The following is a 1,153,433-nucleotide window of genomic DNA, read 5'->3' on the forward strand; positions in this document are numbered from 1 at the left end:
AATTGGGTCAATCCCCCACACACATAAATAAGTATAATTTATATATATATATTAATAATTTATATTTGGTTATAAATATAATTTTATATTAACTTTTGAATACTTATATACTTTTAAATATTTTTTTTTGGTAGGTAAGCAACCACGAGGTATTTGAACCAGTGACCTATTGCAAGGAGTGCCTTAACAGTGCACCCATTCACCGTCAATCCAAAGCCCCGTGGGCTAGAACTTATATACTTTTAAATATTATTAATTATTATTTATCGAAATTAATTTTTAAAAATTTAAAATTTATTTATTTAAATTATAAAATAATAAAATATATTTATTTATTTTTTCTAAACAAAACACTTTTTTCGAAGAAAAAATTGTAATTTTTATTAAGGAAAATAAAAATTACATTCTATATGTGCATATAAATGCACTCAAAATTAGCTTGAACAACCATCATCCAAAAGTCTATAACCATATAACAAATCAATACAAATCAATATTCTGACCAAAATCAGAACTATCATTTGGGCTCAATCCAAACAACATGCTATCAAATAGTCATTTCACCAACCAAAAGAGGCGATATAAATAATCCATGGTGTATAACGTCATCAACGATTAAAAAAACTAATAAAAAAACAAACAGTCAGCCTCTATTCCAGCCCTCTATAAATATTTTGTGATAGTATTCAGATGTGATCCCATCTAATTGCTCATATACTTTCTATAATCATATAGCTTGCGTAGCACTAGCCTTAGAAAGCGCGTTTGCTGTGTAGTTTTGTTCCCTATAAATATGTCGGCATGAAATATGATCAAATGAGTGTTTTAGTTGTAAGACTTGATTAAGAATGGGTATCAATGTGTGCATGTGGCATATTTGAATCTCATTGAACCAATTAATAATAATCATAGAGTCACCAAAAATTTGCAAAGAATGGCATTATTTTTCGATAGCAAAAAGAATAAGTAACTTGAGACTTAGGAGTTCAACACAGTTGTTTACTCCTCTTCTCAGACCACTTTGTAGCTTGTAAAGATCATTTTCATGTATATTTAAAAGAGCCCCCCTTTTGTAATATCCACCAGTTAAAGAAGCACCATCAAAAAATTCCCAAGGGATGGATGTGTCAACTTCTTCATCAACTATGTTCTGAGGGATATTCAAAATCAACAACAACTTTAACAACCACCCTATTAGGTATAGCTGATTTATCTTGAAATATCACTCTATTTCTATCATTCTCGATACCCCAAAAGATAAGAGGTGGAATATTTCTATTCTTCTTAGGAGATACCTAAACATCACATTTTCCAAGTTTCCGTAAAAGATGATCCATGCCAATTTAGAGAAAAGCCAATTCTGTTTCTGTTAGAATTCCAAACTTCCGCCAAGAAAGGACAACGTATGAAAAGGTTCTCCAATGTTTTTACCACATTTTTGCACAACGCACACTAGATGGGGCCACTCATATAACACCTTTGAAGATTGTCCCAAGTTAGGAATTTATTTTCTAGCAAACACCATAGGAACAACCAAGTCTTGGAGGGACTCTTAAGCTTCCACAACCTCTTCCACCATCAAGCCGATTCATCCAACTTTATATCATTACACAAGTACAAATAACCCGATTTAGGGGTGTATATCCCAAACGGTGAGTGTACCCAACATAGTGTCACATCCTCCACCTTAAGACACATATGAGAAATATTTAAATTAATAGTATAATTGTTCAAGTGGTCATGGTACTCATTTAGAAAATTGAGCTAAAAGGCATGGACCCAACCATGTGCCCGATGTACGAGTTTGATCAACAACTTATTTAAAGTGTTCCTTCCATTATCATTTAAAATGTGCACCAATTCATGGGGTAGACGATATTTTTCTCCGCAACCAACCCACAGATCCAACCCTATTCTCAAATTTTCACCATTCCCTAATTTCCATGCAAGGCCATCTTCAACCATTGAAAAAGAGGACAATATTTCTTCCCATATAATTGAATTTTTTGGTTGTTTCTTGTCTAAAGACTGAAGCTAGTCCTCAAGAGATCTGGGGTAGATGTTTTTTCTGTGGGATACTGCTATCCATAAACTATCGATATAGAGAAACATGTAGCCCACTTTAGCAGCTAGGGCCTTGGAAAAAGAGGGAAGGGTTTTAAAACCCCATCCTCCCCAAACCTTAGGAAATATTATTCTGTCCCATCTTACCCATGGAATGACCCTTCCATATTTTGTCCCCAACCATAAAAACCGATAGAAAATATTTCGAATAGTGTTCAACACACCAAATGGGATCCAGGACAAAGACATCCAAAAAATGAGTATAGCTTCCAACACGGATTTGATAAGCACTAGTCTACCCTCTACAGATATCCATTTGAAACTCCAAATATTATGTCTTTTTTCAATCTTATCTATTAACCAATTCCAATTAATATTTTTGTAATCATTTGGTTTTAGGTGAAACCCCAAATAATTTAATCCTTCATCAAAATTGTATGTTTGGAAAGGGAACATATTTTGAGCATTAATAGATTCATCCCTTGAAAAATAAATAGGGGAAAAAGAAGATTTATTAACGTTAACAAGCATACCTGTAGCTTTCTAAAAGAGACACAATACCTCCTTGATAGTTGCAGTAATTCTATGGGACCCGTGAAAAAATAGTAATAAATCATCTACAAACAGTTGATGGGTAATGGTAATATCTTTAGCCACAAATCCCCCCATAAGATCACCCCTTCTTTTGGCCTCAGAAAGTAGCCTGCTAAGGCCCTTTACAACCAATAGGAATAATAGGGAGGAAAGAGGGAAAACTTGCATAAGACCCCTCTATGCATGAAAGAAGGTCTATGCAAGTCCATTTATGAGAACTGCAAATGAGATTTCATGGTTAACCAACTAATCACCCAATTGATGAAAGGAACTTCAAATCCCAAATGAGTGAGAAGTAATCTAATATACTCCAGATGACATAATGGTATACTTTTGAAAGATATATCTTAATTTCTAGGCCCTTAATCATTTAGTTTTCTTAGGCTATGCAATACTTCCTAAGCAACCCCAATCACTTCATGGATATGGCAACCCTTTAGAAATGCAAATTACTCCCTGGATATTTTTCTGATATAATAGGTTTCAACCCGTTTGCAATAATTTTGGCAATTAATTTATATATACAATTGCAAAGAGAAATTGGTCTGAAATAATCAAATGACTGAGGATCATAAATTTTTGGTATGAGTTAAGTGAAGGTGGATTTGAAGGAAGCAAAAATATGCCTAATAATAAAGAATCATCAATCACCCTTTTATCCTTTTGGAAGTTATGGAGCAATTTTTGTAGCTCGATTTCAAACAAAGGCTCCATTAGCTCCTAGTTTTCATCCTCCTCTGCGAAGCTGGGGAACACTTGGGCGACCTGAATGATCTTAGCAATGGAAACTTCTAGAGGTCCCTTGTACAAATTACTAAAATGATTCTTAGCAAGCTTAGTCAGATCCACAAAAGAGGAGGCTCTACCCCCTTCAGAGTTATCTAGAGCCAAAATGGTATTGTGAACTTTTCAACCTGTTGCAAAGTTTGGATTTTTTTTATTTATTACCATCACCACTATGGAGCCAAATAAATTTACATTTTTGTCTCCACATCTCCTCCCTTTCACCCAAAATTATCCTTCTTTTTGCCTCCATATGGAAAGCCCTTTGCTTAGCTTTCTCAAATAGATATACCCCTTCTTCGAGATCTTCTAGGATTTCTATTTCATCCTCCACCACTTTGAGAAATTCCTCATCATTTTTTTTTTTGGATAGACCACACAATAGTAGTTTTTTCACCCTTTTTAGATTTGCGGAAAACTGTTCTTCTGTCGACTCTTCCAAGTCAGGATTATAGGGAGACGAGTTCTCTCATACTAACTCATGGAAGGATTCATATTTTAGCCATGCTACATTAAATTTGAATGGGATGACAGGTTTTTTTGATCCCCCCTAGTTCCAAAATTATAGGGTGATGGTATGATGCTCCGCCAACTCCTATCAACAAAAAAGAGGGGTCCTTTCCGTCAGGAATTTAGCCATTAAGAAGTGATCAATCCTTTGAGAAACCATGGATTCTCCAACTCTCCTATTTATCCATGTTGGATTACTTCTTATCAGGTCCACATCACATAAATTATGCTCCTCCAAGAGATGTTTGAAATACTTATCTTGTGAATCCACATGAGCATGGGCACAACAAATTTTAGAAGCCCCCATTAAAAAAAATAGGTCACACCCCATAACAAGATTTTCTTCTTTGATATAAGATATCCTCATCAGCGCATCCCAAAATGAAATCCTTTCTTGACATGGGATATAGATGTTTATTTCCTTGAGTTCCTTCCCCAAACGATAAAGAAAATATCAGCTCCTAAAATCATGTTGGATCCTCAGGAGCCTAAAACCTTGATAGTTTTTTGATTTAGGCTAATGGCCAACCCCCCCAACCTACCTTTTACATAAGAGGAAATAAACCACCATCTAGGAAATAAATATTCTAGAACCCTCATGATCATCTTCCCCTCCCCCAAAGTCTCTTGTAAGAAAATAATATCCATATTTAGATAATTTAATAGTCTCCTCAAGGCCAAATTTTTTGATAGTCTTCCATACCCTGATAGTTGAAAGGGATAAAAATCATGAGGAAACATGGTTAGGGGCTTGCACTGCTCTAAGTGCCCCAACAATAGATATTTTTTTTCTAGTGGAAAGATCTTGGTTGGCTTTGTAATTTTCCTTAGACATAAAATATTTCCTACCACTCATGTGCCCACTATTCTTTGTTGAGGAAAAATTGTCAAGACCTATAATGCATCCAAAGCATCCCCCTTTGCATTGTGGGATTGAAGATTATAAGGAGAGGTAGAAGCTGAGGGCATCATCATAGCTAGAGAGGGCATCATCATAGCCAGAGAAGGAAAGGGTTTATGGGAGGAACAACAAGGAAAATATGGGGGGATTCAGGATGAAGCCTATGCTACAGTGTGTGGAGGCGAGGAAACTGAAGATTTAATAATAGAGTGTGCTAAAAACCAAAATCCCATATCCAACAATCCAAAAGAATTAATCATTTTTTTTACTAATTACGGGGGAGAGAAGTTACCTATAATGGAGATTACCAAATTGGATGGAGAACCATCATGGTTCCCCTGTAGCCCTAGGTTCACCAAAGTTCCAATTTTCATGCCTCCTTCTTCGACCCTTGATCCAGGTTCTGATGTATTCATTGGGATATGCACTAATGATATCTCCTTAGTATGACATCCTTTTTTAGTATGAGTAACCCCAAAATTCCCCCGCGCCCACTGATTCCTTCACCCAGATTTTCCTATATAGGGGATAGGATAGTCCTGCAAGATATACACAGGTTTGTGGTGCCTACAAAATCTGAAAGGGATGCCTTCTTAGTCTAGTGTTTGACAATGTGTGTCATTAGAGAAATTTTGAGGTAAAAAATGGGCCTCAAAACAAAAATGTTGAACAAAAATTAAATTTATAAGAACCAATAGGATTCAATATGATGATGTCAACCATGGGGATGATTCACCATTTTTGGAGTAAAAGGGTAAATAGATAAAAAAATACTTTTTAAACTTGTATTTTTCAACTTATTTCCCTATAATATTAGTCCAAGTTCGAGCGGGATCACTCGTTGGATGCATAATTTATTTTTTCATCCATGGAGTACCCATGTTGCATACTTTCAATGGACCCTACTACATGAAAAATGTGAAATACATGAAAAACGTGATTGTGATCATGTTTTTTTTTTAATGTATTTCACAATTTTCATGTAGTAGGGTCCATAAAAAGTATGCAATGCGGGTACTCCTTGGATGAAAAATTAAATTATGCATCCAACAAGTGCTCTTGCTTGAAATTTGAGTAAAATTATAGGGAGATAAGTTGAAAATACAAGTTGAAAAAGTTGTTTCCCTTCAAAATTTGATGCGGTAATTTAATCTTATTTTACTATTTCCACTATTGTTTTATAATATTCTGTATGAGTCCCATTTTAGACCTCAAAATTTCTATAATGAACCCCTATAGGTCATATTCATCTCATCAAATAATCCTTGTCTTAGGTTTAGGTTCACCAATACCTTCACCATTGCCTTTTTACCATTGGCGATGAAAGATATATCTGCCTCTAGGAAAGAGCCAAATTTGTTTCCAATGCTTCTGAAGACATCTAGATACCACAATTGCGGTGGAAGGCCCAATAAACTTACCTAGAATGGGTTTATATCCACCCTCCCTTGGATGGCATCAAACAAGTGGTTCCATCGCTTCATTAACATTGGAGTGGAATCAATACTCTAGTTTTTTGCTAGAACCCAGATTACCACTTCTACCTACTTTAATTCGAACATAAACAAACCATGAGTGAGTGTACTAACCTTTGAATAAATTCTAGGATACCTCCCCATTCTTTCTCACTCCATTCTCACATATAATCAATTGAGAACTGTCGACCTCTAGCTCTGACCACCACTACCTTCTCATACATATCCATCACTTCGTCTAGCTGCATATCCACCTCATGTACAAGGTTTTTGTTGTTAGCCTTGACCTTGGTATATTTTCCTTTCTTTATTTTTCTTTCCATTCAAGGATGTCCCTCAGGATCAACCGACTCACCTAGGGTTTCCATCAGACAATTGTTGCCTGCTCCCTTTTTTGTTGTTCTAATTGTTTGTGCCACTAAAATGGTCTTTTGGGTATTCATTCCCTAGAATACCCCCAACAATACTTGAGAGGAGCATGGTATTGACCCTCTAGGTAGCCTTCTCACCATATCTTTGCATAACCCTCCCCTATCCTCACCCTAAACAAAAATCCCCATAAATAATTGAGAGGTTCTTACAACTGTGCCTCTGGTATGAAAATATAAGTTACAATAATTTTTTTATCCTATATTTCATTGAGTTTCTTATTGGAGAATGTTGATTTGTTGGTTTAAGTTGAGCTTATCAAAGCTCTCAATTCAGGATTTCACTGTATGAATGTTTAGGATGTATTGCTAGTGCTAGTGTGTCATTATATTGCTACATCAAATTATTATTCAAAGTTATTAATGTTGCCGATCATAGGGGTTTACTACTGAAGCTATTAAGTTTGATAATGTTAAGCATATTTTCTTGTAGATTTAGCTAATTTTCCAGGGATTATATTTCTGATATACATGAACTAGGGATTAATACTTGTTGTGTTACAACTAGAGTATTGAGTGCTATTGGATTGTACAATTAGGGTTTGGATTGATGATTTTTGTTGAGTAGGATTGTTTTGTTACAACTAGAGTATTGAGTGCTATTGGATTGTACAGTTAGGGTTTGGCTTGATGATTTTTGTTGAGTAGGGTTGATTGTTGACTTATCTTTGAGGGTTGATAAGGTTGAAGCAAAAGATAGGATTTTCATTTATATGCTAAATGGATAACAAACTTTTTTGGATCTACCTTTTGGATAATGAAATTTTTTGGGCTAGCCTTTGGATAGTAAACCTTTTTGAGTAACAAATTTCTTGAATAGGTAAATAAGATTGTGGATAAAATAAATAAGGTTTTTTAAGGTTTAAGATTAGAGTTTTTTTCAAATTTTTCATTTAATGAAAATTTCTATTGTCCACTTTCTTCTCCATGATTGTATTTTTTTTTTAAAGTATAAAAATTTCGTTTCGAAATTATATTTCTTAATATAATTTTTCATTAAATTTTTAAAAATATATATAGATTTAATTATCATGGGGAATAAAAGAAATTGCAAGAGAAAGTATGATTGAGTTAGAGACATTGAGGTTCGTAGAGAATACTTGAGAAACTACTATAAAAAAAGAAGGAAGAAAGTTTAAATATTGAAAGGGAAAATCAATCTCAATAAAGAGAAGTTGAACCAGGTATGTAAATGTACATATAGTAAATGATATTTAAAATTTAATAGTGTAATGTGCAATTTAATTTTTATTTGATGAACTAATTTGAAAAGTATTTCGCAATGAAAACAAAGAGAGATTTGCCTCATAACATTGATGATAAGATTGAAAATGTTGAAAGATAAAGTGAAGAAGAAAATGAACCAGTAATTGATGAAGTTGTTGAGGATGTTGAAATATATTCAAGTGAATAATAAGTTGAACCACCCATAGGTATGCATATATATTCCTTGTATTATTGAAATTATACATATTTACTAGTTTCAATTTCATCCTCTATTTTTTAATTTAATTATTTAATGTATATTTATACTCATTTACATTAAATTATCATATGTATAGGTGAAATCAATATTGATGATGAGATGCTTTTGATGTAGACATTGACACATATGGAGATAAAAACGCTGACCATGTTATACGACATCATGTTAAACTGATTATTGATAAGTTCCTCAAAGATAAAAATGAGCTCAAATTTTGAGAGGTCCCTTAACATCGAAGAAATCTAAAGAAGTTACAACACTATTGGGCATTCACAACTCAACAAAAGATAAAAAAGTGAAGGAGAATGTGATTGAAAACATAAGTAGTGCTCTACAATCAATTGGAAGATCTAGAAATAAAATCAATCTATATGCACATAGAGCAATACAAACAACAATGATTTCATCAACTACTCAAGAAAATAATTTGATAAAATATATGGTAGAAGAATTAGGGACCTCACGAAAAACATTACACAAGCATAGGAAATTTCGATTGCAAATAGATGCAAATGATGAGCTTGCTTTTTGGACAATCGTTTGTTGGCAACCATAGAAAGATAGACTTGGAGAAAATGTTAAAAATATGATATGAAAATATTGGATGAAAAATTCATGTGTTTCACCAAAAGAAAGGGATGTGATGTGACGAATAATAGCACATAATCAATATTAAGAACATCTAAAACATATCTTCGACAACACTTAGATAGAGTTGTTCAAGAAGATCAAAGAAGAGAATTGTGGAATTAATGTCCCAATCAATAATTTTGTGCAACAAAAACCATGGTATGTTAAGCCTATCACTACACGTGACACGTGTTGTTGTTGTTATTATCATATGGAATTTCAATTATATTATGAAACCTTCCTTGATTTTGGTAAATTTGTTTGGAGAAATTCACCTCCTCCTTCCACTCTCCATGATTTTATATCCTAGATTTTATATGGAAGAAAAAATCATGAATTATTTTACGAAAAGAAATGTGTTGGTGGTAAAAAATGTGATCATTGTGGAAATTTGATTGTTTTTTACAAAAAATATCCTATTGATATGAATGATTAATCACTGTCCAACATAAAAGTGGAATGGAAGAGATATGAATATATCCATACACCGATTGGAGCAAGTAGTAGTACAAGTGTTAGAAGGATTGATTTACAAGAAGAGGAAATTTTTGTGATAGAATTTTTGAAGAAGTTTGAAACATAAATTTATATATACACCAAGGGTTCTCATAGAGCTCAATGGTAGGACATGCAATTCAAAAAAATATGGTGAAATTTTTCCACTAGAGACAATTTTGTCGATAGTTGATCTTATAGAAAATTACACATTTGTTGCAAAAAATGAAATACACAGTGAGTATTATCATTTTGATCAAGTCTCTATGCTTTTCCATGTTCTATATAGACATGCTAAACAAAATATTAATCATATAGAAAGAACCAATGCCAATCGACATGTTATTAAGGAATATCATTTTTATATCATCGATGATCGTACATATGATACACATTTGTACAACATTGTTTCGATAAGATTTATGATTCATTGAAAGCCCATGTATAAAATTCAATGAACATTGGATATGGTCAGATGGATGTGCAAGTCAATTCAAATCTTCATGATCATTCTTCTAGTTGTGACGTCTTCATATGAAAACCAACATTAAACATTGTTGAAATTTCTTTGAGACTGGTCATGGAAAAGGAGAACATGATGGTGTAGGGGCATGTATAACACGATCACTTCGAATATATCAGATGGACCACTCTGCCAACTGACTTGTCTTAGTTGATTAAGTTTTTCAATTGTGCACTTCTGCACTAAGCCATGAGACTAACCCATCAAGGGAGGTACACAAGTATGTATATATAGGAACTTGTATATATATTTTTAATATGATAATTTTTATTAATTTTTAAATTTTTAAAAATTTAAAAATTATAGATTAAATAAATGATCGATGATTGTCTTTGATATATTAATTCTATTTTAAATAACTTATTTATATTCTTGTTTGAATTTATTACAATTTATTTTAGCATATTGGAGTCCAAGATGTAGACAAATCGATTCTATATGAAGCTGAAATAGTAAAAGGGACTCAAAAATTGCGTTCAATTAAAATAAAAGAGTGACAAAATGCATTTGTATTTGATAAAAGAAATAATCTTGTTTTTTTCATGTTTGTATAGAGGACACAAAATTCAATGATGCTTGCGAAAACAATATGTAGGTGAAATCTTGAAAACATACTGTTGGGTCCCTATAATACTAGTGATTACCCCATTACTATTGTAGTTGTATCCCTTATTAATATTGATGTGCCCCTATTATACCCATATTTTTATTACTGTGCCCCATAGAATCCCTCTATTGTTATTTTTGTGGCTTTATATTATTATTGTTAGGTCGGCTGGGTTATATTGTGACTCCTTATACTCCTATATATAGAAAGGAGGTTTTGTCATTTGAATCATCCAAGAAGTGTTCATTTATGTAATGTAAGGGAGGTTTCCCCCTCAAAGAGGCTGAATTCTAAGGCGTTGATCTATCTTTTCTATCTTTTTTCTTGAGCTGGTTTCATAACATTTGGTATCAGAGGTTTGGATTCTAGGGTTTCGCTGCTCCAAACAGGTCATCGTGGCATTTTCGAGAAGCTAAAAAAAAAACACATTTGAGAAGACGTCGCACTAAATCTCGGGTCCAAATTTCAGAGCTTTTCGTGCTATATTTGCGGAGATATGATCTGAGAAGTTGGTATTTTTGCAGACTCCTGAATTAGATTCCAAATAGGTGACGTGCAGAAAACCGTCATAACTTTCTCTCTGAGCATCGGATTGAAATTTCGTAAGAAGATACAGAAAGAGGACGGACTGTAGTTTCTTGTATATCTTTTTTAGAGCCAAAGGTCGAAACAGGGAGACGTGGCATGTCGTACAAGTTTGATCTACTGAACTAGTCTATAATCAGGTCACTGTGGGAGATTTGACATAACTCTTCCTTGGAGAATCCAATTGGGATCAGACTGGTGGCATTGGAAAGAGGACATAGAGGGCTACTACAGGTCGCAATTTCAGAACTAGATGATCAGAAATTACAAAGATACATCAGAGGCAATATCGAGCTCCTACAAAGTGAAAAAAGGTGTGTAGATTTTTTTAAATTTTTGCTTAAGCTTGGTTTGAAAAATTATTTTGAAGGAATTCAAAGGGCATAGTAGAGCATTGTTATCGGTAACTGATGCCTAGAGGAAAGAAAATGCAAACACCTAGTAAGAAACCTGAAAGCAGTAGCATGACTCATGAAGAAGAGGAAGAAATGTTACATGATATATCAAAATTACAAGACCAAGTGCAACAAATGTCAGTCTCACAAAAGCTAACAGAAGCTAAGATAAATGGCATGGAATCTAAGATAAAGGGCGTGGAAGCTAAGATGAATGGCATGGAAGCTAAGATGGACGATTGGAAGACAGATTTGAAGACAGACATGGAAGAATTGAAGATAAATATGAATAAGTTGCTACAAGAAATGGTCACTAATGGTGAAAGGGTAGTAAATGAAACTCATGATGAGAAAAAAAGAAATGTTAATCATGATTCCATAGACCCTAATGTTGGATCGAAGACCCACCATATTCCAAAAATCGATATGAGGAAGTTTGATGGCAAGGATCCCGCAACATGGATATTACAGATGGAGCAATTTTTTGATCTCAATAATGTGCAAAACACACAAAAGGTACGTATTGCAACTTTATATTTGGAACCAAATCAGTTTGTATGGTATCAATGGCTTTGCTCTCGTAAACAAATTATCACTTGGGCAATTTTTATGGAAGAATTGACAGCACATTATGAGGATACAAAAAGCAACAATTTTTTTAGCCAATTGATAAGTCTCAAACAAAAAGGTTCAATAATGGAGCACATTGAGGAGTTCCAAAAATTGAACATAAGGGTAAAAAATATTCCAGAGGAGCATAGGATTGATGTGTTCATAGGGACTTTAAAGGATAATATCCAACATGATGTTCGCCTTTGGGAACCTGATTCATTAGAGAAGGCATTCAGGTTAGCAAGAAAAATGGAAAGCAAAATTATGGCAACCAGGAAGCACACCACTCACAACTATAAAGATGGAAGTGTTGTTGCCCCTAGTCTTCCACAACCTATAAAGTTGACACCACAACAATTGGAAGAAAAAAGAGCAAAAGGGCTTTGTTACAGTTGTGATAGCAAATACACTAAAGGTCATAAGTGTGCTGAGAAGAAATTATTCTACATAGATTGTGAAGAGGAAGAAGAAAAGGAGCAAGAAAGGTCAAAAGAAGAGGATATACTCCAGGAAAAAAGCCTAGATAAAGAAGAAATGAATCCGACCATATATTGTAATGCATTGGCGGGAATTACCACTCCTCAAACCATCAAGATAGAAGGACAAATCAAGAAGAAAAAGGTAATAGTGTTGATTGATTCAGGAAGTACCCACAATTTTATTCATTGTAAGGTAGCAAAAGAATTGAATTGCTTCTTATATCCAGCACCAGAGTGTCAAGTGATGGTTGCAAATGGAGGAACAATAAATTTCTCAGGAAAGTGCCATAATATCAAGCTATCCATGGGAGAATATGTATTGACTAGCCCAATGCTTTCCATTCCAATGGGAGGTGCTGATGTTGTACTAGGAGTCCAATGGCTACAATCCTTGGGTACAATAGCTTTTAATTTTCAAGAACTTTTCATGAAATTTTCTGTGAAGGAAAGGAAGTTGAATTAAGGGGTATTGCAGGGAAACCGAGAAAGATAATCAGCTCTAACGGTATGACAAAGCTTCTAAAAAAGGAACAAAGAGGTGTAATTTCACAATTATGTTCGCTAGATGTTTCCACATTGGAATCATCTATTTCTCCAGATCTCCAAAAAGTCTTGGACAATCATTCCAAGGTATTTGAGACTCCCAAAGGTCTCCCACCTATTCGTGATCATGATCATGCTATTCATCTGATTCCAGGAAGTGTTCCTCCAAACATCAGGCCGTACAGATATCCCTATGCCCAAAAGAGTGAAATTGAACGTATGGTTGTAGAAATGCTAGAGGCTGGTATAATTCAACCAAGTCAAAGTTCTTTCTCTACTCCAATAGTATTGGTGCACAAGAAGGATGGATCATGGCGCATGTGTCCGGATTATAGGGAGCTCAACAAGCTCACTATTAAAGATAAGTTTCCCATTCCTGTCATTGATGAATTACTGGATGAATTGCATGGATCAATTTACTTCACCAAGTTGGATCTTCGTTCAGGATATCATCAAATTAGAATGAAGACTGAAGACATTCCGAAAAAAACATTTAGAACTCATGAGGGTCATTATGAATTTTTGGTCATGCCTTTTGGCCTTACCAATGCACCTTCAACATTTCAAGGTTTGATGAATTCAATTTTCAAACCATTCCTTAGAAAATTTGTGTTAGTATTTTTTGATGATATACTAATCTACAGCAAGTCTTGGAAGGATCATGTTGAACATGTTGACAGGGTGCTACAACTATTGGAGGAGAAACAATTATATGCAAAAAGATCCAAATGTTTCTTTGGAGTACAAGAGGTGGAATATCTGGGTCATATTGTATCTCATGAAGGAGTTAAGGTAGACCCTAGCAAAATTAAAGCCATTAAGGAATGGAAAATTCCCACATCCATAAAGCATCTGCGAGGATTTCTCGGGTTGACAGGGTATTATCGCAAGTTTGTTAAGAATTATGGGAGAATAGCAGCACCTCTAACAACATTATTGAAGAAAGATGCATTTTCATGGACTCCAGAAGCAACAAAGGCATTCAAACATCTTAAAGAGGCAATGTGCCAAGCACCGGTCTTAGCTACACCGGACTTCACAAAAACCTTTATTGTGGAATGTGATGCTTCAGGAAATGGAATTGGTGCTGTTTTAAAGCAAGATGAAAGACCCATTGCTTTTGAAAGTTGTCCAATCAAGGGAAAGTTTTTACATAAAGCTATTTATGAGAAGGAAATGTTGGCAATACTCCATGCACTTAAGAAATGGTGACCCTACCTAATGGGAAGACACTTCAAGGTAAAAACAGATCATGATAGCCTTAAATACTTTTTAGAACAAAGATTATCCTCTGAAGAGCAACAAAAGTGGGTCACAAAGATGTTGGGTTATGACTTTGAAATCATCTACAGAAAAGGGAAGCAAAATGTGGTGGCAGATGCACTCTCAAGAAAGGATGAGGATGTGGAAGCATTGTTGTGCGCCATTTCTATTATCCAACTAGATTGGATAAATGAAGCAAGGGAGGAATGGAAGAATGACGAAGAAGTGTGGGCACTTATTCGAAAGTTACAACAAGATTCCAGTATGTCTGATACATTTAGCTGGAAAAATGATTCGTTATGGTACAAAGATCGCTTATACCTCTGTAAGAATTCCCAGCTAAAACAAAAGATTCTTATGGAATTGCACACTTCTCCCTTAGGAGGGCACTCAGGATTTTTAAAAACTTACCACAGGGTTAAGAAGGAATTTTTTTGGGATGGCCTTAAATCAGATATTCAAAAGTTTGTGGCAGAATGTTTGGTTTGCCAACAAAATAAAGTTGAAACAATTAATACACCGGGTCTATTACAACCTTTATCCATTCCAAGCCAACGTTGGGAGGAGGTTTCAATGGATTTTATCACAGGTTTACCCAAGTCTGAGGGAAAGAGTGTCATCATGGTGGTAGTTGACAGACTTACCAAGTATGCACACTTTTGTGCATTATCACATCCATTTAAAGCCAGTACAGTTTCTACTGCATTTATGGAAACAATTCAAAAGCTACATGGAAACCCAAAGATTATTGTAAGTGACAGAGATCCCATTTTCACTGGAAATTTTTGGACAAAATTATTTTCTTGTCTTGGTACTCAGTTAGCTCATAGATCATCTTATCATCCTCAATCTGATGGGAAAATTGAGATAGTAAACAAATGTTTGGAAGGATATCTTCGTTGCTTTGTATCTGATAAACAGACACAATGGGTCAAATGGTTGCCTCTGGCTGAATGGTGGTATAACACTTCCTTCCATACAGCAACAAAAATGACCCCATTTATGGCACTTTATGGGTATCAGCCACCATCCATCACATCATATTTAAGAGAAAATTCTAAGGTTCAAGCAGTGGAACATCACATCAAACATCAACAACAAGTCCTCCAACTCTTAAAGGATAACCTCATGTTGGCACATAATAGAATGAAACAACAGGCATATCAACATCGTAGCTAAAGAAGTTTTGATGTAGGTGATTGGGTATTCCTACGACTACAACCATATAAGCAAATGTCCCTCAAGCAAGCTAAGAAGGATAATAAATTATCACCGAAGTATTATGGTCCATACAAGGTGTTGCAAAAGATTGGTACTATGGCATACAAATTGGAGCTTCCTGCAGCTTCTCAATTGCACCCAGTTTTCCATGTTTCATGTTTAAAGAAGGTTATAGGCGACAAGCTCCTAGTTCAAACAATATTGCCAGAACTTGATGAGGAAGGAAAAATTATATTGGAACCGGAAGCAGTCACAGAAACAAGAACTCGACAGCTACGAAATCGATCAATTTCAGAGTATCTTATCAAGTGGAAGAACTTATCTGCTGAAGATTCCACATGGGAGGATGAGAATTTTATACAGAAGCATCCAGAACTTCTCAAGCATTGAGGACAACAATTTTTTGAAGGAGAGGGGCATGTTGGGTCCCTATAATACTAGTGATTACCCCATTACTATTGTAGTTGTACCCCTTATTAATATTGATGTGCCCCTATTATACCCATATTGTTATTACTGTGCCCCATAGAATCCCTCTATTGTTATTTTTGTGGCTTTATATTATTATTGTTAGGTCGGCTGGGTTATATTGTGACTCCTTATACTCCTATATATAGAAAGGAGGTTTTGTCATTTGAATCATCCAAGAAGTGTTCATTTATGTAATGTAAGGGAGGTTGCCCCCTCGAAGAGGCTGAATTCTAAGGTGTTGATCTATCTTTTCTATCTTTTTCTTGAGCTGGTTTCATAACACATACAAAACTTAATACAAAGGGAAAAATGACGCTTGCAAGATTGGAAGAGATGGAATCAGAGGAGACTATAATGTCATCCAAAGGAGATAAAGTTTACGATCTTTTTAGAGAAGGTAACATTTCAATTTATTTAAAGGATATGTGTGTGTGTGTGTGTGTGTTTTATGAATTTAATCATTGTGTATAAGTATAGATAATAGTTAAAATATATCTAGATCTAATAAAATTATACATGTTGTTAACTAATTTCTTGGTAATGATTACATTGTTCTTTATTGTGCAGGAGATGTTTTTGCTATAGATGCACCCATTAACAACATAGAAAATGTTAAGTGTTATTTGATGTGGTGCATTGAATGAAAGACAAAGTTATTGGAGGACTATGATGATAATGTTTTTATATATGAAAGAGAGTCTATTATACTGAAAGAATATTTTTTCTAAGAAACTCATCAAACCAAGATTCATGTTTACTTTCAAGACTATCAACTCGATGCCATAAGTTGTCAATATAGTAACTTGGTGTGTGTATCACACATAAAGTTGATAAAAGTTCAATCAAGAAAAAAATCGAAATTTAAAAAATTGAGAATGCCAAAAGCCAACCATGGATGAATCATTGAGGATGGCATTATATTAGAATCTTTTTAGTTGAACCAACCAATAATATATTCTCCTTGTATTCATCCTTAGAAAGAGTTCAAGTAGATTGTTAGCTTTCCATGACCTTTGGCTTTCCATTTTTCAACAATGTTCTTTAGACTTCATTGAATAATAATATTACAAATTTATATGTGTTTTGGCATGTTTCTATTTTGTCTTCAAGTGGATTTATCATCATCTCTTTTTTTTTCATTTAATTTTATCAAGTTTCTTCTTTCCATTATTTTTTTAACCTTTTAATGTATCAAATAATTGAGTATGTTATTATATCCAATTATGTTCATGCTTGATATTTCATGTTGTATAGTTCTGATTGAGGGAAACTTTTAGAAAGCATATCTTTGTTATTCTCATGCCACATTAGATGTTGAATGTAAGATTTAGGTTAAATGCCTTCTAATGATATTCAATGAGATTTGATGGTCTCTCAAATGTTAAAATAAATTCCTCAAATATGATGAGTAAATGTCAATTAATGATTGAACTTGATAGAGCATCATACAAAATAATTTTTTTGGATCCTTATAATGAGGTATATTCATAATGCCTATTAAGGATAAATTATTTTATTCATCTTTATCATGAAATTTATCTAGACATCTATTGAAATTAATAAGATTTGTGTTTTTATCAGTGTACTTATGAGTGCTATAACAACTCATAGTTTGATTGTGGATCTTATTTGAGAGCTTAGTGCTTGGGCAAGATATTTATGTCGACCAACCCAAGTTGAAATCTTAATAATTGGTAATGTATCAATTACTCTTGATGTCATTTGTCTATTTGTTATCATTTCTTTTTTATTGCATGTCTTACATGAACATTGTATTTTGGTGTTATTATGAAGATTTATTTTCTTATTAATATATTATGTTGAGATATTTTCGTACACTCTTAAGCTCTCCATTCTAGCTACTACTAGGTATTACAAAATTGTTTTCATTAATGTGGTTCCTTTGTTTTTAAGTTAAAAGGAAATTCAAAGATCCCAAATACTACTATAATGTAAGGATGTGGCATCACAATCTTCTTGTTTGTTGTTGATCATTCTTATATCATGTTTGTGATGCATTTTTCTTCTTTATGTCATCTTTGTGTATTTTCAAATATTTTTAGTGCTATCTTAATGACATTATTTACTTGATTAAAGTCTCAAATTACCATTAATTTCAAATGTTTTGCATCTCTTGTACATATTGATAGAATCAAATTAGTGCCCTAAACATGTCAGAAAAATGCATTTTATTGTGTTTGTCCTATACATGTAGTGCATACACCATCTATATATTCGTTGCATAATCTCCATTATATGAACCTATTAACTAACAAAGGATGCTCCAAACAGTATATAATATTTGAAAAATTCGTTTGCTAAGACAAAAGTTAGCCCACATTGAGATTAATGCAACTTCATTTGATTCAACATTTCAATATTTAATTCCCAATCTCTATGCTTTCTCAAATTTCATGAAAAATACAATAGTAACAGACTTTAAGACAAATAAGGTACTTTAACTTTATAATGTATGTATTTAACAAGCTTGATGGAATGTCCTTTTGTACAAACACATATCTCATATATATGTACCATAAATCTCATAAAAAGAGGGAGAAAGTGCAATGGTCTATTATATATGGGGCACTTACTACTCCAAATCTTCTTATAAAACATAAGTTCATGAGGCTATAATAAAATTTATTCTAGATCTACTATGGAAATAACTCAAAACTAACCTAACAATTTGCAACAATTTAAGGCCTACCATCAAACAATCAAGATTGTTCATGTCTAACCTTTGGGTTTAAGCCATTATTGGTCTTTCTTTCAATCACAAAACTCTGGTTTTCAAAAATTTTCTAGTCCTAGGCTGAAAAAAACGTTTCATACACCCACATGCAAATAGACTAGATCAATATAACATTACCTCTAACATAAGGAGGAGTATAATGGGTATTTACAAGGGGTTTACATTAAATAGGTGGGATGGATAGGAGATCAGTATATTAGGATGGTGCATACTTCCAATGACGTCAATCTCGGGATTGAGATTTAGATCAAGGATGAATATAAATGGAATGAATATGATTGGGGCATAACTTGCTTTCCAAAAATTGCATATGAAATTTAAGCAAAGACAATGATTAAAGTCACAAAGTATAACTTGAAACCTAACACCAAACAAAGAGTTGGAAATTAACTAGAACAACCAAGCAAATATTGATAAATGAAAACTTTGGTGGGTAATAATGGCACCCAAAATGTGACTTATATGTGACTACATTTCTTCACAATTTTGATGCATCTACTTATCCACATTTTAACTATGAATTCTACTTATCACTTGATGCATTCTACTTATCATTTAACTTCAATAATACATCACTCAAATTTGGTACGGGGAAACTATAAATATTATAAAGGGTATCAAAAGTCGGGTTCTAAAACTCTACATATGTGAGCCATACAAAGTATCAACTAAATGAAAATTTACTTTCATTGCTTCATATCCATGAATTTAAACTAAAACCTTTAAGTATCAAACCGTGCATCATGAAAAATGTACCATGTTTTATAATTTAATTTTATAATATGTTTTCTTTGAACAAATTTATTTTAAAACTTAAGTATTAACCGACATCCATAGTAGCTCTTCTAGACAAGATGATAATATATTCATGAATACAACATGTAAACCATGTTTTATAATGCAATTTTAAGTTATGATTGCTTTCAATATTCATCAAAGAATTGATAAAACCCAACTATCAACCCACATCCATAGTAGCTCTAGACTTCTACAACATGTACTTGATTCAAGAATGTAAAATGATTGCTTTGAATATTCATTGAACATGATAAAACATAAATATCAACCAACATCCATAGTATATTTTCTACAACATTATAATATTCATCATGCAAAATGTGTACCACAATTTATTTGATGTAAATTTACTTTCATTGCTTCAAATTCCTGAAAAAATTAAATATAAAACCTTTAAGTATAAAACCATTCATCATGCACAATGTACCATGTCTTATAATGAAATTTTGTAGTATGTTGGTTTTGTACAACTTGATTTTAAAACTTAAGTATCAATCCACATCCATAGTAGCTCTTCTATACAAGATGATAATCTATTCATGAATTCAAAATGTACACCATGTTTTATAATGCAATTTTAAGTTATGATTTCTTTATACTTCTACACCATGATAACATTCATGAATGCAAAATGTACCATGTTTTATAATATCAATTTTAATATATATATATATATATATATATATATATATATATATATATATATATATATATATATATATTATCTTCTACAACATTATAAGATTCACCATGCAAAATGTATCAACTTGATACTTTTTATATTAAACATCAATTCATAATAAAGAGTTCTATGAAAAATATGTACAAAAATTAAATCATGATAAAAGTTTGTAATGAAAATATTATCAAACACAAATATATCAAGGACAACCTCACTCGTAGCTACGATCTCTCATTGTCCTCATGGGTTCCTTGCACAACATGTGTAATATGCATATATACATAATATTGTGTATTTTAAAATTAAATTTTAATGTATTAATATTAAATAAGAATTATATCATATTTTTTTTTAATTATTAAGGGTTTCAAATTCCATGCAATACCTCTAGAGTGCCTGTCATCAAAATATCCTCCTAGGCACCTTGAAAAACACGCTTTATCATCATCCTCATGGGTGCCCTACACAACATGTGTAATATGCATATCTACATAAGATTGTGTAATTTTAAATTAAATTTTAATGTATTGAAATTAAATGAGAATTTTATCATAAAAAAAAAATTAAAAAAGGTTTCAAATTCCACACAATACCCCTAGAGTGTCTGTCTTCAAAACATGCTTGTGAAACATCTTCTTGGGTGCCGTGTCCTTGTGGATGCTTCGTAAAACATGTGTACATGTATATATAAATTTATATAAATTTAAGTTTATAAAAAAATAAAATTTCACATGAAAATCCCTGAAATCATAATATTAAAAAGTTTGAAACAACTTTTTCAAATTGTCTAGATGATCCAATCCCCATATTTGAATCCATAACTAATGTCCCTGGAGAAGGAAAAATGGCTTCACAAACGTACAGTTTGAAATTTAAAAATTGTAAGATAGATCTCATTTTTTATTTTTAAATTTATAAAGTTTACAACTTTCTTTAAAGAGTTAAATGAATTGCTTCAATTTATAATGAAACAAAGTTGAAATATTCAATACTTGTGACAAGCCAATCTCTGGCACATCTTCTAATATGGAGGAAGAGAGTCACACAACAGATACCGATCCCATGTCCTCTTCCTCATGTGCAATTAGTTCTTGCCAACCATCATGAAAAGAATTTTCATACACCCTAACCCCTTTAATATTCATGTTATCTATTTCCACATTTGATTTAAATACATAATTAGCACATGTATGAGCTCGTGCTCTTTGTCAATTTAAACTGACATCAATTCCAGTCAATGAAATTTGTGTGTTGTCTAGAATAACATCCCTTTCTTCTCGACCAATATGAGAAGCGACATCCATCTCTGATTGTAGAATTACCAGATGTGGTGGTTGACATACCAAAGGAGGCGGAGGACGAGGCAAAGAAATATCCCTAAATGCACCTTTCCGATCATATGTATGATCTTTACCAGCACCATAATATTTGGATGGAAGGTTAGTATAATAAGGTTTCATACCCTTGAAAAACTCCACATAAAATAACCAGGAAAAATAATGTGGAATCTCATCATTCCATGGCAACTTACCATACACTGCAAGGAATTTGTCATACAAATGGTGGGCTATTTCAAGGTGCTTGAAATATTGCACCTTCAACATCTTTCTTTTGGCCCTTCTTTAAAATTAAACATAGATCTGGCTTATTGTTTTGTGACCCTCCTATCCACCTGATCCCATTTATTAGGACCCATCACTGTTTCCTTACGACACCTCATCATATCAACAAAGCCATCAGTTTTTGGCCCAAGCTTCTTATAAATATTAATAAATTTATTTAGAGAGCCCAAAACTATTTCTAAGTTTTGCCGCCTCTCTTTAGGGAGCTCCAAATTCCCAAGATATTTATTCAATTTTGAATAATGAGATGTACACCTATGTAACATACACTGTTGGACATTTGTCTCCCAAGAAAACTCATTAGGAACATCTGGTAGATCGATGCTTAATGGTGTATAGTCTTCTTGAAACACCATCCTTTTCCTACCTTGACTTTCTTCTACATTTTCACCCCCCGCTTCAATATAATTACATAAATATTAAAACATTTCAATGTATTTATATACATGAAAAATAGACATACAATTTATTTAGGTACAAAAATTTGTAAATTTAACATAAATACATTTAAACTATATAGCTTACCAGATAGAGATACATGATCCGATTTAGATTCACAACCACTCAGATATGGTTGATCACTTTCACATTCATGTACATGGGTTCATTGAGTTTTTTGAACACTGAGATAAGGTCAAGCACACTCACACGGTGACCTAGTGAGACATGCTTTTAAAAAACATAGAATTTATAAATTAATAAAGTTAAATTGACATAAATCAATTCAATATGTATGTACATATGATTCTATCAATTTATCATTTGAGTTAGAACACACACACACACACATATATATGCCATGATGGTGATGTAATGAAAAATGGTCCTCCATTCATTCATCAAATACTCTCCTCGACCTAGTGAGAGATGCTTCTAAAAAAGGTGGAATTTATAAATTAATAAAGTTAAATTGACAAAAATCAATTCAACATGTATGTTCATATGATTCTACCAATTTATCATTTAAGTAACTTTTCACATAAACATATATATACCACAATGATGATGTAACAAACCATGGTCCTCCATTCATTCCTCTGATACTCTCCTTGACCTAGTGAGAGATGCTTCTAAAATAGGTGAATTTATAAATTATTAAAGTTAAATTGACAAAAATGAATTCAATATGTATGTACATATGATTCTACCAATATCATTTAAGTAAGTTTGCACACACACACACACACACACACACACAGATATATATATCCTTGATTCATATGATACTCTCCTCAATTCACAACCAATCTCACCATCATGCATATAAGTTCGCGTTCGAGTCGATGCTAAAAACTCAATTGATGCCCTATATCATTTACATCTCAAAGAAAATAGTGATGACCACTCATGTGATGATGTCCCCTTGATCCACATATATATATATATATATATATATATATATATATATATATAATATTTCAAAAAACCCAAGTTACCTCATGCATTTAAAAATCTTTTGTCAGGCCAGGTTAACTCTAGAAATTAATAAGTGCAAGAAGAACTGATGATTTTATTCATTAGCCAACTATTATTTATATACATACATAAAACAGATCAGTTCATCTTCTAGATGACTGTCCAGTTCACCCATCCGTTTCGGATTAGGTGTCAACATTCCCCCCCTTAATCTGAAGGGATGTTGGTGAGTCCAAGCATCGTTCTGAATCTTTCAAGCTTTTCTCTTCCAAGCGCTTTGGTGAAGATGTCTGCAATTTGCTCGTTTGTGGAACAATGACGGAGATGGATTGTTTTGGCCTCAACATGATGTCGGATCAGATGATATTTAGTATTGATGTGCTTAGTACGATCATGGAACTTTGGGTTCTTGGCCAACTTTATTGCAGAGGTGTTATCAATCATGAGTGGAGTTGATTGTATTTGTTTTACCTGCAAATCTTCAAGAATTTTCCTGAGCCACACAATTTCTTTCGTTGCTTCAGCTGTTGCCACATATTCTGCTTCTATTGTGGAATCTGCTGGTACTGATTGTTTGCGTGATCTCCAGGAGACATCTCCTGATCCAAGACTCATAGCATATCCTGAAGTAGATACCCCAGTTTCTTTGTCTCCATCGAAGTCTGAATCAGAGTATCCAATCAAGTTGAAGTCGTCCACCTGTGTATACTTGATTCCAAGGTCTTGAGTTCCCTTCAAGTACCTTAGAACTCTTTTTGCAGCAGACCAATGTCCCTCACAAGGCTTTTGCATAAACCTGGAGAGGATTCCAACAGCAAATGAAATGTCTGGTCTGGTAGTAGTGAGGTAGATGAGACTTCCTACAAGCTGTCTATACTTTGTTGCATCCTCAAATTCCTTTCCTTCAATAGATGTGAGCTTCAAGTTTTGTTACATTGGAGTAGAAAGGGGATTGCACCCTGTCATGCCAAATCTATTCAACAAATCTCCAATGTATTTCTTTTGAGAAAGAAATATGGACTTTGGATGTTGGGTTACTTCAATGCCAAGATAGTAATGAACATAGCCCAAATCAGTCATTTCAAATTTTTTTCCTAATTCTTTCTTTATGGATGCAATATAGCTTTCATTGTTCCCTGTCATTAAAAGATCATCTACATATACCACAAGATATACAATTGTTTTGCCAACTTTCTTGACAAATAAATTTGCACCATCAAGATCAAAATGTTTGAAGTTGAGTTTCAGAAGATGCTCAGTTAGTTTTTCATACCAGGCTCGTGGTGCTTTTTTGAGGCCATACAAGGACTTCACAAGTTTGCATACTTTGTGTTCATGTCCTTTCACAGCAAATCCTTCAGGCTGGGACATAAAAACATTCTCTTTTAGATCTCCATTCAAGAATGCAATTTTTACATCCATTTGATGGACTTTCCAACCGTTCTGAGCAGCTAGTGCAAAGAGTGTCCGGATGGTGGCCCATTTTGCTGTGGGAGCAAAAGTTTCCTCATAATCGACCCCTTCCTTCTGTGCAAAACATTTTGCCACAAGCCTAGCTTTGTGCTTGTCAAGTGAGCCATCAGCTTTGTACTTGTTCTTGTAGACCCACCTGCAGCCAATTGGTTTGGTTCCAAATGGAGGATCAACCAGCTTCCAAGTGCCATTCTTTATGAGGGCATCATAGTCCTTCTGCATCGCTTCTTTCCATTCATCATGAGAAGCAGCTTCTTTGAAGGAAGTTGGTTCAAAATCTGTAGACAAGTTCAATTCACAATCATAAGTAACATCCATATCAACAGGTGAATTAGAGTTATCTACATCACCTCCATCTTGTCGGTTTGTATTTCTGGTTCCTGTTTTTCCAATTTCATCAGGATGAACACTTTCAAGTGTCTTTGGCAGCCACTTTGGGGGACCTTTCTGAGATGGTCCAGGCTGTTCTGTTGATTGAGTTGGGACTGAATCAAGATTAAGTCTCCCAATTCTATCAATTACATCACTTAAAGCATCATCCGTTGTTGGAGTGTCATGCAGGGGAGATTGTTCTTCAGAAGGAGATTCCACATGTTGATCTAGTATAGGAATCCCCCCTTCAAGATGTGGAATCTGATTATCAAACTCTTGGAATGATTTCAGTTTTGTGAATCTATCCAAGCGATCAAGTTTCCGCTCAACAACACTGTCAGATTTGGATGATTCAAGAAAAAAAATGACATCTCTAGATAAAACAAACTTTTTATTTTCTTCAGCATAGAGGCGGTATGCTTTAGATGTGTTTGAATACCCCAGGAAGATACACTTACGACTTCTAGCACCAAGTTTGTTTCTATGTACCTTTGGTATTAAAGCATAACAGGTGGAACCAAAAATCCTGAGATGTTTTACCGAAGGAACATGTCCATACCACAATTCATAAGGAGTCTTGTTTCTTATAGCACTAGATGGAAATCTATTCTTTATATATGCAGAACATAGAACAACATCAGCCCAAAACATTGTCTTTACATTTTTGAAGAAAAGCATGGATCGTACCATATTCAAAATTGTTCTGTTCATTCTTTCAGCTACACCATTATGTTGAGGATTATAAGGCACAGTTGTTTGATGTTTAATCCCATGTTGGCGAAGATAATGTTCAAATTCATTTGATGTATATTCTTTTCCATTATCAGTGCGAATAGACCCAATATGAGATTGTGCACCATTTTCAATCCATTTATGAAAATCCTTGAATGTTTGAAAAGCATCAGATTTGTTCTTCAAAAAATAAACCCAACACATTCTGGTGTAATCATCAATAAATGTCATGATATATTTATTTCCATTTGCAGAAGAAACAGGCATTGGACCACATAAATCTGAATGAATAAGTTCAAGCTTCCTATGTGCTCTTGAATGTGAATCATGAAAAGACTGTTTGCTGTGCTTTCCTAGAATGCAAGCATCACATTGTTTATGTTTTCTAGGAATTGTAGGCAAACCAACAACACCATTTTTCTTCAACAAGCGGAGACTATCATAGTTTAAATGTCCAAATCTAGCATGCCATAATAAACTCGATGGAAGTGCACCATCTTCATGATGAGAAATATATGAGAAATGTTGTGCATGAGCAGAGGTTCCTTGCAGTTTAAGAAGTCTTTCTTCTTCTATACCCCTCATGACAAGTGAGTGGTCAGATGCCTTTCTTACCTCAAGCTTGCCATCAAACATGTGAATGGAGTGACCTTGCTGGCGGATGTGGACCAGGGACAACAAGTTTCTCTTGAGTTGTGGGAGATATAGAACATGATCCAGAAGAAAGTCTGGAAGACCAGGCAGTTTAAGCCTGATTGTGCCAAGCCCTGATGGCTTGATTTTTGACTGATCTGCAAAGTATACTGCTCCATCAACATTGTCAGTGAAATCTTCAAAGAAATCTTTCCTATGAGTCATATGACAGGTTGCTCCTGAATCAAGCAACCAGTCATTTTTCGAAGAAGCAAGTGAAGCATTAAACAAATCTTCATTTACTCCAATGTTACATTGTGCCTCAATATAGTGAGCGGATTCAGGTGCTTTACCTTTGTCTGTGTCATCAGTTTTACCTTTCTGCTGGTTTCTTCTCTGCTCAACCTTGTCCCATGGTAGCTTGCATGTAGAAGCATCATGTGATCCATTTCGTTTGCAGCGAATGCAATGCAAATCTGCCTTTTCTGCTTGAGGATGTCTGCCCCCCTGCCTCTGAAGTATCTTCCTCTTCCTCTTCGTCCACCTCTTCCTCTTGTAGAATCTTGAGCAGGATGCTTTTCTTTATGAGCAAGGCAAACAGTCTCTTTAGAAGATTCAGGGACTGTTTTCTTTCCAAAGGCTTTCTCTCTTTCAGCAAACTTTTTCACAAGAGTGTCAAAGGTTATATCTTTAAGATTTCCATTTGCTTGTAAAGACTCAAGATAATTAGAGTAGGTAGGATAGAGTGCTTTGAGAAAGGCAATAAGAGAGATATCCAGCTCAACCTTAGTGGATTTAATATCATGCATTATAGACTTTATATCAGATGCAAGAGCAAGAGGATCATTATTTTTCAGTTCAAGAGTGAAGAGTTTAATCATAAGCTGAACAACTTCAAGTGCAGAATGTGTATCATAGAGTTCTTTCAGCTTTTGTAAAGCTTCAAAGGCATTGGAATAGGATGAAATATGACGACTTACTTCCTCATTTACAGATGTTGCGATCAATGCATAGGCTTTGTTGTTCTTGTTTTCCCAAATAACAAGTTCTTTATCTGATGTAGGCTGCACAGAGTCTTTGTCTTCTTCTCCGACACACACTCCTTTCCACAACTCATTGTAGATGAGGGTGTGTTTTACCATCCGAGACCATTCTGAATACCTCTCCTTGCCAGTGAGAACTATTCCTACCATAGAAATGATTGAATGCATTCTGTAAAAAAAAATATCTCTGCCAAAAAACTTCTGTTGAGAGAGAAAAAAAATCCTTATATGATAGCCTTATGCATTTTATTTTTCTTCTAACATTTCATCAGCATATCATCAACATTTCTTATATCACCATTTCTTTATATCACTTCCACAATATTATGTTTTGAGAAAAAAAGGAGGGCGCTCAAGGTATCTCTTCAACATATATCACTGCTACAATGTTTTGAAAAAAGAGGGCGCTCAAGATATCTCATATATCACTGCTACAATATTATGTTTTGAAAAAAGAGGGCGCTCATATATCACTGCTACAATATATATCAATGCAATTGAAAAAAAAGGCGCAAGGATCACTTCACTATATCAGTTCACTTCACTGTATTATTATTTCAATTCCCGCAATTTCAAAGGCCACTGACAGCAAAATCTCAAACGCACCATACACAGTCTTTGAAGTCACATACAGTTCAAACACATGTAGCAGTTTAAAATGCACCAGGTCACGACCTTAAAAGACATTCAACGCAGAACATATAACATTCAAAGTGAATATTATTGGCTTAACTCAAACCGCAACTCCATCCCATACCTCACTGCTAGAACTCGTGGACTCATAGCCATGGCATTGCCGCAGATAGGCTCGATTCTGAAAGAGACCAATTGTATTGTTTTTGAAATAATAAAAAAATTGCGATGGCAGCAATACCAAGTTTAAATCCCTCAAACCCAGAGAATTGTCATCAGAGAACTAAACTCAGGTTCAATTTAGGCTTGAAACAATGGCAGTCATCGGAGAAATGGACACCGAATCCTTCGTTTCTCTGCTCCGAAAGATCATCGGAGAGAGCAAATATGTTCAAAATAATCCGCCTGATCTTGTTCCAGAGGAAGACAGAGTAGGCAGACATGTATTGGAAGCTCTACAACCTTATGGCGTCGAAAATGGCGGTCCTTTGATCATTCAGCATGTAAGCTATCTGAAGGGACGAGGGAATATAATTGTCGAGTATCCCGGTACAGTGGACGGAATGGCAGTGTAAATCCCTCAAACCCAAAAATTATTGAAAGAAAATTTCACTTGAAGGCGGCACCAAAATGCAAGTAAACATTTCAGAGCCGAAAGATTCTGGAAAAAAAATCACACGGTTTAAACGCCTCGGACTCAGGCCAGGCCAGGGTAACGGCTCTCTGTCTGGAGATGCATTCAATTAGAAACGCATCAACGCTTATGCGCATTCAATATCAATCACTGAGAACAACGCACATTCAGCAGCATAATTATGGATAGTGCGCAGTCTTCAGGACAGAGGCGCAGTCTCTGGCAGTCAGAGAGCGCAGGGCATTCAGTAAAAATCAGAAACGTATTGCAGTCAGGGAATCGCTCAGGATGAGGCAGCGCTCAGCAGGAGTTACACTATTTTGGGACCTGTGCTCTGATACCATGTCAGGCCAGGTTAACTCCAGAAATTAATGAGCGCAAGAAAGAATTGATGATTTTATTCATTAGCCAACTATTATTTATATACATACATAAAACGGATCAGTTCATCTTCTAGATGACTGTCCAGTTCACCCATCCGTTTCAGATTAGGTGTCAACATCTTCAAAATTGTTATTTAAAAGATCAAGAATTCAAAAAATTAATAATACATACAAATGTAACTATTTAAGAGATTATTCAAAATTATTTGGTGTATAGTTCTCTTCGGCCCAAGATAAATATAAACAAAAAGTAAATACTCAATATTTAAATGTTCAATTCAAATATACTCAAGGCTAAAAACAAAAATGCTAAAGTGCACATCTGGAGAATTAAATACAAAATTTTCTTAAATTTGTGACACCAATAATTACTAGGTAGTGATTACATAGTGGGGGCACACTTAATATAATATTGAAAGAACCACATGATCATTAAAGAAACCACATTTATAATTAAAAAGCACACACATATCAGAGATATCTTACAATGTCCATCAATAAAGTGGTTCTTGATACCAATTCATGTTTCACACACAAATCTTGAGGTACCATTGCCCCATACAATAAATCACTAGATATCCTATTAACATTTGAACAATGACTTATGGTAAATGATTGAAATTGAATAGCAATAATTTTTTCTTCTCTATGTAGCTGTTTTAACTTCTCCTTTTTGATTTGGTACATGCTATTCATCTGGTTGCACACAAGTTTATAATAGGTAAAGAGTACAATGCTATTGGATCCATAGTCCCTAGCTATTCCTAAGCTTTATCTAAGTGCAATATAATATTCTTCATTTTTTGTTGTCTTTCCAAGCACATCCCTTTTCCTTTGGAGGGCTTTGTTCGTCACAATATTGTATAACACATATGTAATCACTGCTCGTCTTCGATTGGGGTAACAAGAAACTTCAATGAATAATGTCCATTTTTCAACCATGTTTAATGTGTTTTCTGATCCATCTAATTTTTTTTCTTCAATAAAATGAATAATATATTTCTTTTTGCATATTCCTTTGCCATAAAAAGTTTACAGAGGACGTTGTTCGATCAAGAACTTTAGGGAAAAATGATGAAAAATAAGTATCTAAAATTAAATTCTATCATGGAATGCATTCTAGGTACTGGACAAATGGTTATTATGGAATGGGGAGAGGCTCTTGGTTTGATTGGGGAAGATTCCTAGATCCAAGGAGAGGAGATTTACTTTCTCTCTACAAATCTGAAACATCATAAAGGAGATTGTTACCAGCTTAGAGTTTGGTTTATTCTTGTATTGAGACATATGAGAAAGTAGTCAAACTTTAACAGGGAGGAGTCCAATTTTACTTCCATTATCATCTTTATTTCTGATTGTTTGTTTCAAGTGGAGCGATCGAACTCGTCAATTTTTAGTACTGTAAAGTTCAAATTTAGTTTTTTTTTTTTTAATAACCATGCACAAAACCAATCGATAAAATCCCACAATTTTTAGTTTTTGTCCTCAACATTCTATTTCAATAAAACCCCTCAATTTTGTTTTTTTAACTGAAGAATTTTTAGTTTTTTTCCTTGACATTCTATTTCAATAAAACCCATCAGTTTTAGTTTTTTAACCGAACATTCGATTTCGAACCAACTTATTTCCCAACATTTTAGAATCTTCATACCATTATTTTAATACAATGTTGAAAATAAAACCACATATTTTAGGTTTTATCTTTTACATTATATTAGTGGAATGAAGATTCCAAAATGGTGAGAAAGAAGCTCCTTCAAAATTGAATATTCCTCAATTAAAAGCCAAAATTTTGGAGTTTTAACAATTAGTTATTTGTATTATTGTAAAATTTATACTAAAACCCATTTTTTTAGTGTTGGGTAATTTAATTGATAGTTAAATTACGCCATTAAATTTTCAAACCAAGGTTCATGTACTTGTGAAGTGTTCGTGCACTATATATATTAGGATGTTTATTTTTGATAAAGAAATTAAATTATAGTCTAAATTAAGTTCAAATGCAAGTTGCAAATTTAATCTATTCAAGACCTTCCCCTATCAAGTATGCACACATGTTCTTTCTATAAAACTTGTTTAAATCAAAAGACAATGAATTAAAAACTTAATCTAAGAACAATAATTGTAAATCTATTTTATCTTGTAGAATGAAAATATTATGCTACTGAAATGAATTGAAAGACTAATTTAATTGACAGAATGGAAAACTAATTCTAGGAAACCAAATAAAAAGTCTATGCTACTTGACTTGAAATAAATCTATTCTACTCTTGAATTGAAATGGAACTATTCTAAATGCTTTTGAAATCAATTATATTATGAAAAATTAATGAATAAATCTAACTAGAAAGCATAAATAAAAATGAATTTGAAAGAAATGATTCAATTTAAACTCTAAGTCTTGTAGATTACTAATGTGCACCTTCTACGATTAGAGAGAATCTGAACATTATCTTTCAATATAAGGCTAAGCCGAAATCACAGAGCAATAAACTAATCAAGGAAATATTTTTGTATTTTTATCTTTTAAATGAGCGCTTGTCCTTTGAAAACAAACCAATAGTAAGTGAACAAAACTTAAAGCAAAACATTAACAAGTTGCAAGACAATTGAAAAATAAAATGGAAACAACTTCTAAAAAGGAACATAACTAAATAACTGAGCTATCTTATGACTCTTCAAGGGGCCCTCCTGTCGAGTGTAAGGATCAAATAACTCAACTCAACAAACAAGTCACCAATGCACCAAAACATAAAAATACCAGAGTATTTGCAATTATAGGAATAAAGTTTTGATGGCAATAATTAAAAACTTAAAGGGGAGGCTCGAGTGGGAGGGGTCTCTTTTTTCCCTGATGGAAAAGTATGGAAAAAATTTCTTGGGAATTGGGAATAGCCACAAACAATCAGGTGGAAGCATATGGATTATGGCAAGGGCTGAGATTGGCAATAGTTGAAGGAATAACCCAATTATATGTTTTTGATGACTCCCTTATTACCATCCAAAAATGTATATATTGGGCCAAAAACAAGGACCAAGATCTAAGTCATATTTTGCAAAGATTTTTTTTAATGTTGAATAAGTTTGAATTCATACAATTATTCCATATAAGGAGGGAAAATAATAGGCCCACAAATGATCAAGCAAATCAGGTTGTCACCCTGGAGCAAGGTGACCTTAGGATGGATGAGGGAACACTAACAATATGTCACATCCCATAGAGTTATTTAATTGGAGATACTTGATTGGCAGGAAGAAATCAAAGAAGAGCGAATTAACTAACGGGATGATTAAATGCTTAATTTATATTTTGTTACATTTTATTTGTAGAGGAAGGACCAGAGATTTGCTGGACCCTTCATCCTCCAGATGGAAATTTATGGATAAATGTGACAGGGCGAAGGACAACTGGAAGGTCATCGACCGAGATTTAATGTAAAGAGGAAGTGAAGGAATGGTGCCTCTAAGTTCGAGGAGGATTGTTGCAGATCATTCGTGTGGGAATTTTTCTTGAAGAAAGAAGCATTGTAATTAAATCTATTTATAGGAAGAACATTAATTAAGAGCATTGATAAAAAAGCGATCTCTAACGTTGTTAATTTGGAATTGGTCCTGGCTATAAAGAGATGGTTAGGGAGAGCATATACATTGTGGATAAAATCTCACCCTCTCTGTGATAAGGCCATGGCTTCTCCATCTGGGAATGAAGTGAGAGACTCCCCTGAGAATTCTGAGGCTTTCAGGAATGAAGTGGAAGAAATAATATCACAAATTAGAGGGAAAATATTAATCGAATATAGGTCACATATTTCCCTTGTGATGGGTTAGTTAGAAGGTATGAGGAAGGACATGGAAATTGTCTAGGAATATTCGTAGGTAATCATGATGAAGATTGAGAACTTGGACCAAAAGGTGGAGATGGAAATTACGGTAGTTTCAGTCATAAAGCAAGCATTTGGTATAGGGGAAGGCGATGAAAATGAGCAAGCTAGGGGTGACCAGGGAGCTCCTTCTCCAGAAATTCAACATGTGGCTATGAAGAGTGGTCTCGAGGATGTAGGACAACAAGAGGAAGTCGAAGCGGTAGAGATGGAAGAAGCAGGACAACTGTTGAGTTGCCTTTTTGTCTAGATTTTTACGATTTTTATCAAATAATTCTATGCTTGTGACTAGTGTTTTTAATCATTATTATCTTATTAAGCTGATAGTTAGAGGCATTTAGAGGAAATAGCTATTAAATTATGAATTCTTCTTGTTGATTAATTTGAAGAATGTTTTGTGTAAATGTCAATAATAATATGCCTTCTTGGTGGCAGATGAATAAGTCATGTACTAGCAGTTTTCATACCAGCAGTGCAGGAATGCTTCCTAAAACACATTTGAGTACGGATTCATCTCATGAACAAAAGAAGCAGCTTGAATTCAATGACAAATATTGAGAACTACATTCTGCACCTTTTGCCGAGTCTCAAGATGAGATTCTGTGCAGAGATTGCGGAACAACACCCACGCAATGTCATTTTTATGGTTTAAAAAATTGTCTTCTGCTGCTCTTACTATTGCTTTACCAGTTACATGCACATTGGGCCTCCTTGCATCACTCACATCATCGACTATGGTTGAAAAATCATATTTTTGGGTATATGTTTCAATTCAATGTGCACTCGTACTCCTCTTCACACATGCATTCTACTTGGTGCTCCATGTGGAGCTTGTTCTAGCAATACTCCTTTCATCATTTGATGGCTTTGGGATTGCAACAAGTGGAAATTCATTACTTTTGGAATACTTAATATGGAAAGAAGGGGTGCCCAGATGAGTCGCCACATTGTTCATGGTCGTCTTCTACTTCCTAAGAGTGTATTATGTGAAGGGTTATGGGTTGGGGATTTATCTTCTGAATTTGTTGATTGACTTCTTGTCCCCAGGTAGATCCTGAGATTGAAGACCCCGAATTTACCACCAAGGGTAACGACGAATTCAAACCCTTCATCAGATGTTTGCCCGACTTCAAGCTTGCACATGATCCCAATCTTGCGATCCAGAGATTCGACCAGTACTTGTGTGATGGAATCATTCTCTTTGCCCCCTCTGTTGACAATCTGGGGGGCTCCTTGGATTTGTCTGCAATTTTGGACTTTTTTGACTCTAGCCATGATTTGATTCTTGCTGCTGACACTACCACCTCTGATCTCATTTGTGATATTGCCGCTGACTGTGGGGTTGATTTGTTTCCATTAAGGAGTGGGAAGAGGATTTAATATAGATAAACATGGAGGATCCGAAGGAGAGGGAGTGGAAGCATATATGTACACCATGAAGGAAGAATGCAAGGAGAACTGAAGGTAACGAGCCTCCCTATGTGCCCTTACGGCTTCTGGACATTCGATAAGAAGAATATCCACCTCTACTGGGCAATGTAGATGAGTCAACGCTCTGGCCGCTTTGATCCATATGAAAACATCTTTTCTGATTCTGATGACAACCCCAACACTAATGGAATTCATGTTGCCTCTTCTAATGTCCACATTAGAATAGGAGACGATTGAGCCTGCCAGCAAAAAGGTGAAGTTAAATTACTTCTAGAAGCCAGATTCACACCAATTCGAACTCAATTTGAAATAAATCTCGATGTAATCTTAACTAATTTGTATTAATTCTAAATTTATACACCATGTAACAACCAATTCGTTTAATTAGGGGTAGCGTTTCTGCTATAAAATGGAGAGTTATGTATTGATAGAAAAATGCCACAAGGTGTGGGATTACAAAAGAATGCTAGGCTCTGAAAACCTATACATTGCATTATTTCTAGAGACTGGATTTTAATTGTGCCATGAGAAGAGTTTGAGCCCATAGGAATGATCCCTAGAGGGGACCACTGGAGCCCATCATTTACTTGTTTCTCATTTCTGTAATTTGATTTCAGTAATAATATGATTCTGCATTCAATTTACAATTATAAACTATTTCAAATTTCTGAGATGGTGTGTTGATTTATTTTTTATAGTGAGGTCGAGCTGGTTGTTCGGGCCCATCAGCCAGTTCGTTACCTAGACTACTTAGGATTTATTTATTCTATTACATTTTATTTCCTGCTAGTGTGATTTACTTCACTGCATTTTATTACATGCTTGTGTAATTCATTTGACTGCGTTTCATTTCTTGAATTGTGTGGTGTGCTTTAAACTCTGTTATGCCATTTCATGATTTCCTTTATGTTTTATATTTAATTGCACAGGTTTGATTAGTAAATTTAATGATATCGTTAATTTATTTCTGTTCTGGTAACTAGAATAAAAATAGAGTAGAGATAACAAGTGCTTCTTTTCTCATTTTCACTATTGCCCTGTTCAATTTATTTTATAACGAAACAAATTTTGAGTTGCAGGGATTCAAGATGGGGATAATAATGGTATGAGATCAACAAGGTTTTAATTTAGTTCATTATTCTTATTATTGGGCACTTATTAATTGATTTTGGAATTGTAAGCCAATGACATTTATTTAAATACCAAGATTAGTTTGAATACATTTTTAACATAAGTAAAGTGTTGAGCAACTTGAAGATATCCTCGTTCAATAATTTAAATTCTGGATTGAATATTGCTATACCCTTATGATTCCTTTTTAGCATCATTCAAAAGAAGCATTCTAAGTACATATTTTAAAATAGTTTGAAATTGAATTCATTTCATGCTTTCATATTTGCAATGCAACTGTAGTTTTTAAAGAAGCTTTGCATTATTTAATTGTTGTAGTGTGTTTACTTTGGAATGTCTTTTCTTGACTGATTTCCTTATTGATTTTTTTTAGGATTTTGATTTTACAAATCCCCGAGGTCGTATTCTGGCATATATTGTGCTACGTCTCTAAATCTTACGACCCCGGATTGAAAATTTAAATGTGGGTGTAAATCTAGCCTTTATACCTCCCAACATTTTGGCACCATTGCTGGGGAGGCGTTGTAGGATAAGGCCTCATGATTTTTTATTCTTTTTCTTCGTAATTGAATTTTTAGATTAATGAGATTCCCCTTGCTTGCTGAAGCATACTGGATGGTATTGCCAGAAAGCTCACAGGCCAAGTTTTCTTTACTGGAAATGAGTGATTTTATTTACTACAAAGTGTGGTTGTTTTCTTTACTACAATTGAGATTAATTGATTTATTTTTTCCTGCTTTTACCATCATAGGGAAACTAGAGGGCGGAGATGATGGTAAGATGTGAGTGAAGAGCCACACATTCACTTTTGTTTGGGTCACTCCAAAGTTTGGTTGTCCGAGTAAACAAAGATTTCAAGTTTGGTGCTAACAAGACTTTCCAGCTAGCAAGAAAATGTCAGGAAGTGTGATGCTATTCCAAGAATTATCTCAAATTCTAGCAGAAGCTGGGGTCTCTGCTTCATAGAAAGATCACATTTTGGCATCAATCAGAGAAAGGTCTATTCCTATAAAAGAGAAGATTCATTAAGATTCGAAAGATCTTCCTATGGAGACCATGAAGCTATGGAGCATGCATGATGAGGAGAAGCCATCAGAAGCATAACATCTATCTGATATGACTTGCACTTTACAGGATAAACAAGGAAATGTGGAGGATTTTCACGATGCGTTGGATGTTTCCCATGAATCAAGTAACCAAGAGTATATGGATCCCATAGAATCATGGTTCCAAATGACTGTCAGTATCCACTCCTCCTTTATCATTCGACAATTTGTAGCATCACATCAGTTAGTGCAACTGGTACCTCATGTTCTGGTATTTTCTCGTATATACTTTTCAAATTTGAACATGAGTATAATTGTCCTTCTGTTGTGCACGTGGATGCATTGGAAGTACTCCTATACTTAAAAAGGAGTCTTCTTCTTTTTAGGGTAGAGTAGGGTAGGAGAATAAATTAATTCCATGAATAAAAGATGTTACAATAATACTATTAGGGTTTTGATTTTTAAAGTATAGCCACTGAAACTACTTTTGATCCACATTAGTTGTTAACACACACATCTGTGACGAATATTGTTGAGTACGATTCACTCTAATACCTCATGATTTTGCAAAAGTAACCAGGATTAACCACTCTAATAAGTTGTCATCTGAGATATATATTTTCAGTTTCCCTTAGAGGTACTATTGAAGAACCCCCTATGGTGGACCACTCTTGTAAATATCATAATGAGCTATTCATGAGAACACTAGCATTATTAACTCAAGGAATCTTTCAGTCATTATTTGGGGTATTTTCAATAAGTCTTTAGGGTAGAGGAACTAGCCAATAATGATTATTTATTAAAAACTTTTCACACCATCCCATACTCTTAAGGAGTATATGTGGATCCCCACTTATTAAGTAGCCTTTAAGGTTAATCATAATCATAGTTTACAAAAGATTTAGGGGAGGATAGGATGTCTTGTGATGAGCCGACCTACCATGATCATGGGACCTAACATGCATGACATTATTGCTGCTGGTCAACGAGCCAGAGTAATGGATTTTAGCCAAAAAGCTGGAAGTTAGGAGGTCTCATCATGAGCCAGCCTGTTCATCCATGATACTTCTTGTGAGTGGCATTGCCATCAACTGGTTACCAAGCCAGGATAGTGGCCTTCATCTAAAAATCAAATAAGCTAACTCTGAATCTATATCTAGTAAGTGGAACACAGGCATTTCAATCAGTTAAAAGACATCCCAGCCAAGGTTATAGACACCTGCGGGCAGTAGGGCCATGTCTGTGGTATTAATGTTAATTGCATAAAAAGATGTAATCAGTTATCCTTCTCTTTCCCTGAAACTCATCATTTTAATTCTTGGACAATGGTTTTAAGACAATTTGAACATGATTCTTTGAGTTCTATCTTTCAAAAATCAAGAATCTTTAATGATGTGGTACCATTAGTGAAGATAATTCTTTGTACTGATTAAGGAGAAATTCAGTTTTGCATCTAGAAGACAATGAAATTTAGAATGTTCAATAAAGAGGTCGCTAATTGGTCTAGGAAAGTATCATCATGCTCAATTTTTATTTCCCTTTTTTTGGTATCATAACTCACTTTAATTTTCATGGTAATTAGAGTGATGAATTACTTAATGATGAATACTCACAAGGTGTTGATTGACAACCATGTGTATTGATTGTGGTTGCCTCTAAATACGTGCTACATAGTCTAGGTACAAGATTTCTATAGTAGGTGCGGAATCTTGTGGTAGTCTTCTTGAAATTGCACCTTTTTAGCAAAAACTTGATTTTTATCATAAGACTCTGGGCAGAAACAAAACAGGGAGTTCATTTGGAACAAGACAACAGGTATGTGCAATACTCTTTTCTCCATAATGTCTACTTTCTGTACCTGATCTTGTTTTATCATTCCTACTTTCGATAAGAGCTGTAACATGGTTTTAGTGGGCATTGTAATAGTTATGTTGCAGGCTAATGAGTGCTTTAAAATACCAGGCATCTTCATATTTACTTGCTGAAATTTTTGTTGACACTCTTATCGAAAGCATAGTTTGATCTTTAAACATTTCCCCTGCCTTCTTTCATGGTTTGTCTTGCACGAGGACGTGCAAGAAGATCAGCGTGGGGGGATGTTGAGCTGCCTTTTTGTCTAGATTTTTACGATTTTTATCAAATAATTCTATGCTTGTGACTAGTGCTTTTAATCATTATTATCTTATTAAGCTGATAGTTAGAGGCATTCAGAGGAAATAGCTATTAAATTATGAATTCTTCTTGTTGTTTAATTTTAAGAATGTTTTGTGTAAATGTCAATAATAATATTCCTTCTTGGTGGCAGATGAATAAGTCATGTACTAGCATTTTTCATACCAGCAGTGCAAGAAACGATGATGGACTCCGTAACTTACTTGAACCCCTGAAGAGTATGCTGAAGCAGAACTTCCTCACATCAACTTGAGATATACGCGGACACACGCGACCCTTTCGCTTCCTCAACATGCTTTACAATCTCCTACTTTGAGTTGATCTTGGAACAAACTGTCCTTAGACAAGCGGCCTAGCAGGCTTCAGTATTAATTCAAGCAAAATATTACATACCAAGTTAAGCTTCAAGAGTAGAGCTTTCTAGTCTCTGGTCTCTTAGAGCTCAGAATACAACACTCTTGCACTCACACACACACTCTCAACACACCATGCCTAACTACTCACACAAAACCACTATATATAGAATAAAAAGCATATGAGAATAATTGAGGGTCCTTGTCTGACATTGCTTAGCCGAGACGGTGTCTACCCAATCTTCTCGCGTACAATAAAAAGAAACGCACTAAAAATAAGATGCTACCAAGGTCCTTTTGGACTTCGGTCACTGTCATAATCTGATCCTGGATCATGATCTTAAGATGATTGAGATGGAAGCCTTTGCTTTGCCCATGAGGTATTCAGCCACTTCAAATATTCGTCCTCCCATGTGGGGTCATTCTGTACTTGAGCATCTTGGTACATATCTACGAATACTGTTTCTTTTTCCTCAGATACCTTCTCTTTACCTTTTGAGTTGGCCATGAATGTGGAAGATTTGCCTTTGAGTGGTGCTCGTGAAGTTTGTCCCGTGTCAAACTTTATTGTATCTGTCGTGACATAAAGATTCTTTTGAGGGAAAACATATTCATTGTCAGCTTTAGTCCATCTGTTAACATAGGCAAGTGGATCGATTTCTATGTGAAGGAAAGAATCTTTTTTACTTTTACGAAACTCGGGCATTGTTTGAACTGACAACTCCACTCCATCTAATAATTCCCACTTGAAGATTTGGAACATACTGACAGATCGTTCGATGGCATATTGGACCCATAGCTTGCAATTATGACTGATATTTTCTTGCTGCTGCCACCCTAGTTCAAAAATCATAGAGGAACATGTTGAAGTTGATAATAACAAATTGATCAGGCAAACTACATCATCAGTCCAATTTCCAGACATTACACTGATCGTAATAAAAGTCTTTTGATTAATTATCAGTTTAATAACACCAAATTTTCCTTGAAGCGTCTCCAATTTTCTGATTAATGACAATTTTTATGGTAGCTTCAGGGTGTGGAATTCTTTGAGCCATAACGTAATTTTCTTAACTTCTTCTTGATTATTAGCAATCATGGAAGCTTCAGCTTTGTGCGAACCATATACCTGTGCAAAAGGATTTGGCACTATAGGAGTTCTGAATTCCATGCTTTGATAATCCCATGGTGCAGAAAAAGTTCTCAAATATTGTAGTGATCTTTCTACACATTGAGAAGCTCTTGTTTGCATCTTCTTTTGACATAGGCCATTTCAGATTTCCCAATCTGCAAAGGGTGCAAAATTTCATACTGGGGAAATGAATCTGTACCTATAAAATTCTCATCAGTGCTTTGTAGGAATGCAGCTTCCAATTCTTCAAAAAGATCAGGAATTCTTAAAGATTTCAAAAATCTTTCAACCTTCTCATTCATATTGATTTCTTCTAAATCTAACATCTTGGCAGTAGTATATACAACAAAAGCAAAATCAACTCCTCCAATTATCTGATAGTAATTCAAGATCTGCAAAACTCTGATCATTTCATCAGTATAACTTTTGGTCCAGTAATCATCAAGAGTCTTGAAAAATAGCTTTACTTTCATATTGGGTAAAGGATATACCTTCACCAAATCTTCATCTAGGCCTAAAAGAATACCAACATTTTTAGTCTGCCATGCTTGGCATTGCTGTATCCACTGGTTTCTTCTAAGTCTCAGACCAACGACCTTTTTGATTTCTTTAACAACATCATTAAGAACAAAATCAAGAAGTTGGAATCTTTTAACAAAGGTTTCAAAGCTGTCATCCAAAGGAGTCTTACCAGGAAGATCAAAAATATCTCTGTGAACATGAGCTTTGTTCATTTCTCTGGTAAGAGCATCAGCTAAATAATTGGAGTTACCAGGAACCCATTCAATATCAAAATCATACATCTGAAACCACATTTTCCATGCCAAGAGTCGTCCTCGTGCAAGCTGTTTAGAAATCTTGGCTGTCAAGAAATATTTAAAATTCATAGAATCTGTTCTGATTAAAAATCTGGCTGGAGCTAAGTAAAGCTCGAATTTCTGTATACCATTGAATATGGCAAGGGTTTCTTTTTCAGCTGGAAAATAATTCTTCTGGTGAATTAAAAATTCGCCAGAGGCATATGCACATAATACTTCTTCTTTTTCTTCTCCTTCTCCCTTTCGTTCAAAAAGGACTGCTGCCCAAAAATTATCAGAGGCATCAGTCTGCAATATGAGAAAACCATTACCTGGTGGTTTGAGCTCAGGGAGATTCTGACATTCAACTTTTAACATTTGGACTGCCTTTGTGGCCTCAGGTGACCAACCAGAATGTAGATGTTTACGAATCGGGGCAGTTTTTTCAGAGAGTCTAGGAATATATTTATGTACATAATTCAAAATTCCTAGAAAACGCTGAATCATCTTAACATCATGCAATTGATCAGGGAATTCAGACAATTTAGTTAGGACATGGGGCTGCATCTGAATTTTCCCATGGCTAACATGAATACCTAAAAAATCAATACTATCTTGAAAGAGAAGCATCTTCTTTTCTGACAAAACAAGACCATGTTGTTTTGCTTCCTCAAGAAAGATCTGTAAGTGCTTCATATGTGTTTCAAGATCAGGACTATGAACCAAAATATCATCAATATATACAACAATGAAATCATATTTACCAAAGATATGATCCATTCGTCTTTGGAAGAAGGCTGGAGCATTCTTCAATCCAAATGGAACAACTCTCCATTGATAAAAACCGGCGGGACATGTGAACGCAGTCTTATGACGATCTTCTTCTTTGATTTGAATCTGATAATAACCAGATTTCATGTCGAACTTGCTAAAGACCTTGTTGTTCTGAATTTTCTGCATTATTGTTTCTTGTCTGGGCAGAGGATAATTAAAACTTTTAGTTATAGCATTCAGAGGCTTATAATTGATGACCATTCTATCTTTACCTCTAACAATTTCAGAATGATTTCTGACCAAAAATGCAGAACAAGAATAATGCGAAGCACTAGGTTCAATCAACTGGAGATGCAACAATTCTTCAATCTGTTTTCTAATTTCTTTTTCATCTGCTGGAGTACAGGGTATTAATTTTCCAGTTACCCCGTTGTCATGGAGAGTAATTATGTCTTGTTGAGGACTCTCTATACTCCAGAATGCTTTTGGATTCTCAGAACAACATTTTAACAATTCATCACAAAGATTCATTTGTTCTGGAGACCACTCAGGATTTCTATTGGCTTTTTGCTTTGGCTGACTCCTTTTTTCATATATCTGCAACACTTCTTGCCAGTCATGAGATCCATTTTTGTTTTTATTGATGCCTGCTTTCCTTTGACTATTTTCTTTTCTAGCTTCAGAATTAGCTAGGGTCAATCTTGGGACTGCTATTGCCTTTTTCTTGATATTACAAATAATTTTGTCCTCACTAATAGTCACAGGCAGAACATAATTGATAAATGGCATTCCAAGGAATAGACTTGCAGAGGCATCATAGTGTTGAATTGCAGACATTTTGACAATACTCCCCCCAATTTTTAAAGAAACATTATCAACATAATGAGTGAGATTTACAGAGCCACCAATGGTCTCAGAAACTAAAATATTCTGTAAAGGTTTCCACAAACCTTTGAATAATGAGGGTTGGGCCAAGTTATTGGAACCACCTGTATCAATGAAAGCATCAACAGAAATCCAATCTCCTTTAACAAGAACTTCAACAAGAATATAGAGGAGATTATTAGATTTAACAATATTTTTTCAGAAAAGAGCTTTCTTCTTGGCTAACAGGGGTAGCAATAGGCAATGATGAAGATGACGAACCAATTGTCTTTGGATAAGGACAAAAAGAATTCAAAGGGGATTGTGAAGGTGGAGAAATGAAAACGGAGCTTGAATTCTCAGGGCATTGAGATGTAGAAGGGACAGTGGCATCTGAAAAATCTTTTGAAGTTTCATCAGTGTATTCATCTGAACTGTATTCATCACTGTAATGCAGTTCTTGTTCATCTTCTGATTCAGAGAAATCATTATAATAACAAATATTCATTTTTTGACTGACATCTGGGACAGACTCAGTATCTGAAAGGGAAGCATCAGTTAAAATATATACATCTGACACTTCATCTTGGGAATCAACAATAGACCAGTTATCTACAAAATCTTCGGTTTCAATACATGCTTTCAATTTTCTTGAAGAACTTTTGGGACATTTACGGGCAAAGTGACCTTCTTGTTTGCATATAAAACATGCATTGTCTCTCTTTGGCTGTCTTCGCTTTTTCAAATATTTGAATTTTCTGAAAGGTCTTCTAGGATTAGCAACTCTCTTGGGTCTATACTTACCGTATCTCTTGGATTTTCTCTTTTTAAAAGGCATCCATGGCAACACAGAACGACAGATATTTAAACCAGGAGAAAAATCTTGGGCTTGCTTCTGCCAACAAAGATATTTGACTTTTTCTTGGCATCTAAACAAGAGATCTATCCAGTAAGTCTGATCAATCTTTTTGCCTTGGACTTCCAAATCTTTCATTATCATATCACCTAAATTTCCAGGAAATTTAGACAGAAAAGGGATCTTTTGAGTTGCATCATTAGTGAGTTTAGCCTTATAGATTTTTGCCATGTAGTCATTTCCAAATTGATCTAAAAACTTTAGATCTTTTAGTTCCATTCTTGTTAGATCAGTAATGAGTTGTTTCTTCTCATCAGCTGGTTTAGGAACAAACTGGGTTAGAAGGAGCACTTCTAATGTGGCTAGACCTTCCGCGGCTACACTCAGTATTTCTTCTTTGGATGGCCCCATCCACCAATCATGAACAATGTCGGCCATTCGTTTTTCTGCTAAAAGAAATATAGACATATTATCTAATTTTGAGACAACTTGCATCTGATAAAGGGCACCAATCCATATTCTAATAGATTCTGCTGGATTTGTAGATTTGTCTAGATCAAGCACATATCCCGATGAATTGGCAGCAAACAAATCTTCTTCTACCCTTGGGTATTTTTTGACATCACTAAAAACATTGGCTTTTTGGAGAGAAGGGTGTATAAATGAAGGGAATTTAGAAGCAACATTCTCTAGAGTGGCTACTTCACTTTTAGCCTTTAGGAATTTATTTGGCTTTGCTGATTCTATTCTCTGTTCGGCTTGAGCACTTGACTCAGCTTCACTTCCTTCTTGGATTTCATCTTTATCCCAATATTTTGGACTATCCATAGATCTGGAAAATTTTGGTGCTTGGGATTCTCTCGTTTTCTTTTCTCGTTTCCTTTTTTCTTTGGCTTCTCTTTTGTTTTTATCTACTTGTTGTTCATCTTGCAACAACTGGAGATTAGCCAATATCAATTCACTCTGGCAACCTAAATCATCTAGGACTTCTTCTGCATGTGCACACCATGTTCTCAGATAGTTACCAATTTGGTATGTCTGATCTAAATCGGTTGTATTTTGTGCATTATGCTCAATGAGAGGGGCACGATCAGCTCTTGTAGCTGGCTGCTTAGAGGATGAAGAAGTTGTACAGAACTTGGTTTTAGGAGGCCATTTACCACCCTTGACAAAACGATGATTGGCATATTTCCATTCTTCAACAGGAGGATATTTACTATGAGAAATATGATGCATTTTATTTACAGATAAAAAAGGCTTGGACTCAGGTATATACAGATCAGTTGGAGACAACTGTGGTTCAACAGAATTATTTTCTTCAATTGTGGGTAAAACATTACTGCTAGAAGAGGCTTCAGTTGGAGCTATTGGAAACACATAGCGACGAGGCCTGGTAATTGGTTTAGGAATTCTGGGTTTAGCAGGAATAAGATTTACTTGACCATTATCAATTGAGACTCGTTTAAGCTTAGACTCAGGCGATTTTTCGTCAGCTAGTGATTTATACTGGAAATACCAGTTGTTTGGTAATTCAGAAGGATCATAGAGAACACCTTCAACCTGAGCATTTGACAAACCAACTGTAACACAATCTTTCAGAACAGGCTGTTTCAGCTTTGGATGAGCAGTATTAGTTAACTGGAATGACGCTTGAACTATAGTAGAAAGATATTCACTATCTTCTATCATATTGAGACCTTGAACTCCAGTTAAAAGTTTCCAACAGTCTTTCAGATGAGCATCATTCAAACTGATAGAATAATCAGGAAATATGGTTCCATATTGACATTCAGTGGACAAATTTCCCATGATAGTTCCTATACGTGCACTATCATATGTTTGATGACGTGTATCGAATAATTCAACAATACAGGGAGTGTTTATTCCATGTCGGAATAACGGAGCTAGACCAATTCTGATTCCACCAAAATGGAGATAGGAATACTTGCCATCTTTAACATACTGTCTAAACTTTTTAATTTCATCATCAGAGAACATGTTTAGAGCAGTGATTTGAACAGAGGGACCAGAAATTTTTATAGTTACTTCTACCTCTTTCAAAAAAGATTTTCTTTTAAAAACAAACGTCATAGGCAGCTTATAGACATCAGTAACATGAAGGGCAGGAGGATTCCAATTTTCAGGAGTTTCAACAACTTCATGACTTTTAGTAGTTATGACTTCAGTTTCATGAGAGCGAGCAGAGACTCCAGTTACAATTTTATGATCAATAGCAGAGAAAGAACGTAAGAGATTGGCCATGTTTTACAAACTAGACCAGAGATTGACTAAAGAAGCGTTTATCTACTCAGCAGTTGTAGAACAAAAGCTTTTCGAAGGCTACCTGGCTTGCTTTAGACTCTATCTGTAGTTTATAAACTCAGGACTAGAACAGGGCTCTGATACCAATTAAAAGATGATGGACTCCGTAACTTACTTGAACCCCTGAAGAGTATGCTGAAGCAGAACTTCCCGATTCCTAAAAAACATTTGAGTACGAATTCATCTCATGAACAGAGGCAACAACTTGAATTCAATGACAAAGATTGAGAACTACATTCTGCATATTTTGTCGAGTCTCAAGATGAGATTGTGTGCAGAGATTGCTAAACAACACCCACACAATGTCATTTTTATGGTTAGAAAATTGGGTTCTGCTGCTCTTACTATTGCTTTATCGATTGCATGCATATTAGGCCTCCTTGCATCACTCACATCATCGACTATGGTTGACAAACCGTATATTTGGGTATATGTTTCAGTTCAATGTGCACTCGTACTCCTCTTTGTGCATGTGTTCTACTTGGTGCTCCATGTGGAGCCTGTTTTGGAAATACTCCTTTCATCATTTTTTGGCTTTGGGATTACAACGAGTGGAAATTCGTTACTTTTGGAATACTTAATATGGAAATAGGGGGTGCCTAGAAGGTTCGCCACACTGTTCATGGTCATCCTCTACTACCTAAGAGTGTATTATGTGAACGGTAATGTGTTGGGGATTTATCTTTTAAATTTGTTGATTGGCTTCTTGTCCCTACAGGCAGATCTGGAGACCAAAGGCCCCACATTTCCCACCAATGGTAACGATGAATTCAAACCCTTGATCAGATGTCTACTTGACTTCAAGCTCACACATGATCCCAAGCTCACGCTCCAGAGATTCAACCAGTACTTGTATGATGGACTCATTCTCTTTGTCTCCTCTGTTGACAATTTGGGGGGCTCATTGGATTTGTCTGCGATTTTGGACTTTGTTGACTCCGACCATGATTTGAATCTTGATGTTGACACTACCACCTCTGATCTCATTCGAGATATTGCTGCTGATTGTGGGATTGCTTTGTTTCCATCAAGGAGTGGGCAAAGGATTTAATATGGAGAAACATGGAGGATCCGAAGGAGAGGGAGTGGAAGCATATTTGTATGCCGTGAAGGAGAGATGTAAGGAGAGACTGAAGGTAATGAGCCTCCCATGGAGGATCCAAAGGAGAGGGAGTGGAAGCATATCTGTATGCCGTGAAGGAGAGATGTAAGGAGAGACTGAAGGTAACGAGCCTCTCGATGCACCCTTATGGCTTCTGGACATTCGATAGGCAAAATATCCACCTCTACTGGGAAATGCAGATGAGTCACTACCCTGGCCGCTCTTATCCATATGACAACATCTCCACCGATCCCAGTGACATCCCCAACACCGATGGGATTCACGTTGCCTCTTCTAACATCCATATTTGAAATTTCCACATCAGAACAAGAGATGATTGAGCCTGCCAGCAAAACGATGAAGTTAAATTACTTCTAGAAGCCAGATTCGCACCAATTCGAACCCAATTTGAAATAAATCTTCTCGATGTAATATTAACCAATTTGTATTAATTCTAAATTTATACACCATGTAACAATCAATCTGGTTAATTAGGGGTAGCGCTGCTACTATAAAATGGAGAGTTGTGTACTGATAGAAAAATGGCACAAGGTGTGGGATTGCAGAAGAATGCTAGGCTATGGAAACCTGTACATTGCATTATTTGCAGAGACTGGATTTCAATTGCGCCATGAGAGGAGTCTGAGCCTAGTGGAATGATCCTTGGAGGGGACCACTGGAGCCCAAAATTTAATTGTTTCACATTTCTATAATTTGATTTCAGTAGTAATATGATTCTACATTCAATTTACATTTACAGGCTATTTCGAATTTCTGAGATGGTGTGTTGATTTAATTTTTACAGTGAGATCGAGCTGGTTGTTTGGGCCCATCAACCAGTTTGTTACCTAGACTGCTTAGGATTTATTTATTCTATTACATTTTATTTCCTGCTAGTGTGATTTACTTCACTACATTTTATTACATGCTTGTGTAATTCATTTGACCGTGTTTCATTTCCTGAATTATGTGGTGTGCTTTAAACTCTGTTCTTCCATTTCATGATTTCCTTTATGTTTTATATTTAATTTCACATGTTTGATTAGTAAATTTAACGATATCATTAATTTATTTATGTTCTAGTAACTAGACCAAAAATAGAGTAGAGATAACAAGTGCTTCTTTTCTCATTTTCACTATTGCCTTGTTTAATTTATTTTATAATGAAACATATTTTGAGTTGTTGGGATTCAAGATAGGGATAATAACGGTATGAGATAAACAAGGTTTTCATTTAATTCATTATTCATATTATTGGGCACTTATGAATTTATTTTGGAATTGTAATACAACAACATTTATTTAAATACCAAGATTAGTTTGAATACATTTTTAACATAGGTAAAGTTTCCAATAACTTGAAGATATCCTTGCCCAATAATTTAAATTCTGGATTGAATATTTCCATACCCTTATGATTCCTTTCCAACATCATTCGAAAGAAGAATTTTAAGTACATATTTTAAAATAGTTTGAAATTGAATTTGTTTCATGCTTTCATATTTGCAGTGTAGCTGTAGTTTTTTAAAAAGCTTTGCATTCTTTATTTGTTGCAGTTTGTTTACTTTGGAATGTCTTTTCTTGAATGATTTCATTTTCTAGTTGTTTTTAGGATTTTGATTTTACAAATGATCCAGGTGGATGTTGGTGGCCACCCACCTATCCCACTTGGACCCCCACAACTGTCTCTTTTAGTTTTTCAGTTTCCTTAATTGTAGCACAATTTACTATTTTTGGCAGTTTTTTGGGTCCTGAACTTTCGGAGTTGTTTTGAGGCCCTAAACGACGTTTTTTTGGGAAAAATAGGAGCAATTTTAATCATACACCAATCTTTTGCACCCAAAAATTGTAGTCCTCTAATAGATATTTCTAACGAGGTATTGTGCGCATTAAACGGAGATCGTATGCCAAAGTTACGACTTCGGGAAGTTGATGTACCAATTTACCCAAACGGGGCCCATAGTTTGGCGCTTCATCTCCTAGGGTTAGGTTTTTGGATGTTTAGAGTTTTCCATTGTTTCTCAACAATAAATAGGCCTTCGAGCCTCATTGTAACACAGTTCAGAGGCATGTAGCCACCACATCTCTTCTCAGAGATAAGCTACCATCGCCCTAGCTGGTTTATTTCCATTTCTGTTTGTAAGCATATTTCAATATTTTACATTAATGAAATGAAGGATTATTTCTGCTGCATATCTGTATTTATGGTTATATTTGTAATTTGTTGCGTTCCTGTTTAAATTTGGATTAGTGGTATTAGAGAAGTCTGCTTTTTCTTTGTTTTTCTTTGCATGTCCCTAATAAGGTCGGGATATAAGGAGTTAGGGATTGAACTGGTCGAACCTTTGCACGACCAACCTTGAAAATCCTGACGTTCTCCCATGGCGGATGAAAATAAAGACGAAGGGGCAGGAGATCCTATCAAAATATTGCTCGAAGAAGCCCTCGAGCGACAAAGGAACACGATGATGGAAAGCTTTTCTCAGATCCTTCAGTGGCTACCTAGGGGCAATGCATCTGCTTCCAACAGCTACTTTGGAAATGCCACACCCTTTAAAATTAACTTTGAAATATCCATATTCGAGGGTCAGATAGATGTAGATACCATAGATAAATGGTTAAATCTGCTAGAAGGTTATTTTTCTGTTCATGATTTTTCCAGCCAAGAAAAGATTACTTTCACTCTTCTCAAAGCATCCCCCCATGTAAAGGACTGGTGGGAAACCTATAGCGAGAAAAAGGATGAAAGTACATGCTCACTATTTTCAGTCGCACCCACTTGAAATTCATTCTAGGATGCCATCAAAGAGTACTACTACCCTGTCAAAATATATGAGGACAAATACATAAAGTGGACCACGTTGCAGTAGGGAAGGGACCAAGATGTGCCGGAGTTCACAAATATTTTTCATACCCTTCGCAAAAGGTTGGGTATCAAGGATTCTGAGTTGCATTTGGTACTAAAATATCGCGAATGCCTACACAGGTACATCCAGGACGAGATGGATTTCTTGAACATCTCCTCACTTGGCACGACATACCGATACATTTTCAAGATTGAGTAGAAGTTTAAACAAAATAAACAAGACTTTGGATCTGCGAATCCAAAGAACAAAGGACAAAGCCAAGGTGGGGTGACCCAAGATAACCCGTCGAAGCTGCAAGAAAAAAACAACACCACAAAGTCAAAGAAGGACACAGGAAAGTGGTGTGAGTTCCATAAGATCCCCACTCACAACACAAGAGAGTGTCAGACCAAGCAGTCGCTGATGGCCGAGTCGAAGGCTTTAGAATCAGATGCATGTTCTGACCCTGAGTTAGAACCCAAAAAGAGGAATGACAAAGGGAAGCATATCATTTATGCGGAGCCTAGCGTCACTGTTGCCACCGCCAAGATCCAAAAGAATGAGCCTGACAATCCAGAGGAGGGGGAGCATCTTTTCCACTTACAAATGTGGGCGAAGGGTTCACTGCTGCAATTTATTTTCGACAATGGTAGCCAAAAGAACCTCATTTCAATAGAAGTTGTGAAGTGTTTGGGATTACCGACCATACCACACCTGCAGCTGTACAACATTGAGTGGCTTCACCAAAGATGAGATCTCTGAGTCCGCCATTAGTGTCACCTTCCTTACAACATCAAGCCGTTCGTAGACGAGGTATTATGTGATGTTGCACCTCTTGATGTTTGTGATGTATTATTAGGCCAACCATGCTTGTGGAAGCAACATGCTGTGTATGAGTCAAGGTCTCGCGCTATTATTATTTCTTTATGTAATACATTATACAGGGTATCAGAGGTAGCCCCACCTACCACCACTTCTTTGATCTCTGCTAAGAAAGACAATAAGATCATCTCCCAAACTAGGAAATTTATTTTCTGTCTGGTTTTCTCTCAAAGTAAGGGGAAGATCATAGCCACATCCATGGCCCCTGGGAAGGGTTCCTCCGCATAGCAGAAGCAGGTGGATATGGTCATGAAAGAAGACAGGGACATCTTCTCCTCACCCACAGGGGTATTGTTGCACTATCAGGTCAAACATTTGTCCGATCAGACTTCTGGAGCACCTCTACCCAACAGGTCGATTTATCGTCACTCCATTCTGGAAAATGCCAAGTACAAGAAACAACATGATCAACATCAGGTACCACACAAGTTTCAAGTGGGCAACAAAGTCTAGTTGCATCTGCAGAAAGAGCGCCTTACAAGAGCCCATCAGAAGCTCAGACCAATTCAATATGGTCCTTACACCATTACCAAGGCTATGGGAAAGAATGCTTTGGAGCTCAACATTCCCCCATTCCTTCGCTTGCACCGAGTGTTCAATGTGGAGTGCCCTTGACCATGCTTCCCACCATTATTGGACACATCAGAGATTGTAGAACAACTCACTAGGGACCAAGTTCAGCAAAAATTTCCACATCTCATGGAGGCACTTAATGCAATGGGGACCATTACTTCCTAAGGGGGGAGGAATGATCCAGGTGGATGTTGGTGGCCACCCACCTATCCCACTTGGACCCCCACAACTGTTTCTTTCAGTTTTTCAGTTTCCTTAATTGTAGCACAATTTACTATTTTTGGCAGTTTTTTGGGTCCTAAACTTCCAGAGCCGTTTTGAGGCCCTAAATGACGTTGTTTGGGAAAACCAGGAGAAACTTGGGTCATATGTTGATGTTTCCCACTCAAAAGTTGTAGTCCTTGGATAGATATTTATAACAAGGTATTGTGCACCTCAAACAGAGATCGTATGCCAAAGTTACGACCTCGACAAGTTGATGTACCAATTTACCCAAATGGGGCCCATAGTTTGGCGCTTCATCTCCTAGGGTTAGGTTTTTGAATGTCTAGGGTTTTCCATTGTTTCTCAACAATAAATAGGCCTTCAAGCCTCATTGTAACATAGTTCAGAGGCATGTAGCGGCCACATCTCTTCTCAGAGATAAGCTACCATCGCCCTAGCTGGTTTATTTCCATTTCTATCTGTAAGCATATTTCAGTATTTTACATTATGAAATGAAGGATTATTTCTGTTGCATCTCTGTATTTATGGTTATATCTGTAATTTGTTGCGTTCTTGTTTAAATTCAGATCAACAAATCCCCGAGGTCATATTCTGGCATATATTGTGGTACATCTAAAAATATTACGACCCCATATTGACAATTTAAATGTGGGTGTAAATCTATCCTTTATACCTCCCAACAACAACACGCACCAAAAGAAGATGTTAGTTAGTCTATATATGTAGTAGTTAGGCTATATATGTAGTTTTTTGATGTTTTTCAAATATGTAAAGTTTAATGGTGTTTTTTGGCGATCATATAAGCTAAATGTTGTAAAATAACTGAGATAGAATCCTATGAAAACTCTATGCCTCTATCCAGAGCTATTTTGGAGGAATTTAGAAATGAAACTGCTACTGAAAGTATTGGTTTTGCCTAGATTCTAGCTTATTCAATAGAAATATAACCATTTTTTAAAAAAGAAAAGAAAAGAAATTACAAACTTAAAGTTCTTGATGATCGTCCTTGTCTTCCATATCGAGGCTATATTTATACTATCTCTAATTCTTAACAACTAGAGAAATTAATGCTGAAAGGTGAGTTCACTAAGTGACATCTAGGTTCTTGAATTAAAATAGAAGTCAACTTTATCATGATTTTCTCTATATGTAGCAAATCATGAGAGGATCTTTGTCTACACATCAGATAATTGAAATCATATGCTCGTTCAATTGATGCCATGCTTTTCCACACTCGCTTGTTGTTGAAAATAATTTCCTCAAAACCCTGCATGCGAACATACGAGAGTTGAGTTGTACTTTGACCAATCACATCCTCAAGCTTTATGATCTTTTGAATAAGCCTAATAGGTGGATTTCCTTGTCTTCAACATTTTGCATTTATCCATGTCTTTTTATCTTCTTCAAAGTCTCTGGAACCTATCTAACCATGGACTAAGTTGTATAATTTATCATTGGCTACGAAAATTTCACAATTCAGTAGCCATAGAAATATTTAAGTAATTTTCATAAGGAAAATATAGATTATGAGCTACAAATGTTCGATACCTTATTTTATAGCTGATAATGACCCAAATGACCTTATAATATGTAAAGATGTCAAAAAAAAAAAAAATGGAATAGATGAAAATAAGGGAGAATATGTCAAAATCGAGGATAATTCAAGGCTTTAACATTCCCCACACTGAGGATGTTTCATGCCCTCATGCACAAAAACTTAAAATTGAAGAATTATCCTTACTATTGTGATACTTCTGAGGCTTGAATTAACACATCCATATTGTTTGGAATCCCTGTACTTTTCACATTAATAGGCCATCTAGGTTTTATCATGAGAAGTTTTCCTTATAGCCCTTTGACCTTATTTCTAAGCACTTTGTTGTTTGGTTTGAAATTTTTGTTCTTATTATACCAGTAATACATTCTTAACAACATAGTGTAATTTTATGTCTTAAGAAGTTCATTCTGTGCCTTGACCATTTCATTTTCTTCTCGGATATGCTTGTTTAATACTTCTAACTCATAAATGTTCTGTTTGAGAGTATGAAAAATATATCGTTCTCCTTGAGAAGTAGTTGTATGAGTCTTGGAGTTAACTATAGGAACATCATTGTATGCAATTTCTTCTTGATTTTCCTCATGATATTTTACCTTCTTCTGCGCTCTATGTTCCAAACTATCCAAGCATTCATAGATTTTTTGTTAGGCTGGATCATTTTTGGGAGTTCTTCTTGTTGGAATTTAATAGAATGAAGACTCTATTGCTGCTCCTATGTCAACACCATCTTCTTCCTCAAGATTGAAAATTTCTAGAGGGTTTTGTTGTGTTGGCTCATTTGATCGCTTGAAAAGTCGCTTGCTTCTCCTTAAATTTTACTCTGGCTCTACTACCTCCTATGTAGCCTTCCTTTTATTCCTTGTTTCTTCTTGTTTGCTGTCTTTGTCTCCTTCATTATTTCTGGTTGCTTGAGATTTTGGCTGGATTTATTTCTTCTAACGTTTTATTTGTCTCTTTTCTATTTAAATTTCTCAAAAAACCATCTAAGGGGAGTGTCGTCCTCTATTTCTTCTGGTATAATTTCCTTCTTTGTTGGTTCACTAACAATCAAACCCTATTCTTCGATAATAGGTTCAGGATTAGGGTTTTGAACTATTTTTCTTCAACTCTTCTTAGCTTTTGGTCTCTTTTCTTCTTCTGAAACCTTTATGAAATGATTCCTTACTAGAAAGTCTTGCCAATTATCACCAGTAGCTTTCAAGTGGTATTGAACAAGAATTTTCTCTAAACTATGGTGATATAAAGTCCTATCAATATTTTTAGAGTCCCTCTATATATTGAAATCCATTTTCTTTAAGCTCCACATCAAGTAATAAGGAAAATTTAATTCTTTTCCTTTAGCAAAGTGCATTGATAACCTTGCATGGTAGAAGAGTAAGGTCCCAAACCTATCTTCACAAGTGATAACATTCTGGAGTATAAGAAACATGTTTCTCCATTTGGGTTTGAGCATTGTGACCAGAATTCCCTTCTTCAAGGTTGATGTGCCCATGTGTGGATCATGTAGAAATGTTTTCCAATACTCATCTTTAAGTCTTTAGACTCATGAACTAGCTTTCACCATGGTGAGGGAGTTTTGTAGCTCTCTTATGAAGGACTCCATAATTTTTAGCCTTATGTTTCCTATCTCGACCTCTACGCCGTCAAATTATTTGGAAAACAACCTTATGACTTCTACTTCATATCCATCAAAATTTTGAAAGAATTGAAGCCATTTTACCTTCTGTAGCTGGTCTTTGACTCTCGGGTAATCTCTGAGGAAATTGAATCCATGTGGTTCAAACTTGACAATAGCACCCATTGTGATAGAGAAGTCGTGCCTTCGAATTGCCTCTTTTTACAGGGATGGGTGAAAACAAATGAAGAGGTGAGTGGTGAGATAGATGGATTGTGGTAGGGTATGAATGAAATAGAAAGGCAACTGAATTTGAATATAATTTTTCTTCTTGAGACAATATCCCATGAGTTGATTTGATTCGTTATTTTAGGACCGTTAGGATTTATGAGGTTTTTAATGATGACAATTTTAATTATAGATAGGTGATGGAAGGAATTCATAATAATGAAGTGAGTTCTGGCATGGATAATGGGTTAGAATTATAATTTAGGTCATCATTTCAAAAGGTGTATCAAAACCTTTATGTGAAATCATAAATCTATCATTTCTTTAATGAAAATTAACTTAATACTCTATGTGCATACCTTTTTATGTAACCATTTGATTGCTTTTGCAGGTCCATGATGCTTACTGTTCAAATTATAGTGCAAGTCTGTCACTAGCTGCAAAATTTAAATTGAGCTATGAAATATTGACAATTGTGCAACTACTTCCTCAATTTCTTTGTTTGTTTTAAAAACTTGTTGTTGTTGATATGGCTAAGCTTTATTGACACTGAAAATTTTTGAGGGTGATGCAAATTATTGGAGATTTCTCTTTAAAAGAGAAATAGGTCATCAAAAAATTAATTTCAAAGAAAAATTATGATAAAAGAAATGGTAAAAATAAAGGGAGATATGAAAATATAATCTGCCAAGGACCCCTTAGTTTTCAACAAAGATTTTCTGCATAAAAATTCCATCAATCCTAGTTTTCATACCTATGCTTTATTAGTAATTTTTTTAATTTTAATTTATTTTATTAGATCTATATATATATATATATATATATATATATATATATATAAATATATATATATTAATTAGAAGAAAAAGAAATTACATTTCTTTCAGTGATAAGGAAGAAAAAACTCCCTTTCTTACTAACTTCAAATCAAAATTCTCTTGCAAATATTTGACAAATTCTTCTATTGTCAAGGGCTTATGATATAACCTTAACCTATACCCATTACCATGAAAGGTAATCTTTTCTTCATCAATAGTCTTGAGTCTAACTGCTCCATTATAAACAACAATATCTATTTCATAGGGACCAAGCCAATGTCTCTGAAATTTTCCTTGAGCATCCTTAAATTTAGAATTAAAATGAAGAGCCTAGTTACTTAGCTTGACTTTTTTGACTTTCATGCATTTTTCAAGCCACTTGGTTCTTTGTTGCTGGATTATGTTTGTTCTTTGTATAAATTCTTGTGGGATCTCATCTAGCTCGTTCAATTGTGCAAATATTTGTTTTTGAGCTTTAGATATATGAAGTCCAAACTTTGTTGTTGTTCTAAAAGTCTCCACCTGGAATTCAATTAGAAGAAAGAATTGCTTCCCATAGACAGGCTCATGAGGAGTATGTCCAATAATGTTTCTTCATGTGTTATGGTATGACTAAAGTGCCTCCAAAAGTATTTCTTCCCAATCTCTTCTCTGTGTAAGGGTATAATATTGGTCAGGATTATTTCAAATACATTGTTTGTAGATTCCACTTTCCCATTGGCTTGTGGATGATATGGAGTGGATTTCCAATGTTTGATTTGATATTGCTCCACAATTTTCTACAGCACTTGGAGGTGAATTCAATACCTTGCTCTGTCACAATTTACCTTGAGACACTGAAATGAGTAAAAATATCCTCAAAAAGAAATGTAACTACAACATTTTAAGTAGCAAAAGGAAGTTGCTTAGGTTCTAACCATTTTGTAACATAGTATGTACAAACAAAAATGTACCTTTTCTATTTAGATGGAGGGTCGATTTGACCAACAAAATATAGAGCCCATTTTTCAAAAGGATCTACAAGTACTTAAGGTTGTAGAGGCATCTCATCCAATGGAAGGAGTTTTCCCATTCTTTAGTAGATATCACATCTTTTGACATATTCCTTGGCATCTCTAAAAATATAAGGCTAGTAATATCCCGAAATAAGTACCTTGTATGCATTTCTTTTATTAGTGAAATGTATTCCACATGGTTTACCATGGAAAACTTTTAATACCTATGGCACTTCATATTCTAATTTTATTTATTTATTTATGGATAATTAGATCATGTCGATTATGATATAATTCTCCCTCTATCCATGAATAAGGTGCACTGGTTTTGATAACTTTCTATCTTTCTTTGGTTGATAATTATGGGGGAAACATTCCCGTAGCCAAATAATTAGTAATATATGCAAACCAAGGAGTTTTAATAGACACTGCAAGTAGATATTCATTAGGAAAATTATCCTTTATAGGGGTATCAATATTATCATTTTTCATCGTGGAAAGGAAATCAACCACAATGTTTTCCTTTCTTGGCCTATCTAGAATGGTAATACTTAATTCCTATAATAATAACAACCATCTAGTAATCCTACCATTAGTAATTGGTTTATTCATTAGATATCTAATAGTAGAATGATCTGTATGAATAAAATTTTCATAGCTGGTAATATAATGCCGAAACTTATTGATGGCTTGAACAACAACTACGAAATCCTTTTCTGTTACTATATAATTTAACTTTGTAGGAGTCAAATTTTTACTTGTATAATAAATAACATAAGTAGTCAAGTATTTCCATCCCAATACAAATCCTAAGGACGTATCTGAAGCATCTGTTGAAATATGAAAAGGGAGAGACCATTTAGGCCCTCTTAAGATTGGTTCTTCAATAATTTTTTATTTCAATGATTCAAATGCCTTATGGCAGTTAGAATTCCAAATAAAATCACAATATTTTGTAAGAAGTTTAAAGAGTGGAGAATCTATTTTTGTGAAGTTTTTTTTATGAATATTCTATAATATACTATAAAACCAAGAAAACTTCTAACACCTCTTTAACAAGTAAGAACTGAAATTTTAGAGATTACCTCTACCTTAGATGCATCCACCTTGATTCCATCACCTGAAATATGGTGACCCAAAACAATTCCCTCATTAAACATCATAAAACATTTTTCATGACTCAATGAAAGATTTGCTTCTTTGCATCTAATGAGATTTTTTTCTAATTTTTCGAGAGTTTCTTCAAAAGTGTTTCCATAGATAGTAAAATCATCCATGTAAACCTCTACACAATCATGAATCAAGTCAGAAAAGATATCTAAAACTATTCTTTGGAATGTTGCAGGTGCATTACATAACCCAAAAGGAAGTACCCTATAAGCATATGTACCCCATGGACATGTAAAAGTTGTTTTATTTTTATCTTTTAGTGCTAATTGAATATGGTCATATCCATTGAAGGCATCAAGAAATGAAAAATATTTCTTCCCTGCTAAAGTATCTAAGACTTGATCAATGAATGGTAGCGGAAAATGATATTTTAAAGTAGCCTTATTCAGTTCTGTATAATAGATACACACTCTCTACTTTCCATTCTTCCTAGGAACTATAATTCCTCCTCCCACATTTACCCAAATTCATAAGCTCACCAGGGAAAACGTGAGAAAAGTGTCACTATGTCATGAACCGACCTCCAAGTTCTAGTGAAGGAAGTGATTCATATAAACTGAACACTTATTGACATCCCACAAGGACTACATATCACTTAGAAGCTGGACAACCACCCGAGGTGATCACTCCATGAGATGTAACCTTTTTTCTTTGACCTAGCTCCATAACCGCACCCTTGACACAACATACATGCACTTGAAAGCCTATAACCACACTCACATGCTTGCTTCCTTGTGATTATGACCCAAATCCTCCAGTTCTGTGTATGCGGTTCCGAGATCTAAGCAACTTTTCTAGGTTAACATCGAGAACACTGCCCAAAACTGCCTGTAACTGGTGAGCTCTAGTATTATAGCAATCATGCTGCAACTCCTGGGACTCCCTACTTTACTTTTAGCAACCCAGTAGTTCGTAACAAACTTGGAAGTGATGGAGTTGTATGCACAAATACTAGCTCTTACTGCAGGCTGTCACTTGATCAGCTGGCACAAGTTCGCTAAGAGCTTAAGCCAAATTCTATGAGTTCTTAGAATAAGCTTTTAACTGTGATGGAAGAAAGCTAACTTGCAAGAGGCTAGTCTAATTGCAAAAAGAAGATGAAAATTGAAAGGAAACGTAAGCCCTAGCAAAGCATAATTTTACCCACTAACCCTACTTTTGCAAGAAAATAGATGAAACTACTGAAATGGATGCCATTGACTACTGAAAAGGTAAAATGCATGTATTCAAGCTACTTCTAAAGGAGAATATGGAAAAATCATCTTTTTGTACTTTTGAGTAATTTTATGCAGAATTATTATGCTTGTGTTTTAACTATTTGTAACTGTGCAGAGGTTTGGTGGTGAAGGAAGATGGAGTTAGATTTTTCAGGAGGTTGGGAAGGTGTGGAGAGGACTTAAGGAGTCCCTAGTACCCTTCTGGAGACTTCCACTGCGATTAGACTTCGAAAAATCATTCGCATGAACTTCTACAGGAGGCTGCAGGGGATCTACAGGAAGTTTTACAGGAGGTTCTATAGGAGGAGGTCGAAAGTGGTTTTTGGAGGTTTGAAGGTGGAAAAACGGTGGGAAAAGGGAAATGAAGGCTGGATGGAGGTTTTAAAGGGTCTAGGACTCTGTCAATGAAGATCAGACATGAAAGAGATGGTTGGATTTGTTCAAAGGTCAAGGAAGCAATTTTGCACAAGAACATAGAAATTAGGGTAGTTTGGAAAAGTATGGCGAATGAGTGGAGGACTGGAGCAGGTTGTGTGATGGAAGAATGATAAGTTGGAGTGTTCTACAAGTGAGCTACACACTTACTTTTCAAAACTGTCCCAAGAAAGAACTAAAAAACAGAGTTTTACCCATTTTAACCTAATTCTGACCTAAAAACCAGAAAAGTGCTAAACAGAACTTTAAGGACAGGAAGGTATGCAAGAAAGCCATGAAAACTGAACAAGAATAGATCTAAGCATGTAAATACAACTGATATCAACTTCTCCAACTCGAAATCTCACACTAGCAATTGCATTGGAAAGCAAAAACAGTGTTTTGGTGGCAGCAAGAGTGCCTTGGTCTCAATTCATGGTCCCAAGGAGGGAGAAAGGAGATCAAGGCCTGCTTGGTAGCCTTTTTTTGGATCTTTTTCTGTTATTGCAGCAAACTATATAATCAACCTGAAGCAAGAACAACTATTCTAATCATAAAAAACAACCTAAGTAACAAAGCAAGATTTAACCTAAACAACAGAAATTATTTCATGAATGCAAGAAAAAAACATATAAATACACAAAGGAGGTGCTGGGCACTTGGGTTGGGCCCAACCCCAAGAGCTACAACCCCCTAAGAAAGATCAGTGCTGGTTCAAAGCTGGATTCATCTTCATTGATAAAAAAATAATAGTTACATCACAAAACTGTCTGCAAAAAGAGCTCAAAAAATGAGCTGAGTACAAGGTTGCACTAAAGTGCGAAAATAGAATATCAAAATGGCTAACCTACTGAGGTTTGAAGCCTTCTTATTTGTGCAAGTTAGGACTCCCAAAAATCCTCCTAAACTTTAGGAACTCGGCTGCATAAAACTGCAGATAACAACAACTTCACTATACCTACTCGGCTGCCCCTTGGAATCATCATTTGTGGGCTATTGTACTCCGAGCTGTTGATGGAGAACAATGCAGGAGACACCCCTCCTATAAGTCCTCAGCCCTATTTCTTGGAGTTTGACTGCCAATCTGCTCATAAATGCCTGGTCTTGGTCCAAAAATGTCCAAAAATATGCAATAAACACTCATTAGACTTTGTGGTAAAGTGACTATCCCCATTCACTCAATTGACATAAATATATTCAAAAACATGCACAAAACTATGGATAATGGTGGATTAAATGAAAATAATAGGCAGAATGAGCCCATATAGTTACCCATTTCTGGGGCTCATCATCACCCCCTGCTGAATGTGTTTCTCATCCTCTGAGAAACTAATCCAGTTCTTCATCTTTGATAGCTTTAATAGCTTCCCTGACATCCCAGGGCTCTGAGGTGATGTCCTCTTCTCTGTCATGAAAACCTACTTTTCTGTCCACTTCCTCCCATTGTTTTTGTTCCTCCTCCTCTTTAACCCCTTCCAACAATCCTAGCAATAGTGGAGGACTGAACTTAAGACCAATCCAGTTGGCTTTCAAGTTTTGGATTGATTGTTTGTATAGGGGTGCTCTCCTCATAGCTTCCCTCATTCTGGTTAGGGAGTGATACTCCCTTATCTTTAGGCTATGGGATAATGTATTCCATATTCTCGTGCAAGCATGAAGGAAATTATCACCAAATAGTAACTCCATATCTTCAAAGTGAGCAATAGCTTGTACTTGCCTTTCAACATAGTCAGGTGCAATTTGAGGGTTGTTTGCAAGGTGCTGGTGGGAATATATGAGAGTTGAGGGATCTTCTAGTTCTTCCCTTATCATGAGGGGCTCACTTAGCTCCCTGGTCATAATCTTTTGAATTTCTACTACTCCCTTTTCCTCATGGCTCAAACAAGAAGCCATAGCCATGAATTTTAGGTCTCCTAATGCAACATTTGGATCCCATAGATTCATGTTAGGAAGTGCCAGGTTCTATAAATAGAATTTTTCTAACTTGGCTTTATCTTTAGCTGAGCTACTATCACATAAATGCATAAACTGATTATAATTATGGAATGGGATTGTGCCCCTTTGGGCCAATGTTTTGATTTGGAATTGGAGCCATTGGTCTTTAAGATACAATGCATAGGATCTAGTTGGTTGTCTACATTGCAAGGCTTCCATTGCCCAGCTGGCCATGCAAGCCATTTGGGATTCTTTTTCCTGCAACTGTTGTTTCAAAATCTGCACTTCATTTGCAGCCTGAGACTATTTTTCTTGCAGCTGTTTCATTAGCATTTCAACATCAGCCTGTGGCTCTCCCCCTTGCTACTATTTCTATGTTACTTCATTATCTGTTAGGGGACCTTTTTGCTGTTGCTTCTCTCCCAAGATGGAAAAACTATCTCCCTTATGAATTTCCTATTGTTGTAACTGCTTTTTCAGCAATTCATTTTCTTCTTGTAGTTGGGCTCTTTTATTGCTCTCTATGTGCCTTACCATGGCCAACTACCCTCTCAATTCCTTCAGCTTGTCCTCCATGTGTCCTATGTCTTCAACTCCTTTAGATTTAGCAATTTGCATCTAGGTGTGGTTTCTAACCCTTTCTTTTTCTAATTCAAAGAATAGAGGCACAACGAATTTTTGTGGGATGATCTTCCCACCTTCTAGCAGATTGTAATAGGAGCCTAAATTAGGCTGAGGGCTTGGTTCAGGTATTTCTTTGGCCTTGCCTTCCCCTTGTGACTGTTCTGCTGCCTTCTCTTCTAATTTTTCAGTTTCTTTCAGCTTGGCTAGTGTTTCCTATAGAGATGTTTCAGCTTCCTGTAGAACTGCTTTTGAGTCCATCAACTTGATTTTTTCCTTCCAAGTGGATGTTTTGGGACTTCCTCTCTCATAGGTGATAGAGATCTTGGAGGGAGATTCTGCCTTGTTTTCAGTAGGTGTATCCTCAATGACAATTGGTTCCTTTGATGGTGGTTGGGGCTTGCCCACTTTAATCCTGGTGCTCCTTCTGGCTTTAAAATACATAGAGGTTTGCCTTTTTCTTTTTCCTTTTTGTTTTGCTGGAGTGCTTAATGCAGCAAGCACAACTGCTGCTTCCCTTGCCAATGTTTCAGGGGATGTTTCTTTCTGCTGTTCTTTTCCTTCATCTCTTGCAGCCTTTCCTTTGTCTACTATTTTTGCTTATGTCTCTGCTATCTCTAGTGGTGTCTTCTCTTTTTCTTGCTGGGTCCCTGCCTTGCCTGTGGCAGTCTTCTTTTGGGATTTCTTGGGATTTTTCTTCTCAGCGTTTGTCCTTTTTCTCTTCTTTGTTTTTGAGGTTGTCTTCTTTTCTACCTTAGGCTCAGCAGTAGTTTTGTCAAATTTCTCCTCTTCTTTCTGTTTCTCCTCTGTTTTTCCTTTTGTTTGAATGTCTTGTGCTTCCTCATTACTGTTCTTCTCAAGTTCCTCGGTTTGCTCCTCCTCTTCACTGCTGGATGGGCTAATGTCCTTAGTCAAATTTTTGATGTCATCATTTTTGGACATATTCCTGAAACTTTCCCAAGCTATGAGGATGGTATATGTGTGTAAGGCATCTTCTACCAACAGTTTGATGAGCCCATGGTGGGCCAGCTAGTCTGGGACCCCTGCATTTAGCTTGGTGCCACATTCTATCAAAGACTGGAGGAGGAAATATGGGAGATTGAGTTTTCTAGCTAGAGGTAGGTCCATCCCATATCTCAATTCATGCAACAACCTGAAGTGATAACCATAAATTATGCTGAACCTCCCTTCACATGTGATATACTTCATTATTTGGTAGCTGAATTCACTACATGGAGGAGGCAAGCTTGTCTTTCTGACCCCATTTTTATCCTCTACAAGATGCTCCTCAGGTTGAAAAAATGTCTTCTCAGCAACCTGTCCCAATGTTTTCTCCTGCTTACTCAAAGGGAGCCCGAGTGGGAGACCTGTGATTGTGCTGATGAAATCAGGTGTAAGCTCTAGGGTCAGACCCCTAAAAGTGACAATAGCATGTGTTTTCGAATGGGGTCTTGGGGACATAAAAAATTCTTCGGTCACCTCCTCATCATATCCATGAATTCTTTCAAAGAAGGGTATCTAGTTTTTCCTGGTGAAGAGGGCTACCACCTTAGGGTGCTCATACAATTTGCTGGATTTTAAAGGTTTTTTTCTCATGAAACCTCCTGGCATGGTGTTGAGTGTTTTTTTTTTTTAAATGCTCAGGTGAGAAAGCAAGCAAAACTAAAAACAGAGGGATAGTTGAATTTTGTCTTTTTCTGAAACCAAATAAGGAATTTCCCATGTGCTTTCTCCTTACAACATCAAATTGCAATATTTCCCCTGTTTCAAACTGCTTTTATCCTGAATTTGGTTCTCTGCTTTTGGAAAGAATTTTTTTTTTGACAGAATAGAGGATAAATAACACAGGGTTTTTTTCAGAGAGTAGACAAATGTGCAAATTCGGTTTCTTTTCACACAAGCTAGTTACTACGGTTGCATGTGTTTTCTTTATAGTAGAATGTGAGAAAGAAGAAGATAGACTTCGAATGCAAAGAAGAAAACAAAGAACTGTGTAGAACTCAGAGAAAATATGCAGACAAAATTTTAAGCTTTACTCTTCTTTTTTTCAACTCAATGCTGTGTTTTTAGTACACCACCTTATACAAATAAGTCATATGCAGAGAGGTTTCCAGAGCCTACCTCATTTCAAGCTCGAATTTTGACAAAAATCTCGGGTTTTCCTTTTGCAGAGCTATTCTCTGCCATTCATGTAGAAATATTCTTGTAGAAATCTTCTGGCTCCTGTAGAATGCGGTAATGCTCCTGTAGAGCCCGATAGGCGGGAGGGTTTTGAAAAACTGGCAGAAAACTAGCGGAGGACAACTGGTTTTCTGTTTTGGAAGTGGTAGGTGAGTACTGCTGTCGAGAACGTCGTGAATGAAGAATGAAACAAAGGTTGGCGGAGGCTTCAACCGCACTGCCCTTTAATTGTTGGCGTAATCCGTGGTGAGGAGGTGAGGTGGCCGGATGGGTACATTATCCCCATCTGGACCATTGGTCCTACGTCACGGTCATAATGGTTCTGCATGCCGCCTGACCACCATCACCTCCCTTACTCCCGTTATACGCCGCCACCACTACCAGTCCCAAATGTTTTTTCCCGAATTGACATACCAGTTAGTTGGCCACCGATTCCATTTAATCATGACCATTCCCACAGTTCATGCAGTTTTGAAATATTATTCATGCAATCGAGGAATAGGTTTAGGCACTTACCTGCTTAGTCGCTGCTGTGCTATGCATGCTTCGGACTTTGGCACTTCATTTCCTTGTTGCTATTGTTGCTGGTGCTTTGCATGCTCGGCCTTGGGCTTATGCTGATGATCTCTCGTTCAAACATTGTTCCTTGCATGGTTATACGTCCTGCTGCGCTGACCCTGTCTTTGGAGTATGTTTTTCAAAGGGATCAGCTACTACAGGAATCCTGTAGGATTTCCTGTAGCTGTTTCTCCTTTTGAACTTCAAGCTAATATTTGAGTAGGGCTAAAACGGCTAAAGAATGTCTCGACTGAAAAGAAATCACAGCTGGAAGGTATCAGGTAGGAATGAGTAAAAATGCCGCTACTTTTATTTGTCATCATTTTTTTGGTTTGCAGAATGAAAGAAACAGAATTTCTATATGTGGCTGTGCAGGGACACAAAAAACGAGTGGAAATGTAGGTTTACAGGGATGGAATGGTGAAATAGGAAGATGGATGGTGGTAGGGAGGTTCACAGGCCTCATAGACAAATTTCCAGCCGTCGAGTCCTTCTTTGAGATTGATTTTGGCCTTTCTGTAGTTTCTACAGGATCCTCTTGTAGAATACACAGAGTTTCCTGTAGGATGCGAAATTTTAGAACAGATGAGACCAAAACTTGGGAAAGGATAACGGTGATGGGGGGATGGATTGTGAAGCGTGCATGCAGCTTGGCCATGTCTTTTTCCTCTTGTGCGACTCTCCTACAACCTGCAATTTATTCAAAAGAAGTTAGGTTTTCCTTTTCTTTTTTCTCTTTTTTTTGAGACAGCTAGGGCGCCTCCAGGAGGTTTTCACTCTCACTGCCTGCCCTGTGCGCCTCCAAGAGGTTTTCACCCAGGGATATTTTATTCCATTTTCTTTTTTTCCTCTATTTTTTTTGTTTTTTTTGCTCAAGGTGTGGGTGGAGTGGAGACAGGGACCTGCTCCACTACCAACACTGATTTACCCAGAGTCTCAATGAACTCCTGCTTGGAAAGGGGCTTCCTGTAGATCTTTAATCGATGCCCATTGATGAGCATGGGGATGGCTTCTTCATCAATGGTCCGGATAAGGAATGAACCATTGCCATCACATTTTTTCTACTGTATATGGTCCCAGCCATCTTGTCCTCAGCTTGCTCTTGAAATATTTGTATCTCGAATCATACATCAGCGCCCAATCTCCCGGCTGAAATTGTTTCTTTTTGAGGTGTCGATCATGCCATATTTTTCTTTGAAGTTGGACTACCTCTGAGTGGAGAAGGGCCTGCATTCTCTGTTCATCTAATCCATTTAGCTGAAGCAATATTTCCTTTTGTGCATGGCTGAGATCTAGGTCCAGTTGAGCTGCCATACTTAATATGTTATATTCAAATTCTATGGACAACAAAGCCTTCTTCCCATAGACCAGCTCATAGGGTGTGAAACTTGTGGTGGTTTTCCAAGTAGTGTTATAGGCCCAGGTGACCTCAACTAATCGGTCTGCCCAATCTTTTCTACTCTGCTCACTACCTTAGTCAAAATCCCTTCCAAAGTTCTGTTAGTGACTTCCACCTTTCCATTTTCTTGTGGATGACAAGGGGTGGAAGTTCTGTGCTTAATCTTGTGATGTGTGAGCAGGTCTTCAATCATATTGGAGGTAAACTGACTTCCTTGATCTGTGACTAATTATCTTGGATAGCCAAACTTGTAGAAGATATTTTCCCTCAAAAACTCAGCTACTTTTTCTTCTGTTGCTGCTTTGATTAACTTTGTTTCTGCCCACTTTGTCAGGTAATCCGTGCACACAATGATGTAAGACTTTTGTTTTGAAGGAGGGTTGATAGGACCCACAAAGTCCATGCCCCACTTCTCAAATGGCTCGAAATTCACTTGAGGCTGTAGGCGAATCTCATCCTTTGGAGTAGGTTTTCCCATCCTTTGACATCGGTCACATTGGCTGATGTATCTCCTGACATCTTGATGAAGAGTTGGCCAATAGTAACCTACTTGCAGAATTTTGAAGGCAGTTCTCTTTGTTGCAAAGTGGCCCCCACAGGGCCCATCATGACAGGTTAGGAGGATGTCAAAAACTTCCCCCTCCCTGACACATCGCCTCAAAATCTGATCTGGGCCAAGTTTAAAAAGATTGCCCCCAATCCAAGTGAATGGGGCACTTTTCCTCACGATCTTGCTATTCTGTTTTGAGGATAGGTGTGCCGGAAACTGTGCTGAAACCAAATAATTTTCTTTATCAGCAAACCATGGAGAGAGTACTGAAATAGAAAATAGGTGTTCATATGGAATTTTATCATCCACCATTCCTTCTTCACCTGCAGGCAGATCTATTCTAGACAGAAAATCAACAACAACATTTTCCTTACTTGGCTTATCAACAATGGTCAAATCAAATTTTTGCAGTAAAAGTAACCATCTAATGATATGAGCATTTACATTAGGTTTATTCATCAAATACCTAATTGCAGCATGATCAGTATGTATGAATGTTTGATAGCCAATGACGTAGTGTCTGAACTTGTTTAGGGAATGGACTACAGCTAGGAGATCTTTTTCGGTTATAGTGTAGTTTAATTATGCCTTGGACAGGTTTTTACTGACAAAATATATGGCATACGGTAGCTTCTCTTCAACTTATCCTAAGGCTGCTCCTATAGCTTTGTTTGAGGCATCTGTGTGAATATGGAAAGGTAGGGCCCAGTTTGGACCTGTCAATATTGGGGCAGTGATCAGCTTACCTTTCAAGGCATCCAAAGCCTATTGAGCGTTGTTAGTCCATATGAACTCAACATATTTTCCAAAAAGACCAAAAAGTGGAGAGGCCAGCTTACTAAAATTCTTAATGAATATTCTATAATACCCTGCTAAGCCTAGAAAACTCTGAACATCTATTACCTCTTGAGGAGGTGGGACCCTTTGGATGGTAGCAATCTTGTTGGGATCCACCTGTAATCCTTGCTGAGAAATTGTATGACCTGGCACGGTCCCTTCAGTCATTAGGAATTCAAATTTATCAGGACTGAGGGATAGGTTCATTTCAATACACTTGGCTAAAACTTTCCTGAGGTTAGTCAAAGCTTCTTGGAAGTTAGAAACATAAGGGGTAAAGTCATCCATATAGATTTCGACTGAATCATGTACCATCTCAACAAATATGCTCAGTACTACTCTCTGGAAAGTGGCAGGAGCATTGCACAAGCCAAAGGGGAGGACCTGGTAGACAAAGGTACCCCATGGACAAGTGAAAGTGGTCTTATCTTGGTCTTCCGGGCTGATTTGGATCTGGTTGTACCCGCTAAACCCATCTAGGAAGGAAAAGAACTTCTTCCCTGCCATGCTGTCTAACACTTGATCTATGAAAGGCAAAGGGAAATGGTTCTTCTTTGTGGCCTTGTTAAGTTCTCGATAATCTACACAGATTCTTCACTTCCCGTTTTTCTTTGGCACTAGCACCAGAGGAGTAACCCATTTGCTGTCAGAGATGGGGTAGATGAATCCTGCATCCAACAACTTTTGCATTTCTTCTTTGACAATGTCCTTAAGGGCCGGTGTTATCGGGAAAAGTAGTGTCCATTCAGAGCTGCTAGTCCCACTAAGATGGGTAGCTATCTTAGAAACAAACAAACTAAAGTTACTTGTGTTTTCCTTTATGAGAGATAGATGAGAGAGAAGCAAAGAGTACCAACCTCGGTCTTTCGCTAGTCTCCTTACTTGTTTCCTCTCTCCTTTGATAGAGATTTCGCCACTCCTTTCTCACTTGTCCCACTTCAAAGAACACCTGTAGAGTCAAAGTAGAAAAATACCATCAAAGCATAGAGATCTATAACCATAAACAATATAGGATCAGATGTACATTAACCATACAAATTCATATACAAATACAAGATTTAGAGATATACAAGTATATGGAGGAAAACTCAAATAGCTTTATTGATAAAAGTAGTAGAAGAGAGGATTACAACCAAATGTATGATCCAGCATCATCCTCCCAGCATGAAAGCCCTCTTCACCTCATACAAAGCAAGATCACCCAACAATACAATGTCTCAAAGAGAAACCAACAACACTTCCTTACAAATTACAAAATTGAGGGATCCATATATAGATGTTTGCAGGAGAGTGAGTTATCTTTTGGGATTTTGATTAGTGTCATTTCACTGATAGTTCTTAGTTCCACTTGGAGAATTCATGATCTCTTACTCATCCCTGGGCGAATTCAGAGAGGCAAGTGTCATATGAGCAGCTTCTAGAAGATTCTTTGAGTTTCCACCTAGAAAACTGCTTCTGCCATTTGTATGCTCTCTCTCATCACACCCTACAGAAGGGATTTTCAATATGCATTGCACCCTTTGTGTGTAGCAGGTGAGATGTGTCGCACCCTCAGCATTGAGCAATCTGTATGATCCAGTTTTGACCAATTCTCAACAGTTTTTCAGGGAGAACTTCTGGGAAATGATGTAATTAGTTGACCTTGATCCTTTAGGGTTTGAAACAACACTTTTAAGGGTTTAGAAGCCCTTGGTTTATGGAAATATGTGATTGGGTTGCAGTGCCCAAATATGTCTATAACAGTTGCCCCCTAAATCATGAGGTCGTAAATCTTCTGATGTCGGGTGAAATGCTTTATCATGAGGATCCGAGGATTTCCGAATTGGAAGGTGACCTGTAATAAGATACAATACAATACATTATCTTCATAATATTTTCATGATCTAGCTGAGGCGGGCATTCCCATGCTCAGCTTTATAAATTCATTTTCATGTACACAGGACAGACAATTGTCTGTGTGGCAGACTGATGATTCTGGTAGAGCCATCATCCCTTAGCTTGGATGATTATCTATGTAGCAATGATGTACATTTGATGTCTTTATTTTCCTAAATATATCACAGCTTGGATGGATGAAACTAGATCCGGGGTCTTCAAACTCGTCCAATCTTCGCCCGAAGGACAAGTCAATCCATGTGAAAAGATGTTCTGATGTAAAACATGGAAAGACATCACCTGATTACCAGCCAATGATGTAAGATGTTAACATGCACAAGAGGAATCACGGATAATGATGATTACTCTCAAGGTACTGCAGTACAATTCACGTGGTGTGAATACATGAGTCGAAGTTGAACACCACGCAAAATCTTTCAGTCGAAGGCCATTGATGTAAACCTATCGCCGAAAGTGAGAAACTTGCCATTGAGGCATGCAAGCTTCAAAGTACTGAAAGGGTTGTTCCTAAGTCAAATTCTTGGATAATGAGCTGATGTCGACAAGAAGTGACCCATCATAGGAGGGCCCTAATGAATCCCACATCTACGACACAGAACAGAGTAAATGATTTTGTGGAGGTGAAAACGATTTGATGATACAAGGTTCAGGGTGGCGGTCAAGAAAAATGGAGAGTGAAGGTATTGCAACAGATGAGGCGTCAGCTGGGTTGGTGAATTCTCTGAGCGACTTCTCTTGAAAATATCAACGACACTGGAATGGATTGGTAGCGTTAACCCCAAAATGGATGGTACAGAGGACCAATGGTGATATGACCGGTGAACGGAATAACTCAACCCGACTCAATCATGGTGATGGAGTGAAAGTGTCATGTTCAAGAGAGACCTGCTACCAATGAAGTTATTCAAGTTTTGTTCCCTTTTTCCCCAGTCATTGCTGACCAGTACCTCTTTATTTTTGTCAAGCTTGAGGAGGATAACATATGCTTGTTCTATAATTTGCCCTTCGGGCAAACCTGTCGCTATGTTTTAGCAAGCCTAGCGACAATGAAACTCGCTCTTGTCTGCATGGACAAGTTTGTCGCTATTGTTTTAACGAGTTTAATGACAAAGAAGTCTCAGTCCTTTTCAATTTTAGAGAGTCTAAAAAGAGACGGAAAGGAAACTCCAGTAGTCCTTTTTCATAATATAATCCCTTAAGTCCAAAAAGTATAAAATAATACGAAAGGGATGACTTTTCGATAGTTTTAACGATCCGAACAAGACAAATGCTCGATATTTTTGTGTAACGATCCCTTAGGTCCAAAAAGATTAAAATATAGAGGAGGGATGGCACTTCCAATCACTTTAATGAACTAGAGAGGCCAATTTCTCAACAATGTTTTCATATTTTATGAGTCGGATGAAAAGAGCTTAAAGGAGACTCGTTTTTTGAGGAACGAGTGATGTTTTTGGATAGCAACTGGTTCTAGGTAAGGTTTGGAACTTTTCAATCACGACAGTGTAAAGAAGGTGGCTAATAGAATCACTTGTCGCAACTGTTCCTCAAAAGGGTAAACAATCAAATGGAAGCATATGATCGGCTAAAAAAGAGTGGAGGTGATGGTAAGAACACGACTAAGTTTCAATGGCTGATAACTATGCGATCACAATGGTTATTTACCGAAGGTGGGTTCATTTTTTAATGACCTTGAACTTTGGGGGAACATATGCTCATTGCTAGGTCTATTTTTTAACGAGCTTGAACTTCGCGTAAACCTGCTCATGCCAGTCGCATAATAAGGATGTCTCTCATTGGTAGGTTCATTTTTTAGGTAGCTTGCCCCATGCAAAGCTTTGCTCTGGAGCCTTTTGTATGCAAGCTAGAAACGACCAACCTACGAGGTTAAAGGGTTGAGAGCCGACAAACTAAGAAAATAAAACCCCAGGTATAAAGAAGAGTAAAGTTTCTAGGTTACCATACGAAAGTTCCTGCATTAGCAAGATTGTTTCGTCTAGGTAGCAGACAAAACACTTCCTTGGCTTTGTCCATCAAAATGGAAAAAGGTGAATGTTGTCAGTTCCAATCACATAACCTTCGACGAGGAAATGATATTTCCATACTGATCCATTTTCCTAAACGGACAGGGGTGTCAAGCTAGTCATATATCCTTTGCAGAAACCTACCTTATATCTGGGGTTTTCCTGCCAAAGTAGACTAGGGCGCATGCCCCCTGGGTTTAGTCACAATCACCGAATCACTCGCGCTCATTAGGTGGACGGATTGGAGGTTGATGAGATATTCCTTGTGAAAAAAGACCAGTTAGGGATGGCATTTGACTAGTAGCCGTGTTTGAACCAAGGAATGAAAGCTGGTCAACTAGCTGGACCACTCTGCCTTCATGCGGAAAACACATCACTCGAAAGAGTGAGGAAACAATAGCTCCCATGCTATAAATGTAGTCACGCCCAAGGAGTAGATTGTAATCTAGAGGCCCTTGGACTACCATCATGTTTAGACGAACGATTTTCCTTCTCAAAGTAATAGGCACATTTGGAAGGATCCCTAAAGGTCGACTGGTTCCTTTGTTGAAGCCTGACAGATTTCGAATCTCAGGAAAAAGTGATGGCAAACCAAGCGCTTTCTAAGAAGTTGAGGAAGAATACTCACAAAGGCCCCTTTATCTATGATAGTACCAGCCATGATCATTTTGTAAGCTTATACTATGATTCGGATGGGTACATTAGATGGTAAGTGGGGTCTTCGTAGTAGATTCCAATCGAAGGAAACGACTAGATTGCTTGGAGGAGGGACCAAATAAACAACCAGATGAATCTCTGACGAACTTCCTTCCTACAGTAAAGGGACGGGTAGATTGCCCCCATGTTCATCGGATTCTGTGTTGACAAAAAGAATTTGAATGGTGTCGTTCTCATTCTCTTTGGTGACTATATCATCTGAAGGTGGACCTTTTGAAGACAAGACTGGGTCGACTGTCGTCTCGACCTGTTGACTTTGGTATGGTGTGGACTCAGATGGTTTATCTTCAATGATAGGTGTTTCGACCAACAAAAAAGGTGTGTCAGTCAGATTTTCAACTAGCGATGAACTAGACAAGGGTTTCTTGTATCCAGGAGGAAGTTGCTCCGGTGAAGCAGGACGGTTATCCAAGACTCTTTTAGCTTCGTCTAGTAAAGGACAATGATGGAGGGCATGATCGCCTTCACACAATATACAAGGAAATTTAGATCTTCCTTTTTGTCCATTGACTTCATTTTCACTAGTTGATGGTGTGCTCTCAACATGATTGTCAGAGGTTGAAGAAAACGGATTGTGCAAGTGGGGAGACCAGTCCTTCAGGATCCGTGGGATGCAGGGAAAATCTCGATGATAGTGGTCTCCCTTGCAAATGACACATGGATATTTAGGTTTGGATGGTGCAGTGTGTGTATTTTCACTAGAAGATGCATGGTTGCCTCCTTTCGCCATTGGCTTCTTCTTCTTCTTCTCCTTCCCTTTCTTCTTCTTCTCAGTTACTTGGTTTTTAGCGTTACTAGCTTCACCAAGCAAAGAGGGAGAAGGAGAGGGAGAAACAAACGAAGTAGAAGGTGGGGGAGTGACTTCAGTATCATCTAGTTGTTGATTTGATTGCTAAGGAATTACGGCGTTTTGAACGACAGAGGTCGCGAAAAGCCATACTGGCAGGCCAATTGTGAGTCCTGGAAGGGACAATGTAGCCATGTGTGGAGCACCAACATCTCCCCAAGAGGAGGAAGGACTAGGATTTCCCCCAAGGGGAAATCCTTGATTGGTAGACTCCATTTTCTCAACCTAAGACCAACGAGGGAACAATGATGTTATTTCGATTAAAATAAATTTTATGACGCTTTGGCACAACTTGCTTTTTCAATTTTTAAGAGTCGAGAAAAAGCTAAAGATGACTCTAGTCGCCTTCAATTTTTAATGAGCCTAAAGTGACAAGTGCTCAGAAGGACCTTTTCTTTTAAGGAGTCTGAAAAGGAATGAAAGTGACTACTCTGGAAATCTAGACAGAGGGATTACCAAACCAATAGAAAAACTGTAGAATACTTGTTACGGTACGACAATCAATCTTCCCGAATGTTGTGTTCAGTGCATTGCGATCGATAGGGCGACAAACACGACTTCCTAAGGATAAAGGATATAGCCTATTGTGGTCTCCCAATATATACTCGATGGTATGTGGGAGCACAAGTTCGTACTGGAACTTGTCGTATCAAAGAGGAGGAATCACCCAACCTACGATGAAAACGATAGTTACCAGGCTTTACGATGTCGGAATACATATCTAACCTAGGCTTCTAAATGTTGTATGTTAGGTTCCAAAGCGTTTTCATGTTCATTGAGGTTTATTTTATAGTTGATCTTTCTTAAGAAGTTTTCCTTTAAGGTTCACCGCGTGATGTAGATGTACAATTCCTAAATATGCAATCTAAGATGATAAACAGTCGTTTACTTTCTTTCAACAATGAAAATCCTAGCTACCAAGGAAAGAGAAATGAAATTCTTTTAGCATAGAGCAGAGAGCACACACTAGATGCACTTTTCCTAAATCAATTATCACATGCAGTCTAAATGCAAATGCACATGTATGTATTTGTTTTTCAGTTTCCTTAATGTGAGAATGACAAAAAGAAAAATAAGTACAAATTTGAACTATTTTATTTCAAAGCAACAATACTGACAATTTTTTCTTCAAAAAACGGAAGGAAGACTAAGACGACACTTTGCGATTTCGAATTTAAAATTGTTTTCGACACTTGAAATACTATTAATTCAAATAAAATACAATGGAAAAAGTATAATTGACTATCTAAAAGAGGAAGACTTTACGACACTCTTTTTCTTGACTGAAAACGACACTTGCGACACTTTCAAATCAAAAGACGACAATTCGATTAAGCTACTATTTGCAAAGGAGAGATGTAAATGATGAAAAATACATAAAAAAATTCAAAATTATTTATCAATGGAGGATGAATAATGCAAAGGAAGAAGGTTTCAAAAATGATATAATGATCGCAGATAGCAAAATTACTGAATAAAGCTGAAGACAATGAAGGAAAAACCAAAATCTGGAGGCAGAAATAGTCTTACTCAATCATCACACTTGTAACACAGGGAAACAAGGATGCATCTCACCTGCAACACACGGGAGGTGCGATGCATCCAGATTGCCAATGAGAGACAGTGCAATGCTCTAGGGACGAGACTGAGTTTGGTTTTCACTCACAGTTTGCAGCTAAGTTCAGGGATTTAGGCCGAGCTAATGATAGACAGTAAACACAAAGTATAAGGGCTGATATAATGAGGTTATTTGAGCTACCACCAGGGCACTTAGAATGTTTGCAAGTCAGATGTTTAGTTCATAAACTAACTTGGAGATTGACTGAAGCAGCGTTGATCTACTTTGCAGTTGCATAGCAAAAGCAGTTCGAAGGCTAGCTGGCTTAACTTCAGGCTGCATTTATAGTTTATAAAGCAAAAAAAAATAACAAAACAAACAAACTATTCGCTCCCCAATGGAGTTGCCAATTTTTTATTTGGAAAACTAGTGTCCACTCAGAGCTGCAAGCCCCACTAAGACGGTTAGCTATCTTAGAAACAAACAAACTAAAGTTACTTGTGTTTTCCTTTATGAGAGATAGATAAGAGAGAAGCAAAGAGTACCAACCTCAGTCTTTTGCTAGTCTCCTTACTTGTTTCCTCTCTCCTTTGATAGAGATTTCACCACTCCTTTCTCACTTGTCCCGCTTCAAAGAAAACCTATAGAGTCAAAGCAACAAAATACCATCAAAGCATAAAGATCTATAACCATAAACAATATAGGATTAGATGTACATTAACCATACAATTGCATATACAAATATAAGATTCATAGATATACAAGTATATGGAGGAAAACTCAATTAGCTTTATTGATAGAAGTAGTAGAAGAGAGGATTACAACCAAGCTGTTTGATCCAACATCATCCTCCCAGAATGAAAGCCCTCTTCACCTCATACAAAGAAAGATCACCCAACAGTACAATGTCTCAAAGAGAAACCAACACACTTCCTTACAAATTACAAAATTCCAGCCTCTTGGATCTCTAGGATGAGGGATCCATATATAGATGTTTGTAGGAGAGTGAGTCAGCTTCTGGAATTTTTATTAGTGTCATTTCACTGATAGTTCTTGGTTCCACTTGGAGATTTCATGATCTCTTACTCATCCCTGGGCGAATTCAGAGAGGCAAGTGTCATATGAGCAACTTCTAGAATATTCTTTGAGTTTCCACCTAGCAAACTGCTTCTGCCATTTGTTTGCTCTCGCTCATCACACCCTACAGAAGGGATTTTTAGTATGCATTGCACCCTTTGTGTGTAGCAGGTGAGATGCATCGCACCCTAAACATGGAGTAGTCTGTATGGTCCAATTTTGACCAGTTCTGAGCAGTTTTTCAGGGAGAACTTCTAGGAAATGATGTAATTAGTTGACCTTGATCCTTTAGGGTTTGAAACAACACTTTTAGGGGTTTAGAAGCCCTTGGTTTATGGACATATGTGATTGGGGTTACAGTGCCCAAATATGTCTATAACAGCTGGATTCATCGTCCTTTGAAGCTGCCTGACTGGTTTACAATCCTCTTTAATGTGAATGTGATGAGTATAGACTGAAGGGTGGAATCCCTTCATCTCCTTATAGCTCCAAGAAAAAACATCCAAATGGCTGTTCAATAAGCTACACAACTCTTTCTCCTTAGAGGTGGATAGGGATGAGTTGATCTTCAAGGTTCTTTCTGGGCCAAATTCCACATTAACTCGGAGAGAGGTCGGATCAGCCACACAGAGATCAACTAAAGCATTGGCTTGGGTTTCTTCCACCAAATCTTCTAATGGCAACACACTGGGGGGTGGATTTTGAATCAAATTCTCAATAAGATCATATTTAGTTTGAGGACCCCCCTTAGTAGCTTCCACTGTGCATAATGGTGCAGAGTAGACTTCATCCTCGTCTTCCTCCTCCAACCAGAGAGGTAAGTCATGTTCTAGCAGAGGTCCCAACTCGACAACTGATGTAAGCATCTGTAGTAGCTAACCAAGGCCTTCCCAGGATGAGAGGATACCCAGTGAGCTTTTCCTTTGGCTGAAGAACCAAGAAGTCAGGAGGGTACTCCCAAGAATCAATGGAGACCATGACATCTTCCACAATCCCCTCAGGAGTCACAGTGGAGCGGTCTGCCAACTACAATACTGTTGAGGTCTTTCTTAGGGAAGCCTAAAGGTTGAGTTTGAGCATAGTGTCCCTGGTCATTACATTAATGGCAGCCCCTATATCAATCAAGGTGTGGGGGATTATGGTGCCATTGATGTGGACATCGACTATAGGACTTCTAGGGTCCAGGTATTTTGGATAGATTACCTGTCCCAACATCAGGTCGGACAGTTGTCCTATGACATCGATAGTTGGGGCATCTGTCTTGCGCCTGCTTGGGTGCCTGAAACACTTCTCTTTGATAAAATTGTTGTAGATTGGTACATCTTTTATGGCCTGGAGAAGTGTTATTTTTACACATAACTATTTTAGTTCTCCCAAAATTTCAGTTTCTTCTGGGGTCGGTTGTGTGGTTCCAGTTAGTCTCTCAGGAAAGGGTGGAATGGGTTTTGGTTCACTTTTATGTTTCTCTTCCTCCTCCTTAGGAGGAGGTTGGGTATCTAGGAGGACCTTCCCAGATCATAGGTTGATCTACTGAATCTCCACAGCATAGGTAGGACATGTTGTTTCTCCAGTATATACCTGTTGGGCCTGTTTTTTATTGGGGTTCGGGTTCGGTTGAGCAAGTATTTGGGGTTGTCTTGGAGGAGCAGGAGGTAATGGTTGTGGTTGAGCAGGTGGTGGAGGCAAAAGAGCAGGAGGAGATTTGTATTGGGGCCTCCACCCCTGATGAGGTTTATTCCATCGAGGTTGTGGCTGAGCGTCAGAATGAAATGAATGAGCAGCTGGTTGAGTATGGTGTTGAGATGGATACGACCAAGGAGGGGGTGTGGACCAGGAAGGATGAGTATGGGGACCCAAAGAAGGCATGGGAGTGGCTTGATTGGGGATGTAATAAGTCTAGTATGTCCCTTGCATTCCCTGTTGGTAAGGTCTAGGTCCATGTGGCCTCCTTTGGTTCATGAAGTAGAGTGGTTCAGTGGCTTCTTCAACCCCTTGGTACATAGATTTAAATCCATGTAAGGAAGGGCACTAATTTGTAGGATGGTATTCTTCACAAACAAAACACACTTCTACAGAGTACACTGGACATTCGTTCCTAGGATGCTTCCTAGTGCACGTGGGAGAAAAGATGGCCAAAGCCCTCTCGGCTTCCTCTTGCTTCTTTTGGATTCACAAGGTATCCATTTGCATGGCAATAGTCTGTCTCATATTGATTTTGAAATCTTCCATATGATTTGAAAATTCTTTTTAAAGGAATGAACTAGATAAGGGGGTACTGGCTAAAGGTTGACTTCCCCTACCTCTTTTTTTGGCTACCCTAGAATGGTTTATAAACACAATATTTATGTCATCATAAGGTAGCTGGTAGATGTCTCCCCCAGCCAGCAAATGGAGGGTATCTAGAAGGTCTTCAGGGGCTCTTCTGAGTAGAACCAACTTCAGAGATTCATGGTCAAGTGTGCACCTGGCCCTTTTATAACTGAGTTGAAATCTCTCTTCATAGTCTTCTAAAGATGCACCACTTCCCATGGTCATTCGAAAGATTTATTCATTTGTATCCTTTGACCTACAGTAGTCCAAGTATTTATTATTAAAGGCTTGTTGCATCTGAGCCCAAGTTGTGATATTGTTTCCAGGTAACCCCATGAACTAGTGTAGTGCTACATCCTTGAGGGTAGAGGGAAAGAGTTTCAAATTTTGCTTGTCTTCTTCATAGTCATAGGTTCGAAAAAGGAAAACAAACTCAAATAAGAAGGTATCAGGGTCTTCACTAGTCAATCCATGGAAGTGAGGTAAGGCTGAGGGACTTATGTTTTTCATCTTTGTGTCCCCATTGGTCTCTCGAATGGGAAAGGCACCTTCTATTCTCTCCCCATTTCCTCTAACATTTCTGTTTTTAGCCATGGTCTCAGAAGGAATGGTTTCTTGCTCTTCTTATGTTATAGGATTTTCATATAACTCTGGAGGTTCACCTATAGGTTCTTCTGGATCACGGCCACCAAAGAAGAGAGAAGGGTGACTTAGTGATGTGGTGGGGGTGTTGGGTAGGAATTTTCCTGAATTGTCTCTGTTCCTACGAGGCATGAAAGGAAATCTCCTTTTGGGTAATTTTTTTGTTTCTTTTTCTGCTTGTACCTGCAAAAACTAAAATGTATTGAACAACAAATTACAACTAACTAAAACCTATCTTGCTGAAATGAAAATGCAGAATTGAAATGAAAGCAAGAAAGGACTAATCTATTTTGCTAAAATGAAATTGCAGAATAGAAATGAAAGCAAGAAATAACTAATCTACGCTCGCTGAAATGAAATTGCAGAATTGAAATGAAAGCAGGAAATGTCTAATCTACGCTTTCTAAAATGTAATTACGGAATTGAAATTGCAGAATTGAAATGAAACAACTAGTCTACTCTTGCTGAAATAAAGTACTTAGCAGAAGGTTGCAGTGGAAAATAGAAGAAAAGCAGTAATCACAAAATACTCTGACGCTTCCTTGGCAACAACGCCAAAAAGATGGTGAGCTACAGTATTGCAGCAATGATGATGCAACTCTTGGGACTCCCTACTTTACTTTTATCAACCCGGTAGTTCATAACAAACTTGGAAGCAATGGTGCTGTATGCACAAGTATTAGCTCTTATTGCAGGCTGTCACTTGATTAGCTGGCACAAGTTCGCTAGAAGCTTAAGCCAACTTCTATGAGTTCTCAGAAGAAGCTTTTAACTGTGATGGAAGAAATCTAACTCGAAAGAGGCTAGTCTATTTGCAGAAAGAAGATGAAAACTGAAAGGAAATGCAAACCCTAGCAAACCCTAATTTTACCCACTAACCCTACTTTTGCAAGAAAAGAGATGAAACTACTGAAATGGATGCCATTGACTACTGAAAAGGTAAAATGCATGTATTCAAGCTACTTCTAAAGGAGAATATGGAAAAATCATCTTTTTGTACTTTTGAGCAATTTTATGCAGAATTATTATGCTTGTGTTTTTAACTATGTGACTGCGTAGAGGTTTGGTGGTGAAGGGAGATGGAGTTGGCTTTTGTAAGAGGTTGGGAAGGTGTGGAGAGGACCTAAGGAGTCCCTAGTACCCTTCTGGAGACTTCCACTATGATCAGACTTCGAAAATCACTCGCATGAACTTCTACAGGAGGTTGCAGGGGATCTACAGGAAATTCTACAGGAGGAGGCCGAAAGTGGTTTTTAGAGGTTTGAAGGTGGAAAAATGGTGGGAAAATGGAAATGAAAGCTAGATGGGGGTTTCAAAGGGTCTAGGACTCTATCAATGAAGATCAGACATGAAAGAGATGGTTGGATTTGTTCAAAGGTCAAGGAAGTAATTTTGCACAAGAACGTAGAAATTAGGGCAGTTTGGAAAAGTATGGCGAATGAGTGGAGGAAATCTTGAGAGATGGACTAGCGCAGGCGTGATGGAAGAATGATAAGCTGGAGTGTTCTAGAAGTGAGCTGCACACTTACTTTTCAACACTGTCCTAAGCAAGAACCTAAAAATAGAGTTTTACCTATTTTAACCTAATTCTAACCTAAAAACCAAAAAAGTGTTGAACAGAACTTTATGGACAGGAAGGTATGCAAGAAATCCATGGAAACTAAACAAGAATAGATCTAAGCATGTAAATACAATTGATATCAACTTCTCCAACTCGAAATCTCACACTAGCAATTGCATTGGAAAGCAAAAACAATGTTTTGGTGGCAGCAAGAGTGCCTTGGTCTCAATTCATGGTCCCAAGGAGGGAGAAAGGAGATCAAGGCCTGCTTGGTAACCTTTTTGTGGATATTCTTCTATTATTGCAACAAACTATCTAATAAACCTGAAGCAAGAACAACTATTCTAATCATAAAAAACAACCTAAGTAACAAAGCAAGATTTAACCTAAACAACAGAAATTATTTCATGAATGCAAGAAAAAAACATATAAATACACAAAGGAGGTTCTAGGCACTTGGGTTGGACCCAACCCCAAGAGCTACAGCCCCCTAGGAAAGATCAGTGCAGGTTCAAAGCTGGATTCATCTTCATTTATAAAAAATAATAGTTACATCACAAAACTGTCTGCAAAAAGAGCTCGAAAAATGAGCTGAGTACAAGGCTGCACTAAAGTGCAAAAATAGACTATCAAAATGACTAACCTACTAAGGCTTGAAGCCTTCTTATTTGTACAAGTGAGGACTCCCAACAGTCCTCCTAAAATTTAGGAACTCGGTTGCCTAAAACTGTAGATAACAACAACATCACTAGACTTGCTCCGCTGCCCCTTGGAATCATCATTTGTGGGCTATTGTACTCCGAGCTGTAGATGGAGAACTCGAGGAAGGGGTCATTTAATGTAGGAGACACCCCTCCTATAAGTCCTTAGCCCTATTTCTTCGAGTTTGGCTACCAATCTGCTCATAAATGCCTGGTCTGGGTCCAAAAATGTCCAAAAATCTACAATAAACACTCATTAGACTTTGTGGTAAAGTGACTATCCCCATTCACTCAATTGACATAAATATATTCAAAAAAATGCACAAAACTATGGATAATGATGGATTAAATGAAAACAATAGGCATAATGAGCCCATACAGTTACCCATTTTTTGGGCTCATCAATAACATTCTAGAATCATAAACAATATGCCAACAATGCTAACCATTTAGAACTTGAACAAGATCTTGAACTAGACATGCCTAATCCATGATATACATTTCGTCAAACATATGATAAACATGTAAGCTATAGTTTATGAATGCATATCTATTCATAGGGATCTGAACTTCATCTGAGAATCACCAAGAAGGCTCTATGCCCTCTTTAGCAAGCTACAATAGCACTTGTTAGCCCATGCATTCATCAACCATTCAATAACTTATTAAAAAATGTCAAGGGACATAGATATAATACATCATATAGCCAACATATAACCAACAAATAAACATAGTATAAACCATGGAAATCAACCATAATGTCAACATGATAACCAGTATAAGTGCTCATAGATCAAAATAGGAAAATAACTCTTATTAACATATGAAAAGTTCAAACAAGTCAGGGAATTCCATGTACCACCCAACCATATACTAGTCTTAGCCAAATCTCTATTTCAACCAATCATTCCCATGGCATATTCCAAGCATGAATGTGGGATCTCATGGGATAAATTAAAAAAAAAAAACCAAACTAGGGCTTCTAGAGGCCAAACTACCTCAACCCTCAACTATAGTGATTCCACTTCTATGGTCCATAAATCACTAACATCAACCATATTAGTCTCTACCAAAGCTATCCAGGGCTCTAAGAGCTAGTGACTCAACCCACAACCTTCTATGGCTCTAGAGCGTTTGTTCCAACTATGGCTACAAGAAATAATAATTCAACCCACTAAGGGATATAAAGCGTTTGTCACAACCTATGGCTCCAAGAACTAGTAAATCAAACCAAACTGTTCTAGGGCTTCCAAAGCATTTGTTCCAACCCACAATGATAGGTAACCTGAGCACCAATCAGAAAAAAAAACAAGTGGGAAACACACAACACCATGAATATCTAGTAAATGGAAAGGCAAGGTTGAAACTACTTTCAATCCAGGAAAATTTCCATTCCTATGAAAAAAAATAACCAAGGAATCACATGCATATACCATGCATCCAAAATCAACAAGGAAATCACACATGCAACCTGTTACCTGCCAAGTATCCCCGCCATAGTTTCTAATCCAACTATTCCCTTGTGGTCCCTTGCTTTCATTTTCTTTCTTTCCCCAATCCATGTGAATGCTAGAGTGCTCCAAGCATGCTCCAATATTTCTCTAAGTGTGCAAGGGTATGAGGGAATGAGAGAATGAAAGGAGAGCTCCACTCAAAACTGTCAAAATCTAGAAACTTATTCTCTGGTTCCCTTTTATCATTGAGGCCTCTATTTTCTTAATTTTTCCTATAATTTCCCTTGCATGCAAATTTGTGTCTATTCACCTTCCTTTTATCCCATTTTCCTTTATTTTCATAATTAAAATGCCAATGATTGCCTCTTGCCTTTTCCAATCCCTTTGTGAATTTTCATAACCATTATTAATCTGCAAGTGATTCCCACTATAGTGTTTTCCCAACATTCAACTTGAAATACATGTCTGATGACCTTGGTCACATTTTATTTACATGGAAAATCAACCTGTGGTTATTACAAACCCCTCTCCCTTGGGGGGACATTATCCTCGATATTCAATGATGCTTATAAATAAAACAACATATTTCCCATGGGGCTTTATAACATAGCTCTATGAAACATTTACATCATACCAACTGCTGAAACCATGAACACCATACTGCTTATTGGAAGCTTTATAGAATAACTCGATGCAATATTTACAACATACTACTTATTGGATCTTCATAACACAACTCATTGCAGTATTTACAATACACATATGAATATATAAAAATAAACCAAAACACATATACCAAACACATATGCTCAGCTAGAAAATAAATAAGGATACAAAGCCCACATTTGATCATCCATCTCCCATGTAGCTTCATCGAGCCCAAAGTGATTCCATATAAACTTAACTTGCTTGATTACTCTATTGTAGAGCATGAGTTTTTTTCACTGCAATATGCATTGTGGTTCTAGCTGGAATTCTCCCTTTGGCTCCACATATAATACAAACCAATCAATCACATGATCAACATCCTGCACATATCTCTAAGAAATGAAACATGGAAAAAATCATGGAATTTCACTGGTTGCGATAGTGCAATTCTGTAGGCCACTGGTCCAATCCTCTCAAGGATCTCGAAAGGCCCAAAATACCAAGGTGCTAACTTGGCACTGGATCCAACCCTCAATGAGCTCCTCTTGGGCTTGATGCATAAATACAAACACTCCCCAACCTGAAACTCCTTGAATGCTCTATGCTGATCTGCATAAATTTTCTGCCTATCCTGTTCTACCTTTAAATTCCTTTTAATAACCTGCATCTCCTACTCTATCTCAACCAAGATATCTGGTCCAATCATCACCTTATTCACTAAATCACTCTAGCTGATAGGAGTATTACAACTCCGCCCATAGAGAGCCTCAAATATACTCATCTTCAAGGAATTTCGATACTAATTTTTGTATGAAAACTCCACTAGTGTAAGATACTCCTCCCACTTCCTCTACTGATGCATAACTTACATCCTCAACATGTACTCAAGAATCCTGTTAACCCTCTCTGTCTGTCCATTTTCCTATGAATGATAAGTTGTACTCAAAGCCAACTCTGTCCCCAAACCAACGAACTACAAATTCCAAAACCTAGAAGTGAACTTGGCATCTCTGTTTGATATGATCTTCTTGGGAACACCATGCAATCTCACTATCTCCTTGATGAATATTTGAGCTACCTCACTAGATGAATTTGTAGACTTTACCAACAATGAAGTGAGTTACCTTGCTCAAACTATCAACCAAAACCATGATGGAATCATGATGCTTCGATTCCCTTGGAAAAACTGTAATGAAGTCCATGGAAATTACCTCCAATTTCCATTCAGGAATCGAAATAGGCTGCAACAAAACAGCTAGATGTTTACACTTTGCTTGTGACCTGCTAATAGTCCAAACATCTTGTAACAAACTCATCCACCTCTTTCTTCAAGCTCAGACAATCATAGAAATTCTTAATTGTTGTAAGAGCCTTATGATATCTTGGCTCACCTAAATATGGATTTACATGAAACTCCCTCAAGATAAGCTTCTTGAGCTCACTACTAATCAACACATAAATCCTATTCTTGAATCTGACCAAGCCATCTACCATGAGGTGATAATACTCATCCCTATCACCTTCACCCTACTGTTGCAACCTCTTCCTTCACCCTACTTGCCATCATGCTGCCATGCCTGCAAGATATGCTCCTGCAAACCTGTCTTATAAGAATTCACTACTGCAACATGATTCACCTACGCTCTCCTACTAAGAGCATCTGCAACTTGGTTCTCCTTGACCTTAATGTATCTGATCTCGATGTAAAACTCGATGAGAGTATCCAACCTTCTATCTTTCCTGACATTTAGATTAGGTTGGTCAAATAGATACCTCAGTCAACTATGATCACTCATCAAGACAAACCTCCTTCCAAAAAGATAATTCCTCCACATCTTCAATGCATGAATGATAGCTGCCAACTCAAGATTGTGAGTCACATAGTTCTGCTCATGCTCATTCAAATTCCTTGAATCATATCATACCACAACTGTCCTTCCTGAATCATGACTCCACAAAATACCTTATTACAAGCATATGTACATACCATGAACTCTTTATCTGGATATGCAATATTCAAGATTGGAGCATTTGTACAAATGCTTCAACTGCTCAAAACTAGCTGCACACTCCTCATTCCATTCAAACTCCTTTACTTTCCTTTTCAAATATGTAATAGGATAGGAAATCCATGAGAAGTTCTTGATGAACCTCGTAAAGTAACTTGATAGTCCCATGAATGATTTGACCTCATCCACATTCCTAGGAGATGGCCACTCGAGGATAGCTCTAATCTTTTTTGGATCGACTACTATACCTTCCTTTGAAACAACATGTCCCAAGTAATGAACTTTGGTTTGAAAGAAGATGCACTTGCTGAGCTTAGCACACAACTGATGTTCTCTCAACAATCTAAATACTGCTTCCAGGTGCTTTGCATGCTCTTCCTTGTTCTTATAATATATCAATATGTCATCAATGAATACTATCACAAACTTGTCCAGATAAGGGCGCAACACAATATTTATCAAACACATGAAAGTAGCTAGAGAATTAGTAAGACCAAAATGAACCACCACAAACTCACAATTCCCATACCTAATACGGAATGCGATATTGTAAATATCTTCTTCTTTGATGCACACTTAATGATATCTTGATCTCAAATCAATCTTTGAGAACACTTCTGCACCCTTCAACTGATAAAACAAGTTATAAATCTACAAAAATGGATACATGTTCTTGATGGTCACCTTGTTCTACTGCCTATAATCAATCCACAACCTAAGAGTATCATCCTTATTTTTTACAAACAACACTGGTGCACCCCAAGGTGACACACTTGGCATTATGTATCCTTGATCAAGCATCTCATTAAGCTACAATTTCAATTCTACTAACTCTAGAGTGATCATCTTGTAGGGTGGATTTGATGCTAGTGTTAGTCCTGGTAACAACTCAATAGAGAAATGCACATCCCTTTCAGGTGGTAACTCTAAAATATCTGGTGGAAAAAAATCCTGAAACTATTGCAAAACAAGATACGTATTTAGAAATTCATCATCCTCAACATCCTTCCCTTTGTCACTGGAAATATGAACTGCAAATAGTACACATCCTTTCTTGCAATTGCGCTTTTCCTGCATAGCTATAACCATTCTCAATGATGTAGGATTCTTCCTTCCCTGCAATACTCTTCTTTTCTCATCATCATCTAGGCATTCAATATACTTATCATAGCAGTCCACTTTAGTCCTGTGAATGAACAACCAATCCATGCCCAAAAGCATACTATATGACCCAAAATGAAGAACATTTGGATGTGATGATGTAGGCATGCCATTTAGCTCAAATGTAGAATCTCTCATCTAATGATGAACTCTTTTCTTGGTCCTTGTAGCCAACTGCACCAACCAAGAATTTTCATGCACTTCTTTATTCAAGCCACACTTATCCACCACGTTAGGACTAACATAACTATAACTAGATCCAGGATCAATCAAAATGGAAACAACTCTATTAATGAGCTTACCTTCCATATCAATAATGGGTGCATGATGATCTTCTTGCCTGTTATCAAGTGCTACATAGATTCGAGGAATACTCTGCACAATATATCCAACTGTCTATGCCTCTTGAGAATTGTAAATATGAGGTCTGCCATCTTGGTGATTTGGACAATCTCTAATGCAATTCTATCCTCCACAAGTCCAACACTGCAAGGGCTTATTGCTATTTCCTTTTTTCTTCTCCTTAGACTGAAATACATGTCCTATGCCAACTACATTGAACTTATTATAAGGTGCCAAGTTTTCATTATCAACTACATCCCTAGGTATTCCTCGCTTCTTAACCCACTTTCCTTTAGTCTTCTCATTACCTTTCCAATCTCGTTTAGGCTCAGAATTACATTTATATTATTCATAACAATGCTTCAACTTCCTAATTAATTCCTCCAATGATCGAGGCTCATCATACTCAATTCGATATTTAAATGCTAAAGGAAATCCACTAATGAACCTTTGTACCTTTGTCTACTCATCGTTAAGATACGACACATACCTCAACAACTCAAGAAACTTGGTTGTATACTATTCATTTGTCATAGGTCCCATCTTAAGCTCATAGAAATATTTAGCCTTTCCATCATAATACCTCTTAGACAATTACTTATTTAAGAAGAGTCTTTTAAACTCATTCCAACTCAACTCTTCTACCTTGACACCTCTGACACACTTTACATCTTTCCTGTGACTCAGTTATCCTGTCATTATCTTCCTTTGCAAATCAAAATTTCTGCCTTCAAACTGTTGGATTTTAGGTTGGGCTGACACAGGTTCGATTCTTTTACTATGCACCAAAAAAACCCTTAATCACTGGCCCTTTCGGCAACGACTTGCATGAAGATCACAGTCTCACTCGAAGTGACTATGGGAGGATATAGAACCAGGTTTCTATAGCCTTGAGGGATGATGTGATGTAGTATTTTTGTGTTCTTTTATCTTTAATATTCATAAATTACTTCACGTTCATATATTACTTCACCACAATACATTCATTACTTAAAACATCTCATATACATCCATAAACTTCGTTATACTGAAGCAATATGCAATTGTAATAAACTGTGATGCTACAACAGATATCAAGCAAATAAACACATGAAGACACATATTTTACCGTGGTTCATCCCAATGTGGGACTACGTCAACAAGAACTGTTTCTTATAAAGATAATTTTTACAAAAAACAATTCTTGTCCTGCACACTCAACTGTAGGCAGTCTGCACACTCAGCTGCTGACTTAGACCTATGTGCACTCACCTACAAAGCCTCTTCTTAACCACAAACTACAGATCACAATAATTCAACCATAAACGTAGATCTTGATCATAAGATGATATAATGATTCTTCTCTTTATTATTTGACCCTATTATATACTATTACATCTAGGGTCCATCCTTACAATAGCATGGTCCACATACCATGGTCTCCGCAAAACAAGTAGCTAAAACCATTACATTTTACAAAATAATATTCTTTTACAAAAAGGGAGGGGTTTCGACTTGCTTTGAAGCCTATATACTACGTGAGATATCTACTATGTGGTCCTCTTTGGCACTATGCTGCTCTGCTGCTCCACTCCATGGTCCACTTCGCACTCCAGTGCATCCTTTACTTCGCACTCTACTCCCCAAAATGTGGTGTCTTCATCAAAAGCAAGGCCAAGTTGGGCTGTGCCCAATAGACCCCCAACACTCACATGTGACTCGTCCCGAGTTACTCAGCTACTTTGTCTCTGATTTTTGTTGCGATGCTATTGTAGGCCTAGTTGAACTATTGTAGAGCTTCTATCACCTTCTTTTCCTTGCTATGTGCTTCCTCCAACAGTGCCTCTGTCACATGTTCTACGGCCTTTTGTACAGATAATGTTTCCCTTTGTCAAATCTCCTGAAGCTTCTCATCTATAATCTATGATAACTTGAGGGCCTCACCCTACTAAGGCTGAGTCCTTTCTATTAAAATATTCTCCTCCTTCTTTAGTTCCTCAATGCTCTTCTAGAGGGCCTTACTCTCATTGATTTTCATGAGCCTCTATTAGATTGGTAAGGTCTTCGCAGATGCCTAAATCTCTTCTAACTGCTGCTTCTTTTGCTACATTTCTTCCTACAGTTTCTATACATTTTTGCCTTCTTGTAGTGAAGTCAAAATTTGTAAACTTTCATCTAACAAATTCACATAGTCTACCAACGCTGCGGAGATGCTCGCTATTACAGTCTTTAGGTCAGTCTCCCTTTGATCCCTCACTTCCTATGGCGTAGTTGGCTGCAGCTTCATTTGCAGCTCACTAATATGCATTTCATACTTAAATTGCACTTCAGAATTTTTTTCCTTATACCCCTTTACTACAAGGCCGAGCTTTGTGACCTTTTCTTCTATTGGATCTTCCTCTCAGACATCAAGGTACGAAATCTCTTTGCATGTGGCTTTGACCACCTCCTTGATCTTCTTGCGTTCCTCTTCCATTTGATCCTTTTCTTTCATCATCGGCTCGAGCTTTTTCCACAACGCAATGCACTCTTTCTCTACCTATATATTTAGTTGCAATGTATGTTGTTACCTCAGCTTCAGTTCTTCAATTATCTCCATGTTCATCTTATGTATTCTTGGCAACAACACTGCTGTGATGTTGTTATAGACATATTTGGGCACTGCAACCCCAATCACATATGTCCATAAACCAAGGGCTTCTAAGTCCCTAAAAGTGTTGTTTCATACCCTAAAGGAGCAAGGTTAGCTGATTACATCATCTCCCAGAAGTTCTTCGTGAAAAGCTACTCAGAACTGGTCAAAGAAGGACCATACAGACTGCCCAGTGCTAAAGGTGTGATGCATCTCACTTGCCACATGCAAAAAGTGCGATGCATACTAGAAATCCCTTCTATAGGGTGCGATGAGCGAGAGCAGACAAATGGCACAAGAAGTTGGCTAGGTGGAAACCCAAAGAATCTTCTAGAAACTGCTCATTTGACACTTGCCTCTCTGAGTTCGACCAGGGATGAGTAAGAGATCTAAAATCTCCAAGTGGAACCAAGAACTATCAGAGAGATGACACTAATCAAAATCCCAGAAGCTGACTCACCCACCTGCAAATATCTTTAAATTGTTCCCTCATCCAAGAGATCTAGAGGTTGGAATTTGGTAATTTGCAAATAGGTGCTGCTGGTTTCTCTTTGAAGACATTGTTGGGTGATCTTGTTTTGTGTGAGGTGAAGAGGGCTTTCAAGTTGGGAGGATGGCACTGGGTCAGGCCAAGTGCTTGCAATCCTCTCTTCTATGACTTTTACTAATAAAGCTATTTGAGTTTTCCTCCATATTCTTGTGTATCTCTGAATACTGTGTTTGTTATATGCCTTTGTATGGTCAATATATATCTGATCCTATATTGTTTACAGTGAAAGATCTCTATGCTTTGATGGTATTATGCTGCTGTGAATCTACAGGTGCTTTTTGAAGCTAGACAAGTAAAGAAGCAGTGCCGAAATTCTATCAAAGGGGAAAGGAAACAAGCAAGGAGCCGAGCGGAAGACTAAGGTTGGTACTCTATGCTTCTTTCTCATCTCTCTCTCGTAAAGGAAAAACAAGTGACTTAAATATGCTTGTTTCTAAGATAGCTACCCGTCTTAGTGGGACTAGCAGTTCTGAATAGACACTAGATTTCCCGGTAACAAAATGACGACTCTGCTGGGGAGCGATTAGTTTGATGGCTTGTCTCTATTTGTTTGATTCATAAACCACAGATGGAGCCTGAAGTCAACCCAACTAGCCTTCGAACTGCATTTTCTATGCAAGTGAAAAGTAGATCAACGTTGCTTCAGTCAATCTCCGGGTTTGTTTATGAACTGAACAATTGATTTGAAAACATCCTAAGTGCCCTAGAGGTAGCTTGAGTAACCTCATTAGATCAGCCCTATACTTTGTAGTTACTGACTATCATTTGCTCGGCCTAAATCCCTGGACTAAACTACAAAATGTGACCAAAAACCAAGTTAATTTTTGGTTCCTTGACCATCACACCCTCTCCTTTAGGAAATCTAGTTGCATCGCACCTCCCGTGTGCAGTGGGTGGGATGCATCCCTGTTTCCCTGTGTTACAGGTGCAATGATCAGACTAGATCTGCCTCCAGATTTTGGTTTTTTCTTCACTGTCTTCAATTTTATTTAGGAGTTTTGCTATCTGTGATCAATAGACCACTGTTGAAACCCCCTTCTTTGCATCATCCAACCTCTATTGTACAAAGAATTGTGAATTTTTTTATGTATTGTGCGCCATTTACAGTTCTCTTTTACAAAACAGTAGCTTAATTGAACTGTCGTCTTTTGATTTGAAAGTGTCGCAAGTGTCGTTTTCAATCAAATAAAAGAATACTTCTCTTTTTGATAGTCGATTACACTGTTACTCTTGTATTTGATATGAATTTATAAGTATTTCAAGTGTCGAAAGAAGTTTTCAATTCAAAATCGCAAAGTGTCATCTTGCCTTCTTGTCGTTTTTTGAAAAGGAAATCGTTAGTACTATCGCTTTGAAAGAAGATATAATTCAGATTTGTTCTCAACATTCTTTTTGTCATTCACACATTAAGAAAGCAAAACAAAAACATGCATGTGCATTTGCATTTAGACTACTTGTTGATTTTCATTTAGGACAGTGCATCTAGTGTGTGCTCTCCGCTCTATGTTGAAAGGATTTCATTTCTCTTTCCTTAGTAGCTAGGATTTTCATTGCAAAAAGAAGATTAAATGACTGTTTATCATCTTAGATTGCATTTTAGGAATTGTATATCTACATCATGTGGTGAACTTGAAAGGCAAACTTCTTAAGAAATATCAACTATAAAATAAATTCAATGAACATAAAAATGCTTTGGAACCTAACGCACAACATCTAGAAGTCTAGGCTAGAGACGTATTCCGACGTTGTAAAGCTTGGTAACTGTCACTTTCATCGTAGGTTGGGTGATTCCTCATCTTTGAGACGATAAGTGCCAGTACGAACTTGTGCTCCCACGTACCGTCGAGTATATATTGGGAGACAACTATAGGCTATATCCTTTATCCTTAGGAATCCGTGTCTGCCGCCCTATCGATCGCAATGCACTGAACACAACATTTGGGAAGATTGACTGCCATACCGTAAAAAGTATTTTGTAGTTTTGCGATTGGTTTGGTAATCCCTCTGTCTAGATTTCCAGAGTAGTCCCTTTTGTTCCTTTTCAGACTCCTTAAAGGAAAAGGTCCGTCTGAGCACTTGTCACTTTAGGCTCATTAAAAATCGAAGGCAACTAGAGTCATATTTAGCTTTTTATCGACTCTTAAAAATTGAAAAAGCAAGTTGTGTCAAAGCTTCTAAAATTTATTTTAATCGGAATAACGTCACTGTTCCCTCGTTGGTCTTAGGTTGAGAAAATGGAGTCCACCAACCAAGGATTTCCCCTTGGGGGAAATCCTAGTCCTTTCTCCTCTTGGGGGGATGTTGGTGCACCTCATATGGCCACATTGTCCCTTCCAGGACTGACAATTGGCCTGCCGGTATCGCTTTTCGCGACGTCTGTCATTCAAAGCATCGTAATTCCTGAAAAATCAAATCAACTACTAGATGATACCAGAGTTTCCCCCCAACCTTCTACTTCATTTGTCTCTCCCTCTCCTTCTTCCTCTTTGCTTGGTAAATATGGTAAGACTAAAAATGAAGTAACTGAGAAGAAGAAGAAGGGAAGATGGTAAAACCAAAAATGAAGTAACTGAGAAGAAGAAGAAGGGGAAGGAGAAGAAGAAGGAGCCAACGAAAAAAAGGGGCAATTGTGCATCGTCTAGCGAAAATCCACACACTGCACCGTCCAAACCTATATCTCCATGTGTCATCTGCAAAGGAGACCACTATCACCAAGATTGTCCTTGCATCCCATGGATCCTAAGGGACTGGTCTCCCCGCTTGCACAATCCGGTGTCGTCAACCTTTGATGATCATGTTGAAAGTACACCGTCAACTAGTGAAAGTAAAGTCACCGGACAAAAGGGAAAATCTAAATTTCCATGCAGACTGTGTGAAGGCGATCATGCCCTCCACCGTTGTCCCTTCCTGGATGAAGCTAAAAGAGTCTTGGATAATCGTCTTGTATCACCGCAGCGACTCCCTCCTAGGTACAAGAAACTCTTGCCGAATCCATTGCTAGTTGAAAATCTGACTGACCCACCGTTGGAGTCGGTCGAAGCACCTATCATTGAAGATAAACCCTTTGAGTCCACATAAGACCAAAGTCAACAGGTCGAGACGGAAGTCGACCCCATCCTAGCTTTAGAAGATTTACCTTCAGATGATACAGTCACCAAAGAGACAAAAATCAGCCTTGAATTTTAATATTACCAAAGGTATTTCTCAACCTTCTTTAAATAGCCGCATGAATCCCAAACAATTTGTCAGCATGTTCCAAACCGGTAAATATCGCAAATTCTCCTCGAGGTTCTTCCGCGTACTATTTTTCCACCATTATTTTCTAGACCCAGATCTGTAAAAAGGCTGCATTGATCTCATCAGGCACTATAAACCCGTCGCATCAAAGAATCCCTTTGAAGCCAATATCTAGCTTCGATACCAGTTGTTAAGAATTTTATTGCGTAACATAAATAATTACTGAGAGGAATATATCTATATATATATATATATATATATAAGAAAATAACCAGCAATAACCATAAACACATAAACACAAATGTTTATCCGGGAAAACCCCAAATCCGGGGAAAAACCCAACCTAATAAGATCTTATTAGCATTGGCCAAATCCTTGGCCAATCCAACCAAGTGAGCCTTCACTGCTCACCTCCAGGTCTTGTGTTACAATGAAGTCCTTCCAGCCTTTTATAAGCTCCATTACATATAATACCACGGGCAGAATACTATGGGTGCACAATACCATGTGCCCCAAAACCATCACTGTTTAACCTAGTCAACTTTGACTCTATCCCGAGTCAAGTTTACCTAACATTTCCATTGTGCACCAACATGAGCAATTTACTTACACACAATGTGCTCCCGACACTTTTGCCGAAGTGTGACACGTTCAACATATTTAACAGTCATGACTAACCAACCTGTTTGCCTATTGCTATGGCTCTAACCTCATCACTTCCCTGTCTGGGTAGTGCACCTATTTCAAATATCAGTCTGGTGTGAACTGAGGGTACTTCTTCCTGTCATTAAAATCATAATCCACAAACTTGAGCTACGAAATTTTTCCTAAAACTTCTCCTTTAAAGGGTATTGCTTCCAGCAACAAGGGTGTAAATGTGCCATACTTCGCATCTTTTGATTCTTTTACAGGTTTGGCATTTGGTTTCCTCGGCGGGATGTATGGTGGTAGGGGTGATAAAAATATTACGTTGCCTTCCTCCGCCTGTATCTCCTCCACTTATTTGTCACTATCTTTGACTAGATTAGGTTTTTGCTAAGGTTTAGCAGGTTTCTTATATTGTTTCTTGTTTCTTCTCACTTCCTTAGCTATATTCTTCCTTGGGGATCTCCTCTGTTTCTATGGTGATGGTGATGCTATTGTTGGCATATGAGTTGATGCTTTGGGTGTACTAGTGGTTGCTGTGGTGGCTGCTTCCATGACTCCTTCTATGCTGCTTTCATCGAATATACACACAAATTCTTCAATTGATAGAATGTTCATGCATAAATTATCTGCAATTTTTTCGCACTATGAACACTCGAGCTCTTAATTCAGAAAAGTTCTTAATCTAGACTAGAGGCGGCTTATTTATAATAATTATGCACTTTGAACCTGTTGTGCCCTACAACAACCCCCCATTTCATAACATTTTTATCACAAACAATTTACATATGAAATGGGTCCCTTTTAAAATTTTTAATTGGCATTAATAAACTTGTTCAGTTAAGGTATGATAATCAAATGAATTTGTGCATAAAACCCTTGTTGAACAAATAATGAGCAATTTTTGAGGTTAAGTCCGAAAAAAGGCAATCGCAAGATTGGCTGCCATCTTGGTTTTTCCCGATGTGATATCGCTATTGGTCATCGGCGATAACCAATGCACATAAAGAAAAAGCACATACCTTTTTCCCGATGCGACACGATATCGGCGATCGGCTATCGGCACGACACTATGTCTTGTGAAAAATGTTTTAACGCTCCGACCCGATGCGATATCGCTATCGGCAATCAGTAGAATCCTACGCAGTTTCATAAGACGTTCATATCTTTTCCCCGATGCGATATCGCTATCGGCATTCGGTAAATCAATTGGGAATTGTTTTCGCGCGCTGATACAATGTCGCAATCGGCGTTCGCTAAAGATCCTTCCCAAATGATAATGTCATTTACACTCCCGATGCGATTTGATGACGCTTAATGATGACCTCAGTTTCCAAAAGATGATTATTTCAAAACATTAAAGTTATATTTAATCCGATTTGACAACAACACAGATCTCAAGATACTGTTAAGTAAAGGGATAAGGTAATGCATGCGTATTTAAAGCTTTGCCCCTTCGAATTAACGAGCAATTACGATTAGACCTTTGAAAAAATCTATTACACGCTTTAAGAGGTCATTCGGTTTAATAACTTAAGTAATGGTCATTTATGAAGCTGCAGGCCGTAAAATCCCCATCATTGCATCTACGATGCCTTTTCGAATCATTAGATCCGCAGCCTCTTTTAGGAATAATCTCGCCACGCTTCAAATCATATATTTATCCCGTTATGGATTGACATTGTTATTTCTTTGTTACGATTTCTCTTGCACCTGTGTAGAATTCAACTACCGAGAGAAGTCTGAATATGATGGGAAAGAAGTTCAAGAAGGTGGCAGGTTCTACTGCGACACCTGCCTCAGGCCAAGCTGCTACAGCTTCAAGGAAAGGCTTAATCTCAGATACTACATGCACTGGTCTTACTGGTACTACATGGCAAGGGACATACAATTTGCTAGAAGGAGAACAACCAGAAGCAACAGTAACGGAGGCAAGTGTGGATGAACTAAGAAAGTCTGAGGCAACTCTTAAAGATTTGGCTGACTCCTTTCTGCACAGAATAGCAGCCAGGGAACAAGTCTTGCCTTATACTGATGTGGTAAGTTGGGCAATTGAAGAAATTCCTCTCACTAATAGAACCTTCCTTACTAAGGATGGAAGGATTTTCGGCTCCTTCAAGCCTGACGACTTGAGACGAATGTATCATTTGCCCAATCCCGAGCAAGTCTATAACAGAGCATTTGTGGAGAAATTCGCCAGAGAAAATGAATCACCAGCCGAACCTCTCCGAGATTGGAGGCAAAATCCAGCAAAACACAAGCAGGATATGTCGGGTAAGTACTCCAATGCTTCTTTGGCTTCACCTTAATGCTATGCTGGAATTATGATGTGTAGATTGTGGGGATTTCATGATTCTGCAAATATCCATGTTGATATGGTTCCCTTAATGGAAGCGGCCGTCAATAGTATAATTATGGATTGGGCCACTATCCTGTCTGATAAGTTGGTCTTAGCTATTCGTGAGTTTAGAGCCAAAACCAGAGTCACTGAGAGAAAAATCCCACCTTTCTATTACTCTGCCTACATTATGGATGCCCTTTGTTTTAATTATGAGTTTCCTGTCCTTGGTTGGAGATGGACAACCCATGACCCAACACCTATTCATTTGTATCATCGTAAATTGTGGAAACCCTCTCACAAAGACCATTTGTACCAAATCTGCAATGGTTTTATGGTTCCCATTCACTATTCTATTTTTGACAGACCTATCCCTAGGATTTCCTATGAAGCCTCTTTTGACCTACCAGCCGTAGCCCATTGGTTCGGTGAAGAATGTTTTTCTTATATCAGAGTTTTTGGAAGCAAAGCCAGGCCACATGTTCTCCCCTTATACATGCCAGACAAATTGTTAGCCCGAGAAATCTCCTATCAGATCATGTCTGAAGGTGTCACCCAAACTCTCAAAGAGGAGAAGAAGAGAGGATGGCCATCTTTTCCTTTAAGAATTGGAGTTTATACGCTGCTAAATTATAAGCATGCAGAAAAGGAAGCAGCAAAGCTCCAAATGCTATCTCTAGTTTCTATTCCCAACAGACTCTATGACCCGAAAAAGACAGCTTTCATTGCCTTAGAACAGGCTAAGCTGACAAAGGTTGTTCATCAAGAAGACCAGTTCGACGACCTGTTCATGGGTGCTGATTCAATAAGCCAAGTCAGACAACTTGCTGCGATGAGATATGAAGATGTGGAACTAACTGAATTTAATAAACTTAGAAAGCAAAGGTTGCAAACTTTGCCTCTAAAGTTATTATCCACAACCCCAACTTCATCCTCAAGCGAGCCTGATCAGCCAGAAATAAATTCACCTCCCGTTACAATTAGAGAACAGGAGGAAAGTCAAAGAAAGCTGCAGGCAGAAAGGCACAGAAGAGAACAAATAGAAAGGCAGCAAAAAGCACAAATTGAACAAGAGAAAAGAAGGCAAAGGGAGCAAGAAGAGCAAAGGAGACAAAGGGAGATAGAAGAACAGAGGAAAAAAGAGGAAGAAGAAAAAGTAAAGAAAGAACTGGAAGATAGGCAGAAAAAGGAATTGGAGGAACAGCAACGAAGAGCACAAGAGGATCAACAGCGGGAGGCATTCGAAGAACAGCAGAGGATAGAAAAAGAGAAAGAACAGAGTAAGCAGATCTCTGTTGATACTGAATTGATTAAAGAATGGAACCAATTTGATTCCATTATAAGTGGTAAAGAAGCCTCCAAAGACTCAGATGCCTTAAAGACTCCCGATACTACTCTTTCTCCGGTTCTTGAAGGAACCAGCGGCCCACCCATGGTACAAAGTGTTGAGGAAATTACTCAAAGCCCAGCCGATCAAATTGATCTTCAGGTAGAGGAAATTCCTCCCCTAGACATTTTCTACAGCCCTAAGCATAGAGCCGTTGTAAGACGCTCAAGGAAGAGACGAAGGATTGATCAACCTTCTGTTTTAAATGAGCAAACAGTCACGGGCAATGTCCTCTGGAAGGGAGAATTAAGTCCCTCTGAAGATCTGACAAAGCTGTCGCAATTTGCGGGAGCTTATTCAGCGGCAACCATTGACAAAGCATCCGAAGTGAGTCTTCTTTTGAAGACTAAAGAGCATGAGGTCTACGCATTGCAAGCAGAAGTGATAGAAGCAAGGAATAAGGCAGCACAGGCAGAAGAACAATTGCTGGTCCAACAACAAGAAAATCATTTGTTAACCCAGCAAATTGAAAAACTGAAGATAGATCAGAGTGACATTCAAAAGGCACAAGAATTGTCAGAAGCACTATCCCAGTTGGAGGCAGCGAATGAGCTGTTATTGAAATCTAAAGAGGAGCAGATAATTCAGCTGTCAGCACAGCTTGAAAGTATCAAAAGTGCCAAGAGTATTGATGATTTCAAAATAGAGGCAATTCTAATAAACGGCGCATTGATATCTCAGACCAGACTCTTGTGTCAACAACTAGTCGAAGCTGAGATACTCTGTGACACATCTACAGCAGTATGTGAGCAAATCGAGAAAGCCAAGAGTAACTTGGATCAGGCCGAGGAAGATATAACAGATTATATTGAATGGCAAGACACTCCAAAAGGTAAAGCGTCAAATTTTTCCCGAATCTGTGTAACATATAAAGACATACTTTTTATGGAATGGAACACACAGGTAATGAAGGCGGAAAGGGCAGCATCCAGGTGCAAAACAATTTCCAAAAACATGATCAATCTAGTCAATGATACATTGTATCTGGCTAACATGATTTCACAATGCACACCTGGAAACATAACAACCGCGAATATGCTGAAGCACAAGAATTATCCTCAGCTGGAAGAACAAGGGCGGTTAATTGCTGGAGTGAATACCTTAACCGCCGACGCATACTGGCTTTTCCTGATTAAACCGCATTCTCAAAGGTCGGCTCTTAACTGCTTAACCGACGCTCTCCGATACCTGATTGCCGATTTCCAAGATGCCACATACGATGCACAGCTGACTTCGCGCCTCAATACTCCACTAGAAGTAGAGCCAATGCTAGCGATATGTCAGCGAAGGAGTAAAGGCAAAGAGACCTCTGCCTAAAGCATCATCGCCGACTGCCGAATCATCCAAATGGACAATGATATTTGTTAATGCCGATTTAGTTGTTTTTCAGTTTTAGATATTTAGATATTTTTAGATTAGTATAGTATTTATAGACCCTTTCATTGTTTTGGAAAGGGTCGTAAAATTTTGTAAAAGACTAAAAGGCTGAAGTTTGCACTATTGTGCTTCAGTCTATATTCTTTTTGAAACTCGACCACTGGTCCTTAATTTTACTTGGAATGCTGTTTTAAGTAAATTGTGCACTATTGTCGTTTGCTTGGGATGCTTTCTGGTTGGAAGGAAGGACCGCGACATAGCGATTAATATATTGGATTGATCAAACAGCTTGCATGGTACTATTATCTGTATCTGTTCTCCTTTCTGTTATATAAATTGCTGTGTTATTACTCTGCTATTATTGATTACATGTATGCGATATAACAACAAATTTACATTTCATATCACTATTGAATGTTTTGTGATTTGTTATCTCTTTCACTCATGTATGTAACAATGATATAAATGAATAAGTGCAATAATTCGCTATTATCGCTCTGCATAACTATTTATGCAGAGCAATCTTAAATGGTTTAAACATTTATGCTTACTGTTAGTGACATCTATATGCTTGCCATTAAGCATAGATTATCAAACGCTGCATTGTCTGAATCGATAAGTCTCGGGATTAGCTTATAGTTATTATATTTCTTTCATAGTTTAGTTATTTGTTTATTATCACTTCATATCCTAAAATCATCCATCCATCCCGTTTACTTATAAATCTTTGGGAAACTGGTCCCATTATCCCCAGTCGGAGCCACTATTCCAAACGGAAAAGGAGCTGCACTAAGTTCCGGACCGGGTGGTTTCCCCGATGTTGTTGCAACGAATTTCGGGGCATCAACATTTTTGGCGCTAGAAGGAGGGCCATCAACTGTGAATGGCAAGTAGGTCCAAGTCCACAAACCATTCTAAGAGTAATTCCCCCTCCAAACCCTCTTCTCCTTCTCAATCACATGCTGGTTCTCCAGCACATGATCAAGAAAAAGAAGAGTCAACCACCACTGCTCACGCCCATAATATTTCAGAACATTTAAGTCTTGAATCCCCTGAAGTTCAGTCTCTTATCCATAAACTTCAGAGCTTCTCGATTTCACCTCAGAAATCTGAAGTATCACAAAGCAGTGTGACCTCGCAGTTAAACTTATCTCATCCACTTACCAGACTTCAGAGCGAAAAACTTGGTATTGAACCTACTGAGTTCCCTTTACCCAAAAAGAAAAGGGCTAAGAAGATCACTGAAGTATCTGATAGTGAAGATCTTTCTTCCATATCTTCCATCTCAACTCCTCCTCTGCGAAGTCAACCATCCACTCCTCCATTACACATTGTTGTTCATCAGGGAATAAGTACTACAACATCTCAAGCTACTCTCTCTCTAACAACTTCTTCTCCTCAGTCATCTGGAATACCAATAGTAGTAACAACTAATATCACCAGCATAATGGCAGATCCATGGACTCAGCCAGGTGCAGTCAATATGCCCGGGCCATTACATGATCTACCTGATGCTCCCGAAAAATGGTTGCCTAAATTTAATCCAGATAACGGAACACAAGCTGAAGAACATATTAACAATTTCATGTTAGCAATTAACTTGAAAGGAGTGACAGAACAAGATGTTGTTGTAAGACTTTTTCCTTATACTCTGCAAGGATCGGCAGGATCCTGGTACTTCTCCTTACCCTCTGGTTCTATTACCAGCTGGACTACATGCCAAGAGCAGTTCCTTACCAAATATGGAGATGATAGGTCTCTGGCTACTTTAATAAATGACCTCTCCAATTTGAGAATAGAACATAGGGAACCAATAAAGGAGTTTAATGCTCGTTTCAACAAACTCCTAAATAAAATCCCCACCGCTTCGAAGCCAAGTGAACAAATCAGGAGCGAATGGTATATTACTGCCCTACCTTCCAACATAGCCATTTTTGTTGACAGGGCTGGCAAACCTACCTTAGCCGAGAACATGAAGGAAGCACTTGCCGTTGAAAAGCGTGTTAATGCTTTAGAGAAAAAAGCAGCCTTAGAAGATAGAAAATCCACAAAAGTTTCATTTAAAGAAGATTCTAAGAAAAAGACCCCAAAAGATCCATATGACATGGAAGGTTTACAAAAGGTCCTTAAAACATTGTCTAATGAAATGGTTGAGATAAAAAAACAGGTGGCTGAAACTTCAAACAAGAGACCATTTAGAACTTTCAAGAAAACTGAAACAAAGCCACCCAATGTTATATCTAATGCAGACTCTGAACAAGAAGATGAAGAAGAAGAATCAACCTCTCAAGAAGATGAAGAAGAAGAAGTAGTTGAGTGTCATGGTATGTGGGATTTCATACTCCCAAACTCTGACACCGAGAATCAAGAAGAAGCATTTCCTGTTACTACAAGGAGCAAAATCGCTTCTGAACCCACTCAAACAACTACGAAAAAGAGGAGTGCAGGTGCTGCCACACCAAAAGAAAAAGTTCTTCCAAAGAAATCTCCGGTAGCAGCCCCTCAAAACCAGCCTCCCATTTCTAACTCTCCTTCAACATCCAAGACACTAGTATTATCTGACTCCATGGAATACAATATTGTTGATGATATGAAAAAGACTAAGGCAAACATAACCATGTTTGAACTAAGTAAGTTAAAACATCAGCAGAAATTGCTCCTAAGAGAATATAACGCTGTCCCCTCTTCCCCTCTTCCTAGTTCAAAAGCTGCTAATGATTCAGGACAACCCCCTCCAGATATGGTCGAAGCTACCGATTCGGTTCTGATCGGAGATAGATCCAATTCACATACTCCACCTTTCTTGCTCACCTATGAAATCTATAATCGAAACCTGCATAACTGTTTAATTGATTCAGGGGCTTCATCCAATATTATGCCAGCTTCAGTTTGTTCCAAACTGAACATAGAACCCCAGAAGTCCGCAATTCACATTGTACAGTTAGACAGAACCAAAGTGCAGGTTATAGGAGAAATTAATTCCGTGACTATCAGGTTGTCTGCAGATCCCAGAATAGTCCAAAGAATATACATTTTGATAGCCGACATACCTGAATTCTACGGTTTGATTTTGAGCAGGGATTGGTCTGAGAAACTGCATGGATATATTTCCACGGATTGGTCACATATGTGGCTCCCCTACAAGGGTAAGCCAAATCAAATAAGGATCGACCGTGAGAAACACATGACTCACACAGTAACCGATTTCGAACAAGAAAACCAGCCTGTGGCCTTCAACAACAACATTTTGGGAAATTATTCTTCAGAATCATTCTTTGGCAACTTTGTTGCCCAATCTTCCCCTTTTTCAGTAAACCATTGTACATCTCAAGTAGAAAATTTTTCACAATCAAATTTATCCAAATGCTTCAATGAAAATCAAAAGGATGTAAATATTTTTGTTGATTCTCCTTTATTTTGGTCTTTATATTTTGATGGCTCTAAGTCCAGTGAGGGCTCAGGAGCAGGTTGCATTTTGGTTAGTCCGCAAGGCGAAAGAACAATGCTATCCTGTCGATTAGAATTTGAATGCACCAATAACACGGCTGAATACGAAGCTTTAGTGCAGGGACTATATAAGGCAATTGACCTTAAAGTCCAATATATAAAGGTATTCGGCGATAGTGAGATCATTGTTAAACAGGTAAGGAATACAATTCATTGCCTGTCAAGTCACCTTAAGCATTATCAAACGCTAGTGCAAGATCTTACTTCACATTTCTCAGCATTCAACATTTCTTCAATCCCAAGATCACAAAATTCAGCAGCTGATTTACTAGCCAACGTGGCTTCCAAACTTCTCCCTTCCGAAGACTATAGTCTTGATAGATTTTCTATAGAATTAATTTTTAGACCTTCAGTTCCTGATAACATCACTAACTGGAGGGTTTTCAACCATGACGAGGACATCTTGCAATTCTTAACCTCTGAAAAGTCCTATGACAATCAAATCATTGAAGAACATGACCATGATTCTCAAATGAAAGAAACATCTCAAGATAACGCGATTCCTAAGCCTGTAGTAAAGCTCGAAGACCTTTATGACATTAAAGATAGGTTCAAGCCTGTAATTAATGCAAAACTCCAAAGCTCTACTCTTAGGTTTGAATTGATCAATTTGGGAACAGATCAAGCTCCTCAAAATATTAATTTAGGACTAGGACTTTCTATAGAAGAAAAGGAAGCATTCATCAAACTTTTAAGAAAAAACAAACAAGTTTTTGCTTGGAAGTATGACGACCTTAAGACATATGATACATCTATCATACAACACACTATTCCAATGCTTCCCGATCAAAAACCGATCCAGCAGAAGTTAAGAAAAATACATCCAAATTTGGAGAGCCAGATAAAGTCGGAACTTAATAAGCTCTTAAAAGCTAAGATTATCTTCCCTGTCCGACACTCAAACTGGGTCTCCAATATGGTACCAGTCAGGAAGAAAAACGGCGACATTCGAATCTGTATTGATTTCAGAAACTTGAATAAGGCAAGCTTGAAAGATAACTTCCCTCTGCCTACCATGGAGCAAATCCTTCAATCGGTAGCAGGATCTGAATTAATGTCTTTTCTTGATGGCTTCTCAGGATATAATCAAGTGTTGGTTCATCCTGATGACCAATTAAAAACTACATTCAGAACAAAATGGGGAACTTACGCATACCAAAAGATGCCTTTTGGACTCATAAATGCAGGAGCGACATTCCAAAGAGCTATGGATACAGCCTTTAGAGGGTTAATTAACCGTACAGTAGTCGTCTACCTTGATGATATTACTGTGTATTCTAAAAAGAGATATAACCACTTGCATGATTTAAATCAGATTTTTCAACGATGTAAAACATATGGTATCTCTCTTAACCCGAAAAAGTCTTTCTTCGCCCTTAATCAAGGTAAGCTCTTAGGGTTTATTGTTTCTAAAGATGGCATTTATGTAGATCCTGATCGAATTAAAGAAATTTCTGAGATTCCTTTTCCACATAACAAAAAATCGATGCAGTCGTTTTTAGGACAAATTAATTTCGTTAAGCGATTTGTTCCAGATTTTTCACAGATTGTACTACCACTGCAAACGATGATTAAAAAGAATTCAACCTTCAGATGGGGACTAGAAGAAAAGCAAGCTTTTCATGATATTAAGCAATCCATAATCAATGTCCCAGCTCTGAATACTCCAAATCTTTCTAATCATTTTACATTATACACTATTGCATCCGACTTATCTTACGCAGCAGTACTAACTCAGTTGAATGATGACAATTTGGAAGCGCCCATTTCGTTCTTCAGTTCAAACTTTCAAGGCGCCGAATTGAATTATTCCGAAATTGAGAAACAAGCTTTTGCTGTCTTTAAAGCAGTCAAACATTATCGACCCTTTCTTCTGAAAACCCATACTAAAGTAATAGTTCCTTTCTCAGCAGTTAGGCAATTATTAATCCAAAAAGAATTGGGAGAAAAGAGGGCAAACTGGGTCGCAGCCCTCCAAGAATATGACCTAGAAATAAAGCCAGCAAAGTTTGTTAAAGGTCAAGGTTTTTGCAGGACATTAGCAGGAGCATCAAACATTCCTGAATCAAGTGATACAGAGCAAACCCAAGAAGTTAATCAGCTAAGTATATCGGATTCCGAATCTCAATATTCAGATCTGATCTTTTATTTAAAGAATGGTTATGCACCTACCAATTTGTCCTACAAGAACAAAAGGGCCATTAGATTGAAAGCTAAGAATTTTTCCCTTATTAATGATGTGCTCTTCAGGAGAAACTATGATTCTGTCCTATTAAGATGCCTTGAGAAACCTGAAGCTCAAAAGGTTTTGCAGGAGCTACACGATGGACCGGCAGGAGGACATTTTGGAGCTGATACAACAGCTCATAAAGTCATCCATGCTGGATATTATTGGCCTACTTTGTTTAAAGACGCTCATGAATATGTTAGGAAGTGCATCAAATGCCAAACTGCCAGTGGAAGACAACAAAAGCCAGCTTTCCCTTTGCAACCAATCAACATTGAACAACCTTTTGAACAATGGGGATTGGACATCATTGGGGAAATAAATCCTTCTTCTTCCAAGCAACACAAGTATATCCTTACAGCTACTGATTACTTTACAAAGTGGGTAGAAGCAATTCCGTTAAAGACAACAAACTCTGAGGCAATCATCGAATTTATAGATCAGTTCATCATTACCAGGTTTGGTGTTCCAAACGCTCTTGTCTTTGATAATGCTTCTTATTTCTCAGGCAATGCAATGATTGATTTCGCTATCAAAAGAGGATTTAAATTAAAGTATTCTGCTAACTACTACCCCCAGGGCAACGGCCTAGCAGAATCAACTAATAAAAATCTAATCAAAATCATTAAGCGAACAATTGAAGAGAATCATAAGAACTGGCATAAATCCTTAGTATTTGCATTATGGGCCGACAGGATAACACAGAAAGCTTCCATAGGGACCTCTCCGTTTAATCTTGTATACGGAAAAGAAGCAGTCGTACCAACCAACCTTCTTCTTCCATCTCTAGCCTTAGTGCAATTTATCGATGAAACTCCTTCTTCTTCTATACAGTTTAGATATGATCAAATTCTCAAACTTGAAGAAGAAAGGGATAAAGCCAAGGTTACACATGCGAAACATCAACAAGTCATTAAAGCAGCTTTTGATCTAGCCTCATCCAGCCCTAGACAATTTCAAGTCGGAGATCTAGTCCTGAAATGGGACAAAGCCCATGAAGACAAAGGTAAACATTCCAAATTCCAAAAACTGTGGCTAGGACCATTTCAGATCTGTGAAAAAGTAGGCCATTCCACGTTCATACTTCAAAATCTATCAGGGGTGAGAGATTCTCTCCCTGTCAATGGTCTAATCTTGAAGAAATTCTTTAATTGAGGAGGTAACCCCTTCTCTTTGTAGCTTGATAGTTTTTATATAGTTTGTAGGATTTGTAGAAATAAGAATGTGGGACATTTTCCATTGACCTTTCGCTGTAATTAAAAGCTGTCTCGCCATGACAATATTAGTATTTACTTTTGGATAATAGCGTCTTAAACCAAGAGAGATCATTTCTAGGAAATTAGATATCTTTTTATTCTGAACATCACAGTCTAACCTTTGTAAAACTTCACTCTGAACAAAGTTCTATGAGTCATCTTGAGTGTTCGAAATTAGTCCCCAAAGGTTATCCATATGAAAATAAGAGCTAATTCATCTTCAGCATCTTTAACTCTTAAACCTGTCATCCATTTATTCTCAAGAAGATAGTTGTTCATCCCATTCACCGAAAGTTTATGATTACTCAGAGTGTAATTCTAAAATATAAAAGATTAAAGATAAGAGGTCTTATTACAAGCCTGCTTACCATGTTCATAGGAAAATAATTTAACTGACATTACCAAAACTGCATATCAAACAGGGTAATGGCTTGTAAGTTCAAGACAAGGGGTCTCATCACGAGCCAGCTTGTTCAGTTTAAATTACTACCCGTGAATGGCATTGTCATTTATCTGGCCACCAAACCAGGACAATGGCTTTTATCTTAAGTAAAAAGGAAAATGAAATTCAAAAAAAAAAAAAAAAAAAATATACAAAATTATTTTTTGAATTCATTCTGTTTAGTCACACTCAAAGGTAAATGGAACAATGGACAACAACATGGTTAAAAGGTAACCCTGCCGAGACTATGAATGTTTGCTGGCAGCAGAGGCTCTACCTGTGACAGAGGAGTTTATTTTAAAAGCTGATATGGAAAAGTTTTCTATTTTTACTTTTACAAACCAATAAGGACTTAGTTTGATACTCGAAGTGCATTTATAAAAAGAGGAAGTCAAATGAAGAAACCTGTTTTATTCAGAATCAATTGATATCTAGTTATATTAGAAATTTCCTTTCCTTTATAAAGATTCTATTTGAAAAGATGTAAGTATATTTATTAGTCCAGAGATAACTGGTTCTGCCAGCGAATCGCCAATTGTTGTGCCCTACAACAACCCCCCATTTCATAACATTTTTATCACAAACAATTTACATATGAAATGGGTCCCTTTTAAAATTTTTAATTGGCATTAATAAACTTGTTCAGTTAAGGTATGATAATCAAATGAATTTGTGCATAAAACCCTTGTTGAACAAATAATGAGCAATTTTTGAGGTTAAGTCCGAAAAAAGGCAATCGCAAGATTGGTTGCCATCTTGGTTTTTCCCGATGCGATATCGCTATCGGTCATCGGCGATAACCAATGCACATAAAGAAAAAGCACATACCTTTTTCCCGATGCGACACGATATCGGCGATCGGCTATCGGCACGACACTATGTCTTGTGAAAAATGTTTTAACGCTCCGACCCGATGCGATATCGCTATCGGCAGTCGGTAGAATCCTACGCAGTTTCATAAGACGTTCATATCTTTTCCCCGATGCGATATCGCTATCGGCATTCGGTAAATCAATTGGGAATTGTTTTCGCGCGCTGATACAATGTCGCAATCGGCGTTCGCTAAAGATCCTTCCCAAATGATAATGTCATTTACACTCCCGATGCGATTTGATGACGCTTAATGATGACCTCAGTTTCCAAAAGGTGATTATTTCAAAACATTAAAGTTATATTTAAATCCGATTTGACAACAACACAGATCTCAAGATACCGTTAAGTAAAGGGATAAGGTAATGCATGCGTATTTAAAGCTTTGCCCCTTCGAATTAACGAGCAATTACGATTAGACCTTTGAAAAAATCTATTACACGCTTTAAGGGGTCATTCGGTTTAATAACTTAAGTAATGGTCATTTATGAAGCTGCAGGCCGTAAAATCACCATCATTGCATCTACGATGCCTTCTCAAATCATTAGATCCGCAGCCTCTTTTAGGAATAATCTCGCCACGCTTCAAATCATATATTTATCCCGTTATGGATTGTCATTGTTATTTCTTTGTTACGATTTCTCTTGCACTTGTGTAGAATTCAACTACCGAGAGAAGTCTGAATATGATGGGAAAGAAGTTCAAGAAGGTGGCAGGTTCTACTGCGACACCTGCCTCAGGCCAAGCTGCTACAGCTTCAAGGAAAGGCTTAATCTCAGATACTACATGCACTGGTCTTACTGGTACTACATGGCAAGGGACATACAATTTGCTAGAAGGAGAACAACCAGAAGCGACAGTAACGGAGGCAAGTGTGGATGAACTAAGAAAGTCTGAGGCAACTCTTAAAGATTTGGCTGACTCCTTTCTGCACAGAATAGCAGCCAGGGAACAAGTCTTGCCTTATACTGATGTGGTACGTTGGGCAATTGAAGAAATTCCTCTCACTAATAGAACCTTCCTTACTAAGGATGGAAGGATTTTCGGCTCCTTCAAGCCTGACGACTTGAGACGAATGTATCATTTGCCCAATCCCGAGCAAGTCTATAACAGAGCATTTGTGGAGAAATTCGCCAGAGAGAATGAATCACCAGCCGAACCTCTCCGAGATTGGAGGCAAAATCCAGCAAAACACAAGCAGGATATGTCGGGTAAGTACTCCAATGCTTCTTTGGCTTCACCTTACTGCTATGCTGGAATTATGATGTGTAGATTGTGGGGATTTCATGATTCTGCAAATATCCATGTTGATATGGTTCCCTTAATGGAAGCGGCCGTCAATAGTATAATTATGGATTGGGCCACTATCCTGTCTGATAAGTTGGTCTTAGCTATTCGTGAGTTTAGGGCCAAAACCAGAGTCACTGAGAGAAAAATCCCACCTTTCTATTACTCTGCCTACATTATGGATGCCCTTTGTTTTAATTCTGAGTTTCCTGTCCTTGGTTGGAGATGGACAACCCATGACCCAACACCTATTCATTTGTATCATCGTAAATTGTGGAAACCCTCTCACAAAGACCATTTATACCAAATCTGCAATGGTTTTATGGTTCCCATTCACTATTCTATTTTTGACAGACCTATCCCTAGGATTTCCTATGAAGCCTCTTTTGACCTACCAGCCGTAGCCCATTGGTTCGGTGAAGAATGTTTTTCTTATATCAGAGTTTTTGGAAGCAAAGCCAGGCCACATGTTCTCCCCTTATACATGCCAGACAAATTGTTAGCCCGAGAAATCTCCTATCAGATCATGTCTGAAGGTGTCACCCAAACTCTCAAAGAGGAGAAGAAGAGAGGATGGCCATCTTTTCCTTTAAGAATTGGAGTTTATACGCTGCTAAATTATAAGCATGCAGAAAAGGAAGCAGCAAAGCTCCAAATGCTATCTCTAGTTTCTATTCCCAACAGACTCTATGACCCGAAAAAGACAGCTTTCATTGCCTTAGAACAGGCTAAGCTGACAAAGGTTGTTCATCAAGAAGACCAGTTCGACGACCTGTTCATGGGTGCTGATTCAATAAGCCAAGTCAGACAACTTGCTGCGATGAGATATGAAGATGTGGAACTAACTGAATTTAATAAACTTAGAAAGCAAAGGTTGCAAACTTTGCCTCTAAAGTTATTATCCACAACCCCAACTTCATCCTCAAGCGAGCCTGATCAGCCAGAAATAAATTCACCTCCCGTTACAATTAGAGAACAGGAGGAAAGTCAAAGAAAGCTGCAGGCAGAAAGGCACAGAAGAGAACAAATAGAAAGGCAGCAAAAAGCACAAATTGAACAAGAGCAAAGAAGGCAAAGGGAGCAAGAAGAGCAAAGGAGACAAAGGGAGATAGAAGAACAGAGGAAAAAAGAGGAAGAAGAAAAAGTAAAGAAAGAACTGGAAGATAGGCAGAAAAAGGAATTGGAGGAACAGCAACGAAGAGCACAAGAGGATCAACAGCGGGAGGCATTCGAAGAACAGCAGAGGATAGAAAAAGAGAAAGAACAGAGTAAGCAAATCTCTGTTGATACTGAATTGATTAAAGAATGGAATCAATTTGATTCCATTATAAGTGGTAAAGAAGCCTCCAAAGACTCAGATGCCTTAAAGACTCCCGATACTACTCTTTCTCCGGTTCTTGAAGGAACCAGCGGCCCACCCATGGTACAAAGTGTTGAGGAAATTACTCAAAGCCCAGCCGATCAAATTGATCTTCAGGTAGAGGAAATTCCTCCCCTAGACATTTTCTACAGCCCTAAGCATAGAGCCGTTGTAAGACGCTCAAGGAAGAGACGAAGGATTGATCAACCTTCTGTTTCAAATGAGCAAACAGTCACGGGCAATGTCGTCTGGAAGGGAGAATTAAGTCCCTCTGAAGATCTGACAAAGCTGTCGCAATTTGCGGGAGCTTATTCAGCGGCAACCATTGACAAAGCATCCGAAGTGAGTCTTCTTTTGAAGACTAAAGAGCATGAGGTCTACGCATTGCAAGCAGAAGTGATAGAAGCAAGGAATAAGGCAGCACAGGCAGAAGAACAATTGCTGGTCCAACAACAAGAAAATCATTTGTTAACCCAGCAAATTGAAAAACTGAAGATAGATCAGAGTGACATTCAAAAGGCACAAGAATTGTCAGAAGCACTATCCCAGTTGGAGGCAGCGAATGAGCTGTTATTGAAATCTAAAGAGGAGCAGATAATTCAGCTGTCAGCACAGCTTGAAAGTATCAAAAGTGCCAAGAGTATTGATGATTTCAAAACAGAGGCAATTCTAATAAACGGCGCATTGATATCTCAGACCAGACTCTTGTGTCAACAACTAGTCGAAGCTGAGATACTCTGTGACACATCTACAGCAGTATGTGAGCAAATCGAGAAAGCCAAGAGTAACTTGGATCAGGCCGAGGAAGATATAACAGATTATATTGAATGGCAAGACACTCCAGAAGGTAAAGCGTCAAATTTTTCCCGAATCTGTGTAACATATAAAGACATACTTTTTATGGAATGGAACACACAGGTAATGAAGGCGGAAAGGGCAGCATCCAGGTGCAAAACAATTTCCAAAAACATGATCAATCTAGTCAATGATACATTGTATCTGGCTAACATGATTTCACAATGCACACCTGGAAACATAACAACCGCGAATATGCTGGAGCACAAGAATTATCCTCAGCTGGAAGAACAAGGGCGGTTAATTGCTGGAGTGAATACCTTGACCGCCGACGCATACTGGCTTTTCCTGATTAAACCGCATTCTCAAAGGTCGGCTCTTAACTGCTTAACCGACGCTCTCCGATACCTGATTGCCGATTTCCAAGATGCCACATACGATGCACAGCTGACTTCGCGCCTCAATACTCCACCAGAAGTAGAGCCAATGCTGGCGATATGTCAGCGAAGGAGTAAAGGCAAAGAGACCTCTGCCTAAAGCATCATCGCCGACTGCCGAATCATCCAAATGGACAATGATATTTGTTAATGCCGATTTAGTTGTTTTTCAGTTTTAGATATTTAGATATTTTTAGATTAGTATAGTATTTATAGACCCTTTCATTGTTTTGGAAAGGGTCGTAAAATTTTGTAAAAGACTAAAAGGCTGAAGTTTGCACTATTGTGCTTCAGTCTATATTCTTTTTGAAACTCGACCACTGGTCCTTAATTTTACTTGGAATGCTGTTTTAAGTAAATTGTGCACTATTGTCGTTTGCTTGGGATGCTTTCTGGTTGGAAGGAAGGACCGCGACATAGCGATTAATATATTGGATTGATCAAACAGCTTGCATGGTACTATTATCTGTATCTGTTCTCTTTTCTGTTATATAAATTGCTGTGTTATTACTCTGCTATTATTGATTACATGTATGCGATATAACAACAAATTTACATTTCATATCACTATTGAATGTTTTGTGATTTGTTATCTCTTTCACTCATGTATGTAACAATGATATAAATGAATAAGTGCAGTAATTCGCTATTATCGCTCTGCATAACTATTTATGCAGAGCAATCTTAAATGGTTTAAACATTTATGCTTACTGTTAGTGACATCTATATGCCTGCCATTAAGCATAGATTATCAAACGCTGCATTGTCTGAATCGATAAGTCCCGGGATTAGCTTATAGTTATTATATTTCTTTCATAGTTTAGTTATTTGTTTATTATCACTTCATATCCTAAAATCATCCATCCATCCCGTTTACTTATAAATCTTTGGGAAACTGGTCCCATTATCCCCAGTCGGAGCCACTATTCCAAACGGAAAAGGAGCTGCACTAAGTTCCGGACCGGGTGGTTTCCCCGATGTTGTTGCAACGAATTTCGGGGCATCAACATTTTTGGCGCTAGAAGGAGGGCCATCAACTGTGAATGGCAAGTAGGTCCAAGTCCACAAACCATTCTAAGAGTAATTCCCCCTCCAAACCCTCTTCTCCTTCTCAATCACATGCTGGTTCTCCAGCACATGATCAAGAAAAAGAAGAATCAACCACCACTGCTCACGCCCATAATATTTCAGAACATTTAAGTCTTGAATCCCCTGAAGTTCAGTCTCTTATCCATAAACTTCAGAGCTTCTCGATTTCACCTCAGAAATCTGAAGTATCACAAAGCAGTGTGACCTCGCAGTTAAACTTATCTCATCCACTTACCAGACTTCAGAGCGAAAAACTTGGTATTGAACCTACTGAGTTCCCTTTACCCAAAAAGAAAAGGGCTAAGAAGATCACTGAAGTATCTGATAGTGAAGATCTTTCTTCCATATCTTCCATCTCAACTCCTCCTCTGCGAAGTCAACCATCCACTCCTCCATTACACATTGTTGTTCATCAGGGAATAAGTACTACAGCATCTCAAGCTACTCTCTCTCTAACAACTTCTTCTCCTCAGTCATCTGGAATACCAATAGTAGTAACAACTAATATCACCAGCATAATGGCAGATCCATGGACTCAGCCAGGTGCAGTCAATATGCCCGGGCCATTACATGATCTACCTGATGCTCCCGAAAAATGGTTGCCTAAATTTAATCCAGATAACGGAACACAAGCTGAAGAACATATTAACAATTTCATGTTAGCAATTAACTTGAAAGGAGTGACAGAACAAGATGTTGTTGTAAGACTTTTTCCTTATACTCTGCAAGGATCGGCAGGATCCTGGTACTTCTCCTTACCCTCTGGTTCTATTACCAGCTGGACTACATGCCAAGAGCAGTTCCTTACCAAATATGGAGATGATAGGTCTCTGGCTACTTTAATAAATGACCTCTCCAATTTGAGAATAGAACATAGGGAACCAATAAAGGAGTTTAATGCTCGATTCAACAAACTCCTAAATAAAATCCCCACCGCTTCGAAGCCAAGTGAACAAATCAGGAGCGAATGGTATATTACTGCCCTCCCTTCCAACATAGCCATTTTTGTTGACAGGGCTGGCAAACCTACCTTAGCCGAGAACATGAAGGAAGCACTTGCCGTTGAAAAGCGTGTTAATGCTTTAGAGAAAAAAGCAGCCTTAGAAGATAGAAAATCCAAAAAAGTTTCATTTAAAGAAGATTCTAAGAAAAAGACCCCAAAAGATCCATATGACATGGAAGGTTTACAAAAGGTCCTTAAAACATTGTCTAATGAAATGGTTGAGATAAAAAAACAGGTGGCTGAAACTTCAAACAAGAGACCATTTAGAACTTTCAAGAAAACTGAAACAAAGCCACCCAATGTTATATCTAATGCAGACTCTGAACAAGAAGATGAAGAAGAAGAATCAACCTCTCAAGAAGATGAAGAAGAAGAAGTAGTTGAGTGTCACGGTATGTGGGATTTTATACTCCCAAATTCTGACACTGAGAATCAAGAAGAAGCATTTCCTGTTACCACGAGAAGCAAAATTGTTTCTGAACCTACTCAAACAACTACAAAAAAGAGGAGCGCAGGTGCTGCCACACCAAAAGAAAAAATTCTTCCAAAGAAATCTCCGGTAGCAGCCCCTCAAAACCAACCTCCCATTTCTAACTCTCCTTCAACATCCAAGACACTAGTATTATCTGACTCCATGGAATACAATATTGTTGATGATATGAAAAAGACTAAGGCAAACATAACCATGTTTGAACTAAGTAAGTTAAAACATCAGCAGAAATTGCTCCTAAGAGAATATAACGCTGTCCCCTCTTCCCCTCTTCCTAGTTCAAAAGCTGCTAATGATTCAGGACAACCCCCTCCAGATATGGTCGAAGCTACCGATTCGGTTCTGATCGGAGATAGATCCAATTCACATACTCCACCTTTCTTGCTCACCTATGAAATCTATAATCGAAATCTGCATAACTGTTTAATTGATTCAGGGGCTTCATCTAATATTATGCCAGCTTCAGTTTGTTCCAAACTGAACATAGAACCTCAGAAGTCCGCAATTCATATTGTACAGTTAGACAGAACCAAAGTGCAGGTTATAGGAGAAATTAATTCCGTGACTATCAGGTTGTCTGCAGATCCCAGAATAGTCCAAAGAATAGACATTTTGATAGCCGACATACCTGAATTCTACGGTTTGATTTTGAGCAGGGATTGGTCTGAGAAACTGCATGGATATATTTCCACGGATTGGTCACATATGTGGCTCCCCTACAAGGGTAAGCCAAATCAAATAAGGATCGACCGTGAGAAACACATGACTCACACAGTAACCGATTTCGAACAAGAAAACCAGCCTGTGGCCTTCAACAACAACATTTTGGGAAATTATTCTTCAGAATCATTCTTTGGCAACTTTGTTGCCCAATCTTCCCCTTTTTCAGTAAACCATTGTACATCTCAAGTAGAAAATTTTTCACAATCAAATTTATCCAAATGCTTCAATGAAAATCAAAAGGATGTAAATATTTTTGTTGATTCTCCTTTATTTTGGTCTTTATATTTTGATGGCTCTAAGTCCAGTGAGGGCTCAGGAGCAGGTTGCATTTTGGTTAGTCCGCAAGGCGAAAGAACAATGCTATCCTGTCGATTAGAATTTGAATGCACCAATAACACGGCTGAATACGAAGCTTTAGTGCAGGGACTATATAAGGCAATTGACCTTAAAGTCCAATATATAAAGGTATTCGGCGATAGTGAGATCATTGTTAAACAGGTAAGGAATACAATTCATTGCCTGTCAAGTCACCTTAAGCATTATCAAACGCTAGTGCAAGATCTTACTTCACATTTCTCAGCATTCAACATTTCTTCAATCCCAAGATCACAAAATTCAGCAGCTGATTTACTAGCCAACGTGGCTTCCAAACTCCTCCCTTCCGAAGACTATAGTCTTGATAGATTTTCTATAGAATTAATTTTTAGACCTTCAGTTCCTGATAACATCACTAACTGGAGGGTTTTCAACCATGACGAGGACATCTTGCAATTCTTAACCTCTGAAAAGTCCTATGACAATCAAATCATTGAAGAACATGACCATGATTCTCAAATGAAAGAAACATCTCAAGATAACGCGATTCCTAAGCCTGTAGTAAAGCTCGAAGACCTTTATGACATTAAAGATAGGTTCAAGCCTGTAATTAATGCAAAACTCCAAAGCTCTACTCTTAGGTTTGAATTGATCAATTTGGGAACAGATCAAGCTCCTCAAAATATTAATTTAGGACTAGGACTTTCTATAGAAGAAAAGGAAGCATTCATCAAACTTTTAAGAAAAAACAAACAAGTTTTTGCTTGGAAGTATGACGACCTTAAGACATATGATACATCTATCATACAACACACTATTCCAATGCTTCCCGATCAAAAACCGATCCAGCAGAAGTTAAGAAAAATACATCCAAATTTGGAGAGCCAGATAAAGTCGGAACTTAATAAGCTCTTAAAAGCTAAGATTATCTTCCCTGTCCGACACTCAAACTGGGTCTCCAATATGGTACCAGTCAGGAAGAAAAACGGCGACATTCGAATCTGTATTGATTTCAGAAACTTGAATAAGGCAAGCTTGAAAGATAACTTCCCTCTGCCTACCATGGAGCAAATCCTTCAATCGGTAGCAGGATCTGAATTAATGTCTTTTCTTGATGGCTTCTCAGGATATAATCAAGTGTTGGTTCATCCTGATGACCAATTAAAAACTACATTCAGAACAAAATGGGGAACTTACGCATACCAAAAGATGCCTTTTGGACTCATAAATGCAGGAGCGACATTCCAAAGAGCTATGGATACAGCCTTTAGAGGGTTAATTAACCGTACAGTAGTCGTCTACCTTGATGATATTACTGTGTATTCTAAAAAGAGATATAACCACTTGCATGATTTAAATCAGATTTTTCAACGATGTAAAACATATGGTATCTCTCTTAACCCGAAAAAGTCTTTCTTCGCCCTTAATCAAGGTAAGCTCTTAGGATTTATTGTTTCTAAAGATGGCATTTATGTAGATCCTGATCGAATTAAAGAAATTTCTGAGATTCCTTTTCCACATAACAAAAAATCGATGCAGTCGTTTTTAGGACAAATTAATTTCGTTAAGCGATTTGTTCCAGATTTTTCACAGATTGTACTACCACTGCAAACGATGATTAAAAAGAATTCAACCTTCAGATGGGGACTAGAAGAAAAGCAAGCTTTTCATGATATTAAGCAATCCATAATCAATGTCCCAGCTCTGAATACTCCAAATCTTTCTAATCATTTTACATTATACACTATTGCATCCGACTTATCTTACGCAGCAGTACTAACTCAGTTGAATGATGACAATTTGGAAGCGCCCATTTCGTTCTTCAGTTCAAACTTTCAAGGCGCCGAATTGAATTATTCCGAAATTGAGAAACAAGCTTTTGCTGTCTTTAAAGCAGTCAAACATTATCGACCCTTTCTTCTGAAAACCCATACTAAAGTAATAGTTCCTTTCTCAGCAGTTAGGCAATTATTAATCCAAAAAGAATTGGGAGAAAAGAGGGCAAACTGGGTCGCAGCCCTCCAAGAATATGACCTAGAAATAAAGCCAGCAAAGTTTGTTAAAGGTCAAGGTTTTTGCAGGACATTAGCAGGAGCATCAAACATTCCTGAATCAAGTGATACAGAGCAAACCCAAGAAGTTAATCAGCTAAGTATATCGGATTCCGAATCTCAATATTCAGATCTGATCTTTTATTTAAAGAATGGTTATGCACCTACCAATTTGTCCTACAAGAACAAAAGGGCCATTAGATTGAAAGCTAAGAATTTTTCCCTTATTAATGATGTGCTCTTCAGGAGAAACTATGATTCTGTCCTATTAAGATGCCTTGAGAAACCTGAAGCTCAAAAGGTTTTGCAGGAGCTACACGATGGACCGGCAGGAGGACATTTTGGAGCTGATACAACAGCTCATAAAGTCATCCATGCTGGATATTATTGGCCTACTTTGTTTAAAGACGCTCATGAATATGTTAGGAAGTGCATCAAATGCCAAACTGCCAGTGGAAGACAACAAAAGCCAGCTTTCCCTTTGCAACCAATCAACATTGAACAACCTTTTGAACAATGGGGATTGGACATCATTGGGGAAATAAATCCTTCTTCTTCCAAGCAACACAAGTATATCCTTACAGCTACTGATTACTTTACAAAGTGGGTAGAAGCAATTCTGTTAAAGACAACAAACTCTGAGGCAATCATCGAATTTATAGATCAGTTCATCATTACCAGGTTTGGTGTTCCAAACGCTCTTGTCTTTGATAATGCTTCTTATTTCTCAGGCAATGCAATGATTGATTTCGCTATCAAAAGAGGATTTAAATTAAAGTATTCTGCTAACTACTACCCCCAGGGCAACGGCCTAGCAGAATCAACTAATAAAAATCTAATCAAAATCATTAAGCGGACAATTGAAGAGAATCATAAGAACTGGCATAAATCCTTAGTATTTGCATTATGGGCCGACAGGATAACACAGAAAGCTTCCATAGGGACCTCTCCGTTTAATCTTGTATACGGAAAAGAAGCAGTCGTACCAACCAACCTTCTTCTTCCATCTCTAGCCTTAGTGCAATTTATCGATGAAACTCCTTCTTCTTCTATACAGTTTAGACATGATCAAATTCTCAAACTTGAAGAAGAAAGGGATAAAGCCCAGGTTACACATGCGAAACATCAACAAGTCATTAAAGCAGCTTTCGATCAAGCCTCATCCAGCCCTAGACAATTTCAAGTCGGAGATCTAGTCCTGAAATGGGACAAAGCCCATGAAGACAAAGGTAAACATTCCAAATTCCAAAAACTGTGGCTAGGACCATTTCAGATCTGTGAAAAGGTAGGCCATTCCACATTCATACTTCAAAATCTATCAGGGGTGAGAGATTCTCTCCCTGTCAATGGTCTAATCTTGAAGAAATTCTTTAATTGAGGAGGTAACCCCTTCTCTTTGTAGCTTGATAGTTTTTATATAGTTTGTAGGATTTGTAGAAATAAGAATGTGGGACATTTTCCATTGACCTTTCGCTGTAATTAAAAGCTGTCTCGCCATGACAATATTAGTATTTACTTTTGGATAATAGCGTCTTAAACCAAGAGAGATCATTTCTAGGAAATTAGATATCTTTTTATTCTGAACATCACAGTCTAACCTTTGTAAAACTTCACTCTGAACAAAGTTCTATGAGTCATCTTGAGTGTTCGAAATTAGTCCCCAAAGGTTATCCATATGAAAATAAGAGCTAATTCATCTTCAGCATCTTTAACTCTTAAACCTGTCATCCATTTATTCTCAAGAAGATAGTTGTTCATCCCATTCACCGAAAGTTTATGATTACTCAGAGTGTAATTCTAAAATATAAAAGATTAAAGATAAGAGGTCTTATTACAAGCCTGCTTACCATGTTCATAGGAAAATAATTTAACTGACATTACCAAAACTGCATATCAAACAGGGTAATGGCTTGTAAGTTCAAGACAAGGGGTCTCATCACGAGCCAGCTTGTTCAGTTTAAATTACTACCCGTGAATGGCATTGTCATTTATCTGGCCACCAAACCAGGACAATGGCTTTTATCTTAAGTAAAAGGAAAATGAAATTCAAAAAAAAAATAAAAATAAATAAAAAAAATATAAAATTATTTTTTGAATTCATTCTGTTTAGTCACACTCAAAGGTGAATGGAACAATGGACAACAACATGGTTAAAAGGTAACCCTGCCGAAACTATGAATGTTTGCTGGCAGCAGAGGCTCTACCTGTGACAGAGGAGTTTATTTTAAAAGCTGATATGGAAAAGTTTTCTATTTTTACTTTTACAAACCAATAAGGACTTAGTTTGATACTCGAAGTGCATTTATAAAAAGAGGAAGTCAAATGAAGAAACCTGTTTTATTCAGAATCAATTGATATCTAGTTATATTAGAAATTTCCTTTCCTTTATAAAGATTCTATTTGAAAAGATGTAAGTATATTTATTAGTCCAGAGATAACTGGTTCTGCCAGCGAATCGCCAATTGTTGTGCCCTACAACAACCCCCCATTTCATAACATTTTTATCACAAACAATTTACATATGAAATGGGTCCCTTTTAAAATTTTTAATTGGCATTAATAAACTTGTTTAGTTAAGGTATGATAATCAAATGAATTTGTGCATAAAACCCTTGTTGAACAAATAATGAGCAATTTTTGAGGTTAAGTCCGAAAAAAGGCAATCGCAAGATTGGCTGCCATCTTGGTTTTTCCCGATGTGATATCGCTATCGGTCATCGGCGATAACCAATGCACATAAAGAAAAAGCACATACCTTTTTCCCGATGCGACACGATATCGGCGATCGGCTATCGGCACGACACTATGTCTTGTGAAAAATGTTTTAACGCTCCGACCCGATGCGATATCGCTATCGGCAATCGGTAGAATCCTACGCAGTTTCATAAGACGTTCATATCTTTTCCCCGATGCGATATCGCTATCGGCATTCGGTAAATCAATTGGGAATTGTTTTCGCGCGCTGATACAATGTCGCAATCGGCGTTCGCTAAAGATCCTTCCCAAATGATAATGTCATTTACACTCCCGATGCGATTTGATGACGCTTAATGATGACCTCAGTTTCCAAAAGGTGATTATTTCAAAACATTAAAGTTATATTTAATCCGATTTGACAACAACACAGATCTCAAGATATCGTTAAGTAAAGGGATAAGGTAATGCATGCGTATTTAAAGCTTTGCCCCTTCGAATTAACGAGCAATTACGATTAGACCTTTGAAAAAATCTATTACACGCTTTAAGAGGTCATTCGGTTTAATAACTTAAGTAATGGTCATTTATGAAGCTGCAGGCCGTAAAATCCCCATCATTGCATCTACGATGCCTTTTCGAATCATTAGATCCGCAGCCTCTTTTAGGAATAATCTCGCCACGCTTCAAATCATATATTTATCCCGTTATGGATTGACATTGTTATTTCTTTGTTACGATTTCTCTTGCACCTTTGTAGAATTCAACTACCGAGAGAAGTCTGAATATGATGGGAAAGAAGTTCAAGAAGGTGGCAGGTTCTACTGCGACACCTGCCTCAGGCCAAGCTGCTACAGCTTCAAGGAAAGGCTTAATCTCAGATACTACATGCACTGGTCTTACTGGTACTACATGGCAAGGGACATACAATTTGCTAGAAGGAGAACAACCAGAAGCAACAGTAACGGAGGCAAGTGTGGATGAACTAAGAAAGTCTGAGGCAACTCTTAAAGATTTGGCTGACTCCTTTCTGCACAGAATAGCAGCCAGGGAACAAGTCTTGCCTTATACTGATGTGGTACGTTGGGCAATTGAAGAAATTCCTCTCACTAATAGAACCTTCCTTACTAAGGATGGAAGGATTTTCGGCTCCTTCAAGCCTGACGACTTGAGACGAATGTATCATTTGCCCAATCCCGAGCAAGTCTATAACAGAGCATTTGTGGAGAAATTCGCCAGAGAAAATGAATCACCAGCCGAACCTCTCCGAGATTGGAGGCAAAATCCAGCAAAACACAAGCAGGATATGTCGGGTAAGTACTCCAATGCTTCTTTGGCTTCACCTTACTGCTATGCTGGAATTATGATGTGTAGATTGTGGGGATTTCATGATTCTGCAAATATCCATGTTGATATGGTTCCCTTAATGGAAGCGGCCGTCAATAGTATAATTATGGATTGGGCCACTATCCTGTCTGATAAGTTGGTCTTAGCTATTCGTGAGTTTAGAGCCAAAACCAGAGTCACTGAGAGAAAAATCCCACCTTTCTATTACTCTGCCTACATTATGGATGCCCTTTGTTTTAATTCTGAGTTTCCTGTCCTTGGTTGGAGATGGACAACCCATGACCCAACACCTATTCATTTGTATCATCGTAAATTGTGGAAACCCTCTCACAAAGACCATTTGTACCAAATCTGCAATGGTTTTATGGTTCCCATTCACTATTCTATTTTTGACAGACCTATCCCTAGGATTTCCTATGAAGCCTCTTTTGACCTACCAGCCATAGCCCATTGGTTCGGTGAAGAATGTTTTTCTTATATCAGAGTTTTTGGAAGCAAAGCCAGGCCACATGTTCTCCCCTTATACATGCCAGACAAATTGTTAGCCCGAGAAATCTCCTATCAGATCATGTCTGAAGGTGTCACCCAAACTCTCAAAGAGGAGAAGAAGAGAGGATGGCCATCTTTTCCTTTAAGAATTGGAGTTTATACGCTGCTAAATTATAAGCATGCAGAAAAGGAAGCAGCAAAGCTCCAAATGCTATCTCTAGTTTCTATTCCCAACAGACTCTATGACCCGAAAAAGACAGCTTTCATTGCCTTAGAACAGGCTAAGCTGACAAAGGTTGTTCATCAAGAAGACCAGTTCGACGACCTGTTCATGGGTGCTGATTCAATAAGCCAAGTCAGACAACTTGCTGCGATGAGATATGAAGATGTGGAACTAACTGAATTTAATAAACTTAGAAAGCAAAGGTTGCAAACTTTGCCTCTAAAGTTATTATCCACAACCCCAACTTCATCCTCAAGCGAGCCTGATCAGCCAGAAATAAATTCACCTCCCGTTACAATTAGAGAACAGGAGGAAAGTCAAAGAAAGCTGCAGGCAGAAAGGCACAGAAGAGAACAAATAGAAAGGCAGCAAAAAGCACAAATTGAACAAGAGCAAAGAAGGCAAAGGGAGCAAGAAGAGCAAAGGAGACAAAGGGAGATAGAAGAACAGAGGAAAAAAGAGGAAGAAGAAAAAGTAAAGAAAGAACTGGAAGATAGGCAGAAAAAGGAATTGGAGGAACAGCAACGAAGAGCACAAGAGGATCAACAGCGGGAGGCATTCGAAGAACAACAGAGGATAGAAAAAGAGAAAGAACAGAGTAAGCAGATCTCTGTTGATACTGAATTGATTAAAGAATGGAACCAATTTGATTCCATTATAAGTGGTAAAGAAGCCTCCAAAGACTCAGATGCCTTAAAGACTCCCGATACTACTCTTTCTCCGGTTCTTGAAGGAACCAGCGGCCCACCCATGGTACAAAGTGTTGAGGAAATTACTCAAAGCCCAGCCGATCAAATTGATCTTCAGGTAGAGGAAATTCCTCCCCTAGACATTTTCTACAGCCCTAAGCATAGAGCCGTTGTAAGACGCTCAAGGAAGAGACGAAGGATTGATCAACCTTCTGTTTTAAATGAGCAAACAGTCACGCGCAATGTCGTCTGGAAGGGAGAATTAAGTCCCTCTGAAGATCTGACAAAGCTGTCGCAATTTGCGGGAGCTTATTCAGCGGCAACCATTGACAAAGCATCCGAAGTGAGTCTTCTTTTGAAGACTAAAGAGCATGAGGTCTACGCATTGCAAGAAGAAGTGATAGAAGCAAGGAATAAGGCAGCACAGGTAGAAGAACAATTGCTGGTCCAACAACAAGAAAATCATTTGTTAACCCAGCAAATTGAAAAACTGAAGATAGATCAGAGTGACATTCAAAAGGCACAAGAATTGTCAGAAGCACTATCCCAGTTGGAGGCAGCGAATGAGCTGTTATTGAAATCTAAAGAGGAGCAGATAATTCAGCTGTCAGCACAGCTTGAAAGTATCAAAAGTGCCAAGAGTATTGATGATTTCAAAATAGAGGCAATTCTAATAAACGGCACATTGATATCTCAGACCAGACTCTTGTGTCAACAACTAGTCGAAGCTGAGATACTCTGTGACACATCTACAGCAGTATGTGAGCAAATCGAGAAAGCCAAGAGTAACTTGGATCAGGCCGAGGAAGATATAACAGATTATATTGAATGGCAAGACACTCCAGAAGGTAAAGCGTCAAATTTTTCCCGAATCTGTGTAACATATAAAGACATACTTTTTATGGAATGGAACACACAGGTAATGAAGGCGGAAAGGGCAGCATCCAGGTGCAAAACAATTTCCAAAAACATGATCAATCTAGTCAATGATACATTGTATCTGGCTAACATGATTTCACAATGCACACCTGGAAACATAACAACCGCGAATATGCTGGAGCACAAGAATTATCCTCAGCTGGAAGAACAAGGGCGGTTAATTGCTGGAGTGAATACCTTGACCGCCGACGCATACTGGCTTTTCCTGATTAAACCGCATTCTCAAAGGTCGGCTCTTAACTGCTTAACCAACGCTCTCCGATACCTGATTGCCGATTTCCAAGATGCCACATACGATGCACAGCTGACTTCGCGCCTCAATACTCCACCAGAAGTAGAGCCAATGCTGGCGATATGTCAGCGAAGGAGTAAAGGCAAAGAGACCTCTGCCTAAAGCATCATCGCCGACTGCCGAATCATCCAAATGGACAATGATATTTGTTAATGCCGATTTAGTTGTTTTTCAGTTTTAGATATTTAGATATTTTTAGATTAGTATAGTATTTATAGACCCTTTCATTGTTTTGGAAAGGGTCGTAAAATTTTGTAAAAGACTAAAAGGCTGAAGTTTGCACTATTGTGCTTCAGTCTATATTCTTTTTGAAACTCGACCACTGGTCCTTAATTTTACTTGGAATGCTGTTTTAAGTAAATTGTGCACTATTGTCGTTTGCTTGGGATGCTTTCTGGTTGGAAGGAAGGACCGCGACATAGCGATTAATATATTGGATTGATCAAACAGCTTGCATGGTACTATTATCTGTATCTGTTCTCCTTTCTGTTATATAAATTGCTGTGTTATTACTCTGCTATTATTGATTACATGTATGCGATATAACAACAAATTTACATTTCATATCACTATTGAATGTTTTGTGATTTGTTATCTCTTTCACTCATGTATGTAACAATGATATAAATGAATAAGTGCAGTAATTCGCTATTATCGCTCTGCATAACTATTTATGCAGAGCAATCTTAAATGGTTTAAACATTTATGCTTACTGTTAGTGACATCTATATGCCTGCCATTAAGCATAGATTATCAAACGCTGCATTGTCTGAATCGATAAGTCCCGGGATTAGCTTATAGTTATTATATTTCTTTCATAGTTTAGTTATTTGTTTATTATCACTTCATATCCTAAAATCATCCATCCATCCCGTTTACTTATAAATCTTTGGGAAACTGGTCCCATTATCCCCAGTCGGAGCCACTATTCCAAACGGAAAAGGAGCTGCACTAAGTTCCGGACCGGGTGGTTTCCCCGATGTTGTTGCAACGAATTTCGGGGCATCAATAGAACCCCATCATTAGATTTTATTTTGTCCAGATTTCATTCATATTTACTCATTAATTGCATATCTATCCTTAGATCTTGCCAATCTGTCCTCATGAATGCAAGTTTCAACGTATTTTTCCATTTTAACAATCATATGTATTTTTTATTTTTCATTTATTTTTATTTTTATTTTTATTTATTTATTTATTTATTTTATTTTTATTTATTTTTATTTTATTTTATTTTAATTTTAATTTTTATTTTCTGGTGAACTTCGATGCATTCCACACTGTAGCCCACATCTCATCTTCTGTTGCATCTCCTTCGAACTTCAACATACCCTAGAATATAGCGAAGTAACCTCCTACGTTGAATCTCTCTGCAACATAGTTTATAGTCCAATGCCCACTTTCAACTACATGTGGCACTAAGACTTTTCTTCTTTCTTCCTCAAGGTGAATATGTAGGGAGAAGGCTGCCCCTATACAACTTTAATCGACTACCATTTACTCTTCCCTAAATCACTTCTCCATTTAACTTTGCTAACTGAACTACGCCTCCATCAGTAATATACTTGATAACATATGGGCCTAACCAATGCATTTTAGTTTTCCCTGGAACCTCACAAATTTACTGTCATATAGGAGAACAAGGTCTCCTACCTAGAACTTCTTCTCATTAATATGTCTATCATGCCAAGCCTTTTCTCTTGCTTTTTGTACTTGCTAATGGAATCCTGCTATAAATCTGTGTTCTTCCAAAGCAATCAACTACAACATTCTTTCCTCCATTATGTCAGGATATGCCATATTTGTAAAGGCTTCAATCCTTAGGCTATGCACAATGTATTCCATGGGCATCATAGCTTCTTTCCCATAAACTAATCTAAAGGGTGCTTGACCTATCAACTTCTTGCATGTAGTTATATAAGCCCATAACACTGCTGAAATTCTAATATCCCAGTCATCTTTGTTTACATTGCATACCTTAGTCAATGCATTCTCCAAAATCTTATTGAATTATTCCACAGTTCCATTGGCCCGATGATGATAAGGAGTAATTTTTTGGTGATAAACTTGAAATTCCTTAGTCAATGCTTCAATAGTATTGTTCAGAAAATTTGAACCTTGGTCACTCATCAAGATCTTTGGACACCCAAATCTAGACAGTATGTATTAAAAAATGAACTTCGCAGCAATATCTGTGCTACAATCACTTACTGGTTGTGATTCAGCCCATCTTTTCAAATAATGAGCTGCAATAATTATGTACCTCGCATCAGTCCTCTTTCCAAGTGGATTGATAGGTCCAACAAAATCAATAGCCCATTTATCAAAATCCTGTAATGTAACTTGTGGTACCAGTGGCATCTCATCTCTTCTTGAAGGTTTTCCTATTCTTTGGCACACATCACAAGCTCTGCAATACTCCTTTGCATCTCTATGTAGTGTAGGCCACCACAATCCTGCTCTCAAAATATTTTGCGCAATAGCTTTTCCTACATAATGTCCACCAGCTGTGCCTTCATGAGCCTCTGTTAGAATTATTTTCCTTTCATGTTCAGGAACATACCTATGTAGTATCTCATCTAGTCCCATCTTATATAAGTGTCCTGCTATCAATGAAAAATCAACTGCCTTCACTACTAATTCTTTCTTCTGCTTCGTAGTATATTCTGAAGGAGCCATTCCTGTGTTTAAAAACTAAATAATGTCTGCAAAATGATCATCTTCAACTCTGATTGCAAATAGTTGCGCATCAGGGAGATTATCTTCTATGCTAGTTGGTTATTCACCTATTTCCAATCTTGACAAATGGTTAGGTACTGCATTCAGTGTTCCTGGCTTAAAAATAATTTCAAAGTGATACTTTTGGAACAACAATAAACACCTGCAAATTTCCCCTCCTAAAATAGGCTTATTAACCAAATACTTTAACGCAAAATGATTTGTAAACATCTTGAAATGTGACCCCAAAAAATAATGTCTAAACTTCTGCAAGGCATATACCATTGCCAATCCTTCTCTTTCTATAGTTGTGTAATTCTTCTCAGCTTTATATAGTTTCCTACTTGCAAAAGCTATAGGATGATCAATTTCTCCTACACCAGGCTATGCTAGTACCACTCCCAAAGCTATACAAGAAGCATCCACATGTACATGAAATTCCTTATTCCAATAAGGGAATACTAGTATAGGAGTAGCTACCATCTTTTCCTTCAATATGTCAAGGCTCTTTTGACATTCTTCATCCCATTGAAAAGTGACATCTTTCTTCAACAATTTTTCCATAGGCGCAATAATCTAAGCATATCCTTTGATAAAATTTCTGTAATATCTTGTATGTCCCAATGTAGTGCGAAGCTGTCTTACTGTCTTTGGTGGAGGTAAGTTCACAATGATAGCAATTTTCGTGGGGTCCACCATCAATCCTTTCTTGCAAACAATATGTCCCAAAAATATACCAAAAGGTACACAAAACATGCACTTCTTCAAGTTCAAGGATATCTGATACTATCTACATGTATCAAGCATAAGTCTTAAACTTCAAGTACATTTTCTTAACAACCCAAATATTGCCCAATCATTAAAGTATACCTTTAGAAACTTGTGGATATATTCTTTGAAAGTTTCGACCACCACTATTGAAAATATAGTAGGGGAATTCTTCAATCTAAAAGGAATCAATGTGTATTGGTATGAACCCCATTATGTAGCGAAGGTGGTCTTATGTTGATATTCAGGTGATATTATAATCTGATGATATCCTGAAAATCCATCTATAAATGAATAAACTTCCTTACCTCCTACATTGTCTAACACTTCATCTGTGAAAGGAGTAGGAAAAGGATCATGTAGGCATGCATAATTCAACTTCCTCAAATCAACACAGATCTTGATGTCTTCTTGAGTTTTATTTTCTTGTACCACCATAAGACTTACCCATTCTAATTCTTCCACATGTTCAATGAATCCTTCTGATATCATCTTATCCAACTCAACTTTTAATTTTTCCTTATACTTCAGATTCAATATGTATGGTCTTTGCTTGACTGGCTTTGCTGATCCAAATCTTGGGGGGAGGCCCCCAAGATCTAAAAAATTGAAATGGATCTTGGGGGGAGAGGCCCCCAAGATTTGAAAAATTGAAATGCCAGAAGAAAAGAGGAAAACACAATAAAAAAACCACAAAGAAACTTTTTTTTTTTAATTAAAACAGATAATAACTATAGAGGCTACATTATGGTGGAAAATCTGTCCTTTTACAAAATGTGACTTGTTACTTATAGCCTTTTTTGGTTACCTTACCATAGGGAGATTCCATGGGTGGGTAAATACCATGGGTGAATGCATACCATGGGTTGATGTCACATACAATACCATGGGTTGATGCCACTTACAATACCATGGGTAAATTCCATGGGTGGATGAATACCATGGGTAGATTCCATTTTTCATTCAGATCATTCCTCCCTCCTTAAGAAGTAATGGTCCCCATTGCATGAATTTCCTTCCTGAGAAGCCTATGTTGAATATGAAGAGCCACTAAAGAAAAGGGTTTTGTGTGGTTAACCCATAACAATGATGAATGAAGATCTGAGGATAGATATACCCTGTAATGCTTGTGACCAACTATGATACTGACAATGTGAAACCTAGCAAATGAAATCCGATGAAGTGTGGGTTTGTGGATGACCCATAACCATGAAAAACAAATATTTGAGGATAAAGATACCCTGTAATGCTTGTGAGCAATTGTGATACTGACAATGTGTGACCTAGAAAATGGACTTTGATGAAGTGTGGATTTGTGGATGACCCATAACCATTAAAAACAATGATCCAAGGATAGAGATACATTGTAATGCTTGTGACCAACTGTGATACTAATAGTGTGTGGTCTAGCAAATGGGCTTCGATGACAAGGATTTTGGGTGGTTGACCCATAATTGTGATGTTGACTGTTGATGAAGTAACAGGTGCCTACATAGCCTAGGGTGGGAGGGAACGTCTCCAAAGAACCCAAGCTGGATGCTACTATGCTGAGACTGATGAATGTAAAGTAGGTGCCTACTAAAGTGAGGTGGGAGGGCATGTCTCCAAAGGGAACCCACTTCGAATGTTGCTCCAAATTTAAAATGGACATAACTTGGTCAATATAACTCAGAATATTTATTATAAACTATTTCTGGAAACAAAATGACCATTATGCATCTTGTTGTGTGTTGGAGATCCTTATCTGGACACTCTGGAATCTCATATTTGGGTTGCAACTATTCTACCGTCACAAAAGTTTCGAAAAAATAACTGATTTTAAATCAGTGATATCTCCCACATCTGAACTTCAATTCGACCCATTTTTTTTGAAATTGGGTGATTTTTCAAGAGGAGATTAGATCTACGATATTGTTTATGAAATTATGCACAAAAACTGCAAAAAATGATAGGATATTCGCCGTCCACGAATTTCCATTAGAATAATTTCTGCAACACAACTGATTTTAAACCAATGATATCTCCCTCATCTGGACTCTGATTTGGCCGATTTGTTTTTTGAATTTGAGTATTTTTTCACAAGGAATCTAGATATTTTATTTGTTTTTGTAATTTTTTCACCAAAAGTTTTAGATCTGATATGCAAACTCATCGCCCAAAAAATTCTTGCAAAAAAAAAATGAGAAAAAGAAAATTCTTCCTACTTTGCCCAAGAAAGTGCTCTGTGGAGGTTGTAGCATGTGCATGAATATTGTTGAATATTTATGAAAAATTTTGAAAATAAAATATGCATCAAACCCTCATTCCCATGGAGTCATAACTTGAATCTGATACCATTGATCTGGATCTGGGAGGGATGTCCCCAAGATCTAAAAAATTGAAATGGATCTTGGGGGGAGAGGCCCCCAAGATCTGAAAAATTGAAATGATAGAAGAAAAGAGGTGTTGGACACAAGATCCCCTAAGGGCATTTTTGGGGCTAAAAGCCCATATTTTGGTCAAATTTTGTAATCCAAGTGTAAAGACTCCACATTTTGTGGTCGCGAAGCACGTAGATTTTAAAGAGTCATAGGGTTGTTCGCCCTTATTTTGGAAATGTAATGTCGATTGTAAAAGATCTACCCATGGTCCACAGACCATGGGATTGTATAAATAGAGCTAAGCTCTAAGTAGTTAGAGGAATAAATCAATGAAGCAATGAAGATATGATGTATGAGAGATAGATCTGAAGTAGTAGTCTAAGTCTTGGGTCGTATCTTAGGTAGAGACTCTGCAACTGAGTGCATAGAGGCCTAGAAGTTCGCAACTGAGTGCACAGGGCGGGTTGAGTCTGTAATCATCCGGAATTATCAATAAAGAGAAATATTCCATAATTTCTGCATCTTTATTTCCTGTTTATACATCTGTTATATTGGGTATGAATTTCACTTATAATTCTTATATGATGTGCAAATGTATGTATATGTATTGGTTAAGTGAACGCAAGTAAGAAAATTTGTTTACGCAAAGCTAACTAAGATTGATTAATAAGATAAGTAAGACACTTAGCCTAGTTTGGGAGATATTGCAGTTCACTGCCCTAGTAGCGCGAAAGTCCCTAAGCCGTAGGTGAGGGCCGTACGAAAGCCAATTGTACCCTTTTGTGAAGATACTGAAGGGTGGAATAGAGGCTAAGCAACCTGTGTGAAGGCGGGTATAGCCGGAATAAACTGACATCACATCCATCTTAAGGGTGCAGAAACTTGGTTCCAACTTCCCCCCATACTGCTTCGAGTGAGACTTCAGTTCGCGCTTCCTAGGCTGATGCAGAAAGGGCCAATAGTGTAGGGATTTGTTTGGCTAACTAATGCTGAACCTGGGTCAGGCCCCCTCAAGCCAACAAATGGTTCCATTGCCGGGACTAGAATCTGCATAAGAGAAGTGTGATGTCGTACCACTGGAATCTAACTAAGAAAGAAATCGAAGGTTGGTTGGATAGAAGGATTCACGAGTTCACGGCACAGGAGAACAAAAACCCGCAACTATCAAAAGAATAGTGGTTGGACCGATACCTGTATATGGAGATCCACAAAATCTTTTTCGCTTCCTTCCCTACTAAGCTATATGAGTGGATCGCGAAGCTAGTAGATAACCAACGAAGGTGGAAACTTGACGGTCCTATTGTGTGGACTCCAGAGCTAGTGCGAAGGTTGGAAGCATCAGAGGATAAGATCGCTTGCGCTGTCAATCATTGGCTTGATCACATCATAGGAGGATTTGTTACTGAATTCGCGGTCGACACCTCAGTCAGCTATGGTGAGGTAGAGCAACGCTTTTTCAAACGACCATGAGGTAAGTACGTAAAATATTTCAATACTTGGATTAAAATGTTGTTGTGCGAAAAACGGGTTATGCAACTACCTTGATGTTTGGGACTACGCAAAGCAGAAAAAGTTACAGAAATGAAGGAAATAAGGGTCTGGAGTATAGCCCCTTGATTTCACCTCTGCGAAGAGATGAAGAAGGAATAGCGAATGTTTCTCTGCGAAACACTATTCAGTTGATAAGACAAGGATTCCAGTGAATACCACCTCCGCCCACACCACCTCCATCTTCACCACCGTCACCACCAACTTCACACGTACCATCTCCAGCTTCACTACGATTTAGTATGGAAAACACAGTGAAGTTGCCTTTGTTCAAAGGCTTGGGAAATGAGGATCTGGACCAATTCTGGTTCGTTATGAGGGCTGTATGGGAAGCTCAAAGTGTTACAGATGATCATATAAATAAGGAAACATTGGTTAGTTCTCTACAAGATCACGTGCTAACCTAGTATATTAAGTACTCTAACGATAACCCGAATGCTAGAGTAGCAGACATCCAAGTAGCACTAAATAGGGAATTTAGCAGTTCTAAATCCAAGGAGTAGTCGATTGTGGGCTTCAAAGAGATCATGATGCGACCAGGCGAGACACCGTGGGAATTGGATCAAAGATTGAAGTGTCAAATCTGCGAAGCCAATATTAATTTGATAAATGGACAACATCGCGAGTGGTTTGTGGCTTTACTACTACCCCACTTAAGGAGCACGCTGTCGCAGCAAAAGATAACAACTCAGGTAGAGGCTTTGGAGATTTCCATGAGACTACATAAGACTCTGATGCAAGATCCTAATCTAGGAGTTCAGCAGATCCACACCCAGCTGCAGAATCTGTGCCTTGAGATGCAAAGTCTGAAGCAGAACAGGATGGTTTGATTAGAGGTACGCGAGTAGGTACGGTGTTTGAAATGCAAGATTCAAGGTCATGAAAAAGACCACTACTCGGTATTTGCAAATTACCTTGCAGGAGGAGGACCGATGCCTTTAAGGCTGGAAGCTCAAGCAGGACCTAGTGTGGCGCCTAGTTTATGGTGCAATATTTGTCAAGTAGCTAGAAAACATGTCGTAGATAACTGCCACTTGTTACAAAAGTACGTGCAAGCACCGCAATAGTTGTTCTGTAACTTTTGTAGGTCAGTAGGGCATGATGAGCGTACTTTCAAGAGCTATGAATTGATAATGGATAGAACTTCCACCTACAAGGTTCAGGATGAAACACAACCCCTTGACTAGAATGCATGGATGGCGCAGACAAGATTTCAAGGGTGCGTACAAGGCCGAGGCAGAGAAGGAATTGGTAGAGGTTGACGACAGTTGATTTACTACAATTGCGGAGGGTCAGGACACTATTACCGTGATTGCACTAATCCAACGGGCCCGTCCTGCAAGTATTTCATGTTGTTCGAACATGAAATAAAAGATTATCCTACGCCGATAGCTAGGATACGTGACAAAGGGGCGTTACCACCTCCCCCGACTCAGAACCCGCAGATGATGAAGTTTGAGCCACGCGAGGAAGATATGAATGTAAATATAATGCTTAGGAGTGGGATCGCGACATGGGATGACAAGGGAAAATAGCCAGAAGATAGTACATGGGTTTGCAAAGCCCTGATGAAAGAGGATGAGTTTGATTTGGAGCGCACTCATGAAGCATTCATGGAAGCTAAGAAGAGCTTCATTGAGGTCTCCACTTTAGGAAGCAAGGATAAACCAAAGCCGGAGATGGACCCCTCTGTGCTCACAAATTTCCTGGAATCCTGTATGAAGTTAATGCACAACAGTAATGCTATGAAAGGGTTACAAGAACTCATCAATAGATGCGCTAGGACTGTGCCAGGTGAACCGCGCGTAGTCCGAAAGATCGGTAAGCATAAGACAAGGATGGGGCGTGAAATGAGACTCACTGCGCAGATCAGAGAATACAAAATGGATCAAGTCATTTTGGATTTGGGATCAGATGTGAATGTTCTACCGAAACAGAAATGGGAGCGAATGGGGAGACCTGTGATGCAATGGTCTCCGATTCAGCTAAGGATGGCAAATAAACATAAAATCATACCCATGGGGCGGCTGCAGGGACTGATCATGGATATTGAGGGAGCGAGCACGCTGGCAGATTTTGAAGTAATAGAGATTGTTGATGATAGAATTCCCTACCCTGTGCTCCTGGGAATTGACTGGCTACTGATATGAACGGGGTAATATTTTTGAAGAAGCGAAAAATGATCTTTGAGAAGAAAACTCTGCGTGTAATAATACCCCTGGATCCTGCTGAAGGATCATGCTATACGAAACCAGTCCACGATTATGAGAGTGATGATGATCTAGACTATATCTATAAGATAACAACACAAGACCAAGACTGGGTGAATCCCACCGTGGATGGATAGATTACATGGGAGTGCGAGAGTTCCTGCACTTCAGATTCAATGAAGAAATAGAACGTTGACAGGATTGGTTACATGAAGTAACTACATTGAATTGCAACATGATGACCTGGTCACTGCGCTGTGTGTCATCAGAGGTAAGAAATCTTCCTATTTATGGTGGTCTAAATGAGGTAGATACCTTTTTGGATGCATTTGAAAGGGAGGTGCCAGAAAAGTAACGCTTCTAGGCCTTGGACTGGGCACTGTGCGCTACGCCCGCAAGATGGTGGGGTACGCACAAGGGAAGTCTTGATGATTGGCATAAATGTAGGAGGATGATGAGAGCATGGTTTGGGAAGCCTAAGATGTAACTGATAGACAAGTATGATGGATAGAATGATCCACGCGCGCATCTAGCCAAATGGACACAGGCTTATGGAGAAAAGTCCCAACTTGAGTGGGTGCACCTATTTTTCCATACCCTGGATGTTATCCCAATGAAATGGTATATAGAAACAAAGCTCCACCATGGGATAGGTGAATGGGATATCTTGCACGCAGGATTCATGATGACATTTAGTTTTGAGGACGGGTTTGACGGTATTGATGAAGCGCTACAAGAGGTGAAAGCAACCATCTTTAGGATATTGCAAGATCCTTTAGACTTGAGTCGTGCGCTTAAATGTTATAATATAACTGCTGAAGAGGAGGACGAGGATTCACGGAAGATTAACATTCCAGAGACAGAAGGCCACCGTGAGGTTCAAGGATCACAGATTGAGAACCCTGATATAACCGCGTTGGTGAGAAATAAACAAGTGAACATTGGTACGGAGGCAGAACCCAAATTCGTGAAGATTGGAGACTACTGGGGCGACACGACAGTGCGTAAGGTCACTGAATTACTCCACGAATATCATGACTTATTCTCTACTAAGTTTATGGATTTTAAAGGGATAATCAGAGATCTAGGAGTGATCAACCTGATGCGAAGCCAGTTAAGTAGAGGCCTTACCACCTAAATATGAAATATAAGGAAAAGGTCTGCTTAGATCTAGATAAGATGTTAACGGCCGATATCATTGAGCCCATGGAAGAGTCTGATTGGGTAAGCCCAATGGTGGTGCAAGAGAAAAAGGAGAAGGATGAGATAAGGATATGCGTGGATCTCAGGAAACTGAATGACGCTTGTGTGCACGATCATTTCCCAACTTCATTCACGGATGAAGTGTTGGACAATGTAGGTGGCTAGGAAGCATACTCCTTCACTGATGGGTTATTTCGGTATCACCAAATCAAAATTGCAGTGGAGGATAGGAGCAAGAAAACCTTTGCGACTGAGTGGGGTTGCTTTCAATATATTGTAATTCCATTTGGGTTGAAGAATATGCTTGCTATATTTTCACACGTGGTTGTTGTGGCATTTAAGGAATTTATTCATAAGTTCCTGGAGGTATACTTTGATGATTGGATTGTATTTGGGCTGGTTAAGTGCCGTGTGGCGAGCTTGCACTTGATGCTGGATACCTGTCGAAGATACGAGATTATGCTCAACCTCAAGAACTGTATGTTTTGCTTTCCTTTTGGGAACCTATTGGGGCATGTGGTTTGCAGACAAGGACTGATGGTAGACCTCGCAAAGATCGCGGTGATACTGAACTTGGAAGCACCAAGGAGTGTGAAACAATTGCGCGCTACTCTGGGACATACGGGATATTACAGAAAGTTTATCAAAGGCTATGCCCAGATCACCGCGCCGATGAAAAAATTATTGAAGAAGGATGTCTCGTTATGCTAGAACGATGATTGTAAGAAAATCCTGGATATATTGAAAGAAAATATGGTTACTGCGCCGATTCTAGTCTTCCCGAACTAGAAGAAAGAGTTTCATGTACATGTCGACGCATCATGTATAGCGCTGGGGACAGTACTAACACATGATGGCAGAGAAGGCTTGGACCACCTTATGGCGTTTGCAAGCCGCAGATTATCCAAAGCAGAGAATAAATATTCCACCACTGAGCGTGAGGGGCTAGCTATGGTGTATGCACTCCGAGAGTACCAACACTACTTGCAAGGAGGCCACTTTAAGATGTATATGGATCAATTCACGCTAAAGTACCTGTTCAATAAGCCTGCATTGGGGGGACGAATCTGCAGATGGCTCTTATTGTTCTAAGAGTATGATTTTGAACTTTTTGTGAAGCCTAGACGATTGAACGTGGGACTAGACCATTTGTCACGCATCGAAATAGGGGAGGAACCTTCTAACTTGGGAGAAGGATTGCCTGACTCATAGCTCTTTGCTGTGTGCATCGTGAATGGACATTTTGAGGATATAATACACTTCCTAACAATGAGAATTGCATCAGAAGGGTACTCTGTCCAAAAAAAGAAGGAATTAGTGGTGCGCGCGATAGATTTCTCTATCATTGTTGGGCATCTATACAATATGGGGACTGATGAACCAGCATCCTCGTGGATGCTCATGGGGGCACCGCAGGAGGACATTATGTAGGAAGAGCAACCACGTAGAGGATTCTACGTGTAGGGTTGTGGTGGCCAACCCTTCATCAAGATTCAAAAGCATATTGAAAGGCATGTGATGTATGTCAAAGAACAGGTAGGCCATCGCGGAGGGATGAAATGCCTTTGAATCCACAAATGACATTGCAAATTTCGAGATGTGGGCAATCAATTTTGTAGGACCCATTCAGCCTCAAGGGAAGACAGGAGCGAGGTACATTATCACTGTGATGGAGTACTTGACTCCTTAGGCAGAAGTGGAGCTAGTGAAGGATTGCACGGGCGTGATGGCCGTGAAGTTCCTATTTGAGCATGTATTAACGCAATTTGGATATCCAAAGATTTTGATGAGTGATCCGGGTACGCACTTCCTGAATGAGACGATTAGCGCACTAACGGAGGAATTTAAGGTGTATCACCAAAAGAGCACACTTTATCACCCACAGGCTAACGGGACAGCGGAGGCGTTCAACAAAGTACTAGAGACCACACTGACCAAGGTTTACAACACTCAACAAAATGATTGGGACCTACACATACCTGCAGTATTGTGGGCTTATCAGACAACATGCAAAAAGATAACGGGACAGACACCCTTTAGGTTGGTATACGGGGTTGAATCAGTGATGCCTATGGAATACATCGTGCTAGTCTGCGCATAGTTGCACTCATAGGTATGATGGATCGCGGAGCCTTGGAAGAGAGGCTTGTGCAGTTGGATGAGCTTGAATAAGAGCAATTTTTGGCTGGATTTCACCAGCAGGTCCATAAGCAACATGAAAAAGTATGGCATAACCGAAATATTAAGTTGCGCACCTTTAAGGTGAATGACTTGGTGCTGTTGTATGCTAGTAAGTTTGACAAATTTCTAGGCAAATTCAAAATGCATTGGTTAGGGCCCTATGTTATTAAGGAGATTACTGATGGTCTTGTGGTCCAGTTGGTTAAGTTGAATGGAGATCCCTTCCCAGGAAAGGTGAATGGCAGTAAATTGAAGCCATACACAGGTGGCCTGGCCATCTGACAAATTTTGCAACTTGTCCAACATTTCTTTTGTAGACTCATAGTTCTTTCCATAAAAATTATTATATCTTGAAATTCCATGCATAATAGTCTCTTTAGCTTTGTCATTAAGTTCATCTCTAACTCCGTATTCTACTGACAACAATTTGTTTCATCAAGAGATAAAAAATATGAATCCAAATTTTCTCTCCAAGTTGTAAATTTACCTTTATGAAGTACTGGAATACCTTTATGATCCAATTTGGAAAATTTTCAAAAGTCAGCCAAAACTCTAAGATCCACTCTCTAACGATCAAGCTGCACCCAAGAGCCCTTCTTTGAAACCAATTGCTATAAAATAGATCACTACCTGGGGGGGGGTGTGAATCAATAATGATGGCAAATTTTTTTTTTTTGGTCAAATATTATTCTTTTAAACCATGCACAAACTAAAGCACATAAACAAATATTAGAGCATCAAACACAAGTAAAACCACAAAATAAATCACACAAAAGACAAAACTGTTTCTGGTGGAAAACCATCCTCTACGGTAAAAAACCACCCTTGTTGTTGTTGCGTTGCTTAATATATTTTATTAATTTGTTGAATTTGTTTTACATTGATTGACTTACTCCCATAAGTCAGAAGATTTGACTTCTTTCACAGTATGTTGGCATCTATCAGAGAGGAAATCTGTTTCTCTCACAGATCTATGGACTACCATCCGCTGAAGGCCACCATGATCAACGATCCTCACCCAACTACCATTAGAATATCCAACTTTGATTGGATGGACAAATTTGTTCCTTCTACTGAATCCACCAAATCACTATCTACCCCGAAGCTTCTGTGCCTCCACTTCCTCCATGTGAGCCTCGTTTCAGAATATTTCACACTGGACTCCCAATTCACTCAACATGAACATCACAACAACACCATCGTTATGAATCAAAAGCTCCAACAAAAACTGAAGAATAAAATAGGAGAACACAATCTCCAAATACTTCACTAGCTATCACACAATCTCACCAAAATAATCTCCAATCCATACTTCAACACCTCACTCACTGCATAAATATGATGGTTGAAACATACTTCAACTATTTTATGCTACAACTGGAAACTACTTCAGAAAATATGCAATACAACTCACACAACTTGCACACTCTTCTTCAAACTCACACTCACTCAACACATAACTCATCCAACCAAACGATCATTGTGCTATCTCCAATATAAAAATGAACTAAGGTGCTCACTCAGTAATTAGAAAGAATTACTGGGGTCTACAAATATGCTCATATGCTTGATTTGATCCTGATTCAGTTCATTGACTCTATCAAACCACTAACTTGACTTAATGAGAGATATTCTTCACTTTAACCATCTTCTAGAAGTTAGTTAAAATTTTCCGACCTTTACATGGAAAAACTCGACAAAGACAAGCCAACAAAACCATTAATTAACTAAGTAGTGCGAGGAATGTGTGGAAAAGTCACTCGCATAATGTATATGCTACTCCTGTGAGGGAAAAATGCATATGTACATTTTTCCTATGAAGGAAACTAGCATATACCCTCAAAAACCAAGTTTTCCAACTTGTTCAAGCCACCACTTGGAGTATAGTTGCAGGAGGGTGTGTGGGACACCATGAAAAATCTCCAAATATCTGTAACAAGTCTTCAACTAGTGATATAGATCAAGAACATATGCAACAAGTCAATGACATGCAGTCCATAGTGTGCCAAACTCCTCATCACTGCTAACACCTCCAGCTCCTCAAGCAACAACAACAACACGTACAAACAACTCCAGTACCTGTAGCAGCATCTCCAACTCCTGCAGCAGCAACATCATGTCATCCAACTACCTCCAACACTGGTTGAAGCATCGCCAACATATGTAAAAACATATCTAATGCTTCCAGGACATGTAGAAGCATATGCAACACCCATAGCAACACTCCAACTTCCTGCAACAACAACATCTCCAACATATGTGGCAAGTCAATCATTAACCTATGCCAAGCCATCATATCATACCTTGCAACCATCTACACCGAACCTCTTATTCCTGAACCAGGTCATGTCATAAGCAAGTTGACATAAATTCGAACCAATAGGACCATCAAGCCAAACATTACAACAACCAAACACTCATCACACATCATGAGGTAGACATAGGCATATGATGAACAACACCATGACCTTGTTGACATCATTGTCAATGCTACAATGCCAACATTAATGAATATTAAATGTTATAAAAACACTCACCAAAAGCAGGAACAAACATAACCAAAAACATAATTGAAATAGAAAATTTATATAATTTTTCCTGTAAAGGTAATTTACCCAAGAAATTCTGACTATTCCATCAAATACCAGGCGCCTTCCTCTGTGTTCGATATGATTTTTTCCAACCTCAAAGATATGAGTTGGGCCAAGTTTCAATGAAGGCCCATAGAAATGATATGTTTGTTAGTAGCAAGATGCATGCACTTGTGGAGTATGAGACTGTTGAACAAGTTGAGAAAGTTGTTCATGGTCTAAATGATGGAGGAAACTAGAGAAGTGGTTTTCGAGTGCAACTGCTCTTAAAGCAGATGGGTAAGTATGGACACCAAACAAAGGGATTACAATTGGATAATGTTGATGTACATGGTGAAGAGGAAGATGCGAACAATACATCTGATACATGAAATAATAAGCAATCTTAAGTTACTGCACAACATTTAGACTGACATGATGAGGTTGAGGTAGATGCACATCACCCAAATGAAAGAAATGGAGGCTAACCCCAACTGTAGACACCACACCAATACATGCACATATCCATGTGGTGTACCAATAAGAAATAACATAGAAACAAATAAAGAAAAACCAAACATTTAATGTCTATTGACTAGCATTAGCATTAGTTCCCATTTCGAAAATACTAATCAAGAAAACCCATTGAATCCAGAAACTATATGAACAATATAGTATCATATAGCCTCTTTGCCTTGGGAAGAGGCCAAATAAGATGAGAAAACATCCGATTTGTTTATCAAATCATTACATCAATTTGATACATTGAGCAATGATACGTTATGAGGCAAGGATAAAAATTTAGGTTAGTTTGAACACTAACTAATGCTAGGAACTAAAACCGAATATTAATAGTCCCATGCGGCAGGAGGTAAGGACTAATAAGTAAATTCTAATTTAAATATTTTGAAAAACATAACACTATGGTAATGTAATTATTTAAATCACTGTATGAATTTTTTCATCTTGTCCTTATGTACATAAATATCTAAACTAAACATGAAATATCCATCTTAAATAATGGACCGATGATGTGATGACGTAAATGATAATATAAAGGGAGAAAATAAAGTAAATGATGTTAACTTTAGCTTGCCAAGCTACATTAGGCTATTTGAATCCGATCACTACAATGACGATTTACTTTAATTTTGCATTCCCTATGTGAAATCGATAACTATTCATCCCTCTCATCCCTGCAAGCGTATCAGTTTGCATTAGAGGCATTCGATTGAAATGCATTAGTTGAACATCATAACTGAGCCCTACAACATAAACTCGACTCTGTTTAATTTTTCCAATGTAGCCTTAATGTTCAGAACTCCACCTTGACAACCATCTAGTGCAATCAAAATGGATTAATGTCCCAACCACCATGAAATTGTAATGTAAAACAAAAAATGAATTGAATTCATAATGTGACCACCTTGGGGGAGGTGAAAGGTCACCCTCTGCATCAATACAACACTCCTTGCATATAAAGTAGGGCAACCTGCGTATTACAATTATGTTTCTTTGCTTCTTTCCTTCTCTAATTTTGGTTACCAGTACTACGAGTCAATTTGGAGAATCATTCAATTAGTTTTAGATGGATGCAATGGCACAAAGTGAGAAGGTTTGTGGAGAATTGGCATCCAGTATTGAATGTTATACGAGAGAGCATCTTCATGGATGTAGAGAGGAAGAGGTCCTGAATCACATTGAAGGTCTCTTGGATGCCGCATTTAAGGACTTGGGCATGTACACGTATGGAGATACAATCTCCTCTCCCAATATTCAAGAAACCATCGATTATGTTAAGGAATATTTCATTCAACCTCTGCCATTCCAATGGCGAAGCTGGAGAGCCATAAAGAGGCACACATAATTAATAGGAGTAGATAGACTAAGATGTTTAATTGAAATTTTATTTCAAATCAACTCATTTAATATCCAACATAGTTGCTCATAAATGAGACACTCAAGTTTTCTATGAAAATAAATGATTTTATTACTTAATTCGTATTTTTTTTATTAATTAATTTAAGTTTCCAACCTTTATGATAGCATATGAAGAATTCAAAAGAATAAATTATATGTTTAAAAGTGTTTTAGATGTCTTGATATTAAAACAAGACATTTATATTTTAGTGCTTAAGAATAGATAATTTTGATATTAGAAAAAAATATTCTTAGTGTTATATATATATATATATATATATATATATATATATATATATGGCTTGGAAATGGTAGATAAGAGAACACATTTAGCTGGATAAGTTCCTCTTTTCTTAAACATTTATGTATAAATATGTTGCGAAGCTTTAAATGGGAAATTACCGCACTTGTAGAAAGCCTCGGTGCTTGGTGATGCCATAAAGTATGTGAAGCAGTTGAAGGATACAATCAAAGAACTTGAAGATGAGGCTTCCAAAACATTGTTCAGTCAGTGGTGTATCTAAAGAAGGAGGAACTTTGTAATGATATCCACCTATCAGCGTATGTCAGTATGAAAATTCTTAGCAAGTGTACCAAAAATACTTCACTTAAGTCACTAGTGACAAGTGACCCTAACAACAATATGTGGCTACTTATGCTTCATATATGTAATAATAAAACAAAGAAAACCCCATCGTAAAAAGATATATGCGATCTAAAATAGTAAACAAAAATAGATATCCAATGTAATAACACAATATGGAAAGCTTTTTAAAATCAATAATTTTTATTAACAACACCTAGTGAAGGAGATTTACAAAAAAAGGTCTACAAATCCCCGATGGGTCCTTTGATGTCCTTGTGCTTCAATGATCTATTCTTTCTCTCAATATGTGAGAAAACCCAAAACAAATAATGGAACTCAAGTGGAAGTTCAAATGTGAGAAGACGATAATGGTGATGCTGATAATGATCATGGTGAAGAATGAACGGAAAACTCTCTTATTTATAACAAAGTATTGGATTTATCTCGAAAATGGAAAATAATAAAAGAATATTGGCCAAATCAAGATCTAATAGTTAGGAATACTTTATTATATTTTTGGAGATGGAAAAAATATTCAAAATGATAAAATATATTTATTTAGAAATAATTAACAAATAAAATGATTTATTAATTATTTTGCGAGGATTAAAAATTGTGTGAAATTGAAATAATTATTAAATAGTGATTTAACAATTATTCAAAAAATAGAATTAAAGAATAATAAATAAATAGTGATTTATTTAATTATTCTTACGTGATGTAGTCAAATGTGATAATGAATAATGATCAAATAATCATTTAATAATTAATCCTAGAGAAAAATAATGATTTATTAAATTATTCTCATCGGATTTTTTAATTAATAAAAAATAATTTAATAAAGGTTTACTAAATTATTTCCTATGGTGAAAGTGATTTTATTATGGTAAAGTTAACCCTACATAGTGTATTTTGATCCACCTAATTAGAAATGGTTAGATGATCATTTTTTTGATGATAGCAACATATATCAACCACATTTACTAATGTGGTTGTGCTAGTCATGCTTGATGGTCTGATGTTTTTTAAATTGGAAGATTTTGAAAGATTTTCCTTAGATGGTAAGGAAGTATGCAGTCTATTTTTTTTTTTCAATATATATATGTATATATTTTCTTAAGTTATTTTTTTATAGATTTAGATAGCTTATTGAAATAATAAGTTGTGAACATTCTTACAAATCCAAGTACCTCATATCGTTCGGTCTACTTAAAATTTTTCCTCCCACTCCTTTATATTATATCTAACCCTTCAATAACTTTAATGGCAAAGATTTTTACAAATTAATCTTTTATCTTCCCCTTCTTGTTGTTCTTAGGTCAATTTCTTCTTTCACTTTATTTTCTTTCATTTTGTTTCAATCTTTTTATTAATTGCTCTCTCCCTAACATTTCGTAAATTCAATTAACATGTATTTTTATTTTATTAATCTCCACCCATCCTATCATTTAATTCTATATTATTCAAAACGCCCTCCCTAGTTCATCATCCTTATTCCTTCATATTTCATTTATTTTAAATAATTATTAATTGATTATTTTTAAATTATTTAATTGTTGCTTATTATTTAATAATTTTTATTTTTATTTTTAGTTTATATGAATTTAAGATATTTAAAATATTTAATTTTTCAAATTATTTTCCATTTTTTTTTTAAATAATCATTTTTATTGACCGGTTTAACTTTTATCTATTTAATTCTAAAGTTCATTTTTAACCTAGAAAATCTAACGTTCATCTCTCTTTCTTCGCATCCTATTTGCACTTTTTTCTAATTATTATATTTTCTTTGGTCTCTAAAAATGAGTGGTGTCCATTTAAAAAGTTGGACACTATCCTCTCTCCAAATACACAATTTAAAATGATAAAAAACTAATATTACTACTATTATGGACTAAAAACATTACTATGATTATGTACTAGGATTATGAACTAATAACATTACTATGATTATGTACTATAGAAATCTACATTCTCTTATAATAAATTATTATTATGAAAATTATAATTTTAAATATTTAAATATTTTTAAAAATATTAACTCAATTTATAAATTTATAAATATAATTTAAATAATAAAATAATTTGCATCCATATAACTACATTTCGACCATAATTTTTCATTAAAATGAAAAACTTGTATAAATTCTCTGCCATCATTGTAGTTATGTTTTCCTACTTATTTTTTTCCAATTAAACTGATTGCCAAAAATACAACAAAATGACTTTTGTATACCTTGCCAGAGAGAAGCCAGAATTAGGTAAGCTTATGTTACCTGGATTGTAGGACTACATGACATTCTATATTAATCAGTGGGACCTTCCACCATGGATACTTTCGATGTTAAATTAAGGAATTGTGATACACATGCTAAAGAAAACGAGGAATATCGAGATACTTTCATTGGATAGATACCGTGCCCATAAAATAATCTCAGATGTTGGCAAAAGATTGGACTTTCCCTCTGAGTTAAATTGTCAGTGAATCTTGATTTTGATTTTGATTTTCCAGATCTCCACAAAAGGAAGGGAAGATTTTCAATTTCAATAAAGAAATTATCACCAACAAAAGCATCTCTGCAATCCTGATTCTATTAAATTGTTAGTGAATCTTGATTTTCTACATCTCTGCAAAAGGAAGAGAAAATTTTCAAAGTTCAAGAAAGAAATTTCACGTGTCATCCTTGAAAAGGATTTTAAAAAACTATACCCAAAAAATAAGCAATTTGGCAGTAACTACGTCAAAGTAAATGATTAATCTTCAGATTGTTACACAAACAATTGAAATTTTTTTGTCTGGTAATAATTTATTTCGAGTAAGACTAATTAATAATCGTCGTTATTATTATTATGATTAGTCAAGGAAAGTTGCTGTTATTATTTTCGATGGTTATCAATTATGAAACAAGTTATTTTTAATGTAATTTTTTAAAATTAGGGAGGAATTTATTGAAATCACAAGTTTGCTGGGTAATCTGTGCATGATAGAAGTGCTTAAAGGGTTTTTAAGGGTGCTGAATTTATATATACAATCAAAAACCAGTTTAAATAACACAAATCAAGATGGTTTTCGAGAAGTGGTGTTCTAGTGTAACTGCGCTTAAAGCAGATGGGTAAGTATGGACACCAAACAAATGGATGACAATTGGATAATGTTGATGTACATGGTGAAGAGGAAGATGCGACCAATGCATCTGATACATAAAATAATAAGCAATCTTAAGTTACCGCACAACATTCAAACCGACATGATGAGGTTGAGGTAGACACACATCACCCAAGTGAAAGAAATGGAGGCTAACCCAAACTGTAGACACCACACCAATACATGCACATAGCCATGTGGTGTGGTGTGTCGTGTGGTGTAGCAATAAGAAATAACATAGAAACAAACAAAGAAAAACCAAACATTTAATGTCTATTGACTAGCATTAGCATTAGTGCCCATTTCGAAAATACTAATCAAGCAAACCCATTGAATCCAGAAACTATATGAACAATATAGTATCATATAGCCTCTTTGCCTCAAGAAAAGGCCAAATAAAATGAGAAAACATTCGATTGGTTTATCAAATCATTACATCAATTTAAACATAATTTCCTCAAATTTAAGTGAATTTAAACACTAACTAATGCTAAGAACTAAAACCAATTACTAAGAACTAAAACCAATTACTAGTGAATTTAAATATTTTGAAAAACATAACACTATGGTAATGTAATGATTTAAATCACTGTATGAATTTTTTCATCTTGTCCTTATGTACATAAACCTCTAAACTAAACATGAAATATCCATCTTAAATAATTGACGGATGATGTGACGAGGTAAATGAAAATAAAGTAAATCATGTTAACTTTAGCTTTCCAAGCTACGTTAGGCTATTTGAATTCGATCACTACAATGACGATTTACCTTAATTTTGCATTCCCTATGTGAAATCGATAACTATTCATCCCTCTCATCCCTACAAGCGCATCAGTTTGCATTAAAGGCATCCGATTGAAATGCATTGGTTGAACGTCATAACTGAGCCCTACAACATAAACTCGGCTTTGTTTAATTTTTCCAATGTAATCTTAATGTTTAGAACTCCACTTTGACAGCCATCCAGTGCAATCAAAATGGGTTAATGTCCTGACCACCATGAAATTGTAATGTAAAACAACAAATGAATTGAATTCATAATGTGGCCACCTTGGGGGAGGTGAAAGGCCACCCTCTGCGTCAATACAACACTCGCATATAAAGTAGGGCAACCTACGTATTACAATTCTGTTTCTTTGCTTCTTTCCTTATCTAGTTTTGGTTACCGGTACTACGACTCGATTTGGAGAATCATTCAATTAGTTTTTGATGGATGCAATGGCATAGAGTGAGAAGGTTCGTGGAGAATTGGCATCCCGTATTGAATGTTATATGAGAGAGCACCTTCATGGATGTAGAGAGGAAGAGGTCCTGATTCGAAGGTCTCTTGGATGCCGCATTTAAGGACTTGGGCATGTACACATATGGAGATACAATCTTCTCTCCCAATATCCAAGAAACCATCGATTATGTTAAGGAATATTTCATTCAACCTCTGCCATTCCAATGGCGAAGTCGGAGAGCCATAAACAGGCACACATAATTAATAGGAATAGATGGACTAAGATGTTTAATTGAAATTTTATTTCAAATCAACTTATTTAATATCCAACATAGTTGCTCATAGATGAGACACTCAAGTTTTCTATGAAAATAAATAATTTTATTACTTAATTCGTATTTTGTTTATTAATTAATTTAAGTTTCCAGCCTTTATGATAGCATATGAAGAATTCAAAAGAATAAATTATATGTTTCAAAATGTTTTAGATGTCTTGATATTAAAACAACTCATTTATATTTTATTGCTTAAGAATTGATAATTTTGATATAAGGAAAAAATATCCTTTGTTATATATATATATAGCTTTGACATGGTAGATAAGAGAATACATTTGGTAGGTAATTTCCTTTTTTTTAAACATTTATGTATAAATATGTTGGGAAGCTTTAAATGGGAAATTACTGCATTTGGTTCGTGATTCCATAAAGTATGTGAAGCAGTTGTAGGATACAATCAAATAACTTGAAGATGAGGCTTCCAAAACATTGTTCAGTCAGTTGTGTATATAAAAAAGGAAGAACTTTGTAATGATATCCACGTATCGATGTATGTTAGTATGAAAATTCTTAGCAAGTGTACCAAAAATATTTCACTAAAGTCACTAGTGACTAGTGGCCTAACAACAATATGTGGCTACTTATGCTTCATATATGTAATAATAAATCAAGAAAACCCCATCGTAAAAAGATATATGCGATTTAAAAAAGTAAACAAAAATAGATATCCAATGTAATAACTCAATATGGAAAGCTTTTTAAAATCAATAATTTTTATTAACAACACCTAGTGAAGGAGATCTACAAAAAAAGGTCTACAAATCCCTCTCTGGGGGATGAGTTCTTTTATGTCCTTGTGCTTCAATGATCTATTCTCTCTCTCAATATGTGAGAAAACCCAAAACAAATAATCGAACTCAATTGGGAGCTCAAATGTGAGAAGATGATAATGGTGATGCCGATAATGATCATGGTGAAGAATGAATGAAAAACTCTCTTATTTATAACAAAGTATTGTATTTATCTTGAAAATGGAAAATAATAAAAGAATATTGACCAAATCAAGATCTAACCGTTAGGAATACTTTATTATATTTTTGGAGAGGGAAAAAATATTCAAAATGGTAAAATATATTTATTAAAAAATAATTAACAAACAAAATGATTTATTAATTATTTTGTGAGGATTAAAAATTGTGTGAAAATGAAATAATTATTAAATAATGATTTAACAATTATTCAAAAACTAGAATTAAAGAATAATAAATAAATAGTGATTTATTTAATTATTCTTACGTGATTTAGTCAAATGTGACAATGAATAATGATCAAATAATCATTTAATAATTATTCCTAGAGAAAAATAATGATTTATTAAATTATTCTCATCGAATTTTTTAATTTGAATAAAAATTATTTAATAAAGGTTTACTAAATTATTTCCCATGGTGAAAGTGATTTTACTATGGTAAAGTTAATTCCACATGGTGTATTTTGATCCACCTAATTAGAAATGGTTAGGTGATTATTTTTTGATGATAACACCATATATCAACCACATTTACTAATGTGGGTGTGCTAGTCATGCTATGTGGTCTGATGTTTTTTTAAATTGGAAGATTTTCCTTAGATGGTAAGGGAGTGTGCAGTATATTTTTTTTAGTTAATTTTTTTTAAAATTTAGATAGCTTATTGAAATAATAAATTGTGAACATTCTTACAAATCCAAGTACCTCACATCATTTGGTCCACTTAAAATTTTTGCTCCCACTCCTTTATATTATATCTAACCCTTCAATAAATTTAATGGCGAAGATGTTTACAAATTAATCTTTTATCTTCCCCTTCCCATTGTTCTTAGGTCAATTTCTTCTTTCGTTTTATTTTCTTTCATTTTGTTTCAATCTTTTTATTAATTTCTCTCCCTAACATTTCATAAATTCAATTAACATGTATTTATATTTATTAATCTCCACCCATCCTATCATTTAATTCTATATTATTCAAAACACCCCCTAGTTCATCATCCATATTCTTTAATATTTCATTTATTTTAAATAATTATTAATTGATTATTTTTAAATTATTTAATTGTTGCTTATTATTTAATAATTTTTATTTTTTATTTTTATTTTTAAACTATATGAATTTAAGATATTTATTTTTTTAAATTATTTTCATTTTTTTAAATAATCATTTTTATTGACCGGTTTAACCTTTATCTATTTAATTCTAAATTTCCTTTTTAACCTAGAAAATCTAGGGTTCATCTCTCTTTCTTCGCATTCTATTTGCACTTTTTTCTAATTATTTCCTGGCATCCTATTTGCACTTTTTTCTAATTATTATATTTTCTTTGGTCTCTAAAAATGAGTGGAGTGTCCATTCAAAAAATTGGACACTATTCTCTCTCCACATACACAATTTAAAATAATCAAAAACTAATATTACTACGATTATGGACTAATAACATTACTATAATTATGTACTATAGAAATCTACATTCTCTTATAATAAATTATTATTATGAAAATTATAATTTTAAATATTTAAATATTTTTAAAAATATTAAATCAATTTATAAATTTATAAATATAATTCCAATACTAAAATAATTTGCATCCATATAACTACATTTCGACCATAATTTTTCCTTAAAATAAAAAACTTATATAAATTCTCTGGCATCATTGTAGTTATGTTTTCCTACTTATTTTTTTTTTCAATTAAACTGATTGCCAAGAAAACAACAAAATGACTTTTGCATACCTTGCCACAGAGAAGCCAGAATTAGGTAACCTTATGTTACCTGGATTCCAGGACTACATGATATTCTATATTAATCAGTGGGACCTTCCACCATGGATACTTTCGATGTTAAATTAAGGAATTGAGATACACATGCTAAAGAAAACGAGGAATATCGAGATACTTTCATTGGATAGATACCATACCCATAAAATAATCTCAGTTGTGGGCAAAAGATTGGACTTTACCTCTGAGTTAAATTGTCAGTGAATCTTGATTTTGATTTTGATTTTCGAGATCTCCACAAAAGGAAGGGAAGATTTTCAATTTCAATAAAGAAATTGTCACCAACAAAAGCATCTCTGCAATCCTGATTCTATTAAATTGTCAGTGAATCTTGATTTTCTACATGTCTGCAAAAGGAACAGAAAATTTTCAAAGTTCGAGAAAGAAATTTCACGTGTCGCCCTTAAAAGAATTTTAAAAAGGTCATACTTGTTCCTTAGAAAAAAGCCCACCCTATGCTAAAAAAATAAGCAATTTGGCAGTACCTACGTAATTTGGCAGTACCTACGTCGAAGTAAATGATTAATCTTCAGATTGTTACAGAAAGAACTGAAATTTTTTTGTCATGTAATAATTTATTTGGAGAAAATATTGTAAGACTAATTGATAATCGTCATTACTATTAGTCAGGGAAAGTTGCTGTTATTACTCTCGATGGCTATCAATTATGAAACGAGTTGTTTTTAATGTAATTTTTTTAAAATTAAGAGGAATTTATTGAAATCATAAATTTAATAAGTAATTTGTGTATAATGAAAGTGTTTGAGAGTTTTAAGGATGTTGAATTTATATACAATAAAAATCAATTTAAATAACACAAATCAAGATTTCATCTAAATTTTTTTCGATATCAAAAAATCTAACTCCATTAACGCCTATTTTTTTACAAAATGTAAAATTAAGAATGTGATGAGGAATGAAAAGACTTGAAAATAAAGATAAAGTTCAAAGATCAGTGAGACCTTCCAACGTGAATGCTTTCAATGCTAAGCATTCTTATTAGAAATTAAAGAATCAACACACTGTTGGATTTAGAGGCGTCTAATTACAAATATTAAGTTGGACATACGTGCATTGTGATTATAATGTCAAATACTGTCAGCGAGATTACATTTATGTAATGATTAAAATATGCCAAATAATGTGATTAATTAAATCATGGCATTATACGTATTTAAATAAGGATTTGGATACAAATACATATAGAATAATATTAAACAATTATAATTGTTAATGGACCGATTATAATTGATTAAAATAATAGCAGTAATAAATTTGAGCTGAATAAGGAAATCAGAATCTATTCTGATTGATTGATTGATTGATTTCAAAATCTGAAATTTCAGATTTCTTGACAGACTTGTTTAAGCTAAATTTCAGCTGCCCTAGGATTGGGGTTTTGCACTGTTATAAAAGGGCTGAGTCTCCAAGGCTTGCAATCATCTCAGAAAAATTGTCTGCTCCATTGAAGACTAGATACTCTGTCATTTGGGATAGCTAGAGAAAAGGATTGCAAGTTCTTGGAAGGATTCAAGAGCCAATAACTCAAGTCAAGACCAGGAGCCTTTGAGGATGGAAAGTAAGTTCCGCTGTGCATTAATTTCAATTTCTTACAAAGGAGTAGATCTTGGTTGGGGTTTAAAGTAATTAGGAAAACTCACAAATTAAATCTAACAATTGGTATCAGAGCTCCCTTATGTAAGAATCCGTGCTTGATTTTTGGAGATTAGCTGATTTTGTTTCATATGTGAAGTTGTGAACTCTCATAACAATTTTAATCCAAATGCTCACGCAGAAGAGGATCGAATATGCAGACATATAACTGGAGAAATTAGATGGTTTATGTTTCAGCTCTTATTTCTCCTTTCACTTATGGTTTTCGATTTCTTGCATCTCGTTTTATATATGGCCAGTGCGAAATTGAAGTTGGAATTCGAATCTTGCATAACACGATATTGTTCAGAGATTTATTTTTCGATTCCTTCTCTACCCTTGTTTTAATTGTAGGTTAATTTCAAATCTCCCTTCATTTAAAGAGAATTTGGTTCACCAGTTTGTGTTTCGGTTGAGATGTATTGTAAATTTACAGTGGTTGGGATTGACTATTTTGGTTTCTCCGAACTATAATTTTTGTTAATAATTTCACCAATACAAATATATTGTTGAAAATTAGTCTCCCAAACAATGAACCTACTTTAAGCAATCTGTTGTATAAAATGTTGCCTTCTGGTTGGTAGTCAGTTGGAAGAAATAGAAAAATAGTCACGGGATTGTTTTAAAGATGAGCTAGGGAATGGCATGAAAAACATGTTGTTCCTAATTTGTTGAACAGTTAATAAGCAACTTTATGATTTTGATTCTAAGTTGGTATGGTTCCGCATTCAAAGGAAACCCTCCAGAATTGCTGTAGATGCCTGTTGCTCTAACTTGGCTCGGGGCGTCTTTGCTAGCAGCCAAGGTTCTAATAACCTGTGGAGTCTTTAAATTGCTGTCAAACACATTTATCTAATTTAGTGCATGTATGTCTATCAGTGTTTACAAACAATAAAAACCCACCAGCGCCCTGTAAGGTTGGCTCTATCCATATGTGCATCAACTCTGGCCATTTTTATGTCTGAATTTTATTCAAATAGAATGTACATGTATATTTCTGTTTATTGGAATAAATTCTTATCATCGAGAAGAGTAATTGTAAGTAATTGTAAGTGATTGTAATTTAGGTTATAATAATTATAATTACTATAATTACTATAATTACTATATGCTATATTTAGGCTAATTATTAGGATTTAGATATTATTTAAAATTGGTATTAACACCAATTAAAGGGTATAATACTGAATTCTAAATTGATCACAATAATGCTAATTATGGCATAAAAATTTGTATTAACGTTAATTACTGATATAATACCAAATTCAGATTTTATCACAATAATGCTAATTATGGCATAAAATTTGTATTAACGTTAATTATTGATATAATACTAAATTCGGATTTGATCACAATGATGCTAATCATGGCAACCATAAAATTATTTAGTATTCTCTAAATAAATTATTTAGTATTCTCTAAATAAATTATTGAAGCATTTCTAAAAGGTAATCATTGTAGAAACTGCTAAAGTTTTACTAAAATCTAATAATTATTTTGATGAATATAGTTGACATATTAAATTTAAAAGTGTTAGAAGATACTGTATTCTATATAGGACGAGTAGATTCTATAGGTACGTCCTAGATTAGGTTTTAGAAATAATTTTGGAATCTAACTAAAGACGGTGTTTGGTATACATGTGTTGTTTTCGCATGAGTCAAGCATTGATGTTCGCAAACGAACCGCTCTCTGTAAGACAATTGCAAGGATGACTCATGACAAGTTGAAGTAACGTGCTGGCAATGGACGTGGGTGTTAGCTTTCCCAAAGGAGGGTTGGCGCCTGCTAAGTTGTTTGGTGCATAAGGGTTGCCTGAAGGTAATGATTGCACCCAAAGGTGTTTCATTACTGAATGGTGTTTTTGGCTAAAGTTTTAATGGAGCAAATAGTTTTACACATGCCTTTAGATAGATTTTAGAATTATGATTAAGGATCAAATCGTGACACATCGTATCTAAATTATTTCCTTGTTCTTGAATTTTTCAGATCCAAACATAATGTCAAGTCTGAGTCAGATTAAGCCCCTCATGGGGAACAATTTCAAACAGTGGGAGGAAAAGCTGAAATTAGTCTTAGGGATCATGCAATTGGACACAGCACTGAGATTTGATCGCCCCAAGCCTAATAAAGAGAGTGAGGTAACTCCTAAGAGAAGGCTGATATTGCTAGATGGGAGCATTCAGATCGCATGTGCATAATGGTGATGAAGCAAACGATCCATGAGACCTTTCGAGGCATCATACCTGATACAGAGACAGGCGCTGTTGCATACCTTAAGGCCCTTGAAGAAAAATTCACAAAGAGTAAAAAGACTGATGTTAGTACACTCTTTGTGAAGTTGGCAACAATAAAATACAAGGGAAAAGAAGGGGTTAGAGAGCATGTTATTGAGATGACAAGACTTCAACGTGCCTTGAAAGGGCATAATTATGACATCTCTGATGAGGTTCTCATTGAATTCATTTTTCTGTCTCTCCCGTCTAACTTTAGTCAATTCAAGATGACTTATAATTGTCAAAAAGAGACGTGGACATTACCTGAGTTTGAGGCTCGGTTGGTGCAGGAGGAAGAGAGACAGAAAATGACTAAGGGAGAAAGTGCTCATGTAGTAACATCTAATCCTAAGGGTAAAGGCAAGAAGCGCAAGTTTACTGCCAAGGAAAAGGGACCTACCAAGGTAGCTGCAAACAATGCCGCGCAGAAAAGCAAGAAGGAAGATACTTCTGCGAAAGCAGGAGAAAGGAACTATTTTTTCTGCAAAGCGCCAGGACATACAAAGAAATTCTGCACCAACTATCATGCATGGTTGGAAAAGAAAGGTATGTCTCTTGCTTTGGTTTGTTCTGAAGTTAATTTAAGTTCTGTATCTAGATATACTTGGTGGATAGAATCAGGTGCAACGACTAACATCAGTATGTCGATGCAGGGTTGCCTAAGCCATCGCAAGCCAAGTGAGGCAGAGCGCTACGTTTATGTAGGAAATGGCAATAAAGTAGAAGTGGAAAGCATAGGAAAATTTAGATTATTATGTAAGACAGGATTTTATTTAAGTTTTGATGCTTTAGTGGTTCCATCTTTCAGAAGGAACCTAATTTCTATATCTTATTTGGACAAAATTGGTTATGTATGTTCATTTGGTAATGGAAATTTCAGTTTGTGTCAAGATTCTAAGCTTCTTGCTTCTGGTATCCTATCTTCTTATGATAATCTTTATTTTCTAGATATAGACACTTCACATTCAGAGGCACTGCATATAGATAATAGAAAACGTAAATTAACTTGTGAGAAATCTGCAACATTATGGCACAAGCGATTAGGACATATCTCTATGAAAAGGATAGAACGTCTTGTGTCTAATGATATTCTCCAACCTTTAGATTTTACAAACTTAAGTGATTGTGTAAATTGTATAAAGGGAAAACAAACTAATAAACGTAAGTATGATGCAAAAAGGTGTAATGATGTCTTAGAATTAATTCATACGGATATCTGTGGTCCTTTTCCAAAGGCTACAAGAAATGGTGACCGTTACTTTATCACATTCATAGATGATTATTCAAGATATGGTCATATTTACTTAATAAAAGAAAAGGCGGAAGCATTAGACATGTTCATAAAGTTCAAAACGGAAGTTGAGTTACAACTTAACAAACGTATAAAGTCCATTCGTTCTGATCGTGGTGGTGAATACTACGGTCGTTATGATGGATCAGGAGAACAGCGTCAAGGTCCCTTTGCAAAATACTTAGAGGAATGCGGAATTGTGCCTCAGTATACGTTGCCAGGTTCGCCTGCAATGAATGGTGTTGTTGAGCGACGAAATCGCACCCTTAAAGACATGGTGAGAAGTATGATTGCTCGTACAACTCTACCTGAGAATTTGTGGGGAGAAGCCTTAAAGACTGCAGCATACATACTTAACAGAGTGCCTACTAAAGCAGCTAACAAGACCCCTTACGAGTTATGGGTTGGGTGCAAGCCTAGCTTGAATCATTTGAGAGTTTGGGGATGTCCATGTGAAGCTAGGCCTTACAAGCCAAGCAAAAAGAAACTGGACGAAAGAACCGTTAGTTGTTACTTTATAGGCTATTCTGAACGATCTAGGGGGTTCAAATTATATAATCCAACAGAACATACAGTTTTCGAGTCAGGAAGTGCAAAATTTTTTGAGGATAATGAGTTTGTGGGGGGAGATATGACAAAAGATAGTATTTTTGAAGAAGAAGAGACGAATGCGAATGAGACTATGGACCAAAGTCCTAGTTTTGTTCAAATTCCGATTGCGTTTAGAAATACATCTTTTGACAATGTGCAAACTTCATCATCCCAAACAACTCAGTTAGAAACTCAACAGGGAATAGAGAACACAAATGGATCTGAACCCAACCCAAACCCTCACATTGACATGACAAATGTTGATGGCCTAGGGCCTGTGGGAGATTCAGAAGTTGGTAATGATGTTCTTCCTCCTGTTGAAGATCAAGTTGTAAATGAACCTCAAGAAAATCTAGAGCCTGTGCCAATTAGGAGATCTACTAGAGAGAAAAGATCTACACAATCAAAGGATTATGCATATCTTCAAGAACATGAGTTTGACATTGGCATGTTTGAAAATGATCATGTTAATATCAAACAAGCTGTGGAAAGCTCTAACTCTCAAATGTGGATTAATGCCATGAATGAAGAGATGAAATCTATGTATGACAATGACGTTTGGGATATCGTTCCGTTGCCTAAAGACAAGAAACCCGTTGGTTGCAAATGGATATTTAAGACTAAGCGGGATTCTAAAGGCAATGTTGAAAAATACAAGGCACGTCTTGTTGCGAAAGGTTTCACACAGAAAGAAGGCATTGATTATAAAGAGACTTTCTCTCCAGTTTCATCGAAATACTCTTTAAGGATTATATTGGCGCTTGTAGCACATTATGATTTAGAACTTCATCAGATGGATGTAAAGACGACGTTTCTCAATGGTGACATTGATGAAACGATCTATATGAAGCAGCCAGAAAACTTTGTATCAGGTGATGCAGGGTCTATGGTTTGCAGACTTAAGAAATCTATCTATGGGCTAAAACAAGCATCTCGACAATGGTATTATAAGTTTCACCAAGTTATTAGCTCATTTGGTTTTGAGTCTAACATAGTAGATGAATGTATATACCTTAAGTTCTGTGGGAGTAAATTTATTTTCTTGGTTTTATATGTAGATGACATATTGCTTGCCAGTAACGATAAGGACATGTTGCATCAAACTAAGAATTTTTTATTTAAGAACTTTGAAATGAAAGATCTTGGTGATGCATCATTTGTTCTAGGGATTGAAATACTTAGAGATAGATCTCAAGGTATTCTGAGGTTATCCCAGAGGAACTATATCGATAAGATTCTAACAAGATTTGGCATGCAAAACAACAAACCAGGAGATACCCCTATATCAAAAGGAGATAAGTTTAGTCTGAAACAATGTCCCCAAACTGACTTAGATAAAAACCTCATGAAAGATATTCCCTATGCCTCAGCCGTGGGTAGCATCATGTATGCACAAGTATGCACGCGTCCGGATATTGCGTTCATTACCGGAATGCTAGGGAGATATTTGAGTAACCCAGGTATGGAACACTGGAAGGCAGCCAAGCGAGTGTTGAGATACCTAAAGAGAACAAGGGACTATATGCTCACGTATCGGAGATCAAAACAGCTCGAGGTCATTGGATACACCGATTCTGATTTTGGAGGATGTGTCGACAGCATGAAGTCAACATCAGGATACATCTTTATGATGGCAGGTGGTGCTGTGTCATGGAAGAGCGCTAAACAGTCATTGGTAGCCTCCTCCACTATGGCAGCTGAATTTGTTGCATGTTTTGAAGCATCTAATCATGGCGTATGGCTGAAGAACTTCGTCACAAGTCTGAAAATTGTGGATTCTATTGAGAAACCACTCAAATTATTATGTGACAACAATTCAACAGTGTTATACGCAACCAACAACCGAAGTTCGTCAAAGTCGAAGTACATTGACATTAAGTTTTTGGTTGTAAAAGAGAGAGTGCAGAATAATGAATTATGTATAAAACACATAGGTACAGACTCCATGATTGCGGATCCTCTTACTAAAGGATTACCACCCAAGAAGTTTCACCAACATGTTGCTTGTATGGGTGTAATATCTGTTTAGGATAATTAGAAAAATGTGGGAGTCTGAATATGTTTTAAGTTCTGTTTTTGATGTTCTATGTAATGCAATTGTAAACAATTTTGATGATATATACAAGTTGCATTCAGTTTCAGTTTCATTATTTCTTTCTTTAAAGTTTAAATTTTTTGGCCTCATAAAGTAAAGTAAAGGTGACTCAATTAGAAATAGGCACGTCTAATCACACTTGCGTGAAATTTCTAAACTATATGTCCAAATCAGATTCATGTCATTCAGTTATGTTGGCAGCGTGATTTATGTCAGTTTAGTTGCGAATAAATGTGACAAATGCCGCTTAAGTCCTTTGTTAGCATAATTGATGGACGGAATTGTTTAAGAAATACGATAAGTAAAGACAGAAAAGTTGCATGCAATAAAGTTAAGGATATATAATCAAAAGGTTGCACTTGTCCATGTGGAAGATTGTTGGATTTAGAGACGTCTAATTACAAATATTAAGTTGGACATACGTGCATTGTGATTATAATGTCAAATACTATCAGCGAGATTACATTTATGTAATGATTAAAATATGCCAAATAATGTGATTAATTAAATCATGGCATTATACGTATTTAAATAAGGATTTGGATACAAATACATATAGAATAATATTAAACAATTATAATTGTTAATGGACCGATTATAATTGATTAAAATAATAGCAGTAATAAATTTGAGCTGAATAAGGAAATCAGAATCTATTCTGATTGATTGATTGATTGATTGATTTCAAAATCTGAAATTTCAGATTTCTTGACAGACTTGTTTCAGCTAAATTTCAGCTGCCCTAGGATTGGGGTTTTGCACTGCTATAAAAGGGCTGAGTCTCCAAGGCTTGCAATCATCTCAGAAAAATTGTCTGCTCCATTGAAGACTAGATACTCTGTCATTTGGGATAGCTAGAGAAAAGGATTGCAAGTTCTTGGAAGGATTCGAGAGCCAATAACTCAAGTCAAGACCAGGAGCCTTTGAGGATGGAAAGTAAGTTCCGCTGTGCATTAATTTCAATTTCTTACAAAGGAGTAGATCTTGGTTGGGGTTTAAAGTAATTAGGAAAACTCACAAATTAAATCTAACACACACATGCTTAAAAAGCGAAGAATATGAAGGTACTTTCGTTGGGTAGAATAATCTCACAGGTTGGCAAAGAATAACGACTGTGTTTCTGAATCAATTTGTCTTTGAATCTTGATTTTCTACAACTCTGCCAATGAAACAAAGAACTTCCAAGTTCAAAGAGAGAAATTCTGGGTCCCCTGGTCAAAGCATTTGAAAACTGTATAGCCAAAAAAGAAGAGAAATTTCAAGTTCAAGAGAGAAATTCTGTGTGTTTGTGTACCTTGGTCAAAGCATTTGAAAACTGTATAGCCAAAAAACTAATTCTTGCTTATCCGAAAGCAATTTGGTGATAATGCATCAAAGGAAATAATTTTCAAATTGTTATCCGAGGGGATTCTCAAATTAATGTTATTAATAAGAATCATAGAAAAAAGAGTGATTAAATTATTATATCTGAAAAATATGCTATAAAAATATTTGACATATTTTAAAACTTAGTGAGTACACTTTTTTAAATTATATTTATAATCTATACTATTTTGTGATTTTAATGAAAACATTTTATATAATAATATGTTATTAACTTGAGAGGTTTATTTTACAACCAATATGATGTATAAAGATGTGTCTTTTTCATCAAATTTGAAATTTTATACATGTCGGCCAAAATAAACAATTTAAAAAATCTAAAAATAAAAATAAATAAATAAATAAATAACTGTATAAATATTTAAATAATGTAGACTAATATAAAAATTTACACGTCAAAAAATTGGATCTTTTTCAGGTCATGTTAGATCCGTATATGACTGGGATAATTACACCAAATGTATTCTTTCTATAGAATTGGTTGAGCAAGCAATGTTAATGTCAGCCAATCCCAACATCCTATTTTTGTCCTCCTCCATCGAATGAAAAAAATTACATGTGGAAAAGATATATGTCCTATAAAAACAATGGTTATCAAATTATACATTAAACATGGAAATACTAAAAACATGAGTTGCTCTAAAAAGGTAAAAGCAATACCAAATTTATTAAAATATGTATCCCACAGGCCAACCAATATTTCCAGATCTATTGAATTATAAATGCAGGGGTAAAATATGCCCACAATTAAATCAAAACAAATACATTATCCAATTATAAACCATTCTTAATAGCTCAATAAAAATAATAAATATAGGTTGCCATCCCATGCACTGGCTCCAAAACAAATACATTATCCAACTATAAACCGTTCTTAATAATTCAATAAAAATAATAAATATAGGTTGCCATCCCACAAACTGGCTCCTCTCCTGGCTTTGATTGCACACTCGTACTGCAAAACAACATTCCATTTAATAATGCACATGGGTGGAGGGATGCCTCTACCATTGACATTGGGTGACTTAAGAGACGCTTAAGATTTCCTTCTGCGCCCTTGATTTCAACGTAGGTATAGTGAGGTCATGAGTATAAATATGATATCATAGAATTTCAAATTGGAGTTTCACTGCATAGGCAAATTGTCAATTATCATTTATGTCAAAGAGTTTCAAGTATAGGAGGAATATTCAGGGATGACAGAGGAAGAACGATAAGGGTATATGCGATGGACTGTGGAAATGCATCAAATAATGAGGTAGAATTCCACGCACTAAATAGGGGGATAGAAATAACTATCCGAGAGGGGTATCAAAAACTCCAGATAGAAGGAGATTCGAAGCTCGTGATAGACATACTCAAACAATTACAACACGGAGCATCAACAGTGAAGCTGAGTGTAGCTGGCAGACCACATGGATAATCAAAGAAATAAACCAACAGTTGAAAAGGATAGCTTACATACTACCTTCTCATGTGAGACGAAAAGGGAATGCACCTACTGACTTCCTAGTGAACTGAGGATGTAGGAAGGGAGACCAGCAACTAGACGCAAGCAGGGCAGAACTGAACCAAAAGGTGGACATGGTGCAACTGATACAACTTGTACAACAAGATAGGAATATGAACGATCATCTAGAGAATTTGACGGGAAAAGACTAGAGGGGAGAGGGAAAAGGACAAACGTAGGATAGGACAGGGGAAGTTCGGTGATCGGCAAGATGACGAAGGAGGGAAGAGGAAGGAAAAACCCCGAGAGTATGGGGGATGAGCCAGAAAGGAATGCCAGAGGAGAGGGCAGGACAGAGAAATTGAAGAGGGGCAGCGGAATTAAGACAAGTGGCAGAGCAGAGTCAGAAATCCTACAACAAGAGTAGCTGGGAGAGGGAAGCAGTTAATGTAGGACAACGGTGGATAGGACATGAGGGCAGCATCCCAAGGAAGGAGGGAAGGGATGCGTGCCAAGGAAAAAATAGGACAGCTTGTGGTAAAGACAAGAGCCGGGAATGAAAAAGAAATAAAGCTTAAGTAAAAGTGGAAAGAGGCATTATGCATGCAGACGAGAATGAAGAAACGTGATGAGAAAGGAAGAGGAGGCAGCGAGAAGACGCAAAAGACGAAAGAAAGGCAAAGCTTGGTAAGTGGGTATGTAATACCTTTGGCCCTAAATCCTGAAAGCTTAAATTGTTTGAGAAGTAATCTAGGATTGTGGTATGGTAAGCAAACCTAGTATTGTTATTTCAATTACGCTAGTAATCTTAGTGGAATGGAAGAAAATAGACCCGAAGAGATCTCGTCTGATCTGGACAGAGAGAAGGAGAGGAGAGGGGAAGAACCTAATAAGAACGAGGGAATTCCTGAACAAAATTTCAACAATTACAACCTTAGAATATGGGTCCTGGCAAGACTCATCGGAGGGAAAGGCAGAATGCCTGCATCCCCTAGAGAAGTAAGTTGGGAAAGGAAAACCCAGAGCTCCTGGGAGATGGTAGTGCATCCTAGGGGGAGGGTAGAGGAAAAAGCTAGCAGAAACCTTGCTATCAAGCCTGAGAAAACTGGGTTAAGGGGAGGCCTTTTCTACCTAAATCTAACCAAGGGCAAGGGCCCAAGAGAGAAGAGGCAAAAAAAACAGGAGTGGAATTCTCACGTGGGCTAGGAAAATAAATGTAACCACTATTACACCATGACACGAAGATTTAAAAAAGTTGGAGCCAAATTCAGTGGGGGAGGAAACCAGACATTGGGAAACACAAGAAGGAGGGTTGTTGCACTGAAAATTATCACCTTGACATTCTGCTATCTGTGTGAGTTCATTACCACTCATACTTTCCTCCTTTGCAAGTCTAAAACATCAGTTCCTCATATCAAGCCTTGAAAATAAGAGAAAAGCTCTCAAAAGTTTGTAAAACTCTGGTTCCGCACTTTCTCTTAGTATTACCTGCGGTCCCGCACCTAATGGTCATGTCTCCAGTGCACCTGACTGCACTGTCTCTGTGTTAAAGGTGCAGACCCCTGTAAAAGTTAAAAAGGCACAAGTATATTCTGAAAAACTCACTTTCAGTTATTTCTAGAAGCTTCTGGAAGGAATCTTGAGGTGGCAAGTTCGCTCTTTTAAGGTTCATGTATCCCATACCTTAAGGAGCTAACCCCTTGATGTGAGGAGCTTATTCCTTTGAAGGAGGATTCTATCCCTTCATAGGTGGACCTGTAACCTCCTCCTCTGCACTATAAAAAGAAGCATTTGGTGGGTTAACAAGGAGAGAAGCTTACTATTTTTTGAGGGAAAATGTTGTTGGAACTTAGTCTTCTTTAGTTGAGTTTTTATGAGGAGAGATTACATACCTCTATGAATCTCATTTGGAAGAGTGCAAGACTTGTCAAAGTAAAGGAAATTCCTGTTTCGGACCCTAGGAAGAACTTGTTCAACATCAAGGCTAAAAAGGTTGTAAGGTTCTTCTACTATTCAAAGTTAATACAAATATATTTGTTTTTCTCAATAAGCTGTCAATTCATGGTTTATTTTATGGATTCCTTGATCACCATAGTAGGCATGATTTATAATATCTGCTATGCAGGTGCTATTTAATGTTTTCTTGTTTGTGATTGCAGGTCTTCAAAGATAACTCTTTCGAACGACTGGAGGATGACTACTACGAATAAGCACTGGATCTAAGGTAGGATCTTAACACCTTTGTAGTATTTACTTATAAATCGTACATGTCTAGAGAAAGATAGGCTTGTTTGTCTGTTTGTTGCTAGACTATCTTCTGATACTAGGGAGATCGGTCTTGTCTGCAAGATCGATTTATCCGGCCAACAAGGGTGGGGGGAAAACCCAGGGAAAATGATATAAACCTATATAATATTGCTGACAAATGCTTTGATTCTGTGATAGGTCTAGCAACAGAACAGGGAAAGCACGTGGAACAGGTCAAGGAGAAAAAGCTTAAAGGTTGCAACCGCCAACCTGAAAACAGAATGGCTCCTAGGAGAAGCAAGAGGACAGTTAAGAAAGATGAAGGAACAAGCAGCCAGGGAAAGAAAAGAGGCAGGAAGCAAGACAAAGACCACATAAAGATGATCATTGATTCCTACATTGAAGGAAACCCGAAGGAAGTTAGGGACCAGATTAATAGTTGGGAGCGGGATCTAAGAGACAATCTTAGATACAGAGACATACCCATGGAGGAATGGGAAAGAATGGTGCAAGACCCCGAGACAATGAATGGAAGATAATCCCTGCTGAAAAAGACCCTGCACCAGTACTGGATCATGAAAAATGTTGTGGCACAGGCCATGACCCTTCACCATGAGCACATGTAAGGAGAAGTATTTGACAAATAGGAAGACAAAAAGGAGAAGGACCCTATCCGAGCTGAACTTCTCAAGGAAATAGGGACCATACAGATACAGACTTACCAAAACAATCTTTCCCTAGGAAGGATTGAACAGACCCTGACAGCGATAAAGTGGAAACTGGAACAAAGATGCGAGATGCCAGGGTCCAGTGCAAATGCACCATCTCCGATAGTATCCTCAGATGAGAATTAATCAAGTGAAACAACATGTTTTGATTTTTTAATTTTGAATTTGATGAAGAAAACAAGCATGTTTATTTTGATCTTTAGAGATAGCAGCACAGACAGTCAACATAGAAACAGTGGATGGATTGTTATGAACTTATTCAAATTTTGGACTGGTTTCAAAGCTGTCCGGTGGTCACCTGGTTTCCTTCGGGCAGGTGAATACTTGGAGCAAATGGATGTAAAAAAACTTTTGAAAATAGTTAATACATAGAGACCTATCAAGTTTACAAAAAAAAAAGAGTTTCGAGTGATCTCAGGAAATTATCTCTGCACCAAATTTTCGGACACTGTGTGAATGCAATCCCGTAGTTGGTCCACTTTCAGAAAAATGTCATGATTACTCAAAAGAGTTTTGAAATTTTTATTCTTGTAATTTTTAAATATTTCTTTGAAATTTTCAATTTTTATGGAACAGTTGTTATATATCTTTACAAATTCTTAGATGTGAGTTTTGTTTTAATTTTCATAAATATATAATTTTTAATAAATACTTATTTATATATTAAATGATTTTTATTTTATAAAAAAATTGTTTTTAATAGATTTATAGAAATTTTAATTTAATTATTGGCAATTATTAGGCGGAGAGTAGAGATTTAATCTTCATAGAATATATTTGAATATTCATAATAGTATGCACAAATCAAGGGTAAGATTTGTTTTCAAATTAGTTATATATTTTTTAATTATTTTACAAACACATTATATTGGACATGTGGTATTGATAAACCATGGTATTGGGCCCGAAATATTGTAACAAAAATTATTTACAAATTAAAAAATTTCATAGTAAAGTGGACATGAATCTCCATAGTTAAGAATATTGTTATATCTATTTAAAACACATAGATGCTTAGCTAATATATTAATTCTTTTTATAAATAATAATAAAATAATTTAAAATAAAAATATAATTTAGTTCATTTTTATGAGTAATGTGAAAATGTATTATAGATTAAATGTTTTGATATATGTCATAGATTACATAAATATTATATAAAAGTAATGCACATATCAAGAGCAATGGATCTTAAGCAACCATATAAATATTTTGTTGTCTGTTGTTTTAAGTAATGGTGATTTAGATTTAATTACAAAAGAAGTTGTATTTTGTATTTGTTAATTGTTCATTGGTAGATATAGTAGTTGTTACTACTTATTAATAGTTAATGCCAATTTCCTTTTTTTTATAGCTAATGTTAATTGACTCAAATCACTCGTCACTTTGTATAGTTCATGTTCATTGACAAGAAGGAGTTGAATAAATTTTGTATACTTTGTAAATGGGAAAGAGTTGCCCACATATAAAATGTGGAATAAAACATAAACTTATTTGAGATTAAAGAAGAATATATTAATGTTAGACAAATAATCTAAACTACATAAAAGGAACACATGGATATCATAATGGTAGACAAGCACCCAGGAAAAATTACCAATCTTGATCTCCTCAAGTTGTGGAGGCCTTGGTTTCTCCGGAAAGGTGCAATGGCTCATGCCATAGCGAGTGTTGTTGTTCTTAGGTGTGTGCTGAATTGCGACACTGAACATTTTTTATAATGTTTGTAGGCGACAAACATCATGGATGGCATGACATGTGTGTCTATAAGCTATACTAGATATCTATAATAGGTACATTTTATATCATATTTGTATGATGATGTCGATAACAAAAATTAAGCGTTTTCTCTCGTGACTCCAGAAATAATAAATTATAAATTGATGCAACCTTTATGGGAAACTAGAGTAAGAAGGTGGCAATGTCTTAAATTGATGGAACCTTTATTAGAAACTAGAGTAAGCAGGTGTCATTGTCTTTGCTCTATTTTTATTAATTTATATGAATTTATTAATCATAAAGGTTAGATTTAATGGTGAAAAATGAGGAGTTTCTTTAGTATTGGACAAGGTTAAATTATTGTAAAGGTTGTTTATTCTAAAAGGTATGAGATGCCTTAAGATAATGATTGAATGTGTGGTTACATCCAAAGAGATTATATTAATGGTCTTTTGACCCATACACACATAAGTGGATCAAAGTCCATCATCATGTCCTTTTAAAACATCAAGGGTTCATATCTCGAGTGGTAGGGTGGATGATTTGTTCTCCCCCACTCAAATTCAATTCCCACAAATTACATGTTGGTTTATTGTGATAAAGTTAGAAGGGTAGATACCCCTTGTGAGTGAGATCCCCCTTGTAGGTGTGTTTATAGATGTCTTAACTCTTGCAAAGTCATAAGTTCCCCGCTACACTTTGACTTATGAACTATTGGCACAAGTCTAAGAGTTATAGTTACAACTAGTTGGATTTGAACCTAAACTTAGCCCAAATAACCTTATTATATTACCAATTTCTTATCTTCTATTTCTTCGGTTTATCTTTACACATTTAAAGACAATTTCTAGTAACATGTCAAAGTCTCATAGTGGTAAAAGTGGTAAAAGAGAACCATTTGGTTCTTTTAGAAAAAATTATAAATTTCAAATAGTTAATGTAATTCAAAATTGAATTTTCAACTTTTATATTAATTAAGTCATTCGTCTACTAATTCAGTTCTACTTATTTTTTAAAGATATTTTTTAAGTTATTAAACCATATTATTTTAAAAATTTCATGTGAATTTTATATATTTATAAGAAATTACTCTTAAATAATTATAGAAACCTATTGATTTATTGTAGAATTTATTTAATGGTGAGAAGAACATGTAATACTATCATGTATTTTTTTTTTTAATAGAAACTTATTGATTCACCATTAAATTTTAATGGTGAGAAGAACATGTAAGACCTTCATGTATTTTTTATTAGTTTCATTGCTATCCTTGCTTGTGGATTTTAACATGGTATCGGAATAGGCTTTAATCTCTTCGCATAGTGGAAATCATACCAGCGAAACAAACCAGAGAAGGAGAAGATGATTTAAACAAACCAGAGAAGGAGAAGATGCCTTTTTTGGGAAGGAAAATGCCATTCTTCGCAAAGTAGGCAAACACACCGGAACCTTTGCCATTTGTAGTGCCACTGGTTATTTACCTACCTACCGTCAGAAAAAGGATCTACTGCCATTTTAAGCTAGAAGAATTGATGTAAGTCCGCGTTGTGGTCGCTGACATTTTAACTAGCCCTAACTGTTGCATCTCAATTCCATTCAGTCTAGACATCATTTTCATTCATGCCCAACAATACGGGATCAAAAAAAACCCCATAACCCTTCCGGAAAAGCTTTGTTTGAGAAACTTTTATTAAAGTCAAAGTTTTTACACTTGCTATTTGGTAAAGATTTGAATTTTTTTTAATTAAAAAAACCATTGAGGTTATAACTTCTAATAATCGACATTTTGAAAGAAGATTAGATTAATTGGCCAGAGGTATTGGGAAAATTATTTTGGATAAATATTTGCTTAAGTTGATTTAAAGCCTATTATATATATATGAAAGTTTGGGTATTTATATTCATATGTTTGTCTATTGAGTGGATGGAAGAAGTTGTCTGGAAGAAATTTAAATTAATTTATTATTAGATTGATTTTTTTTTTCTTGAAAAATGTTTTGTTTTATTTTTTTGGGAGTAAAATTTGTATTACTTTCTAAACAAGAGATTACATGAAAGAGTTAAATATTTTAGACAGTGATGGGAAACTTGACTATATTAAAAAATGTACTTTCTTAAGAGAGATAGAAGATAAAGCGCTGCTTAAGAATTCAAAATATACCAAACTTATACTAATATACGGGCCTTTGAGGCCATAAGAACAAAATAAGTAAATAAGAAACTATGAAACCAATGACATAACAAGAGTAAATAGGCTAGAAAGAGGAGTCTAAATCTATTGTTGCAACCTTGATTGGCTCCTTGTTGCTTCCCAGTGAGCAACCAATAGTAGGAGGAATGCCAAGGTGCTTCTCAATGCGCTTCATTCGCTAATCTAGGTCCATCATTGTTATAGACATATTTGGGCACTGCAACCCCAATCACATATGTCCATAAACCAAGGGCTTCTAAGTCCCTAAAAGTGTTGTTTCATACCCGAAAGGAGCAAGGTCAGCTGATTACATCATCTCCCAAAAGTTCTCCATGAAAAACCACTCAGAACTGGTCAAAGCAGGACCATACAGACTGCGCAGTGCTAAGGGTGCGATGCATCGCACCTGCCACATGCAAAAAGTGCGATGCATACTGGAAAGCCCTTCTGTAGGGTGCAATGAGCGAGAGCAGACAAATGGCACAAGCAATTTGCTAGGTGGAAACCCTGAGAATCTTCTAGAAGCTGCTCATTTGACACTTGCCTCCCTGAATTTGCCCAGGGATGAGTAAGAGATCATGAAATCTCCAAGTGGAACCAAGAACTATCAGAGACATGACACTAATCAAAATCCCAGAAGCTGACTCACCCCCCTGCAAATATCTATATATGGATCCCTCACCCCAGAGATCCAGAGGTTGGAATTGGTAATTTGCAAAGAAGTGCTGTTGGTTTCTCTTTGAAGACATTGTTGGGTGATCTTGCTTTGTATGAGGTGAAGAGGGCTTTCAAGCTGGGAGGATGGCGCTAGGTCAGACCAAGTGGTTGTAATCCTCTCTTCTACTACTTTTATCAATAAAGCTATTTGAGTTTTCCTCCATATTCTTGTGTATCTATGAATATTGTGTTGATATATGCATTTGTATGGTCAATATATATCTGATCCTATATTGTTTACAGTGATAGATCTCTATGCTTTGATGGTATTATGCTACTGTGGTTCTACAGGTGTTCTTTGAAGCGGGACAAGTAAGGAAGCAGTGGCGAGATTCTGTCGAAGGGGAAAGGAAACAAGCAAGGAGCCAAGCGAAAGACTGAGGTTGGTACTCTCTGCTTCTTTCTCATCTATCTCTCGTAAAGGAAAGCACAAGTCACTTTAGTTTGTTTGTTTCTAAGATAGCTACCCGTCTTAGTGGGACTAGCAGTTCTGAATAGACACTAGTTTTCCCGGTAACAAAATGGCAACTCCACTGGGGACGAATTAGTTTGATTGCTTGTCTCTATTTGTTTGATTCATAAACCACAGACGGAGCCTGAAGTTAAGCCGACTAGCCTTCAAACTGCATTTGCTATGCAAGTGAAAAGTAGATCAACGCTGCTTTAGTCAATCTCCGGGTTTTTTTATGAACTGAACAATTGACTTGCAAAAATCCTAAGTGCCCTAGAGGTAGCTCAAGTAACCTCATTAGATCAGCCCCTATACTTTGTATTTACTGACTATCATTAGCTTGGCCTAAATCCCTGAACTAAGCTGCAAATTGTGACCAAAAACCAAGTTAAAGTCTCGTCCCTGGACCATCGCACCTTCTCTTCTTGGCAATTTGGATGCATCGCACCTCCCATGTGTAGTAGGTGAGATGAATCCCTGTTTCCCTGTGTTACAGGTGCGATGATCAGATAAGACTGTTTCTGCCTCCAGATTTTGGTTTTTTCTTCACTGTCTTCAGCGTTATTCAGGAGTTTTACTGTTTGTGATTAGTAGACCACTGTTGAAACTCCCTTCCTTTGCATCATCCAGCCTCCATTTTACAAAGATTTGTGAATGTTTTTTTTTATGTATTTTTCGCCATTCACAGTTCTCATTTACAAAATGGTAGCTTAATCGGATTGTCGTCTTTTGATTTGAAAGTGTAGGAAGTGTCCTTCTCTTTTTGATAGTCAATTACATTGTTAGTCTTGTATTTGATCTGAATTAATACTATTTCAAGTGTCGAAAGCAATTTTCAATTCAAAATCGCAAAGTGTCGTCTTGTCTCCTTTTCGTTTTTTGAAAAGAAAATCATTAGTACTGTCTCTTTGAAAGAAGATATAATTCAGATTTGTACTTAGCATTCTTTTTTTCATTCACACATTAAGAAAGCGGAAAACAAATACATGCATGTGCATTTGCATTTAGACTGCTTGTTGATTTTGATTTAGGACAATGCATCTAGTGTGTGCTCTCTGCTCTATGTTGAAAGGATTTCGCTTCTCTTTCCTTAGTAGCTAGGATTTTCATTGCAAAAAGAAGAGTAAATGACTGTTTATCATCTTAGGCTGCATATTTATGAATTGTATATCTACATCACGCGGTGAACCTTAAAGGCAAACTTCTTAAGAAAGATCAAATGTAAAATAAATTCAATGAACATAAAAATGCTTTGGAACCTAACGCACAACATCTAGAAGTCTAGGCTAGAGACGTATTCCGGCGTCATAAAGCCTGGTAATTGTCGCTTTCATCACAGGTTGGGTGAGTCCTCCTCTTTGAGACGACAAGTGCCAGTACGGACTTGTGCTCCCACGTACCGTCGAGTATATATTTGGATACCACAATAGGCTATATCCTTTATCCTTAGGAAGCCGTGTCTGCCGCTCTATCGATCGCGATGCACTGAGCACAACATTCGGGAAGATTGACTACCGTATCGTAAAAAGTATTCTGCAGTTTTGTGATTGGTTTGGTAATCGCTCTGTCTAGATTTTCAGAGTAGTCTCTTTCGTTCCTTTTCAGACTCCTTAAAGGAAAAGGTCCATCTGAGCACTTGTCACTTTAGGCTCATTAAAAATCGAAGGCGACTAGAGTCATCTTTAGCTTTTTCTCGACTCTTAAAAATTGAAAAACCAAGTTGTGTCAAAGCGTCTAAAATTGATTTAATTCGGAATAACATTTTCCCCTCTTATTTTGAGTTGATCAAATAAACTGCAATCGTGGAAGAAAGTCAATCAAAACCCTATCGTTCGCGGAGGCTGACGAGTCAGCCATCTTTGACTCTAGAAACGAAACCATTCTGGGCCAATCGAACTTGTTTAACTGGGTCAAAGTCTCCTGGTTTGTTTGAAACTTGTGTTTCAACACCCTCTGAGACCCCAGTTACTCCAACCATTTCTGGTATCCTTGCCTCTACAGAAGAAGTTCCGCAGTTACAAGAGGACATTAGAACTGATCCTAGTGTAACAGTAAACAGTTTTATTCCTGAACCAGCTCCATCTAGGGTTGATTTTGAAGGTGTTACCCCTCCATCATCTGTCGCTGTAGAATCTATACCTTCTTCGGCACCAGAAATATTTTACGGACCTGATGGTATACCTCTTCCACCTAGATTGATTGCTATAGAAGAGATTACGGAGGATCTTCCATCCAGTACTCCATCGCATTTTGGAACTGGGATCCACCTATATCCTTCCATGTCAGAAGTTAATACCCATTCATTGCAAGTTCCTGTAGAATCGCTAGGAAGTCTTTTGGATAGACTCGATATGTCTGGACAACCATCGACATCTAGGAATGTGTCATCGGATACGGCGGTAGCAGAACCTCCTGCCACCACTTCGACGATGTTTGCTGGCATACCATCTATCCCAACTAGCTCTCAACCGCTAGAGGGAGTCCATCAGGGGACTGTTTCGACAGTATGGTCTGTTCCCATTTGTTTTTCCGGAATGATATCTGGAATTTCTTATGTTGAGTCTCAGCAAATTGATCCTTCACGACAGTATCAATTTGGGCAGTCCAGTCTCCAAAGGCCAATCTTTCTAGTGAGCACTGGATTGCCGGACTATGGGGGGCAGTATGCCCTTTCATTGTTCCCTCTAGGAGAACAACCATATGAGACTTCTCAACTGAATTTGGGTAAAAATGGAATCACATCCAGTGGTTGGGTGCCAATACTACCTAAACAACCAAGAGTTGTATACTCAATGCAACCGAGTCTACATGTGTCGAATATCCCCACTACACCAGCTATTGTGACAGTGTCGCAAGTACAAGCGTTGCCTATTGTATGCCAGCCTCAAGTTTCCCAGGTCGTAATACAACAACCTCTTGTTTCCACGACGCAACCACAATTGCCGGTTAGTGGCTCCTTCACTGGAGCGACTCAGGCTCAAACGGGTACTATTACCCCTCATCTTGGTCAAACATCCAGTATTGGGCAACAACAAATGGTTTCACAACCGTGGCTGGTGCAACATCAACAACCGTAATTCCAGCGAGTGTACCAAGAACCTGAGCAACAAAACTTTGCAAGTAATGGGCGGCCGCATATTCAAAACGGTTATCATCATTCATCCCAAATTGGTTATGGCTAGCAACCCTATCAAAGTTATCAGCATCAAATGCATTATGCTTGTATGCAAGGACCCACTGCTCAGGCAATCCCATCTTATCCTGAGTATGCTTCGCTGAACTTGAATCAACAGTTTCCCTTCGTGGCAACTTTAGAGTTACCAGATCTAAATCGGCTAACAAACGATCCAATTGCTTATGCCCCTTGGTGGCCAGCGATTCCTCATAAACTTTCGTCAGATATTCCTAAATTTAATGGAAATCTGGGTGAAGATCTGTCGAATCATGTGATGACCTTTCATCTATGGTGTTCTTCCAACACTCTAAATGATGATTCGATTAGGCTTCACCTTTTTCAGCAAACGTTAATTGGCCCGGAAGCAAAATGGTACATCAAATTGCCTATAGCTTTGTTTGATAACTTCGGTGCCCTTGCCACCACCTTTTTAACCCATTTTCAGTTACCAATAAGGTACGAAACAAGAACAGAGCTTCTGACCAATTTCAAGCAGACGATGGCCACTCACATATCTGATCATATTCATCAGTGGCGATGTCATCATAGAATGGTAAATCTTGATCAACTACTAGCTGAATGGTTTATTAAGTCATTATTACCTTATATTACAGCAGATGTGGCAAAAGGAGGAGTCATCACCGAAGAGCAAGTCATTGCTTGTGCGCAATATCTAGACTCGATCTATACTTAGTCTGGCACGCTCTATGACAAGATCCCTGATGCTCCCAGACCAAAATTTTCCATTCCTCCTCCTCCTAAATCAAACAAGAACTCTCATGCTGGCGATGGCATGATGGGTACGAGAAGCACTAAATCATCAAAGGCTACATTTAAGAAAGCCCATAAGGTTTCTGGTCAAAATGAAAATGAAGAACTTCCAGCCTTGGAGGTTAATGCTGTGTCGACCGACAAAGGCAAAGAACCGAAGCAACCAGGAGGTAAGAATAAAGGGAAGAGCAAAAAGAAGAAACATGAAGATTCGTCTCCTGAAAAACCTTCTACAAACCCTTATGGGCAAAAGAAACCTAGTCAGCCATGCCTCATATGTGATGAGGACCATTGGAAGAGAGATTGTCCATATAAAGCGGAAGTTAAGAAAATATTTAAAAATTCAAGAACTTCAGCAGTATTGACTGACCCATTTTCAAACCCAGGAACCAATTTGGTAGCTAGTGACAATGCTTCCCCATGCCAAGTGCTTATGTTGTCCATTTCAAAATAGCAAAATGATGCTTTGATGTCGACAAGGAATAAAGATTACAGGAATCCACAGCTGTCGAACAACAAGGCTAGCGATCAACCTAGTAGTTCGACAACAACTTCGACCGAAGTTGTGCCACCCATCATTCTTGAGATAACGATAAAGCCGCCAAAGGGAGTAGTACACAAATTGACATTTAATCCTTGTGCTAGAGTAGCACAAAATTATAATATAATAGAGGACCTGGCCCAATCGCCGTCCGCTATGTCGACACTTAAAGTACTGCAAAATTGCCCCTCCCAAAAGAAGGCTCTATTTCAGCGACATGTGGGATTGACCCAGCGGATTCCAACCTTGTGGCCTTTAATCATAAAGGATATGAACCTCAGTTACCAGCTCAACTCGCTTTCCTCATTCAAGTGAAAGCCCTCAAAAAACTATTCATCGAACAATTATTGATGAGGGGGCATCTACATGTATTATGTCAATGAGTTGTTGGAAAACTTTAGGCTCACCACCCTTGTCGCGATTGTCAATGACGTTAAAAGCATTTGATGGATAGACATACACTCCATACAGAATTTTAAGTAACGTACAAGTTAAACGGGGGGGTAAAACAATAGAAATTGATGTTGAAGTTATCGATGGAAACCTTGACTACAACATCCTACTTGGAAGGCCCCCCATTTATGCTATGGCCGCTGTTGTGTCGACATACTTCAGAAAGTTTGAATTTCCTTTTCAAGGAGGAATTACAATTGTCGACCAACAAACCTTTCTCCCCAACAGTTCACAAGTTACGGGAAGCATCCCGATGATCCATGGAAGCTCTCATTCGCTTCAAAATATCGGAGTAGGCCTACTAAAAGACCGTACATTGATGGGTACTTTTCCCTACCGCCTCAGAGTAATCTAGCGGAAGTGGCCATGGTGGAAACCTACAATATGATATCTTCTATATCTAAAATATTCAGAAGATTCCTGAACGTTTTGTCAGCATGGATCATCGCTATTTTAGAAATATTGTAGCAATTAATTTTCTTGGCCTGGGGGGCAAACCCAAATCAACGTTCATCGAGTGTTTGGATAGATACGTCTAAGGAATATGGCACCTCTTCAGATCCTTGGTTGCATGTACATTCTACAGACGAAGGAATCATTTAGTCAATGATGATAAGAGAGGCACCATGGGAAGATCACCACCATCGTTCCCATCTTCCGGATCACCACGAAGATTATTCTAGCAACCTTAATCATCCTTCAGTTTTTGATTTTCTATCAAATACTGTAAATACGATGGATTATGAGGATAGTTCTTTTACTGTGTCAACCTCATTAAAAATTGAAACAACTCCCTTTCCAAATCGAGTCTTTGATTACGATCTCGTAAAATCCAAGTCGAGTCTTTCAAAGATCTCGAAGGTAAACCTTCATTCCAACCACCTCGTTGAATGCAATGAAGCTTGGGGGGCATGCATCTCGATTTGCATCACTATGCTGGGGGCATGCGAACTTATAACAAGCATAGTTTCTCGTTTCAAGCTTGTGTAAACATGAAACCGAATCTGAGCATATGTTGTCGCATGGTTCAAGCTCATTAAAAAATGAACCAGGCCACGAGCAGTGTTACCGCAGGGTTCAAGCTCGTTAAAAAAATAAACCCGCCATGAGCAGTTTTACACGAAGTTCAAGCTCGTTAAAAAATAAACCTAATAACGAGCAGTTTTACGCAAAGTTCAAGCTCATTAAAAAATAAACCTAGCAATGAGCATATGTTCCACCAGAGTTTAAGCTCATTAAAAAATGAACCCACCTTTGGTAAATAACCAGTGCGATCACATTATTATCAGCTTTTGAGCCTTGGTCGTGTTCTTACCATCACCTCCACTCTTTTTTTAGCCGATCATATGCCTCCGTTTGATTGTTTACCCCTTTTGAGGAACAACTACGACGAGTGATCCTATTAGCCATCTTCTTTACACTGTCGTGCTTGAAAATTTCCAAACATTACCTGGAACCAGCTGCTATCCGAAAACATCACTCGTTCCTCAAAAAACGAGTCTCCTTTAAGATCTTTTCATCTGACTCGTAAAATATGAAAAGATTGTCAAGAAATTTTCCTCTCCAGCTCATTAAAGTGATTAGAAGTGCCATCCTTCCTCTAGATTTTAATCTTTTTGGACCTGAGGGATTATTACACAAAAATATCGGGTGTTTGTCTTGTTCGGCTCATTAAAACTATCGAAAAGTCATCCCTTTTGCATTATTTTATACTTTTTCGTACTTAAGGGATTATACTACGAAAAAGGAATATTGGAGTTTCCTTTTCGTCTCTTTTCAGACTCTCTAAAATTGAAAAGGACCGAGTTATCCTTGTCGTCAAACTCGTTAAAAAAATAGCAAAAAACTTGTCCATTCAGACATGAGCGAGTTTCACTGTCGCTAGGCTCATTAAAACATAGCGACGGGTTTGCCCGAAGGGAAAATTATAGAACAAACATATGTTATCCTCCTTAAGCTTAACAAAAATAAAGAGGTACTAGTCAGAAATGACTGGGGAAAATTGGGAAGAAAACTTGAAGAAACTTTATTGGTAGCGGGTCGCTCTTGAACATGACACTTTAACTCCATCACCATGATTGAGTCGGGTTGGGTTATTCCATTCACCGGTCATATCACCATTGGTCCACCGTACCATCCACTTTTGGGGTTAATGCTACCAATCCATTTCAGTATTGTAGATATGTTCAAGAGAAGTTGCTCAGAGAATTCACTTACCCAGCTTGTGTCTCATCCACTGCAATACCTTCACGCTTCATTCTTTCATGACCGCCACCCTGAACCTTGTATCATCAGATCGTTTTCACCTCTAAAAAATCATTTGCTTCATTCCATGTCGTAGATGTGGGATCCATCAATGCCCTACTACGACGGGTCACTTCTTGTCGACATCAGCTCATTATCCAAGAAGCCGACCTGGGAAAAACCCTTTTAGTACTTTGAAGCTTGCATGCCTCAATGCCAAGTTTCTCAATACCGGCGACAGGTCTACATTAATGGCCTTCGACTGAACGATTTTGCGTGGTGTTCGATATCGACTCATGTATTCATGCCACGTGAATTGTACTGCAGTACCTTGAGGGTCATCATCATCATCGATGATTCCTCTCATGCCTGTTAATAGCTTACATCATCGGCTGGTAATCAGGCGATGTACTTCCATGTTCGACATCAGAACATCTTTTCACGTGGATCGACTTGTACTTTCGGGCGAAGATTGAACGAGTTTTGAAGACCCCGGATCTAGTTTCATCCATCCGGGCTGCAATATATTCAGGAAATTAAAGACATCAAATGTACATCATTGCTGCACAGATAATCATCCAAACTAAGGGATGATGTCTCTACCAGAATCATCAGTCTGCACACAGACGGTTGTCTGTCCTATGTACATGAAAATGAGTTTATCAAGCCGAGCATGGGAATGCCCCCCTCAGCTAGATCATGAAAATATTATGAAGATAATGTATTGTATTGTATCTTATTACAAGTAACCTTCCAGTTCAAAAAACCTCGGATCCTCATTATAAAGCATTTCACCTGACATCAAAAGATTCACAACCTCATGCTTTAGGGGGAAACTGTTATAGACATATTTGGGCACTGCAACCCCAATCACATATGTCCATAAAAAAAGTGCTTCTAAGTGCCTAAAAGTGTTGTTTCATACCCTAAAGGAGCAAGGTCAGCTGATTACATCATCTCCTAGAAGTTCTCCATGAAAAACCACTCAGAACTGGTCAAAGTAGAACCATACAGACTGCGCAGTGCTAAGGGTGCGATGCATCTCACCTGCCACATGCAAAAAGTGCTATGCATACTGGAAAGCCCTTCTGTAGGGTGCGATGAGCGAGAGTAGACAAATGGCACAAGCAATTTTCTGGGTGGAAACCATGAGAATCTTCTAGAAGTTGCTCATTTGACACTTGCCTCCCTGAATTCGCCCAGGGATGAGTAAGAGATCATGAAATCTCCAAGTGGAACCAGGAACTATCAGAGAGATGACACTAATCAAAATCCTAGAAGCTGACTCACTCCCCTGCAAATATCTATATATGGATCCCTCATCCCAGAGATCCAGAGGTTGGAATTGGTAATTTGCAAAGAAGTGCTGTTGGTTTCTCTTTGAAGACATTGTTGGGTGATCTTGCTTTGTATGAGGTGAAGAGGGCTTTCAAGCTGGGAGGATGGTGCTGGGTCAGACCAAGTGGTTGTAATCCTCTCTTCTACTACTTTTATCAATAAATCTATTTGAGTTTTCCTCCATATTCTTGTGTATCTTTGAATATTGTGTTGATATATGCATTTGTATGGTTAATATATATTTGATCATATATTGTTTACAGTGATATATCTCTATGTTTTGATGGTATTGTGTTGCTGTGGTTCTACAGGTGTTATTTGAAGCGGGAAAAGTAAGGAAGCAGTGGCGATATTCTGTCGAAGGGGAAAGGAAACAAGCAAGGAGCCAAGCAAAAGACTGAAGTTGGTACTCTCTGCTTCTTTCTCATAAAGGAAAGCACAAGTCACTTTAGTTTGTTTGTTTCTAAGATAGCTACCCGTCTTAGTGGAACTAGCAGTTCTGAATAGACACTAGTTTTCCCGGTAACAATCATGTGTCAATGTAGATGCTCATGGAGAGGAGGAGGTCCTCTCTATTCTCATGTCAATCCAGGAGAAACTTGCTCAGTAGGAATTACATGTGTCAGTAAAGGTACACTGTGTGCATATATTAATTGAAGCATCCACATGTATGCCCTGTATCAGGAACCCAATCAACCAACTCTACTGTTGTAGTGTTTTCCTCTCAAAGATGTACGAAAAGAAAACACTTAAGACTATGCTAAATATTGCAGATCTGCAATAGCTGATAGAAACAAAACCTGCCAAAGTCCTGATCTATGCCACAATCATAGTTAAACAACAAAAATAAACAATAATAACTCCAATCATCCAATGGAAATTAGGTATACAAAGAATAGATTTTATTATAACACATGTGAAGGGAACAAATAAATGTTAGCAGTCCCCCTCTATGGGCTAGGTTCTTGGCTATCCTCAAACGTCTTTAGCTTTTTGACAGATTCTCTCTCCTCTATTTCCTTCTATAATGGGAATATCGGGTGGGATCTATGGTAGGTGAAGTGTAAGGAAGATGCTTTCACATATTGACATTAGAATAGGGTCTAGTTTTTAATGTACCATATTTTGTACCCTAATTACGGAGGATGAATAGGGTGAGGATAAATGGGGGGGATAATCGACTGACTAATGTGTTGGGGCAATTTTGGGGGCTATAGTGAGTTATTACTACTTGATAACAAAAGCGAGGACCAAAAATAACTAAGTGAAATGAAACCACCTATTTTAGAGAAGTAAATAGATACATGGATAGATATACACATAATTCAGATATATTTAGTTGGTTAGTTCCATTCATATATAGGCTTAGGTTTTAAATCCCACCCATGATGGATATTATAATAAATTAAGCAATAGGATTTTATATGTTAATCTTATCTAGATATGGATTCCACTACTAATACTAGGGTGTAAGTATAAACTAGAAATATGTTAATTTTTCTTAGGGAAATCTTGTTATTTGATTTGATAATTGCATTTATTCATTAACACATTACATTCAATCCATAACATCATAACATTTTTCAGATTTACACAATTATTCAGCAACATATGAAACTATATAGAAAGAAAAATATCATTATCATCAATGCAGCGGAACATAAAGGAACAATAGAAGAAAAGCATTCACACATAGAGACACTAGGATTGGTTGGAGACTAGGGAAAAACCCACTATGGGGGAAACCCTTTCAAATTTTTCTTCTTAGTAGATTGTCATCAAATGATTCATAAAAAGAGAGTACAATGATCCATATCTTCATCTATGTAACTAAGCAACAAAAACAACTATAACATCCATAAATTAACCCAATAAAGCATATACTCAAAAATTTGATTATGAAGTCTATAATGAATTGTCAATGTCTACAGTCATTTGCCGAAATCTGTGGTCAATGAGAGAAAAATTCGGAAGATTGAGATTTCATATAGGTTTTGATCTCATGGAGGAGGAGTTATGTGAGCGAATATAGATGCCCAGTCACTCCCTTAAGCCTAGAATGAAAGCGACTAGGGTCAGATATGGACTGCAGAAATCCTAATTCCTAGTCGTATGGATGGAGAGTTGTTTGTGTGACTGGAAGGCTCTAGTCTCACAAATGAGCTTTTGTGCGAGTGAATATGGTCAACTTATTCCTATGATATTCTTGCGACTGAGGCCTAAAACCCTAAATCAGAGATGCAAGCTTCAGACCCTACAATTTCACCTCAGAGTGAACCTAATCCTCTATGGACAAGCCTAATCCTCTATGGACAAGCCTCAGACCTGTGCGAGACAAAAACCAAGATATAAGAGTGTCTTATCATAGTTTCTAAATGAGGCATAGGGAACTTGTATTTATAGCCTTTCAAGATGGACATTTTTCTTTAGGGCCGAACTTATCAAATATGCACACGTGGGAGTTTCTTCATAAGTACACTTTCCCTTATCTGATTTGAGTGATCTATAGGTCAATTTTCATCCTCTAAAAAATATGAATTCAATGCAATCATTATCTCCATTAAGTGAGTTTTCCAAAGTGTAATTTTACCTCATTTCCATATTTTTAACACTCCGTCTCAACTAGGGAGAATTCCACCTACCGATATTTGACCATCGATTAAAATGTCATCCTCTCATCATATCCTATCCAATATCAAGTATCTAATCATCTCGTATCATCACTACTCATATCAATTCATCTCTTTCTTATTCATGCTTATCTCTTGATTGTCCCTACTCATGCTGAACATTCTCGAATCTAAAAGAAGAAGAATTTATTATCGAAGGGGAGCCTAAGATACCACCCTCTATCCATAGGGCTACTACTCGGAATTTCTTCTTGCGGGCTACTACCCAGAAACATCAGCGGGGAGTGAGATCTACAACCCACATCATCATCAAATATCACATCAGTAGGGACCATGTCTCAACCTGGTATGGGAAATATCATGGGGGAGATATACATCTACAACCCCATATCTAGCAATATGATATCCAAAAAAAATGGGAGCACATCTCAACCTTGGAATCACATAGGGGAGCTCATTCTCAACCCAGAACCGCATAGGGTTATCTCAACCCAATCCTATTACATGTTGATCTTCCCATTGATGACTCTAATAAGTCATGTGGTAGAACACCTGCATCATAATAGACTTGGGTTTACACCCCAAGTACACTATCAACCTATTGGCCAAATGAAGAGCAGTATTTCCAACAAGCCCTGCTTGTTGGTATGATTCCAACTGCGGTATAATCTGCATAAACCAAATAGGGGAGAAGCATTTCCAACCCTATGAAGATAGGGGAGAAACATAAACCTTATGGGTAACAGATAGGGGTGATACCCTATTTACAGAGTTCCCTCAACCCCAAGATCCCTTCTATCTCAATTCCTCACCCTTAGACTTTAGACATGGGGGAAGATTGGCTCAATGTCCTCGATCGGCGATGCTCCCATCATACTCATGTCTAATATCATATTGATCATCATGTTGCAATAGAAATGATATCTAGTTCATATAGGTAATAAAATCAAATATCATATTAGAACATAAATAATCATATATATCATAGAAATGATACCATAATCATTGTTCCTCTCAAGAGGTTCCAAACACAAGCCTAATCTTGTCTCATACATTAGAATTGTCTCAATATATGAAGGTATCTCCGTCCCAACTATATGTCAGTTTATTTACCAATTAGTTCCCAGTCTTTATCATCATAATGTATCCATGTCTTATCCAGATCCTGATCAGATGAATCTCTAAGGAGCTTCTTCATCCCACCTCACATTTAGCCATGCTAGAAACATCGAACTCAATCTCGTTCATGCTACAAACCTATCATCCAAGATATCATGACAGATCTCTTACCAAGGAAACATCCAAATGTGCTCATCTCATTAATAACGATCATAATCATCATCAGTACATCTAAGTAGCCACATATCATAGAATTAATATCTCAGATCAAAAGTTTATCATCCCATGTAAGTATCTCAAAGGATTCTCGGTCGAAATTCAATGTATATGAAGTGGCTGAATCATGAATTCATCCAGGTTCTATGCATACACACACACACACACACGCACACACACACACACACACACACACACACACACACACACACACACATATATATAGATGTTCAAAACAGAACATCAATGCTTCAATCAACTATCGGTTGCCAAGTCAAGTTCAACAATATCTCTTCAAAACTTCTTGAAATTCAATCAGAATGTCCAAGTATTTGCATTTCCACTTCTTCAAAAAAATTCAATAGTTTCAAAATATAGATTTTCTTTTCCAAACTTCAGAAATCGATTCATCATGTCATGATTCATCATTTCGATCTTTATAAGCCATATCCCTCTTACTTAGATCATTATAGGCTCATTACCTATCAATAATAGACCATCAATATATAAAACCAAAACCAAAATCAAATTCATACCTTGGAACACTTTTGATGTAGAGGTTTGGATCAACACATCATCCTGTCTTCACAAGATAACTGTTAATACAGAAACATTGAGATTGAAGAGCTTGCTTCATACCATACTCTTTGCAAGTATAACAATTTTCCAAACCAATATTCTCAATATTATACAATCAAATCAACTAAGTTAGTTTATCAAAGTTTAGATGCCAGATTAGAACCAATATCAAAATCATCACAGTATCAATTCTTTAGACCAAGTGACAGGTAGAGCTCTCATCAAGTCATGAATTCTTCTATTTTTATGCCAACAAGTTTTCATTTGCTAAGAAATATCAACCCAAACTTCATCAAGTCATCCTCATGATCATAATATAAGTTACTACATACATCAAGAATAAGTTATACAGGTTCCATCCATTCATTGTCATATTACTTCACATTGAATCATAGTTGTCAATACTTCAAACCATTGTGCTAGGAACAAGGAGACCAATACAAAACCATTATCGGATACCCATACTGGAGGTCGCTATGCCCACATATCATAAATCATCAATGATCAAATCAAATCATTATATATCAGGTCAAATCCAAATTTGTTATCATAGAGAGATCTATAGCCCCAAAACATTTTTCAACATCAAGTCAAAGTTTTAAGTCATCATCATGTCAGAACTCCAAACAATTCTTATCTACATTAAGCAACTAAATCATGTCAAACTATTGTAGCACAAACTTCAAACATAATAACATATCGGTATGCATGTCTCGGTCACCTAAAAATACAAGTTTAGTCTATATATTCATATTATAGTAAGCATTCAAACTTTCCTTCTCATAGAACTTTCTGTTGTCTGCTTCATGTTTGTAGTACTAGCATATTTTAGGTAAACATTTGATTTCATGCACAAAACTTTATGTTTGTGTCCTGCAGGCATAGTGACACCCCTAGGCCTTCCTCTATGCAATTGGGAGAGTATAGTCGCACCCTTCAAGATGTTATGTGAGTGACTGTGGCTTCCTAATCACTCTCTGATGCATAGCAAGTGATCGATTGTAGCTTCCCAGTCGCTCTCTGAAGCATAGTAAGTGAGAAACTATGGTTGGATATACCCAGAGCTATCTCAGTGCCTCGTTCACACCCTTGATATTACTTCTATGCATCTACAAGGCTACAGTCACACCCATAGGATTTCTTCCATATGACTGAGGCTTAGAGTACGAGAAAACTCTCTTACATTACATTAGAACTTTTTTGCAGATCAAAAATGCCATATATCTATCTATTCATGCCCATAAATCAATAGTAAAGAGTATATAATGAAAATGATAATAGGAGAAGGGATATTATGGATAGGTTGTCCCTCTTAATGGGAATCCACTTCAGTCATCTTCATTCATGCCATCAACCTTTCTATAATGATATCATGCATCAACAGATCTGTTAGATCATAAAGTCAAACCATATCACATATTCATCATGTTATATTAAGTTATCATCAATTACTTCATCATGAAATCAATCTTTCCTCAAGGGTTAGAGTCAAAGATCTAAAGGAGTAGGCTTCAAGAATCATGGTCACAAGCATTAATTCTTTGTCACATAACTTAATCCATCAACTCAGGGTATTAAATTTTACCATATTCCATAATCACTAAACACATCAAAACATAACCATGGTCAACAAAATATCATGAGTATTAATCTCATTGTTGTACTTCTATCATCATGGCTGCCATGCTTTTAAAAAAAAGTAGTGTCAAGTTACCATCTACTAGAATCAAGGTTCTAACCTTATTCATGGGATCAAGATATCCAAAATGATAGATGTTAGCCAAACATCAAGTATACCACTATATCAAAGAACAAAATTAAGTAGCCTCATAGAATCAAGAAGTTCATCATGATAAAGAAGTAAGATACTTGTTCAATACCAAGTGCACCATTTCATCATAACCATGAATCAAAATGTTATGAAACCAGCTCACAAAAAGATAGAAAAGAGAGATCCACGCCTTAGAATTCAGCCTCTTCGAGGGGGCAACCTCCTTTACATTACATAAATGAACAATTCTTGGATGATACAAATGACAAAACCTCCTTTCTATATATAGGAGTCTAAGGAGTCACAATATAATCCAGCCGACCTAACAATAATAATATAAAGCCACACAAATAACAATAGGGGGCTTCTATGGGGCACAAAAATAACAATATGGGGGGTAATTGGGGCACAACAATATAAATAAGGGGTATAACTACAATATTAATGGGGTAATCACTAGTATTATAGGGACCCAACATGCCCCTCTCCTTCAAAAAAGTGTTGTCCTCAACGCTTGAGTAGTTCTGGATACTTCTGCATAAAATTCTCATCCTCCCATGTGGAATCTTCAGTGGATAAGTTCTTCCACTTGATAAGATACTCTGAAATTGATCAATTTCGTAGCTGTCGAGTTCTTGTTTCTATGACTGCTTCCGGTTCCAATATAATTTTTCCTTCCTCATCAAGTTCTGGCAATATTGTTTGAATTGGGAGCTTGTCACCTATAACCTTCTTTAAACATGAAACATGGAAGACTGGGTGCAATCGAGAAGCTGCAGGAAGCTCCAATTTGTATGCCATAGTACCAATCTTTTACAACACCTTGTACGGACCATAATACTTTGGTGATAATTTATTATCCTTCTTAGCTTGCTTTAGGGACATTTGCTTATATGGTTGTAGCCGTAGGAATACCCAATCACCTACATCAAAACTTCTTTCACTGCGATGTTGATCTGCCTGTTGTTTCATTCTATTTTGTGCCAACACGAGGTTATCCTTTAAGAGTTGGAGGACTTGTTGTTGATGTTCGATGTGATGTTCCACTGCCTGAACCTTAGAATTTTCTCTTAAATATGATGTGATGGATGGTGGTTGATACCCATAAAGTGCCATAAATGGGGTCATTTTTGTTGCTGTATGGAAGGAAGTGTTATACCACCCTTCAGCCAGAGGCAACCATTTGACCCATTGTGTCTGCTTATCAGATACAAAGCAACGAAGATATCCTTCCAAACATTTGTTTACTATCTCAGTTTGCCCATCAGATTGAGGATGATAAGATGAGCTATGAGCTAACTGAGTACCAAGACAAGAAAATAATTCTGTCCAAAAATTTCCAGTGAAAATGGGATCTCTGTCACTTACAATAATCTTTGGGTTTCCATGTAGCTTTTGAACTGTTTCCATAAATGCAGTAGAAACTGTACTGGCTTTAAATGGATGTGATAATGCACAAAAGTGTGCATACTTGGTAAGTCTGTCAACTACCACCATGATGACACTCTTTCCCTCAGACTTGGGTAAACCTGTGATAAAATCCATTGAAACCTCCTCCCAACGTTGGCTTGGAATGGATAAAGGTTGTAATAGACCCGGTGTCTTAATTGTTTCAACTTTATTTTGCTGGCAAACCAAACATTCCGCCACAAACTTTTGAATATCTGATTTAAGGCCATCCCAAAAAAATTCCTTCTTAACCCTATGGTAAGTTTTTAAAAATCCTGAGTGCCCTCCTAAGGGAGAGGTGTGCAATTCCATAAGAATCTTTTGTTTTAGCTGGGAATTCTTACAGAGGTATAAGCGATCTTTGTACCATAACGAATCATTTTTCCAGCTAAATGTATCAGAAGTACTGGAATCTTGTTGTAGCTTTCGAATAAGTGCCCACACTTCTTCGTCATTCTTCCATTCCTCCCTTGCTTCGCTTATCCAATCTGGTTGGATAATAGAAATGGCACACAACAATGCTTCCACATCCTCATCCTTTCTTGAGAGTGCATCTGCCACCACATTTTGCTTCCCTTTTTTGTAGATGATTTCAAAGTCATAACCCAACATCTTTGTGACCCACTTTTGTTGCTCTTCAAAGGATAATCTTTGTTCTAAAAAGTATTTAAGGCTATCATGATCCGTTTTTACCTTGAAGTGTCTTCCCATTAGGTAGGGTCACCATTTCTTAAGTGCATGGAGTATTGCCAACATTTCCTTCTCATAAATAGCTTTGCTTAAAAACTTTCCCTTGATTGGACGACTTTCAAAAGCAATGGGTCTTTCATCTTGCATTAGAACAACACCAATTCCATTTCCTGAAGCATCACATTCCACAATAAAGGTTTTTGTGAAGTCCAGTGTAGCTAAGACCGGTGCTTGGCACATTGCCTCTTTAAGATGTTCAAAGGCCTTTGTTGCTTCCGGAGTCCATGAAAATGAATCTTTCTTCAATAATGTTGTTAGAGGTGCTGCTATTCTCCCATAATTCTTAACAAACTTGCGATAATACCCTGTCAACCCAAGAAATCCTCGCAGATGCTTTATGGATGTGGGGATTTTCCATTCCTTAATGGCTTTAATTTTGCTAGGGTCTACCTTAACTCCTTCATGAGATACAATATGACCCAAATATTCCACCTCCTGGACTCCAAAGAAACATTTGGATCTTTTTGCATATAATTGTTTCTCCTCCAATAGTTGTAGCACCCTGTCAACATGTTCAACATGATCCTTCCAAGACTTGCTGTAGATTAGTATATCATCAAAAAATACTAACACAAATTTTCTAAGGAATGGTTTGAAAATTGAATTCATCAAACCTTGAAATGTTGAAGGTGCATTGGTAAGGCCAAAAGGCATGACCAAAAATTCATAATGACCCTCATGAGTTCTAAATGCCGTTTTTGGAATGTCTTCAATCTTCATTCTGATTTGATGATATCCCGAACGAAGATCCAACTTGGTGAAGTAAATTGATCCATGCAATTCATCCAGTAATTCATCAATAACAGGAATGGGGAACTTATCTTTAATAGTGAGCTTGTTGAGCTCCCTATAATCTGGACACATGCGCCATGATCCATCCTTCTTGTGCACCAATACTACTGGAGCTGAGAAAGAACTTTGACTCGGTTGAATTATACCAGCCTCTAGCATTTCTGCAACCATACGTTCAATTTCACTTTTTTGGACATAGGGATATCTGTACGGCCTGATGTTTGGAGGAACACTTCCTGGAATCAGATGAATAGCATGATCATGATCACGCATAGGTGGGAGACCCTTGGGAGTCTCAAATACCTTGGAATGATTGTCCAAGACTTTTTGGAGATCTGGAGAAATAGATGATTCCAATGTGGAAACATCTAGCGAAGCATAATTGTGCAATTACACCTCTTTGCTCCTTTCTTAGAAGCTTTGTCATACCATGAGAGCTGATTATCTTTCCTGGTTTCCCTGCAATACCCCTTAATTCAACTTCCTTTCCTTCCGAAGAAAATTTGATGAAAAGTTCTTGAAAATTAAAAGCTATTGTACCCAAGGATTGTAGCCATTGGACTCCTAGTACAACATCCGCACCTCCCATTGGAATGGAAAGCATTGGGCTAGTCAATACATATTCTCCCATGGATAGCTTGATATTATGGCACTTTCCAGAGCAATTTATTGTTCCTCCATTTGCAATCATCACTTGACACTCTGGTGCTGGATATAGGAAGCAATTCAATTCTTTTGCTACCCTACAATGAATAAAATTGTGGGTGCTTCCTGAATCAATCAACACTATTACCTTTTTCTTCTTGATTTGTCCTTCTATCTTGATGGTTTGAGGAGTGGTAATTCCCGCCAATGCATTACAAGATATGGTCGGATTTATTTGTTCTTCATCTAGGCTTTGTTCCTGGAATATATCCTCTTCTTTTGACCTTTCTTGCTCCTTTTCTTCTTCCTCTTCACAATCTATGTAGAATAATTTCTTCTCAGCACACTTATGACCTTTTGTATATTTGCTATCACAATTGTAACAAAGCCCTTTTGCTCTTTTTTCTTCCAATTGTTGTGGTGTCAACCTTGTAGGTTGTGGAAGACTATGGGCAACAACACTTCCATCTTTATAGTTGTGAGTGGTATGCTTCCTAGTTGCCATAATTTTGCTTTCCATTTTTCTTGCTAACCTGAATGCCTTCTCTAATGAATCAGGTTCCCAAAGGCGCACATCATGTTGGATATTATCCTTTAAAGACCCTATGAACACATCAATCCTATGCTCCTCTGGAATATCTTTCACCCTTATGTTCAATTTTTGGAACTCCTCAATGTGCTCCATTATTGAACCCTTTTGTTTGAGACTTATCAATTGGCTAAAAAAAGTGTTGCTTTTTGTATCCTCATAATGTGCTATCAATTCTTCCGTAAAAATTGCCCAAGTGATAAATTGTTTACGAGAACAAAGCCATTGATACCATACAAACTGATTTGGTTCCAAATATAAAGTTGCCATACGTACCTTTTGTGTGTTTTGCACATTATTGAGATCGAAGAATTGCTCCATCTGTAATATCCATGTGGCGGGATCCTTGCCATCAAACTTCCTCATATCGATTTTTGGAACATGGTGAGTCTTCGATCCAACATTAGAGTCTATGGAATCATGATTAACATTTCTTTTGTTCTCATCATGAGTTTCCTTTACTACCTTTTCACCATTAGTGACCCTTTCTTGTAGCAAGTTCTTCAATTCTTCCATGTCTGTCTTCAAATCTATCTTCAAATTTACCATCGAATCCTCCACCTTAGTTTCCATGCCCTTTATCTTAGATTCCACACCATTTATCTTATATTCCACTCCATTTATCTTAGGTTCCACGCCATTTATCTTAGATTCCACGCCACTTATCTTAGCTTCTGTTAGCTTTTGTGAGCGTGACATTTGTTGCACTTGTTCTTGTAATTTTGATATATCATGTAGCATTTCTTCCTCTTCTTCATGAGTCATGCTAGAGCTTTCAGGTTCCTTACTAGGTGTTTGCATTTTCTTTCCTCGGGGCATTAGTTACCGATAATAATGCTTTACTATGCCCTTTGAATTCCGTTAAACCAAGCTTACATAAAAATAAAAAAAAAAAAACTACACACCTTTTTTCACTTTATAGAAGCCTGATATTGAATCTGATGTATCTCTGTAATTTCGGATCATCCAGTTCTGAAATTGCTACCTGTAGTAGCCTTCTGCGTCCTCTTTCCAATGCCACAAGTCTGAGCCAAATTGGATTCTCCAAGTAAGAGTTATGTGAAATCTCCCACAGTGACTTGCTTTTAGACTGGTTCAGTAGAGAGAACTTGTACGACGTGCCACGAGTCACTGTTTCAACCTTTGAATCTGAAACACACATACAAGAAACTAAAGTCCGTCCTCTTTCTGTACCTTTTTATGAAATTTCAATCCGATCCTCAGAGAGATAGTTATGACGATTTTCCCCAGGTCACCTGTTTTGAATGTAATTCAGGAGTCTGCAGAAAGGCCAACTTCCTCAGATCATATCTCCGAAAATATCACGCGAAAAGCTCTGAAATTCGGACCCAAGGTTCAAAACCAATTCTTCTCAAATGGGTTTTTTTTGAGACTTCTGAAACGTCACAGAAAAAAAGTTATAGCGAAAATGCCACGATGACCTGTTTGGAGCAGCGAAACCCTAGAATCCAAAGCTCTGATACCAAATGTTATGAAACCAGCTCACAAAAAGATAGAAAAGAGAGATCCACGCCTTAGAATTCAGCTTCTTCGAGGGGGCAACCTCCTTTACATTACATAAATGAACAATTCTTGGATGATACAAATGACAAAACCTCCTTTCTATATATAGGAGTCTAAGGAGTCACAATATAATCCAGCCGACCTAACAATAATAATATAAAGCCACACAAATAACAATAGGGGGCTTCTATGGGGCACAGAAATAACAATATGGGGGGTAATTGGGACACAACAATATAAATAAGGGGTATAACTACAATATTAATGGGGTAATCACTAGTATTATAGGGACCCAACACAAAATCACTTTCATATGTATGAGATATTTTTGAAAGAGACATTCTCATGCTTAACTTTCCATCCAATTTTGCAGCTGAAACATACCACCATACACACTTTGTAGTGTTTATATACCTATGCACCTTCTTATTTTACATAGGCAACTTGTAGCACTTTGTCACCTTTTCATCATGAGCTCTTTTATGAAGCTAGATCATATCTCATCAAGAAGTTAGGAGAATATAAATACTCATATATATATATATATATATATATATATGCAGGATGTATAATCAAAACAATAATCAGATCCATAAGTCAAAAATAAAGACATAAAGGAGCATCATAAATCAAAAATTTCTTATCTTCAATGAGAGTTGATCATCTCCCTCTTGAACCAACCTTTAAGAGCCATCACTGTCCATTGTTGACTTGTTGCCTTCAATATATATTCATTAATTTTATTAGTAACCAGGAAAAATACAAACTATCCCATCTAGGGCTTCATCAAATATGACACAAGTGCTTGTGCATAGTAACATTGGCCCTACTAAGGTTTCTAGATTTCATATCTCCAGTGTTTGCCACAAAACAAGGTTTATCTCAAAAGTACATAACCTCATAATATCCATCAAACCAAAATAACCAAATTTCCTGGGGTTTCCTTCAAACCTTAGATTTATTTTAGGTCTCCTTCATCCTCACTTTCTTGCATCAATGGTGTCATCATAAGGGTGATACCCATGACTTTTCTTTAACCAGCTCTAATACCATGTTAATTTTTCTTACGAATATATTGTTCTTTGATTTCATAATTTCATTTCTTAATTAACACATTAGATTCACCCCATAACATTATAAAATTATTCAGATTTACATCATTATTCAACAACATATGCAACTATATAGAAAGAAAAATGTAATCATCATCAATGCAGTATAACATAAAGGAACAATAGAAGAGAAGCATTCACACGTAGAGACACCATGATTGTCAGAGACTAGGGTGAAACCCACTATGGGGAAAAACCTTTCAAATTATTCTTCTTAGTAGATTTTCATCAAATGATTTAGAAAAAGAAAGTACAATGATCCATATATTAAAAAAAATAGTTACAACATCCATAAATGAACCCAACAAAGCATATACTCAAAAATCTGATTTTGAAGTCTCTAATGAACTGCCACTTTCTATAGTCAACTGCTGAATTCTGTGGTCAACGAGCAGAAACTCAGAAGACTAAGATTTCATATTTTAGGTTTTGGTCACATGGAAGAGGATTTATGTGAGTGACTCTAGCTTCTAAGTTTCTCCCTTAAGCCTAGCATGCGAGCGACTGGGGTCAAGTATGGATTACGGAAACCCTAATTCCTAGTTGCATGGATTGAGTGTTGTCCATGTGACTCGAAGGCTCCAGTCGCACGGATGAGATTTTGTGTGAGTGACTACGAATGACTTCTTCCTATGATGTGCCTGCGACTGAGGTCCAAAACCCTAAATCAAATATGCGAGCTTCAAACCCTGCAATTTCGCCTTAGAGCGAACCGAATCCTTCGCGGATGAGCCTCAGACCTGTGCGAGCCAAACACAAAGATATAAGAGTCTTATCATAGTGTCTAAATTAGGTAGAGGGAACTTGTATTTATATCCTTTCAAGGTGTTCTACTTTTCTTTAGGGTTGACCTTATCAAATATGTACATATGGGATTTTCTTCATAAGTACACTTTCTCTTATCCGATTTGAGTGATATTTAGGTTGATTTTGGTCATCTTGAAAAGAGGAATCCAATGAAATCATTATTTACATCAAGTGAGATGTTCAAAGTTTAATTTGACTGTAGTTTTATATTAACAAAAGAGAGGATGGATCCACCTATTCAATGAAGTAAGGACCATTGGCCCGTTGATTCAGAAATTAGATGAAACTAGTTTGATAGTATAGTATAGTAGCATGTACACTAAGAAAATTAATAATTCTCAGCCCAAGTCCCATTTATAGTCGTGCACCCACCTAAAATAGTTTAGTCTCAGGGATACTCTATGAAACAAAATAAATGAAAATTTTCATATACTGAAATGCATCCCGATATGACCCACATATCACAGTTCCAAAATTCTACCTATCCATATTTTCCAAGTTTTGATTTCATCAATAGGTGAGAAAACTCCCCAATCATTTCAAGATCAAATTCTTCAACATAAATCCATCACATAGATTCCCAGTCAGCTTATAGGTGTTGAAGTAGGGGGAAGACATGCACACCCATGTTAGTGGATAACATACATGGAAAGGAGTATCCAAGTGGAGCATAAGGATTGGAGGTTCTATTCCCTCCTTGACTAAGTGAGCTATGCATAAAGGATATGTAGGATATAGAAAAGGTGGTGTGTCTAGCTCCTAGTCAAACCATGTATGGTATCATTTTAATCCGATCTAAACAAGGTAAAGGGTGTTAAATTGAGGAGAGAAATAAAGAAAAAATAGAGGAATCTAAATCAAACCTAAAATTAATGTAAAATCTACTCAACAATGATTTTTACTAGTAATTCACTCTATTATTTATTTCATTTCATCTAGTTTCTCATTATACTTCTTATCAACCAAGCAAGTTGCATTGATAAAAATCACCAACCAACATAACTGGAAGAGGGAAGTAAAAATGGTGGAACCTACATTATTTATCTCTTACTTTTCTCCTATCTAGCATCAATGGAGAGACCTAGCTCAAGTGAAATGAAGTCTCATGGGTGGTAGGGAAATCAACCCAAACATGCTAACTCGACCTTCGTTAAGAAAAGAGTAGTTCATTTAAGAGTAGTTTTTCATCTTTACAGAAATTAATTATTTATATAATGCTACTACTAAACCATTATCAATGAACTCGCTCATCTATCTCCCTTAAGGTAAGGGGGTTTGAAGATCTAAACCTGTCATTTTGACTAGGTTATCGCTATAGAAAGGTGGATGAATATTGGCCAAGTTTGTTGAGTATATTTGAAAGGGTAATTTCTCCAACCGTTTTCCATTACTATATTAAGGTCCTTTGGGCATAATTTTTTCATTAAGTTGGAGAGAAAAATAATTAGCAAACAATTGGGTTTTGACCCTATTCCCCCAATGTTGGTTTTTTTAGTAGGTTTTCCCTTCAAGCTTGGGATCAAGTGGGACATTAGAAGCTAAGAAAGGTGAAATGAACCTAAAGGTTTGAATTGAACTCATTAGCATAACATAAAAATGCATTATTTTCATGGCCCTACTTTCTTATATATCCATGATATAGCTTAGTTTGCATAGAAGGATTGGTTGGGGTGGAAGGGTGTGTCCCATTTTTAATCCCAACTTGCATTGATCAAGAAAAGGGATAAATGAAAAAATATTATTAGTGTTGTTTTTTGGTTGTTTTTTATAGGGGAAGGATCAAATTAAAACATGTTATTGGTGTTGTATAATACTTCAAACTTGATTTGTGATGAGCTTTGGTATTGCAATAAGAACGCTGCAACTCCCAAGGCTACCAACTTTAAATATCAACCTGGGGTTCGTACAAACTTAAGAGGTATCGACACTATATGTGCAACATACAATGTGTCCTTCCTTTTTTGAAATGATGTAATGGAGTGCATGTATTGAAGTCAAATCCTAAACTAATTGCATAAGATGAAATTTTTGAAATGGAACCTTAACCTATGGTAAGAAAGAAAGTTCAAGGAAAGAGAATGAAATCAAATGCTAAAACAAACCATTTTCTAACTAACTCCTAAGAGGTTTTGCTACAAAAGAATGCTAAGTTAACATGTATGAAATCCTACTGTCCTAAGCATGTAGATTCAAACCATCAAACCTTCTATTTTTGTGCATGTAAATGAATAAAATAGCTTTGTTTTTCTTTTTTTCGTTTTTCCTTAATGAAAATGAGGTGGTAGGCTATAATTCGACTATGGTTTAGCTTTGTAACCAATCAGCGTGCACAAACTGACTCTGTATGTGGATTTTCACCCATAGGTTCCCACTTATCTGACTTTATCAAGCACTTCAATCCTCGCCGTTGATCTCACTTCGCCAGATCCAACGGATATCGCATTTCTCAACTCTTTGATGTTATGACCAGATCCCAAATAAATTTAATCCTATTCAAAACTTTATCGCATTTGAAATCTAGATTAAATCATGTGCATATTCTGATGTAATTACCGTCAGATCTCATCCTTTCATAACAAACAACTATGATCGATCCAAAATTCAACTGGATTAAATCAAAGTCTAGAAAACATTTCGTTCGAAATCTAGATTAAATTGCGTCAAGTTTTTGACGCGATTACCATCGAATCTGACCCATTCGATCCAACGGCTATTATGCAACCCACTTGCCAACTATTAAGGTTGATCTGCACTGTCGATGCGACCTTTCCAATCGAACGGTTGTCGCATAATCTCACGCGAAATCTTGCACGACCGTTAATACTCCGAAAGCATGCGAGAAAAGCTGTTTTCTTATTCTACATGTCGTCCACTAAGGGTAATCGCATGAAATTTCTGAATACTACTTCCCACATTTAGGGTGCGCGAGATACCACTTACCATCCTTGGAAAACCGCCCACGTGCTCAATACGGAACTTAAGGAAAATATGTTTAACTAAGGGTTTAGCGCTTAATCTCAAGGTTAACTCTTAACTCTAATCGATACGAAACTTAAAGAAAGATTCTTAACCAAGGGTTTAATGCTAACTCTCAGTGTTAACTCTTAACGCTAATCAATACGAAACCTAAGGAAAGACATTTAACCAAGGGTTTAGCGCTAAATCTCAATGTTAACTCGTAACGCAAATCGACTGTGATTTTACCAATAAAACACATAAACAGAGAAAAACACCTGATTAAGGTCTAGAACGTCGATACACAGAGACAAATGAATTCGTGCACCAGAACAATGTGTCCACACCACACTTCAATCACTTATTCAACAAAATGGAAATTACAGAGTCTTGGCCCTCTCGGCTCGATTACAACAATTTCTCTGACCGTTGTTTCAATCTCAAACCCTATCTCTATGACATCTCTCACTTACTCACTCTATTCTCGATAATCTAAGCTCTCTGTCGTTACATTCTTTCCTCTTTTATGAATCAAATCCTATCCTAACTGCATTGACAACTCAATCTCTATTTTTATCACTTAACCATTAAATAAATCCTACAACAAGAAACTAAATGCAGAAATAGAAAGGCATAAGAGCTAGAGATGCACGTGAATAAGCAATAAAAAGAAGGAAAGACAATGATACAAAAAGGGCTCTCAGGTTCCTGGGATGGCCAAGCCGAAGGAAAATCAGAGACCTATGGGGGAGAACAAGATCTAGAAGTTGAACATGACACCAATATTCATTGTTTTCATCAAAAGAATTACATATCTGCCATAAATACAAAGGAGCTGCAAAACTACAAGCTCTCTACATCATAACACTAATCAAAATCTAAAAGTCTGAAGATCCAAAAAAGTCCCCTAGAGGCAAATTCGACATGGTACTTATACAAAATGATTAGGAATCATTCCCCATGAATGGAGGAAGCTTTCCCCACCAAAATCCCTTGATTAGTTGATCTAGTCCCTTTGATTGGTCGATCTCCTCCCTTGATTAGTGGAACACATTCCTAGATTTTCTCAACCATTGGAGTTCCACCATTTGTGCCATAATTCCATAATATCTTGTTGACTTATTTTTTATTATTGATCCTCCAGTAGTAGGGAATGAGTACCTAGATGATCTCCTCTTCTAACTCTTCATCATCTACCCAATATTCTCATAGTATTCCACAAAAAGAAGTAATATTAGGCACAAATATCCAATTATTCATAAACCTTCCTAATGAATATATTAAAGTTAAAAATAAATTACCTAATGAAAAAAGAGAGGTTTAATGTGCTGAAGGATGGTCATAAGCCTTAAGTTATTGTTTAATTTAGAGGCATGGGCCTTAATTTATGTCTAATTTACAGGCCCATCATAACCCCCTACTGAAAGGGTTTCTCATCCTCTGAGCAACTTAGTGTCCTCATTGTGCCTCCTCCATGGCCTTGGTGGCCTCTCTCTTGTGCATTAAGAATATTGGCTGCAAGTTCTGCAAGGACAAGCCCAAAAATAAATGTGTGTAAAGAAAAATTATTATTTTTTCTTGAGACCATTAGCTTGCTTTCTTCTCCTTATTCAAGATTGATCTGGAATATTTTTCAATTTGTCAAGGTCTTCCACACCTTTATCAACCTTTTGCTACCTTGTTCTACCATTTGAACACCTCTAACATCACTGCAATTTGATTCATATTTTGCTGGTGATTTTTGTTTCCTTCTTCTTCTCCTTGTGGCCTAGATGATTGCCTAATGGCCTTGGAGTTCTCCATTTTGACTAGATCTCTCTTAGGCACTGTCATTTTGGGGTTTTAGCACAATTTTATTTTCTTCCTTCTTGTAGCAACATTCTGCCTTCCTGTAGTAGTCATTCCTTCTTCCTTCAAAGTCTTCTAACTATATGGGAGAGATGAGAAATGATGAAGAGGGATTGGATGATGATGCTATGGCTCAAAGGGAGTAGTGTAGGTTTGTGAAAATGGAGAGGATGCTCTTGTCTGCTTTTTTCAAGATTGAAATGGGATGGATGAATGATGAATAGATAGTGAATATGAAGTGGATGAAGGGCTTAGAGTGCTGTGGTGAATTGACCTTTGCAAAATTTATTCTTTTAGCTGCTGTCCTCATTCTTTGAAATCATCACCCTTTTGACTTTTCAACATTGCATGAGTGAAGGAGTGAGCTGCATCAACTAGTTGAAGGTGACTAAGACTTCTGACCCATCCTTAGCTTATAAAACCTCATCTCTCATGCATTGACAACAAATTTATAACTACAATATGCTTAAGAGAAGAGGTCAAGAATATTGCATACCTGTACCTACCTGATGGTTGTTGGAGAGACATGCATGCTGCTGCTGAGTTGATGTTGATGTGCAGGTGTTGGATGGTGATGCTAATGACCCTAATGCTATTTATAAGCTCTGGAGGAGCTTCTTTGACCTCTGGATCTCCTTTAAAAATTCTCACTACCAATTCTATAGGTGTTGTTCTGTATCCTGTAGGTTTATAGGACAATGACTTGTTTTGTCCATATCTCCCAAATGGTAGACTGGATTGAACTGAAACTTTTTGAGCATGTTTCCATCATCCTTATGCACCTCCCCATATAAAATTTTTGGTCAATGGATACACAGATCTCGAGAAAATGCAAAAATGGCTAAAGGTGATGGAGGCCAATTTTTTGGAAATCGTGCACTGGAATTTGCTGAAATTGCTTGGGAATGTTACTATCATCCATATGCATCTCCCCTTGAAACAACTTGGAAAATTGATGTATGGTTTTCAAGTTATGAGAAAAAAAATTTATGCTCCATGTATTTTTGTATCCTGTAGTTTTTTCGGGCATCAAGCAAACTGAATGGTAGAAGCTTGATAATGATGGGTGGATGGTGAAAATAGATGAGGGTGATGGATTGTCATGGCCTTGGCCTTCTTGGATCATTTGAGCAAAGGAGGAGAAAGTCAAAATTTGACCTCTTTTGACTAGGCTTGACCAACTTGTTCTTGTTGCTTGTAGATGTTGGAGAGTACATGCATTTATCAAAGAGATGCATGGAGAAAGGATTTCTTTTATTCTTTTTTTCTAAGCCTACTAGCTACCTCAATGAGGTTTTCAACTAGTAGGTCTACCTAGGCACCTCAAAGGATGTTTTCACCTAGGATCTTTTCTTTTTTCGCAACCCATTGAACGCCTCATGGAGGTTTTCAATCAATGAGCCAATCAGAGGCACCTCAAAGGAGGTTTTCACCTAAGATTTTTGTTTTTCTCTTATTTTCATTTTTTCCACTTTTCTTTTTCTTTTTTTTCTACCCTACCATACATGAAAAAAAATCACTTTCAAGTATAAGAATACTTCCAATGGAGTCATTTTCACATCAAGATCACAGACAAAATGATGTGGAGGTTTGAAATGTATGCTTTGACATGTACCTAGATTTCAGAGACCAAGTGATTTGAATTTGAAAGGATCAAGCATAGTTGAGGAAGAGAGTGATGCTACAACTTAGTGACTGTCTGGAACCATATTTCAATGTAGTTGTGATATCCCTGGTCCATTTGTTGATTTGGATCATCTTGGATGTCTTCTTCTTTCATGACCTTCAAATATTCCTCTTTTTGCTGATTGTTCTCTTGAAAACATGGAGGGTTTGATGATAACCATGAGGGAGCTTTCTCATTCTTTGATTTTGATGTCTGCTCTTCATCAAATGCAGCCCATGCATAGAAAATTTTAGGGGCGAATGTTTGCCCTTTGGCGAAATTAAGGGGTTTTAAATTTTTAGTGGGCGAATATTTTGTATCATAGTACATTTTTACAAATCACCTCAAATAGCCCACCTTATTTTAAGGGAGAGGGTAAAAAAGGTAAATTTAGCCCTTGAAATTAGGAGTTACAACCTTCCATTTGCCCATTTTCAAGAATAGGTTTTATGTAAGTGAATCCATTTGCCCATTTTCAAGAATAGGTTTTATTTAAGTGAATCCTATGGGCTAAAGACCCAAATACCATATTTATAAAAGAGGTATGGTAAATTAATAAAAATATAAATAAATGAGAGGTATGGTAAAAAAATAAAACATTTTTTATATTTACTCCATAAGTCACCTTATATACATGCAAGGGTGTAAATAAATAAAAATATAAGTAAAGTGGAGGTATGGTAAATAAATAAAACGTATTTTTATACTTAATCAAAAGGTATGGTAAATAAATAAAAATATAAATAAACTAGACGCATGGTAAATAAATAAAACCTCTTTTTATATTTAGTCCATAACCCTAGTTCTATTTATGAAGGCTCAAGAAAGAGGTTTTATTTAAGTGAATCCTATGGGCCAAATACCATATTTGTAAAAGAGGTATGGTAAATTAATAAAAATGTAAATAAACGAGAGGTATGGTAAACAAATAAAACATTTTTTTATATTTACTCCATAAGTCACCTTATATTTACGAACACTTTAAAAATGCGTTATATTTAGGTGAAACCTATGGGCAAAATACTATGGGACAAATACCATGGACTAGATTGTTATTAATACCATGCAAAAAAAAATTATTAACCCTAATATTAGTATTAATAAAAATAAAAATGGCACATGGTATTCACCCATGGTATTCACCAAAATGGCACATGGTATTGACCCATGGTATTCACCTGGAATGTAGTGTATTTAAATGGGCGAATTATCAAATATCGTGATATGCAAACTAGCATAGAGTGAAAAAATATTTGATCCAATCAAGAGTAAAAATGGATGTTGTAATTTAATGTATGTTAAACATTTTGGCCTAGTTAAAATAAAAAATAAAATAAAAATCAACTATTAATTTTATTAATTTTTATAAATTACTAATAGTAATTTTTAAACTCCAGGTTTATGATAACCCATGGTATTGACCCATGGTAATACCATGGTATTCATGTGAGCATAGACTATTTAAAGGGGAAATCATATCATCTTAGATCCATCTTAATTCTGGGTCTACCAAGTGCTCTGAGGGATAAATAGATTTCATCCCCCCTAAGAGTGGTTGAGTTAAGATGGATATAGGTTGGTTTTTATGATAATGAAGATATTAAATAGACTTAGGAAATTATATTGTAAAAACATCTTAAGGTGAATGGTTAAAGCATAGACATTGGACATACTTCTGTTTTAAACTGAAACAAATCCAAGGCTAAAAGGAATGGATTGATTGCACTAGTCATCCTTCTATAACTTTCCAACATATGTTGGAGTAAGCTGATTGTAATTTGGGTGATTTTCTAATTGCAAATAGGAACATACTTATGTATTGGCAGGGTGGTTATGAGGTCCCTAGAAGTGATGAATTTGAATTTTTCTTGGTTTTATATATAGTATTAGGTTTTTTCTCATGCTTTCTGTGAATGGCACAGGTGAATTTTATCCTACACCCACTAGGTTATCGATATGTAATTTCGGTAATTTTGATTTCAAAAGATATTTTAAAGAAATGCAATGATTTCATTTGTGTATTCAATAAACACAAGATTTTATAATTGAGTAGAATATTCGCCATGCCTGGTGAGAGATTCGCTAAAAAATTATATATACATATCATATTATTGACAAAATCGCCTTCCATTTTTCCTATATACCTTGGAGATTCGCCCATTTATTATACATGTAAATTTAGGGGGGGTTCTTAAAATTTTCCCTGAGCCCATGGTTCTTTGATCTTCTCTTTTGAATCTTCTTCTTTTGCATGTTGTCCTTCAAGGATATCAAGAGAATCTCTTTTTTGAAATACTCTTCCTAAGTTATGGTGAATACCATTGATCTCAAGAGGAGATGTTTGGAAGTGTTGTATCTCAACACTGTAAGTGGGCTGAGCTACTTCAATGTATGGGTTTGGAAATGGTGGTACAGGTAGTTGAGTGGGAGTGTATATTTGAGATGGATGTGGATGGGGTTGTGGTTGTGGTGGAGGTGAATGGTAAGTTTAACATGGAGTTTGGTATGGAGGATATTGAACAAAATACTGAGGATATTGAGGATATTGTGGATGGTTCCCATAAGTTCCTTTCCAAGATTGGTTTTGAGGTTGAGATGGCCAATGTTTCCAAGGAAAAGGTGTGTTCCAATTACTTTGAGGTGGATATGCATAACCTTGAAATTGGGAATTAGAATCTTGCATCATATCAAGGTGAATATGATTCCATGGTCCTCTTGGAGCTATATAACATTGTTGCATTGGTGATTGACTTGCTCCATTGTTCTCTTGGTGAACTTTCTTCAACCTTGGTAATGATGTACAATGTTTAACATCCTTGGATTTTGCAACACAAATATTAGCATTTTCTTTTCCTTCATATTGTATTCTTAACATTTCTACTTGTTTTGTTAGATTGTTAAGAATTTATATTTTAAAATCATCAAACAAATTTCCAGGTTTAGCTTGACTTACCGATATTGACACTGATTTGCCTACTCTTGCTTTTCCTCTTTATATGTGTTTGCATGTTTCACAAATTTCCTCAAATGACAATTGATATACATCACCTCTACTCATGAGATTAATGAGATCAATCCATTCATCCTAATTGTTCTAATTAAGAGGGTTTTTAGTGTGTCAGATCCTAAATGGTGTAGCTTTTCCCTCTTAACATTATACATGAACCTCTCTACTAGATCTTCTAGAGTCTCATCTTCTCTTTGATTCATTCTAAAGGTTTCTTCTTTAAGATCACGATCTTTATATTTTTCTAGGAATATCTTTTGCATATCATTCCATGATCTTATTGAATTAGTCCCTAAACTCATGAACCATGTAAGAGATCTATTCTTCAAAGTTGCTGGAAACAATCTTAGTTTTTGAGCTTTTAATAAGTAACCATAAGATCTACAAACAATCTCAAATTCAAAGAGAAAGGTTTCCCGATCCTTTGACCTTAGACCATGAAATTTTGGAAGAAAAGAGGGAGGGATGTTCTTCATGTGTACACTTCCATCAGTATCTTGAATAGGAAATCCAATAGGATTTTCCTCATTGTCATCATTGCCATCAATTTCTTCTCCATTCTTTGTCATCATCTTCTTCTTCTACTTGCAAAAGTGGATGGTGATATGGCTCTTACTGCACCATGTGATCAAATGGGGGGGTGGGTTGTTGTTGGAGATTTTTTTTTTTGTTTTTTTTTTTATGATTGAATGAAGACTATAATGCAATGCAATTTTCTACTATTGAAATTAAATATGCCTAATGCAACTAATTTTTTTTTTTTGTTTTTTCAAAAAGTAAAAAGAAATGAATCAATTAGGGAAGAAAACAATGCATACTTTGACACCTCCCCAGCAATGGCACCAAAAAATGATGAACCTTAGTATTGCAATAAGAATGTTGCAACTCCAAGGCTACCAACTTTAAATATCAACCCGGGGTTTGTACAAAATTAAGAGGTATCGATACTATATGTGCAACATACAATGTGTACTTCCGTTTATGTCATGATGTAATGGAGTGCATGTACTGAAGTCAAATCCTAAACTAATTGCATAATATGAAATGCTTGAAATGGAACCTTAACCTATTGCAAGAAAGAAAGTACAAGGAAAGAGAATGAATTAAAATGCTAAAGCACACCATTTTCTAACTAACTCCTAAGAGGATTTGCTGCAAAAGAATGCTAAGTTAACATGTATGCAATCCTACTGTCCTAAGCATGTAGATTCAAACCATCAAACCTTCTACTGCTGTGCATGTAAATGAACAAAATAACTTTTTTTTTCTTTTTTTCCTTTTGTCTTGACAAAAATGAGGTGGTAGGTTGTAATTCGACTACGATTTAGCTTTGTAAGCATGCATAAACAACCTCTGTACATGGATTTTCACCTAGAGGGTCCCGCTTATCTGACTTTATCAAGCGCTTCAATCATCGCTGTTGATCTCACTTCGCCAAATCCAATAGATATCGTGTTTCTCAACTCTTTGACATTATGACCATATCACAAATAAATTTCCTATTCAAAACTTTATATTGTCTGAAATCTAGATTAAATCATGTGCATCTTCCGACGTGATTATCATCAGATCTCATCCTTTCATAACAAACGGCTATGATCGATTTAGAATTCAACTGGATTAAATCAAAGTCCATAACACATCGCGTCCCAAATCTAGATTAAATCACATGTAGCTTCTGACACAATTACCATTGGATCTAACCCATCTATCCAATGGCTGTCACGCAACCCACTCGCCAACTAGCAAGGTTGATCTACACCGTCATTGTGACCCATCTAATCGAACGACTGTCGCGCAATCTCGTGCGAAATCTTGCACGACTGTTAATACTCCGAAAGCACACGAGGAAAGTTGTTTTCTTATGCTACGTGTCCCCACTAAGTGTAATCACGTGAAATTTCTAAATACTGCTTCCCACCTTTAGGGCGCGTGAGATATCACTTACCATCCTTGGAAAACTGCCCACATGCTCAGTACAAAACTTAAGGAAAAGACATTTAAATAAGGGTTTATCGCTTAATCTCACCATTAACTCTTAATGCTAATCGATACGAAACTTAAAGAAATATGCTTAACCAAGGGTTTAACGCTAACTCGCAGTGTTAACTCTTAATGCTAATCGATACAGAACTTAAGGAAAGACGTTTAACCAAGGGCTTATCGCTAAATCTCAGTGTTAACTCTTAATGATAATCGACTATGATTTTACCAATAAAACACATAAATAGAGAAAAGCACCCGATTAAGGTCTAGAACGCCGATACATAGAGACAAATGAATTCCTGCACCAAAACAGTGCATCCACACCACACTTCAATCAATTATTCAACAAAATGGAAATTACAGAGTCTTGGCCCTCTCAACTCAATTACAACAGTTTGTCTGACCTCTGTTTCAATCTCAAACCCTATCTCTGTCACACCTCTCGCTTACTCACTCTATTCTCGATCATCTAAGCTCTCTGTCATTACATTCTTTCCTCTTTTATGAATCAAATCCTATCCTAACTGCATTGACAACTCAATCTCTATTTTTATCACTTAACCATTAAATCAATCCTACAACAAGAAACTAAATGCAGAAATAGAAAGACATAAGAACTAGAGATGCATGTGAATAAGCAATAAAAAGAAGGAAAGACAATGATACAAAAAGGGCTCTGAGGTTCCTAGGATGGCCAAGCCCAAGGAAACTCAGAGACCTATGGAGGAGAACAAGATCTAGAAGTTGAACATGACACCAATCTTCATTATTTTCATCAAAAGAATTACATCTCTGCCAGAAAATACAATGGAGCTGCAAAACTACAAGCTCTCTACATCATAACACTAATCAAAATCTAAAAGTCTGAAGATCCAAAAAAGTCCCCTAGAGGCAAATTCGACTTGGTACTTATACAAAATGATTAGGAATCATTCCCCATGAATGGAGGAAGCTTTCCCCACCAAAATCCCTTGATTAGTGGATCTAGTCCCTTTGATTGGTGGATCTACTCCCTTGATTAGTGGAACACATTCCTAGATTTTCTCAATCATTGGAGTTCCACCATTTGTGCCATAATTCCATAATATCTTGTTGACTTATTGTTTATTATTGATCCTTTAGTAGTAGGTAACGAGTCCATAGATGATCTCCTCCTCTAACCCTTCATCATCTGCCTAATATTCTCATAATATTCCACAAAAAGAAGTAATATTAGGCACAAATATCCAATTATTCATAAACCTTCCTAATGAATATATTAAAGTTAAAAATAAATTATCTAATGAAAAAAGAGAGGTTTAATGTGCTGAAGGATGGTCATAGGCCTTAAGTTATTGTTTCATTTAGAGACATGGGCCTTAATTTATGTCTAATTTAGAGGCCCATCAATTTGTCAATGGGCTTGGGTTAATTGTTGGTTTTTTTGAAAGGGTTGAAAATTTTTATGCCTAATAAGGTTTCACTTGGGTTATTTTTGAAATAGACTACCCCATTTGAAATTTTATTAATTATTTTGAGTACACTTTTTAAATTAGTATCATCTTTCTCCACTAGTTTTGTCAACACTAGAGATGACTTCCCACTAGCCTTGGGATCCTCCTTATGTGTGTTTCATGCCAAAGATGACATTTCCTTCTCCAACTTTATGGATTGTTCAAAGGTACTTGCAAGAGTTTTCTTATCTACCCTTTTAACAAATATGGATAAAGAAGCACTGCAGGCTAGGGTGTGGTATTTTATGGCCAAAGGATAGAAAAGCTAGGAGTATTCAAGCAACTTATTCAATAGAGTACTGAAACATTGATTTAAGCCCTTGACTTTTTCGTTCTTCTCTATCTTGATTCCATTTCCTTCTTTTTCTTCTAAGCATCTCATTTTAGCATGGCCAAATATTTCTACGAACAGCATTGGTGGAGTCATGTAAGTCTCCTTCTTATGAAGCTTGGATTTTGTCTTCTCCACTCAATCTATAGACTAAACATAAACCTCCTCATACCATTTTTGCTAGAAGAAAATTTCTTTGCCAATTCTATGAAATAAACAATTATATGGATAATGTTATTATTTCCATTCATAATTTTTTAGTAATCTTTGGGAATTTTCTTCTTGGCTTAGACTGTCCTTCCAACAACTCTGTTAGCAAATAATGGGAATGATTATTTCTAGTCCCTTCATGACAAGTTTTCTTTCCTTACACAAAGCATATGGATGAGTGTACAAACTCTTATCGTTGCAAGTGGTTCTCTCCTTGTTGATTGTGCATGGTGGGTAGCTCATCTCTTCTTCATGCAATGATGGAAAAATATGTGAACGCTACTCTCCTCATGTCCCTAGGCCCTCCTGTGAGGGATTCATGTCCAAACCTACCTTAATACCATGTTAAGAAAGATGGCGAGTAGACCTTATTAAATACAAAAAACTATGTTGAGTGTTTTCATTAAGCATATGATAGTACAAATATAAAAACAAAAACATTCTCTATCTTGAGAAAACATTTTTGTATTTATATTTGTATTATATTTTATTAATGAAAATGTTTAGCATAGTTTTGGTGTGTAATAAGGAAAATAGTTTGTTTCTCTTTTTAGTTTTATTTCTTAGTTGCAATCTTTCGTAGTTAACAATATTCATCATTTTCCTTATGTCTAGAGCTTGACGGGCCCTGTTTCTAGGACTTATCTGTAGGAATTTACAGGGTAAGTTCCTCAGACAGAACACCAAAGGACACTGTGCACAAACAGATCGCAGATCAATACACCAGTACTTTTGACGTGGTTAAAACCCTCAAAGAGGGAAACAGTCCACGGCCTGAGCCAACGCGGCCACTTCAGGAAATTTACTAATAAAATAATGAAAATTTACATAAGCTTCTCTCATGAACGGTTAACCTACAAATGACCCTCCATGCTCTTTAAATAGAGATCATGGACCAATCGGGTGTTAAGCCATGGATCAAGTGTCGGTAATACCGAGGAGAGAATGAACCGTCGGATCACTACATATCGTGACCATCGGATTGTAAGTTAAAAAATGTACATAGTAAAGAAACACACTTTACCTAACTCTATACCTAACTCTATACTAGACCAAGTTGTACTTAACTATTTCCTATGTGTCGGAATATCCTAACATCCCCCCTTAAGAACAACTTGGGATAGGATTGAAGGATTTACAAATATGACACAATAGGAGAAGGAAGGAGGCATTAGAGCCTATCCCCCCTTAGTGACAACTTCCTGAACTCCAACCATAAATCGAAGTTTAGTGAACTTCGCCTCTGTGAGAGCCTTTGTAAAGATGTCTGCAACTTGATCATCTGTTGAACAATATTGCACTTCAAGAACATGGTCATGAATGAGCTTTCCGATGAAGTGCATGTGTAGTTCAATGTGTTTTCTGCGTTGATGTTGGACTGGATCTTTGCATAGTTGAATGACACTTTGATTATCACACCAAAGTGTAGTCGGATGCTGCTGCTGAAAGCCAAACTCTGACAGTATCTGACGAAGCCACAAGGCTTCCTTACTAGCTTCTACGACACCACGATACTCTACTTCTGCTGAAGAAAGAGAAATGGCACCTTGTTTCTTTCAAGCCCATGTAATAGGTCCTGAACCAAGAGTGAACACATAACCTACAGTAGACTTCTGATCGTCAGGGTCACTAGCCCAATCGGAATCAGTGAAACCAACCAATAGAGGAGATGCTTCGGCACTGTAATGAATCCCAAACTGAACTGTACCTCGAACATAACGAAGTATTCTTTTAGCTGCTTTCCAATGACTGTCACGTGGTTTATAAGGTTGGGATCACTACCAGTAGGATAAGATCATCAACATAAAGAACAAGAATGATAAGAGACTTGCCCACTTTCTTGGTGTAGACAGTATTGTCAGAATGACACCTCGAAAAGCCATTTTCTAAAAGAATGTTATCCATTTTGGCATACCAAGCTCGAGGAGCTTGCTTGAGACCATAAAGGGATTTCTTAAGCCGACATACAAGGCTGGAGTCTGTTTGTATAAAGCCAATAGGTTGTTCCATATAGATTTCTTCATGCAAGTCCCCATGCAAGAAGGCGGATTTAACATCGTAGATCAATACACCAGTACTTTTGACGTGGTTAAAACCCTCAAAGAGGGAAACAGTCCACGGCCTGAGCCAACGCAGCCACTTCAGGCAATTTATTAATAAAAGAATGAAAATTTACATAAGCTTCTCTCATGAACGGTTAACCTACAAATGACCCCCCATGCTCTTTAAATAGAGATCATGGACCAATCGGGTGTTAAGCCACGGATCAAGTGTCGGTAATACCGAGGAGAGAATGAATCGTCAGATCACTACATATTGTGACCGTCGGATTGTAAGTTACAAAATGTACATAGTAAAGAAACAAACTTTACCTAACTCTATACCTAACTCTATACTAGACCAAGTTGTACTTAACTATTTCTTATGTGTCGGAATATCCTAACACTATCTCCCCACTTCATTGAAATAAATATAGTTGGGATTGTTCCAAGTTAGTTGACGAGGGTCGACTCTGGCCAGGAACTAACCCATACACATATAGGCTATTCTTACACATACACAATAGAATAGAAGTTTCCTCAGTCACTAGATAGACTCATATGAAATGTAAACCTGCATAATGCCATTTTTCAATATCTACCAACAACATAATCATGTAATATACAATAGAGAGAAAATAATTACTTAGAACAGTAAATTCCACTTATCTTTTTTGTTCATGTTTTGAATGGATTAGCCGACAACAAAATCACAGGGCACAAAATGCTCCTCCCAACCTATGAGAATCAATACCTCTATTGAAACTCCCCCAAGTCAACTTCATATCTAGAACAATTTCAAAACAAGAACCTCAATAGGTTCAACCTAAGACTTCCTAATCTCAAACAACTTTAGTTGAGGGCCTTTAATCTTAGCACTTAAGATTCAAATAGAATTCCACTCGCCAACCAGCTCAAGAACTCTTTATTTGGCTCCTGCCTCCCTCTAGAACGTCGTGTTAGAACGTCGTTAGTCTTATACATTTTTATAACTCCTTTCTTGGCTTCCTTTTCCCAATTGAGATAGTTTACATCTAGGGAGAGGAGTTTGGGTAGGCAACTGCCTCTACCCATAACTGTGTTTCAATTATTCTGGAATATGAAACTCTCTTATAGTTATGAAACTCTCTTATAACATTACTTTCCCTGTAACTTTATGGTTGACTATTATTTTATTTTTATAACTCTCTTATAACATTACTTTCCCTGTAACTTTATGGTTGACTATTATTTTATTTTTATTAATAAAATTAAAATATTCATGTTCATAATTTATTCACATCAAAGCTTTTAACATGGTGCATAATTTACCAAATAACTAAATAAAATAACTCAAATATTTACACATTTACCGATAAATATTACATGTCCCTTTTCCAATATTTCACAATAAATAATTAGCTTGTGAGTGATTTCTAAATATAGCTATGTGAATATTTTATTAAAATAATGTGTTTTCTTTGAATTAGGTGCGAAAGCATAGTACAGAATGAGAAAAACCAAAAGCTTTAAACGTACAAATATTTCTTATATTACTCGTTCACACGAGCAAAACAGATATACCAATGGAAACAAAAAGCATTGCATGGTTTATAATATCATGCAGGAGGTTAAACCAATAATGTCATTTTAGAAGGTCTTATATAATGCAGCTGAACCTGATGTGAGAGCAGGTTAATCTTTTCAATTTTTTTTTCTATCTCAAAACTCTACAAATGATTCATTTGAACGTGGAAATATCCGTTGCCCGTGCACAAGTGCTGTATTTTAATTGATCAAACTTTTTTACATTTAATTATTGTACCCTCGATATCGATGTTTTCAGTATTTCCATAAAGCGCATGATATATATTTGATTAAACATCACTTCATATATATATATATATTTCAAAATCCATATTATGTAATAACCAATAATATTCATGGTAGTTTCAAATAAGGGTCTTGCTTCATTGAACAGAGTTGAAATGATTCCAAGGTTTTCCTCGAGATCTAAAAAGTCGCAAAGTATCCAAAATGATAATACGCAAGTTATTTCATTCTACTCCTTTCATTATCAACTACAAAGATATCACCACTGCAATAGCGAACATTTCTGCAGGGTGACTTATTTGCAGAGTTCAATATCTTATATGCTAAAGAGGTAGTGTTAATTTCAATAGAAAGTAGTTGTAACCAATTGAATTTACGTTAATTTCATTGTCAAGGATGTATTAAAATATCATAAACAAAAGTTAGATCAAACAATTGAACTTGTTTTTATTTTATTCATCAAATTTTGAAATATTTTATAAATCTACCATTCAAATAAATTGAAGTGTACAACATCTCATTTGCTAAATAAGCAGCGCTAATGATAATAAAAAGCAGTTAAAACCCGGTTAAAAAACGAGGTAAAGTGCTATTTAAATCATTAAAATATTTGTGGCCTTATTTGTTTGATATTATTTGACAACAAAAACTGCAATTTTATAATGTCTTTGGATGGGTTACACCAGGAAAATCAACTAATTGATTAATTATATATATATTTTTTGAAAATATAATTTTTAATAAAATAGTTGTTTAAAATAAATTTTGAATATACAAATAAGTTTAGATTTTACAATATTATAAATTATTATTTTATTTTCCATTAAAATTTGAAAATATAATTATTTTATTTTCCATTAAACTTTGAAAATATAATTTCTAGTAAAATTATTATTTTTAATATTTAGAATATATTTTTATATAATTTAAATTTAGATATAGATTTCGATATATCCAATCTATATAAATTTAATCATTTAAATATATCATTTAAAATAGTTTTAATTAAATTTTAAATAAAATTCTCTCTCTCATATATATATATATATATATAACTAAAATCAAATAACCTTTCTATATATAATTATATAGGAGATAAATATTTAGAAAATTTTAATATTCAGTGAATCTATTTATGTTAATAAATACAATAAAAGAAAACATCAATATGAAAACTAAGCACTGTGTAAACATTACTTATTTGGAAAAAGGTATATATCCATTTTGCAACTAGATCTATCAAGCTTCCAAATTGGTTAACTTTTACATATACAAACACTTTTCTAAAAGAGGTTTGTATCTAGCTTGGAAAAATATTAATCTTGCTACAATTGGTCCATTATGGCATCAATCTAGAGAGAGGGTACCTCTTCTTGAGTGTAAGTGTAATTTTGTTTAATGCTTTGTATGAATACACATTGACCAAGTTTCATCTTTCTTTGGAAACATTATGATGGGTGGCAAAATGGTGAGGTACTTGGTCAAATAATAGCTTGCCCTAGTAGCTAATGTAATTGTGTCTTCACATCGTTTTCTTGTATAATGGACTACCTATAGAGCTCAACTCAATGTTTGGTATTGAAGAATTTAGCATTATTTGGATTTCATGTAGGACATCCTTTTTGGGTGACAACCATATATGAATGGAATTTGAGGTCTAAAATGGGCATCTTGAGGAAAATAATAGATGAACACAAACTACCATTTTATTGAACTTTTTACTTCTTTCTTTGTAGGTTTATTTAAATAAAAGCAAAATTTAACAACTCACCTCCAACAAGTATCTACTCTACAGAGTTTTAAATAGACTCACAAAAAAATACATGAAAATAATATATAAGTTTACCTATAATTTTTTTTAATCATAAAATATAAAATTTAAATTTTTTGAGGAAGTAAATATTTTAATATTTATAATAAATTTATGTTTATGAATATTTAACCATTTAATTTATATAATTTTAATTTTTAAAATTAAAAATTAACTTCATTAACAAAATTTAATTTTTCCGCAAATTAATAACCAATTAAATTTTATTTGTTTTATAATTAATAATAAAGAATTTTTTTCTCCATTTTCATGATGGTTCATTGTCACTCCTCGTGAGTCACTTGTATATTAGCTAATAGGTTATAATTCATTGGCTAATAGGCTATAAATCCCAATACCAGCACGAGATACGTTAAAAAAAAATAGTTAAAAAATTTAAAACTTTAAACTTTATCGTTGTATGTGTGAGCGATGCAAATGTGTCAGGGTTATTTGTGTGTTTTATACAATTTATTCACATAAATGAGTTATTCATTCTATGTATATGTTGGACAGCTAGGTCATAATACACAGATTCAATTCAATGTATAATGATTATATATATTATATATATGCACATTGCAATTTATATTCATAGTAATTTATTATTAATTTTTTTAAATATATTTTTCAAATTTATCACTGATGTAAATGTAAAGGTTATTTGTGTGTTTTATACCATTTATTTATATAACTCAATTCACATAAATAAGTTATTAGTCCCTGGTGCAGGTTAGGCAAATTGATATGATGCTCACTAATATTAATTGAGTTGTTTAAGATTCTTAATAATTAAAGTTTTAAGACTCCCGACATATTTTTCACAACGAAATCTTTTTCGCTATCTTATTTGGTCTCTTCTTGAGGCAGGGAGCGCTATCTTATTTGGTCACTTCTTGAGGTAGGGAGGCCATAGTAATCGATATGATGTTCACTAATGTTAATTGAGTTGTTTAAGATTCTCAATAAGTTTTAAGACTCACAACATATTTTTCATAGTGAAATCTTTTTGCCATCTTATTATGGCCTCTTCCCCAGGAAGGAGGCGAAAACCATATGTTATTTTCATGTTTTTTTTATGTGTTTCCTTCCCATTTTCAATTGTGAAACTACTGCTCGCATTAACTCATTTCGATTAAATGTTTGGGATGAAAACCATATGTTATTTTCATGTGTTTCCTTCCCATTTTCAATTGTGAAACTACTGCTCGCATTAACTCATTTCGATTAAATGATTGGGATATTTAGATATATTAGTAATATATATGTTAGGCGCACACTGCATGCAACCAGACTAAATACCACATGGCTACTACATATACTGCCCATGTGTCTGTGATACCAGTTAACGGTTCTTCAAGTGTGGTCCTTGTCCTTCATTGAAAGGTACCTCATACCTCTTTTGTCGGCTTTACTTCTTTTGCTACCTTTTGTCGTTGTAGACTACGATGTGGGATATTCGTAGAGACATTTGTAGGCTATGATGTGGGATATTCCCAAAGACCGGTAGCGGAAGATGGGCGAGAAATTGAAAGGTATCTCATACTTCTTTTGCTGGCTTTTGTTGTTGCTAGATTTTGCTAGCTATGATGCATTTGCTAGCTATGATGTGGGATATTCACAGAGATCGGTAGCGGAATATGGGTGAGAAAGGACGGGGGAGAGGTTATTGTAGCCCCGCATAGATTCATTCATTCGTCGGTCAAGAAGGCAATGTTGGGTATACGACCAAAGTCCCACATTGACTAGAAGTGGGGAGAATCATGGGTATATAAGGATGGACAAATATAATATCTCCATTGGTATGAGGCCTTTTGGGGTAAAGCCCAAAAAAAAAATCCATGAGGGCTGAGGCCCAAAGTGGACAATATCATACCATTCTGGAGATATGTGGTGTCCAGATTCCTTACAAGTGGTATCAGAGCCATGCCCTGAAGTTACTCAAGTGGATGAATCCTCGGAATGCCGAACGAAGGTGGTGGGCCCCAGTAATATCACGATGGGATCCATGGATGAGCTCGGTTAGACAGGCGGTGTGCTCCGGATTCTTCATGGACGTGTCCTGGTCCCAACATGGTGAAGAGGAGTTGACCTGGGATAGAGCAAGCTCTCGAGGCAGGTGGTGCTTCCATGTAAGGCGTGTGCTTCCAATGCATTGGAGCGGAGAATCTTGGTTGGTAGAGAGTGGACGGATGGATAATCGTTTGAGGGGAGGCTCGATGGTCCTTTGTTCGAGGGGAGGATTGTTGGGTATACGACCAAAGTCCCACATTGACTAGAAGTGGGGAGGATCATGGGTATATAAGGATGGACAAATATAATATCTCCATTGGTATGAGGCCTTTTGGGGTAAAGCCCAAAAAAAAAATCCATGAGGGCTGAGGCCCAAAGTGGACAATATCATACCATTGTGGAGATATGTGGTGTCCAGATTCCTTACAGGTTTCTTAGTAACCCCATCCAATGCCTTGTGCAACCCTTGTTGCACAAGCAGATCCTTAACCTTCAGTTTCCAAAGAGCAAAATTGCTCTTTCCGGTGAATTTCTCCACCTCGAATCTTGCATTCGACATCTTGGCCATTTTTCCTCCTTCCTAGGGTTTCAGTCTTTCCAAAAAAAAAACTTCCCCAAATCAAACAGAAAAAACCAATTTCAAATCCTTTGTTTCCTTTCACCCTTTAAATTTCTGTGAATTTCTGGGAAAAATAATTCTTGCTTTCCTCCAAATTAAAAATTCTTGAGTTTTTTTTGGGAAAAAATAATTCTTGTTTTCCTCCAAATTCAAATTTCTGAGTTTCTGGGAAAAATAATTCTTGCTTTCCTCCAAGTTAAAATTTCTGAGTTTCTGGGAAAAATAATTCTTGCTTTCCTCCAAATTAAAATTTCTGAGAAAAATTCTCAATAAAGGAAAAATTTACCCGGTTCCACACGCCAGCAAGCAGGCTCCTCCTCTCCTTCACGCAGGATACACGCCAGGCTTCTGGCAGCAAGCATGCTCCTCCTCTCCTTCACGCAGGACACACGCCAGGTTTCGGGCAACAAGCAAGCTCCTCCTCTCCTTCACGCAGGATACACGCCAGGCTGCGGGCAGCATTCCTCTGCGTCCCAGCTACACAGCAGATACAATCCACCACGCAGGGTCCAGACTTCACAAACGCAGAGTCATCAAATTCCTCTGCGTCCCAGTTACACAGCCACCACGCAGGTTCTTCAACAGGCAGACTTCACGCAGGCAGAGTCATCAAATTCCTCTGCGTCCCAGTTACACAGCCACCACGCACCACGCAGGTTCTTCAACAGGCAGACTTCACGCCCAATTGCTCGGCCTCTGCGTCTAGACGTCACGCCCAATCGCTCGGCTTCGATACCAATTGTTGTACAAATGAAGGAAAGAAACAAAGAAACAACAAGACAAGAAACCGAATGCTAAACTAAATTTTGGACCGGACTGTTTTTATTTAACAATGAGTTTCACTGCATTTCATTTCATGGGTAAATGCATGTTTTAACCTACAACCATGACGACTTCAGACTGGGAGGTCTTGGATGCCCAAGCTCTCAGTACCATCCGGTTATGTCTAGTGGATGAAGTTCTCTTCAACATCGTTGAAGAGACTACGGCGTCAGGTTTGTGGGAAAAACTTGAAAACCTTTATATGACAAAATCATTAACCAACAGAATTTATCTGAAACGACAGTTATACAGTCTTCGAATGAAAGAAGGTTCAAGCGTTGCAGAACATTTGAATGTTTTTAATACACTAATTTGTCAATTAACAGATATGGAAGTCAAAATACAGGAAGAAGATAAAGCCATAACCTTGCTGTGTTCTCTGCCTGAATCATGGGATCTCTTCGTAACCTCAATCAGCTTCAGCTCTGCTGATTCTTTGAAGTTTGAATCAGTCATGGGAGCTCTTCTGTCTGAAGAAGTACGAAGGAAATCCAGCACTGATACAACTGCATCAGAAGCCATGGTCGCTAGAGGACGCTCAAAGGAAAGAGGAGACAAACCAAGGGGGTCTTCCAGGTCGAAATCGAAGGGCAAGAAGTGTAAGGAAAAATGTTGGAACTGCGGTAAAGTTGGACACTTGAAGAAGGATTGTTGGAAACGGAAGGAATCCGAAAACATGAAGAACGAAGCGAATCAGGCTGATTCAGGTATGGTAGACGAAGTTTTATCTGCTGAAGAATTATGTATGATAGATGAAACTTCACCTGAATGTAATGTCTCTCAGAGTTTTGATAGCTGGCTGTTAGACTCTGGTGCTTCGCATCATATGTGCCCACATAGAAGTTGGTTTACTTCGTATGAAAATGTAAACGGTAGTTTTGTGTTTATGGGTAACAATATGTCATGTCAGACTGTTGGGATGGGAGATATCAGGATTAAGATGTATGATAACACAGTTAGAACATTAACTAGTGTTAGAAATGTACCTGATTTGAAGAAAAATTTAATCTCTTTGGGAGTGTTGGATTCAGATGGTTATAAGTTTACAGGTCAGGATGGCGTCTTGAAAGTCTTCAAAGGTGCCCTTGTGGTTATGAAGGCAGAAAAGGTCAGAAATCTTTATAGGTTAAAAGGAAGTACTCAGGTCGGTGAAGCAACGGTTGCGTCAGAAAAGGAAGAAGCAGGTACTCGTCTGTGGCATCAGCGTTTGGGTCATATGAGCGAGAAAGGTCTTCACATACTGATGAAACGTAAATCTCTTCCCGATCTGAAATCCTTGAATTAGATTTCTGTAAACATTGTGTGTATGGAAAACAGTGTAAACAGAGATTTAAAGTTGGCAATCATAATAGTAAAGATGTTTTAGACTACATTCATTCTGATCTGTGGGGACCTTCCCCTGTTATGTCATATGGAGGTGCATTGTATTTTTTAACGTTCAATTGATGATTACTCTCGTAGAGTTTGGGTCTATATGCTAAAAAGGAAAGCTGATGTATTCAATGTCTTTAAACAATTTAAAGTAATGGTAGAGAAAAGAACAAACAAATCTATTAAATGTCTAAGAACTGACAATGGTGGTGAGTTCATTTATGTTGAATTTGAACAATACTCTAAGGATGAGGGCATTGTTAGACACAAAAATACTGTCTATACTCCTCAGCAAAATGGTGTTGCTGAGCGTATGAATCAGACTCTTATGAAAAGAGCTAGAAGCATGATCAGCAATGCTAACTTGCAAAAGGAGTTGTGGGCAGAAGCAGTATCTAGTGCTTGTTATTTAGTTAACAGATCACCTTCAGTAGCAATTGATTGTAAAATTCCTGAAGAAGTTTGGACAGGTCAGTCTTGTGACTATTCTCATTTGAGGATATTTGGCTGTGATGCTTATTCTCTTATTCCGAAAAATCAGCGTTCAAAATTAGATCCAAAGTCGAAATGATATGTCTTTGTTGGGTATGACTATGCAGTGAAAGGATATAGGTTGTGGGATTCTACATTGCCGAAGATAGTCATTAGTAGATATGTAACATTTGATGAATCCTCTTTGTTAAAATCAAATGTTGAAAGAATTGAACAGGAACATGTATCATCGAGTCAACGAGTTCAGTTGGAGGCTAGATCTTTCGGTGACAGTCGAAAGGAAGGAGAGACTTCTGGAGATAAAGGTGTTGAAGACACAAAGGAAGCCGTTGAAGCTTCTGAACCAGTGCAAGTTTCTGAACCAGTTCAACAACCAGTCGCTCTGAGAAGGTCTACAAGGGAAAGGAAAACTCCCAAAAGGTATGAAGATTCTGCTTCATCTGTTGCTTTGGTTACTGAAGATGAGGAACCTTCTTGTTATCAGGAAGCAGTAGATGATATAGATAGCAAGAAATGGAAAATGGCTATGGAAGAAGAAATGGACTCCTTAGCCAAGAACAATACCTGGGATCTTGTAGAGCTTCCTGAAGGGAGAAGTGTTGTTGGATGTAAATGGGTCTTCAAGCTGAAACAGAAAGTTGATGGTAGTATTGAAAGGTATAAGGCGCGACTAGTAGCGAAATGGTATTCTCAGGTTGAAGGTATAGACTTTCATGAGATTTTTTCTCCAGTTGTAAAACTTGTTTCTATACGTACTGTGTTGGCACTAACTGCGTTGCTTAATCTTGAGTTAGAACAGTTAGATGTTAAAACAACTTTTCTACATGGTGATTTGAACGAAGAGATATATATGGAACAACCAGAAGGTTTTGTACGAGGTCGCAGCAGAAGATTAGTTTGCAAGCTCAGGAAATCATTGTATGGTCTGAGGCAGTCTCCCAGACAATGGTACAAGAAGTTTGATTCCTTCATGGTGAGCGAGAACTTTATAAGAAGTGAGTATGATCATTGTGTGTACTTCAAAAGTTTCAATGACATGTTCATTATCTTAGCTTTGTATGTTGACGATATGCTTATTGCAAGCAAAAGCATGGAAGAGATCAACAGGTTAAAGGCTCAACTCTCTAGGACGTTTGATATGAAGGATATTGGAGCAGCAAAACATATCTTGGGCATGGAGATATACAGAGACAGGAAAAATGTTGGAGTTGTCAGCAGGTTCATGGCAAATCCAGGTAAAGAACATTGGCAAGCAGTGAAATGGGTGCTTCGATATCTAAGAGGCACAAGTGACCATTGCATCGTCTTTAATGGTAGTGAAGGATCAGTTTGCAGATATGTAGACGCTGACTATGCAGGTGATTTGGACAAAAGAAGATCTACTACAGGTTATGTCTTTACTCTTGCAGGTGGAGCAATTAGTTGGATGTCAAAGCTTCAAGAAACAGTTGTGTTATCCACTACCGAAGCTGAATATATAGCTGCTTCAGATGCCAGTAAAGAAGCAATCTGGTTAAAGGGTTTTCTCAATGAGATCGGAAGGACGCAAGAGAAAGTGAATGTACTTTGTGACAGTCAAAGCGCTATTCACTTGGCTCAAACCCTGCCTATCATAGTAGAACCAAGCACATTGATGTAAGGTATCATTTTCTGAGACATGTGATCGATGGTGGAAAAGTAGCTCTTAAAAAGGTCCATACACGAGAAAATTGTGCAGACATATTCACAAAGCCAGTTACAGTAGAGAAGCTGCGGTGGTGTTTAGCTTCTCTTGGCTTGCAGGAAAGATGATGAATGGGAAAATTGTTGTCAAGGTGGAGTTTGTTAGTTTGACAACGATTTAGTCGGTTTAGTAAATTTAGGTATAGACAGTTCCTTGTAACGGTTAATTAGTTATGTAACTATAAAACATGCATTTGCCCATGAAATGAAATGCAGTGAAACTCATTGTTAAATAAAAACAGTCCAGTCCAAAATTCAGTTTAGCATTCGGTTTCTTGTCTTGTTGTTTCTTTGTTTCTTTCCTTCATTTGTACAACAGGAAAGAACTGTTTCATTCATTCGTCGGTCAAGAAGGCAAGCACTGTTAGAAATTCGAACTCTTGTTTGTGTTCTGGGAAGAAAAGAACTAATTTCCTTTGCATATTTCAAGTCTCTGCTTGTGCGGTGCCACAATTTGTAACCAATAACATCTTGTGATGACTTTAGATCAATTTCTTTCAACAAAACAACAAGAGATGTTGATGAAATTCCTTCAAACTTTATTCTTCAAGCAGCGGGTAAGGAATCCTCTGCTCTCAATGTTAAATCCTTTTCCGAAGAAGATACAATTGAAGCTAAAGATTCTGTTTTCTCAATAGCAAGCGCACAAAGTTTTTGCACTTCATTGCCAGAGGAAAGCACACTCACAATGCCACATTACCCTTCTCATAAGAGCATTGGTCAGGACCTTGCTTTCACCCTTTACTTACTGCCTCTTCACCCAACGGAGTCTAGTCCTTACTTTCGTTGAAGCTAGTAATAGCAGTGGCGTAGGCACTATCGCTATGAACCTTTCACCCCTTCCTTCCATTTCTTTCTTGGACCAACCAGGGGTAATTCTCCCAGCCTTCCAGTACCGAAAAGCAAGTAAAAGTGAGCAAGCAGACGCTCAGCCTAAAAGCCATTGATCCCATCAAGTTGTAGTAGCCAACCCAGACCATCAATCCCAGCAATCGTAGCTTTTTTATCCTCCCTAGCTGCCTATGTGAAACGTCTTCAAAAGCCATTCTGAAAAGGGAAAAAGTGACTTTCATTGTGAAGTTGGGGTTCCACATATCAGGTCAAAAAGGTGCGTTTACAACGTGCTCAAATGGCTATAGAACCAGTTTATATCTAATTTGGTGCACCATCAGTCAAGGTCAAAATTGTGACTTTTGTGAACGCAGGTGGGTTGTATGGGTAACAGTTAAGGCGAATAAGAAGGGGCATAGTGGCACGTGAGCCTTAGTGGCCAGGTTTGAGATAGCTATTACGCTCCACGACAACACTAGCACCATCTCTCGTTTCCCACGCCTCGATACGAGGTTGAGACAAATCCTAAAGTGTGGAGAGGTGATACGTGGGCTGCATGCAAGCCTTGCATGCCCACGTCCAAGTTTCCTTTCCTATATTTAATTTAATTTATATCTGTTTTTTAAATAATTTTTCTATATCAATGGCTCTGCAAATTTAATATAAAACATTATACCACATTTTCATGCAACATGTTTATGCGTTCACATATGTATACACTATATCATCTTGGTCTTCATTATGCTGAAGTTCACATATGTATACACTATATCATCTTGGCCTTCATTACACTCAAACTCTGAATCAAGGCCACCATCAAGGTACGAGCTGGGTGAATTACGCTAAAACTGTGAATCAAGGCCACCATTAAGGTAAAGGCCATCATCAAGATAAGCGCTGGGTGAATTAGAGAAGCTTTTTTCATTTTATAAAAGTGTTTTCTAACTAAGAAGCCTATATGAGCTTTCACAGGGATGTCTGTTGGTCATGGGACCTAGAGAGAAAGAAGCCTCGACTCCCTGTGATGGGTAACTGTGCATGCTAGGTGCTAGGACTGCTTATTTGAAGGTTATCAACAGGTTCAAATAAGTCCTTCTAGTAGAAGCCTCATTAGATGGGCCATCCCTGTCACTAGTTCAAATAGGTCTTTCCAAAAGAAGCCTTATTATATGGGTCATCGCTGTCCATGCAAAGGAAAGCTGGTTCATCGAAAGAATCAACCGCTTCAACAACTTGCTAAGCTAGGACATCATGTTTTGGGCAGTGGTGATCAAGCTTCTAATCACTGTATTTTTTCAATTCTTCTTGAAGCTAGCGTAATTAGTGTATATGTCCAAATCTTCCTGAGCGAAAGACTATGCGATGGGTAGATGGATGCCGAAGCCGGCGTCATGGCCAAGTGGGAGTTTTTTTTTTCCATTGAGGTCCTGTCCTTGAGCTCCTTAGCCATGGAAACTCTTATGGGTCTTCCTCATTGAAGCCAAAAATATATGCATTATGCCTGTTTCTTCTTTTGGGGTTTCAGTTAAATTGTGGGTTTTGCAGAAAATGTATCAGTTGGACAACCTCGCGAACAAGATTTTAAAAGAATTTTCATGGGAGCCATAATGCGCCTGATAGCCGAAAACCCTTCTTTCCACTTGCATCCTCATGCAGCGAACCTGTTTTCACCTACACGGGCCACTTGTGGATGCAAGCCAGTTGTTTTTGTTTTCATGCTTGCCACTTGTTAATGAATTTTCATGCTCACCACTCGTTAATGAAATATAGGGATATACATATCTTAATGATATCTTAGAGATTAAATGCTTAATAAGCAATGCTAACTTTATGCTTACAATCTGTGAGTTCTTTTTTTCTTTTATGATGCGGATATGCTGGGAGTTCATGTTGTTGTTATTATACTGGTAGGAGTGTGTATAAACTATCCATAAATAATCCTCACACTTGGTTTCATTGCTTAGTTAGGGCCATGGTCTACTAATAAATGGATTGAACATGAAAGGCTTATTAATTAGAAAACATTGATCCATCTCGGGCCTGCTTAGAACAATGGGGTTCCCCGTCTTTGACCTCTGATGAAACTTGTTTCAATTACTATGCTCTTCAGAAGGTTTAAAGCTCCGGCATCGTAGTAGTATACTGGAGCCTGAGACTTACTGTAGTGACTTTTTCACTAACCAAGACACTTCGTTCAAAGCTTTTTCGCTAACCAAGACACTAGTATGCTATGTTCAAGCTGCCTACACCTCCTTTGCTGCTGGTTGTGCAGCTCCTTTCATCGTTGCCGTAGGGTGGGGAAACAAGCTGGCACTGGGACTGGTGGGTTGATAGAAAGAAAGATACCTGCATCCAACTATCCCCACGCAAGGTGAAATTGTGCACGCAAGAGCTATGGATTCTTCGAGGAATAGGGGTGAGGTAACATTACGGGCCATCAATGAATTATGGTTAAACCTTTGCTACTCGCTCTGTTGCTATAGCATCTGAAACCATAGAATCTGCTTACTTCGTTGGTTCTGCATCTAGATTGGAAATGAAAAGGACTGAAACCTATACTTCTAGGTAAACTCAGTCCACGCCTTACGCGTTTAAGTCCATTATATGCATAGTAAATGTCAATGGTGCTTTTTCCACCTTGGCTATGCTTGCCTTTATTGGTGGTGGATCAACTACCTCTGCCCCTGCCCTTTGGATTGGTGTTGCTAATGATGCCCGGGCAATAGGATCTGGAGAACGATCTAGGGAACGAACTTAACCTAAAAGAAACTACGTGACTACCATGAATGGAAACTACAAGATCAACGTGAATGAAACTAGATGACCTGCATTAAAGAAACAATCTAAGTAGCGTGAAAGAAACTACTCGAGCAACGTGAATGCTACCTGACCACTTCTTGGGTAGATGATAAGACAACAGGAAAGGACTAGGAAAATGGTGAGCTCAGGGTAGAAGATTTCAAGTTAGAGCCGATGGTGTTTATCCTTCTATTCACCTAAGAGAGACATACATTTATGCTGGTGCTATGGTAAGCAGGTTGCTCTATGGTGAACCAGATGCCACGCATGTGAAGGAAGCCAAGGTCCCTTTAATATACATTGTTTTAAAGCAAGGATCACTTTGAAACTGGGAAGCAATCCTCTCACACACAATGAAACAGGCAATACTCAGAGCCAAGGAGCATAGCCCAGATTCCCCTCCAACCTTTTATATGGCTTCGTATTTCTTAGATATCATATGTGCTAATCACCCTTTTCCAGGCATGGGATGGGCATGGAGCATCTCCAACATCCCTGTATAGGTATACTGTAAGGATCTATGGGAGAACAAGTACAAAATACATTATGAAAATATTTGTTATCATTTCTTTGCACAGGCCTTTGAGCTAATATGAGGTAAGCCAACACCGAGACTATCTGATGAAGCCATGCAAGTGTGCTCAGCAATATAGGAGACTGGTACATTGAAAATGACTTGATGAAGCCATGCAAGTGTGCTCAGCAATATAGGAGACTGATACATTGAAAATGACTTGACCTATATAAGAATCTATGGAGCAACAATAACCCTACACTTACTTCCCAAGTTTGTGCTTGACATGATGGTGCTAAGGGAAATGGCATACCAGACTATATTGCATGGATTCAATACCATAGTATATCAGTAGTTTTAAATTCATTAAATGCTATTCACATCAGTAATATTATGGATTATAAAGCTACTAATTACTTTCACTAATTATGGAGGTCTTCATGTCTTTTGCAAAATCATGATATGATTTTGTTGCGCATAATTTGAATTTTTATAAAAGTCACTTACTTTTCATGCCAATATCTAAAGTCCATTTCTTATTTTCATATTTATTTATTAGTTCACTAATTATGGAAGTCTTCATGTCACTTGGAAAATCATGATACTCTTTATGCTGTGCCTAATTTGAATTTTTATAGAAGTCATTTTCTTTTCATGCCAATATCTACAGTCCATTTCTTATTTTCACTTTTATTTATCAGGTTATGCTAGCGATGATCAACCTATGGATACTGCAAAGCACGGTCTCTTCATCTATGCAATATTAATGTTCGTTTCTCACATGAAAGTACATTGATGGACTGGTCACAATATCTTGAGGTACATTTGAGCACTGTTTCAAGATACTTAATGAAGAAACTCCAGGGTTTTGAGCCACTTCAATGGTCTTAACAATTAGCTTTAAGTGGAGATAGTTCGTGGCATTATTTGTTCTTCAAGACTTCGTCTAAGTTCTGTCCCGAGCATTTTAACCTCACCTCCACCCCTACTACCTTCCCTATTGGTGCCACTCATTCATGCCTCTTCAACAGAGGTTGCTTAACTCCTATTTGGCTTGGGTGCCACTCACTCATGCCTCTTCAACAGAGGTTGCTTAACTCCTATTTGGCTTTTGCATTCTCTTTCTGGTCACACCAAAGACAGGAAATTTATGTTCCTGTCGTGTGGCTGATTCTAACAGCTTGCTATCTGAATGCAAGAGATGATAAGCTTCTTCTAGCTATCTGAATGCAAGAGATGATAAGCTTCTTCTAATACGATCATTTTATTTGCTGGGCCATGGATGGGAGCCCTCTCTACACGGTGCACCAAATCCTGCTTATAGCCTTTTATATTAACTTCGAAGTCAACCTTCTCAATAATCTGCTCTCTTCGAAGTCAACCTTCTCAATAATCTGCTCTCCGCGCCTCCCCCTCCTCCCTCAATAATCTGCTCTCTTCGAAGTCAACCTTCTCAATAATCTGCTCTCTGCGCCTCCCCCTCCTCCTGGTCAAGGCATGGACTAGCTACCATGCAACCCTCCTTATTCATTCTATATATATGTTGCTCCCCTCCTTATTCATTCTATATATATGTTGCTCCTCCTGGTCAAGGCATGGTCCTTATTCATTCTATATATATGTTGCTCCTCCTGGTCAAGGCATGGACTAGCTACCATTCAACCCTCCTTATTCATTCTATATATATATGTTGCTCCTCCTGGTCAAGGCATGGCATTCTATATATATATGTTGCTCCTCCTGGTCAAGGCATGGACTAGCTACCATGCAACCCTCCTTATTCATTCTATATATATATGTTGGACAACTTGGTCATAATACAATGTATAATAACTATATATATATAAATATTGCAATTTATTTTGATAAATAATTTATTATTAATTTTTCAAAATATATTTTTGAAATAATTGTGTCCGGTGATGGCCTAGTTGTCTGTAGGAATATACACAACTGGGTCATAAGACATAGCGTCAATGTATATGATTATACATTGCAATTTATTTGTATAGATAATTTATTATTAATTTTTTTAAATACATTTTGAAAATAAGTGTGTGTTGATGGCCTAGTTGTCTATAAGAATATACACAGTTGGGTCATAATACACCGCTTCCATGTATAATGATTATACATATACATTTTGCAATTTATTTTTATCGATAATTTATTTTTATTATTTTTAATATAATTAACTTGCTAAGTGTATCTATTTTAGGGTTTGGATGTGACTTTGGTGATTCTACAATCCAATATGTTATCAAAGTTAAAATTTAAAAAATCTAAAAAAAATCTACATAAAACATTTGAAAGTGAAGAATTTGAATCCTTCTAAGCTCATCTTAAATCAGTATTTAAGATAAATTTACTTTGATTTCTAAAATAGTAATGAGAGTGCTCATATATAACTGCAGCTATATATATAACTGCAGCTATATATATGCACTGTAAGATTTAAACAAATATAAATCTAAAGATAAACATATACCGTCCTACCAATTTAAACAAATATAAATCTAACGATAAACATATACCACCCTACGGCATTAATGGGTCTATGGCCAATTACATATTAGTTACCATCGAAAACCAGTGACATGTTATAAATTCAATTCCCCTCCACGCAGTTTGCTAAGAATTTCTCCATCTATCCATTTCAATCCATTCACACGTCTGTCGTTTGAGCAACCGGGTGCAGATACAAAACAATTCCTCTCATGTGGGGGGGCGGATGCCTCTGGTCATGAGGATCGTCTGCAGTCTGCGATGTCCTAGAATCTTCATTGATCACCTGCTCGAGTGGTTTCAGATGATTTGATGTTATGAGGGAGTTTCAGATCTAATGGACGAATTGTTACAAATGTTGTTTAACATACGGCATATGGGACCTGTTCTATCAGTCAAGGTAGAATCACCTTTGTTATATAACCTGATATTCCTAATGAGCGACCTTAAAATTTTCGTTGATTAAAACTAAAAGCTTGTATTTGCATGGTTAAAAATTCTACAAATTAACACAGAAATATGTATTGGCATTGCCACAAGATTAAAAGTCTGTATTATAAATATTTTTGCAGATGCATGCAGTAGTGACTAAGTGTAAATGCCTCTGTTATAAACATTTCCATCAACTCCATGATTTATCGACTTATAAACATTTCCATCAACTCCATGATTTATCGACTTAGGAAGAACTTCATTACCTACCGATTAATTAATTACCATCTATCTCGCAAAAATCTTCCTGATTACGCACATCATCACTTGTCCTGTTACGCATGCATTGGAATCACTCCTTGAAAGTGTATCTCCGATAAACAAATTCACCCTCCACGTCATTGCTTTCAGGAAGTTTGATGCCGTATTTTTTAAGAAGCGACGATCACTAATTATGCATCAAAAACTTATTTCTCTCCCGCAAACGTTTACCGTGTCAAATCGTGGTGAAACATTGAAAGGTTTTGTTGTTATCACATACTTATGCACACTTTCATTCACCACTTCTAAAATACGGCGTGGACTGAGCAGACGTGAAAGTTTTAATAGTAGTAGTTGGTTTTGCGGGCATAATCATACAACGGTGTCAGAGAAATTGTGGAGGACATTTTGTTCATCATAAAACGAATGGATAGTATGTATATTTTCATTATTAAATAAAGTATTTTTTATAGTTTTTATTTTATCACAATGCACCCACAATGTCAAAGGAATCCTTAAATCGGTAAGGAGTGAAAGGAATATGAAAAATAATAATCAACCAAAATATATGGACAATGAAATATAATTTAAATTTGAGTTTTTATATATCTTCTAAAAAAATGTAGTAAGAGGTTAAATTTAAGAAGAAAGTTACACTAACTTAAAAGTCTCAAAACAATGGAAATTCTTGCAAACATAAGGCACACAGCATAGTAGAGGAGTTCAATTTGTTTAGGGTTTTTTAAAATGCCATGAAATATATTTTGAACGCAGAAATTATGAGATATCTATAAGTTGTGAAGATGAACAAAAATCAGATCACAGATAGAATTGTTGTATCAAAGAATGTTGTGAAAGTACTTCTCAAAATCTCTATGATTGGAACAACTCACATGGGTGTGTATTTTAGGAAAGCTTAGGTTAGTATTACTATGAAATGATTGTTGGATGAATATGCCATTTATATACAATAGTCCTTTGCAAAAGGATTGAAATATTGGTTGGGATGGCTCTAGTGAAATCCAAATTGTTCATCACCTTAAAAAGTAAAAAAATAAGGCACTTAGTCAATTAAATTGAAAGTACTTCTGAAAATCTCTATGATTGGGACAACTCAATTGGGTGTGTCTTTAGGAAAGCTTAGGTTAATATCACTATGAAATGGTTGTTGGATGAATATGTCATTTATATACAATAGTGGTTTGCAAAAGGCTTGAAATATTTGTTGGGATGACTCTCCTAAAATCCAAATTGTTCATCATCTTAAAAAGTAAAAAATAAGGCACTTAGTCAATCAAATTGATCTCCAAGCATCATTGTGACCATTATTCTATTTTGTACTCTAGTTTGAAGAAACAATTTTGTGGCATAGCTCCTTATGTCATTTATGTTGTCTTTATGAATTTTTGAGATACAATAAGCAATTTTTGATACATATATCTGCCTACTTCAATATAATAAAATGCTTTGTAATATTTTGAGTATGTGTGATGTTCTTTGTTCATGTAAACATAATCTTCACAAGAAAATGCATGGAAGTTGTGAGAAAAGAAAATTAACAAATTTGGAATTTGGAAGTAATAGTAGAACCATACCAATATTAATACTCATAAACCATATGTATGTTAATATGTGGAAGTATGCAATTATATTTGACATCCTGGCTTCAACAACAAAAAGAAAAGTTGTTTTTTAAATGTCACTTGCACTCATTGTGAATAAAAATGTAGTTTCGTTGTTTATGAAACTCCTCTACAACAATTATGATTTAACTTAGGAAGATTTTCCCAATACACAATAAATTATCCTTTCATTCATTATAAAATATACCACAAGACATACCTAATTTATTAATGATAACTAATAATGTTGGATCAGATCCTAGCTATCTTGAGCCTTAAACTCTTGTCTGGAGTTACAATATTGACCTTTCTAGAGTCTTCTTCATAATGTTCACATGGATAATACATATTGCACGAGTAATGGGGTTAATGTAGCATCCTTTCAAATCATGGTGGTCAAAACATGAAGGTCAACTTCCAGATAGCATAACTTTTGCATAAGGAGTTTGTTTGAGGTCTTTCTTTGCCTTTGGAAAGGTAGCTAAGTGTATAAAAAATTAGGAGTTCTTGCAAATGAGAGTTTTTGGGCCCCAAATTTGTTTTAGGAAATTCCTCAAATTACCTCTAGAAGGTTTAAAATCCTAGTTTGCAAAATTGGGACCCACCAATAAAAATGGTCCTATGTGTTGATTCCTCCCATTTTTCCACTATGAAAACATCAAAATGGATGAAAAATAACATAATAATCCAATATAATCACACAATAAGTGAATTATGATTGAAAATGAAACATATAAATCACAAAATAAAGTCATGATCAACCCACCTTCTAATATGGAAGTCACTCGAATCAAATTTTGCTAAACATAATAAACTTATAAGTCTTCTAATTAATTTATAACTGATCTTATTACTAAAATTGAGTCAATAAATTGAAAGTTAATGATAACTCATTCTACAATTTCCCCACAAGTTTGACTTTACAATGTTATGTCTTTCCTATTATATCGTCTTAATTAGCTCATTGTGGCTCGATTTTTTGTGCACTTATTCATATTTTGATACTACCATATTCAAGTTTTGATAATGATTCTTTATTATTGGCAAACCCACTTTAGATATGAACATGCTAGATCTTTTACAAAATTGTCATCACTTTACGTATGAACCTGCTAGAACTTTTACAAAATTGTCATCTGATGTTTGATGGGTTGAGACTATTATTGATGGAACCATCTATAGAAGCAAATAGAGAGAAATGCTACAAAGATTATTTGTCAACTATTGTTGTAAAATATTATAAATACTAAAACAATAGTGAATCAATGATACTTTATGGGTTAAGCCTATTGTTGATATCACCGTCTCTGGAAGAAAATAGAGGGGAATGCCAAAAAGTTTATATCTCAATTGTCGTTGTACAATATTCTAAATAGCAGAGATTTGGTGTTGCTCTCCCGCATGTGACTTGGGAGAATGTTTTTAAGTACAAATTTTCTGGAAATATGTCATCATTCAATGCATTTCCTCGATCACAATCAACATTTTCCTCCTCCCATACATATCCTAATACTTTTTAATAGTGGCAAGTTATGTTATAGATAAAATTCAGATAAAATTCACAAAAGTTTATACAGTGAATTATCAGCATTCTTTCCACGACTATTTCTTCTTTGTAAATTATTAAGAACACGAGTTGCTTCAACAATATGAGAGTGGTCTAAATGCAGCAATGCATAGATAAGAATCGAATTTAAAAGGTGTCTTGTCAAGAGATCATATACCAGTTGGCATTCTGAGTGCTGCATGTTGGGTGTGGAGGCTGATTATCTTCTATAGTACCGGCATTTTGGACCCCAGTTCAAAATGGGGCGGCAACGCCGCCCGTAAAATGATCGCTGCCGTGGGGGGTCCAGGGGGGGCGGCAGCGACTTTATGGAGCCCCCCTGGCGGGGGGTTTCGGGGGCAGCGCCCCCGAAGCTAAAAACATCTGTAAAATTGCCTTGTAAAAGTATAGTAATTTCTAGTCAATCTGGGCCATTCATTAGGCGGATGATCTGACGGTAGAACTTATGTTTAATTTATGGTTTTTTGCCCTAGAAGGCAACCCCTCTTTTTATATGAGGGCATTGTATTTGAGGCTGTGATATATGTGTATTCGGTGAGCGAGAAACATAGAGGTGAGACTGTGAGAGAAAACAGAGGATATTACAGCGGTTTTGCTGTAGGTTGTATCTCTTCATTTTGATGGATAATAGAAAGGAAGGATTGGCTGTTCGGGGTGGACGTAGCCCAAACTGGGTGAACCACGTATATTTGTGTCTCTCTTGTTTTGTGCGTTTTCTGTGTTTATATTTCTGCAATATTTTATGTGTTCCATTGCTCCGTAATATATAATTTTCTAACGCTGCAACCTGCTCCACGAGCAATCAAAATTTGCATGTCAGATATAATTTGAACATTTAATCATAAATGCAATCTTTTTTAGTTTTAAACAAGAAAAGACTAAAATGCTGCAAGTTTGATCAGGATCTGGAAATAAACAATTCACCTATAAACACTGAATGTTGCTGCCACAAGCAACATTGTGGAGAGGTGTACTACATGCATCTCTCATGTTGAAAAAGACATAAAATTGCATTTTAAAAAATTTACTGAAAATTTCCAATTGTATGCCATGATCCATCTATTTTTCATATAAAAAGGACAAGTATGCAATGTCTCTTGGTTAAATCAAAGACATGTTTGTTAAAATCTGTGTACCATGGTGAAAATGGGCATCCTTATCTCGATTGCCCATTGCCGGAATATTCGGCAATCGGAATGACACTGGCTCAGGGAATCGGCAATCGGGATAAGCTCAGCGGTGAAATTTATCTACAGCAGAAAGAACAACACCAGAGAGGAATTGTCTAAACAAGTTACTTTATTAATTAACTATGAGGTCAACTGTTGATCCATCTTGAATTGTCACAGCGGATATATTGGCCCCAAAATCTAGGAGTAACTATACAGACTCTGCATGCCCATTCAGTGTTGCCATGTGAAGGGCAGTAATACCTCCATCTGCTGGTTTGTTTGCAATCGTAGAGCAAGCACTGCAATAAAACCATGCATATGTTAGTAATAGATGGAAACTCAGATATTCAAAGATCAAGAGCAAGCACTGCAATAAAACCATGCATATGTTAGTAATAGAGCAAGCACTGCAATAAAACCATTTTCCTGAGATCAAAGCTAATTAATGATTCTTCTTGTCCTTGGTCTTCTCTTAAGCTATTCTAGAAACCATGTACACTGGGTACAACATCAACAAAAATAAGTCTCGCACATCAAGAATGGCCATTTATGGTTACAAAATGAAGAGCAGTTCGACCATTACGGTAGTCTTCTCTGTTGACTTGCAAAGCCAGGTGAAGTTTGAACTGTTGAATTAAACTTCCTTAGAGATTGGTTAAGACGTCTAGCAGAAATAAACATTGCGAGACTCCAAACATGGTTGAAGTTATCTTACGTTTTCCCTATACAACACAAGTGTCTGAGCCACCACCCAGTGACCATATCTACAAGCTTGCATCAAGGTTGTCTGTGGCATTTTAAAGAATTTAAAATCTTAATGAAGCTAAAAATTACCTATTAGTTGAGTAACACAAAAAAATGCACTAATACATATCTGGAACTAAGTGAAATAAAGTTAGTTGCATGAACTAAACAGAAATAAGTTGTATTAAATATCTTAGGTACTTTTGGTAGAGGATCAAAATGTGTATAATTTAGTCAAACATTAGATAACTTAACCTTAACTGAAAACCATAGCAGAACTTAGTAAAAAGTACCAATTCCTAGAACATAACTTATGGAGCAGTTAGAAATGGTCGTGAGGTTGTTTAATACCATGGCTAAATAGGAAATGAAATGAAGCAATGTATTGAATCAATAATTATTTTGCTAATTAACTTTGAGGTAAACCATTTCATAATGTCCATGGTTCTGGGAAAATTTGTCCTTAAACAAAAAAAAGTCCTCAATTATGTATTCACCACAGCTTGGAGACCATGTTGCGTATGCAAATCCCAAAAAAATACAGAATGTCAAATAACCACTCTGCAATTCCATTAATTGGATTTATCTCGGTGGTTGGGAAAAATATTTATTATCCTCCCGACCTTTATTTCTCATTAAAAAAAATATCACTAAGTTACAACTATCATTAAGAACCCAAACATCCACAAGATCTGACTGAACTACTGGCAGATAAGTTACAAGTCATTAAACAAGACATAATCCACTTCCTACCACTATGCAATTCCCAAACATTGCAATTCCCAAACATCTACAGGATTTGACAAAACCATTGGCAAACAAGTCGCAACTCATTAACTAAGATTGAACCGACTTGCTTGACTTGGTTGGGAATGAAATACTGTCCAAATATGATAAAGTCACCTCCAAAAAATTGAAAGTTTTTTATACCTGCCTGACCAATGGTTCAAGGTATTTACATCAACCCCATATTCAAGCAAGAGAGACCATATGTAGAGATAAATCTTGTTAAAATACGTTAGAAATTGTAATTATTCTCGTATGCAAGAGTCAATTGAACTTAGGAGAGTCAGTTAACTGAATCAAGTTTAGTTAGTTTGGGTTATGTTATATTTTGGGAAAAGTTGAATTTAGAGTGTGTCACTACTACACCAAGGGCACTTTTAAGACATTTTTTTTAAGAATAAAGAAATCTTTTGTCTTAAAAAATCACTTTTTATTTTAGTTATTTTACATTAAAATTTAATATCAATTGAGTTGTCTTAAATATAAATTTTAAGACAAAAATAGTTTGAGACAAATATTTTAAGACAAAACTTTATGTTTAAGACAAAAATAGTTTAAGACAAAAGCACTTTGAGACAAAAATATTTTAAAACAAAACTTTATATTTAAGACAAACAATTTAAGACAAAAATATTTTGAAACAAAATTTTATATTTAAGACAAAAATAGTTTGAGACAAACATTTAAAGACAAAACTTTATATTTAAGACAAAAACAATTTAAGACAATTATTTTAAGACAAAACTTTATATTTAAGACAAAAATATTTTGAGACAAAAATATTTTAAGACAAAACTTTATATTTAAGACAATGGCCACTTTAGATGAAACCTATTTAAGACTAAGACACAAACATATCAATTTAAGACAATATTATCTAACAACTGCAAAATTGACTTTGATAGTGCGTCCTAAGTCTGCCATCTTCCAGGCAACTACTCTCTTGCGCCTATACTGAGGTTGTTATTTTACTTACCATTCACGTTATTTTATATAAAGACAACGATTTGTTGGGCTCCTTGTTTTTTGGGGGGTAGTTGACTAAGAAGAACACGACAACTTTTACTGACAAGATTTATCGGACATCAATTCCTCTTTTGTCCCTTTCATATCTACTGATACGATTAGAGACAACTTGTCTATTGTTGCATTCGGCACTGCTACACGGAGGGGGATTTTAAGACAATTTTTTAAGAGAAAAGAAATATTTTGTCTTCAAATTTTCAATATGAGGCACTAGTAAAAAAAGGTAAAGGTAAAGGATTAGGGGTCTGTCTTTACATTGTTGATGGGTTCTTCAGGAAGTGGAGTGATGGAGGTCGAAAAAAAATGATGGGATTTAGGGTGATGGAGGCCGACAACAGAGGTGTGCTTCATGAGAGGAGTGATGGAGGAACTTTTGCTGAACATGGATAAGCAGTATCATAGTTGGAGTACTTTTCGGGGTCTCCATCAATTTTGTTTTAATATGTGTTTTTTGACTATTTCATTTATTTTGAATGCTACTTCTATCTGTTGGTTGCTATTATCAACACATTATTGTGCTAGAACTCTTGACTGTCATCGACAACATGGATTAGATTCACCTGAAGGATTGTTGAAAAATGCAGCAATAAATTCTTAATTTGATTTTTCCTTCATTAAATTGAGAAAAAATGAATTTCCACATCAGCATACAACTTGGATGCAATTAACTTGTGTGACATGCCTTGTGTCACCCAGTTTACTGAGTAAATTCGAGTTAGAGGAGTTAGAGTTTAGTTAAGCATTTGTGATTGCTAATTTGTATCAATCAAAGTCAGTTATCTCAAGTTGTATTCAAGTAAACTAGTTCTAATTGTTGGAGGAACTTGTGGAAGGTCAGTTGTGCAGTGGGACTTCAGTCAAACTCAATGATCATCTAGTTAACTAATCAATCATCCCAAAATAACTAGTGCATGAAAAGAATTTGAGTTCCCCAACTGTGGTGGAGATTCCAAGGTAGTGTAACATCAGTTGTAGACTAGTCTTGAGTGTATAAGTGTTGCATGCAATCAAATGATCAACCTTGGGAATTGCACAATCCATTTTGGAAATTTTCCTAAATAATAGGGGAATAATTTCTTGAGGAATTGCGCAAGGAAATAGGGGCTCAAGAAAAGGCATAAATTGACTAAGTTTGGGTCAGAGCTTCTTAATGAGTAGAGAGAGAGGTTATTCACTTGCAGGTTGTGCTAGTTGAGAAAAGCAATTGTAATACATCTATGTTCATCATATTAATGCAAGCATACATTGGGGTTTTTACCAGATTTCTTTCCCCAAGAAAGATATTGTGTGCATGTGTGTTATTTCTTATTTCATGTTTGAAATTTTTGTTCTAAGTTGGGAATTAACTTCCATAGTGTAGTAGACTAGGTTTTTGTCTTGTAATTTTGATTAAAACTTCATGAGCAATTGAAAATCTACACCATAATTTCTACATGGTATTACAAAAGGATTCACATTAGAGCAAGAATTTTGAAGTTGTTTCTCAGGAGGTTCAAATTTGCAGTTCAGTGTAGCAGGATCTCTTCAGAGCTGAGAAGATGACCTTCAATGGGTTGAGGCTAGAGTATGCCTTGGAATGCAAATCTAATTTCATCACATGGAAGGATCACATAGAGGATGTATTCAATGACAATAGATTTCTAGAATACATCAAGGGAGATGTTGCAAAACCAGCGAAATATGATGCCAAAAACCTTGCTCAATGGAAGAGAGATGTAACCAAGGTGAGGAGAATAATATTCGAGGGATTATGAGACCTATTGGAGGGAGTACGAGACCATATGTCACCAATCTCCATGGGAAAGAAAATACTTATGAAATGTGGTAAACACTGACAAATCTATTCCAGAATAGTAGTGACCATAAGAAGTTGGAGCTCAAGGATAAACTTTGAAATATCAAGATGTAGAAGGATGACACTATCCTGTAGTATCTAAATAGGTTCACACAGTTTTGTTATGAGCTTGCAATAGTTGGTGTTATTATTTCAGAGGATGACTTGGTAAGCCTAGCCCTTTTGGGCCTTCCTAAGAGCTGGCATAACTATCAAGATTCAGTGAATGGAAGGGAGAAACTACCGAATTGGGAACACTTATGGTCTGATTTGGTACAGGAGGAAATAAGGTGGAATACCAGAGATGGGACCTCATCCAAGGGCGAGGATAAAGAAAAATTTGGATTGGTTTGAAAGGGAAAGAAGGGAAAAGGGAATAAATCTCAAACCAAACCAGAATCCAGTCAAGGGCGAAAGAAGAAATATCTGTCAAAAATAAATGCTTGCATTGTCATGAATGTGGGCACTATGCCATGAAGTGTCCACACAAAAATGCAAGCAAGAAGACCTTAGGAGGAGAAACATGTTAAACCTTGGCTTCATAGTTCAAGCTTGACTTTACCCTTATCATATGCATGTCCAGCACAATGATGGGGAGCGTGTGGTACTTGGACTCAAGTGCATCGTTCCACATGACAAGGTGTAAATATTTTTTCAGTGACTTGGAGGAGAAAGATCTCTAGATGCACATTAAACTAAGGGTGAAAAAAGGTACAATGTGACTGGTATTGGTACAGTCACCTTTCAGAGGGAGTCAGGCTCCCCTCTCAAGCTCAAGGATGTCATGTTTGTTCTAGGCCTAAAGAAAAATCTCATCTTTGTTGTAGTTTTGGAAGACCATGGTTGTGAAGTGATATTCATCAAAGGAAAAGCATTCCTGAGACACATAGCCATGGGATAGGTGAAGCATATCAGGGTTCATGTGAAGAACCTATATAATCTAGATGTGGAAGATTTTGATGAATTAAGCACTAAGGCGGAGAAAGTGCAGGTCGCGATGTCGATGAACTTTGGCACAAAATACTTGGCCATTTTCATCATGGTACCTTGAATATTATACAACAAATAACCACTATCCTCCCTAAAGGAGAACTTAAGTAGTAGGATGTATGGAAAGGATGTACGTTGCGGAAGTACATAAAATCCACATTCCATGATCGGGACAACAAAGCACATGCATCCCTAGAAAGTATCCACTATCATGTTTATGGACCTTTCTCGACAACCTCCACTATCAAACACAAATATTTTGTCATTTTTATTAATGACTTCTCATGGAAGTGTTGGATCTTCTTCACGTGGAAGAAAGACGAGACATTCCCCAAGTTCGTAGAATTCAAGACATTGGTTAAAAAGAAGCTAGCAAGAAGGTAGAGCTCTAATCAAGTCACGAATTTTTCTATTTTCATGCCAAAAATATTTAATTTGCTAAGAAATATCAACCCAAACTTCATCAAGTCATCCTCATGATCATAATATAAGTTACTACATACACCAAGAATAAGCTATGCAGGTTCCATCCATTCATTGTCATATTACTTCACATTGAACCATAGTTGTCAATACTTCAACTCATTGTGCTAGGAACAAGGAGACCAATACAAAACCATTATTGGATACCCATATTAGTCACTGAAGGTCACTATTCCCACATAACATAAATCATCATTCTTCAAATCAAATCAATAGGTATCAAGGCAAATCCAAATTTGTTATCATAGAGAAATCTATAGCCCCAAAACATTTTTCAAAATCAAGTCAAAGTTTTAAGTCACCATCATGTCATAACTCCAAACACTTATTATCTATATTAAACAGCTAAATCATGTCAAACTATTGTATCAAAAACTTCAAACATAATGAAATATCAATATGCACATCTCAATCACCTACAAATACAATTTTAGTCTAATATTATAGTAAGCATTCGAACTTTCCTTCTCATAGAACTTTCTGTTGTTTGCTTCATGTTTATATTATTGATATATTTTAGGTGAACATTTGATTTCATGCACAAAACTTTATGTTTGTGTCTTGTAGGCATAGTCACACCCATAGGCCTTCCTGTGTGTAGTTGGGAGATTACAGTCGCACCCTTCAAGATGTTATGTGAGCAACTATGGCTTCCCAGTCGCTCTCTGAAGCAAAGTGAGTGATTGTAGCTTCCCAGGTCACTCTCTAAAGCATAGTAAGTGAGAAACTATGGTTGGATATGCCCAGAACTATCTCAATGCCTCGTTTGCACCCTTGATCTTACTTCTATGCAGCTAAGAGGCTAAAGTCACTCCTGTAGGATTTCTTCCATGCGAATGAGGCTTAGAGTAAGAGAAAACTCTCTCACCTCACATCAGAACTTTTCTACAGATTAATAATGTCATATGTTTGTCTATTCACGCCCATAAATCAATAGTAAAGAGTATATAATGAAAATGATAATAGGAGAAGGGATATTATGGAGAGCCTATCCATCTTAATGGGAACCACTTCAGTCATCTTCATTCATGCCATCAACCTTTCTATAATGGTACCATGCATCAACAGATTTGTTAGATCATAAAGTCAGACCATATCACATATTCATCATGTTATATTAAGTTATCATGGGTTACTTCATCACGACATCATTCTATCCTCAAGTGTTAGAATAAAAGATCTAATAGGAGTAGGCTTCAAGAATCATGATCACAAGCATTAATCCTTTTTCACATAACTTAATCCATCAAGTCAGGGTACTAAATTTCACCATATTCCATAATCATTAAACACATCAAAACATAACCATGGTCAACAAAATATCATGAGTATTAATCTCATTGTTATACTTTTATCATAATGGCTGCCATGCTTTTCACAAAAAGTAGTGTCAAGTTACCATCTATTAGAATCAAGGTTCTAACCTTATTCATGGGATCAAGATATCCAAAATGATAGATGTTAGCCAAACATCAAGTATGCCACTATATCAAAGAACAATATTAAGTAGCCTCATATAATCAAGAAGTTCATCATGATAAAGAAGTAAGATACTTGTTCAATAACAAGGGAACCATTTCATCATAACCATGAAGCAAAATCACTTTCATATGTATGAGCTATTTTTAAAAGAGACATTCTCATGCTTACCTTTCCATCCAATTTTGCAGCTGAAACATACCACCATACACACTTCGTAGTTTTTAGATACCTATGCACCTTCTTATTTTACATAGGCAACTTGTAGAACTTTGTCACCTTTTCATCATGAACCTCTTTTCCAAAGTTAGATCATATCTCATCAAGAAGTTAGGAGCATATAAATATTCAAATATATACATGTAGGATGCATAATCAAAACAATAATCAGATCCATAAGTCAAAAGTAAAGACATAAAGGAGCATAATATATCGAAAATTGCTTATCTTCAATGAGAGTTGATCGTCTCCCTCTTGAACCAGCCTTTAAGGGGCATCACTGTCCATTGTCCACTTGTTGCCTTCAATATATATTCATCAATTTTATCAATAACTAGGAAAAATAGAGACTATCCCATCTAGGGCTTCATCAAATCTGACACAAGTGCTCGTGCATATTCACATTGACCCTGCTATGGTTTCTAGATTTCATATCTCCAATGTTTTCCACAAAAAAAGGTTTATCTCAAAACAAAATCTTATAATATCCATCAAACCCTAATAACCAAATTTCCTAGGGTTTCCTAGATTTATTTTAGGCCTCGTTCATCCTCACTTTCTTCCATCAATGGTGTCATCATAGGGGTGATCTCCATGAATTTTCTTTAACCAGCTCTGATACCATGTTAACTTTTCTAAGGGATATATTGTTCTTTGATTTCATAATTGCATTTCTTCATTAACACATTACATTCACCCCATAACATCATAACATTATTCAGATTTACATCATTATTCAACAACATATGCAACTATATAGAAAGAAAAAAATAATCATCATCAATGCAGTAGAACATAAAGGAACAATAGAAGAGAAGCGTTCACATATAAAGACACCATGATTGGTTCGCGATTAGGGCGAAACCCACTATGGGGAAAAAACTTTCAAATTATTATTCTTAGTAGATTTTCATCAAATGATTTAGAAAAAGAGTGTACAATGATCCATATATTCAAACCAAATAGCTACAACATCCATAAATGAACCCAACAAAGCATATACTCAAAAATCTCATTTTGAAGTCTATAATGAACTACCGCTTTCTACAATCAACTGCAGAATTCTGCGGTCAACGAGCGAAAACTTCGGAAGACTGAGATTTCATATTTTTGGTTTTGGTCACATAGAAGAGGAGTTATGTGAGCAACTCTAGCTGCTACGTTGCTCCCTTAAGCATAACATGTGAGCAACTGGGGTCAAATATGGACTACAGAAACCCTAATTCCCAGTCGCATGGATTAAGTGTTGTCCACGTGATTGGAATGCTCTAGTCGCATAGATGATATTTTGTGTGAGTGAATATGGTTGAATTCTTCCTATGATGTGCCTACGACTAAGATCCAAAACCCTAAATCAAAGATGCAAGCTTCGGACCCTTCAATTTCACCTCAGATTGAACCAAATCCTACGCGGATGAGCCTGAGACCTGTGCGAGCCAAATGCAAAGATATAAGAGTCTCATAATAGTGTCTAAATGAGGTATAGGGAACTTGTATTTATAGCCTTTCAAGGTGTTCTACTTTTATTTAGGGTCGACCTTATCAAATATGAACATGTGGGATTTTCTTCAAAAGTACACTTTCTCTTATCAGATTTGAGTGATATTTAGGTCGATTTTGGTCCTCTTGAAAAGAGGGATTCAATGCAATCATTATCTCCATCAATTGAGATGTCCGAAGTGTAATTTGACCGTAGTTTCATATTAACAAAAGAGAGGATGGGTCCACCTATTCAATGAAGCAAGGACCATTGGGTCGTCGATTCAGAAATTAGATGAAAATAGTTTGATAGTCTAGTATAGTAGCATGTACACTAAGAAAATTAACGATTCTCTGCCCAAGTCCCATTTATAGTCGTGCACCCACCTAAGTAGTTTAGTCTCAGGGATATTATACAAATCAAAATAAATGAAAATTTTCATATACTGAAATGCATCCCGATATGACCTACATATCACAGTTCCAAACTTCTCCCTATCCATATTTTCCAAGTTTTGATTTTTCCGATAGGCGAGAAAACTCCCCAATCATTCCAAGATCAAATTCTTCAAAATAAATCCATCACATAGATTTTGAGTCAATTTATAGGTGTTGAAGTAGGGGGAAGACATGCACACCCATGTTATTGGATAACATACATGGAAAGGAGTATCCAAGTGGAGCATAAGGATTGGAGGATCTAGTCCCTCCTTGAATGAGTGCGTTATGCACAAATGAAATGTAGGATATAGAAAAGGTGGCATGTTTAGCCCCTAGTCAAACCATGTATGGTATCACTTTAATCCTACCTGAATAAGGTAAAGGGTGTTAGATTGAGGAGAGAAATAAAGAAACAATAGAGGAATCTAAATCAAATCTAGAATTAATGTAAAAGCTACTCAACAATGAGTTTTACTAGTAATTCACTCCTTTACTATTTATTTCATTTCCTCTAGTTTCTCATTTCTACTCCTTATCAACCAAGCAAGTTGCATCCATAAAAATCATCAACCAACATAACTGGAAGAGGGAAGTAAAAATGGTGGAACCTACATTATTTATCTCTTATTTTTCTCCTATCTATCATCAATGGAGAGACCTAGATCAAGTGAAATGAAGTCTTATGGGTGGTAGAGAAATCAACCCAAACATGATAACTCTACCTTCGTTAAGAAAAGAGTAGTGCATTTAAGAACGATTTTTCATCTTTACGGAAATAAATTATTTATATAATGCTACTACTAAACCCTTATCAATGAACTCACTCATCTATCTCCCTTAAGGTAAGGGGGACTGAAGATATGAACTTGTCATTTCGACTAGGTTATCGCTATAGAAAGGTAGATGAATAATGGCCAGGTTTGTTGAGTATGTTTGAAAGGATCATTTCTCCAACCTTTTTCCATTACTATATTAAGGTCCTTTGGACATAATTTTTTCACTAAGTTGAAGAGAAAAATAATTAGCAAACAATTGGGTTTTGACCCTATTCCCCCAACCTTGTTTTTTTTAGTAGGTTTTCCCTTCAATCTCAGGATCAAGTGGGATATTAGAAGTTAAGAAAGGTGAAATGGATGTAAAGGCTTGAATTGAACTCATTAGCACAACATAAAAATGCATTATTTTCATAGCCACTAATTTCTTATATATCAACGATATATCTTAGTTTGCATAAAAGGCTTGGTTGGGGTAGAAGGGTTTGTCCCATTTTTAATCCCAACTTGCATTGATCAAGAAAAGGGATAAATGAAAAAATATGATTAGTGTTGTTGTTTGGTTGTTTTATGTAGCGGAAGGATCAAATTAAAACATGTTATTGGTGTTGTATAATACTTCAAACTTGAATTGTCAATGGGTTTGGGTCAATTGTTGGTTTTATTCTAAAAGGGTTGAAAAGGTTTATGCCCTAATAAGGTTTCACTTGGGTTATTTTTCAAATAGACTACCACATTTGAAATTTTATTAATTAGTTTGCATACACTTTTTAAATTAATATCATCTTTCTCCACTAGTTTTGTAAACATTAGAGATTACTTCCCACTAGCCTTGGGATCCTCCTTATGTGTGTTTCTTGCTAGAGATGACATTTCCTTCTCCAACTTTATGGATTGTTCAAAGGTACTTGTTAAAGTGTTCTTATCTGCCCTTTTAAAAAATATGGATAAAGAAGCACTATAGGTTAAGGTGTGGTATTTTGTGGCCAAAGGATAAAAAAGATAGGAGTATTCAAGCAACTTATTCAATAGAGTACTGAAACATTGATTTAAGCCCTTGACTTTTTCCTTCTTCTCTATCTTGATTCCTTTTTCGTTATTTTCCTTCTAAGAATCTTATTTTATCATGGCCAAATATTTCTACGATCAACATTGAAGGAGTCATGTAAGTCTCCTTCTTATGAAGCTTGGATTTTGTCTTCTCCACTCAATCTATAGACTAAACACAAACCTCCTCATACCATTTTTTCTCGAAGAAAATTTCTGTGGCAATTCTATGAAATCAACAATTATATGGATAATGTTATTATTTCCATTCATAATTTTTTAGTAATCTTTGGGAATTTCCTTCTTGGCTTAGACTGTCCTTCCAACAACTTTGCTAGCAATTAATGGGAATGATTATTTCCACTCCCTTCACGACAAGTTTTCTTTCCTCACACGAAGCATATGGATGAGTGTACAAGCTCTTATCGTCACAAGTGGTTCTCTCCTTGTTGATTGTGCATGGTGGGTAGCTCATCTCTTCTTCATGAAATGATGGAAAAATATGCGAACACTACTCTCCCCATGTCCCTAGGTCCTCCTGTGAGGGAGTCATGTCCAAACCTACCTTAATACCATGTTAAGAAGGATGGCGAGTAGACCTCATTAAATACAAAAAACTATGTTGAGTGTTTTCATTAAGCATATGATAGTACAAATATAAAAACAAAAACATTCTCTATCTTGAGAAAACATTTTTGTATCTATATTTGTATTATATTTTATTAATGAGAATGTTTAGCATAGTTTTGGTGTGTAATAAGGAAAATAGTTTGTTTCTCTTTTTAGTTTTATTTCTTAGTTTCACTCTTTCATAGTTAACAATATTCATCATTTTCCTTATGTCTAGAGCTTGATGGGACCTATTTCTAGGACTTATCTCCCCACTTCATTGAAATAAATATAGTTGGGATTGTTCCAAGCTAGTTGACGAGGGTCAACTTTGGCCAGTAACTAACCCATACACATAATTTATTCTTACACATACACAACAGAATAGAAGTTTCCTCAGTCACTCTATAGACTCATATGGAATGTAAACCTACATAATGCCATTTTTCAATATCTACCAACTGTATAATCATGTAATATAAAACAGAGAGAAAATAATTACTTAGAACAGTAAATTCCACTTATCTTTTTTGTTCATGTTTTGAATGGATTAGCTGACAAAAAAATCACAGGGCACAAAATGCTCCTCCCAACCTATGAGAATCAATACCTCTATTGAAACTCCCCCAAGTCAACTTCATATCCAGAACAATTTCAAAACAAGAACCTCAATAGGTTCAACCTAAGACTTCCTAATCTCAAACAACTTTAGTCAAGGGCCTTTAATCTTAGCACTTAAGCTTCAAATAGAATTCCACTGGCCAGCCAACTCAAGAACTTAGCCAGCTCAAGAACTCTTTGTTTGGCTCCCACCTCCCTCTAGAACGCTGTGTTAGAGATTTTTAGTCTTATATATTTTTATAACTCCTTTGTTGGATTCCTTTTCCCAACTGAGATAGTTTACCTCTAGGGAGAGGAGTTTGGGTAGGCCACTGCCTCTACCCGTAACTGTGTTTCATTTGTTCTGAAATATGAAACTCTCTTATAACATTACTTTTCCCGTAACTTTATGGTTGACTATTAATTTTTTTTTATTAATAAAATTAAAATATTCATGTTCATAATTTATAGACATCAGAGCTTTTAACATGGTCCATAGTTTACCAAATAAATAAACAAAATAACTCAAATATTTACACATTTACCGATAAGTATTACATGTTTGTCCCATCTTTGTCCCTTTTCCAAAATTTCACATTAAATAATTAGCTTGTAAGTGATTTCTAAATATAACTATATGAATATTTTATTAAAATAATGTGTTTTCTTTGAATTAGATGCGAAAGGCTAGTCTACAATGAGAAAAACCAAAAGCTTTAAACATACAAATATTTCTTATATTACTCGTTCACACGAGCAATACAGATTTACCAATGGAGACGAAAAGCATTGCATGGTTTATAATTTCATGCAGGAGGTTTATAATTGCGTGGTTTATAATTTTATAAACCAATATTGTCATTTTGGAATGTCTTATATGATGCACCTGAACCTGATGTGAGAGTAGATTAATCTTTTCAATTTTTTTTCTATCTCAAAACTCTACAAATGAACTGAAGGTGGAAATTCCCGTTGCTCGTGCACAAGTGCTGTATTTTAATTGACCAAAGTTTTTTACATTTAATTATTGTACCCTCGATATCGATGTTTTCACTATTTCCATAAATCGCATGATATATATTTGATTAAACATCACTTCATATATATATATTTTTCAAAATCCATATTATGTAATAACCAATAATATTCATGGTAGTTTCAAATAAGGGTCTTACTTCATTGATCAGAGTTGAAATGATTGCAACGTTTTCCTCGAGATCTAAAAAGTCGTAAAGTATCCAAAATGATTATGCGCAAGTTATTTCAATCTACTCTTATCAAAGACATCACCACTGCAATAGCGAACATTTCTGCAGGGTGACTTATCTGCAGAGTTCAGTATCTTATATGCTACATAGGTGGTGTTAATTTCAATAGAAAGTAGTTGTAACCAATTGAATTTACGTTAATTGCATTGTCAAGCTAAACAAAAGTTAGATCAAATAATTGAACTTGTTTTTATTTTATTCATCAAATTTTCAAATATTTTATTAATCTACATATAAATTGAAGTGTACAACATCTCATATGCTAAATCAGAAATATTTTGTAAATCTACCATTCAAACAAATTGAAGTGTACAACATCTCATATGCTGAATAAATAAGGAGCGCTAATGATAATAAAAAGCAGTTAAAACCCGGTTAAAAAACGAGGTAAAGTGCTATTTAAATCATTAAAATATTCGTGGCCTTATTTGTTTGATATGATTTGACAACAAAACCTGCAATTTTATAATGTCTTTGGATGGGTTACACCAGGAAAATCAACTAAATAATTTTTTTATTTTTTATTTTGATTTTTTTTGTTAATTTGAAAATATAATTTTTAATAAAATAATTATTTAAAATAAATTTTGAATATACAAATAAATTTAAATTTTACAGTATAATTTTTAATAAATTATTATTTTATTTTCAATTAAAATTGTTATTTTTAATATTTAGAATAAATTTTTATATATTTTAAATTTATATATAAATTTCGAAATATCCAATCTATATAAATTTAATCATTTAAATATATCATTTAAAATAGTTTTAATTAAATTTTAAATAAAATTCATAACATACATATACATATACATATATATATATATAACTAAAATCAAATAACCTTTCTATATATAATTATATTAGAGATAAATATTTAGAAAATTTTAATATTCAATGAATCTGTTTATGTTAATAAATACAATAAAAGAAAACATCAATATGAAAGCTAAACATTGTGTGAACATTATCTATTTGGAAAAAGGCATATATCCATTTTGCAACTAAATCTATCAAGCTTTCAAATTAGTTAAACTTTTACATATGCAAACACTTTTCTAAAAGAGGTTTGTATCTAGTTTGGAAAATTATTTATCTTGCTACAATTGGTCCAATGTGGTATCAATCTAGACAGAGGGTACCTCTGCTTGAGTGTAATTTTGTTTAATGCTTTGTATGAATACACATTGACCAAGTTACATCTTTCTTTGGAAACATTATGATGGGTGGCAAAATGGTGAGGTACTTGGTGAAATAACACCTTGCCTTAGTAGCTAATGTAATTGTGTCTTCACATCATTTTCTTCTATAATGGACTACCTATAGAGCTCAACTCAATGTTTGGTATGGTAGAATTTAACATTATTTGGATTTCATGTAAGACATCCTTTTTGGGTGGAAACCATATATGAATGGAATTTGAAGTCTAAAATGGGCATCCTGAGGAAAATAATAGATGAACACAAACTACCATTTTATTGATTTTTTTACTTCTTTCTTTGTAGGTTTATTGAAATGAATGCAAAATTTAACAACTCACCTCCAACAAGTATCTACTCTATAGACTTTTAAATAGACCCACATAAAAAAAATACATGAAAATTGTATATATGTTTACCTATAATTTTTTTTAATCATAAAATATAAGATTTAAAATTTGTGAGAAAGTAAATATTTTAATATTTATAATAAATTTATGTTTATGAATATTTAACTATTTAATATATATAATTTTAATAACAATTTTAATTTTTAAAATTGAAAAATTAGCTTGCATTAACAAAATTTAATTTTTCCACAAATTAATAACCAATTAAATTTTATTTGTTTTATAATTAATAATAAAGAATTTTTCCTTTTCTTTTTCATGATGGTTCATTGTCACTCCTCATGAGTCAGTTGTATATTAGCTAATAGGTTATAAATTATTAGCTATAAATCCCAATACCCTCACGAGATACGTTAAAAAAAATTAGTTAAAAAATTTCAAACTTTAAAATTTATCGCTGTATGTGTGAGTGATTCAAATGTATCAGAATTATTTGTGCGATTTATAAAATTTATTCACATAAATGAGTTATTCATTCTCTGTATATGTTGGACAGCTTGGTCATAATACACAGATTCAATTCTATATATATATATATATGTGCATATTGCAATTTATTTTGATAAATAATTTATTATTAATTTTTTAAAATATATTTTTAAAATTTATTGCGGTATGTGTGAGTGATGCAAATGTATCAAAGTTATTTGTGTGCTTTATGTAATTTATTCACATAATTCAATTTACATAAATGAGATATTAGTCCTTGCTACAGGATAGCCAGGGACTATAGTAATCGATATGATGTTCACTAATATTAATTGAGCTGTTTAAGATTTTTAATAACCAAAGTTTTAAGACTCACGACATATTTTTCATAGCGAAATCTTTTTCGCCATATTATTTGGCTTCTTCCCGAAGTAGGGAGGCCATAGTAACCAACATGATGCTCACTAATATTAATTGAGTTGTTTAAGATTCTCAATAAGTTTTAAGACTCGCGACATATTTTTCATAGCGAAATCTTTTTCACCATCTTATTTGGCATCTTCCCGAGGCAGGGAGGCCAGAACCATATGTTATTTTCATATTTATTTGATGTGTTTCCTTCGAATTTTCAATCGTGAAACTAATGCTGGCATTAACTCATTTCGATTAAATGTTTGGGTTATTTAGATATGTTAGTAATATATATGTTAGGGGACACGCACACTGCATGCAAGTAGACCATATACCACATAGCTACTGCATGTACTGCCCATGTGTCTGTGATACCATATACCACATGGCTACTGCATGTACTGCCCATGTGTCTGTGATACTAGTTAACGGTTCTTCAAGTGTGGTCCTTTTCTTTCATTGAAAGGTACCTCATACTTCTTTTGCTGTCTTTTGATGTTGCTGGCTTTTGCTGGCTATGATGTAGGATATTCGTAGAGACCTTTGTAGGCTATGATGTGGGATATTCGTAGAAACACGTAGCGGAATATGGGAGAGAAATAGAAAGTGAAATATGGGCGAGAAATTGAAAGGTACCTCATACTTATTTTGTTGGCTTTTGTTGTTGTTGGATTTTGCTAGCTATGATGTGGGATATTTGCAGAAACCATTAGTAGAAGATGGGCGAGAAAGGACGGGGGAGAGGTTGTCGTAGCTTGGATAGATTCATTCATTCGTCAGTCAAGAACGCAAGCACTGTTAGAAATTCGAACTCTTGTTTGTGTTCTGGGAAGAACACAACTAATTTCCTTTGGATATTTCAAGTCTCTACTTGTGCGGTGCCACGGTTTGTAACCAATAACATCTTGTGATGACTTTGGATCAATTTCTATCAACAAAACAACAAGAGATGTTGATGAAATTCCTTCAAAATCTATTCTGCAAGCAACGGGTAAGGAATCCTCTACTCTCAACGTCAAATCCTTTCCCAGTGAAGCCAAAGATTCCATTTTCTCAATAGCCAGTGCACAAAGTTTTTGCACTTCGTTGCCAGAGGAAAGCCTACCGACAATGCCGCATTACCCTTCTCTTAAAAGCACTGGCCGGGACCTTGCTTTCACCCTTTACTTACTGCCTCTTCACCCAACGGAGTCTAGCCATTACTATCGTTGAAGCCAGGAATAGTAGTAGCGTAGGCACTATCGCCGTGAACCTGTCACCCCTGCCTTCCATTTCTTTCTTGAACCAATTGGGGGTAATTCTCCCAGCCTTCAAGTAACAAAAAGCAAGTAAAAGTGAGCAAGCAGGTGCTCAACCTAAAAGCCATTGATCCCATCAAGCTATAGCAGCCAACCCAGACCATCAATCTGGGCAATCGTGGTTTTTTAATCCTCCCTAGCTGCTTGTGTGAAACGTTTTCAAAAGCCATTCTTAAAAGGGAAAAAATGAATTACATTGTGAAGTTGGGGTTCCACATATCAGGTCAAAAAGGTGTATTTACAACGTTCTCAAATGGCTATAGAACCAGTTTATATCTAATCTGGTGCACCATCAGTCAAGGTCAAAGTTGTAGCTTTTGTGAAGGCAAGTGGGTTGCACGGGTAACAGTTAACGCGAATAAGAAGGGGCGTAGCAGCACATGAGCCTTAGTGGCTAGGTTTGAGATAGCTATTATGCTCCACGACAACACTAGCACCGTCTCTCGTTTCCCACATCTCGATACGAGGTTGAGACCAGTCCCAGAGTGTGGAGAGGCGATACATGGGTTACATCCAAGTCCTAGAGTGTGGAGAGGCGATACGTGGGCTACATGCAAGCCTTGCATGCCCACGTCCAAGTTTCCTTTCCTATATTTAATTTAGTTTATATCTATTTTTTAAATAATTTTTCTATATCAATGGCTCTGCAAATTTAATATAAAACATTGTACCACCTTTTCATGCAACATGTTTATGCGTTCACATATGTATAAACTATATCATCTTGGTCTTCATTACGCTGAAACTCTGAATCAAGGCCACCATCAAGGTATGAGCTGGGTGAATTACACTAAAACTATGAATCAAGGCCACCATCAAGATAAGCATTGGGTGAATTAGAGAAGCTTTTTTCATTTTATAAAGGTGTTTTCTAGGTAAGAATCCTATATGAGCTTTCGCAAGGATATTTGTTGCTCATGGGACCTAGAGAGAAAGAAGCCCCGACTCCCTGTGATGGGTAACTGTGCATACTAGGTGCTAGGATTGCTTATTTGAAGGTTATCAACTGGTTCAAATAGGTCCTTCTAGAAGAAGCTTGGTTAGATGGGCCATCCATGTCATTGATTCAAATAGGTCTTTCCAAAGAAGCCTTATTATATGGGCCATCCTTGTCCATGCAAAGGAAAGCTGGTTCATTGAAAGAATCATCTGCTTCAACAACTTGCTAAGCTAGGACATCATCTTTTGGCAATGGTGATCAAGCTTCTAATCACTGTATTTTTTCAAATCTTCGTGAAGCTAGCATAATTATTGTATATGTCCAAATCTTCCTGAGCGAGAGCCTATGCGATGGGTAGATAAATGCCGAAGCTGGCGTTATGTCTGAGTGGGAGCTTTTTTTTCCCGCGTTGAGGTCATGTCCTTGAGCTCCTTAGCCATGGAATCTCTTATGGGTCTTCCTCATTGAAGCCAAAAATATATACATTATTCCCATTTCTTCTTTTGGGGTGTCACATAAATTGTGGGGTTTTGTAGAAATTGTATCAGTTGGACAACCTTGACAACAAGATTTTCAAAGAATTTTCATGGGAGCCACAATGCGCCTGATAGCCGAAACCTCTGCTTGCCACTTGCATCCTCATGCAACGCACCTGTTTTCACCTACACGGGCCACTTGTGGATGCAAGCCACTTGTTTTTGTTTTCATTCTCGCCACTTGTTAATGAAATTTTCATGCTCACCACTCGTTAATGAAATATAGGGATATATTTGTCTTAATGATATCTTAGACATTAAATGCTTAATAACTAATGCTAACATTGTGCTGAAAATCTGAGTTCTTTTTCTCTTGTATTTTGCGGATATGCTGGGAGTTCATGTTGTTGTTATTATACTGGCAGGAGTGTGTATAAACTATCCATAAATAATCCTCATTGCTGAAGACACTCAGTTTCATTGCTTAGTTAGCACCATGGTCTACTAAGAAATAGATTGAACATGAAAGGCTTATTAATCAGAAAACACTAATCCATCTCAGGCCTGCTTAGAACAATGGGGTTCCCCCTCTTTGACATCTGATGAAACTTTTTTCAATTACTATGATCTTCAGAAGGTTTAAAGCTACGACATCGTAGTAGTATACTAGAGTCGGAGACCTATTGCAATGGCTTTTTCACTAACCAAGACACTTCATTCAAAGATTTTTCGCTAACCAAGACACTAGTATGCTATGTTCAACCTGCCTACACCTCCATTGCTACTGGTTGTGCAACTGCTTTCATCGTTGCCGCAGGGCGGGGAAACAGGCTGGCACTGGGATTAGTGGGTTGATAGAAAGACAGATACCCACATCCAACTATCCCCATGCAAGGTGAAACTGTGCATGCAAGAGCTATGGATTCTTCTAGGAATAGGGGGGAGGTAGCATTATAGGTCATCAATGAATTATGGTTAAACCTTTTCTACTCGCTCTGTTGCTATAGGATCTGAAACCATAGAATTTGATTACTTCGTTGGTTCTACATCTGCGTCGGAAATGAAAAGGATAAAAACCTATTCTTTTAGGTAAACTTAGTCCACGCCTTACACGGTTAAGTCCATTATATGTCCAGTGAATGTCAATGGTGCTTTTTCCACCTTGGCTATACTTGCCTTTGCCGGTGGTGTATCAACTGGCTTTGCCCCTGCCCTTTTGATTGGTGTTGCTAATGATGCTCGGGCAACAGGATCTAGAGAACGATCTAGGGAATGAACTTAACCTGAAAGAAACTACCTGACTAACATGAATGGAAACTACAAGATCAATGTGAATGAAACTAGCTGACCTGCATTAAAGAAACAATCTGAGTAGCGTGAAAGAAACTACTCGAGCAACGTGAATGCTACCTGACCACTTCCTGTGTAGATGAATTCAACAGGGATAAAGACAGTAGGAAAAGAATAGGAAAATGGTGGGCTGAGGGTAGAATATTTCAAGTTAGATTCGATGGTGTTTATCCTTCTATTCACCTAAGAGAGCCATACATTTATGATGTTGCTATGGTAAGCAGGCTACTCTATGGTGAACCAGATGCCATGCATGTGAAGGAAGACGAGGTCCCATTAATATACATTGTTTTAAAGCAAGGATCACTTTGAAACTAGGCAACAATCCTCTCACACACAATGAAACAGGCAATACTCAAAGCCAAGGAGCATAGCCCAGATCCCCCTCCAACATTTTATATGGTTTCATATTTCTTAAATATCATATGTGCTAATCACCCTTTTCCAGGCATGGGATGGGCATGGAGCATCTCCAACGTCCTTGTACAGGTATATTGTAAGGTTTTTTGGGAGAACAAGTACAAAAGACAGTATGCAAACATTTGTTATCATTTCTTTGCACATGCCTTTGAGCTCATATTAGGTAAGCCAACACCAAGACTATCTGATGAAGCCATGCAAGTGCTTAGCAATATAGGAGACCAGTACATTGAAAATGACTTGACATATATAAGAATCTATGGAGCAACAAAAACCCTACACTTACTTCCCAAGTTTGTGTTTGACAAGAGGATGCTAAGAGAAATGGCATACCAGACTATATTGCATGGATTCAATACCAGAGTATATCAGTAGTTTTAACTTCACTAAATGCTACTGACATCAGTAATATTATGCATTATAAATCTACTACTTACCTTCACTAATTTTGGAGGTCTTCATGTCACTTGCAAAATCATGATATGCTTTGGTTGCGCATAATTTGAATTTTTATAAGTCACTTTCTTTTCATGCGAATATCTACAGTAAATTTCTTATTTTCATTTTTATTTATCAATTCACTAATTGTGGAAGTCTTCATGTCACGTGCAAAATCATGATATGCTTTTGCTGTGCATAATTTGAATTTTTATAAATGTCACTTTCTTTTCATGCCAATATCTAAAGTCCATTTCTTATTTTCATTTTTATTTATCATGTTATGCTAGGGATGATTAACCTATGGATACTGCCAGCCATGGTCTCTTCATCTGTGCAATATTAATGTCCGTTTCTCACATGAAAGTACATTGATGGACTGGTCACAATATCTTGAGGTACAATGGAGAACTGATTCAAGATACTTAATGAAGAAACTCCACGGTTTTTAGGCACTTCAGTGGTATTAACAATTAACTTTAACTGGATATAGTTCTTGGATTTTTCATTCTTCAAGAATTCCTCTAAGTTCTGTCCCGAGCATTTTAACATCACCTTTGCCCCTACTACCTTCCCTATGGGTGCCACTCCCTGTGGTACTGGAGTAAAATCGAAAAATCACATCATTTAAACTTAATCCACTGGTGCCTGTAAAATAAAAAAATCACATCATTTAAATTTAATCCACTGGTGCCTCTTCAACAGAGGTTGCTTAACTCCTTCTATAGTTGCAGAAGCAAGCACAAAACTTTGGCTTCTGTATTCTCTTTCTAGTTAAACCAAAGATGAGAAATTTATGTTCCTGTCATGTGGCTGATTCTAACAACTTGCTATCATAATGCAAGCGCTGATAAGCTTCTTCTAATACAATCATTGTACTTGTTGGGCCATGGATGGGAGCCCTCTCTACCAACTGCACAAAATCCTGCTCATAGCCCTTTGCCTTAACTTCAAAGTCAACCTGCTCAACAACCCGCTTCTTGCTTCTCCCCCTCCTCCCGCTCCTCCCCCTCAAGGCAGGGACTAGCTACCGTGCAACCCTCCTTGTTCATTCTATGTATATGTTGGATAGTTTGGTCATAATACACAGATTCAATTCAATGTATAATGATTATACATATACATTTTGCAATTTATTTTTATAGATAATTTATTATTATTATTTTTAAGATAATTAAGTGGATAGTTGTATCTATTTTAGGGTTTGGAGAATTTTAAATTTTTTTATGAATGAAAGCATCAAATTAAATGATAAGTAAGTATTTTTCGTCATATATTTTTAGTCATATAATTTTATCTAAGAGGGTGTGTCTTGTGGGTTATAATATAACTAGCATTTGCACCAAATGCTGCAAAGGAAATGTCATAAGCCGGTAGCACATATGAATGAAGAGCATAAATGAAAAAAAATTGATATGTTAGGTGATCTAACTATAGCCAAATTTGAATGAAAAAATAAATTTTAATGTTGTCTTAAATTAATTGATGGATGCTCATGAGCACACGTTGAACTTGATATTTTAGTCTTAACAAAAACTCTAGACTATGAAATAATTAGTAACAAATCAGGAACCACAGAAAGCCAGGGATCTTTATATGTTTCTCCCAATACAAAATTATCATTCCCTGTTCTGTCCCTATGTATAATCCATGCAAAAAGTGAGAAATTTTTGAGCATCTATAAAAGCTAGCTAGTCCTGACTCCTCACACAAAAGCCAATGCACGTCATGACTATATTTGACATATTTCATATCATTTTATCACTTCCAGTCAATGCATGCAAGCAACACTTTTCAACACTTGACATTACAATGAAGCAGATACATCTCACAACTCGAGGAAGCTACCCTTTTGCTAAGATGTTGCAACTGGGCAGGTATCCTAATAAACCAAATTTCACCTTGGTGGGGGGCATAACAATGCCCCCACTTTACCAACCAACCAAGCAACCAAATTGTATATTTTGGATTATGTTTTAATGGTAGACAGGTGGGGATGTTTTCATTTTATTAGCATACTCTTTAGTTAACTATTTTGATAATTTGATATGTTACCAAAGGAGGAGTTGTCAATTTGTTCTTTAAAATGCATATTTAATTGCCACTGGAGGACACAGATAATACTTAGTGAAAATCATCTCACCCATTTTATATCTTAGCCTTTAGAAGAGCAAAGCGACTATGAAGTGTCTGCCCATGACATTTGTGCACAAACAATATACAAAATATATTGAAAGGCATGCAAATATAGGCTTAAGTTCACACATATTTAATTGCCACTGGAGTATATAGGTTATACTCAGTGAAAATGTTCTCACCTAAATTGTATCTTAGCCTTTAGAAGAGCAAAGGGGTTATGAAATGTCTGCCCATGCTATTATTGCACCAATAGTAAGAGAAATAATATCAATAGGTGTAAAGGTCTGTCTAGGCCTAGTTATATGGACATGCTGTCCTATTGGGGATTCAAGTTTGAGAAATTTGAGATCCATGTTTGGATCATAATTGAAAACTCTTAACATGTTTTATCTTCAAAAGAAAATTCGCGTTTTATATCTATATTCACTATAAGCTGTAATGAGATTTTCAAATGGCCCATATTGTAATGGAGGTATTGAGTGGATAATTTTGATGTGGTCTTTGTCCTCCTACACTGAAACAGAATTGTGGCTCAGTTAGCCAATTACACGCCATGCAAACAATCCAAACTGTAGATATCGCAAAAGCAGTAAGTCCCTCAACCCCGATTAGAATGAGTTAAATCACTTAAATCAATTTCCTTGAGCCAAATGCTAAGAACATCCATCCAAACACAAATGTCCTGACAGTTGAAACTTTTGACAAGAGTTCATCAAACTTGTAATGGAAACAATCAAGTTGTAGTAAAATAATCCAGTTCTAAAATGCAGGGACTAATAATGATTACGTCTGCTTCTGTTTCGTATTTTCCCTTTCTTTATGCCTGAGATATGCCTAAGTCTAATAATATTTTGTTTACATATATATATATATATATATATATATATATATATATATATATATATATATATATATATATATATATATATATATATATATATATATATATATATATATATATATATTTATTTATGTTTTTCAATTTTTAATTAGATTTACACTAAAAATTGAGTTTAATCATTTTTAAGATTCGAGTTAGTGGGCATTCAATCAGTTTTAAGATTCTAGTTAGTGGGAATTTGAAAGCATTGACTAACAACGCCATGACTGCATGTTTACTTCATATGTACTGTAATTCATAATTAATTTTCAAAGTTAAATAGATTGTTCTATCCAATTATTAGACTTCAACCATGTGTTGTGTTGCTTTTCCATTGACGGATGGATAGATCGAGCTCTCTGTGTAGATTCCTTTTTCTCCATGTTATTTTGAATATCGAGGATTTTGTGAGGAATTTGAATGGTTTAGTGAACAATTTGTTTTTCCAATTGTATCTAGAAAATTATTTTGTAACTAAAACTTATATTGTAACTGAAATAGTACATTGCGAGGAATCTGAATAGTTTGGTAAACAATTTGTTTTTCTAATTACATCTAAAAATTCATATTGTAACTAAAATAATTAAATCTAGTGTTGTGACTCATAAAATAGTTAAATCTAATGTCGAGCTGAGTTTCCACCCACAGGTTATTAGCATTAGAAGAGCTTGTTACAATGTAATGGAAATAGTAAGTGAGCATAAAATGAATACTGAAGATCTGGAGAAGCCAACAACGTTTGACGAAGTGACTATGAATGATCGGCTTGTGTTGTTAGATGAGTTAGCATTTATAGTTATAAACTAACCAAGAAAGGAATATAACTGACAGGAAAACTGAATACAAACACACAAGTAATAACTCAGGATTTACGTGGTAAAACCCTGACAGAGTGTCAAGGAAACATCCACAGGGCAAGGGATTGGAATCTCTATTCAATCAATAAAATGATTCTCCATACAATAGTTTAGGCATTCATCAATTTTATATGAGCCTCCTCAATTACATAACCGATGTTTCTGTATAAAGCTAACTTGTTAATCACTAATACATTTTACCCAAATTTACATAATTTGTTGTCAACTACCAACAAACTCCACCTTGACAACAAATTTCCTAATCCCTTACCCATGCCCATTCATCATCTTTTCTACAAGCCAAGAGAAGCTAAACACCATCGCAACTTCTCTACTGTAACTGGCTTTGTGAATATGATACTTTTCCGCCATCGATCACATGTCTCAGAAAATGATACCTTACATCAATGTGCTTGGTTCTGCTGTGATAAGCAGGATTTGTAGCCAAATGAATAGCACTTTGACTGTCACAAAGTACATTCACTTTCTCTTGCGTCCTTCCAATCTCATTAAGTAAACCCTTTAACCAGATTGCTTCTTTACTAGCATCTGAAGCAACTATATATTTTTCTTCAGTAGTGGACAATGCAACTGTTTCTTGAAGCTTTTACATCCAACTAGTTGCTCCACCTGCAAGAGTAAAGACATAACCTGTAGTAGATCTTCTTTTGTCCAAATCACCTGCATAATCAGCATCTACATATCCGAATACTAATCCTTCACTACCATTAAAGATGATGCAATGGTCACTTGTGCCTCTTAGATATCGAAGCACCCATTTCACTGCTTGCCAATGTTCTTCACCTGGATTTGCCATGAACCTGTTGACAACTCCAATTGCATGTGAAATGTCAGGCCTTGTAGATACCATCGCATACATTAAGTTGCCTACAACATTTGTATATGGTACATGAGACATATACTGCTTTTCTTCATTAGTTCTAGGACTCAAAACCGAAGAAAGATTAAAATGAGAAGCTAATGGAACATTAACAGGTTTCACATTGTTCATACAGAACTTTTCAAGTACTTTCTCCACATACTTCTGCTGTGATAACCAAAGCTTACCATTTTTCTTGTCTCTATGTATCTCCATGCCCAAGATATGTTTTGCTGCTCCACGATCCTTCATATCAAACGTCCTAGAGAGCTGATCCTTTAACCTATTGATCTCTTCCATGCTTTTGCTTGCAATAAGCATATTTTCAACATATAAAGACAAGATAATGAATATGCCATTGAAACTTTTGAAGTATACACAATGATCATACTCACTTCTAATAAAGTTCTGACTCACCATGAAGGAGTCAAACTTCTTGTACCATTGTCTGGGAGACTACCTCAGACCATACAATGATTTCCTGAGCTTGCAAACTAATCTTCTGCTGCAACCTTGTACAAAACCTTCTGGTTGTTCCATATATAACTCTTCATTCAAATCACCATGTAGAAAAGTTGTTTTAACATCTAACTGTTCTAACTCAAGGTTAAGTAATGCAGTTAGTGCCAACACAATATGAATAGAAACAAGTTTTACAAATAATGAAAAAATCTCATGAAAGTTGATACCTTTAACCTGAGAATATCCTTTTGCTACCAGTATCGCCTTATACCTTTCAATACTTCCATCAACTTTCCATTTCAGTTTGAAGACCCACTTGCATCCAACAACACTTCTCCCTTCAGGAAGTTCTACAAGATCCCAGGTATTGTTCTTGGCTAAGGAATCCATTTCTTCTTCCATAGCCATTTTCCATTTTTCGCTATCTGTATCATCTACTGCTTCCTGATAACAAGAAGGTTCCCCATCTTTAGTAATCAAAGCAAAAGATGAAGCAGAATCTTCATACCTTTTGGGAGTTTTTCTTTCGCTTGTAGACCTTCTTAGATTGATTGGTTGCTGAACTGGTTCAGAAACTTTAACTGGTTCAGAAGCTTCAATAACTTCCTTTGTATCTTCAACACCTTTTTCTCTAGAAGTCTCTTCTTCCTTTTGACTATCACTGAAAGGTCTAGCCTCCAACTGAACTTGTTGATTTGGTGATACTTGTTCCTGTTCAATTCTTTCAACAGTTGATTTTAAAAGAGAAGATTCATGAAATGTTACATCCCTACTAATGACTATCTTCCATGATGTAGGATCCCACAACCTGTATCCTTTCACTGCATAGTCATACCCAGCAAAGACATAACATTTGGATTTTGGATATAATTTTGAATGCTAATTTTTAGGAATAACAAAATAAGCATCACAACCAAATATCCTTAAATGTGAATAATCACAAGACTGACTTGTACAAACTTCTTCAGGAATTTTAAAGCTAATTGCTACTGAAGGTGATCTATTAACTAAATAACAAGCAGTGGATACTGCTTGTGCCCACAACTCCTTTTGCAAGTTAGCGTTGCTAATCATGCTTTTGGCTCTTTCCATAAGAGTCTGATTCATACGTTCAGCAACACCATTTTACTGAGGAGTATAAACAGTATTTTTGTGTCTAACAATTCCTTCATTCTTACAGTATTGTCCAAATTCTATTGAATTGAATTCACCACCATTGTCAGTTATTAAACATTTAATTGATTTGCCTGTTCTTTTCTCTACCATTTCTTTAAATTATTTAAAGACATTGAATACAACAAATTTCTTTTTTAGCATAAAGACCCAAACTTTATGGGAGAAATCATCAATAAACGTTAAAAAATATAGAGCACCTCCATATGATACAACAGGAGATGGTCCCCACAGATCAGAATGAATATAGTCTAAAATATCTTTACTATTATGATTTCTAGTTTTAAATATTTGTTTACATTGTTTTCCATACACAAAATGTTTACATAAATCCAACTTCAAATATTTCAGATCGGGAAGAGATTTATGTTTCATCAGTATCTGAAGACCTTTCTTGCTCATGTGACCCAATCGCTGATGCCATAAGCGAGTACCTGCTTCTTCTTTTTCCAACACAATCGCTGCTTCACAAATCTGAGTACTTCCTTTGAGTCTGTAAATATTTTTGACCTTTTCTGCTTTCATAACAACTAGGGCGCCTTTAAAGACATTCAACACGCCATTCTGACTTGTAAACTTATAACCATCCGAATCCAACACTCCCAAAGAAATCAATTTTTTCTTCAAATCAGGTACATGTCTAACACTAGTTAATGTTTTGACTGTGTTATCATACATTCTAATCCTGATATTTCCCATCCCAACAGTCTGACATGATACATTATTACCCATAAACATAGAACTACCATTTACATTTTCATACGAAGTAAACCAATTTCTATGTGGACACATGTGATGAGAAGCACCAGAGTCTAACAAAAAGATTTTTAAACCCTGAGAGACATTACATACAAGTGAAGTTTCATCTATCATACATAACTCTTTAGCAGATAAAACTTCATCTATCATACCTGAATCAACTTGATTTACTTCCTTCTTCGGGTTATTAGATTCTTTTCGTTTCCAACAATCTTTCTTCAGGTGTCCAATTTTATTATAGTGCCAACATTTTTCCTTACACTTCTTGCCCTTTGATTGAGATCTGGAAGGCCCCCTTGTTTTTTCTCCTCTTTCTTCTGACCGTCCTCTAGCTAACATTGCTTCTGATGTAGCTGTTTCAATACTGAACTTCCTTCGTACTTCTTCAGACAAGAGAGCTCCCCAACTGATTCAAATTTCAAAGAATCAACGATGCTCAAGCTGATTGAAGTTACGAAGTGATCCCATGATTTGGGCAGAGAACACAACAAGGTTATAGCTTTGTCTTCTTCCTGAATTTTAACTTCCATATCTGTTAATTGGCATATAAGTTTATTAAAAACATTCAAATGTTTTGCAACTTTTGAACCCTCCTTCATTCGAATACTGTACAGTTGTCTTTTTAGATAAATTCTATTGGTTAACGACTTTGACATATATAGTTTTTTTAGTTTTTCCCATAAACCTGAAGATGTACTCTCTTCAACAATGTTGAAGAGAAGTTCATCCGCCAGGCATAACCTGATGGTACTGAGAGCTCGGGCATCCAAGTCCTCCTAGTCCAAATCAGTCATGGTTGCAGTTTTCTTATTTTCCCCATCCAATGCCTTGTGTGACCCTTGTCGCACCAGCAAATCCCTAACTTCCAGTTTCCAAAGAGAAAAATTGCTCTTGCCAGTGAATTTCTCCACTTCGAATTTTCATTCGACATCTTGGCCATTTTTTTTCTCCTAGGGTTTCAGCGTTTCAAATAGGGTTTATTTTTTTTTGTTTCCCTTTTCTTAAAAAAAAAAAATTTGGAAAAAAAATCCTTTTTTTTTCAAACAAAGAAACCCTTCAACAAATTTAAAAAAAGAAAAGTTCTTTCCTTCAAATTAACGAAAATCCTTTGTTTTTCTTTCCTTCAAATTTTAATGAAAAACCCTTTGATTTTCTTTCCTCCAAATTTGAACAAATCTCTTTGTTTTTCTTTCCTCCAAATTTGAACAAATCTCTTTGTTTTTATTTCCTCCAAATTTGAACAAATTTCTGAAAAAAATTCTTTGATAAAAAATTTCTCTCAAATTATTTAAAAAAAAAAAAATACCCGGATCCATATCTACTGATCGAATTCCTCTGGTGACAAGCAAGCCAGGCTTTGAAGCCCCTCTTCGACTTCTCTGACAGCACGTAGAGGCAACACACTTCCTTGTAAGCTCTGGCATAGTCCACGCAGAGACAATCGGTACACTTCCTGGTAGCACACACTTCAACAGTTCTTCCTCTCTGCTCTAGCATGCAGAGGTTTCAATGGCTCTTGCACGCAGAGGTATTCTCCAGCAGGCAGCCCTCCAAGCCAACAACAACTCCATGACTTCCTCCTCACGGTTTACAAACCAAAATGGTGACAATATTCTCCAGCATGCAAATGGCTCTGGTATTCACGGCCTCCCCTCCTCACATAGAGAATACACGCAGAGGGCACACAGATGGTCTCCAACATAATGGCTCTGGTCTTCACGGCCTCCCCTCCTCACGCAGAGAATACATGCAGATGGCAGGGGGTTTGGTCTTCACACATATGGTATTACTTGACCAACACGCAACCCTCTTTGACCAGCACACAGAGAGCAAAGTGATAACCCGCATCAACGCAATGTCTTCGAGGCCAGTTTTCACGCTTCACACAACTATGATGCATGTCTCCTCTTTCACCAGTGCCTCCTTAACTCTACTCAATTCAACTTTCCTCTGATACCATTTGTTGTTAGATGAGTTAGCATTTACAGTTATAAACTAACCAAGAAAGGAATATAACTGACAAGAAAACTGAATACAAACACACAAGTAATGACTCGGGATTTACATGGTAAAACCCTGACAGAGTGTCAAGGAAACATCCACGGGGCAAGGGATTGGAATCTCTATTCAATCAATAAAATGATTCTCCATACAATAGTTCAGGCATTCATCAATTTTATATGAGCCTCCTCAGTTACATAATCGATGTTTCAGTATAAGACTAACTTGTTAATCACTAATACATTTTACCCAAATTTACATAATTAGTTGTCAACTACCAACAACTTGTTGATGAGAGCAAGACTGGTGGATTGAGGAACGCAATGAAGGATTTTTTGTTCCTCGATCCATTTCAACGATATAGGAATCAGTCAAGGAGGTGTAAATATATTATTGGTCTTCATTATACATTCCCCATCCTTGAATGGTTGCCCACATATTCTTTTGGTCTCTTTAAATCCGATATTATCTATCGCATTACCATTGCCAGCCTTGCCATTCCACAGGTCATTAATCATATAGATTATTGCATTCATGTTATATATATATATATATATCTATATATATATATATATATATATATATATATATATATATATATATATATATATATATATAGATATATGGGGTAGGGGAGGGGGCGATGTGGGGGTATATTTCTATTTTTTGATCACATTGTATGATTGATGCAGGGTATAAGCTACCCAATGTTTTGGGTTCTCTACTTTGGTACGAGAGATACATATGTCCTGAAGGAATTATAGTCTATTCACATTCTCTCAGACCATGTTATATGTTTCTTAATGTTTTTTATTCATCTGATCTCGGCTTCAAATGAAAATGGTAAACAACTCATAATACATACTAAATCAATGGGATGATACTGCATAGAATTTATAGAAATAAACTGTAAATCTCATTCAAACTCTAGCTTTTTACCGCATGTTAAAAACTCTTCCTCTACAATTAACTAGAGATCTGGCTTGAAACGCATTGGAATAAAACTCAGTTACATTACTATCCACATGTAATCTCTGATTGTACTTCTAGCTACCAGAGAGCTAGAGAAACCATCCACTCCGAAACAGGCAAAAGATTGAGTAAGACTTTCATGAACCTTGCCACTTCTAATCCTTGTTTGAATCATCTTCTTTGGGTCATGTGATCTTCCAGGGCATATAAATCCACAACAATTCTCTAGATTAGTTATCTTTAGACCTGAAAGATGCGATCAACGTCTTTGTCTAATCACCTTCGCTTGCATTTCAGAATACATTGTATCTCACTTTGCATACATAGATTTCTGCACTGACTGCTATAGATTTTAAAAGGAAGGAATTGCAGTAGGATGGAGTTCACATCTCTAGAGTAAGTCTTCCTCTTATCAAACTTGTAATGGAAACAGGCAGGTTAACAATTTTTAAAGAGTGTATCTGCTTTCATGTTATGTTTACCTTTGCATATAGAGTGGGTTTTCCGCTGCTTCTGTTAAATCTGTGGCTAATCAACTAAGAGTCTATCTTGTTGTACCAAGACCTTGGACAAACATAAATAATCAAAATATTTTTGTTTCAACCTTGTTGTGCCAGGCTCTTGCTAATGGCCTCTACCACTAGCCCTTAACTGTGAGAGTTTTGTTCTAGCATATCTCCTTGATCTGAACTTGAATTGTCATCTCATTAGAAGTTGGCTCTCTTATTTATACCCTACTTTCATTGTTCCTTTCTCTGCCTCTGCTCAATGGGACTATATAGTAGAGTACAAATTTTGATCAAACCAGTTGGAGTTGTTAATATCTTGATGTTTCATAGCAAATTCCATATTTGAACACAGAGGGAATCCACAAATGCTCTAGCAGTTAATCCCTTGCCATGGCAAGTCAATTATCTTAATGTTGCACAACAAAATCCATATTTGAAACGTAACAGAGAATCTACAAAGACACTAGGAATTAATCCCCTGCCATAGCAAGTTAATTACAACATAATGTCAAGAGTAAATCATAGCAAAATTCATTCTGAATTGTATAATCTGTGGAGCCATTAAAGCTATGAATTGTATGTATTTTTATATGTTGTTGGCACATCTATAAAAAAAAAAAGGATAGATATTAATAATTCTATCATATATAGAGCCAAGTACACAAGGATCAGTAACACCATGAAAAAAAGATGAATCATCATCATACTGTGTCTCCAAGACAATACGTTTAGATTAAGATCTCAACAAATATCAAAGTCTCTGAATAGTCCTCAGTTGATATAAGAAAATCTTGTTGAAATTAACTAGAGTGTAAAAGAGATCATGTTACTAAATGACCTTAATAAACTAGGATTATTTAAAATGTCAAGGTTGCTCCTTTAGATTTCTCCATAATTGTTGTGCCAGCAGTTGCACGTTAACAATTTTTAAAGAGTGTATCTGCTTTCTTGCAAATTGGATAGAGTTCTTAAATGAAGAATAATGTAGTGTATCCAATTTCAATGAGCTGCTCAAGAGTGTCTCAGGTTTGCTTTAGTTCGAAAACCTCTGTTACAGCCTTTAGAACTAGTGATCATGCAGGGATCCCAAAAGCTCATCTTTGGAAAGCCCTTCTAGGTTATTTGACTTTTCAATGAAAATTACTAAAACATCAAATATGATTTGCAACCTCCTCAAAACCTTCTCACAATCTTATGGTCTAAATATTTGCCATACGTTCTTAATTTGTTCACTACATTCATTCTCAGAGTCATAAACTGATTAACATACTCAAATCCACAATGAACGTTGGCCAATACACAGGTTGTGCTATTTATTTCTAATATGTAGAGCCTATGTCCCCTGGATTTTTCAATCAGCAAGAAACAGATCCTTGCATACTCTATTTCGAATAAAAGCTATTAACCTCCTAGAGTTTTTTTGTGGAGTATCTCCTTTTTTTGACCTTGAATGCCAATCTCTTTCTGAGTTGGATCTGTTATCTCTACCCCATTACTGTAGTTCCTTTTTCTACCTCTATCTACATATGCTTGTGATTCGAAGGAGTTCTTCCAAGGAGTCATCATCTCTGTTCATACTTGTCGTAGGGGATAACAGGGATCCCATTAGGTCATTTATGCAAAGCTATGCTAGATTCTTTGTTTTTTCAATGACAACAAATAAAACAACAAATTTGATCGGTAGCCTCTTTTAAACCTGGTCAACAATATTGTAGTCAATTATGTCTTCACCATGTGTTTTTGATTGGTTTACTTTATTCATTATTGGAGTCATAAATTGATCAACACACTCAAAATCCTTCACAGTTAAATTCCTAAAACTCCTCCTATAAGTATGCAACTTTGTTGTTTCTACTTTTCCTAACCTTGGTAAGCAATATCTAAAGTGCCCCATGCTTTCCTGGTATAATTTGCTAATACAAATTTTGGAAATGTTGGCTCTTTTAGTTCGTGCTAAATAATCCATAGTACTTTTGAATACAAACATTTAGAACTTGCCTTTACAGATTTACCTTTGCATATAGAGTGGGTTTTCTGTTGCTTCTGTTAAATATGTGGCTAATCAAGTAAAAGTCTATCTTGCTTTACCAAGCCCTTGGACAAATATAAATAATCGAAAACGTTTTAACCTTGTTGTACCAGGATCTTGTTGATGGCCTCTATCAGTAGCCCTTAATTGCCAGAGTTTTTTTCTAGCGTATCTCCTTGATCTGAACTTGATTTGTCATCTTCTTGTAAGTTGGCTCTCTTATTCCTACCCCCACTTTTTTTATTCCTTTCTCTACCTCTGCTCAATGGGACTAGATAGTAGACTACAAATTTTGATCAATCTAGCTGGAGTAATTAATATCTTGACGTTGCACAACAAATTCCATATTTGAACACAGAGGGAATCCACAAAGGCTCTACCAGTTAATCCCCAGCCATGACAAGTCAATTATCTTAATGTTGCACAACAAACTCCATATTTGAAACATAATAGAGAATCTACAAAGACACTAGCAATTAATCCCCTGCCATAGCAAGTTAATTACAACATAATGTGAGGAGTAAATCATAGAAAAATTTGTTCTGAATTGTATAATCCATGGAGCCATTAAAGCTCTGAATTGTATGTATTTTTATATGTTGTTGGAATATCTATTAAAAAACAAATAGATATATATTAATACTTCTATCAACAAAACCTTATGAAAGATTGTTCAGTAAACCAAGAGTCCACAAAACCTATTGACAAAGCGATGACCCAAAACTTAATTACCAATCAAAAGCACAAAAAGTTCAACAAACAAACAAATATAACATCTCCATTAGAGGAGAAAGAAGCCACTGGAATTGTGTCACTATATACAGGACTGGACAACATAAACCCGATATCCCAACTCATTCATTTCATTATACCAACTGATTCATCTCATGATAAAATGAGAAAATATGAACATCTATTAACGAATATAACACCTCAATTAGAGGACAAAGCAGTCACTGGCATTCTGTCACTATATCCAGGACTACTGAAACCATGATTGAAGACACAAAAGAATGATCAAACAAAATAGATGCCAACTTATAAGACAAAACACAACATGGATTGTCTAGCTCACGATGAAGGAAAATGGAAATCATAGTGCAGAATGCCAACCCAAATGGTCATAATTGAAGCCAAGAGTAGCACAAAAACCCATTCATAGATATAGCATGCACGCCAGGAGCTATGATAGTCCAATGATCGGAGAGGTTGAGAGCATGGGAAAATCAACCCTCAAGAAGCCAGAACTAACTTTATAAAATATAAAAAATAAAACCTGCATGCCGCCTTCTTCCTTCTTCATCTCAAAGAAAGGACGAGTAAGACATTTGGAGAAATCTGCTGAATCATAGAAGGCGCCATGAAATCATCGCCTTATACGCCAAGACTCTCATGGTCACAAACATATTTGTGTGCCTGTTGTGGATTCTTCCCCATTTTGCATCGATGGTCTAGTAGAAGTGTTCCACATTTGTGTGGTTTTGCAGACCCAGCTGCTGAAATCATCACCCTATACCCCCAAGACTCTCATGGCCACAAAGAGATTTGTGTGCAAAGTCTGCAACAATGGTTTTCAGAGAGAACAAAACCTACAACTGAACACAGGGGGCATAAATGAAAACCTGCAACTGCACGGGAGGGGCATAAAGGAGGGGGCATAATCTCCCCATTTTGCGTATAATCCATGGAGCCATGAAAGCTCTGAATTGTATATATTTAAATATGCTGTTGGCATCTCTATAAAAAAAAAATAGATAGATATTAATAATTCTGTCAACAAAACCTTATGGAAGGACTGGAAAACATAAACCCGATATCCCAACTCATTCATTTCATTATACCAACTAATTCATCTCATAATAAAATGAGAAAATATGAACATCTATTAACAAATACAACACCTCAATTAGAGGAGAAAGGAGCCGTTGGCATTGTGTCACTATATCCAGCACTACTGAAACCATGATCGAAGACACAAAATAATAATCAAACAGAACATATGCCAACTTATAAGACAAAACATAGCATGGACTGTGTAGCTCACGATGAAGGAAAATGGAAATCAGAGTGTAGAAAGCCAACCCAAATGGTCATAATCGAAGCCAAGAGTAGCACAAAAACCCATTCATAGATATAGCATGCACGCCAGGAGCTATGATAGTCCAATGATAAGAGAGGCTGAAAGCATGGGAAAATCAACTCTCAAGAAGTCAGAACTAAATTCGCAATAAAATATAAGAAACAAACCCTGCATGCCGCCTTCTTCCTTATTCATTTCACAAAAAGGGCGAGTAAGACATTCAAACAAATTTGCTGAATCATAGAAGGCGGCCCTGAAATCATCGCCTTATACCCCAAGACTCTCATGGCCACAAACAGATTTGTGTGCCTATTGTGGCTTCTTCCCCATTTTGCATTGGTGGTCTAGTAGAAGCATTCCACACCTGTATGGTTTTGCAGACCCAACTACTGAAATCATCACCCTATACCCCAAGACTCTCATGGCCACAAATAGATTTGTGTGTGAAATTTGCAACAAAGGTTTTCAGAGAGAACAAAACCTGCAACTGCACAGGAGGGGCATAAAGCAGGGGGCATAATCTCCCATGGAAGCTTAGGCAGAGAACCACCAGAGAAATCAGGAGGGCTTATTTGTGTCCAGATTCCACTTGTCTCCACCATGTACAGAACCCACCTGTCTCCACCACCTCCTGGGGACCTCACCGATATAAAGAAAAGGAATACGAACAGTGCCCTAAGCCATGTCTGATGGAGTAGGACCTTATCGTATAAAGAGAAGGAACATGAAAAATGACCTCAAGAAGGAGCAGGAACAGTGCCGTAAGTCATGGCCTAGGGGAGCAGTTATCAACCATCGTCCCCATATCTGCACTATGGCTTCTTCCCCAATTTTGTATGGGTTGTATGGTAGAAGTGTTCCACATGATCAATAAGACTACCTACTCCAAAGTGTTAAAATTTGTAACTAATTTAATATTGGTCAATTAATATGATGGTTCAAATTGTTTTAATCGTCTAACATCTAAATCAAGGGCATATAAATGTACACGTAAGTTAAGAGGAGAGAGGTTTTTAGAGGGGAACGCCTTAGGCATAATTATTTTTTAATTGAGCCCCTGGGCTTATTCTACAACCCAATATGTCATCAAAGTTGAAATTTAAAAAATATAAAAAAAAACTATACAAAACATTTAAATAATATCCACTCATAAAAAAATTTGAAAGTGAAGAAATTGGATCTCTCTAGGCTCATGTTAGATCAATATTTAAAATGAATCTACGTTGGTTTCTAAACTCATATATAGCTGCAGCTCTTCCATTCTGAGATGGTTAGATCATGGTTTCAAGAGAACTACACTTATTTCCCAATCTATACACCCATTAATGCCATCAAGCTATATATACACATGATCAAATAGACAAATATAAATCTAAAATAAGCATGTGCTACCCTACCACATTAATGGGCTATGGCCAATTACATATTAGTTACCATCGAAAACCAGTGACATGTTATAAATTCAATTCCCCTCGACGCAGTTTGCTAAGAATTTCCCCATCTATCCATTTCAATCCATTCACTCGTATGTCGTTTGAGCAATTGGGTGCAGATACAAAACAATTCCTCTCATGTGGGGGGCGGATGCCTCTAGTCATGAGCGTACTCTGCAGTCTGCGATGTCCAAGAATCTTTATTGATCACCTGCTCGAGTGGTTTCAGATGACTTGATGTTATGACAGAGTTTCAGATCTAATGGACGAATTATTACAAATGTTGTTTAACATATGGCATATGGGACCTGTTCTATCAGTTAAGGTAGAATTACCATTATTATGTAACGTGATATTCCTAATGAGCGACCTTAAAATTTTCATTGATTAAAACTAAAAGCTTGTATTTGCATGGTTAAAAATTCTATAAATTAACACAGAAATATGTATTGGCATTGCCACAAGATTAAAGGTCCGTATTATAAATATTTTTGCAAATGCATGCAGTTGTGACTAAGTGTAAATGCCTCTGTTATAAACATTTTCATCAACTCCATGATTTATCGACTTATATAAAAATTAGAAATTTATTTCAAAAACATCTTGTCACACACATCATGACCAAGTAAAGGAGTAAGAAATATAAATCCATGCATTAGAAACAACTTCATTACCGACCGACTAATTAATTACAATCTATCTTGCAAAAATCTTCTTGATTACGCACATCATCACTTGTCCTGTTATGCATGCATTGGAATAATTGGTTGAAAATGTCATCTCCGATAAACAAATTCACCTCCACGTCATTGCTTTCACGAAGTTCATGTTGTATTTTTTTAAGAAGTGACCCTCACTAATTATGCATCAAAAAAGCATTTCTCTCCAACAAACGTTTACCGTGTCAAATAGTGGTGAAACATTGAAAAGTTTTGTTGTTATCACATACTTATGCACACTCTCATTAACATTTCTTAAAATACAGCGTGGATTGAAAAAATGTGAAAGTTTTAATGGGAGTAGTTGGTTTTGCGGGCATAATCAACAACTATTTAAGTGTTTTAATAAACAATGGTGTCATAGAGATATTGAGGACATTTGGTTCATCATACAACGAATGGATAGTAAGTATATTTTCATTATTAAATAAAGTATTTTTTATGGTTTTTATTTTATAAATTAAATTAGTAATTGCACGAGGGTCAAAAGAATCTCCAAGGAGTGGAAGGAATATGAAAAGAAATAATCAAGCAAAATATATGGACAATGAACTACAATCTAAATTTGAGTTTTTATGTATTTTCTAAAAAAGCTAGTGTTAGGGTCCTATAATAATAGGATTCATAATTTTGAATTGTCTATGGTTAGTCTTGTAATATTATACATACTTTAGCTTTCTGCAAAATCTTTTCCATATTAAAAATTAAAAAATGTAAAGAGGGTATGTCCTAAAAGAATAATCAAAGGACAAAAAGAAAGATAGAAGGATAAAAAAGGTGAAAAATATGAACCCCAAAATAAAACCGATCATGAAAGTGTGCAAATTCAGGTGCCACTACTTTTTACTTTACTATGAAAAATAATGCTGTGTGCAGCTTGTTAGAAATGCCACAATCCATGATGGTCAAACAACTTAATCTTGACTCATTCATGTTTTAAATTTATGTTGATAGATAGAGAATAAAGATTTAGCCACACTGTTTAACCTTGGCAGACCAGTAGTTAGGTAGAGAATAAAAATGTGCTCATAAGTGTAATCTGAGCCATTGAAAGTTATAAGGTTAGAATTAGATAGTTTGCTTGTCAAAAGAAACGGAAATAAAGGGTCCGCAAGCTCAAATGCTCCCAATAAAGTGAAGAAAAATTGTTAGGATAAATAATGGGTATGTAGAAGAAAGGTTGCAAATGTACAAAGTTTCTCAGTCAAAAACACATTTATCATACTTAATCCTATGTTTCATGTGCAGGAGCCTTTATGAGAGTGAAAAAATGTTCACAAGGTTGTTTGATTAACTTCCCTTCATCTCATTTCACCCCTACATACATACTAATTTCCCAATTATCTCATCATTTATTATTAAATACAATTTTTCCCTTCATTTTGACCCTTACTCCTTGGTTTCACACATTTTCATAGTAAATTACCTTGGAAAACTCACCCCCTTACCCAAAACCCCTTTTCCCTAGTGTTAAACCCTTTCCCCCATTGCAAATATTACCATCCCCCTTATTAATTTCCCTACCCCTCAAAACCCATAAAACCCCTTATCCTAAGTTTTTATCCCCCCACATTATTTAATTAATTCCTCGATCAATATTTCCCTGACAAAAACCTTTTAATCCACCAACCCTTGGTGTGATTAAGAAACCGTGCCACAATAAACCTTGGTCCCACTTTATTAAACCTAACCTTATATTTAGTCCCTACTTTACTCATTAATTAATTACAATCATTTGTAATTAACCCCCTGGGCCCCACAAATCTCTATTCTGATTCCCTCTATGCATCTTAACTACGCGACAGTCGTCCGGTCTCCCACCCTCGGATTCGACAGTGCGCATCCATATCGCGCTCGATCATTGTTCGACTATTACCAACCCGAGAGTATGCAAGATTCACAGTTTTGCTCGAGCACTATTCTGCTACGTTCCAGCCCCACGCTAGATTGTGTTGTCGCAGGGAAATACTGCTTTGCCTCCAAAAGTGGTGCGATGGCCCATGAAACCGCCTCCCCACAAAGACCAAAACCATCCACTGTTCATTTGTAAATTCCACGCCAAAATGTAACCGTTTCCAGTTAAAAGGCTGGAGAAGCCCCATTTCAACTCTTTTCGCTCGTTTGCACTCTGAATGCTACTCAAGCCTTTCTACGTCACCCTGAGTCTTTGCGACCAAAATTGACCACTGTCTACCACCCGAAGAAGATCCAGACACCCAATTTGAGCATCCAGTTCATAGCTAGAGCAACCGTACCCTCTGCAGCCACCATTCAAACTAGTTTGCAAGCCATACCACCAAATTCCAGGTATTCTTGAGAAAAACCAGAACAACCCTCTCAATTTGAAAACGTACAGTCAATTAAAAGCTTAATTAATTGAAATTAATTAAATTTTCCCTAAATTAAAGAATATTTCAATTCAATACCCAAAGCCCTTCTTGTTGCAAACTGTAATTACCCTTCGCTGTACCAAAGATTCCAAAACCTTACATCTGTAGTAGCCACAAACCTAATCCCTATCCATAAACTCAGTCATTGTTTCTGGGAAAACAAGTATTCCTAGAGAATGCTAGCCCTCTAGGTTTGGCAGCTACCCTAGAAACAATAGTTTAAAGTAATTCAAAGATTTCTTCTATGTGTAACAGATAAGAGAAAGATAATGGAACCAACCTGGAACTTCCGCTTAATCCCTTGCTTGATCTCTCTCTCCTTTGGAAGATCTTGCAACTCCTCCCCATACTTAACACACTTGGAGAGTACCTGCACAAGTACAACAACAAAGAACTATCAAAGCATCGTGATCTATTACAACATAAACATTACAGAATCAGATATATAATGAACAAATGATAGCATTCACAAATGATAACATTCACAATTGCACAATCATATGGGAGAAAAATTGAAGAGCTTTATTAATAGAATGGAGAATCACAACCCAGTTGTATGATCCAGCATCATCCTCCTAGCTTCAATCCTTCTTCACCTCATGAAATAGCAAGATCACACCAACAAGAATACAATACTCTCTTCTCAATTACAAACTATCAGCACTTCCTTGCAATTCACAATATTCCAGCCTTTTGATCTCTTAGATTAGAGATCCATTTATAGATGTTTGCAAGGGTGTGAGTCATCTATGGGGTTTGATTAGTGTCATTCCAGTTGTTACAATTGGTTCCACAAGAGAAGGGATTGGAGATGATTTCCTAGATCCCTTATTCATCCTTGGGCAAATTCAGAGAGGCAAGTGGCTCAGGAGAAGTTTCTAGAAGATTCCATGAGCAAACAATTGACACATGTCCTGGACATTTGTCCATCCACACCCATCGCACCCTATAGAAGGCCTAAATAGTATGCATCGCACCTTGGTAGTGTACCACCTAGTATGCATCACACTTTGCCAGTGGAGCAGTCAGTATGGTTCAATTTAGGCAATTTCTGGATGGTTTCTCAGATGGAATTTTTGGGGAATGATGTATTGAGATGACTATGTTCCTTTAGGGTATGAAACAACTCTTTTAGGGGTTGATGAGACCTAATACATCGACATATAAGTTTGGGGTTGATGTGCCCAAATATGTCTATAACAGTTGCCCCCTAAAGCATGAGGTCGTAAATATTCATGTCGGGTGAAATGCTTTATCATGAGGATCCGAAGTTTCAAAATGGAAGGTGACCTGCATAAGTTACAATACAATACATCATCATAATATGATTTTCATGATCCAACTGAGGAAGGAATTCCCATGCTTAGCTTTATAAATTTCATTTCATGTACATAGATCAGATAGTCGTCTGCAGATACAGACTCGTGATTCTACAGATATAGAGTCACGATCCTTGATTAGGATGACCATCTGCGTAGAGTCTTTGTACATTTGATGTTTTTATATCCCTAAATATATCGCAACCCGGATGGATGAAACTAGATCCGGGGTCTTCAAAATAATTGAATCTTTGCCCGATGTACAAGTCAAACCATATGAAGAGATGTTCTGAAGTCGAACATGGAAAGACATCACCTGATTACCAGCCAATGATGTGAGCTGTTAACAAACACGAGAGGGATCACCAATAATGATAATGATCCTCAAGGTACTAAAATACAATCCATGTGGTGTGAATACATGATCCGATGTCGAACACCACGCAAAATCTTTCGATCGAAGGCCATTGATGTCAAATTTTCGCCGGAAGTAAGAAACTTGCCATTGATGTATGCAAGCTTCAAAGCACTGAAAGGGTTGTTTCTAAGTCAACTTCTTGGATAATGTGATGATGTCGACAAGAAGGGACTCGTCATAGGAGGGACTTGATGTATCCCACATCTACGACACGAAACAAAGCAAATGATTTCTGGAGGTGAAAAATGAACTGACGACACAAGGTTCAGGAATGGCGGTCATGAAAAAATGAAGGTTGGAGGTATTACAGTGTATGAGACATTATATGGATGGTGATTTCTCAACTGAATGACCTCTCTTGAACATGTTGGCGACACTGAGATGAATTGGTAGCATTAACTCCAAAAGATGGATGGTATGAAAGACCAATGTATGATGACCAGTGAACGAAATAACCCAACCCAACTCAATAATGGAGATGAGGCGAAAGTGTCATGTTCAAAGCGACTTGCTACCATAAATTCTTCAAGTTTTTTTCCCTTTTTCCCCAGTCATTGCTGACTAGTACCTCTTTATTTTTGTCAAGCTTGAGGAGGATAACATATGCTTATTCTATAATTCGCCCTTCGGGCAAACCTGTCGCTATTTAATGTTTTAACGAGTCTAGCAACAGTGAAACTCGGTCTCGTCTAGATGGACGAGTTTGTCGCTATTATTTTAACGAGTTTAACGACAAGGATAACTAAGTCCTTCTCATTTTCAGAGAGTTTGAAAAGGGACAAAAAGAAAACTCCATAAGTTCTTTTTCATAAAGTAATCCCTCAGGTTCAAAAAAGGGTAAAATAATACAGGAGGGATGAAATTTCCAATACTTTAACGAGCTGGAAAAGACAAGCGCTCGACAATCTTTTCATATTTAACAAGTTTGAAAAGGTTTTAAAGAGGACTTTATAGTTTTATTTTCATTTTTGAATCAAAGCTTGAAAAGAAGAGAAAAAGTTTGCTTGGTGGCCAAATATGTTCAATTCACTGTTTAGCACATCAGATTCCTTGTTTCATTTTTTAACTAGCTTGACACAAGACACGGAATTATGCTCGTAAGAGCTGTTTCATTTTTACATGAGGTTGACACAGTAAAAGAACTATCCTCATACTCCTTGGTTTCATTTTTTAACAAGGTTGACACAAGGCAAGGAACTATCCTCGAGCTCCCCAATCACAACTCGTAAGAGGTCATGAAGGAGAAATCTGGTTCCAATGCCCCCAGTACATGATGTACAATATCACTGAATTGATCGCTAGTTGATGTAGGTATGGAATAGGTTGCCACATAATTAACTCGTGGCGGGGATGATACCATTGATATAAATGGACCATTTAGGGACGATGATTGACTTGGAGCTATATTTGGACCAGGAAATGAAAGCTGGTCTATGGTGGCAATCTTGCCTTCATGCGGGAAACACATCACTCGGAAAAGTGTTGAAACAATAGCTTCCATGTTGTAAACATAGTCACACCCAAGAAGTAAATTGTAGTATAAAGGTCCTGGGACTACCATCACGTTTAGATAAACGGTCTTTCCTCCCAAAGTAATAGGTAACTTAGGAAAGATCCCTAACAGTCGACTAGTTCCTCTATTAAAACCCAACAAATTCTATGTAACAGGCACAAGCAGTGGCGAACCAAGCACTTTCCAAGCAGTTGAAGAAAGGATACTCACTAATGCACCTTCATCTATAATAGTGTCAGATAAAATCATTTTACAAACTTGTACCATGATCTGGAAAGGCACATAAGAAGGAAGGCGGGATCCCACCATTCGATTCCAATCAAAGGAAGTGACTAGACTACTTGGACAGGGTACCATAGAAACGGGAGAATTAACCCCTTGAGTTACGAGAACTGGAGGATTTTCCTCCTGTCTTGATGGAATAGGTGGATTGCCCCCAAACTCATTAGAATCCGAAGTAACAAAAAGAACTTGAACGATATCATTTTCACTTTCTTCGGGAAAGGTACGATTAGCTGAAGGTGAAATCAGGTCAACTGTTACCTCAACTTGTTGATTTTGGTCGGGTATAGACTCATAGGATTCACTTTCAGAGAGAGTGGTTTCGACCGACGGTTGATTTTGGTCAGTCGGTTCATCAACTAGTGAAGGATTTAGGGAGAGTTTCCTGTAACCAGATGGGAGTCGCTGCGGTGAAGCAGGATTGTTATCTAACACTCTTTTGGCTTCATCCAAAAAGGGAAAAAGGTGAAAGGGGTGATTCCTTTCACATAACCTACATGGAAGCTTGACTTTTCCCTTCTGTCCATGAACTTTACTATCACTAGTTCATGATGTGTTACTAACATGATCTACAGAGGTTGATGACACGGGATGGTGTGAACGGGAAGACCATTCTTTCAATATTCGAGGAAAGTAAGGACAATTTCGATGAAAATGGTCTTCCGCACAAATTATGCATGGATATTTGACTTTATGAGGCTTGATGGATGGATTTTCATTAGATGTTTCATTCAGATCAATGGTTGTTCGGTTGCCCCCTTGCTGAATTGGCTTCTTCTTCTTCTTATGCCCTTTCTTCTTCTTCTTAGCCACCTGGTTACTAGTATCAATACTTTCACTAAGCGAAGAGGAAGAAGGGGAGGAAGAAACAAATGAGGAAGAAGGAAAAGGGTCAACTTCAAGATCAACTGGAGGTTGATTTTGTCTAGTTGAAGGTGTACTCGATTGTGGAGAAATCATGACATTTTGAACCAAAGAGGTTGAAAACAACCATACTGGTATGCCAATGGTAAATCCCGGAAGGGATAATGTAGCCATATAAGGAGCACCAATATTTCCGAAAGAAGGAAAAGGACTATGATTCCCATCAAAAGGGATTCCTTGATCAGTGGAGTCCGTATTTGTCGCCATATGTCTCAACCTAAGATCAACTAAGGAATAGGGATGTTATTCGCAGTCAATTAATTTTAACGACACTTGGACACAACTTTGGTTTTTCAATTTTTAAGAGTTGAGAAAAATCTAAAGATGAATCTAGTCTCCTTCGATTTTCAATGAGCCTAAAAGGAAAAGTGCTCAGATGGACCTTTTCTTTTAAAGAGTCGAAAAGGAATGAAAGTGACTACTCTGGAAAATCTAGACAAAGGGATTACCAAACCAATCGCAAAACTGCAATATACACCTTGGTGATAAATTAAAAAGAAATTACCAAAGACTTATGTACGGCAGTCAATCTTCCCGAATGCTGTGTTCAGTGCATTGTGATCAAGAAGGCGACAGACTCAATTTCCTATGGATAAAGGATTTAATCCTATTGTGGTCTCCCAATATATATGCGACGGTATGGGGAGCACAAATCCGCGCTAGCACTAATCGTATCAAGGAGGAGGAATCGCCCAACCTTCAATGAAAATGATAGCCACTAGTTTTAACGACGCCGGAACACGTCACTAGCCTAGACCTCTAGATATGTTGCGTTAAGTTCCAAAGCATTGTCAGGTTCATTGAAATTCATTTTAAAGTTGATCTTATTTAGAGTTTTCCTTTCAATGGTTCACTGCATGATGATGATCTGAAATTCCTAAGATGCAATCTACAATGATAAACAATCTTTGTTTATTTGAGCAATGAAAATCCTAGCTACTATGGAAAGAAGATAACAGTGCTTTTAAGTAAAGAGCAAAGATCACACACTAGTGCATTTACCTAAATCATCTTTTCGCACACAAATCAAAAAATTCTAAATGCAAATTCATGTATTTGTTTTTGCTCTCCTTAATGTGAAAGATGACAAAAGGAAAACTAAATGCAGCAAAGATCTGCAATATTTCACTCAAAACGACATTTTCGACAATTTATTCTTCAAAAGAGAAAGGAAGACTCAAAAAGCGACACTTTCAATTTTGAACAAAAATGCTTTCGACACTTTAAATGTACACAAATCAAATCAAATGCATGAAGAAAAGTTCAATCGATTATCAAGGGAAGGAAGAATTTACGACACTTCTCTTTTTGACAAAAAACAACAATTACGACACTTTTTGTACCAAAGCGACAAATCGACTAAAACAACATTTTGACAAAGGATTGTAAATGAGGAAAAAATATAGAAAAACATTCACTAATCCTAATGTAATTGAGACTAATCTAAGTGACGCAAGTAAGCTTTAGTAAAGAGGCACTGTTCATTTGCAGCAAAACAACCAAACAAAACTGAAAACAGGTCAAAAACCCTCAATTTCTAGATGGAAAATGAGTTCAGTCAATCATTGCACCTAGGGTTCACAGAAATTGAGATGCATCGCACTTACTACACTCGGGAGGTGCTATGCATATTGAGTCATAGTGGAAGACAGTGTGATGGTCCAGGGAGCGCAACTGAAATGGGTTTTGGGTCAAATGTGGAGCTGTTTTCAATGAATTAAGCTGGGTTTTGATGAAAAATGATGAGAAAAGTATGATGGAATGTCTTTAGAGGTTACTGAGCTACCAAAAAGGAATTTAGATGTGCTTGCAAGTAAAATGTTTAATTCATAAACTAAACAAGAGATTGACTGAAGAAACATTCATCTACTGTGCAATTTCAGAGCAAGAGCAGTTCGAAGGCTACCTGGCTGACTTTAGACTCTATCTATAATTTATCAAATTGAACATAGAACAAAAAATAACAACAAAAAAACATCTGGTTTTCCCCAGCAGAGTCGCCAATTTGTTTCTGGGAAAAACTAGTATTCCTAAAGAATGTTTGCCCTCTAGGTTTGGCAGCTACCCTAGAAACAACAGTTTAAAGCAATTCAATGATTTCTTCTACGTTTAACAGATAAGAGAAAGATAATGGAACCAACCTGGAACTTCCGCTTAATCCCTTTCTTTATCTCTCTCTCTCCTTTGGGAGATCCTGCAACTCCTCCCCGTACTTAACACGCATGGAGAGTACCTGCACAAGTATAACAACAAAGAACCGTCAAAGCATCGTGATCTATTACAACATAAAAATCACAGAATCAGATATATAATGAACAAACGATAGCATTCACAAATGATAACATTCACAATTGCACAATCACATGGGAGAAAACTTGAAGAGATTTATTAATAGAAAGGAGAATTACAACCCAGTTGTTTGATCCAGCATCATCCTCCCATCTTCAATCCTTCTTCACCTCATGAAATAGCAAGATCACACCAACAAGAATACAATACTCTCTCCTCAATTATAAACTATCAGCACTTCCTTGCAATTCACAATATTCCAGCCTTTCGATCTCTTGGATTGGAGAGCCATTTATAGATCTTTGCAAGGGTGTGAGTCATCTATGGGGTTTGATCAGTGCCATTCCACTTATTACAATTGGTTCCACAAGAGAAGGGATTGGAGATGATTTCCTAGATCCCTTATTCATCCTTGGGCGAATTCAGAGAGGCAAGTGGCTCAAGAGCAGTTTCTAGAAGATTCCATGAGCAACCAAATGAAAAATGTCCTGGAAATTTGTCCATCCTTGCCCATCACACCCTATAGAAGGCATAAATAGTATGCATCGCACTTTTCCAGTGGAGCCGTCAGTATGGTTCAATTTAGGCAATTTCTGGATGGTTTCTCAGATGGAACTTTTGGGGAATGATGTATTGAGATGACTATGTTCCTTTAGGGTATGAAACAACTCTTTTAGGGGTTGATGAGACCTAATACATCAACAAATAAGTTGGGGTTGATGTGCCTAAATATGTCTATAAAAATCATGGCTTCTCAAACCTCTCTGGATGTGAGACCCGTGTCAACCCCTCACCTGGACATCGACCATTTGGCACTAGCAGATATGGATTTCCAGATAAAAGATACTACCTCACTAGCCTACCTTATGAAGCTCCACTGCTGGAGTAAGGATATATTCCTGAACCATATCGACGACATCCATCTGCGGGAATCCAATTTACCCAAGTATTTATTCCCATAAGTGCACCCATTCCCTGATATCATACACTTTTGTCATCCTTGCTATTTCCCTTGTTAAAGGGCTATTGTTGACCCCAATCAGCAGTTGTTGTTCACAATCACTCCAAAGCTTATTAACCAAATGTTGCAAGTCCAACCTAGACCTAATGAGACCCCACTATCCATTGGAGACCTTTTGGACCTATATATCACACTAGACTTGGTTAAAATAAGACAAATCTTCTAGACCTTCATCGTATAAGACCGCCACACTCCCACTGATAGTCCACCTTATGCTGCCACCATTTTTTCAGAGACAGGCAGACATATAATCACCATGCTCTCTTGCATCCTAAGATACACCACAAATGAGCATGTGGATGAGGTTATCCTGGCCTTCCTGTCTATTTTTAGCTCAGGCAAGCCTCCTGCTGTCATATACAACTATGCTCAGTTCATTGCAGACAGGATGCATGAACAATTTACCAGACTGCTAACTAAAATGCTTTTCAAGTACTCTTCAGTGTTATTTCACATGTTTTTGTATTACCAAGCATATAAATTCCCTGTAAGCATCCAGAAGTTGGATACCAAGGGGAAAGAAAGATCAGTTGTTTACTGGACACCCTTAATCATGAAATACTCCACAACATTTACCTATAAAGATTTCATAGATTCATTTGTCTACCCAGTCATGAACATGCTGACTAGTAACACTCAACCTAGAATCAGCCAAGAAATAAAAAGGGTGCTACAGTTGGCCACGAACAATAAAGTGGGAGACTGGTATCTTTACAAGAACCACACTAAAATTAGAGTTTATGGCTACCAACTAGCCCATTATAAGCTACCCAAATACCTCCCTATGAGGATATTTTCACTTGAGTATTTTAGGCAAACCATCAATTCAGATGAGGTCAACTTCCTAGAAGCTAGGAAGAAAACCCAATTTAAAATAAAGAACCAATTGGGCCCCTTCATATGTAATAACAGAGAAGTTGGGCCTAAGGCACAAAAGATATTGCAACATATGAAATTTAGAAACAGCTTCATGTGGCAGTGTGGCCCTCATGGGGTCATAAACAAATTGGGAATCAAGGTCAAATTGGGACCTTTCATCCACCATCCAAGACATGATATTGAGCAGTTTTCCAACCAATCTGAGTGGTTGGAAAATACATTGATTGACATGCATAACATAGTAGTGGATGTTGAAAACACACTAATTGATGTTGAAAAGAAAATTGACCAGAGTTCTTTCCCACAAGTTCCAGAACTAGGGGAACCAATGAGTAATCCTCCTATTTTACAAACCCCAGCCAATGAGGACAAGAATCCAAAAAGAAACAGGGAGGAGGGTTCTAGTTCTGCCATGGAGACTACAGATGAATACTTTGAACTCAGGAAAAGGCCCAAGTTGAATCCTGTGTCTGAACAGGAGGAGAAAATTTAATCAATGGAAATAACTAACATTGAAACAATGGGGAAAAGAAGCAAAGACACAACTGATTCAGGAGAGACTCGACAACCATCAACCTCTAACACTCAAATGATTGAAAGACAGCTAAGTGTTGAGGTTTCCTCTTTCAATAGGCCAACTGACATAGAAAAGGACATCAAAGACAGGTATAAGGAAATAAAGATGAGCAATGAAAAGTTAAAGGTTGAGACATGTGCCCACTACTTCAAGCATACACCAACCAACCCGAGCAAGTTGATGTCAGCTTTTGACATCAAAGCAGGAAAGATGCAGGTCTCATTTATGCAACCCACTGTTTAGCAACCAGAGACCTCAGTGGATTATAGTAAGACTTTTTGAGGTATTGGCCAGGGATGTTCATCTCATTAACTAGATAAAGTTTCATAAATAGGTTGGAGAGATGATTTACTCCACCCTTATAGGAAAGGCCATGGCTACACACAGGATGTAGGGTTCACTGGATAACGTCACAACCCAATATAGATTGGAGAAGGCCTCCTCATAGGCCAATGACAATAGGATCAAGTCATTGGAGGACTTGGTTATTGACCTAGGCCATGATCCGACTAACATTAAGGCTGTTGAGAAGTTGATCAAAAAGAAGAATGATGATATAACAGCTATCAAGAAACAACTAAAGATGCCTCATTTAGAACACCCACAGACAAAAGAGGTCATGGAGAGCCAAAAAAATCATGAGGAGATGATGGACCCAGTGCTACAACTAAATGATCAACTAAAGGAGATGGAAAAAGAATTGGATAGCTTGATTCAACAAAAACATGCTAGTTTAGAGAATGCCCCTGCCACTGTTATTCCAACAGTAACCACTATAGTACCTTCCACTTTGGAAACATCCTTAGCTCCCGCAGCTCCAATGGCCACAACACTGCCATCATCTACATCATCTACATCAACAACAGGGTCTACAGGTGATGAAGCAAGCAGATTGGTCAAGGAAATGGAAGACATGTCAATTCAGACCAATGAAATGAGCAAGCTTAAGGAGAAGGTGACCAGTCTAGAAAATGACTACAAGCTTGCCAAAATCATGCACAAAGAAGAAGTGCAGAAAGAAACCAGGACGAATGAAAGAATAAAAATCCTGGAGAAGGAACTTACATTGATGGAACCCCTTGGACAGGCCAAAGAAAAATTGTGGGCCAATATCATTGACTCTATCAATGATATTTTTCCATCCATCCAAGCTATTTTTGAGCAAATTGATTTGATAAAGCAGGCAACAGAAGCCATACATAGAGTAAAAGCAGAACTTGGAGACATGCCAGAGGAAGATACACGGATCATTCACTTCCTCAACTCTAAGAACAACTATGAGCTGCAGGAATTAGAGATACCTGGAAAAATAGGTACAATTTTGGAAGTGAAAAGGGTCCTCACCAAGAGGAATTTAATGTTAAACCTAGAAGACAAGTGCCAAACCATGCAGCTGGCCATTGACAGATTCATGGTCAAATTTGAAATTTTGAGGCAAAAAGGTTTACCGAATCCCTTGGTAATAAATGATAAGTTGATGACACAGGAGGACTACAATAGAAAAATTAGAGAAGTAGCCAGAGATCAAGTGAATACTTCATCCATGAAGGGCATACCTACTGGCAAGGTCTTGTACCAAACTTTTGAGAATTTGTTTTACCTCCAGCATGAGGTAAAACACCTTTTTGTCAATAAGCCTACTTTTGCCAAGTATACAGAGGCAGATGAGATTTTCAGGAAAATGATCAATATCCAATTACTAGATGCCGAAACATGGGAGAAATTAAATGACTTACTGTAGAAAGTCAAAAGGTGAAAATGTACAGTAAGAGTAAAAAGGCACAGTAAAAGGATAATGACAACTCAGCCAGGTGAAAGTGTATCAGTTGAAAGGTCAGAGTAAATAGAACATCTAGCGTGAAGACTAAACAACAAAGCAGAGATTAAAAGGCAAAATATCAAAGATTCAAGACAACACAACCTAATAAACAAGGACAACAAACAACAGTTCAATAGTTGTCTCTATATTCTTGCATGAAGATTTTTATTTCTCCTAGATTAGTTCCCAAGACAGTTTAGGATATTTTTTAAATCATTTTTGTATAAATACTTCATAATTCGAAGTATTGAGGGTGGATTTCTATACATTTGTAGAGTTATTTTGATCATAAACCTGAGGGTCATTGTACCAATTTTCAAGTCAACATACTAGAGCAAGTAATAAAGAGATTGCATTACAGGATTCATGTGTAGAGCTATTATAGTGAAGTGTTTTCTTTCTCAATTTGTTATTCTCTTATGTTTTCACAAACTTAAATGTTATCTAAAGTTGAATGAATTAACTGGAAATTTATCTCAGAATTTGTTTAAGTAAACTCCATTTTCCACTGTTAATCATTTACATGTTTTCTTCTGATATCCAGATCTGAGAATCCTTAATCGTTCTCCCATCTCAGTTGACCTCTTTCACTTTCTTTATAATCCGGCCTAAGGAACACTTAATTTCTCTTTGGATCCGATTGAAAACCACTTCACCATCTCGCCTTGAGATCTAAAGTAACTCTGCTATCTTGCCCTGTAGACACCATTTTTAGAACTTGATCCAGTCGTATTTGTCTGACATTTGACCCCATAGCCCAATGGTAAAAGACACCCCTCTTTCATCTAAGTAAGTGATCCCACCACCAAATCTAAATCAAAACCCAAGCACAATCATGACTAGCCTAAAATCAAATAAGTAAACAAAGTTAAATAAAAAAGAGAGAGCCCTCTCTGAGAATTAGGAAGGCTAGATCCTGATCTCCAAAGTTGGTTTGTGGTTACCTCTAATCATTTCTTTCTCCAACACTCTAAAGAAATATTGGAGTGATAACAGGTAGTAAGAGGTTAAATTTAAGAATAAAGTTACACTAACTTAAAAATCTCATAACAATGGAAATTCTTGCAGAACATAAGGCACATAGCAGAGGAGTTCAATTTGTTTAGGGTTTTTTAAAATGCCATGAAATATATTATGAACATAGAAATTATGAGATATCTATAAGTTGTGAAGATGAACAAAAATCAGATTATAGATAAAATTGTTGTATCAAAGAATGTTGTGAGAGTACTTCTCAAAAGCTCTATGATTGGGACAACTCAGTTGGGTGTGTATTTTAGGAAAGCTTAGGTTAGTATCACTATGAAATGGTTGTTGGATGAATATGTCATTTATATACAATAATCCTTTGCAAAAGGCTTGAAATATTGGTTGGGATGGCTCTCCTGAAATCCAAATTGTTCAATACCTTAAAAAGTAAAAAAATAAGGCACTTAATAAATTAAATTGAAAGTACTTATGAAAATCTCTATGATTGGGACAACTCAGTTGGGCGTGTATTTCAGGAAGGCTTAGGTTAGTATCACTATAAAATGGTTGTTGTATGAATATGTCATTTATATACACAAGTCCTTTGCAAAAGGATTGAAATATTTGTTGTGATGGCTCTCCTAAAATCCAAATTGTTGATCACCTTAAAAAGTAAAAATTAAGGCATTTAATCAATTAAATTGATCTCCAAGCATCATTGTGACCACTATTCTATTTTGTACACTTGTTTGAAGAAAAAATTTTGTGGCATAGCTCCTTGTGTCATTTATGTTGTTTGTATGAATTTTTGAGATAAAATAAGCAATTTTTGATACATGTATCTCCCTACTTCAATATAATGAAAAGATTTGCAATATTTTGAGTATGTGTGATGTTCCTTGTTCATGTAAACATAATCTTCACAACAAAATGCATGGAAATCATTGGAAAGAAAATTAACAAATTTGGAATTTGGAAGTAATAGTAGAACCATACCTATATTAATATTCAGAAACCATATGTATGTTAATATTTGTAAGCATGTAACTATATTTAACATCCGGACTTCAACAACAAACAAAAAGGTTTTCTTTTTAAAATGTCACTTGCACTCATTGTGAATAAAAATGTAGTTTCGTTGTTTATGAAACTCCTCTACAACAATTATGATTTAACTTAGGAAGATTTTCCCAATACACAATAAATTATCCTTTCATTCATTATAAAATATACCACAAGACATACCTAATTTATTAATGATAACTAATAATGATGGTTCAAATTTATTAATGATAACTAATAAAGATGGATCAAATCCTAGCTATATTGAGCCTTCAACTCTTGACCGGAGTTACAATATTGACCTTGCTAGAGTCTTCTTCATAATAATCACATGGATAATACATATTGCACGAGTAATGGGGCTAATGTAGCATCCTTTCAAATCATGGTGGTCAAAACATGAAGGTCAACTTTGAGATAGCATAACTTTTGCATAAGGAGTTTGTTTGAGGTCTTTCTTTTTCCTTTGGAAAGGTAGCTAAGTGTATACAAAATTAGGAGTTCTTGCAAATGAGAGTTTTTGGGCCCCCAAATTTGTTTTAGGAAATGCCTCAAATTACCTCTAGAAGGTTTAAAACCCTAGTTTGCAAAATTGGGACCCACTAATAAAAATGGTCCTATGTGTTGATTCCTCCCATTTTTCCACTATGAAAACATCAAAATGGATGAAAAATAACATAATAATCAAATATGATCACACAATAAGTGAATTATAATTGAAAATGAAATCTGTGAATCACAAAATAAAGTCATGATCAACCCATCTTCTAATATGGAAGTCACTTGAATCAAATTTTGCTAAACAAAATAAACATAGAAATCTTCTAATTAATTTATAACTGATCTTATTACTAAAGTTGAGTCAATAAATTGAAAGTTAATGATGTCTCATTCTACAATTTCCCCATAAGTTTCTATTCTTAATAGTTGCAAATTGACTTTACTATGTTATGTATTTCCTATTATATCGTCTTAATTAGCTCATTGTGGCTAGATTTAGTGTGCCCTTATTCATATTTTGATACTACCATATTCAAGTTTTGATAATGATTCATTATTATTGGCAAACTCACTTTAGATATGAACATGCTAGATCTTTTACAAAATTGCCATCACTTTACGTGTGAACATGCTACAACTTTTACAAAATTGTCATCTGATGTTTGATGGGTTGAGCCTATTATTGATGGAACCATCTATAGAAGCAAATAGAGAGAAATGCTACAAAGATTATTTGTCAACGATTGTTGTAAAATATTATAAATAGTGAAACAATGATACTTGATGGGTTAAGTCCATTGTTGATATCACCATCTCTCGAAGAAAATAGAGGGGAGTGCCAAAAAGTTTATATCTCAATTGTCATTGTGCAATATTCTAAATAGCAGAGATTTGGTGTTTCTCTCCCACATGTGACTTGGGAGAATGTTTTTAAGTACAAATTTCTGGAAATATGTCATCATTCAATGCTTTTCCTCAATCACAATTAACATTTTCCTCCTCCCATACATGTCCTGATACTTTTTAATAGTGGCAAGTTATGCTATAGATAAAATTCACAAAAGTTTATAGAGTGAATTGTCAACATTCTTTCCACTACTATTTCTTCTTTGTAAATTATTAAGAACCCAAGTTGCTTAAACAATATCAGAGTGGTCTAAATCCAGCAATGCATGGATTAGAATCGACTACAACTTGCTCCACGAGCAATCAAAATTTGCATGTCAGATGTATAATTTGAACATTAATCATAAATGCAATCTTTTTTAGTTTTAAACAAGAAAAGACTAAAATGCTGCAAGTTTGATCAGGATCTGGAAATAAACAATTCACCTATCAACACTGAATGTTTCCACCACAAGCAACATAGTGGAGAGGTGTACTACCTGCACCTCTCATCTTGAAAAATACCATAAAATTGCATTTTAAAGAATTTAAAATGAAAACTTCCAATTGTATGCGATGATCCATCTATTTTTCATATAAAAACTACAAGTATGCAATGTCTCTTAGTTAAATCAAAGACATGTTTGTTAAAATCAGTGTACCATGGTGAAAATTATCCACAATAGAAAGAACAGCACCAGAGAGGAATTGTCTAAACAAGTTACTTTATTAATTAACTATGAGGTCAATTGTTGATCCATCTTGAATTGTCACAGTGGATATATTGGCCCCAAAATCTAGGAGTAACTATACAGACTCTGCATGCCCATTCAGTGTTGCCATGTGAAAAGCAGTAATACCTCCATCCGCTGGTTTGTTCGCAATCGTAGAGCAAGCACGGCAATAAAACCATGCATATGTCAGTAATAGATGGAAACTCAGATATTCAGATCAAAACCATTTCATGCATCAATATTTTCCTGAGATCAAAGCTAACTAATGATTCTTCTTGTCCTTGGTCTTCCCTTAAGCTATTCTAGAAATCATGTACACTGGGTAAAACATCAACAAAAATAAGTCTCGTACATCAAAAATGACCATTTATGGTTACAAAATCAAGAGCCGTTTGACCATTACAGTAGTTTTCTCTGTTGACTTGCAAAGCCAGGTGAAGCTTGAACTGTTGAATTAAACTTCCTTAGAGATTCTTTAAGACGTCTAGCAGAAATAATCATTTGGAGACTCCAAACATGGTTGAAATTATCTTACGTTTTCCCTATACAACACAAATGTCTGAGCCACCTCCCAGTGACCATATCTACAAGCTTGCATCAAGGTTGTCTGTGGCACTTCAAAGAATTTAAAATGTTAATTAAGCTAAAAATTACCTATCGATTGAGTAACACAAAAATTTGCACTAATACATATCTGGAACTAAGTGAAATAAAGGTAGTTGCATGAACTAAACTGATGTAAGTTGTATTAAATATCTTAGGTACTTTTGGTAGAGGATGAAAATGTGTATAATTTAGTCAAACATTAGATAACTTAACCTTAACTGAAAACCATAACAAAACTTAGTCAAAAGCACCAATTCCTAGAACATAACTTATGGAGCAGTCAGAAATGGTCGTGAGGTTGTTTAATACCACGGCTAAATAGGAAAATGAATTGAACCAGTGTATTGAATCAATAATTATTTTTCTAATTAACTTTGAGGTAAACCATTTCATAATGTCCATGGTTCTGTGAAAATTTCTCTTTAAACCAAAAAAACTCTCACATTCACATTTCTGCATTCTAGAAGGTCCCCAGTTATGCATTCACCATAGCTGGGAGAACATGTTGTGTATGCAAATTCCAAGAAAATACAAGATGTCACATAACCACTTTGCAATTCCATTAATTGGATTTATTTGGATGGTTGGCAAGAATATTTATTATCCTTCCCACCTTTATTTCTCATTAAAAAAAAATATCATTAAATTACAACCATCATTAAGAACCCAAACATCCACAAGATGTGACTGAACTACTGGCATATAAGTTACAAGTCATTAAACAAGACATAATCCACTTCCGACCACTATGAAATTCCGAAACATCTATAGGATTTGACAGAATCATTGGCAAACAAGTCGCAACTCATTAACTAAGATTGAACCGACTTGCTTGACTTGGTTGGGAATGAAATATTGTCCAAATATGATAAAGACCCTCTCAAAAAATTGAAAGCTTTTTATACCCGCGTGACGACAATGGTTCAAGGTATTTACATCAACCCCAAGGTATTTACATCAACCCCAGATTCAAGAAAGAGAGACAATAGGTAGAGATAAATCTTGTTAAAATATGTTAGAAATTGTAATTATTTTAGCATGCAAGACTTAATTAAATTTAGGAGAGTTGGTTAACTGAGTCAAGTCTAGTTAGTTTGAGTTATGTTATATTTTGGGAAAATTTGAATTTAGAGTGTATCACTATACACCAAAAGACAATAGGTAGAGATAAATCTTGTTAAAATATGTTAGAAATTGTAATTATTCTAGCATGCAAGAGTTAATTAAATTTAGGAGAGTTGGTTAACTGAGTCAAGTCTAGTTAGTTTGAGTTATGTTATATTTTGGGAAAATTTGAATTTAGAGTGTATCACTATACACCAAAAGCACTTTTAAGATATTTTTTTAAGACAAAAGAAATCTTTTGTGTTAAAAAATCACTTTTTATTTTAGTTATTTTACATTAAAATTTAATATCAATTGAATTGTCTTAAATATAAACTTTAAGACAAAGAAATATTTTAGTTATTTTACATTAAAATATAATATCAATTGAATTGTCTTAAATATAAACTTTAAGACAAAATTTTATATTTAAGACAAAAATAGTTTAAGACAAAAATATTTTAAGACAAAAGAACTTTGAGACAAAATTGTTTTAAGACAAAAATTTATATTTAAGACAAAAACAACTTAAGACAAAATTATTTTAAGACAAAAACAATTTAAGACAAAAATATTTTAAGACAAAACTTTATATTTAAGACAAAAACAGTTTGAGATAAAAAATATTTTAAGACAAAACTTTATATTTAAGACAATGATCACTTTAGATGAAACCTATTTAAGACAAAAAACAATTAAGACACAAACATATCAATTTGAGACAATATTATCTAACAACTGCAAATTGACGTTGAGAGTGCGCCCTAAGTCTGCCATCTTCTAGGCAACTACTCTCTTGCGCCTATACTGAGGTTTTTATTTTACTTACCATTCACGTTCTCTTATATAAAGACAACGATTTTTTGGGCTCCTTGCTTTGTGGGGGTAGTCGACTAAGAAGAAAACGCAAAATTTTACTGACAAAATTTATCGGACATCAATACCTCTTTTGTCCCTTTCATATATACTGATATGATTAGAGACAACTTGTCTATCGTTGCATTCGACACTACTACACAGAGGGGGATTTTAAGACAATTTTTTAAGAGAAAAGAAATATTTTGTCTTCAAATTTTCAATATGAGGCACTAGTAAAAAAAGGTAAAGGTAAAGGATTAGGAGTCCATCTTTATGTTGTTGATGGGTTCTTCAGGAAGTGGAGTGATGGAGGTCGACAAAAACTTATGGGATTTAGGGCGATGAAGGCTGAAAACAGAGGTGTGCTTCATGAGAGGAGTGACGGAGGAACTTTTGCTGAACATGGATAAGCAGTATCATAGTTGGAGTAATTTTCATGATCTCCATCAATTTTGTTTTAATATGTGTTTTTTTACTATTTCATTTATTTTTAATGCTACTTCTATTTGTTGGTTTCTATTATCAACATATTATTGTGGTAGAACTCTTGACTGTGATTGACAACATGGATTAGATTCACCTGATGGATTGTTGAAAAATGCAACAATAAATTCTTAATTTGATTTTTCCTTCATTAAATTGAGAAAAAATGAATTTCGACATCAACATACAACTTGGATGCAATTAACTTGTGTGACGTGCTTTGTGTCACCCAGTTTACTGAGTAAATTCAAGTTAGAGGATTTAGAGTTTAGTTAAGAATTTGTGATTGCTAATTTGTATCAATCAAAGTCATTTATCTCAAGTTTTATTGAAGTAAACTAGTTCTAATTGTTGGAGGAACTCGTGGAAGGTCAGTTGTGCAGTGAGACTTTAGTCAAACCCAATGATCATCTAGTTAACTCATCAATCATCCCAAAATAGCTAGTACATGAAAATAATTTGAGTTCCCCAACTGTGGTGAAGATTCCAAGGTAGTGTAACATCAGCTGTAGACTAGTCTTGAGTGTACAAGTGTTGCATGCAATCAAATGATCAACCTTGGAAATTGCACAATTCATTTTGGAAAATTTCATAAATAATAGGGGAATAATTTCTCGAGGAATTGCGCAAGGAAATAGGGGCTCAAGAAAATGCAAAAATTGACTAAGTCTGGGTCAGAGCTTCTCAATGAGTAGAGAGAGAGGTTATTCACTTGCAGGTTGTGCTAGTTGAGCAAAGCAATTGTAATACATCTATGTTCATCATATTAATGCAAGCATACATTGGGATTTTTACCAATTTTCTTTCCCCAAGAAAGATATTATGTTCATGTGTGTTATTTTTGATTGCACGTCTAAAACTTTTGTTCTAAGTTGGGAATTAACTTCCATAGTGTAGTAGACTAGGTTTTTATTTTGTAATTTTGTTTAAAACTTCATGAGGAGTTGAAAATATACACCATAATATCTACATGGTATTACAAAAGGATTCACATTAGAGCAGGAATTTTGAAGTTGTTTCTCATGAGGTTCAAATTTGCAGTTCAGTGTAGCAGGATCTCTTCAGAGCTGAGAAGATAACCTTCAATGGGTTGAAGATAGAGTATGCCTTGGAATGCAATTCTAATTTCATCACATCGAAGGATCACATGGAGGATGTATTCGATGACAATGGATTTCTAGAATACGTCAAGGGAGATGTTGCAAAACCAACGGAATATGATGCCGAAAACCTTGCTTAGTGGAAGAGAGATGTAACCAAGGTGAGGAGAATAATATTGGAGGGAGTACGAGACCACATGCCACCAATATCCATGGGAAAGAAAATACTTATGAAATGTGGTAGACACTAACAAATCTATTCCAGAATAGTAGTGACCACAGGAAGCTAGAGCTCAAGGATAAACTTTGAAATATCAAGATGTAGAAGGATGACACTATCCCGTAGTATCTAAGTAGGTTCACACAAGTTCATTACGAGCTTGCAATAGTTGGTGTTATTGTTTCAGAGGATGACTTGGTAAACCTAGCCCTTCTGGGCCTTCCCAAGAGCTGGCATAACTATCAAGTTTCAGTGGATGGAAGGAAGAAACTACTGAATTGGGAAAACTTATGGTCTAATTTGGTACAATAGGAAATAAGGCAGAATACGAGAGATGGGACCTCATCTAAGGGCGAGGATAAAGAAAAATTTAGATTGGTTTGAAAGGGAAAGAAGGAAAAAGGGAATAAATCTCAAACCAAACCAGAATCCAGTCAAGGGGGAAAGAAGAAATATCTGTCAAAAATTAAATGCTTGCATTGTCATGAATGTGGGCACTATTCCATGAAGTGTCGAAACAAAAATGCAAGCAAGAAGACCTTAGGAGTAACAAGATGTTAAACATTGGATTCGTAGTTCGAGTTTGAATTTACCCTTATCGTATACATGTCCAAGATAATGATGGGGAGTGTTTGGTACTTGGACTCAAGTGCATTGTTCCACATGACAAGGTGTAAATATTTTTTCAGTGACTTGGAGGAGAAAGATCTCTAGATGCACATTAAGCTAGGGGGTAAAAAAAGGTACAATGTGACTGGTATTGGTACATTCACCTTTCAAAGGGAGTCAGGCTCCCCTCTCAGGATCAAGGATGACATGTTTGTTCTAGGCCTAAAGAAAAATCTCATCTTTGTTGCAGTTTGGAAGACCATGGTTATGAAGTGACATTCATAAAAGGAAAAGAATTCCTGAGACACATAGCCACGGGACGGGTTAAGCATATCGGGGTTCGTGTGAAGAAACTGCATAATCTAGATGTGGAAGATTGTGTTGCATTAAGCACTAAGGCAGAGAAAGTGTAGGTCGTGATGTTTGTCAAGCGATAAAAAGGTGTCTTTTTAACTCCTAATTACCTTCACATTAATTATCAACCCAGGGACGAATTTTTATTTCAAGAGTGTACTCAGTCTGAGGCGGCTATTTACTCAAGAGTAATGTTGTGAAAGATGCAGTACAATGCTCAAAATACAAGAGTAAATGAATGCTTGAAATAAAATCTAACTACAACAACAAAAACTCAAATGCTCTGAAATCCAACTATTCACTCAAACAAACATCAATCGAGGATACAATAGCAATAACTCATTCCTCTAGAGATTGATACAACTGAAAAGGCACTCAAAAGAAAGATCATCAAACTAGTAACTAGACAGCATATGTCAATGTTTACTACAGTCTCAGACCTTCTGCACACCAAAGAAAAGATAATGTGAATAACAAGAAATGGAACAGTAGCTAGGAAATGTAACGACAACTAATTCTTATAAACAACACCACCTTAATCTACAAAAATAAATGCAACAATCATGTCCTACAGAAATCAAATAGGAATCTTCTATCTTGAAGGATGAATCAAATGGCACACGAAAATAGAACAACATTAGTTAATGATGAAATACGGAAGAATGCTTGAAAGCCAAATACAAATGCATAAAACTCAACACACGGCATACCTTAATAGTAATCAGATCTGGTAATCTAATTATCAATCTTAGTTATAAAGAATATGATTGTATTTTATAATGGAACAACAACACCAATAGATTCAACAATCGCAAGGAAATGTAATCTCTAAGATGAATTCAGTAATACCAATTAATAAGTGTTACAACACAGATACGCTACAATTGAATAGCAATAACATTCTGTAAGGATCAGAAATGTTATATCAATCATTAAAAGAAAAACAATGCGTTACCAAGTCAAGATGAATCAATACGACATTCCTGTCATAGAGAATGATATTACTCAATTGAACATAAATCAGATATAACAGAACCGTGATGTAAAATAATAGAACATACCAGATTACCGAATAAAGCTTATAAGAAAAACCATGCATAAACCAAAGAGATGATATACAACAGCAGCACAATCCACCAGAGGCTGGGCCCTTAGCTGCCAGTGGATGCTACTGGGCTACTTCAGATCAAGTGAATGAACAACAACTCCCAACTCATATATTAATAATCAAATTGTGAAATCATTACAGCAGCAAAAGCTCTAAGAATTACAACATGCAACAATCCCTATCCTATCATGAATAATCCACCATCATTCTTGAATCTCCAATTCTAAATCCTCAATTCTCCTTCATTTTTCCATCATCTTTCCATCATTTTTCCCTCCCTTTTTCTATCATTTTTCCCATCCCCATCTCTGATATCTTTTTTCATTTAAATAGAGAGAGATCAGAGAGAAGTTACAATAAAGATAAGTACAACATGATTTTTTTTACAAAATTGGTTTGCTTCTAACCAATTGATCAACAAGAGCAAGGCGAATTTGGCTTTGTAGCTGAGATTTGGAGGATGGCTGCAACAAAAAATCTGAGAAAATCATGCTCAAAGAAGCCTACGTTTCTCTCAATACAAGCCAAATTTAGGCAAACCATTCTTTAGGAAAGTTAATTTGGTCCATTCTGGACAAAACCCATGTTCCGGATTTTCCAGATTCTTCTTCATTTGCTCAGACTCTCAACCGAAAAACTGTCACTTCTTATTCCAACGAATTTCTAAGTTGGCACTTTTAATGATTAAATCTTCAATCTGGAAATTATCTTGAAGGCTAAAAATGGTGAATAATGTCACAACCAATTTATTAAAACTATCATTGATAAAATCATGCATAATCATCAATTTATTAGAAATAAAGGAGAATAAATAATATTCATCCATAAGAGCACAAATCATTATAAAATGCATTTACATAGTAAATTATAATAAATGACATGATAAAGAAAAACAAAAATGGATGAAATAAGTGTTCAAAAGTGATAATAATAATGGCATATTAACGGCCCAACAATGTCGATGAACTTTGGCATAAAATAGCCATTTGCATCATGGTACCTCGAATACTATACAACAAATAACCACTGGCCTCCCTAAAGGAGCAATTAAGTAGTAGGATGTATACAAAGGATGTACATTGTGGAAGTACATAAAATCCACATTCCATGTTTGAGACAACAAAGCACATGCAATCCTAGAAAGGATCCACTATCATGTTTATGGACCTTTCTCGACAACCTCCACTGTCAGACACAAATATTTTGTCATTTTTATTTTTGACCTCTCACGGAAGTGTTGGATCTTCTTCATGTGGAAGAAATATGAAACATTCTCCAAGTTCGTAGAATTCAAGGCACTGGTTAAAAAAGAAGCTAGCAAGAAGGTGAAGGCTCTATTGTAGTAGCTACAACACCCTCCAAAATTTTGTCCTGCACTTAAATATTGGAGCCTACTATGGATATTGTGATCGATCGTTCCTTAGTCACTTATTGGTAATTTGATGATCTCAAGCTCCCCTTTTTGATCTTAAGAGTCATTCATGCTTTTATATTTACATAGAATGTGTCATCTTTGGGCATGGGGGTTATCGCTTGTCATGCAAAGGGAGGTCTGTTTTTCTTCAAGGGGAAATGTTTATGAGAATGGGTTGTCCTCATGACATAGACATGTTTCACACTCATTTCACACACTCTTACACATGTGTTGCCTTTATCCTCATTAAGTCTATCATCAGAGCTGCACTTGCCATAAGCTGCCACAAAGGTTGTTGCATTAAGTGAAGTATGTGTTATATGTTCTGGATGGTCTATGTTGTATTGCTAACTTTTCAAGTGTGTGATTGTAGTCAAGTTTTATCATTGTTCACATCAGTTTTATCAATCCCACACTTATCCAAATTTCAAAGTTTCCTGAGCAACCTAGCCTCATCCAATTTTCCTAAACTCTACACTTCACATATGTAACCCTCAAGATTTTCCCTTGCCTATTGGAACTGTGACATGCGTAGAAATCCAAACCTCCCTTAGCATTCAAAACTGCGCAGTGGCTTCCTCCAATCTCCTTCCCTCAATCGGAACCCAGTGTCTCCAGAAACTGTGCAGTTTTGTCCCTTGACTGCCCAGTCTTCCTTACATCCTGAAACTGCGTAGATGTGTCCTCCTAGGGCCTCATCCCATAGCAATGCCTTGCATCCTAAAACTATTTAAATGTGTCCTCCCATGGCCTCATCCCGCAACAGTCACTACCTACTGAAACTACACAATTATGTCTCTCAGGGGCCACGAAGAAGGATGCCATGTTAGATGACTCTCAAGGAGTTGAGGAGAAAAATAAGCAGAACAAGGAATCCAAAGTATGATAGAATATCAATGTCGCTTGAAGAATCCATCTGATGCATAACCCTTTGGAGGCTAGGTATGGAAAACAAAGCACATCTTTTGAAATACACCTCTTAGTGTAGCTTAAAATATTTCTTATCATTGTCGTATCATTTTATCTTCAATGGCATGCATGGTTGCAAGAACTAAAAGTCATTCCATGTGTTTCCTCTACATGTGTTGCTCCCTTTAACTTGTTTATTTCATAGCTTAGAAGATGAAAAGTATTACCACTTGTTAATTTAAGCTACGAAGGTTGTGACCAACATGATCTTATGACTAACCAGGCATGACGCAAGACATCCTAAGTGGGATGAAAGATGTTTGATGATATGTATATAGTCAGTACACTCCTTTTCATTACTCCTTTGCATTAATCCTTGCTTTGTATCTTGCATGCACCCTCACTACTTGTTAGATTTGGCTACCCGCTGCTAGTAGTCTCTTAGCTTTTTCCTGACAAAGCAGGGGAAGGAATTTCCTTCAAACTGATTTATTCAAGGCTATTCATATAAAGTATAGAGCTAAGAGAAGGAGATGTGGAATCTCACTATCAAACTCTTGAAAATAATTTGCATGTTTGAATCTATCCAAACAATAATGATGCCACTCAACAACATTGTCAATCTTGGAAGACTCAAGAAAGATTACATCCCTAGATATAATAAACTTCTTATTCACTTCATTGTAGAGATGGTATTCTTTGGAGGTATGAGTACCCAAATAAGATACATTTTTGACTCCTTGCACTGAGATTTTTAATTTGTTCCTTAGGTATGAAGGCATAATAGGAGGAACTAAAAACCCTGAGATGCCTCACCGAAGGAATGTGGTCATACCACATTTCATAGGGAGTGTTGTTTCTAATAGCATGAGATGGACACCTATTCTTTATATACACAACACATAGAACCACATCAACTCAAAACCTTATGAACTTAACATGTGAACTGTTATCATTTAGATTTTTTCCCTAGAAGTTATCAGAAGAAGGAAAAGACCTAGGTAACCACAAACCAATCTTTTAAGTATAGGTTCTAGCCAACCTATGACTCAAAGAGGGCTCTCTCTTTATAATTTAACTTTGTTTGCTGAGATTTTAGGCTAGTTCTTAAAGTTCATGGGGTCTTCGATTTGTATTGGAAGTTGGATGGTGGAATCCTTGAACAGATAGATAGGATGATGTCTCTGGCTATTGGGCTAGGAGTCAAAGAAGGGTAGCATAACTGGGATTAAGTCATTAAAGGGAGTTTTCAATGGGAAACCTAGTAGAGTGAAGCACATGTTTTAGGTCGAATGGGTGAAATGATCTTAACCAGGGTGAGAGAGCACTTAAGAATCCTAAAACCGGGATTAAAAGGAGGAATAGAGGATGATCATGAGCAAAGGGAAGTTAAGAATCCTTTACCATAAACCGGAGGGAAACTACCTGAACTAAGGAGCAATAAAGAATTCCTTAACTTAGATAATTTAGCAGAAAACATAAAAAATGCATAATAGTCAAAACAAAGTGCAGTGAAGCAAGTTTTGAGATATCATTCCATATTATAGCATTTAGATTTCATAAACATTCAAGATGATGGAAAAACATTTAACGAAAAGTAACAACACAATAGAAGATACTTGTCTGTATTTCACACTACACATGAATCCAGTGAAATATCTTTGATTTATTCAATAATCCAACTTGTTGGTCCAACAGTGATACAATAGCTTACAGTCTTTGATCAAGAAAACTATAGAAATGTTTAAGAATCCACCCAATATACTTCGAATTTTGAAGTATTTATACAAAATTATTACAAAATATCTCAAAACAACTTGAGATTTAATCTAGTAAATACACATATCTTATTGCAAGAAGATAGAGATAGCTAATGAAGTATTTCATGCTGTCCCTTTTATTATGGTTGTGCTAGCCTTTATTGTTGAAGTGTTAGCCTTTTAATCTGGCTTGCAGTTGCAAAGTTTCATGCTGGAGTCTTCTTTACTTTCATCTTTCAACTGATACTCTTTAACCTTGATAATCTTTGACCTTGATACCCTGTTTTCACCTGTTTTACCTGGCTGCTTTGTTTTTACTGTGCAGTAATTTTGTGTTGTAAATTTATCACAGTAAATCTGTTATTTTCTCCCACCATTCTAGATCTGGTAACTTCACATTCATCATTCTCCTGTATATTTCATCAGCTTTAGTATATTTGGAAAAATTTGGCTTGGTGAATAACAAATGTTTTACCTCATGCTCTAGGAAAAACAAGTTTTCAAATGTGTCATATGACACTTTGCCTGTTGGTAGGGATTTTATGGATGAATAACTAGCTTGTTCCTTAGCCAATTTTCTGAGTCTATCACCATAGTCCAACTGTGTCATGAGCTTGTCATTGATGACCATAGGACTGGGCAGACCTTTCTCCCTCAAAATTTACAACTTAGCCATGAACCTATCAATGGCTACCTACATATTGTGGCACTTTTCTTCCAAATTAAGCGTAAGGTTCCTTTTGGAAAGGACCTTCCTTATTTCTAAAATGGTAGCAGTCCTATCTTCTATATTTAGCTCCTGGAGCTCATATCTGTTCTTGCTGTTGAGGAAGTGGATGAGTCTATTTGCATCCTCTGGCTTATCTCCCAACTCCTCCTTCACCTTTTGGATAGATTTTGTAGCTATATTTACCAACTCTGTTTGTTGAAAAATAACTTCGGTTGATGGCCAAATATCATTGACAGATTCAATGACATTGGCCCATAGCATTCCCTTGGTTTGTCTAAGTGATTTATCCATTGTTAAATCCTTCTCTAGGATTTTGATTCTATCACTTATTCTTTGGGCCTTTTGTGATTCTTCTTTCTACTTCAATTGGGCAAGTTTGTAGTCTATTTCCAAACTTGCAACCTTTTCTCTTAATTTGTTCATTTCAGTAGCCTGGATAGACATTTCTTTCACGGTTTTGACTAGTTGTGTTGCTTTCTCTCCTGATGCACCTGCTGCTAATGTAGACTCTGTTGTTGCTGGCAACGCTGTTGCAAATGGAGTTGTAGGTGCCAAAGATGTTTCTAGTGTGGATGGCACTACTGTAAAGACTACGAGGATAATATTTGTTGAAGAAGTGGCAACATCTACCTGTTTTAATTGGATTAGAGCATCCAATTCCTTTTCTGTCTCCTTAAGTTGATCATTCAGCTTCAGGACCAAGTTCATCAACTCTTCATGTCTGGTTTGGTTCTCTATGACTTATAGAGTTTTAGGATGTTGCAACTAGGGTATTTTTTAATTGCCTCTTAAGTGCAACAATATCATCATTTTTCTTCTTAATAAGCTACTCTGTAGCTTTAATATCCTTGGGATCATGTCCCAATTCAATCACTAAGTCCTCTAAGGACTTGATCCTGGTATCCTTTTCCTGTGAGGAGGCCTTCTCTAACTAGAATTGAATTGAGATGTTGTTCAGAAAGCTCTGTAGCTGATGGGTAGTTATGGCTTTACTTGTTAGGGTGGAGTATATCATCTCTCCAACCTCTTTGTGTAGTTCAAACTGGCCTATGGGAAGAATATCCCTTGCCAACACTTCAAAATCTACCCTTTTGAAATCTGATGTTGTCTTTGGTTGCTGGGCTGTAGGCTTCACAAAAGTCATCTGCAAATTTCCCTCCTTAATGTCAAAGGCTGACGTTAGCCTTGTTTGATTGGTGGGAGTCAACTTTAGCTGCTGAGCATATGTTTGGGCCTTTAGCCTCTCATTTCTAGCCTTGATTTCTTTATATCTCTCCTTGATATCTTGATCTTTATCAGCGGGCATTCTGAAGGAAGATACTTTAACACTAAGCTGCCTTTCCAACATATGAGTTTGTGATGTGGATGGCTCTTGCATGCCTCGTGGTAGGCCTACTTCTTTCTGCTCCTATATTTGTGAGCTCAGCTGAGTCTTCAATATACTCTTGCTCAGAGGATGGATTTAGCCTTTGCCTCTTGTTTGATTCTTGTTGTAAATCAAAGGTGGCCATTCCTAAAGTGGAAGCCCCTTCTCTATTTCTTTTTGGGATCTTCTCCTCATTCTGAGGAGTCTGCATAACTAGAGGGGTACTCATGGTTCTTTCTGGTTCTTCTGGTACTTGCATAAAAGAGTTGTCTTCAAGTTGCTTTTCTAAATCAATTAGATCATTCTCTACGTCTACTCTGGTGTTGTCTTGGTCTACTAGGGTACCCTCCACCCATTCTGTCTGATTTGCATATGCTTCTATTTCAGGTATGGGATGGTGAATGAAAGGTCCTAGCTTGGCCTTTTGTCTCTTCTTTGAGATGAATTCCAGAGGATCATATCTCTAGACAAAACTTCTTTGGAACTTCATATTTTGTAATATCAAATCTGCCTCTTTTCCAGCCTCTCTAGAGTTGCATATGAAGGGGCCTAGTTGGTCTTTTATTTTGAAATTGGCCTTCTTCTTGGAATTGACGAAGTTTACTTTATCTGCGTTGATAATTTTCTGATAGTGTTCTAATGCAAACAACCTCAATTGGAGGTATCTTGGTAGCTTGTATGGTGCCATCATGCAACCATAAATGTTGATTTCTGTATGGTTCTGGTAAAGTTACCAGTCACCAACTTTGGTTTTCTTAGACAATTGAAGGACTCTCTTTATTTCTGAACTGATTCTAGGAGGAGGGTTTCCAATCAACATTGTCATAACTGGATGTACAAATAAATCAATGAAATCAACGTAAGAGTATGGAGACTGGTATTGGTGGATCAATGGGGTCCAAAAGATGACTGACCTAGGCCGACCCTTGGTGTCAAGCTTTTGAAGGGTGAATGGGAACTTCTTTGATTGATAATATAAGAACATATGGTATAAAACTGAGTGTTTGAAAACTCTTTCATTGTTCATTCTAAGGAATTGGTCATGCATCCTATCAGTTATAAATTGGGCATAGTCATAAATGACAGCAGGAGGATGGACATGAAGGCAAGGATTATTTCATTAATGTACTCACTGGTGGAGTAACCCAAAACAGAAGATATCATGGCCACAATATTCTGGCCGCATGGAGAGAAAATGACTAATACATATGGAGGGGAGTCCTTAGGGATGTGTTTCTCTTCTCTGATGAAGGTTTGGAACAGTTGGGCCAACTTTGCAGAACTAAGTTTGGGATATAAGTCCAACAAGTCTCCAATTGAGAGTGGTTAGACTTGGTCCTGGTTGAAGCTGCAACATTTCATTTATAGACTCAACAGTGATGGTGAAAAGGACCTTCTAGTCATGAGACATGACAATTTTGTGACTGGGGACGTAGCAAGCATATCACATATGCACAATTTCAGGAAAAATGTGGACATGGGGGAACTGGTACTTTGGAAAATTTGACTCCCAAAGGCCAATTTCATCAGCATGGTTCAGGAACTTGTCCCTACTTTGGCAATGTACTTTGAGCAATGTACATATCTCATTGCCCTGATGATGGACTCACCTAGCTAGTCTAAAACGTTGGTTTCATAAATTGCTCACAGGTTTCTCCATTAGCATAAAAAGTGGTATCTTTTATTTGGAAATCTTTATCCGCCAACGGAAGGTGGTCTAGATATAAATGAGGTGTAGTTATGGGCATTACAGCCATAGCAAATGGGGAAACCATACTCAGTTGTTGTGTATTTGAATGTGGGGAGGTGATTCAGAGTTTTTAGAGCAATGGAGGTTTTGCAATTGTTTATGGCTCACAGTGTTAAAAAATAAGTAAATTAGATCTTTTTTACTTAACTAACAGTGCCATGAGGGTGAATTGACTTGGAATTTGAAAATGGAGTTGGAATTCTAGGGTTAAATACCTGGAATTGGGCGGAATTGACTATGAATGGTGGTTGAAGGCGGCTGTAGAGGTTCATACAATACTGGTACTGACTGATGAATGAGCTGGGCTGTTTGCAGCATCTGTGGAGCAATGGAAAAGGTTTGTGATCAATTATGTAGTTTGTAGTGGTTGCAATGACTTTCTGAGCTCTCCAAGGAAAAATGCACGAAATGAGTGAAAAGAGGGGTAAACAAGCTATTATAGAAAAAACAGTTAATTTTGGCGGGTTTCACTAATTGATGAACAATGACGGTTTTCGGTTGGAAAGGGGAAGTGGTTTGGGAGGTCCAATGCACCACTTCTGTGATGCGGGCGGCATTCAGGAGGGGTCACCCGATTCCATTTAGTGCTTGACACATAGCGTCAAGGCCAGGGGGAAAACGCCTTATCGGGCGGGTAAAGGGCGGATGTCATGCGGACCCGATATGCTTATCAGGCATTGGATGTGGAGGAGGGACAATCGACGATGATCGAGAGATGGGAGTTGTGCGGGGGTGAATGATGTGATTTAATGGGGGTCTCGGGGATTTAATTAAGGTGGTTTCAGGATTAGTTTGAGGGCTAATCCAGGTTTAGGGGATTGGGCTAGACTGTAATGAGGGATTAGGGATTGAGGGCGAGGTCTAATGTTTTTTAGGATATGGGGTAGTAATATAATTTATAAGTAAACTAAGGGGTGGGGTTAATTTATATAAAGAAGTTAAATATATATGGGGTAGTGGGTTTTTGGTAACTTTATATATTTAATTAAAAAGTTAATATGAAGTGAAATGAGCGGAAGGGGTATTGTTCTTAGGTACATGGAATGTTGTGTGTTTTCCATATACCTAGTACTTAGGATAAATGTATTTAGTGGGTTTTCTACATAAAACATGTTTATAAAGGGGTTTTCCTAGGTAAGAGAACTTATCCTTAGGAAAAGGGGTTTTGTGAGGGGGATGGATGAATTATAAGGGAATACCTTTCCTTCTTAAGTCATCAAGCTAAGGGTCCGATCCCACCAGAAGTTAGAGAAATGCTCTATGCCATTTTGACTTAAAAACTATAGGTATTAATATTTTTATTATGGAAAGGAAGTTAGTGAGTGTCATAGGGGTTAAAATGAATGAAGGGATGTTAAGTAAATCACATTGTGAACCATTGCTTTTGTTTTGTTTACCACTTATGCATATTTAAATGATGCATTTAGAATAATGGCATAAGTGCCTTTTGTATCAAATAACATGATATTTCTGCAACCATTCTACTACTTACCGACTTACTCATCCTACCATTTTTTCTTCGCTTTATTTGGGTGCATTTAGGCTAGCAAACCCTTATCAATCTTTTTCTTTTCTTTACAAAATAAACTATCTAAGTCTAACCTTATATCCTCCAAGGGCTCAAATTAAACTGATGAGCTCATTTTATTCACTCTACCTATCTAATGATCTGCCAAGATTACACTGTTTGGTCAGATTTATTCACTACCTATCAACATAAAATTCAAAGCATGAAATAGGCAAGTTTAAACATTTTGACTATCATGGATTGTGGCATAAGTAACAAGCTTCACACAATAATTTATTATGCTTTAAAAGTAAATAGTAGTGGCATTTTGACTTGCACACTTTCATGGTCTCTTTTTGTCTTTTGGGGTTCATATATTTCATTTTTTGACCTATTTTCATTCTTTTTGTCCTTTGATTATTCTTTTAGGACATACCCTATTTACATTTTTAAATTTTATAGTATGGAAAACATTTGCAAAAAGAAAAGGTATGCACAATATTACAAGGCTTATCCTCAGTCAATCCAAATTATGACTCCCATTGGTATAGGAACCTAACATGAACTATGCCAAGTTAATAATGAAAGTAATACATTCTAGTGAACTATGTGTTGAAAAATGCAGCAAGAAATTCTCAGTTTGATTTTTCCTTGATTAAATTGAAAAAAATTGAATTTCCATATCAACAGACAACTTGGATGATGTTAGCTTGTGTGACATGGCTTGTGTCACCTAGTTTACTCAGTAAATTCGAGTTGGAGGAGTTAGAGTTCAGTTCTTCATATGTGATTGCTTATTTGTAGCAATAAAGGTCAATTATCTCATGTTGTTGTCAGTTAAACTAGTTCTAACTTTTGGAGGAACTAGTGGAAGGTCATTTAAATAGTGGGACTTCAGTCAAACTTAGTGATCATCCAGTTAACTGATCAATCTACCAAAAATAGGTAGGGCATGCAGAGAAGTTGAGTTTCCTAAGGTTGGTGGAGATTCAAAGGCAGTTTTAATTTCTTGTAGCTCACACAGTTGCAAGAACTTACTATAACCATAGCGGAGGAGGTAGCTTGAGTAAGAGCTTCTTAGGAAATTGGAGAGGGATGATTGTTGGTAGCATTAATAGCCTACCAACAATTTTTTTTGCACCACACTTCAATGTTTTGGGCAGGGTTTTTGAGGGTGGATATTTTTTTTCTGATGATTTTTGGTCATGCACGTCCTCACTAACTATCTTGGGAGGTCTGTAATAGTTCCTTGCATGCAAATCCTCACTAAATATGTTTTGGCATGTCTGTACTAGTTCCTTGCAAATTCCTATTTGTCAAGGTTTAACTACTTATGATCTTAGGTGCTCACGATAGTTTGACAGCTTATGACACTCCCCAAATCACCATTCCTGAAAGGATCCAACAAAATGACTTGAAAGGAAGATGAGAAGGGCACACTATTATTAGAACTAGCCTAGAACTAGTGGAATTGGCTGGTCCCAATGGTTTTAGAGTTGTACTAGTCTAATTTGGTGGTTCAGATTGGATAAGGTTGGTCTTTTATTGAACTGACCTTAAAACACCAAAGTGACTAGTTCTCTACTAAACTGACCAATTCTGAAGAATGTAGTGCAACATAGAATGTACTTGTGCATATTAATCGAAACTTTTTATGAACTTTATCGTGTTCATAAAATGACCATCGTTATTAACCTACCAATTTATCAATCTAACTTTGAGGACCAATAAGATAATTGATGGTCTTATTTGGCCTCTTCCAATGGTGGACAAACCATATCATTGATATTATTCATACAATATCTCTTTTCCATTCATTTATTTGATTCGTATTAGCTAGCATTAGTTTATAAACATTAAATGCTACCTATAACCATGAAAACACTGATTATAACCATGGAAACATTGAAGAGGTCCAGATGGTTATGTGCATGTTGGTGTGGTGTATAAGGAACAAGCCACTTGTTATTCTTTTTATTCTTCTCCTGAGAAAAATAAACGACTACCTTCAAATTTACTTGCAACTTCAGACTTCTTCACAGGGTGCACAACCTCTCCTCTGCTTTAGCTTGACAACCCAAATTCAACTGAGTATGCTGAGAAAAATGTCATATTTTGATTCTTATAACACTTATCCATTAAGTAGAGCACTCACTAGAACAAAATACCATTATAGGGATATTCCATTCTAGTTCAACAAGTTATATGATGTGGAATTGTCCAACTAGAGCGAACGACGCCTTTTTCACACTTATCAACTCTCCAATTTTATTAACCCTTCAAGATTGTCTTCATGTAATCAAACTATAAAACAAAAGTAAACCTAATCCAATTTCATAAGGAATCATAGCCTATATGAAAATCTATAGACCCACCCCATTGGAGGTGTCAATCATGATTTCATGCATTTTTTGGACTCAGGACTAGCTCACATATTGATTAGTCCACTGATATATCGAACTTATCCTCATGAAAGCAATTTGGAATAGACTGGAGGTCATGAAATTTTTTAAATGAAGGTGTCTTGGATGGTGGATTCCATGCACCAATACTATCTCATGTTGTTGTTTTTGGTACTTGCAGTATAATTTTAATGAAACGAAACATTAACCTTCAAATAATCAAAATAACCATTTGTTATGCCAACCTTGTCAATGTTATAACTTCATTTGTACTCTTATCACATGCTTATGTCTCTTCTTCATTGTTGTAATGCAATCAATTTATATTTAGTTACAAGTCATCACCATAGCAAAAACCATACCAACTTTTAACCTTTAAGCCTAATTATTTCCCACACTAGGGTATTGTTGTAATATGATCTAATATCATCTATAACAAACGCAACACTTTGAGTGTTATCCAAGTGATAGGGTCAACTTTTTGGAAACACATAATGGGAGAGAGAGATATTATCACTTTAAAAGTTAAGTTCCTTACGATAATGGCTACGGGTATGACTTGAGATGAACCCAACACCTTGAGTGTCATCCAAGCGATTGGGTCAACTTATCTCAAAACACACAAAGAGAGAGAGAGAGATATTATCACTTTAAAAGTCAACTTCCCTGCAATGGCTACATGTATCACTTGAAGTGTCATTTATGCAGTGATGTAGGGTATAGTGTGACATAGACCAAGTGATGTAGGGTAGGGTTGAAAGGCCAGGTTAACTCAAGGGTTGGGTGTTGAGAGTGGTGGATTGGCTCCTGGGGGTCCTATAGCACCTGAGGAAGGTCTGTAAAGTGTTGGTTAGTTGGTTCCACTTCCTTAATTGCACTTAGGGATTTTAATCATATCATAGTAACTCTTCATCACATGCTTACCTCAGTGGACCGATTATCATGGTTAAATGAGGGAGGAGGGCGTTACATAATATAAATTCTTTATTCAAGCAAAACCTTGTGTATTTATTTGTCTTGTGTTTGCATGCTTATATTTTCCTCTAACTAACAAGAACTTATCTCCACTTTGTCATGTAAGAAAATTGTGTCCCGACTTGTGCAATGACCCACCCAATCATGCTAGACATTGGGTCATGACTTGTCTTATGGATGCTTGTTTACAAAGGGAGACCCCACTTGACTCCTTTAATGCAATTTATACTCACAAGTATGCAAAATATATTGGATGACTATCAAATTATTGCAATAGATTAGCTTGATTGTGTGGATATTTGTCTTCCACGCTATGTTATTTGTCTTTACTGGACATATTATTTATATGCAAGATGAATCTTTTATTTCCTCATGGTATGTTGGTTTCTCTTCGATGTACTTTCAATGGTAGTTTTGGTGCCATTGACAAAAAGTGTGGTCCTTGGTGCTCCTCCAATTGACCAACATACTTCACTAGTTCCTTCTTTCAGACTTCAACCAAAAGACCCAATTACCAGGTTGTGGAATGATGTTGGTATTGGTACTATATTGTTCACTAAAATAACCTTTATTGGTACTATATCGCTGCAATTTTTTTACTCTTGGCTAATTCAATTTCTTTATTTCCTCTTGCCCCAAGTTAGATACATATGTGTCAAGTTTTCTTGTGAGATTTCAATTATGAGATGAAGTAATAAACATAAATATTTGTGAACACTAGGAAATCTACTGCATTTTGAAACTTTTTAGGTTGCAATTGTGATCGAAAAATGTTGTGTCCCAACTTTATTTAATTTTCCCAAGATATCATATGCATTATTTAAAGTAAAAACGTATAGAGAAACTAACTATGATATTCTAATATACTGTCAAATGTTCTGTGATGGTTTGTCTCCAGGGTTGGTGAATAGTTTGAATGTTAAACATGCAACTTCAACAGTGGTTGAACTTCTTTTATAGTTTTTTACACTTGAATTTAATTGGTGGTGAGGATGGACATGGATTGCAAAGGCTTCATTTTGAATGTGTGAACTAGATTTAATTGGATGTGATCTAATGGCGAGGAATTTGTTTTTTGTTGATCCGTGTGCTTTGATCTGTTTTAATGGGATATAGAATGGATTGGGTGTCATTTAGTGAAGTGATTGAGTTGGGTGTCATTTATTGAACATAGTGGGTTTAAATGTTATTGGGTTGGGTGTAATTTATTAAAAACAATGAGTTTAAATGTTGAACAACACAACAATTACGGTTGACATAAATTCACTTTTATTATGTGCAGGTAGGATATTTATTCAAGATACATAGCTTTAATTCTGATGAGTGGGGGTTGAAGTGGCTGCTACTTTGTATTTCTAGAATAGACCATTTTGGAAGGATTTATGGTTTTATCTCTTTTCTAGTTGGGTCAATATGATTTGTACTCTTAAGTATAAAGATACTATTTATGGAGAGTTGTGGGCTATATGCACTTAATGTTATTTACTTTTGTTTAACTATTGGTTGCACAAGTCATAACTTCTGGTGGTTTGGTGGGACTAGTACTATATCAATTATTGGTCCTTGCACAACATTAGACGTCTCTCCCATAGATGTAGGATACAACATGGTTTTTCGTGTGAAAAGAAAAACACTATGCTAGCCTACCAGATACATGTGTTCATGTGAAAAGAAAAACACTATGCTAGCCTACTGGATACCCGTGTTGATGTGTCACGTTGTTGATCATGTGGACATATGGGCACTGCGTTGTTTCATTGTTGAAGATGCAAAGGGTGCATATTTTCCACATTATATGTAAATGTATAAAACATGTATTTAAATTTGTTATATTCAAATGCTAAATTTTGGTATGTTAGTATCTATCTATCATTTTAATAATGTTTTCCCATTAAAAATTTGGAAAATTCTATTTATACATTTTTTTTTAAAAGTACAAATTCCTAGTGCCGCTACGAAGTAACTAATACCAAACATGTTTCTGAATTTACAATATATTTTTACATGTTTCATTTGGTGATGCATTCGTTACCCGTGATGAGAGACCTCAAAATTTTCAGCGAAATCCCTGGCCATCTGCCCCTTTTTCCATTGATACCTAATCCCTAGCCATCATGATTTTTCAGCCAAATCCCTAGCCATCATGATTTTTCAGCCAAATCCCTAGCCATCATGCCCCATTTTCCATTGATACCTAATTATTCCATTTCTCTCTGACTTAGGAGTAATTATACCAGCATAGATCCATCTTAACCACATATCTAACTTGAGCAGAGAAGGATCAAATTTCATATGACTAATTATACCAGCATAGATCCATCTTAACCACAGATCTAACTTGAGCAGAGAAGGATCAAATTTCATAATGTGTAAAATTATTTGAGAGTGCAAAAAACAACCTAACTCATCTTTCGTTATTGATATATTTCTAAATATATGTCAATATTAATTCATATTAAATATTTTATTCGTAACCCACATTAGGTATTTCATTCTACAACATTAAAATGTTTTCTTTTAACAATTTTTTTTCTATATATAGATATATATGACGCTGATATCATGTATTAAATATATATATTTTTTGTACTTCTAATTACTTTACATGAAATTATATTAGGTTATATGGACGATTAATTAAATGTGCATAACATTTTTATTTTTATTTTTATTATAGTTGACATTGTTTTTCTATCTAGAGATGGATATACTTATACATTGCCTTCACATTGGACATTGGACTATAGAATGAGCATATCCGCTCAACAATTTTTTTATTTATTAAATATTAAATATTATGAATTTCAAAGAGAAAATTATATATATAAGTTTGAATTTCCACACTAATATTTTAACTTTTTATCCTTTTGGTTTATTAATTGTTTCTTTTTCATGATAATTATTCTTCTTCTCGTGGTTTTTTTGAAGGTCATAAATAAATATTAATATCATTTTTTTATTCAAGTATTGAGGGTCTTTCATTAATCTTTCTTCTCACAATAATAAATAAATAATATTTTTTAAGTATTCTTTTGCTCATAATAATAAATAAATAATATTTTTGAAGTATTATTTTGCTAAGGCTTACAATTTTTAAATTATTATTTTCCCCATGTTTCGTTTTTTAAAACATCTTAAATAAATACTAATACCATTTCTTTAATTATCCTTTTTGTCATGTTTCTTTTTAAAAACATCATGAATAAATACTAATACTATTTCTTTAAATTTGGTCTGCATCATGTCTTTAAATAAGCATGCAATTACTTTAGCACAAGAAACTCCACCTCAAAAATGTTAAATTAGCACATGATAACAACAACATAAAGTTCTATACACTCACATGTCGTATCTGATCCAAGTTCTACCATCAACTCAAACCCCATTATAACATCCACTTGCAATACCATAAAAAAATAATTAACACAAAATTACATATTCCAATATTCCGTAAGCACTACTATAGGTTAATAATTATTATATCAAGTAGATGGAATTGATTAAGTGATGTGAATTCCTCCTACCACAAGTTAATAATTATTATATCAAGTACTTGGATTTGATTGATGTGAATTCCTCCCTAAGGTCTCGATCCTGGTGATATTGAATGCATAGCCTTATAACTTGACAATTTGTAACTTTGTGTTTGGAAATTGGATTAATTTTGTGTTTGGAACTTGGGTTAATTTTTCGTGTTGTTGATCCATGTCTTGCCAACCCAACTTGGATCTAATTAATTTACATAATAGTATGTGTGGGTGTACCATTACCCATTCTCAATTTTTCTGGAACCAAGGTGACCTAAAACCCTTCCACCTAGTCACGATCATTGTTGTTTATTTCCATACCCTTGATCAGACAACTTGGGTGCATGGGAGGGGAGTTAGGGTAACCAACTACCCCATTCCCCACTATAATGAGTCATTTGCACTCCATCTGTTCATAGGAGGAGGTTCCACTATCGAGGGTTTCAGGTTTCTTGGTTTTTACACAAAACGTTATGCAATTGGTCACTTAGGTATATTTCTTTGGGCTTGCTATCTCCTTTACATTGAGTCGAATGGAAGAGGCACAATGTTTCTGCAAGAAATTTAGTAGAATGGGTTCCAGTTTGGTTACAGGAATAACCCAATTCCTTCTCATATGTTCTTCCCAGATTTGAGTTTGGGCTAAGCTCAGTTGGAACGATGGAACCTGAAAAGTGCTTCCTCGGCTATGACGACATACTCAACTCCCCTCAAGTAAATCCTTTACTGTGATACAATTTTTCTGCTTTCCTCCATGATTTCGCACATATACCTCCTTTAACAATTCCTTACTCATTTTATTGTCATTCCTTTGAATTGCAGGTTCTCTTGGATTGAGTTTGGTGGGACTGGGAGGAGGCAGGGTTCGATGCTACTATTTCAGCCCCCGAGTATTTCCTATTCTTACCTGTTCGGCCACACTCTGGTGTTTGTAATGCCAAATATTGTTAAATTCCACCGAGGCTACATATTAGGGTTTCCTCTTGCTCTTACGGTTTTATTTTTATTTTCCTCCTTTGTTCTTTTGTCTGAGTACAAGGAATCCCTTAATATCTACGGCTGGTGTTATTAACGTATATTTTAAGTTGATTAGATCTTTATAGAGAAGTTTGGCTCCTTGAATGTGTTGCATGGCACATTCTAGCTTGTTTTGGTGTAACAATTTTATCTACAAATTTTTATTTTTTATTTTTTATTTTTTATTTTATTATTTTTATTTTTTTTATTTTTATTTTTTTCAACCGAATTTTTATATATATTTTGCATAATCGGTTCTATTTTCTTTTGTTTGTGTGAATTACAAGTTTCTTTGCTCAAGACCCCATGTATATGGAATTACCGAGTTATTCCGTGGTTGTATTTTCTTTCTTTCAGTTATAGGATACAAGGAGGGAAAGCTTATGTTTTGATAACCCATATTTTCTATTTGAAATTAATTTATCATAAAGAAATAAACCACAGAAAAATGTGTTTTTTCAATTCTCAAGTTAATCATTTTGAAGGCTTCAACGCATCTTCATTTTGGCTTTAACAACTAATAGTTTCCTTTTTCCATCCTTCCTCCATAAATAAGTGATTCATCTATGTTTCTTTTCCCCTGTCTCAGGATTGTTCCTCCGGCTGTCAGTAACTGACCTGGATTGATGACTAATTTGGTGTAAATTACCCACAGGTAATTTTTTTCTGGTCATCAACATTTATCCAATGCACTTTGTGTGTTTATGGTACTATAGAGGCTTACTTGTGGGGAGTCTACCAACTTCGTTGTTTCAACACAACTTTTGGATATTTGTTGTTTACAGTCTTCCATAAACCCCTTTCCTTGGGTACTCGGTGCCCCTACATATCATTCCTAAGTATGATAATTTTTTGACTAAATGAATTTAAAATACCATCAATCATAGATAAATATTTTTTCAAGAAAATAACACATAATAACATTTTAACTAGTTAAACTTCTGGAAAAATTAACTAGATTCCCATCCTTTGACATATTGAGCTTCTATCCTATTGAATTTTGTAGCAAAGAATCATTTTTAAGAACTCGTGATGAAATTATTGTTTCCTATACAAGTTAAGGAGCTCATGGCCTATAGGCTGATGCATTATGTGAGCTCCTCTACATCACTTTGACTAACAATGGCAACAAGTAGAACTTTTTCTTATGTAGTTCTGGATCCCATTCTAGAAAAGGTTTTTGTTGGTTGTGAATATTTGTAGTTTGTTTGAACTATATTACTATCTTCTTCAATTAATACAAATATTATTGTTTTCTTACAGCTGAATATAATACACATATTTTAGGCTTCATGGATACATGGTAATGTGCTGGTTACTTTCTTCCACAAGTCATTTATCTTGTAACCAATCTTTCTAATTGTCTTTGTTTTTGGTTTTTAGTTTTGTAAAGTATGATTAAGAGAATGCTTGCATTCTTGAAAAGGGATTGTTTCTATTCACATAATTTCTATTTTTGGCTAAAGCATATTAATTGGCTATGTAATTGTTAGGTATGGCCGATTTCGACCTTGGAATCAATATATTTTGGCTAGAACTGGTGTTGGCTGACAAAGAATGTGGTGGCGGTATGTTATAAATGCAATCCTGACTAATGTGCGTGGAAAGTTGCGATGCACTTCTTGGATTTACTTTGAATCACGTCTGTATGGATCAAGAAACTCATATTTTGTTCTACTTATGGAAGTTGTTTGTTTGAAACTCAGTGGTGTTGGTGGCTTATTTTGATTTCTACAATGACACATTTTATGTGCTATACTTATTGTTTGGATATGCTTCTTCTATTAATCTAAACACAGAGGCTAAAATTATCAGAAAGAATAACCAAACTGTGTTGACCACAAGGTTGCAAAATTTTAGAATACTTATTGACTGATATGTGGTGAATTACTACTCATAGACACACTTATCATCATCTGGCTATCAGGTTATTCCTGATTTTGCATGTCTAGATTTTAAATGATAATCATGTTTATTCTATTCCATTCTTTCATGTGTCTGTTGTTAGATTTCTCCATTATATTATACCATTTCTAAGGAAATTGTTAAGTTTCCTTTCTTATCAGAATTCTGGAGCACTGAGAATGACTATGGAGATCGTTCTAATTTTAATTTCCTATCATTTTCTTTGATTGTAGCATTGAGTTTGACAATGGCTTATCTAAGTACAAGAATGCTCAAAGAAAATACATTAAACTATATAGACTGAAGTTGGAGCATCTACAATAGTATCAGGTCAGTTGAAATGGAGGTTATACTGAGAATATATATATATATATATATATATTTCTAATTTTTTATATTTTTATTTTTTTTAGTAATTCTAAGCTTTAGAAAGATGTTGGTGAGTATCTGATGAGTTTGACTATCTTGATAAAATTCACACCAATTGTAAGTAATTATGTGGTATCTGATTTCAAACCTCTTTCATGTGTGTGGTGAAAAATGGCGTGGCTTACTACTGAAACTCCAGTGTAACCATAGTGGCCAATTCAGTAAAACTAAAACCCAAAAACCAAATTTGAAGATTTTAATGTTTCTACATGTTTTGATCAGGGATATTATTTTTTCTAAGCTATGAAACTTGCAACCTTTTTTTTTTAATTTATATTTGTTATTATTATTTATTTAAAATACCAGCAGTGATAGATAAACATTTCTTTTCAAGAAAAGAACACAAAAAAACATTTCAGCTAGTTAGACTTCTCAAAAATTTAACTAGATTTTCAATCTTTTGGAAAGTTTGTTGTTCTAAAAATTATCTCAAGTACATAGACATAATAAATTTCCTCAAGAAATATTTAATCTATCAAGTACATAGACATAAGAAATTTCCTCAAGAAATATTTAATCTATCTTCATGTGAGAAAATATTCACATATATTTTATCTGATGATATTTTTTGTTATCTGCTGTTACCTTGACCACAAATTTATAGAAAGGACCACTCCACCCTTCCAACAAGAAACTACCTATTACGCCCAGTCTTCTCCCCCATTCTCCACAGTTCTAGAGTAGTCATAGAGTCAACAATTTTCACAATAATTCACTTGCTTGAGGACTCTTGGTCCAACCCTAAATTATTCACAAAATATTTCTGCATTTTACTTTATAGATTTCCACTAGTCTCTCCATCTCAATAAATCTATTTCCTTCCCCCCTTTTTGACAGTGTCCTATCTTTTTTTTTTCTTTTCCAAAAGAAACAGGTAGGGATAACTGTCTTAACTGTCAACATTCCGATAAAAGAAAATTATCGAGGTTGCTTATGTAAACATTCCGATAAAACAAAATTATCAGGGTTGCTTATGTAAATTCAAGGACTCCACTAAATTCCAAAAACAACTAAGTTAATTATTTTTTACTAATCCCCTTACTAGTTAGCTGATTTACAAATTCTACCACCCTCATAGTAGTGTCAGTATCCATCACTAGTTTTAAAATTCATAACAAATATAAATATAAAATATATTTTGGTTTAGTTTACTATTTTTTTTTAATTGTTATTATTATTATTATTATTATTATTATTATTATTATTATTATTATTATTAATTATAGTTGATTAATTTATTATGCGTTAGACGCTGAGGCAACTACTTTTAAAATTCATAACAGATATAAATATAAAATATATTTTGGTTTAGTTTAGTTAATTTTTTTTTTTTGTAGTTGATTAATTTATTAGGCCTTAGTGTAATTTATTAGGCTTTATTGTATTTTCCTATAGGTTTTTTTTTTTTTTTTTTGGCATATTTGTTTTTAGTTTTTTCTGGCATATTTGATTGGTTTAATTTGTTTAGACTTTAATAGAAATTTATTAAAATCACAGGTTTGAGTTGTGAACTCTCTAAAATTCAAGTGCTCTTGCAATTTAGAAGATTTTCTAAAATATAAATCCATATATATATAATTATAAACTAATTCTACATAACAAAAATCAAAATTTAACAAAAAAATAAAATTAATCAACCCAAAAGTCCAGAGACAAAGCCATTCGTTAGATTCATGTTATATTACTTAAATTTTAACAAGTTACATTAAATTTCATAATATCTAATTAATAGTTTTGGTGCCTTAATAGGATTTGATTTTAATATTATTAAAAGATTAGTTATTTCACATTTACAATTAAAAAAATAATCAAATCATTTGTATGAAAAATTTCATAGAAATTATGTAAAAATGGTTTATTGCACCACAAAAATTCTCCACTGCACATAGACACACTTATCTCTCTCTCTCTCTCTCTCTCTCTATATATATATATATATATATATATCTATATATATATATATAGATATAGATATAGATATAGATATAGATAAGTGTATCTATATCTATATCTATATATATATATATATATATATATATATATATATACACTCTAATTCAAAAAAAAAAAAATTTCGATTTCAACTTCTAGCTCCTTCCTACTCACCAAGTCTTTTCCCAACCAGAGCCAAAAAATTGTAATCTGTGCTGAAATTAATAAAATGTTGTTTCAAAAATTTGTAATCTCTGCTGAAATTAATAAAGATGTTTCACAATATTTGAGTATTTCCTCTATCTTGAGCTATACATAGTAAGTGGGAAGTGGTAAGTGTTGTAGGGAAAAGTATCCGACTCGGATGACCCTATCCCACTCTAAGGGTGACAGTTCCTTAGCAACAACTGTAAAACAAACTACTTAAGGTTTACTTCTTTATGAAAGCAAAAGAGAATGGAGAAATGCACTAACCGTTGCCTTGCGCTTAATGTCGAATCCAAACTCTTCTCTTTGGCCGCTTGCTCCTAGCTCCTTGTTCTTTTGCTTGCCCAGCTACAATGAGATCCTGCAAAATAACAAAGAAGGAAACTACAAGAGGCATGCAATCATAACTGGTTCATGGATTAGTGTAAACCAAACATGCAATCATCACAATATATTATTGAAACAAGAGCACATAGAAGAACCTCAATAGCTTTTATTAATGAAGAAATAAAGGTTCTGAGAGTATTACAACCATTGAAGGCTCCAACCCAGCAACACCTCCCAGCAGAAAGAATTGCTCTTCTTCACCTCTCTCAAACAATCACCCAATAGTTCAATAGTGAAACCAACAGCATATCATTACTTTGCACAAAATTCTAGCCCCCTGAGCTCATAGGAGAGAGCTCAATATATAGATGAATTGAGAAAGGATGAGTCAGCTTGCAACTGATGTGTAGCTGCCTTGTGTCCTCTCTCTCTTCAGTTAATCTTTAGTTGATCTTCAGTTCTTGAGTCCACTTGGAGAACTTTGCTTCCACTTGGAGAAACAGAGCCTCTGACTCATCACAAGGCGAAATACATGATCCAAGTGTCATTTTTGGAAGATTCCAAAGCAATGACTCACTGTGCCACTTGTCCCTTCTCGCTCAGCGCAGGTGGCCTTTGTCCCACTTGCTTTGCAACGCAGGTACACCATGGAGCAACTGAGTTTCAGCGCAGAAACCTAGTGGAGCACCTGCTTTGATTTCAGGATTGCTTGTTTTTGAGTGTTTTCAGGTGGAGAACTGATCTGAGAGCTATTGGTTTGCTGACCTTGTTCCTCTAGGGGTAGGAACATCATGTTTAGGGAACTTTGGATCCCTTGGATTATTGACAATTCATGCTTGTTGCTGTAAGGCACAAAATTGTCTATAACAGATGCCCCCTAAAGTATGAGGTCGTTTATCGGGTGAAATGCTTTATTGAGAGGATCCGAAGTTCATTCAATCTGCTGAGAAGTGTCCTGTAATAAGATACAATACAATACATTATTTTTCATACATTTTTCATGATCTAGCTGAGGCGGGCATTCCCATGCTCAGCTTTATAAATACATTTTGGTACATAGAACAGACGATCGTCTGATTGTAGACTGATAATTCTCTGCTGAAATTATCATCCTTTGAGAAGGATGATCATCTGCTGTAATGATGTACATATCAAATGTCTTTATGTCCTGAATATATATCGCAGCCCGGATGGATGAAACTAGATCCGGGGTCTTCAGTCTCTTCCGATCTTCACTCGATGTACAATTCGATCCATGTGAGAATTTCTTGAAGTCGAACATGGAAAGACATCGCTTGATTACCGGTCAATGATGTAAACCGTTAACAAGCGCGAGAGGAGTCACCGATAAGGATGATGACCCTCAAGGTACGGCAGTACAATCCACATGGTGGGAATAAAGGACTTGGCGTCGACCACCATGCAAAATCTTCTGGTCGAAGGTCATTGATGTATACCTGTCGCCGGAAGTGAGAAACTTGCCATTGAGGCATGCAAGCTTCAAAGTACTGAAGGGGGTGTTCCTAGATCAACTCCTTGGATAATGAGCTGATGTCGACAAGGAGCGATCCGTCAAAGGAGGGCCTTAATGAATCCCACATCAGTGACACGGAACGGAGCTAGTGATTGTGATGAGGTGAAAACAAACTGTGATGTATGATTCAGGGTGGCGGTCATGAAGTGGATGAAGGATAATGTATGGTAGTGGGTGGAACACGGCTGACTCTTTACAGAACCACATCTCTTGAACATATAACGACACTGATGTGATGGATTTGTAGCATTACCCCAATTGTGGATGGTGTGGCGAGGACCATGGTTATGGTGAATGAAACAACCCAACCCGATGTGATACGGAGGACAAAGTGTCATGTTCAAGAGCGACTTGCTACCATTAATGCTGTGAGGTTCTCCCAATTTTTCCCCAGTCATTGCTGACCAGTACCTCTTTATTTTTGTCAAGCTTGAGGAGGATAACATATGCTTGTTCTATAACCTACCCTTCGGGCAAGCCCATCGCTATGTTTTAACGAGCCTAGCGATAGGGAAACTCGTTCTCGTCTAAAGACAAGTTTGTCGCTATTTAATCATTTTAACGAGTCTAACGACAAAGAAAACTCAGTCCTTTTCATTTTTAGAGAGTTTGAAAAGGTACGAAAAGTTAACTCCAAAATTCCTTTTTCGTCTTCTAATCCCTTAAGTCCAAAAAAGTATAAAACAATACAGAAGGGATGAATTTTCAATTTCTTTAACGAGCCGAACAAAACAAGCGCTCGATCTTTTTGTGTAATAATCCCTCAGGTCCAAAAAGATTAAAATCTAGAGGAGGGATAGCTCTTCTTGTCCTTTAACGAGCTGGAAGGCCAAAACTCGGCAAACTTTTCATATTTTACGAGTCAGTGAAAAGAGCTCAAAGAAGACTCGTCTTTTGAGGAACGAGTGATGAACAGGGATAGCAGCAGATTCCAGGTGCAGGTTGGAATTCTCCAATCACGGCAGTGTCACAAGGATGGCTAAGTGAAATCACTCTTCGCAGCTGTTCCTCAAAATGGGTAAACACACATATGGAGGTGAACGATTGGCCAAATGAACGGATGGAGGTGAAAACACGACCAAGGGCTTTTAAAACGGCTTTCAAAGGTTACATTTCTCTAGGTTATTTACCGGTTCATTTTTTCTGGATGAGCTTGAACTGCTAGGGAAAGATTGCTCACAACTTGTGTTTATTTTTTAACGAGCATGAACTCTGTACAAAACTGCTCGATCCTTGCGTTTATTTTTTAACGAGCATGAACATTGCCAAAACTGCTCGATGATATGTTTGCATGCCCCCAGCATAATAACGCAAATCGAGGTGCATGCCCCCCAAGCTTCATTGCATTCAACTTTGTTGGTTGGAATGAAGGTTTACCATTGAGATCTGGAAAGGGGATCGTTTCATTTTTTAATGAGGTTGACATAGTGAAAGAACTATCCTCATTGCCCACTGTATTTACAGTACTCGATAGAAAATCGAAAACTGAAGGATGATAAAGGTTATTTTGAGTATCTTCCCCACAACCCGGGAGAAGGGAACGATGGTGGGAATCATTCCATGGTGCCCCGTCAATCACCATTGATTGGACTATTCCTTTGTCGGTTCCATGCACTCGCGACCAAGGACTTAAAGGGGTGCCATATTCTCTAGACCTATCTATCCAAACGCTTGATGAGCGTTGATTTGGGGTTGCCCCCCAGGCCAAGAAAATTGATTGCTACAATATTTCCATTGGGCTTGGGGACCAAACCTTTGCATGATCCATGCTGATATCGTTTCCTGACATCTTTTGTGCGGAAGATATCACATTGCAGGTTCCTACTATCGCCACTTCTCCCACAATGAATGTTGGCGGAAGGGTGAAAGTTCCCATTAATGTAGGATCTTTTAGTAGGCCTACTCCAATATTTTGAAACGAATGGTCGCTTCTATGGATCAGAGGAACGCTTCCTGTAACTTGTGAACCATTAGGGAGGAAATTTTGTTGGTCAATGATCGTAATCTCTCCTTGAAAGGGGAATGCGATTTTCCTAAAATAGGTCGACACAACAGCTTCCATGGCATAAATCCATGGTCTTCCCAGTAGGATGTTATAGTCAAGATTGCCATCGATGACTTCAACATCTATTTCTACTGTTTTGCCCCCTAGTTCAACTTTCAAGTTACTAAGGATACCGTAAGGGGTATATGTCCTTCCGTCAAATGCTTTTAATGTTGTCGATGATCGTGACAAGGTTCGAGATCCTAAAGTTCTCCAGCAACTCATCGACATAATACATGTCGATGCCCCCTCATCAATAATTGTTCGATGAACAGTTTTGTTGAGGGCTTTCACTTGGACGAGGAAAGCTAGTTGAGCTGGTAACTGAGGATCATATCCTTTGTGATCAAAGGATACAAGATTGGAATCTTTAGGATCCACCCCACCAATTGCTGATAACAATGCCTGCCTTTGGGATGGGCAATTTTGTAGTACTTCAAGAGTCGACATAGCAGACGGCGATTGTGCCAAATCTTCCACTATGTTATAATGTTGTGCCGCTCTGGCACGAGGATTAAAGGTCGACTTGTGTACTACTCCCTTTGGCGGTTTTATCGTTAATTCATGTGTGATGGGGGGTACAACTTCTGCCGAAGTTGTTGTCGAACTGCTAGGTTGATCTTTACCTTTATCGTTCGACACCTGTGGATTCCCGTAATCTTTGTTCCTTGTCGAAATCAAAGCATCATTTTGCTGCTTCGATATCGATAACATAAGCACTTGCGACGGTGAAGCATTTCCACTACCAACCAGATTTTTTCCTCGATCGGGAAACGGATCAGTTAACACAGCTGGAGTTTGCGAACTCTTTAAGAATCTTTTTAGATCAGCTTTGTATGGACATTCTCTCGTCCAGTGATCCTCATCACATATCTGACACCCATAAGGTGGTTTCCTATCTCGAGGAGGGCTTGAAGAAGTTTTTCGAGGAGATGACTCTCCTTGTTTCTTCTTCTTCCCTTTGTTTTGATTTTTCTTGCTTCCTGGTTGATTGGTTTCTTTGCCCTTATCTGTCGATACGACATTTACTTCCGAAGCAAGAACTTCTTCATGCGCATTTTGATTCGAATCCTTACGGGCCTTCTTTTGATTGGTCCTTTTCGGATTCGTGTTTGCCGTGCCAATCACGCCATCGCCGGCATGAGAGTCACTATTTGATTTAGGAGGAGGAGGGATTGAAAACTCTGGTCTAGGGGCGTCTGGTATTTTGTCATAGAGCGTGCCGGACTGAGTATATACTAAGTCCAAATATTGTGCACGAGCAATAACCTGCTCTTCTGTTACGACTCCTCCCTTTGCCACATCTTCCGTTATGGCCGGAAGTAATGACTTTATAAACCACTCAGCTAAAAGCTGATCAGGAACGTATGTTTTAACCATTCTTCGTCGACGTCGCCACTCATGTATATGATCTGATATATGAGTTGCGGTTGTCTGTTTGAAGTTGGTCAATATTTCTGTTCCCGTTTCATACCTTATTGGTAATTGAAAGTGGGTCAAGAATGTCGTGGCAAGGGAGCCAAAATTGTCGAACGAAGCTCTAGGCAATTCTATATACCATTTTGCTGCTGGACCTGTCAATGTCCTCTGAAAGAGGCGAAGCCTTATCGAATCGTCATTTAAAGTGTTCGACGAACACCATAGATGAAACGTCATCACATGATTCGACGGATCTTCACCTGGATTTCCATTGAATTTAGGAATGTCGGATGGAAGTTTGTGTGGAATCACTGGCCACCAAGGGGCATAAGCAATTGGATCGTTGGTTAACCGATGTAAATCAGGCAACTCTAAAGTCGCCACGAATGGTAACTGCTGGTTCAAGTTAGGTGAAGCGTAACCAGGATACGATGGAATCGCCTGAACAGTCGGTCTTTGCATACCAGCATAATGGAGTTGATGTTGGTATGATGAATATGGTTGATGGACTTGACCACTATAAAGTGGTTGATTTTGACCATTTTGAATATATGGTTGTCCAGTATTCGCAAATATTTGTTGTTCAGAACCTTGGTACACTTGTTGGAATTGCGGCTGTTGGTATTGCACTATCCACGGTTGTGACACCATGGGTTGTTGCGCTACACTAACCACTGGACCAAGATGTGGGGTAGTTGTACCCAACTGTACTTGTGTTGCCCCACCAGTAGGTGATTGTGGTTGGGTCGCAGGGTCAAGGGGCTGTTGCATGAGAACCTGAGAAATCTGAGGTTGACATACAACAGGCATTGTTTGAACTTGCGACACGGTCACAATAGCCGGTGTAGTTGGGATGTTTGTCACAGGTACACACTGTTGCATAGAATATACAACTCTCGGTGGCTGGGATATCATAGGTACCCAACTACTTGTTGCAATTCCGCCATAACTTGAGTAAGGTTGAGAACTCCCGTATGGGTACCCTCCCGGAGGGGGTAATGAAAGGGCATACTGCCCCCCATACGGTAGCAATCCAGAACTCAAGGCAATTGATTGTCCTGGAGGACTGGATGGCCTGATTAGATTCCCAAAAGGGTCAATTTGATGAGTCTCACCATGAGAGTTACCAGACATTACTCCGGAACAAACAGGAACAGACCATACTGTCGAGATAGTCTCTTGGTGGACTCCTTCTAGCGATTGAGAGCTAGTTGGGACAGATGGTATGCCGGCGAACATTGTTGGATTTGCAGCAGGTAATTCTGCCGTCGCCGTGTCATTTGACACAGTCCTAGATGTTGACGGTTGTTCAGACATTTTTAGTCTATCCAATTGATCGCCTAGTGATTCTACAGGAACTTCCACTGGTGATGGACAAACTTTTGTTGTAGCAGGAAATAGAGTGACCCCTACTCCAAACTGAATTGGAGTGGATACTTGCGGTTCCTCTATAATTTCCTCTATCGCAATCAGACCAGGTGGAAGAGGAAGACCGTCAGGTCCGTAAAAGATTTCCGGTGCCGAAGAAGGGGTTGTATCAAAAGCGACAGATGTTTGAGGAACAAAACTCTCTGGACCAGTTACAGATGGAACTGGTTCAGTCATACAAGTATTTGCCCCCAGACTAGGATCAATATTACTGTCCCTCTGTGGCGGTTGAACTTCTTCTATGGAGGCAGGGTTTCCGGAAATGTTTGGAGTGACCAGAATCTCAGATGTTGTTGGAACACTTGTTCTAACTTTTAAAGGAGATTTTGAACTGGTTCGACGAGTTCGCTTTGCCCGGATTGTTTTCGATTCCGGAGACAAAGATGGTTGACTCGCAAGCCTCCGAGAACGACGAATATTCAATTGACTTTCTTCCACGATTGCGGATTACTCGATCAACTAAAATATAAAGGGGAAAATTTGTGTTTCCGATTTGAATGAATTTTATTAGACGCTTTTAAACATAACTTTGCTTTTTCATGTTTTAAGAGTCGAGAAAAAGCTAAAGATGACTCTAGTCTCCTTCGATGTATTAACGAGCCCGAAGTGACAAATGCTCGGTTGGACCTTTTCAGTTAAAGAGTTTGAAAAGGGTCAAAAGAAACTGCTCTGGAGATCTAGGCAGAGGGTGTGCTAAACCTTTCGCGAAACCACAGAATACGTTTTACGGTACGGGTGGTCGATCTTCGTGAATGCTGTGTTCACTGCATCGCGATCAGTAGGGCGGCCGACACGGCTTCCTATGGACAAAGGATAATTGCCTATAGGGGTCTCCCAATATATACTCGACGGTACGTGGGAGCACAAGTCCGTAGTAGTGCCACCGACTCTCAGGAGGAATCACCCACCTTCGTAGAGATCGACAGTCACTATGTTTAACGACGCCGGAACACGTCTCTACCTAGACCTCTAGATGTTTGCGTTATGTTTCAAATGCGTTGTTAGGTTCATTCAGTATATTTTAAGTTGATCTTTTTAAAGTTTGCCTTTCAAGGTTCACCACGAGATGTATATGACAAATTCCTAAATGCAGCCTAAGATGAGAAGCAAGCTTTTTCAAATCTTTTTGACTGATGAAAATCTTAACTACTGAGGGAGAAGAAAGGAAAATTCTTTTCACACAGTTCATACAGCACAAACTAATGCACTTTCTCCTAAATCATCATGCAAACGTTTTCAAATGCAAAATGCACAATGCATGTATTTTCTTTTCCCTTTCTTAATGTGGATGGATTACAAAAAGAAAGTGGTTATATAACTTTGATTTCGATTTAAAGCGAAAGTAAACAAGTTTGTCCAAAATCAAAAGACACCTTAAGATTCACTTGCTTAATCACTGGAAATACATGAAATCAAACCATACTAACGAAAGTAAAATGACTAATCAGCTATGGACAACAAACAAGCTAACTCTTTAGACCAGCAAAATGCCTAACACAGGTTCAGATCTAAGAGGCCAAAAGCATGACTAGTTTACTTTTCGTTATGGGAAATTGTAAATGAGTAAGAAATACAAAGAACAAGTACAATTTCGTTATATAACAGAGGCAGAATGATGGCAAGTAATATTGGTTTCAAAACAGGCACAAGACTGACACCTAGCAGCAAAACTAAGTGAAAACAGGCAAGAGAAAGGAGGAAACCCCAAATGCACTAGGCAAATTTGGGCCAACGCAGGCTCTGCACAGCCAAACTGGCTCTCATCGCAGGTATCCCCTTCGGGACCTGCATTGCAAAGCAGGTAGCCTGTGTACTACCTGCTTTGGAAAACGAAAATTGCGTTTTCACAGTTTCCGGGTCATAATTTTCTCAAAAATGCACGGTTTTTGCTCAAATCAGAAGCAATCAGTCAAGCACACTCAAAGGGATGATTAAGAAGGTGCAAATCTATCACTAAGATCTTACAAGGATCCTTGTAGATCAGCTCTTCAAATCATGAATTTGCTCAGAAAATGAGCAAGAGTAGCTGCCCTCTACTTCGCTTTTGATATAGTCAAAAGCTTTTCGATTTGGTACTCTTTTGTTCAGGAAATGAATAGCAAAATACTACAAACACAATCAAACGGATACGATCCCCAGTATGGTCGCCAGTTTGTTGTAGGGAAAAGTATCCGACTCGGATGACCCTATCCCACTCTAAGGGTGACAGTTCCTTAGCAACAACTGTAAAACAAACTACTTAAGGTTTACTTCTTTATGAAAGCAAAAGAGAATGGAGAAATGCACTAACCATTGCCTTGCGCTTAATGTCGAATCCAAACTCTTCTCTTTGGCCGCTTACTCCTAGCTCCTTGTTCTTTTGCTTGCCCAGCTACAATGAGATCCTGCAAAATAACAAAGAAGGAAACTACAAGAGGCATGCAATCATAACTGGTTCATGGATTAGTGTAAACCAAACATGCAATCATCACAATATATTATTGAAACAAGAGCACATAGAAGAACCTCAATAGCTTTTATTAATGAAGAAATAAAGGTTCTGAGAGTATTACAACCATTGAAGGCTCCAACCCAGCAACACCTCCCAGCAGAAAGAATTGCTCTTCTTCACCTCTCTCAAACAATCACCCAATAGCTCAATAGTGAAACCAACAGCATATCATTACTTTGCACAAAATTCTAGCCCCCTGAGCTCATAGGAGAGAGCTCAATATATAGATGAATTGAGAAAGGATGAGTCAGCTTGCAACTGATGTGTAGCTGCCTTGTGTCCTCTCTCTCTTTAGTTAATCTTTAGTTGATCTTCAGATCTTGAGTCCACTTGGAGAACTTTGCTTCCACTTGGAGAAACAGAGCCTCTGACTCATCACAAGGCGAAATACCTGATCCAAGTGTCATTTTTGGAAGATTCCAAAGCAATGACTCACTGTGCCACTTGTCCCTTCTCGCTCAGCGCAGGTGGCCTTTGTCCCACTTGCTTTGCAACGCAGGTACACCATGGAGCAACTGAGTTTCAGCGCAGAAACCTAGTGGAGCACCTGCTTTGATTTCAGGATTGCTTGTTTTTGAGTGTTTTCAGGTGGAGAACTGATCTGAGAGCTGTTGGTTTGCTGACCTTGTTCCTCTAGGGGTAGGAACATCATGTTTAGGGAACTTTGGATACCTTGGATTATTGACAATTCATGCTTGTTGCTGTAAGGCACAAAATTGTCTATAACAGTAAGAAGCTAGTAGAAGTGATTGTTGAATCTGCTGCCGAGCTGTGTCTTTGCAATGAATCATTACCACATTGAAGCCAAGAGGGTGTGTGGAGCTGCTTAATCCCTTTCCCTTGGTTTTATTTTTCTTTCCTACAAGCATTTTTTATCTTGCTTGCCTACATACTGCATAGTAAAAGTCTGCAATAGAAATATGGAATTTTGAAGGAATTTTTCTGAGTCTTTTTAGTGAGGATGTTAAACAAAAGAAATGAACATAGATTCGTAAATTCTGCATAGTAAAAGTATACAGTAGAAATATGGAATTTTGAAGGTTTGACAAAGAAGGAGAGCCATCTCAGTTGGCTAGTGATGAAAATTTTGTCAGTGCACTGGACCTTTTAAAGGAACCTCCTCTTGTCATAGAAAATATTGTTCTATCTATCCTTTTCATGGATTATCCGAGCGATAAAGTTTCATGATATGTTTATGATGATGGAGCAACACTGTTTACTTTTGAAACCCTTTCAGAAACTTCAAAATTTGCAAGGAAGTGGGTGCCATTTTGCAAAAAATATAGTATCGAGCATAGGGCTCCAAAATTCTACTTTTCCCAGAAGATTAATTATTTGAAGGATAAAGTAGAACCTTCCTTTGTTAAAGAGCGGAGAGAAATGAAGGCAAGTGCACAGTAAATTATCCAAAAGTAAGAGCTACTTCTATTGGTTTATTGGTTTTTATTGCCCTTGACATCTTCCATCTTTGTGTCAATATCAGAGGGAATATGAAGAGTACAAGATCTAGATTAATGCTCTTGTGGAAAAAGCACAAAAAGTTCCAGGAGAGGGATGGACCATGCAAGATGGAACTCCATGGCCAGGCAACAATGCTCGAGACCACCCTGGGATGATCCAAGTATCAAATACTCATCTTTCAACCCAGATTATTATCTTTCCTTTGTAGTCTATATGCGTATCATATTTTTCTCTCCCTTTTGTTAACATGCTTATAAATATGTTGCAAGTAACTAAAATTAGTACTATTGATTTTTTCACTTTCAGTGGGGAAGTTGACAATGATGGCAATGAATTGCCACAGTTAGTTTATGTATCCCATGAAAATAGGCCTGGTTTCCAACACCACAAGAAAGCCGGTGCAATGAATGTATTGGTATATTCCTAGCTATGTACACATCCCTCTTTTTTTGTTGATTTCATCATACGAAATTCATTAATTATTATGTTGACGGTGATGATTGTTATCCATTGCTCCACTTAGGTCCGAGTGTCTGCTATCCTCACAAATGGCCTCTTTCTATTGAACCTTGATTTTGATCATTATATAAACAACAACAAAGCTATTCATGAGGCAATGTGTTTTCTAATGGATCGAGTTCTTGGGAAGAAAACTTGTTATGTAAAGTTTCCTTAGAGGTTTGATGGCATTGATCGACATGATCGATATGCTAATCATAACACGTTCTTTGATGTAAGAATTGATGAACACCCAAAATGTTTTCTTATATGTAATTATGCAATTTTCATATAATTTCAGCGTGGCATATTAATTTTGAAATCTTTGTAGATCAACTTGAGAAGTTTCGATGGTATCCAAGGGCCTATTTATGTGGGTACAGGGTGTTGTTTTAATAGACAAGAACTCTATGGTTTTTATCCTTTTCTCACTAAGAAGGATCTTGAACCATCATTTTTTCTGAGATGTTTGCTGGGGATCTAGAAAGAAGAGAGAAAAAAAACAGAAGGTATGATGATGATAAGAAAAGAACCAAGAGAATTGAATCTACTATACCCATATTTAGTTTGGAGGGCATAGAAGAGGGTGTTGAAGGTGGGTCTAAGTCCAAACAGTGATTTGTTTTTTTTTGACAACTCATTTACCCTTAAACATTGTTCGCCCTCACCCTTCTTTGAACTTACGTAATGTAGGGTTTGATGATGAGAAATCATTGCTCATGTCCCAAAGGAGCTTAGAGAAAATATTTGGTCAATCACCAGTGTTTATTCAATCTACCGTCATGGAAAATGGTGATCTTCCACAATGTGCGAATCATGCTTCTTTATTGAAAGAAGCCATTCATGTTATCAATTATGAATATGAAGAAAAGTCAGAATGGGGAAAAGAGGTATGAGTAGAGGTGGATCTACATCTATTTGATGATGTTGTTGACTTTTTTTAGTTCATTGAATTAGTTTTTTCTATAGTGAAGTTGTATAAACATTTTTCTTGAATGTGCATAAATTCTCTTCAGAATAAGGCAACATTTTATTTAGGCAACCAAGCACCAAGAAAATATTCTTGAAAAAAATATCTAATATGATTGGGTTCTCATATTTTGTGCAGATTGGGTGGATTTATGGTTCTGTCACAAAAGATATTTTGGCTAGGTTTGAAATGCATGCTCCAGGTTTGATTTCAATATACTACATGCCTGCACGTCCTACATTCAAGGGATCTACACCAATAAATATTTCATATCATTTGAATCAAGTGCTTTGATGGGCCCTTGGTTCTGTTGAAATTTTACTGAGTCGACATTATCAAATTTGGTATGGCTACACCAATTGTAGAGGCTGGCATACATCAATACCATAGTTTATCCTCTCACATCCCTCCCACTGGTTGCATATTGTACCCTGCCAGCTATTTGTCTTCTTACAGAGAAGTTTATCATTCCTGAGGTAAGATTGTCAACCCTTAATGACCTTCATCTTGTTGAGCTTTACTCATTCTCATACAATGCTTCACATTTTTCCCCTGATATTTATATTTATTTTGATCTGCAGATTAGAAACTTTGCAAGTGTGTTCTTCATATTATATTTTATTTCTATTTTTACAACTGCTATTCTAGAGCTACGCTGGAGTACAATTGGCATTGATGAATGGTGGAGGAATGAGGAATTTTGAGTTATTGGAGGTGTATCAGCACATTTGTTTGTTGTCGTTCAAGGGTTACTGAAAGTTTTAGCGGGGATTGACACAAACTTTACTGTCACATCAAAGTCTTCAAATAAAGATGGTAAATTTGCCGAGCTTTATGTTTTTAAATGGATCAGTCTTCTCATCCCTCCAACTACATTTCTTGTGGTAAATCTTGTTGGTGTATTAGCAGGTGTTTCCCAAACTATTAATAGTGGTTATCAATCTTGGGGTCCATTTTTTGGAAAACTATTTTTCTCTCTATGGGTGATTGTTCATCTTTATCCATTCCTCAAGGGATTAATGGGTTTCCAAAAGCAGACACCAATAATAGTTATTGTTTGGTCAATTCTTCTTATGTCCATATTCTCCCTACTTTGGGTGAGGATAAATCTTTTCACAGCAAACACAAGATCATCATGAAATACATAGCAATGTGGTGTAAATTGCTAAAACCCCCATTAGTGTTCATTAGCAGCAAATAAGGAGGAACTAAGAACACATCTAAGGGCCAAGAATATCTCAAATTTGTTTGTATCATCTGTAGATAATAATATTTTAGAGGGAGGGGCTTTAAGCATATTTCTTTCTAGCTAGTTCCAGCATAGGGACTAAACCTTGCACTTTGTATTTGATTGATAGTTAAGATTGTACAGTGCAGTTGGCTCTCTATTTCACCCAAGATAGCTAAGGTTTACGTGGAGTCATGTCTGTTCCATAACTGATATGATGCCACAAAATAGTGGGAAATGGATTATATGGTTTGATATTGAAGAATGCATTTTTCAAAATATTTTTTCATTTTTAAGTGACATTCCTATCATGGACAAAATTATGGCATGTCTTAATTGAATATCATATGTTTCAAAATGTGAAGTGGTCAATATCAAATAATTGTGTCATGTAGGAGTAGTGGCAGTTATTAATATTTTAGGCATAAAAGTGCCTATGAAAATTGTAAATGTATGTTGTTTGTTCATTTCATAAAATACAATTATAAGTGCCTAATAGTAAATATACATTGTTCATTTTTTTCATAAATTACAATTATAACTATGTTCAAAAATCATTGACCCCATATTTGATGACTCCATTGCATCCAAAATGTTAGTTCTACAGTGCGTTAAATAACATGATTGTTTTGACCTAACCCTGAATCATCTAAATTTGCGATTTTTTTTAGAAGTCTTTGTTCTAGGTTTCTATTTAAATTTCAGTGAATGGAAGTTTTAACTTTGTTAAACGTTTTTATCAGAGAACTTTCTTAGCACACGATTCTTCATCTTGATTTTGATACATTTAGTTGTCCGGTAATACTTCTCTGATTGTATAAAGAGAACATTACTGTTGGATGCTCAAGATCTTCTTCTTAGACAATGTTAAAGAGACAGTGTCTCAGCCCCTTGTTGCAAAAGTTCCATTGGAAAGGAATTTTGATTATTAACAGGTGTAATCTATCTCACCAAGAGAAGAATCTCTTTTGTGCGATATTTGTAGATTGCCAGAATCTACTCGATCAAACACGATTTGTGTTTTCAATTACTACTAGGTAATCTTGCTATTCCTTCCTCTATTTTATTTTTATCTCTCTATTTACTGTAGTATTGTTACAATGGATTATAGTGGGTATTTTAAAATTTTCATGTCAACATTATCTTGTAGGTAGCAGTTCACCAAGATTACTATGGTATTTTAAGGAATTCTTTTGGAGGATGGTATTGTCAGCCATGTGAAGCTTTAAACTCACAATACCAAATCCAAGGCATGAGGTGTCCAAACGTAGCTAGCCATGGTATGCCTGGTTGTGGTATGAACTATGCTCTATGTGGTGGTTTTAAGAGGACTACTGATGGCCAATGGGTTCATGTATTTTGTGCTGAGGTAAAAGTCACTGATTGAATGGTGTTCACTTCAGAAGAATACAAGAAATTAATTATGCAAAATTGTATTGTTGATTTTATCTTGTGTGTTAATGATTTGGTGAGGAGTAATATATTTTTCTCCCTTATGGTATCTTCATTTCCTTTTTGAACTTGGAGTGGATGTTGGAGAATACGTCCAGGAGGGGTCAAATGGAGCTTGTTAAAGGGTTGGTATGTTTAAATTGAGATGTTGCTTCACTACTAGTGATGCATATAAGTTTGAGCATGCTGAACTGTTTTGTTTTACTTGTCTTGTGCATGATTTTTGCATCGAGATTCTTTCTAGTGAGATGATGTTAGAGACTTCTATTAGAATCCCCAAATCCCAACCAGTCTTTCTAAGAAGACACGGGTAATGCAAAATTGTATTTGCTTGGTAGTGTCAGCCTTAGTGTTGGCAAGCACTATTGTGATCTAGTTTCATGCCCCACTGTTCTCTTTTATTTCTAGTATCTTGTTACCTGGAGATGGAGGACACAATTACCATTATAGAAGATAGTTTTTCCTAAATTTTGTTTCTTTGCTTCTATTTGTTGAACACAAAAGAAAAGAGCAACAAGATTTGTTGTATCTAGATACAATCTTAGGAAGGTATTTAACTTTTGCAAGATTGGATACCTGCTTGAAGAAAGATCACAAAATGGTGCTAGATGTTGATGGGATGCAAGGAATGGATTGAGTGTTAGGTCAAGCCTTTCATACCCTTGTAAGATCACTGGGCTAGTTCAAGAAATTTTCCACCAAAAAGAGCTCCTAAAAGCTGGCCACTTTTGCTGTGTACAAAACATGCATTGATATATAGACCATTTTAGTCGCTGAAATGAGTGATGAATGCCAATTTAAAGGTAACTTGCAATCTCCACCTCATTATTTGAATTTTAGATATTCTTTGGAGAAAATATTGAAGTATTATTACCTCTAATAAAGGTGTTGGAGAATGGACAGTCAGACTTAGAAACTTCACTTGTAAAAGATTTTCATTATTTCCCTTACGTAAGTTATCCATATGATATCAAATTTTAGGATATGTATTGTAATTTACCCAAATTCCAACTTTGTAGATGGCTCAAATTTAACACACTTGTTGATTCAATAGTTTATGAAAGGTACTAATTTTTACTCGGACATTTTGGAAAAGGATCAAGAGTAGTTGTTAGAAAGGAAAAATGAGGGTTTCATTTTGGCCAAGATGAATCCCCTACTTGGCTGAATCATAAATGAAAGCTTATGAATCTTGGGGAGACTATTTCTTATTTGGGAAGGTCCTTTAGTAAATAGTGTTTTAGTTGTAGTTTTTCAGAGTTTGGTTGTTGGAGATGGATAATAGCCAAGTTTTAAAAAGGAAAATTTCAAGCTTGGAGTAATATTGACCTACTTCCTTCCAAGAAGATTGCAATTGTTGATAAATTTATAGCTACGGGTCACATTGGTTTTTGTGTATTTTTTTTTTTTTTTTTCTTTTCAAGCCTATAAAATGTTGGAATAGGTACTCTAAAACTTTTATTGGGTAAGCAAGGTGGGGTAAAATGGATTGATATGGTTTCTTTGACTTTCTTGTAATTGCACTTTCCATATATTTCACTTGTGTATTGGCTTCCACATTCCCACTTCTATCAACGTTCCTTTGCACCTCTCGGTGCTATTGCGAGTTTTAAAATCAATGCATATATATGCAATTTCACATTCCCACTTTTATCGGCATTCCTTTGCACTTCTCGGTGCAATTTCTAGTTTTAAAATCAATGCCTATATATGCAATTTCAAGGACTACCATAATTCTCACATAATTCTTTAAAGGGTTCTAGCTCAATGGTAGACCACCTTCTTTAGAAGTATGAGGTTAGTGGTTTGATTCCACTGTGTCCTAATATGAATTAATCAATGATTGTAGTTTATTTTTAATTAAATACTTTTAATATTTGTTTATTTCAATGGTGAGATATTTTTCTAGATTCATTATTTTATATTGTCTCTAAAGAGACAAAAGTGATGATGTATTATCTTTGAATGTAATTTTTTATTGTCTCTCGAGAGACAATAGTTAAGATCAAAGACATTGTCTGTTTAAAGACAATATGCCTTTAATTCCAACTATTTTCTCTAGAGAGACAAAAATGAAATTGCCTTTGGAGAGACAAAAATGAAATTGTCTCTAGAGAGACAAAAATCCTTGTGTTATATATTGTCTTTATAGAGACAATATTTTAAGACAATTTAATTTTAGACACACACTTAAAGACAATATTTAAGGCAATAGAAAAGTTTTCTTTTGTCTAAAGTTAAGACAATTTTCCCAAAATATTGTCTTAAAACCTCCCTTTGTGTTGTAGTGAGTGCATGTTGAATTATTTTGGATGAGTAGCTAGTCCAAAAGGTATGTTCATTGTAATAATCATGTTTTTGTGTGATCAATATAAAAACCAAAACTCTTGTTTGTTTTGTGTGTTTCTCCTCTCTACCTCTCCAACAAACATACATTTAATAATCACTTATCATCTCTCGACAGTGCAATAAAGAAAAAAAGTTCTCCTATACCTCACTATGTTCTTGATATGTTGGAGAATTCAAAGGAGAACCAAAGGTTGAATCATTTTCAAGACATGGGTTGCAATCCAATGAAGTCTTCACTTCTTGCAAATCTCTGTCTTTAGCAACAGAAACTAGTAGTTCTCTAGAAGAAGTACATCCAAAGGAATTTCCCATGAAATTTAATATTCTCATTTTGTTTAATAGGGCTTCACATGAGTTACAAAAATGGATGGCTCCAAAGATTCCAATATACATAACGATGTGCAAAATAATGATGAAAGTCACTCATAATGGTTGACAATCATTACCTCCTGCTTTTGGAAAGTGTTTTTAATAAAAGAATGCAAATTCCTCTGCAGAAACAAAGAGAAATAAAACTATAGAAGAAACACTATAATTATGCATCTTTGTTTGTTATGAGAAAACATGGGTTGATAAAATACAAATTGCACATCTTAGGGTCATGTACTCTAGTTTTTATAACAATTACTTTTCTAGGGGATAGATCCCATCTTACTGGAATTATGTTTAGTTGGTTTGGTGAGAGCCCCTATCTTAATTATGTTTAGGGGGTCTCACCAAACCTGTTGAACATAATTTCAGTGAGATTTTCTTTATAGCTTGGTAAATTTATAACCTATTAGGTCGAGTGTTGGTGTTTTCCCTAGGACTGGAAGTAGGGATATTAGTACCATTGAACTCGTGTTTTCCTCAAGGATGGAAAGTGGAGCTATAATAATGGGGTCATTATTTTATGAATCATTCTACCATAGAATTGTTATAGATTGAGAGAGAAGAGAGGAGTGAGAGAGGTGGAAGTATCATCCTCACACAAGGTTGGTTACGAGGTACAATAAATATTTCTTTTGATTCAATTATAATTTAGCTTAATCTAATTCTTTTGATTCAAATCTGATTCAATTCAATTTAGTTTAGTGAAGTCATGAAAAAATTAGAAGGAACAATTCAATTTAGTTTAATGAAACAATGAAAAAATGAAATAGACTATAGATATCCTATCAAAGTATGAGCAATATGAGAAATATTTTCATGGAGTTGGCACTAATACAAATAACTCTTCAACTTGTGTATATAGGCACATAAATAGCTAGTTACCTACATAACAGAATTAGGTTACTTATGCTTCTTGTCATTGTTAAACTGAGAAGCTATGGACCTAGACTTGTGTCAATTCATAGAATATATATGTGGAGAGTTGGATATTGTTTTGTACAGAGTGGATCTAAAACCACTACATTTTATCTGATCACATTCACGCATTCAAAGACACATCAACATGCTCGACTGATATTTTAGTTTAACTATGGATTACTACTATGAATACCCAAGGCCCCATTTTCAATTACAGGTATCCTCCATACCTATTGCCCCAATAATCTGCTTTATTTAACAGAAAACACGCAACACAATTTGCATAGCAATGAGAATCCTAATCTTCGGTTACCACTCCCTTTTTCCCAACATTTGGCAAATCTTACTGGCATGGATGAAATTTTCATTTGCCATTGGATTGTTCTCCTTGATTTCCCTTAGCGAAGGCAACATCAAATTATCGAAACCCCAAAACCAGAACCTTAATGAAAAAATTATAGAAATTATAGAGAAAAGGCCAAGCAATCAAATGAAGTCCTACTATTGGTTGGGGTGATAAGTGTTTTCCCACTCCAACCCCGCAGAAAAACTTTTATCAGTGTAATTAAACTATACTATTTTGATATCAAATTAAAATATATTATTTTGAAATTTTGGTTTGCTAAAAAATCAAGGCTAAAGTATCTTATTTTTTATTTTTTAATTTAAATATCATTTTAAATAATAAAATGCATTTTTCTTTTTAAATTTGTTGAGTATTAAGATTTTGTATCTTACACTCATATATAATTTATAAGTAAAATGATGCTCCAATATTAATTATTAAAAGATGTTTGGAGGACCAAACCTTTTAATAATTAGATTATATTTTTAATCATTATTTTCATTATTATTATTATTATTTTTGAATTTAAGCAATATAAATTTAATCTTTATTTAAATTATTAAACATAAAAAGCAAATCATATATTTATATTATAATTTTCCATTCATTAAAAAAAATATTGGAATGAAATGGATATTATTTATTCTATTTTATTTATCTACTTATTTCAAAATTTAATAAAAATTATGTGTTATAATTTCATTTTATTTTACTTATAAAATTTAAAATTTTATTTTTTAGCTTTTTAATTCTGGTTAAAATGGTTAGAATTTAAAAAAAAAAATTATTTAAAACAAAATAAAATACTTTAGTTTTAATATAGTATAATATAGGTTAAGTTTAATTTTGAGTTTATGTTTTAATATAATATATGTGATTTTAGGTTTTTTATATTTATTATTATTAGATTTATTTTAACATTTCCTCCTTATGTTTATTAGGTTTATTTTAATATAACATATGTGCTTAGTTTTTTTTGCGTTTATATCTTTTGGTTTTATTATTGATGGTTAATAATAATATTTTAACATTAAATTTTAATAATATTAAACTTAACACGTATATAATATTAATAAAAATTATATAACACTAATATTAATTATTAGTAATATTTTTTAAAAAATATTGTTTAAATTAATATAATATTATTAATAGCTAGAATAATGTTGCATTAATACTTTATTACTTTAACAATATTATATTAATTTTTATATAAGAATATTATTAATATAACAATAATATTTATTGATATTAATATTGATGTTGTTAATAACATTATTAATAACATTTAATAATGGTTTATTAATAATGATCAAACATTGTGAATATTTAAAGTATGGTCAATTAGTCATTAATGGTCAACCTTACTCTTAATATTGTGATGTCACAATGGTACAAAAATATTACCAATGTTGTATTATGACAAACATTGTTGCAATGTTATATCACATACTTTATATTAATATTGATGTTATTAATAACATTATTACTAACATTTAATATGTGGTGCTATTGAAAACATGAGATAATTTCTAATATAATGTTAATATTAACATTTGTATTGATATTATTTAAAACATAATATCGTCAAGCATGGTAAACCATAATCAACTATGCTCAACCAAGGTCAACCAAGGTCAACCATGATTAACAAGGTTCAACGATCAAACATGGTTAGAACAATTTACCATGGTCACCAAGGAGAAACCATGGTAAATCATAATCACCATGGTCAACCATAGTAAATCAAGATCATCATGGTTAAGATGGTCAAACATGCTCAACCTTGTTCAACCACAGTTAACCATGATCGGTGATAATGACCAACCATGGTCAGCCATAAAAAGCTATAATCGTTAATCAAGATCACGATTAACCAAGGTCATCAAATATCAACATGGATAGAATGGTCAACCAAATTCATCCATGGTTGACCATGATCGACCACAGTTTACCATGATTAATGATAGTCAACCATTATTAGCCATGGTCTACCAAGCTCAACCAAGATCAACCATGGATTTTTTTTGTTTTTTTATCGAAATTGTTTCTTTCATTTGAAATGGTATGGTAGAGCATCCCCAGTTCAATCAATAATTTTTCAGTTACAAATAATTCCTACTAATCTTCAATAACAGAGATTAAAACAAGTAACAATATTTATAAGGGCGTGTGTATTGCATTGTTCTCAAAAACCTTTCAATTCTCAATGAAAGTGTAAGGTAGGAACCACAACTCAATCAACATAGCCACTAAAGATTCTTAGATAGGGAAACATGATCTTCATGGAAGGTGGGAACTTGCACAACTCGAGAAATAAAGACACTAAAGATTCTTAGACATCCAAAGAGGATTTTCATGGAATTGATTCAAATAAAGATAGACATGACTACAAAAGCTTAAATTTCATGTTAAAAATTACCATTTAATTTAATATCAAAATTTTAATGAAAAGAATGATTGTCGATTTAATTCTAGAGAATATATGGTCAACCATAGTCAACATGGGCATTATAGTCAACAATAATGAACATGACTACCATGGTGAACCATAGTTACCTCATGAATGATGGTTTATCTATAAGTGAGCTATAGTGAACCATAGTGGATGGCCATGGTTGACCATGGAGGCTTATAGTTGATGGCTACGGTTAACAATATTAATCATCAGGTTTATAATATTAATCATAATGTTTATAATCCCATTCTTTAATATATTTAATTTAGGGTTTATAATCCTATAGTTTATTATAATAATAATCTTAACATTATTATATTGTGTTTTATAATGTTAGGGTTTTGTATTAGGGTTTAATGTTGTCACATTGAAATGGTACAAAAATCTATCCAATGTTACATTGTGACAAACGTTATCTCAATGCGACAATTAATCATTATCAAAATATTACATTACATTGCAATTTATTCAATGTTGCATTATGAATTACAAGATTGGGGTTTAATATTAGCATTTATAACATTAGGGTTTTTAATATTGGGTTTATAATTTAAAATAATGGAGTTGAATAGTAAGGTTTGTAATATCAATCTTGGTGTTTTTTATATTGAGTTTTATAATGTTAGGGTTTTATACCAGGGTTTAATACTATGACGTTGGAATGATACAAAAATCACATCGCATTGTGTCAATACACCAATTAATCTCACACTCATTGTCACATGTTACATTACATTGCAATTTATTCAATGTTGCATGTTACATTACAAAATTTATATTTAATACTAGGTTTTTAATATTGGGTTTATAATGTTAAGGTTTAATACTCGGTTTATAATTTATAATATTGGGGTTTATAATATTGATCATAGCGTTTATAATATTTATCCTAGGGTTTATAATACTAATCCCTTGGGTTTTGAATATAAATTTCTTGAGTTTATAATATGAATCCCTTAGATTCATTATTGGTTGACCATGGAAATTTATAGTGAATGGCTAGGGTTAACAATATTAATCCTAGGATAATAATAATCTTAGGGATTATTATATTGTATTTTTTAATTTAGGGTTTTGTATTAGAATTTAATGTAGTGACATTGGAATGGTCCAAAAAATTATCCAATGTTGCATTGGGTCAGACATTATCTTAATGCCACAATCAAGCATTGTCACAAAGTTACATTACATTGCAATTTATTCAAAATCACATTGCGACATTACAAAATTGGGGTGTAATATTAAGTTTTATAACATTAGGGTTTTTAATATTGGGTTTATAATTATTACAAAAATAATATTAGGTTTTTTAATATTGAGTTATATTATTACAAAAATGTCTCCAACGTTATATTGCAACAAACATGGTCTCAATGTGATAATGTTTCGTTATCACAATGTTACATTGCATTGCAATTTATTGAACATCACAATGCGATATAACAAAATTGGAGTTTAATATTAGTGTTTATAACATTAGGGTTTTTAATATTTGGTTTATAATATTAGAGTTTAATATTGAGTTTATAATTTATAATAATGTGGTTTGATATTAAGGTTTATAATATTAATCTTGGTATTTTGTATTAGGGCTTAATGTTGTGACATTAGAATGGTACAAAAATGTATCAAACGTCACATTGCGACAAATATTGTCTCATTACGACAATTAATCATTGTCGCAATGTTACATTACATTGCAATTTTGAACATCGTATTGTGAAATAACAAAATTGGAGTTTAACATTAGGGTTATTAATATTGAGTTTATAATATTAAGGTTTAATATTGGGTTTATAATTTCTAATTGTGTGGTTTAATTTTAGGGTTTATTATATTAATATTAGGGTATTTTATATTGGGTTTTATAATGTTAGTGTTTTATATTATGGTTTAATACTATGATGTTGGAATGGTACAAAAATGTATCCAACATCACATTACGACAAATAGTTTATCAATATGAAAATCAATCTAATAATCATTGCTGCAATGTTACATTACATTGCAATTTATTTAATGTCACATTGTTACACTACAAAAGTGGGATTTAATACTAGATTTACAATATTAGGGTCTTTTAATATTGGGCTTATAATATTAAAGTTTAATATTGATTTTACAATTTATAATAATGTGGTTTAATATTAGGGTTTATAATATTAATCTTGGAGTTTTGTATTAGGGTTTAATATTATGACATTGGAATGGTAAAAAAATGTATCGAATGTCCAATTATGACAACATTGTCTCAATGTAACAATCAATCATTGTCACAATGTTACATGACATTGTAATTTATTAAACATCACAATGTGACGTAACAAAATTCGGTATTAATATTAGGGTTTATAACATTAGGGTTATTAATATTGGGTTATAATATTAGGGTTTAATATTGAGTTTATAATTTATAACTGTGTGGTTAATACTAGTGTTTATAATATTGATCTTAGAGTATTTTATACTGGTTTTTATAATGTTAGGGATTTATATTAGGGTTTAATATTGTGACATTGGAATGGTGCAAAAACGTATCCAACATCACATTGTGACAAACATTGTCTCAATATGAAAATCAATCTAACAATCATTGTTGTGATGTTACATTACATTGCAATTTATTCAATATCAAATTGTTACATTACAATACTTGGTTTTAATACTAGGTTTATAATCTTAGGGCCTTTTAATATTGGGTTTATAATATTAAAGTTTAATATTGGGTTTCTAATTTATAATATTACGGCTTATAACATTAATCTTAGGGTTTAATATTAAACCTTTGGGTTTACAATCCCTTGGGTTTTTAATATTAATCCATTAGGTTTATAATATTAATAATCACTTGGGTTTATCATTCCCTTGGGTTTATTAAACTCTTGGATTTATAGTATTAATCCCTTGGGTTTATAATATTAATCCTAAGGTTTATCATATTAATCTTAGGGATTATATTCCCACAGTTTAATGTTATTCCCTTATGTTTATAATCCCTTAGGTTTTTAATATTAATCCAATGGGCATTAATCTCTTGGGTTTATAATATTGATCCTATTATGTATAGTAATAATCATAGGGTTTAATATTAAGACTATGGATTATAATATTAATCTTAGGGTTTAATATAAGTACCTTCAGTTTATAATCCCTTGGGTTTATAATATTAATCACTTGGGTTTATTAATCTTAGAGTTTATATTCATGTGGTTTAACATTAATCTTAAGGTTTAATGTTATTTATTTGGGTTTATAATCCTTTGGGGTTTTAATATTAATCCCTTAAGTTTATTAATCCATTGGGTTTATAATATTAATCACTTAGGTTTAATATTATTTCATTGAGCTTATAATCCATTGGGATTTTAGTATTAATCCATCGGGTTTATTAGTCCCTTAGGTTTATAATATCAATCCCTTAAGTTTATTAATCCAAGGGTTCATATTCCTACGGTATAATATTATTCATAGGGTTTATAATATTAATCTTAGAGTTTAATATAAATCCCCTAGGTTTATAATCCATTGGATTTATAATATAAATTCCTTGGGCTTATAATATTAATAGTCACTTACATTTATAATTTTAATCCCAAGGGTTTATAATAGTAATCTCTTGGGTTTTCAATATTAATCGCTTGGGTTTTCAATATTAATCCTTTAAGTTTATCAATCACTTAGGTTTATAGTATAAATCAGTTGGGTTTAATATTATTTCCTTGAGTTTATAATGCCTTGGATTCATAATATTAATAATCCATTTGGTTACCAATATCAATAATCCATTGGATTATTATATTATTGATAGTATCAATAATGTTAGATTTTAGGTTTTTGTGATCCATAATCTAGTAAGCATGTCTTTTGGATTAACCATATCAATATTATTTGGTTGACATTTCAAACTAACTAATGTGGTCATCCTTAGGACAAAGCTGAAAAAAATCTATAAATCCTAATGAATAAATAACACAAAAGCAGAGTTCAGAATTAGCCGTTAGGAAATTAGTTATTTAATTAATTAATTAAAGTATTTTTAATTTTTAAATTCCAACTAAAAACTAGTTGTTATGAACTAGCCGTTAATTGTATATATATATATATATATATATATATATATATATATTATTTTTATTTATAATATTAAAATTATTAGACATATTAATTATTATAATATCAAATAAGAACTTATTTATTAATAGTATTAAATTATTATATATGTACTATTGATTATATTAACCAATTTTTATTTATAACATGTCGAATAAAGAAAATGCAAACTAACCCTATTTCTATTTCATAAATAACTAAATAGATTAATAAAATAGAATAATTTATTAATAATATTAATTTTCTTTTTTGTAAGCTAATGTAGGACCTTTACTATTATATTCACACAAATTTAACTATATACAAACACTCGGTGACCTCAACCCGCCCCGGGGGGAAACCGGGTCTGTTGGTCACCACAAGTCTATAAGAGCCACCCCATATCATAAGTACTGAGTCTGCAAAAACATGACTGAAACGCTACTCTACCATAAACTATGCTAGTATCCTATCAGTTTTAACAATTCAGAACATTTCAAAAGGAGAACTGTTTCTCAAAAAACTTAACGAAAAGAACACTTGTAAAAACTAGAAGACTCAGTCTACCATTGTTTCAAGCATGGTCTCCTTGTCGCGCGGCCCTGTGGTGATTTTCTTCAGAAGAACTTGGATTTCCTCCAGTCTACTATCCTACATCAGAAGGGTGAGTTGAAGGTTTTTTAATTCCCTTCTTAGATTTGGAATTCCTTGAGCCATTTTTGTCATCTCCTCAGCTACTTTCTCCATAGCCTTAGCTAATAGGGATTTCACCACCTAGTAGACATGCAGAGACTGTTTGTAAAGGGATAGACGTCCCCTTGTATTTCCTGGGTCCGACAGAAGGTAGACCCAGTCCTCCATTTCCGGGTCTGAATCCTCCTGCATTACATTATTTTCTAGCTCTTGAATAATTCTTCTTATGTCTTCATTGGTTCCTTCGTCAAACAACCTCTCTGCTTCCCGAATCATCTGCTTCCTGGTCTTCCTTCCTCGTTTCTGTCCAGTTGAAGAAGGTGCCTTGGCCTCCTGACTCTATTTTTGCCTTGCTCTCCCATGGCCCCTGCGTCTTCTCCCTCTGCCTGTGTTGGTTAGTCCTCCCATGGTGATACCATGGCTTCCTTGGCCAACCTCAAACGACACCTTCTTCATACAATATTTCCTGCCTGGCTCCATTTCTTCCTTGTTTCAACTACCTTCTTCTCCTGACTGCTCTTCCTCCAACATGCGTTCCCTCACCGGTTTTCCTTTAATGCGAACCTGTTCTGTAATTCCCCGAGGTCTGTCTTCCTCCCAGCTCTTCTGCTCATCTATCTCACTCTGGCGCTGATCCATAACCATCTGGACTCTCTTCTTATCCTTATCTTGTCTTGTCCGCCTCCCTTCCTCATCTACATTTTCTCCATCTTTCCTTCTTCTCTCAGCCATTGTCTTCTGCCCCTTTCTGCGATGGTTGTCAAGTACTCTCTGCCAAATGTTCTCTGCCCTCGTCACCTTTATTAACCTCAGACTGTCTATTTCTATGTCTTTACATGTTCTTTTAAGATTACTGACACCTATCCTGCGCTTCGTTGTCTGTGCGCCTCCATTCTTTACCCTAACCTTCTCCATTATTCTTCCATCACCTCACCTTGGATTTCGTCCCTGCCTGCGAGCTGACTCTACATCCTAGGTTATGATTATCTTAGGAGGTGGCTTGTGTTTCCATCTTCTGACTTCCATCATTATTTCTTCTAGCGTCCTCTTTCCCACCATTTTTATTTATAAAATGACAAGAGACAACTCCAAAACTAATTAATAATGCAGACTACCCCCATTTATATTCCATAAATAAGTAAATCAATAAATTGATTAATAAAAATATAATATAATATTTACTCATTATTTCAAAAATAAAAATATAAAAATATAGGGAAATAATCAAGATAAAAGAGCTGGAATCCAACTCTTACTTAATTTCCACCCATCATCCTATTGAGATTGATAGCATGTTTCTCAATCTCAATTGCCTCTCATAGCTTCCTATGGTGGAAATGATCAACCCTTACAATGATTTTCACATCCTCAATGCAAACATGGTGCTTATATTTCTCTACATGTTTTGCAAGAGCTGATGAGCGAGATCGGTTGTGCCTGATGTCTGCAGCATGCTCTTGGATTCTCTATTTAATAGAGCGGTGGATCTCCCCAATGTAGGGAACCCCACAAGAACATTGGATGAGTAAACTACTTTCATGTCCTTGGGGTCAATAGGGTCTTTATCAAATCTAAGATAATTTCTAATGGTATTAAGGGGCTTGAAAGAAGAGGAGACATTATTCTTCTTCAAAATATGGGCAATCCTATTAGTGGTCCCCTCGATAAACGGGAACTGCACCTTAGATATTGGGCCATCACTTGAGTCTTAACCCCTCTTTATGGGCTCTTTGGAAAGCCTTGAGATTTTCTATAGCCATTATTTAAAAACTTTAAGAAGATGAGACTTTTCCTCTTTTAGGTACATCTCATCCGAAATATTTTAAGCACGAATGGCTAGAGTACAGATGGTAAGTTACTCTTCATTAAAAATGGAAAATGGCATGTCTAGTGCTCTCTAGTGAGTGGCCGAAGGTAGCTCTATTGAAAAAAGTCCTTGTTTTGAAGATCTTAAAAAAAGAAGCAAATGGCAAAATTTGGCAGGCTACAAGGCGTCCTCTCTCCGATCGCAAGTAGATGAACCTCTTCGGATCAATGAGGAGCAGGTTTTTGCCCTTAACACACAGGTTGAAAAACAGGTTTCAATTTCTTCTCCTATTTCTTCTGTCGTGTCGTATGTTTTTGATTCCAATTTGTTTCTTTATCCCTCAGATTCTGACAAGGATTCTGTGTCCAGCGTTTCAGATACTTCCTGAGGGTTTCTGTGCAATAAATCCCATCTTCAAACTGGAGAAGAGGTAATGATTTAATGGATTTGTCTCCTAATCGGCTAGACAGTAATGAGATTCATTTCTCCTCTTACTTGAAGTCCTCTCCAGATATGACATCCGCAGCTTTGGTTTCTGATGAACCGCGTCTCCTTTCCAGAGCTCGTCCGCATTCCTCCTCTAACAAATCTGGTTCCTGCACTTTACTGTCTTCTCTTCTATCTTCACCGTTAAACCTTCCTTCCCTTTCTCATCATCGGTGTCTGAAGTCTTTGTGTTGCGACCTTAATTCATATCCAAATACCTGCGTTAATCCTTCATTCAATGTTGATCCTAATCTTCTTTATTCTAAAGTCTTCTCCCTTTCATTTTAACGACAATTGTAATAAATGGCTTAATGATAATAATTTAAGTATTAATGATTTAAAATATAGGTTTTGGTAATGAAATTCATTTTAACGACAACTCCAATAAATGGCTAAATGATAATAATAAGTTAAGTATTAACGATTTAGATAATATAGGTTTTGGTAATGAAAATTTGAAGACTGCATTTCATAATATGAATGGTATAAATGATTCTAAGGTTATTAATATTCTCAACCACCAGACTAACAACTATATTAACACCAATAATAATAATAATTTTCTAAATAATTCTAAGTGTTTTCATATTCTCAACCACCATATTAATAACTATATTAACATTAAGGATAATATTAATACTAAAACATAATAATAATAATAATAATAATAATAATAATAATAATAATAATAATAATAATAATAATAATAATAATAATAATAATAATAATAATAATAATAATAATAATAATAATAATAATAACAACAACAAAAATTCTTCTTCTCTTTTTAAAAATGTTATCAATCTCTCTAGTAAATATTTTGGTCCTTCTATTTTTAATATTTTATATAAGGGTCTTAAATTTTCCCTCGCCCGCAATAAGATTCCCATTAATGAAATTATCTGTAACATTGAATTTGGAATTTAGGACCTTCCTGATAATGTTAAAGAGGTTATAAGGCAGGATTGTGCTATCGTTCTTAGGAAAGCTAAACCTCCCAAAAGAAACATTAGCAAAGATGAATTCCTTGCCCTTAAAACTTTAAAGGATAACCCCGACATTGTCATCATTAAAGTTGACAAAGGTAGAGCAGTTGCCATTCTTGATAAATCAAACTATTCGAAAAAAATGATTGACCATCTCTATAATAGTGGTAGTTACATCAAGCTTAATAAGAATCCTAGTAAAAAAGTTAACAAAGAAATATTTACCACTATTAACTCCATTAATTCCCTTAAACCTCTTTGTAAGAAGCTTATTGAAAGCAATCCCTTTGCCCCAAGATTTATGGCCTTCCCAAGGTTCATAAGGCGGAGTCCCCCTTAGACCTATTGTTAACACAATAGGTGGGTCTCCTTATCTTCTCGCTAAATTCTTAGCTTAGAGACTCACGCATATTGTTGGTCGCACTGATTCTTTTGTTAAGGAATCTGCTTCCTTTATTAAAGAATTGAAGGATATTACACTAGAACCTGGTGATTTGTTAGAAAGTTTTGATGTTGTTTCCCTTTATACCTGTATTCCTATTCAAGAGGCCATTGATGTCATAAATAGAATCACTGACAATGACACTACCAAATTAGTTGGCCTTTGCCTCACCTCTACATTCTTTAGTTTTCAAGTTGAGTTCTTTGAACAAACTTGTGGGGGTGGCGATGGATTCTCCTATTTCCCCTATAGTTGCTACCTTATTCATGGAGGATTTTGAAGCTAAGGCCTTAGCCTCATCTCCGTTTCACCCTAAAAATGGAAGAAGTTTGCTGATGATACCTATGTCATTTAGCCTTATGGTCGAGAAAAATTGGATTTGTTTCTTAACCATCTTAATTTTCAATCAAACTCCATCAAATTCACAATGGAAGTTGAGGTGAATGGGTGTCTTCCTTTCTTAGACATCTTTTTCTCTACAATGAGTGATGGTTCTATTACTCACTGAGTCTTTCGCAAGAAAAATCACATAGAGCAATATCTTCACTCTAGTTCTCATCATTTTCCAGCGCAAAAATTTAGGGTTCTAAGTACTCTAGCCACCCATGCTTTAAGAATTTAGGATGAGATCTAAATAGAAGAGGAAAAGTCTCATTTTCTTAAAGTTTTTAAAAATAATGACTATAGCAGATCTCAAGGCCTCAACGCTTTCCGAAGAGCCCATAAAGAGTTGAGGGTTAAGCCTTTGAGTGATGGCCTAATCTCTAAGGTGCAACTTCACTTTATCCAAGGGACCATTGACAAGATTGCCAATATTGTGAAGAAGAATAATGTCTCCTCTTCTTTCAAGCCACTTAATACCATTAGAAATTCTCTTAGATTCGTTAAAGATCCTATTGACCTGAAGGATATGAAAGGAGTCTACTCGATCCCATGTTCCTGTGGGTTTCCCTACATTGGGGGACCCACCACTCTATTAAACAGAGAATCCAAGAGCATGTTGCAGACATCAAACGTGACCAATCTCGCTCATAAGCTCTTGCAGAATATGCAGAGAAATATAAGCACCATGTTTGCATTTGAGGATGCAAAGTTCATTGCAAGTGTTGATCATTTCCAACATAGGAAGCTAAGAGAGGCTATTGAAATTGAGAAACATGTTAGCAATCGCAATACAGATGATGTGTGGAAATTAAATAAGAGCTAGATTCTAGCTCTTCTATCTTGATTATTCCCCTAATTTTTTATTTTTATTTTTAAATAATGAGTAAATATTATATTATATTTTTATTATTCTATTTATTGATTTACTTATTTATGGAAAAGAAATAGAGTTGTTTTTGCACTATTAATTCATTTTGGAGTTGTCTCTCGTCATTTTATAAATAAAAATGGTTATTAAAATCGATAATTCTTATATATTTTTTTAATATTATTAATAAATAATTTAATATCATTAATAAATAATTTTTTATCTCGTCATTATATATATATATATATATATATATAATATAAATATAATATTATTAATAAATTATTCTATTTTATTAATCTATTTAGTTATTTATAAAAGAGAAATAGGTTTTGTTTGTATTATTTATATGTTTTTTATTCGACATGTTATAAATAAAAATTGGTTAATATAATCCATAATACATATAATATAATAATTCAATACTATTAATAAATAAGTTCTTATTTGATATTATAATAATTAATATATGTATAATAATTTTAATATTATAGATAAATAATTAAATATTTATATAAACAATTAAGGGCTAGTTTATAACAGGTAGTTTTTAATTGGAATTTAAAAATTAAAAATACATTAATTTATTAATTAAATAACTAATTTCCTAACTGTTAGTTTTTAATGGCTAATTCTGACTCTGATGCTTACTTGCTATTTATTCATTAGGATCTATAGATTTTTTTCACCTTTGTCCTGAGGGTGAACCACATTACCTAGTTTAAAACATCGACCAAATAATACTCATGTGATTAATTCGAAAGACATAGTTATTAAGTATCAATAATATTATCATATTATTAGAATATAATAATAATTATTATAAATTCTCATTATAATTTTTATAATTATTGTCATAATTATAATATAATAATAATATTTTATAATATAAGTATTATTATTTTATTAATATTATAATTATATATTTATTAATTTTAATATCCATATTAATTACGCTGTAAGACGTTCCCTCTGAAAAAGATATCCCTAAAATACCACGTGCGTGATCCTGAGCCATTGATTCTATGTTAGATGATTAGGGTGTTTTCAGCCATTGATTTAATATTTCATATGTAAAATTATCACTGAACCTTCCCCCAGACATACGAACAGTTTGTTCTTCCATGGCTCGCCAACTAGCCAAGATTATAGGTAATTTTGTTTTATTTTTCTAAACTTTCTTTCAAATATTTAGAGGATTTATTTTCATTTTGGTTCACTTATTTCTGTGGTTTTCATCCAAGTGGTGGTGCTCTTCCATGGCTCGCCAAATTACAGGTAATATTATTTTATTTTTTTTAACTTTATTTCAAATTTTCTGAGGATTTTTATCCTTTTCTGTTCGCTTATTTTTGTGGTTTTCATCCAAGTTGTGGTGTTCTTCCATGGCTCGTGAAGATTACATGTATTTTTATTTTGTTTTTTTTTTTTTACTTTCTTTCAAATCTTCAGAGGAATTTTTTCCATTTAAGTTCTTTACCAGAAATTTTGCAACTAGGGTATTGTTTTTTTTTAACATTTGTATTAGTTCCTGTGTGCTTTTACAGGTATTTACATTAAATATTTTACCAGTGTAGGATTCATTTGGTTATTAGACAAGGGTTTCGTTTTTAAGTTTCTCGCGCCCTTTCCCAAACCTTCCACAAGCGATACAAAGAAAACCATGCTCCGCTAGGGTTTGTTCTAATTTGTTTCTATGGTCTTCTTCCAAATTGTAGATATCATAATTGTTCCTTGGACGAGCTTCCCTATGTTCATTTAATTTTATGCAAGAACTATGGATTTAGAACTGTATAAGCATATGAGCCGTTGGTTAGAAATTGGAATTGATATAATAAATTTATTTATTTCTATGAAGTTATATTGGTAAAATTTGATATGTTAATTTTAACTCACACATGTATCACCAAGATTTCTTCTATATAAACTATTTGAAATTGTAAGTTGATTGAGTGCTATTACTTTGAGTAATTATTTCCAACACTTCTTTTAATTATGACTACTAATGACTATTAGTCTAAGCCTTTTGGTAGGTTGGCAACACCTAAATTTTGTCTATGAAATTCAAATACACCTCTCGTCAATGAATATGAGAATATATTAGCCAATTATGTTTTTGATTTACAAGATTCTAAGTAGATTTCTCCATTGTTCTTTTGATTTACAAGATTCCAAGTAGATTTCTCCATTGTTTACAAGTTTTCTAGTGAAGTGATATCTAATACCAATTTGTTGTTTTTTTGATGAAAAACATGGTTATTTAACAAGGCTACTATTGTCACAATACATTGTAGTTGGCCCCTCTTGCTTTTGTTGTAGAACACACAATACTTTGCATAACCAAATTGTTTCACAAGTTGTTGTTGCTACTACATATTTTACTTCAAGATGAGATTGTTACAATGGGCTTCTTTTTGGATGCCCATGAAATCACATATGAACCAATATGAAAAACATATTTGAAAGTATGCTTCTATCATCCATGCTACTTGCAAATTCATTTTTAGTGTATCCAACTAAATGATCACTATTAGTACTCGAGTGTAATATGTTATATCCTATTGTTCCATCAATATATCTCAAAATTATTTTCCATTCTCGTCAATGTGAGTCTTTTAGAGACTCCATGAACTTGTAAATCAAGCTAACAACATACATAATGTCTGGTCTAGTGGTAGTAAGATACATAGACTACCAACCAATCTCTTGAAAAGAGTTGGATCTAAATTGGATCTTATATCTGCTTTGTTGAGATTTGTTCCTATTTCAATTGAAATTTGTACTTGTTCACAATTCATCATCCTAAACCTCTTTAACACATCCATGACATACCTTGCTTGAAACAAAAAAAGTACTTGAATCTTATTTATTGACTTCAATGCCAAGAAAGAATCTCATCAACCCCAAATCAGTCATTTTAAACCCTTTCTCCATAGTTGATTTAAACTTGCCCACTGATAGATTCACTATGAATATCATATCATAATCATACATATAAACAATTAGAATTTGACCTTGTTCCTTCACCTTTGTATATAATATAGGTTCACTGTTGCTTCTACTAAATCCATTGTTCATTAGATATGAATCAATCATGGTATACCAAGCTCTAGGAGCTTTCTTAAGTCCTTAGAGAGCTTTCTTCAACTTGTATACCTTACTTTTATGACCTTTTATCTTATATCCTGGTGGCTACTCCACATATACTTCTTCTAAAATGTCATTCAAGAATGTTGATTTTACCTCTATTGGTAAGACTTCCCCCTATTTTGAGTTGCTATGGCTAAGATAGATGTAACTATGAGCACCAACGCAGTGATTTTGTGGGCTCCAACAGTAGATTCATGGGATCCAATCATTAGGAAAACCCAATCCACTAGCTGAGCACCGACTCAACTTCAAGTTGTGGTTTGGATTTGTTTTCAATTACTTCTTTAGTTAATCATCATCAACCATGCAATCTTGAAGTTTTTTTATTTGAACCTAATCACAGTTATTCTTTCACAGGGATGTCCAGTGTTGCAAGGGAATAATTAGGAGTACTAGCAGACTTACACAACTAGACTAAAAATGAGCCATGTTTGACTTAAGGAAGTCTTTCCTATGCTACTGCCTTACGGTGTTTCCTTTGCAACATGTGGTGCAATTGCTAGTATTTAATCTATTCAATTAATATTTATTGATCTATATTAACCATATTTATTAATATGATTGTGTATATGTTTGAGATATATTTATTAACATATATAAATCACATTTATTAATATAATTGTGCTAATTATATATGTGTACTAATTATATATATATATATATGTTAATGATCTTTCAATTTATTAAAATAAATAAAATACAATACAACCTATAATAGAATCATAAATATGAATTACCCAATATTACAGATAAAGTCCTAACACAGATCTGAGCAATGGAGCTTTGCAGCCCTATACCTGCTCTCATCGATGACCCTAGATAATCCCAAGCAATAACCGTAGTGGTCAACCCGACAACTCTCAGCACCGGTCCTTGCCTACACCTGTCATTTTCCGCGGTTAACCATGGACGATATGGACCTTGATGTTGTTGATTACTCAATGGATCCATTTTTCGATCAAGTCATTTTTCGAAACCCTGCTCAAAACGTGACCACCGCTACAACTACCCCATGTAGGCACCGATTGTCTCCTTGCTAGGGCATATTGACAACTCTCCCTACCTCGGAACCCTCTCCATAAACTCTCCCGGTCTGGACTATCCACCCCTGTCACCCTCTACCCTTAATGTCCTTGCCTCCTGCACATCCCCGCCCTTCGACCCCACACCACCCATCGATATCTGCTATCAACATAACCCTGACCCTACCTTCCGTCCAATTACAAACACAGCCACATGCTTGCAGTAAGTAGTTAATACTCCTGGAGCTGGCAGCACACCTTAGGAATCTGTGTACCTTTCGAGATGTTTTGACACACCTGTGGTTAGGGTAAGAACAGAGGATACATCTGCAGCGACAAAAACCCTAGTAGATCATCTGCACTCACACCCAACTATGCTGCAGACAAGGAAGAATAAAACCAAGTGTATCAAAGCCTCTAGGAAAGATTACACTATAACATTCGGCGAAGGCCTCACCATGGGGGATATTGTAGAAAATGCTAGCAATGTTTTGGTCGGAAGGGTTCACGGCTGAACCTACACTGTGGAGCATTTAGGGCTTTAGGTAAAGGAGAATTGGGGGCAATCCTTCCAGCAATTGCCAAAGGTCCAATCCCTGGCCCACGGATGGTTTGCACTCTGTTTTGCACATGAAGAATACACAAATTTGGCTCTGGCACATTGAAATGACACATGTCTTACTCAAGTGATGGAGTCCTCTCTTCGACCCTGAGAGAGAGCGGATTGGAGCAGGGCCACTATGGGTGAGGCTGCCAGGGTTACCCTTGCAATACTAGTTAGAAGAGGTGTTTATAAAAATTGGTAACACCCTTAGCACATTCCTGGACTACGAAAAAACCATTGTACAATCCAAAAATCACTCATTAGCTCGTATATTGGTGCACTTGGACACGAGGGAGGGATTAGAAGAAAGGATTACGTTACAGTGGAGGAATTTCACCCGGGTACAGATCCTGGATTATGAGGGAGTGCCATTTCATTGTCGTAGATGCCACAAGGTTGGGCATATCTTCAAAGAATGCCCACTGGTAATAAAACCACAGGAGTTAGTAGCAGTGCAACGCATGACCAAAGATAAAGGTACTCTAGTCCACAATAGGAAGATCTTAGAAGTAGGCCTTGATCCTCCTCACAAGGCGACTCCATCCAAGCCAGTGAACCATGTAGCTAATAAATCCTCTGGTCCTCCATCTCCACCACTGACTCGAGCACGAGCAATGGTGGAAGTGGCTTGATCAGTGGGTACTCCTCTTCCCTCATGTCCATCACTTTCTTATGTTACTCTATCTACTGCACTACATCAATCTGCATATCATCCTCATAACAGCTTCATTTTAGGATCCATTTTTTGACCATCTCCCTCCCACCATCTGGTCAACTCCAGCACCCCCCCTCCATCTACCTTGTGACTCTCCCTCACCCGCTCCATCTACCCTGTGACTCTCCCTCGGCCCCCCATCTCCTTTAGAACCCTCTCACTCCTACAATCTCATAACAAGGACTCCATCTCAGGTTACACCACCCCTCTCAAGACTGGGTCCGATTCCCTCCACTTCCTCAGCCAGATCACCTAGAGGTCACAAATCATACCTCACCCATGCTATCTTTCATGTTGGGGCAAAGGTCCTCTTGGGTAGACAATCATCTATTGAAAGGGTTCTTAGAGCAAAGCCAACCCCTGTTATGGTTCCCCCATGAAATGCCTCTCTTTCAATTGTAGGGGACTAGCTAGTTCTCCCAAAAAAACTAGCCCTTCGCAAACTATTCTCTGTGGAACCAGTTGACATAATCCTACTCCAAGAAACCCTGGGTGAAGCTCAGCATGTCTCTAAAACGCTACACTCTATCTGCCCTGGATGGAATTTCATTTCTCTTGATGCCACGTGATGTTCTGGGGGTCTGGCTATTGGATATAATCCCCGCTCTATTAGACCCCTAGCAACCTAGGGCAGTAAGATTTATATGGGAATAAATCTATACTCTGCTGATTTAGGCATGGAGCTCAAGGTCTTGAATGTTTGTGGGCCATGCCATGGAAGAGAGGCCTTCTGGAAAAACCTCCTTAATCTATCTCTGTCCTCAGTCGACAATCTTATATTAGGAGGGGATCTCAACTTCTCAATTGGATACAATGAGTCATGGGGCTCTGCAGCTCAAGTTGATCCCCTCTCAGAAGTTATGGAAACCCTTCTTGATCAGGCACAACTTCTGGATGTTCCTATGAACAAAACCCTGCCTACTTGGAGGAATAGACAAGTTGGGGAGGTAGCCCTAGCTAAGAGACTTGATAGGTTTGTCATTAAGGCCCATTTACACCAGCTCCTATCACATTATAGGCAATGGATTGGGTCTGGAGGCATATCTAATCACTCTCCTATCTACCCGGAAGTCACTGATCCTCCCATCAAACCTTGGGCACCCTTCAAATTCAACTTTGTTTGGTTAAAGGACCCGGGATACATTGAGATGGTAGAGAATCACTGGGCACATAACCCACCCTCTCAACACCATTCCAAGGTGGACGGCTTATGCCAAAAGCTTCTACAACTTAAGAAGCTCACCATCAAGTGGGCCAAAGATAAAAATATGAAGGATAACCAGACCCTCTTAGCTTTGGAAGCTACCCTTGCTGGCCTTAATGATGACGATAATAGGGGATATTTGAGTCTTGAAGACAAAGCCCACTTGATTGAACTAGAGAACAAAAGAGCTAAGATCTTAAAGGAATGGGAGGAAACATGGAGGCTAAAGAGATAGGCCATTTGGCTCAAAGCTGGAGATGACAACACTAAGTGCTTCCAAAATTTCACCAAAGGAAGGAAAGCTACCAACACCACCTAGCAAATGCCCACTCCGGAGGGAGACACTGCTCATACCTTCCAACAGCTCTCATAGATGGGCATTGCACATTTTCAACACCTATTCAAAGAACCTCTTGGATGTAATTTGACAGAGATCATCTGTGTTGCAGGGCACTTCCCCTAATTTGTAGATCAAGATACTGCAGATGAGATCACATTCTCTGTCTCTCTCAAAGAGTTGGAAGGAACACTCAAGTGGTTACAAAAGGACAAGATCCCTGAGCTGGATGGATGACCTATTGAAGTTTATCTTGCCTTCTTTGACACAATTGGAAATGACCTCCTTAGTGTTTTTGAAGAGTGCAGACAATCAGGAAGAATGTATGAGGCCATCAACACCACTTTCATTTCTCTTATCCCGAAATTGAACTCCCCAAGCTCCTTCAATTATTTTCAGCCTATATCCCTCTGCAATACTCTATACAAAATCATTGCCAAAATAATAGCTAATCAGCTCCACCCCATCCTATCCCATCACATCTCCCCTGAACAGTTTTCCTTCCTCCATAAAAGGCATATTCATGAAGCTATAGGAACAACTCAGGAAGCCATCCACTCCATAAAATCAAAAGCCCTGTAATGCATTATTCTCAAGAGTGCCCTTGCAAAATCTTTTAATCGTGTATCTTGGCTCTTCATTAAGATGATCCTCATTCACTTAGGCTTTCCTATAGAATTCATTAACTGGATCATCTGTTGTATAAACACCACCACCTATAGCATTCTAACTAATGGATCAACATCACACTTCTTTCATGCTGAGTGAGGACCGAGGCAGGGCTATCCTCTATCTCCTCTCTTATTCCTCTTGGTGATGGAGGGCCTCAGTAGACTCATGGACTTGGCAAAGAGAGGGGGCATATTAAAGGGCCTCAAAATGACTGATCTCTTATACCTCACCCACCTACTCTTCGTTGACGATGTTCTGATATTCTTAGATGGCAGTATCAGGGACTCAACCGCTTTCCAAGAGATCCTCAACCTATTTGAAATAGCAACTAGTATGATTGTGAATTAATCCAAGTCCACTATCACTTTATCTCTCACCTTTCCTCTTGAAGCTAGATCAGCCAATCTTCATTTTCAGTACTCCACCCACAATCTCTCAGATGGACTCAAATATTTGGGCTTCCGGATCAAACCAAACAACTATAGGATTGTTGACTGGATCTAGCTAGTAGTCAAATTGAGAAAGAGAATAAAAAGCTGGAATCACAGGCTGCTCTGAAGAGCAAGGCGACTTGTCCTGATCAAATCGTTCTGGAAGCCACCCCGGTATACTGGATGTCCCTTGCTTGGATCCCCCAGGGCATACTCAGTCAATTAAAATAGCTCTAAGGCCGATACCTTTGGAATGAGCACAAGGAAGGTAAAATATTTGCTTCGGTGTCCTGGAAGAACGTTCGTTACCCAAGAAATGGGGGGGTTGGGGGATTAAAGAGTTGCCTTACTTCGAAAAAGCATTAGCAGCAAAGATGAGTTGGACTCTCCTCACTGCTAGCAACCTCTAGACAACTGTATCGTTTCATAAGTACATCTAGCTACTCTAGATCATGGACTGGGATCGGCAAAAAACCTGGCCTAGTGGAGGAATTTCCATTGTTTGGAAATCCATTTTACAAACAATGCCTTTCATCAGAGCAGATCTGGCTTGGCGTATTAACAATGGTCTTTCAGTAAGAATTGGTATTGACCCATGGATAGGGGGGTGCAATCGATACAATATTCCACTGGAGCTCATTCAATTCCTTAATCACAGAGTGGTCAAGATGATAGCCCACATAGCATATCAAGACTTTCGAACCTATCTCAGACAGAACTGGAAAATAGTACATGATCTGGATATCCCTGCACAGTGGTAACAATCATGGGATTTATACGTAAGAGCTCTACAAGAGGCACATATCATCCTAAATCAAGAACTTGATACCCTCGTTTGGACCCCTGCTAAGCATGGGATATACATCCCTAAGCTTGGATACTTGCACCTTATGCGGGCCCGGAAGCCCCGTCATCCCCATAACTGGTGGCAGCAACTATGTAGGCTTAAAGCTCCCCCTTGAACCCCGTTATTCATGTGGTCTGTCCTAAATAGTAAAACCCCCAAGGGAGAGGCACTCATGCATAGATTTGTATATGGGCCGAGCATGTGCGCCCTCTGCCATCAAGCATCCGAATCAAAGGAACATCTGTTCCTGCACTTTACACAAGTCTCTCATTTCTGGCAAGCCATCACTCAGCAGCTCTCTATCAAGAACACATGGCAGGGACCTTCTCTTATTCAAGCCCAGAATAGCTGGACCTCTGCCCATCAAAAGAAAAAAGAACAGAGACTCCCTCTTATACTCTGTTGGACTATTTGGCTTGGGTGCAACCAATACATCTTCAAAAACCAGCCGGTCAATTGGCAATTGCTCTCTATTCAAGCATTGTCCGCCTTCCATGATGTTCCTGGGGACGTGCCTCCTCGTACTCGCACTATATCAAGCCCTGGAAATATTGATAAATCCCAGCCATGGGCCTTCCTCGATGGGGCAGCACAACCTCACGGATGTCTGTGGGATTCTGCCTATATATTAACGAACAACACTACTTCAATGTCAAGCTAGACCTGGGCGAAGGAACTAACAATTTTGCTGAGCTCCTTACACTCAGAGACCTATTGCATTTCACCCTTGCGCATAACTACATTTCTGTTCAAGTCTTTGGAGACTCACAAATCATCATAAACTGGTTCAATGCAATAAATCAATGCCATGTCGTTTCTCTTCAAAATATACTAAATGACGTGCTTAATCTCAAATCAGGTTTTAATTTGATCTCTTGTCAACATATTCACAGGGAATACAATGAGGATGTTGTTAGGCTTTCCAAGGAGGGCTCGTTACTTCCCAAAGGCATGTGGATGATCAGTGAACAGGTGGACATAGTGGTCTATCAATAGCACCACAGACCGTACATAGATCAGGACTATCACAGGGTGGATCGACCACAGACTACTATGTAGATACAACCGATGTTTTTTGTTATTATATATAGAAACTAAACATATATATTTATTTTTTTGCCATGACAAAATAGACAATATTTTTTCTGAAAATGACTTGTAGGGTCAAGCTTTTGCTAACGCAAAATATGTAAAAGCACTAAACTGATTATATAGTTAACGCATATGCCACAAGCATCTACTACATGTAATTTTTTTCACTTAATTAAAAAATTACAATTTTTCTAAAAAAATAAAATAATAAATATTTACTTTTGTTTTATATATATAGATATAAATATATAATTTTATGAATTAAACTACGTCACAAATGTTTATATACGATAAGGAAAAATTAAAATATAAAATTTATAAGTTAAATATAAAATTTATAAATTATATTTTCATTGTCTTACAATGCAGTAATAATTTTACTTTTCAATCCAATCGAACCCTTCCTACCAAAGTTCAATCGATGACACGGGCTTAACAGTAAGGATGGAAAGGAACATTGAGCTAAAAATTGATGACAAAGAGTAACTTTGAATAGTGCGTTTTACTTGAATGGGAGATTTATATTAAATTTGAAAACGTAAGATTGTACTTATTTATTTTATTTCTTTGTATGAAAAAAAGTTTGATGATTATATGTAATATTTATATGTTTTTGTTGGTGTTTGTATGCCGCGTGTATAGATATATTCAGTAAGGAAATTTATGATTTGTATTCTCTAAAATATATAACTTATTAAATATTATATATATGTGTTTATTTTCAAATATAATTTGAAATATTTTAATTTAATTATTAATAATTATAAAATGGATGATAAGAATTTAGTTTTTATGAAATATTTTAAATAATTTACATAAATAGAAATTAAGATTTATCTTAGTTATGATTTTATTAATTTTTTTTATTAAATTAATTAATTAAAAAAATTATAATATAAAATATGTTTTTCAAATGTAATATTCATAAACCAAAATATTGACTTATAATATTGTAATAAATAAAATTAAAAATATATTGACTTATAATATTGTAATAAATAAAATTAAAAATATTCATTATAAAATAGCTATAGATCTTTAATTAAAAATCTTATTTTATATTCTAAATATATATTGCACTTTTATAATAATTCTTTTTATAATAATAATAATATTACTATTATTATAAAAATACATCATAAATTAATGTTTTTATGGTTTATTATAAATATAACATTTATCTATTATTTAATTATATAAATTATGAAGATTTTTTTGATTCATTATAAAAATGAAAAGATACTTAGTGGTTACTTAGATACAACCCTAACTATAAAATTTCTATTAAAACACCATTTAAAAAAAATAGTCATAAAAAGATCTTCTCGTTGGGAAAAGTGATTGTCAAATTTGTATTTGAATCGTCACGGCGCTCAATATACGTTAGGCGGCTGTTAGCAGCGGAGATCCGTTGTGCTTTGGAACACAAATTCCCCGTTCACGGAGTTCATTTGAAGGCTACGGTTGTGCCCCATGAATTCCTTTCGTGGCGCATATGCTCCGCCAGGAATGAACGTAAACCGCTGATGTCGCGGATTTCCAAAATATTTCAAAAGTGGATTTGTCAAATAATTGTTTTTTTTTCATGTTTATTTTATTTTGGAATGGTAATTAAAAATTTATTTTACAGTAGAGTATGATATGTATTTTTTTATTTATTAAAATTGAATTTAAATGGTGTTCATGAAAATTAAAAATAAATAAATAAATAAATATTTATATAAAATATTAAAGAATATCTTTAATTATATTTATTTATTTTTAATTAAATATGTTATAAGATATTATTAATTTTAGTTTTAAATATTTTCTTAGTTTCATTAATTGATATTACATTTTAGTTTAAATGTTTTCTTAGTTTTATCGATTGATATTTATATTCTTACTAGAATGATCGATTGATATTATATTTTAGTTTAAATGTTTTTTTAGTTTTATGGATCGATATTACATTTTATACTTTTATTAGAATGAATAATTGATATTATTACTAAAATGTGTAAATTTTTTTGGGTTAGTGTTAATTGATTGATATTATTATTGAAATGTGTTTTTTTTTTGTTAGTGTTGATATATGGTATTTAAAAAAAAAAAAAATTTAATATATAGACAAAATAGTTTTTTTTATCTAAATTTACCATAATACAATAATATGATTTCAAAATATTTTATTATTTAAAATATATTTTGGAATGTATAAATAAATTCAGCATCATGAAAAATCCTTTCCCACTAAAATTATGCAAATTAAAAATTTTAATAAAAGACTTATTTCCGGAAACTATACCCCCATGAAATATTAATGGTCAATAATAACATAAATGAAATGTGTAACTGATAACGGAGACACCCAACTCAAGACCCCAGTTCACCTGAGTGTTGATGACTAGAACAGACCGAACCGTTTTCTAGCCAGCCATGCCGCCATGAGGGAAGTTTAGCCCCTAATATACAAACCAAGGCTGCAGATGAAGAGAACCTTATGAAACCTTGTCCAAAGAGTGGCGTATTCTCTGTTGAGCTAACAAAGAGATCATAAATTTACCGATAGTCTCGGCGCCAAGCAATTTCAGCTGCAATCTTGGGTTAGTGTTTGAAAGGGAACAGAGCAGTGTCGACCAAATGAAACAACGTGAATGAGCTGGAAGTCTGCCACTAGCTCGGCGTAGTTACCCATCTAATCCCAAAGTCAGGATGTTTGTTAGATTAGCCCGATAATTTGTAACTAGGTGTCTTGGGCAGAGTGTGTCAGGTACCATGGAATACTCCAGAGAAACAGAGAATAGGTATGTCTTTAAGACATGAAATCAATATATTTCTACTCGAATTGGCAGCGCAGGTAAAAGGGTTGGTAACTCCGTCCTTTATGCATAAATAAATGTGGATGCATAAATAAATGTGGGTATATAAACTCAGTAAATTTGGTAGGATTTTTGTAAATTTAAGTTATAATTGTCAAATTTTAAAATTTTAGGTGTTTTATAAATTTTTATGATGCAAATCTATTTTCATCATCAAAATATGATTCAAAATTTATTACTGCAATAATTTTTTAAATATTTTCACTGAAATTTCAACCACTTTTTACCATCCAAATAAACTAGGGTAATTACACAATCGGCCAATAAAACTTCTACATTTTGATAATGTGCTCTTGACCATACCGATATAAACTCAGATAATATGAATTACTGCTACCCCGTGTATATAAGCTTGTGCTCTCATTATTGTCATAGCCAAAATTATGATGATTATTAAGCCAACAACCTATGTCACGCAGCACCATATACATATCTTATAGTCATGATGGCACACGTTGGAATTATGACAAGAACATATGCATATAACACTTGATTATCCTTATGTAGCCTCAGATTAATGCCAGGATTTTTTTAAACAACAACAACCCTATGATAAAGTTTGGAAAGGAAGAAGAACTATATTTACCTTTACTCATATTATGGCTAATACTATATTTACCTTTATTCATATTATGGCTAATACTTCATTTACGAGTTATATAAAGGTTAATAATTAAGATAACAAAAAAATTTAGGGAGATGTTACAAGGTATTAGAGTTGAAGCATTCTGGTCTATGAGCTGGACTATAGCTAAATAGCATATTACATCTTCTTATGAGATTAGGAAGCAAATAAACTTGAATTTTACCTGGATGGTCTCCCTCCTGACAACAAGCATCCATACCATGAACTTTTGGTAGCACAAATCCAATGATAATGGCCCCACCATCTTTGTCACACCCCTACACCTGCGGTAGTCTTCCAACCGCTTGTAGCAAGGTGCAGCACCACCGAACGTGTTCTTTTCACCAATACTAACATTCGTGGACTACGCCTAGTTTCACATTAACATACTTAGCTTGTGTTTCACAACTAAGTAAAAGCAATTATCCTTTATACTTAATGAAGCCCATACTCATTCATTATCATCATGCAATTATACCGAGAACAACAACAATTGCAACAAGTATAAAGGGGAGGGGCAACTCCCCGTAATGTGAGTCTGCCCGACAATTTTATTAAGAATATCAGATTACAATACAAGTGTGTCTTGGCCGAACCAAGTCTCACACTTAACCGAATATTACAACAGAGAGGCAAACCTGCCTTTACAACATCTTGTGCATCTCTTGCACAAAGGACGGTGCTCACCCGAGCCACCAAGAATCCTTGCCAAGTCTTACACCAAGAACCGCACCATAGAAATTCACCCGGGCACACCTTGCCCAATCCACAACCGGTTACGAGAGATATTCCAAACGCTCCTTTAAGACCTGCGCATGAGGTATGCGCATTACCTCTTAAACCTGCGCACTTTACCTCTCTCCTTTTTGCGTACTTCTTCAAGTGCGAAGTTCATGTCTCCAAATGACTCCACGCAAGTGTATATATATGCAAGTTAACATGTTTTACATATGTGGTCCCTTATGTGGGTGTTAGCCCCTTGGCCGACCCCCAAACTGCACTCACATGCCCACAAGTCACTTCTTCAAGTCGGCTTGCAAGCATCTTTGCCATCGTATAAACTTCGTTCAACACTTAGTCGCATTTTCTAAGTGGCACCAACATTTTCTGTTTCGTTGCATTTATCGTCGCATATTGTCGCACCTCCCGTCGCACATTTTGTCCGCGCGCCCGTGCGCCCGCTCTTGTGCACGACTCGCCAGTGCCCGTCGCAACCGCAACTCGAAGGCCTTACAATCTTCGCCAGACTCCAGCAGTCTTGGCCGACTTAATTGACCTCGCCTTATACCAAACCTCTCTTTCCACGTTGCTACCTCTTCAAAATCTTTATGTAGCTATTGGTTCATTAATAAAGCTAAGGGAAGCCATGGACATGCAGCCCATGCCATGGGCAAGCAACCATTTTAAACCTAGGGCGTTTGCAGGGGCAAGGTTGTTCCTGTTACCTTTTACCATTGTGGGAATACTTATTACACTCATAACAGATTAACTTTCCATACACTTCTCATCCATATCTTGTCAGGTTGTTCCTGTTACCTTTTACCATTGTGGAAATACTTATTACACTCATAACAGATTAACTTTCCATACACTTCTCATCCATATCTTGTCATCTCAGAGTGAAAGGACTCCATTATTGAATTTATCATGCCCAGATTTATGTCTTTTGTTATTTAATAATTAATATAGTTATTTTTGTTATTTCATATTTAATATAGTAATTTTTAAATAGAATTACGAAAATGTGAAATAGATGGGGTTTAGAAAGGTAAAATAAACTAATATTGACATTCTATTATTAATATAAATAAATTATCGTAATACACACCTCCTTTGATGCAGGATTATAAAATATATTTTGCCACATTTCTTTTCATTGCGACAACACCTTCTCCCTTCCACAACCTCACCCGTCATAGGTTTTCCCACTGTTTACCTATCAATTCGAATAGAAGATCAAATCGAATATAAAGACAAACTACTATGCAGGATAATATATTCGTATTCTGACGTATAATCGATGGGTAGGGTTTATGGAAAATTGAAAGTGGTGGTTTTCACACGCGAACTTATAATACAATTCGAGATTGATTAAAATGTTCTGTGGATCCGCAAATAAATTTTTATATTTATGGGTAAATAGCTATCCGCTTAAAATATTTGAAAGTGATATTCCAGCAACTGAATGTGGGAATAAAAGATTTGGTCACAAATTTGAGAGTTTAATTTTTATATATCAAAGACTTTTTTAATATTAGATAATACTTTTCCAATGTTTTCCAATTACATTAAGAAGTACCCTTTACAATATAATGTAATATTAGGGAACTAAAAAGTATGTTTTATAATACGATATAATATAATGTTGGGGAAATTTGTAATTTTTTTATATATTAAAAATGTTTTTAAAATAAAATAAAATAAATATACATTTTAATTAATTATATATATAAAATTTTAATTAAATATATTATAAGATATTATTAATTTTATGTTCAAATTTTTTCTTAATTTCATTGATTGATAGTGCATTTTATAGATATTATTACTAAACCGTGTAATCAAAAATATTATAAAATATCATTAATCTTATTCCCCAATGTTCTCTTAGTTTCATTTCATTGATTGATGGTTAATTTTTGATAGATATTATTACTAAAATGCTTAATTTTTTTTTATTAGAGTTAACCTACTGTATATTTAAAAAATATATATATCTATATTAATAACATAAGACATAAAAGTAATGCTTTTAACTATGATGGAAATGTAATTTTATATCTGTTAAAAATACTTAAATATAACCTTATATAAAATATTTAAGTATTTATGTAAAACAAAAAAGGACTATAAATAAATTATTTTGAAGGAAAACCGTAATTTAAAGGAAAAAATTTCAATTAATTTTTAACAAGGGAGAGATGTATAATTAATTTAATTTTTAATATGAAGTTGATATGTAGCATTTTAAAAAGTTATTAATAAAAAAAATTGATGCAATAAGATATTTCAATATCATATAGAGACACATTCCAATCTAAAAGAGATAGATTAAGCAATAGAAAAAAATTACATGGTTAAAACATTTAGATTAGTGTAACTATGTTTTGTTTTGGTCTTCTTCCAAGTATATTCTTTAACCAATTTTCTTTCAAAATCTAATAAATATTTGTAATTAGAATTGGAAGTATAATTTTTATAGTTGAAGCACACTTAAGGATATTTTCAAGGCCTTGAATCTATCTATGCATTAAAAAAATGCAATAAAAATAACAAAAAATTACAATTTCAAGGAGAATAGTATTGCAAGAACATTTTATTGGTGGGTTACTCAAAATGAAGAAATAGTGTAATTTTGAAATTTATAAAATTTTCCTAAATTTATCTTAATATGAATCTATAAAATCTTAATAAGATAAAATTTGTTGCTATGTAAGTTATTCTAATTTACATGTCAAGGTATTTGTTCCACTTTACTACTAAGTAGATTCGATGTTAAAATTGGTTTGTGCTAGTAGTATCAAAATGACCTTACAAAGGCCTTCTTGATTTTTTTCTTTTTTAATTAAAGGGAAAGTTATAAGTTATGCAAATCCAAATCCAGCTCATTTCTATTATGTGTAAAAGGCAAGGTAAATAAACATGGACAACACCAAGAAATAACCTACAAGCCATGAAGGGAAAAACCAACAATTGAGGTTGACTAGTCATATGACCATTAGCTATAGACTATTGTTCCCGAGTCAAGTTTAATCCTACAAATCCCCAGTTAAACTTGACTATAGAATTGCTATGGATCTAAACCCCTTCAAGATTTGGGTACTTGAATCCTGTATGCCTTGTATCACTCTAGATTTTGAGGTATGCATGTTTGCTAGGTATTACAACAATATGCCCAATTACATCATCTCCAATATAATTAATATTTTTCTTGGTTAATATTAGTACTTCATTGCTTATTACACTCTTGCCTTTCCTTTCTCCATGCACTACACATGTGACATTTATGTAACCACTACCTATCTACCAAATTAAATGAATCACTAACTGTCATAACCCCAATTCTCTAGGAATTCTCTTCAAATAAATAATTTATCAAATCTATTAATTCTAACTGTTATAACCCCCAATTCTCTAGAAATTCTCTTTAGATACATATTTCATCAAACTATTAATTCACACACAATTTTCAATCGCTAGATACAAGTAGCTGCCTGGCTATCAAATTCATCTATACTTTGTCACTGTAACGTTTTCACACATACTACACTTCTTGTCACAACTGCATGCCTCACAAAAATATCTAGATCACATGAAGTATCCTCAATCTCCCAAGTCCATCTCGCCACCAAACTCGCACTCTACACTAGAACTTGCTCTAACCACATTTGGATATAGTATTTTCTATCTCTACCATTGAAACTCTTTGTAATGTCTGTTTGTGAAGAGGGCTCTTGGTTTCGCTTTGCTCCGTCCAGCACTACATTGCACTGGCACTCCTGCCATGAGGTACTCTTAAAATTCTTGCTCAACCTTCGACCCGTGCGCTGCCATAGATTCAAAGTCTTGTTAAAAAAAACACACACAATTCTCCTCAACCACTGACCGCTCCTCAAGGGTTCGATCCTTTAATATTTGCGTAGTTGTGGGTCTGATTTAATCAATTTGAAAAAGGCAATTTTGACATTATTCGCACCAATTTTTTGGTGCCAGGGTCTTTCCTCACCACCGCTAAATAAAATAACATGCCACTATGCGTACTTCTTACACATTTTCTCACCGTTAGTGCTTCCTGGCCTTCAACCTTCCACAAAACTATGTGCCCAACACTATTAGGTTTATCTTAACAATGTGTAGGTAAAATAGAAATAAGTCATCTTGTCCAAATTGTGTTTGTCTCATGGCTCCAATAATTTCTTCGTAATTTTTTTATTTGCAACTCGTACAATTATTTTCATATTTTCTGACCAAAATCCCAGGCTAAGTGGTAGGACTTGGCCACAACTTCTATGCGGGTTTCAATGCAGATGTGCACTTTGTATCAGATCCACACCTACTACATTTTAGATTTGCAAAAACAATATGTTGGCATCAACGTTGTTCCTTTCACCAGTGCTAATGCCACTTACTTACCAGTAGCTCGGTCTATTAATTTTGAATTAGATCCTATGGTCTTAGATCAATGTTTCTCTCCTCTGAACCGGAGGCATTCAAGGTTTCTAGCATCATTCATTTTCGGTAGCTCTAGGTTTGCTGACATCCACTGGTGTTTCACCTCCATTAATAAGATCACATAGAAGAAGGCAACGTAAACATTTTCTTTTCTTTTAGCTGAACCAAGGATTCTTTAAAGGTATAGTTATCATTTTTTGCCTATAGGCGGCTCTATATTAACCCCATATGGATGTATCGTTGTTGACTTATTTTTTATTAGCATATGGGCATCTCTATATTAACCCGAGATGGTTGTTGACTTGTATTTTATTAGCTAATGAGAGTCTCTATATTAACCCCCAGATGGATGTATGACCCTTGACTTATATTTTAAACATGATTTTTTAAATTATCGTGACTGCTATTTAGCCTAGCAAATGTGCTTCCCCTGAGTGCCATATCAACAGCTAGGTAGGCGGGGAGGGTGAAGCGTTACAACCTAGGAAAGACAAGTGGCATGGTGTCCTTGCGTATCTTCTTTTCAATAAGAAACTGTACAAACTCGCAGATTGTGGATAAGTTATGTGTAAAGAGTGGAGTTTCAAATTACGAGATTTGTTTCAATTTATAGCTTCGTTTCCTTTCAATAATGACACTTTTTCGTTTTGAGTGGACCACCATTCCTTTCTTCCAAAGGAAGATTTCCGGAGACTGCAATCTTGCAACGCAACAATAGTGACGATACTATAAATGATAAATAAATGATCTATTTCGGATAAACTTGGAGTTTTCAATCTGTTTTATAATTTTCATGGAGTATATGTGTTTGGATAAATAGTAATTCCAACCAACTAACCTTCCGCATTAACTATGTTAGGTAGGGAGTTTTGTCAAGAGTTCAAGAGATTGTCTCGAGGCTTCTAGAGACTTTAGATATCTTCCTGAAGAAGCCACTATCACCGAAAACCAGAATCGAGAAACTTTATCAACCATGTATAAAAGTCATTTGATGGCAATGTAAAGTTCAAGTTGTGTTGTGTTCATCTATGTGTTCTCCGATTTGGTATCAAAGCTCAAGTGAGTTGTGAGGAGATAGAGCTCAAGTGAGGGGCACATTGTTGTGGCTTAAAAAGTTATGTTTGGCCAAAGTTGCGAGGGATTGGTGGCTAGAGTCGTGACGACTCTATGTTGTGAAGGGCATGTGGAGTTTGCCCTATAGTTGGCATTGTTGGAGCACATTGTTTAAGAGTTGTGAGAGAGTCTGCTATGTGGAGAGCTTGCTATGCAGAAAGCATGAGCTCTGAGGTAGATGTTGTTGTTGTTGTGGGAAAGCAACATAGAAGATTGCTTGCTGGAGTGAACTAATTGCTGTGTGAGTGGATTGTTGTTGTGTGAGTCATCACTAGGGCACGATAATTGAACATGACCCACTGTACTCCAAAGTGGCATGAATGTTAAAGAGCTAAACTCATTACGTGTTTGGTTATAAAGTCAAAAAGTGTGTTTGAACATGTGGTCTAAGTTTTTTTCTTTAAAAAAGGGTTTAAGTCATTGTTGTAGCAGCTACAGCCGCCCTCCAAATTTTTTCCTTAGCTTCATTTTGGAGCCTCTCTACCAACCTTTCACAGTAGCACGTCTTGCTCCATCAAGTACACAAGCTTCAGTGATTTTCTTGCAGAATGATAGCTTTTCCATCAGAGCTTATTGCATTCCCCTCACAGGTTCTTCTTCTGGACTTGGTCTAGCTTCAGGCTGAGAATCTCCCTCAAGAAATTGCGCAATTCTGGAGGGAAACTAATCTTCCCTCCAGAAATTGTGCAATTCTGTCTCGCAGCCTACTGGGCTCCAAAATTGCGCAAATTTTCCAGTTAAGCTTCACTAAGAAAATTGTGCAATTCTTCCCAATAAGGCTGCTCAGCCTAGGAATTATGCAATCCTGGGCAGCAGTCAGCTACTCTACCTATAAATTGCGCAAACCTCCTAGGCAGCCAACCCATTTCCCTCCCAAAAATGTGCATTTTCTCCCAATAGTTGAGCACGGTTTTGCATGTGCATTTGAGTTGATTGATTCCCTCTGCGACTTAGCAAAACTAATTTGCATGCATGGGCTGCTCCTCCCAAGGTAGCATGCAAAGGCATCCCTTGATTAAGGGATCTATTTTTAGCAGTTGGAGGTTACATGCAAGGATCATCTCAGAAACCTCCCACCAAGTGTCACTTTTCTTAGATTTGTGGCATACACGTCACAACCTCGATCTTATCAAAACTCATCAACTGGGCACTGAAGAGCTCATTCCTCACATCGACCTTGCAGCTCTGGCATCCCACATTACATCTAGAAGTCGTCAGCACATTCAACTCAATTGTCATGGGGTAAGCTTGTTGTTCATGACTTGCGCTGCGTTTCTGTCGCTTTTTGTGTTTCACTTTGTGTGAGTGTTGTATGCTCGATTTCAGTGAGCGTTTGTTGTTGTTTACATGCATATCGGCTTATACTAGCACTGTTTCAGTTTTCGTTTGCATCTCACTATTGTCGCATGCATGGAATTGTTTTTGCATAGAGGGTCGCCGCTGCAGTGACTCGCTTCACACACTTGCATGCTTTATCATTTCCTAAATCCTTCACCTGTTGTTTGCATGAATGATCATTCACTCTTGTTTGCACTCATCTCCTCATGCATTCACACTTCTCATATTTTCAGTCGCCCATCAGCCGGACTGGGCTGCCTTGGCCCAGAACGTGCCTTTCCCGGCTAGCACTACGTATTTCTGGAAGTGAAGGCTCTTCCTTCCCTCTAGAAATTGCGTAAATATAGCTAGGCACTAACCTCCAGTCTTGCATTACGCAATTCTTGGAGGAAATTTCCTATTGGGCCCAAAAACTATGAATGCAGTTTGCTAGTTGCATGTCACTGTTGACTGAAATTGTGCATTGCATAGTTTCAGTCCTCAGTAGGCTAGGCTAGACTGTGCATTGTGCAATTCCAGCAGGTAGTCAGCCTCTTGACAGCCCAAACTATGCCTTGCGCATTTTTGGCAGTTAGTCTCCTGACCTCCCGACGAAAATTATGCAACCTTTATGTTCAGTCACACAAGTATGTTGCAAGTCAGTTCTCATGTTCGTTTTGGTTTTCAACTAACATATTGCTTGCCATGAGTGTTTCCATGTCTCTAGGTATCGCAGGTGTTCATCTCTCTCAACAGCACAGGTGCAATGGCTTCCAGGAGAGCAGAGTAGAAGACATGTTAAGAGCACACTTGGGGATGCAGTCGATCATGTGTCTATGAACTTTCGTATCCATGAAGACATCAAGTTGTTCATAGACAAGGAAATCAAGATATGACAGCATCAGCAGCACCATCAACGTCAACTAAAGGTAGCATACCGGATGCAACGAACACAAAAGGAAGGTTGTTGACAACACAGAGGTGGAACAAAGTTGCAAGCTCAAGCAGATCCACTTGTGATGAAAGAAACTTTGGAGACTTGGGCTATGAGCCGATGACATGACATGAAAATCCCGTGAAGGTAGATAACAAAAAGAAGAAGGAGTTGCATGTGTTGAAGCAACAACTCAAGGAAGAAACACATATTTCATTAAATTTGGAAGTATTTAGTAGATCTAGAATATATAACTTTAACTAGATTAAGTTTTTTCAAAATGGGGAATTAGAAATTCACTTAGTTTACTAATTTTAATGTAGACATTCATCATTTTTTGTGAAAAAATTATCATGATAAACTTTATTAAAAAAATTCATATAAACTTGGAAAAGCAAATCTTTCACATCTTAATCTTGGATTCCTTACATTATCTATTTTAATATTTTTATGGTTTGTATTAAAATATAAGTTGGTTAAGGTTGTTTTATGAAAAGAATGATTTGTATTTTGCTATTATTAACCCATTTAATTATAATCCAATATAGTAAATATCATGTATGTGTTAAGTTACAATTATTACTAAGACAATGTTGGCACAATTTAAAAGTCTATCATCTTTGAAACACCAATAATACCGTTTACGATTTAAAAAATCTCATAGATCATCGAGTTTATACTCATATTGGACTTAAATTTCAAAATACTTGTGATGCTACCAACCTTCTTAATCTTTTAACTAAACAAAATTATGATGAGATTGAAACACTTCTTTTAATTCTTTTTTATCATAACAATAAAATTCGAAATAATTTTGGGTAATACCTTTTTCCCTTCTTATATACCATATTTGGTCTTAGTGTATGATAATCATCATTATCACCATCATCATTTCATTCTATTGTAGGAAATTTACACCATTTTAGAGTTGTGGAGAAAATATTTTTTTAGGATCAAATTAAATGTTGAATGTGAGTAGTAGCATAATTTATTTTTATTTATTATTTGTACTTTTGTGTTAAAAACTAAGTTGATTGAGGCTTACTTAATGAATAATAGATTAATATGCAAGATACATATTAAGTACAAACTTATTTAATGACAAATGATCATAGTAATGTGTCCAATATATACCAACATAGATCCATCTTAAGTACAAATGTAGGGATCAAATTTCTTCATGTGCAAACACTTTTAGAGTGCAAAATACAATGTGTTATTTTTCATTGATGAGACTGTATTTTGAATGCTAAATAGAGTATACATAAGACCAATAGAAAATTTAACCATATAAACTTTATATATATATATATATATATATATATAGATATATATGAAGTTGATATTGACATAAATTATTTAACATAGATCTTCAAATAGTTTATTTGAATCTCCAGTTGAAATTTTTTGAAAAGTATAATATTTAAACATCTATTTCACACATTTTTTTCTTCTAATTACTTTACAACATATTCATTTTTTTTTAATTTTTCCATTTAGAACATAATTTTTATTTTAAAGGGGCACAAACAGACAGAAAAACTTACACATATCCTCATACTGGGTTTTAGGATGAGCCTCTCGACTCAATTAATAATCATTTTAATGATTAAAATCAATCACGAATTAGAGTAGTAACAAAGTAGTACAATTTGATTATTTTCAAATACGTGAGGAAAGAGAGAAAATTGACTAAACTACTTATTACAAATGTTTAGTTTTTATTCCTATAGTGTTCAAGGACATTGTATTTAAAAGAACATATTAGCATTCATCTAAAACATAGATTCCTTACATCATTTCTATTGTCATTAATATTTATATTTATGTATTAAATTTGACACATGAATAATATATTTTGTAAAAAATGTCTTACCTATAAAGTTTTTTAACAATATATTAATATTGTTTTTCTTACTATTATTGACCATTTTAAATTGACAATAACTACTTTTCCTAAGTTGAGTACAAATTTATTATAATAGTACAATGTTGGCACCACTTCAAAATCTATAAGAGGAAATATTTTATAAGTCTAGTTGTGTTGTTCAATGATCAAAATATTTTTTTTACAAATTAGAGTGCAACAAAATAGAAAATTTGATTTATATCAATTATAATAAGGAATATTAAGGAAAACTCACTTCAAACATTATTACAAGTGTCTAGCATCTATTCATTAAGTGTTAAATGATTTATATTAAATAGAATACTAATTAGGTACCCCACTATTGTTTTAATAGACCAAGTTTAGAAGATGTTTTTAAGTGTATTATTGAATTTGATTATGCATATTTTATATGGTGAGAAGTCATGTTGGTCAAATAAAGCTTTAAAAACTTAAATATTTTATGGCAATGTCATGTAATTTGTATCAACACATGATTACATTGAAATACTAAATAATATAAAACTCCAAAAATAATATGAAGGCAATATTTTATATGCAAAAAATATTGAAAAGTGTATCTGAATGTATATTAATAGATCCTTCAAAAAAAAAATTGCATTCATGAATCATATAAACCTAATCTTAAGATATTTGTTCTTGCAGTGTTCTTTCTTTGGCATCCATGCCCACACTATGGTATTAATTCTAATAGAACCAAGTTCTGTGTCATCAAGATTTGGTATCCAATATTGCTCTAAAAACTTTCCATTGTATTTCCCTGACATAGGCTTCTACTAGTCAACATTTACATGAAGATTCTCAATTTCATTATCCCTAAAGATATCTGAGATGGATTTTTCCATCCAAATCATCTCTCATGCATCCTCATTTCCTGATCTAACTAGCAACATCCTTCCTTTCTCAACATCAATCATCTGATTGAATGTTGGCTTTGATTTGTTTCATTTGGATCCAACATATATTGGTTCATCTATCGCATTATTAAAATCTCCATCCATAATACTTGAGATTACATGGAGTGCATTACAATCAACATCAATGCTTTGCCTTCTCTTGGACCAAAAATCCCCAAAAGATGAATCACTTCCATCTATTATTCTATGATCATTATAGATTCCATCTAATGTATCAAGAACTCTTTCCCAATACACTACTTTATTTTTCCATTCCTATGTAACAGTTGGTGAATCCTCATTCTCGATAGTGTCTTTCGACATTTTTATGTATGATGTTATCCCTTCGTTTAGTTCTTTTAAATAGACATCATTCTGTTTGGAAGCTCAAAAAGATGTCTTCCCTATGGGAATTATAGGTCAACCTTCATCATCTCCATAACTCAACTTGTTCTGACCACTTAGTTTCTCTAATTGATTCTTTGTACCTTAGTATTGAAACATCATTGAGTACAAGAAATTGGAAGTATTGGACATTAAGATGTCCAACTAGTGCATTTTTTCCCTCCTTGGTGTATCCATTAAGGAAACTTTTGAAGTCATAGACCTTGTCAATAAGTATAGGTGGAAACACTCGATTTTCTTCAATTATGCGATATGTATCCATCATTTTAGGTTAAGAATATATATCTTTACTTTTTAGTTGGATGACATTCTTCTATAGGTTCCATCTATGTATTCATGAGTGTGCCCCACAGGCAAGAACCCAACCTCAATAGTGATGAAGACACCAAGTGCAGTTAAAAGTGATAGAAACATGAAAAGATAGCGATTCTTATAATCACTTGCTGCATTGTCCAACTGTAACAACAAATGTCGAGGAAGAGGTTTAAAATCAACATTTTGACTTTTTGATCTTCCATGAGATATAAAATCATCCTTGTACACTTGAAATTTTGAGTAAATAGAGGTATCAAGTAATGCATTTGTAAGTGGGTTTCTTGAACTTCCACTTTCATAAAGTAGAGGACCATACATATCCATTTGTGGGTCTTCAAGTTCCCTTAAGCACTTTGCAAGGGATGTAATAGTAAATTGTGATCCCATATGTACAAATGGTAAAGAGAAATGACCAAAACCTCTTGTCTTATGCCCATGTGTAAGCATACCTGTCAATGACAAACCTAAATTTGTTCCTACAATAGATTTTGATTTGACATGTAGCCTTGGGATTGAAGTCTTTGTTTCGTCCATTTTATCATGGATAATGTTCAAATACTCCTTCGGAAATGGCTCTAACATAATTATGTGGGCATAGTAGCATTATCTTCCACACATAACAATCTTGTTATGTTTGTTTAACCTACCTTGTGCCTTTTCTTCCAACTCTTTTGTAGTTTCTGAGTTCATTTGTGCTTTCAACGCAATACATTTACTGCATTTACTGAAGTTGATGTTCTTTGAAAATGCCACATCTCGAAACTTAGTATTCCAAATCTTGCTCATTGTTGATTGTGATATTGATGGGTAATTGAGCTTTTGAAGAGCCTCATTGATCTCTTTTAACAAAGAATTTTGTGTGTAAGTTGAAGGAAGCAATCTTAAAGGAGAATATGTTACATATTCTTCAACTTGATGTGTTTGGTTTGGTGAAAATTTTGAATTATCCATTAGAATTTTGTGCAATATTTCTATGGCTGCCTTTGTGTGAGCTCGTGCTTTGCATGTGTTGGTGTTACCATGAATAGCTTTTATCTATCCATTTTTGAAATCATGTTGGTAGTTATAAAATGTTCTTTGAGGAATCTTATGTATCTTATACCAGGCTTTCCTACAAATAATATTCCCATTAAATCTCATGTCTGTTACATTTCTAGCAATAGGTGGTAGGCCATGGCCATGGCTCTTTCACATGACTGTGTTTGACATGAGTGAATTTAAGACAAATTCCCTAATACCATTTTTATTTATTTATCTCATACCCCTCCTAGCACCTGCAATGGCCTTCCTATCCACATGTTGAAGACAATCTTTTCTACAACATACACCTGCTGCCAAAAGTTGAATTGCTTTCACTTCATCTACTTTTGTTTGGCATTTTGCAATTTTTGTTGTAGCCATAACTCGTGTAATCCTTTTATATGGCCTTGTTACATGAATATCAATTGAGTTTGTTTATTTTTCATTACAAAGATATCCATCCCATTTGTTTAAGGGATTTGTGTCCTCTATAACATCCCATATCACCATTTCCTTAGGTGGCTCCTTGAACTTTTCCTTGAACCTTAATATCACACCTTTTTTGTCCACCAATTTATTTATTGGCCATATAACCAAACAGTATATAGAATTATCCCCAATTCTTTATATCTCACAATTTCCATCTATCTCTTCCAAAAAACACCAAATTCCATTTCACCTAGTGTTTCACCTTCAACAATGTGCTCCTCGCAAACATTAACTAGCATTCCTTTGGCAATGCACATACTTGTTCCCATGCATTCATGTGTAAGAGAAACCTTTGTACATATGAATCTAACCCTATCTTGGGGAATATTTATGGCATGATCATGACAGTGAGGCTCCAAATCTGATTCTAGCCAAATCTCATAAGATTCCAATGCACCCCCTAATCTATGCTCAAATCCTATTGGATGTGGTAGAGGAGCATCATGTTTTAACACCTTCTCAATTTTAACCACTATGCATCCTTTATTTACCATATTTCTATGCACTTTATGCCCAAGCTTTGTACTGAATATGGAGCCCTCGCCCAACTTCAATCCATGTTGTAGAAGATCTACCTTGTCTCCAATAGAAAATGTAGAAGAAACATTTGCACCTATAAATGAATGTAAATAAGGTTAGTATTTACTCAATAAAACATTTACTATACTATCAATAATATTTAACACATGCCTCAATATTTTGATTTACCTATGATGTGTCTCAAATCTATGACCTTCCATGGATGTATGTCCCCTTCATTAACATCCTCATCAATCAAATGTGGTTGAGTGATACCAAATATCAAAATTGTAACATAATCTGCATTAACCTTTTCTCTAACATAATAAGTTCTAGACTCTACAGATTCGACCCCTCCTAGTCCAATGACTTGATCATTAATAAGGAGATCAACATAGTCCCCTTTTGCCAAAATTATATTTTCCATTGTAGCTTGTATCAATTATGTAACAAAAATTAAATCGTAACATGTAATTAAAAGGTTGAACCATGTAAAGTGTGACTTTATATTTTCACAAAAACACAACTTACAAAAAAGTAATATAGATGCAATAATTTAAATACTATGGTAGTCATATTGTATGTAATCAAACATTGTTTCCCACCATCTAGTGCCTACTGCCAAAAAAGACTTTACATAAAAATTACACAAAAAATATATATATGAAGACCAGGCAATTAGAGATGTATATAGTATCATAGAATGAAAAATATAACCTTATATCAAACCACCAAGTTCCTATTTAACTTTAGAAATGACACTTGTAGTCTTGATGCATGTGTATGAATAATGATCATAAGAAATTTGTAGAAGTTGAATAACCAAAACATTGTCCTTTGGAAAATATAAGAAATTCCAAGATCGATGCTACATAAGATGTCTAATATCCCCATGAGAAGGAGAAATTATATTTATATTTCACTTAGTGAATATGTTTGATGTTTGAACTTGATAATCGAAAGCCAAACTAGAGGTTTTCTTCCAAAGAAAAGTTTTGTTACTGTAAATACTAGATAATTCTCATTTTTATTCTAAAAGCAAAGAAATTGCATTGGAAGAAAAATATAGTATACCTTAATAATACATTTATTCATAAACTTCAAAATTATACTAAGATTAGATTATTCTCCATGGATCAAATAATTATGATTGGATTATTGTATTTGTGCCAAAAGGAAAGCTATACCGTTATCTTTCCTTCCAACTCAAGCACAAATGTAGTGCCAACAATAACATATATTTATATGCGATTATTTTGCACTATCATTGATCATCATAAATTGTTCGAAATTCAATAAAAAGGCACATAAAAAGCTATAACTGTAACCATTGTGATTATTTAAACAATGTCACTCCTAGTGCATTGGTTGCATAAGTGTAATGGTGTCTAGAAGAAAGTTAGTAATCACTAGGTATCCTTCTTGCATAATCAGAAATGCACTGCCAAGACCAATATCAGAGCACTAACCTTAGTGAGGGTGGAATCTTGATAGTTTTTCTTTTGGCACAAGAAGAAAGATCTAGTGCATTCTATAATTCCTTCTAACACAAATACAAGCACATTTCCAACAATAATTTTGCATTGTGAAAAAAAATTAATGCATGCAAGATTTACTTCTATCACAAACACAAACACATTTTCATCTGCAAGATGAAGGAAATTTAACACATTCTAACCTTCCTTCTAGCATAATGACAAACATATTTCTAATAACAACATTGAATTATGAAGGAAATATAATGTGCTAGCTTTCCCTCTATCACAAGTAGAAGCCCATTTCGAACAACAACATTGCACTTCAAATGAAAGCTAACAATCAATATCATTCCTTCTACTACAAACATAAGCATATTGCTAGAAGCAAAATTACGTGGTCAAATAAATCTAGCACATGCTAGATTTCCTTCTAGCACAAACACAAGCACATTGCCAATAACAATATTATAAGGTGAATGAAATCCACCACACGCTAAATTTCCTTATAATGTAAATAGAAGCATATTACTCACAAAAGCATTGTAAAGTAAAAGAAATATTACACATTCTAGAGTTTCTTCTAGCAAAAACACAATGACATTGTCAAAAACAACATTGTAGGGTGGAAGATATCTAGCATACGCTTGATTTACTTCTAGCATAAACAAAATCACATTGCCAACAATAACATTGTAGGGCAAACACAATCCAACGCATGATAGAATTCCTTCTAGCACAAACACAAGTACATTTCCAACAATATTGCATTGAAAAGGAAATCCAATGCAAGTTATATTTCATTCTAGCACAAATACAAGCACGTTGCCAACAACAATATTGCATTGCAAAAGAAATCTATTGCATACTAGATTTTATTCTAGTACAAACACTAGTATGTTTCTAACACCAATAGTGCATTGCAACATAAATTTAGTGCATGTTAGAATGCCTTCCACCATACACAAACATATTTCCAACACCAATATTGTAGGGTGAAATAAAGTTATCTCATGCTATATTTTATTCTATCACAAACATGAGCATATTTCAAATAACAATATAGCAAGGTGAATTAGATCTAACATGCTATTTGTACTTATATCTGAAACACAAACATGTCACCAATAACAACATTGCAAGGTGAATGAAATCTAACACATGCTAGATTTCCTTCTCTTGCAAACACAAGCACATAACAATATTGTAGGGTGAAAGAAACATACAACATATTAGATTTACTTCTAGCTCAAACAAGCATATTGCCAAAAACACCATTGCAAGACAAAAGAAATCCGGTGTGTGATAGATTTCCTTCTAGCACAAACACAAACACATAACTTTGTAGGGCTAAAGAATCTAGCACATGCTAGATTTTGTTATAGCAAGAACACAAACATATTACTAACAAAATTCTAGGGCAGAAGAAATCTAACACATACTAGATTTCCTTTTAGCACAATCACAAGCACATTGCCAATAACATCATTGTAAGGTGAGGGAAATGTGACACATACTAGATTTCCTTCGAGCACAAACAATTGAATTGCAAACAACAACATTGCAATGTGAAAGAAATCTAGTGCACACTAGATTTCCTTCTAATGCATATACAACCACATTGTCAATAAAGTCATAGAAGGGTGAAAGGAAGCTAATGTATGCTAGATTTCCTTCTAGCACAAACACAACCACATTATAACATTTATACATAAAAGAAATAGCACATGGTAATATTTACTTCTAGCACAAACAAAAGCATATTGCCAACAACCACATTGTAGTGAAAAAAAATCTAATGCATGCTAGATTGCTTCGAGCCAAAATAGAAGCATGTTGTCAATAACAACATTGCAAGGTGAAGAAAATCTAACATGTGTTAGACGCATAGCACAAACACAACCAAACAACAAATTTTTTTCCAAACAAGTAGTTCAACAAGACGTGAGTAAAAAGGCCTTATAACTCCCTTTATCAGACATTGCCACTCAACATCTGGATTTTTCGAAGTACTCATAAAACCTTCAATAGATGAAAGTTGATTAGGAGATAGTATTTTAGGCTTCCCGTGGCCAAAATGAATAAACTTTATCAGTAGATATTTGCAAGATCCCACTCACAACTTGAGCAACAAATAAGTCCACACATGAAGTTAAAGGATCCTTCCTAAGTCTTTGAAATTCCACCATTAATTCCACATAGGAATCGTGAACAAAAGCCATCAATTCCTTATTCCAAGAGGCAATAAGTTGATTGTGTGTGTCATGTTTATTTCCTAAAGCAGTTACGAAGGCTTCATTTTCAAATAGATATCATCCCACATTGTGGCATATAAGAAAACATACAATGATCGTCACTAGCATGTTGACTGAGAAATTCAATGGAAGGGGGGATAAGATGCAATTATCTAAACAAACCCTCATAGTTTTTCCATTCTAGGACACATTTGTAGCAACACCAGCAATTTGAGCCAAGTTGTAAGACAAATACCTCCTGCCCAATGCCACACTTGTCTGTCTAGAGCCAAGGGTAATGGCAACAAGCCATTTGTCAGTAACTTCACTCCCATCTTCAACTATGCATACATCTATAGTATGAAATTTTGTCGCAACACTTGAGATACTAAATAGATTTGATATTTGAAAATTTCTCCACTTTTTTTCAGGAAATAAACTCCTTAGAATGGAAAATATGGGACCCACAGAGACGACATATTTCTGTCATGGAAATGATAATATTGTTTCCCGCGTTGACAATAACACCTGTTCAACTAACATAAAAACCAACAATACAACAAAACCATGATATTTAAATTTGTTAAATAATCATTTGATTATCTGATCACCACTTTCAACAACGTCTTTTGTAGAGTTAGAATTCGAAAGCAAATAATTGTAGAATCAGATCAGCCCCAAGAAAGAGTTTTGCTAACAAAAAATTGGAACCTCCCAAGCAAATTTTTACCTCGTAAATAATACATTTTTGCACTTGGTGATCTTGAAGGTATAAAATTACCAGGGTTCAAAGACGTATTAAGGACCAAACCCAAATGATCAAATAAATAAAGAAATCCATCATAAACTATCAATGGAAGGTCACATAGCAGGTAACAACTCAGTAAGCCTGAGCCATAGCTAAGGGTTTGACCTCGAAGTTTCCATGGAGGATTAAGATGGAGAATGCATATTTCCTCCATACTTAGCACAATCTCTTCAAAAGTAATTATGAGAGTAGGCCCCTCGAATTCACCTAGATTAGGTTGAAGTAAAGATTGTCATGGGTGATCCCACTTATCATATATAATGTGTAATTTCTTTGCTTGGCATTGGTCTGCTATCTCTGATAGGTCAAACAATATAAGGTCGTCATTCCCATATCTCTGAAACAATTCAGTTATTCTAGTATGATCCATACAAAGAAAATCTTTTGACATTTCTTGATCTATAAATGACATATATCATAGTGACTTTGCACCAATTCACTCAACCAAATCATTGCTTAAAAATCAACAAAGTGTAATGGTGATTCTCTATTGTGAAGACCCATATGAAAAGTGGTGTAACGGTGATAAGACCAATGCAATTACTACTAGGATACCCAATCACCTTTCCCTTTATCCTACAAAACACTCCCAAGTGTGAAATATTTTTTTTGCCAAGGGTTTGCTTGCAAAAAGGGAAAGTAATGAATAATTTAAATTGGCAGAATAACTTTCTTTGGGGAAAACAAGATGGAAAACATGAAGCCTCATCTCCTTACCAAGCAAGTAAGGCTAACTAGGCTTGATTGATATCCATGACCGAGGAACTATATTAATGGTAAAATTTGTTGTTTTCACTATGATTGGTGATGAACGTTGAAAGACACGTGTGCTATCATCTTCAAAATGTTAACAGTTACACATCCATGGCATCTCTGGTTCTTCCAACTTCTATGACATAATCAGTGTAGCTAAAGCCATGGAGATTTCTGGATCCAGTGTTCTTAGAAGAATGTGGCAGGGTTAGAAGTTGGTGTCCAAGCAGTTACTTACCTCTATGACAAGCAGACCAACTGGTTTTCCTATTCTATATTACTCTCAATATCTACTTACATGCCACAAACAAAAGAAGGTATTGTAAAAACAATCTCTCTCTATTTCTAAAGGAAAACAATCTCTATGAAATTACCAAAGATAATTTTTTGTTATTTTTGTAACAGTTTCCTTGAGAACATTGTGGGAGAACTCATAATCCATTGCAACATTTGGAAATGACACAGGGAAAATTCTCAAGCATTTCTTGTTTGTTAGAATGAACTAGGTCCTATAAAAGGTAAGTCTGTCAACCCAAAATTTCCTTGCACAACTGGAGGGTTAATCTAGCTAGACTCCATCATGTTCGTTTGTCAAAATTGGTAAATAGGGCTAAATTCCACTTTGGATAGCTCCTATGGGAAATATTATTGCAACATTAAATTCCTCTTTTTGATAAGACCAAAATCAATCTAAAGATCACCAAATTTGGATAAGGAAAATGGGTTTTTGAATTTATGTTCTCAAGTAAATTTATAAGGTCGGCCTCATCCTTAATATTAGGGTTTATAACATTAGGGCTTTTAATATTGGGTTTATAATATTAGATTTTGATATTGAGTTTATAATTTATAATAATGTGGTTTGATATTAGGGTTCATAATATTAATCTTAGTATTTTGTATTAGGGTTTAATGTTGTGACATTAGAATGGTACAACAATGTATCAAACGTCGCATTATGACAAACATTGTCTCATTGTGACAATTAATCATTGTCACAATATTACGTTACATTGCAATTTATTGAACATTGTATTGCGTCATAACAAAATTGGGGTTTAACATTAGGGTTATTAATATTGATTTTATAATATTAAGGTTTAATATTGGTTTTATAATTTATAATAGTGTGGTTTAATTTTAGGATTTATTATATTAATCTTAGGGTATTTTATATTGGGTTTTATAATGTTAGTGTTTTATATTATGGTTTAATACTATGATGTTGGAATGGTACAAAAATGCATCCAGCGTCACATTATGACAAACAATTTCTCAATATGAAAATCAATCTAAATCATTGCCGTAAAGTTACATTACATTGCAATTTTATTTAATGTCATATTGTTACACTACAAAGTGGGGTTTAATACTAGATTTACAATATTAGGGTCTTTTAATATTGGGATTATAATATTAAAGTTAATATTGATTTTACAATTTATAATAATGTGGTTTAATATTAGGGTTTATAATATTAATCTTGGGGTTTTGTATTAGGGTTTAATATTATGATATTGGAATGGTACAAAAATGTATCAAATGTCCAATTGTGACAACATTGTCTCAATGCAACAATCAATCATTGTCGTAATGTTACATTACATTGTAATTTATTAAACGTCACAAGGTGACGTAACAAAATTTGTAATTAATATTAGGGTTTATAACATTAGGGTTATTAATATTGGGTTTATAATATTAGGGTTTAATATTGAGTTTATATTATAACCGTGTGGTTAATATTAGTGTTTATAATATTAATCTTAGAGTATTTTATATTGGTTTTTATAATGTTAGGGATTTATATTAGGGTTTAATATTGTGACATTGGAACGGTGCAAAATGTATCCAACATCACATTGTGAAAACATTGTCTCAATATGAAAATCAATCTAACAATCATTGTCGTAATGTTATATTGCATTGCAATTTATTCAATGTCAAATTGTTACATTACAAAACTTGGGTTTAATACTAGGTTTACAATATTAGGGCCTTTTAGTATTGGGTTTATAATGTTAAAGTTTAATATTGGGTTTCTAATTTATAATATTACAGTTTATAACATTAATCTTAGGGTTTAATATTAAACCTTTGGGTTTACAATCCCTTGGGTTTTTAATGTTAAGCGGTTGGGTTTATAATATTAATAATCGCTTGGGTTTATCATTCCCTTGGGTTTATTAATCTCTCTTATTTATAGTATTAATCCCTTGAGTTTATAATATTAATCCTAAGGTTTATAATATTAATATTAGGGATTATATTCTAAGGGTTTAATGTTATTCCCTTAGGTTTATAATCCCTCGGGTTTTTAATATTAATCTAATGGGTTTATTAATCTCATGGGTTTATAATATTGATCCTATTATTTATAGTAATAATCATAGGGTTTTTATTCCTAGGTTTTAATATTAAAAATATGGTTTATAATATTTGATGCAAACAGAATTCCAGTTTCCCGAATTTCCGACACTTTCTCACCAATCTCCCCTTTGGAAGCTCAACAAGCTCTGTCCTTTTAGTGTTCTTTGGTTGTTAACCCTTCCTTTCTCTCTCGTGGGTCAACAGTCCTCCCTTGCCTAAGGGTCATGGCCCTTTTTATAACTCTCGGAACCAATAATCCACACTTCACTCTTTGATCAATTCCTCTTCTCATTGGAACTTTATGCACCTCTCATGTCGGTACCCTTTACAACCCTTCCATTAACCCTCGTTAACTTTATACAGCACACACACACACACACACACACACACACACACATATATAGCCCCACTCTTTATGCCTTGATCCTTTGGAATAATTCACAACCCCATCTATCGAGATTTATTTCATTTTAAACCGCTTATAATAGAAATCCTTCATAAACTACCCTTTTGGCTTTTCCTCCGCCTTCACACTTTTCCCAAGACTCCACTTTATCGCAATCAGGCTTCTAGAGTTCCACGGGCTCTTAATAATTCACCCTTTCGCATCTATTGATGCAATTAACATATCGGATTCCAGTATAATATAAACTGCATCAATATTCTATCAAGTCCTCTCCATATCGCATGTTGCACTTTTCTATGCCAAGGGTCTTGCACCTCTCCTATAGAACATTTGCTATGCAATCGTTGATCGCATCGGACTTCGCACGTCACACATCTCTATGGCCCAAACGTCATTCCTCTCCGGTGAAACATAGCGATGAATCCTCCACTGTTTATCTATGCATTTGATCCAATGGTTAGCGCTACATCGCACTTCGTTATTCCCTTTGGTTGGTTCGTTCGCACCTAACCGCTCAAAAAGCGGTTTCCTCTCTCCTCCTCACTGTTACGTGTCCTCTACTAAGTGGAATCAAGTGTCAACATGAATTACCACTTACCACTTGTGACCTCGTCCGAAATACCACCTTCTATTACGAAACCACTTCTCTCGATAGTTAATGTCCTCACATCTATCTCATGTGATGACGATTGATTTCTTCCATTGAACAGTTTGCATGGTTCCTTCAGGTTCCTCTGTACTTTGATCTGGGTCATTGATCTATGCATTCAATCCAATGGTTAGCACTACATCGCACTTCACTATTCCCTCTCGTTGGTTTGTCCACACCGGGGATAAGTTGCATTGTGATGCTCCCTTGCAATTTAATCCCATCTGTCGATCTTCCAGATCTAACGACTCCTTTGTATCGACGCCTTACTTCTCCACTCTTCTATTCACTTGAGTTTTACGCTATTTCTTTACTTCGGCTATGGTTGTGGGTTTCTCCAATGGTTCTTGTCCTTCCACTGTTCCATTGTGCAACTCTCTCCTGAGCTTCACTTCCTGAGTTCTTTGATCACAATTACTCCAACATTACTTTGGTTCTTTAAATGGTTTCAAGGACTCTCCACGATCGTCTGTCTCATTCTCTCCTTTGTTTTCTGCTTAGACTCTGCCTCGGCCCAACTCGCCTCGCTGTTCCTCTAGAACAGTCCTCAATTTCTCCATTGGTCTAACGAACCAGTTCTCCTCTTGATTCCTCAATTCTTCAATAGGAATCCACACAATATCCTCTATGTTCTTTATCTCAGAGTCTTCTACTTTGTTTAGGCCATCTCCTCCTCTATATTCCTCGGCTCTGTCTGTGCTCTTATTGGACCTGCACATACATTTGTTAGACTCACATAGAATATCATCAATGTCCTTTTATGGATCACTCAGCGCATAAAAGGAAATACACAGTCACAGTCATTCAGCTACTCATTTTATTAATAATGCACAGATATAATTGACTTCAACCTGATTTACATTCAGTTGGCCCTCATGCTCCTCTTGGAGACTCTCTCTATAGGCCTCTACGTCTCTCATCTATCTCTAATGTCTCCTCCCTATCTACTTTCTTACTTAGAGGCTCACAATTTATACATCTGGCAACAGCTACTTAACTGACTCTTGAACTCTCAACTGACCCCTAATTTCATTCATGTTCTCCTTTATTTCAGGAAAAGTTACAAAACCTTACCATGACTAATCAATGTCTATTATACTAACTCAAAGCCTAAATTTTACATTATTTCCTACTCAGGGACCTATTTTTTTGAAAACACAAGGGCCCCTATGTCTACTAAATTATATTGATTTTCTTGGGTTCAATGCTCCTGCATTAGACTCCCAAGCTTGAAAACATTCATGATCCCCTGATCATGTGTTCTCATATGGTAATAGGAAACCTCCAAGGTCCCAAACTTCAGTTTGTAGATGTCCAAATGCTTTGCTCCTTTGCTGCTGCCACATGTTTGTTGTCTTCTGTTTCATTCTCCTTTCTTTTCTTCCCTTCTCAATCAGCTTCACCTTCTGATTGATCACTCCTTCTGTCATCAGCTTCCTCCATCTGAGCTGCTTCATCATTAGCTTCCACAGTTCTTCTATCTCCAAGTCCAACACATCTTTGGTCTGGTACACATCTTCTCTTTCTCTGGTCTTCAGATTATTGTTGCTTTCCTCCAACTTCTGCATCTTCATGCTTTTCTCTTCTGTGGCTTCTTCTTCTTGCATCAAATCTTCCTCAACATCTACAACAAAATCTTCATTCACAAACCAATTATTAAATTATGAAACATAAGGCCTTGGTGCCTCTTCTCTCCTTGGCAACAATTCAACTTGTTGCTCAGTTCTCTCCCCTTCTCTTAGCACATCAGTATGTTGTTTCGAATTCTCAACATAATTCATGAGATTGTCAATTAGCCTTTCCTCCACATCATCTATTTCAATGATGCCTCCCTGCTTTTGTTCACGGTAGTGAACTTCTTCTTTCCTAGCCTGTTGCTGGTTAAATCTTCTTTGAAATTGTTTAATTCTTACTGCCTCCCTTTCATCCTTACCCTCTTTTTCTTTAAGAACCTCCATATCATCTTCAAACAATCTCTGTCCTTGCCCAAAGACATTCTTGGATCATTTATTTGGGACAACATTTCTTCAGTCTTCATTGGAATAAGACTACCATCTTCCTCCTCTATGACAGCTCTAACATTCTTCTACCTACTCCCAGGTGACTCTTCTCTCTCATTCTAGTTCTAAGATCTTTCCATCTCAGTCTTGATCTGAACAGATTTCAGATTCTGCTCCTTCTCTCTGAAAAACTCTAAAGTTTGTTCATCCTCCTATGATGTACATGCAATCATCCACAAATTATTAATTTTAAAATCATAAGACCTGGTGGTCTTACCCGACTCTGTAGTCATCACATTTCCTTGTTGCTCTGAATCTTCTACGCGATTCAGCTCCTTAGGCTCAACTTCATCTCCTTCCTTCACAAGAAATGGTTCTTGTCTTGTAAGAGCTCCAACTATTAATTTGTCAATGAGTTCTTTCTGCTGTAACAACTCAATGCTTTCCTCATTTGAGAGGTCTTCTTAATCATACTCTACTCTAGAGTACCTTTTATCCCCTAAAACACATTACTCCTCATACTTCAGTTCAAGAGCATTCATCTTCACTTTAGAGTATTCATCTTCTGTAAGATACTCCTCCATGCTTTCGACAACTTCACAAGACTGTCTATCCTCTCCTATGCATCCTGTAAGCACACCAAAATTATTAGGTTCAAAAACACAAGGCTTGATGGCCTTATACATCAGCTCTTCATCTTCAGTCAGCATCTCCTCATGTTGTTTTGAACTATCTCAATAGTCCATGAGATCTTCACTTGATCTCCATTCTTTATCTTTAGTGTAGTCTTCACTTTCTCCCATAATTTCTTCTTGTTCTGGTTTAGAAATGGACTCTTCCATTTCCAACTCAACTTCCTTGAGTTTTTCCCTTAGCCACTTTACTTTCTTTTGTTGTAGCCTTCTCTACATCTCATGCCACTCCACTAGCTTCTTCCTTAATACCCAACCTTGTCTCTCATTTTCTTCTAGTTGCATTGTTAACACATCAACTTATTTTCTTATCTCAGCCAACTCCCTGTCAATCTCCTCTTGACTTAGTCTCCTTCTATCTACTTTGGCATTCTTCTTCTCATATCTTCTACTGTGGCTTCTCTCTGAACCACTGCTATGACTATCAATAGTCATCTTCTTCTCCTCTTTCCTCATGAGCTCCTCACTCATCTGCAACAAGCCTCTGCAACAACTAGTCCTCCTTGCTGCAATCTTACTTCACTAAGCTCTCCTCACTCAGTCTTTTGGTAAGCACGGTCCTCTGTTTGGAACCTCCTCTTGAGCAACACCTTTGCTCCTTCTAGGCTTCTGCAATCTCTCACTCTCTCTTGAGAACACTTCAGATGTCCTCTCTATCCAACCTCTTGTTGGACTCTTTAGGTTCACTTCCACTTCTCCTTCAAATTGTTTTCCTTACTCTACCTTCAAGAACACATCTGGTTCTCCTCTCACAACTTCTCTTGTTGTCCTTTGCTGAGATGCTTCATCTTCAACCACAATCTTCAATTTCAATTTGAAACAAAACACGCTATCTTACCTCCAAGATCTATGTATGATCTTGTTCTCCCATTCTTTTGCACTTTGAATGGATTGTCATCTGTTTGGTCTCCAAGTCCTCTTTCCTTCAGAACTTGTACTAAGCAATCTTGCTCTCACTTTTCTTCAAGGAATCCTCTGTTCCTGTCTACTCCAAGCCTCTTCTGGAATTGTTACAATCTCCCAGGAACTTCAAAAGTTCCCCCTAAAATCTTCTGTTGTAGTCTCTATCATTAATTTACTGTTGTAACTCCCATGCCCCTGTGCTCCCTCACTTTGCTTCAATCTGCAAAATATCATTCATCAATTAACTTATGCACATTACCTTCTTCTGTGTGCAAACTCCTTTTCGCAGGAAATTATTCCCCGCTCTGATACCACTTGATGCAGACAAAAATCTGGTTTCCTAAATTTCTGACACTTTCTCACCTATCTCCCCTTTGGAAGCTCAACAAGCTTTGTCCTCTTAGTGTTCTATGGTTGTTAACCCTTCCTTTCTCTTTGGTGGGTCAACAATCCTCCCTTGACTAAGTGTCACGACCCTTTTTATAACTCTCGGAACTAATAATCCACACTTCACCCTTTGATCAATTCCTCTTTGCATCGGAACTTTACGCACCTCTCATGTCAGCGCCCATTACAACCCTTCCGTTAACCCTCATTAACTTTATACCACGCACACACACACACACACACATATAGCCCCACTCTTTATGCCCTGATCCTTTGGAATAATTCACAACCCCATCTATTGAGCTTTATTTCATTATAAACCACTTATTTCATTAGACTTTGCACGTCGCACATCCCTATGTCCCAAAGCTTATTCCTCTCTGGTGAAACATAGTGATATATCCTCCACCGTTGATCTATGCATTTGATCCGATGGTCAGCACTACATCGCACTTCGCTATTCCCTTTCGTTGGCTCGTCTACACCTAATCGCCCAAAAAGCAGTTCCCTCTCTCCTCCTCGCTACTACATGTCCTCCGCTAAGTGGAATCGGGTGCCAACCCAAATTACCACTTACCACTTGCGTCCTCACCCGAAGTACCACCTTCTATTGCGAAACCACTTCTATAGCGAATTAACGCCCTCACATCTATGCCATGCGATGATCGTTGATTTCTTCCATCGAATGGTTCTGATGGTTCCTTCGCGTTCCTCTGTACGTTGATCTGGGCCGTTGTTCTATGCATTCGATCCAACGGTCAGCAGTACATCGCACTTCGCTATTCCCTTTGGCTAGTTCGTCCGCACCGGGGATAAGTTGTGATGCGATGCTCCCTTGCGATTTAATCATGTCTGTCGATCTTCCAGATTTGATGGCTCCTATGTATTGATGCCTTACTTATCCACTCTTCTATTCACTTGAGTTTTACACTATTTCTTTACTTCAACTGTGGTTTTGGGTTTCTCCAATGGTTCTCGTCCTTCCGTTGTTCCGTTATGCGACTCTCTCGTGAGCTTCACTTCGTGAGTTCTTTGATCACGATTACTCCAACATTACTCTGGTTCTTTAAATGCTTTCGAGGACTCTCCATGATCCTCTGTCTCGTTATCTCCTCTGTGTTCCACTTGGACTCTGCCTCGGCCCAACTTGCCTCACTGTTCCTCTAAAACAGTCCTCAATTTCTCCATTGGTATAACGAACCAGTTCTCCTCTTGATTTCTCAATTCTTCAATAGGAATCCACACAGTCTCCTCTATGTCCTTTCTCTTAGAGTCTTCTACTCTGTTCATGCCGTCTCCTCCTCTATATTCCTCAGCTCTGTCTATGCTCTTATTTAACCTGCACATACATCTGTTAGACTCACACAGAATATCATCAATGTCCTTCTATGGATCACTCAGCGCATAAAAGGAAATACACAGTCACAATCATGCAGCGACTCATTTTATTAATAATGTACAGATACAATTGACTTCAGCCTGATTTACATTCAGTCGGCCCTCATGCTCCTCTTGGAGACTCTCTCTATAGGCCTCTTCGGCTCTCCTCTATCTCTAATGTCTCCTCCCTATCTACTTTCTTACTTAGAGGCTCACAATTTATACATCTCGCAACAGTTAATTCACTCTTGAACTCTCAACTGACCCCTAATTTCACTCATGTTCTCCTTTATTTCGGGAACAATTACAACACCTCACCATGACTAATCAATGTCTATTCTAATCACTCAAAGCCTAAATATTTACATTATTTCCTACTTAGAGACCTATTTTCTTGAAAACACAAGACCCCCCATGTCTACTAAATTACATTGATTTTATTGAGTCATCACTTGGAGTCTTAACCCTCGATTCTTTAGGGGCTCTTTAGAAAACCTTGGAGCCTTGAGATTTGCTATAGCCATTATTTTTAAAAACTTTAAAAAGATAAGACTTTTCCTCTTTTAGATGCATCTCATGCGAAATTGCGAAATTCTTAAAACACCGGTGGGTGGCTAGAGTACAGGTGGCAAGTTACTCTTCATTTAGATATGGAAAATGACATGTTTGGTGCTCTCTAGGGGGTGGTTGAAGGTAACTCTGTTGCAAAAGCTCCTCGTTTTGAAGAACATAAAAAAAACAGAAGCAAATGGCAAAATTTGGCAGGCTACAAGGCGTCCTCTCTCCGATCGCAAGTAGACGAACCTCTTATCATCTAGCATTAAGTCGGATCAATGAGGAGCAGGTTTCTGCCATTTAACACATGGGTTGAAAACCAGGTTTCAATTTCTTCTCCTATTTCTTCAGTCGTGTCTTATGTTTCTGATTCCAATTTGTTTCTTTATCCCTCAAATTCTGGCAAGGATTTTGTGTCCAGCATTTCAGATACTTCCCGAGGGTTTCTATGCAATAAATCGCCATCTTCAAACTGGAGAAGAGGTATTGATCTAACGGATTTGTCTCCTAATCGGCTAGACAGTAATGAGATTCATTTCGCCTCTTGCTTGAAGTCCTCTCCAGATATGACCTCCGCAGGTTTGGTTTCTGATGAACCACGTCTCCTTTCCAGAGCCCGTCTGCGTTCCTCCTCTAACAAATCTGGTTCCATTGATCTAACGGATTTGTCTCCTAATCGGCTAGACAGTAATGAAATTCATTTCGCCTCTTACTTGAAGTCCTCTCCAGATATGACCTCCGCAGGTTTGGTTTCTGATGAACCACGTCTCCTTTCCAGAGCCCGTCTGCGTTCCTCCTCTAACAAATCTGGTTCCTGCACTTTATTGTCTTCTCTTCTATCTTCACCGTTAAACCTTCCTGCCCTTTCTCATCTTCGGTGTCTGAAGTCTTCGTGCTGTGACCTTAGTTCATCTCCACGTACCTGCATTAATCCTTCGTTCAACGTTGATCATAATCTTCTTTATCCGAAAAAGTCTTCTCCCTTTCATTTTAACAAGAACTCTAATAAATGGCTAAATGATAATAATTTAAGTGTTAATGACTTAAATAATGTAGGTTTTGGTAATGATATTCATTTTAACAACAACTCTAATAAATGGCTAAATTAATAATTTAAGTATTAACGATTTAGATAATATAGGTTTTGGTAATGAAAATTCGAAGACTGCATTTGGTAATATGAATGTAATAAAAAATTCGAAGGTTATTAATATTGTGCACCACCCTAATCACAACTATATTAACAATAATAATAATAATAATGGTTTAAATAATTCTAAGGTTTTTAATATTCTCACCCAGCATATTAATAACTATATTAATACTAATGATAATATTAATACTAATTACAATAATAATAAGTTTGGTAACAACAACAATAACAAAATAATAGAATGAAGAATAATAATAACAACAATAACTCTTTTTCTCTTTTTAAAAATGTTATTAATCTCTCTAGTAAACATTTTTGTTCTTTTATTTTTAATATTTTAAATAAGGGTCTTAATTTTTCCCTCGCCCCCAATAAGATTCCCATTAATGAAATTATATGCAACATTGAATTTGGTATTAAGGACCTTCCTGATAATGTTAAAGAGGTTATAAGGCAAGATTGTGCTATCGTTCTTAGGAAGTCTAAGCCTCCCAAAAGAAACATTAGCAAAGATGAATTCCTTGCCCTTAAAACTTTAAAGGATAACCCTCATCCTTAAAGATGACAAAGGCAAAGCAGTTGTCATTCTTCATAAATTAGACTATATGAAAAAAAATGATTAACTATCTCTATAATAGTGGTAGTTACATCAAGCTTAATAAGAATCCTATTAAAAAAGTTAACAAAGAAATATTTACCACCATTAACTCCATTAATTCCCTTAAACCTCTTTGTAAGAAGCTTATTGAAAGAAATCCCCTCACCCCAATATTTATGGCCTTCCCAAGATTCATAAGACGTAGTCCCTCTTAGACCTGTTGTTAACACAATAGGTGGGCTATGTATATTCTCGCTAAATTCTTAGTTCAGAGACTCAAGCCTCTTATTGGTCGCATTGATTCCTTTGTTAAGGACTCTGCTTCCTTTGATAAATAATTGAAGGATATTAAACTAGAACCTGGTGATTTGTTAGTAAGTTTTGATGTTTTTTCCTTTTATACATGTATTCCTATTCAAGAGGCCATTGATGTCATAAATAGAATCACTGACAATGACACTACCAAATTAGTTGGCCTTTGCCTCACCTCTACTTTCTATAGTTTTCGAGGTAAGTTCTTTGAACAAACTTGTGGGGTGGCGATGGGTTCTCCTCTTTCCCCTATAGTTTCTAACTTATTCATGGAGGATTTTGAAGTTAATGCCTTAGCCTCATCTCCATTTCTCCCTAAAAAAATGGAAGAGGTTTATTGATGATACGTATGTCATTTAGCTTCATGGTCGAGAAAAATTGGATTTGTTTCTTAGCCATCTTAATTTTCAATCGAACCGCATCAAATTCACAATGGAGGTTGAGGTGAATGGGTGTATTCCTTTCTTAGACATCCTTTTCTCCACAATGAGTGATGGTTCTGTTACTCACTGAGTCTTTCGCAAGAAAAGTCACACAGAACAATATCTTCATTCCAGTTCTCATTATTTTGCGGTGCAAAAATTCAAGGTTCTAAGTACTCTAGCCACCTATGCTTTAAGAATTTCGAACGAGATGCACCTAGAAGAGGAAAAGTCTTATGTTCTTAAAGTTTTAAAAATAATGGCTATAGCAGATCTCAAGGCCTCAAGGCTTTCCAAAGAGCCCATAAAGAGTTGCGGGTTAAGCCTCTGAGTGATGGCACAATCTGTAAGGTGCAACTGCCCTTTATCCAGGGGACCGCTAACAAGACTGCCCATATTGTGAAGAAGAATAATGTCTCCTCTTCTTTCAAGCCCCTTAATACCATTATAAATTCTCTTAGATCTGTTGAAGACCCTATTGACCCCAAGGATATGAAAGGAGTCTACTCTATCCCATGTTCTTGTGGGGTTACCTACATTGGGGGACCATTGCTCTATTAAACAGAGAATCCAAGAGCATGTTGCAGACATGAGGCACAACCGATCTTGCTCATCAACTCTTGCACTCATCAACTCTTGCAGAACATGCAGTGAAATATAAGCACCATGTTTACATTAAGAATGCGAAGTTCATTGCAAGTGTTGATCATTTCCAGCATAGGAAGCTAAGAGAGGCTATTGAGATTGAGAAAGATGCTATCAATCTCAATAGAGATGATGTGTGGAAATCAAGTAAGAGCTAGATTCCAACGCTTCTATCTTGATTATTCCCTTAATTTTTTATTTTTATGTTTGAAATAATGAGTAAATATTATATTATATTTTTATTATTCTATTTATTGATTTACTTATTTATGGAATAGAAATAGTGTTTGTCTATATTATTAATTCATTTTGGAGTTGTCTCTCATCATTTTATAAATAAAAATGATTATTAAAATCAATAATTCTTATATAAATTTTTAATATTATTAATAAATAATTTAATATCATTAATAAATAATTTCTTATCTCGTCATTATATATATATATATATATATATATATATATATATATATATAATAATTAATAATATTATTAATAAATTATTCTATTTTATTAATCTATTTAGTTATTTATGAAATAGAAATAGGGTTAGTTTGTATTATTTATATGTTTTTTATTTGACCTGTTATAAACAAAAATTGGTTAATATAATCAATAGTACATATAATATAATAATTCAATATTATTAATAAATAAGTTCTTATGTGATATTATAAGAATGAATATATGTATACTAATATTAATATTATAAATAAATAATTAAATATCTATATAAAAATTTAAGGGCTAGTTTATAACAGGTAGTTTTTAATTGGAATTTAAAAATTAAAATTACATTAACTTATTAATTAAATAACTAATTTTCTAACTGTTAGTTTATAATGGCTAATTAATGGCTAATTCTCACTCTGATGCTTCCTTCCTATTTATTCATTAGGATCTATAGATTTTTTTCACCTTTGGCTTGAGGATGAACCACATTAGCTGGTTTAAATCATGTACCAAATAATAATGTAATTAATGCGAAAGACATACTTCCTAAGTATCAATAATATTATCATACTATTAAAATATAATAATTATTATTATAAATTCTTATTATAATGGTTATAATTATTATCATAATTATAATATAATAATAATAATTTATAATATAAGTATTATTATTTTATTAATATTATAATTATATATTTATTAATTTCAATATCCATATTAACATTCAATTAATGTTTATTAATCTATATTAACCATATTTATTAATATGATTGTGTATGTGTTTGACTTATATTTATTAACATATATAAATCATATTTATTAATATAATTGTGTTAATTATATATGTATACTAATTACATATATATGTTAATAATCTTTTAATTTATTAAAATAAATGAAATACAATAAAACCTATAATAGAATCATTCATATATAATGATTGCCCTACTATCTCATACTATCTCATAAATGTTTATCTACGATAAGGACAAATTAAAATATAAAACTTATAAGTTATATTTTTATGGTCTTACAATGCAGTAATAATTTTACTTTTCAATCCAATCGAACCCTTCCTCCCAAAGTTCAATAGATGACACGGGCTTAACTGTAAGGATGGAAAGGGACATTGAGCTAAAAATTGATGACAAAGAGTTACTTTGAATAGTACGTTTTACTTGATGGAAGATTTATAAATTTGAAAACGTAAGAATGTACTTATTTATTTTATTTCTTTCTATGGAAAAGAGCTTGATGATTATATGCAATATTTATATGTTTTTGTTGGTGTTTGTATGTCGTGTGTATACATATATATATTCAGTAAGAAAAAATATAATTTGTATTTTCTAAAATATATAATTTAGTAAATATTTTATTTTCAATTTGATATTTGTGATAATAGGTATGTTTATTTTGAAATATAATTTGTAATATTTTAATTTAATTATTGATAATTATAAGATGGATGATAAAATTTTATTTTTTATAAAATATTTTTAATAATCTATGTAATAAGTTAAGATTTATCTTAGTTATACTTTTATTATTTTTCGATTTAAATTAATTAATTATAATATAAAATATATTTTTTTAATGTAATATTCATAAACAATAATATTGACTTATAATATTATAATAAAATAAAAAATATGTTAAAAATTTTATTTTATATTTTCCTAAATATATATTACACTTATCTAATAATTCTTTTTATAATAATAATAATATTTTAATTATAATATAAAAAATACATATTAATGGTTTATTATAAATATGACATTTATCCATTATTTAATTTATTTAATTATATAAATTATGAACATTTTTTGATTCATTATAAAAACGAAAAGATACTTAGTGGTTTTACTTGGATACAAAACTTACTATAGAATTTCTAATAGAACACCATTTAAAAAAAAATATATATGCTTTCCTTTCGTGGCGCATTTGCTTCGCCAGGAATGAACGTAAACCGCTGATGTCGCGGATTTCCAAAATGTTTCAAAAGTGGATTCGTCGAATAATTGTTTTTTAATGTTTATTTTATTTTTGGAATAGTAATTAAAGGTTGATTTTATAGCCCAGTATGATATGCAACAGTCCAATATAATATGTCAAGTTTTTTTTTATTAAAATTAAATTTAAATTTTGTTCATATTTCCAAAATAAAAATGATGAAAATTAAAATTAAATAAATAAATAAATATTTATATAAAACATTTAAATAATATTTGTTCATTAAAAAAATTTACAAGTGACTAAATTAGAGTTTTCGTTACTCATATTAAATCCGTATTTAAAATAAATCTATACTAACTACAGAAAAGCAAGGAAAAAAATAGAAAAGAAAGAATTCTGAGGCTTGTGAAGGTAGTGGAATTCAGGGGAGGCTCCAGGGTTGGAATTTCAAAATAGATTCACCGGTCAAATTTGACGGTTTTCGCACATTTTTGGCCTGTTTCCACAATTTCAACAAAAAACCTTGAAAGGAAAAAATTCTAAAGCTCGTGAAGGTACTGGAATTTAGAGGAAGCTCTAGAGTTAGAATTTCAAAATAGATTCACCTGTCAAATTTGACAGTTTTCACACATTTCCGACCTATTTCTACAGTTTCTAAAAAAATCCTTGACCATCTTGTAAAATTCCAAGCTATATTTAACGATCAAATCAACCCATGACTAATAATAATTTGCACGTCAAATTTCATCCTGAGGGGAGCACTGCTTTGTCCAGCATCATTAGCTTTTTTAGGTTTTCTTTGGGAGAAGTGGTTTGTTTCGGTATTTTCTAATACATTTCGTTTATTTAATGATTTTAATTACTTGTATTTTCCATTAGTCATAGCGATTTTTAGTTCATACTCGGTTTCTCTAATTTTTATATATCGAAGACTTTCTTATATACAATAATAATATTAGATACTTTTCTAATGTTTTTCCAATTACATTAAGAAGTATATTTTACAATATAATGTAATATTAAGGAATGAAAAGAAAATGTAATATTGGGAGATTTGTAATACCTTTTATATTTAACTTAAGAATGTTTGTGTGAATGAAAGTAATTTTTATTTAAAATTAAATATATATATTTAATTATATTTATACCATTTTAATTAAATATATTATAAAATATTATTAATTTTGGTTTTAAATATTTTCTTAATTTCATTACATTTTAGTTAACAAGGTTTTTTTAGTTTTATTGATTGATATTACATTTTCATTAGAATGATTAATTGATATTATTATTAAAATGTTTAATTTTTTGGGTTAGAGCTTATTGATTGATATTATTACTGAAATGTGTAAATTATTTTTGTTAGAGTTAATATATGGTATTTAAAAAAAGTTTAGTTTAACATATAAACTAAATAGCTTTTTCATTTGAATTCATCAAATAGTAATATAATTTCAAAATCTTTTATTGTTTAAAATAATTTTCAAAATCTTTTATTGTTTAAAATAATTTTTAAGTGTATAAATAGATTAGTACCATCAAAAATCTTTTAACACTCTAATTTGTTTAAAAACTTTAACACTCTAATTATACACATTAAAAACTTTAACAATAAACTTGTTTCCTGCTCATACTTGAAAATACTTAATTTTTAATGATCAGTAATAACATAAGTGAAATGTGTAACTGATAACGGAGACACCAACTCAAGAACCCAGTTCACCTTAATGTTGATGACTATAACGCACCGCACCATTTTCTAGCAAGCCATGCCGCCACGAGAGAAGTTTAGACCTCAATATACAAGCCAACGCTGCAGATAAAGAGAACCTTATGAAACCTTGTCCAAAGAGGGGTATTCTCTGTTTAGCTAACAAAGAGATCATAAATTTACCCATAGTCTCGGCGCCAAGAAATTTCAGCTGCAATCTTGGGTTAGGGTTTGAAGGGGAATAGAGTAGGGTCGACCAAATGAAACAACGTGAATGAGCTGGAGGTCTGCCACTAGCTCGGCGTAGTTACCCATCTAATCCCAAAGTAAGGATGTTTGTTAGATTAGCCCGATAATTTGTAACTAGGTCTCTTGGGCAATGTGTCAGGTACCATGGAATACTCCAGAGGAACATAGAATAGGTAGGTCTTTAAGGCATGAAATCAATATATCTCAACTCGAGTTGACAGCGCAGGTACATGGGTTGGTAACTCCGTCCTTCATGCATAAATGTGCACACATAAACGCTGTAGTATTCTAACTCGATTGTTTTCTGTCTTCAATATTTTTGTAAATTTAAGTAACAATTTTCAAATTTTAAGATTTTAAGTGTTTTATAAGTTTTTATGGTGCTAATCTATTTTTATCTGATTCAAAATTTGTTACTATAAAATTTTTTGAAATATTTTCACCCAAATTCCAACCATTTTTACTGTCCTAATAAATCCTAAACCTCAATCAACAATATCTATGGTAATTACACAAATTTTACCTAAAGCAGATAAAACTTCTACCTTTTGATAGTGCACTTTTGATAGTGCACTCTTGACCATACCAATATGAACTGAGATAATATGAATTACTACTACCCCATGTATATAAGCTTTTGCTCTCATTATTGTCATAGCCAAAGTTATGATGATTATTAAGCCAAGAACCTATCTCACCCAGCACCATATACATATCTTATAGTCATGATGGCACACGTTGGAATTATGACCAGAACATATGCATATAACACTTGATTATCCTTATATAGCCTCAGATTAATGCCAGGATCTTTTTAAACAACAACAACCCTATGATAAAGTATGGAAAGGAACACGAACTATATTTTCCTTTATTCATATGGCTAATACTATATTTACCTTATTTCCTTACTGAAAAATATTTACCTTATTTCATATTCTGGCTAATACTATATTTACGAGTCAATAATTAAGATAACAAAAAAAATAGGGAGATGTGAGAAGGGGTATTAGAGTTGAAGGATTCAAAACTCTGGCCTATGAGCTCGACTATAGCTAAATAGCATATTACATCTTCTTAACAGACCAGGAAGCAAATATCATCCAGGAAGGATGGTCTCCCTCCTGACAACAAGCACCCACACCACGAACCTCTGGTAGCAAAAATCGAATGATAATGGCCCCACCATGTTCGCCAGACTCCAGCAATCTTGGCGGACTTCGTTGACCTCGCCTTGTACCAAACCTCTCTTTCCACGTTGCTGCCTCTTCAAAATATTTACGTAGCTATTGGTTCATTAATGCAGCTAAGAGAAGCCATGGCCGCCATGCAACCCATGCCATGGGCAAGTAACCTTTCCGACCATCGCCGACTAGCTGGGAATTGGCGGAAAGTTCAAAATTTTAAATTTTAAATTAGGTTGGCTTTCTACTCACGTGGGTTGTGGACATTTTAAACCTAGGGCGTTTGCAGGGGCAAGGTTGTTCCTGTTATCTTTTACCATTGCGCGAATACTTATTACACTTATAACAGATGGAACTTTCCATACACTTCTCATCAATATCATGTCATCTCAAGGTGAAAGTACTCCATTATTGAATTTCTCATGCCCAGATTTATGCCTTTTGTTATTTAGTAATTAATAGAATTATGAAAATGTGAAAAGGATAAGGTTTAGAAATGTGCGACGTATCACGTTCTTTCAGAACTTAATAAATCAGATTTCGTTTCAGCATATTCCCCGTTCCAGGAACGCCCAGGTTGATATCCTCTCAAAGGATGGTCTTCGCATGCTACTAGGTCTGTGCTCATTATTAGTCATGCATGAAGGAACCTCTTTCCTCATTCAATATTTCAGTATCAATGGGATGTGACTTTTATCCATGGCAAGGCTTGCCAGCTCACTGAGCTTCTGTTCTTTATGAATGTGTATTATCTTGCAATCCTTAGTTGTTTTTGTTACTTCTGCTGCTGAATGTTTCTGTATCAAATCTGATAAGTAGATATAGTTATGTTTCTGCTTTAGATTTTGATGAACTGGAAAAATCTGTCCCTTTATATAGTATCTGTTTCTGGGCACCTCATTACCCCAAAAATAGGCACCTCATTATCCCCAAAAATTGTTATGTATTGCAGATCTTTATATTTTCTTAATATAAATTTATGATGGATTTTTCCCTCTGAAACAAAAAAAAAATTAGAAATGTAAAATAAGTTAACATTGACATTCCATTATTAACGTAAATAAATTATCGCAATACATACCTTCTTTGATACAGGATTATAAAATATATTTTGCCATATTTATTTTCATCGCGACAACACCTTCTCCCTTTCACAACCTTACCCGCGATAGGTTTTCCCACTGTTTACCTATCAATTCAAATAGAAGATGAATTTTCTAGATTAAGAATTTTAAAGATGGTTGTAACTCTTTTTTTTAATAAATTCATATAACTGAATGTATTGTCAAATTGAATATAAAGATAAACTACTATGCAGGATAATAGATGAGTATTCTGACGTTTTATGGAAAATTGAAAAGAGGAATGGAAATCGGTTTTCCTCGCGCGAAATTAGAATACAATTGGGGATTGATTAAAATGGTTCTGTGGAAGCCAAGTAGCAATGGCGAGGTTATTGTTTATAATTTGTGTTTGTCATACTATGCTTTAAACAGGCCATGGATTCAGCGTCAAAGGTTTACCGAGGGTTTGGTGGTTTTGACTTTTGATGCACAGTCCATGCTGACCACTTGGCTTCCAGTGTCCTCTATAACGATTGACTAGCTATATCTCTATAATTAATTGGTTAATCTTTTAACTGGTTTTAACTATGTCTCCTCGTTAGATGGTGTTAACACGGTCGCTATTTCTGTGATTTTCGTTGTAATTGCAATATTTGGTTTTTTAGACTGGTGTTTTAGTTACTTTCACGGTTTTTCTTACGTGGATGTATATCATTGTCATCCTGAAGGGGCGTTTTGCGTCTGCCAGAGCTTTCGTCTAATATCACCAGTTTAATTCGTGTTTTTCTTTTCGGTGGAGGTATATCGATTGTCATCTAGAAGGGGTGTTACGTCTGCAAAGTGCACTCGTCTAATATTATCAGGTATGCCTCCACTGCATTATAAACATGTTGACATGGTGAATTTTCGCTATGCCAACAAGGGGAACTAACCCAATCGCAAGCCCCAATTAGACATGCTTTTGTTTGGAATGGCTAGTTCCTACAGGTTTTAAGGGACCCCGTAAATGAGTTGAAAGATTGCTTCTGGGAAGAAGGCTTCAATTACATCAACAAAATAAAACAGCTAAACACTACCTATTGAATCCTATCTACACTTCTTCTAACTACTCTAGTCTATGTCCTAACTATCCTAATCTATCGTGCAAGAGTGTGACAAAGAGAGGTTAAACATCATATATGAATTCCAAGTCTAAATGAATCAATTATTGGTTCACATAAGAACAAGGTTACATTAATTCTTAATTGCAATCCAAACATTCATACATGAATACACATTCCACTTTACGGAAGAAAAGCTTGCAACTGATGTCCAACATAGTTACGAATCAGGGACTGCTTACGAACTAACTATGATGAAGAATTACATTCAGAGAAAGAAGGCTAATTATAAGTTGTATGGTTATCAAATTTCACAAAAACAAAACACATTTTCATTTATGCCATCAATCAACATCCTCGCTCAAAACACATGAAAGCAAAGAATTTTAAATCTGAAACAAAAGGCTCCTCATTGAACCAAAACAATCCCCTTTATTCATAACAAATCAAAGTTGTTTCCTGCCAAACAAAAAACCCCACTCTCCTATCTGGAGGTAATATTTATGCCTCAGGCCATAACCCTTCATCTACCCTTGTTCTTTTCAATATACCAATCCAAATACACAGGTGTAGAGCCATCGGTGTCACTGCTGACAGGTAGAAGACGTTTCCTGTCACTGGAGTGCTTCATCTCCTGGGGAAATGAATAGATGTTGATTAGAAGAGGATGACTGTGTGTCATCTCTTCATGATGAAACCTGGGACAACCTCTCTTTCGGAATATACAGGCGACGCATGGAAACCGACTGAGAATGCCAAAGGCTGCCTCTTTAAATGGAACACATCCGCTCATACATCTTTCATCTGGAGCCATACTTGATGCCTATGCACCTGTCTTTCGACCTCGCTTGCCTTCTCTTGGTCTTTGCCTGCAAAGATAACCGACATCAGTCATACTCATACAAAATATGATAAAAATGCTTAAAAAACACCAATCTTTCCTTCATGAAGCATTTATAACATCAAGAGTAACAATCGTGAAAGAATCAACCCCTGGTCTTTAATCCATGCATTGATTTGGTCTTGCAGGTGAAAATCCGATTTACACTGAAAATCCTCGCAAAACACAAAGCTAAACCCAAAACCCGGACTTGAAATACTATAGGCGGGAACCTATACCCTATCAGGTCTGCCATATCGCATCGCATCGTGCCATGTGTTTGGGCTTAGAGCTATGCCAATTGTGCCTTTCGATTGGCCGAACCCGACATACATATATATTGTGGTTCATAATTCCTTCGGGTCCGTCACACAAGACTTGTCTTTATAAACCCCAGACCCCAGCATATTATTGCAAATACAGGGGAAAACACGGAAAAACCTGTGGTCGGCCATAAGGCCGAACTTCAAATATTCTATGTCCGGGCATATAATCATCGTTGGGTCTGGTCATCACCCCTCCACTAACTGCATAACCCCCGGGCTCTACCGATTGCGATAAGTGATCAGGGTAGGCGGACCCGAAATATATGTATATGGCACTTAATAGTTCTAGCGGGTCTGCAATGTATGATTTGCTTTTGAAAAGCCCCGACTTCAATTTTTTCGAAAACACGAGAATATATGGGAAAACCCTGTGTCCGACCATAAGGCCAGACTTGAACATTTATATGCCTGGCTCTATAATCATTGGCGGGTCCGGGTGATTACAATGCGCCATATATATAGACCCTGGACCCTGTCGATAGCGATAAGCGATGGGGTTCTGAACCCTAAACATATATGTCGTGTTTAATAAAACCATTGTGTCTGGTAAACAGTGGCGTGCCTTTATATATAAGAGTTGGGCCTGGCTGATAGCGATATGCGATATAGCTCTGGACTCGATATACATATAATATGGTTAATAATGGCGTCGGGTCCGAAGTATAGTGGCGCGCCATATATATATAAGCCCCGGGACCCCACCAATTGCGATATGCGATATGGCTCCAGACCTGAAATGTATGAATTTGGGTTAATAATGCCGTCGGGTCCGGAAGATAACAGTGAACACTAAGTCTTAGTGTTGATTGCGATAGGCAGAAAAGGGAATGTATGCATGTTTTTGAGCATTTCCACTATAAAAAACTATGACGGGAATAATGATGCGATGGAAGGTTTTGTGGGTTAAATAAATCTCGATGGGCATATGAATGAAGGGCTTAAAAAAGGTTATAGATGAATCATGCAAGGGATTTATTAAGGGGGCTTTAACCATTTGTGAATTGAAGATTTGACTCCCCAGAGAGCTAAATCCCTCAGGTAAAACAGATCATTCAGAGATATGCAAAAATCAACTTCTAGGGGAACCATTCAAAATTGTTACCAAGGCAAGTTTTGATAGGGTGGTGGTTGTGGCCACAACAAATGGTGAACCGCTGGGCGAACCAATTATCTCTGTTTCCAAGTAAACCTTGGATGAATAGAACATCAGGGTGTTAAGATAAACTTGAAATGCAAACTGTATAGATGGACAAGCATGGGTTCCACTTCAACATTAATTGCTTTAGGTGGGATAGAGACAAATAACTTCTACTTACTAATAGGGTTTTGACAGGAATTCTCCAATGGAAGTGTTATGGGGTTTATTGACCTTCCTTTACCTATTTCCAACTTTCAAAAATCCTTTTGGGGCCATCACTGGTCTGTCAATACCTGTTTAGGTGTGTGCCTTAGCTCTTTATTGTTCATCAAACTTGATGTAGCTATGTTTATCTTCACTCTATACAAGAATTTCAGTGCTATATTTTCATATGATTGAATGGGGCGCAATCATGGATCTTGCCATATTTTTAAACCACTTAAGCCAAGTTGGGCTTGCTGTGTCAACTGGTACTCTGAGCCCAGCAATAGTCCCTACTCTAGCTCTCTTCCCAAACAACCTGTCCTTCCAGATTGGTATAAGGACTTAGCATTTCATTTTCTTTTAAATAAGTCCTTCTAGTTTCACGCACAAGGACTAGAGCACAATTGGATTTGCAACAAGATATATGACAGTGAGCTTAGCCCATGAAAGGAGGTTTACTTGTAGATAACAGGGATTGGACAATTTAGTGTGGTGGATGGGACCAATGGAGAATGACTGTAAACATTACAGGCAAGTATAGGCTAGGTCTGAGTGGGATTTATTTAAAATGTAATGTTCCTCCATGCCAGTCCAGTTGTAGTTACACATTTTTTGTTTTATAAAGATGCCCCCACATGCTCCAGACATCCAAGTTATCAACAGATTCACCTGGTTCCCAACAGATGCCAATGAGTGGCTTCGGTTTGAATTCCACTTCTGATTTACAAGTTCTCATGGGCTCATTGAAAATTTGTTTGATTTGCAAGGTAATGATGGATTTAGAATCAGCAGACTCACTAGTAGGATAATGAGGAAAGTAAATGCTGATGGTGGTGAATGAGTGCAACCTGAAAAGGTAAAGGCGAGACTAGAAAACCGAAATCAGTTGGCTGAAAAGAACTGTAATTCAAAACAGAAGGAAAATGAACTTTGCAAAAAAATGAGAAAGGAAAAGGTGGAAATGTGACTAAACTAACAGCAAAATAAAATAAACCCTAACCTACTCAGGAGGTAACTACCATGCGGTGGCTACTGGAAGTATCTTTTGAGATGTTGGCCATTAACAGGGAGTTTTTTAGTTTCTACCTGTAAAGTTCCCTGACCAATGTTTTCCACAACTTGGAATGGGCCCAGCCATAAATGTTGGAATTTCGTGTGTTTACCTTTTGGCTCACTCAGCTTGTCCCATTTCAGGACTAGCTCCCCTACTTGGAAATCTTTATCTCTTGCCAGATGATGATCAAACCATTTTTTCACAATCATTTGGTGATTTTTAAATTTATTTATGGCTTTATCTCTCAATTCCTCCAACCTCATTAGTTGATTGATCCTCTCTTGAAGCAAGGTTGAAGGGGTTCCTCTTGAAGCTTGGGATAGCTGTAGAGAGGGGAGGGTAACGATGGGAGGCAGGATGGCTCCCTGTCCATAGACAAGGAAGTATGGGGAGTTTCCTAAGGCCACTTTCGGGGTGACCCTATTGGCCCAAAGGGAATTTCTTAGAGCATCGTGCCAATTCCTCTGGTTGTCAGCGACGAACTTACGGATTATGTGTATGAGGTTCTTATTTGAGGACTCTGCAACTCCATTTCTCTGGGGCTAATAGTTTGATGCATACTGTGTGTGAATTGATTTATCAATAGCAAATTCTGTAAGTTTCAGTGATGAAAAGTAAGAAGCATTATCAAATATGAGAGCATCAGGGATGCCATACTTGTTGACAATGAATTTCTCAATAAATGATATTACCTCGTCTTCATTTACCTTCCGAAGCGAGATGGCTTCGGTCCATCTAATGAAGTATTCAGTTGCTGTGAGTATATACTTATGCTGCTACGAAGAGTTTGGCATGATCTCGCCTATGACATCTAGGCCCCATTGCTGGAATGGGCGACAAATCATAACGGGCTTGAGGGAAACAATAGGCTTTCTTTCTCGTCCTACGGCGGTTTGACACACCTTGCATTTGCGAGCATATGCATGCGAGTCTCTGAACATTATGGGCCAATAATATCTGACTCTTAATATTTTGTGAGCAATGGTCTCTCTGCCATAGTGACCACCTGTTGGGTCGTCATGCATTTCTTTCAAGACATGGTCGGAATCATCCTTTTCCAAACACCTCAGCCAGATTCCATCATAATTTATTCTGTATAATATGTTATTGGCCAAATGATATTGATTAGATTTCAATCTGAGTGCTCTCCTTTATGATGCATCCATGTGTTCAAGAGATGATCCCCGTATTAGATAGAAGCGTATGTCATAATACCACGACTCAAGATCCAAAAAGGCTTTCAACGTTTTTTGCTCATAGATCAACACTTCATTAATCCATAAGGGCTCCTCCCTGAATTCCATTTGTGCATACAGCATGCTCTGCATTTCTGGTTCTTCGAATGCCCCTTCTTTATCCACCAAGGCTTCTGCTGCTAGCCTGCAAAGTCCTTGCCCTCAAACTATCTGTGTTGGCTTAATCTCGAGGTCGAACTCTTGAAGGGTGGTAATCCAATTCCCTCTCCATTCACCCATTTCCTTCTGCACGAAGAGGGCTCTTACAGCAGGATGGGAAATGATTACTTTGGTCCTAGCATTCAGTAAATGAGGGCGGAAATGTTTTACGGCCTTGAAAACCGCAAAGCCCTGTTTCTCCACGTCTTGGTAGTTGAGTTCTTCCCCTTGGAGATTAGAGCTCATATAAGAAATAGGGACTTCATTGCCTTCGTTATTTTTCTGAGTGAGTATTGTCGCATATGAAACATCATAAGAAAAAGTGTACAAGAAGAATTCCTTGCCGAAATCGGGGCTGACCAATGGAGGAGCTTCAATGATGGCTTCCTTGATTCGTTGAAATGCTTTCTTGGCTTCATCGCTCCACTTATACACAACGTCGTTTTTCATCATTAGCTACATGGGACACACTATTTTGGCGAAACCTGAGAGAAATTTCCTAACGAAATTGATCTTCCCAAAGAAATATTGCATTGCTCTTTAATTTGTAGGGGGTTGTATTCTCATGATAGTCTATATTATTTGAGGATCAATAACAATCCCTTCTTTAGAGAGGATATGACCCAGTAGTTTCCCCTCTATGACTACAAATATGCTCTTCCTGGGATTCAACGATATTCCATACCTTTGACATGTTTCGAAAATCTGTCTTAGGTGATAAATATGATCCCTTCTGTGATATGAGTACACAGTGATGTCATCCATGTAAACCACTACTGACCTGTTAATCAACCCTCTAAAAGCTATGTCCATAGCTCTAGGAAATGTGGCACCTGCATTAATAAACCCAAAAGGCATTTTACGATATGCGTAAGTGCCCCATTTAGTGTTGAAGGTTGTCTTAAGCTGATCCCCATTAGATACCAACACTTGATTATATCCTGAGAACCCATCTAACAGGGACAAAATTTTAGACCCAGAAACGCACTAAAGAATGTGTTCCATAGAAGGGCCAGGATAGTTATCCTTTTGCGATGCTTTGTTCAAGTTTATGAAATCAATACACAACCTGATGTCTCCATTTTTATTTCTCACTAGCATGAGATTGGCTACCCAGCGTGTGTGTCTGATAGGAAAGATGATTTTAGCATCCAACATTTTGTTTAATTCTTTCTTCACCAATGGTTCTAGGCTTGGATGCATCTTACGAAGTTGTTGTTTGTAGGGCCTAGCCTCCTTTTCCAAAGGAATTACATGCTGCATAACGCTGGTATCAAAGGTTTTTAAGTCTCCATATGTCCATGCAAAGACGTCCTTGTATTCTTTAAATAGCTTGACAAATGCAGCCTTTTCTTGTGGAGAACACCCCAAGCCCAGATTGACGTTTTTTGGGTCTTCTTTGGTTCCCAAGTTGACCGATTCATACTTCATAGATGAGCTATGCATTTTGTAGTTAGTCAGCTTCTTGAATTTATAATGCAAGTCATACAAGTGCTCCATCTTAACAACTGACTTGGGAATCACATTGGGCTGATCCTTTTCCTCATCTTCCTTCTCATTGATAAGCCTGTTGTGCACCTTTTCATTAATGACTGCATTCTTGAATGTCTTTTCACAGTGCAAGAACTCAAGGATTTGCTCGTCATATTCGAACACCTACCAATTTCAAATGTTATCAGCCATGGATGGTCTGAAGATCAATTCAACAGAACACTTATTTTTCTTCAACCTAAAATCAAGGAAAACTTTAGCAGCCATACTAGCCATCATATCAGCATCTTGTTTTTTCCCTCAGGGTATGTATGTGATATTAAACGAATCAAAACTGTCAATTAAGCTCCATACCTCATGCTGGTACCTTAACAGGTGCGGTGAATTGCAATGTATCCTTTTCCTTACCTGATCCACGATTATCTGTGAGTCACCAAAAAATTTAAGATTTCTTACCTTCATATCAATGGCTTTCTTCAGGCCCTGTAGCAAGCCTTCATATTCTGCTGTATTTTTGGTGCATGCAAACTCCAACCGGCTGGCCATCAAATGTTAGCTCCCTTGCGGGTCAATGAGAATGCTCCCAGCACCTGCACCTTCAAGGCAGTTAGAGCCATCAAAAGAGAGTGTCCAAAATATAGAATCTAATGTTACATCAGTTGAACTACTATCTATGAAATTAGTCCTATCATCTACTATAATACAGGATAGTTCATCAGTTGGATTATGGGAGGGAGTTTCCAACTATGTGTATGTCAAAGTTTCTTCAACTGTTTCTGCATGGAATTCTCCAAAATAGGTTTCTATAGCATAAACATTGAAACTATAGTTCCCGAGCATGGAGTTGGTAAACATTACAGGTTCATTGGGACCATTCAGTTCCGTTACCACATACTTCATGTATCTTTCTCGATCAACTCTCAGCATATCACCTTTTCCCTTCTGAGGCAGCAAGAGATGGGATCAATCAATTGAGAAATATCCATTGAGTTCTGCTGACCAATCCCTACTAAGCATCATTCCATAAGTCTCGGGTATATCGACTACCACTATATCAATGACTTGTGTGTGCTGTAGTTTAGCAGCCATCCAAATCAACACATCTTTCAGTTCCCTAATCACTTTCACAGTTGTCCTGTCTAATTACATAATTCGAGTCCCAGTTTTCTCGGGTATCGCATGTAGTCTATTGGCAACAACATAAGGCATCATAGTGGATGAGGCACCAGAATCTACCAGGAAATTGTGTACGTTCATGTTGAGGATCTCAAATGTGATAAGGAAAGGTGGAGTCATGGATTTTGATTTCCTTCCTACCATGGCTGCACTGACATCTTGGGTTTTTTTATTCATTTTAGACAAAGTGGCTTCCATAGCTGATGGTATTTGGAGCGTAATGGAAGTATAGGCAGGTCTGGATACTGACTTCTTGGTTTGGCTACTTGGCATGGTGGGAGCTTTGCAGTTCTGCTCATTCATAGCTTTTAGGAACAGATCTCTTTGCTGCGTTAATTTAAGCAAATCAAAGTATGTGATATTAGCCCTAAATTTCTTAAGATCATCCATAATGTTGTAATCAATGTTATAAATAGGATAGGGCAGAGTAAACATACCAGTGTTGCTGTTCTTAGGTGGGAGTTTACAATTTTGAGTCGCCTTCGTTATAGTGGGAGATTTATTATCTTTCTTTGGATGGTTTATAACTAGGGTATTATTGGATTGACTAGTAGGCCTACCCTTCTCAACAGGGACTTTGGGAGTGGGTGCATTCAAAGGGTGAACATCTTTCTTTGTCTAGTCTACAGGCTTCATCACACCTACTGGTGGCCCCTTACTTCATGTGTGGATTTAATTAGTGTGGATTTCTGCCATACTATCTCCCTCATCATCATCATTTTCATTTGTGTAGAAATCCCACAGTACATTTATTTGAGACTCCTCATCCAAGGGCTCTTCCACTTGGTATTCTTCCTCATTTTCTTGTTCTGGCTCCAGCTCCACTATAGGTTCGTCTTTATTAAGGAGTGACCCAATAAGAGCCAACTCTTCCATATTTAGATTCCCTTCATTGGGAGGAGCAGGCAACACAAGTTGACCATGACCACCTTCTATCTTCTTGCAAAATAAATGTTTGAAGGGTTTTCTGTTGTTATACTCTCCTCTACTCTCTCCAGAATTCCTTTTCATATCTATGACTGTGTTTGTCAATTTCTTAATGATCCAATGCAAACCTTCCACATCTGTGTTGTCCCTTTCTTTGCCCTCAACCACTTTGTTATCATTCCCACTACTCTTCTTGGATGATTGACAAGCTTTCTTACCTTCGCTCGTATGGTGGCATGTCGTGAGACTGATCATTTCATTCTTAACTTTTATTGCTTCATCAATAGCACCTTGTAAGGTTTGTTCATTACTTCTCTTGACCCACATCGCAGTAGGGATAGGGAGAGCAGAGATGTAGAATTCCATGAGCACCTCATCAGTAGGTCTAGCGATAGCCAGGATTCTGTTAAACAAAGTGTTGAGTCGGATGTTAAAATCCTTGACCCTTTCTTTGGTGTCCATTTTCAAATGGGATAGCTCTAAAACTAAGGCCGCAGGCATTTTGTCATCATCGAACTTGTCTAAGAAAGCCTGCTGAAAGGCAGCCCATGGGGTGATCGATCCTATTGTCAAGCTAAAGTACCATGTGGAAGCCAAACCAATCAGCGTAAAAGGAAACAAGCGACATACCACATCCTCATCGGCCACCCTCAACATGCGTACGGCTAGGAAGAAAGAATCAATGTGGTTATCAGCCGTATCTCCCCACTCAGGGTCGAGTTTAGGAAATACTCTTTCTGCATTCTTGGGTAAGGGATGCTACTTCCCAGGTACCACTACAGAATCCTGTGCAAGCCAGGGAGGGAGTGCTCTTGGAGGAGGTGGAGGCTAATTCCCACCTGAAGGGGGAAGTAGAGGTTGATTCCCACCCGGAGGAGGAACATTAGCCATGTTATGGATATGGAGGTTCTGGTTGAGGGTTTCTTCGTTAAGATTTTCCAAATTAGGCCAGGGATTTCCTTCAGAAAGGGAGTCCTCAGGAATTTCTTTCCAAGGAGTGTCGATACTCTACAAAGAGTCAAGCACAATATCTTAAAAGAGAAGGGGCTGCAGATGTCTCTTCGTTTATGTGATAGAACCTTGGCTTTCTTTTTGTTGTTGGAGGTAAAGATCGAAAGATAGGGAGCTGCGATAGGGAACGAGCGTAAGCCTGAGTAAGTCTTCTGACTGATATTTCCTGAGTGACAGGGTACTCCCACAGTCTCTCTTCCTTGGGTGACCCAGAAACAGGACTTATAAGGGTCTCTTTTTCTTCGAAATGAGGCTCTTTCAAATGGGTGGAATGGTCTTTTCGGCCTGTACAATCCATACATTAATCCTTTTGAGTCCATGCCTGGCACTTATAGATGAAATCTTTAAAAGATGTGGACAACGGTTCAGGCCCTCCTTCTAATGCCAATTTGTTGACATGGCAAATTTTTGCTATGCCAACAAGGGGAACTAACTCAATTGCAAGCCCCAATTATTCCTGCTTTCATTTGGAATGGCTAGTTCCAACTAGTTTTAAGGGACCCCGTAAACTGTTAAATGTGGTGAAAGATTGCTTCTGGGAAGAAGGCTTCAATTACATCAACAAAATATAACAACTAACCACTACGTATTGAATCCTATCTACACTTCTTCTAACTACTCTAGTCTATGTCCTAACTATCCTAATCTATCCTGCATGAGTGTCACAAAGAGAGGTTAAACATCATATATGAATTCCAAGTCTAAATGAATCAATTACTCGTTCACATAAGAACAAGGCTACATTAATTCTTAATTAGAATCCAAACATTCATACAGGAATACACATTCCATTTTACGAAAGAAAATCTTACAATTGATGTCCAACATAGTTCCAAATCAGGGACTGCTTATGAACTAACTACAATGAAGAATTACATTTAGACAAACAAGGCTAATTATAAGTTGTATGGTTATCAAAGTGCACAAAAAGAAAACACATTTGCATTTATGCCATCAATCAACATCATGTGTCAAAACACATGAAAGCAAAGAATCTTAAATCTGAAACAAAAGGCTCCTCCTTGAACCAAAACAGTCCCCTTTATTCATAATAAATCAAAGTTTTTTCCTGCCAAACAAAAAGCCCCACTCTCCTATCTAGAGGTAATATTTATGCCTTAGGCCATGACCCTTCTAATTCCCCTGTTATTTTCAATATACCGATCCGAATACACAGGTGTAGAGCCATCACTGTCACCGCTGATAGGTAGAAGACATTTCCTGTCACTGGAGCACTTCATCTCCTGGGAAAATGAGTAGATGTTGATCAGAAGAGGATAACTATGTGTCATCTCTTCATGATGAAACTTGGGACAACCTATATTTTGGAATATACAGGAGACGCATGGAAATCAATTGAGCATGCCAAAGGCTGCCTCTTTAAATGGAACACATCTGCTCATACATCTTTCATCTGGAGCCATACTTGATGCCTATGCACTTGTCCTTCGACCTCGCTTGCCTTCTCTTGGTCTTCGCCTGCAGAGATAACCGACATCAGTCAAACTCATACAAAATATGATAAAAATGCTTTAAAAACACCAATATTGCCTTCATGAAGCGTTTATAACATCAAGAGTAACAATTGTGAAGAAAAGGGGCCCTGGTCTTTAATCCATGCATTGATTTGGTCTTACAGGCGAAAATCCAATTTGCATTGAAATCCTCGTAAAAAATAGAGTCGAACCCAAAACCCAGACTTGAAATACTATAGGCGGGTACCTATACCCTATCGGGTCCGCCATATCGCATCGCATCGTGCCATGTGTCTGGGCTTAGAGCTATGCCAATTCTGCCTTTCGAATGGCCGGACCCGACATGCATATATATCATGGTTCATAATTCCTTCAGGTCAGCGGCACAAGACTTCCCTTTGTAAACCCCAGACCCTAGCGTATTATCGCAAATACAAGGGAAAGCACGGAAAAACCTGTGGCTGACTGTAAGGCCAGACTTCAAATATTATATACCCCGGCATATAATCATCGCTGGGTCTGGTCATCACCCCTCCGCTAACTGCATAACCCCCGGGCTCCGCCGATTGCGATAAGCGATCACGGTAGGCGGACCCAAAGTATATGTATATGGCACTTAATAGTTATGGCGGGTCCGCAACATATGATTTGCCTTTGAAAAGCCCCGACTTCAATGTTTTCAAAGACATGAGAATATATGGGAAAACCCCGTGTCCGTCCATAAGGCCGGACTTGAAAATTTATATGCCTGGCTCTATAATCATCAGCGGGTCCGGGTGATTATGGTGTGTCATATATATAGAACCCAGACCTTGTCGATAGCGATAAGCGATGGGGTCCCGAACCCGAAACATATATATCATGTTTAATAAAACCATCGAGTCTAGTAAACAGTGGCACGCCTTTATATATATAAGATTTGGGCCTAGCCGATAGCGATATGCGATATAGCTCCGGACCCGATATACATAGAATACGGTTAATAATGCCGTCAGGTCTGGAGTATAGTGGCACGCCATATGTATATAAGCCCCGGGACCTCGCCGATTGCAATATGCGATATGGCTCCAGACCCGAAATGTATGAATTTGGGTTAGTAATGCCATCGAGTCCAAAAGATAATGGTGAACACCAAGTCTTAGTGTTGATTGTGATAGGCGGAAAAGGGGATTTATGCATGTTTTTGAGCATTTCCGCTATAAAGAGATATGACGGGAATAATGATACGATGGAAGGTTTTGTGGGTTAAATAAATCTCGATGGGCATATGAATGAAGGGCTTAAAAAATTATATAGATGAATCATGCAAGGGATTTATGAAGGTGGCTTTAACCATTTGTGAATTGAAGATTTAACTCCCTAGAGAGCTAAATCTCTCGGGTAAAACAGATCATTTGGAGAGATGCAAGATCAACTTCTAGGGGACCCATTCAAAATTGTTACCAAGGCAAGTTTATATAGGCTAGTGGTTATGGCCACAACAAAACACACCATAATTTGAAATCTATTATCTGCCATATTTTCTTACTGGGTAAATATTCTCTATATTTTCTAGGTAAATTCTCATAGCGCTTGTTATTTTTATGTCCCTGAATTAAGTCATAAACTGGTCCTATCCTCCATTTAAGTCCACACTCACTTCCTTATGCCGAGGAGTTTTGAAGCCATTAGGGAATTTTACTCAGTTTTTTCCATCTTCAAACTTGCTACCATCCAGGTCAATACTCAAATCCCAACGTGGCTCAATTTAACAAACCAGATAGTCATCTCTAGACCCTGAAAGCAGTGCAAGGTTTGATTTTGCAATATTTGGTTAAATTGCAGAGGGTGTCACTGTTGTTGCTGTGACTTTGGGTTCTAAAAACATTTTCAGGTCACATTACACCTGATTGCACTCACTAATTTTTTCTTCCATATTTCCGAGTCCATTGGCCATGGTTTGTTTATCGAACACCTCCCCTCCTCGTCTATTCGGCTCATGTATTCCTTTGTCTCTATGAATTTTTGTTGGATGCTTGGATGAACCTCCCACATTGTCTGGTTTTTTCTTTAGGGCTCGTCACCTTCGACGTATCAACTTGTTCTTTGGGCTTTCATTTTTTGTCATCCAGTTTATCTTTCTAGGTGATTGTTTAAAATTCCCAATTTTTTTGGCTAGCCTTGCATTATCTAACACCTGCATGTTTTTATAAAATAACACGTCATCTGGACACTTTTCCATGTGACCATTTATTTTCACATCATTCTAGATCAGGATTAAAATTTCCTTTGTTAGTATCTCATTACATTTTGGACTGTCCACTTGACGGCGTCCGACCTCTCGGTTCATCTTTTAATATTCCCCACGCTCACTATCTCCTCATTCTTTGTGGATTAGTGATCCCAAAGCTGGGAGGGCCCCGTTTTTCATGTTTGACATACCTTTTCCCCATCAACTGTCCTACCTACCTTTATTACCTTGTCAGGAGCTGCAAACTTTTACTCCACTTTTCCTTCGAACTTCTATCCCATGGCGGATTATGCCTTTGACATGTCTGTCAGCTCGACACTTATCCGTGCCACCATGGAAGCTAAATCACAACGTATTGGTTTCACTGACTACATCTGCCAAAGTAGCCCTCAGTCTCTTGATGCATGGCATACTATTGTTGGAGATGACAGAGTGCCAGATGTCACTCATGCACCTCATGAGCAACAAGGTGGCGGGCATGCACTCCACCATCATCGTTCTAAACACCACTCTAAAAAAACCGCTCCACCACCTCCATCTCTAGCCTTGGCCAATGATACTCTGGTGGATCGTATTAACAGTCTCCAAAAACGCGCCCTCATTGGCAGGTGGTATTTCTCAGAGATGGAGGATTTTGAGATGTGTAAATGGATTGACAAGAAGTGGAAGACTATGCTCAGGTATTTGCCAACGGTTGTGAGACTATTGAAGGGATGGTACAACTTTCATTTTCTCAGTCAGGAGCACTTGGAGAAAATCAAATCCATTCCATGGATTCATGGAAAAATCTTCCTCGCCCTTCATAAATGGTACATAGGGTACAATCCTCTGCACAATACGCCTTCAAACAAACTGGTCTAGGTGAAATTACGAGGCCTGCCACTTGAATTATGGAGCAAACATGCGCTTACTGATATTGACAATGCCATCGACAAATTTATCTATGTTGACCCACATTGTCTGGGGGCACAAGACAAGAGAGTTGCCTGGATTCTCATTGAGAAAGATTATCGCGGTGGGTTTCCTGATCACATTGAACTTCATTGGGGCGACACCTATCTCCAACAAAGGTTGGACTATTGGGGGGTTACTTTCAGATGTTCTTTCTGCCACCGAATGGGTCATCTGTGAGTTTAGTGCCCCCTTCAATCGAGTGGATGATTTCATGGTAGAATATGCTACAATGGTACCACAGTGTCCCGCTCTGACATGGGTCGACTAAGCCACAATGGTCATCGAGCTGCACCACATAATCAACATTTGTAGCATCCAGGTATGCCACTGGACATAAATTTCAATCATCCACATGCTTTTGGTTCCATCGTTTCATCACCCATCACAATTCCATCTTCCCTGAACGTCTCTCCAAAATTGGACTTCCCACTTTCTAACAGTCCCCCCCCTTTCATATGTCATCCGTCACCCGAACCTACCCCTAGTCAGGACATCCCTACCCCTTTCTCCACTCCACATCCATATCATGACATACCCTCCAACTCGAACGTAGCATATGTATCTCCCCTGACACCACCCCATCGTCAGTCAAAGGACAAAGGTCCTTGCCTCAACATTACACCCCCAAACTTGGCTATTGCATTGCCTACAAATTTTGTCAGGAGTGATATGGACTTCCTAATACAAAGGAAGACTTCAGACATTTGTACCCTTACTATCCATAAGCCAGGGTGTCAATAATCTCCCCACATCAGCCCTACCTCGGTGGGCAAAATTAGTGTGTGAAGGAAACATAACCGAGGTAGTCGTCATTTTCAAGGACACTCCAAGGCAAACCCTTTTTCCTCCCCAATAGACTGCTTTCTGGTTGACATTCCCATTGCTGACATTTCCCCCTCATGAGCCCTTAGAGCAAGGATGCCCTAGAAATATCTCCCATGATGTGCATTATTTCCCTAAATATCTAGGGTCTAGGGGCTGCCCCTAAATACTTCGCCCCCAAATATCTTTTAATGTCTTTACAACTCTTCATTATCTTCATTCAAGAAACTATGCATAATGTTCCTCGCACTGCCCAATGCTTTCGGAAAATGTTTCCGAACTGGTATATATTTTTCACTGTTGCTACAGGTCTCTTTGGTGGACTGGTGGCATTATGGGACCCTAACTAGATCAATATAAAGGACTATAAGTGTTTTGCCGATATATTGCTGGAAGGCAGCATTCATGGCTTGCCTGGCTGTGTGCACATCCTCAACATATATGCACCATAAAAAGATAGAGGAAACTTATGGGATCGTTTCTTATCATCCAGCATGATGGACCTGGAGTCACTCATCATCGCGGGGGATCTAAATTGCACTATCAGTCTGGATGAAGTTTGGGGATGCTTCAGGAAAGTAGACCCACTAGCTGGGAAAATACAAGATGCTATTCTCATGCACAACTTTGTGGATATTTGCCCCACCAAAATTGTCCCTACCTAGGACAATGGACGTACTGGCATGACATATGTTGCAAAGGGACTGGATCACTTTCTGATCCATTAACAGTTTCTTGGCCGTCTAGGGGATGTCCAGGCAAACATCATCAACAACTATATATCGGATCATAGACCTATCACTCTTCAATGGAGGAAAATGGAATTTTGCATGGACATCCCCTTCAAATTCAACAGATCTGTATTGGAGGATCCTGATTTTAACAAACTTGTGCTAGATACTTGGGATCGACTTTGTTTAACAGGGAACTCCCCCATGTTCAACATTCTTGATAAAACTGACTCCCCCTGGGGGAACGTCAAACGTTGGCAGAAATAGAAGACCAAGGATAATAGAATGGAGCTCATTGATATACAAAATAAATTGGATTCCATTCTGCCCACCATGTCTACTCATTATGTTTCTGCTGAAATTCGGTCTCGTATTCATTCACTAGAACTCAGGAAGAAGAAACTCCTTTCTACTGAGGAATTCACATGGAGATTAAAGAGCAAGGCGATATGGTTGAAGGAAGGTGACCACAACACCAAATTTTTTCACTGATATGCTAACCATCATCGCAATATAAACACCATATGGGAGATTGTGGACGCTGATAGACACATTCACTGGTCTCAAGCTGGGATCAACGATGCTGCTGTTCAATACTTCCAAATGGCATATGGAAACAATGATAATATTTATGCTAAAGACCTTGTGTGGGGCGCTGATCCTTACCCGATTATGTATGATGTTGAGAAAAATGAAGATTTCTTTATGAAAGTCACTGAAGAAGAACTATTGGGCATTCTCATGTCATTTAAGGGAGACAAAAGCCCTGGCCCTAATGGATGGACAATTTAACTTTTCACCCATTTTTTTGATACCCTCAAAGGTGATCTTCTGGGCATGGTTAAGGAATCCGGGACCTCGGGCTTTATCCATCACCATATCACTTCCACATATATCGCCCACATTCCTGAAAACAACACTACAAAGGGATTCTCTGACTACAGGCCTATTTCTTTGTGCAACGTCATCTACAAAATTATATCAAAGACTATTGTTAGCCGCATGCACAGAACTCTCTCTCGCTATAACACCCCTGAACAACATGGATTTCTCCCAGATAGACTCATCCATGATGTCATGGCAAATGCACAGGGAGGAATGCACTTGATTCACGCCAGGCATCTTGATGCTGCTATTCTATAGATTGATCTTCAAAAGGCATATGAATGCCTAGATTGGGGTTTTCTCCAACTTGTCCTTATCAAGATTGGATTGGAACCCAGATGTGCTAACTAGATTATGGCTTGTATAGATAATGTCAACTATGCTGTCATCATTAATGGTTATCCAACAAAGTTCTTCCAGGCTAATAGGGGTCTTTGAAAGGGATGCTCATTATCTCCTCTTTTATTCGTCCTTGTTATGGATTTTTTAAGCTTGCATATTAAAAAAGCGGTCTTGGAGGACCAATTTCAGCCACTAAATATGGGAAATAACATCAACATTTCACAAAAAACACATATTTCATTAAATTTGGAAGTATTCTATTACAAGGCCTTCAACAACATTCATTTTTTTGTAAATTGCCATATCAACTTGATTCAACATTAAAATAATTTGCAAGTAATTTCTAACCAATTAGAGATCATGAATAGGTCAAACATGGGGTTGTTATATATAATAGTATCTATACGCAATAGGAGTGTGAAATCAACCTCTTAGAAGAAATTGATTTAAGTTAAATCATATTAGTATGTCAAACATCCAATAAAGATATTATAGTTATGGATAACATGCTAGATTTATCCATGTTTAAATTTTAAGTCTCGCAACTCTAACCCCCTTTCGCCCAACCTGCAGGGGATTTGTTGATTCAATGATGGTGATATGAGGATCTTATTGTAAATGACAAGGATAGGTGTCCCTTGCATTGCAATGAAAATATTCTATTAAAACCTTAGTAAAATGTTCTTGTGCTCAATTTCCTACGGCCCCTTTATGCCTTTATGAAGCACTAATGAGGGGGTCATCATTCATCTTCATAGAATGCAGGCATCCACTATAAAAGTTATACATTGTTGATCTAGGTATTTCAAGAAGGTTAGGCACCAGTGGCATATCTCCACTCAAATCCAAGTACATCAAATGAGAGTTCTTACATGGGTATTCAAGTCATTCCATTATGATGGACAGTGTCACAAATTGAAGTAAACAAGAAACTTTAGTGGTGAATTCTTGTGAGTAGTGGAGGCAAGGGTTTTCAAATATTAGAATAGTTGATGGTAGTGTGGATATTGATCTCTCCTTGTAAACATTGTCAAAACCAATAATAGTCTCAATGTAAATTTAGTGTCAACCAATCGTATGGAAAACCATGATTGACCATTACTTTCACTAAGAAGGGAAATTGATAAGCATTTTTAATGGTGAAGAAATAAATGTGAAACATAACTCATGTATTTTAGTTGAAATTTATATAAGTCCCTGTGTTCTTTAATTATTAAATACTTAATGTAAATACTCTTAAATTATCATTAAGATATTGATTTTGAAGATTAAATGTGTATTAAAAGGCATTCATCTATGACATTTGATTTTTCATGTAGCCTGAAAACCACTTAAAGCTAATTATCAATTAATCCTAAATAGTTTTGTATAAGATATATATTTACTTGCATTAATAGCTTTATTTCAAAAATAAATTACATTTATAAACTTATATGAATACATATAACTAAATAACATTCAATAAATAACTTCCGAGTCTTGTTGGATTCTATGAGATTATTTTAATTACAAATAGTTTATTTAAGATTTGAAATTTACAAAATGTTAATATTGATGGTAAAAGCATGTCATATGGTGTAAAAAGTTTCAAGGCATCCATTTATGGCCCATCTCTAGAACGAGCTTAAATAGTCTACTTAATGCTCATGGTGAATTCATTAATCCATGTTTTATTAGAAAATTCATTTTCTTTACATGGTTTTTTATTCTAGAAATAACAATTTCACATTTATACATTCATATTAAACCACATGATAGTTAAATAAAAATCAATTAATGCTTTCTTGACTTATTGACTTATATGACATGATTACATATAGGAATAATTGATTTAATAATGCATAGTTAGAAAAAGATTTCAACTCAAAATAGAATAAACCAGTTAGAACTCATAAATAATTGGTTTTAAATTATTAATTTTCTAAAAATATATATATTTTAATTACATTAAGATATTTATTTCAAAAATAAATTCCATTTATACATACATACATTCTAAATATAATTTAATACATACTTGTCTTCTTGGTTTCTATGAGATTATTTCAATTACAAATAATTTATTTAAGAATTGAAATTTACCAAATGTTAATAAAGGCGGGAAAATCAAATGCCATATGTTGTATGAAGTTTAAATACATTTATTTATGACCCATACCTTGAAATAACTTTAACAATCTACTTAACATTCATTACCAATTAATTATTCCATGTGTTGTTAGGAAAAACATTTCATATTACATGGAGTTTTATTTAAAAAAAAGTGTCACATTTACACACTTAGATTAAACCTCATGATATGAAAATAAAAGTCGATAAATGGCTTTATATAGACCACTTAAAACTCATTACATTTAATTATAATTTGTTTATATATATATATATATATATATATATATATATATATATATATATATTTTCCACTGGAAAAATCCGTAACTTTCATTATATAGAAAATTACATATTGAAGATGCTATGCGCATATGCCTGAGGTCGCTTTACACAGTGTGCCTGTTAGTTACAAAAAGGATTCTGTTCATATATATCGGATCGGATATACCTCGCAGGGTCATCTTCCAATATTCTATAAAATACCTGTTTACAAAAATGCCTTCCGGCTTTCCTAGCTGTTCAAAACATGATTAAATATTACAAAAAACTGTTTCTGACATGTACAAAAATTCATCAGATAATTTGTTGCTCAGGTGCATGTTGATATCTCGGATCATTGTATGGACGATGGTAGTATTTGTACTCATGTTGGCCTTGAACCTCTGTGATCTCCCATACTCCTCTGTCCATCATCGAGGCCTCCTTGGATAGTTTGTCAGCACTCTCGTTATGTTCCCTGTAGATGTGTGAACATGTGATGTTGTTAAAAGCTGCTTTGAGTTCAATAACTTCATTCAATACAATGCTGAGTGTGTGAATGTGACAAATAGATATGTTGTTGAACCAATTTATGATGATTTTTGAATCCCCGAAGATGTTAATGCAAGAGATATGATGACTCAAAGCAAAATGAAGTAAATGATGGAGGGTAATGAGCTCTGCATAATTGTTTGTTCCCATTCCCAGGCCTGCTTTTATTTTGTAATAATGTTGCTCGGATTTGAAAATGATGAATCCGCCCCCACAACTCTGCTGGTTTGCGGCCCCATCAAAATATGCCCAAGGTGTGTTTTGGTCTATTCGGGGAGGTGGGTGAGGGTGACGCACGGGGGCGGGGGGTCTGGTAGTTCTCTATAAGCTGCGATAATGCTGGCCTCCACCATTTTCCAGAAAATAGGTTGGTCATTGAAGATGATTCGGTTTCGTGCTTTCCAAATGTGCCAATTTACAAGAATAGGAAGGTTAACAATCTTTGTGCCTTTGTGCCGTGACGCCCAGTCTATCCAAGCCTCAGATAGATCAGTGCCCTCCCAATTGCCAGAGTAAGAAATGGTGTTTTTGATAGTGGACCACAGTTCTTGTATCAACTTGCATCGCAAGAAGAGATGTTTTGTGGTTTCGGTTGCTTCTTTGCATATTGCACACCAGGTAGGTCCGTGTTAAGCTCTGTGCGATAGATTTTCTCCAGTGGGCACCTTGTTCCTTAGGACACACCAGAAGAAGAGCTTGGATCGCGGGGATGCTGTGAGCTTCCAGATACTGTGCCACTAGTTCGCAATAACCTCTGGCTTTTTGTGTCTAACAAGAAGGGCGTAACCAGCCTTTGGAGTGTAAAAACCGCTCTCAGACTGGCTCCAAATTAGTTCATCCGGCCCCCCAATGTTTCTGATGTGAGATTCAATCAGGGCCTCCCTGTAAGTCTGCCATGCCTGATGCCATCTAGGAGGGAGGTTTAGTTGATGTGCTGTCCTCCAGGCCTGATGAAAGATATCAGAGGTTTCCCTGTCTGCAATCTGGGCAATCACTTTGATATTGCGAGCAAGTAAGTGTTCAACCAAGTCTTGTGGCAGAGTGTGCCTACCTCCACTGCCAGCCCATGGGTCGATGCCAATCCTAGCCAGGGTCCCGTCTCTGATTTTCCAGGCCAAGTTGTCTCTGATCATAGGCATTGAGTGTAGTAGTGCTTTCCATATAGATGATATACCAGATCTGTTCCAATTAGGGAGTCTGATCCAATCCAGTGTGCCAAGGGGCCATATATATTTGTGGTAAGAGAGGCGGGTCCATAATTTCTAGCTATTTATCAATGCCCAACTCATTTTTGCTGCCAATGCTTGTGCGAATAGTGGAAGGTCTTTTAGACCCCATCCTCCCCACTTCTTTGGGAGAGCGATCTTCTGCCAGCCTATCCAAGCAAAAATGCATTTGTCTTGGCTTCCTGCCCAGAGATATCTGTTGCAGATTTGCTGGAGGCGTGCCAGTGTGTGTCTAGGTATCCATGCTAGAGCCATCCAGAAAACCGGGGTTGCTTCCAGCACTGATTTGATGAGGATTAATCGGCCTGCCCTGGAGAGGTATCTGTGGCTCCAACAGGAGAGCCTTTTTTCCAATTTAGATACCAGCCAAGTCCAATCTGCAATCTTCTGGCAAGTGGGCTTTAACCAGAAACCTAGATACTTTAGACCCCTGTCCAATGGATGTATGATGTAAGGGAAAGCCTGCAGAGCAGATTGAGATTCATTGACTGTGGTACGGGCCAGTGATATGGTAGATTTCTCTCTGTTTACCTGCATACCCGTGGCCTGTGAGAAGAGTTGAAGTATGCGAGAAAAAGTTAGTGAGTCTCTGATGCTACCATCCAATAGGATGAGTACATCATCCACGAACAACAGGTGTGTGAGGAAGCATTCTTCCGTGATCTTGAGGCCTTTTAGAGACCCTTCCCTTGTAGCAGAGATGATTAAGCGGCTCAGTCCTTCCATGACCAATAGAAATAGAAGAGGTGATAGGGGACAGCTGTTGTGGGGAAAAGTATCCGATGCGGATGACCCTATCCCTACTCTAAAGATGACAGTCTTTAGCAACAACTGAAAGTAAAGTTTTGATGTTCCACTTTATGAAAATACAGAGAGAATGAAAAGAAGGTCAACCAACCTGGTGTCTTTCGCTTAGTCGATCCATGTCCTTCTCTCTTTGTATCTCGTTCCCAGCTTCTTGCTCTCTTAGCCGGCCCAGCTACACACAGATCCTGCACAAAACAAGAGAGCAAACTACAAGATACATGTACTCATAACTGAAGCATGGATTAGGGTGCATCAAATATACATGTAAACACAAAACATCTATGTAATACAAGTATATAGGAGAACATGCAAAACTTTATTGATAGAAGTAACAGGGTTCTGAGAAGGTTACAACCAATGATGGCTCCAATCCAGCAACACCTCCCCAGCAGCAAGAACTCTCCTCTTCACCTCTAGTAAAACAATCACCCAATAGCTCTAACTGTAATCCAACAGCACCTCCTTGCTTAACACAAAATTCCAGCCTCTTTAGACCTCATAGAAGAGCTCTATATATAGGAGAGAAGAAGAGAGGATGAGTCAGCTTGAGACTGACATGAAGCTGCCTTATGTCCTCTCCCTCTTCAGTTTATCTTCAGTTCTTGAGTCCACTTGGAGATCCTTGGTTACACATGGTGATCAAGTACCTCTTACTCATCACAGGGCGAATCTTATGAACCAAGTGTCAGTTTGGAAGCTTCCTGGGCAATTGACACCTTGCAGGATGACTGTGCCACTTGGCCAATCTCGCCCAGCGCAGGTAGCCTTCATTAATTTTGACTCCCAGCACATGTACAAAGAGGGACAGTTGCATTCCAGCGCAGAAGCTCAGTGGAGCAGCTGACATGATCCAAAATAAGCCTGTTTTGAAGTGTTTTCAGGTGGAGAACTGATTGGAAGTGTTGTTGTTTGATGACCTTGTTCTTTTAGGGGTAAGAACAACATGTTTAGGGACTGAGGATCCCTGTAATTATCGACATTTCATGCTCCATGCTGCGAGGCACAAAAATGTCTATAACAACAGCCCTGCCGAAGCCCCCTTTCAGAGTGAAAGAAGTGGGAGGCTGATCCATTGATCAGGATGCTGAACGTAGGGGTGGTGATACAGGCCATGATCCAGTTTATGAAAGGAAGAGGGAAGCCTAGGTGAATAAGGAGCATCTTAATGTAAAGCCAGCTGACCCGGTCGAAGGCTTTAGATAGATCGATTTTCAAGAGGGTACATTTGAGATGTTTAGACCAGATGGAGTGCAGGGCTTCTTGGGCGGATCCAATTGCTTCATGAATCTGCCTATCCTCAAGGAATGCAAATTGCTGGGGAGCAATGTGAGTTGATAGGATAGGTTTAAGCCGGTTAGCAATTATCTTAGATATGATCTTATAGAGTACATAGAGTGAGATGGGGCGGAAATCATCAAATGAAGATGGGGAGTCAGACTTGGGAATGGGAGCAATGAAAGTAGAGTTTATAGCATGATATAAACACCCAGATGATATGCTTTCCTCTATCACACTGAGCAGGTCCTGTCCCAACAGGTCATAGAAGGCTAAGTAGAATTCGATGGTCCAACCGTCAGGGCCGGGGATTTTGTCTCTCTTGAACCACTTGAGTGTGCTTTCCAGTTCCTCCAATGTTACCGGGGCCGTGAGTTCAGCCGAGTCATCCTCATTTACAAATCTTGGGAAATGTGAGGCCACATCAATGATCTCTGCCAAGTTTGTACCAGGAGGGCTTCTGTACAAGCTTCTAAAGTGTGAAGAACCCAGCTGGGAGAGTTTATTGAAAGTATCTGCAAGGCCCCCTTCTGGTAGAGGGAGATTCCAGATAGTGTTGGCCACTTTCCTTCCCTTAGCATAGTTGTGGAAAAATCTAGAGTTTTCGTCCCCTGCTTTCAGCCAAATAGCTCTGCTACGTAATCTGAGGGATTCCTCCCTTTGTCTAAGCAAAGTAGACCGCTGATTTTCCAGCTCAATCAGTCGAGTCTTGTCCACGGCCGAGGTGAATCCTAGGTTTCGCTCATCTAGCAGGGTTCTCAACTCTTCTTCAACAGATGTGAGCTGGGCAGATTCCTTTCTGTTCTTCTCCTTGGCCCAATTTATGACAATATGCTTTAGCTCCGAGAGGTTCTTACAGAAACCCTTTGACAATGAAGCTTCTCTGTTTATGGGATGAGCCTTCCAGTAATCAGAGACCAATTTTATGAAGTCTTGATCTTGGAGCCAGATATGGTTGAATTTGAAAGGGGCTTTTGGCTTATGGTGAGGCCCTAGGATTTCCAGAAAGATGGGGGAGTGATCTGATAAACCCCCAGATCCAACCCATTGTTTGTAGTGGTGAAGTTGCTGAATCAGGGGTCCTTTAAGAAGGAATCTGTCCAGTCTTCGAGCCAAAGCAGCAGCTCCCACCCTTCTGTTCCTCCACGTAGGCATAGGCTTCTGCATGGGGATATCAACAAAATCTGTCTGATCTAGGGTATTCCTCATGAAATCTGTGATGGAATCCACTTGTGCCATGGAACCCCAAGATTCTCGGAAGCCCAGAGAAAAATTTAGGTCGCCCCCCAGGATGGTATGGTCCGCTGCTAATAAGGTAAGATTTAGCAGGTGCCTCCAGAATGGCTCCCTGAGGTGGCAAGGACCATATACATTCACAATACGGAATGCTTGTCCAAGATCTGCAGCGAAAATGTCCACTCCCATGAATCCTTGTCCACCCCAGGATGAATCGATCCTGATTGACCTAGGGTTATATCCGAGCGCCAGTCCCCCCGATCGACCCGAGGCATCCGTGGCCAAGAACTTCCATCTCGGTGCCAGTGTGTTTAAGCAATGAGAGATGTCCTCTGCCGGGCCCAGAGTCTCTTGGAGGAGGATAATGTCGGGTTGCTCAATCTCAAAGAGTCTCTAGATGGCTAGTTTTTTGGGGGCACTAGCCAAGCCCCTGCTATTGAATGATAAGCACTTCATGGAGGACCGCCCCGGGGGGTAGTGGCTGCTCTAAGGACCCCGTCTATAGTGGACTGCCGGCCTGATGCGACCTCCGCACCGGCCCTCCAGATGGCTTTGGAGAGATCAGATTTTCTACCTCTGGATGTCAGAGGTCCCATACCTAGAGGGATAATGCCCAGGCCTCCCTGAGAGCCCGGTAGCTGAGGACGAGGGCGAAGAGAATATGGGTGGGAGGATGTCTGCGAGGAGGATGACAGAGATGATGAGGAGGGGAAGGGAGGCACGGATGGAGGAGCAGTAGAGGCACACAGAGGAGGAGTCGATAGCGGGCAATGAGCCATAGTGCAAGGTGCAGATGATGAAACAAATGCAGATGAGCTACCAAGAGATAAGGAGGAAGGGATTAGAACAGTACCCGAGGCCTGTGCGGCTGCTACAGCGGCCCGAGCCCTAGTCATAGGGGGCGATGACGGTCCTGGCCCCTTCGTCCCAGTCTTCACTAGCGAGCCCTGTACAGATGCCTCCCCCTGAGATGGGCGAAAGATGATCGGGGATGCCTCTCGAGCTGAAATGGGAGAGATCTTTGGGGATGCCTCTGGACTCTTGTTCAGCGGACAGTCCTTAAATAGGTGTCCCACTTGATGACAGCGGTTGTAGCGGAATGGAACTCCTTCGTAGTCGAGAATTTGTGTCCTGCTGTATTTTCCCCATTGCAGGGTGATCTTCTCCTCTAATCCTTCACGCGTGTCCAGATGAACCAACGCACGATCTAGGGTTCGCTTCTTGGATTCAACATACGTGTGATCATGATCCAGATACGTGCCCAGTGCATTTCCTATCTTGATGAGTGCTTCCTCGCTCCAATACTGTAATGGTAATCCGGGCAATCATACCCACAGGGGGCCTGCACCGATCTGTTCACATTCTGGGTCAAAGAGGGGACTCCACCTATTTAATAGGACAGGTGTAGTTTCAATGTGCCAATATTTTGCCAAAACTAAATCCGTGTAGTCCTCTTTAGTGAAATGGAGGGAGAACCACCCACGGGGGAGAACATGTACCTCCGGGAGTTCTTTGAGCAGGGCCCTCCAGATTTCCTTAACCCATTGTGTCAGTTGGCTTGCTGTGTAGGCGCATCCCCGCACATGTCCTACCAAAACCGTTCGAGCCATGGGCACCGCTTCCCCGAGAGCCGATGGATCGCCAAAGGAGTTAGTGATATCTTTGGTCGTCGCTTTGATACACCTGGATTTCCTCTTCTTTGTGCGAGGTGAAGAAGGGTGGTCGACAAAGGGGTTTGTTACACCTTCAAGGGGGATGGGCTTCGACGGTTTAACATTTATCGTCGGGGTGCTAAAACATCCGGAGGGCCGAATCCCAGAGGTGGGAAGGGTTTGAGGTCCCGTAACCGGGGAGTCCACGGCAGGAGTCGGAAGATCCGAGGGTAGAAACGGGGGCTGATCGAAAGACAGGATCTGTGGTGAGAGTGTAGCGAGGAGCTGTTCCGTACCGGGCGATAGAGGAGGGGCTTCAAGGCCAGGGGGTGAAACCGGGGTGAATTCAGGGATGGAGCGGTAAGTGAGCAAACTTGAGTGCACGACCACAGGTGAGGTATCCGGTGAGCAGAGAGCAGAGGCGGTTTGAGAGGCTATAACCGGCGCGGTGAAATTAGGGTTTTCGAAGATGATGCGGTCTTCAAATGGATCCGCGGAATAATCCACAAGGTCCGTCTCCATGTGGCCTTCCATGACGGTAACAGGCGAGACAGACAGTAAAGCGGCTGTGGAAATGGCGAAGGACGACTCCGTTGGGCCGGTTGAGAAACGGGTGTCCGGAGACCGCGACTGCCTGCGGCTGCCAGCAAACCCTAGTGAGCTAACCTAGACCCGCGCGCTCCTGTAGCTCCATCCTTTCCCTTCCCTTCTAGCGTTAATACCTCTATATATATATATATAGATATATATATATACTTACATTAAGAGTTACATTTAAAAATTGCATGACATTTATGAACTTCTATCAATGCATATAGCCAAATAGAATTCTTCAAGTCATATTGGATTCTATGAAATTATTTAAACCAGAAATAAACTATTTAAGAATTGTAAATGACAAAATGCTAATATGGATTGGAAAATCAATGTCTTATGGTGCAAAAAGTTTAAATACAACCATTTTTTACCCATCTCTTTAATGAGTCTAGATGGTCCACTTAACAGATTGTTAATTAATTATTCCATGTTTTATTAAGAAGAGAATTTTATTTTTCATAGAGTTTTGTTTCAAAACAATACAATATGAGATTAATATAGTCTTAATAGATTACATGATAGACAAATAAAAGTCAATAAATGGATTCCTTATTAAATTAAATGAGATGAGATTATTGCATATACAAATAGTTGATTCAAGAATATATGAAAACAAAATATGGTTTAAAAATTGAATGCCCTACAATTTAACGAGTAGTATTCACTTATGAGTCATAACCCGTTAGCCTAAATAGTCCACTTAATACTTATTATCAAGAAATTAAAAGACTTATTTTTCGAAAAAATGCATCATAGTATATGGCTATTACAAATCACATTTATACACTCATATTAATGGACATAACTAAGTACAATTCAATAATATAATTACAGCTAAAGTGATATAATTTCAGTTTATTTAAAAGACAAATTTACAAAAAAATGACTTTAAATAATGAAATTAGATGCCTTGCAGTTCAAAAAGTTCAATGACTTAATTCATCCATGATAGTATCTAATCAAACCTTGATAATCCACTTATCAATCATTATCCTCATATATATGTTTTTTTAAGAAATGCAAAATTATTTACAATATATTTTTATCTAAAAAATTACATATCACATTTATGCACTCATATTAGTGCATTTTATATGTAAACAATGAATAACTAACTTTGTGCCTTGTTGATTTTCAATATGATATGATTGTAGTTACAACCATTAATTGATTTAAGCATATAAATTTATGGAAACTATCAATTGAGAAATCACATATCTTATGCTTCAAAAATATCAAATCATTTACCTATGACACATCTCTCATTGGTCTAAATAGTGAATAATGCATTGTGAATAGTGAATAATGCACATAACATTTATCAAGTAAATTATTATAATTTCTTTAGTAAGAATAGCACCTTTGTTTGCAAGGAGTTCGATTTCAAAACTTATATTTCACATTTATATATGATTATTGATACATATAATTAAACATAAGTCATTAAAACTAACATGCTTCGATCGTTCATATAAGATAATTTGAATGGAAAACAATTCATTTAAGAACACACGCGCGCGCACACACACATCTTAGAAGAAAATCGATACAACAGTGATTGCAAAAAAAATTATAAATAATAATAAATATACATATTAATATAATTGGATATTCCCATATATTTCAAAAAATATAAAATCATACAAATTGATTCAACAAAAACTATGTCCAAAATGTATTGAAAATTTGGAATGTACTTTTCAACAAATTTATAAAAGAAATTATCTCCATGAACTACAATGAAGTACATGTTCTATTGAACATTTGAATGTACTCATGTTTTTGTTTGATACGATGAAGTGTCTTAAGAAAGGGGAATAAAACTTGCATAAGCCACGTATCTTTCTCTTTTCCTGTATACGATTTTATCAAGATGTGGTTTGATCGATATCCCATGAATTGAGAAGTATGATTTTCTAAATCTATTAGCAATGCATTTTATTCTTCATAATTATCTCCATATTGGGACCACACATCAATCAACTTTTTCTCATAAAATTGTCTTGTTCTCCCTGCTTCCAATTTTGTTTGCAAACGACAATGAGATTTGTCCCATGCAAATTTAAAGTCCTCTATATCAATATTTGATTTTTCAAGTACTTTTTGGATGTACTTGTTAGTGACATTAATGTCCATATTGCGACATCATAATTTCTCAAGCAATATTTTAATACTTCTGAATGAAAAGGCCTTAAAAAATAGGACCTATCACCAAACTGCCAGTCTAGTTCTCTTTGAATATGAAAATATTGTTCATCTTTGGTGTATGATTGGAAGAATACTCCTTCCATTTCGAATATCAACAACACCTTTTGACTTGTAGTAATTCCCATCTCCATTTGCACTACAACCACATGTATGATATTAACATATCTCCACTTTAACACTTCATTGCTTAAGGACATAAAAACCTATCATTTTAAAAATGATGTTAATATTTATTATGAACAATTTCCATTTGTACGCAAAGGTAATTTTACAATGAGTTCAAAGTATCACAAAATACAAATACAATTGCCCCATTAAAATGAACAAACAAATAATATGTTTACTTTATACATACAACCTAATACCTTTATTTAATTTGTATGGAATAAAAGTATTATAAGAATGCATTGACCCGCCATTTAAATCATTAATTTTAAGACTTATAATGATTTATGTAATTTTAATTGACAAATATAATTACAATGGTCTAGCGCAACTAAACAAACTAATTTTTTTTTATTAATTTTCACATACAATATAACACAATTTTTAAATTTCAAACCTAATTAATTACATGTTAATTTATAGAGTTTCTACCTTAGTTTTTTTTTGTGCTTCTTTTAGTGCAAATTGTATGTTTATTGTTGGTGCGACATACAACTTAATATAATTTCTCAACTTATATGGAATAAAAAGGGTTATAAGAATGCAATGGGTCATCATTCACATTACTAATTTTTAAGAGGTATAACGATAACTTTAACCACATTTAAAGCAAATAATTGTAATGATCTAATTAAAACAAATAGACCAGTTACCTATTAATTTTACATACAATGTAATCCATTGTAAAAAAATATATATAGCATGGGAAATTTTGATATGAAAACATTGAATGACCATTCATCTCACCAAAAATAAAGAAAATAAAAATATTTTAATTTTAGTAATGACAAACCAAATCAACAATTCTTTTATTAGGCTGTGAAATAAAAGCAATAAATCTTGATGTCATACATATAACATCATGATATAGACATATGTAATCTTAAGGTACTTCTAAATGTAATTGAACATCCTTCAAAATAGCTCACACATCCGTAGCCTTGTTGAGTTTATTCAATATTCTCCATAGCTCATTGATCAACCAATTATCCCCTTGATTTGCTCCAATGAATGGAGGGGCAAGAATCACATTTTCTTTTGGATTATCTTTCACTCTCTCAATTAAACAATCAACTATAATAGTATTGGTTGCATCATATTGGGTATGCATTTCCCACACTTTTTTCAATGATTTAGTGTGTATAACTTTCGTTGAATTGTCAATGACCTTATGTCCCTTTTGTGGCTTACAGTCTAAAGCAGTCCACTTAAACACAAATTTATCTTGTAATGTTTCTGAAACCAACTTTTTTAGAAATCTTGTTGTGCTTTGTTTCAAAGTTATTGTCCAAATTGCAATGTCAAGAGATTCATTTTTGAAACACATTTCAAAAAATGATTTTGCATGTGGATGAATCCAAAATAATTTTTTCTCTATTGTGTAATCAACATCAGCTCCCATTTTCTCAATATGCCCTTTGTTTGTTGCTTCATCATCAATGCTATGATAAAAAATGTCCTTTAGTTCAAAAATAACTAGTTTCTTTTGAGTTATTTTGGCTGCAACACAATGGAAAATAATATAGTCAAACCATTTTATTCATGTTACAAAAATTACTTAAAAAATTGTTGAAACGATACACTTACCTTGAGTGGTTTTTTCAATATTTATAGATGACACAATAAGTTCTTTTATCATCTGGACAAGACCTGGAGTAAACATATTAAACCTTCAATCAAATACCAATTGTACTTCTTATTAAACCTTCAATCAAATACCAATACCAAGAAAAACATTAGTAATGAAACCTTTAAAAAGGAACACACACACACACACCTTAAACATTATTTTGATTGTTAATTTTATCCTTTTTATTTGTTCTTATAATAAAAATATACAACATTATGGTAGTTACAAGTATTTGAGTTTGAAGAATAATAAGATAAACAAGAAGACAAGTTATAAGTATCTGATATGACATTGTCTTCTTGGTTAAATTTATTTGTTTCCAAATTAAACATATAAAATATTTTGAATTGTGAAAATGAATAGAATCATTAAATAACAAGGAAAACAAGTGGACAAATTATAAGTACCTGATGTTATATTTTGTTCTTGATTGTAGTTTTGTGGGACAATACCTTGGTCATTATATTCATTCTCTTTATTTCCAACTATAATCAACATATGAAATGGATATGAATCACAATAAAAAATATAATAATTTAGAATAATAATAAAATAAAAAAAGATAGAGATACAACGATTAATACCCATTTCTATCTCCATCATTCCATGGTCATTGTCTTGATTAATTTTATTCATCTCATAATTCCCTATAATAGTCATCCAAAAATGTCATGAATATGGAAATTAAATAAATTGAAAAATTATCAAGAGAAAAAACCAAACAAATTATGTAACTGTTATGATAACTTCTTCATGTCCTCCTCCTCCTGTTTCCATCTCCATACTTTTTTCAACAACATAAGCAGTATGTTGATTAATTTGTTTCTTCCCACTTTCATCATTCTCTGTTTTAGAATCTCCATCATTAGTTATTTTAGTAAACACTTTGACAATTAAGAAATATGAAAAAAATAGTATCCAATGTATTATAAGAAAATAAATAAATGAATTGTAGTACCTGAATTTTCCAAGAAGTTAATGGATACTGGATTTGATAGTTGAAAAGATTTGTAATTATTTAACATGGTTGTCCTTTGTGACTCTGTTTGCACAACACATGAAATTCTTCTTCCATATTTACAACAGGCCTTGATAAAAATTTTCCCAGCATAAAGAGAAATAACCACTTTTGCATCACTACATTGTTGGTGTTTTTCCACTAAATCCATCCAAAATCGTAATCTCTCTCATTTTCATCAAATGTGTCTTCAAATGTGTGAGAGTATTTTATAGCCTCCAAAATTTTTAATTCTGAGGTATATAAATGTATAGTAAGAACTATATCATAACTATAATTGTTTTGGGACTTATATTCATAAATGCCACTAGTCATTTTATAGTTGAACTTGGAGTTCTTTATGGAAATTTCAAAGGCTGGCATACATCATTACAAAACCAAAGTTCTGCTAAGAGAACTGTAGTAAAGTCATTCAACTCATTTTTTTCGATAAGAAATCGAAAAAATTCAATGTAATATCCCTTGTTGAATTGTTCTTTTTTCAAAGCCAGTGTATCCAAAACAACAAGGTCAGTATGTAAAACTGGTTGCAACTGACATGGAAAAGAGTGCAAAAGTGTTGACAAAAGATCAGGGCCCCCAAAATGACAACCAAATTCAAAATTGTTATCAATCTGTTGAACACTTGTTGATCCATTTATCATTTTGTCAAGGACTTCACATGCTTGCTGAGAAAGGGACTCTATCTTTGTATTACATGTTCCTTTGACATAAGTAGACCCCTCCACCGTGTTGCAAAAATTGGTAAATATGATATCATTAATTTCATAATGCTCAAGAATGTTGAATGTGGTAAGATTCATCTCATTCAAGTTCTGATCATGACTTTGACAATATGTAACCATTGCATCCAATATTGATCTATTGGTTTTCAATTTAGAACAATAATCTTTTAATTTTATGGCATTTGTTGTATGATTAATTGGAATAGAAAACCAAATGGTTCCATCCAATAGCTTATCTGCTACGGAAGCAATTTCTTCCATGGTTAATCCCTGAAGGGGCCAAAGAGTAGCTGTTGTCAAACTGTGTAGACTATTTTTCTTGTAGTTCTCAAAATCAAGTTGGATTGGAGAACAATTTAATGTGCCTAGTTGGTAATAGTTAAAAAAAGTGTCCCATTTATCCCAAATAGGTTCATCAAGATATAAGAGAATTTTTTTATCAGAAAAATTTGTAATTGGACAATCGAAGAATGAGCACAACATTTCATCATCAACCTGATAAAAAAATAAATATAAACTAATAAGAATCCAATGTAAAAATGAAACTAAATAAGGTGTTATAATCTAATGAGAAATCATCATAAATATTAGAAAATATGACTTATATTATCGGCTTTAGTCATTTATCTACAATAAAAGTAGATACAATAATAAAATTTTAAATGTAAAAATAATTAAAATTACATACCTTGTCTTCAGCCGTCTTAGAGCATCCAATCCTCCTTTTCTTTAGTTTGTCATTGGCAATTAAGAAATGTCTTGCCGAGCGCACACAATCAATAAATGGAGTTTTGTATAATACCTTATTTGCAGAATTTAATTGACAACAAATGCGGATCAACTCAGTGGGTTCAACTAATGGATGCAAGAATCGAGCATTACGATTTTTATATTTTTTTTCGCTTCTGTCAATACATTATATTTAGGATTTGTTAAAATTTCCTTTACTACTTGAATGGTATGTTGACCATCAACTATCCAAAAATTGGTATTCTCAGAATCTAGATCTGTCTCATTTATAATTTTGATAGAGTTGATCAATGGATCAGGCTCATTGATGTCAAATGGAATCAGAAGAACATCAGGTAATGAGGTGTGAAATTTTTCTAGGAATGGTTTCACTAATACTTGAACATTTAAATCATCTCGTGATCTTAATTTGAACACTTTAGGGGCTTCTTTACATCTTTCAACAACCACTTTTCTATTAAAGGAGTTTGAAAATAGATAGCAATGCTTGAAAGCTTCATGAATCTCATCACATTGATTTGCAAGGTTAGTTGTCTCAAATTCAACTTTCCTAGTTTTTTGAAATTCTGTAGTGGGCTTGAAATCACTTTCTTTTATGTTCTCCTCCAAATCAGATAAATATACTCTTCTCAAAGCAAGTAATTGAGAATCAATTTTATCATCTAGTAGTTTATCAAAAAATTTACCCTTTTGTTGTAAATGAAGAAGTACAAATGATGTTTTTTACTTCTTACATAGCGATATCTCATAACAGTGGTGATGCGTTTTAAAAGATCTGGACAACTATTTAGTCCAGATTTAGAAAAGCTCTCAAAGTTATCCAACTTGAACATTGAATTTTTTATCATATTTGTTGAATCAGTACTTGAAGCTTCAATCAAATCTGGTCTAAAATTTGTATACTCCACTTGACATGAAATTAATTTTACCTCATTTTCATTAATCATTTCCACTTGAAAGTCAATGTCATTTTCATTGCAAGCATAGCAATTAATTATTATTCCTAATATCTCTGGTTCGTTTCCATATATTGATCCAAATAGGGACATATCAAGAAACATATTCATGGGAGTTTCTATTTGGATGTACCAATCTTGCAGGAACTCATATTTATTATTTGTATTGTATTTTTTAATCATTTCAAAAGTAGAAGTAGAAGGTGTTATTAATACTGCATTTTGAGTTGAATAACTTTTCTTTTTCTTAAGTGATGGTTGTAACATTTCATTTTCGTTTGGGCCAACCAATTCTGCAAATAATAGCAAAAAAATATTTGCATTAATCAAAATGAAAATATAATTTCAAATATTGTCACATAATGTTCTTATAAATACTGAAAAACCACCTAATCTAACCATTTCCAAGATAGTGTACATAAAATATAAAACCACCATACCAGTTGAAGGAGGCAATGTTTGTACATCACTTTTTTTTGTCTTTTCTTCACTACTTTACTTTGAATTTCAGGCACACCAGATTCCGCAGTTTCTAGAAAAAAAAATTATGGAATACATGAAATACTAAATATTATTAAACAACCTTATAATACACGATTTCCATTTACATGCACAATAATAAATGAGTACATATGCTATGCAAGTTTACTATATGACTCCAAAAGTTATCCCCTGGGTAAAACTGATAAGAAAAGATACCACCTAATCCAACCATTTCTAAAAGAGTACATAAAATATAAAACCACCATACCAGTTGAAGGAGGCATCATTTGTGTATCACTTGTTTTTCTTTTTGTCTTTGCTACTTTACTTTGAATTTCACGCCCACCAGTTTCCACGGTTTCTAGAAAGAAAAATTTAATGGAAGACATGAAATAACAAATAGTATTCAACAACGTTATAATACACAATTTCCATTTACACGCACAATAATAAATGAGTAAATATGTTATGCAAGTTTAGTATATGACACCAAAAGTTATCACATATTTAAAATTTCTTGGAAAAACAATACCCATGTTAGTATGGTTTGTCCTCATTAAAACCCCAATCCTAAGGCTATTTCCATGGGTTTTATTAATCAACAACCAATTATTAACATAATGTATAACAATTTTAACAAAGTATAAACTAAAATTTTCATACCATTTAAAGAATTTGGTGTCGTGTTTCTTGAACTTCCTTTTTCCTTGGGTGCTTCCTTTGAATTCTCACTAGCTTCATAGTCCATGGTATCTGAAAATAAAGTAAAAAATTATTATCACAATTTCGAATTATTGAAGAAAATATGAATTTATAAATACTATAACTATTCGTATAATTATGTGTAACAAAATGAACAAGAACAATAACAAGTGTATAACTCACAATAATAGGTAATCAAGGTTAGAAAAAGGGCACCCCCAAATAATTTTTTTTGTTCTTTTAATCGTGAATATAGGAAAGCAAATATCTACTAGGTTTCCTTCTAGCACAAGCATAAGAACATTTCCAAAAGACATTACATTGTGAATAAACAAAAACAATTGTATAGAAAAAAATAACAACATATATACACAAAATTTAACTCTTATAGTCATGTATATTCTTAGTTTGCTTTAGATAAAATAATAGCAAAACACAATGAAATAACATTAACTATGGCGATCATTATATTTTCTTCTAGATCCTCGTCTGGAACAAAGAAAAACACATAGCAACTTTGCAAGGTGAAATAAATATAGAATGTGATATAATTACTTCTAACATGAACAAAAGCATATTTCCAACAAGAATCTTGCAAAGCAAAAGAAATATTCGCATCCTAGATTTAATTCTATTAAAAACGCATGGATATTGTCAAGAAAAACATTGTAAGGTGAAATAAATCTAGCATGTGCTAGAATTATTTTTAGCACGAACACATTCATATTTCCAAGAAAAACATTGCAAAACAAAATAATTATAGCACAAGCTAGATTTCCTTCTACCACAAACACAAACATATTGTCATTAAAATATTGCAAGGCAAAGGAAATGTAACCCATGCTAGACTATATTCTATTGCATACAAGAATATTGCCAACAACAACATTGTGTTGTAAAGCAAAAACATAAACACAATGTCAATAAAATCATTGCAATAATAATATTTCCTGGGACATTTGACCTAGCCTTTTAGAGACAATGAGGTTTTAGTCCATGCCTTCATAGACTATTGTTACAATATAAAAAATGTTAAACCCTGAAATGATTAGAAGGCCCTTCATATGGAATATGTGGTCTAAGAATGGGATAGTGTACAAAGATTTCCTCCTATAAAAAACACAAGAACATTGAAAATATCAACATTACAAAGTGAAAGAAACATAATTCATACTATATTTCCTTCTAATGCGAAATTAATCACATAACAACATTGTAGGGCGAAAAAAATTTACTCAGAATTACATTTACTTATAACAAACATATAAATATTTCCAATAACAACACTACACGACAAAAAAAATCTAGCACAAGCTAGATTTTCTTTTAGCCTAAACAGAAACATGTTAACATTAACAACATTGCAATGTAAAATAAAATCCAACATGTGTTAGATTTCATTTTAGTGCAAACTCGAGCACATAGAAACATTGTAGAGTGAGAAGTCTATCAAGTGCTAGATTTATGTCTACCACAAATACAAGCACGTTGCCAACAACAACGTTGTAGAGTATAAGAATTCTAGATTGTGTTAAATTTTCTTCCAACACAAACACAAACACATTTTGATTTGAAAGAAATTTAACACATGTTATATTTCCTTTAAATGCAAACACAAGAACATAACAACATTGTAAAACTAAACAAGTTTATTGTGTGGTAGATTAAGAACATTGCAATTTAAAATAAAATCTAACATGTGTTAGATTTTCTTTTAACGCAAACTTGAGCACATAGAAACATTGTAGAGTGAGAAATATAGCAAGTGCTAGATTTATGTCTACCACAAATAAAAGCACGTTGCCGACAACAACATTGTAGAGTATAAGAAATCTAGCTTGTGTTAAATTTTCTTCCAACACAAACACAAGCACATTTAAATTTGAAAGAAATCTAACACATGCTATATTTCCTTCTAGCACAAACACAAGAACATAACAACATTTTAGGACTAAATAAGTATAATGTGTGCTAGATTAACAACATTGCAATGTAAAAGAAAATCTAACATGTGTTATATTTACTTTGAGAGCAAACTCAAGAACATAGAAACATTGTAGAGTGAGAAATCTAGCAAGTGCTAGATTTATGTCTACCACAAATACAAGCACGTTTCCAACAACAACATTGTAGAGTATAAGAAATATGGCTTCTGCTAAATTTTCTTCCATCACAAAACAAGCAAAATTAAATTTGAAAGGAATATAACACATGTTATATTTCCTTCTAGCACATACACAAGAACATAACAACATCTTAGGACTAAATAAGTATAATGTGTGCCAGATTACCATCATTGCAATGTAAAAGAAAATCTAACATGTGTTAGATTTCCTTTTAGTGCAAACTCAAGCACATAGAACATTGTAGAGTGAGAAATCTAGCAACTGCTAGATTTATGTCTACCACAAATACAAGCACATTGCGAACAACAAGATTGTAGAGTATAAGAAATCCGGCTTGTGTTAAATTTTCTTCCAACTCAAACACAAGCAAAATTAAACTTGAAAGAAATATAAACACAAGAACATAACAACATTTTAGGACTAAATAAGTCTAATGTGTGCTAGATTAACAACATTGCAATGTAAAAGAAATTCTAACATGTGTTGGATTTCCTTTTAACGCAAACTCAAGCACATAGAAACATTCAAGAGTGAGAAATTTAGCAACTGCTAGATTTATGTCTACCACAAATAGAAGCACGTTGCCAACAAAAAAATTGTAGAGTATAAGAAATCTGACTTGTGTTAAATTTTCTTCCAACACAAAAAAAAACACATTTAAATTTGAATGAAATCTAACACATGCTATATTTCCTTCTAGCACAAACACAAGAACATAACAACATTTTAGGACTAAATAAGTATAATGTGTGCTAGTTTAACAACATTGCAATGTAAAATAAAATCTAACATGTGTTAGATTTCCTTTTAGCACAAACTCAAGCACATACATACATTGTAGAGTGAGAAGTCTATCAAGTGTTAGATTTATGTCTACCAAAAATACAAGCGCGTTGCCAACAACAACATTGTAGGGTTTAAGAATTCTAGATTGTGATAAATTTTCTTGCAACACAAACACAAGCACATTTCAATTTGAAAGAAATTTAACACATGTTATATTTCCTTTGAGTGCAAACAGAAGAACATAACAACATTGTATGACTAAATAAGTTTAATGTGTGCTAGATTAACAACATTGCAATTTAAAATAAAATTTAACATGTGATAGATTTCCTTTTAGCGCAAACTTGAGGACATAGAAACATTCAAGAGTGAGAAATCTAACAACTGCTAGATTTATGTCCACCACAAATACAAGCACGTTGCCAACAACCACATTGTGGAGTATAAGAAATCTAGCTTGTGTTAAATTTTCTTCCAACATAAACACAAGCACATTTAAATATGAAAGAAATCTAACACCTGCTATATTTCCTTCTAGCACAAACACAAGAACATAACAACATTTTAGGACTACATAATTTTAATGTGTGCTAGATTAACAACATTGCAGTGTAAAGGAAATTCTAACATGCGTTAGATTTACTTTTAGCGCAAACTCAAGGACATAGAAACATTGTAGAGTGAAAAATCTAGAAAGTGCTAGATTTATGTCTACAACAAATACAAGTACATTGCCAACAACAACATTGTAGAGTATAAGAAATCCGGCTTGTGTTAAATTTTCTTCCAACACAAACACAAGCAAAATTAAACTTGAAATAAATATAATACATGTTATATTTCCTTCTAGCACAAACAAAAGAACATAACAACATTTTATGACTAAATAAGTCTAATGTGTGCTAGTTTAACAACATTGCAATGTAAAATAAAATCTAACATGTGTTAGATTTCCTTTTAGTGAAAACTCAAGCACATAGAAACATTCAATAATGAGAAATCTAGCAACTGCTAGATTGATGTCTACCACAAATACAAGCACGTTGCCAACAACAACATTGTACAATATAAGAGTTATGGAATTGTGTTAAATTTTCTTCCAACACAAACACAAGCACATTTTAATTTGAAAGAAATCTAACACATGTTATATTTCCTTCTAGCACAAACACAAGAACTTAACAATTTTGTAGAACTAAATAAGTCTAATGTGTGCTAGATTAACAACACTGCAATGTAAAATAAAATCTAACATGTGTTAGATTTCCTTTTAGCGCAAAGTCAAGCACATAGAAACATTGTAGATTGTGAATTCTAGCAAGTGCTAGATTTATGTCTACCAAAAATACAACACGTTGCCAACAACAACATTGTAGAGTATAATAAATCTAACTTGTGTTAAATATTCTTGAAGCTCAAAAACAAGCACATTAAAATTTGAAAGAAATGCAACACGTGCTGTATTTCCTTCTAGCACAAACACAAGAACATAACAACATTTTAGGACTAAATAAGTCTAATGTGTGCTAGTTTAACAACATTGGAATGTAAAATAAATTCTAACATTTTTTAGATTTCGTCTTAGTGCAAACTCGAGCAGATAGAAACATTGTAGAGTGAGAAATCTAGCAAGTGCTAGATTTATGTCTACCACAAATATAAGCACGTTGTCAACAACAACATTGTAGAGTATATGAAATCAAGCTTGTGTTAAATTTTCTTCCAACACAAACGCAAGCACATTTTAATTTGAAATAATATAACTCATGTTATATTTCCTTCTAGCACAAACACAATAACATAACAAAATTTTAGGACTAAATAAGTCTAATGTGTGCTAGATTAACAACATTGCAATGTAAAATAAAATCTAACATGTGTTAGATTTCCTCTTAGCACAAACCTAAGCACATAGAAACATTGTAGAGTGAGAAATTTAACAAGTGCTAGATTTATGTCTACCACAAATACAAGCACGTTTCCAATAAAAACATTGTATAGTATAAGAATGCTAGATTGTGTTAAATTTTCTTCCAACACAAACACAAGCACAATTTAATTTGAAAGAAATCTAATGCATGCTATATTTCCTTCTAGGACAAACACAAGAACATAACAACATTTTAGGACTAAATAAGTCTAATGTGTGCTATTTTAACAACATTGCAATGTAAAATAAAATCTAACATGTGTTAGATTTCCTTTTAGTGCAAACTCGAGCACATAGAAACATTGTAGAGTGATAAATCTAGCAAGTGCTAGGTTTATGTCTACCACAAATATAAGCATGTTGCCAACAATAACATTGTAGGGTATAAGAAATCTATCTTGTGTTAAATTTTCTTCCAACATAAACACAAGCACATTTTAATTTGAAAGAATCTAACACATTGTATATTTCCTTCTAGCACAAACACAAGAACATAACAACATTTTAGGACTAAATAAGTCTAATATGTGCTAGTTTAACAACATTACAATGTAAAATAAAATCTAACATGTGTTAGATTTCCTTTTAGTGCAAACCCGAGCACATAGAAACATTGTAGAGTGAGAAATCTAGCAAGTGCTAGATTTATGTCTACCACAAATATAAGCATGTTGCCAACAACAACATTGTAGAGTATAAGAAATCTAGCTTGTGTTCAATTTTCCTCCAACACAAACACAAGAACATTGTAATTTGAAAGAATCTAACACATGCTATATTTCCTTTTAGCACAAACACAATAACATAACAATATTTTAGGACTAAATAAGTCTAATGTGTGCTAGATTAACAACATTGCAATGTAAAATAAAATCTAACGTGTTAGATTTCCTTTTAGCACAAACTTGAGCAGATAGAAACATTGTGGAGTGAGAAATATAACACACTCTATATTTCTTTCAACCACAAATACAAGCACGTTGCCAATAACAACATAGTATAGTATAAGAATACTAGATACAATTTGGTTTGAAAGAAATCTAACACATGTTATATTTCCTTCAAGCACAGACACAAGAACATAACAACATTGTAGGACTAAATAAGCCTGATGTGTGCTATATTAACAACATTGCAATGTAAAATGGAATCTAAAATGTGTTAGATTTCATTTGAGCGCAAACTCGAGCACATAGAAACATTGTAGAGTGAGAAATCTAGCAAGTGCTAGATTTATGTCTACCACAAATACAAGCATGTTGCCAACAACAACATTGTAGAGTATAAGAATTCTAGCTTGTGTTAAATTTTCTTCCAACACAAACACAAGCACATTTAAATTTGAAAGACTTCTAACAAATGCTAAATTTCCTTCTAGCACAAACACAAGAACATAACAACATTGTAGGACTAAATAAGTCTATAATGTGTGCTAGATTAACAACATTGCAATGTAAAATAAAATATAACATGTGTTAGATTTCCTTTTAGCACAAACTCGCACAAATAGAAGCATTGTAGAGCGAGAAATCTAGCAAGTGCTAGATTTATGTCCAGCACAAATACAAGAACGTTGCCAACAACAGAATTGTAGAGTATAATAAATCTAGCTTGTGTTAAATTTTCTTCCAACACAAACATAAGCAAATTTAAATTTGAAAGAATTCTAACACATGCTATATTTCCTTCTAGCACAAACACAAGAACATAACAACATATTAGGACTAAATAAGTCTAATGTGTTCTAGATTAACAACATTGCAGTGTAAAAGAAAATCAAACATGTGTTAGATTTCCTTTTAGCACAAACTCAAGCACATAGAAACAATGTAGAGTGAGAAATATAGCAAGTGCTAGATTTATGTCTACCACAAATAAAAGCACGTTGCCAACAACAACCTTGTAGAGTATAAGAAATCTCGCTTGTGTTGAATTTTCTTCCAACACAAACACAAGCAAATTTAAATTTGAAAGAAATATAAGACATGTTATATTTCCTTCTAGCACAAACACAAGAACATAACAACATTTTAGGACTAAATAAGTCTAATGTGTGCTATATTAACAACATTGCAATGTATAAGAAAATCTAACATGTGTTAGATTTCCTTTTAGCGCAAACTCAAGCACATAGAAACATTCTAGAGTGAGAAATCTAGCAACTGCTAGATTTATGTCTAACACAAATGCAAGCATGTTGCCAACAACAACATTGTAGAGCGAGAAATATAACATGTGCTACATTTATGTCTAGCACAAATACAAGAACGTTGCCAACAACAACATTGTAGAGTATAAGAATTCTAGATTGTGTTAAATTTTCTTCCAACACAAACCCAAGCACAATTTAATTTGAAAGAAATCTAACACATGTTATATTTCCTTCAAGCACAAACACAAGAACATAACAACATTGTAGGGATAAATAAGTCTAATGTGTGCTATATTAACAATGTTGCAAAGTAAAAGAAAATCTAACATGTGTTAGATTTCCTTTTAGCGCAAATTCGAGCACATAGAAACATTGTAGAGTGAGAAATCTAGCAAGTGCTAGATTTATGTATACCACAAATACAAGCACGATGCCAACAACAACATTGTAGAGTATAGCCAACGGGGCTTTGGATTAACGGTGAATGGGTGCGCTGTTAAGACACTCCTTGCGATAGGTCACCGGTTCAAATCCCCCGATGGTACTTAGGTTAGTCTTAACTAGAAAAAAAAAACATTGTAGAGTATAAGAATTCTAGATTTTGTTAAATTTTCTTCCATCACAAACACAAGCACATTTTATTTTGAAAGAAATTTAACACATGTTATATTTCCTTCGAGCAAAAACACAAGAACATAACAACATTGTAGGGCTAAATAGAAACATTGTAGAGTGAGAAATCTAGCAAGTGCTAGATTTATGTCTACCACAAATACAAGCACGTTGCCAACAACAACATTGTAGAGTATAAGAAATCTAGCTTGTGTTAAATTTTCATCTAACACAAACACAAGCACATCTAAATTTGAAAGAAATCTAACACATGCTATATTTCCTTCTAGCACAAACACAAGAACATAACAACATTTTAGGACTAAATAAGTCTAATTTTTGATAGATTAACAAAATTGCAATGTAAGAGAAAATCTAACATGTGTTAGATTTCCTTTTAGTGCAAACTCAAGCACAAAGAATCATTGTAGAGTGAGAAATCTAACAAGTGCTAGATTTATGTCTAGCACAAATACAAGCACGTTGCTAACAACAACATTGTAGAGTATAAAAATTCTAGTTTTGCTAAATTTTCTTCCAACACAAACACAGGCACATTTTAATTTGAAAGAAATCTAACACATGTTATATTTCCTTCAAGCACAAACACAAGAACATAACAACATTGTAGGACTAAATAAGTCTAATGTGTGCTATATTAACAACATTTCAATGTAAAATAAAATCTAACATGGGTTAGATTTCCTTTTAGCGCAAAATCGAGCACATAGAAACATTGTAGAGTGAGAAATCTAGCAAGTGCTAGATTTATGTCTACCACAAATACACACATGTTGCCAACAACAACATTGTAGAGTATAAGAATTCTAGCTTGTGTTAAATTTTCTTCCAACACAAACAAAAACATATTTAAATTTGAAATAAATCTAACACATTCTGTATTTCCTTCTAGCACAAACACAAGAATATAACAACATTTTAGGACTAAATAAGTCTAATGTGTGCTAGATTATCAACATTACAATGTAAAAGAAAATCTAACAGGTGTTAGATTTCCTTTTAGCACAAACTCAAGCACATAGAAACATTGTAGAGTGAGAAATCTAACAAGTTGTGATTGATTTCTCACACAAAAGAATCTCATACTCATCTCCATATCCCTCCACTTGCTCCTCCCCATCTAGGAGATGCATATACATTTTATAAACCTCATTAAGTAAGTTGTCTCTCTCACTTGTGTGAAATCCTGGGTCTTTGTAAGATTTCCCAAACTATGAAAATAGAACAGACTCTAACATTATCATCAAGAAAAAAATTCCCTCTCTATGCTAACTAAATCTAGAGTTAAGATGGATCTAAAGGAAAAGTTTGCACCTTGAAAAATTTGATCCCTTTGTAGGCTATCTAAATCTAGAGTTAAGATGAATCTAAAATGGTTTAATTATTAATAATTATAATTCTTATTTTATTTTATTTTATATTTATGTAATTTGACTAAATTAACAAGTTTAAATAGAATTACATAACCTTAGAACATCTCATTCACTTTGGGCTAAAGGCTCCCATGTAATCATTCATGTTGGACTAAAGTCTCTCCATGCAATTATTTAAATTTGTAGATATATATATATTTTTATTTTAATCAATAATATTTAATATAAAGTAGAAAATATAAACTTGGAAAAGCCCATAAATATTATAAATATCAAGTGAATTACAATGAAATTTTAACCATTTAAAATTATAATTTTATATTTTTATTATAGAAAAATTTCAAAACAAAAAATGGATAATAATAAAATTTTTTATTAAATATATGGTTATCTTATTTAGTTTTATAAATATTATGTACAATAATACATGAAAAATGTAATATAATTTTAAAAATTGTAATTAATAATTTTAAAATTACTAATAAAAAAATATTAACATACCAAATTATTTATTATTATTAAAATTTGTAGATATTTATTTTCATTTTAATGGATAATATTTAATATATAATGAAAAGTATAAATTTGGAAATGGCTATCATATTATAAATATTAAGTGCATTATAATGTAATTTGAACCACTTAAATTTATGATTTTATTTTTTTAATTTAAAAATAAAAATATAATTAATTAAATTTATGATTTTACATTTCTAATTAAAATAAATTCAAAACATAGAATTAATTTGTTTGATAACTCTACAATTGGGGAAAATGGTTACAATTGTATATTTTCTCCTAACTCTTCACAAAATGAATAACCTAGTGTGAACGCAAATCAAAATTAAAAACTTAAAATAAATTTAAAGAATAATTAAATTCTCCTTAACATTTTAGGAAATATAAGAAATTTCTCATTTTCAAATATTATTGAATTTGACCCATGTTACTATTTTTGGGGAAAAAATTCTTTAACGACGTAAGGTCATGGAAACCAAATGAGCTAAGGAAATGCAAAGACAAATGATGTTTATACTGGTGATATTCACAAAAGAAAGAGGATTGAAAGGGGTGATAGAGGAGACAATAACCCAAGAATAACTATAAAGAAAATGAATGTTCAACAAAAAAAAAAACACTAAATATGCCATCATTTCCTTTGCATCATCAATTTCAGAAACTTAAATCCTCAATGCATCAATTTCAGAAAAATAACTTTTCTTAAACACTTCGTATCATGTTTTAGTTAAGAAGATTTCCATTCTCACAAGTAATTTTGGATGTCCAAGACTTCATATCCATACTTCAAAGTTTTCACATTCCATGCTCATGAACAAATTAGTTAAGAATATTTCCATTCTCACAAGTAATTTAGACATCCTAAGACTTCTTATCCATACTTCAGAGTTTTCATATTCCATGCTCATGAACAAGTTACATCTCTTCACTAACTGACCAAATTTTTTTAATGAAAAATGCCTCGTTGAATGCCTCAATGCATCGAATTCCCACTGTTAAAAAAAGTGTATTCCTCTAAAGTGGGAAACGGAAGCTATCCAGTTAAGAAGATTTCCATTCTCACAAGTAATTTAGACATCCTATGACTTCTTATCCATACGTCAAAGTTTTCACATTCCATGCTCATGAACAAGTTACATCTCTTCACTAACTAACCAATTTTTTTAAAGAAAAATACCTCCTTGCATGCCTCAATGCATCGAAATCACACTATCAAATAGAGGGTATTCCTCTAAAGCAGAAACAAAATCTATCCTACCATCTCAGGCTTTGGATAGAAAGTTGGGTAAAAGAGATGGATTTGGTCTGGGATAAGTCTCTCTATAAGGAAAAGAGGTCCTCTGCATGGAGCTGGTAGAAGGGAGTTACTTAAAAATCTATCACGAGTTATCTAGAAACCCCATACGAAAACATCACATGTGTTTTCTTATCAAAGGATGGGCTTCCTCTCATAACCCAATAATTCATTGCTGCCCTGTATCCCTTGCAGAGGCTCTATATTTTGACCCTGTTGTATTAAAGGCTCTTTCACCCAGTTTTGATAATATCGGCGATATTCGAAAATATCGCAATATTTTTGGCAAAACAATATATCGTCGAGAAAATATCGTGATATTTTCTATTTTGAAAATATCGAAATATTTCTAAAATATCGGCAAAATATCATGATATTTTGAAAATATCGGCTATGTTTAAAATTTTGAAAAAAATATTTTTTATGCTTGCCGATATTTTGCTGATATTTTCGCCGATATTGCCGATAAGATGTTTTCTGGACCCTCGCCAATATTTTGCCGATACCGATATTTTCAACACTGCTTTCACCTACCCTGTTGATCATATGCTCCAAGTAAAAACTCAAAATACTATATGGAAGACACATGATCCTCATGCATAGGAGACATAACATATACGTTTTCTTGGAGAGTTTATTTCCTTGTCATTCTTACATTCTTCCTCATGCTAAAAGAACGTATCTCATTCTTACATTCTTCCTCATGCTGAAAGAACGCATGCCTCCATAGATGGAATTCAATAAATCCAACCTAAGAAGCCAACGATCTTGAAATATGTGTGATTTTGTGCCAAGATAGAGGTGTTGTGGCATAAGTGGAAGGAACGAATTTTTTTTAAATTTGAAGACAGAGTATGGTAAGAAACATGAAATCTCATTACGCACTAGTTTAAATCAATGTTCACTGCAAATGAGATAAGGTGTCCTCCAAATCACGTTATAAACTAGTCTGAATCATCACTGCATTGAGCCACTGTATACGAATTGTAAGGATACCCAGAGAGCAGTGGTAGCTAAAATTCTTTATGCCAACACTATGGAACTAGAGGGAATGGATTCAATGGAGATCAAGACCTTGCGTTGTGTTCTTCTAAGTGGAAGAGGTCCCTAGAAATTAAAATTTTCCTAGAGATAGGGACAAGCAACTAATAACAAGCAGAAACACTAACAATGTATCAAGGAATCAGGTTCCTGAAGGACATTGTGCAAAGGGATGTAGTTATTGTTGAGGACTCCAACATAATCACAAGATCACTAAAGCAGATCCCTCCTCCTAAGTCCTGGCATGCATCTATCATAAAATTGTCCTGCTACTCAATGCATTTAAATAAGTCCACTATTTTCAGGTTAGAAAAAGATTCAACTCCCAAGTCAATCAGATGGCTAAGTAAGTAGTTTCAGTTGAGGACTCCAACATAATCACAAGATCACTGAAGTTGGAAAGAGCTCCTTCCTCCTAAGCCTTGGCATGAATCTATCATAAAATGGTCCTGCTACTCAATGTATTTAAATAAGTCCAGTATTTTTAGGTTAGAAAAATATTCAACTCCCAAGTCAATCAAATGGCTAAGCAAGCAGTTTCAGAAGACAAAGGAACCCTCTGAGTATGTATCGAGGGGGAGGAAAATCCCTCTACACCTCAATAACATCATCAATAAAAAGTTCCAAGGAGAGGAAGCATGAAAGGTGGCACTCTCTACCCAAATTGTGATACATGGAAACAAAAGGAGTTTGGCTCACTGAATAAGAAGGCACATGCACATTTTTCTAGTAGAGAGTTTGATAACCGGGACAGTTTGCTAACAGGGACAGTTTGATCATATGTTCCAAGTACAAACTCAAAATACTAATGGAAGACAAGTGATCCTCTTACATTGGATACATAACATATACGTTTTATTGGAGAGGCCCGAGACTGAATCATAGCTTGACATTCTTTTTAATTACATATTTCCTTAACAACACGTTAGCATTTTTTTTACTTGCATAATTCCACAGGCTTGTGGTCCTCCGGAAATTCTTCTGGAGTACTAGCTTCTGGGTTATGATCTTCCACTGATTTTGTTTTTTAATTATTTGTGTTTGTTATCATTATCTTCTCACTGAACGTCTTGGCAGTTAAGTTCTCATATTTGGCTACTCCTAGGATTAATCATTACATCATAGATGTGCGTAGGTTATACATTATAAGATATATACAGTCATGTATATCCCTTATCATTGGGAAGTGAAAATGTCATAATTCAACAGAGCACATGCTGTACTACCGTTAAGGTGCATTACAAAACACGAAGTACAAGTTTGATACATATTTGAAGTCAAGTCCACTAGGAACTAGGAACTATGTCTTATCAACAAGATTTTTGTAGGTCTAACAAATCCACAGTTGTGAATAATTATTCCCTACAAATACATGCCGAGGTGTCCACAAAGTTGCAATGGATCTTGAGCATTTTTTTAGCTGCTTGAGCACTGAAGAGGTGCCTTTTTCATAAATATTAGGGTCTCGGCTGATGATCATCAACTTTGCTACTTGTGCCATCTCAATGTGCAAGACAAGGCTTTGAGTAGTGACAAAGTACGAGTCAGTGAGTGTGAGAAATAAGGGAGAGGTGCTAAGTTTGGCTATGCCACTGACACAACTACATCTAGTAGAGCACACTTTGGATGAAAAGGTATCCTACATCCTCTTGCGATTATCTAATATGTTGTGACCTCAGGATGATGGTAATTAAGGATGGAACTTCCAGTGATAGTTATGTTTCCTAATGTTTTGGGATGGCCTTCAAAGCTAATCAATGATGACCCTCCCCTGTTCTACTAAGGTGCAGGTGTTTAGGTGCCATATCATTTATTGTTCATTGTTTTGTTGATGCGACTCACCCTTCAAGGTTTTAATTATGTTGATGGTTGTTGTGGACTTTGGCCCAAGGGTCTATTTTGTTCATAACCTCATATTTTAGTTTGATCTAGGCATTTAGTGAATAGGGGATTTTTAATGCTTCTCCTATGTTGACATTATGGTGGTGGTCCATCTATTCAAGCCACACATTCACACAATGGGTGGTGGATGATGGATCTACTGGGTAGGTATGGGTTTGTTGGAGGGTTACATGTTTGAGGTGGCATTTAACTGAAGGGAGGAAGATGGATAAAATCAAAATCTGTGACCAAGTTCCTGGTGCAGACAAGGAACCTTGGAGGGGTTTTTAAACCAATCTTTGTACGAGGAAGAAGGGAGTCATCCATGTGCCCCCAACATGGCTGACATAGAGGGGATCAGAATATATGCAGAAAATATAGAAGTCAAAGGCCAAGGAGAAAGCAGATGAACTGAGTAGACTACATCAGATCTTTATAGGGGGTGCTCAGCACAAGCTACTGCACCTGTTCAAGTGAACCCAATCATATTAATTGCAAAATAGGATTTGAATAAAAGAGAAAAGCATCTTTATGTTGGCTGCCTCCAGAAGCAACAAAAGAAAATATTAGAGTGTGATAGGAGAGGGTATTTTCATTTGAGTGCAATGCTTAATAAAACTTAGAAGACCATTTTTTCCTAAAATGCAATAAAGAGAAGCATTAAAACTTACTACACTGGAATTTTTCACAAGAGACACATAAGCTCGAACAGGATAATAGGATAGTGATTAAAACACAGTTAACAGACCTATAAACATTTATCAAATACCATCACACAAATGGCATGGTTAATATCAGCAAAAGGCACAACTATTAGTGCAGCAACGATGAAGCATTTGGCACACGAAGAATACAACAATGTAGTAGCTAGATATAGTATTTGAAAATGAAAAATAGAAGATACTAGAATGCCATAGTTGACATTGTAACATAGTGCTTGGCACAGTTAAGAAAGAAAATAAACATAGTTAGAAAAGGCTATTGATTGCAACAAAGTAGGCACTTGGACATAGCGAATTCAGATGTTCCATTTGTGGTTTGATATTCCTTTTTTTTCTCTGCATAATGAATTTCCGGAGGAAACCCATTGGGTACTTCCCCTCATTCTGAGAATGGTAGCCAGGGTAAATTGGATTCTTCAGGGCTCAAGGCCAGCGCAACTGTCAGCAATTAGCTCATGAAGAGAGCAAGCATGTCACAAAGTGGAATATGAACCCAGATGTAGGAGGATAACTACTTTCCTCTCAACAACTGGAGCTACACCCAATTGACCTGTGGTTTGATGATTGGCTAAATTTGATATATCTTTGTAAGACAGTTCTCTCATGGGGAGTGGGTACAACAGATGGAGAATTACTTTAGATCAAGTTAGAAATGTGAGAGTAAATATCCATGAGAGAAAAATCTATGGGAGAACACGTTTTCGTGTATGTAGATAATGATACTAAGAGCAAGGCTTAATGTGCAAAGGTGGTGGTAGGAAAAACAAATAAAGGAAAAAAAAATATCGAGGGGATAAATAGAAATGTCTCCTCTTGTTTATATATTTTGCTGATTTGAAAAAAAGCTTACTCATTTTCATTCTTCTTCCTTATTTGTTTGTTGTACCATTTTCCACTGCTGTTGAATTCTTTCTCTTTGAAACCAACCCATTTCTTTATCTCTTTATGTCATCATCCATTCTCTTTCAAAATGTTTCGATTAAAGGTTTTCTCCATGAATTTCACATAAACTCATCATCGATATCTATTGATATTCACCATTTGAGTCTCAGCAGGACCATTTTTGTCTCTGATACCTATTGCCATGGTTCTTTCATACCTTCAAAGGAGAAGCAGCTTCAACATGCACAACCATGAGAAAAGCATTGGGAAAAGATGAAGAAGACAATGGAGATGTAGGACAGCAAAAATCTCTCTATTTATAATTGATTAATTGCAAATAAATGATAGTCTCAAATTGTGGTAATTGAAAGGAAAACTGCCTTTAGAGTAAGTTCATTTTTTCCCTTTTTGAATGTAACATGGCATATTAAGGTTTAGGAATCCCCCGATAGGAAAGTATCTTTGAATTTAACACAGCATATTAAGGTTTAAGAATTCCTTGATTGGAAAGTACTACTAATGAACACTTAAAAATGGAATTACCATATGCTGCAATATCCATGATGGTTGGATTACCAAGAAACTAGTACTGTTATGTAGCATGGATGCACTGTTAAATTTGAAGGCAAAGTATGGTTGGATCACCAAGAAACTAGTACTGTTATGCAGCATGGATGGACTGTTAAATTTGAAGACGGAGTATAGTAAGAAACATGAAATCTCATTACGCACTAGTTTAAATCAATGTTCACTGCCAATGGGATAAGGTGTCCTTCAAATCACATTATATACTTGTCTAAATCATCACTGCATTAAGCCACGGTATACGAATTGTAGGGATACCCAAAGAGAAAGCAGTAGCTAAAATTATTTATGCCAACAGTATGGAACTAGAGGGAATGGATTCAATGGAAATCAAGACCTTACGTTGTGTTTTTCTAATTGGAAGATGTCCCTAGAAATTAAAATTTTCCCGGAGATAGGGACAAGTAGCTAATAACAAGCAGACACACTAAAAATGCATCAAGGAGTCAGGTTCCTGAAGGACACCTCGAACTGATGATATATATTAGTATATGTCAAACAAAAAATAAATTCAAACCGCTTCAGTCCAATCCTAAAAAAAATTATTGTAGGCAAACAAATTGCAACTAACCAACCAATGTGAAATGAATTTTCAATGAAATTATCAAATGTACTACACAAATTGATGATATATATACCAAAAACAGAGCATTTATCAACCAAAATTAAGACATCACGTCTGTAAAATGCTAGTCATTGTACAATTGTTCTCCGTTTAAAAAAGTGAATACAATGAGAAGTACCTGTATTTTTCTTGAACTCTAGCTTCCAAAGGAGGAAAATCTGAACCTTGCTTTTAAGTTTGAAGAGTTTTTCTTCTGAAAATCAGACACAATCGTGCATGGAAGTAAGTTTAACAGCTCAATTGTGGTGGGATCAATCCTGGGATCAGAACTGCTCTATTTATACTGAGTGATGAGATTAGATCAGATGATGGGGAGGGGTCAACACTTAGTTTAATATGAGAAACTTTATTCTTACTAACTATTTTCAGTTACTTCAACAACCTACATTTACTCACAAAATCGTGCATGTATTTGTTGACAAAATAGTGCAGTAGATGCATGTTGGTATTTGGAATGGAATTGTAAGTAAAATTTCCATTTGAATGCATAAAAAAACTTTTATTTTTTATTTTATTTTTTTTATTAATATCAAATAAGGAATTTAGAAATTACTAAAAGAAAAAAAATTAGAGATTTTTCCTTATTTCAAATAAGGAACTAGTTCAAATAAAGAATTTATTAGTTATTAAAAAAGCTAAAAGTAGTGTTTTTTTCTTTATTTCAAATAAGGAATTTAAGAATTTATTAATTATTCCCTATCTCTATTTTTCTAGAAATATATACTTGTCTTATATAAAAACTCAAGCAATAGGCTTGGTAACACCCCCCAAGTAATATTTTCTCTCATTTATTAAATATTTTGTATTTTCACTTCTCAACTTGAGTCACAAAGAAATAATAAATCTAGTTAATATGCTAATATCGAGGACAAGTTTGACATGTAATCTAGGTTAGTTGGGGATTTTTGCACAATTAGGTGATGGGGAGCACTATTTGCCATCATTATAAACCATAGGTATATAGATGTTGTATGGGTGTTAATGTGAGGATAATTTTTCCCCACAAGGATGGCTTTGTTTGGGGCCTTGGACATCATCTAAGGAGAAACACCATTATCAAGCCAGGGCGTAAGAGTGATTTTGGTTGGTTCAATAATAATACAGACTATGCACATGACACAAAACCACCTCCCAGTGCCTCTAAGGTGAATGGTTGGCCTAGTGGTTCTCATCACCAACTTCAAGGTTTCTTGTTGGTGGCTAGTGTCCTACTTACTAATGTCTACTACCCAATATTGTGACATTTTGATAGGTCGATGTACCAACTAATACATTGCATTAGTGTTGGTTGACCTTGAGGTGTCCTTGATATAGTTAGCCCAAAATTTGACCTCTTGATGGACTATAGTCCCCAACCATGGAGTGAGAGTCCTTGAACCCTCTATCTCCATGAGCTAATGGATAATGTAGGATGATATGCTAATATTGAGGACAAGTTTGACATGGCATCTAGGTTAGTTGGGGCTTTTTGCACAATTAGGTGATGGGGAGCACTATTTTCCATCATTATAAACCATAGATATATAGATGTTGTATGGGTGTTAATGTGAGGATAATTTTGCCCCACAAGGATGGCTTTGTTTGGGGCCTTAGACATCATCTAAGGAGAAACACCATTATCATCCTAGGGCCTATGACTGGTTTTGGTTGGTTTAGTAATAATACTGACTATGCACATCGTACAAAACCACCTCCAAGTGCCTCTAAGGTGAATGGTTGGCCTAGTGGTGCTCATCACCAACATCGAGGTTTCTTGTTGGTGGCTAGTGTCCTACTTACTAATGTCTACTACCCAATATTGTGACATTTTGATAGGTCAATGTACCAACAACTAATACATTGCATTAGTGTAGGTTGACCTTGTCAAGGTGTCCTTCATACAGTTAACCTGAAATTTGACCTCTCGATGGACTGTAGTCCTCAACCATGGAGTGAGAGTCCTTGAACCCTCTATCTCCATGAGCTAAATTATGGATAATGTAGGATGATATGCTAATATTGAGGACATGTTTGACATTTTGATAGGTCGATTTACCAACAACTAATACATTGCATTAGTGTTGATTGACCTTGAGGCGTCCTTGATACAGTTCGCTCGAAATTTGACCTAGACTTTATGGACTATAGTCCCCAGCCATGGAGTGATATTCCTTGATCCCTCTATCTCCATGAGCTAATGGATAATGTAGGATGATATGCTAATATCGAGGACAAGTTTGACATGGCATGTAGGTTAGTTGGGGCTTTTTTCACAATAAGGTGATGGGGCGCACTATTTGCCAGCATTATAAACCATAGGTATATAGATGTTGTATGGGTGTTAATGTGAGGATAATTTTGCCCCACAAGGATGGCTTTGTTTGGGGCCTTGGACTTCATCTAAGGAGAAACACCATTATCATCCCAGGGTGTACGAGTGGTTTTGGTTGGTTCAGTAATAATACAGACTATGCACATGGTATAAAACCACCTCCCAGTGCCGCTAAGGTGAATGGTTGGCCTAGTGGTTCTCATCACCAACATCAACGTTTCTTGTTGGTGGCTAGTGTCCTACTTACTAATGTCTATTACCAAATACTGTGAAATTGATAGGTCGATGTATCAACAACTAATACATTGCATTAGTGTTGGTTGACCTTGAGCTGTCCTTGATAAAGTCAGCCCGAAATTTGACCTAGACTTGATGGACTATAGTCCCCAACCATGGAGTGAGAGTCCTTGAACCCCTATCTAGATGAGCTAATGGATAATGTAGGATGATATGCTAATATTGAGGACAAGTTTGACATGGCATGTAGGTTAGTTCGGACGTTTTGCACAATTAGGTGATGGGGAGCACTATTTGCCATCATTATAAACCAAAGGAATATAGATGTTGTATGGGTGTTAATGTGAGGATAATTTTGCCCCTGGACAAGGATGGCTTTGTTTGGGGCCTTGGACATCATCTAAGGACAAACACCATTATCATCCTAGGGCGTACGAGTGGTTTTGGTTGGTTTACTAATAATACAAACTGTGCACATGGTACAAAACCACCTCCCAGTGCCTCTAAGGTGAACGGCTGGCCTAGTGGTGCTCATCGCCAACATCAAGGTTTCTTGTTGGTGGCTAGTGTCCTACCTACTAATGTCTACTACCCAATTTGTGACATTTTGATAGGTCGATGTACCAACAACTAATACATTGGATTAGTGTTGGTTGACCTTGAGGTGTCCTTGATACAGTTAGCCTGAAATTTGACCTAGAATTGATGGACTATAGTCCCCAACCATGGAGTGAGATTCCTTGACCCCCTATCTAGATGAGCTAATGGATAATGTAGGATGATATGCTAATATCAAGGACAAGTTTGACATGGCATGTAGGTTAGTTGGGGATTTTTGCACAATTAGGTGATGGGGAGCACTATTTTCCATCATTATAAACCAAAGGAATATAGATGTTGTATGGGTGTTAATGTGAGGATAATTTTTCCCCTAGACAAGGATGGCTTTGTTTGGGGCCTTGGACATCATCTAAGGAGAACCACCATTATCATCCCAGGGTGTATGAGTGGTTTTGGTTGGTTTAGTAATAATACAGACTATGTACATGGTACAAAACCACCTCCCAATGCCTCTAAGGTGAATGGTTGGCATAGTGGTGCTCATCGCCAACATCAAGGTTTCTTGTTTGTGGCTAGTGTCCTACTTACTAATGTCTACTACCCAATATTGGGACATTTTGATAGTTCGATGTACCAATAACTAATACATTGCATTAGTGTTGGTTGACCTTGAGGTGTCCTTGATACAGTTAGCTCGAAATTTGACCTAGACTTGATGGACTATAGTCCCCAACCATGGAGTGAGAGTCCTTGAACCCCCTATCTAGATGAGCTAATGGATAACGTAGGATGATATTCTAATATCGAGGACAAGTTTGACATGGTATGTAGGTTAGTTGGGGCTTTTTGTACAATTAGGTGATGGGGAGCACTATTTGCCATCATTATAAACCAAAGGAATATAGATGTTGTATGGGTGTCAATGTGAGGATACTTTGCCCCTGGACAAGGATGGCTTTGTTTGGGGCCTTGGACATCATCTAAGGAGAAACACCATTATCATCCCAGGGCGTACGAGTGGTTTTGTTTGGTTTACTAATAATACAGACTGTGCACATGGTACAAAACCACCTCCCAGTGCCTCTAAGGTGAACAGTTGGCCTAGTGGTGCTCATCGCCAACATCAAGGTTTCTTCTTGGTGGCTAGTGTCCTACTTACTAATGTCTACTACCCAATTTGTGACATTTTAATAGGTCGATGTACCAACAACTAATACATTGAATTAGTGTTGGTTGATCTTGAGGTGTCCTTGATACAGTTAGCCCGAAATTTGACCTAGACTTGATGGACTATAGTCCCCATGGAGTGAGATTCCTTGAACCCCCTATCGAGATGAGCTAATGGATAATGTAGGATGATATGCTAATATCGAGGACAAGTTTGACATGGCATGTAGGTTAGTTAGGGCTTTTTGCACAATTAGGTGATGGGTAGCACTATTTGCCATCATTATAAACCAAAGGAATATAGATGTTGTATGGGTGTTAATGTGAGGATAATTCTGCCCCTGGACAAGGATGGGTTTGTTTGGGGCCTTGGACATCATCTAAGGAGAAACACCATTATCATCCTAGGGCATACAAGTGGTTTTGGTTGGTTTAGTAATAATACAGACTGTGCACATGGAACAAAACCAACTCCCAGTGCCTCTAAGGTGAATGGTTGGCCTAGTGGTACTCATCGCCAACATTAAGGTTTCTTGTTGGTGGCTAGTGTCCTACTTACTAGTGTCTACTACTCAATATTGTGACATTTTGATAGGTCGATGTACCAACAACTAATACATAGCATTAATGTTGGTTGACCTTGAGGTATCCTTGATAAAATTAGCCCGAAATTTGACCTAGACTTGATGGACTATAGTCCCCAGCCATGGAGTGAGAGTCCTTGATCCCTCTATGTCAATGAGCTAATGGATAATGTAGGATGATATGCTAATATCAAGGACAAGTTTGACATGGCATGTAGGTTAGTTGGGGATTTTTGCACAATTAGGTGATGGGGAGCACTATTTGCCATCATTATAAACCATAGGTATATAGATGTTGTATGGGTGTTAATGTGAGGATAATTTTGTTGCTGGACAAGGATGGCTTTGTTTGGGGCCTTGGACATCATGTAAGGAGAAACACCATTAGCATCCGAAGGCCTACGAGTGGTTTGGTTGGTTTAGTAATAATACAGATTATGCACATGGTACAAAACCACCTCCAAGTGCCTCTAAGGTGAATGGTTGGCCTAGTGGTGCTCATCGCCAACATCAAAGTTCGTGTTGGTGGCTAGTGTCCTACTTACTAATGTCTACTACCAATTTTGTGACATTTGGATAGGTTTATGTACCAACAACTAATACATTGCGTTAGTGTTGGTTGACCTTGAGGTGTCCTTGATACAGTTAGCCCAAAATTAGACCTAGACTTGATGGACTATAGTCCCCAACCATGGAGTGAGACTCCTTGAACCCCCTATCTAGATGAGCTAATGGATAATGTAGGATGATATGTTAATATCGAAGACAAGTTTGACATGGCATGTAGGTTAGTTGGGGCTTTTTGCACAATTAGGTGATGGGGAGCACTATTTGCCATCATTATAAACCAAAGGAATATAGATGTTGTATGGGTGTTAATGTGAGGATAATTTTGCCCCTGGACAAGGATGGCTTTGTTTGGGGCCTTGTACATCATCTAAGGAGAAACACCATTATCATCCCAGGGCGTACGAGTGGTTTTGCTTGGTTTAGTAATAATACAGACTGTGCACATGGTACAAAACCAACTCCCAGTGCCTCTATGGTGAATGGTTGGCCTAGTGGTGCTCACGTCAACATAAAGGTTTCTTGTTGGTGGATAGTGTCCTACTTACTAATGTATACTACCCAATATTGTGACATTTTGATAGGTCGATGTACCAACAACTAATACATTGCATTAGTGTTGGTTGACCTTGAGGTGTCCTTGATACAATTAGCCCGAAATTTGACCTAAACTTGATGGACTATAGTCCTCAACCATGGAGTGAGAGTCCTTGATCCGTCTATGTTGATGAGCTAATGGATAATGTAGGATGATATGCTAATATCGAGGACAAGTTTGACACGGCATGTAGGTTATTTGGGGCTTTTTGCACAATTAGGTGATGGGGAGAACTATTTTCCATCATTATAAACCATAGGTATATAGATGTTGTATGGGTGTTAATGTGAGGATGATTTTGCCCCTGGACAAGGATGGCTTTGTTTTGGGCCTTGGAAATCATCTAAGGAGAAACACCATTATCATCCCAAGGCCTACGAGTGGTTTTGGTTGGCTTAGTAATAATACAGACTATGCACATGGTACAAAACCACCTCCGAGTGCCTCTAAGGTGAATGGTTGGCCTAGTGGTGCTCATCGCCAACATCAAAGTTTCTTGTTGTTGGCTAGTGTCCTACTTACTAATATCTACTACCCAATATTGTGACATTTTGATAGGTCGATGTACCAAAAACTCATACATTGCATTAGTGTTGGTTGACCTTGAGGTGTCCTTGATACAGTTAGCTTTAAATTTGACCTAGACTTGATGAACTATAGTCCCCAAACATGGAGTGAGAGTCCTTGAACACCCTATCTAGATGAGCTAATGGATAATGTAGGATGATATGCTAATATCGAGGACAAGTTTGACATGGCATGTAGGTTAGTTGGGGCTTTTTGCACAATTAGGTGATTGGGAGCACTATTTGCCATCATTATAAACCAAAGGAATATAGATGTTGTATGGGTGTTAATGTGAGGATACTTTGCCCCTGGACAAGGATGGCTTTGTTTGGGGCCTTGGACATCATCTAAGGAGAAACACCATTATCATCCCAGGCTGTACGAGTGGTTTTGTTTGGTTTACTAATAATACAGATTGTGCACATGGTACAAAACCACTTCCCAGTGCCTCTAAGGTGAACAGTTGGCCTAGTGGTGCTCATCGCCAACATCAAGGTTTCTTGTTGGTCTCTAGTGTCCTACTTACTAATGTCTACTACCCAATTTGTGATATTTTGATAGGTTGATGTACCAACAACTAATACATTGAATTAGTGTTGGTTGATCTTGAGGTGTCCTTGATACAGTTAACTCGAAATTTGACCTAGACTTGATGGACTATAGTCCCCAACCATGGAGTGAGAGTCCTTGAACCCCCTATCGAGATGAGCTAATGGATAATGTAGGATGATATGCTAATATCAAGGACAAGTTTGACATGGCATGTAGGTTAGTTGGGGCTTTTTGCACAATTAGGTTATGGGGAGCACTATTTGCCATCATTATAAACCAAAGGAATATAGATGTTGTATGGGTGTTAATGTGAGGATAATTCTACCCCTGGACAAGGATGGCTTTGTTTGGGGCCTTGGACATCATCTAAGGAGAAACACCATTATCATCCCAGGGCATACGAGTGGTTTTGGTTGGTTTCGTAATAATACAGACTATGCACATGGTACAAAACCAACTCCCAGTTCCTCTAAGGTGAATGGTTGGCCTAGTGGTGCTCATCACCAACATTAAGGTTTCTTGTTGGTGGCTAGTGTCCTACTTACTAGTGTATACTACCCAATATTGTGACATTTTGATAGGTCGATGTACCAACAACTAATACATAGCATTAGTGTTGGTTGACCTTGAGGTATCCTTGATAAAATTAGCCCGAAATTTGACCTAGACTTGATGGACTATAGTCCCCAACCATGGAGTGAGAGTCCTTGATCCCTCTATGTCGATGAGCTAATGGATAATGTAGGATGATATGCTAATATCGAGGACAAGTTTGACATGGCATCTAGGTTAGTTGGGGATTTTTGCACAATTAGGTGATGGGGAGCACTATTTGCCATCATTATAAACCATAGGCATATAGATGTTGTATGGGTGTTAATGTCAGGATAATTTTGCAGCTGGACAAGGATGGCTTTGTTTGGGACCTTGGACAACATTTACGGAGAAACACCATTAGCATCCGAAGGCCTACGAGTGGTTTGGTTGGTTTAGTAATAATACAGATTATGCACACAGTACAAAACCAACTCCCAGTTCCTCTAAGGTGAATGGTTGGCCTAGTGGTGCTCATCGCCAACATCAAAGTTTCGTGTTGGTGGCTAGTGTCCTACTTACTAATGTCTACTACCCAATTTGTGACATTTTGATAGGTCGATGTACCAACAACTAATACATTGCATTTAGTGTTGGTTGACCTTGAGGTGTCCCTGATATAGTTAGCCCAAAATTTGACCTAGACTTGATGGACTATAGTCCCCAACCATGGAGTGAGAGTCTTTGAACCCCCTATCTAGATTAGCTAATGGATAATGTAGGATGATATGTTAATACCGAAGACAAGTTTGACATTGCGTGTAGGTTAGTTGGGGCTTTTTGCACAATTAGGTGATGGGGAGCACTATTTGCCATCATTATAAACCAAAGGAATATAAATGTTGTATGGGTGTTAATGTGAGGATAATTTTGCCCCTGGACAAGGATTTCTTTGTTTGGGGCCTTGGACATCATCTAAGGAGAAATACCATTATCATCCCAGGGCGTACGAGTGGTTTTGGTTGGTTTAGTAATAATACAGAGTGTGCACATGGTACAAAACCAACTCCCAGTGCCTCTAAGGTGAATGGTTGGCCTAGTGGTGCTCATCGCTAACATAAAGGTTTCTTTTTTGTGGCTAGTGTCCAACTTACTAATGTCTACTACCCAATATTGTGACATTTTGATAGGTCAATGTACCAACAACTAATACATTTCATTAGTGTTGGTTGACCTTGAGGTGTCCTTGATACAATTAGCTTGAAATTTGACCTAGACTTGATGGACTATAGTCCTCAACCATGGAGTGAGAGTCCTTGATCCCTCTATGTCGATGAGCTAACGGATAATGTAGGATGATATGCTAATATCGAGGACAATTTTGACATGGCATGTAGGTTAGTTGGGGCTTTTTGCAAAATTAGGTGATGGGGAGTGTTGGTCAGGTAAATCCCCTCTGCGGACAGAGGCGATCCAACTAGCCTATAATAGAACTAGCCACAATCAAACCACACTGCTACGCAAGTTCCTAGTTATGCATCAAAGGTGAATCAAGAAGACCAACCTGGAGTGCAACGCTATGATTGAAGCAGAGTTGATATCCCCGCTCCCTCGCTCCAACAGATCATAAACGAACACCTGCACATGCAAAGGAAGAGACAGATACCAACATAAAAACTACCAAGGCACAACTATATTTCAGTCAGAAAGGAAATAAATCAACACATCACCATGATAGACAATGAGATTGGAACTATAATAGCAGTCACTCATCAATTAATAATAAACAGGAAAAGTTACAACCATTGTTCTGACGTTGACCCTTCTCCTGGCTGGGCGAGTAACTATATGTGTCTTGCAATGCATCTCCTCTCTGGCAGCATAACCTCTCTAGCACTCACTAGCATTCCTCCAAGAACTCAAGAACTCAACATCTAACACTCCATGACTAACGATTATCACTACTATCACTCAATCACTAAGTCACTAGCACTAGCTTGTCCAATGCATAATGACAAGCTTATATAGATGAAGAAGGGAGGAGGATACGATGAACCGGGACACCTTTTGTGGATTAGGATTATCCTCGAAAGCCATTAGAGATGGATATAGGATAAATCTCGACAAAAGACTGATTTTTTATCTTCAGAAAAGCTCCATGTAATGAAGGAAACAACAGTCGGACGTGCGTTAAGGCAAAAAGCACGACTAAATTTGGTTGGCACGACTGTTGCTCTAAGACAGAGCGCCAATGGTCGCGCCCTCTTTTGAGGATCTCCATCATTGGTGTGGGTAGGATACTGTGGACTTGCGCCAATGGAAAAAGAGCACTTTTCAGGGATGATCTGCAGAAGGTGTCTTCAGGGAACATGGAGTACATACTCAGGGGAACATAATGCAAGTGTTTTTAGACTTTGTCACTTCTTATAACTCCCGGGATGGGTCCTCCAAGGTATGACAAGAGGAGTAACAGGGATGGTGACAAATTACTGTCTAACATATGCCCCCTAAAGCATGAAGTCCGAGAGGTGGAGAGGGGTGAAATGCTTTACAAGAACACACATAAGAACACATAAGGGCACATATAGTTACCACCGCCGAGGAGCTGTATTAAGAGACATGACTGATAGTTTAATTACATGATGTACATGGTATGGTCGCAGCCATCCATAAGAGAGTACATAAATAATCTGGATCCATAGTATGGACGCAGCCATCTGGTTAGGATCAATGAATTGACTCAGGTATGGTCGCAGCCATCCAGTGAATGAGTCAAGTATCAAGAATCACGCCTGGATTACAACAGACACAATCCAGGGTCTTGCGCTCCATCTCGACCCGAACAGGAGTACAAGTTCAAGCATGTGAATATATGAGCTGAAGTCGAACATGCATGAACATCGTCTGATTACCAATCAATAGTGGAAACGGTTAACAGACGCGAGAGGTACCACCAATAATGACAATGGCCCTCAAGGTACTATAGGTACAATCTACGGCGTGTGAATCAATGATCTGAAGTCGAACACCCGTAGAATCATTCGATCGAAGGCCAATGATGAAAACCTCACGTCGAACACGAAGAACCTACCATTGAGGCATGCAGGCTCCAAGGCACCGGAAAGGAGTCTCTAGATCAACTCCCTAGATAATGAGTTGATGTCGACAGGGAGTGACCTTGATCGAAGGTGGGCCATAATGTTTCCCACATCATCGACACGAGACAGAGAGATGATGTTGTGAATCAAGATTGTGCGAACTATCAGAGGGAGGTTGCTTTGCAGAGGTCAACTTCTCTTGAACATATCGGCGGCACATTAACGGAATTGGCAATATTTGACATCAATGTATCAAAGGTCATGATGACGAGGCAATGAGTGGATGAGAGGTCAAATAGGGTACCCAGGTCCATGGAATCAAGTGAAAGATATGAGATGAAATATCCCCAACCGGACACGAAAGCAAAAAGTGCCATGTTCAAGAGCGACATACTGCCGTTACGGTAATAATTATGGTTCAAAAATTTTCTTTTCCCCCCGCCATTTCTGGCGAGTACCCCAGTTATTTTTAACAAGCTTGATGGGGATAGCATATGCTTGTGTTGTGACAAAATCTGATGTCATTAAGTTTTAACGAGTCTGACAAAGGAAAAACTCGGCGTCTTTTCATGTTTAGAGAGTTTGAAAAGACAGCAGAAAAGGAAACTCCAGGGATGTCCTTTTCGTAAAGTTGTGTCTCTCGGGCCCGAAAAAGTATAAAATAATACCCGAAAGAACCGCCCGATCATTACGATCGAGGAGTACTTTTCATGATTAGTGACTTCGACCTGAAAAAGTAAAAAAGCGGTCAAAATCACGTCGTTTCGTAACCACTAATGAGTTTGAAACGACAAAAATCCGGTAATCTTTTTATGTTTTAACGGTCGACAAAAAGAACTTAAAACGACCGCCCCTCATTACCATTTAACGAGTCAAGAGGAGTGACTCGGCAATCTTTTCCTCTTTAAATGGTCAGAAAAGAGCTGAAAGTGGACCTCCATTTTTATTTTCTTTAACGAGTCAAAAAGGGAAAAATACTCGACAATCTTTTCATATTTTACGAGTCAGAAAAGCGCGTAAAGGCGACTCGTCCTGAAGGAATGAGTGGTATAAGGGATAGCAACTGGTTCCGGTAATGGTGGAACTCACTCGAAACATGTAAAGGTTAAGAGGCTGGCTAATAAAACCACTCATCGTTGCGGTTCCTCAGGAAAGGAGAAACAACCAAGTGAAAGCATATGATCGGCCAAAAAGATGGTGGCGATGGAATGAAACAACCAAGGCTCATCTAGCATGATTTAGCGGATAAAAGGCAATCACGGGATGTAAATGGGTTCATTTTTACACAAGCTTGAACCATGGAGAACTTTGCTTGTAAAAAAAAAAAAAATTGTTGCATGCCCCCAGCATGATCATACAAATCGAGGTGCATGATCATACAAATCGAGGTACATGCCCCCCAAGCTTCATGGCATTCACGGAGTGGATGGAATGAAGGTTTACTTGGAAAGACTCGATTTTGAAGGAGGATGCATGCCCCCTGGGCTTCAGTCACGCGCCCGGGTGAGCTGCCGTCATCAGAATGACGGGGTGGGTGCTGGGGTATTTCCTGTGGAAAGAAGACCATTTAGGAATGGCAGATGACTATATGTGAAGGGTGAACCGGGGAATGAAATTTGGTCTACGACTTTGATCGTTCTTCCTTCATGTAGAAAACACATCACTCTGAAGAGTGAGGACACAATAGCACGTATGCGATAAATATAGTCTCGTCCAAGGAGTAAATTGTAATCTAACGGACCTTGGACTACCATGAGACCCATTTGGATAGTCTTCCCTTCTAACGTGATAGGTACATTGGGAAGAATTCCTAAAGGTCGAGTGATTTCTCGATGGAAACCTATAAGGTTTCTCATCTCAGGCAGAAGCAGCGGGGAACCAAGTGCTTCCCAAGCTGTTGAAGAAAGGATACTCACAGGAGATCCCTCATCAATACTTGTACCAACCATAACCATGCGATAGACTTGGACTATAATTCGAAATGGTATGGAGGCTGGTAACCGAGGATTGACTAGTTGATCCCAATTAAAGGAAACAACTAGGTTGCTTGGAGGTGGGACTAGATAGACAGCCGGATATGATTCTAATGGACTTTCTTCCTGGTGTGAAGGAATGAGAGGGACGCTCACTTGATCATTAACGTCTATGTCAATGAATAGAATTTGGACGGTGGGTTCTTCATTCTTGGCAGTGATAACATCATCTGAGGAGGTAACTTCTGAAGGCAAAACCGGGTCACTTGTAATCCGGACCGTTTGACTGTTGTCTGGTTTGGATTCAGATGTAGGATCATCTAGGGCTGGAAGTTCTGAAAGCAAAACCGGGTCACTTGTAAGCCGGACCTTTTGACTTTTGTCTGGTTTGGATTCAGGTGTAAGAGCATCTAGTGCTGGAAGTTCTGAAAGCAAAACCGGGTCACTTGTAAGCCGAACCTTTTGACTTTTGTCTGGTTTGGATTCAGGTGTAAGAGCATCTAAGGATGGAACTTCTGTAGGCAAAACCAGGTCACTTGTAAGCTGGACCTTTCGAAAGACCGGCTCACTTGTAAGCTGGAACTGTGGACTTTTGTTTGGTTTGGACGTAGGTGGTTCATCTTTGATGATCAAGTGGTGCGTAGATGATGAATATAAATCAACACTCGTTCCGACCAGGGACTGGTCTGGAGCAGGCGGAGCACAGGTAGGTTCAGGAAGAGAAAGCTGGACCAAAGAGGAATCATGTTTGATCACTTGGTTAGTGGAGAGATGCTCTGCAGTTGTAAAAAGACACTGATATCCAGTGGGTAGTTGGGGTAAGGGATCTGACAGACTTGCCAAAAGATGGGAAGCTTCATCCATAAGTGGACAAAGGCGAAGGAGATGATTACCTTCACAAAGTCGAAAAGGGAAACGAACCTTCCCTTTTCTGTTACCAACTAGTAAGGTATCGTCGATTTGCGACAGCAAGGGGCGAGTCGGGTCACGAGACCATATATCTAGGATCCTGGGAATGCCAGGACAATCAGAAAGAAAATGGTCCCCTTTGCATAATCGACAAGGAGACCGAAGCTTCCGCGGAGGAGCAGAAGGTGGTTCCACTTCTGATAGCTTCGTGGTAGATACGACTTTTCCCTTACGAGACTTCTTCTTTTTGGTCTTCTTCTTCTTCTTCTTAGCCACCTGGTTAGTGAAATCCAAGGTTTCACCAGGCGAAGTAGAAGATGAGGACGCAGCAATAGGCGAAGAAGGGAAGGGGCCCACCTTAGAATCAACATGGTGTTGTTCGGGTGGAGGAGGTGGTGGCGGGACAGGAGTCATCACACTTGAGACCACCGAGTTTGAAAACAACCATACGGGTAAACCAATGGTCAACCCAGGCAAAGACAATGTTGCGATATACTGAACACCAACATTTCCAACAGAAGGAAATGGGCGAGGGTTCCCATCTGTAGGAACACCTTGGCCGGTGGGCACCGGAAAGGCTGCCATTGAATGAGAAATAACCCTACTCAAGCTAACGCAAACAAAATCTAATTGGGTAATGTTATCGTGGCCAATAAATTTTAAGACACTGAACTTAACCTTTTCATTTTTTAAGAGTCGAGAAAAGGATAAAAGATGACTCTAGTCTCCTTTGAATATTTAATGAGCACGAAGTGACAAGACGCTCACAGGCACCTTTTCGTTTAGGGAGTCCGAAAAGGATCAAAAGTGACTGCTCTGGAATTCTAGGTAGAGGGTGTGCCAAACTTTTCGCAAAACCACAGAATACTTTTTAGGGTACGGGTGGTCAATCTTCGTGAATGCTGTGTTCACTGCATTGCGAATCGTAGGGTGGATGACACGGCTTCCTATGGATAAAGGCTTTATTCCTATAGGGGTCTCCCAATATATACTCGACGGTACGTGGGAGCACAGTCCGTATTGGCACCTATCGTTTCACCGTGGAGGAATCACCCAACCACTCGACGATAAACTACCAGGTTTAAAGACGCCGGGACACGTCTCTAACCTAGACCTCTAGAGTGTTTGCGTTATGTTCCAATGCGTTGTTATGTTCATTGAGTTCATTTTAAAGTTTATCTTTGATTATGTTTCAGTTTTTTGGTCCTACCGTATGTGATATCTCAAAAACTTCTTACATGCAAACTATATGCCAAAATTAAATCATTTGATTCGATGAATTCTATCTACAGGAGGGTTGAGATTTTTACACAAACGAAGTGATCACCCAACAAACAACAAAGACCCTAATGCAGCTAATAACAAGAAATGAAATTTTTTCTTTTTCTTTTTAATAGCAACAAATAACAATAAATGCTAACTACAGTGATGCAAGAGATTTTTGTTTTTCTTTCCTTTAAGATGGCATGATGCATGTAAGCAAATCCTAAGAGATATGCACAATCCAAGTTCAGTCAATGAAATAGAACCAATTCTGAAACACCAAAATGAACCATGCAAGCAAGGAAAAACACAAAGACTAGTGAACTCCAAAGAGGCTAGAAGGGAAGTATTCAGAGTATAGAAGATCAAACATTAAAAAAGCACTGGATAGGTGTAGAACACAACCAACAAGCTGACTGGATAATCAAGAGATCGAAACTTCCCACAGAAGGCTAGACATGCAAAGTCACTAGATATCCTAGGGCTGAGACAAAAATCAATAGAAATGAGCAAACAGCTGAGGGATACAGGCTAAGACCAGTCAAGCAGAGGTTCAACACAGTTCCAGAGGCTGAAAGAGATATAAAAAGAGATTGAAAGAGCTTTCCACCCACACACAGGCAAAATTTACAGAGATGGCGCGACTGTTAGCCTGCAACTTGCGCTACCACAGGATTGGCGCGAGTTGCTTTTGAGCAACATGCGCCAACTGGCGCGACTGTCAGAGAAATAACTGCGCCAATTAAGCTTGCCAACTAAAAAATAAATGATACGACCTCAGGTCGGGTTGACAGTGCTCAGATGGGTCAAACAGTAAAGAATAAACTCAAAACTGACTCAGGAAGCTCATTCACTCAAGCAAGCAGAAGAAAATTAACATGCAAGACAAAAATCAAATAGTTACTCCCCAGTGGAGTCACCAATTTGTTGGTCAGGTAAATACCCTCTACGGACAGAGGCGATCCCACTAGCCTATAACAGAACTAGCCACAATCAAACCACGCTGCTACGCAAGTTCCTAGTTATGCATCAAAGGTGAATCAAGAAGACCAACCTGGAGTCCAACGCTATGATTGAAGCAGAGTTGATATCCCCGCTCCCTCGCTCCAACAGATCATAAACGAACACCTGCACATGCAAAGGAAGAGACAGATACCAACATAAAAACTACCAAGGCACAACTATATTTCAGTCAGAAAGGAAATAAATCAACACATCACCATGATAGACAATGAGATTGGAACTATAATAGCAGTCGCTCATCAATTAATAATAAACAGGAAAAGTTACAACCATTGTTCTGACGTTGACCCTTCTCCTAGCTGGGCGAGTAACTATATGTGTCTTGCAATGCATCTCCTCTCCGGCAGCATAACCTCTCTAGCACTCACTAGCATTCCTCCAAGAACTCAAGAACTCAACATCTAACACTCCATGACTAACGATTATCACTACTATCACTCAATCACTAAGTCACTAGCACTAGCTTGTCCAATGCATAATGACAAGCTTATATAGATGAAGAAGGGAGGAGGATACGATGAACCGGGACACCTTTTGTGGATTAGGATTATCCTCGAAAGCCATTAAAGATGGATATAGGATAAAGCTCGACAAAAGACTGATTTTTTATCTTCAGAAAAGCTCCATGTAATGAAGGAAACAACAGTCGGACGTGCGTTAAGGCACAAAGCACGAATAAATTTGGTTGGCGCAACTGTTGCTCTAAGACAGAGCGCCAATGGTCGCGCCCTCTTTTGAGGATCTCCATCATTGGCGCGGGTAGGATACTGTGGACTTGCACCAATGGAAAAAGAGCACTTTTCAGGGATGATCTGCAGAAGGTGTCTTCAGGGAACATGGAGTACATACTCAGGGGAACATAATGCAAGTGTTTTTAGACTTTGTCACTTCTTATAACTCCCGGGATGGGTCCTCCAAGGTACGACAAGAGGAGTAACAGGGATGGTGACAAATTATTGTATAACAGGGAGCACTATTTTCCATGATTATAAACCATAGGTATATAGATGTTGCATGGGTGTTAATGTGAGGATGATTTTGCCCCTGGACAAGAATGGCTTTTTTTCGGGCCTTGGAAATCATCTAAGGAGAAACAAAATTATCATCCCAAGGCCTACAAGTGGTTTTGGTTGGCTTAGTAATAATACGGACTATGCACATGGTACAAAACCACCTCCGAGTGCCTCTAAGGTGAATGGTTGGCCTAGTGGTGCTCATCGCCAACATCAAAGTTTCTTGTTGTTGGCTAGTGTCCTACTTACTAATATCTACTACCCAATATTGTGACATTTTGATAGGTCAATGTAAGAACAACTCATACATTGCATTAGTGTTGGTTGACCTTGAGGTGTCCTTGATACAGTTAGCCCGAAATTTGACCTAGACTTGATGGACTATAGTCCCCAGCCATGGAGTGAGATTCCTTGATCCCTCTATCTCGACGAGCTAATGGATAATGTAGGATTATATACTAATATCGAGGACAAGTTTGACATGGCATGTAGGTTAGTTGGGGTTTTTTTCACAATTAGGTGATGGGGAGCACTATTTGCCAGCATTATAAACCATAGGTATATAGATGTTGTATGGGTGTTAATGTGAGGATTTTTTGCCCCACAAGGATGGCTTTGTTTGGGGCCTTCGATTTCATCTAAGGAGAAACACCATTATCATCCTAGGGTGTACGAGTGGTTTTGGTTGATTCATTAATAATACAGACTATGCACATGGTACAAAACCACCTCCCAGTGCCTCTAAGGTGAATGGTTGGCCTAGTGGTGCTCATTGCCAACATCAAGGTTTCTTGTTGGTGGCTAGTGTCCTACTTACTAATGTCTAGTACCCAATATTGTGACATTTTGATAGGTCGATGTACCAACAACTAATAAATTGCATTAACGTTGGTTGACCTTGAGGTGTCCTTGATACAATTAGCCCGAAATTTGACCTAGGCTTGATGGACTATATCCCCAATGATTGAGTGAGAGTGCTTGATCCCTCTATCTCGATGAGCTAATGGATAATGTAGGATGATATTCTGATATCAAGGACAGGTTTGACATGGCATGTATTTTATTTGGGGCTTTTTTCACAATTAGGTGATGGGGAGCACTATTTCCCATCATTATAAACCATAGGTATATAGATGTTGTATGGGTGTTAATGTGAGGATAATTTTGCCCCACAAGGATGGCTTTGTTTGGGGCCTTGGACATCATCTAAGGAGAAACACCATTATCATCCCAAGGCGTACGAGTGGTTTTGGTTGGTTCAGTAATAAACCCAACATGACTTCCTAAGAATAGTAAATCCTCCTTACTACTGCTGCGTGGTGATCCAGGAAAATGATTTGGGTTTTTATTGCTTTTTGGAGGGAAAGCATTCCTCCACTCAAGAGGATTTCCTCCTATCCACTTGTACAAACAATAGGCTTGAGTAGGATAAGAAGATTAGAAGAAAATCATAAGAAAACATGTGAATAATACGAGAGGTTTAGATTGCAAGAATTTTTTGTAACTTTGTCATGTACAAAGTTACAAACAACATGTTTGTTAATCGAAAGTGATATTTGATTTCAGCTCTTAGTTTAGCTTTTTTCTAGGGTTTTTAAGTTTCCTTGTGTTGACTTGGCCCATTGACCTAGGTGGTCAATATCCCTCTTGTATCATTTATGTTCACACATTTGTTTATGAGCAATTTTTTCTTACAGCTTATCTTAACATTTGTTGATGATAGTTGTAGCACTCTTACATTAGTTATATATAATTTTTACTTTGAATTTAGTTCATTTCCATTACTATTTTTAATTTTTTGTTCATTATGTGTTATTCATTGTTACTTACACTCTACTCCATTTTTCAATTACACTCTACTCTATTGTGCAACTACAAGAAACACTACAACCTTGCATTTTGGTAGATTAACCCTACCACAAGTTGTTTTAATGCATTGGATATGTTCACTTTCCAATTTTCCAACTTCTCATTAGCATCATTTCCATCTAATATCACATTTAGCATATTCACCTTCACATTAGACTATTTCTTGCAGAAAAATAAGGACACCTATAGTAGTTTGCAACCTGACTTCTAAGCTTGCCCAAATTCACACGAAACACGTGATAATCCGTGATTCAATGATTTGGGAAACTTTTGAATAGACAGATAATTAGTGATCCATGTGCTTTGATAATCCGTGATCCGTGTGCTTTGAGGAGCGGATGCACACATTATCTCCAATATGGTCGAGGAGTATCCTGTAGCATTAACAGGTGAGGTGCATCTGTCAACAACCCTTTCGGACGACCAAGATAGCTTTACAAGCTCTGCATTTAATACCATTTTCTAATTTTTTTTCTGTGAGGCCGATCTTCCATAATTTTTTCCTAAAATAGGTATGTGTCTAGGATTTCTGTTTGTTTTATTAAAAATTAGCTCTTTGAATAAATTATTATCATATCCTGTTGCCTCTTCAGATTGTTGGGGCTACCTTTAGATTATGTCCTTTTGATTGTACAAACTTTAAACACATATCTAACCCATTTCCTTGTAAGCTCTACTTGGCATAGGATGATAATACGTTGCATTTTCTTGGATCGGATTCCATCTTAGTTATTTCCTCTGCTTTTGGGCATATGTAAAGTTAAGTGCATTTTGATTGCTTGTTTCTTTGTGTTAAGATATTTGCAAATTTCCTTGGTGACACTCTGACATCAATGTAAGTTCATCCATATGGCACCAATAGGATGCTCATCAAACTTAGTCGAACATGGTCAACCCTTGACCCAATACAGCCCCCAAAAACACTGATAAATGCTTGCTGCACTAGCTGTAACTACTTTATGAGATATCGCATCAACATTCAATCCTCTTCCTTCACATAGTTACCAATCCATGACTTAGAGGTGCAGCTCCACCATTGTCACGCTTTCAAGTCAATAACTTTGCTGCTAGCTATGGCCTGTGGTCTAGCCTAGCAACAAGTCTGGCCTCTAATCTTCAGTCAAAAAATAATATCAATGCAGTAGTATAAGTCGTACAAGGACTTGACTCAATCTGAGTGTACTGATTTGAACTTTGGTCTAGGAGAGATTTCATTAATATAATATGACTGTAGGTTACCAACCTTATAAACAGTCCTCAAGAATAGTTTCAATCACATTGTTGTCATCATCATGTTGCCACTGAAATATTAAGACGTGCTAGGTCTCCTTATTTGAACAACACCTAAAAAGCATCCTTTAGGATTGTGTGTTGAGTCTCTTTCTTATTGTGGATTAGGGGTTCATTTAGGCTCCCTTTGATTGCATCTTAGCTGTGAATAGAGGATTGTAAATAGGGCTCTTTTGGAGCTTCCTTTGACAACGTATGGAAGCCTCCTTGCTGTGATGAAGAACCTTCTATTGGGACAACAAATGAGCCTCTCTTCACTGTGATTTAATCCATGTGAGTGTACCTTTTCCAAGCCCCAAAATTGTCCCTCAACATTGATTGCATGTGGATTTGTTAGAGGTTTGTTGTCTACATTTCCTTTTAAAAATATAGTGCATGAATGATTGTCCACGTGTTCATGGAGATGAGAACATATTTGCATTGGATGTGGTCCAGAGAGAAATTTTTTATTTGGTCAAGCCTGTATTCTTAATCAATGGTTTTCTTGACATCATTTTCATTATCAGCACTGTAGTTGTATATGTCATTGAGGGTTTCATTATAGGTTTAATCAATATTCTAGGGCTGTCTAACTTTGTTATTGTCAACAATAGAGCTATCTATAGGTGGAAATGGATTTGTATGACTTAAAGCTTTAATAATAGTGTGTTTATAACATACTATTTGTTTTTCTACCAAGGAATATCCATCACATATGTCAATAAATTTGTCTTCCAGATGAGTATTGACAGTAAAAGGATGAGACTTCCTTATCCCATCTGGCTTGAGGAATAAATTCAAATCGTAGGCATAAAAAATAGCAGGACTATCAAATTCCATGATATAGGATCTTTTAGGATGGAACTATAAAATCTTTTAGGATTGAACTAGAAAATCTTCCCGCAATCGTATTTAGGCAATGCTAACCAAATCCATTTGAGTAGTGAATTTCCTTTAAAGCAGTCAAATTAGTGATTGTATCGTGATTCAAATAGTTGAAAGACATTTATTTATCATAAGATGTGAATGGAAATGCCTCAGAAATCACTGAAATAACACTAGTATTCATGCTATCATAAAGGTGAATCCAATTTACCTCATTGGCCAAGAAAATAATTGTTCTTCTGACAACTAAGTTGAGCCATCTTCACCCAAGCTTGTAAGGGCACAATCTATGGATTCCTATACTTACAACCATGACATGAGCTTTGCATGAATCTACACAATGAGAAGCAGGAGAGCCAACCAATCAAAGCACAGCCAGTTACAAGTTACAACCATGACATGAGATTTTCATGAATATGCACAATGAGAAGCAGGAGAGCCAACCATTCAGAGCACAGACAGTTACGACCATGAGATGAGCTTTGCATGAATCTGCACAATGATAACACAATGTATTAAGAGCACTTTTTTGCAATCCAAGTTATATGTTAGGAATAAAATAAATGTACAAGATTGAAAAATACAAGCTACTTGACATATCATTCTGATAGGAATAAAATAAATGTACATTTTGTTGTTTCCATATCCTCGTCCTCTTTAAGATTGTTCCAGCTACTTGACATCATTTTGTATTTTCTTGAAGTTCTTTGAAGTACATTGATAAGCAGAAAAACCTTTATCGCTTCTGAAACATCTTCACCATGCACTTTCTGGGTAGAAATGTTAGGACGTCTTATTATTTTCAATCGCATATTACCACAAGAACGCTTGAGATGAGGGATACCCAGATTACGTCCAGAAAAGATACAAATTGGTGTATTTTAAATGGCATATTACAAAAAGTCTTATTATTTTCAATGGCATATTACCACAAGAATGCTTGAGATGAGAGATACCCAGATTACGTCCAGAAAAGATACAAATTGGTGGTTCTTTCAGTGACCTATCCCTAGCCATTTTCTCAACAATAACTTTCACCTTTTTCTCTGGAAGGCTAATTTGAGAGGCTTCCATCTTTATACGAAACCCTCCTCTTTCCTTTTCATGAATAAAAGATTTTGATATCATTGGGCATGGACTATCTGTTGTAACAAGTCCCAACATAAGTTGTCAAAATGGTCATAGATTTTGTTCAATAGCACAATGCCTAACCTACAAAACATAAACCTCGTTTGTTAGTAACATCTGGAGCATTAAAAAACACATTTTCCTTCACAACGAAGCAACATATAAACCCTCAAAATTGAAAATATCCATGCTTATAAGTAGTGGAAAGACTGAACTGTAAGTCCCACCATAAGTCGTCAAAATGGTCATATATTTTGTTCAAGAGCATAATGCCTGACCTGCAAAACATAAACCCCATTTGTTAAAAACATCTGGAGCATTAAGAAAAACATTTTCCTTCACAATGAAGCAACATATAAACCCTCAAAATTGAAAATATCCATGCTTACAAGTAGTGGAAAGAATGAACTGTAAGTCCCATCATAAGTCGTCAAAATGGTCATAGATTTTGTTCAATAGCATAATGCCTGACCTGCAAATCATAAACCCCATTTGTTAATAACATCTGTAGCATTAAAAAACACACTTTCCAACCCTCAAAATTGAAAATATCCATGTTTACAAGTAGTGGAAAGACTGAACTGTAAGTTGAAATTCAGTCCAATCATTCTTGGGAGGGCCATCATAATAGCATTTTTATCGACATCATGTTGAAATTGGGGTAGGGCTCACTGCGAAATTATTGTTGCATTCTGACTTGCAAAAGTCATATTGATCATGTGAATGTATTGACTTTGAATTATGAAGGCTTTTGTTAAGAAATTTCAGGCCCCGTCCCCTGGTTTCTTTCAAACAGTGTCTTTGTCAGTTCCACTGTTCATAGTTTGTCTCTATGACCATTGTAGCTATCATGAGATAGAAAAAGCTCAGCATCTGAGATACCCTTACTACCCTAGTTCTCCACACAAACTGCATTTCCATCTACAAATCGAGACATAAGAATGGAATGAAAGAATTCACTGTGTGTTTGTTGTGAAGGTTTATTCAACCATAAGTCCAACATTTTGTTCTTGATGACCTGTTTAGTTGAGGCCACATAGCTTAGGACAAAACTAACTAGTATTTTCGGCAATTGGACTAGACGATGTTATTGATATAGAACAAAAATCCCCACAGTTTTTGTTTGGAATACTCGTATGGTCTGACTGATCAGAAAATAGAATGTTATTTTTTGTTGAACATGTTTGTCTTGTAAGACTCTCTTTGAAGGCTATCATAGCTAATTCTAGGTGTCCATGTAGTAGTTGCATGAATAGTTATATGATAGGAATAAAATAAATGTACAAGATTGAAAAATATCCATGCTTACAAGTAGTGGAAAGACTGAACTGTAAGTCCCATCACAAGTCGTCAAAATGGTCATATATTTTGTTCAATAGCACAATGCTTGACCTGCAAAAGATAAACCCCATTTGTTAGTAACATCTGGAGCATTAAAAAACACATTTTCCAACCCTCAAAATTGAAAATATACATGTTTACAAGTAGTGGAAAGACTGAGCTATAAGTTGAAATTCAGTCCAATCATTCTTGGGAGGCCCATCGTAATAGCATTTTTATCGACATCATGTTGAAATTGGGGTAGGGCTCACTGTGAAATTATTGTTGCATTATGACTTGCAAAAGTCATCTTGATCATGTGAATGCATTGACTTTGAATTATGAAGGCTTTTGTCAAGAAATTTCAGGCCCCGTCCCTTGGTTTCTTTCAAACAGTGTCTTTGTCAATCCCACTGTTCATAGTTTGTCTCTATGATCATTGTAGCTATCATGAGATAGACAAAGCTCGACATCTGAGATACCCTTACTACCCTAGTTCTCCACACAAACTGCATCTCTCTCTACAAATCGAGACATAAGACTGGAATGAAAGAATTCACTGTGTCTTTTTTGTGAAGGTTGATTCAACCATAAGTCCAACATTTTGTTCTTGATGACCTGTTTAGTTGAGGCCACATAGCTTAGGAAAAAGCTAGTTAGTATTTTCGGCAATTGGACTAGACAATGTTATTGATATAGAACAAAAATCCCCATAGTTTTTGTTTGGGATACTCATATGATCTGATTGATCAAGAAATAGAAAGTTATTTTCTATCGAACATGTTTGTCTTGTAGGACTCTCGTTGAAGGCTATCATAGCTAATTCTAGGTGCCCATGCAGTAGTTGCATGAATAGTTAAATAATTCCTCTTCCTCTTTGATCTGCTCGCTATTGGCAGTCCATGAAAGAACGATGCTGATCATTTAATTACTGCAAGGTGGAAGAAACAAAATACCAAACCCAGGTAGTGGAATTACTTCCTTGCCATTCTAATTTTTTTCTTGGAGGCCTTTGAGAGATGACATGGTTCCTTTATTGAGACTACTGAATGTAGAAGAGGTAGACTCTTCTTGACATCATTAACAACATGTGCTATCTATTTTCTAGAGTGTAAGTTATCATAGACATTCTCCTGTCTCCCCTCTACCTCTTGGCCAAAAGATTTTTTTGCTTCTCATAACGAGACATACACATATAACTAGATAGACAGATAGTTCGAACAGAAACTGCCTTAATGTATTTTGTAAAGTTTAAAGTGAGTTTTCCCATATCTAGGTTTAGTTTTTACTAGAGATGCATGAAGCATTATATAAACACAATGCAATGTTTTGGGAAGTCCATTCAAATGTGGAACATTGTTATGGAAGAAACAAAATCCCATAGAAATTTAGGAAGAAACAAAATCCATAGCAATTTGGGAAGAAACAAAATCCAATCTAAATCCCATCTTGCAAATTTAGGGTGCATCTTTATGTGAATTTGTGGCTTCTTCAGTACAAGTGTACAACACAGAGATGATTCAGTTTTGTGCTTGCATTGAGGTGAGAAATGGCATTTTATGAACAATGCTGCTCAGTGTTCCTTGAACAGAGTTTATATTGTTATAATCCTTGTGCAATTCAGTACTAGTTTGGAGAATTGATGGCTATTTCATATTTGTATAGGTCATGTTCGGAGGCTATTTTTCTTTGAAAAGAGTTGAATATCCAGATACAGATTTATTGCATCCATTTCCATTTGGAATCAATAAACCATTATAAAGTTTTTTCACGGCCTTCGGAAGTAATAAATACCCTATTGATATTCATTTGTATCTCTAGTATATCAGCATTATTTATGGAGGAACAGAAAAAAGGACTAATGTAGTATGGTCGGATGTGTGCTAGCATTTGCTTAATTATAATTTATCATTTATATTCCCAGAATGACAGTCTGCAACTTGGTAAAGCCCTGAAGTTGGATCTCTGAACTAATTAGGCTGGTGAATTAGGGTCTCTAAATTATTTTTGTTGTCTTCGGAAGAAATTAGCAATCTATTTATTTCGATATTTATCTCTGTTATATGAACATCGTATATAGAAAGACAGAAAAATGGGACCTGTCTAATATGTTCATGGCAATTTTCAGTTATAATTTAGTTTTCAGCATGGCACTACTACTGTGTGTAATTCAGTACTAGTTTGGAGAATTGATGGCTTGGACTTCCTTGATTGGATATTCTATGCCAATAGAAATTTGGCATCTTCTATGATGATTAAGGCTATATGTAATAATTATCAATTAACCCTATTTCATGCCAAGCAAATCTTCCCACAATCATATTTAGGGAGGGCTAACCAAATCCATTTGAGTAGTGAATTTCCTTTAAAGCAGTCAAGGTAGTGATTGTACCGTGATTCAAATAGTTGAAAGACATTTATTTATCATAAGATGTGAATGGAAATGCCTCAGAAATCACTGAGATAATACTAGTATTCATTCTATCATAAAGGTGAATCCAATTTACCTCATTGGCCAAGAAAATAATTGTTCTTCTGAAAACTAAGTTGAGCCATCTTCACCCGAGCTTGCAAGGGCACAGTCTATGGATTCCTATCATAGCTAATGCTAGGTGCCCATGCAATAGTTGCATGAATAGTTAAAGAATTCCTCTTCCTCTTTGATCTGCTCCCTATTGACAGTCCATGAAACAATGATGCTGATCATTTAATTACTGCAAGGTGGAAGAAACAAAATACCAAACCCAAGTAGTGGAATTACTTCCTTGCCATTCTCATTTTTTTCTTGGAGGCCTTTGAGAGATGACATGGTTCCTTTATTGAGTCTATTGAATGCAGAAGAGGTAGACTCTCCTTGACATCATTAACAACATGTGCTATCTATTTTCTACCCTGTAAGTTATCATAGACATTCTCCTATCTCCCCTCTACCTCCTGGCCAAAAGGTTTTCTTACTTCTCATAAAGAGACATACACATATAACTAGATAGACAGATAGTTCGAACAGAAACTGCCTTAATGTATTTTGTAGAGTTTAAAGCGAGTTTTCCCATATCTAGCCTTTAGTTTTTACTAGAGATGCATGAAGCATTATATAAACACAATGAAATGTTTTGGGAAGTCCATTCAGATGTGGAACATTGTTATGGAAGCCAAGTTAATCATTGATTTTAGATCTTGCATGCACATTTCATGGATTGTTGTAGTAGTGACATAAAAATAGACTAGGTTAGTTATATCATATATGTCCAAGATAGTTTAACTCAAAGAATGAAACTACCATTTAAGCTATAAACCTGACTAAATGGTCCAAACCTGAAACTGTGACCCTTCCTTGCAAATTGTATGTGCTGCCAATTAATCATAGTTAAATGGTTTTAGATTCAATACGAGAGTAATCATATGGAGGAGCTATTGGGTTTGGAGAGTCACCACAGAACAAAGGCTAGTGGGTTAATCTCCTAAAACAAGGTGTTAAAATAGTCTGCTGAGATGTACATTTTACATCAGGATATCCCCTAGACTGATATATTTTTATGAGGAAGCAAAAACATGGAAAATGTTTGGTTAGGTAGGAATACAACTTGTCAATTTGGTCTAGCTTGAGTGATTAAAAGAGGAGGTTGTCAGGCTCTCCACGATTTCATGGATTGATATAGAGATGACACAAAGGAGGCTCTCTCTTGAGAATATATGAAATACACCAATCTTATCTATGCATTCATAAGCACCATCTGACAAACACATTTGGCATCTAGTCTTTAGTTTTCACTAGAGATGCATGAAGCATTATATAAACACAATGCAATGTTTTGGGAAGTCCATTCAAATGTGGAACATTACTATGGAAGCCAAGTTAAGCATTGATTTTAGACCTTACATGCACATTTCAAGGATTGTTGTAGTAGTGACATAAAAATAGACTAGGTCAGTTATATCATATATGTCAAAGATAGTTTAACTCAAAGAATGAAACTACCATTTAAGCTATAAACCTTACTAAATGGTCCAAACCTGAAACTGTGACCCTTCCTTGCAAATTGTATGTGCTACCAATTAATCATAGTTAAATTGTTTTAGATTCAATACGAGAGTAATCTTATGGAGGAGCTATTGGGTTTGGAAAGTCACCATAGAAGAAAGGTCAGTGGGTTAATCTCCTAAAACAAGGTGTTAAAATAGTCTGCTGAGATGTACATTTTGCATCAAGATATCCCCTAGATTGATATCTTTTTATGAGGAATAAAAAACATGGAAAATGTTTGGTTAGGTAGGAATACAACTTGTCAATTTGGTCTAGCTTGAGTGATTAAAAGAGAAAGTTGTTAGGCTCTCCACCATTTCATGGATTGACATAGAGATGAGACAAAAGAGGCTCTCTCTTGAGAATATATGAAATAAACCAATCTTATCTATGCATTCATAAGCAACATTTGACAAACACATTTGGCATCTAACCTTTAGTTTTCACTAGAGATGCATGAAGCATTATATAAACACAATGCAATGTTTTGGGAAGTCCATTCAAATGTGGAACATTATTATGGAAGCCAAGTTAAGCATTGATTTTAGACCTTGCATGCACATTTCATGGATTGTTTTAGTAGTGACATAAAAACAGACTAGGTCAGTCATATCACATATGTCAAAGATAGTTGAACTCAAAGAATGAAACTGCCATTTAAGCTATAAACCTAACTAAATGGTCCAAACCTGAAACTGTGACCCTTCCTTGCAAATTGTATGTGCTACCAATTAATCATAGTTAAATGGTTTTAGATTCAATACGAAAGTAATCTTATGGAGGAGCTATTGGGGTTGGAAAGTCATCACAGAACAAAGGCCAGTGGGTTAATCTCCTAAAACAAGGTGTTAAAATAGTCTGCTGAGATGTACATTTTGCATCAGGATATCCCCTAGACTGATATCCTTTTATGAGGAAGAAAAAACATGGAAAATGTTTGGTTAGGTAGGAATACAGCGTGTCAATTTGGTCTAGCTTGAGTGATTAAAAGAGAAGGTTGTTAAGCTCTCCACCATTTCATGGATTGATATAGAGATGAGACAAAAGAGGCTCTCTCTTGAGACTTGACTAGGTTATTCATAACATTTGTGTGTTGGTGCCTTAACTTAGCCAGAAAATGCCAAAAATCTATTGATGAACAAAATTTATTACTAAATCTACCTCAAAGTATTCCATAGCCACTAAATATGGCATGCATGGTTTTACCAAGGAGGCCCTAAACTTTTAAACAATGAAACTTTACATTGGTATGGTCAACCTACATGGGGAGAAATGAAACTTTTTTTAATAAGAGGCTAGCAAAACTTGGACACTGCTGTGTGGGATTATTGCTTGGTACCTACAGATTGTGCAACGACCTTTGTTGGTTGAGCCAACAAGAATTGATTTCTTCAGGTGGATCTTCTTGGTAAAAATGTTCCTTTACTTGTAAGACCTTCATAGGGGTTTATAGATTCTTGTCAATAGAATGCATATTTGTCTATATAGTTATTTATTACATAATCATCTAAAGGAAAACTGTTTACATGAATATGGGTTAGGCTGCCTCATAACTGTATAGTTGTTGAGGCTCATTGTGATTACGTGATCTTGGAAGATTTTGAGAGTATATAAGCTCTTCATGTATTATGATTTCTCTGGAAATGTTCTCAAGGCAACTGTTCCAAAAATAACAAAAAAATATCTTTTTTCACTAAACAGAGATTGTCTTTACAATACCTTCTTTTGTTTGTGGCATGTAAGGAGATCTTGAGAGTAATCTAGAATAGGAAAACTAGTTGGTCAACTTGTGATAAAGGTGAGTAACTACTTGGACACTAAATTTTGAGCCTACCACATTCTTCTAAGAACATTGGATCTAGAAATCTTGAAGTCTTCAACTACAATTGATTATGTCATAGAAGTTGGAAGAACCAGAGATGTCAAGGATGTGTAACTGTTAACATTATGAAGATGATAACACGCGTGTCTTTCAAGGTACATTACCAATCATAGTGCAAACAAATTTTTTTACCACTAATATAGTTCATCGATGTTAATTTAGGTATGTTCTATGCTTAGAGCAATTTATTTCAATTTTCACAGTTAGCTCAATATCTTTTCCAGATTAGCAATCACATCAGCATTAAAGTAAACTGTAGATAGAACATAAACATAAATCGCAGAAGACAAGCCAAGACAAGAGGACACAAGATGTGGTGCTAGCCAGTGACAAACCCCAATATGGCGAAACCCTTGATCAATTCTTCTTATATGTTCTTCAATAGTTCAGCAGAGAGAGAGAAATAGTATGTTTACAAAAAGTCAACATTTTGACTTATCTAGATAAGTGCATAGATCATCTCTAAGAAGATGATACATGAGATCCGTTGAAGACATGTTGCTTCAACTTATCTACAAGGTGACTCCTTCACCTATCGTTGTGTTGCATTTTGTCATCATGTTGCACCTCGCCGTGCTGCACCATGTTGCACCCATCATGACTATGCTGCATCTCATCATGATTCATTAATCATGACTGTACCCATCACTGTACTGCATTATGTGCCATTGTTGCACCATGTTGCTATACTGACCTATGTGCTGGCTACATCTTGCTTGTTTGTTGTCTCTAGCTTTCTTGTTGTCCTTAGCATGCTTGTTGTTGCATGCTAGCTATCCCTTGCATGCTAGTTGTAACATTGTATGCTTGGTGTATTTTCTTTTAAGTACCATACAACTGTCCCAATGTTAGTTCGTTGTCCCTTGCATGTTGCTCTCCTTCAGAGATAGATGCTCTGGCTGTTCCAGCAGTTCCTGACAGTTCCAACAGTTCTTGGCAGTCCTGACAGTTTCAACTATTCCTGGCAGTTCTGGCAATTCCGGCTATTCCCAACAGTCCCAGCAGTTTCGACAATTTTGGTTGCTCCCGACATTTCCCAGCAGTTCTGGCAGTTTTGGCAATTTCGGCTGTTCCCGGTAGTTCCGGCAATTCCGGCTATTCCCGGCAGTTCTAACATTTCCAGCTTTTCCCAGCAGTTCCGACTTCTACCCTATGCGTTAGCTTCCCGACTGTTTTGGCAGTTCCAACTCTTCCTGGCCGTTTCGACTATTCACGACAGTTTTTGTACTTCCAACTATTCACGTCAGTTTCAATAGTTCCAAATTTTTTGGCTATTCCTAGTAGTTCTGGTAATTCCTGATAATTCCAGCAGTTCTGGCAGTTCCTACAGTTTTGACAATTCTAGCTATTTCCAGCAGTTCTGCAGTTACAACCTTTCCGGCTTTTCCCGAGAGTTCCGACAATTCCGGCTTCTGTCGTCTGCATCAGCTTCCCGGCTGTTCCAACAGTTCCGACTGTTCTCGATAGTTTCGACTATTCCCGGCAGTTTTGACAGTTCCGGCTATTCCCGACTGTTTCGGCTATTCCTGCAATTCTGACAATTTTGGCTATTCGCGGCAATTTTGATTGTTCTTGACAGTTCTGACTATTCCTAGCAGTTCCGACAATTCCAGCAATTCTGGCTATTCCTGGTTGTTTCGGCAGTTCCGGCTATTTCCAACAGCTCCAGCAGTTCCGACTATTCCCGTCAGTTTCGACAGTTCCGACTTTTCTAGCTATTCCTGGCAATTCTGGCAATTCTTGACAATTCCAGAAGTTCTGGCAGTTCCGGCAGTTCTGACACTTCTAGCTATTTCCGGCAGTTTCGGCAGTTCCGACCTTTCTGACTTTTCCGGCTTTTCCCGACAGTTCCGGCAGTTCCTGGCAGTTCTAGCTTCTGTCCTCTACGTCAGCTTCCCAGCTGTTCTGGCAGTTCCGACTGTTCTTGACAGTTCTGACTATTCCCAACAGTTCTGATAGTTCCAGCAATTCCGGATATTCCTGGCAGTTACGGCTTTTTCGGCTATTCCCGACAGTTCCAGTAGTTCCCGACAGTTCTGGCTTCTGCCCTCTGGATTAGGGCAACATTCTCCTTTAGGATCTCTCCTCCTACTAAAACCCAAAGACAAGTAGAGAGGAAGAGATCCCAAGTGTGTTAAAATGATTTGAAGGTCACCTCTATTTATACTAAAACGTTGAGCACAAGTGGGGTTTATTTGGTTACTGGCTGACCTTGACGAATTGTCCCATAACACAAATAAATTCATATCTCCATGAATACTTATCGAAATCGGATGATCTTTATATTAATCCTACACCTCTCGATGAGAGGAATCCAACAAAAATATCATCTCCTAGAAATTCCAGCAATTCCGGCAATTCTGGCTGTTCTCGACAGTTCTGACAATTTTGGTTGTTCTCGGCAGTTCCGGCAATTCCGGCTTCTACCCTCTACGTTAACTTTCCCACATGGTTAGGCAGTTCCTTGCAGTTTCGGCAATTTTGGCTATTCCCAGCAGTTCCAACCACTCCGACTATTCCTGGCAGTTTCGGCAGTTCCAGCAGTTCCGGCTTTTCCTAAGAGTTTCGGCTTCTGCCATCTGTGTCAGCTTCCTGGCTGTTCTAGTAGTTCCCACTAGTGATCAAATTTGAACACGCCAGAGCCCTTCAAAGGGCCTCTGGCACGACACAGAAGTAGGAAGAAAATTTTGCTATTAAAAAAAAAAAAAAAAATTGAATTTTTCCATTTAAAAAAAATTAGAATAATATTATAAATTTTTTTAAGAAGGGTTGTTAAGTTGTCAACCTGTCCAATTTATTTTTTTTTAATTTCATTTTTTTCTAAAATCCAAATTTTGGGAATTCCAAATTCCAAATTGTGAGTGCATTGTGGGTCTATCATAAATTACAATGGTTGAACTTGTGAATTTCCTTTCTCAACTGATGTTAAATCCCATTTCAGAAACAACAGTTTCCAAATTCAGAGTTGCCCATTTCAAAAACAACAATTTCCTTTTGATTCGCTTTTTCTAATTGTAACTTGTTCATATGATGCAAGTCAGCGGTTGTGTCTACAGGCTGCCCGTAAAGCAAGGTTTGACGACAATTGGAGAGGATTGTAGATTCATCATTTAGCAGACGCATGTCAAGCAAGGTTTAAGCATGATTTATGCTTGGAGAGGAGCGCATTCGAGCAACTTCATAAGTTCATAGCATACTGGATTTCACAGAACTTCACATTATGCTTCAATATATACATCTGGGTCTTGTTGTTTATGCGATGTGAAGGAGAAAGACTGAATACAAATAGATATGTAAGTTACTCATTCCTCTTTGATATCTATATTTTTCACTTGCCTCTACAAATATGCAATTCAAACATCAAGACAAAAATTAAATTTAATGCCTTAATAGCTATGAATGAATCAAATAGTAATAAAAATAGATTCTGCTGTCTCACCAATTCAATTTACAGTTCAATTGAATCAAATAGTAATAAGAATAAATTACACTATCTCACCAATATAGTTTACAGTTCAATTGAATCAAATAGTAATAACAATAAATTAAATTCCACTGTCTCTCCAATACAGTTTACAGTTCAATTGAGCTCTCATCATTAGAAACACCATCCAAATCAAAATCCTAACCAAAGCACCTTCAACTATTCCCTTGTTAGGCCTAATTCATTAAGTCCCAACTATTTAATATCAAATGATAAAAAATTAACGAAATATATGAGTAGCATAAGTCATAATTCATAATGTCCCAACAACCTAAATTATAAAAGGAAAGAAGCCAAAGTCCTCCCAAGTTATCAAGATAAGCAGGAATTGCTGAATACTAAAGTTCACTCCCACTGCTACAAATTAAAGCATTGAATTCAAGAGGCAATATATTGCCAGACTTCAACATCCCCAGAGTTTCATCAACTATTAATGCAGTTGATATAGTAAAAGACCAAAAAATCTTGTTGTTGTTGCATCAGAACGCACAGCTTTGATTATCTCTTGAATTATTTCCAACATATGGGGATATACATTGCCACTGTAATCATAGCAGTCCATAGCTATAACAAAAAGCTTCTTCTTATTTCTCAGTGAAGGATACTTGTTTGAGAGAATCAGGTTATTCGTTGGAGGCCTTGGCTTAGGTTCAGTTTCTTCAATGCTAAAAGATAGCGATGCCATTTTCAGTTTATCCAAAATAAGTTCTGGGTTGCCCTTTGGTGCTAGAAGTTTGTCAACTTCGGTAGAATTATCCAGAGAGCCATTGATGGAATATTTCTCACCATCGATAGAAAGCCGAAGAGACATGTCTTTCAGGGAATCACCCATCGATTCCTCCCCCATAGTAGTATCCATTACAGTGATAGTATGCCATTGAGGATGCCTCATCCCGCATACAGTTACCCGAGACAAATATTTTCTGCAATGTTTAGGCCATGCGAAAAGGTGAATGTTTCTCAACCCATTATAGTGGCATTCATTCCATGGGTTTTTAGCTCTAGAAATACATTTTCTATGGCCTTCTGATCATGGGATTCGACTAATAGTCCATTGTTCAAAGTCTGCAAAATTTTCAGAAACAGAGAATTTTTTAGAGCTTTGATTTTTTTTCCACATGCTTAAACATCAGATTTGAAACTGAATAAATTTCTTGGAAACTCAGTTTACCCGTCAAAATTATTGCCATAACCTAATTAACACAAGGTGGAAACTCATAATATTGGTGGAAATTCAAACTAGTTCTTTTTTGGATGTTCTTACACCAACCTCTGCTTAATATGACAGTAATTCAAGGAAAAAGACAGAAAACATGACATTTGGTGAACATAAATGCTATGAACACAGTTGGCTTGTCACTTGTCAGTTACAATGTGTATGAATTGTATGATAAATATTGGACTTGCAGCTGTGTTGGAAGGGATTATGGTTCTTGATAAACTGAGGAATATCTTGTAGCTTGCAACATTGTAAAGACATCGACAACGAATAGTATGTTGTCTTGGAACTCACAACATTAGTTCCAACCAAAAAGTTACTGATTCACTATGTGTTAAAAAAAAAAAATTGAAAATAATTTACTGTTGTCAGTTGAATTTCATTTTTTTTTGTGATTTTCATTATAGAAGGGTGACCTCAATGTCTTCCCTTCTAATAAAATTAAGACCTGCCCTTCAAATTTGATCACTGGTTCTTGTTGTTCCCAATAGTTCTGACGATTCCTGACTGTTCCGGCTATTCCCGACATTTCCAGATTTTCTGACAGTTTCGACAGTTCACGACAATTCTGCCAATTCCGACTATTCTCGGCAGTTCCGACAATTCCGACAATTTCGGCTATTCCCGACAGTTCTGACTTTTTCATCTTTTCCAGCTATTCCCGCTAGTTCTGACAGTCAGTGAGTTCCAACTTTTCTCGACAGTTTCGCCTTCTGCCCTCTACATCAGCTTCCCTACTGTTCTGACTATTCCCGACAGTTCCGGAAATTCTGGCTATTCCCGACAGTTCTAGATTTTCCAGCTATTCCTGGTAGTTCCAGTAGTTCCCGGTAGTTCCAGCTTCTGCCCTCAGGATTAGGGCAGCGTTATCCCTTAGGATCTCTCCTCCTACTAAAACCCAAATACAAGTGGAGAGGAAGAGATCCCAAGTATGTTAAAATGACTTGAAGGCCACCTCTATTTATACTAAAACGTTGAGCACAAGTGGGGTTTATTTGGTTGCTTACTGACCTTGATGAATTTTCCTATAACAAAAATAAATTCATATCTCCATGAATACTTATCGGAATCAGATGACCTTTAGATCAATCCTACACCTCTCGATGAGAGGGATCCAAGAAAAATATCATCTTCCATTAATAAGGTGACCCACATGGGTACTGTGATGTGTGGTTTGACAGTAAGTCTACTTGGGCGAAGCCCAGGAGACCGCAATTCAAATCTCATTGAGTACACTGACCTACTGTGGTGGCGGCTCAAGGAGCAGATTCCCCACCCCTTCCTTGGCAGCACAAGAGTCTTGTTCTTGCTAAAATCATAGGATCTTAGTATATCCACTTGCAGGTAGTTGGATGTACTACTAGTGTTATAGAGGCAGCTACAAAGATTGATCCTGGGTCTCCCATAGATTAGGACTGGCAGTTACTGATTCACCATGTAGTTAAAAAAAAAATATATGACCCACATGGAGTTTGGCCCTAGTTGCCAATTTTAACAATCAGGCATGGATATCAATCAAGCCTAGTTAGCCTTACTTTCTTGGTAAGGAGATGAGGCTTCATGTTTTCCACCGTGTTTTCCCCAAAGAAATTTATTCTAGCAGGAAGAATTATTCATTACTTTCCCCTCTTACAAGCAAACACTCGGCAAAAAAAGGATTTCACACCTGGGAGTTTTTTGCAGGATAAAGGGAAAGGTGAGTGGGTATCCTGTAGTAGCTGCATTGGTCTTATCAGCATTATGCCACTTTTCATATGGGTCTTCACAACAGAGAATCACCATTACACTTTTTTGATTTGTTTTAAAAATAAACATAACACACAATAGATTTCTTTTGGGGTGCAATGTTGTTGTTGTTAGTATGATTGTATTTGTGCCACATGTAAAGCTAATATGCGTTAAATTTCTTTCACCTTGCAATATTTTTATTGGAAATGCGCTTGTGTTTGGGCTAGAGACTATGCTAGATTTCTTTTGCTTTGCAATAGTGTTGTTGTCAATTTGGTTGTTTATGATAAAAGGAAATCTAGCAAGTGTTATATTTCCATCACTTTGGCAATGTTATTGGAAATGTTGTGCTTGTGTTTGGGCTAGAAGTTGTGCTAGATTTCTTTTGCTATGCAATATTGTTGTTTTCAACTTGGTTGTTTATTATATAAGGAAATCTAACATGTGTTAGATGTCCTTCCCCTTGGTAATGTGCTTTTGTTTGTGTTAGAAGGAAATATAGCATGCACTAGATTTCTTCTGGCATGAAATGTTGTTATTGGTAGTATGCTTGTATTTATGCTACATGTAAAGTTAGCATGCGTTAAATTTATTTTACCTTGCGACATTGTTATTAGAAATGTGATTGTGTTTGTGATAGAAGTTGTTGGATTTTGTTTGCCCTACAATGCTATTGTTGGCAATGTGCTTTTGTTTGTGCTAGAAGTAAATCAAGCATATGCTAGATATCTTCTACACTACAATGTTATTTTTGGCAATGTGATTGTGTTTATGCTACAATAAACTCTAGAATGTGTAAGATTTCTTTTACTTTGAGATGTTTTTCTGAATAATATGCTTCTATTTATGTTAGAAGAACATTTAGCATGTGGTGGATTTCCTTCACCTTAGAATATTGTTATTGGAAATGTGTTTGTGTTTGTGCTAGAAGGAAACCTAGCATGTGCTAGATTTATTTAACCATGTAATGTTGCTTCTAGCAGTATGCTTATGTTTGTAGTAGAAGGAATGATATTGATTGTTAGCTTTCATTTGAGGAAACAATGTTTCATTACATGCAACATGACTACCATACTATTTTTATTTTTGCATCTATATTACTTTTTCGTAAGTTGTGTGTTTTTGGGAAAATATAAAGTCACACTTTACATGGTTCATTCTTTTAATTACAAGTTACGATGTAATTGTTGTTACAGAATTGATGCAAGCTACAATGGAAAATATAATTTTCGAAAAAGGGGACTATGTTGATCTCCTTATTAATGATCAAGTCATTGGGCTAGCGAGGGTTGAATCTGCAGAGTCTGGAACTTATTATGTTGGAGAAAGGGTTAATGTTGGTTATGTTGCAATTTTGATAATTGATGTCATTCAACCACATTTGATTGATGATGATGTTAATGAATGGGACATACATCCATGGAAGATTGTGGATTTGAGACACCACATAGGTAAATCAAAATATTGAAGCATGTGTTATATATTATTGATACTATAATAAATGTTTTTTTTGAGTAAATACTAACATTATTTACATTTGTTTATAGGTACAAATGTTTCTTCTACATTTTCTATTGGAGACAAGGTAAATCTTTTGCAACATGGAGTGCATGGAAAGATGGTAAAGAAAGGATGCATAGTGGTTAAAATTGAAAAGGTGTTAAAACATAATGCTCCTCTACCACATCCAACAGGATTTGAGCATACACTTGGAGGTGCATTAGAATCTTATGAAATTTGGCCAGAATCAGATTTGGAGCCTCACTGTCATGATCATGCCATAAATATTCCCCAAGATAGTGTTAAATTCATATGTACAAAGGTTTCTCTTACACATGAATGCATGGGAACAAGCATGTGCATTGCCAAAGGAATGCTAGTTAATGTCCAAGAGGATGACATTATTGAGGGTGAAACACTAGGTGAAATGGATTTTGGTGTTTTTCTAGAAGAGATAGGTGGAAATTGTGAGATATGCAAAATTGGTGATAAGTCTATACACTATTTGTTTAGATGTCCAACAAATAAGTTGGTGGATAACAAAGGTGTGATATTAAGGGTCAAGGAAATGTTCAAGGAACCACCCAAAGAAATGGTGATATGGGATGTTATAGAGGACACAAATCCCTTAAACAAATGGGATGGATACCTTTGTAATGAAAAAGATAGAAACTCTATTAATATGAATGTAATGAGGCCATATAAAAGGATTAAACGAGTTATAGCTACAAAAAAAATTGCAAAATGTCAAACAAAAATAGATGAAGAGAAAGAAATTCGACTTTTGGCAGCAGATGTATGTTGTAGAAACAATTGTCTTCAACATGTGGATAGGAAGGCCATTGTAGGTGCTAGAAGGGGTACGAGACAAATAAATACAAATGGTATTATAGAATTTGTCTTGAATTCACTCATGTCAAACACAGTCATGTCAAGTGGCCATGGCCTACCACCTATTGCTAGAAATGTAAAGGACATGAGATTTAATGGGAATATTATTTGTAAGAAAGCATGGTATAAGATACATAAAATTCCTCAAAGCACATTCTATAACTACCAGCATTATTTCCAACATGGATAGATCAAAGCTATTCGTGGTAACACCAACACATGCAAAGCACGAGCTCACACAGTGGCAGCCATAGAAATATTGCACAAAATTGTAATGTATAATTCATATTTTTCACCAAACCAAACACGTCAAGTTGAAGAAGATGGAACATCTATTCCTTTAAGACTGCCTCCTTTGACTTACACACAAAATTATTTGTTAAAAGAGATCAATGAAGCTCTTCAAAAGCTTAATTACCCATCAATATCACAGCCAACAATGAGCAAGATCTGGAATACTAAGTTTCGAGATGTGGCATTTTCAAAGAACACCAACTTTAGTAAATGCAGTGAATTTATTTTGTTGAAAGCACAAATGAAGTCACCAACTACAAAAGAGTTGGAAGAAAAGGCACGAGGTAGGCTGACGAAACATAACAAGATTGTTATGTGTGGAAGATATTGCTACTATGCCCATAGAATTATGTCAGAGTAGTTTCCAAAGGAGTATTTGAGCATTATCCATGATAAAATGGACAAAACAAAGACTTCAATCCCAAGGCTACGTGTCAAATCAAAATCTATTGTAGGAACAAATTTGGGTTTGTCATTGACAGGTATGCTTACACATGGGCATAAGGCGGGAGGTTTGGTCATTTCTCCTTACCATTTGTCCATATCATATCACAATTTACTATTACAACCCTTGTAAAGTGCTTAAGGGACCTTGAAGACCCACAAATGGATATGTATGATGATCTACTTTATGAAAGTGGAATTTCAAGAAACCCACTTATAAATGCATTACTTGACACCTCTATTTACTCAAAATGTCAAGGGTACAAGGATGATTTTATATCTCATGGAAGTTCAAAAAGTCAAAATGTTGATTTTAAACCTCTTTCTCCACATTTGTTGCTACAGTTGGACAATGCAGCAAGTGATAATAAGAATCACTATCTTTTCATGTTTCTATCACTTTTAACTACACTTGGTGTCTTCATCACTATTGAGGTTGGGTTCTTTCCTATGGGGCACACCCATGAAGACATAGATGGAACCTATGGAAGAATGTCTTCCAACCTAAAAAGTAAAGATATTTATTCTTTACCTGAAATGATGGATACATATCGCATAATTGAAGAAAATAGAGTGTTTCCACCTACACTTATTGACAAGGTCTATGACTTCAAAAGTTTCCTTAATGGATACATTAATAAGGGAAAAAATGCACTAGTTGGACGTCTTGATGTCCAATACTTCCAATTTCTTATACTCAATGATGTTCCAGTACTAAGGTATAAAGAATCAATTAGAGATATTGAGTGGTCAGAACCAGTTGAGTTATGGAATATAGATGATGAAGGTCGACCTATAATTCCCATAGGGAAGCCATCTTTCTTAGCTTCCAAACAGAATGATGTTTATTTAAAATAACTAAAGGAAGGGATAACATCATACATAAAAATGTGTAAAGACACTATTAGGAATGAGGATTCACCAATTGTTACAGAGGAATGGAAAAATAAAGTAGTGTATTGGGAAAAATTTCTTTATACATTAGATGGAATCTATAAAGATCATAGAATAATAGATGGAAGTGATTCATATTATGAGGATTTCTGGCCCAAGAAAAGGCACATTGTTGATGTTGATCATAATGCACTCCAAGTAATCTCAAGTATTATGGATGGAGATTTTGATAATGCGATAGATGAACAAATATATGTTGGACCCAAATGCAACAAGCCAAAGCCAACATTCAATATGATGATTGATGTTGAGAAAGGAAGGATGTTGCTAGTTAGATCAAGAAATGAGGATGCAGGTGAGATGATTTGGATGGAAAAATCCATCTCAGATATCTTCAGGGATATTGAAAGTGAGAATCTTCATCTAAAGGTTGACTGGTGGAAGCCTATGTCAGGGACATACAATGGAAAAATTTTAGAGCAATATTGGGTACCAAATCCTGATGACAAAGAACTTGGCTCTATTCCAATTAATGCCATAGTGTGGGCATGGATGCCAAAGAAAGAACATTGCAAGAAGACCAAGATAAATAAATATGGTGTAGAAGCCATTCTTGATATACTTGAGCGAATATCTTAAGAGTAGGTTTATATGATACATGAATGTAATTTTTTTTTGGAGAATCTATTAATATACATTCAGACACACTTTTCCATATTTGTTGTATAAATATTCTCTTCATAATTTTTTTGAAGGAGTTTTATATTATTTAATATTTCAATGTAATCATGTGTTATACAAATTACATGACAATGCCATAAAATATTTAAGTTTTCAAAGGTTTATTTGACCAACATGACTTCTCACCATATCAAATATACATAATCAAATTCAATAATGCACCTAAAAACATCTTCTAAACTTGGTATATTAAAACAACAGTGGAGTACCTAATTAGTATTCTATTTAATATAAACCATTTAGACACTTAATGAATAAATGCTAGACACTTCATATAATGTTTGAGGTGAGTTTTCCTTAATTTTCCTTATTATAATTGATATAAATCAAATTCCCTATTTTGTTGCACTCTAATTTATAAAAAAAAAAAAAAAAAATTGATCGTTGAACAACACAACTAGAATTATAAAATATTTCCTCTTATAAGATTTTGAAGTGGTGCCAACATTATACTAGTATAATTAATTTGTACTCAACTTAGGAAAAGTAGTTAGTGTCAATTTAAAATGGTCAATAATAGTAAGAAAAAAAATATTAATATATTGTTAAATAACTTTATAGGTAAGATTTTTTTTACACAATCTAGTATTCACAAGTCAAATTTAATACATAATTATAAATGTTACTGATAATAGAAATAATGTAAGGAATCTAAGTTTTAGATGAATGTTATATGTTCTTTTCAATATAATATCCTTAAACATTACAGGGATAAAAACTAAACATTTGTAATAAATATCTTAATCATTTTTCTCTCTTTCTTGTTGTATTTGAAAATAATCAAATTGTACTACTTTGTTACTATTCTAATTCATGATTGATTATGATAATTAAAATGATTAGTAATTGAGATGAGAGGCTCATTTCACAGCCCAATATGGGGGGATGTGTAAGTTTGTCTATCCGTCTGTGCCCCTTTAAAATAAAATTTATGTTCTAAAAAGAAAAATATTAAAAAAAAAGAATATTTTGTAAAGTAATTAAAAGTAAAAACTGTGTGAATTAGATGTTTAAATCTTATACTTTTCAAAAGTAACTATTTTCAAAAGTAACTATTTGAAGATTTATGTTAACTATATATATATATATATATATATATATATATATATATATATATATATATATATATATATATATATATATAAGTTTTTTTATGATTAAAATTATTATTTGTTCGCTATATACTCTATTTAGCATTCAAAAATATAGTTTCAACAATTAAAAATAACACATTGTATCTTTCACTCTAAAAATGTTTGCACTTGAAGAAATTTGATCCCTACATCTGCACTTAAAATGGATCTATGATGGTATATATTGGACACATTACTATGATCATTTGTCATTGAATAACTTTATACTTAATATATAGCTTACATATTAATCTACTATTCAATAAGTAAGCCTCAACCAACTTCGTTTTTTACATAAAAGTACAAATAATAAATAAAAATAAATTATATTCAACATTTAATTTTATCCTAAGAAAATATTTTCTCCTTAACTCTAAAATGGTGCAAACTTCCTACAATAGTATGTAATGATGATGGTGATAATGATGATTATCATCCACTAAGACCAAATATGGTATATAAGAAGGTAAAAAGATATTACTAAAAGTTATTTTGAATTTTATTGTTATGCTAAAAAAGCATTAAAAGAAGTGTTTCAAGATCATCATAATTTTGTTTACATAAACAATCAAGAAGGTTGATAGCCTCACAAATATTTTGAAATTTAATTCTAATATTTTAAATTGTGCCAACATTGTCTTATTAATAATCGTAACTTAACATATACATGATATTTACTATATCGGATTATAATTAAATCGGTTAATAATAGTTACACACACATCATTATTTTCATAAAATAACATTAACAAACTTATCTTTTTAATATAAACCATAAAAATATTAAAATAGATAATGTAAGGAATCCAAGATTAATATGTGAAATATTTTATTTTTCAAGTCTATATAAATTTGTTCTATAAAGTTTATCATGATAATTTTTACACAAAAAATGGTGAATATCTATATAAAAATTAGTGAACTAAGTGACTTTCTAATTCCTCATTTTGAAAAAATATAATCTAGGTAAAGTTCTAAATAATGGTATATATTGGACACATTACTAAAAATTTCATTCGTCATTAAATAACTTTATACTTAATATATATCTTGCATATTAATCTATTATTCATAAAGCAAGCCACAATCAACTTTATTAACATAAACGTACAACTAATAAATAAAAACAAATTATGCTACTACTCACATTCAACATTTAATTTGATCCTAAATTTATTTTTCTCCTCAACTCTAAAATGGTGCAAACATTCTACAATAGTATGTAATTATGATGGTGATAATGATGATTATCATCCACTAAGACCAACTATGGTAAATAAGAAGATAAAAAGATATTATTAAAAGTTATTTTGAATTTTATTGTTATGCTGAAAAAACATTAAAAGAAGCGTTTCAAGATCATCATAATTTTTTTTAGTTAAACAATCAAGAAGGTTGGTAGCGTCACAAATATTTTGAAATTTAATTCCAATACAAGTATAAACTCGATGATATTTGAGAGTTTTTTAATCTTCAACGACAATATAACTAGTGTTGCAAAGGTGATAAACTTTTAAATTGTGCCAACACTACCTTAGTAATAATCGTGGCTTAACACATACATGATCTTTGAGAGTTTTTTTAATCTTCAACGATAATATAACTAGTGTTGCAAAGGTGATAGACTTTTAAATTGTGCCAACACTACCTTAGTAATAACTGTGACTTAACACATACATGATATTTAATATATCGGATTATAATTAAATGGATTAATAATAGTAACATACACATCATTATTTTCATAAAATAACCTTAACAAACTTATCTTTTACTATAAATGATAAAAAATATTAACATGGATAATGTAAGGAATCCAAGATTAAAATGTGAAAGATTTTCTTTAGCAAGTTTATATAAATTTGTTTTATAAAGTTTATCATGATAATTTTTACACAAAAATGGTGAATATCTACATTAAAATTAGTGAACTAAGTGACTTTCTAATTCCTCATTTTGGAAAAACTTAATCTAGTTAAAGTTCTAAATTCTAGATCTACTGAATACTTTCATATTTAATGAGATATGTGTTATAACCTCTTTGTCGATGACATTCTCATCATGGGTATGCTCTGTGATTTTCCTTGGTTATGTCTCTTTCACATTTTCAGTAGATTTGCTAATGCATCTGGTTTACACATGAATGTTAATAAAATTGTTCTATATCATGGACAATCTGACTTGGAGATTGTTGCATATATCAAAGATTTATTTGGTATTGAGGCAATGCCAATTCAAAATGGGTTGAAATATCTTGGTTATCGTATCAAACCCTCTTGATACAGAATTGTTGATTGTCAATGGCTTGTTGATCGTTTCTTCAAAAAGATCTCTGGGTGGGAGTTTAGATGTCTGTATTTAGGGGGGTAGGTTATTCTCACCCAAGCTGTTTTGTCACAAATAGGGGTTTATTGGGCTCATATATTCCATATCCCTGCATCCATTATAAACAATCTTAACAGCCTAATGGAAAACTTCATCTGGGGGGTAAGTCGCAATGGCAAAAAATGCCACTTGACCAAATTATCCAACATCACTTCCCCTAAGGGTATGGGGGGAATCATGGAGCTTCGTCATTTTGGCAGATCACTGCTGATAAAATCTCTTTGGAGGGGCTTATTTGGACCTGGCACTTAGAGCAAGATCATTCAACACAAGTATCTCAAGGATAAAGATTTCCGTTTTTGGTACAGGAATGGCACCATTGGCATCAAATAGGGATCGACTATCTGGCTAAGCTTCCTAAAAGTTGAAAAAATATTCATCCACCATCTTACATGGATGTTTCAATCGGGTAACTGTATTCTCATCAACATTGACCCAATCTGGGGTGCTGGAATGGAATTCACCATCTCTGAGAGGATTATCCACCATCTTAATGGACACGGCATATTCTTCTAGGGACATGATCCAGATTTAAGCAGGAACGCAACAAATTACAGAGATAACCATATACACAAAGATGCAGCGGAAATAATACTTCATTTCATTAATGGAAAATACTGACATATGCTTACAAACAGAAATGGCAATAAACTAGCTAGGGCGATGGTAGCTTATCTCTGAGAAGAGATGTGATGGCTACATGCCTCTGAACTGTTCTGAACTGTATTACAATGAGGCTCGAAGGCCTATTTATTGTTGAGAAACAATGGAAAACCCTTCACCTACTGAAACCTAACCCTAGAAGATGAAACGCAAAATTGTGGGCCCCGTTTGGGTAAATTGGTACATCAATTTCCCGGGGTCGTAACTTTGGCATACGATCTCCGTTTGACGCGTACGATAGCTCGTTAGAAAGATCTATCCGAGTACTACCACTTTGGGAGGCAACATTGGGCTTGATCACCCCAGAATTCCAAAAAAACGTCGTTTAGGGCCTCAAAACGGCTCCGGAAGTTCACGACCCGAAAAAATGCTAAAAATAGTAAACTGTGCTACAATTAAGGAAACTGAAAATGCTGAGAAAGACAATGGTGGGGGTCCAGGTGGACCTGGCAGGTGGCCACCAATATCCACCTGGATCATTCCTCCCCCCTTAGGAAGCAATGGTCCCCATTGCGTTGAGCTCCTCCATGAGATGAGGAAACCTCTGCTGAACTTGTTCCCTGGTGAGCCACTTGCCCTGCTGAAGGAGTTGGCCTGCTTTGACAACTCGATACAGTTGGATATGCTGTTGGCGAGTGTTCTTGATCTGTGTGTCCATGATCCGATCAGTTGCAGCTTGTTCCATGCAATCTGGATTTAATTCTGTGGTTTTGAGCTGTTCTGCAATGTCGGATGTGTCTAGCAATGGTGGAAAGTATGGCCGAAGGCGGTCCACATTGAACACTGGGTGCAGGCCAAGGAATGGGGGAATGCTGAGCTCAAATGCATTGTCTCCCATAGCCTTAGTAATGGTGTAAGGACCATATCGAAGTGGTCTCAATTTCCGATAGGCTCCAGTAAGGCGTTCCTTTTGCAAATGCAACCAGACTTTGTCGCCCACCTGAAACTTGTGTGGCACCCGGTGTTGATCATGTCGCTGCTTGTACTTGGCATTTGATTTCTCAAGAATGTCATGGACCTGCTGGCGAATATGTTGGATGCGCTCAATGAAGCTGGTGGCCTTATCTGTTTCGGACTGGACATGAGCTGAATTCATGTGAGTAGCTGCAAGTGGCATGGCCACATCAATGGGGCATAGTGGCTGGAATCCTAAACCCACCTGAAAAGGGCTATGGCCAGTGGAGCTGTGAAGAGCTCGGTTGTAGCTGTGCTGAACATAGGGGAGGCTCTCGTCCCATGTGCGTGGATGCTTTGAGTTATACATGCGCAGAATGTGCACAATCATCCTGTTGACAACCTCTGTCTGGCCATCAGTTTGAGGATGGAAGGCTGTGGACTTCGTGAGTTTGGTGTCCAGCATTGACCAGAGACTGGACCAAAATGTGCTGAGAAACCGACTGTCCCGATCTGAGATGATAGACTGTGGGATCCCAAAGTGCACCCACACTCGTTCAAAGAAGAGTTTAGCAGTGGCTTCTGCTGTGATATTCTTCTTGCAGGCCATCATAATGGCCATCTTTGAGAACCTGTCGACGACCACAAAAACACAGTCATTTCCATGCTTAGTGGAAGGAAGGCCTGACATGTAATCCATGGAGATGGATTCCCAAGGTCGACTAGGGGTAGGCAACGGGGTATAGAGGCCTTGCTTCTTAATGGTCGGTTTGGCAATGGCACAGGCAGTACATGATCGGATGTACTTCCCAACATCCTGTCGAAGATTCGGCCAATAGAAATAGTTTTGCAGTACTGCCACTGTTTTCTCGACCCCGAAATGCCCAGCAGCCCGACTGTAGTGTGCTTCCCAAATCATCTTGGCACGCTCGCTTGAAGGAACACAAAGGTGACCGAGGTGGCATAATAGGGCATCCTGGAGGTGAAAATCTGCAACCTGCCGACCCTCCAAGAGTGTCTGGTATGTGTGGCCGAATTCTGGGTCGCTTTTGTAGAGAAGTGGCCAATCAGAAGTCTCGTACCCGCAAGAGTTGAGCACGGTGGTTAGCGCCATGATCGGTGGTCGACTGAGGCAATCTGCAACATTATTGGTGCTGCCCTTTTTATACTTGATATTCAAGTGAAACTGTTGCAGGTATGTAGACCACTTCTGATGGCGATCATTCTGCAATTTCCCTTGGGTCTGTATGAATTGTAGAGGTCGGTGGTCTGTGTGGATGACCGTTTCCTTCCCCAAAATGTAATGCTTCCATTGTCGGCAGGCCTGTACAATGGAATACATCTCTTTATCATAAGTGGGGTACTTCCGGACTGTGTCTGAAAGTGTTTCACTGTGATATGCCACTGGATGTCCATGTTGAGTAAGGACTGCCCCAATAGCATAGTCAGAGGCATCTGTCTCGACCTCAAATGGTTGTTGTAAATCTGGTAACGCGAGCACTGGTGCCGTGCAGAGGCGATCCTTCAACTCCCTGAATGCCTTCTGTTGAGATTCAGACCAAAAGAATTTTGCTTTCGCCCCGCCCTTGGTGACTTGACTCAAGGGCCAAGAAATATGAGAAAATCCCAACACAAACCTGCGGTAGAAGTTGGCAAGACCTAGAAAGCTGCGGAGCTCTGTTAGAGTGGTTGGAGAGGGCCAATCCCGAATGACTTGGACCTTGGCTGGATCGACATGCACCCCCTGTTCATCAATGATGTATCCCAGATACTGGACCTCGGTCATGCCAAAAGTGCATTTCTCCAAATTGGCACATAGCTTGTGTTGCCGCAGTGTTTGGAGAACCTGTCGGATGTGGTGGAGGTGCTCTTCCCAACTCTGGCTGAAGATCAGAATGTCATCCAAGTATACTAATACAAAGGAGTTGGTGAATGGCCGCAAGATGTCATCCATTAGCCTCATAAAGGTTGCAGGAGCATTCGTCAATCCGAAAGGCATGACCAACCATTCGAAGAGGCCCTCCTTGGATTTGAAGGCAGTCTTCCACACATCTGAGGGTTCAATTGGTACCTGGTGATATCCTGACTTCAGATCGATCTTGCTGAAATATTTCGCCCCCTTTAGTTGGTCTAGGAGGTCATCAATCCGCGGGATCGGGTACCTATTACGGACAGTGATCTTGTTCAGCGCCCGATAGTCAATACAGAGTCTCCACGTCCCATCCTTCTTCTGTACCAACACTATCGGGCTCCCACAGGGCGAAGAACTCGGACGGATGTGACCTTTCTGTAGGAGCTCCTGAATCTGCCTCTTGATTTCATTGTTCTCCAGAACGGAGCGCCGATAAATTGGTCCATTGGGTAGCGGCGCACCTGGGGTCAGATCAATGGAGTGCTTGACTTGACAGTGCAGAGGAACCCCTGCCGGGGAGGTGAAGATGTCTTTGTACTCCTCCACAATCTTGTCCATTTGTAGCTGCCGTGCAGAGGGACCTCGTTTGGAGGCCGCGGCCACTGTCTTCTTCTTCCCTTGAGGGCGTATCATCAGGAAAACAAATTTCCTGGTTTTGGAAATGATCTTACTGCATTGTTTTGCAGTAATCAAAGAGATGGCGGCAGGTGGTGGTACCTCTGGTATCCTGAACAACTTATTTCCCAATGTAATAATAACAGCACGGGGCCTTGATTCATACACAGCATGTCGCTTCCACAAGTATGGTTGTCCTAGTAATACATCACAAACTTCAAGGGGAGCAATGTCACACAATACCTCATCCGTGAAGGGCTTGATGTTGTATGGAAGGCGACACTGCTGGCTCACGCGAAGATCTCGCCCTTGGTAAAGCCACCCAATGGTGTATGGTTGTGGATGTGCTGTGGTCGGTAAGCCCAACCGCTTCATGACCTCTGCCGAAAGTAGGTTCTTTTGACTCCCGCTATCAACAATGAACTGTATCGGGGAGCCCTTGACCCACATCTGGGAGTGGAAGAGACGCTCCTCCTCCTCTGGATCTTCGGGTTCATTTTTCTGGATCTTTGCGGTAGCAACAGTGGCGCTGGGATCCGCATCAATGATCTGCTTCCCTTTTTCATACCCCTTATCGGGTTCTGACTCAGAGTCGGAACATGCATCTGATTCTGAAACCTTTAGCTCAGCCACCAGTGACTGTTTGGCCCGACACTCACTTGTGTTGTGAGTGGAGCTCTTATGGAACTCGCACCATTTTCCAGTGTCCTTTCTCGGCTTCGCGGCGTTTCTCTTTGCTTGCAGCTTCAGCTGGTTGTCTTGGGCTGTCCCGCCTTGGCTTTGTCCTTTGTTCTGTGGTTTAGGGGCACCTTTCCCCTGCTTTGGATTCGCAGATCCAAAGTCTCGCTTCTTTTGTTTAAACTTCTGCTCGACTTTGACGGCATACCGGTATGCTGCGCCGAGCGAGGGGATGTTTAGGAACTGTATTTCTTCCTGGATGTACTTGTGCAGGCAGCCACGGTATTTGAGTATCAAATGTTGCTCCGAAGCCTTGATACCCAACTTTGTGCGAAGGGTATGGAAAAGATTGGTGAACTCCGGCACATCTTGGTCCCTTCCCTGCCGCAGCGTGGTCCACTTTATGTATTCATCCTCATAGCTTCCGACAGGGTAGTACTGCTCCTTGATGGCATCCCGGAACGAATCCCAGGTGGGTGCGGCTGAAAATAGTGAGCCACTACTTTCATCCTTCTGCTCGCAGTAGGTTTCCCACCAGTCCTTGACATGGGGGGCTGCTTTGAGAAGAGAAAAAACAATCTTTTCCCGACTCGAAAATTCATGAACAGAAAAATAACCCTCTAGCAGATTTAACCATTTATCTACGGCATCGGCGTCTATCTGACCCTCGAATATGGGGATTTCAAAATTAACTTGTACCTTAAAGGGTGTGGCGTTTCCAGAGGAGCTGCTGGAAGCCGATGCGCCGCTTCTGGGTAGCCGCTGAAGGATCTGCGCAAAGCTGTCCATCATCGCGTTCCGTTGTCGCTCGAGCGCTTCTTCGAGCAAGATTTTGATGGGATCTCCTGCCCCCTCGTCTTTCTTCTCGTCCGCCATGGGAGGCCGTCGGGATTTGCGAGGCTGGTCTTGCAAAGGTTCAACCAGTTCAAGCCCTAACTCCTTATATCCCAACCTTGTTGGGGACATGCAAAGAAAAACAGAGAAAAAGCAGACCGCTCTGATACCACTGATCCAGATTTAAGCAGGAACGCAACAAATTACAGAGATAACCATATACACAAAGATGCAGCGGAAATAATACTTCATTTCATTAATGGAAAATACTGACATATGCTTACAAACAGAAATGGCAATAAACTAGCTAGGGCGATGGTAGCTTATCTCTGAGAAGAGATGTGATGGCTACATGCCTCTGAACTGTTCTGAACTATATTACAATGAGGCTCGAAGGCCTATTTATTGTTGAGAAACAATGGAAAACCCTTCACATACCGAAACCTAACCCTAGAAGATGAAACGCCAAATTGTGGGCCCCGTTTGGGTAAATTGGTACATCAATTTCCCGGGGTCGTAACTTTGGCATACGATCTCCGTTTGACGCGTACGATAGCTCGTTAGAAAGATCTATCCGAGTACTACCACTCTGGGAGGTAACATTGGGCTCGATCACCCCAGAATTCCAAAAAAACGTCGTTTAGGGCCTCAAAACGGCTCCGGAAGTTCACGACCCGAAAAAATGCTAAAAATAGTAAACTGTGCTACAATTAAGGAAACTGAAAATGCTGAGAAAGACAATGGTGGGGGTCCAGGTGGACCTGGCAGGTGGCCACCAATATCCACCTGGATCAGGACAAGTCATAAATGGTTGGCAAGGACCGCTCCCTATATGGAAAAAAGCCCAGGAATTGGGGTTTTTTGTCTAATGGAATGGGAGTGGAATCTTATTATATTTGTAATGAAGCATCTCAACATTTTCTGCATTGGATCATAGGACAAAATCATATGGTCGGGAAAGATGGCAACTAATAACATCATAGTTGTTGACACATACTCTACTCTTTCTAACATGGCCGCTAGAAAAGGGGAGCACATACTTCTAGATCCACTGAATACTTCCATATTTAATGAGATATGTGTTATAACCTCTTTGTCGATGACATTCTCATCATGGGTATGCTCTGTGATTTTTCTTGGTTATGTCTCTTTCACATTTTCAGTAGATTTGCTAATGCATCTGGTTTACACATGAATGTTAATAAAACTGTTCTATATCATGGACAATTTGACTTGGAGATTGTTGCATATATCAAAGATTTATTTGGTATTGAGGCAATGCCAATTCAAAATGGGTTGAAATATCTTGGTTATCGTATCAAACCCTCTTGATACAGAATTGTTGATTGGCAATGGCTTGTTGATCGTTTCTTCAAAAAGATCTCTGGGTGGGAGTTTAGATGTCTGTATTTAGGGGGGCAGGTTATTCTCACCCAAGCTGTTTTGTCACAAATAGTGGTTTATTGGGCTCATATATTCCATATCCCTGCACCCATTATAAACAATCTTAACAGCCTAATGGAAAACTTCATCTGGGGGGGAAGTCGCAATGGCAAAAAATACCACTTGACCAAATTATCCAACATCACTTTCCCTAAGGGTATGGGGGGAATCATGGAGCTTCGTCGTTTTGGCGGATCACTGCTGATAAAATCCCTTTGGAGGGGCTTATTTGGACCTGGCACTTAGAGAAAGATCATTCAACACAAGTATCTCAAGGATAAAGATTTCAGTTTTTGGTACAGGAATGGAACCATTGGCATCAAATAGGGATCGACTATCTGGCTAAGCTTCCTAAAAGTTGAAAAAATATTCATCCACCATCTTGCATGGAAGTTTCAATCGAGTAACTGTATTCTCATTAGCATTGACCCAATCTGGGGTGCTGGAATGGAATTCACCATCTCTGAGAGGATTATCCACCATCTTAATGGAAACGGCATATTCTTCTAGGGACAAGTCATAAATGGTTGGCAAGGACCGCTCCCTATATGGAAAAAAGCCCAGGAATTGGGGTTTTTTGGTCTAATGGAACAGGAGTGGAATCTTATTATATTTGCAATGAAGCATCTCAGCATTTTCTGCATTGGATCATAGGACAAAATCATATGGTCGGGAAAGATGGCAACTAATAACATCATAGTTGTTGACACATACTCTACTCTTTCTAACATGGCCGCTAGACAAGGGGAGCACATACTTCTAGATCCACTGAATACTTCCATATTTAATGAGATATGTGTTATAACCTCTTTGTCGATGACATTCTCATCATGGGTATGCTCTGTGATTTTTCTTGGTTATGTCTCTTTCACATTTTCAGTAGATTTGCTAATGCATCTGGTTTACACATGAATGTTAATAAAACTGTTCTATATCATGGACAATTTGACTTGGAGATTGTTGCATATATCAAAGATTTATTTGGTATTGAGGCAATGCCAATTCAAAATGGGTTGAAATATCTTGGTTATCGTATCAAACCCTCTTGATACAGAATTGTTGATTGGCAATGGCTTGTTGATCGTTTCTTCAAAAAGATCTCTGGGTGGGAGTTTAGATGTCTGTATTTAGGGGGGCAGGTTATTCTCACCCAAGCTGTTTTGTCACAAATAGTGGTTTATTGGGCTCATATATTCCATATCCCTGCACCCATTATAAACAATCTTAACAGCCTAATGGAAAACTTCATCTGGGGGGGAAGTCGCAATGGCAAAAAATACCACTTGACCAAATTATCCAACATCACTTTCCCTAAGGGTATGGGGGGAATCATGGAGCTTCGTCGTTTTGGCGGATCACTGCTGATAAAATCCCTTTGGAGGGGCTTATTTGAACCTGGCACTTAGAGCAAGATCATTCAACACAAGTATCTCAAGGATAAAGATTTCAGTTTTTGGTACAGGAATGGAACCATTGGCATCAAATAGGGATCGACTATCTGGCTAAGCTTCCTGAAAGTTGAAAAAATATTTATCCACCATCTTGCATGGAAGTTTCAATCGGGTAACTGTATTCTCATCGGCATTGACCCAATCTTGGGTGCTGGAATGGAATTCACCATCTCTGAGAGGATTATCCACCATCTTAATGGACACGGCATATTCTTCTAGGGACAAGTCATAAATGGTTGGCAAGGACCGCTCCCTATATGGAAAAAAGCCCAGGAATTGGGGTTTTTTGGTCTAATGGAACGGGAGTGGAATCTTATTATATTTGCAATGAAGCATCTCAGCATTTTCTGCATTGGATCATAGGACAAAATCATATGGTCGGGAAAGATGGCAACTAATAACATCATAGTTGCTGACACATACTCTACTCTTTCTAACATGGCCGCTAGACAAGGGGAGCAGCAAATTTTATATGGCTTTTGGAAAACTAAAGTTCCAATTAAAGTGAAACTCTTCACATGGCTTGTCTATCATAACAGAGATTTTGTATGGGAGAATCTGCAGAAAAGGTATTGGCATGGTCCTCGTATATGCATTGTTTGCAAAAATGATGCTGAGGATAACGACCACATCTTTCTTCACTGCCAATATACTATTCAGGTATGGAAAAAGATAGCTTCCCTCATTGGCTTCCCGTACATTCACCATAACTACATCAGGGACTCATTAAAATGGTGGAGTGCACAAAAATCTGCCTGGAGAGCCATTCCCCTTTTCCTCTTCTGGACCATCTAGAACTGGAGAAACATATACATCTTTCATAACTCTCTGGAAGATTTCTTTTTGGTTGTTGAAAGAATCACCACTAATCTTTCAATATATTCTACTCAATCCCCATGCACTAATATCAGTCCACAAAAGCATATAAATATACAATTCATGTACCTGATGGGGTTTTTTGATGGGGCAGCTCAAAGGAACTCCTGTGCATGTGGCTTTTGGATAGCTATGACTGTTGATTTGTCATACAGGGTCTACTGGAATGGTGGTTGCGGTACCAATACCAAAGCAAAAGCATTAGCTCTCTAGGGACTCCTATGGTTCAACAATTTCCTTGGAAACCCCATTTTGCATATTTATGGAGATTCAAAGATTATTATTGATCAGGTCATGGAGAGGACCTCCATCAATAACCCCATGCTTCAAGGATGACTAGAAAGGATTGAAATTCTATGGAAACTCCACGGCTGCTCCACAATCCAGCATATTCGAAGGAATTTGAACAAAGAAGCAAACAGATTATCCAAGCAAGGCTTACTGGGGTCGACTGGAAAATGGTACATGGAGATCGCTTGGGAACAATACATTTTTTATATGGGCGACTTCCCAATTCCAAGTTAAATCATTAGCTTTCCTATTCTCACTCTTTTTGTAAATTTTGTTGTATATGTCTATTAACTAGTTTTTCTGCTGCCCATTGAGGGAATGTGGCATATAGACAGGGCTGTTATGTTTTGATAATATAGTTTCTTCTAGGTGTATTAGATATTTTGAATACAATGTCTCTCAACTGAATTGATCATATTTCCTAAGCTTTTGATAGCCATTTAGATCACACCTCATCCTCCTAATCTTCTGATTGGAAGATGATATATATTCTATTCAATATTCACGATATATAGCTGTCATATAATTTATTTGATAATATTCTTACTAAAATTGGTCACAAATTTGAATCTTGATTTGGTCATCTATTATCCTGCATAGTAGTTTATCTTTATATTCAATTTGACAATACATTCAGTGATATGAATGGATTTAGAAAAAAAGCAGTTACAATGATCTTTAAATTTCTTAATCTAGAAAAGTGATGTTTTATTTGAATTGATAGGCAAACAATGGGAAAACCTATCACGGGTGAGGTTGTGAAAGGGAGGTGGTGTTGTCGTAATGAAAAGAAATGTGTGGTAAAATATATTTGTAGTTGAGAAAGAAAGAATATCGTAGTTGATTCCTCAACAGAACACCATGCTGGGAATTTGGAGAGGCCCAGGTATCTCTGATTTTTAAGTGGAGTGTAGATTTCTAAAATATTCTAGTATTCTAGAAATATGTTTATGGATGGGCTATTTCTTAAATGTTTCAATATTATGGAGACAGGTTAAATAATTAACTTTACTTAGGTTTATTTTGGGCATTTTTTTTATCTAGATTATGGATTTTCTAAATATTTGACAATTAATTTTGGGTAATTTTTTTATAGATTTTCTAAATATTTGACAATTAATTCTGGGTAATTTTTTTATCGAAATTATCAATTTTCTATACATGTCGGGTTGCTGTTCACAACGATTGTAAAGAATATGCTAGGTTGTTGCTGTCCGTTGACGCAACATTTATACAAATATTATATCATGTTATAATATAATGCTTCTTCCATGAAGATTATTCCCCTTTAAAAAAAATATTTGACAATTATATAAATAAGAGAAGTCAAATTTTTGACTCAGCCTATATCTTTCCGACCCATATCCGTCCAATTACCGAATATTAGGAGAATCGACAATCAAAATAAGCTAAGGGTCCATCGTATTCCTGGAATAATAACCACATCGCTGCAGGATACTACGTGGTAGGAAAGTGAGAGAGATAGATCGAATGGAGGGGATTCGAGGGCTTGTGAGCGCAGTGGAATTCAGCGGAGCGCTGCGTGTGTCCAGCATCATTAGTTTTTTGTTGGGGGAGGAGTGGTTTGTTTCGGTATTTTCTAATACATTTCGTTTTGTAATGATTTTATTTAGTTGTATTTTCCATTCGTCATACCGAGTTTTAAGTTCATACTGGTTTTCTCGAATTTATATATATCAAAGACTCTTTTTATATTAGATACAATAATATTATCAGATACGTTTCCAATGTTTTCCAATTACGTTAAGAAGTATATTTTACAATGTAATGTAATATTAGGGAATTAAAAAGTATGTTTATGTTTTATAATATAATGTAATGTTGGGAAATGTGTAATTTTTTTTATATATTAAAATATTTTTAAAATAAAAAAAAAATATTTAAAAATAAAAATAAATAAAAATATATATTTTAATTATATATATTTAATTTTAATTAAATATATTATAAAACATTATTAATTTTATTTTCAAATGTTTTTTTAATTTCATTGATTGACAGTGCATTCTATAGATATTATTACTAAACCTGTAATTAAATATATTATAAAATATTATTAATCTTATTTTCAAATGTTCTCTTAATTTCATTTCATTGATTGATAGTACATTTTTGATAAATATTATTACTAAAATGCTTAATTTTTTGTATTAGAGTTAATATATGGTATTTAAAAATATATATATGCATAAAAAAATTTATTATATTTTTAAACCAAAAATAAAATATTTAAATATCTATATTAATAACATAAGATATAAAAGTAATGCTTTTAACTATGATCGAAATGTGTAATTTATATTTCTTAGAATAATTTAATATAACCTTGTATAAAATATTTAAGTATGTATGTAAAACAAGAAAGGACTATAAATAAATAAATTATTTTGAAGGAAAACCGTAATTCAAAAGAAAAAATTCCAATTAATTTTTAACAAGGAAGAGATGTGTAATTCATTTAATTTTTAATATGAAGTTGATATGTAGCATTTTAAAGAGGTATTAATAAAAAAAAATTGATGCAATAAAATATTTCAATATCATATAGAGACACATTCCAATCCAAAAGAGATAGATTAACCAATAGAAAAAATATATATATATATGGTTAAAACATTTAGATTAGTGTAACTATGTTATGTTTTGGTCTTCTTCCAAGTATATTTTTTAACCAACTTTCCTTCAAAATCTAATAATTATTTGTAATTACAATTGGAAGTATAATTTTTATAGTAGAAGCACACTTTGAGTGTTTAAGGATATTTTCAAGGCCTTGAATCTATCTATGCATTAAAAAAGTGCAATAAAAATAATGCAAAATTACAATTTCAAGGAGAATAGTTTTGCAAGAATATTTTATTGGTGGGTTACTCAAAATGAAAAAAAATGTCATTTTGAAATTTATAAAATTTGTCTAAATTTATCGTAATATGAATCTATAGAATCTTAATAAGATAAAATTTATTGCTACATAAGTTATTCTAATTTACAAGTCAAGGTATTTGGTCCACTTTACTACTAAACAGATTCGATGTTAAAATTGGTTTGTGCTATAGTATCAAAATGACCTTACAAAGGCCTTCTTGATTTTTTTATTTTTTACTTAGAGGGAAAGTGATAAGTTTTGCAAATCCAAATCCAACTCATGTCTATTATGTGTAAAAGGCAAGGTAAATAAACATGAACAACACCAAGAAATAACCTACAAGCCATGAAGGGAAAAAGCAACAATTAAGGTTGACTAGTCATATGACCACTAGCTATAGACTATTATTCCTGAGTCAAGTTTAATCCTAAAAATCCCGAGTTAAACTTGACTATAGAATTGCTATGGGTCTAAACCCCTTTGATATTTGGGTACTTGAATCATGTATGCCCCGTATCCCTCTAGACTTTGAGGTATGCATGTTTGCTAGGTATTACAACAGTTTGCCCAATTACATCATCTCCATTATAATTAATATTTTTGTTGGTTAATATTAGTACTTCATTGCTTCTTACACTCTTGCCTTTCCTTTCTCCATGCACTACACATGTGACATTTATGTAACCGCTACCTATCAAATTAAATGAATCACTAACTATTATAACCTTGAATTCTCTAGGAATTCTCTTCAGATAAATAATTTGTCAATCTATTAATTCTAACTGTTATAACCCCCAATTCTCTAGGATTTCTCTTCAGATACATAGTTCATCAATCTATTAATTCACACACAATTCTCAATCGCTAAATACAAGCGGTTGCCTAGCTATCAAATTCATCTCTACTTTGTCACTGTAATGTTTTCACACATACTACACTTGTAATGTTTTCACACATTCTACACTTCTTGTCACAATTGCATGCCTCACAAACATATCCAGATCACATGAAGTATCCTCAATCTTCCAAGTCCATCTCGCCACCAAACTGGTGTAGAACTTTCTCTAACCACATTTGGATACAGTATTTTCTATCTCTACCATTGAAACTCTTTCTAAAGTCTGTTTTCGAAGAGGGCTCTTGGTTTCACTTTGCTCCGTCTAGCACTACATTGGATTGGCAGTCCTGCCATGAGCTACTATTAAAATTCTTGCTCAACCTTCCACACGTGCGCTGCCATAGATTCAAAGTCTTGTAAAAAAAGCACACATGATTCTCCTCCTCAGCCACTGACCACTACTTCAGGGTTCGATCCTTTAATATTAGCGTAGTTGTGGGTCGAATTTAATCAATTTGAAAAAGGTAATTTTGATATTATTCGCACCAATTTTTTGGTGTTAGGGTCTTTCCTCACCACTTCTAAATAAACTAACATGCCACTATGTGTACTTCTTACCCATTTTCTCACCGTCAGTGCTTCCTGGCCTTCAACCTTCCACAAAACTATGTGCCCAACACTCTTAGGTTTATCCTAACAATGTGTAGGTAAAATAGAAATAAGTCATCATGTCCGAATTGTGTTTATCTCATGGCTCCAATAATTTCTTCATAAATTTTTTATTTGCAACTCGTACAATTATTTTCATACTGTTCAACCAAAATCTCAGGGTAAGTGGTAGGACTCGGCCACAAATGCTATGCGAGTATCAATGCAGACGTGCACTTTGTCTCAGATCCACACCTACTACATTTTAGATTTGCAAAAACAATTTGTTGGCATCAACGTTGTTCCTTTCACTAGCGCTAATGCCACTTACTTACCGGTCGCTCAGTCTATTAAATTTGAATTAGATCATATGGTCTTAGATCAATGTTTCTCTCCTCCGAACCGGAGGCATTCAAGGTTTCTGGCATCATTCGTTTTTGGTAGCTCTAGGTTTGCTGACATCCACTGGTGTTTCACCTCCATTAATAAGATCACGTAGAAGAAGGCAGTGTAAACCTTTGCTTTTCATTTAGCTGAACCAGGGATTATTTAAAGGTGTAGTTATCATTTTTTGCCTATAGGCATCTCTATATTAACCCCATATGGATGTACCATTGTTGACTATTTTTTATTAGCATATGGGCGTCTCTATATTAACCCGAGATGGTTGTTGACTTATATTTTATTAGCTAATGAGAGTCTCTATATTAACCCCCAGATGGATGGACGACCCTTCACTTATATTTTAAACTTGATTTTTTTCATTATCGTGGCTGCTATTTAGCCTAGCAAATATGATTCCCCTGAGTGCCATATCGTCAGCTAGGTAGACAGGGAGGGTGAAGCGTTAAAACTTAGAAAAGATAGTGGCATGATGTCCTTGCGTCTCCTCTTTTCAATAACGAACTGTACAAATGGCTGATTGTGGACAAGTTATGTGTAAAGAGTGGAGTTTCAAATTACCAGATTCGTTTCAATTTACAACTTCGTTTCCATTCAATAATGACACTTTTTCGTTTTGTGTGGACCACCATTCCTTTCTTCTAAAGGAAGATTTCCTCAGACTACAATCTTACAACGCAACATTAGTGACGATACTATAAGTCATAAATAAACAATCTATTTTGGATAAACTTGGAGTTTTCAATCTGGTTTATAATTTTCATGAAGTATATGTGTTGGATAAATAGTAATTCGAACCAACCAACCTTTCGCATTAACTATGTTAGGTAGGGAGTTTTGTCAAGAGTTGAGATTATCTTGAGTTTTCTAGAGATTTCGAATAGCTTCTTGAAGAAGCCATTATCACCGAAAACCAGAATCAAGAAACCTCATCAAGCATGTATAAAAGTCATTCGATGGAAATGTAAAGTTCAAGTTGTGTTGTCTTCAGTTCTGTGTTCTCTAATTTGGTATCAAAGCTCAGGTGAGCTATGAGGAGATAGAACTCAGGTGAGGGGCACATTGTTGTGGCTTGAAGAGCTGTGTTTGGCTAGAGCTGCGAGGGATTGGTGGCTAGAGTCGTGACAACTTTGTGTTGTGAAGGGCATGTGGAGTTTACCCTGTAATTGGTGTTGTTGGAGCAAATTTTTTAAGAGTTGTGAGAGAGCTCGCTATGTGGAGAGCTTGCTATGTAGAAAGCGTGAGCTCTGAGGTAGATGTTGTTGTTGTTGTGGGGAAGAAACATAGAATATTGCTTGCTGGAGTGAACCAATTGCCATGTGAGTGGATTGTTGTTGCGTGAGTCAACACTAGGGCAGGGGAATTGAACTTGACCCACTGTACCCCAAAGTGGCATGAATGTTAAAGAGCCAAGCTCATTACGTGTTTGGTTCTAAAGTCAAAAAGTGTGTTCGAACATGTGGTATAAGTTTTTTTCTTTAAAAAAGGGTTTAAGTCATTGTTGTAGCGGCTACAACCACCCTCCAAAATTTTTCCTTAGCTTCGTTTTGGAGCCTCCCTACCAACCTTTCACAGTAGCATGTCTTGCTTCGTCAAGTACACAAGCTTCAATTATTTTCTTGCAGAATGATAGTCTGTCCATCAGGGCTTGTTGCATTCCCCTCATGGGTTGTTCTTTTGGACTTGGTTTACCTACATTCTGAGCATCTCCCTCAAGAAATTGTTCAATTCTAGAGGAAAACCAACCTTCCCTCCAGAAATTGTGCAATTCTATCTCGTAGCCTGCTGGTCTTGAAAATTGTGCAAATCTGTTAGTCAAGCTTCACTGATAAAATTGCGCAATTCTTCCTAGTACGGCTTATCAACCTAGGAATTGTGCAATCCTGGGCAGCAGTCAGCTGCTCTTCCCATAAATTGTGCAAACCTCCTAGGTAGGCAACCCATATCCCTCCCAAAAATGTGCATTTTCTCCCAGTAGTTGAGCAGGGTTTTGCATGTGCATTTGAGTTGACCGTTTCCCTTCGGGACGGAGCAAAAATGATTTGCATGTATGGGCTACTCCTCCCAAGGAAACATGCAAAGGAATCCCTTGATTTAGGGATCTATTTTTAGCAGCTAGAGGTTACATGCAATGATCATCTCAGAAACCTCCCGCCAAGTGTCACTTTTCCTAGATTTGTGGCATGTGCGTCACAACCTCGATCTTATAAAAAATTATCAACTGGGCGCTAAAGAACTCATTCCTCACATAGACATTGCAGCTTTGGCATCCCACATTGCATCTAGGAGTCGTCAGCAAATTTAGCTCAATTTTCATGGGGTAGGGTAAGCTCGATGTTCATGACTTGCGATGCGTTTTTGTCGCTTTTTGTGTTTCTCTTTGTGTGAGTGTTGTCTGCTCAATTTCAGTGAGCTCTTTATGTTTTTTACATGCATACCAGCTTGTACTAGCACCATTTTAGTTTTCGTTTTCATCTCACAGCTGTCGCATGCATGAAATTGTTTTTGCAAAGAGGGTCACTGCTATGGCGACTCACTTCACACACTTGCATGCTTTCCCATTTCCCGAATCCTTCACTTGTTGTTTGCATGAATGGTCATTCACTCTTGTTTGCACTCATCTCCTCATGCACTCACACTTCTCATATTTTTAGTCACCCATCGGCCAGACTGGGCTGCCTTGGCCTGGATCGTGCCATTCCTAGCTAGCACTACGTATTTATGGAAACAAAGGCTCTGCCTTCCCTCTATAAATTGCGTAAATCTAGCCACGTATTGCCCTTGAGGCTTGCATTACGCAATTATTGGAGGCAGTGTCTTGTTGGCCCCAGAAATTGTACAATGCAGTTTGCTGGTTGCATGTCACTGTTGACCGAAATTGTGCATTGCGCAGTTTCAATCCTCAGTAGGCTAGGATGGGTTGTGCATTACACAGTTCCAGAAGTCAGTCAACATCCTGATAGCCTGGATTGTGCCTTGTGCATTTTTGTTAGTTAGTCTCCCGACCTCCCGATGGAAATTGTGCATCCTTCATGTTTTATCATACAGGTATGTTGCAAGTCAGTTCTCAAGTTCATTTTGGTTTTCAACTAATAGATTGCTTGCCATCATTGTTGCCATGTCTTCAGGTATTGGAGTTGTTCATCTATCTCTCAGCAGCACATGTATAATGGCTTCCAGGAAATCATAGTAGAAGACACCGTTCAGAGCACACTTAGGGATGTAGTGGATCATGTGTCTATGAACTTGCCTACCCATGAAGACATCAAGTTGTTCATAGACAAGGACATCAAGATATGACGACATCAAAATCACATCAAGCAGCACCATCAACAACAACTGAAGTCAGCATACCGGATGTAACGAAGACAAAAGGAAGGTTGTTAACAACACAGAGTTGGAACAAAGTTGCAAGCTCAAGCAGATCCACTTGTTATGAAAGAAACTTTGGAGACTTGGGCTATGAGGTGATGACGCGACATAAAGATTGCGTGAAGGCAGATAAAAAACAAAGAAGGAATTGCATGTGCTGAAGCAACAACTCAAGGAAGAACAAGAGCTGCATAGACAAGAGAATGAGTTGCAGTAGGAACATGTATAGCAAGGGGTGCAACATGCACTCATAGATGAAATTGCACTCGTGTAAGTTATAGATCCATCCTAGCAGCTGGCACGGAGAAGACAAGGTGAGCAGTGTTGTTGATCGCATGCAAGGGAATGCAGTAGCATGCATGTCATTGTGCGCAAACATGCGATCCCACCAATTTGGCACACTTACTGAGGTGAAGACAAGAAGTAAGTCTGACTGGAGCTGAACATGTACCTTGACAAGTTGATGTGCATAATCACTAGCACATGCTTAGAGAGCATCATAGAAACTATCCATCAACAAGTTGCTAGTCCGGTCACAATAAGATGACCATGCGCATGCTCTTAGACGAGTTTGACAAAGGATCCATATCAGTGCACCCAAATGCAATGAAGGCAAGAGTTTGCTTCAGCGAGATGTCACCATTGAGTGCACGGACACCATCACGGACAAGCAAGCTTGGCATAAGCTCATCACCTTCGACCGTCACAAGCATGTCAAAGAGTTGGTCCCACCACAACGGTCTGAGTGTCAATGATGTCTTGCATGGCTTGCTCAAGCCATTTTGTCTCACATGGGCACATGTGCATTGTAATGTAACGTCTTGTCACGTGGAAGTTCAAGTGTCAATAGTTGAATGTAATAGTCATAGAGTAGTTGAAGAGTCATGAGCGTAGATGAATGGTCTCAAAGTGGAATGTCAAGGGTCACCCCACCCTTTGCTATAAATAGCACTTCATAACTCATTGTATAGGATTTTAGTCATCCAAACTTCTGATAGGACTATCCTAGAGAAAGCTTAGATAGTATTGTAACGAGCCTTAGCTTCTCCACTACGCAGAGCTAGTACATCTCTTTGGAGGAGCAGGCAGTTGTGGATGTAACATTTCTCTGTCATAACTAGTGGTTGGACATGGATGTATTGTATGACTAGAACTTACACTTGTTAATATAACAGAACCAACATGTTTCATGCATATGTCATATTGTATTCAAGCTATCTTGTTTACTCTAATTGGTATATGTGTATGTTTTCTTACACATGCATGTATGGACTATTCTGTATAAGCATGTATGAATCTTAATTAAACATGTTGATTGGTTTAACCATCACTTTGGATTGTTAACTAACTTTCTTTCTAGTGTATGATGCATCTTCGCTCATGTGTTCCCTTCCAAGCCGCGTGCTCCCACATGTTTCCAAGGGGCACACTCACCCAACTATCTGTGTGTTAGAACTGTTCATGCACCTTCCTTGTCTTACTACAACTGTCACACCCTTGCTACCAACAGAGTTATCTACTTTCCTCTATGTGAAATAATGGTCAAGGCATTACCGTATGACCCACTGTTAGGACTCCTACACCAAACGGTCTGAGGTCTAATTGGGACATCTTACCAGGGAGATCCCCTGACACGTTGGCAGGTCCAAAACCATCAATAGTCATTAAATTAAGGTATTGGGCCATCGTTTATTTTTTTGGAGTAAGGTATTGGGCCATTATTTCGAGTAAGAATCGTTTATGTATTTGGAGTAAGGTATTGGGCCATTATCTAGAGTAATAATTGTTGCAATATCTATTGTGCATAGAGTTTGGAGGCATGGTGTAGGCAAAGGATGTGAGTGGAGGTGGTGAGGCCTTCTACTGAGTGAAATTGTGTGTGGCACCATCTATGCATGTGAAGATCTAGAATCAGATTACTGTGGAGAGTCGAATGTGAAGAGTAAGCCGATTATTGAATTTTTTATGTTGGTGCTGAGTGCTGAGCCTGTCGAGAGTTGTGTGGAAATTATGTTATAAGTATGTGTTGAATGTAAGATTTGAAAGGACTCTCATGTTGAATGTCGCAGGGGTGCAGTGCCTGCTAAGGAGTCACCTTGTGTGAAGAAGAGAAGCTTGGAGGAGACTCACTATATTTGGGGGCGATGAACTTAACCCAGTTTGAGCGTTATTCTATGATAAGTGTTTTTTTATTAAGCTGTAGATCAGAGGGGTTGAATTGGTGTATGTTTGTATCTTCATTCTATTACAAAGGAGTTGCAAAAGAAGCTGCCAACGTTGAGTGTGAGTAAGCTTAGTTGCTGGAGTTTTCTAGCTAGAGTTATGAGCTTGTGGTGATGGGAGAGAGTTATTTTTCAGAGTCTGTTTGCTGTGAGCCGCGACCTGGAATGTGTAAATCTGTGGATTTTGACCCTATTATCTTGTGGATGCCTGCACTATGGAGATTTTTTAGGGGTCATTGAAGGTTTGAGTAGTGTGTGGAGGGCATAAGAGTGTCAAGGAAGAGAGCTGAGGAGGGTGTGACGGTCAGAGCCTGAAGTTATTTGTTGCCCACAGATGATTTTGTGGTGAATGGTTTTTTGTTGTGACACTGGTGGAGCTAAGCTTGACACAGTGTTATTGCAAGAGAGATGTTGTCGATATGTGTGTGAAGAGCCTAGTTTCTATGTTGGATGAGGAATATTGCAGCCTATGGATGTGTATTAGGAAGTTTGTAAATGAGTGGAATAATGTTTGATAGTCATCTTTTTCATGATGTTTTTTTAGAGAGTCCATTTGGAAGTATTTTGATGTCGGGTAATATTTTTTATTCCGGTAGTATTTTTGAGTCAGAAGAATTATTCAATAAACAGAATGGTTTTATCGATGAACATGAATATCAGGAGGTGTAGTCTATTCCACATGTTCTTGCAATCACTAAGGGAAGTACTTGCTTCTCTCGGAACCCAATTGTTAGAAATTTGATTGGATCCGCTTCTAAGATGGTTGCGACAATGGAGGGTACAACCATGGAAGTTGTTCAGAGGTCGCACATGTTCGAAGATGAGTGTATTTTGGTGGATGAAGAGGAACTTGGTAGCATACTTTACAAGGCTCCTTGTGATGAAAATTGGGGAGAACATGAATTGGATTACCTTGTTTTCATTCTTCAGGATGTTGCCTTGCATCCCAGTCTAGAAGAGGTTGTTAAGAACGTAAGAAATAGCAGTTGAAGGAGCTCATAAGGAAAGAAAGAAAGGTGAAGATGAAACTGCATCAACAAATGAACAAGCATGGACCTCTTAGCAAGAAGGAAAAAATGAAGGATGTGTTATCGAGTTGTGTGTTGTAGAAAATCTAGATTATTTTATAAGCCTAGTTGAGACTTAGACCAGCCTACATGTCAATTAAGAATATTTATGTGTCTTATGCATTGTGCTATAGTGTATTTTGTGTGTTTATATTATGGTTGGAATTAAAGGGGAGTGTTGGATAAACAGTAATTTCAACCAACCAACCTTCCGCATTAACTATGTTAGGTAGAGAGTCTTCTTGAGAGTTCAAGAGATTGTCTCCAGGCTTCTGGAGACTTTAGATAGCTTCATGTAGAAGCCACTATCACTGACAACCAGAATCAAGAAACTTCATCAAGCATGTACAAAATTCATTCGATGGAAATGTAAAGTTTAAGTTGTGCTGTGTCCAGTTCTACATTCTATGATTATATGTTATTTTGTGGCTCGGTAGTTAAATTAATGTCCCATTTCATTTTTACATCGTTATAAAGATTTTCCGAGAGGTGGAAAAATGCAGAAATTTGGTTTGGGACTGTCTTCAGAGAACACATTTTTGCAAGAATGCCGCATAATTATCGTGATCTGAACAAAGAGTTTAATTTCATCGATGATTTTCGGTAGTGAACAAAGCGGGGTAAGATAAATCCTCTTGTAGTAGTATTGTGAATTGAGTGCATTGAATATAAATTTTAACATACAAGTAATGTGAAATGTGTAGTTTATTGGAAATTCCAGTTGAACAAAGCACTAATTGTTGAAGATTGGAAGCATTGCTAGGGAGGAGAGTCGATTCTTGAATAATGGAAGTGATCCGGATTTAAACAGGAACGCAACAAATTACAGAGATAACCATATACACAAAGATGCAGCGGAAATAATACGTCATTTCATTAATGGAAAATACTGAAATATGCTTACAACCAGAAATGGAAATAAACCAGCTAGGGCGATGGTAGCTTATCTCTGAGAAGAGATGTGGTGGCTACATGCCTCTGAACTGTATTACAATGAGGCTCGAAGGCCTATTTATTGTTGAGAAACAATGGAAAACCCTTAACATTCCAAAACCTAACCCTAGGAGATGAAATGCCAAACTGTGGGCCCCGTTTGGGGTAAATTGGTACATCAACTTCCCAGGGTCGTAACTTTGGCATATGATCTCCGTTTGACGCGTACAATAGCTCATTAAAAAGATCTATCAGAGCACTATCATTGTTGGAACAAGCAACATCGGTCCATTCCATGGACCCATGTTGCCCCCGAATTCCCCAAAAAACGCCGTTTAGGGCCTCAAAACGGCTCCAGAAGTTCAGGACCCGAAAAACTGCTAAAAATAGTAAGTTGTGCTACAATTAAGGAAACTGAAAATGCTAAGAAAGACAATGGTGGGGGTCCAAGTGGACTTGGCAGGTGGCCACCGATATCCACCTGGATCATTCCTCCCCCCTTAGGAAGCAATGGTCCCCATTGCGTTGAGCTCCTCCATGAGATGAGGAAACTTCTGCTGAATTTGTTCCCTGGTGAGCCACTTGCCCTGCTGAAGGAGTTGGCCTGCTTTGACAACTCGATACAGTTGGATATTCTGTTGGCAAGTGTTCTTGATCTGTGTGTGCATGATCCAATCAGTTGCAGCTTGTTCCATGCAATCTGGATTTAATTCTGTGGGTTTGAGCTGTTCTGCAATGTCGGATGTGTCTAGCAATGGTGGAAAGTATGGCCGAAGGCGGTCCACATTGAATACTGGGTGCAGGCCGAGGAATGGGGGAATGTTGAGCTCAAATGCATTGTCTCCCATAGCCTTAGTAATGGTGTAAGGACCATATCGGAGTGGTCTCAATTTCCGATAGGCTCCAGTAAGGCGTTCCTTTTGCAAATGCAACCAGACTTTGTTGCCAACCTGAAACTTGTGTGGCACCCGATGTTGATCATGTCGCTGCTTGTACTTGGCATTTGATTTCTCAAGAATGTCATGGACCTGCTGGTGAATATGTTGGATGCGCTCGATGAAGCTGGTGGCCTTATCTGTTTCGGACTGGACATGAGCTGAATTCATGTGAGTAACTGCAAGTGGCATGGCCATATCAATGGGGCATAGTGGCCGGAATCCCAAACCCACCTGAAAAGGGCTATGGACAGTGGAGCTGTAAAGAGCTCGGTTGTAGCTGTGCTGAACATAGGGGAGGCTCTCGCCCCATGTGCGTGGATGCTTTGAGTTATACATGCGCAGAATGTGCACAATCATCCTATTGACAACCTCTGTCTGGCCATCAGTTTGAGGATGGAAGGCTGTGGACTTCGTGAGTTTGGTGTCCAGCATTGACCAGAGACTGGACCAAAATGTGTTGAGAAACCGACTGTCCCGATCTGAGATGATAGACTGTGGGATCCCAAAGTGCACCCACACTCGTTCAAAGAAGAGTTTAGCAGTGGCTTCTGCTGTGATATTCTTCTTACAGGCCACCATAATGGCCATCTTCGAGAACCTGTCGACGACCACAAAAACACAGTCATTTCCATGCTTAGTGGAAGCAAGGCCTGACATGTAATCCATGGAGATGGATTCCCAAGGTCGACTAGGGGTAGGCAACGTGGTATAGAGGCCGTGCTTCTTAATGGTCGGTTTGGCAATGGCACAGGAAGTACATGATTGGATGTACTTTCCAACATCCTGTCGAAGATTCGGCCAATAGAAATAATTTTGCAGTACTGCCACTGTTTTCTCGACCCCGAAATGCCCAGCAACCCGACTGTAGTGTGCTTCCCAAATCATCTTGGCACGCTCGCTTGAAGGAACACAAAGGTGACCGAGGTGGCATAATAGGGCATCCTGGAGGTGAAAATCTGCAACATGCCGACCCTCCAAGAGTGCCTGGTATGTGTGGCCGAATTCTGGGTCGCTTTTGTAGAGAAGTGGCCAATCAAAAGTCTCATGCCCACAAGAGTTGAGCACGGTGGTCACCGCCATGATCGATGGTCGACTGAGGCAATCTGCAACATTATTGGTGCTACCCTTTTTATACTTGATATTCAAGTGAAACTGTTGCAGGTATGTAGACCACTTCTGATGGCGATCATTCTGCAATTTCCCTTGGGTTTGTATGAACTACAGGGGTCGGTGGTCTGTGTGGATGACCGTTTCCTTCCCCAAAATGTAATGCTTCCATTGTCGGCAGGCCTGTACAATGGAATACATCTCTTTATCATAAGTGGGGTACTTCCGGACTGTGTCTGAAAGTGTTTCACTGTGATATGCCACTGGATGTCCATGTTGAGTAAGGACTGCCCCAATAGCATAGTTAGAAGCATTTGTCTCGACCTCAAATGGTTGTTGTAAATCTGGTAATGCGAGCACTGGTGCCGTGCAGAGGCGATCCTTCAACTCCCTGAATGCCTTCTGTTGAGATTCAGACCAAAAGAATTTTGCTTTCACCCCTCCCTTGGTGACTTGACTCAAGGGCCAAGAAATATGAGAAAACCCCAACACAAACCTGCGGTAGAAGTTGGCAAGACCTAGAAAGCTGCGGAGCTCTGTTAGAGTGGTTGGAGAGGGCCAATCCCGAATGACTTGGACCTTGGCTGGATCGACATGCACCCCCTGTTCATCAATGATGTATCCCAGATACTGAACCTGGGTCATGCCAAAAGTGCATTTCTCCAAATTGGCACATAGCTTGTGTTGCCGCAGTGTTTGGAGAACCTGTCGGATGTGGTGGAGGTGCTCTTCCCAACTCTGGCTGAAGATCAGAATGTCATCCAAGTATACTACTACAAAGGAGTTGGTGAATGGCCGCAAGATGTCATCCATTAGCCTCATAAAGGTTGCAGGAGCATTCGTCAATCCGAAAGGCATGACCAACCATTCGAAGAGGCCCTCCTTGGATTTGAAGGCAGTCTTCCACACATCTGAGGGTTCGATTGGTACCTGGTGATATCCTGACTTTAGATCGATCTTGCTGAAATATTTCGCCCCCTTTAGTTTGTCTAGGAGGTCATCAATCCGCGGGATCGGGTACCTATTACGGACAGTGATCTTGTTCAGCTCCCGATAGTCAATACAGAGTCTCCACGTCCCATCCTTCTTCTGTACCAACACGATCGGGCTCCCACAGGGGGATGAACTCGGACGGATGTGACCTTTCTGCAGGAGCTCCTGAATCTGCCTCTTGATTTCATTGTTCTCTAGAATGGAGCACCAATAAATTGGTCCATTGGGTAGCGGTGCACCTGGGGTCAGATCGATGGAGTGCTTAACTTGACAGTGCAGAGGAACCCCTGCCGGGGAGGTGAAGATGTCCTCATACTCCTCCACAATCTTGTCCATCTGTAGTTGTCGTGCAGAGGGACCCCGTTTGGAGGCCACGGCCACTGTCTTCTTCTTTCCTTGAGGGCGTATCATCAGGAAAACAAATTTCCTGGTTTTGGAAATGATCTTACTGCATTGTTTTGCAGTAATCAAAGAGATGGCGGCAGGTGGTGCTACCTCTGGTATCCTGAACAACTTATTTCCCAGTGTAATAATAACAGCACGGGGCCTTGATTCATACACAGCATGTCGCTTCCAAAAGTATGGTTGTCCTAGTAATAGATCACAAACTTCAAGGGGAGCAATGTCACACAATACCTCATCCGTGAAGGGCTTCATGTTGTATGGAAGGCGACACTGCTGGCTCACGCGAAGATCTCGTCCTTGGTGAAGCCACCCAATGGTGTATGGTTGTGGATGTGCTGTGGTCGGTAAGCCCAACCGCTTCACGACCTCTGCCGAAATGAGGTTCTTTTGACTCCCGCTATCAACAATGAACTGTATCGGGGAGCCCTTTACCCACATCTGGGAGTGGAAGAGACGCTCCTCCTCCTCTGGATCTTCGGGTTCATTTTTCTGGATCTTTGCGGTAGCAACAGTGGCGCTGGGATCCGCATCAATGATCTGCTTCCCCTTTTCATACCCCTTATCGGGTTCTGACTCAGAGTCGGAACATGCATCTGATTCTGAAACCTTTAGTTCAGCCACCAGTGACTGCTTGGCCCAACACTCACTTTTGTTGTGAGTGGAGCTCTTATGGAACTCGCACCATTTTCCAGTGTCCTTTCTCGGCTTTGCGGCATTGTTCTTTGCTTGCAGCTTTGGCAGGTTGTCTTGGGCTGTCCCGCCTTGGCTTTGTCCTCTGTTCTGTGGTTTAGGAGCACATTTCCCCTGCTTTGGATTCGCAGATCCAAAGTCTCGCTTCTTTTGTTTAAACTTCTGCTCGACCTTGACGGCATATCGGTATGCTGCGCCGAGCGAGGGGATGTTTAGGAATTGTATTTCTTCCTGGATGTACTTGTGCAGGCAGCCACAGTATTTGAGTATCAAATGTTGCTCCGAATCCTTGATACCCAACTTTGTGCGAAGGGTATGGAAAAGATTGGTGAACTCCGGCACGTCTTGGTCCCTTCCCTGCCGCAGCGTGGTCCACTTTATGTATTCATCCTCATAGCTTCCGACAGGGTAGTACTGCTCCTTGATGGCATCCCGGAATGAATCCTAGGTGGGTGTGGCTGAAAATAGTGAGCCAGTACTTTCATCCTTCTGCTCGCAGTAGGTTTCCCACCAGTCCTTGACGTGGGGGGTTGCTTTGAGAAGAGCAAAAACAATTTTTTCCCGACTCGAAAATTCATGAACAGAAAAATAACCCTCTAGCAGATTTAACCATTTATCTACAACATCTGCGTCTATCTGACCCTCGAATATGGGTATTTCAAAATTAACTTGTACCTTAAAGGGTGTCGCGTTTCCAGAGTAGCTGCTGGAAGCCGATGCGTTGCTTCTGGGTAGCCGCTGAAGGATCTGGGCAAAGTTGTCCATCATCGCGTTCCGTTGTCACTCGAGGGCTTCTTCGAGCAAGATTTTGATGGGATCTCCTGCCCCCTCGTCTTTCTTCTCATCCGCCATGGGAGGCCGTCGGGATTTGCGAGGCTGGTATTGCAAAGGTTCAACCAGTTCAAGCCCTAACTCCTTATATCCCGACCTTGTTGGGGACATGCAAAGAAAAACAGAGAAAAAGCAGACCGCTCTGATACCACTGATCCGGATTTAAACAGGAACCCAACAAATTACAGAGATAACCATATACACAAAGATGCAACGGAAATAATACTTCATTTCATTAATGGAAAATACTGAAATATGCTTACAACCAGAAATGGAAATAAACCAGCTAGGGCGATGGTAGCTTATCTCTGAGAAGAGATGTGGTGGCTACATGCCTCTGAACTGTGTTACAATGAGGCTCGAAGGCCTATTTATTGTTGAGAAACAATGGAAAACCCTTAACATTCCAAAACCTAACCCTAGGAGATGAAACGCCAAACTGTGGGCCCCGTTTGGGGTAAATTGGTACATCAACTTCCCGGGGTCGTAACTTTGGCATATGATCTCCGTTTGACGCGTACAATAGCTCATTAGAAAGATCTATCCAAGCACTATCATTGTTGGAACGGGCAACATCGGTCCATTCCATGGACCCATGTTGCCCTTGGATTCCCCAAAAAACGTCGTTTAGGGCCTCAAAACGGCTCCGGAAGTTCAGGACCCGAAAAACTGCTAAAAAAAGTAAGTTGTGCTACAATTAAGGAAACTGAAAATGCTGAGAAAGACAATGGTGGGGGTCCAAGGTGGACTTGGCAGGTGGCCACCAATATCCACCTGGATCAGGAAGTGTTGTTGGGAGGAGAGAGGGGAACGAGCACCAAATCATCGTTTATCTTTAATTTTAATATAATACATCATCAAATTTATTAAATCAAAATCAATTGCCACAAGAAATCTAATAAAGAAATTTATTAAAGAGGTTGAGATGAATGAATCTATGACTTATGGTTGGGATAGACTGGTACATACTTTGAAGGTCATGTATTTGGTGCGAATGAAGAAGATGACATGAAGAGTGCAATGGAGAAAAAACCCTAGTGTTGAATGGAGAAAAAACCTTAGTGTTGTTTATTTTCCGTCAATAGTGGATTGGGGCAAGGAGGATCAAAATGTTTGGAGCCATAATGTTACATGGAGTGGCTTATTGATTATATGTTTGCGGGGAGCGCAGTGGTATCATCAATGGCATGCTTATTTATCTTATATTTGTCGCTAATCAATTTATGGTTATGCTAAACTTTATTTCTTTCCTTCAATTATTAAATGTACTATTATGCCTTCCTACCATATGCATAGAAGAAAGGGAGAAGAGCGTGCAGACATCTAGCCAAGAAGGAGATTTCATGTCGAATTCAAGATTATCATCTTCAGTCCAGTCCATTCTATTGAAATGATTTTTTAATTGGAAGTGTATTTAGTGATCCCATGGGGTTATGCAACTTTCTCTGTTTTGCAATTGGGCTTCTGATGATTCAAAGTCTTTTTTCTTATCAGTAGAAAAAAATGCTACTCTTTAGTATTAAAGGTAGTACATACATCAAATTCAAATATCATTCCTTCCATCATTGGTTTACAAAAAATGACAATGTTTTAGTTACTGATAGCTTTGTCTCTAAAAAATTCTTAATACCATCCTACACCCTTTGTTACACACATAAAATGTACAAAATTATGTTACTCAATCAACCTTGTTATCCTTCTTCTATTGCCTAGAAAACATTACAATCCTATTGTTATGAAACTAGTTCACAAAATAGAAGAAGAGATAGATCAACGAATTCAAAATAAGCGTCTTAGAGGGGGGAACCTCCTTTACATTACACAAATGAACAATTCTTGGATGATACAAATGACAAGACCTCCTTTCTATATAAAGGAGTCTAAGGGGTCACAATATAATTAGAGCCGACATAACAATAATAATGTAAGGGAACAACAATAACAATTGCAGTGTTCTATGGGGCACAATAATAACAATATGATGACTACATGGGCACAAAAATATAATAAAGAGGTTGAACTAATAACAATAAGGGGCTAGACTAGTAGTATAGGGACCTAACATGCTCCTCTCATTCAAAAAAGTGTTGTCCTCAACACTTGAGTAGTTATGGATGCTTCTATATAAAATTCTCATCCTCCCATGTGAATCATTAGTGGTTAAGTTTTTCCACTTGATAAGATACTCTAAAATTGATTGATTTCGTATTTGGCCGGTTCTTGATTTTGTGATTGCTTTAGGTTCCAATATGATTTTTCCTTCCTTGTCAAGTTCCAATAATATTGTTTGAACTCGGAGCTTGTCACCTATAACCTTCTTTAAGCATGAAACATAGAGAACTCGGTGCACTGGGGAAGATGCAGGAAGCTCCAATTTGTATGCCATAGTACCAATATTTTGGAGCACCTTGTAAGGACCATAGTACTTTGGTGATAATTTATCCTTCCGGAGGGATATTTGTGTGTATGTGTTATGAAACTGGCTCACAAAAAGATAGAAAATATAGATCAACGCCTTAAGACTCAGCCTCTTCGAGGGGGCAACCTCCTTTACATTACACAAATGAACAATTCTTGGATGATACAAATGACAAGGCCTCCTTTCTATATATAGGAGTCTAAGGGGTCATAATATAATCAAAGCCGACATAACAATAATAATGTAAGGGCACAACAATAACATTAGTGGGATTTTATGGGGCACAATAATAACAATATGGGGACTACATGGGCACAACAATATAGTAAGAGCGTTTTACTAATAACAATAAGGGGTTACACTAGTAGTATAGGGACCTAACATGCCCCTCTCCTTCAAAAAGTGTTGTCCTCAATACTTGAGTAGTTTTTGATGTTTCTGTATAAAATCCTTTTCCTCCCATGTGGAATCTTCAATGGGTAAGGTCTTCCACTTAATGAGATACTCTGAAATTGATCGATTACGTAGCTGCCGAGTTCTTGTTTCCGTGACTGCTTTAGGTTCCAATATGATTTTTCCTTCCTCGTCAAGTTATGGCAATATTATTTGAACTGAGATCTTCTGCAACTTTTGAATGAATGGCCACACTTCTTCATCCTTCTTTCATTCATCCCTTGCTTCATTTATCCAATCTGGTTGGACAATAGAAATAGCAAAAAACAATGCTTCCACATCCTCATCCTTTCTTGAGAGTGCACCTGCAACAACATTTTGCTTCCATTTTTTGTAGATGATTTCAAAGTCATAACCCAACATATTTGTGACCCATTTTTCCTATTCTTCTGAAGATAATATTTGTTCTAAAAAGTATTTAGGACTACCATGATCCATTTTTACCTTGAAGTGCCTTCCCCTTAAGTAGGGTCGCCATTTATTAAGTGCATGTAGTATTGTCGACATTTCCTTCTCATAAATAGCTTGCTTGAGATGTAGCCGTAAAAATACCCAATCACCTACATCAAAACTTATTTCACTGTGATTTTGATTTTCTTGTTGTTTCATTTTTTTTTTTCTAGTTAAGACTAACCTAAGTACCCACGGGGGATTTGAACCGGTGACCTATCGCAAGGAGTGCCTTAACAGCGCACCCATTCACCATCAATCCAAAGCCCCGTGGGCCCTGTTGTTTCATTTGATTCTGCACCAAAGTGGCATTATCTTTTAAAAGTTGGAGAACTTGTTGTTGATGCTTGATGTGATCTTTTACTAATTGAATCTTTTTCTTCTTGATATGTCCTTTTATCTGAGAGTTTGAGGAGTGGTAATTTTTTCCAATGCATTACAAGACATGGATAGATTCATTTCTTCTTTCTTGATGTCATCTTTAACTTCTTGAACCTTTTTCTTCTTGATACGTCCTTCTATCTTGAGAGTTTGAGGAGTGGTAATTATTGCCAATGTTTTACAACATATGATCGATTCATTTCTTCTTTCTCTGGGGTTGGTTCCTGGTGTATATCCTCTTCCTTTGATGTTTCTTGATCCTTTTCTTCCTCCTTTTCATAATCTATGTAAAATAATTTCTTCTCAACACACTTATGAATTTTAGTGTATTTTCTATCACAATTGTAACAAATCCCTTTTTCTCCTTTTTCTTCCAATTGTTGTGGTGTAAACTTTGTAGGTTGTGGAAGGCTAGGAGAAAAAAATCTTCCATAATTATAGTCATGAGTGGTGGGATTCCTTGTTTCCATAATTTCGCTTTCAATGTTTCTTGCCAACCTGAATTCTTTCTCCAATGAATCAGGTTCCCAAAGACGAACCTCATGTTGAATGTTATCCTTTAAAGTCCCTATGAAGACATCAATCATTTGCTTCTTTGGAATATCATTTACACTTATATTCAATTTTTGGAAGTCCTCAATGTGCTTTGCCATTGAACCCTTTTTTTTGAGATTTATCAATTGGCTAAAGAAGGTGTTTCTCTTTGTATCCTTATAATGTGCTATCATTTCCTCTGTGAAAATTGACCATGTAACAAGTGGTTTATGAGAACAAAGTCCTTTATACCATAAAAATTGATCCGGTTCTAAAAATGAAGATGCAATACATACCTTTCGTAACAGTTGCACCTCATGTAGATCAAAATATTTCTCCATCTGTAGTATCCAACTTACTGGATCCTTGCCATCAAACATCCTCATATTGCCTTTTCTTGATTTTAGGAGCTCGATCTTGAAACGAATGTAACTATGTAATTTCGGATCTACCAGTTCTGAAATCACGACTTGCAGTATCCCTCTATCTCCTCTTTCTAACCCCGCAATTCTTATCAAGATTGGATTCTGAAAGGAAGAGTTAGGTAAAATCTCCCACAATGACCTGATTATAGACTAGTTCAGTAAAGGGAACTTGTACGAAGTGCCACGTGTCACTATTTTAACCTTATGACCTACAATTGATACAAAAAAAACTGCAGTCCGTCCTCTTTCTATAACTTCTTACAAAATTTCAATATGATGTTCAAGGAGAATGTTATGACGATTTTCCCAAGATCACCTATTTGGGATGTAATTTCGGAGCCTGCAGAAACCCTAAATGTGTTGGATTGTATCTCCAAAAATATAGCAAAAAAAGATCTTAAATTCAGGCTCGAGCTTCACCACATTTTCATCTCAAATGAGTAATTTTTTTAGCTTCTGAAATGTCGCAGAAAAAAAGTTATAGCGAAAATTCCATGATGACCTGTTTGAGATGAAATTCTAGAGCTTGCAAAAACCATAATTCCTTAGATCATATCTTTGAAAATATAGCGAGACAAGATCTGAAATTTAAACTCAAGATTTAGAATGATCTCAGCGAAAATGGTTTTATTTTTCTTTTGAAACTTCGTAGTGAAACAATTATAACGAAAATTCTATGATGACCTGTTTGGAGCAGCGAAACCCTAGAATCCAAAGCTCTGATACCAAATGTTAAGAAACCAGCGCACAAAAAGATAGAAAAGATAGATCAATGCCTTAAGACTTAGCGTATTCGAGGGGACAACATCCTTTACATTACACAAATGAACAATTCTTGGTTGATACAAATGACAAGGCCTCCTTTCTATATATAGGAGTCTAAGGGGTCATAATATAATCAAAACCAACATAACAATAATAATGTAAGGGCACAATAATAACAATAGTGGGATTTTATGGGGCACAATAATAACAATATAGGGACTACATGGACACAAAATATAGCTAGGTGGTTGTACTAATAATAATAACGAGTTACACTAGTAGTATAGGGACCTAACAGTATGGTTGTAGCCGTAAAAATACCCAATCACCTATATCAAAACTTCTTTTGCTGTGATGTTGATTTTCATGTTGTTTCATTCAATTCTGGACCAAAGTGAGGTTATTCTTTAAGAGTTGGGGAACTTGTTGTTGGTGCTTGATGTCATCTGCTTGAACCTCACAATGTTCTCTTAAAGATGATGTGATGGATGGTGGATGATATCCATAAAGTGTCAATGCATTACGAGATATAGTCAAATTCATTTCTTCTTTCTCTCGGGTTGGTTCCTGGTGTATATCATCTTATTTTAACATTTTTTATCATTTTCTTCCACTTCTTCACAATTTACGTAAATTAGTTTCTTCTCAACACACTTATGACCTTTAGTGTATTTTCTATCACAGTTGTAACAAAGCCCTTCTGATTTTTTTCTTCCAATTGTTTTGGTGCCAACCTTGTAGGTTGTGGAAGACTATGAGCAACAACACTTCCATCATTATAGTGATGAGTGGTAGACTTCCTTGTTGCCATAATTTTTCATTCAGCTTTTCTTGCTACCCTGAATGCCTTCTCCAATGAATCAAGTTTCCAATGCAAACCTCATGTTGGATGTTATCTTTTAAATTGCCTAGGAAGACACCAATCTTGTGCTCCTCAGGAATGTCGATTACCCTAATATGCACTTTTTGGAAGTCCTCAACATGCTCTTCCATTGAACCCTTTTGGTTGAGATTTATCAATTGGCTAAACAAGGTGTTGATATTTGTATCCTCATAATGTGCTATCATTTCCTCCATAAAAATGGACCAAGTGACCATTTTTTTACGAGATAAAAGTGATCAAGACCATGAAAACTGACTGGGTTCTAAATATAAAGTTGCAATACGTACCTTTTGTGTTTTTTACACATTATGGAGATCAAAATATTTTTCCATTTGTAGTGTCCATGTTACAGGATCCTTATTATCAAAGTTCCTCGTATCAATCTTTGGAATATGGTGGGTCTTCAATCCAATGTTAGATTCTATGAAATCATGATTAACGTTTCTTTTATTCTCATCATGAGTTTCATCTACCACCTTTTTACCTTTAGGAGGCCTTTCTTGTAGCAACTTTGTCCCACCTTCCTTGAAACCTTCCTTGCCTTTCTTAAAATCTACTTCCATACCATCGATATTAGCTTCCATGGAATAGATAAAACTATTTATCTTACCTTCGGTCGCATTCTTCAAATCATCCATCCAATTTTGCTTACTAGGTGTTTCTATTTTCTTGATTCGAGTCATTATTTTTCTTGTTTTTATGAGCTCGTTATTTAAACGACTGTATGTCTGTAGTTTCGAATCTCCGAGTTCTAAAGTTTCTGCTTGTGGTAGCCCTATAATTCCTCTTTCCATCCCCACAATTTTTATCACGATTAGATTCTCCAAGAAATCGTTATGCCCAATCTCCCACAATGACTTAATTATAGACTTGTTCAGTAGAGCGAATTTGTATGACATGCCACATGTCACTGTTTCAACCTTCAACCCTAAAAAGGATACCCAACAAATTAGAATATGTTCTCTTTATGTCACTTTTTATGAAATTTGAATTTGATTCTCAGAGAGAAATTTATGACAATTTTCCCAAGGTCACCTATTTGAGATGTTATTCGGGAGCCTGCAAAACCCCTAAATTCCTCAGTTCATATCTCTAACAATATGGCGATACAAGATCTGAAATTAGGTCACAAGGTTTATCATAATTTCGGCTCAAATGGATTTTAATTTCATCTTCTGAATTTTCGTAGAAAAAATGTTATAGTGAAAATGCCACGATGGCCTGTTTGAAGTAGCGAAATCCTAGAATTCAAAGCTCTGGTACCAAATGTTATGAAACCAGTTCACAAAATAGAAGAAGAGATAGATCAATGACTTCAAAATAAGCTTCTTCGAAGGGACAACCTCCTTTACATTACACAAATGAACAATTGTTGGATGATACAAATGACAAGACCTCTTTTCTATATATAGTAATCTAAGGGGTCACAATATAATCAGAGCCAATATAACAATAATAATGTAAGGGCACAACAATAACCATATGGGGACTACATGGGCACAAAAATATAATAAGGGGGTTGTACTAATAACAATAAGGGGCTACACTAGTAGTATATGGACCTAACATCTATCTATTCCTACGCAGAACAAAACACAAAAAGTCTCGTTTGTCATTGTGAATGGTTGATAGTACCTACATTATCCATGACTCCCTGAACAAAGGAAGAAAAATAAAATTTACTTGTTTCCCTTCTTATACCTCTCTTTCAAAGTAAATTTGCATCCCAGTTCTGTTCTTTATAGATGTGGTCAAATTTTACGTGTTAAAAGGTCTTTTCCAAGGTTTTGATATGATTCATCCAGTTAATTAAAATTGGCGGATTGAAATGATTTTGGACATTGACCCATTCTATAATGCCCATGGCATCTCCATAGATCTATTATTGATTAATCCATAACCATTTTACCGTGATCAATGCACCCCATAACGCAATGATTTCTGCCCTACTATTGGTTATTTTCCACGCTCCCACAAGAAATGATACACTGTATCAGTGTTGATGTAAATAACAACTCCACATACACATGGTTTGTTAGCACATGCCCCATCAAAAAATCCCACCGAATATGAAAGACATGTTTCTCTAATCTTAATGTTCCTGCCGCCTTTGTTTCTTTGTATCTGTCCAATTTCATTGAAATAGGTTATAGTCTTATTAATATCATCTTGTACCTCCAATATTTTTTGTTCAAAGATAATGGAATTACGCCTACTCCAATTAGTCCATATGATATATAAAGGTAGCACCCTTTACTATCTCTCTTTGATCCAAATTCCAATACTTGATGACATTTTCTGTGTAACTCGTTTTGATGCGATTTTAAAAATTCCCATTACTCCGTTCCATATTGCCTTTCGATACAGACACTATATGAAGATATGATTATTATACTCCTCACCCTCCTAACATATATGGCAAATTCCCAGACCCTAAAACCCTCTCCTTTGAAAATTCTGCCATGTCAATATCCTATGATGACATTTTATTTTATTCGGAATGGCCCATTTCCATATGAACTGACAAATAAGTGGAAATCCATATCTCTCCTCATTTAGCATACTCTTATATATGTCTTTTACCACCGGGGTTCCTTTCTTAAGTGTTCTCGTGATTCGGAGAATGTTCATTCGTTTGGAGCGACTCGCTCATTTGGCAGACGAAATCGCTTTACTCGTCCAATCTGCACTACGGAGCTCTTCATTCCCTTCATTTACTAAAAGCTAAGCTTCCAAAATCTGTGCTATAGTTCGTACTATATATCGTCATTTCTTCAACCCACTATCCATACATATTACTAGTCCCTTTCCAAATAGTAGAGAGACAAAATCATGGTGTGAGAAAAAGTTTCTGAATCATCATGATATGATATCGCTACTATGGACTTGTTAATAGTGAATGCGTTTTGTATGGTTTCTGTTTTCTAAATATCTAGTTTGAAAAGTAATTGATAAAACAGGGTATATGAAATATATTGGTTGGTTTCTATTAGATTTAGGTTTATTATATTATACAGTCAACTTGATGAACACTTAAAAAAAAAAAAAATATTAGTATAACTTTTACTTTGTCTCTTCCGTCTCTTCTAATCCAATATCTCATGTTTTCACAGAATTCTTTTGTGCTTCTATAAAATAACAGAGGCAAAATCATAATGGGTGAAAACACTTTTGAATCATCATGATACGGTTGTTGCTGTGATGAACCTGTTAACATGGAACGCTCTTGGATAGGGTTAAATATATATGTTTCCAGTCCGATAAATAATTGATGAAATAAGTATTTGAGCTACAAATCTATTGATTTATATAAATTTTAGTCGGATTATGTTACATGTTTAAATTTGATGTTTAAATGTGATGAAATAGGGTTGAGTTGAAAATCAAAGGTGAAGACTTAAAAATCCAAAAAAAACTGAAATATCCTATAATCCTACTACCACTATGTTACAATTATACAAATGATTTTTGTATCCAATTACCAGCATCAATGGTTTTTCTATCCAATATTCAAACTGATCCAATATTGAAACTAGGGTCACCTATACTCAGCCTAAGCGAAAAAAAATAATGAATCAATGTCGCGTTCAATTTTTGTCAATGGCAGAGTGGATAGTGGATGAAATAATTGAGCAAAAAAGCATCGATCGTATGATATGAAGAATATTTGACTTCTTAATAAGTACCTTTATCTTTTTAAAGATGAGTGAAATGAGAGACTTCTTTCTCATTTTTAAAAAGGCATATGAATGGGGTCGAAATCATGCGTACAAATTAGTGCGTTTCATATTCTGTTTATACTTTCACATATGATGCGTTTTATCTATCTTTTGGACCATGCATTTTATTGGTATTTCTCCACCGTGCCTACAATTATTAATTAATTATAATAATTAATAATAATAAATCAGTTAATTAATGGTGATAAATTAGTTAAATATTAAATGATGAATTATTATAAATTAATTAATTAATTATTAAATAATTAAAATTTATTATTAATTATATTAATTAATAATATTTTTTCTATTAATATTAATTGCTTAAGTTTATTGATACAATATTTACTTAATACACTATTAATATATGAATATTTAGTGTTTAATATATCATTAATATTTTATTATATTAATATAATATAATATCAACAAATGTAAAAAACATTATTGAAACATTTAAATAGATTTAATAAAAGTTTATTATAATATTAATGGTATATTAATAATATATTATTCTATATATTTATAATATCCTATCGATGAATTAATCTATCAATTACAATATGTTAATTATGGTTGAGTATTGTTGACATAGTCAACTATGGTCAACATGGGCCTCATAGTCAATTATAGTCAACGTGACTACCATAGTGAACCATAGTTACCACAGACATCATCGCCTATGACTAGGTGACTTATTGTCAACAATAGTGAATTATATTGAACTATGGTGTGAATTATATTGAACTATGGTGGATGATCATTGTTGAACATGGACACCTATAGTGGATGGTCAAAGGTAGCCATAATCAAACCCTGGTTGAGCATCAACAACCACCATTTAAATGGTAACCATAATAAAACAATGGTCAACTATTAAGACACCATAGTCAAAATATGGTCAAGCACACTGAAACCATATTCAAACCATGGTTAGCTATAGTGAATTGTGTTTAACTATGGTTGACAATAGTCAATGTTTAGGTTTAAGTTTAATTGAACTTAAATATTATGCATAGTCAAGATTTATTCTATACAAAGGCTCAACGATGGTCAAGAATGGTTCAACGTCACATTGTCACAAAGATTGTCTCAATATGAAAATTTTTCATGGTCAACTATTGTCAACCATCGTCAACCATGTTCAATCATGGTCAACCATGGTCCAACATTACAGTGTGACAAAGATTGTCTCAATATGAAAATCAACCATCGTCAACCATGTTTAATCATGGTCAACCATGGTTAACCTTGGTCAAGCATGGTTAACCTTGGTCTAACGTCGCATGTCTCAATATGAAAATCAAACATGGTCAACCATTGTCCAACGTAGTATTGTGACAAAGATTGTCTCAATATGTAAATCAGCCATGTTTATTTTAGTGTTTATAATATTTATCATAGCATTTATATACCTTTCTTTATAATATTTATCATAGTGTTTGTCATAGGATTTTCTCGATATGAAAATAAATCATGGTCAACCATGGTCCAACATTTCATTGAGACAAAGATTGTCTCAATATGAAAATCAACCACGGTCAGCCATTGTCTACCATGTTTATTTTAGGGTTTATAATATCTATCTTAGGGTTTATATACCTTGGGTTTATAATATTAACCTATTAGGTTTAATACTATTCCCTTAGGTTTATAATCCATTAGGTTTTTAGTATTAATCTATTCGGTTTATTATTCCTTTGGATTTATAATATCAATCCCTTAGGTTTATTAATCCAAGGGTTCATATTCATAGGGTATATAATATTAATCCTAGGATTTAATATAAATCCCTTAGGTTTAAAATCATGGTGAACCATGGTCCAACATTGGATTATGACAATCATGGTCAACCATGGTTCAATGTTATTCCCTTTAGTATATAATTGCTTGGGGTTTTAATATTAATTCCTCTGATTTATAATATTAATGTTAAGGTTTGGTCAACCACAGTCAACCAATTTTATTTTAAGTTTTATAATATTTATCTTTGTGTTCATATACCTTGCATTTATAATATTAATCCCTTGTGTTTAATATTACTCCCTTGGGTTTATAGTAACTTTTGGTTTTAGAATTAATCCCTTGGGTTTATTAATCTAAGGGTTCATATTCCTAGAGTATAATATTACTCATAGGGTATTTAATATTAATCCTAGGTTTTGATATAAATCCCTTGGGCGTAGAATAATGGTCAATCATAGTTAACAGTGGTCCAATGTCACATTGTGTCAAATATTATTTTGATATGAAAATCAACCATGGTCCAACATCGCAAAGTATGAAAATCAACAATGGTAACTCATGGTCAATCGTGATTATTTTAGGATTTAAAATATTTATCTTAGGGTTTATGTACCTTGGGTTTATAATATCTATCCCTTGGGTTTAATATTATTCCATTGGGTTTATTAATCTAAGGGTTCATATTTCTAGGGTATAATATTATTCATATGGTTCATAATATTAATATTTGGGTTTAATATAATTCCACTGGGTTTATAATCATGGCCAACCATGATCCAACATCACTTTGTAACAAAAATTATCTCAATATGAAAACCAACCAATGTCGCACTATGACATGGATTGTCTCAATATGAAAATAAACCATGGCCAACCATGTTCGAACGTCGCATTGTGTGAAAGATTGTTCCGATATGTAAATCAACCATGGTCAATCATGCTCAATAACCATGGTCACATTGTGAGAAATATTGTCTCTTGGTCTAATGTCACATTGTGACAACCATGGTCATCTATGGTCAACTATGGTCTAACGTCACATTGTGATAAATATCATCTCAATATGAAACTCAAACATGGTCAACCATGACCAACCATTGTCTATTGTTGCATTGTGTCAAATGTTGTCTCAATATGAAAATCAATCATGGTCAACCATAGTAAAACATCACATTGTGACAAAGATTGTGTTAATATGAAATAAATCATGGTAAAACATGGTCAAACATGGTCGAACGCTTTATTCTTGCAAATATTGTCTTGATATGAAAATCAACCATGGTTAACCATGGTCATCCATGGTCTAACGTCGCATTGTGACAAGGATTATTTCAATAAAAAAATCAACCATCATCAACCATGGTTATTTTGGTGTTTATAATATTTATCTTAGGGTTTATATACATTGGGTTTATAATATTAGTCCCTTGGGTTCATAATCCCTTGGGATTTTAGTATTAGTCCCTCGGATTTATTGTTCCCTTGGGTTTATAATATCAAGTGTTTATTATTCCCATGGGATTATAATATCAATCATGATCAACCATGGTCAACCAAGGTCAACCATCGTCAAATGTCGCATTGTGACAAAGATTGTCTCAATATGACAATCAACCATGGTCAACGATGGTCCAACTTTGTATTGTGACAAAGATTGTCTTGATATGAAAATCAATATTTGTCAAGCATAGTCAACTGTGGTCCGACGTCACATTATGAGAAGGATTATCTAAATATGAACATCAATCATGGTCTACCATAGTCAAGCATGTTTATTTTAGGGTTTATAATATTTATCTTAGGGTTTAATTACATTCAATATATAATTTTTATCACTTGGGTTTATTATTCGCTTGGGGTTATAAAATCAATCCCTTGGGTTTATTAATCGAATGGTTCATATTCCTAGGGTTTCATATTATTCCCTTATGTTCATGGTTGTCTCAATATGAAAATCAATAATTTTCTCAATAATGGTCCAACGTCATATTATGACAAAGATTGTCTCAATATTATAATCATGGTCAACCATAATCAACAATGGTGAATCATGATCAACCTTTTTAAAAAATGGTCAACCATGTTTTATAAAATAAAACATGGTTGTCCATGGTCAATCATGACCATCCATAGTGGAACATCACATTGTGACAAAAATTGTCTTGATATGGAATTCAATCATGGTTAAGCATGGTCAACGATGGTCCAACGTCGCATTGTGACAAGGATTGCCTCAATATGAAAAATAACTATGATCAACCATGTTTATTTTAGTGTTTATAATATTTATCTTAGGGTTTATATACCATGGATTTATAATATTAGTGCCTTAGGTTTAATATCATTCCTGTGGGTTCATAATCTCTTGGGGTTTTAGTATTAATATCTTGAGCTTATTATTTCCTTCGGTTTATTATTCCCTTGGTCTTATAATATCAATCATGGTAAACTATGGTCAATCATAGCGAACCATGGCCAACCATGGTTAAATGTTGCATTGTGGCAAGTATAGTCTCAATATGAAAATCAGCCATGGTCCAATGTCGCATTGTAACAATGATTGTCTTGATATGAAAATCAATCCTAGTCAAGCATGGTCAACCATGGTCCAACATCGAATTGTGACAAGGATTGTCTCAATATGGAAATCAATCATGGTCAACCATATTTATTTTAGAGCTTAAAATATTTATCTTAGGATTTATATACATTGGATTTATTGTTCCATTAGCCTGAAATTTCTTTTGTATAAATATATAATAATAATATTTAAAAATAAATATCATTATAAATAAATAAATTAATAATAATTATTTATTTATTTTTTATAAGAAATAAAAATTAATTAATTTATTTATTATTAAGAAATAATGAATTTTAATATGGTTAATATAAATATTTTTATTTATATTAAATATTTTTATTTAATATTAATATTAATATTAATATTAATTATAATTATTAATTAATTACAATTAACAATTATTATTGATTATCATTATTTATTAACAATTATTAATTGTTAACAATTATTAATAAATATTATTATTAATAAATGTGGTTGATATATGTTTATCAATGTTTATCAACCACATTTATTCGGTGTGTTAGTTTTTATATATTTGTATGTATACTTGTTTTTTCTTATTATTAAAGCTTTTTTTCGAAAAAATACTAAAATTGTGAAATTTAATTGTTATTTTATTTTTAAATTAAATGATACAATTTAAAAAAAAAATTATAATTTTTTTATTATTTAAAAATGTATTTTTAAATATATAAATAAGTTCTAAGGTCGTGGAGGCGGCGTAGTGGTAAAGTCGGCCTCGTCATGACGGACCGGTCTTGTGTTCGATCCCGAGCAAGGTCGTAGCTCGTCGTGCGAGTAGTAACCGAACCGGGCCAAGCCCACTACCTTTAGTAATATTGTTTTCGCCTGCGGACTTCAGAGCTCGGCCCGCAGCTAGGGTTCTGACCCCGCCGCCCTGTGCTGGCTGCTGCGCCTCAGCGCACAGCTCCCCCCCTCCCTCTGCAATCAGATGGAGGCCCCTGAGGGCCCTTCTCCCCCCCCGGATCCGCCCCCTGAAGTTTCAGCTTTCAAGAATCTGATAGCGAACGGATCTCTTCGGCAACCTTCACTGACCCAGCAAAAATTCATTAAAAGGTTGGAATCGATCCCTTCTGTTGCCCTGCCAGAGGAGGATACCTGCAAAGCCGCTCTGAATCTGTCTGAAAAAGGCCTCATTGGCCAGTTTACAGGCCTATGGCCCTCTCCCAAATCTGTGGAGGATTGGACCCAAAGAAACTGGCAACCTCTCATAAAAAATGGAGTGAAGAGTTACTTCGTGGGCAAAGGGTACTTCGTCTTTGTCTTTGAATGCTCAGAAGACAGAAGCCTAATATTCAGAAACGGCCCCTACTTCATGGGGCCGCAGGGACTCTATCTAAATCAATGGAATCCAGATTTTGATCCCACTCAAGATGTTCCATCCGCGGTACCGGTGTGGGTTAGACTTCCCCATCTGCCCCTTCACTGCTGGAACCAAAAGTCGTTCCAGACCATTGGGAACGCTCTAGGCAAGTATATAGATCAGGCAGTAAGAAGAGATCAATACTCCTGTGCGCGCATCTGCGTCGAAGTGGATCTCGAAGAAGGATTGCCGGAAGCGATCAAGCTCACGGTGGCAGGTTGGTCTCACATTCAAGAGCTTGATTACGAACAGCTCCCATTTAAATGCAGACACTGTCATGGCTATGGCCACTTCGCCAAGAACTGTAAGAAGAAAGCAGAGGAACAGGTTGAGAAACAGAATGGAGAACAATGGACATTAGTCCAAAGATCAGTCCAAGCAAAGAAAAACTCAGGAAAAAGCGCTCCAACAAGTGACAGGAACAATGATACCCCAGCTCAGGAAACGGGAGACAACGAAAAAGGATCTGAGGAGGCGCAACCAGATCTGCCGACCAAAGCTCAGGCTAATGAGAATCCTGAGGAAACCCCATCAAAAAGCAAAGAGGCAAGAGGTGAAATCCACATTGAAGCCAACCAAGGCAGCCCTTCAAGTCCCACGTATGCTGACATGGCGAAGAAAAAGCCAGCTATAAGCTCTGAGTCTTCAGAAGAAGAACTCTATGAGAGGCCTTTAAAAAGACCAGGAAGGAAATCCCGTAAAGAAAAAAGAGAAGAAGAAGCAGAAAGGTTCAAAACCCAAGGGAGCCAATCCACGATAGAAATGACAATCGGGAGAAGTAACAGGCCCAGGACTTCCAAGGGCGGTTCCACCCCAAGCATAGGTAAATAATGAAATTAGTCTCTTGGAATTGCAGAGGATTGGGGAGCCCCGCAAAAGTCGAAGCAGTAAAAGACCTTCTAAAATCGGAACCTGCAGATATCCTCATGCTCCAAGAGACTAAGATAGCAGGACAAGCCCTGCTAGAAACCGGAAACTCAAAATGGAAGAAGAATTCAGGCATAGCTGTCAGCGCTCGGGGAACCTCGGGAGGCCTGGCAACGCTCTGGAATGGAGACCTATACCAGCTGATTAGCACTCATGAGACCTTGCACTGGATCTACACAGAACTCATCCACACTTCAAGTAAGTTAACTATCTCTTTGGTCAATCTTTATGTTCCAGTTAACTATTCAGAAAAAAGAGACTGTTGGAAGTCTTTGGCAGATTTCCTCGAACAGGAAGCCCCTAACAACATCATCCTCGCGGGTGATCTCAATATTGTCCTGAAAGCCAAAGAAAAAAGAGGAGGCACTGATCACAAGGACCCTATGGTGGGCGTAGTGGAGGAAATCGCTCAGACTTGGGATCTACATGACATTAATCCAATACACGGTTTATATACCTGGTCAAATAATAGATCTGGAGCAGACCACATCTCTGCCCGGCTTGATCGTTTTCTAGTACAATCTCTCCTCATGAACAAGAAAATCATATCATCAAAAATCCTGCCCAAATTGTCCTCGGATCACAAGCCAGTTCAGCTCTGCCTAGAAGACGAAGAAGACTTGGGCCCCATTCCCTTTCGATTCTCTCCTCAGTGGATTGAAAGAGAAGGCTTTATGGACACGGTGAAAATATCCTGGAACACCCCCATTGCAGGATCCCCAAGCTTTGTTTGGGAGCAAAAACTGAAGCTCACTAAAAAAGCTTTGAAAGAATGGATCAAGAAGCCAGCGCCCAATCCCACCTCTCTAAGAGTTGCAGCTGTCCAGGACCTGCATTCCCTGCAAAATAATATGGAAAACAAAATTATTAATGAAAACCTCTTGGAAAAGGAAATTAGAGCGCAGAGAGCAGCCTATAAATCTTTCAGAAACGAGGAAGAATATTGGAGACTAAAATCAAGGAGCCTGTGGCTAAAAGGAGGGGACCGCAACACCTCCTTTTTCCACCGGCAGTACAGGGCAAGATTGTCTAGGAATCACATAACAGAAATAAAGACCATGACGGGCCAAATCTGCAAGGGCAATCAACAAGTTAAAGAAGCTGCAGAACAACACTTTCAGAATCTCTTCAGCTCGGATGACCAAGGTGAAGAAATGGAGGAAGCAAAATTTCTCAATCACATACCCTCCTTAATTTCGCCTGAGGACAATGCAGAGTTATGTAAACCTGTCACAGAGGAAGAAATTATCAATACCATCTGGTCCATGGACTCTGACAAGGCCCCCGGACCGGACGGCTTTTCCATTCACTTCTACAAAGTCTGCTGGGACATAATAAAATATGACCTCCAAAGGATGGTAAGGGGATTCATGTCAAAAGCCAAAGTAGGTGGTAGTACCAACTCAACCTACTTAGCTCTGATCCCCAAGGAATCTAACCCGGAAACTTTTGCCAGATTCAGGCCAATTTCCTTATGTAATGCTTCCTATAAGATCTTGGCAAAGCTGATGGCCAATAGAATGAAGCCCTTGCTCCCTAGAATCATCTCAACATCACAAGGAGGTTTTGTGAAGGGTAGACACATCCTCGACAACGTCATCCAAGTTCAAGAGACCATCCACTCAAGCCAACAGAGAAAGGAGAAAGGCATGTTAATAAAGCTAGATATGGCAAACGCGTTCGACAGAGTTAACAGAGAATTTCTCAGCAAAGTCTTGCTGTCCTTTGGCTTCTCCATTCAGTTTGTTAATCTTCTAAAAGCCTGCATGAACAATCCTTGGATAGCTCCTCTCATAAATGGCAGACCTGCAAACTTCTTTAAAGCGAAGAGAGGCATCAGACAGGGATGCCCTCTCTCTCCCTATCTTTACATCATAATGGCAGAAGCATTGAGCAGAAAACTCGAAGATGAAAGACTGTCAGGCTCCATCCCGGGCCTCAAAATCACCAGTAGATTAAGCCCCATAAACCATGCTTTATTTGCAGATGATTCGATTCTTCTGGGGGGTGCCTCAATCAGAATTGCAAAAGCCTGTGGCAAGGTCATTAGGAGCTACTGCAAAGTCTCAGGAGCATTGGTAAATGAAAGCAAAAGTGAAGTCTACAGCTGGAATACAAACCACCAGGAACTCATTAACATAGCCAACACTCTTGGATTTAAAGGGCATTCTCAATGGGAGAGCATCAGATATCTCGGCCTCCCTATAATCTCAGGAATGAACAAAAGATCGCTGTGGAGTGACATAATCTGCAAATTCAAAGCCAAAATCTCGAAATGGGGAGGCCATTGGCTGACAAAAGGAGGTAAGGTTGTTTTAATCAAATCACAGCTCTCCTCTTTAATAATTTACCAAGCTGCATTTCTGCTTGCTCCCAGAAATATCATGGACCAAATCTCTTCTCTTCTTAGGAATTTCCTCTGGCAAGGGGGCAGGGGCAACGACAAGAAACTGCACCTGGTCAACTGGGAAACAGTCAAGAAGCCTCTCGATGAAGGAGGTCTCCAAATCAAAGATCCCTCCCTGGTTAATCTTGCTCTAGGCAGTAAGATCCTGTGGAAATTGTATAAAGAGCCAAGTCACCCTGTCAGCGCCACTCTTCGCTCAAAATACACTACCAGCGGTGAGCTAAGAAACCTTCGACTGGACCACACAGCCAACAGCACTCTTTTGTGGAAACTCTGTCTCAAGAGCAGCAAAATTTTCAATAGTAAAATCTACAGAATACCGGGGAATGGCAAGAAAACCAGCATCTGGAATGATAGGATAATGGGGCGAGATGCCATAAAGGATAACGAAGAAATCGCAGGCTTAATAGAGTGGTTAACCTCTTCCGGGAAGACAAGTCTCTACGACATATCTGAATGGGACCAGCAAGGCGATTGGACAGGTTGGGCAATCCCTGCACCACCAGCCCATCTACTGCATCAACTGAACATCTTCATGGAGCAACTCGAAGAGATCGCCCCGATCCACAGAGCAATGACAGATCGATGGGGCTGGGGCCATTCTGGCGATTACTCTGCTGCGGAAGGATACAAAGCATATCAAATAAAAGGAAACAGCAAGCACAGTCCAGCGCTTTGGAAAAACATATGGGCTCCCACTGCGCTTCCGAAAATCAATTTTTTTGTCTGGACCCTGATCCATAATAAGATCCTAACAGGTGATAACCTTGCAAAAAGAAGTTTTGCCGGCCCTCATTGGTGCGCCCTCTGTAGAAGCCACGCCGAGACTGTGCAACACCTTTTTATCGACTGTCAATTTGCAAAGGCAGTTTGGGAACATACGCTGCAAGATCTACATATAACCTCCCCGGCTCACATAACAATTCCGGATCTCTTTTCTGAATGGAGCCGCCGGTACCCTCGACACATACAGCAAAAATCGATTTGGAATAAAATTTGGAATGCGCTGCCCAAGTTCGTCTGCTGGAAAATCTGGTTGGCCCGCAATCAGAAGGTTTTCAAGGAACATCAGTTAACTTCTTTGCAGGTAGCAGCCAAGGCTAGATCGCTTCTCCTAGAGACGGTGCAGCAACAGTACTATAAAGAAGATGAAACTCTACAACAGGTTGAGAAGCGTTGGATTGGAAAGCTTACATTGCAAAACAGGAAAACTCTCTTTGCACCTAATCTAGAGCACCCAACCTGGAAGAAAAGAGATGCAGATGACACATTCCAGAAGTGGTGGAGAGCTCAAAACATTCATACAATATTCTTTGACGGGGCTTCTAAAGGTAACCCTGGCCCCTCGGGCGCCGGTGGGATCATCTTCTCTCCTGAAGGGCGCTCCAGAGATTTTTTCTACTGGGGCCTCGGCGTGAAGACCAACAATCAAGCAGAACTTCTCAGCCTCCTTAAAGCCTGCCAAATTGCCAGAGCAAAAGGGGTCAAGGATATCCAGATCTTTGGAGACTCGGAGATTCTAATAAAGAAGTTGAGGGATGGAGAGTTATTCCGAAATGTAGGCCTCAACAGAACTCTGGAAAGACTAAAAAGAACTCTTTCATACTTTACAACCACCAAATTATATCATATTCTCAGAACTTCCAACAGTGAAGCGGACTTGATGGCAAACAAAGGAAGCGCACTGGTCAGAGGGCGGCTCTTCATCAATGAGGATAGCTTCATAGAAACTCCTCCATAATAGATTGTTTCAGCAGCTGTATTAGAAGCACAAGCAAGTTGTAAGCAGGGCTGCCTCGGCAAAGCCCCTCTCCTTTTCCACCAGATTCAATAAAATTCCATAACCGTTTCAGTTAAAAAAAATATATATATAAATAAGTTCTAACCATTAAATTTTTTTAAGAGATTAATATTATGCAAAATCATATCAATACTAGTTAAACTTCGAAATGAGATAATCGGGAAAAAGACAAATTTTTAGAATGTGTGACCTTTTTTTTAACCATTTAAAAATATATAATTCTTTTTTATTTATTAAATTTTGTGTGAGGTATTTTTTTGTGTTTTAGTTTTTCCGCTTTTCCACTTTATAAAAATTTGTACTTAGTGTGTTAACGAGTGTTATTGATGTGATATTACTATTCTTTAGACGCTGAAAGATTCGCGTTGCCCTGGATCTTCATTATTATGATAAGTGCCTTATTATGCGGTGATTTACTTATTAAATATAATTTAAAATTTTACAAAATAGTTAATATTTTTTTTTGAAATTGTGAAGATAGGTCAGGGAGGGTGACTTTCAAATTTGTTTAAATAAGTTTATTTTTGAAATTTAAATTTTGGTAAAGAACATTTATGAGAAAGGCCAACCACATCGAAATAGATCAATTATTAGAAAATAGATTAGGAGAGATTACACAGCACAAATAACACTTAATTTTTTTTATTTATCATAACAATTATATATCTCGAAGATATAAGTTATTTATTCGGATATTTCTAAATTCTAAGAAAATAGATATATCACTCCATATTTAGAAAACAATATTGTCTAGATTGACACTTCATAACTTACACTAACACTTTATAAATCATATGACATAAAAACATTACTTCCCACATCAACTTGGATGCGTTGCATTAAGATAAAAATTTCACAAGTGAGTCAGATTCAACATATTGATGGAGACAGAAAGGAACAACAATATGAGGACAAAATGAAAGATAGAGTTGCAGTGACCGTAGCAAATCTGAAACACTGTAACTCTGTGTCAGTTTTGCAAATCTGAAACGCTAATTAAATTTTACTACAACTGTGTTAGTTTTGCAATTCTGAAATAATCTTTTCCGTATCAAATTTAATAATTTTAACCAAGAATGTTAAGAATTATGGAAAATAGATTTAATTTATTTCATAGACAAATAACTGTCATTCGATCCCGTGACACATGACGCAGAGTATGTGATGGGCGTATACGAAAGCAGTGAGCTTGGCTTTCGTAGGTTTTAGGTTGGAAGTGGTGGGCTGCCTCAAAAATATGTGATCACGTGAAGGCACGAGTGAGCGATACGATGAGATTACATCTTATTTCTATGTCAATTCGCGTACTTCCTAAACATCGGGCCACCAAACAAAATTTTCAACTTGTCGGCATATTTTGACACAAAAATGTGTCACTGCTCGCCAGAAATTTGTATTCACTCATTAAAAAAATTATAATTTTTATTTTATATATAATTAGGTTATTTCTTTTGGATTAGTCTCATTCTTTCGAAAAGGGCTCTCTCATTCTCAACAGTTTTGGAATTTTAAATTTGGTTAGCTTGTGTGATAACGTGACACGCTAGCTAAACAATGTTCCCTGGTGCATTGTTGGCATTGACATCAGCGGTCCTGTCCTCACAATGTTCCCTGGTGCATTGTTGGCATTGACATCAGCTGTCTTGTCCTCATCAAACGATGTGCATTGCAGCTGTGCACCCCTTGTCACTCTCCTGCCACTTCTCCTTGTATGAGTAGTATAACTTCTTTTGCTACAAGGAAAAAATACTTCTGCTTTATTACAGGAAATTATCAACATGTATTTTACAGGAAATCGAATTGCATTACTTTGTAGTCTCTCATTGCAAATTACTCTGTAGTCTCTCAATTGCCTGCTTGTTCAACAGTTTAACAACTTTTATATGGATATCTGCTAATGGGCTTCAAGAAGGATTCTATGATAGAAGTTGCAGTGCAGTTGAGGGCATTATTTAACAATCAGTTTCCAAGGCTTTTGCTCAGAATTCCCTTATAGCAAGCTGGGCTTATAAGGATGCATTTCCATGACTGGTTCGTTAATGTAAGGATAGGAACTAGCATACAGCCATGTATATCCAAGTTGCATGTTTCTAGTTATAAATGCACCCAAAGTACTGTCTAAATTTAATGCATTGCTGCTAAAAAATCAAGTTGTCAGTATCTACTTTATAAATGGATCCAAATATTGTCTCTTTTAATGCATTATTGTATATAGTTGATAGTGAACACTATCCACTCAGTTACACAGCATTGAATGCTATTGTTAGTGGTGTATGGAGTCTTCAGATCTACCATCTATTCAAATTAGACAGTTTACAGACCACTCTCATAGTGTTCAATTAGAAAGTTTACAGACCACTCTCATAGTGTTCAATTTTGCTTAGCGAGATGGATAGTGTTTAATTAGAATTGATAAACTCATCCAAGTTGTAAAAGGTATCAAATAGTGTTCCTGTAGAATTGGTAAACTCACCCACGCTGTAGAAGGTATCTTGATAGTTGATGCTTTTTAGTTGGCCTTTAGTAATAGAATTACTCTTCTTTTAAGGTTATATCTGTTGTGATGTGCTTTAGGCTTAGAATTACTCTCTTGGTAAGATCATTTGTGTGGTGATTGTTTTTTTAAGAGTATGATAGATCAAGAATTTTGACATTTAATTAGCATTTTTAATAAAAACCTGCTATTTTAAATTAAGGTTGGTAGTAGTCCATACGCTGACATTCCATTTCCATCAGTTTTCTTGTTGGTATGCTTTCCATCTGCAAAAATACTGAAAACTCACAATGTTTTAGCTAAGGCATAAGCAAGTGAAATGTGCACATATATATTTTTTTCAAATATCATTTTCCATTTTTTTGCTATTTGGCATTGCCAAAAATGTCTCAGTACTGCAACTTCTCCATTGCAGTCCATGGCCACCATTCCAGGCATAGTAATTAGTTTGGAGACTCAAACAAAATATGGTCATATGCTTCAGAAGAGTGCTATGCCTGTCATAATCACAGTGAGGGTGGGCATAAATTCTATGTTGGGAACAACTTGCAGCTGTGATCAGCCTTGGAATGGACTTATCATCATTTTCAACATTATACAAAACAATATCTTTTAAACTACCACGTTATATCCACAATATTTTAAGTGGCTGATCTAGAAGTATAAGTTTAGATCACCTGATGATCACATTGCTGGAGCTTGCTTTTCCTAACAACATGGAAATTAAGTCAATTTCCTGCCTCTTCATCAGTTTAGCAACTTTTATATGGATATCTGCTAATGGGCTTCAAGTAGGATTCTATGATAGAAGTTGCAGTGCAGTTGAAAGGTTTCGTTCATTCCCATTACGATAGACTTTCACGTAAATCAAAATTCCCGTATTGGACAAAGAAAACTTAACTGAAGACGCGTGAGAAAAGATCTTAGGTTTTTAAAACATTTATCTCATTGAATGGAGAAATTAGAGTTTGAAATAAGAAACTCTATAAAAAGCAGTTGTGTGGTTATATGGCTTCCAATTTTTATTATCAGTCATAAAAAGTTTTAGAAAATTGAACTGAAAAAATTAAGTATGTTGAAGGCATTCATTTTTTTTATTTTAAGGAATGGTTTTAACTTTTCTAAATAGCTGTATTTAGAACCTACTTTTTATTCAATGGTTGTTTGTGAAACCATCCAGCTATCCTTTTAGCAGTTATGGCCAAACAGATCATGTAAGAACTCTGATAAATGAAAACAGAACTGTAAGAAGAATGAGTTGTAATTGATATAACTAACCTGGATATATTGGCAACTGTTTTGTGATGTTGTCTTGAAGTTTGCTAAATAGTTTGAAAGCATAAGATGCAACTTCAACAATGGGTGGACTTCTTTTATAGTTTTCGGCACTTGAATTTAATTGGTGGACATGGACGCACATGGATTGCAATGACTTCATTTTGAATGTGTGGTCTGGATTTAATATGATGTGATCTAATGGTTGGGAATTGGTTATTTGTTGATCCATGTGCTTTGATGTGTTTTAGTGAGAAATAGCTTGAGTTGGGTGTCATTTATTGAACAAAGTGGGTTTAAATGTTATTAGGTTGGGTCACATTTATTGAACATAGGGGGTTTAGTTGTTGAACAACACAACAGTTATGGCTGACATACATTCCATTTTATTATGTGCAGGTAGGGATATTTATTTGGGATACAAAGCTTCAGTTTTGAAGAGTGGGGGTTGAAGTGACTGCTACTTTGTACTTCTGGAATAGACCATTCTGGAAGCATTTATGGTTTTAGCTATTTTCTAGTTGGATCAATATGGTTTGCACTCTTAAGTAGTAAGATACTATTTATGGATAGTTGTGGGCCCAGTCAATATATGGGGAAATTTTGGACATAAATTAATACTTATTTATACTTAATGTTATTTATTTTTGTTTAAATTTTGGTTTCAAAAGTCTCAATCTATGGTGGTTTGGTGGGACCAGTACTATATCAATTACTGGTCCCTACATAACATTAGGAATCTCTAGGTTATTTCTTTTGGAATAGTTTAATTCTCTGGAAAAGTGTTCTCATCCTCCACAGTTCTGGAATTTTAAATTTAGTTCGCTTGTGTGATAATTTGGTGATGGTTTTGTTTTTGGTATTTTGGTGAGAAAACATTAAATTATTTTATTTTATTTGTTATTTTAAATTAGGGAATATTAAATATATATATATATATATATATATATATATATATATATATATATATATATATATATATATATATATATATATATATATAAAAGTGAGATGGAAAGTAATTATTAAGTAAAAATCGTAATGGAACGTGATTATTTTAAAATAATATTAATTTAGTAGTTAAAAATTCATTGATAAAAGTGGTTCGTTGTTATTAAAAATGTCATGTGATTTCAAAATTCAAATCCTTTTGATCAAACTAAAAAAAGTGATTCAAATCCTTTTGATCAAACTAAAAAAAGTGATTGATAAAGGTGGTTTGTTGTTAACAATTTCATGTGATTTCCATCAAACAGAAGACAATTGAAACTGTTAGTAAGATTGAGTAAAATTGCCACAAATGCAAAAAAAAACACAACAATAAATAAACACTAAAAAAATTTATTTAGATTCATAGAAACAAAGAAAAATATTTATAATAAAGAAAAAAACCAATCATAATCATTGAAAAAATTCAAAAAATAAATTTGCAAATACTTACCTTTGAGATAATGGACATTAGCATAGTCTGCCTGTAAACCTATATTTTAACAAGTCAAAAATTTACAAAAAACTATGATGAGTAACTTAATAGACATTAGCATATTAGTATACTCTGCCTGTAAACCTATATTTTAACAAGTCAAAATTAAAAAAAACTATAATGATTAACTTAATGTTAATCATCACTTTGAATGTTGCAGAAATTTTAATCTCAATCAACTACCTTTAAAAAAATAAAAATACATTCGATACCTATTTCTCAACATTTTTCCATAAAATGTTTACTAAGACATTCGATACCTATTTCTCAACTTTTTTCCATAAAATGTTTACTAAATACCCAACCGTAGAGAAATTAAACAATTTAAATTTGGTAAGTGTCCAACTCTACACAAATTAAGTAATTTGCATCACGTAAATATTATATTCTATAAATTCAAATTTAACATTATATCAGTTTGATGACGGGGACAGACACAAATTAAGTAATTTGCATCACGTAAATATTATATCATATAAATTCAAATTTAACATTTTATCAGTTTGATGAAAGGGACAGGGAGAAGACTCAACTAAACCTATTTTAAATCCAAATCTAACCAGACATAAAATTGTGTCATTTCCATCCGGGGGAAGGGAAGGATTTAATGGCATAACTTTCATGCATGTCATAATATGTCCATTATTTATTGTTAATGTTAAACTTGATTGGATTACTTCCTGCACCTGCTTAGTGCGTTTGATCAGTAACATAACGAAACTACTATGTAAATGTTGCTATATATAAGTAGAAATACTATGTGGGCTTAATTTTCACGTAAGGGCGGGATTATTATTTGAGCTTGATTGAGAGTCTCATTGTCATCTACGAGCTGGATTACTATGCAAGTTTGATTATTATAGATAAACAACATTTGGATGGTGCTTCATATAGCATTGAAGTCTGCTAAGATGGCATGTTGGCAAAATGTGAAATAGTAGGCTGCAAAGTAGTTGTGAAAATATGAATGGATGGAATGTCAAAGTGTAATGGCCATATAGGTTGTGAAGATATGAGTTGATGGAATGTCAAGTGTAATGGCCATATAGGTTGTGAAGATATGAACTGATGGAATGTCAAGTGTAATGGTCATATAAGTTGTGAAGATATGAATTGATGGAATGTCAATTGTAATGGCCATATATTCCAGAAGTGAGGAGTGGAATGTGTATTTGAATGTTGTGGTTGTTTCTTTTTACCAACATTTCAATACAACATCTAAACAAGGGCAACTGCGTAGCGGTAGTCCTTACCGTATTGCCAATAAACACTAAACCATTATAAAATGAGTGCTTAGGAGTTTGGACCAGTTTTGCACTTAGTTTCGCACAATGTCAATTTAGTTTTTATGAAATTGTAGTCATGGGTAATCTAAAGAATGGTTATATTGTGGTTTAAAGTAAACAACAGTGACATTTTACTGATATTTATTATTTATTATGATAATCTAAGGAATGGTTATATTGTGGTTTAAAGCCAAGCTATTGTAGATAATTCCTAGTCTTTTATTTATATGTGAGTAACTCTATTCCTTTATGAAGGACTGATGGATGGACCACATTTTCTTTCAAAAGGCATAGGCACTAACAATGGTGGTCCATCTGATGATGTCTTAAGTTCATTTTTGGTATTCACAATAGTGTCACCCTGTTTGGTGCTGACCCTACTATTATTAGTATCAGTACTATCTGTAAACGCCCCACTGTCAACTATTGATGAGCTCTTGAACTGCTTCAACACAGATGATCTTCCTCTAGCCCTCTCTGTAGCTTTCAATGCTTCCTCTGTGGTCAACTTTATCAGTCTCCAAGCACTAATACTTGTCTTAAGTTGTTTTGGGGATTTATGCAAATTAGATTCCAAATCATGCCTGAGAGATAAGCGTCTTAACTCTATGGAATCTTCCTGTTTCATCCATTCCAAAGCAATAACTATATCTATAAACAGGAAACCGCGTAATTTCCACAAGTGAATTCAACACAAACTAGAGAAGAATGATAACCTTGTAGAGGCATTTGAATCTCGTGAGAAAATTAGACTTTGGTGATGCACTGCCAAAACTTTCTTCTGAGATAGTTGGAGATGAGGGTTCGCTAAGATCGGATTCATCCAAGAAATCTTCCGTGTTGCATTCTTCTCTCATGGCTAGAATGTGAAATCTTCCGTGTTGCATTCTTCTGTCGTGGCTAGAATGTAGTCATATGTTCTGATTCCCTGCCAAATATATGTCAAGTGATTATATTCTAAAATGACCTTTGCAAAATTCAGCAGCTGCTTTTCAACTTAAAATTAAATGAAAATTACTTAAATATATAGTCTTTACACCCTATCTGTGCATTCCATAATCTAGGAATCTCATTATGTAATCTTCACACACATACCTTCTTTATTAGGACTATGTGGAAGAAAAAAAGTTCCCCACCATAATCTAGGAATCTCATTATGTAATCTTCACACACATACCTTCTTTATTAGGACTATGTTGAAGAAAAAAAGTTCCCCAAGGGCTGCACAAGCATACACTGAAACTACAGTAAGGAAAGCCTGCGCCCAGATAAGAGACTTAATTAGTATAAATTTTAATAGTTATTCTATTGCTCAATAAACCAATAAAACTGTTGTCATTCAAACTGAAAGAAAAAGCATCATTAATGAGAAGAATTTTACCAAAATAACTCCTAAAGCCCCTCTCGGGAATCCATTTACAAACCTAAACTCAATTTCATGAATGATGTCTCTTTAAAACTAGTCCTGCACCTCCCTCCAGTATAAGCTGAAAATGGACACCACATACACGATGAAACTTTAATCCAGATAATGAATCAAGGTGCTAAAAGTTTGGCTATCAAGAAAGGGATGTCTAGCATATTCCAAACCTATACTGAATCCACTGAAACCATTCTAACCATGGGCACTCTGCGCATTTGACCTCTGGAAAACCAGATATCCCTGTGTACAACTAGCCCATTTTAGTCAAAAATTCGATAGTTTTTGAGCTATTGGTCTACGGTCATAGCAAAGCTTATTTGAGAATTTTAGGAAGCATGCATGAGGTTTTGAAACACTTTGGAGTCTGAAGTAGCATGTACCATTTTAGGAAAAGAAAGGAAAAACAAAATCCATTTAACCTCATTCATGAAGCAAAAGTTGTTCTAGTACAGTATAATCCAGTTTATCCTAGATCAAGTGCCATTGCATGAATTTCCTTCACTCACCATAATGAGGATTGAAGCCACAAGAAGCATGAAAGTAGTGTAATTCCTCCTTCCAACACAGTTGTTGAGCCACTACAAAACAGAGAACAAAATTCTCATCAAATCCAACGATATATCATGTATTAATACAAAATGTTACAGAACTTATATGAGCTATACAATTCAAGCCAAATACAGCTACACCTAGTACAATTAGAAAATAAGAAAACCCTAACCTTTGTTCTCATTTTCGTATCTCTCAAAACTAACATGACTATATTGAGATCTGAATAGAGTATCGAATTTACCCGGCAATGGAAGTTGTGGTGGACTAAAGAAATCAAAGAAGCTTTCACACCGTCATGGGCTTTTGATTTATGGATCCTTTCTTTGCTTCTCCTTAATCAACTTTTGTGTTATATTTTTTCACGGATAACTTGGGTAGAGTGCATGTAAATATGACATTGGAACTTGGCATGAAGTACTGACATCGAGTGCATCGACACCTTAATCGAATACAGGCAAAGAGCCCTCACTCGGCCCAGAGTATAACACTGAAACATGAGCAAGGTTGTGGAATAGTGGCACTTGGACAAAAAAACAAAGTAACAAATGTAAAGCATGCATCTCTGAGCACATTTTTTATTTTTAAGAATTAGGCATTATTAAATTAAATGAAAGAATTCGTAATCAACTTGCCACTACTCACTCAAATTTGGAAAATAATATTAATAATCAACTTACTAATAGTCATACGAATTTGGAAAATAATATTAATAATCAACTTACTAATAGTCATACGAATTTGGAAAATAATATTAGTAACAAATAAAGTAAGAAATATGATAAATGTAAAACTTTATTCCCAAGCATGTGGGGCAGTGCATGCAAGTGCAGGTGTCCTGGAGATCCAACTACCGTGGACCACCTGCATGCATTACACGTGCTATTGCATAACCGTTTGGATAGTCTCCAAGAGAGCCATGAGCCATCCATACTCATCTTTCTTGTAACAACTGTGTGGCCTGTAAGAAATGTGTCCAAAGAAATGTTTTCACATGTAACAAATGCATCGCCTCATCTTGCTTGTAACAACTACGTGGCCTGTAAGAAATGTGTCCAAAGAAATGTTGTCACATGTAACAAATGCATCACCTGTAAGAACGGAGGAGATATAGCATCATCGCCTAACAAATGAATGAAAATTCATAAGAATAAATGACGAGATATAGCTTCATATGCCACCCTTTGCCAGAGCCTTCCACTTTGAACTAAATAGGTGCATGTAGATGAATGGGTATGGGAATGTGAGAATGTGAAAATATAAGAATGCGGCACTGTGTAATCTAGGAAATGCCACCATGGCTCCTTAGTTTATAGATCAGAGAGGGCATTTTTAAGTAGGAGTAAAATCCATTTAAGAGGAGGATTCTTGCCCTCACAAGAGAAGTAAATTTATTGAACAAAAATAGATTCACAGAGGATCTTGCCTACCTGACAGTGAAGCTTCCTGGACCCTCTACAATGCTCCAAAGGCCTTTTCTTCAGGGACGTCCATGGATTTACAAACTAAAAGTATGTCGTTGCTGCATGCAAACTGAAGATATGCTTTTGCATATATCTTTCCATTTAAACGTTGTTGGATCAGTTTGCTGCTGCTGCAAACAAACTGAAGGCATGCTTTTACATATATTCAGTTTGTTTTTATTATTATAAATTTTAGACATTACATAATTAAAATTAAAAGAGTGACCATTTGGTTCAGCCCATTTTGAATACGAAAGTAGTAATTAGAGAGAGTAATTTAATATTTCTATTTATGATCGATAGAAGCCCTTTTTTATCTCCACAAAGGCCTCCACGAAACACTGGCACAGGGCATTCGCGTCGATGTAGGCCTTTTGAGCCATCACTTCCATCTTAATCGTGTCCATATAGCTCACAATGAACACAGATAGTGACTGCATAAAAAAATTACATATTTACATCTGTTGAAGCGGGAAGAATATGTTTGAATCTCTATCAATCAAATAATGTTCCAAATGATTGAACTTGAAACAATATACCCAAAAATATATAAATCTACAAGCTTTTGTGCTACTGCTTTGATTTCAAGCAAAAATACTAGAATATGGGTAAAGGAACCTGAGGAGTCTATTTACTTACTTGAGGTGCATCGGATACAAAGAAAGAAAATATTTTGATTGTATTCCCATCCATGGCTATCTTCTCCATGGGGCCAATCATATTTGATATCATTATCGTTGTATTGGCAATATTATTGTATAAATATCTATAAATCTCCTGTACCAACCGTATAATGAATGAGAATCCAAAATCGTTGCAAACAATAACGAGTTTTGGGTAATGGGGATGTTACATATACCTGCGGTCCGGTCCTTTTAATCTTGCAAGGCATCTCAGAATTCCAACATTTCGGCTTGTCACATGGACGGGCTTCTACTTCATTTGGAGATTGCAACTACCCTTTCAAGCTTAGCTGCTGGTAGCTGCTTTCTGCGGAGAATTGATAGCCCAAAGCCCATGTTGAACCACTCTTCCGGCCGTACCTCGTTGTCCAACACTGTAAAGAAACTCAGGACACTTACCGCATTTGTAAGTGACACTTGTGGTCCATGAAAATGTGTTGGCATGTCACAATAAAACGTGTTGACGTCTTGCAATATCGGAAAACGTTGGTTAAATGGGTCAGTACGACGTATAATCAATCGGTCGCGGCAATAAGACCTCGAACACAAAACTTTGGATAAAACAAAAAAAACGACGAAATGTTTATTTAAAGCAATTGTTAAATGGTTCGGTACACTTAAATTAATATGAAATGGATCGATATCGATCGCTATAGTCCCATGCTGAGGCAGGGACTAATAAGATAGTAACTATATATATTTTAGAAAAAAATAATAATACTGATAATAATTTAGAAGTTATTTTTTTGGAAATTAAAAAAACACTGGTCATCATGGGTTTTTTTGTTTTTTTTAAAGACAAGAAATATATATTACATTTATTTTTATTTATTTAATTTCATTATCATATTTTGTATTTATATTTACTTAAAAAATTATTTATAAATTTTATAATAAATTGAAACTATAAAATTATTTTAAAACTTTTTAGTAATAAATTATATATTTTTAAATTAAATGAAAAATATTTAGATTTAATATATGTGTGAATATAAAATATGAAAAATATATGTCTTATTATTTATTATTACTAGAGTAAGAATATGTATTTATTCAAATACAATTTGCATTAAATTTATAATTTAAAATTTTCTCTCATATAAAGTCATATTTATTTAACATAAAGAAAATGTTATGGTGCTGAAATAGTCTAATGCACTTTTCATATATATATCATTAAATTTTCTTTAACACACTTTTCATATTATATATAATGAAAAACTCAATTCATGATGAATCATTATTAACGTCCATTGAGATCAATGAAGTTTATTGTACCTTAAGAAAGTAACACATTAAATAAGATTTTTTAATATTTTATTTCTATGATCAAAGAAAAGGGAAAGAAGTGTTCCTAGATCATTATAGTTTTGTTGACTAAACAAGTCAAGAAGGTTGGTAGTGTGGCAAATGTTTTGGAAATGAGAATGTATGTCAGTAAGAGTTGGGCAATACAAGAGAAAGTGTTTTTCATCTTCAACCCTCTTAGTATCACACAATTGACATATTGTTTCATCCCAATGTGTTTTAGGAATAGACCAATGTTTGGTTTCACTTCAAAGCTCATGGGAATTAGTTCTTATCTAAGCAATGCTCATTTTATTCTTAGCACTTTGTTGACGGTGTTATACCTTCCAACATTCAGGGGATCTCCCTGATATGAAGTCTAAATTAAATCTCACATTGTTTGGTGTAGGAGTCTCATCCGGAATATGACCCAGTTGCTAATGAAATGGATTTTAATGATATCCTTTGGTGACTTTGGTTGGAGCAAGTGTGTGACTTTGTGAAAAGTCAGGTGCAATGCATGAAGGTTCTAACACACGAAGGGAAAGTGAGTGATCCCCTTAGAAGCCTATAATAGTACGCACCTTGGAAGGAACACATGAGCATAAAGAAATCACAAGCTAGCTTGCAAAATAGTTCACAAGTTAATCGTGATGGAAAAATACAACAACGCACATTCATCAAGATTCGTACCAATGCAAATGAAATAGTTCATAAGCATAAGCGTAAGTGAAATAACATACATAGCAAACATAACAAAATAGTCCTACTATATTCAAAACATATGCATGAAAGCATGTGATGAGGCTCATCAATAGGTACATTATGAAGGTCATGATGCCATCCTCCTACTTTAGAACTATCTCTTTCTCACATTTGTTTACATTTTTTGTTATATTATGCTTAGTCAGAAGGATAAAACATGTTTGTCATCTCATGTGGCCTAATATAGTTTATTTATAGGAAATGGAGCAATTTTGAGATAATTTCTATACAGGGGCTCAGAGTAGACAAGAAGGCGAGAATCTAGGGGGTTTTCCACCTCCTTAACTCCAAAAATCATCCCAAGATCACAACAATCTCTCTCTCATTAGCTTGAGGTAATTGGCAGCGAAGAAAGTGCAAGTAATGAGGAACAAGATCTACCATTCTCGAGTTGGAGGAGACTAATATTCCTATTTTATATGGATTTGATAGTAGCTACCCTCTTGTATAAATAAGAATGAAGAAGAGCTCACTAGGATTCGTGTTTTGTTTTCAGCTACGTATCTATTGAGCTCAAGTGCTTGGCACTATTATCTTTTACTGCTATGTGATGTATTAAACATTGATTTAATGATCATGGGAAGTTGCTTATTGATTCATCACCAAGTTAGCTCCAGAGGGCTGAGGATCTTAGGTTTGGGCCCAACCCAAGTGGCTTAGGTCCCTCTCGTGTATTTGTACCTATTTTAGTTTCAGAGTACTTCTTAATTTCTTTCATTCTAGTAGAGAATAATCCATCAAAATGTGTGATTGCAGCCTCTGCCTCATCTCTCTCATGGGAGCATGAATAAAAGGATTTACAACCACAACAAAAAATTATTATGTTTATGATTTCTAGGAAGAAGATTTGTGTCTCTCATCTTATTTTTCATGTGCACGTTATAGCTTAGGAGTTGGTTTATTGATTAAATCATAGTTTTGGCATAGATTAGATAACATTTAAATTCAACTAATATTTTCCACTACTAGTTGTTTCATTTTGTCAATGATAAATGGGTATATGCATGTGATGATTGAAGGGATGTTTGGATCTCCAAGCAAGGGAAATTTGACCACCTCCATCTTGGACTTCCTCACCTTCTCTTTTGAACCCCAAATTTTGTCTTAAAATTATTTGCATGAGATCATTTTCCTAGGGCCACCGAGAGCATCCCCCCTAGTGCAAAATAGACCTTCCAAAGGCTCTGATCTTAGCTAGGGGATTTGTCCACCCTTCACTCATTTACCTCAACCTCCATCCACTTTCACATACCCTTAAACCATCATTTCCACCTTTTTAACCTTCTCGATAGCCCTCTTGTAGCATTACAAGCCTTCCTATAACAACTTCATATAGCACACCTGTAACATCTTGTCTCTTCACCAGTTTTGATCCTTGCTGCAATTTCGACTTAGGTTATAAGGATGTTTACCCCTAGCTATGACTTCACGATCAAGGAAAGCTCTTAGGTCACTCCAAACCCTCCTTTTCCTTCACGGAAAAATAGAATAGTGATGTGTTTCCTTATCACAAATTTTGCACAAATAGAACAATGATTTACATGCAAGTGTGAGCTAGTTAGATGGTACATAGAATTTTTTATTATGGTTTGGTAGGGTAGCTTCTTTTCTGCAAATAGATATGATAACTAGATGGATGATTGCAAGATAATGTAGTTTCATTCTGCAAGTAATTTAGCTCTTGCCTTTTCATGAATTTTTTCTATAGCATTAACAAGTTAAAGTAAATATAATTCTCCTTTTCATAGTTAGATATAGCTTCCAAATTGCACCTTCATTATCTAGCTTTCATTCTAATTCAGTAGGAGGAATGGGCTTCGAGCATTATTGATCATATTTCCTAGTTGAGGGTGACATAAGTAGAATTCCATCTATTGTGCATATAGCACTGTCACCTTGAAGTTTGTATGAACCCTGAGATGATAAATAGAGTTGCGGAGCCCTTGAGAGTTGCAACACTCTTGGTGCAATACTAGGGTTCACCAATTTTTGGTGTTGTTACCAGGGAGGTGTCTAATTAGATGTTATTCTTACTTAAGCATTTTTTTATATTTTGCATACTATTTTGAAGAAGTAACATAAAAAAGAAAAAGAAAAAAAAATATTTCATGCCTCATAGGAGTAAATACACTCAAGGAAAATTCTTACCGAAAGCCCCCACACCCTCAAGTAGTCAACCTTCACTCTTCTTCGGTGACTGTCAGCTTCCCTCTCTGACTATAGGGGAGTTAGAAGACTCTCTAGGTGAGCAACCTAAAATCTTTGAAGAACCTATTGTGGAAGAAGAAGAACCCACTTCACCTACCCAACCTATGGTTGAAAACAAGAACAATGAGGTTTTCCTTATCAGAGAAACTAATGGAGTGGCTAGGAATGAAAAATATAAGCCCTACTTCCCTTTCACATTTCCATGGATTAGCCTCCAAGTATCCTGATACCTTCAAGTTTGAATTTTTTGTTGTTTGTAGGACCTATGACTATGTCTATTATGACCAAAAGATGAAGTTATTCCCCTCTATCCTTAAGAATGTAGCCTTACACTGGTTTATGGGTATGCCTGGGGGTAGCATCACTACCTGGCCTCAAATGCAACAAGTCTTTAATGACAAGTACATGGACTACTGTAGGTCCAAAGAAACAAAGGAATAAATATTTAGAATGACTCTTAGACATGATAAATCCTTAGAAGACTATGACGAGAGATTTCAACTTAGTTATAGGAGGGCCAAATGCACCCTTAAGCTTGAATCACTCAAACTAGTTCTTCTCCAGGGGATCAGGGAGGACATGTTGGAGACCCTCAACATGTTGACTTGGGGAGATATCTATCAATTATCCTATGATGACACTAAAATTGTGTTCAATAATCACTCTAGGGATGCTAGAAAGAAGGGTAGGGCTATTCAGGGCTTGGTCAGTTGCTCTTCTTCCACAATTTCCATAAAAAATGTGATTGTGAACATGTAGGTCCTTTCCATGAATTTTCTATCAAAATAGCACATTACATCAACATTTCATATGATTAGGTGGCCTCAACCTGCCCAATGGGAAACCAGGTCTGTTGGCCACCTAACAACATGATAAATCATCTAGTGACAAAAATAATAAGCCTTACTAGCCACAATATATATGCCTAACTGTCTTTGTTCTTCCTACTATCTAGATAACTATAAACATAACTGACAACATTCCTAAAAATTTGACACTACGTCATACAAAAACTAAAACCAGAAATTTTGTTTTTTTTCCAATTCTACTTTATAATATTATTAAATTCAAAAATATACTTTTTAATAAATAACAATTATTTTGTTGTGTTTAAAATAAATTTTGCAGTTCAAATTTTATAATATAATTTTTAATAAAATATTATTTTATTTTTAATTAAAATTTAAAATATAATTTGAAATAAAATTCTTATTTTTAATATTTAAAATATATTTTTTAATTTATAAATAAATTTAAAAATATCCCATCCATATCAATTTAGCCATTTAAATATATCATTTAAAATAGTTTTAATTAAATTTTAAATAAAAGTGATTATATATATATATATATATATATATATATATATATAATCATTATATTAAATTAAAATCAAATAACTCCTCTTTATATATAATTATTGGAAATAAATACTTAAAATTTTTAAGATTGAATGAACTTTTTTATGTTAATAAATACAATAAAAGAAAACCTTAACAGGAAAGTTAAACATTGTGTAAACACTATTTACTTGGAAAAAACAACATATATCAATTTTGCACCTAAATCTATCCAGTTTCCAAAGTGCTCAAACATTACACATTCGAACACTTTTTTGAAAGATGTTTGTATCTAGCTTGGCAATATTTATCTTGCACCTAGATGTATCATGTTTCCAAAGTGCTCAAACATTTACACATGCGAACACTTTTCCAAAAAAAGGTTTATATCTAGCTTGGCAATATTTATCTTGATACAATTGGTCTAATATGGCATCAATGTATATTTGTTGTTGACTATAATTTTGTTGAATGCCTTGTATGGATACCCATTCACCAAGTCTCATTCGTTTTTGGAAACATTATGATGGGTGACTAAAATGTTGAGGTACATGTCAAATAAGATGTCCTAGTAGCTAATGTAATTGTTTTTTAACCTCATTTTCTTTATAATGGGTTACCTATAGAGCTCAGCACAATGTTTGGTATGGAGAATCTAGAAATATTTGGATTTCATGTACCACATCTTTTTTGAGTAGTAGTCCTATATGAATGTAGTGATTCCGATTAATGGAACTTGAAGTTTAAAATAGGATTCTTAAAGAAAATAATAAAATAATAATTTTAAATTTTTAAAAAAGATGAAAATAAATTAGCATTTTATTGTATTTTTTTGCTTTTTTCCTTGTAAACTTATTTAAATGACAAGTGCACAAAATCATTAAATGCAAAATCCAATTCCACATCCAAAAAATATCTACTTCACACATTTGTAAATTATGTCTATAAATACTTAACCATTTAATTTATATAATTATGATAGTAATTCTAATTTTTAAAATTGAAAAATCAACCTTAAATCTTTCTATAAAATAGTAACAAATTAAATTTTAATGGTTTTATAATTGATAATAATAAAAAATTATCTTTTTTCATGATGCGTTCACGGTCACTACTCATGAGTCACTTGTATATTGGCTAATAGGTTATAAATCCCAATACCCGCACGACATACGTTAAAAAAAAATAGTTAAAAAATTTCAAACATTAAAATTTATCCAGGTTATTTGTGTGCTTTATACAATTTATTCACGCAAAGGAATTATTCATTCTATGTATATGTTAGACAGCTTGGTCATAATACACAGATTCAATTCAGTGTATATTGATTATATATATGCATATTGCAATCTATTTTCATTAATAATTTATTAATAATTTTTTTAATATATTTTTAAAATAATTGTGTGTGTGGCCTAGTTGTTTGTAAGAATACACATAGCTTAAGAATACACATAGCTTGGTCATACACAGCGTGGATGTATAATGATTATATATATATTATTTTTATAGATAATTTATTATTATTATTTTTAATATAATTATTTTGACAAGTGTATTTATTTGAGAGTTTGGATGTTGTTTGTTTGTTTTTTTTTTTATATTTTATTTTATTATGAATTTACACACATGATTAAGTGATAAAAAAATAATTTTGGTTGTATAATTTGATCTAAGTTTGCGATTTTTTAGAAAGTTATTAAAGATAATCAATATTTATTAGTTTATCTAGCTATAGGATTGAAGCGGGTACATTATCTAACGATGGGCATATATTGCCCGATGTATATGCCCACCAAAAGATTGAAGCAAGTACATTATCCAATGGTAGGTATATACTGTCGGACGTATTAAGGGCCAGATAGACTGATAAATATGTCTTCTCGGGGTCATATCTTGCCTGGATAGACTGATAAATATGTCTTGCCCGGGTCATATCTTGCCTCTTACAATGTAATTATTTTTTTACGATAGGGCCACATATCTCCCGTTACAATGTAATTATTTTTTTATTTCTAAAATAGTAATGGGAGCGCTCATTTGTATCTAAAGAGCTTCCATTATCTAGTGGTTAGATCATGGCAATCATGGCATTTCATGAGCCAATGCCACGTTAAAATTCAATTACCATCCACCCAATTGGTTAAGAATTTACCCATCTACCTGTTCCAATCCATTCAATCGTTTATCATTTAAGCAATCAAGTGCAGATACAAAACAATTCCTCTCATGCGGGGGTAGATACCTATGGTTACGGGCATCGTCTGGAGTCCACAATGTCCAAGAATATTGATTGATCACCTTCTTGATTAGTTTCAGATGATTTGATGTTATGATGGAGTTTCAGATCTCATGGATGAATTGTTACAAATGTTGTTCAACATACGACATATGGGACCTATTCTATCAGTAAAGGTATAATCACCATTGTTATGTAGCCTGATATTCCTAATGAACAATGTTAAACTTTTCATTGACTAAAATGAAAACCTTGTATTTGCATGGTTAACAATTTCTATAAATTAACACAAAAATATGTATTGGCATTGCTACAAGATTAAAAGTTTGTATTATAAATATTTTTGCAGATGCATGAAGTAGTGACTAAGTGTAAATGCCTCTTTTATAAACATTTTTAGAGGATGCCCTCAGCCTCTCCCTTTTAGTCCATTTGATGTACATGCTCTCATTGATGTTCCCATCACTGGTTCTTCCTCTCCTCGGGCCCTTGGAGCATGGCTGCCTGCACATGATTTTACATGACTTTCATACTTTCATTGAATATTCGGGGTCTGGAGGCTGCTCCTAAATATCTAGCCCTCAAGGAGCTTTTCTTTTCTCTTCGTCCATATAACATTTTTTTACAGGAAACTATGCATGCGACTTCACATGTGATTGAGTACTTCAAGAAGATTCTTTGACACTGACACGTGGTTGCCACTGATGTTGGTTGTCTCTCGAGGGGACTAGTCGCTATATGGGACCCTTGGTAGGTTAAAGTAAGGGCTTATTCATGTTTTTCTGGTATCCTCCTTTCTGGTCATGTACATGGTTTAAAGGGTAGAATTCACATAATAAATGTATATGTCCCTTATAGAGATCGGGTTGTATTATGAGATAACCTAATTGTGTCGGGGATTCTGGAAATTGTTTCACTTGTCATTACAGGGGATCTAAAATGCACAATTGGCTTGGACGAGGTATGGGGAGGATCCAGAAAGGTTGATGTTTTGGAATATCAAATCAAAGATATTATTATGGATCACAATATTATTGATATATTCCCTTCTATGATTATTCCTACTTGGGACAATGGTCGATTAGGGGATGGATACATTGCAAAGAGGCTGGACCGGTTCCTCCTACATGAATAGGTAGTTGAGAGACTTGGGATGGTACATTTTGAGGTGGTGAGTAACCATATCTTGGACCACCAGCCCATTGCCCTTCACAGGAGGAGGGGGGATTTCAAAGGGGGGATGCCTTTTAAGTTCAATCGGGTATCACTGGAAGACCCAGATTTTAACAACATTGTGAGCGAAGTCTACAATTGTGATGGGGTTCGAATAACTACTCCCATGTTGCATATACATGATAAGACTTTTGGCCTTAGGGTGGATGTATAAGCATGGGAAAAGAGAAAACGGAGTCATATGAGCCAAAAGCTAAATGATATTTCAAAAGAACTGGATGTCATTCTCCCAAATATGTGTGTGCATGATCTCACTGTTAATACCAGGAATCACATTCATGCCTTGGTACTAAAAAAGAAACATATTCTTCTTATTAAGGAGTCTACTTGGCAACTAAAGAGCGAGGCCATCTGGATTCGGGAAGGGGACATGAATACATTTTTTTCATAGATTTGCAAATCACAAAAGGAAGCTCAATTCCATATGGGAGATTACTGATGTGGTCGGAAAGAAGGCTCAGACACAACAGGAAATTTGCAAGGTTATTTTTCTCCATTTTCAAAAAGCATACTGTCAAAGGGAAATAGACAACGCTGAGGATCAATTATGGGGGGTGGAAGTATATCCTTCCATGTTCAACAAGACTGCCAACTCAGAGCTATATAAACTGTCTCGGAGGAGGAAATTCTGGGAGTACTTAAATATTTTTTGGGGGATAAGGGTCTAGGACCCGACGGGTGGACGAAGAAACTTTTTACTCACTTCTTTTATATCTTTAATTAGGATCTCATTGACATGGTGGAGGAATCACAGACCAGGGGATATATACACCTGCATATAAACTCTACATATATTGCTCTCATTCCGAAAAGGACTCCCTCTACTACCTTCTTAGAATTCAGACCTATCTCTCTAAGTAATTTTATCTACATCATTATCTCAAAAACTATAGCTAACATGATTAGGCATATACTGTCTAAGTATATATCCCCTGAGTAATTCAAGTTCCTGCAAAATAGACAAATTCATGATGCCATGGCGATCGCCCACGAATGTATGCGCTTGATCCATGATAAAAAATTAAATGTTGCTATTATGAAGGATGATTTACAAAAGGCATATGACTATCTTGATTAGGGCTACCTGAGGTTGGTACTTCACAAAATTGGTGTACAGGCCAGATGTGCTGAGTGGATTATGTCTTGTGTTTTAATTGTCCAATATGTTGTTGTTATTAATGGCTATCCTACAAAAATTTTCAAGGGAGGGAGGGGCCTTACACAAAGTTGTTCACTATATCCTCTATTATTCATTTTGGCAAAGGATGGGCCGAGTTTACATATAAAAAAAGAAGTGTCAGAGGGCTAGTTTCAAGCACTGCACTTGGGGAGAGACATCAGAATTTCTCATAGTTTTTTTGTTGATGATGTGCTCATCATGGGGATACTCAATAGGTACACTTGGTTTACCCTTTTTAATATATTTGCAAAGTTTGGGAATGCTTCAAGATTTCTTATGAATCTTCATAAGTCCATTGTCCTACATGGCATATGTGATATGGAGTTTATTTCTTACATACATAAACTTTTTGGTGTGGCCTCTGATTTTCTGTCGGGGGGTATGAAATATCTTGTATTTCATATTATGCCTTACAATTATAAGGTAAATGATTGGATGTGGCTTGTGCACCATTTCTATAGAAAAAATCTGGGTGAGAATTCATATGTTTATCTATGGGAGGACACATCACTCTGACCCATGCAGTGATCGTGCAATTGGGAACTGGGCACACTTATATCATCTAGCTCTCACCATCATTAAGAGTCTTTATAGGATCATGGCAAAGTTCATCTAGTCAGGTATGATTAATAAGAAAAAATTTCATCTTGTAAAGCTGGACCATATCACACTTCCAAAACGTATGGGTGGATAGGGAATACTGAACCTGAGGAGATTTGGTTGGGCATTGCTGTTGAAATCTATGTGGAGGGGGATATTTGTGAATGGCATTTAGGGCATGATCATTAGACACAAGTATCAAAAGGATCATGACTTTTCTGTATGGATGTGTCGAGGATGTATCGGGACTGCATTGAGCTCAGCCATTTGGCTCAACTTCACAAAAATAAGAAAACATTTTCTGCAAAATCTTGCCTCGAAAATGGGTTCTGGTCACCAGATTGTTATTCGAATGGATCATATACTGGGTACTGATGTAGATTATAGTATATCTGATGATTTTATACACTGTATAAACAGCTGTGGAATCTTTTTTTGGCACCAGGTCATATCGAAATGGCAGGGTAGATGTCCTATTTGGAAAAGGGCATGGGAAATGGGTCTGGATGGGTAGATGGCGTGGGAGTGGGATTTGATTAGAACTGACATGCAACTTTATGAGTCACCCTGTTAGAATTAAGTGAGTGTTTTGAGTCAGTTCATTACTCAACCTCATGGGAACTATTGGCTTGCAGCGAAAGGAGTATTGAGGTATCTGCAAGGAACTTTAGGGTTTGGTATTTCGTATTCTAATTCATTTGATGTTAGCTTGACAGGTTATACAAAATTTGATTGGGCGGGAAATTTAGATGATAGAAGATCAATTATAGGTTACACCTTTAGCATTGGGTCTGGGGTCATCTCTTGGTGCAGCAAGAAGCAACATACTGTAGCCTTATCCTCAGCAGAAGCAGAATATCAAGCTATATGTGCAGCATCATGCGAGGCAGTTTGGTTGCGCAGACTTCTCCAAGATGCAGGGGAAGAACAGAGATAAGCTACGGTTATCAATTGTGATAATCAAAGTTCCATAAAACTGGCTTACAATCCTGTGTTTCATAAAAACACTAAGCACATAGACACTCAATTTCATTTTGTTAGGGAAAAGGTGCAGTCCAAAGAGATTTGTGTTGAATATTGTAATTCTTGTGATAATATGGCTGATATATTTACTAAGCCTCTAGGAAGACTGAAGTTTGAGTTGTTTAGGGACATATTAGGTGTGCTTAAGAACCCTTTCTCCATTAAAGGGGAGTGTTAGAATTAATGGAGAATAGGCTCTTATGGTTACGTAGTTGTGATTTTCCTTTCCTTAGTTATTCAGTTCTTATTATTCAGAGATATGATTTGTTGTCCCTAACAAATTGTATCTATTTATTATTGGAGATTAATGTGAAGCCTGTGTGTTGTTTTGCCTGAAGGAGCTCTTGGTGATCCGCACCTGTGAGCTCCTCTTGTGTTGGTTTGCCATTTCATGTCTTCCCTGTGAAACTCTTGACAAACACGTGGTGGAGGTAGTGGTACTTCCATTACGAGGATAGCTACTCTTCTATGGGATATGTCATACGCTGGTGCTGATGGATTAGTTTCAGAGGTTTATTATGTGACACTGATATATTTTTTTTGTGTTTTTGGTTTTTGTACAACAATCTCACACATTTTAGATGCATGACCGCTGACTAAATCAGAACATTTCAATTGTATGATTGCACTGTATCCATATGTTCATGCCACTGTGCAGAGTGACACCTATCTTGATGTTGTTGGTATATATTATATGTTAGATGATTCGAAATGGGCTTGATAATAGACTGTATCTGATAATTTATAATAGTACTTTTTACAATCCATTCATATGAATATATAATGAGTATAGTTTGGATATTAATATACTATTTTTTTTTATATATATAAAGAGAAACAACTTATTAATATACTATTATTATATACTATCAGAAACAACTTCATTACCTACTAACTAATTAACTACAATTTATCTCGCAAAAATGTTCTTGATCCCGCACATCATCACTTTTGCTGTTACTTATACATTGGCATTACTCGTTGAAAGTGTCATCTCCGATAAACGAATTCACCTTTCACATCATTCCTGTTAGGAAGTTCATGTTATACTTTTTAAGAAGCGACGATCACAAAAAATTATTTCTCTCCGGCAAACATTTACCGAGTCAAATCATGGTCAAACACTGAAATGTTTCATTGTTATCACATACTGATGCACAGTTTCATTTGCCATTTCTAAAATACGGCGTCTACTGAACAAACGTGAAAGTTTTAATGGGAGTAGTTGGTTCTGCGGGCATAATCAACAACTGTTACGTGTTTTAATAAACAATGGTGTCATACATATATCGAGGAAGACAATTTTAATTACTAGTTATATATTTTATGCCTTCTACTTTATCATAATAGATAAGTTAGCAATTGTATCTAGACGTTCAAAAGAATGAGCTAGGAATGTGGAAGGTAGCAATAAAGTAAAATATATAAATAATAAAATACAATCTTTACACATATAAAAAACATAACAAAAGTGAAAGAATTCAATTTGTTTAAAGTTTTTTAAAATACCATAAAATATGTTCTAAACACAGAAATTATGAATTATCTATAAAAAATAATATTACAATTAACTTTTTCCTCCTCCCACCATGCACGTTTTAAGACTTTTTAATAATGGAAAATTATGTTATAGATAAAATTCACAGAAGTTTATAGAGTGAACGTTCAACATTATTTCCACGACCATTTTTCTTCTTAAATTATTAAGAACCCCAGTTGTTTCACCAATATCAGAGTGGTCTAAATCCACCAGTGGATAGATAAGAATCAAATTCAAAAGGTGTGCTATCAAGAGATCATATACCAATTGGCATTCTCGGCGCTGCAAATTGCTCCACAAAAAAATCGAAATTTGCATGTCAGATGTATACTTTGAACATTTAATCATGAATGCAAATCTTTTTATTTTTAAACAAGAAAAGACTAAAATAATACAAATTTGATGAAGATCCGGGAATAACCAATTCACCTATCAACACTAAATGTTGCCACCACAACCAACGTAGTGGAGAGGTGTACTACCTGTACCTCTCAAGTTGAAAAATACATAAAATTTCGTTTTAAAAAATTACTAAAAGTTTCCAATTGTATGGAATGATCCATCCATTTTTCATATAAAAAGTACAAGTATGAAATGTCTCTTGCTTAAATCAAAGGCATGTTTCATAAAATCAGTGAACCATGGTGAAAATTATCTACAACAGAGAGAATAACACCAGAGAGGAATTGTTTAAACAATTTACTTTATTAATTAACTATAAGGTCAACTGTTGATCCATATTGAACTGTCACAGCTGATATATTGGCCCCAAAATCTGGGAGTAGCTATACATACTTTGCATGCCGATTCAGTGCTGCCATGTGAAGGGCGCAGTAATACTTCTATCTGCTGGTTTCCTAGAGCAACCACTACAATAAAACCACGCATATCTCAATAATAGATGGAAACTCAAAAATTGAAATCACAACCATTTCAGGCATCAATAATTGCGTCAGATCAAAGTTGACTAATGATTATTCTTTCCCTCGGTCTTCCCTTAAACTATTCTAGAAATCATGTATATTGGGTACAACATCAACAAAAAGAAGTCTTGCACATAGAGAATGGCCATTTACGGTTACAAAAGCAAGAGCAGTGACCATTATGGTAGTTTTCTCTGTTAACCTGCAAAGCCAGGTGCAGCTTGAACGGTTGAACTAAACTTCCTTAGAGATTGTTTAAGACGTGTAGCAGAAATAAACATTGCAAGCCTCCAAACATGGTTGACATTATCTTACATTTTCCTTATAAAGCACAAGTGTCTAAGCCACCTCCTAATCGCCATATCTACAAGCTTGCATCAGGTTGTCTATGGAATTTTAAAGAATTTAAAATGTCAATTGAGCTAAAAATTACCTATCAGTTGAGTAATGCAAAATTTTGCACTAGTACATATCTTGAACTAAGTGAAATAAGGGTAGTTGCATGAACTAAACTGAAGTAAGTTGTAATAAATCTCTGAGGTAATATTGGTTGAGCATCAAAATGTGTAGAATTTAGTAAAGATTAGATAACTTAACTTTAACTGAAAACCATAACAAAACTTAGTCAAAACTACCATTTCATAGAATATAACTTGTGGATTAGTGAGAAATGGCGCCGAGGTTGTTTAATACCAGGCTAAACAAGAAAGTGACTTGAACCAAGGTATTGAATCAGTAACTATTTTACTAATTAACATTGAAGAAAACCATTTCATAATGTCCATGGTTCTATCAAAATTTGTCACATTTATGCATTGTAGAAGGTCCTCAATTATGCATTCACCACATCTTGGATACCATGTTGAGTATGCAATTCCCCCCCCGCCCCAAAAAAAAAAAATAGAGGATGTCACATAACCACTCTACAATTCCATTAATTGGATTTATTTAGGTGGTTGGGAAGAATATTTGTTATATTTCCCATCATTATTTCTCATTGAAAAGAAAAATCATTAAATTATAACCATCATTAAGTCCATAGACATCCACAAGATGTGACAGTACTACTGCAAAATAAGTTACGTCCAACATCACATTGGGACAAAGATTGTTTCAATATGAAAATAAACCATGGTCAACCATGTTCTACCTCGGTCCAACGTCACATTGTGACAAAGATTGTCTCAATATGAGAATCAAGCATGGTCAACCATGGTCCACCGTAGTATTGTGACAAAGATTGTCTCAATATGTAAATCAACCATGTTTATTTTAGTGTTTATAATATTTATCATAACATTTATATACCTTGTTTTATAATATTTATATTAGTGTTTGTCATAGAATTTTCTCGATATGAAAATCAGGCATGGTCAACCATGGTCAATCATGTCAACCATGGTCCAACATTTCATTGTGACAAAGATTGTCTCAATAAGAAAACCAACCATGGTCCAACGTCACAATGTGACAAATATTGGCTCAATATGAAAATCAACCACAGTATCCCATTGTAACCATGTTTATTTTAGGGTTTATAATATTTATATTAGGGTTTATATACCTTGGTTTTATAATATTAATCCATTGGGTTTAATATTATTCCTTTGGGTTTATAATCCGTTGGGTTTTTAATATTAATCCATTCGATTTATTATTCTCTTTGGATTTATAATATCAATCCCTTAGGTTTATTAATCCAAGGGTTCATATTCATAGGGTATAATATTATTCATGGCGTTTATAATATTAATCCGATGATTTAATATAAATCCTTTAGGTTTAAAAGCATGGCAAACCATGGTCCAACATTGCATTATGACAATCATAGTTAACCATGGTCGAGCTTCACATTGTGACAAAGATTGCCTCAATATGAAAATCAGCCATGGTAAACCATCATCAACCATGGTCAATCATGGTCAACCATGGTTCAATGTTGTTCCCTTTAGTTTATAATTGCTTGGGGTTTTAGTATTAATCCTAAGGTTTATAATATTAATGTCAGGGTTTGGTCAACCATAGTCAACCATTTTATTTTAAGGTTTATAATATTTATCTTAGGGTTCATATACCTTGCATTTATAATATTAATCCCCTTGGTTTAATATTATTCCCTTTGGTTTATAATAACTCGTGGTCTTAGAATTAATCCCTTGGGTTTAATATTATTCCCTTGGGTTTACAATAACTTGTGGTTTTAGAATTAATCTGTTGGGTTTATTAATCTCTTGGGTATAATAATGGTCAACCATGGTCAACAGTGGTTAAATGTCACATTGTGCCAAATACTATTTCAATATGAAAATCAACCATGGTCAACCATGATCAACCATGATCCAACATCGCATTGTGACAAAGGTTGTCTTAGTATGAAAATCAACAATGGTAACTCATGGTCAGCCATGATTATTTTAGGGTTTATAATATTTATTTTAGGGTTTATATACCTTGGGTTTATAATATCTATCCCTTGGTTTTAATATTATTCCATTGGGTTTATAACCCCTTAGGTTTTTAGTATTAATCCCTTCAGTTTATCAATCTAAGGGTTCATATTTCTAGGGTATAATATTATTCATATGGTTCATAATATTAATATTTGGGTTTAATATAATTCCATTGGGCTTATAATCATGGTTAGCCATGATCCAACGTCACTTTATAACAAACATTATGTCAATATTGAAACCAACCAATGTCACATTGTGACAAGGATTGTCTCAATATGAAAATAAAGCATGGTCAACGATGTTCCAACATCGCATTGCGTGAAAGATTGTCTTAATATGTAAATCAACCATGGTCAACCATGCTCAATAACCATGGTCACATTGTGACAAATATTGTCTCTTGGTCCAACGTCACATTGTGACAACCATGGTCATCCATGGTCAACCATGGTCCAAGGTCGCATTGTGACAAATATTATCTCAATATGAAAATCAAACATAGTCAGCCATGACCAAAAATTTTCCAACACCGCATTGTGACAAACATTGTCTCAATATGAAAATCAATCATGGTCAACCACAATTGAACATCGCATTGTGAAAAAGATTGTTTCAATATGAAATCAGTCGTGGTCAATCATGGTCAAACATGGTCGAGTGTCGCATTCTTGCAAAGATTGTCTTGATATGAAAATCAACCATGGTTAAGCATGGTCAACCTTGATCTAACATCACATTATGACAAGGATTGTTTCAATAAGAAAATCAACCATCATCGATTATGTTTATTTTAGTGTTTATAATATTTATCTTAGGGTTTACATACATGGGTTTATAATATCAGTCCCTTGGGTTTAATATCTTTCCCTTGGGTTCATAATTCCTTGGGGTTTTAGTATTATTCCCTTGGGTTTATAATATCAATCTCTTATGTTTATTGTTTCCTTGGATTATAATATCAATCATGGTCAACCATGGTCAATCATAGCTAACCATGGTCAACCAAGGTCAGCCATCATCAAATGTAGCATTGTGAAAAAGATTGTCTCAATATGAAAATCAACCATGGTTAACGATGGTCCAACTTTGTATTGTGACAAAGATTGTCTCGATATGAAAACCAATCTTTATCAAGCATAGTCAACTGTGGTCCAATGTCACATTGTGAGAAGGATTATCTAAATATGGACATCAATCATGGTCAACCACAGTCAAGCATGTTTATTTTAGGGTTTATAATATTTATCTTAGAGTTTAAGTACATTCGACATATAGTTTTTATCTCTTGGGTTTATTATTCCCTTGGGTTTATAATATAAATCCCTTGAGTTTATTAATCAAAGGGTTCATATTCCTAGGGTTTAATATTATTCCCTTAGGTTCATGGTTGTCTCAATATGAAAATTAATCATTTTCTCAATAACGGTCCAACGTCGTATTATGACAAAGATTGTCTCAATATGATAATCATGGTCAACCATGGTTAACAATGGTCAATCATGATCATCCTTTGTAAAAAATGGTCAACCATTTTTTATAAAATCAAACATGGTTGTCCATGGTCAATCATGGTCAACCATGGTTAACAATGGTTAATCATGATCATCCTTTGTCAAAAATGGTCAACCATGTTTTATAAAAACAAACATGGTCGTCCATGGTCAATCATGGTCAATCATGGTCAACCATGGTCAACCATGGTCAAACATCGCATTGTGACAAAGATTGTCTTGATATGGAAATCAATCATGGTTAATCAAGGTCAATGATTGTCCAGTGCTGCATTGTGACAAGGATTGTCTCAATATGAAAAAAAACTATGGTCAACCATGCTTATTTTAGTGTTTATAATATATATCTTAGGTTTTATATACCATGGATTTATAATATTAGTGCCTTGGGTTTAATATCATTCTTGTGGGTTCATAATCTCTTGGGGTTTTAGTATTAATATCTTGGGCTTATTATTCCCTTGGTTTTATAATATCAAACATGGTAAAATATGGTCAATCATAGCAAACCATGGTCAAATGTTGCATTGTGCAAAACATTGTCTCAATATGAAAATCAACCATGGTCTAACATCGCATTCTAACAACGATTGTACTGATATGAAAATCAATCATAGTCAAGCATGGTCCAACATCACATTGCGACAAGGATTGTCTCAATATGGAAATCAATCATGGTCAACCATATCTATTTTAGGGTTTGAAATATTTATCCTAGAATTTATATACCTTAGCTTTATTGTTCCCTTAGCCCAAAATTTCATTTGTATAAATATATAATGATAATATTTAAAAATAAATATATTTAAATAAATATCATTATAAATTAATTAATTAATAATAATAATGATAATTAATTATTTCCTTTCTTTATAATAAATAATAAATTTATTTATTTATTTATTATTAATAAGTAATGATTATTTAATTTATTTATTTATTATTAAGAAGTAATGAATTTTCAATATTGTTAATATAAATATTTTTATTGATATTGAATATTAATATTAATATTAATTATATTCAATTTCTTTTTTTTTTCCGAAGAAAAAAGCCGAGCTTTTCTATTAGTCAAAAATAAAAAAGCTACAAACGAATGAGTGAACATTCAACAAAGATTGCTTGTGCCATAGAGATATTCAAATCTCCTCTGTGGTGTCTTTAAAACCATGACTTTTAACAAGAGACTAAAAAGTTCTCCTGACCGCGGCCTGTACAGCCATATCAAAAAATAATAGTCCAAACTGTCTCAAAGTATCCGGGCCTCCTTTTTTTCAGGAAAACAGCCCAATGCATAATACCAAAAAACAAAAAACAACTGTCTCTCCTGCTTCAGGAGCATTTTCAAGCATGTTCAGAACAGAAAAGAGATATATTATGAGTATGGTGGAAGATCCGACACACAGATCTGATCCTGAAACTGCTCTGTTATCCTCCACGAACCCAGAATCTGCTGTAAACCTGCTTTAGAATACCTGTCTGCCTCTTCATTTTTATCCCTGTAAATATGATCAATGGAGAAAACATTAAAATGAAGCTTTAGATTTTGGATTTCTTCTAACAGAGGCATCAACATATAATTTCTGCATCTAAATTTTCCATTGACCCAGTTTACAACATTTGCAGAGTCTCCAAAAATCTAAACTGTGAGGACATTTCTATGAATGAGCCAGCAAAGGAGAAGTTTTAGGGTTGATAATTCGGCGAAATTGTTTGTGCCTATACCAAGACCCACTGAGGCTTTTAATGAATGTGAGGGACTTAGATGGATTATAATTCCGGCTCCTGTGGAGTTTTTTTGAGCTGCCCCATCAAAGAAGGCCCAGAGGATGCCTTCTCTGATGATGAATTCCTTACGCTGATTTGAAGTTGAAAGACTCTCCGGTTCAGGAATGCTAACTAATATTGCTGAGGCTTGGATTGCAATGACATCTGCAGGGGTGACTTTTTCTTTAAAAATGCATCCATTCCGGGCAATCCAAATACCCCAACAGACAATAGGAGGAAGGTTCCTCAGGTTTTTCTCAGGATAGTGGGACCACCAGAATTCCCAAGCAGCAGATAGATCTTCCCCTTCCCATCTCGCGGTAATGTTCAAAAGTTTTTTTGTTTCCTCCCAGACTTGTCTAGTGAAAGAACACTCAAAAAAAGGTGAGGAATGGATTCAGATTCAACCAGACATAAAGGGCATCTACTCGGCCCCTGCTTGAAGCGAGCTTGTAGAATTTCCCAAGTAGGGATCTTGTTTTTTAAGGCGCACCAGAGAAAGATTCTGGCCTTTTTGGGGCATTTCAGCTTAAACAGAGGCTTCGCCCACCAAACCGGGGGGTCCCATCCCTTTCTTTTCATCAGGAAGTTATATTAATTATATTCAATTATAATTAACAAGTATTATTATTATTTATTATTAATTATTAATTATTAACGATTTTTAACAACTATTAATTATTAACAATTATAATAATTAATTATTAATAGTTATTATTTATTATTTATTATTAACGTTTATTAATAATTATTAATAATAATTTTTATTAATAAATGTGGTTAATATATGTTTATGAGTGTTTATCAATCACATTTATTCATGTGATTGTGCTAGTTTTTATTTATTGGTATGCGTGGTTGTTTTTTTCTAACTATGACTTTTATTATTTTTTTATTTTTTTACTTTTTAAATAAAATATTACAATTATAGCATTTAATTGTTTTTTTTTCTAAATTAGATAATAGAATTTCAAAGAAAATTATAATTTTTTGTTATTTAAAAATATATTAGGGACATTTTCTATTTTAGTTTTTTAAGCTTTTCCATTGTTCCACTTATAAAAATTTGTACTTAGTGTTAATGAGTGTTATTGATGTGATATTACTATTCTTTAGCATGTATAAGAGTCATTTAATGGCAATGTAGGGTTCAAGTTGTGTTGTGTTCAGTTCCGCGTTCTCTGATTTGATATCAGAGCTCAGGTGAGGGGTGCATTGTTGTGGCTTGAAGAGCTATGTTTGGCCAGAGCTGTGAGGGATCAGTGGCAAGAGTCATGACAAATCTATGGTGTGAAGGGTATGTGGAGTCTACCTTGTTGTTGGCATTGTTGGAGTGCATTGTTTAAGAGCTGTGAGAGAGCTCACTATGTGGAAAGCCCACTGTGCAGAAAGTGTGACCTCTTATGTAGATGTTGTTGTTGTTGTGGGAAAGCAAAATAGAAGCTTGCTTGCTAAAGCAAGCTAATCATTGTGTGAGCAGACTATTGTTGTGTTAGTCAACACTGGGGCAGGGGCATTGAACAGACGCACTGTAACCCAAAGTGGTGTGAATATTAAAGAGCCAAGCTCAATACGTGTTTGGTTCTAAAGTCAAAAAGTTTGTTTGAACATGTGATATAATTTTTTTGCTTTAAAAAAGGGTTTAAGGAATTATATTAAGGCATTGGGCCATTATTTGGAGTAAAAATCATTTATGTTTCTGGAGTAAGGTATTAGGCCATTATCTGGAGTAAGAATCGTTTATGCTTTTGGAGTAAAGTATTAGGCCATTATTTGGAGTAAGAATTGTTGCAATATCTACTGTGTGTAGAGCGTGGAGTGGTGCAAGCAAAGGACGTGAGTGGTGGTGGTGAGGCCTTCTATTGAGTGTAATCGTGTGTGGCACCGTCTGTGCATGTGAATATATGGAATTAGATTGTTGTGGAAAGTTGACTATGAAGGTTGAATCTTTTTTTGAATTTTTTATGTGGCTGTTGAGTGTTGCGCCTGTCAAGAGTTGTGTGGAAATTGTGTTACAAGTATGTGTTGAATGTAAAATTTGAAAGCAGTCTCCTGTTGAATGCCATAATGGTGTAGTTCATGTTAAGGAGTTTCCTTGTGTGAAGAAGAGAAGCTTGGAGGAGACTAACTATATTTGGGGGTGGTGAACTTAACCCTGTTTGAGTATTATTCTCTTATATGTGTTTGTTTATTAAGCTACAGATCAGAGGGACTGAATTGGTGTCTGTCCAGATGTTCATTTTAGTGCAAAGGAGCTGCATAAAGAAGCAACCAATCTTGAGTGTGAGTATGTTCAGTTGCTGGAGTTGTGAGCCTGTGGTGACGAGAGAGAGTTATTTTCGGGAGTTTGTTTGTTGTGAGCCGTGACCTAGATTGTGTAAAGTCATGGATCTTGACCCTGTTATCCTATGGATGTCTATAATGTGGAGATTTTCAGGAGTCACTGAGGGTTTGCGCAACGTGTGGAGGGCCGAAGAGTCCTCAGGAAGATAGATGAGGTGGGAGTAACGGTTGTGGATTCCATTTGAGGAGTGTTACTCCTATCAAATTTGAGAACCTGAAGTTGTTTGCTACCCATAGATGATTTTTTGGTGAATGCTCTATTGTTGTGATAGTGGTGGAGCTGAGCCTAACACAGTGTTATTGCAACATAGATGTTTCCAATCTGTGGGTGAAGAGCCTAGTATGTGTATTGGTTGAGGAAGATTGTAGCCCATGGAAGTGTATTAGGAATCATATAAATGAGTGGAATAATGTTTGATAATGATCTTTTTTATGATGGTTTTTTCAGAGAGTCCATTTGGAAGTATTTTTGGGCCGGGTAATATTTTTTATTCCGACAATGTTTTTGAGTCAGAAGAATTATTCAATAAACAAAATGGTTTTATCAATAACCATGAATATGAGGAGGTGCAGTCTATTCCACATGTTCTTGCAATCACTGAGAGCAGTACTTGCTTCTCCCATAACCCAATTGTTAGAAATTTGATTGGATCCATTTCTAAGACGGTTGCGATAGTGGAGGATACGACCATGGATATTGTTTAGAGGCCACACATATTTAAAGATGAGTGCATTTTGGTGAATGAAGAGGAACTTGGTCGCATACTTTACAATGCATCTTGTGATGATAAGTGCGGAGAGAATGAATCAAATTATATTGTTTTCATTATTCGGGATGTTGCCTTGCCTCCCAATCTACAAGAGGTTATTAAGTACATAAGCAAAGAGAAGTTGAATAAGCTCATAAGGAAAGCAAGAAAGGTAAATATGGAACTGCATTAACAAATGAACAAGCATGGACCTTTTAGCAAGAAGTCAAAAATGAAAGATGTGTTATCAAGTCAAGTGTTGTAGAAAATCAAGATTATGTTTTAAGCCTAGTTGAGACTTAGACCACCAGGCATGTAAATTAAGAATATTTTTGTGTCTTATGTATTGCGCTATAGTGTATTTTTTGTGTTTATCTTATGGTTGGAATTAAGGGGGAGTGTTCGATAAGCAACAATTCCAACCAACCAACCTTCCGCATTAACTATGTTAGATAAGGAGTCTTCTCTAGAGTTCAGGAGATTGTCTCAACGCTTCTGGAAAATTCAGATAGCTTCTCGAAGAAGCCACTATCACCGAAAACCAGGATCGAGAAACTTCATCAATGATGTATAAAAGTCATTCGATGGCAATATAAAGTTCAAGTTGTGTTGTGTTCAGTTCTGTGTTCTCTGATTATATGTTATTTTGAGGCTCGGTAGTTTAATTAATGTCCCATTTCATTTTTAGAGTGATTGAAATATTTGATAAGAGGTGGCAGAATGTAGAAATTTGGTTTGGGACTGTCTTCGGAGAACTCATTTTTGAAAGAAAGTTGCATATTAGTCATGATCGCGATAAAGAGTTTAATTTCATTAATGATTTTCCCTCGGGAACAAAGCGAGGTAAGAACAATCCTCTTGTAGTAGTATTGTGAATTGAGTGCATCGAATATAAATTTTAACACACGATCAATGTGCATTGCATTGTTAATTGGAAATTCCAGTTCAACATAGCACGGATTGTTGAAGTTTGGAAGCATTACTAAGGAGGAGCTCCGATTCTTGAATAATGGAAGTGTTGGTGGGAGGAGAGAGGGGAAACGAGCACCAAATCATCATTTATATTTAATTTTAATATAATACATCATTAAATTTATTAAATTAAAATCAATTGTCACAAGAAAAATCTAATAAACAAATTTATTAAAGAGGTTGAGATGAAATAATTTATGACTTAAGGCTGGGATCGACTGGTACATTCTTCGAAGGTCATGTATTTGGTGCAGATGAAGAAGATGATATGAAGAGTGCAATGGAAAAAAAACTCTTATGTTGTTTATTTGCCATCAATAGTGGATTGGGGCAAGGTGGATCAAAATGTTTGGAGCCATAATGTTACAAAGCGGCTCACTAATTATATGTTGGCGGGGATCACGGTGGTATTGACAATGGTAGGCTTTTATTGTTGTACTGATTACATGTTGGTGGACCATGATTGATTTTCATATCAAGAAAATCCTATGATAGGCACTAAGATAAATATTATAAAACAAGGTATATAAATGCTATGATAAATATTACATACACTAAAATAAACATGGATGACCATGTTTGACCATGGTTGATTTTAATATTTAGACAATCTTTGTCACAATACTACGTTGGACCATGGTTGACCATGTTTGATTTTCATATTGAGACAATCTATGTCACAACACAATGTTGGACCAAGTTTAACCATGGTTGACCATGATTAAACATGGTTGACCATCGTTGATTTTCATATTGAGACAATCTTTGTCACAATGTGATGTTGGACCACAGTTGACCATGATTGAACATGGTTGACGATGGTTGACAATCGTTGATCACATGTGGTCAATTTTATATTGAGACAATCTTTGTGACAATGTAACATTGAACCATTGTTGAGCATGGTTGAGCCTTTATATAAAATAAATCTTGACCATGCATAATATTTAAGTTCAATTAAACTTAAACCTAAACTTTGACTATTTTCAACCATAGTTAAACATGATTCACTATCGCCAACCATGGTTTGAATATGGTATGACTATGCTTGGCCATATTTTGACTATGGTGTGTTAATAGTTGACCATGATTTCATTATGGTTACCATAGAATTGGTGGTTGTTGATGCTCAACCATGGTTTGGCTATGGCTAACTTTGACCATCCACTATAGGTGTCCATGGCCAACAACAACCATCCACCATAGTTCAATATAGTTCACTATGGTTGACAATGAGCCACCTACTAATAGGTCATGATGTCCATGGTAACTATGGTTCACCATTGTAGTCATGGTAGTCATGTTGACTATAATTGACTATGATGTCCATGTTGACTATAGTTGACCATGTAATAGATAGATTAATTCATAGGTAAGATATTATAAATGTATGGAATAATATATTATTAATATACCATGAATATTATATTAACTTTTATTAAAACTATTTAAATGTTTTAATAATATTTTCTTCATTTATTGATATTATAATTAAATATTAATGATATATTAAAAACTAAATAAATATTAATGATATATTAAACCCTAAATATCCATCTCTTGATAATATAGTAAATAAATATTGTATGAATACACTTAACAAGGAAAAATATTATTAATTAATATAATTAATAATAAATTAATTAGTTAATTAATGTATAATAAATTAATTAATGTATAATAATTCTTCATTTATAACAATTAATTAATTATTATAATTAATTAATAATTGTAGGCAGGGTGGAGTAATACAATAAGATACATGGTCCAAAAGATAGATAAAACGCACTATATTTTGACCCTATTCATATGCCTTTTAAAAATGAGTAAGAAGTGTCATTTAACTTATCTTTTTAAAGATAAATGCACTTATTAAGAAGTCAAATATTCTTCATATCCTACTATCTATGCCTTTATCTCAATTATTTCATCCACTATCCACTATGCCGTTCACAAAAATTGAATGTGACATTGATTCATTAATTTTTCTCGCTTAGGTTGAGTTGAAGTGGCCCTAGTTTCAATATTGGATCAGTTTGAATATTGGATAGAAAAACCATGTGTTTAATTGCAAGATGCTGGTAACTGGATACAAAAATCATTTGTATAATTGTAAGATAGTGGTAGTAGGCTTATAGGGTATTTCAGTTTTTAGCTTTTCAAGTCTTCACCTTTGATTTTTAACCTCAACCCTTTTTCATCAAAATGAAACATAAAACATAATTTGACTAAAATTTATATAAATCAATAGATTTGTAGCTCAAACACTTATTTCATCAATTATTTATCAAACTGGAAACATATTTATTTAACCCTATCCAAGAGCGTTCCCTGTTAACAGGTTCATCGCAGCAACAACCATATTATGATGATTCAAAAGGTTTTTTCGGCCATTATGATTTTGACTCTGTTATTTTATAGAAGCACAAAAGAATTCTGTGAAAATACGAGAGATTGTATTAGGAGAGACGGAAGAGACAAAAGTAAAACTTATACTAAAACGAATTATGTTCATCAAGTTGACCGTATAATAGAATGATCCAAAATCTAGTTGAAACCAACTCATATATTTCGTATACCTTGTTTTATCCGTTACTTTTCAAACCAGATATTTAGAAAACGGAAACAATACAAAACGCATTCACTATTAACAGGTCCCTAGTAGCGATATCATATCATGATGATTCAGAAACTTTTTCTCCCAACATCATTTTGTCTCTCTATTATTTGGAAAGGGACGAGTAAGATTTATGGAGTGGTGTGAAGAATTGACAATATATAGTACGAACTATAGAAAACAATTAATATTGAAAAGTTTAAGTTGGGGCACAGATTTTGGAAGCTTAGCTTATAATAAATGAAGGGCACGAAGAGCTCGGTAGTGCAGATTGGATGAGTAAAGAGATTTTGTCTGCTAATGAGAGAGTCGCTCCAAATGAATGAACATTTTCAGAATCATCAGAATACTTCAGAAAGGCACGCCGGTGGTAAAAGACATATATAAGAATATGCGAAATGAACGCCGGTGGTAAAAGACATATATAAGAATATGCGAAAGGAGGAGAAGGGATATGGATCCCTACTTATTTTTAAAGTCACATGTAAATGGAACATCCTTAATAAAATAAAATAAAATGTTTTTGCCAGTTAGCCAGTTATAATAGGATATTGACATGGCAGAATCTTCGAAAGAGAAGGTTTCAAGGTCCCTGAATTTGCCGGGAAGATGAGATGATAATAATCTATCTATTTATACAGTGCGTGTCAGTGTGAAAAGACAATATGGAATGGAGCGATGAGATTTTTTAAAATGGCATAAAAAAGAGTTGTACAAAAGTTCATCAAGTATCAAAATTTGGATCAAAGATAGAGAGTGGAGGGCGCTACTTTTATGTATCATATGGACTAGAAGGCGCAATGCCATTATCATTAAATAGAAAGGATTGGAGGTATAAGAGGATACTTATAGCCTATTTCAATGTAATTGGGCAAATACAGAGAAATAGAGGAAACATCGCTTTCATATTTACAAGGTTTCTTTGATGGGGCATGTGCTAACAGAGAGTGTGGATGTGGAGCTGTTATGTACATCAAGGTTGATACAGTCTATCGTTTCTAGTGGGAGGGTGGAAAAGGAACCAATAGTAGGACAAAAATCATTGCATTATGGGGTGTATTGATAGCGGCAAAATGGTTAGGGGTTAATCAGATATAGATCTATGGCAATGCCAAGGGAATTGTAGAATGTGTTAAGGGCTAAAATGATTTCAATATGCCAATTTTATTTTATTTGGATGAATCATATCAAAACTTTGGAAAAAGACCTTTTAGCAGGTAAAATTTGACCATATTTATAGAGAATAGAACAGATTTTCTTTCAAACAGAGGTATAAGAAGGGAAACAAGTAAGTTTTATTTTGCTTCCTTTGTCTAAGGAGTCATGGATAATGCAGGCACTATTAACCATTCATAATGACATATAAGACTTTTTGTGTTTTTTTTTGTGCGTAGGAATAGATAGGATTATACTGTTTTTTGGGCGATAGAAAAACCATAACAAGGTTGTTTGAATAGCACAAGTTTGTACATTTTATGTTGTGTAACAAAGGGTGTAGAACAGTATTAAGACTTTTTTTAGAGACAAAACTATCTATCGCTGAAACATTATCATTTTTCTTTTTTATAAACTAATAATAGAAAAAATGATATTATAATTTGTATATGTACTACCTTTAATACTAAAGAGTAGCTTTTTTTTTCTACTGAAAAAAATAACTCCAAATCATGAGAAGCCCAATCGCAAAACACAAAGAGCTGCATCGCCCTATGGGATCACTAAATAAGCTTCCAAAGAAAACTTCTCTTCAATAGAATGGACTGGATGAAGATAATAATCTTGAATTGGCACGCTTCTCTCCCTTTCTTCTATGCATATTGTGAAAAGGATTGTCTCAATATGAAAAATAACCATGGTCAACCATGTGTATGTTAGTGTTTATAATATTTATCTTAGGGTTTATATACCATGGATTTATAATATTAGTGTCTTAGGTTTAATATCATTCCCGTGGGTTCATAATTTGTTGGGGTTTTAGTATTAATATCTTGGGCTTATTATTCCCTTTGTTTTATAATATCAATCATGGTAAACTATGGTCAATCATAGTGAACCATGGCCAACCATGGTCAAATGTTGCATTGTGGCAAATATTGTCTCAATATGAAAATCAACCATGGTCCAACATCGCATTGTGACAACGATTGTCTTGATATGAAAATCAATGCTAGTCAAGCATGGTCAAGCACGGACCAACGTCGCATTATGACAAGGATTGTCTTAATATAGAAATCAATCATGGTCAATCATGGTTAACCATATTTATTTTAGGATTTGAAATATTTATCTTAGAGTTTATATACCTTGGATTTATTGTTCCCTTAACCCAAAATTTCATTTGTATAAATATATAATAAATATGTTTAAAAATAAATATATGTAAATAAATATCATTTTAAATTAATAATAATAATAATAATAATAATAATAATTTCATTTTTTTATAATAAATAAAAAATTACTTATTTATTTATAAATTAATTAATCATTAATAACAATAATCAATTATTTCATTTTTTATAATAAATAATAAATTTATTTATTTATTTATTATTAAGAAGTAATGAATTTTAATATGGTAGTCTATGGGGCTTTGGATTGATGATGAATGGGTGCATTGTTAAGGCACTCCTTGTGATACGTCACTGGTTCAAATCTCTTGTGGGTACTTACCTAAAAAAAAATTAATATAGTTAATATAAATGTTTTATTTATATTAAATATTAATATTTAATATTCATATTAATTATAATTATAATTATAATTGTATTAAATATTAATATTAATATGAATTATAATTAAGTATAATCATAAATTAATTATAATCAACAATTATTATGATTATATCATTATTATTATTAATTATTAACAACTATAATAATCAATTATTTATAATTATTTTATAATTATTATTTATTATTAACCATTATTAATATTAATAAATGTGGTTAATATATGTTTATGAGAGTTTATCAACTACATTTAATTTTTAATAATTATTACTATTATTAAATGTAGTTGATATATGCTTATCAAGATTTATCAATCACAATTATTAATGAGATTGTGCTAGTTTTTATTTGTTAATATATGTAATTGTTTTTTTCACTAACTATAAAAAAAATTCAAAAAAAAATATTAAAATTATTATTTTTTTAATTAAATAGTAGAATTTTAAAAGAAATTATATATTTTTTGTTTTTATTAAATAGTATAATTTTAGAAAAAATTGTAATTTTTTTATTATTTAAAAATATATTTTTATATTTTTTGTTTTTATTAAATAGTACAATTTTGAAAAAAATTGTAATTTTTTTTATTATTTAAAAATATATTTTTAAATATATAAATAGATTTTAAAATTTAATGAACATTTAAAAAATTTAATATTCTGCAAAATCATACTCATACTAGTTAAACTTCGGAATAAGATTATTGGGAAAATAACAAATTTTTGGAGTGGGTGACCTTTTTCTTTTTTTAACCATTTAAAAATATCAAACTATTTTTTATTTATTAAATTTTGTGGGGCTATTTTTTTCTATTTTAAGTTTTTCCGTTGTTCCACTAATAAAAAAATTGTACTTAGTGTGTTAATGAGTGTTATTGATGTGATATTACTATTTTTTAGATGCTGAAAGATTCGCGTTGCCCTGGATCTTCATTATTATGGGAAGGGATGGAATTGGAGTGCCTTATTAAGGGTGATTTACTTATTAAATATAATTTAAAATTTTACAAAATAGTTAAGATTTAATTTAAAACTTTGCAAAATAGTTAAGATTTAATTTAAAACTTTACAAAATAGTTAAGTTTTTTTTTTTTTTTTTAATTGCGAAGACAAGGAAATTTAAATATATAAGAGAAAGGCTAACAACATCAACATCAATAGATTTTGGTGAAATAGATCAACTATTAGAAAAATAGATTAAAAGAGATTACACACAATACAAATAATACTTAATTTTTTGTATTGATCACAACAATCATATATGTAGAAGATAAAAGCTACTTATTTTTGTATTGATCACAACAATCATATATATAGAAGATAAAAGCTACTTTGATATTTTTAGATCTTTGATATTTTCAGATCTTAAAAAAATAGATATGTCTTTTAGATTAAAGGGAAAAATAGGTATGTCTTTTAGATTAACAGTTCATGATTCAATTTCGGATCTACCAGTTCTGAAATCACGACTTGCAGTATCCCTCTATCTCCTCTTTCTAACCCCGCAATTCTTATCAAGATTGGATTCTGAAAGGAAGAGTTAGGTAAAATCTCCCACAATGACCTGATTATAGACTAGTTCAGTAAAGGGAACTTGTACGAAGTGCCACGTGTCACTATTTTAACCTTATGACCTACAATTGATACAAAAAAAACTGCAGTCCGTCCTCTTTCTATAACTTCTTACAAAATTTCAATATGATGTTCAAGGAGAATGTTATGACGATTTTCCCAAGATCACCTATTTGGGATGTAATTTCGGAGCCTGCAGAAACCCTAAATGTGTTGGATTGTATCTCCAAAAATATAGCAAAAAAAGATCTTAAATTCAGGCTCGAGCTTCACCACATTTTCATCTCAAATGAGTAATTTTTTTAGCTTCTGAAATGTCGCAGAAAAAAAGTTATAGCGAAAATTCCATGATGACCTGTTTGAGATGAAATTCTAGAGCTTGCAAAAACCATAATTCCTTAGATCATATCTTTGAAAATATAGCGAGACAAGATCTGAAATTTAAACTCAAGATTTAGAATGATCTCAGCGAAAATGGTTTTATTTTTCTTTTGAAACTTCGTAGTGAAACAATTATAACGAAAATTCTATGATGACCTGTTTGGAGCAGCGAAACCCTAGAATCCAAAGCTCTGATACCAAATGTTAAGAAACCAGCGCACAAAAAGATAGAAAAGATAGATCAATGCCTTAAGACTTAGCGTATTCGAGGGGACAACATCCTTTACATTACACAAATGAACAATTCTTGGTTGATACAAATGACAAGGCCTCCTTTCTATATATAGGAGTCTAAGGGGTCATAATATAATCAAAACCAACATAACAATAATAATGTAAGGGCACAATAATAACAATAGTGGGATTTTATGGGGCACAATAATAACAATATAGGGACTACATGGACACAAAATATAGCTAGGTGGTTGTACTAATAATAATAACGAGTTACACTAGTAGTATAGGGACCTAACAGTATGGTTGTAGCCGTAAAAATACCCAATCACCTACATCAAAACTTCTTTTGCTGTGATGTTGATTTTCATGTTGTTTCATTCAATTCTGGACCAAAGTGAGGTTATTCTTTAAGAGTTGGGGAACTTGTTGTTGGTGCTTGATGTCATCTGCTTGAACCTCACAATGTTCTCTTAAAGATGATGTGATGGATGGTGGATGATATCCATAAAGTGTCAATGCATTACGAGATATAGTCAAATTCATTTCTTCTTTCTCTCGGGTTGGTTCCTGGTGTATATCATCTTATTTTAACATTTTTTATCATTTTCTTCCACTTCTTCACAATTTACGTAAATTAGTTTCTTCTCAACACACTTATGACCTTTAGTGTATTTTCTATCACAGTTGTAACAAAGCCCTTCTGATTTTTTTCTTCCAATTGTTTTGGTGCCAACCTTGTAGGTTGTGGAAGACTATGAGCAACAACACTTCCATCATTATAGTGATGAGTGGTAGACTTCCTTGTTGCCATAATTTTTCATTCAGCTTTTCTTGCTACCCTGAATGCCTTCTCCAATGAATCAAGTTTCCAATGCAAACCTCATGTTGGATGTTATCTTTTAAATTGCCTAGGAAGACACCAATCTTGTGCTCCTCAGGAATGTCGATTACCCTAATATGCACTTTTTGGAAGTCCTCAACATGCTCTTCCATTGAACCCTTTTGGTTGAGATTTATCAATTGGCTAAACAAGGTGTTGATATTTGTATCCTCATAATGTGCTATCATTTCCTCCATAAAAATGGACCAAGTGACCATTTTTTTACGAGATAAAAGTGATCAAGACCATGAAAACTGACTGGGTTCTAAATATAAAGTTGCAATACGTACCTTTTGTGTTTTTTACACATTATGGAGATCAAAATATTTTTCCATTTGTAGTGTCCATGTTACAGGATCCTTATTATCAAAGTTCCTCGTATCAATCTTTGGAATATGGTGGGTCTTCAATCCAATGTTAGATTCTATGAAATCATGATTAACGTTTCTTTTGTTCTCATCATGAGTTTCATCTACCACCTTTTTACCTTTAGGAGGCCTTTCTTGTAGCAACTTTGTCCCACCTTCCTTGAAACCTTCCTTGCCTTTCTTAAAATCTACTTCCATACCATCGATATTAGCTTCCATGGAATAGATAAAACTATTTATCTTACCTTCGGTCGCATTCTTCAAATCATCCATCCAATTTTGCTTACTAGGTGTTTCTATTTTCTTGATTCGAGTCATTATTTTTCTTGTTTTTATGAGCTCGTTATTTAAACGACTGTATGTCTGTAGTTTCGAATCTCCGAGTTCTAAAGTTTCTGCTTGTGGTAGCCCTATAATTCCTCTTTCCATCCCCACAATTTTTATCACGATTAGATTCTCCAAGAAATCGTTATGCCCAATCTCCCACAATGACTTAATTATAGACTTGTTCAGTAGAGCGAATTTGTATGACATGCCACATGTCACTGTTTCAACCTTCAACCCTAAAAAGGATACCCAACAAATTAGAATATGTTCTCTTTATGTCACTTTTTATGAAATTTGAATTTGATTCTCAGAGAGAAATTTATGACAATTTTCCCAAGGTCACCTATTTGAGATGTTATTCGGGAGCCTGCAAAACCCCTAAATTCCTCAGTTCATATCTCTAACAATATGGCGATACAAGATCTGAAATTAGGTCACAAGGTTTATCATAATTTCGGCTCAAATGGATTTTAATTTCATCTTCTGAATTTTCGTAGAAAAAATGTTATAGTGAAAATGCCACGATGGCCTGTTTGAAGTAGCGAAATCCTAGAATTCAAAGCTCTGGTACCAAATGTTATGAAACCAGTTCACAAAATAGAAGAAGAGATAGATCAATGACTTCAAAATAAGCTTCTTCGAAGGGACAACCTCCTTTACATTACACAAATGAACAATTCTTGGATGATACAAATGACAAGACCTCTTTTCTATATATAGTAATCTAAGGGGTCACAATATAATCAGAGCCAATATAACAATAATAATGTAAGGGCACAACAATAACCATATGGGGACTACATGGGCACAAAAATATAATAAGGGGGTTGTACTAATAACAATAAGGGGCTACACTAGTAGTATATGGACCTAACATCTATCTATTCCTACGCAGAACAAAACACAAAAAGTCTCGTTTGTCATTGTGAATGGTTGATAGTACCTACATTATCCATGACTCCCTGAACAAAGGAAGAAAAATAAAATTTACTTGTTTCCCTTCTTATACCTCTCTTTCAAAGTAAATTTGCATCCCAGTTCTGTTCTTTATAGATGTGGTCAAATTTTACGTGTTAAAAGGTCTTTTCCAAGGTTTTGATATGATTCATCCAGTTAATTAAAATTGGTGGATTGAAATGATTTTGGACATTGACCCATTCTATAATGCCCATGGCATCTCCATAGATCTATTATTGATTAATCCATAACCATTTTACCGTGATCAATGCACCCCATAACGCAATGATTTCTGCCCTACTATTGGTTATTTTCCACGCTCCCACAAGAAATGATACACTGTATCAGTGTTGATCTCCACATACACATGGTTTGTTAGCACATGCCCCATCAAAAAATCCCACCGAATATGAAAGACATGTTTCTCTAATCTTAATGTTCCTGCCGCCTTTGTTTCTTTGTATCTGTCCAATTTCATTGAAATAGGTTATAGTCTTATTAATATCATCTTGTACCTCCAATATTTTTTGTTCAAAGATAATGGAATTACGCCTTCTCCAATTAGTCCATATGATATATAAAGGTAGCACCCTTTACTATCTCTCTTTGATCCAAATTCCAATACTTGATGACATTTTCTGTGTAACTCGTTTTGATGCGATTTTAAAAATTCCCATTACTCCGTTCCATATTGCCTTTCGATACAGACACTATATGAAGATATGATTATTATACTCCTCACCCTCCTAACATATATGGCAAATTCCCAGACCCTAAAACCCTCTCCTTTGAAAATTCTGCCATGTCAATATCCTATGATGACATTTTATTTTATTCGGAATGGCCCATTTCCATATGAACTGACAAATAAGTGGAAATCCATATCTCTCCTCATTTAGCATACTCTTATATATGTCTTTTACCACCGGGGTTCCTTTCTTAAGTGTTCTCGTGATTCGGAGAATGTTCATTCGTTTGGAGCGACTCGCTCATTTGGCAGACGAAATCGCTTTACTCGTCCAATCTGCACTACGGAGCTCTTCATTCCCTTCATTTACTAAAAGCTAAGCTTCCAAAATCTGTGCTATAGTTCGTACTATATATCGTCATTTCTTCAACCCACTATCCATAAATATTACTAGTCCCTTTCCAAATAGTAGAGAGACAAAATCATGGTGTGAGAAAAAGTTTCTGAATCATCATGATATGATATCGCTACTATGGACTTGTTAATAGTGAATGCGTTTTGTATGGTTTCTGTTTTCTAAATATCTAGTTTGAAAAGTAATTGATAAAACAGGGTATATGAAATATATTGGTTGGTTTCTATTAGATTTAGGTTTATTATATTATACAGTCAACTTGATGAAAATAAAAAAAAAAATATTAGTATAACTTTTACTTTGTCTCTTCCGTCTCTTCTAATCCAATATCTCATGTTTTCACAGAATTCTTTTGTGCTTCTATAAAATAACAGAGGCAAAATCATAATGGGTGAAAACACTTTTGAATCATCATGATACGGTTGTTGCTGTGATGAACCTGTTAACATGGAACGCTCTTGGATAGGGTTAAATATATATGTTTCCAGTCCGATAAATAATTGATGAAATAAGTATTTGAGCTACAAATCTATTGATTTATATAAATTTTAGTCGGATTATGTTACATGTTTAAATTTGATGTTTAAATGTGATGAAATAGGGTTGAGTTGAAAATCAAAGGTGAAGACTTAAAAATCCAAAAAAAACTGAAATATCCTATAATCCTACTACCACTATGTTACAATTATACAAATGATTTTTGTATCCAATTACCAGCATCAATGGTTTTTCTATCCAATATTCAAACTGATCCAATATTGAAACTAGGGTCACCTATACTCAGCCTAAGCGAAAAAAAATAATGAATCAATGTCGCGTTCAATTTTTGTCAATGGCAGAGTGGATAGTGGATGAAATAATTGAGCAAAAAAGCATCGATCGTATGATATGAAGAATATTTGACTTCTTAATAAGTACCTTTATCTTTTTAAAGATGAGTGAAATGAGAGACTTCTTTCTCATTTTTAAAAAGGCATATGAATAGGGTCGAAATCATGCGTACAAATTAGTGCGTTTCATATTCTGTTTATACTTTCACATATGATGCGTTTTATCTATCTTTTGGACCATGCATTTTATTGGTATTTCTCCACCGTGCCTACAATTATTAATTAATTATAATAATTAATAATAATAAATCAGTTAATTAATGGTGATAAATTAGTTAAATATTAAATGATGAATTATTATAAATTAATTAATTAATTATTAAATAATTAAAATTTATTATTAATTATATTAATTAATAATATTTTTTCTATTAATATTAATTGCTTAAGTTTATTGATACAATATTTACTTAATACACTATTAATATATGAATATTTAGTGTTTAATATATCATTAATATTTTATTATATTAATATAATATAATATCAACAAATGTAAAAAACATTATTGAAACATTTAAATAGATTTAATAAAAGTTTATTATAATATTAATGGTATATTAATAATATATTATTCTATATATTTATAATATCCTATCGATGAATTAATCTATCAATTACAATATGTTAATTATGGTTGAGTATTGTTGACATAGTCAGCTATGGTCAACATGGGCCTCATAGTCAATTATAGTCAACGTGACTACCATAGTGAACCATAGTTACCACAGACATCATCGCCTATGACTAGGTGACTTATTGTCAACAATAGTGAATTATATTGAACTATGGTGTGAATTATATTGAACTATGGTGGATGATCATTGTTGAACATGGACACCTATAGTGGATGGTCAAAGGTAGCCATAATCAAACCCTGGTTGAGCATCAACAACCACCATTTAAATGGTAACCATAATAAAACAATGGTCAACTATTAAGACACCATAGTCAAAATATGGTCAAGCACACTGAAACCATATTCAAACCATGGTTAGCTATAGTGAATTGTGTTTAACTATGGTTGACAATAGTCAATGTTTAGGTTTAAGTTTAATTGAACTTAAATATTATGCATAGTCAAGATTTATTCTATACAAAGGCTCAACGATGGTCAAGAATGGTTCAACGTCACATTGTCACAAAGATTGTCTCAATATGAAAATTTTTCATGGTCAACTATTGTCAACCATCGTCAACCATGTTCAATCATGGTCAACCATGGTCCAACATTACAGTGTGACAAAGATTGTCTCAATATGAAAATCAACCATCGTCAACCATGTTTAATCATGGTCAACCATGGTTAACCTTGGTCAAGCATGGTTAACCTTGGTCTAACGTCGCATGTCTCAATATGAAAATCAAACATGGTCAACCATTGTCCAACGTAGTATTGTGACAAAGATTGTCTCAATATGTAAATCAGCCATGTTTATTTTAGTGTTTATAATATTTATCATAGCATTTATATACCTTTCTTTATAATATTTATCATAGTGTTTGTCATAGGATTTTCTCGATATGAAAATAAATCATGGTCAACCATGGTCCAACATTTCATTGAGACAAAGATTGTCTCAATATGAAAATCAACCACGGTCAGCCATTGTCTACCATGTTTATTTTAGGGTTTATAATATCTATCTTAGGGTTTATATACCTTGGGTTTATAATATTAACCTATTAGGTTTAATACTATTCCCTTAGGTTTATAATCCATTAGGTTTTTAGTATTAATCTATTCGGTTTATTATTCCTTTGGATTTATAATATCAATCCCTTAGGTTTATTAATCCAAGGGTTCATATTCATAGGGTATATAATATTAATCCTAGGATTTAATATAAATCCCTTAGGTTTAAAATCATGGTGAACCATGGTCCAACATTGGATTATGACAATCATGGTCAACCATGGTTCAATGTTATTCCCTTTAGTATATAATTGCTTGGGGTTTTAATATTAATTCCTCTGATTTATAATATTAATGTTAAGGTTTGGTCAACCACAGTCAACCAATTTTATTTTAAGTTTTATAATATTTATCTTTGTGTTCATATACCTTGCATTTATAATATTAATCCCTTGTGTTTAATATTACTCCCTTGGGTTTATAGTAACTTTTGGTTTTAGAATTAATCCCTTGGGTTTATTAATCTAAGGGTTCATATTCCTAGAGTATAATATTACTCATAGGGTATTTAATATTAATCCTAGGTTTTGATATAAATCCCTTGGGCGTAGAATAATGGTCAATCATAGTTAACAGTGGTCCAATGTCACATTGTGTCAAATATTATTTTGATATGAAAATCAACCATGGTCCAACATCGCAAAGTATGAAAATCAACAATGGTAACTCATGGTCAATCGTGATTATTTTAGGATTTAAAATATTTATCTTAGGGTTTATGTACCTTGGGTTTATAATATCTATCCCTTGGGTTTAATATTATTCCATTGGGTTTATTAATCTAAGGGTTCATATTTCTAGGGTATAATATTATTCATATGGTTCATAATATTAATATTTGGGTTTAATATAATTCCACTGGGTTTATAATCATGGCCAACCATGATCCAACATCACTTTGTAACAAAAATTCTCTCAATATGAAAACCAACCAATGTCGCACTATGACATGGATTGTCTCAATATGAAAATAAACCATGGCCAACCATGTTCGAACGTCGCATTGTGTGAAAGATTGTTCCGATATGTAAATCAACCATGGTCAATCATGCTCAATAACCATGGTCACATTGTGAGAAATATTGTCTCTTGGTCTAATGTCACATTGTGACAACCATGGTCATCTATGGTCAACTATGGTCTAACGTCGCATTGTGATAAATATCATCTCAATATGAAACTCAAACATGGTCAACCATGACCAACCATTGTCTATTGCTGCATTGTGTCAAATGTTGTCTCAATATGAAAATCAATCATGGTCAACCATAGTAAAACATCACATTGTGACAAAGATTGTGTTAATATGAAATAAATCATGGTAAAACATGGTCAAACATGGTCGAACGCTTTATTCTTGCAAATATTGTCTTGATATGAAAATCAACCATGGTTAACCATGGTCATCCATGGTCTAACGTCGCATTGTGACAAGGATTATTTCAATAAAAAAATCAACCATCATCAACCATGGTTATTTTGGTGTTTATAATATTTATCTTAGGGTTTATATACATTGGGTTTATAATATTAGTCCCTTGGGTTCATAATCCCTTGGGATTTTAGTATTAGTCCCTCGGATTTATTGTTCCCTTGGGTTTATAATATCAAGTGTTTATTATTCCCATGGGATTATAATATCAATCATGATCAACCATGGTCAACCAAGGTCAACCATCGTCAAATGTCGCATTGTGACAAAGATTGTCTCAATATGACAATCAACCATGGTCAACGATGGTCCAACTTTGTATTGTGACAAAGATTGTCTTGATATGAAAATCAATATTTGTCAAGCATAGTCAACTGTGGTCCGACGTCACATTATGAGAAGGATTATCTAAATATGAACATCAATCATGGTCTACCATAGTCAAGCATGTTTATTTTAGGGTTTATAATATTTATCTTAGGGTTTAATTACATTCAATATATAATTTTTATCACTTGGGTTTATTATTCGCTTGGGGTTATAAAATCAATCCCTTGGGTTTATTAATCGAATGGTTCATATTCCTAGGGTTTCATATTATTCCCTTATGTTCATGGTTGTCTCAATATGAAAATCAATAATTTTCTCAATAATGGTCCAACGTCATATTATGACAAAGATTGTCTCAATATTATAATCATGGTCAACCATAATCAACAATGGTGAATCATGATCAACCTTTTTAAAAAATGGTCAACCATGTTTTATAAAATAAAACATGGTTGTCCATGGTCAATCATGACCATCCATAGTGGAACATCACATTGTGACAAAAATTGTCTTGATATGGAATTCAATCATGGTTAAGCATGGTCAACGATGGTCCAACGTCGCATTGTGACAAGGATTGCCTCAATATGAAAAATAACTATGATCAACCATGTTTATTTTAGTGTTTATAATATTTATCTTAGGGTTTATATACCATGGATTTATAATATTAGTGCCTTAGGTTTAATATCATTCCTGTGGGTTCATAATCTCTTGGGGTTTTAGTATTAATATCTTGAGCTTATTATTTCCTTCGGTTTATTATTCCCTTGGTCTTATAATATCAATCATGGTAAACTATGGTCAATCATAGCGAACCATGGCCAACCATGGTTAAATGTTGCATTGTGGCAAGTATAGTCTCAATATGAAAATCAGCCATGGTCCAATGTCGCATTGTAACAATGATTGTCTTGATATGAAAATCAATCCTAGTCAAGCATGGTCAACCATGGTCCAACATCGAATTGTGACAAGGATTGTCTCAATATGGAAATCAATCATGGTCAACCATATTTATTTTAGAGCTTAAAATATTTATCTTAGGATTTATATACATTGGATTTATTGTTCCATTAGCCTGAAATTTCTTTTGTATAAATATATAATAATAATATTTAAAAATAAATATCATTATAAATAAATAAATTAATAATAATTATTTATTTATTTTTTATAAGAAATAAAAATTAATTAATTTATTTATTATTAAGAAATAATGAATTTTAATATGGTTAATATAAATATTTTTATTTATATTAAATATTTTTATTTAATATTAATATTAATATTAATATTAATTATAATTATTAATTAATTACAATTAACAATTATTATTGATTATCATTATTTATTAACAATTATTAATTGTTAACAATTATTAATAAATATTATTATTAATAAATGTGGTTGATATATGTTTATCAGTGTTTATCAACCACATTTATTCGGTGTGTTAGTTTTTATATATTTGTATGTATACTTGTTTTTTCTTATTATTAAAGCTTTTTTTCGAAAAAATACTAAAATTGTGAAATTTAATTGTTATTTTATTTTTAAATTAAATGATACAATTTAAAAAAAAAAATTATAATTTTTTTATTATTTAAAAATGTATTTTTAAATATATAAATAAGTTCTAACCATTAAATTTTTTTAAGAGATTAATATTATGCAAAATCATATCAATACTAGTTAAACTTCGAAATGAGATAATCGGGAAAAAGACAAATTTTTAGAATGTGTGACCTTTTTTTTAACCATTTAAAAATATATAATTCTTTTTTATTTATTAAATTTTGTGTGAGGTATTTTTTTGTGTTTTAGTTTTTCCGCTTTTCCACTTTATAAAAATTTGTACTTAGTGTGTTAACGAGTGTTATTGATGTGATATTACTATTCTTTAGACGCTGAAAGATTCGCGTTGCCCTGGATCTTCATTATTATGATAAGTGCCTTATTATGCGGTGATTTACTTATTAAATATAATTTAAAATTTTACAAAATAGTTAATATTTTTTTTTGAAATTGTGAAGATAGGTCAGGGAGGGTGACTTTCAAATTTGTTTAAATAAGTTTATTTTTGAAATTTAAATTTTGGTAAAGAACATTTATGAGAAAGGCCAACCACATCGAAATAGATCAATTATTAGAAAATAGATTAGGAGAGATTACACAGCACAAATAACACTTAATTTTTTTTATTTATCATAACAATTATATATCTCGAAGATATAAGTTATTTATTCGGATATTTCTAAATTCTAAGAAAATAGATATATCACTCCATATTTAGAAAACAATATTGTCTAGATTGACACTTCATAACTTACACTAACACTTTATAAATCATATGACATAAAAACATTACTTCCCACATCAACTTGGATGCGTTGCATTAAGATAAAAATTTCACAAGTGAGTCAGATTCAACATATTGATGGAGACAGAAAGGAACAACAATATGAGGACAAAATGAAAGATAGAGTTGCAGTGACCGTAGCAAATCTGAAACACTGTAACTCTGTGTCAGTTTTGCAAATCTGAAACGCTAATTAAATTTTACTACAACTGTGTTAGTTTTGCAATTCTGAAATAATCTTTTCCGTATCAAATTTAATAATTTTAACCAAGAATGTTAAGAATTATGGAAAATAGATTTAATTTATTTCATAGACAAATAACTGTCATTCGATCCCGTGACACATGACGCAGAGTATGTGATGGGCGTATACGAAAGCAGTGAGCTTGGCTTTCGTAGGTTTTAGGTTGGAAGTGGTGGGCTGCCTCAAAAATATGTGATCACGTGAAGGCACGAGTGAGCGATACGATGAGATTACATCTTATTTCTATGTCAATTCGCGTACTTCCTAAACATCGGGCCACCAAACAAAATTTTCAACTTGTCGGCATATTTTGACACAAAAATGTGTCACTGCTCGCCAGAAATTTGTATTCACTCATTAAAAAAATTATAATTTTTATTTTATATATAATTAGGTTATTTCTTTTGGATTAGTCTCATTCTTTCGAAAAGGGCTCTCTCATTCTCAACAGTTTTGGAATTTTAAATTTGGTTAGCTTGTGTGATAACGTGACACGCTAGCTAAACAATGTTCCCTGGTGCATTGTTGGCATTGACATCAGCGGTCCTGTCCTCACAATGTTCCCTGGTGCATTGTTGGCATTGACATCAGCTGTCTTGTCCTCATCAAACGATGTGCATTGCAGCTGTGCACCCCTTGTCACTCTCCTGCCACTTCTCCTTGTATGAGTAGTATAACTTCTTTTGCTACAAGGAAAAAATACTTCTGCTTTATTACAGGAAATTATCAACATGTATTTTACAGGAAATCGAATTGCATTACTTTGTAGTCTCTCATTGCAAATTACTCTGTAGTCTCTCAATTGCCTGCTTGTTCAACAGTTTAACAACTTTTATATGGATATCTGCTAATGGGCTTCAAGAAGGATTCTATGATAGAAGTTGCAGTGCAGTTGAGGGCATTATTTAACAATCAGTTTCCAAGGCTTTTGCTCAGAATTCCCTTATAGCAAGCTGGGCTTATAAGGATGCATTTCCATGACTGGTTCGTTAATGTAAGGATAGGAACTAGCATACAGCCATGTATATCCAAGTTGCATGTTTCTAGTTATAAATGCACCCAAAGTACTGTCTAAATTTAATGCATTGCTGCTAAAAAATCAAGTTGTCAGTATCTACTTTATAAATGGATCCAAATATTGTCTCTTTTAATGCATTATTGTATATAGTTGATAGTGAACACTATCCACTCAGTTACACAGCATTGAATGCTATTGTTAGTGGTGTATGGAGTCTTCAGAGCTACCATCTATTCAAATTAGACAGTTTACAGACCACTCTCATAGTGTTCAATTAGAAAGTTTACAGACCACTCTCATAGTGTTCAATTTTGCTTAGCGAGATGGATAGTGTTTAATTAGAATTGATAAACTCATCCAAGTTGTAAAAGGTATCAAATAGTGTTCCTGTAGAATTGGTAAACTCACCCACGCTGTAGAAGGTATCTTGATAGTTGATGCTTTTTAGTTGGCCTTTAGTAATAGAATTACTCTTCTTTTAAGGTTATATCTGTTGTGATGTGCTTTAGGCTTAGAATTACTCTCTTGGTAAGATCATTTGTGTGGTGATTGTTTTTTTAAGAGTATGATAGATCAAGAATTTTGACATTTAATTAGCATTTTTAATAAAAACCTGCTATTTTAAATTAAGGTTGGTAGTAGTCCATACGCTGACATTCCATTTCCATCAGTTTTCTTGTTGGTATGCTTTCCATCTGCAAAAATACTGAAAACTCACAATGTTTTAGCCAAGGCATAAGCAAGTGAAATGTGCACATATATTTTGTTTCAGATATCATTTTCCATTTTTTTGCTATTTGGCATTGCCAAAAATGTCTCAGTACTGCAACTTCTCCATTGCAGTCCATGGCCACCATTCCAGGCATAGTAATTAGTTTGGAAACTCAAACAAAATATGGTCATATGCTCCAGAAGAGTGCTATGCCTGTCATAATCACAGTAAGGCTGGGCATAAATTCTATGTTGGGAACAACTTGCAGCTGTGATCAGCCTTGGAATGGACTTATCATCACTTTCAACATTATACAAAACAATATCTTTTAAACTACCACGTTATATCCACAATATTTTAAGTGGCTGATCCATAAGTATAAGTTTAGATCACCTGATGATCACATTGCTGGAGCTTGCTTTTCCTAACAACATGGAAATTAAGTCAATTGCCTGCCTGTTCATCAGTTTAGCAACTTTTATATGGATATCTGCTAGTGGGCTTCAAGTAGGATTCTATGATAGAAGTTGCAGTGCAGTTGAAAGGTTTCGTTCATTCCCATTACGATAGACTTTCACGTAAATCAAGATTCCCATATTGGACAAAGAAAACTTAACTGAAGACGCGTGAGAAAAGATCTTAGGTTTTTAAAACATTTATCTCATTGAATGGAGAAATTAGAGTTTGAAATAAGAAACTCTACAAAAACTCTATAAAAAGCAGTTGTGTGGTTATATGGTTTCCAATTTTTATTATCAGTCATAAAAAGTTTTAGAAAATTGAACTGAAAAAATTAATTATGTTGAAGGCATTCATTTTTTTTATTTTAAGGAATGGTTTTAACTTTTCTAAATAGTTGTATTTAGAACCTACTTTTTATTCAATGGTTGTTTGTGAAACCATCCAGCTATCCTTTTAGCAGTTATGGCCAAACAGATCATGTAAGAACTCTGATAAATGAAAACAGAACTGTAAGAAGAATGAGTTGTAATTGATATAACTAACCTGGATATATTGGCAACTGTTTTGTGATGTTGTCTTGAAGTTTGCTAAATAGTTTGAAAGCATAAGATGCAACTTCAACAATGGGTGGACTTCTTTTATAGTTTTCGGCACTTGAATTTAATTGGTGGACATGGACGCACATGGATTGCAATGACTTCATTTTGAATGTGTGGTCTGGATTTAATTTGATGTGATCTAATGGTTGGGAATTGGTTATTTGTTGATCCATGTGCTTTGATGTGTTTTAGTGAGAAATAGCTTGAGTTGGGTGTCATTTATTGAACAAAGTGGGTTTAAATGTTATTAGGTTGGGTCACATTTATTGAACATAGGGGGTTTAGTTGTTGAACAACACAACAGTTATGGCTGACATACATTCCATTTTATTATGTGCAGGTAGGGATATTTATTTGGGATACAAAGCTTCAGTTTTGAAGAGTGGGGGTTGAAGTGACTGCTACTTTGTACTTCTGGAATAGACCATTCTGGAAGCATTTATGGTTTTAGCTATTTTCTAGTTGGATCAATATGGTTTGCACTCTTAAGTAGTAAGATACTATTTATGGATAGTTGTGGGCCCAGTCAATATATGGGGAAATTTTGGACATAAATTAATACTTATTTATACTTAATGTTATTTATTTTTGTTTAAATTTTGGTTTCAAAAGTCTCAATCTATGGTGGTTTGGTGGGACCAGTACTATATCAATTACTGGTCCCTACATAACATTAGGAATCTCTAGGTTATTTCTTTTGGAATAGTTTAATTCTCTGGAAAAGTGTTCTCATCCTCCACAGTTCTGGAATTTTAAATTTAGTTCGCTTGTGTGATAATTTGGTGATGGTTTTGTTTTTGGTATTTTGGTGAGAAAACATTAAATTATTTTATTTTATTTGTTATTTTTTAAATTATATATATATATAATATATATATATATATATATATATATATATAAGTGAGATGGAAAGTAATTATTAAGTAAAAATCGTAATGGAACGTGATTATTTTAAAATAATATTAATTTAGTAGTTAAAAATTCATTGATAAAAGTGGTTCGTTGTTATTAAAAATGTCATGTGATTTCAAAATTCAAATCCTTTTGATCAAACTAAAAAAAGTGATTCAAATCCTTTTGATCAAACTAAAAAAAGTGATTGATAAAGGTGGTTTGTTGTTAACAATTTCATGTGATTTCCATCAAACAGAAGACAATTGAAACTGTTAGTAAGATTGAGTAAAATTGCCACAAATGCAAAAAAAAACACAACAATAAATAAACACTAAAAAAATTTATTTAGATTCATAGAAACAAAGAAAAATATTTATAATAAAGAAAAAAACCAATCATAATCATTGAAAAAATTCAAAAAATAAATTTGCAAATACTTACCTTTGAGATAATGGACATTAGCATAGTCTGCCTGTAAACCTATATTTTAACAAGTCAAAAATTTACAAAAAACTATGATGAGTAACTTAATAGACATTAGCATATTAGTATACTCTGCCTGTAAACCTATATTTTAACAAGTCAAAATTAAAAAAAACTATAATGATTAACTTAAATGTTAATCATCACTTTGAATGTTGCAGAAATTTTAATCTCAATCAACTACCTTTAAAAAAATAAAAATACATTCGATACCTATTTCTCAACTTTTTTCCATAAAATGTTTACTAAGACATTCGATACCTATTTCTCAACTTTTTTCCATAAAATGTTTACTAAATACCCAACCGTAGAGAAATTAAACAATTTAAATTTGGTAAGTGTCCAACTCTACACAAATTAAGTAATTTGCATCACGTAAATATTATATTCTATAAATTCAAATTTAACATTATATCAGTTTGATGACGGGGACAGACACAAATTAAGTAATTTGCATCACGTAAATATTATATCATATAAATTCAAATTTAACATTTTATCAGTTTGATGAAAGGGACAGGAAGAAGACTCAACTAAACCTATTTTAAATCCAAATCTAACCAGACATAAAATTGTGTCATTTCCATCCGGGGGAAGGGAAGGATTTAATGGCATAACTTTCATGCATGTCATAATATGTCCATTATTTATTGTTAATGTTAAACTTGATTGGATTACTTCCTGCACCTGCTTAGTGCGTTTGATCAGTAACATAACGAAACTACTATGTAAATGTTGCTATATATAAGTAGAAATACTATGTGGGCTTAATTTTCACGTAAGGGCGGGATTATTATTTGAGCTTGATTGAGAGTCTCATTGTCATCTACGAGCTGGATTACTATGCAAGTTTGATTATTATAGATAAACAACATTTGGATGGTGCTTCATATAGCATTGAAGTCTGCTAAGATGGCATGTTGGCAAAATGTGAAATAGTAGGCTGCAAAGTAGTTGTGAAAATATGAATGGATGGAATGTCAAAGTGTAATGGCCATATAGGTTGTGAAGATATGAGTTGATGGAATGTCAAGTGTAATGGCCATATAGGTTGTGAAGATATGAACTGATGGAATGTCAAGTGTAATGGTCATATAAGTTGTGAAGATATGAATTGATGGAATGTCAATTGTAATGGCCATATATTCCAGAAGTGAGGAGTGGAATGTGTATTTGAATGTTGTGGTTGTTTCTTTTTACCAACATTTCAATACAACATCTAAACAAGGGCAACTGCGTAGCGGTAGTCCTTACCGTATTGCCAATAAACACTAAACCATTATAAAATGAGTGCTTAGGAGTTTGGACCAGTTTTGCACTTAGTTTCGCACAATGTCAATTTAGTTTTTATGAAATTGTAGTCATGGGTAATCTAAAGAATGGTTATATTGTGGTTTAAAGTAAACAACAGTGACATTTTACTGATATTTATTATTTATTATGATAATCTAAGGAATGGTTATATTGTGGTTTAAAGCCAAGCTATTGTAGATAATTCCTAGTCTTTTATTTATATGTGAGTAACTCTATTCCTTTATGAAGGACTGATGGATGGACCACATTTTCTTTCAAAAGGCATAGGCACTAACAATGGTGGTCCATCTGATGATGTCTTAAGTTCATTTTTGGTATTCACAATAGTGTCACCCTGTTTGGTGCTGACCCTACTATTATTAGTATCAGTACTATCTGTAAACGCCCCACTGTCAACTATTGATGAGCTCTTGAACTGCTTCAACACAGATGATCTTCCTCTAGCCCTCTCTGTAGCTTTCAATGCTTCCTCTGTGGTCAACTTTATCAGTCTCCAAGCACTAATACTTGTCTTAAGTTGTTTTGGGGATTTATGCAAATTAGATTCCAAATCATGCCTGAGAGATAAGCGTCTTAACTCTATGGAATCTTCCTGTTTCATCCATTCCAAAGCAATAACTATATCTATAAACAGGAAACCGCGTAATTTCCACAAGTGAATTCAACACAAACTAGAGAAGAATGATAACCTTGTAGAGGCATTTGAATCTCGTGAGAAAATTAGACTTTGGTGATGCACTGCCAAAACTTTCTTCTGAGATAGTTGGAGATGAGGGTTCGCTAAGATCGGATTCATCCAAGAAATCTTCCGTGTTGCATTCTTCTCTCATGGCTAGAATGTGAAATCTTCCGTGTTGCATTCTTCTGTCGTGGCTAGAATGTAGTCATATGTTCTGATTCCCTGCCAAATATATGTCAAGTGATTATATTCTAAAATGACCTTTGCAAAATTCAGCAGCTGCTTTTCAACTTAAAATTAAATGAAAATTACTTAAATATATAGTCTTTACACCCTATCTGTGCATTCCATAATCTAGGAATCTCATTATGTAATCTTCACACACATACCTTCTTTATTAGGACTATGTGGAAGAAAAAAAGTTCCCCACCATAATCTAGGAATCTCATTATGTAATCTTCACACACATACCTTCTTTATTAGGACTATGTTGAAGAAAAAAAGTTCCCCAAGGGCTGCACAAGCATACACTGAAACTACAGTAAGGAAAGCCTGCGCCCAGATAAGAGACTTAATTAGTATAAATTTTAATAGTTATTCTATTGCTCAATAAACCAATAAAACTGTTGTCATTCAAACTGAAAGAAAAAGCATCATTAATGAGAAGAATTTTACCAAAATAACTCCTAAAGCCCCTCTCGGGAATCCATTTACAAACCTAAACTCAATTTCATGAATGATGTCTCTTTAAAACTAGTCCTGCACCTCCCTCCAGTATAAGCTGAAAATGGACACCACATACACGATGAAACTTTAATCCAGATAATGAATCAAGGTGCTAAAAGTTTGGCTATCAAGAAAGGGATGTCTAGCATATTCCAAACCTATACTGAATCCACTGAAACCATTCTAACCATGGGCACTCTGCGCATTTGACCTCTGGAAAACCAGATATCCCTGTGTACAACTAGCCCATTTTAGTCAAAAATTCGATAGTTTTTGAGCTATTGGTCTACGGTCATAGCAAAGCTTATTTGAGAATTTTAGGAAGCATGCATGAGGTTTTGAAACACTTTGGAGTCTGAAGTAGCATGTACCATTTTAGGAAAAGAAAGGAAAAACAAAATCCATTTAACCTCATTCATGAAGCAAAAGTTGTTCTAGTACAGTATAATCCAGTTTATCCTAGATCAAGTGCCATTGCATGAATTTCCTTCACTCACCATAATGAGGATTGAAGCCACAAGAAGCATGAAAGTAGTGTAATTCCTCCTTCCAACACAGTTGTTGAGCCACTACAAAACAGAGAACAAAATTCTCATCAAATCCAACGATATATCATGTATTAATACAAAATGTTACAGAACTTATATGAGCTATACAATTCAAGCCAAATACAGCTACACCTAGTACAATTAGAAAATAAGAAAACCCTAACCTTTGTTCTCATTTTCGTATCTCTCAAAACTAACATGACTATATTGAGATCTGAATAGAGTATCGAATTTACCCGGCAATGGAAGTTGTGGTGGACTAAAGAAATCAAAGAAGCTTTCACACCGTCATGGGCTTTTGATTTATGGATCCTTTCTTTGCTTCTCCTTAATCAACTTTTGTGTTATATTTTTTCACGGATAACTTGGGTAGAGTGCATGTAAATATGACATTGGAACTTGGCATGAAGTACTGACATCGAGTGCATCGACACCTTAATCGAATACAGGCAAAGAGCCCTCACTCGGCCCAGAGTATAACACTGAAACATGAGCAAGGTTGTGGAATAGTGGCACTTGGACAAAAAAACAAAGTAACAAATGTAAAGCATGCATCTCTGAGCACATTTTTTATTTTTAAGAATTAGGCATTATTAAATTAAATGAAAGAATTCGTAATCAACTTGCCACTACTCACTCAAATTTGGAAAATAATATTAATAATCAACTTACTAATAGTCATACGAATTTGGAAAATAATATTAATAATCAACTTACTAATAGTCATACGAATTTGGAAAATAATATTAGTAACAAATAAAGTAAGAAATATGATAAATGTAAAACTTTATTCCCAAGCATGTGGGGCAGTGCATGCAAGTGCAGGTGTCCTGGAGATCCAACTACCGTGGACCACCTGCATGCATTACACGTGCTATTGCATAACCGTTTGGATAGTCTCCAAGAGAGCCATGAGCCATCCATACTCATCTTTCTTGTAACAACTGTGTGGCCTGTAAGAAATGTGTCCAAAGAAATGTTTTCACATGTAACAAATGCATCGCCTCATCTTGCTTGTAACAACTACGTGGCCTGTAAGAAATGTGTCCAAAGAAATGTTGTCACATGTAACAAATGCATCACCTGTAAGAACGGAGGAGATATAGCATCATCGCCTAACAAATGAATGAAAATTCATAAGAATAAATGACGAGATATAGCTTCATATGCCACCCTTTGCCAGAGCCTTCCACTTTGAACTAAATAGGTGCATGTAGATGAATGGGTATGGGAATGTGAGAATGTGAAAATATAAGAATGCGGCACTGTGTAATCTAGGAAATGCCACCATGGCTCCTTAGTTTATAGATCAGAGAGGGCATTTTTAAGTAGGAGTAAAATCCATTTAAGAGGAGGATTCTTGCCCTCACAAGAGAAGTAAATTTATTGAACAAAAATAGATTCACAGAGGATCTTGCCTACCTGACAGTGAAGCTTCCTGGACCCTCTACAATGCTCCAAAGGCCTTTTCTTCAGGGACGTCCATGGATTTACAAACTAAAAGTATGTCGTTGCTGCATGCAAACTGAAGATATGCTTTTGCATATATCTTTCCATTTAAACGTTGTTGGATCAGTTTGCTGCTGCTGCAAACAAACTGAAGGCATGCTTTTACATATATTCAGTTTGTTTTTATTATTATAAATTTTAGACATTACATAATTAAAATTAAAAGAGTGACCATTTGGTTCAGCCCATTTTGAATACGAAAGTAGTAATTAGAGAGAGTAATTTAATATTTCTATTTATGATCGATAGAAGCCCTTTTTTATCTCCACAAAGGCCTCCACGAAACACTGGCACAGGGCATTCGCGTCGATGTAGGCCTTTTGAGCCATCACTTCCATCTTAATCGTGTCCATATAGCTCACAATGAACACAGATAGTGACTGCATAAAAAAATTACATATTTACATCTGTTGAAGCGGGAAGAATATGTTTGAATCTCTATCAATCAAATAATGTTCCAAATGATTGAACTTGAAACAATATACCCAAAAATATATAAATCTACAAGCTTTTGTGCTACTGCTTTGATTTCAAGCAAAAATACTAGAATATGGGTAAAGGAACCTGAGGAGTCTATTTACTTACTTGAGGTGCATCGGATACAAAGAAAGAAAATATTTTGATTGTATTCCCATCCATGGCTATCTTCTCCATGGGGCCAATCATATTTGATATCATTATCGTTGTATTGGCAATATTATTGTATAAATATCTATAAATCTCCTGTACCAACCGTATAATGAATGAGAATCCAAAATCGTTGCAAACAATAACGAGTTTTGGGTAATGGGGATGTTACATATACCTGCGGTCCGGTCCTTTTAATCTTGCAAGGCATCTCAGAATTCCAACATTTCGGCTTGTCACATGGACGGGCTTCTACTTCATTTGGAGATTGCAACTACCCTTTCAAGCTTAGCTGCTGGTAGCTGCTTTCTGCGGAGAATTGATAGCCCAAAGCCCATGTTGAACCACTCTTCCGGCCGTACCTCGTTGTCCAACACTGTAAAGAAACTCAGGACACTTACCGCATTTGTAAGTGACACTTGTGGTCCATGAAAATGTGTTGGCATGTCACAATAAAACGTGTTGACGTCTTGCAATATCGGAAAACGTTGGTTAAATGGGTCAGTACGACGTATAATCAATCGGTCGCGGCAATAAGACCTCGAACACAAAACTTTGGATAAAACAAAAAAAACGACGAAATGTTTATTTAAAGCAATTGTTAAATGGTTCGGTACACTTAAATTAATATGAAATGGATCGATATCGATCGCTATAGTCCCATGCTGAGGCAGGGACTAATAAGATAGTAACTATATATATTTTAGAAAAAAATAATAATACTGATAATAATTTAGAAGTTATTTTTTTGGAAATTAAAAAAACACTGGTCATCATGGGTTTTTTTGTTTTTTTTAAAGACAAGAAATATATATTACATTTATTTTTATTTATTTAATTTCATTATCATATTTTGTATTTATATTTACTTAAAAAATTATTTATAAATTTTATAATAAATTGAAACTATAAAATTATTTTAAAACTTTTTAGTAATAAATTATATATTTTTAAATTAAATGAAAAATATTTAGATTTAATATATGTGTGAATATAAAATATGAAAAATATATGTCTTATTATTTATTATTACTAGAGTAAGAATATGTATTTATTCAAATACAATTTGCATTAAATTTATAATTTAAAATTTTCTCTCATATAAAGTCATATTTATTTAACATAAAGAAAATGTTATGGTGCTGAAATAGTCTAATGCACTTTTCATATATATATCATTAAATTTTCTTTAACACACTTTTCATATTATATATAATGAAAAACTCAATTCATGATGAATCATTATTAACGTCCATTGAGATCAATGAAGTTTATTGTACCTTAAGAAAGTAACACATTAAATAAGATTTTTTAATATTTTATTTCTATGATCAAAGAAAAGGGAAAGAAGTGTTCCTAGATCATTATAGTTTTGTTGACTAAACAAGTCAAGAAGGTTGGTAGTGTGGCAAATGTTTTGGAAATGAGAATGTATGTCAGTAAGAGTTGGGCAATACAAGAGAAAGTGTTTTTCATCTTCAACCCTCTTAGTATCACACAATTGACATATTGTTTCATCCCAATGTGTTTTAGGAATAGACCAATGTTTGGTTTCACTTCAAAGCTCATGGGAATTAGTTCTTATCTAAGCAATGCTCATTTTATTCTTAGCACTTTGTTGACGGTGTTATACCTTCCAACATTCAGGGGATCTCCCTGATATGAAGTCTAAATTAAATCTCACATTGTTTGGTGTAGGAGTCTCATCCGGAATATGACCCAGTTGCTAATGAAATGGATTTTAATGATATCCTTTGGTGACTTTGGTTGGAGCAAGTGTGTGACTTTGTGAAAAGTCAGGTGCAATGCATGAAGGTTCTAACACACGAAGGGAAAGTGAGTGATCCCCTTAGAAGCCTATAATAGTACGCACCTTGGAAGGAACACATGAGCATAAAGAAATCACAAGCTAGCTTGCAAAATAGTTCACAAGTTAATCGTGATGGAAAAATACAACAACGCACATTCATCAAGATTCGTACCAATGCAAATGAAATAGTTCATAAGCATAAGCGTAAGTGAAATAACATACATAGCAAACATAACAAAATAGTCCTACTATATTCAAAACATATGCATGAAAGCATGTGATGAGGCTCATCAATAGGTACATTATGAAGGTCATGATGCCATCCTCCTACTTTAGAACTATCTCTTTCTCACATTTGTTTACATTTTTTGTTATATTATGCTTAGTCAGAAGGATAAAACATGTTTGTCATCTCATGTGGCCTAATATAGTTTATTTATAGGAAATGGAGCAATTTTGAGATAATTTCTATACAGGGGCTCAGAGTAGACAAGAAGGCGAGAATCTAGGGGGTTTTCCACCTCCTTAACTCCAAAAATCATCCCAAGATCACAACAATCTCTCTCTCATTAGCTTGAGGTAATTGGCAGCGAAGAAAGTGCAAGTAATGAGGAACAAGATCTACCATTCTCGAGTTGGAGGAGACTAATATTCCTATTTTATATGGATTTGATAGTAGCTACCCTCTTGTATAAATAAGAATGAAGAAGAGCTCACTAGGATTCGTGTTTTGTTTTCAGCTACGTATCTATTGAGCTCAAGTGCTTGGCACTATTATCTTTTACTGCTATGTGATGTATTAAACATTGATTTAATGATCATGGGAAGTTGCTTATTGATTCATCACCAAGTTAGCTCCAGAGGGCTGAGGATCTTAGGTTTGGGCCCAACCCAAGTGGCTTAGGTCCCTCTCGTGTATTTGTACCTATTTTAGTTTCAGAGTACTTCTTAATTTCTTTCATTCTAGTAGAGAATAATCCATCAAAATGTGTGATTGCAGCCTCTGCCTCATCTCTCTCATGGGAGCATGAATAAAAGGATTTACAACCACAACAAAAAATTATTATGTTTATGATTTCTAGGAAGAAGATTTGTGTCTCTCATCTTATTTTTCATGTGCACGTTATAGCTTAGGAGTTGGTTTATTGATTAAATCATAGTTTTGGCATAGATTAGATAACATTTAAATTCAACTAATATTTTCCACTACTAGTTGTTTCATTTTGTCAATGATAAATGGGTATATGCATGTGATGATTGAAGGGATGTTTGGATCTCCAAGCAAGGGAAATTTGACCACCTCCATCTTGGACTTCCTCACCTTCTCTTTTGAACCCCAAATTTTGTCTTAAAATTATTTGCATGAGATCATTTTCCTAGGGCCACCGAGAGCATCCCCCCTAGTGCAAAATAGACCTTCCAAAGGCTCTGATCTTAGCTAGGGGATTTGTCCACCCTTCACTCATTTACCTCAACCTCCATCCACTTTCACATACCCTTAAACCATCATTTCCACCTTTTTAACCTTCTCGATAGCCCTCTTGTAGCATTACAAGCCTTCCTATAACAACTTCATATAGCACACCTGTAACATCTTGTCTCTTCACCAGTTTTGATCCTTGCTGCAATTTCGACTTAGGTTATAAGGATGTTTACCCCTAGCTATGACTTCACGATCAAGGAAAGCTCTTAGGTCACTCCAAACCCTCCTTTTCCTTCACGGAAAAATAGAATAGTGATGTGTTTCCTTATCACAAATTTTGCACAAATAGAACAATGATTTACATGCAAGTGTGAGCTAGTTAGATGGTACATAGAATTTTTTATTATGGTTTGGTAGGGTAGCTTCTTTTCTGCAAATAGATATGATAACTAGATGGATGATTGCAAGATAATGTAGTTTCATTCTGCAAGTAATTTAGCTCTTGCCTTTTCATGAATTTTTTCTATAGCATTAACAAGTTAAAGTAAATATAATTCTCCTTTTCATAGTTAGATATAGCTTCCAAATTGCACCTTCATTATCTAGCTTTCATTCTAATTCAGTAGGAGGAATGGGCTTCGAGCATTATTGATCATATTTCCTAGTTGAGGGTGACATAAGTAGAATTCCATCTATTGTGCATATAGCACTGTCACCTTGAAGTTTGTATGAACCCTGAGATGATAAATAGAGTTGCGGAGCCCTTGAGAGTTGCAACACTCTTGGTGCAATACTAGGGTTCACCAATTTTTGGTGTTGTTACCAGGGAGGTGTCTAATTAGATGTTATTCTTACTTAAGCATTTTTTTATATTTTGCATACTATTTTGAAGAAGTAACATAAAAAAGAAAAAGAAAAAAAAATATTTCATGCCTCATAGGAGTAAATACACTCAAGGAAAATTCTTACCGAAAGCCCCCACACCCTCAAGTAGTCAACCTTCACTCTTCTTCGGTGACTGTCAGCTTCCCTCTCTGACTATAGGGGAGTTAGAAGACTCTCTAGGTGAGCAACCTAAAATCTTTGAAGAACCTATTGTGGAAGAAGAAGAACCCACTTCACCTACCCAACCTATGGTTGAAAACAAGAACAATGAGGTTTTCCTTATCAGAGAAACTAATGGAGTGGCTAGGAATGAAAAATATAAGCCCTACTTCCCTTTCACATTTCCATGGATTAGCCTCCAAGTATCCTGATACCTTCAAGTTTGAATTTTTTGTTGTTTGTAGGACCTATGACTATGTCTATTATGACCAAAAGATGAAGTTATTCCCCTCTATCCTTAAGAATGTAGCCTTACACTGGTTTATGGGTATGCCTGGGGGTAGCATCACTACCTGGCCTCAAATGCAACAAGTCTTTAATGACAAGTACATGGACTACTGTAGGTCCAAAGAAACAAAGGAATAAATATTTAGAATGACTCTTAGACATGATAAATCCTTAGAAGACTATGACGAGAGATTTCAACTTAGTTATAGGAGGGCCAAATGCACCCTTAAGCTTGAATCACTCAAACTAGTTCTTCTCCAGGGGATCAGGGAGGACATGTTGGAGACCCTCAACATGTTGACTTGGGGAGATATCTATCAATTATCCTATGATGACACTAAAATTGTGTTCAATAATCACTCTAGGGATGCTAGAAAGAAGGGTAGGGCTATTCAGGGCTTGGTCAGTTGCTCTTCTTCCACAATTTCCATAAAAAATGTGATTGTGAACATGTAGGTCCTTTCCATGAATTTTCTATCAAAATAGCACATTACATCAACATTTCATATGATTAGGTGGCCTCAACCTGCCCAATGGGAAACCAGGTCTGTTGGCCACCTAACAACATGATAAATCATCTAGTGACAAAAATAATAAGCCTTACTAGCCACAATATATATGCCTAACTGTCTTTGTTCTTCCTACTATCTAGATAACTATAAACATAACTGACAACATTCCTAAAAATTTGACACTACGTCATACAAAAACTAAAACCAGAAATTTTGTTTTTTTTCCAATTCTACTTTATAATATTATTAAATTCAAAAATATACTTTTTAATAAATAACAATTATTTTGTTGTGTTTAAAATAAATTTTGCAGTTCAAATTTTATAATATAATTTTTAATAAAATATTATTTTATTTTTAATTAAAATTTAAAATATAATTTGAAATAAAATTCTTATTTTTAATATTTAAAATATATTTTTTAATTTATAAATAAATTTAAAAATATCCCATCCATATCAATTTAGCCATTTAAATATATCATTTAAAATAGTTTTAATTAAATTTTAAATAAAAGTGATATTATATATATATATATATATATATATATATATATATATAATCATTATATTAAATTAAAATCAAATAACTCCTCTTTATATATAATTATTGGAAATAAATACTTAAAATTTTTAAGATTGAATGAACTTTTTTATGTTAATAAATACAATAAAAGAAAACCTTAACAGGAAAGTTAAACATTGTGTAAACACTATTTACTTGGAAAAAACAACATATATCAATTTTGCACCTAAATCTATCCAGTTTCCAAAGTGCTCAAACATTACACATTCGAACACTTTTTTGAAAGATGTTTGTATCTAGCTTGGCAATATTTATCTTGCACCTAGATGTATCATGTTTCCAAAGTGCTCAAACATTTACACATGCGAACACTTTTCCAAAAAAAGGTTTATATCTAGCTTGGCAATATTTATCTTGATACAATTGGTCTAATATGGCATCAATGTATATTTGTTGTTGACTATAATTTTGTTGAATGCCTTGTATGGATACCCATTCACCAAGTCTCATTCGTTTTTGGAAACATTATGATGGGTGACTAAAATGTTGAGGTACATGTCAAATAAGATGTCCTAGTAGCTAATGTAATTGTTTTTTAACCTCATTTTCTTTATAATGGGTTACCTATAGAGCTCAGCACAATGTTTGGTATGGAGAATCTAGAAATATTTGGATTTCATGTACCACATCTTTTTTGAGTAGTAGTACTATATGAATGTAGTGATTCCGATTAATGGAACTTGAAGTTTAAAATAGGATTCTTAAAGAAAATAATAAAATAATAATTTTAAATTTTTAAAAAAGATGAAAATAAATTAGCATTTTATTGTATTTTTTTGCTTTTTTCCTTGTAAACTTATTTAAATGACAAGTGCACAAAATCATTAAATGCAAAATCCAATTCCACATCCAAAAAATATCTACTTCACACATTTGTAAATTATGTCTATCAATACTTAACCATTTAATTTATATAATTATGATAGTAATTCTAATTTTTAAAATTGAAAAATCAACCTTAAATCTTTCTATAAAATAGTAACAAATTAAATTTTAATGGTTTTATAATTGATAATAATAAAAAATTATCTTTTTTCATGATGCGTTCACGGTCACTACTCATGAGTCACTTGTATATTGGCTAATAGGTTATAAATCCCAATACCCGCACGACATACGTTAAAAAAAATAGTTAAAAAATTTCAAACATTAAAATTTATCCGGGTTATTTGTGTGCTTTATACAATTTATTCACGCAAAGGAATTATTCATTCTATGTATATGTTAGACAGCTTGGTCATAATACACAGATTCAATTCAGTGTATATTGATTATATATATGCATATTGCAATCTATTTTCATTAATAATTTATTAATAATTTTTTTAATATATTTTTAAAATAATTGTGTGTGTGGCCTAGTTGTTTGTAAGAATACACATAGCTTAAGAATACACATAGCTTGGTCATACACAGCGTGGATGTATAATGATTATATATATATTATTTTTATAGATAATTTATTATTATTATTTTTAATATAATTATTTTGACAAGTGTATTTATTTGAGAGTTTGGATGTTGTTTGTTTGTTTTTTTTTATATATTTTATTTTATTATGAATTTACACACATGATTAAGTGATAAAAAAATAATTTTGGTTGTATAATTTGATCTAAGTTTGCGATTTTTTAGAAAGTTATTAAAGATAATCAATATTTATTAGTTTATCTAGCTATAGGATTGAAGCGGGTACATTATCTAACGATGGGCATATATTGCCCGATGTATATGCCCACCAAAAGATTGAAGCAAGTACATTATCCAATGGTAGGTATATACTGTCGGACGTATTAAGGGCCAGATAGACTGATAAATATGTCTTCTCGGGGTCATATCTTGCCTGGATAGACTGATAAATATGTCTTGCCCGGGTCATATCTTGCCTCTTACAATGTAATTATTTTTTTACGATAGGGCCACATATCTCCCGTTACAATGTAATTATTTTTTTATTTCTAAAATAGTAATGGGAGCGCTCATTTGTATCTAAAGAGCTTCCATTATCTAGTGGTTAGATCATGGCAATCATGGCATTTCATGAGCCAATGCCACGTTAAAATTCAATTACCATCCACCCAATTGGTTAAGAATTTACCCATCTACCTGTTCCAATCCATTCAATCGTTTATCATTTAAGCAATCAAGTGCAGATACAAAACAATTCCTCTCATGCGGGGGTAGATACCTATGGTTACGGGCATCGTCTGGAGTCCACAATGTCCAAGAATATTGATTGATCACCTTCTTGATTAGTTTCAGATGATTTGATGTTATGATGGAGTTTCAGATCTCATGGATGAATTGTTACAAATGTTGTTCAACATACGACATATGGGACCTATTCTATCAGTAAAGGTATAATCACCATTGTTATGTAGCCTGATATTCCTAATGAACAATGTTAAACTTTTCATTGACTAAAATGAAAACCTTGTATTTGCATGGTTAACAATTTCTATAAATTAACACAAAAATATGTATTGGCATTGCTACAAGATTAAAAGTTTGTATTATAAATATTTTTGCAGATGCATGAAGTAGTGACTAAGTGTAAATGCCTCTTTTATAAACATTTTTAGAGGATGCCCTCAGCCTCTCCCTTTTAGTCCATTTGATGTACATGCTCTCATTGATGTTCCCATCACTGGTTCTTCCTCTCCTCGGGCCCTTGGAGCATGGCTGCCTGCACATGATTTTACATGACTTTCATACTTTCATTGAATATTCGGGGTCTGGAGGCTGCTCCTAAATATCTAGCCCTCAAGGAGCTTTTCTTTTCTCTTCGTCCATATAACATTTTTTTACAGGAAACTATGCATGCGACTTCACATGTGATTGAGTACTTCAAGAAGATTCTTTGACACTGACACGTGGTTGCCACTGATGTTGGTTGTCTCTCGAGGGGACTAGTCGCTATATGGGACCCTTGGTAGGTTAAAGTAAGGGCTTATTCATGTTTTTCTGGTATCCTCCTTTCTGGTCATGTACATGGTTTAAAGGGTAGAATTCACATAATAAATGTATATGTCCCTTATAGAGATCGGGTTGTATTATGAGATAACCTAATTGTGTCGGGGATTCTGGAAATTGTTTCACTTGTCATTACAGGGGATCTAAAATGCACAATTGGCTTGGACGAGGTATGGGGAGGATCCAGAAAGGTTGATGTTTTGGAATATCAAATCAAAGATATTATTATGGATCACAATATTATTGATATATTCCCTTCTATGATTATTCCTACTTGGGACAATGGTCGATTAGGGGATGGATACATTGCAAAGAGGCTGGACCGGTTCCTCCTACATGAATAGGTAGTTGAGAGACTTGGGATGGTACATTTTGAGGTGGTGAGTAACCATATCTTGGACCACCAGCCCATTGCCCTTCACAGGAGGAGGGGGGATTTCAAAGGGGGGATGCCTTTTAAGTTCAATCGGGTATCACTGGAAGACCCAGATTTTAACAACATTGTGAGCGAAGTCTACAATTGTGATGGGGTTCGAATAACTACTCCCATGTTGCATATACATGATAAGACTTTTGGCCTTAGGGTGGATGTATAAGCATGGGAAAAGAGAAAACGGAGTCATATGAGCCAAAAGCTAAATGATATTTCAAAAGAACTGGATGTCATTCTCCCAAATATGTGTGTGCATGATCTCACTGTTAATACCAGGAATCACATTCATGCCTTGGTACTAAAAAAGAAACATATTCTTCTTATTAAGGAGTCTACTTGGCAACTAAAGAGCGAGGCCATCTGGATTCGGGAAGGGGACATGAATACATTTTTTTCATAGATTTGCAAATCACAAAAGGAAGCTCAATTCCATATGGGAGATTACTGATGTGGTCGGAAAGAAGGCTCAGACACAACAGGAAATTTGCAAGGTTATTTTTCTCCATTTTCAAAAAGCATACTGTCAAAGGGAAATAGACAACGCTGAGGATCAATTATGGGGGGTGGAAGTATATCCTTCCATGTTCAACAAGACTGCCAACTCAGAGCTATATAAACTGTCTCGGAGGAGGAAATTCTGGGAGTACTTAAATATTTTTTGGGGGATAAGGGTCTAGGACCCGACGGGTGGACGAAGAAACTTTTTACTCACTTCTTTTATATCTTTAATTAGGATCTCATTGACATGGTGGAGGAATCACAGACCAGGGGATATATACACCTGCATATAAACTCTACATATATTGCTCTCATTCCGAAAAGGACTCCCTCTACTACCTTCTTAGAATTCAGACCTATCTCTCTAAGTAATTTTATCTACATCATTATCTCAAAAACTATAGCTAACATGATTAGGCATATACTGTCTAAGTATATATCCCCTGAGTAATTCAAGTTCCTGCAAAATAGACAAATTCATGATGCCATGGCGATCGCCCACGAATGTATGCGCTTGATCCATGATAAAAAATTAAATGTTGCTATTATGAAGGATGATTTACAAAAGGCATATGACTATCTTGATTAGGGCTACCTGAGGTTGGTACTTCACAAAATTGGTGTACAGGCCAGATGTGCTGAGTGGATTATGTCTTGTGTTTTAATTGTCCAATATGTTGTTGTTATTAATGGCTATCCTACAAAAATTTTCAAGGGAGGGAGGGGCCTTACACAAAGTTGTTCACTATATCCTCTATTATTCATTTTGGCAAAGGATGGGCCGAGTTTACATATAAAAAAAGAAGTGTCAGAGGGCTAGTTTCAAGCACTGCACTTGGGGAGAGACATCAGAATTTCTCATAGTTTTTTTGTTGATGATGTGCTCATCATGGGGATACTCAATAGGTACACTTGGTTTACCCTTTTTAATATATTTGCAAAGTTTGGGAATGCTTCAAGATTTCTTATGAATCTTCATAAGTCCATTGTCCTACATGGCATATGTGATATGGAGTTTATTTCTTACATACATAAACTTTTTGGTGTGGCCTCTGATTTTCTGTCGGGGGGTATGAAATATCTTGTATTTCATATTATGCCTTACAATTATAAGGTAAATGATTGGATGTGGCTTGTGCACCATTTCTATAGAAAAAATCTGGGTGAGAATTCATATGTTTATCTATGGGAGGACACATCACTCTGACCCATGCAGTGATCGTGCAATTGGGAACTGGGCACACTTATATCATCTAGCTCTCACCATCATTAAGAGTCTTTATAGGATCATGGCAAAGTTCATCTAGTCAGGTATGATTAATAAGAAAAAATTTCATCTTGTAAAGCTGGACCATATCACACTTCCAAAACGTATGGGTGGATAGGGAATACTGAACCTGAGGAGATTTGGTTGGGCATTGCTGTTGAAATCTATGTGGAGGGGGATATTTGTGAATGGCATTTAGGGCATGATCATTAGACACAAGTATCAAAAGGATCATGACTTTTCTGTATGGATGTGTCGAGGATGTATCGGGACTGCATTGAGCTCAGCCATTTGGCTCAACTTCACAAAAATAAGAAAACATTTTCTGCAAAATCTTGCCTCGAAAATGGGTTCTGGTCACCAGATTGTTATTCGAATGGATCATATACTGGGTACTGATGTAGATTATAGTATATCTGATGATTTTATACACTGTATAAACAGCTGTGGAATCTTTTTTTGGCACCAGGTCATATCGAAATGGCAGGGTAGATGTCCTATTTGGAAAAGGGCATGGGAAATGGGTCTGGATGGGTAGATGGCGTGGGAGTGGGATTTGATTAGAACTGACATGCAACTTTATGAGTCACCCTGTTAGAATTAAGTGAGTGTTTTGAGTCAGTTCATTACTCAACCTCATGGGAACTATTGGCTTGCAGCGAAAGGAGTATTGAGGTATCTGCAAGGAACTTTAGGGTTTGGTATTTCGTATTCTAATTCATTTGATGTTAGCTTGACAGGTTATACAAAATTTGATTGGGCGGGAAATTTAGATGATAGAAGATCAATTATAGGTTACACCTTTAGCATTGGGTCTGGGGTCATCTCTTGGTGCAGCAAGAAGCAACATACTGTAGCCTTATCCTCAGCAGAAGCAGAATATCAAGCTATGTGTGCAGCAACATGTGAGGCAGTTTGGTTGCGCAGACTTCTCCAAGATGCAGGGGAAGAACAGACAGAAGCTACGGTTATCAATTGTGATAATCAAAGTTCCATCAAACTGGCTTACAATCCTGTGTTTCATAAAAACACTAAGCACATAGACACTCAATTTCATTTTGTTAGGGAAAAGGTGCAGTCCAAAGAGATTTGTGTTGAATATTGTAATTCTTGTGATAATATGGCTGATATATTTACTAAGCCTCTAGGAAGACTGAAGTTTGAGTTGTTTAGGGACATATTAGGTGTGTTTAAGAACCCTTTCTCCATTAAGGGGGAGTGTTAGAATTAATGGAGAATAGGCTCTTATGGTTACGTAGTTGTGATTTTCCTTTTCTTAGTTATTCAGTTCCTATTATTCAGGGATATGATTTGTTGTCCCTAACAAATTGTATCTATTTATTATTGGAGATTAATGTGAAGCCTGTGTGGTGTTTTGCTTGAAGGAGCTCTTGGTGATCCGCACCTGTGAGCTCCTCTTGTGTTGGTTTGCCATTTCATGTCTTCCCTGTGCAACTCTTGACAAACACGTGGTGGAGGTAGTGGTACTTCCATTACGAGGATAGCTACTCTTCTATGGGATATGTCATACGCTGGTGCTGATGGATTAGTTTCAGAGGTTTATTATGTGACACTGATATATTTTTTTTGTGTTTTTGGTTTTTGTACAACAATCTCACACATTTTAGATGCATGACCGCTGACTAAATCAGAACATTTCAATTGTATGATTGCACTGTATCCATATGTTCATGCCACTGTGCAGAGTGACACCTATCTTGATGTTGTTGGTATATATTATATGTTAGATGATTCGAAATGGGCTTGATAATAGACTGTATCTGATAATTTATAATAGTACTTTTTACAATCCATTCATATGAATATATAATGAGTATAGTTTGGATATTAATATACTATTTTTTTTTATATATATAAAGAGAAACAACTTATTAATATACTATTATTATATACTATCAGAAACAACTTCATTACCTACTAACTAATTAACTACAATTTATCTCGCAAAAATGTTCTTGATCCCGCACATCATCACTTTTGCTGTTACTTATACATTGGCATTACTCGTTGAAAGTGTCATCTCCGATAAACGAATTCACCTTTCACATCATTCCTGTTAGGAAGTTCATGTTATACTTTTTAAGAAGCGACGATCACAAAAAATTATTTCTCTCCGGCAAACATTTACCGAGTCAAATCATGGTCAAACACTGAAATGTTTCATTGTTATCACATACTGATGCACAGTTTCATTTGCCATTTCTAAAATACGGCGTCTACTGAACAAACGTGAAAGTTAGCATAATCAACAACTGTTACGTGTTTTAATAAACAATGGTGTCATACATATATCGAGGAAGACAATTTTAATTACTAGTTATATATTTTATGCCTTCTACTTTATCATAATAGATAAGTTAGCAATTGTATCTAGACGTTCAAAAGAATGAGCTAGGAATGTGGAAGGTAGCAATAAAGTAAAATATATAAATAATAAAATACAATCTTTACACATATAAAAAACATAACAAAAGTGAAAGAATTCAATTTGTTTAAAGTTTTTTAAAATACCATAAAATATGTTCTAAACACAGAAATTATGAATTATCTATCAAAAAAATAATATTACAATTAACTTTTTCCTCCTCCCACCATGCACGTTCTAAGACTTTTTAATAATGGAAAATTATGTTATAGATAAAATTCACAGAAGTTTATAGAGTGAACGTTCAACATTATTTCCACGACCATTTTTCTTCTTAAATTATTAAGAACCCCAGTTGTTTCACCAATATCAGAGTGGTCTAAATCCACCAGTGGATAGATAAGAATCAAATTCAAAAGGTGTGCTATCAAGAGATCATATACCAATTGGCATTCTCGGCGCTGCAAATTGCTCCACAAAAAAATCGAAATTTGCATGTCAGATGTATACTTTGAACATTTAATCATGAATGCAAATCTTTTTATTTTTAAACAAGAAAAGACTAAAATAATACAAATTTGATGAAGATCCGGGAATAACCAATTCACCTATCAACACTAAATGTTGCCACCACAACCAACGTAGTGGAGAGGTGTACTACCTGTACCTCTCAAGTTGAAAAATACATAAAATTTCGTTTTAAAAAATTACTAAAAGTTTCCAATTGTATGGAATGATCCATCCATTTTTCATATAAAAAGTACAAGTATGAAATGTCTCTTGCTTAAATCAAAGGCATGTTTCATAAAATCAGTGAACCATGGTGAAAATTATCTACAACAGAGAGAATAACACCAGAGAGGAATTGTTTAAACAATTTACTTTATTAATTAACTATAAGGTCAACTGTTGATCCATATTGAACTGTCACAGCTGATATATTGGCCCCAAAATCTGGGAGTAGCTATACATACTTTGCATGCCGATTCAGTGCTGCCATGTGAAGGGCGCAGTAATACTTCTATCTGCTGGTTTCCTAGAGCAACCACTACAATAAAACCACGCATATCTCAATAATAGATGGAAACTCAAAAATTGAAATCACAACCATTTCAGGCATCAATAATTGCGTCAGATCAAAGTTGACTAATGATTATTCTTTCCCTCGGTCTTCCCTTAAACTATTCTAGAAATCATGTATATTGGGTACAACATCAACAAAAAGAAGTCTTGCACATAGAGAATGGCCATTTACGGTTACAAAAGCAAGAGCAGTGACCATTATGGTAGTTTTCTCTGTTAACCTGCAAAGCCAGGTGCAGCTTGAACGGTTGAACTAAACTTCCTTAGAGATTGTTTAAGACGTGTAGCAGAAATAAACATTGCAAGCCTCCAAACATGGTTGACATTATCTTACATTTTCCTTATAAAGCACAAGTGTCTAAGCCACCTCCTAATCGCCATATCTACAAGCTTGCATCAGGTTGTCTATGGAATTTTAAAGAATTTAAAATGTCAATTGAGCTAAAAATTACCTATCAGTTGAGTAATGCAAAATTTTGCACTAGTACATATCTTGAACTAAGTGAAATAAGGGTAGTTGCATGAACTAAACTGAAGTAAGTTGTAATAAATCTCTGAGGTAATATTGGTTGAGCATCAAAATGTGTAGAATTTAGTAAAGATTAGATAACTTAACTTTAACTGAAAACCATAACAAAACTTAGTCAAAACTACCATTTCATAGAATATAACTTGTGGATTAGTGAGAAATGGCGCCGAGGTTGTTTAATACCAGGCTAAACAAGAAAGTGACTTGAACCAAGGTATTGAATCAGTAACTATTTTACTAATTAACATTGAAGAAAACCATTTCATAATGTCCATGGTTCTATCAAAATTTGTCACATTTATGCATTGTAGAAGGTCCTCAATTATGCATTCACCACATCTTGGATACCATGTTGAGTATGCAATTCCCCCCCCGCCCCAAAAAAAAAAAATAGAGGATGTCACATAACCACTCTACAATTCCATTAATTGGATTTATTTAGGTGGTTGGGAAGAATATTTGTTATATTTCCCATCATTATTTCTCATTGAAAAGAAAAATCATTAAATTATAACCATCATTAAGTCCATAGACATCCACAAGATGTGACAGTACTACTGCAAAATAAGTTACGTCCAACATCACATTGGGACAAAGATTGTTTCAATATGAAAATAAACCATGGTCAACCATGTTCTACCTCGGTCCAACGTCACATTGTGACAAAGATTGTCTCAATATGAGAATCAAGCATGGTCAACCATGGTCCACCGTAGTATTGTGACAAAGATTGTCTCAATATGTAAATCAACCATGTTTATTTTAGTGTTTATAATATTTATCATAACATTTATATACCTTGTTTTATAATATTTATATTAGTGTTTGTCATAGAATTTTCTCGATATGAAAATCAGGCATGGTCAACCATGGTCAATCATGTCAACCATGGTCCAACATTTCATTGTGACAAAGATTGTCTCAATAAGAAAACCAACCATGGTCCAACGTCACAATGTGACAAATATTGGCTCAATATGAAAATCAACCACAGTATCCCATTGTAACCATGTTTATTTTAGGGTTTATAATATTTATATTAGGGTTTATATACCTTGGTTTTATAATATTAATCCATTGGGTTTAATATTATTCCTTTGGGTTTATAATCCGTTGGGTTTTTAATATTAATCCATTCGATTTATTATTCTCTTTGGATTTATAATATCAATCCCTTAGGTTTATTAATCCAAGGGTTCATATTCATAGGGTATAATATTATTCATGGCGTTTATAATATTAATCCGATGATTTAATATAAATCCTTTAGGTTTAAAAACATGGCAAACCATGGTCCAACATTGCATTATGACAATCATAGTTAACCATGGTCGAGCTTCACATTGTGACAAAGATTGCCTCAATATGAAAATCAGCCATGGTAAACCATCATCAACCATGGTCAATCATGGTCAACCATGGTTCAATGTTGTTCCCTTTAGTTTATAATTGCTTGGGGTTTTAGTATTAATCCTAAGGTTTATAATATTAATGTCAGGGTTTGGTCAACCATAGTCAACCATTTTATTTTAAGGTTTATAATATTTATCTTAGGGTTCATATACCTTGCATTTATAATATTAATCCCCTTGGTTTAATATTATTCCCTTTGGTTTATAATAACTCGTGGTCTTAGAATTAATCCCTTGGGTTTAATATTATTCCCTTGGGTTTACAATAACTTGTGGTTTTAGAATTAATCTGTTGGGTTTATTAATCTCTTGGGTATAATAATGGTCAACCATGGTCAACAGTGGTTAAATGTCACATTGTGCCAAATACTATTTCAATATGAAAATCAACCATGGTCAACCATGATCAACCATGATCCAACATCGCATTGTGACAAAGATTGTCTTAGTATGAAAATCAACAATGGTAACTCATGGTCAGCCATGATTATTTTAGGGTTTATAATATTTATTTTAGGGTTTATATACCTTGGGTTTATAATATCTATCCCTTGGTTTTAATATTATTCCATTGGGTTTATAACCCCTTAGGTTTTTAGTATTAATCCCTTCAGTTTATCAATCTAAGGGTTCATATTTCTAGGGTATAATATTATTCATATGGTTCATAATATTAATATTTGGGTTTAATATAATTCCATTGGGCTTATAATCATGGTCAGCCATGATCCAACGTCACTTTATAACAAACATTATGTCAATATTGAAACCAACCAATGTCACATTGTGACAAGGATTGTCTCAATATGAAAATAAAGCATGGTCAACGATGTTCCAACATCGCATTGCGTGAAAGATTGTCTTAATATGTAAATCAACCATGGTCAACCATGCTCAATAACCATGGTCACATTGTGACAAATATTGTCTCTTGGTCCAACGTCACATTGTGACAACCATGGTCATCCATGGTCAACCATGGTCCAAGGTCGCATTGTGACAAATATTATCTCAATATGAAAATCAAACATAGTCAGCCATGACCAAAAATTTTCCAACACCGCATTGTGACAAACATTGTCTCAATATGAAAATCAATCATGGTCAACCACAATTGAACATCGCATTGTGAAAAAGATTGTTTCAATATGAAATCAGTCGTGGTCAATCATGGTCAAACATGGTCGAGTGTCGCATTCTTGCAAAGATTGTCTTGATATGAAAATCAACCATGGTTAAGCATGGTCAACCTTGATCTAACATCACATTATGACAAGGATTGTTTCAATAAGAAAATCAACCATCATCGATTATGTTTATTTTAGTGTTTATAATATTTATCTTAGGGTTTACATACATGGGTTTATAATATCAGTCCCTTGGGTTTAATATCTTTCCCTTGGGTTCATAATTCCTTGGGGTTTTAGTATTATTCCCTTGGGTTTATAATATCAATCTCTTATGTTTATTGTTTCCTTGGATTATAATATCAATCATGGTCAACCATGGTCAATCATAGCTAACCATGGTCAACCAAGGTCAGCCATCATCAAATGTAGCATTGTGAAAAAGATTGTCTCAATATGAAAATCAACCATGGTTAACGATGGTCCAACTTTGTATTGTGACAAAGATTGTCTCGATATGAAAACCAATCTTTATCAAGCATAGTCAACTGTGGTCCAATGTCACATTGTGAGAAGGATTATCTAAATATGGACATCAATCATGGTCAACCACAGTCAAGCATGTTTATTTTAGGGTTTATAATATTTATCTTAGAGTTTAAGTACATTCGACATATAGTTTTTATCTCTTGGGTTTATTATTCCCTTGGGTTTATAATATAAATCCCTTGAGTTTATTAATCAAAGGGTTCATATTCCTAGGGTTTAATATTATTCCCTTAGGTTCATGGTTGTCTCAATATGAAAATTAATCATTTTCTCAATAACGGTCCAACGTCGTATTATGACAAAGATTGTCTCAATATGATAATCATGGTCAACCATGGTTAACAATGGTCAATCATGATCATCCTTTGTAAAAAATGGTCAACCATTTTTTATAAAATCAAACATGGTTGTCCATGGTCAATCATGGTCAACCATGGTTAACAATGGTTAATCATGATCATCCTTTGTCAAAAATGGTCAACCATGTTTTATAAAAACAAACATGGTCGTCCATGGTCAATCATGGTCAATCATGGTCAACCATGGTCAACCATGGTCAAACATCGCATTGTGACAAAGATTGTCTTGATATGGAAATCAATCATGGTTAATCAAGGTCAATGATTGTCCAGTGCTGCATTGTGACAAGGATTGTCTCAATATGAAAAAAAACTATGGTCAACCATGCTTATTTTAGTGTTTATAATATATATCTTAGGTTTTATATACCATGGATTTATAATATTAGTGCCTTGGGTTTAATATCATTCTTGTGGGTTCATAATCTCTTGGGGTTTTAGTATTAATATCTTGGGCTTATTATTCCCTTGGTTTTATAATATCAAACATGGTAAAATATGGTCAATCATAGCAAACCATGGTCAAATGTTGCATTGTGCAAAACATTGTCTCAATATGAAAATCAACCATGGTCTAACATCGCATTCTAACAACGATTGTACTGATATGAAAATCAATCATAGTCAAGCATGGTCCAACATCACATTGCGACAAGGATTGTCTCAATATGGAAATCAATCATGGTCAACCATATCTATTTTAGGGTTTGAAATATTTATCCTAGAATTTATATACCTTAGCTTTATTGTTCCCTTAGCCCAAAATTTCATTTGTATAAATATATAATGATAATATTTAAAAATAAATATATTTAAATAAATATCATTATAAATTAATTAATTAATAATAATAATGATAATTAATTATTTCCTTTCTTTATAATAAATAATAAATTTATTTATTTATTTATTATTAATAAGTAATGATTATTTAATTTATTTATTTATTATTAAGAAGTAATGAATTTTCAATATTGTTAATATAAATATTTTTATTGATATTGAATATTAATATTAATTATATTCAATTTCTTTTTTTTTTTCCGAAGAAAAAAGCCGAGCTTTTCTATTAGTCAAAAATAAAAAAGCTACAAACGAATGAGTGAACATTCAACAAAGATTGCTTGTGCCATAGAGATATTCAAATCTCCTCTGTGGTGTCTTTTAAAACCATGACTTTTAACAAGAGACTAAAAAGTTCTCCTGACCGCGGCCTGTACAGCCATATCAAAAAATAATAGTCCAAACTGTCTCAAAGTATCTGGGCCTCCTTTTTTTCAGGAAAACAGCCCAATGCATAATATCAAAAAACAAAAAACAACTGTCTCTCCTGCTTCAGGAGCATTTTCAAGCATGTTCAGAACAGAAAAGAGATATATTATGAGTATGGTGGAAGATCCGACACACGGATCTGATCCTGAAACTGCTCTGTTATCCTCCACGAACCCAGAATCTGCTGTAAACCTGCTTTAGAATACCTGTCTGCCTCTTCATTTTTATCCCTGTAAATATGATCAATGGAGAAAACATTAAAATGAAGTTTTAGATTTTGAATTTCTTCTAACAGTGGCATCAACATATAATTTCTGCATCTAAATTTCCCATTGACCCAGTTTACAACATTTGCAGAGTCTCCAAAAATCTGAACTGTGAGGACATTTCTATGAATGAGCCAGCAAAGGAGAAGTTTTAGGGCTGATAATTCAGCGAAATTGTTTGTGCCCATCCCAAGACCCACTGAGGCTTTTAATGAATGTGAGGGACTTAGATGGATAATAATTCCGGCTCCAGTGGAGTTGTTTTGAGCTGCCCCATCAAAGAAGGCCCAGGGGATGCCTTCTCTGATGATGAATTCCTTTCGCTGATTTGAAGTTGAAAGACTCTCCGGTTCAGGAATGCTAACTAATATTGCTGAGGCTTGGATTGCAATGACATCTGCAGGGGTGACTTTTTATTTAAAAATGCATCCATTCCGGGCAATCCAAATACCCCAACAGACAATAGGAGGAAGGTTCCTCAGGTTTTTCTCAGGATAGTGGGACCACCAGAATTCCCACGCAGCAGATAGATCTTCTCCTTCCCATCTCGCGGTAATGTTCAAAAGTTTTTTTGTTTCCTCCCAGACTTGTCTAGTGAAAGTACAGCTCAAAAAAAGGTGAGGAATGGATTCAGATTCAACCAGACATAATGGGCATCTACTCGGCCCCTGCTTGAAGCGAGCTTGAAGAATTTCCCAAGTAGGGATCTTGTTTTTTAAGGCGCACCAGAGAAAGATTCTGGCCTTTTTGGGGCATTTCAACTTAAAGAGAGGCTTCGCCCACCAAACCGGGGGGTCCCATCCCTTTCTTTTCATCAGGGAGTTATATTAATTATATTCAATTATAATTAACAAGTATTATTATTATTTATTATTAATTATTAATTATTAACGATTTTTAACAACTATTAATTATTAACAATTATAATAATTAATTATTAATAGTTATTATTTATTATTTATTATTAACGTTTATTAATAATTATTAATAATAATTTTTATTAATAAATGTGGTTAATATATGTTTATGAGTGTTTATCAATCACATTTATTCATGTGATTGTGCTAGTTTTTATTTATTGGTATGCGTGGTTGTTTTTTTCTAACTATGACTTTTATTATTTTTTTATTTTTTTACTTTTTAAATAAAATATTACAATTATAGCATTTAATTGTTTTTTTTTCTAAATTAGATAATAGAATTTCAAAGAAAATTATAATTTTTTGTTATTTAAAAATATATTAGGGACATTTTCTATTTTAGTTTTTTAAGCTTTTCCATTGTTCCACTTATAAAAATTTGTACTTAGTGTTAATGAGTGTTATTGATGTGATATTACTATTCTTTAGCATGTATAAGAGTCATTTAATGGCAATGTAGGGTTCAAGTTGTGTTGTGTTCAGTTCCGCGTTCTCTGATTTGATATCAGAGCTCAGGTGAGGGGTGCATTGTTGTGGCTTGAAGAGCTATGTTTGGCCAGAGCTGTGAGGGATCAGTGGCAAGAGTCATGACAAATCTATGGTGTGAAGGGTATGTGGAGTCTACCTTGTTGTTGGCATTGTTGGAGTGCATTGTTTAAGAGCTGTGAGAGAGCTCACTATGTGGAAAGCCCACTGTGCAGAAAGTGTGACCTCTTATGTAGATGTTGTTGTTGTTGTGGGAAAGCAAAATAGAAGCTTGCTTGCTAAAGCAAGCTAATCATTGTGTGAGCAGACTATTGTTGTGTTAGTCAACACTGGGGCAGGGGCATTGAACAGACGCACTGTAACCCAAAGTGGTGTGAATATTAAAGAGCCAAGCTCAATACGTGTTTGGTTCTAAAGTCAAAAAGTTTGTTTGAACATGTGATATAATTTTTTTGCTTTAAAAAAGGGTTTAAGGAATTATATTAAGGCATTGGGCCATTATTTGGAGTAAAAATCATTTATGTTTCTGGAGTAAGGTATTAGGCCATTATCTGGAGTAAGAATCGTTTATGCTTTTGGAGTAAAGTATTAGGCCATTATTTGGAGTAAGAATTGTTGCAATATCTACTGTGTGTAGAGCGTGGAGTGGTGCAAGCAAAGGACGTGAGTGGTGGTGGTGAGGCCTTCTATTGAGTGTAATCGTGTGTGGCACCGTCTGTGCATGTGAATATATGGAATTAGATTGTTGTGGAAAGTTGACTATGAAGGTTGAATCTTTTTTTGAATTTTTTATGTGGCTGTTGAGTGTTGCGCCTGTCAAGAGTTGTGTGGAAATTGTGTTACAAGTATGTGTTGAATGTAAAATTTGAAAGCAGTCTCCTGTTGAATGCCATAATGGTGTAGTTCATGTTAAGGAGTTTCCTTGTGTGAAGAAGAGAAGCTTGGAGGAGACTAACTATATTTGGGGGTGGTGAACTTAACCCTGTTTGAGTATTATTCTCTTATATGTGTTTGTTTATTAAGCTACAGATCAGAGGGACTGAATTGGTGTCTGTCCAGATGTTCATTTTAGTGCAAAGGAGCTGCATAAAGAAGCAACCAATCTTGAGTGTGAGTATGTTCAGTTGCTGGAGTTGTGAGCCTGTGGTGACGAGAGAGAGTTATTTTCGGGAGTTTGTTTGTTGTGAGCCGTGACCTAGATTGTGTAAAGTCATGGATCTTGACCCTGTTATCCTATGGATGTCTATAATGTGGAGATTTTCAGGAGTCACTGAGGGTTTGCGCAACGTGTGGAGGGCCGAAGAGTCCTCAGGAAGATAGATGAGGTGGGAGTAACGGTTGTGGATTCCATTTGAGGAGTGTTACTCCTATCAAATTTGAGAACCTGAAGTTGTTTGCTACCCATAGATGATTTTTTGGTGAATGCTCTATTGTTGTGATAGTGGTGGAGCTGAGCCTAACACAGTGTTATTGCAACATAGATGTTTCCAATCTGTGGGTGAAGAGCCTAGTATGTGTATTGGTTGAGGAAGATTGTAGCCCATGGAAGTGTATTAGGAATCATATAAATGAGTGGAATAATGTTTGATAATGATCTTTTTTATGATGGTTTTTTCAGAGAGTCCATTTGGAAGTATTTTTGGGCCGGGTAATATTTTTTATTCCGACAATGTTTTTGAGTCAGAAGAATTATTCAATAAACAAAATGGTTTTATCAATAACCATGAATATGAGGAGGTGCAGTCTATTCCACATGTTCTTGCAATCACTGAGAGCAGTACTTGCTTCTCCCATAACCCAATTGTTAGAAATTTGATTGGATCCATTTCTAAGACGGTTGCGATAGTGGAGGATACGACCATGGATATTGTTTAGAGGCCACACATATTTAAAGATGAGTGCATTTTGGTGAATGAAGAGGAACTTGGTCGCATACTTTACAATGCATCTTGTGATGATAAGTGCGGAGAGAATGAATCAAATTATATTGTTTTCATTATTCGGGATGTTGCCTTGCCTCCCAATCTACAAGAGGTTATTAAGTACATAAGCAAAGAGAAGTTGAATAAGCTCATAAGGAAAGCAAGAAAGGTAAATATGGAACTGCATTAACAAATGAACAAGCATGGACCTTTTAGCAAGAAGTCAAAAATGAAAGATGTGTTATCAAGTCAAGTGTTGTAGAAAATCAAGATTATGTTTTAAGCCTAGTTGAGACTTAGACCACCAGGCATGTAAATTAAGAATATTTTTGTGTCTTATGTATTGCGCTATAGTGTATTTTTTGTGTTTATCTTATGGTTGGAATTAAGGGGGAGTGTTCGATAAGCAACAATTCCAACCAACCAACCTTCCGCATTAACTATGTTAGATAAGGAGTCTTCTCTAGAGTTCAGGAGATTGTCTCAACGCTTCTGGAAAATTCAGATAGCTTCTCGAAGAAGCCACTATCACCGAAAACCAGGATCGAGAAACTTCATCAATGATGTATAAAAGTCATTCGATGGCAATATAAAGTTCAAGTTGTGTTGTGTTCAGTTCTGTGTTCTCTGATTATATGTTATTTTGAGGCTCGGTAGTTTAATTAATGTCCCATTTCATTTTTAGAGTGATTGAAATATTTGATAAGAGGTGGCAGAATGTAGAAATTTGGTTTGGGACTGTCTTCGGAGAACTCATTTTTGAAAGAAAGTTGCATATTAGTCATGATCGCGATAAAGAGTTTAATTTCATTAATGATTTTCCCTCGGGAACAAAGCGAGGTAAGAACAATCCTCTTGTAGTAGTATTGTGAATTGAGTGCATCGAATATAAATTTTAACACACGATCAATGTGCATTGCATTGTTAATTGGAAATTCCAGTTCAACATAGCACGGATTGTTGAAGTTTGGAAGCATTACTAAGGAGGAGCTCCGATTCTTGAATAATGGAAGTGTTGGTGGGAGGAGAGAGGGGAAACGAGCACCAAATCATCATTTATATTTAATTTTAATATAATACATCATTAAATTTATTAAATTAAAATCAATTGTCACAAGAAAAATCTAATAAACAAATTTATTAAAGAGGTTGAGATGAAATAATTTATGACTTAAGGCTGGGATCGACTGGTACATTCTTCGAAGGTCATGTATTTGGTGCAGATGAAGAAGATGATATGAAGAGTGCAATGGAAAAAAAACACTTATGTTGTTTATTTGCCATCAATAGTGGATTGGGGCAAGGTGGATCAAAATGTTTGGAGCCATAATGTTACAAAGCGGCTCACTAATTATATGTTGGCGGGGAGCACGGTGGTATTGACAATGGTAGGCTTTTATTGTTGTACTGATTACATGTTGGTGGACCATGATTGATTTTCATATCAAGAAAATCCTATGATAGGCACTAAGATAAATATTATAAAACAAGGTATATAAATGCTATGATAAATATTACAGACACTAAAATAAACATGGATGACCATGTTTGACCATGGTTGATTTTAATATTTAGACAATCTTTGTCACAATACTACGTTGGACCATGGTTGACCATGTTTGATTTTCATATTGAGACAATCTATGTCACAACACAATGTTGGACCAAGTTTAACCATGGTTGACCATGATTAAACATGGTTGACCATCGTTGATTTTCATATTGAGACAATCTTTGTCACAATGTGATGTTGGACCACAGTTGACCATGATTGAACATGGTTGACGATGGTTGACAATCGTTGATCACATGTGGTCAATTTTATATTGAGACAATCTTTGTGACAATGTAACATTGAACCATTGTTGAGCATGGTTGAGCCTTTATATAAAATAAATCTTGACCATGCATAATATTTAAGTTCAATTAAACTTAAACCTAAACTTTGACTATTTTCAACCATAGTTAAACATGATTCACTATCGCCAACCATGGTTTGAATATGGTATGACTATGCTTGGCCATATTTTGACTATGGTGTGTTAATAGTTGACCATGATTTCATTATGGTTACCATAGAATTGGTGGTTGTTGATGCTCAACCATGGTTTGGCTATGGCTAACTTTGACCATCCACTATAGGTGTCCATGGCCAACAACAACCATCCACCATAGTTCAATATAGTTCACTATGGTTGACAATGAGCCACCTACTAATAGGTCATGATGTCCATGGTAACTATGGTTCACCATTGTAGTCATGGTAGTCATGTTGACTATAATTGACTATGATGTCCATGTTGACTATAGTTGACCATGTAATAGATAGATTAATTCATAGGTAAGATATTATAAATGTATGGAATAATATATTATTAATATACCATGAATATTATATTAACTTTTATTAAAACTATTTAAATGTTTTAATAATATTTTCTTCATTTATTGATATTATAATTAAATATTAATGATATATTAAAAACTAAATAAATATTAATGATATATTAAACCCTAAATATCCATCTCTTGATAATATAGTAAATAAATATTGTATGAATACACTTAACAAGGAAAAATATTATTAATTAATATAATTAATAATAAATTAATTAGTTAATTAATGTATAATAAATTAATTAATGTATAATAATTCTTCATTTATAACAATTAATTAATTATTATAATTAATTAATAATTGTAGGCAGGGTGGAGTAATACAATAAGATACATGGTCCAAAAGATAGATAAAACGCACTATATTTTGACCCTATTCATATGCCTTTTAAAAATGAGTAAGAAGTGTCATTTAACTTATCTTTTTAAATATAAATGCACTTATTAAGAAGTCAAATATTCTTCATATCCTACTATCTATGCCTTTATCTCAATTATTTCATCCACTATCCACTATGCCGTTCACAAAAATTGAATGTGACATTGATTCATTAATTTTTCTCGCTTAGGTTGAGTTGAAGTGGCCCTAGTTTCAATATTGGATCAGTTTGAATATTGGATAGAAAAACCATGTGTTTAATTGCAAGATGCTGGTAACTGGATACAAAAATCATTTGTATAATTGTAAGATAGTGGTAGTAGGCTTATAGGGTATTTCAGTTTTTAGCTTTTCAAGTCTTCACCTTTGATTTTTAACCTCAACCCTTTTTCATCAAAATGAAACATAAAACATAATTTGACTAAAATTTATATAAATCAATAGATTTGTAGCTCAAACACTTATTTCATCAATTATTTATCAAACTGGAAACATATTTATTTAACCCTATCCAAGAGCGTTCCCTGTTAACAGGTTCATCGCAGCAACAACCATATTATGATGATTCAAAAGGTTTTTTCGGCCATTATGATTTTGACTCTGTTATTTTATAGAAGCACAAAAGAATTCTGTGAAAATACGAGAGATTGTATTAGGAGAGACGGAAGAGACAAAAGTAAAACTTATACTAAAACGAATTATGTTCATCAAGTTGACCGTATAATAGAATGATCCAAAATCTAGTTGAAACCAACTCATATATTTCGTATACCTTGTTTTATCCGTTACTTTTCAAACCAGATATTTAGAAAACGGAAACAATACAAAACGCATTCACTATTAACAGGTCCCTAGTAGCGATATCATATCATGATGATTCAGAAACTTTTTCTCCCAACATCATTTTGTCTCTCTATTATTTGGAAAGGGACGAGTAAGATTTATGGAGTGGTGTGAAGAATTGACAATATATAGTACGAACTATAGAAAACAATTAATATTGAAAAGTTTAAGTTGGGGCACAGATTTTGGAAGCTTAGCTTATAATAAATGAAGGGCACGAAGAGCTCGGTAGTGCAGATTGGATGAGTAAAGAGATTTTGTCTGCTAATGAGAGAGTCGCTCCAAATGAATGAACATTTTCAGAATCATCAGAATACTTCAGAAAGGCACGCCGGTGGTAAAAGACATATATAAGAATATGCGAAATGAACGCCGGTGGTAAAAGACATATATAAGAATATGCGAAAGGAGGAGAAGGGATATGGATCCCTACTTATTTTTAAAGTCACATGTAAATGGAACATCCTTAATAAAATAAAATAAAATGTTTTTGCCAGTTAGCCAGTTATAATAGGATATTGACATGGCAGAATCTTCGAAAGAGAAGGTTTCAAGGTCCCTGAATTTGCCGGGAAGATGAGATGATAATAATCTATCTATTTATACAGTGCGTGTCAGTGTGAAAAGACAATATGGAATGGAGCGATGAGATTTTTTAAAATGGCATAAAAAAGAGTTGTACAAAAGTTCATCAAGTATCAAAATTTGGATCAAAGATAGAGAGTGGAGGGCGCTACTTTTATGTATCATATGGACTAGAAGGCGCAATGCCATTATCATTAAATAGAAAGGATTGGAGGTATAAGAGGATACTTATAGCCTATTTCAATGTAATTGGGCAAATACAGAGAAATAGAGGAAACATCGCTTTCATATTTACAAGGTTTCTTTGATGGGGCATGTGCTAACAGAGAGTGTGGATGTGGAGCTGTTATGTACATCAAGGTTGATACAGTCTATCGTTTCTAGTGGGAGGGTGGAAAAGGAACCAATAGTAGGACAAAAATCATTGCATTATGGGGTGTATTGATAGCGGCAAAATGGTTAGGGGTTAATCAGATATAGATCTATGGCAATGCCAAGGGAATTGTAGAATGTGTTAAGGGCTAAAATGATTTCAATATGCCAATTTTATTTTATTTGGATGAATCATATCAAAACTTTGGAAAAAGACCTTTTAGCAGGTAAAATTTGACCATATTTATAGAGAATAGAACAGATTTTCTTTCAAACAGAGGTATAAGAAGGGAAACAAGTAAGTTTTATTTTGCTTCCTTTGTCTAAGGAGTCATGGATAATGCAGGCACTATTAACCATTCATAATGACATATAAGACTTTTTGTGTTTTTTTTTGTGCGTAGGAATAGATAGGATTATACTGTTTTTTGGGCGATAGAAAAACCATAACAAGGTTGTTTGAATAGCACAAGTTTGTACATTTTATGTTGTGTAACAAAGGGTGTAGAACAGTATTAAGACTTTTTTTAGAGACAAAACTATCTATCGCTGAAACATTATCATTTTTCTTTTTTATAAACTAATAATAGAAAAAATGATATTATAATTTGTATATGTACTACCTTTAATACTAAAGAGTAGCTTTTTTTTTCTACTGAAAAAAATAACTCCAAATCATGAGAAGCCCAATCGCAAAACACAAAGAGCTGCATCGCCCTATGGGATCACTAAATAAGCTTCCAAAGAAAACTTCTCTTCAATAGAATGGACTGGATGAAGATAATAATCTTGAATTGGCACGCTTCTCTCCCTTTCTTCTATGCATATTGTGAAAAGGATTGTCTCAATATGAAAAATAACCATGGTCAACCATGTGTATGTTAGTGTTTATAATATTTATCTTAGGGTTTATATACCATGGATTTATAATATTAGTGTCTTAGGTTTAATATCATTCCCGTGGGTTCATAATTTGTTGGGGTTTTAGTATTAATATCTTGGGCTTATTATTCCCTTTGTTTTATAATATCAATCATGGTAAACTATGGTCAATCATAGTGAACCATGGCCAACCATGGTCAAATGTTGCATTGTGGCAAATATTGTCTCAATATGAAAATCAACCATGGTCCAACATCGCATTGTGACAACGATTGTCTTGATATGAAAATCAATGCTAGTCAAGCATGGTCAAGCACGGACCAACGTCGCATTATGACAAGGATTGTCTTAATATAGAAATCAATCATGGTCAATCATGGTTAACCATATTTATTTTAGGATTTGAAATATTTATCTTAGAGTTTATATACCTTGGATTTATTGTTCCCTTAGCCCAAAATTTCATTTGTATAAATATATAATAAATATGTTTAAAAATAAATATATGTAAATAAATATCATTTTAAATTAATTAATAATAATAATAATAATAATAATAATTTCATTTTTTTATAATAAATAAAAAATTACTTATTTATTTATAAATTAATTAATCATTAATAACAATAATCAATTATTTCATTTTTTATAATAAATAATAAATTTATTTATTTATTTATTATTAAGAAGTAATGAATTTTAATATGGTAGTCTATGGGGCTTTGGATTGATGATGAATGGGTGCATTGTTAAGGCACTCCTTGTGATACGTCACTGGTTCAAATCTCTTGTGGGTACTTACCTACAAAAAAAAATTAATATAGTTAATATAAATGTTTTATTTATATTAAATATTAATATTTAATATTCATATTAATTATAATTATAATTATAATTGTATTAAATATTAATATTAATATGAATTATAATTAAGTATAATCATAAATTAATTATAATCAACAATTATTATGATTATATCATTATTATTATTAATTATTAACAACTATAATAATCAATTATTTATAATTATTATTTATAATTATTATTTATTATTAACCATTATTAATATTAATAAATGTGGTTAATATATGTTTATGAGAGTTTATCAACTACATTTAATTTTTAATAATTATTACTATTATTAAATGTAGTTGATATATGCTTATCAAGATTTATCAATCACAATTATTAATGAGATTGTGCTAGTTTTTATTTGTTAATATATGTAATTGTTTTTTTCACTAACTATAAAAAAAATCAAAAAAAATATTAAAATTATTATTTTTTTAATTAAATAGTAAAATTTTAAAAGAAATTATATATTTTTTGTTTTTATTAAATAGTATAATTTTAGAAAAAATTGTAATTTTTTTATTATTTAAAAATATATTTTTATATTTTTTGTTTTTATTAAATAGTACAATTTTGAAAAAAATTGTAATTTTTTTTATTATTTAAAAATATATTTTTAAATATATAAATAGATTTTAAAATTTAATGAACATTTAAAAAATTTAATATTCTGCAAAATCATACTCATACTAGTTAAACTTCGGAATAAGATTATTGGGAAAATAACAAATTTTTGGAGTGGGTGACCTTTTTCTTTTTTTAAAAATATCAAACTATTTTTTATTTATTAAATTTTGTGGGGCTATTTTTTTCTATTTTAAGTTTTTCCGTTGTTCCACTAATAAAAAATTGTACTTAGTGTGTTAATGAGTGTTATTGATGTGATATTACTATTTTTTAGATGCTGAAAGATTCGCGTTGCCCTGGATCTTCATTATTATGGGAAGGGATGGAATTGGAGTGCCTTATTAAGGGTGATTTACTTATTAAATATAATTTAAAATTTTACAAAATAGTTAAGATTTAATTTAAAACTTTGCAAAATAGTTAAGATTTAATTTAAAACTTTACAAAATAGTTAAGTTTTTTTTTTTTTTTTTTAATTGCGAAGACAAGGAAATTTAAATATATAAGAGAAAGGCTAACAACATCAACATCAATAGATTTTGGTGAAATAGATCAACTATTAGAAAAATAGATTAAAAGAGATTACACACAATACAAATAATACTTAATTTTTTGTATTGATCACAACAATCATATATGTAGAAGATAAAAGCTACTTATTTTTGTATTGATCACAACAATCATATATATAGAAGATAAAAGCTACTTTGATATTTTTAGATCTTTGATATTTTCAGATCTTAAAAAAATAGATATGTCTTTTAGATTAAAGGGAAAAATAGGTATGTCTTTTAGATTAACAGTTCATGATTCAATAATAATTTATAAATCACATTTATAAATCACATGACATAAAAACATTAGTGCCAACATCAATCTGGATAATAAACTCGCGGTGATACGTTGCATTTCGTTAAAAATTTCACAATTGAGTCAGATTGAACGTATCGATGGTTTCAAACTTCTGATCGTTTATTGCATGGAGACGAGAAAGGAACAACAACAACATGAGCACAAAATTAAATTTGATTACGAGCACAAAATTATATTTGAAGTAGTTTAGGTTTTGCAATTCTGAAATACTCTTTTTCCGTATCAAATTTAATCATTTTAACCGAGAATGTTAAGAATTATGAAAAATAAATTTTATTTTATTTCATAGACAAATAACTGTCATTCGATCCCGTGACACATGACGCAGCGTACATGATGATATTTAAATGAAAAAAGTTGCATACGAAAGGAGTGAGCTTGGCTTTCGTACGTTTTGGGTTGGAGGTGGTCGGCCGTCTCAAAAATATGTGATCACGTGAACGCACGAGTGAGCGATACGATGAGATTACATCTTATTTCTATGTCAATTCGCCTACTTCCTGAACATCGGGCCGCCAAACAAATTTTCAACTTGTCGATATATTTTGACACAAAAATGTGTCACTGGTTTTTCTCGCGAGAAATTTGTATTCACTCATAAAAAAGAAATTATAATTTTTATTTTATATATAATTAGGTTATTTCTTTTCGAATAGTTTAATTTTTTCGAAAAGGGCTCTCTTATTCTCAACAGTTTTGGAATTTTAAATTTGGTTAGCTTGTGTGATATCGTGACACGCTAGGTGATTGTAGATGTTTGCTATTTACCTTTTATTATTTATTATTGTGGACTCCTAAATGATAAATTATCGATATTAAATTTATATAAAAGTTATATAGATAAAGTTATTTAATTGAATGTTACGTAACTTAAATGTAAATTAGTTTTAATTATATTTAATTTAAAAGAGTTAATATTAAATCTATATGTAATTAATAGTTAATTAAATTATAGTTTAATATCTATTATTATAAAGTAATGTATTTAATTAATATGAATCAAAATAAATTTATAAAAAAGTAATATAATTAGATATTTAATTTTATTTTAGAATTATATAATTAAGTATCTAGTTAATTGATTGTAAGTTAATTTTAATTTTATTTAATCCAAAATAAGTTAATATTAAATAAACATAGTTAATATTTCCATAACAACTAACTATTATTAAACTCATTATTAGATTTCATTAAGTAAAACTATTAAAGTCAACTTAAACCATAAACTTAAAACTATGTAGATATTATAATAAGAATAAATTATTAAGTTAATAACTTATTAAGATAGTTGATATAGATCACAAAAACCTCAATTTGACAATTAATTAATAATTGTAAGTACAATAGAGAAATACTAATAAAATGCATGGTCCAAAATATAGATAAAGCGCACCATATCTGAAAGTATAAATAGAATATGAAACGCACTAATTTGTACGCACGATTTTGACCCTATTCATATGCCTTTTAAAAATGAGAAAGAAGTCATATGTTGGCGGGGAGTACAGTAATATCATCGATTTATTGTTATGCTAAACATTATTTCTTCCCTTCAATTATTAAATGCACTGTTACGCCCTCCCAGCATATGCATAGAAGAAAGGGAGAGAAGCGTGAGAATTCAAGATTATTATCTTTGGTCCAGTCCATTCTATTGAACTGAAGTTTTAATTGGAAGCTTATTTAGTGATCCCATGGGGTTATGCAGCTCTTTGTGTTTTGCGATTGGGCTTCTAATAATTTTTTATTTTTATTTTTATTTTTTTTATTTTTTTATTTTTTTTTTTTTTTTCAGTAGAAAAAAAAAGCTGCTCTTTAATATTAAAGGTAGTATATATACAAATTATAATATCATTCTTTCCATTATTAGTTTACAAAAAATGATAATGTTTCAGTTATAGACAGCTTTGCATCTAAAAAAAGTTTACACTTTTTGTTACAGAATATAAAATCTACAAACTTATGCTATTCAAACAACTTTGTTATGGTCTTTTTATCACCTAGAAAACATTATAATCCTATTTATTCCTAAGCACAACAAAACACAAAAAGTCTTGTCTATCATTATGAATGGTTGATAGTGCCTGCATTATCCATGACTCCTTAGACAAAGGAAGCAAAATAAAACTTACTTGTTTCCCTTTTTATACCTCTCTTTGAAAGCAAATCTGCATAAGTTCTGTTCTCTATAAATATCGCCAAATTTTACCTACTAAAAGGTCTTCTCCAAGGTTTTGATATGATTCATCCAAATAATTAAAATTGGCGGATTGTAATCATTTTAGCCCTTGACCCATTCTATAATGCCCTTGGCATTGCCATGGATCTGTATCTGATTAATCCCTAACCATTTTGCCGCGATCAACACACCCCATAATGCAATGATTTATGCCCCACTATTGGTTCCTTTTCCACCCTCCCACCAGGAATGATAGACTATATCAGCCTTGATGTAAGTCACTGCTCCATATCGACATGCTCTGTTAGCACATGCCCCATCAAGGAAGCCGAGTGGATATGAAAGCGATGTTGCCTCTGTTTCTCTGTATTTGTCCAATTTCATTGAAATAGGCTATAATCTTATTAATGTCCTCTTGTACTCCAATCCTTTCTGTTCAAAGATAATGGCATTGCGCTTTCTCCAAATAGTCCATATGATATATAAAGGTAGCGCCCTGTACTCTCTATCTTTGATCCAAATTCTGATACTTGATGAACTTTTGTACAACTCTTTTTGATACAATTTTAAAAAGTCTTAACGCTCCATTCCATATTGTCTTTGCACACTGACACTATATGAAGAGATGATTATTATCCTCTCATCCTCCCTACACATAAGGAAAATTCCTCAACCCTCAAACTTTTTCTTTGGAAGATACTGCCATATCAATAATAGGCAATATGCTATTATAAATAGCTAACCAACAAAAAAAAAAAATATTTTATTTTATTTTATTTTATTAAATTAAGAATGTTCCATTTCTATGTGATTTTGAAAAATAATTAAGGATCTATATCCTTTCTCCTCATTTCAGATATTCTTATATATGTCTTTTACCACCGGCATTCATTTTGCATATTCTTATATATGTCTTTTACCACCGGCCTTCCTTTCTGAAGTATTCTAATGATTTTGAAAATGCTCATCCATTTGGAGCGACTCTCTCATTAGCAAACAAAATCTCTTTACTCATCCAATCTGCACTACCGAGCTCTTTGTGCCCTTCATTTATTATAAGCTAAGCTTCCAAAATCTGTGCCCCAACTTAAACTTTTCAATATTAATTGTTTTCTATAGTTCGTACTATATATCTCAAATCAAAGCAATGGAAGATGGTGATATGAAAAATTGGTTAACCAAAGCATTTATGGAGCAGCTCAGAGCCACTTCTTTCAGAAGTTTAGGTAAGAAGCCAGTATTCATTGATGCTTCTTTTGACAGAAATACTATATCTTTTCAGAGACATCAAGAAAAACTAGACAAAGTGCGATCTCTCACCTTGGGGGAAGTGAGTAGAGAAATTCACAACATCAAAAATGAGATCTCTGCTCTAAAAACACAAATTGCAGAAATAAACAAAGGAAAGCAAAAAATGATAGAAAAGGAAGAAGAAGATCCTCATGCTTGGGACACTACTGAGTACACCAGCAATCCAAATATTAATGTTGTTGAAGGGCAAAAGGATCCTATTTATGGGTTCAAGGAAATGAGACTCTTAGCCATATCCTATCAACAACATCATGTAAAGGTTAACATCTGCATCAAAGGAGAAATTTTTGAACTCACAACACTCCTTGATTCAGGAGTTGATGTAAACATCCTTAACAAGAAATTATACCAACAAAATATTGGGTGTCTGCAAAAAGGCATGTGATCGGATTGGGCAATAAAATGCTCAAATATGAAGTTCTTAAGGCCTCAATATGCTTTGAAAATCACTGCATAAATCTTAAATTTGCAGTTGCAAACATTCCAGTTGACTGCATTTTAGGAAACTTTTTCCTAACATTTGTTGACCCACATGGGTCAACAAGATTGAAAGATAATAAAGCTAGTTATTTTATATCTATTCCTACCTCAAAAGGAACAACAAAAAGGATTGAATTGCCACATATATCAAATCCTCGAGTCTATACAATGGTCCAGACTGTCTAAAACCTGGACAAAGCAGAAGCTATATTATCAGATCTAAAGGATGTGAAATCCACTCTCAGAGTTGAAGAACAGCTTACAAATTCTCAGAATAAGAGGAAAATTGAGGATTTGAAGAAGCAAATTGAAGACAAATGCTGCTCAGAAGGACCAAATGCATTCTGGCACAGAAAGCAACATATAGTTGAGCTTCCGTATAAAGAAGGATACACAGGAAACCCTGCAAAAGTAGAGCCATTCATATGAGCAAGGATTACAAAGATCTCTGTGAAAAAGAGATCAAACAGCTCCTAAAAAGAAAGCTTATAAGGAAATCTGACAGTCCATGGAACTGTTACGGATTCTACGTCAATAAAAGGGCCGAACAAATTAGAGGCATTCCAAGGATGGTAATAAATTTTAAACCTCTGAATTTTGTTTTTGCAGATGACATCTATCCTATTCCTCATAAAGGTGATCTGATAAGTAGGATAGCCGGATCTAAAGTTTTTTCAAAGTTTGATTTGGAAGTTCATTAGGGGTTCACCAGAGGATCGAAGGGACGCCAGACCGTTGTTAGGAGAGGTGGCCATGAGTTGAGGTCGTAGAGCGTGAAATATCTGAGTAGGTTCGCACTAATTTCACGACAGGTTCACCAGGAGTTGATTTGTGAAGATAGACGAAGAGACACACCAAGGCCAAGAGTCAAACCAAGCTTGTGATAGAAGCCCCTGCCCTGAAATTGGTATCAGAGTAGGGGCTTCTACCACAATCTTGCTTTGACTCTTGGCCTTGCTGTGCCTCTTCGTCTTCCTTCACAAATCAACTCCTGGTGAACCCGTGGTGAACTTAGTGCGAACCTACTTAGATATTTCATGCTATGTGACCTCAACTCATAGCTACCTCGCCTAACAATGGTTTAGCTTCCCTTCGATCCTTTGGCAAACCACTAAGGAACTTCCAGTGAACTTCGAATGAAGATTGCAAGACAACTACTACCATAGCAGACAATAAAAAAAATGCACACAGGTCAGATGTGGAAATGTATACTCATATTATTTCTCAGGATGGATTCAGATTACAAATCTTATAGAGAGAATTCTTTATCAGAGATGGACTATCGTTGCATTTATCGGACTTTATGTCGTTCACAAAGGAACAAGCATTACTGAAGGCTACCTGGAAACAGATAGGCTCTGCCTTAGAATATACAGACTTGACTCATATATAGACTTGACTTAATTCTAATAGATCTGGCCACTTTAGGTTCTTACTAGTGCGGAGCATACTGATACTCAGGCTTCTCAAATCTCTAGGACTCTCTAAGACTCTAAGACTCTCGAAATGCCAATGCCCCCATGAATGAGCATTACCCTCAATTCATAGGAAATGAGAGGGGACAATCATTCCTGTAGAGCATCAGACAGGTGGAAGGAATCATTGCTTTCGGGTAACACCAAGGTGACATCCGCACAAAGATTCTCGTCCGAAAAAAGTAAATTCTACAGGAAGATATGCTATCTTCATTATATTCTTAGTATATCGATTATTTACACAGTGGATGCTTTTGTACAGCAAATCCCACGAGAAAGCTGGCCACAATTAAGTCCTTGTGACTAGACAACATTATTACAATAATGGATGCTTTTAACAGACAAGCCCATGAGAACCGTCAGGGAAAACAGTGATTTCAGGGAATCTCTTCTTTTTTTACAATAATTTGTCCTAGGTTTTAGTAAAAATCCTTCAAACAATCATTGGTTTTCCCAGAATGATTTGATGCTTTATTTTGGTGAGGATTAACCATTCATAATGACAATTCATGTATTCTTTTAGGGATTTATTGATATCATGAGAAGGTGTCCATTCTTCTCCAACAGTCATTTCTCTGGTAGTTTTATAGATGGTGTGAAAACATTCTGGTATATTATGTTCAAAGCATATATCACAGTGGTTTCGGTAGTATGACTCATGATAGACTGGGTCCATTGCTGATCTATTGACACCATAGTCGACCCACCATTTCTGGAGCCACTCACATTATTGATTTCTCTAAAAGATTCCTGTACAATTGAGTCCTTGTGACTGGACAATACAATAATGGATACTTTTAATGGAAAATCCCATAAGAACTGTCAGAAAATAGTGATTTCAGGGAATCTCTTCTTTTTGTACAATAATTTGTCCCAGGCTTTAGTAAAAATCCTCTCGCCGATCATTGGTTTCCCTAGAATAATTTGATGCTTTATTTTTGTGAGGACTAACCATTCGTAATGACAATTCATGTATTCTTTTAGAGATTTATTGATATCATGAAAAGGTGTCCATTATTCTCCAGTTGTCATTTCTTTAGCAGTTTTATAGATAGTGTGAAAACATTCTGGAATATTATGTTCAAAGCATATATCACAGTGGTTTTGACAATATGAATCATGATAGATTGGGTCCATTGTTGATCTATTGACACCATAGTCAACCCACCATTTCTGGAGCCCTTCACATTGTTGATTCTTTGAAAGATTCTCGTCGTACTGAATTTTAATTTAGTGTAGTGGGTTTCTTCTTTATCATCAACATTAAGGAAGTACCACCATAACTACTTATATCCTGCAAAATCATAAACTGTGTTAGGAAAAATAATTTTTGGATCTCCTTTTGGCCAAAGGGCAGCATGATGTGTTGGCCATGACAATTCTAAATTCTTGGTTCGATGAATGCAAAAATATTTTGCATATATTCCGCTGCGGACCCCGCCATGACACCATATGCCTTATATATCATGAAAATCTTGTTGCAGAGCATCTTCTGCAAATCTGGCTTCTCTTTTTGCTTTTGTATAAATATCATGTATCCATTTATTGCATTTAGGATACACTCTTCTTTCAGGTACAAGATGCTGAATATCAGTATGTGCCTGTAGATTGGCATCTAGTACTTTTGTATTCCTTAATTTCCACGTAGGCTTCCAATTTTTCTTGTATTCTTCCCAATATTTATTATCAGGATAGTGCGCAAGATTTCCTGCTTATGAGATTGATCCCATTCAGTGGCTATGACCATTATGTGATCTTGAGACTTGATATATTCCCTACTAAGGAAATCTAGGAGACAGTTCTCTATTCCTTTTATATGTTCAACCTGAAATTGAAGTTTGCAAAGAGTGCTTGCCACTTGGAAAATTTGGCCTCGCTTGGCTTTTTGATGTCTTTAGTTAAAATTTTCTTAAGAGCTAAAGCATCAGTTTTGAGCAAGAACTGTTTGTTTATCAAGTAGACATCAAACTTGCTAATGCAGTTCCACGCGGCTTTGACTTCTTTTACAATGGTGGAATAATTCCGCTCAGCTGCATTCCAAGTTCCAGATGCATACTGAACAATTTGTTCAGTGTCTCCTATTCTCTGTTTTAGAATTCCTCCCCATCTGATATTACTTGCATCTATTTCTATGATCTTGAATGCATTATCATCTGAAACATATAGTATAGGAAGAGACTTTACCTTGGCTTTGATATATTTAACGGCCTTGGTATGAACTTCTATCCACTATGGGGGACTCTTTTTAAGTCTCTTATTCAGCACACTCTTGTCACTAGCACAATCTTGATAAAAATTGCTGACAAAATTCAAACACCCTAAGAATCGTTGTAACTAATTTTTGTCTATAATATCATCAGGGAATTTGTCAGCAAACTCTAATGCATGCTTCTACAGAGAGATTTGGTCATTCAAGATGTTATGGCCAAGAAACTTAATAGTAGTCTGAAAGACTTCTATCTTCTTTTTACTCAAAACTAGACCATTATGCTTCACCAGTTGCTTGAATGTATATACATGCTTAAAATGGTCTTGGACGTTCTTAGAAAATATCAGAACATCATCTATGTATACTATAAGCCAATCAAAGTATGGCTTCAATATTTTGTCCATTACCTTCTGGAATTTGGATGGTGCATTCTTCAATCCAAAAGGCATGATGTTCCACTCGTAGTGGCCTACTAGAATGCTGAAAGCAATTTTGAATTTGTCTTTTTCTGCAATAGCAACTTGTAAGAAACTTGCTTTCAAATCAAACTTAGAAATTTTTTTAGCTGTAGCTATCCTACTCATCAGATCACCCTTATGAGGAATAGGATAGGTGTCGTCTGCAAGAACAAAATTCAGAGGTTTAAAATTTATTACTAGCCTTGGAATGCCTCTGATTTGTTCGGCCCTTTTATTGACGTAGAATCAGTAACAGTTCCATGGACTGTCAGATTCCCTTATAAGCTTTCTTTCTAGGAGCTGTTTGATCTCTTTTTCACAGAGATCTCTGTAATCCTTGCTCACAAGGATGGCTCTATTTTTGCAAGGCTTTCTTGTGTATCCTTCTTTATACAGAAGCTCAACTGTATGTTGCTTTCTGTGCTAGAATGCATTTGGTTCTTCTGAGCATCATTTGTCTTCAATTTTCTTCTTCAAATCCTCAATTTTTCTCTTACTCTGAAGATCTGTAAGTTGTTCTTCAACTCTGAGTGTGGATTTCAGATCCTTTAGATCTAATAATCTAGCTTCTACTTTTTCCAGGTTTTGGACAGTCTGGACCATTGTAGAGACTCGAGGATTTGATATATATGGCAATTCGACACTTTTTGTTGTTCCTTTTGAAGTAGGAACAGATATGAAATAACTAGCTTTATTATCTTCCAATCTTGTTGACCCATGTGGCTCAACAACCGATAGGAAAATGTTTCCTAAACTGCATTCAACTGGAATGTCTGCAACTGCAAATTTAAGACTTATGCAATGATGTTCAAAGCATATAGAGGCCTTAGGAAACTCATATTTGAGCGTTTTATTGCCCAATTCGATCACATTCGTTTTTGCAGACACCCAATATTTTGCTGGTATAATTTTCTTATTAAGGATGTTTACATCATCTCCTGAATCAAGGAGTTATGTCAGTTCAAACATTTCTCCTTTGATGTATATGTTAACCTTTACATGATGTTTTTGATAGGATATGGCTAAGAGTCTCATTTCCGTGAACCCATAGATAGGATCCTTTTGCCCTTCAACAAATTCAATATTTGGATTGCCGGTGTACTCAGTAGTGTCCCAAGCATGAGGATCTTCTTCTTCTTTTTCTATCATCTCTTGCTTTCCTTTCTTTATTTTTTCAATATGTGTTTTTAGAGCAGAGATCTCATTTTTGATGCTGTGAATTTCTCTACTCACTTCCCCCAAGGTGAGAGATCGCACCTTGTCTGGGTTTTCTTGATGTCTCTGAAAAGATCTAGTATTTATGTCAAAAGAAGCATCAATGAATAATGGCTTCTTACCTGAACTTCTGGAAACTGGCTCTGAGCTGCTCCATAAATGATTTGGTTAACTGATTCTTCATATCACTATCTTCCATTTCTCTAATTTGAGATAAAAAATTTATCTCATCTTCTTCTGTGGTAGCCATTAAGATGTTTTCTTTTCGGGGTCTGAAGTTAACATCTCCAGTACTAGAATCGCTGTATGATGCTGAGTCAAAATCATAATACATCTGGGAAGCACATTCTTCAGATCTTGGGCAAGAACAGGATGAAGCTTTTGAGTCTGAGTATTCTTGCATATGTGTTTGTAATTATTCATGAGATGAAGAACTAAAAGAATCATAAGATGATTCTTCAAGATGTTGTTGCTGGGCTAATTACCTTATTACCACATTCGGGAATCTTTTTGTCCTATGAGAACGGGAACCATATTACATGCATTGTATGGATCCCTGTCCTTCTTGCTTGACTATTTTTCCTTTTTGAAAAGAGGCTTGAGACTTCTTGCCTCAGTTCTGTTTAGACTCTTCTCCTTTTGGACATCTTCAAGATGTATGTCCAATTTTCCCACACAAACAGAAAGTAAGACTATTCCATTTTTCCTACTTAGATGTATGGAGCTAAATATGGAAAGTTCTATAATAATGACTCCTGGGCACATACCTATAATAGCCTTTTCTGGCTTTGGAGGAGCGGCCTTTAGATCTCTGAGGACTCTTCTTTTGATCTTTGTAGCTTTTGAATTTCTACTTATACTCTTTTTTGAATCTTTTCTTTGCCTTTCTCCTCCTAACCAAAGGGTCATCAATTGTAAGTCCATATTTGCTCCAGATGGAATTTTTATCTGGGAGATTTGAAAGGTTCTCCAAAGATTTATTTACCTTGGAGCTTGTGCATAAACTCACCAAAGTTTTTTTAATGTGAGCATAGATCTCACCCCAAGTATAAGATTCAAATGGCAACTAGAAAACTTCTTGCAACCGGATATAGTCAACAAACCTGGATGGGAGTGTAGCCAGATAAACCTGTTTCCACAACAAATTTTTTGAATCTTTTACTTCGTAGATTCTCTGCATCCAGTCTCTCTGAAATTCTTCATACTGTGACATCTTGTGACATTTTAGATTCATAAGAATGACTTCATTCTTATCAGCTATTTCAGTATCACTGCCACACCAGTGTTCAAGAATCATAGATGTCAAAGCAACTATCATGTTGCTTATGGTAGTGCCATCTGGATTATGAATCACATCTCCAGTTTCATCTTTAAGCACTTCCGCTTCCATTTTTTATAGCAATTTTGGAGATGATTCTGTCTCCCACCACCTGAGCAATGTTCCATGTGAAACATTGTATAATAGTCTTGCAGGCTTCAATTTCACTTTTTCCCTTTAAGAACATGAGTTTATATTTTGTGAACATCATGTCTATTAATTGTCTAATCTAGCCAACGCTCAGATTATCAATATTCTACTCTCTATGAGATTCAGGGAAGAAAGTGTGAGCTTTTGGAAGCTTGACTTTACCTTCTAGATCAGGTGCAGGATATTTGTTGAACCTACTCTCAAGTGGTTCATATATAGGAAAGATCTGAGAATCAGATTCTTTATATTCTTCTTCAAATTCCTTAAAAAGGGAAGCAATAGTGACCTTCTTTGTAGCCTTTGGTTGTTCTTCAGAAGATGTGGCTACTTCTTTTGGAAATAATGTCGGGAACCTGTTAATGGGCTTAACAAGATCTTGAATCTTTATATTTCTTTTGTACAAAAAAGAATTAGGAACTGGTCTGTTTGTTTTTTCTACTTATTTTTTCAACTCTCTCAGTCAAACCAGAAATAAGATTTTTAGTAGTATCAAGGTGATCTACTATTTTGTCTTCTACTTGCTCTATCTTTGTGAAAGATTTTTTGGCATAAGAATGAAAAACAAATGAAGTGTATTGTACATCTTTGAGGCTTTTATTTACCTCATTTATTGAAACTTGAACAGTGTCAAACTGTTCCTTTATTTCTGTTGCTTTTGTTGTATTAATCTCGAGGCCCTTAATGGCTATATTGGTCCGGTTTATTTATTCACTGGCTTTTTAGATTCTCCCATCTATGCCTAAGGCATTGTCATTCTTCTGCACCAAAGGAATTGCCTTGGTTGCATTTTGATTTTCTCCAATGGTAATTCCTCTGTATGGAGGAAAGGTAGATGGGGTCTCTACTCTATTGTCATACAAAGCAGTCCAAGCATTTTTGTTAGATGACGAAGAAGATGAACCAGTTAATACATTTTCAGGGGAAACATTTTTCTTCCATTCATAGAAGGAAATCCATGAATTTGTAACTTCCATATAGTGTTTCCAATCTTCAGCTAATTTCTTCTTCTCTTCAATGGTATGGCTTATGCCATACTGTTCTACCTTAGGATTAGTATACAAGTCCCAATTCAACATGACTTTCATCCATTGGGAACTTATTTGTGATTTTATGCAGCTAGACATGAGAGTAAAGAATTTATGCATTTCCATGACTGCAGGAATTTTACAGTCATCAAGAATAGGACCAAATCTACATGTAGGGATTAAACCTTTAGCTTTCTCAAGATAGCCTAAACCATATGTGGGTTTGGCTAGCCTCATGACACTAAAAATCTCTGTCAATCTAGGATCTTCTCCTTCAAGTGTAATAATTTCATGCATCATTAGAACATGCTCAGACTCAGGCTCATGTGGAAACGGTATGTCTAAACATTTTGGGTTTGGGCATGAATTTACTGAAGTGGAAGGAGGAGCTTCTCCCATTCTGGGATGGTGATTTAGATGTATGGCAGATTCAACAAGCGTACATAAATTTACAACAGCTTTACATTCTGGACATGTAACTTCTAAAGGATTGAAGTTAACTATTTGGGAAATCTCGAAAAGAGAAATATGTTTATAAGAAGTAGAGCTAGAACATGTGGTATCAAAAATGGAAGGATCTCTATAATACTTTGAACTTTTACAGGGTTTTTCAATACCTCTGTAATCAATGGTGGATCTTTTGGGAAAAGAAAAGACTATAGAAGACTGGTTTTCTCTGACATCAACAGAGGTTATTCTTTTTGGAACCGGAGGCTTGGGATTATTGACTACCCAGTGTTCGGGAAAGGTGAGGTCTTCCCATCTGATGGTTTGATGTTCTATTTTTTTATTCTTTGAATCTGTGAGAACAACAACACTTTCTTCAGAATCACGACTGGGTGTATGGCGTATAGCTGGCCATAAGGTATTAGTATGCTGAAAACATCCTCTGGATTATATGGCTATGTTATGTCTGTTTTGATGCATGTCAAACCCTGAGGTTTGGATTTGAAACTGCAAGATCTAATCAATGGTCTCCTCGAAGACATAAACTGAAAAATTAGGATAGCAGTCGAAATAGACAGGGCCATGTGACAGAGGGGCAACTATACCTCTGATCAAGGAATCAATATACTTATTATGGGTAAGATCACAGACTATGGCTAACACAAAAGTATTTAACACTTGGTGTGTCAAAGGGTTGATCCCAATTCTGATGCATCCCAAATGCAGATATTTTTTTTTCAATCTCTTAGCCTCAGCCTATCAAACTTTTGGATCCAGTAAAGGGATAGACTGGATATTGTCAGAGTTCTTCTGGATCTGACTAATAGACTCTTTAATACTGATCCTAGTAGTGGCTTTTAAATGAAATATAGATAGGTCATCATAAACTTCAGAGGCAGATATGTTAGGTAATTGCCAGCGAGCAGAGGGCCGCGGTTCTTCATATTCAAGTTCAACTTGATTTAATACTCAACTAGAACATGATGCAAATATGTCCCAAAGAGGGTTCTCTTCTACAGATGACTCTCTGTCTTCTAATTCATGGAAGGAAACAAATTTCCAGAATGAATCCTTTTCTTAGTATGAGTGATGTTTAGAATACCAACCTCTTGAACCAGACGTTATTGGCTCTGATACCAATTTTAGAGCAGGGGCTTCTGTCACAAGCTTGCTTTGACTCTTGGCCTTGCTTACTCTCTTCGTCTGTCTTCACAAATCAACTCTTGGTGAACCTGTGGTGAACTTAGTGCAAACCTACTCAGATCTTTCAAGAGCAGGGGCTTCTGTCACAAGCTTGCTTTGACTCTTGGCCTTGCTATGTCTCTTCATCTGTCTTCTCAAATTGACTCCTGGTGAACCAGTGGTGAACTTAGTGCGAACCTACTCAAATCTTTCACACTCTGCGACCTCAACACATGGCTACCTCGCCTAACAACGGTCTGGCATCCCTTCGATCCTTTGGCGAACACCTAATGAACTTCCTGTGAACTTCGGATGAAGATTGAAAGACAACTATTACCATAACAAATAATGAAAAATGCGCACAAGTATTCAGATGAGTAAATGTATACTCATATTATTTCTCAGAATGGATTCATATTACAAATAATATATGAAAGAGAGGATTCCTTATCAGAGATGGACTATCATTGCTTTTATTAGACTTTATGTTGTCCACAGAGGAACAAGCAATACCAAAGGCTACCTGGAAACAGATAGGCTCTACCTTAGAATTATGTCAGTAATTTTTATCAAGATTGTGCTATTGACAGAAGTGTGTTAAATAAGAGACTTAAAAATAATCCAACAGAAAGGACAGAACTTCATACCAAGGCTGTTTAGAATATTAAAGCCAAGGTAAAGTCTCTTCCTATATTGTATGTTGCAGATGAAAATGCATTCAAAATTGTCGAAACAGATGCTAGTAACATTGGATGGGGAGAAATCCTAAAACAGAGAAAAGGCGAAATTGAAAAAATTGTTCAATATGCATCTGGGACTTGGAATGTAGCCGAGCAGAACTATTCCACCATTGAAAAAGAAGTTAAAGCTGCATGGAATTGCATCAACAAATTTCATGTCTACCTCTTAAACAAATAGTTCCTACCCAAAATAGATGCTTCAACTCCTCAAAAGGTTTTAACTAAAGACATCAAAAACCCAGGTGAGGCTAAGTTCGCCAAGTAGCAAGCTCTCTTTGCAGAATTTGATTTTCAAGTGGAACACATAAAAGGAACGGAGAATTGTCTCCCAGATTTCCTTAACAGAGAATACATCCAGCCTCAAGATCATATAATGGTCCTAATCACTGAATGGGGTCAATCTCAGAAGCAGGAAGTCCTGCGCACTATCCCTGACAATCAAGATTGGGAAGAATACAAGAAAAATTGGAGGCCCACTTGGCAATTAAGAAATACAAAAGTACTAGATGCCAATCTGCAGGTGCATACTGACATTCAGCATCTTGTACCTGAAGGAAGAGTGTATCCTAAAGGTAGTAAATGGATACATGATATGATTTATACAAAAGAAAAAAGAGAAGCCAGATTTGCAAAATAAACTCTGCAACAAGATTTTCATGATATATTAGGCATATGGTGCCAGGGAGGGGTCCGCAGTGGAATATATGCAAAATATTTTTGCATTCATCGTACCAGGAATTTAGAATGGCCATGGCCAACACATAATGCTGCCCTTTGGCCAAAAGGAGATCCAAAAATTATTTTTCCTTAGACAATTTACGATTTTGCAAGATACAAGCAGTTATGGTGGGACTTCCTTAATATTGATGATAAAGAAGAAACCCACTACACTAGAATAAAATTCAATTTAACGGGAATCTTTTAGAGAAATCAACAATGTGAGTGGCTCTAGAAATGGTGGGTCGACTATGGTGTCAACATATCAGCAATGGACCCAATCTATCATGAGTCATACTGTCGAAACCACTGTGATATATGCTTTGAACATAATATACCAGAATGTTTTCACACCATCTATAAAACTGCCAGAGAAATGATAGCTGGAGAAGAATGGACACATTTTCTTGATATCAATAAATCCATAAAAGAATATATGAATTGTCATTATGAATGGTTAATCCTCACCAAAATAAAGCATCAAATCATTCTAGGAAAACAAATGATCGTCTAAAGGATTTTACTAAAGCCTGGGATGAATTATTGTACAAAAAGAAGAGATTCCCCGAAATCACTGTTTTTCCTGACGGTTCTCATGGGCTTGTCCGTTAAAAGCATCCATTATTGTAATAATGGATGTTTTCCATTCACAAGGACTTAATTGTGGCCAACTTTCTCATGGGCTTTGCTGTACAAAAGAATCAACTATGTAAATAATTGATCTACTAAGAATATAATGAAGATAGCATATCTTCCCATGGGATTTACTTTTTCAAACGAGAATCTTTGTGTGGATGTCACCTCAATGTTACCCGAAAGAAATGATTCTTCCACATGTCCGATGTTCTATAGGAATGATTGTCCCCTCTCATTTCCTATAAATTGAGGGTAAGGCTCATTCATGGGGGCATTCGCATTTGGAGAGTCTTATAGTTTTAGTGAGTCTTAGAGATCTAAGAAGCATGTGTATCAGTGTGCTCGGCACTCGTAAGAACCTAAAGTGGCCAGATCTATTAGCAGTCAGTTAAGTCTGTATAGGAGTCAAGTCTGTATATTCTGAGGCAGAGCCTATCTATTGCCAGGTAGCCTTCAGTATTTCTTGTTCCTCTGTGTACAGCATAAAGTCCCATACAAGCAATGATAGTCCATCTCTGATAAGGTATCCTCTCTGTCATATATCATTTGTAATTTGAATCCATTTTGAGAAATAATATGAGTATACATTTCCACATCTAAATACCTGTGCGCATTTTTCATTATCTGTTGTGGTAGTAGTTGTCTTTCAATCTTCATTCGAAGTTCACAGGAAGTTCATTATGGGTTACAAAAAGGATCGAAGGGACGCCAGAACGTTGTTAGGTGGGGTAAACATGTGTTGACGTCGCAGAGCGTGAAAGATCTGAGTAGGTTCGCACTAAGTTCACCATTGGTTCACTAGGAGTCGATTTGAGAAGATAAACGAAGAGACACAGCAAGGCCAAGAGTCAAATCAAGCTTGTGACAGAATCCCCTACTCTAAAATTGGTATCAGAGCCAGTAACGTCTGGTTCAAGAGGTTGGTGTTCTAAACATCGCTCATATTAAAAAATGGATTCATTCCAGAAGTCTGTTTCCTTCCGTGAATTAGAAGACAAAGATTCATCTGCAGAAGAGAACCCTCTTAAGGACATGTTTGCATCAAGTTCTAGTCGAGTCTTAAATCAAGCTAAACTTGAATATGAAGAGCCGCAACCCTCTGCTTGCTGGAAATTACCTAACATATCTGCCCCTGATGTTTATGATGACCTATCTATATTTCATTTAAAAGCCACTACTAGGATCAGTATTAAAGAGTCTATTGGTCAGATCCAGGAGAACTCTGACAATATCAAGTCTATCCCTTTACTGGATCCAAAAGTTTTACAAGTCGAGGCTAATAGATTGAAAACAAAATATCTGCATTTGGGATGCATCAGAATTGGTATCAACCTTTTGACACACAAAGGGTTAAATACTTTTGTGTTAGCCACAATCCGTGATCTTACACACAATAAGTATACTGATTCCATAATCGAAGGTATAGTTGCGCCTCTGTCATGTGGCCCTGACTACTATCCTAATTTTTCAGTTTATATCTTTGATGAGACCATTGATTAGATTTTGCAGTTGCAGATCCAAACCTCGGGGTTTGACATGCATAAGAAGAGACATAACATAGCCATATAATCCAGAGGATGTTTTCGACACACTAATACCTTATGGCCAGCTATACGCCATACACCCAGTCGTGATCCTAAAGCAAGTGTTATTGTTCTCACTGATTCAAAGAATCAGAAAATAGAACATAAAACCATCAGATGGGAAGAACTCACCTTTCCCGAACACTGGGTCATCAATAATCCCAAGCCTCCTGTTCCAAAAAGAATAACCTCTGCTGATGTTAAAGAAAACTAGTCTTCTGCAATTTTGTCTTTTCCAAGAAGATCCACCATTGATTACAGAGGTATTGAAAAAGCCTGTAAAAGTTCAAAGTATTATAGAGATCATTCCATTGTTGATACCGCATGTTCTAGCTTTACTTCTTGTAAACATATTTCTCCTTTCGAGTTTGCCTAAATAGTTAAATTCAATCCTTTAGAAGTTACATGTCCAGAATGTAAAGTTGCTGTAAATTTATGTACGCTTGCTGAATCCGTCATACATATAAGTCACTATCCCAGAATGGGAGAAGCTCCTCCTTCCACTTCAGTAAATCCATGCCCAAACCCAAAATGTTTAGACATACCATTTCCACATGAGCCTGAGTCTGAGCATGTTCTAATGATGCATGAAAATATTACACTTGAAGGAGATGATCCTAGATTGACAAAGATGTTCAATGTCATGAGGTCAGCCAAACCCGGATATGGTTTAAGCTATCTTGAGCAAGCTAAAGGCTTAATCCCTTCCTGTAGATTTGGTCCTGTTCCAGATGACTGCAGAAAGCCTGCAGTCATGGAAATGCATAAATTCTTTACTCTCATGTCTGGCTACCTAAAATCACAAATAAGTTCCCAATGGATGAAAGCCATGTTGAATTGGGATTTGTATACTAATCTTGAAGTAGAACAGTTTGGCATAAGCCATACCATTGAAGAGAAGAAGAAATTAGTTGAATATTGGAAACATTATATGGAAGTTACAAATTCATGGATTTCATTCTATGAATGGAAGAAATATGTTTCCCCTAATAATGTATTAACTGGTTCATCTTCTTCATCATCTAACAAACATGCTTGGACTGCTTTGGATGGCAGTAGAGTAGAGACCCCATCTACCTTTCCTCCACATAGAGGAATTATCATTGGAGAAAATCAAAATGCAGCCAAGGCAATTCCTTTGGTGCGGAAGGATGACAATTCCTTAGGCAAAGATGAGAGAATCTAGAAAGCCAGTGAACAAATAAACCGGACCAATACAACCATTAAGGGCTTGGAGATTAATACAACAAAAGAAACAGAAATAAAGGAACAGTTTGACATTGTTCAAGTTTCAATAAATGAGGTAAATACAAGCCTCAATGATTTATAGTACACTTCATCTGTTGTTTGTTCTTATGCCAAAGAATCTTTGACAAATATAGAGGAAGTAGAAGACAAAATAGTAGATCATCTTGATACTACTAAAAATCTTATTTCTAGTTTGACTGAGAGAGTTGAAAAAATAAGTTTGGCAAAAACAGACAAACTAGTTCGTACTTCTTTTTTGTACAAAAGAAATATAAAGATTCAAGATCCTGTTAATCCTATCAATAGGTTCCCGACATTATTTCCAAAAGAAGTAGCCACATCTTCTGAAGAACAACCAGAGGCTACAAAGAAGGTCACTATTGCTTCCATTTTTAAGAAGTTGAAGAAGAAAAGAAAGAATCTGATTCTCAGATATTTCCTAAATATGAACCACTTGAGAGTAGGTTCAACAAATATCCTGCACCTGATCTAGAAGGTAAAGGCAAGCTTCCAGAAGCTCACACTTTCTTCCCTGAATCTCATAGGGAGTGGAATATTGATAATCTGAGCGTTGGCGAGATTAGACAATTAATAGACATGATGTTCACAAAATATAAACTCATGTGCTTAAGGAGAAAAAGTGAAATTGAAGCCTGCAAGACTATTATACAATGTTTCACGTGAACATTGCTCAAGTGGTGGGAGACATAATCATCTCCAAAATTGCTAGCAAAAATGGAAGCAGAAGTGCTTAAAGATGAAACTGGAGATATGATTCATAATCCAGATGGCACTACCGTAAGCAACATGATAGGTGCTTTGACATCTATGATTCTTAAACACTGGTGTGGCAGTGAGACTGAAATAGCTGATAAGAATGAAGTCATTCTTATGAATCTAAAGTGTCACAAGATGTCACAGTATGAAGATTTTCATAGGGACTGGATGCAGAGAATATACGAAGTAAAAGATTAAAAAAATCTGTTGCGGAAATAGGTTTATCTTGCTGCACTCCCATCCAAGTTTGTTCACTATATCAGGTTGCAAGAAGTTTCCAGTTGCCATTTGAAGCCTATACTTTGGGTGAGATCTATGCTCACATTACAAAAACTTTGGTGAGTTTTTGCACAAGCTACAAGGTAAATAAATCTTTGGAGATGATTTCAAAGCTCCCAGATAAAAAGTCCATCTGCAACAAATATGGACATACAGTTGATGACCCTTTGGTCAGGAGGAGAAAGGCAAAGAAAAGAGTCAAAAAAGAGTATAAGCAGAAATTAAAAAGCTACAAAGATCGAAAGAAGAGTCCTCAGAGATCTAAAGGCCGCTCCTCCAAAACCAGAAAGGGCTATTATAGGTATGTCCCAAGGACTCATTATTACAAACCTTCCGATATTCATCTCCATACATCTAAGCTGGAAAAATGGAATAGTCTTACTTGTTGGTTGTGTGGTAAGACTGGACATACATCCTCAAGATTTCCAGAAGGGGAAGAGTCGAATCAAAATAGAGGCAAGAAGTCTCAAACCTCTATTAAAAAGGGGAAAAATGTCAAACAAGAGGGACAAGGATCTATACAATGCATGAAATGTGGTTCTCGTTCTCACAATACAGAACGTTGCCCTAATGTGGTAATAAGAGAACTAGCTCAATAGCAATAGCTTGAAGAATCATCTTATGATTCTTTTAGCTCCTCATCTCACGAAGAGTTACAAGCACATATGTAAGAATATTCAGATTTCAAACACACGTCCTGTTCTTGTCCAAAATTTGGAGAATGTGCCTGTCAAGTACATTATGATTCTGGTTTAGAATCATACAGTGATTCTAGTTCTGAAGAAATACACTTCAGACCTCAGAAAGAAAATATTTTAATGGCTGCCTCAGAAGAAGATGAGAACAAAATCTTATCTCAAATACGAGCAATGGAAGATGGTGATTGATCCGGATTTAAACAGGAACGCAACAAATTACAGAGATAACCATATACACAAAGATGCAGCGGAAATAATACTTCATTTCATTAATGGAAAATACTGAAATATGTTTACAAACAGAAATGGCAATAAACTAGCTAGGGCGATGGTAGCTTATCTCTGAGAAGAGATGTGATGGCTACATGCCTCTGAACTGTGTTACAATGAGGCTCGAAGGCCTATTTATTGTTGAGAAACAATGGACAACCCTTAACATTCCAAAACCTAACCCTAGGAGATGAAACGCTAAACTGTGGGCCCCGTTTGGGTAAATTGGTACATCAACTTCCCGGGGTCGTAACTTTGGCATACGATCTCCGTTTGACGCGTACAATAGCTCGTTAGAAAGATCTATCCGAGCACTACCACTTTGGGCCCCAGATTTCCCAAAAAACGTCGTTTAGGGCCTCAAAACGGCTCCGGAAGTTCAGGACCCGAAAAACTGCTAAAAATAGTAAGTTGTGCTACAATTAAGGAAACTGAAAATGCTGAGAAAGACAATGGTGGGGGTCTAGGTGGATATTGGTGGCCACCAATATCCACCTGGATCATTCCTCCCCCCTTAGGAAGCAATGGTCCCCATTGCGTTGAGCTCCTCCATGAGATGAGGAAACTTCTGCTGAACTTGTTCCCTAGTGAGCCACTTGCCCTGCTGAAGGAGTTGGCCCGCTTTGACAACTCGATACAGTTGTATATTCTGTTGGCGAGTGTTCTTGATCTGTGTGTCCATGATCCGATCAGTTGCAGCTTGTTCCATGCAATCTGGATTTAATTCTGTGGGTTTGAGCTGTTCTGCAATGTCGGATGTGTCTAGCAATGGTGGAAAGTATGGCCGAAGGCGGTCCACATTAAATACTGGGTGCAGGCCAAGGAATGGGGGAATGCTGAGCTCAAATGCATTGTCTCCCATAGCCTTAGTAATGGTGTAAGGACCATATCGGAGTGGTCTCAATTTCCGATAGGCTCCAGTAAGGCGTTCCTTTTGCAAATGTAACCAGACTTTGTCGCCCACCTGAAACTTGTGTGGCACCCGATGTTGATCATGTCACTGCTTGTACTTGGCATTTGATTTCTCAAGAATGTCATGGACCTGCTGGCGAATATGTTGGATTCGCTCAATGAAGCTGGTGGCCTTATCTGTTTCGGACTGGACATGAGCTGAATGCATGTGAGTAGCTGCAAGTGGCATGGCCACATCAATGGGGCATAGTGGCTGGAATCCCAAACCCACCTGAAAAGGGCTATGGCCAGTGGAGCTGTGAAGAGCTCGGTTGTAGCTGTGCTGAACGTAGGGGAGGCTCTCGTCCCATGTGCGTGGATGCTTTGAGTTATACATGCGCAGAATGTGCACAATCATCCTATTGACAACCTCCGTCTGGCCATCAGTTTGAGGATGGAAGGCTGTGGACTTCGTGAGTTTGGTGTCTAGCATTGACCAGAGACTGGACCAAAAGGTGCTGAGAAACCGACTGTCCCGATCTGAGATGATAGACTGTGGGATCCCAAAGTGCACCCACACTCGTTCAAAGAAGAGTTTAGCAGTGGCTTCTGCTGTGATATTCTTCTTGCAGGCCATCATAATGGCCATCTTTGAGAACCTATCGACGACCACAAAAACACAGTCATTTCCATGCTTAGTGGAAGGAAGGCCTGACATGTAATCCATGGAGATGGATTCCCAAGGTCGACTAGGGGTAGGCAACGGGGTATAGAGGCCTTGCTTCTTAATGGTCGGTTTAGCAATGGCACAGGCAGTACATGATCGGATGTACTTCCCAACATCCTGTCGAAGATTCGGCCAATAGAAATAGTTTTGCAGTACTGCCACTGTTTTCTCGACCCCGAAATGCCCAGCAGCCCGACTGTAGTGTGCTTCCCAAATCATCTTGGCACGCTCGCTTGAAGGAACACAGAGGTGACCGAGGTGGCATAATAGGGCGTCCTGGAGGTGAAAATCTGCAACCTGCCGACCCTCCAAGAGTGTCTGGTATGTGTGGCCGAATTCTGGGTCGCTTTTGTAGAGAAGTGGCCAATCAGAAGTCTCGTGCCCGCAAGAGTTGAGCACGGTGGTTAGCGCCATGATCGATGGTCGACTGAGGCAATCTGCAACATTATTGGTGCTGCCCTTTTTATACTTGATATTCAAGTGAAACTGTTGCAGGTATGTAGACCACTTCTGATGGCGATCATTCTGCAATTTCCCTTGGGTCTGTATGAACTGCAGAGGTCGGTGGTCTGTGTGGATGACCGTTTCCTTCCCCAAAATGTAATGCTTCCATTGTCGGCAGGCCTGTACAATGGAATACATCTCTTTATCATAAGTGGGGTACTTCCGGACTGTGTCTGAAAGTGTTTCACTGTGATATGCCACTGGATGTCCATGTTGAGTAAGGACTGCCCCAATAGCATAGTCAGAGGCATCTGTCTCGACCTCAAATGGTTGTTGTAAATCTGGTAACGCGAGCACTGGTGCCGTGCAGAGGCGATCCTTCAACTCCCTGAATGACTTCTGTTGAGATTCAGACCAAAAGAATTTTTCTTTCGCCCCACCCTTGGTGACTTGACTCAAGGGCCAAGAAATATGAGAAAATCCCAACACAAACCTGCGGTAGAAGTTGGCAAGACCTAGAAAGCTGCGGAGCTCTGTTAGAGTGGTTGGAGAGGGCCAATCCCGAATGACTTGGACCTTGGCTGGATCGACATGCACACCCTGTTCATCAATGATGTATCCCAGATACTGAACCTCGGTCATGCCAAAAGTGCATTTCTCCAAATTGGCACATAGCTTGTGTTGCCGCAGTGTTTGGAGAACCTGTCGGATGTGGTGGAGGTGCTCTTCCCAACTCTGGCTGAAGATCAGAATGTCATCCAAGTATACTACTACAAAGGAGTTGGTGAATGGCCGCAAGATGTCATCCATTAGCCTCATAAAGGTTGCAGGAGCATTCGTCAATCCGAAAGGCATGACCAACCATTCGAAGAGGCCCTCCTTGGATTTGAAGGCAGTCTTCCACACATCTGAGGGTTCAATTGGTACCTGGTGATATCCTGACTTCAGATCGATCTTGCTGAAATATTTCGCCCCCTTTAGTTGGTCTAGGAGGTCATCAATCCGCGGGATTGGGTACCTATTACGGATAGTGATCTTGTTCAGCGCCCGATAGTCAATACAGAGTCTCCACGTCCCATCCTTCTTCTGTACCAACACTATCGGGCTCCCACAGGGCGAAGAACTCGGACGGATGTGACCTTTCTGCAGGAGCTCCTGAATCTGTCTCTTGATTTCATTGTTCTCCAGAACGGAGCGCCGATAAATTGGTCCATTGGGTAGCGGCGCACCTGGGGTCAGATCAATGGAGTGCTTGACTTGACAGTGCAGAGGAACTCCTGTCGGGGAGGTGAAGATGTCTTTGTACTCCTCCACAATCTTGTCCATCTGTAGCTGCCGTGCAGAGGAACCCCGTTTGGAGGCCGCGGCCACTGTCTTCTTCTTCCCTTGAGGGCGTATCATCAGGAAAACAAATTTCCTGGTTTTGGAAATGATCTTACTGCATTGTTTTGCAGTAATCAAAGAGATGGTGGCAGGTGGTGCTACCTCTGGTATCCTGAACAACTTATTCCCCAATGTAATAATAACAGCACGGGGCCTTGATTCATACACAGCATGTCGCTTCCACAAGTATGGTTGTCCTAGTAATACATCACAAACTTCAAGGGGAGCAATGTCACACAATACCTCATCCGTGAAGGGCTTGATGTTGTATGGAAGGCGACACTGCTGGCTCACGCGAAGATCTCGCCCTTGGTGAAGCCACCCAATGGTGTATGGTTGTGGATGTGCTGTGGTCGGTAAGCCCAACCGCTTCACGACCTCTGCCGAAATGAGGTTCTTTTGACTCCCGCTATCAACAATGAACTGTATCGGGGAGCCCTTTACCCACATCTGGGAGTGGAAGAGACGCTCCTCCTCCTCTGGATCTTCGGGTTCATTTTTCTGGATCTTTGCGGTAGCAACAGTGGCGCTGGGATCCGCATCAATGATCTGCTTCCCTTTTTCATACCCCTTATCGGGTTCTGACTCAGAGTTGGAACATGCATCTGATTCTGAAACCTTTAGCTCAGCCACCAGTGACTGCTTGGCCCGACACTCACTTATGTTGTGAGTGGAGCTCTTATGGAACTCGCACCATTTTCCAGTGTCCTTTCTCGGCTTCGCGGCGTTGCTCTTTGCTTGCAGCTTCAGCTGGTTGTCTTGGGCTGTCCCGCCTTGGCTTTGTCCTTTGTTCTGCGGTTTAGGGGCACCTTTCCCCTGCTTTGGATTCGCAGATCCAAAGTCTCGCTTCTTTTGTTTAAACTTTTGCTCGACCTTGACGGCATACCGATATGCTGCGCCGAGCGAGGGGATATTTAAGAACTGTATTTCTTCCTGGATGTACTTGTGCAGGCAGCCACGGTATTTGAGTATCAAATGTTGCTCCGAATCCTTGATACCCAACTTTGTGTGAAGGGTATGGAAAAGATTGGTGAACTCCGGCACGTCTTGGTCCCTTCCCTGCCGCAGCGTGGTCCACTTTATGTATTCATCCTCATAGCTTCCGACAGGGTAGTACTGCTCCTTGATGGCATCCCGGAACGAATCCCAGGTGGGTGCGGCTGAAAATAGTGAGCCAGTACTTTCATCCTTCTGCTCGCAGTAGGTTTCCCACCAGTCCTTGACGTGGGGGGCTGCTTTGAGAAGAGCAAAAACAATCTTTTCCCGACTCGAAAATTCATGAACAGAAAAATAACCCTCTAGCAGATTTAACCATTTATCTACGGCATCGGCGTCTATCTGACCCTCGAATATGGGGATTTCAAAATTAACTTGTACCTTAAAGGGTGTGGCGTTTCCAGAGGAGCTACTGGAAGCCGATGCGCCGCTTCTGGGTAGCCGCTGAAGGATCTGCGCAAAGCTGTCCATCATCGCGTTCCGTTGTCGCTCGAGCGCTTCTTCGAGCAAGATTTTGATGGGATCTCCTGCCCCCTCGTCTTTCTTCTCGTCCGCCATGGGAGGCCGTCGGGATTTGCGAGGCTGGTCTTGCAAAGGTTCAACCAGTTCAAGCCCTAACTCCTTATATCCCGACCTTGTTGGGGACATGCAAAGAAAAACAGAGAAAAAGTAGACCGCTCTGATACCACTGATCCGGATTTAAACAGGAACGCAACAAATTACAGAGATAACCATATACACAAAGATGCAGCGGAAATAATACTTCATTTCATTAATGGAAAATACTGAAATATGTTTACAAACAGAAATGGCAATAAACTAGCTAGGGCGATGGTAGCTTATCTCTGAGAAGAGATGTGATGGCTACATGCCTCTGAACTGTGTTACAATGAGGCTCGAAGGCCTATTTATTGTTGAGAAACAATGGACAACCCTTAACATTCCAAAACCTAACCCTAGGAGATGAAACGCCAAACTGTGGGCCCCGTTTGGGTAAATTGGTACATCAACGTCCCGGGGTCGTAACTTTGGCATACGATCTCCGTTTGACGCGTACAATAGCTCGTTAGAAAGATCTATCCGAGCACTACCACTTTGGGAAGGGCAACATGGGTCCATGGACCCATGTTGCCCCCAGATTTCCCAAAAAACGTCGTTTAGGGCCTCAAAACGGCTCCGGAAGTTCAGGACCCGAAAAACTGCTAAAAATAGTAAGTTGTGCTACAATTAAGGAAACTGAAAATGCTGAGAAAGACAATGGTGGGGGTCCAGGTGGATATTGGTGGCCACCAATATCCACCTGGATCAGTGATATGAAGACTCGGTTGACCGAAGCGTTCATGGATCAATTCAGATCCAATTCTTCCAAAATTTCAGGTATGAAGCCATTATTTGTTGATGCTTCTTTCGATAGAAATACTAGATATTTTCAAAGAAATCAAGGGAAACCAGACAAGGTGCATTCACTCACCTTGGGGGAAGTAAGTAGAGAGATTCACAGCATCAAAAATGAGATCTCTCCTTTAAAATCTCAGATTGTAGAAATAAAGAAAGGAAAGAAGGTGGCAGAAAAAGAAGAAGAGGATATTCATTCATGGGATACAACACAATATGACAGGATTCCAAATCCTAATCTTGAGATTATTGAGGGAAAGAAAGACCCTGTCTATGGATTCAAAGAAATGAAACTCTTGATCATCTCCTATCAGCAACATGATGTTAAAGTTGACATCTACATCAAAGAAGAAATTTTTGAACTCATAACACTCCTTGACTCAGGAGCTGATGTGAACATTCTGAATAAGAATATTATACCAGCAAAATATTGGGTCTCTACAAAAAGTAATATAGTCGGATTGGGCAATAAAACGCTCAGATATCAAGTTCCTAAAGCCTCTATCTTTTTTGATCATCACTGCATTAATTTGAAATTCGCAGTAGCAGATATCCTAGTTGATTGCATTTTAGGAAACATTTTCCTTGCAGCTGTTGAGCCACATAGGCCAACAAGGTTAGAGGATAATAAAGCTGGTTATTTTATATATGTTCCTACTTCAAAGGGAACAAACAAAAGGATCGAGTTGCCATACATCTCGAATCCTCGAGTTTCTACAATGGTCTAGACTGCCCAAGACCTGGATAAAACATAAGCTAGATTGATAGATCTAAAGGATCTGAAATCCACACTTAGGGTTGAAGAACAACTTAAAGATCCTTAAATTAAGAAAAAAATTGAGGACTTGAAGAAGCAAGTTGAAGACGAATGCTGCTCAGAAGAAACAAATGCATTTTGGCATAGAAAGTAGCATACAATTGAGCTCCCATATAAACAAGGATACATGGGAAAGCCCTGCAAAAGTAGAGCTATCCCTATGAGCAAGGATTATAAAAATTTCTGTGAAAAAGAGATCAAGCAGCTCTTAGACAGAAGACTCATCAGAGAATCTGACAGTCCATGGAATTGCTATGGATTCTACATCAACAAAAGATCTGAACAAATCAGGGGTATCCCAAGACTGGTAATACACTTTAAACCTCTGAACTCTGTTCTTGCAGATGATACCTATCCTATTCCTCATAAAGGAGATCTGATAATTAGGATAGTTGGAGCTAAAGCTTTTTCTAAGTTTGATTTGAAAGTAGGATTTTGGCAAGTTGCTATTGCAGAAAAAGACAAGTTCAAAACTACTTTCAGTATCCCATCAGGCCACTACGGCTTTGACTCTTGGCCTTGATGTGTCTCTTAGTCTGTCTTCACAAATCAACTCCTAGTGAACCTGTGCTGAACTTAGTGTGAACTGTTGGCATTATGTTTCTGGTATGGCTATATGTTACAGATGTTGTACTTGATGGCAACTCCCGTGGCAAGGATCTCAATTTGTTGAAAATTAAGAAGGACGCACGAAAGAAGTTCAGAAGGTGCGTACTCGCAGGTACACCATGCAGGGACTGTGTCCAGATACGTAGGGTAGCCGTTCAGGAGGTGCGTCCCCCCAGTGCACACATTTCAAGGCAGAGAAAAGCACACATGGGGTTTCTTATGTTTTACTCTTGATATTTAGCCGATGGTATTGGGTTATTATGGTGTCGGCTCGTGGTATTGATCCATGTTTTAAGGAAGAGCTTTCCTATATAAAGCAAAGGAGATCATTTGGCTTGAGTATGTTTTGGGTTGAATATCTTATGTGGGCTAGATCTGGTCTAGATCTAAATAAGGCGAATCTACTGATAGACCAAGATCTCTTCGGCGCATGTTCAGATCTGTAGAGCTGACTGTCTGGGTTACTTCTGAAGTCTTGAAATCATCTATGCCCGGAGGTACGCAGGTGCAGTAAGGGTTCAGGTGCATCGGTACGCAGGCGCAGAAGGGTTCGGGTGCGCCGGGACGCAGTCGCAGAAGGGTTCAGGTGCGTCCGGGACGCAGTGCAGTAACAGGAGATCTGTGTGGGGACGTAGAGCGACTAAGGTTCAGGTGCATCCCTGGAGCAAAAGGACGCGGCGCGATAGCATTTCTCGGTGCGTCCCTGCAGCAAAGTACGCGGCGCGATAGTGTTTCTGAGTGCGTCTCTGCAGCAATAGGACGTCGTGCAGTTCAAGGAATAGTGCGTGGGCACGCAGTGCAGCAGAAGGATACCTGCGGGTGTACGCAGGAAAGCAGAAGGTGAATTGCGTCGCGACGCAGGCCACAGAAGGGAAAACTGCGCCTCTGTCTTAAGATGTTATGTTGATTGAATTTCTCTGTTGATAAGGTGTTCGAGGTTAGTTCTGTTATTGCTGATCTGATAACTGTAGTGGTCCGTAACTGTTATATTCTTGATGATCATTTGATGCTTTATGAAGAGAAGTAGGGGGTTGTAGCTCCCTTCTAGGAGAGACTGGAAAACGAGAGAGAGTTGTAGCTCCCTGCAGGTTGCAGCCTGCGTACTGGTAAAGGACTGCACCAGTACAAAACCATTGTAAAAGGAGTTTCTAATTTGAAAGAAGATAGAGACATATTGCAGCAGGTGGTTTTCACCCACATTGGGTTTCCACCTTACATCTTGTGTTCTTTGGTGTCACTATCAGTTTTCTTTTGTTCATGCTCATTATTTTATGGTACTGACATGCAAAAATAATTCAAAGAACAAATAACGAAGATTTATTAAAATAATTATATAATACTGATTCACCCCCCCTCTCAGTATTATTTCCAACAATTGGTATCAGAGCAGGTTCTTCAGAGAAGCTTGATCGCTTGAAGGTAGATCGTTCATCATGAGCAACTACGAGAGAGAAGCATCAATCAGGCCACCGGTTTTTGATGGGACAAACTTCAATTATTGGAAGGTAAGAGTCACTGCCTATCTTCAATCTCTTGGTACAGAAGTAAGGGACATCGTAGAGACAGGCTACACTTTTCCTTCAGCTACTCCTACAGATGCAGCCAAGAAAAAGAAGTATGAAACAAATGCGAAAGCAGTCAGTACTCTATTAGGATGTATATCTCAATCAGAATTCATGAAGGTAATGCACTATAAATCCGCAAAAGAGATATGGGACAAAATTGTCACAAGCTATGAAGGAGATGAACAGCTAAAGCGTGCTAAACTTCAAACTCTCAGAATTCAGTATGAGACTCTCAAAATGTATAATGATGAAAGTGTGCCTACCTATTTTCTTCGGGTAGATGAGGTTGTTAATTGTATGAAAAATTTGGGTGAAGAAATAAAAGAGGCTATTGTGGTTGAAAAGGTTCTAAGATCATTGTCCCCCAAATTTGAATCTAAAGTATCTGCAATAGAAGAAAAGGAAAATCTACGAATTCTTACTATGTCTCAGCTACATGGAATTCTAACTGCTTATGAAATGAGAAAGGGAGGTCCATCAGACAGAAGAGAAGCTGCTTTCAAGGCATCAGGCAAAGGAGATTATTATGAAGCAAGCCACGTCCCAGAAGAAGAGGAAGAAGAATCAAATTTTGTCAGAAATCTTCAAAGGGGTTCTGGAAGGTTCAGAGGTAAGTTTGTGAACCTACTTTTTATTCAATCGCTGTTTGTGAAACCATCCAGCTATCCTTTTAGCAGTTATGGCCAAACAGATCATGTAAGAACTCTGATAAATGAAAACAGAACTGTAAGAAGAATGAGCTGTAATTGATAGAACTAACCTGGATATATTGGCAACTGTTTTGTGATGTTGTCTTGAAGTTTGCTAAATAGTTTGAAAGCATAAGATGCAACTTCAACAATGGGTGGACTTCTTTTATAGTTTTCGGCACTTGAATTTAATTGGTGGACATGGACGCACATGGATTGCAATGACTTCATTTTGAATGTGTGGTCTGGATTTAATTTGATGTGATCTAATGGTTGGGAATTGGTTATTTGTTGATCCATGTGCTTTAATCTGTTTTAGTGAGAAATAGCTTGAGTTGGGTGTCATTTATTACAGTTATTGGGTTTGGGTGTCATTTATTGAACAAAGTGGGTTTAAATGTTATTAGGTTGGGTCACATTTATTGAACATAGGGGGTTTAGTTGTCGAACAACACAACAGTTATGGCTGACATACATTCCATTTTATTATGTGCAGGTAGGGATATTTATTTGGGATACAAAGCTTCAGTTTTGAAGAGTGGGGGTTGAAGTGACTGCTACTTTGTACTTCTGGAATAGACCATTCTGGAAGCATTTATGGTTTTAGCTGTTTTCTAGTTGGATCAATATGGTTTGCACTCTTAAGTAGTAAGATACTATTTATGGATAGTTGTGGGCCCAGTCAATATATGGGGAAATTTTGGACATAAATTAATACTTATTTATATTTAATGTTATTTATTTTTGTTTAAATATTGGTTTCAAAAGTCTCAATCTATGGTGGTTTGGTGGGACCAGTACTATATCAATTACTGGTCCCTGCATAACATTAGGAATCTCTAGGTTATTTCTTTTGGAATAGTTTAATTCTCTGGAAAAGTGTTCTCATCCTCCACAGTTCTGGAATTTTAAATTTAGTTCGCTTGTGTGATAATTTGGTGATGGTTTTGTTTTTGGTATTTTGGTGAGAAAACATTAAATTATTTTATTTTATTTGTTATTTTAAATTAGGGAATATTAAATTATATATATATATATATATATATATATATATATATAAAAGTGAGATGGAAAGTAATTATTAAGTAAAAATCGTAATGGAACGTGATTATTTTAAAATAATATTAATTTAGTAGTTAAAAATTCATTGATAAAAGTGGTTCGTTGTTATTAAAAATGTCATGTGATTTCAAAATTCAAATCCTTTTGATCAAACTAAAAAAAGTGATTGATAAAGGTGGTTTGTTGTTAACAATTTCATGTGATTTCCATCAAACAGAAGACAATTGAAACTGTTAGTAAGATTGAGTAAAATTGCCACAAATGCAAAAAAAACACAACAATAAATAAACACTAAAAAAAAATATTTAGATTCGTAGAAACAAAGAAAAATATTTATAATAAAGAAAAAAACCAATCATAATCATTGAAAAAATTCAAAAAATAAATTTGCAAATACTTACCTTTGAGATAATGGACATTAGCATAGTCTGCCTGTAAACCTATATTTTAACAAGTCAAAAATTTACAAAAATCTATGATGAGTAACTTAATAGACATTAGCATATTAGTATACTCTACCTGTAAACCTATATTTTAACAAGTCAAAATTAAAAAAAACTATAATGATTAACTTAAATGTTAATCATCACTTTGAATGTTGCAGAAATTTTAATCTCAATCAACTACCTTTAAAAAAATAAAAATACATTCGATACCTATTTCTCAACTTTTTTCCATAAAATGTTTACTAAGACATTCGATACCTATTTCTCAACTTTTTTCCGTAAAATGTTTACTAAATACCCAACCGTAGAGAAATTAAACAATTTAAATTTGGTAAGTGTCCAACTCTACACAAATTAAGTAATTTGCATCACGTAAATATTATATTCTATAAATTCAAATTTAACATTATATCAGTTTGATGACGGGGACAGACACAAATTAAGTAATTTGCATCACGTAAATATTATATCATATAAATTCAAATTTAACATTTTATCAGTTTGATGAAAGGGACAGGAAGAAGACTCAACTAAACCTATTTTAAATCCAAATCTAACCAGACATAAAATTGTGTCATTTCCATCCGGGGGAAGGGAAGGATTTAATGGCATAACTTTCATGCATGTCATAATATGTCCATTATTTATTGTTAATGTTAAACTTGATTGGATTACTTCCTGCACCTGCTTAGTGCGTTTGATCAGTAACATAACGAAACTACTATGTAAATGTTGCTATATATAAGTAGAAATACTATGTGGGCTTAATTTTCACGTAAGGGTGGGATTATTATTTGAGCTTGATTGAGAGTCTCATTGTCATCTACGAGCTGGATTACTATGCAAGTTTGATTATTATAGATAAACAACATTTGGATGGTGCTTCATATAGCATTGAAGTCTGACTAAGATGGCATGTTGGCAAAATGTGAAATAGTAGGCTGCAAAGTAGTTGTGAAAATATGAATGGATGGAATTTCAAAGTGTAATGGCCATATAGGTTGTGAAGATATGAGTTGATGGAATGTCAAGTGTAATGGCCATATAGGTTGTGAAGATATGAATTGATGGAATGTCAAGTGTAATGGTCATATAAGTTGTGAAGATATGAATTGATGGAATGTCAATTGTAATGGCCATATATTCCAGAAGTGAGGAGTGGAATGTGTATTTGAATGTTGTGGTTGTTTCTTTTTACCAACATTTCAATACAACATCTAAACAAGGGCAACTGCGTAGCGGTAGTCCCTACCGTATTGCCAATAAACACTAAACCATTATAAAATGAGTGCTTAGGAGTTTGGACCAGTTTTGCGCTTAGTTTCACACAATGTCAATTTAGTTTTTATGAAATTGTAGTCATGGGTAATCTAAAGAATGGTTATATTGTGGTTTAAAGTAAACAACAGTGACATTTTACTGATATTTATTATTTATTATGATAATCTAAGGAATGGTTATATTGTGGTTTAAAGCCAAGCTATTGTAGATAATTCCTAGTCTTTTATTTATATGTGAGTAACTCTATTCCTTTATGAAGGACTGATGGATGGACCACATTTTCTTTCGAAAGGCATAGGCACTAACAATGGTGGTCCATCTGATGATGTCTTAAGTTCACTTTTGGTATTCACAATAGTGTCACCCTGTTTGGTGCTGACCCTACTATTATTAGTATCAGTACTATCTGTAAACGCCCCACTGTCAACTATTGATGAGCTCTTGAACTGCTTCAACACAGATGATCTTCCTCTAGCCCTCTCTGTAGCTTTCAATGCTTCCTCTGTGGTCAACTTTATCAGTCTCCAAGCACTAATACTTGTCTTAAGTTTTTTTGAGGATTTAGGCAAATTAGATTCCAAATCATGCCTGAGAGATAAGCGTCTTAACTCTATGGAATCTTCTTGTTTCATCCATTCCAAAGCAATAACTATATCTATAAACAGGAAACCGCGTAATTTCCACAAGTGAATTCAACACAAACTAGAGAAGAATGATAACCTTGTAGAGGCATTTGAATCTCGTGAGAAAATTAGACTTTGGTGATGCACTGCCAAAACTTTCTTCTGAGATAGTTGGAGATGAGGGTTCGCTAAGATCAGATTCATCCAAGAAATCTTCCGTGTTGCATTCTTCTCTCATGGCTAGAATGTGAAATCTTCCGTGTTGCATTCTTCTGTCGTGGCTAGAATGTAGTCATATGTTCTGATTCCCTGCCAAATATATGTCAAGTGATTATATTCTAAAATGACCTTTGCAAAATTCAGCAGCTGCTTTTCAACTTAAAATTAAATGAAAATTACTTAAATATATAGTCTTTACACCCTATCTGTGCATTCCATAATCTAGGAATCTCATTATGTAATCTGCACACACATACCTTCTTTATTAGGACTATGTGGAAGAAAAAAAGTTCCCCACCATAATCTAGGAATCTCATTATGTAATCTTCATACACATACCTTCTTTATTAGGACTATGTTGAAGAAAAAAAGTTCCCCAAGGGCTGCACAAGCATACACTGAAACTACAGTAAGGAAAGCCTGCGCCCAGATAAGAGACTTAATTAGTATAAATTTTAATAGTTATTCTATTGCTCAATAAACCAATAAAACTGTTGTCATTCAAACTGAAAGAAAAAGAATCATTAATGAGAAGAATTTTACCAAAATAACTCCTAAAGCCCCTCTTGGGAATCCATTTACAAACCTAAACTCAATTTCATGAATGATGTCTCTTTAAAACTAGTCCTGCACCTCCCTCCAGTATAAGCTGAAAATGGACACCACATACACGATGAAACTTTAATCCAGATAATGAATCAAGGTGCTAAAAGTTTGGCTATCAAGAAAGGGATGTCTAGCATATTCCAAACCTATACTGAATCCACTGAAACCATTCTAACCATGGGCACTCTGCGCGTTTGACCTCTGGAAAACCAGATATCCCTGTGTACAACTAGCCCATTTTAGTCAAAAATTCGATAGTTTTTGAGCTATTGGTCTACGGTCATAGCAAAGCTTATTTGAGAATTTTAGGAAGCATGCATGAGGTTTTGAAACACTTTGGAGTCTGAAGTAGCATGTACCATTTTAGGAAAAGAAAGGAAAAACAAAATCCATTTAACCTCATTCATGAAGCAAAAGTTGTTCTAGTACAGTATAATCCAGTTTATCCTAGATCAAGTGCCATTGCATGAATTTCCTTCACTCACCATAATGAGGATTGAAGCCACAAGAAGCATGAAAGTAGTGTAATTCCTCCTTCCAACACAGTTGTTGAGCCACTACAAAACAGAGAACAAAATTCTCATCAAATCCAACGATATATCATGTATTAATACAAAATGTTACAGAACTTATATGAGCTATACAATTTAAGCCAAATATAGCTACACCTAGTACAATTAGAAAATAAGAAAACCGTAACCTTTGTTCTCATTTTCGTATCTCTCAAAACTAACATGACTATATTGAGATCTGAATAGAGTATCGAATTTACCCGGCAATGGAAGTTGTGGTGGACTAAAGAAATCAAAGAAGCTTTCACACCGTCATGGGCTTTTGATTTATGGATCCTTTCTTTGCTTCTCCTTAATCAACTTTTGTGTTATATTTTTTCACGGATAACTTGGGTAGAGTGCATGTAAATATGACATTGGAACTTGGCATGAAGTACTGACATCGAGTGCATCGACACCTTAATCGAATACAGGCAAAGAGCCCTCACTCGGCCCAGAGTATAACACTAAAACATGAGCAAGGTTGTGGAATAGTGGCACTTGGACAAAAAAACAAAGTAACAAATGTAAAGCATGCATCTCTGAGCACATTTTTTATTTTTAAGAATTAGGCATTATTAAATTAAATGAAAGAATTCGTAATCAACTTGCCACTACTCACTCAAATTTGGAAAATAATATTAATAATCAACTTACTAATAGTCATACAAATTTGGAAAATAATATTAATAATCAACTTACTAATAGTCATACGAATTTGGAAAATAATATTAGTAACAAATAAAGTAAGAAATATGATAAATGTAAAACTTTATTCCCAAGCATGTGGGGCAGTGCATGCAAGTGCAGGTGTCCTGGAGATCCAACTACCGTGGACCACCTTCATGCATTACATGTGCTATTGCATAACCGTTTGGATAGTCTCCAAGAGAGCCATGAGCCATCCATACTCATCTTTCTTGTAACAACTACGTGGCCTGTAAGAAATGTGTCCAAAGAAATGTTTTCACATGTAACAAATGCATCGCCTCATCTTGCTTGTAACAACTACGTGGCCTGTAAGAAATGTGTCCAAAGAAATTTTGTCACATGTAACAAATGCATCACCTATAAGAACGGAGGAGATATAGCATCATCGCCTAACAAATGAATGAAAATTCATAAGAATAAATGACGAGATATAGCTTCATATGCCACCCTTTGCCAGAGCCTTCCACTTTGAACTAAATAGGTGCATGTAGATGAATGGGTATGGGAATGTGAGAATGTGAAAATATAAGAATGCGGCACTGTGGAATCTAGGAAATGCCACCATGGCTCCTTAGTTTATAGATCAGAGAGGGCATTTTTAAGTAGGAGTAAAATTCATTTAAGAGGAGGATTCTTGCCCTCACAAGAGAAGTAAATTTATTGAACAAAAATAGATTCACAGAGGATCTTGCCTACCTGACAGTGAAGCTTCCTGGACCCTCTACAATGCTCCAAAGGCCTTTTCTTCAGGGACGTCCATGGATTTACAAACTAAAAGTATGTCGTTGCTGCATGCAAACTGAAGATATGCTTTTGCATATATCTTTCCATTTAAACGTTGTTGGATCCGTTTGCTACTGCTGCAAACAAACTGAAGGCATGCTTTTACATATATTCAGTTTGTTTTTATTATTATAAATTTTAGACATTACATAATTAAAATAAAAAGAGTGACCATTTGGTTCAGCCCATTTTGAATACGAAAGTAGTAATTAGAGAGAGTAATTTAATATTTCTATTTATGATCGATAGAAGCCCTTTTTTATCTCCACAAAGGCCTCCACGAAACACTGGCACAGGGCATTCGCGTCGATGTAGGCCTTTTGAGCCATCACTTCCATCTTAATCGTGTCCATATAGCTCACAATGAACACAGATAGTGACTGCATAAAAAAATTACATATTTACATCTGTTGAAGCGGGAAGAATATGTTTGAATCTCTATCAATCAAATAATGTTCCAAATGATTGAACTTGAAACAATATACCCAAAAATATATAAATCTACAAGCTTTTGTGCTACTGCTTTGATTTCAAGCAAAAATACTAGAATATGGGTAAAGGAACCTGAGGAGTCTATTTACTTACTTGAGGTGCATCAGATACAAAGAAAGAAAATATTTTGATTGTATTCCCATCCATGGCTATCTTCTCCATGGGGCCAATCATATTTGATATCATTATCATTGTATTGGCAATATTATTGTATAAATATCTATAAATCTCCTGTACCAACCGTATAATGAATGAGAATCCAAAATCGTTGCAAACAATAACGAGTTTTGGGTAACGGGGATGTTACATATACCTGCGGTCCGGTCCTTTTAATCTTGCAAGGCATCTCAGAATTCCAACATTTCGGCTTGTCACATGGATGGGCTTCTACTTCATTTGGAGATTGAAACTACCCTTTCAAGCTTAGCTGCTGGTAGTTGCTTTCTGCGGAGAATTGATAGCCCAAAGCCCATGTTGAACCACTCTTCCGGCCGTACCTCGTCGTCCAACACTGTAAAGAAACTCAGGACACTTACCGCATTTGTAAGTGACACTTGTGGTCCATGAAAATGTGTTGGCATGTCACAATAAAACGTGTTGACGTCTTGCAATATCGGAAAACGTTGGTTAAATGGGTCAGTACGACGTATAATCAATCGGTCGCGGCAATAAGACCTCGAACACAAAACTTTGGATAAAACAAAAAAAACGATGAAATGTTTATTTAAAGCATTGGTTAAATGGTTCGGTACACTTAAATTAATATGAAATGGATCGATATCGATCGCTATAGTCCCATGCTGAGGCAGGGACTAATAAGATAGTAACTATATATATTTTAGAAAAAAATAACAATACTGATAATAATTTAGAAGTTATTTTTTTGGAAATTAAAAAAACACTGGTCATCATGGGTTTTTTTGTTTTTTTAAAGACAAAATATATATATTACATTTATTTTTATTTATTTAATTTCATTATCATATTTTGTATTTATATTTACTTAAAAAATTATTTATAAATTTTATAATAAATTGAAACTATAAAATTATTTTAAAACTTTTTAGTAATAAATTATATATTTTTAAAGTAAATGAAAAATATTTAGATTTAATAAATGTGTGAATATAAAATATGAAAAATATATGTCTTATTATTTATTATTACTAGAGTAAGAATATGTATTTATTCAAATACAATTTGCATTAAATTTATAATTTAAAATTTTCTCTCATATAAAGTCATATTTATTTAACATAAAGAAAATGTTATGGTGCTGAAATAGTCTAATGCACTTTTCATATATATATCATTAAATTTTATTTAACACACTTTTCATATTATATATAATGAAAAACTCAATTCATGATGAATCATTATTAACGTCCATTGAGATCAATGAAGTCTATTGTACCTTAAGAAAGTAACACATTAATTAAGATTTTTTAATATTTTATTTTTATGATCAAAGAAAAGGGAAAGAAGTGTTCCTAGATCATTATAGTTTTGTTGACTAAACAAGTCAAGAAGGTTGGTAGTGTGGCAAATGTTTTGGAAATGAGAATGTATGTCAGTAAGAGTTGGGCAATACAAGAGAAAGTGTTTTTCATCTTCAACCCTCTTAGTATCACACAATTGACATATTGTTTCATCCCAATGTGTTTTAGGAATAGACCAATGTTTGGTTTCACTTCAAAGCTCATGGGAATTAGTTCTTATCTAAGCAATGCTCATTTTATTCTTAGCACTTTGTTGACGGTGTTATACCTTCCAACATTCAGGGGATCTCCCTGATATGAAGTCTAAATTAAATCTCACATTGTTTGGTGTAGGAGTCTCATTCGGAATATGACCCAGTTGCTAATGAAATGGATTTTAATGATATCCTTTGGTGACTTTGGTTGGAGCAAGTGTGTGACTTTGTGAAAAGTCAGGTGCAATGCATGAAGGTTCTAACACACGAAGGGAAAGTGAGTGATCCCCTTAGAAGCCTATAATAGTACGCACCTTGGAAGGAACACATGAGCATAAAGAAATCACAAGCTAGCTTGCAAAATAGTTCACAAGTTAATCGTGATGGAAAAATACAACAACGCACATTCATCAAGATTCGTACCAATGCAAATGAAATAGTTCATAAGCATAAGCGTAAGTGAAATAACATACATAGCAAACATAACAAAATAGTCCTACTATATTCAAAACATATGCATGAAAACATGTGATGAGGCTCATCAATAGGTACATTATGAAGGTCATGATGCCATCCTCCTGCTTTAGAACTATCTCTTTCTCACATTTGTTTACATTTTTTGTTATATTATGCTTAGTCAGAAGGATAAAAGATGTTTGTCATCTCATGTGGCCTAATATAGTTTATTTATAGGAAATGGAGCAATTTTGAGATAATTTCTATACAGGGGCTCAGAGTAGACAAGAAGGCGAGAATCTAGGGGGTTTTCCACCTCCTTAACTCCAAAAATCATCCCAAGATCACAACAATCTCTCTCTCATTAGCTCGAGGTAATTGGCAGCGAAGAAAGTGCAAGTAATGAGGAACAAGATCTACCATTCTCGAGTTGGAGGAGACTAATATTCCTATTTTATATGGATTTGATAGTAGCTACCCTCTTGTATAAATAAGAATGAAGAAGAGCTCACTAGGATTCGTGTTTTGTTTTCAGCTACGTATCTATTGAGCTCGAGTGCTTGGCACTATTATCTTTTACTGCTATGTGATGTATTAAACATTGATTTAATGATCATGGGAAGTTGCTTATTGATTCATCACCAAGTTAGCTCCAGAGGGCTGAGGATCTTAGGTTTGGGCCCAACCCAAGTGGCTTAGGTCCCTCTCGTGTATTTGTACCTATTTTAGTTTCAGAGTACTTCTTAATTTCTTTCATTCTAGTAGAGAATAATCCATCAAAATGTGTGATTGCAGCCTCTGCCTCATCTCTCTCATGGGAGCATGAATAAAAGGATTTACAACCACAACAAAAAATTATTATGTTTATGATTTCTAGGAAGAAGATTTGTGTCTCTCATCTTATTTTTCATGTGCACGTTATAGCTTAGGAGTTGGTTTATTGATTAAATCATAGTTTTGGCATAGATTAGATAGCATTTAAATTCAACTAATATTTTCCACTACTAGTTGTTTCATTTTGTCAATGATAAATGGGTATATGCATGTGATGATTGAAGGGATGTTTGGATCTCCAAGCAAGGGAAATTTGACCACCTCCATCTTGGACTTCCTCACCTTCTCTTTTGAACCCCAAATTTTGTCTTAAAATTATTTGCATGAGATCATTTTCCTAGGGCCACCGAGAGCATCCCCCCTAGTGCAAAATAGACCTTCCAAAGGCTCTGATCTTAGCTAGGGGATTTGTCCACCCTTCACTCATTTACCTCAACCTCCATCCACTTTCACATACCCTTAAACCATCATTTCCACCTTTTTAACCTTCTCGATAGCCCTCTTGTAGCATTACAAGCCTTCCTATAACAACTTCATATAGCACACCTGTAACATCTTGTCTCTTCACCAGTTTTGATCCTTGCTGCAATTTCGACTTAGGTTATAAGGATGTTTACCCCTAGCTATGACTTCATGATCAAGGAAAGCTCTTAGGTCACTCCAAACCCTCCTTTTCCTTCACGGAAAAATAGAATAGTGATTTGTTTCCTTATCACAAATTTTGCACAAATAGAACAATGATTTACATGCAAGTGTGAGCTAGTTAGATGGTACATAGAATTTTTTATTATGGTTTGGTAGGGTAGCTTCTTTTCTGCAAATAGATATGATAACTAGATGGATGATTGCAAGATAATGTAGTTTCATTCTGCAAGTAATTTAGCTCTTGCCTTTTCATGAATTTTTTCTATAGCATTAGCAAGTTAAAGTAAATATAATTCTCCTTTTCATAGTTAGATATAGCTTCCAACTTGCACCTTCATTATCTAGCTTTCATTCTAATTCAGTACGAGGAATGGGCTTCGAGCATTATTGATCATATTTCCTATTTGAGGGTGACATAAGTAGAATTCCATCTATTGTGCATATAGCACTGTCACCTTGAAGTTTGTATGAACCCTGAGATGATAAATAGAGTTGCGGAGCCCTTGAGAGTTGCAACACTCTTGGTGCAATACTAGGGTTCACCAATTTTTGGTGCTGTTACCAGGGAGGTGTCTAATTAGATGTTATTCTTACTTAAGCATTTTTTTATATTTTGCATACTATTTTGAAGAAGTAACATAAAAAAGAAAAAGAAAAAAAAATATTTCATGCCTCATAGGAGTAAATACACTCAAGGAAAATTCTTACCGAAAGCCCCCACACCCTCAAGTAGTCAACCTTCACTCTTCTTCGGTGACTGTCAGCTTCCCTCTCTGACTATAGGGGAGTTAGAAGACTCTCTAGGTGAGCAACCTAAAATCTTTGAAGAACCTATTGTGGAAGAAGAAGAACCCACTTCACCTACCCAACCTATGGTTGAAAACAAGAACAATGAGGTTTTCCTTGTCAGAGAAACTAATGGAGTGGCTAGGAATGAAAAATATAAGCCCTACTTCCCTTTCACATTTCCATGGATTAGCCTCCAAGTATCCTGATACCTTCAAGTTTGAATTTTTTGTTGTTTGTAGGACCTATGACTATGTCTATTATGACCAAAAGATGAAGTTATTCCCCTCTATCCTTAAGAATGTAGCCTTACACTGGTTTATGGGTATGCCTGGGGGTAGCATCACTACCTGGCCTCAAATGCAACAAGTCTTTAATGACAAGTACATGGACTACTGTAGGTCCAAAGAAACAAAGGAATAAATATTTAGAATGACTCTTAGACATGATAAATCCTTAGAAGACTATGACGAGAGATTTCAACTTAGTTATAGGAGGGCCAAATGCACCCTTAAGCTTGAATCACTCAAACTAGTTCTTCTCCAGGGGATCAGGGAGGACATGTTGGAGACCCTCAACATGTTGACTTGGGGAGATATCTATCAATTATCCTATGATGACACTAAAATTGTGTTCAATAATCACTCTAGGGATGCTAGAAAGAAGGGTAGGGTTATTCAGGGTTTGGTCAGTTGCTCTTCTTCCACAATTTCCATAAAAAATGTGATTGTGAACATGTAGGTCCTTTCCATGAATTTTCTATCAAAATAGCACATTACATCAACATTTCATATGATTAGGTGGCCTCAACCTGCCCAATGGGAAACCAGGTCTGTTGGCCACCTAACAACATGATAAGTCATCTAGTGACAAAAATAATAAGCCTTACTAGCCACAATATATATGCCTAACTGTCTTTGTTCTTCCTACTATCTAGATAACTATAAACATAACTGACAACATTCCTAAAAATTTGACACTACGTCATACAAAAACTAAAACCAGAAATTTTGTTTTTTTTCCAATTCTACTTTATAATATTATTAAATTCAAAAATATACTTTTTAATAAATAACAATTATTTTGTTGTGTTTAAAATAAATTTTGCAGTTCAAATTTTATAATATAATTTTTAATAAAATATTATTTTATTTTTAATTAAAATTTAAAATATAATTTGAAATCAAATTCTTATTTTTAATATTTAAAATATATTTTTTAATTTATAAATAAATTTAAAGATATCCCATCCATATCAATTTAGCCATTTAAATATATCATTTAAAATAGTTTTAATTAAATTTTAAATAAAAGTGATATATATATATATATATATATATATAATCATTATATTAAATTAAAATCAAATAACTCCTCTTTATATATAATTATTGGAAATAAATACTTAAAATTTTTAAGATTGAATGAACTTTTTTATGTTAATAAATACAATAAAAGAAAACCTTAACAGGAAAGTTAAACATTGTGTAAACACTATTTACTTGGAAAAAACAACATATATCAATTTTGCACCTAAATCTATCCAGTTTCCAAAGTGCTCAAACATTACACATTCGAACACTTTTTTGAAAGATGTTTGTATCTAGCTTGGCAATATTTATCTTGCACCTAGATGTATCATGTTTCCAAAGTGCTCAAACATTTACACATGCGAACACTTTTCCAAAAAAAGGTTTATATCTAGCTTGGCAATATTTATCTTGATACAATTGGTCTAATATGGCATCAATGTATATTTGTTGTTGACTATAATTTTGTTGAATGCCTTGTATGGATACCCATTCACCAAGTCTCATTCGTTTTTGGAAACATTATGATGGGTGACTAAAATGTTGAGGTACATGTCAAATAAGATGTCCTAGTAGCTAATGTAATTGTTTTTTAACCTCATTTTCTTTATAATGGGTTACTTATAGAGCTCAGCACAATGTTTGGTATGGAGAATCTAGAAATATTTGGATTTCATGTACCACATCTTTTTTGAGTAGTAGTCCTATATGAATGTAGTGATTCCGATTAATGGAATTTGAAGTTTAAAATGGGCTTCTTAAAGAAAATAATAAAATAATAATTTTAAATTTTTAAAAAAGATGAAAATAAATTAGCATTTTATTGTATTTTTTTGCTTTTTTCCTTGTAAACTTATTTAAATGACAAGTGCACAAAATCATTAAATGCAAAATCCAATTCCACATCCAAAAAATATCTACTTCACACATTTGTAAATTATGTCTATAAATACTTAACCATTTAATTTATATAATTATGATAGTAATTCTAATTTTTAAAATTGAAAAATCAACCTTAAATCTTTCTATAAAATAGTAACAAATTAAATTTTAATGGTTTTATAATTAATAATAATAAAAAATTATCTTTTTTCATGATGCGTTCACGGTCACTACTCATGAGTCACTTGTATATTGGCTAATAGGTTATAAATCCCAATACCCGCACGACATACGTTAAAAAATTTCAAACATTAAAATTTATCCAGGTTATTTGTGTGCTTTATACAATTTATTCACGCAAAGGAATTATTCATTCTAGGTATATGTTAGACAGCTTGGTCATAATACACACATTCAATTCAGTGTATATTGATTATATATATGCATATTGCAATCTATTTTCATTAATAATTTATTAATATTTTTTTAATATATTTTTAAAATAATTGTGTGTGGGGCCTAGTTGTTTGTAAGAATACACATAGCTTAAGAATACACATAGCTTGGTCATACACAGCGTGGATGTATAATGATTATATATATATTATTTTTATAGATAATTTATTATTATTATTTTTAATATAATTATTTTGACAAGTGTATTTATTTGAGAGTTTGGATGTTGTTTGTTTGTTTTTTTTATATATTTTATTTTATTATGAATTTACACACATGATTAAGTGATAAGAAAATATTTTTGGTTGTATAATTTGATCTAAGTTTGCGATTTTTTAGAAAGTTATTAAAAATAATCAATATTTATTAGTTTATCTAGCTATAGGATTGAAGCGGGTACATTATCTAACGGTGGTCATATATTGCCCGATGTATATGCCCACCAAAAGATTGAAGCAAGTACATTATCCAATGGTAGGTATATACTGTCGGACGTATTAATGGCCGAATAGACTGATAAATATGTCTTCTCGGGGTCATATCTTGTCTGGATAGACTGATAAATATGTCTTGCCCGGGTCATATCTTGCCTCTTACAATGTAATTATTTTTTTACGATAGGGCCACATATCTCCCGTTACAATGTAATTATTTTTTTATTTCTAAAATAGTAATGGGAGCGCTCATTTGTATCTAAAGAGCTTCCATTATCTAGTGGTTAGATCATGGCAATCATGGCATTTCATGAGCCAGTGCCACGTTAAAATTCAATTACCATCCACCCAGTTGGTTAAGAATTTACCCATCTACCTGTTCCAATCCATTCAGTCGTTTATCATTTAAGCAATCAGGTGCAGATACAAAACAATTCCTCTCATGCGGGGGTAGATACCTATGGTTACGGGCATCGTCTGGAGTCCACAATGTCCAAGAATATTGATTGATCACCTTCTTGATTAGTTTCAGATGATTTGATGTTATGATGGAGTTTCAGATCTCATGGATGAATTGTTACAAATGTTGTTCAACATACGACATATGGGACCTATTCTATCAGTAAAGGTATAATCACCATTGTTATGTAGCCTGATATTCCTAATGAACAATGTTAAACTTTTCATTGACTAAAATGAAAACCTTGTATTTGCATGGTTAACAATTTCTATAAATTAACACAAAAATATGTATTGGCATTGCTACAAGATTAAAAGTTTGTATTATAAATATTTTTGCAGATGCATGAAGTAGTGACTAAGTGTAAATGCCTCTTTTATAAACATTTTTAGAGGATGCCCTCAGCCTCTCCCTTTTAGTCCATTTGATGTACATGCTCTCATTGATGTTCCCATCACTGGTTCTTCCTCTCCTCGGGCCCTTGGAGCATGGCTGCCTGCACATGATTTTACATGACTTTCATACTTTCATTGAATATTCGGGGTCTGGAGGCTGCTCCTAAATATCTAGCCCTCAAGGAGCTTTTCTTTTCTCTTCGTCCATATAACATTTTTTTACAGGAAACTATGCATGCGGCTTCACATGTGATTGAGTTCTTCAAGAATATTCTTTGACACTGACACGTGGTTGCCACTGATGTTGGTTGTCTCTCGAGGGGACTAGTGGCTATATGGGACCCTTGGTAGGTTAAAGTAAGGGCTTATTCATGTTTTTCTGGTATCCTCCTTGCTGGTCACGTACATGGTTTAAAGGGTAGAATTCACATAATAAATGTATATGTCCCTTATAGAGATCGGGTTGTATTATGAGATAACCTAATTGTGTCGGGGATTCTGGAAATTGTTTCACTTGTCATTACAGGGGATCTAAAATGCACAATTGGCTTGGACGAGGTATGGGGAGGATCCAGAAAGGTTGATGTTTTGGAATATCAAATCAAAGATATTATTATGGATCACAATCTTATTGATATATGCCCTTCTATGATTATTCCTACTTGGGACAATGGTCGATTAGGGGATGGATACATTGCAAAGAGGCTGGACCGGTTCCTCCTACATGAATAGGTAGTTGAGAGACTTGGGATGGTACATTTTGAGGTGGTGAGTAACCATATCTTGGACCACCAGCCCATTGCCCTTCACAGGAGGACGGGGGATTTCGAAGGGGGGATGCCTTTTAAGTTCAATCGGGTATCACTGGAAGACCTAGATTTTAACAACATTGTGAGCGAAGTCTACAATTGTGATGGGGTTCGAATAACTACTCCCATGTTGCATATACATGATAAGACTTTTGGCCTTAGGGTGGATGTATAAGCATGGGAAAAGAGAAAACGGGGTCATATGAGCCAAAAGCTAAATGATATTTCAAAAGAACTGGATGTCATTCTCCCAAATATGCTTGTGCATGATCTCACTGTTAATACCAGGAATCACATTCATGCCTTGGTACTAAAAAAGAAACATATTCTTCTTATTAAGGAGTCTACTTGGCAACTAAAGAGCGAGGCCATCTGGATTCGGGAAGGGGACATGAATACATTTTTTTCATAGATTTGCAAATCACAAAAGGAAGCTCAATTCCATATGGGAGATTACTGATGTGGTAGGAAAGAAGGCTCAGACACAACAGGAAATTTGCAAGGTTATTTTTCTCCATTTTCAAAAAGCATACTGTCAAAGGGAAATAGACAACGCTGAGGATCAATTATGGGGAGTGGAAGTATATCCTTCCATGTTCAACAAGACCGCCAACTCAGAGCTATATAAACTGTCTCGGAGGAGGAAATTCTGGGAGTACTTAAATATTTTTTGGGGGATAAGGGTCTAGGACCCGACGGGTGGACGAAGAAACTTTTTACTCACTTCTTTTATATCTTTAATTAGGATCTCATTGACATGGTGGAGGAATCACAGACCAGGGGATATATACACCTGCATATAAACTCTACATATATTGCTCTCATTCCGAAAAGGACTCCCTCTACTACCTTCTCAGAATTCAGACCTATCTCTCTAAGTAATTTTATCTACATCATTATCTCAAAAACTATAGCTAACATGATTAGGCATATACTGTCTAAGTATATATCCCCTGAGTAATTCAAGTTCCTGCAAAATAGACAAATTCATGATGCCATGGCGATCGCCCACGAATGTATGCGCTTGATCCATGATAAAAAATTAAATGTTGCTATTATGAAGGATGATTTACAAAAGGCATATGACTATCTTGATTAGGGCTACCTGAGGTTGGTACTTCACAAAATTGGTGTACAGGCCAGATGTGCTGAGTGGATTATGTCTTGTGTTTTAATTGTCCAATATGTTGTTGTTATTAATGGCTATCCTACAAAATTTTTCAAGGGAGGGAGGGGCCTTACACAAAGTTGTTCACTATATCCTCTATTATTCATTTTGGCAAAGGATGGGCCGAGTTTACATATAAAAAAAGAAGTGTCAGAGGGCTAGTTTCAAGCACTGCACTTGGGGAGAGACATCAGAATTTCTCATAGTTTTTTTGTTGATGATGTGCTCATCATGGGATACTCAATAGGTACACTTGGTTTACCCTTTTTAATATATTTGCAAAGTTTGGGAATGCTTCAAGATTTCTTATGAATCTTCATAAGTCCATTGTCCTACATGGCATATGTGATATGGAGTTTATTTCTTACATACATAAACTTTTTGGTGTGGCCTCTGATTTTCTGTCGGGGGGTATGAAATATCTTGTATTTCATATTATGCCTTACAATTATAAGGTAAATGATTGGATGTGGCTTGTGCACCATTTCTATAGAAAAAATCTGGGTGAGAATTCATATGTTTATCTATGGGAGGACACATCACTCTGACCCATGCGGTGATCGTGCAATTGGGCACTGGTCACACTTATATCATCTAGCTCTCACCATAATTAAGAGTCTTTATAGGATCATGGCAAAGTTCATCTAGTCAGGTATGATTAATAAGAAAAAATTTCATCTTGTAAAGCTGGACCATATCACACTTCCAAAACGTATGGGTGGATAGGGAATACTGAACCTGAGGAGATTTGGTTGGGCATTGCTGTTGAAATCTATGTGGAGGGGGATATTTGTGAATGGCATTTAGGGCATGATCATTAGACACAAGTATCAAAAGGATCATGACTTTTCTGTATGGATGTGTCGAGGATGTATCGGGACTGCATTGAGCTCAGCCATTTGGCTCAACTTCACAAAAATAAGAAAACATTTTCTGCAAAATCTTGCCTGGAAAATGGGTTCTGGTCACCAGATTGTTATTCGAATGGATCATATACTGGGTACTGATGTAGATTATAGTATATCTGATGATTTTATACACTGTATAAACAGCTGTGGAATCTTTTTTTGGCACCAGGTCATATCGAAATGGCAGGGTAGATGTCCTATTTGGAAAAGGGCATGGGAAATGGGTCTGGATGGGAAGATGGCGTGGGAGTTGGATTTGATTAGAACTGACATGCAACTTTATGAGTCACCCTGTTAGAATTAAGTGAGTGTTTTGAGTCAGTTCATTACTCAACCTCATGGGAACTATTGGCTTGCAGCGAAAGGAGTATTGAGGTATCTGCAAGGAACTTTAGGGTTTGGTATTTCGTATTCTAATTCATTTGATGTTAGCTTGACAGGTTATACAAACTTTGATTGGGCGGGAAATTTAGATGATAGAAGATCAATTATAGGTTACACCTTTAGCATTGGGTCTGGGGTCATCTCTTGGTGCAGCAAGAAGCAACATACTGTAGCCTTATCCTCAGCAGAAGCAGAATATCAAGCTATATGTGCAGCATCATGCGAGGCAGTTTGGTTGCGCAGACTTCTCCAAGATGCAGGGGAAGAACAGAGATAAGCTACAGTTATCAATTGTGATAATCAAAGTTCCATAAAACTGGCTTACAATCCTGTGTTTCATAAAAACACTAAGCACATAGACACTCAATTTCATTATGTTAGGGAAAAGGTGCAGTCCAAAGAGATTTGTGTTGAATATTGTAATTCTTGTGATAATATGGCTGATATATTTACTAAGCCTCTAGGAAGACTGAAGTTTGAGTTGTTTAGGGACATATTAGGTGTGCTTAAGAACCCTTTCTCCATTAAAGGGGAGTGTTAGAATTAATGGAGAATAGGCTCTTATGGTTACGTAGTTGTGATTTTCCTTTCCTTAGTTATTCAGTTCTTATTATTCAGAGATATGATTTGTTGTCCCTAACAAATTGTATCTATTTATTATTGGAGATTAATGTGAAGCCTGTGTGTTGTTTTCCCTGAAGGAGCTCTTGGTGATCCGCACCTGTGAGCTCCTCTTGTGTTGGTTTGCCATTTCATGTCTTCCCTGTGAAACTCTTGACAAACACGTGGTGGAGGTAGGGGTACTTCCATTACGAGGATAGCTACTCTTCTATGGGATATGTCATACGCTGGTGCTGATGGATTAGTTTCAGAGGTTTATTATGTGACACTGATATATTTTTTTTGTGTTTTTGGTTTTTGTACAACAATCTCACACATTTTGGATGCATGACCGCTGACTAAATCAGAACATTTCAATTGTATGATTGCACTGTATCCATATGTTCATGCCACTGTGCAGAGTGACACCTATCTTGATGTTGTTGGTATATATTATATGTTAGATGATTCGAAATGGGCTTGATAATAGACTGTATCTGATAGTTTATAATAGTACTTTTTACAATCCATTCATATGAATATATAATGAGTATAGTTTGGATATTAATATACTATTTTTTTTTATATATATAAAGAGAAACAACTTATTAATATACTATTATTATATACTATCAGAATCAACTTCATTACCTACCAACTAATTAACTACAATTTATCTCGCAAAAATGTTCTTGATCACGCACATCATCACTTTTCCTGTTACGCATACATTGGCACTACTCGTTGAAAGTGTCATCTCCGATAAACGAATTCACCTTCCACATCATTCCTGTTAGGAAGTTCATGTTATACTTTTTAAGAAGCGACGATCACTAATTATTTCTCTCCGGCAAACATTTACCGAGTCAAAGCATGGTCGAACGCTGAAATGTTTCATTGTTATCACACTTTCATTCGCCATTTCTAAAATACGGCGTCTACTGAACAAACGTGAAAGTTTTAATAAACAACAACTATTACGTGTTTTAATAAACAATGATTTCATACATATACATATACTGAGGAGGACAACTTTAATTATTAATTATATATTATAAGTTAGCAAATGTATCTAGACGTTCAAAAGAATGAGCTAGGAATGTGGAAAGTAGCAATCCAGTAAAATATATAAATAATAAAATACAATCTTTACCAATATAAAAAACATAACAAATAATTCAATTTGTTTAAAGTTTTTTAAATACCATAAAATGTATTCTAAACACAGATATTTAGAAGTATCTATCAAAAAAAATAATATTACAACTAACATTTTCCTCCTCCCACCATGCACGTTCTAAGACTTTTTAATAATGGCAAATTATGTTATAGATAAAATTCACAGAAGTTTATAGAGTGAACGTTCAACATTATTTGCACGACTATTTTTTCTTCGTAAATTATTAAGAACCCCGGTTGTTTCACCAATATCAGAGTGGTCTAAATTCAAAAGGTGTGTTATCAAGAGATCATATACCAATTGGCATTCTCAGCGCTGCAAATTGCTCCACCAAAAAATCGAAATTTGCATGTCAGATGTATACTTTGAACATTTAATCATGAATGCAAATTTTTTTATTTTTAAACAAGAAAAGACTAAAATAATACAAGTTTGATCAAGATCCGGGAATAACCAATTCACCTATCAACACTAAATGTTGCCACCACAAGCAACGTAGTGGAGAGGTGTACTACCTGTACCTCTCAAGTTGAAAAATACATAAGATTTCGTTTTAAAAAATTACTAAAAGTTTCCAATTGTATGCAATGATCCATCCATTTTTCACATAAAAAGTACAAGTATGAAATGTCTCTTGGTTAAATCAAAGGCATGTTTCATAAAATCAGTGAACCATGTTGAAAATTATCTACAACAGAGAGAATAACACCAGAGAGGAATTGTTTAAACAATTTACTTTATTAATTAAAGGTCAATTGTTGATCCATATTGAACTGTCACAGCTGATATATTGGCCCCAAAATCTGGGAGTAGCTATACATACTTTGCATGCCGATTCAGTGCTGCCATGTGAAGGGCGCAGTAATACCTCTATCTGCTGGTTTCCTAGAGCAAGCACTACAATAAACCCACGCATATCTCAATAATAGATGGAAACTCAAAAATTCAGATCACAACCATTTCATGCATCAATACTTGTGTCAGATCAAAGTTGACTAATGGTTATTCTTTCCCTCGGTCTTCCCTTAAACTATTCTAGAAATCATGTATATTGGGTACAACATCAACAAAAAGAAGTCTTGCACATAGAGAACGGCCATTTACGGTTACAAAAGCAAGAGCAGTTCGACCATTATGGTAGTTTTCTCTGCTAACCTGCAAAGCCAGGTGAAGATTGAACGGTTGAACTAAACTTCCTTAGAGATTGTTTAAGACGTGTAGCAGAAATAAACATTGCAAGCCTCCAAACATGGTTGAAATTATCTTACATTTTCCTTATAAAGCACAAGTGTCTAAGCCACCTTCTAATGGCCATATCTACAAGATTGCATCAGGTTGTCTATGGAATTTTAAAGAATTTAAAATGTCAATTAAGCTAAAAATTACCTACCAGTTGAGTAATGCAAAATTTTGCACTAGTACATATCTTGAACTAAGTGAAATAAGGGTAGTTGCATGAACTAAACTGAAGTAAGTAGTAATAAATTTCTGAGGTAATTTTGGTTGAGCATCAAAATGTGTAGAATTTAGTAGAAATTAGATAACTTAACTTTAACTGAAAACCATAACAAAACTTAGTCAAAACTACTAGTTCATAGAACATAACTTATGGATCAGTGAGAAATGGTGTCGAGGTTGTTTAATACCAGGCTAAACAGGAAAGTGACTTGAACCAAGGTATTGAATGAGTAACTATTTTACTAATTAACATTGAAGAAAACCATTTCATAATGTCCATGATTCTATGAAAATTTGTCACATTTATGCATTGTAGAAGGTCCTCAATTATGCATTCACCACATCTTGGATACCATGTTGAGTATGCAATTCCCCAAAAAAAAAAATAGAGGATGTCACATAACCACTCTACAACTCCATTAATTGGATTTATTTAGGTGGTTGGGAAGAATATTTGTTATCTTTCCCATCTTTATTTCTCATTGAAAAAAAAATTCATTAAATTATAACCATCATTAAGACCACATACATCCACAAGATGTGACAGAACTACTGCAAAATAAGTTACGTCCAACATCACATTGTGACAAAGATTGTTTCAATATGAAAATAAACCATGGTCAACTATGTTTTACCTTGGTCCAAAGTCGCATTGTGACAAAGATTGTCTCAATATGAAAATCAAGTATGGTCAAGCATGGTCCACCATAGTATTGTGACAAATATTGTCTCAATATGTAAATCAACCATGTCTATTTTAATGTTTATAATATTTATCATAACATTTATATACCTTGTTTTATAATATTTATCTTAGTGTTTGTCATAGAATTTTCTCGATATGAAAATCAGTCATGGTCAACCATGGTCAATCATGTAACCCATGGTCCAACATTTCATTGTGACAAAGATTGTCTCAATAAGAAAACCAACCATGGTTCAACGTCACAATGTGACAAACATTGGCTCAATATGAAAATCATCCACAATATCCCATTGTAACCATGTTTATTTTAGGGTTTATAATATTTATATTATGTTTTATATAGCTTGGTTTTATAATATTATTCCTTTGGGTTTATAATCTGTTGGGTTTTTAATATTAATCCATTCGATTTATTATTCTCTTTGGATTTATAATATCAGTCCCTTAGGTTTATTAATCCAAGGGTTCATATTCATAGGGTATAATATTATTCATGGGGTTTATAATATTAATCCGATGATTTAATATAAATCCTTTAGGTTTAAAAAAATGGCAAACCATGGTCCAACATTGCATTATGACAATCATAGTTAACCATGGTCGAGCTTCACATTGTGACAAAGATTGCCTCAATATGAAAATCAACCATGGTAAACCATCATCAACCATGGTCAACCATGGTCAACCATGGTTCAATGTTGTTCCCTTTAGTTTATAGTTTCTTGGGGTTTAATATCAATCCTTAATATCAATCCTAAGGTTTATACTATTAATGTCAGGGTTTGGTCAACCATAGTCAACCTTTTTTATTTTAGCGTTTATAATATTTATCTTAGGGTTCATATACCTTATATTTATAATATTAATCCCCTTGGTTTAATATTATTCCCTTTGGTCTATAATAACTTGTGGTTTTAGAATTCATCCCTTGGGTTTAATATTATTCCCTTGGGTTTACAATAACTTGTGGTTTTAGAATTAATCTGTTGGGTTTATTAATCCCTTGGGTATAATAATGGTCAACCATGGTCAACAGTGGTTAAATGTCACATTGTGCCAAATATTATTTCAATATGAAAATCAACCATGGTCAACCATGATCAACCATGATCCAACATTGAATTATGACAAAGATTGTCTTAGTATGAAAATCAACAATGGTAACTCATGGTCAACCATGATTATTTTAGGGTTTATAATATTTATCTGAGGGTTTATATACCTTGGGTTTATATATCTATCCCTTGGTTTTAATATTATTCCATTGGGTTTATAATCCCTTAGGTTTTTAGTATTAATCCCTTGGGTTTATTAATCTAAGGGTTCATATTTATAGGGTATAATATTATTCATATGGTTCATAATATTAATATTTAGGTTTAATATAATTCCATTGGGCTTATAATCATGGTCAACCATGATCCAACGTCACCTTATAACAAACATTATGTCAATATTGAAACCAACCAATGTCGCATTGGGACAAGGATTGTCTCAATATGAAAATAAAGCATGGTCAACCATGTTCCAACATCGCATTGTGTGAAAGATTGTCTTAATATGTAAATCAACCATGGTCAACCATGCTCAATAACCATGGTCACATTGTGACAAATATTGTCTCTTGGTCCAACGTCACATTGTGACAACCATGGTCATCCATGGTCAACCATGGTCCAAGGTCGCATTGTGACAAATATTATCTCAATATGAAAATTAAACATGGTCAGCCATGACCAAACATTGTGCAACACCGCATTGTGACAAACATTGTCTCAATATGAAAATCAATCATGGTCAACCACAGGCGAACATCGCATTGTGAAAGAGATTATTTCAATATGAAATCAATCGTGGTCAATCATGGTCAAACATGGTCGAGTGTCACATTCTTGCAAAGATTGTCTTGATATGAAAATCAACCATGGTTAAGCATGGTCAACCATGATCTAACATCACATTATGACAAGGATTGTTTCAATAAGAAAATCAACCATCATCAATCATGTTTATTTTAGTGTTTATAATATTTATATTAGGGTTTACATAAATGGGTTTATAATATTAGTCCCTTGGGTTTAATATCTTTCCCTTGGGGTTTTAGTATTAATCCATTGGGTTTATAATATCAATCTCTTATGTTTATTGCTTCCTTGGGATTATAATATCAATCATGGTCAACCAAGGTTAGCCATCATCAAATGTAGCATTGTGAAAAAGATTGTCTCAATATGAAAATCAACCATGGTTAACGATGATCCAACTTTGTATTGTGACAAATATTGTCTCAATATGAAAACCAATCGTTATCAAGCATAGTCAACTGTGGTCCAATGTCACATTGTGAGAAGGATTATCTAAATATGGACATCAATCATGGTCAACCACAGTCAAGCATGTTTATTTTAGGGTTTATAATATTTATCTTAGAGTTTAAGTACATTCGACATATAGTTTTTATCTCTTGGGTTTATTATTCCCTTGGGTTTATAATATAAATCCTTTGAGTTTATTAGTCAAAGGGTTCATATTCCTAGGGTTTAATATTATTCCCTTACATTCATGGTTGTCTCAATATGAAAATTAATCATTTTCTCTATAATGGTCCAACGTCGTATTATGACAAAGATTTTCTCAATATGATAATCATGGTCAACCATGGTTAACAATGCTCAATCATGATCATCCTTTGTCAAAAATGGTCAACCATTTTTTATAAAATCAATGGTCAACCATGGTTAACAATGGTCAATCATGATCATCCTTTGTCAAAAATGGTCAACCATGTTTTCTAAAAACAAACATGGTCGTCCATGGTAAATCATGGTCAACTATGGTCAAACATCACATTGTGACAAAGATTGTCTTGATATGGAAATCAATCATGGTTAATCAAGGTCAATGATTGTCCAGTGCCTCATTGTGACAAGGATTGTCTCAATATGAAAAAAAACTATGGTCAACCGTGCTTATTTTAGTGTTTATAATATATATCTTAGGTTTTATATACCATGGATTTATAATATTAGTGTCTTAGGTTTAATATCATTCTTTTGGGTTCACAATCTCTTGGGGTTTTAGTATTAATATCTTGGGCTTATTATTCCCTTGGTTTTATAATATCAAACATGGTAAAATATGGTCAATCATAGCAAACCATGACAAACCATGGTCAAATGTTGCATTGTGCAAAACATTGTCTCAATATGAAAATCAACCATGGTCCAACATTGCATTCTAACAATGATTGTCTTGATATGAAAATCAATCATAATCAAGCATGGTCAAGCATGGTCCAACATCACATTGCAACAAGGATTGTCTCAATATGGAAATCAATCATGGTCAACCATATCTATTTTAGGGTTTGAAATATTTATCCTAGAATTTATATACCTTGGTTTTATTGTTCCCTTAGCCCAAAATTTCATTTGTATAAATATATAATGATAATATTTAAAAATAAATATATTTAAATAAATATCATTATAAACTAATTAATTAATAATAATAATGATAATTAATTATTTCATTTTTTTATAATAAATAATAAATTTATTTATTTATTTATTATTAATAAGTAATGATTATTTAATTTATTTATTTATGGTTAAGAAGTAATGAATTTTCAATATGGTTAATATAAATATTTTTATTGATATTAAATGTTAATATTTAATATTAATATTAATATTAATTATATTCAGTTATAATTAACCAATATTATTATTATTTATTATTAACTATTAATTATTAACGATTTTTAACAATTATTAATTATTAACAATTATAATAATTAATTATTAATAGTTATTATTTATTGTTTATTATTAACGTTTATTAATAATTAATAATAATAATTTTCATTAATAAATGTGGTTAATATATGTTTATCAGTGTTTATCAATTACATTTATTCATGTGATTTTGCTAGTTTTTATTTATTGGTATGTGTGGTTGTTTTTTTTCTAACTATGATTTTTTTTTTTAAATAAAATATTACAATTATAAAATTTAATTGTTATTTTTTTTTAAATTAGATAATAGAATTTCAAAGAAAATTATAATTTTTTGTTATTTAAAAATATATTAGGGACTTTTTCTATTTTAGTTTTTTAAGCTTTTCCATTGTTCCACTTATAGAAATTTGTACTTAGTGTTAATGAGTGTTATTGATGTGATATTACTATTATTTAGCATGTATAAGAGTCATTTAATGGCAATGTAAGGTTCAAGTTGTGTTGTGTTCAGTTCTGCATTCTCTGATTTGGTATCAGAGCTCAGGTGAGGGGTGCATTGATGTGGCTTGAAGAGCTATGTCTGGCCAGAGCTGTGAGGGATCAGTGGCAAGAGTCATGACAAATCTATGGTGTGAAGGGTATGTGGAGTCTACCTTGTTGTTGGCATTGTTGGAGCGCATTGTTTAAGAGTTGTGAGAGAGCCCACTATGTGGAGAGCCCACTGTGGAGAAAGTTTGACCTCTGATGTAGATGTTGTTGTTGTTATGGGAAAGAAAAATAGAAGCTTGCTTGCTAAAGTGAGCTAATCACTGTGTGAGTAGACTGTTTTTGTGTGAGTAACACTGGGGTAGGGGCATTGAACAGACCCACTGTAACCCAAAGTGGTGTGAATATTAAAGAGCCAAGCTCATTACGTGTTTGGTTCTAAAGTCAAAAAGTTTGTTTGAACATGTGATATAATTTTTTTTTTTTTAAAAAGGGTTTAAGGAATTATATTAAGGCATTGGGCCATTATTTGGAGTAAAAATTGTTTATGTTTCTGGAGTAAGGTATTAGGCCATTATCTGGAGTAAGAATCATTTATGTTTTTGGAGTAAAGTATTAGGCCATTATCTGGAGTAAGAACTGTTGCAATATCTACTGTGCGTAGAGCGTGGAGGAGTGGTGCAAGCAGAGGACGTGAGTGGCGGTGGTGAGGCCTTCTATTGAGTGTAATTGTGTGTGGCACCGTCTGTGCGTGTGAATATATGGAATTAGAATGTTGTGGAAAGTTGACTATGAAGGTCGAATCGATTGTTGAATTTTTTATGTGGTTGTTGATTGCTGAGCCTGTCAAGAGTTGTGTGGAAATTGTGTTATAAGTATGTGTTGAATGTAAAATCTGAAAGGAGTCTCCTGTTGAATGTCCTAATGGTGTAGTTCCTGTTAAGGAGTTGCTTTGTGTGAAGAAGAGAAGCTTGGAGGAGACTAACTATATTTGGGGGTGATGAACTTAACCCTGTTTGAGTATTATTCTCTTATAAGTGTTTGTTTATTAAGCTATAGATCAGAGGGACTGAATTGGTGTCTGGTCGGATGTTCATTTTAGTGCAAAGGAGCTGCATAAAGAAGCTGCCAATCTTGAGTGTGAGTATGTTCAGTTGCTGGAGTTGTGAGCCTGTGGTGACGAGAGAGAGTTATTTTCAGGAGTTTGTTTGTTGTGAGTCGTGACCTAGATTGTGTATAGTCATGGATCTTGACCCTGTTGTCTTATGGATGTCTACAATGTGGAGATTTTTCAGGAGTCACTGAGGGTTTGCGCAACGTGTGGAGGGCCGAAGAGTCCTCAGGAAGATAGATGAGGCGGGAGTAACGGTTGTGGATTCCATTTGAGGAGTGTTGCTCTTGTCAAATTTGAGAACCTGAAGTTGTTTGCTGCCCATAGATGATTTTGTGGCGAATGCTCTGTTGTTGTGACAGTGGTGGAGCTGATCCTAACACAGTGTTATTGCAACATAGATGTTTCCAATCTGTGGGTGAAGAGCCTAGTATGTGTATTGGTTGAGGAAGATTGTAGCCCATGGAAGTGTATTAGGAATCCTATAAATGAGTGGAATAATGTTTGATAATGATCTTTTTTATGATAGTTTTTTCAGAGAGTCCATTTGGAAGTATTTTTGGGCTGGGTAATATTTTTTATTCCGACAATGTTTTTGAGTCAAAAGAATTATTCAATAAACGGAATGGTTTTATCAATGACCATGAATATGAGGAGGTGCAGTCTATTCCATATGTTCTTGCAATCACTGAGAGCAGTACTTGCTTCTCCGAGAACCCAATTGTTAGAAATTGATTAGATTCATTTCTAATATGGTTGCGATACTGGAGGATACGACCATGGATATTGTTTGGAGGCTACACATGTTTAAAGATGAGTGCATTTTGGTGAATGAAGAGGAACTTGGTCGCATACTTTACAATGCACCTTGTGATGATAAGTGCGGAGAGCATGAATCAAATTATATTGTTTTCATTATTCGGGATGTTTCCTTGCCTCCCAATCTACAAGAGGTTGTTAAGTACATAAGCAAAGAGAAGTTGAAGGAGCTCATAAGGAAAGCAAGAAAGGTAAATATGAAACTGCATTAACAAATGAACAAGCATGGACCTTTTAGGAAGAAGGCAAAAATGAAAGATGTGTTATCAAGTCGTGTGATGTAGAAAATCAAGATTATGTTTTAAGCCTAGTTGAGACTTAGACCAGCAAGCATGTAAATTAAGAATATGTTTGTGTCTTATGTATTGTGCTATAGTGTATTTTTTGTGTTTATCTTATGGTTGGAATTAAGGGGGAGTGTTCAATAAGCAACAATTCCAGCCAACCAACCTTCCGCATTAATTATGTTAGATAAGAAGTCTTCTCCAGAGTTCAGGAGATTGTCTCAACGCTTCTGGAAACTTCAGATAGCTTCCCGAAGAAGCCATTATCACCAACAACCAGGATCGAGAAACTTCATCAAGGATGTATAAAAACCATTCGATGGCAATGTAAAGTTCAAGTTGTGTTGTGTTCAGTTCTGTGTTCTCTGATTATATGTTATTTTGAGGCTTGGTAGTTTAATTAATGTCCCATTTCAATTTTAGAGTGATTGAAATATTTGCTAAGAGGTGGCAGAAAGCAGAAATTTGGTTTGGGACTGCCTTCAGAGAACTAATTATTGAAAGAAAGTTGCATATTGGTCATGATCTCGATAGAGAGTTTAATTTCATCAATAATTTTCCCTCGGGAACAAAAAGAGGTAAGAAAAATCCTCTTGTAGTAGTATTGTGAATTGAGTGCATAGAATATAAATTTTAACACACAATCAATGTGCATTACATTATTAATTGGAAATTCCAGTTAAACAGAGCACAAATTGTTGAATATTGGAAGCATTACTAAGGAGGAGCTTCGATTCTTGAATAATGGAATTGTTGGTGGGAGGAGAGAGGGGAAACGAGCACCAAATCATCATTTATCTTTAATTTTAATATAATACATCATTAAATTTATTAAATCAAAATCAATTGTCACAATAAAAATCTAATAAACAAATTTATTAAAGAGGTTGAGATGAAATAATTTATGACCTAAGGCTGGGATCGACTGGTACATTCTTCAAAGGTCATGTATTTGGTGCAGATGAAGAAGATGATATGAAGAGTGCAATGGAAAAAAACACTCGTTTTGTTTATTTGCGATCAATAGTGGATTAGGGCAAGGTGGATCAAAATGTTTGGAGCCATAATGTTACAAAGCAGCTTGCTGATTATATGTTGGCGGGGAGCACGGTGGTATCGACAATGGTAGGCTTTTATTGTTGTACTGATTACATGTTGGTGGACCATGATTGATTTTCATATCGAGAAAATCCTATGATAGGCACTAAGATAAATATTATAAAACAAGGTATATAAATGCTATGATAAATATTACAGACACTAAAATAAACATGGATGACCATGTTTGACCATGGTTGATTTTAATATTGAGACAATCTTTGTCACAATACTACGTTGGACCATGGTTGACCATGTTTGATTTTCATATTGAGAAAATCTTTGTCACAACACAATGTTGGACCAAGGTTAACCATGGTTTACCATGATTAAACATGGTTGACCATCGTTGATTTTCATATTGAGACAATCTTTGTCACAATGTGATGTTGGACCATAGTTGACCATGATTGAACATGGTTGATGATGGTTGACAATCGTTGACCACATGTGGTCACATTTTATATTGAGACAATCTTTGTGACAATGTAACGTTGGACCATTGTTGACCATGGTTGAGCCTTTATATAAAATAAATCTTGACCATGCATAATATTTAAGTTCAATTAAACTTAAACCTAAACTTTGACTATTTTCAACCATAGTTAAACATTATTCACTATCGCTAACCATGGTTTGAATATGGTATGACTATGCTTGGCCATATTTTGACTATGGTGTGTTAATAGTTGACCATGATTTCATTATGGTTACCATAGAAATGGTGGTTGTTGATGCTCAACCATGGTTTGACTATAGCTAACTTTGACCATCCACTATAGGTGTCCATGGTCAACAACAACCATCCACCATAGTTCAATATAGTTCACTATGGTTGACAATGAGCCACCTACTAATAGGTCATGATGTCCATGGTAACTATGGTTCACCATTGTAGTCATGGTAGTCAAATTGACTATAATTGACTATGATGTCCATGTTGACTATAGTTGACCATGTAATAGATAGAATAATTCATAGATAAGATATTGTAAATGTATGGAATAATATATTATTAATATACCATTAATATTATATTAAACTTTTATTAAAACTATTTAAATGTTTTAATAATATTTTCTTCATTTATTGATATTATAATTAAATATTAATGATATATTAAACCCTAAATATCCCTATCTTGATAATATATTAAATAAATATTGTATCAATACACTTAACGAGGAAAAATATTATTAATTAATATAATTAATAATAAATTAATTAATTAATAATAAAATAAATTAATTAATGTATAATGATTCATCACTTCATTTATAACAATTAATTAATTATTATAATTAATTAATAATTGTAGGCAGGGTGGAGCAATACAATAAGATGCATGGTCCAAAAGATAGATAAAACGCACTATATTTTGACCCTATTCATATGCTTTTTAAAAATGAGTAACAGTGTCATTTAACTTATCTTTTTAAAGATAAATGTACTTATTAAGAAGTCATATATTCTTCATATCCTACGATCTATGCCTTTATCTCAATTATTTCATCCACTATCCACTCCGTTGACAAAAATTGAATGTGATATTGATTCATTAACTTTTTTCGCTTAGGTTGAGTTTAAGTGGCCCTGGTTTCAATATTGGATCAGTTTGAATATTGGATAGAAAAACCGTGTTTAATGGTAAGATGCTGGTAACTGGATACAAAAATCATTTGTATAATTGCAAGATAGTGGTAGTAGGTTTATAGGATATTTCAGTTTTAGCTTTTCAAGTCTTCACCTTTGATTTTTAACCTCAACTCTTTTTCATCAAAATTAAACATAAAACATAATCTGACTAAAATTTATATAAATCAATAGATTTGTAGCTCAAACACTTATTTCATCAATTATTTATCAAACTGGAAACATATTTATTTAACCCTATCCAAGAGCGTTCCCTGTTAACAGGTTCATCGCAGCAACAACCATATTATGATGATTCAAAAGTTTTTTCGCCCATTATGATTTTGACTCTGTTATTTTATAGAAGCACAAAAGAATTCTGTGAAAACACGAGAGATTGTATTAGAAGAGACGGAAGAGACAAAGTAAAAATTATACTAAACGAATTATGTTCATCAAGTTGACCGTATAATATAATGATCCAAAATCTAATAGAAACCAACTCATATATTTCGTATACCTTGTTTTATCAGTTACTTTTCAAACCAGATATTTAGAAAACGGAAACAATACAAAACCCATTCACTATTAAGAGGTCCATAGTAGCGATATCATATCATGATGATTCAGAAACTTTTTCTCCCAACATCATTTTGTCTCTCTATTATTTGGAAAGGGACGAGTAAGATTTATGGAGTGGTGTGAAGAATTGACAATATATAGTACGAAGTATAGAAAACAATTAATATTGAAAAGTTTAAGTTGGGGCACAGGTTTTGGAAGCTTAGCTTATAATAAATGAAGGGCACGAAGAGCTCGGTAGTGCAGATTGAATGAGTAAAGAGATTTTGTCTGCTAATGAGAGAGTCGCTCCAAATGAACGAACATTTTCAGAATCATCAGAATACTTCAGAAAGGCAGGCCGGTGGTAAAAGACATATATAAGAATATGCGAAATGAACGCCGGTGATAAAAGACATATATAAGAATATGCGAAAGGAGGAGAAGGGATATGGATCCCTACTTATTTCTAAAGTCACATGGAAATGGAACATCCTTAATAAAATAAAATAAAATGTTTTTGCCAGTTAGCGAGTTATAATAGGATATTGACATTGCAGAATCTTCTAAAGAGAAGGTTTCAAGGTCCTTGAATTTGCCTTATGTGTAGGGAAGATGAGATGATAATAATCATCTTTTTATAGAGTGTGTCAGTGTGCAAAGACAATATTGAATGGAGCCATCAGATTTTTTAAAATTGCATAAAAAAGAGTTGTACAAAAGTTTATCAAGTATCAAAATTTGGATCAAAGATAGACAGTGCAGGGCGCTACTTTTATATATCATATAGACTAGAAGCGCAATGCCATTATCATTGAATAGAAAGGATTGGAGGTACAAGAGGACACTAATAAGATTATAGTCTATTTCAATGCAATTGGGCAAATACAGAGAAACATAGGAAACATCGCTTTCATATTTACCAGGTTTCTTTGATGGGGCATGTGCTAACAGAGTGTGTGGATGTGGAGCTGTTATTTACATCAAGGTTGATACAGTCTATCATTTCTAGTGGGAGGGTGGAAAAGGAACCAATAGTAGGACAAAAATCATTGCATTATGGGGTGTATTGATCGCGGAAAAATGGTTAGGGGTTAATCAGATATAGATCTATGGCAATGCCAAGGGAATAATAGAATGGGTCAAGGGCTAAAATGATTTCAATCCACCGATTTTAATTATTTGGATGAATGATATCAAAACTTTGGAAAAAGACCTTTTAGCAGGTAAAATTTGACCATATTTATAGAGAATAGAACAAATTTTCTTTCAAAGAGAGGTATAAGAAGGGAAACATGTAAGTTTTATTTTGCTTCCTTTGTCTAAGGAGTCATGGATAATGCAGGCACTAGTAACCATTCATTATGACAGAGAAGAGTTTTTGTGTTTTTTTTGTGCGTAGGAATAGATAGGATTATACTGTTTTTTTGGGCGATAGAAAAGCATAACAAGGTTGTTTGAATAGCACAAGTTTGTACATTTTATGTTGTGTAACAAAGGGTGTAGAACGATATTAAGACTTTTTTTAGAGACAAAACTATCTATAGTTGAAACATTATCATTTTTCTTTTTTATAAACTAATAATAGAAAAAATGATATTATAATTTGTATATGTACTACCTTTAATACTAAAGAGTTTCTTTCTTTTCTAGCGAAAAAATAAAATCCAAATCATCAGAAGCCCAATCGCAAAACACAAAGCGCCGCATCGCCCCATGGGATCACTAAATAAGCTTCCAATTAAAACTTCAGTTCAATAGAATAGACTGGACTAAAGATAATAATATTGAATTGGCACGCTTCTCTCCCTTTCTTCTATGCATATTGTGAAAAAGATTGTCTCAATATGAAAAATAACCATGGTCAACCATGTTTATTTTAGTGTTTATAATATTTATCTTAGGGCTTATATACCATGGATTTATAATATTAGTGCCTTAGGTTTAATATCATTCCTGTGGGTTCATAATCTGTTGAGGTTTTAGTATTAATATCTTGGGCTTATTATTCCCTTTGTTTTATAATATCAATCATGGTAAACTATGGTCAATCATAGCGAACCATGGCCAACCATGGTTAAATGTTGCATTGTGGCAAACATTGTTTCAATATGAAAATCAACCATGGTCCAACATCGCACTGTGACAACGATTGTCTTGATATGAAAATCAATCCTAGTCAAGCATGGTCAAGCACGGACCAACGTCACATTGTGACAAGGATTGTCTTAATATAGAAATCAATCATGGTCAATCATGGTTAACCATATTTATTTTAGGATTTAAAATATTTATCTTAGAGTTTATATACCTTGGATTTATTGTTCCCTAAGCCCAAAATTTTACTTGTATAAATATATAATAAATATATTAAAAAATAAATATGTGTGAATAAATATCATTATAAATTAATTAATAATAATAATAATTTCATTTTTTATTATAAATAAAAATTATTTATTTATTTATAAATTAGTTAATGATTAATAATAACAATAATCAATTATTTCATTTTTTATAATAAATAATAAATTTATTTATTTATTTATTTATTATTACAAAGTAATGCATTTTAATATGGTAGTCCATGGGGCTTTGGATTGATGATGAATGGGTGCATTATTAAGGCACTCCTTGTGATAGGTCACTGGTTCAAATCCCTTGTGGGTGCTTACCTGCCAAAAAAAAATTAATATAGTTAATATAAATGTTTTATTTATATTAAATATTAATATTTAATATTGATATTAATTATAATTATAATTGTAATTGTATTAAATATTAATATTAATATCAATTATAGTTAAGTATAATTATAGCTTAATTATAATTAACAATTATTATTAATATATCATTATTATTATTTATTATTAACAATTATTAATATTTATTAATATTAATAAATGTGGTTAATATATGTTTATGAGCATTTATCAACTACATTTAATTTTTAATAATTATTACTATTAATAAATATAGTTAATATATGTTTATCAAGATAATCACAATTATTAATGTGATTGTGCTAGTTTTTATTTGTTAATATATGTAATTATTTTTTTCACTAATTATAAAAAAAAATTCAAAAAAAATTCAAATTGTTTTTTTAATTAAATAATACAATTTTAAAAGAAATTATATATTTTTTGTTTTTATTAAATAGTACAATTTTAAAAGAAATTATTTATTTTTTTGTTTTTATTAAATAGTACAATTTTAGAAAAATTTTAATTTTTTTATTATTTAAAAATATAATTTTAAATATATAAATAGATTTTAAAATTTAAAGAACATTTAAAAAAATTAATATTCTGCAAAATCATACCCATACTAGTTAAACTTCGGAATAAGATTATTGGGAGTTAAACTTCGGAATAAGATTATTGGGAAAAAGACAAATTTTTGGAGTGTGTGACCTTTTCTTTTTTAACCATTTAAAAATATCAAATTATTTTTTATTTTTTAAATTTTGCGGGGTATTTTTTCTGTTTTAAGTTTTTCCGTCGTTCCACTAATAAAAAAATTGTAGTTAGTGTGTTAATGAGTGTTATTGATGTGATATTACTATTCTTTAGATGCTGAAAGATTCGCGTTGCCGTGGATCTTCATTATTATGGTAAGGAATGGTTGGAGTGCCTTAACTGGATCTTAATTATTATGGTAAGGAATGGTATTGGAGTGCCTTATTAAGGGTGATTTACTTATTAAATATAATTTAAAATTTTACAAAGTAGTTAAGATTTAATTTAAAACTTTACAAAATAGTTAAGGTTTTTTTTTTGAAATTGTGAAGACTTTTTTTTTTTTTTGAAATTGTGAAGACAATGGATTTTTTGAAATTGTGAAGAGAAGGAAATTTAAATATTTAGGAGAAAGGCTAACAACATCAACATCAATAGATTTGGGTGAAATAGATTAGCTATTAGAAAATAGATTAAAAGAGATTACACACAATACAAATAATACTTATTTTTTGTATTGATCACAACAATCATATATATAGAAGATAAAAGCTAGCTACTTTGATATTTTAGATCTTAAAAAAATAGATATGTCTTTTAGATTAAAGGGAAAAATATGTATGTTTTTTAGATTAACACTTCATGATTCAATAATAATTTATAGATCACATGACATAAAAACATTAGCGCCAACATCAATCTGATAATAAACTCGCGGTGATACGTTGCATTTCGTTAAAAATTTCACAATTGAGTCAGATTGAACATATCGATGGTTTCAAACTTCTGATGGGTTATTGCATGGAGACGAGAAAGGAACAACAATATGAGCACAAATTAAATTTGAAGTAGTTTAGGTTTTGCAATTCTGAAATAGTTTTTTCCGTATGAAATTTAATCATTTTAACCGAGAATGTTAAGAATTATGGACAATAAATTTATTTTATTTCATAGACAAATAACTGTCATTCGATCCCGTGACACATCACGCAGCGTATATGATGATCTTTAAAGTTGCATACGAAAGGAGTGAGGTTGGCCTTCGTAGGTTTTAGGTTGGAAGTGATGGGCTGCCTCAAAAATATGTGATCACGTGAACGCACGAATGAGCTAGACTATGCGATTACATCTTATTTCTATGTCAATTCGCGTACTTCCTAAACATCGGGCCGCCAAACAAATTTTGCAACTTGTCAGGATATTTTGACACAAAAATGTGTGGGTGTCTCTCGCGAGAAATTTGTATTCACTCATTAAATAAAATTTTTATTTTTATTTTATATATAATTAGGTTATTTCTTTTGGAATAGTTTACTTCTTTCGAAAAGGGATCTCTCATTCCCAACCATTTTGGAATTTTAAATTTGGTTGGCTTGTGTGATATCATGACACGTAGGTTATTGTAGATGTTGGCAGCGCCTAACCAGTCATATATCGCGTATTCAATGCACCTCGAGATGTACGGGACATAGCCCGTTAACACACAATTTGCTTTTTTTTATTTAGTGACAAGTTTTCAAATTCGTGTGTTAACGGATTATCTCTCGTGCATCTCCGGGTACATTGAATACGCGATATATGGCTGGTTAGGCGCTGCCGTAGATGTTTGCTATTTATCTTCTATTATTTATTATTGTGGACTTTTAAATGATAAATTACTGATATTAAATTTATATAAAAGTTATATAGATAAAGTTATTTAATTGAATGTTATGTAACTTAAATGTAAGTTAGTTTCAATTATATTTAATTTGAAAGGATTGACCATGATTAAACATGGTTGATTATGGTTGATTTTCATATTGAGACAGTCTTTGTCACAATGTGATGTTGGACCATGCTTGACCATGATTGAACATGGTTGGCGATGGTTGACAATGGTTGACCATGGTCAATTTTTATATTGAGACAATCTTTGTGACAATGTGACGTTGGACCATTGTTGACCATGGTTGAGCCTTTGTATAAAATAAATCTTGACCATGCATAATATTTAAATTCAATTAAACCTAAACCTAAACTTTGACTATTGTCAACCATAGCTAAACAGGATTCACTGTTGCTGACCATGGTTTGAATATGGTATGACTATCTTAGGGTTAATTACATTCAATATATAATTTTTATCACTTGGGTTTACTATTCACTTGGGGTTATAAAATCAATCCCTCAGAGTTATAAAAATTTCACAAGTAAATCAGATTCAACATATTGATGGAGACAGAAAGGAACAACAATATGAGGACAAAATGAAAGATAGAGACGACAAAAGACCGAGGTTGCAGTGACCGTAGCAAATCTGAAACACTGTAACTGTGTGTCAGTTTTGCAAATCTGAAACGCTAATTAAATTTTACTACAACTGTGTTAGTTTTGCAATTATGAAATAATCTTTTCCGTATCAAATTTAATCATTTTAACCAAGAAGGTTAAGAATTATGGAAAATAGATTTAATTTATTTCATAGACAAATAACTGTCATTCGATCCCGTGACACATGACGCAGAGTATACGAAAGGAGTGAGCTTGCCTTTCGTAGGTTTTAGGTTGGAAGTGGTGGGCTGCCTCAAAAATATGTGATCACGTGAACGTACGAGTGAGCGATACGATGAGATTACATCTTATTTCTATGTCAATTCGCATACTTCCTAAACATCGGGCCGCCAAACAAAATTTTCAACTTGTCGGCATATTTTGACACAAAAATGTGTCACTGGTTTTTCTCGCGAGAAAATTGTATTCACTCATTAAATAAAATTATAATTTTTATTTTATAGATAATTAGGTTATTTCTTTTGGAATAGTTTCATTCTTTCGAAAAGGGCTCTCTCATTCTCAAAAGTTTTGGAATTTTAAATTTGGTTAGCTTGTGTGATAACGTGACACGCTAGGTCATTGTAGATGTTTGCTATTTACCTATTTTATTATTGTGGACTCCTAAATGATAAATTAGTTTGTTTTAAAAAAAAAATTATTTGGATGAATCATATCAAAACTTTGGAAAAAGATTTTTTAGCAGGTAAAATTTGATCATATTTATAAAGAATAGAAATGAGATGTAGATTTTCTTTCAAAGAGAGGTATAAGAAGGGAAACAGGTAAGTTTTATTTTGCTTCCTTTGTCTAAGGAGTCATGGATAATGCAGGCACTATTAACCATTCATAATGATAGATAAGACTTTTTGTGTTTTGTTGTGCATAGGAATAGATAGGATTATACTATTTTTTGGGTGATAGAAAAACCATAACAAAGTTGTTTGAATAACACAAATTTGTACATTTTATGTTGTGTAACAAATGGTGCAGAATGGTATTAACACTTTTTTTTAGAGACAAAACTATATATTGCTAAAACATTATCATTTTTTATTTTTATAAACTAATAATAGAAAAATGATATTATAATTTGTATATGTACTACCTTTAATACTAAAGAGTAGCTTTTTTTTCTACTGTGAAAAAAAAAAAAAAAACTCCAAATCAAAAACAAAAAAACTCCAAATCATCAGAAGCCCAATCGCAAAACACAAAGAGTTGCATCGCCCCATGGGATCACTAAATAAGCTTCCAATTAAAACTTCAGTTCAATAGAATGGACTGGACTGAAGATAATAATCTTGAATTGGCACGCTTCTCTCCCATTCTTCTATGCATATTGTGACAAGGATTGTCTCAATATGAAAAATAACCATGGTCAGCCATGTTTATTTTAGTGTTTATAATATTTATCTTAGGGTTTATATACCATGGATTTATAATATTAGTGCCTTAGTTTTAATATCATTCCCGTGGGTTCATAATCTGTTGGGGTTTTAGTATTAATATCTTGGCCTTATTACGCCCTTTGTTTTATAATATCAATCATGGTAAACTATGGTCAATCATAGCGAACCATGGCCAACCATGGTCAAATGTTGCATTGTGGCAAACATTGTCTCAATATGAAAATCAACCATGGTCCAACATCGCATTGTGACAACGATTGTCTTGATATGAAAATCAATCCTAGTCAAGCATGGTCAAGCATGGACCAACGTCGCATTATGACAAGGATTGTCTCAATATAGAAATCAATCATGTTCAATCATGGTTAACCATATTTATTTTAGGATTTAAAATATTTATCTTAGAGTTTAAATATCTTGGATTTATTGTTCCGTTAGCCCAAAATTTCATTTGTATAAATATATTTAAATAAATATATGTAAATAAATATCATTATAAATTAATATTAATAATATTAATAAAAATAAAAATTTCATTTTTCTATAATAAATAATAAATTATTTATTTATTTATAAATTAATTAATCATTAATAATAACAATAATCAATTATTTCATTTTTTATAATAAATAATAAATGTATTTATTTATTATGAAGAAGTAATGAATTTTAATATGGTAGTCCATGGGGCTTTGGATTGATAATGAATGGGTGCATTGTTAAGACATTCCTTGTGATAGGTCACTGGTTCAAATCTCCTGTAGTGCTTACCTATCAAAAAAAAAATTAATATAATTATTATAAATGTTTTATTTATATTAAATATTAATATTTAATATTCATATTAATTATAATTATAATTGTATTAAATATTAATATTAATTAAATAAATTATTAATTAATTTTAATTAACAATTATTATTATTATATCATTATTATTATTAAGTATTAAAAATTATAATAATAAATTATTTATAATTATTATTTATTATTAAAATTTATTAATAATTATTACTATTAATAAATATAGTTGATATATGCTTATTAGGGTTTATCAACCATAATTATTAATGTGATTGTGTTAGTTTTTATTTGCTAATATATGTAACTGTTTATATATATATATTAAAATTGTTATTTTTTAAAAATTAAATATTACAATTTTAAAAAAATTTATAACTTTTTTGTTTTTTTAATTTTAAAAAAAATTGTAATTTTTTTATTATTTAAAAATATATGTTTAAATATATAAATAGATTTTAAAATTTAAAGAACATTTAAAAAAATTAATATTCTGCAAAATCATACCAATACTAGTTAAACTTCGGAATAAGATCAGGGGAAAAAGACAAATTTTTGGAGTGGGTGACCTTTTTCTTTTTTTAACCATTTAAAAATATCAAATTATTTTCTATTTATTAAATTCTGTGTGTTATTTTTTCTGTTTTAAGTTTTTCCGTTGTTCCACTAATATAAAATTGTACTTAGTGTGTTAATGAGTGTTATTGATGTGATATTACTATTATTTAGATGCTGAAAGATTCGCGTTGCCCTGGATCTTCATTATTAGGGTAAGGGATGGAATTGGAGTGCCTTATTAAGGGTGATTTACCTATTAAATATAATTTAAAACTTCACAAAATAGTTAAGATTTAATTTAAAACTTTACAAATAGTTAAGAGTTTTTTTTTAATGTGAAGACAAGTTAGGGAGGATGACCTTCAAATTTGATTATATAAAATTATTTTCAAATTCAAATCTTGGTGAAGAATAGTTAGGAGAAAGGCTAACAACATCAGCATCAATAGATTTACGTGAAATAAATCAACTATTTTTCTTTAGAAAAATAAATTAAGAAAAATTACACATAACACAAATATTTTTTTATTGATCACAACAATCATATATAGAGGATATAAGTTATTTACTTTGATATTTTTAGATTAGTAAATATCTTCTAAATTGACACCTCATGATTCATAATAACAATTTATAAATCACATAACAAAAAACATGACTTCCAACATCAACTTGGAATAATATGATACGTTGTATTTCCATAAAAGATTTCACGAGTGAGTCAGATTTATCGATGGTTTCAAGCTTCTGATGGTTTATTGCATGGAGACGAGAAAAGAACAACAATATGAGCACAAAATTAAAGGTAGAAAGGACAGAAGACTGAGGTTGCAGTGAGCGTAGCAAATCTGAAACACTCCTCGAATTTGATTGTAACTCTGTGTCAGTTTTGCAAATCTGAAACGATAATTAAATTTGATTACAAGGTTGTTTTAGTTTCGCAATTCTGCAATACTCCTTCCGTATCAAATTTAATCATTTTAACCGAGAATGTCAAGAATTATGGAAAATAATATTTCATAGACAAATAACTGTCATTTGATCCCCTGACACTATATGATGATCTGTAAATCAATAAAGTGGCATACGAAAAATATGTGATCACGTGAACGCACGAGTGAGCGATACGATGAGATTACATCTTATTTCTATGTCAATTCGCGTACTTCCTAAACATCGGGCCGGCAAACAAAATTTTCAACTTATAGGATATTTTGACACAAAAATGTGTCACTAGTTTTTCTAGCGAGAAATTTTTATTCATTCATAAATTCTTTTATAACTTTCATTTTATATATGGCGAAGGACGCCATTATCTGTGCGCGCCGTCAGCGGCTGCCACGTGAACCCTCGTGATCTTTGTACGACACATGTCTGCTGTGGAGGTCCATGTTGGGCATTGTGTCATGTTCTTAAAACTCCTTTGTGCGCCATTTCGAGGGTTTGTTACGAGTCATCGCTGGGATGTTCATTTTTTCCGTTTCTCTTTCTGCTCGGGGTCAGTTGTTGGGTGAAGCCCTCCACCGAAGATGATGCGGGACGACCCGAGAACCTGTGCGCTTCGTCCACTAACCAAGAGATGATGTCTGCCATTGTTCGAGGTTACACATCCATGGTTGGAACAGGGTTTCTGGCTTTCTTGTGGTTTCCCCCCTGGATTTGTTGGTCATTCTAGACCGCTGGTTGTTTAGGGTTTCTTTGGTGGTGGTTTAATTCGCAGTTTTTGTTGTTTGGGGAGGAGCGAGTTGCAGTTTTAGCAAGTTCGAGGTCGAAGGTTTTTTTTAAGAGGTAATTGCAGGTTTCGTTGTTCTTTGTTGGTTTTTTTTTCTGTTGTCTAATGGCTTATTTCTTCTCATTGCAGGAATGGCGAGCTCCGGAGAAGGTGTGGCGAAGGTGTGGCGAGCTCCGGAGAAGGTCGACGCCCATCCATGGCCTCTATCTGGTAGGATTTTAATCCTACAAGCTATTTCTATGTGTTTTTCAACACAAAACACCCCATTTGGAATTTTTGTTAACTTTGCATGGCAGGGTTTGAGAGTTTAGGGTTTTGCAAGTTACGGATTTAGAGTTTAGTGTATTTAACTCATTTTCAGATGTTCATTCAATGATTCAAATGTTCATTCAATGATTCAGAGTTTTCTGTGTAAGATTGTCCCTCTATGGAGTTTTGGGCGCTGTTTTGTGGTAATATCATTTGTTGGGAAAAATCCCCCCATCAGATTGCTTTGGCCCACTTTTATGCACTGATATTGAGAATTTTTTGCACAGTTTTGAATGATCAGCATTAGGAGTTGCTTTCTTGCAGAGTTCTTACAAAGTTATTCTGTGTGAATCCAAAGGATATTTTCACTGGTTGAAAGCACCTATGGGTGGCTATACTAGTTCTCCTTCGAGACCATCCTTTATATGGATCTTTCATCCCTTTTTTGTGGATATTTTGATGTTCTTTGTGGCTTTTCATGCTGGTATTTGTGCACCAACACTATTTTCAGCCTCTATATTGATTTGATTCAAAGCTTTTGGTGGGAAGTAATGTCCCAAGGGCTACAAAACATTTACCCTTCAGCCTTCAGTGACCTAGCTTGCTTAGGAGTGCGGGTCTGCTTAATATCTTACCATCACCTGAAACTCTCTCGCAGCAAATGTTCTATTGTATGAAATTTTCTTATGTGGGCTGGGCACACTTCTCTAGCTGACTAAGGGTTAGGGTTTGACATTGTCAGACTTGTTGAATGAAGCTCGGAACTATTGTAAGCTACTGTTAATCATTCAAGTTGTTTTATGAGAGTTAAATTGCTACTGTAATTTTTGTTTTGAATTATGTGATTGATTGCTACAGTATTAGCTTGCTTCCATATTTTTTGGTTAAGTATCATTCAAGTTGTTTTATGTGAGCTAAATTGCTACTGTAATTTTTGTTTTGAATTATGTGATTGATTGCTACACTATTAGCTTGCTTCCATATTTTTTGGTTAAGTATTGGTAGATCTAATGCTCCTTAATTAGTTGTTTTCATAGGTTTTACTTTTAAGCTACCTGGCTTGATTAGGAGTGCGGGTCTACTTAATATCTTACCATCACCTGAAACTCTCTCACAGCAAATGTTCTATTATGTGAATTTTTCTTATTTCGTAGAAATGTTCCTTGCAGATCCAAGATGAGCGTGTCATTTTTAGGGAGAGCTTTGACCTCTTTTCTTGGTTCTTCAAAAAAATTATATCCACCTCTTAGATAAAAACTTGGAGTTACATTATCCATTTCTCCGAGGCATTTATAACATTTATTGTAGGTTCACAGTTGTTCCTTGATATTCGTTTGTGTTTTTTCATGAAATCACATCTCATATTTCATTAATGAACAATGGAAGAGTACACCAAGTAGTATATATCATTGGGCCAAGCTGTGGTTATAACCTACCTCTCCCTACATATGCAAGGAATGCCAGTATATCTTCTTTGGCCCTTATTCTAAAGAGAGGTTCTACACTCTTTTTAAAATTCCAATTCCGGCTGAAATCTACGTTGCTAACATTGATCTAACATCTGCAATCTTTCCCAAATGAAGGGGGAGGCATTCCCGTTCGGTAGCACATATTTTTTTAGCCTAAAAAAAGATACTCGTCAGGATTAGGTGTTCTATATACCTCTGCTAGGCTACCTGATCATTCATCCATCCCCAAACTGACTCCCTCCCAAAGAAGACTGACAAAGAGATTGTTGCACTCAGCGGTAATCTATTCCCAAAATTCTCTAGCAACTCCACATTCCCACAACACATGCTATTTTGTGAAACTAGACAGCAACCATTTATTAGGCCTCAGTGGTGGTGCCTATCTTTGACCGCTGGGGTCTAGTTAAGAACCAACTATCCAAGTAGTCTAGTGTAAGGTCATTCCTTGAACATTATTTTGAAGCCTTCCTCTTTGCTTTTCTATTTGTTGCTATGCTTCTGATTGTTGCTTGATTTTCTTTGAGAAACTTCTCGACTCTTTAATCCGTTCTCTTTATTCTAGTTATGCTGATCAAGCTAATACTATCATCATTGCTTTAGTTTTCATGTCCTATGCAGATTCCTGTAGTTGGTTCTTACCTATTTTCCATGGTGTTATTGCCATTGTGGAATGGTTATTAGAAATTAAGAAGAGATAATATCCCTCCATCCTAGGTAATGAACTCAAGGTTTTGACATCAATATAGCTACTTGTTAATTGTTACATTTGCCAATGAGTAGTCAACTACTGCTGTGAATGCATTTAGGATGCTTTTGTGCCTAGTTTTTGAGATTACTTTCCTTTTTAGAGAAAAAATTTAGGACTGGATACATGTTTTTAGGATGTCTGAATCAAGCACCATAAAAATGTTAGTTGCCTCCATTTGTTTTCTATTTATTTTAAATTGTTAATAGCTTTTTTTTATTAGCCTAACATGGTGAACTTGTAACAAGCTTCGTGAGGTAGAGAAATTCAAATCCACTTAGTTGAATTGACTAGCTGGTCTAGGCTAGGGATATAAAAAGCCTTGACAGGAAGAGTACATGAGATCATTTTGACAAATTTGGATGTGCTATATTTCGTGGTATTTATTTTGCTAACATATATACTTATATAAGCCACACACAAAAATATATTGTATCCATATACTTATAATAATATGCTATTTAAATATTCATATCCATCTTTAGATCACTTGGTACTTCAATTGTCTCCCAAAATGGTTGGGGTGAGACCATAGCTGCCAAATTTGGATGTCGCATATATGTTTTTACATAAGCTACATCCAAATGTATTGTATCTAAATTTTTATAAACTTAGTATTTTAATTGTTAGAGATGAGATCACGACTATCCAAAAAAGAAATACTATCAAAATTAGTCTCAATAAAAGAGATGTAGCTGAAAAAATATGGGCTTGATTTTTCATTTAAAGGCAATCTTGTTGTATAACCATTAGGTTAAGTTGGAAGTTCGCACACTAAGAAAACTATATGCTAAAACCAAGTAATAAAGTGTAATGTTAGGAACAAGTATGAGTTTGGAGTTGGACAAGGTTGTAATCAATGTATTAAAACTAACCGAACTAGAATTGGACAGCTCAGCTGGCCAGACCTCCAAAGGCACCAAACCAAACCTCAAGCCATTTCAGGAACTAGTTCCACACAGAACCAGCTAGTTTGGTGTCCAAGCAGATCTAAGACAGGTTGTGTAGGGTCTGGGGCTGGGATTGAGAGAAAAAGAGAAATTTAACATCTTGCAATGACTGACAGAAAATCACTATTAGTATATTTATCATGGAGTGGCCCTGGAAGTGAAAAACATCTGGAATATCATCTCGAATCAATAACAGTCAAATGGGGAAAATAAAATCCTAATTTGTTTTAGTTATAGTATGCAAACTCCAATAAAAAAAGTCAGTAAGATAATTCAAAAACATTGTTAAAGTAAAATTCTTGTACATGAGTTAAGGAGTCTATCTTGGGATATAAATTTAGTTAAGCAAAGAGTTAAACTTGAGCAACTGTCTCTAATGGTTTGGAATCTTGGATTTACATTGATGTACACGTATAATTTTTATTCAAACTTTCATATTTTCTGTATTTTTCTGTAATATATAAACTACAATAAACTGATTTAAGTCGCAGACATAAGATTAGAGATAGATTTGCTAATTAAAAGAGCACTGGTCACAAAGGCTAGTCAAATTGAAAAGTTGTTTTATACAATGTATATAAGATATACCTCACTTCTCATGACCGATTATTTAATTTCATTAATTTGGTAATTGCATGCAGGACATTCAAAAGATCAGAGGTTTAGTGAATTTAACGATACATTGCATATCCTGAAAGTATGCATAATTCATTGAGAATTCTTAAACTCTATTCTTTATGACCCCGAGAATCTTGTAAGATTTCTACATTATAATAGACTATAGATGTTCCTTCTAAAATGGATTTTGGCTACAATGTCGCACACATTATGAAATAAAACAACCTAGGTTGTAAGCCAAAATGTTTCTGTGACAAGAAAAAGATACAGTCCATCCAACATCCAAATCATAATGTGGTTAGAACCAAAAACATATGACACCCCTATTATTTATGGCCCTGAGAATCTTGAGTGCCAAAATTCCCCGAGTTACCTCCTTGAGCCAGGTAGGTTGGCCTACCAATCAACGGTTGATTAGGAAATGGTTGATTGTTGCCATACGATTGCTTCCAATTTGCAGCTTCCAAACATGGAGGTATTGAGTACCCATACCTCACATTTGCACTACTGACCCCTGCATTAAGTGGAGGTGTGTAATGAGCATACAGAGAATTGACACCAACTCTGGTAGGAACAAGGCAAGTGGGTAAGCCCTCAGTTTGATAGTGAGGCACTTGAATTTTTATGAGAACTTGGAATAATGGTGTATTATCTGCAATGGAGTCCAATGAATTTGAAATAATCATGGTTTCATCAGCTATTCTTGTATCGTTGATCATCCCTTGTTCCTCTTCAAGCATTTGTTGTGCCTTTCATTTTTCCTTTTCCTGTCTTGCCATTTGTTTTTTTTGGTCCTTAACTTTCGTTGCTTTATCTCTTTCAATCCTTTCGTCTACTCAACGTTGCGCTGCAACAATCCTTGCTGCCTTCTTCTCCTTGACTAGATCCTTCTTTTTTTGTTTTAATTCTTGCATTTCAAATTTCTTTTTTTCATACTCAACTAACAGATTTATATAGTCCTCTGAGGTGAGTAATTGTGAGCTTTAACCCAGACGAAGACTACCGAGTGCACCTTGCTTTTTTGATTGATACTCTCTCTACAGTTAGCTTTAGGAACCGGCTAAGTGTCTTCTCCACCCCTCCCACCTGCATGTCATTGCTTGCTACTTCCCTTTCAGTACCTGTTGGAATTTATTGAACTATATCATTATCTTCATTTCATGCCTCATTATGTCCTTCATCTTCTTCCATTGATCTATTTTCCACAAAAAAATGAACAATTTCATTGTTCAATTCTGTTGGTTGTGAGGGCATGTTCATGCTTTCTTCATTGGTTGCTGAGACACTATGTGCATTCATATTGATCATTGCTTCTGCTAGCCATGAAGGTGGGGTTACTTGGCTTGGAAATGTCAATTGGTCATTGTCAACTGCATGTTCAACAATGTCATTAACATTATTAGCAACAAGAGTTTCATGTTCTTGAGTTGGTGGAACGATCTCCATGTTACTGCGAATTTGTTCATGGCTATATTTTGTTTCACATACAGTTTCTTCATCTTCAGCATGTAAGTGTCCTTGAGATAGGGAAATCATATTACCCCAACATCATCTTGGTCATCTACTTCTTGCACTTCAACACCTGTTTGGGCATTCCCTTCTTCCTGACCATCCATATGAAATGCTTGGCTACAACTAGTATAATGCATAAGAGCATCATAGTTCAGTGGCCAGATTCATATCCTCCTAAAGCCAGCCTTGATATTTGATGGTGTCAAAACCCTTTTAAAAGCTTTACTTGCAAGCTCTGCTAGCTCGAACCTTTTCACCTCAACCCCTGGATTCTTTGCCATCCCTGCAGCACGCTCCGACCTGAAATAGTTCTTGAAAGGGCCAAACGCACTAACATCAAGGGGTTACAATATGTGAGTGGTATGAGCAGGCAATGTCAACAAGTCGATGCCTAAATTGGTTTGCTTCCTCAATTGTTTGTATATCCATGTGGCTCCCATGGCCATCTAATATCAATAGGTGTTTGTTATTAGGCGAGACGCCACCTAGTACCGATGCAGCAAAGTGAAAAAGCCAACTTAGAAACAATTCTTTAGTCATCCATGCATGGGGATGTGCAGCCATGCTTGCACCTGGTTCACAGTTCTATATATATTTTTCAGTTGATTTTTACCTTTGAATAGATAAAATCCTGGGATTGAAGTACCAATTGGATTGACACAACATAAAATAGTTATCCACTACCTGCTCTTAGGCAAAATATTTGGCACTTTTCGGCTCCCTCTCTTGGTAATTACGCACATGCCACAATTCCTCCCTGCTTGTAAACCTGTTTCATCACAGTTCAATATATGGTCTGCTCCATAAGAATGTTTATCGTAAGCAATATAAAGTGTGTCATAGAACTTTTGCACAACTACAAGGCGCAAATTTAATGCTCTGTCTCTGTCAAGGCCCTCAGTAGTATGCAATACAAGTTCTGGATGCCTTTTTTTAAACCCAAACCACCATGATTTACCAGGAAACCCATCTTTGAATGGGTTTGGCCTCCCTTGACAGATTTGAGCAACTGTTGATTTGAGTTGTATCAACTCTAGCCCATGTCCCAATTGGGCCATCTCTTTACACCACTCAACCACCTTGGCCTCCTCCTCCTCATTCATAACTGTAAGAGGCCCTCTATGTTTTGTATGAGTCAGTCCATTTATCCAATAATGCATTAATGAGAGAGGAATACCATGTTTTTTTGCAAATGCCCGAACTAAGTATCAATTAAACTCTATGTCGTCAATTGCAACTAACATTTGTTCTTTTTTCCATCCTCTTATAGCACTGATATTTTTAGTTGAACTTGCCCCTTGGACTGTTGTTGATGGTGGTTCTGTGGCTGATGGTGTGTTAACATCAACTTCCGTCACATGGTCATCCTCAACAATGTTCCCTGGTGCATTGTTCGCATTGACATTTGATGTCCTGTCCTCATCAGATGATGTGCATCGCAGCTGCGCACCCCTTGTCACTCTCCTGCCACTTCTCCTTGTATGAGAAGTATAACTTCCTTTTGCCATAGATGCAACAACCTGTAACATTATTGCATGCATTTATACATTAGAATATTTGTAAATTATGCTTTCATACAAGGCAAAAATACTTCTGCGTTATTACAGAAAATTATCAACATGTATGTTACAGGAAATTGAATTGCATTACTTCGTAGTCTCTCATTGCAAATTATTTTGTAGTCTCCCAATTGCCTGCATGTTCATCAGTTTAGAAACTTTTATATGGATATTTGCTAATGCGCTTCAAGTAGGATTCTATGATAGAAGTTGCAGTGCAGTTGAAGGTATTATCCAGCAATCAGTTTCCAAGGCTTTTGCGCAGAATTCCCTTATAGCAAGTTGGGCTTATAAGGATGCATTTCCATGACTCGTGTTGAGCTAATTTGTTTACCGAAATTAACACAAATATTTCTTATTAATCTGGGTTGTTTATACTTTGAGGCAAGTTCACTATATGTGAATATCAGATGTGATCAAACCTTGAAATATAAGTTATTCAAAAACTTAAAGCAATATATACTACAACTCCAATTCAATTAGTTTGAAAAGAGGAAAAATGTTGAAATGGTTCTTAACTCAAGAAGTCCACTTTTGCCTCAATCACTACTTAATGAATCAGAAATTGAAACTAAGAACTTAAGATGGATAAATTATTAATGAAAGAATGCTTCTAACTTAAGAGACACATAATGTGTTTCATCATAATTCATTCACTTCAATGCCAAAATCACATAAAGAAACTACTTGCATGCCATCAAAGGAAACTAGTTACAATTCACCATATTAGTAGAAGAGGTGCTCAACTTGAACACTTTGTTTTTTCCAACTCAATAAAATGATGAATAAGCTAAGATCTAATAAAATCAATCTGAAATAAAGCATGAAAAACCAGTTCTACAATAACTAGATTACAAGAAATAAAACTAGTTAACAAGGAAGTGTACTTAGCTTGGAATGGGGGCCCTCCACCATTGCTTTGCACACTTGAAGAGTGATATCAGAAGCTAAAATTGAGTCACACATCCATAGCATTTAAAAACAAAATAATAATAGCACAAGTCTTCAAATTAACTCTCCAATCCAAAAGTGTCTCAGCATAAAAGTATAATAAGTCAATACATAAGCCATCAAAGTCTTGGTTCTTAAATAGAAGTCTCATGAAACAAACTAATCTATATTCACTCAAACAAACCCATCTACTCTTATCCATCTATATAATTCGAATTCATCACTCACATCCCAAGAGATATGATCAATCCCATAGAATCTCAAAACTACCCTATTTCTATGGGATTTCTGAATGACTAGTCATGATTGACTAGCACTAAATGGGCCTAATAAAGCTTGTTCTGTTCATGCTAAGCATAGCTAGCTTAGTCCTAGTTCCCAAGCTATCCATCCATGCATTCAATTCCCGCCCAAGTGTCCTGCAACCATATCAACCATAGAGCTATTACGGGAATTTCTGAATCTGCCAATTTTTTCACTTAAAACCAAACTTTCATAAAAACTTTAGAAATTGAAAAATTAAAATTAAATACCTGGATGGATATAAAATATATATCAAAATGGGGTGAATAAAGGGAAAATGGATGACAAATAGATGGATTAGTAAGTTTCTTAGAGCAAAAACAAGACCAAAACTAAGGCCCAACATCTCCCCCTTGCTTATCATCAAGCATGTCCCCATGCTTTCTTATTCCTCTTTGACCTTCTTCTCTTTGTAGTAGATGCTGTACCTATAGATGCTTCCTGTTTTGCTTCCCTGACCAAACAATCCAAACCTGAGTCATTTCCTTCCCTGAACAAAGCTGCTTTTACTTTCTATTTTTCATACTTGGCCTGCCACATATTCTTTTCCTTTAACCATTTAAATGCTTGTTTAGAAAGTAGATCATTTTTCCGTTTTAATCTCCCTAGCTCTTCATTTAGCTTTTCATTTGCCTTGACCAACTTAGTATTATCCTTCTTACTTGCCTTGTTTTCCTCTTTTAATTGTTTTTCCATGATTTTACTAATTTCTAGTTGGTCAGTTAAGTCCTTGATTCTTCCCAAATTGATTTCTTTTTCAAAGTCTTGTGTTGTTTTGATTAGTGATGCTACTGTTGCATCATCATATGAAGAATCCCTCTCAAATACCTCCTGTGCAATGTCATTTTCTACCTGTTTTCTTGGAGAATATGTGTCTACTTCCTTTTCTAAGTCAATGGGACTTTTATTCCTAAATCTTCTAGGAATAGACATAACAGATGTTTCATTTTCCTGCATGGCCATGTTACTTTGTTGTTTAGCTCTTGTTCTGGGATACAAGGGTGAACTCATCGATCCTCTGTTTTCCTACTCTACTTTATCCTGCACTTCATTAACCTCTTCATTAAACTGGTTCTAGACATGAACTCCCTCCAAACTATGCCTTGAGACCTTACTTGATACTCAACCAGGATTTTGATCAATCCCTGGTGGTAAATTTGTCCTGCTTTGGGCATGTGTTCATGTCTCACTGTTTCAATCATTCTCAAGAGGAACCTAAATAGGAAATATGGCAAGGTAATCCTATCTTCTCCCTTAATATGCTATCGAAGCCGGAGATGATATAGGTGGGCAACACTATATCCTCTATCACAATTCAAAAACTTCTGGATGACAAGAACCAAATCACCCCATGGTTCATTGAACCATTCCCTTGGTATCCCCTTGGTTCTATCAAAAGCTCTTTCCTGTTCTTTTCAAGGAAGAAAGTCCATGCTTTCTCCATGAAGTGCAGGCCTTTGTGATATTTTTCACCTATCATTGGAGGATCTAGAGCTTGGGAAAGGTATTCTCGAGTCACAGGAATAATGACATCTCCTACACGTGTTTGGTCCTGACTGTAGTTGTTTATGAAGTCCCTGGTTATCTCCTCACTGTGGCCATCAAACTTTTGCAAAAAACCTATCAATCCTGCCTGGTAAAGCTTTTCTATGGTTTCCTTTTTCCAGCTCTCTATTTGAAATTTGGGCTCTATTCTGGCTGACATTGTTTCTGAAAACCAGTGGATATATGCTTCTGCTGTCATTAATTTCATCTTAACAATAATAATTTACAACTATTGTTCTGTCGAAAATTAAATTCCAAAATCAGAGAAGCTTACCTGCTCTTTCACAACAATTTTAATTCAATTTCCTCAGCCTCTGTTTACCCTTTCTCTGCAGCAACACTGTTTTAAATCCCTGTCCAAGCAATCAAACACCTGTATATCTCTGTCAACATGCTAAACTCTGTCTGGTAAACAAAATACATATGAAAACAACATATTCATGATAGACTTTTGGTTTTCTTAATGTATTTTTTTAGGCATCATCCTTATTTTGCTCCATATATGCCTAACATTCTGCACTGTGTATATATAAAGACATTAAAAACAAACAGTGCATTTCCTTAAATGGCTCGGCCTTTATCTCTCTAAAAATCAGCGCTCGGCCTCCTATATAAAAACTTGAACATCACACAACACATTTAAATGGAACAGGGTTTAAATGGCTCGGCCTTAAACAAACTTTACTATAGCATACCAATCCATTGTATTAACCAGAACAAAGTTCACATTCTTCGTGTTTGTTCACATTACAGGCCGTTTCCATTCAAAGGCATGCAATATATCAGGCATACAAACAATAAAATCAACCAACAGCGCAAAACAAAATCAACTATACAAGCACATCAAAAAAATTCACATCTTCGGCGCTAGCAACTATGACTCTGCCTCCTCTGTTTTATAAACTCTGTTTTGATTTGCAAAACTACACATGCGAGCCCATGCTAATGACGTGTTATGCATGCAACAGGATAGAATTAGATTGTTGCGTTGTTTCCATAGTGTTTATGCCGTGATACATGCGATGAATCTTATCGCCAAGCCTCATATTTATTAAACTGTTGTCATCTAACCCTTAGAATTATTGATTCTGGAGTTTTTCGGCGTTTTTACCTGGCTATTGACGAGCGCTGAGGAGTGTTAAATGGCGCTCCGAATCCCTGTGACTGCGTTTGGCTGACTGGTGGCAAGAGCAGGTGCATTAGTCATTAAATAACAGCACTGTTTCAACACGACTCATGGTTTGCGAGCTAAGCAAATCACGCCATTACCTGAGTTATCCCGAGATTTCAGGATCACTTTGCATTGTATTCGGGACGTTTTACCTTCTTATATCTCCTCAGACCTGCTTCAGTTTCCTCTTTGCTTGCGACTATGCAGCTCTCAACACAACGCTCTGAGCTATTTGACGATGATGAAGTTGTTTTACCAGGTGCAGGAGACCATCGGTCAGTTTATGACCGTTTACGTGTTTTGGCCATGCGTTTGGCTGAGCTGAGCCATATGATTTCCTATTGGCGGTCATGGGCACGTAGGCATGCCATGCAAGTCATGCGAGTCCTTTTGACCAGTCGCCTGACTGCGTCATTAGGATGGCCTGCCTATTCTCATGATTCAAATTTTAGCCTACCGTCCATGCAGGTCATGGCTGTCCTCCTATGCAGCTCACGGTATCATGCAAACGTTTGACGGTTTACATGTACCTCCATGCCATGTTGCTCAAGCCACATCCACGCTTGAAGGTCTCTGCAATTCATACATTGGGTTGGTGCGTGGGTGGACTTTTGTTGCACTCATAACCTTCGGCACTCACCGTATATGCAATAGTGTTTGATCATATGCAATAACCTTCAACACTCACTGTATATGCAATAACCTTTGGCCACATATAGACTTAACTTTGTGTTTCATGCGGTCATGTCTCCTTATTCCATGCGCTATATGCATATTGCATTGTGCCTTATATCCTAAGTTTATTGCATATGCATATCATATATTCATTCGTCCACCTTTCATATATTGCATATAGCGCATATATTGCATATTACATATTCGTTTGTGGCTTTTCATATTGCATATATTCAAATAGATTTACATATAGCGCATTACTTCCAAAGTTATATGCACACCCTTATTATAATTTTAAAATGACCATCTTGGGTCATATTTAAAATTATCACCATTGCTAATCATTGAATTGTATGTGCAGGTTGAAATGTTGTCCTCGTTTGGTCCCTTTATGCCTCTAAAGAAAAATACTTAGGGGTTAATGAACATGAAATGGGATAGGATGTTTATGGATACGAAATGGAATAGAATGTGTAAGGGTTATAGGGTATGTACAAGGAATATAGGGTATGGAATGATAATTAATATCTTTAGGTACTAATTTCAACTTAACAAAGACTAAAAATTTCTAAGAAAAATTTGAATTTTCAAGCACAAATGAGTATACATATACTCCCCTGGATGACGTCTATACAAGTGGGATGAAATCAGTTGATCAAATGTTGTAGATGGATTGAAAAGTAGAATTTATTGCTGCTCCTTGTTCTGCATGCTCTGGTTCTTGAATTGCTGACTGTTGTTCAGGTCCCTCTGTAATGATTTCTTGATTCAGGTCCCTCTGTTATGCACATGCTTATGAAATATGTACATGTTGCTTTGATATTTTCAGGTCCCTCTGATATTTTTTCAGGTCCCAACTGTTGACAATACAAGTTCCATCTGTACTTCAGCTGCACAGCTAAAGTTCTTGTGCAATTCTCCCCCTTGCTTAAGATTTGACTTGTCCTCAAGTCAGATGTGTGTGGAGAATTTCCTGCATTGAATTTTTGTGAGAACAGTAGAACAAGAATAAGGAATTCATAGAGTCCAAGTTGCCTTGGTTTTCCCCTATGAATTCGTGTTTGCTTGGTGCCAGTTTCCTGGTTTTCACTAGCAAACAATTTATTTATTTATTTATTTATTATTATTATTATTTATTTATTTTTATTTTTTATTCTGCTACAAGACTGGAAGATGGTTGAGCCTGTTGTGCCATGATTTCCAGTTCTGTATCTTCTACCAGTTGTTTCATAAATGCTTCCTTGCTGATAGGCCTGTTATAAACTTTGAGCCTATGTCCATTTACTAAAAATGAGGTGGAGTCCTGGTCGATTGTCCTGATCTTGACTGCTCCATTGTCAAAGATTTCTTCGATTTCATATGGGCCTAGCCAGTGTGTTGTGAACTTTGCTTTGAAATCTTTGAATTTGGAGTCAAACAGTAATGCCCAGTCTCCCTTGTGAAATGTCTTGCTTTTGATAAATCTGTCGTGCCACTTCATTCTTTGTTGTTGCACCAATGTGGTATGTTCTATGGCTTGCTGACGATGCTCATCTAGTCGATTCAATTCCATGATTCGCTGCTGTTGTGCTTCAGACAGGTCTAGTCCTAGTTCAGCTGTCAATTTGTATGTGTGTATCTGAAACTCTATAGGAAATAAGGCCTATTTTCCATATACCAACTGGTATGGGCTAAAGCCAGTTGTATTCTTCCATGTCATTCTGTAGGCCCATAGTGCATCCTTTAATTTTTCAGACCAATCTTTCTCGTTCAGCTGTACTGTTTTAGTCATGATATTTTCTAGAGCTTTATTTGTTGATTCAACCTGCCCATTTGCTTGAGGGTGATATGGTGTAGACTTCCTGTGTTTGATCTTGTATTTCTCTGTTATATCTCATACCAGCTTTGAAGTAAACTTTGCTCCTTGATCTGTTACAATTTGTCTGGGTACTCCATATCTTACAAAGATTTCTTCAAAGAGAAAGGCGACCATTGTATCTTCTGTTGCTCTGGTGACTGCTTTGGCCTCCACCCATTTGGTGACATAATCTGTACATACTAGGATGTACCTTTTTCCATTTGATGGTGGATTAATAGGTCCAAAAAAATCGAGCGCCCATTGCTCAAATGGTTCTATGAGGACGTGTGGCTTGAGCGACATCTCATCTAATACGATTGGTCTCCCTATTCTTTAGCAACTGTCACATTGCTTGACATATGCCTTGGAATCTTTGAAGATGGATGGCGAGTAGTAGTTCAATTGCATTACCTTGTAGGCTGTTTGTTTGTCTGCAAAATGAACATCACATGGTTCATCATAACATGCTTTCAGGATGTCTAATATTTCATCTTCTCACACACATTTTCTGATTATCAAATCTGAACCAGTATAAAATAAATCACCATTTACCCAACTATACCTAGAGCTTTCTCTAACAATTTTTCGTTTTTTCATTTTAGAGAATTGTGTTGGAAACTTTCCAGAAGATAAATAATTTGCAATGTCTGCAAACCATGGTGTTTTTACTGTTATTGCAAACAGGTGTTCGTCTGGAAAGTTGTCTACAACTGGATTTGGATCGTTGGGTGAATGTATGCGGGACAGAAAGTCAGCCACTTGATTTTCTTTGCCTGGCCGGTCTTGTATTGTAATATTAAACTCTTGCAATAACAGTAACCATCTTGTTATTCTCCCATTGGTGATGGGTTTATTCATCAAGTATTTTATTGCTGAATGATCTATATGAATAAAAACTTGGTAACCTGTTATATAGTGCCTGAATTTGTTTACTGCATGTATTACGACTAACATTTCTTTTTCTGTGACTGTATAGTTCAATTCTGCAGGTGTTAAATTCTTGCTTATAAAGTATATTGCATAATTGAACAGGTTCTCTTTCTGCCCAAGTGAGACACCTATTGTGGTATCAGATGCATCAGTTGAAATATGAAATGGAAAAGACCATTTTGGCCCATGGAGAATGGGTGCAACTGATAATTTTTCTTTTAGTATTTGAAATGAATTTTGACAATCATTTGTCGAGTGAAATTCAATATCTTTTGCTAATAGTTTGAACAGAGGTTGGGCTATTTTACTAAAGTTTTCAATGAATCGTTTATACTAGCCTGCATAGCCCAAGAAACTTCTTACCTCTTTTTGTGTTGTAGGAAGCATTAAGTTAACTAGGACTTGGATTTTTGCTGGATCCACCTTAATTCCTAAAGCGGAAATATGGTGTCCCAAAACTATACCTTCTGTCAACATCATATAGCATTTCTCATTGCTCAATGACAAATTTGTTTCAATGCATCGTTTCAAGACTTTCTCAAGGTTGTTGAGGGGATCATTATATGTGTTGCCATAAACTGTGAAGTCATCCATATAAACCTCTACACATTCGTGGATTAGATCAGCAAATATTGCAAGCACTGCTCTTTGGAAGGTTGCAGGTGCATTGCATAAACCAAATGGCAAAACATTATATGCATAGGTTCCCCATGGGCAAGTGAATGTTGTCTTGTCTTGGTCTTCTGTTGCTATTCTAATCTGATTGTACTCACTAAACCCATCTAGGAAAGAGAAAAATTTCTTTCCAGCTAATGAGTCTAACACTTGGTCAATGAATGGTAGGGGAAAATGATCTTTTAATGTGGCTTTGTTTAATTCCTGATAGTCCACACATACCCTCCACTTTCCATTTTTCTTTGGTACTATAACCAATGGAGAAACCCATTGACTATCTGAAATAGGATAGATGAATCCAACACTTAACAATTTTTGCAGTTCCTCTTTCACTATTTCTTTCATCATGGGATTCATTCGTCTTTGAGGTTGCCTTACAGGTTTGAGTTGATCATCTGTATAGAAGTGGTGGATATATGTGTTGGGATGGATTCCTTGCATTTCAGTATAATCCCAGGAAAACTTTTGAATATTTTTGTAATAATGTAATTACCTCTTGTTCTTGTGTTGATTGCAACTAGTCTCCAATATTCAAATGTTTTCCAGGATATACCTCAATTGTTTTTGTTGTTGGATTGGAGATTGTGTTTATAGGAAAGATGTCTATAAAAGAATTCCGCAAAGTTTGAACAGTACAAGTTTCCTGAAAGCATTGATTCAAAAGATTACTTGCAGCTTCATATTGAACCTCTCTAAGCTACTCTGAAATATTTGGTTCTGAAATGAAAAGATCCATTAAGTCTTCATTCTCTTCTTCTTCTCTAAAGTCAAAGAATTGATTTATACTTAAAATTGATTTAGTTTGTTGTTTTTCTTGAGTTTCAAGTACTGATTCTAAAGAAGATGATTGTGCAGGTGAATAAAGAGCAATGTGTTTCCTTTCATCTCCACGTGAAATAATCATGCTTCCTGATCTGCATCCTATAAAGGCATCAACGGTAGCTAACCATGGTCTGCCTAAGATTAGAGGATGTCCTCCCAAATTTGTTTTTGGTTGCAAGATAAGGAAGTCAACATGATGCTCCCATGAATCCAAAGAGACTATGATATCTTTTAATATCCCTTCTGGAACAACTTTAGATCTGTCTGCTAATTCTAAAATTGTAGAAGTTGATCTAATGTTGTTTAAATGCAGATTTTTCATTGTCTCCATTGTCATTACATTTATAGCTGCTTCCAAGTCTATTAATGTGTTTGGTACTGAAAAATTATTTATTGATATAGTAACCATAGGGACACCAGGATCAATATATTTCTCTACAATGGTTTGTGTAGATATGAGGCTTGCTAATTTACCAATGACTTGGATTGTAGTAGGATCCTTCTTCTTTTTACCTGTTTTCTTAATGCACAATTCCTTTATTGTTTTAGCATATATTGGTATTTCTTTAATTCCCTTCAACAAAGGAATTTTTACATAAGCATTTTTTAGTTCATCTAAAATATCAAATTCAGGAAGGGTCATTTCTTTTTGTTGTTCTACTAACCTTTCAGGATAAGGTGGTGTTTGAGTTGTAATGGTTTTTCCGTTCTGAATTTGTGTTTCAGTTTGTGATGTTTCAGGTGATTCTCCTTGTTCAGTTGGCTCTTCTATGATTGGAGAAGAATCCTTTTTAAGCACTTTTCCAGACCTTAGATGGACATCATTTAGAGGAATAATAGAATATGTGGGAAAGCATGTTGCTTCCTCTACAGTGTATGCAGATTTGTCCACTTTATTATTCAGATTTGCCATTGGTTGGGCTGGTAATTGAGTTGGTCTGGGTTGATCTGAAGGTAGCTGTAACTGTTGTGGTTGAGTCAACAATGGTGGTGGATTCTGCTATGGAAATGGAATGGATTGTGGATATGCAGAATTTTGTTGCGGAAATGGCATGGACTGTGGATATTGTCGATATGAAAATGGTTGTTGGTATTGTTGTTGGTATTGTTGTTGATACTGTTGATGTGGCTGGTTTGAATAACCATATCCTCTCCATCCTTGTGCAGTTGTTGTGGATATTGTTGTGGAGGCCAAGCTTGCCATGGCATTGGAGGGTTCCAAAGATTTTGAGGTGGATAGAGGGAATTTTGTTGAGGGAATTGTTGCGGATTTTGTTGAGGCATCCTAGGTTGCCATGGTCTTCGTGGTGCTACATAATAAAAATCTTCTATTCCTGGCACTTCTTCCATTGAGTTCATTTGTAATTCTTTCAAACTTAGACAGTTTTCTGTGGAATGATTTTCTGTACGAAGACCACATACCTGAATACTATCCAAAGGACATTCTCTTAATGGATGTTTCTTTCTACATTTGGAACAAAATATTGCTAGAGCTTGTTCTTGTTCTTCCTTCTTCTTATTTGCCTTTAGAACATATACTTGTGTTCCCAATGTACTTAAGAGGTCAGTTTTGAAGTTTTCCAATAATCTTCCTATTTCCTCTCTTGTTATCCCTCCTGCAGCTGACTTTGCTGCTTTTGAACTTGCTTCTCTCTTTCCAGTTTTTGATCTTCCTCTAGAATATTTTTGACATAACTCAACAATTTCTTCGAATGGTAGGTTTGAAATGTCTCCTTTACCCATCGCATTCAAAATGTCAAGGTATTCATCCCTTACACCCTTGAGAAATATTGTTCGAATGGTTTCTTGATTTAGAGAGTGTTGTTTAGATTTTTGTCGATTATATGCAAATCTTTCCAAATATTCTTCTAAACTTTCATCTTCTTATTGTGTCATTCTAAAAACATCTTCCTTTGAATCTCTAGATCTACAATAAGCTTGATATTATTTAAGGAAGACCAATCTCATATCATCCCAAGGAGCTATTGTTTGTTCTCCTAAACCCATGAACCATTTTAAAGTTGTTGATTTTAATGTAGAAGGGAAAAGACAAAATTTGTGAATGTCATCAGTGTATCCATATGTTCTACATAGAATATCAAATTCAAACATAAAAGCATCAGGATCTTCCGTTAACATTCCATAAAAATTTGGCAATACAGAAGGTGGAATATTTTTCATTTTCACCTCTTCTCCTAATATTGCACTTGTGTCTACTATTGGAAAGCCAAAGGTAGCTTCTTGATCATGACCATCTTCTTGTCTTTTCCGATCATTTTCTATTTTCCTATCATTTTCTTGTTTTGCCTCCTCCTCTCTTTTTCTTCTCCATGCTCTTGTTGCCTTTCATACTCAATTCGCTGTTCAGGAGTGAAAATAACAGATCCATGTCCCTCTTTTGCCATTGGTTTAGTTGTTTCAATTTTGAGTTGAGATTCAAGTTGTTGAAAGACAGGTTGATTTATAGATGGAAAGACAGGTTTTTTTCTTTGATAATTTCTTTTTGTTTTCCTGGAGTTGAGGGTTGTTTTTGTTTTTCTTCCCAAGCTAACAAAGTTTGCCTCTCAATCAAAGTTAACCTTTGTCCAGTTCTTTGTTTTTCTGCCAATTCCTCAATTATTGGATTACCAGTAACTGGGGTGTTTGATGATCGTATCTCTACTTGTGGGGGTTTTAAACAAATCTACCTTGAGGATCTCTATATCTAGGCATAAAGAAACATAACTAAAAAAGAGTGTAACTAATGTTTTTGTTTTTTTTATAAAAGTTTGAAATTTGTCTTCCTATTGATTATGCCGATATTTGCCTCCCTGGTAACGGTGCCAAAATGTTGAGCTAATTTGTTTACTGAAATTAACACAAATATTTCTTATCAATCCAGGTTGTTTATAGTTTGAGGCAAGTTCACTATATGTGAATATCAGATGTGATCAAACCTTGAAAGATAAGTTATTCAAAAACTTAAAGCAATATATACTACAACTCCAATTCAATTAGTTTGAAAAGAGGAAAAATATTGAAATGGTTCTTAACTCAAGAAGTCCACTTCTGCCTTAATCACTACTTAATGAACCAGAGATTGAAACTAAGAACTTAAGATGGATAAATTATTAATGAAAGAATGCTCCTAACTTAAGAGACACATAATGTGTTTCATCATAATTCATTCACCTCAATGCCAAAATCACATAAAGAAACTACTTGCATGCAATCAAAGGAGACTAGTTACAAATCACCATATTAATAGAAGGGGTGCTCAACTTGAACACTTTGTTTTTCCAACTCAATGAAATGATGAATAAGCTAAGATCTAATGAAATCAATCACCATACATTAACCATAAATCAATCTGAAATAAAGCATGAAAAACCAGTTCTACAATAACTAGATTACAAGAAATAAAACTAGTTAACAAGGAAGTGTACTTAGCTTGGAATGGGGGCCCTCCACCCTTGCTTTGCACACTTGAAGAGTGATAGCAGAAGCTCAAATTCAGTCACAAATCCATACTATTGAACAGAAAAATAATAATAGCACAAGTCTTCAAATTAACTCTCCAATCCAAAAGTGTCTCAGCATAAAAGTATAATAAGTCAATACATAAGCCATCAAAGTCTTGGCTCTTAAATAGAAGTCTCATGAAACAAATTGATCTATATTCACTCAAACAAACCCATCTAATCTTATCCATCTATCGAAGTCGAATTCATCACTCCCATCCCAGGAGATATGATCAATCCCATAGAATCTCAAAACCACCCTATTTCTATGGGATTTATGAATGACTAGTCATGATTGATTAGCACTAAATGGGCCTAATAAAGCTTGTTTTCTTCGAGCTAAGCATAGCTGGCTTAGTTCTAGTTCCTAGTTTGTCCATCCATGCATTCAATTCATGCGCAAGTGTCCTACAACCATATCAACCATAGAGCTATTACGGGAATTTCTGAATCTGCCAATTTTTGCACTTAAAACCAAACTTTCATAAAAACTTTAGAAATTGAAAAATTAAAATTAAATACCTAAACTAAGCAAAAACAAGACCAAAACTAAGGCCCAACAACTGGTTCCTTAATTTAAGGATAGGAACTAGCATACATCCATGTATATCCAAGTTGCATGTTTCTAGTTATAAATGCACCCAAAGTACTGTCTAAATTTAATTCATTGCTGATATAAATTCAAGTTGTGAATATCTAATTTATAAATGGATCCACATATTGTCTATTTTAATGCATTATTGTATATAGTTGATAGTGAACACTATCCACTCAGTTACACAACATTGAATGCTACTGTCAGTGGTGTATGGAGTCTGGACCATCAGATCTACCATCTATTCAAATTAGACAGTTTACAGACCACTCTCATAGTGTTCAATTAGAAAGTTTACGGACCACTCTCATAGTGTTCAATTCTGCGTAGCCAAATGGATAGTGTTTAATTAGAATTGATAAACTCATCCATGTTGTAAACGGTATCAGATAGTGTTCCCGTAGAACTGGTAAACTTGCCCAAGCTGTAGAAGGTATCTTGATAGTTGATGCTTTCTAGTTGGCCTTTAGGCATATAATTACTCTTCCTTTAAGGTTATATCTATTGTGATGTGCTTTAGGCTTAGAATTACTCTCTTGGTAAGATCATCTGTGTGGTCATTTTTTTTTAAGAGTATGATAGATCAAGAATTTTGACATTTCCTTGGAATTTTTAATAAAAACCTGATGATTTAAATTAAGGTTGGTAGTAGTCCATAGGCTTACATTCCATTGCCATTAGTTTTCTTGTTGGTATGCTTTCCATCTGCAAAAATACTGAAAACTCACAATGTTTTAGCTAAGGCATAAGCAAGTGAAATGTGCACATATATCTTGTTTCAAATATCATTTTCCATTTTTTTGTTGTTTGGCATTGCCAAAAATGTCTTAGTACTGCAACTTCTCCATTGCAGTCCATGGCCACCATTCCAAGCATAGTAATTAGTTTGGAAACTCAAACAAAATATGGTCATATGCTCCAAAAGAGTGCTATGCCTGTCATAATCACAGTGAGGTTGGGCATAAATTCTATGTTGGGAACAACTTGCAGTTGTGATCGGCCTTGGAATGGACTTATCGTCACTTTCAACATTATACAAAACAATATCTTTTAAACTACCACGTTATATCCACAATATTTTAAGTGGCTGATCCATAAATATAAGTTTAGATCACCTGATGATCACATTGTTGGAGCTTGGCTTTGCTAACAACATGGAAATTAAGTCAATTGCCTACCTGTTCATCAGTTTAGCAACTTTTATATGGATATCTGCTAGTGGGCTTCAAGTAGGATTCTATGATAGAAGTTACAGTGTAGTTGAAAGGTTTCGTTCATTCCCATTACGATAGACTTTCACGTAAATCAAGATTCACGTATTGGACAAAGAAAACTTAACCAAAGACACGTGAGAAAAGATCTTAGATTTTTAAAACATTTATCTCATTGAATGGAGAAATTAGAGTTTGAAATAAGAAACTCTACAAAAACTAAAAAGCAGTTGTCTGGTCATATGGTTTCCAATTTTTATTATGAGTCATAAATTTTTTTAGAAAATTGAACTGAAAAAATTAAGTATGTTGAAGGCATTTATTTTTTTATTTTAAGGAATGGTTTTAACTTTTCTAAATCGCTGTATTTAGAACCTACTTTTTATTCAATGGTTGTTTTTGAAACCATCCAGCTATCCTTTTAGCAGTTTTGGCCAGACAGATCATGTAAGAAATCTGATAAATGAAAACAATGACAACAGAACTGCAAGAAGAATGAGTTGTAACTGATATAACTAACCTGGATATATTGGCAACTGTTTTGTGATGTTGTCTTCAAGTTTGCTGAATAGTTTGAAAGCATAAGATGAAACTTCAATAGTGGGTGGACTTCTTTTATAGTTTTTGGCACTTGAATTTAATTGGTGGAGATGGATGCATATGGATTGCAATGGCTTCATTTTGAATGTGTGGTCTGGATTTAATTTGATGTGATCTAATGGTTGGGAATTGGTTATTTGTTGATCCATAGTGGGTTGGGTGTTATTTATTGCAGTTATTGGGTTTGGGTGTCATTTATTGAGCAAAGTGGGTTTAAATGTTATTGGGTTGGATCACATTTATTGAACATAGGGGGTTTAGTTGTTGAACAACACAATAGTTATGGCTGACATACATTCCCTTTTGTTCCCTTTTATTATGTGTAGGTAGGGATATCTATTTGGGATAAAAAGCTTCAGTTCTGATGAGTGGGGGTCGAAGTGACTGCTACTTTGTACTTCTGGAATAGACCATTTTGGAAGCATTTATGGTTTTAGCTATTTTCTAGTTGGGTCAATATGGTTTGCACTCTTAAGTAGTAAGATATTATTTATGGACAGTTGTGGGCCTAGTTAATGTATGGGGAAATTTTGGAGATAAATTAATACTTATTTATACTTAATGTTATTTATTTTTGTTTAAATATTGGTTTCAAAAGTCTCAATTTATGGTGGTTTGGTGGGACTATTACTATATCAATTACTGGTCCCTGCATAACATTAGGAATCTCTCCCCTATAACTAGGTTATTTCTTTTGGAATAGTAAATAATTCTCTGGAAAAGTGTTCTCATCCTCCACACTTATGGAATTTTAAATTTAGTTCGCTTGTGTGATAATTTGGTGATGGTTATGTTTTTGGTATTTTGGTGAGTAAATATTAAATTAAATTATTTTATTTATTATTCTAAATTAAGGAATATTAAATTATATAATATATATATATATATATATATATATAAGTTAGATGGAAAGTAATTATTAAGTAAAAATCGTAATGGAACATGATTATTTTAAAATAATATTAATTTAGTAGTTGAAAATTGATTGATAAAAGTGGTTCGTTGTCATTAAAAATTTCATGTGATTTCAAAATTCAAATCCCCTTGATCAAACTAAAAAAAAGTGATTGATAAAGATGGTTTGTTGTTAACAATTTCGTGTGATTTCCATCAAACATAAGACAATTGAAACTGTTAGTAAGATTGAGTAAAATTGCCACAAATGCAAAAAAAACACAACAATAAATAAACACTGCAATAAAAAAAAATTATTTAAATTCGTAGAAGCAAAGAAAAATATCTATAATAAAGAAAAAAAACCAATCATAATCATTGAAAAAATTCTAAAAATAAATTTGCAAATGCTTACCTTTGAGATAATAGACGTTAGCATAGTCTACTTGTAAACCTATATTTTAACAAGTCAAAAATTTACAAAAATCTATGATGAGTAACTTAATGTATTTTTGCAAATGCTTACCTTTGAGATAATGGACATTAGCATAGTCTGCTTGTAAACCTATATTTTAACAAGTCAAAAATTTACAAAAATCTATGATGAGTAACTTAATAGACATTAGCATATTAGTATACTATGCCTGTAAACCTATCTTTTAAGAAGTCAAAAATTAAAAAAAATCTATAATGAGTAACTTAAATGTTAATCATCACTTTGAATGTTGCAGAAATTTTAATCTCAATCAACTACCTTTAAAAAAATAAAAATACATTTCATACCTATTTCTCAACTTTTCTCCATAAAATGTTTACCAAATGTTGGAAATAATACTGAATGTATCAATCCTTTTCAATTTCATACTTATAACAAGTACACGCGACTGTGTTTAATGCAACTAGCGTATATATCTTATGATTCAGTTAATCTTATCTGCATGAACATTATTAAGCATATTAACAGTAAACACAGTATATCATATGAACACCATGATTAGGTGGAAACCCAATGAAAACCACCTGCTGCAATTTGTGAGAACTTCTTTTACAATGTATGCAGTCCTTTACCAGCACGCAGGTAAAGCTCTTGTACTATCCATTTACTAGTACGTAGGTGCCTACCTACAGAATGCTTCTTTACTCGAGTGGAAGGGAGCTACAATCTTGTACTGGCTGATATGTTTACCAGTACATACTATGAGCTAATGTTTCATACATTTTCATACTGGATCCATAAGACAATCATCATTGTAGTACAACCTGCATCCTCAATCACTGAAACAGAATCACTGTTATCAACAATAACCAGACAATCATAGTAACAACCAGATCCAGCTCCATATTCAAATATCATACTTCAATTGTATACGCTACTTGGATGAACCCAACCTGCGTGTATACGCTCTTTTACCACTCGCGTACAGATCATTCAACCTTAAAATTCAGACATCAAAACATACCCAGATCATAATAATAAACATGCGTCAGTAGATCTAGTCTATCCAGAGTCAAACCATATGAAGATAATCATTTTGAGATCTCGTTCCATCATTCATCATCCTCCACAACCTTGGTTCAGATACACCCATAACCAGCACTTTCACACACTCAGATCTTCATCACTCACCCTTCATCACTTTGGCCTAGTGATCTTCTCCTTATATAAGGCCTTGCTCAATACCAAGAGCCAAAACCATAGTAACACAATACCATCAACCTCGAAATTCGACACGTACCATGGTCCAAAACCATAGGCACAACTTCCAAGGACTAACTGCCACTGACCAAAGGTACGTTTTCACATGTATTACTGAAGCCAACCTGCGTGTACAATTCTCCTTGCTGAACCAAATGTACTGAGATCTGTCCACTAGTTAAGTTGCCATCACCTGTCAGTCTCTGAGCATGTACCAATCTCTGAGTGAGTTGGACAACACTTGAATCATAATGCCAACACCAAATACCCAACCCTACACAAATTAACTAATTTAAATTTGGTAAGTGTCCAACTCTACACAAATTAAGTAATTTGCATCACGTAAATATTATATTCTATAAATTCAAATTTAACATTACATCAGTTTGATGACGGGGACAGACACAAATTAAGTAATTTGCATCACGTAAATATTATATCATATAAATTCAAATTTAACATTTTATCAGTTTGATGAAAGGGACAGGAAGAAGACTCAACTAAAACTATTTTAAATCCAAATCTAACCAGACATAAAATTGGTGGAGGGGACATTAAAGTGTGAAGGCTACAAGCCAATTTTTAGTGCTGAACTATTCGTAGTTTCTTTTTGCCGTGTCTCATTTTTACTAATAAAATTGGAGATATCGAACTGTCAAGGAAAGAGTCTCCTTGAGACACGGGTGACTCCATGAGTGCACTCACACTTACATTAGGAATGTTTTTAATGGGTGTCCTTTTATTGGTATCGAATTTTTTAATTGAAAGTCAGATATATTGTTAATTGACAGTTAAATTATATCTATACCGAACTAAAGAGATATCTTGGATGGGATTCGTTGAAAATAAATATTGCGTCATTTCCATCAGGGGGAAGGGAAGGGAAGGATTTAATGGCATAACTTTCACGCATGTCATAATATGTCCATTATTTATTGTTAATGTTAAACTTGATTGGATTACTTCGTGCACCTGCTTAGTGCGTTTGATCAGTAACATTTTTTTTCAGAGGAAAAATCAGATGATATTATATTGAGAAAATATAAACGGTGAATACATATGATGCCATTTGCAGCTGGGCAGCAAAACGGCCAAAAAGCGCAGTGCTGAAGCGTTCATATAAAATATAACCAGGCCATAAAGAAACGGCCGACAGAGAGGCCAAAAGAGGATAAGAGCTGTATGGCCAGAATCGCTACATCCAAAGGAGAGTAATAGATCTATATAAGACCATAACAAGTTATACATAGAGGAGCCGTCCATGAAAAGAAACAGAACAGGCGAAGAACATCTGGCGAATGAAGGATCGAGGTCAAGGTGGGTCGATCATAGCATAAATATGGGACAAAGCGGAGGAAAAAGGAGCCTTTGAACCCTGGAATATGCATGCATTCCGCCATTTCCACAAGGTCCGGCATGTGAGAATAAATAAGGATCTCCATGTGATCTGCTGGTCCCACCACCTGAAGGAATCCTGAACAGAGGAAAATACCTGGTAAGGAAAACCATATGAAGAGGAAAGATTGTACCATATTTGTAACGAAATCGGGCATTGAAAAAACATATGAAAGTTTGTCTCGGGCGCATGACAGCACACGCAGCGTCTTCCGGGTCCCGACTAGCCTTTCCTGTGAAGAACCTCCCATGTGAGGTTTCTATTGTAAAAAACCAACCAAGAAAATAAAAGAGCCTTGAGCTGAATAGAAGACTTCCAAAATTTGGTAGGAAAAGGGGGATCAAGCAGCTGCGGGAGAGAGGATGAAAGAGATGCGTATATATCTTTGACGCGCGCGAGCTGTATGGAAGACCCCATCGACCAAATTACTTCATCTTTGTGACCTGTTTGGGAGAAGCCTTTCGATTGGAAACAGTTAATGGCAGCATACCAAGAGGACCGAAGAGTAGGGGGCAAACCCAGATAATCCCCATCCCTCCAGATTGGTGAGGAAGAGGACCAGGAACAGATCAATTTGTCCCAGGTAAAAATCCCTCGCGAATGAAAAAAAGATATGAGCTCTGGGGGGAGCGAGGATTCAAGACCATGAACAGTCGGATCGATACTGAGCAGGATGTGCGAACCAGAATAAAAAGACCATTTTAAATAGGACATAAAGAGCACCTGGATCTTCCTGAGGCTGCGCCATATGGCAGACCCTCTTTTTGAACCGAGAGATTGTCTTCTGAGCCAGTAAGCGATCGGTCTGCCTTTCAAATATTTCTGCTTGATGATTGAACTCCATATGCCGTCGCCGAAAATGCCTCTGTGCAGAGTTTTGCAAAGGAGGGCCATACCGAATGACTTCATGTGTAGAATGCCCCAGCCCCCGTCCTTCTTCGGTCTAGTGATAGAACCCAGTTTTACAAAATGGATCTTTGAACGCTGGGATCGTCCACCCCAAAGGAAATTTGCAGTGAGGGCATCAATTTTCCTGATTATGGAGGCCGGGAGGAAATATAGATGAGCCCAGTAGACCAGAAGATGAGAAAGGACTGTTTGAATGAGGATGAGCCTTCCTCCCAGCATAAGGAAACACATTTCCCATGTTGAAATCTTGTTATAGTATCGGTCAATGAGCCATAACCAGTCCTGATGCCTGTATCCTTTTGGTTTGAGGGGGTATCCCAGATATTTGAAGTCGTCCATCATAGGAGCGGAGTTGATGCCAAACAGATCTGCGATCCATTGAATCAGCGCTTGATTGTTGTCGTTGTGATATAGCATGGTTTTGGCCTTGTTAATAACTAATCCTGTAGCTGACTGAAACTTCAGGAAGATCTCGAAGAGGCAGATCCAGCTGGTTTTATGAAGCATGGCACATATGAGAATGTCATCAACGAAGAGATTGTGGGAAAGAGAGATATTCTTACAGATCTTGATCGGGAGGCATCGCTTGTCAACAGCAGCTTTGTTTATCTGAGTGCTAAGAGAGTCCATGACGAGAATAAAGAGGAGGGGCGAGAGAGGGCAGCCCTGGCGCAGCCCCCTCTCTGCCTGAAAAAACGATGTCAGGATACCATTAATGATAATAGAATATGACACATTTTCTACACATGCCATAACCCAATTGATTCCTTGCGTCCTGAGCCCAATTTTTGCAAGAAGAATCCTGAGAAAACCCCAATCAACACAATCGTAGGCCTTTTCCAGGTCAATCTTTAGAAAAGCGGCATCAGTGTTTTTTGCTGAGACAGAAAACAGACACTCCTGTGTCGAGGCGACAACGTCAAGGATGTTCCTCCCAGCCAAAAAAGCATGTTGATCCCTGGATATGAATGTATTGAGAACAGGTTTCAATCTTTCAGCAATGATTTTTGAAATTATTTTAAAGAGGATGTTGCATAAAGCAATGGGCCTGTAGTCTGCGAAGGATTCAGAGCTCTCCTTTTTGGGAATCAGAGCAATGAAAGACACGGTGAAAGCGTTGTTAATGTGCCTAGAAATCCGAGCGGCATCCACCATCCCCAGTAAGTCTCCTTTTAGAATATCATAAAAATGCTGGAAAAATTCGACCGACCAGCCGTCTGGTCCTGGACATTTGTCCTTATGGAACTTCTTGATGACGTCCTGAAGCTCTTCTTCGGAGATGGGTTTGAAAAATTGTGAATTAGCTTCATCATCAAACATTTGTGGCATTTGATCAATCACCCAGAAGACATCAGACATATCAGTCGGCCGCCTCTTGTATTGATGCTGAAAATGCCTCGTGGCTTCCATAGAAATTTCGTGCTGAGAGTAAAAGAAACCCTCGGAGCCGTCTTGTATTTTCCATATAGAATTTCTGCTTCTCCTTCCGTTTGCAAATTGGTGAAAAATTTTTGTGTTGCGGTCGCCCTCTTTGAGCCACAACGCCCTGCTTTTGAGTCTCCATGAAGACTCCTCTTTTTGTAATAAATCTTGTTTCCTTTTCTCCAGAGTTCTGAAAAGAGTTTTCTGTTCGAAAGATAAGCATTCGAGATTAACTGCATCAGAGAGGGCACTTATCTCCTTTTGAATGTCTGCAAGATCCCGGTTATCCTTCTTCTTCTGTTTAATTGTCCATTCCTTAGCCACCAGCCTTAAGGATTGTATCTTTTCCCGGAAGGATGAAAGGGAATGCGCTTCAGACTGTTTTAATTCGGTCCATTTCTTTTTTATAACATCATTGAAGGATACATCAGATAGATAGACCCTGTTAAATTTGAAAGAATAGCCCATTCTATGTTGGGGGGCCAGCGAGTCAAGAAAAATGGGACGGTGATCCGAAGTGTGTTCGATTCCAGTTCTAGCAGCTAGCATGCCCCATTCGACTATGGCACTGGCATTGGTGATGAAGCGGTCAAGTCTCTTGGCGATAAAAGCTGGACCGGATCTGCAATTATCCCATGTTCGAGTCATATTACCTGGAATGACATCTACTAAATTCCTGTATAGAAACTCTGACCGAAGTCTGTCAGCGATGGGATCAGCCTTTTTACAGTTGCCCCAGCATTCATCGGAGTTCAGAGTTGTGTTGAAATCCCCAGCAATCAGCAGAGATTCGATGTCTAGAATCCCGGAGGCAAAAACAATGTCCGAGAAGGATGACCTGTTCTTGTAGGGAGCATAGATATTCAAGATATTAAGCATCTTAGATTGTCCCCTAATATGAGCCGAAATTAATATACATGCACAGCATTTGAAAGCTTTAGCTTTGACCCATGTCAGATCCCATAACACAGCCAGACCACCCGACAAACCATCAGCATCGGAAGCAGGAAAGCACCAGGACGGGAACATTCTTCTGAAAAAGGCTATGGACATTTTACTAGAATGCATAGTTTCCTGTATAAAAATAATGCGGGACTGAGATGATACAAAAATCTCCTTTAGCGCCAGGAATTTAGGGAGGGCGCCCAATCCCCTGATGTTCAAAGAGGTCAGAAAGGTCATTTTGAGGATTGGCCAGCCATACAAGCTCTAAGTGGCTGGGGATCGACTGATCCCATGACAGGGACTTCGACCAGGGATAGATTTGTGATGCCATAATCAGAGGCAATTGTTCTACCTCTAAAGTGGCGGCAGCCTCCTTTCTGCTTCTTACGGACAGTAATGTTTTTGGCCGAGTTGGGGCTTATGGATGGAAAAGAGGGCTTATGAACGGTCAGAGGCTCAAGAACGGAGGGATTCTTCTGAAGAAGGAATTCAATATCATAATCGGATTTGTTGACAGGAGATTCGGACGGGGAGAAATTGGGTAATGGTGACGGCAAAGGCTCCTTGCCTCTATTGAGAACTAGAGAGACAGGAGAAATAGACGATGAGCTGAGCATAATGGGGTGAGAACCGACCACAAAGTCTCCTTTGCACATGGGAGGAGGGGAGGGCACCGGTTCATCGACCAGAGGCTCCGGAATATACGGGCAGCCTTGTTTCGGCGCAGACGAGCCATCGAGAGGCTCCTGCTCGTATAACCGTGGAGGGGAAGCAGATTTGACTCGAGAGGGGGACTATTGACGGAGAGTGCCTGCGTCTTCAGAGAAAGAGTCGGGGCCGTTTTTCCTGCTCCTATAGAGGGGGCGTCTCTTGCTTGCGGTTGTGCCTGTAACTGCAGTTTTTGAATAGATGTTCTGTTCGGTGGCATGAAGAACAGTGGAAGGGGATACCCCAAAAGTCGAGACGTTGAAAGATTGTGGTCCCTTCCCAAGAAATCACCACATGATCCGGATAGCCACCTTTGAATGATTTCTCAATCAAAACCCATGCAACCCTTTTGTCCTTCACCCCTCTGATCCATGGATCCACGTAAATGAATTTACCAACAGAGTTTCCAATTTCCATTAGTGTTTCGACGGACCATAATTCCAATGGTAGATTGGGAAGTTTTACCCAAATCATACAGTGCGCTGGCGTATTTTTAAGGGGGTCGAAGCCCACGAACCATCGGGATAAGGCTAAAAAACTTCTGCCGACAACCCATGCCTTATCAAGAATCATTTCAAGATCCTCGGTGGAAAGAAAGTGGAATGAATACCAGTCATTCATTAGCTGAGAGTTGACCGATGAGTATTTGATCACGGACGTCCATTTGGATGATAACCAGGTCCTCATTTCATTCTCTGACATTTTTGGAAAATGCCATTTTCCGACAAGGGCAAACTTTTGAAGACTGGTTATGCGATCCGACAATGTGGAGCTGGAAACAGTGACCGCCCTTGGAGGAGGGATAGTTTTGATCGGATGGCAAAGTTTTTTAGAACGGCCCTTCTTTTCCGGGATACTACTGTAATTAGGGGCGACTTTGTTGTCCAAATCTGGAAAGGAAAAGTCCTGACAGGACGGTGAAAGCATCTCTTCCACCGTGGCATGCCATGTGGAAGATTTGTTGGCAGATTCACGAGCAATTTCGGCTTCGATGGCAGCATTGAAAAGCGCCTGTGTGGATGGGGAGTCACTATCTGCCGACATTCTTTGGCAGATGGAAAGCTCTAGAGGGGCAGCTGAGATGGTACTGTCCGGAAGCAATATGCGGATTGACAGAGGATAGCGAGCTGGCAAAAAAGCCTGGATATTAATATCCCTAGAGAGGAAACTGATGGAAGAGTACAGTGGGTAGGATCCTCTGGATTTTGTCAGACAGACCCGATATGGAATAGACCGGAGGAAAGTACCGAGTTCGACCAAAAGGAGGCTAATAGGACGGATGAATTAAGTTGTAGGGGCATCTATAATTAATTAAGAATGACAGAGATGGGCTAAATCCGCCACCGATGAGACGTTGGATCGGAAGATGAGCTTTTGGCAGCGCTACTGAATTAATGAGGCTGTGCAGTCGTCGGAAAGAAGGTTTGAATTGGAAAGACGGTAGAGAAACCGCTGAAGAAACCGGCGAGCTTCTTCAGCAAGGGGAAATGAGCCTATGAGAGTCGAACCGGGGGGGAATTCTATCTATGCTACTGGTTCATTATGACAGTCTATGCAGCAGCAAATGATATGGATGACACACCACCATTTGCCTATACGAATCCTTAAATCTGAGCAAGGACTATATATAAAAAAGGAAGCTTTAATCTTTAGGATGAGCTCTTTCAGCATGATTGTTTAGCAGAGCCAAACAGACGGAACTGAAGCCCGAGCGGAGGAAAATTCGGACTAACAAAAGCGTGGACCCATGGCTATAATTGACTAAAATTATAACAGAGTCACTCAGATTTAAACAAGAAACTGTAGCTGCAAATAACTTACCAAATTCCTGTAAATCATCACATAAAAGGATCTAGTAGGAAAAAAACAGGATGTGAGGTAAGATACTGACCCGTGAGTGGAGACCGAAGCGCGAACCGAAACAGAGGGACCATGACAGGAGCCTGCGAAGCCAAACCAACAACAGAACCAGTAGCGAGAAAATGCAGATAACAATGCTTCCTCTGGCCCAGGCGGCTAGAGAAGAGAAAAGCTCGAAACCTTGACTCCTGAGACGATATGGGATATTAAGGATAATCAGAAAGATTAGAAACAAGGCAGAGTCCGAGAGTCTCCATGGCGGAGCGACTGAAGCTATTCCATAGCAGCGTGTCCAGCATGAGCAGAAAGGTGGCAATGCAGTTGGTGTCGGGCGAAAATCATATTGGTTGGAGGATGTCAGGTGAAGAAAGAAAACTAGAGCTTATTGGAGCTTCTGGCAAGGTGGAAGAAATCTACTGGTTGGCGATGACTCTGTGCATGGCAGTCTCCGTCTCGACGCGCTCCCTCCAGTTTTTCCGTTTGATCAGTAACATAACGAAACTACTATGTAAATATTGCTATATATAAGTAGAAATACTATGTGGGCTTAATTTCCAGGTAAGGGTGGGATTATTATTTGAGCTTGATTGAGAGTCTCATTGTCATCTACGAGATGGATTACTATGCAAGTTTGATTATTATAGATAAACAACATTTGGATGGTGCTTCATATAGCATTGAAGTCTGTTAAGATGGCAGGTTGGCAAAATGTGAGATAGTAGGCTGCAAAGTAGTTGTGAAAATATGAATTGATGGAATGTCAAAGTGTAATGGCCCTATAGGTTGGGAAGATATGAGTTTGATGGAATTTCAAGTGTAATGGCCATATAGGTTGTGAAGATATGAATTGATGGAATGTCTAAGTGTAATGACCATATAGTCGAGAAGTGGTTGTGAAGATATGAATTGATGGAATGTCCAAGTGTAATGGCGATATATAAGTTGTGAAGATATGAATGGATGGAATGCCAAGTGTAATGGCCATATAGTTTAGAAGTGAGGAGTGGAATGTGTATTTGAATGTTGTGGCTGTTTCCTTTTATCAACATTTCAATACAACATCTAAATAAGGTAGTATAGTTACTATATATTTTAGAAAAAAATAATAATACTAATAATAATTTTAAAGTTATTTTTTGAAAGTTTAAAAAAATTGGTTAACATGTTTTTTTTTTTTTTAATATATATATTACATTTATTTTTATTTATTTAATTTCATTATCATATTTTGTATTTATATTTAGTTAAAAAATTATTTATAAATTTTATAATAAATTTAAACTCTAAAATTATTTTAAAACTTTTTAGTAATAAATTATATATTTTTAAATTAAATGAAAAATATTTAGATTTAATATATGTCTGAATATAAAATATGAAAAAAATATATCTTATTATTTATTATTAGTAGAGGAAGAATATGTATTTATTCAAATACAATTTGCATTAAATTTATAATTTAAAATTTTTGCTCATATAAAGTCATATTTATTTAACATAAAGAAAAATGTTATGGTGCTGAAATAGTCTAATGCACTTTTCATATATATATATCATTAAATTTGATTTAACACACTTTTCATATTATATATAACGAAAAACTCAATTCATGATGAAGCATTATTAACGTCTACTGAGATCAATGAGGTCTATTGTACCTTAAGAAAGTAACACATTAATTAAGACTTTTTAATATTTTATTTCTATGATCAAATAAAAGGGAAAGAAGTGTTCCTAGATCATTATAGCTTTGTTGACTAAACAAGTCAAGAAGGTTGGTAGTGTGGCAAATTTTTTGGAAATGAGAATGGATATCAGTAAGAGTTCGGCACTACAAGAGAAAGTGTTTTTCATCTTCAACCCCCTTAGTATCACACAATTGACATATTGTTTCATCCCAATGTGTTTTAGGAATAGACCAATGTCTTGTTTCACTTCAAAGCTCATGGGAATTAGTTCTTATCTATGCAATGCTCATTTTATTCTTAGCACTGTGTTGACGGTGTTAGACCTTCCAACATTCAGGGGATCTCCCCGATATGAAGTCTAAATTAAATCTCACACTGTTTGGTGTAGGAGTCTCATACAGAATATGACCCGGTTGCTAATGAAATGGGTTTTAATGATGTTCCTTTGGTGACTTTGGTTGGAACAAGTGTGTGACTTTTCGAAAAGTCAGGTGCAATGCATGAAGGTTCTAACACATGAAGGGAAATTGAGTGATCCCCTTAGAAGCCTATAATAATACGCACGTTGGAAGGAACACACGAGCATAAAGAAATCACAAGCTAGCTTGCAAAATAGTTCACAAGTTAACCATGATGGAAAAATACAACAACACACATTCAAGAAGATTCGTACCAATGCAAACAAAATAGTTCATAAGCATAAGCGTAAGTGAAATAACATACATTGCAAACATAACAAAATAGTCCTACTATATTCACAACATATGCATGAAAACATGTGATGAGGCTCATCAATAGGTACATTATGAGGGTCATGATGCCATCCTCCTGCTTTATAACTATCTCTTTCTCACATTTATTTACATTTTTTGTTATACTATGCTTAGTCAGAAGGATAAAAGATGGTTTTCATGTCATGTGGCCTAATATAGTTTATTTGCAGGAAATGGAGCAATTTTGAGATAATTTCTATACAAGAGCTCAGAGTAGACAACATGGCGAGAATCTAGGGGGTTGTCCACCTACTTAACTCCAAAAATCATCCCAAGACCACAACAATCTCTCTCTCATTAGCTCGAGGTAATTGGCAGCGAAGAAAGTGCAAGTAATGAGGAACAAGATCTACCATTCTCGAGTTGTAGGAGACTAATATTATTATTTTATATGGAGTTGATAGTAGCTATCCTCTTGTATAAATAAGAATGAAGAAGATCTCACTAGGATTCGAGTTTTGTTTTCAGCTAGGTATCTATTGAGCTCAAGTACTTGACACTATTATTTCTTATTTTTATGTGATGTATTAAACATTGATTTAATGATAATGGGAAGTTGCTTATTGATTCATCATCGAGTTAGTTCCAGAGGGATGAGGATCTTAGTTTTGGACCCAACCCCAGTGGCTTAGGTCCCTCTCGTGTATTTGTACCTATTTTAGTTTCAGATTACTTCTTAATTTCTTTCATTCTAGTAGAGAATAATCCATCAAAATGTGTGATTGCAGCCTCTGCCTCATCTCTCTCATGGGAGCATGAATAAAAGGATTTACAACCACAACACAAAAGTATTATGTTTATGATTTCTAGGAAGAATATTTCTGTCTTTCATCTTATTTTTCATGTGCACATTATAGCTTAGGAGTTGGTTTATTGATTAAATCATAGTTTTGGCATAGATTAGATAGCATTTAAATTCAACTAATATTTTCCACTACTAGTTGTTTCATTTTGTCAATGATAAATGGGTATATGCATGTGATGATTGAAGGGATATTTGGATCTCCAAGCAAGGGAAATTTGACCACCTCCATCTTGGACTTCCTCACCTTCTCTTTTGAACCCCAAATTTTGTCTTAAAATTATATTCATGAGATCATTTTCCTAAGGCCACCGAGAGCATCCCCCCTAGTGAAAAATAGACCTTCCAAAGGCTCTGAGCTTTGCTAGGGGATTTTTCCACCCTTCACTCATTTACCTCAACCTCCATCCACCTTCACATACCCTTAAACCATCATTTCCACCTTTTTAACCTTCTCAATAGCCCTCTTGTAGCATTATAGGCCTTCCTATAGCAACTTCATATAACACACCTATAGCATCCTTTCTCTTCACCAGTTTTGATCCTTGCTGCAATTTCGACTTAGGTTATAAGGATGTTTACCCCCAGCTATGACTTCATGATCAAGGAAAGCTCTTAGCTCACTCCAAACCCTCCTTTTCCTTCACGGAAAAAATAGAATAGTGATTAGCTTCCTTATCACAAATTTTGCACAAATAGAACAATGATTTACATGCAAGTGTGAGCTAATTAGATGGTACATAGAATTTTTTATTATGGTTTGGTAGGGTAGCTTCTTTTTTGCAAATAGATATGATAACTAGATGGATGATTGCAAGATAATGTAGTTTCCTTTTTGCAAGTAATTTACCTCTTGCCTTTTCGTGAATTTTTTCTATAGAATTAGCAAGTTAAAGTAAATATAATTCTCCTTTTCATAGTTATAGGTAGCTTCCAAATTGCACCTTCATTATCTAGCTTTCATTCTAATTCAGTAGGAGGAATGTGCTTCAAGCATTATTGATCATATGTCCTAGTTGAGGGCAACATAAGTAGAATTCCATCTATTGTGCATATAGCACTATCACCTTAAAGTTTGTATGAACCCTAAGATGATAAATAGAGTTGAGGAGCTCTTGAGAGTTGCAACACTCTTGGTGCAATACCAGGGTTCACCAATTTTTGGCGTTGTTACAGATGTTATTCGTACTTAAGATTTTTTTTCTATTTTGCATACTGTTTTGAAGAAGTAAGATAAAAAGAAAAAGAAAAAGAAATTATCTCATGCCTCATACAAGTAAAGACACTCAAGGAAAATTCTTACCGAAAGCTCCCACACCCTCGAGTAGTCAACCTTCACTCTTCTTCGGTGACTGTCAGCTTCCCTCTCTGACTATAGGGGAGTTAGAAGACCCTCTAGGTGAGCAACCTAAAAGCTTTGAAGAACCTATTGTGGAAGAAGAAGAACCCACTTCACCTACCCAACCTATGGCTGAAAACAAGAACAATGAGGTTTTACTTATCAGAGAAACTAATGGAGAGGCTAGAATGAAAAATATAAGCCCTACTTCCCTTTCACATTTCCATGGATTACCCTCTAAGGATCCTGATACCTTCAAGTTTGAATTTTTTGTTGTTTGTAGGACCTATGACTATTCCTCTGATGACCGAAAGATGAAGTCATTTCTCTCTATCCTTAAGAATGTAGCCTTGCGCTGGTTTATGGGTATGCCTGGGGGTAGCATCATTACCTGGCCTCAAATGCAACAAATCTTTAATGACAAGTACACGGACTACTGTAGGTCCAAAGAAACAAAGGAATAAATATTTAGAATGACTCTTAGACATGATGAATCCTTAGAAGACTATGACGAGAGATTTCAACTCAGTTATAGGAGGGCCAGATGCACCCTTAAGCTTGAATCACTCAAACTAGTTCTTCTCTAGGGGATCGGGAGGACATGTTGGAGACCCTCAACATGCTGACTGGGGGATATATCTATCAATTATCCTATGATGACACTAAAATTGTGTTCAATAATCACTCTAGGGATGCTAGAAAGAATGGTAGGGCTAGTCAAGGCTTGGTCAGTTCCTCTTCTTCCACAACTTCCATAAAAAATGAGATTGGGAACATGTAGGTCCTTTCCATTAATTTTCTATCAGAATAGCACATTACATCAACATTTCATATGATTAGGTGGCCTCAACCTGCCTAGTGGGAAACCAGGTCTGTTGGCCACCTAACAACATGATAAGCCATCCAGTGACAAAAAATAATAAGCCTTACTAGCCACAATATATATGCCTAAGTGTCTTTGTTCTTCCTACTATCTACATAACTATAAACATAACTGACAACATTCCTAAAAATTTGACACTACGACATACAAAAACTAAAACCAGAAACTTTGTTTTTTTTCCAATTCTACTTTATAATATTATTAAATTCCAAAATATAATTTTTAATAAAATAACAATTATTTTGTTTTGTTTAAAATAAATTTTGAAGTTAAAATTTTATAATATAATTTGTAATAAAATATTATTTTATTTTTAATTAAAATTTAAAATATAATTTAAAATAAAATTCTCATTTTTAATATTTAAAATACATTTTTTAATTTATAAATAAATTTAAGAATATCCCATCCATATCAATTAAGCCATTTAAATATATCAATTAAAATAGTTTTAATTAAATTTTAAATAAAAGTGATATTATATATATATATATATATATATAATCATTATATTAAATTAAAATCAAATAACTCCTCTTTATATATAATTATTGGAAATAAATACTTAGGAAATTTTAAGATTGAATGAATTTTTTTTATGTTAATAAATACAATAAATGAAAACCTCAACAGGAAAGTGGAAAGTTAAACATTGTGTAAACACTTGGAAAAAACAATATATATCAATTTTGCACCTAGATCTATCAAGTTTCCAAAGTGCTCAAACATTTACACATTCGAACACTTTTTTGAAAGATGTTTGTATCTAGCTCGGCAATATTTATCTTGCACCTAGATCTATCAAGTTTCCAAAGTTCTCAAACATTTACACATGCGAACACTTTTCTAAAAAAGGTTTATATCTAGGTTGGCAATATTTATCTTGATACAATTGGTCTAATATGGCATCAACGTAGGCATAGGGTATCTGTTGTTGACTAGAATTTTGTTGAATGCCTTGTATGAATACCCATTGACCAAGTCTCATTCGTTTTTGGAAACATTATGATGGTCACTAAAATGTTGAGGTATATGGTCAAAGAACACTTTGTCCTAGTAGCTAATGTAATTATTTCTTTACCTCATTTTCTTTTATAATGGGCTACCTATAGAGCTTAGCTCAATGTTTGGTAGTGGAGAATTTAGAAATATTTGGATTTCTTGTACCACATCTTTTTTGAGTGGCAGGCTTATATGAATGTAGTGATTCCGATTAATGGAATTTGAGGTCTAAAATAGGCTTTCTAAGGAAAATAATAAAATAATAGTTTTAAATTTTTAAAAAAGATGAAAAAAAACTAGCATTTTATTGTATTTTTTGCTTCTCTCCTTGTAAACTTATTTAAATGACAAAATTCAATTCTACATCTAAAAAATATCTACTTCACACATTTGTAAATTATGTTTATAAATACTTAACCATTTAACTTATGTAATTATGATAGTAATTCTATTTTTTAAAATTAAAAAATCAACATTAAATCTTTCTATAAAATAATAACAAACTAAATTTTAATTGTTTTATAATTTAATAAAAAATTATCTTTTCATGATGCGTTCACGGTCACTACGGATGAGTCACTTGTATGCTTGTATATTGACTAATAGGTTATAAATCACAATACCCGCACGAGATACGTTAAAAAAATAGTTAAAAAATTTCAAACATTAAAATTTATCCAGGTTATTTGTGTGCTTTATACAATTTATTCACGCAAAGGAATTATTCATTCTATGTATATGTTAGACAGCTTGGTCATAATACACAGATTCAATTCAGTGTATAAATTCAGCGTATATTGATTATATATGCATATTGCAATCTATTTTCATTAATAATTTATTATTAATTTTTTTAATATATTTTTAAAATAATTGTGTGTGTTTGGCCTAGTTGTTTGTAAGAATACACATAGCTTGGTCATACACAGCGCGTGGATGTATAATGATTATATATATTATTTTTATAGATAATTTATTATTATTATTTTTAATATAATTATTTTGACAGGTGTATTTATTTGAGAGTTTGGATGTGGTGTTTTTTTTTATAATGAATTTACACACAAGATTAAGTGATAAGAAAATATTTTTGGTTGTCTAATTTGATCAAGTTTGTGATTTTTTAGAAAGTTATTAAAGGAAATCAATATTTATTAGTTTATCTAACTATAGGATTGAAGTGGGTACATTATCTAACGGTGGGCATATATTCCCTGATGTATATGCCCACCAAAAGATTGAAGCAAGTACAATATCCAATGGTAGGTATATACTGTTGGACATATTAATGGCCGAATAGACTGATAAATATGTCTTGCCGGGGTCATACCTTCCCTGGATAGACTGATAAATATGTCTTGCCGAGGTCATATCTTGCCTCTTACAATGTAATTATTTTTTTACGATAGGGTCACATATTGCCCGTTACAATGTAATTATTTTTTTGTTTCTAAAATAGTAATGGGAGTGCTCATTTGTATCTAAAGAGCTTCCATTATCTGGTGGTTAGATCATGGCAATCATGGCATTTCAAGAGCCAGTGCCACGTTAAAATTCAATTCCCATCCACCCAGTTGGCTAAGAATTTCCCCATCTACCTGTTCCAATCCATTCACTCTTTTGTCGTTTAAGCAATCAGGTGCAGATATAAAATAATTCCTCTCATGCGGGGGTAGATACCTATGGTCATGGGCATTGTCTAAAGTCCACAATGTCTAAGAATATTCATTGATCACCTTCTCGATTAGTTTCAGATGACTTGATGTTATGATGGAGTTTCAGATCTAATGGATGAATTGTTACAAATGTTGTTCAACATACGACATATGGGACCTATTTTATCAGTCAAGGTATAATCACCATTGTTATGTAGCCTAATATTCCTAATGAACAATGCTAAATTTTTCATTGACTAAAATGAAAACTTTGTATTTGCATGGTTAACAATTTCTATAAATTAACACAAAAATATGTATTGGCATTGCTACAAGATTAAAAGTTTGTATTATAAATATTTTTGCAGATGCATGAAGTAGTGACTAAGTGTAAATGCCTTTGTTATAAACATTTTTAGAGGACACCCTCAGCCTCTCCCTTTTAGTCCATCTGATGTACATTCTCTCATTGATGTTCCCATTGCTGGTTCTTCCTCTCCTCGGGCCCTTAGAGCACGACTGCCCACACATGAGTTTACATGACTTTCATTGAATATTCGAGGTCTGGAGGCTGCTCCTAAATATCTAGCCCTCAAGTAGCTTTTCTTTTCTCTTCATCCATATATCATTCTTTTACAGGAAACTATGCATCCGACTTCACATGTGATTGAGTACTTTAGGAAGATGCTTCGAGAGTGGCACATGGTTGCCACTGATGTTGGTTCTCTCTCAGCGGGATTGGTGGCTATATGGTATCCCTGGTAGGTTAAGGTAAGGGCTTATTGATGTTTTTCTGGTATCCTCCTTGCTAGTCACGTACGTGGTTTAAAGGGTAGAATTCTCATACTAAATGTATATGTCCCTTACAGAGATCGGGTTGTATTATGAGATAACCTAATTGTGTTGGGGGTTCTGGAAATTGTTTGACTTGTCATTACAGGGGATCTAAAATGCACAACTGGCTTGGATGAGGTATGGGGAGGATCCAGAAAGGTTGATGTTTTGGAATATCAAATCAATGATATTATTATGGATCACAATCTTATTGATATATGCCCTTCTATGATTATTCCTACTTGGGACAATGGTCGATTGGGGGATGGATACATTGCAAAGAGGCTGGACCGATTCCTCCTACATGAATAGTTAGTTGAGAGACTTGGGATGGTACACTCTGAGGTGGTGAGTAACCATATCTTGGACCACCAGCCCATTTCCCTTCACTAGAGGAGGGGGGATTTCGGAGGGGAGGTGCCTTTTAAGTTCAATCTGGTATCACTGGAAGACCCGGATTTTAACAACATTGTGAGGGAAGTCTAGAATCATGATGTGGTTCGAATAACTACTCCCATGTTGCATATACAGGATAAGATTTTTGGCCTTAGGGTGGATGTATAGGCATGGGAAAAGAGAAAACGAAGTCATATGAACCAAGAGCTAAATGATATTTCAAAAGAACTAGATGCCATTCTCCCAAATATGCTTGTGCATGATCTCACTGTCGATACCAGGAATCACATTCATGCCCTGGAACTAAAAAAGAAACATATTATTCTTATTAAGGAGTCTACTTGGCAACTAAAGATCAGGCCCATCTAGATTCGGGAAGGGGATATGAATAGATTTTTTTCACAGATTTGCAAATCAGAGAAGGAAGCTCAATTCCATATGGGAGATTATTGATGTGGCCAGAAAGAAGGCTTAGACGCAGCAGGAAATTTGCAGGGTCGTTTTTCTCCATTTTCAGAAAGCATATTGTTAAAGGGAAACAGACAACACTGAGGATCAATTATGGGGGGTGGGAGTATATCCTTCCATGTTCGACGAGATTGCCAACTCGGAGCTATATAAACTGTCTCGAAGGAGGAATTTCTGGGAGTACTTAAATATTTTTTGGGGGACATGGGTCTAGGACCCGACGGGTGGACGGCGAAACTTTTTACTCACTTCTTTTATATCTTTAAGCAGTATCTCATTGACATGGTGGAGGAATCACAGACCAAGGGATATATACACCTACATATAAACTCTACATATATTGCTCTCATTCCGAAAATGACTCCCTCTACTAACTTCTCGTAATTCAGACCTATCTCTCTATCTAATTTTATCTACATCATTATCTCAAAAACTATAGCTAACAGGATTAGGCATACACTGTCTAAGTATATATCCCCTGAGTAATTCGGGTTCCTACAAAATAGACAAATTCATGATGCAATGGTGATCGCCCACGAATGTATGAGCTTGATCCATTATAAAAAATTAAATGCTGCTATTATGAAAGATGATTTACAAAAGGCATATGACTATCTTGACTGGGGCTACCTGAGGTTGGTACTTCACAAAATTGGTGTACAGGTAAGATGTGTTGAGTGGATTATGGCCTGTGTTTTAATTGTCCAATATGATGTTGTTATTAATGGCTATCCTACAAAAATTTTCAAGGGAGGGAGGGGCCTTATATAAGGTTTTTCACTATGTCCTCTATTATTCATTTTGGCAAAGGATGGGCTGAGTTTACATATAAAAAAAGAAGTGGCAAAGGGCTAGTTTCAAGCACAGCACTTGGGGAGAGACATCATAATTTCTCATAGTTTTTTTGTTGATGATGTGCTCATCATGGGGATACTCAATAGGTACGCTTGGTTTACCCTTTTTAATATATTTGCAAATTTTGGGAATGCTTCAGGATTTCTTATGAATCTTCAGAAGTTACTTGTCCTACATGGCATATGTGACATGGAGTTTATTTCTTACATACATAGACTTTTTGGTGAGGTCTCTAATTTCTGTCGGGGGGTATGAAATATCTTGGACTTCATATTAAGCCTTACAGTTATAAGGTAAATGATTGGATGTGGCTTGTGGACCATTTCTATAGAAAAAATCCAGGTGGGAATTCAGATGTTTATCTATGGGAGGACACATCACTCTAACTCATGTGGCGACCATGCAGTTGGCCGTATACTGGGCGCACTTATATCATCTACCTCTCACCATCATTAAGAGTCTTTATAGTATCATGGCAAAGTTCATCTAGTCAGGTATGATTAATAAGAAAAAATTTCATCTTGTAAAGCTGGACCATATCACACTTCCAAAACGTATGGGTGGATAGGGAATATTGAACCTGAGGAGATTTGGCTGGGCATTGCTGCTGAAATCTATGTGGAGGGGGATATTTGGGAATGGAATTTGGGCCATGATCATTAGACACAAGTATTAGAAGGATCATGAATTTTCTGTATGGATGCGTTGAGGATGTATCGGGACTACATCGGTCTCGGCCATTTGCCTCAACTTCACAAAAATAAGAAAACATTTTCTGCAAAATCTTGCCTGGAAATTGGGTTCTGGTCACCAGATTGTTATTGGAATGGATCATATACTGGGTACTGATGTAGATTATAGTATATCTAATGATTTTATACACTGTATAAACAACTGTGGAATCTTTTTTTGGCACCAAGTCATATCGAAATGGCAGGGTAGATGTCCTATTTGGAAAAGTGCATGGGAAATGGGTCTGGATGGGTAGATGGCATGGGAGTGGGATCTGATTAGAACTGACATGCAACTTTATGAGTCACCCTGTTAGAATTAAGTGAGTGTTTTGAGTCAGTTCATTACTCAACCTTATGAGAACCATTGGCTTGCAGCAAAAGGAGTACTGAGGTATCTATAAGGAACTTCAGGCTTTGGTATTTTGTATTCTGATCCATTTGATGTTAGCTTGACAGGTTATACCAACTCTGATTGGGCGAGAAATTTAGATGATAGAAGATAAATTACACTTTAGCATTGGGTCCAGGGTCATCTCTTGGTGCAGTAAGAAGCAGCATACTGTAGCCTTATCCTCAGCAGAAGCAGAATATCAAGCTATGTGTGCAGCAGCATGTCAGGTAATTTGGTTGCGCAGACTTCTCCAATATGCAGGGGAAGAATAAACATAAGCTATGGTTATCAATTGCGATAATCAAAGTTCCATAAAATTGGCTTACAATCCTGTGTTTCATAAAAACACTAAGCACATAGACACTCAATTTCATTTTGTTAGGGAAAAGGTGCAGTCCAAAGAGATTTGTGTTGAATATTATAATTCTTGTGATAATATGGCTGATATATTTACTAAGCCTCTAGGAAGACTGAAGTTTGAGTTGTTTAGGGACATATTAGGTGTGTTTAAGAACCCCTTCTCCATTAAAGAGGAGTGTTAGAATTAATGGAGAATAGGCTCTTATGGTTACGTAGTTGTGATTTTCCTTTTCTTAGTTATTCAGTTCCTATTATTCAGGGATATGATTTGTTGTCCCTAACAAATTGTATCTATTTATTATTGGAGATTAATGTGAAGCCTGCGTGGCGTTTTGCTTGAAGGAGCTCCTGGTGATCCGCACCTGTGAGCTCCTCTTGTGTTGGTTTGCCATTTCATGTCTTCCCTGTGAAACTCTTGACAAACACTTGGTGGAGGTAGGGGTACTTCGATTACGATGATAGCTACTATTTCTCTAGGACATGTCATACGCTGGTGCTGATGGATTATTTTCAGAGGTTTATTATGTGACACTGATATATCTTTTTTGTGCTTTTGTTTTTCGTACAACAATCTCACACATTTTAGATGCATGACCGTTGACTAAATCAAAACATTTCAGTTGTATGATTTCATTGTATCCATATGTTCATACCACTGTGCATACTGACAAATATCTTGATGTTGTTGGTATATATTATATGTTAGATGATTCGAAATGGGCTTGATAATAGACTGTATCTGATAATTTATAATAGTACTTTTTACAATCCATTCATATGAATATATAATGAGTATATTTTGGATATTAATATACTATTTTTTTATAAACAGAAACAACTTATTAATATATTATTAGAAACAACTTCATTACCTACCAACTAATTAACTACAATTTATCTCGCAAAAATTTTCTTGATCGCGCACATCATCACTTTTCCTGTTACGCATACATTGGTGTTACTCGTTGAAAGTGTCATCTCCGATAAACGAATTCACCCTCCACATCATTCCTGTTAGGAAGTTCATGTTACGCTTTTTAAGAAGCGACGATCACTAATTATGCATCAAAAAATTATTCCTCTCCGGCAAACATTTACCGAGTCAAATCATGGTCAAACACTGAAAAGTTTCATTGTTATCACATACTGATGCACACTTTCATTCGCCATTTCTAAAATACGGCGTCTACTGAACAAACGTGAAAGTTTTAATGGGAGTCGTTGGTTCTGCGGGCATAATCAACAACTATTACGTGTTTTAATAGACAATGGTGTCATATATACATATATTGAGGAGGACAATTTTAATTATTAATTATATATTGTATGCCTTCTACTTTATCATAATAGATAAGTTAGCAATTGTATCTAGACGTTCAAAAGAATGAGCTAGGAATGTGGAAGGTAGCAATCAAGTAAAATATATAAATAATAAAATACAATCTTAAAAAATATAAAAAACATAACAAAAGAATTCAATTTGTTTAAAGTTTTTTAAAATACCATAAAATATATTCTAAATTATGAATTATGTATAAAAAAATAATATTACAATTAACATTTTCCTCCTCCCACCATGCACGTTCTAAGACTTTTTAATAATGGCAAATTATGTTATAGATAAAATTCACAGAAGTTTATAGAGTGAACGTTCAACATTATTTCCACGACTATTTTTTCTTTGTAAATTATTAAGAACCCCAGTTGTTTCACCAATATCAGAGTGGTCTAAATCCACCAGTGGATAGATAAGAATCAAATTCAAAAGGTGTGCTATCAAGAGATCATATACGAATTGGCATTCTCAGCGCTGCAAATTGCTCCACAAAAAAATCGAAATTTGCATGTCAGATGTATACTTTGAACATTTAATCATGAACGAAATTTTTTTTATTTTTAAACAAGAAAAGACTAAAATAATACAAATTTGATGAAGATCCGGGAATAACCAATTCACCTATCAACACTAAATGTTGCCACCACAAGCAACGTAGTGGAGAGGTGTACTACCTATACCTCTCAAGTTGAAAAATACATAAAATTTCGTTTTAAAAAATTACTAAAAGTTTCCAATTGTATGCAATGATCCATCCATTTTTCATATTAAAAGTACAAGTATGAAATGTCTCTTGGTTAAATTAAAGGCATGATTGATAAAATCAGTGAACCATGGTGAAAATTATCTACAACAGAAAGAATAACGCCAGAGAGGAATTGTTTAAACAATTTACTTTATTAAATAACTATAAGGTCAATTGTTGATCCATATTGAATTGTCACAGCTGATATATTGGCCCCAAAATCTGGGAGTAGCTATACATACTTTGCATGCCGATTCAGTGCTGCCATGTGAAGGGCGCAGTAATACCTCTATCTGCTCGTTTATTCGCAATCCTAGAGCAAGCACTACAATAAACCCACGCATATCTCAATAATAGATGGAAACTCAAAAATTCAAATCACAACCATTTCATGCATCAATACTTGCGTCAGATCAAAGTTGACTAATGATTATTCTTTCCGTCGGTCTTCCCTTAAACTATTCTAGAAATCATGTATATTGGGTACAACATCAACAAAAAGAAGTCTTGCACATAGAGAACGGCCATTTACGGTTACAAAAGCAAGAGCAGTTCGACCATTATGGTAGTTTTCTCTGCTAACCTGCAAAGCCAGGTGAAGCTTGAACGGTTGAACTAAACTTCCTTAGAGATTGTTTAAGACGTGTAGCAGAAATAAACATTGCAAGCCTCCAAACATGGTTGAAATTATCTTACATTTTCCTTATAAAGCACAAGTGTCTAAGCCACCTCCTAATGGCCATATCTACAAGATTGCATCAGGTTGTCTATGGAATTTTAAAGAATTTAAAATGTCAATTAAGCTAAAAATTACCTATCAGTTGAGTAATGCAAAATTTTGCACTAGTACATATCTTGAACTAAGTGAAATAAGGGTAGTTGCATGAACTAAACTGAAGTAAGTTGTAATAAATTTCTGAGGTAATTTTGGTTGAGCATCAAAATGTGTAGAATTTAGTAAAAATTAGATAACTTAACTTTAACTCAAAACCATAACAAAACTTAGTCAAAACTACCTGTTCATAGAACATAACTCTATTCAAGGCAACATGGTTGTGCATAAAATCTATTTTGGACCGTTTTCATAAAGCCTCAGGCCTTGCCATCAATAAAGCCAAATCGATTCTCTTTCACAATGGTTCCGATGACACTCTGATTTCTTGGATATCTTAGCTTCTTGGAATTGAATCTAGACTTATGTCTGATGGAATCAAGTACCTTGGTTTTCGCCTAAAAGCAAAGGCCTACAGGATGTCAGACTGGCGATGGCTTATTGAACGCGTCTTCAACAAGATCGCGCTGTGGGAATTTAGATCCCTTTCTCTAGGTGACAGGGTTGTGCTTGTCAAATCGGTTTTGTCGCAACTTTCGGTTTACTGGGGCCACCTTTTTCTTCTCCCGGCTCGCATCATTCAGGCCATCAACAGGATTACAGCCAATTTTATATGGGGAGCAAAAGCTGAGAGGCGAAAAATCCATCTTGCGAAGCTAAAATTCTTATCTTTGCCAAAAAAGCTAGGTGGATGGGGCCTGCTGGACATAAAGCTCTTTGGGACTGCTCTTCTCTGTAAATCCCTCTCGAGGGGCATTTTTGGCACCAATCCCTAGAGAGATATTATTTGCCAAAAATATCAGAAAGGTAGAGGCATAGAATTCTGGTTCAGGTTTGATTCCATTGCTTTGCAGCAAGGGTCTACTATATGGCTCAGCTTCAGGCGGATCCAGCATTATTTTCTCAGCAATCTCAAATGGAAAATATTCTCAGGCCGGAAGATTCTCATTGGCATCGATTCCTTTGTAGGTTTCAAGGGCAATCTTCATGTTCCTTCTCCTATCCTTTTTCACCTCCACAAATCTGGCATTTTCTCATGGGATAAAATTATCAAGGATTGGAGAGGCCCTTCTCCCTCGCTTATGGACGCTTGCGACATCGGCATTCCTCAGGATTTGTCCCTTCAATGGGATAATCTCAAAAACTCTCTCCTTCAGGGTGGGATAGTGCGCTCTCCTGATGAAGACCATTTGGTTTGGTCCTTATCACTCTCTTCCACTCAAGAAAATGTCAAGGACATTTATCTGGACCTCATATCAAAATCAAACAGACTAAATAGACAGTGTTTTCCAGCACTCTGGTGGAAACTTGGTTGCCCCCTCAAAGTGACTTTATTCTCTTGGCTGGTGTTCTTCAATAAAAATTTGACATGGGATTCCTTAAGGAAGCGCTCTTGGCATGGGCCCAGTAGATGCGCCCTCTGCAAATCGGAGGAGGAAACTAATTTTCATCTGTTTTTCAAATGTTCGGTCTCCCAACAAATCTGGTATGAATTAGCACTACTTTTCTCCTTTCCGCATCTTAACTTCATTTCTGTTGAAGCAGCTTTTGCATGGTGGGGAAGACAGGATGTTGCCCTTCGTCCAATCCTTCCCATCGCTATATGGAGCCTCTGGAAATGGAGGAACTTAAAAGTTTTTGAGGACTCAAATCTCTCCTCCATATATGTTCTATCTCTTGTCTCTGCTCTCTATTCTCCTAATCGCTGAAGCAGACCCTCTGGGGTTTTATTTTTGTCTCTATAATCATGCTGTTTCCGAAGGCAATCTCTTTTTGGTATTATGCTCATCCTTTGAAGCTTTTGTATTCTGACCATCAGTCTTTCTCTCGGGCAATCTTTTAACAGATCCATCAGAACTATTTTGTATATATTGCCTCTCAGACGATCTTTTAACAGATCCATCAGAACTATTTTGTATATATTGCCTCTCAGACGATCTTTTAACGGTTCCATCAGAAATATTTTGTATATATTGCCTCAATATAATATAATGCTTTTCTTTCTGAAAAAAAAAAAAAAAAAAAAAAAAACTTATGGATCAGTGAGAAATGGCGCAAAGGTTGTTTAATACCAAGCTAAACAGGAAAGTGACTTGAACCAAGGTATTGAATCAGTAACTATTTTACGAATTAACATTGAAGAAAACCATTTCATAATGTCCATGGTTCTATGAAAATTTGTCACATTTATGCATTGTAGAAGGTCCTCAATTATGCATTCACCACATCTTGGATGCCATGTTGAGTATGCAATTCCCCCCCAAAAAAATAATAGAGGATGTCACATAACCACTCTACAATTCCATTAATTGGACTTATTTAGGTGGTTGGGAAGAATATTTTTTATCTTCCCCATCTTTATTTCTCATTGAAAAAAAAATCATTAAATTATAACCATCATTAAGTCCACGGACATCCACAAGATGTGATAGAACTACTGCAAAATAAGTTACGTCCAACATCACATTGTGACAAATATTGTTTCAATATGAAAATAAACCATGGTTAACCATGTTTTACCTTGGTCCAAAGTCGCATTGTGACAAAGATTGTCTCAATATGAAAATCAAGCATGGTCAACCATGGTCCACCATAGTATTGTGACAAAGATTGTCTCAATATGTAAATCAACCATGTTTATTTTAGTGTTTATAATATTTATCATAACACTTATATACCTTGTTTTATAATATTTATCTTAGTGTTTGTCATAGAATTTTCTCGATATGAAAATCAGTCATGGTCAACCATGGTCAATCATTTCAACCATGGTCCGACATTTCATTGTGACAAAGATTATCTCAATAAGGAAACCAACCATGGTCCAACGTCACAATATGACAAATATTGGCTCAATATGAAAATCAACCACAGTATCCCATTGTAACCATGTTTATTTTAGGGTTTATCATATTTATATTAGGGTTTATATACCTTGGTTTTATAATATTAATCCATTGGGTTTAATATTATTCATTTGGGTTTATAATCCGTTGGGTTTTTAATATTAATCCATTCGATTTATTATTCTCTTTGGATTTATAATATCAATCCCTTAGGTTTATTAATCCAAGGGTTCATATTTATAGGGTATAATATTATTCATGGGGTTTATAATATTAATCTGATGATTTAATATAAATCCTTTAGGTTTAAAAACATGGCAAACATGGTCCAACATTGCATTATGACAATCATAGTTAACCATGGTCGAGCTTCACATTGTGACAAAGATTGCCTCAATATGAAAATCAACCATCATCAACCATGGTCAATCATGGTCAACCATGGTTCAATGTTGTTCCCTTTAGTTTATAATTTCTTGGGGTTTTAATATTAATCCTAAGGTTTATAATATTAATGTCAGGGTTTGGTCAACCATAGTCAAGCATTTTTATTTTAGGGTTTATAATATTTATCTTAGGGTTCATATACCTTGCATTTATAATATTAATCCCCTTTGTTTAATATTATTCCCTTTGGTATATAATAACTTGTGGTTTTAGAATTAATCCCTTGGGTTTAATATTATTCCCTTGGGTTTACAATAACTTGTGGTTTTAGAATTACTCTGTTGGGTTTATTAATCCCTAGGGTATAATAATGGTAAACCATGGTCAACAGTGGTTAAATGTCACATTGTGCCAAATATTATTTCAATATTAAAATCAACCATGGTCAACCATGATCCAACATCGCATTGTGACAAAGATTGTCTTAGTATGAAAATCAACAATGGTAACTCATGGTCAATTATGATCTAATGTCACTTTATAACAAACATTATGTCAATATTGAAACCAACCAATGTCGCATTGTGACAAGGATTGTCTCAATATGAAAATAAAGCATGGTCAACGATGTTCCAACATCACATTGCGTGAAAGATTGTCTTAATATGTAAATCAACCATGGTCACATTGTGACAAATATTGTCTCTTGGTCCAACGTCACATTGTGACAACCATGGTCATCCATGGTCAACCATGGTCCAAGGTTGCATTGTGACAAATATTATCTCAATATGAAAATCAAACATGGTTAGCCATGACCAAACATTGTCCAACACCACATTGTGACAAACATTGTCTCAATATGAAAATCAATCATGGTCAACCACAGTCGAACATCACATTGTGAAAAAGATTGTTTCAATATGAAATCAATTGTGGTTAATCATGGTCAAACATGGTCGAGTGTCGCATTCTTGCAAAGATTGTCTTGATATGAAAATCAACCATGGTTAAGCATGGTCAACCATGATCTAACATCACATTATGACAAGGATTGTTTCAATAAGAAAATCAACCATCATCAATCATGTTTATTTTAGTGTTTATAATATTTATCTTAGGGTTTACATACATGAGTTTATAATATTAGTCCCTTGGGTTTAATATCTTTCCCCTGGGTTCATAATCCCTTGGGGTTTTAGTATTTATCCCTTCGGTTTATAATATCAATCTCTTATGTTTATTGTTTCCTTGGGATTATAATATCAATCATGGTCAACCATGGTCAATCATAGCTAACCATGGTCAACCAAGGTCAGCCATCATCAAATGTAGCATTGCGAAAAAGAATGTCTCAATATGAAAATCAACCATGGTTAACGATGATCCAACTTTGTATTGTGAAAAAGATTATCTCGATATGAAAACCAATCTTTATCAAGCATAGTCAACTGTGGTCCAATGTCACATTGTGAGAAGGATTATCTAAATATAGACATCAATCATGGTCAACCACAGTCAAGCATGTTTATTTTAGGGTTTATAATATTTATCTTAGAGTTTAAGTACATTCGACATATAGTTTTTATCTCTTGGGTTTATAATATAAATCCCTTGAGTTTATTAATCAAATGGTTCATATTCCTAGGGTTTAACATTATTCCCTTAGGTTCATGGTTGTCTCAATATGAAAATTAATCATTTTCTCAATAATGGTCCAACGTCGTATTACGACAAAGATTGTCTCAATATGATAATCATGGTCAACCATGGTTAACAATGGTCAATCATGATCATCCTTTGTCAAAAATGGTCAACCATTTTTTATAAAATCAAACATGGCCGTCCATGGTCAATCATGGTCAACCATGGTTAACAATGGTCAATCATGATCATCCTTTGTCAAAAATGGTCAACCATGTTCTCTGAAAACAAACATGGTCATCCATGGTCAATCATGGTCAAACATCGCATTGTGACAAAGATTGTCTTGATATGGAAATCAATCATGGTTAATGAAGGTCAATGATTGTCCAGTGCCGCATTGTGACAAGGATTGTCTTAATATGAAAAAAAACTATGGTCAACCATGCTTATTTTAGTGTTTATAATATATATCTTAGGTTTTATATACCATGGATTTATAATATTAGTGCCTTAGGTTTAATATCATTCTTGTGGGTTCATAATCTCTTGGGGTTTTAGTATTAATATCTTGGGCTTATTATTCCCTTGGTTTTATAATATCAAACATGGTAAAATATGGTCAATCATAGCAAACCATGACAAACATGGTCAAATGTTGCATTGTGCAAAATATTGTCTCAATATGAAAATCAACCATGGTCCATCGTTGCATTCTAATAACGATTGTCTTGATATGAAAATCAATCATAGTCAAGCATGGTCAAACATGGTCCAACATCACATTGCGACAAGGATTGTCTCAATATGGAAATCAATCATGGTCAACCATATCTATTTTAGGGTTTGAAATATTTATCCTAGAATTTATATACCTTGGCTTTATTGTTCCCTTAGCCCAAAATTTCATTTGTATAAATATATAATGATAATATTTAAAAATAAATATATTTAAATAAATATCATTATAAATTAATTAATTAATAATAATAATGATAATTGATTATTTCATTTTTTTAATAATAAATAATAAATTTATTTATTATTAATAAGTAATGATTATTTAATTTATTTATTTATTATTACGAAGTAATGAATTTTCAATATTGTTAATATATATATTTTTATTGATATTAAATATTAAATGTTAATATTTAATATTAATATTAATATTAATTATATTTAATTATAATTAACAAGTATTATTATTATTAATTAGTAATTATTAACGATTTTTAACAATTATTAATTATTAACAATTATAATAATAATTATTAATAGTTATTATTTATTATTTATTATTTATGTTTATTAATAATTAATAGTAATAATTTTTATTAATAAATGTGGTTAATATATGTTTATTAGTGTTTATCAATCACATTTATTCATGTGACTGTGCTAGTTTTTATTTATTGGTATGCGTGGTTGTTTTTTTTCTAACTATGATTTTTTTTTTTTTTTTTAAATAAAATATTACAACTATAAAATTTAATTGTTATATTTTTTTTTAAATTAGATAATAAAATTTCAAAGAAAATTATAATTTTTTGTTATTTAAAAATATTTTTCTATTTTATTTTTTTAAGCTTTTCCATTGTTCCACTTATAAAAATTTGTACTTAGTGTTAATGAGTGTTATTGATGTGATATTACTATTCTTTAGCATGTATAAGAGTCATTTAATGGCAATGTAAGGTTCAGGTTGTGTTGTGTTCAGTTCTGCGTTCTCTGATTTGGTATCAGAGCTCAGGTGAGGGGTGCATTGTTGTGGCTTGAAGAGCTATGTTTGGCTAGAGCTGTGGGGGATCAATGGCAAGAGTCATGACAAATCTATGGTGTGAAGGGTATGTGGAGTCTACCTTGTTGTTGGCATTGTTGGAGCGCGTTGTTTAAGAGTTGTGAGAGAGCGCACTATGTGGAGATCCCATTGTGCAGAAAGTGTGACCTCTGATGTAGATGTTGTTGTTGTTGTGGGAAAGCAAAATAGAAGCTTGCTTGCTAAAGTGAGCTAATCAATGTCTGAACAAACTGTTGTTGTGTGAGTCAACACTGGGGCAGGGGAATTGAACAGACCCATTGTAACCCAAAGTGGTGTGAATATTAAAGAGCCAAGCTCATTACGTGTTTGGTTCTAAAGTCAAAAAGTTTGTTTCAACATGTGATATAATTTTTTTGCTTTAAAAAAGGGTTTAAGGAATTATATTAAGGCATTGGGCCATTATTCGGTGTAAAAATCGTTTATGTTTATGGAGTAAGGTATTAGGCCATTATCTGGAGTAAGAATCGTTTATGTTTTTGGAGTAAAGTATTAGGCCATTATCTGGAGTAAGAATTGTTGCAATATCTACTGTGCGTGGAGGAGTGGTGCAAGTAGAGGACGTGAGTGGCGGTGGTGAGGCATTCTATTGAGTGTAATTGTGTGTGTGGCACCGTCTGTGCGTGTGAATATATGGAATTAGATTGTTGTGGAAATTTGACTATGAAGGTCGAATCAATTGTTGAAGTTTTTATGTGGCTGTTGAGTGCTGAGCCTATCAATAGTTGTGTGGAGATTGTGTTACAAGTAGGTGTTGAATGTAAAATTTGAAAGGAGTCTCCTGTTGAATATCGTAATGGTGTAGTTCCTGTTAAGGAGTTGCCTTGTGTGAAGAAGAGAAGCTTGGAGGAGACTAACTATATTTGGGGGTGGTGAACTTAACCCTGTTTGAGTATTATTCTCTTATAAGTGTTGGTTTATTAAGCTACAGATTAGAGGGACTGAATTGGTGTCTGGCCGGATGTTCATTTTAGTGCAAAGGAGCTTCATAAAGAAGCTGCCAATCTTGAGTGTGAGTATGTTCAGTTGCTGGAGTTGTGAGCCTGTGGTGACGAGAGAGAGTTCTTTTTGGGAGTTTGTTTGTTGTGAGCTATGACCTAGATTGTGTAAAGTCATGGATCTTGACCCTGTTGTCCTATGGATGTCTAGAATGTGGAGATTTTTCAGGAGTCACTGAGGGTTTGCACAACGCGTGGAGGGCCGAAGAGTCCTCAGGAAGATAGATGAGGCGGGAGTAACGGTTGTGGATTCCATTTGAGGAGTGTTGCTCTTGTCAAATTTGAGAACCTGAAGTTGTTTGCTACCCATAGATGATTTTGTGGTGAATGCTCTATTGTTGTGATAGTGGTGGAGCTGAGCCTAACACAGTGTTATTGCAACATAGATGTTTCCAATCTGTGGGTGAAGAGCCTAGTATGTGTATTGGTTGAGGAAGATTGTAGCTCATGGAAGTGTATTAGGAATTATATAAATGAGTGGAATAATGTTTGAGAATGATATTTTTTATGATGGTTTTTTCAGAGAGTCCATTTGGAAGTATTTTTGGGCCGGGTAATATTTTTTATTCCGACAATGTTTTTGAGTCAGAAGAATTATTCAATAAACAAAATGGTTTTATCAGTGACCATGAATATGAGGAGGTGCAATCTATTCCACATGTTATTTCAATCACTGAGAGCAGTACTTGGTTCTCCCAGAACCCAATTGTTAGAAATTTGATTGGATCCGTTTCTAAGATGGCTCCGATAGTGGAGGATACGACCATGGATATTGTTTAGAGGCCGCACATGTTTAAAGATGAGTTCATTTTGGTGAATGAAGAGGAACTTGGTCAAATACTTTACAATGCCCCTTGTGATGATAAGTGCGGAGAGCATGAATCAGATTATATTGTTTTCATGATTCGAGATGTTGCCTTGCCTCCCAATCTACAAGAGGTTGTTAAGTACATAAGCAAAGAGAAGTTGAAGGAGCTCATAAGGAAAGCAAGAAAGGTAAATATGAAACTACATTAACAAATGAACAAGCATAGACCTTTTAGCAAGAAGGCAAAAATGAAAGATGCGTTATCAAGTCGTGTGTTGTAGAAAGTCAAGATTATGTTTTAAGCCTAGTTGAGACTTAGACCAGCAGGCATGTAAATTAAGAATATGTTTGTGTCTTATGTATTGTGCTATAGTGTATTTTTTGTGTTTATCTTATGGTTGGAATTAAGGGGGAGTGTTCGATAAGCAACAATTCCAACCAACCAACCTTCCGCATTAACTATGTTAGGTAAGGAGTCTTCTCCAGAGTTCAAGAGATTGTCTCAATGCTTCTAGAAACTTCAGATAGCTTCCCGAAGAAGAACCGACAACCAGGATCAAGAAACTTGATCAAGGATGTATAAAAGTCATTTGATGGCAATGTAAAGTTCAAGTTGTGTTGTGTTCAGTTGTGTGTTCTTTGATTATATGTTATTTTGAGGTTCAGTAGTTTAATTAATGTCCCATTTAATTTTTAGAGTGATTGAAATATTTGCTAAGAGGTGGCAGAATGCAGAAATTTGGTTTGGGACTGTCTTCAGAGAACTCATTTTTGAAAGAAAGTTGCATATTGGTCATGATATCGATAAAGAGTTTAATTTCATCAATGATTTTCCCTCGGGAACAAAGCGAGGTAAGAACAATCCTCTTGTAGTAGTATTGTGAATTGAGTGCATCAAAGATAAATTTTAACACAAAATCAATGTGCATTGCATTGTTAATTGGAAATTCCAGTTCAACAGAGCATGGATTGTTGAATATTGGAAGCATTACTAAGGAGGAGCTTCAATTCTTGAATAATGGAAGTGTTGGTGGGAGGAGAGAGGGGAAACGAGCGCCACATCATCATTTATCTTTAATTTTACTATAATACATCATTAAATTTATTAAATCAAAATCAATTGTCACAAGACAAATCTAATAAACAAATTTACTAAAGATCTTGAGATGAAATAATTTATGACTTAAGGCTGGGATCGACTGGTAAATTCTTCAAAGGTCATGTATTTGGTGCAGATGAAGAAGATGATATGAAGAGTGCAATGGAAAAAAACACTTGTGTTGTTTATTTGCCATCAATAGTGGATTGGGGCAAGGTGGATCAAAATGTTTGGAGCCATAATGTTACAAAGCAGCTTATTGATTATATGTGGGCGGGGAGCACGATGGTATTGAAAATGGTAGGCTTTTATTGTTGTACTGATTACATGTTGGTGGACCATGATTTATTTTCATATCGAGAAAATCCTATGATAGGCACTAACATAAATATTATAAAACAAGGTATATAAATGCTATGATAAATATTACAAACACTAAAATAAACATGGATGACCATGTTTGACCATGGTTTAATTTTAATATTGAGACAATCTTTGTCACAATACTACGTTGGACCATGGTTGACCATGTTTGATTATCATATTGAGACAATTTTTGTCACAACACAATGTTGGACCAAGGTTAACCATGGTTGACCATCGTTGATTTTCATATTGAGACAATCTTTCTCACAATGTCATGTTGGGCCATAGTTGACCATGATTGAACATGGTTGACGATGGTTGACAATCGTTGACCACATGTGGTCAATTTTTATATTGAGACAATCTTTGTGACAATGTAACATTGGACCATTGTTGACCATGGTTGAGCCTTTATATAAAATAAATCTTGACCATGCATAATATTTAAGTTCAATTAAATTTAAACCTAAACTTTGACTATTTTCAACCATAGTTAAACATGATTCACTATCGATAATCATGGTTTGAATATGGTATGACTATGCTTGGCCATATTTTGACTATGGTGTGTTAATAGTTGACCATGATTTCATTATGGTTACCATAGAAATGGTGGTTGTTGATGCTCAACCATGGTTTGACTATGGCTAACTTCGACCATCCACTATAGGTGTCCATGGTCAACAACAACCATCCACCATAGTTCTATATAGTTCACTATGGTTGACAATGAGCTACCTACTAATAGGTCATGATGTCCATGGTAACTATGGTTCACCATTGTAGTCATGGTAGTCATGTTGACTATAATTGACTATGATGTCCATGTTGACTATAGTTGACCATGTAATAGATAGATTAATTCATAAGTAAAATATTATAAATGTATGGAATAATATATTATAAATATACCATTAATATTATATTAAACTTTTATTAAAGCTATTTAAATGTATTAATCATATTTTCTTCATTTATTGATATTATAATTAAATATCAATGATATATAAAAAATAAATAAATATTAATGATATATTAAACCCTAAATATCCAAATATCCATATCTTGATAATATATTAAATAAATATTGTATCAATACACTTGACCAGGAAAAATATTATTAATTGATATAATTAATAATAAATTAATTAATGTATAATAATTCATCACTTCATTTATAACAATTAATTAATTATTATAATTAATTAATAATTGCAGGCAGGGTGGAGTAATACAATAAGATGCATGGTCCAAAACATAGATAAAACGCACTATATTTTGACCCTATTCATATGCCTTTTAAACATGAGTAAGAAGTGTCATTTAACTAATCTTTTTAAAGATAAATGTACTTATTAAGAAGTCAAATATTCTTCATATCCTACGATCTATGCCTTTATCTCAATTATTTCATCCACTATCCACTATGCCGTTGACAAAAAATGAATGTGACATTGATTCATTAATTGCTTTCGCTTAGGTTGAGTTTAAGTGGCCCTAGTTTCAATATTGGATCAGTTTGAATATTGGATAGAAAAACCATGTGTTTAACTGTAAGATGCTGGTAACTGAATACAAAAATCATTTGTATAATTGTAAGATAGTGGTAGTAGGTTTATAGGATATTTCAGTTTTTAGCTTTTCTAGTCTTCACCTTTGATTTTTAGCCTCAACTCTTTTTCATCAAAATTAAACATAAAACATAATCTGACTAAAATTTATATAAATCAATAGATTTGTAGCTCAAACACTTATTTCATCAATTATTTATCAAACTGGAAACTTATTTATTTAACCCTATCCAAGAGTGTTCCCTGTTAACAGGTTCATCGCAGCAACAACCATATTATGATGATTCAAAAGTTTTTTCGCCTCTGTTAATTTATAGAAGCACAAAAGAATTCGTGAAAACACGAGAGATTGTATTAGGAGAGACGGAAGAGACAAAAGTAAAACTTATACTAAAACGAATTATGTTCATCAAGTTGACCGTATAATATAATGATCCAAAATCTAGTTGAAACCAACTCATATATTTCGTATACCTTGTTTTATCCGTTACTTTTCAAACCAGATATTTAGAAAACGGAAACAATACAAAGCGCATTCACTATTAACAGGTCCATAGTAGCGATATCATATCATGATGATTCAGAAACTTTTTCTCCCAACATCATTTTGTCTCTCTATTATTTGGAAAGGGACGAGTAAGATTTATGGAGAGGTGTGAAGAATTGACAATATATAGTACGAACTATAGAAAACAATTAATATTGAAAAGTTTAAGTTGGGGCACAGATTTTGGAAGGTTAGCTTATAATAAATGAAGGGCACGAAAAGCTCGGTAGTGCAGATTGGATGAGTAAAGAGATTTTGTCTGCTAATGAGAGAGTCGCTCCAAATGAATGAACACTTTCAGAATCATCAGAATACTTCAGAAAGGCAGGCCGGTGGTAAAAGACAGATATAAGAATACGCGAAATGAACGCCGGTGGTAAAAGACATATATAAGAATATGCGAAAGGAGGAGAAGTGATATGGATCCCTACTTATTTTTAAAGTCACATGGAAATGGAACATCCTTAATAAAATAAAATAAAATGTTTTTGCCAGTTAGCCAGTTATAATAGGATATTGACATGGCAGAATCTTCGAAAGAGAAGGTTTCAAGGTCCCTGAATTTGCCTTATGTTTAGGGAAGATGAGACGATAATAATCATCTATTTATACAGTGTGTGTCACTGTGCAAAGACAATATGGAATGGAGCGATGAGATTTTTTTAAATTGCATAAATAAGAGTTGTACAAAAGTTCATCAAGTATCAAAATTTGGATCAAAGACAGACAGTGCAGGGCGCTACTTTTATATATCATATGGACTAGAAGGCGAAATGCCATTATCGTTGAATAGAAAGGATTGGAGGTACAAGAGGACACTAATGAGATTATAGCCTATTTCAATGCAATTGGGCAAATACAGAGAAACAGAGGAAACATTGCTTTCATATTTACCAGGCTTCTTTGATGGGGCATGTGCTAATAGAGCGTGTGGATGTGGAGCTGTTATTTACATCGAGGTTGATACAGTTTATCATTTCTGGTGGGAGGGTGGAAAAGGAACCAATAGTAGGACAAAAATCATTGCATTATGGGGTGTATTGATCGTGGCAAAATGGTTAGGGGTTAATCAGATATAGATCTATGGCAATGCCAAGGGAATTATAGAATGTGTCAAGGGATAAAATGATTTCAATCCGCCAATTTTAATTATTTGGATGAATCATATCAAAACTTTGGAAAAAGACCTTTTAGCAGGTTAAATTTGACCATATTTATAGAGAATAGAACAGATTTTCTTTCAAAGAGAGGTATAAGAAGGGAAACAGGTAAGTTTTATTTTGCTTCCTTTGTCTAAGGAGTCATGGATAATGCAGGCACTATTAACCATTCATAATGACAGATAAGACATTTTGTGTTCTTTTGTGTGTAGTAATAGATAGGATTATACTGTTTTTTGGGCAATAGAAAAACCATAACAAGGTTGTTTGAATAGCACAAGTTTGTACATTTTATGTTGTGTAACAAAGGGTGTAGAATGGTATTAAGGCTTTCTTTAGAGACAAAACTATCTATAGTTGAAACATTATCATTTTTTATTTTTATAAACTAATAATAGAAAAAATGATATTATAATTTGTATATGTACTACCTTTAATACTAAAGAGTAGCTTTTTTTCCTACTGAAAAAATAACTCCAAATCATCAGAAGCCCAATCGCAAAACACAAAGAGCTGCATTGCCCCATGGGATCACTAAATAATCTTCTAGTTAAAAACTTCAGTTCAATAGAATGGACTGGACTAAAGATAATAAACTTGAATTGGCACGCTTCTCTCCCTTTTTCTATGCATATTGTGAAAAGGATTGTCTCAATATGAAAAATAACCATGGTCAACCATGTTTATTTTAGTGTTTATAATATTTATCTTAGGGTTTATATACCATGGATTTATAATATTAGTGCCTTAGGTTTAATATCATTCCCGTGGGTTCATAATTTGTTGGGGTTTTAGTATTAATACCTTGGGCTTATTATTCCCTTTGTTTTATAATATCAATCATGTAAATTATGGTCAATCATAGCGAACCATGGCCAACCATGGTTAAATGTTGCATTGTGGCAAACATTGTCTCAATATGAAAATCAACCATGGTTCAACATCACAACAATTGTCTTGATATGAAAATCAATCCTAGTCCAACATGGTCAAGCACGGAGCAATGTCGCATTGTGACAAGGATTGTCTTAATATATAAATCAATCATGGTCAATCATGGTTAATCATATTTATTTTAGGATTTAAAATATTTATCTTACAGTTTATATACCTTGGATTTATTGGTCCCTTAGCCCAAAATTTCATTTGTATAAATATATAATAAATATATGTAAATAAATATCATTTTAAATTAATTAATAATAATAATAATTTCATTTTTTTATAATAAAAAAAATTATTTATCTATTTATAAATTAATTAATCATTAATAATAACAATAATCAATTATTTCATTTTTTATAATAAATAATAAATTTATTTATTTATGATTAAGAAGTAATGAATTTTAATATGGTAGTCCATGGGGCTTTGGATTGATGATGAATAGGTGCATTGTTAAGGCACTCTCACTAGTTCAAGTCTCTTGTGGGTGCTTACCTACAATTTTTTTTTAATATAATTAATATAAATATTTTATTTATATTAAATATTAATATTTAATATTCATATTAATTATAATTATAATGGTATTAAATATTAATATTAATATCAATTATGATTAAGTATAATTATAAATTAATTATAATTAACAATTATTATGATTATATCATTATTATTATTATTATTATTAATTAATAACAACTCTAATGATCAATTATTTATAATTATTATTTATTATTAACCATTATTAATATTTATTAATATTAATAAATGTGGTTAATATATGTTTATAAGAGTTTATCAACTATATTTAGATGTTGAAAGATTCACGTTGCCTTGGATCTTCATTATTATAGTAAGGGATGGAATTGGAGTGCCTTATTAAGGGTGATTTACCTATTAAATATAATTTAAATTTTTAGAAAATAGTTAAAATTTAATTTAAAACTTTACATTAAGGGTTTTTTTGAAATTGTGAAGACAAGGAAATTTAAATATTTAAGAGAAAGGCTAACAACATCAACATAAATAGATTTTGGTGAAATAGATCCGCTATTAGAAAAATAGATCAAAAGAGATTACACATAATACAAATAATAATACTTATTTTTTTGTATTGATCACACCAATCATATATATAGAAGATAAAAGCTACCTACTTTGATATTTTTAGATCTTAAAAAATAGATATGTCTTTTAGATTAAAGGCAAAAATAGGTATGTTTTTTAGATTAACACTTCATGATTCAATAATAATTTATAAATCACATGACATCAAAACATTAACATTAGTGCCAACATCAATCTGGATAATAAACTCGCGGTGATACGTTGCATTTCGTTCAAAATTTCACAATTGAGTCAGATTGAACATATCGATGGCTTCAAACTTCTGATGGTTTATTGCAGGGAGACGAGAAAGGAACAACAATATGAGCACAAAATTAAATTTGATTATGAGCACAAAATTAAATTTGAAGTAGTTTAGGTTTTGCAATTCTGAAATAGTTTTTTCCGTATCAAATTTAATTTCATAGACAAATAATTAAGAATTATGGACCATAAACTTATTTTATTTCATAGACAAATAACTGTCATTCCATCCCGTGACACATGACGCATCCTTTCTTTTATTCTTTAAAAGAAAAAAGTTGCATACGAAAGGAGTGAGCTTGGCTTTTCGTGGGTTTTAGGTTGGAAGTGATCGGCTGCCTCAAAAATATGTGATCACGTGAACGCACTAGTGAGCGATACGATGAGATTACATCTTATTTCTATGTCAATTTGCGTACTTCCTAAACATCGGGCCGCCAAACAAATATTTATTATTTAATATTATTTTAGAATTATATAATTAAGTTAATATTAATTTTATTTAATCCAAAATAAGTTAATATTAAATAAACATAGTTAATTGTAGGTTAATATTTCCATAATAACTAATTGTTATTAAACTTAATATTAGATTTCATAAATAAAACTATTAAAGTCAACTTAAACCATAAACCTAAAACTATGTAGATATTATAATAAGAATAATTTATTAAATTAAACTTATTAAGATAGTTGATATAGATCACAGAAACTTCAATTCTACAATTAATTAATAATTATAAGTACAATAGAGAAATACTAATAAAATGCATGGTCCAAAATATAGATAAAACGCACCATATGTGAAAGTATAAACAGAATATGAAACACACTAATTTGTACGCACGATTTTGACCCTATTCATATGCCTTTTAAAAATGAGAAAGAAGTCATATGTTGGTGGGGAGTATAGTGGTATCATTGATTTATGGTTATGCTAAACATTATTTCTTCCCTTCAATTATTAAATGGGGAGAGAAGCGTGAGAATTCAAGATTATTATCTTTGGTCCAGTCCATTCTATTGAATTGAAGTTTTAATTGGAAGCTTATTTAGTGATCCCATGGGGTTATGCAGCTCTTTGTGTTTTGCGATTGGGCTTCTAATAATTTATTTATTTATTTATTTTTTTATTTTTTTTTTTCAGTAGGAAAAAAAGCTACTCTTTAATATTAAAGGTAGTATATATACAAATTATAATATCATTCTTTCCATTATTAGTTTACAAAAAATGATAATGTTTCAGTTATAGACAGCTTTGCGTCTAAAAAAAGTTTACACTTTTTGTTACAGAATATAAAATGTACAAACCTATGCTATTCAAACAACTTTGTTATGGTTTTTTTATCGCCTAGAAAACATTATAATCCTATTTATTCCTAAGCACAACAAAACACAAAAAGTCTTGTCTATCATTATGAATGGTTGATAGTGCCTGCATTATCCATGACTCCTTAGACAAAGGAAGCAAAATAAAGCTTACTTGTTTCCATTTTTATACCTCTCTTTGAAAGCAAATCTGCATCTCAGTTCTGTTCTCTATAAATATCACCAAATTTTACCTACTAAAAGGTCTTCTCCAAGGTTTTGATATGATTCATCCAAATAATTAAAATTGGCAGATTGTAATCATTTTAGCCCTTGACCCATTCTATAATGCCCTTGGCATTGCCATGTATCTATATCTGATTAATCCCTAACCATTTTGCCGCGATCAACACACCCCATAATGCAATGATTTGTGCTCCACTATTGGTTCCTTTTCCACCCTCCCAGCAGAAATGATAGACTATATCAGCCTTGATGTAAATCACTGCTCCATATCGACATGCTCTCTTAGCACATGCCCCATCAAGGAAGCCTAGTGGATATGAAAGCGATGTTGCCTATGTTTCTCTGTATTTGTCCAGTTTCATTGAAATAGGCTATAATCTTATTAATGTCCTCTTGTACCTCGAATCCTTTCTGTTCAAAGATAAAGGCATTGCGCTTTCTCCAAATAGTCCATATGATATATAAAGGTAGCGCCCTGTACTCTCTATCTTTGATCCAAATTCTGATACTTGATGAACTTTTGTACAACTCTTTTTGATACAATTTTAAAAAGTCTCAATGCTCCATTCCATATTGTCTTTGCACACTGACACTATATGAAGAGATGATTATTATCCTCTCATCCTCCCTACACATAAGGCAAATTCCTCAACCCTGAAACTTTTTCTTTGGAAGATACTGCCATATCAATAATAGGCAATATGCTATTATAAATAGCTAACCAACAAAAAAACATTTTATTTTATTTTATTAAATTAAGAATGTTCCATTTCTATGTGATTTTGAAAAATAAGTAAGGATCTATATCCTTTTTCCTCATTTCACATATTCTTATATATGTCTTTTACCACCGACGTTCATTTTGCATATTCTTATATATGTCTTTTACCACCGGCCTTCCTTTCTGAAGTATTCTGATGATTCTGAAAATGCTCATCCATTTGGAGCGACTCTCTCATTAGGAAACAAAATCTCTTTACTCATCCAATTTGCAGAACCGAGCTCTTTGTGCCCTTCATTTATTATAATCTAAGCTTCCAAAATCTGTGCCCCAACTTAAGCTTTTCAATATTAATTGTTTTCTATAGTTTGTACTATATATCTCAAATCAGAGCAATGGATGATGGTGATATGAAAAATTGGTTAACCAAAGCATTTATGGAGTAGCTCAGAGCCAGTTCTTTCAGAAGTTTAGGTAAGAAGCCATTATTCATTGATGCTTCTTTTGACAGAAATACTAGATCTTTTCAGAGACATCAAGAAAAACTAGACAAGGTGCGATCTCTCACATTGGGGGAAGTGAGTAGAGAAATTCACAGCATCAAAAATGAGATCTCTACTCTAAAAACACAGATTGAAAAAATAAAGAAAGGAAAGCAACAGATGATAGAAAAGGAAGAAGAAGATCCTCATGCTTGGGACACTACTGAGTACACCAGCAATCCAAATATTAAAGTTTTTGAAGGGCAAAAGGATCCTATCTATGGGTTCAAGGAAATGAGACTCCTAGCTATATCCTATCAGCAACATCACGTAAAGGTTAACATCTGCATCAAAGGAGAAATTTTTGAACTCACAACACTCCTTGATTCAGGAGTTGATGTAAACATCCTTAACAAGAAAATTATACCAACAAAATATTGGGTGTCTGCAAAAAGGAATGTGATCGGATTGGCCAATAAAATTCTCAAATATGAAGTTCTTAAGGCCTCAATGCTTTGAAGATCACTGCATAAATCTTAAATTTGCAATCGCAGACATTCCAGTTGACTGGATTTTAGGAAACTTTTTCCTAGCAGCTGTTGAGCCACATGGGTCAACAAGATTGAAAGATAATAAAGCTGGTTATTTTATATCTATTCCTACCTCAAAAGGAACAACAAAAAGGATTGAATTTCCATATATATCAAATCCTCGAGTCTATACAATGGTCCAGACTATCTAAAACCTGGACAAAGCAGAAGCTAGATTATCAGATCTAAAGGATGTGAAATCCACACTCAGAGTTGAAGAACAACTTACAAATCCTCATAATAAGAGGAAAATTGAGGATTTGAAGAAGCAAATTGAAGACGAATGCTGCTCAGAAGAACCAAATGCATTCTAGCACAGAAAGAAGCATATAGTTGAGCTTCCGTATAAAGAAGGATACACAAGAAAGCCCTGCAAAAGTAGAGCCATTCCTATGAGCAAGGATTATAAAGATCTCTGTGAAAAAGAGATCAAACAACTCCTAAAAAGAAAGCTTATAAGGAAATCTGACAGTCCATGGAACTGTTATGGATTCTACGTCAATAAAAGGGCCGAACAAATTAGAGGCATTCCAAGGCTGGTAATAAATTTTAAACCTCTGAATTTTATTCTTACAGATGACATCTATCCTATTCCATAAAGGTGATCTGATAAGTAGGATAACCGGAGCTAAATTTTTTCTAAGTTTGATTTGGAAGTTCATTAGGGGTTCACCAAAGGATTGAAGGGATGCCAGACCGTTGTTAGGAGAGGTGGCCATGAGTTGAGGTCGCAGAGCGTGAAATATCTGAGTAGGTTCTAACTAATTTCAAGATAGGTTCACCAGGAGTTGATTTGTGAATATAGACGAAGAGACACAGCAAGGCCAAGAGTCAAAGCAAGCTTGTGACAGAAGCCCCTGCTCTGAAATTGGTATCAGAGCAGGGGCTTCTATCACAATCTTGTTTTTACTCTTGGACTTGCTGTGTCTCTTCGTCTGTCTTCACAAATCAACCCCTGGTGAACCAGTGGTGAACTCAGTGCGAACCTACTCAAATATTTCATGCTCTGCGACCTCAACTCATAGCTACCTCGCCTAACAACGGTTTAGCATCCCTTCGATCCTTTGGCAAACCCTAATGAACTTCCAGTGAACTTCGAATGAAGATTGCAAGACAACTACTACCACAACATACAATAAAAAAATGCACACAGGTATTCAGATGTGGAAATGTATACTCATATTATTTCTCAGAATGGATTCAGATTACAAATATTATAGAGAAAATTCTTTATCAGAGATGGACTATCGTTGCATTTATCAGACTTTATGTTGTTCACAAAGGAACAAGCATTACTGAAGGCTACCTGGCAACAAATAGGCTCTGCCTTAGAATATACAGACTTGACTAATATATAAACTTGACTTACTTCTAATAGATCTGGCCACTTTAGGTTCTTACCAGTGCGGAGCATACTGATACTCAGGCTTCTCAAATCTCTAGGACTCTCTAAGACTCTAAGACTCACGAAATGCCAATGCCCCCATGAATGAACATTACCCTCAATTCATAGGAAATGAGAGGGGACAATCATTCCTGTAGAGCATCGGATAGGTGGAAGGAATCATTGCTTTCGGGTAACACCAAGGTGACATCCGCACAAATATTCTTGTCCAAAAAAAGTAAATTCTACGGGAAGATATGCTATATTCATTATATTCTTAGTAGATCGATTATTTACACAGTGGATGCTTTTGTACAGCAAACCCCACGAGAAATCTGGCCACAATTAAGTCCTTGTGACTAGACAAAATTATTACAATAATGGATGCTTTTAACAAACAAACCCATGAGAACTGTCAGGGAAAACAATGATTTCGGGGAAACTCTTCTTTTTGTACAATAATTTGTCCCAGGCTTTAGTAAAAATCCTTCAAACAATCATTGGTTTTCCCAAAATGATTTGATGCTTTATTTTGGTGAGGATTAACCATTCATAATGACAATTCATGTATTCTTTTAGGGATTTATTGATATCATGAAAAGGTGTCCATTCTTCTCCATCTATCATTTCTCTGGTAGTTTTATAGATGGTGTGAAAACATTCTGGTATATTATGTTCAAAGCATATATCACAGTGGTTTCGGCCATATGACTCATGATAGACTGGGTCCATTGCTGATCTATTGACACCATAGTCGAGCCACCATTTCTGGAGCCACTCACATTATTGATTTCTCTGAAAGATTCCTGTACAATTGAGTCCTTGTGACTCGACAATAATATTACAATAATGGAAACTTTTAATGGAAAATCCCATGAGAACTGTCAGAAAATAGTGATTTCAGGGAATCTCTTCTTTTTGTACAATAATTCGTCCGAGGCTTTAGTACAAATCCTCTGGCCGATCATTGGTTTCCCCAGAATAATTTGATGCTTTATTTTTGTGAGGACTAACCATTCGTAATGACAATTCATGTATTCTTTTAGAGATTTATTGATATAATGAAATGGTGTCCATTATTCTCCAACAGTCATTTCTTTAGCATTTTTATAGATAGTGTGAAAACATTCTGGAATATTATGTTCAAAGCATATATCACAGTGGTTTCGACAATATGACTCATGATAGATTGGGTCCATTGCTGATCTGTTGACACCATAGTCAACCCACCATTTCTGGAGCCGTTCACATTGTTGATTCTTTGAAAGATTCCCGTCGTACTAAATTTTAATTTAGTGTAGTGGGTTTCTTCTTTATCATCAACATTAAGGAAGTCCCACCATAACTGCTTATATCCTGCAAAATCATAAACTGTGTCAGGAAAAATGATTTTTGGATCTCCTTTTGGCCAAAGGGCAGCATGATGTGTTGGCCATGACCATTCTAAATTCTTGGTTCGATGAATGCAAAAATATTTTGCATATATTCCGCTGCGGATCCCGCCATGACACCATATGCCTGATATATCATGAAAATCTTGTTGCAGAGCATCTTCTGCAAATCTGGCTTCTCTTTTTGCTTTTGTATAAATCATATCATGTATCCATTTATTGCCTTTAGGATACACTCTTCTTTCAGGTACAAGATGTTGAATATCAGTATGTGCCTGCAGATTGGCATCTAGTACTTCGTATTCCTTAATTGCCAAGTAGGCTTCCAATTTTTCTTGTATTCTTCCCAATATTGATTATCAGGGATAGTGCGCAAGATTTCCTGCTTATGAGATTGATCCCATTCAGTGACTATGACCATTATGTGATCTTGAGACTCGATATATTCCCTGCTAAGGAAATCTAGGAGACAATTCTCTATTCCTTTTATATGTTCAACCTGAAATTGAAGTTTGCAAAGAGTGCTTGCCACGTGGAAAATTTGGCCTCGCTTAGCTTTTTGATGTCTTTAGTTAAATTTTTCTTAAGAGCTAAAGCATCAGTTCTGAGAAAGAACTGTTTGTTTATCAGGTAGACATCAAACTTGCTAATGCAGTTCCACATGGATTTGACTTCTTTTCCAATTGTGGAATAATTCTGCTCAGCTCCATTCCAAGTTCCAGATGCATACTGAGCAATTTGTTCAGTGTCTCTTATTCTCTGTTTTAGAATTCCTCCCCATCTGATATTACTTGCATCTATTTCTACAATCTTGAATGCATTATCATCTGAAACATATAATATAGAAGAGACTTTACCTTGGCTTTGATATTTTGAAAGGCCTTGGTATGAACTTCTGTCCACTATGGGGGACTCTTTTTAAGTCTCTTGTTCAACACACTCCTGTCAATAGCACAATCTTGATAAAAATTACTGACATAATTCAAACACCCTAAGAATCGTTGTAACAAATTTTTGTCTGTAATATCATCAGGGAATTTGTTAGCAAACTCTAATGCATGCTTCTACAGAGAGATTTGGCCATTCAAGATGGTATGGACAAGAAACTTAATAATAGTCTAAAAGACTTCTATCTTATTTTACTCAAAACTAGAACATTATGCTTCACCAGTTTCTTAAATGTATATACATGCTTAAAATGGTCTTGGATGTTCTTAGAAAATATCAAAACATCATCTATGTATACTATAAGCCAATCAAAGTATGGCTTGAAGATTTTGTCCATTACCTTCTAGAAGTTGGATGGTGCATTCTTCAATCCAAAAGGCATGATGTTCCACCCGTAGTGGCTGCTGGAATGCTAAAAGCAGTTTTGAATTTGTGTTTTTCTACAATAGTAACTTGTCAGAAACTTGCTTTCAAATCAAACTTAGAAAAAAATTAGCTCCGGCTATCCTACTCATCAGATCACCTTTATGAGGAATAGGATAGGTGTCGCCTGCAAGAACAAAATTCAGAGGTTTAAAATTTATTACTAGCCTTGGAATGCCTCTGATTTGTTCGGCCCTTTTATTGACGTAGAATCAGTAACAGTTCCATGGACTGTCAAATTCCCTTATAAGCTTTCTTTATAGGAGCTGTTTGATCTCTTTTTCACAGAGATATCTGTAATCCTTGCTCACAGGAATGGCTCTATTTTTGCAGGGTTTTCCTGTGTATCCTTATTTATATAGAAGCTCAACTGTATGTTGATTTCTATGCCAGAATGCATTTGGTTCTTCTGAGCAGCATTTGTCTTCAATTTGCTTCTTCAAATCCTCAATTTTCCTCTTACTTTGAGGATCTGTAAGTTGTTCTTCAACTCTGAGTGTGGATTTCAGATCCTTTAGATCTCATAATCTAGCTTCTTCTTTGTCTAGGTTTTGGACAGTCTGGACCATTGTAGAGACTCGAGGATTTGATATATATGGCAATTCAACAGTTTTTGTTGTTCCTTTCGAAGTAGGAACAAATATGAAATAACTAGCTTTATTATCTTTCAATCTTGTTGACCCATGTGGCTCAACATCCGATAGGAAAATGTTTCCTAAACTGCATTCAACTGGAATTTCTGCAACTGCAAATTTAGGACTTATGCAGTGATGTTCAAAGCAGATAGAGGCCTTAGGAACCTCATATTTGAGCGTTTTATTGCCCAATCCGATCACATTCATTTTTGCAGACAACCAATATTTTGCTGGTATAATTTTCTTATTAAGGATGTTTGCATCAGCTCCTGAATCAAGGAGTTATGTGATTTCAAATATTTCTCCTTTGATGCAGATGTTAACCTTTACATGATGTTTTTGATAGGATATGGCTAAGAGTCTCATTTCCTTGAACCCATAGATAAGATCCTTTTGCCCTTCAACAACTTCAATATTTGGATTGCCGGTGTACGCAGTAGTGTCCCAAGCATGAGGATCTTCTTCTTCGTTTTCTATCATTTGTTGCTTTCCTTTCTTTTTTTTTGCAATCTGTGTTTTTAGAGCAAAGATCTCATTTTTGATGCTGTGAATTTCTCTACTCACTTCCCCCAAGGTGGGAGATCGCACCTTGTATGGGTTTTCTTGATGTCTTTGAAAATATCTAGTATTTCTGTCAAAAGAAGCATCAATGAATAATGGCTTCTTACCTGAACTTCTGGAAACTAGCTCTGAGCTGCTCCATAAATGCTTCGTTTAACTGATTCTTCATATCACCATCTTTCATTTCTCTGATTTGAGATAAAAAATTTATCTCATATTCTTCTGTGGTAGCCATTAAGATGTTTTCTTTCCGGGGTCTGAAGTTAACATCTCCAGTACTAGAATCACTGTATGATGCTGAGTCAGAATCATAATACATCTGGGAAGCATATTCTTCAGATCTTGGGCAAGAACAGGATGAAGCTTCTGAGTCTGAGTATTCTTGCATATGTGTTTGTATTTCTTCATGAGATGAAGAACTAAAAGAATCATAAGATGATTCTTCAAGATGTTGTTGTTGGGCTAATTATCTTATTACCACATTCGGGCATCTTTCTGTCATGTGAGAACGGGAACCGCATTTCATGCATTGTATGGATCCCTGTCCTTCTTGCTTGACTATTTTTCCTTTTTGAATGGAGGCTTGAGACTTCTTGCCTCAGTTCTGTTTAGACTCTTCTCCTTTTGGACATCTTGAAGATGTATGTCCAATTTTTCCACACAACCAGCAAGTAAGACTATTCCATTTTTCCTACTTAGATGTATGGAGCTAAATATGGAAAGTTCTGTAATAATGACTCCTGGGCACATACCTATAATAACCTTTTCTGGCTTTGGAGTAGCGGCCTTTAGATCTTTGAGGACTCTTCTTTCGATCTTTGTAGCTTTTGAATTTCTACTTATACTCTTTTTTGACTCTTTTCTTTGCCTTTCTCCTCCTGACCAAAGGGTCATCAACTGTAAGTCCATATTTTCTCCAGATGGACATTTTATCTGGGAGCTTTGAAAGGTTCTCCAAATATTTATTTACCTTGGAGTTTGTGCATAAACTCACCAAAGTTTTTGTAATGTGAGCATAGATCTCACCCCAAGTATAAGATTCAAATGGCAACTGGAAAACTTCTCACAACCGGATATAGTCAACAAACCTGGATGGGAGTGTAGCCAGATAAACCTGTTTCCACCACAGATTTTTTGAATCTTTTACTTCGTAGATACTCTGCATCTAGTCTCTCTAAAATTCTTCATACTGTGACATCTTGTGACATTTTAGATTCATAAGAACGACTTCATTCTTATAAGCTATTTCAGTATCATTGCCACACCATTGTTGAAGAATCATAGATGTCAAAGCAACTATCATGTTGCTTATGGTAGTGTCATCTGGATTATGAATCACATCTCCAATTTCATCTTTAAGCACTTCTGCTTCCATTTTTGATAGCAATTTTGGAGATAATTCTATCTCCCACCACCTGAGCAATGTTCCTGTGAAACATTGTATAATAGTCTTGCAGGCTTCAATTTCACTTTTTCCCTTTAAGAACATGAGTTTATATTTTGTGAACATAATGTCTATTAACTGTCTAATCTAGCCAACGCTCAGATTATCAATATTCTACTCTCTATGAGATTCAGGGAAGAAAGTGTGAGCTTCTGGAAGCTTGCCTTTACCTTCTAGATCAGGTGAAGGATATTTTTTGAACCTACTCTCAAGTGGTTCATATATAAGAAAGATATGAGAATCAAATTCTTTCTTTTCTTCTTCAAATTCCTTAAAAAGGGAAGCAATAGTGACCTTCTTTGTAGCCTTTGGTTGTTCTTCAGAAGATGTGGCTACTTCTTTTGGAAATAATGTCGGGAACCTGTTAATGGGCTTAACATGATCTTGAATCTTTATATTTCTTTTGTACAAAAAAGAAGTAGGAACTAGTCTGTCTGTTTTCTCTAGACTTATTTTTTCAACTCTCTCAGTCAAACCAGAAATAAGATTTTTAGTAGTATCAAGATTATCTACTATTTTGTCTTCTACTTCCTCTATCTTCGTCAAAGATTTTTTGGCATAAGAATGAACAACAAATGAAGTGTATTGTACATCATTGAGTCTTTTATTTACCTCATTTATTGACTTGAACAGTGTCAAACTGCTCCTTTATTTTTGCTGCTTTTGTTGTATTAATCTCAAGGCCCTTAATGGCTATATTGGTCCGGTTTATTTGTTAACTGGATTTTTAGATTCTCCCATCTATGCATAAGGCATTTTCATTCTTCTGCACCAAAGGAATTGCCTTGGTTGCATTTTGATTTTCTCCAATGGTAATTCCTCTATATGGAGGAAAGGTAGATGGGGTTTCTACTCTACTGTCATACAAAGAAGTCCAAGCATGTTTTTTAGATGACGAAGAAGATGAACCAATTAATACATTTTCCTCGGAAACATTTTTCGTCCATTCATAGAAGGAAATCCATGAATTTGTAACTTCCATATAGTGTTTCCAATCTTCAGCCAATTCCTTCTTCTCTTCAATGGTATGGCTTATGCCATACTGTTCTACCTTAGGATTAGTATACAAGTCCCAATTCAACATGACTTTCATCCATTGGGAACTTATTTGTGATTTTAGGCAGCTAGACATGAGAGTAAAGAATTTATGCATTTCCATGACTGCAGGCATTTTACAGTCATCAGGAATAGGACCAAATCTACATGTAGGGATTAAACCTTTAGCTTGCTCAAGATAGCCTAAACCATATGTGCGTTTGGCTAGCCTCATGACACTGAACATCTCTGTCAATCTAGGATCTTCTCCTTCAAGTGTAATAATTTCATGCATCATTAGAACATGCTCAGACTCAGGCTCATGTGGAAATGGTATGTCTGAACATTTTGGGTTTGGGCATGAATTTACTGAAGTGGAAGGAGGAGCTTCTCCCGTTCTGGGATGGTTATTTATATGTATGACAAATTTAGCAAGCGCATAAATTTACAACAACTTTACATTCTGGACATGTAACTTCTAAAGGATTGAAGTTAACTATTTGGGAAATCTCAAAAAGAGAAATATGTTTATAAGAAGTAGAGCTAGAACATGCGGTATCAACAATGGAAGGATCTCTATAATACTTTGAACTTTTACATGCTTTTTCAATACCTCTGTAATCAATGGTGGATCTTCTCGGAAAAGAAAAGACTACAGAAGACTGGTTTTCTCTGACATTAGCAGAGGTTGTTATTTTTGGAATAGGAGGCTTGGGATTGTTGACTACCCAGTGTTCGAGAAAGGTGAGGTCTTCCCATCTGATGGTTTGATGTTCTATTTTCTGAATCTTTGAATCAGTGAGAACAACAACACTTTCTTCAGAATCACGACTGGGTGTATGGCATATAGCTGGCCATAAGGTATTAGTATGCTAAAAACATCCTCTGGATTATATGGCTATGTTATGTCTGTTCTGATGCATGTCAAACCCTGAGGTTTGGATCTACAACTACAAGATCTAATCAATGGTCTCATCAAAGACATAAACTGAAAAATTAGGATAGTAGTCGAAATAGACAGGGCCATGCGACAGAGGGGCAACTATACCTCTGATCAGGGAATCAATATACTTATTATGGGTAAGATCACGGACTGTGGCTAACACAAAAGTATTTAACCCTTGGTGTGTTAAAGGGTTGATCCCAATTTTGACGCATCCCAAATGCATATATTTTGTTTTCAATCTCTTAGCCTCAGCCTATAAAAATTTTGGATCCAGTAAAGGGATAGACTGGATATTGTCAGAGTTCTCCTGGATCTCACTAATAGAATCTTTAATATTGATCCTAGTAGTGGCTTTTAAATGAAATATAGATAGGTCATCATAAACGTCAGAGGCAGATAAGTTAGGTAATTGCCAGCGAGAAGAGGGCTGCGGTTCTTCATATTCAAGTTCAACTTGATTTAAGACTCAACTAGAACTTGATGCAAATATGTCCCAAAGAGGGTTCTCTTCTACAGTTGACTCTCTGTCTTCTAATTCATGGAAGGAAACAAAATTCCAGAATGAATCCTTTTTTTAAAATGAGTGATGTTTAGAATACCAACCTCTTGAACCAGACCTTATTGGCTCTGATACCAATTTTAGAGCAGGGGCTTCTGTCACAAGCTTGCTTTGACTCTTGGCCTTGCTGTCTCTCTTCGTCTGTCTTCAGAAATCAACTCTTGGTGAACCTGTGGTGAACTTAGTGCGAACCTACTTAGATCTTTCAACAGTAGGGGCTTCTGTCACAAGCCTGCTTTAACTCTTGGCCTTGCTATGTCTCTTCATTTGTCTTCTCAAATCGACTCTTGGTGAACCAGTGGTGAACTTAGTGCGAACCTACTCAAATCTTTCACGCTCTGCGACCTCAACACATGGCTACCTCGCCTAACAACGGTCTGGCATCCCTTCGATCCTTTGACGAACACCTAATGAACTTCCTTTGAACTTCAAATGAAGATTGAAAGACAACTACTACCACAACAAATAACGAAAAAAGCGCACAAGTATTCAGATGAGTAAATGTATACTCATATTATTTCTCAGAATGGATTCAGATTACAAATGATATATGGAAGAGAGGATTCCTTATCAGAGATGGACTATCATTGCTTTTATCAGACTTTATGTTGTCCACAGAGGAACAAGCAATACCGAAGGCTACCTGGCAACAGATAGGCTCTGCCTCAATTTGAGAAGACAAACGAAGAGACACAACAAGGCCAAGAGTCAAAGCAAGCTTGTGACAGAAGCCCCTACTCTAAAATTGGCATCAAAGCCAGTAATGTCTGGTTCAAGAGGTTGGTGTTCTAAACATCACTCATATTAAAAAATGGATTCATTCTAGAAGTCTGTTTCCTTCGGTGAATTAGAAGACAGAGATTCATCTGCAGAAGAGAACCCTCTTAAGGACATGTTTGCATCAAGTTCTAGTTGAGTCTTAAATCAAGCTAAACTTGAATATGAAGAGCTGCAACCCTCTGCTTGTTGGCAATTACCTAACATATATGCCCCTAATGTTTATGATGACCTATCTATATTTCATTTTAAGGCCGCTACTAGGATCAATATTAATGAGTCTATTGGTCAGATCCAGGAGAACTGTGACAATATCTAGTCTATCCCTTTATTGGATCCAAAAGTTTTACAGGTCGAGGCTAAGAGATTGAAAACAAAATATCTGCATTTGGGATGCATCAGAATTGGGATCAACCCTTTGACACACGAAGGGTTAAATACTTTTGTGTTAGCCACAGTCTGTGATCTTACACACAATAAGTATACTGATTCCTTGATCGAAGGTATAGTTTCCCCTCTGTCACGTGGCCCTGACTACTATCCTATTTTTTCAGTTTATGTCTTTGATGAAACCATTGATTAGATTTTGCAGTTTCAGATCCAAACCTTAGGGTTTGACATGCATCAGAAGAGACATAACATAGCCATATAATCGAGAGGATTTTTTCGACACACTAATACCTTATGGCCAGCTATACGCCAAACACCCAATCGTGAAGTCGTGATTCTAAAGCAAGTGTTGTTGTTCTCATTGATTCAAAGAATCAGAAAATAGAACATCAAACCATCATATGGGAAGACCCCACCTTTCCCGAACACTGGGTCGTCAATAATCCCAAGCCTCCTGTTCCAAAAAGAATAACCTCTGCTGATGTTAAAGAAAACCAGTCTTCTGCAGTTTTGTCTTTTCCCAGAAGATCCACCATTGATTATAGAGGTATTGAAAAAGCTTGTAAAAGTTCAAATTATTATAGAGATCATTCCATTGTTGATACCGCATGTTTTAGCTCTACTTCTTGTAAACATATTTCTCCTTTTGAGTTTGCCTAAATAGTTAACTTCAATCCTTTAGAAGTTACATGTCCAGAATGTAAAGTTGTTGTAAATTTATGTACGCTTGCTGAATCCGTCATACATATAAATCACTATCCCAGAATGGGAGAAGCTCCTCCTTCCACTTCAGTAAATCCATGCCCAAACCCAAAATGTTTAGAAATACCATTTCCACATGAGCCTGAGTCTGAGCATGTTCTAATGATGCATGAAATTATTACACTTGAAGGAGAAGATCCTAGATTGACAGAGATGTTCAATGTCATGAGGTCAGCCAAACCCACATATGGTTTATGCTATCTTGAGCAAGCTAAAGGCTTAATCACTTCCTGTAGATTTGGTCCAGTTCCAGATGACTGCAAAAAGCCTGCAGTCATGGAAATGCATAAATTCTTTACTCTCATGTCTGGCTACCTAAAATCACAAATAATTTCCCAATGGATGAAAGCCATGTTGAATTGGGATTTGTGTACTAATCTTGAAGAAGAACAGTTTGTCATAAGCCATACCATTGAAGAGAAGAAGAAATTAGCTGAAGATTGAAAACATTATATGGAAGTTACAAATTCATGGATTTCCTTCTATGAATGGAAGAAAAATGTTTCCCCTAAAAATGTATTAACTGGTTCATCTTCTTCATCGTCTAACAAACATGCTTGGACTGCTTTGGATGGAAGTAGAGTAGAGACCCCATCTACCTTTCCTCCATATAGAGGAGTTATCATTGGAGAAAATCAAAATGCAGCCAAGGCAATTCCTTTGGTGCAGAACTATGACAATGCCTTAGGCAAAGATGGGAGAATCTAGAAATCCAGTGAACAAATAAACTGGACCAATACAACCACTAAGGGCTTGGAGATTAATACAACAAAAGCAACAGAAATAAAGGAATAGTTTGACACCGTTCAAGTTTTGATAAATGAGGTAAATACAAGCCTCAATGATTTACAGTACACTTCATCTGTTGTTTGTTCTTATGCCAAAGAATCTTTGACAAAGATAGAGGAAGTAGAAGACAAAATAGTAGAACATCTTGATACTACTAAAAATCTTATTTCTAGTTTGACTGAGAGAGTTGAAAAAATATGTTTGGCAAAAACAGATAAACTAGTTCGTACTTCTTTTTTGTACAAAAGAAATATAAATATTCAAGATCTTGTTAATCCTATCAATAGGTTCGCGGCATTATTTCCAAAAGAAGTAGCCACATCTTCTAAAGAACAACCAGATGCTACAAAGAAGGTCACTATTGCTTCCCTTTTTAAGAAGTTGAATAATAAAAGAAAGAATCTGATTCTCAGATATTTCCTATATATGAACCACTTGAGAGTAGGTTCAACAAATATCCTGCACCTGATCTAGAAGGTAAAGGCAAGCTTCCAGAAGCTCACACATTCTTCCCTAAATCTCATAGAGAGTGGAATATTGATAATCTAAGCGTTGGCCAGATTAGATAGTTAATAGACATGATGTTCACAGAATATAAACTCATGTGCTTAAGGAGAAAAAGTGAAATTGAAGTCTGCAAGACTATTATACAATGTTTCACGTGAACATTGCTCAGGTGGTGGGAGATAGAATCATCTCCAAAATTGCTAGCAAAAATGGAAGCCGAAGTGCTTAAGGATGAAATTGGAGATGTGATTCATAATCTAGATGGCACTACCATAAGAAACATGATAGGTGCTTTGACATCTATGATTCTTAAACACTAGTGTGGCAGTGAGACTGAAATAGCTGATAAGAATGAAGTCATTCTTATTAATCTAAAGTGTCACAAGATGTCACAGTATGAAGATTTTCATAGAGACTGGATGCAGAGAATCTACGAAGTAAAATATTCAAAAAATATGTTGTGGAAACAGGTTTATCTTGTTGTACTCCCATCCAAGTTTATTGACTATATCAGGTTGCAAGAAGTTTCCAGTTGCCATTTGAATCCTATACTTGGGGTGAGATCTATGCTCACATTACAAAAACTTTGGTGAGTTTATGCACAAGCTCCAAGGTAAATAAATCTTTGGAGATGCTTTCAAAGCTCCCAGATAAAAAGTCCATCTGCAAAAAATATGGACATACATTTGATGACCCTTTGGTCAGGAGGAGAAAGGCAAAGAAAAGAGTCAAAAAAGAGTATAAGCAGAAATTCAAAAGCTACAAAGATCGAAAGAAGAGTCCTCAGAGATCTAAATGCCGCTCCTCGAAAGCCAGAAAGGGCTATTATAGGTATGTCCCAAGGACTCATTATTACAAACCTTCCGATATTCATCTCCATACATCTAAGCAGGAAAAATGGAATAGTCTTACTTGTTGGTTGTGTGGTAAGACTGGACATACATCCTCAAGATTTCTAGAAGGGGAAGAGTCGATCAAAATAGAGGCAGGAAGTCTGAAACCTCTGTTAAAAAGGGGAAAAATGTCAAACAAGAGGGATAAGGATCTATACAATGCATGAAATGTGGTTCCGGTTCTCACAACACAGAACGCTGCCCTAATGTGGTAATAAGAGAACTAGCTCAATAGCAATAGCTTGAAGAATCACCTTATGATTCTTTTAGCTCCTCATCTCACGAAGAGTTACAAGCACATATGTAAGAATATTCAGATTCTGAAGACACGTCCCGTTCTTGTCCAAAATTTGGAGAATGCGCCTGTCAAGTACATTATGATTCTGATTTAGAATCATACAGTGATTCTAGTTCTGAAGAAATACACTTCAGACCTTAGAAAGAAAATATTTTAATGGTTGCCTCAGAAGAAGATGAGATCAAAATCTTATCTCAAATACGAGCAATGGAAGATGGTGATATGAAGACTCGGTTGACCGAAGCATTCATGGATCAATTCAGATCCAGTTCTTCCAAAATTTCAGGTATGAAGCCATTATTTGTTGATGCGTCTTTCGATAGAAATACTAGATCTTTTCAAAGACATCAAGAGAAACCAAACAAGGTGTGTTCACTCACCTTGGGGGAAGTAAGTAGAGAGATTCACAACATAAAAAATGAGATCTCTTCTTTAAAATCTCAGATTGTAGAAATAAAGAAAGGAAAGAAGGTGGTAGAAAAAGAAGAAGAGGATATTCATTCATGGGATACAACACAATATGACAGGAGTCCAAATCCTAATCTTGAGATTATTGAGGGAAAGAAAGACCTTGTCTATGGATTCAAAGAAATGAAACTCTTGATCATCTCCTACCAGCAACATCATGTTAAAGTTGACATCTACATCAAAGGAGAAAATTTTGAACTCATAACACTCCTTGACTCAGGAGTCGATGTGAACATTATGAATAAGAATATTATACCAGAAAAATATTGGGTCTCTGCAAAAATTAATGTAGTCGGATTGGGCACTAAAATGCTCAAATATGAAGTTCCTAAAGCCTCTATCTTTTTTTATCATCACTACATTAATTTGAAATTCGCAGTAGCAGGTATCCCAGTTGATTGCATTTTAGGAAACATTTTCCTTGTAGCTGTTGAGCCACATAGGCCAACAAGGTTAGAGGATAATAAAGCTGGTTATTTTATATTTATTCCTACTTCAAAGGGAACAAACAAAAGGATCGAGTTGCCATACATCTCGAACCCTCAAGTTTCTACAATGGTCTAGACTGCCCAAGACCCGGATAAAGCAGAAGCCAGATTGATAGATCTAAAGGATCTGAAATCCACACTTAGAGTTGAAGAACAACTTAAAGATCCTCAGATTAAGAAAAAAAATTGAGGACTTGAAGAAGCAAGTTGAAGACGAGTGCTGCTCAGAAGAAACAAATGCATTTTGGCAGAGAAAGTAGCATACAATTGCGCTCCCATATAAACAAGGATACATGGGAAATCCCTGCAAAAGTAGAGCTATCCCTATGAGCAAGGATTATAAATGTCTCTGTGAAAAATAGATCAAGCAACGCTTAGACAGAAGACTCATCAGAGAATCTGATAGTCCATGGAATTGCTATGGATTCTACATCAACAAAAGATCTGAACAAATCAGGGGTATCCAAAGACTGGTAACAAAATTTAAACCTCTGAACTCTGTTCTTGCAGATGATACCTATCCTATTCCTCATAAAGGAGATCTGATAAGTAGGATAGTTGGAGCTAAAGTTTTTTCTAAGTTTTATTTGAAAGTAGGATTTTGGCAAGTTGCTATTGCAGAAAAAGACAAGTTCAAAACTGCTTTCAGTATCCCATCAGGCCACTACGGCTTTGACTCTTGGCCTTGCTGTGTCTCTTCTTCTGTCTTCACAAATCAACTCCTAGTGAACCTGTGCTAAACTTAGTGCGAGCCTACTCAAATCTTTCACACTCTGCGACCTCAACTCACAGCTACCTTGGCTAACAACGGTCTGGCATCCCTTCGATCCTTTGGTGAACCCCTAATGAACTTCCAGTTAACTTCGAATGAAGATTGCAAGACAACTACTACCACAACAGACAATAAAAAAATGCGCACAGGTATTCAGATGTGGAAATGTATACTCATATTATTTCTCAGAATGGATTCAGATTACAAATCTTATAGAGAGAATTCTTTATCAGAGATGAACTATCATTGCATTTATTAAACTTTATGTTGTTCACAGAGGAACAAACATGACTGAAGGCTACCTGGCAACAGATAGGCTCTGCCTTAGAATATACAGACTTGACTCATATACAGGCTCGACTTAATTCTAATAGATCTGGCCACTTTAGGTTCTTACCAGTGCTGAGCACACTGATACGCAGGCTTCTTAGATCTCTAGGACTCTTTAAGACTCTAAGACTCTCCAAATGCCAATGCCCCCATGAATGAGCCTTACCTTCAATTTATGGGAAATGAGAGGGGATAAGCATTCCTGTACGACATTGGACAGGTGGAAGGAATCATTTCTTTCGGGTAACACCGAGGTGACATCCGCACAAAGATTCTCATCCGAAAAACTAAATCCTATAGGAAGATATGATATCTTCATTATATTCTTAGTAGATCGATTATTTACACAGTTGATGCTTTTGTACAGCAAAGCCCATGAGAAATATGGCCACAGTGAATGGAAAACATTATTACAATAATGGATGCTTTTAACGGACAAGCCCATGAGAACCGTAAGGAAAAACAATGATTTTAGGGAATCTCTTCTTTTTGTACAGTAATTTGTCCCAGGTTTTAGTAAAATCCTTCAGATGATCATTGGTTTTCCCAGAATGATTTGATGCTTTATTTTTGTGAGGATTAACCATTCATAATGACAATTCATGTATTCTTTTAGGGATTTATTGATATCAAGAAAATGTGTCCATTCTTCTCCAGCTGTCATTTCTCTAGCAGTTTTATAGATGGTGTGAAAACATTCTGGTATATTATGTTCAAAGCATATATTGCAGTGGTTTCGATAGTATGACTCATGATAGACTGGGTCCATTGTTGATATGTTGAAACCATAGTCGACCCACCATTTCTAGAGCCACACACATTGTTTATTTCTTTTAAAGATTCCCGTTGTATTGAATTTTATTCTAGTGTAGTGGGTTTCTTCTTTATCATCAATATTAAGGAAGTCCCACCATAACTGCTTGTGTCAGGAAAAATAATTTTTGGATCTCCTTTTGGCCAAAGGGCAGCACTATGTGTTGGCCATGGTCATTCTAAATTCCTGGTACGATGAATGCAAAAATATTTTGCATATATTCCACTGCGGACCCCTCCCTGACACCATATGCCTGATATATCATGAAAATCTTATTGCAGAGTTTCTTCTGCAAATCTGGCTTCTCTTTTTGCTTTTGAATAAATCATATCATGTATCCATTTACTGCCTTTAGGACACACTCTTCCATCAGGTACAAGATGTTGAATGTCAGTATGTGCCTGCAGATTAGCATCTAGTACTTTTGTATTTCTTAATTACCAAGTGGGCCTCCAATTTTTCTTGTATTCTTCCCAATCTTGATTGTCAAGGATAGTGCGCAAGACTTCCCGCTTATGAGATTGATCCCATTCAGTGACTAGGACCATTATATGATCTTGAGGCTAGATGTATTCTCTGCTAAGGAAATTTGGGAGACAATTCTCCATTCCTTTTATGTGTTCCACTTGAAAATCAAAGTTTGCAAAGAGTGCTTGCCACCTAGTGAACGTAGCCTCACCTGGCTTTTTGATGTCTTTAGTTAAAACCTTTTGAAGAGCTGAAGCATCAATTCTGAGTAGGAACTGTTTGTTTAAGAGGTAGACATCAAATTTGTTGATGCAGTTCCACACAGCTTTCACTTATTTTTCAATGGTGGAATAGTTCTGCTCAGCTACATTCCAAGTCCCAAATTCATATTGAACAATTTGTTCAATTTCGCCTTTTCTCTATTTTAGGATTCCTCCCCATCCAATGTTACTAGCATCTGTTTCGACAATTTTGAATGCATTGTCATCTGCAACATACAATATAGGAAGAGACTTTACCTTGGCTTTAATATTCTAAACAGCCTTGGTATGAAGTTCCGTCCATTCTGGTGCATTATTTTTAAGTCTCTTATTTAACACACTTCTGTCAATAGCACAATCTTGATAAAAATTACTGACATAATTATGAGGCAGAGCCTATCTGTTGCCAGGTAGCCTTCGGTATTTCTTGTTCCTCTGTGGACAACATAAAGTCCGATAAAAGCAATGATAGTCCATCTCTGATAAGGAATATTCTCTTTCATATATCATTTGTAATCTGAATCCATTCTGAGAAATAATATGAGTATACATTTCCTCATCTGAATACTTGTGTGCATTTTTCATTATTTGTTGTGGTAGTAGTTGTCTTTCAATCTTCATTCGAAGTTCACAGGAAGTTCATTAGGCGTTCGCGAAAGGATCGAAGGGATGCCAAACCGTTGTTAGGCGAGGTTTCCATGTGTTGAGGTCGCAGAGCATGAATGATCTAAGTTGGTTCGCACTAATTTCACCACTAGTTCACAAGGAGTCGATTTGAGAAGACAGATGAAGAGACATAGCAAGGCCAAGAGTCAAAGCAAGCTTGTGACAGAAGCCCCTGCTCTAGAAAGATCTGAGTAGGTTCGCAATAAGTTCACCACAACTTCACTAGGAGTTGATTTTTGAAGACAGACGAAGAGACACAACAAGGCCAAGAGTGAAAGCAAGCTTGTGACAGAAGCCCCTGCTCTAAAATTGGTATCAGAGCCAATAACGTCTGGTTCAAGAGGTTGGTATTCTAAACATCACTGATATTAAAAAATGGATTCATTTTGGAAGTTTGTTTTCTTCCATGAATTAGAAGACAGAGAGTCATCTGTAGAATAGAACCCTCTTCGGGACAAATTTGCATCAAGTTCTAGTTGAGTCTTAAATCAAGCTAAACTTGAATATGAAGAACCGCAGGCCTCTGCTCGCTGGAAATTACCTAACATCTCTGCCTCTGACGTTTATGATGACCTATCTATATTTCATTTAAAAGCCACTAACAATGTAAACTTTGAAACATGAACTGATACTGTTACCCGTTTTGTAGAGGTGGCAAAAAAATGACCCGATTTTCAAAAGTGTTGATGCAGAATACACATGTTTTTTTTAGAACATGGTTTTTGGAACTTTAATTTTTTTCATGTGCATTAAGTTTTAGAATGGTAGTGAATGGTAGTGATTTTCAGCCTGATTTTAAAAAGTGAGTATTCTACATCACACCCTTTTTTTAAAAGACCTATTTTTTGACTTTAAATTTTCTAATGTGTGAAATGTAAAAAATTATTTTCTAAATTTGATAGTTTTTGAAGTCGTCATTGTATTCATATTTTCTTGTTCTCTATCTTAATTTTTAATTTTTTTTAGTGGGGTTTTTATTGTTTTGCGTTTTTAAATTAGAAAGTTGATAGTTTGAATTTTAGATAATCTACATATTTAGACATCCTTAATTAATTTTTCAATCCACATGAAATAATTGTTTCTAAAAAACAACATTTTTTAACAATGGACATAAAAAATAACCATTTTTAACATAAATATAACAAAAAACTAAACGTTTTGATAATTTTTTGCTAGAATTAACATGTCAAAATCACAATTTTTATACAAAAATATTAACTAAAAATGGTCAAATAATAGTTTTTTTTATGAATTTCATGTCAAAAAAATAATAATAACAACTTTTTTTTTCAAAAAATAATAATTAACTTAAAAATCAATGCGAAAATCACAGTTGTGCTCTCTCTTTCTTTCACAGTTGTGATTTTCACAGGGGTGCCGCTGCGTGGAATTGGTAATGTGGATTTGGTAATGGGTGGGCTATATTTTGAATTAAGTTCGTTAAGAGTCCGTGTTGCGCAATTCCCAAACTGTGTGTGTTTATCGAATTCAAACCCTGTGCAGTTCTTGTAGTTTCCATGTAGTGGATATTGTATATTTTCCCAGAAGAAATGAGAGTTTATTGAGGGTTTGATGTCTTGTTTTGTGTTGAAGCTGGAGAGGAGTGAGCTAGTTGAGGTGGCTTCGAGGAAATTCTACCTCCGCTACCTGTTGAGATAACACATAGTGAATAGGAAAATCTTAACCCGAGTTGCAAGAAAATGGCCCAGTCCATTTCTCAATCTATGAACCCAAACTCTCGGCAAGTTCCAGTAAAGAATGACGTGTTGAAGAATTGGAGGAGATCGGTACATGAGAGAAATTGGGTGCATTGATAATTCACAAGTAATGAAAGTAAGAAAAAACTCAAATTCCCCCAATTCAAGCATTTGGGCTTCAATATAAAATAGGCATAAGGAATAGTGCTTGAATCCTAGAGTTTGTTGGAACCCGGCATAAGAAAGATGCATCCATCCGCCATTTCTATTATTATGTAATAAGATAAATTTGGTGCACTCATAATTCGAGAGCAATAAAGGGAGACAAAAACTCAAATTCCTCGAATTCAGGTTCGCGCTTTAATATAAAATAGACTTTAAGGAATACTGCATGAACGCTCGAGTTTGTTGGGACCTGGAATGGGAGAGCTGGACTCGTGTGTCTGAGCCCTTAAGTTAACAAATGGTGGAGATTGTTCAATGTGGGACCATACTCGAGCCTTCACGACAAAAGGGAAGGAAGAATTTAAAAGATAGACTTTAAAAGATAGTGGAGTCATAAAAATGGAAGAAAGACTTTAAAAGATAGTGGAGTCATAACAACATTGTGCTATTTCACAATCACCATTTTTATTTAGTTTGAAAAATCATATTGACACCAACCATAACTCCTATTTTATCTAATCACTATTTTTATTTAGTTTGAAAGATCATATTGACACCAACCATAACTTCTATTTTATCTAATAAAATATATCCAAATTATGATAGTTTGAAACCATATTGTAACCAATTATAACTTTTTATTTTGTCTTTGTGAAGTACCTTTTGAAAATAAAGTTGTAAAGAGAGTGAAAGTTTAGAAAAACTTCCAAACATAGAAAGTGAAAGGAAGACTTTAAAAAATATTATAGCCATCGTGATATTTGACGATCCTCATTTTTCTTGAACCTTTATTATTATTTATTCTTTCGATGCCTCTTCTCCTCGGATAAGATTATACGTGTGAATTCCTCCACACATTTTTTCAACGTGACCATGATTTGTTCAATACCTCCTGTACTCGCTATGAGGTTGCATTTACCAACGCTTTCTTCGTCTCTATGCCCCACTTCATACGCCAATTTCTTACCGTCTTTCAATTTTCCAGCTGGCTGGAATCCTACACGCGGCTTTGTCCGATAATAGAAGTAGTAATATATATATATCCATATTTCCAGAACATAATTCATATCTGGAGTGTAAGAGGGAGAAATGGATCATATCGCTGTTTTCCTAAAGCTGTTGTGCTTTGTAATGGCAGAGGTCTCTGTTGCTGTAGATGACGGTCATCAATATGTGTATGCTGGTCCATTAAATTCACTACAACCTGATCCTTCTCATTATGTTATGAAGGAACTGGAGGAATTCGTTAACTGTTAGGTACGTGATGATTTTGACAATGGAACCTCCAGAGCGGCGGGTCGATTCCGGAGGCCATGTCGGGCGGGGCGGAGCGGACGGGGGTGGCACTCCGCCCAACGTACTATTTGCATTTGGAGGCCATGCAATTACAATGTATGGAATTGAGTTTTGATGGTTTTTAAGTTGCGCACAAAGTTTTTTCTAATAGAAAATACAATTTCAAGGAAAAATCTCAATTTCTTCTGTTACTGTTATCAGAGAGATTATGCATGCTATGTGGACCCCAAAGGCATATAAATATGTGTACCTAGCGACGGTGGGGTATGTGATGACAATTACCATGCCACACTGTATAATACTCTACTGGGCATTTGGAGACGAGCTTTTAACGCATTCCAACGCCTTCTCAGTGTTGCCTGCTTCTACCTTCAGAAGCATAGGCTTGGGTTTCATGATTATTCACCAGGTGAGAAAATACAATATGTAAATGGGTAAATCAAAGCCATCTTCATACAAACAAAGATTATAGTTTCTCGTTTTTATTACAATATGTTAGTTTAGGAATATGTTTCTCTTTTATGGATATTGTAAGATTTGATATAGGATTTATATGAAAAATTATTTACATTTACAATGTTGATCTATGATATCATTTATTTCAAAGATATTTTCACCGACAATGCAGTCAAATTTTAAAATATATTGATGTGTTTGACTACAGGCAGTTGCCTTTGGGCTGTACGTGATGCCACTGAACTTCATGTGGGAAAAATTGCTGGGTGTACATCAATCACGTTATCTGGTCAGAATCATAGCGAGGCTCCCGGTGGCAATTTTGCTGTGGTTATTCGCATTGTTGTTTCCTTTCTTTGGGCCTCTTAACAGCGTAATTGGCTCTTTGATTATGAGCTTCTCGGTCTATATTATCCCATGTACCGCCTATCTCTTTGTCTTCAGGACAAAAACGTCCAGACAGGTATAATTTTGAACGCAATTCTCAATGCTAAGTTTAATTGAGTAAATTACAACTTATCCTATTGATAACCATAATATAAATTGAATTTCCGCTGGTCTGGCGCATGTGCAGTGGATGCCAAAATGGAAAGGGATTTTGACCATGAATTTGGGCATTGTCATCCTCGTTGGAGTTGCATTTACCAACGCTTTCTTCGTCTCTATGCCCCACTTCATACGCCAATTTCTTACCGTCTTTCAATTTTCCAGCTGGCTGGAATCCTACACGCAGCTTTGTCCGATAATAGAAGTAGTAATATATATATATCCATATTTCCAGAACATAATTCATATCTGGAGTGTAAGAGGGAGAAATGGATCATATCGTTGTTTTCCTAAAGCTGCTGTGCTTTGTAATGGCAGAGGTCTCTGTTGCTGTAGATGACGGTCATCAATATGTGTATGCTGGTCCATTAAATTCACTACAACCTGATCCTTCTCATTATGTTATGAAGGAATCTGGAGGAATTCGTTAACTGTTAGGTAGTGATGATTTTGACAATGGAACCTCCAGAGCGGTGGGTCGATTGGAAGAGAGCGGTGGGTCGATTCCGGGAATCGACCCGTACGTAATCTGCAACATTTTGGTGCCAATGTTTGCACAACTCAATCTGCCTCAATCTCCGTTAATACTCATGCCGGCGCTCAACGCGGTATTTTGCATGAGGATTCGCAGATGAATCTCAGCTTGGACTTATCACTTTAAGCTAATTCCATAACAGGATCGACTCTTTGCTTCTGGAGTTGAATTCCTTTGCACTTAATATGTGGTACAGACCATAACCGACTAATTATTTTTGGAGTTGCATGGACTTTTGCAGAGATGCCGATGCGTTTAGCCATTATATATACAGAAGAATTGAAACCAAAATTTATTGCAGTGATATTGGAAGAAATAAGCCCACGAATGATGAAGGGAGACAAATTAAAGACAGCCATGAAAATGGTGGCTACGCCTTCCAACGTTGGAGGCAATCGCCATTTAACCAGAGAAAATATTGTTGTATCACCTTCAGCTTTTCATTCGAGCAGGTGGTGCATGAATTTTATCATTAAGTTGCAGAAACGATATCTTGTTATTTTGGAATGGTGTTGTTGAATTTTTGTTCTTTGGGTTTTACTATTTTTAGTTTTGCAATATAGAAAATTGATAGCTATAATTACATAAATAGATTCAGGACCATATTTAAAATATTTAGATTGCGAAAATTATATAATTCAAAGTTTTACCATGTTTGGTTTTGCAATACGGAGAATTGATATTAATATTGACGATGTATTTGATGGGATGGTAACTTGGTAAGTGCAGTGCAAGCAGCGGAGTGGTATCAGACAACAAGAGCGACCCGGAGGATGAAAGAGAATTGCGATCAGCAGGTGATATAAAGGTTCACAGTCGAGTGACGGGCGAAATAATCGAATTTGACGGAGGTGACAACAAAAGCTTGTGGATCCATTGACAGGGATCTTTAATCCACAACAAGAATCTCTGCGTCCAACTCTTGGGGAGAGCGAGGGCAAGTTATCTATAAAGAGTTACCGTGTAGAAGTTGGAAAAAAATAGATATTATATACACCATTACAATTAATGGTCTCGGTGTAAATATCTAACTAACTAGACAAGTACTCCTATGTATAAGATGATAATACTTATATAACTAGACACGTACTCCTATGTATTAGATGATAATATTTATATATGTTACTTTGCATTTGTATAATGATCACAGTATAAATATCTAACCAGACAAGTACTCCTATGTATCAGATTATAATACTTATATATGTTACTTTGCATTTGTATTATATATCACTCGCATGCTTGGTATGATTTAAAAATATTTTCAATGCTTTCCTTTTAAGTTGGGAGTATTTAAAATTTTTAGAACTTGCGAATGCCTTGATAATGCATGGGTAAATTGTTTTGTACTTAGAGTTTTCGTTTTCTATATTTTATTTTTGAAGTTATTTTGAAGTTGTGAAAATTTTATTAAGGTTATTTATTATAAAATTTTGAAATTTGTATTAATTTATTATTAGTCATAAACAATTTGTTCACTGTTAGGTAGTGATGATTTTGTTCATTGTTAGGTAGTGATGATTTTGTTATTAGTAATTTATGACTAATAATAAATTAATACAAATTTCAAAATTTTATAATAAATAACCTTAATATAAAGCCCTAACTAAAAGGAAAAAGAGGCAATACATTCGTCAAAGACAAGGGAATCTCTTACACCTCTCTAAGCTAGCTTCTAAGAAATTTTGGAGGCAAATTCTGACTAGGAAGACTAAAGAGGTGTCTCACCTCCATTCTTGGAATAAGAAGAAGGATTCAGGGGAAGTTGCTAGGGGGATGCATGAGAGAATTCAAATAGGAGGATTCTCATAGATATGATTGCGCTTAGTTAAAAAACAATCGTGCATATTCATTGAACCCTTATGCTTTGGAACAATACAAATATTAGGATTGGATAAGTTCTTTAGTGATGCATATGCCCTTTGGTTGGAAGTCCTCACATGTATAGTGTATTTCAAGACCATATTACACTTCATGGACTCTTAAAGACTATTGTAATATATTTTATTTTATTATATGATACTGTGAAGGATGCCTCTTAGGTCAGCAATGGTCCAAGTAGCATGTTTTTGAAAAATTAATTGTATATATTAAATTTGTTATTTATTATGTGAATGTTTGAGCAACGATATCTATATTTGGTCGAGCTCTATTATTTTGTCTGTACTCCAATTATATATAGTTAGTATTATAGTTTTGATGAAAATTTTAAGGTGACGTTAGGTTGCCTTCGCATCCCCAACTACAGGTTTCGAGGGTGGACGTCAGCTTGTATGTGCGATACAACGGACAGAGAGACAGTACACGACAGAGAGACTCGGCAAAGTGAAAAGACGCAGACATTCTCCATTGACGGGCAGCTTGGGTTTTACCAATTCCACGCATCAAATGACGATCCACATTACCAATTCCATGCAGCGGCACCCCCGGGCCGCCCCGCCCCGCCGGACCGGCGGCGGGTCGATTCCAGTATCAACACTTTCGTTCTGAAGCTATATTTTGCAGGAAAATTTCGTAGTCACTGCCATTTTTAAAACAGCCGCAAAATTGACACCTAAAAAAAAAATCATTATTCCAGTATCAACACTTTCGTTCTGAAGCTATATTTTGCAGGAAAATTTCGTAGAAAATTTCGTAGTCACTGCCATTTTTAAAACAGCCGCAAAATTGACACCTAAAAAAAAAACATCGTTCCAGTATACACACTTTTCGTTTTGAGCACTGTTTTTGTGGTTTTTTTGGGGTTTTTGGGCCAGAGTTCCCGTTTTGAGTTTATAGTTCCCGTTTCAAAGTTTACATTGTTCACTACTAGGATTAGTATTAAAGAGTCTATTAGTCAGATCCAGGAGAACTCTGACAATATCTAGTCTATCTCTTTACTAGATGCAAAAGTTTTATAGGCTGAGGCTAAGAGATTGAAAACAAAATATCTGCATTTGGGATGCAACAGAATTGGGATCAACCCTTTGACACACCAAGGGTTAAATACTTTTGTGTTAGCCACAGTCCATGATCTTACCCATAATAAGTATATTAATTCCCTGATCAAAGGTATATTTGCCCCTCTGTCGCATGGCCCTGTCTATTTTGACTGTTATCCTAATTTTTCAATTTATGTCTTCAATGAGACCATTGATTAGATCTTGCAGTTGCAGATCCAAACCTCAGGGTTTGACATGCATCAAACAGACATAACATAGCCATATAATCCAGAGGATGTTGTTGGAATACTAATACCTTATGGTCAGCTATACGCCATACACCCAGTCGTGATTTTGAAGAAAGTGTTGTTGTTCTCACTGATTCAAAGAATCAAAAAATAGAACATCAAACCATTAGAGGGGAAGACCTCACCTTTCCCGAACACTGGGTAGTCAATAATCCCAAGCCTCCTGTTCCAAAAAGAATAACCTCTGCTGATGTCAGAGAAAACCAGTCTTTTGTAGTTTTTTCTTTTCCCAGAAGATCCACCATTGATTACAGAGGTATTGAAAAAGCTTGTAAAAGTTCAAAGTATTATAGAGATCCTTCCATTGTTGATACTGCATGTTCTAACTCTACTTCTTGTAAACATATTTCTCTTTTTGAGATTTCCCAAATACTTAACTTCAATCCTTTAAAAGTTACATGTCCAGAATGTAAAGCTGTTGTAAATTTATGTACACTTGCTGAATCTTTCATACATATAAATCACCATCCTAGAACGGGAGAAGCTCCTCCTTCCACTTCAGTAAATTCATGCCCAAACCCAAAATGTTCAGACATACCATTTCCACATGAGCGTTAGTCTAAGCATGTTCTAATGATGCATGAAATTATTACACTTGAAGGAGAAGATCCTAGATTGATAGAGATGTTCAGTGTCAGGAGGCCAGCCAAACCCACATATGGTTTAGGCTATCTTGAGCAAGCTAAAGTTTTAATCCCTACATGTAGATCTGGTCCTATTCCTGATGACTATAAAATGCTTGCAGTCATGGAAATGCATAAATTCTTTACTCTCATGTCTAGCTTCCTAAAATCACAAATAAGTTCCCAATGGATGAAAGTCATGTTGAATTGGGACTTGTATACTAATCCTAAGGCATAACAGTATGGCATAAGACATACCATTGAAGAGAAGAAGAAATTAGTTGAAGATTGGAAACACTATATGGAAGTTACAAATTTATGAATTTCCTACTATGAATGAAAGAAAAATGTTTCCCCTGAAAATGTATTAACTGGTTCATCTTCTTCGTCATCTAAAAAACATGCTTGGACTGCTTTGGATGACAGCAGAGTAGAGACCCCATCTACCTTTCCTCCATATGGAGGAATTATCATTGGAGAAAATCAAAATGCAACCAAGGCAATTCCTTTGGTGCAGAAGAATGACAATGCCTTAGGCCTAGATGGGAGAATCTAAAAAGGCAGTGAACAAATAAACCAGACCAATATAGCCATTAAGGGCCTCGAGATTAATACAACAAAAGCATCAGAAATAAAGGAACAGTTTGACATTGTTCAAGTTTCAATAAATGAGGTAAATAAAATCCTCAACGATGTACAATACACTTCATTTGTTGTTCATTCTTATGCCAAAACATCTTTGACAAAGATAGGGGAAGTAGAAGAAAAAATAGTAGATCATCTTGATACTACTAAAAATCTTATTTCTGGTTTGACTGAGAGAGTTGAAAAAATAAGTCTGCAAAAACAGACAAACTAGTTCCTACTTCTTTTTTGTACAAAAGAAATATAAAGATTCAAGATCCTGTTAAGCCCATTAATAGGTTCCCTGAATTATTTCCAAAAGAAGTAGCCACATCTTCTGAAGAACAACCAAAGGCTACAAAGAAGGTCACTATTGCTTCCCTTTTTAAGGAAGTTGAAGAAGAAAAGAAAGAATATGATTCTCAGATCTTTCCTATATATGAACCACTTGAGAGTAGGTTCAACAAATTTCCTGCACCTGATCTAGAAGGTAAAGGCAAGCTTCTAGAAGCTCACACTTTCTTCCCTGAATCTCATAGAGAGTGGAATATTGATAATCTGAGCATTGGCTAGATTAGACAATTAATAGACATGATGTTCACAAAATATAAACTCATGTTATTAAAGGGAGAGAGTGAAATTGAAGCCTGCAAGACTATTATACAATGTTTCACAGGAACATTGCTCAGGTGGTGGGAGACAGAATCATCTCCAAAATTGCTATCAAAAATGGAAGCAGAAGTGCTTAAAGATGAAACTGGAGATGTGATTCATAATCCAGATGGCATTACCATAATCAACATGATAGTTTCTTTGACATCTATGATTCTTGAACACTAGTGTGGCAGTGAGACTGAAATAGCTGATAAGAATGAAGTCATTCTTATGAATCTTAAATGTCACAAGATGTCATAGTATGAAGAATTTCAGAGAGACTGGATGCAGAGAATCTACGAAGTGAAAGATTCAAAAGATCTGTTGTGGAAATAGGTTTATCTCGCTGCACTCCCATCCAGGTTTGTTGACTATATCTAGCTGCAAGAAGTTTTCCAGTTGCCATTTGAATCTTATACTTTGGGTGAGATCTATGCTCACATTACAAAAAAATTGGTGAGTTTATGCACAAGCTCCAAGGTAAAGAAATATTTGGAGAACCTTTCAAAGCTCCCAGATAAAAATTCCATCTGCAGCAAATATGGACTTACAGTGGATGACCCTTTGGTCAGGAGGAGAAAGGCAAAGAAAAGAGTAAAAAAAGAGTATAAGTAGAAATTCAAAAGCTACAAAGATCGAAAGAAGAGTCCTCAGATATCTAAAGGCCGCTCCTCGAAAGCCAAAAAAGGCTATTATAGGTATGTGCCCAGGAGTCATTATTATAGAACTTTCCATATTTAGCTCCATACATCTAAGTAGGAAAAATGGAATAGTCTTACTTGCTGGTTGTGTGGGAAAATTGGACATACATCTTCAAGATGTCCAAAAGGAGAAGAGTCTAAACAGAACCGAGGCAAGAAGTCTCAAGCCTCTGTTCAAAAAGGAAAAATAGTCAAGGAAGAAGGACAGGGATCCATACAATGCATGAAATGTGGTTCCCGTTCTCAGAGGACAGAAAGGTGCCCGAATGTGGCAATAAGATAATTAGCCTAGCAGCAACAGCTTGAAGAATCATCTTATGATTCTTTTAGTTCTTCATCTCATGAAGAATTACAAGCACATATGCAAGAATACTCAGACTCAGAAGCTTCATCCTGTTCTTGCCCAGATTTGAAGAATGTGCTTCCCAGATGTATTATGATCCTGACTCAGAATCATACAGTGATTCTAGTACTGGAGATGTTAACTTCAGACCCCGGAAAGAAAACATCTTAATGGATACCACAGAAGAAGATGAGATAAAATTTTTATCTCAAATCAGAGAAGTGGAAGATGGTGATATGAAGAATCAGTTAATCGAAACATTTATGGAGTAGCTGAGAGCCAGTTTCCAGAAGTTCAGGTAAGAAGTCATTATTCATTGATGCTTCTTTTGACAGAAATACTAAATATTTTCAGAGACATCAAGAAAACCTAGACAAGGTGCGATCTCTCACCTTGGGGGAAGTGAGTAGAGAAATTCACAGCATCAAAAATGAGATCTCTGCTCTAAAAACACATATTGCAGAAATAAAGAAAGGAAAGCAACAGATGATAGAAAAAGAAGAAGAAGATCCTCATGCTTGGGACACTACTGAGTACACCAGCGACCCAAATATTGAAGTTGTTGAAGGGCAAAAGGATCCTATCTATGGGTTCACGGAAATGAGACTCTTAGCCATATCCTATCAAAAACATCATGTAAAGGTTAACATATGCATCAAAGGAGAAATGTTTGAACTCACATAACTCCTTGATTCAGACGCTGATGTAAAAATCCTTAATAAGAAAATTATACCAGCAAAATATTCGGTGTCTGCAAAAATGAATTTGATCGGATTGGGCAATAAAACGCTCAAATATGAGGTTCCTAAGGCCTCTATCTGCTTTGAACATCACTGCATAAGTCTTAAATTTGCAGTTGCAGAAATTCCAGTTGAATGCAGTTTAGGAAACATTTTCTTATCGGCTATTGAGCCACATGGGTGAGCAAGATTGAAAGATAATAAAGCTAGTTATTTCATATATGTTTCTACTTCAAAAGGAACAACAAAAACTGTCGAATTGCCATATATATCAAATCCTCGAATCTCTACAATGGTCCAGACTGTCCAAAACATGGACAAAGGAGAAGCTAGATTATTAGATCTAAAGGATCTGAAATCCACACTCAGAGTTGAAGAACAACTTACAGATCCTCAGAGTAAGAGGAAAATTGAGGATTTGAAGAAGCAAATTGAAGACAAATGCTGCTCAGAAGAACCAAATGCATTCTGGCACAGAAAGCAACATAGAGTTGAGCTTCTGTATAAAGAAGGATACACAAGAAAGCCCTGCAAAAATAGAGCCATTCCTGTGAACAAGGATTACAGAGATCTCTGTGAAAAGGAGATCAAACAACTCCTAGAAAGAAAGCTTATAAGGGAATCTGACAGTCCATGGAACTGTTACTGATTCTACGTCAATAAAAGGGCTGAACAAATCAGAGGCATTCCAAGGCTATTAATAAATTTAAACCTCTGAATTTTGTTCTTGTAGATGACACCTATCCTATTCCTCATAAAGGTGATCTAATGAGTAGGATAGTCGGAGCTAAATTCTTTTCTAAGTTTGATTTGAAAGCAAGTTTCTGAAAAGTTGCTATTGCAGAAAAAGACAAATTCAAAACTGCTTTCAGCATTCCAGCAGGCCACTACGAGTGGAACATCATGCCTTTTGGATTGAAGAATGCACCATCCAAATTCCAGAAGGTAATGGACAAAATCTTCAAGCCATACTTTGATTGGCTTATAGTATACATAGATGATGTTATGATATTTTGTAAGAACATCCAAGACCATTTTAAGCATGTATATACATTCAAGCAGCTGGTGAAGCATAATGGTCTAGTTTTGAGTAAAAAGAAGATAGAATTCTTTCAGACTACTATTAAGTTTCTTGGCCATACCATCTTGAATGGCCAAATCTCTTTGTAGAAGCATGCATTAGAGTTTGCTGACAAATTCCCTGATGATATTACAGACAAAAATTAGTTACAACGATTCTTAGGGTGTTTGAATTATGTCAGTAATTTTTATCAAGATTGTACTACTAACAGGAGTGTGTTGAATAAGAGACTATAAAAGAATCCCCCATAGTGGACAGAAGTTCATACCAAGGCTGTTCAAAATATCAAAGCCAAGGTAAAGTCTCTTCCTATACTATATGTTTCAGATGATAATGCATTCAAGATCGTAGAAATAGATGCAAGTAATATCAGATGGGAAGGAATTCTAAAACAGAGAATAGGAGACACTGAACAAATTGTTTATTATGCATCTGGAACTTGGAATGCAGCTGATCAGAATTATTCCACCACTGAAAAAGAAGTCAAAGCCACGTGGAACTGCATTAGCAAGTTTGATGTCTACCTGATAAACAAACAGTTCTTGCTCAGAACTGATGCTTTAGCTCTTAAGAAAATTTTAACTAAAGACATCAAAAATCCAAGCGAGGCCAAATTTTCCAGGTGGCAAGCACTCTTTGCAAACTTCAATTTCAGGTTGAACATATAAAAGGAATAGAGAATTGTCTCCTAGATTTCCTTAGCTGGGAATATATCGAGTCTCAAGATCACATAATGGTCATAGTCACTGAATGGGATCAATCTCATAAGCAGGAAATCTTGCGCACTATCCCTGATAATCAATATTGGGAAGAATACAAGAAAAATTGGAAGCCTACTTGGCAATTAAGGAATACAAAAGTACTAGATGCCAATCTGCAGGCACATACTAATATTCAACATCTTGTACCTGAAAGAAGAGTGTATCCTAAAGGCAATAAATGGATACATGATATGATTTATACAAAAGCAAAAAGAGATGCCAGATTTGCAGAAGATGCTCTGCAACAAGATTTTCATGATATATCAGGCATATGGTGTCATGGCAGGGTCCGTAGCGGAATATATGCAAAATATTTTTGCATTCATCGAACCAAGAATTTAGAATGGTCATGGCCAACACATCATGCTACCCTTTGGCCAAAAGGAGATCCAAAAATTATTTTTCTTGACACAGTTTATGATTTTGCAGGATATAAGCAGTTATGGTGGGACTTCCTTAATGTTGATGATAAAGAAGAAACCCACTACACTAAATTAAAATTCAATACGATGGGAATCTTTCAAAGAATCAACAATGTGAACGGCTCCAGAAATGGTGGGTTGACTATGGTGTCAACAGATCAGCAATGGACCCAATCTATCATGAGTCATATTGTCGAAACCACTGTGATATATGCTTTGAACATAATATTCCAGAATGTTTTCACACTATCTATAAAACTGCTAAAGAAATGACCGCTGGAGAAGAATGGACACCTTTTCATGATATCTATAAATCTCTAAAAGAATACATGAATTGTCATTACGAATGGTTAGTCCTCACAAAAATAAAGCATCAAATTATTCTGGGGAAACCAATGATCGGCCAGAGGATTTGTACTAAAGCCTAGGACGAATTATTGTACAAAAATAAGAGATTCCCTGAAATCACTATTTTCTGACAGTTCTCATGGGCTTTTCCGTTAAAAGTATTCATTATTGAACATATAAAAGGAACAGAGAATTGTCTCCCAGATTTTCTTAGTAGGGAATATATCGAGTCTCAAGATCACATAATGGTCATAGTCACTGAATGGGATCAATCTCAGAAGCAGGAAATTTTGCGCACTATCCCTGACAATCAATATTGGGAAGAATACAAGAAAAATTGGAAGCCTACTTGGCAATTAAGGAATACAAAAGTACTAGATGTCAATCTGCAGGCACATACTGATATTCAGCATCTTGTACCTGAAAGAAGAGTGTATCCTAAAGGCAGTAAATGGATACATGATATGATTTATACAAAAGAAAAAAGAGAAGCCAGATTTGCAAAAGATGCTCTGCAACAAGATTTTCATGATATATCAGGCATATGGTGTCATCGCGGGGTCCGCAGCGGAATATATGCAAAATATTTTTGCATTCATCGAACCAAGAATTTACAATGGTTATGACCAACACATCATGTTGCCCTTTGGCCAAAAGGAGATCCAAAAATTATTTTTCCTGACACAGTTTATGATTTTGCAGGATATAAGCAGTTATGGTGGGACTTCCTTAATGTTGATGATAAAGAAGAAACCCACTACACTAAATTAAAATTCAGTACGACGGGAATCTTTCAAAGAATCAACAATGTGAATGGCTTCAGAAACGGTGGGTAGACTATGGTGTCAACAAATCAGCAATGGACCCAACCTATCATGATTCATACTGCCGAAACCACTGTGATATATGCTTTGAACATAATATTCCATAATGTTTTCACACTATCTATAAAACTGCTAAAGAAATGACAGCTGGAGAAGAATGGACACCCTTTCATGATATCAATAAATCACTAAAAGAATACATGAATTTTCATTACGAATGGTTAGCCCTCACAAAAATAAAGCATCAAATTATTCAGGGCAAACCAATGATCGTTCGAAGGATTTTTACTAAAGCCTGGGACGAATTATTGTACAAAAAGAAGAGATTCCCTGAAATCACTATTTTCTAACAGTTCTCATGGGATTTTCTGTTAAAACAATCCATTATTGTAATAATATTGTCCAGTCACAAGGACTCAATTGTACAGGAATCTTTCAGAGAAATCAACAATGTGAGTGGCTCCAGAAATGGTAGGTCGACTATGGTGTCAATAGATCAGCAATGGACCCAGTCTATCATGAGTCATACTGCCGAAACCACTGTGATATATGCTTTGAACACAATATACCAGAATGTTTTCACACCATCTATAAAACTACTAGAGAAATGACCGCTGGAGAAGAATGGACACCTTTTCATGATATCAATAAATCCCTAAAAGAATACATGAATTGTCATTATGAATGGTTAATCCTCACCAAAATAAAGCATCAAATCATTCTGGGAAAACCAATGATTGTCTGAAGGATTTTTGCTAAAGCCTGGGAAGAATTATTGTACAAAAAGAAGAGATTCCCTGAAATCACTGTTTCCCTCACGGTTCTCATTGGCTTGTCTGTTAAAAGCATCAATTGTTGTAATAATGTTGTCTAGGCACAAGGATTTAATTGTGGCCAGCTTTCTCGTGGGCTTTGCTGTAAAAAAGCATCCACTGTGTAAATAATCGATCTACTAGGAATATAATTAAGATAACATATCTTCCTGTAGAATTTACTTTTTTTCAGACGAGAATCTTTGTGCGGATGTCACCTTGGTGTTACCCGAAAGCAATGATTCCTTCCACCTATCCGATGCTCTACAGGAATGATTGTCCCCTCTCATTTCCTATAAATTGAGGGTAATGCTCATTCATGGGGGTATTGGCATTTCGAGAGTCTTAGAGCCTTAGAGAGTCCTAGAGATCTGAGAAACCCGAGTATCAGTGTGCTCCGCACTGGTAAGAACCTAAAGTGGCCAGAGCTATTAGAAGAAAGTCAAGTCTAAATATGAGTCAAGTGTGTATATTCTGAGGCAGAGCCCATCTGTTGCCAGGTAGCCTTCAGTAATGCTTGTTCCTTTGTGAACGACATAAAGTCCGATAAATGCAACGATAGTCCATCTCTGATAAAGAATTCTCTCTATAAGATTTGTAATTTGAATCCATTCTGAGAAATAATATGAGTATACATTTCCACATCTGAATACCTGTGTGCATTTTTTTTATTGTCTGTTGTGGTAGTATTTGTCTTGAAATCTTCATTCGAAGTTCACTGGAAGTTCATTAGGGGTTTTCCAAAGGATCGAAGGGATGTTGGACCATTGATAGGCGAGGTAGCTATGAGTTGAGGTCGCTGAGCATGAAATATCTAAGTAGGTTCGCACTAAGTTCACCACGGGTTCACCAAGAGTTGATTTGTGAAGACAGACGAAGAGACACGGCAAGGCTAAGAGTGAAAGCAAGATTGTGATAGAAGCCCCTGCTCTGATACCAATTTCAGAGCAGGGGCTTCTATCACAAGCTTGCTTTGACTCTTGGCCTTGTTGTGTCTCTTCGTCTATCTTCACAAATCAACTCCTGGTGAACGCGTCATAAAATTAGTGTGAACCTACTCAGATCTTTCACGCTCAGCAACCTCAACTCATGGCTACCCCGGCTAACAACGGTCTAGCGTCCCTTCGATCCTTTGGTGAACCCCTAATGAACTTCCAAATAAAACTTAGAGAAAACTTTAGCTCCGGCTATCCTACTTGTGAGATCACCTTTATGAGGAATAGGATAGATTCGTCTGTAAGAACAAAATTCAGAGGTTTAAAATTTATTATGAGCCTTAGAATGCCTCTGATTTGTTCGGGCCTTTTATTGACTTTTATTGACGTAGAATCCGTAACAGTTCCATGAACTGTCAGATTTCCTTATAAGCTTTCTTTTTAGGAGCTGTTTGATCTCTTTTTCATAGAGATCTCTGTAATCCTTTCTCATATGAATGGCTCTACTTTTGCAGGGCTTTCCTGTGTATCCTTCTTTATACGGAAGCTCAACTATATGCTACTTTCTGTGCCAAAATGCATTTGGTTCCTCTAAGTAGCATTTGTCTTCAATTTGCTTCTTCAAATCCTCAATTTTCCTCTTATTCTGAGGATTTGTAATCTATTCTTCAACTGTGAGTGTGGATTTCACATCCCTTAGATCTGATAATCTAGCTTCTACTTTGTCCGGGTTTTAGAGAGTCTGGACCATTGTATAGACTTGAGGATTTGATATATATGACAATTCAATCCTTTTTGTTGTTCCTTTTGAGGTAGGAATAGATATAAAATAACCAGCTTTATTATCTTTCAATTTTGTTGACCCATGTGGCTCAGGAAAAAGTTTCCTAAAATGCAGTCAATTGGAATGTCTGCAACTGCAAATTTAAGATTTATGTAGTGATGTTCAAATCATATTGAGGCCTTAAGAACTTCATATTTGAGCATTTTATTGCCCAATCCAATCACATTCCTTTTTGCAGACACCCAATATTTTGCTGGTATAATTTTCTTGTTAAGGATGTTTACATCAACTCCTGAATCAAGGAGTGTTGTGAGTTCAAACATTTCTACTTTGATGCAGATGTTAACCTTTACATAATGTTGCTGATAGGATATGGCTAAGAGTCTCATTTTCTTGAACCCATAGATAGGATCCTTTTGCCCTTCAACAACTTTAATATTTGGATGGCTGGTGTACTCAGTAGTGTCCCAAGCATGAGGATCTTCTTCTTCCTTTTCTATCATCTGTTGCTTTCCTTTCTTTATTTCTGCAATCTGTGTTTTTAGAGCAGAGACCTCATTTTTGATGCTGTGAATTTCTCTACTCACTTCCCACAAGGTGAGAGCTCCCACCTTGTCTGGTTTTCTTGATATCTCTTAAAAGATCTAGTATTTCTGTCAAAAGAAGCATCAATGAATAATGGCATCTTACCTGAACCTCTGAAAGCACTGGCTCTGAGCTGCTCCATAAATGCTTTGGTTAACCAATTTTTCATATCACCATCTTCCATTGCTTTGATTTGAGATATAGTACGAACTATAGAAAACAATTAATATTGAAAATTTTAAGTTGGGGTACAGATTTTGGAAGCTTAGCTTATAATAAATGAAGGGCACAAGGAGCTCGGTAGTGCAGATTGGATGAGTAAAGAGATTTTGTCTGCTAATAAGAGAATCGCTCCAAATGAATCAACATTTTCAGAATCATCAGAATACTTCAGAAAGGAAGCCCGATGGTAAAAGACTTATAAGTTGAAAAATTTGTTTGCCTGCCCGAAGTACGGAATTGACATAGAAATAAGATGTAATCTCATCGTATCGCTCACTCGGGCGTTCACGTGATCACATATTTTTGAGACGGCCGACCACCTCCAACCTAAAACGTACGAAAGCCAAGCTCACTCCTTTCGTATGCAACTTTTTTCATTTAAAGATCATCATATACGATGCGTCATGTGTCATGGGATGGAATGACAGTTATTTGTCTATGAAATAAAATAAATTTATTGTCCATAATTCTTAACATTCTCTCGGTTAAAATGATTAAATTTGATACGGAAAAAACTATTTCAGAATTGCTCGTATTGTGCTCATATTGTTGTTCCTAAACTACTTCAAATTTAATTTTGTGCTCATATTGTTGTTCCTTTCTCGTCTCCATGCAATAAACCATCAGAAGTTTGAAACCATCGATATGTTGAATCTGACTCAATTGTGAAATTTTTAACGAAATGCAGCGTATCACCGCGACTTTATTATCCAGATTGATGTTGGCACTAATGTTTTTATGTCATGTATAAATTATTTTGTGCTCATATTGTTGTTCCTTTCTCGTCTCCATGCAATAAACCATCAGAAGTTTGAAACCATCGATATGTTGAATCTGACTCAATTGTGAAATTTTTAACGAAATGCAGCGTATCACCGCGACTTTATTATCCAGATTGATGTTGGCACTAATGTTTTTATGTCATGTATAAATTATTATTGAATCATGAAGTGTTAATCTAAAAGACATACCTATTTTTCCCTTTAATCTAAAAGACATATCTATTTTTTTAAGATCTAAAAAATATCGAAGTAAGTAGCTTTTATCTTCTATATATATGATTGTTGTCATCAATACAAATAAAATAAGTATTGTTTGTATTGTGCGTAATCTCTTTTAATCTATTTTTCTGATAGATGATCTATTTCACCAAAATCTATTGATGTTGATATTGTTAGCCTTTCTCCTAAATATTTAAATTTCCTTATCTTCACAATTTCAAAAAAAAAAACTTTAACTATTTTGTAAAGTTTTAAATTAAATCTTAACTATTTTGTAAAATTTTAAATTATATTTAATAGGTAAATCACCCTTAATAAGGCACTCCAATTCCATCCCGTACCATAATAATGAAGATCCAGGGCAACGCGAATCTTTCCTCATCTAAGGAATAGTAATATCACATCAATAACACTCATTAACACACTAAGTAATATCACATCAATAACACTCATTAACACACTAAGTACAATTTTTTATTAGTGGAACAACCGAAAAAACTTAAAACAGGAAAAATAGCCCCACAAAATTTAATAAATAAAATATAATTTGATATTTTTAAATGGTTAAAAAAAAATCACCCACTCGAAAAATTTGTCTTTTTCCCAATAATATTATTGGGAAGTTTAACTAGTATGGGTATGATTTTGCATCTATTTATATAATTAAAAATATATTTTTAAATAATGAATTTTTTTTAAATTGTACTATTTAATAAAAACAAAAAATATATAATTTCTTTTAAAATTGTACTATTTAATTAAAAAAATAACAATTTTAATATTTTTTTTGAATTTTTTTTATAGTTAGTAAAAAAACAATTATATATATTAACAAATAAAAACTAGCACAATCACATTAATAATTATGATTGATAAATTTTAATAAGCATATATCAACTACATTTATTAATAGTAATAATTATAAAAAATTAAATGTAGTTGATAAACACTCATAAACATATATTAACCACATTTATTAATATTAATAATAATAATAATAATAATAATTGTTAATTATAATTAAGCTATAATTATACTTAACTATAATTGATATTAATATTAATATTTAATACAATTACAATATAATTATAATTAATATGAATATTAAATATTAATACTTAATATAAATAAAACATTTATATTAACTATATTAATTTTTTTGGTAGGTAAGCACCCACAAGGGATTTGAACCAGTGACCTATCACAAGGAGTGTCTTAACAATGCACCCATTCATCATCAATCCAAAGCCCATGGACTACCATATTAAAATTCATTACTTCTTAATAATAAATAAATAAATAAATTTATTATTTATTATAAAAAATGAAATAATTGATTATTGTTTTTTTTTCCCATAGAAAAAATCGTAATTTTATTCAAATTGATAAAATTACATTTTGTAGATGCCTAGGGCATATTCAGATGGCTATTCCTGTATTAACATGCAGCGAGCAAAGAAAAATACACAAAAGAGCAGATGAGTGTTCTTGTAATGACAGGGAGCTACAGAAATAGAGAAAATAAAAGAGAATATGAAAGTTGATCCAACATGGCTAAATTTTTCTACCCTTCTTCTTCTCCACACATCGCCAACCACCAGTGTCGGGGGTGGGAGTAATAATGGTTAGCTGATTTTTCATTGGGATCAGTTGAAGTTCTTTGTCCGATCCTGAGCCCTCTGATCCATGGGTTCGTTTTATGTTGCTTATTTCCATTTGTGGCTCTTGTTGCAGATTTGTATAGTGTGGCCCCAAGTGAGTAGTTGGGGAAATCTCTCCTTGTGTATATGTCTGTCTCATTTTATAATCGAGTTCTGTCTGGGTCTCTGTAGGCTCCTCATTTATGTCTTCTTCTTCCAATGGGTCTGTGTGCTGCCAACCCTTAGGCTTTTTCTGTTGTTTCCTTGTTCTCCTAGGGTCCTTTTGAGCAGCTGGGCAATCATATTAGAGGTGCCCTGTTTCCATGCATCCCCTACACTGGAACGATGTGTTCTCATAGTCTAGTTGTTGTATCCATTGTGATTTATTGAAGTTCAGTGTGATGTGGTCAGGTAGTCGCTGACTCAAGTCCACTTCTACACATATTCTGGCGAATGTGAATATTCCCCTGATAGTTCTGTCTTCATCCATTTTTAGGTATTTCCCCAGGGTATTTCCAATTGCATCTAATACTTTTTGATGCCAAAAGTGTAGTGGAAGGCCATGTAGCCTTACCCACACAGGCATCATTGAGACTTTCATTGTGTTGGCGTCGAAATCGGAAAACCAGGGGGTGAGAAATAGGCCAGCACTACCCCAGAACCAAGACCCCTGTTTGATAATGTTGTCTCGTTCTTGTTCTGTGTTGAATCTAACTATGAAGTACCCTTTGGGGCATAGGTAAATTTCACAGTTTGTGTTTGGGGCATAGCGCAATTTCACAGTTGCGCTGGGGTTCCAAGGTGACTCTGGATCTCTTTTTTTAACGCATGGATGCTCATTCCTTTACTGAGTTGCATGTAGAAGTGTTTGTGCCCAATCGATTTGATGAAAATATGGATCGGGTCTGCGTCCTTGCAGAGTAGATCAGTCCTGAAGAGACCTCGTTTTTTTGGATCAGGCTGTTCCTCTTTGAATCCAGCTAGATCTACTTTATCCAGTTCCTGGTTCGCTGGTTTGTAAGCCAGATTTGGCTGAAGGATGGCATATCCAGGGTTTATCTCTCGTCCCAATGTGTACGAGAATCGGCCGCCTCCAAACAGCCGTTTTCCGGGTGCTGCCTTAGCAGATCCAATGTGTAATGCAGCAGATCCAAAGCATCCAATAGAGATGTCGTGCGATCTGCGAGTACCAGGTCCAGATGCTTTGTCGTTCTCATGTTCCATTACGCCCTTGTAATCGTGTTTTGGATCTGCTGCGAGATCCCTGATCTGGGTATTGTGCACCCATCCAGCCAAATGGAGGCAGGGGTTTTTCTGTATACCCAATGTCTTGATCCGGGGGGTCTGCATGAGGGTTGTCGGTGCCCTGTCCAGGAGGTCAATCGCGGGAGCGAAAGAAGGAAGCGTTGCCTGGTGATTCTTCCATGTGCTGCACAGTTGCTCGCAAGGAAACCTAGCTAATTGTGGATTCTAAGGAGATTCGTCCTCTGCGTGTGCGGCTGTGTTGTGAACCCTCGCGCGCGGTGCCATTGCAGTTCCTCCAGCAGGAATAGTTTTGATATGTCTCATCTTGATTATTGTTATTATTAATAATTAATTAATTTATAAATAAATAAATAATTTTTTATTTATTATAAAAAATGAAATTATTATTATTATTATTATTAATTAATTTATAATGATATTTATTTACATATATTTATTTTTAAATATATTTATTATATATTTATACAAATGAAATTTTGGGTTAAGGGAACAATAAATCCAAGGTATATAAACTCTAAGATAAATATTTTAAATCCTAAAGTAAATATGGTTAACCATGATTGACCATGATTGATTTCTATATTAAGACAATCCTTGTCACAATGCGACGTTGGTCCGTGCTTGACCATGCTTGACTAAGATTGATTTTCATATCAAGACAATCGTTTTCACAATGCGATGTTGGACCATGGTTGATTTTCATATTGAGACAATGTTTGCCACAATGCAACATTTAACCATGGTTGGCCATGGTTCGCTATGGTTGGCCATGGTTCGCTATGATTGACCATAGTTTACCATGATTGATATTATAAAACAAAGGGAATAATAAGCCCAAGATATTAATACTAAAACCTCAACAGATTATGAACCCACAGGAATGATATTAAACCTAAGGCACTAATATTATAAATCCATGGTATATAAACCCTAAGATAAATATTATAAACACTAAAATAAACATGGTTGACCATGGTTATTTTTCATATTTAGACAATCCTTTTCACAATATGCATAGAAGAAAGGGAGAGAAGCGTGCCAATTCAAGATTATTATCTTCAGTCCAGTCCATTCTATTGAACTAAAATTTTAATTGGAAGCTTATTTAGTGATCCCATGGGGCGATGCAGCTCTTTGTGTTTTGCGATTGGGCTTCTGATGATTTGGAGTTTATTTTTTCAGTAGAAAAAAAGCTACTCTTTAGTATTAAAGGTAGTACATATACAAATTATAATATCATTTTTTCTGTTATTAGTTTATAAAAATAAAAATTGATAATGTTTCAGCTATAGATAGTTTTGTATCTAAAAAAAGTCTTAATACCCTTCTACACCCTTTGTTACACAACCTAAAATGTACAAACTTGTGCTATTCAAACAACCTTGTTATGCTTTTCTATCGCCCAAAAAAAAACAGTATAGACCTATCTATTCCTATGCACAAAAAAAACAAAAAAAGTCTTCTCTGTCATTATGAATGATTAATAGTGCCTTCATTATCCATGAATCCTTAGACAAAGGAAGCAAAATAAAACTTATCTGTTTCCCTTCTTATACCTCTCTTTGAAAGAAAATCTGTTCTATTTTTTATAAATATGGTCAAATTTTACCTGCTAAAAGGTCTTTTTCCAAAGTTTTGATATCATTCATCCAAATAATTAAAATCGGTGGATTGGAATCATTTTAGCCCTTGACCCATTCTATAATTCCCTTGGCATTGTTATAGATCTATATCTGATTAACCCCTAACCATTTCGTTGGATCAATACACTCCATAATGCAATGATTTTTGTCCTACTATTGGTTCCTTTTCCACCCTCCTACTAGAAATGATAGACTGTATCAACCTTGATGTAAATAATAGCTCCACATCCACACGCTCTGTTAGCACATGCCCCATCGAAGGAACTTGGTAAATCTAAAAACGGTGTTTCCTCTATTTCTCTGTATTTGCCCAATTGCATTGAAATAAGCTATAATCTTATTAGTGTCTTCTTGTACCTCCAATCCTTTCTATTCAACGATAATGGCATTGCACCTTCTAGTCCATATGATATATAAAGGTAGCGCCCTCCAATGTCTATCTTTGATCCAAATTTTGATACTTGATGAACTTTTGTACAACGCTTTTTTATGCGATTTAAAAAAATCTCATCGGTCCATTCCATATTGTCTTTGCACACTGACACACACTGTATAAAAAGATGATTATTATCATCTCATCTTCAGGAACCTTGAAACCTTCTCTTTCGAAGATTCTGCCATGTCAATATCCTATAATAACTGCCTAACTGGCAAAAACATTTTATTTTATTTTATTAAGGATGTTCCATTTCCATGTGACTTTAAAAATAAGTAGGGATCCATATCCCTTCTCCTCCTTTCGCATATTCTTATATATGTCTTTTACCACCGGCGTTCATTTCGCATATTCTTATATATGTCTTTTACCACCGGCCAGCCTTTCTGAAGTATTCTGATGATTCTGAAAATGTTCATTCATTTGGAGCGACTCTCTCATTAGCAGACAAAATCTCTTTACTCATCCAATCTGCACTACCGAGCTCTTCGTGCCCTTCATTTATTATAACCTAAGCTTCCAAAATCTGTGCCCCAACTTAAACTTTTCAATATTAATTGTTTTCTATAGTTCGTACTATATATTGTCAATTCTTCACACCACTCCATAAATCTTACTCGTCCCTTTCCAAATAATAGAGAGACAAAATGATGTTGGGAGAAAAAGTTTCTGAATCATCATGATATGATATCGCTACTATGGACCTGTTAATAGTGAATGCGGTTTGTATTGTTTCCGTTTTCTAAATATCTGGTTTGAAAAGTAACTGATAAAACAAGGTATACGAAATATATGAGTTGGTTTCTATTAGATTTTGGATCATTATATTATACGGCCAACTTGATGAACATAATTCGTTTTAGTATAAGTTTTACTTTGTCTCTTCCGTCTCTCCTAATACAATCTCTCGTGTTTTCACAGAATTCTTTTGTGCTTCTGTAAAATAACAGAGTCAAAATCATAATGGGCGAAAAAACTTTTCAATCATCATAATATGGTTGTTGCTGCGATGAACCTGTTAACAGGTTACGCTGTTGGATAGGGTTAAATAAATATGTTTCCAGTTTGATAAATAATTGATGAAATAATCAGATTATGTTTTAGGTTTAATTTAGATGAAAAAGAGTTGAGGTTAAAAATCAAAGGTGAAGACTTTGAAAAGCTAAAAACTGAAATATCCTATAAACCTACTACAACTATCTTACAATTATACAAATGATTTTTGTATCCAGTTACCAGCATCTTACAATTAAACACATGGTTTTTCTATCCAATATTCAAACTGATCCCATACTGAAACTAGGGCCACTTAAACTCAACCTAAGCTAAAAAAATTAATGAATCAATGTCACATTCAATTTTTGTCAACGGCATAGTGGATAGTGGATGAAATTGAAACTAGGGCCACTTAAACTCAACCTGAGCGAAAAAAATTAATGAATCAATGTCACATTCCATTTTTGTCAACGGCATAGTGGATAGTGGATGAAATAATTGAGATAAAGGCATAGATCGTACGATATGAAGAATATTTGACTTCTTAATAAGTACATTTATATTTAAAAAGATAAGTTAAATGACACATCTTACTCATTTTTAAAAGGCATATGAATAGGGTCAAAATATAGTGTGTTTTATCTATATTTTGGACCATGCATCTTATTGTATTACTCCACCCTGCCTACAATTATTAATTAATTATAATAATTAATTAATTGTTATAAATGAAGTGATGAAATATTACACATTAATTAATTTATTATTACTAATTAATTAATTAATTATTAATTATATTAATTAATAATATTTTTACTTGTTAAGTGTATTGATACAATATTTACTTAATATATTATCAAGATATGGATATATGGTTTAATATATCATTAATATTTATTTAGTTTTTAATTTATCATTAATATTTAGTTATAATATCAATAAATGAAGAAAATATTATTAAAACATTTAAATAGTTTTAATAAAATTTTTATAATATAATTAATGATATATTAATAATATATTATTCCATATATTTATAATATCTTACTTATGAATTAATCTATCTATTACATGGTCAACTATATTCAACATGGACATCATTGTCAATTATAGTCAACATGACTACCATGACTACAATGGTGAACCATAGTTACCATGGACATCATGACCTATCAGTAGGTGGCTCATTGTCAACCATAGTGAACTATATTGAACTATGGTGGATGGTTGTTGTTGACCATGGACACCTATAATGGAGTGTCAAAGTTAGCCATAGTCAAACCATGGTTGAGCATCAACAACCATCTTTCTATGGTAACCATAATGAAATCATGGTCAACTATGAACAAACCATAGTCAAAATATGGCCAAGCATAGTCATACCATATTCAAACCATGGTTAGCGATAGTGAATCATATTTAACTATGGTTGAAAATAGTCAAAGTTTAGGTTTAAGTTTAATTGAACTTAAATATTATGCATGGTCAAGATTTATTTTATACAAAGGCTCAACCATGGTCAACAATGGTCCAACGTTACATTGTCACAAAGATTGTCTCAATATAAAAATTGACCACATGTGGTCAACGATTGTCAACCATAGTCAACCATGTTCAATCATGGTCAACCATGGTTAACCTTGGTCCAACATTGTGTTGTGACAAAGATTGTCTCAATATGAAAATCAAACATGGTCAACCATGGTCCAACGTAGTATTGTGACAAAGATTGTCTCAATATTAAAATCAACCATGGTAAAACATGGTCATCCATGTTTATTTTAGTGTCTATAATATTTATCATAGCATTTATATACCTTGTTTTATAATATTTATCTTAGTGCCTATCATAAGATTTTCTTGATATGAAAATCAAACGTGGTCCACCAACCTGTAATCAGTACAACAATAAAAGCCTACCATTGTCGATACCACCATGCTCCCCGCCAACATGTAATCGGTAAGCCGCTTTGTAACATTATGGCTCCAAACATTTTGATCCACCTTGCCCCAATCCACTATTGATGGCAAATAAACAACACAAGTGTTTTTTTTCCATTGCACTCTTCATATCATCTTCTTCATTTGCACCAAATACATGACCTTCGAAGAATGTACTAGTCGATCCCAGCCTTAAGTCATAAATTATTTCATCTCAACCTCTTTAATATATTTGTTTATTAGATTTTTCTTGTGACAATTGATTTTGATTTAATAAATTTAATGATGTATTATATTAAAATTAAAGATAAACGATGATTTGGCGCTCGTTTCCCCTCTCTCCTCCCACCAACACTTCCATTATTCAAGAATCGAAGCTCCTCCTCAGCAATGCTTCCAATCTTCAACAATTTGTTCTCTGTTGAACTGGAATTTCCAATTAACAACGTAATGCACATTGATTGTGTGTTAAAATTTATATTCGATGCACTCAATTCACAATACTACTACAAGAGGATTGTTCTTACCTCACTTTTTTAGCGAGTGAAAATCATTGATGAAATTAAACTCTTTATCGAGATCATGACCAATATGCAACTTTTTTTCAAAAATGAGTTCTCTAAAGACAGTCCCAAACCAAATTTCTGCATTCTGCCACCTCTTAGCAAATATTTCAATCACTCTAAAAATGAAATGGGACATTAATTAAACTACCGAGCCTTAAAATAACATATAATTAGAGAACACAGAACTGAACACAACACAACATGAACTTTACATTGCTATCGAATGACTTTTATACATCCTTGATGAAGTTTCTCGATCCTGGTTGTTGGTGATAGTGGCTTCTTCGGGAAGCTATCTAAAGTTTCTAGAAGCATTGAGATAATCTCCTGAACTCTCGAGAAGACTCCTTATCTAACATAGTTAATGTGGAAGGTTGGTTGGTTGGAATTATTGCTTATCGAACACTCCCCCTTAATTCCAACCATAAGATAAACACAAAAATACACTATAGCACAATACATAAGACACAAACATATTCTTAATTTACATGCCTACTGGTGTAAGTCTCAACTAGGCTTAAGACATAATCTTGATTTTCTACAACACAGGACTTGATAACACATCTTTCATTTTTTCCTTCTTGCTAAAAGGTCCATGCTTGTTCATTTGTTAATGCACTTTCATATTTACCTTTCTTGCTTTCCTTATGAGCTCCTTCAACTTCTCTTTGCTTATGTACTTAACAACCTCTTGTAGATTGGGATGCCAGGCAACATCCCAAATAATGAAAACAATATAATTTGATTCATGCTCTCCGCACTTATCATCACAAGGGGCATTGTAAAGTATGCGACCAAGTTCCTCTTCATTCACCAAAATGCACTCATCTTTAAACATGTGCGGCCTCTAAACAATATCCATGATCTTATCCTCCACTGTCGCAGCCATCTTAGAGACGGATCCAATAAAATTTCTAACAATTGGGTTGAAGTAAGTACTGCTCTCAGTGATTGCAAGAACATGTGGAATAGACTGCACCTCCTCATATTCATGGTCATTGATAAAACCATTTTGTTTATTGAATAATTCTTCTGACTCAAAAACACTGTCAGAATAAAAAATATTACCTGGCCCAAAAATACTTCTAAATGGACTCTCTGAAAAAACCATCATAAAAAATATCATTATCAAACATTATTCCACTCATTTATAGGATTCCTAATACACTTCCATGGGCTACAATCTTCCTCAACCAATACACATACTAGGCTCTTCACCCATAGATTGGAAACATCTATGTTGCAATAACACTGTGTTAGGCTCAGCTCCACCACTGTCACAACAATAGAGAATTCACCAAAAAATCATCTGTGGGCAGCAAACAACTTCAGGCTCTCAAATTTGACAAGAGAAACACTCCTCAAATGGAATCCACAACCGTTACTCCCGCCTCATCTATCTTCCTTAGGACTCTTCGGCCCTCCACACATTGCGCAAACCCTTAGTGACTCCTGAAAAATCTCCACATTATAGACATCCATAGGACAACAGGGTCAAGATCCATGACTTTACACAGTCCAGGCCACGGCTCACAACAAACAAACTCCCGAAAATAACTCTCTCTCGTCACCACAGGCTCACAACTCCAGCAACTGAACATACTCACACTCAAGATTGGCAGGTTCTTTATGCAGCTCCTTTGCACTAAAATGAACATCCGACCAGACACCAATTTAGTCCCTCTGACCTGTAGCTTTGTAAACAAACACTTATAAGAGAATAATACTCAAACAGGGTTAAGTTCACGACCCCCAAATATACGTAGTCTCCTCCAAGCTTCTCTTCTTCACACAAGGCAACTCCTTAACAGGCACTACACCATTGCGACATTCAACAGGAGACTCCTTTCAAATTTTACATTCAACACATACTTTTAACACAATTTCCACACAACTCTTGACAGGCTCAGCACTCAACAGCCACATAAAAAATTCAACAATTGATTCGACCTTCATAGTCAACTTTCCACAACAATCTAATTCCATATTCACATGCACAGACGGTGCCACACACAATTACACTCAATAGAAGTCCTCACCACGACCACTCACGTCCTCTGCTTGCACCACTCCTCCACGCTCTATGCACAGTAGATATTGCAACAATTCTTAGTCCAGATAATGGCCTAATACTTTACTCCAAAAACACAAACGATTCTTACTCTAGGTAATGGCCTAATACCTTACTCCAAAAACATAAACGATTTTTACTCCAAATAATGGCCCAATGCCTTAATATAATTCCTTAAACCCTTTTTTAAAGCAAAAAAATTCTATCACATGTTCAAACAAACTTATTGACTTTAGAACCAAACACGTAATGAGCTTGGCTCTTTAATATTCACACCACTTTGGGTTACAGTGGGTCTGTTCAATGCCCCTACCCCAGTGTTGACTCACACAACAACAGTCTGCTCACACAGTGATTAGCTTGCTTTAGCTAGCAAGCTTCTATTTTGCTTTCCCACAACAACAACATCATCTACATCCAGAGGTCACACTTTCTGCATAGTGGGCTCTTCGCATAGTGGGCTCTCTCACAACTCTTAAACAATGTGCTCCAACAATGCCAACAACAAGGTAGACTCCACATACCCTTCGTACCATAGATTTTTCATGACTCTTGCCACTGATCCCTCACAGCTCTGGCCAAACACAGCTCTTCAAGCCACAACAATGCACCCCTCACCTGAGCTGTGTCTCCTGACAACTCACCTGAGCTCTGATACCAAATCAGAGAATGCAGAACTGAACACAACACAACTTGAACCTTGAACCTTACATTGCCATTAAAGGACTCTTATACATGCTAAAGAAAAGTAATATCACATCAATAATAGTCATTAACACTAAGTACAAATTTTTATAAGTGGAACAACGGAAATGCTTAAAAAACTAAAATAGAAAAAGTCCCTAATATACTTTTAAATAACAAAAAAATATAATTTTCTTTGAAATTCTATTATCTAATTTAAAAAAAAAATAACAATTAAATTTTATAATTGTAATATTTTATTAAAAAAACAAAAAAAAAACATAGTTAGTAAAAAAACAACCACACATACCAATAAATAAAAACTAGCACAATCACATGAATAAATGTGATTGATAAACACTAATAAACATATTTTAACCACATTTATTAATAAAATTTATTATTATTATTAATTATTAATAAACGTTAATAATAAATAATAACTATTAATAATTAATTATTATAATTGTTAATAATTATTAATTATTAATTATTAAAAATTATTAATAATTAACAATTGTTAATAATTAATAATAAATAATAGTAATACTGGGTAATTATAATTGAATATAATTAATATTAATATTAATATTAAATATTAACATTTAATATTAAATATTAATATTTAATATCAATAAAAATATTTATATTAACAATATTGAAAATTCATTACTTCTTAATAATAAATAAATAAAATAAATAATCATTACTTATTAATAGTAAATAAATAAATAAATTTATTATTTATTAAAAAAAATTATCATTTTTATTATTAATTAATTAATTTATAATGATATTTATTTAAATATATTTATTTTTAAATATTATCATTATATATTTATACAAATGAAATTTTGGGCTAAGGGAACAATAAAGCCAAGGTATATAAATTTTAGGATAAATATTTCAAACCCTAAAATAGATATGGTTGACCATGATTGATTTCCATATTCAGACAATCCTTGTCGCAATGTGATGCTGGACCATGCTTGACCATGCTTGATTTTCATATCAAGACAATCATTTTTAGAATGCGACATTGGACCATGGTTGATTTTCATATTGAGACAATGTTTTGCAAAATGCAACATTTGACCATGGTTTGTCATGGTTTCCTATGATTGACCATATTTTACCATGATTGACATTATAAAACGAAGGGAATAATAAGCCCACGATATTAGTACTAAAACCCCAAGAGATTATGAACCCACAAGAATGATATTAAACCTAAGGCACTAATATTATAAATCCATGGTATATAAAACCTAAGATATATATTATAAACACTAAAATAAGCATGGTTGACCATAGTTGTTTTTCATATTGAGACAATCCTTGTCACAATGCGGCACTGGACAATCATTGACCTTGATTAACCATGATTGATTTCCATATCAAGACAATCTTTGTCACAATGCGATGTTTGACCATGATTGACCATGGACGACCATGTTTGTTTTTATAAAACATGGTTGACTATTTTTGACAAAGGATGATCATGATTGACCATTGTTAACCATGGTTGACCATGATTGACCATGGACGACCATGTTTGATTTTATAAAAGATGGTTGAGCATTTTTGACAAAGGATGATCATGATTGACTATTGTTAACCATGGTTGACCATGATTATCATATTGAGACAATCTTTGTCATAATACGACGTTGGACCATTATTGAGAAAATGATTAATTTTCATATTGAGACAACCATGAACCTAAGGGAATAATTTTAAACCCTAGGAATATGAACCCTTCGATTAATAAACTCAAGGTATTTATATTATAAACCCAAGAGAATAATAAACCCAAGAGATAAAAACTATATGTCGAATGTACTTAAACTCTAAGATAAATATTATAAACCCTAAAATAAACATGCTTGACTGTCGTTGACCATGATTGATGTCCATATTTAGATAATCCTTCTCACAATGTGACATTAGAACACAGTTGACTATGCTTGACAAAGATTGGTTTTCATATCGAGACAACCTTTGTCACAATACAAAGTTGGACCATTGTTAACCATGGTTGATTTTCATATTGAGACAATCTTTTTCACAATGCTACATTTGATGATGGCTAACCTTGGTTGACCATGGTTAACTATGATTGACCATGGTTGACCATGATTGATATTATAATCCCAAGGAAACAATAAATGTAAGAGATTGATATTATAAACCCAAGGGATTAATACTAAAACCCCAAGGGATTATGAACCCAAGAGAAAGATATTAAACCCAAGGGACTAATATTATAAACCCATGTATGTAAACCCTAAGATAAATAGTATAAACACTAAAATAAACATGATTGATGATGGTTGATTTTCTTATTGAAACAATCCTTGTCATAATGTGACCTTAGATCATGGTTGACCATGCTTAACCATGGTTGATTTTCATATCAAGTCCATCTTTGCAAGAATTCGACGCTCAACCATGTTTGACCATGATTGACCATGACTGATTTCATATTGAAACAATCTTTTTCACAATGCGATGTTTGACTGTGGTTGACCACGATTGATTTTCATATTGAGACAGCATTTGTCACAATGCGGTGTTGGAAAATGTTTTGTCATGACTGACCATGTTTGATTTTCATATTGAGATAATCTTTGTCAGAATGAGACCTTCGACCATGGTTGACCATGGATGACCATAGTTGTCACAGTTATACGTTGGACCAAGAGACAATATTTGTCACAATGTGACCATGGTTATTGAGCATGATTGACTATGGTTGATTTACATATTGAGACAATCTTTCACGCAATGTGATGTTGGAACATGGTTGACCATGCTTTATTTTCATATTGAGACAATCTTTGTCACAATGCGACATTGGTTGGTTTTCATATTGACATAATGTTTGTTATAAAGTGACATTGGATCATGGTTGACCATGATTATAAGCCCAATGGAATTATATTAAACCCAAATATTAATATTATGAACCATATGAATAATATTATACCCTAGAAATATGAACCCCTAGATTAATAAACCCAAGGGATTAATACTAAAAACCTAAGGGATTATAAACCCAATGGAATAATATTAAAACCAAGGGATAGATATTATAAACCTAAGGTATATAAACCCTAAGATAAATATTATAAACCCTAAAATAATCATTGTTGACCATGAGTTACCATTGTTGATTTTCATACTAAGACAATCTTTGTCACAATGCGATGTTGGATCATGGTTGATCATGGTTGACCATGGTTGATTTTCATATTGAAATAATATTTGGCACAATGTGACATTTAACCACTGTTGACCATGGTTGTCCATTATTATACCCAAGGGATTAATAAACCCAATAGATTAATTCTAAAACCACAAGTTATTGCAAACCCAAGGGAATAATAGTAAACCCAAGGGATTAATTCTAAAACCACAAGTTATTATAAACCAAAGGGAATAATATTAAACTAAGGGGATTAATATTATAAATGCAAGGTATATGAACTATAAGATAAATATTATAGACCCTAAAATAAAAATGGTTGACTATGGTTGACCAAATCCTGACATTAATATTATAAACCTTAGGATTAATATTAAAACCCCAAGCAATTATAAACTAAAGGGAACAACATTGAACCATGGTTGACCATGATTGACCATGGTTGATGATGGTTGACCATGGTTGATTTTTGTATTGAGGAAATCTTTGTCACAATGTGAAGCCGACCATGGTTAACTATGATTGTCATAATGCAATGTTGGACCATGGTTCACAATGTTTTTAAACCTAAAGGATTTATATTAAATCATCGGATTAATATTATAAACCCCATGAATAATATTATACCCTATGAATATGAACCCTTGGATTAATAAACCTAAGGGATTGATATTATAAATCCAAAGAGAATAATAAATCGAATGGATTAATATTAAAAACCCAATGGATTATAAACCCAAAGGAATAATATTAAACCCAATGGATTAATATTATAAAACCAAGGCATATAAACCCTAATATAAATATTATAAACCCTAAAATAAACATGGTTACAATGGGATATTGTGGTTGATTTTCATATTGAGCCAATATTTATCACATTGTGACGTTGGACCATGGTTGGTTTTCTTATTGAGACAATCTTTGTCACAATGAAATGTTGGACCATGGTCAACATGATTGACCATGACTGATTTTCATATCGAGAAAATTCTATGACAAACACTAAGATAAATATTATAAAACAAGGTATATAAATGTTATGATAAATATTATAAACACTAAAATAAACATGGTTGATTTACATATTGAGACAATAACTGTCACAATACTATGGTGGACCATGCTTGATTTTCATATTGAGACAATCTTTGTCACAATGTGATGTTGGACGTAACTTATTTTGCAGTAGTTTTGTCACATCTTGTGGATGTCTGGGGACTTAATGATGGTTATAATTTAATGATTTTTTTTTTCAATGAGAAATAAAGATGGGGAAGATAACAAATATTCTTCCCAACCACATAAATAAATCCAATTAATGGAATTGTAGAGTGGTTATGTGACATCCTCTATTTTTTTTAGGGGGAATTGCAAACTCAACATGGTATCCAAGATGTGGTAATGCATAATTGAGGACCTTCTACAATGCATAAATGTGACAAATTTTCATAGAACCATGGACATTATGAAATGGTTTTCTTCCATGTTAATTAGTAAAATAGTTACTGATTCAATACCTTGGTTCAAGTCACTTTCCTGTTTAGACTAGTATTAAACAACCTCGGGGCCATTTCTCACTGATCCATAAGTTATGTTCTCTGAACTGGTAGTTTTGACTAAGTTTTGTTATGGTTTTCAGTTAAAGTTAAGTTATCTAGTTTTTACTAAATTCTACACATTTTGATGCTCAACCAAAATTACCTGAGAGATTTATTACAACTCACTTCAGTTTAGTTCATGCAGCTACCCTTATTTCACTTAGTTCAAGATATGTACTAGTGCAAAATTTTGCATTACTCAACTGATAGGTAATTTTTAGCTTAATTGACATTTTAAATTCTTTAAAATTCCATAGACAACCTGATGCAAGCTTGTAGATATGGCCATTAGGAGGTGGCTTAGACACTTGTGCTCTATAAGGAAAATGTAAGATAATTTCAACCATGTTTGGAGGCTTGCAATGTTTATTTCTGCTACACGTCTTAAACAATCTCTAAGGAAGTTTAGTTCAACCGTTCAAGCTTCACCTGGCTTTGCAAGTTAACAGAGAAAACTACCATAATGGTCGAACTGCTCTTGCTTTTGTAACCGTAAATGGCCATTCTCTATGTGCAAGACTTCTTTTTGTTGATGTTGTACCCAATATACATGATTTCTAGAATAGTTTAAGGGAAGACCGAGGGAAAGAATAATCATTAGTCAACTTTGATCTGACGCAAGTATTGATGCATGAAATGGTTGTGATTTGAATTTTTGATGGGTGGGTTTATTGTAGTGCTTGCTCTAGGATTGCGAATAAACCAGCAGATAGAGATATTACTGCGCCCTTCACATGGCAGCACTGAATCGGCATGCAAAGTATGTATATCTACTCCCAGATTTTGGGGCCAATATATCAGCTGTGACAGTTCAATATGGATCAACAATTGACCTTATAGTTAATTAATAAAGTAAATTGTTTAAACAATTCCTCTCTGGTGTTATTCTTTCTGTTGTAGATAATTTTCACCATGGTTCACTGATTTTATCAAACATGCATTTAATTTAACCAAGAGACATTTCATACTTGTACTTTTTATATGAAAAATGGATGGATCATTGCATACAATTGGAAACTTCTAGTAATTTTTTAAAACGAAATTTTATGTATTTTTCAACTTGAGAGGTACAGGTAGTACAACTCTCCACTACGTTGCTTGTGGTGGCAACGTTTAGTGTTGATAGATGAATTGGTTATTCCCGGATCTTGATCAGACTTGTATTATTTTAGTCTTTTCTTGTTTAAAAATAAAAAAATTTGCATTCATGATTAAATGTTCAAAGTATACATCTGACATGCAAATTTCGATTTTTTTGTGGAGCAATTTGCAGCGCTGAGAATGGCAATTGGTATATGATCTCTTGACAACACACCTTTTGAATTAGATTCTTATCTATCCATTGGTGGATTTAGACCACTCTGATATTGGTGAAACAACTGAGGTTCTTAATAATTTACAAAGAAAAAATAGTCGTGGAAATAGTGTTGAACGTTCACTCTATAAACTTCTGGGAATTTTATCTATAACATAATTTGCCAGTATTAAAAAGTCTCAGAACGTGCATGGTGGGAGGAGGAAAATGTTAATTGTAATAATTTTTTTTTATAGATACTTCATAATTTCTGTGTTTAGAATATATTTTATGGTATTTTAAAAAACTTTAAACAAATTGAATTTTTTTGTTATGTTTTTTATATGGGTAAAGATTGTATTTTATTATTTATATATTTTACTTCATTGCTACTTTCCACATTCCTAACTCATTCTTTTGAACGTCTAGATACAATTTCTAACTTATCTATTATGATAAAGTAAAAAGCATAAAATATATAATTAATAATTAAAATTGTCCTCCTCAATATATGTATATGTATGACACCATTGTTTATTAAAACACGTAATAGTTGTTGATTATGCCCGCAGAACCAACGACTCCCATTAAAACTTTCACGTTTGTTCAGTAGACGCCGTATTTTAGAAATGGCGAATGAAAGTGTGCATAAATATGTGATAACAATGAAACATTCCAGTGTTTGACCATGATTTGACTTGGTAAATGTTTGCCGGAGAGAAATAATTTTTTGATGCATAATTAGTGATGAATGCAAAAAAAATTTGCATATATTCTACTGCGGGCATATGCTTGATATATCATGAAAATCTTGTTGCAGAGCTTTTTCTGCAAATTTGGCTTCTCTTTTTGCTTTTGTATAAATCATATCATGTATCTATTTACTAACTTTAGGATACACTCTTCTTTCAGGTACAAGATGTTGAATGTCAGTATGCGCCTGTAGATTGGCATCTAGTACTTTTGTATTTCTTAATTGCCAAGTGGGCCTCCAATTTTTCTTGTATTCTTCCCAATCTTGATTGTTAGGGACAGTGCGTAGGATTCCTACTTCTGAGATTGATCCCATTCAGTGACCATGACCATTATATGATCTTGAGGCTGGATGTATTCTCTGCTAAGGAAATCTGAGAGACAAGTCTCCATTCATTTTATGTGTTCCACCTGAGAATCAAAGTTTGCAAAGAGTGCTTGCCACCTGGCAAACTTAGCCTCACCTAGATTTTTGATGTCTTTATTTAAAACCTTTTGAAGAGCTGAAGCATCAGTTCTGAGCAGGAACTGCTTGTTTATGAGGTAGACATCAAATTTGTTGATGCAGTTACACATAGCTTTGAATTCTTTTTCACTGGTGGAATAGTTCTGCTTAGCTGCATTCTGAGTCCCAGATGCATATTGAACAATTTTTTCAATGTCGTCTTTTCTCTATTTTAGGATTCCTCCCCATCCAATGTTACTAGCCTTCGTTTAGACAATTTTGAATGCATTGTCATCTGCGACATACAATATAGGAAGAGACTTTACCTTCGCTTTAATACTCTAAATAGCCTTGGTATGAAGTTCCGTCCATTCTGTTGGATTCTTTTTAAGTCTCTTATTTAACACACTTATGTCAATAGCACAATCTTGATAAAAATTGCTGACATAATTCAGACACCCTAAAAATCACTGAAACTGATTTTTGTCAGTAATGACATAAGGAAATTTGTCAGCAAACTCCAGAGCATGCTTCTGCAAAGAGATTTGGCCATTGAAAATGGTGTGGCCAAGGAACTTGATAGTAGTCTGAAAGACTTCTATCTTCTTTTTGCTCAAAATTAGACCATTATGCTTTACTAGTTGCTTGAAAGTATATACATGCTTAAAATGGTCTTGGATGTTCTTGGAGAAGATCAGAACATCATCTATATACACTATGATCCAATAAAAATATGGCTTGAATATTTTGTTGATTACCTTCTGGAATTTTGATGGTGCATTCTTCAAACAAAAAGGCATGACATTCCACTCGTAGTGGCCTGATGGGATACTGAAAGCAGTTTTGAACTTGTCTTTTTCTGCAATAGCAACTTTCCAAAATTCTGCTTTCAAATCAATCTTAGAAAAAACTTTACCTCCATCTATCTTACTTATCAGATCTCCTTTATGAGGAATAGGATAGGTATCATCTGCAAGAACAGAGTTCAGAGGTTTAAAGTTTATTACTAGTCTTGGGATACCTCTGATTTGTTCAGCCCTTTTGTTGACGTAGAATCCATAGAAATTCCACGGACTGTTAGATTCTTTGATGACTCTTCTGTCTAAGAGCTGCTTGATCTCCTTTTCACAGAGATTTCTATAATCCTTGCTCATAGGGATAGCTCTACTTTTGCAGGGTTTTTCCGTGTATCCTTCTTTATACGGCAACTCAATTGTATGTTGTTTCTATGCCAAAATGCATTTGGTTCTTCTGAGTAGCATTCGTCTTCAACTTGCTTCTTCAAGTCCTCAATTTTTTTCTTTATTAGAGGATCTTTAAGTTGTTCTTCAACTCTAAGTGTGGATTTTAGATCCTTTAGATCTATCAATCTAGCTTCTGCTTTATCCAGGTCTTGGACAGTCTGGACCATTGTAGAAACTCGAGGATTCGAGATGTATGGCAACTCAATCCTTTTGTTTGTTCCCTTTGAAGTAGGAACATATATAAAATAACTAGCTTTATTATCCTCTAGCCTTGTTGACCCATGTGGCTCAACAGCTGCAAGGAAAATGTTTCCTAAAATGCAATCAACAGGGATCTCTACTACTATGAATTTCAAATTAATGCAGTGATGATCAAAACAGATAGAGGCTTTAGGAACTTCATATTTGAGCGTTTTATTGCCCAATCTCACTACATTCCTTTTTGCAGAGACCCAATATTTTGCTGGTATAATTTTCTTATTCAGAATGTTCACATCAACTCCTGAGTCAATGAGTGTTGTGAGTTCAAACATTTATCCTTTGATGTAGATGTCAACTTTAACATGATGTTGCTGATAGGAGATGGTCAAGAGTCTCATTTCTTTGAATCCATAGGTAGGGTCTTTCTTTCCCTCAATAATCTCAAGATTAGGATTTGGAATCCTCTCATATTGTGTTGTATCCCATGAATGAAGACACTCTTCTTCTTTTTTTGCCACCTTCTTTCCTTTCTTTATTTCTACAATCTAAGATTTTAAAGCAGAGATATCATTTTTGATGCTGTGAATCTCTCCACTTGCTTCCCCCAAGGTGAGTGAATGCACCTTGTCTGATTTCTCTTGATGTCTCTGAAAAGATCTAGTATTTCTATCGAAAGAACCATCAACAAATAATGGCTTCTTACCTGAACTTTTGGAAGAACTGGATCTAAATTTATCCATGAATGCTTCGTTCAACTGAGTCTTCATATCACCATATTCCATTGCTCGTATTTGAGATAAGATTTTGATCTCATCTTCTTCTGAGGCAGCCTTTAAGATCTTTTCTTTCTGAGGTCTGAAGTGTATTTCTTCAGAACTAGAATCACTGTATGATTCTGAATCAAAATCATAATGTACTTGACAGGCGCATTCTCCAGGTTCTGGACAAGAACAGGATGTGTCTTCGGAATCTGAATATCCTTGCATATGTGCTTGTAACACTTCATGAGATGAGGAGCTAAAATAATCATAAGATGATTCTTCAAGCTGTTGCTACTGAGCTAGTTCTCTTATTACCACATTTGGGCAACGTTCTGTGCTATGAGAACGGGAACCACATTTCATGCATTGTGTAGATCCTTGTCATTCTTGTTTGACATTTTCCCCCTTTTTAACAGAGTTTTTAGACTTCTTTCCTCTGTTCTGCTTAGACTCTTCCTCTTCTAGACATCTTGAGGATGTATGTCCAGTCTTACTACACAGCCAACAAGTAAGACTATTCCATTTCTCCTACTTAGATGTATGGAGATGGATGTTAGAAGGTCTGTAAAAATGAGGCCTAGGACCATACCTATAGTAGCCTTTTCTGGCATTAGAGGAGTGGCCTTTAGATCGCTGAGAACTTTTCCTTCGATCTTTGTAGCTTTTGAATTTCTTCTTATACTCTTTTTTGGCCCTTTTCTTTGCTTTCCTCCGCTTGACCAAAGGGTCATCGACTGTAAGTCCATACTTGCTGCAGATGGACTTTTTATCAGGGAGCTTTGAAAGCTTCTCCAAAGATTTATTTACTTTGGAGCTTGTGCATAAACTCACTAGTGTTTTTGTAATGTAAGCATAAATCTCTCCCCAAGTATAAGATTCAAATGGCAGCTGAAAAACTTCTTGTAATCTGATATAGTCAACAAACCTGGATGGAAGAGCAGCAAGATAAGCCTGTTTCCATAACAGATTTTTTGAATCTTTTACCTCATAGATCCTCTGCATCCAGTCTCTGTGAAAATCTTCGTACTGTGACATCTTGTGACATTTTAGTTTCATAAGAATAACTTCATTGTTATCTGCTATTTCAGTTTCACTACCACAACAGTGTTCCAGAATCATAGATGTCAAAGCACCTATCATGTTGCTTATGGTAGTGCCATATGGATTATGGATCACATCCCCAGTTTCATCTTTAAGTACTTCTGCTTCCATTTTTGTCATCAATTTTGGATATGATTTTGTTTCCCACCACCTGAGAAATGTCCCTGTGAAACATTGAATAATAGTCTTGCGGGCTTCAATTTCACTTTTCCCTCTTAAGCACGTGAGTTTATATTCTGTGAACATCATGTCTATTAATTGTCTAATCTGGCCAACACTCAAATTATCAAAATTCCATTCTCTATGTGATTCAGGGAAGAAAGTGTGAGCTTCCGGAAGTTTGCCTTTACCTTCTAGATCAGGTGAAGGATATTTGTTGAACCTACTCTCAAGAGGTTCATAGATAGGAAAAATCTGAGAATCAGGATCTTTCTTTTCTTCTACTTGTTCCTTGAATAAGGATGCAATGGTGACTTTCTCTGTAGCCTCGAGTTTTTCTTTAGAAGATGTGGCTACTTCTTTTGGAAAGAATGCCAGAAACCTATTGATGGGCTTAACAGGATCCTGAATCTTTATATTTCTTTTGTACAAAAAAGAAGTAGGAACTGGTTTTTCTGTTTTTGTCAAACTTATCTTTTCAACTCTCTCAGTCAAACCAGATATAAGATTTTTAGTAGTATCAAGATGATCTAATATTTCATCTTCTAATTCTTCTATATTTCTCAAAGATTCTTTGGCATAAGAACAAACAATAGATGAAGCATTTTGTACATCATTGAGGCCTTTGTTTACCTCATTTATTGAAACTTGAATAGTGTCAAACTGTTCTTTTATTTCTGTTGCTTTTGCTGTATTAATCTCTAGACCCTTAATTGTTGTATTGGTCCAGTTTCGTTGTTCACTGGCTTTCTAGATACTCCCATCTATGCCTAAAGCATTGTCATCCTTTTGTACTAAAGGAATTGCTTTAGCTGCATTTTGATTTTATCCAATAATAATTCCTATATATGGAGGACAAGTAGATGGGGTTTCTATTCTGGTACCATCCAAAGCAGTCCAAGCATGTTTATTAATTGAAGAAGAAGATGAACAAGTTAACACATTCTCAAGGGAAACTTTTCTCTTCCATTCATAAAAGGTAATCCAAGAATTCGTGACTTCCATATAATGTTTCCATTCCTTTGCTAATTTCTTCTTTTCTTCAATAGTATGGGTTAGTCCAAATTGTTCTGCTTCTGTATTAGTGAACAAGTCCCAATTTAGCATGGTTTTCATCCATTCGGAACTTATTTGTGATTTTAGGCAGCCAAACATGACAGTAAAGAATTTATGCATTTCCATGCCTGCATTCTTTTTGCAGTCATCTGGAACAAGACCAAATCTATAGGCAGGGATTAAACCTTTAGCTTGCCCAAGATAGCCTAAACCATATGTGTATTTGGCTCGCCTCATGACACTAAACATCTCTGTCAATCTAGGATCTTCTCCTTCAAGAGTAATAATCTCATGCATCATTAGGACATGGTAAGACTCTGGCTCATGTGGAAATGGTATGTCTGAACATTTTGTGTTCAGGCATGGATTTACTAAAGTGGAAGGAGGAGCTTCTCCCGTTCTAGAATGGTGATTTATATGTATGACAGATTCAGCAAGTGTACATAGATTTACAACAATTGGATAAGTAACTTCTAGAGGATTGAAGTTAATTATTTGGGCAAACTCAAAAAGAGAAATATGTTTACAAGAAGTGGAGCTAGAGCATGCGGTATACGCAATGGAAGGATCTCTATAATACTTTGAACTTTTACAGGCTTTTTCAATACTTCTATAATCAATGGTGGATCTTCTGGGAAAAGACAAAACTACTGAAGACTAGTTTTCTTTGACATCAGTAGAGGTTATTTTTTTTGGAACAGGAGGCTTGGGATTATTGATTACCCAGTTTTCGGGAAAGGTGAGCTCTTCCCATTTGATGGTTTGATGTTCTATTTTCTGATTCTTTAAATCAGTGAGAACAACAACACTTGCTTTAGAATTATGACTGGGTGTATGGCACATAGCTGGCCATAAGGTATTAGTGTGTCGAAAACATCCTATGGATTGTATGGCTATGTTATGTCTCTTATTATGCATGTTAAACCCTGAGGTTTGGATCTGCAACTACAAGATCTGATCAATGGTCTCATCGAAGACATAAACTGAAAATTTAGGATAGTAGTCAAAATAGACAGGGCAATGCGACAGAGGGGCAACTATACCTCCGATCAGGAAATCAGTATACTTATTGTGGGTAAGATCACGGGCTGTGGCTAACAAAAAAGTATTTAACCCTTGGTGTTTCAGAGGGTTGATCCCAATTCTAATGCATCCCAAATGCAGATATTTTGTTTTCAATATCTTAGCCTCAGCCTGTAAAACTTTTGGATCCAGTAAAGGGATAGACAGGATATTGTTAGAGTTCTCCTGGATCTGACTAATAGACTCTTTAATGCTGATCCTAGTAGCGACTTTTAAATGAGATATAGATAGGTCATCATAAACTTCAGAGGCAGATATGTTAGGTAACTACCAGTGAGCAGAGGGTTGTGGCTCTTCATATTCAACTTCTGCTTGATTTAAGACTCGACTAGAACTTGATGCAAACATGTCCTTAAGAGGGTTCTCTTCTGCAGATGACTCTCTGTCTTCTAATTCACAAAAGGAAACAGACTTCCAAAATGAATCCAATTTTTAATATGAGTGATTTTTAGAATACCAACCTCTTGAACCAGACGTTACTGGCTCTGATACCAATTTTAGAGCAGGGGCTTCTGTCACAGGATACACGAGAAAACCCTGCAAAAGGGGAGCTATCCCTATGAGCAAGTATTATTGAAATCTCTATGAAAAAGAGATCAAGCAGCTCTTAGACAGAAGACTCATCAGAGAATCTGACAGTCCATGGAATTGCTATGGATTCTACGTCAACAAAAGAGCTGAACAAATTAGAGGTATCCCAAGACTGGTAATAAACTTTAAACCTTTGAACTTTGTTCTTGCAGATGATACTTATCATATTCCTCATAAAGGAGATCTGATAAGTAGGATAGTTGGAGCTAATGTTTTTTCTAATTTTTATTTGAAAGCAAGATTCTGGCAAGTTGCTATAGCAGAAAAAGACAAGTTCAAAACTGCTTTCAGTGTCCCATCAGGCCACTACGAGTGGAGTGTCACGCCTTTCGGTTTGAAGAATGCACCATCAAAATTCCAGAAGGTAATCGACAAAATATTCAAGCCATATTTTGATTGGCTCATACTGTATATAGATGATGTTCTAATATTCTCCAAGAACATCCAAGACAATTTTAAGCATATATACTTTCAAGCAACCGGTAAAGCATAATGGTCTAGTTTTGAGCAAAACGAAGATAGAAGTCTTTCAGACTACTATCAAGTTCCTTGGCCACACCATTTTCAATAGAAAAATCTCTTTGCAGAAGCATGCTTTGAAGTTCGCTGACAAATTTCATGATTTCATTACAGACAAAAATCAATTGCAGCGATTTTTAGGGCTTCTGAATTATGTCAGGAATTTTTATAAAGATTGTGCTACTGACAGAAGTGTGTTAAATAAGAGACTTAAAAGGAATCCACCAGAATGGATAGAACTTCATACCAAGGCTATTCAGAATATTAAAGCCAAGGTAAAGTCTCTTCGAATATTGTATGTTGCAGATGACAATGCATTCACAATTGTCTAAATAGATGCTAGTAACGTTGGATGGGGAGGAATCCTAAAACAGTGAAAAGGTGACATTCAACAAGTTGTTCAGTATGCTTCAACTCTTCAAAAGGTTTTAACTAAAGGCATCAAAATGCTACGAGAGGCTAAGTTCACCAGGTGGCAAGCACTCTTTGCAAACTTCGATTTTCAGGTGGAACACATAAAAGAAACGGAGAATTGTCTCCTAGATTTCCTTAGCAGAGAATACATCCAGCCTCAAGATCATATAATTGTAATAGTCACTGAATGGGATCAATCTCAGAAGCAGGAAGTCCTGCGCACTATCCCTGACAATCAAGATTGGGAAAAATACAAGAAAAATTGGAGGCCCACTTGGAAATTAAGAAATACAAAAGTACTAGATGCCAATCTGCAGGCCTATACTGACATTTAGCATCTTATACCTAATAGAAAAGTGTATCCTAAAGGCAGTAAATGGATACATGATATGATTTATACAAAAGCAAAAAAAGAAGCCAGATTTGTAGAAGAAGCTCTGCAACACGATTTTCATGATATATCAGGCATATGGTGCCATGGAGGGGTCCGTAGTGGAATATATGCAAAATATTTTTGCATTCATTGAACCAGGAGTTTAGAATGGCCATGGCCAACACATGCTGCTATCCTTTGTCCAAAAGGAGATCCAAAAATTATTTTTCCTAACACAGTTTACGATTTTGCAGGATACAAGAAGTTATGGTGGGACTTCCTTAATGTTGATGATAAATAAGAAACCCACTACGCTAAAATAAAATTCAGTACAACGGGAATCTTTCAGAGAAATCAACAATGTGAGTGGATCGAGAAATGGTGGGTCAACTATGGTGTCAACAGATCAGCAATGGACCCAATCTATCATGAGTCATACTGCCGAAACCACTGTGATATATGCTTTGAACATAATATACTAGAATGTTTTCACACCATCTATAAAACTGCTAAAGAAATGATAGCTGGAGAAGAATGGACACCTTTTCATGATATCAATAAATCCCTAAAAGAATACATGAATTGTCATTATGAATGGATAATCCTCACCAAAATAAAGCATCAAATCATTATGGGAAATCAAATGATCGTCCGAAGGATTTTTACTAAAGACTGGGACGAATTATTGTACAAAAAGAAGAGTTCCCAAAATCATTGTTTTTCCTGATGGTTCTCACGGGCCTGTCCATTAAAAGCATCCATTATTGTAATAATGTTTTCCAGTCACATGGACTTAATTGTGGCCAGCTTTCTCGTGGGCTTTGTTGTACAAAAGCATCCACTGTTTAAATAATCGATCTACTAATAATATAATGAAGATAGCATATCTTCCCGTAGTATTTACCTTTTTCAAACAAGAATCTTTGTGCGGATGTCATCTTGGTGTTATCCGAAAGAAATGATCCCTTCCACCTGTCCAATGCTCTACATTAATGTTTGTCCCCTCTCATTTCTTATAAATTGAGGGTAAGGCTCATTCATGGGGGCATTGGCATTTGGAGAGTCTTAGAGAGTCCTAGAGATCTGAGAAGCCTCTGTATTAGTGTGGTCGACACTGGTAAGAACCTAAAGTGGCCAGATCTATTAGAAGTAAGTCGCGTTTGTATATGAGTCAAGTCTGTATATTCTGAGGCAGAGCCTATCTGTTGCCAAGTAGCCTTTGGTAATGTTTGTTCCTCTGTGAACGACATAAAGTCCGATAAATGCAACGATAGTCCATCTTTGATAAATAATTCTCTTTATAAGATTCGTAATCCGAATCCTTTATGAGAAATAATATGAGTATACATTTTTGCGCCTGAATACCTGTGCGCATTTTTTATTGTCTGTTGTGGTAGTAGATGTCTTGCAATCTTCATTTGAAGTTCACTGAATGTTCATTAGGGGTTCGCCAAAGGATTGAAGGGACGCCAGACCATTGTTAGGCGAGGTAGCCGTGAGTTGAGGTTGCAAAGCGTGAAATATCTCAGTAGGTTCACACTAAGTTCACCACAAGTTCACCAAGAATTTATTTGTGAATACAGACGAAGAGACACACAAGGCAAAGAGTCAAAGCAAGCTTGTGACAGAAGCACCTGCTCTAAAATTGGTATCAGAGCCAGTAGCATCTGCTTCAAGAGGTTGGTATTCTAAACATCACTCATACTAAAAAATAGATTCATTCCAGAAGTCTGTTTCCTTTCGTGAATTAGAAGATAGAGGGTCATCTGCAGAAGAGAACCCTCTTAGGGACATGTTTGCATCAAGTTCTAGTCAAGTCTTAAATCAAGCAAAACTTGAATATGAAGAGCCACAACCCTCTGCTCGCTGGAAATTACCTAACGTATCTGCCTCTGAAGTTTATGATGACCTATCTATATTTAATTTAAAAGCTGCTACTAGGATCAGTATTAAAGAGTCTATTAGTCAGATTCAGGAGAACTCTGACAATATCCAATCTATCCCTTTACTGGATCCAAAAGTTTTACAGGCCGAGGCTAAGAGATTGAAAACAAAATATTTGCATTTCGGATGCATCAGAATTGGGATCAACCCTTTGACACACCAAGGGTTAAATACTTTTGTGTTAGCCACAGTTTGTGATATTACCCACATTAAGTATACTGATTCCCTGATTGGAGATATAGTTGCCCCTCTGTGCATGGACATGTCTATTTCAACTGCTATCCTAATTTTCCAGTTTATGTCTTCGATGAGACCATTGATCAGATCTTGCAGTTGCAGATCCAAACCTCAGGGTTTGAAATGCATAAGAAGAGACATAACATAGCCATACAATCCATAGGATTTTTTCGGCATACTAATACCTTATGGCTAGCTATACGCCATACACCTAGTCATGATTCTAAAGAAAGTGTTGTTGTTCTCACTGGTTCAAAGAATAAAAAAAAAAGAACATAAAACCATCAGATTGGAAGACATCACCTTTCTCAAACACTAGGTAGTCGATAATCCCAAGCCTCGTGTTCCAAAAGGAATAACCTCTACTGATGTCAAAGAAAATAGTCTTCAGCAGTTTTGTCTTTTCCCAGAAGATTCACCATTGATTACAGAGGTATTGAAATAGCCTGTAAAAGTTCAAAGTATTATAGAGATCCTTCCATTGTTGATACTGCATGTTCTAGCTCTACTTCTTGTAAACATATTTCTCTTTTTGAGTTTGCCCAAATAGTTAACTTCAATCCTTTAGAACTTACATGTCCATAATGTAAAGTTGTTCTAAATATATGTACGCTTGCTGAATCTTTCATACATATAAATCACCATCCTAGAACGGGAGAAGCTCCTCCTTTCACTTCAGTAAATCCATGCCCAAACCCAAAAAATTCAGACATACCATTTCCACATGAGCCTGAGTCTGAGCATGTTCTAATGATGCATGAAATTATTACACTTGAAGGAGAAGATCCTAGATTGAAAGAGATGTTCAGTGTCATGAGAACAACCAAACCCACATATGGTTTAGGCTATCTTGAGCAAGATAAAGGTTTAAGCCCTGCATGTAGATCTGGTCCTGTTCCTGATGACTATAAAAAGCTTGTTGTCATGGAAATGCATAAATTCTTTACTCTCATGTTTGGCTGCCTAAAATCACAAATAAGTTCCAAATGGATGAAAGCCATGATGAATTGGGACTTGTTCACTAATCTAAAAGCAGAACAGCTTGGACTAAGCCATACTATTGAAGAAAAGAATAAATTAGCAGAGGATTGGAAACATTATATGGAGGTCTAAAATTATTGGATTTCCTTTTATGAATGGAAGAGAAATGTTTCCCCTGAGAATGTGTTAACTGGTTCATCTTCTTCTTCAATTAATAAACATGCTTGGACTGCTTTGGATGGTAGTAGAATAGAAACCCCATATACTTTTCCTCCGTATAGAGGAATTATTATTCGAGAAAATCAAAATGCAGCTAAAGAAATTACTTTAGTACAAAAGGATGACAATGCTTTAGGAATAGATGGGAGAATCCAGAAAGCCAGTGAACAGCTAAACTAGACCAATACAACAATTAAGGTTCTGGATATTAATACAACAAAAGCAACATAAATAAAAGAATAGTTTGACACTGTTCAAGTTTCAATAAATGAGGTAAACAAAAGCCTCAATGATGTACAATGTGCTTCATCTATCGTTCATTCTTATGCCAAATAATATTTGACAAAGATAGAAGAAGTAGAAGATAAAATAGTAGATCATCTTGATACTACTAAAAATCTTATATATGGTTTGACTGAGAGAGTTGAAAAGATAAGTCTGACAAAAACAGACAAACCAGTTCCTACTTCTTTTTTGTACAAAAGAAATATAAAGATTCGGGATCCTGTTAAGCCCATCAATAGGTTTCTAACATTGTTTCCAAAAGAAGTAGCCACATCTTCTGAAGAAAAACCCAAAGCTACAGAGAAAGTCACCATTGCATCCTTATTCAAGGATGAAGAAGAAGAAAAGAAAGATCTTGATTTTCAGATTTTTCCTATCTATGAACCTCTTGAGAGTAGGTTCAACAAATATCCTGCATTTGATCTAGAAGGTAAAGGAAAACTTCCAGAAGCTCACACTTTCTTCCCTGAATCACATAAAGAGTGTAATATTGATAATCTGAGCGTTGGCCAGATTAGATAGTTAATAGACATTATGTTCACAAAATATAAACTCATGTGCTTAAGAGGGAAAAGTGAAATTCAAGCCCGCAAGACTATTATTCAATGTTTCACAGGGACATTGTTCAGGTGGTGGGAAACATAATCATCTCCAAAATTGCTAACAAAAATGGAAGCAGAAGTACTTAAAGATGAAATTGGAGATGTGATCTATAATCCAGATGGCACTACCATAAGCAACATGATAGGTGCTTTGACATCTATGATTCTGGAACTCTGGTGTGGCAGTGAAACTGAAATAGAAGATAAGAATGAAGTTATTCTTATGAATCTAAAATGCCACAATATGTCACAGTACGAAGTTTTTCACAGAGACTAGATGCAAAGGATCTATGACGTAAAAGATTCAAAAAATATGTTATGGAAACAGGTTTATCTTGCTGCTCTTCCATCCAGGTTTGTTGACTATATTAGATTACAAGAAGTTTTTCAGTTTCCATTTGAATGTTATACTTGGGGAGAGATTTATGCTCACATTACAAAAACACTGGTAAGTTTATGCACAATCTCCAAAGTAAATAAATCTTTGGAGAAGCTTTCAAAGCTCCCTGATAAAAAGCCCATCTACTGCAAGTATGGACTTACAGTTGATGACCATTTGGTCAAGCGGAGGAAAGAAAAGAAAAGAGCCAAAAAAGAGTATAAGCAGAAATTCAAAAGCTACAAAGATCGAAGGAAAAGTCCTCAGCGATCTAAAGGCCGCTCCTCCAAAGCCAGAAGAGGCTAATACAAGTATGTCCCCAAGACTCATTATTGCAAACCTTCTGACATCCATCTCCATACATCTAAGCAGGAGAAATGGAATAGTCTTACTTGTTGGTTGTGTGGTAAGAATGGACATACATCCTCAAGGTGTCTAGAAGGGGAAGAGTCTAAGCAGAACAGAGGCAAGAAGTCTCAAACCTCTGTTAAAAAGGGGAAAAATGTCAAACAAGAAGGATAGGGATCTATAGAATGCATGAAATGTGGTTCCCATTCTCGTAGCACAGAATGTTGCCCTAATGTGGTAATAAGAGAACTAGCTCAGCAACAAGCTTGAAGAATCATCTTAAGATTCTTTTAGCTCCTCATCTCATGAAGAGTTACAAGAACATATGCAAGAATATTCAGATTGCGAAGACACGTCCTGTTCTTGTCTAGAATCTGGAGAATGCACCTGTCAAGTACATTATGATTCTAACTCAGAATCATACAGTGATTCTAGTTCTTAAGAAATAAACTTCAGACCCCAGAAATAAAAGATCTTAATGGAGGTATTCAAATGTGGAAATGTATATTCATATTATTTCTCAGAATGGATGTAGATTACAAATATTATTGAGAGAATTCTTTATCAGAGATGGACAATTGTTGCATTATCAAACTTTATGTTGTTCACAGAGGAACAAACATTACCAAAAGCAGCCTGGAAACAGATAGGCTCTACCTTAGAATATACAGACTTGACTCGTATAAAGACTTGACTTACTTCTAATAGATCTGGCAACTTTAGGTTCATACCAGTGTCAAGCACACTAATATGCAGGCTTCTCAGATCTCTAGGACTCTCTAAGACTTTAAGACTCTCCAAATTCCAATGCCCCCATGAATGAGCCTTACCCTCAATTTATAGGGAATGAGAGGGGACAAACATTCTTGTAGAGCGTCGGATAGGTGGAAGGAATCATTGCTTTCGGGTAACACCGAGGTGACATCCGCACAAAAATTCTCGTCCAAAAAAGTAAATCCTAAGGGAAGATATGATATCTTCATTATATTCTTAGTAGATCGATTATTTACACAGTGGATTCTTTTGTACAGCAAAGCCCACGAGAATGTTGGCCATAATTAAGTCCTTGTAACTGGAAAAAATTATTACAATAATGGATGCTTTTAACGGACAAGCCCATGAGAACTGTCAGGACAAAAAATGATTTTGGGGAATCTCTTCTTTTTGTACAATAATTTGTCCCAGGCTTTAGTAAAATTCCTTTGGATGATCATTGGTTTTCCCAGAATGATTTGATGCTTTATTTTGGTGAGGATTACCCATTCATAATGACAATTCATGTATTCTTTTAGGGATTTATTGATATCATGAAAAGGTTTCCATTCTTCTCCAGCTGTCATTTCTCTGGCAGTTTTATAGATGGTGTGAAAACATTCTGGTATATTATGTTCAAAGCATATATCACAGTGGTTTCGGCAGTATGACTCATGATAGACTGGGTCCATTGCTGATCTATTGACACCATAGTCGACCCACCATTTCTGGAGCCACTCACATTATTGATTTCTCTCAAATATTCCCGTTGTACTGAATTTTATTTTACTGTAGTGGGTTTCTTATTTATCATCAACATTAAGTCCCACCATAACTGCTTGTATCCTGCAAAATCGTAAACTGTGTTAGGATAAATAATTTTTGGATCTCCTTTTGGCCAAAAGGCAGCATTATGTGTTGGCCATGACCATTCTAAATTCCTGGTTCCATGAATGCAAAATATTTTGCATATATTCCACTGCGGAATGCTCCATGGCACCATATGCCTGATATATCACGAAAATCTTGTTGTAGAGCTTCTTCTGCAAATCTGGCTTCTCTTTTTTCTTTTGTATAAATCATATCATGTACCCATTTACTGCCTTTAGGATACAATCTTCTTTCATGTACAAGATGTTGAATGTCAGTATGCGCCTGCAGATTAGCATCTAGTACTTTTGTATTTCTTAATTGCCAATTGGGCCTCTAATTTTTCTTGTATTCTTCCCAATATTGATTGTCAAGGATAGTGCACAGGACATCATGCTTCTGAGATTGATCCCATTCAGAGACTATGACCATTATATGATATTGAGGCTAGATATATTCTCTGCTAAGGAAATCTGGAGACAATTCTCCATTCCTTTTATGTGTTCCACCTGAAAATAAAAGTTTGAAAAGAGTGCTTGCCACCTGGCGAACTTAGCCTCACCTCGCTTTTTGATGTCTTTAGTTAAAACCTTTTGAAGAGCTGAAGCATCAGTTCTGAGAAGGAACTATTTGTTTATGAGGTAGACATCAAATTTGTTGATGCAATTCCATGCAACTTTGACTTCTTTTTCAATGGTGGAATAGTTTTGTTCGTCTGCATTCCAAGTCCCAGATGCAAACCAAACAATTTGTTTAATGTCGCATTTTATTTGTTTTAGGATTCCTCCCCATCTAATGTTACTAGCATCTATTTCGACAATTTTGAATGGATTTTCATCTGCAACATACAATATAGGAAGAGACTTTACCTTGGTTTTAATATTCTAAACAGCCTGGGTATGAAGTTCCGTCCATTCTGGTGGATTATTTTTAAGTCTCTTATTTAACACACTTCTGTTAGTAGCACAATCTTGATAGAAATTGCTGACATAATTCAGATACCCTAATAAGCAGTTTTAAACTTGTCTTTTTTCTGCAATAGCAACTTGCCAAAATCCTGCCTTCAAATGAAACTTAGAAAAAACTTTAGCTCCAACTATCCTACTTATCAGATCTCCTTTAATAGGATAAGTATCATCTGCAAGACCAGAGTTCAGAGGTTTAAAGTTTATTACCAATCTTGCGATACCTCTAATTTTTTCAGCTCTTTTGCTGACGTAGAATCCCTAGCAATTCCATGGACTGTCAGATTCTCTGATGAGTCTTCTGTCTAAGAGCTGCTTGATCACTTTTCCACAGAGATTTTTATAATCATTGCTCATATGAATAGCTCTACTTTTGCAGGGCTTTCATGTGTATCCTTCTTTATACGGGAGCTCAACTGTAGCTTCTTTCTATGCCAAAATGCTTTTGGTTCTTCTAAGTAGAATTTGTCTTCAACTTGCTTCTTCAAGTTCTCAATTTTTATCTTAATCTGAGGATCTTTAAGTTGTTCTTCAAATCTGAGTGTGGATTTTAGATCCTTTAGATCTGTCAATCTAGCTTATGCTTTATCTAGGTCTTGGGCAGTCTGGACCATTGTAGAAACTCAAGGATTCGAGATGTATGGAAACTCGATCCTTTTGTTTGTTCCCTTTGAAGTAGGAATAGATATAAAATAACCAACTTTATTATCCTCTAACCTTGTTGACCCATGTGACTCAATAGCTGCAAGGAAAATGTTTCCTAAAATGCAATCAACTGGGATATCTGCTAATGCGAATTTCAAATTAATGCATTGATGATCAAAATAGATAGAGGCTTTAGGAACTTCATATTTGAGCATTTTATTGCCCAATCCAAATACATTCCTTTTCACAGAGACCCAATATTTTTCCGGTATAATTTTCTTACTCAGAATGTTCACATCCGCTCCTGAGTCAAGGAGTGTTGTGAGTTCAAACATTTCTCCTTTGATGCAGATGTCAACTTTAACATGATGTTGTTGATACAAGATGGTCAAGAGTCTCATTTCTTTGAATCCATTGACAGGGTATTTCTTTCCCTCAATAATCTCAAGATTAGGATTTGGAATCCTGTAATATTGTGTTGTATGCCATGAATGAAGATCCTCTTCTTCTTTTTTTTCCACCTTCTTTCCTTTCTTTATTTCTGCAATCTGAGATTTTAATGCAGAGATCTCATTTTTGATGCTGTGAATATCTCTACTTCCTTCCCCCAGGGTGAGTGAACACACCTTGTCTGGTTTCTCTTGATGTCTCTGAAAAGATCTAGTATTTCTATCGAAAGAAGCATCAACAAATAATGGATTCTTACTTGAACTTTTGGAAGAACTGGATCTGAATTGATCCATGAATGTTTCGGTCAACCGAGTCTTCATATCACCATCTTCCATTGCTCGTATTTGAGATAAGATTTTGATCTCATCTTCTTCTGAGGCAGCCATTAAGATCTTTTCTTTCTGAGGTCTGAAGTGTATTTCTTCAAAACTAGAATCATTGTATGATTCTGAATCAAAATCATAATGTACTTGACAGGCGCATTCTCCAGATTCTAGACAAGAATAGGATGTGTCTTCAGAATCTAAATATTCTTGCATATGTTCTTGTAACTCTTCGTGAGATGAGGAGCTAAAAGAATATTAAGATGATTCTTCAAGCTATTGTTGCTGAGCTAGTTCTCTTATTACCACATTATGGCAACATTCTATGCTGTGAGAATGGGAACCACATTTCATGCATTATATAGATCCCTGTCCTTCTTGTTTGAAATTTTTCCACTTTTTAACAGAGGTTTGAGACTTCTTGCCTTTGTTATGCTTAGACTCTTCCCCTTCTGGACATCTTGAGGATGTATGTCCAATCTTACCACACAGCCAACAAGTAAGACTATCCCATTTCTCCTGCTTAGATGTATGGAGATGGATGTCAGAAGGTCTGTAATAATGAGTCCTGGGGACATACCTGTAGTAGTCTTTTCTGGCTTTGGAGGAGAAGCCTTTAGATCGCTGAGGACTTTTCCTTCGATCTTTGTAGCTTTTTAACTTCTACTTATACTCTTTTTTGGCTCTTTTCTTTGTTTTCCTCCACTTGACCAAAGGGTCACCAACTGTGAGTCCATACTTGCTGCAGATGGACTTTTTATCAGGGAGATTTGAAATCTTCTCGAAAGATTTATTTACTTTGGAGCTTGTGCATAAACTCACCAGTGCTTTTGTAATGTGAGAATAAATCTCTCCCCAAGTATAAGATTCAAATGGCAGTTGAAAAACTTCTTGTAATCTGATATAGTCAACAAACCTGGATGGAAGAGCAACAAGATAAACCTATTTCCATAACAAATTTTTTGAATCTTTTACCTCATAGATCCTCTGCATCCGGTCTCTGTGAAAATATTCGTGTTGTGACATCTTGTGGCATTTTAGATTCATAATAACAACTTCATTCTTATCTGCTATTTCAGTTTCACTGCCACACCAGTGTTCTAGAATCATAGATGTCGAAGAACTTATCATGTTGCTTATGGTAGTGCCATCTGGATTATGGATCAAATCTCCAGTTTCATCATTAAGTACTTTTGCTTCCATTTTTGTCAGTAATTTTGGAGATGATTCTATTTCCCACCACCTGAGCAATGTCCTTGTGAAACATTGAATAATAGTCTTGCAGGCTTCAATTTCCCTTTTCCCTCTTAAACACATGAGTTTATATTCTGTGAACATCATGTCTATTAACTGTCTAATCTGGCCAACGCTCAGATTATCAATATTCCATTCTCTATCTGATTTAGGGAAGAAAGTGTGAGCTTCTGGAAGTTTGCCTTTACCTTCTAGATCAGGGGCGGGATATTTGTTGAACCTACTCTCAAGAGGTCAATAGATAGGAAAAAATTGAGAATCGGGATCTTTCTTTTCTTCTTCTTCATCCTTGAATAAGGATGCAATGGTGACTTTCTCTGTAGCCTTAGGTTTTTCTTCAGAAGATGTGACTACTTCTTTTGGAAACAATGCCAGAAACCTGTTGATGGGCTTAACAGGATCCTGAATCTTTATATTTCTTTTGTACAAAAAAGAAGTAGGAAATGGTTTGTCTTATTTGTCAGACTTATCTTTTCAACTCTCTCAGTCAAACCAGATATAAAATTTTTAGTAGTATCAAGATGATCTACTATTTTATCTTCTACGTCTTCTATCTTTCTCAAAGATTCTTTGGCATAAGAACGAACAACAGATGGATTATATTGTACATGATTGGGGCTTTTGTTTACCTCATTTATTGAAACTTGAACATTGTCAAATTGTTCTTTTATTTCTGATGCTTTTGCTATATTAATCTCCAGACCCTTAATTGTTGTATTGGTCCAGTTTAGTTGTTCACTGGCTTTATGGATTCTCCCATCTATGCCTAAAGCATTGTCATCCTTTTGTACTAAAGGAATTGCTTTAGCTGCATTTTGAATTTCTCCAATAATAATTCCTCTATATGGAGGAAATGTAGATGGGGTTTCTATTCTGCTACCATCCAAAGCAAACCAAGCATGTTTATTAATTGAAGAAGAAGATGAACCAATTAACACATTCTCAAGGGAACATTTCTCTTCCATTCATAAAAGGAAATCCATGAATTTGTGACTTCCATATAATGTTTCCAATCCTCTACTAATTTCTTCTTTTCTTCAATAGTATGGCTTAGTCCAAACTGTTCTGCTTCTGGATTAGTGAACAAGTCCCAATTCAACATGGCTTTCATCCATTTGGAACTTATTTGTGATTTTAGGCAGCCAGACATGAGAGTATAAAATTTATGCATTTCCTTGACTGCAGGCTTTTTGCAGTTGTCTGGAATAGGACCAAATATATGGGCAGGGATTAAACCTTTAGCTTGCTCAAGATAGCCTAAACCATATGTGGGTTTGGCTGGCCTCATGACACTGAACATCTCTGTCAATCTAGGATCTTCTCCTTCAAGAGTAATAATCTCATGCATCATTAGGACATGGTTAGACTCTGGCTCATGTGGAAATGGTATGTCTAAACATATTGGTTTCGGGCATGGATTTACTGAAGTGGAAGGAGGAGCTTCTCCCATTCTGGGATGGTGATTTATATGTATGACAAATTCGGCAAGCATACATAAATATACAACAGTTTTACATTCCGGACAAGTAACTTCTAGAGGATTGAAGTTAACTATTTGGGCAAACTCAAAAAGAGAAATATGTTTACAAGAGGTGGAGCTAGAACATGCGTTATCAACAATGGAAGGATCTCTATAATACTTTGAACTTTTACAGGCTTTTTCAATACCTCTGTAATCAATAGTAGATATTATTGGAAAAGACAAAATGGCAAAAGTCAAGTTTTCTTTGATATCAGCAGAGGTTATTCTTTTTGGAACAGGAGGCTTGGGATTATTGACTACCCAGTGTTCAGGAAAGGTAAGGTCTTCCCATCTGATGGTTTGATGTTCTAACTTCCAATTCTTTGAATCAGTGAGGACGACAACACTTGATTTAGAATCACGACTGGGGGTATGGCGTATGGATGGCCATAAGGTATTAGTATGCCGAAAGCATCCCCTGGACTGTATAGCTATGTTATGTCTTTTTTGATGCATATCAAACCCTGAGGTTTGGATTTGCAACTGTAAGATCTAATCAATGGTCTCATCAAAGACATAAACTAAAAAGTTTGGGTAACAGTCAAAATAAACAGGGCAATTTGATAGAGGAGCTACTATACCTCCGATCAAGGAATCAGTATACTTGTTGTGGGTAAGATCATGGACTATGGCCCACACGAAATTATTTAACCCTTGATGAGTGAAAGGTTTGATCCCAATTCAAATGCATCCCAAATGCAGATATTTGGTTTTCAATCTCTTAGCCTCGGCCTGTAAAGCTTTTGGTTCCAATAAAGGGATAGATTGGATATTGTCAGAGTTTTCCTGGATCTGACTTATAGACTCTTTATTACTAATTCTAGTGGCGACTTTTAAATGAAATATAGATAAGTCATCATAAACTCCAAAGGCAGATATGCTAGGTAATTGCAAGTGAGCAGAGGGTTGTGGCTCTTCATATTCAAGTTTTGCTTGATTTAAGACTCTACTAGAACTTGACGCAAACATGTCCCTAAGAGGGTTCTCTTCTGGAGATGACTCTCTGTCTTCTAATTCACGGAAGGAAACAGACTTCCTGAACGAATCCATTTTTAATATGAGTGATGTTTTGGAATACTAACCTCTTGAACTAGACGTCACTAGCTTTGATACCAATTATAGAGCAGGGGCTTCTGTCACAAGCTTGCTTTGACTCTTAATAAATATTACTCGTCCCTTTCCAAATAATAGAGAGACAAAATGATGTTGGCAGAAAAAGTTTCTGAGTCATCATGATATGAGATCACTACTATGGACCTGTTAATAGTGAATTTGTTTTGTATTGTTTCTGTTTTCTAAATATCTTGTTCGAAAATTAATTGATAAAAAAAGGTATATGAAATATATGAGTTGGTTTCTATTATATTTTTGTTTATTATATTATACGGTCAACTTGATGAATATAATTCGTTTTAGTATAAGTTTTACTTTGTCTCTTCCATCTCTTCTATCACAATCTCTCATGTTTTCACATAATTCTTTGTGCTTATATAAAATAACAGAGGTAAAATCATAATGGGTGAAAAAACTTTTGAATCATCATAATATGGTTGTTGCTGCGATGAACCTGTTAACAGGGAATGCTCTTGGATAGGGTTAAATAAATATGTTTCCAGTTTGATAACTAATTGATGAAATAAGTGTTTGAGCTACAAATTTATTGATTTATATAAATTTTAGGCAGATTATGTTTTATGTTTAAATTTGATGAAAGAGAGTTGAGGTTGAAAATCAAAGGTGAAGACTTAAAAATCTAAAAACTGAAATATCCTATAAACCTACTACCATTATCTTACAGTTATACAAATGATTTTTGTATCCCGTTACCAGCATCTTACAATTAAACTGATCCAATATTCAAACTGATCCAATATTGAAACGAGGGCCACTTAAACTCAACCTAAACGAAAAAAAATTAATGAATCAATGTCACGTTCAATTTGGGTCACTTAAACTCAACCTAAGCGAAAAAAATAAATGAATCAATGTCACGTTAAATTTTTGTCAATGGCAGAGTGCATAGTGGATGAAATAATTGAGAAAAAGGCATAGATCGTAGGATATGAAGAATATTTGACTTCTTAATAAGTACATTTATCTTTAAAAAGATAAGTGAAATGACAATTCTTACTCATTTTTAAAAGGCATATGAATAGGGTCAAAATATGGTGTGTTTTATCTATCTTTTGAACCATGCATTTTATTGGTATTTCTCCACCCTGCTTACAATTATTAATTGATTATAATAATTAATAATAATTGATTATAATATATTTTTTTTATCAGGTAAGAGTAGGACCTTCTATTAATCTAGTTAAAATTACATAATTTACAAGCTATAACCCTGTGAGAGTTCAATAAGCATCTGTGCAGTCAGAATACCGAACTACACATCCAGAACCATGCAAAGTCCTAACAAAAAAACCGGGAGTTACCTCTGTTTACTTTGGACAACAAGCAATCAATAGACCATCTGGTCATGTTGTCTAATACTGAAAGAATTTGAGCCCTCAAAAGAAGTTTCAAGTGAGGGTCTACCAGACTTCCAACAAAGAAGATCAACTGGAAACTTCATAGACCTTGTAGAGTCACGCACCCTCTGAAACGACTTGTTAGTATCCACTAGACCTGCACTAAACGTGGGCCCACAACAACCCATACCAAACCATTCTTATGAACCCAACATAACCTTATTCCAACCCTCTAAACTTTTTTCGGGTCCGAGACACCAAGCTAACTTGCACGATCAAATAAACACCGTTGATCACCCATTCATGATCCAACAGTTTACGGAGATATCGGGTGGACAAGTCGCACAAGGGATAACCATCCGATGAGAGCAGTATTCTATCACCTCTCCCTGCTAGGTGTCGCATGAAGAGTGGAATCAGAGCCTTCCTAAAAAAACTTGATAGCACTTAGACCCCGCCCAATAAACCTCTTGTGGTTTTAGAAAACAACTCCTCACGGAATAACTACCGCGCTCTTTCGCCAAGCTATAACCATTGATCTCGCACATAGGACAGTTTTTGTGCTGTCCTCCCAAAATCGCTGTTAAACCCAAGACACCATCAACATTTCCACCTAATGTCTTGTTCCATGGAAGACCCAACTTGTAGTACTTCCATAGAGTGTTCGAAGTAATGCTGAGCTATGGATTGCAACCCATACCCTAAGAGGGCAGACAATTTAGGGTACCCTGTCCTCCCTCCTCTCTTTTGTACCATCTCAATCCTTCCTGTGAATCCATAGCTCTATATCTTTGTCCGCTTGACAGAGAAAGTCCTCCAACAGTTTGCCTGCGTGTACTAGATCCCATTCATACCGGGAATCCCTATCCATGTTGGTGACTCCCTCGTTTTCCAAGTGATCCGCTAACATGTTAGCTTTCCTCTTCACATGGACAAAGTTGACCATTTTTAAGGTTTGCTGGTGGAAGTGGATATGGTGAAGGACTTGCAAAAGCCTCTAGTGCTTTGAAACTTTATCCGGAGAAGTACCATTAAATATTTTCTTAGCGGCTCTAATAATCAATTCCAAATCTGCTTCTATGATGACATTGTGCAAATTAGAAACTAACAAAATTTCCAAGCCTTGTTCTAGTGCCATGAGCTCCGCCATGTTGTTAGTAGCCTTGCCCAAGTGGCCATGGAAGATTTTCTTTATTTGACCCTTTTCATCTCTTATAACCCTTCCAAAGCCAGCTAACCCTGGATTGCCTTTACAAGCTCCATCTATATTAATCTTTAGAAATCCATGAGGAGGAGGCTGCCAAATATTAATATTTGAATTAATTTGGCTTACTCCCTTGAATAAGCCCTATGGGTTTATGGATTGGAGACCCAACTGCATAAGAATGCTCGCCTCTTGGGGCAAAGGAGGATCCTTAGGAAGATTCCTCAACAAGCTTCTTATTGTGTCTTTGAGCTGCCTCAAAATTTGGGAAATTATGTGTTTGGGCTCTCTTGCTCTGCCTTTGAAGATCTAATTGTTGCGCTCTTTCTAAACATTCCAGATAACAAAGCCGGAACCAGAATCCAGGCTTTATTAATAATTTCATTCCCTGAGAAATTTACCGCCAGTTCCTCAAAGTATTGGAAATGTTGAGACTATCGTTGTTTGTTTGTCGAAAGATTGAGGCCACCCAGTCCCAACATTTGATGTGAAAGGATAGAGGTTGAGAAGGTGATCCATCGTCTCCTCTTGAGAGCCACAAAGATAGCATTGGGAGGGGCCAACAAAGACTTTTTTTGGGGATTCTCCCAGGTTAAGATTTTCCTTTGATTCACTAACCAGATGAATAACTTTATTTTCATCTAGTGGGGGCTTTGCCAAAGTTTCTTCGAGACTAGATCAAGATTCGGATAGTTAAATCATGTTACTTCCTATTTAACTTCTTTGAGGTTGAAGTTGCCTTCGGCGTTATTTCCCCATTTAATTGGTCAGGTAAGGAGGATACTAGAATCCTTCTATGCTCTAGCTCTTGGGTGAGGATTCTTGCTAGGACCTTCAAAGGACTATCATCACTGTGGCCCAAATCCTTCCAAATCCTCCATTTTTCATTATCCCTATCATGGTCCCAGAAATCTTTAACCATAATCATCCCTTTGTTATCTGTGTCTCTCTTGAGAGCTGCGAATTCATCCTTATATAGGTTGGGTTCCTGTTTCCAGTTGTCCTCCCAAAATCTTGCTTGGTTCCCTGCTTGAATTTCCCAAAAGTTGTGTTGTTGAACAATATTTTATTCTCCCATGCTAGATTCCAAATATGGGAACCCCTGATTTTTCTTTACATTCTAATGTGATCCTTTTCCTACCAATACTTGGCATATTTTTGTTTCCATAGCTTAGCCCAGGGAGCTGTCGATTCCTTAAACCATCACCACCAAAGTTTGGCTCCCAAAACTCTACTAAGGGTTTCAGGGTCATGAAGCCCCAAGCCACCATGGTTTTTTGGCTTGCAAATCTTGTCCCATGCTACTAAGCCCACTTCTTTTTTTCTTCAACTCTGCCCCACAGAAAATCCCTTTGTATACTCCTAATCTATTGCATAATGCCTTTAGGAGAAGGAAGAGCTAAGAACATAAAGATGGGAATAGCTTGCAAGACAGCTTGTGTGAGCACCAGGCATCCTGCCAAATTTAGTGACCTATGTGTCCATTTCCTGACCTTGTCCTGAAGTTTGTTAATTGTTGGCTCCCACACAATCTTGCTCAAAGGTTTATCAGTAAGAGGTATGCATAGATAGTTGGAAGGTAGTTTTTCCCTTTGATACCCAATAATTATGGTAATATTTCTCTAAATAGCAATATTGGCATTAAAGAAAAAAACTTTGGATTTGATGAGGCTTACCTCTGTGCCTATTGCCTTAGCAAAGTCAATCAAGATATGTTTGATCTCTCTGGCTTCCCTGATTGTGGGTATAACCTGTAGCATCGTATCATCCACATATTGTTGATGAGTATTTGTCGCTCCATCTTCGGTGAGTTTGATACTCTGGATACATCCTTCAGCATTTTCCACTTTGAACGCTCTACCTAGCCCTTCCATCATGACAACGAAGAGGAAAGGTGAGAGCGGATCTCCCTGTCTGAGACCTATGGATGGTGTGAAGGTTCTTGATAGAGCTCCATCGAGCAACATAGAGAAACTGGTCATGGTGACAAGTGCCATAACCCATATTATCCAATTTTGGTCGAAGCCATAGGCCCTTAGAATTGCTTTTATATAATACCAACTTAGCTTGTCATAGGCTTTCACTAGGTCCAACTAAATGATCATACTAGATTGTTTGTTGCTTTTGAGAGAGTGTACCACCTCATGTGCTTGGATGATGTTGTTGAGAATTTGTCTTCCTTCCACATAGTCTGTTTGCTCCTCTGAGATTAGAGATGGTAGAAGGGGTTTGAGTCTATTGGCTATCACTTTGGATATGATTTTGTACACCACATTACATAAGGCTATGGGTCTGAAACCATCCGGAGTCATGGAATTTTCCTATTTTGTGATGAGAGTTATAAAGGAAGCATTAAGATCCTTCAGAACCTTTTTAGATTTTATTGAGTCTTCCACAACATCAAGGATATCCTATTTGATTGTTTCCCAACAAGCTTTGAAAAAGTCCACATTGAACCCATCCGGGCCTGGGGCTTTTCCATTTTGTGTTTCATTGATCACTCCGTTGACTTCCTCTTCGGATACTGGCCTGTTAAGATTGTGGGTATCGTCTCTGGTGACCCGCTAAGGGATGTATTGAGTGAATTGTTCAATGAACATGGATCTGTCCACCAAGGTTTCCTCTACTATATTGAGGAAGTGTTGTACAAGGACTGATTCCATATCGTTGTGAGAGACAAGCTCTATTCCTTGAGAATATTTGAGCTTGGTCATTCTGTTATGTGCCCTGTGAGCCATGGTGGATTTAAGATAAAAAATCGTATTCCTTTCTCCCTCCCTAATCCACTCTATCCTTGATTTCTGCCTCCAGAAAATTTCCTCTTGCAAGCATTGCTCTACCCATTCTTCCTGCAAAGAGTCAGTAAGCTTTAGCCGCTCCTCGGTAAATCCATCTGTGATGTTTATCTGATTAATCTCTTGTAGCTTCTGCTCCACTTATTTTTTGGCTTTGAAGATATCACCAAATTCCTTTTTTTTTCTATTCTTTGAGTTTGGATTTGATGTATCTGAGTCTCTAATGGAGCATGAACATTTTAGTGCCTTGGCTGTTCATGTCTTCTTTCCACCATTTTCCAATATTACTGATGAATTCAGGGTGAGATAGCCAGGAATTTTCAAACCTGAAAGGTCTGTTTTTGGGCATGCCCATAAATGTGGCTTCCAGCTCTACAGACCAGTGATTCGATCCTCCAAAGGGCAGAATAGAATCTTTCATGGTTGGGCCTGCGAGAAGGAGCTCCTCTGAAATAATAAATCTATCAAGTTTGGAAGCAACTTGAGAAGCCACTCCCCTCTTGTTGTTCCAGGTGAAGGTTCTATTTATTGTTTCAGTGTCCACTAGCCCCATTTTCATTATAAAATTCTAGAAAGCCAAGGAGTCTCTTCCTTTTTGTCTAATACCTCCTTTTTTCTCTGAGAGAGATCTTATCATATTGAAATCTCCTACAACAATCCAGGGCAAATTGGGGAATCTTGCTCTGAGATCCTCAAGGGAGATGAGAAGCTTGACTTTATCTTCTTTCTTTTGTGGTCCATAAACATTTGTAATCATGTATACTTCACTATCATCTATGGGTTGACAAACCATAGAAAGATAGTTCCTGGATGCTTCAACGTCTAAGATCGCAAATTTCTGTGGATCCCACAGCGTGAGAATCCCCCCTTCCAAATTGTTTGCTTTAACCTCCAGGTACTCATATCTGATTAGCCACTTATTATGAATTTCTCTAATCTTTTCCATCAAATATTTTTTCTCCTGAATAAATATCATATATGGCTTTTCTTCCTTAATTCTATAACTGAGAGTCTTTTGTTTCCTTTTATTTCCTGTGCCTCTGATATTCCAGGTTGTGAGCTTCATTAATAAAGGTTAGTAAAGGAGTAACCGGTAAGATATTTCATCTTACCTGAGTTAATTAGTAGTCTCCCGCATTCGTTGAGAAACTCATTCTGTCTTTTCCTTCCTCTTTTGCTTCCTGAGTTCTTTGACGTTGTGCATGTACATTTTCCATCATTATGACTCCATTGTGCTATGGAATTTTATGATTTCTTTTGACTCCAACTCCCTTTGCTTGTGATCTCGATAGAAAGAGCTGTTGTACCCTGTCATAATCCTATTTTGGCAGGGAGTCCACTCCTATAGTCGTCCCCTGTTCCAATTTTTTTTCTAGATCTAGATTTTATTTATCTAGAATCTCCTGTAGTTCATAGTCCTCTGTGACCACTTCACTTGGAGTCATCCCCTGGTCCTTACTTATCTCCATACAACTCGGTAGATCATTCTTTTGCTTGTTATCTACCATGATATCCTCCATGTCATCTTCCTTTTGCTTTTCATTGATTATGTTCTCCACATCCTGGACTATTTCCTTCTTCCCCTGTTCTTCCTCTAAGATTTTGAACTAATTGTGTCTTGACTGTCTATCCTCATTCATCTTCTTTTGTGGATGTTTACCACCTTCCCTTCGTTCCTGACCTTGGTGAAACCCTCATGATTCTTATCCTTAGAAGTTTTCGCATTTCCTTCCATATTATTTGCTTGGCAGTCTCTGAATAAATTCCCATGTTCATGGCATTTGCAACACCTAAACGGGATGTGCTCATATTCCACATTCTGCACCCATTCTTCATCATACACCACCAGAATTATTGCTTCCAAAAGAGCTCCAGATAAGTCCATTTCCACACAAATCCAGGAAAAGGAGGTGTATTTTCCTTTCAGAGTCGCCTCTGAAATCTTTAGAAAATGCCCTAGCTTATTGCCTATTGTTTTCAGAGATTCTGGTATCCAATAATTCGGAGGAAGGGAGTAAAGTCTAATCCATACTGGTACCGATGTGAAGGTTTCACACTCCGGGACAAAGTTCATCATCCATTGCCTCATGTAGAGTCCTGCCGCAACATAGAAATATGGACCTCCTTCAAACACTCTATCCTTATCCTCTAGGCTCGTGAACACCACTGTAACAAAGCCCTTAGAACCTAGATGTAGGTGCATTTCCCCCTTTGGCTTCCAATGACTCCTTATCCAGATATGTAGCTCCCTCTCCATCGGCCATAACCCCATAAATTTGCATATGATCGCATGTTCTGTCATGTGATCCCTATGTGCTTGAAGCATAGGATCGCTCAATATGACCCATGGAATGGTACTCGACTTGGGTTTGCAGACCCCTATTGTCCTTATGGAAGGATTTTTTCCATAGTTTCCTACATTCTCCTTCTCCTTGTTTGTTTCCAGTTTATCCCCTTCTTATTCCTGAAGTTCGTTTCTTTCCAATGTTCCTTTGCCTCTTGCTTCTGCAGCCTTTCCTAGAGGTTTTTTAAAGTGTTGCTTTCTTGCTTCCTTATTTTTGCCTGTAATGACTTGACTATAGGAGGGAGCCACACTCCCCCCTGCACATCCCGCCATGGTTCGCAAAGCCAAATCCCTAGTGCCACCTTCAACCCTAACTCCAGTTGCAGACCTCCTTGTTTTCCCCTAAAAAGTCACACTTAAATACTAGTCCAATTCACTGATTAATTATAACAATTAATAATAATTAATTATTTGTTATAAATTAAGTGATGAATTATTATAAATTAATTAATTGTTAAATAATTAAAATTTATTATTAATTATATTAATTAACAATATTTTTCCTCGTTAAGTTTATTGATACAATATTTATTTAATACATTATCAATATATGAATATTTAGGGTTTAATATATCATTAATGTTTAATTGTAACATCAATAAAGGTAGAAAATATTATTGAAACATTAAAATAGTTTTGATAAAAGTTTAATATAATATTAATGGTATATTAATAATATATTATTCCTTACATTTATAATATCTTACCTATGAATTAATCTATCCATTACATGGTCAACTATAGTCAACATGGACATCATAGTCAATTATAGTCAACATGACTACCATGACTACAATAGTGAACCATAGTTACCATAGACATCATGGCCTATTAGTAGGTGGCTCATTGTCAACGATAGTGAACTATATTGAACTATGGTGGATGGTTGTTGTTGACCATGGACACCTATAGTGGATGGTCAAAGTTAGCCATAGTCAAAGCATGGTTGAGCATCAACAACCACCATTTCAATGGTAACCATAATGAAATCATGGTCAACTATTAACACACCATAGTCAAAATATTGTCAAGCATAGTCATACCATATTCAAACCATGGTCAGCGATAGCGAATCGTGTTTAGCTATGGTTGACAATAGTCAAAGTTTAGGTTTAGGTTTAATTGAACTTAAATATTATGCATGGTCAAGATTTATTTTATGCAAAGGCTCAACCATGTTCAACAATGGTCCAATGTCACATTGTCACAAAGATTGTCTCAATATAAAAATTGACCATGGTCAACGATTGTCAACCATCGCCAACCATGTTCAATCATGGTCAAGCATGGTCCAACATCATATTGTGACAAAGATTGTCTCAATATGAAAATCAACCATGGTCAACCATGTTTAATCATGATCAACCATGTTTAATCATGTTCAACCATGGTCAACCATGTTTAATCATGGTCAACCCTTTTAAATTAAATATAATTAAAACTAACTTACATTTAAATTACGCAACATTCAATTAAATAACTTTATCTATATAACTTTTATATAAATTTAATATCGGTAATTTATCACTTAGGAGTCCACAATAATAATTAGTAAAAGGTAAATAGAAAACATCTACAATCACCTAGCGTGTCATGATATCACACAAGCTAACCAAATTTAAAATTCCAAGATTGTTGAGAATGAGAGAGCCCTTTTCGAAAGAATTAAACTATTCCAAAAGAAATAACCTAATTATATATAAAATAAAAATTTATAATTTTTTTTATGAGTGAATACAAATTTTTCGCGAGAAAAACCCACACATTTTTGTGTCAAAATATCGTGACAAGTTACAAAATTTGTTTGGCGGCCCGATGTTTAGGAAGTACGCGAATTGACATAGAAATAAGATTTAATCTCATCGTATTGCTCACTCGTGCGTTCACGTGATCACATATTTTTGAGGCAGCCGACCACTTCCAACCAAAAACCTACGAAAGCCAAGCTCACTCCTTTCGTATGCAACCTTTTTCATTTAAAGATCATCATATACGCTTGCGTCATGTGTCACGGGATCGAATGACAGTTATTTGTCTATGAAATAAAATAAATTTATTGTCCATAATTCTTAACATTCTCGATTAAAAGATTAAATTTGATACGGAAGGAGTATTTCAGCCGTGCGAAATTAAAACAACCTTGTAATCAAATTTAATTAGCGTTTCAGATTTGTGTAAAACTGACAGAATACTGCATATTGAGATAATCTTTGTGAGAATACTACATTGGACCATGGTTGACGATATTTGATTTTCATATTGAGACAATCTTTGTCACAATCTGACATTGGACCAAGGTTAACCATGGTCGACCATGGTTTTTTTTCCTATTGAGACAATATTTGTCACAATGTGATGTTGGACCATAGTTGACCATGATTGAACATGATTGACGATGGTTGCAAATCATTAACCATGGTCAATTTTTATATTGAGACAATCTTTGTGACAATGTGACATTGGACCATTGTTGACTGTGGTCGAGCCTTTGTATATAATAAATATTGTCCATGCACAATATTTAATTTCAATTAACCACAAACCTAAACTTTGACTCTTATCAACCATAGTTAAACACGATTCACTATCGTTGACCATGGTTTGAATATGGTTTGACTGTACTTGACCATATTTTGACTATAGTGTCGTAATAGTTGACCATGATTTCATTATGGTTCCCATTGAAATGGTGGTTGTTGATGCTCAACCATGTTTGACTATGGCTAACTTTGACCATCCACTATAGGTGTCCATGGTCAACAACAACCATCCACCATAGTTCAATATAGTTCACTATCATTGACAATGAGCCACCTACTAATAGGCCATGATGTCTATGGTAACTATGGTTCACCATTGTAGTCATTGTAGTCATGTTGACTATAATTGACTATGATGTCCATGTTGACTATAGTTGACCATGTAATGGATAGATTAATTCATAGGTAAGATATTATAAATGTAAGGAATAATATATTATTAATATACCATTAATTTTATATTAAACTTTTATTAAAACTATTTTAATGTTTCAATAATATTTTCTACCTTTATTGATGTTACAATTAAACATTAATGATATATTAAAAACTAAATAAATATTAATGATATATTAAATCCTAAATATTCATATATTGATAACGTATTAAATAAATATTGTATCAATAAACTTAACGAGGAAAAATATTGTTAATTAATATAATTAATAATAAATTTTAATTATTTAATAATTAATTAATTTATAATAATTCATCATTTAATTTAAAACAAATAATTAATTATTATAATTAATCAGTGAATTGGACTAGTATTTAAGTGTGACTTTTTAGGGGAAAACAAGGAGGTCTGCAACTGGAGTTAGGGTTGAAGGTGGCGCTAGGGTTTTGGCTTTGGGAACCATGGCGAGATGTGCAAGGGGGAGTGCGGCTCCCTCCTATAGCCAGGTCGTTACAGGCAAAAATAAGGAAGCAAGAAAGCAACACTTTAAAAAACCTCTGGGAAAGGCAACAGAAGCAAGAGGCAAAGGAACATTGGAAAGAAACGGACCTCAAGAACAAGAAGGGGATAAACTGGAAACATACAAGGAGAAGGAGAATGTAGGAAACTATGGAAAACATCCTTCCATAAGGACAACGGGGGTCTGCAAACCCAAGTCGAGTACCATTCCACGGGTCATATTGAGTGATCCTACGCTTCAAGCACATAGGGATCACATGACGAAACATGCGATCATATGCAAATTTATGGGGTTATGGCCGATGGAGAGGGCGCTACATATCGGGATAAGGAGTAATTGGAAGCCAAAGAGGGAAATACACCTATATCTAGGTTCTAAGGACTTCTTTACATTGGTGTTCACGAGCCTAGAGGATAAGGATAGAGTGTTCGAAGGAGGTCCATATCTCTATGTTGCGTCAGGAATCTACATGAGGCCATGGATGATGAACTTTGACCTGGAGTGTGAAACCTTCACATTGATACCGGTATGGATTAGACTTTACTCCCTTCCTCTGGATTATTGGCTACTAGAATCTCTGAAAACAATAGGCAATAAGCTGGGGCATTTTCTAAAGATTTCAGAGGCGACTCTGAAAGGAAAATACACCTCCTTTGCCCGGATTTGTGTGGAAATGGACTTATCTGGAGCTCTTCCAAAAGCAATAATTCTGGAGCTGTATGATGAAGAATGGGTGCAGACTGTGGACTATGAACACATCCCATTTAGGTGTTGCAAATTCCATGAACATGGGCATTTATTCAGAGACTTCCAAGCAAATAATATGAAAGGAAATGCGAAAATTGTTGAGGATAAGAATCATGAGGGTTTCACTAAGGTCGGGAACAAAGGGAAAGGTGGTAAATGTCCAAAAAAGAAGATGAATGAGGATAGACAGTCAAGACACAATCGGTTCAAAATCTTAGAGGAAGAAGAGGGGAACAAGGAAATAGTCCAGGATATGGAGAACATAATCAATGAAAAGGAAAAGGAAGACGACATGGAGGATATCACGGTAGATAACCAGCAAAAGGATGATCTACCAAGCTATATGGAGATAAGTAAGGACCAGGAGATGACTCCTAGTGAAGTGGGCACGGAGGACTATAAACTACAGGAGATTCTAGATAAAGAAAATCTAGATCTAGAAAAAATTTTGGAACAAGGGACGACTATAGGAGTGGACTCCCTGCCAAAAGAGGATTATGACAAGGTACAACCTCTCTTTCTATGGAGATCACAAGCAAAGGGAGTTGGAGTCAAAAGAGATCATGAAATTCAAGAGCACAATGGAGTCATAATGATGGAAAATGTACAGGCACAATCGTCAAAGAACTCAGGAAGGAAAAGAGGATAGACAGAATGAGTTGCTCAACGAATGCGGGAAACTACTGATTAACTCAGGTAAGATGAAAGATCTTACCAATTACTCCTTTACTAACCTTTATCAATGAAGCTCACAACCTGGAATATCAGAGGCATAGGAAATAAGAGGAAAAAAAGTACTCTCAATTATAGAATTAAGGAAGAAAAACCAGATATGATCTTTATTTAGGAGACAAAATGTTCGATGGAAAAGATTAGAGAAATTCATAATAAGTGGCTAACCAGATATGAGTACCTAGAGGTTAAAGCAAACAACTCAGCAGGGGGGGATTCTCATGTTGTGGGATCCACAGAAATTTGGGACCCTGGACGCTAAAGCATCCAAGAACTATCTTTCTATGGTTTGTCAACCTATAGGTGATAATGAAGTATACATGATTACAAATGTTTATGGACCACAAAAGAAAGCATATGAAGTCAAGCTTCTCATCTCCCTTGAGGATCTCATAGCAAGATACCCCAATTTTCCCTGGATTGTTGCAAGAGATTTCAATATGATAAGATCTCTCTCAGAGAAAAAAGGAGGTATTAGACAACTAGGAAGAGACTCCTTGGCTTTCCACAATTTTATAATGAACATGGGGCTAGTGGACACTGAAACAATAAATGGAACCTTCACCTGGAACAACAAGAGGGGAGGAGCTTCTCAAGTTGCTTCCAAACTTGATAGATTTATTATTTCAGAGGACCTCCTTCTCGTAGGCCTAGCCATGAAAGCTTCTATTATGCCCTTTGGAGGATCGGATGACTGGCTTGTACAGCTGGAAGCCACATTTACGAGAACGCCCAGAAACAGACCTTTCAAGTTTGAAAATGCCTGGCTATCTCACCCTGAATTCATCAGTAATATTTGAAAATGGTGGAAAGAAGACATGAACATCCAAGCCACTAAAATGTTCATGCTCCATCAGAGACTCAAATACATCAAATCCAAACTCAAAGAATGGAACAAAAAGGAATTTGGTGACATCTTCAAAGCCAAAAAAGAAGTGGAGTAGAAGCTACAAGAGATTAATCAGATAAACATCACATATGGATTTACCGAGGAGCGGCTAAAGCTTACTGACTCTTTGCAAGAAGAATGGGAAGAGCAATGCTTGCAAGAGGAAATTTTCTGGAGGTAGAAATCAAGGATACATTGGATTAGGGAGGGAGAAAGGAATACAATTTTTTTTCATAAATCCACCATGGCTCATAGGGCACATAACAAAGTCACCAAGCTCAAATATTCTCAAGGAATAGAGCTTGTCTCTCACAACGATATGGAATCAATCCTTGTACAACACTTCCTCAATATAGCATAGGAACCCTTGGAGGACAGATCCATGTCCATTGAACAATTCACTCAATACATCCCTCAATTGGTCACCAGAGAAGATAACCACAATCTTAATAGGCCAGTCTCCGAAGAGGAAGTCAGCAGAGTGATCAATGAAATGCAAAATGGAAAAGCCCCAAGCTCGGATGGGTTCAATGTGGACTTTTTCAAAGCCTGCTGGGAAACAATCAAACAGGATATCCTTGAGGTTTTGGAAGACTCAATAAAATCTAAAAAGGTTTTGAAGGCTCTTAATTCTTCCTTCATAAATCTGATCCCAAAACAGAAAAATGCCATGACTCCAGATGGTTTCAGACCCATAGCCTTATGTAATGTGGTGTACAAAATCATATCCAAAGTGATAGCCAATAGACTCAAACCCCTTCTACCATCTCTAATCTCGGAGGAGCAAATTGGCTATGTGGAAGGAATAAAAATTCACAACAACATCATCCAAGCACATGAGGTGGTACACTCTCTCAAAAGCAACAAACAATCTAGTATGATCATTTAGTTGGACCTAGTGAAATCCTATGACAAGCTAAGTTGGTCTTATATATAAGAGCAATTCTAAGGGTCTATGGCTTTGACCAAAATTGGATAATATGGGTTATGGCACTCCTCACCATGACCGTTTTCTCTATACTGCTCAATGGAGCTCCATCAAGAACCTTCACACCATCTAGAGGTCTCAGATAGGGAGATCCGCTCTCACCTTTCCTCTTCGTTCTCATGATGGAAGGGCTAGGTAGAGCATTCAAAGTGGCGAATGTTGAAGGACGTATCCAGGGTATCAAACTCAACGAAGATGGAGTGGCAAATACTCATCAACAATTTGTGGATGATACAATGCTACAGGGTATACCCATAGTTAGGGAAGCTAGAGAGATCAAACATATCTTGATTGAATTTGCTAAGGCAACAGGCACAAAGGTAAGCCTCAACAAATCCAAAGTTTTTTATTTAATACAAATATTGCTATTCAAAGAAATATTACCAGAATTCTTGGGTTTCAAAGGGAACAACTACGTTCCATATATCTAGGCATACCTCTTACTGATAATCCTTTGAGCAAGATTGTGTGGGAGTCAACAATTAACAAACTTGAGGACAAGGTCAGGAAATGGACACACAGGTCACTAAATTTGGCAGGATGCTTGGTGCTCACACAAGCGGTCTTGCAGGCTATTCCCATTTTTATGTTCTCAGCTCTTCCTGCTCCTAAAGGCATTATGCAACAGATTAGGAGTATACAAAGGGATTTTCTGTGGGGCAGAGGTGAAGAAAGAAAAAGTGGGCTTTTGTAGCATGGGACAAGATTTGCAAGCCCAAAAACCATGGTGGCTTGGGGCATCATGACCCTGAAACTATTAGTAGAGTTTTGGGAGCCAAACTTTGGTGGCGATGGATTAAGGAATCGACAGCTCCCTCAGCTAAGTTATGGAAACAAAAATATGCCAAGTATTGGTAGGAAAAGGATCACATTAGAATATCAGGGCAAATCAGGGGTTCCCATATTTGGAATCTGGCCTGGGAGAATAAAAGTATTGTTCAGCAACACAACTTCTGGGAAATTCGGGAAGGGAACCAAGCAAGATTTTGGGAGGACAACTAGCAACAAGAACCAAACCTATATAAACATGAATTAGCAAATCTCAAGAGAGACACAAATAACAAAGGGATGATTATAGTTAAATATTTCTGGGACCATGATAGGGATAATGAAAAATGGAGGATTTTAAAGGATCTAGGCCACAGAGATGATAGTACTTTGCAGGTCTTGGCAAGAATCCTCGCCTAGGAGCTAGAGCATAGAAGGATTCTAGTATCCTCCTTACCTAACCAATTAAGATGGGGAAAGAACACTGAAGGCAACTTCAATCTCAAAGAAGTTAAAAAGGAAGTAACAGGATTTACTTATCTGAATCCTGATCTAGTGTGGAAGAAACTTTGGCAAAGCCCCCACTGGATGAAAATAAAGTTATTCATCTAGTTAGTGCATCAAAGGAAAATATTAACCTGGGAGAATCTCCCAAAAAAGGCTTTATTGGCTCCTTCCAATGCTATCTCTGTGGCTCTCAAGAGGAGACGATGGATCACCTTCTTAACCTCTGTCCTTTCACATCAAACGTATGGGACTCGGTGGCCTCAATCTTTAGACAAACAAACATGGACAGTCTCAACATCTCCAATACTTTGAAGAATTGGCGGGTAAATTTCTCAGGGAATGAACTTAAAAATAAAGCTTGGATTTTAGTACCAAGCTTTGTTATCTAGAATGTTTGGAAAGAGCGCAACAATCAGATCTTCAAAGGCAGAGCAAGAGATCCCAAACACATAATTTCCCAAATTTTGAGGCAGCTCAAAGACATAATAAGAAGCCTGTTGAGGAATCTTCCTAAGGATCCCCCTTTGCCCCAAGAGGCGAGCATTCTTATGCAGTTGGGTCTCTAATCCATAAACCCATAGGGCTTATTCAAGAGAGGAAGCCAAATTAATTAAAATATTAATATTTGGTAGCCTCATCCTCATGGCTTTCTAAATATTAATATAGATGGAGCTTCTAAAGGTAATCCAGGGCTAGCTGGCTTTGGAGGGGTTATAAGAGATGAAAAGGGTCAAATAAAGAAAATCTTCCATGGCCACTTGGGCAAAGCTACTAACAACATGGCAGAGCTCATGACACTAGAACAAGGCTTGGAAATTTTGTTAGTTTCTAATTTGCACAATGTCATCATAGAAGCAGATTCAGAATTGATTATTAGAGCGGCCAAGAAAATATGTAATGTTACTTCTCCAGAAAAAGTTTCAAAGCACTGAAGGCTCTTGCAAGTATTTCACCATATCCACTTCTACCAGCAAACCTTAAAAACGGTCAACTTTGTCTATGTGAAGAGGAAAGCTAACATGTTAGCGGATCGCTTGGCGAATGAGGGAGTCACCAACATGGATAGGGATTACCAGTATGAATGGGATCTATTACCCCCAGGCAAACTGTTGGAGGACTGTCTCTATCAGGAAGACAAAGATATAGAGCTATGGATTCACATGAAGGATTGAGATGGTACAAAAGACAGGAGAGAGGACACGGTACCCTAAATTGTCTGCCCTCTTGGGGTATGGGTTGCAATCCACAGCTCAGCATTCCTTTGGACACTCTATGGAAGTACTACAGGTTGGGTCGTCCATGGAACAAGACATTATGTGGAAATGTCGATGGTGTTTTGGGTTTAACAGTGATTTTTGGAGGATGGCACAAAAACCGTCTGATGCGCGAGATCAATGGCTACAGCTTGGTGAAAGAACACGATATTTATTCTGCGAGGAGTTGTTTTCTAAAACCACAAGAGGTTTATTGTGTGAGGTCTAAGTGGTATCGGGTTTTTTTTAGGAAGGCTCCGATTCCACTCTTCATGCGACATGTAGCAGGGAGAGGTGAGAGAATACCACTCTCATCGGATGGTTATCCCTCGTGCGACTTGTCCACCCGATATCTCCGTAAACCGTTGGATCATCGGCGGGAGATCAACGGTGTTTGTTTGATCATGCAAGTTAGTTTGCTGTTTCGAACCTGAAAAAAGTTTAGAGGGCTAGAATAAAGTTTACGTTGGGTCTATAAGAATGGTTTGGTATGGGTTGTTGTGGGCCCACGTTCAGTGCGGGTCCAGTGGATACTGACAGGTCGTTTTGGAGGGTGCGCGACTCTACAAGCTCTATGAAGTTTCTAGTTGATCTTCTTTGTTGGAAGTCTGGTGGACCCTAACTTGAAACTTCTTTTGAGGGCTCGAATTCTTTCAGTACTAGACAACATGACCAGATGGTCTATTGATTCCATGTTGTCTAAAGTAAATGGAGGTAACTCCCCGGTTGTTTGTGAAGACTTCGCATGGTTCTGGATGTGTGGTTCGATATTCTGATTGCACAGATGCCTGTTGAACTCTCACGGAGCTACAACTTGTAAATTATGTAATTTTAACTAGACTTATAAAAAGTACTACCCTTACCTCATCAAAAAAAATATTATAATTAATTATTATAATTGTAGGCAGGGTGGAAAATACCAATAAAATGCATCGTCCAAAAGATAGATAAAATGCACCATATTTTGACCCTATTCATATGCCTTTTAAAAATGAGTAAGAAGTGTCATTTCACTTATCTTTTTAAAGATAAATGTACTTATTAAGAAGTCAAATATTCTTCATATCCTACGATCTATGCCTTTTTCTCAATTATTTCATCCACTATCCACTTTGCCATGGACAAAAATTGAACGTGACATTGATTCATTTATTTTTTTCACTTAGGTTGAGTTTTTTTTTTTTCAGTAAGGGATTAGGTTGAGTTTAAGTGGCTCTCGTTTCAATATTGTATCAGTTTAATTGTAAGATGTTGGTAACGGGATAAAAAATCATTTGTATAATTGTAAGATAGTGGTAGTAGGTTTATAGGATATTTCAGTTTTTAGCTTTTTAGGTCTTCACCTTTGATTTTCAACCTCAACTCTCTTTCATCACATTTAAACATAAAACATAATCTGACTAAAATTTATATAAATCAATAGATTTGTAGCTCAAACACTTATTTCATCAATTATTTATCAAACTGGAAACATATTTATTTAACCCTATCCAAGAACGTTCCTTGTTAACAGGTTCATCGCATCAACAACCATATTATGATTTTGCCTCTGTTATTTTATAGAAGCACAAAAGAATTCTGTGAAAACATGAGAGAAACATGAGAGATTGTATTAGAAGAGACGGAAGAGACAAAGTAAAACTTATACTAAAATGAATTATGTTCATCGAGTTGGCCGTATAATATAATAAACCAAAATATAATAGAAACCAACTCATATATTTCGTATAATTTGTTTTATCAATTACTTTTCAAACTAGATATTTAGGAAACGGAAACAATACAAAATGCATTCACTATTAAGAGGCCCATAGTAGCGATATCATATCATGATGATTCGGAAACTTTTTCTCCCAACATCATTTTGTCTCTCTATTATTTCGAAAGGGACCAGTGAGATTTATGGGGTGGTTTGAAGAATTGACAATATATAGTACGAACTATAGAAAACAATTAATATTGAAAAGTTTAAGTTGGGGCATAGATTTTGGAAGCTTAGCTTATGATAAATGAAGGGCACGAAGAGCTCGGTAGTGCAGATTGGATGAGTAAAGAGATTTCGTCTGCTAATGAAAGAGTCGCTCCAAATGAATGAACATTTTCAGAATCTTCAGAAAACTCAAGAAAGGAAGGCCGGTGGTAAAAGACATATAAGAATATGCGAAATGAACGCGGGTGGTGGTAAAAGACATATATAAGAATATGCGAAATGAGGAGAAGGGATATAGATCGCTACTTATTTTTCAAGTCATATGGAAATGGAAAATCCGAATAAAATAAATAAAATGTTTTTGCTGGTTAGTCATTCATAATAGGATATTGATATGGCAGTATTTTCGAAAGAAAAGGTTTTAGGGTCCTCGAATTTGCCTTATGTATATGGAGGATGAGATAATAATTTGCTGGTTAGTCATTCATAATAGGATATTGATATGGCAGTATTTTCGAAAGAAAAGGTTTTAGGGTCCTCGAATTTGCCTTATGTATAGGGAGGATGAGATAATAATAATCTCTTCCTACAGTGTTAGTGTGCAAAGACAATATGGAATGGAGTGATGAGATTTTTCAAAATTGCATCAAAAAGAGTTGTACAAAAGTCCAAGTATCAGAATTTGGATTAAAGATAGTACAGGGCGCTACATGTATATATCATATGGATTATTTGGAGAAGGCTCAATGCCATTAGCTTTGAACAAAAAGGGTTGGAGGTACAAGAGGACATTAATAAGATTATAGCCTATTTTAAAGGAATTGGACAAATACAAAGAAACAGAGGCAACTGGCTTTCATATCCACTAGGCTTCTTTGATGGGGCATGTGCTAATAAAGCACGTGGATGTGGAGCTGTTATTTACATCAAGGCTGACACAGTCTATCATTTCTCGTTGGAGGGTGGAAAAGGAACCAGTAGTAGGGTAAAAATCATTGCATTATGGGATGTATTGATCGCGACCAAATGGTTAGGGATTAATCGGGTACAGATTTATGGCAACACCAAGGGCATTATAGAATGGGTCAAGGGCTAAAATGATTTCAATCGGCCAATTTTAATTATTTGGATGAACATATCAAAACCTTGGAAAATACCTTTTAACAGGTAAAATTTGACCATATTTATAGAGAACAGAACTGAGACGCAAATTTGCTTTCAAAGAGAGGTATAAAAAGGGAAACAGGGAAGTTTTATTTTGCTTCCTTTGTATAAGGAGTCATGGATAATGCAGGCACTATCAACCATTCATAATGACATACAAGACTTTTTGTGTTTCGCTGTGCGTAGGAATAGATACAATTATAATATTTTCTGGGCGATGAAAGAACCATAACAAAGTTGTTTGAATAGCACAAGTTTCTACATTTTATGTTGCGTAACAAAAGGTGTAGCACAATATGAAGATTTTTTTTAGAGACAAAACTATCTATAGCTAAAACATTATCATTTTTTGTAAACCAATAATGGAAAAAATGATAGTGTAATTTGTATATGTACTATCTTTAATACTAAAGAGTAGATTTTCTTTCTACGTAAAAAAAAAATCTCCAAATCATCAGAAGCCGAATCGAAAAACACTGCATAACCCCAGGGGATCACTAAATAAGCTTCCAATTAAAAATTCAGTTCAATAGAATGGACTGGACTGAAGATAATAATCTTGAATTCGACCTAAAATCTCCTTCTTGGCTAGATGTTCACACGCTTCTCTCCCTTTCTTCTATGCATACACTGGGAGGGCGTAACAGTGCATTTAATAATTAAAGGGAAGAAATAAAGTTAAGAAATTAATTAATTGTTATAAATTAATTAATTAATTATTAAATAATTAAATTTATTATTAATTAAGTAATAATATTTTTTTGATTAATATTAATTGGTTATGTTTATTGGTCTAGTATTTACTTAATACACTATTAGTATATGAATATTTATCATTTAATATATCATTAATATTTAATTATATATTAATATAATATCAATAAACGCAGAAAACATTTAAATAATTTTAATAAAAGTTTAATATAATATTGATAGTATAATAAATAATATATTATTTCATACATTTATAGAATCTTATTTATGAATTAATTTATTCATTACATGTTAATTATGGTTTAGTATTGTTGACATGGTCAACTATAGTCAACATGGGCACCATAGTCAATTATAGTCAACATGACTACCATCGTGAACCTTACTTACCACAAACATCATCGCCTATCAGTAGGTGGCTCATTATCAACCATAGTGAACTATATTGAACTATGGTGGATGGTTGTTGTTGACGATGGACACCTATAGTGGATGGTCAAAGTTAGCCATAGTCAAACCATGGTTGAGCATCAACAACCATCATTTCAATGATAACCATATTGAAATCATGGTCCACTATTACAACACTATAGTCAAAATATTGTCAAGCACAGTCAAACCATATTCAAACCATGGTCAGCTATAGTGAATTGTGTTTAACTATGGTTGAAAATAGTCAAAGTTTAGGTTTAAGTTTAACTGAACTTAAATAGTATGCATGGTCAAGATTTATTTTATACAAAGGCTCAACCATAGTCAACAATGGTCCAATGTCACATTGTCACAAATATAGTCTTAATATGAAAATTGACCATGGTCAACGATTGTCAACCATCGTCAATCATGGTCAACTATGGTCCAATGTCACATTGTGACAAATATTGTCTCAATATGAAAATCAACCATGGTTAACCTTGGTTCAATGTCGCATTGTGACAAAGATTGTCTCAATATGAAAATCAAACATGGTCAACCATGATCCAATGTAGTATTGTGACAAAGATTATCTCAATATGTAAATCAACCATGGTCAAACATGGTCAACCATGTTTATTTTAGTGTTTATGATATTTATCATAGCATTTATATACCTTGTTTTATAATATCTATCTTAGTGTTTGTCATAGGATTTTCTCGATATGAAAATCAATCATCGTCAACCATGGTCCAACATTTCATTGTGACAAAGCTTGTCTCAATATGAAAATCAACCACAGTCAGCCATTGTCAACCATGTTTATTTTAGGGTTTATATACCTTGGGTTTATAATATTAATCCATTGGGTTTAATATTATTCCTTGGGTTTGTAATCCGTTCCGTTTTTAGTATTAATCCATTCGGTTTATTATTCCCTTTGGGTTTATAATATCAATCCCTTAGGTTTATTAATCCAAGGGTTCATATTCATAGGGTATAATATTATTCATAGGGTTTATAATATTAATCTTATGATTTAATATAAATCCCTTAGGTTTAAAATCATGGTGAACCATGGTCCAACATTGCATTATGACAATCATGGTCAACCATGACCCAACTTCGCATTGTGACAAAGATTGTCTCAATATGAAAATCAACCATGGTTCAATGTTATTCCCTTTAGTTTATAATCGCTAAGTGTTTTAATATTAATCCCTTGGATTTATAATATTAATCCTAAAGTTTATGATATTAATGTTAAGGTTTGGTCAATCATTTTTATTTTAGGGTTTATAATATTTATCTTAGGGCTCATATACCTTTCATTTATAATATTAAGCCTTTGGGTTTAATATTATTCACTTGGGTTTAATATTATTCCTTTGGATTTATAATAACTTGTGGTTTTAGAATTAATCCCTTGGATTTAGTAATCTAAGGGTTCATATTCCTAGGGTATAATATTACTCATAGTGTTTTCAATATTAATCCTAGGTTTTGATATAAATCCCTTAGGTGTAGAATAATGGTCAACAGTGGTCCAATGTCACATTGTGTCAAATATAATTTCAATATGAAAATCAACCATGGTTAACCATGATCAACCATGGTCCAACATCACATTGTGACAAAGACTGTATTAGTATGAAAATCAACAATGGTAACTCATGGTCAACTGTGAATATTTTAGGGTTTATATACCTTGGGTTTATAATATCTATCCCTTGGATTTAATATTACTCTATTGGGTTTATAATCCCTTGGGTTTATCTATTAATTTCTTGTGTTTATTAATCTAAGGGTTCATATTTCTAGGGTATAATATTATTCATATGGTTCATAATATTAATTTTTGGGTTTAATATAATTCCATTAGGTTTATAATCATGGTAAACTATGATCCAACGTCACTTTGTAACAAAAATTCTCTAAATATGAAAACCAAGCAATGTCGCACTGTGAGAAGGATTGTCTCAATATGAAAATAAACCATGGTCAACCATGTTCCAATGTTGCATTGTGTGAAAGATTACCTCAATGTGTAAATCAACCATGGTCAACCATGCTCAATAACCTTGATCACATTGTGACAAATATTGTCTCTTGGTCTAACATCACATTGTGACAACTATTGAGGAAAATTAATACCTATCATTTAATTGTCAACCTGGGGGTTTTGTAAAACTACCGAAGCATGTGTGCACTATATATGCTAGAAATTAAATTTCAATTTAGATCAATCTAACTACGAAACCAAATTATGAAAAACAAATTCACTTATTTTAATTCAACACTCAATTCAAAAGAAATTATAGTACAATTATAGTACATCACGCGTAATTGAAATCTTAATCTTTCAATCTTGTAGGAACTGAAAAGCACACCACTCTTTCAGAAATGAAAGAAAAAACAATCATTCTTAACCTCTCACATAGGAAAAGATATGAGAGTAAATAAAAAAATGTGCTCTTAACTTCTAGGTAGAAAGTAAATAAAAACAATCACTCTTAACGTCTCACAAAGGAAAAGATATGAAAGCAAATAAAAACAAATGCTCTTAACTTCTAGGTAGAAAGTAAATAAATACAGTCACTCTTAACCTCTCACACAGGAAAAGATATGAAATAAATAAATCTTAATATATGAAAAACAATAAATCTCACACATTGTAGGTGGCCAATCCAAAAGTATGAGAGATGGCAAGTTGAGAGGTTCCAAATGCAAGCATAACCAAATCAAGGTGAACATCAATAATGAGCATGGTGCCAAATCCAAATTCTATATTCAAAACATGAGCATTTCCCCAACTTTACACATGCTTTTCAAAGGAAAAGGCTCTCCTATTTATACAAAAACATAAGAAGCTACCTCATTAATGGAGGTCCATTATTCTCTCCCTAGATCCCTAGAAAATCTCATAGATGTACAACTCAAATAGGTAATGATGAGACATATATCCTCTTTGACCTTTATCCAAATCTTCTTCCATATGTTGAAGATAATTGGAATTTGAGCATTGGAGGCCACATAAGGGTGCCTTGGAAGCTTTCAAATGACCTACACATGCCATGAAACTCAAGACACTTTTAAGTATTAGTAAGTATATGTCACTTTTCTAAGTTTTCACCATTTAATTCACTTATAATACTAGAAATCATTAACTTTTGGAAAACAAAAAGGTAACCCATATAATTATAAAAATGGAGGCTAATGAAAGGTTATATGGTCATGGAGTTGTGACATGTGAGTAAAATGGTGGTGATAAAGGTGAAAGTGGATGATATTTTGAATACATTTTGGAGACTCTACAACAACCATGGTCATCCATGGTCAACCATGGTCCAACGTTACATTGTGATAAAGGTTATCTCAATATGAAAATCAAACATGGTCAACCATAACCAACCATTTTCCAACACTGCATAGTGCTAAACGTTGTCACAATATGAAAATCAATCATGGTCAACCATAGTCGAACATTGGATTGTGACAAAGATTGTGTCAATATGAAATTAGTCGTGGTCAATCATGGTCAAACATGGTCGAACATCGCATTCTTACAAATATTGTCTTGATATGAAAATGAACCATGGTTAAGCATGATCAACCATGGTCTAACGTTGCATTGTGACATGGATTGTTTCAATAAGAAAATCAACCATGTTTATTTTAGTGTTTATAATATTTATCTTAGGTTTTAAATACATTGGGTTTATAATATTAGTCCCTTGGGTTTAATATCTTTCCCTTGTGTTCATAATCCCTTGGGGTTTTAGTATTAATCCCTTGGGTTTATAATATCAATATCTTGTGTTTATTATTCTTTGGGATTATAATATCAATCATGGTCGACCATGGTCAATCATAGCTAACCATGGTCAACCAAGGTCAACCATCGTCAAATGTCGCAATGTGACAAAGATTGTCTCAATGTGAAAATCAAGCATGGTCAATGATGGTTCAACTTTGTATTGTGACAAAGATTGTCTTGATATGAAAATCAATCTTTGTCAAGCATAGTCAACTATGGTCCAACGTCACATTGTGAGAAGGATTATCTAAATATGGGCTTTAATCATGGTCAACCACAATCAAGCATGTTTATCTTAGGGTTTATAATATTTATCTTATGATTTAGGTACATTCAGTATATATTTTTTATTGCTTGGGCTTATTATTCCCTTGGGTTTATAATATCAATCCCTTGGGTTTATTAATTGAAGGGTTAATATTCCTAGAGTTTAATATTATTCCCTTAGGTTCATGGTTATCTCAATATGAAAATCACTCATTTTCTTAATAATGGTCCAACATTGTATTATGACAAAGATTGCCTCAATATGATAATGATGGTCAACCATGGTCAGCAATGGTCAATCATGATCAACCTTTGTAAAAAATGGTCAACTATGTTTTATAAAATCAAACATGGTTTTCCATGGCCAATCATGGTCAACCATGGTTGAACCTCACATCGTGACAAATATTGTCTTGATATGGAAATGAATCATAGTTAAGCATGGTCAACGATGGTCCATGTCGCATTGTGACAAGGACTGTCTCAATATGAAAAATAAACATGGTCAACCATGTTTATTTTAGTGTTTATAATATTTATCTTAGGTTTATATACCATGGATTTATAATATTAGTACTTTAGGTTTAATATCATTCCCGTGGGTTCATAATCTGTTGGGGTTTTAGTATTAATATCTTGGGCTTATTATTCCCTTGGTTTTATAATATCAATCATGGTAAACTATGGTCAATCATAGTGAACCATGGCCAACCATGGTCAAATGTTGCATTGTGACAAACATTGTCTCAATATGAAAATCAACCGTGGTCCAAGGTCGCATGGTGACAACAATTGTCTTGATATGAAAATCAAACCTAGTCAAGCATGGTCTAAAATTGCATTGTGAAAATGATCGTCTCAATACAAAAACCAATCATGGTTAACCATATTTATTTTAGGGTTTAAAATATTTATCTTAGAGTTTATATGCCTTGGATTTATTGTTCCCTTAATCCAAAATTTCATTTGTATAAATATATAATAATAATATTTAAAAATAAATATATTTAAATAAATACCATTATAAATCAATCAATTAATAATAATAATAATAATAATTATTATTATTATTATTATTTATTTTTTATAATAAATAAAAAATTAATTAATATAGTTAATATTTTTATTTTTATTTATTTTAGATATTAATATTAATATTAATATTTAATATTCATATTAATTATAATTATATTAAATAATAATATTAATTATAATTAATAATTATTCTTTTTTATTTCTCAGTAAAAACTAATTCTATTAAGAAAACGTATGGTACAATGCGAGGTTACAAACAAGAGAAGCAAAAACATAGGCAGCCGGAAAGGATTGGTTGTCCACCTCGGCTCCTAAGAGAGAAAGAGTAGAGAACAATGCTGAGCAAGAAGAAACAAGAGGAAAAAAAGAGCAGGATCTGAACAGAGGATTCTACCCAACATGTGCGGAATCCACTATTCTGCGTTTTTTCCCTTTCTTTTTTCCAATTTTGACCCACTAAGGAGGATTTTGCTGAGCTAGCATGATTTGCAAACTGAGATGAGCGGACGGAGAGGTCTCCTTGTCTGAGTCCGAGGTGGAGGATTCATGGTTCCTTTTCTGAGAGGCTGGTATGACGAACGAATCCATAGGACCTACCGAGGACGGATCCAGTTCCGACGCTGCTGCCACACCTTCCTTATTCTCTTCCTCTTCATCGAAGCTGAAGTCAAAATCGTCCATGGGAGGAGGATCATGAGGCTTCCAGCTTTTGGATTTCTGCTTAGTATTGGCTTTCTTCTTTTGGGCTGGCATCGTGGGACAAGAGCTTTGAAGGTGGCCTGTATGATGGCAGTTGCGGCAGCGGAAGGTTGTGTTCTCGTAATCCAAAGTCTGAGTCCAATGGAAATCTCCAATTTTGAGATTGATCTGGTCCAGGAGACCTTTGCTTATGTCTATTTCTGCACAGATCCTGGCAAAAGTGTATAAGCCCTTTTCCCCTCTAGAGACGTCTGTGTCCAAAAGGCGGCCTAGAGAGTTGCCAATCCCTTGGAATACCGCAAAGTGCCATAGATTCGCTAGGAGGTTTGGAAGTCTGACCCAGATGGGGAGTTTGGTGATAACTGCTGTAGAGGGATCGAAATCTGGGAACCAAGGAGTGAGGAATAAACCAGTTGCACCCCAGAACCATGGGCCACCAGTTATGGCTTTTTGATAGTCCTCATCGAAGGCAAACACTACGATGAAAAATCCTTTTGAGCATAGCAGAACCTTGCAGTTGTTGGTCCAGTTAGATTGGATCCATTGGTAGAGGTCTGCTGTGCATGGCCATAGCCCATTAAACCTGTAGATAATGCCATGTTCCGCAAAATGCTGGGTTTGCTCATCCAGTGATGGATGCTTTATTTCTATGGAAGGGATTTCCTCCAGTTTATCCACCAGGAAAGGCTTGGGAGCTTGAGCAGGTGGAGCTGTTCTCTTAGGCATCTTAGCATGGACAGCGTCCTTGTAAGAAAATGCCTCAGCTGAGGATGACTGTCCTGCAGCGCCCCCTCTTAGACGAAGGGTAAGAGAAATGGAGGAATTTCTCTGAATGCTGTAAAAAGACAGGGGGTAGAGATCCTCGAGTTGTTTACCTTCGTGGAGAAGTCGCTGTGCTGCAGAGGGAATCCCCAACTTGATTTCCAGAGCCTGCTTGAGGTCTTGCCCTAGATCCGACGCTCTCACCCATTGTAGCAGGGTTTTGCCAGATATAAGCTTGATCTGGATCTGAAATGAGGCAGAGAGACCAGAGTTCTGCTTGCCTCTGCAGATCTGAGACAACAGGCGGCTGGAGCTTTGTAGGGCCTTCTTTTCCTGCGTTTGTCGCAGGGGATAGAGAGGAGAGGAGGCGGGAGTCCTAGGGACGCCAAATCTGACATTGCATTCCACCCAAAAGAGCATCCAGACGCAGTTCAGGGGAGATAAAGAAGAAGTAAATAAAAGTAAGTTACCTTCCAGGGTAAAGAAATTATTTCCAAGAGCCACCGCTTGGAGAAAGCTGAATGCGTGTTCTGCAAGTTCGCTGTTGACCACTGCGCCTGCAATCCAATGGCGGTAGCTGTAGCCACATGCTGCGGCAGATGGCTGAGAGCCGGCGGCCCCAATGTCCAGAGCAGAAAGGCACAGGGGTCGGGGAGCCTTCAAAAGAACCTTGAAGACACTCTGATTCACGGTGAGGTCGTCGATCTGCGATTTTTGCCTGAAACATTCTACGCCATCATCGATGGGGCCGAGCCGTGTCCAGACGGCGGCCAAAGGAGAGGAGGGGGCGTCTGAACAACTAAGGTTCATTTTCATTCTCGGACCTCCAAGCATCTCGTCTACTCAAATCAATTAACAATTATTCTTATTATTAATAATAATAATTAATAATTATTACCTTTTCTAACAATTATTAATTATTAACAACTATAACAATCAATTATTTATTATTAACATTTATTAATAATTATTAGCAATTATTAATAATAATTATTATTAATAAATGTGGTTGATGTATGCAACCACATTTATTAATGTGGTTGTGTTATTTTTTATTTATTAGTATATGTAATTGTTTTTTGACTAACTATAAAAAATATAAAAATTGTATTTTTTTTAATTAGATAATATAATTTTGAAAAAAAATTATAAAAAACTATTAAAATTAGATGATAAATTTTAAAGAAAATTATATTTAAATATATAAATAGATTTTTAAATTTAAAAAATTAATATTTTGCAAAATCATAACGATACTAGTTAAACTTCGGAATAAGATTATTGGGAAAAATAATTTTTTTTTGGGGAGTGGGTGACCCTTTTCTTTTTTAACCATTAAAAATATCAAATTCTTTTTTATTTATTAAATTTTGTGTGAGGTATTTTCCTGTTTTAGCTTTTCAAGTTTTTCCGCGTTTCCACTAATAAAAAATTGTACTTAGTGTGTTAATGAGTGTTATTGATGTGCTATTACTATTTTTTAGATTCTGAAAGATTCGCGTTGCCCTGTATCTTCATTATTATGGTAAGGGACGGAATTTGAGTGCCTTATTAGGGGTGATTTACCTATTAAATATAATTTAAAACTTTACATAATAGTTAAGATTTAATTTAAAATTTTACAAAATAGTTAAGATATTTTTTTGAAATTGTGAAGACAAATTAGGGAGGGTGATCTTCAAATTTAAATAAATAAGTCTCTTTTGAAATTCAAATTTTGGTAAATAACATTTATGAGAAAGGTCATCAACATTATTTATGAGAAAGGTGACAGCTAAGTTATTAGAAAAATAGATTAAGAGATATTACACAAAACACAAATAATACTTATTTTTTATTGATTACAACAGTGTTTATATAGGATATAAGTTATTTACTTAGATATATTTAAATCTTAAAAAATAGATATATTATTAAGATATGATATAACAACTCATACTTAGAAAACAACATCTTTTAAATTGACACATCAGGGCTTACAATAACAATCTATAAATCACATGACACATGAAAGTCTTACTTCCAACCTAAATTCAAATAATAAACGCACTGAAAAACTCTCACCATCTATAAATCAAAAACTCTCACCATGTATAAATCATCTATAAATCACATGAAAACTTTACTTCCAAGGTAAACTTAGATAATGAACACACTTGAAAACTCTCACCATAAGACATAAAAATTTCACAAATGACTCGGATTCAACATATCGATGGTTTCAAACTTCTGATGGTTTAATGCATAGTTACCAAAATCGTTCGTACTGGTAAAAAAAATTCGAGAATTCGGTGGTTCGATTCGGTTCGTCGAATAGTTCGCTGATTCGAAGTTCGGTATAGGGAGAATAGTGCCGATTGCAATGAATTTTTGGAGCGTAAATTAGATGGCAAGTTTTTAATGAAATGCTGAGTGATACATATCAAAATATCAATTATGATTTATATGGCAAAGGTTTTGATGAAATTCGTTAGTATAAATAGGCTAGGGATTAGGATAGATATATTAACTTACCGCTTACGATGTATAAATAGGTTAGGAATTATGAGATATAGCGAAAAGCTACCGGAAAATGGACGTTTGTAAAACATAATATTGATATATCTTAGATTTTTAATTTACAAATTATATTGTAAGTATTTGTGAGAGATATATTTATTTAAGTTAAATAAAAGGAATTTGATTTTTTTTTGTTAATTATTAATTAACAATTTAAATTTTGAAAAAATATTTGACTTTATTTAAATATAAAATTTATGATAATATGAAATGGGTATGTTTTTGTAATATGAAATTTGTATAGAAATTTAATTTTTATTGAATACCATATTATATAATTTATAATAGTTTTAATGGTTAGCTCAATTTGTTTCTTGGTTCAAACATATATTTAAATAGTTGTAATATGTATATTTCCGAATTTTCCGTATTGAATTTTAAGTAATTGAATTTTTTCCAAATCAAATTCAAACTTGAATTCAAATTCGAATTTGATAACTATAGTTTAATGCAGTGAGTGTAGCAAATCTGAAACACTCTTCGAATTTGATTGTAACTGTGTGTCAGTTTTGCAAATCTGAAACGCTAATTAAATTTGATTACAAGGCTGTAGTAGTTTTGCAATTTTGAAATACTCTTTTTCCGTATCAAATTTAATCATTTTAACCGAGAATGTTAAGAATTATGGAAAATAAATTTATTTTATTTCATAGACAAATAACTGTCATTCGATCCCGTGACACATGACGCAGCGTATATGATGATATTTAAATGAATAAAATTGCATACGAAAGGAGTGAGCTTGGCTTTCGTACGTTTTAGGTTGGAGGTGGTCGGCCGTCTCAAAAATATGTGATCACGTGAACGCACGAGTTAGCGATACGATGAGATTACATCTTATTTCTATGTCAATTCGCCTACTTCCTGAACATCGGGCCGCCAAACAAATTTTCAACTTGTCGGTATATTTTGACACAAAAATGTGTCACTGGTTTTTCTCGCGAGAAATTTGTATTCACTCATAAAAAAGACATTATAATTTTTATTTTATATATAATTAGGTTATTACCTTTGGAATAGTTTATTTCTTTCGAAAAGGGCTCTCATTCTGAACAGTTTTGGAATTTTAAATGTAGTTAGCTTGTGTGATAACCTGACACCCTAGGTGAGTGTAGAGGTTTACTATTTACATTTTATTATTTATTACTTGTGGATTCCTAATGATCATATCTTGGGTGTGAACCTTCCTTACATCCAAGGAACCACGGACAGGATTGCGAGGATTCTGAAGAAGTATGATGTGCCCACTACTTTTAGACTTCGGCCGTGAATTTGATTTTCGGAGATGACATCGAGATTGCGCACCTGCACCGTTACCAATTTATGAATATTCCAATTTCAGAAGTGAATCAACATCGTGAATGAGATTATGCGTAGGAGGGTTATGAATAATGGGAAGAAATGGTTAAGTCCTATCCGTGGATCCCTCAGGTCTGTGAAAGATCCGATTGACCCTAAGGACATGAAGGGCGTCTATGTCATTCCCTGTTCCTGTGGGACCCCTTATATTGGTGAGACTGGTCGCTTTATCAATCAGCGGATTAGCGAGCATTCGGCTGACTTAAGACATGGGAGGACCAAGTCCTCGGCCCTGGCTGAGCATGCGGGAAAGACTATGCATCATGTGTGTATAGAGGAGGCTCAAGTCATTGCCAAAATTGCGCAGTTTCACCACCGCAAGTTTAGAGAGGCCCTGGAGATTGAGAAAAGGCCGATCAATCTTAATAGGGATGATGGCTGGAAGATTAGCAGTTGCTGGGTCCCAGCCTTGTCTTCCTAACCTCCTTTCCCTTTTTTAGGTCGTAGGGTTTCTGTCTTTCCCCCTCCTTTTTTCTCCTTTGGCAGATTTGTCCTGTTATTATGGAGTGTTTGGGTCATTATTATGCTTTGTTTGAGTTTCGGGCTTATTATTGTATTAACCTTACCTACTAGTGGGCATATTCAATTAGATTTGTTTTTTCCTTAATTTCATTATTTATACTTTATATATTTCTTAGCCTTAGAATTAAGTTTCCCTTTAACTATTGACTAGAAAAGACCCACTTTATTCCTCACAATATTAATGACATAGTTAACTGTAATATTTTTGGAATAAATATATATTGATTAAACAATGATTATTATTAGAATTTTGACCATTAAGTTTTAAGGATTGATTTTGATATATCAACCCTAGATTATGATATTCATCTTGTAAGTAATAATATATTTACCTATAGTCTTAGTTAACTTTAATATTTTATTGGAATAATAAATATAGTTCTAATATTGATTATTTGACCATTAGGTTTAAATGATTATACTATTATTAATAGACCTAGCTTTAACGACCCTAGATTATGGGTTTACCTAATGTAACTAATAATGGTTTAACAATTTGTTTGATATTATTAATTATTAGTAGATATAGATTATTTAATAAACATATATTATTATTATTATTTTTATATAACTTATCATTTTAATGGACCATTTAATTTAAACAATAAATATGATATATTCTAAAGAACAAGATCTATCTTACCAAGGACCATTAAATAATTATGACTCAATTACCTAGGATAACTAAATTCTAAAAATATTAGTAATGGATTATCTTTACTTGTAATTTATATTGGAATAATAATTGATTATAGATTAATTAATATATATTATGACCATTATAATTATAATATTAATTTCTCTTAATATTTGGGATAATAATAATAATATTCTTATTTTTAAATTAACAATTGAATTTCCTTGATTTACCTAATTTTTCTTTCTTCGAGAAATATTAACTAACTAATTTAGTGGTTTGACCTGGTCAAAATTAGCCGTTAGGATTTAGCTGTTGGAATCTCTGCACACTCTATTTATTCTCGCTGAGCCAGATCAGTTCTTCAACTTGTCCTGATGATGAACCACACTGGTTGGTTCGAAACGCGTCGAAAAAATATTGGTTATGTGATTTTGTCGAAGATATCTAAACAAATAGATTAGTTTGTTTAAAAAAAATATTATGTTGAGTCTTAGAATTTATGGAAAAGATTCTATTAAATTTTTTTAATAGACAGTTAATAGTTAGAGGCAGTTATTTCTTTTTTTCTTTTTTTAGAGATGAAAAAGAAAGAATGAGAAAAAAGAACAATTCTCATAGGGAAAGGAAAGAAAAGAAGGAAACAAAGAACTCGAGACTCCAGATAAAGTCAAAATTATAGGCTAGTTCAAATTTTGATTTGAGGAAACTCTTGCCTAAGCGACTATTCTAGAACTGAGGAGCTTGGGGGAGAAATTAGAAGTAATAGCCAATTTCTCATTGGAAGGGTGGTGTGGTCCCTTCTGCAAATTCATGGTCATCAATATAGAAGATAAGTATGCATGTGATTATTTTCTTTAGAGGAATGTTGACTAAAGATTTCTTGAGAATACTTTTCTGTTCAAAAATCTTCAAATAATTTTATGTAAAATGGAAATATTTAATTCTGATATGTTTTCTAAGTGATTTTAAGTAAATGCTTCTTTGTAATTGGGAAAATGTACTTATCTATGCAAGTGTGTATTAAACACTATAAATGACTTGCAGAATTTACTAATTCTTCCTAAGAATGAAACATAAAAGTAATCTGAAGGTGTTTTTGGAAAATTGGAACATAGGTCTGTATGGTTACCAGGAAGAAACCTTGTTGGGTAAAAAACCCAAGAACAAAGAAATATGAGAATCCTGTAATGGTCGGAGAGAAAAGTTTAGAGCTCCATTAATGAACAAGGTTAACAACCACCCAATAGGTGTTTAACCTTAAAAAGGATTACACTAAACACACAAATTGCAGTTGGAAAAACCCAAAAGACATTACCCTTAGGCAGTTTCTACCGCATTGGTCCTCGAGCCTAGTCAGTTTACTGACAGCTAGAGGAACTATTTTGGAGGAAAGTTAATTCTTTGTTGGGCTTAGCAAGTGAGGTTAGTGGTCTCAAAAGAGTTGGAGATTTCTCAACACTGAGGCAAAAAAGACAGAGATATTTTCTTTCTTTTATAGAATGAAATAGCTACCATCACAAAATATAGAGACTCTCTGTTTTAAAGAACTGATTAGGAGGAATTAAATAAGGACTGTGCTACATAACACTAACATTTTTTGTCTTCTTTGAAAATTTTAATTGAAAACAAAGCAACGAAAATAAATTTGCACACCATGAAATTATTATCAAGAAAACTAGACTATTATCTATGAAGTTTATAGAAAAGAAGCAACCACACACACACACACACACATATAATCTGACCTAAATAAGCGCTTCAGGTGAAACTGTCGCTGAACTAGATTTTATTTTTTCAAAACAAACATATTCCCATTACTCAGTGCATATAAAGTAAAATATACATGAACAACCAGGCCGCGTAGGGTTTCATGCAAACCATGAAGAGAGCCTAACCACTCTTAGATATTCTTAATAAATTACAACACATTAAACCCAGCTAGAGTTCATATTGGAAACTACAGCCATGAATATTAGCAAGACACATTACATCTCAGGCAAAGGAACAGTTAAGAACAATAAATATTACAAACCCCAAAATGTGTATGAGGCATCAACACAATTCTTTTTGGAGAACCCAATAAAATACTATGTTTCATTAGCCGGAGAATGGTTGTAACTGAAAGGGAAGAAATATAGTACACGAAGCTAGAGAAGCAAAGCATAACGGAATTTCCCAGAAGGTCGAGTTGGATTTAGTCCAGCACATACATGTGCCTCATGTTGTATCTGTGAGATGATAATGGTTAGCTATCATGCCAAGGCATCTAAGATATTTGTTTTGTGGGGTGGGGGGGGGGGGGTTTGTTTTAATTTTGGAGGACTAAAGTATGAAATAGATTTAAGATAGTCATGCCTAACCTTTTTGAATAGTATTGATATTTAATTAGAGGGCTACTGTTAGAATACACACAGTGATATAGCTTGTTTAGTGATGAGCAGAAATTGAAAGCTGATATGACTATTACAATTTTCAAATAGAAAATTAAATAATCATAAGTAAGAAAACCTTCAAACAATGTTCAGAAAGTTTAACAGAATATGCATAATATTACAGAAGATGGTAATGATTTTATGATTTAGAGGGAATTAGTTAAACAAATAGTTTATATAATTCATTATCTTTAAAGATGATCACTTCAGAAGCTTATAGGAGTAAATTGAAGCACAACTATTCCTACCTGTTTATCTTTGTAAAACTTAAGAATATGAAGAAAGAACACAGTAAATGAAAATTGGAAACTTACAGGGAATACAAAACTGTATGAATCAAAACTCAGAGTCCTTTGCTTTTGTATTAATGATTCAGAAAAAGCTAAGTAAATTTAATGTTTACAAATGTTTCTTTCATGGGTGCAACCTTTAATAACTCGTAGAAGGGAGTTATTAATATAATTTTAGAGCTAAGAAAATATTTTAAAGAAATTTACAAAAATAGATCAATACAAAATTAGGAATATAAATTGATAGTCGATCTGTCACTATTTTGGTGTTGAATTGTTCATGACTATTCCTGGAAAAGCTGAAAATTGCTAAACTGTTGATGACCTTTACTAGAAACACTGAATGTTGTTTGATCCCTTTTTCAGTCATGTAAATTAGTTAACTGTTCCCATGGTTTCTTATCTGGGAGAGATAACTTAGTTACCCTTCGACAAACTTCATCCATTTTTGTATATTTAGTAAAAGTGGGTTTTACTGGAAATATATGTCTGATTTCATTTAGAATGAAGAAGGAATCTCTGAGTGCATTCAACAAAACCCTTGGTGTCGCTGCAGTGCCTGAAATAGAAACTTTGGTTATAGAGATTGCTGAAAGAGGAACTACATCCATTGGAATTTGAGCCCTTTTCACAACTTCCTCTTTCTCTTTGACTAATTTATCCATTTGCTCCTCCATTTGTTTTATTTTCATATTTTTCCCATGATGAGCTTCATCATGTGAGATTTTTGAGTCTTAGTTTCTTCAATCTCCTTGGTCATTCGGTCCTCAGAAGCTAGCAATTTAAGCTACTTCCTTAATGCTGAGAGCTCATCATTTTTCTTCCTGACAAGTTCTTCTGCATCATTTATATTTGAGGGATCATATCCCATCTTCAGCACCAAATCGTCCAGATATTTTGTCTTGGTGTCCTTTTCCAGTGAGGAAACTTTTTCCAACTTGAGCTGTCATTGTGTATTGGCCAAGGTGACCTGTAACTTTGACAAACTCATGGCAATGTGAGTTAAAGTGGAAGAAATCATTTGGCCAGTCTGTTTGTGCATCTCAATTTGGTCAATTAGATGTACATGTTTTACTTTAAATGCAAAGGAGGTTTTCTTCTAATAATGTGCAGGAGTCTTGGGCTATGGAATTTGATCTTGTAAGAAAGCCATCTGCATCTTAACCTTTTTAGAGTCAAAGACTGAAAGAAGTTTAGCTTGAGAATTTGAAGAATGTTTCCAGAGTTGAGTATAAGTGTTCAAATTCAATTCCTAATTCCTCTTCTTAATTTCATTGAAGACATGAAAGATATCATCTTCTTTGTCCTTTTGACTGGTTCCACTAGTCTTAATCACCTGCTATTTCTGAGAAGTAGTGGAATGAGTGGGGACTTGTGTAGACTATCCACCAGACTGTGTAAAAATAAAAATCTCTCCAAGTCCATCAAATGTTGTTTTATGTGGCTCATTTGTTGCACTAACCTTCACAGAGATCCTAGGTCTCTTATTTGTACGTACAATTATAAAGCTCTGGCTGGATGCTTCAGTTGTAGGGGATGACTATTCTTCCCTTCCTCGTTTAGTTGTCTTTTCCTGTGCAAGTGGATTTTGTACATTTGAAGTATAGGCTTCTTATTCTTCAGCTTCTTGAAGGGTCTTCTCCTTCCATTCTAACTGATTTTTGTACTGCTCTATTTCAGGCCTGGTTGTGTGGTGGTATGCAGTAAACTTATTTTCAACCCTGAGTTTTGAAACTACTCCCATTGGGTCATAAGACCAAGTGAAGCTGAGACCGAACTTCATTTCCTTCAATAACCTGTCTGCTTCTTCTCGTGTTGCTCTAGTGTTATGGATGAAAGGACCAACCTGAGCCTTTAGCTTGAATTGTGATTTCTTCTTTGCAGCTAAAAAATTTACTTCATATGCATTTAACCTCTGCCTAATATATTCCAATGAAAAAATTATGATAGGAAGGTACTTAGGAAGTTTGTAGGGTGGAAGCTCACAGCCATAGACTGTGATTTCTATATAGTTTTGCTAAAGATGCCAATCTCCTGTTGTGGCTGGATTAACCAGTTGCAATACTTTCACAATTTCATCACTCATTCTTGGTACTAGAGTGCTGCTCATAAGATTAATAGCTGTATGAACAAACAATTCTATGAACTTTTTATATGTAAATTCTTCCTTCCTCTTCATTCGCATAGATGTCCAAAATATCACTAATTGTTGATTTACTTCTTCATCTAGCTTCTGTAAGGTGAATGGAAACTTGTCTCCCTGAAAACATATAAAAATATATTCAAGTACTGAAGCATACTTGAATACTTCTTTAGTATTAAACTGGAAAAATTGTTCATGGATGGTCTCAACAAGAAATTGGCTAAAGTTATAGAGAACAATGGGCTTGGAATCATCAGAAGAGATAGACAAGACACCTAGGATGGCTTCATCTACATATTGATCAGAATTGTAACCAAGAAGATAAGAAAGAATAATGGTAATTTTCTTGGTTCTGTCTGGGAACATGGATGAATCATAGGGAGGGTTTGTTTTAGGTAGAGGGCTATCTACAGCTAGGAAAGGTTCAAGAGCTTGAGACCATTTAGTGAAATCTAGATTTTGATAGGCTTCTATCAGGTTTTCATGAGAAAAAGGATGGGTTGGTGCAATAGTTGGGGCATGCAACATCTGTTCAATGGACTGAGCATTGATGAAACAAAGGATTTCTCCTCTAGGTGAAATGATAGCTCTTTGACTGGGATCATAGTATTCATGGAATTTCCTAAAAAATTCAGTTCCTATGTGTATTTGAGGGAAAATCTAATGAGGAAGCTAGGAGTCCCAAAGTCCTATTTCAACTATCTAATCAACTAATTGATCTTCCATCCAAGAGTAGATTTCATACAAATCAAATTGAGATGGAGACTCAATGATTTTACAGTCTCTGTTGACCAGGGGAGTATGATGAAAGTCAACTTGTGGATGAATGAGAGGATTTTGGATTTCTACAATTTCCTTTCCCTTAGGAGGCATCTTGTTAAGTGAATTGCAAGGTGAATTTGACAGAAATGGGAAGAATTGGTCTGAAACAGAAAAACAGTATAACTGAAAATGGATTAGGGGGACCTGGATGTCGGCTTGGTTGTGAACAGAATGGTTAATTCGATTGAATGATGAATCTATCATTTAAGTTACAAGCACGAAATCTCCAGTGATGGATTAAGATTCATAAATATACTGTGTAACGGTTTTTATGAAGGAACATGGCTTATATTGAATAAAATGGAGCGAGGCTATTTGATGAATGGCTAAATCCTCATTAATTATCCAACGAGACTAATAAATGGGTCTATGGAGTATAAATTCATGGGAGTGGTGAATTAAATGAATAACAGATAGGCGGCAACTGATTGGACAGAGGAAGTGACTGGGAGCAGATGTGGATGATGACGTAGGAGCAACGGTAAATGGTCAAACGAAAACCGTGTTCGGGAGAAAGTTAGGGTGGTATATTGTTTCGGTATTTTAAGTCCCGAAAGACTAGGATGGAGGAAAATTAGTCTCATAGGGAAGTTTCCAAAACTGCCCATTTTGGACCCCCTCGCCGATAAAGTTTAGATGGCAAATGAGGGCCAAAAAATGATGTAGGCTGTCAGATCTCGGGAGAATGTACGGGATGAAAAATAAAATGAATGAGATTTAACAACGCGAGGCAAAAGTGATGGTGGGTCCAAGAGTTCTGTCAGATGCAACATGCATGCGGTATTTGCGAATGAATGGATGAATTTTGGATATTTATAAAATAACATTAATACTTAGAATTTATGTTTAATAAAACCTATCACCATATGCACATATTTCCAATGTTATCTTAGGATAAAAATCCTTTCATGCTCCAATTGTATTTCATTTGTCTACCTACTCTGAACTCCTAACATTTTTTTAATCTTAGTTACCCGAGTGCACCTAGACTAGCAACTCAACATTTTCCTTTTAATGGCTAATCTACTTCTATCCCTTATTGCTTCCATTGGCTTAGATTAAACTATTGAGCCAATTTTATTTGCTACCTATTTACAAACAATTTAAATCAAATTCAATCATGATTAAACTGTATAATTGGTTTCTATGAACTAGTATGGCATTTAAACAATCCGCACACAACTTTTTATTTGCCAAAATAAACATTAATTGAGAGTAGTGGCATTTGGATTTGAAACACTTTCAAAGTTTATTATTTTTTCTTTTCTCTCTAATCTCACATTTTTTATTTTTGCCTTCCATTTTTAGGGAATCTATTCTAACATTTTATTTGATATGGATTTTTTCATCAAAATATCCCTAACATGTTTTGATTCAATATTCTTTTTCTCCATATCCTAACTTAACATTTTTTGGAATGATTTTCAACCAAAAAATGCTACAACACCTCAAAACATAGAGACAAATACCTAACATTAGTGAACCTGGAAAGATGGACGAGGGAATGGGAAATTTGTGTGTCGAGGAGTGAAAGGAAAATAACCAGTGGCAGAGAAAAGGTTATTACCTGTGGAATGATGATTCGATTGTTATGGGACAAAATATTCATTTCATAACTCCATTCCGTAACCTGATCACTGTTACGAGTCTTAACCTATTAAAAACAATTTGAGACGAGTAAGTAATAACCTAGCAATAATTTTTAAAACACAAAAGAAATTGTAATACATACGAACCAAGAAAACTTTCCACCATAAAGCTCACAATGGAAGGGAAACATCAGGAGAATGATATTAGAAGTGTCGCTAACTATGGAAACCCTCTTATAAAAGCCGAATAAGCCTAAAAACCCTCATCAGCAATGGAATCTCCTCCAATATGACCGAGATAAAATGACTAACTTCGATGGAGAATTGGGTAGTTGGTTACCCTAGCTTCCATCCTTTGCATCCTAGTCGTCAGATCAAGGTTAGGGAAATCAACGACATAGATTATTGCTATGTGGATGTTCTGTATTCTATCTCGACTCTAGCATTGGTGACAAGTGGCATTGATAACCCTCTACATAGCGTTGAGTAAATAACTTGATCCAAAGTTGTGCTGTCACGACATTTGATCAACAACGTGTAGTTAATTGGAAGAATCAATTTCTCTCTTGAACCTTAATCAAATTCATAGGGTACAAAACTAACATAAATAAATTTTAATGCATGAAGAACCAAAATGTGTGATTGATTGAAGTTACATTATGAAGCCTAGGGGAAAAAATTACTCGTAGTTCATATGAGAAGTTATGGGAGCTATAGAACCCTTATAATTTCTTGCTTACCTCTTCAGTAATATTTTTTTTTATCAATTTATCTACTTGTGTTTTAGTTATGTCTAAGTGGATGTTACAAGTGGTGTTAGAGAATTAGGCTCTACACTATGGCATGTATGGGCTTATGTGGAATAAAAAATGTGGTTATGATGCACAGAAGGGAAATTGATACAAAATGAGACGAGGAGTAGGAAGTACCCCATTAGGAAGATCAATGGGAGGAAAATGCCATGTGCCCCTTACAAAAACCAACCTATAAATGTGGGTTCAACTAGGAGGAGAAACCCAAAACAATAATGCGATGTTGTTAGAAATTGTGCAATAGTTACATGCACAAATGATGAATCTAAAAGATGATAATGAAAGGTTACGTTTGAAACAGGAAAAGATCATGAAAAGTCTCTTAGACATGAAGAACCAAAGGAATCCAAATCCTAGCCAATATGAAGGGAGTAGAGAGGAGTTGCATTGACACTGAGGGGAAAACCCCGAAGATGATGGAGGTCGGGCTAGTAATGAAGAGGATTCTAATAATGTACTTGGTGGGAAGGGGACCAAAAGAAAAAAATTTCAACTACAAGGGGAGTTTAAGAATATCAAACCCTCGACTTATGAAAGAGAATTGGAAAAAGCGGTTGAGGCATGGTTTATAAACATTAAAAAATACTTCCAAATTTATGAGTATGATGATAATATGAAAGAAAGGCTAGTAATTTATTAACTGTAAGGTAAATCCAGCCAATGGTGGGAGGAGATTAAAATAGTTCGAGGAATCAATGAGTAGGAAATCCCTTTAGAACAGTTATAGAAGCACTTTAAAGATAAATACTTGACCGAGTGATTTTATGATGAAAAAGCAAAAGAATATCATGAATTAAAATTGGGAAAACAATCCTTGGATAAATATATAACCAAGTTTACCTCTCTGTTAAGGTATGTCCCCTATATCCATGAAGAGAAGGCCAAAGTAAAATGGTTTATCAACAACTGACCAACTTTCATAAAAGAGAAGTTGGAATTCGATAACCCAAAGATAATAGATGAAGCTATTCGGAAAGATCGAATTTGTTACCAACAAATGAAGTAGAAAGGTGAAGGTAGCAAGGAATGGTTAAGAGAGAAGGGGCAAAAAAATTTTTCAAACATAAGAAATGTAAAAGTTTCTAGAGCTAGGAATGCACATATAAAATCATTAATCGAACCTCCAAACAAGAGTCAATAAAAGTTTAGATCTCAGAGTGAAGCCATGCAAATGGAAGGATCTAGTAAACCAGAGACTAGCCAAACCCAAAATCCTCCTTTGCATTGTTGGGGTTGTGGGGAACCCCACTATTATAAAACATTGCCCTTATCATACTAGATTAGAACCCACTGCTAACATTCAAGAATCCTCCATGATCAGTGAGGTGGCAAGGAGTATACCAAGGATTAATGTAGCCCTGGAGGATCATCAGTTTGAATACCAACCTGTGATGGTGAAGTTTGAAGGTAAGATAGTCAACCATACTATTTCAATTTTAATAGACCAAGGTGCAAGTTTGGGTTACATCAATCTAAAAATAGTTGATTTATGTCATATGCAAAGTGTGAAATTTAAAAATTGGTGGTTAGTAAAATTACCTACTGGAGCTAAAAGAAGAGTAACAACAAAAGTAATGGATTGTTCGATGAAGATAGTTGGATAGCAGGTTAAGGCCAATTTTAATATATTACTATTAGTTTCCTATGACATGTTGATAGGTATGGATTGGTTAGAGTAGAATTGGACTCTAGTAAATTGTAAGGACAAAACTATCAACTTCCTTACTGATGAGGGTGTTAGAAAAGAAATTGAGGGTGTTAGAAAAGAATTCAGCGTATCAAAAGAGAAGTCAAGTTACACCCTATCACATCCAATCAACTAGGTAAGTTACTTCACAAGGGCTTCCAAATCTACGTTGTTCAAGTGGGTTATACCAATTCTAAAGATAAGGTAGCCACCTTGGAAAATATTCCATCCATAAAAGAATTTGTAGATGTATTTCTGGAAGAGATCCTGGGGCTGCCTCCTAAAAGGAACATTGATTTCACTATAGAACTAATTCTCGGATCCACCACTATCTGAAAAACCCCTTATAGAATTCATATCCCTAAGTTGATAGAGCTAAAGATTTCGCTCCAAGATCTGTTAAACAAAGGATTCACTTGCCCAGGTGTGTCTACTTGGGGAGCTCCAGTCCTATTTGTGAGGAAAAAGGATGGCACTCTTCACTTATGTATTGACTATAGGCAACTGAATACATTAACCATTAGAAACAAGTATCCTCTACCAAAATTTGATGATCTGTTTGATCAAGTTGGCGGTGCCGCTGTATTTTTGAAAATTGATCTTCAGTCGGGATATCACTGGACAAGGATAAAAGATGAAGAAATTTATAAAACAACGTTCAAAACATGCTATGGGCATTATGAGTTTGTATTTTTACCATTTGAGCTCACTAATGCACCTACAACCTTCATGAGCTTGATGAATGGTATTTTTCACCCCTAATTGGACATTTTGGTTTATTCTAGGATTTTAGAAGAGCATAAGGGGAATCTTTGAATAGTATTGAAAATGTTAATGGAAAACCAACATTATGCTAAATATAGTAATTGCGAATTTTATAAGGACAAAACTGAATACTTAGGGAATAACATTTCCTCTGAAGAGATAGCATGGATTTGAAGAAAATTAAAACCATCATGGAATGGCCTATTCTAAAAAGAGTGGCATATTCATGTATTATGGGTCTGGTTAGGTCGAGTATTATCGACGCTCCATAGAGGGGTCATTTAGAGTTGCTTACCTTATAACTTCTCTGTAAAGGAAAGGGAGAATGTTAAAATGAACAACTAAGTGAAAAGAAAGTTTTGCGCATTTGAAACACTTACTTACTATGACTCTCGTATTGAAAGTTGTAGATCCTGAGAAAGAATTCAAAGTGTTCAAGGATGCCTGCCTAGAGGGTGTAGGGGGAGTTCTGCTGCAAGAGGATAGGGTAATCGCTTATGAGTCATGTAAGCTAAAGGACCATGAACAAAGGTATTCTTCCTATGAATTGGAGCTTACCTCGGTAGTCCAAGCTTTGAAGATATGGTAACATTATTTGCGAGGGAAAATATTCCTACTAATGATAGATCATAGTATTTTGACCAATTTCTTTAAGTAGCCTAATTTAAATGCACATCACGCCAGGTGGAATACGTTTCTAAGTAAATTTGACTTTGAAATCACATCTAAGGGAAAGAGAATTGTGTAGCCGATGTGTTGAGTAGAAGACTACATTATGTGTATAAAATTTCCTATAGTAAAGTAGACTTTAATTTTTCAAATCAGATTAAATAAGCTACCTTGAAAGATCTAGAGTATGAATATTTATCGAAGCAAGCTAAAATTGCACAAAAATATGGAAAACAAACCAAATATGATATTAAAAATACATTTTTCTAATTTTTAAAGAGAGAATGTACGTTCCTTTAATCAGTTATCAGTCAAGCAAATTTTGTTAGATGAATTCCACCGAAGCCCTTATACCGTCCATCCTAGATATCATAAACTATTTTTTGCAATTAAAAATAATTGTTATTGGTCTGGAATGAGGAAAAATATTGTTGAATACTTAGAAAAATGGTTAGAATGTTAGAAAGTTAAAGTTGAACATTAGCATGATGTTGGTTTGTTGCATCCATTACCCATTCCTGTGTGGAAATGGGATACAATAACCTTAGATTTTATAGCTGGATTACCTAGGTCTAAAAATAAAAACGACTCCATCATGGCAGTGGTGGATAAATTGAGCAAGGTATCTCATTTCATCCCTGTCAAATCCACTTACCAGACTACCCAAATCGCAGATATATTTATGAGGGAAATATTCAGATTTAATGGCATGCCAAAAGTGATAATTTCTGATTGGGATGTAAATTTCACCTCTACATTTTGGAAGGCTCTCTTTACTAGGTTGGGTACCCAAATCCATTTCAATACTTCCTATCACCCACAAACAAATGGGAAAATCGAGTGGGTGAATGAAGTACTATAGGATATGTGCCGCATGTACGGATGTAGGAATTGAGTAAGTGGGAGGAATACCTTCATTTGTTGGAATTCGATTTTAACAAATGTTACCATGAGTCATTAAAAATGAGCCTAGTTGAAGTGTTGTATGGAAAAAGGTGCATGACACCTTCGAACTAGAATAGTCATGAGAACAAAATTATTCTAGGACCTCACATGTTAAAGGAAATGGAAAGTATGGTGAAAAGAGTTTGAAAAAATTTAAAAGTTACTCAAGATAGGTAGAAGGCTTACGATGATCAAAAAATAACTTACCGTGAATTTCAAATAGGTGACCATATTTATGTGCGAGTTAAACCCAAAAGAAGCACCCTTAGATGGGGAAGTAGTGCAAAATTAGCACCTCGACAATGTTTAACCTTCGATACTTTGGAAAGCGTATGACCAATGTAACAACCCTCGTGAAAAATCCATGTAATAAAAGTTAATAAAGGAAAAATAATAACCAATGTTATGGGACACTTATTCCAAGATGCATGTTGGGAAAAACACCCTAGTGTGGGTGTTCATTTAGTTTATTATGGCTAAGGAAATTGGCAAAGGCAATGGAAAAGGATTTGGAAAGGAAAAATGGCATTAGTTGGTATTTTAGTTATGAAAATAAAGGAAATTAGGAGAAAAGGAAGGTGAAAGGTCACAAGTTGTATGTGAGGAGGAAAATGAATGAAAATAATGGAAAATTGAAGAAAATAGGGGCATCATTAATAAAAAGGATTATGAGGATCAATTCGTACCTTTTTTCAGTTCAGTTTTGGAGATCTCTCTCTACTCTCTCTCTCTCTGTTGACACCTAATCTTCATGATTGGGAATTTTATGTAAATAAATAAATTGGGAAGGTGAACAGTCATCGGGAGATGAACTGAACAATCACTCCCTATTGGATATAACAATGGGTTACCTATGGAATAAACTACGAATCAGTTTTACTGCCGTTGGAGAGTTATTGCCTAGCCTGACATGGTACCAGAGCCAGTTCTAAAAATAGTTGTAACTCCCTTCATTTTTGCCACTGCCTCTGTCCTGAGCGCTGCTCTGCCTCTGTCCTGAGCACTGCTCTGCCTCTATCCATTGTCTGACCAGATATAGCACTGCTCTACGTCTGACATGCCCAGAGATGCGTTGGTGCCTCTATGCAGACCTGTTCGAGCTCATTTCACTCTCTGCGTTTCTATGAATGTTTCCACCGTTCCATAAGTTTTTCTAAAAAAAAAAATGTTGTCTCATATGTGCACTGTCTGTATGTAATTTTTAAAACGCTGTCTCATATGTGCACTGTCTGTATGTATTTTTCAAAACGATGTCTCATATATTTAAAGCGTTGTCTGTCGTTCTCCAATTCGGTCATTTCCGCCTTCAAGTTCTCAGATTCGAAGGAGCTCAATTCTAATGCATCACTCCATTCTCATTTGACTTTGGCTTGATTTTAAATACATTTAACATCGAGATGCTGTGGTGTGCGGCGAAGCTTGGCTCTGAAAATTGCGATGTGTAGAGATACACGACTTCATTTGTTCTTTAACAAATGGTGCATCTCTTCATCTGACTTTCGCTATTATTCTTCGATGGCATAGGCCTTTGCCTCTTCAACCGTGAACGAATAAATGAAAGAAGAACAATGAAACAACCCACCTACTCCTCCTGGCATCCGCAGTTGCAAAACTTATATTCTAGGTTGGCCCCCGCTCCTCCTCAATTTCTTTCCATCGCTAGTCCTGAACGAGATTCGGCCTGTCGAAGTTGCCACGACCACTGCGTGTGTTGAACAGGATTCTGCCTGTCGGAACCATTTTCGCCACGATATGAGGGATTTATTTTTCACATATGCATACTTTTACAAAATACAATCGTAATCATCATTGATCATTATGTATGTAGATATTATATAATTTGGTGAATTTCTGTGGAGATTAAAGTTGTGTGGCGATGCAGAATGAGATTTGAATGCTGAAGGGTAACTATCGGTCTCTGCGGTTTTATTTTGTGAATGACTATGAACCGACCTCGTTCGCAACAGCCGCATAGTCACAGTTTTGTGGAGGTGAATAGTAGTATTCCACACTTTTTTTAAAAATCATTCAAATCATTTGTGGAGGTGAATAGTAGTATTGCGCAGTTTTTTTAAAAATCATTCAAATCATTTGTGGAGGTGAATAGTAGTATTGCGCAGTTTTTTTTTCATCATTTGAATGGTAATGCTGCGTTGTAAAGTTAAAGCATTAAAGTGATATGTAATATATAAATATATTACATTTTAAAACATTGAAGTGATATGTACATAATATTTCAATGAAATGCTGATGCTTCTATCAAACATTAGAGGGATTTGAAGAAAATATAGTGCATAAGGCTGTAACATAAGGAAGACATTTGAAATCTTTTGAGAATCCCCTTTTGAGTACAACTTCACTGTTTATCAGCAGAAGTTTTTTTTATCAGCAGAAGTATTTTTTACAGAATGCATTCAATCATCTCTATGGTAGTAATAGTTCTCACTGGCAAGGAGAACTATCCTGAATGGTCCCGGATGATACACACCCTCATCTTCAATGAGTTGTGGAAAGGAGTGTGTGTCGGAGAAGGAGACAATGACCCAGTGCAGCCTACATCAGACAAAGAGCTCGTCATTTGGGAAAACAAGAACAACAAATCCTATGCATTAATTGCAGCATCTATAAATGAAGAAGTAAGTCGCCATATTTCATCATATTCAACTGCCTTTGAAGCTTTACAAAAGCTGAAAGAACTCTATGACTCACATTCTGCACTTGAAGTTGTTCAGCTCATGATTAAACTCTTCACTCTTGAACTGAAAAACAATGATCCTCTTGCTCTTGCATCTGAAGTAAAGTCTATAATGCATGATATTAAATCCACTAAGGTTGAGCTGGATATCTCTCTTATTGCTTTTCTCAAGGCACTCTATCCTACCTACTCCAATTATCTTGAGTCTTTACAAGAAAATGGAAATCTTAAAGATATAACCTTTGACTCTCTTGTGAAAAAGTTTGTTGAAAGAGAGAAAGCCTTTGGAAAGAAGACAGTCCCTGAATCTTCTAAAGAGACTGTTTACCTTGCTCACAAGGAAAAGCATCCTGCTCAAGATTCTACAAGAGGAAGAGGTGGACGAAGACTAAGAGGAAGAGAAAGATACTTCAAAGGCAGTGGGAGTAGACATTCTCAAGGAGAAAAGGCAGATCTGCATTGCATTCACTGCAAAAGAAATGGATCACATGATGCTTCTACATGCAAGCTACCATGGGACAAAATTGAGCAGAAAAGAAACCAGCAGAAAGGTAAAACTGATGATACAGACAAAGGTAAAGTACCTGAATCCACTCACTATATTGAGGCACAATGTAACATTGGAGTAAATGAAGATTTGTTTAATGCTTCACTTGCTTCTTCGAAAAATGATTGGTTGCTTGATTCAGGAGCAACCTATCATATGACTTATAGAAAAGATTTTTTTGAAGATTTCACTGACAATGTTGATGGAGGAGTATACTTTGCAAATCAGTCAAAAATCAAGCCATCAGGGCTTGGCACAATTAGGCTTAAATTGCCTGGTCTTCCAGACTTTCTTCTGGATCATGTTCTATATCTCCCACAGCTCAAGAGAAACTTGTTGTCCTTGGTCCACATCCACTAGCAAGGTCACTCCATTCATATGTTTGGTGGCAAGCTTGAGGTAAGAAAAGCTTCTGACCACTCACTTGTCATGAGGGGAATAGAAGAAGAAAGGCTTCTCAAACTGCAAGGAACCTCTTCTCATGCACAACATTTCTCATATATTTCTCATCATGAAGAAGGTACACTTCCATCAAGTTTATTATGGCATGCTAGATTTGGACATTTGAACTATGACAGTCTTCGCTTATTGAAGAAAAATGGTGTTGCTGGTTTGCCTACAATTCTTAGGAAACATAAGCAATGTGATGCTTGCATTCTAGGAAAGCATAGCAAAAAGTCTTTTCATGATTCACATTCAAGAGCACATAGGAAGCTTGAACTCATTCATTCAGATTTATGTGGTCCAATGCCTGTTCCTTCTACAAATGGAAATAAATATATCATGACATTTATTGATGATTACACTAGAATGTGTTGGGTTTAGTTATTGAAGAACAAATATGATGTTTTTCAAACATTCAAGAATTTTCATAAATAGATTGAAAATGATGCACAATCTCATATTGGGTCTATTTGCACTAATAATGGAAAAGAATATACATCAAATTAATTTGAAAACTATCTTCGCCAACATGCGATCAAACATCAAAGAACTGTGCCTTATAATCCCCAACAGAATGGTGTAGCAAAAAGAATGAATAGAAAAATCTTGAATATGGTACGATCCATGCTTTTCTTCATAAACGTAAAGATAATGTTCTGGGCTGATGTTGTTCTATGTGCTGCATATATAAAGAATAGATGTCCATCTAATGCTATAAGAAACAAGACTCCTTATGAATTGTGGTATGGACATGTTCCTTCGGTAAAACATCTCAGGATCTTTGGTTCCACCTGTTATGCTTTGATACCAAAGGTACATAGAAACAAACTTGGTGCTAGAAGTCATAAGTGCATCTTCCTAGGGTATTCAAACACCTCCAAAGCATACCGCCTCTATGATGAAGTAAATAAAAAGTTTGTTGTATCTAGAGATTTAATTTTTCTTGAATCATCCAAATCTGACAATGTTGTTGAGCGGCAACTTGATCGCTTGGATAGATTCACAAAAACGAAATCATTTCAGGAATTTGATAATCAAATTCCACATCTTGAAGGGGGGATTCCTATTCTAGATCAACATGTGGAATCTTCTTCTGAAGAACACTCTCCCTCGAATGAAACTCCAACAACGGATGATGCTTTAAGTGATGTAATTGATAGAATTGGGAGAGTCAATCTTGATTCAGTCCCAACTCAATCAACAGATCAGTGTGGACCATCTCAGAAAGGTCCCCCAAAGTGGCTGACAAAGACACTTGAAAGTGTTCATCCTGATGAAATTGGAAAAACAGGAACCAGAAATTCAAACCGGCAAAATGGAGGTGATGTAGATGACTCTAATTCACCTGTTGATATGGATGTTTCTTATGATTGTGAATTGAACTTGTCTATAGATTTTGAACCAACTTCCTTCAAAGAAGCTGCTTCTCATGATGAATGGAAAGAAGCGATGCAAAAGGAGTATGATGCCCTCATAAAGAACGACACTTGGAAGCTGGTTGACCCTCCATTTGGAACCAAACCAATTGGCTGCAAGTGGGTCTACAAGAACAAGTACAAAGCTGATGGATCACTTGACAAGCACAAAGCTAGGCTTGTGGCAAAAGGTTTTTCACAGAAGGAAGGGGTCGATTATGAGGAAACTTTTGCCCCCACAGCAAAATGGGCCACCATCCGGACACTCTTTGCACTAGCAGCTCAGAACGGTTGGAAAGTCCATCAAATGGATGTAAAAACTGCCTTCTTGAATGGAGATCTAAAAGAGAATGTTTTTATGTCCCAGCCTGAAGGATTTGCTATGAAAGGACATGAACATAAAGTATGCCAACTTGTGAAGTCCTTTTATGGCCTCAAACAAGCACCACGAGCCTGGTATGAAAAACTAACTGAGCATCTTCTGAAACTCAACTTCAATCATTTTGATCTTGATGATGCAACTTTATTTGTCAAGAAAATTGGAAAAACAGTTGTGTATCTTGTGGTATATGTAGATGATCTTTTAATGACAGGGAACAACGAAAGCTACATTGCATCCATAAAGGAGGAATTGGGGAAAAGTTTTGAAATGACTGATTTGGGCTATGTTCATTACTATCTTGGCATTGAAGTAACCCAACATCCAAAATCCATAATTCTTTCTCAAAAGAAATACATTGGAGATTTGTTAAACAGATTTGGCATGACAGAGTGCAATCCTCTTTCTACTCCAATGGAACAAAACTTAAAGCTCACATCTGTTATAGGAAAGGAATTTGAGGATGCAACAAGGTATAGACATCTTGTAGGAAGTCTCATCTACCTCACTACTACCAGACCAGACATTTCATTTACTGCTCCAGGTTCATGCAAAAGCCTTGTGAGGGACATTGGTCTGCTGCAAAAAGAGTTCTATGGTACTTGAAGGGAACTCAAGACCTTGGAATCAAGTATACATAGGTGGACGACTTCAGCTTGATTGGATACTCTGATTCAAACTTCGATGGAGACAAAGAAACTGGGGTATCTACTTCAGGATATGCTATGAGTCTTGGATCAGGAGCTGTCTCCTGGAGATCACGCAAAAAATCAGTTCCAGCAGATTCCACAACAGAAGCAGAATACGTGGCAGCAGCTGAAGCAACGAAAGAAATTGTGTGGTTCATGAAAATTCTTGAAGATTTGTAGGTAAAACAAGTACAATCAACTCCACTCATGATTGATAACACCTCTGCAATAAAGTTGGCCAAGAACCCATAGTTCCATGATCGAACAAAGCATATCAATACTAAATATCGTTTGATTCGACATCATGTTGAGGCCAAAACAATCCATCTCCGTCATTGTTCCACAAATGAGAAAATTGCAGACATCTTCACCAAAGCACTTGGAAGGGAAAAGCTTGAACGACTCAGAATGATGCTTGGACTCACCAACATCCCTTCAGATTAAGGGGGGGAATGTTGACACCTAATCTTCATGATTGGGAATTTTATGTAAATAAATAAATTGGGAAGGTGAACAGTCATCGGGAGATGAATTGAACAATCACTCCCTGTTGTATATAACAATGGGTTACCTATGGAATAAAATACGAATCAGTTTTACTGTCGTTGGAGAGTTACTGCCTGGCTTGACACTCTCATACTCTTAGACACTTAGAGTTTTCTTGGAGCACTTTAGAATTGGATCAAGAAAAAGAAATAATGCAAGAGGAAGAAAATATCGAGCAAGGAAGAGCAGGATCCAGCAGCTACAACAAGATTATTTGCAGGTATCGATTTTCATGTGTTATTTCCTTGCTATATTTGGCGTGCATGGTACATGAATTTGTGTATTTGGTTCTATTTCTAGCATGGGCATCGGTTTTTCTAGGCGTGACAATGTTTTGAAGCCTAGCCTTGCCATTTCCAGATAAACATGGTGTGGTGGGTTGTATTGTATGTGGTTAAGCTGGATTTCCGAATGGACTCGAAGCTAAGTGGGGTGGTCCTAGGATTACTCACAAGGCCTAGGAATCCTAGGATGGAATACATAGTTGTTATAGACATTTTTGGGCACTAAAACCCCAAGCATGAAATGTCCATAAACCAAGGGCTCCTAAGTCCCTAAAAGTGTTGTTCTAATCCCTAAAGGAACAAGGTCAACTGTTTACAGCTTCTCCTAGAAGTTCTCCATGAAAAACTGCTCAGAATTGGTCAAAACAGGATCATTTCAGCTGCTCCATAGGCCAGGTGCGTTGCATCTCACCTAAGTACATTGTGAGGGTGCGCTGCATTTCAAAAATCCCTTCTATGGGGTGCGATGGGCGAGAAATGACAAATGGCAGTGTCATTCCGCGAGGTGGAGAGGCAATGGAAGCTTCCAGAAACTTCTCCTGTGACACTTGCCTCTCTGAATTCGACCAAGGATGAGTAAGAGATCATCAATCTCCAAGTGGAAGCAAGAACTATCAGAGGGAAGACACAAATCAAATCATAATCTGACTCATCTCCCTTACAGATATCTATATATGGATCCCTCATCCCAGAGATCCAGAGGCTGGAATTTTGCATATTGTAAGGAATTGTTGTTGGTTTCTTGAGACAAACATTATATTGTTGGGTGATCTAAGCTTTGTATGAGGTGAAGAAGGGCTTCCTTGCTGAGAGGTTGATGCTGGGTCAGAAAAACTGGTTGTAACTCCTCTTGGCTTTTTTTTCTTTTTTATCAATAAAAGCTATTCAAGTTTTCCTCCATACTCTTGTGTCATTTATGTTTGCTGCATTTGTATGGTCAATTTACATCTAATCCTAGATTGTTTATGATTATAGATCCATGTCTTTGTATAGTGCTATGCTAATGTGATCTTACAGGTACTCTGTGAAGCTGGGTGTGCAAGGGAACAAGTAGCGAAAGACTATCAAGGAAGAGAGGAATCAAATCAGGAGATTAGCACAAGACAGAGGTTGGTCTTCTTTGTTCCTCTCTATCTATACTTTATAAAGGAAAAACGAAAGTAGCTTTACTTTGTTTGTTTCTAAGGCAGCTATCACACCTTAGTGGGATAAGCAGTTCTGAGTAGACACTTTTTCCTATAACAATAATATTAAAGCTTGAATGCGAACACCTCGATTGAGCCTAGGAATCCCTTTATTATTGAATGGAAAGATACATAGTAAAGCTCAATGGTGAGTACCCTTCATTGGGCCTAGGAATCCTGGGATGGGATACACGATAAAGCCTAGAGGGTGGAGACCTCACAGACCTTGGAATCCCTTGAATGATAATGGCAGAATACATGGTAAAGCGTAGATATTGGGATAGAAAAAACCCTCATGGTATAGGTAGAGAGATCTGGTGGCATCCATGCTTGGTTTTGGCCTAGTGATTTAGTGAGGATTGTGGTAAAGCCTAGTATTGAATGTTTATTGTTTACGGCCTAGTGATCTGGTGGGATTGCGGTAAATCTTGGTTTTATTTTTTAGGGCGAGGTGGTGTAGCCTCGGGAAGCTCTGGCTTATTTTGGTTGTAAGTCTGACATTCTTGCTTGGAATATGGCATGGGGGTGATTGGCTGAAAGAAAGATTCCGTTCAGCCAATCTATGGTTGGGTGGTACGTGGAAGTCTCGAACATGGTAGGCCTAATCATTAATTAATAAGAAATATTTATCCTATGTATTTTATGACCAAATGTATTGGTTCATATGAGGCATTTAGGGATGATGCATCCTTGTTATTTATGTTTGTTATATGTTGGTTATGAGCATGTTTTATGACAATGATGATGTATGGATCTCATCATGTTTTGATTTTTAAATTAATGTAAAATTAATATATGAACTAATAGATGATAATGCAGCTAATGGGATAAGCCATCAATGCTTCTTACTGATTCTCAGATAAATATGAGACCTGTAGGCTCAAATCTATTGTTATGACTTGTTAAATGCATATTTGTGACGTGTTTGACGAAATTCCTGTCATGGCTAGTAGGGTTCCATCCAAGTACTTGTTCAAGTATTTACATTTACATCATTTTTTCGATGTTACTTTTCATTCCTGAAAGTTTCATGGAGTTTTGGATAATGGCCTGATTCTTGGCCATGAAAAAGTGGCACCAAATCTAGGGTCGCAAGCTCAAAACTAACTAAAAAGGACCCTAGTCACTTGCATGCCCATGTTGTGATAGGGACTAGAGGGATCCAATCGCATAAATTCCCATGTCATGGGAGAAATCGAGGCTCTATGCTAGTGAAATGTAAGTTTGTCTCAGTGGCTAGTCACCTAGATGGTATGGATGAATCCTAGGGGTTTTGTTGCAAGTGTAGAAGGTGAGGTTGTTTGTGTTCTGTCGATTCTACTTCCTTAACTATACATGGGGAGTTGAATCAAATTGTATTAGCCTCTCGTCACATGTTTACCCCAACAGACTGGTTAACTTGGGTAAATGTGGGAGGGTGGTTACAGAGTGGTATCAGGGCATGGTTCACCCCTTGGATTAGATGGGTAGTTTGTGTTCGTCATGCATTCATGTCAATTACATGTGTTACTTATACTTGTGGTCTATGTGCTTGTTGAGTATGCATGGTGTTGGTCATGGTTGTAGTGTTGTCACCATGTGAAAGTGGATGGTGTGTTGTTGGGTGTGTTTATCATGAGTATAGGTCAGTTATGCATTGGTTATGCATGGCAGCGTTTGTATGTATCGTGTATGCATGCATGTTGTCCATATGTTGATTATGCATACATTGATATGGGTGTAGTTTTCATGTGTGAGGTCATCATGTGTGGTTGATATGGTCATGCATTGATGACTGGAACATGGTTAGGATGATATCTATATGTTTTTATGATTGTGTTTATACATGTATTGTGCTAATATGGTTGACCTTACACATGAGATATCCTCCCTGAACTATATAGAGGTATGTTGATTATGTTTATATTTTGGTTTAGCTGACATGGTAAGCTTTGTAGGAAGAAAACAACAAAGATGACTAGTAAGATGGTAGACTATAGTTCCCAAGACTCTCTATATTGATCAAATGAGTAGTGTAGTGTTGGGAATTCTTCTGACTTAGCAGACACATTGAGAAGCTTGAAGGAAGAATTAAGAAGTTGCAAGGCAGATAATGACAAAATCATGCAGGAACATGAGAAATAAGCAAAATTCAATGCATTAATCCTTCAGAGTTTGTTAGAATTGCAGAGATAGGGAGCACTTCATATCAACCATGGATAAGAGAATAAGGCTAATGCAGCATATGGAAGTAGATCCCATGGTGAGCATAGGTCAGATAGGGATGACATGGTTAGAGATGATAGGTTCTTAGATATTACGGATTGGAGAGGTGATGGACATAGGTACTATTCTAGTTTTGATTCCAACTATCACTATGACCGTCATCACTATCAGCCTTACAAGAGGAGTGACAGGGTATTTTTGCTCGACGAGTTTAAGAAAGATAAGCCACCTAAATTTGATGGAGATTTGAAGAAGCTGGAGGATGCAAAGGCTTGCATACTTGGGAAGAAGAAGTTCATTTTTGTTGCATAATTACATAGATAATATGAAGGCCAGAGCTATTGAGGTATGTACTATATATTAAAGATGAACAAGAAAAATTTCAGATGTTTGTCACTGTATTTACATTAAAATTTAAGAATCATATTGAGTATGATTAGCCTCGGTTGTTGGAGGAAGTTATTTGGAAATTGAAGCACTTTTATGAGTAGTCAAAGCATAAGACAAACTCTCAACAAGGATGGAAAGGGAAAATTAAAATTAAAGGTAAATGGCATCCGAAAAGAACAAGGCCTCAAAATGAAGAAGAGAAAGAGAATGTTGCACCATAAAATAAGTTCAATGTAGCTAGACATGGATATGGGTCACAACAATAGAATAGAGGTGATGGTACTAGATGGTTGGAGTGTCGGATATGTGTAAAGATCATCTCAAGTGATATTTTCCATAGTATCAAGGTGATAGGCCTCAGATTCACAGTGCACAGGAAGCGTAGACTATTGGGGATGTTGGACGGAGCATTCTTTCTATATATGTAGTGTTGGATAACAGGCATGAAGATAACCATGCATCTATCATTGAGATGAATGGTAAGATTTTCTATCAAGTTGTTTCTATTTTGTTTGACCCTGGATCAAATTATAGTTATGTTAACCCTAACTTGGTGGATAAGTATGGTTTGCATAAATAAGTGCATACAGAATCATGGTTAGTACAGTTGGCTACATGTACAAAGATGAGAGTTCAACATTGGGTATGATCTTGTGCATTTTAACTAAATGGTATGCCTACATTAACACATTTGAACATATTACCATTGGGGTTATATAATATGCTTTTGGGTATGGACTAGCTATATCTTCATAGGACCAAAGTGGACTATTATGATAAAGCCATTGAGTGCTTGGATGACAATGGGGAGCAGAGAATCTTACAGGGTAAGAAGGAGGGTAATAAGGAGGCAACATTAGTTAGAATGGTTACAGTTATGCAGGAAAAGTACATTCGCATAAAAGGGTGTGTGTTATTTGCAATGAATATTTCTAGTAACAAAGGTAAGGATGTTGAGGATGTGGAAATATTGAGAAGGTACCCGATCTTACAACAATTTCAGGATGTGTTTCTAGTAGAGATCTCAAAGTTGTCGCATCACAAGGAGGTATACTTTTCGTTTGAGTTTGTACCAAAGAAACACCCACATCAAAGGCATCTTACAGGATGATCACACCAGAGTTAGTAGAAATGAAGTTACAGTTGAAGGAAATTATTGACAAGGGATACCTTAGGCCAAGTGTATTGTGTTGGGGTGCACCAATATTGTTTATGAAGAAGAATGATGGTACTCTTAGGTTATGAATTGATTATAGGGAGTTGAATAAGGTGACCATTAAGAATGAGTATCCATTACCGAGGATTGACGAATTGTTTGATTAGTTGAAGGGAGCAGTGGTATTCTCAAAAAATAATCTCATATCTAGATATCATCAGGTATGCATTAAAGAAGAGGACTTCTACAAGACAACTTTCCGGACTAGGTATGGGAATTATGAGTTTGTTGTAGTTCCTTTCAATTTGACTAATTCTCCAAATACTTTTATTTGTTTGACGAATAGTGTGTTGTGTCCTTTTATGGACAAATTTGTTATTGTATTGATTGATGACATCTTGATATATTCTAAGAATGAGGAAGAGCATGTCGAGCATTTATAAGCAATATTGAGATTGTTGAAAGAACATAATTTGTGTGCTAAGCTCAGTAAATCCAGTTTCTTTCAGATAGAGGTGCATTACTTGGGACATGGTGTTTTCTAGGAAGGCATAGTAGTGGATCTAGAGAATATAATGTCTATCGTGGAGTGGGCAGCTCTTAGAAACATGGAAGACGTAAGATAATTTATGGGGGTAATGATTTATTATAGGAGCTTCATCAATAACTTCTCCCAGATTACATATCCTATTACATCATTGCAGAGGCAAGGTAAGAAATTTGAATGGACAGAGGAATGTGCAACAAGTTTTGAGCAGTTAAAGTAGTTATTGACAAATTATCTAGTGTTAAAGATTTCATATTCGAACAATGAGTTTGTACTATGTACAGATGCTTGCAAGAGAGGGCTTGGTGGAGTCCTTATGCAGGAGGAATAGGTAGTATGTTACGAGTCACATAAATTGAATGAGCACGAACACAACTATTTTACTCATGATATTGAGTTAGCAGTGATCATTCATGCGTTCAAGATGTGGAGGCACTATCTTCTTGGCAGGAGGTTTGTATTGATGAGTGATCACAGTGGGTTGAAGTATCTATTTGATCAACTGAATCTGAATGCCACACAAGTTATATGGTTGGCCACGATTATTGAGTTTGAATTTGAAATAAGGTACATCAAGGGTAAATAGAACATGGTTGTAGATACTCTTAGTATGTAGGTATAGGTAAATCACATTACAACAATGATTTATTATGGGATAGATCTATAGGATAAGATCTTATAGGGAGGTCAGCAGGATAACAAGTACATGGAGCTCAGGAACAGGTTACAATAGAGTATAGGTATAGGTACATGTAGTGGTTTTAACTCTGTGTATCCCTTATTTATGTTGGTTACATGTGATCTATGATTATGATTTATGACGATTCAATTTTGAGCTAACTGGATGTGATATGCTTATACATGATTATTTGATCGAAGAGCTAGTTTGACTTCTTGTGATAGGATGTAAATAGAAGTGCAAGTGTACCTTATTGAGAAGCTACCAATGAGGTATGATTCAAATTTATTTCAATTCATTTTGAATCTAATGACAATTATGTGTTTGGTACAAGAAAGCATGGCAAATGTTTGGTTGGGTGGTTGAAACTAACTGCAAGAATGTTAGAAGAAACAATGAAGGAATTGGAACATGCATTAGTATGGTGGTAAATTATTTAGGAGTAGGTCCATTATGATACATTGGTACCCAATAGTGTCCATTGATTGTCATGATCATGCTATGATAGGTATGATGGTTTTGAGGCAAGGATGTGCCTTAGTTTTTGGACCTTTTGATGTAAGGAAACCTTGTCAAGGGATGGATCACCTAGGAAAGGGGATGTGAGGGAACTTGGAAGGTGAGTGGTTGCATGGAAGGGTGTGATTCGATTTCCCAAGGGAGTGTTTAGAAGAGAAGAGGCCAGGGAACAAATTTTTTTGATAATTATCATTGTCAGACGGAATCATAAACACATTTGGAGTGTGCCCTAAAACAATGAGTCGATAACTATTCACTAAGGGAACAGGTAGTGCAAGTATCATAGCACTAGACATTGGATGAAGGTTTGACTTTGGAAGTGTATTTTACATTTCTTAAGAAGGGGTGAATCCTAGTACTACTTTGAGGGTGGAGGTGTGAGCCTTTGGATTCCCTTGTTTCTAATACATGCGTTGTATCGTTTTATTTGTTGGTTAATGAAAATGTGCATATGTATATATGTATGTGTGTGTGTGTGTGTGTATTTTATTGTCAATACTATATTGAATTGGATTTATAAAGCTCCATAGATAGTGTGATTACTTTCTAGTCTAAGGAAATGTGCATAAGTATATGTGGTTGTTATTGTAAATAGCATTGTGAGTTGTGTTATAAATCTCTAGTAAGCGGTATGATTGTCATGTTATCATGTTTTTCATGTTGTTTTTGGTTTTCAGTAGTTGTTTATTGTAAATATTGTATCGAGCTAGGTTATAAAGATCCATAGGAAGTATGTTTTGTTCTCAGTGGTTTACTGGTCCTAGGTGTCATAGAACACGGAGGATGGTGCTCCACCAAGGGGGAGGGGTTCATAATATCCCTAGTTTAAAAGTTCATGTAATAAATTTAATAAAGGAAAAATAAGACCAAGGTCATGCGACATGTATTCCAAGCTAATGTTGGGCAAAAAATCCTAGTGGGTGTCACTTCGGTTTATTATGGCTAAGGTAATTTTCAAAGGCATTGGAAAAGGAAAAGAGGAATTAGTTGGCACCAATTAATGAAAGTAAAGAAAATAGGAGAAAAGGAAGGTGAAAGATCACAAAATTGTGAGAGGGAAATTAGAGGGAAGATTAAGGGAAATTAAGGAAAATTAAGGAAAATGAAGAAAATAGAGGCCTTAATGAAAAAAAGGCTTTTGAGAATAACTTCACAACCTTTTGTAAGTTCAGTTTTGGAACTATCTCTATTCTCTCAAACTATTGGACACTTAGAGAATTCTTGGATCACTCTAGCATTGGAGAAAGGAAAGCAAAGGAAGGACAAGGAAAGAAAATAACAAGCAAGGACGGTTGGATCAAGCATATTCAACAAGAGGAACTACAGGTAACAGGTTGCACGTGCGATTTCCTAGTTGGTTTGTGAATGCATGGTACATGCATTGGTTTATTTAGTTCTTTTTTTTTCATTGGCATGGGTTTTTTTGTGTTTCACAGTGATTTTAGCCTTGCCTTTCCATTTATGGATAGGCATGGTATGATGGGATTCAATTCTGATTGAGCTTTGAATTGGCAAAAGGTTTTGGAAATGGGTGAGGTGGTCTCAGGAAAATTCGTAAGGGTTGGGGGTGGAGGTGGTTTAATATCTAGGAAGTCCTAAATAGATGGGTGGAGACAGGAAAATTCCTCAAGGTATTGGTGAAGAATCTATGAGGCATCCAAGCTTGTTTTGGGCTTAGTGATCTCTTGATTTGTTTTGGCAGGATCAGAGTAGCCTAAGCATGGATGTGGTTTAATATCGGGTAAGACCTAGTTGTTTATGTATTGATATACCACATTCATGCTTGGAATATGGCACGAGGGAAATTGAATGAAAGGAAGATTTGGTTCAGCCCAACCTATGGTCGGGTGGTACATGGAAGTCCCTAACATGGTTGGCTATTTCATAAGTTAATAAGAGTTATTTTCATATTGTATTCCATGAGCACTTTTTCTTGATATTACGATTATTTGATGGATATTAGGTCATGGTTATTAATATAGTTATATGTTGGTTATAAGCTTGGATTTTCAATGTACTCTAAGTATGTCTCATTTAGGATTTGATAAGAATTTGATGTATTATGAATGCATGGGATGACACGTTATTGTATCTATTATGAGTGGCCATTAGGCCTTCGCGGTGATTCTTAGATAAGGTTTAGACTCCTATGTTCAGATATGCATTCATGACCTACAGATTACATGTTCACCATATGTTTAACGAAATGGCAATCATGGTTATGTCTGGGTAGGTCAAGTCCTTGATCAAGTTGTGTATTTTTAGCATTTTCTTCAAGTCATTTATCATTTTGGAAAGTATTTGGAAGTTCTAGGCAGTAGTATGGAGGCTGGTCTAGAATTGTGGCTCAGATCTCGAGACTGCACCATATTAAATGAGGATGTTGTAGGTTTTAACCCCGTACAAAAATTACCTACATACAAATTCTAAAACACGGAAAATAAACAATACGAGAGCATAACACATAAAACACATATACATATATATTTTCCCCTCAATCCCAAAACCGGGCTACCAGATTGATTTTTCATTATGTTCCTTTCAATGTTACAATACATATTTATACATGCCGAAGCATCCAATACCATGGACTGAAAACCATCGCGCCCAAAACCTACAGGAATAGGAACCTTCACCGGTTTACTATCCTGCATATTAAAACTCTGCAATATTGTCTTGACATACTTCCTCTGGTTTAACCAGAGCTTCCTCTTTTCCCGATCTCTTTTAATTTCCATGCCCAAAATATAGTTTGTAGCACCAAGATGTTTCATGTCGAATTTGGAGGATAATTGCGTCTTCAAATCCTGTATAATTTCTTTGTCATTTCCAACCATCAACATATCATCCACATACAAGACCAGATAAATAACACGGTCACCAATTAATTTAAAATACACACAGTGATCTACTTTGCTTCTGGTGAAGCCAAGTTCTAGTATAAATGTATCAAATTTCTGATACCACATCCTTAACGATTGTTTTAACCCATACAGAGACTTCTTTAACTTTCATACCCGTTCTTTCTTACCCTTCACCACAAATGTAGGTTTTAACCCTGTACAGGAATTACCTGCATACGAATTCTTAAACAAAGAAAATAAACAATGTGAGAGCATAACCCATAAAACACATATGCACAGAGATTTTTCCCTGGATCCCAAAACCGGGACTACCAGCTTGATTTTTCATTATGTTGCTTTCAATGTTACAATACATATTTATACATGCCGAAGCATCCAATACCATGGACCGAAAACCATCGCGTCCAATACCATGGACCGAAAACCATCGCGTCCAAAAAACATGTGCGAAAATAATGCACAAAACCATAGGTGGGTCCGCCCAACCTAACATATGGTCCAAAACCAAAATTTTCCGGGGCGATGCCCCGGACCCCATAAAGTGGGGTTACGGGTGCCCTTCAAACCCCCTATTAACTATGTGGAAAGAATATAACACAACCCAACAATCTCCCAATTGTTGTTTTCTTTCCACAGGGGGCCACAGGAGAGCTTAGTCATTTTTCAGCCCTGAGATTCCCATTGTTTCTCTACACCAAGAGAGCTTCTCAGAGCTCACAGATTTTGTCAATGCATCTGCAGTATTCTTCAAAGTGTCCACCTTTACCAGCAACACCTTTCTGTCTTCTATCATATCCCTCACAAAGTGATATTGAACATCAATGTGCTTTGTCTTTGAATGATAAGGAGGGTTCTTTGCCAAGAAAATTGCACTTTGGCTGTCACAGTCTATTCTTATAGCTCCTTGTACTAACCCCATACTTGAACACAATCTCTGCAACCAAACTGCTTCCTTGCTTATAGCTCCCTGTACTAACCCCATACTTGAACACAATCTCTGCAACCAAACTGCTTCCTTGCTTATAGCTCCCTGTACTAACCCCATACTTGAACACAATCTCTGCAACCAAACTGCTTCCTTGCTTGCATGAGTGGCTGCCATGTATTCTGCCTCTGTAGTTGATAGTGCCACTACATATTGTTTCTTACTCATCTAACTGACTGCACCTCCAAATAGGTTAAACACATACCCACTTGTAGATCTTCTCTGATCCAGATCTCCAGCCCAGTCTGCATCAACAAAGCCATGAATATCCAACACTCTGTCCAATCCTGGTCTTCCTTGGTAGCACAAACCATAATCACTAGTGCCACGCAAATACGTGAAAACCCGCTTCACTGTTGTCCAGTGCTCCTTCCCAGGTTTTGACATAAACCTGCTCAATACTCCCACTGCATGTGCAATGTTTGGTCTAGTACAGACCATTGCATACATCAGGCTACCCACTGCACTTGCATATGGAACACGAGACATGTCCTCTTCCTCTTCTTGTGCCTTGGGACATTGTTCACCAGATAACCTCACACCTACAGGAATAGGAACCTTCACCGGTTTACTATCCTGCATATTAAACCTCTGCAGTATTGTCTCGACATACTTCCTTTGGTTTAACCAGAGCTTCCTCTTTGACCAATCTCTTTTAATTTCCATGCCCAAAATATAGTTTGCAGCACCAAGATCTTTCATGTCAAATTTGGAGGACAATTGGGTCTTCAAATCCTGGATAATTTCTTTGTCATTTCCAACCAGCAACATATCATCCACATACAAGACCAGATAAATAACACGGTCACCAATTAATTTAAAATACACACAATGATCTACTTTGCTTCTGGTGAAGCCAAGTCCCCGTATAAATGTATCAAATTTCTGATACCACATCCTTGGTGACTGTTTTAACCCATACAGAGACTTCTTTAACTTGCATACCAGTTCTTTCTTACCCTTCACCGCAAAGCCTTCAGGTTGGTTCATGTAGATTTCCTCTTCCAAATCTCCGTGAAGAAATGTTGTCTTCACATCCATCTGTTCTACCTCAAAATCAAAAGCAACAGCAACAGATAAAAGTAATCTAATAGAAGTTACCTTGGCAACAGGAGAAAAAATATTACCAAAATCAATTCCCGGCACTTGGGAATAACCTTTTGCTACCAACCGAGCTTTGTATTTCTCCACCTTTCCTTCTGCATTTGTCTTCTTCTTGAACACCCATTTGCTGCCAATGGGTTTCCTTCCAGCCGGCAACTCCACCAGATCCCAAGCCTCATTTTTGTGCAAAGATGCCATTTCATCGACCATGGCCTCTTTCCAGAGTTTTCCATCCTCTAAATCCACTGCTTCCTTCACAGTTCTGGGATCATTATCAATAACAGACAAAGCAAAATTTGAACTGAAAGCAGATGGACTATACCTTTCTGGCTGCCTTCTTTCTTGAACTGATCTTCTCACAGTTGAAGTTTGTGGCTCTTCATCTTCTGATTCCTCCTCTGCTGCAGAGTCTGATTCTTCCTTCTTTGGCTCAAACTCTATCTTCTCAGGTTCCTTTGGTTGGACTTCATGTTGAATAACATATTTTACCTCTCTGAACAACACATCTCGGCTGTACACAACCTTCCGTGTGACTGGGTTCCAAAGCTTATAACCCTTTAAACCATCCTTATATCCAATAAAGATGCACTTTTCAGATTTACTATCCAACTTGGTTCATTTCTCCTTTGGAACACGTACATATGCATCACATCCAAATACCCTTAGATGTGAAAGAGAGGGTTTCTTACCAGTCCATACTTCTTGTGGAGTCTTATCCTCCAACGCTGATGAAGGTGATCTGTTGATCAGGTAACATGCAGTATCCACCGCCTCTGCCCAGAATTCTTGTCCTAACTCGACACCATTGAGCATGCTTCTTGCCCTTTCCATCAACGTCTTGTTCATTCTTTCTGCGACTCCATTTTGCTGAGGTGTATATGGAGTAGTCTTCTGCCGTGCTATACCACACTTCTTACAAAATTCTTCAAATTCCTTGCTGCAAAATTCTCCACCATTATCTGTCCTCAGCACCTTTATCTTCTTCTCTGTTTGATTTTCCACCAGAGCCTTAAATTCTTTAAACTTGTCAAAGACTTCAGATTTCTTCTTAAGAAAATATATCCATGTATTCCTTGAGAAGTCATCTATGAATGATACATAGTACACAGACTTACCCAGTGATGGAACCTTCACAGGTCCAAACACATCACTATGCACAAGCTCTAATATCTGTTTCGTCCTCTTACCACCAGAGGGGAAACTCACCCGATTATGCTTCCCATATACACAATTTTCACAGAAATCAAAATCCAGAGAGATATTATTCATACCTTCTACCATACCTTTACCATGAAGTATTCGAAGGCCCTTCTCTCCAATATGTCCAAGCCTTTGATGCCACAACATGGTCTTCTCTCCAGAGACCACTAGATTCTCTACTCCATTTTCAGGAACCATAGAACTATTGCACCCATCAACAACAGTGCTGCCTTGTAGCTTGTACAGAGTTCCAATCCGAACTCCCCGCATTAATATCAGTGCTCCTCGAACCATCTTGCAGGTATCTTTCTCGAACACCGTCTTTACACCTGCATCATCCAACTTGCTTACATAAATCAGATTTCTTGCCAATTAAGGAATATGTAGAACACCCGGAAGTGTTGTAACACTTCCACCTTGCAACTTCAACTTTACTTTTCCCCGACCAATGATTCTAGCCTTCCTATCATCTCCTAAGAAGACATCACCACCATCGTATTTCTCATACTCGCAGAACCACTCTCTATGGGGAGTGAAGTGAAAGGATGCACCTGAGTCAATCAACCATGCCTCATGATCTACATGTGTACTTGAAGAAGCCAAGTACACATCCCCACCTTCATCTGAGGTGGTTTTCACCTCTTCAGAAGGAGCATCATCAGATCCATTTCCTTTATCAGGAGCTTTAGATTTAGAATCCCTTCTGAAGTGCCCTTCCTTTCCGCATTTCCAGCACACCACCTTTGTAGGTTTTCCTGGAGATTTAGATCTCCCTCTAGATTTAGATCTTCCACTCGATGACTTATTTTTGTTTCTGTTCTGGGACCATCCTCGTAAAGACAAGGCATCACCATTCTGGTTGTCCATATTTTTCTGTCTCATCTCCTCGGTCAGCAAGGCTGAGACTATTTCATCAAACTGCAAAGCAGTTGAATTGCTACCTATTGCAATAACCAGACTATCCCATGAATCGGGTAGAGAACACAACAGACTGATGCACTTATCTTCATCTGAAATTTTAATATCAATAGATAATAACTGACTTACCACAGTATTAAACGCATTCAGATGCTCTGTCACCGAGTCTCCATCTTTAATCCTCAGGTTAATCAGCTTTTTCCGCAGGAACAGTTTATTCAACAGAGACTTAGATTGGTACAAAGTCCCTAACTTGACCCACAAAGCCTTTGCCGTAGCTTCCCCTGATACATTCAGAAATACAGAATCTGAGACACACAATCGTATTGTGCTCTTTGTGTTGGAAATAATACTGAGAGGGGGGGGGTGAATCAGTATTATCAGATCAATCAAACTTTTCAATTTCATACTCAGAAACATATACGCTACTTCAATTAAGTGAACCCGCGTGTACACGCTACTGTGTCTAATGAAACTCGCGTATATCCAGAGATCTTATAATTCAGTTAGCTTAATCTTCAGTAAATGCATCAGATCATTATTAAGCATATTAACAGTAAACAGGTGCAGAATAACAGAACAGAACATCACACAAGAGCCACACACATGAACACAAAGATATAAGGTGGAAACCCAATGTGGGTGAAAACCACCTGCTGCAAGTCATCTCAATCTTCTTTTTAATAAGAAAATCCTTTTACAATATTTGTACTGGTGCAGTCTTATACCAGTACGGGAGCTACAACCCCCTTTGCTCTTGTACTAGCCGATCCATTTACTAGTACGCAGGCTGCTACCTGCTACAATGCTCCAAAGATCTCCTTTAGCTTTTGTACTAGCTTAGATACTAGTACGTAGGTGCTTGCCTACAATCTTCTCACCTCCAGGTACCACGTTTCATCAATTTTCAGACTGGATACACTGAAGCACAACACATAATCTGTAAGGCCACTTTTCATCCAATTTTCATACTGGACCCATAACTATCATTGAAGCTCAAAACAATCATCAAACTCTGAATCACTGAAACCTTGTTAACAACAGTCACCAGAACACAGAGCAGACACAGAACTCTGTAATAACCATCAGATCCATCTGTAACTTCAAATATCAAGCTTTACAATGTATACGCTACTTCGATGAATCAAACCCGCGTGTATACGCGCTTTTGCCAACGACAACCCACGTACAGATCTAAAAATAATTTCTCATAACTTGCAGTTGTACCAGACATCAGTCATACTCATAACATTTATAGAATAATACATGCGTCAGTATGCAGATCTAGAAGAAGCATCATAAAGATAGTTCATTTCAAACCATTTGATCCCGATCTCTCCTTAGATCTAGTTCTCCATCAACCGGTGAGATCTCTCCTTAGCTCAGATCAAGCAATGAATCATCAACCCATAACCCTGCATACTGGATCTAATGCTTCATCAGATATTCAAGACATTTCAGATGCACTTACCTAATGATTTCCTTCTCCTTATATAGCCTTAGGCCTTGTTCAATACCAAGAGCCAAAACCATAGTAACACAATACCATCAACTTCAAAACTAGGGATCGACACGCCCGTCGAGACACAATGGTCCGAAATCATAGGCACAACTTCCAAGGACTAACCGCCATGGACCAAAGGTACTTTTCCACATACACGCGCTTTTGCTGAAGCCAACCAGCGTGTACACGCGACTTGGGCTTAACTAACCTGCGTGTATGAACTTTCTCTTCTTCTTATAGTCTGATCATCAATTCCTTGCTGCTGACCTTCTGTACTATGATTTGTCATCAGTGAGGTTTGCCATCAAGGACAACACTTATCTCATAATGCCAACACTTTGCCTTCCGATCCAACTTCTTCCATTCTTCATCGGTCACTCCCGATGGTTTAGTACCCAAATCTACCGCGATCCACTGATCTTTATCCACCAACAGATCCTCCATCTTGAGTTTCCACAACTCAAAATTCTGACCATTGAACTTCTCAATCTCTATCTTTCCACTGCTCGCCATCTTCTTTCACCACCAGAATCGATCTCGCAGATCTCCCACTGAACAGGTTCTACCACAGGCCCGAGAGAACCCCCTCAGCAACAAAGGCGTCCCCTTGAAGCCAAAACAGCTCCAATACCAAATGTAGGTTTTAACCCTATACAAAAATTACTTGCATACGAATTCTTAAACAAAGAAAATAAACAATGTGAGAGCATAACCCATAAAACACATATGCACAGAGATTTTTCCCTGGATCCCAAAACCGGGACTACCAGCTTGATTTTTCATTATGTTCCTTTCAATGTTACAATACATATTTATACATGCCGAAGCATCCAATACCATGGACCGAAAACCATCGCGTCCAAAAAACATGTGCGAAAATCATGCACAAAACCATAGGTGGGTCCGCCCAACCTAACATATGGTCCAAAACCAAAATTTTCCGGGGCGCTGCCCCAGACCCTATAAAGTGGGGTTACGGGTGCCCTTCAAACCCCCTATTAACTACGTGGAAAGAATATAACACAACCCAACAACAAATCCTTTAGGATTCTTCATGTAGATCTCCTCTTCCAAATCCCCGTGAAGAAGTGTTGTCTTCACATCCATCTGTTCTACCTCAAAATTAAAAGCAGTAGCAACAGATAAAAGTAATCTAATATAAGCTACCTTGGCTACAGGAGAAAAAATATCACCAAAATCAATTCATGGCACTTGGGAATAACCTTTTGCTACCAACCAAGCTTTCTATTTCTCCACCTTTCCTTCTGTATTTCTATTCTTCTTGAACACCCATTTACTACCAATGTGTTTCCTTCCATCCGGCAACTCCACTAGATTCCAAGCCTCATTTTTGTGCAAAGATGCCATTTCATCAACCATGCCCTCTTTCCAGAGTTTTCCATCCTCTGAATCTACTAATTCACAGTTCTAGGATCATCAAAAGTAACATATAAAGAAAAATTTGAATAGAAAGAAGATGGACTATACCTTTCTCGTTGCCTTATTTCTCGAACTGATCTTCTCACACTTCGAGATTGTGGCTCTTCATCTTCTGATTCCTCCTCTATTGTAGAGTCTGATTCTTCCTCCTTAAGCTCAAACTCTATCTTCTCAGGTTCCTTTGGTTTGACTTCATTTTTAATAACATCTTTCACCTCTCTGAACACCACATCTTGGCTGTACACAACCTTTGTTGTTACTGGGTTCCAAAGCTTATAACCCTTTAAACCATCCTTATACCCAATAAAGATGCACTTTTCAGATTTACTATCTGAATTGGATATTTTTTCCTTTGGAACATGTACATATGCATCACATCCAAATATCCTTAGATGTGAGAGAGAGGGTTTCTTACCAGTCCATACGTCTTGTGGAGTCTTATCCTCCAGCACTGATGAAGGTGATCTATTAACCAGGCAACATGTTGTCTTGACTTCGTCTTCCCAGAATTCTTGTCCTAACCCGACACCACTGAGCATGCTTCTTGCCCTTTCCATCAACATCTTGTTCATTCTTTCTGCAAATCCATTTTTCTCAGGTGTGTATGGGGTAGTCTTCTGCTGTGCTATACCACACTTCTTACAGAATTATTCAAATTCCTTGCTACAAAACTCTCCACTGTTATCTGACCTCAACACCTTTATCTTCTTCTCTGTATGGTTTTCCACCAGAGCCTTAATTTCTTTAAACCCGTCAAAGACTTTAGATTTCTTCTTCAGGAAATATATGCATGTATTCCTTGAGAAATCATCCATAAATGATACATAGTACATAGACTTACCCAGTGATGGAACCTTCACAGGTCCAAACACATCACTGTGCACAAGCTCTAATATCTATTTCACCTTCTTACCACCGAAGGGGAAACTCACCCGATTTTGCTTCGCATATACACAATTTTCACAAAACTCAAAGTCGAGAGAGCTATTACTCATACCTTCTACCATACCTTTACCATGAAGTATTCAAAGGCCCTTCTCTCCAATATGTCCAAGCCTTTGATGCCACAGCATGGTCTTCTCTTCAGAGACCACTAGATTTTCTACTACACTTTCAGGAACCATAGAATTGTTCCACCCATCAACAACAGTGCTACCTTGCAGCTTGTACAGAGTTCCAATCCGAACTCCCCACATCAATACCAATGCTCCCCGAACCATCTTGCAGGTATCATTCTCGAATTTTTTTTTTTACACCTGCATCATCCAACTTGCTTACATAAATCAAATTTCTAGCCAATGCAGGAATATGTAGAACACCTAGAAGTGTTCTAACCCTTCCACCTTACAACTTCAACTTTACTTTTCTGCGACCAATGATTCTAGCCTTCCTATCATCCCCTAAGAAGACATCACCACTATCGTATTTCTCATATTCGTAGAACCACTCTCTATGGGGAGTGAAGTGGAAGGATGCACCTGAGTCAATCAACAATGACTCATGATCTACATGTGTACTTGAAGAAGCCAAGTACACATCCCCACTTTGATCTGAGGTGGTTTTCGCCTTTGCAAAAGGACCATCATCAGATCCCTTTATTTTGTCAGGAGCTTTAGATTTACAGTCCCTTTTATAGTGCCCTTCCTTTTCGCATTTCCAGCACACCACCTGTACAGGTTTTCCTAGAGATTTAGATCGCCCTCTCGATTTGGATCTTTTACTTGATGACCTATTTTTGTTTCTGTTCTGGGACCATCCTCATACATACAAGGCATCACCATTCTAGTTCTCCAAATTTTTCCATCTCATCTCCTTCATCAGCAAGGATGAGACTATTTCATCAAACTACAAGGCAGTTGCATTGCTACCTATTGCAATAACCAGACTATCCCATGAATCTGGTAGAGAACACAACAAAATGATGCACCTATCTTCACTTGAAATTTTGATATCAACAGATAATAACTGACTTACCACAGTATTAAATGCATTTAGATGCTGTGTCACCGAGTCTCCATCTTTCATCCTCAGGTTATACAACTTTTTCCATGGGAACAATTTATTCACGAGAAATTTTGATTGGTACAAAGTCCCTAACTTGTCCCACAAAGCCTTCGCCCTAGCTCCCCTAATACATTCAACAATACTGAATCTGAGACACACAATCGTATTGTGCTTTTTTCCTTTCGATTCAACTTCTTCCATTCTTCATCGAACATTCCCGTTGGTTTAGTACCCGGATATATCGCGATCCACTAAACTTTGTCCACCAAAGGATCCTCTATCTTGAGTTTCCACAACTCAAAACTCTGACCATTAAATTTCTCAACTCTATCTTTCCACTACTCACCATCTTCTTTCACCACCAGAATCGATCCTGCATATCTCCCACTGAATAGGGTCTACCACAACCCCGAGCGAAACCACTCAGCAACAAAGGCGTCTCCTTGAAGCCAAAACAACTCCGATACCAAATGTAGGTTTTAACCCTGTATAGAAATTACCTGCATATGAATTCTAAAACACAAAAAATAAACAATGCGAGAGCATAACACATAAAACACATATACACAAAGATTTTCCCTTGGATCCCAAAACTGGGACTACCAGATTGACTCTTCATTATGTTCCTTTGAATGTTACAATACATATTTATACATGCCAAAGCATCCAATACCATGGACCAAAAACATTGTGTCCAAAACCATGGACCGAAAACCACTGCGTCCAAAACCATGTGCGAAATCCATGCAGAAAACCATAGGTAGGTCCACCCAACATAATATAGGGTCTAAAAAAAAAATTCCTAGGGCACTGCCTTAGACCCCGTAGAGGGGGGCTACCATCCCCTTTCAAACCCCCTGTGACCCCCCCACTGTGTAATCCCCCTATAGGTTTTAACCCCATACAGAAATTACATGCATACGTATTCTAAAACACAGAGAGTAAACAATGCAAGAGCATAACACATATACATAGAGATTTTTCCCTGGATCCAAAAATCAGGACTACCATATTGATTTTTCATTATGTTCCTTTCAGTGTTACGATACATATTTATACATGTCGAAGCATCCAACACGATGGACTAAAAACCATCGCATCCAAAACCATGGACCGAAAACCATCACGTCCAAAACCATGTGTGAAAACCATGCACAAAACCATAGGTAGGTCCACCCAACCTAATATAGGGCTAGTCATGGAAATAATATAACACAACCCAACATTGTCCCACTTGTTGTTTTCTTTCCACAGGGGGCCATAGGAGAGATTACTCATTTATCCAGCCTTGCAATGCCCATTGTTTCTCTACACCAAGAGAACTTCTCAGAGCTCACATATTTTGTCAATGCATCTGCAGTATTCTTCAAAGTGTCCACTTTTACCAGCAACACCTTTTTGTTTTCTATCATATCCCTCACAAATCCATACTGAACATAAATGTGCTTTGTCTTTGAATGGTAAGCAGGGCCCTTTGCCAAGAAAATTGCACTTTGGTTGTCACAGTCTATCCTCATAGCTCCCTGTACTAACCCCATACTTGAACACAATCTCTGCAACCAAACTGCTTCCTTGCTTGCATGAGTGGCTACCATGTATTCTGCCTCTGTAGTTGATAGTGCCACTACAGATTGTTTCTTACTCATCCAATTGATTGCACCTCCAAATAGGTTAAAAACATACCCACTTGTAGATATTCTCTGATCCAAATCTCTAGCCCAGTATGCATCAACAAAGCCATGAATATCCAACACTCTGTCCAATCCTGGTCTTCTTAGTAGCAAAAACCTTAATCACTAGTGCCACGTGAATACCTGAAAACCCGCTTCATTGTTGTGCAATGCTCCTTCCTTGGTTTTGACATAAACCTGTTCAATACTCCCACTACGTGTGCAATGTCTGGTCTCGTATAGACCATCGCATACATCAGGCTATCGAATGCACTTGCATATGGAGCACAAGACATGTCCTCCTCCTCTACTTGTGTCTTGGGACACTATTCAGTAGATAACTTTACACCTATAGGAATAGGAACCTTCATCGGTTTACTATCCTGCATATTAAACCTTTGCAATATTGTCTCAACATACTTCCTCTAGTTTAACCTGAGCTTCCTCTTTGCTCGAACTCTTTCAATTTCCATGCCCAAAATATAGCTTGCACCACCAAGATCTTTCATGTTGAATTTGGAGGACAATTGGGTCTTCAAATCCTGGATAATTTCTTTGTCATTTCCAACCAACAACATATCATCCACATACAATACCAGATAAATAACATGGTCACCAATTAATTTAAAATACACACAATGATCTATGTTGCACTGCCCCAAACCTTGTAGAGGGGGGCTACCCACCCCCCTCAACCCCCCTGCGACCCCCCCACTGCATAATCAACGCAACAAAGGGGGGGCTCCACCCCCCCTCTAACCCCCCGGTTAACTATGTAGGCTAGTCATGGAAAGAATATAACACAACCCAACTTCTCTTCAAGTCATTTATCATTTTCAAAAGTCTTTGGAAGTTCTAGGTAGTGGTATGGAGCTTGCCCTGGAATTGTGGCTCAGATCTTGAGGCTGCACCATCCGAAATGAGGATGTTGGGTTGCAACAACACCCAAGTAGGCTTGTGTGTGTGGTTGGAGGTTCACAACCTCACTTATGCGGGATTCTCCATGTAGTTGAGAGTCTAGGTCACTAGAAAATAAATCCAACTCAAGGTTTGGTCACCTTGGGTGGTTTTCTGGCCCTTGAGTGTCCTAACAACCCATTAGGGTGTCAATTTGTGTCAGTAAGTCTCATATGTCGACCCCACTTTCATAATTTAAGCTTTGAGGACAATCCTATAGGGTTTCAGTTTATGTCAGTAAGTCTCAGATGTCGACCCCACTTTCATATTTTAAGCTTGGAGGTTGGGTCATGTCATAGTAATCTCTTCATCTCATGTTTACCCTAGTAGCCTAGTGAAATTGTGTAAATCTGGGAGGGAGTGTTACAAACATAGACTGGATTTTCCTTCTAAAATGTCATTTATGTGTCATTCTTTTTTTTTCTTGCATTATGCATTATTAAGTTATTTGTAAAAGAATTGTGTGTGTCTCTCTATATATATATGACATTTCTCCCAATGTTTCCATTTTTGGAGGGTTTATTTTCCATCTGTACTCGTTTAAAATACTTCTAGATGTTTTGACATTTTGTGAAAATTAGGTTCAATATACTCCATCAAGATTTCATATCTACTATCTTGTAATACAATTATTTATTTATTTTCACCACTTTCCATTTCACTCTCATCCACACTTTAGTGATTTCTCCTCATGGTTGCTTACCCTTATGAGGGACTCCTTCCACTTCTAAATGTCCATCCCTAGTTAATTGTGTTCACAGCTTGAATGGCTCTGATAGTAATAATCTCCAAAACTTAGTTGTTTCCACCCTATTATCTTCCCTATTCTGTAGGCTATATCTACCTAAAGCTATCATACCAGCTTGTCCCTTTTTTTTTGTTTTTCTTTTTTGTAGGAAACAAAAATGGTGAAAAGAGACTTTCTATGTAAGTTACAACAAGAAAAATACTTACCTTCAAAACTTGTCAATTCCTCAATTTTCTTATATTATATATTCAATAATAGAATAACCCTGTTAAACAATATTTCTAGGGATGTAGTTTACAATATGTGTTGTGTTTAACATAGAAGTGTTTTCTTGCATAACGGTCAGTTATCAAATTTGAAGTACAACTGCTCCATCCACTTCAGACCAACTACACTCTATTACTAAAATCAAACCCATAGTAATTAGTTCCAATTCCAAGAAGTGAACTATAGCATAGTTGTTAATATTTTGAGAAGGGCAGATATTCCAAATTAATGTGAGCATGGAAAATTCTTTTGTAATATCATAGCAATGCATATGGGTCAAGTCAATGTAAGGTAGGTCTTAAAGATATATCTCCCCCTATGGAATGAGGTTGTGAAGAATGACATTTTATCTTGCCTTGTAGGAACTGTGTCAAGTGGTATTCTTAGATTCATGATAAATATGTTTGTTAGTAAAGTTAACATTAATTTCAAAAAGAATTCTAAAGAGTTATTTACTTCAATTTAATTTTCCGGATACAATTCATTAGACATCTTTTGACCCAGGTAGATATTCACCAGGAAACTAGAAAAGCCATGTTTGCAACTTTTAATGGCTCCATCATTACCTATCAGTGTCTTCCACATGTGGGAATGTAATAGAAATGCTAATTATAATGTTTACAATTCATCTTTGGAAGACCAATGTTGTCAAGTATTCTTGATTTAGGTCTGTTATGTCCAACATATTCTTGGCACAAATCTCTTTTGTGGAGAAATAGACAACATGAAAAAAGAGCAAAGGTTTGACAAGGCAAGTGATGGTTTTTATATCTTGACTTCTCTAGATATTCATTTCTAGGGGACTCATATAATGTGCAGGTTGTTTATGAAATCATTGAAATCACTTTCTCTTCTTATGATAATTATGTGTTATACTACCATTATGTTTCAATGGCTTATCACATAAAGTGAAGGAACTATATCTGCATTACAACTATCTAAAGTCGACAACTTTATCATTAGGGGAGTTTATGGTGCCCAACTTTTCTTTGAATTGTTGTAACCTATAATATGAGAAAAGCCATGGACTTAGATTTTGTCACAAACAATACTTTTCTTAGTGGCCTTTGCAAAAATCTCAAATTTCAAGATTCATATGAGCTTTGGAAAGGCAAGAGTAAAATGGCCATGGTCTTGTGCCCAATGTTGTGATGTATACCGCGATGATTTGTGGTTTTCACAAGAATAAACTTGTGAACGAAGCATTGAAGCTTATAAACAAAATGGTTGGTCATGGTGCGAGTCCAACTGAGGTATACCATAATCTAGGCTCCTTGTAATGCAAACAAATTTGGATAGAAGACATTTATGCTGCAAGTATTAAATTTTTTAAACCATGGGAAATGGACTATTGTGTGGAAAATGTGAAATGATTTTCAACGATGGGATATAGAGTTCATACTCTTATGGGCTAGTAGAGAGTAAAGGAAGGGTACAGTAATAATAAGAAGGCAACTTTCCCTCCACTTTTTTCAAATATTTAATGAAAATAAACTTACCTCTTTCAAAGTTGTTGAATGCCAGTCCAGATTATAGATTTGGTCCCAATACCTCCACTAGTTATTTTTTGTTTGATGATATCTATAGTAATCAATTTCCATTTTCATCTTTAAATAAAGTTTCTTCCATTCATCTTAGGAAATTCCAGAGTTGTCAGATCTAATAATTTTCTATTAAATTGAGAATTTTCTCCTTCCTCGTTGTCGTCAGTATGACTATCTCTAGATTGTCTGTTCTCGTTTTCCATGCAATTGTATTTCTTCTCAAGATTAATAGAATTGGTCGAGAATGTTAGGTATCAAATAGACTACTTATTTTGTCCAAATAATTTTAAATGTTAGGTATATATAGAACTTAGGGGTTTTATACTTTTCATGGAACACTCTATTTGGTCCAAGTGTTACTGTTTACTTCGACGGTGTGATATTTTCGATAAGAATCATAATCAAGTATTATATATCATTGATTATTATATAAGTTATTTAACTTAATTTACTGTATGGAACAATAAGAATACATGGACATAATGGTATTTTTTCAGTTGGAAGACTATTGCCCTAGTTGCAATATACACTTAAAACTCTCAATCAATTCCCTTAATTTTTTATAATAATTAAAATGCCATGGTAAAAGATAAGGAAAATCTAAACATTGGTGGCGATAAAAAGGAGAGTCTTCTCAATTTGAAAAAAAATATTAAATAGTTGGTCAGTAAGGGGAAGGATGTCAAGATGTTTGGGTCTTTGTTCGTTAACATCATTTTCAGTCCTATCAAATGTTTGGATCGTTAACATTGTTTTCAGTTTTACTGGATGTTTGAGTCTTTGGTCGTTAACATGTTTACTTAAATCTAAAAAAATAATAAGTTTTTAGCCCAAGAACAAAAAAAATTAATAAATATGTAATAAAATATAAATATAAATAGGTTAACAAGTAATGTGTTATTTTATAAACATAATATTAGGTTTCCCTTCACATTAAACTTCTTAAAAATAAAGGTTGAAAACGTGCCAGATCAACGTCGATTTTAAAATTAATTACGTCTTCTAGTGTGCTGCTGGAAATCAATATTTTTGTAATTATCTCCTCGTGAGAAAGAATGTCACTGGAAATCAATATTTCGATGTAGATTTACTTGGCTGAAATCATGGGTGGAAATGGCCAATTGCCTAAATTTATGAATTAATTTGAGTCCAACCTGAAGTTTGTATTTTATTACAAGTTATTTTAAATTTTAAATTTAAAGCTTTTATTGAAATATATTTTTTATTATTAATATTTTTGACGTATTATCTATCAACTCTATATTAAAATTTATGCTTTAATAATTTAATCAATATTGAATGGTGGCTTAGCTCATTTTCTTTTAGTAGTTCTCTAAACATTTGTGTATGTTAATCAGGCATATGTGTGCGTAATGCGAAGAATTTAGGGCTAGCTAAGGTAGCTAAATAATATTACCTTCGTTGTGTAGGTATGTTGGAGCAATATTTGCTGACACATGCTTAAAGGGTTTGAATGGAATGCCAGACATGGTGGAATGTACATATATTTAGTCAAATTTCCTTTCTTTGCCTCAAAGATAAGCCATGGTTATCCACTCTTTCACTTTTCTCATTCAAGTTGTATTTTATTTTAGAATTTGTTGTATGGAGTGTATTTGGTTTGTGTCGATCATCACTTTTTTGTTATTATTATATGAGCTTCTCATTTTTTATTGTATATCTGTAGAATTGAGAAATCCTACGATTTGTGAGTGAAGATTTTTTTTATTATGGTTATTGCCTCTTGTGGGTGTAGTGTTGCAAGATGGACGACTGATATGAAATGCATACCCCGCTCCTTCCCTTTTGATGTCATAGGAGTAGGGGTCCACAATCCAGGTTCCAACTATGGGTTCAATTCCTCTCATCCAATGACTCTCATATGTTAGGGTTTTTTTTGATAGCCATAAGCAAATGCAGACCCTCTTTCCTCGGATGACCTTACAGGGGAAGGGTTTGCAATCAAAGTTTCATCTCCACTTCAAGTTCCATTGGCCTATGCTGATAGCATTGCCTCCATGGTCATTTTCCATCTCCACGCCATTTTCTTAAAATTGGACAATGGTTTTGTATTGGGTGACATCCCCCTCCTCCTTAACCGATGGTTCATTGATTCCTCACGATTCAACGTTTAAATGATTCATACATCAATTTGTAATACTAGGAATCGTCCTTGTACACATTTGATGGTGGAAAAGGAAAGGGGTGGTTTTGCTTGAGAACCTTACTAAACATATATAAAATATTTTATATATACAACCTTTCAATATTTAGCCAAAGGCTACCCTATTTCAACCTCGGTGGAAGAGCCAATGTTAATTTTTTTAATAAAAATATTTGGACAAATGAGATTAAATGTGGGGAGAATATGCTTCGTCTAAGAAGCATATCTATGGACATGCAACCAACATGTAGCCATGGAACGTGAAGTGAACTTTGAAAAATATGATATGTTATTTTTTAACATCGGAGCGTTGGACAGATAGACAAATAGCAGAGGAAATAAGATCAAAGTCCCCAGAGATGCAAAGGCAAAGAGTCCCAGGTGATCAAAGTCCCTGGAGGTGCAGGGGCAAAGAGTCCCCGATGATCAAAGTTAGTCTTTCTTGTTTTAATGGCCATTGGGATTGTTGTGTGATGTCTCTACTTTCTTGAGTGGAAGAATAGACAACAATAATATATCTGAGTCCGACACTTTTGGTTCCATTCCATGAGTCGAAGCCAAATATTTAGATATATTGTATGGAATAAAGTGGAGGATCTGAGTATGAATTGGACTATTGTTTCCCAAAGGCATACAAATCATTGGCTTAGTGTCACTAATAGAATCCATGCCATATGAGTGTGTTGTGTTAATTTGTGCAGCCCTTGAATTCACTTTTTTCTTGAGCCTCGGTGGAATTTTGAAGTTGGGCCAAGATTGTGAAACATTAAAGTAGAAGCGGCCAATCGGAAGTCAGCACCACAAAGCACTAAGGGAACAGATCTGGTCTCCAACCGTCAACTCCGGTGGGCCACTAGTTGGTGGTTGAGTTTAGAATAACTAGTGTAGTTAGGCCATTGAAATATTTGGCAAGGAGCATGAACCGACCATAGTTCTAAGTCAAGCCTCAGGGATATTTGATAATGGTTGTCCAAATGAAACAATTTACTAATTAAATTCAATTGAGTTGAGTTAATTTAATTGTTTTATGATTTTGGGGTGGTATAATTTTTTATTAAGATTATAATTCTTTTTATTTAAATTATATTTTTTATAAATAAAATTGGATTTTACACATTCTACAATATTAACAAATTATTACCAAATTTAAAATAAAGTTAACTATATAATATGTAAAAAAAACATTTGAATTTAATCAAAATCTTGTAATATATCATTTTAATTTAATGAAAATTTTGTAGTACATTTCATAAAAAAGTTATATTTCTGCTTCATTTAAATTGCATTTCTATAATTTTATGGAAACATATTTCTCGCTGCAAAGTAAAACGAACCCGAATCCTCCAAACCCACTAATTTAGATGCCATTAATTTCGTAAGCCTACTAAAATTTAAACATTTCTCCCTACTCCATTAGATGTACATAATATTCCACCATGATGGTTGTTTAGAGGGATCCATGTGAAAAGGGCGAGAACATTTTACTCTTGAAAATGACCTTTAATACCTTATCCTCCACATCAAACTATCAAGGTGATTGTTGGGTGCAGTTTTTAAGCATATTTTAGACACCTCTCTCCCCATTTTTTATCATTATCTCTCTATAAACCTATGAAATTTATGTCCCAATTATCATTTTCCCTGGTGATAAGAGAAACCCTTTCTCAACATATTATTTTTCAATCTTTCATTAAATATCGATGAAGTGACGTGTTTTTGAAATGACTAACCAAGGTAAGTGTGGAAGAAGTTTTCTGGCTATTATTATTTCAGGTGTTGCCTACAACTAAGGACTAAGGATGACCAGTTGTTGTTGTTAGTCGTTGTTACACTTCGAGTATTTGGTGTTACAGTCTGTTGTTTTGTTGTTACACCGCAACTGCCAAAGACCGTGGTTGCTGTCTTCAAAGATAGTTGTCAAGAATCATGAATTATCTATGGACGGTCAAAGGATCTCAACAGTTATGATTGTGGAGATGGTGTAACTTGAATTGGTATTTTATTGGGAAATTGTTTATAACGCTTTCTATTTTTCTCTTAATATTGATCAACATGAGAATCGTGAGATTCTCATGAATGATCTATTCCCTAATTTTTGGGGCTTGTAAACTTTATAAAAAGGTTCGGTTCCATGAAAAGGGAACGACAACACAGGAACAACATCAACATTTTGATCTTGTAATTTCCATTCATTTTTAATACAGAACACTTCTGGTGATGTTCATACAGATCTCGTGTTGAGTTTTTAACTAGTTTCCATTTCATTCCTGTGCCCTGCTAGGGAGGAAGGGCCCTCCTCTTTAGTAGGGATTACAGCAGTAGTAGATTATTTGTTTGGTTTATCTTTATTTTAAGTGTGAATTCATTAATTTTGTTGTATGAATTGTAGTATTGATGCACTTTTGTTTTCAGATTCATCATATGTTGTTACACAGTATTGGTTAGAACTATAATATTGAATCAGTTGATGCAGTTTTATTAATGATGTGTGGCACACTTGTTCTTTGAGAAAAACATGAAGTGCGATGGGTGGATTTCATTCCCGTAGAATGTCTTTTTAATTTATACATGAGTGCTTTAAGTTATACAATTGTGTTCAATGACATGTTCTTTCATTTCTTTCCCTGGCTGTTGTGTATTGACACATATAGTTCAGACACCTTTGAAATAAAAAAACCTATCCTGGTTGACAATTAAATGCTTGTACTTTTGTCAAATTAAACAATGATTACATTGGCACAACAGTGACCCTAATTGAATAAATGATCAAGAAGTGTATTGTGAATGCACACCAAATCACGAACTACAAGAATTTGGCAATTCTCAAGTCACTCTAAGGATCAAGAAATATATTTTGGATTTACACTTTATGCACTTTCATGCCTTTTAACTATGCCCACTACGAGAACTCGAAGGTTCTTCAACGGTCACATCACCAACTATATGTTTGTATAACTCAACTGGCTTTCAAGGAAACTCTCTTTTCTCAGAGAGTTCAATATCTGATTTGGAATAACACATTAAGAAATCCATGCAGAGGTCCAAGCATTACGCTCATCATTTTCATATTCTAAACGTTTCATCTTATTAAAGGCCACATAATTTTTCATAGGCTCAACTAATATCACTTCCAATGATATGTGAGATCAATAATATAACAAATAAATATGCAGAATTTGCTTGGTATGTATTTAAAATATTTTTCATATGTCGAATTTCTACTTCAATGGGATTTTCTAATGTGAGTTTCATTTTATATGAACATTTAACGTTTTTGTGAATTTCATTTTATTTTGATAAAATAAAAGGTAATACAAGATATCCTAAATAGTTCAACCACAAGGCTTTCTCTTAATTTGTATTTTTTCAATTTGTTTTGCATTTTGCATTTAACATCATTATTGTTTTTGTTGCACCTTATATTTCTTTCAATTGGTTAACTCCAGTATTGCAGCAATGATGCTGTAACTCCTGGGACTCCTTACTTTACTTTTATCAACCCGGTAGTTTGTAAAAAACTTGGAAGCGACGGTGTTGTATGCACAAGTACTAGCTCTTATTGCAGGCTATCACTTGATTAGCTGGCACAAGTTCGCTAGGAGCTTAAGCCAACTGCTATGAGTTATCAGAAGAAGCTTTTAACTATGATGGAAAGAAGCTAACTCAAAAGAGGATATTCTACTTGTAGAAAGAAGATGAAAACTGAAAGGAAACACAAACTCTAGCAAACCCTAGTTTTACCCACTAACCCTAGTTTTGCAAGAAAAAGAGATGAAACTGCTGAAATGGATGCCATTGACTACTGAAAAGGTAAAATGCATGTATTCAAACTACTTCTAAAGGAGAATGTGGAAAAATCATCTTTTCATACTTTTGAGCAATTTTATGCAGAATTATTATGCTTGTGTTTTAACTATTTGTGACTGTGCAAAGGTTTGGTGGCGAAGGGAGATGGAGTTGGCTTTTGCAAGAGGTTGGGAAGGTGTGGAGAGAATCTAAGGAGTCCCTAGTACCCTTCTGGAGATTTCCATTGTGATCAGACTTCGAAAAATCGCTCACATGAACTTCTACAGGAGGCTGCAGGGGATCTTCAGGAAGTTCTACAGGAGGAGGCCGAAAGTGGTTTTTGGATGTTTGAAGGTGGGAAAGCAGTGGGAAAAGGAAAATGAAGGCTGGATGGAGGTGTCAAAGGGTCTAGGACTCAGTCAATGAAGGTCAGACATGAAAGAGATGGTTGGATTTGTTCAAAGGTCAAGGAAGAAAGTTTGCACAAGAATGTCGAAATTAGGGTAGTTTGGGAAAATGTGGTAAATGAGTGAAGAAATTTGTGAAAGATGAGCTGGTACAGGTTGCGCTATGGAGGTATGAAAAGCTATAATAGTTTTCAAGTGAGTACCTATTTCTTAAAACTGACCCAAGCAAGAACCGAAAAAACAAAGTTTTACCTATTTTAACCTAATTCTGACCTAAAAACCAGAAAAGTGCTGAACAGAACTTTATGGATAGTAATTTATACAAGAAATCCATGGAAACTGAACAAGAACAGATCTAAGTATGTAAATACAACTGATATCAACTTCTCCAACTCGAAATCTCACACTAGCAATTGCATTGGAAGGCAAAAACAATGTTTTGGTGGCAGCAAGAGTGCCTCGGTCTCAATTCATGGTCCCAAGGAGTGAGAAAAGAGATCAAGGCCTGCTTGATAGCCTTTTTGTGGATCTTTTTCTATTATTGCAACGAACTATCTAATCAACCTGAAGCAAGAACAACTATTTTAATCATAAAAAACAACTTAAGTAACAAAGCAAGATTTAACCTAAACAATAGAAATTATTTCATGAATGCAAGAAAAAAACACATAAATACACAAAGGAGGTGTTGGGCACTTGGGTTGGGAACTAACCCAAGAGCTTCAACTCTCTATAAAGGATCAATACTGATTCAAAGTTGGATTCATCTTCATTGATCAAAAAATAATAATTACATCATGAAACTGTTTGCAAAAGGAGCTCGAAAATGAGTTGAGTACAACACTACACAAAAGTGCGAAAATAGACTATGAAATGACTAACCTATTGAGGCTTGAAGCCTTCTTATTTATACAAGTGAAGACCCCCAACAATCCTCCTAAAATTAAGGAACTCGACTGCCTAAAACTAGAGATAACAGCAATCCCATTTGAGTTGCTCGATTGCCCCTTGGAATCATCGATATGGTGGCCTTTGAACTCTGAGCTGCTGGTGGAGAAATCGAGGAAGGGGTCATTAATGCAGGAGACACCCCTCCTATAAGTCCTCAGCCCTATTTCCTCAAGTTTGGCTGCTAATTTGCTCATAAATGCCTAGTCCTTGTCCAAAAATTGTCCAAAAATCTGCAATAAACACTCATTAGACTATGTGGCAAAGTGACTATCCCCATTCACTCAATTGACATAAATATATTCAAAAACATGCACAAAAATATGGAGAATGGTGGATTAAATGGAAACAATAGGAAAAATGAGCCAATATAGTTACCCATTTCTGGGGCTCATCATCACCCCCCTGCTGAATGGGTTGCTCATCCTCTGAGCAACTAATCCAGTTCTTCATCCTTGATAGCTTTAATAGCTTCCCTAACATCCCAACCTTCTGAAGTGATGTCCTCTTCCCTGTCATGAAAAATTTCCTTTATGTCCACTTCCTCCCATTTCTTTTGTTCTTCTTCTTCCTTAAACCCTTCCAATAGTCCTAAGAGTAGTGGAGCACTGAACTTAAGGCTAATCCAGTGGGCTTTCAAGTTTTGCATTGATTGTTTGTATAGGGGCACTCTCACCAAAGCCTCCCTCATTTTGGTCGGGGATTGATACTCCCTTATCTTTAGGCTATGGGACAATGTATTCCATCTTCTAGTGCAAGCATGAAGGCAATCATCGCCAAATAATCTTTCCATATCTTCAAAATGAGCGATAGATTCCGCTTGTATTTCAACATAATTAGGGAGAAATTGAGGGTTATTTTCAAGGTGGTGATGAGCATATATGAGAGCTGAGGGGTCTTCCGGTTCTGCCCTTATTAGTAGGGGCTCATTTAGTTCTTTTGCCATGATCTGTTGAATTTCCACTGCTCTTTTTTCCTCATGGCTCATCCAAGAAGCCATAGCCATGAGCTGTAGGTCTCCCAATGCAGCATTCGGATCCCAAAAGTTCATATCAGGGAGTGCCATATTGTGTAAGTAGAATTTTGCTAATTTGGCCTTATCCTCAGCTGAACTAGTAGCACACAGATGCATAAACTGACCATAATTTTGGAATGGGATTGTGCCCCTTTGGGCCAATGTTTTAATTTGGAATTGGAGCCATTGGTCTTTAAGATACAATGCATAAGATCTAGCTGGTTGTCTACATTGCAAGGCTTCCATTGCCTAGCTGGCCATGCAGGCCATCTTGGCTTCTCTTTCCTACAACTATTGCTTCAGCGTCAACAGTTCAACTGCTTCCTGAGACTCCCTTTCTTGTTGTTGCTTTATCATCATTTCAACATTAGGCTATGGCTCTTCCTCTTGTTGTTGCTTCTCTACTGCTTCCTTATCTACTAGGGGACCTTCCTAGAGTTGTTGTTCTTCAAAAATTTGTGATATGTCTCCCCTTTGAGTTTCCTGTTGATGTAACTTCTTTTTCAGCAATGCGTTTTCATCCTGTAGCTGGGCTCTTTTAATGCTCTCGGTGTGTCTCACCATTGCCAACTCCCTTCTTAATTCTTTCAAGTGTTCTTCCATGTGTCCTATATTTGCAACTCCCTTGGATTTAGCAATTTTCGTCCAAGTGTGTATTCTAAATATTTCTTGTTCTAATTCAAAGAAAAGGGGCACATTGAGTTTCTATGGGATGATCTTCCCACCTTCTAGAAAATTGTAATATGAACCTAAATTAGGTTGACGGCTTGGTTCAGGTATCTCTTCGGTCTTGTCTTCCTCTTGTGACTATTCTGCTGCCTCCTCTTCTAATTTTTTAGTCTCCTTTATCTTAACCAATGTTTCCTATAGAGAGGTCTTAGCTTCCCATAGAACTGTTTTGGTGTCCATTAGTCTGATTCTTTCCTTCCAGGTGGAAGTTTTGGGACTCCCTCTCTCATAAGTGATAGAGATTTTGGAGGGCGATTCGTCCTTTTTCTTAGTAGGTGCATCCTCAATTATCATAGGTTCTTTTGATGGTGGCTAGGGCTTGCCCACCTTTATCTTGGTGCTCCTTCTGGCCTTGAAATACATGGATGTTTCTCTTTTTCTTTTTCCCTTTTGTTTTACTGGAGTGCTCAATGCAGCAAGCACAATTGCTGCTTCTTTTGCCAATGTTTCAGGGGATGTTTCTTCCTGCTGTTGTTCCCCTTCATCTTCTGTAGTCTTTTCTGTGTCTGTTGTTTTTTTGTGTGTCTCTACTATCTCTAGTAATGTCTTCTCTTTTTCTTGTTGGGTCCCTGCCTTGCCTGTGGCAGTCTTCTTTTGGGCTTTCCTGGGCCTTTTCTTCTCAGCCTTTATCCTTTTTCTCTTCTCTGATTTTGAGGTTGTCTTCTTTTCTGCCTTAGGCTCAGTAGTAGTTTTGTCAGGTTTCTCCTCTCCTCTGTTTCCTGTTCCTCCTCTATTTGAATGTTTTGGGTCTCCTCATGCATTTCTTCCTCAATTTCCTCTTTCTCTTACTCCTCCTCACTGCCAGATGGGTTGATATCCTTAGTCAAAGTTTTGATGTCATCTTTGCTAGACATATTCCTAAAAATTTCCCAAGCTATGGGGATGGTATATGTGTGTAAGGCATCTTCTACCAATAGTTTGATGAGCCCATGGTGGGCCAGCTGGTCTGAGACCCCTGCATTTAGCTTGGTGCTACATTCTATTAAAGATTGGAGAAGGAAATATGCGAGACTAAATTTTCTAATTGAAGGTAGGTCCATCCCATACCCCAATTCATGTAATAACCTGAAGTGATAACCATAAATTATACTAAACCTTCCTTCAAAAGTGATATATTTCATTATTTGGTAGCTTAATTCACTCCATGGAGGAGGTAAGCTTGTCCTTCTGACCCTATTTTTATCCTCTACGGGATTCTCCCTAGGTTGAAAAAATATCTTCTTGACAACCTATCCCAATGCTTTTTCCTCCTTGATCCAAGGGAGCCCAAGTAGAAGACCTGTGATTCAACTGATAAAATCAGGTGTAAGTTCTAGGGTTAGACCCCTAAAACTGACTGTAGCATGTGTTTTCGAATGGGGTCCTAAGGCCATCAAAAATTCTTCAGTCACCTCATCATCATATCCGTGTATTCTTTCAAAGAAAATCATCCAATTTTCACTAGTGAAGAGGGCCACCAACTCAGGGTGCTCATGCAATTGGTTGGAGTTCAAAGGTTCCTTCCTCATAAAGCTTCTTGGCATGGTGTCGAGTGCTTTTTTTTTAAATTCTCAAGTGAGAAAGCAGGAAAAATTGAAAATAGAGGGATAGCTGAATTTTGTCTTTTTCTGAAACCAGATAAGGAATTTCTTGTGTGCTCTCTCCTTACAACATCAAATTGCAATATTTCCCTTGTTTCAAACTGCTCTTGTCCTGAATTTGATTTTCTGCTTTTTATTTTTATTTATTTATTTTTTAACAGAACAAAGGATAAATAACACAGCTTTTTTCTCAGAGAGAGGACAGATATGCAAATTTGGTTTTTTCACACAGGCCGGTTTCTACGGTTGCATGTGGTTTCTTTGCAGTAAAATGTGAGAAAGAATAAGACAGACATCGAATGCAGAGAAGAAAACAAATAACTGTGTAGAACTCAGGGAAAATATGCATGCAAAATTTTATGCTTCCCTTTCTTTCAATCCAAGGCCATGTTTTAATCCACCACCTTATACAAATAAGTCATATGCAGAGAGGTTTCTCGAGCCTACCTCGTTTCAAGCTTTAATTTTGACAAAAATTCAGGTTTTCCTTTTGCAAGCTTGTTCTTTGTCCCTCTTGTAGAAATATTCCTGTAGAAATCTTCCCGCTCCTGTAGAATACAACAGTGCTCCTGTAGAGCCCGATAGGTGGGAGGGTTTTGAGAAACTGGCAGAAAACTGGTGGAGGACGACTGGTTTGCTACTCTGGATGTGTAGGTGAGTACTACAATTGAGAACATCGTGAATGAAGAATGAACCAAAGGGTGGCAGAGGCTTCAACTACACTGTCCTTTAACTGTTGGCAGAATCTGTGGTGACGAGGTGAGGTGGCCAGATGGGTACGCCATCTCATTCGAACCGTTGGTCCTACGTCACGGTCATAATGGTTCTGCATGCTCGCCTGACTTCCATCACCTCCCTTACTCCCGTTATATGCTGTCACCACTACTAGTCCCAAATGTTTTTTCCCAAATTGACATACCACATGTGCTAGCTGCGTATCTGATCGGAAGTTTGAATTTGACGAGGCTCATTTGAATTCCATGAGGGTGCGTAACTGAATGAGGGTGGCTAGTTAGCTGGCCACTGATTCCATTTGATTGGCCATTCTCACAGTTCATACAGTTTTGAAATATTATTCATGCAATCGAGGAATAGATTTAGGAACTTACTTGCTCAGTTGCTGTTGTATTATGCATATTTAGGACTTTGGCACTTCAATTCCTCGTTGCTATTGCTACTTGCACTTTGCATGCTTGGCCTTGGGCTTTTGCTAATGATCTCCCATTCAAACATTTCTCCTTGCATGTTTCATACATCCTGCTGTGCTGATCCTGTCTCTGGAGTATGTTTTTCAAAGGGATCAGCTGCTATAGGATTCTTGTAGTATTTCCTGTAGCTGCTTCTCCTTGTGAAATTCAAGCTAATATTTGAGTAGGGCTAAAATTGCTGAAGAAGGTCTCGACTGAAAAGAAATCATAGCTGAAAGGTATCAGGTAGGAATGAGTAAAAATGTTGTTGCCTTTATTTGTCATCATTTTTTTTTTGTTTGCAGAATGAAAGAAACAGAATTTTTGTATGTGGTTGTGCAGGAACACAGGAAAAAACGAGTGGAAGTGTAGGTGTACAAGGATGGAATGGCGAAATACGAAGATGGATGGTGGCAGGGAGGTTCACAGACCTCATAGACAACTTTTCTACCCTCGGGCCCTTCTCTGAGATTGATTTTGGCCTTTCTGTAGTTTCTACAGGATCCTCCTATAGAATACACAGTGTTTCCTGTAGGAAGCAAAATTTTAGAACAAGTGAGACCAAAACTTGGGAAAGGATAATGGTGATGGGGTGATGGAATGTGAAGGGTGCATGTAGCCTGGCCATGTTTTTTTCCTCTAGTGTGACCCTCCAGCAACCTGCAATTTATTCAAAAGAAGTTAGGTTTTTTTTTTTTTTTGAGACAACTGGGGCGCCTCCAGGAGGTTTTCACCCTCACTGCCTGCCCTAGGCGCCTCCTGGAGGTTTTCACCTAGGGATCTTTTATTCCATTTTTTCTCTTTTTTTTTTTGGTTTTTCTCAGGGTGTTGGTGGAGTGGAGATAGGGACTTGATCCATCACCAACACTGATTTACCCAAAGTCTCATTGAACTCCTTCTTGGAAAGGGGCTTCTTGTAGATCTTCAATCGATGCCCACTATCGAGCATGGGGATGGCTTCTTCGTCAATGGTCTGGATAAGGACTGAACCATTGTCATTGCATTTTTCTACTATATATGGTCCTAGCCATCTTTTCCTTAGCTTGCCCTTGAAATCTTTGTATCTCGAATCATACAGCAGCGCCCAATATCCTGGCTGAAATTGTTTCTCTTTGAGGTGTCGGTCATGCCATATTTTTCTTTGAAGCTGGACTACCTCTGAGTGGAGTAGGGCCTGCATTCTCTATTCATCTAATCCATTTAGCTGAAGCAATATTTCCTTTTGTGCATGGATGAGATCTAGGTTCAGCTGACCTGCCATCCTTAATGTGTTATATTCAAATTCTATTGACAACAGAGCATTCTTCCCATAGACCAGCTCATAGGGTGTAAAACCTATGGTGGTTTTCCAAGTAGTGTTATAGGCCTAGGTGGCCTCAACCAAGCGGTCTGCCCAATATTTTTTGCTGCTGCTCACTACCTTAGTCAAAATCCTTCCAAAGCTCTGTTAGTGATTTCCACCAGTCCATTTGCTTGTGGATGATAAGGGGTGGAAGTTTTGTGCTTAATCTTGTGGTGTGTGAGAAGGTCTTCAACCAAATTGAAGGTAAACTGACTCCCTTGATCTGTAACTAACTCTCTTGGGTAGCCAAACTTGTAGAAGATATTTTCCCTTAAACAATTAGCTACTTTTTCTTTCGTTGTTGCTTTGATCGCCTTTGTTTATGCCCATTTTGTTAGATAATCAATACACACAATGATGTAAGATTTATGTTTTGAAGGAGGGTTGATAGGACCCACAAAGTCCATGTCCCACTTCTTAAATGGCTCGAAAGTCACTTGAGGCTATAAGGGCATATCATCCTTTGGAGTAGGTTTCCCCATCCTTTGACACCGGTCACATTAGCTGATGTATCTCCCGACATCTTGATGAAGAGTGGGCCAATAGTAACTTGCCTACAAAATTTTAAAAGTAGTCCTCTTTGCTGCAATGTGGCCCCCACAAGGCCCATCATGACAGGTTAAGAGGATGTCAAATACTTCCTCTTCCCTCACACATCACCTCAAAATCTATTCTGGGCCAAGTTTGAAAAGGTTGCCCCTAATCCAAGTGAATGGGGCGCTTTTGCTCATGATCTTGCTCTTCTCTTTTGAGGACAGGTGTGGCGAAAACTGTGCTGAAACCAAGTAATTTTCTATATCAGTGAACCATGGAGAGAGTACTGAAATAGAAAATAAGTGTTCATCTGGCATTTGATCATGCACCATTCCTTCTTCACCTGCAGGCAAATCTAGTCTAGACAGAAAATCAGGCACAACATTTTCCTTACCTGGCTTATCAATAATAGTCAAATCAAATTGTTGCAATAAAAGTAACCATCTAATGATGTGAGCATTTACATCTAGTTTATTCATCAAATACCTAATTGCAGCATGATCAGTGTGTATGAATGTTTGATAACCAGTGATGTAGTGTTTGAACTTGTTTAGGGAATGGACTACAACTAGGAGCTTCTTTTCAGTTACAGTGTAGTTTAATTCTACCTTAGACAAGTTTTTACTGACAAAATATATGGCATAAGACAACTTCTCTTCAATTTTCCTTAAGGCTGCTCCTATTGCTTTGTTTGAGGCATCTGTGTGAATGTGGAAATGTAGGGCCCAATTTGGACCTCTCAAGATTGGGGAAGTTACCAGCTTACCTTTCAAGGCATCTAGAGCCTCCTGACAGTTGTCAGTCCATATAAACTCAACATATTTCCCCAAAAGACCAAACAATGGAGAGCCTAGCTTGCTAAAATCCTTAATGACTCTTCTATAATACCCTGCTAAGCCTAGAAAACTCTGAACATCTCTTACCTTTTGAGGAGGTGGGACCCTTTTGAGGATAACAATCTTGTTGGGATCCACCTGTAACCCTTGCTGAGAAATTTTATGACCTAGCACGGTCCCTTTAGTCATCAGGAATTCGCATTTTGCAAGACTGAGGGATAGGTTCATTTCAATACACTTGGCTAAAACTTTTCCCAAGTTAGTCAAAGCTTCCTGGAAGTTAGAACCATAAGTGGTAAAGTCATCCATATAGATCTCCACTGAATCATGAACCAGTTCAGCAAATATGCTCATTACTGCTCTTTGGAAAGTGGCAGGAGCATTGCACAACCCAAAAGGAAGGACCCGATATGCAAAAGTACCCCATGGACAAGTGAAAGTGGTCTTATCCTAGTCTTCTGAGCTGATTTGGATCTGTTTGTACCCGCTAAACCCATCTAGGAAGGAGAAGAACTTATTCTCTGCCAGGCCATCTAACACTTGATATATGAAAGGCAAAGGGAAATGGTCCTTCTAGGTGGCCTTGTTCAGTTCCCGATAATCTACACAAATTCTCCACTTCTCGTTTTTCTTTGGCACTAGAACCAAAGGAAAAACCCATTCGTTGTCAAATATGGGGTAGATGAATCCTGCATCCAACAATTTCTGCAGTTCTTCTTTGAAAATGTCCTTAAGCGCTGGATTCATCCTCCTTTGAGGCTGCCTAATTGGTTTACAATCTTCCTTAATGTAAATGTGATGAGTATAGACGGAAGGGTGGACTCCCTTCATCTCCTTATAACTCCATGCAAAAGCATCCAAGTGATCCTTCAATAAGCTACACAGTTCTTTCTCCTGAGAGGTGGATAGGGATGAGTTGATATTCAAAGTTTTTTCGGGGCCCAATTCCATGTTCTTGACTCGTTGGGAGGTCAGATCAGCCACACAGAGATCAACTAGAGGATTAGCTTGGGTTTCTTCCACTAGCTTCTATAAGGGCAACACACTGGAGGTGGATTCTGGATCAAGTTCTCAATAAGATCATCCTCGGTTTGTGGATCCCCCATGGTAGTTTCTACTGTACACAATGGTGCGGAATATACTTCATCCTCATCTTCCTCCTCCAACCAGAGGGGTAAATCATGATCCAGTAGAGGTTAGGTGGGAGGATAGAGGACTAGCTGCTTGGACATATGCCCATTCTTGATTGTCATGTTCCCAACTCGACAGTTGATGTAGGCATCTGCAGTAGCCAACCAAGGTCTTCCCAGGATGAGAGGATACCCAATGAGCTTTTCTTTGGTTGGAGAACCAGGAAATCAGCAGGGTACTCCCAGGAATCAATAGAGACCATGACATCTTCCACAATCCTCTCAGGGGTCACGGTGGAGTGGTCTGCCAACTGCAGTACTATTGAGGCTTTCTTAGGGAACCCTGAAAATTGAGTTTGAGCATAGTGTCCTTGGTCATCACATTAATGGAAACCCCCAGATAAATCAATTTATGGGGGATCATGGTGCCATTGATGTGGACATCGATTACAGGACTCCCAGGGTCTAGATATTTTTGACAAATTACCTGCCCCAACATCAGATCGGATAGTTGTCCTATGACATTGATAGTTGGGGCATCTCTCTTTCGCCTGCCTGGGTGTTTGAAGCACTTCTCCTTGATCATCTTGTTGTATATAGGCACATCCTTTATGGCTTGGAGAAGGGGTATTTTTACACATAACTATTTTAGTTCTCTCAGAAGTTCAGTTTCTTCTGGAGTCAGTTGGGTGGTTCCAGTTAGTCTCTCAGGAAAGGGTGGAATGACCTTGGGTTCACTTTCCCGTTTTTATTCCTCATCCTCCTTAGGAGGAGGTTGGCTATCTGGGAGAACCTTCCCAGATCGTAGGTTAATCTCCTGAATCTCCATAGCATAAGTTGGACAAGATGTTTCCCCACCATATACCTCTTGGGTTTGTCTGTTGTTGGGGTTCGGGTTTGGTTGAGTAGGTATCCGGGGTTGCCTTGGAGGAGCAAGAGGTAATGGTTGCGGTTGAGCAGGTGGTGGAGGAAAAAGAGTGGGGGGAGAGTTATACTGGGGCCTCCACCCCTGATGAGGTGCACTCCACTGAGGCTGTGGCTGAGCATAAGGATGAAACGAATGAGCAGTTGGAGGAGCCTAGTATTGAGGAGGATATGACTAAGGAGGGGGTGTGGACTAGGAAGGATGAGCAGGGGGCCCCAAGAAGGCATGGAAGTGGCTTGATTGGGGTTGTAATAGCTTTGGGAGGTCCCTTGCATTCCCTGCTGGTAGGGTCTAGGCCCATGTGGCCTCCTCTGGTTCATGAAATAGAGTGGTTCAGTGGCTTCCTCAGCCCCTTGATATGCAACTTTGATTCCAAACAAGGAAGGGCATTGATTTGTAGGATGGTCTTGCTCATAGACTACACACACTTCTGTAGAGTGCAATGGGCATTCGTTCCTAGGGTGCTTCTCATGCACTTGGGACAGAAGATGGCCAAATCTCTCTCGGCTTCATCTTGTTTTCTTCTGATATGCAAGGTATCCATGTGCATGGCAAGAGTTTGCCTCACCTCGCTCTTGAAATCTTCAAGTTCTTTTCTAAGGGATGAGTTGGATCAGGACGTATTGGCTAATGGTTGACTTCCCCTACCTCTCTTCCTAGCTGACCTGGAATGGTTTCTAAACACAGTTTTTATGTCATCATAAGGTAGTTGATAGATGTCCCCCCCAGCCAGCAAATGGAGGGTATCTAGAAGGTCTTCAGGGACTCCTCTGAGCAGAACCAACTTCAGAGATTCAGGGTCAAGTGTGCACCTGGCCCTTTTATAACTGAGTTGAAACCTCTCTTCATAGTCTTCTAAAGATTCATCACTACCCATGGTCATACAGAAGATTTCTTCCTTGGTTTCCTTGGACCTGCAATAGTCCCAGTATTTGTTGTTGAAGGCTTGCTACATCTGAGCCCAAGTTGTGATACTATCTCCAGGTAACCCCATGAACCAACGTAAGGCTGAATCCTTGAGGGTAGAAGGAAACAGCTTCAACTTCTGCTCCTTTTCTGCATAGTCATAGGTTCGACAGAGAACAACAAATTCAAACAAGAAAGTATCAGGATCTTTGGTAGTTAGGCCATGGAAGTGAGGTAAGGATGAAGGGCTTATGTTTTTCATTTTTGTGTCCCCATTGGTCTCCCAAACAGAAAAGATACCTTCTATTCTTTCTCCATTCCCTCTAATTTTTTTTTTTTCAGCCATGGTCTCAGGAGGAATGTTTTCTCGCTCTTCTTCTGTTATAGGATCTTCATATATCTCTGGAGGTTCATCTATAATATCTTTTGGACCACTACCACCAAAAAAGAGAGAAGGGTGACTTAGTGATGTGTTGGGGGTGTTGGGTAGAAATTTTCCTGAATTGTCTCTGTTCCTACGAGGCATGAAATGAAATCTCTTTTTTTTTTGAATTTTTGTGTTTCTTTTTCTGCTTGTACTTGCAAAAATTGAAATGGATTGAACAACAAATTGCAGCTAACTAAAAAACCTCGCCGAAATGAAAATTGCAGAATTGAAATGAAAGCAGGAAATGTCTAATCTACGCTTGTTGGAATGAAATTACAAAATTGAAATGAAAGAAGGAAATGTCTAATCTACGCTTGTTGAAATGAAATTGCAGAATTGAAATGAAAGCAGGAAATGTCTAATCTACTTTTGTTGAAATGAAATTTCAGAATTGAAATGAAAGCAGGAAATGTCTAATCTAATTTTGCTGAATTAAAATTGCAGAATGGAAATGAAACAACTACTCTACTCTTGCTGAAATAAGCTACTTAGCAGAATGTTGTAGTAGAAAATAGAAGAAAAGCAGTAATCAAAAATACTATGACGCTTCCCTGGCAACGACACTAAAAAGATGGTGAAATCTAGTATTGCAGCAATGATGTTGCAACTCCTGGGACTCCCTACTTTACTTTTATCAACTCGGTAGTTCGTAACAAACTTGGAAGCGACGGTGTTGTATGCACAAGTACCAGCTCTTACTGTAGGCTGTCACTTGATAAGCTGGCACAAGTTCGCTAGGAGCTTAAGCCAACTTCTATGAGTTTTCAGAAGAAGCTTTTAACTGTGATGGAAGAAAGCTTACTCAAAAGAGGCTATTCTACTTGCAGAAAGAAGATGAAAACTGAAAGGAAATGCAAACCCTAGCAAACTCTAGTTTTACCCACTAACCCTACTTTTGCAAGAAAAAGAGATGAAACTGCTGAAATGGATGCTATTGACTACTAAAAAGTTAAAATGCATGTATTCAAGCTACTTCTAAAGGAGAATGTGAAAAAATCATCTTTTTGTACTTTTGAGCAATTTTATGCAGACTTATTATGCTTATGTTTTAACTATTTGTGACTGTGCAGAGGTTTGGTGGCCAAGGGAGATGGAGTTGGCTTTTTCAGGAGGTTGGGAAGGTGTGGAGAGGACCTAAGGAGTCCCTAGTACCCTTCTGGAGATTTCCATTGTGATCAAACTTGGAAACATCGCTCACATGAACTTCTATAGGAGGTTGTAGGGGATCTATAGGAAGTTCTACAAGAGGTTCTACAGGAGGAGGCCGAAAGTGGTTTTTTGGGCTTTGAAGGTAGAAAAGCAGTGGGAAAAGGGAAATGAAGGCTAGATGGAGGTGTCAAAGGGTCTAGGACTCTATCAATGAAGGTTAGACATGGAAGCAATTTTGCACAAGAACGTAGAAATTAGGGCAGTTTGCGAAAATGTGGTAAATGAGTGAAGAAATCTGCGAAAGATGAGCTGGTACAGGTTGTGCTATGGAGGGATGACAAGCTGGAATGTTTTTCAAGTGAGCTACACACCTACTTCTTAAAATTGACCCAAGCAGGAACTGAAAAAATAGAGTTTTACCTATTTTAACCTAATTCTGACCTAAAAACTAGAAAATTGTTGAACAAAACTTTATTGACAGGAAGTTATGCAAGAAAGCCACGGAAAATGAATAAGAACAGATCTAAGCATGTAAATACAACTGATATCAACTTATCTAACTCGAAATCTCACACTAGCAATTGCATTGGAAGAAAAAACAGTGTTTTGGTGGCAGCAAGAGTGCCTTGGTCTCAATTCATGGTCCCAAGGAGGGAGAAAGGAGATCAAGGCTTGCTTGGTATCCTTTTTGTGGATCTTTTTCTATTATTGTAGCAAAATATCTAATCAAACTGAAGCAAGAACAACTATTCTAATCATAAAAAACAACCTAAGCAACAAAGCAAGATTTAACCTAAATAACAGAAATTATTTCATGAATGCAAGAAAAAAACATATAAATACACAAAGGAGGTGTTGGGCACTTGGGTTGGGCCCTAACCCAAGAGCTTCAGCCCTCTAGAAAGGATCAGTGCTGGTTCAAACTTGGATTCATCTTCATTGATAAAAAAACAATAGTTACATCACGAAACTGTCTGCAAAAGGAGCTTGAAAATGAGTTGAGTACAACACTGCACAAAAGTGAAAAAATAGACTATGAAATGGCTAACCTACTGAGGCCTGAAGCCTTCTTATTTATACAAGTGAGGACTCCCAACATTCCTCCTAAACTTAAGGAACTCGGCTACCTAAAACTGGAGATAACAGTAGTCCCACTTGAGTTGCTTGGCCGTCCCTTGGAATCATCGATGTGGTGGCCTTTGAACTCCAAGCTACTGGTGGAGAACTCGAGGAAGGGGTCATTAATACAGGAGACACCCCTCCTATAAGTCCTCAGCCTTGTTTCCTCGAGTTTGGCTACTAATCTGCTCATAAATGCCTAGTCCTTGTCCAAAAATTGTCCAAAAATCTGCAATAAACACTCATTAGACTATGTGGCAAAATGACTATCCCCATTCACTCAATTGACATAAATATATTCAAAAACATGCACAAAACTATGGAGAATGGTGGATTAAATGGAAACAATAGGAAAAATAAGCCCATATAGTTACCCATTTTTGGGGCTCATCAGCAATCATTTTTCCCTCAACCTGATTAGTGGCAGGGATTCAACATCATTATGTTTTGCGTTGGAAATGAAAATTACTACACGAGACCAAGAGTTTCAACAATGTTGTGGTTTCTTTGGAAATCACAATCATTCAAATACACAGTGTAAATTCACAATGAAACACACGTATTTTCATGTTATGTTTTCACAAGAAATAGATCTTTATTTTTACGTCTACCCTAACAAAAATGATAATTAAATTAAAAACTATATAATAAAAATCTTAAAGAAAAATAGTGTACACTGAATGGGATTATTCCTACATAAGGAACTAGAGAAAGTAACATTTAGCCAACTGTGTTGGCCTAAAATGAAGATTATAATAGATTTAAAACTATTAAACTATTTGTTGGAATTATTAATCAACGATGTACCTATAAATGAAACTATTCCTAGGGTTTAATATTTTTCCCTTAGGTTTATAGTCCCTTGGGTTTTTAGTATTAATCTCTAGGGTTTATTATTCCCTTGGGTTTATAATATCAATCATGGTCAACTATAGTCAACCATGGTCAATAGTTGTCTACCATGTTTTATAAATTTAGTCATGCTCAACCATGGTTTAATGTCACTGTGCGACAAATATTGTCTCAATATGAGAATCAACCATGGTCATCCATGGTCCAATGTTGCATTGTGACAAAGATTCGCTTGATTTGAAAATCACTCATGCTAAATTATGGTCAACCATGGTCCAAGATCACATTCTGACAAGGATTGTCTCAATATTAAAATAAACCATGGTCGTCCATGTTTATTTTAGTGTTTATAATATTTATCTTAGGGTTTATATACCATGGCTTTATCATATTAGTCCCTTTGGTTTAATATTATTCAACCAAGGTCAACTATGTTTTATAAAATCAATTGTGGTCAATGATGGTTAATTAGGGTAAACCATGGGCCAACATCACATTGTGACAATGACTGTCAAAATATGAAAATCATGGTCAACCATTTTTATAGAATGAAATATGGTCAACCATGGTCAATCTTGTTCAAACACGATCGAATGTTGCATTGTGACAAAGATTGTCTCGATATGAAAATCAATCATGGTCATCCATGGTCAACCATGGCGCAACGTCGCATTGTGATAAATATTGTCTTGATATGTGAACCAATGATGGTCTTGAATGTCGCATTATGAAAAAAATTGTATCCATATTAAAATCATGGAAAATCATGGAAAATAATGGACAATCATGGTCAACCATGGTTGAATCTCGCATTGTGACAAAAGTTATCCCCAAATGAAAATCATGGACAATCATGTTCAAGCATGGTCGCACATTGCATTACAACAAAGATTGTCTCAATATGAAAAGCAACCATGGTTAACCATGGTCGAACGTCGCATTGTGAAAAAGACTATCTCTATATGAAAATCAACCATCTTCAACCATGGTATAACGTCACATTGTGACAAATATTGTCTCGATATGAAAATCAACCATGGTCTAACATCACATTGTGACAAATATTTTCTCGATATGTAAATCAACCATGGTCAACCATGGTCTAATGTTGCATTGTCATAAGAATTGTCTCAAAATGAAAATCAACCATAGTTAACCATGTGTTTATAATATTTATCTTAATGTTTATATACCTTGGTTTTATAATATGTGTCCCTTTGGTTTAATATTATCCCCTTGGGTTCATAATCCCTCGGGGTTTTAGTATTAATCCCTTTGGCTTATAATATTAATCCCTTGGATCTATTATTCCCTTGGTTTTATAATATTAATCCCCTGGGTTTATTATTCCTTTGGGTTTAGAATATCAATCATGGTCAATCATAGTGATTCATGGTCAACCATGGTCAACCCATATGGGCTTCACTTAATGAACCTCTGACCTATCACGTGCGTTCGTGGCATATTAAAAAATACCCTTAATTTGACTGCGTATTGGAAAATACCCTTAAAAATCACATTATTTAACCCCCTACCAATACAAACCCAATACACCTTCCCAATTTAAAAAACCTCTACTTCCATTAGATATTGTAGGTATCCATTTTTTCATTAACATTTTTTATACCCCTTTATATTTTTTCACTAACTTTGAGCTCCTTTTTTATACCTGCCAATGTAAAAATCCTTTGCTCCCTATATATCCCCCAATATATTTTTCCATTTTTTCCTCAATATAAATCCCCCGGTATGAACCCACGTGGTATGGTATTGCTCCCCCAGTAAAGCCCCCGTGGGTCAACTATGGTTGAATATTACATTACGAAAAAAAATCTCCATATGAAAATTATGGAAAATCATGGTCAGCCATGAGTGGTCATGGTCAATCATGTTTTATAAAATGAAACATGGCCAACCATGGTCAACCTTGGTCAACCATAGTTGAATGTCACATTGTAACAAAGATTGTCTCGATATGAAAATCAATCATGGTCAACCATGGTCCAATGTCGCATTGTGACAAATATTGTCTCGATATGTAAATAAACCATGTTCAACCATGGTCTAACATCACATTGTGACAAAAATTGTCTCGATGTGAAAATCAACAATCGTCAACTATCGTGTAACGTCGCATTGTGACAAATATGGTCTTGATATGTAAATTATCAATGGCCAACCATGGTCTAACGTCACACTATGATAATAATTATATCAATATGAAAATAAACCATGGTCAACCATATGTTTATAATATTTATCTTAGGGTTTATATACCTTGGTTTTATAATTTATGTTCCCTGGGTTTAATTTTATCCCCTTGGGTTCATAATCCCTTGGGTTTATTATTCCATTGGTTTATAATATTAATCCCTTGGGTTTATTATTCCTTTGGGTTTATAATACCAATCATGGTCAATCATATCGATTCATGGTCAACCATGCTCTAATTTCGCATTATGACAAAAATTGTCTCCATATGAAAATCATGGGCAATCATGGACAATCATGGTCAGCCATGGTCAACCATGTTTTATAGAATGAAACATGACCAACCATGGTTGAATATCGCATTGTGACAAAGATTGCCTTGATATGAAAATCAATCATGGTCAACCATTCTCCAATATCACACTGTGACAAAGATTGTCTCGATATGTAGATCAACCATGGTCCTGAATGTCGCATTGTGGTAAAAAAATTCTCGATATGAAATCAAATAGGGTTTCCATTGTCGAATGTCACATTTTAACAAAGTTTTCCTCGATATGAAAATCAACCTTGTTCTAACATCGCATTGTCACAAAGATCGTCTTAATATGTAAATGACCATGGTCTAACATCACATTGTGATAAGAATTGTCTCAATATGAAAATCAGCCACGGTCAACCATGTGTTTATAATATTTATCATAGGGTTTATATGCCTTGGGTTTTTAATATTTGTCCCTTCGGTTTAATATTATTCCCCTTGATTCGTAATCCCTTTGAATTTTGGAATTAATCCCTTGTGTTTATTATTCCCTTGGGTTTATATTATCGATCCCTTGGGTCTATTATTCGCTTGGGTTTATAATATCAATCATACTTAATCATGGAAAATCATAGCCAGCCATGGTCAACCATCGATGAATGTCACATTGTGACAAAAATTGTCTCCATATGAAAATCATTGGCAATCATGGGCAATCATGGTCAACCATGGTCAAACATCGCATTGTGACAAAGACTATCTTAATATGAAAATAAAACATGGTCAACCATGGTCGAATGCCACATTTTGAAAAAGATGGTCTTGATATAAAAATTAACCATGGTCAACAATGGTCCAATGTCACATTGTGACAAATATTGTCTTGATACGTAAATCAACCATGGTCAACCATGGTCCAATGTTCGTGATAAGGATTTTCTCAATATGAAAATCAACCATGTTCAACCATGTTTATTTTAGCATTTATAATATTTATCTTAGGGTTTTTATACCTTGGGTTTATAATGTTTGTCCCTTAAGTTTAATATTATTATGTTAGGTCTATAATCCCTTGGGTTTTTAATATTAATCCCTTGGGTTTATTATTCCCTTTGTTTTATAATATTAATCAAAGCTAACCATAGTAAACCATGGTTGAATGTCACATTGTGACAAAGGTTGTCTCAATATGGGAATCACCCATGGTCAAACATGGTCCAACACCACATTGTAACAAATATTGTCTTGATATGAAAATCAATCATGGTCAATATGGAAATTAATCATTCTCAACCATGTTTATTTTTGTGTTTATAATATTTATCTTAGGGTTTATATACCTTGGGTTTATAATTTTTTTCCCTTGGGTTTATAATATCAATACCTAGGGTTTAATTTTCTACCCTTAGATTTACAGTCCTTTGGGATTTTAGTATTGATCCCAAGAGTGTATTGTTCACTTGGGTTTATAATATCAATCATGGTCAACTATGGTGAACCATGATGAACCATGGTCCAACGTCGCATTGCGACAAATACTGTATTAATATGAGAATCAACCATGGTCAACCATAGTCCGTTGTCACATTTTGAGAAATATTATGTCGATTTTAAATCAATCATGGTCAACCATGGTCCAAGGGTTTATAATATTTGTATTATAAACCCAACAGATTGATATTATAAATCTAAGGGGTTAATAATAAACACAAGGGGTTAATAATAAAACCCTAAGGCACTACAAACCCAAGGGAATATTATTAACCCAAGGGATAATAAGCCAGAGGATTATTAATAAAAACCCTAGGGTTTATAGTATTAATCCCTTGGGTTTATAATATCATTCCCTTGGGTATATTAATCTAAGGGTTCATATTCCTAAGGTATAATATTATTCAGAGGTTTATAATATTAATCCCTTAGGTTCAATATAAATCATGGTCAACCAATGGTTTATATACATTAGATTTATAAAGATGGTTGACCATGGTTGATTTTCATTTTGAGATAATCGGTCACAATGCGATGTTGGATGATGGTTGACCATTGCCAACCATGTTTATTTGAGGGTATTGAATATCTTAGGGCTTATATACCTTGGGTTTATAATATTAATTCTGTGGGTTTAATGTTATTCCTTAGGGTTTATAATTCCTTGGGATTTTAGTATTGAGCCTAAGGGATTATAAACCCAAAGGAGTTAATATTATAAACCCAATTTATATAAACCATAAGATAAATATTATAAATTCTTGAATAAAGATGGTTGATCATGGTCAACCATGGTCCAACATTGCATCATGATAAGGCTTTTCTCAGAATGAAATCAACCATTCTTAACCATGGTCAACCATGTTTATGTTAGGGTTTATAATAATTTTCTTAGGGTTTATATACCTTGGGTTTATAATATTAATCGCTAGGGCTTAATATTATTCCCTTGGGTTAATAATTCCTTGGGTTTTTAGTATTAAACCCTTGGATTAATATTATTTCCTTTAGTTCATAATCCCTTGGGGTTTTAGTATTTAACCATAGGAATATGAACCCTTACATTAGTAAACCAAAGGGATTGATATTATAAACCCAAGGGAATAATAAACCTAAGGGTTAATACTAAAACCCCAAGGTATCATAAACCGAAGGGACTAATATTATTAGATCCAATGGGCTAATATTATAAATTTTAGGTATATAAACGCTTGGTTGACCATGATTTACATTGAACCTAAGGGATTAATATTATAAATGTATGAATAATATTATATCCTAGGAATATGAACACTTAGATTTATATACCCAAGGGATTGATTTTATAAACCCAAGGGATTAATACTATAAACCCAAGGGAATATGGACCCTAGGGTTTTTTTAGTAATAATATCTTGGGTTAATATTATTCCCTTGGGCAACCCCTTGGAGTTTTAGTATTAAACCCTTGGGTTTATTATTCTCTTGAGTTTATAATATCAATCCCTAGAGTTTATTAATCTAAGAGTTCATATTTATATTCGATAATTTCAAATTAAATAATAATAAATAACATTTAATATTAAATAATAATGGTAATTATAATGATAATAATAATATTTTTATTACAATAGTGTTTTTTTGGTAGATACAAATGGTGTATTTGTCAACAGTAAATACAAATGAAGCCTTCCGCTTATATCAACCACATTAATATTTTTTAATGTGGTTGTGCTAATTGATATTAACAAATATAATTAATGTTTTTAGCCACCTGGTGGGCTCTAGTATTCTAGCAATAATGCTACAACTCCTCGAGCTTCCTTCTTTAATTTTATCAACCCAGTAGTTCGTAACAAACTTGGAAGCAACGGTGTTGTATGCACAAGTACTAGCTCTTGCCGCAACTGTCACTTGGTCAGCTGGCACAAGTCCGCTAGGGGCTCAAGCCAACTTCTATGAGCTCTTAGAAGAAGATTTTTAACTGATGGACAAAAGCTAACTCAAAGGAAGCTAATCTACTTGCAGAAAGGAACTGAAAGAAAACAAGAAACGCAAACCCTAGCAAACCCTAAATCTACCAGCTAGTCTTACTGATGCAAAGATGGGAATGCAAACTACTGAAACAGATGCCATTACTTCTATGAAGGTAAAATGCATGTGTCTAGACTACCTCTATCTGAAGAAAACATTGTTTGTATTTTTGTTTCAGTAATTAGAATTATCATGCATGTGCGTTTAACTAGCTTTTTACTATGCAGAGGTGGATCAAGGAGGAGAAGGGCTTGGAAAAGGTGGGAAGGTTCAGAGAGGGTCTAAGGGGTTCCTAACACCCTTCCAGAGAGTTTCACAAAGTTTGGCTGCCAAAAACCGAGTTTATGAGCTTCTACAGGAAGTCTGCAGGGGTTCTACATGATGTTTCAGAATTTCTACAGGATGTTCAGTAATTCCTACAGGATGTTCTATGATTGGATTTTGGATGATGGGTGAGTGGAAAAGGCTGCATGGATGGATAGGGAGATAGGAGAGGGGTTTGTAATGACTTAGTGACAGGGAGGTGAGGTGATGAGAGGATGTGGAAAACTAGTTTGTCTTAAAGAGGGTAGAGGGAGTGGAAGGCCGAGAAGAGAGGTAGGATGTCGTGGGCAGTAGAGTAATTGAGAGACAAGGGGTCTAATTTGGAGATGAGCAGTTGGCCTGGGCGAATCTTAGAGGGACGAGAGAGGGATGGAGTTGCACTACACAATGTAAACTAAACCAAATCATCCATGTCCTGCACATAACCAAAATATTACTAACCTATTCTAACTGTTTAATGAAACCAATGAACAGCAACGTTATTTCTAAAGTGAATCATGCATGGTACTGAAGCAAAGAAACATTCCAAGAGGTCTGAGTGCATGGATAACTTCTACAAATGGAAATATTGCACCAAAGATTGCATGAGTATGCAAACTAATGTTTTTTGGTGGGTAGCACTGTCTGCAATTCCAGCCCTTAGAGAGAGGTGAAAATGAGAGTGCAGGCAACCCTTTTCTGGAACTGTTATCAATTCTAATCTCTTTACTCTATTCTAACATCTGGAGCAACTCTATCTTCTAACAATAACCTACTTAACCATACCACGAAATCTAACTCAACAAACTGCGTTTCAAATGCATGTAAAGAGAACCATAATGCTGAAAGAAAAGATAACAATACAGAAGAAGGAGGCCTTAGGCTCTCAGGTTAGGCCCAACCCCGAGAGCTATGGCTCCTTTTAAAAACTCAGAACTGAGATCAAATCTGACTGCTTCCCATTAAAAAGTAATAATCATAAGTCAAAAAGTATGCCAATAATGGCTACAAAAGAGCAAAACCAAGCTAGCAGCTCGTAGTGCAGAATGTGCAACAATGTTTCAAAAGTCCTTTTCGAAGGCTAAAGCCTTATCATTTATACATCATGAGGCCCCAAGCTGGCCTCCTAAATCAGTGGGACTTGCCTGACCAAACTAGGAGTGAACAGTTGCTTCCTCAAAATCCGTTGGCTACCTTCTAGATCCGGTTGTGGTGGCTGTTGGAGCTCGGAGTTGTGGGTGAAGATCCCGAGGAAGGCCATTTAATGTTGTGGTCAACCCTCCTACGAATCCTCAACCCCATTTTGGCTGTCTCCTAGCCCTTATCTGCTCGGTTTTTCTCCAACATGTGTCAAAAAAACCTGAAATAAGCACGTGTTAGCCACCTAGGAATAGTGACTGCCCTTATTCGTACAAATGACATAAACATACTAAAAAATGATGCGTAAGTTATGAAAAATGAAGGATTGAACAAAGGTAGTTAGGCTGAATGAGCCCAAAATGTTACCAAATTTGGGGCTCATCATCACCCCCCATCTAAAATGATTTCTCATCCCTGAGCAACTAATCCAGCTCCTCGTCCTTCATTGCTTTCACCGCCACCCTCACATCCCAGGCTTCTGAAGTGGTCTCCTCCTCACTGGCATGGAACCCAGCCTTCCTTTCCACCTCTTCCCACTGCTTATGCTCTTCTTTTTTTGTGTTGCCTTCCATCAATCCTAACAGCAGAGGTGGGCTTAGCTTGAGGCCAATCCAGCTGGCTTGGAGGTTCTGTATGGACTTCTTGTAGAGGGGCACCCATGCTAGAGCTTCCCTCATTCGAGTTGGAGTGTGATATTCTCTGATTTTAAGGCTGTGGGACAATGTGTTCCATCAGCGGGTGCAAGCATGAACACAGTTGTCCCCTAATAGTCGCTCCATATGCTCGAAATGTGCTATGGCCTGAGCCTGCTGATCCATGTATTTCAATAAAATTTGAGGGTTGGTTGCTAAGTGTTGGTGGGCCGATATCAATGCAGTGGGATCCCCTGGCTCTGCTATAATCAACAGTGGCTCATGTAATTCTCGGTCCATGACATCTTTGACCTCTGCTACCCTCTTTTCTTCATGGTTCAACCATGAGGCAAATGCCATCAACTGGATATCCCCTACAACCGTGTTGGGATCCCATGAAGTCACATTAGGAAGGGCCAAATTATGGAGATAGAACTCCGATAGTTTGGCCTTATCCTCTAACGAATTGCTATTGCATAACTCTGTGAATTGCTGGGGGTCTTGGAGTTGGGAGATACCCCTCTGTGCCAATGCATTAATTTGAAATTGCAGCCACTGGTCTCGTAGGTACAGGCCATAAGATTTGGCCGGTTGTCTACATTGTAGAGCATCCATGGCCCAACTGGCCATGCAGGCCAGTTGTGCCTCTTTTTGCTGCAACTGCTGTTTGAGAGCTTGTAGCTCAATTTGTGCTTGCAGTTCCCTTTCCTGTAGATGCAAGGTTGGCTCCCCAAGACCAACTTTCAGTCCTTATTTTCCTTGATGTTTTGTTGTAGTGTCCCCTGATGATGTGCCCTTTTCTTTCTTCAGTTCCTGTAGCTGCAGTTTAAGTTTCTCATTCTCTTCCTGTAGGAATACCCGCTGGCAGTTTGCCACGTGTTTGGCCATAGCTAACTCTCTTCGTGACTCCTTGAGTTGTTCCTCCAAGGGACCTATATCTGCCACTCCTTTTGATTTAGCTATCTTCATCCACGTGTGGGTTCTCACTCTCTCTTCCTCCAACACAAAGAAAAGTGGCACTGTGAATTTCTGTGGAATAATTTTCCGAGCCTCCAAAAAGTTATAATACGAGCTCAAGCTTGGCTAGGGACTAGGTTCTGGAATATGCTCTTTCTCTTCCTCCCTCGGTGGCTCTACTTCGTCTTCCCTAAGTGGTGATGTGGGTGCCTCTCCCTCCATTCTCTCTTTCTCCTTGAGCCGGGCCAATGTTTCCTGTAGAACGGCCTCAGCATCCTGTAGTGGGGTTTTCGAAGCCAACTTGTCCATTCTCTCCTTCGAAGCAGTTGTCTTCGGGCTCCCCTGCTCATAAGTGACTGATATTTTTTAGGGGGACCTCTCCCTTGGCGAGGTAGGGGTGTCTTCTATAGTAATTGGGCTACTGGATGGAGGTTGGGGCCTGCCTGTTTTGATCCTTACACTCCTCCGTGCTTTGAAATACAGAGGGATCTCCCTCTTTCATTTTTCCTTTGGCTTAGGAGGGGTACTAAGGGTGGACAGCACGGCTGCTGCCTCCTTTGCAAGAATTTCAGCTGTCTTCTCCTTTGGTTTCCCTTCCTCAAGGCTTCCTATAGAAGGCCCTGTAGTTGCTGATTTCTGGCTTCCTATAGAAGCCGTTTTTGGTTTTCCTGTAGAAACAGATGGCACCGTTTTAGCCTGTTTGGCTGAGGGTGCTTTGCCTTTTGACTTGGTTGAGGCTGCTTTCGAGGTGCCTTTACTGACGTGGACTTGTTCAGTCCTTTCCACCCTACTCTGTAACCTTTTCTCCCTGGGTGTCAATGTGGATTTGTCATCCTCCTTTTCGGCAACCTGGTGTTTCTCTTGTTTCCCCTTTTGTTCTTTCTTCGGTGCTTTGGCTGCAGTTTCTTGGCCTTACCCTTTCTTCTCTGTGTATTGGCTCCTTCTCCTCGCTGCTGGAGGAAGTGAGCTCCTCGGTCAACATTTTGATATCACCATCCTTAGTCAGATTTCGGAAGGCTTCCCACGAGAGAGGGACGGTGTATGTGTGGAGTGCATCCTCCACGAGGAGCTTAATGAGCCCATGATGGGCTACCTGGTCTGGCGTGCCCTCTCGTAATTTGGTGGCACATTCAGTCATGGACTGCAGGGGGAAGTAAGGAATACTTAGCTAGTTTTCTGAAGGTAGGTCCATTTGGTGCCTTAGTTCTGTGAGCAGCCGGAAATGGTACCCATATACGATGCTGAATCGTCCTTCGCACGTGATATATTTCATAATTTGGAGGCTGACCTCACTCCAAAGCGGCTGTAGGCTAGCTCTGTGAACCCCGTTCTTATCCTCTGAGAATTGCTCCTCCGGTAAAAAGAATTCCTTTTTAGCCTTCTGGCCTAGTTTTCTCTCCTCCTTATCCCACGGTACCCCCATTGGGAGATTAGTGACTCTGCTGATGAACTGTGGGATGAGTTTGAGATTCAAACCCCTGAAAGTTACAACGGCCAGCGTTTTTTATTTTGGCTTCAAAGCTCACAGGAATTCCTCTGCCACCTCATCATCATAAACTTGAAGCTTGTCGCGGAACGACATCCATCGTGCACGAAAGAACAGTTCTACCACCTCAGGGTTTTCCAGTAACTTCTTTGAGTCTGTCGGTTCCTTCCTAAAGAATCCACCCGGCATGGTGAAAGCTCGGTATGTTAGCCGGAGGTGGCTGGTGCGTATCAAAAGATGGGCCTTTCGGATTTCTTGAGACAGAGCGTAGAATTACGCCTCCATCAAGCACACAATTCGTGAATTCTCGGCTATCTACAGGTGAGCCTTGATAGGGGCTCAATTACGAACCACATACTGTAGAAAACCCCGCATATACTACGACGACAATTTTCATGCAAAAGGAAGATGACGCTTGCAATTTTATGCTCAGACTGTAGTTTTACTTTTTTGAGGACGTCAACTTCGCCACCCTTCAAACCAATTGCATGGGAGGAACAGGTTCAAGCTTACCTTTCCCAATTCGCCACCTTTGACGTGAATAGATCGATTTCCTCCGTAGCGGTGAGCTTCCTGTAGCGCAGCTTCCTGTAGAAGTCGCGCACAGGTTCCGGAGAACACATCAGTGGTTCTGCGCCTTCTATGCAACCACCAGACGTTTGAACGAGCCGAGGACTTGGAGTAACGAGCTTCAGAGAAATTCGGACGCTTACTCGACTGCAAAACAACTGATGATAAATGAGTGGAGTGACGATCTAGCCGTTGGATTTGAATCCCGGCCGAACTCGTGGCGCGGGGGTGAGGTATCCCTGCCGGACCGTTGGACGACGTCACCTATTCATTTCACTGCAAGTCTCCCTAACCGCCGCATCATTCCTTGCAGATCTACCACTGCCATTTCCGTTAGATCGCTGCTACATTCCCTGCAGATTTGTCGCCGCCATTTCCATTAGATCGCCGCTTCTCCCTGACTGGACACTTCTCACGTGCCCATTACCCGTTTTGCTTGCCACGAACAACACTTTCCAAATCTGACGAGACCATCGGACTGGTCGTGGTGGCCAGTTGAATGGCTACCCGACTGCTCAACCCATTCATTTTCACACTTGCAAACATTTCAGAGCATTGTTCATGTAATTTGATGAAAAAAAGGGTGAGGCACTTACCTGTGCGGCCGCGATGTGATTTTCAGGTTTTAGGATGAGGGTGACGGATCTGTCCACTGCTGCTTCATGCACAGGCACGGGGGTTCCTTCTTGCCGACTGCTGCTGGTTACAAAACTTATTACCTGGCTGCGGATGGTGCATGTGCCCGCTCTATGTGTTGCAGGTGCCTTGATGGTGTACGCTCTAGCTGGATGAACTGCTACGGGATTCCTATAAGATATCCTGTAGCAGTTCCTCCTCCTCGGGTGCATGCCGAAATGGTGGAGACGGTGGCATCACGGTCACGGTCGCAGGGTCCTCGGATGGCTTTGGTAAGTCGCGCATGGGGTCTCTGCATCCTTTATTCCATTTGAGAATTACTTCCTCTGATTATTCAACATTCTGATTTGACTGTGCAGGTATTTCCATTGCATGGCAACAGGGGTGGTAGAAGGAGGCGACAGCAGTGGGTGATGGAGAAAAACATTAGCTTGCATGCCTCCGTGTCGGCCTCGGGCTTCCGATCTTCCCACACAGTCGGTCCTGGGCCGTCCTGAGATTCTACAGGAAGTTTCCTATACAAATACAGAACTTCCTGTAGAAAGTCCTGTAGCTTCCTGTAGAAGGCTAAACTGTGATCAAATCATGCCCAGACCTTGGAAGATATGAGTGTTTCTGGAGGGAGTGCTGGTGAGGTCCTCTGGTAGCGTAGTAGGGACCCTTGTCTTTGAGTTGAGGGACCTCTTTTCCTACATGGAATACCTGCAACCTGCATGAATTATCAAATCTTGAACTTGTTTTCCTTGTTTCTTTGTTTGTTTTTTTTTTTGAAAGACAACAGGGGCGCCTCTATGAGGTTTTCACCCTTACCATCTGCCTTGAGCGTCTCAGAGAGGTTTTCACCCAAGGGTCTTTTTTCACACATTTTCAGAAGACAGCAGGGACGCCTCGATGAGGTTTTCACCCCTACCATCTACCTTGGGAGCCTCAGAAAGGTTTTCACCCAAGGATCTTTATTATTATTTTTTATTTATTTATTTATTTTTATTTTTTGAGATCTTCAGGGTATGCCCAAAACAGAGGTAGAACCCTTCTCTATGACCAGCATTGATTTTTCCACAGTTTCGATGAATTCTTGCCTTGAAAGAGGTTTTCTGTAGATCTTTAGTCGATGCCCATTGACAAGCATGGGGATGGCCTCCTCATCAATGGTCCGAATAAGAACAGATCCATTGTCATTACATTTTTCCACGGTATATGGTCCCAGCCATCTGGTCCTCAGCTTCCCCTTGAAATCCTTATGCCTGGAATCGTACAACAACGCCCAATCTCTCGGCTGAAATTGCTTGTCATTGAGGTGTTGGTCATGCCACACCTTCCTCTGAAGTTGGACAACTTCTGAGTGGAGAAGGGCCTGCATTCGATGCTCGTCCAATCCATTCAGCTGCAATAACCTTTCTTGTTGGGCATGGCTGAGATCCAGGTCCAGCTGAGCTGCCATCCTCAAGGTGTTGTACTCGAACTCAATTGAAAGCAAAGCTCTCTTCCCATAGACTAGCTCATAAGGTGTGAAGCCGGTTGTGGTCTTCCAAGTGGTGTTGTAAGCCCACGTGGCCTCAACCAGGTGATCTCCCCAATCTTTTCTACTGCTTCTCACCACCTTAGTCAAGATCCCTTCCAATGCTCGATTGGTGACTTCCACCTGCCCATTCGCTTGAGGATGATAGGGGGTGGAAGTCCTATGCTTGATTTTGTGATGAGCAAGTAGGTCTTCAATTAAGTTGGAGGTGAACTGGCTTCCTTGATTGGTGACTAGCTCTCTTGGGTAGCCAAATTTGTAGAATATGTTTTCTCTTAAGAACTCGGCCACCTTTTCTTCTGTCACTGCTTTGATTGCCTTGGTTTCTACCCACTTTGTCAGGTAGTCTGTGCACACAATGATGTAAGACCTTTGCCTCGAAGGAGGATTGATTGGACCCACAAAATCCATACGCCACTTCTCAAATGGATCAAGAGTCACTTGAGGTTGGAGAGGCATTTCGTCCCTTGGAGTCGGTTTCCCCATCGTTTGGCATCGGTCACATTGGCTGATATACCTTCTGACATCTTGATGAAGCGTGGGCCAATAGTAGCCTGCCTGCAGGATTTTGAAGGCAGTCCTTTTGGCTGCAAAATGTCCTCCACAAGGTCCGTCATGACAGGTTAGGAGGATATCAAAGACTTCCTCCTCCGTTACACAACGCTTTAAGATCTGATCAAGGCCAAGCTTGAACAGGTTGCCCCCGATCCAAGTGAATGAGGCACTCTTCCTCACGATCCTGCTCTTCTCCCTTGAGGATAGGTGCGGAGGGAACTGTGCTGAGACAAGGTAGTTTGTTATATCAGCAAACCACGGAGAGAGTACTGAGATAGCAAACAGATGTTCATCTGGCATCTGGTCATCCACTGTTCCATCCTCACCTGCAGGTAAATCCAATCTAGACAAAAAGTCAGCAACAACATTTTCTTTATCTGGCTTGTCAACAATAGTCAAATCAAACTGCTGCAACAAAAGTAACCATCTAATAATACGAGCATTCACATCCTGTTTATTCATTAAATATCTAATTGCAGCATGATCAGTATGTAAAAATGTTTGATATCCAGTGATATAATGTTGGAATTTGTTCAGTGCATGGACCATGGCCAAGAATTCTTTCTCAGTTATAGTGTAATTCAGTTCTGCCTTGGATAAGTTTTTGCTAACAAAGTATATGGCGTATGGAAGTTTTTGTTAAACTTGTCCTAAGGCTGCCCCTATAGCTTTGTTCGAGGCATCAGTGTGGATGTGGAAAGGTAGGGACCAGTTTGGACCTCTCAAGATTGGGGCAGACACCAACTTGTCCTTTAATTCATTCAGAGCCTTCTGACAATCGTCAGTCCATTTAAACTCAACATCTTTTGCCAAGAGGCTAAACAATGGCGAGGCTAGCTTGCTGAAGTCCTTAATCAATCTCCTATAATACCCTGCTAAACCTAAGAAACTTCGAACATCTCTTACCTTCTGAGGAGGTGGAACCTTCTTGATGAGAGAAATTTTGTTAGGATCCACCTATAATCCTTGGCGAGAAATGGTATGGCCTAGCACGGTCCCTTCAGTCATCAAGAATTCACACTTTTCAGGACTAAGGGACAGGTTCATCTCAATGCACTTGGTTAGGACTCTTCCCAGATTGGACAATGCTTCCTGGAAGTTGGACCCATAAGGAGTGAAGTCATCCATATAGATTTCCACCGAATCATGGACCAGCTCAGAAAAGATGCTCAAGACGGCTCTCTGGAAGGTGGCAGGAGCATTGCATAGTCCAAAGGGAAGAACTCGGTAAGGAAAGGTACCCCAAGGACAAGTGAAGGTGGTCTTATCTTGGTCTTCCGGGCTGATTTGGATCTGGTTATTCCCACTAAACCCATCTAGGAAAGAGAAAAACTTCTTTCCTGCCAGTCCATCCAACACTTGATCTATGAAGGGTAGAGGAAAATGGTCTTTCTTGGTGGCCTTGTTCAGTTCTCGGTAGTCCACACAAATTCTCCACTTCCCGTTTTTCTTGGGAACCAACACCAGAGGGGAAACCCATTCGCTATCCGAGATGGGGTAAATGAATCCGACATCCAACAGTTTTTGCAATTCCTCCTTGACGATGTCCTTAAGGGCTGGATTCATTCTCCTTTGGGGTTGCCTAACCGGTTTACAATCTTCATTGATGTAGATGTGATGGGTACAGACCGAAGGATGGATTCCTTTCATCTCCTTATAGCTCCAAGCAAAAGCATCTAGATGACTGGCCAACAGACTACACAACTCCTTTTCCTGGGAAGGGGATAGGGAGGAGCTGAACTTTAACGTTCTCTCAGGGCCGAACTCACATTTTTGACTTTGGGAGCGACAGGGTTGGTCACACAAAGGTCCACTAAGGTGCTGGCTTGGGCATCCTCCACCAATTCCTCTAAGGACAATGCACTGGGAGGTGGATTCTGAATCAAGGTCTCAATCAAATCATCCTCGGTTGGTGGGTCTCCCCTAGTGGTGTCTAGGGTGCACAGAGGTGCTGAGTACACCTCATCCTCTTCTCCTTCCTCCAACCAAAGTGGTAAGTCATGCTCTAATGAGGGTTGGGCAGGAGGGTACAGGACTAGCTGCTTGGACATATGGCCATTTTTTATGGTCATGTTTCCTGCACGGAAGCTTATGTAAGCATCTGCAGTGGCTAACCAGGGCCTTCCCAAAATAAGAGGGTATCCAGTAAGCTTTTTCTTTGGTTGCAGAACCAAGAAGTCTGCAGGGTACTCCCAAGAGTCAACAGAGACCAAGACATCCTCTACAATCCCTTCGGGAGTCACGGTGGAGCGATCTGCTAGTTGCAGGACTGTCGAGGTCTTTCTCAAGGAACCCTAAAGGTTGAGTTTGAGCATGGTATCCCTGGTCATCACATTAATGGCAGCCCCCAGATCAATCAATGTGTGTGGTATGATGGTGCCATTGATGTGTACATCAACTAAAGGACTCCCGGGATCCAAATACTTTGGGCAGATGACTTGCCCCAACATAATATCGGACGCGTCTCTTTTTTGCTTGCCTGGGTGTCTAAAACACTTTTCCTTAACTAGTTTGTTGTATATTGGTACATCTTTGATGGCTTGGAGAAGTGGTATTCTCACACACAACTGTTTGAGTTCTCCCAGAAGCTCATCCTCCTCTGGGTTGGGTTGTGTGGTGGCCGTTAGTCTCTTAGGAAAGGGTGGAATGGCTTTTGGTTTACTTTCCTGTTTATCTTCCTCGTCCTCTGGGGGAGGAGGTTGGCGATCCGGAAGAGTCTTTCCAGATTGCAGGTTGATCTCTGGATATCCACAGCATAAGTAGGGCATGATGTTTCCCCAGTATATACCTGCTAGGCCTGTCGGTTATTGGGGTTGGGGTTCGGTTGAGCAGGAATTTGGGGCTGCCTTGGAGGAGCAGGAGGTAATGGTTGTAGTTGAGCTGGTGGTGGAGGCAAAACGGTGGGAGGAGTATTGTACTGGGGCCTCCACCCCGGTTGAGGTGCATTCCCCTGAGGCTATGGCTGGGCATGTGAGTGAAACGAATGAGTAGTGGGCTGAGTATGGTACTGAGGTGGGTAAGACCATGGAGGAGGCACAGACCAGGAAGGATGAGCAGGGGGGACCCAGGAAGGCATAGTAGTAGATTGGTTGGGGCTATAATAAGCTTGAGGTGTCCCTTGCATCCCCTGTTGGTAAGGTCTAGGTCCATGTGGCCTCCTTTGGTTGAGGAAATAGAGAGGTTCAGTGGGCGCTTCTATCCCTTGATACATGGCTTTAAGCCCAGGTAAGATTGGACATTGGTTTGTGGGGTGGTCCTCCTCAAAAACAAAACATACCTCAACCGAATGTAATGGACACTCGTTCTTAGGGTGCTTCCTTGTACACCTAGGGCAGAAGATAGCCAAAGCCCTCTCAGCTTCTTCTTTCTTCTACTGGATTCAGAATGTATCAAGTTGAATGGAAATGGTCTGTCTCACCTCGCTCCTGAGGTCCTCTAATTGATTTGCAAACTCATGTTTGGAGAAAGGAATACCAGCTGAGAGGAGGTTTCCTCTACCTCTTTTCCGGGCTGCCCTAGAGTGGTTTCTAAACACAATCTTTATGTCCTCATAAGGTAGTTAATAAATATCTCCCCCGGCTAGCATGTGAAGGGTATCTAAGAGGTCTTCAGGGACTCCTCGGAGCAGGACCAACTTGAGGGATTCAGGGTCAAGTGTGCACCTGGCCCGTTTATAGCTAAGTTGGAACCTTTCCTCATAATCTTCTAAAGACTCATCATTCCCCATGGTCATCCGAAAGATTTCTCCCTTGGCTTCCTTGGACCTACAGTAGTCCCGGTATTTGGTATTGAAAGCTTGCTGCATCTAGGCCCAAGTGGTGATACTGTTCCTAGGTAAGCCCATGAACCAGCGTAATGCTGCATCCTTAAGGGTAGAGGGGAAGAGTTTCAGTTTTTGCTCATCTTCGGTATAGTCATAGGTTCGACAAAGGACAGCAAACTCAAACAGGAAGGTATCAGGGTCTTCAGTAGTCAGTCCATGGAAGTGAGGTAAAGCGAAGGGGCTAATGTTCTTCATTTTCATGTCTCCATTGGTCTCTTGGATGGGGAAGGTACCTTCAATTCTCTCATCTTCTCCCCTATTGTCAGCCATAGCTTCACATGGAGTGTTCTCTAACTCTTCTTCTGCTATAGGATCTTCATATATCTCAGGAGGTTCGCCTATAGGTTCTTCTAGATCACTGTCACTAAAGAAGAGAGAAGGGTGACTCAATGATGCGGTGGGGGTGTTGGGTAGGAATTTGCCTGTTTTATCCTGATTTCTACGAGGCATGAAATGGAAAGACTTTTTATTGCTTTTGTTTTTTCTGGTACCTGCAAAACTAAAACAAATTGAACTGCAACTAACTATCTTACTGAAGTGGAAATGCGGAATTGAAATGAAAGCATAAAAGAACTAATCTATTTTGCTCAAATGAAATTGCAGGAATGAAATGCTAGGCTACGCTTGCGGAATTGAAATGCTAATCTACGCTTGCAAAAATGAAATTGCGGAATTGAAATGTTAATCTATGAAAGCAGGAAATGTCTATGCTACTTTTGCAGAATGGAAATGAAATAAACTACTTAGCAGAAGGCGAGAGTAGGAAAATAGAAGAAAAGCAACAATCACTAATACTCTGACGCTTCCCCGGCAACGACGCCAAAAAGATGGTGGGCTCCAGTATTGTAGCAATAATGCTACAACTCCTGGAGCTTCCTTCTTTAATTTTATCAACCCGGTAGTTCGTAACAAACTTGGAAGCGACGGTGTTGTATACACAAGTACTAGCTCTTGCTGCAGCTGTCACTTGGTCAGCTGGCACAAGTCCACTAAGGGCTCAAGCCAACTTTTATGAGCTCTTAGAAGAAGCTTTTTAACTGATGGACGAAAGCTAACTCAAAGGAATCTAATCTACTTGCATAAAGGAACTGAAAGCCAACAAGAAACGCAAACCCTAGCAAACCCTAATTCTACCAGCTAGTCTTACTGATGCAAAGATGGGAATGCAAACTACTGAAAGAGATGCCATTACTTCTATGAAGGTAAAATGCATGTGTCTAGACTACCTCTATCTGAAGAAAACATTGTTTGTATTTTTGTTTCAGTTATTAGAATTATCATGCATGTGCTTTTAACTAGCTTTTTACTGTGCAGAGGTGGATCAAGGAGGAGAAGGGCTTGGAAAAGGTTGGGAAGGTTCAGAGAGGGTCTAAGGGGTTCCTAACACCCTTCCAGAGAGTTTCACAAAGTTTGGCTGCCAAAAACCGAGTTTATGAGCTTCTACAGGAAGTCTGCAGGGGTTCTACAGGATGTTTCAGAATTTCTACAGGATGTTCAGTAATTCCTACAGGATGTTCTACGATTGGATTTTGGATGATGGGTGAGTGGAAAAGGCTGCATGGATGGATAGGGAGATAGGAGAGGGGTTTGTAATGACTTAGTTACTGGGAGGTGAGGTGATGAGAGAATGTGGAAAACTAGTTTGTCTTAAAGAGGGTAGAGGGAGTGGAAGGCCGAGAAGAGAGGTAGGATGTCGTGGGCAGTAGAGTAATTGAGAGACAAGGGGTGTAATTTGGAGATGATAAGTTGGCCTGGGCGAATCTTAGAGGGACGAGAGAGGGATGGAATTGCACTACACAATGTAAACTAAACCAAATCATCCACGTCCTGCATATAACCAAAATATTACTAACCTATTCTAACTGTTTAATGAAACCAATGAACAACAACGTTATTTCTAAAGTGAATCATGCATGGTACTGAAGCAAAGAAACATTCCAAGAGGTCTGAGTGCATGGATAACTTCTACAAATGGAAATATTGCACCAAAGATTGCATGAGTATGCAAACTAATGTTTTTCTATGGGTAGCACTGTCTGCAATTCCAGCACCTAGAGAGAGGTGAAAATGAGAGTGTAGGCAACCCTTTTCTGGAATTGTTATCAATTCTAATCTCTTTACTCTATTCTAACATCTGGAGCAACTCTATCTTCTAACAATAACCTACTTAACCATACCACGAAATCTAACTCAACAAACTGCGTTTCAAATGCATGTAAAGAGAACCATAATGCTGAAAGAAAAGATAACAATACAGAAGAAGGATGCCTTAGTCTCTCAGGTTGGGCCCAACCCCGAGAGCTATGGCTCCTTTTAAAAACTCAGAACTGAGATCAAATCTGACTGCTTCCCATTAAAAAGTAATAATCATAAGTAAAAAAGTATGCCAATAATGGCTACAAAAGAGCAAAACCAAGCTAGCAGCTCGTAGTGCAGAATGTGCAACAATGTTTCAAAAGTCATTTTCGAAGGCTAAAGCCTTATCATTTATACATCACGAGGCCCCAAGCTGGCCTCCTAAATCAGTGGGACTTGGCTGACCAAACTAGGAGTGAACAAATGCTTCCTCAAAATCCGTTTGGCTGCTTTCTAGATCCGGTTGTGGTGGTTGTTGGAGCTCGGAGTTGGGGGTGAAGATCCTGAGGAAGGCCATTTAATGCTGTGGACAACCATCCTACGAATCCTCAACCCCATTTTGGCTGTCTCCTAGCCCTTATCTGCTTGGTTTTGCTCCAACATGTGTCAAAAAAACCTGAAATGAGCACGTGTTAGCCACCTAGGAATAGTGACTGCCCTTATTCGTACAAATGACATAAACATACTAAAAAATGATGCATAAGTTATGAAAAATGAAGGATTGAGCAAAGGTAGTTAGGCCAAATGAGCCCAAAATGTTACCAAATTTGGGGCTCATCACCACCATACTTAAATATTGCATGATAATGTTATCTCCCTTCGAATGTAACTACACTACTTGCAACGAAAAGATCTATGGAAAAACATACCATGTAGTATAATGATCCTAATGATTCGGATTTAAAACATGAATGCAACAAATTACAGAGATAACCATAAACACAAAGATGCAATGGAAATAATACTTCATGTCATTAATGTAAAATCCTGAGATATGCTTACAAATAGAAAATGGAAATAAACAACTAGGGTGATGGTAGCTTATCTCTTAGAAGAGATGTGGTAGCTACATGCCTCTGAACTGTGTTACAATGAGGCTCGAAGGCCTATTTATTGTTGAGAAACAATGGAAAACCCTAAACATCCAAAAACCTAACCCTAGAAGATGAAATGCCAGAATGTGGGCCTCGTTTGGGTAAATTGGTACATAGTGTTCCCAAGGTCAAAACTTTGGCATACGATCTACGTTTGACGCGCACAATATATCGTTAGAAAGATATATCCAAGAACTACAACTTCGACAAGAGCAACATCAATCCTAGGACGCATGTTGCTCCCAGTTTTCCCAAAAAACATCGTTTAGGGCCTTAAAATGTCTCCAGAAGTTCAGGACCCGAAAAACTGCTAAAAATAGTAAATTGTGCCATAATTAAGGAAACTAAAAAGCTAAAAGAAACAACGATGGGGGTCCAAGTGGACTTGGTGGGTAGCCACTATTATCCACCTGGATCATTCCTACTCTCTTAGGAAGCAATGGTCCCCATTGCATTGAGTTCCTCCATGAGATGAGGAAACTTCTGCTGAACTTGGTCCCTGGTGAGCCAGTTGCCCTTGTGAAGGAGTTGGCCTTCTTTGACAACTCGATATAGTTGGATATTCTACTAGCGAGTGTTCTTTATTTGTGTGTCCATGATTCGATCAGTTGTTTGTTCCATGTAATTTGAATTTAACTTTGTGGGTTTGAGCTATTTTGCAATTTTGGATGTGTCTAGTAATGGTGGAAAGTATGGCCGAAGGGGGTCCACATTGAGCACTGGGTGCAGGCCAAGCAATGGGGAAATGCTGAGCTCAAATGCATTATCTCCCACAACCTTAGTAATGGTGTAAGGACCATATCGTAGTGGTTTGCGTTTCTGATAGGATCCAGTAAGGCATTTCGTTTGCAAATGCAACTAGACTTTGTTGCCCAACTAAAACTTGTGTGGCACCTGATGTTGATCATGTCGCTGCTTGTACTTGGCATTTGATTTCTCCATAATTTCATGGACCCGCTGGCAAATATGTTGGATGTGCTCAATGAAGCTATTTTCCTTATCTATTTCAGATTGGACATGAGTTGAATCTACGTGAGTAGCTGCAAATGGCATGGCCACATCAATGGGACATAGTGGCTAGAATCCCAAGCCCACCTGAAAAGGGATGTGGCGAGTCGAGCTGTGGAGAGCCCAGTTGTAGTTGTTCTAAACATAGGGGAGGCTCTCATCCCATGTTCATGGATGCTTTGAGTTGTACATGCGCAGAATGTGTACGATCATCCTGTTGAAAACCTATGTTTGGCCTTCAGTTTGAGGATGGAAGGCTCTGGACTTAGTGAGTTTGGTTTCCAAAATTTACCAGAGACTGGACCAAAATGTATTGAGGAACTTGCTTTCCCGATCTGACATGATAAATTGTGGGATCCCAAAGTGTACCCACACTCGTTCAAAGAAGAGTCTAGCAATGGCTTTTGTTGTGATATTCTTCTTGTAGGCTATCATAATGGCCATCTTCGAGAACCTGTAGAAGACCACAAAAACACAGTCGTTTCCATGCTTAGTGGAAGGAAGGCTTGACATGTATTCCATGGAGATGGATTCCCAAGGTCGACTAGGGGTAGGCAGTGGGGTATAGAGGCCTTGCTTTTTGATGGTCGGTTTGGCAATGGTGCAGGTAGTGGATGATCTGATGTACTTCCCGAAATCCTATCGAAGATTCGGCCAATAGAAATACTTCTACAATACTGCCACCGTTTTGCCGACCCCGAAATTCCCAACAGCCTGACTATAGTGTGCTTCCCAAATCATCTTGGCATGCTCGCTTGAAGGAACACAAAGGTGACCCAGGTGGCATAATAGGGCATCCTGGAGGTGAAAACCTGGAACATGCTGACCCTCCAAGAGTGTCTACTATGTGTGGCTGAATTCTGGGTCGTTTTTGAAGAGAAGTGGCCAATCAAAAGTCTCGTGGTCACAAGAGTTGAGCACGGTGGTTAATTCCTGAGGCAATCTGCAACATTATTGGTGTTGCCCTTCTTATACTTGATATTCAAATGGAACTGTTGCAGGTATGTGGACCACTTCTGATGGTGATCATTCTGTAATTTCCCTTGGGTCTGTATGAACTATAGGGGTTAGTGATTTGTGTGGATGACCGTTTCCTTCCCCAAAATGTAATGCTTCCATTGTCGGTAGGCCTGCACAATGAAATACATCTCTTTGTCATAAGTGGGATACTTTTGGACTGTGTTTGAAAGTGTCTCACTGTGTGTTGAGTAAGGACTGCCCCAATAGCATAGTCAGAGGCATTTGTCTCGACCTCAAATGGTTGTTGAAAGTTTGGTATGCAAGCACTAGTGCTGAGCAGAGGCGATATTTCAACCTTGTGAATGCCTTTTGTTGAGATTCAGACCAAAATAATTTTGCTTTTGCTCCTCCCTTGGTGACTTGACTCAAGGGCCAAGTGATATGAGAAAATCCCAACATGAACCTACAGTAGAAGTTGGCAAGACCTAGAAAGCTACGGAGCTCTATTAGAGTGGTTGGAGAGGGCTAATCCTGAATGACTTGGATCTTGGCTGGATCCACATGCACCCCCTGTTCATCAATAAGGTATCCCGGAAACTGAACCTGGGTCATGCCAAAAGTGCATTTCTCCAAATTGGCACATAACTTGTGTTTTTGCAGTGTTTGGAGAACTTGTCAGATGTGGTGGAGGTGCTCTTCCCAACTTTGCCTGAAGATCAAGATGTCATCCTAGCGAACTTGTAGCAGCTGACCAAGTGATAGTCTGTAGTAAGAGCTAGTACTTGTGCATATAGCACAGTCGCTTCCAAGTTTGTTACGAACTATCGGATTAATAAAAGTAAAGTAGGAAGCCCCAGGAGTTGCAACATTATTGCTGTAATACTGGTGCTCACCACTTTTTAGCACCGTTGTCGGGGAAGCATCAGAGTCTTTTTTGATTACTGCTTTTCTTCTATTTTCTATTGCAACATTCTACTAAGTAGTTTATTTCAAAAAAAGTAGAGTAGTTGTTTCATTTCAGTTCTGCAATGTCAATTCTGCAAAAGTAGAATAGGCATTTCTTGCTTTCATTTCAATTTTGCAATTTCATTTCAACAAGTTTAGATTAGGCATTTCCTACTTTCATTTCAATTCTGCAATTTCATTTCAGCAAGCGTAGATTAGGCATTTCCTGCTTTCATTTCAATTATGCAATTTCCATTCCATCAAAGTAGATTAGTCATCTCCTGCTTTCATTTCAATTCTATAATCTCCATTTTAGCAAGATTCATTTCAGATAGTTGCAATTTGTTGTTCAATCCATTTCAGTTTTGCAGGTACAAGCAAAAAAAACAAAAATCACCCAAAAAAAATTTCCTTTCATGCCTCGTAGGAACAGAGAAAATTCAAGAAAATTCCTACCCAACACCCCCACAAGATCACTAAGTCACCCTTCTCTCTTCTTTGGTGGCAGTGATTCAGAAGAACCTATAGGTGAACCTCCAGAGATATACGAAGATCCTATAATAGAATAAGAGCATGAAACCTTTCCTCCTGAGACCATGGCTGAAAACAGAAACATTAGAGGAAATGGGGAAAGAATAGAAGGTGCCTTTCCTATCTGGGAGACCAATCGGGACACTAAAATGAAAAACATAAGTGCTTCAGCCTTACCTCATTTCCATGGATTGACTACCGAAGATCCCGATACCTTCTTGTTTGAATTTGTTGTTCTCTGTCAAACCTATGACTATGCTGAAGATGAGCAGAAGTTGAAATTGTTTCCTTCTACCCTCAAGGATGTAGCATTGAGCTAGTTCATGGGGCTACTTGGAAACAAAATCACCACCTGGGCTCAGATGCAACAAGCCTTTAACAACAAATATTGGGACTACTGTAGTTCAAAGGATACCAAGGAAGAAATCTTTCGAATGACCATGGGAAGTGATGAGTCCTTAGAAGACTATGAAGAGAGGTTTCAGCTTAGTTATAAAAGGGTCAGGTGCACACTTGACCCCGAATCTCTAAAGTTAGTCCTGCTCAGAGGAGTCCCTAGAGACCTTCTAGATACCCTCCATTTGTTGGCTGGGGTAGACATCTACCAACTACCTTATGATGACATAAAGACTGTGTTTAGAAACCGTTCTAGGTTGGCCAGAAAGAGAGGTAGGGGGTGTCAACCTTTAGCCAGTACATCCTCATCGAGTTCATCCCTTAGAAGCGAACTTGAGAATCGGCTGGATGATTTGAAGAGTGAGATGAGGTAGACTCTTGCCATGCAAATGGATACCTTGCATATCAAAAGGAAACAAGAGGAAGCTGAGAGCGCTTTGGCCATCTTTGTCCCAGGTGCACTAGAAGGCATCCTAGGAACGAATGTCCATTGAACTCTATAGAAGTGTGTTCAATATGTGAAGAAGACCATTCTACAAGTAGAGCCCTTCCTCGCCCGGACTTAAAGCTGCATATGAGGGGGCCGAAGGCACCACTGAACCGCTCTATTTCATGAACCAAAGGACGCCACATGGGCCGAGACCTTACCAACAAGGAATGCAAGGGACATCCCAGACCTATTACAACCCCAATCAAGCCACTTCCATGCCTTCTTGAGGTCCCCCTGCTTGTCCTTCCTGGTCCACACTCCCTCCTTAGTCGTATCCATCTCAATACCATGCTCCACTAGTTGGTCATTTTTTTCACTCTTATGCTTAGCCACAACCTCAATGGAATGCACCACATCAGGGGTGGAGGCCCCAGTACAACTCTTCTCCCGCTCTTTTGCCTCCACCACCTGTTCAACCACAACCATTACCTCCTGCTCCACCAAGGCAACCTCAAATACCTACTCGACCGAACCCAAACCCCAATAACAGACAAGCCCAGTAGGTATGTAGTGGAGAAACATCATGCCCGACCTATGCTGTGGAGATTCAGGAGATTAACCTACGATTTAGGAAGGTTCACCCAAATAGCCAACCTCCCCCTAAGGAGGATGAGGAAGAAAAACAAGAAAGTGAACCAAAAGCCATTCCACCCTTTCCTGAGAGATTAACTAGAACCACACAACCGACCCTAGAAGAAACTGAAGTTTTGGGAGAATTAAAATAGTTATGTGTAAAGATACCAATTCTCCAAACCATAAAGGATGTGCCTATATATAAAAAAATGATCAAGGAGAAGTGCTTCAGGAACCCAAGCAGGCGCAGGAGAGATGCTCCAACCATCAATGTCATAGGACAACTGTCTGACCTGATGCTGGGGCAGGTGATCTGTTTGAAACATCTAGACCCTGGAAGTCTTGTAGTCGATGTCCACATCAATGGCATCGAAATCCCCCATACCCTGGATGATCTAGGGGCCACAATTAATGTTATGACCAAGGACACTATGCTCAAGCTCAACCTTTAGGGCTCCCTGAGAAAGACCACAATAGTGTTGCAATTAGCAGACAGCTCCACGGTGACCCATAAGGGGATTGTGGAATATGTGATGGTCTCCATCGATCCTTGGGAGTATGCTGTTGATTTCCTAGTTCTCTAGCCAAAACAAAATCTCACTGGGTATCCTTTCATCCTTGGAAGACCTTGGATGGCTACTGAAGATTCCTACATCAGTTGTCGAGTTGGGAACATGAAAATCAAGAATGGGCATATGTCCAAGCAGCTAGTCCTATATCCTGTTGCCCAACCTTTGTTAGAACATGATTTACCTCTTTGGTTGGAGGAGGAAGATGAGGATGAAGTTTATTTTGCACCATTGTGTATAGTGGAAGCTACCATGGGGGGGCCCACAAACTGAGGATGATCTTATTGAAAATTTGATTCAGAATCCACCCTCCAGTGTTTTTCCATTAGAAGAGCAAGTGGAAGAAACCCAAACAAATCCTTTAGTTGATCTCTGTGTGGCTGATCTGACCTTTCTCCGAGCTAAGAATGTGGAATTTGGCCCAGAAAGAACCTTGAATATCAACTCATCCCTATCCACCTCTCGGGAGAAAGAACTGTGTATCTTATTGAAAAACCATTTAGATGCTTTTGCTTGGAGCTATAAGGAGATGAAGGGAGTCCACCCTTTAGTCTGTACCCATCACATTTACATTAAAGAATATTGTAAACTAGTCAGGTAGCCTCAAAGGAGGATGAATCTAGCCCTTAAGGACATTGTCAAAGAAGAACTGTAGAAGTTGTTGGATGTAGGATTCATCTACCCTATCTCCAACAGCGAATGGGTCTCTCCTTTGGTTCTAGTGCCAAAGAAAAACAGGAAGTGGAAAATCTATGTCGATTATCAGAAACTAAACAAGGCCACCAAGAAGGACCATTTCCCTTTTCCTTTCATAGATCAAGTTTTAAATGGCTTGACAGGGAAGAAGTTCTTCTCCTTCCTAGATGGGTTTAGCGGGTACAACCAAATCCAAATCAGCTCGGAAGACCAAGATAAGACCACTTTCACTTGTCCTTGTGGTACTTTTGCATACCGGGTCCTTCCCTTTGGATTGTGCACTCCTCCCGTCACTTTCCAGAGAGTAGTACTGAGTATATTTGCTAAACTCGTTCATGATTCAATGGAAATCTATATGGATGACTTTACCACTTATGGTTCTAACTTCCAGGAATCTTTGACTAACATGGGAAAAGTTTTAGCCAAGTGCATTGAAATGAACCTATCCCTCAGTCCTAAAAAATGTGAATTCCTAATGACTAAAGGGACCGTGCTAAGTCATACAATTTCTCAATAAGGATTACAGGTGGATCCCAACAAAATCTCCATCATCCAAAGGGTCCCACCTCCTCAAAAGGTAAGAGATGTTCGAAGTTTCCTAGGCTTAGCAGAGTATTATAGAAGATTCATTAAGGACTTCAATAAGCTAGCCTCTCCATTGTTTGGTCTTTTGGGGAAAGATGCTGAGTTCATATGGAATGACAACTGTTAAGAGGCTCTGGATATCTTGAAAAGTAAACTGGCGACTACCCCAATTTTGAGATGTCCAAACTGGGTCCTACCTTTCCACATTCATACAGATGCCTCGAACAAAGCGATAGGAGAAACCTTAGGGCAAGTTGATGAGAAGTTGCCTAATGCCATATTGTAAGTAAAAACTTGTCCAAGGCAAAATTAAACTACATTGTAACTGAAAAAGAGCTCCTACCTGTAGTCCATTCCCTAAATAAGTTCAGACACTACATCACTGGCTATCAAACATTCATACACACTGATCATGCTACAATTTGGTATTTAATTAACAAACCAGATGTAAATGCTCGTATCATTAGATGGTTACTTTTATTATAGCAATTTGATCTACCAATTGTTGATAAGTCGGGTAAGGAAAATGTTGTTGTTCATTTTCTGTCTAGATTAGATCTGCTTGCAGGTGAAGAAGGAATGGTGGATGATCAAATGCCAGATGAACACCTATTTGCTATCTTAGTACTCTCTCCATGATTTGTTGATATAGCAAATTACTTGGTTTCAGCACAGTTTCCGCCACACCTATCCTCAAATGAGAAAAGCAAGATTGTGAGGAAAAGTGCTCCATTCACCTAGATTGGGGGAAATCTCTTCAAACTTGGCCCAAATCATATTTTGAGGCAATGTGTCAGGGAGGAGGAAGTTTTTGAAATTCTCCTAACCTGTCATGATGGGCCCTATGGGGGCCATTTTGCAGCAAAGAGGATCACCTTCAAAATTCTGCAAGTAAGTTACTATTGGCCCACTCTTCATCAAGATGTCAAAAGATATATCAGCCAGTGTGACCGATGTCAAAGTATGGGGAAACCTACTCCAAAGGATGAAATGCCCCTACAACCTCAAGTGACTTTCGAGCCATTTGAGAAGTGGGGCATGGACTTTGTGGGTCCCATCAACCCTCCTTCAAAACAGAAATCTTACATCAATGTGTGCAGTGATTATCTAACATAATGGGTAGAAACAAAGGCGATCAAGGTAGCAACAGAAGAAAAAGTAGCTGAGTTTTTGAGGAAGAATATATTCTACAAGTTTGGATATCCAAGAGAATTAGTCACAAATCAATGGAGTCAATTTAAATCCAATATGATTAAAGACTTCCTCACACACCAAAAAATTAAGCACAGAACTTCCACCCCTTATCATCCGCAAGCAAATGGACAGGTGGAAGTCACTAACAGAGCTTTGGAAGGAATTTTGACCAAGGTAGTGAGCAGAAATAGAAAGGATTCGGTAGATCAATTGGTTGAGGCCACCTGGGCCTATAACACCACATGGAAAACCACCACAAGGTTCACACCCTATGAGTTGGTCTATGGGAAGAAGGCTTTGTTGTCAATAGAATTTGAATACAACACCTTAAGGATGGCAGCTTAGCTAGACTTAGATCTCAGCTTTGCACACAAGGAAAGGTTACTTTCACTAAATGGATTGGATGAACAAAGATTGCAGGCCCTTCTCCACTCAGAGGTGGTCCAACTTCAAAGGAGAATATGGCATGACAAACACCTCAAAGAAAAACAATTCTAGGAAGGAGATTGGGCGCTACTGTATGATTCAAGATATAAAGATTTCAAGGGAAAACTGAGGACAAGATGGTTGTGACCGTACACAGTAGAAAAATGCAATGACAATGGTTTAGTTCTGATCCGGACCATTGATGAAGAAGCCATCCCCATGCTTGTCAATGGGCATCGGTTGAAGATCTACAGGAAGCCCCTCTCTAAGTAGGAATTCATTGAAAATTTGAGTAAAACAGTGTTGGTAGTGGAGCAGGTCTTTGCCTCCACTCCACCCACACCCTAAACACAAAAAAAAAAAGCAGAAAGAAAAAATAGAAAAAAAAAATAAAAAAAATAAAAGATCCCGAGGCGAAAACCTCATGGAGGCACCTAGGGTAGGCAGTGAGGGTGAAAACCTCCTGGAGGTGCTCCAACTGTCTAAAAAAAAAAAAAACAAAAAAAAAACTTTTTTTGAATGCATTGCAGATTGTAGGAGGGTCACAGGAAAAAAGGACATGGCAAGGTTGAATACACCCCTGATATATCATTTTTCCATCGCCATTATCTTTTCCCAGGTCCTGGTCTCACTTTTCCTAGAAATTTTGCATCCTACAGGAAGCTCTGTGCATTCTACAGGAGGCTCCTGTAGAAACCACAGAGAGGTCGAAATCAAGTTCAGAAAAGAATCAGAGGGCTAGAAATTTGTCCAGAAGACTTTTGGACCTCCCTGCCACCATTCATCCTCCTAACTCTCCATTCCATCCCCGCAACACTACATTTCCACTCGTTTCTTTCTTCCCTACATAGAAAACACAAAAATTCTATTTCTTTTGTTTTTTATTAAAAAAAAATGCTGAAGAATAAAACAACAGCATCCTGAACTTGTTTCTTACCTGGTGCATACCAGCTGCTTTTCCTTTTCCTTTAGAACCTTCCTCAGATATCTTTCTAGTCCCTGCTCAAACCTTAGCCAGAAATTTTAGAGGGAGAAGCAATTATAGGAAATCATGTAGGATTCCTGTAATAGCTGATCCCTTTAAAAAACAAGCTCTAGAGGCAGTGTCAGTGCAGCCACAGGTGTATACAGTGTGCAAGGAGTCATTCCTAATCAAGAAGATCACCATCATGAGATAGCTTGGTCACTAGTTCAGAAGCCATGAACGGCCAATAGCAGCAACAATCTAAGAAAAAACTGCCAAAGTCTAAACATACAAAGCACAGTAGCGACTAACAGGTAAGTGGCTAAACCCGTTCCTCTGTTGCATGAATATGATTTAGAAACTGCATGAACCATTGAGATGGTTGTGATTAAACGAAACCGGTGGCCAGCTAACTAGCCACCCTTGTCCAGTTCCAATGAGCCTTGTCCAATTCATAAAACGTTCAGTGGATGCAATTGGTGTGCGTGTTCAGTCAACTCAGGAAGAAAAACTCAAAACAGGTAGTGGTGGCGGTGTATAACGGGAATGATGGAAGTGATTGTGGGTAGGTGGCATGAAGTATCATAATGGCACTACAGTAGGAACCAATGGTCCAGATGGGGATAACCTACCCTTCCTGCACCTCACCTTGTCACCAAAGAAAATTCCATAAGCTTAAGTACGTTGCAGTTGAAGCCTCCACCACCTTTGTTTTCATTTGCATCGACAAGTTCTCAGCTGCAACAACTCACCTACCACCTTCAGAACCTCGAAACAGTTGCTCTCTACTAGTTTCGAAAGCCTTCCGCTTATCAGGCTCTACAGGAGCATTATCGCACTCTACAGGAGCAGAAACACAGTCTACAGGAGCCTTTCTACAGGAAGGCTAGTGAGCAGCTCTGTAGAGGAAAAATTCAAGATTTTGTGCCAAATTCGAGCTTGAAAGAAGGTAGGCTCGGACAACTCACTCTGCATGTTAATTATCTACAAAAGGTTGTTGATTTGAAACAAAGTACTGAGGTGAAAAAGAAAGGGAAAGTGAAAACAGAAGTTTTCCTGTGTTTTTCTTAAATATATACAGTCTCTCCATTTTACTCTCTGCACTAAAAGTCTGTCTCTTTCTTCCCCTTATTCTCCTGTATGAAGAATTGATGCAACCATAGGAAATTAAGCCTGTAAAGCATTGAATTTGTATTGGGTGGTCTATCAAAGAAAAACACTATCTTTCTCTCTGTGTTGTTTTTTTAAAGAAAAACTATTGATTTCATCCAATAGCCCGAGAAGTAAATTAAGGTTGAGAACAGAGTTTGAAGGGTAGGAAAATTAAAATTTATTTTAGTTAAAAAGAAGAAACACAAAAAACTCTCTGGTTCCAGAAAAAAAAACCTTAGTTGTTCCTCAGTTTTCGAGTTTGAAAATTTACTGCCTTCCTCGTCACCTGAGAATTTCCAGCAGTCACTAAACATCATGACAAGGGGTTTTATGAGAAAGGAGCCTCTAAATTCCACCAAATTACATGAACACCCAGAAGTGGTAGCCCTCTTTACCAGGGAAAATTGGATGCCTTTCTTTGAGAAATTTCATGGGTATGATGAGGAAATTACAGAGGAATTCTTATTGTCTTTACAACCCCATTCAAAAACCCATGCTACAGTAATTTTCAAGGGTCTAACCATAGAACGTACACCAAAATTCATTAGCAAAATTACAAGTATTCCACTTGGGCTCCCCTGGAGCAAAGAAGAAAAACCATTAGGACAGGGTGCTAAAAAGACCTTTTTCCAGCCTGATGAACATCCTGTGGAGGATAAGAATGGGATCAGAAGGACAAGTATACCTTATCCATGGGGTGAGGTCAGCTACCAGATCATGAAATATATCTCCTGTGAAGGAAGATACAATATAATCTATGGTTATCATTTCAGATTGTTGCATGAACTAAGATATGGAATGGACCTACCTGCATCTAGAAAACTGAGTCTTCCATATTTTCTCCTCCAATCCTTGATAGAGTGTGGCACCAAATTGAATGCAGGGGTTCCAGACCAGCTGGCTCACCATGGGCTCATTAAATTTCTGGTATAGGATGCCCTCCACACATACACAATCCGTATAGCCTGGGAAATTTTCAGGAACATGACTAGAGAAGATGACATAGAAACTCTCACTGATGACCTTAGTCCATCTGGCAGTGAAGAGGAGGAGCAGAAAAAGGAACTTGAGAAGGAAATCCATGAGGAAACACAAAATATTCACTTAGAATAAGAAATAGAAGAAAAACAGAGAGGAGATGAGAAACATGACACAACCACAGTTGAACCTAAATCAAAGACGAAAACAACATCAAAAGTAAAGGAAAGGAAGAGGACAAGAACTGAAAAGAAGAAGCCCAAGATAGCTTAGAAAAATACTGCCACAGGAAAGGTAGAAACTTAGCAAGTATAGGAGAAAACAACACTAGAGATAGCAGAAACAAAATCAGAAACAACAGACACGGGAAAAAATGTAGAGGAAGAAGAAGAAAAACAAGAAGAAGAAGTGTCTCCTGAGACACTAGCAAGAGAAGCAATAGTTGTTCTTGCTACACTTAGCACTCTAGCTAAGAAAAAAGGGAAAAGAAAAAGAAAGCCATCTATGTATTTCAAAGCTCAAAATAGCACTAGAATACGGATGGGCAAGCCTCAGCCACCTTCGAAAGAAACCATCATCATTGAGGATGCACCTACTGCAACAAAGGAGGAATCTCCCTCCAAAATCTCCATCACTTACGAGAGAGGAATCCCTAAGACCTCTGCCTGGAAGGAAAGGATCAAATTAATGGACTCTAAAGCAGTCCTACAGGAGGCACAGACCTCTCTACAGGAGACATTAGCAAAGCTCAAAGAAACTTAAAAACTTGAAAAGAAGGCAGAAGAATAGACCCAGGAGGAAAATAAGGAAAAAAAATACTAGAGCCTGGACCTCAGCCTAACTTAGGCTCCTACTACAACCTTCTAGAAGGTGGGAAGATCATCCCACAAAAGTTTGCAGTGCCTCTTTTCTTCGAGCTGGAAAAGGAAAGAGTCAGGACCCACACATTGATGCAGATTGCAAAATCCAAAGGGGTCAAAGACAAAAGGCACATGGAAGACAAGTTGAGAGAGATGAGCAAAGAATTGAGCATGGTAAGGCATACAGAGAGCATCAAAAGAGCTCAATTGCAGGAAGAAAATGACTTGCAAAAAAACTAGCTACAAGAAAGGGAACCTCAAGGAGGAAATGAGTTGTCATTCTTGAAAGGGTAGCAATAGAAAGAGGGGCCCCAGGCAGATAGTGAGGAAACAGAGAGATAACAACAAGAAGAAGAACCCCAAAATGACAGTGAGACATTGATGAAATAGAAGCAAGAAAGAGAATCCCAGGCAAAAACTGAAGTATTGATTTTGAAAAGGCAGCTACAGGAAAAGGAAGCACAATTAGCCTGCACGGCCAACTGGGCAATGGAAGCATTGCAGTGCAGGGAACCACCCAAATCATATGCACTGTAACTCAAAGATCAGTGGCTCCAATTTTAGATTAAGACAATGGCCCAAAGGGGCACAATACCATTTCACGATTATGGCCAATTTATGCATTTGTGTGACCACAGTTCAGCCGAGGATAAAGCGAAGCTAGCAGAATTTTACCTACACAACATGGCACTTACTGACATAAATTTATGGGATCCAAATGCTACATTGGTAGATTTGGAGTTAATGGCTATGGCTTCTTGGATGAGCCATGAAGAGAAGAGGGCAATGGAAATCTATAGATGACAAAATATCTAAGTGAGCCCCTAATGATTAGAGCAGAATTAGAAAGACCCTTGGCTCTCATCTATGCCCACCAACACCTTGCAGCTAATCCTCAAGTTCTCCCTGACTATGTTGACAAGCAAGCACAGGCTATTGTTCATTTCGAGGATATGTAGAGATTGTTTGGAAATGACTGTATTCATGCCTGCATGAGAAGGTGGAATACATTGCCACATAGCCTAAGGATCAGGAAGTATGACTCACCAAATAGGATGAGGGAAGCCATGAGGAGAGTGCCCTTGTATAAGCACTCAATGCAAAATTTGAAAGCCAACTCGATTGGTCTTAAATTCAGTCCTCCACTGTTGCTAGGATTGTTGGAAGGAGTTAAGGAGGAGGAAGAATAGAAACAATGGGAATAAGTGGATAGGAAAGCAAGTTTCCATGATAGAGAGGAAGACATCACATAAGAGACTTGGAATGTCAGGGAATCTATCAGAGCCATTAAATATGAAGAGTTAGATTAGTTGTTCAGAGGATGAGCAACCCATTTAGCAAGGGGGTTATGATGAGCCCCAAAAATGGGTAATTATATGGGCTCATCGTGCCTCTTATTTCGACTTAACCCACCATTCTCATTAGTTTGCTGCATGTTTTTGAATATATTTATGCTAATAGAGTGAATTGGGTTAGTCACTTTGCCATGTAGTCTAATGTGTGATTTATGCGGATTTTTTGGACAATTTTGGACAAAGTCAAGGAATTTATGAGCAAATGGCAGCCAAACTCGAAGAATACAGGGAAGAGGACTTGTAGGGGGGGTTTCTCCTTCATTAATGACCCCTTTCCTCAAATCCTCCATCATCAACTCAGAGCACAAAGGCCCACATTGATGATTCCAAGGGGCAGTCGAGCAAGTCAAGTAGGACTATTGTTTATCTTCAGTTCTAGGAAGCCGAGTTCCTTGATTTTAGGAGGACTGTTGGAAGTCCCCATTTGTATAAATAATGGGGCTTAGAGCCTCAGTAGGTTAGCCAATTATTAGTAGATTTTCGCACTTTTGTGTAGCATTGTGTTTGACTCATCTTTGAGTTCTTTTTTAGAACAATTTATGTAATGTAACTACTATTTTTGATAATGAAGATGAAATAGTTTTTGAGCCAACACTGATCTCTTTCAAAGGGCTGAATCTCTTGGGTTAGGGCCCAACCAAAATTTCCCAACACCTCCCTCTATGTACTTATATGTTCTTTCTTCAATTCATGAGTTAATTTCTGTTGCATAGATTCATTTTACTTTGTTAGATTAGGTTGCTTTTGATGGTTAGTATAGTTGTTTTCATTTCAAGTTGCTTAAGTAAGTTGCTAGAGTGATAGAAAAAGATCCAAAAAGGTGAACAACAGGTCTTGATCTCCTTTCTCCCTTCTTGGGACTCTGATTTGAGGTCAAGGCACTACTGCTGCAACCAAAAACATAGTTTTTGCTCTTCCATGCAACTGCTAGTGTGATACTTTGATTTGGAAAAGTTGATAATGGTTCAGATTCAATTGCTTAGATCATTTTCTGTTCTTTTACCATAGTTCTCCTGCATTCTTTTCTGTTCATAAGGTATTGTTCAATATTTTCTGTTTGTAGGTCAGAAATTAGGTCAAGCTAGACAAAATTTTGGTTTTAGTTCTTTCTTTGGTCAGTTTTGATAAGTAAACGTGTAGATCTCTTGTAGGACATCTCAGCTCACCATCCCTCTATAAAATAGCCAGCACCAGCTCACTTCTCATTGATTTCCTAGTTCATTCACAACATTTCGCCACTATGCCCTAATTTCTGTGTTTTTTTCCATAAAGTTGCTTTCTTGACATTTAAACAAATCCAACCATCACATTCGTCCCTGATCTTCCTTGACAAGTTCTAGACACATCAACACCTTCATCTAGCCTTCAGTTCCCCTTTCCCATCATTTTTCCACCTTCAAAACTCCAAAGATGGCTTTTGGCCTCCTCTTGTAGATCCCCTGCAGCCTCCTGTAGAACTTCTTGTGAGTGATTTTTCAAAGTCCGATCACTATGGAAGTCTTTAGAAGGGTACTAGTGGCTTCTTAGGACGTCTCCAGGCCTTCCTCTACCTCTGAAACAACCAACTCCATCTTCCTTTGCCACCAAACCTCTGCACAAACACAACCAGATAAATCACAAGCATAATCATTCCACATAAGAACACTCAAAAGCACAAAAATATGTTTTCTTCTCATTTCTTTTTAGAAGTAGCTTGAATAAATGCAATTTACCTTTTCAATAGTCAATGGCATTCATTTCTTCAGTTTTCATCTATTTTATTGCAAAAGTAGGGTTAATGGATAAATTAGGGTTTGTTAAGGTTTGCGTTACATTTTAGTTTTCATTCTCTTTCTGCAAGTAGAATAGCCCATGTAGAGTTAGTTTCCTTTCATCACAGTTAAAAGCTTCTTCTAAGAACTCATAGAAGTTGGCTTAAACTCCTAGCAAACTTGCGCCAGCTGACCAAGTGACAGCCTGCAGTAAGAGCTAGTACTTGTGCATACAGCACAGTCACTTCCAAGTTTGTTACGAACTATTGGGTTGATACAAGTAAAGTAAGAAGCCCCAAGAGTTGCAACATTATTGCTACAATAGTGGTGCTCACTAATGACTCTAGCAAGTCTATGCTTGTTGATTTGAGGGGATTTGGGCCTCTCGTGAATGGGTTCTCACAAAAACCGATGTAATAAGAGTTGTTACCTTTGATTTACATCATAATAAAAACAATCTTTGGTGGTTTTATCCGAGAAGGGTTTCCACATTAAAACATTGTGTACAAATACGATGTGAATGTTTTCCTGCTATTTGTAAATTGCAAATGATTGAATGATTGGTTAAATAAGTAAAAAATTATAATTACTAATTCACCCACCCCTAGTAATTCCTGATTCCCAACAAGTGGTATTAGAGTGGGTTCCTTCAAGAATAATTTAATTATTGAAAGGTAGATCCATTGGGAATCATAACAAGTTAGTAAAACCAGGACATTTATTCAAGTAGAGTACCAATATTTGATGGAGTCAATCATGTATTTTGAATATTCATAATGGAAGTCTACATCATGTCTCCTAGTGTGGATCTATGGGCCTATAGAGAAGTTGGATACGCTATTCCAACAACCCATTGACTAATCATGATGAAAGGAGAGCTTATAACAATAATGAAAAGGCCAATAATGCAATTTTGGCTGGTCTTAATTTGTCTGAGTTGGTAAAGGTGATGCACTACAAATTGACAAAGGAGGCCTCAGACAAGCTTAGAAACTACAATAAAGGATGTGACAAGGTAAAACAAGACAAACTCCATACATTTTGAATGAAATTTGAAAGTATTAGAATGAAAGAGGGTGAAACCATTGTTGAATTCTCCCTTAGAGCTGATGAAGTTATGAATATGATTATAGGTGTTAATGAAGATATTAAAGAAGAAGTATTTTTCTAGAAAGTATTAAGATATCTTCTAATGAGATTTAATGCTAAGATCTTAGCAATAGAAGAAACGGAAATGTTGAAAGCTCTCACAATGGGTAAACTACATGGAACCTTCACTACCTATGAGATGATAATTGGAGGAGAGAAATTAGAGAAAGGAAGTAACATTCAAAGTCTCAAATAATTTTAAAGAACATAGAGGGCATCAATATTGCACCAAGTTTGTAAGAATACTAAAGAAAGGGTGAAGAAAGTACAAGGGTGAGACACTATTTAAGTATTTTGAATGTGGTAGAGTTGGACATTTTTCCTCAAAATCACATACACTAAAGCTAAGAAGAAATAAAAAGAGAGAGAAAAAAAGGCATAGATAAAGCTCAAAAATATCAAAAGAAGAAGATTCAGAGAAAGAAGAGCTTCTACCCTAAGAAGAGAGCGATTCATCTAAAGCCAACAATGTAGAATATTTTGAAGGAGAATATGATGAATTCATACTTATGGCATTATATTTCAAAACAAATTTAGAGAATATATTAGACTCTTAAGAAGGAGTGGCAGGCCTTGAAACATAACTAATTAGTGCATTATAGGAGCTAAAGAAGGCTAGGAAAAAGAAAAAGCAACTGAAGGAACAATTTCTGAGAGATGAGGAAGATATGTAAAATTTTTATAATGAAGATTTTAACCTTAAAAAAGTAAAATTAGAATACGTTATTCAGATCAAAAAGGTTTTATTGCAACATTTAAACGAAAAAAAAAAGAGTCGCGATAAAGTAGAAGATGAAAATGAGGTTTTGAAGTTAGAGTTGTCAAAGAAGTAAGGAATGAAAAGATCATATGCATATGATGGAGACTTCATGTCTTTGAAAACTCAACTTGAAGAAGCTAAAAGAAAAGAGGAGCTTCTTGTGGATCAAGTAGTTGAATGGGAAAGTAATTGCCAAACGTTGGAGGTAGAAATAGTATCTCTGAGAATAGATTTAGTGAAAACCAAGGTCATGATAGATCTAAATCTTAAATGTTCAGAGGATTTTCATGAAATTCTCAACTCCCAAAGACCATCAATAAGTAAAACTAGTATATGATATAAAGAGCCTTAGTAGACCTCAAATGAGAATCTAGCACTAGGTCCCTGGGAAACAAAGAACTTCAGAGCTATGCTAAAGCACTTATGGGGAAATCCAACAAATATGAGAGAAAATTAAAGGAAAAAGAAATAAGAAAGGTGACAATCCTGTCATGACCACAGTTTTGCATGAGTGTCGACCTATCCATCGATAGATAAGACAACCAAGTTCTAATATATCTACCTTAGCTCAATAGATGCACTATTTCAGGTACTTGAAGTTATTTTATGGTAACTTCCATACTTTCCATAACATTTTTCACAAATACATTGATTTTAAAGTTAATAAAGTTGAAATGTTAGATCTAGTCATTTTCAAAAGTTTAGATCTAAAAATCCTCTACTACACAAAGAAACTCATTCTCTCTCCATATGAATGAGATCGTTTTTCATGTCTAACACAATTATGGGCACAAAACCATTCAGTTTGGGAGTAAATTCTTTAATATGTCAAGATATTATATGTCTAGACAATTATCTCCCCACAATAATGTGAACAAAAGGAAACATAAGACAAAAGGGACTCATGAATGCATTGGTGTCCTATATGCTCATGATTAAGAAAAAAAGGTGGTATGTTAACAGTTGATGTTCTAAGAACATGAATGGAGATAAAAGTACCTATTTCTGAAAGATAATGGAAAATGTAGTGTCAAATTTGGGAACAATGCTATAGCTAAAATAAGAGGGAAGGGAATAATTAGCCTGGATGAGAATACTGAGGCTCATAATGTCTTGTATGTGGAAAACCTTAAACAAAATTCTTCTGAGTGATAATAAGATGTGTGATAATGGCTATGATTTTATTTTTTAATCAAAGGATTATGAAATTAGAAGGGAAGAGAATGGGAAGCTTGTAGGGAACACAATAAGAACCCCTAGTAATGTATATGTCTTTGATGACTCTAGGGTAAAATTATATTTAAGTATGACACAAGAGACATGTCTATGGCATAGGAGGATGGGTCATGTAAATTTTAATAACTTAGTGCAAAACAACCAGATTGAGGAAGTCATAGATTTACCAAAAGTGTCAAAGCTAGAAATATCAATATGTAAGTCTTATTAGTTTGGAAAATAGGAAAGAGTGCATTTCAAAACAAAGGAGTGTATTTCATCCTTCAGACATCTATATATAGTTCATACAATCATAGGTGGTCCTAAGAGGACATAGATTATAAGAGGAAAAAAGTATTTTATTTTTTTCATTGATGATTTCACTAGATCTATGTGGATTGTGTTACTAAAGGAAAAATCACGATCTTTGAGAAAATTCAAAATATCAAAGCTCAGATTGAAGATGAGAAAGACATGAAGATCAAAAGTATATAGTCAAACATGGGAGGAGAGTAAACTTCAAGGAACTTTGAAGAGTTTTTAGAAGAACGCAATATCAGAAGGCAATAATATGTGAAAATAACCCCTCATTAAAATGGGGTGGTAAAACGGAGGAGTAGAAAAATTCAAGAAATAGTTAGAGAATTGATGAACGAAGGAAAGGTTGTAAACACATTTTGGGGAGAAGTATCCCAAGATGTTATTTATTTTTCCAACATATATCAGATTAGTCCTAACAATGATAAGACTCCCTATGAACTGTGAAAAGGAAGGTGAGCATCAATAAATCACCTCAATGTTTTCAGTATCTAGTGTTATATAAAGAGAAATGATAAGAATTTTGGTAAGTTTGACTCTCTGGTAGGAAAGGACATTTTTCTAGGGTATGAAATTAAAAGAAAAGGTTACGCAATTTATAACAAAATGACCAAGAGAATTGAATATTGCATTGATGTTAGAATGGATGAAGGTTTACCTCATGAAGAAAATCCTCAATGGAAAATAGATGAGGGTGATGACTGTGTCTTCAAATATCCAAAACCTAAAGAGATATAGGAAGAAGAGGAAGAAGAAGGTGGGGATGAAGAAACAAAATATCAAAAGCACAAAACACCATTTAAATATATGTATAAGAAACTCCCTATGAGAAAAATCATTTGAGGCAAATATCTCAATGTTCAAACATGGTGAAGATTTACATGCAGTCCAAGACAAGCAAATTTTGCTTTGTTGTCTTAGATATAACCCAACAACTTCTGCCAAGCAAGTAAAGGAAAATTTTGTGTTCAGGAAACTAATGAAGAATTAGATCATATATAGAAGAAGAGCTCTTATGAACTTGTCCCTAGATTAACAGATAAGAGCATCATTGGTACAAAGTGATTGTTCAAGATTAGGTTGAATGGTGAAGGCCAAGTTATGAGAAACAAAGGCAAATTGGTATGTAAAGGCTATGCTCAAGTAGAAGGCATAGACTTTGAAGAAACCTTTATGCCAGTAGCAAGACTAGAAGCCATTAGGATGTTTTTGTAGTTTCCTGTTTTTAATAATTTAAATCTTATCAGATGGATGTCAAGTTAGCGTACCTCGATGTTTTATTCAAAGAGGAAGTGTACATTGAACAACTAGAAGGATTTTAGCTCTCAAGAGATGAAAATCATGTTGTAGACTAAGAAAATCCCCATGTGGGTTGAAGCAAGATACAAGAGCTTGTTATGTTAGGATGGATAAGTATCTACAACAACAGGTATTTAAGAGAGGAGAAACATATAGAAATTTATACATTAAATAAAAAGCGATAATTTGGTTATTATTGTTGTGTATATACATCACACCATTTTTGGAAGTGATCTAGAGAAAACGGGACATCATTTTGTTGAAGCAATGCAAAAGGAGTTTAAAATGTAGATGCTAAGAGAGTTCCCATTCTTTTGTGGGTTGTAAATAAATCAATCAACAAAAGGTACTTTTTATCTCCCAATCGAAGTATTTGAAAAAAAATGAAAAAGTTTTGACTGGATGATTGCAAACATGTTGTAAAACTATGGTGACTAGTTGCAAACTGAGCAAAGAGGATAAGTCCCCCATTATATATCAAATGAAATATAGGTCTATTATTGGAATTTTATTCTACTTAGCTACTTCAAGGCCTAATATAATGCAAGAAGTAGGAATGATTGCCAGATTTCAAGCAAATCTAAAAGAAATCCATGTCATTGTAGTTAAAAGGATATTCAAATACCTCCAATGCACAATATACTATGGTCTGTGGTATGAAAGAGGTAAATATTTTACCTTAAGACCTTATACTAATGTTGATTGGGATGGAATTGTTGATGATAGGAAGAGTACTAATGCAACAACATTCTTTTTGGGTAATTTCTTGGTTTCTTGACTAAGTAAGAAACAAAAATATATTTCTTTATATATAGTTGAAGCTGAGTACATAGCCACAACCACTTTATGTACTAAAATTATTTGGATGATGTAGGCACTAAAGGATATCAAAGTCGAGCTCAATGATCTAATCCACATTGTGTTTTATAACACAAGCGACATTACTATCTCCAAGAACCACGTTATTCATTCAAAGACTAATTACATCCCAATGAAATATCATTTCTTTAGAGAAAAAGTTGCTGACCATGCTGTTAAATTGGAATTTGCGGCTACTAATGAGAATTCTGTAGATATTTTCATGAATTTGTTGCTTGGGGAGCCTTTTGAGTAGCTTAGACATAAATTGGGAGTGATTTCCACCTCCACAAAATGACTCAGCTTTTTTGAGGACAAGAAACTACTCAATTTCTTGAGTAAACTCACAAGTGAGCTACAGGAGATGCCTAATGAACTGGAATATTCTTTCATTTGTATATATGTTTTTAGAGGAAACTATGTTGGTGTCACTACGCATGGTCTGAGGGGAATTTTTTCCATATATATACACCCTTTACCATTGATGTCAAAGGAGGAGAGTACGAGTGGCCCAAACATTAAGATATGTAGCTTAATCTTGGAGAATATGAGTGGCATAACCATTGATATTCGGGGAACACGTCCAAAGGTGGAGAAGAAGAGTCAAGAAACTTATAGGAGAGCGGCATGTAATCAAATTTGGAAAGCATCTTGTCTAGGTGGAGAAGAGTGAGCCTAAAAAGTGTCACGGGGAGTGTTGCTACATGTTGTGTGATGTTACCGTTAATGCCTCAGAATGTTTTGTAAATTTTCCATCAATGTTAAAGGGGGTTATTGTTGAGCATAGTGTTGTCATTGATTAGCAATGGATGATATTATCCATAGTGAAGCCATTGATGTCAAAGGAGGTATAAATATGAGAGGGCTCTAGCTGGTATTCGAGGTCTTTAGTTGCGAACCATCATAATAGTGGCATAAGTGATTAATATTTTAAAACTATGATTATGACAATGAATCTAAGTTGTTGAGGGAATTGTTGAGAACTCTCACAGTTCATTTTGATTACTTTCTTGAATAAATCTTCAGAGAGGCACGAAATCACATTAAGGAATTTTTTGTGCAAAAGATAAAGTAAGGTGCCCCTATAAGGTGCTTAGCTGGATATCCCTCTAAAATCTATTTCCAAAAATATATGGCACTTAGAAGATATCCCAAAGGTTGGAGAGATATTGTAGTTTGAGGTTGGGTAGTCATTTATAGTAGAAGTCTGAAGGTTTGGGCCTTTCTGGAGACAAAAAGGTGGTCCACATCAAAAGAGTTGGACTCTGTACTAGTCCAAATTCATTGAGATATCTAGGATTTTCAATCCATTCAGGGGTGCATGCCAAGAGAAGTCTTGGACCTAGATTTATGGGTAGAGTTTCATGTTTAGTATGGTTTTAGTGTAGTTTGGGAATCTTATTGGCCTCATGGTGTTAGCCTTCATGTCAACCTATGATGTCTACTTAAGGATTTAATCATGGAGTAAATTGTGTTGGCATTGATGTCAACAAGTTTGGAGTCTTTTTCATGATTATTATAGGCTTGATGGTGTGTTACTATGGTGTTCCTAATGTTTACATATGCTCTACAAGTGTTGGAGAACCATTGAGGACAAATGGAAACGTTCTAGGAAGAGAGGAGGTGATTTTCCAAGTGTTAAGGCATCTCTAGGAGACAATTATGCATAGAGAAAAGATAAAAATATTAGGTTCCTATACTATCAAAGCTAAAATTTTCTCTGATAGCTAGTTTTATCCTAGTGGCAATAGTTATAGAGGAAATTCTAATTTTTATGTGCACATAATTTACCATGAGCATTTCCCAAGGTATTTTCCCTAGGTTTTTGATGGCTTAGAGTCAAATTGAGTTGCTCCGAATTCGAGAAGGTGGTCGAGTCAAGGATAATGTGAATTAGTGTGTTATATTGATTACATCTTTCATCATTGGTAAAATGTAGGAGTATGAAGTAAAAGGGGTTACACAGTGAGAGAATGTGAGCTACATGACTATGGAGATACATTGCGGATCGAAGATTAGATTTGGAGCATATGTTAGAGGATGAGGGAGTTATTTTGTATCTATATATATAACATGCTTGTATTGCAGATTGTATTGATTCGAGTTGTTGTTGATTTTTATGACATATTTTTCTATTGATATGAGTATTTTTCCGGGGGTTTTATAGGTGATTTTATTGATGTAGTTTTTAAGTATTGTAATTCATAATATAATCAACGTATGCTACAATATTTTAGTGTTAGTGATGGTTGATTATGATGTTTAGTTTTCACTTGTGTGTTGTTGTTGGGTTATTGAGTTTGATGGGAAGATTGATAGTGTTAGTTTATTGTATTGCAAAGATCTATATCATAAAGATTGATTTTGTTTTAGAGTTTTATATGTATATTGTATTATTGTATGAGAATAGAGGATGTTGTGGGTCCTGTAGGAAAATGGACTCAATGTGGCTCACATGTGTTTGTATACAAAGATCATGGATCCAATATGAAACATGTGAAACATGATCCACAGGAGAGCTTAAAGGTTGTGGCCTTTAGTGAGGAAAGTAGTAGCTTGCTATGATAGGGTGTAGAGGCATCCTTCAAGTACAGAATTAAGAACTAGGGAGTGGTGGCTTTCATCTAGTGTTGGTTGGAAAGAATTGCATTTTGGGGCATCCAACAAGTGATGGTCTACAAGTGTCATGGGAGTGGTGGATTCCAACAGGTGTTGGCATACAAGTTTCATACAAGTATTGGCCTAGAGTGAGTAGTGGCTCATGTGATTGGCACATTGTGGCTTGCACACTGGTGGTGGCCAGTTATCATATCTAAAAGAAGGCTTTTGATTAATAGAAGAAGAGAAAAGTAGAACATCCAATCGTGGTATTCTCCCTTTAGATTTCCACCTAACATCTGGGGTCTTTATGTGTGATGATGTGCTTTGATGTATTTTTTCTCATGTTTGTTTTCTAATGTTATAACTTCTCATGTGATTTACTTAATAATGTTTATATATTGTCTTATTCTATACTACTAATGAATGAGTGAATCTGGGTTTGTGAAAAGAAAGGAAAAAATTGGTAATAATTGATCATAGGGCACAACATTGATTTAGCCCCCCTCCCAATATTGTTCACGCTTCCAACAAATTTGGTTTTGAGGAATTTTATTAAGGAGAAACCAGAAAAGCACCAATATTTGGCTTTCCTCTCCATACAAGATGAAGATGTGGTAGTATGATGAAGCCAATAAAGTGGCAGATAGGTGGCACTAATTGGACCCATGTGATGACATGGAACTCCATGCAAGTGACACATTTCAAATAGATTTGGAGACTTTTTATGGCCAAGTGTGTGAAATCCATATAACACATGGCATCACTCAAATGTCACCATATGGCATGATGATTTCATCACGACGTAAGAAGTGATGTTAGTTGATGATGTGCCACAAATGTGGGATTCATGTCATGGGTTATGTTTGTAACTAATCACCAATGTAAATGATTTCTTTAAAACTTGGTGAAATCATGGAAGTGGGTCTATTACACGAGTTATTTCGACATATCTAGGGTCCAGGAATTACAACAAAGTACATAGTTTAATCTATCTCAGACTATGAACTATGGTGGGACCACATGGTGAGAAAAGTATAGGTTGACATGGAACTAATGGTAGTGGGCCTAGATATCAGTTATTCAAACATTCAGTCGCCTAAGTGGTTAGTACAAGCGAACAAAAAAATTGTTGTAGACCTTGTAACGAGCATAAGCACCTCATCTTGTAGTATTTGTTACTAGTGTGTTTAGAAAGAAGAATTTGTGGAGTGGGAGTATACCTAACGAACTTGAGGTAACAATGTCAACAAGAATATTTACTATTATGTAGACCTAACAAAGAAGGTAGTTTATTTTTATGAAGTTCTAAAGACTTGAGAGAGTGGGACATATGTTGGAATTAAAGGTGAACCATATGTTTCTTATGAATTCTAGGTGATGCTTTAAGCTAAAAATGTGTGTATGAATTGTTCTTATTGTGGAAAAACAAGAAAGTGATAGTGAGATGATTTCAAAGCTTCATAGCACAAGTATGTGGTAGAAGAAAAGCTCAAATTTGATAAAGTAAAAACTATATAAAAATAGGTGAGAAATAGATAAAAAATAAAATAATAATAATAATACCTCTTATTATAAGATAGTGTTAAAAATAGCGCATACTTATAAATACCACATATCATTGATATGTTATCTTTGTATGCAAAATATTATAATTCACGTATAACTTATTAAATCTTGTTATTATAGTATTAAATTATAATGTATAATCAAATCCACAATTACTATCACTTTATTTGAATGTAAACTTATAAAATTTTATGGATTTAGTTTCTAGTCAAATTTAATAAATCAATATATAACAAGTATAATATACATTGTTGCTATTGCCTTGTGTAAAAAAGTAATTAATAATTTTAAATAATAATAACCAATAATATATATATATATATATATATATATAATTTTAAAAATTAATATAAAAATTTAAAGTAATAAGAGTTTTTCATAAAATTAAAATAAAATATTTATCCCATATTGATTTTGAAAAGAGTTATGGTTTTAGGAAAGTGGTATTAATAATCCATGGTACTAGTTTATAGTATTGTAAGTAATAAGGCCTATTTACATGTTAATAATATCCATGATAAATTTAGGCAAATATCAAGAATCTTGTTGTAAATATTAAATTTTAATTTAAAAAATGTTTTGGAAAATATTTTGTGTAAAATCACATTGACATCATCAAAATTAAGATGATGGTTCAATTTAAAACCACATAAATATAATGATTAACAAAAAACAATTTATATGTTAAAAAATAATTTTAAATTGTCAAAATTTTAAATTTAATATTTATTTGTTTTATATTTTAAGGAGTTGTCTTTATTGCCACTTTTTGGAAGCTTTTAAGGTTATTTTTTCCGGTCAAATTGCTCTAAAATTAAGAAAAAATTTATTGAAATCACAAACTTGATGATAATCTTGTGCAATTGAAGTGCCCTAAAATCCAAAAAATCATTAAAACCATTCCATATTTTAATAAATTATTTTATTTTCAAAACTAATTAAAATAAACCTTTTTCACGGAAATTAAAAAACAACCTATCTTGCCTTTATATAATACGATGAAAGGTTTCCATTTGAATGGCCATTTGTAAGGAATCATTTATTTGCTTTCAAAGCAAACTACAATATAGACTTGCCTTTATATAATACGATCAAATGTTTCCATTTGAATGAGCATTTATAAGGAATCATTTATTTGCTTTCAAACCAAAATACAATATAGATTTAGTTATTGATTAAGTTTGGAAGGATAAAGTGGTTTTATAAATTCTGAAATAAAATCAAATAATGTTATAATTTGTATCATTTCGAGCAATGAGATTTTAAACTTATTTGAATGAAGTAGGGAAATAAAAATTATTTATATAATTTGTTTTAAAACAACTTATATCTCATATAGCTTAAATATATATATATATATATATATATATATATAAAACGAAATGTTTTATATTTTTGAAATAAAAATAATTAAATTTATAATTATAATAATATATATTTAAATTTACAATTAATTTATAATATATTAAAAATGATAATTATTGTGAAAAATAATATATATTTAAATATATAATTATTTCATGAAACATATAAATAGATTAATTTATAATACATTTTTAAATATATTATAAAATGTATGATATTTCAACATAATAAACAATATTAGATTAAACCATTAAAAAAAGGTTATATACATATTTTGTTTCTGGATGCACCATAAAAGAAATCGTATTATATGGAATAAAAAGCGCTTCCGTTTCTTATGGCGGTGAAGCACACATATCATTATCAAATTGAAATGTGCTTGTGTCGTTGTTTAAGCCCATCAAAAAAAAAAAATTGAACCTCAAGTCAAATTGGTTACAGCCTTCCATGAGCTGGTTGCCAACTTTCTAGATAGAATAGAGAAATTACTATGATAAAATAATTTATAATTCCCTCAAGTTTTGAATTTCTCCTATGGAGTATGATGTTTAACCTGTGGAAAATAAGAAGTAGCCAAGAAAATGAACCAAAATTCAAATTGGGTCCAGCATTCCATGAGCTGGTTGCAATGCTCCAGTTTTGTTTTTATATAGAACAGAAATATAATAAGTATGATTGAAATTAATTAATTCCCTGAAATTTTGAATGTAATGTGAAAAAATCCTCAACTCTAAAACACCATCACTTTATTATGTTTGAACACATGTTATGCACACTGTGACCTACATCAGTGGAGACGAATCTCTCACATGGGGCTGAGCAAGTAGCCTCACATGCAGGAGCTTGTGGTCCAGATTTTAAATTATGTTGGCAGAGTGGTTCAAGTCTTCAAGCCTGGTATGGAAACAAGGCAATTAAAAGAATTAAAATATTGTGTGGCTCGAGGTAAATAAATTGCCCATTAAAGTAATTAAAATATTGTGGCTCTATTTTTGTTTGTGTGACAGTGGTGATATTCAAGAATTGATCTGTTAGAAAAAAAAAAAAAAAAATCATAAATATTGTTGAGAATTGATAAATATAAATCAAATAATAATCTTTTGTGTGCAATTTTTCATGGCTGGAGATAATATGCAAAGAAAGGCTGAGACAATTCTAATATCTGATATCTATTAATGTAACAAAATACAATCCAATAACAATATTTTAGCAAAATCTAGCCGTCAATTGATGTTGCAGCGATCCTGCGCAAAACCAATACGAGAATTTTGGAGATTATATTATATCCACAGATTTTGCTGGTGGTGATTGTCAATAATGTTGGCCTCAACCGACACCAAATCTGAATTTTCCAATGTGAAACATTAATTGCCTTGCCAGTTGCAACGTTATTGCCAGCGCTGCGATCTGGTATTTTATAGAGCAGCTGATTTGTGCAGCGTCATTTGTGCAGATTCGAACAGAACCGTCACGAGGCTCAGCATCTGTGGGAATGGTGCGCTAGCGTGCTGTTGGTAGCAAAGATCCAGAGCTCCTTGGAACACAAAATTTCCCCACATTGTGTTCCTTAGGAGGCAGCAGTTCTGCTGCATGAACTCCTACTTGAGCGTCATATATTGCCTCCGCGAGAAGGAATGTCAACTGCGTGCCCGAGTTGATCATGGTCTGCGCGGCACCCATTTTGTAACGCCCTGGCGACTTGGGCAGAGGCGCGCCTTCACTTGGCGGGCGACCCATGGGCGACCCGTGCACGACGGGCGGCGCCCCGGGCACCGCGACCCGTGCACGGCGAGCGATGGACAGTTTGGCGAGCTGCGACATCCGGCGGACAAGGGCGAGCTGCGGACGAGCTGCAGCTAGTTAGGATGCGGGTGTAGCTACCCGACTCGGCGAACAGGTTAACAGTTGAGGCTTGGGCGAGCCGAAACGGAAGGGCGACCCGAGGGCGACGCGCGCCCGATGGGCGGGCGACCTGTGGGCGGCCCACGTCCGATGGGCGAACCACCGAACAGCGAACATGGCGACAGCACGATATGGACACGAGTGAGTTCGACGAGGGCGTGGCACGGTTGGACAGCGTAGATGAGTGCAAAGGGAGGGCGACCCGGGCGGGCGCCCCTCCATACGGCGGACGGACAGAACGCGACCACAACCGGGCAATGTGCGACAGGAAACGGCAGTGCGACGACGACGGGCGACATGCGACGAAGGGCGGACAACGTGCGACGTTCATACGAGCCGGCTGCGACGTTTTGGAGCACATACATAACACTTGGAAAATAATGCGATGGAGTTGCAGAACTTTATAAGGGCATAGGGAGGCCTTGCCCTTAGGCAAGGGCTGACCTACTAGAAAGTAAAGTAGGGGCTCCAACGTATGTATTATGGGGGTCGGCCTAAGAGCTGACACCCCTTCATCAAAGAATTGAGATGGCTATATATTCAAGGCGCAGAAGGCTCATTTGACAACAAGCACTCCGCTCTCCTCTTGGATTCGATCTGAAATAAAGAGGACGCAGAGAAGTGTGCATCTCTCATGCGCATAAGAGAATAAGTGCGCAGATTTTACCGGGGATTGGTTCAAGGACGACGGTTCACGGTGAAGGACGGTTTGGTGCAGAATTGGTTTGGTGGAGTTTTGGAGGCTCGGGTGAGCTCGCTCCTACCAAAGGTGATTGGTATCGAATTGTAAAAGGCTTTCTTGCCTCGTTGTAATTATTCTAAGTGTTGGCCGTGGACTTGCCCGGCACACTTATGTGTATGTATTATTGAAAAGGTTTCATAATATATTATTTGGGCGGACTCGTTCGGGAGTTGCCCCTCCCTATATGATTATGTGCAATTGTTATGTTCATGGTTTAATTGCATGTTGATTATATATGTGAATGAAGATTAATGCATTTTACTTAATTGAGAAGACGAAATTAAGTATGTTTATGTGAAAGGCGTAGTCCATGTACAAGTATTAACGAAAATAAAGTACACGATGGTGCCGCACCCCGTCGGGCACGGTCAAAAAAATTTCCGTAGGCTTGGGGGCGTGACAGGTGGTATCAGAGCAGGGTTTCTCGTGAAGACTTGGACAGGTTCTTACAGATGAATGGTTGAGACTAGGTCGCAGAAGAAGATGGCATCTAATTCTCAAGCCGGGTCTAGTCATACAATGAAGGACGTCATGAAGGATTCTACTCTTGGGTTCATGGAAAAAGTAATTGAACGGATGGAGACTTTAGAGACTTCTTGGAACCAGGATGTGGACTCTCTTACTAAGGAGCGAGAAGCCATCTCAAAGGTCAGGGAAGAACTTGAAGAACTCCGGACACAAAACGATGAGCTCAAAGCACAATGTGAGTACAATGATCTTATGTGTACTCGGTTGGAAGAAAGGGTTGGAGAGGTTGAAAAATCAAGGGATCAAGGTCTTGCTGAGATCGTGAACTTGAAAGGAACTCTTGACAAGGTAAATAAAGCTCTTGATGATGCCAAAGATGAGATTGCGGTATTGAAGAGGGTCGTGAGACACAACTCAGGTGGAGGAGTGCCTCATGTGAAGGTCAAAGAACCGGAATCTTACGATGGTACCAGGAATGCAGCAACACTTGGCAACTTTCTATGGGATATGGAACAGTACTTGGAACGGTTGAGTCTACCCGATGGGGAGACACAAGTCAAGGTAGCTGCTCAATTCCTAACAAAAGATGCTAAGATGTGGTGGCGAAGGAGAGTGGATCAGATTACCAATGGTAATGCTGATGACATCACTTCGTGGAGTGACATGAAAAAGGCTTTGCAGACTCATTTCAGTCCCCAGGACGAAACATGGGAAGCAAGGACAAAGATTAAGTACATCAAACAAACTGGAAGCTTACAAGCATATCAGCGAGAGTTTTCAAGTGCAGCTCTGGAACTTCCCGACATGGCGGAAAGGGACAAGGTGTTCAATTTCATTATTGGGTTGAAACCTTGGGCACGCAATGAGGTGAAGAGGCAGAAGATCAGAACACTTGAGGAGGCTTTTGCTGCAGTTGACAGGTTGGTGGATCACTACGATGAGACTTCTAATGAGAAAAGGAAGTCCGATAAGCCAAAAGAAAAGAAGAAGGATGATGATTCGAAATCAGATGATGGTCCAAAGGCAAAGAAGCCTTTGAAGTGTTTCTTGTGTGCAGGACCACATGTGGTGAAGAATTGCCCCTCCAAACCAAAGGTGGCTGCTGCTGCACAATCCGATGATGAGCATGATGAGAATGCTGCGGTAGGAATGATGCAGGTACTAGGAGCTTCTGCTACTACGGAGGCACCTTCTAGGAGGGACCCAGAAAGGAACAGGTTGGAGTATGTTCAGATGAAGGCCGGAGGTGCTGATGTACTCACTATGGTGGATAGTGGTGCTTCACACAACTTCATGAGTGAAGATACTGCAAGGAGACTTGGGCTGAAATTTGTACCAGTGAAGGCACAAATGAAGACGGTGAATTCTCCTCCTACAAACATTCTTGGTATAGCTGAAAAGGTGGACACTACTCTTGGTGCATGGACCGGAAAAGTGGACTTCACTATAGTAAGGATTGATGACTATGAGGCCGTATTGGGGATGGAGTTCATGAAGCAATATGAGGCCATGGTCGTACCACATTTGAAGAAACTCTTCATTTATGATGGAAGGGAAGATGTACCCATTGGTGTTCCAACCATTGGTGTGACAAAACCTGATCATAAGTTAGGAGGAATGCAGATGGAGGACAAAGTGAAGGTGGACAAGCGGTTGTCTACGATGGAGGCAAAACTTGCAGAACAATCATTGGTCATTAGATCACTCTCAGATAGCATCTTGGACTTGTCAAGAAGGCTAGAACGGGTGGAGGATGATGATGATGATATCGATGAGGTATATGTGAGGCCGAACATTCGGAAGGAAGATTAGGAGGCATATCTACAAAGGATGGAGGTTGAGGATCCGGACAGATGGGTTGAGCTGATTAGTGAGAGAGAGCCACCTGGCTCTTCTCCCTCCACATATTCTTAGATGACATAGAACATGGGGCTCATTGTTAAGCTGCTCATGGCAGTGAGCCCTCAAACATGATTGAGCAGGTATGGTGATCTTAACATGCTGCAGAAAGATGGGGTTTCCATGGACCTGGGCATGGAATCATGAAGATAAGTGTTGGCACATGGCTAGGATGTGTAACACTTGTTGTTATACATGGGCAGTTGGCACATGGAGATGACTTGGTGGAGATGGGACCTTATATATGTTGCAGAGGTGTTGCCTTATATGGAGGAATCTACATCATGGTCGATATTAATCTTGGTGAAGAGTCACTAAGATGGGATGTTGTCGGGACGACAACGTCTTCAGGTGGAGGAGAGTGTAACGCCCTGGCGACTTGGGCAGAGGCGCGCCTTCACTTGGCGGGCGACCCGGGTGGGCGACCCATGCACGACGGGCGGGCGACCCGGACGAGCGACCCATGGGCGAACCGCGGGCGACCCGTGCACGACGGGCGGGCGCCCCAGGCGCCGCGACCCGTGCACGGCGAGCGATGGACAGTTTGGCGAGCTGCGACATCCGGCGGACAAGGGCGAGCTGCGGACGAGCTGCAGCAAGTTAGGACGCGGGTGCAGCTACCCGACTCGGCGAACAGGTTAACAGTTGAGGCTCGGGCGAGCCGAAACGGAAGGGCGACCCGTGGGCGGCCCACGCCCGATGGGCGGGCGACCCGTGGGCGGCCCACGCCCGATGGGCGGACCACCGAACAGCGAACATGGCGACAGCACGATATGGACGCGAGTGGGTTCGACGAGGGCGTGGCACGGTTGGACAGCGTAGATGAGTGCGAAGGGAGGGCGACCCGGGCGGGCGCCCCTCCATACGGCGGACGGACAGAACGCGACCACAACCGGGCAATGTGCGATAGGAAACGGCAGTGCGACGACGACGGGCGACATGCGACGAAGGGCGGACAGCGTGCGACGTTCATACGAGCCGGCTGCGACGTTTTGGAGCACATACATAACACTTGGAAAATAATGCGATGGAGTTGCAGAACTTTATAAGGGCGTAGGGAGGCCTTGCCCTTAGGCAAGGGCCGACCTACTAGAAAGTAAAGTAGGGGCTCCAACGTATGTATTATGGGGGTCGGCCTAAGAGCTAACACCCCTTCATCAAAGATTTGAGATGGCTATATATTCAAGGCGCAAAAGGTTCATTTGACAACAAGCACTTCGCTCTCCTCTTGGATTCGATCTGAAATAAATAGGACGCAGAGAAGTGCGCATCTCTCATGCGCATAAGATAATAAGTGCGTAGGTTTTACCGGGGATTGGTTCAAGGACGATGATTCATGGTGAAGGACGGTTTGGTGCAGAATTGGTTTGGTGGAGTTTTGGAGGCTCGGGTGAGCTCGCTCCTACCAAAGGTGATTGGCATCGAACTGTAAAAGGCTTTCTTGCCTCGTTGTAATTATTCTAATTGTTGGCCGTGGACTTGCCCGACACACTTATGTGTATGTATTATTGAAAAGGTTTTCATAATATATTATTTGGGCGGACTCGTTCGGGAGTTGCCCCTCCCTATATGATTTTGTGCAATTGTTATGTTCATGGTTTAATTGCATGTTGATTATATATGTGAATGAATACTAATGCATTTTACTTAATTGAGAAGACAAAATTAAGTATGTTTATGTGAAAGGCGTAGTCCATATGTACAAGTATTAACGAAAAGAAAGTACATGGTGGTGCCGCACCCCGCCGGGCACGGTCAAAAACATTGCCGTAGGCTTGGGGGCGTGACACATTTTGTGAGGTCCTCGGATGTGCGGTGCGGTTGGGCGTCGAGCGACCGGGCGCGCGCACACGACGGGCGATCGTGCACGACCGAACGACCGGTTGAGCGAGCAGTTCGCGAAGTGCGGAGCTGCGGTTATGACGATAGTGCGGCCACTGTGCGACGAACATGTGTTACAATGAAGTGCGATGGGAGGTTTTACACACTTGGTTGGGCGTTTGCGATGTGGGTTGGCCGACTTGCCATGGAGGGCAAGGCCGACACATAGGTGGGCGTTTAGAGGGGTGTGTAGATGAAGATTGGTGGTCGGATTGGCGAGCCACCACCCCATTGCGAAGACTATATATGCTTGAACGTTGGAGCATTCAAAGGCATCAACGAACTTCGCACTTCTTACTTAGCTCTTGAAGGAGAATCACTTGTGCGCAGATTTGAAGAGGATGAGCGCATAGCTCATGCGCTCCTATGGTAAGTCGCACTTGGTGATGAGCTCTTGGTGAGGAGGTGAATGCGCTGGGCAAGGCGTGCCCGAGGTGATCGTGCAGAGGTGTTTGTGCGACGACTTGGCGTGGGTGTCTTGGCGACTCGGGTGAGTGCCCGCCCACCGTGCAAGTGTGCACGAAGGTGAACGAAGGTTGGAACCGGAGGTCGTAGAGTTGGGCAGGCGGTACTATGTGTTGTTCACACGATTTGGGCATTTGTCAAAGGTTGGCAAGTCGGACTGCGTGTGGGCAGGTGTACACGGTTTGGGCGTTTGCGACCAAACGAAGAGCGAACCGGCGAAGACGTGCGAGAAGGTGAACGACGGGTTGGAGAGCTGTGCGGCGACCGTGCGGAGATGGTGACGAGCTGGGCAACCGAGTTTTGCCGAAGTTGGAAATTTGGCTAAGTATAATTTGGGGTTTCCCAAGGACTTAGTCTGTACATTGTAAAAATGAAGATTATATAATATATTGATATTCGGGCAGACTCATATTGCAGGGAGTTGCCCCTCCCTTTATACTGTTGTGCATTTCTCTTGGTTAATGATGTTGATAATGAATGTGTATGGGTGTTCATTGGTATAAAGGTACATTAATAATACTTGGTAACGAAAATAAAACTAAGTATGGAATGTTAAGGCGTAGTCTACAATCGTAAGTATTGGTGAAAAAAAAACGGTTGGTAGTGCCGCACCTCGCTATAAGCGGTTGAAAGACTACCACAGGTGTAGGGGCGTGACACGTTTGGTCTCGCAAGAACACGGACTTGGGGATGGGTAGAAGTTTGTTGACAACCTTGATGCCCTGTAACCTCTCGTTTAGGTAGCCTTGTTGAAATAAAGTATCATAGGTTCTATGGTGAAAATTTAGTGTTTTTTTGTAAAAGGGCCTTTTGCTCTTAAATCTAATTTATTTGTGCATTTTCTCAAAGTACACCCCTTGCATTTATCAATTTGTTCAACCATATAGAGATTTTTCACGAGAATCCCTATCTTCTTTACTTCTGTGGCTCTGTGTCCAAGGAACACCTTTCCTTTTGAGAAGATCATATTATAGTCTCTGTCTTCAAGCATGGCAATGGTTACCAATTTCTTCTTCAGCCCATGCACATACATAACATTTTTCCAGGTGAATGGGGACCCATGCTCCATCTTAAAATAATCGTGCCCAATCCAGTAACACTACAATTTCCATCGCCACCCATTTTGATATGCATCTCAAGATCTTTTTCCTCCAGGCCACTGAATAACTCTTTGTCACTTGTCATGTGGAATGAAGTTTCACTTTCTAAGTACTATACATTTCCCATCATTGATGACACCATGCATGCAATGAGAAAAATTCCAATTCGAATTGAGAGGCCAAAACCTCACCTGCTGCTCCTTCTGAGGACTTCATCTTGGGATTTTTGAGTGGACAATTTATAGCAAAATGACCCAACTCATGACAATGAAAGCACTTAACTTTTCTAGGGTCTTTCTTCTTACCTCCATGATAACAATCCGATTTGGAATGGGAAACTTTCCCTTTCCCCTTCTTTGCCTTAATCGCTAAGGCATAGTTCTCTTCATCATCATTTTTTTATGAAGAACCATCCTTGGTGTTTGTCGTGATTTCCTCCTGCATCAAATCTGACCATAGTCGTTCCTAATCTGGAAACTTCTCCCAACCATTGACAGAATCTTGATGATTGTTCCAACTCTTTGGGAGTCCTAGAAGAGCAAGACTCGCCATATCATCCTCGGCAACTGTGATTCCAACACTTCCAAGTTCATCATGGCAGACTGAGTGAACTTGGTCAAGTATTTTGGAATCATCTTTCCTTTTTCTATTTTTATTTTTCGAAGTTTTTCTTTTAGTGACAATTTCCTTTGGTCACTATTATTCTGATACAAGTCCGTCAATGTTTTCCACATAGCATATGGAGTTTTCTTGCCATGGATACTTGGGACAATGTGGTCTCGAACTCCCCCAAGAATTATCCACCTCGCCTTCGCCACACACTTCTTCCATTCAGCCAAATTCTATGCATCTGATGCTGCTCGCTTACGAATTTCTTGATCAATGAATTTATTGAAGCCATTATTCTCTAGCACAACCTCCATTTTGTCCCTCCATGTTATAATTTACTTGTTTGTGAATGTGGTAGCGATTAGGTGGTGATGGAGGACGAATTTGGAGTTTGCAGAGGTGTAGGAAGGTGTGGATGGGTCCTAGGAGGTGCTAGGTGGCTTTCTAGAGGTTTTTCCTGCAATTGGAATTAAAAAATACACCTATAGGAAAATCTATAGGAGGTTGTAGGGGATCTACAAGAAGTCTATAGGAGGTCTACAAGAGGATGCGAAGAGCAGTTTTGTAAGGTTTTGAAGGGATGAAAGTGGGTGGAAATGGTAGCTGAAGGCTAGGAAAATGTGTTAAGGTGTCTAGGGTTCATTAAGAAGGAGTAGGAAAGAGAAAGTTGGTTGGACTTATTCAAGGAAAGAGAGGAAAGTTTATGAGAAAAGTGCAGCAAATTAGGGCAGGTTTATGAAGGACTTTGGGTGACCTGTGGAACATAGATCAAAGAGAAATGGTGATGGCTGGTTGGCTGACTTATTACGAAAAGAGGGTAGTTGCAAAAGAACTAAAACTCACGTCATGAGATTAAGAAAGCAAGGAAACTAACTACATAAAAAAAAAGCAGAATGTTGCATCAAGCTAGTTTAAACTTTGATCTAGGAAAGTAAATGCTGAAAGATGCTATATGGGAAAAAAAAATGAAGGAAATTTATTGCAAAGACAGAAATGAGCATGGTGAAATAGATCTACAACAAAGCATTAACCTTCTAACAAATTGCAACACCAGAAATCCTACGAAAAAGGCAAATCTGTGTTTTTGTGGCAGTAAGAGAGTCTTGGCCTCAGTTCATGGTCCCAAAGGGAGGAAAGGAGGCCAAGGCTCTGTTGATGACCTTTTTGTATCTTTTTCCTATCACTGTTTAACCTACTACATCAAACTGAAATTGAAACATCGTTCTAAATCACCAAAAGCAACCTATTCTTAACCAAGAAATGAATCTATCTAACTGCAACTAATTCATAAACTGAAACAAAGAATATAAATACAAACAAAGAGGAGCTTGGCTATTTGAATTGGGCCCTAACCTAAGAGCTTCAACCCTCTAAAGTAACTCAGTGCTAGCTCAAAAATGATCTCATCTTTATTATCAAAATAATAATAGGATTACATGAAACTGTCAACAAAAGTAAGCTCGAAGTTGAGCAGAGCAAAGCTACAACAAAAATTCGAAAATTCGACTAACTTCTAACAACCTAATGAATCCCTAGGCCTCTCTACTTATACAACTGAAGCTCCCAATAGCTTCCTTAAAATCAGGGTGTCTTGGCTGCCAAAACTTGAGATAAACAAAAGTTATCCTCCACTTGCTCGACTGCCTCTTTGGTGCATTGATGTGGCTGCTTGTGCTCTAAGATGCATGATGGAGAATTTGAAGTGGGGAGTCATAAATGAGGGGGATACCCTCCTATAAATCCTGTCCCTTGTCTACTTCGAAATATTGTTGCCAATTGTCCATTAAATCTTTGACTCTATCTCCAAAATTGACCAAGAATTTGCATTAAACACACATTAGACTCCATGGCATAATGACCAACCCAACTCACTCTATTAGCATAAATATAATCGAAAAACATGCAATAAACTAATGAGAATGGTGGATTAAGCTAAGTTAGGAGGAGAAATGAGCCCATATAATTACACATTTATGGGGCTGATCATCACCCCTACTAAAAGTGTTGCTCATCCTCTGAGCAACTCAATCCATCTTCTCATCTTTGATGGCCTTGATGGCCTCCTTGACATCCCATGCTTCTGATGTGAGGTCCTCTTCTTTTTCATAGAATCATGCCTTTCTGTCCACCTCTTCCCACTATTATTGTTCTTCTTCCTCTTTTCTACCTTCCAGCATGCCTTGCAGCAGTGGGGGATTCAATTTGAAGCCAATCCAATTGACCTTCAAATTCTACATAGAGCGCTTGTATAGTGGCACTCTCCTTAATGCTTCTTTCATCCTTGTTGGGGAATGATACTCCCTTATTTGCAAACTCTGTGGTAGAGTGTTCCACCTCCTCATACAAGCATGAATACAGGTTTCCCCAAGTAATCTTTCCATACCCTCAAAATGTACAATAGCCTGAGCTTAATCATTGATGTATCTAGGGGTAGTTGAGGATTATTTGCAAGCAGCTGGTGTGTGCTGATGAGAGCAATGGGGTCTGATAGCTCAGCTTTGATAATTAATGGCTTATTATGTTCCTTTATCATCAAATTTCTTATCTTTGTTGCCCTTAATGCCTCATGATTCATCCATGATGCAATGGCCATTAGTTGCAGGTCCCTCAGCCTAGCATTGGGGTCTCACACGTTCATATCAGCGAGGGCTATGTTATGCAAATAGAACTTTGCTATTTTTGTCTTGTTTTCTGATGAACTTTGGTCACATAGGTCCATAAATTGTTTATAATCTTGGAAAGGCATTTTGCCTCTTTGTGCCAAATTCTTTATCTGAAACTACAGCCATTGGTCCTTGAGGTATAATCCATATGATTTTGCGTATGCTCTTCACTACATTGCCTCCATGGACCAGCTGGACATGCATGCCAATTGTGTCTTTTTCTTGCAGCTGTCTTCTAAGTAATGCATTTTCTGTTTCCAAGTGAGTTATTATGATTTCCTCTCTGTGTCTTACAACACTTAATTCCCTGCCCATTTCTCTAAGCTTGTTCTCCATGTGGCCAATATCCTCTACCCCCTTGGATTTGGTGATTTGCATCCATCTATGGCTCCTTATTCTTTCTTTCTCCAACTGAAAGAAAAGTGGGATTCTGTGGAATGATTCTCCCCCCCCAAAAAGATTGTAGTAAGAGCCCAAACTAGATGGGGGTCAGGTTCTTGTGGCTCTGTAACTTCCTCCTTACCCTTTGGCTGTTCTTCTACCCTTTTCTCAAGTTTTTCTGTCTCTTGTAGCTTTGTCAGGGTCTCTTGTAAAATAGTCTGTGCCTCCTGTAGAGCTGTTTTTGAGTCCTGTAGTTGCACTCTTTCCTTCCAGGTGGAAGATCTGGGACTTCCTCTTTCATATGTGATGGGGCTTTTAGAGGGAGATTCTTCCCCTTTGACAGTGGGTGAATATTCAATTATAATAGACACCGTTGAAGATGGCTATGGCTTTCCTATTTTTATCCTTGTGCTTTTCCGAGCCCTGAAATACATTGATGTCTGCCTCTTCCTTTTTTGTTTTGGTTTCATTGGGGTGCTGAGGGCAGTGAGGGCAGCTGCTACCTCTCTTTCTAGGGTCTTAGGAGACACCTCTATCTTTTCTACCTGTTTTTCCTCTGCTTTTGTCTTCTCTGTCTCTGCTGGTTTTGTTTCCTCTTTCTTTGTTTTGGTTTCTTCATCCTTTGGTTTATTTTGCTCATTCTTTGTTTGTTCCTTAGTTTCCTCCCCTTCTCCCCCTTGCTACTCTTCCCCCTCACTATCAGAAAGACTGAGATCATATGTGAGGACCTTTATATCATCATCTGCTGTCATGTTTCGGAAGATTTCCCATGCTATGGGGATTGTGAAGGTATGGAGGACTTGTTCCACTAATAGTTTAATTAACCCATGGTGAGCCAATTGATCTGGATCTCCTACCTTCAACTTAATGTTGGAATCTATGAGGTATTGTAAGAGAAAATAGGGGATGCTAAGTTTATGGGGTGTTGGAGTGTCTATGCCATATCTTAGTTCATGGAGAGGTCTAAAATGGTAGCCATAAAGTATGCTATACCTCCCTTCATAGGAAATATACTGGATAATTTGGTAACTGACCTCATCCCAAGGGTAAGGTATGCTTGTTCTTCTAATGTAATTTTTTTCTTCTATAGGATGTTCATTGGGTTGGAAGAAGTTTTTCTTGGCAGATTGTCCAATTGGCTTTTCATCTTTGCTCCAAGGTAATCCAAGAGGAAGGGTGGTAACCCTACTAATAAATTCTGGGGTGATTTCCATAGAGAGACCTCTAAAAGTAACAGTGGAATGGGTTCTTGAGTAAGGGACTAAAGAAAGGGAAAACTCATGAGCCACTTCTTCATCAAACCGTTGGGACTTTTCAAAGAATGGCATCCAATTTGCTCTGGTAAAAATGGCTACTACTTCGGGATGTTCATGGATTCTAGTTGAATTTGTGGGCTCTTTCCTCACGAATCCCCCTGACAGTTTTCTTATACCCCCCTTTAAACACCCAAAATAGAGAGGGAGACAAGAATTTTGAAGGAACGGGAAAACAGAGGAAGAACTATGTTTTTTAGGAAAACAAGTAGAAAATTCTTATGTAATTTCTCTCCTTCTATGGACTCAATTTCTCCTTAAAATTATACCATTCCTTGCACATATTGACAATAAAGGTGGGTATGCACAGAACCTACCTCCTCAAGCCATAAGTCGAGCAAAAATCCCGTGTTTTCTCCTTAAAAACTGCTCACTGCCCCTCCTGCAGAATTGGTTGTAGGTGCTCTTGTAGAACCTGTTACTGCTCCTGTAGAACGCCGATAGCAGAAGGATGGCTGAAAACGATAGAGAATGATGGTTTCGAGGCTATGGAGGTGGTATAGAGCTTGTTGTAGCTAAGTGGATGAGGATGAAATGGAAGAAAAGGTGGTGAAGGAGTTTTGAGGAGTACTTATGTCTTCTTTGAGATATTTCCGGTGATGGGGTGAGATGGAAAAAATGTACGTTTCCAGATTTGGACCGTTGGTCCCCACTGCCCTGTCAGCATGGATTTTTCCCGCAATCACTTCCCATCATTGCATCGGAGTTTGTAGGCACTCCACTACCTGTCCTTTAGATTTTTCTGTGAGTTGACTAGGCACATGTGTGGTGGCATCTCCGGATGAGCGCAGTAAACTAGATGACGGTGGCCAGTTAACTGGCCACCTTTTCTAGTTCAACCCTAACCATCTCATTTGCTTATGCATATTGTCCAATTACACATATGCAATAGAGGAGATGGTTAGTCACTTACCTACGAGCCGAATGTAGGTGTTGTGAGACATTTTGGTTCCTTTTGCTACTGCATGCTTGTATTTCAATTGTTGCATGCTTTTATCTCCTTTGATGCATGCTCTCTGCTTCCTGATGTGTGGTTGGTTTTCTTTGTGCATGTATTCTCTGGCTAGATCTAGCTTCAGATGTCCCTTTCAATCTCATGGTTTCACTTCTTTTACTGTTGGTGTTGGACTTTTGTAGGACAGTGACGTATTTTGTTCATCTCTCCCAAACGGTAGATTGGATTGACCTGAAACTTTCGGAGCATGTCTCCATCATCATTATGCACCTAGCCATAGAAAAACTTTGTTCAATAGATGCACGATCTTGAAAAAATATAAAAATGGCTTAAGATGATGGAGGTCAATTTCTTGGAAACCACGCACTAGAATTTTCTTAAATTTATTGGACAGTTACCATCATCGATATGCATCTCCTCATGAAATAGTTTTTTAAATGGATGCACGGATATTGAGAAAATGAAAAAATGGTTGAAGGTGATGGAGGCCAATTTCTTGGTAACCATGCACTGGAATCTGCAGAAATTGCTTGAGCATTTTACCGTCATCCATATGCATCTCCCCCTAAAACAACTTGGCAAATGGAAGCATGGTTTTCAAGTTAAGGAAAAAAACAAAATTCTGCTCTATGAATTTCTGTAGTTTTTTTTTTACAGCAAGAAAAATGATGCTTGGGGTGTGATGCAGGCTTGGAAATGATGGCAAGGAGACTTGAAGGCTATAGGAGGGTTTATAGGTTCTTCATGAAGCTTCCCTATCCCTCAAACTACCTTTTATATCAATTTCTAGCTCTCTGTAATTCTTATAGGAGCCTCTTGTAGGAAACACAAAGCCTCTTGTAGGAAACACAGTTTTTGAAAAAGAAGCATAGTGGGTTGAAAGAAATGCCAAAAATGATGGAGAAAGGTGTGGAGAAAGTACAATAGGTGCTAGTGTGGATGTCATGATTCCCATGGAATCTTCTTCTGCTTCCTATAGTCCTCCTACAAACCTACAATGCAAATAAAAATTAATTTTTCTTTTTCCTTTTTTTCCCTTTTTTTTGAAAACAACTAGGGCACCTCGAGAAAGTTTTCACCCTAATTTCCTGCCCTGGGCGCCTCCAAGGGCGGTTTTGAACCAGGGATATTTTTCGTTCTTTTTCTCTTCTTTTCAACCCATTGACCGCCTCATGGAGGTTTTCAATCAATGAGCCAATCTGAGGCGCCTCCAAAGAGGTTTTCACCTTAGATTTTTATTTTTTCTCTTATTTTTCATATTTCTTTTTCTTCTTTTTTTCTTTCCTATCCTACCTTACTTGAAAAACAAAATCACTTTCAAGTATAAGAATACTTCCAATGGAGCCATGTGCACATCAAGATGATAGACATAATGATGTGGAGGCTTAAAATGTATGCTTTGACATGTACCTGAACTTCAGAGACCAAATGATTTGACTTTGAAGAGATCAAGCATAGTTGAGAAAGAAAGTGATGCTGCAACTTAGTGACTGTATGGAACTATATTTCAATATAGCTGTTATGTCTTTTGTCCTTTTTATGATCTGGATCATTCTTCATGTCTTCTTCTACAATGATCTTCACATATTCCTCTTTTTGCTGATTTTTCTCTTGAATACATGTAGGATTTGTTGGTAACCATGAGGGAGTTCTCTCGATCTCTGATTTTGATGTCTTCTCTTAGTCAAGTGCAGCCCATGGTTCTTTGATCTTCTCTTTTGAATCTTCTTCTTCTGGATGTGGTCATTCAATGATATCAATATAATATCTTTTTTGCAATACTCTTCCTGAGCTATGGTGAATACCATCGAGCTCAAGAGGAATTGTTTGGAAGTGTTGTACCTCAGCATTGTAAATGATTTGAGCTACTTCAATGTATGGGTTTGGAAATGGTGGTATAGGGAGTTGAGTGGAAGTGTATATTTGAGATGGATATGGATATGGTTGTGGTTGGGTGGGTGGTGGAGGCAAGAGAGTGAGAAGAGAGTGGTATTAGGGCCTCCACCCCTGATGAGATGCATTCCACTGAGGTTGTGGCTGAGCAAAGGATTGAAATGAATGGGTGGCTAGTTGGGAATGATATTGAGATGTGAAGGACCAAAGAGGAGGTGAGGACTAGGAAGGATGAGCAGGGGGGCCCTAAGAAGGTATGGAGGTGACTTGGTTGGGGTTGTAGTATGCCTGAGATGTCCCTTGCATCCCTTGCTAGTATGGTCTATGTCCATGCGCCACCTTTGCTTTATGTAATAGATCTATTCAGTGACTCCTGCAGCCCCTTGGTATACAGCTTTAAGTCCCGTCAAGGAAGGGCACCTATCTGTAGAATGATCTTCTTCGTAGACTGAATAAACCCTTATAAAGTTCAATGGGCATTCATTCCTAGGATGCCTCTTGGTGCATCTAGGGCAAAAAATGGCCAAAGCCCTCTATGCTTCCTCTTGTTTCCTTTTGATATGTAAGGCATCCATTTTCATGGCAAGAATCTGCAACATCTCATTCTTGAGGTCTTTTAGCATGCTTCCAATTTCACCTTTAATGGATGAATTGGAAGAAAAGGTACTGCTCCCAACATTTCTATTTTCAGCCATTGGCTCTAGAGGAATGTTTTCTTCTTCTTCGTCTCTTATAGGTTCTTCAAATATGTTTGGTTGTTACCTAAGGGTTTTTCTTGATTGCAGCCACCGAAGAAAAGAGAAGTTTCGTTGTGTGAAGTAGTGGGGGTGTTGGGCAAACATTTTCCTGAATTATCTCAGTTCCTACGAGGCATGAAAAGAAATCTTTTGGTTGATTTTTTCTTTTTTCTTCTTGTACCTGCAAAACTGAAATTGGTTGAACAAACAAATTACAGCTAACTGAAATGAAATTGCAAAACTGAAAAGGAAATAAAATGAGATGCAGAAAGGAAAGCAAGGAAATGACTAATATACTTTTGTTGAAATGGAAATCGCAGAATTGAAAAGAAAACAAGGAAATGACTAATCTACTTTTTCTGAAATGAAAATTGCAGAATTGAAAAGGAAAGAAAATGAAATGTAGAATTGAGAAGAACAATTACTCTACTTTTGTTGAAATAAACTACTTAGCAGAATGTTGTAGTAGAAAATAGAAGAAAAGAAGTAATCACAAAATACTTTGACGCTTCCCCGACAACGACGCCAAAAACTGGTGAGCACCAGTATTGCAGCAATAATACTGCAACTCCTGGGCTTCCTATAATTTTATCAATCCGGTAGTTCGTAACAAACTTGGAAGTGACGGTGCTGTATGCACAAGTACTAGTTCTTACTGCAGGCTGTCACTTGTTCAGCTGACACAAGATCACTAGGAGCTCAAGCCAACTTCTATGAATTTCAGAAGAAGCTTTATATGTGATGAAAGAAAGGAAAGCTTACTATACAAAGGCTACTCTACTCGCATAAAGATAAAGAAGACTGAAATATGAAGTAAACCTAGCATACCCTACTTAACCAACTAATCTTACTTTTGCAGAAAGAGAGATGAAAAACCATAAAATGAATGTCATCACCTACCTAGGAATTAAACAACATCTACTCAAGTTATTTCTAGAAAGAAATGAGGAAAAAACATCTTTTTGGATTTTTATATATTTTCAAGTGAAATTGTCATGCATGTAATTTATTTGTTTGTGAATGTGGCAGTGATTAGGTGGCAATGGAGGGAAAATTTGGAGTTAGCAGAGGTGCAGGAAGTTGTGGATGTGTCCTAGGAGGTCCCAGGTGGCCTTCTAGAGCCTTTTCCTACAATGGGATTTCAAAAAGACACCTACAAGAAAATCTACAAGAAGCCACACAGGATCTACAAGAGGTCTACAAGAGGATGCCGAGAGCAATTTTGGAGGTTTTGAAGGTAGGAAAGTAGGTGGAAAGGGTAGTTAAAGGTTAGGAGGATGTGTTAAGGTGTCTAGGGTTCATTAAGAAGGATCAGGAAAGAGAAAAGTGGTTGGCCTTATTCAAGGAAAGAGAGGAAAGTTTATGAGAAAAGTGCAGCAAGCTAGGGCAGGTTTGTAAGGGACTTTGGGTGACCTGTGGAACATAGATCAAAGAGAAATGGTGATGGTTGGTTGGCTGACTTATTGTGAGAAGAGGATTGCTGCAAGAAAACTAAAACTCACATCATGAAATTAAGCAAGCAAAGAAACTAGCTACTTAAAAAAAAATAGAATGTTGCATCAAGCCAGTGTAAATTCTGATCTAGGAAAGTAAATGTGATGGGCTCCATTATTGCAGCAATAATTCTGCAACTCCTGGGATTCCCTTCTTTACCTTTATCAACCCGGTAGTTCGTAACAAACTTGGAAGCGACGGTGCTATATGCACAAGTACTAGCTCTTGCCGCAGGTTGTCACTTGATCAGTTGGCACAAGTTCGTTAGGAGCTTAAGACAACCTCTATGAGCTCTTAGAAGAAGCTTTTAACTATTATGGATGAAAGCTAACTCAACAGAGGTTAATCTACTTGCAGAATGAAGTTGAAAGCTGAAAGGAAATACAAACCTTAGCAAACCCTAGTTTTACCAATTAACCCTACTGGTGTAAGAAAAGAGATGAAAGCTACGGAAATGGATGCCATTGACTCTTGGAAAGGTAAAATGCATGTGAATAAGCTACTTTTGAAGGAAAATATGGAAAAAACATCTTTTTGTATTTTTGAGTAATCTTGTAGAATTATTATGCATGTGCTTTAATTGTTTTTACTGTGCAAAGGTTGATTGGCGAAAGGAAATGGGGTAGGCACTTGCAAGAGGTTGGGAAGGTGAGAAGAGGGCCTAAGGGGTCCCTATCACTCTTCTAGAGAGTTTCATAGTGATCAGATCTCGAGAAACTGCTCACGTGATCTTCTATAGGAAGTCTGCAGGGGTTCTACAAGATGTTCTACATGATGTTCCAAAATAGGATTTTGGAGGGTTGATGGAGGAAAAACAGTGGAAAAGTGGAAATGGAGGTTGGATGAGGATGTGAAGGGATCTAGGATGACGTGAATGAAGCTAGGGAGTGATGAAGGTGGTTGGATTTGTTCAAGGATGGCGAGAGAAATGATGCACAAGAATGTAGAAATTAGGGCAAAGTGGGAAAATGTGCAAATGAAGGGAAGGAATCTTGGATTAGGGGTCGGAGCAAGTTGTATGATGGAGCAAGGGTAGGTAGGGATGTATTACAGATGTTCTACACACTATTTTCCAAAACTGATCGAACAAAAACTAAAAAATAGAGAACTATCTATCTTAACCTAATCTGACCTAAAAACCAGAAACATGATGAACATAAGTTTATTGGTAGAAAATCATGCAAGATAACTATGGAAATTAAGCACGAACAAATCTAAACATGCAAGTACAACTAGTATCAACTTTTCCAACTAAAAATCTAACACTAGCGATTGCATGAAGAGGCAAAAACAATGTTTTTGTGGCAGCAAGTATGCCTTGGTCTCAGCTCATGGTCCCAAGGAGGGAGAGATGACATCAAGGATTGCTTGGTGGCATTTTTGTAGTTTTTTTCCCTTACCAAACTATCAAAACAACCTAAAGCATGAAATGTTATTTCAATCAACAAAATCGACCTAAGTAACAAAGCAAAATTTTAATCTAAATAGCATAAATTATTATATGTATGCATCAAAGACACATAAAAGAACACAAAGAAGATATTGGCACTTGGGTTGGGCCCAACCCCAAGGGCTACAGCCTCCTAAGAAAGATTAGAGCTGGTGCAAAGTTGAATTCATCTTTATTGATCAAAAAATAATAGTTACATCCCAAAAACTGTCTACAAGAAAAAGCTCGAAAATGTGTTGCACTAAAGTGTGAAAATAGACTATGAAATGGCTAACCTACTGACTAAAATCTAACTACAATCTAACTAACATCTGACTAACTAAACTTAGGCCCTAAGCCTTCTTATTATACAAATTGAGGACCCCAACAATCCTCTTAAACTTTAGGAACTCAGCTGCCAAAACCTGCAGTTAATAGCAGTCCTACTTGACTTGCTTGGTTGACCCTTGTGCTCCGAGTTTTTGATGGAGAATTCAAGGTAAGGTCTCATAAATGAAGGGGGCACCTTCCTACAAATTCTATCCCTTGTTCTTCCATGAATTTGGCTGCCAAGTGCTCATTAAATCTTTGATTTTATCTCAAAATTGACCAAAAATCTACATAAAGCACACATTAGACTTTTTGGCATAATGAGTAACCCAATTCACTCTATTAGCATAAATATAATAAAAAAAATGCAATAAACTAATGAGAATGGTGGATTAAGTCGAATTAGGAGGCTGAATGAGCCCATATAATTACCCATTTCTGGGGCTCATCAAAATGCTGAAAGATGCTATATGAAAAAAAACAAGGAAATTTATTGCAAAGACAGAATTGAGCATGGTGAAATAGATCTACAGCAAAGCATTAACCTTCTAACAAACTACAACACCAGAAATCCTATGAAAAAGGCAAATCTGTGTTTTTGTGGTAGCAAGAGGTTCTTGGCCTCCATTCATGGTTCCAAAGGGAGGAAAGGAGGCCAACGCTCTGTTTATGGCCTTTTTGTATCTTTTTCCTATCACTGTTTAACTTGTTATAGTAAACTGAAATGGAAACATCCTTCTAAATCACCAAAAACCACCTATTCTTAACCAAGAAATGAATATATCTAATTGCAACTAATTCATAAACTGAAATAAAGCATATAAGTATAAACAAAGAGGAGCTTGGCTGTTTGGATTGGGCCGTAACGCAAGAGATTCAGCCCTCGGAAGTAACTTAGTGCTAGCTCAAAAAGGATCTCATCTTTATTATCAAAACAATAATAGGATTACATGATACTGTCAACAAAAGTAAGCTCGAAGTTTAGCAGAGCAAAGCTATAACAAAAATTCAAAAATTTGACTAATTTTCAACAACCTAATGAGGCCCTAGGCCTCTCTATTATACAACTAAAGCTCCCAATAACTTCCTTAAAATCGAGGAGGCTTGGCTCCCAAAACTTGAGATAAACAAAAGTTATTCTCCACTTGCTCGGCTACCTCTTTGGTGCATTGATGTGGCTGCTTGTGCTCCAAGTTGTATGATGGAGAATTTGAAGTGGGGAGTCATAAATGAGAGGGATACCCTCCTATAAATCCTCTTCCTTGTCTACTTCAAATTATTGCTGCCAATTGTCCATTAAATGTTTGACTTTATCTCCAAAATTGACCAAAAATCTGCATTAAACACACATTAGACTCCATGGCATAATGACCAACCCAACTCACTCTATTAGCATAAATATAATCGAAAAACATGCAATAAACTAATGTTAATGGTGGATTAAGCTAAGTTAGGAGGAAAAATGGGCCCATATAATTACCCATTTATGGAGCTCATCATCAATGACACATAACATAAGATGTATCTGAGGAAAACCACTACTAAAAACCTCACTATCTGTACTACATATATCTAAAATATGAGTGAAGATAGCTTGTTCATACTAGAACAATTCCACACAAGTATGCTCAACTCTGTAAGATCACAAGTTATCTCTTGGCCAACACTTAGCCAATTATGCAACTCTCCAAGCCCCTAATCTCTTGCATAATTCCTAGGATGAATATCTCGTATTTAAACGGAATTCATGCTTCCAAAACTGCACAATCCAAACAAAGGAACAATCTCTAATGCATGCATGATATTTACACTTCAATAGATAATACAACTGATAGTACATTGTCCCTGCACTCTAGTCTCAACTGGGTTTTTCTCTGAACTGACATGCATGAGTTTTTCATGAGGAAATATTTAGCTAACCAGAGTAGTACTAATAAATGCATTAATGCACCAAGTCACTGTTAGTCCTTTATTAGTTCCTCAAATAGTTTGGAACTAATTTAACTAAAGTTAATTCAATTAATTGAGTGATCTAATTTCCAACTCAATTTAAACTCATATTGGACCCCTAAAACTTAGGGAGAACATATACATGACTACAAAAAGACTTCCAACTCGAAATTCCTAGGATAATTAAGTTAATTAAACTTAATTAATTATTCATAAGTTGCTATGAGAATAGAATTATATTTTAATTCTTAGTTTAATTCAAGGAAAAATAAACTGGAATTTGTTGTTGTCATTTCTCAATAGAGAGTGGCACGTGTCTCCACTTCAGGGCCCTCAACAAGCTCACAACCAAGGATAAGTTTCCTATTCCAATAGTCGATGATTTCCTTGACGAATTCCATGGCACCTAATTCTTTACCAAGTTGGATCTTTGTTTGGTGTATCACCAAAATAGAATGAAAGTATCATACATTCCCAAGACATTTTTCAAACCCCATGAAGGTCACTATGAATTTTTTGTCATTCCCTTTGGTCTTTGTAATGCCCCGTCCACCTTTCAAAATATCATTATTCGCCTTCTCAATCCATATCTCAAAAAAATTTCCCTTCCTTTTTTGATGATATACTCATCTACAACAAAACATGGAAATACATCTTCAACATGTTGACTAGGTATTGTAACTTTTGAAGGATAATAAATTATTTGTAAAAATTTCCAAGTGTTCTTTTGGAATGGAAGAGGTAGAGTACTTGAGGCACATTGTGGGACATGAAAGAGTATGGGTAGATCCAAAACAAATTCACTCAATGAAAAATTGTCCACAACCTTAGACCTTGAAAAGTATGCAGGAATTGTTTTAGTATCACAGGATACTATAAAAAAATTATCAGAAATTATGGACACATTTCTAGAACCTTGACAAATATTCTCAAGAAAATTCATTCCTTTGTATAAAAGCATCTCAACAGACCTTCTGGATCTCAAACAAGCAATGTGTTCCAGCCAGGTTTTGTCCCTCTCGTATTTTACAAAACCCTTAGTGATAGAATGTGATGCCTCGGGGACTGACATTGGAGTAGTCGTAATGCAAGAAGGTAAACCAATATCCTTCACAAGCCAACAATTAAGTGGAAAGAATTTAGTTCAATCTACTTATGAGAAATAAATGATGGTAATCCTACATGCATTTTACACTCTGTGACCATACTTTCTTGGAAAATATTTCTAGATATGAATTGACCACCATAGTCTGAAGTATTTTTTGGAGCGGTACTTATCCTTTCCACAACAAAATAAATGGCTTACTAAAATGTTGGGCTATGACTATGGGATAGTCTATAAAGAGGGTTAAGACAATGTTGTGGCCAATGCCTTGTCACAACAATTTGAGGACAACAACCTATTATCCTTATCCTTTCCCATACCATCTTGGATTGAGGAGGTACACAAAGAATGGTTTTCGCATCCATCTATCTCCTAGTTTATCCAAAGGTTACAAGAAGGTAACACTTGGTAGGAAGATATTATTCACTATAAGGATCATGTGGTCCTCTCCCCTGACTCCACTCTCAAACAACCCATATTAGTAGAGCTACAATCCTCACCCATTGTAGAACATTGGGGCTTTCAGAAGACTTATGCTCAGGCATGCCACTCCTTATTTTGGGAATGGATGAAACAAGAAATGCTTACATTTCCAACTCAATGTGATCTTTTCTAATGCAAAAAAGTGGAAATAGTGAAGAAACCAGAAACCTTACAACCCTTTTCACTTCCTACTTCTATATGGATGGACGCCTCCATGGATTTCATTACACGTATCCCTAAAATAGGAAACAAGTCATTCATCATGGTGGTAGTGGATCGACTATCCAAATACAACCATTTTTGCGCCTTATTGCATTTGTTCACTCCATCTTTCTTGGCTAAAGTCTTCATGGATCAAATTTTCAAACTGCATGGTATGGCTATTTCTATTGTGTATGATCACGATCCCACCTTCACTAGCATTTTTTTCAACGATTGTTCAAGTTACTTGGCATGCAACTCCAAAGGAGTACAACATATCATCCCCATAAGTATGGTCAACCCGAAGTGGTCAAAAAATATTTCGAGACCTACATATGGTGCTTTTCTTTGGATAGACAACATCAATCGGTGCAGTGGTTACCGTTAGTAGAACAGCCGTATAATGCTAATTATCATGGAGCAACCAAGACGACATAGTATGAGGTGGTGTATGGCCAACTCCCACCTTCACCAAATTCTTATCTTCTAGGATCATCCAAAGTGCAGGAAATTGATAAGTTGATTCATAACAGAGCTAACAATCTCTCCCTTCTAAAGGATAATATCCACCAAGTGCAAAACCGGATGAAGCAACAGGCTAACCAACATCACTCAGAAAGATATTTTTAAGTGGGTGAACAAGTGTTTCTTCAACTCCAACCTTATAAGAAGATGTCTTTAAAAGAAAAAAGGCTTCCAAAAATTAGCTCCAAAATTTTATGGGCCTTATCAAGCTATTTAGAATATTGGCTTTGCCACCTACAAACTGGCCCTGCTCGCCACTTCAAAAATACACCCCGTATTTGATGTCTCTTTCCTCAAGACAGATGTGAGGAAAAATTCTAAGGTACAGACAATACAGCCTGAATTAGACGAGGAGGGTTCTATTTGGCTCCAATTGGAACAGGTCCTAGATTCACGAGAACAATACCTTCATGGCTGCACTATTAAGGAAGTCATCATCTAGTGGAAAAACACCTTACTAGAAGATGTGACATGGGAACCATCAACTATTCTCTAGAAATTTCCACCACTCCAACCTTGACGACAAGGCTGCTTCTAAAGGCGGAAGGCATGTTAGGGTCCAAATTTAACCCATTTATTAATGTAATAATCCCAAGAGGCCATGCAAGAGTCATGATTAATTACTTTAAAAAATAAATCCCATAAGCATTGTAAGTGGTTGACCCACATTATAAAAAAAGGACCACAATTAGTTATAGTGAGACATAGCTAATGAATAAAGTGGTTAACCCACATTATGAGCATTATGTGTAAGGGAAGAGGAAGTTTTCGACATCCTTTTGACCTGTCATGATGGGTGTTGTGGAGTTCACTTTGTAGCAAAGAGGACAACATTCAAAGTGTTACGAGTGGGCTATTATTGGCCAGTGTGATCAGTGCCAGAGGATGGGAAAGCCTACTCCAAGAGATGAAATTCCCCTACAGCCTCAAGTGACTTTCAAGCCATTTAACAAGTGGGGTGTGGACTTCATTGGGCCTATCAACCCTCATTCAAAGAAAAATTAGTACAGTATTGTGTGCACTAATTATTTGACTAAGTGGGCTGAAACCAAGGTGATTAAGGCAGCAATAAAAGAGAAGGTGGTTGAGTTCCTAAGGGAGAATGTATTCTACAAATTTGGGTACCATAGAGAGCTAATCACGGACCAAGGCAGTCAGTTTACCTCCAACATGATTGAATAACTTCTCATCCATCACAAAATCAAGCATAGGACCTCCACTCCTTATCATCTACAAGCTAATGGACAAGTGCAGGTGACCAATAGGGCACTTGAGAGCATCTTAACCAAGGTAGTAAGCAGAAACAAGAAGGATTTGGAAGAGATACTAGCTGAGGCCACCTAGGCCTATAATACAACATGGAAGACCACCACTGGATTTACACCCTATGAGCTGGTTTATGGGAAAAATGCTTTGCTATCCATTGAGTTTGAATATAGCACATTGAGGATGGTAGCACAGCTAGATTTGGATCTCAGTCACACACAAAAAGAAAGATTGTTCCATTTGAATGGCTTGGATGAATTTAGAATGCAGGCATTGTTATATGATTCTAGGTATAAAGACTTCAAGGGAAAGCTAAGGACAAGATGGCTCGGACCTTATGTGGTGGAAAGATGCCATGATAATGGTTCAATGCAAATTAGAACTATAGATGAAGAATCCATTCCATTGCTTGTTAATGGACACCGATTGAAAATGTACAAGAGGCCTTTATCAAAATAAGAGTTCATTGACAATATCAACAAGGCAATGATGATGGTGGAGCAAGTTCCATCTCCTCCCTCATCATGTCACTCAAAAAAGAGAAAAAAATAATAAGGATTTAGGTGAAAACCTTCCTTTAGGTGTCCAAGGAAAACATCTAGGGTGAAAACCTCTCTCAAGCAGCCTAGGTGTTTTTCAAAAAAAAAAAGAGAAAAGAAGACATAATTGTTATTTGCAGGTCGGCGCGAAAGACAATAAAGGAGCAAAGAGAAGATCCAAAGGGAACCCTGCCTCACATATATTCACCTCCTCCAATCCTTACCATGCATCTCTCCATCAATTCCATTGTTTTTTCTCACTTCATTGCTTCTATTTAGGCGAATACTGTGTTTTCTACAAGATCCCCTGTATTCCTACAGGATCTCCCGAAAACCTACAGGAAGCAACTCGAGGGTGAATGGTAGGTTGGTTAGGTCCTATAGCAGCCTATCCCATAGATTATCAATCATCAGCTACAGGTCTTCACTAGGATGATCCAGGAGCTCTAGACAACAAAGAGTAGAAAACAGAGAGCAGAGGAGGAAGAAGAATGACCATGCAGCAAATAAACAATGCAGCACATCTGATCTTCAACAACTGCAGCATGGCATCGAGACCATAGGTAAGTATCCCGATCAATCATTCATATGCATCATGTGATCAAAAGTTATAAGCGTTGCGAGGTAGTTGGTTTATAAGTGAAAAGGTGGCCAGTTAACTTGGCCACCTTCCTTCAGTCATCACATAGAAAACCGGGTGTCCTCTCACATATGCCTGCAGTCAACTCAAAGACAAGGAGGAATAGGAAAAGAAGTGGTTAACTATAGATCTAAGAGGTGGCAGCTGATTACGAGGAACCTCACCCTGAAAAGCCATAAAGGGAACAAAACATTGTTTGCATGCATTCATGCATTCCACCTCCTCGAAACTCCCTCACTCAAGTCGCTCTCATAACTCTGTCCACCCACCGGAAGAAAGGATTCATTGTTCTGCAAGAGAATTTCTACAGAAGCATGCACAAGAATTCCTACAAGAGCAGTCTATAGGATACACAAAGGCGGTCTATAGGATAGGCAGTGAGGGGTTCAAGAGGGAATATCACGAGAATTGTCCACTACGACCATTCTAAAGAGGTAGGATCTAAAAATCCATCCCCATTTACAAGCAAATGAACTAGAAATTCTCTAAAAGCTAGTGGATATAACAACTGTGGGAGGTGAATTACATATACAGGAAACTCTGTTTTCTCTTGAATTTAAAATTCTTGTGTCAAACCTCTCATTTCCTCTTCAAGCCTCACAAGCAAGATGACAAGATGGTTTAATAGGAGAGAACCCACAAACACTGTGAGGATACAAAAACAACCCCAAGTGCTTGAAATATTTGTAAGACACCAATGGATGGGGTTTTTCAAAAAATTCACAGGGTATGATGATGAGGTGGCTCAAGAATTTTCTCATTCCCTCACTCCAAACAGAAAAATCCATGCAATTGTTATAGTTAGATGGCTGACTATAGATCTCACCCCAAAGCTTATCAGTAGGGTTACCACACTTCCCCTAGGAATTCCATGGAGAAAAGAAGACAAAGTAGACAGTTAGGTGGAAAAAGGAAATTCTCTTTAGAAGGTTAAGACCCTACATAGGATAAAAATGGAGTAAGGAGGGACAGTCTTTCATACCCATCGAATGAGGAAGGTTACCGACTCATCAAATATATCTCATGTGAGGGTAGATACAGTGTTGTTTATGGCTACCATTTTAGGATGCTTGAAGAATTAAGATTTGTGGTAGAAATACCAGTTCACGAAAGACTCAACATACACTATTTCTTGTTGCAATCACTCATATACTCCAACAACAAAGTAAAGGAACGAAATTAACACAATTGGCTCAACATGGGTTGATCAGGATCCTCATTGAGGATTCCCCCCAAAACCTCAGGATCCCTATAACATGGTTAGTCTTCAGAGACTTACCAGTAGAGGAAGACATCAAAACCCTCACCTATGATGTTATTCCTTCTGTCAGTGAAGAGGAGGAAAAACAAGAAGAAGAAGATACAAATCTAGATGGGGATGAGATGAATGAAGAAGAAACTAATACAGAGGAACATGATGAAACAAAAGAGGAAGAAGGGGGAGAAGAGAAGAAGGATGATGTTGAAACAGAGGAAATGAAGGAAGAAACTAATGGAGATGAGAAAGAACAACAAGAGGAAGAATATAAGAAAAACAGAGAGGAGGAAGGCATTGAAACAGAAGGGGAAGAACAAAAGGAGGAGTCACCTAGGGTGTCTCTAGAGGCCCCTAAGAGGGAGGCAATAGCTGCCCTCATTGCTCTCAAAACCCTAGTCAAACAAAAAGGGAAAAGAAGGAGGCAAATCCCTCTATATTTCACAACAAGAAGGACCACAAGAATCAAACAAGGGAAGCCACGAATATCAACAAAAATCCATATTGAGATTGAAGATTCCCCTACACCAAGAGACAAAATTCCTTCCCCTAAGTCACCAATCACCTATATAAGGAGGCCTAGTACTTGATCAACTTCCTTAAAGGGTAAGGCTATCCTACCTCAGAAAGGGGTGGAAGAAATTGGGCACATGAAAGAGAAGCTCAAGGAAATGGGAAAAGAGCTAAGTGGCTTAAGGGATAGAAAAGCAATAATGAGAGATTAAATTGAGATGGAAATGCGTGGCTGAGAGGACAGTTGTAGGAAAGGGGAAACCAGCTAGCATGTATGGGCAACCTCTCCTTGGAGTCCATCTAGTGTAGGATTCCAACTAAATCCTATGCTATTTACCTCATAGAACAATGGTTACAATTTCATATTAAAACACTAGCACAAATGGGCACCATGCCATTTCAGGAATACAGGTAGTTTATTTATCTCTTTGATCAAAGTACAGTAGAGGATATGGCCAAAATGGCTGAGTTTTACTTACACAACATGGCCCTCATAGACATGAATGTTTGGGATCCTAATGCCGAGCTAGGAGATCTATAATTAATGGCTTTAGCATCATCGATGAACCATGCAGAGTCAAGGGCTGTAGAGATGAAAATAATATTGGCTAGAGAGAAAAATGAACCTCTTTTCATCAGAGTTGAACAATCAAATCTCATGGCCCTAATCAACACCCATAATCTAAATGCAAATTATCCTCAGCTGGCACCTAGATATCTTGCCACCCAAGAGCAAGCAATTTCAAATTATGAGGATATGTTTAGGCTGTAGGAGATGATAATATACATGCCTGATTAACAAGATGGAGCACACTACCACAAAACTTGAATATTAGAGAATATCAATCCCCTCAAAGGTTGAGAGAGGCACTCAACAGGACACCTATGTATAAGCAATCAATGCAGAGGTTGAAGGTCAATTGGATAGGCCTAAAACTCAGTCCACCACTACTCCTAGGGATGCTAGAAGGCAGAAAAAGAAGAAGGGGAAGAGAGGCAATGGGAAGAAGTAGAAAGGAAAGCATACTTCTATGAACAAGAAGAAGAGACCACATTAGAGGCATGGGATGTCAGAGAGGCTACCAGAGCCATGAAGTACATTAACTAAGTTGCTCAGAGGATGAGAAACACTTTACGTGGGGGGTGATGATGAGCCTCATCATTGGGTAATTATATGGGTCTTAATTCACCTCCTAGCTTAGTCAAACCAACTATTATCACAACTTATTGCATACTTTTGATTATATTTTGTTTATGAGACGAGTTAGAGTTGGATATTTTTCTTTGTGGTCTAATGTTCATTTAATGCAGGATTAAAGGATAAAATCAAGGAATTTTGGCAAATACCTTGGTCAAAACTCAAATGGGACAGGGGAGAGGAATTATAGGAGGTAAATCCTCCTCATTTACTACCCCTCCATTCAAATATTCCTCCATCAGCTTGGAGTGCAAACAGCCAAATCATGAGGACTAGAAGGTAGCCGAGCAAGTGAAAGTCAAAGCACCAGTTTATCTTGAGTTTGGGAGCCAAGCCTCCATAATTTTAAGGAAGTCATTGGAGACTTCAGATGTATAAGTAGAGAGGCCTAGGACCTTAGTAGGATTCAGATTTTTTATTGTAAAACTTTACTATATTTTCAAGCTGCAAGACTTGTGACAGTGTTTTATGTAATCCATTGTTTTGATAATAAGAATGAGTTTTGTTTTGAACCAACACTAATTTAACTCAGAGTGTTGAATCTATTGGGTTAGGGACCAACCCTAGTTGCTAAGGCTCCTCTTTATTGTACATGTATGGTAGCATAGATTCATGGTTTAATCGTTCACTTTCTTAAGTAGCTACATTTTCATTACAGCAGTGTAGCATAGATTGGTTGTGATTTAGTTTGCTTCTATTTGTGACTTCTTTTAATTAGTAGGTTAGCAAGGAGGAAAATATCACCATAAGGTTGTCAGCAGGTGTCTCGGCCTCACATCCTCCCTCTGGGACCGTGACTTGAGGAAGAGAACCTTCAGCAACCCCAAAAATGCAAATTTATAGTTCTCGCATGAGCTTTGGAGTTTGTTGTCTTGATTCAGTACTTAGGTTCATTTCATCGTCATCTTTTTCCATCACTTTATTTATTTACTAAGATCTCACTCATATTCTCATTTCCTTCAGCACTTTATTCATGCATAATATATGGGAAAGCTAATAAATCACGCCTTAATCAAGTTATACCTGTAGATTTCCTCACCGTCCGATCCACAACAAACCTAACCAATCGTCGTCAACTGCACATCACATATTCATTTCAATGCTTGACTTTAGGTGCTTCAAATCTCCATCATCAATATGTTTTGCTTGATTCAATGGCTATTGTGTCACCCGCTTACTAACTAGCTCGGCCAATCTCCACCGTTGATTAATCTTGCATGATCCAATAGCTATCGTGCAATCTTGTGTGAATTATTGCACCACTGATACCCATCCGAGAACACGCAATAAAAGTGGTGTTCCCATGTTACGTGTCACTCACTTAGGCTAATCTCGTAAAATTTAGGAATTCCACTTGTAATTTTGAGGGCACACGAGAAACTGCTTACCACCTAGGAAGATCGCTCCATCATTCTGCACGTTTTCCACCCTTCTGCCGACACATGACTTGATGTGATCCATCCATCTATTCACTTAATCTTCGCGATAAGATTTCCGTCGCTCATCTTCCATTAATAATGTTCATGGATCGATCCATCCATCTATTCACTTAATCTCCATGATAAGATCTCCACCGTTCATCTTCTGTTAATCATGTTCGTTGATTGATCCATCCATTTGTTAACTTAATCTCCGCGATAAGATCTCTGCCGCTCATCTTCCGTTAATCATGTTCGTTGATCAATCCATCCATCTATTCACTTAATCTCCTACAATAAGATCTTTGCCGCTCATCTTCCATTAGTCCTATTCGTTGATCTACCTCATCCAACGGTTCCTATGCATTGCTGCTTCATTACGTCTCCCTTTCACTGATTTCTATCTTCGATTTATCTTCCACTTGACTCCTTCCTAAACTCTGTTCTACATATTATTTGAACGTTGGCACTCCTAAGCTTTGATTTGGTTATTCAATCAGACTCGAACACTATCTAATCATCGCAAACACCAAAAAACCCAATAAAAAGTGAAAACGGACTTAGTTTAGTTTCCTTGCTTACACATTAGTATGGTTTGATGCTCTTTACTTCTGTAGCTTTGATATTTGCATTAGGTTAGCATTGATTTAACAATTCTACTTAGCATAATTGTTTAAATGGTTAATTAGGATATGGTGTGATTTAGCATTACATGTTATTTTCTTTATTACTGCAGTAGAATGGCTCTCTTAGAATAGATTTTCTCTTCTTCCATCAAAGAATTAATCTTCTTCTGACTCTATAGAAGTCTAGCTTGGAACCCCTGGGGTCTCTCGCCAGATGAACAGTGACAATAGGCAGGACCTTCACTTTTACTTGTGCATATAGCACTGTCGCCCCCAAGTTTGTACAAACCCCGAGTTGGTAAGTAAAGTTCTTAGCCCAGGAGTTCTAGCATCCTTGTTGCAATACTGGCACTCATCACAAGGGACCACAAGTAGTTAGGGTTTTGGGTCTTATGAAACTGTATATTGCTGAAGATAGTAAGGGAAGTATTGTTTTGTGTTATGTAATTGATAAATGCTCTACTACAGTTTTCCCCCTTGAAGAGGCAAGTGAAAAATATTGTTGTGTATCTTAATAAAATACTTTCATTGTTATCATCTCATGGTGTTATTTTGTGGTATCTCTGGCATATTTCATAATTAGTTTAATAAATAAATCTCATAAACATTGTAAGTCGTTGACCCGAATTATAAAAAAGAGATCACAACTAGTCATAACAAGCCATAGCTAATAAATAAAATGGTTAGCTCGCATTATGCAAGGGACCTTAAGTAGTTAGGGCTTTAGGTATCAAGAAACTATATATTTTCAAAAATAGTAAAGGAAGTCTAGTCTTGTGTTATGTAATTGAGTTTTTCCAATAGAAATATTTACAATACCCATAAAAATATTTAATATTATATAAATCTGCAAAAAATTAAAATTAATTGATTGTTATGAAATTATAAAGTCTTGAGAGAGTGAGTCATATGTTGGAATTAGAATTGAACGATAGGTTTCTTATGAATTTTAGGTGATTTTTTATATTGAAAACATGTGTATGAATAGTTCTTATTCTTAAAAAAACATATAAAAAATAATAAAATGATTTCAAAACTTCATAGCACAAGTATGTGATACACGAAAATCTCAACTTAAATAAGGTAAAAAACTATGCTAAATAAAAGTGATAGATTTATACCCAAAAAACAAACAAAAACAAAAACTCTCTTATAGTAAGAGAGCGTTGAAAATAACTCATGCTTATGAATATCCCATATTATTAATATCATCTATCTATATAAAATTTTATTAAATCCAGTTATTATGATGTACATTTAACCTTTCCAAAATATATTTTTATAAATTTTATATAAGATTAAATTATAACATATAGTCAAATCCACAACTATTATCATTCCATTTGAATGAGAACTTATAAAAAGTCATTTATATATTTTCAAAGCAAAATATCTTATGGATTTAATTTCTACTTAAATTTAATATATCAATATATGACAAAATAAATTATATAACCTGGAATGAAACCTATAATGCGATGGTTTGGATGAAAATTTATAAGAAATATTTTATGTGGTTTCAAAGCAAATTATCGTTTGGATTTATTTATTGATTATGTTTGGTATCTCAGTAAACCCTAAAATAAGTTTCGCAACATGGAGTAAAGCATATGATAGGGTGAAGTGGTTTTATAAATTTTGGAAAAAATTAAATAATTTTAAAATAAATTATATAACATGGAATAAAACTTATAATACGATGATTTGGATGACAATTTATAAGAAATATTTTATTTGGTTTCAAAGCAAACTATCATGTGGATTTAGTTATTGATTATGTTTGGTATATCAATATAGCCTCAAATAAGTTTCACAATATGGGATAAAGCATAGGGAAGGGTGAAGTAGTTTTATAAATTTTGAAATGAAATAATTTTATAATGTGTATTATTTTGAGTATTGAGATTTTAAATTTATTTGAAAGAAGCACCAAAATAAAAATTATTTATATGGTTTTTTTTAACCATTTATATTATAATTAAATAATAATATATGTTAAATGATATGTCATACGATAAATTATTTTTATAAATTTTGAAATACAAATAATTAAGTTTACAAGTTTGGAGTATGGTTTTTTATCTATTTATTTATATAGTTGTTTTTCTAGAGTTTTAAGAATGGTCGGTGGTGAAGGGTTTGGAAATGTAAAGTTTGGAGTGATTTGGAGGGTTTCTCAATCTTGGTGAAACTAATTTCAGGGGAACTTTTTCGTTTGCAGGTTTCAAACTCAGATCTTGTTTTCTCACTTGTGAAAATGTTACAGGAGAAGATGCACATTCCCGGTGAATGTTTTTCGTCTCATTCATGAAAGTCGACAACTTCAAGATCATAGATTTCTTAGTGAATACAACATTACCAAAGATGTCATGATTTACACGATAGTAATAATTCGGTGTGGAGCCAAAGAGGGAGGTGTATCCACCTCAGCCACACCAAGATCGTTTAAAGATGCTATAAAATGAGGGCCTCGTTCTTCAAAACCTAAAGATATCTTTGGATATACATTTGTGGTAGAGCAATTAGCTGAAACCCCTTCTCTTGTGATAAAAAATATTACAACCACTTTCATAGCTGCAAATTATGAGCATAAAGCACTTATCTATCATTTCAATGGCTTTTGGCCTTCTTCATTAGCTCTCGAGGAGTGGGTTCACTATAATTGGTATCCATATCCTGTGGTGCATTTTTGCTTCAAAGCATTTTTTATTGTTATTTTTCCAAAATTAAAATACATGAAAAAGGTTTTTGATCAATGATGCAGAAAAATCGACAAAATTTTATAAACTTTAATAGAATTATTTATTTATTTTTATTTTTTTTCGCAGAAGTTGGATTCTTCATGCAATGATTTTAATTTTGTAATAATTAGTAGCAATCTAGAAATATTATCATCAAATATTATGGAATAGACTAGCAAAAAAATAAAAAGTAGTCTTAGTTTGTTTTTTCCAATTTAGTTAGTAAAATAATGACTCTTATCCACTTATAATGGATCTTGATCTTATTTTAGATTTAAAATAATTTTTATAAATTAGTAAGCATGTGGAGAACTAGAGAAGGATTGGATGTATCAGTGTAAGAGGAGGAGAATGCTAAATCTTTCCATTATGAATCCTCTCTTGATTCATTGAAGGAAAAAATATCTTGATGTAATATGTTTTCTCAAGATATGATATTATTTTGGTTTTGATCGTGTATTGCAAATGAATGTACAAGAAACATACTTGTTGATTTGATGCATATTCCAAGCAACCATCTTTTTTATATTTCATTACTTTGTAAAAAATGTGTGTGAATAATAATATTGTTGCAGTCACAATGCATTAATAGAAGAAACTCAATGATTTCTAGTGTGGTTAATTTATGATTGTCAATTCAACATTACATCATGGAAAGTTAAACATTGGAAGGTATTATGGTGAATGATTCTAGTTTTTTGTTAAGTATTCAAAATCACATTCTTAAAAATAGAGTTTAGCTATCAATTGTTGGGGAAATAGAATGCATATGAAGGTGTTTATTATTAATTGTTTTTTCAAATTAGATTGCAATCTCATTGGATGACTGCATGAACTTTGTATTTAAGACCAATTATTTTATGGATAAATAATTTAGCATAACCTTGGCATAAAGTGGTATCACAACAAAAGCAATAGTTATGGAAGATCAAAGACGAGTAGCAAGGGGAGCAACTCGGGGAGCACGAGTGGGTATGGTTGTAGCAAATGTGGCTTTGCAAGCAGAATTGCAGAGACTTCATGAGAGGATGGTGACCATGGAAGTTTCACAAAAAATGAACTGGCATGGGAAATGTCAGTGATGTTGAAGAAGTGGCTTTTAGTGAGGAAGAAGTGGAGGAAACTGCAAAGGGGAAAAAGAGACCAAATAACTAGCTCAAAGAAGGAGTTTGTTCAAAACTATGTATAAATCCAAAGGTAAGTGTTGCAAACTTATGATTGATAGTGGTAACATGGATAATATAGTCTCTTTTGAAATGGTAGAAAAGATAAGACATGACATCCTACACCTTTGGTTACAAAAGGGTCATCAAATTTTGGTTACTGAGCAATGTAAGGTAGAATTTCAAATTGGAAGTTATAAAAATAAACTTTTTTGTGATGTCTTGCCAATGGACGTTTTTCATATTCTGTTAAGAAGGTATTGGAAATACGACAAGGATATAACACATAATGAGAACCAAAACACTTACAATTTTGAGAAATATGGGAGATTGCATACACTTTTAGCATTAAAGGATGCAAGCAATAATCAGATGTTAATGTTGGATAACAATTTTTTTTTTTAAGGATTAAGAGAAATACAAGGAATATGAATCAATAATTGAGGTAAATCACTTGTTTCCATAAAATGAAGATTCGTTCAATGAATATGATAATATGATAATCAATGAAATTTTCATGGTATAAAATACGAATCAACAAAGAGTATCCATGGTGGAAATGGTTATGATTAAAGAGATTTTAATAAATGAATAATAGAAGAATGTCAAGGAGAAGGTTGTTGATCCAAATTTAAAAAGGAACGCAACAAATTACAGAGATAGCCATAAACACAAAGTTTCAGCGAAAATAATACTTCATTTCATTAATGTAAAATACTGAGATATGCTTACAAATAGAAAATGGAAATAAACATCTAGAGCGATGGTAGCTTATCTTTGAGAAGAGATGTGGTGGATACATGCCTGTGAACTATGTTACAATGAGGCTCAAAGGACTATTTATTGTTGAGAAACAATGGAAAACCCTAAACATCCAAAAACCTAACCCTAGAAGATGAAACGCCAAACTGTGGGCCCTGTTTGGGTAAATTGGTACATCAACTTCCCGGGGTCATAACTTTGGCATATGATCTTCGTTTGACGCGTACAATATCTCGTTAGAAAGATCAATCCGAGAACTACAACTTTCAAAAGAGAAACATTGGTCCATGGATCCATGTTGCTCCCAGTTTCCCCAAAAACATCGTTTAGGGCTTCAAAACGGCTCCAGAAGTTTAGGACCCGAAAAACTACTAAAAAATAGTAAAATATGCTACCATTAAGGAAACTAAAAAGATGAAAGAAACAATGGTGGGGGTCCAAGTGGACTTGGCCAACTAAAAAGATGAAAGAAACAATGGTGGGGGTCCAAGTGAACTTGGTGGGTGGCCACCATTATCCACCTAGATTAGTTGCTTTGGAAAACAGTGTGAAATTAATATGTGAAAAACTCCAAATTCATGACAAAGACAATCATAATGCATAATCTTTGGGACAAGAAATGGAAGTGGTCAACAGAGAAAGTACCTTAACAAAAAAAATAAAAAAAATAAAAATAAATTTTGACATGTTTGTTTCATGTGTAGAAAAGACGGTTTCAATTGTACAGATTTAGGTCCTTCGAAGAAGGCATTAGTCAAAAGCAAGAAGAATTGAGAGAGCTAAGTTTCCAAGAGCATACCAAAAAAAAATTCATTTGTCTAATGGAGAACCTTGGAATGACAAATGAAATTCAATTCATCATGAAAAATTTCAGCCAAAGAAAAGTTATAGGAAAGGGCTAAAAATCTCCGCGATAAGAGTCCAAGAATATGCAGGAACATCAAAAACAATTATAAACTTTATTAGATACTATTTTTTTTTTAGGAAGTTGGATTCCTCATGCAATGATTTTAATTCTTTCCATTATGAATCCTCTCTTGATTCATTGAAGGGACAAAACTATTCTGATGTAATATATTCTCTCAAGGTATGAGATTATTTTGGTTTTGGTGGAGTGTTGCAAATGATTGTACAGAAAACATACCTGTTGATTTGATGTATATTGCAAGAAACCATTTTGTTTCTCTTTCATTACTCTGTAAAAATTGTGCCTGGGTGATAATATTGTTGCAGTCAAGATTCATGCATAGAAGAAAATCAATAATTTCTAGTGTGGTTAATTTATGATTGTTAATTCAGTGTTGCATCATGGAAAATGAAACATTGGAAGGTAGTATGCTGAATGATTCCAGGTGGTTGTTAAGTCTTCGAAATGACATTGTTAAAAACAAATTTTAGATATCGATTGCTGAGGAAATAGAATGGATATGGAGGGGTTTATTATTATTTTATTTTTAAAATCAGATTGCAATCTCATTGGATGACTATGTAAACTTTGGTGTTTAACGCCAATTTATTTTTGAAGAAATAATTTGGCAGAACCTTTGCATCTATCTAGGACCTCGGCTTTGAGGTCAATCTTGTCTCTCCCTTCAACCCCAGTTTCTAGAATTTGATCCTCTATCTATGTCAAATCTAACTACAATATGGGTGTGGTTTCCCAATTTTCCCATCCATTTGGGAATTTTGTTAGCCCGCTTCATCAAAATTCACTCAGAAAGGATTTTGAAAGGAATCCATACATTTATTCGTATTTGTGTTGAAGTGGACCTCAATAAAGGATTGTGAGACAAAATTTTCCTTAATTCAGAAAATAGGGTTTATACCCAACCAGTGGATTACAAAAATATGAATTTTCATTGTAGATTTTGCCATAGCCTGGACACCTAGAAATTTTTTTTACCATATTCACAAGGAAACTCTTCACACCCTGAAGACAAAAAAAAAAAATCATCTAAGTCCATTATGGCTCTCAAGTCAAGTAATTCTTAGAATCAAAAGACTCTTGATGCTAGCATTGCTCCTACAGATCCAACTCGGACTCATGATATGCCACCTCATCCATCAGGGGAGGAAGATGACCCAGCCCAGCCACTCCAGGCCGCTCTTCCATGATCTTCCATGTATGACAAAATACATGTCATTCGCATATGCTTGGTTCAAGAATACATGGGTTGCGGTTCAACATCCAGCAGACATAGAAATAACAAGTCTTCAATGGATTATTAAACATACACATATAATACGCACAAATTATATATCTATATAAATCGCCAGCAAGGATTGCAGGTGAGCATCTATATCTCTCCGTTCCCTTTATACCGTCTCCACTGATGCATATACAACTCCGCGATCGATTCAACAGTGTCTTCCCAACGCACTGATCAGCTTCCGGTTTTCACAGTCGATTCCATTGACAGTTCCCCACTTTCATTGTTGCGTCCATAGAATTGGAAGTTGCCAGCAATCTCCAACCTTTACACACAATCGCCGCAGGGAATCCCCTCTCCTCAAGAACCATACTTATGCAATTATTCTGCGACAATATAGTTGGGATCTGCTGGATTCATAACTCCACTATTCGCCAGCGCTTTCGGTAATTATAAGGCCGCTTTCACTTTCAACACGCAGCCATTCTTTGGAACCTGGTGTCCCGACGCATGTATCTATGGATAAGCCCGAATATATATAAACACCGCAGGCATATAAACCATAAATCTTCGAACTGATATGTTTATAAATAGCGTTACTACCTCTCCTCGTTATGCTGCGCAATTATAATATATGTGTATATTCTGCTATCGACGATGGCTGTATGCTGGATTTTGTCACTGATTATATATGCGCTTCTAAACTCAGAACCTCGGCATCTGTTATGCTTTTAACATCTGCTTTTCTCATACGTTCTGCAACGATTCGCCTCCGTATGAAGACTCTGCCATATATACACGTTGTGAATTGTATCAAATCGTTCCAACTCCGGTCCCGCCCCTGTGGCGTATTAAATCTTTAATGCGTTCAACTTACAAACAAATTATAATTGAACAGCAAGTTATCATTGTGCCTACAACGTTCAATCTACAAACAGTCATTTTGCACGAATCGATGCATATATGCACACGTTGGACAGCTTCAAGAAAGCACCAGTTCCGCCATCAACAATTAGTCTTTATTCTGGTAAGGGCGCAGATCTTCAAGGAGTAATGGCTGTGTACATTCACCTAATTTAACTATTGAGACCCCTCAGCATCTAACAGTTCATGCGTTCAACAATCGATGGACATATGAGCATATAAATCACAGTTGCGCATTAAAATTAGGATCCATCAACACACATTGATTTTAACATTATATAAACACCAATTTCTATCACTACATGCAAAACCATATTTGGGAATTCATTAACCACAAACACAACCATATCACTTGAATTCAATACTCATATTTACATAAACAAGCATACACAACAGGTGCATTCATGGCCAGATATGCAAATCTATGGCCCTTTTACAACTGCCCGAAGGCTCTCAAGGAGAATCCTCACACTCACTCTTCACACCTCTCCCCTTTTTTGCCTTTGAGGCTCATAAATTTATACAAATTGAATTGAACCAATTTAGGTTCAAATCCCTTTAATCACTCAACAAAGTCCTCAAATATCTCAACACCCTTACAATCTATATTTTATCCCTAAAATCTTGAAACTAAATCTAATTTAAATAGATTTTATGTGTGGACTCAACTAAGTCCCGTACATAGCATTTCCACTTCCTAGAATTTCTATCTAACTCTATTTTCTCTCATATTCTTTTAATTAAAAGAATATTTACAAAATCCTCACTTTCTCCTATTTTATTAAAAATAACAAATTAATTAATAAAATATTAAAAATCATCACACCCCCTTTTAACATATTTACAAATGAAAAAAAATGGTCTTGATGCTCCTGCATCAGACTCCCCATGTAAGAAAATTCATGACCACCCGGTCATAAGTCTGGATATCTCCTCCTGGATCCCAAATTTTATTTTGTAATCCTTCCGTGCTTGTTGATTACTTCACTGTTGTTGTCATCTGTTGTTGTCTTCCAAGTTTCCATATTTTGTGTTGTAGTGCTCCACTTGCTATGCTCTTGCAATCTCTCATTGTCATTCTCTTGTTATCATTCCTTTTCTTTCTTTCGGTTGTCTTTCTCTGGGATGTTTTCATCATTAATCTCCTTATCAACTCAATTTCTTTGTCTAGTATGTCCTCTGTTTGCTGATTGTTTCCAACATCTTCAATAACCCATGTTGCTCTTGCTGTCACTATGGATGTTGCGGCCTCCCAATCTTCCTTTCCCTTTGCAACATTCCTTTGCTCGTCACCTGCAATTTCATCTTGATTATCATTTATGACAACTGCTTTGTCATCCTTCATCAACAATCTATCCTGGACATTCATCCTCTGTTATTCCAATTTCCTCCTTTGAAAGTATAATTCTCTATATAGCTCAATGATTTTACTTAGAGTGGACTTCGGAAAGTTTACACGATCTTCCATTTCCTCACATGGTCTTTCTTCTCCTAAATCTTCCTTAACATCCTTCAGTAGATGTTCTTCCAAACCTGCAATCACACACAAATCATTAGTTTTAAAATCACAAGACCTTACGGTCTTATTTGATGCTTCAGTCATCAAATCTTTGGGCTGCTTTGAATCATTCATATGATTCAACTCCTCTAGCTCTTCATCACTTTCAAAAAGTAATGGTCCACTCTCTGGGTAACATAACGAAACTTCAACATCTTCCTTTTGCTGTAGCTCAACTGTTTCGAGCTTCTCTATCCTCTGTCTGGCATCTATAACCTGTTCAAGTTCCCTTAGTTCCTTTATCAACCGCAAATTTACCTGATGATTCCACTTCTCTTGTAGTCTCTGCCACCTCAGCTTCTTTCTCATGACATAACCACGCTTCTGGTCTTCCTCATTTCTTTGCAACATCTCCATTAATACCTCAAGCTAAACTGCTATCTCAGCCTTCTCCCTTTCATATTCCTCTTCGCTTAACTTTCTCTGTATGCCAATTGCCTTGGCATCCTTCTCCTTCTGTCCTCTGCTGTGGTTGATTTGAGAACCTCTGTTATGACTGTCACTAGTCATCTTCCTTTCCATCTATATGAGTCCCTCACTCACTTTACTATGAATTGCACTAAAGCCTCTTCAGCAACAAGTCCTGTCCTGCCGCCACTTACCTCACCAAGCTCTTCTCACTCAGTCTTTTGGCAAGCAATTGGTTCTATCTCTGGAACCTCCTTTGAGCACTTCTCTTTGCTCTTCCCGGGCTTCAACTCATCTCCCTGTTTACAACTGTCTTCCTTATCCAATCTCTACTGGATTTCCTCAAGGTTCTGCCACCTCTATGTTTCACCTAGAAACTTTCACCAGATTCCTTTATCTGTTAGTTGCAATAATATTTCAATGCAAAGACTACAATATTCTATTCTTCAAAAACATATCATCTTACCAAAAATTGACGCAAGCCTAGAGCCTAGCCTGCAATACCAGGACCTTCAAATTACCATGCTTCAAAGAATGCATACTCAGCAAATTCCCAAACTTCAAACATCAATCACTGGAAAATTCATCTTTCTCCCATTTCAACATGCAGAAGATTTCTTTCATATTTATGGTTATGAAACCTTTTCACAATAATCATTTCTCAAACATCAAATTATTTATCAATCAGATTTTAGATGCTTCATAACACCAGAACTATGCCTTAAGTCCCTCATTCATTTCATCACCAACATACCATCACAAATTCTTTCCCATGTGTTGGATTCAGTTAAATGCGCCCTTGAGTTATCTTAACAACTTAACAAAGTTTATTCAAATCCAAATTTGGAAGTCAACCAACTAAATTGCGCCCTTAAATTTGCCACAGTCTTCATCATTATCATAATGGAACTCCATTAACCCAATGCATTACAATTTTTCCATGTTTACAAATTTCATTACAATTTAACAACATTCTTTGGACTTAAAATTTCCGTCTATATAAGCGTCTTACTCCAGGTTCAGGACCACATAATGAATCCAGTTTTCATACCTTTATATCTGCGTTTTTGACCAGGAATGAACTTTATTCCAGCGCTGTACCATTTGCAATGATCTGCCATTCTATTCACCTCCTCGGACGCTGCAACCATCAATCCTCAATCTGTCTCTTGTCAGTAAAACCCAATTCAAAATTAAACAAACCAATCATTTCAACAGAGCCAAGCTCTGATACCAAAAATTGACGCAGCAAAGCCACTCAAGGCTGCTCTTCCAGGATCTTCCATGTATGACAAAATACATGTCATTCGCATATGCTTGGTTCAAGAATACATGGGTTGCGGTTCAACATCCAGCAGACATAGAAATAACAAGTCTTCAATGGATTATTAAACATACACATATAATACGCACAAATTATATATCTATATAAATCACCGGCAAGGATTGCAGGCGGGCAGCTATATCTCTCCGTTCCCTTTATACCGTCTCCACTGATGCATATACAACTCCGCGATCGATTCAACAGTGTCATCCCAATGCACTGATCAGCTTCCAGTTTTCACAGTCGATTCCATTGACAGTTCCCCACTTTCGTTATTGCGTCCATAGAATTGGAAGTTGCTAGCAATCTCCAACCTTTACAAACGATCGCCGCAGGGAATCCCCTCTCCTCAAGAACCGTCCTTATGCAATTATTCTGCGACAATATAGTTGGGATCTGCTGGATTCATAACTCCACTATTCGCCAGCGCTTTCGGTAATTATAAGGCCGCTTTCACTTTCAACACGCAGCCATTCTTTGGAACCTGGTGTCCTGACGCATGTATCTATGGATAAGCCCGAATATATATAAACACCGCAGGCATATAAACCATAAATCTTCGAACTGATATGTTTATAAACAGCGTTACTACCTCACCTCGTTATGCTGCGCAATTATAATATATGTGTATATTCTGCTATCGACGCTGGCTATATGCTGGATTTTGTCACTGATTATATATGCGCTTCTAAACTCAGAACCTCGGCATCTGTTATGCTTTTAACATCTGCTTTTCTCATACGTTTTGCAACGATTCGCCTCCGTATGAAGACTTTGCGATATATACACGTTGTGAATTGTATCAAATCGTTCCAACTCCGGTCTCGCCCCGGTGGCGTATTAAATCTTTAATGCGTTCAACTTACAAACAAATTATAATTGAACAGCAAGTTATCATTGTGCCTACAACGTTCACTCTACAAACAGTCATTTTGCACAAATCGATGCATATATGCACACGTTGGACAGCTTCAAGAAAGCACCAGTTCCGCCATCAACAATTAGTCTTTATTCTGGTAAGGGCGCATATCTTTAAGGAGTAATGGTTGTGTACATTCACCTAATTTAACTGTTGAGACCCCTCAGCATCTAACAGTTCATGCGTTCAACAATCGAGGGACATATGAGCATATAAATCACAGTTGTGCATTAAAATTAGGATCCATCAACACGCGTTGATTTGAACATTATATAAACACCAATTTCTATCACTACATGCAAAACCATATTTGGGAATTCATTAACCACAAACACAACCATATCACTTGAATTCAATACTCATATTTACATAAACAAGCATACACAACAGGTACATTCATGGCCAGATATGCAAATCTATGGCCCTTTTACAACTGCCCGAAGGCTCTCAAGGAGAATCCTCACACTCACTCTTCACACCTCTCCCCTTTTTTGCCTTTGAGGCTCATAGATTTATACAAATTGAATTGAACCAATTTAGGTTCAAATCCCTTTAATCACTCAACAAAGTCCTCAAATATCTCAACACCCCTACAATCTAGATTTTATCCCTAAAATCTTTAAACTAAATCTAATTTAAATAGATTTTAGGTGTGGACTCAACTAAGTCCCGTACATAGCATTTCCACTTCCTAGAATTTCTATCTAACTCTATTTTCTCTCATATTCTTTTAATTAAAAGAATATTTACAAAATCCTCACTTTCTCCTATTTTATTAAAAATAAGAAATTAATTAATAAAATATTACAAATCATCACACCCCCTTTTAACATATTTACAAATGAAAAAAAATGGTCTTGATGCTCCTGCATCAGAAGATCAATCGCCAATTAGTATGACACAAAATTTAACCTTAATCTTGGCATTTGAGAAGAGTGGGAAAAAGCGTACCCACGAATCAGGCCATTTAAATACTGACAAGGAGCCAACAAATATGTTGAATCACTTGACAATGCAAACATCTGAAGGAAAGGAACAAACAATCCCTTGGGTTGGATAGACATTCGAAATAAGAAAAGAAATAAAGACGAGTCAATGTATAAACTTGGAGCCTGAATCTAGAAAGGAAAAATGTTATGTTATGTAACATAATTAGGGAAAGATTGATATACTATGATGTAATGTAAGTCATTTTTTATGGATCAATAAAATTACTAGGCTTTATATATATATATATATATATATATATGAATTTATATCCTAATTAAATTATATTATAAGATGAAATGTTATTTATAAAATTTAAAATAAAAATAAATAATTTTATTATAATATATATTGAAGTGTTGGACACCTAATCCTCTAAGGGTTGGTGTGGAAGCTGAATAGCCAAAGGGAGTCCAAGAGACCACTTGGAATATGAATCCAAGGTTCACACCATGTACTATAAGTGTATATCATTGCCAATAATAGATGTACTCTCATGCTTATCATTCATACTATGTTGCTACCATGCATGTGTTTAACATGGTATCAGAGCCAGCCAATTCTGGCCCTGCTCAAATCTGCCACTAATTTTGTGGTCTTTTCTATGCATTTCAATCTTGCACTTCTAAGCTATATTCTAGCTGAATTTCCTGCCCAAATATGAGCCACTATTTTTAGTTATGTCATTTCTGCTCACTGCCCATAAGTTAATTCGCTGTCTGTCGGTTCTTCCATTCAGATATGCAATCAGAGCCTGAATTTTCTGCGCTTATTACTGAGATGTTAGAACTCTCTCAACCGAACTGTGTGGCCTCACAAAACGTTCCCTGACATCCCTGTCTATGTAATGGTCAGAAACATTACTTTTGCCACCCCTATCAGGTCTGTAACATTACTTCTGCCACCCCTATCAAGATGTAACATCCAGTCAAACAATTCTACCCTAACGCTCCATAGATTCCTCTAATGCTGATTGTTTCACTAGTAACGTTCCATGCGTGTCTGACGCTCTTGAGCACTCCGCCATCTTTACTTTTCCATTCTTGTAGTGAACAGACCTATGCACTACCCATTATCCTGCTTGTGTAGCCTAAATCACACTTAAAACCTAATGCACATACTTGTTCCCTTGTTGCACCACTCTCATGCGACTACATATCTACCACTCTGAGTCTTTTGAGTATAATCCTATGTGTTTTACCTACCACTTCCATCAACCAAGAACCCTTGTCATAATATTCCCTCTACCTCAAACTTTGCTCTATTCACTCCAGTTCCCAAATTGAATATGCACCATCCAGGAATCATCTTGAGTTTTAGACAGCAGAAAAATCCTCAAATTTGTGCTTAGAAACTACATGCACAACAAAAACAGATTTCAGTATAACTGCTTCTCAGCTCCCATCCTGAAGATGCTTTGCAGCACGCATACAAAAATGTCATAGTTTTCTTCTGAGAATCAACTCTTTAAAGAATCTTTGGAGGATAAATTTAATATTGAAGTGATAATGTAGAAATTAATACCCGGATGGTGTTATAACATCATCAATTTTCAGAATCATCTTAACCACCTGTGTGGCAAGTAACAACTGTTGTTTTTTACCGATCAGAGTTTCGAAGACATTTTGCTCCTTCATGTCATTTGTACCAACATCATTACAATCTATTCCCAAATGTGGGTTAGTTTACCTTATCTGTTGAGCCTTTACTGTTGTCAAAGTATCAATAGGTTGGAGTCCACTATTTTTTGCAAGAGCCATTGGTACAACATCTAGAGCATCTGCAAATGCCTGAACTACATACTTCTCCACTCTAGGAGTCTTGTCAGTGGCAGCTTCAATAGTAAGTGAAAATGAAATTTCTGCAGATCCACCACCATATATGATTGAATTATCACGAATCAAGTTTCGAGCAACACAAAGTCCATCATGAAGGCTTCACTTTGTCTCTTCTATCATCATCTTCTTTCCACCATGAATAAAAATTGTCACTGCCCTTGAATTTGCACATTGTTCTTTGTATAACATCTGATCCTTAGTTGTGCCAAATGCTTTCTTACTCACAAGTCCAACCTTCCATAGCTTCTCAGGTGTCAATTCCTGAAATCATGGTACTATCTATTGCCTCTTGAAGCCTATTGGTGTTACACAAATTTTGTATGCATTTCTTTGCATTCCCATTGGCATTAAAAGTCTAGGAGGAATTTGTGGAGCGAGGATCTGCACAGAAATTGGCATTAAATGTGTGGGATGAGTTTGGGGTCCTTTTCATCCAAGTGGATATTGGTGGCCACCCGCCAGTTCTACTTGGACCCCCACTATTGTCGCTTTTAGTATTTTAGTTTCCTTAATTGTAGCACAATTTACTATTTTTAGAAGTTTTTCGGGTCCTGATCTTCCGAAGCCGTTTTGAGGCCCTAAACGACATTTTTTGGGAACAATTTGAGCAACATGGGTCCATGGAACAAAGTTTATCTTCCCGAAGTTGTAGTCCTCGGATAGAATTTCTAATGATGTATTGTGAGTGTCAAATGAAGATCATATGCCAAAGTTACAACCCCGGGAAGTTGATGTACCAATTTACCCAAAACGGGGCCCATAGTTTGGCACTTCATCTCCTAGGGTTAGGTTTTATGTTATTTCTCAACAATAAATAGGCCTTCGAGCCCCATTGTAAGACAATTCAAAGGCATGTAGCTGCCGCACCCCTTCTCAGAGATAAGCTACCATTTCCCTAGCTAGTTTATTTCCATTTTTGTTTGTAAGCATATTTCAGTATTTTACAGTAATGAAATGAAGTATTATTTCCACTACATCTCTGTATGTATGGTTACATATGTAATTTTTTGGGTTCCTGTTTAAGTCTGGATCAGTGGCATCAGAGCGGTCTGCTCTTTCTCTGTTTTTCTTTGCATGTCCCCAACGAGGTCGGGATATAAGCAGTTAGGGCTTGAATTGGTCAAACCTTTGCAAGACCAGCTTCACAAATCCCGACGGCCTCCCATGGAAAATGAAAACAAATATGAGGGGGCAGGAGATCCTATCAAAATATGCTCGAAGAGGCCCTTGAGTTACAAAGGAACATGATGATGGACAACTTTGACTAGATCCTTCAGCAACTACCCAAGGGCAACACATCTACTTCTAGCAGCTACTCTGGAAGAGCCACACCCTTTAAGGTACAAGTTAACTTTGACATTCCCATATTTGAGGGTTAGATAGATGTAGACACCATAGGTAATTGGTTGAATCTGCTAGAAGGGTATTTTTCTGTTCATGATTTTTCTGGCTGGGAAAATATTACTTTCGCTCTTCTCAAAGCTGCCCCCCATGTCAAGGATGGGTGGGAAACCTACTACGAGCAAAAGGATGAAAGTATAGCCTCACTGTTTTCAATCACACCCACTTGGAATACATTATGGGCTACCATCGTGGAGTATTACTATCCTATCAGAAGCTATGAGGATCAATACAGTGAGTGGACCACATTGCAGCAAGGAAGGGACCAAGACGTGCTGGAGTTTACTAATATTTTCCATACCCTTTGCACAAAGTCGAGTATCAAGGATATAGAGCAGCATTTGGTACTCAAATACCGCAGCTGCCTGCATAGGTACATCCAAGACGAAATAGAATCCTTGAATATCTCCTCACTCAGCACAGCATACCGATATGCTGTCAAGATCGAGAAAAAGTTTAAACAAAAGAAGCGAGACTTTGGATTTGTGAATCTGAAGTAAGGGAAGGGTGTCCCCAAATAGAAAAACAAAGGACAAAGCCAAGGCGGGGCGGCCCAAGACAACTCGCCAAAGATGCAAGCAAAGAACAACGTCGTGAAGCCGAAAAAGGACACGGGGAAGTGGTGTGAGTTCCATAAGAGCTCCACTCACAACACAAGTGAGTGGCGGGCCAAGCAGTCACTGGTGGCCAAGCTAAAGGTTTAAGAATTAGATGCATGTTCTGACTCTGAGTCAAAACCTGACAAGTGAAATGAAAAAGGGAAGTAGATTATCGATGTGGAGCCCAATGCCACCGTTGCCACCACAAAGTTCCAGAAGGGGGAACTTGAAGATCCAGAGGAGGAGGAGCGCCTCTTCCACTCCCAGATGTGAGTAAAGGGCTCCTTGTTATAGTTCATTGTTGATAGCAGGAGCCAAAAGAACCTCATTTTGGTAGAGGTCCTGAAGCGGTTGGGCTTACTAACCACATCACATCCACAACCATACAACATCAGGTAGCTTCACCAAGGACGGGATCTTCACGTGAGCTAGCAGTGTTTCCTTCCATACAATATAAAGCCCTTCACAGATGAGGTATTGTGTGACGTTGCTCCCCTTGATGTTTGTGATGTATTATTAGGCCAACCATACTTTTGGAAGCGACATGTTGTGTATGAATCAAGGCCTTGTGCTGTTATTCTTACTTTGGGAAATAAGTTGTACAGGATATCAGATGTAGCACCGCCTAATGCCATCTCTTTGGTTACTGCAAAATAATGCAATACGCTCATTTCCAAAACCAGGAAATTTGTTTTCCTAATGATATGCCCCCAAGGAAAGAAGAAGACGGTGGCCACGACCTCTAGACAGGGCCCCTCAGCATAACAACTACAGATGGACAAGGTCGTGGAGGAGTACGAGGACATCTTTGCCTCCCCCACAGGGGTTCCTCTGCACTGTCAGGTCAAGCACTCAATCAATCTGACCGCTGGTATGCTGCTACCTAATGGACCAATCTATCGGCACTCCGTTCTAGAAAACCATGAGATCAAGAGGCAGATTCAGGAGGTCCTGCAGAAAGGTCACATCCGTCCAAGTTCATCACCCTGTGGGAGCCTGATCGTGTTGGTACAGAAGAAGGATGGGACTTGGAGACTCTGTATTGACTATCAGGTGTTGAACAAGATCACTGTCCATAATAGGTACCCGATCCCACTGATTAATGACCTCCTAGACCAATTTAAGGGGGAAAAATATTTCAGCAAGATCGGTTTGAAGTTAGGATTTAAAGTCGAATGGTTGGTTATGCCTTTCGGGTTGACGAATGCTCTTGCAACCTTCATGAGGCTAATGGATGACATCTTGCAGCCATTCACCAGCTCATTTGTAGTGGTATAATTGGATGACATCCTGATATTTAGCCAGAGTTGGAAGAGCACCTCCACCACATCCGACAGGTTCTCCAAACACAATTTATGTTCCAATTTGAACAAATTCACTTTTGGCATGACCTAGGTTCAGTATACGTGATACATTATTGATGAACAAGGGGTGCATGTGAATCCAAGCAAGATCCAAGTCATTCAAGATTAGCCATCTCCAACCACTCTAACATAGCTCCATATCTTTTTGGGCCTTTCCAACTTCTACCGCAACTTTGTGTTGGGATTTTCTCATGTCACTTAGTCCCTGAGTCAAGTCACCAAGGGAGGAGCAAAAGAAAAATTATTTTGGTCTGAATCTCAATAGAAGGCATTCATAGATTTGAAACATCGCCTTTGCTCGACACCAGTGTTCGCATTACCATACTTGCAACAACCATTTGAGGTCAAGACAGATGCCTCTGACTATGCTATTGGGGTAGTCCTTACTCAACACAAGCATCCAGTGGCATATCATTGTGAGACACTTTCAGACACAGTTCGAAAGTATCCCACTTATGACAAAGAGATGTATTCCATTGTGCAGGCCTGCCAACAATGGAAGCATTACATTTTGATGAAGGAAATGGTCGTCCACACAGACCACCAGCCCCTACAGTTCATACAGACCCAAGGGAAATTCAAGAATGTTCGCCATCCGAAATGGTCCACATACCTGCAACAATTCCATTTGAATATAAAGTATAAGAAGGACAGCACTGATAATGTTGCAAATTGCCTCAATCGACCACCAATCATGGTATTAACCACTGTGCTCAGCTCTTGTGGGCATGAGACTTCTGATTGGCCACTTTTATACAAAAGTGACCTAGAATTCAGCCACACATACCAAACACTCTTGGAGGGTCAGTATGTTCTAGATTTTCACCTCTAGGATGCCTTGTTATGCCACCTAGGTCACCTTTGTGTTCCTTCAAGCGAGCGTGCTAAGATGACTTGGGAAGCACACTACAGTTGAGTTACTGGGCATTTCGTGGTCGAGAAAACAGTGGTAGTATTGCAGAAGTATTTCTATTGGCTGAATCTTCGACAAGATGTCAAGAAGTACATTAGATCATGCATTGCCTGCGCCATTTCTAAACCAACCATCAAGAAGCAAGGACTCTATATCCCCCTACCTACCCCTAGTCGGCCTTAGGAATCCATCTCCATGAATTACATGTCAGGCCTTCCTTATACTAAGAATGGAAATGACTGTGTTTTTTTGGTCGTCGACAGATTCTTCAAGATGGCCATTATGGCAGCCTATAAGACGAATATCACAGCAGAAGCCAATGCCAAAATCTTCTTTGAATGAGTGTGGGTGGTGAGCTCCAGTATTGCAGCAATAATGCTGCAACTCCTAGGGCTCCCTTTGATGGTGTTGTATGCACAAGTACTAGCTCTTACTACAAGTTGTCACTTGATCAGCTGGCACAAGTTCGCTAGGAGCTTAAGACAACTTCTATGAGTTCTCATAAGAAGCTTTTACTATGAGGGCAGAAGACTAATTCTACAGGGGCTATTCTACTTGCAGAAAGAGAATGAAAACTGAAATGGAACTCAAACCCTAGCAAACCCTAACCATGCAAGAAAAGATATGGAAACTACTCAGATGGGTGCCATTGATTACTAAAAAGGTAAATTACATTTATTCAAGCTACTTTTGAAAATAAATGGAAAGAAAACATCTTTTTGCAATTTTGAGTATTTTTATGCGGATTTATTATGGTTGTGATTTGACTAATTATGACTGTGCAGTAGTTTGGTGGCAAAGGAAAATGCAGTTGGCTTTTGTAGATGATGATGAAGGCGTGGGGAGGTCCTAAGAAGTCCCTAGTACCATTCTGGAGACTTCCATTGTGATGAGACTTCGAAAAGTCGCTCGCATGGACTTCTACAGGAGGCTGCAGGGGATCTACATGAAGTTCTACAGGAAGTTCTATAGGAGGAGGCCGAAAGTGATTTTTGGAGGTTTGAAGGTGGAAAAATGGTGGGAAAAAGGAAATGAAGACTGTATGAAGGTGTTGGAGGGTCTAAGACTCTGTTAACGAATATTAGGAATGAAGAAGAGGGTTGGATTTGCTCAAAGGAGAAGAAAGCAACTTTGCACAGAAACACAGAAATTAGGACAGTTTGGTAAAATGTGGTGAATGATTGAAGGAATCTGCGAAATATGAGATGGTACAGGTTGTGCTATGGAGGGATGACAAGCTGGAATGTTTTTCAAGTGAGCTGCACACCTACTTTTTAAGACTGACCCAAGCAAGAACCGAAAAACAAAATTTGTCTAATTTGACCCAAAATCTAACCTAAAAACAGAAAAGTGTTGAACAGAACTTTATGAACAAGAAACTATGTGAGAAAGCCATGGTAAATGAACAAGAAATGGTTTAAGCATGTGAATCCAAGTGAATATTATCTTCTCCAACTCAAAACATCACCCTAGTGATTACATGAAAGGAAAAAATGTGTTTTTGGTGGCAACAGTAGTGCCTTGTCCTCAATTCATGGTCCCAAGGAGGGAGAAAGGGGATCAAGGCCTGCTGGTATCCTTTTTGGATCTTTCTCTGTTACTATAGCGAACTACTTAAACAACTCGAAGCATGAAAAACTAATTTAATCATCAAAAGCAACCTATTTTACCAAAGAAAGATTAATCCTAAACAACTAAAATCAACTTATGAATGCAAGAAAAAAAACATAGAAATACACAAAGGAGGTGTTGGGCAGCTTGGGTTGGCCCTAACCCAAGAACCTGAGCCCTCTAGTAAAGATCAGTGCTGGTTCAAAGTTGGATTCATCTTCATTGATAAAAAAATAATAGTTACTTCACAAAACTATCTGCAAAAAGAGCTCGAAAATGAGCTAAGTACAAGACTGCACAAAAGTGTGAAAATTTTAAAATAGACTATGAAATGGTTAACCTACTGAGGCCTGGAGCCTTCTTATTTATACAAGTGAGGACCCACAACAGTCCCTTTAGACTTAAGGAACTCGGTTGCCAAAAACTGGAGATAACAATAGCCCCACTTGAGTTGCTCGGCTGCCCCTTGGAATCATTGATGTGGTGGCCTTTGAACTCTGAGCCGCTGGTGTAGAACTCGAGGAAGGGGTCACTAATGTAGGGGACACCCTTCCTATATGTTCTCATCCCTGTTTCCTCGGGTTTGGCTGCTAATCTGCTCATAAATGCCCGGTCCTTGTCCAAAAATTGTCCAAAAATCTGCAATAAACACTCATTAGACTATGTGGCAAAGTGACTATCCCGATTCATTGAATTGACATAAATATATTCAAAAAAATGCACAAAACTATGGAGAATGGTGGATTAAATGGAAATAATAGGAAAAATGAGCCCATATAGTTACCCATTTCTAGGGCTCATCATCACCCCCCGGCTGAATGGGAAGCACACTACAATCGGGTTACTGGGCATTTCGTGGTCAAGAAAATAACTTGGTAGTACCACAGAAGTATTTCTATTGGCTGAATCTTCAACAATATGTCAAGAAGTACATTAGATCATGCACTGCTTGTGCCATTGCTAAACCAACCATCAAGAAGCAAGGCCTCTATATCCCGCTACCTAACCCTAGTCGACCTTGGGAATCCATCTCCATGGATTACATGTCAGGCCTTCCTTATACTAAGCATGTAAATGACTGTGTTTTTTTGGTCGTCGACAAATTCTTCAAGATGGCTATTATGGCGGCCTACAAGACAAATATCACAGCAGAATCCACTGCCAAAATCTTCTTTGAACAAGTGTGGTTGGTGAGCTCCAGTATTGCAGCAATAATGCTACAACTCCTAGGGCTCCCTTCTTTACATTTATCGATCTGGTAGTTTGTAACAAACTTGGAAGCGATGGTGATGTATGCACAAGTACTAGCTCTTACTGCAAATTGTCACTTGATCAGCTGGCACAAGTTTGCTAGGCGCTTAAGCCAACTTCTATGAGTTCTCAGAATAAGCCTTTACTATGATGGCAGAAGACTAATTCTACAGGGGCTATTCTACTTGCAGAAAGAGAATGAAAACTGAAATGGGACTCAAACCCTAGCAAACCCTAATCATGCAAGAAAAGAGATGGAAACTACTGAGATGGGTGCCATTGGTTACTGAAAAGGTAAATTACATTTATTTAAGCTACTTTTGAAAAGAAATGGAAAGAAATCATCTTTTTGCAATTTTGAGTATTTTTATGCGGATTTATTATGGTTGTGATTTGACTAATTGTGACTGTGCAATAGTTTGGTGGCAAAGGAAAATGAAATTGGCTTTTGTAGATGATGATGAAGGTGTGGGGAGGTCCTAAGAAGTCCCTAGTACCCTTCTGAAGACTTCCATTGTGATCAGATTTCGAAAAATCGCTCACATAGACTTCTATAGGAGGTTGCAGGGGATCTACATGAAGTTCTATAGGAGGAGGCCAAAAGTGATTTTTGGAGGTTTGAAGGTGGAAAAATGGTGGGAAAAAGGAAATGAAGGCTGGATGAAGGTGTTGGAGGGTCTAAGACTCTGTTAATGAATATCAGGAACGAAGGAGAGGGTTGGATTTGCTCAAAGGAGAAGAAAGCAACTTTTCATAGAAACACATAAATTAGGACAGTTTGGCAAAATGTGGTGAATGATTGAAGGAATATGCGAAAGATGAGGTGGTACAGGTTGTGCTATGGAGGGATGACAAGCTGGAATGTTTTTAAGTGAGCTGTGCACCTACTTTTTAAGACTGAGCCAAGCAAGAACCGAAAAACAGAATTTGTCTAATTTGACCTAAAATCTAACCTAAAAACAGAAAAGTGTTGAACAGAAATTTATGAACAGGAAACTATGTGAGAAAACCATGGTAAATGAAGAATAAATGGTCTAAGCATGTGAATCTAAGCGAATATTAGCTTCTCCAACTCAAAACATGACCCTAGCAATTGCATGAAAGGCAAAAATGTGTTTTTGGTGGCAGCAACAGTGCCTTGTCCTCAATTCATGGTCCCAAGGAGGGAGAAAGGGGATCAAGTCCTGTTGGTAGCCTTTTTGGATCTTTCTCTGTTACTACAGCAAACTACTTAAACAACTTGAAGCATGAACAACTAATTTAATCATCAAAAGCAACCTATTTTACCAAAGAAAGATTAATCCTAAACAACAAAAATCAGCTTATGAATGCAAGAAAAAAACATAGAAATACACAAAGGAGGTGTTGGGAAGCTTGGTTTGGGCCCTAACCCAAGAACTTGAACCCTCTAGTAAAGATCAGTGCTGGTTCAGAGCTGGATTCATCTTCATTGATCAAAAAATAATAGTTACCTCACAAAACTATCTGCAAAAAGAGCTCGAAAATGAGCTGAGTACAGGACTACACAAAAGTGCAAAAATAGACTATGAAATGGTTAAACTACTGAGCCCTGAAGCCTTCTTATATATACAAGTGAAGACCCACAACAGTTCACCTAGACTTAAGGAACTCGTTTGCCTAAAACTGGAGATAAAAACAGCCCCACTTGAGTTGCTCGGCTGCCCCTTGGAATCATTGATGTGGTGGCCTTTGAACTCCGAGCTGCTGGTGGAGAACTCGAGGAAGGGGTCACTAATGTAGGGAACACCCCTCCTATAAGTTCTCAGCCCTGCTTCCTCGGGTTTGGTTGCTAATCTGCTCATAAATGCCTGGCCCTTGTCCAAAAATTGTCCAAAAATCTGCAATAAACACTCATTAGACTATGTGGCAAAGTGACTATCCCATTCACTAAATTGACATAAATATATTCAAAAACATGCACAAAACTATGGAGAATGGTGGATTAAATGGAACTAATAGGGAAAATGAGTCCATATAGTTACCCATTCAGGGGCTCATCATCACCCCCCTGCTGAATGGGTTGCTCATCCTCTAAGCAACTAATCCAATTCTTCATCCTTGATAACTTTAACAACTTCCCTGACATCCCAAGCCTCTGAGGATATTTCCTCTTCCATGTCATGAAAACTTTCCTTTCTATCCACTTCCTCCCATTGCTTTTGTTCTTCTTCTTCCTTAACCCCTTCCAATAGTCCTAAGAGTAGTGGAAGACTGAAATTAAGGCCAATCCAGTTGGCTTTCAAGTTTTGCATTGATTTTTTGTATAGGGGCACTCTCACCAAAGCCTCCCTCATTCTGGTTTGGGAGTGATACTCCCTGATCTTTAAGCTATATGACAATGTATTCCACTATCTTATGCAAGCATGAAGGCAATCATTGCCAAATAATCTTTCCATATCTTCAAAATGAGTGATAGCTTGTTCTTTCCTTTCAACATAATCCAGGAGAACTTGAGGATTCCTTGCAAGGTGTTGATGAGCATGTATGAGAGCTGAGGGATCTTCTGGTTCGTCCCTTATCAGTAGGGGCTCACTTAGCTCTTTTTCCATGATCTCTTGAATTTGCACTGCTCTCTTTTCCTCATGGCTCATCCAAGAAGCCATAGCCATGAGCTATAGGTCCCCCAATGCAGCATTCGGATCCCAAAAATTCATATCAGGGAGGGCCATATTGTGTAAGTAAAATTCTGCTAATTTGGATTTATCCTCAACTGAACTAGTAGCACATAGATGCATAAACTGACCATAATTTTGGAATGATATTGTGCCCCTTTGGGCCAATGTTTTAATCTAGAACTACATCCATTGGTCTTTGAGATATAGTGCATAGGATCTAGCTGGTTGCCTGCACTGCGAGGCCTCCATTGCCTGGTTGGCCATGCAAGCCATCTGGGCTTCCCTTTCCTGCAACTGTTGTTTCAACATTAGCACTTCAGCTGCTACTTGAGATTCTCTTTCTTGCTGCTGCTTTATCATCATTTCAACATCAGTCTGTGGCTCTTCCTCTTGCTACTGTTTTTGTGCTTCTTCATCATCTGCTAGGGAACCTTCTTACTGTTGCTGCCCTTCCAAGATTGGCAACTTGTGTCCCCCTTGAGTTTCCTGTTGTTGTAAGTGCTTTTTCAGTAGTTCATTTAGTTGGGCTCTTTTAATGATCTCTAGGTGCCTTACCATGCCCAACTCCCTTCTTAATTCTTTCAATTGTTCGTCCATGTGTCCTATATCTGCAACTCCTTTGGATTTAGCAATTTTCATCAAGGTGTGGGTTCTAACCCTTTCTTGTTCTAATTCAAAGAAAAGGGGCACAACGAATTTCTATGGGATGATCTTCCTACCTTCTAGCAAATTGTAATATGAGCCTAAATTAGGCTGAGGGCTTCGTTCAGGTATCTCTTTGGCCTTGCCTTCCTCTTGTGACTGTTCTGCTGCCTTCTCTTCTAATTTTTCAGCCTCTTTCAGTTTGGCCAGTGTTTCCTGTAGAGAGGTTTGAACTTCCTATAGAACTACTTTGGAGTCCATTAGTCTGACTCTCTCCTTCCAGGTGGAAGTTTTGGGGCTCCCTCTCTCATAGGTGATAGAGATTTTGGAGGGGGATTCCTTCTTTTTCTTAGTAGGTGCATCCTCGATTATTATAGGTTCTTTTGATGGTGGCTAGGGCCTACCCACCTTAATCCGAGTGCTCCTTCTGGCTTTGAAATATATGGATGTTTCTCTTTTTCTTTTTCCCTTTTGTTTTGTTGGAGTGATCAATACAGCAAGCACAGCTGCTGCTTCTTTTGATAATGTTTCAGGGGATGTTTCTTTCTGCTGTTCTTCCCCTTCATCTTCTACAGTCTTTTCTGTGTCTGTTGTTTTTTCTTGTGTCTCTACTATCTCTAGTATTGTCTTCTCCTTTTCCCGTTGGGTCCCTACCTCTCCTGTGGCAATCTTTTTCTGGGTTTTCTTGGGCTTTTTCTTCTCAATTTTTGTCCTTTTCCTCTTCTCTATCTTTGAGGCTGTTTTCTTTTCTGCCTTAGGTATTACAGTGGGTTTTTCAAGTTTCTCCTCTTCTTTCTGCTCCTCTCTTTCCTATTCCTCCTCTGTTTGAATATTTTGTGTCTCCTCATGCACTTCTTTCTCAATTTCCTCTTTCTCTTCCTCCTCCTCACTGCTAGATGGGCTTATGTCCTCAGTCAAAGTCTTGATGCCATCTTCTCTGGACATATTCCCAAAAATTTCGCAAGCTATGGGGATGGTGTATGTGTGTAGGGAATCTTCCACCAATAATTTAATGAGACCATGGTGGGCCAGCTGGTCTGGGACCCTTGCATTCAGTTTGGTGCCACATTCTATCAAAAACTGGAGGAGGAAATATGGGAGACTGAGTTTTCTAACTGGAGGTAGGTCCATCCCATACCTCAATTCATGTAATAACCTGAAGTGATAACCATAAATTATGTTGAACCTTCGTTCACAAGTGATATATTTCATTATTTGGTAGCTGACTTCACTCCATGGAGGAGGTAATCTTGTCCATCTGACCCCATTTTTATCCTCTATAGGATGCTCCCCAGGTTGAAAAAATGTCTTCTTGGTAACCTATCCCAATATTTTTTCCTCCTTGCTCCAAGGGAGCCCAAGTGGAAGACCTGTGATTTGACTGATAAAATCAGGCGTAAGCTCTAGGGTCAGACCCCTGAAACTGACTCTAGAATGTGTTTTCAAATGGAGTCTTAAGGACATCAAAAATTCTTCAGTCACCTCATCATCATATCCATGAATTCTTTCAAAGAAAATCATCCAATTTGCCCTGGTGAAGAGGGCCATCACCTCACGGTGCTCATGCAATTGGTTGGAGTTCAAAGGATCCTTTCTCATAAAACCTCCTGGCATGGTGTTTAGTGGTTTTTGAAGTTCTTAGGTGAAGAAAAAAAACAACAATTTCCAAAATCAGAAACTGAGGGGTAGCTGAGTTTTGTTTTTTCTGAACTATAGGAGGAATTTCTCGTGTGCTCCTTCTTCACAACATCAATTTGCAATTCTCCCTTTCTTCAAACTGTTCTCAAATTGAATTTGCTTCTTGGTTCTTGGAAGAAATCAATATGCTGACAGAACAAGGACTATATAAAACAATGGTTTTTTCACAGAGTAAACTGACTTGCAATTTCGTTTCCTCCCCAGGTTTGATTTCTATGACTGCATCCCCCTTTTTTTAAAGCAGAATGTGAGGAAGAGAAAGGAAAATTTTGAACACAGAGAAGGGAACAAAGAGACTATGTAGAACTTCAAAAAAGACGCAGCAGACTTTTGAATTTCTCTTCCCTCGTTTTTCTTCACTCACTACTCTAGTTTTAAACCACCATCTTAACTAAACAGATCGTATGCAGAGCAAGTTTTCGAGCCTACCTCATTCCCAGCTCAAATTTGACAAAAATTCCGAATTTTTTGGATGCAGAGCTGCTCTCTATTTTTCCTATAGAAATCTTTCTGTAGAAGGTGTTCCTACTCCTGTAGAATGCAATAGTGCTCCTGCAGAACCCGATAGGCGGGAGGGTTTTGAAAAAATGGCAGAAACCACTGGTTCACTACTCTGAAGGTGGTAGATAAGCACTACAGTCGAGAGCTTCGTAACATGAAAATGAACCAAAGGGTGGTGGAGGCTTAGACCACACTATACTTAACTGTTGGCGTAATCCGCGATGAGGAGATGAGGTGGCCGAATGGATACGTTATCCCCATCCAAACTGTTGGTCCTACGCCAGTGTAATTATGGTTCTTCATGCCGCCTGACCACCATCACCTCCCTTACTCTCATTATACGCCTCCACCACTACCGGTTTCGAATGTTTTCTTCTCGAGTTGATGTGCCACATGTGCTGACTACGTATCTGATCGGTAGTTTGAATTAGACGTGGCTCAACTAAATTCCATGAGGGTGTGTGAATTGAATGAGGGTGGCCAGTTAGCTGGCCACCAAGCCCACTTAATCATGACCATTCCCATAGTTGATGCAATTTTGAAACAATATTCATGCAATCGAGGAGTAGGTTTAGCCACTTACCTGCTTAGTCGCTATTGTGTTATGCATACTTCGAACTCTGGCACCTCATTTCCTTCTTGTTGTTGTTGTTGCTGCTCTGCATGCTCAGCCTTCATCTTATGTTGATTATTCCTCGATTAAGATCTGCTCCTTACATGCTTCATACATCCTGCTGCGTTGATCCTGTCTCTGGAGTTTTCTTTTCAAAGAGATCAGATGCTATAAGAATTCTACAAGATTTCCTGTAGCTGCTTCACCTTCTAAAATTCAGGCTTAAAAAGGCAGCTGACAAAGGTTCTGAATGGGAGACATAGTAGTTAGAAGGTATCATGTAAGAATAAGCAAGAGGAACGCTGCTACTTTATTTTTCATCTTCTTCTGTGTTTTCAAAGTGGAAAAAAATAGAATTTCTGTATTTTTCCTTTGCAGGGAAAGAAAAAACGAGTGGAAATGTGGGTGTGCAGAGATGACATGGAGAGTTAGGTGGGTGGATGGTGATAGGGAGGTTCATAGGCCTTCTAGATGAATTTCCAACCCTCAGGTTCTTTTCTAAAATTGATTTTGGCCTTTCTGTGATTTCTAACGGATCCTCCTGTAGAATACACAGAGTTTCTTGTAAGAGGCAAAATTTTCAAAACAAATGGGATTGAGGCCTGGAAAATGATAATAGTGATGGAGGGATAGAATATGAAGGGTGCATGCAACCTGGTCCTATCTTTCTCTTTTGTGTGACCCTCCTACAACCTGCAATTCATCCAAAAGAAGTTAGGCTTTTTCTTTTTTTCTTTGTTTTTTTCTTCTTCTTTTATTGAGACATATGGGGCGCCTCCAGGAGGTTTTCAGCTTCACTGCCTACGCTAGGTTCCTCCAAGAGGATTTTGCCTAGGGATCTTTTATTCCTCTTTTTGTTTTTTCTCTGTTTTTTTTCTGTTTTTTCTCTTCTTTTTCTTTTTTTTGGTTCAGGGTGTGGGTAGAGTGGAGACAGGGACCTGCTCCACTACCAACATTGTTTTTCCCAAATTCTTAATGAACTCTTGCTTGGAAAGGAGCTTCCTGTAGATCTTCAATCTATTCCCATTAACGAACATAGGGATGCCTTCTTCATCTATGGTCCTGATAAGCACTAAACCATTTTCATTGAATTTTTCTACTGTATAGGGTTCCAGCCATCTTGTCCTCAGTTTTCCCTTGAAATCCTTATATCTTGAGTCATACAGTAGTGCCCAATCTCCTTGCTGAAATTGTTTTTCTTTGAGGTGTCTGTCATGCAATATTTTTCTTTGAAGTTGGACTACCTCTGAGTGGAGTAGGGCTTGCATTCTCTATTCATCCAATCCATTTAGCTGAAGCAATCTTTCTTTTTGTACATGGCTGAGATCTAGGTCCAGCTGAGTTGCCATCCTTAATGTGTTATATTCAAATTCTATTGATAGTAGAGCCTTCTTCCCATAGACCAGCTCATAGGGTGTAAACCCTGTGGTGGTTTTCTAGGTGGTTTTATAGGCCCAGGTGGCCTTAACCAATCGATCTGCCTAATATTTTCTGTTGTTGCTCACTACCATAGTCAAAATCCCTTCCAAAGCTCTGTTGATGACTTCCACCTGTCCATTTGCTTGTGGATGATAAGGGGTGGAAGTTCTGTGCTTAATCTTGTGGTGTGTGAGCAGGTGTTCAACCAAATTGGAGGTAAACTGACTCCCTTGATCTATAACTAACTCTCTTGGGTAGCCAAACTTGTAGAAGATGCTTTTCCTTTAAAACTCAACCACTTTTTCTTCTGTTGCTGCTTTTATCGCCTTTGTTTCTGCCCATTTTGTCAGATAATTAGTACACATAATGATGTTAAATTTCTGTTTTGAAGGAGGGTTGATAGGACCCACAAAGTCCATGCCCCACTTCTCAAATGGCTCGAAAGTCACTTGAGGTTGCAGGGGCATCTCATCCCTTGGAGTCGATTTCCCCATCCTTTGACATTGGTCACAATGGCTGATGTATCTTCTGACATCTTGATTAAGAGTGGGCCAATAGTAACCTGCTTGCAAAATTTTGAAAGCAGTCCTCTTTGCTGCAAAGTGGCCCCCACAAGGTCCATCATGATAGGTTAAGAGGATATCAAAGACTTCCTCCTCCTTGACACATCACCTCAAAATCTAATCTGGGCCAAATTTTAAAAGATTGCCCCAATCCAAGTGAATGGGGCACTTTTCCTCACAATCTTGCTCTTCTCTTTTGAGGACAAGTGTGGCGGAAACTGTGCTGAAACCAAGTAATTTGCTATATCAGCAAACCATGGAGATAGTACTAAAATAGCAAATAAGTGTTCATCTAGCATTTGATCATCCACCATTCCTTCTTCACCTGTAGGCAGATCTAGTCTAGATGGAAAATCAACAACAACATTTTCCTTACCTGGCTTATCAACAATAGTCAAATCAAATTGCTGCAATAAAAATAACCATCTAATGATACGAGCATTTACATTTAGTTTATTCATCAAATACCTAATTGCAGCATGATTAGTGTGTACGAATCTTTGGTAGCCAGTGATTTAGTGTCTGAACTTGTTTAGGGAATGGACTATAGCTAGGAGCTCCTTTTCAGTTATAGTGTAGTTTAATTCTGCCTTAGACAGGTTTTTACTGACAAAATATATGGCATAAGGCAGCTTCTCTTCAACTTGCCCTAAGGCTACTCCTATCACTTTGTTCAAGGCATCTATGTGAATGTGGAAAGGTAGGGCCCAATTGGGACCTCTCAAGATTGGGGCAGTTACTAGCTTACCATTTAAGGCATCCAGAGCCTCCTGACAATTGTCAATTCATATAAGCTCAACATCTTTCCCCAAAAGACCAAACAATGGAGAGACTAGCTTACTAAAATCCTTAATGAATCTTCTATAATACCCTGCTAATCCTAGAAAACTCCAAACATCTCTTACCTTTTGAGGAGGTGGGACCCTTTGGATGATATCAATCTTGTTGGGATCCACCTATAATCCTTGCTGAGAAATTGTATGACCTAGCACGGTCCCTTCAGTCATCAGGAGTTCACATTTTTCAGGATTGAGGGACAGGTTCATTTCAATACACTTGGCTAAAACTCTTCCCAGGTTAGTCAAAGCTTCCTAGAAGTTAGAACCATAAGGGGTAAAGTCATCCATATAGATCTCCACTGAATCATGAACCAGTTCAACAAATATGCTCAATATTTCTCTCTGAAAAGTGGTGGGAGCATTGCATAACCCAAAAGGAAGGACCTGGTATGCAAAAGCACCCCATGGACAAGTGAAAGTGGTCTTATCCTTGTCTTCTGGGCTGATTTGGATCTGGTTGTACCCGCTAAACCCATCTAGGAAGGAGAAGAACTTCTTCCATGCCAGGCCATCTAACACTTGATCTATGAAAGGCAAAGGGAAATGGTCCTTCTTGGTGGCCTTGTTTAGTTTCTGATAATATACACAGATTCTCCACTTCCCATTTTTCTTTGGCACTAGCACCAAAGGAGAAACCCATTCGTTGTCAGAGATGGGGTAGATGAATCCTGTACCAGCAACTTTTGTATTTCTTTTTTGACAATGACCTTAAGGGCTGGATTCATCCTACTTTGAGGCTGCCTAACTGGTTTACAATCTTCCTTAATGTAAATGTGATGAGTACAGATGGAAGGGTGGACTCCCTTCATCTCCTTATAACTCCAAGCAAAAGCATCCAAGTGATTCTTCAATAAGCTACACAGTTCTTTCTCCTGAGAGGTGGACAGGGATGAGTTGATCTTCAAAGTTTTTTCTGGGCCAAATTCCACATTCTTGACTCAGAGGGAGGTCGGATCAGCCACACAGAGATCAACTAGAGGATTAGCTTGGGTTTCTTCCACTAGCTCTTCTAAGGACAACACACTGGGGGGTGGATTTTGAATCAAGTTCTCAATAAGATCATCCTCGGTTTGTGGATGCCCCATGGTAGTTTCTACTCTACAAAATGGTGCAGAATAGATTTCATCCTCATCTTCCTCCTCCAACCAGAGGGGTAAATCATGTTCCAGTAGAGGTTGGGTAGGAGGATAGAAGACTAGCTTCTTGGACATATGCCCATTCTTGATTGTCATGTTCCCAGCTCGGCAGCTGATGTAGGCATCTGCAGTAGCCAACCAAGGTCTTCGCAGGATGAGAAGATACCCAGTGAGCTTTGCCTTTGGTTGGAGAACCAGGAAATCAACAAGGTACTCCCAGGAATCAATAGAGACCGTGACATCTTCCATAATCCCCTCAGGGGTCACGGTGGAGCAGTCTACTAACTACAGTACTGTTGAGGTCTTTCTTAGGGAACCTTGAAGGTTGAGTTTGAGCATAGTGTCCTTGGTCATCACGTTAATGGCAGCCCCTAGATCAATCAAGGTATGGAGGATTTTGGTGCCATTGATGTGGACATCGACTATAAGACTCCCAGGTTCTAAATATTTTGGACAAATTACCTGCCTCAATATCAGATCGGACAGTTGTCCTATGACATTGATAGTTGGAGCATCTCTCTTTTGCCTGCCTGGGTTTTTGAAGCACTTCTCCTTGATCATCTTGTTGTATATAGGCACATCCTTTATGGCCTAGAGAAGTATTTTTACACATAATTGTTTCAATTCTCCCAGAAGTTCAGTTTCTTCTGGGGTCGGTTGGGTCGTTCCAGTTAGTCTCTCAGGAAAGGGTGGGTTGACTTCGGGTTCACTTTCCTATTTTTCTTCCTCATCCTCTTTAGGAGGAGGTTGTCTATTTGGGAGAACCTTACGAGATCGTAGGTTAATCTCCTGAATCTCCACAACATAGGTTGGGCATGATGTTTCCCCACTATATACCTGCTAGGCCTGTTTGTTGTTGGGGTTCGGGTTCGGTTGAGCAAGTATTTGGGATTGTCTTGGAGGAGAAAGAGGTAATGGTTTTGGTTGAGTAGGTGGTGGAGACAAAAGAGCGGGGGGGGGGAGAGTTATACTAGGGCCTCCACCCCTAATGGGGTGCACTCCACTGAGGCTGTGGCTGAACATAAGGATGAAATGAATGAGCAACTGGAGGGGCCTGGTATTGAGGAGGATATGACCAAGGAGGGAGTGTGGACCAGGAAGGATGAGCAGGGGGACCCTAAGAATGCATGGAAGTGGCTTGATCAGGGTTGTAATAGCTCTAGGATGTCCCTTGCATTCCCTGCTGATAAGGTTTGGGCCCATGTGGCCTCCTTTGGTTCATGAAATAGAGTGGTTCAGTGGCTCCCTCACCTCCTTGATATGCAACTTTGATTCTGGGTAGAGAAGGGCACTGATTCATAGGATGGTCTTGTTCATAGACTACACACACTTCTATAGAGTGAAGTGGACATTCATTCCTAGGATGCTTTCTCGTGCATCTAGGACAAAAGATGGCCAAAGCTCTCTCGGCTTCCTCTTGTTTCCTTTCGATATGCAAGGTATCCATTTGCATGGCAAGAGTCTGCCTCACCTCGCTCTTGAAATCTTCTAGCCGATTCTCAAGTTTGTTTCTAAGGGATGAGCTCGATGAGGAGGTACTGGCTAATGGTTGACTTCCACTACCTCTCTTCCTAGCTGACCTGGAATGGTTTCTAAACACAGTCTTTATGTCATCATAAGGTAGTTGATAGATGTCTCCCCCAGCCAGCAAATAGAGGGTATCTAGAAGGTCTTCAGGGACTCCTCTGAGAAGAACCAACTTCAGGGATTCAGGGTCAAGTGTGCACCTGGCTCTCTTATAACTGAGTTGAAACCTTTCTTCATAGTCTTCCAAAGATTCATCACTACCTATGGTCATTTGGAATATTTCTTCCTTGGTTTCCTTTGATCTACAATAGCCCCTATATTTTTTGTTAAAGGCTTGCTTTATCTGAGCCCAAGTTGTAATACTGTCTGCAGGTAACCCCATGAACTAGCACAAGGCTGCATCCTTGAGGGTAGAAGGAAACATCTTCAATTTTTGCTCGTCTTCTGCATAGTCATAGGTTCAACAGAAAACAAAAAATTCAAACAAGAAAGTATCAAGATCTTCGATATTTAGTCCATAGAAGTGAGGTAAGGCTGAAGGACTTATTTTTTTCATTTTTGTGTCCCCATTGGTCTCCCGAATAGGAAAGGTACTTTCTATTCTTTCCCCATTCCCTCTAACGTTTCTGTTTTTAGCCATGGTCTCAGGAGGAATGTTTTCTTGCTCTTCTTTTGTTATAGGATCTTCGTATACCTCTGGAGGTTCACCTATAAGATCTTCTGGATCACTGCCACCAAAGAAGAGAGAAGGGTGACTAAACGATGTGTTGGGGGTGTTGGGTAGGAATTTTCCTGAATTGTCTCTGTTCCTATGAGGCATGAAAGGAAATCTCTTCTTTGAATTTTTGTGTTTCTTTTTCTGCTTGTGCCTACAAAAAAACTGAAATGGATTGAACAACAAATTGCAGCTAACTAAAATAAACCTTGCTGAGATGAAAATTGTAGAATTGAAATGAAAGCAGGAGATGTCTAATCTACTTTTGTTGAAATGAAATTGCAAAATTGAAATGAAAGTAGGAATGTCTAATCTACGCTTGCTGAAATGAAATTGTATAATTGAAATGAAAGCAAGAAAGGTCTAATATATGCTTGTTGAAATGAAATTGCAGAATTGAAAAGAAAGTAGGAAATGTCTAATCTACTTTTGCAGAATTGAAATGAAACAACTACTCTACTCTTGCTGAAATAAACTACTTAGCAGAATGTTGTAGTAAAAGATAGAAGAAAAGCAGTAATCACAAAATACTTTGACACTTCCCTAGAAATGGCGCCAAAAAGAGTGGTGAGCTCTAGTATTGCAGCAATAATGCTGAAACTCCTAGGGCCCCCCTATTTACTTTTATCAACCCGGTAGTTTGTAACAAACTTGGAAACGACGGTCTTGTATGCACAAGTACTAGCTCTTACTTCAGGCTGTCACTTGATTAGCTGGCACAAGTTCGCTAGGAGCTTAAGCCAATTTCTATGAGTTCTCAGAAGAAGCTTTTACTGTGATGGAAGAAGACTAATTCTACAGGGGCTATTCTACTTGCAGAAAGAGAATGAAAACTAAAATTGGACTCAAACCCTGGAAAACCCTAATTGTGCAAGAAAAGAGAATGGAAACTACTGAGATGGGTGCCATTGATTACTGAAAAGGTAAATTAAATTTATTCAAGATACTTCTGAAGAGAAATGGAAAGAAATCATCTTTTTGATATTTTGAGTATTTTTATGAGGATTTATTATGCTTGTGATTTGACTAATTGTGACTGTGTAATAGTATGGTGGCAAAGGAAAATGGAGTTGGCTTCTGCAGATGATGAGGAAGTTTTGGGGTGGTCTTCAGAAGTCCCTAGTACCCTTCTAGAGACTTCCATTGCGAACAAACTTCGAAAAATTGCTCGCATTGACTTCTACAGGAGGCTACAGGGGATCTACAGGAAGTTCTACAGGAGTAGGCTGAAAGTGATTTTTGGAGGTTTGAAGGTGGAAAAATGGTGGGAAAAAGGAAATGAAGGCTGGATGAAGGTGTTGGAGGGTCTAGGACTCTGTTAATGAAGATTAGGAACAAAGGAGAGGGCTGGATTTGCTCAAAGGAGAAGAAATCAACTTTGCACAAAAACACAGAAATTAAGACAGTTCGGCGAAATGTGGTGAATGAGTGAAGGAATCTACGAAAGATGAGTTGGTACAGGTTGTGCTATGGAGGGATGAAAAGTTGGAATGTTTTTCAAGTGAGATGCACACCTACTTCTTAAGATTGACCCACGTAAGAACCAAAAATCAGAGTTTGTCTAATTTGACCTAAAATATGACCTAAAAACATAAAAGTGTTGAACAGAACTTTATGAACAGGAAACTATGTGAGAAAATGATGGTAAATGAACAAGAAATGGTCTAAGCATGTGAATCCAAGCGAATATCAACTTCTCCAATTCAAAACATCACCCTAGCGATTGCATGAAAGACAAAAACGTGTTTTTGGTGACAACACCAGTGCCCTGTCCTCAATTCATGGTCCCAAGGAGGGAGAAAGGGGATCAAGGTGTGCTGGTAGCCTTTTTGGATCTTTCTCTGTTACTACAACAAACTGCTTAAACAACTTGAAGCAAGAACAACTAATTTAATCATCAAAAGCAACCTATTTTACCAAATCAAGATTAATCCTAAACAACAGAAATCAGCTTATGAATGCAAGAAAAAAAACATAGAAATACACAAAGGAGATGCTGGGCAGCTTGGGTTAGGCCCTAACCCAAGAGCTTCAGCCCTCTAGTAAAGATCAGTGTTGGTTCAAAGCTGGATTTATCTTCATTGATCAAAAAATAATAGTTACCTCACAAAATTGACCGCAAAAAGAGCTCGAAAATGAGTTGAGTACAAGACTGCACCAAAGTGCGAAAATAGACTATGAAATGGCTAACCTACTAAGGCCTGGAGCCTTCTTATTTATACAAGTGAGGACCCCCAAGAGTCGCCCTAAACTTAAGGAACTCGGCTGCCTAAAACTGGAGATAACAGCAACCCCACTTGAGTTGCTTGACTACCCCTTGGAATCATTGATGTGGTGGCCTTTGAACTCCAAGGTGTTGGTGTAGAAATCAAGGAAGGGGTCATTAATGCCGGGGACACCCCTCCTATAAGTCCTCAGCCCTGTTTCCTTGAGTTTAGCTACTAATCTTCTAATAAATTCTTGGTCCTTGTCCAAAAATCTGCAATAAACACTCATTAGACTATGTGGAAAAGTGACTATCCCCATTCACTCAATTGACATAAATATATTCAAAAGCATGCACAAAACTATGGAGAATGGTGGATTAAATGGAAATAATAAGCAAAATGAGCCCATATAGTTACCCATTTTTGGGCTCATCAATGGGTACACTTTGGGATCCCCCAATCTATCATCTCAGATCGGGACAACAAGTTCCTCAGTAGATTTTGGTCTAGTCTTTGGTCGATGTTGGACACCAAACTCACTAAGTCCACAACCTTCTATACCCAAACTGATGGCCAGACAGAGGTTGCCAACAAGATGATCGTACACATTCTGCGTATGTACAACTCAAAGCATACACATACATGGGATGAGAGTCTCCCCTATGTTCAACACAACTATAACCAGGCTCTCCACAACTCGATTGCCCACAGCCCTTTTGAGGTGGGCTTTGGATTCCAGCCACTATGTCCCATTGATGTGGCAATGCCATTTGTAGCTACTGAGGCAGATTCAGATCATGTCCAGTTTAAAACAGGTAAGGCAAATAGCTTCATTGAGCACATCCAACATATACACCAACAATTCCACCAAATTCTAGAGAAATCAAATTCCAAGTACAAGCAGCGACATGATCATCACCTGGTGCCACACAAGTTTCAAGTGGGTGACAAAGTTTGGTTTCATTTGCAAAAGGAACACCTTATCAGAGCCTATTGGAAACTCATACCACTCCGATATGGTCCTTAAACCATTACCAAGGTTGTGGGAGGAAATGCATTTGAGCTCGGCATTCCCCCATTCCTTGGCTTGCACCCAATGTTCAATGTGGACCGCCTTCAGCCATACTTTCCACCATTACTAGACACATCCGACATTGCAAAATAGCTCACACCCACAGAGTTAAATCCAGATTGCGTGGAACAAGCTGCAACTGATAGGATCATGGACACACAGACCAAGCACACTTGCTAGCATAAGATCCAACTATATCGAGTTGTCAAAGCAGGACAACTCCTTCACCATGGAAAGTGGCTCACCAAGGACCAAGTTCAGTGGAAGTTTCCTCATCTCATGGAGGAACTCAATGCAATGGGGACCATTGCTTCCTAAGGGGGGAAGGAATGATCTAGGTGTATATTGGTGGCCACCCACAAATTCCACTTGGACCCCCACCATTGTTTCTTTTAGTTTTTTAGTTTCCTTAATTGTAGCATAGTTTACTATTTTTAGCATTTTTTTGGGTCCTAAACTTCTAGAGCCGTTTTGAGGCCTAAACGATGTTTTTTGGGAAAACTGTGAGCAACATGGGTCCATGGATCAATGTTTCTCTCCCCAAAGTTGTATTCCTCGGATAGATCTTTCTAACGAGGTATTGTGCGCATAAAACAAATATCATATGCCAAAGTTATGACCCCGGGAAGTTGATGTACCAATTTACCCAAAATGGGGCCCATAGTTTGGCGCTTCATCTCTTAGGGTTAGGTTTTTGGATGTTTAGTGTTTTCCATTGTTTCTCAACAATAAATAGGCCTTCGATCCTCATTGTAGGACAATTCAGAGGCATGTAGCCAGCACACCTCTTCTAAGAGATAAGCTACCATCACCCTAGCTAGTTTATTCCCATTTATGTTTGTACGCATATTTTAGTATTTTACAGTAATGAAATGAAGTATTATTTCTACTGCATCTCTATATGTATGGTTATATCTGTAATTTGTTGCATTCCTGTTTAAATCTGGATCACCTTTTAAGAAGGCAATTGATATGCATGATCGATCTCTATTTCCACTCCACTCATTGCTGCGTGATATTATCTTTATCTCTAATGACTCATTCATGTATTGTTCGGTAGATCGATTTGGGTAGCCTTCAATTGACTTTCAATCTCGTCAAACAATTGCTATCGACACCTCCTCCACTAGGTATGCTTCCCCTCGTTCTCTCTGTCCTGCTCTCTATTCTTATAGAGTAACTAATAATTAATTTGTGTGAAGAGTGTGTGGTGGCTCACACTGTGCCCATGAACGACACTTCATTTGGCTGTAGCATCTAAAGGTTCAAATTTGATATTCATTCAGATCTATCAATTACCGATTTGTAGATTTGAGATTCATATTTGAGGTTTTCTGAGGGGTGAGGCACTCTATGTTCTATTTTAATATCTTCCTCCTCTTAGAGTTATTACAACACTACTGAATTCGAGTATAAATCATTGTTAAGAAGAAAATAGTATAAATGAACTAGCTGCAAAGGCATTTGGGCATGTTTATGGTGGGGCAGCTAGCATGAACAATAAGAAGTTTCCCTCTCTCTCGTGTTAAATGTTACAAGTGAGTTGAAACGGCCCATGGATTGTAAATGGTTTGTTGATTTTATATGCCATTGTTTTTTGGAAAGTTGAAATAGCAAGGAAGGAATTTGACCCAACTGTTCAAATCCTTTGAGGCCGTTATTTTTGTTGAGACAATGTCCAAAATTACTGAGATATTAGAGTTCCTAATAACTCTAATACAATCCATTTATCATGATACAATAAAAATAAATAAGGGCGCACATTTTAATATTAAAATATGTGTACAAGATGCACAAGAAATGATTAAGTTTCTGCAACTTGAATCTAAATTCGAGCTAGATGAGTTACAGCAACATAAGCATCATGACACCCATCAGCAACCAAAAATTGATCAAATCATTAACATTGAGACAGAGTCCAATCAATGACAAGAAATGGCAGATGCAATACCCATTTCAAGAGAAGATGTGCAGAAAGATGCAAAAATTTAGTCTGCACTTCCCAAACCCATCATCAGGCCTGTAGGTTTTAACCCCGTACAAAAATTACCTGCATACAATTCTAAAACACATAAAATAAACAATGCGAGAGCATAACACATAAAAAACATATACACAAAGATTTTCCCCTGGATCCCAAAAACGGGACTACCAGCTTTGATTTTTCATCATGTTCCTTTCAATGTTCTAATACATATTTATACATGTCGAAGCATCCAATACCATGGACCCAAAATCATTGCATCCAAAACCATGGACCAAAAACCATCGCGTCCAAAAACATGTGCGGAAATCATGCACAAAACCATAAGTGGGTCCGCCCAATGTAACATAGGTTTCAAGATCAAAACCCCTATGACCCCCCCCACTATGCAATCGACTCAACGAAAGGGGGGCTTTGCCCCGCCCCCCCCCCCCCCTCTAACCCCCTGGTCAACTACATGGGCTAGTTGTGGAAAGAATATAACACAACCCAAGATTCTCCCACTTGTTGTTTTCTTTCCACAGGGGGCCACAAGAGAGCTTAGTCATTTATCCAGCCCTGCAATGCCCATTGTTTCTCTACACCAAGAGAACTTCTCAGAGCTCACAGATTTTGTCAATGCATTTGCAGTATTCTTCAAAGTGTCCACCTTTACCAGCAACACCTTTTTGTCTTTTATCATATCCCTCACAAAGTGATACTGAACATCAATGTGCTTTGTCTTTGAATGATATGCAGGGTTTTTTGCCAAGAAAATTGCACTTTGGCTATCACAATTTATCCTTATAGCTCCCTGTACTAACCCCATACTTGAGCACAATCTCTGCAACCAAACTGCTTCCTTGCTTGCATGAGTGGATGCCATGTATTCTACCTCTGTAGTTGATAGTGCCACTACATATTGTTTCTTACTCATCCAAGTGACTGCACCTCCAAATAGGTTAAATACATACCCACTTGTAGATCTTCTTTGATCCAGATATCCAGCCCAGTTTGCATCAACAAAGCCATGAATATCCAACACTCTGTCCAATCTTGGTCTTCCTTGGTAGCACAAACCATAATCACTAGTGCCATGCAAATACCTAAAAACCCACTTCACTGTTGTCCAATGCTCCATTCTTGGTTTTGACATAAACCTACTCAATACTCCCACTGCATGTGCAATGTCTGGTCTAGTATAGACCATTGCATACATCAGGCTACCAACTACACTTGCATTTGGAACATGGGAGATGTCATCTTCCTCTTCTTGTGTCTTGTGACACTGTTCAGTAGATAACTTTACACCTACAGGAATAGGAACCTTCACCGGTTTACTATCCTGCATATTAAATCTGCAATATTGTCTCCATATACTTCCTTCGGTTTAACCAGAGCTTCCTCTTTGCCTGATCTATTTTAATTTCCATGCCCAAAATATAATTTGCAGCACCAAGATCTTTCATGTTGAATTTGGAGGACAATTGGGTCTTCAAATCCTGGATAATTTCTTTGTCATTTCCAACTAGCAACATATCATCCACATACAAGATCAAATAAATAACACGGTCACCAATTAATTTAAAATACACACAGTGTTCTGCTTTTCTTCTGGTGAAGCCAAGTCCCCGTATAAATGTATCAAATTTCTGATACCACATCCTTGGTGATTGTTTTAACCCATATAGAGACTTCTTTAACTTTCATACCCGTGCTTTCTTACCCTTCATTGCAAAACCTTCAAGTTGCTTCATGTAGATCTCCTCTTCCAGATCCTCGTGAGGAAATGTTGTCTTCACATCCATCTGTTCTACCTCAAAATCAAAAGTAGCAGCAACAGATAAAAGTAATCTAATAGAAGTTACCTTGGAAACAGAAGAAAAAATATCACCAAAATCAATTCCCGGCACCTGGGAATAACCTTTTGCTACTAACCGAGCTTTGTATTTCTCCACCTTTCCTTCTACATTTGTTTTCTTCTTGAACACCCATTTGTTGCCAATGGGTTTCCTTCTAGCTGGCAACTCCACCAGATCCCAAGCCTTATTTTTGTGCAAAGACGCCATTTCATCAACCATGGCCTCTTTCTAGAGTTTTCCATCCTCTATATCTACTGCTTCCTTCACAGTTCTGGGATCATCATCAGTAATAGATAAAGCAAAATTTGAACAGAAAATAGATGGACTATACCTTTCTAGCTGCCTTCTTTCTCGAACTAGCCTTCTCACATATGGAGTTTGTGGTTCTTCATCTTTTGATCCCTCCTCTACTGTAAAGTCTGATTCTTCCTCCTTTAGCTCAAACTCTATCTTCTTAGGTTCCTTTGGTTGAACTTCATCTTTAATAACATCTTTCACCTCTCTAAACACCACACCTCAGTTGTACACAACCTTCCTTGTTACTGGGTTCCAAATATTATAACCCTTTAAACCATCCTTATACCCAATAAAGATGCAATTTTCAGATTTACTATCCAACTTGGTTCGTTTCTCCTTTGGAACATGTACATATGCATCACATCCAAATACCCTCAGATGTGAAAGAGATGGTTTCTTACCAGTCCATACCTCTTGTGGAGTCTTATCCTCCAATGTTGATGAAGGTGATCTATTGACCAGGTAACATGTTGTCTCCATTGCCTCTGCCCAGAATTCATGTCCTAACACGGCACCACTGAGCATGATTCTTGCCCTTTCCATCAACGTCTTTTTCATTCTTTCTGCAACTCCATTTTGCTGAGGTGTATATGGAGTACTCTTCTGTCGTGTTATACCACACTTCTTACAAAATTCTTCAAATTCCTTACTACAAAACTCTCCACCGTTATGTGTCCTTAACACCTTCATCTTCTTCTCTGTCTGGTTTTCCACGAGAGCCTTAAATTCTTTAAACCTGTCAAAGACTTCAAACTTATTTTTAAAGAAATATATCCATGTAACTTATTTTTAAAGAAATATATCCATGTATTCCTTGAGAAGTCATCTATAAATGATACATAGTACACAAACTTACCCAATGATGGAACCTTCACACGTCCAAACACATCATTGTGCACAAGCTCTAATATCTGTTTCGCCCTCTTACCACCAGAGGGGAAACTCACCTGATTCTGCTTCCCATATACACAATTTTCACAGAAATCAAAATCCAGAGAGGTATTACTCATGCCTTCTACCGTACCTTTACCATGAAGCATTTGAAGGCCCTTCTCTTCAATATGTCCAAGCCTTTGATGCCATAGCATGGTCTTCTCTCCAAAGACCACTAGATTTTCTGCTCCACTTTCAGGAACCACAGAACTGTTGCACCCATCCACAACAACGCTACCTTGCAGCTTGTACAGAGTTCCAGTCCAAGCTCCACGCATCAAGACCAGCGCTTCTCGAACCATCTTGTAGGTATCCTTCTCGAACATTGTTTTTACACCTACATCATACAACTTTCTTACAGAAATCACATTTCTGACCAATGCAGGAATATGCAGAACACTCGGAAGTGTTCTAACCCTTCCACCTTGCAACTTCAACTTTACTTTTCTGCGACCAACGATTCTAGCCCTCCTATCATCCCCTAAGAAGACATCACCACAATCATATTTCTCATACTCATAGAACCACTCTCTATGGGGAGTGAAGTGAAAGGATGCACCTGAGTCAATCAACCATGCCTCATGGTCTACATGTGTACTTGAAGAAGCCAAGTACACATCCCCACCTTCTTCTGAGGTGGTTTTCACCTCTGTAGAAGGAGCATCATCAGATCCATTTCCTTTATTAGGAGCTTTAGATTTACAGCCCCTTTTGTAGTGCCCTTCCTTTCCGCATTTCCAGCACGCCACCTTTATTGGTTTTCTTGGAGATTTAGATCTCCCTCTAGATTTAGATCTCCCACTCGATGACTTATTTTTGTTTCTATTCTGGGACTGTCCTCGTACAGACAATGCATCACCATTCTGGCTCTCCATATTTTTCCATCTAATCTCCTCCGCCAGGAAGGATGAGACTATTTCATCAAACTACAAGGCAGTTACATTGCTACCTATTGCAATAACCAGATTACCCCACGAATCTGGTAGAGGACACAACAAATTGATGCACTTATCTTCATCTCAAATTTTAATATCAACATATGCTAACTGACTTACCACAATATTAAATGCGTTCGGATGCTCTGTCACCGAGTCTCCATCTTTCATCCTCAGGTTATATAGCTTTTTCTGCAAGAACAATGTATTCACTAAAGACTTAGATTGGTACAAAGTCCCTAACTTGTCCCACAGAGCCTTCGTTGTAGCTTTACTTGATACATTTAGCAATACTGAATCTGAGACACACAATTGTATTGTGCTCTTTGCCTTCCGATCCAACTTCTTCCATTCTTCATCGGACACTCCCATTGGTTTAGTACCCATATCTACCGGGATCCACTGATCTTTATCCACCAAGAGATCCTCCATCCTGAGTTTCCACAACTCAAAACTCTGACCATTAAATTTCTCAATCTCTATCTTTCCACTGCTCGCCATCTTCTTTCACCACCAGAATCGATCCCGCAGATCTCCCACTGAACAAGGTCTACCACAGGGCTGAGCGAAACCCCTCAACAACAAAGGCATCCCCTTGAAGCCAAAACAGCTCTGATACCAAATGTAGGTTTTTACCCCGTATAGAAATTACCTGCATGTGAATTATAAAACACATAAAATAAACAATGCAAGAGAATAACACATAAAACACATATACACAGAGATTTTCCCCTGGATCCCAAAAACGGGACTACCAGCTTGATTTTTCATTATGCTCCTTTCAATGTTATAATACATATTTATACATGCTGAAACGTCCAATACCATGGACTTGAAACCATCGTGTCCAAAACCATAGACCGAAAACCATCGCGTCCCAAAAAATGTGCAAAAATATGCACAAAACCATAGGTGGGTCTGCCCAACCCAACATAGGTTCCAAAACCAAAATTTTCTAGGGTGTTGCCCCAGACCCCATAGAGTGGGGTTACCTGCACCCTTCAAACCCCCTATGACCCCCCCGCTACGCAATTGGTGCAACGAAGGGGGGGTGGAGACCTCTCGGTTAACTACGTGGGCTAGTCGTGAAAGAATATAACACAACCCAACAAGACCTTGGGAAGAGCATATCCATAATAAGCACAGAACTGGTCTTGGATATGACAAGGACGTGTCCTTTCATATTCCAAATTACTCAAAGCCCATTCAATTTTAAAGTGTTGGATTTCTTCATGACAATTCACCTTCAACTATTTCAGATTCTGGTCCTCTTCCATAGCAGCCACAATAGATTGTTAAATGCCAACATTGTGACATAGTTGGCCATGTGAAAGACCATTGTTTTTATCTTCATTCGTGCAAGAATTCTGGTCAGCATACTCATTCTTCACAAAGATGCTTCAAAAACAAGCCTCCTGCAAGAACAAATATTCATCTTAGACAGATCGCTTCTTGACAACGGGGTTCAACAATTAAGAAGATATTTTAGCCATATGTCATAATTTGTTCAAGATTATTGAACAGTCTTGCAATTGAGTTTTCTCCATATTCTGACCTTGTATCTTACAGGGCGGGGAAGTGATGGTGATATACAAGCTTCAAATCCACATCAAGCAAGCTTGAGCCATAACCTGCCATACCAGATTCAGAGTTGTAACCAAAGATAAAGATGCCCTTAAGCATGCCTTCAGTGGGTGATACCTCATCAAAGAATCATGGACACTTCCTCTAGCAGAAGACCTCAGCTTCTTGCCAGTTTTGCAAGAGCTCTAGGAATTGCATTAAGTATTCCAGAGTTGTTGGTCATCCTTAAACCATCACACGTTGAGACCTACCTTTTTAGGTTGAGGTTCTCCCTTTTTATGCTGGGTAAGACCTCCCTTTCATGGTTGAAGGTTTCCCTCTTCAAAACATTAGGAGCACTTCCTCTAGCAGAAGACCTTAGCTTCATGCCAGATTTGGAAGAGTTCTGGGAACTACACTAAGCATTCTAGTGTTGGTTGTCATCCTTAAACCACCTCCCTTGATACCAACATTTCAGAGAGCACATTCAACCTAGTGCTACCATGCATTTTTGCACATTTTGTATTACAACTCCCTTCTTGGACTCATACATAACCCTTCCAATTAAGGAGGGGAATGTTGGACACCTAATCCTCTAAGGGTTGGTGTGGAAGTTGAACAGCCAAAGGGAGTCCAAGAGACCACTTGGAATATGAATCCAAGGGTCACACCATGTACTATAAATGTATATCATTGTCAATAATAGATGTACTCTCATTATTACCATTCATACTCTGTTGTTGCCATGCATGTGTTTAACATTAAGTACCCAATTATTTTAAAAGTGATATATAGAGATTGATTTATAATATATTAAAATTTATATTATTATGATATAGAGAGATTGATTGAAAATATATTAAAATTCATATTATTGTGAAAAAAAATATACATTAAAAATGAGATATAAATTGATTTGTAATATATTAATATTCATAATTATTACCAAAAAAGAAAAATAATGTGTATTCAAATATATAATTATTAATTTATAATAGATGTTTATATATATATATATATATATATAATTAATGAAATGAGATGAGATGAGATGAGATGAGATGAGATGAAATGAAATGTATAATATTTTAACATAATAAATTATATTTAATTAATTTATTAAAAAAATGTTTATAATATATTTGGTTCTGGTACGTACCATAAAATGAATTATATTTTATGCAATAAAGAAGATGATAATATATTAATTTTTTGGGCTTATTATTCTCTTGGGTTTATAATATCAATTTCTTGGGTTTATTATTCTTTTAGGTTTATAATACCAATTATGGTCAACCATGGTCAATCATGGGGTTTTAGTATTAATTCCTTGGGTTTATTTTTCCCTTGGGTTCATAATATCAATCCCTTGGGTTTATTATTAACTTGGGTTTATAATATTAATCATGGTCAACCATAGTGGGATGCCGCATTGTGACAAAAATTGTCTCCATATAAGAATCATGGACAATCATGGTCAACCATGATCAATCATGGTCAACTATGGTCAATCTTGGGTTTTTAGTATTAACCTCAATTATTTGTTATTCCTTTGGGTCAAACATGGTGAATCATAGTCAACCATGCTCAACCATGCTCAAATATCGTTTTGTGACAAAGATTGTCTCAATATGAAAATCAACATGGCCAACCACAATCAACCATAGTCCAACATCACATTATGACAAAATATTAATTATTATCGTTATTACATACTATTATGTAAAAATAAATTAATTATTATTATTATTATTTAATTAATTAATATTCATCTTATCATTATTATTTAATAATATTTAGTTTAAAAATATTATTAATTAACTATTAATAGTAAATTATTATTATTATTATTATTATTATTATTATAATTTATAAAATAAAATAAAATAAATATTTTAATTTTTTCTAAAAACAATATTAATTTTTTTAAATAAAATAAGTAATTGTTTATTTAGATTTAATAAGTAATTATTTATTTACATTTATTACTTATTATTACTATTATTTTTATTATATATTTATGAATGATATGTGTCATAGATAAAAATAAAGCCCTATGAGTATATCAATCACATTTATTAAAATAATTATTGTTATTAAGATAATTATCTTTTAAGCTAGATTCTTCGGCGTAAATCATAAGGTATTTCATTTTTCGACGCGTTTCGAACCAGCAAGTGTGGTTCATCGTCAAGACAAGTTGAATGAACAGATCCGACTAAGTCTGTTCATTCAACTTGTCCTGACGATGAACCACACTTGTTGGTTCGAAACGCGTCCACAAATAAAATACCTTGTGATTTACGCCGAAGAATCTTACTTAAAACTAATATGTATCATAAAAATCTCAATTCAACAAAATAATTATCTTTAATTAATATTACTAATATTATTATCAGTTAATATTAATATTAAATATTTAAATTATATTAAATAAATTAAAATAAAATAAAATATTATAGAGTAGCTTAATATTATTCTAATATATAATATAATAATTATCAATATATAAAAATATTGTTGTTATTAATAATGATAAATAATTGGTTTTAAAAAAAATATACATATAATAATTATTAATGCGATTTATATATTTCTACTAACTTATATCAATCATATTTTATGTGTATATATACTTCATATACGCCTAACCAAAATATTAACCAATTAATAAATATAATTGTGCTAATTAATTTATTTAATAAAAAATATATTTATAACATATTTGGTTCTCGTATACACCCTCCGCACATCTTAAGGCGGTGAAGCACGCATATCGTTATCATTATTACGATGTGGAATTTTATATTTTCCTATCCCTTTCGACGCACGATAAAGTAAAGAATGTCTTTTCCGCATAATGTGAATCCTGTGAAAAAAGAAAAAATAAACGGGGTTTGGTGGATGCGTTAGTGGTGTTGTTGTAGCCGACAAATTTGAAACGCGCTTGTGTCGTTGTTGCAGCCAAAAAAATTGAACCTCAGTCAAATTGGTTCCAACCTTCCATGAGCTGGTTACCATCTTTTTATATGGAGAATATAGCTGGTTGCCATCTTTTTATATGGAGAAGATACAATACTATGATAAAATAACTCAATTCGCACAAATTTTGAATTTCTTGTATGGAGTATAATAGCAAGCCTGCACTTGTAACTTTGTCCAAGCCAAGAAAATGAACCGAATTCAAATTGGGTTCAAACTTCAAAATTTTGTGAGCTGGTTGCAATGTTCCAGTTTTTTTAAGATAGAACAGAAGTATAATAAGTATGATTGAAATTAATTAATTCCCTGAAATTTTGAGTGTAGCGTGAAAAATTCCTCAACTCTAGAACACCATGTTTGAACACTAGTTTTGCACACTGTGACCTACCTGGTGGAGAAGAATCTCTCACATGCGGCTGAGCTGGTATGAAATTAATTAATTCCCTGAAATTTTGAATGTAGCGTGAAAAATTCCTCAACTCTAAAACACCATGTTTGAACACTTGTTCTGCACATTGTGACCTACCTGGTGGAGAAGAATCTCTCACATGCGGCTGAGCTGGTAGTAGCGTTACAGGCAAGAGCGGGTGGTCCAGATTTTAAATTATGTTGGCAGAGTGGTTCAAGGCTTGAAGCCTGGTATGGAAACGAGGCAAATTGCCCGTTAAAGGAATTAAAATATTGTGGCTCGATTTGTCTTTCTGTGACAGTGGTGATATTCGAGAATTGATGTGGAGACATGGATTAAATATTTTTTCAACAGCAAAAGAGAAAAATGATCATGTTTCTATACGATTTCGAAAATAAAAACGGCAAAAGGAGAAAGATGATCATGTTTCTATATAATTCGAAAATAAAAGCTGCAATTGAAACATGATAATTGGAAAATAAAAGCTGCAATTTTCTGATGACTTGATATAGATTTAGATTTTCTGGTGACTTGATATAGATTTAGACACAGGGGATGAGACTTATTTTTATATTATTTGTATTTTTCAAATCGATTTCAAACACCAAAATTTCAGAGGCTTGAGTTGCTGATCGGACTTGCTTTCATATTGCTTGTATCAGTGGATGATGGGACTTTCCAAACACCAAAACTCCAAAACCTGGTGTTGGTGATGGGACTTGCTTTTGATATTGCTTGTATCGGTTGTGATGGGACTTGCTTGGTGATGAGACTTGCTTTCATATTGCTTGTACCCTCCTACACTACGGGTGTATATTGGTTGTATCCCTCTGTGATTGGACTTGATTCATATGGCTTGTGTCGGTTATAATGGGACCTGCTTTCATATTGCTTGTATCCTCCTACACTACTTGTGTATGGGTGATATGGGTGACAATACAAAATGCATCCTCCAAATCAATTCCAAACACCAAAATTCTAGACCAAAATTCTAGAGGTGGGAGTTGGTGATAGGACTTCTAGAGATGGGAGTGGGTGATAGGACTTGCTTTCATATTGCTTGTATCCTTCTACACTACCGGCTTATGGGTAACATCGGCTTATGGGTAACATGGTTGCGAAATACTTTATACCAAAAAAGAGAGATAAGAGGAAAGGGCAATAAGATAGAGAGAAAAGCTTAATAATTTTAATATCTGATATTTATGTAATGTCATCATCTATCCTGATTCTTTAAAATAGCACGATTCTTCTAAATAATAAGTAGATGTTGTTTATTGATTTAACTAATACCCGGGTGTTCAGCCTATTACTATCATATTGTTGGGTTGTTTAGCATATTAATTAGATGCTCCTCTTAGAGAGGCTGAGTAATTTTAATATCTGATATGTATTCTCTAGAATAGCAAGATTATTCTAAATAGTAGGTAGATGTCGTTCATTGATTTAGCTAACAGGTGTTTAGCCTATTTCTACCCGATTGTTAGCGTATTTAGCTGATAATTACTTGCTCCTCGCCTATTTCTACCGATTGTTAGGTTATTTAGCTAGTTAATTACTTGCTCCTCTTAAATAAAAGGCTCTCTTATTAGTAAGAGAGATGTTGTTCATGGACTTAACTAGTGACCAGATTGCTACAGTAAACCACATTGAAAAAATTCTGATATCTATTATAGTGTAAGAAAATAAAATACAGGCGAATAACAATACTACAGCAGAATCTCGCTGTCAATTGATGTTGCAGCGGGCCTGCGCAAAGCCAATACGAGAGTTTTGGACATCATATTCTATCCACAGATTCTGCTGGTGGTGATTGCCAATAATGTTGGCCTCCACCGGCACCAAATCTGAATTTCCGAATGTGAAACAGTAGATTGCCCTGCCGCTTGCAATGTTATCGCCAGCGCTGCGTTCCGGTATTTTATAAAGCAGCTGATGACCACTCAGCGTGATCTGTGCAGAATCGAACAGAAGCGTCACGGGGCTCAGCATCTGTGGAAACGGCGCGTTAGCGGGCTGCTGGTAGCAGAGATCCATAGCTCCTTGGAACACAAAATTTTCCCCCATCGGGTTCTTCAGCAGGCCGCGGTTCTGCTGCATGAATTCTTGCTTGAGAGGCGTATATGCCTCCCCGAGAAGGAAAGTGAACTGCGTGCCGGAGTCGATCATGGTCTGCCCGGCACCCGTGTGGTCGGGCAGGAACACAGACTTGGGGATGGGGAGAAGCTTGTTTCCAACCTTGATGCCCTGTAACCTCACGCTGTATGCCGCTCTGTTGAAATAGGGTAGCGGAAGTGAAATTGTGAAGAGCTGCGTGTAATGTAAATATTGGGCAAAAGGACAATTTCCGAAGTAAAGTAGTCCTGGAGAATCCGGAGAAAGGAAACGATCGGCGATACAGTATGAGAATTTGCTCGGAATATTGACGGTTCGTAGTTGAGAAACAAAGGATAAAGCCCCACGATTCAGACCCATGAGTCCCGGCGTGCCCGGCAGCGCGGCGGAAGCGCAGCCGAGCACCACGCCGGGAATTCGAAGAGGCGCCGCCGCGGGGCTTGTAGGGTGAAACGTAACCACATCGCTGCCGAGATTTCCCTCCACGTCGGTGCCATCGGCATACGAGTATGTGAAAGAGCAGAGACGCTTGGCATCGCAGCTGGCGGGAATAGGGAAGTCGGCAGTTTTTTGAGTGCAGACAGGGGAGTTGCAGGGTACTGAGTTGTAGGAAGGTGAGAGAGTGGGATCGAATGGAGGGGGCTTCGAAGCCTTGTGAGCGCAGTGGAGCCAAGAAAGCTCACTGCCTGTGTCGAGCACCATCCGTTGCTTTTGGGAAGGAGTTCCCACCATGACTTCCACCATGAGAGTATCTCCATAGCGAAAAGACACTCTGGCCGTGGATGCAGCCTTGGACGCTGAGAGATTCGCGGTGGCCTGGCTCTTCATTGTTTTACTGAGAGCACTTATGAGAAATGAAGGCCGAGCAACAGCAGTGGACTTAGTTGTGGAGAAAAGAGGAAATCCATGGCCCTCGCCATGGTGGGACGTTGCATTTGGATGGAAATTGAAAAAGTGACTCACATTCAATGGATGGGTGGTTTCAAGCTTCTGATGACTTACTGCATTGAGACCAGAAAGGAACAACAATATTAGCAAAAAGCTAATGAGGGAGAAAGGAAACCATACTGACATCGCAGCCATGAGAGCAGAGCTGTCGAGAAGAGTGGTATCGATACACACAAGAATCCGTCCTTTAAATGAAAAATTTGCAATGAAAAGACGGGTGACCTTCATTTTCCTGAACAGGCCACACGTTTTGGTTTGGGTGGAGAGAGTGCCGTAATTTGAAAACTTGTCACGGCGCGGTAGGAAAAGTGGTCGGCCGCCTGAAAAATATCTTATCACGTCAACGCACGAGTCAGAGATATGATGATATCCACAGGTTTTAAGTATTTTCATCTGCTTTTCGAGTCAATACGCGTAGTTCGTAAACATTGGGCCAGCCCACAAATTTGACGATTTTGTTTCGATATTTTGACGTATTTGAGATTCCAGATCATTGTCTGGTTTTTTCCTGGTTGGCGTGGATGTTTGGTTGACTGTGAAAATATTTCTGATTTTTATATACAAATTCTAATGTAACTCGACGTGAAATTGGTCTAGTGGACAGTGAGCGTGAGTGAGGCTGGAAGCCACCGACTCCACTCAAAATGTCGCTGCTAAACTATTCAGCGATTTTTTAGATGCGACATTTTCACGGGTAAACTTACAGAAAAATAATTACATTTTTACATTTTACAATGTTTTCCATAGGTTGTCATATAAGTGTTGAATTTGCAATGACTGTTAAATGGATTTATATGGCTACCTTCATGACGTGTTGTATACGTTTTCTTATTAATGTTGAATTTATATTGACTCATGAATTAATTTATGATTATATATTTAGAAATTATAGTCTAACAAGTGCTGCTAACTTTATTTATAATTATATATTTTTATTAATCCTAGTGAAATTGGTGAAGCCAACGGTGAGAGTGAGAAACTCTGGAAGCCAGCACTACCTTTTAAATTTGTATTGATTTGATGTTTTTTGCGTATTATTTTTTTTCAATTAATTTTATTTAAACTTGTGTTCAAAATTATTCGGTGAAATTTACATAAATTTGTTTTTAATTATTTATATATTTATAAATATAATTTAAATGATTAAAAAATATAATTCCATTTAATTTTTTAAAAAAATTAAATAAATTTATTTGCCTCTATAGATGTAGAAGATCTATAATATTAAGGAACTCTTTCATCAGGTTATCTTTACACATATGTATAAGAAGTTTAACAAGTTTGTCGATGTGATGTGAAAGGATGCCCTTGATATGTCTCTAGCGCACATCAAATACACAGTTTTTTGGACAATGGGAAAATAAAGTTCAAGTTAATTTCCATGGTGTTAAAGGATCATTTCACTTTATTTTGTTTTAGTCCGAATCAATGGAGGTTTAATTTGATGAGTGGTATTAGATTAATAATGATGTTTATCTATTTTTTAGTCTCTAGATAATACTTGGTTGTTTAGGTGGATTAATTATGATATTGTAAAGATTAGGAAAATAGGAATCACACTCTTTATTTGTGATGATGGAACTTGATTTCCAATAGTATGTTATTATGTGGTTGTCAATCATATTTTGATATATATGTTTATCAAAACTGATATGTAAACATGTTTTTTTAAACTAGTTTAGATCCATTTAACATTAGATCTATCATGCGCCGAGAGGGATCAAATATGTTTTTCTTAAACTAGTTTAGATCCATTTAACATTAGATCTATCATGCGCCAAGAGGGATCAAATCCCTGAGTGCAAACCTTCTTTTTGGAGTGTATAATTTGAGGAAAGGTTTTCACTTTGAGGGATTTGATCCCTCTCAGTGTATGATAGATCCAGTATTAGATGGATCTAAGCTGGTTCCAATTAAGGGCAACAATGTCACATTTTAAGATTATCATTCTCTTTTTTAATACAGTCTTTGTTGGTTGCCTTTAATGGTTTCTACATGTGTGTTTGGATGCTCTGAGTGATTTGTGTGTTTATGTGTTTGGATTTGGATGTTAATGTTTTTGAATGTTACATTGTTGTGTTATATTTTTATGTGTATGTAATTGTCTATTGGTAATTAGTTGGTTATGAAGAATGGAGACAATCTTATCAATAGTTTACAGGAGGATTGATATTGCACATCTATTCCATCTTTTTTCTTTTTGTAAGCTTGGTAGGACTCTCCAATTTCTGAGTTTCAATGTCCATTATTCACCCCGCTACGGGTGGGGTATAACAAGATTCGAACACAAGATTTCCCATTCGGTGAGACTTCATTCCACGACCATCGCCACTTGAGATACCCGAGCTAGACCTATTTCATTTAATTTTAGGTATCACAACTTACAACTAATTAATTCTCAATAGTGTCCCTCCAGTTATTACTAAATATATCTTGAAGTGTAGTTTTAATAATTTATTGAGTTAAGATTAATCTCAAAATAATGTTTTTCTTTGTTAATATTTGAAATAATTTATTTAAGAAATAATGTATTTTTGAAATTATTTTTAATGAGTTCCTAGAGTAATAAAATCTTTACATTATTTGTTTCTCCAAACAATTATCACATCTCTTTCAACAATATTTTGATTTGTTTTGAATGTTTAAAAATATATATTTTCCTGTTATAAATATTATAAATACATTATTCTATGCAATTATCTATTAGTAATTTACACTTTATAGGAGGACTAATTCTACACATCTATTTCATTTTAATTCTAGGTATCGCAACTTTTGACAACTAAGTAGTTCTTAATAGTGTCTTTTTAGGTATTACTAAATACATCTTGAAAATATTTTTTGTTAATAATGTACAACCTCAAGATTAACAACATTTAATGTACATAATGCAAGAAATCAAATAAGACTAGAAAACAACATATACAGTGAGTGCATATAATGCAAGAAATCAAACGAGATTAAAACTCAATATCTACACTGAAATCAATGCATCTAATTAAAGCGGTCCAATAAGATTATAAATCCAAATATGCACTAAAATAAATGCATCTAGTGAAAGCAATCAAATAAGATTAGAAATCAACATCTACACTAAAATCAATGCATCTAGAACAATCAATTAAATAGGAATAGAAATCAACATCTACACTGAAATCAATGTATCTAGTGCAAGCAATTGAATAGAATTCTATGAAAACATCATCTACACTGAAATCAATGCATATAGTGCAAGAAATATTCTCCCCTCTATCTAATCTTCAAAAATATTTTTAATAATTTACAGTCTCAAGATTAACAACGTCCAATCCATCTAATGTGAGCAATCATATAGGATTAGAAAACATCTACACTTGAAATTAACGCGTCTAATGCAAGCAATTGAATAAGATAAATCAACATTTACATTAAAATCAATGCATCTAGTGTATGAAATCAAATATAATTAGAAATCAACATCTACAATGAAATCAATGCTTCTAGAACAAACAATTAAATAAGATTAGAAATCACCATCTACACTAAAATTCTAATCTGACTGAACATAAAAATACTATAATAAACAATAAAACGGTGAACACGGTTTCTTACTCGAACCCACAGTAACTGCTAAACTATTCAGCGACTTTTGAGATACGTCATTGTCACTGCTAAACTTACGGAAAAAAATAATTACATTTTTACATTTTACAATGTTTTGCATAGGTGGTCATATTAGTGTTGAATTTGTATTGACTGTTAACTTTATTTATGTCGCTAACTTCACAACGTGTTGTATAAGTTTTCTTATTATTGACTCTTAATTAATTTATGATTTTATATTTATAAATTATAGTCTAACAAGTGCCGCTAACTTTATTTATAATTATATATTTTTATTAATTCTAGCCTCACATGTGAAATTGGTGAAGCTAACACTGAGTGAGAAACGCTAGAAGCCAGCACTACCTTCTAAATTTGTATTGATTTGATGTTTGTTACGTATTAATTTTTTTTAATTAATTGTACTTAAAATAGTGTACAAATTCATTAGCTGAAATTTATATAATATTTTAATTTATTTATATATTTATAAATATAATTACACTTAAAGTAAAAAAAAAAAAATTAAAAACAGTACATATCGTTATTTGGCAAAATACTTAAAAAAAAAAAAACCCAAATAAACTACATCGAATGCACTGAAAACAAAAACAATGCGAGTCTGTGACATAACCTTAGCAGATTATAAAACTGATAATAACTAGAGCTAGAACCTCCGCATACGATCAAATTCAATAAAAAAAAAATAATCAAAACATATAACAATTTAACCATAACTATTTACAATTATTTTTGACATGCATTATTCTCATTGCGAATCTATAACAGTTAAGAATTTAGCTATTAAATTGTCACAGAAAATTACTCTTAAAATGTTTTCACAATTTTAAACCAATAAAGAAAAGCACGACTCACATTGTTTATAAAGATTGTTGTTGTTGTTTTTTAATGAGTTTAACTCAATAAAACAAAAGTATGAGAATGAGTGAAATTGTCTTTAATGACGGTGTACGGTGGGATCAAAGTTTTGAAATTTTATATTTTTATATTTTTTTCATTGTACTGTGGAAGATGGCCAAACCTTGAAGAGGCACACATTTTCGGCAATTCACAAGTTACCATTAATTGGATTAATGCAGGCAGTTCATTCGCCCTCCTTTACTGGGCCATTAGATGCAGAGGACCTATAAGATTAAGGGATTCTTTCATCAAGTTACCTTTACACATATGTACAAGGAGTTCAACATTGTCATCGATGTGTTGTCAAAGGATGGTCTTGTTATGTCTCTAGGGCACATCAAATACACAGTTTTTCAACGAGGGGGACAACAAAGTTGAAGGTGCCAAGGGATCATTTCACATTATTTTGTTTTAGTCTGAACCTGTGGATGCCCGTTCCACTATTTTGTTGGTAAAGATGTTTAATTCGATGAGTGGTATTAGACTCATAATGAGTCTATTTGTTTTTTGGTCCCCAGATAATACTTGGTAATTTAGGTAGATTAACTATGATATTGTGAAGATTAGGAAATTAGGAATCACACTTTTTGTTTGTGATGATGGAACTTGATTTCCAGTAATATGTTATTGTGTGGTCATAAACTAAATTTTGGTATATATGCTCATCAAAATTGATATGTAAACATATCTTTCCTAAATAAATACATGTTCGATTCTTCTTTCTTAAACCAAAATAAATATATAAAATTGTTTTGATAATTATTTAAAATGTAAAGATATATATTATTTTTTTTTAAATATTATTCAATATGAGGACTTATTCCACCATTATAAAAAAAAGACAATTTAATTGTTAAATGCTTTTGTTTTTGGGTTTTTATTTGAGAATACAATATTGAATAATATTTTTGTTTCTGAGTTTTTATTTGAAAATATAATATTGAAGTATATTGTGAATTTTTGGTTACTCAAAATATATTTCAAATGTATAAAATTTATACATTTTAATAAAATTTTATAACATGAAATTTTTTAAAATCCTATTATCAAAAAAATCTAATAATTAAACTAACATATAAAAAAATCTAAGAATTAAACTAATCTATAAAAAACATTTTATATATCTAATCCATAGCCGCTGTACCTTAAATTATACATCATTGGTTTTAATATATATAACCCTTCTTAACCAATACCTTAAATTATACATCATTGGTTTTAATATATATAACCCTTCTTAACCAATACCAGTGTATGTCGACTCTCGTATACTCTCTGTATTGATATATACTATACATAGAAAGAAAGTGCCTCCGGAAATTTCGGCTAGCTCAAGGGAATGTCAAAATTTTAGAATGCAAATTGCGTAAAGCAAAAGTTTATTGCTTTTGCTTTAGAGTTTATTAATGGGTTTCTCGTTTGTGCTTTCACGGTAAAAATTCACAGTATTTTTGGGACAAACAGCTATCATTATAAAATGTATCTCATTAATTGTTCCATCAAATTCCACCATGTGGACATCTATGTATATTTTTTTTGTAAAAAATAAATAAATTTAAGTATGTTTTATAAAATGTTTCTTCAATTCCTCAATGTCGGCATCGATATAAAATCGGTGTAAATTAAAATCATTTGAAAGGTATCTCAATAATTTTGCTTTTATATAATAAATATCAATGAAATCATTAAAAGTTAGGTCAATAATTTTGCTTTTATATAACAAATATCGATCACTTTCCATCCATTCCCTCAATGTGGACATCTATGTGCAGGTCATAAATGGGGAAAAGGCCTTTTAGAATGATAAAAATAGCATGTAAATAATTTTTATTTTATAAAATAAATATTAATTATTCAAAAAATGACGTTGAATTATTGATTTTTTAATGTTTTTTTTCATCAAATCCAATAATATGAAATTTGAGTAAAAATATATATTTAAGGTATATTTTTAAAATATAAATATATATTTTTAATTATAATAAAAAATTATAAAAATATATTAGGATTTTCGATATGTGTTTTAATAAATATATATAAATAGGTATCTTTATTTCACATCTCATTATCATGTATCGCACATTTTACTATTATTTTGCTTAAAAGTTAGTTGTGTTTAATCTCTCAAAGCCAATGCGTACTCTTCTTTTCAAATAAAAAAGGTATTTCATTCGGCTCTCCACCCCAATCCCAAAACCTTTTCACGCTTCCTCGCTTAGCTAAAGTTTCCTTTCCCTATATTCAGGGAGTCACCAATCATATTTCCAAAATCATTTCTATAAAGAACATCAATCCCTGTTCAAGACCCAAACAATACTTAACCAACTCTTTAAATCAACTAAGGACACGAATGACCCTATGTGTGACCCCAAAGTCTATGAGATCCCTTACTTTTGTGGAATGTCCTACATAGGAAAAACGGGAGGACCTCTAAAACCTATCTAAAAGAACATATGGATGACATTTACCATAACAAAATCACTAAATGTGTTGTCATTGAATACTCCCATAATACCAAGAAATTATTTTGTTTTGACAAAACCAAACTTTTAGCCTATGTCCCCTTCCATTGGAATCATGTCATTAGGGAAGCTCTTGAAATCCAAAATCACCCTACCAATTTCAATCGGAAATATGGGTTTCACGTAAGGCATTTTTGGAAGCCCACTATCCATTTTTGTCCTCTAATCCTAGTCCCCCTAACAATAATGTCAATCCTAGCAATTCTTAAGCTCTCCTGCCCCCTAACCCACCCTTCCTTTCTCCTAAGCTTCTTTTGTTTTCTTTGGTTCTTTCTTCATGTCTCTTCCCTAATTATAGATCCCCCTCTTCCTCTATCATTTTAATATCAATAATAATATTATTAGTATTTATTATTGGTGTAGCCTAATTTATAGATGAAATGATATTTTTCATGAGATTTTTTTACTTAATTTTAATTAAAATTTGATAGAGAATTTTAAAAAGTTGAGTTTAAGTTGTTTAATCTGTAGAATTTGAGTGTCTCATGGGGAGTTTTAGGGTGTTGAATCCATTTATGCATTCAAAAATGCATTTTAAATAACAAAAAATCACATTCTTTTGTGAAATTGTTTTGTTTTTTTTTTTTTGCTAAAGCAAGAGTCGTACCTTCATTATCATTAGTTCAGAAAATAATTTACATATAATACAACCGTCCACGTGGAACTTTGGACGAAGTAAAAAATAATCTTTAAAAACCAAGGGCATCGATTAAGGGTAAAAACCCTGAACCCTACCAACAAAACCGCAAGACCCTCAAATGCTAGACTGTGCCGAGGCCATACGGTCGACCCACTGAAATCCGAAAAATGGACCAAAATTACATGATATTGGGTTCGAATGGGGGATTAACACTTGAACAAAAGGAATACCCAAAATCATCGAATCTCGCTAAGAAATGGACAAAAATCCACATTCGGACTTGCATCCTTTAATCTCAACCGTCAAAACTTCTTGCCTGATCCAATGGCAGAGGAAAACATCGCAATGCCTAGAAACTTGATGATTAACTGCTAGGACCCACATACATGCTCATTTATTTTGGACCGTGGATCCTCCGTGCTTGATCCGACGGCTGAGGATCATATCGCACGGGTCTAAAGCACCAAAGTTAGTGTGCGATGAGGGCAGTATTTGTTCCCACCCCTTGGCCACTTGTAGCACGGTGAGTGGAATCGCTCCCATTTCATAAAAACTGCTTCTAGCTTGAAAGGCTCGCGATAAACTGAATACCATTCCTCGAGCAGTATTGTGTCCATGTGAAGAGAATCTGGGGTATTCTGACTGCTAAGAAAGCTCAAATTCCGGTTTCTCGCTCCATCCCCTCTGCGCTAGATCATGAACCCATGTAAAATAAAGCTCCATCCCTCCAGCCAACTACCCGAGAAGCAGAGTTTGTTGAGCACCCCATGAAGGACCAGACTGTGGAAAAAATAGCAAATCATAATGATACCAAATCATCTAGACCCCACCTCCATGGCTTTATTTTGATACACCATCATGTCTTCATCCGCCTGGTAGTGACAATGTGCCTTAAGTTTGTTCTGAGGCAACCCTTGCCAACCCATCGCGACCCTACTGATAGTACAATTCACTCCTTGATTAGCTAGAATATCTGCCAGTTTGTTGGCTGTCCTTCGCACATGGTTAAAACTTATTGTGTGGAGGCCAAGGAGGTGGAGCTAGATCTGTTGAAAGACCTAGATCAGCCTCCAATGTTTTGAGACCTTCTCCGACTCTATACCACAACTAATTCTTTTGACCGAGTTAATGATTAACTCAGAATCAACTTCAACAATCACATTTTGACAATTATCCTGCTCCAAGAGTTCTAAACATTTCTCGATAGCCATTAATTCTACCATATTGTTAGTGGCTCTGCCTAAATGGCCATGGAAGATGAAAAGGATATTTTTGTTTTCATCCCTTAACACCCCTCCAAAGCTAGCAATGCCCGGGTTACCTTTTGTAGCCTCATCAATGTTATATTTCAAAAAACCTTGAGGGGGAGGATACCATTAGTCCTGCTCAGTGTCCATTATCCTAACCTTCCTGTCCAAGCCCCGAGGAATAAGCTGCTGCATACCCAACTGTCGGAGTATCCTCATTTCCACATCTGAGGGTGTAATCTTAGGGTGATTTCGCACTACAGTACCAACCGTCTCCTTAAGCTGTTTTAAGAGCTGCTCAAAAAGACATTCGTAGGGTCTCTTTTCATTTTTGAAGATTTTGTTGTTCCTTTCTTTCCAGACATTCCAAATAATGAAGCTCGGTGTAAGAGCCCAAGCTGAGCCAAGAATTTCATTATCAGAAAAATTTGACCTCCAGTTATTTAGGGTATTTATAATACTCCCTCTATCCCTGTCGGTCTGTTGGAAAATGGTGGCAAAAGAATCCCACAACCTAGAGGTGAAGATGCAATTATTGAGAAGGTGCTCCATAGTTTCCTCTTGGGCCTCACAGAGCTGGCATCTGGAAGGCCCCAGAACACCCCTCTTCCGAATGTTATCCCAAGTCAGAATTTTCTTATGATGAACTAACCACATGAAGAGTTTAATCTTCATCCAGCCTTGATGCCTCCATAGATTCTGCCAAATCCTATCTGGAGCATGAGAATCTAGCTCAAGGAGTATGCATTTTGCCTCCTTAAGATTAAAGGTACCCTCATTATTGTTGCCCCATCTAAGTTGGTCATGCCCCCCTATTACTAGAATCTTCCTTTGTTCCAACATTTTCATAAGAGCCTCCACTTTTTCTTTCAAGAGGCTGTCATCCCTGTAATCAATGTTCCTCCAAGTTCTCCATTTTCCTGCATTATTAGTTTGGTCCCAAAATATTTTACCTTAGATAACCCTATGGGGTCTGTCTCTTTCTTGAGGTCCAAAAACTTCTCTTTTAACAATATGGGTTCTTGTTGCCATTTATCCTCCCAAAATAATGCAAGATCTCCCTCTCTGATTTCCCAGAAGCTGTTCTTTTGTACTAAACCTCTATTCTCCCAGACCTTATTCTAGATGTGTGAGCCCTTTATACTTCCAAAAATCTTTATGTGATCATTAATTTGCCAAGTACTGGCATATTTTTCTTTCCAGATACTAGCCCACTTAGCCTTTGGGTCTTTTACCCAATGCCACCATAATTTTGCACCTAAAGCCCTGCTTAGAACCTATGGATCATCCAATCCAAGACCCCCATGATTTTTAGGTTTGCAAATTTTCCCCAGGCTACCAAGGCCCATTTCTTTATTTTCTCCCCCTTGCCCCAAATAAAGTCTCTTTGAATGGTTCTAAATTGTTGTAAGACTCCTTTTGGTGTTGGGGGTTCTAATAGTATGAAAATTGGGATTGATTGAAGAACAACCTTTGTAAGCACCAACCTACCAGCCGAGTTTAAAGATCTAATAGTCCAGTTCTTGATTTTATCCTGCATCTTATTAATCACTGACTCCCAAATGATCTTGTGCAAAGGTTTAGCAGTTAGAGGAACTCCCAAATATTTTTAAGGTAGGACATCCCTTTGAAAGCCCAGAATTCTGGATATATTCCTTTGAATAGAAATATTGGTATTAAAGAAAAAAATCTTAGATTTGGAAATATTAACCTCCATACCTGTAGCCATGGAAAAGTCACTTAGGATTTGTTTGTATGCAAGAGCTTCTTTGACCGTGGGGATTCCCTGCAGCATGGTATCATGAACAAATTGTTGATGAGTCAAGGCCTGTCCATTCTTAGAAAGTTGGAGACCCTTGATTTTGCCGACTTCTATTGCATGCTTGATAGACTGACCAAGTCCTTCCATCATGAGGATGAAGAGAAAGGGGGAGCGCAGATCTCCTTGCCTAAGGCCTCTTGAAGGAATAAAAGTCTCAGAGGGAGAACCGTTAACCAAAATTGAAGCTAGAAGAAGTGACGAGGGCCATGACCCATATAAACCATTTATGATCAGACCCAAAAGCAATAAGAACCCTCATAATATAGGTCCAGCTCAACTTATCATAAGCTTTGGCTAGGTCCAGTTGCATGATCATTCCAGCCTTCCTATTGCTAGTCAGTGATTGCACCACCTCATGTGCTTGAATGACATTATTGAAGATTTGCCTGCCTTCCACATAACCAGATTGTTCCCCAAACACTAGAGTAGGAATAAGAGGTTTGAGTCTATTGGCAACAACCTTGGATATTATCTTGTAAACCACATTGCACAAAGCTATGGGTCTAAACTTATTTTGAGTTTGAGCATTATCCTGTTTAGGGATCAGGGAGATGAAGGAGGTGTTGAGCACCTTCAGAATGGTTCTATTCATCCTGGAATCTTCTACTACATTCAGAATATCCCGTTTAACAATATTCCAAAAAGCTTTAAAGAAATCTACATTGAAGCCATCAAGGCCTGGTGCTTTACCATTCTGCAGTTCCTTGAGGACCTCACTAACCTCCTCTTCTATCACTGCCTAGTAAGGTTGAAATTATCCTCTCTAGACACCAGCCTAAGTATATGTCTTGTTAAGTCCTTGATGAAATGCTCTCTATCTGAAATGTTTTCCTTTGTTATACCACGAATGTGCTGAACTAACACAACTTCTTTATCTTTGTGGGAATTAAGAAGTTGCCCTCCCTCGTTCTTGATCAAAGAGATTCTATTATGAGCTCTGTTTTCCAAGGTGGACCTATAGAAAAATCTGGTATTTCTCTCTTCTCCTTTTAGCCATTGAACTCTAGATTTTTGTCTCCAAAATATTTCCTCTTGTTTACATAAATTCTCCCAGTCTTGCTGATATTTGGTGGCTTGATCATTTATGACTTTATCAAAGCCAACTGTGATAAGGGCTTGGTTGAGTTCCTGCAATTTGTCTTCAACAAATTTTTTTTCCCTCAAAAATATTGCCAAATTCATTCTTGTTCCAATCTTTAAGCCCGAGCTTGATATGTTTTAGTCTTTTGTGTAGAAGGAACATTCTTGTACCCTGAATATGTAAATCTTTAGACCACCAATTTGTAATGTTGCTGATTAAATCTGGATGGGTGAGCCAGATATTCTCAAATATAAAGGGTCTATTTCTGGGGGTACCAATGCCCTGAACCTCCAGTTGAACCGACTAGTGATCTGAACCTCCAAAGGGGAGAATTTTCTCTACCGTTTCCTTATCGATGAGCATAAGGTTCTATGAGATGATGAATCTGTCTAACTTTGAGGCTACTTGAGACTCTCCTCCTCTTTTATTGTTCCAAGTAAAGAGACCATTACTCGAATCAATATCAACTAGCTTCATATTATCCATAAAAGTTTGAAATGCTAAAGAGACTTTGTTTAGAATTATGGTTCCCACTTTTTCTCTGAAAGTGATTTGATCATGTTGAAGTCCCCACCCATGATCCATGGTATTCCTACATGTCTCTCTTTGAGATCCACAAGAGAATCTAGAAACCTGAGTTTATCATCCATTCTCTGAGGAGCATAAACATTTGTGACCAGATAGGTCTCCCTATCCTCCGCAGGCTGAATAACCACTAATAAATACTTTCTGGAAGCCTCGGCAGCTATTATGCCAATCGTTTGGGGGTTCTGAAGAGTTAGTATGCCTCCTACTGTATTTTCTGCTTTGACTTCTAGAAACTCAAATCGATTGAGCCATTTTCTATATATTTCTTTTATTTTCTGAATGGAACATTTAGTTTCCTAGATACAGATCATATATAGAGCTTCTTGTTTCATTCCTTTCTTTGTTTCCTTTTACTACCTAGACCCTTGATATTCCAAGAAGTGAACTTCATCATTAAAGATTTGTAAAGGAGTAACTGGTTAGGTCTTTCATCTTACCTGAATCTGTCATTAGCTTTCCACATTCCATCAAAATCTCATTATGCTTTTTCCTACCTCTTTACTTTCCTGGCTATCTAGGTGCCAATCCTGGTGTATTTTTCATAGTTTTCACACCTTTGTTACCCTGTCTTTCAGTTATTCTTTGCCTATCCAGCCCTTTAGCCTGAGTTTTCCATATGTACAACTGTTATACTCTAGTGAACTCTTCTTGAGGTAACGAATCTACCCCTCCCATGGTTCCCTATTTCAAGAACCCTTCCAAATCTAGGTGTTCTCTATCAAGAATCTCCTGTAGTTCATGGTCCTCCATTTCCATCTCACTCTGGGTCATTTCCTAGTCCATCTCCAGTTCTACATCACTTATCATAGCCTCTTTCTATTTATTATTATCCTTTGTTTGATCTTTGTCTTCTTCTTTCTCCTTCTCCACTGGACTTCCGTCCATTTCGTGATCTACTTTTGTTATCTCTTCTTCTTCTTCGAGTACTTGGTACCTGTTCAGACTAGCCTGTGGCCCTTCTGCTTGATGTTGCTTTAGTCCCCTTTTGCCCCCTTTTCCTCTATGACTCACTTTATGAAAGCTTTCAATATCTTTCATTATGGTAGCTTTACTCTTGTTCTCTATTTTACTGAGAGGGCAATCCCTGAATAGGTGCACATGCTCATGGCATCTTTGACATCTGAATGGAATATGTTCATAATCTACTATTTGCACCCATTCTTCATCAAAAACTTCCAAGATAACCTCATCCGGTAGAGCTCCGAAGAGATCCATCTCCACACAAATTTGTGCAAAGGAGGTGTACTTTCCCCTTCTGGTGGCCTTAGAAGCTTTGACAAAACACCCTAGTTTATTTCCTATGGCAGTTAATGATTCCATTGGCTAGTAATCAAGAGGGGGGGAGTAGACTCTTACCCAGACAGGAACCAAAGTGAAAGTCTCATGCTCCGGGACAAAGTTCATCATCCATGGCCGCATGTAGAGGCCTGCTGCTGCGTAGAAGTAGGGCCCTCCTTCAAACACCCTATCTTTATCCTCAATATTTGTGAAGACCACATTGAAGAATCCCTTTGACCCAAGATGTAGGTCAATGCTTCCTTTAGGTTTCCGGTGGTATTTAATCCATGTCTATAATGCCTTTTCAGTGGGCCATAATCCCATGAATTTATAGATGATAGCATATGTCTGCATGTGGTCCCTGTGTGCCTGCAGAGCAAGATCATTCAGAACTACTCTGGGTGTGACCTCAGCTTTGGGTTTACATGGTCCCTTCTGTGCCTTGGTTTTTGCTCCTTGTTCCTTTTCTTCTTTCTCCTTTTCTTTTGTGCTATTATTCTCCCTTGATTTGTTTCCCTCTTACTCCTCTTCCATGCTTTCTTTCCCTTCTTCTACAAGACCTCTGACATCTTCTATTGGTTTCTTACCTCAGCTGGCCATAGCCTGCTTGTAGGAGGGAGTGGAGCTCCCTCCTTTGCGCCCTTCCATGGAGTTCAACACCTGCTAAAGATTGTAAACCCTAGCTATTCGTCCCTTCTCCCCTCAAGAAAAATTACATTCTCAAGGACAATGTACTATCAGTTGCATGTGTTTTCTTATAAAAACTCATGCATGCAGTCAAGGATCATTCCTTGAGGATTGCGTAGTTCTGACCTTGTGAAATTTTTTTGTTAGATTCGAGTGAAAAAATCTATTTTGTAAGTTAAACTACACATATATTATTACCCCTTATTAAAATCCCCTTTTTTCCTATAACCTTAAATTAATCATCCTGTTAGAATTAATGGAGAATAGGCTATTGTTGTTACATAGTTGTGCATTTTACTTTCTCTAGTTATTTAGTTCTTATTCTTCAGGGATATGATTTGCTGTCCCTAAAAAATTGTATCTATTTAATATTGGAGATTAATGTGAAGCCTGTGCAGCGTTTTGCTTGAGGTAACTCCTGGTGATCTGCACCTATGAGCTCCTCTTGTTTGGTTTGTCATTTCATGTCTTCCCTGTGCTACTCTTGACACGGTATCAGAGCTGCAGGACTGCTAATCCTATACGCTGAGTTCAGGGCATTACTGAAGCAGATTCATCGCGAGGCTTAAGTGTATAAATGCGACAGTCGAGAAGAAAAATTCTCGAGCATTTCATTTCCAAAGCTCGACATGAGTGCTGCATATATCTTCACGACTACATGTTGGATTGCTACGACGATCTTCGTGAGACTATGGTTAGGTGCGACTACTATCCAAATTTGAGATGTTTGGGAAGGGTTGTTGCGTAGGTGCTCCATGATTGAGGAGATCTGGAATGAAGGAGGTTGTGTGGCTTGGAAATCCTAGTATGTCAGGTCTGTGTGATGCATGGAGGTGCAACAATTTGTGAGCTGAATCTATGTTTGAGATCGTATTGCAATAGCGGTGAGGAAGTGCTAAGAAGACTGTTGTGTATGCAGAAGACTATTGTGTATGGTGGTGATAAGATTGTTGTGTACACCAAGGAGGAGTTGGTAGTGTGGAGGCCAGATCGCCAAGCAGAACCGTTGAGGAGGTGAGGAGGCCGAGATCGTGGAAGAAGCTAGTTGCATGTGAGATTATCCTATGTGGTGAGTTGAGAGCCTTCGAAAAGGCTGTGTGGCAACACATTACTGTTGCAGCCGTTAAAAAAAATTAGATGGCATGTTTGAGCTGTGGTAAGTTTGACCATCGAGAAGCAATCGACGTGCAGGAGATCAGCTCTTTCGTGTGGGTTCGACCCTTGGGGAGGTCCTGAAGCAAGACATGGAGCTGCTACCAGAGGAGTTGAGGGGTGAGGTGTTCGTACATAACTTCATTTATTGAGCAAAGGCGGTGTCCAGGACGTGGAAGAAGACTTATGCCCAGGATAATATATTACAGCTCAGCCCAATTGGGGTTGTGAAGAAGGACTTCAATTTCAGTCCCAAATCAATCTAGTAGTGCTTGATTGAGAGACAGGACGGATCTACCAGGAAAAGAGATTCTGTTTTTTTTCTCTTTGTTTAATTAATTTTTTAATTAAAGTTTCAATTTCTTTAATTAAAAATATGGAGGCTCTTATTATTTGATAAAAGGGGGGCATTTTTTAAAGGGAATTTGGAGTGATCATTTTGTTTAAAGAAGATCTGGTTTTGTTTAAACTATTCAAGTTTTTAACTCATTCAAAATGAATAATCAAATTGCTGAAGCTTATCTCAATGAGAGTAATAAGCTTGATGGTTCCAATTACACCAATTGGAAGTTTAAGCTCCAGACTCTTCTTGAGGGATAGAATGCCTATGGCATTGCCACCAGTGATAAGGTCAAGCTGACTACTGCAACTAGTGGATCGAATACAACAATTCAATATTGGGAGAAAAGGGAGATGAAGGAAAATGTTCTCCTCAAGTTATCAGTTAAAGATTGCATCATCCCTCACATTTGGGAGTGCAAGATGGCGAAGTATATATGGATGATTCTCAAAGAAATGTACGAGATCAAGAACACGAGTCGAACTTTGTACCTCAGGAAGAAGATTCCCTCCATCAAGATGGAGGAAAATGAGTTTGTTTCTTCATTCATATCCTGGATAAAGGAGGTTAAAGATAAACTAATTGATATTGGTCAGACTGTGGCGAGTGATGATCTGGTGATGATTACCATGAACTGCATTATGGATGATTATTAGATGTTTATAATGGGATTGAATGCAAGAGAAAAGCCTCCAGGCTTTGAAGAGCTTACCGAGATCTTGCTACAAGAAGAAGAAAGGAGGTTGTCCCTCAAACCTCAAAATCCAGATCTTGCATTGATGACCAAGTTCAAGCCGAAAGGGAAAGCAGTGGTTGATCACAGGAAGGGTAGCATATCACAAAAAAGGACACCACAAGGTATGACCTCACATAAACATGACTCAACTCCTAAATGTTTTTATTGTGGTAAGATATGCCATATTGCTAAATTTTTCCATAAGAAAAAGGTAGATGGGGAGAGGTACAAGCAGAGAAGACATGCAGGTCATCTGGTTGATGCAGATTAGAACCAGGATGTCAGATTATTTATGGCTGAGACTGCACTAGCCACTAAGGATGATGAATAAGATATTTGGTTCGTAGATTCTGGAGCCTCCTCACATATGACAGGTAAAAAGAAACGATTTAGAAATTTTAGAGAATCCAACACTGGAGTAAAAGTATACCTTGGAGATGATAGAGGGTATGAGATCAAGGGACATGAAGATGTCCTTTTCACTCTACCTGATGGAAACATAAGGAATATATCTGATGTGTGGTATGTTCCTGGTATTAAGAAGAACCTGATTTTTGTATCAAAGATTACAGATCAAGATCACAAGGTAGAATTATTTAAATCTTATTGTATTATTAAATACTTGTTGGACCAGATGAAGCCTATTGCTATAGGTGTTCGTATAGGAGGACTCTACAAACTGGATGTGAAGAGTACACCACCGCAAGCATTGATGTCATTAGAGAAGTCTACTAAAAACTTGTGGCATCAGCGACTTAGGCACATCAATTACAGTGATCTTCTTCTGTTGCAAAAAAAAGGTATGGTGAATGGTATTCCTGTTTTGAAAAGATTTCATATTGATTGTGAAGCATGTGCATTGGGTAAACAACATAGAGATGAATTTCCTGTTGTTAAAGATAGGAGACAGAGGGATACACTCGAACTTGTACACATTGATTTATGCGGGCCTATGCAGACAAGATCGTTAGGTGGGGCCTACTATTTTCTAATCTTTGTTTATGATTGTACAAGATTCACATGGGTGTATTTTCTTAGACTGAAGAGTCATGCCTTTGAGTATTTCAAGCAATTCAGGAACATGATCAAAAAGCAAACAAGAAAGTTCATCAGGTTTCTTCGATCAGATCAAGGCAGAGAATTCAAGAAAGGGGATTTCATCAAATACTGCAAAGAGCATGGGATACATTAATAGTTTACAACACCTTACACTCCTCAGTAGAATGAAGTAGTTGAGAGGAAAAACAGAACAGTGGTGGAGTGTGCTCATAGGATGTTGAAAGGTAAGAATTTAACTAATGGTTTTTGGGCAAAAGCTGTCAATACTGCAGTGTATTTCAAGAATAGGAGTCCCACTAAAAGTCTTGATTATAAAACTCCTTTTGAAGCATTGTTTGGCTTCAAGCCTGCAGTAAGTCATCTTAGAGTATTTGGTTGTAAAGCTTTTGTGCATGTTCCCAAAGAAAACAGGAAGAAGTTAGATTCAAAGGCTGTTAAATGTACCTTCATTGGATATTGTAGTGAGTATAAGGCTTACAAATTGTTTGATCCTTCTACTCACAAGGTGTTTGTTAGTAGAAATGTAGTATTCCATGAACAGGTTGATGATGGAAATCCTGTTCAAGATAATGAAGAATGGCATGTACCCTTACTTTTAGATGAGGATGTTGAAACATGGATCAATCCACAACAACAACAACAATAGCAACAATAGAAACAACAAGATAAAGAGGAGGAATTTGAGTTCACTCCACAAAGAGAAGAACAGAGAAAAATATTTGACACCCCACCACTCAGGAGATCTACCAAGTGTCGGTTTTAACCCCGTACAGAAATTACCTGCATATGAATTCTAAAACACAAAAAATAAACAATGTGAGAGCATAAGACATAAAACACATATACACAAAGATTTTCCCCTAGATCCCAAAACTGGGACTACCAGCTTGATTTTTCATTATGTTCCTTTCAATGTTACAATACATATTTATACATGCTGAATCATCCAATACCATGGACCGAAAACCATCGTGTCCAAAACCATGGAACGAAAACCATCACGTCCAAAACCATGTGTGAAAAACATGCACAAAACCATAGGTAGGTCTGCCCAACCTAATATAGGGTCGAAAACCAAAATTTTCCAAGGCGCTACCCTCGACCCCATAGAGTGGGATTAGCTACACCCATCAAACCCCCTGTGACTCCCCCCACTATGCAATCGACGCAACAAAGGGGGGCCTCCACCCCCCTTCTAACCCCCTGTTAACTATGTGGGCTAGTTGTGGAAAGAATATAACACAACCCAACATTCTCCCACTTGTTGTTTTCTTTCCACAAGGGGCCACAAGAGAGGTTAGTCATTTATCCAACACTGCAATGCCCATTGTTTCTCTACACCAAGAACTCAGAGCTCATATATTTTGTCAATGCATCTGCAGTATTCTTCAAAGTGTCCACCTTTACTAGCAACACCTTTTTTTCTTCTATCATATCCCTCACAAAGTGATATTGAACATCAATGTGCTTTGTCTTTGAATGATATGCAGGGTTCTTTGCCAAGAAAATTGCACTTTGGATGTCATAGTCTATCCTTATAGCTCCCTGTACTAACCCCATTCTTGAACACAATCTCTGCAACCAAACTGCTTCCTTGCTTGCATGAGTGGCTGCCATGTATTCTGCCTCTATTGTTGATAGTGCCACTACAGATTGTTTCTTACTCATCCAACTGATTGCACCTCCAAATAGGTTAAACACATACCCACTTGTAGATCTTCTTTGATCCATATCTCCAGCCTAGTCTGCATCAACAAAGACATGAATATCCAACACTCTGTCCAAACCTGGTCTTCCTTGGTAGCACAAACCATAATCACTAGTGCCATACAAATACCTGAAAACCCACTTCACTGTTGTCCAGTGCTCCTTCCCTCGTTTTGACGTAAACCTGCTCAATACTCCCACTGCATGTGCAATGTCTAGTCTAATACAGACCATCGCATACATCAGGCTACCGACTGCACTTCCATATGGAACACAAGACATGTCCTCTTCCTCTTCTTGTGTCTTGGGACATTGTTCAACATATAACTTTACACCTATAGGAATAGGAACCCTCACCGGTTTACTATACTGCATATTAAACCTCTGCAATATTGTCTCGACATACTTCCTCTGGTTTAACTAAAGCTTCCTTTTTGTCTAATCTCTTTTAATTTCCATGCCCAAAATATAGTTTGCAGCACCAAGATCTTTCATGCTGAATTTGGAGGACAAATGGGTCTTCAAATCCTAGATAATTTATTTGTCATTTCCAACTAGCAACATATCATCCACATACAAGACCAGATAAATAACACGGTCACCAATTAATTTAAAATCCACATAGTGATCTTCTTTGCTTCTGGTGAAGCTAATTCCTCGTATAAATGTATCAAATTTTTGATACCACATCCTTGGTGGCTGTTTTAATCCATACAAAGATTTCTTTAACTTGCATACCAGTTCTTTCTTACTCTTCACCACAAAACCTTCAGGTTTCTTCATGTAGATCTCCTCTTCCAGATCCCCATGAAGAAATGTTGTCTTCACATCCATCTGTTCTACCTCAAAATCAAAAGCAGTAGAAATAGATAAAAGTAATCTAATAGAATTTACCTTGGCAACAGGAGAAAAAATATCACCAAAATCAATTCCCAGCATGTGGGAATAACCTTTTGCTACCAACCGAGCTTTGTATTTCTCCTTTCCTTCTGCATTTGTCTTCTTCTTGAAAACCCATTTTCTGCTAATGGGTTTCCTTTTAGCCTGCAACTCCACCAGATCCAAAGCCTCATTTTTGTGCAAAGATGCCATTTCATCAACCATGGCCTCTTTCCAGAGTTTTCCATCCTCTGAATCTACTACCTCCTTCACAGTTCTGGGATCATCATCAATAATGGATAAAGCAAAATTTGAACAGAAAGCAGATGGACTATACCTTTCTCGATGCCTTATTTCTCGAACTAATCTTCTCACACCCGGATTTTGTGGTTCTTCATCTTCTGATTCCTCCTCTGTTGTAGAGTCTGATTCTTCCTTATTTAGCTCAAACTCTATCTTCTCAAGTTCATTTGGTTGGACTTCATGTTTACTAACATCTTTCACCTCTCTGAACACCACATCTCAGCTGTACACAACCTTCCTTGTAACTGGGTTCCAAATCTTGTAACCCTTTAAACCATCCTTATACCCAATAAAGATGCACTTTTCAAATTTACTATCTAGCTTGGTTCTTTTCTCCTTTGGAACATGTACATATGCATCGCATCCAAATACCCTTAGATGTGAAAGAGAAGGTTTATTACCAATTCATACCTCTTGTGGAGTCCTATCTTCCAACATTGATGAAGGTGATCTATTGACCAGCTAACATGCAGTCTCCACCGCCTCTGCCCAGAATTCCTGTCCTAACCCGACACCATTGAGCATGCTTATTGCCATTTCCATTAACGTCTTATTCGTTCTTTCTGCAACTCCATTTTGCTGATGTGTATATGGAGTAGTCTTTCTGTCGTGCTATACCACACTTCTTACAGAATTCTTCAAATTCCTTACTGCAAAACTCTCCACCATTATATGTCCTCAACACCTTTATCTTATTCTCTGTCTGGTTTTCCACCAGAGCCTTAAATTCTTTAAACCTACTAAAGACTTCAGATTTCTTCTTAAGGAAATATATCCATGTATTCCTTCAGAAATCATCTATAAATGATACATAGTACACATACTTACCCAATGATGGAACCTTCACAGGTCCAAACACATCATTGCACACAAGCTCTAGTATCTGTTTCGCCCTCTTACCACTAGAGGGGAAACTCACCCGATTTTGCGTCCCATATACACAATTTTCACAGAAATCAAAATCCAGAGAGATATTACTCATACATTCTACCATACATTTAACATGAAGTATTCGAAGGCCCTTCTCTCCACTATGTCCAAGCCTTTGATGCCACATCATGGTCTTCTCTCCAGAGACCACTAAATTTTTTGCTCCACTTTCAGGAACCACAAAACTGTTGCAGTCATCAATAATAGTGTTACCTTGCAGCTTGTACTGAGTTCCAATCCGAACTCTCCATATCAATACCAGTGCTCCCCGAACCATTTTGCAGGTATCCTTCTCAAACACTATTTTTACACCTGCATCATCTAGCTTGCTTACGGAAATCATATTTCTGGCTAATGCAGGAATATGTAGAACACCCGAAAGTGTTCTAACCCTTCCACCTTGCAACTTCAACTTTACATTTCCACGACCAACGATTAACCTTTGTGTCATCCCCCAAGAAGACATCACCACCATCATATTTCTCATACTCGCAGAACCACTCTCTGTGGGGAGTGAAGTGAAAATATGCACCCGAGTCAATCAACCATGCCTCATGATCTACATGTGTACTTGAAGAAGCCAAGTACAGATAACCACCTTCATATGAGGTGTTTTTCACCTCTACAGAAGGAGCATCATCAAATCCCTTTCCTTTGTCAGAAGCTTTAGATTTACAATCCCTTTTGTAGTGTCCTTCCTTTCCACATTTCCAGCACACCACCTTTACAAGTTTTCCTGGAGATTTAGATCTCCCACTTGATGACTTATTTTTGTTTCTGTTCTTGGACCGTTCTCGTACAGATAAGGCATCACCATTCTGGCTCTCCATATTTTTTCATCTCACCTCCTCCGTCAGCAAGGATGAGACTATTTCATCAAAATATAAGGTAGTTGCATTGCTACCTATTGCAATAACAAGACTATCCCACGAATCTGGTAGAGAACACAACAAACTGATGCACTTATCTTCATATGAAATTTTAATATTAACAAATAATAACTTACTTACCACATTACTAAATGCGTTCAGATGTTCTATCACTGAGTCTCCATCTTTCATCCTCAGGTTATACAACTTCTTACATAGGAATAGTTTATTCACCAGTGACTTAGATTGGTACAAAATCCCTAACTTGTCCCACAAAGCCTTCATCATAGCTTCCCCTAATAGATTCAGCAATACTGAATCTGAGACACACAATCATATTGTGCTTTTAGCCTTTCGATCCAACTTCTTCCATTCTTCATTAGACACTCCCATTGGTTTAGTACCTGGATCTACTGCGACCCATTGATCTTTATCCACAAACAGATCCTCCATCTTGAGTTTCCATAACTCAAAACTTTGACCATTAAATTTCTCGATCTATATCTTTCCATTGCTTGCCATTCTCTTTCACCACCAGAATCGATCCTGTAGATCTCCCATTGAACAGGGTCTACCACAGGCCCGAGCGAAACCCCTCAGCAACAAAGGCATCCCATTGAAGCCAAAACAACTCTGATACCAAATGTAGGTTTTAACCCCGTACATAAATTATTTGCATACGAATTCTAAAACACAGAAAATAAACAATGCGAGACCATAACACATAAAACACATATACACATAAATTTCCCCTAGATCCCAAAACCGGGACTACTAGCTTGATCTTTCATTATGTTCCTTTCAATGTTACAATACATATTTACACATGCCGAAGCATCCAATACCATGGACTGAAAACCATCACGTCCAAAACCATGGACCAAAAACCATCATGTCCAAAACCATGTGCGAAAAAGATGCACAAAACCATAGGTAGGTCTACCCAACCTAATATAGGGTCCAAAACCAAAATTTTTCGTGGCTTTGCCCCAGACACCATAGAGTGGGGTTAGCTGCACCCCTCAAACCCCTGTGACCCCCCACTATGCAATTGGCGCAACGAAGAGGGGGGCTCCACCCCCCTTCAAACCCCTTGGTTAACTACGTGGGCTAGCCATGGAAAGAATATAACACAACCCAACAACAGGTCAAAACATTTACCAGCTCGGTATAAGGATTGTGCGCTCATGACTGGTATGTTAAACATTGCAGAACCTTCTAATTTTCATGAAGCTAGTAAGAGTTATGAATGGAAGGAAGCAATGAAAGAGGAATATGAATCTATTATTAAGAATAATACTTGGGATCTAGTAAAGCTTCCTCATGATAAACAACCCATAGGTTGTAGATGGTTATTTAAGTTGAAATTTAAAGCACATGGGTCTATTGATAAGTATAAAGCAAGGCTGGTTGCAAAGTGGTATTCCCAGAAAGAAGAATTGACTTTGAGGAAACATTTTCCCCTGCTGCAAAATTAAATACTATTAGAATGATTATTGCTTTAGCCACTAAGAATCATTGGAAAATACATCAATTAGATGTTAAATCTGCTTTCTTAAATGGTGATTTAAAAGAAGAAGTATACTTAGTGCAACCTAAGGGGTTTGTTAAGAAAGGAGAAGAGCATTTAGTCTGTAAACTAAAGAAAGCTTTATATGGTTTAAAAAAGGCTCCTAGATCCTGGTACGAAGAAATTGATTCATTTTTCCTCATGCATGGTTATAAACAGAGCAAAAATGATCCTAATTTGTATACTGTGTTTAATGATGAGGGGAAGATACTATTGATTTCTTTATATGTAGATGATCTGATCATGACAAGGAGTGCAGACAACCTCATTGAAGAAATCAAGTAGCAATTATCACGTAAATTGGAGATGAAGGACCTTGGAGAAATGCATTACCGTTTGGGTCTAGAAGTTTGGAGAGATTCAAGCCAAACTTTCTTGTCCCAGGGTAAGTATTCTAAGAGTTTGTGGACTAAATTTAAAATGGATGAGTGTAAGGCTGCATTTGTGCCATTACCGTAGAACAACAAACTTCATGGGAATGATAGTTCGAAATATACAGATGCAACATTGTACAGACAATTGGTTGGTAGTCTTATTTATTTGACTACAACGAGACCAAATCTAGCTTATGAAGTGAGTGTTTTGAGTCAATTCATGACTCAACCTCATGAGAACCATTGGCTTGTAGTGAAAGGAGTATTGAGGTATCTGCAAGGAACTTCAGGCTTTGGTATTTTGTATTCTGACTCACTTGATGTTAGCTTGACAGGTTATACAGACTTTGATTGGGTGGGAAATTTAGATGATAGAAGATCAATTATAGGTTAGCCTTTAGCATTGAATCCGGGGTCATTTCTTGGGGCAAAAAGAAGCAACATACTGTAGCCTTATCCTCAGTAGAAGCGTAATATCAAGCTATGTGTGCAGCAGCATGTGAGGCAGTTTGGTTGCACAAACTTCTCCAAGATGTAGGGGAAGAACAGACATAAGCTATGGTTATCAATTATGATAATCAAAGTTCCATCAAACTGGCTTACAATCCTGTGTTTCATAAAAACACTAAGCACATAGACACTCAATTTCATTTTGTTATGGAAAAGGTGCAGTCCAAAGAAATTTGTGTTGAATATTGTAATTCTTGTGATAATATGGCTGATATATTTACTAAGCCTCTGGGAAGACTGAAGTTTGAGTTGTTTAGGGACATATTAGGTGTGTTTAAGAACCCTTTCTCCATTAAGGGGAAGCATTAGAATTAATGGAGAATAGGCTATTGTTGTTACGTAGTTGTGCATTTTACTTTCTATAGTTATTTAGTTCCTATTCTTCAGGGATATGATTTGTTATCCCTAACAAATTGTATCTATTTAATAATGGAGATTAATGTGAAGCCTGTGCAGCGTTTTGCTTGAGGTAGCTCCTAGTGATCCACACCTATGAGCTCCTCTTGTTTGGTTTCCCATTTCATGTCTTCCATGCCCTACTCTTGACACATGCATCATTTAGTCTTTAATATCTATCTAATCCTAATTTAATACTATCATATAATTTTATTTTTCTTTTGACTTTGTTTGCATTCTATATAATTCCTTCCTAAACTAATGTTGTTACTTCATTCTAGTTGAATATTATTTAATTCTATGTTATAATTTAATTTTCCTTTGACTATCTTTGTATTCCAAATTAGTTCTACTCTATTTTTTTATACTTTATTCTAATTTAACATTATTTAATAGTTCTAATCTAAATTTTGATATTATTTAATATTACAAATATAAACTTTAATTATTTGTTCAGTTTTATTTTAATATCAATATTCAATATTAATTTCTAGACCAAATATAAAATAAAATAATATTAATCTAATTAAAAAATATTATTACTTTATCCTAATTTATCGTCATTTTAACTGAACATTTTCTTTTTTATTCCATTATTAGTATTTATTTATTCCAATTCACTATTAATTAATTTATTTGATTTAAAATTAAAATCTTTGCGTTTTTGTTTATTAGGTAATGTGAGTCTTGAGATGACGGGCATGCCTAACATGCGGCTTGAATAACCGCCATCTAAGCACATCTAAACCATCAGAATCACTTGGGGATCACACGAAACTTGGACCATACCAACCCTTAGCATGGGTAGATTTTTGCCCGTGGAGTTTCAAATGAGTGACCTTTTGTAACACCCTCCTCTCACATCCACCCAAGTAACTATGCCAACTGGGATAAACATGAGATGAGAGGCTACTATGATCAGATTCAACATCCTATGTGACCTTAAGGAAGTGGAATTTACAGAACATCACAGACAGTCATCCAACATCATCAATAGAACCCTTAGGGGACAAGTCAGCCACTCAGACAACCTGTCCCTGGGTCCCACTGCTATTTTATACCTCTGAGGCCATAGTCTCTCTCATGCTATGGGAAAGAGAGCAACCAAAGACCTAACATCGCTTTCATAGGCCAACATGCTAGAGATTGTGGACCAAACTTTCCAGTTCTATGCCAGTGACTCCTAGATTTTAGCCACTTTTTTAGACACAAAGCCGAGGCCACTGCCCATAATGGAATGATATCTTGAAATCCATAAAAGTGCAAGGAAATAATGGCACAAAAGTAATAATCTCAACATGACCTTAACCAGACCCCTACTAGCCATGACTGGAATTTCGTCAAACATACCATCAACATGTAACCTATAGGTGTAAACAACATAATTAAGTATAGGGATCTCATACTTATCTGAGAATCGTTATAAACCATTGTTCCCTCATGTCATTTGTTGCATATTCATATATTAGGTCATAGACACATCATCCATTCATATATAAGTAAAAACACGATGAGATCCGTACATAGTTGTTGTCATAAAATGTGCATATAACCATCATAATAGGAACAAAAATACAATAAACATATCAGCCATCAAAAACCATATATACATCAGTACATTTACACATGAAAATTAAGGAAATTAATTTCTCATTAATGAATACAATGAACCAACTGGAGATGGGACTACCATGTTCCACCCGAACATAGATTGGCTGAGCCAAGTCTCTCTTCAGCCAATCACCCCCGTGCCATATTCCAAGCATGAATGTGGGACTCATAGAACACATCGAAAACACCAATCAATGTGGATGCTACCAGATTTCTTTGCCTAAACTTTGAGGAATTTGACTGTGTTAGGTCCCTATAATACTAGTGGTTCCCCCATTACTATTGTCATTGTGTCCCTTATTGTTATTATTGTGCCCCATAGAAGCCAACTATTGTTATTGTTGTGTCCTTATATTATTATTGTCATGTCGGCTTTGATTATATTGTGACCCCTTAGACTCCTATATATAGAAAGGAGTTTTTTTCATTTGTATCATCCAAGAATTGTTCATTTGTGTAATGTAAAGGGGGTTTCCCCCTAGAAGAGGATAATTTTGAAGTGGTTGATCTATCTTTTCTATCTTTTTGTGAGTTGGTTTCATGACATTAGGTATCATAGCTTTGGATTCTAGGGTTTCGTTGCTCCAAAATAGGTCATCGTGGCATTTTCCCTATAAGTGATTTTCTGCAACATTTCAAAAGCTAAAAAAGGCCCATTTGAGCAGAAATATCGATGATCCTCGAGTCCAAATTTTAGATCCTGTCTCGCTATATTGTTAGAGATATGATCCAAGGAAGTCAGGGTTTTTGCAAGCTCCTGAATTACATCCCAAACAAGTGATCTTGGGAAAATCGTCATAAATTTCTCTCTGAGTATCAGATTGAAATTTCATAAGACATTACAGAAAGAGGGAAAACTGTAGTTTTTTGTGCATTGTTTCTAGGTCTGAAGGTTGAAACAATGACATGTGGCACTTTGTATAAGTTATCTCTACTGAAAAGTGTATAATCAGGTTAGATTGGGAGATTGGGCATAAAGATTTCTTGGAGAATCCAATTTCAATTAGACTAGTGGCATTGGAAATAGGACTCAGAGAGCTACCACATTTTAGAATTTCAAACCATGGAGATCCACAATTTTATAGATATGTCAGATTCAATATCGAGCTCCTACAAAGTGAAAAAAGGTGTGTAGTTTTCTTTTTAAATTTTTCATGAGTTTCATTTGAAAAATTAGTTTGAAGGAATTCAAAGGGCATAGTGAAGAATAATTATCATTAATTGATGCCCCGAAGAAAGAAAATGGAAACACCTAGTAAGAAAATTGAAAGCTCTAGCATGACTCAAGAAGAAGAGGAAGAAATGCAACATGATATATCAAAATTACGAGACTAAGTGCAACAAATTTCACTCTCACAAAAAGTAACAGAAGCTAATATGGATGGTTTAAAGAAAGGTGTGGAAGATCATATGGATGGTTTAAAGAAAGGTGTGGAATCTAAGATGGATGGTATGAAAGACAAAATTGAAGAATGGAGGAAGGACATGGAAGCTTGGAAGGAAGGCTTGACAAAGTTGCTACAATAAAGGCTTCGTAATGGCGAAAAGGTAGTAGAGAAAACTCAGAATGAGAACAAAATAAATGTTAATCATGATTCAAAGAACCACAACATTGAGGATTTGAAGAAAGGCGTGGAAGGTTTGACAAAGTTGCTACACGAAAGGCTTCCTAATGGCGAAAAGGTAGTAGAGAAAATTCATGATGAGAACAAAATAAATGTTAGTCATGATTTCATAGACTGTAACATTGGAATAAATACTCACCATGTTCCAAAGATCGATATGAGGAAGTTTGATGCCAAGGATCTTGTAACATGGATACTACAAATGGAACAATATTTCGATTTCCATAACGTGAAAAACACACAAAAGGTATGCATTGCAACTTTATATTTAGAACCCAATCAATTTGTATGGTATCGATGGCTCCCATAAGCAAATTGTCACTTGGTCAATTTTTACAGAGTAAATGATAGCACATTATGAGGATAAAACGAACAACACCTTCTTTAGCCAATTGATAAATCTCAAACAAAAGGGTCCAATGGTGGAGCATATTGAGGACTTCCAAAAATTTAATATAAGGGTAAAAAGATATCCTAGAGGAGTATAGTATTAATGTGTTCATAGGGACTTTAAAGGATAGCATCTAACATGAGGTTCATGTTTGGGAACCTGATTCATTAGAGAAGGCATTCAGGTTGGCAAGAAAAATTGAAATCAAAATTATGGAAACAAGGAAGCCTACTAATCACAACTATAAATATGGAAGTGTTGTTTCCCCTAGCCTTCCACAACCTACAAGGTTGACACCACAACAATTGGAAAAAAGAGAAAGAGGGCTTTGTTACAGTTGTGATAGAAAATACACTAAAGGTCATAAGTGTGATGAGAAGAAATTATTTTACATATATTGTGAAGAGGAAGAAGAAAAGGAACAAGAAACATCAAAAGAAGAGGATACACACTAGGAATAAACCCTAGAGAAAGAAGAAATGAATCCGACCATATCTTGTAATGCATTGGATGGAATAACCTCTCCTCAAACTATCAAGATAGAAGGACATATCAAGAAGAAAAAGGTAATAATGTTGGTTGATTCAGGCAATACCCATAATTTTATTCATTGTAAGATAACAAAGGAATTGAATTGCTTCCTATATCTAGCACGAGAGTGTCAAGTGATGGTTGCAAGTGGAGGAACCATAAATTTCTATGTTAAGTGCCAGAATATCAAACTATCCATGGGAGAATATGTATTGAATATCCCAATGCTTTCCATTCCAATGGGTGGTGTTGATGTTGTACTAGGAGTCCAATGGCTGCAATCCTTCGGTACAATATCTTTTAATTTTCAAGAAAAAAAATTCAGAAGGAAAGGAATTTGAATTAAGGGGTATCACAGGGAAACCACGAAAGATAATCAACTCTAATGGAATGACAAAGCTTCTAAAAAAAGAAAAATGAGGGGTAGTTGCACAATTATGTTCTCTAGAAGTTCCCACATCAAAATCATCTATTTATCAAGATCTCAAAAATGTCTTGGATAATCATTCCAAGGTATTTGAGACTCCAAAAGGCCTCCCACCTATTCATGATCATGATCATGCTATTCATTTGATTCCAGGAAGTTTTACTCCAAACATCAGGCCTTACATATATCCCTATACCCAAAAGATTGAAATTGAACGTATGGTTGCAGAAATGATATAGGCTAGTATAATTCAACCTAGTCAAAGTTCTTTCTTTGCTCTAGTAGTATTTGTTCACAAGAAGGATGGGTCATGGTGCATGTTTCTAGATTATAGGGAGCTCAAGAAGCTCACTATTAAAGATAAATTTCCCATTCCTGTCATTGATGAATTATTGGATGAATTTCATGGATCAATTTACTTCACCAGGTTGGATCTTCGTTCAGGATATCATCAAATCAGAATGAAGACTAAAGACATTACAAAAACATCATTTAGAACTCATGAGGGTCATTATGAATTTTTGGTCATGCCTTTTGGCCTTACTAATGTGCCTTCTACATTTCAAGGTTTGATGAATTCCATTTTCAAACCCACCCTTAGAAAATTTGCGTTAGTATTTTTTGATGATATACTAATCTAGAACAAGTCTTGGAAGGATCATGTTCAACGTGTTGACAGGGTGCTCAAACTATTTTAGGAGAAACAATTATATGAAAAAAGCTCCAAATGTTTCTTTGGAGTACAAGAGGTGGAATATCTGGGTCATATTGTATCTCATGAAGGTGTTAAGGTAGACCCTAACAAAATTAAAGCCATTAAGGAATAGAAAGTCCCCACATCCATAAAGCATCTGCGAGGATTTCTCGGGTTGACAGGGTATTATCGCAAGTTTTTAAAGAATTATGAGAGAATAGCAGCACCTCCAACAACAATATTGAAGAAAGATGCATTTTCATGGACTCCAGAAGCAAAAAATGCATTTGAACATCATAAAGAGGCAATGTGCCAAGCACCAGTCTTAGCTACGTTGGAATTCACAAAAACCTTTATTGTGTAATGTGATGCCTTAGGAAATGGAATTGGTGTTGTTTTAATGCAAGAAGAAGACCCATTGCCTTCGAAAGTCTTCCAATCAAAGGAAAGTATTTACACAAAGCTATTTATGAGAAGGAAATGTTTGCAATACTACATGCACTTCAGAAATGGTGACCCTACCTAATGGGAAGACACTTTAAGGATAGTCTTAAATACATTTTAGAACAAAGATTATCGTCAGAAGAGAAGCAAAAATGGGTTACAAAGATGTTGGGTTATGAATTTGAAATCATCTACAAAAAAGGGAAGAAAAATTTTGTGGCAGATGCACTCTCAAGAAAGGATGAGGATGTGGAAGCATTACTTTGCCCATTTCTATTATCCAACCAGATTGTATAAACAACGCAAGGGATGAACAGAAGAATGAAAAAGAAGTGTGGGCACTCATTCAAAAGCTAAAACAAGATCCCAGAACATCTAATACATTTAGCTTGAAAAGTGATTCATTATGGTACAAAGATCGCTTATACCTAGGTAAGAATTCCCAACATAAACAAAAGATTCTTATGGAATTGCACAATTCTCCCTTAGGAGAGCACTTAGGATTTTTAAAAACTTACCACAGGGTTAAGAAGGATTTTTTTTGGTATGACCTTAAATCGGATTTAAAGGTTTGTGGTAGAATGTTTGGTTTGCCATCAAAATAAAGTTGAAACAATTAAGACCCCAGGGCTATTACAACCTTTACCCATTACAAGCCAACATTGGGAGGAGTTTTCAATGGATATTATCATAGGTTTACCCAAATTCGAAGGAAAGAGTTTCATCATGGTGGTACTATACAGAGTTACCAAGTATGCACACTTTTGTGCATTATCTCATCCATTTAAAGTAGTATAGTTTCTACTTCATTTATTGAAATGATTCCAAAGCTACATGGAAACCCAAGGATTATTCTAAGTGACATAGATCCCATGTTCACTGGAAATTTTTGGACAAAATTATTTTCTTGTATTGGTACTCAGTTAGATCATAGGTCATCTTATCATCCTTAATATGATGGTCAAACTAAGATACTAGAAAAATGTTTGGAAGGATATCTTCGTTGCTTTGTATTTGATAAACAGACATAATGGGTCAAATGGTTGCCTTTGGCTGAATGGTGGTATAACACTTCCTTCCATACTACAACAAAAATGACCCCATTTATGGCACTTTATGGATATCATCCACCATCCATGACATCACATTTAAGAGAAAATTCTAAGGTTCAAGCAGTGGAACATCAAATTGAGCATCAAAAACAAGTTCCCCAACCATTAAAAAATAACCTCACTTTGGCGCACAATAGAATGAAATAATAGGCAGATCAACATCGCATTGAAAGAAGTTTTGATGTTGGTGACTGGGTATTCCTATGGCTACAACCATATAAACAAATTTCCCTCAAACAAGCTAAGAAGGATAATAAATTATCACCAAAGTATTATGGTTCATACAAGGTGTTGCAAAAGATTGGTACTATGGCATACAAATTGGAGCTTTGTGCAGCCTCTCAAGTGCACCTAGTTTTCCATGTTTCATGCTTAAATAAGGTTATAGGTGAGAAGCTCCCAATTCAAACAATATTGCCAAAACTTGATGAGGAAGGAAAAATCATATTGGAAACTAAAGTAGTCATAGAAATAAGAACTCAACAGCTACAAAATCGATCAATTTTGGAGTATCTCTTCAAGTGGAAGAACTTACCTACTGAAGATTCCACATGGGTGGATGATAATTTTATAGAAAAGCATCCAAAACTACTCAAGCATTGAGGATAACAATTTTTTGGAGGAGAGGGCCATGTTAGGTCCCTATAATACTAGTGATTTCCCCATTACTATTGTCATTGTAGCCCTTACTTTTATTATTGTGCCCCTATTGTCCCCATATTGTAAATATTGTGCCCCATAGAAGTCCATTATTGTTATTGTTGTGTCATTAAATTTTTATTTTTATGTCAGCTTTGATTATATTGTGACGCCTTAGACTCCTATATATAGAAAGGAGGTTTTGTCATTTGTATCATCCATGAATTGTTCATTTGTGTAATGTAATGGAGGTTTCCCCCTCGAAGAGGTTGACTTTGAAGTCGTTGATCTATCTTTTCTATCTTTTTGTGAGCTGGTTTCATAACAAAGTGCCTCCTAGTCTCTTAGGATTTACCGCACATCTGCAGTCCAATCCAAGGATCACTAATTCCTACACCGAGACATACTCTCTAGGATTTACTATGCATTCCATCCCAGAATCACTAGGCCTAATGGAGAGAAAACCCACCTCTTGGCTTTACTGTATATCCCACCATTCACCAGCAAGGATTCCTAGGCCCACTAAGGCACACAATCTAGCTTTACTGCAATCTACAGTCTAGTTTAGGGGTTACTAGGCCATTGGATTCGTGCATCCTCAGTCTGGTTTAGGGACCACTACACCATGTGTTTGTCAATTTGGAGATCCACTCCACTCAGCTTCGAACCCAATTCGACCATCCCACATAAATCGAATGAGAGAACCCATCTCATCAAAGATATCAGGAAACAACAAGGCTAGGCTGAAAATATTGTCACACCTGGAAAAACCCATGCCATGGTAGTGTTGGGTTCTAAAAGTTGTCTTTTAAAACTCCTAATTTCATCACATTAATTATCAACCTGAGCAAGTCCTTTTACTCCAAGAGTGTACACAATATGTGTAAGCTATAAATCCAGAAAGTAATCCTTTTTAAAATTAAATATAAAACTTTGATACAAGAGTAAACAGATGCATTTATAAAACTCAAACTACAACTGTTAACGGAAATGTTACATATAAGCATCAAGACTTAATCCTCAACTAAAATTGTAATCAAATCTCAAACAAGCAATTCAATTGACAAGAGCAGCAACTGAGAGCATAGTAGCATTAACCAATCTCTTCTAGCTAATTCTATCTAAATCACACTCAATCTCAATTAAGCAATTCAAATGGAAATGATGTCAACCGAGAGTTCATTAACATTAACCAATCTCTTTCAGCAGATTCTATAATAACCACACTCTTATAGTAATCAACAAGATTCAATGCCTTAACTGATAATCAATTTAATCTACAATAAGCATAAATGGAATAAAATGACAAAGTTGCGAAGTACACAAGGTCAGAATAAAGGAAAGTAAACTAACTGCAATACATGAAATCAAAAAATAGTAAAGAACATAAACTAGAAGAGAATGTAAAAACATCAAACCAATTAAACTTGCATGCATTAGAAAGATATAACACAAAGGATAACAGTTTGATCCACTAGAGGCTGGGCCCTTAGCCACTAGTGAATACTGCTAAGCTACTTCAGAGAATAGGAATGAACATCAACATAAATTATGTATTAACCATTGGACTCAATCCTCATTACGATATGGTCGTGTTCCTCAAAAGCACGAGTCTGTAAATTACAATTAAAATTTGAAATAAATAGAGATTGATCCCCATTCCTCCTACAGTTTTCACTTTTATAGTCAAAAAAGGATAAAAGATAAATGTGATCCCTCAGGATCAGGAGATCCTGAGGAATTCACAACTGAATGCTATATTCTAACATTCTTCTTATTTAGCGTTGATCCTCCTGATTCTTCCTCTGGCCTAACACAACCGATGCGCCTTATTCCTCCTTTGTTAGTTTACGATGTTCCGTCTCTAGTGAACAACAACTGTTCCTTTCGTCATTTTTCTACATAAAAGGAATAAGAGTTAGTTATGGTGGCTAAATCTTGATTGAGAGTAGTTCATTCATTTCTTATCATAATCCATCAATATGTTAGCATATCAAGGTATGAAAGGGATAAGAAAAGAGGAAAAGGGCAATGTAATTGAGAGTAAATACATACCTATTCCATAACTCAACATACTCCCCTGCTTACCCTGTTTCATGTCCTCATGAAAAGTAAATAGTTCTTATGCAATGTAGTTAAAGAGTAGGCTGGAGAGAAAGCTTCAAAAATTGGCCTAAAGCCATGATGTTGAGCCAGGAGTGCAAAGGCGGGCCTTTCTTTCCCTTCAGGAAACTCGTAGTCAGCCTAATACCCTTCAGGAGGATACCAAATAATGGGACTCTGAAACCGACATCCCAACCAATGAGGTCCTTCTCTCAAAATAAGATTGTTGTAGGTGATCATCTAGGCTGCAACAGCTTTAAAATTCCTATAATTAAATGGTTCCCTTTCTTTCACACTATTAGTGGAGATTGTCCATCTGAGCTTAGATGCAGTCAGGGATCTTTCTTGAATGGAGAGGAAATATGATATCCTTTCTACACATTCTCCTTATGTATGGGCCCTAAATTTTTAATCATGCCCTCTTGTGTCATCAACTTTTTATGTTTGGCAAGTAGTTGCAAAGGATGTTTAGGCTCACTCCTCACCAAAAGATCCAATCCATGTTCCTATTTTTGGAATGCATTATAAATTTTAAACCACTTGAGTTGGTTAACTGCAAAAGAGATAACAGCCTGGAATTGAACGTCTCCAACAAAATGATTAGGATTCTTGTCCACCTTGTTTTCTAATATGAAATTATGCAGATAGAATTCATAAAGAAGCCTCTAGACCTTTGCACCTTGTTCCTTGCAGTAATTTACAAAATCTTCAATTTTTCCTAATTCAATTGGTTTACCAGCTCTTACGACTTTGATTTTTAATAACAAATACTGTTCTAATAAAAACAAGGCATAATTGGTGGCGGGAGACCTACATGTCAGTACATCTGAATACAATGAGAAGATAGTGTTTGTCTGACTCATGACTCTATCTAGCTTTAGTTTCACCTTCTCCAACTTTTCTTCCCCCTTTCTACACCTGCTAAAGGTCTCATTCTCCATTATAGTTAGTTCCCTAAGATGTTTCTATAGCTTTCGATATCTCTATAGGAGAACTGTCTCTTGTTCATATCATTCTAAAGCGAGCCGGGCTTGTGTCAATTCCTCCTGAAGATTTAGTAAAATAGGGTTATGGTGAGTTAGGATGTCTTTGGCTTGTATGTACATATGAGTGCCTATGCTACAAGAAGGGTTATCCTTTGTCTGAGTGCCTATGCTACAAGAGCGGATATCCTCTGTCTGCATTTCTTTATTGTGGGAGGTCCAATCTTCCATCTGAGCAGCTACATCTACTAAATTTTCATGCAATCCTGCTTGAGTGGCGATTGTTCGAGTAGGTATGAGCTCAGTTTGAGTCCTTGTAGCCCTACCTTCACATAATTCCATTTGCACGGCCACATTGGCTACCTCAGGGGTATTTTTCGGAGTTTTTCCCATTGTAATTTCCTTTATTTTTTGTCAGAGCCTCTTGACTGTCTTACGAAGCTTCTGGTGTTATTTTCTTAGCTTCCTCAATTTCATTTTGGCTCCGTGCCTCTTTTGAGGAGTAACTGATCTGTTAATGGTCTCATTAATAGCCTCTGTCTCTAAAGAGCCTGGTTGTTCACCCTGGCTTTGCTCTAATAAGACTGTGTCTCTAGACTGATTATCGGACTCCCAAATAACCTTTGTGTCTGCTTCCTCTTCTTGGCCTGCGACTTCTATGTCTAGACCTTCTTACTATTGATCATGGCTGTTTTCCAATGGGATCATGTCACCAGATTGGTTCTTTGATTCATGAATAGCCTCTGTATCTGCTTCCTCTTCTCAGTTTGTATCTTTTGGGGAAGGCAAAATTCTGGTATAGCCATAATTCCCTAGAGATTAGGCTTCTCCTAAATCATGATTAAGCGGTTCTTCAGGCTGCATGTAGACATTCATATTGGCTAGCACCTGGGCCATCCCTGCCTCGAAATCCTGCAAAAGATCATCTTGAGAACTCATATTTGGTGTTGGAGGAGGTCCTACTTCATTTTCTTGTTCATTGTCGGAATGCCCTGCTCCTTCCTACACTGAGTCGAGTCTATCTCCTCCCTCAAGTTTTGATTCAGGATTATCTTGTCCCTACAAGTCATGTACATTTACCAGGCTAGATGATTCTATTGGTTGACTAGTGCTGTCTTGAGGATTTTTAGACGTTACTTGGTCCGAATTCAACCTTGTAGATCGTTTATGCTTTTGAGGTCTGCTTCCTGAAGGGGCAGTCCTTTTTCTTTTTGGAACAGGATTAGGTGTTGGCAGGTTTTCACCTCTTTCGAGGGCCGATATGAGATCATCCCATGTTGATTGTTGTTGGGAAAGGTTGTGACTAACTAATAACCTGATCAGACAATGGTGGCTAACTACTGTCTTTAGGTGTTGAGCCCGTCTCAGCGTCTAGGCAGTGTCATTCAATAATGAATTCAACAATGCAGGAAAATTAATAAAGCATTTTTGTTTTAAGACTGGTAAAAGTTTGAGTTGTCGCGGCCTTACCACGTCTCGATGCCCATCGCAGGTAATATAGTTCTGGACAATTTGTTCCAATTCTCCTCATGGCTCTTCGAGAGAAGATGAACGAATGCCTTTGCCCTTCTTAATTAGCTCTTGTTCTCCGTCCCTAAAAATATCCATAGCGTCATGCAGCTTTGGTCGCTTGTCAGCCCATACTAGTCCTTCTACTGGCAGCCTAGACACCTCTTCTATCACAACATCTGATACAGTGATTTGTCTACCTCTCACCAAGGATTGTCCATTCTGTAGATGCAATATAAATTCAATGGTGATTTCCTCATTAGGGGGTTGAAATCTTGTAAAATATGTTGTATATCCGCGCGAGCTAGAATTTCCCTGGCTCCATTGGAGACAGCCAATATTAAAGGTTCTTGGTGCACTGTTTTACCTCCCATGATGCTTGAGTTCATCATACTCCTGCAAATGATTAGTGCAATGGAGAAACCACAGCAATGAGCAGTAGCCAAGAGATGGAACAACGAGCAGTTGTAACAGCACTGTCAGGTGATGTTTTATGAAAATAAATACCGTTAAATCAAGGACTGTTATAATGCCACACGCTTTGTGATTATGGGATGTTGTATTATCCTACAAAATCCAGTAAAATGATGAAAACACATGCATGAGTGTATTGGAGGTCCCCACCCCCTCTCGAAATTAAAGGTCGTCTATGACTGAATGGACAAAAAGATGATGTTCTGGCAGTGAAGTACATGGGTGATGGATTGGGCAGTAAAGGCGGCAGAGTACGTATATTAATGAAAGGATCGTAAAAGGATATTGGAGTAATGAAAATGAGGCATGTAACGAGAATTATTAATAAGTGATAAGATGTCGTGAGGTGATGCGATAAGTAAAAAGGACAACATATGTAAGAGATGATACCTTACCACCATTATTCCACTTGAAAATGATGTGATTGATTTAGAAAAAATTAACTCATGCATAAAGGTTCAAGGTAAGGTAAGTTAGGGAAATAATCTCTTCATAGAAAAATAGAAAAATAAAAAGAGGGTATTGTAATAATTATTGATGTAGGAAATAAAACTTCAATACCATAAACAGAGCTTCTGCTACCTGTAGATGTCCATAGTCTCGATAGAGTTTCTTTCTAACCCTTAGGAGCCAGGATCCTCTATGTATAGTTGGGGAAGTGCATTATGATATCCACAGTAGAGATCAATATGTTGGCATGGTAACTAGATGAACACATTGCCATTCACTGGGAAGTAGCGAAAGTGGTCAGGCCGGCTCATGATGAGACCTCCTGTTCCAAGGATTTTGTTTCTTGAGGCATCCATTGGATCATATCCCTGGTGTGGTGGCCATAGTGGGAATGCCACTTCGCCACATCCCTATGAACATGGTAGGTTGGCTCGTGATGAGACCCCCTATCCTCCATCTATAGATCAAAAAAATAAAATTGCTAGTGAATTATATATATATATATATATATATATATATATATATATATATATATATATATATATATATATATATATATATATATATATATATATATATATATATATATATATATATATTGTGCCTAAAATGATCAAATGTCTTGATACTGAAATCTCCTTTAAAATATGAAGGAATGTTATGCCCATTTAGGGAGGTAACTACACGAGTGTTGCAGGGCAAATAGCTAGGGTTTCAGGATTTTTAGAGGTTTTTCTCCATGGAAGGTTGCAAAGGAGGGACCTCAACTCCCTCCTACAAGTAGGCAGTGTCCAACAGGGGTAAAAAACAAATGGAATATGACCGAGGACCTTCAGAAGGAAGGAAAAGAAATAGTGAAGAGGAACAAGATGGTACTAAGTCAAGGGAGAATAATAGAACTAAGGAAAATGAGGAAGAATACAAGGAATAGGGAACAAAAGACAAATAACACATGGGACCATGTAAACCCAAAGTTGCGGTTACACCCAGAGTCGTTTTAAATGATCCTGCTCTGCAAGCGCATAGGGACCACATGCAGACATATGCTATCATTTGTAAAATCATGGGTTTATGGCCCACTGAAAAATCTCTACAAATGTGGATCAAATACCATTGGAAACCAAAATGAATCATTGACCTACATCTGGGGTCAAAGGGTTTCTTCACTGCGATATTTGTAAATATTGAAGATAAGGACATAGTGTTTGAAGGAGGGCCTTACTTTTATGCTACAGTAGGCCTCTATATGCGACCATGGATCATGAATTTTGTTCTGAAGCGTGAGACTTTTAATTCAGTCCTGGTTTGGGTAAGACTTTACTCTCTACCTCTTGATTACTTGCAAACGGAATTCTTAGCTGCCATAGGAAATAAGTTAGGACATTTTGTCAGGGCATCTGAGGCCACTAGAAGGGGAAAGTATACTTCCTTTGCTAGAATATGTGTGGAGATGGATCTCTCTGGAGCTCTACCAGATGAGGTAATCTTAGAAGTATTTGATGAAGAATGGGTGCAAACAGTAGATTATGAACATATTCCATTCAGATGTCACAAATTCCATGAGCATGGGCACCTATTTAGAGACCGCCTCTCAGTAAAATAGAAAATAAGAGAAAACCTAACACAATGAAATATTCTAAAAGCTTTCACAAAGTTGTACATAAAGGAAAAGGAAGCAAAAGGGGGCCAAAGATACAAAAATCAGAAGGGCAACAAGCCAATCAGAACAGATTCCAAGTGCTCGAAGAGGAAGATGGGATAACAAATGTAGATCAAACAAAGGAAGAAGGTCCAGTGGAGGAGGGGAAAGAAGAAGATAGGGAACAAACTCAAGATAATAATAAACAGAAAGAAATTATTATGAGTGATGCAGAACAGGAGATGGACCATGAAATGATCCAAAGTGAGATGGAAATGGAGGACCATGAACTACAGGAGATTCTTGAGAAAGAGAACCTAGATCTAGAAGGTTTCTTGAATCAAGGAACCAAGGAAGGGGTAGACTCGTTACCTCCAGAACAGTTCAATAGAGTTCAATAGCTGTTTCTATGGAAAACCCAAACCAAGGGGCTGGAGAGGCAAAGAAACTATGAAAGGTAGGGTAGCATAGCAAACGATGAAAACCACACCAGTATTAGCACCCAGAAACCCAGGAAAGAAAAGAGGTATGAAAAAGCAGAATGAACTATTGATGGAATGTGAAAGCTAATGATAGACTCAGGTAAGATGAAAGACCTAACCAGTTACTCCTTTACGAATCTTTAATAATGAAGTTCACATATTGGAATATTAGGGGTCTAGGATGTAAAAGAAAACAAAGACTAATTAGTAATAGAATGAAACAAGAAGATCTGGATGTGATCTTCATCCAAGAAACTAAATGTTCCATTGAAAAAATAAAAGAGATGAATAGAAATTGGCTCAATCGATATGAGTTTCTGGATGTCAAAGAAGAGAATACAATAGGAGGCATACTCACTCTTTGGAATCCCAAAAAAATTGGTATTTTAGATGATGAGGCATCTAGGGATTATTTATCAGTGGTAATGCAGCCTGTGGGAGATAAGGAAACTTACCTGTACACGAATTTGTATGGTCCCCAAAGAGTGGATGGCAAACTCTCGTTTCCAGATTCTCTGGAGGATCTCAGAGCCATATATTCAGGCATACCATGGATCTTGGGGGTGATTTCAACATGATCAAATCACTTTTAGAAAAAAGGGGGAACCAGAGTTCTAAGTAAAGAATCTTCGACATTTCAAACTTTTATAGATAATATGAAGCTAGTGGACATTGTAACGAGTAATGGTATCTTTACTTGGAACAATAAAAGAGGAGGAGAAGCTCAGGTGGCCTCAAAATTAGATAGATTTTTAATCTCAGAGAACCTTATGCTCAATGACAAAGAAATAGTAGGAAGAGTTCTCCTCTTTGGAGGCTCAGATCACTGGCCGGTTCAACTCGAAGTTCAGGGCATTGGTACCCCCAGGAATAGACCTTTTCAATTTGAGAACATCTGGTTTTCCCACCCAGATTTCATCAGCAACATTTCCAAATGGTGGTTAGAAGATTTGAACATTCAGGGCACAAGAATGTTCCTTCTTTAGAAAAGACTAAAACACATCAAGCTCAGGCTCAAAGATTGGAACAAGAATGAATATGGCAATATTTTTGAGGAAAAAAAAAATGTTGAAGGTAAAATGCAGGAACTCAACCGAGCCCTTATCATGGATGGCTTTGATGAAGATAGAAGTGCTCAAGCCACCAAATATCAACAAGACTGGGAGAAGTTATGTAAACAAGACGAAATATTTTGGAGACAAAAATCTAGAGTTCAATGGCTAAAGAAGGAGAACGTAATACTAGATTTTTCCACAGATCCACCATGGCGAACAGAGCTCATAACAAAATTTCTTCAATCAAGGATGGGGGAGGTAATATTCTCAATTCTCATGAAGAAATAGAAGCAGTACTAGTTCAACTCTTCTGAGACATAGCAAAGGAAACCTGCTATGACAGAGAACACTCCATCAGGGACTTCACTAGACATATACCTAGGCTGGTGCCTCGAGAGGACAATTTCAACCTTAACAGGCCAGTGACTGAAGAGGAAGTTAGAGAGGTCCTCAAAGAAATGCAGAATGGTAAAGTGCCAGGCCCAGATGGTTTCAATGTAGACTTCTTTAAAGCTTGCTGGAATATTGTCAAACAAGATATACTAAATGTTGTAGAAGATTCCAGGATGAATAGAACTATTTTGAAGGTGCTGAACACATCCTTCATTGCCCTGATCCCAAAACAGGAGTTAGCCCAAACTCTTGATAGGTTTAGACCAATAGCTTTGTGCAATGTGGTTTACAAGATAATATCAAAAGTTGTGGCCAATAGACTCAAACCTCTCCTTCCTACCCTAGTTTCTGTGGAACAATCTGAATATGTGGAACGAAGACAAATTCTTAATAACATCATTTAAGCACATGAGGTGGTGCACTCTCTGACTAGCAACGGGAAGGCTAGAATGATCATGCAATTGGACATAGCCAAGGCCTATGATAAGCTGAACTGGACCTATATTGGGAAATTTCTTATTGCTTTTGGGTTTGAGCACAACTGGGTGAGATGGGTCTTGGCCCTGGTTATTTCCTCTAGCTTTTCAATTCTGGTCAATGGTTCTCCTTCGAAGACTTTTATTCCTTCTAGAGGCCTCAGACAGGGTGACCCACTCTCACCCCTTCTCTTCATCCTCATGATGGAAGGACTGGGTTTATCTATCAAGCATGCGAAAGAAGTTGGTAAGATAAAGGTCTCCAAATTTCTAATAGTGGGTAGGCCTTGACTCATCAACAATCTGTTGATGACACCATGCTGCAGGGAATAGCCACAATCAAAGAAGCTCTTGCATATAAGCAAATCCTAAGCGACTTTGCCACAGATTCAGGTATGGAAGTTAGTCTCTCCAAATCAAAGATTTTTTTCTTTAATACTAATATTGCTATTCAGAGGAACATCTCTAGAATTCTGGGCTTTCAAAGGGAAACTCTCCCCTCAAAATATTTGGGAGTTTCTCTAACTGCTAAACCATTTCACAATAGCATATGGGAGCCGGTGATAAATAAATTACAAGATAAGATCATGAAATGGATTATGAGATCCTTAAACTTGGGTGGTAGGTTGGTGCTTACAAAGGCTATTCTTCGGCCAATCCTAGTCTTCCTGCTATCAGCTCTCCCAACACCTAAAGGAGTCTTGCAACAATTCAGAACTATACAAAGAGACTTTCTCTGGGGCAAGGGGGAAGAAAGGAAGAAATGGGCCTTGTTCGTCTGGGAAAAATCATGCAAACCTAAAAATCATGGGGGTCTTGGATTGGATGATCCCGAGATTCTTAGCAAGGTTTTAGGGGAAAAATTATGGTGGCGCTGGGTAAAAGAACCAGAGGCTTGGTGGGCTAGAATTTGGAAAGGAAAATATGCCATCTCATGGAAAAATAATGATCATATAAGGATGGATGGAAATACTAAGGGATCACCCATCTGGAATAAGGTCTGGGAAAATAGGGGCTTAGTCCAAGAAAACATCTTCTGGGAAAGTAGAGAGGTAGACTTAGCTTTATTCTGGGAGGACAGATGGCAACAAGAACCTATTTTGTTAAAAGAGGAGTTGAAGGACCTCAAGGTTGAGGCAGATACTAAAGGGATATCCAAGGTAAAAGATTTTTGGGATCAAACCAACAGTTTAGGAAAATGGAGAACATGGAGGAACTTTGATTTCAAGGATGACAACCCCCTGAAAGCTAAAGCTGAGACACTATAGAAAGAGTTAAATCAAAGAAAAATTTTAGTGTCAGGGGGGTATGACCAGCTGAGATGGGGCAACAAAAATGAGGGTACCTTTAATCCTAAGGAAGTAAAACTCATTCTCCTTGAATTAGATTCACATGCGTCAGATAGGGTTTGGCAAAAACTATGGAGGCATCAAGGTTCGATGAAAATCAAACTCTTCATGTGGCTCGTTCAGCATAGGAAAATTTTGACCTGGGATAACATTCAGAAGAGGGGCGTCATGGGGCCTTCCATATGCTAGCTCTGTGAAGCACAAGAGGAAACAATGGAGCACCTTCTCAACAATTGTATTTTCACATCTAGGTTGTGGGATTCTTTTGTTGCCTTTTTCCAACAGTCTGACAGAGACAAAGGGAGTATTATCAACACCCTAAACAACTAGAGAAGAAAATTTTCAGATAATGAAGTTCTTGGGTCAGCTTGGGCTCTTACGCCAAGCTTCATTATTTGGAATATTTGGAATGAAAGGAACAATAGAATCTTCAAGAATGAAAAGAAGCCTTCCCTCTGCCTTTTTGAACAGTTCTTAAAATAGCTTAAGGAAACTGTGGGCACTATATTCTAAAATATCCCTAAGAATCCTCCTTCTGTATCAGATTTGAGGATTCTCAGTCTGCTAGGGTTGTAGGGTCTTATACCTCAGGGCCTAGATAGGAAGGTTTTAATTTTGGATTCTGAGCTAGATTGCTGGCATCCTTCTCCTAAGGGTTTTCTAAAATTCAACATTGATGGTGCTTCAAAAGGCAACTCGGGTACTGCTGGTCATGGCAGGGTTTTAAGGGATGAAAATGGAAGTATTCTTTTCATCTTCCATTGCCATTTAGGAGGAGCCACCAACAACATGGCAGAATTAATGGCTATGGAGCAATGTTTAGAGTTCCTGGTTCAATAAAATCGCCATAATGTGATTGTTGAAGTTGATTCTGAGTTAATCATTAACTCTGTCAAAAGAATCAGCTAGGGCATGGAGCCGGAAAAAGCTTCAAGAAACTAGAGGTTGATCTAGGTATTTCAACAGATTCAAAGTCATCTCCAATGCCTTAGAATAGTCAGTTTTAAACATGTGTGAAGAACGACCAATAAATTGGCGGATCTCTTGGCCAATCAAGGAGTGATTTGCACAGAAAGTAGGGTGAAGATGAATTGGCAAGAGATAGCTCAGAACAAATTAAAGGTAGATTCACAACCAAGCAGATGAAATTAGGATGGTGTCTTGGAACATAACCATGGAAGTGGGGTTCAGATGACTCAATAGATTTATGATCAGTGGTTTATTCATAGTTGGGTCTTTAGCGGGTAGCAAGCAATGGTTAGCCTTTGCAATCCGGATCAAACTTTCACAGTGGCTCCTAGAGGTAGCAGATCAGGGGGTTTCAGTTTTTTGGATGACAGGCAGGATGACAGGAGCTTCATCTCACAGTGGAGCAGGAGATTGGAAATCGGGAACTCTCGACGGCCCCGAAACCCTAAGTTTTTCTTCTTTGTTCGGAATACCACGTTCAGGGTGGTTTTTTCTCGGTGATCACAAGCCTCGTAAGAGGGAAGTGGTTTTTCCAATTTGGGAGCGATTCCACTTAGCGTACACCACGTGGTAGTGGGGTCGGATGGAATACTGCCCTCATCACATGCTATTTTTCGGTGGTGTAGACTGGTGTGATATGATCCTCAACCATCGGATCTTGCAAGGCAGATCTATGGGTGGGAATGATCGAGCTTGTTGGTGGGTCCATATGGGTAGACATTGTGCTTCTAAGCACAGCAATACCATCTATAGCCATAGGATCGTGCGAGAAGGTTCAACGACTGAGATTAAAGATACAAGTCAGGACAATGGCGGGAGGAGTTAGTGTTTAGTACTCTTTGCGGGAAGCGCCTTTCTTATTAGTTCCATAGATTTGTGGGTTGTGCGTTATACAGACATGAAATATTTATAGAATGGCACATTTGTTCCGCTTCGGGTCCAACTCTTGCTTGTAGGTTTTCACTTTGTTTTTCTTTTTCAAGTTTTGAGGTTTGATTGTAAGGATCGGGGCTTTGCCTTTGGCCCACTAACAATTAGTGTTTGGTTTTCTCCTTGGTTCATAGCTTACCGAAGATTATTGTATTTTATGTATATTATTTATTGATTATTGGAATAGAAGGTTCAACTCTTGCTTTAGAATATATATATATATATATATATATATTTTACACTCCCCATTTTATATATAGAGGGTGGCTTAGTACTGCTTAAGAGTGGGGATGGCAGAGGAAGTTTGAACATATCAATAGAAAAAAAGTATATCCATAATCTTATTGATAATAAGTAGAGAGAATTATACTAGAGGGAGTAGAACCAACATAGTGAAGATAATCAATCAGTATCATTTATAACAGAAATGATGATAGTAAAGTGATATATATAATTGTGTCCTTTCTTTTTTGATCATCACAAAGAATTCTTGTTAGAGATAATAATGTTAAGGATATTCACCCGCTTTAATAGACTCCATACTTGTTGTACTTTATGCCATAAAGAGGACTAAAAAAATGAGCTGGGATGGGCTAGGAATGATCATGCATGGGGAATAAAGGGTTGTTGTCGAAAATACTCCCAAAGTGCTAAAAAGTGTTGTTCCCTTTAGGGAACAATAGCTGTTCCCTTTAGGGAACAACAAAAATAGTAGAAAAAGTGTTGTTCCCTTCAGGGAAAAATAGCTATTCCTTGGAGGGAACAAAAAAAAGCACTCAGAAAATGTGTTTTTCCCTTTAGGGAACAACAATTGTTTCCTAGAGGGAACAAAAAAAAAACACTCGGACAAGTGTTGTTCCCTGGAGGGAACAACAAAAAAACCACTGGGAAAAAGTGTTGTTCCCTTTAGGGAACAACAACTATTCCTTCGAGGGAACATAAAAAAAACACTGGGAAAAAGTGTTGTTCCTTGGAGGGAACAAAAAAAAAACACTTGGAAGAAACATGTTGTTCCCTGGAGGGAACATCAGCTATTCCTTGGAGGGAACAACAAAGGAAAATAAACAAAAAAAAGTGTTGTTCCCAAACAAAAAAAAAAATACTCGCAAAAAATGTTGTTCCTTGGAGGGAACAACAGTTGTTCCCTGTAAGGAACAACAAATCAACACACACAAAAAAGTGTTGTTCCCTAGAGGGAATAACGACTGTTCCCTATAGGGAACAACAAAAGAAAATAGGGAGAGGAAGAAAAAAACAATCAAGCAATCATCCCTACTGTTCTAAACAATTGTATTTACAAGTCTAAAAAATAACTTTTTATAGAACTGGTGCTCTTGAAGAGTTTCCTTCTGCAGCCAAAATTTTTATTGCAGAATCTTTGTGTATCTGTTGGTAAAAGGATTCCCTTGTAAGCAGTTTGTGTTATAGGCGTACCCGATGCCCATTTGATATAAAGGAGTAGCCAGACCCATCAATGGTGGCCAATGTAAGGGTGCCATTGTCGTGCACTTCTTTTATCTCATAGGGACCTAACCACCTAGTCTAGAGTTTGCCCGGGAAGTCTTTGAACTTGTAATCATAGAGAAGCGCCGAGTCACCCTCATGGAATGTATTTTTCTTGATGAGGGCGTTATGCCGTTTTTCTCTTTGTTGTTGAATAATTGTCATATGTTGAAGAGCCAATAACCAGATTTCATCTAATTAATTTATTTGTTGTAGTCTATTGATCTGTGCTTTAGTCAAATCCAGCCCCACTTCTTGGGCTATCCTTAATGTTTGAATTTCAAATTCTATGGGGGAGATAGGTTCCTTACCAAACACTAGCTGATATGGGGAGTATCCTATTGTATTCCTACAAGTCGTGCGATATGCCCACAGGGCTTTCGGTAATCGGGTAGTCCAGTCACGTCTATGCGAGGTAACTGTCTTTGTTAGAATGGCGTTGATTACCTTGTTGGTACTCTCTACCTGGCCATTTGCCTGTGGGTGGTATGGAGAGGTGATTCTGTGAAAAATGTGATGATTTTTTAGTGTAGCAGCAATCTTATGGCCTACAAATTGTCTCCCTCCATCCGTAATTATTTCTCTGGGTAAACCATACCGCATGAAAATTTGAAAGAGAAAATTGATTACTATTTCCTTTGTTACTCTTGGTAATGCTACTGTCTCGACCCATTTAGTCACGTATTCCATTGCAACTAGTATATATGATTTTTTATTAGATGATGGATTTATTGGGCCGACCAGATCTAACGCCCAATGTTCAAAGGGTTCGATGACTAGCTGTGGGTGTAGGGGCATCTCGTCAGATTAGCCAGGGTGACACATTCTTTGGCAGCTATCGCATGCTTGGAAAAATTTCTTAGCATCCTTAAAAATCGTGGTCCAAAAATAACCCATCTGTAAAATTTTATGTCCAGTCCTGTGGTATGCAAAATGTCCACTGTAAGGTCCATCGTGGCAGGATTTTAAGATATCGTAAATTTTGTCTTCCCTGACACACCTATGGATATGCATATCGACTCCTGTGTGAAAGAGGTATCCTCCGATCCAGGAGAACTGAGTGCTGCATTGCACTATCAATTTCCTTTCTCTGGGTGTCAAGTGTTTGGGTAGTTTTCCCACTGCTAAGTAATTTGCCACATCTGCGTACCATGGTGTCTTCACGATCACAACAAACAGGTGCTCATCGGGGAAGTGGTCTTCTACCGCCACTGCATCGTCTGTTCTTGGCACTCAAGAGAGGAAGTCTACCACTAGATTTTCCTTTCCTGGTCGATCCTTGATTGTTATGTCAAATTCCTGCAAAAGGATTAACCATCATGTCACTATTCTATTCGTAATAGGTTTATTAGCTAAATATTTGATAGCAGAGTGATCAGTATACAGGACTATAGGGTATCCTGTTATATAGTGTCTGAATTTATTAATAGCGTAGATTACAACTAGAAACTCCTTCTCTGTTACTGTGTAATTCAACTCAGCAGGAGTTAAATTTTTGTTGATGTAGTATATCACATAGGGTTTCTTGTCTTCTTCTTGGCTAAGAACTACTTCAATGGCTGTATATGATGTGTCTGATGAAATATAGAATGGTATATACCAGTTCGAGACTCGTAATATTGGTGCTATTGATACTAGCCGTTTTAATTCTGCAAAGGCAATGTCACATTTGTCAGGTCATATAAAATCAATATTTCCTATCAAAGCATATAATGGTGTAGCAATTTGTGAAAAGTTTTTTTATAAATCTCCAATAATATCTAGAAAATCCCAAAAAACTACGTACCTCTATTTGAGTGCAGGGGGTAGCTAGTAAGAGGATTACCTGTATTCTTGCTGGATCCACCTGAATTCTAGCTGCTGAGATGTAATGGCCCATGATCAGGCCCTCTGTCATCATCATATGGCATTTCTCGTGGCTCAAGCAGAGCCTAGTAGCAATGCATCTTTCCAAGACTTTCTCCAATGTCTGTAATTCCTGCTCGAAGTCATCTCCATAGGGTGTGAAATCGTCCATGTATACCTCTAATCCCTCATTTATCAAGTCTGCAAAAAAACTGAGTATGGATCTCTGGAATGTAGTAGGTGCGTTGCAAAATCCAAAAGGAAATACCCTATAAGAAAACATCCCCCAAGGGCAGGTGAAAGTAGTCTTATCTTGGTCTTCGGGGGCTATTTGGATTTGGTTGTAGCCACTGAAGCCATCCAGGAAAGAGAAGAATTTTTTTCCTGCCAATGTATCTAGAACCTGGTTGATAAACAGAAGGGGAAAGTGGTCTTTTTGCATTTCTTTGTTGAGCTGTCTGTAATCGACGCATATATGCCATTTCCCATTCTTTTTGGGAACCAAAACTAATGGAGAGACCCATTTACTGTCAGATATAGGATAGATAAAATTCACATCTAATAGTTTCTGTAGTTCGTCTTTAACAATATCCTTTAGGTGAGGGTTTAATCTATGCCGAGGTTGCTGAATGGGTCTTACATCTTTTTCAGTGTAGATGTGGTGCATACATAGTTGAGGGTCAATCCCTTTCATATCTGGGTCATCCCAAGCGAAAGCCCCTTTATATTTCCTAAGGATTTGAATAAGCTTCTGTTGTTGGTCATCACTCAAGTTTTTGTTAATGTTAAATATTTTACCTGGCTCAATTTCAATAGGTTTACTATTATAGATAGTGGTCGTTGGTATTGTTTGGTCATTGATATCTCTTAAAGGATATTCTTCAGTTTCATTATCAAGGACTGCTTCAATCATGTGACATTCTAGATTAGATACTACGGTGGGGTGGTTAATGCAAGTGTTAATAATATCGTCTTCTATTTTGTTTTTAAATTCAGGAGCATCTCCTATAGTTAATGGTGATCGAATATTTTTTGTTAAATATGTTACAGGTCGATTCCTAGTTATTATTATGGTTAGGCTTGGCTAAGCTAGAGGGTATAAAGCTAGGTTCTTCACATCATTCCCTCTAGTTATAGTCATACTGCCTGTTCGGCAGCTTATATAAGCATTTGTAGTCACTAGCCAAGCTCTTCCTAATATTAATGGATGTCCATCTAGCCGGTTTCTAGGATTAATAATCAAAAAATCTATCGCGTATTCCCAAGAGTCTACAGACACCATCACATGCTGTAATGCCCCTTCTGGTTTAATAACTGAATGGTCAGCAAGTTCCAGCAAAGTCGTAATTGGATCTAAGGCTATGATGCCAAACCCCTCGCAAGTTGTTGTTGTGAGAATATTAATGACTACCCCTAAATCAACTAACGCATTGGGAAAGGAGCATCCATTTATGTGTACTGTGACAATAGGGTTTCCTGGATCTTCATATTCATCAGTTTCTCTTTACCTAATAATAGATCAGACAAAGTTTCGACTACATGGATAGTTGGCATTATATTTATCTTCCTCGTAAACTTTTTGGCACACAATTCCTTAATGGATTTTGCATACATTAGAATGTCTTGAATAGCCTGGAGGAGGTGTATTTTTATGCAAAGATTTTTTAGTTCTCCCAGGAGATCGAAGTCGGGATATTCAATTGGGTGAGGTATAATCAATCTTTCTAGGAATGGCAGAGAAGAGGTAATGATCTATTCGTGACTTTTCTGCTTGACTGTATTGTCCCTTTGAGGTGTTTTTTCTACAATTAATGGGTTATTTGGGTATGGTTCTTCAAGTTGCAGATTTTTATCATCCTCTAGCACAGTTATTCATCTAGACCTCAATTTGAGTTCATTACATTCTCTCAACTCAGTTTCTGGATCCAGATCTTCAATGTTTTGTACCGACTGGACTATTTTGTTGTTAGGATTTGGATTTGGCTGTGTTGGGAGTTGCGGTCGTAGATTAGATTGAGGATTCTACTGTAATGTATAAGGGGCTGGTAGCATGGGTTGAGGCAGGGGGACTATCCCTACTGGCTGGTTCGTGGGTCTTTGCCAGCTTGATTTCCAGTTTTAGTTTTGTGAAGTGTAGGGGGGACATTGAGATGGATATGGGTTTCTATGCTAGAATGATGGAAGGTAAGAGGTATTTGGCCAACTATTGTTTGGGTTTGGCTGATTGGACCAAGGTGGCATGGAGAATGCTTGTGGTGGCCAATTAGGAAAAGGTGGTTGGTTCTTCCATGTAGCTCCTGTATATTGCTGGGAATTATATTGTGAAGGCTGAAAGAATGAAGATTAGTCGGTAGGCATACCTGTTTTCTATGCTTGCCATTGGCGACATTGGTTTAATAGGTATACTAGTTCTGCTTCTTTCTCTACCTCCTTCAAGACCACTTTTAATCCTGGAAGCGATGGGCAATTTTTTGTGGCATGTTCCTTAGTGCATATGGCACAGGTCTGTACCATATCTAGTGGGCATTCTTTATAACTATGTTTCTTTTTACATCGAGGGAAAAAAATAACCAAGTTCTACTTTGCTTCAACCTGCTTCTGCTTGGCTTGCATGATGTCTAACTATGTTGTCAATGTTCCCAGGATATCTGTTTTGAAATCTTCCAGCATGTTTCCGGTTTTAGCACGAGTAACGCTTCCTCCAGAGACTTTGTTGTCCCTAGTCATCGCATTGCATCTAGCTAGTTTCAATCTTGTACTGCCCCTCGAGCACCTGATGCACAAATAAATAATATTAGCATAGTATTCTTGATAAACATCACCTTTACCCATGATATTTAGTGTCTCTATCCACTGGTCTTTCATCCCTTTAATCATCATGGTTTTTAGAACATTATCAAGCAGATTTGCATAAGGAGACCTTTGGAGGTTATATTGGAAATGCTCCACATATTCTTCCAATTTTTCGCTAGGCCTTGCTACCATTTGGAATATCTCATCTATTAGTTCTCTAGATCTACAATAATCTTGATATTTTTTAAGGAAGGCAGTTTTCATTTGGTCCAAATTGTTGATGGTGCCTCCACCCAGTCCCATAAACCAACGCATGGCTGCTCCCTTTAAAGTGGAGGGAAAAAAATTTAGTTTTTGGGGGTTGGTGGTGTAATCATAACCTCTACATAGGACATCTAATTCAAACAGGAATGCATTTGGATCTTCTGAAGTGAGTCCATGAAAGGTGGGAATGTTTTGTAATGGGATAGCTTTCATGGGGGCGTTGACAGCTGTGTCAACAATAGGATATTGTGGTGTAGAGGTCTGGGGTGGTTGTGGATTATTGGCCATTTGGTCAAAGATATTCCAGTATCCTTCTAGGATCTCTAGAGCTAGAGAGTTGTTCCTAGGATGTCCAGAAGAGGCAAGAATGATTCTAACAACACTCCCTTGATTTGGGACACTGGGTATCCTCTGCTCAATTACTACCTCAGGAGATCTTGGTTCTACTAATTTAACCTTAGATTTACCTATTTCTCCTTCTCCTTCAAGGAGGTTGCAAGAATTCCCTTCTTGTGAGGGAATTGATCATGAATTTTCAATATATTGAAAACTCTATTTAGTCCATTCAATTTTACTGTGAACCTCAGCGTAGGATATAGATGATGATCCTGTGGCCTGAAGGGAGACAGTAGGGTGTCTAGAAGTAATGGTTCGGGGTCATACTGATGGTTGAGACTCAACTTTCCTTATGATTTTGTCGATAAAAGTTGATCATCCAAGGGTCACTGGTCCCTTAGATTTTTCAGGTTTGGGATGTGGGATTATATCGTTTTCTGGTATTTTCTTCTTAGTCATTCATGCAAAAATTCAAACGTTTATTTCTACCTTAAATTCCTAGCAATTCTGTTTGAAAGCGGGCGGGGAGTAGGCATTTTACTTGCTCCTTACGCAGGTTCTTAACTTTCATTTTTAATACCCAATTCTCCCTCAATAGATAAACATCAAACACCTACATCACTTCTATGCAACTGTGTTGAAAAGAGGGTGGAGGAGCAAGCACTTTACTTGCTCGTTACATAGGTTATTACCTCCCATTCTCAATACCCAATTCTTTCCTAGCAACAATTATCAAATAGACATCACTCTTTGTAAAATGGAAAAACTCTCCCTCGAAACGATGCCAAAATTTTGGGTGCTAAAAGGTGTCTTTTAAAACTCCTAATTTCCTCACATTAATTATCAACCCAGGCAAGTCCTTTTATTCCAAGAGTGTACACAATATGTGCAAGCTATAAATCCAGAGAGTAATGCTTTTTAAAATGAAATATAAAACTTTGATACAAGAGTAAATAGATGCATTTATAAAACTCAAACTGCAACTGTTAACGGAAATATTACATCTAAGCATCAAGACTTAATCCTCAACTGAAATCATAATCAAATCTCAAACAAGAAATTCAATTGAAAATAGCAGCAACTGAGAGCATAGTAGCATTAACCAATCTCTTCTAGCTGATTCTATCTAAATCACACTCAATCTTAATTAAGCAATTCAAATGGAAATGATTTCAACCGAGAGTTCAGTAGCATTAACCAATCTCTTTCAGTTGATTCTATAATAACCACACTCTTATGTAATCAATTTAATCTACAGTAAGCATAAATGGAATCAAATGACAAAGCTGCGAAGTACACAAGGTCTAAATAAAGGAAAGTAAACTAACTGCAATACAACAAATCGGAAAATAGCAAACAAGATAAACTAGTAGAGAATGGAAATCATCAAACCAATTAAACTTGCATGCATTAGAAAGATATAACACAAAGGATAGCAGTTTGATCCACCAGAGGCCAGGCCCTTAGCCACCAGCAAATACTACTGAGCTACTTCAGAGAATATGAATGAACAACAATGTAAATTATGTATTAACCATTGAACTCGATCCTCATTACAATGCGGTCGTGTTCCTCAAAAGCACGAGTCTATAAATTAAAATTACAATTTGAAATAAACAGAGATTTATCCCCTTTCCTCCTACAATTTTCACTTTTATAGTCAAAAAAGGGTTAAAGAGAACTTTGATCCCTCAGGATCAGGAGATCCTGAGGGATTCACAACTATACTATCTTCTGACATTCTTCTTATTTAGCATTGATCCTCTTGATTCATCCTCCGACCTGACAGCAACTGATGCGCCTTATTCCTCCTTTGTTAGTTTACGTTGTTCCATCTCTAGGGAACAACAACTATTATTTTCGTCATTTTTATACGTAAAAAGGAATAAGATTTAGTTATGGTGGCTAAATCTTAATCGAGAGTAGTTCATTCATTTCTTATCATAATCCATAAATATGTTAGCATATCATGGTACAAATGAGATAAGAAAAGAGGAAAAAGGCAATGTAATTGAGAGTAAATACATATCCATTGCATAACTCAACAGGTAGAAATGAAACACATGAATCCCATGTATGCCAAATCTAGCAAGGAAAATAAACATGCAAGTCAATACCTGCAATTAAGCTTGTTTTAGTTGCTTGATCCTGCCTTTCCCTACTTGATCTTTGCTTCCTCTTTCCTTATTTTCCTTTCTCTCTCTAATGCCAAAGTGATGCAAGAAAACTCTGTGTCCAAGAGTATGAGAGAGAGAGAGAACAATGAAAGAGTTCCAACAATGAATTGACAAAATGTCACCAACTGATCCTCATAAGCCTTTTATGAATGAGGCCTCTATTTTCTTTATTTTCCATTACTTTCCTTCATTTTCCTCCTCACGTGCAACTTGTGACCTTTCACCTCATTTTTCTCTTAATTTCCATTATTTTCATAAATAATTTTGCCAAAAATGCCATTTTTCCTTCCCAAAGCCTTAGCCATTGCCTTTGCCAATTTCTTTAGCCATAAAAAACCAAATGAACATCCCCTATGATTTCTTTCCTAACATTCATGTTGGAATAAGTGTCCCATTCATCTGTGGTTATTGTTTTTAACTTTTATTACATGAAATTTTCACCAGGGTTGTCACAGGACCCTCCCATATGGGGGACATTTTCCTCCATGTGCAATAACTCATATACCTTAGCAGCCTATTGAAATAAAGCATATTGCTTATGAAGCTTTATAACACAACTTGATGTAGTATTTACAATGAAAGATGTGCTCAAAACAAAACATCACGACAACATGATAACATACTGCATAGTGGAGCTGTATATCATAGCTCATTTCCGTACTTACAATGATCATTATGTTGAGTGCCAAACCACATGACATCATAACATCACGATAACATAACCATATGATAGCATAATACCATGATAACATAACCATAATGACATGATACCCATACCACATAGTGGAGCTTTATAACACAACTCGTTACAATATTTACATCCATACACATGGGTACATATAGCAACATCACCATAAATATAGATACCAAAACATATGCCAAATCATATACCAAAACATATATCAAACATATACTAGTTGTCATATCTAAGCACATATCAAAACATCATATATCATACATCAACCCATCATAAAACATATATTGAACCACCATAAAGCATATACCAAACCACCATAAGAAAATACAAACCCACCATAAGAAAATACCAAACCACCATAAGAAAATACCAAACCACCATGTCAAGCTGCTTTACCTCAACCGACAAAGAAGGAAGGATACATGACCCACATTTGATCTTTCATCTCCCATGTAGTTTCATAGGGCCAAAAGTGCTTCCATTACTCTTTAACTTGCTCAATTGCTTGGTTCCGGAGCATAAGCACCTTTTTATATAATATACATTAAGTGTCTGGCTGAAATTTTCCATCTGGTTCCACCTGCAATATAGACTATTCAATCACATGATCAACATCCTTAACATACTTCTTAATAAAAGATACATGGAAAACATCGTGGACTTTCACTGTTGGAGGCAGTGTAAGTCAATAGGCTATTGGCCCAATCCTCTCAATGATGTTGAAGGGTCCATAAAACTGTGGTGCTAGCTTGGCACATGATCCAATTCGCAAGGAGAATTTCTTCGGTTTGATGCAAATGTACACCTATTCCCCAACATGGAACTCCCTGAAAAACCTTTTCCTATATGCATAACTCTTCTACCTATCTGGTGTTGCCTTGAGATTCTTCTTGATCACCTGCATCTCTTGTCCATGTCTGCCAACATATCTGGTCCAATCAATACTCTGCTAACCGGATCACTCCAACTAATTGGAGTGTTACAACTCCACCCATACAATGCCTAAAAAAGACTCATCCTCAATGACTCCTAATAACCATTGTTTTATGCGAACTCTACCAAAGGGATATACTCTTCCCACTTCCGTTGTTGATGCATCATATACATCGTCAACATGTCCTCCAATATCCCATTGACTCTCTCTGTCTGTCCATCTATCTACAAATGATAATTGTGCTAAAAGCCAACTCTGTGCCCAAATATGAAAATAACTCCTTCCAAAACTTGTAAGTGAACTTCACATCCCTGTCTGACACAATATTCTTTGGAACTCCATCTAGTCTAACCACATCTCTACTGAACACCTATGCCACATCACTAGCTGAGAACATAGACTTCACCAGAATGAAGTGTGCAACTTTTGCTAACTTTCCATAATGACCATGATGGAATCATTCTGCTTCACTGTCTTTGGAAACCCTGTGATGAATTCCATGGAAATGACCTCCCATTTCCATTCTGGAATCACAAGAGGCTGTAGTAGTCCACCTGGATGTTTACACTCTTCCTTCACTCATTGAAAATCAAGGCATATAGCCATAAACTTTGCTACATCCCTCTTCAAATTTGGCCAATAGTAATACCTCTTCACTTCTGTCAGTGTCTTCTAATATCTTGGGTGAGCTGAATATGGTTTCACATGAAATTCCCACAAGGTCACCTTCTTGAGCTCACTGTTATCTGGTACATATATCCTGTCTTGGAACCTGACCAATCCATTTGTTGTAAGACAAAAGTCCATGCCTTGTGCTCCTTCACTTGTACCTATACCTGTACTTGTACCATGACATATACCTGTACCTGTACTATCACCCTGCTGCAACCTATCCACAATCTCCATATACATGACATCCTTCTATCCTGCCTACAAAATCCTATTTTGTAAGTCCATCCCATAGTAGCTCACTGCTGCCAAGTGACGTACCTATACCCGTCTATGGAAAGCATCTTCCAAACTGTTATCTTTACCTTTGATGTACGTGATCTCGAAATCAAAATCATTGATCATGGCCAACCATCTAGCCTACCTGTCATTCAAATTTGGCTGGTCAAATGAATACCTCAACTCAATGTGATCACTCATAAGCACAAATCTCTTGCCAAGAAGATAGTGCCTCCACATCTTCAGTTCATGTATAATTGTTACTAACTCAAGATCATGTGTTAGGTAGTTCTTCTCGTGCCCATTTAGTTTTCAGGAATCATAACATACTACCTTTCCATCCAGCATAAGGACTCCGCCAAGCCCTCTCTTGCAAGCATCTGTGCATACCATAAATTCTTTGTCCGGATCTGCAATCTGTAGTACTGGTGCATGTGTCAACAACTTCTTAAGTTTCTCAAAGCTAGCCTCGCACTCCTCTATCCATTCAGACTTCTTACATTTCCTTTGCAATGATGTAATAGGATAAGAAATCTATGAGAAGTTCTTGATGAACCTTTGATAATAGCCTGCCAGACCCATGAAAGATCTCACCTCATCCACATTCTTAGGATCTACCCACTCCATGATGGCCCTTATCTTCTCTAGATCTATTGTAATGCCCTCCTTGGAGATCACATGCCCCAAGTAGTGTACCTAAGTCTAAAATAGATTGCGCTTCCTGAGCTTAGCATACAATTGATGCTCTCTCAACATTCTCAATATTGCTACTAAGTGCTCGACATGCGCTTCCTCATTTTTAGAATATACCAGTATATCATCAATGAACACAATAAAAAACGTATCAAAATATGGATGCAACACACTATTCATCAAACACATGAATGTAGCGAGAGCATTAATTAAGCCAAATGGAACAAAAACAAACTCATAATGCCCATACCTGGTCTTGAAGGAAATCTTGTAAATGTCCTCCTCTTTGATGCATACCTCATGGTATCTAGATCTCAAGTCAATCTTAGAGAATACTTCTTCTCCCTTTAGCTAAGAGAACAAGTCATCAATCCTTTGCAAAGGATATCTATGCCTGATATTCACTTTGTTCAACTGCCTGTAATCAATGCATAATCTGAGGGTACCATATTTCTTCCTCACAAACAAGACCGGTGTGCCCAAGGTGATACACTTGGTGTAATTTATCCCTTTTCCAACATTTCCTTCAACTACAACTTCAACTCAACTACCTCAAGTGTGATCATCCTGTAAGGTGTTTTTGATGCTCGAGCTACCCCTACACTAACTCAATCGAAAATTCTACCTCCCTGTGAGGCAAAAATCTATAATGTCCTTAGGGAATACATCCTGAAAGTGCTACAACACTAGATATCTATTCAACACATCTGCATCCTCAACCTCCTTACCCTTATCACTAGAAATGTGTACTGCAAATAGCTTGCACCCTTTCCTGCGACTACGCTTTGCTTGCATAGTTGTCACCATCCTAACTGATCCGGATTTAAACATGAATGAACCAAATTATAGATATAACCATAAATACAAATATGTGGTAGAAATAACACTTCATTTCATTAATATCAAATACTGAAATATGCTTACAAACAAAATGGAAATCAGACTAGCTCGGGCAATGGTAGGTTATCTCTGAGAAGAGATGTGGTGGCTACATGCCTCTAAAATCTATTACAATGAGGCTCAAAGGTGTATTTATTATTGAGAAACAATGTAAAACCCTAAAAATCCAAAAACCAAACTCTAGGAGATGAAGCACCAAACTATGGGCTCTGTTTTGGTAAATTGGTACATCAACTTCCGGGGTCATAACTTTGGAATACGATATTTATTTGACGTGAAACATACCATGTTAGAAATATCTACCCAAGGACTACAAATTTTGGATGACCAACATTGGTATACAACCCATGTTTGTCCCAGTTTTCCCAAAAAATGTCGTTTAGGGCCTCAAGATGGCTCCAGAAGTTCACGACCCAAAAAATTGCCAAAAATAGTAAATTGCGCTACAAATAAGGAAACTGAAAAACTAAAAGAAACAATGGTAGGGGTACAAGTGGAATAGGAGGGTGACCACCAATATTCACCTGGATGACTAACTGATGTGGCTTTCTTCTTACCTTATAATATTGTTGGTTCTCCATTGTCATCATCGCACTCAATAGCCTTGTCATAGCAGTCAACCTTGGTTCTTTGTAGATACAGTCAATCCATGCCCAACAACATACTTTATGATCCCAACAGTAACACCTTCAAATGTGTTGTTGTAGGCATCCCATTTAAATAAAATGTGAAAGATCTTACCCAATGATGAACTTGCTTCTTTGTACTTGTAGCCAACTGCACTAACCAAGACTTCACACGAAACTTCTTATTTAAACCACACTTACCCACCATGTCGGGACTAAAATAGATATAATTAGATCCAGGGTCAATCAAAATAGAAATAACTTGATCACAAAGCTTATTGTCCATCTCAATGATAGATGCCTAGTTTTCTACTTGCTTGTTGTCCACTGCTGCATAGATACGTGGAATATTTTCGCCAACATCCCCAACAGTTTGCGCCTCATGTGCACTATATATCTTACTACTTCCACCCTGATGTCAATCTCTCCTAAGGTTTTCCTCACCACATTTCTAACACTCCAACTAACTAGTGCCCTCACCTTTATGCTGCTGTTGCTGTTGTTGTGACCCATGTCCCTGTCTAGCTGCATTAAATCTATTTTGCGGAGCCACATTTTCTTTCCCATCCACATGTTGAGGCCTTGTCCTCTTAGGCTGCCATTTACCTCTACCTTTGTCTTTTCCCTTCCATCCATGTTGAGATTTATTCTTATGCTTTGATTTCTCATATAAATTCTTAAGTTTCCCAATAAATTCCTCAAGTGACCAAGGCTCATCATACTCAATCCAATCTCTAAATGCTAATGGAAAATCACTAAGAAATATTTGAAATTTAGCCTTATCATCAATGAGATATGGTACATACCTCAATAGTTCTAGAAACTTGGTCATGTACTCTTCATCTGTCATTGATCCCATCTTTAACAGATAGAATTCTTTATCTAAACTATCGTAGTACCTTTTTGGAAAGTACTTATTCCTGAAAATCCTCTTGAATTCCCACCAACTCAAGTCATCCATCATGATATCTCTAACCCGCTTAACATTTTCCGACAAAATGCATGCTTTACCTTTCAAGCTAAAGATAACTATTATAGCCTTCATGTTATCTGTGTACTCATGCAACTCAAAGAATTTTTTCATCCGAAGTATCCAAGTCTCTGCATCTTTTGACTTCTTCACATGTCCATGAAAAGTAGGTGGTTTTTCTTTCTTGAATTCATCTAGTAAGTATCTCCTATCATTCCTCCTGTAAGGATGATAGCGATGATGATCATGATGTCTATCAGAATCAAAACTAGAATAATACCTGTACTCATCACCACTCCTTTCCGGAGTGTCCAACAAACTTCTATCTCTCATTGTGTCATATCTATCCGACTTGTGTCTACCCAAAGGTCTACTGCCATTTTCTCCATTAGTCCCATCCTCATGTGGATGGATGATTCGAAGTGGCCCTTGTCATTGTAATTATGACAAGCTTTGAAGAAGTATAGGATTAACCTCTGCTTGCTTCTCTTGTGCCTGTATGATCTGATCGTTATCCGCCTTACAACTCCTTATCTCTTCCTTCAAGCTTCTCAATGTATCAACAAAATTAGAAGCATGCCCCACACCATGCTACTCATCTGATGCATAGGGAGATTATATGTAATCTACCACCTTGCTAGCCATTTGATATTTCTTTTTGCAATGCATAATATGTCAGATAAACCAAATCACAATAAACCAACATACCTTAGCATAGCTTGGGGAGGATACCTTGTCTGCAAGATCACCAAATTAGCGTGATACATGTATAACTTAATCATAACAACATATTGACATACACAAGTAAGTGTATCAACTCATAAACATCACTCTAAATAGGATCCAGTCATCAATGCAAGGTCATATCAACCATGCATGCTATGTCCTCATGCATGACAACAACCATTACTCCATTATACATATTGCTACATGCAACTGATAATATGCTTAAGCAATGGCTAGCCAACTAAAAGTATGCATAAACACATCTAGTCGAACATAATCGATTAGTTCTTGCAATCAATTTACAAAACTGATACATGTAATCAAAATATTCAAAATGTAACCTAACATACAAGGATGTAGGTAGGTTACATAAAGTGAACATGTAAGAGAAAAATAACCATATACACTTTGCTATGCTCCTATACCAATAGGTGTCATATTTCATGATTGACTTGATGGGCTATGTAATATGTTCATACCTTTACTTTTTGTAAAGGTTTTCCATATTGTCAAAAAATCAAAAAATTAAAAAAATGTAAAGAGGGCATACCCTAAAAGAAAAATCAAAGGGTGAAAAAAAATAAAATGGTCAAAAAAGTGAAAGAAAATGAACCCCACCAAAATAAAGACCAAGGAAAGTGTGCTAGTCTAAATGCCACTAACTTTTACTCTTATGTAATAAACAAATTGTGTGCAACTTGTAACTTATGACACAATTGATGAACAGTCAAACAACTTAAGCTTGATTTGTTCATATTTTTAATTTTATGTTTTAGAGATAGAGAATAACTGACCAAACTGCTTAATCTTGGCAGATAAGTACATAGATAGAGTAAATAAAAGGAGCTGAACAGCTTAATCTAAGCCCTTGGATGTAATAAGGTTAGACTCAGATAGATTTCTACATGTAAAAGAAAAGAAAGTGTGACAAGGGTTTGCTAGTCTAAGTGCACCCTAATAAAGAAGAAAAAATGTTAGGTTAAAGTAGGTAGGGTAGGTAGATGATGTTGCAGAATTATATGTGATGGATAATGACTCTAAATGTGTTAATTTTCACTTTCATCACAAGTGCAAGGTAGACATTACACTTGATGCATTTCAAGCAAGACAAGGTCAAATAATTAACTCCCCTTCTCATTTTTCCCTAAAAATTTCACTAATTACCCCTGAGTACTAAGGACTTCAAAAATTAGAGGGGCTCAAAGAATTTCTCTGACTTTTGGAGGGACCGGACCCTCGGCCCAATAATTTAAAAGCCTAAGTACTTAAAACCATCATTCATTCACTCTCATAAGTCTTTTCCTAAGTAAAATCCTATTTTACTTAGGAAAAATACACAATATCACATAAAAACCCCTTTTTCCACTTAAGCCTAAGTTAAATACCCATTCTAATGTTTTACTTAGCACTTTTTACATTTCATGTCATATTAACTATTAACCTATTTAATCTATAACTCCTACACAATATTACCTTTTCCCGTATTATTTAAATATATTAAAAATCCCCAAATTTTATATATTCCGCCCCTTTGGTTAATTATAACCATAAATACGTTTAAATAGGATTAACTAGTTAACCCGTAACTAGTTAACAACCTAATCTCCCCGCTGCATTAATTGGGATTAATTAACCCTCATGGTTAATTAAGAACCCTCCCCAACCAATCATATCACTCCGAATACAATTAAACAATTCTTAATTGGGTCGGGCCCGCTCACATTAAACCCCACGGCATCGCGCCTCCCATCAGTCGTCCGATCACGCCATGACCATTAATAATATCATGCACCACTTTGTGACTGCGCGTTAGCGCAAGATCACAAAGTGGTTTTTGCACAATGCCTCGCCACGCATTGCAAAACCTGTGGAATCATTGGCTCCCGGCCAAATACTGCCCGTCTCCAAAAGCGGTGCGATACCATACCACTTACCGCCCTCTGCATATGACAAAACATCCTTTCCCTCCTGCATCATGTGCCCAAATAACAAAAACTCCCACCAACTTTGAATTTGTGAGTAAAACCAACAAAGTGTCGTTTTCATTATTCTATACAGCAACCCATGCTCCCATGCAAAGAATGTTCAAGTCAATTGTCCAAGCTTTCCAACTGCCACCTTGCTAAGAAAATTGCAGCCGACGTAGCTCGAAACCTATTAGCCACCGTTAGCACCTGTCATTACACTGTTCATTCCCCAAATACATGTATTTATCCAATTTCCGCCGAAACCCTGCAAGTTTTGGTTTTATATTATAAAATCCACAGAGAAAGGCAAAATTCATTGCAAATTCAGTGTTTGTTTCATCATACAAATTCCCAAACCTATTAATTTGCCAATTTTTCACTAAAAACCCAAATTCCTTTCTGAATCCACAAGAACCAGAAATGGAAACCCCTGTGGCTTTGTCTGTTGCACCCATGAATGCCCCTCATAAAGATTTAGACTATTTGCCTCTTTCAGATAAAGACTTTCAGATAAAAGACTTATCCACTAATAAAAACCACCTTAAAGTCTTTTGCCAAGCCAGAGACCACTACCTAAATGGCTCATATATCCTGGGACGGTGGGAATCCAACCTTCCCGGGTATTTTCTCTCCTCTATCCATGCTTTCCTTGATCTAATTCATCAATGCCAGGAAAACTATGACCCTAACTGCAGAGTTGTTATGTTCCAAAGTCAAACAGTCCTCTTCCCCATAACAGCTGCATCCATTAATGAAATGTTGCAATTTTCCCCTGGTCAAGCTCTCACTCCCCTTTCTATAGGATATTTACTTGAGAAATCCACTCAATTGTCTCAGTCAGAGTTGAATCGCATCTGTCAGATTTTCATGTTGCCTAAACATCAGCCTAAAGACCCACCTCCTTATCTGCAAACTTTCTTCACAGATATGGGAAGACTCATTGTTGATATGATATCTCTAATCATGGGATTCAACACTAGTGAGTATGTTGATGAGGTAACCCTAGTGTTGTTGTCAATTTTTACTTCTAGATAGCCCCTTGCTATCAAGTATGATTATGCCTCCTATATTTCCAATAAAATTCATGACCAATTCGTAAGACTGGAAAATGAAGGAGTCTTCAAATACACCACTTTCATCTATCATCTTATGTTGTATTATTAGTCAGAGAACTTCCCTTTCCCTATCAGGAAACTTGACACTAAAGGCAATCCAAGGTTTGTTATCTTTTGGAGTCCCATCTTCCATGCATCCTTTGAATCCCCTTACTCATACAATGAGTTCATTGATCAATTTGTTCATCCAGCAACCACCTTATTGACAGGGGTTTCCCCTCCTAGGATCAATGGTGACATCAAGAGAATCCTACAGCTCTCCAAGCAGTATAGAATAGGTGATTGGTACCTATACAAGAACCATATAGAAATTAGGATATATGGATGTGAGCTCTGCCCTTTCAAGTTACCAAAATACGTTCCAATGAGACTGTTTGCATTGGAATATTTCAGACAAATGATACATACAGACATGGTTCATTTTTTCAAAGCTAAAAAGAAAGCTCAACCCATAATAAAAAATCAGTTAGGCCCTTTTGTCTGCAATGATAGGGAAGCATGGAGAGAAGTAGAGAAAATTCTAGAAGATCATCTTAAGTTGCACAAAAGTTTTGGTTGGAGGCCATATGACCCTAATAGCTTCATCTATGATAGGAGAATGAAAAACAGGTTGTAACCATACATTCACCATAGGATTCCAGAGATTGAACAATTTGCAAATATGGATGAAAGAAGGGGAGGGACCCTAGTAGAACATGATAGTGAACAGGTCAATATTGAGAATGTTATGAGAGATATTGAGAAAATGCTTGACCTAGATTCTTTTGGGCAGGTACCATTTGAGTTATCTCAAAGATCAGGAATTGGTGCCTCCATTGCGGGAACCTATCGGAAACCTTCACAGGAAACAAGCACACCAACCACAGTAACATCAAAAGGCAAGGAATTAGAGACCAACATTCAAACCATAGAACAATCTACAATGTCTAAGCAACCTAAAAATTCCGAAGAACAAGCTCAAATACATACTCCTTCCACTCAGGGCAACGTGGGAGAACCTCCTGTTTTGCAAACTCCTCTAAATGAGGAAAGAAACAAGAAGAGAGGCATGGAAACAACTACCCCTGCTGGTGAACCTTCAGCATAGCCTGGAACAAAAGGACAAAGACTAAATCCCCTTTCAAAGGAGGAATTTGCTGAAGAGACTATAGATAGTCAGAGGGAAGAAAGAGTAGAGAGCCAGAAAACTTTTCCAGTAGGAGGAACATCCACTAGCTCACAGAGATAGGAGTTTAAAAGACAACAAAGTGCAAAGGTATCTTCTTTCAGGCCATCAAGGACAGATGCCTCAGACATCAAGAAAACATTTATAGAAATAAAGGCCAAGAATGATCCATTGAGGCTTCAAGTTTATAATCAATATTTGAAAATGGCCTCCACAAATCAACATAGATTGATGTCAGCCTATGACATTAAAGAAGGAAAAACGATAATGAGCTATTTTAAGCAAAAAGTGAAATAGCCCAAATTAGCAGCAGATTATCTCAGAACAAATTTTGAGGTCATGGCAAAGGATATTCATCCTTTGGATCAGATTGAATTGCATTAACAAACTGGAGAAATGATTTATTCATCCTTGTCTGGTAAGGAAATGATGGCCCAAAGGTTGCAAAATTCCTTGGATAACACAAGTGCCTAACTACACTTGGAGAAAGCCTCCTCCTAGGCCAAAGAAAACAGAATAAAGTCTTTAGAAGAAATAATTATTGGATTGGGTCATGATCCCAAAGATGTGAAGGCTACAAAAGCCTTAATAAAAAATAAAGATGAAGATATTGCTGCCCTAAGGAAACAACTAAAGCTACCACCTTCAAGGCATCCGCAGACTGCTGAGATTATAAAGAAAAAATCTAAAGAAGAGTTGATGCATTTTCTCTTAAAACGTAATTAACGACTGAGTGATACTAAGCAAGAACTTGAAAAAGCATTGAAGGACAAGCAGGGAGAGTTGACCTCTCAGCCTCCCAATGTGATACCAGTAGTCTCAACTGCAGTCCCTTCAACTCTTGGAGCAGCTCTGGCACCAAATATTCCAACAGACACAACAGAGATGATCACAGGTACAACAACATCAGGAACAATAGGAACATTAGGAATAGCACAAGACAACATTGCTAATTTGAGCATAGAGGAACTAATAAAATCAATGGAGGATATGAAACTACAAGTTTCAGAGCTAAATAAGGTAAACGAGTAGTATTCCAACTTAGAGAAAAGGTATGATCTCTCAAAAATAAATGTCGCAGGAAAGACAAGAGAGATTAAAGGATTGGAAAACAAAGTGAAATTATTAGAAAAGGATCTTACTTTTGACAAGCCTCTGACAAAAATAAAGAAAATTCTTTGGGCCAACATCACTCAATCAATAAATAATGTTTGGCCATCAATTCAAATAATTTTTGAGCAAATTGATTTAGTGAAACTAGATCAAGAAGAAGTTCAAAAAACAAGGGTAGAGTTAGGAAATATGCCTGAGGAAGCCAGCGGGCTCATACTGTTTTTGAATACTAGGAATAAGTACCAGCTTGAAGAGCTGGGCATTCAAGATAGAACAGGGACAATTTTGGAAGTCAAAAGGGTTTTTACTAAAAGAACTCTGATGCAAAACTTAGAAAGAAGGTGCCATGACATGCAGGAAGAAATTAATGCTTTCATGAAGAGATTTGATATTTTACAGAGTAAAGGGTTGCCAAGTCCTTTAGTTATTCATGATAAACTAATGAGTCATAAAGACTATGTGGAGAAATTGAATAAGTATGTAGGCAACCAAGCAGGTCCATCAACAAGTGCATCAACAACAAAAGCATTGCCTACAGGTAGAGTTCTCTATGAAAATCTAGAGAACTTGTTCTATGTCGAACATGAGATAAAGCACTTGTTTCCAATTCAACCTACCTTTTTTAGGTACACAAAAATTGATGAGACCCTGAGAAAACTTCAGAAAACCAAAATGCCACAAGCACAATGGTGGGAAGACATGTTAGAAATTTTGTAAAACTATCCTTGGTAAAATGTAAATTTTGGTTATTTATTGTAGTAAGTAATGGTAAAGAAGATGAACAAAGATCAAACAGGTCGAAGTGTATCAGAACAGGTAAAGAGTATCAGTGAAAATAGAGCAGCTAACACAAAGTTACCAAAGAAGATAGCATCAAGCCCAATCATAGGGCCTGCCTCTGGCACACTCATAAGAATAGGAACAACACAACATCAATTTACCTTTTCTCCTATCTACGAAGCCATTTGTGTCTATTTTCTTGTAATTTATTCATAGTCATCCTAGAATATATCTCACTCTGTTATAAGATATTTTTTGTAATTTTTTTTGTATAAATACTCCCTCAATTGGAGTATTGAGGGGTGGATTCTTAGACATTGCTATAATATTGATTATTTTGGAATAAAGTGCTGTTGGACAAAATTTTGTATGGCTTGCTGGATGAAGAATTAATTCAAACGACTTTTCACAAAATTCTTGAGTCAAACACTAGATCAATAAGTCCTCTATACCTAATGTTTTAAAGTTTTCCTTGTTTATTATATCATTTGTGTTTCATATCTGAATGATAAATGAAAAAGAGTAATTTTGAAAGTGCTTTATTGCAATATGTTTTCAATCGTTATTATTCTCAATGTTTTCTTCTGAACTAGCACAAACAGTGAAATCTTAATTGCTCCTATTTCCTAGTTTATTCATTTTGATTATTTAGTAAGGAAATCTTAATTTCTCTTTATTAGTAATCATTTGTGTTCCCTCTTTCAAATATGGTGAAGAATTCTTAACTACCCTTCATCCATTTTGAGTCCATTCCATCTATTTTAAGTCTTTATTTGTTCCCTATTTGATTACCTTGCCCTATGAAACCATCCCTTGTTTAGAGACCAAATCCAGTTAAGCCATCTTCTTTGACTCCATTAGCCCAATGGCCTAAAATACTCAGTCCTACTCCTCTGCTATTTAATTTCACCACCCAAACTCAACCAAAACTCCTAAACTCCATAACTAGCCTAATATCTTTCAAAACAAAGATAAAACTTAAAGAGAGAGCCCTCTCTGGGTATAGATTGGATAGATTTTGTACCTAAAAGTTGGTTTGTGGTTACCTCGGACCCCTTTCCTCTTCCCAACAACTTCAAGGAAAATCTAAGTGATAACATAGTTAGTCACATGCTCATGTCAAATGCTCTTAAGAAATCAACATCAAATTCTCCATGATAACCATACTCCAACCCTAATCCAACATCAAGCAATTGCAACATGTATATAAGTGTAAGAGACACACATGCAACTAACATACCTGCATGACTAACACATTCATCCCATCCACTCCAAGAGTTAAACCATGATCTAATACCACTCTGTAACACCCTCCTCCCACATCCACTGAAGTAACTATGCCAACTGGGGTAAAAATGAGGCAAGAGGCTACTATGATCAGATTCGACCTCCTATTTGACCTTAAGGAAGAAGAATTGACGAAACATCACACACAATCATCCAACATCATCAAAAAAACCCTCAAGAGACAAGACATCCACTCAAACAGCCTGGCACTGGGTCCCACTACTGTTCTGGACCTCTAAGGCCATAGTTACTCTCATGCTATGGGAAATGGAGCAACTAAAGACCTAAAGTCACTCTCATAGGTCTGCATGCTAGCGGCTATGGACCAAACTTGCAGTTCTATGCGAGTGACTTCGAGATTTTAGCCACTTTTTCAAGCCCAGAGCCTAGAATGGAATGATAGCTTGAAATCCATAAAAGTACAGGAAAATAATTATGCAAAAGAAATAAGCTCAACAAGGCCTTAACTAGACCCCTACTAGCCATGTCAGGCATTTCATAAAACATATCATTGACATATAACCTACATGTGTAGGAAACAAAATTAAGTGTAGGGATCTCATACTTATCTGAGAATTTCTATAAACCATTGTTCCATCATGTCATTTGCTACATATTCATATATTAGGTCATAGACACATTATCCATTCATATACAAGTAAAAACATGCTGAGAGACATACATATATGCTGTCAGAAAATGTGCATATAACTAGCATAATAGGAACAAAAATACAATAAACATATCATCAATCAAAATCCATATATACATTAGTACATTTACACATGAAAATTAAGGAAATGAGTTTCTTATTAATGAATACAAGGAACCAACTAGAGATGGGACTACCACGTTCCACCTGACCATAGATTTGCTGAGCCAAGTCTCTCTTAAGCCAATCACCCCTATGCCATATTCCAAGCATGAATGTGGAACTCATAGGACACATAAAAAATACCAATAGATGTGGATGCCACTCGAGTTCTCTGCCTACATCGTGAGGAATTTGAGTGCCTCCTAGTCTCTTAGGATTTACAGTGCATCCGAAGTTCAATCCAGGGATCACTAGGTCGCACACCGAGGCACACTCTCTAGGGTTTACTGTGCATTCCATCCCATAATCACTAGGCCCAACGGAGAGAAAATCCACCCCTTGGCTTACCCTATATCCCACCATTCACCGACAAGGATTCCTAGGCCCACTAAGGCACATAAAATGGCTTTACCACAATCCACATTTTGGTTTAGGGGTTACTAGGCCAGTGACTTTGGGCATCCTCACTCTAGTTCAGGGACCACTACACCATGTGTTTTTCAATTTGGATATCCACCCCACTCACCTTCGAATCCAATAAGACCATCCCACATAAATTAAATGAGAGAACCCATCTCAACAAAGCTATCATGAAAAGGCAAGCCTAGGCTGAAAATATTGTCACACCTGGAAAAACCCATGCCATGGTAGAAAAGAAACACATACAGTCCCATGCATGCCAAACCTAGCAAGCAAATACACATGCAAGTTGATACCTACAATGAAGCTTGTTGTAGCTGCTTGATCTTGCCTTTCCCTGCTTGATCTTTGCTTCGTCTTTCCTTCTTTTCCTTTCTTGCTCCAATGACAAAGTGCTTCAAGAAAACTCTAAGTGTCCAAGAGTATGAGAGGGAGAGAATAATGAAAGAGTTCCAACACTGAACTGACAAAAGGTTACCAACTCATCCTCAAAAGCCTTTTGTGAATGAGGCCTCTATTTTGTTTATTTTCCAATATTTTCCATTATTTTCCTTCATTTTCCTCCTCACATGCAACATGTGATCTTTCACCTCTTTTTTTCTCCTAATTTCTATTATTTTCATAAATAATTTTGCCAAAAATGCCATTTTGTCTTTCTAAAGCATTAGCCATTGCCTTTTCCAATTACTTAGCCATAAACAATCAAATGAACACTGACTAGGATGTCTTGCCCAACATTCATCTTGGAATAAGTGTCCCATTCATCCGTGGTTATTGTTTTTAACTTTTATTACATGAAATTTTCACCAGGGTTGTTACACCTTTTCACTGTGAACTGCCTTAATAAAACACCCTTTCACTGTCTATTCTACACCCTGTAGGCCAAAATAAAAAATCTTATTTTTCAAATCTAAATAAGATTAAATATTTTTAATTTACCCTATTCTCTATTGCATTAATTTCAATTTGACCAAATTAAAAATTAAAATAATTTTATTATTATTTTTAATTCTTTAATGTAATAATTTTTTTCCATTTTGGTATTATATTCCCCAAATAATAAATAATTATTATCTTTAGTAATCAAATAAAATAAAATAAAATAAATATCATATCATCAACATTCATATCCTTTTCAGTGTCCCTAATAGTCATACTCTATCTTTATTAGTCCTTGCCAAGGGAGAACTCTAACAATTGACTTGTAGTTTGACTACTATTGGTTTAGATTTGAATTAGACAAAACCTAATTCTGAACATTAGAAATAAATAACATATTTTTATTATAATTAGAAGAAACCGAATGCTGAACATTAGAAATAAGTAACATATTCTTTATTATAATTAGAAAATTTATTTTGTAAACACTTGATTGGACAAAAAATTTAATGTTTTATTTGAGCCTTAACGCTAATTTTCTTAGTCTCACTGATAAACTCTCTTCCATAATAGTGTTTGTACATGATTGTGGAGGCATCAACCTTAATCTCAGAATTTGAGGGCTCACCTATGGTGACTGGTATGCAGTGTTGGAAACTATGTTAATACTGAGTGGGGGGGTGAATAAGTATTAAGGCTACTTTAAACTTTTTATGCCAATTTATCTTTAACATTAAAACTTGGAAACCATCCATACTATCATTAGCAACATATCATGTGGCAAAAACATAAAATCAACACGTGAACACATTCACCATGAGAAGCATACACATAAACACTGAGGTTTAACGTGGAAGCCCTTCCGGGAGAAAAACCACCAAAGCCTTTTTTGTTATTGATGTAAAAACAAGAGCACCTACTCTATTACATCAATATGTTTGTGAGCCACCGCCCACAGGAAGAACCAACTCCCTTTGATTGTTGGCTAGCACCTAGTAGTAGGAAGCACCAACTCCATTCTTTTCTAGAAACTTGATCAACTTACCAGAATCACCACGTGAAGCTCCAAATTCATGGGTTTGTTGCAAGCACCAACTTACAAATTCTTGTATTTATGCAAGCACCAACTTGCAAGAGGCACCAACCCCCAAGCCTTCCTTAGATACCCACTAGAGATGGAAGCAATAGCTTCTTGTATGCGGGCTCCAACCAACAATCAAAGGAAAACTTACAACTCACTGTAATTAACAACCTCTCTTCCTGTTTTCAACTCTATTCTCCTCAACAAAATTTTGGCTTATGCAACACTATGTCCTCTACTCACTCTGCAACAATGCACTGTAGTCATCCCTCTACTCTCAACAACATACACTCAACTCTCGGCCTTCTTTTTATGCTCAAGCACTTTCAACCTCTTTCCTCTTCATAAACACTCTCGGCCTATTCTTTGTAGCACAGGCTCACTTAGCCTCTTCTCAATAGCCCACACACAGAGCTTTATACTCTCATCTCTCTTCTTTACCACAGGAACACTTGGCCTCAACTCAGAAGAGCCAAAACACAATTCTCCTCCACACTTCAGTCAACAATCCTCCATTCCCCTCAAGTTTCTCAATTGAAATCCCGAGTTTTGTTCAACTGTTGCTCATTGGTCGATGTTGTCTATGTTGTCTTCCATACTGTAAAAGTGTACTCAATGCATTTCTTCCCATACTACAATCATTTATGTTCTCAGACCTTACAATTGAGTTAATTCAAGGAATACGAACCTGAGTGTTCTTCCATTCTGAGAGTTAAATATCAGTCAAACTGCAAACTCAAGGAGTTTTTCCATTAAAGTATGCCTGCACACACAACATGGATATCCATTCCATTTTTTCTTCTCATTTGACATAGGGAATGGGTTCCTGAAGATTTCTCTATACTGATAATTAATTCATAGTCAAACTGCACAAAGATCAAAATGTACTTCAACATGGCTTCTCTAAACTTGGTCTGATCTTCATTCAATTTCATGAGGTGTTGTTGATGGTGTTGGACCCGCTAACATTTAGGGGATAACCCTAGTATTAAGTCCCAACTAGACATCACATCATTTGGTGTGGGAGTCCCATTTGGTATGATGGCCTAGTTGCCATTATCTCAAAGATTTGCCTCAGCTCTTGCTTGTCAGCACATGAGAGTGGTCTGCTTTGTCTTTGAGTAGTGAGGTTTGCATTCCTAGAGATTTCTAGTGTTACTTGTGTCAATGGTTCTTTCACTGTAGAGGGAGAGGGTGGGAGTGAGTCCCAAGTTGGTTGGGAGGAAGCCCCAACTATGTTAGGAACACACAACACAATAGGATGTGCACAACTTCAGGAAGAGCAATGCACATGGATGCAGCAGTGACAACACACAAGGGAATATAACACGTACAACACTCAATGGGTGAGTCCGTGCGAGTGCAACAATTGTTATAGTAAGTTTATGTGAAAGGTATGTCTGATGTATAGGGAGGTATCCAACATGGGTAGGACAATGTTAACAACTCATACAACACATTTTCATTAATATATATGTATTACAACAAGTGAATGAGTTCAAGTGTTAAACACATGTTAAAGCAACATGCATTACAAGTGTTCAAGATTAGTCTTATAGAAATTACAATACATGTGTGAAAACATGTTGGCCCGTTAGTAGGCTTATGAATTAAGTGAAATTTCCAAGACACATCGTTACACCATACATCACTAACCCCATGGGCAGGGCTTTTTCACCACTACTTACTCCTCAAAGAAAATATTATAGACTCTCAATGCTATGTGGGAGGAGCCGAGGTGAAATGTCCCTTGCATGTACAAATGAGGGGGTATTTATAGCCAAGGGTGAAACTGACCCTTGTGGTAGTTCGACTACCCTCATGACTATTTGACTTCCATGAATTTTTGACTTTACATGACTCTTCATACAACAACTGGGTCTCCTATACTTCCATGTTACATTACATTGCTTGATAGTATGGCCCAAAGTAGAGATGTGGATGACATGACTCATGACAAGACTCGACATGACAATGTTGGTACATTCGTGTTGCTGATGGCGTGCATGTTGAGTTGTAGTGTTGTTGGGTGATGGATGTCCCCATGGAGTGTCACAGCTTCACCTCTGCATGGAAAAGTGTACAGAGTCTTCGATGGTAATTGGTTGGCTTGATGTTACATTAACACATTGCTTCTTGCTTGTATATTGGTAAGCTTGACAGATTCATCCATTTGCGAAGAGTACAATTTCATTCATATGTCCATCTATGAACACATTTTGCATGTTTGCTCGTCCATCCGTCTGTGAACACATCTTTTCATGATCGTTTGTTCACGATCACATCTCTTTTCATGCATTCTTTGTTCATCCATTGGTGAACATGTCCTTCTACATGTACTCCCTTTGTTCATCCCATCCGTTGTCATGTCATGTTTGTTTTTCTACTTGTATCGAAATCACTAATGATGAGACGACATCAAATCCATAAGCCTCCTAGTCTACCATGATGCATGATTTTTTCGGATGCAGGTGACTGGGAGAGGAGACAAGGTTGCAAGCTAGGATGGAGGCTTTGGGAACTGCTAGTGAAAACAATATAGGAGTCATTGGATGGTGAAGATGGGAAATATGGATCAACAGTGATTGTTTGTGGGGTCTGCCTTAGCTGGAGGACAAAACTTCGTAGTTTTTGAGAAGAACAGTCTGGGCAGGCAAAAGATAGCGAAATTTTTGGAAGGAGCAGGTAGCGGGAGCCTGGCAGCCAAAACTGCGCAATTCCTAGAGGGAACTGGTAGCTGGCTACTAGGAAGCTAGTAGGAAAAACTATGCAATTCCTCAGGGGAATAGGTAGTCAGTTGTTGGAAGCTTGGAAACAAAAGCTACACAATTCCTAGAGGGAACTGGTAGTCAACTGCTAGAGCTTGGCAGCAAAAACTGTGTAATTCCTGGAGGGAACTGGTAGTTGGCTATTGGGAGCTACTAGCGGAAAAATCTGCATTGATGTTGGGAGGCGGGTCTGCTAATCACCTCTGCGCAGTTTCTAAGTTGAGCAGACTACTGGTGAGCAGAGGGCTTACTCATGAAAACTGCACAATTTTTCGGGTGAGCAGCCAGTCGACTGACAGGAGGGATGGCTGGAAAAAGTGTGCAATTTTATGAGGAAGACAATGACAAGCACTGGGTGTCTGTCCAGCCTATCTACATAATTTTTTAAGTCAGCAAAGCAGGCAAGGAATTTAGCCTTTGTGAAATTTTTGAAGGGATTTAGTCCCAGGGTGGTTGTCAGGTCAAATTCTCCAGTTGACTAGCATGAAGGTTTATTGATCTTCTTATGGGCAGCATAGCTTGAAATGACTTATTTGGTGCTTATGCACATTATGGGTGATAGTCGATTGAGTCGATGGTGAGGTGGTGGTCTGGTTGTCAGAGAGGAGTGTGGTCGTCAGAACTCTAGCAAAATGACTAAGTGTGTGATCGAGTGAAAAGGTGCATACGTGATCTTACAAACACACATTTACATGAATTGATGACAAGACAACCCAAACCATCAAGAGACACATGCTCAACATCACTGACTGATGGTGTGAGTGGTAAGCATGAAACTTGTGATTGATCGTTGGTCGACCGTGATGACACTTGTGTGACAATGAATATGACCCTGTGTGTGAGTGCGACAGATGTTTACATAGTGAACAAAACATGTACACACGAAGCGAAGACCTTTAGTATGACTAGGACATGGTTGCAAGCATGACAGTGACATCAACATGCAAAAGTTGTTGGTGGAACGGTCAAGCAAGATGGGTGTGAAGACTCACTCGAGCTCACGGAGTGAACCCGAATACGTGGAGTCATCAAGAAAAACTCTCAAAGAAGGCTCCAAAATTGGATGCAGGCCAAAATTTTTGGAGGGTGTTGTAGAGGCTACAACAAGTGTGCAGGGAAGACCAAGCATAGTTGTTTTGGAGTCAACTCCCACCTTTGCAAATCATGGTCATTTTGGTCTCAGTGTTCTACCTTTAGCAGTGACCATTGAATCCATTGCAACATTTGTGTAATCATGGTCCTCGTTTCTTTGACTCAGTGCTCTATGCAGTTGTCATTACTCCAACTACCGACTCATCCATGGCTACATAATCAAACTGTAGAGGTCCTCCAAATTGTAGAAATTCCTTGTAGATTCAAACTGCTAATTGTAATTTACTAAAAAAATAGACTTGAATCTACTCTACTCATCAGTGACAACAATTAAAAAATTGTGAAATCAAGAAGCATAGAAGAGAAAGAATTCAATCAACACATTACACAATGATTTTCTAGGGAAATCCACAGCTAAAAACCCTTGTTATTTGCATATTTCATTAATCGTTGTCATTTTCATTGTGTAATGTTGGAGGTGAGAAGCCTCTCTGCCTCCCAGAATTGCACAGAAACTGCCTTGCTGCCCAACTAAACTACAATTTTCTCAAGCATAGTCACCAACCTTCCTCCTTGCCCATCGAGAGTCTGCACTGCTCTGATACCTGGGTTTGTACTGTCCCTCAATAATGCGCAGACATGCCCAGCTGGTCATCTACTGCCTAGATTTGCAATGTTCCCCAGAATTGCACAGAGTTGCCTAGATGACCCTTACTGCATTACTCTACCCTGCCTCTAGAAATTACGAAGACATGTCTGGTAGTTCCCCTGATGACTTTCCTACACTCTTCCTAGAGATTATGTAAAACTGACTTGCACGTCCCTCTCCATGTTTGTTCAGTGTTCCCTCTGGAAATTTCATAGAACTGACTAGCAGTCCCTCTACAACCCTCTCTGTCTTCCCTCTGAAAATTGCACAAATCTGTCTCCCTCAGGATCCCACCTTGTAGCTGACATTAGCGACTCTCATTGCACAATTTTTCCTCTTAGTGTTCACTACGCAATTTTTCCTGACAGTATAGGTTGTCCTCTTGAGGTGCCTCATTCCAGCCCAAGCTGCGCTCTATGCTATCTCAGTGACTTGTCCTCCCTCCTTATCACCCGAAACATGAGAATAATGCATCAACTAGCCTAGGAGGTTTTGGATTTGATGTCGTCCCATCATGAGTGAGTTGCAGGAACAGGGACACTAGTAGATCATGGCAAGATAATGAATGGGATGAAGAAGGAGTGCACATTCTTGAAGACTTGCTTGTAGCTAAATGAACGTACCAAGCATGTCAAGCAACGAGCAAAAGGAACACATGTATTAAAACTTCAAGCAAGATCAAGACCATCGAAGACCCTGCAACACTATGCCATGTGGAGGAGAAGACAAGGCACACCATGAGTACATCCATAACTCAGCAACACAACAACTTGACATGGACACCAAAGTCAGTGAGTACATGTCAGTAGTGTCATATCGAGTTGCATCATGAGTTGTCTTGGCCACATCACGATTATGGGACATATCCATTGTAACTAAATGTAATGTAAAGTGAAGTCCAATGGATGCACACAAGAAGTTGGAGAATCATGTCAGTTGAAAAGTCATGTAAGTTGAAAAGTCACAATGGTAGTCCAAGAGTCACAAGGGTCAAGCATCACCCTTGGCAATATATACCCCTCCCAAAGTATGAGCAAGGGACTTTTTACCTTGACTCCTCCCATGTAGGCTTGAGAGTCTGTAGTTTGTTTGTTGAGGAGCAAGGAGTGGCTCCAATTTCCCACTACTAGGACTAGTGATGTATGGTGTACAGATGTGTCTTGGAACCTTTTCTTAATTCAGAAGATGGTCTCAGGCCAACACGTTTTCACGCATGTTTTGTAGATGTTTGTAAGACTGCTCTTTAAACATTTGTAATGCATGTTTGCTTAACCTATAGTAAGATAGTTGAACTATTTTGGTTATTTTAGTACTTACATTGTTGAATATGTGTTGTACTGTTTATCACTGTTGTATCCTCTGTGTGGACTACTCCACTAGACATTAGACAGACCATTCTTGTTTTCTCAGTCATAATGATCATATCCCACATGTGGAATACTCCGCTAGATGGTGTATGTGTTTTCCCTTGCACTTTTGTTTTAACGACTGTCATATCTGTTGTGGACTACTCGATTGGATGCTCGACAAACCCTTGTTGTTTTCACGTATATCTCTCCCTGGGTGGCACTACTACCTCTCATCTAGAGGCTCACTTTTATCCTCTCCCTTACAGTAATAGAACTTAGAAACAAAGTTACATTATGCACTCACTAAGCATACTCACTTTGCCTTTTGAAGGTACAAGCATAACCCTCTCACATGCTGAATAGAAATAGATAAGGAAAATATCTAAGATAATGGCAACTGGGCCATCATACTAGATCAGACTCCTACACCAAACAATATGAGG

The 1,153,433-nt window shown here is 36.3% G+C and overlaps 1 protein-coding gene, 1 long non-coding RNA gene and 1 pseudogene across 2 annotated transcripts; 2 read left to right on the forward strand and 1 right to left on the reverse strand.

Moving 5' to 3' along the window:
- The first annotated feature begins 534,418 nt into the window (after positions 1-534,418).
- LOC149236202 (uncharacterized) lies at positions 534,419-539,925 on the forward strand. The gene is made up of 2 exons (XM_089368805.1): positions 534,419-535,518; positions 535,707-539,925. Exons 1-2 carry the CDS (start codon positions 534,419-534,421, stop codon positions 539,923-539,925), a joined length of 5,319 nt encoding a protein of 1,772 aa, XP_089224931.1.
- Positions 539,926-794,456: 254,531 nt separating this feature from the next.
- On the forward strand, positions 794,457-795,312 carry LOC149236203 (uncharacterized). The gene is made up of 2 exons (XR_016268384.1): positions 794,457-794,588; positions 794,866-795,312. It is a non-coding gene; the product is annotated as an uncharacterized LOC149236203 (long non-coding RNA).
- Positions 795,313-1,074,206: 278,894 nt separating this feature from the next.
- LOC149236204 (aspartic proteinase PCS1 pseudogene) lies at positions 1,074,207-1,075,829 on the reverse strand (annotated as a pseudogene).
- Between the last annotated feature and the right edge of the window lie 77,604 nt (positions 1,075,830-1,153,433).

This window comes from Pinus tabuliformis, chromosome 8 (assembly GCF_031772625.1).
Source record: "Pinus tabuliformis cultivar Carrire ecotype Pingquan chromosome 8, CPIR1, whole genome shotgun sequence".
Lineage (NCBI taxonomy): Eukaryota > Viridiplantae > Streptophyta > Pinopsida > Pinales > Pinaceae > Pinus > Pinus tabuliformis.

What these genes read in the sequence shown, in the direction of transcription:
- LOC149236202 (XM_089368805.1), top strand. Translation starts at nt 534,419, where the DNA reads ATGGAGGCCCCTGAGGGCCCTTCTCCCCCCCCGGATCCGCCCCCTGAA. An exon ending in GAAGAAGAACTCTATGAGAG is followed by an intron (nt 535,519 to 535,706) that starts GCCTTTAAAAAG and finishes TTGGAATTGCAG; the next exon opens with AGGATTGGGGAGCCCCGCAA.